This window comes from Pseudopipra pipra, chromosome 2 (assembly GCF_036250125.1).
Source record: "Pseudopipra pipra isolate bDixPip1 chromosome 2, bDixPip1.hap1, whole genome shotgun sequence".
Lineage (NCBI taxonomy): Eukaryota > Metazoa > Chordata > Aves > Passeriformes > Pipridae > Pseudopipra > Pseudopipra pipra.
In genome coordinates this window covers 52,798,856-53,952,288 of record NC_087550.1, presented here as the reverse complement: position 1 = coordinate 53,952,288, position 1,153,433 = coordinate 52,798,856, and the positions used below count along the sequence as shown (strand labels likewise).

Sequence of the window (1,153,433 nt, the reverse complement as noted above, 5' to 3'; positions counted from 1 at the left end):
AATTCTTATTAATTGTCAGAAGAGACAATTTTCTTAAAGCAAGTGACTGCCTTTTCTAAGAGTTTTAAGGATGAAGATGTGAAAAGAAGAAAAAAGGTTCCATTACAAAAAGATGCAATTACTATAATAAAAACTTCCTTGAGATATGTCAAACTGCTTGTTTAAAAATAGTTTATGATACTTCTAGAGAAAGCAAGAAATATATGAGGAGTTTTTTCACCAATTATAAACAAAATGAATAATTGGACAGTTACCTTTCTGAACGTTGCAAAATTATTTTGTTACAGTGTGGTTGATTGTAGAGCATTCTTATTGGCTAATTAGATTATTTTCAATAAAATTCCAGTTCATTCTCTGTCATCTGCTGTACAATAGCTCTTCAAGTATGAATAGTTTGATTCTCACATGAGATACTGATTACAAACTCATTATTTGCAATTCGATTTAATTTCTTACAAGTTAAGTATGTTAAAATAATATGATTTATTAATTTGGAAACAGAGGAGCTTTCATGGACTCATTTATATTTGTTTTATAGCTCATTCATTAAAAGAAAAATGGATGAAACAAATGAGATAGTACTTTCCTCCTGCATTTCATAATTTATTTCACACACCATTATGCTTCACACCTTCTGTTCAGGCTTGGTTTATGTCTTTGTTTGCCCCTTTAAGTCTCATCTTTTTCATATATGTTTTTAGACTTCTGGAGATGATTTTATATTGATTTTATCCCAAATATTTTGCCTGATACCTCTCAAGATAATGTTTTTTCATCTCATGACGGGGACTTAAAATCACCCCGTTATCGATAAATGTAAGGAAATCCTTTATCCACTTTGTCTTCCAGCTGGTAGAGAGGGGGTTTTAATTCCCCAAGTAGAAGTGGATTTCAGATCATGTTATCATTTTTATTGTTTCTTTTTTCAAGTTTGTCTTGTTCTTCCCAGGAGACATTCAGGTGCTCCTATTGCTTTATACGTTTCAAGAGTTTCTGTCATCATAAAAATCCATTAGCATCAACTACATCACTGTCATTAAGCAAGGTACTAAAGATTACCCACAAAATGAAACCATTGAGTACTCTACTAGTAATCTCTCTATCACATGATAATCCTTTATTCAGCTTTCAATGCATGCACTAACCACCATCTTCAGTGAAGATTTCCCATGGGGTACCATATCAAGTGTTGTAAAGAAGTCAAGATAGATTAGATCCACCACAACTCTCCTGTCTATAAAAACAGATAATTTTGTTAAAGAAAATATTATATCAGTCTGACACAATCTGTCTTTCCTAATCCCTTGCTTTGATTTATACACTTTCCATTCATCTCAATTTATTTAATTATTGTTTCTTTCATAATTTGTTGGACTCTTTGTGGCCTCCCATTGAGGTCAGGCTCTATAGTTGTCCAGTTTAATTTTAAATTTCGTTTTTGGAGTCATTGTAGTCTATTCCTGTAAGCTGAAAGTTTGTGCTGGGTGTAAATGGCAAATTTGGGTAGCAGTGGTCTACAGCGTTGACCTCTGTGAGAAGAGACAAGGATTTGTCCTGTGCTGGACACAACCAGTGCCAAGTGGCTCCATTGGACCCACCACAGAACACAGCTGAGTGCATCAGCAAAGATGGTTGTGTCTTTGTGAAAACATATGTGAGAAAGGGCAAAAAAAAAATTGTAAAAAGTGAGGAGGAGGGAACAACTAAGGGAACAGCAGAGGAAATGAGGGAATAACAAGGTCAGAGAATCCACTCTATGGCAGAGTAACTACCCATGTGAAGGTACCACACCCCTGGAGGACCTCTGCTGGAGCATATGAAAAGGGTGAGACAAGGAGCAGAAGAGAGAAGGAAGAAGGAGAGGAATTCATTGAGCCTGAGAAAGGGAGAGGAGAGATATTTTAACGTAAGTCATCTCTGTTTCTGTGGTTTGGACATAAATGTAGCCTGACAACAACTTATTGACAAAGGTTTATTGAGGCAGTAGGTAAGATGAACAGCAATGTGCCCATATAGAAACTCACCAGATTGCTGATAACGAACATAGATCACAGGTGATGCCGTGGCTTTGCAAACTGTCAGGAATACTTGGTGTCCATGGCGTCTGACAGCAGCAGTCGATCGTGCAAATTACTTTTGAATGCAGGTAAGATCCACGCTGCCCCTTGGCTCACCAGCAGTAGTGTGATTTGAGAGCCCCACACATGACACTTGGATGGCAACCAGGCCATGCTACCATGTTGGCAGGGGGCAGGGTGTCAGTTTGCCAATACCTAAATCAGTAATTAAATATTTATGCTAATTACAGATAAATGAAGCTAAATTTCCACAGCCAAGTCTGTTCTGCCCAAAATAGTTCTTGACAAGTCATATCCCTGTTTTTATTTAAATCTGTAAGTTTTCTTAGTCTTCCTCTTTCCTATTTTTTTCCTCTGTCCCACTGGGACAAGGAGACATGACACAGTGCCTGCGTGGGTGCTTGCATGTTAACTGATACCAACCTACTGCAGGTTTATTAAGAATATTGACTATCAGACCTGCAATTCAACCTGTTAGTTCTTCTCTGAACTGTTGAGACAGATCTGATCAGGATCAGGGCTATGAAGACAGGGAAGGACCTAGAAGGAAAGCCATACTAGGAGTGGCTGAGATCACTTGGCTGGAGAAGAGAAGACAGAGGGGAGACATCATACCAGTCTACAATTTCCTTGTGAGGGGAAGCAGAGGTGCAGGTACTGATGTCTTCTCTCTGGTGACCAGTGACAGGACCTGAGGGAATGGCCTGAAGGATTTTTTAGGAAAAAAGCTATCAAGGTGACAAATACTGTCCTAAGTGATATATGGATAAAATGTTCACTGCAAAGAGATGTAAAATCAAACATTTAAATTATATGAAACTGTAAAGGTAGAAGATCTTCCGGAAGAATTATGGTGAGGAGAACAGAGCTTGTTTCTTTTAAGAGAGCTTTCCTGCCTAGGAGAGGCATCTTTCCCCAGAGATAGATTTTCTACCTCCTGCATTCCAGAGAAACTCTCCCTGGTATGAGAAAAAGATAAATCTGCAGACATGTCAAAGGCCCCACACAGAGGCCGGGGGGGGGGGGAAAGAAATTATAAAAGTCCTGAGAAGAGCAGAGGGCGTGTCTTTCTCAGGCCTGGTGTTTCAAGCAACGTTGGGATTAATGTTCTTTTAAGTCCAGTGTTCTCAACTTTGGAAATAAATTTTCCTACAATCCTTCTACTGCCTGGCATTTTGGGCGTATCTGCGTGTTATCTTACTTCACAGAAACTAAAAGTGAATTTACGCGCAACTATGCAGATTGATTCATGCAGAGGTTATTGAAAAGGTGTGCCATATAGCGTTCATAACTACAATTAACATTATGGGGGTTGTTTGCAAACATTATTTTATTTTTGTTTCTCAAATGAATGGAGATTTTGCAACAAATGCAAATATTTGAGTGCAATCTGAACACATGCTATTTCTTTCATATTAGGAAAACCACATAAGCAAATGTGTTAAAGCTCAACTTGGCAAAGAAAGAGGTAGGTTAGGGAATGTGAAAATAATATTTACTGTAGGGACAAGATATTTTTTTTAAAACAGCTGTTAAGTGCATCAAAAAAGTAGTTTGGGATTCTCTGACACAATCCCAACAGCATGGTTTTGTTGACTTACAGTGTACTGTCAGGATTACACAAATATTTCTTTAATTTATTTTCCCTCTTCACATATTCCCTCTATGCTCACTAATTGCCCTAGGAAGGAAAAGTGATAGAGACTTCACTTGTTTTTGAGAGCACACATAGACAGATGTTGAACTTTTAAAGGAAAGTAAAGTGCTTTCCAGGTTTCTCTCACTCTAGAGAGACCTAGATTAGAGGGTTTGGCAGTGACCAATTGTATGAAGTTTAACAAAAACAAGTACTGGATTGTGCATCTGGGACAGGGTAACCCTGGATACACATAGTTTGGGGAATGAGAAGCTGGAAAGCAGTGCTGCAGAAAGGGACCTGGGACTCCTGGTCAGTGGGAACTTGAATATGAATCAACAGTGCCCTGGCAGCCAGGAGGGCCAACCGTGTCCGGGGAGACATCAGGCAAAGCATCACCAGCCAGTCGAGGGAGGGGATTGTCCCACTCTGCTCTGCACTGTGGCAGCCTCATCTTGAATATTATATGGAATTTTGGGCACTGCAACGTAAGAAAGATATTAAGCTATTAGAGTGCATTCAAAGGAGGGCAACAGGATCACAAAGAGCCTTGAGGGGAAGCCGTATGAGGAGCGGCTGAGGTCACTTGGTCTGTTCAGCCTGGAGAAGAGAAGACTGAGGGGAGACCTCATTGCAGTCTACAACTTCCTCAAGAGGGCAAGAGGACGGACAGGCAGTGATCTCTTCTCTGTGGTGATCAGTGACAGGACCTGAGGGAATGGTCTGAAGTTGTATGAGGGGATATTTAGGTCAGATATTAGGAAAAGGTTCTTCACCCAGAGAGTGGTTGGGCACTGAAACAGGTTCCGCAAGGAAGTGATCACAGCACCAATCCTGACAGGGTTCAAGAAGTGCTCGGACAACGCTTTCAGGCACATAACACGATTTTGGGGGCTCTCCTGTGCAGAGATAGGAGCTGGACTCTATGAACCTTTTGGTTCCCTGCCAACTCAGAATACTGAATTGTTCTATGAAAATATTCTCCTTAAAAAAGGTAAATAATTTTCAAGCATGTGTGGGAAGTTGTATGCAACATTTCACTATTAAATCATATTGATGGAAAGTCATCTGGCTAAAATGACATAGAATCATAGGCTATGATCTTGAATAGTTTCGAACAAAATGCACTTCCATTTTACTTTTGTCTGATAGGTTCTGTGATACTTCATCATAAGTCATATGGATGATTATTAAAAACTGTTTCAAAGTTTGGTTTTCTTCATGGTTACTGTATAATAACTTGGCAAAAGCTCACCACTTTATGTTAATTACATACTTATAGAATTAGCAAGAAGTATCTTCTGGGTTCTGGCTTGTGAAATACGATCTATACTTCATTATATAGGATAATGAAACAAGGAAAAAATTATTATCCTTTTCCTAATTTGGAAAATCCTATTGTCAAAAAACCTGTCATAAAAAATTACTAAAAGATCTAAGTAATTTAGACAAGGTATAGGGAATGCAAAATAGAGGTTAATAACAAATAACACCTTCTAATCCCAACGGCTCAGATAGGAAATCATCCATGCATGTTAGGTTTATCCAAGTGGACAAAAGTACACAGATGAATAGCATGTAAGAATTAACCCAAAGGTATATACAGTGCCATTTCTCTATAGCAAATACAAAATTATAATGGCAGTCTTTTTTTTTCTATAGCAAAAGATGCTTCTTACTTTCTTTGGTACAAGTTATGCCATCTTAACACATATGTTTGATCTGTAGCTGAAAATTATTTCCTAATCCCTGTAATTTCTAAATAAATTTGCTTCTCAGATACACTGGGGAAAAAGGACAACAAGGTCTGATTTTGAATAGCCAAAGTAGGAAAACACTGACTATGGCAGAAAGATAAGCCAGGAGAATCATTGTTGTGAGTGGGAAGGAAAAGGGTCTCAGCAGTGTACTTGACTTTATACTGCAAAGAAAGAGGTTCAGTGGCAGCCACAGAGTTGCTCCCAAACACTGTCTTCTGCTGTTGATTGCCAAAACAAGTGTGCATCTTCACCAGGAGAAAAAAAATGTTTGTCATTTCTCAGTACATTTCCGCACTGTTAACATAGCAGAAGATTCAAGACTATACTAACAGGAGGTAAGATGTTGGGAATCTTCAGGTTGGATACATTTCCCTTTTGAGTTTATTCATCATGTAGAAACCAGATAACCTTTGTTTCGGCACTGTCTTAAAGAGGGACACACACTTTCAGGGTATGCAGGATGTGGGTACACTGGCTCTAGAAACTTGTTAAATCATTACTGAGATTAAAAGCATGATCATTCCAGAAAAAAATTTACAGCGACTTTCTGATGTGTAGAACAAAAGCCTTTCTAGCATAACAGATTCTTAGCTGAAAGAGCTGGCACATCATATCATCTTTCAGCTTAATATGTCATTGCCCTACCTTCATTAAGAGAAATGAAGATGTGAGGTAGTGTCAGATTTGTGAAGACTCTGTGAAGTTGTCTGTCTTAAAAAAAGGAAACATGTAAAGAAGGAATTTAATGAGAATTTCATACTCTCCTGAATTTTTCCATGAAAATACATAAAGCAAAGTTTTGAGATGACAGATTTAATTTTACCATATTTATTACTTAGAAAGAAAGCTTTATCACTCAGATCTGGAGGAATACACCTTTATTTAATGATGGAGAATGTTTTTTTAGATAACAGTCTCTTCCTATATTTGATGTGCCTTTTATTGCCATATACTGCTCTGTAGGTGTCAAGACCATAATAGTACATTTATTTTACTTCAATCTTTTAGCTGTACAGTGTAATTATTTATTAATTAGATAGTACCTAAAAGTCTTTGGCATTTGAAAACTAACACTACACATTAAATATTCTTCACCAAGATGATAATAGCATAACTTTAGGAAAGTTAGTCTGACATTTAGTATTGGCACATTAATGGAATACTCATACACTATTTGATTGATAAAGAATTAAAAGAATATAATTAGTCCCTGCCAGTTTGATATAACAGAAAATAGGCCTTGCCAAAAAAAAAAGTGAATTAATTCTCCAAGCACATTAGAATGTTGGATGATAAATCCACTTTATTCTTTTAATTGAGGAGTGCTAAACTGTACTCTCCTTCAAAAAATAAAACTGTAGAATAAAGATAATGCCTCCACTTAAATAATTAAGAAATGGATAAGTGAGTTATCAGAAGTGATTATCCATGTAAATCAACAGTATGTGGTTATGTTTTAAATAATATTCGTCTCTGAGACTGATAATGTGGTTAATATTATATAGTATATAATATAATATAATATAATACAATATAATATATATGTTTCATATATGTTATTGTATATTTCATTATATTATTATTATAAAATATTAATATAGTATATTCTACATGTTACCTGAATATATACAGTATCTACTCTGATACAAATTTTAATCACTAGTTGAATAAATAACAGTCTGTGGTGGTAACATTTTCAAATGAAAAAAATATCGGTAAATATTGATCAGAATGGGACAGTTATACTGAGGACTTGGATCCCACATTAACCTGTATACTGTTAAATAAAATATTGTAGAAACAGAATTGTTAGTGCATAATTAGACACATCATAACCTGACTTATGAGAAAGTGTTTCTGAGACAGTATTGAGGATAGTAATGGTGAAACACATATCTCTGTATAGCATTCTGCAATCATGTTGTACTCAGAAAAAATGTTTTTTCATAAATTGCTTTAATCCTTGGCATTATACATGGAGGGAATATAGAGTAGGAATTTGGGTATATGGAACAGGATTTTACATTTTCTTTCATACAGCACTATGGTTAGTACTGAAATATTGCTCAGTCTTCTAATAACCACCTTTTTAGAGTTGTTAAAATATAAAAAGTGATGCCCTGCTTACTCTTCTTACAGAAAACTATGCTGCAAGTGCTGGCAAGCACTTTTTTCCAAATTTGGGACACTGACTGTGCATAATAGGTGAAGCAGATCTTAGCAAGAAAAACAAGTGTACCTTGCTCTTTACAATCAAGAAGGGGTTTTTTTTCAAAAAAGTATAGCTAAAAAATAAGCCAATTCAACATATGAAAAGAAGACTAAAATTACTTGTTTATTGTTTATGTAATCCTTAGAAGAAAAACAGTAATTTATAAAGGTCTCTTCAGCTTAGAAGAGAAAGGAACATCAAGTAGAAATCAACAGAAGCTGAAGCCAAGCAAATTCTTTAAGGGATAAGACCTAAATATCAAGGAGTGAGGATAATTAAACAATTGAAAAACATTATTTAAGTCTAGTTAAATGGCATACATTTTTAGTCAGACACAAGTATTGACTTTGATGCAATCTTGACTTTGGGATGACTGTATAAAATGCAAAAAATGTAATCTCTAATACACAGCAGGAGAGAGAAGCCGATCAGATGGTCCCAGTTAACCTTTTATAGAATTATTTTATCTTTCAATAATCTCAATTGATAACTAATTTTAACTGACCATTATTCATTCCTAAGAGGGAAAAAGAATTCTTAACTGAAGCATAGAATGTTTTCAGTTCATTTTATTGTTTCAGTTTTTTTGTTTTGTTTTTTTTTATTCTATTGGTATCTTATAAATTTTCTGATAGGCTTTACAGAAATGTATGCAGAAGAGGTTCACAAAAATACTTGTGGAAGAAATACTATGCAAATTTCTTTAAAAAATCCATTTCCATGTCATGAGGGATTTATAATTGGCTGCATTACATTTTATAATAATTCTGATTTTAAATAGCTTAAATTGTTTCCCCTGGTTTTAGCATCAGGACAGTCAACATATTTTGCAGTCAACATATTCCAGATTAAATATGTAGCTATTTACAATCATAATTTCATAAATAACATCTTGTTTAAATGAGTATAAATTCTGTGTTGTTTATGGAACTACATCTGTTGAAACTTAGTTCATTCAGAAGCGAAGGAGGAAATAGATGGTGACCCTACAAGTTCCCCTGCCACTACATGTGCCAATAGCATAGAATCACAGAATCATAGAACGGTCTGATCTTGAAGGGACGTTAAAGATCATCTAGTTCCAACCCCCTTGCCATAGGCAGGGACACCTTCCACTAGACCAGGTTTCTCAAAGCCTCATCCAACTTGGCCTTCAACTCTTCTGGGGATGAAGCATCCACAGCTTCTGTTCCAGTGTCTCATCACCACAGCATTAAAGCATTTTCTTCCTGGCATGTTAATTTAAACCTACTCTCTTTCAGCTTAGAGCCATTCCCCCTTGTCCTGTCACCACACACCCTTGCAAAAAGTCTCTCTCCATCTCTTTTGTAGGCTCCCTTCAGGTATTAGAAGTCTACAATTAGGTTACCCCCAAGCCTTCTTTTCAAGCTGAATAATCCCAGTTCTTTCATCCTTTCCTCCTGGAAGAGGTGCTCCATCACTCTAATCAACCTGGCGGCCCTCCTCTGGACTCATTCCAACAGGTCTATGTCCTTCCTGTGATGAGAACCCCAGAGCTGGATGCAGCACTGCAGGTGTGGTCTCACAAGAGCGAAAGGACAGAATCACCTCTCTCGACCTGCTGGCCATACTCATTTTGATGCAGCCCAGGATGTAGTTGGCTTTCTGGGCTCCAAAAACACACTGCTATACTTGATGGTTTGCTTAAAGAGTCAGATTTACCCACTGCTAACCATGTTCCCTCTCTTAAAACTGTTTTTTTTCTGCTTAATTAATGCGGTTTCTGTTTCACTGATGTTAGACCATACAGTACACTATCACAAGGATACGCACATCCAGACGTAATGAACCTGATTCCTGGTGACCACTGGAGAAATTAACTTATGTTCTCTCTTCTGAAATGGTTATCTGAATTAAAGAAGACAATTATTCAGAAATTCACAGATGCTATATTTGGTAACAGTAATGAATCCTTTAAAACTCTTGAAGCAGTCACAATAACAAATAATCAAACATAATCTGACCAACACAAGTTTTTAAAAATAGCTTTCTTTCTTGTGAATGGAAGAAAGGTATTTTATTGCATGTAATTATTATATTGTTTATATCCATTTTAAAGGCCATTTCTGTGAATTTTTTTGTACCTCCTGGTCAGAAAGAGTAAGCACAAATCTTAAGTCAAATTTCTGGGAACTATTCATGGTTAGGGTATGGATAGCTTTATTAAATACCTTTTTTATTCTAAGTTAAGCAAAATTAATGTAATATTTCATGAAAATACTAGATTAAAACTGCAGTTGAGGACATGTATGCTTCATGGCCTTAGACAAAAATTAAGCGTGTGTGTCACCATTTTAAATCACACAAGACTGCTACTAGTGCACATGAGTACTGGAACAGGATGTGTCATACTTGCTTCTGTTGTACCCCTTTCTTTTCTTCTGATAAATATTTCATTTATCCATGTAATGTGAAACAGCTCTAACAGCAAAGAACGATAGGGTTCTTTTTTTCAAAATTACGGTAACCTGAAGTTTAAGGCTCTCATGAGAGTTCCTCAGACATCGTCAGAGGAAGACCTATGCAGAGTGTTTGCATTCTCCCCATATCATTTATTTGTGGGAAGATCCTTAGGAGTATAGCACTATGTTAGCCCCATTCTCTGAAAACTCTTAAGGATAATCCTCATATAGTAGTGCTATTCTAAGCCCTTGTAATTGCCCTAGGAAGTACTGAAGCACACGCATACATTCATGGTATTATAAGGATGTCATAATGCAATTTGAGATGGAGGAAATTTTTTTCAGAATATTAAAAAAGTTTTAGTGAGGAGTTTTTTTGTGTGTGTGCAACATTTTTAATTTGGGAACTCAGGAATTTACCAAATGGGAGATACCATAGTGTGGAAAACAAATGTCTCACCATGTATTATATCTCAGTGAGTAACAGTATTTTCTCACATGCTGTTTCAAAAGTGCAGTGCTATCCTAGTAAACCTATCTGCACACATATTTTTCATCAGTTTGCTTTTGCTAAGGAACATAGTCTAGATATTTCCAGGAGCTTCATACAAGTCTGCTTGCCAAGTAAGATCCTATCTTTCTTGGATATGTTTATGAGAATACATTTGCACATTAAATTGGAAACACATGAGTCTATTGCTATTCCTCTCTGGAGTACACATACTCCTGATACACAGATTTAACACACGCTTAAGGGGAGAATGATTTGTGAGAGTCTCTTGTTAAAATACTGGCAACACATCACTGAGGATTTCCTCCAGCAAAGGGAACAGATTATACCTCTGTGAGCTGAATGCAAAACTACATGGGGTTTCTTTGTGTTTGTTCACAAAATTACATACACAAACAGCAAGGAAAACATAATTAGAAATAGTCAAACTGGTTAATGACAAAAATATGGAAAAATCTCAAATTCAGAGCATTTGCTTTGCAGCAAGAAAATGTCACTCAAACATAAACTACTCAACTAAACGAGAAAGAGGACATAATTTCTGAATACTTAAAAGAAAGATGAAACTTTATTGGGTGAAAACACACGCAGAAAATTACCAATGCTTATTAAGGACCTATTAAGTCACCTAAATTTAGGACCATTTCACAGATGCTCTGGGATTGCCACCTGTCCTTTAGCAGTTTGTCTGCCAGCAGAAAGGAAGGTATGAATTTCTATAGATATTGTCTCATACATGTTTTACCCAGGTAAAGGTCTCAAATACTCTATCAAATAGTACCAAAATTATATTTTGTCAATTATGTCCTTAATTCCTGTGTTCTTATTTTTACCTAGAATGCTTAATTGCCAATTTTAATCTCTTCTCAGACTATTAATAAAAATACTTTAGACTAATAGAAACTGTGCAGGAGACCTTTGAGTACAGCTTTGTACTTATAAGTGCCCACATAATATATACAAATACATCAACAGTTTCTAGATGTCAATTTAAAATTGCTGTTTACTCCCTTTAAAATTCAGCTTTAAGATAGCTGAGATATCTGGACTTTTCATCTCCAGTCTTGAAAAACTGTTTTTTCTATAGTTTGTTTTAAAGGATTATGACTCAGGACACTTATTCAGTCAGAAATGTATAGAAAAAAAAGCCAAACAAGCAAACAAAAAACCCCTCCCATAAATATATTAATATTATCTATTAAAATTGTGTGTGTAAATGTTATTGATAAATATCCATCAGGTTATTTAAAGAACTACAGGAAAGCAAAATACAAAATAAAATAAAAAAGGCATAAATACAAAATGATTTTCAAAAATTGTAGTATATTTGTTATACAAGTACTAAAACTAGCAGAAGAACCAGGCTTAGTGTTCACTACTGCTTATTGCTCAATACAGGAATATCCAAGTTGGTTCTCAGTTCTCAGTGCCCTGATGTATACAATACCTCTGAGTTAGTTTATACTTGCCTTCTGCTCTGGTGCATGCCAACCTAGTCCTTTGTTGAAGAATTTCTCTTTCACATGGAATTTGGATTTATTCTTCATTAATAAACCTGTATGGAGTTTGAATTAATATATAAGAGCCAAGACAGCTGTCCATAGTGTGGGTGTCCCTATATGGTGTTAAGAAAATGGAACATTCTGTCAAGTATTCTACTAAACATCATATTAGAATTGATATGCACACAGGTACCCCAGATATCAAGCCACAGCTTAGGTATTAAGAAAAATTTATTTCTGAAAGTCAAGAACCCTGGCAATTTACACTGGATAGGAAAGTGCAAGCAGCAAATCTGTTCTGGTTCTTTTGTAACATCTGCATAACTTTTGCATCTGCATAACTTCAAGACTGTATTCTCCCCTTGTTTTATGACTTGCCTGACTTCTCGCAGGGGCCCCTATTCATGTCTGTGAGAACCCTAAATCTTCTTTCAGTGTGAGTTTACCTCTCTCACAAACAATGCAGAGCAAATATGCAATGCTATTCGTGGGAAAGAAATTCTCTCCCATGCTAGATCTTCCCTAACCACAGAAACTGTCTTGAGTGAATACCTTCATGTTTCCCTCCTCAGAATAAATCTTCCGTGCAATATTTTATCCTAGACATCATAAGTTTTTATAGTATAAAAAGTATTTATGCAAGTGTATGGTGAAAGGTCACATAAATTGTTAAAGTTCCTCATAATTTAAGCAGGTCAGGCTACATGGATGTATTCCTTGTTTCTCTTAATATTCACCCATATGCAGTCTAAAAGAATGCTCTCACAGCAGGCAACATGGATACCCTTCACATCATCTCTTTGTACAGCCTACACTTCATAAGTTTAAACTACAGAGTAACAGCATCAGTTTAGAGCTGGTTTACAGCTGTTTACAGCTGCTTTGCCCACTTTTAGATTTTAAAAAAATATGTAAATGGTACTGAAGAATGACCTCTAGATGAAATTGTTATGGAAGGAAAACATACTGAGATTTACATTGTACAAGTCTCAAGCCTTACAGCATTTCAACTGTTAGTATCTCACTTTTTTCCCAATTACTTCATAATTGTGGAGAAACGTAGCTTTGGTGTTGTACCTTAAAATCTGTTTTTGTCACCAAAAGCCCCTTAATATCAAGTTAAAAAAAAATAGTCTCCACATATTAGCTAGTTTTGCTGAATATGACTTTCTGAAAAAAATTCTATTACCCAGAGGCCTGTAAGGTGTGAATATGAAAGCTGGCAGCAAAAAAATCTGCCTAAGAGAGAGGTAAAAAAAAGTCTACAGTTTTTCTGCTCAGTATAACTGTTGTTATTGCTAAGTATGAACTCTATGGGAGCTATTTCACTCAGGGGACTAGAAATATGATATGGATACTTTTTACCTCTGGGTCATTGTTTCAAGTCTAGCTCAGATTAATAATAGCAAAAATGTATTGTATCATCTGTTGGCTCTGGAATTATATGAACCAAATGATTTGGCAATTCAAGAGAAATCCTAACAGACCTCAAACTCATCCACTTTGTAATTGCAAACTTTACCAGACAGGTGGCAGTTTTCTTGGCTTAGAAAAACCAAGAAAACTGATACTGTTACTTCACTAGCTATATCACTTCGAAGGAGGAAAAAGAGCTAAAACTTTGCATTTTGACAAGCTGGAGAATACAGTTGTAATCATTTCATAGTCAGTAAGTTTAAAAACTATTACGGTCCTATAAACAAAGATATTAAACTTGAACTGTCATCCCCATTTTTGAGAGTTAAATATCTACGAAGCTTTATTATCTAAAGAACACACTAGAGGTTCAGTTCTTATTGCTTCCTAATAAGGCCTGGGCCTATAATATATATTCTTTGAAGAAAAGCATCCAAAACAGAGCCCTTTATTGCCTTTTCAGTTTAACCTTTTCTGTAATACATATCCTATCTTGTATTCAGCAAACAATAAATTGAAGTTGTAAAGTAAGTAGATATTTCACCTCTCAGGCACATGTCTGAACCCCCAGTCCCATCACCCCTGATAGAAAATTGCCATTACTTCTCTTGGGGTGAAATAACATTTTATAGTTTCATGCATAGTAAAATATTTGTAAGAAATGGGCTTGAAAAAGCATCATATTAGGATACGTTATAAATGGAGAGTTGGCACCTGTCTCCAGAATAATAGAAGTCCATTTCAAAACCTTTCACAGCCTGAATAAAAGAGATAGTTTAAACCAATTTTGCCCAAGGCCAAGATTCACAAAGACATTCAGGATTTTGGATTATTTTTTTCTCTGTTGAATGAGACTTGGTTTCCTCAATGACTTTGGGAAACTGCAGTCTGCTTCTCAGGACTGTTAGCTAATGACCAGCTCTGAGATTAGTTTCCCTCAAGTGTTCATGTAATGACTGTGATACACCACATTGGGGCTCTTGGGGTTCAAACATACACTCCAAAATATTATTGGGAATAATATACATAGGAGAATAATCTAGAGCAAAGGAGATGCAGACTGCGTGGAAGAGGATCATATCAGGGAATATTTAAGCAAACCAGACATACCTAAATCCATGATCCATGAGGGATACATCCACGATTGCTGAGAGAGTTTGTTGATGTCATTGCAAGGAAATTGCAATGTTATTCCTATTTTCAGAAAGGCTAAGGAGGAGGACCCAAGGAGCTACAGGCTGGTCAGCCTCACCTCAGTCCCTCTGAAGGTCTTAAAGAAGCTAAACCTAAAACACATTTTCAGGCACATAAAAGACAGTGATCAGAAGTAGTCAGTAAGGATTCACAAAGAGGAACACATACTTGACCAACTTGATGAACTTCTATGGTGAAATGTCTTTCCTGGCAGATGAGGGTGGAGCAGTAGATATTATCTACCCGAATTTCATCAAAAGATCTTTCACACTGTGTCTTTAAGATACTCATAGACAAGCTGATAAAGTATGGGCTGTATGAGTAGACCGTGAAGTGGATTGAAAACTGGGTGAATGGACAAACCTAGAGGGTTATGATCAGTGGCACAGAATATAGTTGGAGACCAGCATCTAGAGGTGTACCCCAGGGGTCAGTACTGGGTCCAGTCCTGCTTAACATCATTAATGATCTGAACGATGGGGCAGAGTTCACCCTCAGCCAGTTTTCTAATGACACCAAACTGGCAGGAGTGGAACCATCCAGAGGTATCCCAACAGGCTAGAGAAATGGGCTGATGGGAACCTCATGAAGTTCAACAAGGAGCAGTGCAAAGTCCTGCAGCAGGGAAGGAACAACACTAGACACAAATATATGCTGGGGGCCACCTAGCTGGAAAACAACTTCAAAGGAAAGGATCTGGGTTTCATGGTGGGCACCAATTTGAATGGAAACCAGCCATGTGCCCCTGGTGAAAAGATTAATGGTGTGCTGAGCTGCCTTTGGCAAAAGATTGCCATCAGATCAAGGGAGAAGATCCTTCCCCTCTGCTCACGCCTGGTGAGGTCATGCCTGGGGTGTTGTGTTCAGTTCTGGGCTCCTCAGCACAAGAGAACCATGGACATAATCGAGAGTCCAGTAAAGGGTCACAAAGATGGTTAAGAGATTGGAGTATCTCTCCCTTGATAAAAGGTTGAGAGAGTTGGGATTGTTCAGCCTGGAGAAGAGAAGGCTCAGGGGGATCTTATTAATATATAGAAATACCTGAAGGTAAGGTGTAAAGAGGACAGAGCTAGGATCTTTCCAGCAATGCCCAGTGGCAGAACAAGAGGAATGGGTCTACCTGCGACACAGGAGGTTCCATCTGAACATCAGGAAATACTTTTTTACTCTGAGGATGACTGAGCACTGGCACAGGTTGCCTAGGTATGCTATGAAATTTCCCTCCTTGGATATGCTCAGAAGCTGTCTGGACATGGTTCTGGGCAACTGACTTTAGGTGGCCCTGCTTTATCAGAGTGGTTGAACCAAATGACCCTTTTCATCCTGCACTCAATTTGAGAACCAAATTACAGAATAATAGGAGTAGGATTCAGTTTGCACATTGATCTTCACAAAGAAGCTGTGTAAATGTGAAGTGCATGTGGTGATCCAGTACTGATTAAGCTACTTAACTGTCTAGACTCCACTGACTTGAACAACTAGGGACAGGAATCCGTTGCTGAAGCCAAGACACCTAGTGCAATTTTCTACAATGTAGATGACACCATTGACCTCCATCTGCTGGTCCAGAAGTCTGCAAGTCTCCTGTAGTTCTTGTGTCACATTTGTCAGTTCCATGCTGACATCCTGGGTACTGTCAAAAGAGTAAAATGGTATGAGATATGAATACGCGAGCAGTTCACTAAAGCCCATTTTTTCGATTAACAGCAAAGGGAGCTTTGGCACCTACAGGCAGACATGTAATAGCCAAATGCCCACAGTCTGGCATTTCATCATGTCCTATTGTTACAGTAAGGCTTGAAGCAAAACTTTAAAAGTGACAAGTTAATTCATAACTGATTTCCTTATATCAGAATTGCATGCACTTGTCTAAAATATTCAACTAAGTTCACAGCAGTATTGATTTATCAACACTATTGATTTATCTGATGATATTTATCTGATGATATATGATTTATCTGATTTATTGATGAAACAGGCTTAAATTAATCTGAATTAAATCTGAATTAAGCTTATCAAAGCAAAAAATATCTACTAACATCTGTTACTAATCTATTTTCCATATCAGCTAAAATTAGGCGTATTTACGCTCATTTAGCCAAGCCTACACAACTCAAGTAGGGAACACTTCTCCAAGTTGGATGTAAATCAAATTTTTAGCTGCGTAATGCATAGAAGTTTCTCTTGGCAATCAGGATATCATCAGCAAGTGACATTACCTTATGGTATGAAGTATTATTCTCTACCTGGTAAATTAAAACAGAGCTTGGTAAGAGTGTATACCATCTAACACGAGAGCCAACTAGCACACTTTTCCAGGCTATGTTCATGTTCCTTCTTCTGGACTCTCCTCATCTTTCCAAAACTTAAAGGTAGCTAACAGTTCAGTTTAGATTAAGGAGTTCCAGGATCTGAGGAAAAATAATGAAGCATTGATAAATACCAAAGTTACTTGTCCCTCCCGTTTCTCCATGATTTCCCAGGAGTACCTACAGTTAGACCTCAGTCATTGGTCATCATTTTTCTTGATGAAATGAGTGTTTTTCATCTAGATCAAGACACAAAACTTCAGTCCTCTTACAGCTACACTTAGCCCTTCCTATAGCCTACTGCTTGTAATAACACACAGATATGCTGTCTGTGACCAGGCAACTTTCCAAATAACAGAGACATTGTCTGGGACAAATCACAAGCAAAAAAAATAGTATACACTAAAGCAATAAAACTTTTTGCATATATATGAGAGTTAATACTATTTAATATGTAGAATATTGTCAGATTAAGTCCACAAGTCAGTTAATAGGTCTAGAATGATTTTCCACAAAAGTGATTGGATTTTCTGTTGATTGTTTTCCTCCTGTCTTTCTCAGGTTTTGAATCAGATGAAAATAGTAGTCTTTTCCAGTCATCAGTAAAAAGATGAATCCCGTTTAACCGGTAGTAGAATTTGCGTGAAGTCCCATTTTCCACATCACTGAAATTCCAATTTTCTTTCCAGTGCTTAGTCAGAAATTCAGTAACTACCATCCCCTAGAAAACATCTGTATCATACTGTATTATTCAGTATATTCCAATGTTGTATTTCTCAAACGTTCCATGTGTCCAGAGCATCCATTGCACCTGACTGGAACAGTCCATCAATATTCTAAGCATTCAGAGTATAGCATCTGGGACACTCATTATTAACCTTTCATTCCACATTTCATTTATATTATAATTTCTGTAATGGCTTTTTAGTTCAGACATGATGCCCTGTGTCAAAGTACATCTTATTAGTGTTCACAAACTATAGACTGATGCAATAATCATGTCAAAGATTTGCTTATCATAATTTCTATAACACTGAGGACCCTAAAAGATGTTGCAATTGTCTCTGAGTTCTGTATTATTAATGCTAACAGCTGCAAGTCATGCATGTTGCAATAGTCTATGCTGAGACCTACCATATTTTGACATATGACTAATTAACCAAAGTTCAGAATTGGTACGTATCTTCAGAAAAGTGTTAAACCACTGTTAGCAGTTAGAAGAGGGAAAATAGTTTCCTTTTAACTCCATCTGGTACATACAGACATTCCAAACTGTTGCTAATAAAACACTGAATCTTGTATGGAGTACATGGTGAAAAAAAATACAGTGAAAAAAAGAGTGAGTAATGAACTACATACTTTGATAATTTCAAAAACAGAACAGAGAACATAACAAGAAGACACAGAAATAATATTTAAAGATGATATTACAGCAGCATAATGTGCTTTATTGAAAGTATGCCTGATAGTTCTCTCAACTAGAATTGCAAGATAATATAACTGTGTATATGGAGGAAAGGTTAGCTGGAGGCAGGATTCTTATTAGGATTTTAAATAGCCCAACAGTATTGGGTGGATCTAGTTTACCTCATGCTGAAAGAAAAAAAAAGAAAATCAAAACAAAACTGACCAAAAATAAGTGTATGATTCTTTCAAGATATTTGACAACTTCAGGCCTACATGAGAGAACTGCACAAGTCCTTAAAAAATGTAATGGTTCAGCTTTTAGTTAAAGTTGCAAGGAATTAAATACAAAGAAGAAAAGACAGATAGTATATGACTAGAGACCTGCAGGAATGAAAATTTCCTGGATAAAATCTCAAGGTACTCAGAATAACAAGAGACCATTTATAGAGGAATTATCTCTTAGTAACCAAAGACAGCCAAACACTAGAGTAGAATCCATCCTTGACCTACTTGCAAATAGAGAGGAATTGATTGAATCTAGCTGATTCTAGACAAACAGTTAATGAGTTTCTAAAGCAATGGTACAACAGTACTGAATTTTAAGAAAGAAAATTAGACTCAAATCCACAACAATTGGTGAGTCAGGGAAATTTCTGGGCAGGTCCCCAGGACAGTGAGATCCAGGGATGCTTCCCAAGACTTTTCACACTAAGTCATTGAAGCCAGTAATAAGAGACTTCCGTACCTGATCTGCATGAGTTTATGAAGTTTTCAGTGTTCATGGTCCCACTTAACCACTGTTCCTTTTCCTGCTTAACTCCTTTTCATATTAATATCCCTCCCACATATCTGTGTAACAGAACCACATAGATACTAATGCCAAGTTTTTCATTGGAATAGCATATCCAAAGTTCATCCATACAAATGCCTCTAACAATTTGGGTGTAATCATCTGAGACAGCAGCAGAGAGAAGTAGTAAACCTAGAATTTAAACTCATTTAAAGAACTCAGTTTTCCAAGACAAAATAATATTAATATTAATAGTACTATTAATAATATTCACATCAAAATGATAACAACAATAATAACAACAGCTCATTACACGTCTTTTCCAGAATAATGGTTTGCACTGATGAGGTAAAAATCTGTAAGTTTAGCGTTATAGGACTTCTCAGCCTCTCTAGAATCATGACTTTGGACTAGGAATTCTGGACCCTACAGAATTGGGCAACACTCCTGCTTAGGACCATGAGTTTTGAAACCATTGTTAACATTAGACCAACACCATAACACGCATACAGACTTCCTAACATTTACTGCTTTTCAAATCTTAGTGAGATGATTACATTCAAAGACAAAATTGTAGGTGGTGTATGTGGAGGGGGAATTCAACTGTGCCTGACTGCCTTTATTTTAGTTATATCCCAAGAACCTTTTTCTATTTAATTCAGCTGCAAAGTTGACTAGATAGAGTGTGTCTTATTTTGTGTTCTTTCAGCTAGGATGCAGTCCCAAAGCAAGACCTGTCTTCAGGCTTGCCTTTTGTGAAGTAGATGCTGGTCAGAGAGCAGGTTTATTCCTGTGTACTTCTTTTCTCCTGAGCCTACAGTCATTCACACACCTTACTCCAAGGGTTTTTCTGTACTCCATAAATTTGCTAGATAATCACAGTACTAGATTCTCTCAGAGAATGGGTAACCTGATAAGGTATATCAGAAACACTATTGTCTTGTGGGTATTACTAGACCCTCTTCTCACCTGGAAAGCAGTAGACATACCATTTATGAAGGGTGAAAGCAATGGTCGGGCAAATTGTTGAGCAATAATCCTGATTAAAAATAGTTTTCTCAACAAATTAAATTGTTCAGTTTTGTAGAGAAGGTTTATGCATAATTATTTGTAACACGTAAGTTGAAAACCACATCCCAAAGAATTAAATGAATATATTAAAAGTACTGGGACCCATTCCCTGAGTCACATCAATTGATTCCAAACAGCTGCTATCTATACTATTAAATTTTTATACACTCCTGAGAAAATATGGACTTCTCTATTTTGTCTATTGGGAATGTCCTGTGACCATCCTAACTCTCAAGAACTTAGTATAAATTGTTTGGGAAATTGCTGGAGACCAAAAAACAAAACCATGGTAGTAAATAATTAGAGCACTCTAAGGCATTTAACAATTTGTGTAAATAAGCAATAGAGTTACAGTGTTTAAGAGTGCTCTTCATACTGTTCAGTGGAGACCACAAACTACTGCTTTTATAGAAAAAGAGAATACAACTTTTTATAATTCTTTTCTTGATATATCAAATGCCACATCAGGCAAATGAGTTTGGGGGCTACAGAATGTTTGGAAGGAATGACTCCTAAATTTGACGTTCTGGGGCTAAGATTCGTAGTAACTGTGGCATAACAGAAGAGTGTAAATACTACTGTAGAGGGATGATTACTTTATTGAAGACCACATAGAATACAGTTTTATGGTTTCCTGCTGAAGATCTCCCACCTAGTCAAGCAGACTGCAGGAAGACCAGTAGCTAGGTAGATTGTTTAAGGTAGAACTGTAGCTCAGAAAACTACAGTAATTTTTATCTCATGTTAAATAACCAAATGGAAAACTCAGGTTGTGGTTGTACTCATACTGTTATAACGAGGGCCAGTGCTAGAGCAGATATGGCATTAGAAATTTAAATTACACTATAAAGAACAGAAAAATAGATTTTTCAAATTTTAATAGATTGAAAACATTTATTATTTGTTACACTCCATATTTTAACCTAGAAACTACTCAGAGCTGTTATCTTAATCTAAGACTTTTTAAAAGTCTTTTGGTTTGTTATAACCTCAAATTCGCATCTGGAGAAAAACTACATATTTTTCCCAAATGAGAAATTTTTTTTAATTTAGTGCCTGTTACTAATTATCAACTTCCACTCTACATAGTCAGTAGCTTCTTTAGTATAGATATTTTCCATATATCCTACATACATATGAGCCAGGTGAGTGGCAAATGGGCTTTAACTGATGTTGTACAATAAGATTCTACTATCAAAACAGAAAACTCTTTTTTGAAAGGGGAAGACATTGTCTTTATCATCTATTTCAACTCAAAAGAATAATCTTAGGTCCTCCCCTCCTTTAGTAACTCAAATAATATATCTTTTAAGCTCTTTCTGGATTAGGGTGATACAAATTACATGACTGTCCATTGGCTGGTTGGATCTGATCCACCAAAACAGAGGATCAAAGAGGACATTTTCCCACCTGCTCCATCTAGTTCAAGAGTTTCTAGTGGCTGTTTCGCTATCACAGTTGACCACTCCTCAAAAGCTCTTGGTGCATCTTGATAAACATATGCACAAAAGATTTAATGTAACTTTTGTTCAAACTGAATCTGAAAGCTCATTCTTGCAAAATTAGTGATTCTGACACCTTTCAATATTAACTTTACAATTACTTTGTGCCTTTAGAATTTTTATAGTGCTATGAAAGATAAATGAGATTACTTTGACTAAGCAATCTGAATGGCAAATGATGTTCCAGTAACAGACAATAACTCTCAGACTGATGGAAAAGACCAGATGAATTAGTTAGGTTCATGTGTTAGAGGGATGGAGACATTTCAGTTCCAAATTTGCTGGTAATGCTAGCAGAATTCTTCCCCAGGCACCCAAAAATGGTCTTTGAAATTTTGTTTCAAAAGATTGTATGAATCAGAAACCCATATGTATTCAATGCCATAATATTTTGCTGATTGTAGGGCAAAGATGGCTATAGAAATGGAATATCCTTTTTTGATTTTACAGGAAGTTAACATCTTCATGTTAGATGAAAACTAAACAAAATATAACTAAATGCATTTTGCTTCCTCTGCAGGCAAAACAGTTCTCAACAAGAGGACAGCAAGTTATATATCTTTGAACTTTTGAGATAGAGTACACATTAAATCGATGGGCATGGTGAGATTATAGAACATGTAACATCTGAAAGCAAGTTTCAAAATATATATTACAAAAATAGTGTTCTTCACATTACCTCACCCTCTATCTTAACAGAAATGCTCATTGTTATCTTAAACTTTCTAGAGGAAACAGTCTTCACTTTATGTTCTTATTTTACTTTTCTCCTTTCCATACACTGGAGGTGAAAACAAATAATTTAAATTAACAAACTGACAATAAAAAAGGCCTGTTGAGAATCTTGCCTGCTGGTCTTTTAAATGATGAAAGCACTTTACATTATAAGATTGCTCTAGTCTCTGAACATGTATCCCAGTTTGAAAGACTGAAAATCTCCCTGAAGTCTGAAATACTTAAATAATTTAGATTAAATTTAAATTGTACTACACTTTATAAGCCCAGAACCATAGTCACATCTTTACTGGAAAGCTTATAAAAATTTGAAATGCTCCAATAATTTTAAATCTTGTAGAAGCCTAGTACCTTCCAAATTAAAGTGCTAATAAAAAAATTAGCACTGAAATTTAAATCTCTATATGCTGTGTAGAATGATTTAGAATTATTGAAGCCTTTCAATTTTTTATGAGATCTCTATGTAGAAGTGAATCAAACAGCATTTTTAGTACAATGGAAATAAGATAAAAAATAAACATAGAAAAATTGTCATCAGCATAGCAGTGTAGTATGATAACTTTCCCAGGGTGCTAAAGAAACTTTGAAAGAGTAATTGTATATCAAAAATTGGAACAGATATATCAGTCTTCTTAAAATATTTTCATAAGACTCAGGAGATATTTTAGGTTCGGATTTTGTGCAAACTATTTAATTTCTTTAAATATCCATTTCTCCCTTGCTTATTTAGATAATAAATTCCTTGGGGAAAGGACTTTCTTTTTGTAATTGATATTCATCTGACTAAATGCAAATAACTACCATGTCAACATCCATATCTAACCTGGTTACCCCAGTACAGCTTCATAGTGAGTGCAGACAAATATATTATTTTTGAAGTCTGTTCATACAATCGTAAACCCCTCAATAAGGTTTAGAACACAGCCTGAAAAAGAGGTCTTCATAGACAGAAAGGGGAGCCTAAAGTCACTACTTTAGCTATTGATTTCAGTATCTAAAGTTAAGGGAAATTCAGCCAACTTGTTATTATCTTGTCTATTAAGACATCTAGGTATTCCTGCAATACTTATTATGAAAAGCTATAAAAATTTCAAATAGAATACCTAAAATCATCTGAATATACATGTGTTAGGCAGTGAAATCTTTAGAAACAGTGAATATGCAAAGATGTCTCAGTAATATATTCACAGATATATTTCTGAAGTGAAAAGAACAAAGAAAATACATGGGTCATCTGTATCAAATTAGATGATTTTTTCATTCCATAATGTTCACAGTAGAGAGAACTAAAGAAAGAAACTTATCAGGTATTTTGTGTACTTCATCTGTAAAGAAGAATAATTTTCTTACAGAATTAGTTATAGGACAACCTGAAGAAAACCCAAGCACTTCCAAAGACCTGATTCAATCTGAGTTCCAGTAATAGACTGAGACTACTTTATTGGATGATAAAATCCTTCTGGACCATTGAAGAAAGCTTCAATGCAGAGAACCACAGGTTTTCACAAAGCTTGTGCAAATGTCTTACACATATGCAGAAAGACTAATACGTGAGACCTGAAAAAACATATTCCACCTTCTTGTTCCTTTCCACAGACAATCCAGTCTCCCCAGATTGATCTACAGTGATCTGTATACAGTTTTGCTTTGGCCGAGGGACCAGTTTCTAATTACCTTATTACAGATTCATCCAACAGTAGCTGTAACACTTCTGATAGCAGTTACTAGGTCTAAATATCTACAGGCAGAATCTTCAAGTGCTGTTTTTAGGGTATTTTTGTGTGGTTTTGTTTTGGTTTTGTTTTTCCTGTCAAATGTACCTATTTCTTAGATGTGTCAATTGTTACAAATGTGACTTTATTCTGCTTCCAGAGTAAAGCTACTCTTTCAGTAAGTTTGGGTACTGAGAACTGTTATTATCTGCTTACCTTTATATTGAAAAGTAAGGATATGTATATGAATATATTTGAGGTGAAATCAATCAAACAAAAGAAAGGACACGACCAAAGAAAGGACTTCAGAAATAAATTTATTATTAACTCCATTCAAAATTATCTTATGTATGAGGGATATGGGGAGTTGGTAAATTATGTTTTGTCAAATTAACAGTAGGAGAAGTTCATTTTCTCTCAGCTATTATGAGATGTCTTCCCTGCTCACGAAGATTAAAATGTCTAAGGACAGAAATAAACAAAAAAAATAGTACATTGAATGTTTATCCATTGAAAACATAATTTCTCAAAATTTTGAAAGAAGACTATGTCTGATTATTTTTCCCATAAACTTGCAAGTATAATTCAAAGTTTGATTTTTGCGAACACAAGTTCTTGAGATAAAGAATACTTATAGGGCAAAATACAGAAAATGCAATAACTGAAAAGAGATACAAAGGTTTTGAAAGCTGTTGCCCCTATAATGTAAGAATACCTGGACAGGATTCAAGAGAGCTAGAGTGAATTGTCTCCAAGTTTTGTCAAACAATTGAGTGCTTGACTGCCAAAGGAGTGTCAGTCTGTATTCTAGAACTTATTTTTCTTTCTACAGATTGATTTTATTCTTGGGTGCACCAGAGAGAGTATGATTTTGGCCCAGTAGCTCTATTTATGTACAATTTTTTTACTAATTTGGTATTGAGAAACATATTTTCTTTCTAACATGTTGGATGCCCTAGCCACATTCTTATACTTTAGTACTTATAAATGGTCTGAAAAACTAATGTATCATAATATCATTTATTTTACTGCATCACTGTGTATCCTGCTGAGAGGTTAGAACTGCTCCTTTAAATCCTCTGAACCTGCTGCAACTTAACTGAGTACTAAATGACTGTGTAAGGAAAGAGTGGAGGTACAATCTTCAGACCTGTTGGAGTAATTTATATTCAGAAAGAATGTCTGAGAAACTTTGAACCTAGTTTGCAGGTGCTTAAATATAAGGCAAACACAAAATGCCCTTTCACAACAAAAATTCATTATCCCAAAACCAGATCCACAGAGGTACAGAGATGTTGAATTCTTCATATTCCATTGCTTGCAAAGAGGAATTAAGCACCTCAATGCCATTGTTGACTGGCCTTAGATAGTGCTATTGGCATCTGTGCAATAAGACATTTATGAACTGCAAAGAAGCTGCTCAGAATGCATTTAAGAATCTAACTTTTATGTTGGAGTTGGGTTTTAGGAAGGATGCTCAATCAGGCATCCTGGGAAATGAAGTCCCGAAGTACTCCAGCAGATACGGGCAATGAGTTATCCGTGGTGATTGGTCAAGGGAGTCACATGTTGCTTTGAGGTGCATATAAAAGGTGTTGTGTCATTTGAATAAATAGGATTTGAATCCCCAAGCTAGCTGGGTCCGTATGGTTTATTTACTTAATATATTAATAAGCGATATATATACTCTCAGATACATATCGCCACATTTAGAAATACATGCATCCAGGATTTAATTTTTTACATGTCCTTTTTACAGAATGAATGAATGAATGTCTTGTAGTCTCTTTCCTAATGAGTTATGTGGGAACTTATCTTATAATAAAAGGAAATCTAAAGCACTCTTTCGAGTTTTGAACTTATGTGACTGTTACACTGGGAGACTGAAGTGCTATGTAGAGATTCTTCAGTTAGATTGAACATAAGTAGCAATGAAGATATTCAAATTGTCTCACTTTTTGGTGGCTTACAACTGCTGGTAGTTCCTTTCTGTTTCCTAAATCATAATGATGCTGAATATTTTTTCCTTAAATAGAACTTCTCAGTAAAGGAAGTTGTCTGCATTGCTATTATTATTATTAAGTTTACTTGGAACGTCCAACCCAAGTGACAACAATGTCTGAGCCTCTACTCAGGTTTGGGTAATTAGCCAACTTAAAATTTATCTGTGTTTCCATGAGAAGGATAATATGTTAATAGGAAAATTATAAGAAAAAAATCAGAACATACAAGCAAACTGTGTCCACAACAAAAGGCAAAGCTGAATTCCAGTATTATAGTTATAGAATAGAGATAGATTATTCCCAATTTTGGCAAAAAAGTCTGTGATCATAAATATGAGAAATATCGAGATTACATATTGCTCTTATTAAAGCAGCTTATAAATGGCCACCACCTCCAGCAGTGTCAGGGAACAGGAATTTTTCCTGTCCAGCCACTGGAGACCAGCCTCATGTACCTCAGGGTGTCTGTTCCAGGACAAAGGCAGCTGCTGGATTCTCACATGCACACACACACACACACATGCGCGCGTGCACGCATGCACAGAGGACACAGATACAGCTGGTCACACACATGGCCACTGCCCCACATCAGCCCCCACACACAGGACTCACACCAGATACAGGCACAGAAGGCCACATCCCCTCTTTCTCTTGGGCTGGCAGAAGCAGAAGGTCACTAGTGCAGCACACACACCACACTGCCCAGGTTCTCAAGCACATGGACATTCACAGATTCCCCAAGCAGCTGTACAAACCCTTTGCCCACCCAGCACACGTGGACTGCACTGGAGCCCCCTTACCCAGCCCACAGGTCCCTGACTCTCTGGCTGGTCCTGACGGGTGCTTGCTGCACAGTCCCTGTGCACCCACACTCACAGCTGCCCCTCGAAGACTAGCATGGCCCCTCCTCCTGCCTGATACCTCTCCCTGGACAGGGGACCTCCTACTCCCTGGCAGTTTCGGTAATTTTTGCCAGAAAATCTACATGCACATCCCACATATATACACCCCATGCACACCTGGTTTGGGGAAGATACAAGACCCTTCCCAAGCAACTGGAATGTGGGCACACTGGGGCAGTGTCCTACCATCACAACACAGCCACTGACATTCAATTACAAAAAAACAGACCCTTTTATACCCTTTCCTGTCTATTCACTCCTTTTTTCCTCCCTGACTTGCTTTCCCCCTAAATTATTTAATAAATTTTTCATAGTACCAAAGGTCACCTTTGAATATACATATCTTCATGGTCCTCTTGTTTCCCCCTTCTTACTGCTTAGATAGTCCAGGTTGTCTCTCTCCAAATCTGTGCCTGAAGTTCTTAATAGCCTTTTAATTAGTAACTCTAGACTTTTGGTCTTTGCCCCTGTCTTCCTTGTCTATCAGGTGTATGTCTCTCTGTTATTGCTTTCCCTTTTACTTATTATTCCCTTTTACACTGAGAAAGTCGTTGATAAGATGATTTGAGTGAGGGAGATCTCTCGTCTTCCACATATCATTAAAGTTATGTTCTGGTTTTGTCTGGGATTGTTAATTTTTTTCTCAGTAGCTACTTAGGGGCTATATTTTGTATTTGTGCTGAGAATGAAGTTGATAACACAGGAATGTGTTCATTATTGCTGAGCAGAGCTTACACAGCCTCAAGGCTTTTTCTGACTCTCATCCCACACCACAAGTGAGGAGGCTGGGGATGCACAAGAATTTGGGAGGGGGGACAGCCAGGATAGCTGTGCCCAGATGATTAAAAAGGTATTCCATACCATATGGTATCATGTTGTGCACATAAAGCTGGGGGAAGAAAGAGGAAGGAGGTGCACATGTTCCATTTTCCCAAGTCACTGTTACACATGAAGGAGCTCTGTTTTCCTGGAGATGGATGAACAACTACCTGCCCATGGGAAGTGGTGAAAGAATGCCTTGTTTTACTTTGCTTGTGCATGCAGCTTTTGATTTACCTGTTAAACTGCCTTGGTCTCAGCCCAAGAGTTTTCTCATTTTTTGTTCTTCCAGTTCTCTCCCCTAACTCTCTGGGGGTGGGGGATAGTGAGTGAATGGCTAGGTGAAGCTTAGTTGCCAACTGGATTTAGACAATGACAAGTTACCACAGAAATATGGATCACAAAACCACCCACTGTAGGTAGACTAGATATTTTATCATTCTTTTTTCAATTTATTACACAAATAATTCCAGGAAAATATACATCTGTAATTGGAAAATTAAGATGTCACTTTTGTATGATAGAGGAAAAATAGTATTTTATGTGATTTGGCTTTTGGGATTACAAGGCTACAGATTAGGCAAGATCATACATTTAGCAAACTTAATAAATCAAATCAATAGAACATCAGGGAATAAATCAGCACATCAATAGTGTTACACAGTGTTGCAAAGAAAAAAGTGCAAGCAATCATCTTTATATGCATTTGCACTGCAGCAAGAAGGACCCTGCAAGAAAGGAATGTCTTATTTGCTGTCATCTCAGAATTTACCAGACGTTTCCTGGTAATGACAATTTAGCAGATGACTAATAGGTTGCATAGTTATGGCCAAATAGAGCTCATATATGTACTATTAAATGCAACTTTGTCTTAGTATAGATAAGGAAGGTCATTAAAAAAGAGAGTTTCTGGGCTTTCTTCCAAATATGTTTTATAAACTTATATCCATATAGCATAATATTAAATGCCTCAAATATTTTTTTGAGTGGGAGTAGAAACTGTTGCTTTTCCTTCATGGTTGCAAGTCCTTAACCTGCTAAACTAGAGAAGTATTTTCATTGTGAGACTATATCTCTCGCTCTTTGGCCCAAATAACCTTTTTAATAATGTCAAAATAAGGGAGGCTACTTCAGCAAGAGGGGCTGACATGCCGTGACTTCACAATAACTTTTACTCTCAGTCTTAAAAATTGTCCTTTGAAATATGAGATTTGGTCTAAGATCCAGTAAACCAAAGTTAAATGACATTGATAAAATCAGACTTAGTAAAACTATCTGTATTAATTTTTATAAATGTTTTTTTCCAAGCAAATGGACTTGTGATCTTTAATAAAAAGGCTTACTATGAGTAGTACTGGTTAAGAAGAGATATCCAAATATTTTTGTGAACTAAATGTATTTGGTTTTCTCCACTGTTTTTTATGGTAGTCCTACTTTTCATTCTCCACAAGCATTCAGACATTTAATCAGAAATTTAATAAAAGAACTCTTTCAATTCTTGTGCTGCTAGAATGTGGCAGAGCAATGCAATGCCCATAATGCCCACATGCTGATCAGTTCTTCTATTTCTGAAGCGTCCATATTAAATAAAACTATTTGGCACATTTCAAAGCACATTTTTAAGTGTTCATAGGTATCCTGCAGCACCAAGGAAAATATTATACTGCACTTGCTGAGCTGCTAAGTTGCCATTCAATCTCATTTTATTGTTCCTACAGGCAGTGATTTAAAAAGCAACACACTTCAAAATTACTAGAAGTATATCTGGAAGGCATAATTGTGTTTGATCCCATGAATCTATGTAGATGCTGTCAAGGAATATTTCTTGAGAATTAAATCTGACTTATACAGATACAAATGAGGACAGAATTTTTTTGTTGCTGTTCAAATTACTTCAGCTTCAGCAACAACTCATAAAATGCTAATGGAAAAATTAAAGGAAAAATATGTTATTTAGTTTTTAATTTTTATTCTGCATACTGATTTTTTTTTCACTTCTAAGTGTAAAAAATATCAAAACTATAACATCTACAACTTTAGCTATTTTAGTCAATCCTTGATAAAGCCATGGAAATCTCAAATCTTGACTTCTTTTCCTTCTTTTTTGAAGTGAAATATGTGTTGTAACTATGAAGTTATAAATAATACAACAGACTGTAAAGAAAAGTTTCATTCCAATTTTCTAAGACTTTAAAACCAGTTAAAATTTGCAAGGATCAGTACTGTAGTAATTGTGTATATATATATATACACATACATCACAGAATCACAGAAAATGCTAAGACGGAAGAGACCCACTAGGATCATCAAGTCCAACTCCTAGCCCTGCATGGGACCATCCCCAAGAGTCACATCATGTGCCTTAGAGCATTGTCCAAACACTTCTTAAACTTTGTCAGGCTTGATGCTGTGACCACTTCCCTGGGGAGCCTGTTCCAGTGCCCAATCACTCTCTAGGTGAAGATCCTTTTTCTAATATCCAACCTAAACCTCCCCTGACAGAACTTCAGGCCATTTCCTTGGGCCCTGTCACAGGTCACCACAGAGAAGAGATCGGCGCCTGTCCTTCCTCTTCCCCTCACAAGGAACTTGTAGACTGCAATGAGGTCTCCCCTCATTCTTCTCTTCTCCAGGCTGAACAGACCAAGTGACCTCAGCTGCTCCTCATATGGCTTCCCCTCAAAGCTCTTTGTTGCCCTCCTTTGGACACTCTCAAATAGCTTAATATTTTTCTTATATTGTGGCACCCAAAACTGCACACAATATTCGGTGTGAGGCTGCACCAGTGCAGAGCAGAACAGGACAATCTCCTCCCTTGACCAGCTGGTGGTGCTGTGCCTAGTATGCCCTAGGACAGATTTATATATATATAAGTATAAATATATATATATATATATATAAATATAAATATATATGTGTATATATATATATAAAAATATCAGAATAAGGCCCTTCTACCTTTTATTAGTCAGGTTGGTGGTTTTGCCCTGGTGTATTTCTAGCTTAAATTGCCATAAAATCTGTGAATTTACTCTAGACATATGGTAGTGAAGGACCTGACCTCACCTTTTTTGTTCAAATCCTGACTTTGTTTTTAAATGAAATTGAGGTTTGCCCTAATACCCAGATCCCTGTCTTTGTGAAAAATAGAGAGATATCACAAGCTCAGCATAACCACAGTCTCTGCAGAGATCTGGATATATGCCAACTTTAAGTGGTGTTGAATCATCAAAAATGTCTGAAGAATTGTGAACAAATTTGTCTAGAGATAACAGTCATAATCCTAGCTTAAATTTAAGGTCCCAGCTGCTCTATACTACTAGCAGAGTAAAAAGTGAGAGGATGCCAAGGCACATATGTCCACTTGTCAAGAAATAAGTATTTGAAACCAGTATGATGTCTCACTTGAATATGTGTTATGTATGTATGCAGTTTTATGAATGTAAAGAGGTGTTTCTAATTTCATTTTATCCCTTCCTCGTTTTTTGCTAGATAGCAGTTGTAGTAACTCTGCTCTGGAAAGAAACAGTGTTACAGGAGTGTCTTTGTCTGCTGATGGGTGATTTGTGGTGCTCCTGCCTGGTGTCAATTATTTTTATGAATAAGGAAACATAAAGTTGTGAGTGAGTTAGAGGAACCCCCTAGAAAGAAGGGTAATGTAGGATATTCAGTGAAAAGCTGTATTGGCAAAGATCCCTGGTCATTTATCTACATAAATCAAAACATCTCACCCTTTTTAATTGTAGTCAGCTCCAGGACTGTCATTATCTAGAGCTCTTCTTCCGGACATTCCAAGAGTCATAGATACTGTTAAACAAGGGAACCCCTAGTTCATTATTAAGTCCCATTCAAAACAACATATCAGATATTCCTACAATTCTTTTCTTTGCACTGGATCCTACAATCATTCTTAGAACATTAGTACTGGATGTAGAAGACTTTACATGATAGTCAATATTTTCCACTGAGTCGACCTCAGGAAACACATTAAAGTCTACCTTCTGCTTGAACAAAATAGACTATCTTAGCATTTTGTATTCCATGTTTTCATGGGAACTTGAAACTACAGTGAAATTTGTCTCCACTAATCTGGGATATTTATAGTTAGAGGAAAGTAACTTTTACTTTTGGGTGCTATTAATTTCATCATAATGTAAATGTCAAAAATTTTGCTCTTTAAATGTCTGTTTCTGTTCCTCCTTCTAACAGAATACAGAAAAGGAGTTCCAGTGATGATAGTGATATGCATTCAAGAAGAATGTCTAATTGTTTGAGTATGGGAATTCAGGAATTTAAAAATACTTTATCTTCTAGTACCTGAACACTGGAATCATAGATTAGGAAACAAAAGGAAACTGATTACAAAGCCCAGTGATCACATCAGTCTCAAGAGCTGAGAGTACTGCTTGAATTGTTCTTTTTTATTCAGTGATTCTTTAGGATAAGAATAACCCTTGGAGTAAAGACCTGAAAGCCTGTCATGCTTCATCTTGGCCATATTGTGTTGGAGACATAAAGCATTTTAAGGAACTATTTCTGGATCTTTAGTATGAGGCAGTCTTAATGTTTTGAAAGTGTTTCTGCTCTTCCATAAAACAGATTCATGTCTATACCTGACCATCTGTTTTTTAAAGCTATTTCTTCAGTGACTAAGTTAAGGATAAATCATCTGCATTTCCCTGAAATAATTCAGCAGTTCCTAAATTTTTCTACAACCTGTTCTTCAGCTTTCAAAAATAAATGTCCTAACCGATTGCTAAAGCTGTTTCTCATAGTAAAGAAATAAAATTCATTAGATATATAGAATTCCATTTCTTATTCTGTTTTACACAAACCTCTTCCAATTTTCATGATATTACAATTAATGTCATTGCTGCTATAGATAAAGTATGTATTAAAAAATACAAGTGCTGAGAAGCAGATCAAAGTCCATATTTGGTCATGAGAGCTTTTTACTGAAGAATCTGTGTATACCTAATTAGAGACTATGAACAATCAGGTACTTCTGAGTAAAGATTATAAATGGGCATGAAAAAACTGAGTTAGCTTTTTTTCTTTCTACAGCAGTATGGTTTACAGTTTTAGGGTTTTTTTTAACCATAGTAATTATTTATTTATCAATAAAAAATAGTGTTTTGTAGTGTGATATTGGCAAAGTTAATCAACCAAACCAGAAATTGGATGGTGGATTTTGTATTATTTTTTTTCTCTCTGTTACTCTTTTGACTATATCTGATTAATTAGAAATGGAAAAAGGAGTCCTAAGTACCAGCAAAGTACAGAAACAATGAAAAATCCTGACTTGCTTAAATACTGGTTGATTTATGTTTTTCTGTCTGTTTGGAGAACCACTGGATGTGAGTAAGAAATGACAGAGTCTTATTCTTTTATTACATTTTTCAAGGGAGTCCACAGTTTGTATCTGGAGCTGAACTGAATGGTCAGATGCTACTGAGGTGCTGTGACCTCAGATCATTCCAATGAGGGTCATTCCAATGAGGATGTTGGAAGTTTTTTGTGTCTATTCGTGGTTCGCGCACATATGGCATTCCCTCACAATTTTCCCTTTCTCCACATTGCACTGTAAATTGCACTGGGGATCTTGGGCAGAGTTCCAGTTTTAGACATCCATTTGGAACTTCTGGTATTCACCCTGACCCCATATGAACCATGCAAACTTCATAACTTTTCATTATTCCTTATATAATGGGAACCTGCTTGACTGATGCCATTAGCTATTTCCTTGTGGTAAAAGAGATCTTTACAAAGTAGTGAAGTCAGACAGAAATAGTTTTTTTCTATGGCTCTCAGGATCTATGTATATCTTTATATTAAATCTCATCTGCTTGCATTGCTTCAGTTTTCAGTCTCATTTCCTTTGTATAAACTCCACCCATCTCAGATGCTAAGGCTTCCTGATATGTCTCCTATGCTTCTTGCATCAAGTACTGATCATCTGCCCAGAGGCTGATGAGAGTGATCCGAAAGACTATTCTCACAAAAGGAAGTAAAGAGGGAGAGAAAAGAGACTGTATGTGGTTGTGTCAGTGCAGAGAGAGAAGACTGAGCAATTACTTCTCCTGAGCGATTATTTCAGACTTAAAAAGTATGCCAAGGAAGTAAATAAACAAAATAGCTCTCTATTGATGGCTTTTCTGCCATCAGAAATAAAGTATTCTTGTGATAAAATAGTACACATTGGGTTTGGGTTTGCTTTTTCTTTTACTGAAAAGAACTCAGAACAAATTTCCAGGACAAAATATATCTACTATCTGCTTATCTAAGAAGCCAGACAGCCAAAACCAGTACTCTGTCTAAGGTCTGTAGGATTTCCTATGATCTCCATCCTCCTGAGCAATTACTTTAGACATAAAAAGTATGCCAAGGAAGTAAATAAACAAAATAGCTCTCTACTGTCTTTCACATACACAATTTTTTAGGTTTGTAAATAGACAGAGAATAATAATAATGAGCTCTCTTTCTCAAATTTTCTTCTTTCAGCCTGGTTTCCTGAAGAAAGAAGAGTTACCAGTTTGTTTTGGTGGGTTTTGTGTCTGTCTAAAACCAATTACCTCTATAATTTTCTCCTGATTTCTGCACAAGAGAGAAATTTTAGGGTATCAAAAATGATTTTCATAAAAAATCAGTGACCATGAGAAAAAAAATAATTTTAATGTCTCCTTTGAAAAGCTGGCAGGAAGAACTGTACAGTCAGCATATGAGTACTGAAAAGACACCAGCATACATACAGCAGTCCAGCACTCAGGCTGGACACACAGGTAAAGATACAAATTATGCTGGTGACATAATGGAGGAAAATGCATTAGGAAAAATTACACAGATCTTTTGAGAAAGATATTTCACCAATTACACCACTCATAGGAAACAAGTCTGCTTTATTTAAATGTTTGTTTTCACAGTGAAAAAAAAGTCTGAATAGTTATTATCTATTCTACTTGGCTACAGTTCATTTTTGTGTCTCTCAGACTTAGCAAAAATGCTAATCTCTATGTTCTTCACTTTTACTTGTTTTCTTGCTTAAACCAGAGAAAACGATGAAACTCTTTGTGGCTTCTGTTCTCATACTTCTCAAACTCTGAATACAAACTGAAGAAGAGGAGCTCTTGTTTGTGCCAAAGGCAAAAGGTCTTCAGGCTCTTGTAGTCGGTTGTAGTTGGCCTCCTGCCAAACCCCAACAGACCACAGCGAAAACCCTCCAAAGGAAAAAAAAATGGAGTAACAAAAGCTATAGTAAAAATATATATATTTCACATATATCACAGATATATATATATATATTACCATTAAAATACTATGTACGTATAAACATGGGAACCCCAGACAGTTCCCAAAAAGGGGAAGGGGAAGGGAAAAAAGACAAAAAGGGACAAAACCAAAACAGATATGCACAATCGAAACCCGGGAACTAGCAAATAAAGAACTAGCAAAATGAAATCTCATCACTTCCCTTGAGAAAAGCAGGATCGCGCTAGACACAACCAGCACCCTCCACCTCCCTCTTGGCAAACAACAAACCTGAGCAGGCCTCAACTCCCAGATAAGCGAGACCAACTGCAGGGACCTGCTGTCTCCCAAGTTTGCCAGAGAGAAGAGAGGAAGAGATAACTCTCTCCGTCTTATTTATACCTCTGTTTACGTAAAGGGATAGAATGGAATATTTCCTTAGTTTTGACCTCAGTTACCAAGGAAGACCTAAAAATCAAACTACTACAGCTCTGTCTAGACATTCTTTTTCATGCTTGTATAATCTGTTACAGTGTCCTGCTTTGCAGATTGGCATGTAGTACATATTAGAGCACCTGCTATTGGAACATGCAGGTGGGTTTTCTTTGGATGGAAACCAGGGAAAAGAGAGCTGGAATATGCTTCATAGAGTTACTTTGCTCTGATATGGGATTAGTATGGAGTTAAAGCAGTTTTAGAACCTGAAGACTGCATTCTTATGTATGTACGTAAATATAGAAATGAAATAAATATTCTAAAAAATATTTGCCTATTTTAAAATGAAGACGATGCAAAAAATTTTGTATGATATTTACTAGATAGGATATTTTATAAAGACATATATTTCATGTCTTTCGTTGCCTAAGTTATCTCACAAAAGGTTAATCATTTGTTATATTGAACAAAACAACAAAAAGGATCAGAGAAGCAATGACAGGTAAAGAAATCCTGACAACATAGTCAATGAAAGAGTACACTGACCCAGTTACTTCTAAAACTATTAAAGGACAATTATTAGATCAATTTCCCTAGTGTGAAGCTCACCAAAATGATTCAGCAAAATAAATTCCCTAGAAAACCATGCAAACTAAATGGGGTTATTGTCTACAGGACAATAGCACTTCCTATAGGATGCAGGGAGAAGAGAATTTTGGGACAAAAAAAAAGAAGACATGGGATTATTTAAAACTTAGTATGGAATGTCCTAAAAAAATTGTGGAAAAAGTGTGAAATTTTTTATGTGATGTGTAGGGAGAGGATCAAAGGCAGAGATGAAGGTGGATGGGAAGGAACAAATGGGGGAGGGGAAGAGAGAAAAGGGGCTCAAACTCACTGGTTGTGTGTAAGCAACCTGTTGATTAGTGCACTTGTACAAAGTCCTTTGCTGGATCATTTCAGTCTGTTCTGTATTCTTATGAAATTCTGTTCCTTTTCTCCAGGTGCATCTCTGTCCTTTATGTTCATATGTACATGAGCCACTAGCAAACTTCACCAGCCAATGAGTAGAGTAAGGGATGTGAGTGATCTTGTCTGGAGAGGCAGGCTGTAGGTCTGATACCCAATAGGTTCAGATTCAAGGAAGTGGAGGAAACCAGGCTCTGGGCCAAGCTATTGTGGAGAATCACACTGTACTTGTGAATATTCTACAGGTAGATTTAAACCTCATCAGCTGAAAAGGTAGAACAGAAGTGGATGTGCTATTCATGTTTATGTGACTGCTGTTTTGATCTGTGTGACCAGCTGTATTTGTTTGTGAATGAGGAATATGTGCTCCGACTCGTTACTGACTGAACTTGGGGACATGAAGCCAAAGCAGCCTCCTGTCCATCTGGCAGGAAAAAGAGAACATTGGAATGTGAAAGGGGTGATGTTATATGTACCAGGAAGCAGCAGAAGAGAGTTACTCTGCAAGACAATGCAAGTCAGAAGATGAGGGTAACAGCAAAGCAGGAAGGAAAATGACAAAAATCCAGTCGCAGAAAAAAAGAAGAGTAGATCTGGTATTGGAAACCAGGTTCAGCCAACAGTCTGGTGGTAAACATATAAGGCCATACATAGCTGCTTGTGGCTTGGACAGGTGCACTCTTCACCAGGTTACAAACTGGCTGAATGGCAGGGCTCAGAGAGTGACGATGAATGGTGCTGCATCCAGCTGTGAGTCAGTAACTACCGGAGTTCCCCAGGGTTCAGTGTTGGGGCCAGTTCTGTTTAATATCTTTATCAATGATCTGGGCAAGGAGGTTGAACGTACCCTCAGTGAGTTTGCAGACAACACTAAGTTGTGCTGGGGTGTTGATCTGATGGAGGTTACGAAGGCTCTAAAGGAGGGATCTGGACAGGCTGGATCAATTCACTCAGGTCAACTGTGTGAGGTTCAAGAAGGTCAGGGGCTGGGTTCTGCAGCTGGGTCACAGAAAACTCATGTGGTACTACAGGCTCGAGGAAGAGCAGCTGCATTGCTGCCCAAATGAAAAGGACCTAAGGGTGTCAGTCAACAACCAGCTGAACATGAGCCAGCACTGTGTCCAAGTCACCAAGAAGGCCAATAATGTCCTGGTTTGTATCAGAAATAGTGTGGGCAGCAAGACCAGGGCAGTGATCATCCCCTTGTACTTGGCACTGGTGAGGCTGCACTTCAAATACTATATTCACTTTTGGGCCCCTCATCACAAAAAAGACATTGATGTGCTGGACTGTGTCTAGAGAAGGGCAATGAAGTTGGTGAAGTGTATGGAGCACAGATCTTGTGAGGAGCAGCTAAGGCTGTTTAATCTGGAGAAAGTAGGCTCTGGGGGAGCCTTATCCCTCTCTACAACTACCTGAAAGGAGGTTGTAGTGAGGTTATAAAGATATTCAAATTTCTTTCATGTATTTGATGAAATAAATTCCATTTTAATAATGAAGTACAAAATACAACTTTTCACCACCTTATTCCCCTATGGAATACTCTTAGTCATTTTCAACTAGCATCTGTTAAATTATCCCCAAAGCGCTCTGTTTGTCTCATCAGAAGCTGCTGTGCTGACAAAGATCATCTTTTCTACTGTCAAGGGCAGGGAAAGGTAATAACAAATATTTCAGAACCAACCAATTTTTCCTTACCTATAGCATATGAAGAAAGACACACTGAAGTAAAATAAACATACATACAAACAAACTGTATTCAATTTCTCTGTCCAGTATACTCTGGCAGTATACAATTGCAGATGACAATCTACATTGCAGTCAGTAATTTATTGTGCAGTTAGGTATTACATAATTAAGAAAATGAGATTTCATAAAATTTCTGAAAAAAAGACTAGGTCCTCAGATAGAATTGCTACACCTACAGATCTCCCAGTTTCTGTTGACTGTACCTGGTGTTGCATTCTGGCTTTTTTTACCCTCACACAATCATGGAAGGGGTCAGGTTGGAAGGGAAGCACAGTGTATAGACTGGTCCAACCTCCCTGCTCAAGCAGCATTATGCTAGAGCACATGGCACAGGATTGTATGCAGATGGTTCCCTCTAGGGAGGGAGACTCTACAACCTCTCTGGGCAACCTGTTCCAGTGCTTGGTCACCCACACAGTAAAGAAGTTCTTTCTCGTATTCCGGTGGAACTTCCTGTCCATTAGTTTCTGCCCATTGCCTCTTGTCCTATTAACTGGCACCAGCAAGAAGAGCCTGGTTCTGTCTTCTTGGCACCCTCCCTTCAGATACTTACATACATTGATGAGGTCGCCTCTCAGTCATCTCTTCTCAAGGCTGAACTGACCCAGTCCTTTCAGCCTTTCCTTGTAAGAGAGATGCTCCAGTCCCTTAATCAACTTTGTAGCCCCTTACCGGACCTGCTCCAGAAGCTCCATGTCACTCTTGTACTGAAGAACCCAAAACTGGACACGACGCGTCAGATGTGACCTCACCAGGGCTGAGCAGACGGACAGGATCACCTCCCTGCTGGCAATACTCTTGTAATGCATCCAGGATTCCGTTGGCCTTCTTGGCCACAAGGGAACACTATTGGCTCATGGACAGCTTGTTGTCCACCATGATCCCCAGGCCATTCTCCCCAAAGCTATTTTCCAGCAGATCGACCCCCAGCCTGTACTGGTGCCTGGGGTTATTCTTCCTCAGGTGCAGGACTCGGCATTTTCCTTTGTTGAATTTCAGACAGTTCTTCTCTGCCCATGTCTCAAGCCTGTTGACATCCTTCTGAAAGGCCACACAGCCCTCTGGGGTATCAGCCACTCCTCCCAGTTTTGTATTGTGAGTGAACTTGCTGAGGAGGCACTCTATCCCCTCATCCAAGTAACTGATGAACAAGTCAAACAATCATCATGACTGGGCTTCGCGAATGAAGATTTGGGAAAGGCTCTATCCACATTTGTTACAAGTGCACTGGTGGCTAAAAAGGCCAATATGAAATAGACATGTCCGATTGCAAAAGGCACAGCAGAAAGACTCCTTAGATGGTATATTCTGCAAGACACAATTCTTTCTGTGTTGCCTTTTCTCCTCAAGAGTGATCCTGCGTGCGTTCTCAAAGGAAGTAGCAGCATTATAGATGGTGTGTCTCCAGGCCTCCCGATTGGAGGCCACAGTGGACCAGTTATGTTGATCAATATGGCCAAGGCCGAGATGCTGTTTCAGGGAGTCCTTGTGTCTTTTCTTTGGGGCTCCTCTCATGTGGCAGTTGGTGGCAAGTTCCCCATAAAGCAAGATCTTAGGGAGGCAGTGGTCCTTCATCCTGGAGACGTGCCCTGCCCAACGCAGCTGTGTTCTCAGCAACATGGCCTCAATACTTGTGACTGCTGCTTGTTCTAGAACAGATGTATTGGTCACATAGTTTGACCAGTGGATGTTTAGGATTGTACAGAGACAGCGTTGATGGAAGTATTCTAGGAGTCGCAGGTGGTGGCGGTAGATGACCCATGATTCGGATCCATATAAAAGAGTAGTCAGCACAATGGCTCTGTAAACACTGATCTTGGTACTTTTCTTTAAGTGTTTATTACGCCATACTCTTTTGTGGAGTTTTCCAAAAGCACTGTATGCCTTTGCTAACCTGTTGTCTATCTCTCCATCAATCTTACCGTCCAAGGAGATGAGGCTACCTAGGTAATTAAACTGCTGGACTGATTTGAGCTCTGATTGGCCAATGGTGATATGGGGATGATGGAAGACTTCCTGAGGTGCAGGTTGATAGAGAACTTCTGTCTTCTTTAAGCTGACTTCCAGCCCAAAGAGCTCAGCAGCATCTGCAAAGCAGGATGTTAAATGCTGCAGAGCTGCTTCTGTGTGGGCGACAAGGGCAGCGTCATCAGCATAAAGCAGTTCCTGGACAAGATGGTTTAAGGTCTTAGTGTGGGCCTTCAGTCGCCTTAGATTGAATAGGTTTCCATCAGTACGATATCAAATGTAGATACCATCCTGATCATCGAGGTCTGCCATGGCCCTTTGGAGCATCATGCTGAAAAAGATTGTGAATAGAGTTTGTGCGAGAACGCAGCCTTGTTTCACATCACTGGTAATTAGAAAAGGCTCAGAAAGTGCATTGCCATATCTGACTCGGCTGCGCTGATCCTCATGAAGTGAGACAATCATTTTAAGGAACTTGGGAGGACATCCTAAACATTCCAAAATCTGCCATAGACCTTTTCTGCTCACAGTATCAAAAGCCTTGGTGAGATCAACAAAGGTTACATAGAGACCTTTGTTCTGTTCCCTACACTTCTCTTGCAGTTGTCTGAGAACAAATACCATGTCTGTAGTACTGTTTTTGGCTCTGAAACCACATTGGCTTTCAGGTAGAATTCCTTCTGCTATAGCAGGTATTAATCTGTTCAAAAGTATTCTTGCCAGGATTTTGCCAGGAATGGAGAGTAGAGTAATACCACAATAATTTGAACAGTCTGATTTAACTCCTTTCTTCTTATACAAAGTGATGATGACTGCATCACGAAGGTCTGATGGTAGTTCGCCTAGTTCTCAACAGTGCACCACAAACTCGTGAAATTTAGCAATTACAACCCTCTGGGATCTGTCATTCATCCAGTTCACAATTCATCTTGTGTCCAATCATCTAACCCACATTTCTTAAGTTTAATTGTGAGGATGCTGTGAGAGCAGAGTTAATTTCTATGTTCGGTGAAACTTATGGTCATTCTCATGCTCTTTTAATTTGTATGAGATATTTACTGCTGTAAACCACCCCGAAAGTCAGAAGAAGATGGTAAAATGACAGGGTTCAAATTTTCAAATTGTTCTTATCAAGGAACATAGTTGCCATGGGCTTCCTTTGTAAACAATGGAGACAAGTGTTGTAGGAGATGAATCAAAACTGTGTCTCTGCTTAAACATCCCACTGAAGAAGTCTGTCATACTTTCCTGTATGTAAGAAAAACAGCGACATTGAGCTAATTAAAATCTCAGAAACAAGATGCCTAAGGTAGATAGTAAGTTAGCAATCACTCTTACACTAGATTTTCATTGGTCATCCTTTCAAATAGGGCTTTCTTTTTGAGGCTGTTGAATACCACAGGGCTTCAGAATCCAGGCAAACAATTGGTCATATGCTTCTACAAATTCAGTACTAGGTACAAATATTGACAAATTATAATTAGAGATGAGTACCAGTATTGACCTGCTATTGCAAATTAAAATAGAAGGCCTACTTGCAGTTGGGGAAACTGCTGAAAGGTCATTGGAACTCTTTGAGACACAGGGAGTCACACCAATCAAGAAATAAGAACTGATTCACTTCTTGCTCTTGAATAATGGTGAGAATCGAATCCTCTACATTATGTTTCTGGCTTCTTGCAAAACACTTGGATTTTTAATTTCCTTTAGTGTCACCTGAAAATAATTCATTACATTTTTCAGATCAATCAAGTTGCACATCAGTGAAATACTTCAGGAATAGTAGGTGTTTGCATGGAAACACTAAGAGGAAAACAGTGTCACTCCTGCCAAGCAATAATGTGGTGTTATATTCAAGGTATGAATTTTAAAATAACATGTGAAGGTGCCTGAAATGAATGTTTTAGTGCAATTCAATTTATTTATCAACTTTAAATCATATGCATGAAAAACAAGAGTAAATAACTAACAAATCAATAACAAAGAAAGTGATAAATTTACTGCGGAGTACAAAACCCATCAACCTCAAATTTGTAAAAGACAATTCTGGGCTATAAATACTAAGCTCAAATAGCCAGAACTAACAATATCAGAAAAGTGATTATGACTGACATTGTGATCAGGAACACTGCAGATCTTATTAGAAATAATAATTTGCATACGCAGTATGTGTTACAAGTCTGTTGTACCTTTCAAATATGAATCTTACATGTGAAACCATATCTTTCAAGGCTATTTTTGTGCTAGTCACTTTCTGCCAATATCACATATAACTGCATTCAAAGCCAAATTTGCTGGCACTTATTTTACTCTTTAGCTCTATTCACATTTCATAAACAGAAAGGCATACAGTTTTAACAACTTGTCCTAGAAGCAAGAGCATAAAAAAGGTCATAAGGAAAACAAAGCATGTTATCCTAAATGAAAATGAAGACAGGGAATTAGAAAATTTTGAAATCTTACAGCTTAAGCTACAACAGAGCAAGGGAACAGGAGAACAAGATGTTCACCTATGTGTTTAAGAAGGGAAGAATCACCTTCTTTCTGAAAGGATTATTTACTTTAGTCTCACGGTTTCTGTGATGCATTGAATGCTTGACATTGTTATAGAAAATCAATGAAATTCAGTCTGAGAAAGTTGTGTTGCATGCATTCAAACCTGATGGTTGCATAAATCAGTATTTCTGTTTTAAAAAAATCCTTGGCTCGAAAGAATACCACATTCATTTGTATACCTTTTAACTTTTTTTAATGACAAGTATGATGGATATTTTATTTTTCTTCAGAGGGACTTCAATTACCAGTTGGCATTCAACTGCCCTGTTAAGCTGAGCAATGAACGATATCTCTTTATAAAAATCTGATCAGGAAACCTGCCTTCAAAGCATTTTTACTTATCGAGTTTTTTCACAAAGGGACACTGAGGTGAAAGATATTTATGGTGATAGAAAAAACAACCTTTTTTTCATTCAGACTAACTAAAGCATTTACATAGCACAGTTGAAGTATTCCTATTGGCTCTAAAAAAATTACAATATCATAAAATTGCAATGTGATAAAATAATATAGTTTTTCAGATATGCTAATATTCATTAAAATAATTCTTAAGCCAGTATACTTGATTAGTTAGAAGTTAGCAAAACAACTAATGTTAAAAGGAAGAGGAAGAGATGAAGGAAATTAATCTTATTTCAATACAGTATACATAAGCATTGGGTCAGGTGTTCAGGAAGTGAACATAAGTACTCCCAAAAGTAACATAATAGTATTTTATATATGTGTGTGTGTTTATATATATATATATATATATATGCACCACTCATTTAAGGAGACATATTCTAATTTACTAAAAGAAAGTATATAGGATTTTTTAGACCAGATCAGATCACTGATATATCAGATTTTCATGACTAAACCAATACCTGAAAATATAGGAAAAATGAAGCATACCTATTGTGACACTGTTATCTGGGGAGCACTGCAATGGTAAGGGCTAAGAATTGTTTCTCACAATGCAGTGATCATTTACCACCTGCTACAGAAGATTTGGTTAGTCTCTTGTCTCTGATTAAAACCATAGAGATTGATTTTCTATTAATGGCCTATAAATTTAATTGAAATACAGTGTCATTCTGGGTAGTTTTCTATTAATGGATAGCCTAAAGGAAATCTAAGCCTCATAATGGTTTAAACAAATTTATGCTATGTAAGGTTTTCTGTCACTTCATCATCATTGTTTCTGTTCACTTTTCGAAAATATCTCAGACTTCTAAATTGCCATGTCTAGTTCCAATTGTCCCATAACTTTTGTCCTAGAAGACTATGCAGGAAGAGTATAGCTTTTGTTCATAAATTTGCCTATTCTTCTATAGGCTTATATAGCCCAAGGTAAGACTACAGATTTGTACTTTGCATTTATCTTTTCAAGTGAAGGAAAAATCTATGAACTTTTCATAGCGTCTTCGAGTGTCTATTTTAACTAACTATCCCCATAAGCACTGGACATTATATATAGAAATTCTTTGGGTCTGGGATACTTCCATTGTGAAAATCTGAAGCACTGGCCTCAATCTCCAGCCTGAAGTTCCATCTGATGCTTTTAACCCAAAAGACGTATTAACATAACGTAGTGTAACATAGCATAGCATAACATAACATAACATTATATAACATAACATTACATAACATAATAATAGAAGACATAGTAAGAGTAAGCCTCTGACTCTCTGATTATGGAGAAAATTATTGCTAAGTAAATGTGTATTAGATATGCTCTACTGCAGTAAAGCAAATATATGTGATGAAATAGGCCTTTATTTTGTTGCTCATAAAAAAAACCCACCACACACTGTTGAAGCTAGAGCAGTATGTTTCAAATTGAGCATATGTGAATATTATCAATATCTATTTCTTAGAATGTTTTTATTTAATTTTGGTTGGTTGATTTTTTTCTCTATTTATTCCCAGATAATTTTACTTAATTAGAAGCAATTAGGTTGCAATTTTTTTCTCAGAAACTAATGAGTCCGATCTTGAATTTACTACATTATCTTTCGCATTTAGCTGAGAGGTATGGAATAGGTAATAAATTATCCTATAGAGTAAAGAGCATAATTGACTCTGCTGTTAACATATTTGCATCAAATTTCTGGAGCATATATTCTCAACATACTGGATTAGAAATTTATAAAACTTACATTGATTATTTATATAAAAATTTTTGCTAATTACACTACCTGTAGAGGGTTAAAGAAAAGCATATTGTTTATTTACTGGGAGATGTTAACTGTATAAACTGTTCTTTTATTTGTGTGTATGCAGATTGCTGCATATAAGTGAACTGTTTTTATAATAATGTCCATGAATATAAGATTTACTTGAGAGACATCAATAAATGAATCTGAGTTGTGTTAAAGCAGTCAGAGAAGTTTGGTTTTGCAGATGAAACTAATAGCTTGAACTGTAATGCTAGAAGTCATTTTAGAACTAGAAGCAGTCTGCTGTGAAAAAGCAACAATGAGTATACCTCAAAGGGTCAGGAGAATTTAAAGTGAACTTTAATCCTAGTTCAACTTCCTACTCATTCTTTAGCATTTTTATCATAAGTTATCTGGAGGGTTAAAAATCAATGTGATATTGAAATGAGTAGTTTAGGTATCCTTCAACAATATAATTGCCTATTTTCACATTAATTCAGTTGCTATGCTCACCTTCATACACCTATACTATATGCATTGCAGCTTATGTTAAAATAATATATTAATTGTAAACTTTTTTCCCCTCCAGATATGTATGCCCCACTAAGGACCTCATTTGATTCTTCTGCTTTTTCTCAATTATAACATTCTCCCAAAGGCTATGGTCTTAGATGTTCCAGCTTTATAACTAGGTACCATGAGAACTAAAGCATTATAGCTGGTGATTCTGTATATGCTTAAGATTAAAATCATTCATGTTTCAGAGGACAGTATCTGTAATGTGAGGAATTTCCCCTATCAGAATAGGATATTTTCTTGCATAGTATTTCCAAACTTTACCCTTAAAAATATGCATTCTTTGAGGAGAAGAGGAGATTCAGTGACAGATTAATACATGAAAGAAGAAGGCAAATATGTGCTAATGTCCCAAACCTGGAAAATAAGGGATACTCTTAAAATCTGTGTATTCATAGGGAATCTTAAATAATGTTTCATGATGACTTTGGTGACAGAGTACCCCTAAGCAAACTTTCTGGTGGCGAGTGTCCAACTTTCTTGGCTTTTTGAAACATCTTTTAAACCTTCAAATGACTTAGTTCTGGAAGGTAAATTTTAGAAATCTCAGAGAACTAAGAAGGAGAGGAACAACGGTTGAGGATGGAGCTGAGACCAATCAGGGCCAACCTCAGCCATATTCTCACTCTAGTGGATACTTGATGAACCACTTCCTAGAGAGGAAGAAATTCTGAAGCAACTTCTATGTCAATACTTCCTTACTTCAAAGTTTGCAATGCAGACAAGCTAAAACAACCCTATTTGAACTGACCACAAGCTGCATGCAGAAGAAGGGCCATAGACTGAGAATTTCTGCTTCAGGTTAAGGTAGAAAAGAAATTAGTAGTATATTTTGAAACAAAGTGCATTTGGTACAGCAAATTTCAAGAACCAGAAATAAATTGGAAGTCTGACTTATGGCAGATACCTTTAATTTTACAAAAGCAGATTTTAAAATGTGCGGGTAATATTCCATCTTACTATTGAACCTTTTACTCCATCACTGCATTCCGGAAAGGCTCCAAAGTCACTAGTACTCATTGAAAAGTGCTTCTACATCCTTGAGCGCTGTGATGCCAGCTGTCTGTTCCCTCAGGGCCAGGTAGCTGAAACAAAAACTCACAATGCTTCCATAATTTGGGTTCAGTAAAGGACAAACTAGACAGCTTGTGCACTTCTTAGAGTTTGTAAGGATAGTTTATTAATTCAAGTATACTTGGATGAGGAAGGTCTTATTATTATCCAGTCACTTGCAATGAGACATAGATCAAGTAAAATTAAGAAACATGTATAACTTAACCCTAGAGCATTCCTTGTAAGCATATTGTAACAGGCTAATATAAGTTCTGCAGAACTCTTGTAAAAATTAAAATAAATCAGAGTACTATTTTTCACCCCGATTCAAAATTTACATTTCAGATGTTACCAATGAAACTGAATGTCCCTTTCCTTTCTCTAAAACATTTTATTCCAGGCCAATACTGACCTTTAAATTAGAATGCTGGAATAATTTAGGTTGAATAGGACCTCTAGAGGTCATCTAGTTTATTCCCCTTCACAAAGCATGGCTAACTTCAAAGTTAGGTCATGCTGTTAAGTGTCTTGTTCAGTTGACTCTCTGAGCAACCTATTCCAGTGCTTAAATACTCCCTGTGGAGAATTTTTCTCAGATACCTAGACATAATTTTTCCCTTGCTTCGACTTCTGACTTTGACCTCCTGTCCTTTCACTGTGAACACCACTAGGTCTGTCTTCTCTATGACCTCCCATTAAGAACTCAAAGACAGCAATCTTGAAAGACATCCCTCTTTAGTTTCACCAGTTCTCTCAGTGTCTCCTGTATGTCATATGCCTGAGCCCCCTGACCTTCTCTGTGACTATTCTGGACTCTCAGTGTCTTTCTTGTACTGGCAAACCCGGGACCTGAGGCAATATGACAGACTTGGGTCACACAGGAGCCGCATAGAGGGTAATAATCTTTACTTTCAACATGCAAGCTACATTCTTACTTATGTATCCCAGTATTTAGTTGGTTAATATGTCACCAAGTTGCACTGCTGATTCATACTCAAATTCTTGTTTGCTACCATACTCAAGTCCTTTTCTAAAAGTTGTTCCTCAGTGGGTAGTGGGTAGTTTGTGGGACTGGAGAGCATGTGGTTTATTAAGCTTATTATGTCAAGGACCTTTTATAAAATAAAGTAACAGGGAAAGAGATAAACAAAACATACAGACACACAAAACTGATAAGCAAGGGATAAAGAAGACACTAATGAAGACCAAAATTCTACAGTTGCTAATTGGTGAACTGTTAAGAAACACCAGGCACAGGTTTAAGGAGAGCCAACCCGGGCTTTGTAACAGAGAAGAACGCAAAACTCTAGGACCATGAATGGTATGGATTTTGAGGGGGGATGCAGGACTATGCCAGAGTTCTAAGGAGTGTAAGTGAAGACTTGAGGTGGGAAAAAACAAGAATAAGGAGAGGAAAAACAGAAGGAGAATAGAGAGGGGGATAAAAGGGCTCTGTTGTGAGTAAGTAGGTACCATTCAGTTCTGCAACATCACCCAGATTGTTAATATAGTGCTGATTCCTGAAGAGTACAACTCACTGTCAGATTTTGAAGTGCTAACACTTAAAATCTGGTAGTCCAGTCAATTTTGTTCGTTCCTACCTACAGAATGTCTGTCCAAACCATCTGTCACCAATTTGTCTATAAGGATACTATGTAAGACCTTGCTCAAGTCAAAGGAAAATTATATACACCGCTCTCACCTCATCCATAGAGCCAGAAGTTTCATTACAGAAGAAAACCATGTTGGTCAAGCACAGTTTGGCCATGGTGAATCTGTGCCAGTTGTTTCCAATCACTTTAAACCTGAACATGGTTTCAAGTTCTGCAGTTCCTGAGAAGCTCCTTCTCAGTTTTTGATGTTCAGTGTGACTTTTGCCTTTTTACAGAAATTAGAGATTGTCCTGGTTGTCACCACATTCAGAATTATGACAGCAGCTTTCAATAACATAAAACAGCTTTCTCAGAAGTGTTATACATGAGAAGGATCAAATTCAAATGCACACCAGTAATTAGATAGTTGTTAGTAGTAAGCAGATAGAAAGATATTTTGCATAAGTTCTTTTACCACTGCTGTGGTACATGTTACAGGATTTGCCATGAATCTTGACAAACCCAGAAATGCCATAGCAAAAATGTATGCCAGATTCAATTAAAATGTCCTGAAGTAGACAGGAAAACACATCTCTGAAAACTTCAATCCTCCTCTGAAGGATGTAAAAAACACCATCACAAGCGCAGGATGGTTAGAGTAACTAAGTATCTTGAAGTAAGGTAGGAAAAACAGCACCCTCTGTTAAATCCTTTGCCAAGCACTGTTCATTTAACTGTATGCTAATACTGTGTGCTATTTTTACTAGGATACAGTTAATTTTTTTCCATAGTAGCTATTAATTGGCCTACAATTTGGATTTGTGCTAAAGAGTTGTGGATAATAAAGGGATGTTTTAGCTATTGCTGAGCAGTACTTACACAGCATCAAGGCCTTTTTTGCCTCTTACACCACTTCACCAGCAAGGACAATGGGGGTGCATAAAAAATTGGGAAGTGACATAGCCAGGACAGCTGACCCCAACAGAGAGAATTCCCTACCATATGGCCTCATGCTCAGCATATACAGCTGGGAGAAAAAGGAGAAAGCAAGGGTAACATTTGTGGAGTGATGACATTTTGTCTTCCCAAGTCACTATTACACAACATGGAGCCCTGCTTTTCTGGGGATGACTGAATTCCTGCCTGCCAATGGGACATAGTGAATTCATTCCTTGTTTTACTTTGCTTGTACACGTGTTTTTTGCTTTACTTATTCAATTGTCTCTATCTCAAACCATGGATTTTCTCATTTTTTTGCTCTTCCAATTCTCTCCCTCATCCTTTCAGGTGGGAGTGAGTGATCAGCTGTGTGGGTCTTAGTTGCTGGCTGTGATTGAACCATGGTATACCAGAAGCAGGGTTTAGGCTTTAGACTGGCTATTAAATTTGTATGCAATAGCATCCTCAGATGCACCCCATGTGATACCATTGATCTGTGTATGTCCTGTTTGTCAAAATGGTCCCTACCTTAAACTTTCTCTGTAGTTAGTTGGACTTCCGTCTGAATTCTCTTATCAAGCATGGAAGCCTAAGAGACATGCTGGCAGACTTTAATGATAAAGACTTAGTTAAAGAAGACATTGATTAGCCTAATGATTTTTTCTATGTTCTTCATCACTTGGTTGCCTGACAAATCCCTGATCTTCATTTTTGCTGCCATGTATTTATAGAAGCATTTCTTGTTGCCTTTCATATCACTCACTAAGAAATTCAGCTGAGCTTTGTCATTTTGAATTCCATCTCTGCATTATATGGTACTTTCTATATATTACTTTTGGATATCTTTTCTCCACTTTTATCTTCCATATGCTTCCTTTTGGCATTTAACTCAGTCAGTGTGGCTTCCTGCTATGCCTATTTAATTTTATGCATACTGGGTAGAGCGCTCTGGTGCTTGAATGAGGTTGTCCTGGAAGATCATCAAGGTCTTTTGGGCCCCTGAATGGCAGTATGCCACAAGGTCCAGCCTAGCCTAGCAGTTCCCTGAGCAAGCTGAAGTCTGCGTTCACTAGAACCATTTTTTATGCTTCTGTTTGCTTTATTCATTTCCCTCATTAAACTCTTGTTATGTCATAGTTGTAGCAAAGTTTCTATCAGCCTCTCCATCCACCATCACTTTTTCTTACTTGTAAGAAGTAGGTCAGAGTGCCTCTCTTAGCCTCTCCAGCACTGTCAAAGAACTGTCTCCAGAGCATTCAAAATATCTGGATTTCTTGCACCTTTCTCTATTGTATTCCTAACACAATCAGGAAGTAGAAGCTTCATATGAGCTGCTCCACCTCCTCATGAGATTTTGTGTTCAGTTGGCAAAATCTTAAGTTGCCCTTGGGTTCCTGACCATAAGTCACTCTGTTTATGAATGCCAAATCTGGAGCACATTGTCTTCCTCCTACACTCCAACAAATCCAAGCAACCTAAAAAAAAAATTAATCTTGCAGTCAGAATCCTATGAAGTTTCTTTGGTACTGATGTCAAGCCATGAAACTGGAAATACAAGTACAACTGCTAGATGCACTGTATGTGGTGAAAATACATGAATTAAGCAGAAAGTAGTAAGAGGGGAAAGAGCAATTGTTATCTATCTTTTGATATAATGTTGTAGAAAGATGAGAATACTTTGGAGAAAGCAAATGGTTCTGCTGCTTGAGACCACCATTTTAACATGATGTCACATGTCCCAACACTGTCAGTGTGATGACAGAACTTGTGATTCTCTGTCATATTAAATATAATAATACTTATGTTTATGATTAAGGATTAACAACCACTCCTCAAACCCATTCAGTGTCATAGTCAAAACCTTGTTGTGGAAAAAGGGGACATACTATATTTATGAAGACAACAATTTATTATTAGCCTAGTCAATGTTTTAAGAACCGATTTGAAAGAGAACAATCTGAAGTGTCAAGACACTGCAAGGGTTGGAGGTTCCCTGTGAGCTGGTATACTGGCAGCACGAGAGGCCTTTCCATGGCATCCATTATGGTAGGGCCTGGCAGACAGAGGCCATTCCACCACCTCACCCAGGAGCAGGGCAGCTGGAGGAGACAGTGGCAGCTCTAGTCCAGGGCATGGGGCACCTTCCTGGGGACAGGGTCTGCATGGCCCCACAGATGGGCCTGGCTGAGCAGAGGGCGGGGCAGAGGTGTGGGGAGCTGGAGATCGGCCCTGCTACAGGGTCACTGGGGCAGGGGCTGATGGCCCTGGGGGGCTGACATGGGCTCCTGGGCCGAAGCAGGGTCAGGGAAGCACTGGGAGGTGGGCAGGGCTGGTGTAATGGCAATCCAGGGGATCTCACTTACTTTGATAGCAACTTCTTTCTGTTTGATTTTCTTTGAAACACCCATTCTCCTTTAATGCACTGGTGGACAACATTAAAAGGAAAAGTCTAGGTTACAGAAGAGTTCATCAAACAGCTCAGATTCAGCAGGATACATCTCTTCCTTTTTAAAAAAATAATTCTATTTCAAAATATATAACTTCATGTTAAAAATAATATTATTAAAGGTTATTTCATATTTTCAATAGGGTTTTTGGTTCTTAAGATTCTCTATAGAACCTTTATTTGTTTTAGTTTACTTGATACCCTAATTTTAAATTAATAGTTCGAAAGCTCACTTTCTTATATTTGACCCTCCTTGACATTTCCCTATCACACATCATATGGCAATATAATAATTAAAAGTTATTGTATTATGACAGCAGAATTATAGAAAATTATTTCTAGTATATATGTCTCCTAAAGACATATTTTATACCTGTGGGTTTTTTTTATTGTTATTGTAAACATAGCTTGCTTTGCTAAACATATTAAATGTAAGGGTGGTCAGGCACATATTTTTATAGATCATGTGTGTAGATCAATTATTTGGTATCTGTGATGAGACATAGTTAAAGAAGAGATTCTAAAAGCCAAGTAACTGCTTAAAGAATGGTCTTGATACTAATTGAATCACTATTCCACAGTGGCCGTGACTGTATGCTGTTGCAAGATTTCTATAGTTAATCTTAAAATATTTATTTCCTAATTTTATTTTCCAAACTAATTTTAAATATCAGTTAGTGTATGTAAATATTTAACTGGGAAAAATCTTTTACGAAATGGTTTTGTAAAACACAGCTTTACTGCATGTTCATTGAGATAATTTGTTATTCATGTTTTCACTTTTGTCATGTTGAACAAGACTAACTGGTGATATTGATTCATTTTAGATTCTTCTCTTACAACGGTTGCCTGTCTTTTGCAAACTTACTGTCAATTCAGGCTTACAGTCAAACATTGGCATGTACTCCTGCTTTCTTTCCTTTTACCAAAGAATATTGTAGATTTAGGTGCTCCATTTGCACCATATCTTATCCAGCTCTTCAGTTACTGTAATGTAAGTCCAAAGAATCTGATCAATGTGTATAAATCATAGAATCATAGAATAGCTTGAGTTGGAGGGACCTTTAAAGATCATCTAGTCCAACTCCTTTGCCACCATCAGGGACATCTTTTACTAGATTAAGTTACTTAAAGCCGTGTCCAACCTGATTAATCCCAGTTGACACTAATCCCAACACAGCTAGTGTATAACCCATCCCTAAGCAGAGCTCCATTCATTTCTGCTCCAGTCTCACATATTGGATGATTCTCCCTCCTTGCCTTCCTGTCCTGTCTTTCCTAAAACCCCCTGTATTTATCCGTGGTAGCAATCAAGCCATGTGAGCCTCCCACAATGATAAGATTGAAACTGAAAAATGATTGGAGCTGTATGTAGTGTCACTTGTGCATATGCCTATTGAGAAGGTTTATGGTACTGTTATCCCACAAACTGTGCTCAGTGGATCCCAGAGAGTGTTAACAGATGGGAAAAATATCTGGAAGTATATTGAAAATTAATAACATTACCAATCTTCAATCATCAATCCACTTGAAAACTCATTCCATTTCATTTTAGAGATGTAGTTTAGATGCTTCTCAGAAGGGTATCCTTAATCTGTCAAAAATATGGTTCTTGTTTGAAGGTCTTTTGTCTTACTGATCACACAGGCAACTTATACAAAGTTTAAAAAAAAAAAAAAAGCCTCCAGAAGACAAGACAGACAGAAAGGTTGCATCTTAAGAAGGCTGATAACCTAGCTTCACACCTTTCTCCTCTCTATGATAGGCAGGCAGATTTTGAGAGTGTGATGGCATACTGTTAGCAAATCTCCAGGTCTCTGTTTTCCTGACAGGCCCTGAGATGTTGAGAAGTAGGCCTAGCAGGTTGATAGATTAAGGGCTGTACGCATAGATGATGATTTTAAAGATGAGGGAATTCTTTGCCTATAGTTCCTACCATTTTCATCCTGACTAGTCCTCAGTCACTCCATTGATTCCACAGAAACCATTACTATGAACATTTTCAACAGTCAAAGCTAAGAGTCAACAAGGAATTAAGGTCACGGAATCTGTGCCATGATGAATTTTGCTACATAAACATTTCTTGATAGATTATTGTTTCTCAAGTTAGTTTGCATTGGATTCTAAAGGAGTAGTAATATCTCATAAGATATTATTTTCATTTTCTGCCTCTAGATAAACAAGTGTTACAAGAATATTTTAAGTAAAATCACTGTAGATGTAAAATACATGCTGTATTTATACAAGAAATAAAATGGTTATTGATGATAAATTTGGGAGGAAAAAATAAAAGCGTGAAAAAACTATTGCAGTTAATAAAAATATTCCTTTTTCATATCTTTTATTTAAATCACTAAGTGAAAATATCAGTGTACTCCAAAATCTATACCAACAGATGGCAAGCCTTTGTTATGCCAGATAGGTACTTTGCCCTTGTCTCATATTTTGTTATAAAGGTGTAAGTATTGCTAGTGTACATATAAATGATTATTTAATCCTCAGGTCAGTTTATCAGCAGGTTAGACATATGTCACATAGGAGAACAAATGTTTTACCATAAAAGGAAAAAGAACATTCTAGCTGCCATATGATTTTCATTTAATTGTAAGATTCAAATATGCCGCATGGACAAATCTCTCTGAGATTTGTTGACTCTCTCCGCTTCACCACAGGATACTTCCCTATTGAATTCCAAACAATGGAATTCTGTAATGAAAGGAATAAAACTTCTTTCAGAAGAAAATTGTAAGATTTCTTACAAAAGGTGGCCCTACAAATGATGGACAGTCACCCACAAGGGATACTGCTGCAGATGGAAATACATTCAGGTCATTTTGGGTTCCATGGAACAAAATTATTGTTTCTAGTTCTAAGAGAGAACAGGTTATTCTGAGAATGGTGGGTGAGTACAAAGTGGTTTTGCTGTTCAGCTACGAAAATGGAGTTCCTAAAGCAAACCTGAACAAACAGTAGAGGTAGACACCTTATCAGGCAAGTATTGACATAGTCAACATATGAAGTCCTGGATCACCAAACAGACACTATGAGGCAGTAGAAAAAATTGTGTCTTTGAAGTATATTTTCCTGTGTGGTACTTCTTTAAAGATTTCTGTAACGCACCTTTCCAAGAGGAGTATTGTGTCAAGAATTGTATTTTTCTTTTAGGCATCCACTCCGTTGGTTTTTTTGGATGTCAATGTTTATAATAACATTTGTTTCAGCTTGAGTGGTAGGCACAGTCTGAACACACCTTGTTAGTTTAATTCTCTTGTCAACGTAGTCATCAAAATATTACACAATGCTAGGACAGAGACAAGTCTGCTTAGCAGTGGCATCAGAGCTCCATCGAGTAGATACAATGTCTCACTAACCAGAATAATCAAAAGAAAGGGCCTCTTTGGTTTTTTTTTTTCCCCAGACTGATCTCAATTTTCCTATTTACCCATTTTGAGACTGTTAAGGCTTATTTTTACAACAACTTCTCTAAGAAAAAACTGTTTTCAAACCTTTTGGGATTTTTGGGGTTCTTAGTTTTTTTTGTTTGCTGGTTTGTTTTTTGAGGGTTTTTTTTTAAATTATTTTAACAGAAAAGATCATAATTTTTTTTTCTCTAGAGATATTTCATTTGAAATGCTTCCTCAATACTCCTAGTACTTTCTTTACAAACAGTTATAATGAGAATCAAGATAAAAGAAATGGTGTAGCCTGAATTCCTGGTCAATAATGTAATTTATAGTGTGTTCTCAGTATTTTATGATGCTTTGTAGGAATTAAATATATACAGATAAAAATAAGGGGGTTTAACCAGATAAGAAGGTTCTACTTGGACAAAATTACTACTTGCTTTCTTCTTTTTTTTTTTTTTTTAACCTTATAAATACAGATTTTGGTGTTGTATGTGATTCACTGTTGACTATATATGTGTGGTATACATATTTACCCACAAAAAAATTTTGTTAAAAAAATACAAACCACATTTATTGTATGAACTTGGTGTATGTCCTTTTCCTTAAGACACCTGAGCACCACAGGCAAATCATAAAATGTAGTTTTAAAAGATAGTCTGTGACAGTGTATGTGAGAAATAACTTACTACAATGTTGTAGGAAGGGGTACCAGAATCACATAGCAGATTTTTATTTTTCCAATGCATTCATTGTAGAGCTGGGCTAAGACTCAATAAAATATGTTCGTGTTTTTTTCTGTCCTTTTTTTTCTGACTCAAAATGCTAACCACCTAATTTAAAGACTCTGCTCTTTTCATAATCTGTCATTTCAGGCTCTAATCAGGCTTAGTCATTAAAATCTCCCAGCACTTCCTGCGAAAGTAATCAACATGATTTGTTAAGTGCTAACACTGGACTCATCTTCATATCAGACACAAACAAAAACAAGAGCAATTTCCACCTTAAGTATATATGTTCTAATTTCCTATGTTTTATAAAAATTCACTATGTTAGATGCAATCCTAAGCTGTAAGGAGGATATTTTAGAAGAAATAGAAAAAATGGACTTTAAATAAAATTAGTCTTTCATATGTGAATTATTTAACACATTATGATCTGCTTGTGTGAAAAGCAATACCAAATCATAAGATATCTGCTTTTTTCCCCCCAGGATATAATATTTCCTTAATTTTGATCTCTGAATTTTCTTTAAGATACCATACAATTTTATTTTACTAATTTCTTCCTTTGTCATCCGAAAGATAAAGAAATTATACGGGGGCCTTCACTGAAAATTCCTGGACTGGTTATTCACAGGATGTTAAGTTCAGAGTCCTTTAAAGGTGTGTTCTGTATCACAAGTTCTATTGAGTATATGTTACAGAAACATAGAGGCACATCTACACAAAGAGGAGCAGACAGCATCTCTTACTTAGTCAGTCCTTTAGCAAATATTTAGGTTGTTATAAATCACTATGATTGAAATTTGAATGACACCTGATGTCACGATTAAAAAAATTCAAACAAATGCTGCAGAATTTTTGAACCCTGAATATGGGGATTTTGAATCCTACATACAATTGATTGCTAAGCCACCTAGATTGGATCATTCCTTTTAAAACCAATAACATTGAGGGATTTCATCTAGAATTCCAGGCATTAGAGTCAGAGGAGCTTATCATCTCTCCCTAACAAAAATACCAGTCTTTGGTCAGACAAATAGGTTTCCAGATTCCTCAGGGATACATTTAGTTGTCCATACATAGGTACCTAGGTACTGCTATATGAGATGTAGCCCATAGTTTCTGAGACATTTTCATGGGGCTTGCATATTTCAGAAGAGACCTGAGTAGATAATCATGCTTTTGAAGTAGCAAGTGAATGGCATCTCAAATGGTATTAGATTCTTGTGTGGGATGCTGAAGTGCATCCTAGATTTTCAATTACTGTAGTAGGAGCTTAGACACCAAACTCTCACATCAGTGCTTATATTTAGCAATCTAGGTCTAACCAGCTTAAAACATCTACAGTCTGGGCCGTATGGATTTGATCCCGCTGTTAGGCATAGGTGTCAGTGTTATCTGAGATGCTCTGTGATGTTCTGACTTACCAAGCTGCTGCTCTGGAGAAGTGCCAGTTTCTTATGAATGCTTGTTCCTGCTTTACTGGCTTTATACAGCAGTTCCTAGTGCATCAAACAATACTAGGAATCTATGGCTAGGAACCACATCCCTGCTGAGGTTAGTTTTCTCCATGGCTGGTAAAGAAGAGGGATTTTTTGGCTGCATTTTTCTAAGAAACCTCAGTTCCACATAAATCCTAAATAGTAATTTACATACTTGGCTGCATCTAGTCTTTAATCAGTATTTAACACAGGACACTGCTGTCATTTTAACAGATTAACAAAATCAGCTACTTCCCAGTTATCATTATTAGGCATGCTTGATGTATTTTCAAGGGGTTTTACCTTCTAAGTTTTTCCTATTAAGAGATAAAAATCCTCACGTGGATTATCATCTATAACTGGCTGTAGGGAGTGCCTGAGCCTGGTGTTAGTACCAGAGGACAGTGCAAAAGACACCTGCATACAGTGCGATCAGATGAATGATTTGCTCTGTTTAGTGGCAGAGCTTAAGGAAGAAGTAGAGAGGCTAAGGAGTATTAGGGAAAATGAAAGGGAAATTGACTGGTGGAGTCACACCCTTTCAACCCCAAAAGAAGCTCAGTGGGAGTCAGAGAAGTACTGTCCCTCCTGCCATCAGGTAGATGGAATAGACCCAGTAGATGGGGGGGAACAGAAACAGGTCTCTGATCGAAGAGGTAAAAGAATCCCCTCCCAACCCCCATCACCTCCCCCGGTGCCCTTACAGAACAAGTATGAGGCCCCAGACCCAGAGAGTCAGGTAGGTGACACTCAAGAAAAAGATCTGTCTGGAGGGTGTCCTGGTTGCACTCCCTCTGTTAGATGGATCACAATCACAGCTATTAAGAAAAAAAGAAGGGTAGGTGTAATTGGTGATTCCCTTCTGAGTGGAACTGAGGGCCCTATATGCTGATCAGACCCATCTCACAGGGAAGGGAAGTCTGCTGCCTTCCCAGGGCCAGGGTGAGGGATGTTAACAGGAGACTTCCCAAGACAATTCAACCCTCTGATTATTACCCACTGTTGGTAGTACAGGTTGATAGAGATGAGATCGATAAAAGACATAGCAGGGCAATCAAAAAGGACATTAAGACTTTGGGTCAATTAGCCGATGGGACAGAAGCACAAGTGGTGTTCACGTCAATTCCTGCAGAAATGAATGAGGAGAGGAGTAAGGAAAACCATTTTATCAATGGGTGGCTAAACAATTGGTGCCACCAGTGGATTTTTTTTTTTTTTTTTTTGATCATGGGAGAAAACTTATGGTACGAAGCCTGCTAGAGTCAGATGGGCTTCATCTACCTAGCAAGGGCAAAAGAAACCTGACGTATAAATTGTCAGGGCTGATCAAGAGGGCTTTAAACTAGGTTTGAAGGGGGAAGGGATTGAAACCAGGCTCTTCAGAGATGAGCCTAAGGGTGGAAAGCCAGAGTTAGAAGTGAAATCAGCAGCCCAGCTGAAATGCATGTACACCAGTGCACACAGTATGGGTAAGAAACAAGAGGAGCTGGAAGCCATCGTGCAACAGGAAAGATGTGATGTAGTCACCATCACAGAAATGTGATGGGATGACTCACATGATTGGAATGCTGCAATGGATGGCTACATGCTCTTCAGAAGAGATAGGCAGGGTGAGAGAGGTAGAGGGATGGCTCTATGTGTTAGGGAGTCTCTTGACTCTCTGGAACTTGAGGTCAGTGACAATAAGGTTGAGTGCTTATAGGTCAGAATCAGAGGGAAGGTCAACAAGGCCAACATCCTGGTGGGAGTCTGTTATAGACCACCCAACCAGGATGATGAGGCTGATGAATTATTCTGCAAGCAGCTGGTGGAGGTTTCAAAATCACCAGCCCTTGTTCTTATGCGTGATTTTAGCCTGCCAGATGTCTGCTGGGAACTTGACATGCGGCAAAGAGGTAGTCTAGGAGATTCCCAGAGTGTGTGTAGGATAATTTCCTGTTGCAGCTGATAAAAGAACCTACTGGGGCTGGGGTCCCATTAGACCTGATGTTTACAGAGAAGGGTTGGTGGGAGATGTGGTGATCCAAGGCTGTCTGGGGCACAGTGACCATGAAATGATAGAATTTTCAATACTTGGAGAAGTAAGGCATCAACAAAACCTCTACCCTGGACTTCCAGAGGGCAGATTTTGGCCTATTCAGGAAGCTGGTTTGGAAAGTACCTTGGGAAACCACTCTTATAAACAAAGGGGTCCAGGAAGGTTGGACATGCTTCAAGAAAGAAATCTTGAAGGTGCAGGATCAGGCTGTCCCTATGTGCTGAAAGGCGAGCCACTGGGGAAGAAGACCGGCCTGGTTGAACAGGGAGATTTTGCAGGAAATTAGGGAAAAAAAGAGAGTCTATTGTCTTTAGAAAAAAGGGCAGGCAACTCATGAAGTGGAATGTAGTTAGGTCATATAGAAAGAAAATTAGAGAGGCAAAAGCACAATTTGAACTTAATCTGGCCACTTCTGTTAAGAACAACAAAGAGTGTTTTTATAAATACATCAAGAGCAAAAGGAGGGGCAAGGAAAACCTCCATTCTTTGTTGGACATGGAAGGGAATACAGTTATCAAAGATGAGGATAAGGCTGAGGTGCTGAACAACTTCTTTGCCTCAGTTTTCAATGAGACAGGTTGTCCTCAGGAACACTGGCTTCCTGGGCTGGTAGACAGCAACGGGGAGCCAAATATTCCCCCTGTTATCCAGGAGGAAGAAGTTAGTGACCTTCTGAGCCACTTGGATCCTCACGAGTCTATGGTGATGAAGGAACTGGCAGAAGTTCCTTCTATGGTGATGAAGGAACTGGCAGAAGAGCTCACCAAGCTGCTCTCCATCATTTATCACCAGTCCTGGCTCACTGGGGAGGTCCCAGATGATTAGAAGTTGGCGAATGTGACACCCACCCACCAGAAGTTCTGGAAGGAAGACCTGGAAAACTACAGGCCTCTCAGCCTGACCTCAGTACCTGGCAAGGTTATCCTAAGTGCAATCACACACACCTACAGGATGGACAAGGGATCAGACCCAGCCAACATGGGTTTAGGAGGGGCAGGTCCTGCCTGACCAGTCTGATCTCCTTTTATGACCAGGTGACCTGCCTGGTGGATGAGGGGAAGGCTGTGGATGTAGTCTGACTGGACTTCAGCAAAGCCTTTGACACCCTCTCCCTCAGCATACTGCTGAAAAAGCTGGCAGCCCACGGCTTGGACAGGGGCACCCTGTGCTGGGTTAGGAACTGGCTGGAGGGCCAGGCCCAGAGAGTGGTGGGGAATGGTGCTGCATCCAGCTGCTGGCCAGTTCCAATGAATAAGTCAGTGGTCTTGGAAATTGTTATCTAGTTCTTTTATCACTAACTTGTCTCTAGAGAGCATTAAAGAGATTATAGCATTCTTTATCGAAGCCTTGATTCATGAAATATTTCTTATACTTTCTGCAATTTATGTTAAATGACCACTGGAAGCAAACTTGTCTCCTATGTATTATTTTCCTTATCACATCAGGTCCTATATATTGTGCATCACCCACTTTCTTAAATGGTATTATTCAGTTTTTTAAAATGGGTTTATACTTTTTTTTATATTTATTACTCAGAACTACAATACTTTCAGGGACTAAACATGATCAAGCAAGTTTCATGGGTCTTTCCATTTTGTCCTCCCTGTGTCAATATTTACTATAATTCTTTCATAATTTTATAGATTGAAATTTAACATCCACAAGAATTCTGCTGATTATAGCAATAGTAGATTATTAGTACCATTGAATTCATGTTCATTCAGCTCAACATTTCTTACATATATATCTGTTAAATATTAAGTCAAGACCTGCTCCAAATTTGCTCCTGAATATGTTATAGAAGCTAGGAATCAGTTTCACTTTTGCTAATTTGTTACTTCCCTTAATTCTTTTCACTTAGCTCAGGACAATAATTGACATTGTGAAACTGCAGCTATAAAGACAAACAAGATCATCAAATTGCACATTAACACACTCAGATGAAGGATCTTGTCACTGTCTTTGTAGCCATCAGCTCCTAATCAGTTGTAAACTGTGATGGTTGTATAGGAAGCTGGTGGGGACCACAGAGCCTGGGTACAAATAGAAGCCAGGAAATGGGCTGCGATGATGAAAGTTGCCTTCTTCTTCCCATATTGCTATAGGAAGGAGCAACATGACTCCACAGTTTCCTTTACACTGGCATATCACAAAGTGATGTAATAATATTTGATAAAGCCGAATAATACATATTCAGGATGAAAGCATAGTTCTCACCAGGAAAAGAAGAAATTATGTTTTGTACTCAGTTAATTTGTGGTCAGTTAGTACTGACAGTAGAACCAATGATATTAGATTGCTTTTTTGTAAATTTTTTTTGGCCACTTAGGTAGACAACTCAGTTTAAATTACTTCATGAATTTTACTTAGTCTTTTTCCTTTTCTCATTCCTTTCTTTTTCCAGCTTGTTCTTTCTAATTAAACTTCATATACTTGCTATAAAAGCCAGAAAGAATAAACTGCAAGCATATTCATAGGTTTCCCATAGGAAAAAAGAAAAAGAAGAAAAAAAAGTAGCTTTATCTGTCACATCAGAAGCTTTAAAAAGCCTAGACATTTTATAATTCCCATGCACTCTTAATCTACTTTGTGCATATTACGCACTTAGACTTTTCTAAATTTATTGTAATTAGACCTATGTATTACAAAGGGACTGCTCATATTGCTCCTACCTAATCTCTAATTTATATGCAGAAGAGCAAAGCTAAAGAGTTTAAGATTTTCACATTTAATGCTCTTTTTACCTAATCAAGTTATACAGCTTAGTAGCTTCCTTCCCTGTGGTTCACAGTGCCACTCTTTTTTTTTTTTTTTTTATTTTTTTAATAAATCAACATAGTCCTAGGAAGGTATTAATGCTACTTCTGTAACCTTTCTCTCTTCACTGAGTGTTCTCTGGGGATACAATAAATCATCACTCAGAAATAAATGTTACATGAGTAACCCCTTACAAATAATCAGTTTATAGTTGAAGAACTAGTGAATCCAGATTATGTTTAAATGAAATTGCACTCACTTTGTGTTTTACTCCATTCTTTTCTCAAAACAGTATTAAAATTTTGACTACAAAGGCTGTGGGAGATGTGTCTAAATAAAACTGGATTAACTTTGTGAACTCCTTCACAGAATCAAGGCTTTGTCACCAGAATTGGTTCTGATGGTCCAAGAGGCTAATTTAAACTTTGATTTTCTCAACACAACATATCCCACTGAATCATTTTGACAAAGTCTCCCCCATCAGCAACTCACGTGATCATTTAGTAAAAAGCATAATTTCCTGCTGACTGGTTATAATAATTACTGACATGAATTCTCAAAATAAAACTGCTGCTTATCTGCTTTCTTTACCTTAAAATATCACACTCAGAAACATATAGTACAATGTCTGTAAAGATAGCTTTAAGTCTGAAAACAAATAAATAAGCCCAAGTTATCATTAGTTAAATAATTTTGGGCCATTAAAAAAAATTGCTTTTATTTCTTATTTGGCTTCAGATGTTTGGTGCTTCCTCATCAGATTGAACTATTTTTTCTTTTTTTTTTTTCTTCTGAAAATGCTAACAAAAATCATAAGGTGTTTAGACATGTTTTTCTTCTCAATTGAGTGGCAAATATTCTATATAGAAGATAACTGAATCCCTGATTTTTTTTTTTCAGAAAGAAAGAATTTTACAAAGACCATTATCAAGTTGTCATCTGTCATCTTTCCTATATGTATAATTTGACATCCTCTCTTCAGTGTTAGATTTAGGCTTCATTCTTTGTTTGTTCGCTGCTTATATTTATGGTCTTGAGAAAGATACATAGGATATTTATGGAACATTAACTTTATGGAAAATGGTTCAAGGCAGTAGCATTTGGAGGATTAAGTAAGAACAGAGGAAAGAATGAAAGCTTGCCTGTCAGAAAGCATGAAGAAACAGGAAACAAAATCATGAGTTTAGTTGATAGTGTCTTATGAAACACATTCTGAATTATCATTCAAACTACATAACAGCTGAATAAAGGAAGGAGCAAGAGAGATAAAGCATTATGAACTGACTGCAATGAAGTCAGGAGTGTTGTTGAGTCTGGGAAGAACAGAGGGGTAGGGGGAATGTGTTTTTAGATTTGTTCTTAATTCTTGTTATGTTTCTCTGTTTGGTCGGCAGTAAACTTAATTAGCTTCCCCAAATCAAGTCAGTTTTGCCCATGACCGTAATCAGAGAGTAATATCCCTCTCTTTATCTCAATCCATGAGCTTTTTGTCATATTTTTTCCCCTGTCCCATTGAGGACGGGGAGTGATTGAGCATCTTAGTGGGCACATGGTGGTCAGCCAGGGCCAAATCACCACACTTACAGGTGAAACAAACTTAAGATGAATAGTTGATACACCAGATAGGTGTGATGCTATTCAGAGGGAACTCAACAAAACAGAGAAATGTGTAGACAGGAATATCACAAAATTCACCACAGGACAAGTAGAAGATTTGCATCTTGGCAGAAATAATCCCATGAACTAATTCATGCTGGGAAGCATACCAGTTAAAAAGCAGTTTTGTGTTGAAGGATGTGGAATTCCTGATGGACTGCAAGTTGACCAGGATCTAGTAACATGCCCTTGCTGCCACAAATATCAACAGCCTCCTGCGCTGCCTTAAGAGGAATGTTGCCAGCAGGGAGATGATCCTTTCTCTCTTCTCTTTCCTGGGGAGGCCACATCTGGAATATTGGGTCCAAATTTATCTTCCGCATTACAAGAGAGATGTAGACACACCGGGCCGTGACTATGTCCAGCACAGATTGTGGCTGGTTTACGGGAAGATGGCTAGTGGTCTGGAGCATCTTTCATATGAGGACATGCTGAGTGAGGAAGAACTTCTCAGCTTGGAGAAGAGAAGGCTCAGTGGGATCTTATTCATGTGGTTTAATAGGAGCTAGATGCAATGGGCCCAAATTAAAACACATGAATTTTCACCTGAACTCAAGGAAACACTTTTTTGAGCGTGAGGGTGGTTGAACACTGGAACAAGTTGCGCAGTTTCCACCTGGCAGGATACTGAAAATGTGACTGGAAATTACCACAAGTAACTAACTCAAGTTAACATTGGTTGAGCAGGGGTTTTGGACTAGTATCTTGGTTTCACTCTAAGCAGAAGCCAAGTCCCACACAGCCACTCGCTCACTCTCCCACCATTCAGATTGGGGAGAGAATAGTAAGGGTAAAAGCTGGAGAACTCATGAGCTGAGATAAAGACAGTTTAATAGAGAAAGCAAAAGCCACACACACAAGCAAAGAAAAACAAAGAATTAATTCACTGCTTCCCATGGGGAGGCAGGTGTTCAGCCATCTCCAGGAGAGCAGGGCCCATCACACGTAATGGTGACTTGGAAAGACAAATGCCATCACTCCAAACATCCCCCGCATTCTTTCTTCTTCCCAGCTTTATATACTAAGCATGATATCATATGATATGGAATATCCTTTTGATCAATTTGGGTCACCTGTCTTGGCTGCGTCTCCTCCCAGTTTACCATGCACCTCCAACTTCCTTGTCCGCTTGGCAGTATGAAAATCAGAAAAGGCCTTGGCTCTGTGTAAGCCCTGCTCAGCAATAACAAAAACATCTCTATATTATCAACCCTGTGTTCAGCACAAACCCAAAATATCGACTCATACTAGCCACTATGAAGAAGATTAATTCTACTCCAGCCAAAATCAGCCCAACTAGGCAATCTCAAGAGTTGCTTTCCATTCTCAACTGTTCTGTGATTCTGTGATTTTTTGCTCTGGGCGTGTAAATTTATGGTGTTTTCAGATATGCTCTGAGATTTCCTGTAAAGTGAAAGAGAAACTGACAATCCTTAATTGACTTTCAGAGTGCATTCTTGACTTCTCTCTCTCTCTTTATTGACTGTTTAGGGAACTTAGGCAACATCAGAGAACAAGTAGTCCACTTACGTGATGAAAAGCAATGAACTAAACACCCTATAGAGGGAGAAGATCTCTTTCCTAGACTACAATGCAAAGTTATTCTAAAGAATCTTTGGAGTAGAGGCTAAAGTTCCATGACATCTTCCTCTTCTGACATCTTTATAGGTGGATCTTCAGAAAACCAGATTCAAAAAGAAAGGGTCAGAAGGTACTCTTGGCTGGGCTATACCATCACCTAGTATTTACTATGAACTTTTGGGTTATAGGGATAATGTCTTGAGACTGAGGCACTGTAGGGTAAGATATTACACAGAAAATTCATTTGTAGGACAGAGTTCTTTCTCATTAATGGTGTTGTGTATGTTCTCTCTGTCTCTCTGTAGAGAAGTAAGTCCCCTGCTGCAAGGAGAGATAAGATTCTCACAGACATGCCTAGGGGCCCCTGCTGGGAGTCAGGCAGGCCATAAAACACAGGGGAGAATGCAGCCTTCAAAAGTTATGTGCATGCAAAAGTTGTTATAAAAGCACCAAAATGGATTTCCTGCTTTGCTTTTTCCACCTACTGCGTGATCATTCAGTGATGTATTGCAGTGTATTAGGGTCTCTGGCTTCAAAAACAAACCTTTCCTTAGAACCTTAGCCACAGCCTGGTGCCTGAGGTTACCTGTGTGCATATCAGTTCTCACAGACGAACATAGACCAGATGAGTTACACTTCTTGAGTGACAATTTTGATATCTTATCTGAAACCACCACTGCTGAGATCTCTATGCTTTACTATCATTCCACTCAAAAACACAGGCTTACCCAAAATATTAATGTTCTCCAAAAGTGTGCGTCGTATAAATTTTAAGAATTGAATTCAGGGTAGGTGATGCAGATACTTCAGACTAAAGGAGGTTCATTAGCAGTTTAGAAGGTCAACATTTAATCTAAAATTGAGATGTGGTTTTACCTAACTGTTTAAACAAAACAGTATCTCTGTGACTGGGAGTATTTTAGGAACATAGAACAAATGATCTAATTATTTTTTTATGTAAAGTAGTTTATAATATTAAAATCCACACCTACTTGCAAAAGCTTCTGTGAAGCATCTTTATAAACACTTTTCAAAGATTACTGTTTAAACAAATCTCATGGGATGTTTTTGATGTCAAAGATGCAGCCAATGATGTAACTCACAATGCACATATGCCTAATTTGGGCAGATTCTCTTAATGCACCCAGCATACCAGTCATATTTTTACATCCCCCAGGTTAGTATGTATTCAAAATACATTAGAACACATCAAAACTAGACATGTCTATGCTATGCCTCTACAGCTAAAATGCAGAAAACAGTGGGCTTTTTTAAAATCATAACATCTACATCCTTCTCTACTATACCTAGGTTCTTGGTCCACAGACATGAACTTAGAAAAGAAAACTGATAAAATAAAAAGATACTTCATACTTACAGTTAAACCTCACATCTTTTCCCTTGTCGTTTTGAGAGTCCTCTTCACAGTTTGCTTCATTCTGCCTCAAAACCATATCACATTTTTGGTATTGACCTGGTTACAGTGTAAAGAAATGTATCTGTGATGTAAAATCTGCCAGCTGGAAATCAGACTGTTTTAAAAATTGTGCAAGATGACTGACAATAATCTTTGAACATGAAAAGTAAAATATGTATCTCAAATCAGACTTACAAAAGGACACTTTTAAAAAAAAATTATATTCCAAAGTTACTTCCTATAATTTAACAAATATTTTACAAGAGCTATGTTTTTATTTTCATTTATTTATTTTTTTGGCATTGTTTTAAGGCATTATTTCACAGTAATAATTTCTATTATCCCTAAAATAAATATGTGACATCAATATGTGAATAGCTAGAAGTTAGAGACATAAAACATATATTGCTTTGGTTGGAGTGGAATGTGTACAGCAAGCATAAATCTTACTATGATTAGTTTATATAATAGAAAGTGTAACTCCAAGCTGAAATAGGGGCTTTAGAATTGGGATTTTAGTAGCCAACTTTATTATATCTATTCTCTAAAAGAAGTCAAAGGCCAGTCCCTAATGGCTCAATTCATTTACGCCTAGCCCCTTCCTCTTCTAGGGTTATTTGAAATGCCATAGGGTATCTGAAACAACTATGAGACTGAATCAAAGCCCAGGCTACATTTTTACCATGAAACAAAGGCTATACAATTAGGATTTAATAAGCCTGAGATATAGTTCATTGACCTTGTCTGGACACCAGGTGCCCACCAAGCCGCTCTATCACTTCTCTTCCCAGCCAGACAGGGGAGAGAGAATAAGATGGAAAATTAGTCATAGGCTGAGATAAAGCAGTTTACTAAAGCAGAAGTGAAAATTTGTGCATGTACAAGTGAAGAGGAAAATAACACTTCCTGGGAAGCAGGGCTTCAGCACACATAGTGGTTGCTAAGAAAGCAAATGTTGTAAATAATGAATACTCCCCTTCCTTCTCCTTCCCTTAGCTTTTATATCTGAGCTGATGCCATATGGTATGGAATAACCCTTTGGCTAGTTTGGATTATCTGTCCTGGTTATGTCCCTTCTCAGGGTGTTGTCCTTGACTGGGGAGGATGGTTGAGAGACAATGCTGATGCTGTGCCAGCACTGCTCAGCAGTAGCTAAAACACTAGTTTGTACTTTCTAACTACCAATGCAAAGCAGAGCACTGAGGGGTGGCATGGGGAAATGAACTTGATCTCAGCCAGACCCAACACACCTGCATAAAATTAAGTCTTCAATGTCTGTGTGGGATACCCTACATTTCCTCTATTACTGCTCCATATGGTCTTCCATAGGTCCCGAGCATAATTTCTAGCTTCATATGGATTTCTCAGATACCCTGTAGCATTCCAGATGCACTGGTGGTGGTGTTTAACCCCATTTGGCAACTAAGCCCCACACAGGCACTAACTGCCTCCTTCTCAGTAGGATGTGGGAGAGAATCAAAAAGGTAAAAGTTGAGATGAAGACAGTTTAATAGGTTAAGCAAAAGTTGTGTGGACAAGCAAAGAGAAATAAGGAATGGATTCATTACTTCCCATCAATATGCAGATGTTCAGCCATCTCAAAGAAAGCAGAAATTTCATGTAACCTAACCAAAACCAGCACAACTGGTCATGTTCAGGCAATTACATCAAGTTTTGAAAGAAGGGCTGTCACAGGAGATGAAGCAGCAAGGAAAAAATTATAGTGTCTGTATGTACTGGTCCTTGAAGAAACTCCCTGGACTTGATTTAGTTATCTAAGTATGGATTTCTACTGGATTTTAAGATGTCTTCAGGTACCTAAGATCAAAACTGGAAGACATGACACAGCTGGGGGACTTATATCCTTCTGAACTGATAAATGAAGAGGGAGACGAAATATCCTAAATTCTGAAACAATACCTAGATTCACCTGTTTGAGCCACTGAATTCAGCCGTCTAGACATGAGACTTTCAGAGACCAGATACCAATGCATTGCATGAATTTATGGTAACTGGCAAGTGTCTGGGCTAACATTTGAAACAAAAACAGGAATGAGAACCTACAAAGTTTTCTTAGACCAGATGAGAATTATGTTCTGTAATATTTGCATATAAAAATACATGTTGCTAAAAGATTTTAATTTTATATCTTGTATAATTAAAGTACCTGCAGATTTGGTCAGTTTTAAGGTGCAATACTTTAGATATGGGACATATTTTCTATGTTAACTACAGAAACCTTTCAATGTATGTGATCTATTTTTATTTAAATCTTAAATGATTTTGACATATTGATGTGCCTCTTTTTTTAACATCAAATTAAAAAAAAAAAGGCATACAACATAAGTAGACCTGTGCTTGTGTTTTACAGACTTAGTCACTGAAGTCAACAATGCCTATAATTAACTTATTTCTTCATGTGGCTAATGTCATCTTTCAATTAGAAGTCTTTTTTTGGTTATAATAAGCAATAAAAAGTTTTGGGGTTTGTAGGGTTTTTTCCCTTTTCTGAGATGATTTCACAAATAATTATTAAAATTATATTAATTTCTGTAAACATAATTTTTTAATTAGGCAAATCTAGCATGCCAATCACTGGGACATGGAACTCGGCATTTTGTAAGAAGTTCTCTAGTGTCAGCACTTTGCTGACTGTAACAACAAGTATTTTCTAATTTTAGTAGTTAATTTAGCAATGTTAACATAATTTTATTTTTCTTTTTAATATTATAATGAAATTACTTTGTACTGGATAGGTAGCAGAAGGGAAGACCATTCATTTATAGATAAAGCTATGTATTTGACTATGACACTGCTGGAAGGAGTATGCTGATAAATCATTAGAGAAAAATCTGGATTATTCGTTCATTCTGTGAACCAGCAAAACCATTTATCTTTTTAAAAAGTTATTTTAAGGATTTTTTTTCAGTATAAATTAATTTTTTTCAGTATAAATTATTTTTTTTAGAATCTCAGTTCAGACCATATGTGAAGATACATGCTGAAGGACTCCATCTGTCCCTACTATGTCCAATCCATCACTGAATCTTGCCGTGAACGTATCAATCAGTGTGAGACATACAGATATTAATTACATCAAACTGAATATGTTAGTCACTTGCAAGAATGTGAAATCTGAGTATGCATTTTCACATGGTGACAACATGTTAATAAAAAAAGTCTATATACAGTGGAGGAGTCGAGAAACAGTAGTCTTCTCTTCCCCAGCCTAAACAGGCCCCAGTCCTTTGGTCTTTCCTCATAAGTAAGGTGCTCCAGTCCCCTAATTATCTTCATAACCCTCTGCTGGACTCACTCCAGGAGCTCCATGTCTCTCTTGTACTGAGGAGCCCAGAACTGGACACAACACTCCATAAGTGGCCTCACTATGGCTAAATAGAGAGGTAGGATCACCTCTTTTGACCTGCTGGCAATGCTGTTCCTAACGCACTGTAGGAAACCATTGCCCTTCTTGGCCACAAGGGCCCAAGAACGTGGATATGTTCTGGTTTATGGACCACTTGCTGCCCAGCAGGACTCCTAGGTCCTTCTCCACAGAGCTTCTTTCCAGTAGGTCTGCCCCTAGCCTGTACTGGTGCATCAGGTTATTTTTCCTGGGTGCAGGGCCCTGAAATTCCCTTGGTTCAATTTCAAAATTTCCATTCTGCCCATCTCTTCAACCTGTAGAGGTATTTTTAAATGACTGCACAGCACTCTGAGGTATCATCATAACCTCTTATCAAAGGGAAGACCTTGGGAAAATTTGAAGTTCAGAATATTTTGAGGTATACACTAGAAATACAAACAATGAATAAGGCAATAAAGTGCTTCAGAAAGTCTCTACTGAAGCTGCCACCATCACTACTCATGGCTGAAAGGGTTGAGCTTAACCAAGAGTACAGCAGGTTTATTGAAGTTTAGAAAAACTAAATTGCAGGCAAATAATATAAGAAGGACTCATCCAGTTTAGAAAAAGGTGAAATTTACAATGAGGGAATTGAGGAAGATCAGTGAGTGTGATGCAGGAGATTTTTTGAGGGGAAAAGGGGACAGTGAAGAAATAGAGGTAGTGAAGGACTAGAACTGCTATTGAAATGGAAAGTGAGAGATCTGCAAAGTCTTGAAAACTGTTTTCTTAAAATAAGAGAAAGCATTAAGGCAAAGCTTTTGGAGGTGGGAATAATCTGGGAAAGGGAATAATAACGGGAAAAGCCTCTTTTGATTGGAGACCTCTAACCTCTAATCATCTAAAAGAGCTGTCAGAAATGATATAATTGTTACAATATAAAATCAAAGCAAACCAAAACAACAAAAAAAAAATCCCTGTTAGTGAGTTAAAGGGAAAACTGTAATAGGAAAAGAAATAAGATTGATCATTGGTAATAAAAAATTATAATGAGACCAAAAGTCATGATTACTGATATTGTTAAAGAAATGCTTACTTTACAACATTTGATGAAAGATCGATATTTGAATTGCTTGTATAGTAATAAAAAGTTACAAGATTATGAACTGTTTTTATAGTAATACAAAAAGCACAGAGGCACAGAGGTTTGATGAAATACAGATACTGATGTGAATATAATCAGAAAAGAGTGTAGATGTAGAGACAATATGTAAGAAACCAGAAGAATGTGTAAAGAGAATAAAGTAATAACATGGAGAATTGCAAATTTGTTAGAACCACAATCAACCTTCATACCAAAAGAAGGTCTAATAACTCCCAGTGGAGCACTGCTTAAAAGCACTAGGAAAACCATTACAGAAATCTAGATACAGACAAATTTCTTTACCAGCATTTACAAAGGGTGATGCTATTTTTTCACCTGGTTTGGTGAACAAAAACCCCGTTGTAAGTGAAATGGTGATAGACTCCTTCATTCCATGTGGTCATAAGCTACTTTCAAAAGTGTTTATTAATTTTGTTTTTATTGAAGTTTAATAATTTTAACTTACTAGAAGAGAAAAAGAGGTAAAAATGAAATAAATTGCTATTTCTTAGAAGAACAATGTTGAGAGATCAAAAGAGTTAGCAAATAATTATTCACCAACATTCTATTTTACAATGGATTATTAAGCACAAATACAAAAAGGGACTTCTGAAAAAATAAATAATTTGTAGATAGTAGGAATTTTACTTTTTGTCAAACATCTGGAAGCTAGCATTTTATGTTTTTCTTTTTAGGTATTTTTATAGACAATATAAAAACCTTAAGATTTTGGGTTTTTCGGATGGGGGTGTTTGTAATAATGACAATATGTTTCCTGCTAGTGGCCAGGAATAAGTAGTTTTTGCCAGATTCCTCTTTTTTGCTCCCCACTGCTGTTACTTAAAAGTGTTTAATTTAAATAAATGCTTGAGTTTCATCTTGCAGGATGAACATGGCTAATTTTCATTAGGTTTACTCACTTTAAAATGTTAAAAAAACCCAAAACAAATAAACACTATTATTTTCTGGAATAAAGAAAAAATTTGCACATTCTGTGAGAAAATAAGAAAAAAGAAAATATTGTGCTTTCTAGTAAAGCAGTTTCACAAAGACCTTTAACCAGTGCAGATAGCAACATTTTAGTGTATTATGGAATTTCAAATACAATCATGGAATCATAGAATGGAAGAGTTTGAAGGGAGTTTAAAGATCATCTTTCTCCAACCCCCTGGAATGGGCAGAGATACCTTCTATTAGATGAGATTGCTCAAATCTCCATCTAGTGTGGCCTTGAACACTTCCAGAGATGGGACATCCACAGCTTCTTGGAGCATTGTGTTCCAGTGTCTCACCACCTTCACAGTAAAGAATTTCATCCTCGTATCTAATCCAAACCTATCCTCCTCCATTTAAGGCCATTTCCCTCTCACTAAATGCCCTTGTGGAATGTCCCTCTCCAGTTTTCTTGTAAGCCCCCTTTAGGTACTGGAAGGTTGCTAAACGTCTCAGCAGAACAGGCAAAGCAAATCAAATGGAAAGCTCACAGGACAAGGTAAGGACAGGGAGATTGCTTATGAATTACTGTCATAGACAAAACAAACTATGTTTGGGGGAGATCCATTTAATTTATTGTCATTTAATATCAGATTAGGGTAGGGAGAAATAAAAAGAATCTAAAAACACCTTTCTCCCTCTCCTTCTTTCCAGTCTTATCTTCACTCTCAATTCTTCTGCTTTCTTCCCTGTAAGTGGCACAGGGGAATGGGGAATGGGGGTTGCAGTCAGTTCAAAACATTCTGCTGCTCCTTCCTCCTCATGCTACTCCCCTGTTCCAGTGTGGGTTCCCTCCTATGGAATACAACCCTTCAAGAACTGCTCCAGCATGCATTCTTTCCATGGGAAGCAGTCCTTCAGGAATAGACTGCTTCAACCTGCGTCCCACAGGAGCCACAAATCCTACCAGAAAGCTTACTCACACGTGGGCTCCTCTACATGGGCTTCAGCTTGTGCCAGGAGCCTGTTCCTTTGTGGATTCTCCACAGACTGCAGGTTCCTCAAGAGCACGACCACTGGTTCCCATATAGGGTTCTCCATGAGATGCAGGTTGAATATCTTTGTCACCATGGTTTTCTCCACTGACTGCAATGGAATATCTCCTCCAGCTCCTGGAGTACCTTCTCCCTTTTCTTTCTCCACTGACCTTGGTGTCATATTTTCTGTTTCATATTTTTCTTAATTCATCTCTCTCACAGTTGCTGCACAGCATTTTCTTCCCTTTCTTAAATATGTTATAACTGACAGGCTGTGCTTTGGCCAGTATCAGGTCTGCTTTGGAGCTGACTAATACTGGCTCTGTCCAAAGGGGCAGCTCCTGATCCTCTCTCACTGAAGCCACTCCTGCAGTTCCCTTCCGCCACATCCCCGCACCCCCAAACACAGTGTTATACACAGTTTGTGAAAATGCTGAGAATGAAAATCCACTGGAAGATGATTTGGTTCTTATCATAGAATCATAGAATCAGCTGGGTTGGAAGGGACTTCTGAGATCATCAAGTCCAATCCTTGATCCACTACCACCGTGGTTACTAGACCATGGCACTAAGTGCCACATCCAGTCTTGTCTTAAAAACCTCCAGGGACAGAGAATCCACCACTTCCCTGGACAGCCCATTCCAACGCCGGATTACCCCCTCTGTAAAGAATTTCTTCCTAATATCCAACCTAAACCTCCCCTGGCACAGCTTAAGACCATGCCCTCTTGTCTTACTGATAGTTGCCTGGGAGAAGAGACCAACCCCCACGTGGCTACAACATCCAGGTAGTTGCAGAGAGTGATGAGGTCTCCCCTGAGCCTCCTCTTCTCCAGGCTGAACAATCCCAGCTCCCTCAGCCTCTCCTCACAGGACTTGTGCTCAAGTCCCTTCACCAGCCTCATTGCTCTTCTCTGGACCTGCTGCAGCACCTCAATATCCTTCCTGAACTGAGGGGTCCAGAACTCGACACAGTACTCAAGGTGTGTCCTCATTAGCGCTGAGTGCAGGGGAAGAATCACTTCCCTTGACTTGTTGGCCACACTGTTCCTGATACAGGTAAAATCTTATCCTCTGTCTTCAGCCTCTTTCATCTACTTGTAGCAGTGCTTTAACTGAAAAGCTGTCCTAAAAGGATAGATAGTATTTCCCCCTATCAGAGAGAAGAAAAAGAAAAGTTTATATGGTCCTATGGAATGTAAAAAAAAAATTACAACTTGAGCAGTTTTGGCTTTGGCTTATCCATCAGTCATAGCAATAAATAGAGATATCTTGAAGTAAACTTTTCTGTTAGTTACATCTCCAGTGAAGGAGATGACTCTGTGATCTGTCTACCTTCAGTTTCATATAAAAGCTGCACTGTTCTCATTAGAAATTTTACTGAGTCTTATTGTAATTAGCTCATGGAGTTAGCTTTCCTCTGATCAGTCTGTATGACGCTGTGCATTGCATTTTTGTTGATAACATCTGGGCACAGCATCAAGACTTTCCTTTTCTCTCTCTCTTTCCCAAAAGGGAGTAGATGGGGGGTGGGTAAGACTTGAAAGAGTCATAACCAAAACAGCTGACCAAAGGGATATTCCACACCACATGATGCTGTGCTCATCAATAAAAGTTCAAGATAAGGAAGAGGAAAGGGGGGACATTTGTGGTTATGACTTTTGTCTCTTCAAGTAGCCATTAAGCATGCTGGGGCAGTGCTTCTCAGGAGCTTGCGGGACATGCATCTGCCAATGGGATCTGCCTAGTTTTGCTTTGCCTGTGTGGACAGCTTTTGCTTTTCTTATTAAACCATCATTGTCTCAATCCATAAGTCTTTTTGCCTTCTTTCTGTATTTCTCCACATTCTCCAGCAGAGGGAGTGACTAAAAGACAGGATGGGTGTTTGGCTGCTGTATGGGGTCAACTCGCCACAGAAATCCACTTGCAGCCTAGCAAGTTGCCCTGCGTATGACAGGGGATCTGTTAGCTTTACTTAGGAAGGAATGCCTAATTTTTTTTTTCTCTTTGCTTGTCCAAAAAAAAAAAAAAAAAAAAATTACAGATTTTTAAAGAACAAGAAGATCTGTACTACTTTTAAGTGGTCTATTCTAAATGAACTACAGAAGGAGACGTATCTTACTGTGCTTGTTTTTTCCCTATACAACTTAAAATTCATAGATAATGTTTTTTCCTTATCCAAGCAAATCAAATTTCAAGGAAAAAAGTAACTGTACTGTACTATTCCAAGTGAAACTTTTCAGTTTAGGGTCACATTTCTCAGTCTTTAACCAAATAGCATATTTATTTCACAATTACATCATGGTCTTATTGCCATGCTAATTGGGGTAGTGGGACTGAGACTTATAATTTTGCATAATAATTTTACTGTTTTGATCATCTATACAAGATGGACAAACAATTATATGTGAAATAAGGTTTTATTGGCTTTTAGCCAATATATGTGTTCTACTTGTTCAAATGAAAATACTTAGAATATACAATTCCTTCAGTTTTAGACTGATGAACATGAAGGTCAAATCATGTCCTGCACATTTTATTAGTGCGGAGTCAGATTTTAAATGTTTCTTTATTTTTTAGGTTTGCAGAAATCCCCATATAATTGTGATTAACTTCAGTGTTTTATCACCATAAAGGAAAGAATATGTTTTATCATGTAAGACTAGAATGGTTTTAAATATATAAAAGATAAAATATAAAAGTGAATTAAAAAGGAAAAAAGATGTTATGAAGTACTGTAGTTCATAAGAATGTCCAACAAATGCATGACAAATAACCTTTGGAATAACAAGCTAATTGAAATAGCCAAATCTGCAGAAAACAACCTTAATAGCAATGGAAAATCACAAAAGGAGAAAGTGAACATAAATTGTAAGAAATACGTGGTTTTATTTGAAAGAGTTGTCCATGCTCGGTAAAATGACATCTAACATAAGTACAAAACTCATGAAAACAAAGACAGGAAATTGATTATTCCTTCACAATAATCAAAGTTAAGTGCATCTTACGGTGGGGTGTGTTTATTTTAATAATCACTGTTGTCACTCTGTTTTGCTTTCTCCCTTTCTATCCCCACTACTATAAAAGGGAAGAAAAATTTAGGACTGTTATTTATAAAAAATTCTTTTGTTTGACTATATAATTTTTTGCTACTTTCAATGCATCCTTATTAGGAACTTTTTTATATATAACATTTTATCTTCTACACCTATCTTCTGATTTTATGGATTAAAAGGTAGGGAAAAGGATAGAAAGAGACACTGGCAAAGCAAAAAGGATTGAGTATGTAAACTCTGAATCAAATATATAATGCATTCATTTTTATGAACATTATCCAGTACAAAGAGTAAGACCCAAGGAGAGAAACACTAAAATTGTGCTATGCCCTTCTTTTGCTTCCAGACATGCTGGAGCCTGGTTACTTCACCACCTTGGTGATGTACCATTGGACAATGAGGAGTTGATAAACATGCAACATGAATACCTAATCACTAAAACTAAATAAAATCCTGATGAATCATTCAAAATTTCTACTGAAACCAAACTCTACAAAACCATTTTGCATTCTGCAGAGCTTGTATACTTCCCTTCCGGCCAAGAGATGTTATCTGTTTCTACAAAGCTTGTTTTATTAAGTTCACAGCCACAAAAGCACCACCACAGAGAAATTTAAAACCTTCCATATTAGAAGCATAGAAAAATTTATTTTGGGAGAGATATCCAGAGAACATGTGTTCCAAATCCTGCTCAAAATAGATCAGGGGTGAGGTTGTCCAAGGTTGTGTCCAGTCATCCCTTATTTTCTCTTATGGCAAGGTAATCCACCTAGCTGATCGAGGGAAGCCAGTTGATGTAATTTTTTGGGATTTCAGTAAAGGTTTCGATACTGTTTCTCACAGGATCCTTCTGGACAAAATGTCCAGCATACAGCTGGATAAACACATCATGTGGTGGGTGAGCAATTGGCTCACAGGTCGAGCACAGAAGGTAACAGTGAATGGCATCACATCAGCCTGGTGACCTGTCACTAGTGGGGTTCCACAGGGCTCCATCTTGTGCCCTGTGCTCTTCAACACCTACATAAATTACTTGGATACAGGACTGGAGGGGATACTAAACAAGTTTGCAGGTGACACAAAACTGAGAGGGGCTGTCAACTCCCTCAGTGGTAGGGAGGCCCTGTAGAGATACCTCAACAAGTTAGAGGACTAGGCAATTACCAACCATATGAAGTTCAACAAGGGAAAGTGTTGGATTCTGCACCAGCAATGGGTGTATGTACAGACTGGGGAACGAGATACTGGAAAGGAAGGCCATGAAAAGGAAGTGCCGAAAGGAGAGCAATGAAGATGGTAAAGGACCTTGAGGGGAAGCCGTATGAGGAGTGGTTGAGGTCACTTGGTCTGGTCAGCCTGGAGAAGAGGAGACTGAGGGGAGACTTCATTGCAGCTTACAACTTCCTCATGAGGGAAAGAGGAGGGGTAGGCACTGATCTCTTTTCTGTGGTGGCCAGTGACAGGACCCAAGGAATGGCCTGAAGTTGTGTCAGGACAGGTTTAGGTTGGATATTAGAAAACAGTTCTTCACCCAGAGGGTGATTGGGTGCTGAAAAAGGATCCCGGGGGAAGTGGTCACAGCACCAATCCTGACACAATTCAAGAAGCCCTTGGACAGTAGTCTCGAGCACATGTTGTGCCTCTTGGGGATGGTCTTGCGCAGAGTCAGGAGCTGGACTTGATGATCTTTGTGGGCCCCTTCCAACTTGGCATGTTCTGTGATTCTGAGATTGCTTCCAAGGACAGACATAGAACAACCTCCCTGGGTAGCTTGTTTCAGTCTTTGTTGATCTTCATGGTAATTTGTATTTCCTTATATTTAATTAGAATTTATTATTATTTTATGCATCTTGACCTATTATCATCCTGTCATCACTGCACATATAGCACTTCATATTTAAAATTTATATCATTTTTGTTGTAAAGTAGAGGTGAGTACACAACAACATGGAATCAATGTCACGTTGTTATCACTGACAACTCTGGTTCTGAATGTCACAGATCTCTGCTTTGGCTACATTTGCTGTGACCGAAGTGTGCATCACTGAAAAGCCATTCTATAATTGTCTCAACTATTAGGTCTCTGATGGTCTCTGATAGTGTGCACTTGTCTGCTACATTTGGTTATGTCACTGTTAACATGTCATGTAATATTTAGGAAAACCAGCTTTGCACAGTTATTGTCACTGACATTTTAGGTCTTTCTACCTCTCCACTGGTTCTTGTCACATTATCATCAAACCATCAACTGCATGAATGCAGTCCATTTCTGCTCTTCTTCACTGACTCACCACAACCTGTATCCCTTTTTCCTTTAACGTCTGAAGTGCACATAGGGTATGTTGCTCTTTTTATTATGCTTTCCCTGGTCGGAGAAGAAAAGGACCTTAGGCTTTAACAGGATTAGTTTGTAGTATTTTTATGTCAGTACTGTCTCATGCCTCCCTTGATGGCTGGACATCATCTCCATATGTTCAACTGTTGTTTGTAGATTTTCTTACTGTTTTTATACCAGTATGAAACACATTTATTTTTATTTTTTTCTTCAGATTAGGATATTTTTCAGGATAATTTTATGCAATGTATTAAATAAAGAGAGCACAGATTTTAGGACTGGTCACTCAAACATTAAATTCATGACAGTGAACAATTCCTCTATTAAACTGTTTCTTTCTCTTCTGCTTTGTACACAACTATTACGTTTTACTGTTGTGCGCTTTATTGCCACTATACAAAAGTACTTCTTTTGTCATTTTGTAGCTTCCTAATTTGTTCACCAGGAGCAGCAGAATTAGTTACTTTGAATAATATTGTGGCTGTCTTACCCAGTGCTTGTTACTGTTGATCAACAATTGATACAACACATATAGATAGAATAGATAGAATTGGTAAATTTGAAATTAAGCATCAAAGGAAGACATACTTCTGAACTATTCAAGCCTTACATATAATTTCTGTCTCTTATTTGAAATAAAATTTTGGTAGGCTTCTTCTTTATGTATTGACTGAAAATATTTGCAATTTTTTAGTCATATAGTAAATTCTGAGTTTGCCAGAAATTATCAGGTAATCAGCTATTTCAGAAATGTCCCATGTTCCTGAACCATTCATTTCATCATCTTGGGGTTATATTAGACCAAAAAAAAAAAAAAAATCCCATAATTTTTCAAAGTTATAGTATAGTAAATAGCCTCATTGAGAAAGTTATAGGAGGAATGCAAAGTATCTACAGAGATCAATATGTAGAAACCATGAGGATTTACAGGATTTTCATGAACATGAATTCTTTCGCATCCTAAAAAAATATTACTTTAATATTTACTGTTAAGAAAATGAACACTGCATGGAGAGATGAAACAGAAAAATAAGATGTGTCAAGCTATATTTTTTTTGTCAAAAGGCATGTTAGACAATGACACCTGGGTGTAAGTACTGTCAGTTCACATCAGCCTGATGCTGGATGGCTTGAAAAAGTATTGAACTGCTGAAGGCAGAGCTGTATCTGCAGTGTCTATTCATGCGTCTGTCAGAAGTGAGAAAAAATACTTCTTTAAACAAAACAAACAAAACAACTCTTGGTAAAAGGGAATCCAGTAAATGATTGATCTCACAAGAAAGATCTGTAAAATTTCCTTTTTTTTTTTTTTTAACTGTACAATCCAGCTGTTATGACACCGCAGTGGTTTTAAAGCTCTTTCAGCCATTCTTCCACTGACCATTTAATTCCTGATCTCAGCTGATACGCATTTTCTTTATTGTGTTTGTGAGCACGTAGCATGTTTCTGTGGCTGGGTTTTGGTAGTGGGGGGGCTACAGGGGTGGCTTCTGTTAGAAGCTGCTAGAAGCTTGCCCTGTCCCATGGAGCCAATGTCAGCTGGCTCCAGGATGGACTTCCTGCTGCTGTCCAAGCCCGACCCAATTAGAAGTAATAGTAACGCCTCTGTAATAACATATTTAAGAACAGAAGATTTTTGTGCAGAAGAAATTCCAGCCAGGAAAGAGCGGAGTGAGAAAATGGGAATAACAACATAGACACCAAGGTCAGTGCAGAAGGAGGGGCAGGAGGTGCTCCAGGTGCCAGAGCTGTGGCCCCTGAGGCCTGTGGTGAAGACCATGGTAAATCAGGGTGTGCCCCTGCAGCCCATGGAGGACCATCAGGGTGCAGAGACCCATCCACAGCCCATGGAAGAGCCTATGCTGGAGCAGGTGGATGCATGAAAGAAGCTGTGACACCATGGGAGGCTCAGGATGGAGCGGGGTCCTGCTGGAGACCTGCGGCCCGTGGAGAGGGAAGCCCACACTGGAGCAGGTTTTTCCTGGGCAGGATTTGTGGCCCCTGTGGGGGACCCAGGTTAGTACTGCTCACTCATGAAGGACTGTACCCTACGGAGGAGCGACCCACGGGACAGCAGTTTGGGAAGAACTGCTGCCTGAGAGATGGACTCACTCTGGAGAGGTCCATCAAGGACTGTCTCCAATGTGAGGGACCCCACGGGAGCAGAGGAAGGACTCCTCTCTCTGAGCAGCAGCAGAAACAACAACTGACTGCAATCCCCATTCCCCGTCCCCCTGTACCGCTGCAGGGGGAGGAGGGAAAACATGGAAGGAGAGGTAGGGGAAGGTGTTTTTAAAATTGTTTTATTTCTCACTCTCTGGCTCTTATCTTATAAATACAAGTACTATCCCCACTTTGAGTCTTGTTTTGCCTGTGAAGGCAATCAGTCACTGACCTCTCCCAGCTCTTATCTCTACTCATGAATTTGTAGCTGTTTTTTTTCTCTCTCCTCTGTCCAGTTGCAGAGGGGAGAGTGAGAAAGTGGCTTTAGTGGGTATCTGGTATGTGGCCAGGGTCAACTCACTACAGCACAGAACATATATGGAGTGAAAACCTCAAAATTCTAAACTGATAATGTAATCAGTGGATGCCTGGTCAATATAGTTAGAAAGGTCTGGAGGGCTATTCAGCTCACTGCTAATTCATTTATTGACAGCTATATTTAAAAGTGATGGGTCTCTTTGAATTCAGCATATTCTATGATCCTATGATATTCTAAATTTTATTATTTGAAGCTGTGTTTCAACCATGCTATCATCACATCATAGCTTCTCTTCCCTATCATTGACCAATTAAGCCAAAGGCAGTAATGGTATTATTTGAAGTGCAATGAAGTCATTACACCTATCCCATCATATTGCTGCATTGCTTCTCAGGGTTGCTGATATCTGTCTATTGAAATTTATTTTTATTAATTTTTTTTACACGCTTGGAATCCCAAATGTCCAAGAAGTATCTTAAAATTCCTCTCAATTTTGAGTTCAGTTTAGGAGGTTTTCTGGCTGAGAGAAGAAAAAATTTGCACAAAATCACACCCTGTTCATTCAATTAAGAATTTATTTCTGCATTTACAGGCTAACTAGTGACAAATCTACTGTGCAGATATAATCTAAAAAGAAGAGAGATGTGACTATATATAAAAAAAAAATCAGTATCATATTTTGGTAACCTAACAGTGCCCAATGAATTTTTGGGCCTTATGTTCCTTGTACTTGCCTACCTCTAATCCACTGACATTTACATTTTATCAATTATATAACTCTGACTTTTTATCATTGTAAGTTGGGACTGTAATTTGCTGCCTTTCTAAACTTTTTTTTCCTAAGATGTCTTTCTGTAATTCAGAAAGACTTTTTCTTACTCCAAAGTTATTTTATTCTCTTACATCTCCTTTTTAGTCCTCATATATTTACTCTATAATAATTTCAGATTCTTTCAAATTATATCTTCACAGATAATTTCCTCTGAAACCCAAATAGTTTATTATTATATTTATTAGGATTCTTATCATAATTGTCCAAATGGATTAATAAGTGAGTTGGGTTAGGTTAGATAAATGAGTCGGATTGTTTAAATGGATATTGATGTGAAATGAAAACTAGCTGGAAGGTTGGGCACAAGTCCCGGCTGGAGCCCAATCACCAGTGGTAAACACTAGGGGTCAAAATAGGTCCTTCATTAATGAAAATCGGTCAGTAAATCATCCTCAGCAAGTTCACAGATGATACAAACCTGGGAGGAGTAGTTGATACAACAGAGGGGTATGCTGCCACTCAGACAGGCCTCAATGAGATAGTAAATTGCGTAGATAGGAACCTCATGAAGGGATACACCAAGTTCTGCACTAAGGTCACACTGGACCCCAACTAGTTGGAAATTAGCAGTGCAGAGGGTGTCACTGAAAACCAGGAAATAAACTCTCCAAGTAGTTTGTTAGGTTAGAAAGCTGATGTTACTTTACTGCAGCACTGGGTACATAGGGGATAGCTCCACATAATATGCACCTAACAAACCAAGTTATAGTAATGAAAAAAATATGTATCCACTACATATTCATTAAATTGCCTGAATACATGCATATAGGCTAACTATTTCCATAGACTTATTTGGATATGAGTAGGGTCTTTTGAGGGTCTCTGGTGATCATTTAGGGAACATCCCATTCCCCAAATTTTCCTTTTATGTCATCAGATCTTCTAGTGAATATTTTATCCTTGAGAATATCTCCAATATATGGCCAGGTCACGATATCCTTCTCTAATCATCCTTTGTCTGGCACACAATCCTTGTTCTCAAAACTAAGGTATTTGCCAGTACATATTAATCACTGGTATAGGTAAATAGGGAAGCACTAACTCTCACAAGACTCTTAGTCACAGATGTAGGAAATTAACGCAAAACTAAGCATAAATCTCTAGCATACATACTAACAACTAAATGATACAAAATTAAGGATTAATCCCACATATAGGGGTCAGACACTATTGTTCTAAAGTTGAAAGAATTTCCCAACATATTCCCCCACTGCTGCATAGACCCTTTTAAAAAAAATATAAATTGTTTGGTAACAAGGGTCCTGGTGGATAGCAAGCTGACCAGGATCCAGCAACATGCCCTCACCAACAAGAAGATCAACAGCCTCCTCAACTGCATAGGTCACCAGGGAGATGATCCAGTTTTAGGTTCCACAGTACAGAAGAGGCATGGACATTCTGGAGAGCAAGTCCAGGTTAAGGGTCTGGAGCAACTTTAATATGAGGAGATGCTGAGTGAGGTGGAATGGCTCAGCCTGGAAAAGAAAAGGCTCAGGGGCATCTTATTGATATGCATTAATACTTGATGGGAGAGTATAAAGAAGATTGACTTTTCAGTGATGTCCAGGGACAGCACAGGATGCAATGGGTTTTGAACACAAAAAAAAATAAATTTTTGAATGTGTAGGTGGTTGCACACTGGAACAGGTTGCCCAGAGAAATTGTGGAGTCTCCATCCTGGCTGATATTCAAAATCCGGTTGGACACGTTTGGGGTAACATGCTTTAGCTTACTCTGAGCAGGGGTTTTTGACTAAATAATCCCAAGAAGTACCTTTCAACATCAGCCATCCTGTGGTTCTGTGAAATACAATCACAAGTTTACTGAAATGGGAATAAATGTGTTAAATAAATAAGATTATTTAGTTCTGTGTAAAAAAAAACCACCATCAAATCTTTCTTTTGCTTTCTAAAGTTTGTCAGATTTTTATCATCTCCTTTATTTCTAATGTGTTCCACACCAATTTTCACAAAGTCTCTTTACCCTGTGTCCTGGGTACACAGACAAGAGGCGGAGTTTTAACACTGTTTATTCCACACCATCCACCTCACAGCGGGGGTGTGGTTTTCAGCAGTTAAAACTGAGTGCCAGAACCCCAAAGTTTGCCATTTTGGTTTGCCAGACTCAGTGGAGGGATAATTCCCCATCAAATCCAGCAGATTCAGTGCCTCTGCCACTCGCCGTTCCTCCCTCCTACTTTCCACTGAAACCTCAGCCGCAGCGGAGCCCAGCCAGCAAGTGGCAACTGTTCCTGAAGCCGTGGAAAGCAGTAACTGCTGACAAAGCCATGGCAAGATGCAACTGCTGATACTGCTGCTGCTAATGCTGCTGCTTCTGCTACCACCGCAGCCACTGAAGCATCACTGTAAGCTGCGGCATCCACCAGGACCACTGCCAGGACAACTACTGCCCTGGAGGGGAGGGAGCCCCCTGAACCAGGGCCACCACTGCGACTGCCAGAGCTAGTGTTTTCAGCAGCATAAGTCCATGTTTGGACTAACGAGCTTGCCAGGTACTCCATAGGGAGTCACATGTTCAGAGTGGTTGAGAGGCCAGGCACCATATTGCCTTTGTATGGAAAAACCCCCATGCTGGGTGCTCTCCTTTTGAAGGATTTTTGTTTGTCTGTTTTTGTTTGTTTGGTGGTGAATACCCTTTCTGTAGGTAAACCATTCTCTCTTTTGTACAATTCTTTATTATTATTGTTGTGTTTATTGTGATTTCATCAGTATTGTGACTCCAATTTATAATCTCTCAGTATTTTTTTTCCTCTACTATTGAAAGGGGGCAGATTAAGGGGGGGTAATTCCTCCCCTGGGTTTTTAAACTAGCACACTGTGCCACCACAAGAAAAATCTGACCTTCCCCCTCTGACCACGTTCTTAATAATAAGGACATAAATACTCCTGTTTCATCAAGGACATTTGCACTCTGTGCAAAATTTCTTCATTTCTATAATTTGTGCATAATGCAATCTTATTTTCTCTCCTTTCCCTTTGGTTTGCGTTTCCAACCTCATAATTTCATATTAATCAGTAAATACTAAAGTTCAGAGAAGAGATACATGATATAATAACTTTATTTTCAAAGTTATACTGAAATTAGTTACCAAATTGTTAAGGACTTTACAGTATCAGAATTTTTAACTATATACTACTTCATAGAATTTGATTTCTTTAAAATAAAATAATATGGAAACCACTTATTCATATTCTGTCTGTATAAATCCATGCATGCTGCTGCTATCAAAAATGTTGAGCCCTGGGAAAGCTATTTATTCTAAACTTCTATGGCTTTAAGTTTTGGGGTGTCATACTTCTATTCTAAATTATTTCTGATACTATGCCTTTGGTCAGTGAACTAGTACAAAAGTTCAAGCCAGTTCACTAAGACCAGAAACCACTCAGAAAGGAGGCATAAATGCAATCACAAAGGTTAATATAGGATCAAAACTTTTTTATTGTAGCTTCTCATGGTAACAGATTCCTGCAGATTTTCTTATTATCTGCTTAGACTAAACTATGGTAAGCATCCCTCTTCTCCCTTAGTGAGAGTTAATAACCTACTGTGTATGTGGATAGGTACATGGAGCCTGCTTTCCATGAGTTTTGTTAGAAAGGAGTCACAGGAAGATATTTAGTTTCTCTAAGAAAAGGAATGAGCAAAATAAAGAGGAAAATAGCAGACAATTCCAGTAACACCACATACAGGCAACTTCAGGCTGTTATCATTGAATTAGATTTTTGCATGCAGAGCCATCCTGTAGCAATACGACTATATGCCATGTTAACATCATTCTTTGGTCATAACTAATGAACAGTACCCAAGAAAACTATTACAATGAGAGAAAAGAGAATCATCCTCCCTCAGATGGGGTGGAGAAAGGTTAATCACCAAGTCTACCTTCTGCTCTCTAGTGACAAAGGCTCAGAAGCACCTCTTAGAAAGCCTGCTGTAGACAGAGTCAAAGCTTAATAGGTTGTACCGAGGTATAAAAGCAGATATTCAGGAAATTTTTTTTTTCTTGTAAATATCAACATTAGCATGCTACTGTTAAAATACTGGAAATGTAGAAAGGAATATTTTTAGCACTCACATTTCTCATTCCCATTTAGTCAGACATAGAAAGTAACTTTATGACAGCACAGAATAAAGTCCACTAAATTTTCCATTGAAATTCTTTATTGGTATTTACATATAAATTACTGAATTATCTGCAGAATGTAACAGAAGCATACCAGACTTGGATGTAATTAAAGCAATCCAAAATCAGTAGCATTCTAGAGTTTCTTTACAGAACTTGAAGTACATCTACATTGATATATAAGAGCAAATAAATAAAAACTTATTAGAAATGAAATAACAAGGGAAATTCTAGGATTCTGTAGTTCAATAATAATAATCAGGTAAACAAATATAAGAGAAACCATGACTAATTAGCAGTTCAGCAAAAAAGAATCTGAAAATAAATCACAGTCCCTGTCACCATGGAAGGCAAGAGAATCACATGAATATATATGTTTGTAATGTGTAAGAAATAATTTTGCTTTATTGTCCTAAGCATAGTCTAACTTTATCGTCTGCATTTCCCTCCAAATACTGAGACCAAATAGACAGAGCCCTCCCATCAATTCTTAAAAAAAAAAAAAAAAAACAACACTTCACTGAAAGCACTGAATGAACTGATATCATTTAGCCTTCAAGAGGAAACAGATTGTGTGATGACAGCTTTTATCTATAAACAAGGTATAGAACAAAATGAAAATAATATTTTAATTCTATACTCATTGTACCTAGGAGAATCTGCGACAAAAATCTATTGCATATCATTCTGTATAGATCATTCAACCTTGATGCAAAGAGATAATTAAAAAAACTTCTGGAGGTATTTTCCAGTCCTACAGTTTCTAAATATTAAAAGTAGGACCATTAAATGCGTATAATTCTTAAAATTAATTTTTACATGTAGGCAATGTTAGTCAGCTGATCATACACCCATCCTGCTGGACAAATGTACCCTAACAAGACCTGAAAATGTCTACAATAAACACAGGGATCCTTTCTGTGTGGGAAAATGTGTAGCATTTTATGTTATAATATTGGAGTTTGAAATATATAAGATAAAAAATCTGACATAGCCTTTGAAAAACTAACCCAAATTAAATTTTAGTTAGAAGCTAAATTCAGGCTACAAATTCAAAGAAACCTAGGTTTGATCTCCAAACCTATTTTGCTACCTTGGTGCTTAAATTTTTTGATGATGTTTTCCCAGACACATAAAGTTATGTTACAGAGCATGCAGCTTTTTCTCTACCGACTCCCTGAAAGCTTTCTAGGTAGTCTGTGCTGACTGATAGCTCTCACTTGTGACCTCTTGATTTGCAAAGAACAAATATTCCATTATCTAATAACAGGACTACTGTCATTGATGTTTGTACTCTCATTAAGAGTGCATATAATCACATTAAAAGCATTTTGTTGCTGTCTGGTTTTGATCATTAAATCTACTTACCTAAAGAATATTTACTCCAGCAGCCAAATATCTAGGCTTTAAACAAGTTTCAGACTAAGTATTTTGAACAAGCACTTTCCTTAGGCTAAGAAAAGACTTTATCAGAATGTGGATCATCAGGGATGAATCTGCTTTTTAGCTCCCAGCTTGAAACAGGGACCCTCTGCAGAAAGGAATACAAACTACCAGGTCACTGTAAAAATATGCTAGAGAATGGAAGCTGATTTTATCTTCTCGAAATTATCACTGTCAGTTGGGAGTGGGTTGTTACTGACATATCTGGATACTTCTTTACACTAAATAAAAATTAATAATAAAACAGATCAGTTACAAGAACTCCACATTCTACTCAACTTCAGATGATGGAATTTTTGATATTCATAAGTGTTTATTTTCCCTTTATAGTCATTGCAAAGAAAAAGATATTCATATTTCACGATTCTTTTCATTTAACCGTGGATGCTTCTTTAAAGTTGAGGTGACTTGCACCCTAGACAAACTTCTTTCTATTCAACATAAAGAAATCATGACATGACGAAGAGACATGCAGATAAATACAGTGAAGATGTCTGGAAGTAATAGGATGATTTTGACTATTGCACAAATGAGAGAATATACAGCATCATTTTATCTAACCACTGTTCTGAATTTAAGTGCTTAAATTCACATTACAAGGCTTCTTAGACTACCAAATGCTTTACTAAATGTCTATATAAATGTTCAGCTGCTTTTTAAAGTTTGCAAATATAGATCCTTGTACCAATAAGGTGGTTTTCTTTAGAAACTGAAATTTTTGCATTGCAAAACAAAGTGTTGCATTCCTCCCCTGTGCATGGTCAATCTGTAGTTTATTGTTTTCTTAGTCAAAAATAGATGAAGGTCTGAATGGCTAATCTACCAAGCACAACTCATGGCATACCGCTTTTTCAAAGCAAATTTTTTATCAAGGTAAAAAATTGCAATGAGTTGACTATGTACACTATTTTATTTATTGTAGCACACATGGAAAAGCCACTAGGATCTTGATGTCTATGGTTGTGTAATCTCTACTGCTAACTAGAAAAATCTGAGATTTGAGATGAATAAAATTCCATACGGAATCAGGAATATTTCCTTATTTCTTATGTACTGACCCTTCTGTGCAGTCTTCAATAATCTAATAATAGAAGCAAGACCAAAGAAAGGAAATGACAGTATTGTAGTAGTAGTTTGTGCAAGGACTATTGGATTTGTCCGCCAGAGAAAACAAGCTAATAGGATGAAATTAAGAATAGTTTCTTGTTGAGACCAATTTCATCCCCTAACACTAGAATACGTACTGGCTGACACTGGGATGCAGAACTGTCGATGATCTAAGCATCATAGAGAAATAGGCACTTCTTATCAAATTGGTCAAGTAGTCTCTGTGTAAAGAATGTTTGAAGGACTGACTGAGCCTGGTTCAGTCACCCAGATGTAAGGTATTTTCATGGGGCTAATCAATATTGCTGAGATGAACAGATCCAGAGATGGCATGTCTCACAGAGAAGCAGGGAATCAGAGTGTGTGGGGGACATTTCTCAAGTCGATGAAGTTCCAGTGCTGAGACACTACAGGAGATGGCAAGGTGAGGACAGCCATTCCCCACTCCCACAAAGGCAGTCCCTAGGGTACCTGAGCAACCAGGAGCCTTACAACGAGGAACCCTGTGAACAGGCTGTGATATATCAGCCATGGTGTGGCATTGATCAACATAACTGGTCTAACTGGTCTACTCTGGCCTCCAACTGGGAGGTCTGGAGACACACCATCTATAACGCTGATGATGCCTTTGAGAACACACACAGGATCACTCTCGAGGAGAAAAGACAACGCAGAAAGATTTGTACCTTGCAGAATATACCACCTAAGGAGTCTTTCTGCTGTGCCTTTTGCAGCCAGATGCGCCTATCTTGTATTGGCCTTTTTAGCCACCAGCGTGCTTGTAACAAGCGTGGGTAGAGCCCTTCCCAAATCTTCGTTCGCGAAGCCCAGCCATGATGATAATGTGGCATAGCAGTTTGTGTGGCAGTTCACACAGGGAATGATGCCTCTCAAGAGAGAGGCATTCCACTGGTTGAGCTCAGAGACTTGAAGTCCACAAAACTGGGAACCATTTTGTGACCGTTTGCACAGGTCAAGGGCACTCATCCTACATGACCCTCAAGGCAGAATGGTGAGCATTCATTTGAGAGCACAGGCTGCAACTCCAACTGAGCGTTCTTCACCCTCTACCCCAGTGGTGGTCAGTACCTCCATCCAGATGGAGCTGCTGAAGGGAGACACCCATGTACTTACCTGATGTACTTTCTAGAGAGGTGTGCTGCTTGCTGTGGGCTTCTATCAGGGACGTCACCAAGAGAATAGCAAGCCTCATCCAGTCCACTGACTGTTAGCCACTGTTGGTTTTTGATGTGGGTACTGGTGATACAGCCAGGAGTTTGATCCTGGGAGGGGACTTTTATTTCTCTTTGCTTGTGCACATGCAAGCTTTCTTTTTTGCTTTAGTAAACTCCCTTATTTCAACCTACAAGTTGTTTTCTGGTTTGTTCTCTCTCTCCTGTCCAGCTGGAAACAGGAGTGGCTTAGTGGGCACCTGACATTCAGACAAGGTCAACCCACCACAATCTTTTTCGAAAAAAACCAAAAATGTATATTCTCTTCTTCCCATTAGCAAGCATTGTCCAGCCACTTCCTGAGAAGCAGGGCTTCAGCACATGTAGCAGTTGCTCCTGAAGGCAAACACTGAATAATAAATGCCCTCCTTCCTCCTCATTTCCTAAGCTTTTATATCTGAGATGATGCCATATGGTATAGAATATCCCTTTGGTCAATTTGTATCAGCTGGCCTAGTTTTTGTCCCCTCCCAGGATCTTACCCATTTCCAATCTTTGATGGGGGTGGGCGGTGGGAAGTAGAGAGACAGTACTGATGCTGTGCCACCACCATTCAGCAGTAGCCAAACTGGTGTGTTATCAACACCTTTCTAGCTAGCAATGCAAAGCACAGCACTGTGAGGTCTGCTGTGGGAAAATGAAGTCCACCTCAGCCAGACTCAATAGAGAGGCGCATCTAAAAGAGCACTAGAAAAGTAACTTAAGAACCTGGCCTATCTTATAACTCATCCTCTTTAGCAAACATTCCAGTCTCCTCAGACTGAGACATGAACCCATAAGAAAATGTTGGCTAACCCCAAATTGTAATCAAAACTTAAAGACAAGTAGCTACCAGTTGCCTCGTGACACCTCTGCCTGTGTACAGACAAATAAAGCTAAGAACCAAAGATAATTTTAGGTTGACTTGAGTGCCATCTCTTATCACAGGTGGTGTTTATAATTAAAAAAAATTGGATTGCTGCTTAGGGTGTGAACTACTGTCTTAGTTTGAATGTCAGAGGATATTTTTAACATTCCAGGTTAAAGAGATTTTTAAATTTTATTGCTTCAGTTCATCATCATCTCAACTCCGGAAATAAAATGTTAGTAAATTATCCAGATTAAATAGGTAGTTTTATTCAATTTTAAGTGGGACTCTTGGTAAAATTACGGTGGTAAGAAATGATATAGAGGAGGGAGGAAAGATATAAACCCCTAAAACCACACTGTCAGCAAATGCTGTAATATCATACATACAATATACCAAGTAAGGCAAAATGGATCCAATCTGTAAACATTATTGTCTTCAGTGACTATGCTATTGTTTAGATGTTCAGGTCTCTTGGAAAAAACTGAGTTTAAACACAATAAATATTTTAGTCTATTTCTGTATTGTTCTTTATAAACCAGAAAATGTTTCAGTGTAAAATGACTATTGATATTACATCTAAACAATTGGATTCATATATTGCACTCTAATGTTGAGTTAGTACTTAACGTCTTTTCAAAATAACTCACAAGTATTAGTTCTTTGCCAGACCTTTAAATGGAACATACACTGTAATTAAAGGCAGTAATAAACTTTTTTTGATTGAACTTATAAAGTTATACTATATGCACATGCAGAGAGGGAGGTTATTAAGAAGATAAAATCTTTGAAATAAGATACTGGAATAGCTTATTAATGACACTGTCATGACAGACTCTGGTTTTAGGATTTAGAAGAAATTCTGCAGGAAAATAATGTTTTTGTACACACACACACAAAGTGGTAAAATATTTTGTAATTCAGTTCTGACTTCCCTAACTTCAATCATCAGCAAAAACATTGAGTAAACAGCTATATCAAATGCCTATGGCAAACAATATAATCTCTAGGCACTGTTCCTGAAACTGTGTGATAATGGCTCTGGGTTAAGCTCTCTGTTCTGACAGGAATAATTTTGCACAGTCTAAAAGATGTTTTAGAGAAAGAACCTGTTGATCAAAAGGATAACCGTCATAATTAAAGTTGTCTATCTTGGAAAAAAAGTTACCAAGAAGTTTTCTTTAGCCCATTAGTATTCCAGATATTCACTTCCTACCTACCAGGGCAGATGGCATATAATAGGCTGGATAGAATCTACTGCCATCTGAGGTGTCCATCCTGATCTGCTGAAATGAGAGATCATTGAAAGGTTTAGATTGGAAACAACTTCTGAGATCATTGAGCGCAGCAGATGATACATTATCTATGGGATCTTCAGACATTTCTGAAAGACATTTTGCCTTCCAACACATACATTCTGTGCAGAACAGATTAAATATCCTCTTAATAGTATACTCTGTGCCATAAGTGGCTGAAAAAGTTACAGCATAAATAGTTTTTTCTATATTCTGAAGACATACTACTATATATGGCAAATTTTTCAATGAGTTCCAGGGGATCAGAGCCAATAATGCAAAAATAAGATTGAATAAGTATGATTTTGTGGCTATGTAAGTTTTGTTATATAGTCCTGCTCTTTGAAGAGTGAAAAAATATGTTAAATACTTAATATTTGACACTAGTGTTCAAAAATTTTATTCTGTGTAATATTTTGTGATAAATTTTTCATAAAAGTAAAATAAAACCCAGGAATGTGAACATTTGTCTTGTGAATATTCTGAGAACTAGATCGATGAAATTTTTCTTACTACAGTTCTACAAGAGAGAAAAGAGGAGAGGAGAGGAAAAGGGAAAGGAAAAATCAAAAAAAGAAAAAAAGGGAAGGGAAAGAAGGAAAGGAAGTGAAAGGAGAAGGAAAGGAGAGAGAAAGGGAGAGGGAAAGGGAGAGGGAGAGCAGCCCATTCCTGGATCCTAGGTAAACTTGTATGTTCATAGTGCTTAATGTTGTCCCTTTCTCAAAAAAAATTGTCCACATTCACACAATATAGCATGTATACATTCCCTTGTTGTGACCCCTAGATCCTAAGCCATAATGCTTGTGTGTGTGTCTGTCTGTCTGTAAGGCTTCTTTGGGTTTGGTTTGGTTTCATATGACACTGTCCAAAACAACATGGATTTTGTATAGCTCAATGGTTTTATGGCGGGGGACAGCCTGCCTCACCACAGGCTGCAGGGGAATCTCTGCTCCTGTGTCTGGAGCACCTCCTCCTTGCCATCTTCACTGTTCTGGCTGTTTGCAGGGTTGTTTCTCTTACATATTCTCACCTCTCTCTCCAGCTGCAATTGGTCTTGCACAGTAACTTTTCCTTCCTCTTAAATCTGCTATCGCTGCCACTGTTGTTGATGGGCTTGGCCTTGACCAGTGGCAGGTCCATCTTGGAGCCAGCTGGCATTGGCTCTGTTGGCATGGTGAAAGTTTCTAGCAGCCTCTCACAAAAGTCACTCTTATAGCACTCCCCTTCATCCCTCTCCTCGACACACAAATACAATACATATGTATAATGAAATGTACTTTTATGGAGAGTTCTTTGAGCTATAGTATCATGGTTTATATTGCAAAGAGAAGTCCACGAAAATTGTTCCATGTATCAGTCAGCAGATCTTGCAGCAGAGCACAGGGCCTTGTTTCCCTTATCCATACATACAAATATGTTCCTTTGGCATGAACACGTCTAGCAGTGTAGATACAGTTTAAAAAAAAGGAGACTTGAGAGACACTATGAGTCTGTCAGTTCTGTAGAGAGAAAAGTTTGGCTATATGGTTTTCTATAGATATTTAAAAAATTACTGGCAGCAGTGAAGGTAACTAATTAAGGAAGTTCTGGGGAACCACAAATGCAACTGCAAGTTGATACAGTGAATCTGGTTCTTAGCAAAAGGTGTTAGAAAATGATTCCTTAGCCTTGAATTTAAGAAGCACGAAGGTCAAAGTATCTTCAAGTTTGAATTTAAAAGAAATACCGCTAAGAAAAAAGAAAAAAAAATGGAGGAAAAAAGTCTCAGTACTATTTCTATAGCTCTTGTGTTAAACAGGAACACAAATTCTATATGCCAGGGATTTAAAATAAATCTTAAAAAATAATGATGCTCACTCTTTGTTAAAGTACTCCCTTTAAATCAAGGCTGGTTTAAGGTTGTTAGCTATTTCAAACAGCATGGTTTCTACTTATCTTTGGCTCAGAATGTTTCCTTTTGAATTACAAGAACAAGAAATTAACTTCTCTTCCAGAAAAAAAACTTCCTGGAATAATACTGTTGAAGAAAAACACTTTTGCTTCGATTTTCGGATATGGAGACTGAAACATAATCTGAAAAAATGTCAAGTTCCAAGGTCATTGAGTTTTGTATCTATGACAGCCATGCAAACATTTTTTTAATTTAACAGCTCTGTTGGAAGACATTCAGAGATACTTTTCTCTAAAGATTTGTATCTATTTGAAATAGGTGGATTTCAAATAGTTTTGAAATAGAAGATTTGTATAGATTTGAAGGGTCAATAAAAGGGACTCAAACTTACCTCTTGATATTTCGCAATGTAGTTGTAATTAAGTTATATATATATATACACACACTGTATATATTCTTTTAATAAGTACTAAAAACTGGAATGGGCAAGGAAAGCTCTATTTTGATGTATGACAAACTAGTTTCACAGAACTTCTTTGCCACTTGTTTTCTTCAGAAATCACACTTTAGTGCAAGATTACTTGATCACACTCAATTTGAGCTCTATACATAGCAGATATCAGATATTATGAGTAAAATACTTGTGCTCTTAAGAGCTTTCAATTTAGGACTGGAGTATAGCGTTGTCCTTTCTGCAAGTGAGTAATAGTATACCTATTTCTTAATAAGAAAATAACTTTCTAGTGTAAGGCAAAACTTCTAATTTAACTAACATTCAACTGAAAACACAATATCCAGGGAAGAAAAACTAAGCATCACTTTAGCTTACACTAATGAAACACTTTCAGTCACTAAGTGTAGCACTTTCAAGTTTTCACACTCAGATAATTTTTGCATTTTGTTCATCTCTTTCCTGGGTTCACAGCGGTTCAGCTAAGTATGATCAAACACATGTTGCTGCAACAGGTGGGATTTATGAAACAACAACATCCTTCAACAAAAAAAAAAATCAAAAAAAATCGTTAAGTGTAGTATTTATGTTTACACCTGCTCACAAGACCACTGCCAGGCTCATTTTCATTTGTGAAGCATGTCAAATATGCTATGTTGTTATAATACAGACACCTGTTTTAGTGTCCTGCTTGTACAGTCTGTTGAATAGGTGGGAAAAGCTAGCGCGGATGCTCCTGTCAATAGAAACTTCATGTTTCACGGTCACTGCTTATAGGGGTAAAAATAATTTAACAACACAAATAAAACAAAACTGGACCCAATTTTAGATGTACAGAAGTTATAGGTCTAATTTAGCTTTATAGTCCCTGACAGCTTTATAGCCAATGAACTCATATTTCTTATGAGATGTTTTTGTGGAGGTTCCTTCTTCTTCTTGACTACAAAGAGAATCTAGAGTGATTGGCTTAAATCTACACATTTGACTTCTAGATTTCTGAAGATAGTTTGGGGAGCTTTTTCAAAAAAAGTAAGAGAAAGGTGTCTTCCGAATTTCCTCTTAAATGCAATGATTATTTTTATGGAATTATCTGTGATTTGATTTCCTGTAGAGTACTTTATTGACTTTTACAGGTCATGTGCGAAACAGATGCAGAACACAGAAAGCTTTGTAAATATTTTGTAAAATACCAAGCTGTAAGGGGAGGCAGGGTGGAGGGAGGAAACCCTAACAAACAAACATCTGACAGATTTCTTTTCTACCTGCAAATACTGTAACAAAAGGACCTTAATGGCAGATAATACTGAACAGGAAATTGCAACCTCCTCCTCTGGTCCCCAGAGCAGATAGAAACCATAAGAGGAGCACAACAGTCTAAATATTATTTCTGAAAGGAATAAAAATGAAAGCAGACATTGCTGAATACAAGTAACAGTCATTCTTACTAATGTCTGCTGATTATTATGAAGCTAAAAAGCGAATCAAAAGCAGTATTTGTTCCTAGATGCTGTCATTTAGAAAATGACATCAACAACTCCAACCAATTAAAAAAAAGTAATTTAAGAACAGTTCAAGATAGCCTAAGGCAACAAAACAGTACAGTTACAGATTAAAGTTTCTTAAAAATAATATAACTCCATCATAGCATTTTTAGTTTTGATTACAGAGGGCTTAGAGCACATTTCATTTCTAAAACTCCTAAGGAGAAAACTTACTTTGTATTATATGTCCCAGAAGAGTTGTGTCTTGAAACTTTTCTCAGTAACAGAACATTTCCTTATGATTCAATCTGTGCCTCACATGTGCTTGATTTAGCCTTCACAGTGTGATCATGAGGTTCAGGTCAGAAAAAGCAGTCTTATTTTCTAGTATCTTTCATCCTCTCTTTTATCTTATAACCTTTTGACATGTTTTGATTTTTGATAGTTAAGTTTGAATTGAGTTACTATGTGTTTAGTTAACATATAGATGATATATTCAACAGCTGCAATTATTTAATATAAAAGGGTGTAGTAAGTTTTTTATGAGAACAGACCATTACATAACTTGATAATTTGGAGTTTCACTCTTAAAGTAACTTTACATTTTGGATGATCAATTTTTTTTCTATTGTCTTTATAGTACTACTGACTATCTTCATCAAAGCATAGAAATAAACACACAAACATTCAACCAAAGAATACTTACTACTTCATACTCTAACCATCTGTCGGTGTTGTGTTATCTGCTGATCTGACACAATTAGGCTTTGCAGTAACTTTAAAAGTAACAGAAGCATTTTTTAATATGTTACTTGTCATCTTTGCTTCAGAATGGGCATATCAATGTATCTGCATCAGAAAAGCTGGGATTTAGTATGATGCCAATGGAGAAAAAGAGAAAGATTTTCAAAAGACAGTTCTGTCCACCTGAGATCTGCATAAAATCATAAAACAACTCATTTTTCTCCATTGACTATGTAGAAGAATAAAATATTTTACTGGGGTTTTGCATAAAATTTTGTGGTTAAATATACATGTAAAAATATGTGGGTTTATTCCAGCTTCTTAAAATCTCTAATTTATCAACACTCTGAAAAATTTATGGCATATTTTAAAAATCAACAGGTTTTAACACTTATTTTAGATCTGAATAGGAAAAAATATAAATAGTATTTTGAATATTTCACCTACTCTTATTTTTCACAACACTATGTTATTGATAAGATGAAAATAGAAAACAACACTGCTTGTAAAGTAATAAAACCAGCTGGGTCTTATGAAGTTTTGAGGCAGAAGATCCATACTCCTAAACAATCAGCATCTAAATGATAGTGTGGATTATATAAAGAACAAGTGGGAAATTATTTTGTTTAGTTCTTGAGTTTTGAGTGAGGTTTCTTAACTTAAAAAGTGAGCACATTTTAAAAAAGACAGTGGAATTATAACATCAAATATTCTGCTCTGTTTGAAGCTATAGTTTGCCTGATAATGAGAAATGAAAGTGCCTTCAACTACACCATGCACAGACACAGGTACATCAATTATTTAGAGAGTAAACAAATAGATCTGCTGTGTTTAAGTAGTAGCACAGACAGGCATTTCTTTCTGTGAGAAAAGCTTATACAACTAACCATATATTGAGCTTCACATGTTAGTGGAAGTTATGGTTATTTTTGCAGATGAAGAAGACCAAGAGATGTGACATATCTGCTGAATTAAGTTTATAAGGCTGATAAAGTTAACATATCCACCAGTTCTTCTATGACACTGTTTCCTCTTCATCAAGAAAACATGAACAAAATAATTTCTGTTCCTAGTTTGCAACAAATTTAAATTTGCTCTATTAATGTACCTTGTTTTCAATTTCAGTTAAACTTTAGTGCATCAAATATTGTGCTTACTTGTTCAATACAGCAAACAATAAAATAAAATGAAAATCTGGGAGAAGGATAAAGTGATAGGCAAGAAAGGCTTTTGGGGAAGTGTTTTCTTCAGCTGCCTTAACAAGACTGATTAGTGAATCTGAATCACAGTCCACTGGATCACAGTCCAAGGGAAAATGATGAGGGTACCCAGACCAGATAAAAGAGTACATAGGCACCTCAGCATAAAAAAAAAGGAGTCTGTTGATCACATACTTAAAGGGAATTAATTTGCACTAAAATTTATTTCTAGATTATTTTTATGTTTCCCTATATAAAAGAAAGGGGAAATAATATTAAACTGTCAAAAGTAATCAAGTGTACAGAAGTTAATAGAGTAATAACAGAAAAGACACTAAATGATTTAGTCAAAGCAAAGAGCATCATTCAAACGACTGGCAAATTAACAGAGAATATCTCTTCAATGTCTTTGTCACTATATTATTAAGAAAGAAAAAAAAAGCATTATAAGTCCCTAAAAAAGTATTTATACAAATAAAAGATAATTTTAATCTTTGTATGGTACAACCATAGTTTCATTTACATAGCAATAAAAAGCAATTATTCTGTGAAGAATGAGCTATTAATGATTCCAACATAATTGCGCAGTGTAGAGAAGTACAGGCCTGGTCTGACAGCAGAGGCCTTCAAAAGCAAGTACACAGGAAGCAGCATAAAGAAGAATGAGAGGTATCCTCATAAATGCATGCAAGGATAAGGCATAAGGTTGGCACATGGTTGGCACTGGAGATATAAACAACTCATCCATGGCTAGTTACAGAAATGCAAACTTGGAGGTGGACAAAACTGGTCATAGGTGTAATGTAACAAGGAGAACAAAGACCAAGACACCATGATAAATTCATATATAATGTTGAGTTGCAGACCAATGGAGAGAGAGAAAAGAGTAAAAGACCCCAAATGGACCCTGAAGTGAGGAAGAAGAAACCATTAATACAACCATCGTGTTTCTCTTGACAAACACTCCAGGGGCTGATGACTTCACAATAGCCCAGCACTACCAATCTAACCTCCAATCTCAGGACCCTGCGAGACAGTGGAATAGAGAGCATAACATTGTGTGTATCTAACAATTTTAACTACAGTGCTGTGCTTCCTTTTCTATCACAATTAGATCTGAATTCATTATTATGAGATTCTTTATATTTCACTAATATTGTCTTTACTTATATGCTTCTTCTTTGCCCATAAATAAGATTTTGAGCATAGGAATTTAGTTTATTGATGGTGACTTTTCCAAAAATAAATGGAACACTTGATATGACTGTATTCTGCCTAGTAGGTCAATATGTTTTTTGAGACAGACATTTCAAATATAAATGGGAAAAATGGTTTCATCACTTTGGAAACATTCGTGAAACCAATTACTAATAAGTTGCCTGAGGCTTACTGCAAGGAATACTTTTTCTCACTGTGGCATCTGACAGTGCATCAAATGTCATATCTCAAGGTTAAAATTGTGAAATGTGCTAGGAATGATGTACAGTAAATTGTTACTAGTCACCTTTTTTTTTATAATATTAATCTTTTTCTGTGCCTTGGTGAAATGAGAATGCTGCTCAACTTATCTGACACTGATGTTTGAAGGACCCTGCAATATCAAAAAGAACCATCTCTATATAAATCATTACTCACAGAACATTCCATCACAGTGTTTTGCATTTTAGCCACACAAGATATACGTGGAGACCTGCCGTGGTCCGAAAGGGGGGATGGGGCCGTGACACAGCACGGGTCCGGGACAAAAGATAGGGTGCAAGTAGAACGGTTTATTGAGGTGTGCACAGGATTCTTTATCTGTTCAGGTGGGGAAAGGGCCAGAACATAGGGTGGGGCATGAGACAGAGAAACGGGGAAGCAAATCAGGATAGGGGCACAGGCGAAAGAGGGAGGAAGCGGGGAAGGAAAGGGCAAATGGTACCTGTCTCCTCTCTGCAGCTTCTTCAGCCCATCAGAGAGGGGAGCGGGGGAAGCAGGGAACAGGCAAATTCGTGGCGAGCCTGGGCATGTCCAGGCTGTGCACTGTGTAGTGTGAATACAATGAAACCACATAATAACAGTAAAGCCTGTATAATAACTGTAAGGTCCATATAATAAAGTCTTGCCAATTGCTGTATGCTTTTCTCCATGCCTGGAGCTGTTCCCATCCTGAATCTTGCTCCTTCACAGAGACCTGACATTGTTTCTATCTGAGTCAGTGGATATTTTGTCCTTATGTAATCTTAAAGCAGGAATAGGAACACAACATGTGCATGTGAGCACAAAACAATGAATACCATGGTGATATTATGATTTTATGGTATGATAGCTGATTGGTACATATGTTCTACTGCTGAGGGATTGATTTATTTTTCTTTAAAAAAAGCAGATATATGTCATGTGGTTAATTAACTACTTTAATGTAATGTAGCTTTGTTAGCAGGTTTTACTAAAGAAAAAAATCAAACCAAAACAACCTGCCTACCAGCAATTCAACACTCAAATGAATTTTCTCTCCTTTTATTTGTTAATGTGTTAAATGACTGTGTTACTGTCAGCCTAATGTTCCAGGGTAGGGAGCTTTGTAGCCGTGAATGTAAATATCTCCAGAAAGGAACATGATTTCAGTTGTCTTACATCCATATTACAACAGAGGTGAGAAAAATTCCCTTCAGTTAAGGCAGGACTACAGTCCTGGAAAAAAACAGATACTTCTAAAAAGTAAAAGAACATTGACATTGTGAAGGAGGGAAGTGGAGCACTTTATAATAGAGAGATCCCATGTGACATCACTTGTACTAGTTTTCAGTATAGAGAGCTTCTATAATCTGCCATATCCTTTAAATATCTAGGATCATTTACACAAGGAAAAACTTAATCATAGGGGCTTAAGATTCATAGCAAAGAAGTCAGATTAACATATTAGTGGCATCTTTGAATAAAATTGATCTATGAATATGTTTGATTATCCTGAAGGAATAACTTCAATTTTGCAATTTTAACTAAAATGTCTGTAGTATTATATTTTTTGACACAGTTTTTCTGGAACTGACATGGTAATAAGCGTGAACTGCTGTGAAAATATTGAGATGTCATTCTTGGAAATTAAGGATATAAATTAAACATAAATACTTATGTTTATCTGTGTTCAACAGGAGTTTAATCATGGTTTATACCATTACAAGGCTAAGCCTTGTATAGGTGTGCTATATGTATATCTAGGTATGTGCTGTACTGAGAGCTTATAACGACATAATCTATTATTTGTTACATACGTGCAGCAAAAGCTAAATATTCATCAAACAATTATGGTTATTATTGCAATGATATGGGTTACGTACTTCACAACAGTTGTAGTAATGTCTCCTCCACAACAGGTTTATCAATACTTTGAAAACAAAAGTTCCAAATTTCAGAGATATTTATGTACTAAAACCCAGAAAAATATTCAATGCCAGAGTGAGGCAGAGTTCTCCTCACAAAGAAAAGACCATGTAAAGATATTAATCTGCTTATTCTGTGGAAACTATAATAATCTTGCATAGTTTTCTGTACATAGTGTTCCACCTCACGTGACATTTGAATAATATATTTGAAACAAGTGAGGAAGACTAAGTGGTCACCATCTGAAAGACTGTTTCAAATACTGGAGGAGAATGAAGAAACCCCTGAAAATGGAGGAATATCTGGGATGGATGAAGGAAATAAATGGCAATAAAAAAGCAGAAAGAAAGTGAGAGGGGACTTATGAACAAATTGAATTAGTGCTGTATCATGTTAATGCTTCTCTTAATTAATGTGTTATAACAGTTGTGGATACAATTATCTTTTTAAAGTATTGGATAAAATTAAGACATTAAATATAATGAGATTTGGTTACTCTGAGAGAAAAATGCTGAAATAGCAAAAGATCTCATAAAATCTTCCATATAGATACATTAAATTTATTTGCGGTGTTTTTATCTATGTTCAATGTGGAATCCATATTCTCTCTGTTCATAAGGATTTTAAAGAGAAATAAATTAACACTGAATAATTCAGTAATTTTATTCTTCACTCCAGAAGATGTTTTTACAGATCTTGTTGGCTTTCATATTTGTGTTTCAGCGTAACCTTCTTAAGTGCTTTCCTGCAGATGCAAATAACAGGTCATTACTTGCTTACAAAATAATCTTGGGGTTTTTTCACCATTAACTTCCGGATGGTGAACTGGATCATTATAAGATGCTAGGAAATCCTGGCCACTGTATGTCCATGTGTAAAAGGCCACTGATCAGCAACAAATCTAATACATCACACTTAAAGTAACCAGGCCAAAGCTCTTACTCCCTCTGACTTCTTGTCTGTGAGAGAGTCAACAGAGCAAGCGGTGCAGCATACGAGCACCAGGCTGGACAGGGCTGATGTTTAATCTGTGAAGCAGAAGTTACCTGTCTTTCCTGTAAAAGTCTGTGTTGTTGAAATTTGCCTTTGAAATAAACCTCTTAATGCTCTGAAAACTGGTGTTCCACAAGTCTGAATACTAATGTCTCCATGAAGTCAACATGGAAAATTAAAGCCTATTGATGTACAGTAACTAAAAGACCTTTGGGCATTATTAGCATTTACATGACTGTATTCATTGTTCTTGAGTCTTCATTGCAATCTCTCAGGTAACTGAAATAGGAGCTTCAACTAGTTTGCCTGGAACTACACAAGAGTTACTGTCAAAGTTAAAGACAGTGTACAGAAATTCTTAAATAGAATTGTTGTATGTTTAATATGCAATAAGAAAACTTGTGCTATAGCTACAAAATGCTCATATTTAAAAAGCTAACCAATGGGCTCAGATAGACTACACTGAAGAAATGAAAAAATCTGTTTCATTTATGTGGCTATTTTATTGTTTAATAAAGTCTTTAATAAGCCATGCTAAAATAGGTAAATGTATGTGATTTTTAAAAAAAGCAATAAAAGTGATGGAAAATCAGAAACATAATAATGTGGCCGCTGTGTTATAAAATGTACCTAGCAGACTTGAACCTTGCAAGTTTCTGTGGTTGGGGTCTTTTTGTTTTTTTTAGTTCTTTGGTTGGCTTTCGTCATGAAGTTAAAAAAGAAAAAAGGAAAAATGTACTAAATAATTATTTTCTCTCAGCTACATTTAATCTTAAAGCCACTGTAAATCATAGTATCCATAATATATAAATATACAGATAGGCTAGGAAGGAGTATCAGGAAAAATAAAGAGAAAATGAAAAATGAAAATGTCAATACTAACAATAAAAAAACAAACCAGTATTACATAATGTCCTGATTTCAAGAGGGATAGTAACAGGTAGCAAAAGAGATTCATGTTGCAAGTACTCTATTTTGTTCTTTATGACACTTGTCTATGTCTATCATACATTTCAGAATTGATAAATGAAAACATTCTCATTTTCTTACAGGAAACTGAGGCACAAAAGCATAAATTCTCTTCAGATGTTTAGATATTCCCAAAGTAAATTAAAGTAAAAATAGTGAACAAAAATAAAAATTCACCATTTCCTGTAATTCTGAGGAGTCTAAACTTACCTCAGAAACAAAGAATAGAATAGAATAGAATAGAATAGAATAGAATAGAATAGAATAGAATAGAATAGAATAGAATAGAATAGAATAGAATAGAATAGAATAGAATAGAATAGAATAGAATAGAATAGAATAGAATATTTCAGCTGGAAGGGAGTTACATCAGTCATCTAGACCAGCTGCCTGATAAATTCAGGGCTGACCAAAAGTTAAAGCATATTGTTAAGGGCATTGTCCAAATGTCTCTTGAACAGACAGGTTTAGGGCACCAACAACCTCTCTAGCAAGCCTGTTCCCTCTCAGTAAAGAAATGCTTCCTCATGTCCTGTCGGAACCCATCCTGATGCAGCTTTGATTCATTCCCATGCATCCTGTCACTGGATCACAGGGAGAAGACCTCAGCACTTCCCACTCTACTTCCCCTCCTCAGAAAGCTGTAGAAAGTAATGAGGTCAACCCTCAGCTCTTCCTTTTCTTCAAGCTAGAAAACCCCAAAGTCCATAGTCACTCCTTATAGCATATTCCTTCCAGCCCTTTCACCAGCTTTGTTTCCCTCCTTGTGATGCACTCAAGGACCTTCACAAACTTCTTAAACTGTGGGGCCCAGAACTGCACATATTACCCAGATGAGGCAGCACTAACACTGAGTACAGTGGGATAATCACCTCTTTTGACTGGATGGCTGTGCTGTGTTTGATGCACAAAGGGTCCAGTCTGCAAACAGGCGCTTCCATTTCACACAGTGGAACCACCAGTGACCATGACTTGCCATTGTTTACTGGTCTTATTGTAGGTTTTGGTTTGAGGGGTTGGTCTCTCTGATCTTCACAAGACTACTCAGGTTCCTCATTATTCTGTTCATGTATTGTACCTAGGGTCTTGTACCTATTTGTAAGAGTATCATAGAGTGTTTATTAGAGGGTAAGGCTTCTCTGCATCATAGCTGGCAGGGTATTGCTCCAATCTCTCAGACTTTCAAATACTCCTTAATCTGCCAACCTCATCGTGCAACTCATCCACCAAGGAGACCAGTTCATGAACCTGGTCACACTTCCCACAGGCTTGCTTGCAGTCACTTTCCACCTCTAGGAATATCTCTTCACACATTGCACAGCTGAAAATCTGTGTGATTGTGTACTTGAACAAGAGCTCGCTTTCTGTGGCTGCATTAGTTCTACCAAGGGATGGAAACTCAGTAGAATCAGAGGACACTGTTTTTTTTCCGTGTGCTCACCATGCTGCCATGTGCTTGCCCACCGGAAATATATTTGCTCATCCATTGCATTTTCTGAAGATGCTTACCCCAGACTTGTGCAGAATAAGGTTGTATATCGTTAATATTTTAGTACCATAGTAAAAAAATAGAACCGTGTCATTGGCTATATTTACTCCAGATCAACAAACACTCGAGAGTTTCTGAAACTTCTGATACGTGAAACCATCAAAAACCTCCACCTGAAGAGACTCCAACACTTGAGTGTGCCATATGGTATAGAAGTACTATTGCAAAAAGTAACATATTGCCCATTAAGCTCCCCAGATGAATCTCCATTGCTGCCATATATACATCATTCTCACACTGTGCAAGGCAGACAAAAAAGCGAAAAAAAGTATATTGCTAAAGAAAGTATATATATATATATATATACTTATATATATATATATATACTTATATAAAGAAAGTATAAAGTTCTTACTTTAAGATGTTATCTTCTGTTGGATTCAGTACTGTTCAGTAACAGGCTTTGCAGGCACAGGGGAAGTTTTGACCTTCTAAAATTTGTGCTGATAGTAGGCCTCCCTTCACATCAGTACAAATAGATGCTTGTTTATAAGGTCTTAGATAGAAAGGTAGGCAGAAATAATACATCTAATTTTATTGTGTGCTTAATGTGCCCCTACTGTGCACTACAAATGCAATGGGCTTTAGAAATGTCCTACCAAACCAACCTAGATAGTTGGAGGACAGGGGTGTGTTGTTGCTGGGTTTTGTTTTGCTTTTTCTTTTTGGAGTGGTGGGGGATTGGTTTATTGTTTTAATTTGGTTTGGTTTGGGGTTTTGTGTGGTTTTTTCCTTTCTTTTTTCTTTTCTTTTCTTTTTTTTTTTTTTTTTTTTTTTTGTTTCATTTTGTTTTGTTTTCCCTGGAGGTTCAAATCACACATTGCAATTGCATCTCCAAAGCTTTTAAGCTGGTGGCAATATTCCCTGTTCTGAGGAGTACTAGCACAGTTTATTTTGTTCCCAAAGTGTATTTCCCCTTTTTGTATGATGTGGTGCCAGGCTTCTTGCTGGCATGTGCACAATTGCTGCCTTTGTTTAGTGTAAGAAGATAACTTAGAGAGACTTTACCTAAGAAATGCCAGGTAAAATTATAGCAGAGATGGGCCCCAATATCCCCAGGGTAAGATCTGACTCAGTGCACTGTAACCAGGTAATTTAGTACTTAGACCTGTGTAAACTATGTTCTGCCATACAATTTGAAGTCTAGAACAATGATACAAAAATGTATAGCAAAGTTTTAAAAATACTTCCCAACCAATAAACCAGTTTGTTGTTTGGTTTTTTCTTTCTATAATACAAATAAATCATTGTTGCTAATGTTTAACCAGTTGTACCATAGATAATAAATATAATTATATTAGGAGGTCTGAGTCACCATAGGTTATCATTTTGTTAGTGAATATGAAATGATTGTGAAATTATATAAAATCAAAATTATAACATTAGAAGAAATGGAAGTGTCTTTGCAAGTTGCAGGTCCCAGAAAAGCAGCACAGGCAATGAGAGAAGAAAAAGAGATTTGTTAGCTGTTTTTTAACATGAGAATGTGCCATTTTTGTCAACATTGCTTAAACAATATTTGATTCTGTTCTCATATAATAACAGTATGATGTTTTCTGTAAGACTGAAATGTAAGTCCTTTTGATATATTCTGTATTTCCTGAAATATGCATTAGAAGCGGTAAGTGATGGTGCAGAACTATCCCAGGGGAAACTGCTCTTAAAATATTTAACATTACCTGCCAAGAATACCTCTGCTCAACCTTAGGATTGCCAGTCATTCCTGTACAATAATATCCAAAAATGTCAGTTATTCTTCATCCGCGGTCATTCTATTTTTAAAAAAGAAATTATTCCAACTTGCTTTTTGTTAGTACAAAGTAACAAGTATCTAAAAATACATTTTTCTAATAAGTTAGTTATTATATATGTTTGTAAAATCAGTACTATCCCTTATATTCTACGACTCAATAATTTTTCTAACAGTTGTTTAGATCAGATGAGAAGGTAAGTGGTGTTCACAGATTAACAGTGGCTATCACGATTACTTCAGGCATTGTTTCACTCTGATGAGCTGGTTGTGTCAAAAAATTTCCCTTTTTATTTTCAGATAGTTTAGAAAAAAATGGAAAAACATCTAAGATAAGTTAAAGGTAAAAAATTCCAGTTGCCTATTTTTTTTTATTTTATTTAGTTGATCTATGCTTTACTTGCCTAGAGACTCATGTTTCTTTTAGCTGTGTTATCAAAATATATTTGTTTTTACCGTTCTTTTTCTTTTCTAAGTTGCTGAAGAAAAAGACTCTTCCAAAGTTGTTCCAGACCACATTACTGTTTTGGAAAGAAAATGTTCTAACAGAAAAAAAAAAAAAAAGAAAGAAAGAAAAAAAAAAAAGAGACAATTCAAATTTCACAGTTACTTTTCTATCTCCTGATCTATATTTAATGATGTTCATAATGAGGACTTCTGCACCTATTTTAGTGTGTTTCCAGCAACTTTCAATCCCATGGTATTTATTATAGTGTACATATTTTATATATGAACAATGCTGTTATTCTGATCATTTATTTATGTTAAGCATTGGCCATTATAGTAAAGTGTAGCATCTGTGGTTTCATTTCTGGTGCAGAGGTAAAGTGATTACGGAATTATGAGCCAACCACACTCAGGGGTATTACAAAACATGAAATACAACAAAGTTCAGTAAGTTCTTCTAATTTTGCAGGGGTGTGATTATCTCACAGGAGGTACATCTTGTAGTTACCAGATGTCTCACAATAACAGTGACTCTGGAGTTGTTTCATTGTTATAACAAGAAGATTTTACTGCAGAGAGAAAGGTTGGCATTTTCTCTGCTGGATGAAGATGAAATTGGCAATTTGGAACAGCGGTTTCAACCGAGCTATGTGGTTTACATTGATTAATCTATCACGTTAGAATATTAACCTACCATTTGGATCCATCGTAGTAGTTTTCTAATCTGTGTCATATGTGTGGAACTCAATAAATATTTTCTTTAATTCCAGCTACAAAGCTATTTTACAAAAGAAGGAATCCTGACATTTCTCCAAAACATCAGGCATTCAGGATCTTAATTTTCTGAAGCTAGAAATTTTTTCGTGCAATGCCAAGAATCACCATACAACTAAAATTGCAGTGACTCAAATGATATGGATTCTGACACTGTACCTAAATAAAGTAGAATTTCACTAGAGAAGATGTTCTGTTCACATATATAAAGGACTTGGAATTGTGTTCAAAGTGAATGTTCAGGGGTGACTTCTGAGAGTATTACTCACTTTGGATGGCATCTTCTTCTTTTACTAAAGTTCATTCAGATGATACTATCTAGGATGAGTCAAACCTAGCCATGGGAAAGGACAAGATGTTTGGGGGAATTCACCCAGAAAGATGTCTTAAACATAGACAGTTAAGCAAACACAGTTAAACCAGCCAACAGACAGAGAGACACTGACAGATGCATGCTATTCTTCAGAGGCAAGCTTGTCAGTTCCTCTCCACAGGAATTTTGCAGCTTTGCTCTACACAAACTGTAAAATCAAAGAAAAACCATTTCTTTACATACAGCATCTGAACAGTAACTAAGAAATTATTTCTTTGACAGGATTGTCTTGAAATAAAACCTGGAGTAAGTTCTTCAGAAAAATATGTTGATAATAGATAGCCAAATTTATATTTATTGTAGATGTCTGACATTATGTCAAGTCCAAAACAAAAATGGGAAAAAATAGCACTGCCTTACTCCAATGAAATGACACGTATGTAAAAATTCTGATCCAGTCATAAGGAAATTAAAGAAATCCATCAGCTGAAACTGAGAAGCATTTGCTCAGTAAACTACAGAGAGATTACTTACTGGCTATCTTAAGAGTGTCAGGAGAGCCAGGAATTTAAAAAGATTATAAATAACGTCATAAGAGAAAGGAAGGATGTAAATTATGAATATTAATAGGATTAGTCTAGACCTTCAGCTAGCTTCCTAGACTGCCACAGAGATAATAAAATTTGTGCTGGCTGAAGAGCAGCTCTGATGTTGTGGTTTAATTATTCTAAAAAATGCTGCTGTCTATGGTTAAAAGATTGAAATGTAAGCTGGATAGTCACTATAAAGTGTAGTGACTTTTTTGTGTATGTTTTAATTAGCAATAGTTACTTCTTCAAATGCTACTTAAAATTAAATATATTGAATTGGCTTCTAATTGATGAGTTTTAATGACGGCTTGCAATTTTTTTCACCCCTTACTTAGTGCCAGTAAAGTGGAACATTATTTAAGGACTATGTTTTTAAGGACTATGTATTTAAGAACTATATTTTTCTTTATCCTGAAGAAAAATCTGTAACTCAAGATTGGGAGCATTCTATCCTTTAAAAATATGCACCAAAAAAAACCAAACCAGACACAAATTCCCAAACAAATTTTATTATCTGTACCTCTGCAGTTAATTTAAAATAATACAGTTCATTTCACTCGAAGTTGATTGATGCACAGTAAAGGAGACCATAACTCAAGAGCAAATAATTTTTTTTCTGTTATTAGTGTTCCTTACACTATATTCGAAGTCTTCATCTTCTATATATAGTTTTCTTAAAATAAATTTAATCTGCATATTTATTTGTATTCATGACTAATTAAAGCTAGTGAAATAACATAGCTAGGTTGTAGGAACGTATCTTAGTACATTTCTAGGCATTATTTCCTTTTATAATTACTGGAGAAAAATAAGGCATTTTTGGAGAAGGAGTAGTGTTCAGCCTGAGTAGTGTTCTAAATTAGAATATATGAACTGTCCTCTGTGTATACCTATTTCTCTCCATTAATCTTGAGGGTATTCTTAAATGGTCTAGTCTAGCTCTAGATATCTATGTTGCAGATATCTGAATTTGGCAAGATTATTTACATCTAAAGTGTTCCACTACTTCTATATGCCACAATGGAGAATAACAGTCTCCATATAGCTGTTTCCCTTCCTCCATCAAGGAAACTGGCTTGGAAATGTCTACAGAGTCAGTAATTCCTTAGCAGCAACACTCTCTAACATGTAAAGTATACTCTTAAACTTGATATTTTGGTTTTGTATCAGGAAAAAAATATGGTTGATTGTCAATATACAGCAAACTTTAATCTGATCCTTCCTAGTTCACAATAGAGTCTACACAGAAGGAAGAGAGTAGAGATAGTTTCGTCAATTGAATATGGAGTCTGGCCAAGAGCCTTAGATACTGTCATAGTTGTGCCATTAACAGTTTGTTTCACACTTTTCATGCAGAGGCTTGAAGAATAAAACTCTATGGAAAACTAATAGTAGTTTTGACCAAACTTCTGCATAGACCTTCATAGTGAAAATGATATTCTGAGCAGCTGTTGTGTATCACAATCTGCTTGAGTTTTCATCTTTTCCTGGGAAAGGTACATTATTCCCCTTTTCTGGGTGAAGTGGCTAACATCTGAAAAAACTCATCTTTAGTGAATCTGTGTATTTCCCTTGGACTCAGTGAAGACATGCTCACTTTAAAATGCTAAGATCAGTCACATCTTTTGGAAGACAGCTGTTTCTAGCATGAGGCTCCTGTGATGCTATAACATGGGTTTTTGGTGACTGGAGAGTAGAAAGGTCAGAGGTTTTTCCATTTTAAATATTGTCTTCAGTAAAGAGGTATTCATCATCATCATCTTTTTTTGTGTGTGTGCCTAGCTCAAATTACTTCAGAACTGTAGTGTTTAATCAAAGATCTTGTATTGTTTCAAATTTACTGAAGAAATTTGTAGAGAAGAAGGACATTCTACCTGCACTGGATTGCTGTCTCTTGTTCCCTGAGGTATCATTTAGAACTCATATATCCCTGGTGCCGCAGCATTGCTTTGCCATGACCCTACCTTCTAGTTCTAAGAAACTGGAGGAAAGACATGACACTGTGGAAAGACAGGCACCATTTCTTTTTATGCTCATGCGCAGACTGAGGCATAAACTGATACTGAAAATGTATGCTTAAATGAGAAAACAGAAATGGATAACTGTCTTCTATTCAAGTTTTCTGTCAGAGAAGAGAAATCAGAGGAGAAAACTGATATTTACAGAACGTCTATGTTATTTACTACAAAACTTTTTTTGTAGTCCTTCTAAATAATCAGAGAAATTTCCTTTGTGAGCTGTAAACCTACTATAGATATCTAGCATGCAGCAAAAAAAGGTAATGTCATTTGAGAGAAAGAAAAACCCCACAAAATTATCAACTAATAAATTGTAGAACAATTTTTAATAGAATCATAAAATTATTTGATTTGGAAAGGACCTTTAAGATGGACTACTTCAGTCCCCCTATCATGGTCAGGCACACCTTTCACTCTACCAAGTTGCTCGTAGCCACATCCAATCTGGCCCTGAACACTTGCAGGTATGGGACATCATTAACTTCTCTGGACAACCTGTTCCAGTGTCTCAACACTGGCACAGTAGAAAATTTCTTCCTAATAGCTAATCCAAATCTAACCTCTTTTAGTTTAAAAACATTACCCCTAGTCCTATCACTATATGTAAAACTACGCCCTTGTATAAAGTCTCTCTCCAGCTCTTTCATAGGCCCCCTTTAGGTAGTGGAAAGCTGCCGCAAGGTTCTCACGGAACTATCTCCTCTCCAGGCTGAACAATCCCAGCTCTCTCAGTCTGTCTTTCACAGAAGAGGTGTTCCAGCCCTCTGCTCATCTTTATCACTCTCCTCTTTACATACTTCAACAGGTCCGTGTCTTTCTTGAGGTGACAACTCCAGAGCTGTGCATATTGTTGCACATACTATTGCAGGTGGGGTCTTATGAGAGCTGAGTAGAGGGGGAGGATCACGTCCCTTGATCTGCTGGATGCTCTTCTTTTGATGCAGTGCAGGTTACAGTTGGTTTTCTGGGCTGCCAGCACATATTGTCGTGTTGTATTGAGTTTCTCATCCACCAGCCCCCAAAACTTTTCACCTCAGATCTTTTCTCAATTCATTCTCCACCTAGTCTGAAATTTTACTCTAGAAATCCTTAATGTTTACTTATTTTCATATACTTAATAAAGTATTTCTTGAACAACAACAAAATCATTAAAGATAACCAGTCCTATTAAAAATATTTCTTAAGAGAGTTTAGAACATTTTACACCATTTCTTGGTGTTAGACTTACTGTCTAACTCTCACCTCTCTGTAATAATTGAAAATACTATGGAGATGGGCTAAGACGAATGGGAAATTGACAATTAAATAGCTACTGTACATGAATGACCTAAAGCTCTAAGTAAGGACACAAGGGAACTATACACTTTGATTGATATAGTTCACAATTTCATTAAATAATGAAGGAAGTAATTCACCTGTAAGCACAAATCCAGAAGGACATGGAAGGACAAATGTAAAGTAAGGAGATACAAATCTTCAAGCAGGCCAAATACCCAAGGAATTGGAAGAAGGACAACTATTTATGTCACTTGAAAAGGTAAAAGCTAGTGAAAGCAAGAATGAGATCTGAAGGAAAATGAAGTCTGTACACATCAAGCCTTTGAAAACAGTAGCTATCTAGAAAACTACCTTGATGTCAGCCATGCTGATGTGTGAAGTTTATGTACTTTCTCTATAAAGATTTTTGAAGGATATCTGAGGATTTCATGTTGTTTGATGTACAAGACTTGCTAAATCTTGATGGGTAGAGTTTACTTGAAATATGCCTTCTTTGTCTTGTTATGGTGATGGAAATTCTTTCTTCACACTTCAGTAAATGAGAAAACTGATGGCTTGGATCAAAACGCTGCCAAAATTAAACTTGTATAACAAAGGCATCCATCCTCAAATTACTCACACTAGGCCCACTTTACAGTTAATGATACTGCAGGGAACAATTAATTTTATTCTAAGGTAAGTCAGGTAAAATATTTCCTAAAAGTATCTGTTGCTCATCAGCACAGAGGAAGAAATTCTTGCTCGGTAGCAGACATACATACTGCAACTGCTTAAAACCACATTCAATGAACGTCATCCAACCATGTACATTCCCATTTTGTGCTCTACCATAGCCTCTCCTCCTTTTTCCAGACATGAGTAGCTTCTGTTCCTTGAAGCATCTATTATTTAGCCAGACTTGTCAGAACCAGTCCTTCCAGAACTTTCACAACCTAAACTCCTTTGATTTACTTCTCCAGGCACCAGAGTTTGTCTTACAGACCCATCATAGATTAGAAACCTTCACCAGTTTGGCAAAAGTCTGTCAAGCTTAAGAAAATGTCATGAACACTTTTTAGCTGATGGAGTAGAGGAGACTGAGGGAAGACCTCATCACAGTCTACAACTTCCTCGTGAGGGAAAGAGGAGGGGCAGGCACTGATCTCTTCTCTGTGGTGACCAGTGACAGGACCCAAGGGAACGGCCTGAAGTTGTGTCAGGGGAGGTTTAGGTTGGACATTAGAAAAAGGTTCTTCACCAAGAGGATGGCTGGGTGCTGAAAAAGGATCCCCAGGGAAGTGGTCACAGCACCAATCCTGACAGAGTTCAAGAAGCTTTTGGATGTACTCTCAGGCACACGATGTGACTCTTGGAGTCAATGATCCTTATGGTTCCCTTCCAACTAAACATATTCTGTGATTCTGTAATTCTGTGATCTTTTTGTTATTTCTAGCCATTATTATCCCTATATAGTTAAATCACTTCCAGCTTTTATTGTTAATTCGTGTATTTGAAGTAAGCATTGTCAATTAATCTGCAAGGCGTAAAATTCATTAAAAACATGTAATGGTCTTTCTCAGGCAGAAGGGACTTCATGAGATAATTTTTTCCATCATCTTACTTTAAAATTTAAATTCTGTTGAGTAACAGAATGGGCTTATTCATGTAAAAGCTCTGAGATTGTATTTACTTGTATTTCAAAGCCAAATATATTTTCTACATTTGTGTGATTTCTCATCATTCTAATCTCACTGTCTAGTACAATGTCTACTTTAAATTTTGCACTGGGACATAAAGGACTACATTAGAAAATCTCTTCCTAGCATTGCCAGAGACTTGTTTTCTGATGCTGATTAAAAAAAACACTAAGGGTGGGATTTACCCAAGTTTCATGAGCTCAATTTCCATAAATGGAGAGAAATAACTACTTTAGAATTCAATTTGCCTCACCTAATTAAGGCATCTACAAATGCTTTAGAATAAGATCAAAACTGAGGTACCTAACTTTAATAATAGTGCTGCACTGAAGACAGATTTATAAAGAGAACCTATCTGTATCAAAACCCCAAGATAACTAGCTCGGGTACAGAAATCTAAAGCTAGTTGGGATGAATGCGATGTAGCCCCTGACTCTCTCTATTCCTTCCTTTCTTCATCTTTAACTCTTAACATATATTCAATTACAGAAGCAAAGTATTTTAGAGATCTTTGCTAGAAAACAAATGCAATACGAGTTGCAAAATGTTGTGGTTAATTATAGTTTCCTCCTAGATCATACTACTTCCTTCTTTCTTTTTCTATCATCCCAACAAACTCAGCTTCCATTACGCCATGTTTTTTTTCAAAGAAAATTTTATTTTTTTCCCCACTACACAGAGCAGTTTCATAACCTATGGCTATGGGTCTTAAATTAGAATTTACATGTAGGTAAAAATAATCCATAAATGTAGAAAGTCTTTCATATCTGTAAAAAATAAAATACTACTGTACTTGGGCTTTCTATAGGTAAATATTTCGCCTCCGTTTGGATAACTTTAGAAGGGAAGGTTTATGGAGATAAAGAAATCTGTGGAACATACTGTAGTTCCTGTATTGTAACTGACAAAATGCTAATTTGATTATGGAAAATGATTAAATTAATGTATAAAGTGTTAAAAAGCAAAATAGGTTTTAAGTCAGTTGAAGAATAAGACATTAACCTTTATATGCCTTAAAATACTTGCTAGAATTTTTCTGTAATTAAGTCAATAATAAATTTTTAAAAAATCAACATTAACAGAAATCAGTATATCATGTAACAACAACACGAAATAAATATCCCACTGATTGCCTCCTGCCTTTCAGTGCTTAGTTATTGCATTCTGCCTCTGCATTCAGCAGGGCATAATAGAAGGGTTTATTTCTTATGTGATTAAAGTCACAGCTGTTCCCACTTATTGGATTGCTTTAACCCATAAAGTGTATGAAAGGGTTGAATCTCCATTTTAAAATGTAGTTTTCAAGTTCCTCACACTAACACTAAAAGAAAAAATATCACTCCTAATGAGGTCCCTCAACAATGCCTTCATTACATTCACATGATGATGATAATGTAAGGAAAGACTTTCATTCATCCCTGGAGTAGCCCCACTGGGTGGATGCTTTTTTCCCCACAACACTTTAGGACTATATTTTGTAATTCTATAGCAAACATAGCTTTACTGTTCCAATCTAAATGCAGATTATTCTTTGTAATGTGACATATTTATTTAGGCTAGGGTAATGTACAATAATCTACTTTAAGAATGTGGAAAGGTAACAGATGTCAAACAATGTGTTATGGAGTGTAACAAATAACTAAAGAGACTGTTCTTGGTGCAAACTAAACCTTGCAACCAAGCTGGAGCAGAGAGGACGTGTATTGGGAAAGGATGACAGGCAAGATCATTTGTTACCAAAGTTTACAGGGCATCTGCAGGTCTGATCAGCAAAGATTTCTTTAGCTAAATACTAACATTCACACTATAAACATCCCCTAGACATTATATCACTCAGAACTCTGGATAATGACGGGACGCAATCCATGAACAAAGCCAGACAGTCTACAATCTATTATTAATTTTAATACATATTTCCTCCATGACAATCCTTCAGCCACTTACCTTTTCCTTTGAATTTTAAGACAAATATTCTGAGGTCTACAGTTTTCAACTTCTCAAGCACCTGAAATGCATAAATATCTTCTTTAAAAAATGAGCAGACACTCAGGACATGCTTTCAGTTTTCCTTCTGTTACCACATAGCCTAGCCTATATAAAGAACAATCATTGTGAAAAACACTTGGAGCAATCTTAGCAGTTCCCAGAAGCTGGGAAAGATCTCTTGGAAACCATGGCATAATTTAACATGAATGATGGGGAAAGGATCAGCCTTGTTGCTGGTCCATGCTCATTACAGGAAAGAAATGGCTTCCACCCAACATTACCTCCTGGTGCTGGGAAAATACTTATTTGAACTGAAAAACAAAAATCTTGTGTCTTGAACTCAAAAGTCATTCCCATGTTATTGTCTCAGGAAGCCACACATTTTATGTCGAAACTTTTTGTTATTATTATTATTGATTTATTTTGTTGAATTCTCCAATTAGAAGGACAAAAGAAAGGAAACAAACCCCACTACTGACAGTAAAAAAAGTTACATGTAAGTTTTCTAGAAGAATGTTTTTCTTATGCAGTATGACACCTGGAAGTGTATACTGTAGGTCTGCTAATATCAGAATATTAGAAAGGGGGAAAGATTGATTTCCATTGACAAAATAAATATGTTCTGCAATTTTGTATGAATTTTCAAAATGGTCAGCGAAGGTCTGTCAGAGCAGCCCTAGGAATATCACATTTGATAAAAGTCTCACATATAAAATGGTAACTGTGCAAAACCCAAGAGACTCTTGTGTCAAATGAGGCTGGAAGAGGCTGTTGAATAGCTTCTAAACTTCAACTAGGAATGCCTGCAGATGGAACAAGAGTGAGATAAAATTAAATGTGAAAATAAATCCAATACAATGTCACCACTGAAGAAGAAGAAACAAAGCAACCTCGAGAACATCATGTTATTCTCAGAGGAGACCTCAAGGTACTGTAAATTTGTCATTACCCACACCTTCACCCTGCTTGAGGTACGCTGGATGGCCAGCTTTGGGATCCATAGTGATACTGAAAGAGTAAGCATGACACAGGAAGAAGGATAATCACTATGAAAAATTATTTTGTATAAAAATTTAGGAATAAGACTCTTCCTGGAATAATTAGACAATATGGAATACTATGCTTCTAAAGCACTAAACAGGCTAATAAAAGTTCATAGTTTCATCTAAGCTGCATTTTCCCTTTGTCCTGTAGCAAGATTTTGAGTATAACTTTGTCTCCAGGCTAACTTTTGGAAATATTTGGATTGGGGTTATTGAGAAACTGCATTCAGAAAGAATATGATACAGGTTATTTACCCAATCAGAAAGAACAGAATTTAGTCTATTTACTTTTCTCTTCAAAATACCTAGGAAATTTATGATGTTAAGAAACATCACAGTGGAAAAGTACTGTGGATGTACAGTAACAAACAAAAAAAAAATTACACTGTGCATTTCTACAGAAACACAGAATGCTGCATATGATAATATTCAAAATGAAACATTAAAATCAACAGTGATTTCAAAATGTCTATGGAGACATATCAGGATAGTAAGGGTATTTAGGTACTGAACTGGGGATAAATTAGTAGTACATCTAAAACCACTAATCTGTAAGAATATAATTTAAAGTTTTGAATTAATTTTCAACAGTAACAATTTCTCACAGTTAAGTTTCTAAACCAAATTGAATGAATACACCAATACTTTTTTCTAGAAAATATTAATTTTTTTGACCAGTCTGAATTTTTTCAAAAATGAAAACAGTAAAAAATTGATGAAAGCAAGTACTTATAAATATAAAAAAAATTTAAAAAAAAATAGTTATTTCCAGAAATAGCTCTTAAAAGAGTTACTGAAATCAAAGGTTTTCTACTTAAAAAAAGCTGTTATTCCCAAAACAGCTTCTCTCACTGTTTCCCTTTATTCTGATCTGTCATATTACTCTGAACAACTGCCTTAGAAAGCCAAGCACCTGGAGGGAATTTGCCCAGAATACATTAGTTTATGAGCCATCCTCATGCATGGCACCTGTATTACTGCCTTGGTTTTGGCTGGGAGAGTTACTTTTCTTCTTAGTAGCTGGTATTGCACTGTGTTTTGTATTTAGCATGAAAATAATGTTGATAATACACTGATGGTTTAGTTGTGGTTCAGCACTGCTTGCCCTAAGTCAAGGATTTTCAGCTTCGCATGCTGCCCTGCCATCAAGGAGGCTGGAGGTGTACAAGAAAATGGAAGGGGACATAGTTAGGACAGCTGATCCAAACTGGCCAAAGGAAGATTCCATAACTTATGGCATAATGCTCAGCATACAAACTAGGGGAAAAGCTTGCTGGGAGGCTGCTGCTCCAGAACAGTCTGAGCATTGATCTGTTGGTGGTGAGTAATTGTTTTCTATGTGCATCACTTGTTTATCTTGGCTTTTATTTTTCTCTTTTTTTTTGTTATTTTTCTTTTGTTACAATTTTTACTATTATTATTATAATTATTATTGTTGTTATTATATTTTACTTCAATTATTAAACTGTCCATATCTCAACCCACAAGTTTTCTCACTTTTTCAATTCTCTTCCCCTGTCCCCTCAATGGTGGAGTGAGTGAGCATATATGTGGCATTGAGTTGCAGTCTGGCGTTAAACCCTGACAGTTACAAGAGCTGGATTTTTGAGCAATCGGTCTTTTCTGTTTTCTTCTTGGAGAGGGTTGCCTTTTAAGGGAGAAGTGGGTAGGAGAGTAGGTAGTGATACAGATAGCAGCTGGGCAGCTTTCTTACAATTTTTTCCCCTTGCAACCTTCAGGAAAATAATTGTTTGCTAATTGCAAATTGCAGGTGTCCAAAAAGAAACAGTCCTGGTTTATAAAAAAGAGTGTTATATGGAAGGAAAATTAATAAACAATCTTTTGTTCCGAAATAGCATTATATTTATTCCATATGTGTGTTTATTGCTAGTGAAGAAACACCTGGGGCAGGGTTGGCAGTGACAGTATTGCAAAATGGGTCAGAAACAGTAGGAAGTGTTGAACAGTGTTCTGCAAGGTGACACTGTGCAATCCCAACACTGTACAAATACCTTGAATGCTCTGAACTATATTTTCTAACGTGTAGTCAGAGAAGAGGTTGATCAGTGCAGACTGGAAGCAATGAACTTCTGAGTGACCCATGTGAATCCAATAATGATTTATCTTCCCCAAGTGATGTGCTAGCACTGCAGTTGAGGGAATGGAATTTGGAACCACAGGAGTGTTTCTCAGGATCATAAAACCCATTCACATTAGACTTTGCCCCAGATGTGTAACTCTGTGAGTCAGTGAGAACTTCAGTCCCAGGCAGCACCACTGCCTGTTCACAAATCTTACTCTTGGCTATTCTGGCTTCAGATGTTGGGTGGTAAAGCGGTGAGTAATAAATGAGGTATAGATGGAAAGAGTAATTGTGATAAACTGGATTATGATACAGGTGACTTAAGCAGACCTGTGTCACTTGCAACTCAGCTTGTACTTAGTGTTCACGCTAGTCAGTACCAAAACTGAATAGGTAAGAAGCAAATTATCTTGACAATGTCAGAGACTTTTAAGACAGATACACGTGGGAACTAATCCATGCTAGTAAGGCAGGGTGATGGGAATATCTGTTAGGATGATTCCAAATGAAGGTATTCTTGAATCCAGTCATTTTGGTGTAGCAGAGGAGTTTGCAAGGGCAGCCATATTTTATGTTTCCTGTGTGGTCTCTAAACTAGTTTTCTCCTACAACACTCCCAAAATACACCAGAGACAAAATAGTGCTAGTAAGGAAATCTATTCTCAAGTATGCTGCAAGCAACAGTCATTTTGTACAATTTTCAAGTCTAGTGTTGACTAGAACTTCAGCTTCGTTTATATGCAGAGAGAATACTTTCAAGGACAAATACACCTGCAGTAAAGCACAAGAAAATTAAGAGTCAAGTGTGCCAAAACACAGGGAAAATCTATGGGAACTAATCCCTGCTGCTTTTTAATATCATAATATAATACTATTGCTATTGCTTTGATTTTTATGAAGCAGTAATATGGGGGATCTACCACATTTGCTTAACCACCAGCTAATTTGGCCTCTTGTTTCTGTAAGTGGTTATGTGACTTATGGTCTCATTGTTTCTTCTTTCTGAAAAATGTGAAAAGGAGAAAAGTAATAAAGTCTTTCCTATCACTTTACACAGCTTAATTCGTTTAATTTAGAAAAAGAGGATGTAAAGTTCATTCAGAATGCTGTTTTTTTGATTTAATAGGTTTTTGTTCCTACTTAGCACTGTGGTATAGAAGTGTTCAGGAAAAAAGGCAGAAAAGAATACAGTTCATAGGCCTAAGGGAATTTTAGGTTAGTTTTGTGGGGTTATACTCTATGTAATCACTTTATTTTTTTAAAAATCTCTCTTATATGCAATTTATATCACAGAATCACAGAATATGTTGACTTGGAAGGGACTCATAAGGGTCATCAAGCCCAAACCTTAGCCCTACACAGGACCATCCCTAAGAGTCACACCATGTGCCTGAAAGTATCATCCAAATGCTTCTTGAACTCTGTCATTCCTGGTGCTGTGACCACTTCCCTGGGGAGTCTGTTCCAGTGCCCGACCATGCTCTGGATGAAGAACCTTTTTCTAATATCCAACCTAAACTTCCCCTGACACAACCTCAGGCCATTCCTTTGCATCCTGTCACTGGTCACCACAGAGATCACTGCCTGCCCTTTCCATTTCCCTCACAAGGAAGTTGTAGACTGCAACGAGGTCTCCCCTCAGTCTTCTCTTCTCCTGGCTGAACATACCAAGTGACCTCAGCCACTCCTCATACGGCTTCCCCTAAAGGCCCTTCACCATCTTTGTTACCCTCCTGTGGACACTCTCTAAGAGCTTAATATCTTTCATATACTGAGGTGCTCAAAACTGCACACAATATTCCAGGAGAGGCCACACCAGTGCAGAGCAGAGCAGGACAATTCCCTCCCTCGACCAGCTGGCAATGATTTGCCTGATGTCCCCCAGGACATGGCTGGCCCTCCTGGCTGCAAGGGCACACTGCTGACTATGCATTCCCACAAAAGGGATGCCCAGGAAGCCATAAAGCTTTGTTATGTATCTTATAGCTTTTGCAATTGTTGCCCAAGAGACCATGGAGAAAAAGACTCCAGGCCAATTTATTGTATAAGATAAAAAGACCAGGTTCTTTAATCAGGCCCAAAGGCCCAGGGAATACACATGATGCCCATGCACCCAGACAGTGGTTCTATCATTTTGTAATAAGGTCCATCCAATCCCAGAACTATCCACCCCCAGTTCTGCTCAGTTCTGCCCCCCGACACACCCCTTCAGAAACTGGGTCTGGGGTCTTTGGGAACCCTTCTTTCTCATCTTCATCTTCTTCACACCACATAAATTCCTTGGAGCTCTTTCGAAGTTCTGGACTTGAAGATACAACTACATAACTACTAGAATCTACAAAAAGCTAAAAAAACCCAAAAAACTCTGAGGCATCACAGTCTTTGGAAGCAAACAACTACAGAAGTATAAAGGCAACAGATAAAAGGCCCTCTATTTCTCAGGAATGAGTGGACATTGAGCTCCTAAGATGGTTCCCTAGACCATATCTGACAAGCCATTTCCCTTCAGTATGTTTTGATATTTCAAACCACCTAGTTCTGGTGTACTATTATTAGCAATTACTATTTTAAATGAAAATCAGACAATTTCAGAAAGAAATTAAAGTAATAACAAGCAAACAAGGAACTTTTAAGTAATTGTAAGCGAGATCCAATAAAAGTCTCTTTAAATATTGATTGATATGAAGTATTTATATTTCAGCTGTTGAGTTCTACACATTTTGTAGTATCTTCTACAATTTTGTATAGCTACTGAAGCACAATCCATAAGGCAGATCATCAACCACTTCAGGTTGTAAAACTCCATTCCTATAATAAATTTCTTGAATTTCTTGAATTTCTGGAAGCACATTAGAGATAATCAAATTTTGTAAAATATTGTATGGAGTATGTTGTAATCTATATATTAGGGAACCAGCTTCATATAAGGCTTATCCTTGTCTGACTTTCTGCTCTCCTGTATATATTTCTCTCCATTTGACCCTCTCAAAATCATGCATGTATACATATAGAAAAAAGGTCACCCCCCAGAACTGCTCCCTAAGCAACTCCTCTTTATTCTAAATCCACAGAAAAAGGATTAATTAGCATCTGCTGAAAGTGAACAAAAGCACACAAGGGCAGAGAAATTCATATGGCACATTATTGAATGCATTCTTCTTGAAAAGCACTAGAAAAAGAAGGAGGGTTATACTGGGAAGAGTTTTACTTTGCTTTCATTATCCATCCCTAGGTTCGGTAGGGTTAATAATCTGCTTCCTTCCACTGAAAGTGAGAAAGATCTCATGAAGATTTAGCATTATCCTTCCCTCCCTCTTTTTTTGTTATAAAAAAGGAAGAGAGAGGCCTAAATTACTTTTCATCCACTTCATACAAAGAGTAAATTCAGTGATGAAATAGAAATGAGAAAGCTGGTGGAAAGAGTTTCATATTAATTATCAGAAAAGCAGATGGCTGCAAAAAGGCCTCCTAAAATCTAATGCGCTTCAGGTTTAATCCTTTTATGTCATCAATTCTTGACTACACCAAATGAATGATTAAAAAAAAAAAAAAGAAAGAAAAAAATGAGAAGATGGAACTATGAGATGGGCTAAGTGAAAAAGAGGTCTGATACAACTGCAAACAGAGGTGAGAAAGTAGAAGAAAGTAGAAAAGTAGAAAGACAGTCAAGATATTTGCAGTAAAAGGATCAAAGGATAAGTACAGAGCATTGAGAAGAAGATGAGAAATGCTGGTGGGTAGTGCAGAAAAAAGCAGGGAGAAAGGACAAATAGTTGAATGAAGAAGTAAAATCTATAGTGTTACAAGTTGAGCTAGAGTGAGAGGACAAGTGAAATGAGTAGACAGAGATATAAAATCTTAAAAATAAATAAATAAAATCAAGTAACCTATCATATGAAAAGGAAATTAATAGACTTTAAATGAAACTGTTGAAAAGGAAGTAAAGGTAAAAACATAAAAAAGGGTCTGATATAATTTTTAGTTGTGCATAGCAGTAAGCATATTGCCATAATATTAAATCACTACATTGTAAATAAGACAGAAGATGTTTATGGCACTCTATTTCAAGAAAAATAACAAATAGGAAATTCTGAATACACTTCTAATTAGAAGGATCTGGTCCAAAGCCATTTTTAACAGTTGGAACTTCCATAGTGTAATTCCCCTTTACTCGGCACCAGTGAGGCCACACCTCAAATCCCATGTTTGGTTTTGGGCCCCTAATCACAAGAAAGACATTGAGGTACTGGAGGATGTTCAGAGAAGGGAAGAAAAGCTGGTGAAGGGGCTGGAGCATAGGTCTTATGAGAAGTGACTAAGTGAGCTGGGGTTGTTCAGCCTGGAGAAAAGAAGGCTCAGGGGAGATGTTATTGCTCTCTACAACTACCTGAAAGAAACTTATAACCAGGAGGGATCAGCCTCTTCTCCAAGGCAACTAGTGATAGGATAAGAGGGCATAGTCTCAAGCTGTGCCAGGGGAGCTTCAGGTTGGACAACAGGGAGATTTTCTTCACTGAAAGGGTAGTCAGGCATTGGAATGGACCACCCAGAGACATAGTGGAATCACCATCCCTGTAGGTGTTCAAGAAACAACTGGACATGGCACTTAGTGGTGTGGCCTAGTTGACAAAGTGGTGATTGGTTAAAGGTTGGACTTGGTGATTTTGAAGATCTTTTCCAACTTTAATGATACTGTGATTAGAGGAAAGGGCCTCAAGTTGCGCCAGAGGACGTTTAGATTGGTTATTAGGAAAAATGTTTCTTCACAGAAAGGGTAGTCAAGCATTAAAATAGGCTGCACAGAGATGTGGTGGAATCACCATCCCTGGAAGCATTCAAAAATGTATGGGTGTGGTGCTTAGGGACATGGTTTAGTGGTGGAGCTGGCAGTTTTAGGTTACTGGTTGGACTTGATGATCTTAGAGGTCTTTTCCAATCTTAATGATTCTATGGTCACTCTCACAATTTTTTTTCCCCCCTCAACACACACACCACTGTACAGCACTTTGGCTCTTCTTAAATATACTTTCCCATACACATATACAGCTTGCTGCTGCAACCGATACAACAGATAATAAAATTCAATGCTCAAGGGAGGTAAATACTTTATTTCTCTCTACTATTGTGCATAGTTTCCCCATCCTTGATGATAACCTCCATTCTTTTTCTTTCCCTTCTGAAACAGAGACACTGAAGATGCCTTCATGAGAAAGGGAAGTAGGATGAATGAAGTCAGAGACCAAAAAACAAGTAGACAGATGACTGAACAGACAACATCACTGGGGAAGAAAAAACCTGTTAGAACCAGCAGAATACTACTTCAAGAAGCCATCGATATATGGGTAGTTATCATTGTTATTGATAATTTACAGGAAGAAATTGGAAGTTTCCTTCGTTAAGTGGCAAGGTTTTGGCCACTGTGAAGAGAAGCTGGGGCTGTCTGGTCCCGAACAGAAAGCCAGTTCCAGCTGTCTCCCAACAGATCCACTGCAGGGCACAGCTGAGTTCATCACCAATGCTAGTGACAGCTCTGGAAAACCATATTTAAGAAACGGTAAAATGACTCACAGAAGAATGATTGAGAAAGAGAAGAGTGAATGACAACCAGAAGAGTGATAAACAACCCAAGACCAGTGGAGAAGGAGAGGGGTGAGGTGCTCCGGATGCCAGAGCAGGAATTACCTTAAAGCCCATGGAGAAGAATACATTGAAGCTGATTGTTCCCCTGCAGCCTAAGGAGGACCATACTGGAGCAGATATCCACACTGAAGTTCTTAGAGGACTCCACACTGTACCAAGTGAACACTCCTTAAAGAGAGGCTGAGGAGAGTTCATGCTGGAGCAGGCTTCTCTCGAAGGATTGCATCACACAGAGAGGACCTACACTGGAGCATGGGAAAAGTACAAGGAGGAAGGACTGGCAGAAAGGATCTATTATGAACTGATTACATCCCCCCCATGCCCTATGTCCCTGAACTACAGAGGAAATGAAGTTGAGCCTTATAGACTGTGGGGAGAAAGAACTTGAGCACATGATGACAGGTGGTGAATACCCTCCTTGTCTTTTTATCAGCCCACAAGCTTTTTTATCTTATTTTCCTCCGCCTGTTCTGTTGAGGAAGAGGAGTGAGAGAACAGCTGGGTTGGTTTCTGCACAGCAGCACCATATAGTTATACAGTGACAAAACGGCTGTTTCGGTATTTCCACCCTTCCCATGTGAGTATACCTGCTTGATTTCATGCTGGATGGGCAAATGCATGTAGTAGAGATTAAGAAAGCATTTAGATAGAGTTCTCCTCTTCTTTATATTATACATAGTAATCCAAAACTTTGTTGACATATACAAGGCACATGAAAAATATACCCCTTGAGTTCTCCTCTTCTTTATATTATACATAGTAATCCAAAACTTTGTTGACATATACAAGGCACATGAAAAATATACCCCTTGACTTCGCACCCAGTCCTCTCCCACACCTGAAGGCAAATTTATCCCAGTTTTAAGAATAATATTTAAAAATGACTGCACAGTTAGTGCATAATGACTGATTTGGAGAAGTAACATGAAATTTTAAGCCTGATTCTCTACTGCTTTGTCCATAAGGCGATGAAATGCATCATGGCAAAGAAGACCGACCACAGGGAAAATGAAAAGTAACCAAATGCAGCTTCCCATCTTTAGCTGCAAGCTGTGTTCCTCAATTAGATACCACAAAATGATGTATATGAATCTGAGTGATAACACTATTAACTCGCTGGTAAATTAAAATTATTTATATTGGTCATCTTAAATGAGAGCAAAATACTTTTACCCACTGGGGGAAGAAAGACTGTCTTTTCTTCAAATGTGTTCAGCATAATCCCTGACTTGGGACTCTACAGATTACTGCAATTCAAATGTTGAATCATAATAATTATGTTAGAGAATTAAAAAACAGTATTGGGACTAATTTTGTATCCTTCCACTTGAAAAATCCAGGCTCTTTTAGTTATCTTCAGTCAAGTCATACAAGACTCAGAGGGAGCCATATAAAGAACTAAAAATAACCTTACATAGCTTTCCTAGGCATAAAAATATCATACTTTGACCTTAGAATCTTCCTGGGACAGAATTAAATTCTGCCTGTGTCCCACTTGGACAATGAAAAATTTCTTTTCTAAAATCTTCTTTTTAGAATTAAATTTTATGTACAATTAAGCATAAATGCACATAATCTACTTTAAACTTCATGTAGACTCACAAACAACCTGTCAGTCCGAGCAGGTGTCAGTTGTGGATGCACAAGTGCAATGAGTCATAGGACAGTTAAGTGGCAGATATTAACAAGGCCAAGAGCAAGTGGGGCTCTTCAGTAGGAGTGTGTAAGTAGATATGTTTCATACTAGACTTCAGACCCTAACTGTTATGACTTTATTCATCAGAATTAAACTGATTTTACATGAAAAGGAAGGATGCTTTTATGTTAAGCCATGATAACCTCTGTGTCAAACCTCTCAAAATTTAAATAGAACAACAATAGAGTTTATGTTTTTTAAAGATAAACTATTGCTTTCTCCATGTGAGGGCTGTTACACCCTAGTTTTCTGTTACTAGAAGTCCTTTGAAGTAGTGGTGTTATGGCAACCAAAAGTATTAATGATGAGGAAAATTAACTCCTTAGCGTACTACATATCTTGAAATTTCCAAAATTACTATACCCCCAAAATATAATGTTAGAAAGCACTGCAAACGGAATGTGTTCTTTTTAAAAGGTAAATTATACTGTAATATAATTTATTTATCAATATTAATAACAATTGTCATAATAATGAAAAAGTAGTCCAGAACCATTTACTTTTAAAAAGAAAGAAAAAAAAAGGCAGAAGAGAAAGATTGGACAGAAAAAGGTGCACAATATGACTTTGAAGGACAATCTAATGCTCTAAACACCACACAAGAAATACTTTATATATTCATGCACCATGGCAATTTTATAAACTTCTAAGTTTTCTTTTTCATTGCATTTTGTAACTCTCAAAATGAATTGATATTCTTCCATTGTGTTTCATTTCCATTTTGAAAGAGACAAAGAATTTCCTGCGTGAAAATACTCCAGAAAGATTTCCAAGGTTAGCTTTATGACAAAGACATTTTCAAATCAAACACAATTATTGTAATACATTCCACACTAGATTCTGATACTTTTGCATCTTGATTAGCATCAAATTTGTTTTATTGAACAGTTTTATTCTGCCAGTTAAAAATTAATCATTATTATTGTGTTGGGGTTTATTATCCCACACATAGTGCACAAAGTAATACAAATAATCATGTCTCTTCAGGCTGAATAGAAAATGGATACTGTATACAGTCTTGCTAGAATCTTGCCCTGACAAGATTAATAGAAGTATTTAGATTCTTTATGACATGTGAAAACATTGAGATGGGAGAGTTGTTTTCTAGTAATCTTCTTCTTAAAAAAAACCCTATGCTAAAACCAAAATCTACTACTGTACACATATATTGGGAGATATTCATAGAAAGGTTTGAATGGGTTATTTACATACCGAGTAGTGCATTTCCACGTTGCTTTTCAATTCCTTTGGGCTTCAATGTCTTTTCAGGGTGGTTTGGGGTTTTTTTTGTGTGTTTGTGATTTTTTTTGGTTGGTTGGTTGGTTGGTTGTTTTTTTGTGAAAGAAAAATCTTGGTAATTTTAAAAGAAAATGAATGGATGCAGCCTCCTTGAGGAAAAATATCTGAGTAAATTTTATTTTTCCAACTTTGAAGCTATAAAAATCTGAGACTTTCTTAAAGTATTCAGCATTTTTTTGCAGATCCTGGGAATTAGGCAGTCCTGAAAAAATGGTAGTCCTGATTTTATAAGACCTATTACTTATAATAATTTTCATTTGTGAAAAGGGAATACAATGTTACCTTCTGCAGAACAGATATGGTGGTTTTTTTACAGTCCGTTATATCAGGGCAGTGTGTTGCATTAACTTTGAAATCTTATGCCATAGTCATAATGAACAGTCATAATGAACATAGCCTGCAGTCAAATCTGTAGCATTTAAAAAACTGGTAGGTTCACACCTTCATTGAAACCATTAAAATGACTTTGCTGTTTGACTTGGATACTGACTTGCAGAGGAGGTTATAGCTAGGAGGAGGTGGAAGAAGGTGAGAAGGTAGAAACAAAACCTTTATACATATATATATGTGTATATACATGTATATGTATGAATTTATTAATGTTCCTTCTAAGAACACCCTCCCTAATGTATGCAGTTTTCCACCACTGCCAAGCATCTGCATCTAAAGATCTAATCAATTGGAACATATATTTAGTGTTATTCAATTTACAGGGATACCATGGGGATCATTTTATCACTAATTGTTCATTGATTTCCATAATTGATATGCTTTCTCCAAATCATGCAAGTAGCAATTACATTACTAGTGGCTTTACTACTTTGAACTACTTTTTCTAAATGAAAACAGAATAAATAAATTAGTATTAGCACTATTCAAAACTAGTGTTACTATAGCTCTTTTTCTGACATTGATAATACAGCATGAGTCATTGCAAATATCTTAAAACAGTGCATGCCTTAACTATGTGTCTATTGCATATTACATTCAAAAGAGCCTTGACTCATTTGCTCACAGGTATGAACACTTAAAAGCTTACATAATATCCTCCCGTGTTTTCTTGGCTTTTAGCTGCCAATTGACAGTCCATGAGTTTTACTGGTTTTGTTTTACCAATCAGCTGCTTATATTGAAGATATTGTGGACAAACAGGAAAAAAAAACCAAGAACATATTTTTTAATGATTGAAATCTTGGTAATTCATTCAAATACTTATTATTACTCCATATTCAATTATTGCAGGATAAAGAAAAAAAAAACCAAAGAGAAAAGATAAAATTAGTACTGTTTTACAGAAAGAAGTTTTATAATAGGCAACAGTTATTTACTCTCTTGATTATCCCTGAAATGTGTTTCATCCAATTTTACTTATGAGATTATTTAACTGACTATTTGAGAGCTGTTTAAAGACATAGTATCTCTAGTGCTAGTACATGCCTCTGGCCTTATCCTATCTTTTTAATCTATTCTCTATTCCTGTTTCTCAAGGCTTCTGCTGTATTTCTCTGTACTACATCACCACATTAGAGTTATAAGTGTATCATTCTGAACAAAAATAGTTGCTTGTTTCTCCTCTTAAATGTAAAACTCTAATTCTGTCATACAAACATTAAAAAAAAAAAAAAACTAATCAAACCAGCCAAACAAACAAACTTGAACCATGTAAAAATTAGGTTCTTGGTATTTAAAAAAAGTTCAGCCAAAGAAAGTCTGACCATCTCATGCCTGAGACCTTGCAAAAGCCATACAAAGACTGTAGCTTAATACTAACATTGTCAACATTGTATTACTTGTCTACATGACTCTACAATCTTAAATGAAGTCCACTCCATTTAGGGATTGTCAGGAGTGTTCAGTGGTCTTCTCGGTGTCTAGCATTGTCTAACATGCCCATGCACAGGGGAATACCTGATTTCAGCTAGTTAACTATCTCCTCATTACTTCAGGAACTGAATAGTTTCTAAAATGTCCTGTGGTAGCTATGTAGTGCTTAGATCGACTGTCTCAAATAGGGATTTAGTATCACTTGAGATATCCTGGACTATGAATCTTGTTATCTACCTGCCAATGTAGAGGAGTGTGGCAAGCTGACTTTGGGTGGCCATCAGCTGCCCTCCAAGTTCTCCATCACTTTGATAGAATGGGGGAGAAAATACAACAAAAACTCATGGGTAAAGATAAGGACAGGGAGATCACTCAGCAATTACTTTCACAGGCAAAACAGACATGACTAGGATAAAATAATTTTATTGCCAATTGATAACAGAGTAGGATAATGAGAAAATATGAACAAATCTAAAAACACAGCCTCCCTCAAACCCATCCACTTTCTGGTCTCAATTTCACTCTGTATTCTTCCACCTCTTCCCCTTTGAGCTGTTCAGGGAGATGAGGAATGGGGGTTGTGTGCAGTTCATCACAGATTATCTCTGCTGCTCTATCCTTCTTCCTCCTCTCTTCCTACTCCAACATGGGGGCCCTCCCACAGGATGCAGCCCTGCACCAGTGTGAGTACCAGGGGCTCACAGGTCATGAGAGAAAATTTGCTCCAACATGGGCTCCTCTCCACTGGCTGCAGTTTTTGCAAGAAATCTGCTCTAACATGGGCTCTTCACAGGCTGCATCGTCCTTCAGGGCACTTTCACCTGTTTTACCATGGGGTCCTCCGTGGTCTTCTGATGGATATCTGCTCCACCACGGGCCTCTATGGGCTGGAGCGAAACAACTTGCATGGTCATGATCTTCACCATGGACTGCAGGGTTATCTCTACTCAGGTGCCTGGAGCATGTCTCCCATGCTTCTTAACTGACCTTAGTGACTCCAGGGCTGTTACTCTCATATTTTGTTATTCCGGTCTCACAGTTGCTGTTGTGCAGTGTTTTGTATCTCTTCTTATATATGTTGTCACAGAGGCACTACCAATGTCACTGATAAACTCATCTTTGTCCACCACCGGATCCCTCTTGGAGCTAGCCGGAACTTGGGGATCAGCCAGACAAACATGGGTGGGCAAAGCTTCTCACAAAGTCACTCTTGCAGCCCTACTGTTACAAAAATTTGTCTCATAAGCTGAATATAAGAAGCAAAAGTTTGTATAGAGTCTACATCATATCTCCCAGTGCCAAGGAGATGTCTCTGATACTCCAGGTCATTTTAATTAGCACTTGGCACTTACAATAGGACAATCATACAAAGCCTGTAAGTGATAGCAAAACTCCTCAGCTGACCAAGCACATATTTTAGAGCAACACAAATGACTCGGGAAGCTCAGTTAGTGGTGTTGATTACAAGCTTAGTTCACTTACCTTAACTTGGGAGTCTAGTGCCATTTTGGACACTCTGGGAAAATGCAAGATGCCACAAACTAGTTACCAGATATAATAGAGGATCCACAGAAACATAGCCTTTGATAACTAGGAGTGGAGGCTAGTCCTGGAAGATCTGAGTACTGTAGGGGCCTTAAAATTAGAAGAGATATATTTCTCCTCTCATTTTCAGGTTTTATTTATTTCTTCCTTCTTCCTCCCCTGCCCAAATACTTAATTCCAATACTAAGATGTTTAGAATTAGGTAATATATCTCTTCTATTTTAGAATACTCTAACCACCAAGTCATAAAATCAGGCTTACATATGCCTAGTTAATATTTAATCACTTTATGTATAATGGAGCAGCTTTGGTAGAAGGAATTGAGAGATATCTCTCTCCTGAATAACCTTCAGACTAACAATTAGTTAATCTCAATGGAAATTTTGTCTCAGAGTCTTGAATTCAAGAACAAAATGAGCCTTTGTCTGTCATATCCTTTGTGATAGCTATCATCATGAACTCACTGCATGAAAAGGCGCTAAGAGTACTACCACGCTTTTTAAAAGAGTGAAAAAGGAACAGGTTCAATATTTGACCCATTCTATATGGTTGGTAACGCTGCTGTTTCCTTTGAGAACGCACACAGGATCACTCTCGAGGAGAAAAGACAACGCAGAAATAATCGTGTCTTGCAGAATATACCACCTAAGGAGTCTTTCTGCTGTGCCTTTTGCAATTGGATATGTCTGTCTCGTATTGACCTCATAAGCCACCAGCGTGCCTGTAACAAACGTGGATAGAGCCTTCCCAAATCTTCATACGCGAAGCCCAGCCATGATGTGGTTGGAACTGTCCTAGGCATTACTAGCTTGCATGAGCTTGTTTCCTTCTCCACGGTGAGTTTGCTACTAATACAACAATAATACAATATATAGAAAATAATAAGGTTTGTGTAGGTGGACTGTCCTTGAGCAACTCATTTGTGTGTTGAGAACCAGCAAGCTCTATCAGTAATCAATGACTTATCTGTGAGACACTTTTTCCTACTATAATATTTTTATTGCATGAAATATAAGGGGGAAAAGACCTTTCATATAAAATTTCCTTTGTGCGTCTCCAGGCTTATTATCACAAATTTATTCAGCATGTTACTTTGTTTGAAGACACTGCAAAAATATAAACTGGTTTGTGAAAAACACATCAAATCTTTTAAATCCTTTTTCATACATTAAATACAATCTTGAAACCTAATGTTCCCAATTCTTCAGTGTCTAACATACTGTAATTATTTGCATCCACAGAAAATTAGTGTGCAGTGAAAGAAAGACTGTACTATCTTCATCTGCTAATGTGTACACTTACTTTGTTTAGGAAATAAAAACTGCAGGAGACAAACAGAAGATTGTTCCCTCAATCTGATTTTGTTATATCTCCCAAGAATTTGTATTAGATCTTGTAATAATGGATGAGAAGGCTCGAGGAACATTACTCAAGATTGTCAACATGCAAGGAATCACAAAGGCAAGGTTTTATATCCATATTTCGTTAAGATAAAAATAGTTGCTTTACACTAAAAACTTGTGAAGATTGATCACTGGAGGTAAACTTCTTTATGACAGAGATTTTCAAAGGTATAAATAATTTTGTGCTACCAGCTCCCATCTACTTTCAATAGGAATTGGGTACCTGGCTTGTTTTTGTGTCTTATAAAAGTTGTAAGTGGTGGTTGCTTTTTTTCTGAACTATTCTCCAGTTGTGTCAATAACATTTGTCATTCTTATAACCAATCCAGGTAATTTTTGACAATTATTGATTAAAGTACTTCCATATATTTTTTAAGGTTGCTATAAGATTTTTCCATGTAATCAACAGACTCATCTAATTCTGACAAAGAATCTTTTAGTGACAAGAAATGTATGAAATGTCTATTTTAATCTAATCTGCTTTAATGTAATCAGGTACTTCTGAGAAAGATTACTTTATGGTCATTTACTGACTTAATTTCCTATGCATAGCTTAAGAATAGTGGTGAGCAAGCCATAAAGTTAAGATACAGAATGGTCCTTAGATACCCAGCACAAAGAATTCAAAGAACTTGAAAACCCATGAGACAAGTGATAGGGAGGAACCAACAAGATGGAAGTAAATAATGGGTATTATTGCATAGCTACATAAAAGATGCTACTAAGTAGCATAACGTATACATTTTTAATCCCCCAAACCAGTCAAAGAATCCACAGAAAACAGCTTTTCTTCAGCACAACACTAATTTCCTTTGATTTTTTCTGTTACCATACATGATAGTCAGACAGTGTAAAAAAGGAGCCAACAGTCAGTGATGTCATACACTTCCAGTCAACAGATCAAAAGGGATTTGGATGAACAAAAGAAATGTTTAAAAATTAATCTGCTGAGGTTAGACCCACAATGTTATTTCTCTTTTTTTCCCTTCTTAACTAAGATGATGAGACCTTGTGAGTGACACAATGATTTTTCCCAATAAGTAATTTTTTTTGGTTGGGTTTTTTTCCTGAGCTGCTGCCTCATTCTTTAACACTGTCCAGTGGGCAGATTTCTTCATGATAAAAAACCCCACAAAACCAGAAACAAACAAAAAAACCCTCCCACCCTTCTTCCCCTCCCCCCCCTCCAGAAAAAAACCAAACAACAAAACACATTCTGTTCAACCAAATACTTTGGATGCCTTCAGGGGCTATGATGGATTGTAAATGATGGTGCAATGCAAAGGAGACCTGGGAAATACACAGGTCCCTGAAAAGTATAAACATGAGAAAATAACAAAGACACCAACTGTACAAACACTTGGTCAGTTAATGGACAATGAAGGAACGTAACCTTTGGAGCTGACTAAAACTGGCTTTAGTAATAACAAATAAAAACACAGAATAAGTCTTCAACATATGCAAAATACAGTACTTTTGGATATAATAGGGAGATTTAAAACCATGTAGAAAAAGCAAGTAAGCAGACCATGCTAACTAACACAGAAAAAAACTCAAGCAGACCTTGTGTGAGGAGGGAGAACTGTCAATGCTAAAAACACACTACTCTCAAAAAGGAACATGGGATACTGAAGACACTGTTATCTCCCCCATTTTCTCTCTAAAGAACTAGAACACTCAAGGGCAGTGTAAAGGTCACAATAACAACAAAGAAAGGCGTAAATTCTAGAAAGTCTCTGTATAACATTACTGGAAATTAGTGTATTCTTCTCACTTAAATTTCATGTGATCAGGCTCCTTGCACTTATATATTTGCTGTTAAAATTTGTTGGGGGACATCTGGAATTTCATACAGAAAGAATTTAAACCCTCAGATGATAGAAATTAGATGAAAGGAGTACAAAATTCAGGGTCCCAGGAACCTCTGTTATAAGGTAGAAAAATGTCAGCTGGAAACAACTGGAAAGTAAAGGCAGTCACCATAGTATTGTGGGGAGCCTTATACATGATGAAACCATTAAAAAAGAAAACTCTCAGATAAATTATGGAGATACTTCCAGTAACAACAGAAAATATTCAAGCCATTTCATAATTTACCGCTGAGATGTTACACTGTCTGGCCATCTACTTAAAATGAAAATAAACTGAAACTTGAAGAGGACTAGCAAGTGAGTCTATTTTATGAGAGAAGATAATAAGCTTTTTGAACAGAACAAAGACTGAGATGAGTATGATTATCATTTATAAACATTCACAGGGTGAAACACACTGGGGAAAAGCTATTTATTTTAAAGAACAGTGATGGCCAAGGGAGGAACTGGTCTAAAATTCATAAATTCACATTTGAAATTAAGACCTTTAGAGATGTAAGGTTTTGGGAAAGTCTTTCAGTAAAGGGAAGAAAGAAAGAAAAGAAAAACAAAAAACAATTACTGCCTCAGTATAAAGGATGCAAAGTGTTGCAAGGAAGTGACTTCATTAACAAAAATTTCAAAATTTACTTCTCACCTCTATTTTTGATAGCACTACAAACTGTTGCATTTTGTCCTACAAATGCATTCAACAATTTTTGTAAACATTTCTACAACAAAGCAACTTGTAGATGCAATAAAATCTCTAATACCTAGCTTGCAGATAATAAGGTATGTATTATACAAACTTGGCAAAATTCAAAATATTTCATACATATATAAAAAACAACACCATATTTCTCTGTGATTTGACAATTCGTTTCTTATAAAATTAACAAAGACCTGAAAAAAACCTCTTCTCTCTTTCCCATCTAGTCACCTACCTGTTAATATGACAATAGAATTGATTGTCTGAGAATCTTAAAAAATTTAGACCAAAGCAGTCCATATAGTTTTGCATTCGACTGGTGTGAAAAGGGCATTCTGACATCTCAATTAAAGCTGTGTTCAAATCTCTATTAAGCCCATGGAAAAAACCTTCACTGAAAAAATAAAGATCTTTCAAAAAGTTTAAATTTGTAATATCTTTGCATACATGCATGATTTTTTTCTCCTGACTCTGGAAGAATAATAGCATTTGTTACTATCACCACATTATGCAGATGCTTTAAATAATATTTAAGATATTCATCTATCCTAAATAATGAATGGCTGTTTTCCAGAGAATTTCAAAGTCTATTAAAATTAGAGAAGTCAAGAGGTAAGACACATCTCTTAAATCTTGTCAAAATAACAATTGAGAATGTAGGAATGACATGTATTCAGTTCCAGTAGGATCCTTTTTACTCACTTCACAATTGTTTTAGTTGAATTAAGTAGTGGCTCCTACTTTGTTATGGATACCAATATAAGATTTTTTTTCATTCTAACAGTTCTCCCTAGAATATTTCTTTGTACATCTAAAACTATATGGAAAACATTATGCCAATGTCTATGAAATTTAAGTTATAATTATGTTATAAGGATTAAATTAATGTTTGCCCTAACATTATAACAACTGTGTACCTGTGTGTCTGTGTGCAACAAAATGCATTTAACCCAATTCCTTAGGTAATCCTAAGCAGCTATGCAGTAACATGTTGGTTGGAGAATCTGATCACCCCAAGAACTTCACAAGTCAGTTCCTGATGTAGAATTCACTAAACTATATGCAGATAATTTTAAATAGTCTGTAGAAATGTTGCAGGTGTGGTTGTGTAGGGCTGTTTTTTGTATGTAGAGAAGTTAGCAGGTATTTTGTACACAGAGTAAGATAATAGAAATTGGTTATGTATACCCTGAAGCGGTCACGCAGGATCATGAGCCAGCTGGATTATAAAGGTTTGGCGAAAGTTTAAGGTCTGTCACTCAAAAATCATGCAACAGAGACCCTGGTGACCATCCAGACAGCTACTGGTTGTCATATTCAAGGTGTTTGATGCCCAGTGGGAGCATCACACTATGTATGGTATGCCAAGTTCTTTAAATTCTTTTTTAACAAACATTCTTACTGCGACTCCTTGTGCTACAATATAGATGGTATAGAATATATTGTTTCATTACATACATGTACATTTATACCCATTGATCTCCCTGTATAAAAGGAAGATCTGTAGAGATGTTTTAATGATATAAAATGTCTGTGGATAATTACTGAAATAAAAGGTGAATTTGAATATCACAAGAGATGTGGATTCAACAAGAATGAAAAACACTTGAAAGAGAGTAAGTATAAATGGACTAGTCAGAAGTGTGACTGGATGTCCACTTTTCTGATGGAGTTTAGAGAAAATATGTGTGTTTTACATGAAAACCTAGCCAATTTTGTTAATTGTTTTGTGGTTGTCTCACTGAAATTAGGATTTATCAAACTAAAACTGATTAACAAAGGAAATTAAGACCTCAGCTCTATAGGCTTGGACCTGATATTGTTATGTACTTTGTCATATCTTAGTTGTTTAGTAATTATTAGTTGCAGAAATAATTAATTGAATTTTCTTTGTCAATGTAATACTCAAATGCTCAGTGTTGTCAGTGTTATATTTGTTGATTGTTTGCTGAATCATGACCTCCTTCAGAAATGCTGATATGCTTTTTCATTATGAATATCTGAGAACACATTTGCACAGATAACTATGGCTTGATTTCCATTTGTAGTGTATATTGTTGTCGTGGTTTGGACCTTGTTTTCCCCCAGAGGCTAAGAAAAGTAGTAGACCCCAAGGGGTGGAAACCTCTGGAAGTTTTGAAGTTCTGCCCAATGGGCGCTCCTGCAGAAATGTAAACATATCACAACCAGACCGGAAGAGAAGAGTTGTAGTTTTTTTGGTTGTAGGAGAGGTGGCCATGTTGTGAGCCACGAGGAAGGGGCTCTGTGCCCCTTGGGGCCTCTGGCCCCCTCCCAGCCCCTGGCTGGGGGGCTGCAGGGACCTGGAACAGCATAAAGCTGGGCTAGGTGCCTGTAGTTATGCTGGGAGATGTTCTCTCCATGGGCGCAGAGCAGCAGCCGACACTGGCCGGAGAAGGTGGCAGAGAGCCAGGAGATAAGAACCTGAACTGAAGGAGCAGCAGAAACAACATGCAGCATCGGAGAAAAGACTCCTGGAAAGAGAGAGAGAGAGAACTAGCAGCTGAGAGACAGAGTTTGGGGTAAGAGACTGTACCAGATCCCCCAAAACTCCCTTGGAGACCCTCTTGGAGAAGAGGGACATGGACTCCTATTTTAGAGGAGCCTTGGAGTATGCAGCACGAGAGAGAGAGGAGCTGAGAAGCTCAGGGCGTCCCGGAGCTGGACCGGGATGGCCGGATGGAATGCGGGGGGGGGGAGTTGACCTTGGCTCCCCCCCCTCGCACTCCTGCCTGGTGGCAGCCTGAGAGACAGGGCACAAAGGCCCTGCAAGCAAGGAGCTGAGTCTCCTGAAGATACCAGACCGTCACGAAGACTCCCCTGTGTCTTCGTGATATGACGTGGTGATACGACCTTGTCTGGGGTTACGAAGTCCATGGAAGACCCCTCGGTTGTGAGGCGATGGGGCCAAGAGAGAGAGACTTGGATACCTCCCTTGTGGGTGCTGGCAGAAAGCCAGCCACAACTGCTGCATGCATGAGACAGAGCAGAAGAGCTTTGGTAAGACTGAATTGAAAGCTGCCTTCAATGTTCTAACTCAAGAGGAGTGAAGATCTACAAGGAAATCCCCTGAAGGCTCGGGCTCGGGGTTGAAATTTCCACAAAGTAAGAACAAAAATCCTGACTGCCACAGTTAAATCTGCTGCCTCAGGAAAATGAAGGACACTAACCAGTGCCACAAAAAACTGAAATGAAGGAACTGTGGCCTGAGGAAGGGACAGAAAGACTTTTCTCTTTTCTTCTTGGACTTTTATTTGGAGGGGAGAGGAGACCTGATCCACTGTAAATACTATATGTCATGGTAGAGATAGTTGTGATCGTGTATATAATGTGATATGGTATTTATTTGTACAGTCATTGTAATATATTCCCTTTCCCCCACTTTGAGTCTGGTGTGTTTTGTCTGGAAAAAACCCATCTCACATTAGGTTGAGATGTGGGAGGGGGATGGAGCTAGGGAATTGGATTTGGGGACTATCTCAAACCATGACATAAATGGTAGCAGAGGATGGTTGCGAACCATCAGGGGAAAGAGATAAGAGCCATGATGCTTGTGGTAACTGAAAGAGTTTTCCAGACAAAACACAGACTGTACCATTGTAGAGTAAGTGTAAGGCTATAGCAATGTAAGTTAAGTATTAAGGGTAGAGTTAAGTTTGTGATAATGCTATATTGATGTGTAGTAGAAAGATTCTGATTATATTTTAGTTTGTTGAAGATTGAATGTTGATTAGAGTTTTTTTCAGTTGTTGTGATATGTTGACAATTTCGCAGGAGCGAGGGGTGGAGTGTTGTCGTGGTTTGGACCTTGTTTTCCCCCAGAGGCTAAGAAAAGTAGTAGACCCCAAGGGGTGGAAACCTCTGGAAGTTTTGAAGTTCTGCCCAATGGGCGCTCCTGCAGAAATGTAAACATATCACAACCAGACCGGAAGAGAAGAGTTGTAGTTTTTTTGGTTGTAGGAGAGGTGGCCATGTTGTGAGCCACGAGGAAGGGGCTCTGTGCCCCTTGGGGCCTCTGGCCCCCTCCCAGCCCCTGGCTGGGGGGCTGCAGGGACCTGGAACAGCATAAAGCTGGGCTAGGTGCCTGTAGTTATGCTGGGAGATGTTCTCTCCATGGGCGCAGAGCAGCAGCCGACACTGGCCGGAGAAGGTGGCAGAGAGTCAGGAGATAAGAACCTGAACTGAAGGAGCAGCAGAAACAACATGCAGCATCGGAGAAAAGACTCCTGGAAAGAGAGAGAGAGAGAACTAGCAGCTGAGAGACAGAGTTTGGGGTAAGAGACTGTACCAGATCCCCCGAAACTCCCTTGGAGACCCTCTTGGAGAAGAGGGACATGGACTCCTATTTTAGAGGAGCCTTGGAGTATGCAGCACGAGAGAGAGAGGAGCTGAGAAGCTCAGGGCGTCCCGGAGCTGGACCGGGATGGCCGGATGGAATGCGGGGGGGGGAGTTGACCTTGGCTCCCCCCCCTCGCACTCCTGCCTGGTGGCAGCCTGAGAGACAGGGCACAAAGGCCCTGCAAGCAAGGAGCTGAGTCTCCTGAAGATACCAGACCGTCACGAAGACTCCCCTGTGTCTTCGTGATATGACGTGGTGATACGACCTTGTCTGGGGTTACGAAGTCCATGGAAGACCCCTCGGTTGTGAGGCGATGGGGCCAAGAGAGAGAGACTTGGATACCTCCCTTGTGGGTGCTGGCAGAAAGCCAGCCACAACTGCTGCATGCATGAGACAGAGCAGAAGAGCTTTGGTAAGACTGAATTGAAAGCTGCCTTCAATGTTCTAACTCAAGAGGAGTGAAGATCTACAAGGAAATCCCCTGAAGGCTCGGGCTCGGGGTTGAAATTTCCACAAAGTAAGAACAAAAATCCTGACTGCCACAGTTAAATCTGCTGCCTCAGGAAAATGAAGGACACTAACCAGTGCCACAAAAAACTGAAATGAAGGAACTGTGGCCTGAGGAAGGGACAGAAAGACTTTTCTCTTTTCTTCTTGGACTTTTATTTGGAGGGGAGAGGAGACCTGATCCACTGTAAATACTATATGTCATGGTAGAGATAGTTGTGATCGTGTATATAATGTGATATGGTATTTATTTGTACAGTCATTGTAATATATTCCCTTTCCCCCACTTTGAGTCTGGTGTGTTTTGTCTGGAAAAACCCATCTCACATTAGGTTGAGATGTGGGAGGGGGATGGAGCTAGGGAATTGGATTTGGGGACTATCTCAAACCATGACAATTGTAGTTACAGACTACATTGAAATGTTTGTAGTGTATATTGTAGTTACAGATTACATTGACATGTTCTAGAAAATTAATAGTAAGAACCTTTACATGGGACTTATTTTACTTTCAAAATAATTTAGGTAAATACTTTTAATAGTATTTTCCCAAGTTTAACAATTGCATTCTGACACAAGTCATGTTTATAATTTTAATTTTAGTAATAATGTTTTCATAAGGGTAAATAAAATTTTCTTTCCCAAAATAGTCATAAGGGAATAAACAGTGACTGAAAAGTCAGAAATTTGGCTCTGAATGGCTAAATGTTAACTGCAGACAAGAGATGTTATGGTATGATGAATTTCTATTGGAAATAAGATTATAGAATTGGAATGCAATGAAAGTTTTCAAAACCTAAAAATACTTTTCTTAAAAAATAATTCAACAAAAAATCCTTTATGTCCACAGGTATATGGTTACAATTTTACAAACAAAACTAAGAAAATAATGAACTGTTCGAAAGTTTAGAACACAAGTGGCAAAGGAATTAGGTTGATTTTTAAAATATTTTTTACATTTTCATTAAAAATCTCTAGAAAAAAATTCATTCTTTCAGTTTATTTCATATCACATTACTCTTAAAAGATTATTTAGTTTCTATGGATGTAATGATTTTGCACTATTTCTTTCAGTGTAATGGAAATATATCTAATGAAGCAAGACCCCTCACTTTTAAACTTTAATATGATACATGTACACAATTGCAATGTATATGGAGATTACAGCTTAAGCTTTATGGTAATTATCAACAATACAGCTACTATTGACAATTAGGTACCAAGCTCAATTTATATGACAGGCTAACCTGTGTGTAACTAACCGCCAAAATGATCAAATGTAATTGCATTAAAAACAAACTTCTGTCATATAGAAAATTGATGCTGAATTTGTAGACTGAAATATAGATGCAGCCTGGGAATTCATTTCTTTCCACTTCTAGGACATTATTTTCATATCTTATTTTTGGAGGATGTGTGTTATTATGTGGCCTAAAAATACATATTTGTACAGCCCGCATAGATGTGGAAAGGCAAAAAAATCACAGTCTTTTTATGCTGTTCTGTGTTTCACATCTCTTTGAACTACTATTGAGACAATTTATTGATTTTTATAGACTTCTTAAATAAGTTTTAATCTGTGTTATTTAATCCAACAGTTGTCTCTCTCTGAACCTGAGAGTGGGATGTGGGCACCTGAACACTGGTATCCAGAGACATTTTAGGCACCCATGAGTATCCTCGCTGCCCCCTAACTGCCACACTACATAGATATGAATTCCCTATTGTATCTGCAGAAGGTAAATGACTCAGATTCCTAAGACATAGTAAATTGAACTAGACATGTATGAGCAGGGAAATAAATTGCTCTCTGAAAATCAAAATACCTCCATCCACTTGAAGATACCAGCTTCATATCTTAGTGAGGAAAACCATACCTCAAACTGCAACTAATTCTGAGTTCTGAATGCACAGGCCAATGTTGATTCTTTTTTTTAAAACAAGAAAGTAGATAGAAAAGATAATTATACAAAAATGTCGTTTATGGATGATGCTTTAATGCCTTCACATATCTGCATAGCTGGTTGATTACCCACACTTTTCTGTTAGCCTCATGTAAAACATGCAGTTTAATATCTAAAAGAATGGGACTGCATTTACAAATCCACAGAGGCTCCAGGGAAACATGTTTCTTTATCCAGTGTGGTTATCCTGCATTTAAACCTTTAAATATTTAAATACATATTAATTTCAACCATATATCTTCTCTAGAGCATAAATGTTCATCAAAATGTTATCACAATTCTTCTACTATGCCTGGTTTTTTTAGCCAATCACTTCTGAATTTAGCATTTAAACCTCCACAACAGTATTAGTAAACACCAAAATCCAGAAACACTTTACAAGTCCCTCAATTAGGAACTTCCCTGGAAAAGTTTATGCACATTATGACCCAAGCACTCATTATTCCCTGCTGTCTTCCAAAAACTTCTTTCCTCTCCTTCTTATACAGAAACTTATATGCGTTATCAGAGAAGGGTTAGTACACTGGAACAAATCCACCAGTCTGGACTTTCATAGGAGAAGGACTTCTGGAGGAACTGTGGCACATTTTTTCCCTCAGAGTATAGGGCACTGTTTTAGTCTTTAATGATGATGAAGTGATTAATTCATTACTTTATGTTTCCCACCTTGGAGACAATTTCAAAATTGACCCTGACCCAAGTGGTACCTCTAAAACCTGTTCCATGTACACTGTGACAATAGCAAAATGACATCAGCACCTCAACTTCTTTTTTATTTTACAGCTTCCTATATCATATCCAGAATATCTAGAAGATACTGGATGGATAGTTAATGGTATATATGATCTCCCTGGATAAAAAGTATAAAGATTACTCTGTATCATGAAACAGAACAAGGCTGACATCAAAATTATCTCAGGCCTGTTTCCTGGAGTATTTAGTGTTATCATCCTCCACTCCCACACCAATATTGTAGGTTAAACTGTCTTTATTTGGAAATCTATTTAGCATGACAAAAAGAAAAACTGTTCTCTAGCCATATCTGAAAAAGAATGAAAGATACAAACCCTCTCTTAACCACTCCATTTTTATTACCTATATAAATATAAAATGTATATAAATATATTATATTAGCTATAAGGAATGCTGTTTTGTATTAGATGAAAATTCATGGTGGCAAAAGTCTACCATATAAACATTATTCATGGCATTTTGTGGAATATCAGTATTTACTTTCTTCTTCTTGTAATTTTCAGACTTGAGCCAACTCAGGGACCGTGACTGGTTAAAAACCAGAGAGTTTATATTTTACAATAAAAAAACCTGGATCCAAAATTAAGCCCCATCCTCAAATCAGTTACATTTGAATCTCTATACCTGAGTGGGAGTTTTTCATATATAATGACTCTTCAGCTATTCATTTTCTTTGGAATTTGCAAGGTCAGAGGGCAAAAGTAAAAGCACAGTTATGCATGCAGTTCTGAGAACTGAACACCACATACTGCTTTTGAATAACAGATGATTTTGTTTGCAGGACATAACTGCAAACTGCTAAACCCTTCCCCTCCTCCCTGGCCCTCTGGCATTCCAGCTAAAACAATCAGTAGAAAGGGACTTGGCACCAAATGTAAATGTGAAACAGGATGGTGTGAAGCTGCTTACCAAGCTGTTATAAGCAGTGAAAAAACAAAAATAGACTAAAAAAAAATAATCCTATCTACAATGATATAAAGGAAGAAGAAGGCAGATATTAAGATGATAATTTCGGTGATCTGGAAATCTGGCAGTGAGTTCAGAAATGGTAAATTAAATTAAGTAGAGGAGAATATATCTTTCAAAACAGAGCAGAACAGAAACTCCAATAGAGAAAGCATCATTAGAATTTGGATACATTCACTCTGCAGGCAACTTTTCCTTTCTGCTGAGTTCTGTCTTGCTTTAAATTATCCATTGTATCCATCCCTCACTTCTGTTAAAAGTCATCTGCAGTTCTGTAGAATTTGCAGTCATGTGGAGATAATAGCAAGGGAAACAATGAGCTGTTTGGAAATGATGAAGAAAAAGAGAATAAGGTCCCCAAGTATAGGAGAGAATTGTTCAGTTATACAATATATTAGTTAAAAATGAGTTCAGGAGAGAAATGCAGATGGTGGCCTACTGCTTCAGCACAGCAGAGTTTTGTCAGTGGAACGTTTTTTGAGTTGTTCTGCTTTGGACTTACAACAATAACTACCAGTGATGCACAGCTTGTGCTCAGAAGGCAGAAGTGAAGTAGTCCACTTATGTGAAAGAACTGATTGTATAGGCATGATTCTAAAAAAGATACATCAATTAAAAATATCTAAAAGCCATCAGTTGAGGGGAAAAAGAGTAGTTGCAAACATATCTTTTATCCTAGATCATAGTAAGGTACTTATGTGGAATACAAAATACAGAAAGAAAATAGGCCATTATGTCATGCAAGATTTAAATTACTTCATGATAAAATTTTTCAGAATTAGAATTTCAGTTTTAGTTTTGTTTTTATGAAGAAATAGATCATCAATACTGAGATAGAATGGTGAAAATTACTTTGATGTATATCCTAACTTAACTAGTTTTGAATGCACTAGCTCTCACAGTTACTATATTTTTTAAAATCCAAAATTTGATGTTACTTTTTGTTCCTTTTAAAAAATAAAATGATTATATTTACATCTGGTTTACATAGAAAAAAGAACTATCTCTGAATACTATTTCAAATTTTGATGACTTCTTTTTGATTGCAGAATGTATGCTTAGCCTGGGATTTTGTAAGACTTTTCATACATATTTTGAATTCTTTCATGAAGCACTGTTTATGTATGTAGAATTTACTGTATTGCCAAGTGTTAATTTTCAGAAGTTAAAGGAAAAACTCACAGGGTTGGTTACAACGCTGGAAATTTAAATTCTAAATACATATATATATGTATACGAGTATATATATCTGTGTGTTTGTTTCTTTTGTTGGTCAGAGACAATTTTATTGCTTTTATACAGAATCACAGGATCACAGAATCACACAGAATCAGAGACTATGCTGAATTGAAAGGGACTCATAAGGACCATCAAGCCCCAACCTTAGCCCCTCACAGGACCATCCTCGAGTAATGAGGATGCCTGAAAGTATCATCCAAATGCTTCTTGAACTGTCATTCTTGGTGCTGTGACCACTTCCCTGGGGAGTCTGTTCCAGTGCCCAACCACGCTCTGGATGAAGAACCTTTTTCTAATATCCAACCTAAACCTCTCCTGACACAACTTCAGGCCATTCTCTTGGGTCCTGTCATTGGTCACCACAGGGATCACTGCCTGCCCCTCCTCTTCCCCTCACGAGGAAGTTGTAACTGCAATGTCCCCTCAGTTTCCTCTTCTCCAGGCTGAACAGACCAAGTGACCTCAGCCACTCCTCATATGGCTTCCCCTAAAGGCCCTTCACGATCTTTGTTGCCCTCCTTTGGTCACTCACTTATAAATTAATATCTTTCTTACATTGTGGTAACCAAAACTGCACACAATATTCCAGGGGAGGCCACACCAGTGCAGAACAGAGCGGGACAATCCCCTCCCTCGACCGACTGGTGATGCTTTGCCTGATGCCCCCCAGGACACAGTTGGCCCTCCTGGCTGCCAGGGCACTGCTGACTCGGATTCAACTTCCCACTGACCAAGATCCCCAGGTCTCTTTCCACAGCACTGCTTTCCAGCATCTCATTCCCCAGTCTGTACATACATTCAGGGTTGCCCCATGCCAGGTTCACAATCTGACACTTTCTCTTGTTGAACTTCATATGGCTGGTGATTGTCCAGCCCCCTAATTTGTCAAGATCTCTCTGCAGGGCCTCTCTGCCTTCTCTCCCAGTTTCGTGTTGTCTCCAAACTTGCGTAATGTCCCTTCCAGTTCTGTGTCCAAGTCATTTATGAAGATGGGGAAAAGCACAGGGCTTAAGATGGAGCCTTCTGGAACCCCACTAGTGACAGGTCACCAGTCTGATGTTACCCAATTCACTATTACCCTCTATGCTTGACCTGTGAGCCAATTGCTCACTCACTGCATGATGATTTCTCCTGAAAAAGCTGGCAGCCCACGGCTTGGACAGGGGCACTCTCTGCTGGGTCATGAACTGGCTGGAGGGCCAGGCCCAGAGAGTGGTGGGGAACGGTGCTGCATCCAGCTGGTGACCAGTCACTAGTGGTGTCCCCCAGGGATCAGCGTTGGGCCCAGTCCTATTTAATATCTTTATTAATGATTTAGATGAGGGGATTGAGTGCACCATCAGCAAATTTGCAGATGACACTAAGTTGGGGGGGAGTGTCAAACAGCTGGAAGGCAGGAGGGCTTTGCAGAGGGACCTGGACAGGCTGGAGAGTTGGACTGACTTTAGCGAGATGAGGTTCAACAAGGCCAAGTGCCTGGTCCTGCACTTTGGTCACAACAACCCCCTGCAGCACTACAGGCTGGGGACAGAGTGGCTGGAGAGCAGCCAGGCAGAAAGGGACCTGGGAGTTTGGATTGACAAGAAGCTGAACATAAGCCAGCAGTGTGCCCAGGTGGCCAAGAAGGCCAATGGCATCCTGGCCTGTATTAGGAACAGTGGGGCCAGCAGGATCAGGGCAGTGATTCTTCCCCTGTACTCAGCGCTGGTGAGGCTACACCTGGAGTACTGTGTCCAGTTCTGGGCCCCTGAGTTCAGGAAGGATACTGAGGTGCTGCAGCAGGTCCAGAGAACAGCAAAAAGGCTGACGAAGGGACTGGAGCACAAGTCCTGTGAGGAGAGGTTGAGGGAGCTGGGATTGTTCAACCTGGAGAAGAGGAGGCTCAGGGGAGACTTCATCACTCTCTACAACTCCCTGACAGGAGGTTGTAGCCAGGTGGGAGTTGGTCTCTTTTCCCAGGCAGCTATCAGCAAGACAAGAGGGCATGGTCTTAAGCTGTGCCAGGGGAGGTTTAGGTTGGCTATTAGGAAGAAATTCTTTCCAGAGAGGGTAATCAGGCATTGGAATGGGCTGCCCAGGGAAGTGGTGGATTCTCTGTCCCTGGAGGTTTTTAAGAAGAGACTGGATGTGGCACTTAGTGCCATGGTCTAGTAACCACGGTGGTAGTGGATCAAGGGTTGGACTTGATGATCTCGAAGGTCCTTTCCAACCCAGCTGATTCTATGATTCTATGATTCTATGTGTTTATCCAGATGTGTGCTGGACATTTTGTCCAGAAGGATGCTGTGAGAGACAGTATCAAAAGCTTTACCGAAATCCAGAAAAATTACATCAACTGGCTTCCCTTGATCAACTAGGTAGGTTACCTTGTCATAAAAGGAAATCAAGTTTGATAAGCAGGACTTTCTTTTCATGAAGCCATGCTGGCTTCAGCAATGACAGCATTGTCTTTCAGGTGTTTTTCAATACTTTCCAGAATAATCTTCTCCATAACTTTACCAGACACTGAAATGAGATTGTCAGGCCTGTAGTTTCCAGGGTTCTGCCTCTTGCCCTTCTTGAAAACTAGGACAACACTCATGAGCTTCCAGTGAGCTGGGACCTCTTCAGATTCCCAAGACTACTGAAAGATCAGCAAGAGAGATTTTTTGATGACATCAGCTGGCTCCTTAAGGCTTCTTGGATGGATCCCATCAGTCCCCATAGATTTGTAGGGATCCAACTGGAGCAATAGATCCTGCACCATTTCAAGTTTGACTGGGAGTTGATCATTCTCACAGTCATGGTCCTCCAACTCAGGGTACTGAAACCCCATTGGTCTGTCATCCATGTTGAAGACAGAGGTAAAGAAACATTAAACACCTCTGCCTTGTTTCTGTCCCTGTTTGTGAGGTGACCATCCTCATCCTGTTACAGGCCAGTGATACTTCTATACTGCCTATTGCCATCAACGTATTTGAAAAAACTCTCTTTATTGTCCTCCATATTGCTGGCCAGCTTCAACTTCAGCTGACCTTTGGCCGCATGAATTTTTTCCCTACAGTGGCAAGCAGCATATCTGAATTCTTCCCATGTCGCTTGACCTTGCTTTCACTGGGAATACACCTTCCTTTTTTGCCTTATTTCCAAGAGAAGATCCCTGCTCAGCCAAACTGACCTTCTGCCTCTCCTACTTAATTTCTGACATTTGGGAATTGCCTGCTTCTCTGCCCTTAGGAAGTGATGTTTGAAAAGTGACCAGCACTGATGGACCTCAGCACCTGCAAAAACATTTTCTCAGGGGACCTTACTTACTAATTCCCTGAGCAGCCTGAATTCTGCTCTCTTCATGTCCAGAGTTGAGGATTTGCTGGTACTTTTCCTCCTGTCAATAGAGATTTTAAACTTGATCTCCTCGTGGTCACTGTGGCCAAGTTGGCCACCAATCTCCACTTTGCTCATGAGATCCACTCTGTTGACAAGCAGGAGATAAGGAGAGCATCTTTCTAATTTGGCTCCCTTAGGAACTGTTCCTTAAAGTTGTCATCCAGGTTTTTTAAGAATCTTCTGGCCTGGGTTTTACCAACTGCGTGATGCTCCCAGTTAATTTCTGGTAAATTGAAGTCTCCCATGAGGACGAGGGCAGTTGATTTGGAAGTGGCCCTTAGTTCCTCAAAGAATGATTTGTCAGCATCATTGTCCTGGCTGAGAGGTCTATATCAGACTCCCACGACGACATCCATATTATTTGTTTGCCCTTTGATTCTTAGTCAGAGGCTCTCATCTGTGCCAGTCCCAGTTGTGATCTCCATACATTCTAACCATTCTATTACACACAGTGCCACCCCTCCACCTCTTCAGTCCTGCATATCCCTCCTGAAGAGCCTGTAACTGTCCAACAGGGCACTGCAGTCACAGGACTTACCCCACCAGGTTGCACTTATGCCAGTGATGTCAAGTCTCTTGGACTGGACCAAACCTTTGAGCTCCTCCTGTTTGTTCTTTATTCTGCTGGCATGAGAAACATTTCAGGTGTAGTACAGGCTGGATTGCTGGGGTCAGTGAGGAGTATAACAGATCTTAATCATGTGATCTCAATTATATTGCTTCCTTACCCTTCTTGGCCATTTAGGCTGCCATAATATTTTTCCTTTAAAAACTATGTATTCTTGATAACTATTAGAATACTCCTGTATGACTAGACCCACTGAAGTAAATTGTACTGATTATAGAAGTGAAGATAAAGACTTTTGTCCTTGAGTTTATAAAATGCACAAAAGAGTGAAAAAACTTTTACTTATTCATATCTCAGTTTCAGCACAATAGCTCTAAAGTCTTTGTGTCACTATCCGAATGCTTTTAAGAAATGTAAAATAAAATCATCAGATAAGAAATAATAGCAAAATAAGATGCAAAAGCATCTACATTTTGCATTTCTGTCTGATACTGGTAAGCAGTTTAGAGACCCTAACCCAAAGTATGATGGGACCAAAAAAAAGTTGGACTTTCCTTCTCAAGTTTCATTGTGACCCCAAGATTTACTTCTGAAACTGCTCTATGATCAGTTTAGACAAAACGATTCCTATCCTGTTTGCAAAAAAGAACTTTTGTCTGATGTGAGTTATCCCAAAAGTAAAGCTAGATGGAGCTAGAGCATATTAATATATTGTTGTAAATTTACTGATGATTGACTACTTGGTCTTTATCCTCTTGGTCAGGCCAGTAAGTGGAGGTGCTAAAGTGGAGCTTGAGTTTGATTACTGGCCGTGTAAAAAGAACTAGTGCTCTTTCAATAAATATGCTTGGAACATTTTCCTATTAGCAGTAGGACTACTCTATAATGAAAAATATTTCATAGAAACATAATTTCATTTTTTTAAATTAAAAACAAAATCCACTTACTTTTGCTATTGTGATTTCAATATCATAATTTAGTTTTTACTGGAATAAAATCTTCAATTTGAATTAAGTTCATTAAACTATTTACACAATGAAGAATACAATTTTAAATTTATATATATGTACACGTATCTAAGAAAATATCTAAAGACAACAGCTAGTCTTTTTAGTTAATTGTTAGAATAAATTCACATTCCATTATAGAATGAAGAAATTCACAAAATATTGAAATATTTAGTGCAACAAATGATCTGGTTTATAACTTACTGAATATTAAAGATTTTTATTTAAAGCTTCTTCACTACAGGGTTCAGGAGGAAGGAGGTGTGAACACTGTGAAGAAGTATAGTAGGTTAGCTGTCATATGACACGCAACAGCATGTTAACGTTAATATTTCTTTTAACTTTCACTGCTGGCCCTTTCCCCTCACCTGTCAGGAATTACATCTCTCATTCATGAAATACAAGCTGAAAAACAGCTTTCTTTAGAAATTTAAAACTGATTAACTTCCTTTTAACCAAAGAGCAAATCTGTCTATGAGATCTGTAGTACTGTGTTTGTATATGCACCAGTATCCAAAGCATATTGAAGCACACAATATTAGAGGAGCTTTCAATTCATAGCATACAGTGAGAGGTTTCTCACTAGCACTTCTGTGACTCACACCATTGCAACATTGTATATCATCATATTTTTACTATATATCATTGTATATTTCTCTCCTACAGCCTAATTATTTAAACTTATGCAGACCAACTTAAAAAAAAACAAAAAAAACCCCCAACAAGTCTCAGCAGTATCACCAAGGGCATGGAAAACATGTATCTCTTTGCAAGACGATGATAAGTAACTGCAGAGAAAAAACACCATTTTTTACTTTAGAATGTGGAGTTCTGGTCTTCAAGAGCAGAACACAATGACAGAGACAGCAACTTACAGCAGATTCTCGTTACAATGTAACAACTTAAAAAAATAATTTAATTATTCAATACAAGCTATCCTCACCTTACTGAAATGTGAATGCTCGATGTCATTAATCGACAGATCTTAAGAATGAAAATGATTTTTTCTAATGGTTCTAAATACCTTATCATGTTCTCTGACTAGGGTATCTAGTGTAAGCAAAGCAATGAATGTAATTTAATCCATGCAATTCAGTAAAGCAGAAGAATGGGAATAGTCTACAAGTAGTACTGTTGAGAAATTATCATGAGAACAGTCATATCAGAGGTCTACTTCATTCGCTGTTCTCCATTATGCAGCAGTCAGATGTTGCCTGTGCAAAAAGTGCAAGAAACTAGTTATAAATGCCCTTGGTTTTCCTCTTAGTGATCAGCAGCTCAAAGCCATCCCAAGACAAAGGTGATTCATTTGGTTTTAATGGTGTTTAATTTTTTGCCTCCAACACCATGTGCTTTATACTTGCATTTTAATCCATATAAGCTTTTGTTTTACAAAATATTTTTATCAATGATTTCCATAGCCTAGCTGTTCTTTATATATATGCTGTTTTAGCCAAAATACTATTCCATGTTCTTTGAACTTAAAATATTCTGTTTGTGTCTTATTTTTTTTTCTTTTTGAGAAACTATGAATATTCATTCTCCATTCTTTTTCTTTTTTTCATGTCATGTCATAATTTCACAGACTTTAAAGTAAATCTCTCATCTTTTTTCTGGTTGAAAAGTCATCCTCTTAGTTCTTCATAGATTGGAATCTTCTTTATATCTTTCAACAGCAACTTTGTCAGTCATCCCTTTAACTCTTTTGGTTCTATGTTTCTGAAAGCAACACCCCAAAGCTAGTTGTAGTTTCCTCTGTGTGGGTGCATCACACATTTACATTGATTCATTAGTGGTTTTTTTCCATTAGTTCTTTGCTGATTCAATTGCACTGTATAATGAGGTCCTTCTGCAAATCCTTATAGATGCAACCATCCTTGACTCTGTGAATAATTTTATAAGTGAAGTTTGTCACCAACTTTTCTAAGTCATTCGTGTTCCTTCTATATTCAAAATCAAAACTTACCATCAGTTCCTACATTTTCCTATTGTTTATTTATTAGGTAGTTATGAGAAAACTTACTTAATTCAGTGTGTTAGTCTGCAAAGGCAATAAATAAGATAAAAGATCTGAAAAAATCAATTAATACAAAGATGGTCACTAAAAACTTGTAACAAGCTGTCAGTGTGGGAAGTGTAGAAGTGAATGTGCATGTGCTCAGCATTTTGGCAAAGTCAATTTGCCATAAATATAATCATTTTGGCAGCAAATGCAAATAAATGTAAAATATGAAAGTACTCAAAATAGCTGCATTGCTGAACCCTGTTTTCTTAATAACAATGAATTAAGGATAATGAATCGACAAGAAAGACAGATAACCAACTTCTGATCCATTTGGGAATTATTTTATCTTCTTTTAACCCAAAGAAATATTCGGAAACATTATCACATTTACCAGAATTCATCTTATACAAAATGTATTGTTTAATTTCAGTGTCTACTATCTGAACCTTGCTACCTCTATGATCTTTTCACAGGCTGTGAAAAGAGACAACAACAAAAGTTATTCAGATATTTGATAAAACAACGGTTAATTGTTTTTAGCGTACTTAGAGGCCATTTTTAAGCAAAGTTTCTGAAGGGTCTATCTCGGGTCCCATCCTGTTTAATACCTTTTCCAATGACCTCGAGAAGGAAGAGACAAACTACACCTAACCAAGTTTGTGGGCAACTCTAAATTTTATGTTCATGTGTGCGCATATATGTGTGTGCATTAGTATGTATGAGGGCACAGCTGCCACCAGAGGGGCCTGAAGAGGTCAGTGGAAAGAGACAACAGGAAATTATGATAAACAAATGCAAAGTCCTGCATCTGCATGTGCCAGGTCTGTGCTGGTACAGATTGCGGATTGCCTCATACCATAGTAGCTCTACCGGGAAAGCTGGGGTTCCTCATGTACTGTCAGTAATGAATCCTAGCAACTTACTGTGTTGCACTGACATGCATTTTATCAGTAGATAGAGAATAGTGAACATTCTCCTTTACTCAGCATGACATTATCCTGAATCATAGATTCATAGAGTGGCTTGGGTTGGAAGGGACCTTAAAAATCATCTAGTTTCAATCCCCTCTTCCAGTCCTGGGGTCTGAGGACACCAGAGCTGGACACGGTAGCCCAAGTGGTGTCTCACAAGGGCAGAGTAGTTAGGGAGAATGACATTCCTGGCCCGCTGGTCACTCTTTTTTTGATGAAGCCAAGGATGCGGTTGGCCTGTGAGTGCAAAATGCTGGCTTATGTCCAGCTTTTAATCCACCAGAACCCTCAAATCCTTCTCCTCAGGGCTGCTCTCAGTGAGAATTTCTCCCAGTTTGTACTCCTGGCTGTGATTGCCCTGACCCAGGTGCAGCACCTCACACTTGGACTTGCTGAACCCCATTAGGGTCTTGTGGGAATCAGTAATACTTCAGTTTAGTTACACATTAAAAAAAGACATAGATAACTTGAGCAAGTCTAGCAGAGAGTGATAAATACTAATAGAATTTATGGTGTTTAGTAGCTGAATCTAGTTATGATATTGAATCCACCAAGCAGAACAAAAATACCAGTTAGAAATTATCAAATCTGCTGACATGATAACAGAATATGATCCATGTCTCACTACTGTACAGGAATGCTGTGAGTACAACTGCTCAATAGACCTAAAACTTCGTATTGCCATGCAGCATTATTCCAAATTCACAGTTAGCCTTGGCTACATAGTCTCTTTCAAAGTACAAAAGTCTTAGCACCATGGCATGCTTTAATGTGTGACTGTGGTGTAATGCTGAGTGATAATGAAAATACTTGGACCAAGTTTGATAATCTCTGTTCTAGAATTTCATCTGAGTATTAAACATTGGTGTTTGCCTTCTCAGTGATTAAAATGACTCACTTGAGGTATTTGGAAAATGTTGTGGGATATTTTGACTTTTGCCCATTAGTGAATGAAAGACAGTTCTTATTTGTCACTCTTAAATTAAGGTTGCATGTTAAATTTGCAGATCTGTGCACCTCAATGAAATGCTACATTTAGACTGATCAACCAGGTATTTCACTTTCAGAAATGCAGCTTACTTCAGCTTCCCATACACTTCTTTCAGCACTTCTCTCAGCTTTGTAACTGAACTTATAAACAGACTGACAACACTTCTGTTTGTGTTGAAGAAGGTAAGTAAAATTTTCTTTCTTTTTTTTTCTTTACACATGCAGCAATTGGAAAGGCATTTTTAAATGCTTAAAATTCAAAATGGATGAATCAGAATGAATTTATATAGTCCTTCTATCAACTCAGAGTCTGTCCTATTATGTTTTTATCCATAGCAGTTTCATGTCACGCAGAAGTCTCTGTGATTTAATCAGGTTCTCAGATTAAGGTGCAGAAAATTGTATGTGTTTAAAAGAAATTATAAACGTTCTAGCCATCAAATGAAAATAATAAAAAAGTAGATTTTGTTTGATCATTTGCTATATGTAGGATCTCAAAATCAAATATCTGCAGAAAGGAGTCTAAGCGGTCTCAGCAAAAGGCCTTGGGCTACGAAAGCTGGGGGAAAAAACCTCAATTTGAGGACCAGACAAGATATCACCGGTTTGGAATGTTCTACCCATATCCAGAGGAACTATGCTGTGATGTTATCAAGCCTCTGCATAAAATCCATTGTTGTTTTCCCCCTCTCTGCATATCCTGTGTATTCTGTAAACACTGGATATCTCTCCCCCATGTAAATCCCCAAAAATATAATCCTAAAATAAGTGGGTTTTCTCCATGATATAAGTGCTAAACCCAAAAGGCGTAACTTGGGTTTTTCCCTTATCTCATCTTTGTAAAACGCCCTGTTCGTAATAGCTCGCCCCCCTCATGAATATGTAGACCTCAGACCCTTAAAATATCAGTCTGTATGTCCAATAAGGGATTCCAGATTCTGCCTCCTACTGGGATGATGTTAGTTTCTTTGACTCCCACAGCTATACACCAGTTTGTGTGAACAGTTATGGCAGTATAAATCCACTGAATAGACAGACTACAGAAGCTTTAGAAATTTTTAAATTACCATACTGCTAGCCCTTTAAAGACAAGTATCATCATGTAAGATCCAGACTGATCCCATTTTCTGAAAAAAAAAGATGGTGAAATTAAACCCTTCCCATTACAAGATTTCCCTGAGGAAAAAAACTACTCCTTTCCCAGAGGGAACAGTCCAATTCTACAGTGATTAGAAATTCTATTAAAGATACCTGTTTCTACGGTATAACTTTCTGTGCAGTAGATTAACAGAAAGCTTTTATGGGCAGAAGGAATTTTATGATTACCTAATCCGGCTTTGTCAGTGCAAAGGTCATGGAATTCTTTACAGTGCTTTCATCTTTTACTTCAGCTAAATCTTATTAGATACAAATCTATCTTTCAGGAGGAAGAATGGTCTGTCTGTAAAAGTATCAAGTGCTGAAGAATTTACCACATTTTTGAGTAATAATCTCTTCCACTGGATGTTTATTTTTACTAGCTATTTGTACTCATTTAGTTTTTGATTTGTTGGTATATTTTATCTGCCTGTTTTAAAGAGCCGTGTAATTTCCAGCACAAATTGTTGTGCAGTTTCTTTCTGTTCTAGCCTACTGATGGGAATTTTCCTTAGAAAACACTGATCCAGAAGAATTAAACACAGTTAATAATTTTGGTGTACAGTGGGAACTAGCAGATTGATTTGGTTGTCTAAATGTAGGTATCTGGTGTCATGTGAGATGCCTTAAAGTATCTAATCTGACTTCCAGCTGTCACTGCAGAAGAGCTCAAGTCATATCTTATGCCATATCTGCCAGTTCAACATAGATACACTAGGACATCTAAAAATGGCAGTAAGCATCTAACTGTGAGCAACTAAACACAGGCACAGAGAACTGTTCAGCTCATCCTAAAATAGACATCAACATTTGGTCAACTAAGCAGCTTTGCAGACACCACTGGGAGTGGCAGTGGGAGGCCATACAGAGTATTCTAGGGCCTCTGAAAGAGAAGAAGGAGGAATTTCTAGAAGCTGATTTAAGTATTGACAAATAATTTAACCTAATGACAAAAGTTTTATTCCTCAGTGTCTTCTGCAAAAGGTGACAGTGACTCACTTATTCTTTAGGTATCTAAGTTATAAAGCTTATGAACCTTCTGTGTGTTTGAATTTAGTGAGGAAGATGGATACACATCTATCTCTTACCCAGTCAACAAAATAGTTTTACAGAAGTCACAGAATCACAGATGGTTGGGGTTGAAAGGGACATCTGGAGATCACATTCAGCATAGCTAGTATCTATGTCACAGGATATATGTTGGAGTAATCACAGTAGTACATCTGTGAAGTTTGTTTTGCATTTGTGTGGAAACACTGGTCCCTCTTCTAAAAGGGCCAGATATCAGCCTTAGGACCAGACTTTCACAGAGGGAATTTTAAAAGAGGTAATTGGAAGAACATTATACCATTCAGTTCCATAATAGTGAAGATTTAATGAGTAATCTGCCAGCCCTGCCCTGATGGCCCCTGTGGGAGCCTGCACTGCTCCTGGCCCCCAGCCCACAGGGATCTACTGGCCCTTTACAGGATTTTAACCCTGCCCAAGACTTGTCTGGCAGCCTAGATGTCTGACATACAGGTTTGACCTTGGGCTTAGGCTTCTGTTTGATGTTTGGCTCCTATGGATATTTTTTTTCCAAGGGGCATTGTTTCTACACATGATGCTTTCTAGTTGGAATAATCAGCATGAACTACCAATGGCCTCACTCAGACCAACCTCTTTGATTTTCCACATGCCCAAAGCCATTACCTGGGTCACTATCACATTCTGACTTCCTGTCACAAATATTTTTAAAGGGTATAAACTTTATATTTTCTCTGTGTTTCCTTGTGCTTTTTTCCATGCACAACTAAGTCATTAGAGGAGGGCATATGTAGGTGCAGTGCTCATTGGTAACTTTTCCCTTCATCTGTGTTCCTTTTGTTTTCCCAATACATACCAGAATCATCTAGAAGGTTAAGTAATGAGTCTCATTTAACTGCACGGTGCTGTTTGCCCTGTGACAGAGGTAACCGCGTAGCTTCTAAAAGTATAAACAGTAGAGAATAGTTTTGCTATTTTGCTTTTCCTTGCTACAGTCCTTGCATGGTTTGATGAATGTGATAAATTTCACTGGTGATTTGCAAAACACTTGAAATGAGTATTTTATAGGCAGTCCAAATATGCCAGGGTTTAAATAATATTGTGTGCTGAATAAATACTCTACTCAAATATACAGTCTGAACACAAATAAATAAATACATTGTGCAGTAGACAGAAATTACTGCCTAAGCACTTCTTTTTGTTCAAGAGATATTTAAAAATATTTTTACTGCAAAGATAACTATTAATTTTCCCCACCACATAATGAAAAGAACATAGATGAAGACAGAACTAGTCTAGAAAAAGAACATAGATGAAGACAGAACTAGTCTAGAAATACATCTCTGACACTAACTACACCTCTATTCTTTACTTCAGAGAGAGATGTAAATTTTCTTTATGAAGTTATGCAGAAGTAAATCTTAGCTTCATTAGTATATGGTAGGTTTTCAGTCTTGTGTTTCAATTTGTTTACTGATAAACTAATTTCAACCACTTACCTAAGTATCTTTTTTAAATTGTGATCATGAATACCACAAATCAATTAAAATTTGACAAATAAACATAGTAATGAAATGAATGAACACAAATATACCACACTGTTTACGTGACTATGCTACAACTCAAGTTTATCAGATTATTACCTGTTACCGAACTTTTAAAAATGAAAAAAAAAAAAAAGAAAAAGGACATAAAGTTTAGGTACAGCAGCCCTCAAAAGGCTTATCATTTAATGATTCCTTCTTTTGCAGTTAATAAAAACTTTTCAGCATCATAATTGCTCCACCAAGCTCAGAGAACGTTATGAAGGACAGAGGAATCATGAGTTCTGTTTTAAAAATAAAGAAATGTAGACTCAGAGAGGCAAAGCAATTTACTTCAGATCACTCATAAGGTCACTGACAGAGCTACATATTACTATTTGATGCATCCCTGAATGCTTCTAAAATGAGGCATTAGATATTTAAATTATTTGGAATTTGTTCCACAGCTGCTTTGTAGCCACAAGGTTTAAGGAAGTCCTAAGAGAGCTGCTGTTAGGGCAGGGCTAAATACTGCCTTCAGTGCTTTATAACCAACATAAAAACATACACACATATGCAAACACACTTTCTTGCTCTCTCTCTTTTTTTAAAAGATTTCAGGAGAAAAGCTTCTTCCAGTTATTCTTACTTGATGTTTCATGCTATATTTATTATGCATTCCCTGAGGGCTTTTAAAATTATGATGTATCTAGGGATTTTCAACTCTATGGCAAAAGTTCCCATAGTTTTAATTGTGGCAGACAGAGCAGGTTGTCAGCCTAAAAAAGCAAAATCAATGGAAAGTTGACAGATTTGACTCAAAGAAAAACAGAGAGAGAAGCGAGAACATGGAAGAAAATCTTCTATATGAACCCTCTGAAAACTGGTGAAACTGCAGTCTGAAGAATTCTAAAGGGAATTCTCTAAAGAGAATTCTTGGAAAATGCTAGGTCTCCCCACAAAACAAAATGAAATGTGTTCTATCCTCTGAGAAAAATGATAGCACACCATATAATTCTGAAATAATTCTTATCTGGGAAAATAATTAAAATAAATCACCTTAAAGCTTTTGCATTTTATAAAATATATTTGATTCTATAAAACACATTGCATCAAGTATAAAAAATAACAAATCCCTACTGTCACCATTGTTTTGATGTTTTATTCAAAACTGCATTTTTATCTCTTTTCAGTATTTTTATAGCACAATCCCTGTAGAATCTAAACATTAAAGCATATGATTTGCTTTATACAAGTATATGATTTATACTCCACATTTTGAAACATTACATTCTGTAATATATTTTTTCTTTTATCAAATCAAAGTTAATACCTATTATTTGTATTATTTTAAGCTATATAATTAGTACATACTTAAAGACTAGAATTGTTATACTTGCCTGTTGCCCAGAAGCTTGGACTACAACACATCATGAAACCAAGGGAGGCGAGGTCTGAGTATGGACTGAACAAAAATGGAAGCTAAGGTATGGGACTTACTTTACTTTCCCGAGTAAAGGAAACAGGCTTAACTAGTACGAGCAGCACAAGTAATGCTCTGAGAGAAAAAGATGGGATCATAGGTAAACCTTGACTTGATGAAACTGAGAGATAAAACCACAGAGCTTACTTGCATTGAGTATGTATTTGTGAAGCCAGGTAAACAAAGCAGGCCTGTAGAATTTATTAAACCTTATGATATGAGAGCTAGGCCTCTTTCTAGACACCTAATTTGAGTTTGATTTTTAAAATCACAGTTGTCAGAAGATAAACACCTAGATGGTGTTGCTTGGAAAGGGGTAATTATTATAGAAAGCCTTCAGAATGAGATTCTGCCTATGTTAAAGTATCAAAGTTAGATAGGTAGTTTTGTACCTCAGAGGTATTAAGTATCCAACCTGAGATATTCTATGATATTTTAGGTAGACTATTAATATTAAAAATACTGTATTCTTTAGGTATCTCAGCATATTATAGGTTATATGGGTCTAGCTGTTGTTTTAAGAAAGATTTCATGGAGAAAGGCACTAAATAGATGTTATGAACTTCCATTGTATTATCGAGTAACGCTCGTTTGCCCCAAACTGTGCACAGTACTTAATGTGGGCCCACACTAGTGCAGAGTAGAGAGAAAATCACCTCCATCGACCAGCTGGCAATGCTTTGCCTGATGCACCCCAGGATATGGTTGACCCTTTTTGTTGCCAGGGCACTGCTCACTTATATTCAACTTGCCATCAATACAAATCCCCAGTTCTTCAGTGGAGCTTCTCTCCTGCCACTCATCTCTCAGTTTGTATGTATAACCAGGATTACCCTGTCACAGGTGGAGAATCCTGCACTTGCTCTTTTTAAATTTCAAACAGCTGGTGATCACCCAGCTCTCTAGCCTATCCAGCCCTGTAAGGGCTCTCTACCCTCAAGGGAGTCCATAGCTCCTCCTAGTTTAGTATCATTACTTTATATATGTTTTGATCTTGTATCCAAATCATTTACAAAAACATTAAAGAACACTGGCCCTAAAAAATCTTTGAACTCCAACTTACAACTCAAAATTCTCAGTTTTATTTCCATTCTGTAACATTTTGTCCTTCTTATTTTTCCTCATTTTCATAGAAATTCTTTGGGTCTGTATAAAATACCTCAAAATTTCCTTTTACTTTCACATTATTTATCAGATCGTTCAGCCCTGTAAGGCCATCCATCTAAGAGAAGGTCACTCTAAACAAACCTACATCCTGAGGACCTCGCTGCCACTGTCCAAGCTCACTCGGCCCCGGCAGATGAACCTTAGGATTAAAGGGTGGGCTCAGTTCAGCGCACACTGTGTCTCACCTAAAAAATCCACTGTGGAGGCTCGAAGGCCTTACCCGCATTTGCAAAGCCCTGTATCACCAGCGCGCTTGTAACAAATGTGGGTAAAGACCTTTCCCAAATCTTCGTTCGTGAAGACTGGCCTGACTGACTGATTTATCAGATAATAGAAATAAAGCATTTTGATATTTTATCCATCTTGCTTTTGTAATTGCAGAAAAATCAACTGACAGACTTGAAGCTAATAAGATGCAGTTAAAAATTATCCTTTTAATGTCGACGGGATTAAATTGTAATAACTTTATGTTCAATTAATTTAATGAAAAATAGGTAAGACTTTCCCTGGTATTACAGAGGGTTGGAAGACGAGAGCCACATGAAAATCTGTTAAGCCTTTTGCACCAACCAATATATCACAGAATCTTGGAATATTCTGAGTTAGAAGGGACCCACAAGGATCATCGAGCCCAGCTCTTAAGTGCATAGCCCATATGGGAATCAAACCTACAACCTTAGTGTTATTAGCACCATGCTCTAACCAACTGAGCTGGGATGCAGACTGTCTGTGACAAGCATATAAATTGAGGTTGGTACCTAATTGTCAATAGTAGCTGTATTGTTGGTAATTACCATAAAGCATAAGCTGTAATCTCCATATACATTGCAATTGTGTACATGTATCATATTAAATTTTAAAAGTGAGGGGTTTTGCTTCGTTAGATATATTTCCATTACACTGAAAGAAATAGTGCAAAATCATTACATCCATAGAAACTAAATAATCTTTTAAGAGTAATGTGATACAAAATAAACTGAAAGAATGAATTTTTTCTAGAGATTTTTAATGAAAATGTAAAAAATATTTTAAAAATCAACCTAATTCCTTTGCCACTTGTGTTCTAAATGTTTGGACAGTTCATTATTTTCTTAGTTTTGTTTGCAAAATAGTAGCCATAGACCTGCAGACATAAATGATAGTGAATTGTTTGTTAAAAAAAGTATTTTTAGGTTTTGAAAAACTTTTAATGCATTCCAATTCTTTAATCCTATTTTTTAATAGAAATTATCACTACCATAACAAGATATCTGCTGTCTGCAGTTAACATTTAGCTATTCAGAACCAAATTTCTGACTTTTCAGTTACTGTTTATTCCCTTATTTTGAGAAAGAAGATTACAACACACGTATTTTTTGTTTTTTTTTCTTTATAATGTTTAACATTAATCATGACAGTTAAGGGGAGCACCATCACTGATTTGACCTAGGACATTAAATCCACAAAAAAAAAAAATCACTTTTATGTTATCTACTTTACTGTGCACACTAGTAGCCTCACAAATAGTCAGTAAGACTGCAGGTTAGTTTACCCACATGTCTTGTGTGATTTACAAATGTAGCAGAAATTAGTATTCTAATCCTTATAGGTTGCAAAACTTGCTTTCTTCAATGTCTGTCAGCTTCATTGGCCCCTGTGAGTTTGACATATTAAATGGCAGATGCTTCTTACCTTGGTCCCTCACTTCATTCCCACAGGATAAAAACAATCTGACATAACTACATCAAATCTCCTCCTCTTTGTGTTTCATAATGCATACAGAAGGCTTACCTTCCATTTATTATGAATACACAGATATTATACTGCTGAGGTAGAAATATTTGTCCAAAGTATTCCAGAAAAAATTTTCATGTTCTCAACATTGTTAAATAAACTTAATAGGATAAAGATCTCAGTTATAAATTTTTATTGGTAATTTCTTACACATTTCTAATGAATCATAATTTAGATTAAATACATCATTTGCATACTGAAGTATGTTATGGAAATCCTTTTTTATCATCTCTATGCTAATTCTGAATTATAAATGCCTTGAAAGATGGAAATTGTAGATAGGACTCTTGATGCAGAAATGAACACACAAAAGTGAATGCAGTTTCCATGTGCCTTGAAAGGTGAACTCACAGCATCCAGCATATAAGTTTTAAAAAGATGATAAATCACTAAGATTTACCACAAAATAAAGACATAAATTTAAGAAAGAAATATCAACTTTATCCTTAAACTGTCTGAAGGAAGGAAAGGCCTTAAACCAGATGAGAAACCTTCTGAAAATTGATGAGTACAGTGGCACTTTGCGGCATCTCTATTCCATGAGGAACTACAGTCTTGTTGCAAGACACACTGATAAGACACTACAATATTATCTGCACTATAAGGAGAAAGCAGTGACATGACAGATCTAATTGAAATCAACACAGTACAATAAAGAACTGGTTATTGATATATTCTATAAGAATTTCTAATATAAAAAGCCAGTGATGAAAACATGTGATGAAAAACAGTAAAGAATGCCCAGAGCTCTAAGACAAATAGGGATGATATACAGGTAACTGTGATACTGGACACAAGACAGGATCATCTGCTAACCAAGAAAATAAGGCAGGAGGGGCAAAATGAACTTGACATATGTACCAAATCCTGACAAGATACAGGACTGTGTGAGTTTCATTCTAGGAATGAAAAATAGGTTTGCTTCTCAAGCACATACAAAGAACAGAAGGTGGCAGATCCTTTCAGGAACAAAGTCACAAAACACAGTCTTGAGACCAAAACTGGTCTGCAATCAAAAAAATGGATATTACAGTAACAACTAAATACAACAGCTATGGTAGTTGAAACACTTTAGAAAGATACATTTGGAAACATTGAATTAACATATTTAAATAGCACTCTAGACTGTTGAAAAAAAGCAACAAAAACCCTAAAAAAAAAAAAAAAAAAAAAAAAAAAAAAAAAAAAAAAAAAAGACTTTATCCAGTCTTGGACAAAGTCAAGAGTACTATTGAAAGGAATGTGAAAGTTAAACGTGAAAGTATGGATAAGGGATTTGCAACATCTGAGCTGGAACTGAAACTGGAAAGGCATCAGTATATTGGATGAACAGTGTTGTCTCTATTTCATAACAAAGTAAGAATTGAATATTTGAAGGATTTCCCTTGCTCTGAATCAATAAGTGATGGACTGGATTCTCTATCTGGAATATGGGAAAACTATGAAAAATTAAGTATGTTGTTAGAAAGATAAAGAACCAAGTAGACCAGCTGTTGTTTCAAGTAAGTAGAGAAGAGAATCCTAGATGTTGGCTTACAAGACTTATTGGAATGGAAGTAAGGGAAAAAGTCATGCAAATGATACAAAGAGAGAATAAATAATTAACATTTACTGCACTCTTTTAATGTATTACATTTTTAAAGAAAAGGCTGACACAAATCCTCCCTATTAAGGCTAATCACTCTATTAGTAGTGCAGAAATGAAGCTGTAGAGATAATATATGGCTTGCCTAAATCAGCACAGCAACTTGAAAACAGGTCTGGAATAGTATTTTCCTGTTTCAGTGTATTGTGCTTCTCTTCAATCCACTTAACAAATTAGACCTGGAATCTGAATTCAGGTACAAAATTTGGCATGGCTGCTTATCTCCCACCATACTGCCTACTCATGCTCACCAGAACTGACATCCTAATTACAGTCAGGTTTTATTAAGTTTTATTAAGTTATTAGATATGAGAAATAAAAACATTATGTGGGAGAAACAAAAACATTCTGTCCCTTTACATGAAACGTCAGTGTGATGAATCATATCTGCTTTTCTTTTTCCTGAGTGTTGAATTGTGTTTACAGAGTGGTCTGATCTCAATGGCGCAACTCAGGTTCTCTGCTTTGAGGGTAAATAGCTTTAAATTGAAAAAAGGGGAATAGTCATAACTGTAAAAACATAACCCAACAAGTAACTTGGGCCTCACACTTTTCACATAACTTTTTGGTACAAAACTGAAGAGCTGCTTTTAGAATTTTAGTCATGGGAAAGAGAAAGTCAAAACCAAAGTGCGATTCAGTCTTCGACCATCTAGATCTCTGATCACAGAAAGATTCTAGATTGATCTAACCTAAAGAGAAATGAAGGTTCTTAGGGAAAAGCTTTTGCATCACATAATAGAGATGTAAAAGAACAAAATTTCAAGCACGTAAGACAAGAAAAAGGAAAATTAACGTAAAATGCATTATACATGGTTATTCTATTTATAATGCAATTATGCTACTGAGTCAGAGAACTTAAAGAGAAGGGATTGTTCCCTCTGTCCCTGCAGAACAGAGGGAAAGAGTCATTAACACTTGGAAGGGACAACATGAAAAACTGCAGTAATCCATAAAAAGACTGCGTCTGTCAAGTGTGTGATTTTTAATATGTGGCAGAATTAATAATTTCAGTTCCCAGGCTAGGTTTTTGAAGTATTTTGTATATCTCACTTGGAGCTCAGGATCATTATGTCAGAAGTAAAATGACAATTTCCTGAAAAATATTCTCCTATATTTTAATGAGATATTTTCATGAGATATTTCCATGAAGTATTTGATAATACATTACGGGATAAAAATTCAACAGGATCTGCCATTATGAATGGTTCTCCACAGTCAGTCATTTGCCATCTGTTCCTGGGACTGTAAAACAGAATAGAATTGTTAACAGGGAAAAGGACAAAGTTATGTTGCTGTATTTTGTTGTGTTTTTTTTTTTTTCTATTACAGTAGTAGTGGAAAATAAACAGTTGACAACGAGCTGATTAGCTGTTTCATGGTTTTCTCATAAAATTTCTAACAATAATTCAAGAAATGTTCTTTTAAAAGTGATCTTTAAGAGCATTGCAATTCACTTTTTTTTCTGTAGACTTTTGGTGTTATTTTGTCTTATAGAAAGAATTTGGTATATCGAGCAAGGGGTTTTTATTATGTTAATGTTATGTTTAGGTCTATTACTATAACAATAATATTATTAGTACTAATCAATATTGCTAAATGAAAAATAAGATTTTGGCTTTTCACTTAATATTGTTTATTTTTCTCTAAATTGAAAATAAGAAGACACATAAGTTTCCTCTACTGCAGTCTACATACCTGTTTCCTGGATTTTTTTTTTTAATTTCAGTTAGTTTACTTTAGTTGATTTTACATCCAAGACTGGTGTTATTTGCAGAATGTGAACTTTAGTCTTTTGATAATGAAAAAATGTCACTTTCAAACTCTTAAGAGACTGAAGTTTTGATGGTGTTTGCAACTCTAGTCTTTTATACTACCTTTGATAACCTTGCTCTATTTTCACTGTGATTCTGAGTAACTATGGTATTAGAAGGAAGTTATATTATTTCTTCCATTGCAGATATCTGTTCTGGTCCTTGGAAAGTTCATCTTATGGTTTACAATAGAAAATTTCAGATATAAAATTTTAAGGTCAACTGATGTATAATGATGGTTTCAATATTTCAATGCTATTAAGTAATTAAAAAGTTATTTAAACTACAACTATAGTCATATTCAGCATAGGATAAAGATTTCAGAGGTAGCTTTGGGAGGTATAGGTCAGATAATGGATACAGTCTAACATCAGCAACATGAAGTTCAATTAGTTAGACTTTAACTTGTTTAAAACTAGTCCTAGAATTTCTATATTGTTTTCCTCTGCATACTTTACCAGTTTGATCAGCTGTTCCATATGTACATTTCATGTGATATTTGGGTACAACAGGAAATAAAACTTTTTTTTCCAGTTTAAAAGTACTACCACATTTCAAAACAAGTGGTGCAAACATTTGAAACAATTTAGCTATTTATCCTTCAGTACCCTACTAGTCTGCATGGGAAAAAAGACACATGGAAAGACATCAAGGAAGTTGATTTGGCTCAGGTTGGAGAATACATTTGAGAGAGGATATAACGGATTTCTTCAGTGAACTGGAAGACACTTACAGAGAAGATGCTCTCTTCTTTTGAAGTGCAAAGTGAAAGAAGAATTAGTGTACACAGACTGCAGGAACAAGAATTCTTACCACAAATAGGGAGAAAAATGGAATGGTAACTAAATAAAGAAGTAGGTTGTTCAGAAGGACTGTGAAATCTTCATTCCTATAGATTTTCAATGCTCACATGGACAAGACCTCTTGCAAGCTAATCTTTCAGCAGTGGGTTGGTCTAGATGACCTCCAGATATCCTTACCAAACTATTCTGTTGTACAATTTTTCTATGATTTAAATCTTGCTGCTCCCCTGCACCAAATTATTGAGTTAACCTTAGTGAATCTTTAAATGGGAAGAAGAATGCAGAAATGAAACGTTGTTTAACCCTAAATAGTAAGAAGTGATATTTAAAATGTTTAAAATCCTGATGCTAGTATGAGTTTCCCAGTAAACATGTGGTTTTTTTAATTTACTAATGAAAAATAACAGATTTTTACTGCCTCAACCATGCAAGGTCTTGTGAATTGACTGGATTTGTATTGACTTGAATTTTTTTTGTTTGTTTACTTTACTTGCATAACAATGATCTAGTAACAGGAAACGATTATTTAAATTAGTTTGAGTTAAACTTTAATTAAACCTGTAGGGAGCAGCTATGTTCAGATAATTGAATTGCCTGTGACTTTAGAATAATTTTTGTGGAGTGGAATAATGCAAATGTGAAATGATATCATAGATTACAGATTATAAATAGAAATTGTGGTGGCGAGTTATCACTAAAGGAGTGTGACCTAATATTGTCTGGTAAAAACAGTTACAAAGATAACAAAGAACTACACTGAGTAACAGGGAACCAGGTAACCTGTAAGCAGACTTCTTTGAGCAAACCATATAAATATAAAAATAAGTAAAAATATACAAACATAAAACCTACATATTTATATAAATATAAAATGAATATATTTTATATATAAAATATACAAATATAAAACTCTCTGGAGAGACAAAAATGAAGAAACACTGCACCAGTATTTCGAATTTCTCAGCTAAAAGTAGAACAAAAAGTTGGATTAGGAAGAATTTGAAGAATGTCTTTGAAGAATTAATGTTTCTGATTAAAATTTCGACAAAATAAGGAATAAATTATTATTAAATAATTTGCACAATGACAAAGTTTTATCATCTTTCGGCTAGTGACTAAATTATGTGTTGAAATCCTTTTTTATCTTTTTTCTTTTTTTTCCTCTTTTCTTTCTCTAATGTGGCTTCAAGTGTTTTCATTATCTACATAACTGTCTAATTCTTTTATCAATCCAACTCCTTTCTCAGGAGTATGTTGTGGCAATAAATACTACAGGTTAATTATGTGTTGTGTAAAGATGTATTGTTTTTAATCAACTTCAGATTTGCTGCTTTTGAATTCCATTCAGAGTCTCTTTGCTCCTGTATTCCAAACTTCTGTGCATTTTCTTTCACTAATAAGTGTTATTAAGATATTTCGTTATTACATGTTTAAAGTGTATTATCATTTCCGTAACAAGATCACTTTCAGGACATCTGAATAGATGTTATTCTTACTTAACCCTCAAGAACCCCAAACTCTTTTATGATTTGAATGTGTGGGGAAGTTTCTCTGATAAACTGCCTGCTAAGTTCTTTCCAGTATGAAATTTTATTTCTATTGTTTAGAAATTATAGTGGTTTTTGTACTATTTCGTGCTTAGAAATCAATTGAGCCATTTGTTTTATAATAGTAAAATGTTTAGTTATGTAATTATAAATTGATTTTAATTACTATATTGCTCACAAAAATGTATTTGTTTGGTGAAAAGAACCGATTTTTATACTGACTTATTTTTATACTGACTGTTAAGATGTCATTAAATATATCCGATGGTGATTTTTATAAGCCCAGTCATGTGTCTCGAAGAACAGTTCATCTCTAAATTAAGCAGTTTTTAATTAAAATAAAAAATATGAAAAATAATATCATTAAAATATGAATTTGCAATGGAATTGATGACTTAAATGCCATTATTTTTCTTTTTATGTTGTGCCTGCTTCAGTTACGAGATTCTGTCTCATAAGAGAAATAAAGGGCAAATCCAATTTGGCATACATATAATTTCTTCTCAAGCTGACAGATGTGTCATTCAACTCATCCTCTTGGCTTTTACTTCTAGAGAGAGCTCATGTGTGAATTTATAATTTATTTTAAATTATCAAAGAGTAGGTTGAAAATTTCTCAAAAACTAAAACTTTTCCTCTAAGAACTATTATGAAACCTACTTGATTTTTATTAAATAAAAGATGTTACTGGAGGTAAACCAAAAAAAAAAAAAAGAATGTATTTAGGCATTGGATAAAAAAAAGAAAAATGTTTGAGGCAGTTCTATTAATAAAGATGCATTAACCAGGGAGTTGAGAGTTTGCTTTAAATGTCAACAGTAATATCTAGGTCTACCATGATGGAGACAGAACTTAAACATTAAACATATAAAATACACATAATTAATACAGGAAGCTGTAAGTGCATGACAGTTGTAGCTAAAATAATGTTTGACTGTGCTTGCATAAATTCAAGCACATTTATGTTGGGTGTTTTTAATGTTTATATTATTATTTTCTAGTCAGTATTTGTTGGGCATTGCACCAGAATCATCAATTTATGCTCCAATAGATATAGATAGTATGAACCACGTAGAAAACTGGTATACGAAATTCATACATGTTTCCATAAGTACCTTCTAAGATACTTTTTCCTGAAATTTAGGGAATAAGAAAAAGACCCAGTTAATTGTTCTTTCATCCCACAAACTAATTAAAATATTTGCTTAGCTCCAAATATATGACATTTATAACATCAAATATATGACATTTATAATATCTATCTAGTAAGTAATAAAATCTCAAGTTAAGATTCAAATTCTTTATTTGATCATCTATGTCATAGATGTCTATGACTGAACTAGTTAACCTAGTCTCATTTTCTAGTCACTGCAGAAGATCAGAGAGCTCCAGTGAGCAATTTTTCTCATATGAGGCTCAAGTGTTTCACATAGGTCAAATGAAGCACCTTCTAGAGATAAATCATCTTCTTGACTCTGAAAAGCAGCCCCAAAATAACAGCTTATATGCTTATTTCTTTTTTTAACCTCCAGAGTGCTATTAAATGAATCCTAGCCTACGTATATTCTTGTATGTACATAAAGAGGTATCTGAAAATTGAGAGCAACTAGCTTCTCAACATTCACAGCTAAGCTACTATAGAGTTTACAAACTTCAGTTGCTTTCAAACAGCTAAAATAAAAAGTATTAAACAATGAATATAGGTGATACTAATAATTAAAGAACGGATTTGGAAAATAGCAATGCATGTTCTTGCAAATCATCATAGCTTGGTACATTTTCAAGGAAAAAATGATTTGACAATGAGCCTTAGTTTTCTTTTGAAGAGGCAGATATTTGACTAAAGAGGAAGGAACTAATCTAGACCACATACAATTGCTACTTGAATATTTTCTTCCATTCTGGTGTCCTCTTAGAGAAAAGTGCTGACATACTAAGACAAATTAAAAGGATGTGTACAGAAATGGTTCAGAATATTGAAAATAAACTTCATTATGACAGTCAAAAATTCAACATTTTCAATTTACTGAAAAGGCAAAATGGTGAGTTAATTACTATGTATCAGTATCTTCTGCATGGAGAAAAATTAGTTGTCTGCCACTGGTTACTAAGTTTTCTTCTACCTTAGCAGTCATGATCTGACAGAGATGAACACTTTCATCCTTTTTACATTCATTGCAAAATTTCAGAGGTTAAGAAGCAAAACAGCCTAGGTGAAATTGTAATAGAATAGTTATTGCCCCTAGTAGGCTATGATACCAAGGTCAAATTAGTCCGTTAATTTCTTCCAGTTCCTTTTATTCTAAAATAATGTTTTTGCCTCCTGTTCCAATCTGTTGTTTATCAGGTCTGTACTTTTAAATTGAGTCATTTTACCTTATGATCACGATTCAAGTACAATATCACCAATATGTGCAAAAAACATGGTCTAATCCATGAATATGTGATTTCTATGATTTAATATACTTTTGCTCTGTAGTTATATATTGTTCCTGAAAACAGCAGTTGAGTTGCTCTGTTGACTTATAAATTACCTTTATACAGCAAGAAGGAATTAAACCTTACATATCTCATTCCAAGGGACAATTTTCATCTGAAATATGTGTACATCAGTCTCTAATGGATACAATGAGAGGGTATTTTAAAATAAAGAAGGAATAGGGGAGCATAAATGCATAACTAGAGAAGAAACAGTCCGAAAACTGCTAAGAAATCCACTATTATTTAAAAAAATCCCCAACAACAATAACCCTCCAGAAATCATAAAATGTTATTGCGTAATATATATTTTTTTTAACATTCTTGTTTCAAAACTCTCCTAAATGTGAAGACAGTACTAGAATGAGAAAACACTGGGACAGATTCTCAGCTAGAATCACTTACAGAAATTCTGTTGAAGGCTATATTAAATGCAATTACCCTCTCTGCGCTTAAAATCAGGGATGTGGCTGGAAAAAAAATGATTCAACGGTGATCCATACAGGTGAGCAGTGAAAATGTTGATTATGTTCTACTTAGATACACACACAGAGACACAAGCACAAAACAAAGAACACAATAAGATACTTATGATTTTTACGTTCTAAATAATAATTTTAAAAATTAAAATTCATTTTTTACATAATTGCATGATTTCATCTGACTTAAAATACCCAGTTTCTGCCCAAAAATGGTGTGTGAACTGTTAAATTTCTTTTCAGAAATTACTGTGATTCACTGGTATTCTGGTTAATGTTTACAAACACAGAATTAGTTTGAGAAGTTGTCAAAGGGTTTGGGGATCTCTGTGAATGAAAATAATTTCTCTTCATAATTGTTCAAAAATATCTGCATAAAATAGATAATTTCAGAGGAAGATTTCAAAACTAACTTTGTTACACAACTAGGTAATCATGAAAAAAATATGCTAGTTTGAACATTTTGTGTACCTACAAAACAGGTTATTATAGTTAAAAAACACAGAACACACAAGGACATAAACGTTTTGGAATATTTACGCATTTTTTATTGCCATACATCTTTTATATTAAGTTGAGCACATGTTGCAATTTCAATTGCAAAGTAAAGATGTGAAAGAGTCAAACATTCTTACCTTCATATTTTACAATTTCTGTCAACTGGACTATTTTCCCATGTATTCCCAAACTGTCTTTAGACAGTCTGGGAATACATGGACTCAAGGACCATAATGCCTGCAGGAATTCGGAATAAATGTGGAGAAGGAAAAGGCAAGGACAGGAAAATAGAAGAGGAAGGGAAGGACAAAAGGGAAAAGGAAAAGGAAAAGGAAAAGGAAAAGGAAAAGGAAAAGGAAAAGGAAAAAAAGGAAAAGGAAAAGGAAAAGGAAAAGGAAAAGGAAAAGGAAAAGGAAAAGGAAAAGGAAAAGGAAAAGGAAAAGGAAAAGGAAAAGGAAAAGGAAAAGGAAAAGGAAAAGGAAAAGGAAAAGGAAAAGGAAAAGGAAAAGGAAAAGGAAAAGGAAAAGGAAAAGGAAAAGGAAAAGGAAAAGGAAAAGACAGAAAGCTGTGACACCTTAAAATAGTTGTCTATTAAAATATACAAAACACATGCAATATTTTATTAATCTAATTTGTATATAAAAACAGAGGAATCTCTGTATAACAAAACAGAAGGTAAATGCCACTCCTGATTGAACTTTTCAAACAGGTCAGAATAATTTAGGAGTAGGTTTCTAGTTGAAAGTAGAAATAATTCCAAGATGTTTGCACAGCAAAGTGAATTTATTCCATTAATAACAGAATTGCTTTGAGTCTGACATACGTGTCTTCAAAAAACTCAAACATTATGCCACTATTACTTTCACCATATTTCTGTGGAATGACAAACATATTTTCCTCATTTTGTAGAAAAGGAATGCAGAAGCCAAGGTGATAAAGGCATTGATTGAGATACACAGCAACTGACTTCTAAAAAAATTATTATTCAATCTTTATGGCATTCAGGGCTTTGAGTGAAATTCTTAACTTTTAAGAAATTTTACAAAGAGAGCTCAACATAAATATGCAGACATTCAAAGTTGGAAATGAATTGTAATTAGTGTCCTACTTTCCCCTAAATAACAGTATTAAAATTCATCTGTGTTAGTCTATAATGTTCTATAGAGCTGTTGAATTTGAATCACAGAAAAATCCACTTTCCTTTTTACAATTGTGACAGATATTTAATGCCATCTTTCTAACTTTGCATGCTTTTGAAAACTTTGTTTTACTCACATTAAAAAAAAAGCAGGTGCCTAATTATTCCCAATTCTACCTGTCTGTGTGCACAACAGAAACCAGAATTATTCTTTATTATTTGTGCTAAGAGTCCCTAATTTTACAGAGGTCTCCTAGAAAACCAAAGAGATATTTCTGGAATGGTTTTTCAGGATTTTTTGGGTTTTTTTTGGTTGGTTGGTTGGGTTAAGATTGTTTTATTTGGTTGGATAATTTCTTCTTCTTTTTTTTTTTTTTTATTAAACATCAAAGTTTGTAAGGCTTGTGGAACACAAGAAATAAAAAGAAAGGAACAAGTGAAACTTCTGAAAACCTCACTTCTCTACATTATACTTACAGTAATTTGTTCAATAATTTACATTAGAATTCCACAATTAAAATGTTAAGATTTTGTCTGCAATAAAAGATTTAGAAGAGAAAATGAAAAAAAAAAAAAAAAAAAAAGAGAGATGCAAGATTTCTTATATCCAACACTTAACATACCTGTAAATATTTCCTTGACCCATGATATTTTAAACACTGAAACAGACAAAAGCATGCTCACTGAGATGGCTTCCAGGATGTTGATAGCCTAACTCACTGAACCAAAAAATGTTACTTCAGCTGGCATTAGCATTCCGTAAGTTGGTATGCACCACTGAAGCAATACTCATTTCATCATAGCTATCTATCCAGTTGCAATTTTATTATGCTATTATACACAGCATTATATATTCAGATAAACATTGTGTTAGTTTAATAAGATGATAATAAAACATGTCCTTTGAACAAACTGTTTTATGAATGATTGTAGTACACAACCCAGAATGCTTAGCATTTTTAGTATCTGTCTGTTCTTTTTTTTATCCTTAAGACCCAGTCACGCGAACTGATTCTGAAAAATGAACAGCTCTCATGAAGTGCTGATACTTTTATTTGGACTCAGCAAGGACTTTCATTTGCAAGGGCAACTTGCATTTGCTTTTAAATGCATGTAAATCTATCTGAAATAAATAGAACAGAAATAGTAAAATGAAACTTAAAATTGTGCTACGGGAACATTTATTGGGCTGTGGTTGTGTTAAAGTGGTACAAGTTTCATTTTTTCTTATGGAATATGTATATAAAGAATGCTTTATTTGAAATAAATTTCCTGGACATTGAGAAAAATATGAAGAAGGCAAGAAAATGTACCTAAAAAAAAAAAATCACAGAATCACAGAAGTTTTATGGTTGGAAAGACCTCTGGAGATCATCTAGTCTGACTGTCCTGCCAAGGTTGCCTACAGCAGGTTACAAAGGAACATGTCCCAGGGGGGTTTGAATGTCTCCGGAGAGGGAGACTCCACAACCTCCCTTGGCAGCCTGTTCCAGTGCTCTGGCACCCTCAAAGTAAAGAAGCTCTTCCTCACGTGGAGCTGGAACTTCCAGTAGCTTTTTTAATTTGTGGTCATTACTTTTTGTCAGGGGTCACTGGGCACCACAGGAAAGAGTCTGGTAGCATCCTATTGACACCTGCCTTTGAGATATTTATATACATTGATGAGATTCCCTCTCAGTCTTCTCTTCTGTAAGCTAAACAGGCTCAGCTCCTCAGTCTCTCCTTATAAGAGAGATGCTCCAGATTCCTAATCATCTTTGTGGCCCTCTACTAAACCCTCTCCAGTACCTTCTTTTCTTCTTTGAACTGTGGAGGCCAGAATTGAACACAATACTTCAGATGTGGCCTCACTAGGGCCGAGTAGAGGGGGAGGATCACCTGCGTCGACCTGCTGGCCACACTCTTCCTGATGTACCCCTGGATGCCACTGGTCCTCTTGGCCAAAAGGTCACAGTGGTGGTTTATGGTCAGCTTGTCATCCACTAAAATTCCAGGGTCCCTCTCAGAAGAGCTTCTCTCTAGTAGATCAGCCCCCAGCCTCTACTGGTACTTGAGGTTACTCCTCCCCAGGTGCAGTACCCTGCACTTGCCCTTGATGAACCTCATTAGGTTTCTTTCCACCCAGCTCTCCAGTCTATCAAGGTCCTGCTGAATGGTAGGACAGCCTTCTGGTGTGTCAGACGCTCTTCCCAGTTTCATATCATTGGCATTTATAAGTCTTTTATGATATTTTTGTAGACTGAAATTGAAGGTGTCATGACTCCTTGGTATATTTTTGCTTCATTTTTGTAAAAATGTAAAATATAAAAAAAGATAAGACTTTTTTTTTTTCTGTTGCTGTTTCACACAATAATTTGCATTTTATCAAGACAGAAAGTAATCTTGTGTCCAGAGGCAATTTACACATTTTCGGGGTTTTTTTGTCATTTTCTTCATAAACTTGATTCTTCCTTTATTTTAATTAGGTATGCAGGTCATGTACTATAAATATCTATTGAATAGTTGTACTCTCATAGAAGTAATGTAATTATTAATTTATTTACAGCAATGAAAAACAAACTATGAAAAACAAACTATGATAAGAATATATAAACCACATATACTAAAGTCCACATAGCCTGTAACATGTACAGAAAGAGGTATTTCTCCATATTTAACTTTAAACCATTGTAACCCAAAGAAATCCATAATATATTTGGATTATCCCTTCTAGCCATGTTGACAAGAGATAGGAGCACCAAAAAACAGATTCTTTAAAACATAAGCTTTGTAGAAGAATAAAGATAAAAGGAAGTAAAACTAAGCTTATATGTAGAAATTAGAAAGAAAATAAAATTTTCAAGAAATCAGTGTGTAAGTATCACAAGGAAGATTCTTTTTTTTCCCAAAAAAATATTTGATAATATTATATCAAGTTCTGTTATCTACAACTCAAAAAACATACAAATAAGTTTAAGTTAAAAGAAAGTTTAATAAAAATGGAAAGTCTAATTCTAATCTCTGTCACTGAATGGGAAAACACCATTTTAAACTGGGTTTGTCATACGCTGAAATGTTTGATAAAAGATTAAAATCCAGATTACTCAACTATACACTCAATACCACCAAAAGAAGACATAAGTAAAATAGAAATTTTATATGATAAGAACTTTTAAATGCTACATAAAATTCAAGTAGCAACATGATGACAAAGGTGATATGAAAGAAAGACTTTGCTGCCACAAGACAGCTTATTCTTGAGCACATAATGTCTGAGGACAGTTTTCTCTATTCCCATGCTTCTTAAACAAAAACAGACTTATGGGAAAGGAGAGGTAACACCTCCAGCTCAAGGCATATCAGAGGTGTCATGGACCTTGTTGTCATACTTTGCATCTCTCGTGCCTACAACAAGTATTCTACATCACAGAATTATTCTGTACATTACAGCAAGTCTGACACTTGGAATTTGTCATATGTGAACATCTTGTCTAATCTATCTGGCTCGAAATTACTATAAATTGGCAGTTAGACCTGAGTTCTGAGTCCAATGCCTTTATGCTTTCAGATACTTCAGCTTTTCTTTAGGAAAAGATTGAAAAAGGTTGATTTTCTGGCTCAAATTTCAAAGCAGTTTGTATCACACAGGAGCCACTGGGCCAGATAGAATGATAGAATCTGGGCTGAGCAGACTAGAAAATGACTGAATGAGAAGTTTAGAATAAAATCTATTCTGACAGCTCAGAAAAGAGAAAAACTATTTAACCACCAGTTTAGAACTGGAGATGTATACATTGCATTAATGATACAACCAGATTTTTCCCCCTTTAGAGAAAAAAAATAAAGTGTTATTGATCATCTATTTCAGTAAAGTAATCACTAGAACTTTAGTAAATTCTAATAGACACCACTTTTTGTCATTACTGTCACTAAACAAGCAGTCTGACAGAGAAATAGAAATCTCCCTTTCTTACAAGTTGCTTACTACAATGACTGACATACATTTGAAAGTTAGTCATTTTTCTTATCAAAAAATCACTATAGTTTTAAGATCAAAGACTTCTCATTATTTGTCATTTTAAAAACCCATACTCAACCTTATTGATGCAGCTGATTTACCCTCTTAGTCTCCTGGGAATAGAAATATGTGTTCCATTAAGAAACTTTGTGCTTTCTTCTGTTCCTGCCCTTATGAGAAAGTAAGAATTCATGAAAACAGTTGCTTCTTCTCCTTCAAATCTCTCATTCAGTCTCACATCTGCTGTGCTACTCAGAGAACACCAAATGGCATAGTTTCTTACAGTACATATACATATATATATCTACACACATGCTCCTCTGTTTTCATGACAGATCATCTTCCCAGATGAGCTTCCTTTCCCTTGGGCTTTCATTGACCTTACAGAAGAAACAATCACCTGTTTTCCCTGAGACAGACAAAGTGAGACTATTGAAAATACTGTAACATTTTTTGGTAAAATGTTTTACCCCAAGCAATACAATGCCTGCAACTTGCAAGCAATGAGATGTCTCACAATTGTTGCAAGAATGATGTAAAACCAGTTAGTTTAACCAGAGAAAAATATCCTTTTACTTTTCTTTAATTAAATCGTATAAAATTGTATTGGTCAAATATATTCATATCTTGATAGAAATTTTCTCCTATTTTAAGAAATTTCATATACACTAACCAAATGTAAAAATGATCCCTTTACCTATGGGGATACCACTCTAAAAAAAATTTAAAAAATCCTTTTCGCTATCAAGCCGCAGAAGCTTACCAAGTTACAATATATTACTAAGAACAATAGAAATTATTTGGAAACATTGTTACAGAACATGGCAACAACAGTAAGCCAGTTCAGGATATTCATTAGAGACTGAAGTTAGATTACTTTTCATTCTCATGAGCTAAGAACAGGTACTTGAAGAAGTAACATGATAGGGTTAAGACAGTAAATCGTTAAAACCTGTTGACTGGATTAAGAGGCCATTCCACTAGTTACAACCATTCGTCAAAAGGAACATTTTATTTTTTCTGTGCAGTACTTAAGGTCTTATGAAGTACAAGTGTGTCACACAATGAAGAGCCCAGAGAATTTTCAGGATTTGCCTCCAACAAAAAACTCAGGTGCTTGAAAACACATATTTCTTCCTAGCAGATGCACAAATACGCCACTTTTCTAACATTTGTAATTATACAGCCAGGAACCCAAATAAAGTAATATATCATAGTTTTACAGAAATACACAGACTTTTAATTATTCAAGAACAATAATTGTTACCCAAATGGGCCAGACAATGATCCTGAAAACAATTATTCAAATTTTACTGGGTTTTTCACTCATCTGAAAAATAATTATCAAATTACACACAAAATTTAATTCCCTTTATCTTTGCTGTAAAATTGACCTAAAATGCTCATTTGCAAGGAATAGGTCATCATTTACAGTGTTAAGATGTTCATTCTTTGTTCTAATGTTATCAATGCGAAAGTAGTTTGTCTTTGCATCTTAAATTCACCATACCGACGCCTTCATTTCTCGAAAACATAATAATTTTTTCTCCTGAACTATTTTGGCTTAATTACGTCAAGACCAAAGAATTGTCAAGATTTATCAGGCTTTATTGCATTCAGCTGAATCTCAGACTACTGCAAAACCATTCCTAATAGAACTAGTCAAATAATTTATTCTCTGTTACTATTTTTTAAAAACAGATTGTAGTTGTTTCTTGTTGACAGTCACAGCTTCGTTTCCAACTATTTTCTGCAAATTCATGGGTATATTTTTCTAAAAAAATCATTCAGAAATATATGCAGTCACTTGAAAATACACTTCTATAAGAACTAGTGAACAAGTACAACAAATCTGCCTTTTAGTATAAATGCTCCATTTCATTTTCCCAAGTCAAGACTAAGTATGGATGTATTTTTGCAATTGAAAAGATAGATATTTAGTAAAAAGGTACAACAGTAATTTCACTAAGCACAACTGAATTAGTCCAGGATTTAAAAATGTTTTAACTTGAAATCTTTGGGCTACTAGCTCAACTTCCAGTGAGAAATAATGGCAAAAAGCCATCCTTTGTTTATCTGTAAAAACTTCTTCACAGAAATATCTGTGAACATCACAGGAGAGGAGAACTGCAGGCCAAAAGGTTAATTCTACTTACTGCAACATATATTCTGCTACTGACTTGTAGCTCTGTGATCTGCAGAACTCTCACTTAATAGGGAAGGCTTAAAGAGGAAGAAAAACAAATTCCTTTTAAAGATAGTTCAAACCACTAGGGTTTACCGAAGGAAAGGAAAGCTAATATTGGGGGAAGGGAGTTGCTGTATTTTCATCTTGTTCTTTGTTGTCTTTATGTTCAGAGGAAAAGAGAGTGTTTGAAAGCATTCTTTTTTCAGAGAACTCAAAGGAGAAATAATGATGGGGAGGGTGAGATTTTATCCTTTACAAAGAGAACCTACAAAAAGCTGCTACCCAAAGCCATGAACATACAACACGGTGAAAAGCAACACAATCCACTTACAAAGAAAACTGTGGAAATAACATGTCTCCAAGTGTAACTGTTGTTAATCTAAAAAAAAAAAAACTAAACCCAAAAGGGTGGACATGGGCCATTAAATGTACTATAATCCATTCAGTGAGTTTAATGTAAGGGTCATTATGAATTTAATGATTTTTAAATGATTTATAATGCAGTGACAGCTAGAAGTCACTCCTGGGGTAGACACACCAATGTGCTATGCTGCTTCTGCATACAGATTAAGTAAAAAAGACTCAAACCAGAGAACAATCTACTAACAAACTAAAGAATCTAGTACCCTGTTATGGCAATTTTGCAAAAGATAACACTCAGATTGCTCTTTTCCGTTTCCAGATGAAGCGGATATACAAAAACCCATGCAGATCCCTTTTATTCTTCATCTTTCCCATGACTTTGAAAATACCCAAGATGATAGTTAAATTTTTCATAGAATGGGTTGACTGCAAGATACTGATTATATGTCTACTCCTGCAGTGTATGGAACATTACTTTTCTCATACTTTACCCAGATTTAGATTTAAAGAGCATTTGCACATCATGGTGAGATGTTCAGAAGCTCCATCAGGTTTACAGAGTTATGCATATACGTGTTTCGCAGCATGCTTGACAGAGATTTAAACAGAGAAGGCTGGGTAGACCTCCCACCACCAGAATTGATAGCCTAATTTTGATATAACTGGGACAACCAAATCCTTTTTCTCTTCTTCCTTGTCATTGTCATGTGATGAGATTTGCTTTTCTGCTGATTTTTTTTTCCAAATTGCTTGTTGTCTGTGATTCTGTGTCACAAATGAGTCTTTCAGGTTATTCAATGAATCACTGGCAAAGATATCAGCAAAAACAGGTTTAATATAATAGTGGAAGCATGATGCTTACTAAATGGTTAAAGGACACAGAAAAAAACCAGACTAATATCTAAAATTAATCAATCTAAAACTAAAATGCACTTAAAATTATCTACACGGAGGCTAGAGATGGAAAAAGTGTAAGGATAGGAAAGGGTAAGAATGAAAAGGAATAAGGCAGACCCTCCTGTTGAGCCACAAGGTTCAGAGTGGAACATCTCGACAAACTTAGACCTGGGCTTAACCAACAGTTTATGCCCAAAGGTTTTAATGGCATTTAAACTTAAGAGCACTCAATCAATAGCCTTAACAAAAGATTCTGTAGAATTTACTATAAACACAACAGTAACTCACTTATAAGCCTAACTTACTTACAAATCTAATAGCCTGCTGCAGACCAGGAGAACTTGAAAGGTCTCATTTAGGACCACTGTTTATATGGTCACAAGACAGTTGGTTTTAGTCATAATAATTTTCCAACCTGGACAAAATTCAGGTCCATAACTTGCTTTGAAAGTTTAATAACAAAGATGTTGTTCCACTTGTATTGTTATTCAGGCAAGAAAAATAAATTTCCATGCCTGTTTGTTGAAAAACATGCATCCATTAGACGACATAAGTTCCTGGGAGCAGACAGTGTTTCTGGTAAGCTCAAGAGGAGGTTAGTCCAGCTGCTGGTCATCAAAGCTGAGACCTGACAAGTATTTCTAAATCATAGTGTGGCCTGAGGGTAAGAGTGGGACAACAGTGTTACTACCACATCCTGTTGTGTCAAATGCCTAAGGCTATCAGGGGAGCAAAGACCGGTAATTATGGTAGCTGTATGTTGAGGTTTAGGAATGGTATTCCCCAATTTAGTGCTCCCACTGAGACTCTCCAAACCATGCGCCACTTGCTCGTTTCTCCCTCCTCCTCCTGCCTTCAGCATGCTGGGGAGGAGAATTGGAAGAGATAAGAGGTAGGAACAATTTACTGGAAAGAGCAGTGAGATAAAGCAAACAGTAACAGCAACAGTACTAATGACAGAAGGTACAGGAAAGAGACGAATGATTTACATGGAAAAGCCCAACAATACCTGACCACTCCCTCCATCACTCTACGCTGACCCAGAAAAGAGACCGTCCCCTGTCCCTGGAAAACGAGGTGAGGTGGTACAGAATAACCTCTGGGTCCTAGCCATGCCCACTCCTGGTTACTGCAAAAATTAACTCTGTCCTGACCAGAACTAGGACACTGAACCATGAAAGAAAATATTTTCAAATTTAAAATCAGACAACCTTGGCAGTACCTAACATGAAGTAGACCCTTGAATTTGAGATAAAATGTCACGGTACAATCTTTAATGAGGAATAAGGGAGTAAAGAGCTTTATCACTCCTATCCCTAAATCATCATTAACTGGAAAATATGAAACAGAGATAAAAATGCACATTCTACCGAGAATCAGTTTCTACTGCTTTGCTTCTGGTAGACACTCACATTTGTGCAGGGGCATCATGAGGAAAGGATAATACATTAGAGAAGAAAATATTTCTATGAGGCACCAGTGTTTGACTGCCTAGAAGGTGATGCTTCCCCGAGCCATGATCTTCCCTCTCTCCTGAGTACACAACATTCAGTACCTCATACACTAACATCTGGAAACATTTCTGTTTTCTTCTCATATTTAAAACTTTTATGCTTTCCTTACATTTCTTAATAAACTTCCTTGTCTTCTGTGTGAAGGTCTGTCACTCATAAGTGTCTACTTCCTGGCTCTCATCCTGTTGAACTTGTCAGACATAAGGAAAGGAGATAGCGTACAGCACTTACCTTCAATACAACAGACATATTCTGCCTAGATTTATAATCTTGGGGATCTTGTTTTTCCAGTTTCAGTTCTGACTTTGACAAGACAACGTGGGGCAAAGTGATCTGAAAATACTAACTGAAGAAATAGAAAGGTCATCCATAACTGTGAAAATGTCAGTTGGATAGAGAGGACCTTTATTGCCCTATTATCTGTCTCTACATACCTGCAGTGGTAATGGAAATGGAAGGGCAAGAACACCTGCAAAATTTAGGTATGTCTAATTCCCTTTTTCCTGTGTAGTCATGGAAGGCAGTGGTTTCCTTGTACGTCTCCATTCCAGTACACATTTGGATATGAAACCTATAAGATAGAGAACTGCCATCTTCAGAACCATCGGGATGTTTTACTTGGCCTTGTGAAGAAAAGAGACCTAAATTTCTGTATAGTTTGGCTCACAATGATGCCAGATGATAGCTGCATGTCCAGTTCCATGGCTGTACAACTACGCAAGCCCAGTAACTTCATGACTCTCAGTGCCATTGTTGTAAGGTTATCTGGAGAACAGACTGGCTGCAAATCCCATCTGTCTCCATAATAACTAATACTGAACCTTTCAAAAGCTTTTTTGCACAGTCTGTGAAGTTGCTGAGGATAGTGGCCAAAATAAGTCATTCTGAGCCTACTGTTTACACTATAGAAAGATTTACACATAAACCCACAAGGAGATAGAGTACACCTGAGCTTTTCTTCCTGGAAGCCTCAGAGATTGTTTAATAAAGATAAATAAATATCTCTTCCTCAGTTTTTATTTTTAGTGAATTTTCTGAATGATACAGAATTTCTTTCTAGCTTTGTACACACGCCACAAGAAAAAAATAATTCTCTGACTGCCAAATGAAGATGCTTGCCATTAAAACATTGGGGAGAGTCAGAAGTAGAAAACTGCATTTCTATCATGTGTTTATTTTCGTAAATCTTTACAATTATAAAATGCAATATTTAGTCTCTTTCTATCTCTCCTGATACATTTAGTGCCATACTAACCCACACAACATTGAATCCTGTAATATAAAGGTTATTTGGAAGCTAAATTACAAAATGCATTCCACTCAGTATCTTGCTAATTAAGTGTCATGTGGCCATCATCATGATCTGTAATTTAAAAGACAACAGAGAACGCTTTGTCCCTTTGCTCCTGAGAGTATTCACTCAACCAAGTGATCATCAGATTTAATTGGAAGGATGGATATGTCACAAAACGTTGTCTAGAAAGAGTTAAAGGATTCTAGCAGGTCAGTGAAAATGTCACTGGCATTAATGACTATGACAGATTAAAGGCCTTTGGGTGTGTGCTCATGTAAGATCGAACACCTTTTTTGTCTGACTGATACTAGATCAACAAAATATCTGCTGACTATGGGATCACAGAGGGGAATAATTTCTTTTCCTTTTCACTGTGTATTATTCAGTGCAATAGAGCTTGAAAAATGGCAATGACACCCCTTGTAATCATTTCTTTGTGTATTTATCCATATCTCTGCTGAGAGGTGTATGACAGCATCTATTGCTTATTGTTTAACTTTTATTTCATTGTGCTGTGGAGACATAACTGCATCCCCAGCTACAGCTCCAGATATTTTTAACTGGTGTAGAGCTGGAAATATACTTATTTATAAAAAAGAATGCAAAAAAAATCGTTCAATGAATATGGTGACTTTTTCTCCTGATTCACTACTCTGAAAACAAGTATTTCAGAAACACAGACGTATCAGGGGTTTTTTTATTAATTCTCCCATACTTGGAATAGCTATTTTCTGAGCTCATTAGTAAGGTTATCTTATCCTTACTCAAGTGTCTCTTGGACCAGTCATTGAAAATACAGCTACTCATACCTTTAAAACAGAATAAGGAGCACAGTACAGAGATCACTTGTCTGACAAAAAAGCTAAGCTGACCTGACCATGTAGCTTAAAACATCATATGAACTTACCAGTGAGATGTCTTCCATTTTCTTAGGTAGCTACAACTTCAGGTAATGAGTTCTGACTCATAGCAATCTCTTTGCTAAAAGGCTCCCTGTAACAATGCTATTTTTTTATCTAATTCCTGAAGCTTCCACAATTCTGGGTGTCTTCAGAGTTTGAACATTTCCTTATCAATCTACTTCAAAAGCTTTCAGTGGTGTACCAGATTGAAACAGACAATGAGAAGTCTCTTCTGCATCCTTTTGAAAATCTCCTAGTTTTGTTGACCACTGATGTTTACATCTCATTCTGCTTTTCCATATCTTTTGTGTCTAGTGCTCTACCCAGACCCCACTCCTTTACATAGCATAACCCACCTACAGGTATGTACTGCTCCAAGGGCTAACCAAACCATCCAAATAAATTAGTCATCAATCACCATGGGAAATGATTTGTGCATTATTTTACTCGTCCCAGTGACTAGTGATATCACAATGAAAGAAGCTTGCAGAGCAAAGTAATAGTATAAAAGAGACTCACCAGAGGAATGTCACCAATTGGATAGAGATCTGCATTTTATGTGACATATGTTAAAAACCAGAAAACTAGGAGTGAACACAGAACTCCGTTCTCCTAAATAGGGAGACTCATCATCATGTTAGTATTTCTTGGGTCCAGGATTAATTCTGAGGAAAAATGAAGGTGATTTTTGGGACCAGGGATAAAGAAAAAAGAAAAAAATCAAAGTACAAATAAATAGAAATCCACAGAATCATGGAATTATAGAACTGTTTAGATTGGATGGGACCTTTAAAGGTCATCTAGTCCAAACCCCCTTCAATCAGATAAGGTTGTTCAGAGACCTGTTCAAGACCTTGAATGTTTCCAGGAATGGGGCAGCTACCACCTCTCTGAGAAACCTGTTCTAGTGTTTCACTACCCTCATCATAAAAAATGTTATCTTTATATGTAGTCTGAGACCATTTTACCAAATCTGTAGCTACAGTTATATAGCCTATTGGAAAGGTTTTGACTCTTCAATAATGTCATGGTTTAAGCCCAGCTGGTAACTAAGCACTACACAGCCACTTGCTGAACCCCCCCACCCTCCACCCACTTGCCCCCAGTAAAATGGGGAGGAGAATCAAAAATAAAACTTGTAGGATGAGAAAAAATGGTTTAATAATTGAAAACAAAGTAAAACATAATAACAGAAAATAATAATAATGATGATGATAAACAGGGAAAGAAAATAAACCAAACAAGTGGTGCACAATACAATTGCTCACGACCTGCTGATCAGTGCCAGACCCCGTTTCCAAGCCCAGATTGGCTCCCCCTTCTGGGTAACTCCCCCAGTTTATATACTGGGCATGACATTCTATGGTGTGGAATATCCCTTTTGCGAATTCGGGTAACCTGTCCCAGCTATTCTCCCTCCCAGTTTCTTTTGTGCACCTCCTCACTGGTAGAGCATGAGACGCAAAAAAAAGTCCTTGACTTAGGGTAAGCCAGATCATCAGTGTGTTATCAACACTGTTCTCATTCTGAATCCAAAACACAGCACTATGCCAGCTACTGAGAGGAAATTATCTCAGCTGAAACCAGGACAAGTAACAAAGCTTGAAGCCCTATTTCTGAAATAACAGTAGTTTATGATGCATTTAATACATTTCTGTTAGATCAAACAAAGGCCAAATATTGAAGACTATAATAAAAGCATACTCCATTTCATCCCCCTAAAAAAGAATAGAACCTTATGGAAAAAATGTTTAAGCTAAAGTTTCTTATTAAAAAAAAAAAACAAAAAAACAAAAAAACCCACAAAAACCAAAAACCGACACCAAACATGATGGTTCATTCAGGACAAAGATGATTGCTTTGTAAAGAATACAAGGATGATATCAATGAGATGTTTCTCATAAAGACAATGAAGAAAACAAAGTGAGATTTCAAAGGCATGTTACAAGTTTATTAAGGCCAGAAAAGTCACTTGCCAAAATGGTCTAGAACATGGCAACAAATATTGTAATGTTACTAATCTCAACTAGAGAACTCTAGTGAAAGGAAAACAGCTTTACCTATATTTCTTACTGCTTTTGTGGGTATACCAGAAGTAGAAATCAACACTGCATCTCTATGCCAGAAATACAGAGGAATTAAAACAAGTTCGAGCACAGAACAAACTATTATTGTGTCTTCCTTATTCTAGAAATTTACCATCTTTGTCAGATTCTGTTCAACTGTTTTGAGAAGACTTAACACAATTTTCAGTCCTAAAAAAGTGAGTACTATTTCTGAGTACTATTGCACACGTAAACATTCATGTGCATGGATACTACTGCACTGTTATTTCATGTAGATTCAAATTCTGCCAGTTTTCTCTTGATAATTGTAATGCTGTATTGCACCTCTTGAAGGTCAGAAAAATATGAGAAAACATACACTGAAAATTTGTATCATAATGCCAGCACAAATCAAGCCCATTGAGGAGTACATGGTAAACCATTGCTCAAGTTTATGTGTGGTGTTGTTTTTATAACTAATTTATACAATGTTTTCTGGTTTAAACCTTGTGAGACAAAATCTCCTCTTAGATAACATAAATCCACTTATTTAAATCATGGGACTTGACATAAAGTCAATTATTTTCCAAGATGTCATTGTAAGTTTTTCATTCATTTTTTCTTGTTATATTCAAAATTGAGGAACTGAGGGACATCAATTTTAATGAGTATAAAAGTTTGATAATTTTTTTTAGGATTCTTTTTTCTTTATTCCTCTGAATAACATGTTTATTTAATACAAAGTATATTTAATACAAACTATTAAACTACCAACAGGAAGCATCTTTTCTCACAAACATGAGAATGCTTATAACGCTTTTCTGTATACAATATTCTGCAAAGTCTCTCATGTACTTTCTTGTGGAATTTCTTTTCTGTTTTCTGGCTATAGTACCTAGGAATGTCATCCCCACAAGAACAGAACTGTCAATATTATAGTTCTCTTCTTTGCTTTCCTTCTGCTACGGTGTTCACAGAAAATAACTGAACACATCCTACACATACTCTGAAAAATGCCTGACTTCAGTGCTGGAACTCAGAATGCCAGAGAATACACATCATTACGCAACTTAATAGGAAGGTAGAGATTAAATCCTTCCTATCATTGGTTAGCCCATTAGCTGAAGTCAAGCTACAGCAAAAGCATATGTATGTTCATGCTATTTATGGTACTTTGCATTCCAGTGCCCTCTACTTGTTTCTAGGGAAGCACAAAAGTAAGATATTCAGACAGTGAATTCATAAGTGGACCTATTGGAAGTATGAGGACAGTGACCGGTGAGTGGTATGGCATCACAGCATGAAGCTTATCCAAACATACTCACATAAGCAAGACCTTCACCACATCTTCCTGGATGGAAAACAGCTATGAATAAATTTTGTTGTATAATTCTTTCTAAACTCACACTAATGTCATATATTTGGGGCAGAAGTTCAGAATATGTTAGAAAATCCTTTACTAACCAGTGAGTGACCAAAGAGATAAACCCACAGCCACATAGGTCTTCAAGGCTTAAGCTCTCCAGTTTAGAAAACAATAAGTAATAAAACAATAGCTACCTTCTCAGGTGAACATATACATGCTTGTCAGATAGTGAAGAAAGCTGAGAGGAGATGAAATTGCTACGTACAGAAATTGTAATGTCGATGTTGGTGGGCTTTATCCACCCAATAATGTGTCCTATTAGGCTGAGTCAATAGTGCTGATCAAAACTAGACCGGAGGAGCAGGAGTGATTCCATACTAGAAAATAATTTATTTTCATTATTTTGTGTGAATGTGGAAATATTCTAATTCTAGATTCCCCTTTTCATTAAGATGTGTTTGTTTCAGATATGTTTTCATGAATATATACCTGATTTTTTCATTCCAGATTTTACCAACACTTTTAATTGATGCAATTACCAGGGCACCAGTGTGTTTCTATTCTTATTTCCTTACAATCCCACAAGGTCTGGAACATTTGAAGGAAAGAAAATTCACCTTTTTGTTGCTATTCTTGTAGAGCAAATTGACTTCCTATCCTCTCTATTTTCAATTACTGCTTTCTTTCTGAAATTTAGAGAGGGGATTTTGCATGAGTGAAAAGCAATATAAAACTTGAACCTGAGGATTTGAAACAATTAAATCATGAGAGGACTGCAATGGAATAAATGTGGAAGTGGGTCAACAGAAACGAAGGCTTCACCTAGACCAAAAATAAAATGAAAATGGCAACAAGAGAGACAGGAGAAGCAGATTAGTAAAATTCAAACCCAGATGGAAGACTAAGTGTTGTAAAAGTAGGCCCTGTTTCCAATAGTTATCTTCCTTTTGGAACACTGGCTAGAGACTAATAGCTAAAGATTAAAATCATCAGGACATGGGGAGGGTTGTGTCTTCATATATATGTCAGTATTTCAATTTAAAAAGTGACTTTCATTAAGTCTCCAGACAAAACAGCTATATTCTCTATAAATATATAGAAATTTATCCCATCAACTATTTATTATCAAGAATCAGAGCTTTCCCTTAGGCTTCAATATAAACTCCACAAGTGTTCATGTGAAGACTAAATGTTGTCCTTTAGTATGCAAGCCCTGGAAATTGGGATCTGTTGCCGTGGGAAATTTCCTTTGCACTCACTAAATATACTCTCTATCTTTTTCATTAAAAAAGGCAGTCATACCAATAATGTATCGCTCCATATCTATTTCTTTACTGCTTTAATCTTTCTTCCTAAGGATATACTTGTTACAGTCATCATTTTCTGAGCTGCAGCATGCAGTTTTTCCATGTAAACTTAAACATGACCTACAGATTATCGCAACTGTAATTATACAGGTAGAGTGATATCCTGCCCCTTTAAAAGGAAACTACTGTGACATTTCATTGGTTCTGGAATCAAGAGTTGATTTTTATTATGAAGATAATAACCGAGTCTTCCTTGTGGTGTTTTTACACCTTCACATCTATACTAGTTAGCGTTCACCTCTTCTATAATATACTTGTGAAAATAAGATTATGAATGAAAATTTATTAGAGAAGACATGGTACTTACACAAAAGAACTACATTGTGCGTGAAGCTGCTGTGTGTGCCCAGGAGCCAACCAGATAGTAAGTGTGAAATTTGTTCTGTCGTTGATATAGACTTCAACTCACCAGTACTTTCTTATTCATCAAAACATTTAGATATCTTCTTAGTTAACTTCACTGAGATATGATAGGATTTAAGCAGAGGTTTGAATACCTTTTTAACTTAAAGCTTCAGAATGACCCATGTAGAGACACAGGGCAGTGAAATTGAATTTTTTTTTCTAATAGTATGCCTGATGTAATGAATCTTACAGCAATCAATTAGGCAAACTGCACTGTACATGATCTTAATCTTATATGTTGCCTTATGATTTATATGCAGGAGGATAATAATAAAGGTATTATATAGTGGTGTGTATATAGCAGCATAATTTGGAGAAGTGAACTTAATTTTTAATATGCATCTCAATGAGGTACAGAAAATAATTTCTTTACTTCTCAAAATCACATATCAAATCCTACTACAGTAATGTTTAATAAAATATAAGAAAATAATGAAATTACATTAAGCAACTTGCCACAAATTTTAATAATGTTGAGCTCATATAGAAATAGCTGCTCACAGGCTGAAAATCATGTAATCTGCAGGGTCACAATTATCTTCATTTAAAGTAAATCACAAGACTGATTGATTTTATAACAGTTAAGAAAAGCTTTCTCATTGTGTTCATTTTTTGCTTTTTCTGTATGTTACCAGCTCTTCCTGTAATTCATAATGGAAAGCCTTCAAATGTATACATTAAATCTGTATACATACAATCACCTGAGGGTTTAAAGATAAACACTTGTTCTTGTGATCACTTACTTTGCAGAACACAGAAGCAACAAAAGATATTCTTAACTTCACATTTACTGACATCCTCTAGTAATTACATTTCTAGTCCACGATTTTCTTTTTGTTTTTTTCTTCAGTAAACTTACCACTCTCTTTCTTCTGCCTTGCTAAAACCTGCCTGCAAATATTGGCTTGATATTTAATATCCTACTTCCCTTAGGCTTCTTCAAATTTCTGCTCAGCTTAACCCAGCATTGTAAATCAGTGAGTTTTTGCTTATCTATCTTGTGTGTTAGTAACACCGTAGAGTTCACCGTAAAGTGCGAACATAATGAAGATCAGAATATCATGACAGACAAAAGCAACTTAATCTGCCAGCAGCCACTATTGTCTATGATACAGTTCTGAGAAAGTCTTGATTTTTTAGTGAATATCGTTAAGATAGTACTAAAGACATATGAATGCATCTTCTAACAATTGGAACAGGGGTTTGCATCACAGGAACACATAAGAAAACATAAAAGCATTATGCCAGATTTGGTGGTTGATTTCAGATTTTTTTTTCTTTATTTATTTTTTTTAATTTAATGTTATTTATTTTTAATATATATACAGCAAGGAACTCTGCTAACAGCATTTTCACCACCAAGACGTTGCTCACATATTATGTTTATCATAGTTGTGGCTGCAGCATAATAGGAAGGATTTGGGAATGAATAACCAATAGATTTGTTGTTTTGAAGGCACTACATGGAAACATTTGGGATGCTGATGAGAACCGATTATCTTAATATTTTTTCCCATCTTCATCTTTCTACTAGTGCTTATAATCCAAGATGGCCTTCTAGTAGAAAATTGAACACAGAGTTCTTGATTTAGTTGTCTTTACAGTTGCTAAGTTACAGTAGATATGCAGTATATATATGTAGTATATATGCATATCTTTGAATACTTTTGGGGTTTTGTGAAGGCTGAAGAAATGGTGGAAGACAATATGCATGAGAAAAAATAGCCTTTTTTTTCCATTTAACAACTAGAGAAAGAAAATAATTTTTCAGTCTACCATTGAAGTCACTGACAAACCACACATCAATTGCCATGGTGCATAATTACACCATGTAATAGTAAATAATATTCATTAGTCATATATGTGGCCATTTTCTGTCAAGATAGATACGGATAGACAGAAAAATCAACCTGTTCTGCTCTTCACAAGGATTCAGTAGTTCCTCATATCCACTGTATTGATTTGATTTACCATACCCAGATAACACTTTACCTAGTAGCTGTATTCTTGCATTATTTTCCACAAATGAGCTATCATTGTTGAAGACAAGTTGAATAACTCCACAGATGTAGTCTATAAGATGCAGAAATCCATCTGAATTGTGATGAAAAAGAAAAGATCATCTCCCTTCTAGCCTTTCCCTTTCCATTTCCATGGGGAAGCAGTCTTGCAGCATTCAAATTTTAGCTGAGACCCCATAACAGTCAAGCAGACTGATAGGAAAATATTAAAAGTAGGGTCAAGCAGACCCCAACACTGGGGAGAAGGAAACTATTTAATTGAACACTAGACTGTTCTCAGCACTAGTAACTAACATACTAAGAGCTCATCATTGGAAGAAATAATGAACAATCATTCTTCTTTTATTTCTTCCATGTTATTTAGGATTTTATAACTTGTTTCTTATTAATTTCCAGTTGTTTGCTTTTCAGGCTGAATGGCAATAATTTTTTTGTTTGTGTGTTTAACCACTTTTTCCTTTCCTAGTGCTTGGAGAGAATATCTTTTGAGAGATCAGAATTGCAGAAGGTATTCAAGATGCTGTCACCTCATAGATTTGTAAGTAGTGACAAGTTTATAAGAGTGTTATATTCTTCTGTATGGTTTTCTTAATAGTAAATTTGTTTTCTTCACCTCTACTGAGCATTGAAATGTAATTTTCGCAAACCATCTACTAAGACCATAACTAAAACCTACCTGAACTGAATAATAGGAACACTTCTATTTGACTTTTCTTTATTTTCAGGAGAGAAAACAAGTAAATATACTAGAATACAGGGAAAAAAAATTGTGCAAATACTAATTAAACTAACAAAACTAACTTTTGTGAGTTACTCTACTAATACAAAATATAATCCTGAATTTTTATTGAGGAGTATATTCCTGAAAAAAATTATTTTTTATCATAATGATCAACATATAGGGCTTAAAAAAAAGTATTATCTGAATCCTTATAGAAAAGCCTTTCAGGATTCAACATATTTTGAAATAAACATGCTAAACTGAACTGTAAAAGAAAGATTATATGTGTGTTGAGCTCCAACTGAAAATTCCTGGAGGTGTTTATAGATATGAACTCAATATCATTCTACAGAATTGTTATAGAATGGTAACCAAATTTATTTTAAAGTCTTTGTGAACAGAATTACCAATATGCTTTTGTTGCTTTACCTGTCAATACAGTAAACACAAATTTATTAAAGGAGTGATAAATAGTCATTCACCTTGAGTTTACAAATAATTTGTACCTTATGTATGGCAGAAAGATCCTTTAATTTATGGATTAATTATACACAAGTACTCAGCAGAGAACAGTCTCCATCTTTACATATCTAAACCATTCTAATGATCTCCAAAGATACAATTAACCTCATTATTATCTTATACAATGTGTCCAAAAATCCTAGTACAATATTAGTTTTCTAGCTATATCCCACAATTCAGTCTACAGCAGTATTGTAGACTCTATAGTAGCAGCTCATAGGCAGAGCAACTTGGCATTTATATGTAATGTTCATTCATTAATATATGGCTATTGTAAGGCAGTTAGAAACCATTCAAATCCAAAAGGATTGAGTTTTTAGATAAGTAATGCTGCTGTGTATAATTACTTAGATCTAAGAGGTAAGGAGAAACCATGTGATAAAATAGTCTGCAATCCATTACCCAAGGAGTCTTTCTAGTCTTAGGTTTTCTTATGATGCTAAGTACATCTTAATAAAGAAATTCCTTTTTTTTTTTAATATCAGTTTTGAGGTTCTTTTTTAGTATCACTCTCCTTTAAATTAATTAGTGTTTTAGTGTGAAATTCCCTACAAAAAACAAAACACCTTAAATCCAAACCACAATACCTTAGTATAGGTATTCACTTCACTAGTAATATTCCAAAGACTGACAAAGAAACTCCTTTTTGTCGGTTTAAAAATGAGATTTCTTCATATTCAAAAGTCTTAGTATCTTATGCAAAAATATTACTATATTTATGCATATTTAAATTTAACATTCTGGTTTTATTTGCGTCCTTTTTTTTAATATACTTTGATATCAGAGAGGAATGAAATTTCCTTTGAGTGGATTGGCCCTGTAAGTGTTTTAAAAGATAAATGTGCTTTAACTTCACATTTCTAAACAAAATATTTTGGGTTAGGTTCAGTCGCTCTCGGTTGTCACAGGTATCTGTTATTCTATCTTATATTTCCAAAAGAAAAAATGTTCTTCTTTCTCTGCATAAGTTTAATTTATCCAGACTCTATCTAGCCAGTGTTTCCCCCCTGTAATATATATTGTTTATATACCTATATAAACCTATATACCTATATAGCTGTCATGGCAGCGTGACCCTGGATCACCATCAGGTGTAGAAGTGGGGGGGATCTGCTGTACAGAGAACAGGCTGTGGTATTCACTTGTCAAGAGAAGCAGGTTTTTAGTCCAATCATTCAGAAATACCTCTGTAATCATGTAATAGTATTATCAGTACTTCATGAATGAATACATGAGTATTTTATCATCAATGTGGATGAAACTTATATTAGTAAGGTTTTAAAGGAATAACTTGCAAAGTATAGGACCCAGTAAAATGCTACAAAATTCATGGCAATTATTCTTCATTATGGTTTTGCCTACAAATGAGAACAGTTTACATAAATGTGTCCAATTTATTCACATCACTTTAGATTTTTATCTTATTTTATAGTAATTACTTCAGAGAAAGCTATTCTTGTTTGTAACAGCTGCAATATCTATGGTACCTGCCTAGTTGTACAAGCAATAAGGTAGTCTTTTTTCATACCGGGTGATCAAAAGACACAAATCTGCTTTGGAAACTTAAAAATGTAGTCTTTAATTACATGACTCTTGTTGCACTGCTGGGTGTTATATTGCTTATCAATAACTGGTTTTGTGGAATGTATGTGCAAGTGTAAAGTACATATTCATTAGCATTCTGCCATATGTCCCATGGACAACTATCCAGACATGATTTCTGCATATATATTCGTTTGGTTTTCCCTAATTAGGAAGAATCATTCATGACCATCTGTCAGCCTCTGTACCTAAGTCCTAGGTACATCCAAGGACTTGGATGCCTATAAAGTAAAGAGTAAAGCAGCAATTGCTCATTCTGCCATGCCAATAAGGCTATTAATGATCAAGGTAAATTAACACAATGTGTTCCCTCCATTTCTTACCTGTGGCTAAGATGCTTTAGACTCAAGGAGTCTAACTCTTCCTAAGTGGCCTGGGAGAGGCACTAAATTAAATTTGTTGTAGTGTTTTTTGTTTAAAGAACTTTACTCTGGGATAGTAGATACAATAAAAGACTTCTGTCTCCTTTCCCTCCATTACACATCGTATATTTTAATGTATAAAAAGAAGTTTCAGGTCTTCTTTAGGATTTTTGGTGTTTAATTGAGGAAGGAGGTTGCTTGGTTATTTTAAATGAAGTAATTGTGACCTCTTATTAACTTCTGGAATCAAGTTTAATACGTATTCCCACTGATATGTTAAACTATATCTATGGAGAAGTTATATGTTTTTCCTTATACTTGCAAGTCTTTAGCAACCTTGATAGTTGCCCTGGGATCTCTATTCCAACTAGAAAGCCAAGAAAAAAAATCCACAAAGGTCGGAATAAGACATACATTTGTTTGGACCTCTGCTCTCATTTTCAAATAGAGTATTTAAATCTGATTTTTGTCACTTGAATCATTTTGTAGGGCAAATTATCAGTTGATAGAGATAAATAGAGTTGAATTAATTTTTTTGGTGCCTTTGTTTACCCTACCTGAGTATCAGCTTTTGTTTCCAATGGCCAGCCCGACAGTTTCTCCATTCAAAACTGGGGAGGTTTCTATATACATGTATAGAGGAATTACAAGTTTTTGTTTTATCCTAAAAATGTCAGGATGTCAGGATATCAATTTCCTGATGGAACAACAGCAGAAATGCAGTTCTTAGGAAGGAATATAAAAATATTTAACTGTCTGTACAATGGATGTACATTTCTTCTTTGAAATCTTGTAGCCCATTATTTGAAATCATGAGCTGGCTTTGGTGCCCACTAACTCTATGCAACACACTGTGTCTATCATAACAGATAGAACTGAAATCATGGACTAAAGGACCTTAATGGGTCTTTTCTGGACACTTTACAGGAATGGCCCATAGACTAAGCAAACTATGTCTGTGTATGTATCAAAGGATGGGAAGTAAAGAAATATCTAATGAGGACATGACATTGAGGAGTGTAGATTGTGTTGGCTTTGGTTGGGATTTTTTTGTGTAGTATCTCGTTGGTGCTATGTTTTGGATTTGTGACCAAAACAGTGTTGATAGCACACCAGTGTTTTAGCTGTTGCCGAACAGTGGTTACACAGTGTCAAGAAAATCCTTTTCTTTCTCTCACTTCACCTCACCAGGGAGAGAAGTCTGGGAGCGCACAAGAACTTGGAGCGGGCACAACTGGGACAGCTGATCCCATCTGACCAAAGGGGCAATCCATACCATATGGCATCATGCTCAGCAACGAAAGCTCAGGGAAAGAAAGAGAAAGAGGTGAACATTTAGGGTTAAGATGTTTCTCTTCCCAAGTAACCACCACACGTGACGGAGCCCTGCTTTCCTGTAAATAGCTAAACATCTGCCTGCTGGTGGGAAGTAGTGAATTAATTCCTTTTTCTTTTCTTTTTCTTTTGCTTGCATGCACAGTTTTGACTTTACCTATTAGTGTCTTTATCTCAACCCATGAATTTTCTCCACTTTTACCCCCCATCCCACTGTGAGTGAATGAGTGAGAAGCTGTGTGGCACTGAGCTACCTACAAGTGTTAATCCACAACAAAATTTTGTCAGCTATTTATGCAGAAAAACCCAAGAATTTGAAACTCTTACTAAATACTGGGAACTGGAAAGGAAATATTACTCTGAGAAGGGACAGGATCCACTCCTTTCACAAGTGGTTGACCTCACTGGTCAGATTCTCGTGTTTTAAAGAATGCTCTTACATTTCACTCGCAAAAATGTGTCTAGTTTTTCTATGTGTTTTTTTTTTGTTTGTTTGTCTTACGTACTTTTTAACAAATCATAATAATTAAAATATACCAAGAGTCAAAATAGTGATGGGAAATGTAACAACCACTGAAATGTGGAATAATTCTAAATTATGCATGACTTAAGAAAAACCACCTGCTTTTATACCTGCAAAACTGGCAGGTGATTAGACACTTTCTGCTTTGCTAAGCTGGGTACTCATTTTTTCAATAAAATAGTCTACATATTATATGAAAGAATCAACAGCAGAGTTTGAATTAAGAGCCTGAAGAGAACAGTTTATAGTGAATTGAGGTAAATGGCACAGATGCTTACAGACAGCGCATATTGTTGACAGTGCTCATCTCAAAACAATAGACCACAATAACCAGAGGTTATCTTACAGACAAAGCGGGAAATATGGGATCTGGTAAGAAATATGACACAGAAGATTTCACTGCTCAGAGGCTGCAAGCTGAGAACTTCTTACAGTTAGAGACATTATAGACAATTTGACCTTGCCTCTAGGTCCCAGAATTTTCCTGTGTCACATATGCCATTCTCTGCTCTTAACATCCAGCTTTAGTAGTGCTCACTGTTCAGCTGCTGTGCCCATCTTTTTGCATTACATTTTTCTTAAGATATATGATTATACACACTTGCTGATAAACAAATTGAGCATTTTATTCACAGATGACTCTTTCTTACTGCCACAGTCTATCATTACCCTAAAGATTTCATAGATTTTAATTTAGCTGCTAAGATACCAATGCAAAGTAAGTTTTGAAAAATTATGTTTTGGGTAATAATTCTTTTTTTCAGACCAAGAGGTACAAATTAATATAATTTTTCACTAACACATTTTACTATTTTTAAGACAGGGGGAGGATTCCTCAATGGTCATATGCACATTCCTAAACATCTAGGAGAAAACAGAGAATAGCAGAATTTGGGACTGGTCCTATCTGGGCACTAGATTAACGTTAAAGCATTTTTTTCCCATTTGTTGTTGATTTTATGGAAGTTTAAAAGTCTGAGTCCAGCTGTTGCCATTTTCCACTTCTGATTATGTATTCAGTACTATGCAGATAAATTAATATCCCTTCTGAACTAAAGTATCATTTCCCTTTTTTCATAATCCTTGAAGGCAGTGAAATTAGTTGCTGAAATTTGAGTTACATTTCTATACATCTACATTGAATAAGGCCACATCTCTGAGGGCATTTAGGCACCCAGGTTCTGTGATAAGAGTAGGTTTAGACACCTAAGCAAATTTATAAGTCTCCTTCAAAATGAAATTGAAGAATTGAGGAATAAACTCAAAAGATATGAAAGACAATTACTGGAACATCTGTTGGATCTCAAAGGTATAATTGTGACACACGCCTTATGTCACCATCAATGATTATGTCCCACCAGCACTGTAAATTAAGAGAAGTGGAAGATGGCCTTATGTCAGCCAGAAGACAAGAGTCTCAAGTAATAATGAACACATATTCTAATTTTATCCACTTTGAGGAACAGTTTGCACACTGTTTATATGAGAAGATAAACTATATTTCATATTTTGTAATTTATCTTGTGCTGTTAATGGTAGATTACATTACCAAAGTCCCTCAAGAACATGTATTTGTAAAGACGCAAAATAACAGTGCCTGAATTAGGATCATTCTTCAAAAAACCTTAACAGAGAAAAAAATTAGTTCATCAATACTTCAACAACTTCTAGACTATCTTTAAAGATAATAGTTTTTTAGTAAGTCAAAACTGCTAAGAAAGCAGGGAGAGCTGTGTTTTATAAGCAACGTAACTCTGGAAGAATAATGTAAAAAGTATGACAGACACATGTACAAAGTGTGTGAATATAAGGACCAAATGTCATAAATTCCAAAGCCAGAAAGGACATTGTAAAACCCTCTCTCCACACACACAGGCTAGATATTTTCTCCTGAAAATCAGAATTAAATATATCTAGAAAAAAAACCCAAAAACATTAAAACACAAAACCAAATCTAACTTCAGCTTCTTGACACTGAATTTTTTGCTCTTGTCAGTGAATAGGAAGCTCTTTGTTATCAAATATTATATTTTTGGAATCATATATGCCACAATCAAATATTATATTTTTGGAAGTATATATGCAACAATCTTCTCCTAGACTGCCTTTAGACAGGGGTAGCTGATTTTCATAAGCCTCAGTCATTCATTTTGTTTGTCAGATCTGAACTACAGTGTTTCTGATCCTCCAAGAACAACCTTTTTTTTTTAAGCTATTGGATATATAATTTATTTTTACGATGAAATGTATATTTTCACAAGACATTTTTGCATTCTGTATAAAGAATTTAAATTCTATATATTCATCATCTGAAAAAATTCAGAAAATGAATATGACTATTCAGGGCTATCATTTAAAGAAAATCATCTAAAATCTGCTCTAGATCCTTCCTGTGAAAAACTGATCAAGACATTATTGAAGTCAGTTCAAACAACACAATCAGCTTCACTGGGGTTTAGTTTGCTCCTTATATTCTTTGCTTCAAATCAATAAACCAGGAGTATTTAATGTCTTCTAAGTACATAGAGTCCTGGATCTGCCATCTGGATTCAGATGTTTAACTTCAAGTAGTTCAGTTATACATTGAATCTGCTGAGATAATTGATGGATTCATAAACAGGCATGTGCACAACTACTGCAGCAGCAGTACAGACATACGTATATATACACAAATGTAACTATCTCACAGATATTAAAGCTAGCAGTGATCATCAATTGCAAAAGATTATTATAATTATCATTACCATGTGTAATGAATTTAAAGAAAGATTCTGTAGGAAAGAGAAAACAAAATTACATAGTTGGCAAGTTATCATTTTAATAGCCCCATGGCATTCTGATTTTAAAGAATCTGTATAATTTGTCTTACTAGAATTTATGTGGGATTAAAAAGAAAAAGAAAATATATACTACATAAATTTCAACTTTTTTTCTTAGAGAGCAGGAGATATTTGATATTTTTCTCTATCAATAAGCACTCTCTTAAGAAACTTCTATTATTAAGGACCTTTTTTAATATTCCCATTAACTGATGTGTTTTAACAATGATTACCCTAATTAGGAAGCTTGCACTATGGGGTGATGGTTTTTTATTAATTTTTACTACAGTTCAGCTTTGAAGTACATGATCTTTTTGGTTCATTCAATCTGTGCAGTGATATTATTTTCAGAAACTTCAGGCATTCATATATTCATGTCCCTCCTGGACATAGTAGTTAACAAGTCCTGCTTATTTTGATGTAGCTAATAAGAACCGATTTTGATGATAGTATAGTTTATTGTGTTCTGAGTGAAACTAAGTAATTTGTTAGACAGTTTGGGATGAGTAAAAATAACACCTCAGCAATACCATCTGGATTCTCATAATTAAATATAACCTTCAAGCAATTTAATTTTTTCAATATAAAGTTGTACTTCTATTCTTAGGTAGGTATCTTCTAATATTTAATTAATAACTTGGGTTTTTTTTGCACCTACTTCTTAATCTTAAAATTAATACACTTCAGTCTTCGCTGATTTTATCATTTTCATTACAACTATTTTTGAGATTTCAGCCTAAACTTAACCACTTAATTTTTCAAATCAAGTAAACCAAAAGCTTTCCAAGAGAGATTGCAGAGTAGTGGAAGAGAAAACAAAATGCTAGAAAATATGAGAAGACAAATAATAACAACATAGAAAAATTCCACTATACGTACTTTTATAATCATTTGAGAACAGACAGAGTGGAGGAGGCTAAACACCCATGCTGTTCATATCTGACTCTAAATATAGCCAAAAAAATCCAATTTAAAATCTGAAGGACACCTCTCTCAGACTACAGCAATTTGCAGATCAGCAACTTCATGAGTTAGGTAAGTTGTCGTTGAACTTTTCTTTCACCAACCTATCTGGTTCCTTTCTTAAATCACTGTAAACTGTCACCATACTCAACATTCTGCAGCAAAGACCTCTGCAGTTTAAACATATCTTATGTAAAAAAAAAAAAAATCCTTTTTTGGTTGGTTTAAGTTTGTTTACTTAGTCATTTCCAGTATGGAAGATGTTAAAACCCTTTGGTCATCTTTGCTGTTTGCTATGAATTTTTCCTGTTCTACTATAGCCTTTTCAAGATATGGACCAGGACTGCACCCAATATTCAACAGGCAACCTGAAGAGGGACTTATGGAGTGATACAGTTTAGTGGTTTCTACTTGATTGTGCTTTCGTGTTTTGAGGGATGGGAATCAGTGCTGTCCTTTTTTCTTTTTTTTCTTTTTCCCACCAGATCACTAGTCACTTCAGATAAGATATTTTCATGGAATTATCTAAAATAACCCCAGCATCTTGTTCTAGGTACTTATAGTCATTCAAAATCCATGACTGTTTATTAAGAAATCAAGATTTTTCCCATGTTCATGATTTTGCATTTAACTGCAGAAATTCCATTGCTTCACCACTCAGCCTTGCTCAGTTTCCCACCATCTACTCTCCTCCTTATTGCACTGAGAAACTTAATTATAAGCAGATTTGAACACTTTACTGCCCATGCCCTTTTCCTTACTTTCTAAGAGTATGTACACGACTATTGCATCCAGCACATATTCCTGGAGCACTCTAAGAGTGTCAGCCTCTGAAGTAAAAATCAGTTACTAGGTCTTGCCTTGCCTGAAATTGCCTTCCTTTCCCTTCTTTTCTCTTTCCTCCCCTTCACTCCCTTTTCTCTTCTCTTTCTACTTCCCCTTTCTTTTTTCCTTTCAAGAACACATCTGTTGTGTCCTTAAGATCTAAGCTCTTAGCTTTTTCAAGGACTTTTTGTAAGGGACTCAGTTTAATCTCTGTGTGAAATGAAAAGAGATTATATCAACCCAGATCATCTTAACCTGCAAGGTTGTCTCAAAGAATTCCAAAACAATTGTAAACCATTCCAAAACCATTTGCCTGTAGAAAAGCTGTGTTTATTTTTCCTCAATATATTGTGTTTATCCAGTTGTCTACTGATTTTATCCTTCGTTATATTTACTACTAATTCATCGAGTACAGCTGTATACTGTCCAGGTTCGTATTTTCCCAGCTGTCTCTAGGAACAAATTTTGTAACAGTCATCCTATTATCTAACTTTCAGGCATATGGGACAAAGTTGCCTTTAAGCAAGAGGTTACAAGCTGCATGTGGTGGATGGGCTATTTCATCCCTGAGTTCCTTTCCTTCTTTTTCTAGCAGAGCATATCTGGAGGGCTAGAACAGAATCTTTAATCTCAAAGAACTTCTGATTATTTCACTACATCTATCCCTTCAGTTAATATTCTCAAAGGATGACTATCCCACTGCTGAGCTGCTGAAATCTTAGTAGCATAGAACACAGAGTATGAATTATGAATCATAGCCAAATACAGAACATTTAAAACTCTAGGCCATGGAAATGAAATAGTTGAAGGATTTAGATACCTTCATTCTGGATAATGACATGGAAATAAAAGCAAATTAAACAAACAAAACAAATCGGAAGTCACAATATCTCTATTCTTTCTCTTAATCCACTGTAGTCTTAAATCCGAAAAAAATGTCTGAATGGCAAATTCTCTTCCTGAGACAGACCTGTAAATGTCTATATTCAGAAAAGTGAACTAAATGGATGGATGAGATTTATTTTTAAAAATTCACCTGTCATGATTAGGGGTGTGGGAGTTATCTTTGTTTTGGCAATATCAGTGGTTCCCTTTCCTCATTCTGAAACCTGAAGCCATGTTTAAAATATGAAGGAAGGAGCAGCTTTTTTGCAGAAAAAGGTTGCTAACATTTAGTTAAACATTTCATGCTGTTTGTGTGATGTACTAGAGTAAAATTTTAATACTTAGAACAGGTATAAAGACCAAAAGAATATTTTCAAATAGAAGAGTACTGTTTTTTCAGAATAAAAATGCACCAATGGATCAAAATTATTCCAAGTTCAAACTGCTGTTTCTAGGTGTTTACCCTTTGGGACATGTTTATTCCCTTTTGGATTTCAGCAAAGCTTTTGATATTGTCTCTCACAGTATTCTTCTGGACAAAATGTCCAGCACAGAGCTGGATAACTGTGTGACATTATGAGTGAGCAACTGGCTCACAAACTGGGCACAAAGAGCCAGAGTCAATGGGATAACATCAGGCTGGTGTCCAGTCACTACTGGGCTCCATCCTCAGCCCAGTTCTCTTCGACATTCTCAAAGGAATACTAAGTAAGTTTGCAGACAACACTAAATTGGGAGGAGCAGTCAACTCCCTCGAGGACAGGGAGGCCCTAAAGAGAGACCTTGACAAATTGGAGGACTGGGCAACCACCAACCATATGTGGTTCAACAAGGGAAAGTGCCAGATTCTGCACCTGGGATGGGGTAACCCCGGATGTACGGACAGACTGAGGAATGAGATGCTGGAAAGCAGTGCTGTGGAAATGAATCTGAGGGTCTTGGTCGATGGGAAGTTGAATATGAGTCAGCAGTGCCCTGGCAGCCAGGAGGGCCAACTGTGTCCTGGGGGGCATCAGGCAAAGCATCACCAGCCCGTCGAGGGAGATGATTGTCCCACTCTGCTCTGCACTGGTGAGGGCTCACTTTGAGTCCTGTGTGCAGGTTTGGGCATCACAGTATAAAAAAGACATTAATCTATTAGACAGTGTCCAAAGGAGGGCCACAGGGATTGTGAAGGACCTTGAGTGGAAACCATATGAGGAGCAACTGAGGTGACTTGGCTTTATTCAGCCTGGAAAAGACAAGACTGAGGGGAGACCTCATAGCCATATTCAACATCCTCACAAGGGGAAGCAGAGGGGCAGATACTGGTCTCTTCATTCTCATGACCAGTGACAGGACTCAAGGAAATTACATGAAGGCGAGTCTGGAGAGGTTTAGGTTGGATATCAGGAAAAAAGGTTCTTCACCCGGAGGGTGGTTGGGCACTGGGCTCCCCAGGAAAGCAGTCACAGCACCAAGCCGGTCTGGGTCCAAAAAGCATTTGGATGATACTCTCAGACACATGGTGTGATTCTTTGGGCGTCCTGCATAGGGCCAGGAGTTGGACTTGATGATCCTGATGGGTCCCTTTCAACTTAGCATATTCTGTGGTTCTATGATTTGAATTGAAAACTACTACATTTTAATTTGTTCTCTCAAATAGAGGTAATCTTCGATTTTGCTACTGCAATTTAGTATTCCATTGTACTATGTTTATTAAGTAATTTTGGAATGCTTTACTATCTGCAAAATCAGGGATGTTTAATAGGATTTCTGCCTCAATGACTGCAAATCTGGACTTTGAAAGTGCTTACTAGAAATATATTTTGACCAAGTTACATTTACCTGTTCTATTTGGAAACCCAGTTTGACTTGAACAGTGCAATGTATGTTGACATAGTATCAAGTCTACACAAAACAACGTATACTGAATTAAATATGACCTTCACTGTATGGAGAGAGATCATCTGTGCAATCTGCAGGTGTACAGTATGATTTGGAAAGTCCCAAACATGGCATAGGCTTATTTATTTATTTATTTACTTTCAACAATTTCCAGCTAGATTAATATAGTGAAGCCTAAAAAATTTTCCAGGTCCCATACTGTGCTGTATTTAGAACTCCCCATACAAACACTCCTTTGAAGTGTTAAAGACTTTAATGAAAATAAGAGAAACCTTCACAAATACAATAAAAAGCTTTCCCAAGTTTGCTTTGCCATACATTTAAGTGGAGGTGGAGAGGGGAAAGGGTAGAAGAGCTTCTACATGAAATTCACTGCTACTTCTCTTAAAGAAAAGACATTTGTGTAGGCACTGCTTTGGTGAGAAACTGTTCCTTCCTGCTGTGCTGTGGATTGATTTCTGCATCTCCTCTGCTACACTGATCACGATAGACAAGGCCATACTGCGATCTGCTCTTTAAGATAAGGGAACACAGTGAAAGAACTTTTGAAACAGAAGACATCCAGATGGGGGGTTGTGGCATGAGGTGTAAAATCAGAATGAGATTGGGACCCTAGTTCGAGAAAGTGATTTTGTGATAAAATGTCAAAGATAGCAAGCATCCTTTCAAAGAATGTGGATCATATAGCATCATAACGAAGATAAGATCACAGAATAAAAACAGGGTGTTGAAAGGACTTCAGGATCTTCAGGAGGAGAATATAATTCAAATTTACTTTACATTATCCTACTTTACAGATTTTAACTCATTGCCTGGGCTTTTATTGCCTTGATACTACAAGGTTTCATACTTAGTGTCTCAGAAGTATTCTGTGTGCATGTTGAGAAACTTGTGTTGAAGCTATTGTGTCTCTACATCTCTTTTCTACCTGTTGGAGGTATGTGAGATCCATATTCAGTCAATGCAGTGGTTCGTGGTGGCTCAAAGTCCATAATTTTCCAAACACGTGAGCCCAGCAATAGTAAATGAACCAGAAAAAAGGAAAGTCTTCAGTGTTAAATAGCTCAATCCTGACTCATCTAGAAAGATTACACAAATTTAGAAATTTTTCCTGTGAAAAATAGTATTTATCTAACCTGAAACTAGAAGTTTGCCCTGCCATTGTCACTGCAAGAGATCTAGCAAAGAGCTTCCAGAGTGAGGAGATGTAAGAAGAGAATATAGAATGGCAGCAATTCCCCTTCACAATCTCTAGGCCATAGGACCTAGCCATTCGACCATCGTTCCCTCTTCCCTAATGTGACAGGAGTCCTGTCTCCCACTCTCAATCAAGCACATGAAGACTAAAAGATGTATTTAGTTAGTAAAAAGGGAAGAGAATGAGACATCTGGAACAGTGCCTCATGTACTACCAACTGACTGTTTCCTAAAACCGAGGTGATGCTTTCTTCTTGCTCAGGATTGTGTCGAAGTGTCCCAGTCTGCTAAATCTGAGAGAAAAAAAAAAAGCCCTACAGTATTATCAGTAAATACACAAGGCTTGAGAGATGCTATTTGTTATTTACATGCAGGGCCACAGGACAAAAACTATTCTGAGTGAAACAAAAGGTCCATCCCGGAAAACTTGACACTGCATACAGGCGACCACCATACTGACATCTTCAGTTTCCGATTTCCAGATAAGAAAGAGGCCTCAAGGAATTCTTATGCAAAACATAACCCACATCTTTGTGATAAAATGGGAATCTGCAATGGCACTCTGTATTGCCAGGGGTTATTTGTCATTTTATCCTAATCTAGTATTCAGCTAAAAGTATGATAAGAGACAAATTCTATCTCTTTTTATCAAACTACAGCATCCAATATATTATCTGAAAGTTTTTACAGGTCTTAAGATTATATATAATAGTAGATTTTATAGGAAGTAATTTTCAACAATGTTTTAGGTTTTTTGTAAGAGACAAGTAATTTGTTCTATAAATATTTATGAAAGACATACACTACAAGAAGCTAAAAATCATTCTGTATCTTTTTTTCTGTCATCTTGTGCAATACATAGCTTATATATGAAAGTAAGTTTCCTTAGTTTAGGAAAATAATTCTTAACCAGGATATAAAATAAATATTTTTCTACTTTTCGTAGCAAGAAATATTGGGAAAACATGTAAAAAACTAAATATTATAATATTTTCAGAAGTTTGGTGATCCTCAGTAGAATTTAATTTAATTTTTTCATGGTAAGAAATATTCTTCAGTCAATATATAAAGATTTTATTATTGCTTTACAGAAGACAGTTTTCCAAGTATAAAACTGATAGATGAAAAAATGCTATACTGCAAGATTCAAATATTTCATTTTTGTCTAAACTAAATGCAGCTAAATAATGGAAAGGCTCAGATTTCTTTTTAAATCTCAAAGCAATACAATGTGAAAGTGATACTATAATGAATAAAAGGAATCAATTTGACCTCATAGTTTTTAATCACAATAATGATAAAATATGTACCAGATCCGCTGCACATATTCCTAAACATAATCTTACATGTTATAAACTGCAAATATGAATATTCTATGAGAATAGTATTGGAAGAAAATCCCACTAATTTTGCGTGCTCATTTCAAGACTACACACTTAAATTGTGTTTGAATATAGAAGAAAAATTCTGAAGACTATTTACACTGATATAATCTGGAAATTCAGTGATATATTTTGGCTTCTACAAAAAAAAATCATATCAGATGTCTCTGTTCATTGCAAAAGCAAGTTGCTGTAGAAATATGTTTTTCTCTCTCTATATGTGATGGCTATTCAAGTTTGGTTTTCTGATGGTGTATGTTTCATGAATATCTCAGATATTACTGATCTAGTATGAGTGATTCATATTTACATGCTTATACACATTGAATGTCATTGAAAGGATTTACATTGTTGTCTAGTGCATTCAATATGTTTGCAGAGGTTGGCACCAATGTTAAGTGTTGCCTATTTTCCCATACAACAGGAATGCTGTTGTATGGGACCATTTTCCCATGTAAGTCCTGTAGTAGTGTGGCAGTTCAACTAGAATTACATGTAAGATCAGTTTCAAAACCTTGCAATGTTACAATGTATCATAAAACTTTTATAACAAATAACACCAACAGCATTAGTCTAAAATCCTATGTGGGAAAAGCTGAAAGTTGGATAAATATTTTGGAGAAGAGTGGGCCCACATATCAGTTTTCTGCCAGCATTTCTATTTCCATCAGAGAGATGAAGGCAGTAGCTCACGCTAAAAAATGTTTAACTAACTGTATTGATTTTGCTTTCTTTCCTGATTTGAACTGATATTGCAATATAAATATACACATGAACTTAGAGCTGTAGTATTATAAATACACAGTAGAACTTTGCCATGAAATTGTGCCTGTTCAGGGAACTCTTCATTGACATCGTGTGCTAGAAAGTCAGTACAAATACTATTCCACCCACAGCGGATCATTGGTAGTATCATTATTCCTGAAATATTTTAAGACCAAATAATACTCCTTGGCTTGATAAGTCTTTCATTTTGGTGGTTGTTTTAGTTTGAGTTCTTTTGTTTAATCAGAACTTTTTAAAAATTGTTTTTACAATATTAAAAGTTAAATATTTAGCCACACAAAGTATTGAATTTGTCTTCAAATTTTGGTGGGACTTTGACTACCCTAAATTACAACATTGATAGTTATAAATGGGTGAAGTTTAATATCTCACTTCAAATCCATCTGTGCTATCTGTGATGGAATTTCCTTTATGATCAACACATAACTCCAAAGGTAAGTTCCATATGCACACTGTAGACCTTTTTGTCAGTATATTTTGATAAATAAGCTGGAAAGTATCACACACTCTCGTGTCTTAGGAAGCAGGTCTAAATAGAGGTCTTCCCTAAACAGATACAAAGTATTCCACAGTAGACTTTTTAAAATTTATTTTCTCATAAAAACAGAGCACTTTGAAAGGAATAAAGGGAATATGAATTTGCAATTTCTGTCTTGCATTGAAATGCAAGTACCTGTGGTCAGAATTTGTTTGGAGACTGCAGAGTGCCATGAAAAAATGTTCCATGTGCATATTGAGAAAATGGAATGAGAATTAAGAGAATCAATACTTAAAAGAGTTTGATCTTATAAGAGTTCTACTGTGTAGATTTTAACTAGTCTTTTCTTCTAACATAGGTATAGCCAAAGAGCTGGCTAATATTTATTTTGCTAGCTGGCTAATAATAATTTTAAAAAAAAATTCTTTTTAATAGTTATATGTAATTATACCAATGCTTGTGTTCCTGACTGTACATTCAAGACACATATGAGTCTTGACCATTATCAAACACGCATAACTGACTTTGAGCTAAAATTCTCCTTATTTTTTTTAATAGTTTTTCATTCTAGAGAACTTTCTTTTTTAAGAATTCATCTTCAGTTCGATTCAACGAGATTAACATAGAGGTTTGTCTGCAAATGACTTTTCTGTAGGTGAAACCAAGAGTAGGAGGGAAAGTTAAGTCTAGCAAAAATCCCCAGCACTTCACAAATTAAAACTGACATTTTGTTTTTTTTCATCTTATTGATCCTTCTGGTCCCCCAGTGGTGCTTCACTGAATCCTCTTGAGGTGAATAAAGGGCTGTATGCTGCCAACAGCTATTCTCAGCAGCTGCATCTCCATCCTTGTTCCCTTTCTGCATAATGTCAAAAAATTCAGAGAAAGGTAAATTAGCAACACCATCATGAGTACTCTTTACCCTTTTTTTTTTTTGCTACCATAGACCACTGACTTCCTTGCCTATTTTTAAAGTCCATCTTGTCTAAGACTCAGTGTCAGTCGTTTGCATAGTCATGGATAACACTAGCAAATCATGTATGTTAACAGAAATGGAAGACATTTGTCCATGATCACTAGCTGTATCCTTTTACTGGGAAAAACAATTTAGCCTCAACCTGTTTTTATGAAAGTGGTCACATTCTTGAGGTTTTATTAGATCATCTATTACAAAAATATTTTTATAAAATTATTAATATTTAAACATTCTGAATTTTTATTTCAGACTTCAAAGATTATTCGTCTCAACCTTTACTGCCTTAAAATGAAAGCAAACTGGGAATCATAAGTTAAAACCACATCTGTAAAAATGACCTGTTTCAGGAATTACCATCCATGATCCCAAAGTGATCCTGCCTTGCAGTTATGTCTCTCAGCTATTTGTACACAATATGCATCTGCCTGTCATCTGACAATTGTATCAGCTCAGATGACACTTCCAAGCAGAGGTTTCAAGTGTCATTCCTCGCAACATAAACTGAACTTTGTAGAGATCAGCAACCTTCCATGAGATCTCCTGCTCTTCCCTCAGGCTCTACTGTGACAGTAACACCCTTTATAATGTCCCATGGAAATAAACTGTCTGATGTTTTCTGCAGTATGTGATAAATATTACACCTGAATCACTGAAAAAGCAAATGTAGCAGAGACAATTCTGTATGTAACACCAAATGGAATGAGCTCCAAAGTTGTAATAAAATCTTAAAAAAATATGAACAGCAACAACAAAGGCTTCCCAAGCATAAAAACTTATAATATTTCCTTTATATATGCTGTAGCAATGTCCCATACCCAGAAAAATTAGGTTCATCTATTTTTTTCAGTTTTGTTCTCTGCTCCAAAAAAATACCACCTGCCAAGTTACTGAGTATTTACAGATCTACAATAAATTCAATGTCTTTAAATTTGTTAACAGATGTTGAATTATTCCAGATTTAACTGATTCTTTGTGGTTTCTTGTAGCAATTAAATGTGTAGTAGTTCTCTGAAATGTTGAAGTATCTAATTTTTCATTTGCATAATTGTTTGTTCTAGTTAGGCAGTAGTTTAAAATCAAATCTTACAAAAAGCAGTGAAGCAGAAATGAAAGAGTAACAAATAAGTAAGTATCTCTACAGATGAAGAGACACTGGTTAAGCTTATTTGGGTTTTATATAATACTTGAATCTCTGAGCAGAGATTTCAGAAGATAAAGTTTTTAAGAGTTGCAGTTAAACTTATCTCCAAGTTACACATGCAGTCTCTAACTGAAGCAATGGCAAGAAAGCAGATCTGCATGTCTGATTCAGAAAAAAAGAAAACCTAGAGATTCTTCAGAAGATCAAACTATATCTCCTCATGCTTCAGAGTCTTCCAGTCCTTTTTCACCAGCATCTGCTCCATTTGCTGACTCTACTGGGGCATTATTTCCTACAGTATGCCCATTACCTAGAGAGACCAAGGTTATTGCTTTTTCTTAATGCTATTTCTTCTGAAAAAAACAGTTTACTTTGAATGTTATAAAGCTCTTTTTACTACTCTTCAGATTTTAAGAGCTACAGGAAAGGAAGAGCTTTTGAAAATTCAATAATTGAATTAATAAAAAATATAAATGGGGTTTATAAAATCACATAATTTCTATTTAGTTTAACCAGACATCCTATTACTTTTTATAAACTAAGTAAACAGTGCTAGTCCTGTGTTATCAGAGTATCTATTGCTTTCTACTGTTCCAAAATAGCCTTGAAACTGAGTCGAAGTGGACATTTGCAGTTTGGCCTGAGGACAGAGGTAACCTTTCATAGCAAAGGGTCTTCGCAACAGATATCATAGACTGTTGGAGAATCTGAATTACAAGAAAAAGTACACTGGCAGCTTAACCTCCTGCTGAGCTGATCCTCAGTCCTTTCATATGTTTAGAGTTTGTTGGCATAGGAAGTAAATAGACTTTTAATACACAAGAGTTGACATAGGAGCCAAAAAGAATGTACCATGCGAGCTGCTTAGAGCTATTGTTCTTATAGGTTTTTTTAGCTTTCCTTGTCTCTAATTAAAGAACAAAGTGAATCCTTCCAGAAGAGACTACATGAGCACAATACTTTTCTTGTGCACAAACACACCACTGATTTACGTTGCCAAAGTATCGTTCAAATACCAGATAGGTAAATTTTATTACTAGCATAAATGCCAGTTTCAATTTCAAAGTAAACACTAAAAATAAAGAATTTTTGTCCATTTTCCTCTGATATTCTGTCTCTAGCAAGCCACTTAACATCTCATTGCAAAAAGTTTGGAATGTACTCATCATCATGGTTGGGCTTCACGAACGAAGATTTAGGAAGGCTCTATCCACATTTGTAACAGGCACGTTGGTGACTTATGAGGCCAATATGAGACAGACATGTCCGATTGCAAAAGGCACAGCAGAAAGACTCCTTAGATGGTGTATTCTGCAATACACGGTTCTTTCTGCGTTGCCTTTTTTCCTCGAGAGTGATCCTATGTGTGTTCTCAAAGGAGACAGCTGCGTTATAGATGGTGTGTCTCCAGGCCTCTCGATTTGAGGCCAGAGTAGACCAGTTATGGTGATCAATATGGCCAAGGCTGAGATGTTGTTTCAGGGAGTCCTTGTATCTTTTCTTCGGGACTCCTCTCTTGCGGTAACCAGTGGCAAGTTCACCATAGAGCAGGATCTTAGGGAGGCGGTGCCTGGAGACGTGCCCTGCCCATCGCAGCTGTGTTCTCAGCAACATGGCTTCAATGCTTGTGACTGCTGCTTGCTCTAGAACAGATGTATTGGTCACAAAATCTGACCAGTGGATGTTTAGGACTGTACGGAGGCAGCGTTGGTGGAAGCGTTCTAGGAGACGCAGGTGGTGGCGGTAGATGATCCATGATTCAGAACCATACAAGAGAGTAGACACAACTATGGCTCTGTAAACACTGATCTTTGTGCTTTTCTTTAAGTGTTTATTATGCCATACTCTTTTGTGGAGTTTTCCAAAAGCACTATATGCCTTTGCTAACCTGTTGTCTATCTCTCCATCAATCTTACCATCCGAGGAGATGAGGTTACCGAGGTAATTAAACTGCTGGACTGATTTGAGCTCTGTTTGGCCAATGGTGATGTGGGGATGATGGGGAACTTCCTGAAGTGCAGGTTGATGTAGGACCTCTGTCTTCTTTAAGCTGACTTCCAGCCCAAAGAGCTCAGCAGCATCTGCAAAGCAGGATGTTAAACTCTGCAGAGCTGCTTCTGTGTGGACAACAAGGGCAGCGTCATCAGCATAAAGCAGCTCCCGGACAAGACGGTTTAAGGTCTTGGTGTGGGCCTTCAGTCGCCTTAGGTTGAATAGACTTCCATCAGTACGGTATCGAATGTAGATACCGCCCTGATCATCGAGGTCTGCCGTGGCCCTTTGGAGCATCATGCTAAAGAAGACTGTGAATAGGAGAGGGGAGATAGAGTGGGGGAATGTGCTAGAGTGTAGGTTTTTTTATGGAGCATCAAACAAAAAATTCCACAGACCCCAGCTTTAATTGCATCTCCTTTATTGCAGGTTACTGTCTTTCCTAAATTAGCCATCATCCTAAGTCTATGCAGCTAAGACAGTTAAGATTGTCCCATGTCTTCTACAGTAATTAGAACAATCTAATCATGCTGATAAGTTGTACACCTTGCTGGCATCTTGCTCTAATGTCCTCTTGTGGTGTTTAATTTGCATTCACAATCTCCTGTTCAGACAAATTATTTTAGCTGTTGGAAGACCTTTGACTAGCTAGTATAATACCTATAACAACAATTGATCTGGAAGTCAAAAATTCATGCAAACTTACTGTAATAACATCTTCTTTCTTCTTCTTTTTCTTTACAAGCCCACCAGCTCTTATACCACAACAAAAATCATTACTTGTTACTCACTGTAGCATATCTAATTTTAGATTGTAAACTGCTTGGGGCAGGTGTCATATCTCTTACGTGTTGTGCAAACTGGATAGTGAACACTGTATAACCTAAACAACAACAACATGGGGTTGGATCACACCCTTAAGTCATATGCACAGACAGCCTTCTTTACAGAGACTGTCTTGTATTCCACTCTGGGAGAAAGGGATATGTCAGCTGGTTCCTCAGTGTTGCCCTGTAACAATGAAATCCTACTTGAGATCACAAAAGACTTAGCTGTAGGGTTGAATGAAAAGTGGCCAGATGAAAGAAGGGAGTTTAAAAGGGTAGATCACCTATTTTAATAGCTAAATGCAGATTATCAATAAATTGTACTCTAAAGGGAAGCCCTGAGCAAAATTCATTAGGCCACAAAATTATAACATACAACAGTTACTGTTACTTATTTTCTAACCATAATAAAAAAGGAATACATTATATTTGATTATGTTGAGATTAGCTATCTATTTCAGTGGAGTCACTCCAGATTTATATTGGTGTAAATGAGAGCAAAAATTGCCATAATTCATTCTCCTGAGTTTCGATCAAAGTCACTCGGAATAGTTTCTGTCTTGCCCTCTAGCTATTTTAAAGACACCACAATATAAAGTGTTCTTTCCTGTCAGCTTGCCAAAATCTTGACATTTTAAATTAGCTCCTCCTATTTAATAACAAGAGCATACATTTTAACACTTATCTGGAGGCAACTACAAACATTCTCACTGACAACAAATACTCCAGTCAAGTTGCCAGAACATATCCAGTCACTCAAGATACAAGTGTCATCAGAGGTTTTCAGCTTTATGTCCACAGGTTATTTGATCTTCCCAAGCCTTCTTTAACACTATTTCTTGCATAATCCAAGTAAAACAGATACTTGAACATTTCTTCTAAACCAGAGATAGGTGAAATGAAAAGAGCTGTAGTCACTATACAAAGCACTAACAAGTTTCCTGCAGATCTCTGTGAGTCAAAATCATTCCAGAAACAAAAAGTATTTTGCAAGGGGACAACTAGATTTCATTTTCTTTCTGTGAGCCTTGCAAAAAATGTCTATCAGTATAAAAATAGACAGAAAGACACAAAACAATTCTATAATAGTAGACTACTTTTATATTACATCTTGAAATTTTGAGTAGGAAACAGGAAATTTAAATGCATTTCTTCTTTTTCCAAATGTCATTTTTAAAATTATTATTATTATTCAGCTGTCAAATATCACCTTATGTTTCAAAACTTCAAAAAGGAGGACTTAGGCCTGCCACTTCGTTACATAGCCATAGTCTTCATTACATAGCTTCTGGACAGAATTGTGTCTCACAGTCTTAGTAATCAAGCTTTTCAGCATCATAAAGGTAATTTATATTTATTTCAATCTATTTTATCAAACCAGTGACTTTTGCATCCACTATTTACAACTAGGCTAGAGCAGAGCATTTTCAGTATTTTGATATTTTTTCAATTATCTGGAGGTTCTGCTTTAGTTTTGGGTACACACAGGGTCTCAAAGTACTGCAAAGTGCTTGTAATATTAGTCTAACTTGACATAAACAACAAATATTTATATCATGTATCTTGTAAGAATTAACCTGCAAGGATATAAATAGCTAAGCTCAAGTCATCTTTGAAAATATGCACTTTTGTGTATACAGCTTTTTAAACTTTTCTGAGATTATGCTCAGGTGCAGTGTTGAATTTCAGTGTCCTAAGTTTCGAAATGATGATTCCAAATTCTCAGATACCCTTCAAAAAATAGAGAAAGACAAAAAGGTAGAGAAGAATTGAAAAACATTTAGTAATATTAAATTTGCAACAACATCTATAATAGTGTATTTTCACTTTACAATCAAAATACGGATATATAATTTTAACAAGTTGTATAATAAATGGAAGATTTGACTGATTTTAAAAATAAGGTTAAAAGTACTATAGGCTAAAAATAAGTCTTACAGCCAATTTCCAATTTTATTCTTCAGAATTGTTGTGTCATTGTTTAATCTAATAGGTATTTTAGCCAGAATATGTACAAAAAGAGCTTTACTCTTAATATTAGAAAGGAGGTTTGTAATCTTGTGCTGTATAAATAGGCATTAACTTTCATCCTTGATGAGTTAAAATGAAAGATTAATAGGTCTTCTCATGAATTATATTTTAGTCCCGATGGTTCTGTTCTGTATAGTATGACAGCATTAATTACATTATTTTGATGCAGGTTGCAATAGACAGAAAAGAGCTATTTACTATTTATAGATATTTTATTATGTTACAGTAAATATCCTGAATATCAACCTGCATTTATGTAATTTTTTTGTTCGGAAACTTTCCAAAATCTGACAGACAAGTATGAACAAAAAGATAAATGATGAGAAACCAAAGAAGCTTAAGGTAGCTGCTCTTGTTCAACAATCAGTTATTGTGACTCTAAATCATTTGCCAACTGTAAGTGAAAATAGCCTGTTTCAGTACGATTTTTCTGGTAAGGAGCAGACAAACAGTCTTTTCTCTTGTATCTCATTATGTGTCTTCTAGAAAAAAAAAAAAGACCACTACTGCCCTATGAGTCCATTTTTATGGACACGTTAGACTAAAGGTACCTTAACAAGAATAAGAATAATGTACTATGGCACATTCTTCAAAGATGAAATAGAGTAATACAACACTGAAGTAATTTTGGTGACTAAACTAAATTAGAGATCAATAAGTATCATCCTGTGCTGCATTTTACAGGAGGTTACCTTCCAGATATGCCATTCGCTTATGTTTTATGAGTTGCACTAAATTGTTCTGAAGATCTTGCCTCTAGGACATTATGTATACTTACAGTAATGATATGCATTGTCGAATATCCAGCTGAGGCTTAAATCAGCTGATTTTACTTTTTGTGCCAATGCCTACTAGAGATAAAAGGATCTTTACCTCTTTTGTTTTGAATGACTCTGTTAGAAGCCAGAGGGCTCAGTGTTAAGCCACCACAGATTTCCTTCCAGTCTTTGAAACTGCTCATATAGCATGGCATTCCCATTTTGAATCCTAGATTGTATTAATTATTCTTATTTTTAGAAAACCTTTATTCTGCTTATTTGTAAACAGTTGCTTTCTCTACTCACTTGTCTTTTTAATGTTTGTGTAAGTGGGTTAATGTACTTTATTAGAAATTCCTGAGAAAAAAGGAGAAACACTTGTAATAGATATGCTCTGTTAGACCTCCTCCAGGAACAATAGTCACTAAAAAGTAGAAGACCCACATGTAAAAAGAGACTTCCTTATGAAGAAATCCAGTCATCTACTTGGAAGTAGAAAGGACCGGGCAAACTGTATCCCATAAGATAAATGCACTCTAAAAATTTACTCAATCACATTAGCAACTAAAGTGTTAAACTCACATCTTTAGGGTTTTGGATTATATTATTATTATATTTGTTGTTACTGTTTTACTTTGGGTTTTTTTAGTGTCATTTATTTTTTTTGTAGACCAATAAATGTGTTTTGAAGTAAAATTTGACCATAGTTTCCCATCTATGTACTCCCTCTTACTCCCTTCTCCATTAGGAAACCACCTTTTCCTTTTTTGCTTTCTTTCTTATGTTGGTATGACAAGACGTATTACAATCAGTTCAATATGCATCTAGGAATTAACCATGAAATATGATTTTCTTGCCCCTAGCTGGTTTATGACCTTCTAAAAAGGAAAACAAATTAGTTCTTAAGTAAAATATTAAAATCGATATTTCTTTTAATTGTGATAGAAATAAGATTAACATTGGTTCAGGTATGATAAAAATAAGAATAAAGCAGAAAGACTGCTCTGAAATATTCCAGAACCAGTGCTTATTCCCGTAAAGGTAATTTCTAGAGAACATGTCATGTTTCATTTTTAATAGGATTCAGGGATACAAGAAGCAATGGACAAAACCAGCAGCATTCAAAAAATTATGTAATAATAAAATAAATATCAGTTGGGATACTAATGGAAGACTAAAAACACCAGTTTCCTTTGAAAATGAGAAGCGTTATTCTTAACCTCTATGAAATACAGCAACCTATTTAATCTCTACAGTGTTGTACCTGGATGTCACCCAAACAGTTTAGCTCTTCTATGCTTGAAGTACAAATGTAGTAAAAGCACATTGTTGCTAATGCAGTACTTCCATTTAGTGAAATATTTATTGATAGGTAGGAAGATGAATTAGAACCTTTAGACTGTATTAAAATGTACAGGAAAAGGAAGCAATAAATTACTCACACATAATTTTGAAAGCATTACTGCTAAAGCAGAGGCCAAATTGCAGCAGTGTAAATGAGAACATAAATATTTTTAATTCTTTCTCAGTTAAAGAACTCCAAGACACATATTTTTCTGAAAGAATATGATCAAGTGTACTTGAGGCAGCATTTCACATGTAAGTAGGCTATACATGGCAGATGTACAAACAAGAAAAGCTTTTAGTCTTTTAAGACTCCCATAAATGAGTTCTAAAAACAAATGACTGGTATGAAAGTTCCATTTAATTTTCTGAGGGTTGGACTACAGAATTTAATAATTTTACATTTCTTGTGAGTAGGTACATTATAAACATAGAGCTAAAGTAGAATTTGAGTCATACAACATCATTTGCTACTAAGAAAATGTTAGATGACTTCAGTATTCTAATGTCTGAATGAAAAACAAGACTAGCATGTGTTATATCCATATTCCATACAACTTACAGAAAATGTATTAATATTTTCCATGTGTTTGTCAAAGTAGCATTCCATTTAGTAATGTTTGAAGAATAATATGCAATCTTCCCCCAAAAGCTGGACAAATGCCATATTTACTACACAAGTGAATACAACTAGATTAGAGATCTTCATAAGGTTAGAGCTAATTTGACCTTTACATATAACCTCTAAAACTCCCAATAAATATATTTTTCTTTGCAATATCTTATTTAGATTGTTAGTGCTTTCCTTCTCTTCCCTCTCTTCTCCCCACCAACTACATTACTGTGTATAAATTCATCTTTTTTTTCTTAGCTTTTTCTCTTTTTTTTCTTTTTTTTTTTTTTTCTCACAGGGTTTTAATGGTTTTCTTCTGCATTACTTGTATCTGAGCCCTACCAGTCAAATTTGAATGAACAGATTACTGGATCTCATCTAGCCATATCCTAGGGGGGATCCAGGGGGGATTTAGGCCCGTAAAAACTCCCTACTGAATAACAGTTAAGTGCAAATATACCTGTGAACATCTACTCCGTAAATGTTCTGTTCCTTACATGCATCCCTGATTAGTTATAATGTTGCTTGGATGGCTAATTTTGTCAATGCACTGTGGAGTTACTCATTCTAGTACCACAGACTTAGTGTTCTGCAGTTCACATTTATGGATAGTTGATTGAATTCCACATCAGACAACGTCAGGAGTACAGAACTACTGTGATATTAGTGTTACTTGTTGCAGAGCAATCAAGGTCATGAATTCTGTCTTCTCAGCAGAGTTTGAAGGCTTAAGTTGATGGCAGCCTTAGAATAGATAGTGCTGAATCTGTCCCCTGTCCCCTCGCCCCCCTCTCCTCCCAATCCCATATCCTCCCATTTCCCCACAGAGTATTCTTTAAGGTTCTAAGAGCACGTCTATCAGCAACTAGTCATGTCTGGAAGCAGTGTACAATGTATTGTCGTCCCTGGGAGCCAGGTCTGGATCAGAAAATGCTATGCAGGTGACAAGGTCTAAGAGGCCTTGTCCAACAGTTTGTGTTAAAGTTTTTTCATCAGCATAACTCCTCTGCATTAATTCATCTATGTGTCCCAAAGACTAAATAGAAAGGCTGGAATCCTAGTAAAACCTAACATAATAGCATTTATATGTCCTTATAATTTCTGCTGATTGACTGAATACACTTCGTCACTCAGTGGACCATGAACTAAAAGATCAACAAGGCAACACCTCAACTTTAAATGTTTTGACTTTTTATCCCCCAAACTTTTATTTATGAGAAGCAGATTTATTCATAAATTTAGCCAGAAATCAGATCAGCAAAATAAAAACATTCTTTGTTACCTTTTTCATTCAGTTATTTTATGGGATATTCCTTTCTATTAATTTATACAAATAAATAATAGGATTTTGGAACATGTTTTGCATATTATTAGTTTTGCTGTGATGATACTCCAAAATAAGATGGAGGGTTACTTTCTGCCTTGGATTCTGAATAAGGTAATTTCTTAAGATGTTCTGTGACCTATATTGGTCTCTCAGAAATAACCATTGATCTTGGCCTAAGATTTATGAAAGAACAGAAAGAATTATTTTAATGGTGTTTAATCATTCTGACAGGGACATGTGCATGTTCATCTGTGGTATGTACAAGCAGAGGCACTGTATGTATATGAAGAAATTTTTCTTAGATGTTTTTCTACTTTGCTGCATGCAAAATTCTGTTCTGGAATGATTCAGAGGAATGAACATATAGTCTTCTGGAGAAGTCACAACATATAAGACCTCTGAACTGTCAGTACACAGTTAACATGTGCCTCTGCAGTTACAGTTAGGTTACAACTCTGAAATTTTCTCCACATTTATAACACTATTTGTGATTTCCTTTCTTACATGACTTTAATTTTCATCTGGTTTGATTACTTGTTTGATTCTAGCTTTTGACTCTTGCAATCAATTCCTTTATTCTTTGAAATGTCATTCAATTCTGGAATTGGAGTTTTTACCCTACAGAAATTTTAGACTTTGGTGCACTTTTTTAATTTTAAATCAGAATAAAGAATGCAAAAGGTGAATTTTTAGCAAAAATGATGTTTTGAGAAAAAGTTGTTTCAGAGAAGGCAGAATGTGTATTTTTAATCATTTGTAGGCCAGCAATTTAGATCTGCCCAAGTAGCTTGGGAAACTGGGATGGGACCATGCCTGTTTTCTGGGCAGAGATCCAGAAAAATAGTCAGCCAAGAAACAGTCTGCCCAGGAAACCATACAGCCTAGGTTATCCATGGAGCTGTGGCATTCCTGTATTTTACCAGTTGTACTATAAGTTAGCCAGAGCTCCCAGGCACTTGGGCAGCCCAAACCCAAACAGGTGGGATTTCAGGGAGCCAGGGAAACCACGTGTCAGTCATTTGACTGGGATGTGAGTTGACGGAAACACAAGCGTTCATGCAAGCCTTCCAACCTACCCATCTGCTTTGTTTTTGTTAACTTTCTGTTAAGTCAACAAACTTGCAAGGAAAGACTTTAATCGCATCAGGTTAATTATTTTCAGAGAAAAATTATTAGTTGTAGGGTTTTGGTCAGTTCCAAGCATGGATAATTCAGCAAGGTAAAGGAAAAAAAATATACCATTTCACTGACATCTCATTTGAGTCCTAAAGCACAGACAATAAATGGAAGCATGCTGGACTGCAGTCAGAATACAATACACTCCACGAATTCCCACTCAGAATAGTGACTCTTAGGGATGCTTCTATATTGACATAAAATAGAGTAGTCCTAAAATTATAAATTATCTATAACGCTCTGATAGCCACACAAATAAAAGTATAAAGGTAGTAAAAAACAGACTTACTGTTGCAGTGACTGGACACGTGGCTTGAAAAAGTACTTAGACTTATCCTGACAAGCAACACGAGGCAATCAGCAAAATATTCTAAAGCAAAATACAAAGTACAAATAAAATTTCCTAAATGTACCTTAAATGATAAACTGGTAAAAAATATTTCTGGTTCTTTTTTGCTCCTTCTCCCAGTTTACAAGATAATCAGTGGACAGATACTTTCTATGATGTTATTCCTTTGGATTGCTGCATCCCCCTCATTTTGACACATCTAGGGCATGCAATTATTCACAAAGGTCATTTTCCACACAAGAAAAGGACAGTGACCAGAAGGCAGCATTTAGGCTGTGAATACACCATGACAATTTAATCAATGAGAAAACTCCAGTGTCAAGAACCATCTTATTTCTGGGTTGACAAAGACTGACGTCTAGTCAGTTGCTAGTAAAACTGACTAAAAACAGGTCAGAAAAGCAGCACAAAAGGACTATAAATGCTGTAATATATTAGTCAGTGTGGAGACAATATCATTTTTAAATGTTCATTTAATAATTAGCATGAAGAGCAAAGTACCATTCAGAGAGTAAGAGTTGACATGCAGTTATGGTTTATGTCCACCAAAACTAGTCTGTATCCTTCTTAATTTGCAATTTCTAAAAATAATAATCTCTTTTCTTTCTCAGTAAATTGCAATGGCCAGGTCAACAGAAAGGATTTAGATGAGGTTTAGTTGTCTGAATGAGACACCACAAACACAAAAATCACAAACTGAAATCCTAAAAAACTCCGTAATGCTGCCTCATAGTTATGGAATTATTTGTAGTGAATGGTTTGTGGGCATGCCTGGGATGTTTGTAAATTACGAAGTAGCATAACTTTCAAATTTGATCATGATTCACGAATTAGAAGCTTGTTGGGCTCTAGGTAATATGTAAAGTAGACTGAGCTCAGTATTTACTGGAGGGTATAAGGATACTATTCTGTTATTATCTTAAGCTAAACATCACTAGGCCACATGCATACTTAGTGATACCTATGCCCATGGGGCTACAGCAGCAAAGGGTATGGAGGAAGACAGCATCAACTTCACTGCATAATACAGTTTTACACCAGCTTGTGACAAATGTAAAACACATGTTGATTCTCCTAAGATAATTGTGCCTATATCTCCAATGTGTGACCTAATCATCATACCATCTAGCTTTGTATGAGGGTATATTTATGCTAAAATGCAAAGCCTAACTAGACATCAATGGATGGAGACATTTAGAAGAGCAAGAGTGCCAAGACACTTTCCACTGATTGTTAATTGACTTTTTAATAGATCTTTCAGAAGTAAATGAATTAATCTAAAATGATTCTCAGCATGAATCAGGTAGGTTTGTTGACACAAATGGGCTGTGCTGGTATGCTCTGATTTCTGCACACTTTTGATGTGCCATGAGTTTTCAATTAACAAAAGCACAGACTAGATCCTCTTTTTTATTTGTACTGATTTTTTTAATATCTTAATATATTTTTTAATTATTTTATTTTCATTCTAGAAAAACAGGTCATACATTTTATCTCCACTCTGGATTTACTTTACTTTTACCATTTAATGGTGAACATGGTGGTAATGCTAGGTTAACTTTTGAACTTGATGATTTTAAAGGTTTTTTCCAACTTCAAGGATTCCACAATTCCATGATTTGAATTAACTACCCTTCAGTGAGCAGCAATGTTTTAGTTTTGTATGACTCAGAAGCCACACCTGCTCTTTCATGAGGACAGCAGGGTGAGGCATTTCTTAATTCAGCTTATGCAAGTGCTCAAACTTGTCTCTTGCTATAATCAGGTTTATCACAGATACAGTAAAGAAATACATACAGCTTTGTGTTTTCTCCTCTCTACAAGGACCCCACCACAGACGTATCTTTTGCATTCTCTGTGGATTGCTTCTAAGTGGATTTAACCTCCAGGGAATGGTAGTACAGGAAAACTAAAACTGTAGTTCACAAACTCACTTAGGTTATAAAACTAAGCTGTTTGTTGCATTGGGAAACACATACCCAGAACTTTGTCATTTTGAGTTTTGGTCATTCTACATGCCTTTTCTATGCAGCTTAATGAAAATATGGAAAATTATTTAAGAAATACAAAGTAGAATACATAATTTGGAAAAAAAAAAGTTCTGTGATACTTGTTTATTTACTAACAGCATTTACTGGTGTGCAGAAAGTCATTGGCTTCTCAAGACTGACCATTGCAGATGCTGAAAGAGGTATATGGGTAGTCTGAGATTCTACAGCAGCTCTTTGGTCCACAGTATCTAAAACTGACATTCCAATAATGTCCATCAAAATAAAAACCTCCCTGTTTGCTATTGAAAAACTGCATTAATTTTAATCTGTTCCATCCCCACGTTGAAAGGACTTGATAAAAATCATATCTGCAAGGATTCTAATATTACTTTTGCACTCATAGTAAATAATTTAAATATTTAGAAAGGTATAGCTGTAGCTATAAAATGAATGTGTAATCCAATATATTTTGCTGGCATAATAATGGATTATGTTAATGAACTTTTTAGAGTTCCAAAAAGTTCCTTTTAAGTTAACAGAGGTAGAGTATGCTATCTTACATATAGGTATCTGTAAATTGGCTGAATGGAAAAGGACTGTAAATAGATAATGAATCTGAGAAAAGAAATTTTAGGCTTTTTATCTAGGTATTTAAACAATTACTTAGCTTTAGAATTACTTTTTGGTTACATTATAATTGACCTCTCATGACTTTTAATTGATTTATAAAACCTTACTGGCAAATTAATTAGGACCTGTGTGCAATGTCCTGACTCCTATTACTCACACAAATAGAATTGGAATAAGTTTAACATTTTTCAAAAAGACTTTGAACATGACCCTCTTGACAACTTTTAATATAATTTGATAATTAATTTACACTACTGAAACATCTTACTGTCTTTTTATTTATAAGTTATTTTATTTTGCAAAATTAAAATTTACAAGAGCATAAAAATTACAATCATAGAGCATTAAAGAATTAGCAAACACCTAATTAAGCTAAATACTTCAGGTATACTCTGGGTGCCAGAAAAATCAGTTTCAGTACAGTTACCTGTGGGGGCTTCAGGCTGGAGATTAAACTCCAAGGCTGGGTTTATGCTACATCTTCTACAATGTAACTAATAGGATGCCTGATACTTGCTTGAATTTGCAATACCTGTGAAGAAATAGATTGCTGAGAATGTGATCTACAAAAGCCATCATGACCACCCAGTGTGCTCATTACTAATACTGGCAAGGCAATCAGACTTTACTTTTGTCATCACAGTTAATGAAACCATTCTTACATAGGAATCCCTAACATGGAGTTTTGCATCTAGGCTAAACCCAAAAAAGCCCAAAAGTGGACTTAGCTGAAAGAGGTGTAATGGTGAGTAACATGAACCATCTCAGTCTTTAACTGATGTCGAAAAACCTCTGTCACCCGCCAGAACTTGGCCTAAATTCCATAGGTACCTCATTGCTTTACTTCAAAAGTTGTCAGAGCACACAGCTGTACATCTGTATCCTGAAGTGTCGCATTTTAGTTTTGATGAGCTAAATGCCTCAGCACTGTCATGCCTGACTTGGGTCTAGAAATGAGGCCACAAGAGTACTGTGGAAGTCTTGTTGTCAGTGCAAGGAATAAGCACATGGTCAGACTGCTCGTGATGCACAGGTGAGGAAACCATCTGCTTTTCCTGAATTAGCTTAAATTAGTTTAGGGAGCCTCATACATATTCACAAATATTCTATTTTCCAGTTAGAGCATTTTCAAAGTGATAAAAAAAGGGCTTAAATACTGGAATGTGTAAAGAAAATGTAAGATAAAGTCTTCATCATATTATGCGTGTTATAGCTAGTAATCTGTGAAATAACAGCAAGTAGTACCAGCAGCACAAAAGAAGTCCTTGTCCAGCTTGTTTAAACAAGCTTCAAGCATGCTTATGGGCTAGGAAAAAAGGAGGGAGATTGTCGCTGAAAGTGTCGGAACGGCCAAAGCGACACAAAAAAAGGTTCCAGCAAAGTTTATTCCAAGAAAAAAGCAGGGACCGCCGGGGCTGCTGCGCAGCCCCTTAAGTACAGTTTTTGAACACACGTAATGCACACGGATAGGACAGTTCAAACTTTCACACCAGAATTCTTACAGTTAATAGGTGCATTTTCTAAACTCTACTTTCTCACAACAACTTTGCTCTTTCTCAAAACAGCCCAGTTCTTTCCCACAACAGTCCCGAGCACCTGCTCTTATTTTTCTCTCATGTTGATGTTCTTCCCAACTACTCTCGTTCAAAACAGGTCCTTGTTCTCATGAGACAGTGCTCCTGTTCTCATGAGACAGTATTCTCTGTTCCCACAGGACAGCTTCTTCAGGATGCATCAGTATGTTGTCAGGATCAGGGCCTCCATTTTCAGTCCTCTCTTTCAGTCCATCTCAGGGGTATACTTTGATCTGGTCAACATCTATTGCTTCGTCAGTATGTGCCAAGGTGCTGACAGACCCACTGTCACCCGTGACAGGAGATGGCCATAAAGAACTTATGGTAAGGTGCTATAAGCAGTAGATGAAAAAAACATCTATGAAGCTTCACCAATATAAAGTTGGGAAATGTATCAATTTACAGAATTCAGAAACAGCGGTAAAATGATACAAATTTAAATGACAACTGAATGTTGAAGCTTAGTGCCTAAAAAACTGTCTAATGACTTTATCTCTTCTAGATTTAAGTTTGCCTTTTCATTATTTCACTTATGAAAAAAAAAAATAGGTCACAGTGTTACTAGGGAAAAAAAAAGATTAAGCTAAGAGACAATATGGAAGATAAAATAGATAAGATATGAGCAAGAGCATTACATTCACAGTCAGGTTTGGGGAGGGATTTAAATTAAACCTGAAAGAGGTAAAAAAGTTATCAAGTTTACTTTTCTTTAGGTTTGCCCAGAACCACTGTAAAGAAACTGAACCTCAGTGTTTTGTTAATATACTTTTTACTCCAAAGAAATGATCTGACCTTCAGCTGAGACGGTCACATGTGCTTCCTCAGCCTACACACATACATGAGTTGACAAGAAATTTTCAGTACAGAAACTTGAGAAAGGAACTTTACCCTAATTCCATCAAAAACAGATCACTAGCAATTTTAATGAGGATTGTTCTCTCAGCATCCAGAATGCCTCACCACCTCACCTTGGTAAGGTTTTGTGACTTTAGCAAGAACCTTGAAAATTGTTTACCATCGTAAACTTTCATTTTTAAAGTCTAAACAGCATCAAATTAATTTCAGTATTATTTCCAACTGTTGTTGGTTTTATACCCAGAGCTAAGCTCTGCACATGTTGCCAGCGTGGGCAATGCATTCTAGGTGAGTCTGCTTGACCAGGGGGGTTAGACATGGTGATCACCAGATGTCCCTTCCAACCTCAATCACTCTCATCTCTAGGACTTTTCCTCTGGAGACAAGGGGTGTATCCTTCTCCCTTGACAGCCATCAGAAGAGACAAGTAGCATGCTATTGGCACTGAGGAGGTCACCAGGGCTCACCTGCATTGCTGGGCTGCCCATTGCCATGTGCTTCTGCATAGGGCACTAGTTTCTCTTCACAGGACCTGATAAGCCTGAGGCTCAGTCCCCTTACATTTTGTCCAGGACTACTTCTGGCACTCATGTAAGACATGCAGGCTCCAGGAGGATAGTGGCCTTGGTTCTCAGTCTTTGGCTTGGTGTAGAACAACAGCTCCTGGCACTCAGCAAAACCAGCCTCTTCCAGTGCTCCTCTCCTGTCTGCCCAACTGTGAGTAGCTTTGGGTCTCACATGGGGGCTGTCTTAGCACTGTGGGTACAAGGAATGTATTTAGGCCATCCAGTACTAAAGTCTCCCAGTGACTTCCTCTGCCTTCCCTGGCTGTGTCCTTCATGCACCCTGTGCTAAACCAGGTCATGTTTGGGAGACAGTGTGGGGGATTGGGGGTCTTGGGTACACCAAGTCTTTCACCCAGGACCTTCTGACAGCTCACCAGAGCCCATCCCAGGTGTCTTACCCCATCCAGTTTAAACACTGGGGAAGTGTGAAGGCTTTCCCTCCTGCTCTCCCTCCCTCCTGCTCTCCCTCCCTCCTGCCCATGGCTGTGGCTAGCAGGCAAGAGGGGTCTTTCTGCTCTTTTGGCTACACGTTTCTTGGGTCACAAAACCCATTCCAGGGGAATGAGGTCCTTTTGTTGATCCATACGCTTTGGCTTGATCTCTCTCAGAAAAGCAAAACTCCAAACCTCAAGCATCCTGGATTTGCAGTAGCAATCCAGAAGGAGATTGACTTTAAAGCAAAGCACAGTTTTTCCCCTGACCAAAAGCTCTGGAGGAATGGGAGTTTAGAAGCAGTGTTTGAGAAACTATTTTGAAGTGGAAGCCTAGGCAGACTGTTTCCAGAAAGAAATCAGTGGAAAATCCACAGTATGTATCTTTGGCTAGTCTCACCATCATGAGAAGTCACACACAGATGCAGAGGAACAGAATAACCCTGAACAAAAATGCTCATGATTGTTTAAAAAAGGACCAATCCATAAACTATGCAAACTTTTATTTTCCTTATAAACCCTTGTAAAGGGATATAAACATGCAGGCACTGACACAGAAGATAAACTCTAAACAACAAGGAGAAGCAAGGCACATTTTTCTTAGGTTTGTTCTTACAAAGCTTCCCAGGACATGTACAGTTGCTCATCACTGGCACTAACCTGGTAGCCCTTAGTGATCAAGTTTGGAGTGAGCTGTCCCTGTTGCTCTGGTCCAAAACCAGCTTCTTCACTGTCAGAGACAGACATATACCAAAGCAGCTCTGCGAAAGGGACCCTGGGGCAAAGCAAGCAGCAAAGGACTGTGTCCTGCATTTGGTGCAGGCATACAATGAATTTGAAGAATATAGAGGTGGCTTTTCAGTGGAAAGTGGCCCAGTTGAGGTTCCAGAGCAGATCTTTGCAGCAGGGCTGCAACTTGCATGTTGAGAAGGTGAAGCCAGGTTCTCCACAGCAGTTCATGGTGGTTGGATGAGAGCCAGTGGGCCTCACCTGAAACAAGACAAGTTCACACTGGAAAGAAAGGGCAACCATTTTCCCTATGAAGACAGTCCAGAGAGCAGCAAAGTGTCCAGAGAGGCTGTGTTGTCTGCATCCCTGGGACTTCTCAAGACCAGTCTAGAGATCCCTGAACCACACTGTCACACCTTCTGGCTGATGTTGCTTTAAGCAGAGGTTTCACTGGGGACCTCCTGGCATCCTCTCCAAACAGAATTTTCCTATGATTACATGATTTTCTTTTTCTCTTTCCATGCTGCTTCCTCCCCCATCCAGATAGACCCACTCCATTCTCCCATCTTTGAGTTTTCCCCCAGGCATCCTAGGATGAGTCTCACACATTTCCACAGTCACCTGAACAATATCCTCCTGTAATGTTTGAGTACCTTTAAGCACTCTTTCCTTTCATCCTGCAATGACTTCTCCAGTGATGGAGGCACTGAATCCCTTCAGCCTGCAAGGAGCTTGCACAGCATTTCTGTGGGTGACACAGCTCAGTTCTGCAAAGAATTGAATGGTGGACAGTTCTGCAAAGGAAAGTGCAAAGTCCCACACGTGGGGATGAATAACTTAATGCATCAGTACGTGCTGGGAGCAGATATGAAAAATGGACTTGGCAGGGGCAAAAAACAGAGAGCAAGTTGAACCTGTGCCAGCACTGTGCACTTGTGGCAAAGAAGACCACCACTGTTCTGGGCTGTATAAGAAAGAGTCCTAAGTGCAGGTCAAGGGAGATGATCCTTCCTTCTCACCAATGCTAAGGCCACCACTGGATTACAGTGTTCAGTTCTGGACTGCTAAAGTACAAGTAGAAATAGAAGTGATAGTCCAGCAAAGAACCACATAGACCATGAAGGAGATAGAGCTTCTCTTATAGGAGGAAAGGCTGAGAGAACTGGGACTGTTTAGACTAGAGAAGAGAAAGCTCAGGGCAAATCTCATCAATGTGTACAAATATCTGAAGGGAATTTGTAAATAAGACATTGACAGACCCTTTCAAGAGGCATCTCTTAAAATGACAGAATCTGAGGCAGTAAGCACAAACCAAAACACAGAAGGTTCATGATGAAGAGAAGAAAACTTTTTTTATGGTGAGAAGTGACCAAGCATTGGCACAAGTTACCTAGACAGGTTATGGAGTCAATGTCCTTGGAGATATTAAGATGTTGTCTGAACATGGTACTGGGCAGCCTGTTATATGTGGCCCTGTTTGAACAAAGGGCCACCTTCAGAGAACTCTTTGAACCTCAACCATTCTGTGATTTAGTGGACTGTTTTATTTTAGATGAATTCAGTAGTGGAAGTGTCTGACTCCTTATTTTTCTACTTTACTTGACAATTATTAATGAACCATAACCTGTTTACCTGATTATTTTTGCTTCAGTTCCATTAAGATGACTACACACATGCATGAACATACACACTTCCCCGCAGATATTCTGCTAACAATCTTCTGCAATATTGTCCTTTAGCAATAAAATTTATAAATTTTTAACATTTCATAAAAGCACAAGTAGAAATAGAAATATTTTATGTTTTATTACAGATACATTTCTATTTTTTCAGCAGATCTTTTCTCATGTGGTATGCCGTTAAAACTAGTATCACAAATATTACACAGCAGCCTACTTAAATTATAGAAATTAATGCATGAGCTGGTAACTAAATATACAGAGTATATATCCAGACTTCACACCTTCAACCTTCCCCAGACTATCATCAGATCCATGCGTTTTACAGAATAGACAGAAGATCAACAAATCACAGGTGTTTTCCTTTCTTCTTCTGTTGATTTGCAAATCCAACTTTAAACACTATGTTTAGCATGTAAATAAGACATTGAATGGAGTGTATATTTTAACTTGCATTTATATTTTCTGTTCAAATGCAAAAATTTTTCCTCTGCTGAATGTCACAAACTTTTGCTTATAAGACTGTGCTTAATATTTGTACTGGGGAAGGGACAAATTTGTTGATTTCATTTTTCTTGGAGGGAAAAAAAAATGAGGAAGACAACCAGTGTTTAAAAGTTCATTTACAAATTCTTTTTGTAACACAGCTCATGACCATTTGCATGTTTTGTTTATATTTATTTGTATTATGTCCGGGAGCTGCTTTATGCTGATGATGCCGCCCTTGTTGCCTACACAGAAGCAGCTCTGCAGTGTTTAACATCCTGCTTTGCAGATGCTGCTGAGCTCTTTGGGCTGGAAGTCAGCTTGAAGAAGGCAGAAGTTCTCTATCAACCTGCACCTCAGGAAGTCCCCCATCATCCCCACATCACCATTGGCCAAACAGAGCTCAAATCAGTCCAACAGTTTAATTACCTTGGTAACCTCATCTCCTCAGATGGTAAGATCGACGGAGAGATAGACAACAGGTTAGCAAAGGTGTATAGTGCTTTTGGAAAACTCCATAAAAGAGTATGGTGTAATAAAGACCTGAAGAAAAGTACCAAGATCAGTGTTTACAGAGCCATAGTTGTGTCTACTCTCTTGTATGGTTCTGAATCATGGGTCATCTACCGCCACCACCTGCGACTCCTAGAACGCTTTCATCAACACTGTCTCTGTACAATCCTAAACATCCACTGGTCAGATTATGTGACCAATACATCTGTTCTAGAACAAGCAGCAGTCACAAGTATTGAGGCCATGTTACTGAGAACACAGCTGCGTTGGGCAGGGCACGTCTCCAGGATGAAGGACCACCGCCTCCCTAAGATCTTGCTTTATGGTGAACTTGCCACTGGCTGCCTCAAGAGAGGAGCCCCAAAGAGGAGATACAAGGACTCCCTGAAACAACATCTCAGCCTTGGCCATATTGATCATCATAACTGGTCTACTCTGACCTCAAATTTGGAGGCCTGGAGACACACCATCTATAATGCTGCTTCTTCCTTTGAGAAAGCACGCAGGATCACTCTCGAGGAGAAAAGACTGCATAAAGAACCGTGTCTTACAGAATATACCACCTAAGGAGTCTTTCTGCTGTGCCTTTAGCAGTCGGACATGTCTACCTCATATTGGCCTCATTAGCAACCAGTGTGCTTGTAACAAATGTGGATAGAGCCTTCCCAAATCTTCGTTCGCGAAGCCAAGCCATGATGATGAAGATGACGATGATTTGTATTATATAAATATGGAGTATAGTTTCGCTTATGTAGGAAACTAAATAGTGTGCTGGAAAAAGAAAAGGAAAAAAGCCACAAAAAATAGGAGAACAAAAAAATAAATTATTTGAAATACAACACAGGGAGAAAAAAAATATATGAGTAACTTTATATGTTCTCAGTGTTATCCTTAATTATTTTCAAGTGTTCATAAAGACTAACTTGAGGCATCTCAGAAATATCAAAGACTGGAAAGAGGAAAACACAAAGAGAATGAAGAATAAAGTTTTTTTCATCTTAAGTCAATTTAGAATCTTCATATTATATTAAGTACGAAAAACATGTTGGAAGACTAATCCATTCTTGACAGACATTTGCCTAGTCTGTTTAAAAGTATTCTCATTGACTGAAGGTTGACAGGTTTCTTGGGCAAACTTTCTAGTTCTTCATTACCTCTTCCTTCCAAAAGTGATTTCTATTATGTCTAATATTAGACATTGAAACTTTTTTCTTGCAATTTAAGCTTCTTTTTTGATACAAAGAGTATATAAACCCTTTCTTTGAAATAGTATTTTATTTTCTTGAAATCTATTAACACATCCTACCTAAATCTTCTCTTTCCTTGAAGGTTATAATAACAAGACCTTCAATCAGTATTTCTGCTGCACTTAGCACTCTCACTAATTGGTATCTACTCACTATAAAACATGGTAGAGGAAAATTTCACACAGTGTGCAAGTGTATTTGTGAATACTGAATTTATCAGAAGGATATCTGTATGCCTCTTATAGGCCACAACAAACGTTTTATTACAATGTCCACTTTTGTTTTTCTTTAAAATTTTAACAATATTGTGTCTTGTTAACACATGATCCTTCAGATCCTTGTTGTTTGCTAAAGTTGACCTTGACAATCTCTCTAACTTGGGGACCTGCAGAACTTTTACCTAGACAGGTGTTCCCTGGCGTTCTAGCATGGAATACTTCCTTGGTCACCTTCCTAGTTCCTTCCTGGTTACAAGCTGGTTTCCAGGAAGGCCTAGACTGAAACCATCACATGTACATATGGAACTTATTATTTCTGCCTAAGCGAGTATCTTGCAGTTGTCCTTATTGAATTACTGCCTATTATTTCAAACCTACTTCCAATTTATCAAGATTATTTTAAATTCTATTTCTGTCCTCCAAGACACTTGCATGCTTTCCTGAGTCTGTATCATATGTATATACTGTCTTTTCCAGTATCCTGGCTATTCATACTGAAGCTCCAGTGTGGCATTTTCAGATTACTGAAGCAGTTCTCTCAAGAGCAGTAAACAGAACAGCAAAAGAAACCTAAAGAAATATGGTGCACAAAGCAAGTGTATCAGTGGGGAAAAATATATTAGTAGAAATAGCAAGCCTATATATGGACTGTGCCACATGAAAAAGTGTATCTGGATAGTTCTATCATTAAACAAGATTATCCTAAGTAATAGTGATCTTGTCTTTGTTTGTTTGTTTTCATAGGTAGTAGATCTATAAAATCGTCTTCAGACATCAGAAATCTTCCATAAGCAAAGCAACTTTTTTTATGTCCTGAGGATTTTAGTTTATCTGAGTATAGACTCTTTCACATGTTCCAAAATTACATATAAATAAAAAGAACAGTTCAGCAATTCTTTACCTAATGTGACAGATCATCCAATTCTGCTTGTCTTTTGCTAGTTTCAACCTCCACAGTGAAGAGATGTCAAAATGTTACTTCCTCTAGCTAAAACAATGGCAACAAGAAGAAATATGGCAGTGTGACTTCTCTGTTTTCATTTCCACTCTAATCTTCTTCCTTTCCAAATTTCAGGATATTAATGTAATTGTACTAGTGGATGACTGCAATGTCAGTGTATTGAACAAAACATAAATAGAAATCTGCTGTTGTACAGTTAAATATCAATACTCAAACTCTTCTTCTACATGTCCACAGCACAGTCCATGAGTTCCCTCAGCTGAAGAATAATTGATCACAGTCATAGTATAATTAATTTTCCTCTCCAAACAATGATCACAGATGACTTATTTCATATTAACATTATACTGTGATTATATCAGTAACAGATATAGTCACAAGGTGCGTATAAAAATGTGTCCCAGTGCTTTTAACTGCTTTCTACAAGGCCAGTGCAGCCACTTCATGCTGGCGATTGCTTCTTCTATACAGTCCATTTTTAATAGAAGAAAGTTTGAATAAAAATCATCATCCACATTCATGAATCTTTAATCACCATGTTTTCTTTCTCTATATGACTGTCGCTTAACAGCTCTGCTCTAATCCCTATATATTCTTCTTCCTGTGAGATAATTTAATCTCTGCCCTTAGTAGCATGAAATTTAAGTTTAGTTTTGTTTTTTCAATTGTATATTGTACTTTTCTGAACTAGAAACGTACCCAAAAATCATACAAAACTACCACCACAAAAAACAACAAACAAACAAAAAAAGCCCCCAAACCCAAAAAAACAAAAACAAGAAAACGACAAAAAGAGATGCTAGGATAATGGGCACAGTGCGATTACTGCTATGTGCTAAGATAGCCATGACATTGTAATGGTGAAAACTAAGTGCACGCTTCGTGGCAGAATGAAAGGATTACATCCTTGTGTTGGTACAGTGGGAGTAACATAGTATATACTGCACCTATGTAGATTATGAAAGATTCAGGTTAGTAAAGATAGATGTCATTTATTGTAATTTAAGTCAGATAAAATTCAATAATCAGGGAAAAATTCTCTATCTCAGTCATAAACTGTGGATAGGCACCTGTTTGAGATCAACTTTTTATGTTTATTTATAGGCTTCTGTCCTTTTGTCTACTAAATATTATAAAAATTACATATTTCTATTCTATACATGCTACATACTCCACAGTGTACCTAATATATAAATCAAATTAATAGAATTTTAATTCTTGTAGAACAAATCTTGCACACTGGTAATTACGATTAATGCACACGGGATACCAATTCTAGTCATACTGATGGTAGTAAAGACTATTAAAGATATAGCAGATGTAATCACTTTGTTAAGGCTACTTTAAAGACGACAGCATTTTGACTTGAAAGGACAGAGCACTAACATCTCTTATTTTGTTCAGTACTTTACCCCATCCATGTCTGTGTGTGCAGTTGTGTATGTGCCAACAGGCCTGTGTGCAATGGTGTGTGTATACTCACCCACATCAGCTTGGCTGAAGCAAAATTGGACACATTCCTCTTCATAGAAAGAAAATATAAAATAATCTGGATCATAATTTTTGTTGCCTTTCAATGATGTATAGACTTGCTATTTGCTCATGTATTCTTTTTTAATTTTTGAGTTGAAGCATTGTATTTCATTGTGTAAAATCAAAACTATAAAATACCATAGAGTTCAAAAGTAAGCACAGGATTAATTAATTATGGTTATAGCCTACCTTCTTGCATATCTGAACCACCAACTCCAGAAAAAGATGTTCACCTTACAGGAAAGATTATTTCTTTTTAAAACTGTGGCTATGAAATCTACTTTTCATCCATAAAAATTATGATCTTCACAAAGAGCAAGATCCTAAAGATATTGTCAAATAAGTTCATATTATAATGAATAAATGTAATTTTTAAGTATATTTGATTCATAATTTGGGAGTGAGTTACCTAATGTTGCTCAGTCATTCTGTACTGCCCAAAAGTGGACTTAGCTGAAAGAGATGTAATGGTGAGTAACATGAACAATCTCAGTCTTTAACTGATGTTGAAAAACCTCTGTCACCCGCCAGAACTTGGCCTAAATTCCATAGGTACCTCATTGCTTTACTTCAAAAGTTGTCAGAGCACACAGCTGTACATCTGTATCCTGAAGTGTCGCATTTTAGTTTTGATGAGCTAAATGCCTCAGTACTGTCATGCCTGACTTGGGTCTAGAAACGAGGCCACAAGAGTACTGTGGAAGTCTTGTTGTCAGTGCAAGGAATAAGCACACGGTCAGACTGCTCGTGATGCACAGGTGAGGAAACCATCTGCTTTTCCTGAATTAGCTTAAATTAGTTTGGGTAAGGGAGCCTCATACATATTCACAAATATTCTATTCTCCAGTTAGAGCATTTCCAAAGTGATAAAAAAAAAGGGCTTAAATACTTGAATGTGTAAAGAAAAAGTAAGATAAAGTCTTCATCATACTGTGTGTGCATCTGGGGCCTTTTATTTGCCACATTTTCATAGAAGAGCATGAACTTTTAAAACTTCAGATAAGTGGAAGACAGAACCCAAAAAAGTAGGAGGACGCAGGTAACATTTCTACTATGGTTTTATTCCTGCTTAACTTCTCTTCTTGTTGCTAGTTCCTTTCCTTTTAAATTGCTAGCTTTGGTCCTGATTTTTTAACACAATAAAAATTCAGTTATCCTAAAATTTTCTTCAGTGAATAAATCGATTTTGGTTTCCAGCACATATTTTACAAACAAAAGTAAATTTTACTATATGTAGGTGTAATTCTAATCTTTATTTTTGTTAATATAAAGCAATGCTTCCTCCATTTTTTCTGTATTCTTATTCTCTCTTTGCTATGAAAAATATTGTATGGAAAATATATGAGTGATTTCTGATTTGACTACATAGTTTTAGATATCTTAAGAAGGTACAATGCTTCCCATTTTTCTTCTGACATATTTTACTGTCCTCTATTTGTTTCTGTTTCACATTTTATTGGTTATTTTAATTTTTCTGATTAGTTTCTTTTTCTCATAATACTTTATTACTCTTGTTTTGATGTCCTCTGTATTTTCCTTCATATGTCCATTTAATCTTGAATAATTAATGAAAATAATCATAGCTCTCTAGGCACTGATTTTGGCATGTAGTCTTATTGTTAGCTGTCAGCCTACAAAATGTAATGCTCCTATGAGGGCAGCTTCAAAAAGTCACAGAATTCAATTATTCACTTCCATAGAGCAAGAATCACAATGTGTTAATACTTTCCTACAGTGGATTTTATATTTTGGCATAAGATCACAGTAAGGCTGCAGCTTTTCAAAATCTGGCAAAGTAAACGAGAGTCACCAGATGGAGTCCTCAGGTAACATACTGAAATCAATGTAGTTTATTAATACAGAAGTGTTTGGGTAGGCTGTGTATTAATCTCAACCTTCAAAAGCGAACCAACAATGACTTGCCAGATTTTGGAGTTCACAGAAAAAGAGACCCTGGTAACTGATGAAGTTATTTCACATATTTGCCTAGATTTATTTTAAGGGATCTTTGGAAGGCTTATCTGCCATGTGCCACTCTATTCCTCTTTCTTTCCAGCCAAATAGATAGAGTTCAACGTTCCCATTTAAAAGGAGTCCAGGCCGAATAATTATATACTCCAATTGTTCTCCATCTGCTGCTTGCTTGATCTACAAATGCTTTTTCTTGTACCAGGAAGCAAACGGCAGAAACTCAGCTGTTCAGAATTTCCATCTGGGAAACTTCAAGTTGCTATGATCCAGTGCTTAGAAGAACAAACTATTTCTGCATATAGTTAAGTATAGATTAAAACTTATAGGAAGGGCAAATTATTTTAAAAATTAGAATTATCTCATTTGCACTGGAGTAGTACTAAAGAGTAAGATGAAAAAAAATCAAGTAGCAGATAAGCTGCCCATGACACCTTTTTGTAAGCTAGAGCTCTGCAAGTTAGAACAGATGCTTCACCCTTGGAAATGTATCTGTATTATACCAGGGAATTCCAGGAAATGTTTCTTAGGATCAGGTTCATATTTTTTCTGGATTCATGTGCCTCCAAGGTTTTTATATAGGGGATATTTATTAAAACCACAATTCCTAAATTTAAAAGCTATTAGAAGAATAGAAAAGGTTGCTATGTCTAAAGCTTGGAAAAAAAGTGATACAAATCTGACTTCTTTTAAATGCACACTTGGCATTATACAAATATCTACCAGCATAAGTCTAACTTTCTTTTTCTTTATGCTACAAAATTATGTAATGACAAAATTATCAAAATGAAAATATTTAAATTTATTTTTAAAATTTAATCTTTTATATATTTTTATTTATTACAGAAACTAAATTTTCCTAGTTGAATTAAAAAGGGGGAAAAAAAGGAGTTTTTTAGTCACAACATGGATTTTTTTTCTGGCTAGACAACAACTTTTCAAAATAAATTATTTTTGAAACTAAAATTTAATCTTGTTCAAAATAACCACTGTGTTTTTAAATCTACTAATTTATCTACTTTATCATTTTAATATGCTATAATTTGAAAGATTTATATGACTACAAGGCATACTGGAGCAAATTTTTCCAGTAACAACATTTTCCGGAAGACAGCAAAATCATAGATGTACGCATGGAAGGAGGTAAAAAAACCTCACACTTGATATTCCTTATGTAAAGAAAAGGAGAAAAGCAAAAAAATAAAGTGGGAAAATCAGAGAAATAACATATATGATAGATATTAAAATCTTTATAGATTAGATGTTTAACATCTAATTTTTTTGTCACGCTTGCATAGACTATGCTGCTATAAAACTATCAGGAACACCACTGTATTGGGTGCAGGGACCCAGGTGCTGGCAGCAGGGGCTGCAGGGTGGCCTTGGTGAGGAGTGGCCAGGGCTGTCCCATGCTGGACACAGACAGTTCCAGTCAGCTCCAGCTGACTCATTTCAGGACACGGCTGGGTGCCACAGCCAACGTGATGGAGTCTCTGGGAAAACATATTTAAGAAAAGGCGGGAAACACTGCAGAAAATTATGAGAACATGAAAAAAAAGCCAAAAGCGTGACAAACAGTCATGTGACCATGAAGAAGGACTTGAGATTCTGCTGGAGGATACGTCAAGGAATATGGTTGCCAGGGACTTGACAAGAAATAACCAATTTGGCTTCACAAAGAGCAAATTGTGCCTGACCAATCTAGTGGCCTCTTACAATGGAGTGACTACATTGGTGGAATTGAAGAGCAATTTATATCATTTATCTGAACTTCAGTAAAGCATTTTTTTAAGGCCCCACACTGCATCCTTGCTGCTATGTTGGAGATATATGGGTTCGATGAATAAGGAATTGGCTGTATGACCACATCTAAAGAATTGTGGTCAACAGCTCTATGTCCAAATGAAGATCAGAAAAAAAGTGATGTCTCTCAGGGGTCTGTACTGGGATTGTTACTGCTTAGCATTTGTATCAATTTTGTAGACAGAGGGATTGAGTTGCACCTTCGGCAGGTTTGGGGGTGACATTGGTTTGAGTGGTGTGGTTGATACATTTGAGGGAAACAATGCCAACCAATGTGCTTTTGAACAGTTTGAGAAGTGGGTTAATGTGAACCTTAAGAAGGGGTTGAGACACTGGAACAGGTTGCCCAGAAAAATTGTGGATGCCCCATCTCTGGAAGTGTTCAAGGTCAGATTGGAGGGGCTTTCAGCAACCTGATCTAGTGATAGGTGTCCACAGTAGGGGTACTGGAATTAGATCTTTAAGGTCCTTTCCAATCCAAACCATTTCTCTGCAGCCTGCCAAGAGACTGGGGTGGAGCAGATATCCACACTGCAGCCTTGGGAAACACCCATATGGAAATAGTGTGAGTAGGAAAGTGTATCAGAGAGAAACTATTATGAATTACCACAACCCCTCACTCCCCGTCCCCCCTGTACTGCTCAAGAGGGAGAGGTAGAGTATTCTGGAATAAAGGAGTGAAGTTGTGGCTGAGAAGAACAGTGAGGTTGGGAGAGTATGTTTTGGACTTTGGGCATTGATTTATTTTATTTTTTTTACTGTTTCTCACAATCCTACACTTTTTTAACTGGCAATAATTTTTTTTCCCAATCTGTTTTGCCTGGGATGCTAATTGGTAAGCAATCTCCCTTTTTCTATTTCAAGCTTAAAAAGTAATTTTTAAGATTTTTTAAAGTATTTAATAATAAAAACACTTTTTTTTTCTTTTTTAATTAGGCAGGGATTTGGTCTACATGGAATTTTTGTAGCAGACAGTCTCAGAAGGAATAGCCAGATAAAGCAACTTCACTGCAGGAAAGCTTGCTTTTAAAAGTTTCTGTAGAAGTTTTTCTGCCATTAAATGTTTTTAATTCAAGTACATGACATGAAGTGTTGATAAGGGTTTTTCCTACAGCTGTTTTGTCTGTGATTTTCTCAAAGACATTCTTTCCTCATCCTTGAAGTTGTGTGTAGAGTTCTCCAAAAAATTTAAATTTGCTTCAAGTGAAAACAAGAAAAAGCAAGTGATTAAGATGTTCATAAGAGGTGTTTATACATGGTGAAGGTATACTAAAGATGGTAATTAAAGCATTTTATTAAACTTCAATGCCTTTCAGCTTGTCAGGAGAAATCATTGCTACAGGTGTTTTCATTTTAAGAATGAAACAAAATGATGAGGGATTAGAGAACAAAATCCTTGTGGGAATGTAGCTTTTAGCTCTATTGATGTTACTGCTGTCTCCTGTTCAATGCAGTAGACGTAAATTTGCTGGCTGTAAATTTTTTAGCAATTTATGGAACTAATCACTACAATAGACAGTCTTAAATATACAACATTTTCCTTTCTGTCTTTTTAGGTAATGCATAGATAGTAAAATCCCTGCTGAACATTCCCAAGAAGATATATGTAACAAATACCTCAATTATGGCACTATCTGAAACAGTCCTTTACATGTGATAAGTTTTAGGAAACAAAGTATGGTATAAATAAGTTTTATAATACTTATGTTTTTATGTACAAGAATCATCAACACTAACTATTAGATGTAACATAGCACATAATGTTGGCAGATGTCCATTCTCACCTATTTGGAACTGTATGTCACTGCTTCAATAGATATAATGAAAGGATTATAAAATCGACCTATTGAGAAATCACTTTTGATTAAATCCAGTAGCCTTTCAAGTTTTCAAAAAATAATATTTAAAAAAATCCACTACCAGCAAAATAGACACACTGAGGAATATGAAGCACAGGTCACGCAAAGCTCAGGTTCAGTGAGGTTCTGATCTCACAGTGGGTCATGGCTGAATCTCATTGTGTCTGCAACGTAATGGGTAGCCATGATGACTGATTTTACTGCAACTCTCAGAGACATTAAGTTCCCTTTATATTCAGAAACATATTGACAATTAGGAAAAAGTCCAGCTCCATCTGTGAAAGAAATAGTTTGACACAATCAAATTCTGTTTCTCAGTTTGTGGTCAAGGAAGTACCGCGCAATTATTTGGATCCTGTGTTTTTTATTGAAACTGTCACTTTCTTTTAATGTTCATCACATCTAGTTGTATGAAGACAGTTCCAGCCTTTGCAGAAGTGTTACTATGCAAAATTTGGCTCTTGGCATGTTTTGTACTCTGAATGTTGGTCAAGCTGTGGATTTCAAAAAAGGTAGCTTTGAAATTAATTAATGTGGACTTAATAATTAAAACAGCAGTATCAGCACCCAGTAATTTCTGCTACATTAGTCAGTTTACAGAGTTTATTTAGTTTATCTGAGTTAATTAATTCTCCTTTCAGCACAGTCATTTATTTTCAAGGTAACTGCTGTTCCGAACTATTCAGTCATCCAAGTGAAAAGAATTTGGTATGGTATTAGGGAATTATATTGTGCCTCTCTTTTTATCTTAAAAGCCTCTAAGTGTGTGTGGTGGTTGTAATGGGAAAGTATGACTTGTCCTAGAATAACATTTCCCAGAGTACATTTACATTGTACAGTACATTGCATCTTGTTTGATAAATCTGAACAACTGGCACATAAAAAGGTTTGTCTGATTTTTCTTAGCAAAAAAAATAACAATACTAATCTTTGTTTAACTCCAGATTTATAAATCTGGATCCTGAACTACAGCAGGTCTTCACTTTTTGTAACTGAAATGAATGTAAGCAGAATGAGATCTTGGCCATACTTCAGGTCCCATTTCTGCAGGACAGCCAGCGCTGTAGCACTGAGTGCAAACTACGACAGCATCTGAATTATTTCCACAGAAAAACTCACTCCTGCATCTCTCCCACCATTAAAAATATTACAAAAGTAACCAATAATTACAGAAAAATAGAAAATATAATTCTGCTGTTGTTATGCTAAGCACTAAGTAGATATATCAGGGTTAGTAATATGATAAGGCATAGAATCTTTAAAAGGTCTTAATAGACTAAAGACCGAAAGTATGTCAAAGTCTCTGTGCAGTAAGTTTTCACTGAAATCTCCATTAACGCTTTTTGAAAGGTTCAATTACAGAAAAGTCAGAAACAAAAAACTTGTCATTCTAACTCCCCAAAAACCATCCCATTAACCCATAATTTCTGGCTGATCCCAGGAAAGAGGAGAAAATTGAAACTAAGCTTTTGTTTTCTTTAGAAGTTGTTTGTTCTGGTCACCAAAAATAAATTTAAAAGTGGGCATCCAAATATGAACTCTCTGAAAAAACAGAGGCAAAAACTAGAAAGCAAGGTGACATGGAAAGACGACGAGTACGAGCAGTCACAATGTTCATTGCAGACCTGGACATAAAATCTTGGTCTTCTAAAATCTTATTTAGATATCTATTTACAAGTTCAAATTACTTTCAAAATTGCTAACATAATGATATCGCTTTCAAAGCAACTTTAAAAAGTTGATTAAAATTTTGACAGCCAGCAATATAGTATCTTCACATGTTTATTATACTATTATTTCTGATAAGCAAACAATATATTTTCTTACTGTACTGATTAAAAAAAAAGGGGGTAAAAAAGGAAGAAATAAGTAAAAAACAATCTAAACTTAAATATTTCACATGTAATGCCTCAAATGCATTCTAAATTGCAGAAGAAAAAACATCTATACATTCCACATAACTGCTGACATTTTGATGTGAAAACAGTGTTTCTTACCAAAAAAAACCAAAGTATTTTATTATAAGGAATTATAGTGACATTCTTTTTAACTTTTTTTGTTGTTTTGTGTTTTTTTTTTTCATAAACCATATAAATAACTGGTAAAATTATTTTTTGAGTTTGTCCTTGATTAAACACAAAAATGTTTCCAGCTGGAATGATTATGTTTAATCTTCTGTGTTACAGAGGGAAAGTAATCCAAAAGACAACAGTAAATAATTGTGTTTCTACCTTGGTTTAAGTCTGTATTATCAGTGTTACTGAGTAATACAGATAAATAGCAGAGGATAGCTCATATCGTCCGAATAAGTATTTCTTGATAGGAATAATACCTTGTTCAGTAAGCCAGGATCATTTTTAGATGGAAGGTTAACAATTCAAAAACACTTTTAAAGAGTAAATGCCATTGTTCCTTCGTGTCTCTTGCAAAAACTTTTCCTTCAGTGGTATTTAAAATAAATTGCACAGTCTAACCTTAAAGAAAGGACAGGACATTCTGGATCTGGAGATTGTGTTCTCTGGTTTTGTTTTAAGAATCTGTATCAATAACAGGTTCACATAATTGACCTTGTACTGCAGTGAGGAAAAATATTCTAATTTCACACCACTGATAGAAAAGACCAGTTAGGTCACCAAGGTCACAGACCTTTGAACCATCCTTACTTTGTGTATTGCTGTTGTTCTCCCAACAAGCATATCCACTAAGTGTCATTTATCAGGAAACATTCTATCAGTATGAGCTGGAGACCTGAATATAATTTCCAGGATAACTAGAAGGAGTTGCGATGCTGGCAACTAAGTACCATGCAACTAAGTACCACTTCCTCACCAGCAATCCTCAACCCCACCACCAACCTCCTGCCCCAGTGATGTGGAGACTTAGAAATAAAAAGTAAACCTCGCATGTTGAGATAAGAACAGTTCAATGATTGAAACAAAATTAAATAAAACAATTGTAAAAATAAATAACAATAACGTTAATAATTGTAATGAAAAGGAGAGAGAAAGAGGAATAAACCCCAAGAGAAACAAGTCATGTGCAATAAATTGCTCACCAGCTGCTGACTGATGCTCATCCCACCCCCAAGCATCAATCATCCCCTCCCAGCCAAGTGCCCCCAGTTTATATTCTGAACATGATGTTCTATGTTATGCAGTAAGGGGGGGATATTGTCCTGGTTTCAGCTGGGATAGAGTTAATTTTTTCTCATTAGCTAGTGTGAGAGTAACACTGATAGCACACTAATGATTGTTGCTATGTAGTGCTTCCCTAAGTCATGGGCTTTTGTTTCCTGTGCTCTGACAGAGAGCAGGTCCACAAGAAGCTGATAGTGAGCATAGCCAGGAGAATTGATTCAAAGTGGCCAAAGGGAAATGAGGAAATTATTTCCATAGAAGAAGCATAGGGCTATTATACAGAATAACCATAAATTGGTCCTCATACTCTTTGCTCCACTTTACTCCTCAGGAACTACTGGAATCTATCCAAAACATTGCAATCTTAGCTTCTCTTTGTTCTGTTAACCTCCAGAAGAATCCAAGTTGGGAGATACTGGCACTTTAGCATAGAAGAGACCATTCCAACTTTAGATCAGCTAATTATTCTCACAATACGTTGTCCTTCGTAAAGGTCGTTATTTAACCCAGGATTAACCCAGGGTACGTTGTGTATCCAAGCTGAAATTCAGCGAAGCAGTGCAGTTAGCATTTCCACGCTTCAGATTTTGAATGATCCCAAGTGATCATAGTCCTAACATTTAACTGTTCCTAAAGAGACATGCAGATCTGGTAATTCAATAACTGCAAAATTGTGTGCTGTAATATGGCTCATTATTGCCCAGAGAATCAGAGATTCCATTCATATAGTGTTAAGGCAGGAAAACAGCTTCAAGTCAGCAGTCCAAGCTACCTTCCAATCCCAACCAGCTAATGTGAGACAGCTAAGCTTCTCAAAGACACCCATGTCAGCACAGAATTTCCTAAAAGAAGACATATACCTGTTTGGGTCAGATACAATGTGCCTAACCCATCAAGAAACTGCAGACAACACAGTGAGCATCTGTACTAAATAATACCATAGGGTTTAGTTTCCTATAAGGGTATTCTCTGAAGGTCACTTGGCTGTGGATTTTGTACTTTAAATGTAGGCAAGGGATGTATTTGAATTTGAGACCACATCCATGCAACAAGATTCATGTTGCATAGCCTGAGTGCTACCACAACATATTTTATAATATACACATTCCTAACCTCTTCTGACAACTGCTGTTTAATAGCTTCAATACAATATTATGAGAAGACATTATCATCGACATGGAGTTGAACACAACCAGACAACTAATTACTAAATACCTGGTTTAGTATGTATCCTGGTCTGGAAAAGGCTGACAATTTCAATGTTCAACACTTCTATCAGATTCACTTGTCTTAAACTTCCTTAATAGACATTAAAATGTCATATAATCTTGCAACAAGTTCTTTAAAGTCTTAAATCACTAGTACAGCACAGTTCAAAGTGTTGCCATTAGTATGTATATCTTCATATTTCTTAAAAGTTCCTGCATGTAGATATATCACTAGTTTTACGGATAACAGCTGCTTAAATATCTGAATATTAAAAATGCTGTCATATGTTCAAAGTGGACATCAGACTTTTTTTCAGAGTCAATAAATTCTTCTCCATTCCTGTAGACTGTGTGGAAATTCTGCATAAAATCTGTTAAATTTAATCACTAGATAAGATACATTCTCTGTGACTCTTTGTGTGAAATTCAAAACAACCAGTGCTTCTTTTTTTTCTTTTTTGCCTTTTTTTTTTTTAACTTAGTGCTATACATCCCTGAATAGAGAAGAGAAATTTGTCATGGAAATGCTTTCAGAGCTTCAACTACCTTAACTCTGTGACATTGTTATGTAAGAATTAAATGTGCTATCTCTGCACTGTGAAAAACAGAATTCCCTGAGGGGAGTTTCAACTAGATCACTATCAGGTGTTGGAAAATGTTCATTGATTATGTGAGAACTGTTATTCATAAACTCTTTCAGCAGATCTTCTCATCACTCTAGAATTTTAAAATCCTCATTTATGTCAGCAGGTCATTGGGATAAAACTACATTTCATAGGAAACAGGTGATATATACAATAAAGTGGATGAATACATTTCTCTGAAACTAATGCAACTTTTAGTGTCATCTTTTTCACATTAGGGCATTTGTGTAGATTATGAGGTCTGAAGTCATTTGTGTTAAATCACAAAAAATGGATGCAATTTGCAGTACCTGCACTAAGATCTTTAACTAAATTTTTCAGGAAAGAACCAGTAATAGTAATTTTTATGGTTTCACTTCTAAATGTTATAATTGCTTGTGTACTACAACAGAACACAGAATTCCTACCTGACTGTTGGAATTTCTTATGCTATGCAATATGTAAATAATGGAAGATGACACGGTACAAAAACTAAGCTAGTTTCCCCATCACCGCTTGCACAAGCAGAAGAAATGATCAGAGAGATAGTTTTCATCATCTGAGAGAAATTATTCTTTATACATGGGCTTTTACACTGTTGCTATTGAAATCAGTACAGACAAAACGATGGAAATGGTTCAGGTGAATCTGTGTAATTTTTATTTAAACAGAACTATTCATAAGGTCACTCAAAATGTTTCAGTTAAGGGAACAGCTATTCCCAATGCACACCTGGTCATGTCTAAAACAGCCGAGAAGGAAAAAAAAATTGGGCAAAAGAAAATGTGAGCACAGAGAGGGAAGCATCTTCTTGATCTTTCAGCATTCTGAAAGCAAAATTGAATTGTCCTTCCTTATGGACAAGGATTTGCTTCAGCTTCCTCCTAAACGTGAAAAATTCAATATTGAGTCATTAAGAGTGTTGATTAGAGAGAGGATTAACAGTTTGGAAACAGAAGTGGAGAGTTTTGAAACTGTCAGTAAGGAATGAGGGAGGTGGAAAGGGTCAGTGGAGGTTTGTTGGCTTGGAAGGAGATAAGAGAAGGAGGGTTCAGTGAGGTAAAGATAAGGGAACTGGGGAAATTAGTCTAATCTTTTTAAGGATGGTGATGGCAAAAGGAGTGTCAGGTGTCAACAGGTATTTGAAGACCCATAGATCTGGGATGGAATGACACTACATTCTTATATCCTTGATGGGAGAACAAGTGTCCTGCTTTCCAGCAACTGCCTTCTCCACAGATACTCCCCTTCAGTCTGTCCCCTCACACAATTGTATTTATACTTCCTAACTGCCATGGCCCAAGGGAAAAGGGGTAGGGACTAGGGATGTGGAACCACACAAAGGGTTCAGATGCAGCTGAGGGTCCGGGTGCAATGTCAGTTTATTAAGAGAACAAAGGGACTTATATAGGGCAAGGGTGAGGGGAGGATTCATAACTGGGGAGGTGCATGGGACTGACAACCAAGGGTGAGACAGGATTGGGAGACAGGGGAAAGGTGGGCGTAACTTGTGGGTATCCAGGGGAAGGGACCAATGGGGGCTCACTCTGCACTGCGGCAACTCTCAGCCAGTCAGTGACAGAGAAGCGGGAAAGCAGGGGAGAATAGGGGAGTAAACAACTTTTAGAGGGAAAATCTGAGGGACTGAGGGGAATAACATTAGGGTACATTAAACTGGGTATAAAACCAATGATAAACTGGGGAATAACAGTCAGTCCAATAAAATGTCCGTCCATTCAGGCTCCATAAATGTCTCTCCACGTCTGAAACCTTTCCCAATCGGATTTCTCATTCTCCTCACCTAACCACTGCAGAAGTTTCTTCTCAAGCTACTGAGAGCAGCAGTGAGGAGCTTGCGTGGTGTCTGCTAGTGTTGCAATGATAGGACGAACTGGGAGGAAAACAAGCCCTGGTGTCAAGACAGTGGCCCAAAAGTGAATGGTTGATCTCTTTGTCAATATAGTGCATGAAGATAGGCATCAAACCCCCATATAAATTCATGATATCAATTAGATAGATATTTAAAACAGCAAGCCAAGTAAAAAATAATACTTTTTTCTGTACAAACTCGTAACTCTGCAATTTGCTGCCTTTTTATTTAATTTTAAGGTTTAGATGACATTCAAACATCATGTTTAATAGCCCTTTGTTATGACTATCATTTTTTTTCTCAATGCAATTTTGGTTTTGCACATGACGACATGTTGTAAGTATGTATTCTCCACTTTAATATGCTTTATGTGACAGTTGTTTCTATAGTTTAATTAAAAATATTTGTTCCTTGTTCTGATTAATCATCATCCAAATATTATGTAGTAAATTTCCATTCCTTATCTATTTTCTGTATATTATACATCATATCATATTATATTTTCCCCTTTCTCTTCTACCTTTTTCCCAGAAAAATCTTTTGCAACCTTAGAAGTCCATGGTATCTCATGTTTCTTTGTACAGAAACTGCTTCAGTCCTTTCCTCAGCTCTCTGTTGTGTAGTTCTATTACACGTATTGCATAAATTATATTACGTATTTTATGTATGTTTTAGGTCTATGCCTACTTATAGTCATACAGTTAGAGAGAGAAATGGAAAGACATGAGGTCACCAGATCTGCATACCAGATTCAGATGGTAAGCATGTGAGAGCTTTACAGAATGGCACGTAGCGCTTTTGGTTAATTCCTTCTTTAAATATTTTTCAGAATCTGTTTTACATAGCACTAAAACAAAAATAAAAAGAAAAGGCAATAAACTGTGCCACAATTGCTAGGCTGATAGCACTTATTTCATGTAAATGCTAGGATTCTGTAAAATGTCCATGTAAGTTTCTTCCTCTTGGGGCAGGTAGTCAATGTCTTTTGCAATGGAAATTAATACTTTCGCCTCCAAAAATGTTAATTATTTTAGTTATCTTGTATTTATAATCTTGGCTTTTCTCAGAGGCTTGTGAGACATGGAATTATTATATTAATTATCGGTTTAGACCAACTCGTGTGTGGAGGGGGGAGGGACAGGCAGAATTTCACGGAGATGATGGTCTAACCCATATTCCAGCCCCTTAGAGTCTCCTTGGGCAACCCCTGGAGCAGCTATCAGTCAAAAGCAGCCTAGGAGCAGTGCCCATACCACATCCCAGAGCTCCCGACCCGGCCCCAGGATGGCTGGCACACCAGAACTCCCATATGGGAGTTGGAGAGGGAGGGGCCAGAACAAGTAAAAGCAGCAACATGTGGTCTCCACCCTGTTTGAACCCTCCATCTTCTGGACTTCTGTAGCTGGACCTATGCTGGATCTAGAGGTGGTAGCTATAATTTTCTTTTTCTCTCTCTTTCTTTACTTCTTCTAATCTCCTTTCTTGATATTTTGGGTAACTTAGGACTGGATGGGTTGGATTTTGCAGAGTTGTATGGGTTAGCATGTGCTAAGTCAATGCTTTGTGGAATGCTTTATTTTGGTTTAATGTTACCCTTTAAACTTTTGCTAAGTGCCTTTATTTACTAAAGTTTACCAGTAAAAGAACTTCCTGAGAAAACATGTGCAGCATGTCTCCTTTGTGCTCTCTCTTAAGGTTTTAAAAGAACTGAAGGCTCTTCTAATAAGTTCAGTGGGCAAATTTTTGAAGCCTTGTATATTTTTAAAGTAAAACCCCTTCAGTGAGCCTGTAGCTCAGGTGCTGGAGTCTCATAGGGGATTATTTAGTGAAATAGCTAGCTCTCATAAAACAAATATGATTTTGAACAAAAGCAAAGCTATAAAGCCTACCATAAAAAGAGATTAAACTTAATTTCCTTAAACAGATAATCTCTCAAAAATTTAATCAATCTTAGCAAACCTGTATAGATAAGACTAAAAGACTTTGTTGTCTTGGTCAGAGTCCTACATAATTTCTTGAATTGAATGTGATCTATCCTGCCTATAAGTCAGCATTGCCTCTTAATGCAGTTTCAGACTCTCAGTGTTACCAGTCCTCCAGAACATTATAAAGGATAAAATGTTATTCCCATTGTCTTTATTAACTGTATTAATTGCCCTTTCAGTGACTTTCCTCTTGAAAATATCCTTTGTTTGAACAAGGATTCCTTTAGGCAGGAATACAATTGGAAACAAATAAAAAAATTATATCTGCATAAAGAATAATTACAAAATAGTCTCTGAATATTCTACTCTTCCAAAGTATCTGCAACTAAAATTTATAAAAGATCAACTTGAAGTTAAGAGCCATGAAAGCAGACAAAAATTCTAATCTAAGTTTTGGGTTGCAGATATGAGGCTCCTGGGCACCAAGCGTGCCACTCAGAAGTAATTTAAGTACCAAAATTCAAGTCTATAATCCTCAAAATATCCTGAGAAGAGACTGCTGACATGTAAGATTGCCCAGGAAATTTCTCAAGATGCTGCCATGAGGAGCCAGGACTGTTGCCATTTGGCATAGCTGAGCTACTATGTACTTGTTTGATACTTAGCCCCATAAGTAATCTGCATAGTCCCGGTTTCCTCAAGGCCTCAGTTGGAATAGAAGATACTCTTCAGTATGGCTAAAACACGCTAAAAAATCAGGTCAACACAACGTTCAGCAGACATTGCTAATTACATTGAAAAATGTGGAAATGAGGATTGAGAAAAAAGAAAGATACAGTTATCCTTACAAAATATCATATTTGTACTAATTTAGAAACTGGGAGATACAGCCTCAATATCCTTCTTAATGTGAAGAAGTTCAAGCTCGGGTATCCTATGCCAAGCTTGAAGGTGAGTTCATTACATGCTTGTGAGGAACCCATGCTGATGAAAAGTGAAAAATGCTATGCTGTTCATTTAATTTATAAAGCTTTCAAATTAAAAATAACAATCAGTTTTCTTTACTGGTCAGACAGACTGACTGGAAGACCAAAGAAACATATGATTAGTTCCCATAGGAATAAAAACATAGTTGTCGATATCTATGATAATTTGGACATACCAGCATTTCCACCTCTTTTTCTCCTTTAATCTGTATAGTTTTATAGTCCTTTTCTAATTGCTTCAACTGACAATGAAACATTTACTTTTTTAATTCTGAACAAGAATCTTGCACAACCTGTATCTAGACTTTTTTTTGTGGCCATACCGGTATCCTGTAGAAAAATAAACTATTCCGAGAACTATGCAGTTTGCTATATTCTTATTCTATTTCCTGGACACCTACTGTTAAACACATTCAGTATCATGATACTGGGCTAGAGACCTGGTACAACTGTTCTTAATGTTTCACAGAAAGTAGTTTTCCTCTCTCTGAAAGCATATGCACTACTGCTACTACCCAAAGGATAGCATTCATAGGAGCAAGAATGTGGAGTTCTACTTTTTTTTCCACATATCTAAGTTGATAGCTTGGTTAAGTTGTTTATTATTAATTTATGTGGAAATTACAGGTATATACTATTCAGTGGGAATTTATTTTATAGCTCTACATCTATGATAACTGTTCTATTTAATGTATCTTTCTCCACCAGAGAGAACTGGAACTGAAATTCTATCTGAATGGGTTCTGTCAGGATTTCCTCCACTTTTAGTTTAATCTTTATCCAGCTCTGTCGTAATCCCATTTCTTCAGAAACATCGATAAAGATTTTGGCTTTCATGAGGCCACATCATAGTTTAACAACATTTTTCTTTCTTCTCTTTTAACCACTGATGTAATAGACTTTGAATTGGCAATCAATGTTTTTATATTTAAAAATTTGCAGTTAGAAATTAGTTGTTGCTTATGAGAAGCATCTGTTCTGCCTATATTTGGCATAACTGTAATTGGGATAATGTTTGCTAACTGAGAAAGACAGGGTGGATTACAGCAAAGCAATTCTGAGACTATACTAGCTGTCAAACTGAGTTATAAGCCAGTTTTCAGTGTCACTGATCTTTATATGAAACTTCCATCACTCAGTTGAATCACTAGGGAATGCAACTAACATAAGAAAAAATGATACCCCTGTGCCTCTACCTTTTTTTTACCCCTCTTCATCTGGCATGGCAGAAAAGTCAACACTCTGTTTTGCATGCACAAAACAAGTCAAGTTCATATAATATTAGGGTTCAGAATTTAGCATACTGGTAGATGATAAGTTTATGTTAGCTACAAGCATCTTCTAGTTCATGTACACCTTGATGATCCTTCACTTGCTGATCCTTTCTATGAGAAAACTCCAGTCAGCATGGGTTCCTTTAAAGTTGAATTAGAAGCTAAAGCAACTTATTGAAACTATATTTAATATATTTATCTAGCTATCCATTAATTAAGTTATTGGTACATTTCCAGATTTTCACAAGTGTGAGACACTGAAATGGTTTATGGCTTAAATATTGTTGAAATCACTGAAAGACTTTTGCGCACTGTAGCAAACTGCGCGAAGAAGCAATTGCTCACTGAAGCCCACCTCTCTCAGAATATGCCTGCTAATTTAGACTGTGAAGAGAACTTGAGATAAGATAAAGGATGTACTATTATCCCAGGAGAAGAATGTATTCACAAGTGTGACTGGAATGCTGATGGCTCAGACAATCAATGTGCAAAGTAACTGCCCAGGTGCTGTGGGGCAGTAACTGCCCAGGTGCACACCCGACACCTTGGGCTACAAGCTGGGTGTTGGACAAGATAAGGAAAGAGGCAAATCCTGCCAGGCAGGATAGTGTTTCTTTGTCCTTACAGAAATGACTCAGCTGTGATAACTCCCCTCCAGGGAACTACTGGAACAACTCATACACAGGCTGAAGATATTCATCTCTGCTGATGGGCCATAATTGAGTCAACTGCACTGATTTAATAAGAAGCTGTAACATCTTAAAAGGTGTCAAAGATTTATGAAATGTCTCCTGATCCAGTCATCCAGTGCAAAACTCCCCACCCCAGGGGAAGTACCAGGGGCATTTCCACCTAGCCTAAGCCTAATAAAAGATCGCACTCGGATTTCACTCAACATTTGGTTTTCTTCCCTCACCACACATGACCTTACTTAGCACCCTGGGCTTCACAGACTTCTTCCCTTACCACATAGTCATCCGTCATCACCTTGGACTTTGATCACAACAGACTTCCTCCCTCACTACACAGGACTTCCCTTACCACCATGGCTTTTTCTGTCACCACCCTGGGCTTCCCTTCATGGATCCAGACTGCAACTATCACTTTGACAAGACTGGGCCTCTCATCACTGAGAAGACCACAAGAAGAGGATCAACTGGATGCTGTCAGAATCCATGGGGTGGTGGTATTTTTTTCTATTTATTATGTCCTGTCACTCTCTTCCCCTTCCTCTTTCTCTCTTTTCTTTATTTCTTTCTATCTCTCTCTACCTCACATTTACTGTTAAATAAAATCTGTACTATTGACTTTGGCATATGCTCTTGTTTGCACCTTAATTTTGGCAGAGGCTTCTCTAATAATTTTAAAGAACCTGATCTTAACAACAAGTGTAAGCTTATAAATAATTTTTTAAAAAAGATTCCTGCTGCTTATTTAACTTAAGAAAACATATTGGCATCAATAGCAGTATGTATAAACAAGCAATAGTAATGAAGAAAACAAAAGAAGTCTTGGGGCAATAATTCATTTAAAACAAACAAAAAAAGCTAAATTAAAGGACAGTTGGAAATGATGCTGAGTAACATTCACTTCATGTAAATTAAGGAATTCTATTCATTTCTCTATATATTTACAGCACCCAAAGATGTCTGAGACATCTTCATGGAGCTGGTAAACATAAACCATCATCGTCTGAAAACCTGTTTTCTATGCTTGAAGAAAAGAAGAACACTAATAGCATCCTGAATGGTGATAGATGCCTAGTTTGAACAGCTGAATTCAGCACTAGGAGTCCGAAGTGTCTAAATATGACCAAGGTGTCTAATTTCTCATTACAGAAGGTCCCTGACTTATACTTCCATAAACTCCTTCACAAGACATTCCACAATGACTTTTCAATTAAGTACAATCAATTTTGTCTGATTAGGTGATTGATGCCACCAAGTAAAAGGTGGGAAGTAAGTAATGGGACCATATCTCATGCAGGTGGACTAGGAAGAAATAAATCACTAGGTGCATCAGCAGTGCCAAGAGAAATTACGAACTTAAGAAGTGATCCATACCAGAAATTTATATCCCTATTGCTTTTACAGTACATTTGCAGCGAAGCAGGGAGTATTTTCAATTTTAGATTGATAGCCCAGTCTGAGACTGCTGTCTGACATGTAGACACATGATAATAACATCTTACAGGGATGATCCCACAGACAGCTAGCTAGTCAACTTGAGATTGGTCACTTCAGACCCATCAAAATATGTGGTGACTGATTAGGTAATCTTAGTACTCACAGTGCGGACAGGACTGTAGACTATGATAAAGCAGATCACACATATAAAGTGTCTGTGCTGGATTGTCCCACAGTCCCACAAGGGCTAAATCTGAGTACTGAAGTGAACAAAAATACAGTAGACAGGACGACAGATGTCAGTTCAGAAGGCATTTCAGGCATAGCCACTGAACATTCCCACTTTTTACAGCTTCCTACAACTTAGCACAAGTCTAAATACAGATACCATCAGGTTTTTAATCACATTTGTCTGCATGTGTGTGGGAAAAGACAAAAAGTGAATAGACAGAGGAGAGACTTCACTTTCTATAGTTAAACCAATAAAAAAAAAAGATGTGAACAACCCTATATTTTACAGATGCAGGTTGCCATTTCTATTTCTAGTTCTAAGTGAGGTATTTATAACTATAAATTCGCACCTCTATGTCCAAATAAAACAAAACAGAGATAATTTTTCACCAAGAGACATTCTACAGACTGCATAATAAAATTTGGGTTTTTTTCTCTTTGCCCCTTATTGTGAATAGCCACATCTACACATTCGTGCTATTTACAGTACCTGAAAGGCACTCTACTAGGAACTGTGCCAAGTTATTTTATGAAAAAGTGCTAAGTGAAACAGGCCATTTCTTCCCAGAAGTTTGATAATGATCGAGCTAATGATCTGAGCCTGCTTTATGCAGCCTTCTTGATTACTTGTCCCAGTCACATACTAGTAAGCCCAGCTGTAGCTGGTAATTCAGCCATAGAAAAGTAAAGAAAGCTTTCTTTGTGATAAGAAAATACCATTGAAACTGTGGTCATCATAATCAATGTTCTTCATTAATACTATAGAAACGGGAGTGCTTTCTGAAGCTCAAATATCCTTGGTGGGCAAAAATATGTGGTCAAGCAAAGGTACATGAGACCTGCTCAAGAATATGACCTAAATAGAATGGGAGCAACAGTGAGAATTTCTAAGTTTCTCTGTAGGTCCATGAGCAGAATTATCAGCAGCGAAATAGTGATGGAAGAGTACAGAAGCCATGTAGTAGCAGTAGAATTCAGGGCAGGGGGAAGGCTTTTGGGGAACGATATGTTGATCAGTAGAAAAAATACAGGAAACAAAAGTGATGTCCCTTGTTTGAGTCATGTTCATGAATAAAAAACCACTTTGTATCTCTTTTATAAACAAACCAAATTGCATCAGAAATTCATTATTAAAATTAATCATTTTCTTCTCCTACTGGAAACAAAGCACTGAAACCTGAACTTTGACTAATTAGTCAGATCAAATTAGGTTATATTATAGACTACTTCCAAAGCATTTTTTAAAAAGTGTAGATATCTCAAAAGAAGACAGAAGATGAATATTAAAAGTTTATAGTGTTCTGCTGTGAAATAAGACAGCTTATTAATTTGAACTTAATTTAAAATATAATCATTAGTGTAGTGTATTTGCTGTACTTGGGTAATTTTGATTGGGAAAGAAGTTGGTAACCAGAAGTCTTAGAGTACAAGTGAAAGAACCTCAGCAGATCATGTTGTCTGTCCCACTGCACACATCAGCAGCGAAGTTATTCTGCCCAAGGCACAGGAAACAAATATTGTTACGTACAACACTATTCCTGCTATGGTCTCTCTACTGTCCTCAAGGACTGTCATGTTTCTGACACCAATTTCTTTTTATGTCACTTTTTGTAACAAGTCTTTGTGCCCTTGTACACAATCTCTTCATCTACATTCACAGCTATGCACTTTCAAGACTGGAGCGTCACCCAAGGACAATAGTTCTTCCTGAAGACCTAATGCTATTCTAAGAGTAAAGATAAACTACCTCATTCCCTAAGAATGCTGAGACTACTTGCACACTAGGAATCGACAATGAAAATAAATGCATTACTGTCTTTGACTTATTCTCAGTAAAATTAAAAATATCTGAATTATTCATTAATAAAATCTTATATTTATCTATACTCTCGTCTTGTTGTGTTTTATACAAAAGCCTATCGTACAGACTGTCTAAGGCACAGGGTATCAATTTCCCCCATGGTAAATATTAGTACTAACAGAAAATATAGCTATACCATTGTTACTAACGATCTCTTATAGAAAACTGTAGTATGTTTTATGCTTTATAAAGACAAACATTCTGAGCTTTCAAGGTTACTTCAGTTAAGCAAAAGACAAAGCAAATTACTACAAATCAAGGCACAGGACAGTTCTCATGAAAGCTGAGGAGTGTTAATTTTCACAAAACAAGGAGAAATAACTTGCACTATATATTTTAAAGGAAGTCTTAAAAAAAAGACCAACCATACAGATAAATACAAGGTTCATTCTAGTTGTACAGATGCAGAGTCTACAGTTAGTTATTCATACCTCTAGTTTTACTCATTATTCTCAATTGATTTCATCTAATTTTAGTTAACAAACATATAATTGAAATCACCCTATTTAATCTATTAAAACATTTATATCTCCAAAAGATGAATCAGATCTCAAAAAATTCCATAAAAATGTGCTTTTATTTAGAAGGAAAGTCCGGGTTAATCATAACAATATTTTTCAATATCCTTACTTGGTCTGTCTTGCTGCCTGAAAGAGGGCTATGGAGCAATCTAGACTTCAAGTTCCTATAGAAATTGTCTGTCTGTTACTACTTTGTGAAAAGCTCTAAATTTAACTGACATAATTTAGCAAGTCTTCTAGACATTTTACTTGTATTGCAGTACAACACTATATAATCAAAGATTCTTCCTGGTTTCCTCCTCTAACAATATTGCTATTATTTGTAGATCAGTTGAACCAACAAAATATTGATGAAAGATACAGTCTATTCTTGGTAGTGGAGTGAAATTTTTTCTCACCCTATAGCTAATTTATTGGTGAACTTTTTCTCACAAATCTATGTGACTAATACACTATTACAGTGTGCTTATATCAGAACAACATTTGGCAATTATGATAAAAGTGAGTTTACTGAATTTTTTTATATTTTTTACATTCATCATAAAACACATGATGCTAATTTACTAACCAATAAGAAATTACCAATTTTTTTAAAGGAGTTGGAAACTCCAGTCCATAATGGTATACGTATAAATAATACTTAAAGCCAACTGTATATTAGATTTATTGTAGCTAATAGTGCTGAAAGTACTTAATCAGGGTTGACTCTCCCATTAAGCATTTTATGGGCATAATTAATATCATGTAAGAAGACTAGTCCTGGACTTTATTATATATGATTTTAATATACTGAATGGCTAGAACACAAGAAATTATTAGTGAGAGAATTTCAAAAGATTTATGCAACTCTGGTGAGTACCAAGATGTTATAATCAGCAGTCAGCTTGGTCACCAGAAAATGTGTTATTTTGCTACTTTCTACAATAGTAAAGTGTTTAGAGATTTTTTGTACTCTTTTTCTTACACACTAACACACGCTACACACAGTCTCACACAGACTGCTTTGCAAGGATAGTAAAAAATAATCATATAGAAAATAATGAAAGAACATATACTTTAAAAAGTAGAAAAAAATTCCCAGATTTTGTCACAGCTAAGTTTCTGAACCATCATCAGTGGGTTTAAATATTTTTATAGTATTTTGATATTCTCTTAAAAATATTTTTATTATTTGGTATCATGCACACACCCTGAAACAGCTAAGACAAATTAGTTTATGTGATGCAGATATCAAAAATATTAAGTAAAACTGATAATTTTTTTATATAGAAATTGTATATTTCATCCCAAATGTTTCAAGGGCATCCACAGCAATGAAAAAACACATTTACAGGGCTTTTATGAACTCATTCTCTATTTATAACACAAGAAGGTCTTCCATTATTTCATACTTGTTTTCAAATTTGTTTTCTTTTTTCCCATAAATTCCACCATAATCAGAACTCTTCTCTTCATAAAAATGAAGTGTGTGTGGGAACACACAAGTATATATAGAAAGTTTCAGACTCACTCTACATACGCTCCAAGCCAGTTGGTTACGAACCAGCTTCACTTTAGACAGCTTTTGGCCACATCAGCCCAGCATAGAGACATATCAGAGTCTAGTCCAACTTAAATTGATATGCACACATCCATACAACAGGGCTTTCAGACATTCTCAGAACATAATGCACTCAACAAGGAAGAGTGAGGAGCATCTTAAATTATATACATCTGTATTTTACCACTGAGTAAGTGGAAGTAGCCAAATTTCACCAGCCTTAATCCCCTACTGGAATAAGACGTGAAAATCCCTTCTTTGAAAGACTGAAGGTACAGGACCACTATGATATCCAAGACATCCACAGAGGCTATTGGAAGGAGATGTAAGGTGATAGACCAATTTAAGGCTACAATGACAATCCTGAGGGGTTACGGGAAAGACCCCAGCACTTGCAGGGGGCATTCTCAGAAACCCATTATAAGTGATAAAACTACACAAAAAGGGACAAAGAGACTCCTAACGGCTTTCCAAAAGACTCCAGCACCCAGAGGAGATTTCCCAGCTACAGACTGATAGGATCGATGAAGGATAGAATAGTATGGAGAAAGCATCCTACCTGATGGGAACTCAGGAAGCTGACACTTAGGCCTATGTCATCTGTCTGTCACCCCAAAAATTAGTTTATTGACTATAGTCACTCAAATTGCCTAAGAAAAAAGTATGAAAAGAGATCAGACATGAGCAAAAATCAGGGAGAAGTTCCATCATTTCTGCAGGGGTAACTGATGGCTGCCTTTTCTCCTTCCACTCCTCAGGATGCTGCAGGGTGAGCAACCATTTTTATCTTTTACTTCGCTTTCACCTTTAGTAATTGTACTTTGCTTCCTTATATTTTGCCTTATATATATTTTATCTTTACCTTATAGACTGATTGCACTTTGCTTTATATAGTTTCCTTATAGATATGAATTTTACCTTGCTCTATACCTTATAGACTACTGTGTCTATTTTATCTTTTTTTTTTCTATATTGTACTTTATTGCCTTTGATCGCGTACTCTGACTTGTTGTACGTGGTTTGCCTTAAAGTGTGTATTTCTTGGTCTTCGTGAGTTAAAGTGTGTGCGAGTGAGAAGCAGCTATATTCTTTCCTTTTTGCTTTGCATTAGCAAGTGTGTTTAGATTTTGTCCTAGTCTTTGTACATTGGTCTGTCATGGAGGGGAGTTGCTTGAGTTTTGTTATTAGGGTGTTATAGTGATCTATTGCTTCTTAGGGAGTTGTGTTGTTTTTGGAGAGCGCACTTCTGGTTTGAAGTTGTATTATTAAAGTGGAATTTTGCAGTTAAATGTTATCGGCGATGACGCGAATTCTATAAGTTGTCACAGATTTGTATTAATAAAAGTTATTTCGTGAGCTGCTAAGAGTTAGCCCTTTTTTTTTTCGGTGGTGGCAGTCTTGTTGACAGCAGAATAACTTGTAGGAGAAACTTGCTGAGAAGGTTCTCCATTGCTATTAAGTGCAGTCCCCATAAATAGGGTATCGAAAGTCCTGTCCATCTCAGTGAATCTGTCAAGCAAAGGGTCTCCCCCTAAGGAGACACTGACAGACTGTTTTCGGACTTTACAGGCTTTGAACTCCCAGGAGGGGGACACTAATAGATAAAAAAATATATTAATACAGATGGGACAGAAAATCCTTCATTTCTGCTCCTTTTCACGTGACAGGAGGGGAGCCACTGGAACAAGTTACATGGAGAAGTTGTGGATGTGTCTTCCCTGAAAATGTTCGTCAGATTGGAGGGGCTCCGAGCAACCTGATTTAGTGAAAGGTGTCCCTGCACATTGTAGGGGGGTTGGAACTAGGTGATCTTTAATATCTCTTCCAACCCAAGCCCTTCTGTGATTCTATGATGCAGCTACAGATGAAGTAAGTTCCATGGGGCACCTAAAATGGCATGACTCCTGCATGCTAGCAAATGAAATTAGCAGATCTCTGAAATTAAGCCTAACAGCCCCAAATTCCTTTTAATATTTTGACTTTGGGATATATTCAGCTATGTAAATTTTCTGTGTGATGCTATATTAAATGCCCCAGGGTACCGAGGAAATCCAAACAGGCTGAAAGATATTATGGGGGCTTAGAGAAGGAATGCTCTACAGCATTTAAAAATACACTAGATGCTAACAGGCAAGAAAAGTGTGTCCTGACAAAAACAGCTGCGTGGTAATCCAAAGAAATTTTGATGGCATCTACCAGTTTCATAGTGCTTTGTCTGGAACTGGATTAACTGATAAGTCCATGCTTCATTTGATCTTGATGCTTTTTTAAAAGCAGATACTTGCAATTTTCAGCCTGATTTTCCTGTAATTAATGATCCCTTTGAACTTGTCTGTAGCCTATGAAGGATCCATAATCAGTTCACAAATTGCCTGGCAGAAAATTCCTTGGCAACTGTCCAGTGAGTCCATAATGTTATTCCATGCTTTTCTGGCAAAGGGCCCACCAGAAAGTTTCATAATATAGAGAAGTCCATGTTTGGAGATATTTAATCAGTTTCATAATAGGTGCCAACAAACTTAAAACTCCAAACTTATATCAGTATAATTCTCCAAGTCAACATTTTTATACCAAACTAAATGTGGGGTTTTTGGTTTACTTAAAGCTGTTTCCCAGGCAACGCAGGAAACTCATATTCTGTGACTTTATATAAGATAGTTAAGAAAGAAATTTTGTGCAGTCCCCTTTGTAAAGCAAAAGAAAGACAAACCAAAACAATTCATAAGTATAGTTTTCTGAACTGAGACATTTTGCCTCAAATCTTGCTGAGAACAATTTTTAAAAACCCTAATTTTGCATCAGATAGAAAGAACTAATAGGGAGAAAAACATAGAAAAAGAATATAGAACACAGCAGATGCTTTATGTTTCAGCAACTATAAATTGCACTTTCCTTTTGGCTTTGGGAACTCATTTTACGATTGGCAATCTTCCTGAGTGCTCAGATGCCATGAAAATTGCTACTGTTATTTAAATATGATATCACAGCAGTTTACATAACTTTTGAATACTAACTAATGATTTTGGTTTAAATTTCCAACTTTCTACATTTACATGTAGATATCAAACATAGTTTTGAATCATGTTATTGAGGTTATAAAAATACATGCTTACCAGTAGATTTATTAACGTTGATTAAAAGAAATAAAATAATCAAAATATATAATAAGCACCCTCTACTTACTGTAACTTTACATCATAGTAATATTTTCAGAATGAAATTGCGCTGATGAGGGGTACATGAAAGATTCACATGATCTAACTGCCTGTATGTTAACCTTGGTCAAAAAGAAATAGGTATACACAGCCCAAGCCAGTTGCCTAAACAGAAGCTTGAAGTGTCACTTGAGTTCCTCTGAGAAATCCAATGTTTAAGAAGCTGGAGAATACAATACAGAACCCATGGGAGACCTGTGGAGTAGAAGCTACTGACTAATGGGGATAGTTTTGGTCATTGCAAATGTAATACATTACAGTTAAAGAAATGAATCCTCTTTGTCTGCTACTCACTCCATTTGTATAATTTGTCTTTATTTGGCAAACTGGAGAATGAAATATAGCTGTCAGCTAAACAGTAGAAGTTGTGCCTTAGATATGTTTAGACAGAATCTGATATTTCATTTGCTTATGTCAAGTACAGTTTTATTTCTCTTTTTCTATTGTACAATGAGAATGTTCTAAATAACACTTTTTAAATTTATTCATAGAAAATGAGTACTTATGAAAAATTACATCAGAAAAAGCTATGAACTGCACTAGATTTCAAGTCCAGAACAATGTTATTTGAATTATCGTAGGGTAAAAAGTCAGCATTTGAGCTGTCAGAGTGAAGGAAATACCATGTCGGGGTTGTGGTAAGTAAGTAAATTTTATCAGAAATGTTAAAACTGTCTGGTAAAGAAGAATTCTCTTTCACATATAAAATGTCAAGAGGTTGAAATTTATTTTTATTTCCCACCAGTGTAAAACTGAAATTTATCACTAAGGAAATAATCCCTTCAAAGACAAGGAGGTATGAGAGTACTTGCTTGACTTTAGGAAGAGACAAACTTAATTCTTGCTTTAAATAGCTTAGCGTAGACATTAGAATTTTGCTTACTTTTGACATGACTAGCTGAACCACTTAAGCCCATGGTTTATTACATGTAGTGGCCTTTTATAATTAACAATTTCACCCTGAAGCCTAGAAAGTTTTATTGTAAATAGTATTTTCCTTGAAAACTTTTTACTTCCCTTAAGAAGCATATATTGGGAAAAAAAAAAAAGGTAAAAAAATCTTAACAAGCTAAAGTGGAAAAAGGTTAGAAAAAAGGTGAAAGAAATCTCTGGCAATAGTTATTAGTAAGCAAGAAGAAATGACCAGATGAGCAAAACATCAAAAACTTTTCCTGAGTGATACTTCTGTGCATTCTGGTACAATTTGACTTCTAGTGCAATACAGCTGTATTAGTCCCACTGGCTAACAAACTGCAGAAGAATGACACCGACTGTGACCAAGCTGAGACACCTCAATTATTACAGTTCTACATGACTAGGCTAAAGATACTAACCACCTCCACCAGAGAAACAGATGACTTTCCTATGATATTCTAATCATATGGTTCTGATGAGAGTGCTTCCTCTATGTGCTTCTCCTGTGTAAGGACTGTATTTATGATTCTATAGATAATGGATCCTTTATGGAGCTTAGTTGTTGTTTTATGGAAGTGATAAGCTGGTTGTTGTTGAGCATGTAGAACATAGAAAGCTGCTGAGAAAATTTAATAAGTACTGTGAGAAAAAAATCTCATGACTGACTTGGGATCTTTTCTGAGCTCTGAGTTTTCCTGTGCTTGCGCATAAAAGGAACAAACAACAGAAGGAGGAGGAAGCCAAAACTGACTATGAAAATTAATTTGCATTACTGTATTACTCTATTTGAAACTATATCATGCTAAGGCAGTGGTAAAAATGAGTCTCACTTGAAAACATACCTAGACATGCACACACATACTTGGTATATGTATTTTGGATTTTCAAAATTCTCTGCATTTTATTCCTGTTCCTTTTCCTGTTTTGAAGTTTGGTTGGGTCTTTTTCCTTGTTTTATATGCATGCATAGAAATGAAAACAATATTCATGCACATGACATGCCTGTATATACATATACATATTTATACCTCAGGGAGCCAATGATTTTCCCTCAGTTCCTTGATGAAGACTAGACTAGATAGTGCCTGTTAAGTGTTAATACAAATGCCAGTGTTTTAACCAGATTTCTCATTACTGAAGCAGATTCCTTGGTCTTTAATTCAACTAATCCTTTTACACAGGAAAGCTCCTTACTCATAGCTATCAACCTTAACTAGATCAACTGAAATAGGACTAATTTACAGGATTTCCAGCCTATTACAAAGCATCTGTAAATCAGATAAATGTAGAAAACCTAATTCAAAGCTATGATAAAAATGCTCATTTATAAACATCATTAAAATTTAGTCAAATTACAAAAAATGTACAACTCATAATATTTTTTAATTATTAGAAAAAATCATAAGAATCTTTTTGTGAATAAATGCACTAACTTAGGTGAAAGATTAATTTGTAGATAAATAGGAAGAAAAGGAAGAGTAATCAATCAGGCTGTTTTAGATGTAATGAAGAGACTATTGATGAAATAACACATGATATTAAACCTTTTCTTTAAGTGTTATGTAACGTTAATTAACACTTTTGACACAAAAATGAGTATCAGCATCATGGATGATAACAGCATTGAAAAGACACGTTAAAAGCTAATGGTATATGGAAATGGTATCCTGCAGTATTTGCAAATAACATTTATTCCAGTTTGCTAAATTCTCAGTATGGCAAAGACCTAAAGAGTATACCCTGGGTCAAAAACAGGAATGACATCAGGTATCCTTACTGATTCTGGAAAGTTACTCTATAGTAGCTCTCAGCAGAGAGTTATGACAGAGCTGAAGGCAGGGAACCTAATCAGAATCACAATTAAATTGAACAAATGCATGATTCTAAGCAAGGGAATATGGCCATCGATTCCCACAGATAAAAGACCTAATATTTTTAACTATAGTAGTCTGAAAACTCATATGAAAACACTTGTGTCTTCCGTCACAATACCTAGAAAACCTGAACCTAGAAACTGATTAGTCAGGTGAACTGTTCTACAAAATATTAAACGGTTTCAGTTTTACTATGCCTTCACTCTTTTTTTTTTATCAAGCTCCTGCTCTTAGCAATCTGTGGTATATAACAGGTAAGAAGAACAAATGAATAATATGAATGATAACTATATTCTTATCACTTCTATTCTACTCAGTTAGCCTTGATGCTTTTGCCAAAGGAAACTTGAATTGAGCTCACAGATTGACATTGCTAGTTTTGTTGCTCTATAAAACCTAATCAGCTATCTTTGAACTGCTGCCTGGAGTAGAGTTTTCTCATTTTCACCTATTTATGCAAGAACAGGATGAACTTGAAATTCTGTAACCTTTGAAATCAACAGGATAAATGTTCTAGCCTTGCACATCCTGGATAATGAGCATCTAAGGGAATTAAATTAAATTTGGGGGGTATACAACACTCGGTTTTCTGCTTTAAGTACAGAGAAGTATGTATTAACTAGAGTCTTCTTTCCTTATATAAAAGAAGTAGAATTGGGTAATATATCTGAAAGAAGAAAAGAAGGTGGGAGGTAGCAAAAACAGTAAGAATTTTAAAGCAAATAAAATTTGGCCTACAATCTCATCAAAAATAGTACTGCTCTTGTGTTCAACAGTGAAATTAGATGCTATTTTGAGAAAAAAGTAACTGGTCTTCTTTCAAGTCACTGAAACTAAATTGTCATATATGTAATACTAGAAAAAAACTTAAATATAAATATAATCTTAAAATGAGTATTCAGATTACAGGTAATGTCTGTGTAACAACATGCAATGAAATTTTGCAAGTAGCAGGTCTGAATAAATATTTTATTATTTAAAAGATTTCTGACAAATTCTGATAGAAAAAAAACAACTTTCAAATTAACTCATATACTAAGAAACAGATTTACTTGTAAATTCTAAGAAAATTCTATCCATATTCAAAATCTCAAACAGCAAATGTTGGTTGTAAACAGTGTAATTTTGGGGAGTATATGATGTACTAAAAATAAAACAAGTGCATTCCTATTTTAAGTGCAAAACTGTCCTTTCTGCTCTCTTTTCTTTGTTTCATTGATCGGGAATGGGTACAGGGGAAGGGTAGAAGATAACAGAAAGCAGATACGTAGCTGATTTACATTTAAAAAATTTTATGTTATTATATCTAGATTTCATATAAAGTCCTTCATAGAACCAGTTCCATTTCTGAACAAATCCAGGTGAGAAAATAAGAGCATCCGTACTGTATCTGTAAACTGCAGTGAAACCCACATTTCACTGAGAGCATCCAGGATATTTAAAGATATAGACATCTAGAATTTTGTTTCCATGGAACATTCCTCTCTTCAGGTTAGAAAGAAAATAATTACTTTTATTTTAAATTAATTATTTACTAGTATCTTTACAATATTTAATTTTCTAGTCTTCCTTGCACCCTTCATTCTCTCTTCTTTGTTAGTTATATGCAGAAAGTATATGGGTGGTAAATTGACCCAACATAAGAACATAATTTTATTCAGAGCTAAGTTCTTTCCAATCACATTTAAACAGCCCACTTCTACTCCCACAAGCCTTCACCCTTTCCTTTCACCAGTCAGCTGTCATCTAAGGGAAATATAATTAACAGAAAGATATGAAAACAGTGCACACTACAGAAAGTAAAATGCTCAAGCATAAGATGGAATTGTGCCATCTCTGATATTTAGCCCACATAAATAAAGATTTTGTTACTGGGTTACATATCCTGTAGAATGATAAAATTCTTTTATTTCATAACCTGTGGGGCAGGGCAAGGTGGAGGTGCAGAGGAGGGAAGAATAAGAAAAAATTATTGCTGTAGTCCTCTGAATAACATGGATTAATTTAGTCACTGGAAACGTGTTTTTGATGTGTATAATCTGCACTTTACATTTCAATTAGCAAACCTCTATGAAAAATACATGCTGTAAATGCTCCTGTACATCTGTACAGAATAGAAATATGTCACCATTCACTCTTTTAGTAAGTTGAAGAAACAAGGATAAGACAAAAGGCTTTTGAAAACTGAGATTTTCAAACAGTTTTAAAAGCCAGACAAGACTTTGATTGTGACCAAATAATGGGATGACTGGCCAGTGAAAGAATAAAAACTGTGTTCCTCTGTGCTGTGTACCTGTTACAATATTTAGTGCATCTCTATTATCTAACAGAAGAAGTTATAGGCCATCTTAGACATTCTTACCTTAAAATTATATTCTAATATAAAAATTCGGTTTGCTCACCTTCACATAACTGACATTAGATCAGATACAAATTCTTCTCACTTTACTCTTGTTCATAAATTATGTCAGTAAGCTTCAGCATAGTCTTCAGTGATATTCATTGCTATTACATCAAGAGATTAACAAATGGTTTTGTAAAAACAGCATATTAAGGAGAAGCTTTTTCCTCAGCATTGAGAAAGAAAACAACAAATAAAACATACCAGAATAAATACATAAGGTATTTAGGCATCTATTTAAACTGTGTAATTGTATTCATTCAAGTTCAGATGTTAAGTCTCCACACATTTGATCAGTTGTTGCAGTGAGTGTTGCTGTAAATACATGTACTTAAATAATCAAAAGTAAATCCTCACATCTTATTTTTTTAAATGTTTTAGCTTTTAAATAGAAATAAGATACTCCACAATCCTGAAAAAACTCCAAGCTCTTTACTCCTTCAGAAAAGCAAGCTCTTGTTTTAACTAGGAGCATAGAAATTTGCACGTATCTGTCAGTTTATCCATCTGTCCAGAAAAAAATTATCTATCTCATGTACTGACTTCTTCTTGCATATCCCACTTTAATATTTTTGGGAGGTTATTTTGGTTTTTTGGGGGGTTTTGGCCTTGTTTCCTTTAGGAATGAAGAATCTAATTTTATACTTTTTACCCCTTTGGAGAATAAGGTCATTTTGCTATCTTTCTTCTGCATTAAGAATCCTTCATTCAGGATTGCAGGTAAAGTCCTCTTTTTAACCACTAAATTTACAGAGGAAATATCACATCTGAATAAACAGAGCCTCTTGGGAATGCAAATAGATGCTTAGTTTCTCATTATCTCTTTATTTTCCTAGCTTGACTGATTTTGTCCATGCATGCATGGTAGTGGGAAATGAGAAAGATCTTTCAGAGCTTGTTCAACGTTTCATTCAATATACAGCAACCTTAAGCACAAAATCACACTTATTTAGACAGGGATAAAATTACTTAACCTATGGTATTTATGATTCTTTAAAACATTTTCTTAAAGAATCTGTACTGTTTGTGCGTCTATTCACTTCTGGATTCCTCATGAATAAAAATTTTCACCACACAGAAAGGCTTTCACACCATTTAGCACATTACAAATAAAAATGGAAGGTGTAAGAAAGCTTAAGGAGGTAGTTATTCTAAGAAAACCATTTTTCCATCTCTGGTAACCACTATATAGTTCTTTCAACAAGTATTAGGTTATCTTCATTTGAAGATAAAGTTCAGAATGAGTCTATTAAACTAACCTAAAAATGAACTTTTAGACCAAAGGTATAGGGAACTGGGGAAAGAGACCTGGCAGGGGGACCTGGAGAGGATAGTATGAACCTATATTTGATAATATCGAAGAAATGTTTCTGAGAGAGTCAATAGATGTTAAAGGTCCCTCTCTGAAATGCTCTTAAATTGTATTTCATAGAATGTCCTGAGTTGGAAGGGACCTACAAGAGTCATTGAGTCCAACTCCTGGCTCTGCACAGGACCATCCCCTAGAATCACACCATATGCCTGAGAATATTATCCAAATACTGATTGAATTCTGTCAGGCTTGGTGCATGACCACTCCCTTGAGAGGCCTGTTCCAGTGTCCAACCACCCTCCGAGTGAAAAACCTTTTCCTAATATACAACCTAAACATCTTCTGAATGGCTCCATGCCATTCTCTCAGGTCCTCCAGCGTAGGTCCTCTGGTCACCAGAGAGAAGACATCGGTGCCAGCCCCTGTGCTTCTGCTCATGAGGAAGCTGTAGACCACAATCAAGCCTTCAGCCTTCCCTCAGTCTCCTCTTCTCCACACTGAGAAAATCAAGTGACCTCAGCCACTCCTTGTACAGCTTGCCCTCTGGACCATTCACCATTTCCATGACCCACCTTTGGATGCTCTCTTAATAGTTTTACATCTTTCTTATATTGTGGTACCCAAAACTGCACACAATATTCAAGGTGAGGCCACACTAGTGCAGAGCAGAGCGGGACAATCAACTCTGACCAGCTGGTGGTGCTGTGCCTAAAGCACCTCAGGACACAGCTGGCTGTCCTGGCTGCCAGAGCGCTGCTGACTCATTCAACTTGCCATTGACCATGAAAAGACATGAGGGACTTTGAAGAAATATGATGTAATTCACTCTTTAATATTTATTCTTTCTAGTTATCTAGCTGTTGAAGAAGATACCAGACATTTGAACCTAGATTCCTTCTGCGCAACTGGAGAAATACTTTAAATTAGAACCTAAGTCATAGTTAGGTTCTGAGAGAAAGAGGAAAAAATTTTTCAAAAATTATCATCAGAGGTGGACTTGTAGGAATATGCTATCATTTTTCAATGACCACAAAAATTACTTAGGTTGACTACAGTCCTAATATAGACAGGGATACACTCTGAAAACACTCTTTTGAATCAGGTATCTGAAACCAGAATAAGCATTCTGAAGGAAAGCACCATTTTCCTTATTTCTGTGTCCAAAAAATGAAAGGTAGCTTTACAGAAAATCCTGCTTATAGTGACCCGATAAACTCATTTGAAGTCTGAGGTGCTCTTAGTCTTTGTCATCAAGAGGCTATCTGTGTCTTCATGCACTTAGAAAAACAAGATAATTACAGTATTCCTGAGAAACAAAAACTGGGTGTAAGAACTACCAAAGCCATCTGTCATCTTCAAGGAGAAGGATATAAATACTTAGAAGTACTAAATCCTGCCTGTTTTCAAGGAGGTTGTGTGCATCATCATCAAAAAGAACAAAAGTCAATTGCTTCTCATAAATTACATTCAATGCCAGTCAACAGTTCAAAAATGGTATTGCCTGATCCTAACAGAGAAAAATTGAGTAGCTGAGGCTCTAATACTCCCAGATATCAGACAGACAGAACAAAGATGTGCATGCTCCATCTACTGAAACAAAACGTTCACTCCTGTTGGGTCAATGGTAAAAGTGGAGGCTGTGCAGGCAATCCATGCAAAGAAATCAATGGCTCAAACCCAGTACTGACATCCCAATACACATCTGAAGCCCCCATAAACAGAATTGTTTCTTTTGTATTGAACACATTACACTGGTTTCAAACTTATTTTCCTCTTTTTAGACATAATGATCAGAAATAAACAGAATTTCAATACAGCAAAAGTGACTTCAAAATAAAGACTTTAAAGTTGACATATAATTATGTGTCTTTAGCAGCTCTTTTCCACCCAAACTTTGCATTTTGCCTTTTGTCACTAAGGTTCAGCTCAGCTGCTCTTTGTACACATAGATTCTCTCATACCCTCTTAGAGGTGTTTAGGTTGTCCAAAAAAATACTCCTATTGCCTCTTGAAAATACTTATATTGTCCTCCACACGTTCATGTTTCAGGACCTATTTCTCCCATGTACTGATGAAAACTCCTCACACAACCGTCAACTTGACCCTATTTTCATTCTTGTAGAGATTTCAAGATACTTTCATAATGTGGAATAATTCTTCATTTATAGACCTTTGTGTAATTCTCCTCCCCTTTTGCTATAACATTCTCAAACTGTGAAATTCTCTGAAGCAACTGTTGTACAAGAGTTCATAAGAGTATGGAAAAATAAATCTAAGAATAGAATACAGAATGGTTTCCTGAGAGGGAAAATACTTGACTGTTTGCCATGTAGAAATTATACTGATGTATAGATTTGTAGATTTATAGATTTCAGTGATGATTCTGTCTATAATGTTGTCTGGCACGGTTTACACTGTAAAGGCAGAACAAGGACTATGTATTCCATGACAGGGTACAGATAAGCAGAAAATTATTTCTGAATTATAAAAATTTTGAATGGGAAGGAATAAGAAAGTATTGCTATGATGAGAATTGAATAGTATTCTTTGGTTGTTTGTGCTGGAGGGACTTCAGGAGGTCCCTGGCTGAATACAGGGTCATCTCTGAGATTGGATTACTTACTCGGTCTGGATACTCAGTTACAGTGCTATACTATTTTAACAATTACTTTGATCAAATAGGAAGTAATTCACAATTGAATCTAGTTAAAAGATGTTTTTCACCAAACGAAGTAACAGAAAAATATAATTTGTAATGTTTAATATTAGAATGACAAAATAACCATAAAATAGGCTTGAGAATTACCTGGGATACCAGTACTGTGTATCTGAGCTATACAACTATCAGAAACACCTCCTGATATGTATTTTTTTTAATGTAGTTCTACAGAGACTCATGTATGAGCACAATCTTATGTCTTACACAGCCATGCAGAAGTGGTTGGTAATAAGTGGCTGAGTTGTCCCAGTCCCTTTGTGTTTTAAAGATTGATGCTTTATTGCTTGTTTTTCTGCATGTTATTCCCTTTTCCTCTGAGGTGTCAGTGCAGTTGAGAAATAAATCCATTCAAACTGAAAACCATTTACTGCATCAATAATAGGTAGCTTTTCATCTCTAAACAGGCAAAATATGTCATTTATTGTATTACTGTTTTGAAATGTCTTTACTTTTTCTGACCTCTTAATACACTTCTCTGGTCAAAAATCCAAGAGTCCACCAAAAATGTTATTAAAGGTTCAGGTCAGAAACAAGATCAGACTGCTTTCTTTTCAGGTGTTGAGTGTCCGAACCATATTATTTAAGGTAGTTAGTGCTCTACTCTCGAAATACAACAAATCAAAACTTATCCTATGGATTTTAACCTATCAGAAATAAAAGAATAATATAGCATGAGGAAATCTTGACAACAATCATAGTATTTCTATGACTGTCTATTGGAGCTCTGTGTGCAAGATTTTGCTGACATCTGTATTGAAACCAAGTATAATACCTCTCCTCAAACATATTCATAGAATAGGATTAACCTTAATAACTTTAGACTTCTGGTGTGTCAATTACCATATGAAGTAATATCATCTAGACTCCCTTAAGAATTAAATAGGGATTTTGAGGATGTACTTAAATTAAACTTGTATTTAACGTGAACTTCTACCTTAAGAGAGGAAAAGATCCTATCTGGAGAAAGTCTTGAATTCAGGCTCATGACAAAAGCAGAAAGGTGCCCATAGCTGCCACATTTGGAATCCATTCACGTGTGTGCACAATCCCAAGAGAACCCAGGACAAAACAGTTAGAAGTGTGGGGGTTTGGTTTGTTTGTTTGTTTGTTTGTTTTTGTTTGGGTTTTTTTGTGAAATATTAAAGATGTTTACTGGCTTTTTTATAACTACCATTTAAATGTAATTTTTTTTAATATTTGTAACTTTTTTTATTTTATTCTCATTAATGTTAAAGAATTCTGCTGGCAGACTTATGAATACAAAAGTTCACACATTTACAAACTTCTCATGATTGTCACTTGTAGATACAGTTCAGATCCACTAGAAGTATTAATTTGATTCACACTCCATAGAAAAGATATTCCTTCAAATAGATAAAATCTAAGTAAAACATTTGGGTCACATACAAGATCCAATGATTTTATACTGGAAGATAGAAAAGCTTCCGTCAATTTTTCTTTTTCTTACTTTCAATTATGCTTTCAGCACCGTGACTCTAATTTCCAAACATTGTTAAAACTCATTAAAGAAGCTTTTTAACATCATACATTTGTATAAACCTTGATGCTGCTCAGAAATGAACATCATTATATTAGTTTTCCATTTCATGTTCGATAACTTTGAAGCTCACAAAAAAGAAGAGCTTAGGCTGAAAAATAAAAGATAAAAAGATGCACTTCCAAGGCACAAGTGATCCCATCCAAAGTTCTAGTCTGGGATTTGTATGCTTCTTTCCATCTGTTTTATAGGAGGCATACACATCTAGTTTGTGATAACTAAATATCTTTCAGGTACCTGATGTTAGGATCGATAAAGCTAAAGGTAAGTGACCTATTCTGAACATCACATTAGGTTTAGGGAGTTATATCTTCAACTCATTTCGTTAATTACTTGTTGTTACACCCTGGTCCAACTGTGTTACACTTTAATTTTAGGCTTCAAGAGATTTTGCTCACACAAACTCTTGCAAAGCCTTTGGTTTTTTGATACCTTGAGTTCACATACGGAGAAAAGACTACCAACTTTTTTCTAAGAGACTTCTTTTAATTTGGTGAGAAAATAGGTGTTTTAGCAAAAAGGGGTTTACAGAGAAACCAAAGAAAAGCATTTCTCTATAATACCCAGTACAAAAAACCCAATTCACAAAAGAATTACAACAGTTTACTAGGACTAGCAAGCATTGCCATGGAGTAGGGACCCTTTGTTACACCCAGCAAACACAAACTCCATGCAACTTAAGTGAAATACCCACAAATTAAGTGAAATACAGAAAATAGGTGTTTAAATTGCCCACAAGAGGAAGGAAAGAGAGATTAAGGTAAGAAAGGATAAAGAAAGAAAGATAGGAGAGAGAAATATAATTTGACTATGCAGATCACACCTTGGCAGCTTTGAGGACAACAGGCTGATGGAGACCTCCTGCGTGTCTGTTTACAGACTTTGGCTATTGTGGCCATTCCCTCTAGGAAGGACTTTAGGTTTACTGACCACTCACTGTCACCCTGTGTGGGCGGGCCATCAGACAGATCTTATTGACAGCCCAGCCACATGGCTTTTACTGCCATGTGCTCTCGGCCATATTGACTGCAGGCCTAGCCCACCCCTTCCCTCCCCCCCACTTACCCCCACTTACAACCCAATAATTACTGATGTGGTGTTTAACACTTGTGACTGTTTATAACACAAGTTACTCACTCACCAAGGAGGCTGACTGTATTATTTCAGAAGACCAGCAGTCTTCCTTACATTGAATCCAAGTTTAGATGGCTTCCCACCAGATTAATTGTCCATGCAGGATTAAACTGATGTTTTTTTAACGAATCCTCATTCATAAATCACAGTCCAGCTGTTCTTCACAGTAGGATGCCATATGACTGAAGAGCTATTACCAGGCCAGCACCTGCCCTCGTCACTTTACATCTTACAAAGTCATTTTGATTACAGTTACTTTCACTTACTTTGAAGTAGTTTACAGTCAGAAATGACATTCAGATGATCAGAAAGGTCTTCAGAATAGTCCAATCATTTCTAGACAGATTATGTAGGTCAAGAAATTATACATATGTAAAACTCTTTGCAAATACTCTGAAGTCCTTGTTATACTTGAACAAATAATCAGTGAAACAGAATAAGAAATTTTAATGGATAAATTAGTCAAAAAGCTCACTAACATAACCTTTCATATATTACCACTAATTGATAAACAGCCTGTTCATCTGACCATGAAAGTTATATCATCTTGAGCATCTTGCAATCTTATTTTTTTAAAGTGCACATTTGCCAACAAAATGGACTTGCTGGATTTCAGCAAGGCCTTCTGGACTTCAGCAAGACCTTTGACACCGTCTCCTACAGCATTCTCCTGAAAAAGCTGGCAGCCCACTGCTTGGACAGGGGCACTCTGTGCTGGGTTAGGAACTGGCTGGAGGGCCGGACCCAGAGAGTGTTGGTGAACGGTGCTGCATCCAGTTGGCGGCTGGTCACTAGTGGTGTCCCCCAGGGATCAGTGTTGGGCCCAGTTCTGTTTAATATCTTTATTGGTGATTTAGATGAGGGGATTGAGTCCATCATCAGTAAATTTGCAGATGACACTAAGCTGGGGGAGAGTGTTGATCAGCTGGAAGGCAGGAGGGCTCTGCAGAGGACCAGCTGGAGAGTTGGGCTGATTCCAAAGGGATGAGGTTCAACAAGGCCAAGTGCCGGGTCCTGCACTTTGGCCACAACAACCCCCTGCAGTGCTACAGGCTGGGCACAGAGTGGCTGGAGAGCAGCCAGGCAAAAAGGACCTGGGAGTTTGGATTGACAAGAAGCTGAACATGAGCCAGCAGTGTGCCCAGGTGGCCAAGAAGGTCAATGGCATCCTGGCCTGTATTAGGAACAGTGGGGCCAGCAGGTCCAAGGAAGTGATTCTTCCCCTGTACTCAGCATTGGTGAGGTCTCACGTGGAGTACCGTGTCCAGTTCTGGGCCCTTCAGTTCAGGAGGGATATTGAGGTGCTGGAGCAGGTCCAGAGGAGGGCAACTAGGCTGGTGAAAGGACTCGAGCACAAGTCCTATGAGGAGAGGCTGAGGGAGCTGGGGCTGTTCAGCCTGGAGAAGAGGAGGCTCAGGGGAGACCTCATCACTCTCTACAACTCCTTGAAAGGAGGTTGTAGCCAGGTGGGGGTTGGTCTCTTTTCCCAGGCAACCATCAGCAAGACAAGAGGGCATGGTCTCAAGTTGTGCCAGGGGAGGTTTAGGTTAGATATTAGAAAGAATTTCTTTACAGAGAGGGTGATCAGACATTGGAATGGGCTGCCCAGGGAAGTAGTGGATTCTCCGTCCCTGGAGATTTTTAAAAAGAGACTGGATGTGGCACTTAGTGCCATGGTCTAGTAACCGCAGCGGTAGTGGATCAAGGGTTGGACTTGATGATCTCGAAGGTCCCTTCCAACCCAGGTGATTCTATGATTCTATGAAAAAAAGATTTTTTTTTTCCTAATCTCTTCTCATCTTCATAGTTTACATGGAAGACAAAAGAATCTGAGGAGTTTTCTGAACTCTAACAATTATCCTTATTGTTCATCACGATTGTTTTTATGTACACACATGAAGGATCAAAGTTATCCCAACTAATATTAGAAAACTAACCTTTCCCTTTCTTGTGTAGGCAGAGAGAGATATAGAACATCTCTAACTGATACCGAATTTTGGATTTACATCAGCTGGAAAAGAAATCTATGAATTCTTTCTTGGTGCTCAAGATTAGACAAAGAAAATCTGAGCCTAAATGTTTGCAAACATGCACGTAGGCTGCAGGACATGTGAGATTCATTCCCATAACCCAGGTAGGTGAGATAAGGCACTATTTGGATCCCTCCTAGGCTGAACACCTGGGTTTCCTTGAGAGAATGATGACATAGAGGCGGAAGCTGAAAAATGTTTGTTGACACACAGTCAGGTTACAATATCCTGACAGTATAAGACACTCACATTAAAGAAGTACATGACCAGACTGTTTGTAAAACGAATTTCCCACAAAATAAGAACATGTTATTTTTCTATAAATCATTGAGAATAAGCAGGTTTTTGAGAAATTCTATGCAAAATACAGTATGAATTCCAAAAGAAAGGATCTTAAATGTCTTGCAGCTCATTTTCATAAATATATAAACACTTTAAATTGCTCAATTTTTCAGTGGAATCATCTCAATCAGTAGAGTTTTGTTTAACTTCAAAGTGAAAAGACAAATGCAAGAGGACTTTTAAAATATTATTTTGTGTAATTTAGACAACAATTGCACTAACTCATTTCCCACTGTTATTTTCTTTCAGTTTAGAAGGAAAATAGTTTGACCTACAATAAAGATTCTCTTGGTATTTTGTCAAATTTATTTTATGCCAGCAGCAGTCACTGATTTTAATTGAATGGAAACAACAGCTCTCAGCCTGTGTGTCACATTGCTGGATTTTGTATCACTGAATTTCAATCTGGTTTCACTGGGACCTGCCAAGTGTGGCTTAAGCCAACCTCTGAGTCTCCTTGCTATATTCCTTTCCAGGGCAGCATTGTTTGCCTTTTGTCTGTTCACTGATTAAATTGACACCATTTTACCTTTTGTGACTCCTGTGTCATTTTCTGTTGACAGCATCTAGCAATGGTAACAAATCAGTGTCCTTGTGGAAGGGGTAGAAACCATTGATTGTCTGGGTGTATTAATGCAGACCCTTTAAAAGTCATGCAGACATGGCTTTGTGCTAACTGGCAGCTGAATGGGGGCTAGTGAGAGATGCTATTAAGCACAGATAACAGTCAGCACCTTCTATTCACTAGCAATGTCACTTTGTACCATTTGAGGGACAGTTGGTAGTGAAATTTGTTAAAGCAATTCTTCCCCTCTCTATACACATCCTGGACTGATGCTATTTAAGGCAGAAGAGTGGAAATAGTTTTCTGATTAGAGTGATGTTGGTAGGATGCTCATATAATTTCCAGGGAGCTGAAACACTTAATTCAATCCATCTGCACTTTACAGCTAAAATCTCCTTAGAACAACAAAGATAGGCCCTGTTGACATGAGAGGTTAAATGTTTACCGTGGATAGGGAATTTGTAATTGCCTTTTTAGAAATGAATGATTAAAAGTGGTTACAAGAAGAACGTGGCTATATAAGTCTTATCCATAAAACACAAGGGAGATGTAATAATTATGTCAAATCCTTAAACAAGATAGTAAAATGAAAATACCAAAGTCTTAAAATTACAAACTTTACAAAACATCTGCATTTAGGAATAAAGTATCTGAGACATGCAGAATGGTATTTGTTTAAGCTTATATGCTGAACATGAAGCATTAATCAGCCCCACTTCTGTTCAGCAACACACTGAGACACTTTTTTGTCATATTTGCAAACAAATTTTAGCATGTTTTCTAGATTAAGGAATTTTCCAAGCTTTAAAGTAGAAATTACAAAGGGAACTTCATCTTCTGTGCAGTTTACTAAATAGCACAAACTAACTAATGTGGTTTGAACTTTCATCAGCATTCTGAAAACACAACTGCCTTCATATTTTCCTCAGAAACCAAAAATTTCATCCTGATTCTAAGTCACCTTGTGAACAAATTAAAATAATGTTGGCAAATCAACATTTCTGACCAAAAGTTTTACTGTATAGTAGGGTATTCTAGCTCATGCACAGTGAGTGCCACATCAAAGTAACTAGTTTCCCCACTATAGATGTCTCACATAGCCACCTCTAAGCACGACTGGAATAAATTCAGCCTGTCTGCATTTACCCATTTAAGCATTTCCCTCATTATTGCGAGATACTGTAGAAGCTGAAGGGAAGTGCAAATCCCCACTGATTCTTGGAATACAAGTAGGACCCACATATAAATAAGCAGGACCTACAAATACTTACTGTCATGTGATTAAGCCAAGTATGTGTTGTATATTATTTTGAGGATAATTAAAATACCACCTGCTGTAACATTATACATATACTATTCCACAAAGTCAGTACAATGATATTTACTTTATTGAGTGCTTTTCTTTACAACAGTTATTGTTTTGCTCCACTGTGGCACAGTGATGCCTACACAGGTTACTATTCACTACCTGTGGTTTTTGAAAAGATATTTCCCATTATGAAAAATGTCAGCCTTTCTTTTTTTTTAAATTTTACTTTTTAATAGCAATCAATGATTTTGTATTTGGTAAGGAAAGCATCAAAACAAAGGGAGTATTATGTCATTTGTATTCATATTAACATAGTAAGATTCATTCCAGTCTTAACAAAGTATTTAGGTCTATATCAGAAAAATGCATATCAATATACTGGAATTCTGTATACATGACCATAGATTGTTACTAGAATGCTATTACTGAGAAATTCTTCAGTTGAGATGCAGCATCTCAACAGTGGGGATTCTCAAATGAGAATTCAGAGGTGTGTGTGTTTTTTCCACATATGCGACAAAAAGCGAGTACTCAGAGCGTCATTTTAAGTAAACTAAATCATTAATTGTGCCTTTGCATATTGACATTTTTTTGCTGCTGTACTTTAAATACCCCACTGGATATCTAAAAATAGATCTCCTTGCAGGAGTAGGGATATTGCAACATTTTTTGGATGTTTGGGTGACATAAATGAAATAGCATCTGGTTGCAATCATAACTGATATAGATCTGTCAAACTAGTTCCTGATGGATATTTTTGTTGCTGTTTCTCCAGCTCTAAGAGAACAACGATGTCTATGACACTCAGAGGTTACTGTAATTAAACTCTCAGTCCATCTGTGCAGAAGATTTCATAATATTTTCAAGAATAGAATGTTTTCAGTGTTTGTATATTTTGGTTTGTTAAAGGACACGTTACCCTGTGTAACTTTCAAAAACAATTTGTAAGGCAGTTTCCTTTGGTACGTTTCACTGACACAGAACGCAGCAACTACCTACAGTATTTAAAGGTTAACTCAGGTATTTTTCCTCTACAGACCTATGTTCAGACTGTAAGATTCTTCTTCTTTAAGAGTTAGTGACAGTAGTAGAACATAAAGTAGGACAGAAAGAGGTTGTTTTTTTTCCTTTTTCTTCTGTGGCATTAAATATTTTATAGCTATCAAATGTGTAGGCAGTGAAACTACAGTAGGAGCAGAGGCCAAGCAATTGTAAAGACAGAAAAAAAAACATGGGAAAGAGAAGTTTACTGATTCAGTAGATAGCTGCATTTCACTTTTTTTTTGTTTTTATGAGAAACCGTGTCAAGAAAGCTCTATTACTGACTTCAACAGCTGTAGCAGAAGATACTTGGCAATCATGAGCTTATGAGTTAGCAGATATATATAAAGTCCTCAGAATAATTGAAAACGCTTTTGGACCTCAAATAGAAGTGTCAATGGGCCTCTAAAGGAAAAAATTCAAGACTTGGAAATTACTATCAAAATAGCACCAGAAAGTAGTGCTGATCAGAGAACAACAATTTCATTTTCCTAAACTTAAAAAAAATACCCTACCAAAAAAAGAAAACCCGAACTCAATACTTCTGTCAGAAAATGAAGTTCATAGAATTCTAGCATCCATATTCTGTACTATCAATATAAGATGCTATGTTCTAAAACATCTGCCTGAACTTCCTGTCTACAAAATTGAGTTCAACTCCTTGTACTACCTCACTCAGCTGTGCTTTCACCATTCCAGATCTATTTGAGTCATGTAGAGTACAGATGCTAGTTTTCATCCACACTGCCCAGTGTCTCACAAAGAAAAGAGGAATGTTCTTGGTTTTAGCTGAAACTATCGGACTTCTGATAGGTATGTCTGATTCAGAAATATATTTCATCAAATCTATTCTAAATTTTTCCATTGATGAAGGAATAATTAAATTTAACCTGTTGCTTTTCTTCTGTTATAATAGATTCAGGGAAAACAAAAGATTCTTAAGTTAGACAAAAGTGAATTATTTTTCATTCAAAAAAAACAGTAGAAAAATGTGAGAGCTGTTTTGATGAGCAAGAAGTGATGGGCAGGGATATTTCAAAAAAAATTACAAATAAATCTATTTTATCAATTCTAAATACTTTGTCAAGAAGGGAACACATTCCTGAAAGTAAGTGTTTATAATTCATTGTTTGATAGTCATCACAGTTCTAAATTGTTTGGACATCTATAAGGTTTTTGCTTACCTCACTAACCCATCTGTCCTCACTTCTTATGTGTGCTCAGTGACACTCCAAACTTTGGCAACTGCTTAATGTTGCAGCTGCTTTTAAATTCCCGATAAGCTGCAGTTCTTCGGAGTTGCTAGTGTTGTTTGTCTGTGACCAGCTCTTACAATTTTGCGCAGTTGGTCACTTTCATCATAATATTCAATAAAAGGAAGGAGGAAATAATGGGAAAGCAAATTATTATCTGAAGACTAGGAGCTACAGCCATCACTGATTTTCCATTCTGTATTTTACCTATGTAACCTGCAGCTAATGAGAAAGCAGAATTTATAATGCATTATGCACAATCAACCACCAGCTGGAAAACATTTCCCTAATATTTAAATATATAATTAAAAAAAAAAAGGGACTTTGGGGGAAAAAAACATTCATAAGCAACCCACAGCAAGAATTGTCTGTATCAATTCCCACTGTTTTATTAAACACTTCTATTTAAACTGTTCTATTTTTTCAGGTATATTGTACTGCAGTAAATCAGTAGAAACTGAAAGGAAGCTAAAAAAAACCAACAAATGGAAACCAGTGTCAGTTTGGTCCTCAGGATTATTTTTTTTATTAAACTGCATTATAACATGCTGAGAGGCGAGAGGGTAAGTTAAAAGAACAGCACAGATAAAAAAAGGAATTGGGGAACAAAAAATCATTTAAGCTACCCATGGTATTCATAGAAATATAAGCTGACAATTGGCAAAAGGCCACTGTATTTCATAAATCATAAGTTTAGGAGGGACCCCGAAAGTTAAGGTATTCCATTAAGTAGATATAGTGACCAACAACACATCTTTGTCGGCTCTTCAGATAAATAGTTTCCATTTTCTGAATGTTTTCTTCTTTTGTTTCAGACCAGTGAAAAGCATGCAATTTAGCCAGGTTTATCACTTATAACACCTCATATTTTCCTTCACAGCTTCTGAAAAATCTTTCATAAAAATTCCTATTTCTCTTCAAGTCTACCTTCCTGTTTCAGTTCTACTGCATTTCCAGTTTCCTATTCTGAAGACTATAAATTTCATACTTAGCCTTTCTAGATAGGTCCCACCTCCATATTTCCAATCAGTTCTCTATTAATTAGAATACAATCTATTAATCAGAATAACATCCTCAAGATGTTTTCTACATCTTCTGTACAAGTAAATTGTTATTGATGCCTTCCAAGACTTTGTGTCTCAGTATGGCCAGGGGATTCATCTTATCCAGCTGTTAAAATCAACAATACAGACTAAGAAATCTGACTGTGTCATTCAGAGATTCAATTATAGTCAGTGGAGAAAAAGAAGTACTTGGAGTACATAATTCACCAGCTGCATGCCAAGTGAGGCACTGCTGTTACTCACTAATCATGTCAATCAATTGAGAAAATAGTGCTGATTTAGGGAATAAATTTTGGTCCACTCACCAATTAGACCTTTAAAGAACTACAGCTACTCTCATCACAGAATGTGTGAAATTACTTTTGGCAAAATAATTATCTGCATATTGCTCACTGGAAAGCAGTGAAACAATTTAGGGCTTTCATCCTACTGTATCACATAATCACCTTAATTTACCCTATTTCCTGGTAGGTGTCATTGTACAGAGAACACTGATGATGTGTAAATTTGAAACTTAGTTCAAATTTACGCATTTACCTAGAATTTTAAAACTGATGGTGACTGTTATTGTTCTTCTAGTTGTCTCCAATGTTTCACCTGAAAGTTGAAGACATTCTAGTTACAAAATTTCTGGAAATGATTTACTTGGTTTGTAAACAGCTCAACATTCTGTTGTCCTAAAAGTCTATATTGGAAAAGTGTACTTCATTTTTGTTTGAGGAAAATGCCAACTGTGAAAGCAGGCGACATGAACAGTTAACCAAGTGGGCTTTGCCTTTTATTTTTAACTGTTTGTCAATGAATTTACCACCCACAGCCTTCTCTGTGGGTCTATGTGCACGTGCAGCGTATCTTTCAGGGTTGCTCAAATTCTGCTATGAAGATAGCATGGGAATTATGTTTTTAATTTGCTTATTCTTTTATTTCACTGATCTATTAATTACAAGCTCTTTTTACAAATGAGAAATAGACTCTGTGCTGGGTTTATGAATTCTAGAATGGTATGGTAACTGAGCTTCTGTTCTTATTAAATGAAGACTTACGCAGCCTGCAACTGGGGACAGCTTATTTTAATAGGACCAGAAATTTTGTGTATTCAGTAACTTCAGCAGATTTTTTTTTCAAAGGCAATGGATCTGCACTTCTCGGCCTTTCTAGATTTATTGTGTATATTTGATCTATTAGAAAATGTTACCAACTTTTACCTCACTCTACTATATGAGATACTCTTCTAAAATCATGAGTTGGATCACAAGCAACATATAGGCAGCTATCTCCATGACATCAAAGAACTAATCATCGAAGAACAATAAAAAGAGACAACGACATGTGAAGTTTAAAGGATCGGTTTCCAAAATTTTTAAATCTCACCAGCTAATATTTAATTTTTATTAAAATTAGAGATATATACTATATCTCTATACTAAATACTATAAACACAATAGTCAATAGCAGACTAAATCAGAAGAAGTCAAGATAGGATTTCTAGGCTAAAGACTATTTGCAGAAATCACTGAATGAGATCCTATTGCCCATGTTATACAAGAGGTCAATCTAAATAATCATAACATTTTCTGAATCTACAAAAGATGTTCTTGCCTTTTAAAGAATACAACTGTAGCTTCCTAAAGATATTTTTTTATTGCAGAGTTTAGTTCTGAGGTCTGAAATATTTTGCTCTTCAGACCTTAAGAAAGTGTTTGATACTTTTTTCTTATACCTTCTATTTTTGGATATACCATTGTTTTTAAATAAGAGAAGGGCAACAGTGTCCAAATTCACACACTGGACTACTGATCGGACACCCTGTTTCATCATTGTGGTAGAGTGATTTTGGCCAGCTGCCAGACCCCTACTCACCAACTCTCTCACTCCCCACCTCCTCAACATGACAAGATGAAAAAACTCACAGGTTGAGATAAAGAAAGGGACTTGCCAGTTACTCTAGCACATGAAACAGACTCAACTCAGGGAATAACAATTTCATTTATTATTAATTTAAAACAGAGTAGAACGGTAAGAAACAAAGATGAAAAACTAAATAGCTTTCTCCCACACACAACTTCTTCCCAGGTTCCGATTCATTCCTTTGTTACTGAATCCTCTACCTCCCCCTCCTGAATGGCACAGAAGAGATGGGGAATGGGGGATTGTGTGTGACAGGTTCTCTCTGCTTTTCTTCCTCCCCACATTTTTGCTCTGCTCCAGCATGGGTCTTTCCCACAGGCTACAGCTTTCTTCAGGGCATGTTCATCTGCTGCAGTGTGGTGTCCTTCACGGGCTACAGTGTGAATGTCTGCTCCTCTGTGGTCCTTCATGGGCTGCAAGGGACTCATTGCACCACTGCCTGGAACACCTGTTCCCTCCCTTCCACACCACCTTCTTCTCTCTCCTTGGTGTCCACAGGACTGTTTCTCAGTTTTCTCCTCACTCTTCATTGCTTGTGCAGTATTTATAATCTTTCTTAAATATGTTATCACTGAGGTGCCACCACTTGTGTTTGTGGGCTTAGCCATGCCCTGCAGCTGGAATTGGTTGTGTGGGGCAGCCACAGTCTCTCTTCACAGAGGCCACCCCTGAAGTGCCCTGCTGCCAAAACATTGCCATCTACACTCAACAGAGTCATTAGCATCTTCCCTGACTGTTTGGTTTTGTTTTTTTTTTTTCTTTCCTAGAATGACCTAGCTGTAAAGAGAGATGAGACTGGGAATGCTACTAGAACTCAGAAAAAAGACACCATTTTATTTAGCAGTGTTATCAATTATCATTCTTCCAGTGTTACAGCTTCTTTTATCTTAGGGCCAATAGCAGCAGGTGATACAGATCGCTAAAATGTCTTCTGTAATCCTTCTACACCACCATCCTTACATTTGCATAATTTGAGCAAATGGAAACGAAGAACTGCGATGGACTGCCTAACACAGTCTCTTTATTCATCCTGAAGCATTGCCGTAAATCACTATAAACAGGTAGCAATGGGGGTATCTCAGAAATCTGTTGCAAATAAAGTGTTAATAAACAAGCTTCACGCATTTTATTTTGTAGACAACAATTTCTGCACGTTTTGCTGTTTTGCAGTTTAAAGATGTTTAGATTTGTAGCAAAATGAACTGCAATTTGCATCTCTATATAGGGAAAAAAGTCAAAGTCAAACAAACGAACAAATTTATCTAAATTAATCCAGAGAGTTAAGCAAATTAACTAGTTTATCTTATCAAATGAATCTGAAACTCTCCACAGAGATTTATTTTTTTCTCTTTCTCTTTCTTTTTCCTTTTTCATTTTTTTTTAAACTTTAATAGTATAAACAGTGTTAACATAGTTTTGTAACATGTATTGCATCTGTTCAAGTACTGATTTTAAGGTGAATGTCTCCCTGTGGAACACCATGCAATTATGCATCAGTTTTGCTTGTAATTCCTGCAAACAGTTCTCTATTTTACTCAAAGTTATTAAGTTTCTGTTTCAATATACCTACAAGCTAGAAAATACTTTTCTTCTTTTGCTAAGTACATAGTTTATTCTCGTGTGCTTTTTTTTTTTTTTTTTTCAAACTGCACATTTTTATTGTATCCGAGGGTTTGGAGCTTGCTAGACTCCAACACCCCAGCATGTGCCAGTGGATGCAACAGTTCCATAAGGAAATAGCACACTGGCATCCAGTGGAAACATAGTTGAGTCCAAGTTGCTGTTATGGCTAAAGCACTAGGGTTATACTGCAGAGGAAGAGAAGTTCTTATCAGACTATAAAAAGCTACAAGATGTTGGCTGGCTCACTGTCTTAGAGTACACAGTTTCTCAATATATTCTCAGTAAAAGAATCTGAAATACTTTGAGCAAGAAAAGTTATCATTGCCATCCTCATCATCATGGGGTCACCCACAGTAACACCTTTCTGCCAGCCTTCTAGCACATGAACATTCACTTGCATTCTACAAGATTTTGTACTTTAAGTATTAAAATCAATAAAATAAAACTAGTTTGAACTGAATCACATAACCATACATTTAAACTTTTTTTTTCTTTCTTATACTTAAGAAAGAAAAACAATCCTTCAGGCTGAAATTCTCATCTGACTCCAGCCATGTAGCGCAGAACAGCCTAGTCTAAAGTAACCACCTCAAAAATATCCATCATACCTTCAAATGACTGCATTCTTCCTACTGGAAAAAGAATGTACCAATGCAAATAGTGTAAACTAATTATTTTAACTTTAGACTGGAACTCGACATAAAAAGTATAATTTTGCCGTCTTAAAATGCCCACAATGGCAAAAGGCAAACTTCTTTATCACCAACTCAAAAACATTCTGTAGCTTGGTTGTTACAGCAATCACCTGCCAGGACTTTTTCCTGAGTTAACTGAAGTTCATATCCACAGTTTTGCAGATTTAAAAATATATTTATACCAAATAGTCCCATCTTTCATGAAAGTGTTCTAGCCAGTAATTCATGCTACTTCATATCCTAGCCTCTCCAATACCACTGCTGCTGTTTTATAATATACTTGGATCGATATTTTTAAAAATTTTTTTAGAGTATTTTCCCTCCTGGAAATGAAAATAAGAATACTACTGGAGAGTTGTAGCATGGCTTTGTTGTTTGCTTTTTTTTGTATATCAATAGGGCTTTGCCCTCAATAGAGCTTTGCCACTATGCTATAACCTTAAGCAATTTGTTCCATCTCTTACTTCTTTGCCTTTCCCTTCCTTTTTCTTTTGTGCCTTTGGAAGTCCGATTGTAGCGCATTGCACTTTGAACAGTACTGTAGTTCTTTGATCTCCTGCTTAGTCAGTGAATTTACACTGCATGGTGAACTGAAGCACACTGCCACAATCTCCTTAAGTCAGTAAAATCCCAGGAGTAAAAATGAACTCTATTCTCCCATTGGGCTGAGCTTGTTTAATGGGAAAATAACATCTACTTTATAACTACTGTAGGAAGTCTAATAAGATGCTCACTATAAAAGAAATAGTTCTGAAAGTATGAGTATATCTGAACTGAAAGTACTTATCAGAAACTGATTCCTATTTTCTGTGTGGAACTGATATTTTTTTCAGTGCTTCTCTCTTTATTATACTCCCCTCATGGAATTTCTACTTTTCTTGGATCATAAATCCATATGATTGCACAGATCATCTAGGTGCCTTGGCAAGTCTGATACTGCAAAAATTGGGTTAGTCTGCATTACTTATACTGTTATGAAATGTATGTGAAATGTACAGGTGTCTTCTAGGAGATAGGTGTGAGCAGTTCCAATATCATAAGCTTACAACCAGTCACTCAGTTTAAGGTTACTTTTAAAGGTCCTTTGGATACAGTTTCTGTTGATAGACTTTTTCATATTTCTCATATTTCAACTTGTCAGTAGCTCAAACTAAAATATGATGGTTTGAAAATGCAGTCCCTGAACGCAGATATCAGATTATTACCCTGAGATGGAAAGCAAAACATGGCATTTTCTTTGATAACAAAGGAAGAGTCCTACATTATTGGACAAATCTTGTCACAATGTTCTGTGCTAAACAGGACTTCAGAAGCACATTGTTATTGTTTCAGAGCATCATTAATGTGTTGAAATGGTAGATATTGAAGCACTTATTTTTCAATTACAATCACAGTTGGTTTTATTTACAGTTTATAAATATTAATAGAATTGTCCACTGAAATTAAAATAAATCACTACTCTTATGCAGATCTATATATGCTTCTGTACAAAGTGTAGAGGACCTACTTACCTAAAAGAGAGGACTGTGAAACCATCTCACTATTTTTTCAGCATACTAAAGAACACCTTATTGACTCCAGTTATTATATGCTTCAATGAATATTCAGTGCTCCTAATAATTTATTCATTTCACTTTTAGACAGGTTGTGCCATAGATCGGCAACACAAAAGGACAGTATTAATATTTCTGTATGATAGTAAACTATTTAGGAGACACTCACAGAAGAAATATACAAAAGTTCAAAACTAAGCACTTTGTGAAGAATCTCTGAAAAGCAGAGGATATATAAAGCTTACAGGGATATATAAAGCTTACAATGCTATTTTCCAGGCTAGTTGTCATTTTGCTATGTTTGTTTATTTACTGTTGATTGTTCCAATATTCTAGGGAGACAGACTGAATTGTCTTTCCATGATAATATCTGGTCAAGTGCTTGTCCTGTGGTAGCTGGTCTTCAATGGATGCGATTCCTTAGATTTTGTGCCATCAAAAAACAATTTAATTCTCAAGTTTAATTTCTAAGATGCAGTCATCTTTACAGATTACTGAGACTTTATACAACAAGTTATGGCATAATGTTCTACAGGAAAGATGATAGGATTAACTTAGGACAAACCAACAACTTGTAGGCAGAAGCACAAATTCCCTTTAGCTGAATAGGCAGCTAACAGAAAAAGCCAAAATAAAGTAAACCAGGAAGCTATCTTGTAAAATGTATTTGAACCCCGTACAAATTTAGAACAAAATTGGTTGTTCTGCTTGAGGGAAAAAAAAAAAAACAGCAAACGGGAGGAGTGGGGAGGGGGTGGGGCAGGGAGGGGAATACTGCAAGAATCATTCTTCAGACCAAGATATCCAACTTAAATATTGGCTAGGAGTGAGAAATACATCAGATGTTAGAGATACTCTCTGAACTACTTATGTATTTTAATATAGGAAAATTTGAGATACAGAACAAATCCAGATTCCTCAAAAATTACTTAATGCAAGCTTACACAATGATAATATTCAGTGCAAACTATACTTCACATACCACAGTGTTTTCTAGAAAACATAGGAAAAATGCTCTGAAAAAGTCTTCTCTGTAATAAAATTTTCTCTGACTTCCATTTGCTCTTAACTTTGAACTTCACTCAAATCTCTGAATGGTCAATTAAATTGAAACCTACCCTTACATAGCTCTTTAAAGTGTACCTCTTTCAAAAGGCCTCAGAGGTGTGAACTTAGGAACACGTCAGATACACACACGCGCACACGCACACACACACATATGTATGTATCTTAGCATGTATCAACATGCTGAGATATACTTCCTTTTTCTGTTAAACTCTGTCTAAACACATCTGCTTCAAAACATAAAACTCACATTTAAAATTATTTTTTCTTTCAGAATTATTGAATATCATATAATTCCTTACTTGTGCGATATACCATCAAGATTAATGAACCGTCATCCGTCTTTCTGATGTCACCCATCGCATCCATTTTATTTTTGATGAATTATTTAAGCATGGCACCTGAAAACCTGATCTTTTTTTTTCAAGTTAAAATTCTTATTGTCCTCCTTATTGCAAGTCAAAGGTGTTTCATCTTTTTTTCTAACCAAGGAAACAGAACACTATTTTACTGTTAGTAAACTTGAAGGCAGCAACTATAAGAAAGTAATGAGCTCGATGAACATGGATTATGAAAATTCCAAGATAATAATGTATGCTTTGGGGGGGGGGGGGGGAGAAATGATGGCAAGAATTCCAACCAGCTAGCCAGAGTATAAATTAAATTCTGATTTATATATCTTGTTTGAATATCACATTTTTGTATCACAACCTCCAGTTGCAGTTAAGATTATTCCCAAACTTGATGAGATGGCAATAAATCTGAAGATACACTTTCAAGAAGTAAATATGTAAAAACAGAAAATGTGGGGTTTTTTAAGTCAATAATACAGAATCTTTGTTCCACATATATATGTAAAGGCACAACTGAAATTAATAAGCACTACACAGATAAGAAGAGAGAAGAGGCAGCAAGCCTTGAATTAAGTGATAGGACAGGGGACAAGTTCTCCAGAATGTTGCTTTTAGGTGACTAAATGTAATTTCAGTTTTGCTAATTACCTGAATTCCTTTGTGGTTCTGTTTTAAAAAAAAACAATTATTTTAAAATATAATTATTTATTTAATATTATTGCAAAATTGTTGCAAACTTAATTACAGGTTATGAGTGGCAGCATTACAATATTGGTTAAAATAATTATAAAAATATAACCAGATATTTTATACCTCCCTTTAACATGTTCCCTGATTTCCATCAGTGACACCCTGAAGGCACAAAAATTCAAGTTATGAACTTTCAACATTCATCTGTAAAGAACATATTTTTTTTTCCTCTTCCAATGTATCCAACCCATCATTTGGGCTGTTCTAAGAAATTAGTTTGGGATCATCTTTAGCAGAAATGTGAAGGCAGAGATACTTGAATACGTAGCAGATGGAAGATTTATGCTCTTGTAAACCACACCTGGTATCTCTGTTAGCGGTATCATTTCAGAAAAGTCTTGGAGGGTTTACCATTTTATTGCATAGTAAACCAAGTGAAAAAATGATTTGTTTGAAGTTTTATGTGACAAAAAAAAGGAGTTGCTTAAATACTGCTATATTGTAGACTTTCAAATGGGTTGGTTGATAAGCATTATTTTATCTTTCTATGCTTCTTGCCTTTTTCTGCTAAACACAAAGCACAGTTTCTTCTGTGTTACATGAGGTGCACAGTGCATAATTACATATTTATCAGTAAAAAGATACATCAATATTGTGTTCACTTGGGTAATTTTCTTTCTAGTCTTTTCATACCTGTATACTTTATCATCTTATATGGAGGTGGAATTCAGATTCACACACGTTAGGCAGGATACACAGAATACTAGTACCATTTTTGATGTCGGGTGGGGTTTTTTTCTGTCCTCCAATTTCTGTTTCAGAACTACAGTGGTCCCCTGAAAGCATTGTGGTCTAAGTACCATACCTGTGAGATGGCTTGTATACTCTAGGGCAAGTAAATTTCCAATAGATGCCTACATTTAAGTCAACTGATTAAATTTATGTTCAATGCAGTCACTGAGACTCAAACAATTTGCTTAAATGTGTTCATCTCATACTATTTTCCAAACTCTCCAGCTGTCACTCCAGGATGATATAGGTCTGCTTTATATCCCATCTGTCACTTCTGTGTGTATATCTTGGATATCCCAGCATATCTCAAATGGCACCAGAGCCTGTATTTGAGCAAGTGAACTAGGCCTATACAGTCTAGAAAGCTGTTCAGATGACTAAATTTGTGTGTCTCCTAAAGTCTCAACTAAGTAATTCCTTAGATTTCCTCAGCTCTGTTTCAATACAGATTTGATTCATTTTTTCGAAATGGACACACAACCCACTTGAAATGTTTTGTCATGCCCTGTTAGACCTTAAGTGCTTCTATAGGACTATGCAGGTCTCCCATGCAGATCTTTTGTTCTATCTGCTATCTCCACACAGATACACTGGACATTGTTAAAGATCTCATCTGACGCTAGACACCCTTATGTGGCAAGTAAACAAATTTCCAGATCCCCACAGACTGTGATGATAGCACAGACAGCTCAAGGTCAGTGTGTGCATGTGGACTGCTTAACTACAGTTACTCACTTCAGGTGCTTACATGTAAGTGTCTGCGAGGCATAGGGCATGCACTCTGATCAGCTTTTATTGCTTTTCTTGAGGTCTTGTGTCATAACTGTTAACCCAGTGTGATACCTTGAATACTCCAGGATGTCTCAATGCCAGTAGATATCTGATATATAACAGATAGATATATAATTAGGCAAAAAAATTTGGACCCATCTGATTGCACAGGTGATACCAAACTGAGAAATCTGTTGGATTATTCCAAAGGCTGCAAATCAAAGGGACTTCAACAGGCTGAAGAAACTGTAAGAACAGAAATCTAATGAAACTCGAGAAAAATGAATGCAAAGTCCTATATCTGGGATGGAATAACTCTATGAAACCGTACAAGCTGGGAACAGTCTTTCTAGAAAGCAACTTTACACATTTGGGACAATAGTTGAACATGAGGAAAGTGTGCTGTTGTAACAAAGAAGACCCACAACGAACTGACAAGTATTAGTAAGAGTCTAGCCAGTAAGTCAACAAGATTATTTTTTTTTCTATTTGGTACTTGTGAGTATGCAACCAGTATGGTGAAAACAATAAGACACAGCACAACAATTAGGGTCCTGAAGCAAAATATATAAGAACAGAAAAGAAGGCTAGGGAAGATCTAACTAGTGTCTTCAATTCCTTGAAAGTCATTTATGGGGAAAACCAAAACACAGTCTTCTGAATTTTAAAGGACAAAAAATCAGTAAATAAAGTTGCAATTAGTTAGATATTAAGAAATGTGCTTTTCACTATGAGAGCAGTCAAACTCTGGATCAGGTTGCCCAAAATTGCTGAGGAATCTCTATTCTTGTAGACACCCAAAACTCAATTGGATAAAATCCTGATGCACATGCTCTAGCTTCAAAGTCAAATCTTTAAGTTAAGAAGAAATTTAAATCCGATGACCTTCATAGGCCCCTTACAATGAAATTAGTAAATTATTCTATGAATCTTAAATCCCATGGTGTAAAACTAGTCCTGTAAAGAAATTTCCAGAGTATGAACAATCTTTACATAATGCCGGTGGCAGAAAATTGATCAAGCTCACATTTCTCTTCTTCTCATATGTTACTTACAAACAGATAAGGCACTCAGCCTGTCTTTTTTGTTATTTATTTACAGACAGGATATTCTGTCTCAAAATCAGTGTGTTGTTCATGAAAGAAGGAAAGGAGGACTGGCTTTTGTTCTTTTCCTTTTTTTTCCCTTTTTTCCTTAGCTCAGCAATCCTGTACTTGTGATTAGGTGTGTTAGGAAAGCTGCCCTCTCATATGTTTTCTGTAAGGACTAATGAATATTTTCTAAATTTTTTTGCTTCCATTATGGTAGTATAATTATGTATATGAAGTTAAAAAACTAAAACTGAATGAGACATTCATTTAACACTAAGCTGAGGAAAGAATCAGCCTTCTGATGCTGAAAAGCTGCCAGGAAGAAAGGAGGGTCTAAGTTTATTAATCAAACTTCTGACATCTTCCCACTACTACTCTCCTGGAACAAGTAAGAGAACCAGTGTGGGCTTCATCCAGTGTGAAATACACCAGCAGATCAATATGACTCTTGTTTAATATTGGGATTTTCATGGAAGTTCACAAGAATCCCCTGAAACACTGACAGTTACAATTCATCTCTTTCAAATGTCACAAAAGAACAATTAAGACTTTTAAAGGAGATTAAAAAAAAACATAAATCTTAAGATTAGGACATAAATCTTTTGGAAACATAATATTATGTTGAAGAAATATATAAATGAAACTAACCCATACTGATCAGAGAGACATGTCTACCAGGGGAAAAAAAACACTGGCCAAGCAGTGAGTTTTTTGGTTGATTTTTTTTTTTTTTTTGTGAATGTGGCAAATGTTTGATTATTTGGGTTTTTTTCCATTTGTTTTTAGTTTTAGGTTTTTTTTTTTTAATAGCAAAGAGAATGACGGGTGTTAGGAGGAGGGTTTGAGGGGTGGTAGTGGTGTTATAGAAGTCCTTCCTGTTTCTTTCACTTTACAGTCTTAGTGTATAAGGACTAGAAATCAGTCTTTATTTATGTCTTTATTTAAAATGCTGAGCTGACCAGGGCACAAGACCAAACTATACAACAGTTAGCATAGATTTGGTCCAAGTCAAACAGTGTTTTCTTGTAGAAACCTCAGGCATTCCTAAGACTAAGTCTAAGCGCAAGAAATCGCTATTGCTAAAATGTTTGAACAGAAATCTCTTTCAACAGAACAAACTTATTTAGCAGAGGCAGAGATTAAAGCTGCATGGATAAAACAATTTCCATGTTCTTTGGCCTCAGGACCAAAGAACCATGCTATTCTTAATTTGCTAGGATAGACGTAGATCTTATCCCTCCAAAGCAATAAAACACCAATTTTGCCTGTAGCCTATTTTAAATCTAATGCTTAATATTTTGAAGAAAGATATCTGTCAGCACATCAGTAGGATGTGTTTTGCCTTCAGTAGTCCGTTAGCAGAGAATTGACTCTGTTGAACAACTAATTCTACTAAAAAGATACTTAAGAGTTGTAATTTTACCTTGTTTCATACACTGTATTATTGTGTGCACTATTCATATATACTATGTGACTTGCAATTATGAATACAGTACTGCAGCTGCTTCCCAAATAAAAGTTTGTCTCAGGAAATTAATAATAAAAAAATCTTACATCTGAATAATATAACAAGTAATGATATATATAAAATTTTTAGTTAAGTGCTGGAAAGTACAGATGTGTAACAAAAGAGTTTTAACCAAAATATCTGCCTGCTGGACCAAATTTTCCAGCTCTTTATAATGTAGGTCTGCCATCAATTGCAGAAAAAATGTATATTCAATAAGAATTCCATGTATATTTAACATGATACCAAACTGCTCCATTTGGAATCATATGTACTGTTATCAACCATGCCTTAGGCTAAACTGTAGGCCTAAGTTTAAAGGTCAAGTTGTTCCCCTCACTACATCCGTGTTAGGAAACTCAAAAATCCTCCCCAGCTTCTTTCTCTCTCCCTTCTTCCACTCCTCAGTGGAAGGTGTTTTCCAACAGACTAGACTACATATATAGACCACTACCAAGACACTGTACTACATATATGTATGTTTTTCTCAAAGTTGCTGTGTATACTGGTGCTAAACAGATCTATGCACTCAAAGATTGATCAGAATCATGAGCCATACCTCAGCACAGCTCAGAAACTACAGATATGACCTGTGAATGCCTATGATTGGACAGAACATCAAATGTCTATGATTAGAGAGAACATCAGCTCTCTCGTGAGCTTTGTAGTTCTCTCTTTTTTCTGCCAGACTACTCATACTATGGAATAGCTCCTTAAGTAGTGTCTGTGGAGTTATGATTCCTACCAAATTTACTGTAGTGTTAAATATAAGTGAAATAAAATCCATTAATATGCATTCTTTCTACACAATTTATCATTAAAAATGAGTAACAGGAATAATAATAATGTAGTCATTATATGATTTAATATGAATTTATCTTAACTACAGTAGAATTAATTCTCCTTTTACTTGGACCACTTAGAGTTTTCAAAAATTAGATCTCTAAAGTCTGCAGTGAGCATGTGTCTGCTGTTATGTTCAGATGGGATTATCTAGATTCTTAAAAATAGTGGGCTTTTTCTTAGATTTTTTTTAAACCATTGGCATACTGTGCCACACAAACTGTACAGTTTACAATTTAGAATTTGGTAGATGTGATAGCTCATCTTAGTACCTACAGAATACCAGTAAGTTAAGTAACATATAGAAAAGGAAAAATTAAAGGAAGAATTGTATCTGTGTTTTCAGGAAGGAAACATCGCTTGATGACTGACTAATAAAAGTCACTTTTTAAAGTAATCCAATTGTATTTGTGCATGTTTAAATATTCATACAAAGTTAACCATAGCTGAAATACTCAACATCTTACCAAGACCTTAAAAAGTCTCGTTGTTGTAGTATTATTATTAAAGTTATTTCAGAATGATTTTGTAATGATACAATCCTTTTAAATATGAGTTTCTTATTCATACCTTTTATCAATATCAATAACTTCAAAAATGAGTAGGATTCATCTTTTGTAATGATTTCTTCTGATATGAAGGCCTCCTCCATTCTGCTTAACTACAAAGTTTTCTCTTTATTCTGCAAAGTTTTTACAGCATTCTCAATCAAGTAATTTCAGTTCCTCCATCCCATATTAATTTAATCAGGCATAATTTAATTAGCATTATTTATTATACATTCAATGTGTAATAAATTAGTACATCAATACGTAAGTACATCAAATGTATAATCATAAGTTATGAACTGCATTAACAAATATTTGTGTTTTAATTTTGATCTTAAGCAGGGATATATAATTTAATCTTTAAATGGCTTCTTTCATTTCTCCTTTATTTAGCTGTCATTAGTCTAATGCCAGTCCTTTTATATCCCTCCATTTCCATCACATACACACTCCAGAGTTTTGCAGCATATATTTTTTTACCTTACAGTTGAAGTTTATCTCTAATAAGTTTAATTGAAAACACAAAGTCTGACCTCCTTTAAAACTAGAAAAATACAGATTCATATCTGAAAAAAGCCCCAGATTTTTAATTCAAACAGATTATAGAAAAAAAAATTATTTTCTTTAAAATTTCCCCTCTGGAAGATGGAAAAAGACCATCTGGAAGACTGAACTACACTGGTACAGATTAAAAAATGGATATTTTCTCTTCTCTTATTGAAGTTCGGCTACAAATTGTTAATATAAACACAAGAAGAATTATTACTTTATCATGAAATTGCATTTTTTTGCATTAATTAGGCAAGTGAACAGTCGGGAACAGTGGAGGACAACTAGATATCTGGTAAGATACACAAATATTTCCATCTTTAGGGAAAAGTCTCCTTACGAGTTTGTCTCTAGTATATTTATGTGTGTGGGTTATCATAAATGCAAAACTGTATGTGTGTCTGTGCACACACTATGTGTTTGTCTTCATATATGCACGTGAGTACGTGAGACACAAACAAAGCACCCTAGCAATTGAATTTTTCCCAGGTAATTTCTTTACCTTTTCCTTTTTTTAAATTTAAATCCGATGTGTGTAAATTTACAGATGAAATCAAAATGTTATTCTAGTCATACTAGCAAATGACAAATGTACTCTTCCTTTTTTGTGTATTCAATTCTTTATTAGGCATTCATGGCCCACATAAAAGAGAAATGAAAGAGTATTTTACATAGTATTTATCTGTGTTCAATCGTTTCCTAGGAAAGAACTCAAATATCTTAGGAAATATATAGAACACAATTATATCCCTTTTTTCCATCTCTCCTCACAATCTGGATAAATTCTTGATTATTTTTGTTTGTCTCTTTTACAATTTCCAGGTGATGTCATCTATTATTATCTTTATATTTAATACTGCAACTTATCCACATTTTTTCTATTCTAATATTCTTGAAACGAGATGGCTACCTTATAGCTTCTACTGAATTATTTTAATGCTATATTATTCATCTATTAGAGAAACAAAATATAAAAAATATTATTTAACAGAATATTTAATGTCTTAACAGACTCTATAAAAAGAAGAAAAAAAAGAAATTATTTCACTTAATTTCATTATTTCTTGTCCTTCAAGAAAATTTCTTTTTGAAAATGTCTGTCTGAAATTAGTTGGTTTGTCATTTTCAAACGATTTTTACACCCTGGGATATGTTAAAAAAAAACAACCTAACACTGGAAAACAATAAATAGGGAGTCAAGTTCCAAGAAGACTACAGTGATGTACATGACTTAAATTATTATGCCGAAACCTAAAAATGCCCATCATCTTTAAAAATATATATCGAGGAGAAAACTCATTGTGGTGGCATTTCGTACATCATTGTAAAGAATCTTAATTTTGACAGGTAGTATGAAACTAAATTTTTTCTTTCATTAAAGAAGAAATTCTTCTTAAAACAAAAAAAATTACACTGCTCTCTGAAGGTTATTCTCAAGGGCAAATAATTTTACTTTTTTCTTTAATCTACAGAAATAGTCTCCAAAATTATTTTTTTTTTTAATACTATCTTGAAAATAGACTGGATTTGTTTGTTAGAATGTAGACTTTTTAAACACGCACAGTTTGGCTTATAAAATGGTTTAGGATACTGTAGAGGTCTGAAAACTGAGCTTCAAGCCCATCCTTTGAATGTTTCTGTCAGGCAGAATAGATTGGGTCGCACAAAAATACAGACTGTGGAAAGGGGCAAGAGGTGTGCTAAGAGAAGAGTGTGGTTTCAGCTACTGATTTTTACAGTAATTTATACTTCTGCCTGTAGACAATCAAATAACCCAATAAGAGGGGAAAGACTCAAAGTAAAAGGCCAATGGACAAAACCCAGGCTACTCTATGTAATTCCCCACAATCTTTCTTAAATCTAATACTGCTATGAGACGTTGAATAATCTGCTCTTCTGCCATAAGAAAACAGTACCAACTGACAAAATTTGAGTGATAACTAAGTTCCCTCATCTATTCCTAGTGAGTCCTGAGTCTTGTTGTGTACTGAAAAGGAACACCTAAATACCTACAAAAATGTGGGCTATATTATCTGTTTCAATGCTCCACTGCAGGACAGCAAAGATGTGGTGGGAGATATCATGATAGCTTTGGGAGGCAATACATGAAATCTAATTCCAGTTGATCATCGAATGGCTATTGTTGGAAGGGACGTTAAAGATCATCTATTTCCAACCTCCCTGTCATGGGCAGGGACATCTTGCATTAGATCAGGTTGCTCAGAGCCTTATCTAACCTGGGTGTGCAGAAGTCAAATGTTTCAGCTATCATATAAAAAAAAAAAAAAAAAGGAAAGAGACAACTGTGTTTTCAAATTGGTTGTTTAGTGCTCTAGCAGAAGATTACATAAACCAGATGTGTGCTGCTTTTTTATTTCAAGGAATGAGAAATACAGAAAATAAAAATAATATTTGAATATTTTATTGAATTAGATTATACCCACTTTCCAGAGAAGTCATTAAGTCAATATGATCTTGGTTAGTTCAAACCCTTAGAAAGTCAGTACTTTTCTAACACAGACAATTTTTATTGAACTGTGTTAGGAATCGATTACACAATCAGATCACAGGGCAGATCTGAGGATGGGGTAATGTCTGGTGAGTGGAGAGTAGGAGATGAACACCTGCTCTTGAGCTGACTGTCACCACGGTTTGTGCTGAGCAAAACTGGATTTTTTGCCGTTGATATCGTATGCAAGTAAAGAGAGTAAAAAAAGGAGAGAATGATAAGATATGGGTGAGCAGGATGACGTTCTCAAGTACACATTTAAGCAGTTGATCTGAGACAAAGAGGAGCAACATATAGTGGGGTTTATTTTAAATGCATTTCAATGAAAAGTACCAGCAATGGAAAGTAGGTAACTTGCAAAACACTGATGAACATTTCATTCAGTAATTATTCACAGTATAACACACAGAGCACAATGGTCTCCTGTAGTTTCTTTAATCTTTATTGAATGCCAACCAACACTGATGTATCAGATCAGGGAGAGGGAGAACAGGGGAAGGGTGAGGGCAGGCAATACAAAATCAAGATATCAGTGCCTGTGTTCCAATATAATGTGCTTTTTTTTTCTTTTCAACATTTCAAGTGCGAATGCTTCCACACCAAACTCTCTTTATAGTAACACTTAATTTTTTCAAAATATTTTTCATTTATTTCTTCACCAGTGCAAATACAGGTTGCTTTGACTGACTTGTCTTTATGTTAGAAATTAAAATATAAACCACTAAAATACCAACAAAGCTGGCATAATACCTTTTTGGTTGTCTAGGAGAGAAGGTAGAAAGATTGTGGCCTCAGGTTTAAAGGCTCATAGAGTCCACTGTCCCACATTGCAATCATCATCATTATACTGTGTCTATTGACATAATGCTCTGGCGATTTTCATAGGCCTTTGAACATGATCTCTAAGATTGCTCACAATTTAGCTAGTGCACGTTAATATACCACTGCTATAATGCTCATGGGTAGGCCAAAATTGAAAGTCTTTTCTTGCATTGTCTAGTAAGAGTGTCAAATCGCCAGCCTAAACCAAGTGACAGGGAATGCTAATTAAAAGGGCAGGATGTGTTCCAGTTGTTCTAATCAAAGAGCTTAATCCCTTCATAAACTGGATGGCTTTGTTAGAGGAAATTCAGAACAACCTTGTTACTTTTGATAACAGTAAGCCACTGACTCATGGCCCTTTGGCAACTAGCTGAGCATGTAATAACATTTCTCTGTATTTGGGGACTGGCTTAGCTGGCTTTGTAATAGATTATTGAGGATGTTAAAGTGAAATGTTAGTCTTTCTTTAAAACACTGTATTCCCTGGTAATTAAGGTTATAATAAGGGCACTGAACACAATGCAGCTTCAAGGTCACCAAACGTGTTCAGTTTGTATAAATAAAGTATTAACCATAGGTTTATTCTGCAGTGCTAATATCTGCAAGACGATTCTTCTATTGCCAGTACATGACATATTCATTGAAAGATAATTTTTAAGTTGCAAACAAGTGCCTTTGGTTTCGGTTAGAAGACCCATTAAATTGTAAGTACTTTTATAAGAATACAGAAAAAGTGAAAATAAAAAGGATAAAAATAACAAAACTCTCAGGTAAGCAGAACGCTACTGGACAGAATACAATCAAATGACACTGAGCAACTAAATCTGCAGAAGTGCAGGTTATTTGGTGCAACAAGAACCTTAGCAAAATCTCAGCTTCTGGCATAATAAGTCTAGACGGACTGAAAACTAGGATTTCATTTTAACATTTAGGGCACCGATGCTTTTTTGTAGTTTATGTTTTGCCATCTATGTATTCCACTGTGAATGTAAAAGCTTGAAGAAGGAAGTCTCCTGTACATTAAGTATTAATTTCCTAACAGGTAGAAGAGTATGACAAAAAGAACTACATAAACTGAGAATGAAAAATCTTTTAGAAAATAGGTTAAGAAAAAGTTTTAATAAAAAGAAGTCTCTGGAATTAGTGTGACAAATGATGGGGAGGTGGATGAAAAAGGCAATATGATATCTAAAGGCAGCCGTTAAGAATGACCAGTATAAAGGCACTCAGATGTCTCTGTGCATTTTCATTTCTTAGAATACTATAGCTTTGCTTTTGACAAAGCCAGCATAAATAAGTTCTTTATCACATTGGGCCCTGATCAGGAAACTGGTGCTACCTTTCAGGCCTGTTAATTCAATTGTCTGTTTGACAGTACTCAAAGAGAAATGTGTAAAATTACTTTAAAGAAAACAGTTCCAAACATACATACACTAATACATCATATAAACACAATGTGAAATGCACAAGAAAAACCAAGTAAGGATCAGATCTGCTAGAAGGAAAAACTTTTTTGTAAGGAAAGCAGTGAACCAATGTCCAAAGAGACTGGCATGGAGTTTCAAGACCAGACTGCATAAAGTCCTGAAGAACTTTATCTGCCCAGCAGCTGCCCCTGCTTTGCTAGGTTGGCCCAGAATCCTACTGAGATCCATCACGGAATATTCTGAGTTGGAAGGGACCCACAAGGATCATCAAGTCCAACTCTTAAGTGAATGGCCCATAGAGGGATCAAACCCACAAGCTTGGTGTTATTAGCACCATGCTCTAGCCAACTGAGCTGATCTTGAGATCTGACCCAACACTTACTTACTCATCATAGCATTGCTTCTATAAGAATGTAAGTAATTCTTAAACCTTTGAACATTGATACAAACATTGTCCAAGTATGCTGTTTTTAACAAAGCAGGTTAACACAAGCAAAATTCAGACAAAGCACTGGAATTCTCTTTTTTTCGTATGAGTTTAAAGAGATGGAAGGAAAGAAAAATTAATATCGAAAATGAAATATGTAAGGTTTTAACCTACAGAAAAAAGAGTACTATGTCAGAAAACTATTTAAATCTTAACTGTTTTGTAAATTAAGAAAAAAATTGCATGCATAATAGATGCATATCTGTAGATCCAAGATCTGTAGATACAAAAACTTTCATAATGAAGACAAATAATCATGACTATAACTTTAAAAACACAATGCCCCAACATCATGTAATCATCCAAATTATTCTCATCATGAAAGCATGAGGAGAGGGTAATAATAAAGGGTAATAACAATACATGGTGTATTTATGTTTAGTCACAAAGATTAATCACTGTCTCCAAACAGAAAAAAATGCTGTCTCATTCCTGAATTGTTCATACAAGATCTGATTCTGCTCTTGAATGACTTCAACCAAGCAAATTAAATTGTACAAAGGCAAAGTAATTTATGCAGAATAGATGTAGTTGCTGTGAAGATGGCTGTGAAGACTCAAGCCAGTAAGCACATAAAAAGCAAACAACTCTTTTTAGAACACTCCAAAAAGGAAGGTACCGCTGCATGTTGTGAAGGGCTCAGTCTTCCTGGTAGGCTTGTTTTTAAAAGGCCCATTAGACTGAGTCCTTCAGAGGATCTGGAGTACACTGGATTTTAAAATTCTGTCTGAGCCTAGAAACCAGACAAGCAAACTGCTCTGTTGGATGAAATTGTTGCTGAATTATAGAAGTAGTATACAGCAGAATATTAAATCACCTGAAGTCTGGTGATTTGTCACCATATGTGCTGACAAATGCATATTTGCATATGCTGTCTTTCCCATTCACTGCTTGCTCTATCCTGAGGTTCAGAGCACTCTTCTCTTTCCTATGAAGCCTTTCAACTCATTCAAATCCTGTGACCAGGTAAAGACAAACAGTTTTCTTCTTTCTGCACTCCTCATCATCACAAATATTATAATAAAACATTCAACCCATAGATACCTAAATGGTAATCTGTGAAAATTTATTGTATATATAAAGTAAAAAGCAAGATAGCTATTCTTCATACATCAGTTTTCATGCACCAAGAATTTTCTATTGATTTTCTAATCAAAGAAACATTTTTTAAGGGAGAAGAAATCAGTAGAACGGGTTTTTTCTACATCAGCTGGAGCTACTATACATTCCCAATTATTCATCCATTGTATAGTTCTAATTATAGTTGTGCTTTTCTAAGATCTCTCAGTGCAGACTACATTTCCCATTTTGCGCTGAAATAAAAAAATCCCAGTCTGAATTGCTCACAGCAGGCTATCAATGCACCAGGCTTGTAGCAATTTAAAAATGTAATATCAGGTAGGGTCCCAAAGCAGGTACATTTTCTATGATATCAAGAGCCAAGGCCTCAACTGCTACAAACAGATATCACTGACTTTGTTAGATGAAAATCAGTTCAAATAAACTGAGAATTTGGCTGCAGTTCTGTGAAAACTATTTACACATGTTTTGATTAATGCATTTGTTTCTGTTTGTTTTGATATTCTATTAGAAGTATAAGGATTAAATTAAATTTACTAATAAAAGCAAAACTTGGCAAGATAATAGGAAATTCACTCTAAGGAGTTAATGAAGAATTAAATTATTCACTTTGTACCTAATAGTTGTCTACAGAATCTTCATCATTTATATTTATGACCCAGGTATTCATTAGTCAGTTAATAATAATTTTTCCCCCCATGGGAAATTCATCAAGAAATAAAGAGACAAGTTTCAACAGATTTAAGTTTTCCTAAAGGCTAGGGCAGGATAATTATTAATTTACTTACTCACTTTTTACTTGACTCACTTTAGCTTCTGTGAGTTCGTACAAAGAGCAGAAAATCAGAAAAAGAGGCCAGGAAGCAAAAAAAGACATTTCGGGGAATTCTGCTTAACCATGCTCTTAGAGTCTTATGAAAATTTTTAGGGCTATACCTCTGTCATTCCCTTCCCTCTCTCATTACTAGACTGAGGGTAAATGCCTACCTTCTGCCTCAATAGCAGCATTCGTGGATCTTATTCTTCTCTTTGGATTGCTGCATGTACCCTTCTCTAGAGTTATGGTTGCAATTTCTTGGATTTTTGTCAAAAAGGATAAAACCACAAAACGTTTATATTTTCTTTGTGGTGGGATTTTACAGATGTTTTCAACACTTTCTCATTTAACTACATAATTGTAGAACGTCTGGCAACATTTTTGTTCTGCATCAAGATGTGACACAGATGGGAATGTAAGGATTATATAAGCTTACTGTGTAAGGTAATGTTAATAGAATCATATTTTGCACCTTCTTGAACCAACTATATTCATATTGTCAGTACCAAAGAGCAAAATAGTGTGGCATCAAACATAAGTGTGAAGAATGCTACATTTCCCTTGCATATTAAACTTGGTCTCTGGGCTTTGACACAGAAACTTGCTGATTACACACCATTATGCCGGCCGTGACAATCTGTTAGTTCAGCTGACCTAATTAAACAAATCTGATATCACTATATAAGAATAAAGGTATAAACACATATGTAAATATTTATACGAGACTCACATTTTATTGATTATTCTTTTTTAAACCAATCACCTAATGAGGTCTCACAAACCAAATCACCTAAAGAGTTCTTTCTCCTGAGAAATTAATAAGCAAAGGATGCATCACACAAGCACATTACTGTAAAGTAAAAGAATGCTGAGTTTCTGGCTCAACACCTAAAGAACTCACTTTTACCTCTCTAAGGGAGACAGCCTCGATCTCTCTCAAGAAGTGCCAGTTAACACCATGTCTGAGCAGACAGTTCTCAGCTAAGCATAGACTCCAGCTGTAGGAACAAACCTCTTTCCCACTATTCCTGCAGGGTTATAGAAAGCAACACACCTTCATAACCATAAGCAAAATTATTTTCTCAGATGTGCTTGTCTTCCTTTAACCGTAATTCTCCTTGTTAAGGAAACTTTTCTGTCTAACCATCCAGGAGTCTCTCTGGCAGTCACAACCACACAACCTGAGCTGGGACCAAAGTCCTTTCACAGCGTGGGTCTCCAGTGAGCCAATAGATGCCATGCTTGATTCCCTAAACATCCCACTCTCACACAGTCAGATCAGATGCCCTTACCATCTTGCCCCGAAGTTTTCCATAGCGAAGTTTCAGACATTTCAATCCTTAAAATAATTTAGTCTTGGTGCAATAACTAAATAACAAGATAACAGCCAGAGCTGGGTGACTCTGAGGAGGGACCCTGAACAAAGGAAAGCCTGGAATATTACACTCTTACAGTCCAAGCATGCAAAAGTCTGGGGTACTTGGCTCCTGCTCTGTCCCTGAGCATCCTATCACCTGGCCAACGGCACAGGTCCCTATGCTCTCCTACCACTCAGAGTTCAATCTGCAGCTGGAACTGCAGCTTGCCCAAGATACCTGCACTAAATGTATTTCTCAACATCCCTGAGTGTATTATGATTGTTTGTCTTTGATCTGTATGTTCCAATGTTTCAAGGAACTACCTAGAATATATCTAGGATCTAGCAGTTTTATAGTAAGTGGTACAATGTATGTCCAGTGTCAATTTTTTAACATTTAATAACTTGATAATGGAAAGGAGAAACATCTTTCTATCTTTGTACATCTCTGTTTCAAATCACCACTTCTTTTCTTTTCTGAAGAGCATTTGGCTTAAAGTTAATACTTAATGTATTTGTATGTTTTGGCTTGGGCCAGAAGTAAATGAGGCTGATTTTCTGTAACATTAGAAACATTAGAAACTTCATCCATTTTTTGAGAGGATAATGTTCCTCTGTTACCCTGACAGCCACCCACTCTAAACCACACTCTTTCCATCTCACCTTCTCTACTCCTTCCTTTCCCTTACCTATGTCTTTCACATTTTCCTACTTACATTCTTTTAAATGCTGACCAGCTCCAAGGAGTAGTTCTTATTCTGGTATTTCCTTATAACTGCATGAGGTATACAATGTCACAGCTTAAAACAGACCCAATTCCTTTTCTTTCTCAAAATGCTCTTTGGTTTCTCAGATATTATCAGATGTTATTGCCAAACACTGTTGTGCAGTAACAAAGCCTAGAGTAACTCCATTTTGTATGACAGCCTAATCCAGGAGGTGCACGCTAAATGCACTATTCTCAAAGTGCTTCACAGACTGAACCCTTTAGGGAGCATAGACATTTTTCCAGTTATTTTCTGGAAACTGACAGGGTTTAGGCATATGGCCACTCAGAACGGGGCAAATTTGGGCATGTGAAGAGGTACAATTCTAAGAATTTGTATTTGTGGCATTTAGCCATGCCCTAAAATTTAGTTAGCAGTCCTCTTCCACATCTATTTTTGGCAGACAAATTGAGAAATATTCAGACAGTCTTCCTAAATGAAAAGTTTAACTCTTACATGACTCATCAGAAATAGTACAGCAATCAAAAATTCGGTATAATCGGTCCAAAAATCTGTGTTGTGTAGCATTTAGAATTTATTCAAAGTACCGCCAATCCAGCTGGAATCAAAAAAAAACCCATTAGAAATAGCAGGTTATTAGAGTGTGAGCTTCTTTTCATAGAATTTACAAATAGACTTCTCAAGTAAAATGTCTGTGTAAACACAGCACAAGAATAAAGAATTCGCGAGTGTTTCTGGCATCATCTATGACTAAAAGAGCCTGCTATCTGCAATCTTATGATATCATTACAGTGAAGAAAGTGAAAAGTCTTACTTCCTTACAAAGTAGCATAAATGAAAGTGTACTTATTAACATAAAAAAGGAATGATACCCTTGAGCAAAGAAGGGGCAATCAGTAATAAAGGATAGTAATAACATAACAATCATGTTATCATCAAATGATGATGTTTGATCGTGATGGATTAAACAATTGCAACATTTTATTTCTTCATATCTCTCCTGCAGTAACATTAGAGCAGCAATCATGTCATTTTTTTCCCTCTAAATTTGGCACCTGCTGACTTAGAGTCATTTATAGGATGTTGTTAAGTTGGTTTCTTAATACAGGTGCTAAGTTACCATTAACACACTTAATGACCACAAGGAATATGAAATTAGATCAATTAAAAGAGGGGGTTAGACCTCCCACAGTTTCTAATCACATGTGGACAACCACTAATGAATTGGAGCTCTCCTGGGTACCTATTCTGAAAATCAAATCTTCTAGACAGTTAATCAATTGAGATAGATATCAGTTGAGCTTGTGCTCTGCTGAATTCCACTGCATCACTGTTACTTAGAGCAAAAAAAAAGGCCAAGTGAATGAGGAATAGTGGTAGAAAGTAAGTTTACAGATGCTTATCTGCCATTATACAGAGTAAATAATTATGCTTGTTGTTAGTCCTGATATGCCATGAATGTTCAAATAGAAAGATTTTTTAGACTTTCTTTCTGCTATTTTCCATGCAAAAATAACAACAAAACTCTGCAAGGGAGCAAGTTCTGTTCCATCTCTCTCAGATCTTGGACACTGATAATGCCATGAAATAGCTGTAGGCTAAACATATTTTTCTGGCACAAACATAGTAAACATTCCTTTTTGCTTCCAAAATATGTACTATCCCATATTGTCAGATGTATGGAACATTACTAATGCCAGGACTATAGCAATGATTTGCTTATTTTCAAACTGAATCATATGTCACAAAAAAGAGTATGTTCTGATTAAAGGAAAATAAGATGGAAAACACAAAACCCCTATAAACCTTCCAAACCCTCTGACATTAAAAATACTTTAGTGCTTTATCTTGGACTGCATTCTAGTAGCAAATGCTAATTACAGCTGCCAAGTTGTGCTTTGAAGATTTTCTATTCATATATGATTTTACCCACTGGCCTGAAAATAAGTGTTTTGACAGTATGATGCCTATGCAAAACTATAGTGTTTTGAAAGTGTGTATTTCAGCAAGGTTACATGCATAGACAACTACAAAGCAGTGACTGCTTACACTGCGTTTTGAGTCTATCTCAAATCTCAAACATGAGTTTGCACAACAGACTATGGCTCCAGTCTCATTCGGTTTATTTTTCTTATCAGTACATATGAAATACCAACCAAAAACTCTGAAAAAGAAAAGATGGTGGATTAACTGGCTATGCAGAGGTGATATACCCAGACCATTCCACATGAAAAGCCTTCCAATCTCTGTGGAGATTTGCCTCTGCAAATCCCCATTTTTGGAAGATTGACTGAAAATTGCTTGGTGAAGGGAAGCTCAAGAGTACATAAATAAGCTATCCCAAAAAGTACATATGACTGCTCCTCAGCCAAGAGAGTGCTGCTCAGCAAAAAGTGGGAATACAGCTCCGGATGGCAGCTTTTCAAATTTGAAAGAAAAAGATATTTCTCAAACATATTGCAGGAGCTGCCTGCTATCTAATGGAATAATCTTCAGGCTTTCAGCACTTCTGCTTCTGCTTGATCAATGATACAATGAATCTTTAATAATTTAAGTTATTAAATAAAATTGATACCCTTCTAACTCATCCCAAATTCCATAAATAATTAAAATTTTTAAAGAACTTTGAGTCAATAAATGCAATGGATTCTTCCTGCATTACTGAAGATAATGAAGATGAAGATGTTGTTTTTCTGAGCTGTCTGTCTGGGAGCAAGAAAACACTTAGACCTAGAAGTGTTGTTACTGTCACCAGTTGTTGTATCTCTTAACTTTCAAAAATCCAGAATTTAAGTATTAATCACCCTTATTTCCTCAATATCTGAGGTAAAATTATATAGAAGAATTGTAGGAAATAACAATTCATACCTACATTGTCAAAGCATGCTTATTCATATTTGAATATTGGAGGCAATACATACATACTCATTATAAAAACTTCAGTTTTTTAAAGCATAAATTTTACTGTGACCAGTCCAGTAAAAGTAACCTGTTTTCAAAATGTCTGTGTTTCTCATCTTGAATATCTAGTTCACGATATTTTTTTTTTTGTTTAATAAATTACAAAAGTAAGAGCAGCTGGGTACTCTACTGATCCATGCATAGACATTTTTCTGAAGAAAAGTATTAGCATTCCTGTGGATAAGACAGTGGATACTCTCAGACTCTCAACCAATGTGGACATGAAAGAACAGAGGTCTTCTTGTTTAAATGTCACAGAGTGTTCAATGTTTTTTTTCAACATATGCAGACTACCTTATGTCCTTGATGGAAATGAATTTACCAAATGTTTGCTAGATGGGCACCTTATTTCTCTAAGGCCAATGGTAAAGAGTATATGCTATACTGACAAGGTACAATGTATATGCATTCATGCTCAACGCCTTTACTAGATAAAACGTAAGGGGGAGAATATAAGTACATCTCAAGAATAATTTTTCTTCTGTTTCCCATCTCTGGTTTCCTAGCTAACAACTAGTATTTGTTTGTTTCATAAGCTTTTCATTTCTTTTTTTTTTTTTTTTTTGCGGAAAGTTATCCACAGTCATTCTAGTCACATATTTTCATGTTCTCTTTCTGGTATTTCCTTAAGCTAATTAGCATTCATAGCTAATGCAATAGCCATTGGTGAATGTGAGTTCAAATAATGTACAAAACTTCCTGCAGCCCAGTCTTATCAATGTCTGCTTAAATTCAGCTCCTCATGGCAATCACTACTGAAATGTCATTGTGTCTGTCATTTTACTTTGTCCATCCTTTCTAATCACTTTCTCTGACAAGATCCTCTTATCATACTCAAATGTTGGATTTGAGACAAGGAGATATTAGAAATAAAGTCCTTTAGAAGCAGTTATTGCAGAGGTCAGAGCACACGAAGGGGCAGGAGGGAGGGCACACAGTAAGAGCAACAAATACTTTACTACAGCCAATTCTTTCTTGCTCTCCTTGTCTCCATTTAGAGATATGAGTAATGTATGTAAAACAAATACGCTAAGAGTAGAAATCGTATCATCTCAATATATCCTCCCAGAATGTTTAAAGGTCACAGATGAGATAACAAACAAGAAATGCCTACAGGGTCAAGCTGAAAAATTCTCATTAGAAAATACAGTCTCAAAATTACAATATTGAGATCTGAGGGGGTTTCCCCCTAAACATTTAAACCCCATTAAAAAAGCATGATATCTGAAAATATTGTAAATACCAAGTCATGGTTATAGAGTACAAAGGGAATTCAAGGAGTCTAAACTTTCATTATTCAAACAGCAAAATAGCAATTTACAGTCTTCAATGGCAATTAATTGTGGTTACTTATATCCTAAAGAGATTTTATTAGTTTCTAATATAGGTAGTACTTTAAAATACATTTTTATTGTTTTTCTTTATTATTTATATTGAAGAGTAACAGTTTGTTTTCTTCAAAACTAGTTTCTCACTCCCAGAAACAAAGTGACTGATACCCATAACAGGTGAAAACATAATATATGTTAGAAGCAACAAGCAACCAAAGTCCTTGGACTGGGAATTCAGCAGAATTTAGACATCAGAGGCTAAATTTGTTAGTTCCTGAGTATCTCTCAAGTCAGAGTCACTTAACCTATATTAGTACTTTCCTTTTATCGCTGATGCTCACCTCGCTGTTTAAGCTGCACCTCTGTATACATTTCAGATTTATGAGCCTGAATAGACAGAAGCCTAGTATCATTCGGAACTTACAAATTGCATATCAAGACTGGAAAAAATGGAGATGATTTCAATGCTTGTTATCATCAAAACTTATGACATTTTCCCAGTCAGCAGAATTTAATACAGGTTATATTCACTCTCAGAGAAGGAGAGAATTGCCTTTTGGTCTGCTTTCACCAGAACAATTTCAGACTGCCAGTTCCAAGTGGCAGTCCTGTTGGTAACAATTTAGGAAGAGATACACTCTGCTTCTATATTTTGTTTCCTGAATGTTGGTTTCTACATCCTATTTTGAGGTACCTTGCTGTCCTTATATTCTGCATAGGTGTTCAGACACCTAAATCAGAGATTGTGTGTCCCACTCCAGAATAAAGTTAGATACTTCAACAACAATATTCAGAATCCTCACATCCTTCATTAGATAAACCCATTGATAATTACCAGAAGATTGCAATATTAGCCCTTTTTATTAGCAATATAAATAATAGATAGTAATTTTAATGAAAAATATATATCTAACTATGAAGACAATTTCCATGTTACAAATGATGGAATTTGCAATATCAGCCATGCTGAATTTCTTTTAAATATCTTTAAATAACAACAATTAATATTCTATGACAGGGGAACAAGAAAATATATGGACTTCTTTGAAATTACAAGTTTTTTCATTCAGTTGAGTAGAAGGTTTGTAGCATGTAAAATATGATAACATATATTGGGCTGAAAAATAAAAAGATCAGGACAAATTGGATGACACAGGAAGAAAATATTTAAAATATTTTAGATGTAGGTGTGATTATCTGCTCTAGTATTTGGATATTCACCAGCAGAAATGTTGTACTTGCAAAATAACTGGTAGATTTAGGTTTGCATTTTACCAACAACATTCCTAAAGCAGTTCTTAACGGCAAGAAATTCACTTTTCTTTGAGAAATAAGACATGTTTTTTTGAATTGCAATCTCATTCAATGTGAGAAATGCTGTCCTGTATTCTAGACAGGGCACCTCTACCTATATATACATATATATATATATATATATATATAAATTGATATTAATTGAAACATTTTTATGCCAGAGCAACTGATGAAAGTTACAAATCAGAGGACTACAGAATTCTCCATTGCACACCACTAGACAGAAATTTGCCAGGGTATATCTACCTGCCCATCAAAGAATTAGTAATTTATAAAAGTTGAGGCATCTAAGATAGATGGGTGAGTATGGAAGATGGAAGGGTTAATTTTTAAATTGTTTAAGACTAAAGAATTGCAATAGCAATGGCAATGCTGTAAATATGTATTCTTTCAAGGTTGTCATATACATTCATCATTGTACCAAGCAGCACAAAACATCTTAATCTATTTTGTGGTAAAATAGATAGGTGAAATCAATTCTTTGCTGGTTTGTGTTGGTTTTGTTTGGTTTTGTTTTTTTTTCCTAAATGCATTTTAGTTTTTTGTCTTGCTTCACAGGAACCTACAATCAAACACAAAACAAAAAAAGTTTCCTCTTCTTTTTTCTCTTCTCCTAAGTTTTCAGCTGATTCACTCTCTAGCTATGGCATACTAAAGAATACTTACTGAGGCATCAGCAAAGTAGAAAGTTAATGCCATGCTCCTTTCCCAAGAAGAGGTTCAAAAAAACAAGGAGGGGGAAAAAAAAAAAAAAGGAAAAAAAAAAAAAGCCAAGAAAATGTCACTGCTGGAAGTTTGTACTCATTTATAGATTTTCTGACCAGAAGAAATTATTGTCTTAATCTATTCTGACTTGTACAACCAAACCGACTGGAATTTCACCTGAAAATTCCTGTGTCGAGTTCATAGCTTTGCAATGAAACACAGAATTTTCAGTGAAGAATTTGCTTTCTTGGGTTAAAAACTTTAAATGCGAGAGAATCCTGCATATCCAATGATGATTAAAAAAGCATAATTATTTAAAAAGAGTGTTTTAGTTCTATTCTAAATTCTCAGTTTATCTGGGTTTATTTCTTTCTACTGGATCTTAGAAATATTTTCCTCATATTTTCTCATGTTAGGTATTAATGAGGTGTAATCAGCCTGTCTTTTAAGGCTTAAATAAATTGGTTATCTTGAATCTTTTGGTCCAAGTCAGTTCTTAAAACCTCAATATGTAAGAAGTGATGCACACTCAGGTAAACCCAGATGACCAAATCATGGCTAAGTTTATTCCGAAGTTGGAAACCTTGGATACACAGCTAAGTCAAACATAGCAAGGTTGAAAAGCAGTGGGAAGCCTGTTTTGGTGCTTTTATAACAGGTGTGTGTAAGGGTCTAATAAAGCTATCACGATCCCAGCTACGGGGGGAAAAACTGGAATGATTTATTGAACACATGAGTGCTATTTAAGGGTCTAGGGGGCTTCCATGCTAATGAGAAGGCAGGGTTATTCCAAAGAGGGGATTCCATAGTCTATTAACATTTCCAGTAACAGGGGTGACAAAAGAGGAAAAATGGATTTACATTTCTCGGATCCAGTATTTATATTTGGGGAAAAAGGATTTGATATTTCCAGTAAGCAAGATTATACTGGGGAAGGGTAGTCAGCTTTTCCTGAAATAAGGATTTACACAGGGAGGGAGAAAACAATGAGATATCTGATAGCATCATGCAAAGTCTCTCTACTTCCTGTTGGGGGAAATCAGGACAATCCACACAAAATAAATGTCAATGGATCTGTCTGGTCTTTTAGATAGTGTTTTTTTTCTCAGCCCCTGTGGCCCAAGGTTTCCTGTTTAATCCTAGCAGTTCCTTTTCTGTTGGTATCCAAATTTCGGATTGCAACAAACTGCAAAATGATGATTTGCACCTTTTGCATGCACATAACTTCAAGACTGTGTTTTCCCCTGTGTTTTTACGGTCTCCCTCTCTCCCAGCAGGGGCCTCAAGATGTCTGTGAGAACTTTTATCTCTTCTTGCAACAGAGGAGTTAACTTCTTAAAACAGACATGCAGAAAATAGGTAGCACTATTCATGGGAAAGAATTTTCTCCCATACTGGGTTTTCATAGGCCTAGTTTTCCCAGCAGCGAAAACCTCCTTAAGCAAAACTCTCTTTCCTCCTCAAATAAATCTTCCGCATTTAACTTCCTTTCCCTACACAGTAATTTCTTGCCTATTCCTTCAAATCTTTTTTTTTTTTTTTTTTTGAGAATTCATTTATTATTTAGATCATAGAAGGGTGAAAAGTATTAAAAGAATTATTGTGACACGGTCACCTCTCTTCAGTTATTCATAACTATGGATTTAAGTGAATTGTTAGCTTTGCTATGAATTTCCATAAGTTTGCAGTAAAATTATCTTTCTTGATACAGTGATATGCCACACACATTTCCATGTCTACACCACAATAAAACTGACCTTCAACAGCTGGCAAACATACTAAAAGAAAGCTAAACATATACATAGAATAAAACTTCCGTATCAACAGAAACAGAAATCCACTAATGAAATCATTATCATCATCATCAAAGCCTTTATGATAAAACACTTTCTGAACCTTTGAAATAATAGTTTTGCTGTAAGCATATACATCAGTTTAATGCATACATAGTGCTATGTCTCTGCTTACCCACATAGAAATATATGTATACATACCCACACGTACATACATGTAGACATATGTCTATAGATATCAAGCATCTGAAAAATTCTTAATAATATGAAACCTTATCCTATCATTTAACATGAATTATGCTAGTAAATTTTGAAACCTTAAGAAGAAGACATATTCTAAAAGTTCAATGAGTCATTCAATTTTCAGATGTACTTCCTCCATGTATCAGTAGATTCCTAGTGTCCTGCTGTCATACTCCGGAAGGTTGTGTTAGAATTAAGCACTTCGACTCAGGATTTAACACAAGATGGAAAGTTTATCTAACCTGACAGTACTCTAGAAATAATTGTTCTGACTTGTGAAAGATGGCACATGCCAGGATCCTTACATGGTATAGAAATGAAGGAAGTTTAAGAAAAAAAGAAAATAAAAAGGGGGAGGACAAGGGAAAAAGTCAGCCTACGGTTGACTATGGACATCTAAAATTTTTTCAAAGATAAAAAAGCTTGGTTTACTTTATCATTCATAATGCATTTAGTGTAAAATAATTTGTGAATATAAGTGTCCCTTTTTCATGACAGAGGCAACTCCTGTTCTAACATTCTCATAAAAGTTCAAAAAATAAACCAAAACTAAACCAAAACAAAATGAACTTTGGTATTATATTCTTCCAAATATCTCTTATTTTGACCAGTTCTTTTCTATTTCCAAATATATGGTGGGTTTGGTACAAACAATTTTTTTAGTGAGTTAATGTCACATATGACTTTTATTTCTTCCTCTTTTCTTTTGTTTCCTTTAAGACAGTTGTTTATTGTGAATTCACTCTCTGTACCTAACATTTAAATGGGTGTTTGAGAGGTTCTTAGGATTAAAAAAAAGATGAAGCAAGGCCACCTCTTAAAGGTTCACAGAAGCAAAGAGTTATCTTCGAGTTAAACTAAAAAAACCCCAAACTTATGGTATGCACTGAGGGCTTAATCGATCTCTGTCTAACAGAAAAGAGCAGCATTTAATCATGTGACATGGAGCACTGACCAGAAATTTTTTGGCAGTGGTTGTCTATGGCTGTCAATGTCTTATCTATGTAGTATTGTTATCTCCGTCTTTGTTTTTGCCTGAGTGTTTCTTAACTCAAGGTCATTAGAACCTAGATCTAGTTTCTATTAGATTAATAAAATGAAATAAAAGAAAATATACACCCTTGTAGAAAATTACCTAGCAAATGAGTTTCCTTCAAACTCTAGTCTCGGGAGAAATATTTCACTCCAAGGCATAACTAAATAAACACCTGTTAACAGACTGTGGTTAACGCTCGTACTTTAACATTCATTGATAGCAGCCCTAAACAGTGCTCAGAGAATTGAGATGAAACTGATTAAAAAACTCTCATAGCACAACTGAATTGATTAATTGCAACCTTGAGTTCTGCAATATTTGTATCTGAAACTTCATGTGACCAAATATGCTACCATATAAGGATACTAAATCTGCATAGTCTTATCACTTGGTACAGAATTTAAGATGAAATAAGGTTCAGTGTATTAGTAGCTCTTATATCATTACCATCTGCCTACACAATACAAAATTAACTAACACTTTTTTCCACAGGAATTTATGCTTTGCACCTTGATTAGGCTGTTTCATATTTTTTTGCATTTATTGCAAAATCATATTTATTATTTTCATTATTTTTCTTCCTCTCCTCCTAATATATTTTTCATCATTAATTACTCAGGAATATATTTTTTTCCCTAAGGACAGTCATTATTCCTTGTAATTCTTATGTGACGGCCTTTTAATGAATGTTTTATTTTTCTATACAAACATAGGTAATCTAATTATCCAACTAGTTGAAGTATCTGTTCACTATTTTTGTTTTATGATGATAAGTAAGGTAAGGACTGGAAAAGTGAGAGTTTCCATTTCTGGGCATTTCTTTTTTTTAATTTTCTTTTTCTTTTTTTTTCCTTTTTTCCCCCTATATGTTATCATCTTTTTTTTCTACCCAATGAAAACCTATCATTTATCATCTCTATATTTCATTATTAACTGTAACTACTGCCATTTAATATTGAATATAACCTTTAATATTACATAATTTTTATATCTATAAGTAGATTAAAAAGTAATGCAATTTAATTTTAGCTAAACTGGTTTCCTGAAAGATAATAAAGAGATTATTACTACTTGTACAAATTCATACAACACATTTAGGGACTCCAATGGTGGTGAAAGATGAAACACTTACCGAACATTTCTTAAAAGTGGAACTAATTAAATAAAATAATATCATATTAATGCACACAGCTCCTCAGAGGAAATGATCTTAACATATTAAAAATATTCACACTATTTAAGATATAAGTGAGCATGCAAGGACTGTTTATTCTTATATTTTAAAAATATTTTTAAAATGCATATATATGTATAGTGCATAGGGTCAAAATTATATAAACTTTAATTGTTTGATTCTAATAGGAATGATAATGTGTGCTATTGTGTGGACAACAATTTTTTAAAAGATCTATTCAGCATTGTCCAGCCTACTGTGCATAATTTCAAAATCTGACACTTTCATAATGTAAATTGTTTGTTCATTTCTCCTTTATATTGTATGAATTCATATCTAACATAAAAAATAAAAATGAAATCATACTCACAGGACTGTAGTAATTCAGAGCATTGCTCTTAGTTGCAATTTCATCCTTTTACTTACTTTTCTATGATTAAAAAGGACACTGTCAGAGCCTTTCTGAGGTTATGACAAGAACCACACTTTGTGATATCCGTTCATCCTAGAATGTGAAGGAAAATGAAAAATCAAATACCTATAATCAGAATTTAAGTAATTCAGGAAAATTAAGTAAAACATAGTACAAGAATCAGATTAACAAAGAATTTACTATATTGCATATATTACATAAATTTACACAGAGAGGTATATATTTCATAAAGATTTGATAATAGGAACGACAGAATAATATAATATAATATAATATAATGAATAATACAATGATAATATAATTCAGGATCTGAAAAGTCATTTAATCAAGACTAGTCCGTGAATGAGAAAAATCTGTGGGAAACTCAGCTTAGAGTAAACTTACATGACACTGGTGAGCTGGGGAAAACACCTAGAAATAATTGTAGAAATTATATCAGTATCTAAAAAAAGTGATTAGCCCATTCTTATCACTTGGGCTCTCATTTAAAGTTTACTGCAGATCCCAGCTGCTAGTGGATGGCCACACTTCAGGAGCAGTCAACTGTTCTTGGTCTGATGCCTGAGAGGCTGTATTTTCTCCAATTAGTGTCAGTGTGTCTCATATAAGGAGCATACCTAATTATAATTAGGAAAGCAACACAAGCCACGTACAACAGTTTGCTTGTTGAATGGAACCTCTACTTTAGGACACATGGAATCAGTGCTCTGGGAAGTACAGCAAAAACTAGATTCATTCCCATCTACATAAGCACTGAACTCAGAACTATACTTGCTGAAATCTCCTTTTAATATAAGTGAAGACTGATTTCCTTTCAAGAGACAAGGCAGACCTTCAACCTTTGTTTTTACTCTCTGGATGTTTTTAGCCAGATATCTTTAGGCTGAGAACTACCCTGTGCTACACTGACTTCTATGTCACATGAGGCACTAGAGTCCAAAACTAAATTAGAGCTACAATTAAAACTGTGGATCAGTTAACCTCTGAAATAAGGAACTAACTGTATGTCATTAGGTGTGGTGAGTCAGGGACTTGATTAATTTAAGTCTGCCCATACATTTTAGCATCTAGGTGGCTTACCCTTTCTAGTTTTTTACCTAACTAGTGATTTTTCAATATATAAAGTATCTGATTGGAAACTCTTCATTAAAAAGAAGAAACTGTGAGAACTGAAGGTAAGAAAACCTCTCAGCGCAATTGTGAAAACTGATCCCATATTTGGTCTGAAGCAGAACACTAGGCAAGGAGTTTTGCTCTGACAACAAACAAAGAAAGAAACAAACAGAAAAAAGCAGGAAGAAAATTGAGCATCTTGCACTTAAAAAGTTCACAGCCATTTGAGATACCTTAGAGTATCACTGTTGGCATTCAGTTGCTGCTCTAGAAGTTTTTGTGCATCCCACAAGGGATACACTGTGTATTTCAAATCTTTGTATCTGGGCTGTATATTTCAAATCCTATGCAGACATCCCAGACATTTTCAGTCATATAAAATGGCTCTAGATGAGTAATGTTAGACAATTAAATGTAACCTCTAATGTTTGATGAGTGCTTTCTTTGTTTAGCATAAACATCCAAATACCGTTTATAGCCATGGCTTTTTACTATTTTAAAAAATTATTAAATCCACATGGGAACTTGATATATTTTGACTCTGTTTTCTTTAAACTTAAATTCTTTAAAAGATTCTAAACTCGTGGTGCCAAATTCAGTGAACTACAGATTCAACCAAAAGAACAGGCTCTTCAATGAGTGAGGTTTTACCAAGACCAGACTAATTCTTGTTTCTTCAATGAATAAGAAGATGCACAAATAAAAAAGAACACATCAAACAGTTCCTGAAGATCACCTGATGTATCATCATATCAACACACTTTTTCGTTCATGTATCCACTTCTTCAGAAAATTTTCACTACAAAAGGAATGGAAAACTGATACTTTAAAATTATAATATTCCAATAGGCTCAGGATTTTACTGAAAATCTCTTTTCTTTAAAAATTAATGCAATAGTTAAATAAAGGAAATGCTGGGGGAAATGGCTCTTTGACTGCTAAGATGCTAGAGAAAAAACTTTTATAAGGTCAGTTTCATACATGCAAGCTAGTACATCTAATTCCATGATTGATGCATGACTGTCCTGTAGTGGTTTTGCTGTTTTCAGAACAGCTCATCTTGTGAAAGATGACACAGAGCCTCCCTCATTAAGAGTCTTCAGAGTCAGTTTAATGAAGATGAAAGTATGTGTGTTGCGGTTAGGCAAGTTTTTTTTTATATTGCTGCCAAGAAGACAGAAAAACCTGAAAATTCTGTGTCAGTCTTTCAAAACAATAGTCTCAGTAACAAGAAAATCAACATCTGTTGTGTGCTTTTCTTTGTTTCTTCTAATCGATCCAGCAAATCTTTGCCAAACATTTGCACAGCGTGCCATAGAAATGTCACTTGAGGGTGAAAAAGACTGTCACTTTATAAGTAAATATCATCTTGCAAGTAAATACCATTGAGTAGGGAAAGAAAAGTGACACTAAGAAAAGAAGCTAAATGGCTGATACAAACAAGAAGCAGAGCATGTAATGAAAATTCCAGTTAATTTGTACCCCATTTGTCTGATGTCTTGATAATAGTAGATGGTAAAGGAATTGATAGTCATGGTTTTCATAATCTCAGCACTGGAGTTCTACCATTCAACAAACATCTGCAGCAATCAACAATGCTTCCACCTTAGCCAACCACGGTAATTGAAACGCCTCTCCTTTTCAATTCCTTCTTTTCGTTTCACTGAGTCAAAGGTTTTGTAGAGTTCTCAAATAATCTCTACCTCTGCTAGAATCATAGAATCATAGAATGATTTGGGTTGGAAGGGACTTTGAAGATCACCTAGTTCCAACCACCCTGCCATGGGCAGGGGCACCTCCTATCAGACGAGGTTGCTCAAAGCCCCATCCAACTTGGCCTTGAACACTTCAGGGATGGGACAGCCACAACTTCTCTGGGCAACTTGCTCCAGTGCCTCACCACCCTAACAGTAAAGAATTTCTTCTACATAGCTAATTTAAATTTCCCCTCTTTCAGTTTGAACCCATTACTCCTTATCCTGTCACTACAGTTCTTGATGAAGTGTCCTTCTCTGGCTTCCCTGTCGGCCCAATTCAGATACTGGATGGTTGCTATGAGGTCTCCACACAACCTTCCCTTCTACAGGCTGAACAGCCTCAACTTTCTCAGCCTGCCTTCATAGGGGAGGTGCTCTAGTCCCCTTATCAACTTCCTGGCCTTGCTCTGGACTTGCTCTAACCATTCCATGTCCTTCTTATGTTGGGAGCACCAGAATTGTATGTAGTATTCCAGGTGGGGTCTTGTGAGAGAGAGAGTGGGAGAATCACCCCCTTCAGTCTGCTGGCCATGCTTTTTTTGATGCAGCCCAGGATATAGTTGTTGTCCAAATCTTGCCTCTCCTTTAAGTCCCTATATATCCAGATCTTCTTTGCGCTCACTTTTCTACTGTAAGTCCTGAGGTCCAGATGATACTTTTATCTAGCTACATTACCCTTGAACATTTCAATTTCTCTACTGTGCCATTATTCCTGTCTCCACCTCAGAATCCTGATTATTTTTCCACTTGCCTTCTGTATGCAGTCTCAAAGACACAAAGGTAGAAATTAATTTACCCTTACCAGCAAATTAAACACAATGCTTGCTAAGCCTTGGCAAACAGAATTCATGTCTTACGCATTTATTAGATCTAGACGATCTTTGAGATTTGCAACTCATACTTCACTAAGTTTGTGTACACAAAAGCTACTTGGTGAAGCATCTACATACTCGATGTTCAATGAAATTATTGAGAATAACTGTTGATATTTTATTTAGTTTTTAGGATAGAAATAAAAATAACATTACAACACTTAAACAATTTGCATAGATTTGTAAAGACGAATGTTAATAAGAAGTTTCTATTCTATATAAATATATTATCTTAATCTTCCTTTTCCCCTTGTTCTTCCATAAAGTACCATCTCACTTTACTAAACTTTAAAAACTTCTGTCCAGGTTAAGTGTTGCAGATTTTAGTAAGTTCTTGTAAGTTCTCAAAGTGGAACTGTGGTTGGTATCTTCCAGAAAAGAAAGAAGTCTGGAAAGGTGCTAGTAAAACACACACACACACACACGCACACACACACACACAGAAATTGCATTATGTTTCAGGAAACAGTGTGTAACTGCAGTGTTTGAAGAGATATGAAAAAAATGTGGATGTTGTACCTTCACAGCAGCTTTACCCTAAGATCTCAGTCCTTTATCTAGTAATTTCCACACAAATACCAAAATCAATACATCTGTCTTGTTATTTTGCTTTCTGGCACCCAGCCTTCCAGTCAGTTCTACACGTTTATTAGTTCTTTGTATTTCCCACTTAAGACTTTTCTGCCTTAAATTTTTGTCCCTGCTCTGTGTTTCTTACCATCCTGGAGTGAAATTTTGTCATACCTTGGGAGTGCTGTAATCCAAGCTCCTCCTTTTCCCAAAACCTATAAGTGTTTGGGACAGAGAAAAATGCTTCTTTCTTACAGAAACAAACGATTTATTTTTTTTATTTTTGAAGATGTATTTTTGTTCCAAACTCTTTTCTCACGGAATCACAGAGTTTTCAAGGTTGCAAGTCACTTTCAAAATCATCTAGTCCCAGCATCAACCCAGTGCCACCATACTCATCCCTAAACCATAACCCTAACTGCCACATCTAGACACCTCTTGAACACTTTTGGAGATGGTGACTTCACCACCTTCCTTGGCAACTTATTCCAATGCCTGACCACTCTTCCAGTGAAAAAATTTCTGTTAGCAGGTGGTATTAAACCTAAACAGATACCAGGGAAATAGAATGAATCTTTGGAAAAGAAGTAGTTATTATATATACTGAGCATGCACAGGTGAGAAATGGAGACTGTGGAGAAAACTTGACCCTAACTCTTTTATGTTATTCTTTAAGTCCTCAAAGCCCAAAAAAACCCCAAAGTTTTCCTGCTACAGTATGTAACCTTTATTTACTGCCAAACTGGGGACATCACCTAGGTTCAATTCAAATTGCAGCGTACATGCACGTAACAAATAAAATTATTCCTGTCTACAATTTCAGCTCTGAGCTCATACAGCATTTGAAGTATGCCACTATGTTAGTTTAAGGCTGAGAGCTGCCCTTATGGCTACATCTATCTGCACAGGATAAAATTTTTATTGAAGAACAGTAGCATATAAAATGAAAAGGAAAAAAACCCGACCATGGTCTAGAAGACCATATAATTGTTTTCTTCTGACAGCAAAGTAATGGTAAATTAACACTATCAGAAAACAAATTTAATATCATTATTTATGATCAGAAGTTTCTTAAGGCAATCAGAAAACAAGAATTTAATATGGAAAATTTACTTGAACTACTAGTTAAAAAGGCTAGAAATTTGGCTTCAAGCTACGAAGTAAATGTTATCAAAGAGTTTTCATAGAGATTTTGAGTTTCTGCTCAGGCCAGGAATAAAATTCTAAAAAAATATTAATATTTTTCCTTAATTGTCTATATTTTCGTAGCTTCAAATGGACTTGCAGGCACTTAATTCTTTCTCTGGATTACTTTTGATACCCTTTAGTGGTGGAGAATGTATGGTATTTGTCATCCAAGTTTTTCACTGTCTTTTAGTGTAAAATTTATATTTAATAAACAGTGTTACCATAGTGCTGTAAATTCTGTAACTCTTATTCAAACTTTGTCTTTCCAACACGCAACACCACTGGAAAGCTCGTTTGACACACTATCCTCATAGAGAAAGCTCATATGATCCATATAGTTATCTCATTAGTTAATGTGTTGAATATCTGAGGCTCTGTGGAAAAAACCCCAACCAGTCAAACAAACAAAAAAACCCAGACAAAAATCCCTAAGCAAACAATATTGCAGCAGTGTGAATCCACTGATGAAAAGAAACAAAGCCAGCACCTAAAGTGAAGCTAATGGGCCCAGATGGATTGTTTTAGATGAGATTGATCAAGCTATGTCAAAGTCTTAGAATACTGTTGCAGAACCCAAGTTGACCTTTGGACATATTTGGTCACAATGATCATTCACTTTTACAGAATTTCAAGTGACATACCACTACATTTTTCCTTCAGTGACTGCCCTATGTCGTTAATGGAATTGATACTTAAGCACCAGCCCTGTAACTGTGGAAAATTTCCTTGGTAAGCAACTAGTTCAGCTGTTCCAATAAAGCTTCCAACTTAACTGAAAAATTAATTTCATAGAGCTGTAATTGGTTTATGTGTGTGCCCACGTGCACCTGTGCTTCTGTGCATATCTAAAGAACTGGAATAAATTCCTGTGATGAATATGTAGCTTTCTAAAGAGGGATGCAAGGGTAAAGATGGAGTTATATCAAACTTTCTTTTTTCTTTTTTTCTGACAAGGAGATCTGTTCTTAGCATAGTAAAAGGGGCTAAATATCCCTACGGTGTATGCAGTGATAATAAAGAAGTACTAAATATGCTTGTAGATGCAAACATATTTTCAACAGGTAAGCTGAATTTTAAAACGATTTCCACCACACAAATCATTAAAAACAGGTTATGCATAAGAATTTAGGGGTGGCTGTGGCTTAACCCTAGTATGCAGCTAAGCTCCAAATGCTGCTTGCTCAGTTCCCTGCGGTGAGATGGCAAAGAGAATTGGAAGTGCAAAGGCAAAAAACCCTCATATGTCAAAATAAAAATGGTTTAATAAATGAAGGAAAACCACCTGTGCAAGCAAAGGAAGACAAGGATTCCAGTCATCCCTTCCCATAGGCAAGCAGGTGTTCAGCCATCTCTAGGAATGGAGGGCTCCATCACATGTAACAGTGACTTATTAAGACAAATGTCATAAACCTGAATGTTCTCCCTTCCTCCCTCTTTCCTCATATTTTATTGTTGACCACAACATCAAGTGGCATTGGATATCACTTGTGGTGAGCTGTCCCAGTTGTGTCCTCACCCATTTTTTTGCCTACCCCTTACTGGTGGGGCAGTGTGAGAAATAGAGAAATAGAAAAAGCCTTGATGCTGAGTAACCACTTCTCAGTAATAGCTAAAACATCCCTTGATTTATCAATCCTATTTTCACCCCAGATCCAAAACTTAGCTCCATACTATGACAAAAATTAACTCTAGCCCATACAAAACCAGTATGGAAATTAGGTTAGTTTTATGGATTTATTTCTACTTTACCAGTTTCTGAATACATTTTTTGGGTAAAATCTCAGTGTAAATCTCCAGCACTAGAAATAAAGTTAGATATCTTCTTAGCAAAGAAAGAGTAGTTCCGCAGTTTTTATTCTGTGAACAGAAAGAAAAATAGGCAAAAAAGTAAAAGATAATCAGTATATCATCTAGTATACTCATAGCAGAGTTGAACTCAGCAACAATTGAGAATGTAGGACTATATGCTTCCCCTCTAATTCATATGAAATAATTATCTAACTTCCTTTCTGTAGTGGACAGAGGAAAACAAGAACTAGGAGGGTGATTCATGCTGTCATCAGAGAAGTGTCATAGGGGATGAATTACCTGGCCTGAGTTCTCTTCATAATCAGTGGGAGAAAAAAGAAAGGCCCATACAATAATTTATCATTGTACTTTAAAATAAGTATCAGAGATAGCTGAGGTAACTTTTGCTCTGACAGCTATTTTATCTCTGCATTGTTTATTGGTGCAGCTAAAACAATGAGTTAAGATTTAGACATCTGAGAGAGAGATACTGAAGTAACAAATACCACACTAATTGCTTTTATTACCAAGAGCAACATATTATGACCATGCATATAAAAAATTAACAGTTAAAATATAATTCTTGATAATGTCTATTTCTTTGTTTTATTTACCTTCTTTATACTGCTGAAATCCATATAAATCTGTGTTCAAACAGCATATGTTTTCTTTGTATATTCATCTGAACAAAGAGCACCTTTATCTGAGTTCTTGTACTGTCTTGTCCTGGGGAATATCTTAATTTCTAAGTGATAATGTTACTTCAATCCTTGCTATCCTTACTCCAACCTCTATGAGACTACATAGAGTCATAACTCACTTCTTTCTGTACTGCAATACTTCATTCCATTCTCTATATTGCATCAATGCAAATCTGTCTTCAGGAGACAGCTGGAAAAGCTTATTCACAAATAGCAGTGTTATCTCGAGAATTTACCAGTGTCCAACTTGCAGTGGTAAATACATTCTCATAGTGATTCACTATTTGATAAATTTCACCCTGCACTGGAAAGCTCTCCTCTTCACACTGGACACACCAGAAATACCCCATGCTTTGTGCTACTCAACTAAGTGGGAATGCTCAGACAATATGAAGGAACCTAAAATTATCAAAGAAAAAGCAACTGCTTAAATGGTGACACCATTTATTTTATTGCAAACAGCATTCCCATTCTGTGTCATGCTACTTTATGCACAATCAGTCATTTAAAAGCTTCTCTTTAAAAAGATTTCACTTGTCTTTAGTTACAGTATCCAGATCCCTTGTAAATGAAGACATTTATACCTTTGCTACTTATTTCACTAATACCAGATGAAAGATTTGCTGTTCATGTGTTTGTACAGAGCTTGTCATTTTATATTATGACATAACATGACATTTTGCCTCCGTGGTACATTTTGATAATGTCAAATAAAAGTACAGAAGACTAGAATTTGTAGTCAGATAATTTTTTCTGTCTCACCCTAAAGGCATGGAACCATTCAAACATGCAAATTATTTGTGAGAAAATATATTAAATAGGGTTAATTGATGTCTACAAATAATAAGATAAAACTATGAAAGATACATTTCTTCAAAGTGGAGCATAGGGCTTACCTTTTAGTTACAATGTTTGCATAATGATTTTGTCATCTTGGTCATCAAAAACCAAACTGTGCATATAAAAGAAGCCAATCAGTAAAAAACCTAATTTTATCACACTAATTATTAACTAAAAGCAGTATGCTCAATAGAATATCTTTTACATCAATATATATGTAAAAAGAATACACTGTCTTTGTACTAAACCAAAACATGACAAATAGTATAAAGAAGACTCTTTAGAAAATTAATTGAGGATAAACCTGTCACATTAAAGTGTGTTCTTGGCAAGAAGGTTATGCACAAAACCTCTCTGTGATTAATCTAAAAGTTTAAGCTAAAGAAGTACCATATAATTGCTTATTATGATGAGCCTCTTACAAAATCTTAAGGGAAAATATAACTTGCACAAACATATGGTCTTTTTTAGATTACTATGTATTTCTTATGGGAAAACAGAATATTAATGAATATTAACAATATATAATTTCATTATAGTTAATACATAAGCTTTTTTTTTATCTGAAATGTTAATTGCCACAACACATGAAATGCAGTGATTTAGCAATGCTTTTGTCTCATGTGTTTTATTGAATCTGACAAAAAAACCCCGTGTTGTGAATCATCAGATTGATTTCTGTCCTTTTAAGATTTTTTACAATTCACATCCATACAGGGAAAATAAATGTGTCTTATAAAGATAAATAAAATTTAAATGAAGTTTAAAATTTTATATAATTTAATAAATTGTAAATATTCAGAGGCATAAGATAAGAGATTGAAAGTAGCATTCCTGAAAGTTACAAGAATAAGAAATGTAAATGTAATACTCGAGTTGGTGGGAAAAATGCCTTCTCCTACCTGATTGTATTTCTTACCTTTTTTCAGTTAGTAGAACTGAAAGAAAAAGCACTTGAAAACAATCTCTTGAAGTAAGTCTGACTGCATCATGAAGATTAGTTTCTGTATTGTTTTACAGTAAAAGGTAACCTATAAACCATTTGATAACTGATACATGAGATCAATTGGTTTTTTCTTTAATCTGGCAGCAATATTTTCATTAAGCAAATGTCTACCTTATAGGACAAGAAAGCAATAGCAAAAATTCTATATCAATGGTCAACCCTTTTTCGAATCTTTTACTTAGCAATAGCAGGTCCTACATGCTATTTAAAAGATTATTTCCTTTTCATACATTTAAAAGATATTGTCAGCAAAAAATATATTTCCAATCAGTTAGAGACTGGGTTGTTTAAATCTAATTTTGACATTTCTTCTAAGGTTGAATAATTTACATTCACCAGAGTAAGGACAGTCCAAAGCTTCAAAGGTATTAGTAGGATTTACAAGAAAACTAGATTTTCACTTCCTTAAAAGTTTAGGTTCTTTGGAATGTTGTCTTACATGCCTTTGTTTAGAGATCTCCCTTGGGATGTGAAACAGGAAAACCACACTGTACCTAAATCTAGGTGCCTTCCACTAGATTGTCTAGAACAATATACTGTCTTCAACAGTGAAAGTGCCTCAGGCATTTATTGCTACTGTCACTGTAGCTGTTGTTGTAATTAGAGTTGTTATTATTAGGGTTATTATTATTATTGGAGGGGACCATTGCTGTTGAATGAACTTACATTCTTTCTTTATCTCCATTTTTTGAGAAGGCATTCCATCTTGTAAATATTACAGTTCCCAGATGATTTTTCACTGAAAAGATATTAGCTTAAAAAACAGCTTTTTTGCTTAACGAAATGTACATTAAAATACTCTGGAAAAACTTCACTATTTAGGTACTCTAGTATTAAGACAGATAGACCAGTGACAGAAAAAAATAATTTAGTGTTCTAAATTCTCAAAAGATCTGTGCAAAATCCAGGCAATTATGGGCCCTGTATGAGCATGAGTGACAAAACGAAAACCCTATTTTGTTTTAATCTAGTTGCCAAATCTTTTTCTTCCCTTGCTTAAACTGTTTTCTAAATCATGAAATTCAACACACTTTTCCATATCATAGCCTTAAGTTTCAGGAAATTTGTAACCATTCAATATGACTCAGTAAATATTCTGAAGTTTCTGTAGTCTTTTATCTTTCAGTAAGATCACAAAAAAACTTCAAAATAAAAAATTTCTTTTCTCCCCAACACTATGTGTCAGTTAATGATATCAGATTAGGTACATGGATCATAATATTTCTATTGTAAGAGGGGGATTTGTATACCATAGACCTGTGTGAGGGACACAACAGGTGAATTGATTTTTTGTAGATAACAGTGGTCCATCTTCACTTCCCCTCATATCCATTTATGCCTCCTTGTACTATTGTTCCTGGTAGATGGAAAACAGTAACTAGGGATGACACTGTCTACACCATTTCAGACTTCACGTATATCAAATATATTTTAGAATTGTATATATGTCACAGCCCTTTTTAAATCAATGGATTATAGGTGGATTGAACTATTGCAATAATGTTTTATTTGTTTCAAAATATTAGCAAGTAACTCATATTATATTAAAATTTACTGTGCCTTTGATCATAGCATTTATGGCTCCCGACTACTATTTACACTATTCTTTACTGTTGCCTTCTTACTCCATTTTTACTATTTCTTTGTGTACCTACTGTTTCTGTATACAGTAACACAATTCTCAAGATAGAGCAACATAAGTGAGCTGTGGACTGTGTACATTTGATTTTATTGTCTTCTATTATTTCAATAATTTATCATTGTTGCCTTAGTCATTGGTTAAAATTCAATATAGATTAGGCAAAAAGTATTCCATGTTGGGCTGTCAACACAGTAGTTTAGGAAAGCAATCATTTACTAAATCTTTAATCTTTCAACTTTGTCTCCATTCTAAAATATACCACAAAGAATTCCCAATTAATGCCAGGGTTGTTGAAATAGGCTGATATCAAATAATTTGTAAGTACAATCTTTTTAACATAACTTGTCCTCCTTACATCTTCACACAAGTTTTCAGTTCTGTTTCTTTTTCCTCTCCTTGGAGGTTTACTGTACAGAGTACCCGTCTTATTCTCACCTCAATACCCCTATGTATAAACTAGCTTATTTCCTGAAGATGTCAATTTATTTACTCATATGTTTCATTTTCCTAACTTGTAAGAGTACAATAAAACCTGAAAAAAAACATATCTCTTGGAAAACTTTCTGCCATAAGGGAACACTCTAACGAGTATGAGGTGATTATATAGGATTTAGATTGTTTTTCCTAAACAATATTACCTCTGGAATGGATCCAAGAAATCACATGGTAAGATATTTAGCTTTTAGATTAGATTCAAATACATATTTTTATTCTTCTAGACACTGATAGTTGGTTCCTATTGTGCTGATTCTTCACACTGTCACTCACTGTTCAGGATGTATGTCTTCCAGTTAGTCATGACTTTTGTTTCAGACAAGAGTGGACAGTTTTTCATAAGGCTGCTCTTCAACTTGTGAACTGAGCAGAGGTCTAAACCCACAGAACCACACAAATACAACTGCCTTGAACACTCTCAAAACAAACAAAAAAATACTTTCATATGTAATACCTCTATTTTGCAGGTGATTCTGTGTTTGAGTTTTCTCGTTTGTTTGTTTTGCTTTCTTTTTTCCCTGTGTGGGTGATAATACTTGCAAACAGAAAAGCCAGTGTTACAAAAAGTTTTAGCTAAATAGTATTTTGATAAAATGTGATAGCCAGTTTTGACCTCTAACAGGACACAATATGAGGCAGGCACAAAAAAACCTGATTCAGTTCAAATATTTTTTGTCACCGTTCTATCAGAAAATTATAGCCATTCCTATACCTTTGATTATTACCTAAGGACAGATTTTCCTTTCCTGTTCCTATGAGAATGCCAGCTTGTAACCTTTCCAGAGATAGCAAATGAAGCACAGCTCAAAATAAATTAAAGAGAGTAAGAACAGGCTACAGAGAAAAGAGACTTGGCCTATAATCCTCCAGCTATCTCATCACGGAATCATAAAACACCAAATTGGAAGGGACCTCAATGATCATCTGGTCCAACTTTCTTTTATTCTGACCTCTTTGTTTTCAATCACCTTAAAAGGCAAAGAAAAAGGGCCAAATCCTGCCTCTATACTATATACATTTCTCACTGTAGTTTATCTGAAGGCAGAACTCAGGCCCAACTTTCTTACAGTAGAATCAATTAACATTTAATGTAGCATATCTCCCTTTCTCCTCAGGTCTTATTTCTCAAATTAAATCAAAATCAGTTTTATAAAAATGTCTAATCTTATCTTCTATCTTTTCACATGAATACCCTGACTCTAGCACTTTGCCCCATCTGAAGCTGTTATTTTTGTTGTCCATTTGTAAATTTTGTGCACATAGTTCCTTTTCACCTTTTCCTTTACTTTTTAGTCAGTTTTTCTCGTCCTTCCTGTTTTCTTTCCAGCTGTCCTAGAAGTCCCTAGTACAATTTTCAAAGCTTCTCATTGTGGAATCCTAGGTGTCTAAATTTCCCTGCTAGTCACTTGTTAATTTTAATTGACAAAGTTTTTAGCTACCTGTGACTGGAAAAGTTACTGAGAAGTCATGCTTAGGTGTTAAAGCATTCATATTATATTGTCCTTTTGTTAACTCTAATATGCAATTAAAGTATTTTGTGTATTTCAAACAAAAATAAAGAACATTTTTAATAGTATATGTTTAAAAAATAGACTAAAGTGAAATTTGTAAAAACACATATTCCTACTTTCAATAAGTTCCTTATATTTTTACCTCTAAGCTCTTACAGAATTACTTATTGCTTTACAAAAACAATAATAAGTCAGTAGCTTGTGCATTGTACAAAGGTAATGTTAATGTAACATACTTTTTAGACATTTATTTTTTTTAATATGTTTGTGTATATATATAATTTTCTTCTGCAAACAAGCTTTTCTACACATCTAGAAGGCAGGTAAGGAACACTCAGATTTCTGAGGTTTCTGGTACAGTAATTTCAAAGACACATTTCTTCTGCCAGTAGACACCACCAATTGCTGTAACTGATGTTTCACCCTTTACATCAGCTCGATTTTTCAGACAATGGATAATTAGTGAGATTTTTCTGCTGGATTGTTATTTCTATCTTTTGAGGAATCTCATGCTATAATGGACAAAATGTCATGAATAATGAGGTATTATGTTATTGAAAGTTACATCGCTAAACTGAAAAGTATATTGTTCTTTGTCTTTGAAGCAGGAAAGAGATTTTTATCCATTAATGGTCTCAGTTCTGTCTCGTCTCTTCCTTTCGAGAGAATGTTAACACTACCTATAAAATTAAAAACTGAAGATAAAGATATATAAAGCTCATATCTGAAGAAGAAACTGAAATAAAAGGACTGATGCAATTTAAAAAAAATCCTCAGTATGCTCAGGCAAAATTTGTTATTTAATCACGCAAAAAGTTTTTTTGCCTCTGAAATGGCTTGTTATAACATTATAATTGTATTAGGTGACTCATATTTATGCAATTACCTTAGGATATTGCATTATATTTCCAAGGATATATTTTTACTAAGTGTTGCCTGTTGAGTTTATTCATATTATCCCATAGATATAGATAGGGCTCTTTTATTGTCTACGTAACATACTTAAAATACAGAAACAGGCTGCTTCCCCACATGCTGCACAGCATCTACACTGCGTGGCATCCCCTGGTTCACTGCATGTCTTACATACAGAACAGAAAAGGTGGAATGCTCTCTCTCAGTTTTTTCCAGACTGCCAAAACAACAGGAATATATTTGTGTTCATAAAAGATTGTACAGAGGTTGGTACCACTGAGCAAGCAGTAAACGAAGCTAAGCTAATGGCAATTATTAGGGTTTCACTCTGTTACAGAGTTCTTGCCATGTGACACATGCCTTTTACTTGGAACTCCTTGCAAGGTTGAAGACTCAGGAAAGCTAGAGAGAGAAATATTTATTACTGGAAATATGTGACATTGAAAACTCCTCATGACTTTCTTATCATTCCTTGACAGTTTTCGCTCATTTTGATTCACTACAGCACCTGAAGATTAATAGGCATTCTGTAAGGGAGTTTTTGTGTGATTGTGCTGGTTTTGGTTGGGGTAGAATTTTCTTCAGAGTGGCTAGCATGAGGCTGTGTTTTGGATTTGTGCTGAACACAGGTTTGATAATATAGGGATGTTTCTGTTATGACTCAGCAGTGTTTACACAGAGCCAAAGCCTTTTTTACTTTTAGTACTGTCACACTGATGAGAAGAGTGGGAATGCATGAAAAGCTGGGAGGAGACACAGTCAGGACAACTAACTCCAATGAACCAAAGGGATATTCCATACTATATAACATCATGCTCAGTCTATAAAGTGGGTGGAAGAAGGTGGAAGTGGGGGACATTTAGAGTTATGTTGTTTGTCTTCCCAAGCCACACATGACGGAGCTCTGCTCTCCTGAAGATAGATGAACACCCTCCTGCTCAGGGGATGCAGTGAACTAATACCTTGTTTTGCTTTGCTTCTGTGTGCAGCTTTTGCTTTCCCTATTAAACTGTCTTTATCTCAACCCATGAGTTTTCCAGCTTTTACCCTTCTAATTCTCTTCCTGATCCTGTTGGTGGGGGAGTGAATGAGCAGCTGCATTGGGCTTAGTTGATGGCTGGGGTTAAACCATGACAGTGATATACAGACAGTGAGATCCCATCTAATCATACAGGTCCTAGGAATATTTGGAACAGCCTCCATGTCCATAATGGTTTCAAAGAAGACAAGAAAAAAGAAAGATTCCTGTCTATATCTTAATAACTGACCCACTTTGGCTGACTATTCTACAGAAGCACAGGTGTACCAAGAGGATGATTCACTCAGGAATAATTTCCTAAATTAAATTAAATATACCAAAACTATGAATGGTAGCTCATTGCTTTATAACATTCCAAGATAACCCATACACAAATTCGGACAATTTCAAGGTGAATATTGCCAGTATGCTGCACTGACCATCTGGTTGACAGGAGCAGGTCAGCCAGGGAGCACCATGCATAGTCCCAGCACTGGATGTCTCCTGGGAGTGGAGGCAGACCATGGGCCCATGGGTGGTTCTGGTTTAGTGGAGCCTGTGATGAGGCAGAGCAGGGCTGTGGGGAGCTGGAGACCGGTCCTGCTGTAATGTCACTGGGGTAGGAGCTGATGGCCCTGGGGAGCTAACATGGGGTCCTGGGTCATGGGCAAGGTGAAGGGAGCCCGGGGTGGATGTGTGTTGGCAGGAGCAGGGAGGCACTAAGGGCCCTGTCACAATTGTGGACCCAGGGTTATCTTGCCAAAATGAAAAAGGTTTCAGAGTTGAGCGAACATTGTTATGTAAGCCATCACTAATGTATTGACAAAATTACCTAACTAAATATGCAAACTAGCAAAATAAGAGTAGTGTCAATAAAGCAGCAAGACACTTGGTGGTAGACCAGCTGGCATGGTCCTTCTTTTACACTACAAACAGAAGTGTTCTCATTGCTCATGAGTGCCAAACAGACAGGTGGCCAAGAAGGTATTTACTACAACTCATTACACGAATGCAAATCATGAAGAGGTCTTGTATATGGTAATGTCTCAAAGTAAAGAAATTATATTGTCTGAGACTCACTCCAGTATCTCTCCTTCATGCTGTAAATGTGCAGGTTACAACACACATCTACCTTCCCCCTTTGATCTCTTAACATTCTTCCTTACATATCCAACCCCTAAATATCTCTTAATATACTACAAAATTAAGACCTAAGCATGTGGTATATACAAGCAAGAACTCTGAAGTACTGGGATACCTCAGAGATTACTCTAAAATGGCAAAGTATTTGGTGAATAGATGTTTTCATTTTCTCAAAACTTCCTGTATTCACAAATGTTTGAATATAATTCTTTTTTTCCTCTAGATTAATTGTTCCATTTAATGATTAACAAATAAAATTTTTATTTCAGTGGAAAGGAAAATTAAGAAGTACTCTGATGCCACAGCTGACATACTTAATAATGTATGAGTGTTTCATAGCCTAATGCTTCTAACTTGACTCTTGTAATGGTTTTAGGCTTTGCTTCTTTTGTCTTCAAGTCTTATATTCATAAAATGGATACTCCATTGATTACTTTCTTTGCCAAGCAATGTTTTCAAATGGTGTTCAGTGAAGGTGTGTTGTCTCTTTTAGTGATTATAACCTTCAAGAAAAAAAAGGACAAATAAATATTTGTATATTTGGGATTTTCTTTCAATTTTTGTTATTCTATATTTCTAATTCTTAGATTCCAGATATTTAAAAAAAAATACATTGTGTACAAGAAAGTAACCTCAGACTTGTTTATGACTGGAGATTAAAAGCAATATCTAGCACAGGGATGGAGTTTTTTGTTTGGGTGTTTTTTAGAGGTTTTTAAGGATGTAACCTTCTCTTTCTCAGTACTTTCCTTCCTAATTTGAAAATAACTGTGCACTTTGAGACCCATTCCACATTATCCTAGAACCCATGAATTAGTGGATGATGGTTTTACAAATAATCAGCAATGCAGACTTAAAAACTATAGTGTCCAGTGAAGCATACACATTGCAGCTCAGCAAGCTGAGCTACTTAATACTGAACAAGTTTAATGACAAACTCTTTTTGTAGCCACTGAACTTTTTTATTTTGTCTCTTGTTCATAAATTTTCAAAATGGCAAGCATTTCAGTAGTGCATTACTTATTAACTTTAATGGGAACCACATAGCTAAAACTCACTGTATAGATTGAAAAACTTAGGTGTTGTTGGAAGGTATTGTATGACAAATAACTGAACAAAATTCAGACCGTACAGAAAGTAATTCTATATAATTAGTAATAAATAGAAAAATTTTGATAAGATTGCAACAGGACCCGAGGGAATGGCCTGAAGTTGTCAGGGGACGTTTAGGTTGTATATTAGAAAAAGGTTCTTTACCTAGAAGGTGGCTGGGCACTGGAACAGGCTCCCCAAAGTGATCACAACACCAAGCCTGACAGAGTTCAAGAAGTATTTGGACAACACAGTAACGCACATGGTATGATTCTTGGGGATGGTCCTCTGCAGGGCTAAGGGTTGGACTCAATGATCCCTGTGAGTCCCTTCAAACTCAGCATATTCTGTGATTCTGTGCAACAACAAGAAAATAATAGGATAACAGAGAATAAAAATATTTTTAAAATGTATTTTCATTAGTGAAAAATATTATTCCATCAACTTCAGTAGAGCTATGACAGACTAAAAGACCTGACCCATAGATTTATATGACTGGAGACCCTTCTTATTCACTAAAATTACGACTTTGTAAATGTTTAATGGGTTTATTCTGTAGGTATATTTCCTAACTTTTTAGAGTTAGATTCATTTATTTTATGAATAATAAGGTACATTTTTGTACCTGGCTTTTGTATTGAGGCCTGGTTATTTATTTTTTTAGTGAGCTCAGGGTTATACCTTATAAAATCAGCAACATTAACAAGCATAACAAGTAAATATTTGAATATGCAGTACTGTTAGTGGTATATCCAACACCATCATTGTACAGGTAAAATTTATTTATAACTTTCTAAATATATGTTTATGAAATTTGTATCCACCTTATATTGGTTCTTACATTTTATGCCTCTTTTGAGTTATCGTAGATTTTTTTTCTTTCATATTTTTTCTCCCTTTTTGGGTAATTAACTCATAGACATGAAATATTACAAATTATTCTTTTCTGATTTTCAGAACATAAACATTTGAAGAGCACAAAAATGTGTGGAAAGGTGCACACAGGTGTTAAATAAAACAATACAGAAAATATTAAGATCTTTTTAAAGATATATTAAAGCTCTATGCTGAGGCAAGTGTTCCTGTTTCTTCATATCTCCATTTGCCCAGGCAAATCCTAAGAGCCTAAAAGCCAAGAAGACCTGGCTTTATGTGTAATTGTATTGTATTTTTAGATAAATTGAGCTCAGACTAAGTTCCTGCTGCCTGCAGTTTCTCTCTGTTCTTTTATCAGGAAATGCTAAGGAAGGATTCAGATGGTCTTGGTCTCCCAACACCATCTACGCTACATTGTCACAAGGACAATTGTCACAGGCAAGCTGCCAAATCAGAAAAGGAGCAGTGGGACACATCTGCAGTACGTGGGGGAAATCTGTAATAATATAATTAAAGCAAGAAAGAATTGGCTGGTCAAATGTAAATGTCTACTTTGGGCTGAGATTAATTGCTCTCTGAAGTCCGCTGGCTGTAACAATGAATTAAAACCAGCCAACAGGACAAGCTGAGACAAGTGTTGAGACCCTGCAGAGTCAGGTCGGCGCAAGGTCTACAACCTTCTACTACTAATGGCCAAATTATATTTACCGGGATGCACTACTATTTATGTCCTTAGCTACAAAAAACATTAAATATGTGATGTGAGCAGTGACCAAGTCAGCAGGGGCATTTGAATTATGCATTAATCTTTAAGCAACTTATTATTAATATAAGTTGCTTTGAAAACATGATGAGCGCTGAAGACTTGAAATTTTGTGTGGCAATTTAAAATTTGGTCACTTTAATGACCTGAGAGTGGACATACAACCTGCTGTGTCCACCATAAGAATGCAATGACAACAGATTTGTTGTAATTTTTTAAATTTTATCTTTTATGTAAACTCTTACATAACTCAATATTGTTTGTTTATTTGTTTTTCTTAGTATGTGGTATACTGAAGATGACATCTTTTCAGGATAATTAAAAATAGCAGTATTATTTTGAATTAACATTTCTCTGGCGTCTCTGTACTCTGAGGTTTTATACCCATTTCATAACAATGCCTAATAAAGCTATTATTAGTAAAGAGCAGATTGATAAATATCAGTAGTTTCTATTTTTAAAAAGTATTGATTACTTGTAATGCATCCACTTAACTTTTTTCCCACAGTGTTATTCAATAGCATAAATTGCTACCTCTTTTTGAGGGTTATTGTTGGCTGGTTTTGTTAAAATTTCACTACCTGTCCTTCCAGATTAAAAGACGAATTTAATACACCAGACATTCAACATATCACTTAATCCAACCCAAATATGAATCCTATAGAGAGCATCATTAAGGTCATCCTCCATAACCATTTGAGACCTTAAACAGACCAGATTGTAATCATATTCTAGTCCATTTTTAAACTCTCATCATGTGATCACTGAGAGAAAGCATTTGAAATACTTTAGATATAGGGTTAGCAGGTACATACTGTTATGTATTTGTCATGAAAATTAGCACTAAAGGTTCTATTCACTGTTCTGTTGATAGCAAATAAATGATCTGCTTATTTGTCCCTTTAACCAAAAAAAAAAAAAAGGCAAAACGTGTTATATCCTGTCATCTTGGAGCTCAGCTGTTCTTTGTACCCTTCTCTTTTCTTTGATTTTCATCTTCCTTTCTTAACTGACAGGTAATTTATTATTGTGTGTATTTTTCAAAACTAGTTGTTTTTTGGAGATATGTATGATCATTTGTTACTTCTAGGTGTTTGTGGGGGAATATCCACATATTTACAGATTTTAGTGTGCGTTTGGTGGTGTTTGTTTTTTTTAAAGCGCAACATCTAGAAATAATTTTCTGGAGTCATTATATATATGCTTATGATTACTAAATAGTCCTATTACAAATTCCACGTGGTCTAATCTTACCTTTTCACTTTTAATTCAAGTTTAATGTAATTTTCAGTTATGTATTTAACTTTCCAATAGAATACCAGTAAATTATATATTTTCACTCTAAGGAAGTAGTTAAACACAGCATATGTTTTCATGATATCTACATACATAAAGAGAGGAAGAGGTAAGGAAAGGGAAAAATCAAGTGGGTTGTGCATTTTCCTACAACAAAATCCACTTTCCACTTTTTTTATTTAAATAAGTTGCTGTAAATACATATCTCATTTCTAACAAGGAATTTTTCCATAATCTTGGAAGAATGTTTAGATCATCATAAGGTCATATGTTCTATGTAATACCCCCTAATTTATTAAGAAATGAGAAAGCAGCTGGTTACTGAGAATGACATTTTCTGTTATGCACCAGATTTGCAAGCCTTCAAGTATTTATTTGAAGATTGTATTTAGAGATGTCATTGTTATTGTTACATATCAAAGAACTTCACTAGGGTAGAAAATATTTAATGTCTCAGTATCCTGCAAATTGCTCTAAAACATCTACTAATGATACATCTTCTCCTTTGACCATGCATTCATAGCGAGTCTGTCATCCTTATAATGAGCATAGATTAATTAAAGCAATGGACTAAGACTGACTTTTGGCAACAGCTGTGAGAACCTAAATTTTTCTGTGGATAGTGCAATGTTCATAAGCAAGAAACTTCGAGGTGTCAGTGGTCTTTATTTATGTATTTGTTTAGGTTGAGCAGCCTATTTGTTTTATCCTTAAACTAACCTGAAATCTTTCTTTGTTTCTACCTTTCTCTTATGCTTTACAGCTTCTTTGGTATATGCCTCTGGTGTTATCTTCCACCAATTAAATACAATATAATTAGTAATAGAACATCTTTAAAGTTGTGGATTTCAAGTGAACTACTTGTTCTCTTAATTTTCTTGCAGACAAGACTGCCAGTTGAGTCCTTACTGAGAATAATCTTAATAATCTTTTTCAGTAGTGGAAAATAAAAGATACCCTTCTATCCCATCCTTGTAGTGCTAGATCATCACATTTTGGCATTCCCCTAAAATCTTGTTAATATTCAGATTTGTGGTAGCAGCACCATAGCAGTAAAACAATTAAGCAAATTCAGAATGTGGGCATCTCCTTATTTATAAAAATAAAATAAAATCGCCACCATCTTCTCCCAGAACATTGCTTAATGTGATCACTCCTGAAACAGTCATCTCTTATCAGGCACCTTCAAAGTTAATCTCTGTTGATCTCTAATACCTGACATATCTCATAGAGTATGTCTGTCCTCATAAAGATGACTTGCATTTGTAACTGTTTTCTGTAGGACCTGTCAGTGTGATTGTAGCAGGGAGAATAAAAAAAATATGGTGCAGCATTTTCCCAACAACACAACCAAAACTTTATCTGACCAGACTAAAATAAACCTAGATTGAAGACCCTTTCAACCAAAATGTTAACTTCTCCAAATATCAGTGAAGATGACACTGAGGAATGGAAGAGGTTTTAAAACAGAAGACACGAAAAAGAAAGATATAAGATGGGGTTAAAACCACAATAAATAAAAATATATTCTAACTGCCTTAAGAGAAGTAGAGAGACTAACAATTGGATTACTGGCCAGTTGTTAGAACAGTTACTATTTCCTCACTGACACTTAGCTGCTGCAGTGATAGATGCTATTATAAGAACAAGAAATTAGAAAGTTAGATAGAAGAAATTAAAATAATATATGACCTGACTTCAGTGGCAGCAGGATTAGATCTTTAGTCAGTAGGTGTCTGATTAGAATTTTTTTAAGAGCTTGCTGTTTAAAATTTATGTTTTAATTTATGTTAATTACTTTTTGTACCATTTAGTTATTCAAATATGATTGTGAATAAGGTTAGCACATTTAAATTTGTTTTTAAGGGTCAGGTCATGGTCATTTTGCAGAAAAAAAGTAAGACTACTTTATATTTTGATTCCAAATAGAATTCAACATTATCAAGATATTGAAAGTGAAATCTAGTGCACCTGATTTGGCAATGAGGCAATTCAAGCCACCTAAAGAAAGTTTCTAATTTTTCAATAAAACTAATATAGAGCTATAAACATTGTGTACACCAGCAAAGTGAAATCCAGACCATCTTAGTCAGCTGCTTATCTCTTTTCATTATACACATATTAAGACTTGGACACCAGAGGATGACAGTCTAATCTTTCTTAAGGTAAGTTAGATGTCCTTCAGATGACTACAAGTCTAGACAGACCTAGACACATGTTCCAATGCAGATTTGATTATATAGACTGATTCCCACTTTTGTTTTACAGTTCAGTGGCTATGACAGTAATCTAAAACGGGGGAAAAGGCAACCTGGACAATCTACTCCGTTGATATTTAATTATATTTTTAATGTGCCATGCTTCAAATAGAAGGCAATGAGGTACAATTACTATAGATCACTCAGTAAAGTGTTTAATGGCGAATCACTCAACTGAGGATTAATACTTTTCCCAGTAAATGACTCCAGAGAGTGAAATGTTTAAACATCACCTATTCCTAAAAATAGTAAATAATGATAAAGAACTTGTCTAGCTGTGTTGCATTACATGGGAACAACATCTGATTTAAATTTGGGGCAGGCACTGATCACTCCTCTCTGATGACTAGTGACAGCACCCAAGGGAACAGCATGAAGATGTTTCAGGGGAGGTAAGGCTAGATATTAGGGAAATGTTCTTCATTCAAAGGGATGTTGAGCACTGGAACAGGCTCCTCAAGGAAGTGGTCACAGCATCAAGCCTGACAGAGTTCAAGAAGTGTTTGGACAACACAGGTACATGGTGTGATTCTTGGAGTGGTCCTCTGTAGTGTCAGGAGCTGGACTGGATGATCCTTGTGGGCCCCTTCCAACTCACAATATTCTATAATTCTAAATTTGTGCTGAAGATGTAATTGTCTAAGGAATCATGTTCATCTGCTAAGACATGTGGGACACCATTAGTTAAAAATCATCACTATTAAATCTACTGTTACTGGTGTGGTGGAAATTCAAGCACTGATAATCCACAGTACTCAGCCAATGTTAGCTTAATCGCTGAGCACAATTTTGCTCCCTGCAAGAAGTGCTCCAAGAAACATAGCCAAAGCTCTGATCAGAGGATACCAACTGCAAGAGAACATTTTCAAGGGGAAGTATTATTGCAACAAAGTTTGTCTCTGTTAGTGCAACTCACCCTTCCAAAACGACCTCAGCAGACTATGCATATACTGTCATGTCATACAGTAAAAAACACCACTCTGTTGAACTGCATTATTATAACATTACTGTACACATTTTACTAGAAAAAAAAATACACAAAATGTTGTCTTATGTGTGGGCTTCAGCTGGAATTCAAGAGACCTAGACAGAACTGAGTAAGTGCTAATGAACCCACTTGGTCTTACTTCTGTTACAATATTGCTCTAAACATTGCTGATGAAAGTCAGATATTTCCACATGAGCTTTGAGCCAGGGATTAGTCCCTGGCTTTATTTTTATTTTGAAGTAGAGACATAGACTTCTTCTCCGGATTCAGTCTTGAGTTAGCTTCAGTGACATGCATTAACTCCATTTACACATTTAATTCAAGTATGATTGTTAATTCATGTGGTCCCAAAGAATTCTGTATACAGAGTGGCTTTAGAATGAGAGTAGCTTGTTGTTTCTCCAGAAAGGAAAGCATTTATCTTTCAATGGATAATGATTTACTATTTGTTGAGTCAAGTTTAAGATATGACAGTCTACCAAAGGGCTCTTAGAATTTCTAAGATGGTTAGGATAATACAAAACCTGAGGTGATATCAAAAGTACTAAAAAAGAAAAATATTTTTTTAAGAGGAAAATACAAATAGCACCCTCAAGAAAGGAATGCAGGATAAAAGGGAGCAAGATTGACCAAAAGCCTGTAATTGCAATCCAGGAGAATTTGCATAATGAATTTGCATAATGAATTTGGGTGAGTATCCACAATCCATCAGTTTTATATAGAGAAGGGAAGAGAAAGCTTTGGAACTGAATCTTGCTTAGGGAAAAGTATGTATATTTTAGAGTTTATTTCTATCATATATGTCACTTGGCTGTATATCATACATTTTGGATTTTTTAATAAATATTTGCTTTTCTTTAACATGTCTTAAGGTTGACTTTAATCTTGAAGCAGAGCAATGGTCTAGCATTCTGAAATGTTGCATGTGGCAACTTATTGTTGGAATCAATCTAAACTATGGATGCACCACCTAAATTTCAATACTTTTTTTTTTGAAGAGTATCCAAATGGTAGGTGGATGTTTCTCAATTTAAGTTATATGGTTTGGAGGCTGATATTATCTGAATCATTAATTATTCCAGTGTCTGATGACGATTTGCTGAAAGCCAGGGAGCATGCCTGACACCTGACAGTTACAAATACAGACATGGTAGTTAGCAACTTGGTAATGATGGTTTTAGATTCTGACCAGTCCATACAGCAGCTCAGTCATGACATTAAGGCTGATGGCGTCAATCACAGAATAAACACAGGCATCTAAAAAGCTTAGTAGTTAAAACTTAATATGCATTGAACATTCAGATGAAAATGTGTGCAAATTAATTTCATTATTAGTCAAATAGGTGTGAATTTATACAACTTTTTCATAATTAATTGTATTGTGCATTCACTATTCTGGCAGTGCAGCATTGATTTCAGTATTTTCCATGTACAAACAGATTATTCTTAATCTACATTTACATTCTACAAAAAAACTGCTCCAAAGGAGTTGTTAATTATGTCAGTGCCTATTATATTTAATTCACCAAGATCATCCAAATGAGCAGTATTCATCTTACAATTCATTCACATTTTATACATTTGAGATATTTACTTTAATGGCATTGAAGACTAAGCTGGGTACTGTGAGTGTACGTACAGGATTGTGCCAGAAATATGCCATAAATTACCAAGATTGAGTTTCAACTATAAGAATACAGCTGATATACAAAACAGTGAGAGAGTTTTGAGAAATTCTCTGTAACCAGAAATGAAGCTACATATCATCAAACATGTTCTGGCACTTACAATTCTGCTAAAAATACCCCAGTAACACCAAGCTTTCTGCCATAACTTTTTAATCTATCTTCCACATGCTACCTACTTTATGTTTTTATTGTATTTAATAAGTTTAATAGTTTAATTTTATGGATCTCCCTAATTGCCTTTTCATTTGGGAATTCATAGCCTATCTGAAATGGGCTGGTGTGGCTCCTAATTTAGGAATCTTCACTAGAAATAATCACTAGGCAGTTCAATAAGAATCATTGTCAAAAGGTAGTGACTGAGGTATCCTCCACATTGCCACTGCCTCATGAAAAATTAAACTTAGGGTTATGAATTATGACTTTATTTTCTTGCACCCACCTCTTTCACTAGTGTGATTGGAAATTCTGATGATAGAACAAAAAATCTAGCTTGATGACAATAGATTAGAGGGTAAGAGGTCTGCAGTGATCAACACTTTTAGTGTGACTTGAAACCTACACTGCCTCTTTGAATTTAAACCTGTACAGATGTTTGCCTTGTAGCTTCTACCTTTGCCATGTACTTGTATGACTCTAGCAGAACACAACTAAAATATTATTCATAAATGGATTTTCAATTAATTGGAAGAAGTCCAAGATCAAAACTTTATAAATGCAAACAGCCAAAGACATAATTACAAATATTTAGCTTTTTTAAAAGATATATTAGATTTTTAAAATATTTCACTAGTAAATGATTTTGTAAAAGTTTCAGAATGATGAGACAGATGACATCACTGATTTATGAGTTATCATAATACACAATTTGGAGAATAAAAGGATTGTTTAAAGTGGCTAGGCATTTTATTTTTCTTTTGCCACAGAGAAGCAAATACTGGGTATGTAGCCATCCACAGCATCCCTGTGTTAGCTTTCATACCTCCGTTGTGTCAACAGCAAAATGCAATAAGAAAAATCTTCAAAATAAAGTATATTTACTTCCAGACTCCAATAAACTAGTTTCTTGAGAGAAAGAAAGCAAAGAAGGAGGTCTGTGACTCACCCTTAGAAGTACAGTGGCTTATAGTGTGATATATGGATTGTATTAAGAAGCTCAGATGCATTTGGTTTTACAGTGTCAGCTGTCTAAATTGTAGACAAATATTTTTATGAACAGGATTATTGGCACACTATATCATGCAACAATTTGAGATTTTTCCCCATTCAGACTCAGTCTAATAGCTATTTGTTCCATTGAGACTGCTCCAGTCTTCCCCTTATACACTTTTTTTGTTTAATGGGATAACATGTTTTAGAAACGTGAAATTTCTCCTTGCAGCAAAACTGCTTTATAACTAAAGAAATATAAAAAAAAAAAAAAAAAAAAGGGAGGGGGTAGGGTGCAGAGGGAAAGGGAGGAAATGTAACCCTGGTAGTATTCAAAATTGTTTTTTTACTTCTGTAAACACTGAACAGTTGGCTGAGCAGTTTTGTTGAATATTTTAACAGGGAACAGTCAAAGTTAAGAATGACTTTCTTCTTCTCTTGGACTCCTAGGGTTGTACAAATACGGTCCCAATAAGATAAATTATCCTTCTCTAAGTACAGTTTTGACACAGTATTGAGACAAAAATCTACAGACCATCTACAGGATGGTCTGTAGTTTTGGCACAGGACTTTAAATAACTACAGAATTGATATGCCACCTCACATGTATTATAAAAAACCAGAAATTCTCAGATAGGATATCAGTGGCCATTACATTTAAGTAGACACATACAAAAGTCTACATACTGCATTGGCACAGGCAGATTGTTCTGTTGTTCTTATATGGTTGACAACTTGGACAAGAAAGTTGCAAATAACAAAGCTCACAATAAGCTAAAAATCTAAAATTCCCAGCAACCATATAATATGGCTTTATTAATATAATAAATAAATAAACCCGCAGAGACCCAGTTAATTGAGGGTTCAACCACCAAATCCATTTACTGGAAGCAAACAACACCTTTTATATGCATTTTAAAACAGCACGTGATTCTCTTAACCAATCACCATGTGGTATCCCAGTGGTAATGTGTGTGGGAGTACATTTGGGACTTCATTTCCCAGGATGCCCCTTCTAGCATCCCTAAAACACGCTCCCTACAATATCAGAATCACAGAAGTTTATAACAAACACATTTGAACTTTCTAGCTCCCATCTATAATTCCCATGTATTACTGATATTTGCTAACTGAATTATGGGATCTCAATAACTACAATCTTAATTGTATAGCTATCTGCTGTTATTAACCAAGTTGAATACCAGTCTATTTGCCCAAATTTCTGTCAAAGCACACAGCCTAATTGCTACCTAAAATTCATCATATTCTCATTAAATTTCCTCTTTCAAAGATCACATTACACATTCTAGCATTATTTAAAAGCTTAGACTCTTATGCACTTGCAAAAACTGAAATAATTTTGAAAATGGATACAAAATGCTTTTGGAGGGGGAAAAAAAGAGAGAGAGTAATTTCCTTTAAAATATATAAAAATTCTAGAATAATTTCTCTAGAAACATGGGAATTCTTATCTTAAGTAACAAAAAAATTTTTTTAAAAGGTTTTTTTTCGAAGTAGGAAGATATATGTTATTTTCTGCTACCAGTGTTTTCCAGTGCATTTCTAGGTAATAGGTTTGTAATGAGGAGTGAAATTAAAACCTCAGAGAAAGTTTACCTATTCATTGTTTATCAGACCAGAAAGGATCATTAAAATATATAGCCTAACCTTCCGTATAAGATTCCATGTAGTTACTCTTGATTTGAACCCCATAACTTGTGCTTGTCTACAGTCTAATTCTCGGAAGTTTATCTTGGTGAATGCAGTTACAAATCATATCTAAGATACCAGCACTCTGGTAATCAGAATTAAATTAACACAAAATTACTCTATCTCTCTTGCACTACTAATAAACTTACTGCTCAAAAATGTGGTTTTGCCGTTCTATGGCACAGACTTTTTTTTTTGCAGTACATTGACTAATAATATCAATATTTCACCTGAGCAAGCTAATGGTTGCAGTTTAAACACATAAAGGTCTTTAATGTATATTTCAGGTATTTTGTTCAATACTAGTCATATATGTATGCACCAGATAAATTCTGCCATATTTGAGAAGTCATAACAGTTTTGAGAACAAACACTGGACTTTCTTTAAATTGAGATCACAAAATGTTATCATTTTAAAGTTGCCATTTTTGAGGGAAATTAATTTAAAAAGTCAACAATCTGTAAGTCAGATATAAAAGTTCTAATTTACTGTTGAATTTAATAGCTGTGTACTAAAAGAGATAAATCTCAAGAACAACACCTGAAACATAAAAAATAAAATGATAGTTTGATTTCTTTGGCTGGAATTCCTTCATCCATTTATAATTTGGGATTAGGTCCAAAGATGACTGGAGTCTCTCTTCAACTTCTGTTCCCTCAAAAGTAAAAATCAGACTGCCATTATCCTTAATAATAAAATTTTATTCTAGTATTTTAATAGCTTGAGGACAAGTAAAATTCTTTGAAAACTTCTAAACCCTGTGGTTATGCAGTGGTGACAGTAATTTGCAAAACCTTGAAATATAAACTCTATGCTTGATCTGGCCTTGAATCCATACTCTCTTTTAAACAAAAACTGAATCCTAAATTCATTTTATTAACCCATCATTTGACATGGATGACTTCAGCCTTATGTGTTTAACTACATTTGCTTGAAATTCCCACAGTTTTTAAATAAGTGTTTAATAATGACACTGACTGTAGTGAAGCATGTTGCATCTTGCTACAGTATTTTGACCATACTCATGAAACATATTTCCATCCTTTCAGCAAATAATACAGGCATATTATAAAGGCATACATATCGTCCTTTTTATTAAACACAGTTTGTACCTCTGTATGTCACAGAAACCTTACAATATAGCATGGTAGCATTGAATAAAGTGAGAGCTTATACTATAAATACCTCAAGCATGTTTTTATCTTCTTTTTAGATGAAAGTCCTATTAAAACCTCAACATACTCTGTTGGAGTAAAATTTTTATAACACAGTGGGGGAAGTTCTGTTAATGAGTTCCTGCTGGTCATCTTAAGAGGAAACAGGTGAAAGTGAAAGAGTTTTTCAATATACTATTATGCATACTGCTGTCAAAACTCTCTGATAGTTGACACACTAGTTCAAAATGTCTTCTGGTTTTCCTGGACAACAGGGATTCTATTTCAAATGGTATCTAGAAAATAGATAAACTATTTAAAACTGTATAATGAACAATTCCATGACACTCTGAAACAGATACTGAGATACAGAAAAAGAATTCAGGAAACAGATTGGGGAGAATGGCATTCATGTACTTTCGATTACGTGATTCTCTGAAGATTGGATATCTGAAGAATCTTTTAGCTCTATTTTGCTAGTTCTTACCTAGAATAGACCACCAGTACTATTTTTCAGTAAGAAAAGAAGTCTAGAATAAAAATTCAGGTCTTAGTCTTAATACTTAAATAATAATTAAGAACATGGAGTTAGTGTACTGCACTTTTTAAGACACGGGAAAAAAAGTCTCATTGACGGAAAATGCTAAGGGTTCTGAAAATTGCTGTGTCCCAGCAACAGAGCTGGCATTCCTCCATTTCACCAAAGATGTGCTTCTCCAGATAATGGAAAGAATGTCTACAGAGACTGCAATAGATGACAAAAAAATCTGTTAGTGCCTTCCACGGCATTTTGTTACAAAGAGAGGATGTGTGAGGTGAAAGAAGTTCGATTACATTCCATGTATGTATACTGGTAAATTTATTGGAAGGAGGTTTAGAGAGGAATATCTACAATTGCAATTTCAGAAGTGTAAAGACTGAAAAAAGAGTAAGAAACTTTTCTTGTGAAAACTTTCTCAATCATTTAACATCTGAAAACTAACCTAACCAGATGGAACTGTACATTCTAAGTAGGATGAAGGAACACATGCACAAGTATCTATACAACACTGTCATCCTGGCTCAGTGACTGCACACATGCATTTGCATTTGCAGTTTCATTTTTTCATAGTTGGGTTTATAATTTTAATTTTACAGTTAATATTACTTAAAAGAACTTTAAAATAAATATTAGCATTGCTTAGAGAAAATGGATGAAAAATGTGTAAGAAGTATTTGGTGATTGATCATGGTAAAGCAGTGACAAAAGGCTAGGCTGCAACTTGACTTATTTGTCATGATGTGTTCATGAAAGTGATTGGCACAAACCAGTATGCCTAAAGGGTGTCTCAAAAAACTTAGGAACTTTTAACTACTAACACTTCATTCCTTCATTCACTATAAAACTCTGCTTAAAAAAAATCTATTTTAAAATGTTGTAGGAGAAAATTGGTGTTACATTTTTCTCTCAGGTTTTCAGCAACTTTTTTCAGGTAACATCTCTTAGTTATCTCTCCCTAAGGATTTTATGACAGGAGGGACTGTTCTACCTTGTTTGGTATAGAAGAGTTTACAATACAAAGTATTTATGCTTGTTTGCTACCTTGTACTGAACGTACTTCTCATCTATCCATCCTCTCCCTTGCTAGTTTTACACTGCTCTCTTCTACTGGTTCAGTCAATACCTAACTCAGTTTGAACCAAAGACGGGTTCTCATTTACAAAACATATGGAAAACTAGCATGACTGCAATATCATCAACAATAAAACAAGCATATACTTATGGAAACAATCATGGAAGTGAAGAGGCATCACATTGAATAAATATTTAATCTTTTATTGTCTCCTTTTTTATATCTGCGTCTATGGTGAGTTGACACCTGCCAGCAGCCAAGCACTTACACTTGCTCACTCCCCTCTTCTGCAGGCTGGAGAGAAAGTGGAAGGCAAGAAGCCTCATGGCCCCATGAGACAGAGACAGTTCAATAGGTGGAGCAAAAGCTGAGTATGCAAGCAAAGAGGTAATTTATTCACAACACCCCATTGGTAGGCAGCCTACTTGCTTGTGGGGTAGAGTGGAAAAAGAAAAAAAACCTTGATGCTGTGCAGATGTTCAGCAGTAGCCAAAATATTAGCATGTTAACACCATCCTAGTCACAATCCAAAACACAGCACCATATAGGATGTGATGAAGGAAATTAACTCCATCCCAGCCAGATCCAGTGCAACATCTTTTTTTTCTTAGTTAGGTTTAAACTGTGATTAAATCTGGAATATTTTCGCCAAGCTAGGCAAGGATATACCCCAGCGAATTTCCTCTGTTTGACAAATATTGTTCTATATGAACCACACCAAAAAATGCACACTAACCAATGTGTATCTCCACATCAGCCTCAATGAGAGATTTGAGTTAGTGAATGAACCTTTAACAGGTGAAGCTCCACTATATGCTGCAAAAGCACTTATGAAACTTTTAGTATAACTGCTGACATGAAGGAGTCACCTGCTCCTCTGCCAATATTCTTCCTGCTGTTTTGCTTAGAATTTTCTATTCTAGAGTATGATATTGCTTAAAATTACATAATCATTTCAGTGTAAAAGCTGAAAGATAAAATTACTCTAGAAAAGTAGTCAAAAGCTGTCATCCAGGCTCTCTCTGCACTCAGTGGAAAGAAATAAAGAGACAAGCATCTGCAGACAGTGGTTCACCTGGGATTAGGATTTCCTTGGTCTTTATTTCTTTATTTCTTTGGATTTTTTTTTTTGGTGGTGGTTTGTGGGGGTTTTTTGGTTTGATTTTTTTTTTTAACTGAAGGACTCTGAAGCCAGTAGGATGATAGGTCTATTTTTGACAGAGTTGTTTTAAGGTTAGAGTTTGAACCACACAATATAGCAGGAATTTGGATAACTAGATTTAAAATCACGGTTATGAAAGACTCTTTCCATCTCATCCCTAAAGTTACCCAATACAATACGCAATAACTTACTGTTATTATGTTGTTATCCTGAGCAATATAAATCCTGTAATTGCTCTATGTGGCTGGTTTATCAATTTGGTCTAATGATGCTTGCAGCATCCTGTATTAAATACTTTTAAAGATGGATTGAACTAAATGCATAAAAATTTAAAGGTTCAATCTCAAGTTCTCTGTAAATGTAAACATTTAACTCTAAAGTAGGCTTTTATCAAAGCATATGCAAGTCTCAGCTTCTGTTTCAACTTCTGACAGACCCATCTTTATTTTTGTATTCTTCTAAGAAAGAAAGTAGTTAACAGATGCCGTATGTGTCCTAAGACTTGCTACTTTTGAGTTGTTTGAGTAGTGCTATTGCCAGGAAGTTGACAACTTTTCAAGAAAATATGTTCTCCATATTAGTTATATGTACCTATTTCCAAGCCTGACTTGATCAAGTTTTATATCACTGTCACTCAAGCTGTATGTGAATAAAATCATCACATACCACTTCAGTATTATACTTCATCACTCTGTACAGTTATCAAATAACCAAACTGTAACCTTAAAAAAACCCCAGTCTTTTTATAGAAGGTTTATCATCCTGTTCAGTTCATATTGTCTGTTATGAGAAAACTTATAGGACTAATAACCCTGGGTTCCTATTACATTCCTTGACTGAACACTTCATCCTCCTACAGAAAAAATATCCACTTGTATGTTGCCTTAGTCCTTATTCCAGCCTGATTTCATCCCATTACCCTTCGAGCAACTTCTCTCTTACCATTCTTATCTAACAAATCATAATATCCCTTCTACAATTCTGAGCTGAACACAATTTTGCCTTGCTCTCCTCACCCTCTGTAGCCTACCATGAGTTTCAGATACTATCTTTCCTGCATGTCAGACAGATTTCTCTCAAGTTCTTGTAGCCTGCCTGCTAGACTATGTCTATACTGCTAAGATGGGAGTCAGGGATTCCCTTACCATTCATGAATTCTTACAGCAAGATAAAACTAGCTGAGCCAAGATTAGGCCAGAGATTTCTAAGCATCCTGAGAACTATCTAGGCAGTATAAACACTACTGCCTTTTATTAGAATTGGATATATGGTATTAAACAGGTTGCAATTTCATTTGTAAATGTACTTGAAATGGACAGTGAATAAATCAATTATATGTTTCAAAAGCTTGCTAAAGAAAGTATGTTCTAATTGATGCACAGTGCATGAAAGCTTGATCTCAAGAATTTCCTAGTCAGGTACTAATTTAGTTTTGTAGTTCTAAATATTTGGAGAAAAGCAGTTATAAGTTGAGTTACTGAACAAAAGTCTGGCACAAATAAAAAATGTTAATTTCTATTTTCGATATCTAAGAGGTGCTATTAGGTCTATTTCAGACTAATGCAGACCTTGAAGACTGATTTGGAAACACTGGGAAAAAGCAACATGAATGAGATCTTCAAATATTTTAAGCGCTATCTGAAAATACCAAAGGATTAACCTCAATAACAACAATATAGTATCTCTTGTATAAGCATATTACAGTGTCCTCTGTCATGTGTGACTGTGGCACATTACTCTCGAGGTGAAAGCATCAGAGAAACATAGAAAATTCTTATTGGAAGAAAAATATCTTTGAAATTCCTCAAAGGGAAAACTGAAATCATGCTGCAGAGATCTCTATGAAGTAATTCCAGACTTTCTACAGAAGATAGGAGCTATAAGGCAGTGTAGAGTGCAACATTGCCCTTTTATCTGGAGTTGCTATATACAATATCAGATGAAAAGTCACTGCAGTTCCTCAGAAATCAGTGGTCTAAGAATTCAACGTTGAGAGATTACATTAGTCATAGAAAGCATAAGACTGGCAAATGTGTTAAATATTAATCCAAATAGCCCCAAAGTTGTATGTAAAACAATGTGGTTATAAAAGATGGTGTTATTCTTAGAAATGCTATTCATTATGATTTCATATTTCAATGTTCTTAGACATATTACAAAGATAGGAAGATTTAGGATGATAATATTCCCAAAATAAGGGCTTTCCACAATATGTCTTATTTAGTACACATATAACCCCCCCGAAAGAATAAAAAAACAATTATACCTGTTAAGACATTTAAATTTAAAGGTAAACTTTCAAAATGTAAATGTTTGAATATATTTTTTTCATTAAGTTTAATACCTTAACAGTTTAATATCCAAACTGTACAACCTGAAAATGTGAACTATTTTCTTAAAGACTCCTGTATCAGAGAATCAAATTTTTTTTCTTCAGATGGATATCTGGGATATTGAGACTTACCCATTCACAATATAGCTTGTTTAATTGGTGTATAGATATGCTTATATGTCCAACTGTGTGCCTGTATGTCCCTCTTCAATGAGGTCTGAATCCAAAAATCCTTGACTGTAACATTATGAATTTAAAAATCTGTGGAATTGCTTTGATCCGTGCATAGGATACTTCTTTTCTGTTAGTTACAGGGCTCATGAATCTACTTGTTAAAACAATACTAGAAAAGAAAATAATTTCTGAATGCAAGATTCCATTCAGTATTTCATCAATACAGTATACTCATTATTTCATGAAACACTGTACGTGGAAATTTTCTATACATCAGTATAGAGACATTGTCTCAAAAATCAATTTGTAAACACACCACATTTTGGGGGGAGGAGGAATGGAAAAAAAAGAAAAAAGATAAATACTTGTATAGATTAAAAATAGCATTAAGTACAAAATACTATTGGGTATCAAGTACACATTTAACTGTGTTTTCATTGATTAACCCGTTGTACTCTGGAAAAAAAACAAGCAAAAAAAGCAATCAATCAACAAAAGCAAAAAAAAAAAAACCCAAAAACAAAGGTATATTGGTTTCTTTTAACTTCTGTCTCCTTTTTTCTCATTTCTCATCCTTCTGTTGAGGAATGGATGCAGTACTCCAGGTGAGGTCTCACCAGAGTGGAGTAAATGGTCAAAATCACCTCCCTCAATCTACTGGCCACCCTGCTTTTGTTGCAGCCCGGGATACAATTGGCCTTCTGGGTTGGAAGCACACATTGCTGGATCATGTCCAGCCTCTCATCCACCAGCACCCTGAAGTCCTTCTCAGCTGGGCTGCTCTAGATCTGCCTGTACTGATCCTGGGGTTTGCCCTGACCCAGGTGCAGCACCTTGCACTTGGTCTTGTTAAACTGTATGAGATTTCCATGGGCCCACTTCTTGAGCCTTTCTAGGTCCCTCTGTATGGCATCTCATCCTTCAGGTGTGTCAACAGCACCACTTAGCTTAGCGTCATTTGCAAATTTGCTGAGGGTGCACTCGATCTCTTTGCCTATGTCATTAATGAAGATATTAAAAAACTCTGGCCCCAATACAGCCCCAATATGGGCCCCAGAGGGACACAACTTGTCACTAAGCGGTTTAGTTCAGTTTAGTTTAGTTATTGTTGTTACTCTCTTCTTGCTATAGAATCCTCATTCTACTCATTTCTGTTGAAGAAAATTTCCTTAGAAACTTCATTGGCATAAAAAGAAATAAAAATAGCTTTTGATCCAATGTCTTGTACTGCATTATCTTTCATGGGTTCCCCTTGTTTCCTCATTTACTTGGATTTTTTTTTTCCCCCAAGGTTTCTTCATTATGCCTGAAGCATGTCATTGTTTCCAATGTCTGCTATGTAACTCTAATGTCCCTCAACACAGTAGGACAGGCCTGGGAATCTGATGCTGTATTTACTGCATGAACAACTTAATTAAGTTGTGCTTTAGAAATACCATCAGTGCTTTGTTGCTACTATTGCACTTGGGCATGTATCACATTGTTCTGATAAATGTACTGGGAGAATTGTTTTGTAGTTCGTCTTGTTTCTGGAACACTACTGGCTAAGGACTTTGGAACAAATTGTTTCTATTGCACAACTGGGGATAATACTCTCGGTTCCAAAAATGAGCACAAAAGATTCCAAATGGGAACCAAAATTTAGCAAAATGCAGCAAAAATCAGAATTAGACCTACTTCATTTTCACCAATATATGACTGACATAGGAGATTATATATTTTTTTTTCTCCTTACTTTCATAATACAGAAAACTCAGGATAAAATTTCTCCTTCCATTCCTCTTTAAATGCACAGATAGGGAAGGCAGGAAAATAGAGAATAAAATAGTTTATTATGAATTCCATGAAAACTGGATGGGCATTTGCTGTTCCAGTCAATTGCCTTGACCTCTTTGGTATATTCACTTGCATTACATAGGTGTGAATGAAACCAGTTGGTCTTGATTCTCCATCAGTTTTCAACAGTTGTAACTATTTGCACCTTCATGGTATAAGTACAAGGTTAATGCAAATTAGGATAAAAAAGACATTTTCACAATTTCTGTCCTTAGATATGTGAATAGACCACAGTGCTAGGAGTGTCAAAGTGGTAGAGCCCTAGAAAAGGTAGGTTAAAACTCATGTTCAGAAATTACTTAAATTTCATAGACATTATAATGCAATACTATAATCAATATATGGAAAATTTGTGGATTTTGGAAGTGAGGATGAAAAAAACATGGTCTTCCTTGCATGTTACTGTTGCTAACAGTATAGGTAGTAATAAAAAGTTCCACAAAGTAGAGTTTAAACTAGTTGTTACCTTTGGAACTAATTTTGTGCAGCTCATATCCCTTCATATAAAATAAATAAATTATTTGAAAAGTCTGCTTAAAATTTCTGGTCCAAAGTCTCATCATGTATTTGCTGGTTCTTTACATGTTGTTGTTCTAGTTGGAATATTAGAATCATAGAATCATAGAATTACGCAATGTTTTGAGTTGAACAGGTCCTTTAGAGATCACCTAGTCCTACCACCCTGCCATAAGCAGGGACATCTTTCACTAGACCAGTTTTCTCAAAGCCCCATCCAAGATGATTTTGAATACGGTCAATGACAGGGAATCCACAACTTCTCTGAGAAACCTCTTTCCAGTGTCACCACACTCATTGTAAAAAGTTTCTTCCTTATATCCAATCTAAACCTACCTACTTTCACTTTGAAACCATTACCTTGTCCTGTCACTATAGACCTTGGTATAAAGTCTCTCTGAATCTTTTCTTTAAGACCCTATGTCTTTTTTTTTTTTTTTTTTTTAGTCTTCTGTCTCTGAACAAAATGGGAACAGACAGGAAAAGACATAAAAGGAGCAGTCGGGTGCAAAATGGGGCCCATCGATGCAGCTGTCTGGCTGAGCTGTGGGCCTGATCTCCACAGTCTGTCCTGTTTTATTGCATCCTTTCTTGACGACCTCCCTGTGTAATCTCACTCTCTGTCCTATGTGTGGCACTGTTTCAAGAACTCAGTGTCAGGTCCTGGGGGAACCAGCACGAGGGGAATGGGTGCCAGCTGCTGGACTCAAACTGGGCTGTGAGCACCCCTGGCCCTTGATGTCGACTCCTGGAGCCAGCAGGGTCTTGGTGGCAGCTACTGGAGCCAGTGGCATTTTTAGCCTTCAGCCACTGGGGCAGGAATGGTGTGCCTTCCAAAAAAAGTATATACTAGAGGGAAAACAGGGTGAGTAAGGGAGTCAGCACTGGAGCAAGATCATGAGTAACAGCTCATGTGTCTGCCTGGTGCTAGCTGCTGGGGGGGTGAATGTCTGTACCTTCCCCAAACCAAATGTGTATGGAGTGTGCATGTGGATTTGCTGGCAAACTCCAGGCTGGAACAACCAGTAAACTGGGGACCTGTGGAGCAGGTAAGGGTTGCCAAGACCCTGGCAGGGCTACTGGCAGGCTGTGCCAGTGTTTGGGAAAACCATAAATATATGTGTTCTTGTGAAGCTGGGCAGTGTGGCATGTGTGCTGCACTAGCGACCTTCTGACTCTGTCAGCTCAGGAGGAGGAGGAGATGTGGCCATCTGTGCCTGTGTCTCATGTGAATCACGAACATGGGGGCTGCAGGGGGTGGCACCTCATCTGTGGACATCTGTGTAGCCACAATTGCAGCTATGTCCTTGTCCTTTGTGTGTGTCCATATCGTGTGTATGTCCACAGTGGTGCATTCTCTGCCGCCTCTCCTCAGACCATTCTACAATTGCAGGAATTCCCGCTAGCTGTTTGTGTAATAAGTTCATAAGAACTCTCACATGGCTAAGGTAGGGCTGGCACTGTCACACCACGGACTTCCACTGTCTCACCAAGGAGGGGAACAAGAGATCATCATTCATCTCCTGACAGCCTTGAAACATTACTTACCTGAATTATGGCCCAAGTGGAATGGTATCATTGTTATTGGACTTTTGAAAAATCCCACCAGTTACTGACTTGGACTGTGGTCAGGTTGGAAACTGACCGATGACTAAAGCCAACCATACTGAGACCCTATAAATGGTGGTCCTGAGTGAGGTGCTCTCCTGGACAGTAGCAGGCTGTGTCCATCACCTCCCTCTGAGCGATATGCTTCTCAAAATTGGTGAATTCTCAAGTTTGCAAAGTCTGGAGGACTATCACTGAAAGCTAATGACTAGGCCTGGGCTGATAACCCCACTCCTTGAGGCTCAACATCACCCACTGAGGAACGCAAGGATATTACATGCATTTCACTGAACTCAAGGTGAATTTTTAACAGGTGTACCTTTGTACTTTTATGTATATATATCTTTGGGTCTCTGTGTGTGTGTGAATTGATTTAAACACCTTATAGAAAGTATAATACAAATGTTGCCATCTTGGATCTATAATTTAGTCACTGTTATAGTTGTAGTAAATCCTATGGAATCACTCTGTAAATGTTAAATTAGTCAATGATTAATGCAGCCAGACAGAAGGGTCCTAAGCAGGGTCAGCTGGAGGAGGTGGCAGGTTCTAACTTCTCATAAGAGTATGCTTCATATCTGACTGAATTTTAGCACTTATACTTCTTTCCCTAAGGATCCTATGACAAATAAATAAACACTGGTCCTAACCCCTCTTTTAAATTAAAACATATTTTTTTCTTTCTCTCAAGAGGCTAAGTTGAAAAAAAAACCAAACCAACAAACAACAAACCTCATTCCTAAATCAAAAAACACTCTAATTTTCACAGTGACCAGACAATCATAGTCATATTCATATATTTGTGACTGATGATCTGATCCCAGGTTCTCTTCCTTATGTAACCATGTCTTCATCAGCAAATGAAAGAATTATACTCTTCTTTGCTCATTTTTCTCCCCAATTTCTTCTTGTCAATGCTTCAAACTCAACAGCAGAGGCAGAGAAATGTTTTCTCAAGATTACTTGTGAACTTACATATAAATGTGTTCAACTTACATTCAACTTACATTTAAGTACATGAGGAACGGTATCTGCAAATAGCTTCAAGATAAAGCTGTTGAGGAGGGCCCCAAACCTTTCCCACATTGTGAGAAACTGCTAAGATAACTACAAGAAGTATTACTTAGTTACTAGACTAACTACAAGAAGATGATTTTCTCCTCTCTATAGATCCTACCTTTCTTCCCATGCTGATGATTTGCTCTCCATAAAATTGCTATTATTTCTCTATTGACTGTGCTAAAAGATAGATAATATTGCTGTACACAGAATATTTAGGTGGCGAAAATCTGATGGGTGATGACAAGAAAAACTCTAAAGTTCCCAGTATTTAGTAGTTAAAGATAACTGCTCTGTAGTTTAGTACCTAGAGTTTCCTGAGTGGGGTGGCTCCCTGGGACCTATGAAAAAAGGCTAAAAAACTTGGATAATCACGTCCAGCATCTCAATAGGTAAGTGTACAATAGTCCTATTAGTTCTGAATAATTTAAACTCTGTGTCAAGTAGCATTTTTGTTACCAAGTGTGTCACGAGACAGTTAATAATTGAAATCTGGGTTTCTTGTACTTCATTAAGATCACAATATCAGACAGATGTTTCAATATATTATAAATATGTTGCATCCATTCTTTCATAGTAGCCATTATTCCTTAAGGTATAACATTTGCATTAAAGGTTAACTATGACTAGACTATCTTTCAAACTGACTCTTAAAAGGGGGATGGTGTTTGGGAAACTTGGGGCTCATAAAAATTAGATTTCATTAATGACTTCTGCAATTATTTCCCTGAGAGACCTGAATATTCTGCAGCCTGTCACCATATTAGCAGTACATAGCAACAATGGCTATATGAGCAGAACCCATGGGTACAGAATGGTATGCCAAAAAGGACTTTTTTATATTAGCAAATTTGCACGATTTCCTTAAGTAATATTGGTTAAACCAACAAAATATCTGGTTTTAACAGCTTAGATATTTTGCTCCAAAATGTCTGTACAATCAAATTTATATAATGTAGTCCTGGTCAGAATTTAATGTATAGATTATGGTGCAGATATTTTCTACTAAAAAACATAATATATTAAAATATTTAAGCCATATAATGTTAAATGATGTTATTTTTACCTTTTCCTTATTATATATTTTTGTTGTAGAAACATCCACAACATCCTTAAGAGCAGCTTAATTTTTCCATGACTTGGATTTATTTAATGTAAATTACAATGTCTACCTTGCAGAAGTGTCTATGTGAGCAGGTGTCTCTGCCATCCTTTTGTATTTAATGAAGGAAAATAGCCATGAATATGCTGCAGTATTTTTTGTTTGGTTCAGACCTCTCAATTAGGTATGCAATTTAAAAGTACCTATTTCTCTTTAATTGACTATGATGGGAGACTAACCTGTAGGGATATTTATACTGGAGTATAAATGCTTGTATTTTATCCTATGAAGTACCTACCTTGTAACAAACATTATATCCACCTCTTCTGTCTTTGCAATGTCATCTCTGTAGAGAAAGGGCAGTTGTTGATATGTGCTTGTACCATGTAAAGTCTTGAGCACCGGTGTGGCCTCACCTTGAATATTGTGTGCAGCTTGGGGCACCACAATATAAGAAAGATATTAAGCTCTTTGAGAGTGTCCAAAGGAGGGCAACGTAGATGGTGAAGGGCCTTGAGGGGAAGCCGTATGAGGAACAGCTGAGGGCACTTGGTCTGTTCAGCCTGGAGAAGAGGAGACTGAGGGGAGTCCTCATTGCAGTTACAACTTCCTCATGAGGGCAAGAGGAGGGGCAGACAGTGATCTCTTCTCTGTGGTGACCAGTGACAGGACCTGAGGTAATGGCTTGAAGTTGTATCAGGGGAGGTTTAGGTTGGATATTAGAAAAAGGTTCTTCACCCAGAGGATGGTTGGGCACTGAAACAGGCTTCCCGCAGAAGTGGTCATGGCACGAACCCTGACAGAATTTAAGAAGTGTTTGGACAAGCTCTCAGGTGCATGGTGTGACTCCTGGGGATGGTCTTGTGCAGGGCCAGGAGCTGGACTCAATGATCTTTGTGGGCCCCTTCCAACTCAGTATATTCTGGTTTTTAGGTACCATGGGTGCCGTATCACAATACAGTGATAAGTAGTACTAGTGATAAGTAGTACTAGTCTAAGATGAATAGGTATGGAAAAATATTATCTTCCATAATATATATTGGGATGAAGGGTCCAGGAAAAATAAGCCTACATAAATTAAATTAACAAACTGACTGAATTTCTCACTGAGATGACTGCATAAGCTTGTTTTATGGATTTATAGAAATGGATAAATGGCATACTAAAGGAAAAAAAAGTATAGAGCAATTCTCTTGGTCATGGGGCTTAAAAACACTTGTTAGGATTTTCTCTCAAAGAGTTCTATTTCTGTACCATTATTTCTACATTTCTTTTAGAGACTGAATTCTATGTCAACAAGCCTATGGGGCATTTCTGTGAATCAACAGACTCTAAAAAGAAATGTAGTTTTTGAAACTGTCATTGTTTTGTCTTTCAGACTGATCATCATTTCAGCTTTATATTTGGCCAAAAGCATGAAAATTATTCTCTCAAATTGGAGAATTGCATCACTTTAGAAAATTTTAGGTAACTATTTTCTGGGATTTTTTTATGCTCTAAGTGGTTGTGTTAGAGACTTGTGCTTCTCTGAAGCACAAAAGTAGAATTTTTTAGCTGACAATGTTTTGTTTCATAATAAAGAAATAATATACACTAACTTTTAATCATTATTACTTTTATTCATATCACAGGTACTATAACAACAATATATTAAAATATTACCACATCAGCACTTAAAAAGTAATAATTGCATTAAAAAATACGAGGTGATTTCACAGTATTAACAGTCACTTTGCAAATGCAATATTTTTTATTTATCTTTCTACTTTGAAATACCATTCTAAATATTTTACTCATATTATCATTAAGATTTATAAGAAAACATAACCCCTATTAATTGTGATGTTAACCTTATGAGGGTAATTTCCCCTTTGTACACCTCCTGATTTGTGAACCCTGAAAATTTTTGATCTCTTGCACATAATGTAGTGCTATTAGCATTGTAGGTTATTTTGAAACATTAGCCATTACAACACACTGCAGCAATTACTAAAATTATGTGCTTTTTTTTGTTCCTATTTTTTTCTTTTAAGCTGTCTGGATAGATCTCATGGATGTATTCAAACATGCACCAGGGAATGTTTGCAAAGCTTTTATAGTGTACTTTAAGCAGCTACATGTTTTTTGGTTTTGAGAGAGAGCTTTGCCCTGGAGGAAAAATCCTTCAGAGATAAGAAGAAAGAGAACACAAGGACTCCAGAAAAAAAAAGGTTCACAAATGTGGAGAATGATTAGTACAAAGGAAGGAGGAGGAGACATCTGTTGATTAAATGATTTTTAGAGATAATTAAGTGCATTCATCCAGAAATAACAAACATTACACATAATTTGCAGGCACACATGACTTTCTTGAAAACAAGAGAGAATTAAACAGAGCCTACAAAATAATCAGCAGCTTGAGGGCAGTCAAAACTGTGTCACTGACATGACCTTCCATACTTTGTAGCAGCTCTCATGAAATAGCAGTAACAATCAGGTGCTGAATATCGTATTAATAGGATACAGATATAGGAAATGAGATTAAATCAAGCAATCCTTTTCAAAAATATTGGCCAACTTTTCATTTAATAAGTAATCAATCAATATTCACCATTAATACTTCATAGTTTCTTTTATTTCATGTAATTCTCATGTCAAAAAACTCACACATTTTTCAAAATGTTAAGTATTTTTATAAACAATTCATTCTACTAAGAAGCTTCTGATACTTTGTCCAATACGACAGATATATGTAGAAGAATTCAATGACAAAATGCATTCTAGTTCAGAGGAGTAATGTTCTGTGAACTAGAGATTTGGGGCTACTATATAACTTAAAGAGCAAAGAATAAACCGAAAGATTTTAGTGTGATATTTATTTCAAGTTAATAATTTCTACTTGGAGTATTTGGGATTATTACTATGTTTGATACCTATTTATACTGTAACGTCACTTAAACTGCCAAAAATTATTAGTTCTTCCTCCAAGGGAAAACACTTCTGGTCAGAGTGATGTCCAGGAGTTCACAGTTCAGAGTTAGGACCTGACAAGGACTTACTTCCAAGTGACCTGAGATATTTGAAATAGTTACTGTTGCATCCCAGTTTCACCATGTAGAAAAAACACACAAGAGGAATTTTCACCCCTGCTTTTCAGTGCTATCCCTCTGTATACATATTTATGCTCATGTAAGTTTTAACTCTGGGCCTCATCATCTGTTCTTGTAGGTTGTACAGAGAGCACCAATAAAGAACCAGAGACATGTCTATGTACACGCAAAACCAACAAACCCATTTATATCTGTACCTATGATTTAGTCTCTATACCTATACATTTTCTCTATGCAATGATAGTTTGAGATCAAATTCTATCAGAATTTGTCTATGAGACATTTTAATGTTTTAACTAGAATATAGTCTGTGGACGTGTTTGACCAAAATACACACACAGGGGGACATGTTTGACCCTACGTAAGCAGTTACTGAACTTTTTCCCAAGTGGTGCTTTATGAGAAAAGTGTAGTGGGTTGACCTTGGCTGGCTGCCAGATGCCCAACAAGCCACTCTATCACTACTACTCCATCAACAGGACAGAGAGAGAAAGTATGACAAAAAAACTCATGGATTGAGATAACGACTGGGGAATCTCTGCCCTGGCACCTGGAGCACCTCTTCACCCTACGTCTTCAGTGACCTTGGAGTCTGCAGGACTTTTTCTCTCACATATTCTCACTCCTCTCAGCTGCTGGTACACAGTGTTTTTCACAATTTCTTAAATATGTTATGACAGAAATGCTACTAACACCACTGTTGGCTCAGCTTTGGCCAACAGCAGGTCCATCATGGAGACAGATAGGATTGTCTCTGTCCAACATGGCAGCAGTTTCTGATGTCTTCTTACAGAAGACACCCTTGTAGCCCATCCCCCTGCTACCAAAACCTTGCCTCAAAAATGCAATACAGAGAGTTAAAAAAGCCACAGATTGGGGTGAGCAGATGAACTTACGAGCCAGGTCAACCTGGTATTAGATATGACTAAAGCTTGAGGAATCAGCAGTAGCCCATGAAGACATTCTATTTAACAAGGTTGAAGGAATTATCATTCTGATACACAGCAGTAAGCTACAGAGCAACTTTTCTCATGTGCTTAGATACACCAGAATAAAATCAGTATTTTATTTATTTGTTTGCTTGATTAGTTTGAACTTCTCCATTGCAAAACAGGAAATAAAAGTAGTACTGATGAGGAATCTGTTTACATTGGTACCAGAAGTTACAGAAAGTCCAAGAAGACATGTTCAGTGCATCTAGAAGAGTTCAGGAGTAAAAACTATGCTAGGAAAGTGTTGGCACTCAACATGTTACCTTGTGCTCCTACAGGTTCCAGGCTTGCAGTCCCTGGAGTTCATGAGAAGACATACAATAGGCCAGACGCTAAATAGTATGAGCTAATTCTTTGATTAAACCAGTTTTTAAATGGACCAAAGGATTTTTTTATCTCTCATCCATAAGAAACATGAATGAACCTATTCCCAACATCTAAACACTTCCGTGTATGTACATGGCTATTTTATAAAGTGTGGTAAATAGATTGTGTATTCCCTTTAAAGACATATAGTGTACTGGTTTCTTTCCTTACCTATTCAAGTCAATGTTACCATAATCTTTACTGATTAAGAAGGATCAGAATGAGATTACAAATGGATTAATAGATTTTTACTCTTTTCATTTGTAACATATTTTTTTAGAACAGACAAAACTCTTCTTAATTGTTTCAAAGAGGTGACTTTATTTGCTTTTTGACTGCATATGAACAAATATCATATGTAATATTCTATCCTAATGTAGTATCACATGCGACCATTTTCCCAATTTTCTTCATTGGTATGTATTGGTACATGTCAATGTATGTGTCATGTATTAATATTTTCAGTTCAGGCAAATTATTATATTTTTTAATAAATTAACATATGTGCAGTTAATGAAATACAACTGCCGGTAGAACACAGACTTTCTAATTTAGGTACATTATCATAGCAAAAATTTAGATTTCTGAAAGAATAGGAGTAATCAAATTCCCTACAGAGGGAGCTGTAGGATTCAAAAATAAAATATCTGCAGAGAGAGATTTGAGCAGTCTCTGCAAAAGGCCATGAAATATGAAAGCTGGTGAAAAACCCTTTTCACTGGCATCATCACTGTGGACTCTTCCTGCCTTCTTCAACAGGATGTAAAGAAACTCCTTACATGATGTTATCACGTGTCCTGCCTAAGCCAGAGAATCCACATCCTAATGTCATTAGACCTCTGCATAAAACCCATTGTGTTCCCCCCTTGCATGTGTATACTCTGTAACCCTTTGCATATATACATCCAATACCTAATCCCCCTTGTAAATCCCCCAAGATAAAATAGGATTTTTTCCATTAGGCAATTCCTAAGACTCCAAAAACATGTTAACCTGGGTTTTCCCCTTACCTCACCTTTGGGAACCCCCCCCAATTTTAATACCATGAATATGTAAACCCCCTATTAAATATGTAAACCCTGAACCCTTTAAATATGAACTTGTGAGTCCAAATAAACTATTCCAGTTTCTCACCTCCCTGGGATCATGATAGCTTTATTGACTCGCTACAGGGAGTGAAGATTCAGATCCTAATTTCTGCATAAGAACTGGTAAGAGACGATAGGCATAGACATCCTGTTCACCTACTTGAATTAGTTTTTCTCATCACTGTCAGAGGATAAGATTTATCAAGTAGGGATTTTTCTTTCTAATAGAAAAAAACAAACAAAGAAACCAAAACAGAAGTTAAAAATAGAATCTGAGCCCAACATTTTTATTGTAATCTCTCTCCTGATAGTTCCATTTCTACAGGTGAGCCCTAAGATTACCTTGCTTTCCTCCTAACTCTGTTACAGGCCCATCCGTGATAGCACAGTGATATATGTTCAAAAAATATAAGATCTATTACTGAGGATACTCCACAGACTGATTGTCACAGCAGTGCCCTGGGAGATAAAAGTTCAGTCTTTTCATCTGACAGGGTCAAAAAAACAAGTTCACAAATTTCTACTTCATGCTAAATCTACATCATAGCTATCAAATGAGACATAATATTTATACACAAACTTGACAGTGGCAAATCACATTTATGTTTTGGGGTTTCTTCGTGGTCTTAGATCAAGCATATGAGTCACATTTGAATTCCAACTTGAAGAGAAGTACCTTTTCCCTCAAAACAGGCACTTGTGAGCAGGCATTACAAATTAAACTGTCATTGGTAAGTGAGCATTGAAGCTAAGAAGAGTAAGTAATGAATTTCAGGGTAAAGCAGACGCAGAAAGCAGGCAGACTGAAATGCTGTGTGGCACTAAAGAGGGTTGTAGGTGACTAAATTCCAATTATTGAGGATTTTCGTTGACTGAATTCCGTGACATGAACAATCTTGTCCTCTTATTTGGAATCCCAAGACAATCTAAGCACTCTATATTTCTTACTTGATACTACCTTAACATATACTTGTGTTTGGCTTCATTCTTCCTCCATCTCTAGTATCTATTCATGAAATCAAGAGATTAGAAGTGATTTAGTTTTAAATAGCCATTTTTCTGCCTTTTTCATCCACAGTTATCCCATGTTCTCTTTGACTTATATAATCCCATTAATATAGCATTTCCCCAAAATAATTAGTCTAATACAACAGACCAAAGGCTTGGAAATGTCTGATTTTCATATCAATTTTGACTGATTTAATTTAATCTTATTGTTTTCCTACTACATATACAATTTTTATGTGATCCTTTCCATTTTTATCTCTGGTATGTACATCTTTGAGCGATAGCCAGGAGATTATCATGCAGCTTTTTTGCTATCTCTTAGCAAATCAGTGAATGCTAATATTATTTTACTCTCTGTTTGTCTTAAATCAAATCAGCTTTATTCTCTGGCCACTTAAGTTGCTTCATTCTTTTCAACTCAATGTACTTGTTAAGAAGTGGCCAAATATGAATACAGACTTGAATCTTATCACTATATACTTAAAGTAGTTTTGTGAGATGAGTTTTGAATCAATGAACAAAGACTTCACAAGGAGATATCAGTCAAGATGACTTATTAAGAAGTTTTTATTAGCTCCTAAAAAATTTACATTTGCCTACAAAATGAGAGGGATACATCTTAGACTTAGGAACAGTAACTCCTGAACAGAAGTAAATAAATCAGACTTGATGTCTTCTAAAGCCTATGAGCTACAGAAGTTGAGGGAGGACCTTATTTATAAACTCCAATAAGTTTCAAAAAAACCCTAAACCATATATTAGATAGCAATCAAAAACACATAAAAGGGAGAAAATCACTAGAAATTACATTAGCATATCTGAGATGTTTGGGAACCTCATCTCTCATTGAAAACGAAGGTGATGGACCAGTTTATGAAAAGGACCTAATTAGATCACTCTCTTTTGCCATCACTACATATAATTCAAAAGATATGAATAGCTTAGCTATTGTTACAGCTTTTAATTCCGTAAGTGGACATCTCACACCACCAGAAGGTCAACTCCTTATCAGAAAGGAAAAATAATACTTTAAATTTGTTTAATTCCTAAATGAAAATATTTATATGTATTTACATATTCTTCCAGAGTAGAAGTTTGAGCTTATATATAACTTCTGGGTTCAGTTTTCTACCCATGTATCAGCAATTGACATATTTCAGAAGTTCTACAATCAGGGATTTTTCTCACATCTCTTTCCCATAGTTGCATACAAACCCCCTCATTTACAAACAAATAAGCTGCTTTTGTAAGTGTCAGGCTAAAAACATAGGCTTACTAGCTGTTTTGACCATGTAAATCACACAAATACATGTACATGTAAATTATACACAACTATCTGAACATATAGACCATATACAAATGTACATCAACAGCATATTTAATGCATATATATTTTAGTGTACACATTATATTTAATGTACATATAACTTATGTTATGTTATTTAAATAAATAACATTAAAAAAAGATATCTTTCTTTTTTCACTTTTAACAACGTTGTGATGCAGGGATATATCTGTGACCAGTCTTCCAGTTAATTTAATCTCAAAAACCTAACTGTTATTCATTTTAGCTTAGCAAATGTCTTTTCTATAATGGATATGTAACTGGTGCTATATGAACTATACTGATGACTGTGCTTTGTTTGCTTATATATTTTTCAAAGGTACGGAGAATAAAATCCATTCTTTACGACATTTTTTCTTTGTTCAAGCCTGTTAATCAGTGATGCAAATCAGTGACAATTACTGGGTTTTTTCTTGTTTATTGTAAGCATTTTATTTTCATTTTGGCTGAGACCACAGATTATTCCTGTGTTTGCAAGTGAATAGTCCGTACACAATAAGAACTTTGACTTAACATAGCCTTAGGCCAGATGGAATTCAATCATATGGAAAAGGGAAGATTCATAGAGCACCGCCAGTCCCAAATTATCAGAGTTCCAGTCTTTCAATTACTTGTTATGAAACCAGATAATTTAACTATTATTTCTACAGAGAAATAACAGTTTTCAATAATTCAGAAAAAAATATTCACATTTGTGAAATGTTAGTGACATTTTTCATTGAAGCAAATATTTTTTTCATCCAATTCTAGTGTTCAAATAAAGACAGACTTTGTGGAATATACCTGAAGCACAAAACAAACAAAAAACCAGATATATATGAGACAAAATTAATTAAACCAAAATTAACATGTTACATCATGCTGCCCATTAACACAATAATTAGAGTATTCCTGCAAGATTTTGAAAACATTTCCTCTTCCACCTGACAAGGATTTGAATATAGATCTTACTCTTCTGGTAATAAGTGTAAAATCCTTACTAAACACCCTTGTGAAAGTTTAAGAGGGTTCTACATAGTGCATAGTGTTCAGTTGACTGTGTGCACAGCAGTGCATCTACCCATCCAGAAGAAAATCTATAAAATGATACAGCAATTTCCTTGCTAATAACACAACTTAGTTCTGTAAAAGAAAAATCAAATTCTAAGTTGTTCCACAAAGAACTAAATAAATTATTAGTAGGAATTGCGTCAATATTTAAGGAGGAATAGCAGAGGAATAACTTATGAGAAGATCCAGAACAGCAACAGCAATATACAAGAGTGTCACCAAAAGAAACTATGACAGATCAGTCAAGATGGTTCTGGAGTGGTTGTCAAAGCCTGAGTATTCCAGCGTAAGACAGCAAACAGAATTGTAGAGTGACAGAACATGGTAGATAATCCAGAAGAGGAGGGGTACAACTAACTAGGTATTGCAAAATATGTAAAACATGGGAAGTCCAGTGTCCAGTAGTGGACTGATAAAAGCAGACATACAAAAAATATGTTGTTTTTCTCTTACTAATGCAGCTGTGTGATGCTGCCATATTTGATTATGCTGTTTCATACTTAGTCTATCTCACAACTTCCAACTTCACGTGTTTGTACACAACATCATGAAGATACATAATGGAACAGAATTGCTTTTCAAAATGTATTTGCTTTCAGTTTGGATAAAAAACATTTATGCACAATCTCACCTTGTGAAAGACTATATGTTAATGGAAAAAATAGAATTCAATTACTCTAGTAAGTCTACTGCACAAGTCACTTCCTTTTTATCGAGGTCTTGACCATGTATAACTCACATTGAGTCCCCTAGGAACATTGTCCCAGTAAAAGCTGAAAAAGCAGGCTCCTGTGGTAACTGAATTCACTGAAAAGTTTTCTAATTATTTTAACTGAATTTATATCAGGCCTTCAAGGGAGATAACCATTAGTATTTCATCATTTAGTTTTTATGCACACAGATGTAAGCAGAATCATCAACCCAAATGAGAGACTCAGATTCACTCAGTGATTCATGCAGGTATCTCTTGTTGCATTATCACAAAAATAACTAACAATTCAGAGCACTTAACTGAGCAATGACATATTTACTTTCTCAAGGTTACCCATGACTAGAAACAAAAGCTTTATCATTAGTACCCTACAACCTGGTTAAGCATCCTTAAAAAGCTATCAGGGCTGTGTTGCAAGTTCACTGCCTCCCATTTGGTCAGAGTCCTTCGGTGTCATCAAATTAGCAAATTAATATTGTATTCCTCCAAATATATAATTGTAGACATTGTTTCCAGGCATATTAATACACACTTAACTCTAAGCAGGTGCTTATATACTTACTTGAATTAAGTCACTAATTAAGTGCCAATTTTATTTTAATTTTTTTAAGATTATATTATTTTATCTTCCAATTTCAAATAAAAAACAGTCAATATATCATTTGGAAAGGGAATTTGGCCAACGACTGTTGTAAATTAACCCCATGAAAAATATCAAGTCCTAGTGAAACATACGCTGACTTCAGATTGAGGATTTTAGTTCCAAAAAAAAAAGCTTAAATACTTAGAATAGGTGGCTCTGAAAGGCATAATATTTTTAGTTGATGCATATACTTAAAATTATTCTGAGTCAGGACTTCTAGAAAAAGCAAAATATGTCACAGAACTGCAAAAATCAATGATAGCAAATAACATTTTAGAGCTTATCATGAATAGTTTTAATGAGTCTCTTTTTAAAAAGGGAAAGATAAAAATGACGACGAAGCACAAGGCACCTAACACATTTCTCAACCCGTCTCCTTGCCTCTATAAAAGATAAGAGGAAAATACCCTGCTGATGCAGAGATTTAATTTGAAGTAAGATGCATAAACTTTGATACCTCCTCATGGGTTTCTTAACTCTGCTACAGATCTGCTATATTTTGCATACTGTATAAACACAGTTCTGAGGGTAATTCTCACACTAAAATTAGGAAAAAAAGAATGGCATGCATATTTAATACTTCCCCGAAGTGTTTTAGTTCAGCAATAAAGCATAGCAGTGAAATAAGAAAAAGCTTGCAGTTGCTTTCCTGAGCTGTTTGCCTCAAAGGGATTACACTGCAGCATTTGTTTCATTATGTAGAAGTGGATTCATTTGAATAGAAATGTGTTTTTCCACACCCTTTTCAATTTATAAATAAGAAACAAAAATAAGAACAAAAAATAAGTCAGACAGCTGGAAGAGGGTCATAGACGGATCTTTGGCAATTGGGATTTAGGAGCAGTAATTCTGTGGGAAAAACAATACTACAATTTGAAGTATAGTATATCTTTTTAACAAGCCTTCATTTTACAAAATAAAAGTGAAAATAGGTAGGTGGTTAACCTACTGATTACTGCAATATTTCAACCAATGTGATTTGCTGTACAGTTTAAAGCATATAGACTCATACATATTTATTAATCATTTTTTCCTGGACTCATTAGCAAATGTTTGATCTGAAAGTGCTAATAAGAGAAAAGTACAGTGATATATTGTTCCCTACTGTCATATTTTCATCACGAACTTACACCTACCAAATAAGTGCAATTTCTTGCAATTTCTGACATAAAAGAAGAAAAATACTATGGAAGCTGTAATCTTGCAATTTTATCCCTGTATGGACTTCCTTTGTACCTTCCAAAGGTACAAACACTGATTACTAATCAAATTAATGCCTATCTTATTTAGAAATTGGTAGAAAATATTTCATACTATGATATACAATGGTAGTAGCAAGAGCTATATTTTAATTTTGGGGCAAAAACATATATTGAGATGCAACAAAAGAAAACTGAAAGACAGTTGTGAATACTGTGCTCTAACTAAATGCTAGTTCAGAATCTAAGTATAACTCTTTATTTTTTGAAAAAAATACATTATGAAGTGTTATAGACAAACAAAAGTGTAATATGTGGTCCTTTCCTATGTATTTTGTGTCTTAGCAGACTGTAACTGATAGAACTAGACTAAAGTAATTAAAAAAAATTCAGTAAAAAAAAAAATCAAAACTTTGTTTTTATTCGCATTATTTTAAGCATTTAGAATCACTGTAGACAGTGGATTTATTCCAAGAAAGTTTTCCAAATTCAAACAAGACCGTGACAGGAAATATAATTTAAATGCAGTTCTTCAAGCATCTCATGTGGTAGTATCAAATCTGTAGGCTGATTTATCATGCCGTGTTTGTCTTCAGTTGTGGTGGTTGAATTTTTTCCTGTGCCATTTGTGTTTTCATAGGTTATGTGATACATATTTTGAGGAATGTATGAATACTGAAATGAACATGTGAATTACATATGCATCTATAAAAATTATGTTATATATGTATGAATATGAATATATGAATTATTGAAATAGGAAGACACAAAAAATTATCATGGGAGTAGTTTTGAGGTAGCCCACAGTGTCTAAGTTAAACATAAAAATTCAGAAGTATCTTGAGCATTGTCAGTTAAACAATAGCCTAGACTCAACTCAATAAGCCAATTAAGTCATCCAGGTGCTGACTACTAAGTGTAGCTATTAAGTCAAGGATTGTCTTCATGATGAGGGAAAGTTTGGGTCTGCATTAATTTGGAATAAGACTAGGCTGCAATTAATTCAACTACATCAGTCCAGCAAATCACTGAAACTTTGTTTGATATCAAGTCAGCATCAGGTTTTTCTCTTGTGAATGTAAACTCTGCTAACCTATAATATCTAGGGGTATTTTTTTCTTGGTTTTGTTGGTTTTTTTTCCTCTGGAGGATTCTGGCAACAATTTTTCCTCTTGAAGTTCAAACTCCTCTGATCAAAACCTAAAATTATAACTGGACCTAGAGAAAGCAATGGTAACTTCTTAAAGAATGAAGGCCATTTTCAGTTCCACATAAAAAAGGCTTTTGACTGTCAATATTCTCTCTAGGAATTGTCTAAACTTAGCTATTGAAAGGTTTTAATGTTTCTGTAGTGGCAAAAAAAATACTTCATTTAAGACTCTTCTAGCATCCCAAGATATCAAATTAATAATTTTGGGCTGGGGGCTTTAAATCAGGTCTTCCTTTCTCTGGTGCTTGTTTGTGTCTATCATGCCTACCTTTTGGCTTCTGATAACCTTGATATGGATCTTTCATGTACTTGAAAGACTTCACCTTGCTGAGGCCTATAAAATACCCATGATGAAGTATAATTGTATTTCTTTACATAGGAATTTATTTAGTTGAGAATAATTTAACTTTTAAATAATACTCTAACTGAGAAGTATTCATAGCACTGTGAACAGATAAAAGTCTTGCAAAGTTATGCAAACATTTCACTATGTAAACACCTCAATTCTTGTTTTGAATTGTGCTTTCAGATTCATACTAAAGAAAAAAAAAGATCTGTGACTAAAAGCAAACAAACTTTTTATCTTGATAATCACAACTAAAACAGATACCTATAAATAGAATGTGGACACATTTCAAGAAACCTGGCCAACAGCAGAATTATACTTGGATCCTTATCTTGCAACAAAAGCAAAATACTTCTTGAAAGCAAGGTAGCCAAACTGTAATACAGCAAAACATCACTTTTATAAAGGAATTGTCAATTTTATTATGTATGAAGTGTTTAGGACTGGCAAAAATATTTTCTTCGTGCCACACACTGCAATATTTAAATACAGTATTTAAATGAAGCTTGAACAAGATTTTGAACAAAGGAATATGAATGAATCAAATAGTAGGCTTAAAATAGTGGGCTATTGGGGAAAAATAAATATGTATGTAAACATGTATAAGATCTGTTATTTTTCATTCTATTGCCCTGGACAGTCAGGACTCAGAATCACAGCAACATATGTTAGTTTATAAATATGCCAGGCACAGGCGATGCCTTCTGATCTTGCACCAAATCAAGGGATCTCTGCTGAAGGGACAATAGCCAAGTTACAACTGTGAAGGAAGTGACAGCATCTCACAGCAGTACTTTTGGCCCTAGCAGAGGTCAGCAAACACAAACAATATAGAGGAAGGAAGTTCAGCTTCATTTGCTTCTTACAGTTTAAATAAATGAATCCTCAAGAGGCATGGCACAGTGAGATCTGTAACCAGTTCATCCTTTACCATATGGAGTATAAGATTTTCTCTTCTTTACAGGAAAGAACATATGATAATGTTTGGATGCTTTTTTACATTGAATACATGTTAACATTTAGTCAGAGTAATTTGTCTAAAGGCTGAAGGAAAAAAGTGTGTAATTTTGAAATGACAATTGTACTTTGTGCATCTGGCACTGCAACAATATAGGCTATGGCTATGTATGACTATATATGACTATGAATTGTTATTAGGCAAATTTAATATTCTGTTTTTTTCTGTGTAACCAAGCTCATATTTTCCCTTTTATAACCCAATAAATTCTTCCTCCAGCAGAACGAAACAGGTATATTTGAAAAAGCACATTCCTCCCTACCATCTATCAGCTAAACAGTCTTAATATTTTATCCCTATAGTCCAGATGCTCCAATGAAGATACAACTAAAACTTTCCCTGGACTCTGCTTCTCCGAACAATGCCAAATACATACTTTGTTTGAGAGAAATTATGCCTCTCTTTTTCTAAAGTAATTCCAATAAATGTTTTTACAATGGTCCAAGATCATAATAGAGAAAAATTGCATGTATATACACCTCACTTCTGCCTACCTTGACTTCACCAGTCAGCAGCTTTTCTTTACCAGGAGCCATAATGAATATCCTCTTTTTTCTATTGTTATTATTTATACTTTGCTTAGTTTGATGTTCATTCAGCTGACACTCATTCAGATTCTTACATACATTTTTATTGATGCAGCCACATCTAAGATAAAGATATATCTGGGAATGTTCAGGATGCTCATGTCAATTAAACTTACAGTGTCATAAGTTTTTCAGTGATTCTATGCTACATACAACATAGATAAAACAGGGAGAGTTTCCACAAGCCCATACAAATAAGAGCTCTACTGGATGAAGGATATTCAGTGACAGCATTGTCTGAAACCTGCTTTTCCTCATGAAATTTAGAAGAAGAAAGTTGTCAGTTTACTCAGTGGAGAAAAACAATTCTAAAGCAAGATTCATCGCATCTTTATATAGACGTCTAAAAGAGACTGGCTTTATGAAAGTGTGTATTTCTTTTCACTGGCAATAAATAATGATAGAAGCTGTTAACTCAGGTATGTGTGTTTATGGTATAGAAATAAAAAGAGATTAAATTAATTTTACATCAAAGCATTCTTCTCATTTCAAGTGTTCATTTATGGATGTTTTTGTCTTTATTTGCTTAAAAATGTTCCAGCATATTGTTAAAAGTCATATTTTACAAGCCATAAATGAGGTTGTATTTATTGATCATTAAGTCATTGACTTATTGAAGTTTCTCTTTCTGCTTTGGTCAGGCACATTTCCCCTGGTTAATATCTTCATCTTCTGTGTTTTATTTTTATTTTGTTAATTGTTTTTCTAACACTTCCTAACAAAGGTCTAGATAAGCGTATGCTTATGCTTATTGTTACATGCTACCTTTTATTTTCTGCTATTTCTTGCATCATTTCTCAAGAAACTCAGCCTTCGATATTAATTATTTTCCCTCACAGCTAGAACATTAAGGGTTTAACTCAGTTGCCTAAACACAGAAGAAAACTACTGGTTTTTGAAATAGTCTAGGTTACCTATTTCATCCTCACAGGGATGAAAAATATATCATAGCATCTATAGGAGTACCTTACTCTCTGGGAAATGCATTGGAAGTCATAGTAGGCTTCAGAAGGCAACTAGCATGACATTAGTTGCTGAACTCTTGAACTGAACTGTACTCTATTACCTCATTGACTCTAGTGCTATGTGTGTTCTAATCTGTGTTCTTTTCAGGTTAATTGATTAGATTAGAAGTGCTGGATTTATTCTTAATTTTCTTCCTGCAAATGCAAAAAATAACTATGGAATACTTCTTGACCTTCTCCATCAATCCAGTTTCTGCAAACTCATGCAATATACCCACTATAGAAGACTGATGTCTAAAGGAGCTGTGAAAAAAACTCCAAAGCAATTTAATCGGGGATGAGATAAGAAAAGGATTTAATTCGGTAACAAGACGAGCGCGTACCCCCTGTGCCTCAGATGTTACAGTTTATAATATTGCCTGTCCAATCTGATGTTTTCCCACCTGGTGGCTTTTGCCCTGATCCATCCCCATCCCGCCCCCTGGGAATTGGGGCTGGGGGATTTTCAAGACCCTCTCTTCATCAACCATCATCTGCTTCAGAGTACAAGGGGTACACAGTGACCTCATTCCTGACCATGTTCTGTGGTTTGGGTCAAGATAAAAGCATTCTTCAAACAGAACAGGCCTATCTAAAAGTGAGACTAAACATATTCTAATAGAATCCAGGGGTAGAATTGATATGGGGAGCATGGAATGGGGTAATAGGGTTGGGGAATGTGTGTAGTTTCTGTGCTAAGGGTAAGGGAATAAGTGCTGCTGTTTCTAAATCTACTTCTACTATAAAACTACTTATAAAACTTATAAAAATTAGAAGAATCAAAAAAAACCTAAAAGGACCTTAAGGCATCAAGATAAACTCCATTTTTAATTAAGAAACCTTAATGAAGGTATCTATATGTCTACATATTGAAATTACAAACTCAAACTATGGTCAATAATCAGCTCAGTTCAGTTACCCTTATATTTCTGATCATTACCATTTAAGTTGTAAGAATACTTTGGCTAGAATCTATCTGATATTTCAGATTGGAGAGAGGTTGCTATAGGTCTTGTGTCATATATGGAAATCCGTGAATCCTTGTTGATTATCTCTGAAAGTCTCAAATTAGTGCTAAAGGTCTATGACTAGGCAATCGAGTTAAGCCCCAAGCTGAATTTCCTTCTGGGCTCTGTTGGCAATAATGAAAGCTTTGACACTAAATCTGCATACCACAGATAAACAGAAACCTAAATATGGGTGCTTGGAGCTCAGGCCCAGTCTTTATTTCATTCTTATTTTCATTGCTGTAGTTTATATCAAATACTATAATAATACTTTCACACACGCTGGTTAACACACTAGCACCTAGAAGTGGAGACAAATACAGTGCAGACAAGAAAACACACACACACACACATAAACAAAAAAAAAAAAAAAGGAAAACATCAAGGTTTAGTTTCCTTTCTTGACCAATTTATGTTCAGACTCACTGTGAAGTAGAAAAGCCAGCACCACTCTCAAACAAACAGTGAAAACTATGATGCTGTTTCATATGAAGTTAAACAGTGTTGTGTTCTTACTTTTGAACTTTTCTATTTAGGCACAAGCAAAGTCAGAGGTCACCAAATACATATGAATCCAAGTGAAAACTAGACAAATTTTAAGAATTCTTAAGCACTTTTGTTGTATTTACCACTAGTCTGAAGAGTCAGAACTATTCACCTCAATCACAAGGTCCTACAGCAACCAGTGCAGGGCAGAGGCATCTTCGCTACTGAGTCTGAACTCAGAAGCACAGCACTATAAGCAGTTTTATTATGATTGCAGAACCTGCTTCACTTACACCAATGCATGCTACCACTTCCCCATTTCAAGTATGTTTCATAGTTGAAATATACTTGAAATCATAATGATTCATGCCATATTTTCCTCAAACAGTCATTTTTTTTCAGGCACTACTCTTCTAAATCACCCTGGGCCATAGTATTGAAAATCTGCAAAAATGCTGAGGTGAACAAGTCACTTCCTTCACTGCACATTCATCTCTCTGTTCATAAAGTAGGAAGTATGATATCAACCTCTTCTGCACAGAGATCCAAGACTGACTGATAAAAACAGTATGAAAGAAATAGCTATTAGTACCATTATTTAAAAAAGGGCCCAGAAGACTTTTCTCCTTTTGGATGGCAAATGTTTAATTTTAGGCACCCCTGTGGTGTTTTTCAGAATTGCTTAATAGTGGGCGAGATTTTCAAGCATACTCAGCTCAGACCTAAGTATGATTTCATTGAAGTCAATGGGAAAGCTCCTGCTGACTACTATTGTTGTTCTTTGATACTGCTGAAGTTGGAAGAATAAAAGTTGAATAGTAAAGCACCATAAAAAGGTCTTTGGTTTCTATACACAACTGATATATACAAATGTTTTTTAAAGTAAAAGTTAAATGAATGAATTTAGCACCTAAAACTGAAGAAAAAAAATAGTATTTTGAATAATCAGCATTGTAAATATATAAAAATGTGTAGAAATATATTACATCTGCAAATAAGGTGTAAAAATAGTGCTTAATTATTCAGCTAATTTCCACATGAAAACAGATATAGGTGACCTTCAGTCTTTCATACAGCAATTTACAGTGTTATTAGAGTAAGCCCTAAACTCTTACATATAATTGTAGTGTTTATGGACACTGGATCCACTTTATGAACTTCATAGGAGAGAAGTCTGTATTCAGGTTCATAGGAAAAAAACATATATGTAATTTTTGGGGTTTATTGCCTTTTCATCCAATTAGCTTAAGTAGTTTGTGAGTGTACCAACATACACGAATGTCCTTGTTATACAGCACTAGATGAGTACAGGTGTTTCGAGACTTACAGGAAAATGAAGAAACTAAAACCAACACAAGATAGATAAGAAAATGGATAATAATAAGAATGACATGTTCCAAACTCCAGCAGAGGCAAAAGTATAGTTAGCTTACACACAGACATTTCTAAAATGACAAAGTAACATGATAAGAAAATTACTTGACAAAATAATCAGAATAATACAAGGGTCTCTGAGTACAAAAAAGCTGTTATGTAGTATCATAAAAAATGTACAGAAGAAATGATATCAGAAAATTGTACTTGAGAGTATAATACCTGTCTATTTTTACCATATTTACCACCATCCCCCACAAAGATGAACAGTGTCCTCATTACCATTTGTAATGTTCCTATTAAGTAGAGGCAGCATTAGACATATTAATGTTTGGTTCTCCTTTAATTTATGATTCTCTCCCTACTTTAATGAGATCTGCTCTACAGCTCATAAAATAATTGTTATGGTAAACTGACTTTTTAAAATTAGCTACACACCAGTTGGTCCAGAAACCTATTGCTCTGGACTATTCATGCACAAAATACCTTTATGTGAAGCTCTTTCCAAATGTGTAATGACTGGAGTAAGTCCAGAAGTTTTCCTGCAGAGTGTCTCTGCATGATTGCCATTGCAAGCAGTCTTACAGTTTCTTTTCACAACAAAGTTACTGTCAGGGTTACTGCAATGTAGAAATGCTGACACTGCTTTCAGCCTCAACAATGAAAACCATAGTGCTGTCTCTTACGAAATTAAAGTACTTCCTATTAAAAAAGAGATGTTCTAAACTCCCTATTCCACCCTCCCAGGTCATAAGTTTCTGTTAGAGAATTTTTACAAGAAATCTCAAAATGGGGGAAAAAATTATCAAATTTCCTGATTCTCTCTACCATCTCATTAAGTTCCTTTGGTGTGATTCAGCACTGCTGTTTGCCCCCCAGACCAAGTGTCCCACTGAGACCGTTATTCTATCCCAAAGATTTCCTGCTGTGAGTGCCAGTTTAGGTCACAAACACTGTTTACCAACAATACTTTCTAATCAGCCCTAGCTTGCCAGGAAAAATAAATCCCAAAACTTGAGGCAACTGAGATATATCATATTTTAGGAGCTACATAAATTAGAAATACTGAAGAAAGTTTAACGACCAAGACATGCCAATAGGCAAACTTAATCTCACATAAGTATCATATAAAAATGTGCGTATGCAGTTCTGTTGTCACTCATTGAAATGCAAATGCTTCTTTCTCTGTCACATGGATCAAAAGTGTAATGGGGAGCTGGTTTTATATACTAGTGAAGGAGACAAAAATCCCTTTCCATTGCAGCTTACATTTTTCTTGCTCTTCAGCTCTTACAATACCCTCTGTAGAAGATAGAGACAGCAGACAAAGAGGGAGTTGATCTGATTGAGGCCTCTGCAGACTTCCTGAATGTCTGAGCATCTTGACTTTACTACCCAACAGGTCTACTTTCTTTTCCTTTCTCAGCAGAGGAATTTATAGACAGAAGTTGTAATTGAACATGGTGGAGGGAGTTGGAGTAGTCTGATAACCCTTCTGGAGCTTCAGCATTCTTAACAGAACAGAAATTAGCATTCTTAGCATTTTTCCCTGGTGTTTTTTTTTGTTTGTTTCTTTGTTTGTTTGTTTATTTTCTGTAGTAAAGATCAGGGGTATATGTTTGAAATGATCAAGTCTTAATCCTTGTTCTAATCCACTCAGAAAAGAATCAAACCTAATACCTATATGCTACACATGAACAATAAATTGTGCAGCTCAGATCTTCATCCATGGGACTCTTGCAACATTTTATGACATACTGTAGAATATAAAATGAACATGGTGTCTCTGCATCTGGAATCAAGCTCTCTGTCCCACCCAAGAAAGGACATTAAATGTTAGAATACAGAGCTGTAGATCTTTGCATGCTTTGATGTCTCATACTGGTTTGTATGTGCACAAAAGATGAACAGAAAAGAGAGAAAAAAGCATCCAATTTGTTAAACAAGGCACTCTCCTGGGGCCCCATATCTTTCAACAATGTAAGGCTGAATGTATGCTTTAGTTTCAACTCTATTCCTGATGAAGAGGAAAAGACAGAACAAAGGGTGAAATGTGTTCCTGAAAGAGAACCCTTCATTATGCACCTCCATCATTCAGGGGTGCTTGGGTTTTCTGGACTGCTTTATGGGGAAAGTTTCAGGCATGCACTGGTAGAAGTGGCCCAAAAAAATCCCTTTACTTGCTGCTGAAACAGTCATTAGAGGTAAGTATCAACATTTACCCACCACTGTAACAACATGACCTATAGGAATTAAAATGTTTCATGCATTTCTTGGACCTGTGAACAGTTTATTTCAGCAACAACATTGCCTAAATTGCATCCTTTTTACAATAAAAATCTGCAGGCATTATGCATTTCCCAGCAGTCAGAGCAATTAATAGTCACCATAATAAAAGTATTTTTCTTATTTCTACTACTAATGGAACTTTACTATGATTTTTGTCTCAAAAATCATAACAGGTAATGGACTTACATCAAAGTGAAAATAAACTGATGTTTAACTTTCTACTTCTATAGTTTTGGTCCTGCTTCTCTCCAAAAGACCAGATTAAAATCATAGCAAAAGGCTTTTCAGGAGTTAAAGTGTTAAAAAAAATTATCCAGTACTTATAGAAAACAAACAAAAACCCCAACAAACAAGCAAACCAAAACCAAAACCAATCATGATGTCATTTGGAAATGCTCTTCCAGTAGTTTGAAGATTAACCAACTCTCTCTCCAAAAGTCCTAGAGAAATCTTCAAATGTTGGTAAATATTCAGCAAACAGGGAAAGAAAAACCAAAACAACAAAACACCAGCATCATAGGATAATCCAAATTGTCAATAAACATAAACATTCAGCACTCTTACCCCACAAGTCACATCACTAAACCTGTAGAAACATTATGCAATGACAGTAATCAACTGTCATACTGAGTCAGAATTTTTGTCATCTTTTTGCAATGAAAGAATTGGCAAAAAAAGTCTCAATCAGACTTTTGAAATTTTTCTCATTTGAATTGCCTGAGCCTTGAAGGTTCTTTAAATGTATACAGTATCTGCCTCCTCCGAAAATCTTAATGTCAAAATGTGAAGATTGGGGAAAAAAAAGCCCATCTTCAATCCATTCAAAAAGTCTGTTGAGATATAAAAAACATATTAAATATTCAAGTATAAGTAAACAATTTCAACTCATTTAAATCAGAGGTGCTCCTCCCCTCTCTGAAACAAGGAATCTCTCTTAACTTTGTGTAAAACCAGCTGATACATCGTCTATTGCATAGTCAACCACCACAAATTTAATTCCCTATGTTTATCTTTTGCTCTGTAGGTCTGTCACATGGGATATAGAGAGAAGGTTTAGAGAAAAATAGATGCAAATCTGTGAAGGATTAGGCTTTAGTATCTCCATTCCTCATGAAACAACTGTTTCCTTCTCCAAGGGTGATATTTTTCTTGATTTCTGGAGTAAAGATGAAATAAAAAATATTAAACTTGATATCTGAATTTTGTATTATTTGAAAAATAGGAACAAACCATCTATATTTTTTCATGTAATATTGACAAGATAACTAGAAACAAAGTACTAGAAATTTGTGACATAACTTACGTGGTAGTACTACTGTGACTTTTAAACAGTTATGCTGTATTTTAACTCTAAAAACTTAATCCTTGCTCTAAAAGAGAAACTTAAAAAATACAATTTAAAGAACTTTGGTGCAGAGAGTCAGTCATAATACCCCAAAGCAGGATCAGCTAGACCTTTGCTTATGTCTACACAGACATGTCATTAAGTGATTAAGCTCTGGCTTTTTCTTGACATACATTGAGCATCTGAAATTTATTTGTTAAAACTAAGTAGATGACCTGTGATATTCTTCAGTTAATATTGCAGTTCCCCTGTAGCACATTCTATTTGTGCTATAAATTTCTGGTACAGTCTCTGAGGGTATTTTAAAATTAGAAGGAAATAAGTATATACAGCGACATTTAAAATTAATAAATCCTTAGGGAGAAAAACAGACTCATTATATACTTAGAGGAAGGGTTTCAATCAATTGAAATATTTGTATTTGGAAGTTCTTTCACTCACTGCTAGTTTTGGTCCCAGGATAATGGATGGGAAAGAAAAGGAAATGTTATTTACAAACACTTTTATTAATTACATATAAGAAACAAACTCACCACTGTATAATAGCAATATTTAATGGAGAGTAGAATGCAGAGGATAGAATGTAATTTTGTTTGTGTAGCCACAGAAGGAGAACAAGCCTGAAAGCCAATGCAGTTTCTGCTGGAGTAAGGAGTTAATGATTTATTTTATTTTTTAAGAAGTGTCTTGTTCCTTCTTTTCTTTTGTGAACTCGAAGTTTTGCAGAGAATACAAAGTGAGTCAAACATTTCTATCAAAGTGAAAAACCCCAAATCCCCCAAAACAAGCAACAAACAAGGAAACAAACAAAACCACAAAAAAATCCCAAACTGGAAATAGGCTTACACTGGGCATTATTAGCATTAGTATTTTTACCACTCTGGACAAGATACTGAACAACCCTACATCTGAGGGACTCCTACAAATCCAATAGTTAAGACTATTGTACAGTCATATCACAGGAAAGAACTGAAAGTTCTTTCTATAACCAGCTACACAGTTACCTTTCAAAGTAACTAACCAAATATGAAAACCAGTAGAAATTCAATTGACCCCATATACTTGCTAAGTCAATTTAATAAATTACATTGAATTGTATGCCTACATCCTCTGAGAAGAAAACAAAAACCAAGAACTTCAATGTGACCTAATAAATGAAGACAAATACGGAGGAGATTCATTGAACAAATGATAAGGTATGTTAGAGGCAAAACACATCATAAGGAATAATATGAGTTGATTTACTCATCTATGTTCTAAATTGAGTGTAGTCACTGAGGCTAAACACCTGCTAAGCTCACTGGAAACATATGTTCAGTTTGTAAATTAGAATTTTATTTTTTCTTAGAGAAAGGAATGCTAAAATAGTGCAAAAAGAGAAAGTACAACGTAAGCAGCATGTGATTTTGGTGTCATCACCAAAAATATCAGTCAGCTCTGATTATCCACAGTAAAATAGATTATAAACAGAGAAAAAAAGATTAAAAAGGGGAAATATATAATCTAGAAGAAATTTTCCATATGAGAAACTTAAAATCTAGTATTGTATAATTTACAGTAGATCTGAAGGAAAAAAGTACCCTCCATACCAGTAATGCATTAGTATAGCATAATTTGAGCTCTCTTTTACTCTCTTCCATTCTTTTAAAATCAAAAAAAAAAGGAAAATTTCAATATTAGAATAATATTACCATTCTGTGATTCTGTGGAATGAAAGGAAAGCAGCTGCTGAGATGAACCTTTCCCTTATGTTCTAAGTTTTCTCTGTAGACAAAGCAAAGAGAGAAAATCTAATAAGTTATTAGATGTAGTGGGGGTACTGATGTTTTGTTTCCTTTCTTTTTGTTTTCCTTTTTTTTTTTTGGATTTCCTGAACAATAGGAACATGAGAGATAAGTTCTAGAACCTTAGTTGCACACAGTATTTGTTATATATATTTGTTATATGTCCTGTCAGCATTAAGACTGCTTGTTTATCTACACACTCAGATTCATAAGACATTTACCTCCCTGCTGCCTGCTGTGATCCAAGTCTGGTGCTTCCATGAGGCACTTAGCAGTTTATAGCAATAAATAAGAAATAGAAATGAACTACATCTGCTAAGTACTCACTCTTAACAGACGTGTGACATAAGTAACTGGAATGCTTCTGGTTTAAAACAATGGAAACCAGATTAAAAAAGCAAACCAATCAACCAACCAAAAAACTCAACAACAAACCAAAACCCCTTCAAAAAAACCCAACAAAAACAAACCCAACAACAACAACAACAACAACAACAAAAACAACCACACAAACAAACAAAAACCAACCAACCAACCAACCAACCAAAAAACAAACCCACAACCAAAAACACTTTGGAAAAATAAAAAGTTCAAGAAAAAACTACCACTTTTTGTATTGCACAATGAGATTGAGGAAGCAGACTACTCTGGGGTCAAACAGCAGCTCAGCATTAATTGGTAGATCACATTAAGAATCTATAAAGCAGCTCTGTTATCTAATTTGCTGAATAGTTTGAAGACATGGAGTAGTGACGACATACATGACTCCTAGACAAATGTCATCTGCACCATCTGTGGACCATATTGTGCATCAGATGGTAGGATAAAATTTTCAATAAAAAAGTTTCAGAGCAGAGTTATGTTCCAGGAACTGTAGCCATGATCATTATAGAACAGCTGCACTGGGCTGGTCATGCATCTAGGATAGAAGACAGTGGTATCCAGCGGCAGCTGGTGTGCTGTGGACTTAAAGAAGTAACATGTAACCAGGAAAGAGATGAAACACTTCAAGGACACATTGAAATACACCTTTAAGTAGTAGAAATTGTAGGATTGGTACATCACAGGCCAGGTTGAAGGGAGTCAGTCGAATCTAAATTTCATAGCAGAAACGTGCATGATATTGCTAACCTGTTGTCAAGCACAGAGGTCTCCAGTTAAGAGAGAGTCTCTGCTAGCCTCTGTGTTTGGTTTTCGCAGAACCCCAGGTTAAATTAGATTGGTAAAGACCTCTGAGATAATCAAGCCCAACTGTTGGCTAAACACCACCATGTCAACTAGACCATGGCACTAAGTCTTTCCTTAAACACCTGCAGGGACAGTGACTCCACCACTTCCCTTGAGGGTCCATTCCAATGTTTAATCACCCTTTCTTTGAAGAAATTCCTCCTAATATCCAACCTGAACCTTTCCTGGCCCAGCTTGAGACTATTTCCTCTTGTTCTATTGCTAGTTGCCTGTAAGAAGAGGTCGACCCCCACCTGGCTACAACCTCTTTTCAGGTAGTTTTAGAGAGAGATAAGGTTTCCCCTCAACCTCCTTTTCTCCAGGCTAAAAAAGGCCAGCTCCTTCAACCTTTCCTCACAGGGCTTGTGCTCCAGACTCTTCACCATCTCTATTTACATTCTCTGGATTTACTCCAGCTACTTGCTGTCCTTCCTGAACTGAGGGTCCCAGAACCGGACACAGCACTTGACATGCAACCTCACCAATGCTGAGTACAGTGGAACAATCGTTCCCTAGTCCTATCTGTTGGCCACACTATTTCTGATACAAACCAAGATGCCATTGGCCTTCTTGGCCATCTGGGCACACTTTTTGTCATGTTCAGCTGCTCTTGACCAGCACCTCCAGGTCCTTTTCCGCTAGGCCGCTTTCCAGATACTTTTCCCCCAGCCTGTAGCACTTCATGGGTTTTTTGTGGCCAAAGAGTAGGACTTGGTCTTGTGGAACCTCATACTATTTGTCTTGGCCCATTGATCCAGCCTATCCAGACTCATCTGCAGAGCCTTCCTACCTGCCGGTAGATTGACACTCCCACCCAACTTGATGCTGCCTGAGAACTTCATGAGGTTGCACTCAATCCCTTCATTCAGGTCATCAATGAAAACATTAAACAGCGCTGGTCCCAGGATTGAGTCCTGGGCAAAACTACTAGATACTAGACACCAACTGGATGCAACATCATTCACCATGACTCCGGTCCCTGTCATCCAGACAGTTTTTAAACCAGTAAAGGGTGCCCCTGTCAACTCTTTCCTTACAGAGTGAAGGTAAGGATGATAATGATAATATTGCTGGATCTGGTTTCCTTATGGCAACAGAATACAAATCTGATCTTGGCAATTCAGAGTCATTTCTGATGCTCATGATCCTATGCACCTGAGGAGAATAATTGCATCCATAGCAAAGAAAAGAGACAAAAAATTTTAAAAAATTCAACAGCAACACTTAGGACTACACATGAAACCAACTGGAAAAAGATATCCCAGTAATACACTCGGGATGACCCCCTGGTTTGTTTTTTGTGTTTGTTTTTTTTTTTCTTTTATTTGTTGTTTGCTTCTTTTTGTTTGTTGGTTGTTTTTTTTCTGTTCTACCCTTTACAGTATTTCAGGACAATACCACGGGAACTATTCTTTTCACTCCTGAAGGACAATGTAGGAAAAAATTTTGGTAAATGACAGAAAAAGATTTCTTCTGTGAAAATCAGCTCATAAGGATTGTCTCACAGTTAAGTTGATGAGAAATAGTTTAAAGTGTCTGCATTAATTGCAGTTGAAGCAAAAGAAGTTAAATGTTTAGCACTACTTTCAAAGCCTTACTTTAATTTATAACCGTTTTCACGTTTTTAAATAGTCAAACTAATTAATTATCTTATAAAATTGTTCAAATTTCTAAGTGATGACAGAAAACGTTTAATTAACTTCAATAGATTTGAGATCAGGCTTTCAGTACCTCTAAATTCATAGAACTAAAATATTTGTTTATGTACACCCTCAATTGCATTCTGAATTGACAATAAAACTTTTCAGTCTAACAAACAAAATAAGTTTCCATGGGCATTTTAAAAATATTCAACTCAAATTATCCATCATGGCTAGGTTTCGCGAACAAAGATTTGGGACAAATTATCCAGTGCAGGAATGAATATACCTTCTTTTCACTATATGCTATTTATTTGTTTATTTTCTTATTCAATTACTTGTTTTTTACATTTTGACTTGGAAATTCTCATTGTGAAATTAATTATCAGAAACTGGTAAACATACAGGGAAACTATTAGCACTATGACTAAATAAAAGAAAAAAATATTAAAAGAAAAATATATTACTATTCTTTCAAAATAGTGGTCAAAATAGTGTGGTCCATCTAACTAAAAGCAGATGTTCTTTAGTGTTTTAGATGTCCTACTACTCATAAGAGCTGTAATAACGGCCTCTTTCCCACGTTCACACGCACACACACAAAGATATATGCCTATAGTCAGAATATATCTGCCATTAGACATTGAAATTTAAAAAACACCAACATCTGCAATACGGCCCTCTCACATATATTACAACTAACATTCCACTTCTAGATTTATTCACAATATGCTCTCACTGGCTACATACTAATTACTTCAGTTTTTCCTGGACAGTGGGTACCAACCAAGACTATGAAATCTTTGTGTGACACTCATGTTCTGTTGTTCTCAGTCTGCAACCATGCATGCCTATCTTAGCATCTGAATTATAATGATATTTTAAAGACCTTAAAAAGAGAACATAGGTCTTGAGGGAAGTGCAGGTGACTGACAAAAAGAAGGCACAGATTAGATGAAGATTACATGCAGACAATGGCAGGCTTTACTGGAAATTCAGGGTTGAGTCTAGCTCATGTGATCAGTTAGACAGGAATTTGTGTGGGAATCTACAGCCAGACAGGGCAAACTTTAGACAACGAAACGAGGATGTGCTGCTTCTGTACAACAGAGGAGAGGCAAGTTACAGTTCAGAAGAGGTTAGAAAAGTGGTGATCTAAGTATATCATGATATCCCTCACCCTGCTTGATGGTTGCTGTGTTGGAGCATTGCATTCAAGACACCCTGGTCTCCTTGGGGAAGTGGAAAATCATGAGGGACGAGCTTCCCTTACAGCATATATTCAGCAAGCCACCTGTGCATGGGTCTGACAGCTTAAAAACTGGACTGCATATTCCTTCTTCTTTGGAGTTATTTCCCTACTCTTCCCTACTTTTTTGCATCAACATTTCATGATCGAGTCTTACATTCGCACTGTTGCATAATGGTCTCAGACATCACAGGGAGACATTCCCCAGGAAAATATCCATCCTGATCTTGGCTACAGCAAACACAAACATCAAGTATAACATCTTTATTTTTCCTTTCCCTTTTCTTCCTTTCTTTACAGACAGTCAAGCTCATCAAATCCTACCCTGTTTTCTGGCTCCTTTCAAAAACCCTCTCACTTTGTGAAAGCAGTTGCTCTACATAGTTACCCCCAACTGTACACCCTGTGACACCCTCAAAAGGTAGAATTTCCCCTCAAAATATGGATGTACATCCTGTAAAGATAATCTACAACAAGTCTTGAAGCAAGTCAATGCCATTTTTCAGACACTGTTGTACAAAACTGAATTCATGGACAATCTGGGTTGCAGGAGGGTCTATAGGAGGAAAAGAGTGCCCTTTCCACCAATGTTAAAAAGATTCAGATAGAAAGAGTTCCTGTAGGATTAAAAGGCTTACGATTTGCTAAAATATGACACATCCTTTGGATATCTTAGATTTTGCAGTAGAGCAAAGATAGATATGAACAGTGAAAGACTATACAAGAACATTGACATCCATTTCCTGCAGCCAGAAGGCTAAAATGATGCTAGAATAAAATTGGGGAAAAGCAGGCAGATCATATAAAAAGAAAAATGTGCTTATTTCACACACCAGCAGAAATTAAGGGTGGCAAAGAAATACATTTCACATATGAGGAGATCTGTCAGGGGAACCTTTCACTAGTTTTTTATCATTCTCCAGTGGCATTATATACATACCTTATGGAAGTAGAATGCTCTGGCTTGGAAAATACACATCCATCTGCACTCTGATGTTCATTCTAGTTTTTGGATAGTGGTGGTAGGGCTGTCTTGGGCTGTCTAAAGGGGTCAGTTTTCCCCAGCAGTAGCTGTGAAGGTGCTGAGAGGTCTCTCAGCACAGCTGTGTTGATGTTCAAAGATGGGCTAGAAGAAGTCAGGGGAGGTCCTCCCGCATCTGACGTATTGCCATCTACACTACAGTCCTCTGCAGTAGGAGCTGATGCAGCAAATAGCCTATTGTAGGCTTACCATTTGGGGATTAATATAGCATAACATCTCTTTGGAATTCTAAAGAAAGTTGTAGGTAGTTCTTGTCTCCCATACTACTATGCTTGTTCTAGACGCGGCTCAAAAGCAATATGAGGACATTCTAACTCTGTTCACAGTGCTCAGCCTGCTGTTCAGAATGTCTGTTGGCTGGAAGGCAAATGCTGTGATTTAGCTCTCACCATTCTCTACTTCTTTGGAAGAGATGAAGATGACCCGTTTCACCTGCATTTCAGGCTCAGGTATCCTGTTTTGAGAATAAGAATCTAATTGATTTTACCCAGTGAACGTGTTGATGAAGCCAACATTTGTCTGAGTCCATGAGCAGTTTGTTGGATGGAGGAACTTACAAACATGTGCAGATTCCACACTGTAAGCATTAAAAACCCTTTTAAAACTGATGGAGGTAAACCATGAGAAGAGGTAGTGCTGATGTACATTTGGCTGCTCTGTGGTAGATCTGCAACTACTATGCTATAATTTAAGCAGTCTAAATCTTTTTATGTTAAGAACTTTGTTCCCCTTTCCCTCTCTATATAGTAATTGTTGGTTGAACAGCAGGATTACTTGGGGGCATATGAGTTTAAGGATTTTACGATGTCTCTGATTGACATATCCTTTCATCCTTAGTTGGTGTAATGACCACAGACATGAAAACTACTGCTTGAGCTAATCCGTTTCCCACTGAAATCAAAGGCAGTTTTTAATACAGGGACCTTTGCAGAATAAAGATACCTTGAAGAAAAAAAGTGCAAGTATCACAAAATTTTACAAATTCCTCTCTAGACAGATCTGACAACTGTTTACTTTTGGCAAAATATCAGCTCCACAGCCTTAAGATCAGATTAGTTGCTGTCTATCACACACAAAAAAAGGAGGTGGCAAATGCAAGACAGGGGCAATGAATTCAGAATTGCCCCAATGTGGGAACCCAAACCCAGCTTTCAGTAAAGGAAAACAAGAGCTGACAAAAACCTCGTGATCTGAAGGAGCTGGACCCTTCTCACAAGACCTGTTAAAGTTCTACCTTATGGATCAAGCTTGGCTCCAGCAGAAATCAGAAAGGACTTTTGAGATGATTGTATCAAACCATGTCTAAACCCCTGTAATCCCTCTATCCCCCATGTAATCCTACTAGAAGAAAAATTAACTATTTGGAAATTGCAGTAAAAATTTATGTAACTCCCCAATTAACATAGGTTGTCCCCTTCATTAACATACAGCCCCAGATGCCTTTAAAATAGTGTTCTCGTGTTCAATAAACTATTCCAGTTTCCCCATACTGGGATCGTGTCTAGCTTTTATTTTTCAGACCGCCACTCCCTTCTGTGCCCATGGCCTGTTGTCATATTTATTCTAGCATAATCACAATGCCATAAACATTCAAAATACAAAACCACCATCACAAATGGCAGCTTTAGGTATTCAATAGATTCAGCAGCAACCAGTCTCTAGTAAAGCCAGACAGACTGTTGGAAACTAGTGAGGAAATAGTGTTTTGGTAACTTCATGTCATTAAAAATGAAATTTTATTCTCATTTCTGTTTGTTTTCATTTTTTAATGATTCTTTTGGTTGGCGGTTGGTTGATTTATTGGTTCAAATATCCAAAAGCATGAATGGCTGGTTGTTGAACAGAATTTCTGTAATTTTGGAAATGTACAGACTGAGACCTCATTAAATCAGTAGTATCCCTTTTGAAATCATCCATGTCTACTCCCAATGCTAATGTAGTTGAATCAGTAATTATGCAATTGTTCAGGACTAAAGAATTACAGAGTCTGTGACTGCAAGCTTATTATAAATAGTAATCATGCATTTGATATTCTACAAATGCAGAAAAACTCAATTTGTTAGCACTTTCCATACAAGAACCATATATTAACTGAATGTGTATTTGTGTAGAATTATTGCTTGTAAGTTTATTGAGTTTAGCCTTTAGCATGGTAATTGAACCATACATAGTAGGACATCCGAAGAAAATGCGATATTAGCAATATACTTCCCTGCAGCTATATGTTTTACAAAGAAAAGAATGAAATCTAAAAATCTTGAATATATGTTCCACGAAGTTTGTTTGCTTTCTTTTTGAACCAGAGGATGTTTGAACCACATTAGCTTCATCTTTCTTTCACTTTTGCTCTGCTTATAGGTTTCCATATTTTCAGTATTAGTGATGGGTAATTTGACATGGTAGAGTATTCAGAGACTTTGCAGCTGTCAGCTGCAAACTTTGGAATAGGTTCTGCAATCAGATTCTCCATAAAGAAGATATCTAATGTGGTTAAATTTGGGAATAAAAGGATTCTTTCTGGAGATCTTCAAACATAGCTGTGTACATGTTAGGGAATTTGAAATTATTTTATAAGTTGTTCCACTACATACCTAAAACTAAGTAGCCAGAGACCTACCTAAGATTGTATTCCCTTAAAATCCATATATCCAGGTCTCCTCATGTTTCAGATTATTTTCAGAATGAGGTTTAGACCCACCATAAGGCATAACTTCACAATTTCGTTTGGTGTTGTTCTTAAAGAATGAAGGAAACTGTGTGTTGCTTATTCAGCAAGTAGGTAGCTCTGGCTGAATGAATAGACCATTGTGGCTGGATTTCTTTAACCTCACACTGAATTAATTTAAATATCAGACATATTAATAACCCAGACCTTTCTGCAGAATGTTGCATATGAAAAGAAATGCACCAATTGCTTCATGGCATTACACCTCTATCTTTACCAGCTGTGCCCTTTTGTGGGGGCTAGAAGAGTCTGAATTGTTTATGAGGAGAGTAATTCTTTGTGTACCATCTTTTTTTTTTCTTCTTTTTTTTTCCTCTTTGCTAATTGGTAGCAGATAATTCTTAATCATTTGGGCCTACAGATTACTTATCCATAGCTAATGATTTTATAAGCATTTAAAATTCAGTTATCAACTTAGTGCTCAGTTACTGAAACTGTGTGGTATTGTTTCTGGTCTCTATATTCATATAGCAGGCAAAAGAGCAATGTCTCAAAAATAAATAAAAAATAGTAATCAAAAAAAAAGGTTTTTCTTAGAAGGAATATGAATACCAAATAGAAGAAATTCAGAGAAGAATGGTAGAATGGCACAGCCTTGCCATAATTCTGGATTCCCCTTTTTCATGAGAAAATAGAATTAAATATGCTGTGAGCACAAACCTGTGTAGGTAGGTGGGTCATTTTTTATGGTGTTACAGAGAGAAGAAGACTTAGAACATATTTTTAAGCCCTTTCAAAATAATTTCCTTCATTAAATACAAACTTAGTTTTTTGATTGCTATAATAGTTTACTTCTTCCCTACCCATATGGCCTTAGGCTATCCCCTTTCCTTTCTGCCACACTCTCTCTCCTGTTCTCCATTGTGAGACCCTTGGACTCCCTTTCTATACCCTGTGAAGGATGTGGTACAGGTAAATATAACATAGCAACATATTCAGTTTACTGTTGAAATCCTTGAGGATTGATGTAAGAGAAAGTAAATTGTAGGAGGAAACCTTAGGAAATGGCTGGTGGAAACAGTGCTCATCAGGCATTCCCTAAAATCACAGACTATTTTGAGTTGGAAGGGACCCTCAAGGATTATTGAGTCCAACTCTTAAGCCCATACGTGGATCATACCAAAAACCTTGGGTTTATTAGCACCATGCTCTAACCAACTGAGCTAATCTCAGGGTCATGTAACCAAAACTTAAAAGAACTGTCCAGTTTGGGTAGGCACTATGAATACTCAACTGTCTCAACTTCAGACTACCATTTTATGGCATTGCAGCACTTTACCTCTCCAGAAAACATCCAAGGCAATAAGGTGGGAGGAAAGCACAGGCCAGGGCAGGACAGAAAATGGACTGGAATGGAAGGAAAGGGAAGGGAAAGGAATGGAAGGAAATAATTGTTCTACGGAATATTGCAGTGAGTGAAACAACAGTAGAAGATGAATTTCCTTGAAATGCTGGTAAAATACTGGCTACTGGCTTTTTTAAATAATCAAGAAAATTTCCATTAACTTTGATATATCTAAGATTTACCAAAAACAATTTCCAGTTTTGGCAACAATAAAATTTTGAGCTCCTCAAAGAGGCACACATTTTAGTTGATTCTTTCTACAATACCAAGATGGAAACTGACTATGAAATATGAAAAAAACACTGTTTAGTGTACCAGATTTCTAACTCATCTGTTAAATCAGCTATTCTAAATATTATCCTTGGAGTGCAGAGTTTCTCCCTATCAGATCCAAGGCTTAATATGTCTTTACTTGAGAAAATAAAGAATGTATGTTTATTTATGATATCTACAGTAAGCAAAACTTAAGTACTGTACTATGCATTCCTTTTATGGAACTTTCATGTACTGATTTAAAGTACTGATCTCATATTACTTTCACTTGCAGATAAAGGCAAAAGGTCATTTCAAAGCTATTGGGGGACTCAGAGTTGTATGAAGAAAATTTCCTTTAAATTTGGGTTATGTGTAAAGAGATAGAAAACACATAAGAAGACACATTCTTAAAACTCAGATCACTAATAAATATTGTTATAGGTATATATTTAGACAAGAAAAGAAACAGTTATAATTCCCGTACAGTACTTACCCATTTTAACATTATCACATGGTTGTACAAACAGGATTATAACAAGCAAAAGAAAGCATTTTATTTAATGAATAAATAATCAAAAAGCATTGGTGAGGATAGTCTTAATAATATGCTGCTTCATACAGTTTAAAGTACATCAAACAACAAAATCCATAGTCCCAAAATTCCATTAAATAATACTGAGTAATTATGTGACTGATAATATTTATGTATATATATAATATATATATAATATATGTGTGTATATAATCATATCATTATGAGTAATTAAGGTATCTATTTACATGCCATGCAATATTAGAATGTGTTGCAATACCTAGGCACAACAGGCGGATTTAAGAATGGCTGTGGTAAAAAAAAAAAACAACAAACAACTTATTTTTGAAAATGAGTGATATTACTTTCTTTAAGTTCTTTCTTTTCATAATATACAATGAGAATTTGAGATCCCTTCTGATAGCTAAAGACATCCTTGTGTTTGCTATTGTACAATTAGGTAGCTGCATAAACTTAAAGCTGCAATTAGAACCATGAGATGCTGCAGTTAAGAAGGCTTTCTTGCTTCAAAACTTAGCAAATGGCATGCTTGTCTGTGATATTCTTCTCATTGCAAACCCAGTTATGTGAAATATTGAGCTTCTCCTACAAGAGATTGTTTACTCCTGTGTTCTAAAGAAGTTAAGTGCACTCAGTGTCTCAAGAGCTGCAGATTATTTGCAGGATAAGGATACATATCAGCACATAAATTCTATTACTGCCCAGTAAAGTGATGTGTCTGTATCAATTAAAAAAAAAAAAAAAGCTTGCAATTCTTCGTATATTGGTATGTATTTCAGTTTATAAGAAAACTACACTGTGTTTTAAAAACCTGAAAATTGCAAATTTGCTTATTCTCAAGCATTTGCCAGTCCACTGCATATTAAAGGACTTGTTATGTCTGTTACTAATTATTGGACAGGTCCTGATATTTTACTTTGTAAGAAGCTTTGCAAGAGGTTCAATAAAGCCTGAAGGATCAGAATCTGGCCCTGTATGTTATGATCTTAATTTCAGCTCAACTGATTGAAAATAAAGTATAGAATGGTGTCTCACAAAAAAAGCATTTTATAATATAAGGAACTGTGTTAAATAAGGTATTATATTTCAGAGAAGTCAAATTGAAAAAAAAAATCAATCCACTCAAATAATGTGCAAAAAGAATATCTCATAATTTTACAAGGAAGCATCTACCAATCAGAGGGTTTTTTTGGAAAAAGAGGAAAAGTAAGAGGTGGTTTTAGATTATGGGCTAATTATACTTGATGGATACATCCACTAAGGTGGTGAGCAGTGCAAGTTAATAAAACTAATGTTAATTGAGTTAGAGCTCAACTGTCCATGATATACTGAGCTGAATCACACCTCTGGGTGATGTTGTATCATGTTTTCTGTATATTAAAATGCCTTTCTGTGTTCTAGAACTGGTTTCCATTTTTAAGTTTTTCAGCACAGCAGCAATGATTACAAGCATATAAATTAATTAAAGTCAAGACTTTGGAACACAGTTCCACAGAAAAAGTATATTAAACAAGAAAGAATTGATCTATAAGTACTCGGTTGCTTTCACAGTCTGAACTGGCTCATGTGAGCACACATGCTAGAGAATTCTCACTTCTTATTTTCTCATTCTAATGGAAGGATACATGCCATAAGCAAGTTTATAATCTGAATCAGGTAAATAGTTTGTGGTCATGGGAAATCAAAATTTATACTTCTGTCTGAATTGGATATGACACTACTGTTGTGCTCTCATGCTAGTAGGAATACTTTTGTAACATATTTTGAGGTATCAGATACTTCTGTCTAAGGCTATTAGACGCTACCCCTGTGTCTTCTGGCACGTCATGAGTTCTGTGGCCTGTGGATCCCCTGGCATTGCCTATTAACATGTTCAATGATTCTCACTGTGTCTTCTGTTTCATTAAAGCAACTAGTGCTTCCCATTGCTCAAAACGTCCTAAAATTAAACTTCTGATCAATGTTATGATCTCCTTTTCCTTATTTCTTTTTCTCAAATCAGCTCCAGTCTTTATCACTCCTGCTCTTTACTCTCACATCAATATACATCTCCTGTATTTATGCAATTTATGCATCCAAAGCTTTCTAAGTTTCTCCCTTAGTTTAGTCTACTCCATGCTAAAGTCCTTAAGATTCCTTCTGATCATGATTACTAAGAATAACTTGCTAAAAGTTAATAATCACATTAAGCAGGTAATATGAATTCTTCATATCTATTTGTTAAAATTGATGTATATTTCTGCTTACTCCTAATTCTGCTCCATATATTTCTTTGTCAGCCTTCCCACAGTCTTTCATAGAGTTCCAGGTGAAGTCCAACTACTGGCACTGAGTAAGCAATTTTTGTACCTATTTCTGTGAGGAAATACAGTACATTACCTGTCTTTCATATCACTTCATTGTACTGTGAAGTTCAATCACCTCATCATCATACTTTCTCTTCAAGTCACATTGTCTGTAAAGGATCTCAAGAAGGCATTTAGTACATCTGCTCTCTCTGACAAAGAGCAGTTATTCCTGTTAGGTGTTTTTCCTTTCTCTTCTTCAAAATTCCAAAACCATCTCTAGGCAATCTGTTCTAGCACAACATTGCTTAAACCACTAGAAAATGTTTCACACTTCAAGCCTGAACTTTCTTGGTTTTTTTACATGGTCCTGACTGCTCTACTTTAGCAAGAATTGGCACAGCATGGGATTAAGTAGGACTAAATAACTACGTCTACACATGCTTTCCATTTTCTGTTTGGACGAGGGGCTTTGGTCAGTGACAGTAAAACTAAAGGACTATGAAAAAAATCTTTGGCAAATCTTTTTAGCAGTCCTTGTAAGTGTGTGTATTATAAAATAAATTATGAAATAAATAAAAAAATGGACACTCAGTCTGAAGAAAAAAAAGCTAGAACTGGCATCAGAGAAGCATCTGTATCATGACAGGTTATGGATAATTTTAAGTAATGTTTAGCCCCAAAGATGGAAAACTGAATAGTCACCAATACTCAGCTGCTGTCTCATTCTGTGCAGTGGAATTTTTTTTTTAAAACACCTCATCTGAGATATGACAGAATTTCTTTTTTTTTTCTTTTTTTTCTCTTTATTTCTGAATTTTTGACAGCCATGCTAGTACTATCGATTAAGCAAACCAAATGGTCGTGAATAAATGGGCACTTACTAAATATATGTTCAGGGCCAAATCCAGATTCTATAGAAACATCTGGAAAACATTAATTCAGCTTAAATGGGATTAAGATACAGTTCTCAGTGCTGCATATATATATATTTCCTTCCTTCCTTTCTTCTTTCCTTCTTTCTTTCCCTCCCTCTCTCCCTCCCTCCCTCCTTCCCTCTCTCTTTTTCTCTCTCTCCCTCTTTCTCCTTGTTTTTCTCCTGTCTTTTTTTTTTTTTAATAACTATTTCAAAGCTGAGTAAGGTTTTAAGATTCTAAAATTATACAGAACTTAAGAAAATGAGATGAGAAAATTTCCACCTGCTAACAATTTAAGCCATGGTTTTTTTAGCTCCTCCTGCACAGGCTGATAATAGCACAAAGTACTGAAGGTTGGAACTGAATATGGTTCACTTTCTGTACCAAGTCACATCTTTTAATTTCTGTCTGTGATAGAAATGTTTTCAAATACAATCTGTTTAAAAAGACACTCCTAATTTAAACTAGTTGGTGTTTTTGGGTGTTCAAATACTTGTTGTATTTCTGGTTTTAATACAGAACTCAGTGCATCTCATCTTTAAAACCCAGCATGTTCAAAAATAGCTTACTTCTGTTGATACATCTTTTTCAAGGTTGTTCAGGTTTTTTTCTTTTTCTCTTTTTTTTTTTTTTTTTTTTTTTTAAACTGTGCTGCAACAAAAATGGTTATATAACCAAACAAATTTTCCTTACGGGAAAGAATTTACTGTATTTTGATATGACTTTATTCTACTCTCAAAAAAAGGACTAAGGTGTGCTGACTTTCCTATATGCTACCCCCATACTTGTACAAAGACTCATGCAAGGATGCTTATTATATGTGCCTACATATGTCTGACAAATCTGGGCTAGATCCTGTCACTTTTGCGCTAAGTAACACTTTATCCGATTCAAATAACTCATTTTCAATAAGTTCCTACTTGCATAGGAATGACAGAATACAGCCCTCAGGATTTATCATTTGTTGCATATTCCAGTCTTATACATATCTATATGAACCAAATGGACCATGACATGCTTAGAAAAATAACTGGAAATTCAGAACAAAGCAAAGAAACAAACCAACCAACAATAACAGAAAGGAAGAGAAATTAATGGGAATAAAGTCCCTAAGGCATCTGCCCAAGAACTAACACAACACAATCAGGAATTCAGAACATTTATTGCAAAAGCTGAATAACTAAATAATGTTGAACTGGCAAAGCAGTAACAAGGATAACTGGTTAGATATTTATTCTGTCAAAGTCATCAAACACCCCTCACAAACTGACATAAGTACTGCCATAAGCAATGCACCCCTAGCCCATTTTAAGCCTTTTATACTGTGGAGGGAAAAAAAGTGAACTGCTATATACAAAAGAATAAAGAAAGAAAAGAAAAGCTTGTGTTTTCAGTAAGAATAAAATCACCTTCAGATTAGCTAAATTTGTTACTTTAAGACTGATGTTTCACTGTGGCATAAATAACTTTTGATTTTTTTCTGTATGGACTTTTTTTGTTTTGCATGCTATTTATTTGTGTAAATCATCTTTCATGCCTTAAAAAAACCCATCTAAAAATGTTTGGATTTGGATTTGCTTTGCGTGCAACTTAGATCTCACTAACATTAGGAGTCACTCTACGGGTTTGACTGAGGTGATGTGATACTGGTACCTGCCAGGCATTGACCAACTATGATAACAAACAGTTAAACAGCAATAATTAGAGATTTAACCCTTTAGTTTCCCCCAACTAGCCTACCAGGAGAATGCTCTGTTACATCATGAAGGCACAACACATTAAATATTCTGTGGCTATGGTCTAAAAACACTTGTGTTACTACAACATTAACGCAGATGAAGATCAACACAAATGCTGCTGTTTCAGCAATACATACTGTCTTAGGTATAGACACACACCTGCCCAATTGGAAAAACATTATTACTGTATTTTGCTCCTGTAGAATTTCCTTCATGTATTTCAGTTGGGATCAACATCAGCTACCACTCATTAAATGACAGACTACAGCTAATTTGATCTAGGATCCCAAATGAATAGCTTTCCCCCTCACCTGCCACCACACATTTAAATATTCTTTTGTTTTGCAATTTCCCTGTTTTATGAAACATAATGGAAATGAAACAAAAAAACGTTAAGTTTTTAAGCCCTTACATAAGTTCTTTCACTTCTTAACATAAAATAAAATAAAATAAAATAAAATTAAATTAAAATAAAAGAAGAAATTCTACCTGAATGCTGGCATGATTTGCTACTACATAGAAAGAAATTTTTCTTTTTCCCTTTCTGCAACCAACCTTTCTTCCCACCCCATCACTTTTAACACAAGTGGTTTGAGTTCCTTGGAACATTGTGTGTCAGACAGACTACTAACACAGAAACACCATCACTGAAAATAAAAGCAAAACAATAGGAAGGCAATGAAAGAAATTAAAAAGCAACTGTGAAACACAGAAATATGCTACAGTATCTTTTCAAGTGAACATTATAAGTACACAAAAGTTGTAAGTAATAATTGTTTCTATTTACAAGTATTTGAACGCTGATTGACTTATAAGTGTCCACTAACATTGTTAATAGCACAATAGGTTTAATGTTTAGCTTCAATTGTTTGCAATATGATCTCAAGTATAAAGGTCCCAGCATAGATCAATGACAACAAAAGTACAATTTTCTAACCGGATATGCTTTTCAATCTTTGCAATCCATTGAACTTTCATGCTCTCTCACTCTCCAAATACATCTTCTGTTGTTCATAGCAGCAGTCCAGGGTCAAAACCAAAAAAACAAAAAAAGAATATTTGCAAACTGGAGAGATCTCTGCAGATTTTAATCATGTCTATTTAACAAAACCACACAACTAGTAGAAACACTCTTTCATGTTGCAGGACATCATACCTTCCACGACGCTAACATAAAGATATGCATATCTCTGCTAGGTGAAGCATAGTTCTAGAGGTCTATCCAGTACATAAAGCTCTGACACACACATAGTATTAGCAAGTCTAAGTAGGCTAAAGTCATGGGTCCAAAGTAATCATTTCTTATAGCTGGTGTTCCTTTGGACTCTCCACAGCTCCTGAGGCCTGTTTATAAGACTTCAAGTTGGCCAGAGGAATGTCAGTCATGTGGTTGCCAGTGTTGAAATGGCCCTCACTGGAACCATACTGCTTTCGGTCACTGAACTGATTTCTGTTGCTATCTTCTTTCCAGGTCCTGGTCAATGTGTGTCCATTAACTAGTTTGTCCTTCTTAACCCATTCTTTCTGAGGTGCAAAGGTGGAGAGAGGAGACTTTGGCTGTTGGTATGGGCCCAAGCTAGGAGGCATCCAACAGTTGTCTGAGTGACCCAAAACCAGGCATTCTTGAGTACACATCTCTGTAGCTTCAGCTAATCCTCGTGGCCCAAGAGGCCCATCTGTAAATGAAAAACAAAGAGAAAGAAGAAAGAGGAAGAAAGGAAAAAAAAAAAAAAGACATAGTATTAGATTATGATATTTGTCATTAAACTTACACATAGAACTCATGAGAAAATTAACAATGATTCTGCAACAAAATATTGTGCTGGTAAATCCCATATAAATTTTCATTCTGTTAGAAAGTAGTTGCTTTGTAGGGCATAAGCTGTATATGCTACATACCTCGTTTCCAGAAGTGGAAATAAAGTTCTGTTATCCCTAAGTTATCGGTCTTAGATCCTACTATGAATAAACTTAGGTCTTTTTTCAGTCATACTAAGAAAATAAAGGTAATTAAGTGAAAACGTCAAAGGAAGTGAACATACCCTTGAAGATTCTGAGTAAGAATTAATGCTGCTTATAAAAGCCTACAGTTTGGATGCATTCTCTTCTGCTTTCAACTCACTTTACTGCTGCAGAACCTTGGTGAACTAACAGCCTACTGCAAACTGAGAAACATTTATACTATCCAAAAACAGGTTTGCCCAGAGGAATGCACTGTACACAGGATTATTCTAATGTCTACTGTTTTACAAACACAGGTTGGTTCATAGTTCTAGATTTCTATCCTGTGGATACACACTCTGATGTCCACTCCCAACAAGTAAGAGATATGTTAAACATTGCTGGATTTAATAGGAAACCTTGAAACACCTCAAAACATTGCATGGAAGGAGACTATTAAACACATCTCAGATAGCTGCTTTACAACGACAAAAGCAGGTAAATGAAAAAAAGGGGTAAATGAAAAAAAAGCTTATGTAAATCTTGCACTTGATAAAGAACTGTTCTCATAATTCTTTGAAAGATAGTAATATAAGACCACAGAAGACAGAAATTAAGTTTGCTGAAGTACTAGGCATATTAAATATCCACATCATCTTTCACACACTCCGGAGGACACACATGGCCAGCTGCAGGCGTCTTTCAATCAAACAGATCACCCGTGCCTTCAGTAATACTAAATTCCTCTCAGCCTTACTGCATTTTTAGATGGCTTACTCTGCTCATCTGATTGGACTGGATGTATGAGGAAGAGGAAGTCAGGAAAAAAGCAGAGAAATCACTCTGTATGTCTTCATTAGATATTTCTCAGTATCTGAGATACGTTTTGTCATGATTCTTTGCTAACTGTGTTGTAATTTTGACAAAGAATTATGAGATGTCTTTTCTTAACTTCAGAGTAAATCAACTGGATGGTACTGCAGACATTTGAAGAGTTAAGGAGACATATTTCCTTGATTAAACAGCCCAGTGACAGGAAGGAAATTATAGATTGATTTTTGAGAAAGAACATTAGGAAGTAGTCATGAATAGCAAAGTTACTAATCAGAAGAAATATGTCAGTGGTGTATCAGAAAAAAAAGTGCATCTTTATAATAATATAATTGAGACTCAAAATGATAAGTGAAGACACACTAACAAAGATTTCTATGTTAAAATGCCAAAGAATATTTTATTCGCTTGTACTCCATGCATATACAATAAATTACCCTTAGTAACATATCTTTTTCTGAACACTGACATTAACTCAATTAATTTTATGGAAACTCCTATTCATTTCTCATTGCTTTTAAACACAGATATAAAAAATATCACCAGGTATATTTCCACATGTTACAATGTAATTAGCTCATCTTATCTCTGTGCAGCTTCTCTTTTTGAATATCTGGAGAATATACAGTACTCTGTTGTGTGACAGAAAATAATAAGCTATAATAAAAGTTGCTACCACATTCCCCATATTAGAAAGTGTCCTACTGCTGAAAACTAGAACATGAAAAATTTATAGAATCAATGCTACTTTCCATGTAGAGCAATACAAGATGAAATAATTAAACCAGAACCATTAGGAAACACAACAATTGTAAAGTAGGAGCCCAGCAGAGATTTCAGTGACAACCACGAACTACAATTCTAAAATGAGACCTGACATAATATCTTGGAAGAGACATATTCTTTTTTCTATAAAACTCTTATTTGAATCCTCTAGTATGAAATTCTAACTAAACTGAAGCAGGTACTTAGTGAGAAAACAAAGCAAACCAAAACAATAATAAGTAAAGAAAGTACTCGCTGTACATTGTTAACATTTCCAAACTTTAATATATAGGTTAAAAGCTGATTTTCTTTTCTGTCTGACAACAGAAGTTTAATTTTGATTAGTTTTATCCCATTTCAGAGGAAAAACATGAGAAGTGTCAGAACTATTTTCAACCTGCCTACTCTCACAGTACACTACTATTTTGCTGACCAAAGAGGAAAGGTTTGGCAGGAATGAAAACTTTCAAAACACAAAGAAAACCTTTCACCACAGAATGACACATTTCAAGAAATACAGTGCATGCACTCTGTGCTTCCAGTCTACAGTGGAATAAAAGGTTAACAGAAGAGCCTTCAGTACGATAGTTCTGAAGGGGATAAGTTACTTTTTCTGTTTAGTTAAATAAATTTCAAGTGATAAGAATATAATTTCCATTTAAAATTTAAATGAGCAATAAGCTGGTTTTACTTAGGAATAAATATGCATGGGGCCCTATAAGATACATGTCAAACTCTTTGGAAGATTTACTTGGTGTGTTTTGCTTTCTTCAGTAACAGTGCTCGGCAGTTAATGCTGTTAAACTCAGAATGAATTTTAAACATCCTTTGCTTTAGCCATCTTTAAGCTGATAGACTTTCTGAAGAGCACTAGAATATTTAGATATCTTTTACTACTGGGAGCACCAGACAGGAATGAGGTAACAATCTGAGATGATCGCCTGTTCAGGAACTGCTCTTTGGGTTTTTTGAGTTTAAAAAATACCACTGCTCTGTTGCAGGCAAATTACAATTTTTATATCAATGTCAGTCACACCAAATGACAGTTGTAGACAGAGTAAGTACCTCTCCTTTTAGGGGAGGACTGAGAATCCCAGGGGACACTTATTTTCCCAGTGCAGGACACTTCTTTTAGCTGTATAACTGTTCAAATAGCTGTGAGGTATAAGTCTGTGCACACCTCTACACATGCCTACATATAAATCTATGAACAAAATATATGTAGAGAATTGAGAAAAGGTTCAGATTCTACTCAAATGAGTATGTATATTTTCCAGTATTCTGTCTCATGCTTACAAATCTTTAAAATAGAGGGGATATTTACTTGCCTTACTAAAATATTGTGAGTTTTAAATTTACAAAATGCCTTGCAAGACTTCACCTAATATATAAGTAACAATTATTATTTTAATCGTCTTCGGTTTGAGCCATCACAAGAGAAAAAGACATTCACAAAGTAATTTTTTTTTAGAAATGCAGATTGATAGAATAATCTATTTTACTGTTGAGCTACTACAAGGAATGATCATGCTTACTGATTCAGGAAAAAGGCAGCTTCATTCATAATATGTGTGGTGCCTGTCACAACTGTTTCCAGTTAAGGCCCTTAGATACAAGTATAATTTTTCATTAAATGTTATTGCTAATAATGGTGATGATCATGATTTAGTGGATTCTACAAATGTCCTACTGTGAGTCTCAGGAAAAAGACAAAAAGATAAAAAAGGGATCTCACCTACAAAGAAAAAAAATAGTCTTTGAACCATTAGGGTTTTTTCAGATTCCATTTTGTTTTATTACGTTCTCAATCATAGAAAGTTTATTCTTTTCTAAGAATCTTTATTATTCTGGTTGCCATTTAGCACTGTAAAGTGAAATGATCATGAGCAATATGATAGGAGAGAGATCTTCTGGGGATAGCTTGAACTGAGGAGTTGGCTGCTATGTATTGAGAAAACATAATGTTGCTTTAATGGTAATTATCTTTCTCCTCCATCACTGCTGAACAATAGTTTTCACCCAATTTTCTAAAGTTGTTTCATTACCATGTACAGTGACGCCACTTAAAAATCTGTTCCTGCTGTTTTAATTTTATAATTGCATTAATTTGTTTCCTTTCTCTTCACAAAAAATTCTGTATCAAGCTTTTCCATACTGAAGTACTTTATTGATATGTGGGGTTTTTTTTTTCAAAGTATTTGTTCTCTGAACAATCCATAATCTGTGAGGCTGGTTATCAGTCTTGGTTGCTTGAATATATAATGACACAAGTGCAGATAAAACTGTACAAGCCATCTGTCTCTGGAGTTAAATGTTTTGAATGCAAACACAAAAGTGCATAACAAACACTCTCTTAAATTGTCTTTGTAAATATTTATATCAGATCTTACCCCAAAATGCTTGTTATTTTATTCTGCTAATAGCTGTCAAGCAGATGCATGACTTGCCTACTCAAAAGCAGACAGGTGTAAGAAGGAAAATGTATGCTTCAAGAACTGGTCATACCCTAATGCTGGAGTTGCTGTGTGGTCTTTTATCTCTTTTTATTATACCCAGAAGCTAAACAGCTATTTCATTGATTAACTTACTGCTGCAATTAGCAACTAGCTTCTGGTGTGATGACCAGCTGCTTTTCAACCTGCTTCTTTAAAACTCTCTTGCTTAAAGCCAGAAAATTCATTCTTCAATTCTGAAAGATTCAAGGCCATAACATAAGTTCCACTCAGCGAGATTTTTTGGTCTCAAAGAAAATGAATAGGTACTCTTTTCCTGAGGGCACTAATATTAAGTATAATGGATTTGAACATGGCCACAGTTGTGTTTCAGACTATTATATTTATTTAACTTTACATATTGCATCCTACAAGAAAAACAAATAGCAGCAACATTTCAGTTCTATTTAACCTCAAATACAGGACGTTTTTTTAAGCTTTCGTGGGCTACTTTAGTAAATTACCTTTTCTGAGACCATGTGTTTTTACAGCCTTCTATACATATATTGGAACTGAAATGACATTATTCCATTTCATAGAGGTTTTCCCACTACTCTATATATTAAATATAAACATTCAAAACCAGTTTATAATGAAAAAGATTCTTTTGACATTTTTTTGCTCTGAAATATCAGCCAAATAAATAAGAAAGACTATTCTTTATTTCTAGTCTGTTAAAACAAATAATCCAAGACTACGAAGCCACAGACATGCTGTGCTAGATGTGTTTCCTTGGTATTATTAATTAGTAGCAAGATTCAGTGACTACTAAAATATATATTTTTAATGACTTAGTCATTGCACCTGGCACAGTCAGTGCTGATAAATTCACATTCTCTCCTCAAATCAGCTTGTTCCTAGGTCCCTGGATTCATACCACTGCAACTGCCAGTTTTGGTAGATTTATCACTAACACCTTGTCACCTGCTGTTTCCCTCTCTCCTTCCTGGAGCTCCATCCTCTGTACTCAGGTATAGATCAAGAAACCCCTGCTACTTTCTGTTCCCTATCTTGGCCCAAGCTTCCCTTTCATCACAGCTGAAATAAATAATACTGTAAGGTGAGCTTATATCTGCATTACTTAGCAGAGATAAGCTGCCAGAATCCTTAATTAGTACAATAAAAGAAGTGATAGGAAGCAGGGGAGGTAAGGGTGTGTGGGACAGCCCAGAACATAGAAAAGAAGAAATAAAAGTATTTTCTGAAAAGATCTGGAAAACCTGGCAGAATAAGGTTTTCTACACAATTTGTGAAGTACTGAAATGATTCAGATGGGTTCCACAGATATGTAGGTGTCTAAGATCCAAACTGTAATTTCAAAAACTATGCAGGACTTCTTTGAATACATGGGTAGCTAAATTTTGAAGGCAACATTATTCAAGTACTGGAAATTCTGTTTCTACACAGTCTTCTGATGACTGCAGTTGCTTCATGACTATATTTCTTCAGAGTTAAGAAAGGAAAGAAAAAGATAAGAAACTATTCTCTATTTCTTGTCTTGAGTTCCTTTCACCTGTACCTGCTTCATTACAAAGATACAATGAAAGGACATGTTACTTAGTTTGTTATATTTTGTTTCTAATTTTTTTTCTGATATCATTCCTAGAAATTCAATACCATTATGATTTACAAGATATATATTTAATCAGTAATGGTTCTGCTGTCAATATGTTATTTTTATCTGACTTAACTTTCTGTGCCTATTTCCAATCACTTTTTCTTCATTGACATATATGTATGAAAACCACTGTGCATTTCCATGGGTGCATGGTCAGGAAGTAGACATGTTCTATAGAGTCTACTCTTTGAAGCACTGACAGTCTAAATAAAATTTTAGTTCCCTGCATTTTCCAAGGCAAGAGACTTTCCAAGAAAGGGAATTGATTTTATAATGCTTTTGAATATAGTCTTTGATTTCCTAGACCTGCTTACCTACACATATCTTGAAGGAATTTTGTGGCCTGTATCTGCAGATGCTTTATCTGTTGTCCAGCCACATGCAAAGTTGGTACCACAAGATTAAGTTTGCCTCTTGCTATGCCTAAGCAAATACACTTAGAGCATACAAGGAATTTCAGCAGAGTTTAGTTGGGTTACAAGAGTTGCTAATAATCCCATGAAGTCTTCCAAAATAGTTTGTTTGGAAAAGGAAAGGTCAGTCTATAGGCAGGCCACTATAACATTTCTGCCTCTGCCATCTCAACACACTCTTGAAAGTAGTTCAGTCTATGTTATTACATTTCAGGTTTAGTTATGGGTTTTGTATGACAGAAATTATGTAATACTGAATTTATTTGGGACTCAACTCTTAGCAACATCTCAGAGTAAGAAATATGTTTTTAAGTCCTAATTGCAGTTTCTCTTTGTGCTTGAGAAGTCACAGAGATTTAACCAACTTCTAGCCTTCGGTTGTCCACAGAAGATAGCAAGGAGCCCTTCTCATAATGTCGAAATGCAACTCACGTGTCTGCTGAGCTTGTGAGATACTAGGGGTCAAGTTTACTTAGTGCTTTCTAGTCTTTCTGAATAGATAAACATATTGACATACATTAAGCTTTTGACCATTCTGAAGGCAAGTTGCAACACTGAAATCACAAGAGCATGGTCCTTGCAACACAGATGTAGGAAGATGCCATAGGAGGTTTTTACAAAGCACCGTGATCTGGAGCGGTACTGAGCTCCCACTGAACAGCTCAAACCTGAATGATTCAGTGCTTTTCACTGGTTCTAAAAATCCAGTTTTGTTATCATGGATTGCATATTGCCTCTGTTCAGATCTTTATGTCACTCCTTATTTTTGTTTTTATAATTTAACTGGCTGAAACTTTATACTTTGGAGTTAAAAAAGTAGGTTCGCTAGATAATCTAATGGTTCTTTCTGGTTTTAAAAATCTACATAGCAGCAAGTATGAATACAAAACTGTATTTTTTATAAACTTTCATGACAAATATATATATGTCATATATGTATATGAAAAAAATAGCTAATTGTAGTGTATCCTTTAGAAATACAGAAGATACAAAATAATATCTGGGATTGTTATTCTGACTTAATGCATTTTGTCATTAAAACAAACAAACAAACAAACAAACAAACCCCCACAAAAAGGCTGTAATTTGTATTCTTAGCTGAAGTGTCACATTGTGGATGCAGACAGTCACCTTGCAGGAAGAGCAGAAGAAAAGAAATGCAAACAGGATTTGGCAAAAAAAAAAACCATTTGTTAACAAATAAATAAAGATTAAATGCTTTACACATCTCTCATACAGATTTCATTCTCTGGGCACAAATGAAAAGTCAACATTTGCAAATGGAGATAGTCCAAATTCAACAACACATGGGCAGCCAGAACAGCAGATTCTCTCCCTGAGAGGATATTGTTATTTAGACAGACTTCATGGCACACAAAGAGCAGACAGCATATCTTGATAAATTTGCACCCATCTTCAGCATGGCAGGGAACTCATCCATCTTCATGTCCACTCAAAATACTCCTATGAAGAATGCTATCTCATCTAAACTTATTTCCTCAAAATTGGCATTTTTTCCTGCCATACATTTAATTTTAGCAGGACAATCTAACATATAAAAACTCCTCAGAGTATTTAAATGAACCTTCTAAATTTGATTGGATCACTCAATGCGACCAAAGTAAAACCAATGTTCAAATATTTGGAATAATATTATTTTCAGCATTAATCTTTTTTCATTATAGAGCTCTTCACTTTGCTGCCTAAAAAAAAGTCTTTGTTCCCAAAAGGTGATGATGGATGGTGATAATAAAATATTCATAAAGCATCCCATGGTCACAATCATTTACTATCTTTTTTCTCTCACACCTAAATATTTATGATATTTGATCAAAATATTTTGTTGAATTGATTTACAGGCAACATGCTGAGACAGCACAACTTTTGACAAGGTCACATTTTCTGATCATTAATATGCCCCAAACACAAACCTGCTGTCAGTCGAAAACAACTTGCATCTCAATTTGGAAGACTCAGTCAGTTGTTTATCATAAAATCAAATTTTGGTTAGTAATTTCTACAAACTGTGTTTGAGAAAAGGTAGGATTCAATGTGAAAAAGATATTCAAAATGAGAAAAGCTGGCAGAATACTGTGAAACTGAGCTGAACAATATTTATTTCTACACCACACAGTGTTGTAAAATTTTTATGCAGCTGTTATATACCTGACCATTAACTCATGTACAGCAGAAAAAAACCCAAAACATTCAAGTTGAATTTCACTTGATTTTTATGATTTTCAAAAGAACTCTAAATGAAGGAGTTGGTTTTCCTGATCATTTTCCATCTTACAGCAAAAGCCTGATCTTCTGACTTGTGATAAATACTTGTGATAAATCTTACGCCTCAAGTGCATGTGATAAATACCTTGTGATATTATCAAACTAAGGCTATTGGCTTTATTAAGCAATTACTGAAAAAAAGCAGAATTCATCAATGTATACATATAAGATGAACTGTTCTATCTATACAATTATATATATATGATATGTTTTATTTGTATATATATTACACATTTATTTTTACTTTTATACATATTATATATATATTATATTTATCCATCTAATTCTTTTTTTTGTCATTTAAGAACAGAATGGAAATAATAGAGTGGTGAATATTGAATTGAATATAATCACTCACAGAATGAGTAACTTAATTGCTTTGGTCAAGTTGAGTATGGAGTCATCCTAACCTCCTTTTGTTACCAATGGAGAGAAGCATTTGCACTGTTAGCTCTCCGAAAACCTAACTCACTTTCTGGACGTGTGAGTTTCTGTGCATTGATAAATAGGGAATCCATGTATGGCAATTAGATCCAGCTCTATGTATTTAAAATGGATGTGATGAGTCTAAATCTTTGCTGCCATAGCAGAAGATAGACTAATTCACTCTGATCTCTTGAACTGAGTTTTTCCACTATAAGCAAAATGGCTCCAGCAGCCACTGAAAATAACAGCAGACAACTATCCAATACCCAAATGGCAGTGCATCTCAGGAAAGGTGACTCTGGGAAGCCTGGAAGAGGATTACTAGAGGGAGCCTGCTATAGGCAAGTTTTCTTTCAGAAAATTAATGCTTCAAAATTATTCTAGTCCTTCACACTCTGAAATAGGTGGAACACCCTGAAAAGCTACAAATTATAAGACAGAGAAGACTGTAATTGTTTAGGTATGCTGAAGTCTTGAAAGTAGGACAGATCATACAATTAAAAGTCTGAAAAACATAGAACTGAGAAAAAGGGAAAATTGTTATATTTATGGGCCAGATTTAAGACTGTGTAAGTTGCTTATTTACTGCACCATAAATTTATTTGATTTTTAAAATAGGGAAAAAGATTATATTCAAACAGATGCATATGGTTTTACTTATTGTATTTCCTCTCCAGGAAACATAGGGTTAATGAAAACCATCTATTAAAATTTAGTAGTATTGTTAGTTTCTGTTAATCTTCTTTGATGGGTCATTCAGTAATCTCCCCAAATACTTCCAGTTCTTTTGTAATCCCCAAATATTGCCAATTTTCAGGTAATCTTGAAATATCATTATTAATAATATTTAACCATTAGTTTAATATATGCTTGATAGCTTAAGAACAAGGGTTTCCTTATTCTATTGCAATTTTTTTTTACAAGAAATATTGTATTCTAATGATATGTAACTTTTTCTTGAAAAGGACCCCACATGATTTAAAGTTCCATAAAACTCTTCTTTCAAACAAGGTTTAGAAATAGCAGCAGGCTAAGTATCCAACAGAAGTTGATGAAAAAGACTAGAGAACTACAGTCTCCAAAACATAATCTTACTGCTTTTATTATCCACCACAGAAATATGTAAAAAGAAAACCAGGACAATATCACACCTGGAGTTATCCTCTTTAATCATAAATAGTAGCTTTCTCCATTAAAAAAAAAAGTTTTTATGGAAAAGGTTATTTTACTATAGGTGTACAACTTCACTGTCCCACTACCTTTCCAGACTTCCAGGAATTTGGTCCCAGATTTCAGTATATCTTTTCATTACTGTAAGTTTTACTTTTTCCTCAAATCAAAAAAATCTCAGTTTTATGAGGCACTCCTGACTGGGGTTGTCAGTTTGTTTCTCTCCAGAAGTAATAAGTCTGGGCTTTAATCTGGGAAAATGTGGTTCCAAGACACAAACTTTGGGACCGTTAGCAAATTTATAACATAAGGCTGCCACCAAAAATGGTTAGTGTAGCTTCATTTCAAATTCTATCACTTAGTTAATATTTGTAAACATTCAGTCTTATTGCCTAAGTATTTTTTTCCTTAGCACTAGATTAATGGCTGTAGAACAGAAAGTGTCAAACTAAACATTTTTTTAATTACTTTTGAATTAAAAAAAAAAAAGAGGAAAAAGAAATTGCCTCCTTCAAAGAATAAATGGGGGGGAAAGACAATATCAACAGCAGTTTATCTAAGAGTAATATGAAAATGTAGATATATATACTATGGTGTTAAAAACACGATGTTAATTAGGAAAGATAATTAAGATTTTTTGTGTATAAAATTATGAAATTCATTCTGTAATTAGGTTAATTACAGCTATCTGAACAAACATTAAATTTAAGTTGAAATGCATCTTTTTAATGAATCTCTATTACTAATGTGTGTTTCTTGTCAATTCTGTGTTTTTCTATTTTCCTTTAGTGTAAGGCCAAAATCAAATTTAGGTTAGACTGAATTTGCTGCAAATTTGTAGCAGATACCTTATATATTTGTGCTAAAGAGAAGATACAAGGACTCCCTGAAACAACATCTCAGCCTTGGCCATATTGATCACCATAACTGGTCCACTCTGGCCTCCAATTGGGAGGGCTGGAGACACACCATCTATAACGCTGCAGATGCTTTTGAGAAAGCACGCAGGATCACCCTTGAGGAGAAAAGACAACGCAGAAAGAATTGTGCCTTGCAGAATATACCATCTAAGGAGTCTTTCTGCTGTGCCTTTTGCAACCGGACGTGCCTATCTCATATTGGCCTTTCTAGCCACCAACGCACTTGCAACAAACATGGGTAGAGCCCTTCCCAAATGTTTGTTCGCGAAGCCTAGCCATGATGAGAATGAATGTAAATAAGCAGTTTAACTGACTTGAGAAGACCTTTTGAAGTACATTTCTCTTAGCTGAATTCGGACCTAATTCTGGGTACTCATTCTCCTAATTCAAGCTGCATGACTGAATAACTGAAGTCAGTGACAGAAGAAAGTGCTTAAATTAGGTACCTAGTAAGCTTGATTATATTGATTTTGTCTTCCTTTCTACAAAAAAATGAATCCTTGATAAATATCACAGGACACAGATGTCAGAGATGTCCTTAAACTATTCCAGAGACAAAAGAACCATTTCCTAATTCTGCTTGTATAATGACATCTCATTTAGTTAATTTTGTAAAATTTAGTTCAGTGCCAGTTGAGTTGTCAGAACTGCAGACATATTACACAGAGAATACTAGAAAGTGCTCTCATTCATTATATCTGAGCTACACAAATGGTACAGTTTCTTCTTTTTCTTTAAAAACTATGTTCATTTACATAATTTTTCAGAAGAGATATCCATAAGCCTCTTAATGAGCTTATATAGTTTACAGTAAAACTCCCATTAAACAAATGTCCCTGAGTCAAAACACATTTTATTAAACCATGCTTGAAAGTTAATCTGTGCTGTACATAGTCATTACATTCAATGTACTGAAAATTAATACAGAAGAAACGTCTGTATGCACCAAATAATTTTGGTTAGCCACAAAATCCTATTCTAATGCCTGGCAAGAGCTTTAGCTTCCAGGCTTTCAAATCTTACCTGGAAGACTGCAAAAAAATATCTTTGTGATTATAAAGAGGAAATCAAATAACATTTAACATGAATAGTGAGTTGACATTTAATGGAGGCTGAAAACTTTCTTGTGTCTTTTTTCTATTTAATGAAAAATCTCAGCAAACCAAGCCTTCCAAAGTATTATCAACTATCTTTTATTTTTAAATAGATTTAAATAGATTAATTGAGATGCTCAAAGAAGAATTGTTGCTATGAGCACACATCATGAAGATTTACACATGCAACAGGCTCTTTACATTCTGCTTTATGACTGTATACAGTCTGGTTTCTCAAATAGTAAAAAAAATCATTGGAAGGTTGGGAAATTTCGTTAATGTGTAAAACAATTTTTGGGAAGGATTATGCCAAGCAAAACTGTTGTTTTGCTTTTCTTAAACCATTGACTTAATAATAGTAAAAGACAAAATTTAAGACTTGCTTATGTTCTTAGAATTAATTTTATTGTTACAAAATGTGTCTAGAAGCTTCTATTCCTCACCCAGGCACATAAGAATCTGACAATTCCTATAACATCACAGTTGTGAATACTTGGCAGTACAATGGACCTCTTTTTTTCTGGGTTCCAGTTTGAGACCTGAAGGTAAACTGGTTTTATTTTCCATATGGTAATAATAAAGAAAAAATAATAAAAAATACATGCTTAATGTAATTTTGGACTCAACAAGGTATGTTATAGGCTCATCAGTTTCAAGCTTCTGAAAATAATGGACAGTACAAACAGATTTGTGTTTACTGAACTTGTTGTAGAACTGAAAACTTATGAAGCAGATAAACAACCTGAGAGAAATAATATATTTCTCTTCTTGTATTTAAAAAAAAAAAAAAAAAGAAGATAATTTACCAAAATATGAAAAGTAGATGAAGAATTCCAGTTGTTGGATTCAGCTCACTTAGCATTTCCATTCACCTCCTTGACAGGAACAGAGGTCCAGATGTTAATTACCATTTATAGAATGTCTTGTCAAAACACCTAAGAATTATTGTTCCGTTAATGACTTTGTCCTGCGCTTGAGTTCAATGACTGATTTGAGACAAAGAATACTGAAAAGGATCACTGACATTTGGTTAGGACACCCTGTCTTTCCCTGCAAGCACTATCAAGTAATGCATGGCTTTGTGCCAACAATTTAGCTTTAGAAAAGGAACTATTATAAAACTGTAGTCATGAGGGAATTAACAGTTACTTTTAAGAAGATTATTACTCCTATATCAAGTGAGTTAATTTATTAATGTCAACTTCAGAGACAGCAAGTAAGTTAAAAACAATGCCAAATGCTTAAAAACGCCATGACCTGAGATGCCAGAATGCTTTACTGATAGAAAAATGGATGCATTTCAGGTCAATTTATTTGGTGGGATAACAGAAGCAGGCAGCTATTTCTCCACACGTTCATTGGTCACACCCCTTCTTCTTTGAAATAAGTTGGAGTTTTGCTACCGTCTTCATTGGGTGTAAAACTTGGTCTTTTGTCTCTATAGAACACCAAAGGAATTTTACAGGTAAGCCTGATTTAGGAAGGCATGCACTAAAGGAAACAGACCAATTCCCTTGTGACCTACAAGTCATTCCTTTGGTATTTAGCTTCCCTACATACCACATCAATTCCTCCTTTACAAGTTCAGGACACAGTTCTGCTTACTCTCTTTTTTTGACATGTTTTCAACTTGGTTCTCATCAGTATTCCTGTTTTATTTTCTCAAAAAAATATTTCCTCCCACCATCTTCTCAGCTGCCCGGATGATAAATCCTTCTCTTACACATTTATATCACTGACTTCAGTTACCAGATCTCACTTAAAATGAGTGATGTGGCTTCTCTTTGTAACTTATTAAGGTATAAAACTTAGGGTTACTTAAACACAGAGTCTTAAGTAAGGAAGAATTCATTCCAGCCTAGGATTCAGCTCTAGAGACAGTCATCTGGAAGTATTCAAGAGGTGTCTGGATGCAACATTTGGGGATATGGCTTAGGGGTGATTATGGTGATGCTGGGTTGATGGTTGGACTAGATGATCTTGAAGGTCTCTTCCAACCTTGATGATTCTGCAGTTCTGTGATCTAAGGTGATTATGCACAGAGAAGATTTCTTGTATATTTACAGCTTAAAAGCTTAAGTTAATGAAGTGCTACAGGGAAGAAAAGTATAGGACTGAGATTCAGATTCAAATTTTAGATGTCTACAATGTATATACCTACATGGCAACCATAGATACATGTATTTTCTAATTTCTCTTTTGGATTAACAGACATCCTCTCAAACCTGTCAACTGGCCTAGTCAATAAAATATAATAATTCACCAAACCAAATATACAGAAGTGAATTTGAACAGCTCTTTAGATTATACTAACTGCTGCAACAAACCACTGATTTTTTCACTTGCAAAATTAAGCCCATTGAAGTAATTTGTTTTTCCCAAGCTCGGCTACTTGTGAGTGGATCCCATCTGGACAGAACAGAGCCCCTGCACTTGCAAGACTTTTAGATAGTCTCAAAGTACATGCTGAAGAGTTTCAGGACAATTTCTCTAGAGAAAGTTTTGTTGTTTTGTTTTTTTTTTGCATTGTGACACAAAAAAATAGAACGGAATTTCATAGAAGTAGTAGGGACATCATTCACATTTACGGTATTGCATGTCTCTCACCACAGCAGTAATTAAGGGACCAAAGCTGTAGTGGTAGGACAGTGGGCTGGGCCAGCAAAACTGAAAAAGAAATGATTGAAACTTCCACTAATGCTAATGGCCTTTTTGAGTGGAAGGTGAGATGACAAACCCTTCAAAAAAGTTTGAAAAGATTGATTACATTGTAATTTGTGTTTGGTCCCCCATTCAGGCATGAAGTGCTAGCAGCATTCCTGTTTATAATGGAAAATTTTATTCCCTGCTGTGGGGAGAAAAATAGCACTGAAAGCAGAAAACACCTGGCAGAAATTTTGAATGCGAAACTTTTTACTAAGCACTGCATTTTTTTTTCTTTGTTAATTAATCTATTTCACAGTCTCTGGTAATCACTTTGCAGCTTATCAGTAGTCTGACTTTCAAAGGAACTTTATGCTCTGTCAGTTTCTATACTCTTGTTGTCAAAGAACATGGGAATGACATAAACACCTTGGTAACTGCTGTCTCGCACATCCCTTTCCTGGAAGGCAGTAACATTAAAAACATTCTTTGTTCTAATGGTTATGCATTGACAGTGGGTCTAAATTAGTTTTCTAAGTAAACCTTCAGGGTCCTACTATTTTACAGCTAAAAGTGGAGGTAGTAAGATCTCCTTGTTGACAAGGCTGATGACTGCAGCACTTGGTTGCACAAATGCCCACCTCAGCACAGCCTGCAGCAGTCACAGCACCAACCAGAAATATCGCTTAAATTCACGCTAATTCTGTTGTGTATCACCTAAGGTTCCCTGTCCATACTTTGTGTAATTTTGTCTGGTACCTGCTGTTTACTGGGGAGGCATTTACTACAGAAAAATGGGTGCAATTAATCAAAGGAAAAATCCAAAATCAACACCAACCCATTTTATAAATAAGTGAAGTATGAGATGTGTGCTACCTGACTGGGATGTCATAAATGTACAGCCAAAATTAGAGAGGAGAAAAGTGAGCACAAGATGACACAAATCTATAAGAATTGATCTGAAGGAATTAAACAGAATTAAAAAGGAAAATATAACACCATGACAACTGATAAACAGGAAGATCTGCCACATATATTTTAAGAATGGTAGATAATGTGAGATTATCATGGTAACCTACTTCATATTTTAGAAGCAAAGAAAATTGAGTAAATCTCATCTCTCTGGACTTCAGTAAAGCATGTGCCACATAGTAAATTATTTTAGTTTAGCAAGAAAATAGGCTAATAGAACCTGTAGGTTAATTCAATGAGTGAATAGATGGTGCTGAAAGGAAAAGTACGGAGCTGGAGAGAGGTGCCACACAATTCAATATCAGAACTAATCCTGAATTATATTTTTAGTAATGACCTTAATATAAATATAGGCAAAGGGCTGATGCAATGTACTTCTACATAATACTGGAAAGTACTTTAATGAAGACCAAGTTATCAAAAGAACTACAGGAAGAAAAAAAAAGGAGTATTTCTTGTCAGAGAAGGCTAGAAGATTTTAGCTTTCTTTGTTTAGGAGACTAAAACCAGAGAAAAAGGTGAAGATCATTGGGAAACAAACAGAGACATCACATGATTTTGTAAACTAAGAGACAGTGTTGTCATGGGAATAAATCTGATGACATCCTGTCTATTATAACAGACTACTGGACCCTTTCCCAATATTTAGATACTTATATTAGCAAAAATTCCACAAGAAAAACAGCAGACTTATTTTTATTGTGCATATTAGTGAAAGTCTATAGTCTTATATTTCATTTCTTAATGTCTAACTACAGTCAAGGCAGCTAATGTACAATAGAAGTTTGCAGTGTAATAAATTATTAAGACACTATAGTCAAAATGTACTGTTTCTAATACAAGATAGATAAAAGGATTTATAATTCCTTACAGAGAAAATATGCAGAATTAAGCATATAAACTGTCAGCAAGAAGGTGGGATTTTTCAGTATGAATGCTTTCAAAAATCTAATCTAGTAAAAGGTACTAGAAGTAGGAATGAATCTGATGAAATACTGCCAAAGGTATTTGAAGAATACCTTTCAGCTAATCATCTAGATTCTTTAAACAGGTCCTTTTAAATGTGATTCATCTGAACTCTTTTAGGTTTTACTTTACGATGAGATGAATTTTGCCCTGAAAGTGTCTACTTCTCCCTGCTGACTACTAAATTACACAAAGTGCCTAGATCAGGTGTATATGTGGCATCCTTAGCTTCTACAGACAAAGCAACAGAAGACAGATTTTTCCAAATATCTACTAAATCAAAGACAATGTGTGTGACCTTAGCTATGTCATTTAGTTCCTCTATATCTTTACTGCTCATCTATAAAATGAGGATAATAGAATTTCCATACCTTACTGGGCAATACAGTGAGTTTACATGGCTCTCTAATACCATTGCAATGGAAGCCCTATAAGTACTTAGGCCTCTTCTGGACTGCTAAATGAGGAAGGCAAGAAGAAAAGACAGTAAAACGTGCAAACTAATTTATCTTCAGAGAGACACATTAGACACCTCCCTGAAGCAAAGAACCATTGAAGGATGGGGTTCCTGTAATGCAGGCTATGATTAATCACAACAATAAGAGGGATGTTTTTGAAAGAGGGGATATCCCTCCCTCCTGAATAAGAGAATTCACACGGGATATGTTTTTCTCTTTTGTCATAAGCTATTCTATTTGTCTAACGACTCAAGTAAACAATTGCTGCATCAACAAAGAGTTCTTTTTATTTATTGCCCACTGATACATGATACATCCTTTTAAATATTCCATATCCTGTTTTAAGACATCTTCCAGGGTAATGTTTGCCAACATTCAAATATTTAGTTTGAAAAATTCATTGCAACACATTCATAGTATAGCACTGTGACTCATGACAAGATACATGCTTGTTTCATGTATGAAAAGGCTGATTTTAATCTTGTTTACACCAATACCAATTGACTTCAGCTGAATTACTTCTAATTTACCCTAGAATTGCTGTCAGAATCATCCTTGTATTTCAGCCAGAGCATACAGGAAAGTGCCTTTTTATTGTAAGGATAAATTGGCATTCGTCCAAAATTCCCTGGGAGAAAGGGTTTTTTAACCACATTGATTTAGAGAAACATAGAGACCTTATTTATTTAAAATCAAGGATATGAATATTTTAACAGCAGCAGCAGCCATAAAGAGAAGGCAAGCATTCAATGTTGCTGCAAATAAAAAAAAAAAATCTCCTGTTAGGTTGTCTAGAGCTAATGGATGATGATAGAATTTGGGGAGTACAGAGAAAGAGGTACAAAGAAGTACTTGTCAATGGCAAGAACAACAGCCCTATATTTACAATCCAATGTTTAAAGTCAAAATAGACATTCTTTTCTCTGCTTGATCTCAGGAAAAGTTATCTGCAGCTCACAGGCCCGAATCTGAGGCTTCTTATGTCATTCATAAGTACTGAGATAACTGTGCTAGAGATGACAGACTAGTAACCCCTCTAGCAAGCCAGACCAGTAGGGGGGTGTCATGTTTTCTGTATCTGGGCTGAAAGCACTCTTCCTACTCAGAAGTGCTCTCTTTTGTTCTCCCCTAGTGCCTGAAATTCATTCTCAAGAGATACAAAAAGTTGAAATTCATCTCATAGAAAAAAAAGTTGTCTTCCATTTCCATAGGAACAAAGAATTACAAAATGAATGTAAATAATTTTCTCTTTTTTTTTACTCTCAAAAAAGAACTGCTCACAGACATCATAAACCAAATCCCCAGCTATATCACCTGTTACAGCAGCACTAAAGTTAGGGGTGCCACCCCTAGTATCTGTCTCTGTGAGACATAAGAATAAGCCAATACTATTCAATGTCAGCCACATAAAAAACAACAAAATGAGATCAGATTACTTGTAAATATACATTTCCAACATACATTATTGCCAAATAGACAACTGTCAGGACAAGAAACAAAAAATTATGACTTACGGACCTGTTGTATTTTAATTGAAAAATTGTCTTTCACTCAAAAGATTTGCACAGCATTTTACTTGCTACAATAAATTGCAATCCTAAATAAAATACAGCAAGTAGAGAAATCTTATAGATTAAAGAGACAGAGAAATTTGGAGACCAAGCTCAAATATCCAGACATGTCAAACTACATTATTCAAACCATACCTTGATAGATAAAAATCAGAGCTCCTAATCTTAAAAGCCAGTAACATTATCAATTGAAAGGTACTACTTTACTTCAGTTTGTCAATTCTCTTATCTAAATGCAAAATTTTCATGAAAGCAAACTTATTCTTAAAACAGTGAAAATAGCAAGCTTTCACAGTTTAATTTTCAGTGAGCAATCTAAGAGAATGTACTAGTAATGGCTTTCATTTACAACTGCAAAGATCATTCAAATCTGAATTGGCAAGATCTTAATAACATACAATTTCTACTTTTAAAATAATGCCTATGCTACTTGCAGATTTACATGGTCTTAAGAAGCCTCTGTTCTACTCCATTAAACCCATAAGCTTTCTTATCAGGCTTCCTTTCAGGAGCTCTCAGAATATTTTTAAAACCCACTTTCTTGTCCTGAAGTTCCCCTTCTGACCTTCTCTGTTGATACCACAAATAAATAATATGAGCAAATAATAAGCAGCTAGTACATTCACAGCCCAACACCAGTCAGAAGAGGAACTATGCAGGCACAGTGGTGCCCACATGTAACTTGAACCGTGAGCATGTGGACCTGAGACCAGAACCCTTCACATGATCTCCCTTATGGGACTTCTCTACCGCAGAATGGTTTGAACAAAGAGACAACTACAATAACTCTCTCGATGGTGGATTTTCATGTGGTTTCACAGAGCATATTGCTTCTGATTAAGGTCTGCATAAGCTTTGGAAACCCTGTAGAAGATGGACAGATGTTTTGAAGACTAAACGTCTCCTGTCTCTAAAAGACTTCTGAGCTGTCATCCCAGAGCCCAGACTCAACTTCCCTTGTAATGAGAGCACTTTACTACTTGAGATGCTTGTTCAAGGAGACAGTGACAAATATTGATGACTTTGCTAACTATTTCCCCTCTCAAACATCCTATTCTTGGATCACTGAGAAAGCAATAAGGGGAAAAGTGACTTCTACCCAGTTCACACAACAGAGATATTATTGAATTTAGAAGTGATACAAGCTTTTAGTGACTAGCTTACAGCAGAACAAAGTAAACAGAATAAAAGACAAAAGACACAGGAGCCCTCGTAATCTTTAGAAGTTCTGGCAAAGCTACTCTGTGAACATAGTTAAGGAGCACCTGAGATAAAAGCAACAAAAGTGTCTTTCAGCTCTGATAATGGGGACCCTGTTTCTTAGGCACAGCCATGCAGTAAGCCTATCAGGTCTCTCTCTGTGTTCACATATCATTCCCGAACTCCAGATATATAAACTCTGTCAGATGGATCCCCTAAGGGGCAAGTAATTCTTTTTTCTTTTGTCTTTGCAATCGAAAGGATTTGCTTCGCTTTTACCTTTTCTTAAGTTTTGTAATATTTACACAACATTCATCTTCCTTAATTATTCCTTTAAAATTTTTATAGAATATTTAATTGGAATTTGATCCAGATAATTTGATTTGCAGATAATTTACTGAACCACTCACCTTCTAACTCGGGACAAAACAACAGAATAAAAAACAACAGATGAACAAAACCCCTATACATCTTTTAATGTTCTCCCAGTCTAACAACATCTATTAATTCTTTTTTCATTTCAAAATGTAGAAATTAATGAAATGTTCTAGTCCCAATGAATGAAATAAAATAGAGAAGCTGATGTATTAGTAAATTACCTTCCTTTATGGTTTTATCTTTGTCTACATGAGGAAGCATTTAAAAATATAGCCACACACAACACTATTGAATTAAACATACTGGAAGAGTGTAATTCTTACTCTTTATCAACAGGCTTTATTTCTGTATAAGTAATATACCCATTAGAAATATTATATGACTTTTGCTTCATCAAAAGTCTTTGTATGATTATGGGTATTCTCAGTATAATCCAAATGCACGAGGAGAAACAGTATCTAGAAATATAACTGTAAGGAATAATTAAAAAAAAAAAGTTGTACTAGGCTAATTTCCAGACTATAGTCCCAGATAAGCTTTTGGGCGATCAAAAATGCAAATTATTATTTTCAAATACAAAATTCAAGACACTCCAGTCCACTCTTCAGAATATACATTTTATGTGTGATCAATATTAAAAAAAAAATCAGATCATAGCTAAATGTGCAAAAATGTGCCAAATGTGTCACCCAAATCATTCATTAACGGTAAGCTGATTAACACAACATATTTTATTTCAGGGTGAAATTCAAAGCCTGTAACAGCAAAACAATTTAGGCTTACAGGATTGTATTGAGCCCTGTTATGCTTGACCATGCTAATGTAGCTGTTTTTATTTCAGAAGCACTGGGGAGGGAAGCATGAAATCATTAGTAATTATATAAATATTAAGGCCACACACCCGGCTCTATTACTGTTTTCAAATGGTAGCATCTGCAAATTCAGCCTGTAATAAACACTAATGCATCCAGAGACGAGACTGTTGACATATGAATGGGATGCTTTGTCAGACTAGCATAAAAATGTAGATGAACTGCAGGGAAAGAAAACCAAAGAATTCAAAGGGTTTCTTGATTGCCTTCTTTAAAATGCCAAGAACTTAAGCTGGTCTTTCTTATCTTCCTCTACATGCATGTGACACTTTAGGAGGCCTTTCTTATTGTACTATAATTCAGTAATTGTTCCAGCTCTGTGCACCATGCCTTCCTTCCGAAGGGCAGCATGAGATATATAATTCTGGTAATGAACAGCTGCATAATTTAAGCGTCGAACTAGCAGGGCACTGTTCCTTATTTGTGTTTTTTTAGCAGTTGCCTAGATATTCCAAGGCTATTTAGTAATACAATTCTTTGTCTGCCTTATTTCTCATAGATGATATATGTTTAGACTTGGTAATGTTCCAGAAAGTAGATTTTATCAGCTGAAGTGACAGAGCAAGCTTTCCTTTCATTTTGCTTCAAAGGGCAGCAGCATAGATCTAGAATGAGGAAATTTTTTTCCCCAGCCATGAACATTCTCTGCTCTATCATGCAGACTTTTTCAAGTCTGCTATCCCCTTTCCAAAGCATGATAGACTAAAGCACAGAGCTATCAAAGGCATTTGCACATAACATTGCTCTCACCAAGGCTAATCTTCCAAATGTTAAAAAGGTTCAGGCAGCTTAGGCCCTACAAGATGAAAGCTGCATGCTGATTAATCAGCTGCTTCTTTATTCTGTTCTGGCAACTGTTCCCTATTTGTAAATAAAAGGTTTACCCTGCATTTCCTGTAAACTAAGGAACATAAGGTATCTTTGGACCAGACTCATAAAGCAACAAAGCCTTCTGCTGTCACATCCGCAAGGGTAGGTTGTTTGTTCTATCGCAAATATACTTTCAGGCGTCCTGGAGAGAATGAGCTAACCTAACACAAACATCATTACAACATGAGAAAATTACGTGGCAACCACAAAGCTGCCTCATTATTAATTACATTCTTTGGCTTCCAGGAGCACTTTAATTGTTGCTTGCTTGAGAAGACCTGTCTGTTATTTGTGTCATTGCAGAAGTTCAGGTTGGTTCATGATGTGTGGCTCAGTGTAACACAAGTCCCTCAAAGAAACACTCTCATATAAAAGACGAATATGTTTATTTATGTCTCAGAGTGCTGGCTTTCTATTCAGATGGTAAATAGGTACTGTGAAAGAGATGTGACAGACCCAAGACTAGAAATTGTCTGCAAACTGGCAGCCACTGCAGTTCACTGACAGCCCGAATTACTTGCAGCCAGTTTGGCACATCTCCATTTGTCACACTTAAAAGCTTAAGCCAAACTTATCCAATTAATACAGAGCACAGTATTTCTCCCTCCTCAAAGCTGGAACAGAAACACAAATGTTCAAGATTCACAGTGTGCATCATGCCACCTATATATCACAAAGGGATGTAAAATACTTATGTAAAACATATATAACAACTCTCATCACACCCTCTTGGCCACTGTTCACCTCAGGTTGTCTTCTATGCTGTGCATACCACCTCTATACTATTTATTCCAGACAATGATTTCTCATGCAGACTGAATCCCTTCTGCTGTAAATCATGCAAAGAGGTAGCACAAATAGTTTGTGAATAAGCAAGCAGTAGGGAATGAGATTTTGAAAAATCTATCTAGACCAAGAAAGGGAAATAGTTCTTTCCCTGACCAAGATTTTGAAGGCAAGGTAAAGGTTGCTCATTTTGGAAGTAGCAGGACTTTCATGAATCAGCATCTGGTTTTGACATTCCATCCATCACTGCACAGGAATAACTACTGTATCTTTTGCTATGACCCAATGACAGTTTATATATGATTTTATTTGAATTATTGGTAGTGTAGTCATGAGGGTCAGGTTTATACAGCTCTTGCATGGATGGAATTTTTTACTGAACCACAGGATTTCTTTAGAGAATTTCCACCATCCCTGTGTAAGTGTACAGAAGTCCTCTTTTATCCAGATGAGCTTTGGGTGTTCAAAGAAAAGAAAAAAATTCAACACTTTCAAAATACTATAAACGCTAATCAAAAAGACCTGTGAGGTGCTTCTTTAGATTCTCTAAGGCCAGTTTAGATATTTAAAATAGACATGTGGAAAGCTACACTCCTGGCAATCTATAATCAAAGGGTTTGAAATACTTGTACTTTTCAAAGTAACCGACGATATAGATCTTTTGAAGATGCAAGGAAGAAATCATAAGGGTTAAATAATGAATAAAGAATGAGAATACACTTTCCCTACTCTTTGCTATTTGAAGAAAGCTGCAACTGGCTTTTTTCTTTGCTTGTCCCCCTTGAAGCATCCATGAAAAACTGATTAAAAAAATATTCTGAGATTCTTATCTGAGTTATTGCCTATTCCCAGTTCAAACCAGATATTGAACTCAAATCGGAGCTCCACTAACATTATTTCAAGTTTAGTGGTGTAAATAATATCAGAATCCTTTCCTTTAATTGCCAATTAACATATTTTTTCAATATTCTTGCTGCTTAATGCCATGGTATTTTTGACTGCAAAGTCCACTAATAAATACAGCAAATGAAATGCTTGCTAGTCAAGATATTTCAGAACAAATTTTCAAAACTAATCACTAGAATATATTTAGTTTTTTAGTTATTTTCCTGTTTAAATTTTCCTACATAATTTCACCTGAAATACCTTTACCTTTGAATTTACATTCTAGATATCAGCTGTCACTATGAAAAGAAAGTATATCTTTGATTTTTTTTCATATTTTATTCACAATGTTGATTAGTGGAGGAATAATTTCTAGCAGTAGTTTACTTTCTACATCACTGACATATATGCACTTTGTTATGCAAAATCTTCAATTAATTAGCCTTTATGAATCACTTGATCATATTCTTTACGTGAGAGATATGGGTGTGATTGAAATGAGGCATAAATTCACGTCTATCCATATATATGTCTCTAACACAGACTATTTTAGAGTTGGGATTATTTGTTTCCCTTTGGTTTTAGGCAATCCAGTCAAAGAACCTAAAAGGCTATACCACTAAAGGTAACCTCTCAGTTATTTTAGTGTCTCACAGTCACTAAATGAAAAAGAAAAATCATAAAACAAACAACAACAAAAAACTCAAACAAAGAAAGAAACCCAAACAAAATCAATCAAACAAACAAGTCCCCCAAAAACAGCAATAGAGATTGTGCCTGGAATGATTTTGTCCTGGAGGAATCTCTCCCAGTCATGGTGTGGGAAGGAGAGCGTGGGGCAGGAATTTTTCCCAGCAGGCAGTCAGCATGCAGCCATGCTGCTCCTGAGACTGACTGCACAGGCTCACACAGACACAACCCATGTAAATGTCTTTCCTACATTAATTGTTACTGCCATAAATAATATCCTGGCCTGTGTCACATTTTATAGACACCTTGGATTTACTGCTTACATTTCACTGTTCTGTCAAAACTTTTTCAGAAACACCTGATTTTTTTTTAATCTTTTTTTAAAGGAGGGGAAAAAAATCCTTTCATTAGAAAAAAAGTTTGAGGCAACTTCCAGTAGAAAACACTGTAATGAACTACCCTGTCACAAATACCTAGTGGAACTGAAAAGAGAAAACAGAAGATTCATTACACTTGTCTGCGTACAGATGATTGTTTGAAAGGTCATCCAGATGAAAAATGTCCTCCAAACCAAAAATATATGTCTGGTAAAAGAAAATGACACTTGTAGGACAAAAAAAAGTGCTATACTTAATATTTACCTTAAGAAAATAAGGGCTTTTACTGGTCAAATACACAGATTTTACTGTTAAACACAGTGTCTTTCCAATTAAAAAAATCCTCCACCTATAAATGTCCTATTTGCTTCCTTTATATGCAGATAGACCTATAATCTGACTTTGTTGTAAATATTTTTTTTACTTAAGACAACAGAATTTTTCCAGATAAATCTACTCAATTATACTGTGAACACTGATTAGGGTAAAAATCCACAACTTACAAAACAGTCTTGAATAATCGGCTATCTTTAAAGCTGTCTCTATTCTTGTCTTAGATGCTTTGCATTCCATACTCCATTATATAAATTCTTTGCTGCAATTGCTGTCCTGCCACATTTCCATTGAAAAATAATTCAACTAAAAGATGCATCATGCTCTTTCAGCTCAAGAAGAACATTTTCTTCAGATAAAAGTGTTGGGACAAAGCCTGAGAAGTAGAAAGGTTACACGAACTTAACTGAATCTAACTGGAGAATCTAGATCAAGGTTATGCTCCTCCATCCTCAAGAAACTGTGAAATATGAGGAATTTTAAGCTAATGTAAAGTCCATAAATAATAGAAAGAGTTCCCTCAATTAGTTGCTGCTGCATGAGAAAGTGCTTTAGGGTATGCTCTGAATTCATAACTGAAAAAGAAACTCCGTAAAGGATTTATATGAACAAATTGTACAGTGTCTCAAAACTAGAAATATTCAAATGCCATTTTTTTTCTAAATACTGTATCTATGCTTCTTTTGTCCTAAATATGTCACGTCAACAGTTCGGTGTTTATTTTATGGCACTGCAACACTAAACATCTCCTCAGTTGAAGTCATCATGGTTGTATACCAGCATACAGGAGCCAACTGGCTGTTTAGTGATAACAGAAATGTTTTGCTGAATGACTTGCATAATTACACAGGGACACACAATTTAGATAATGAGTTCTTTTTAGGATTTCTATGCTTGGCTGTGACATTACTGAAAACTGGAGGTTGAGCAAGTAGAGGAAATCCTGTTAATGACAAAAATAAAAAGATATACCTGAATGTAACTCTGACCCAAAAGAAGTTTAAAGAGCTTTTAATTTTAAATATTACATTTCACAGAAGTGGAAGAAATATACTTAAGTTTAATGCAATAAATAAAATTAACAGAACTATATGTAATAAATATCTTAGCCTTTTGGGCAAAGTGTCACTAATTGATGGATGTCTGCTCTCAGTAGCTAGTAATCATCTAGCTTTAGCTGAAGTTAAATTTTAACAAGGATAAAATTAAAACTAGTATAAGAATTAGAATAAGAAAGGAAAAAGTATTCTTTATTGAAGACCACATAAAGCACAAGGATGCGTATATATAACTGCTTAATCATAATCCTACTTACAGGACACATTCAACCTTGTGTGGGCCCACGTGTACATATAAGCATGTCTTTCCACACATGTAAACTTCCACATAGCAATGATGCAATAAATTTAAAGATTAAAATCAAAACTAAGCAAAAGTACTGACAGCTCTTCATAGCTTGCAAATTATTCTTTTTCAATTTTAACCTTTGCAGTTTGATAACTGCTTTATAATTTTTCTCGTAATATTATTGCTTCAGCCACTTTCAGTTCTAGAACAGAAGAATTGTACTACTCTGTGAACATGTGGTGACCTATTAAGAGGTAACAGTGCTCAAGTAAATTCTTCCCATTGAATGATCCATTACAGTATAATCATGACCAGGCACAAAGCCCCAGTCAATACAAAGGTACATAGTTGCTGTAAAAGAGCTCCACCAACCAGGGCAAGTAATCCCCCATTTTAAAGACTTGAAGAACCAACCAATTAAGCACCAGATAAGGTCAAATATTATTGATCGTAGATTCAAGTGAAATTCTTTTTGTTGCTTTTCCTTCTTTTGATTTTGTTTGTAATCCAAGTATTATTTTCTTGAAAATACACTTTCTTATTTTTCCAGTGGCTGTACTTACATAGCAATCGGATATGAATAGTCTCACAGAACAACATAATGATGCATTGACTTGAAGATCAATACTGCTACAAAACCTTGGAGACAGAGCAATAAAGAGGAAAACATATTTTTCAAAATCCACTAATAGGCTAAGTTCTATAGCTTTTAAACAGCAGGGTTTGACAATCCCACAAACTTTTCTAAAATCTACTAGACAACTATATTTTGGTAATTGGAGAATGCTAACAAAAACGAATTTCAGGTTTCTTCCACAGACAGTAGAGAGTGGTTCTAAAATGCTATAAGGAGCAAGAGTAAGTTGTTCTTAATGAATACGCTTTCTGTGTCTTGAACACAGTAATGCTCTGCAACAGTCTAGTCTTCTGCTTTTAACATACACAAAAGTCCAAGATATCAACTACAGGTTACATATGCTATGCATTGCTCTTGATGCTTTAAAATCCTCAGTGAGAAGATGTCGTTTGAAATATTAACTATTACAAAAATTACTCAGATGCAAAACTGTTTGCAATAAAAGCTGCATTTACTGTTCATCATTTTTCTAATCCTCCTATTCTTGTTCAAATTCACATAAAAAGCAATTTTTTATAAATCCTTTTTGTTATACACTCTTCTGGGATATCTCATCTGCAAAGGAGTTAAGATCTTTCATCTTCCCTTCCAGAAACATTGTCATATCACCAACATATGGCTCCTATTTCAGACTCACTAAAAAAAGGGAGTGAAAATATTCATTCCCTGTTGGTAAGGAGACCACCTCCAAGCTTTTTTCTTCTAAGACTCTTTCTTTCTGAGAACAATGTCCCTTTGATGAAGTTTCACAGTGGCCAGATATGCCCTACATCAAGTTCCTGAATGGGAGTCTTCAGCACAGAGAAGAAAATGGAAAACCTTGATTTCTTTGCCTTTCTGCAGGTCTGTGGGGGAGACCTACCTTTGAAGCTCCAAACCAGTAGGGAATAAATGTATACCACAGCAAACTTCTGAGTTCTGCAATTCAAAATAAGCAAGTGAACCCTGTCAATCTGACAGTCATCTAGTGTCTTTTTTCACTTTAACACCTGACTGTAATGGAATAGCTAAAGTTCACTATAAGCTGCTACGAACACTGATAATGAGGAGGGTTAACAGCATTTATTTTAAGCTTCTATGACACAGTGATTTATTATATTTGCAAAAGATCTTTCCTTCTGGTTTGCACATTTTTATTTTCAAACACATTTAGCATGTTCTTTTAGCTTTTCTCTAGCTTTCTAACACTAATTTCATTTACCCTAAAATAGTTAATAAACTTTTGCTTTCTATTGCATTTTTAGGTTGCCATTAAATTAGTCACATCTCATATGCATTCTCATCTATCCACAGGTAGAATGATATGCTGCTGTACTTTTATCTGTCTGTCTTCAGAAAGCTGTGAACAGAGACATGGAAATATCACATATTTGGAGAAATGCCACCTGGCACAAATCAGTCACTAGGTGGCTGGATATTGTGAAAAGAAACAACTGGCTAAATAGAAAATCCAGTTATTAGAATCCAACAGTGCATCTGAATTTCTCATTTAAGAGTGAAACAAAATATTTGTCTTGGTTAATGGCTTTGATGGTGTTTAACATTTTCCCTATTTTTGCCTGCCTCACTAATGTAATCTTTTATAATTTGCCTGATGATGTTTTATTTTTGTTTATTTGTTGATGCTTGTTTTTTTCCCAACCCATAGCAAAAGAAGAATAAGAAAAATTACATGCTGTTTTTATTAAACAAGACACTGGTACTTTTTATGGGACTACACAGACCAACATGGACAATCCTTTTATTACTTTAAAGTAATATCCTATTTACTTTTAAAATTTACTTTAAGCTCAGTATGAAATGGAAGCTATTACAGCTTCTCAAACATGCTGGTGTTCTTTAATTTTATCTGTTCTTATGGTATATACATTCTACCTGTCTATGTATTTGTTCCAGACTTTTCTATAGGTCAAACAGAAACAGAAGTGAAAAACCAACTACCTGAACTAGCATGAACAAAGCATAAATTTTGTAGCAGATTTTACAGGCCTAATTGAAAAGTTTGCATAAAAATGTGGGGTTTTTTCCAACGGCAAAAAAAAAAAAATAAAAAAAAAATAAATCATGATGTAAATGTCTGCCATTTCTAAAAGAAAAGAAAGATTACTGCAGATGAAAATCCGGGAAGGTCAAGCTACTGAAAGAAGCATAAGAAATTTGCATTGCAGATTTTTTGATGTACAAGAACTTATTTCTGAATTAAAATACTTGATCCTTGGCTAGAAATTATTTGTTAAGAAATTTTTAGCCCAAAAAAGGTAACATCTATTCTTTCAAATACCTCTTTTTATATGATTCTGAGGTATAATTTGAATTGTATATAGAACTTGTTTGGCTTTTAATATTCACCATTTTTCTCCTTCTTGTCTTAACAAGAAAGCATATAAATGAGGAAAATTAAACAAAGATCAACAAACTTTTCATGCCACCACAGCTGTAGTCTTATGTTAGAGGTTTTACAGCAAGTGATATTGAGAAGCATCATACATGATAAATTCTGCTGAAGTCCTACACTCCATTACCCCCTCCCCATGTTTGGTTCAAGTTCAAGACCATGGCAGTGGAATAGTTCACTGTGGCAACCATAAAGATGACAATGAACGATGATCTGCAAGAGTCAAGATATCCAGTAGCAAGTCAAAGGAGGAGGTACTCCAGATAAAGCTGATATAATGAGGCACATGCAATAAACTCTACAGGTGCAAAATTAGATTCCATTTACCATGTATCATCTCACTTGTGCTTGGTCCACAAATTCTGTTCTATAGAACCACTTGGAATGTTCCAAATTTCTGAGCACCTGTCAAACACCCGTTTTTTTCCTTTAAAGGAAAGGCAATCGCAAAAAAATTATGATCTTTTTCTTCACCACATTACGTTCATTCTTCTATGGACACCCAGGATTATACTGTAGCCCTGAAGCCAGCTCTGAAAAGACTTGTGCAGGGGACTAAATACATTTTTTTAACTTAGTGAAAGTACTCACTATGTGTAAAATAAAATTTAGCGTGCATGCAAGTCCCTGATAATTATTTACAATGCTAATGAAGATATAAGTAAATGTACTCTAGTTTGTGAGATTATTTCCTTTTGAGTTTCCTGAATCTATGGTATAAGATTCCCAAATCTAACAGACTTGTTTTACTTTTAAGAGGATATCTTCTTACACTCATCAAAACATTCTCTAACTGCCATGCAAATTCTAGTGAGTTCACCTGTAAAATAAGAAAAAATACGTTGCCTCATTGCCTTTTGTCTCTCCTTTAAATGACTGGAGGGTTTAAGAAACTGACTGGATATGATGCGGAAAAGAAAAAGGATGACCTTGATAGTTATTACTGCTTGAAGTACCAGAGTCATTTAACACAGTTGTTTAAAAAAATACCTTCTAATCTGCAAAGATTTAATTAAATTGAATTACCACAGCAGATAAAGCATCTTAAGATAAAAAAAGTTCTAATAATTGCAATTTCAATACACTTTTTATGTAATTATCATTAACATTATAACACCTACTGTGGATTGTTATTGTTTAGGGGGATTTGAAAGATCATAATTTACAAGATGCAATTATTCCTGCTAGACACATAGTTTAATACCAGTTAATTCTTCAGAAAGACTGCCCATATCTTTCTGCCAATGGCAAAAACTTACCCTTCTATCAGATTCTTAATTCTATACCAAAGCACTTGAAACCAACCTTTTCTCCCCTCCCCCCTTTTATGATTCCCTTTAGAGGAATGCATGCAAAATAAATTTTCTTCCTTTGCTACATACATTATGCAGTCTGATGCCAGTTCTGAAGTCCTCAGTGGTACAAAATTTGCTTTGTCAGGGGAATCAGATATAGAAGAGGTGAACTTAATTCTGAGAGAACCCTGGCTAGAATTATAGTACAGTAAGCCCAGGAAAGCAAATGGAAGATGCACAGACAGCACAGCAGCAATCCTTTAATAAAACCGTAATCTGCAACAATTTATAGCAGTAGAGAATTTGGTTCACTGATTCAATCCAAGAGAAAAAAACTTACAACATATCTCTGCAAAAATGCTTCTCCTTGGCTTAGCTCATCAGGCACATTGTTTTATACACTGCTGTAAACAAAGAAAAACTGCTTGTGCTCTATGTACAATCCTGAAAGTCTATTTGATTCCTGCAATTTCATGGTTCATCTACTAGCTGAAAGAAAATTTATCCCAAGAAGACTACGCACATGAAGCACTGCCAATCTCCAACACTTAAAATTCTGAATCAAGGACCAAAATTCATGCCAGCTTACCAAATTAAAAGAAAAAACAAAAATATCATATTTGATTGCTTAGATATGCCTTTCGCTTTCTTTCAGTTCTTAAGATAACTCTTCATTTCCAGGTTTCTTCCTCAGATCACAAGTACTAGGCATTTTTTTTTGTTAAAAAATTCTATACTCATGCATATTTCCATAATTCTAAACTTCTAAAATAAAAATGCTTCCAATCATGTGAACATGTAACCCTATGAATGAACCTGCTCTTTCTCCGGCAGAAAATGCCCAGAAATAATACGTACAGGAAAATTTTCATTAGACTAAGGATTTTTAAAAATAGAAATCTCTTCTGACATTCTACTGATTTACATTCTGTGGCCTGAATTCAGATCATCTAACTTTTCTTAGCAAAGCATGCCCACAGAACAAAACAAAGAGAAAAACTGAGCAGAATGACAGTGAAGATGGCTTGTGCTTCCTTCAGACAATGCCATGGTATTTTATATTCTCCTGCCCATTCTATTGCTGTTTTATGTCCTCTGTGCTACCGGACATCATGCAACTTCATAATGTTTTACATGACAATAATTTGCCATTCTCATTTGCTGGCTTCCCTACTACTACTGAGAATATATAGCAGATTTTCTAGCAAATGACATTACCTCATAATTATCCAAATATTTGGTGGGGGTTTTAAAATTATTTTATTTAGTTATTATGTGATACATAAGAGCTGGACTTTTCCAATAGCAAAAAACCAGTTCATCTGATGTGAAGGCTCTTTAAATTGTACTTACTGTATTACTGGGGGAAGAGGGAGGGAAAAAAAAAGATTCCCTGCTCTACTTCATTTATAAAAAGAAAAGAAATAAAATTAAAAGAAATAGGAATTCATGCTGATTAAAAATTTTATATAGTTTTGCCAAGTATGATTTAAAGTATAATGAAGCCACACTAAGACTTAAGATATTCTTAAACTATTTTTGTAGAAAATTAAAATAGTTTGAATAGCCTACAGCTGTATTCATGTTTGTGTGGGTTTAGTGAATTCAAGATCTTTCCTTTAAATGCAATATAAATAACTTCTATATGTGACTGTAGGGTCAGATACACAAGCAGAGGGTAAGTATTTGACCGTTTTAATATTTCTGTCTTTAATACTTCTTAAGTTCAAGTTACTTTCCAATGCTTATAGTACTTTTTTTTTTTTCCTAGCCAGATAAACTTTGATAAAATACTTCAAATACAGTGCCTGGGAGAGTTTAATAAATGTCATAACAAAAAGACAAAAGGTAGTGTTGGACAGAAATTCATTGCATTTGTACCTCCCAAAAAATTGTTAATCAGTAATACACTCAGTGTTGTCGTGATTAAAAGTCTGATGTAATAAGTGAAGATAGTTCCTGACAATTATTTTCTATTTCATTGATAAAAATGAAAAGAGAAATAAATCCAATATGTCTTCTAGTATATATGTATATCAACCATAACAATAAATTCATTGCATTGAAGAGATAGCAGTGAAGTCTACTTCTTTCAGTAGGAGCAGTGAATGAACAGATGATTAAAAAAGTACTAGAATGAAAACCGGATATGAAACTTGACTTACAGTTCAGAACACTTTACTAGTAAACTGAATTATCACAGGAAAAATAGAATCACTGTGGAATCAAATCTCTCAGGAGAGCTAAGACAATACTGAAGGTAATAACATCAAATGCTTTAATGCATGTGTGTATTGTAAGAAGATGATATAGTGTCAAGCGTATTATGTATGAAGTGCTACTCAGAGGCAAGAATTCAATCATAGAATCCATGGGCTGGTCATCTCGTAATTGGAAGGAATATAGCATCTGACAATCTTTAATTCTTGCACACTAAAAAAGCTTAATGATTACAAAAGTTAAAGTTTATTTAAAGAGAAAAATGTCCTTAACCCAAACCAGAAAATAGGATTGTTTTTGAGAAAGTCATAAAATCATAGGACTTCAAGAAACTTCTATAGGTCATCTATTCTAGTCCTTTCTGCAGGTAGGATCAGTTATATTTATGGCATTCCTGACAGATGTCTGTCTTATGTGCTCTTAAAGCCAACTAGCGACAGAGATTTTGTAATCTACTGAGAGAAATTCTGTCAGCATGCTTCCATATCTATAACTGCTGGAAGATTTTTCTTACTGTTTAATATAAATCTTCCTTACTGCATTATTGTTTTGTCTTCTTTGCTGTGTACTCGGAGAACAGACTTTTCAGCAGTCTGTTTTGTATTTTAAAACACTCATGTACCCCTGTGATCTCCCCTCTATGACAGGTCTAATTTCCACAATCTTTACAAGCAGATCATGTTTTGAAATCTCTTCTTGATCTCTTCTGTACTCTTTCCAAATGGTCTGCATCCTTCAAGTTAGGGTTCTGCTCAGAATCAATGGAAAGAGCTTATTTCTTTCCATGGACTATTAAGAGATCCTAGGGTTATTAGCCTCCAAAGGATAAAGTTAATCTTTGTGAAGCACTGAAGTAAATAAATTGTATTTTGTAGTGTCTTGCTGGATGTCTGCAATGTAAGGACCATTGCTCCTAAAATAGCTCCCTGACTGTTATCGTACGGTAAATGATGTGAATGACTTGTTGCTATATTCACAATACAGATGGTCTCAAAACCCACAGCTATGTAGCTTTATTATGTGACTAGGTTCTGAAGTGTGCTACTCAGCTATTTTATTAAACCTACCATGTGGAATACTTCAATTTAGCAGATGGGAGTCTCTAAGTCATGTTATGAATCAGAAAGTACTCACTGGATACAAACTATTTGAAGAAAAACTTCACTGAGAAATAATCAGGCCCTGTATCTGAAAACATCTACCGTTTCATGCTATTCTTTTACTCACTATTATTTCACTGAGAATTATAATTTTTTTTTTAATTTGTCCGTGTGTGCGTGTGTGTGTGTAACTCCATCATGTGATATAAATCAGGGTCAATTCTGGCTCTTCAGAACATTATTTTTCATAACACCTGGTTGTAAATTCTAAACCTCCCACACCTTTGGCTCTTAGGCAACATATTGCCTCATAGGCTTTCTAATGTGGTTTATTGACTCGGAAAAATAAAATTGAAATTCAAAACTAGAAGAAATGTTGCCGTACGCAACATTTCCTTAATGTTGCAGTGGTAGGTCAGCCAGGTCTGGAGGACCATACTCTAAAGATTTAATTAACTGCAGCAAAGAAACACTGTGCACATGGAATGAATACCATTCCTGTCCTTCTGGACAACTTGAAAGGCGCTACTAAAATAAATCAAAATACTGGGGCAGTCCCCGAAAATATATGATGGTTACAATTTTTCTACTCATATATCAAACTCATAATTCACAATAGTGAAAACATGCAGTGTTTCCTTAAGAAAATAAAATAGTTCTTCTCTTAGGTGTCTTTTCTGAACAACAATAAAAATATTGCTGGCTGTAGAACTGGCAAATAGGTTCTGTTCTCTCAGTACAGAACTGATGGAGATGAATTGCATTCAAAAGGAAATATCTAGAAGACCAGTGTGGAAACATACCAATTCAGAAACCCCATACAGACAATCAGAGGAAGTTACTAGTATGCTACATTTTGCCAGCTGTCTATTGCAATAGGTTACTATCTATCTCATGTTGGGTAAAGGTTAATAAAGGCTAGGCATTCAATTAATTCAATATGAATCTCTCAGCTGACATTGGCAGCTATTAAATTGGGCCCTAGAACAAAAAGAATTGCACGACGGCATCTTTCAGAGAGGTTTTCTTTTATTATCTTAAAGAAAACAGCAGTGGGAACAACAGAAGTAAAGATGTTCTTTTGTACATCTCCTGGATGAATAATGTTGTAAAATAATATTGATAAAGTAAGAAAGCAGAAAATAGTGAGGCGTGTTATTTCCTTGTAGCCGGTATTACCAGCAAGTCATAAATTCAGTCACACACACATGAGCACGTACACACACACACTGAAACACTTCTATTTCAGTACTTCAGCCAAGGTCATTCTATGCAAAATGGAACTCGCACTCCAGATGCTGAAGCCACGGTAGTGTTTATTAATCTCAAGATGTGATGTTTATAAGGGGTTATCACCTTCATGACTGCTATACAGTTGATCTCACAGATCTCCTTATGTTGAGCAAATCTTGATCACAAACACCGGTGCATTGTACTTGACATCATATGCTTTTGACACTAATTTTAAAGTAGCAGTTTCTACACAGAGAGCTCACAAATCTGTACCACAAAAGAATGAGGACAAATCCAATCTTTCATAAATTTAAAATACATATTTCAAACTAGCAACCCTGGGCAATTTGAAATAACACTGAAAACAGCCTGAACTCATGTACTTGAATAGTACTTGACTTTACATAGAAAGAATCCAAGATAATAGTGATTAATATGAATTGTAGAATCTGATATCATCCTCTCTAATAATTACCATACAAACATATGTTTTATTTGTATTCTCAGGCAGCTTTATCCAGACACATCAATTACCCCAGCTCTATCAAAGTGGGTTTTTTTTCCCCTTGAAACTGAAAAAAATCTTTACTTGTAAGACCCAAAAGGTAAGCCAATTCTTTGATATAATCTCTGATCAGAGAAAGTCTTTAAGGGCAAGCTGAAGATAATTATTTCAAATGGGGTACCACTCTGCTTTCTCAAATACTCAAGATCATCTATATTCCTATACTGGCTAACCAATGAGATAATCTACATTAAAACATACCCCCACTGTGTGTTTCTACTGAATCAATACTACTCTCAATCTACACAAAAGCACCACCAGTATGTATTAAGCAGATACTACCTTCACTTTCACAGTTTCCCAACTGATGTGAAGAGCTGTGTGTAATTCTCATAAATTCACTCCTAGAGTCCTCCATTTGTTCCAAGTTTTGCATCTTAACAGTGAATGTGTACAATTCAAACCAGTCTTTCTTCTACATAAATTGAAATTTACTGCAGAGGAATATAATGGTTTGAATTTAATATGTGAATGAGAATTGCGCAGATGATTTTTCCATAACAGAATACATGCTTTTCATTTTAGCTATTAAGAATACCACTTCACAATCCCAGATTTGAGAAAATATCCACTCGGATCTTGAAAACAGTGCCTGGGTTTGAAGGGACCCTAAAGATCATCCAGTTCCAAGCACCCTGTCATGTACAGGGACATCTTTCACTAGACCAGATTGCTCAGAGCTCCATCCAGCCCGGCCTCAAACACTTCCAGGGATGAGGCATCCATAACTTCTCTGGGCACCGTTCCAGTGCCTCATCACCTTCACAGAATGATAATTATAGTTCTGTTTTCTCCCCAGAAAAATTATACTTCTTGAAGAAAGTTGCAAATCTAGTGTAGATGTTTTAATGCCTTCTAGGCTGAATTTTCACTGAAGTGTAAGTTTCAGTCCTTTCATAGCTAGGCTTTTCTTGCCTTAATGCATGGAGTATCTACTCTTTCAGCTTTTATGAGTCCTGTCGGTTAGCACTGGCTATGCCCATAACAGCAAGTAGTTTGGAGCAACAGGAATGGTTTAGTAAATCATACCAATTAGTACTAAGGCCCTTACAAAAGCTGCTGGTTGCTTTGAATTGTATTCTATTTGGCTCTATGGACTGAACCACGTGTCTCTTGAAGCCCTTCAAAGGTCCAGTGTTTGGTTCAGATGTCAAAGAAGGTAAGAAAGCATCTGGTGCGTACCCGCCAGAATTCAGCTCTCTCTGAAAGAAGTCTACCTTAAAACCAAATTGATGCACCAAAACTGTTCTGAAGAACAAAACAATGGAAAAAACCCCCCAAAAAACCACAAGGAAAACGATCAGAGTTTTTGTTTTAAAACAGTACAGTTGATTCAAACTCAAATACTAATGCAGATATGTCCACTAGAGAATTTGTGTTGGGCTTTTTTAGTTCATCCATGTGGGAAAAAAAAAAAAAAGAATAACATTGACAGAGAAGTAACTATAAGCCACTTCCAAGCTGAAGGTCCTGTGTGATAGCATTAAAAATTCCACACTAATTCTGAGCAACTATTCCGTCTGATATGATTAATCAGGACACCTTATCAAGACAAATAATAAAATTTTATGTATTCAATATAATATGCCATATTTCTTTTCTCCCCCCATTTTTTGTAATACAGTCAATATGACATATGGCTTAAAAACAGAAACTTCTGCCAGCTGTGACCATTGATACTGCTGTGAGGAAAGAACAAAAGTATCCCAAGAAGACTTCAAAAATAAAGCTTATTTTGAGGTAAATACAAGTGGAAAACATAAATTATCACATAGTTCTGTAATACTAAATTGAAAACACAAAATATACTTTTGACATGTTATTCTCATTCTTCTTTTGCTCAAGGCATTTATTGATGTACAAATGTAGCAACGCAATATTAGATTTTGTTGAGAACGAAAGTAGATTACTGCAGGTTTAACGTCATGCCCTGAATCAGATCAGGTCCCTGTCCCATAATCTCATACATTACACACAATGAGCACAAATCTCCTTTCCTGACCAAAATGGATGATGTGGTCAAACGCTCACAAAGCACTGCAAGTCACTAAACTGAGTGTGAGGAGTGCTCTGTCTTCTGACTAAGTACATCACAAGCCAAATGTTGACACTGCTCTTGGACCATTCAAAATGCCTCTGCTCTTAACCTACTAAAAATCACTCCATTAAGAAAAAATACTTTTGTTAACGAATATCAATGTTGTTTCTAAAAAACCCATACGGTCAGGTTTTGGTCTTTCCCATTTTAAATCTTCCTCAGAATGTTTTTCTACTCATCTCAGTAGGGCTGTGGAGGTGGTTTGGAGGGTTGTATGTTTTTGTTTTTGTTTTTCTGGGGTTTATTTGGAGAGTAGTTTGTTTTTATTTTCTTTTTACAATTAGATTAGTATAACTATAGCAGGATATGGATATCATAAGGATATCCTAAAGATAAAGATATAGAATTAGTATGGTTTAGGCAGAGTGCAATCAAAGAACTTAGCTAACAACAATTAACAGGACAAAATAAATTTGTAAAATTTTCAGTGCAATTCAGAAAAAAAAAAAGAAAAATACAAAAGCAAATCACCAAGAATTTTTAAATACCCTTAGTACTACTTGCATAGTAATACTTTCAACATTATGACCCCTTTCACTTTTAAGACATACAGCAAAGCAGAAACATTGCTAAACTTTGTGATTCTAAATTTCCCCTATATAAACACAGAATTCACTAGGGAGAGAGATCAATAGTGTCAGAAAATAAATTGCAAAGGATTTTTATTTCAATTTACCACAAGTTGTGGAGACACTATTGTCATAAATCTAACCTAGTAAATGATCTTCATCACTGCCAAACAATCCAATAAAGGTTTTGAAGCAAAACTAAAATATTAGCTTATCTGAACATCAACTGAAAGTTTAGCACCTCTCTCCTTTAGAATTTTAACACAGATGGCAAAGGGAATATGTTTAAGGCTTTTATGGAAGTAATGATGAGTTCAGTCATACAACAGATCAAAATAGGATCTTGTCTGCAGCAGGATTTCTTTTTTCCCTGATGTTCTCAACTGAAATAATATATTTGGGTTATATGGGAAAATAATTAAGAATAGCTACTTCCTGCCCAGCACAATAAACTGTTACTTTTTTTGACAACCAGAGCTGAATTACTAGTGTACACTGAGATGTGAGCCATATGGAAAGGGAAACACAATTGCCAAATAAAGGATTAAAATGAAAGGGGCGGGGGGGGGGGGCTGAGATGGATGGTGGGGTGAAGAAGGGGGGGGCGAATCTCTGTCACAGAAAAAAATTTGCATGAAGGAAGACCAAATGGCAATATGTTGTAATAGCCTTCGAACGTGCAATTTGCAGATTGATTTCCTTGCTTACTTTGAATAGTAGATGTAAAGATTATGCTGAAATCTAGGAAAATTTGATTGTACATGTACCAAAGTGAATTGAGAACTTGAGTCAAATGCCTGCCCCTGTTCTAACAAATTCATAATGAGAAAATAGCTCTGCAAGGCATTTCTTTGTAAACACATCCAACAAATTTTGCAGCTATGCATTTTAAGAGCATAGATAGGCGTGCAAGATGACTCTACCTCACTAATTTAGCTTGTTCTTATAACAGGACTGAATTCGTGCAGCTTTAGCCTTCTATGATAAGTATGAATGTCACACATCTTGTTATATTTCTCTCATCTCTGTGATCTCCGTTTGGTTGGGGTTTTTTAATTACTTGTTGTCTCTATTTCTGGCTCATGTTTGGCAAGCTTGTGGCTGTTCCCACAGCAGAAGGTAGAATTACTGAAAGCCCTTTTCTATCCCTCAACAAGAAATATTTCTCAAATGCCACACATAGTCTGCTTGACTGATAGATGTACCACCTCTGGAGCAAAACTTGCCACTCCTATTCCTCAGTCATTTCTGTTTATTTGGAGAAGTTGGTTTTCTCCCTTCAGATACTTGTCAACATTTCCGGAAGATGTTTTAACTGGCACCCCATCAGCTGACATATCTAAGGCAGGAAGGCTGACTAGCTGTGAAAGATGTGACTCCCAACCCCAGCAGGATTCAAAGCACTGGAAACTGAAACAAACCCCTTAAGAGCATATGTTACCCTACTTACAATGAAGTTTTTGTGACATCCTTTTAATTGCAACCATATGACACTTGCTAGTAAACCAGAGGCACTGAATATGAGTGAAAAGTCTCAAGTAAAGTTCTAAGCTTTGAGTTTTCAAAGGTACTTTTTAAACAGATAAGAAGTTTCACTTACAGCACAAAATAAACAAAATGCCAAAAGTTTTTTTTTCAACAGTGCAGTTCTATAGAGTGGGCATATATACAAATCATCCCTGGAAAAAACAAAAATACTGGTCAGCAACCAGGTTTTTAAAAAGATACTGTTAACAGAGTCCCTGTTTTGTGAATAGCTTGGATTGGAGGGAGCAGAGTTAATCATACAGGATTTGGACAGAAGGAGGCAATGTGAAAGTTTATTTTTTATAGGAGCAAAACATATGGTATTCTAAAATGCTTAGACTATTGTTAGTCTTAGTTGTACATATGTTAAAGCAGTATTCCCCCAGATACAAGTGAAGTTAATTTGTGTTTCATCTAGAATAAATGATAATTTATTAATGTCTAGACCCTACCTCAAACTCTCTTTCCTGTTTTCCTTTTCTTGAAAACATCCAAAACAAGTTTCAATTATTTTTCACCATCTCTGTTCTATTCTCCACCTCTTTCTATATCCAAACACATTTTAAGAGATGCAGATAACAGTTTCCTCACTGATTTATTTTGTAGTAAGGCATGAAGTTCCAGATTGGTTGCCACTAGCATGTCTTGCTTACACTGTGTGTGGTAGGAATAAAAGACAGTTTTACGTGATAGTGTTATGAGAACTCAGAGAGTGAGATGACATGCTGAGATATGTAATTTCAGTAAAGTGCCATTAATTAAAAAAAAAAAATTGCAAACTTGTACAATCTTCATTTTAAAAGAGCATGAATAATATCCAAGTATCAAATGGGAAACATTAAAGGAAACAGCAGTTACAAATAAAGAATGAAATAAAATGAAAATTTGTGTATGCTAGATTAATCTCACTAGAGATACCCAAGTTTAGTCTTGGTTATAATTTGGTCCCTGCGCCAGGAAAGCACTTAAGCATGTGTTTAAATCTATCTCTATTTAGAGAAGCACTTTAGCATATGCTCAACTTCAAGCATCAGCTTTAAGAGCCATTGACCTCTGTGAAACTTAAACACAAGCTTAAAAATTTAATCATGTAATTAAAGCTCTATATTAAATAAAGATGCTTCCGTGAAAGAGGACCTTTGCCATGTACCTTCAAGTGGTTAAATTGAGAGAATTCTAGAAATGAGAGAGTAACATTGAAATGGTCTTGGAACACTGATGCTTAAAAAGCAGCATAGAAAACAGTGGCTAAGAATTAATCAGAATTTATGGCATATTTAGGATAGTCATGGTTAGGAAGAGACTTCCCCTATTTTTGTGTGCATGTCCCATGGATTCCTAGGTAAGTGTTTTTCTGTTTCCTGATTTGGTTCATCAGTTAGCACAGGCAGAAATTAAATGATTCTCCCACTGTTGTCATGTTGAAGACTCTGTCTACACTGTGTTTTCCTAATGGTTCTCAGGAAAGAACAAACCTGGCAACACTATTGTCTATGTCCTTGAACAACCTGCTAGAGTTTTGCAGCCTCCCATCTCTCCGGGAGATGCCAGCTTGAAAGATCAAAAAAAAGTTGCCAGCTTGAAACAACACAAAGGTGATGAAGATTATGAAAAGAATATCCCGTGGCTTTGAGAAAAGACAGGTCAGGAAAAAAGCTTTAGCAAGACATGGCTAGCCAGTCTTGATCAGCATTTTTAGTTTGGGACTGATATAGAGAACATCAGAAGACCCTGAGACTATCCCTGGCTCATACTGGAGTTGTGTATGAGATCTGCAGAAGACTAATGAATTAATCCTCTCCACAGCAAAAAGAAATTAACTGTCAAAAAACAAATTAGTTGCCCAAAGTGGCACTGGAAATCTGTGTGAAGAAGGAAATTAAATATGTACCAATATAATCCCAGATTAGCTGCAAAGACGGAACCATTTTTCTCAGGAAAAAATTAAAATGAATTTGTAGAATAAAGACAGATAAAAAAGTAAAAATTTTTAAATTAGAGGAAAAAACAGACTTTTTTTTTTTTTGGTATACGACTAAATTAAATTAAATCAAAACAGTAAGACTATATACGCATGCAAATATTGAAAACCAAAAGCAAAGACAAAGAAAATACTTAATAAAAACATGTAGAGAACAAGAGCCATAAATTGTAATGGTAAAAGTAAAAATAGAAATAAAAAAAAACTTGGTTAAAACCTAGAATTTTGCATAGTAATTGCTTTGCTGAGTGAACTGGACAATTCAGAAGATAAATTGCGTGAACAGTTTCTAGAAAGCACTTTTGAAATATATGGAAGAAAATTAGGCTGAATGTCAGAAAACATATTTACCATCCCATAATAAAAATAAAAATAAATGCAGAAATTTGATGTTTGGAAAGAATATTTTATGCAGCATTAAACTGCTAAACCTGAACTTTCTGGTCATGAGATGCTCTGTGTGGATTAATACGAGAAGATACAAGAACAGAAGATACAAAAATTCAGAATTTTAGATATCAATGGGATTCATCTCACCTAATCTTATGTGTGTAACAGTGACATGAAGGGGTGGATAATCACTGCAGAGCAACTGCTACCTTGAAATGGCAATTCTTTCCAAAATGATTTTCAATGAAAGGCAGCATCATAGCTAAATTAGAATGAGGGCTCAACATGGAACATAGCACAGTTTTGTAGGAAGGCAAATTAAAACATCTCAGCAAAACCTAGCCTGTCTAGAAATGCTTTTCAGTATCAAAATATCTTAGAAATCTAATTTACTTGCAGTGATGGATATTGTTACTGCAGAAATTTACATTATTTCCCCATTCAGAATCTGGTGACTATACTCATAATACCAGTTCTTCAATCAAGTGACACACCTAGGAGCTATATGGTCGAAGGTGAGAACATCTTTAAGTAGTTCTGCATACCTTAAAACTGAATCACTTTCTGCAGCTACTATCTTCTCTTAAAAACCAGCAAGCTAGCAGTTAATAAATTTCCAATGAGGCACCTGCCAAGGTATCAAGTTATAGGATGTATCTAAGCCTAATTATATAGACAATCCTATCTGTAGACAACCTTTAATCCACTAAGAAGCTTTCCTGAAAATAGGCTAACTACAAACGTAATTTTTCCTTCCCTAAAAATGTTAGTTCTTCAGCACTTCAGTCCCTGATTATATGAGAATGTTCTTTCTCGGTACTGTCTCGCAAGAACTGCTACTTCAAAACTTACTTTACACATATATATAGCAACGAATTTTCTCCTTACAATTTTTCATTAGGACATGTAAAAGACTTCTAGTGCCCTTAAAAATGAATTGGTTCAGAACACAAAATTTTTTTTTTCCTTGCTATGTCATCCAAACTCTAAATCTTATAGCTACAAAATTTTTTGTCACCTCAGGCCTTATCTGCAAAACAAGTTAAATCTGAAATAATCCACAGTGAAAATCAGAAACAGAAATTTACTGAATTAGGGCAGAAACACTGAACTACATCATGTGGTTCACATCCATTTCCTATGATTCTGTGGACAAGTTATGTACCAAGGCTTCAGATTAGACATTTTCCTATTTTAATAGAAAAATATTGTTCAAGCAGAAACAGGTTAAGAAAACAAACTAATCCAGAAGAGTTCATCTGGAGTATTTAATAAAAAATAGATCTTACCAAATACAGGAAAATCCTTATTATGAAACACATGAGATGAACATCAATATTTAAAGAAAGGATTGTGATATTTCCAATTTCCTCAAAGACATCATTTGGAATAAGCATAATTTATCATCACCATTCACAAATTATCTCCATTGTGGTTTACTACTATTCACATTATCTTTTCCTCGAAATGAAAGAATCCTCAACATCTATTTGTTGCCTTTCACAGGAAACAAAATTTCCATAATGAAAAGCAAGTTTTACATTTTTTTAAAAATTCTTCCTACACGCAGTAGAAACATGTCCTAAAGCATCTCATAGATTAAAGTAGTCTTAATTCATTTAGTTTTGAATTCAGTGAATCATTAGTTTTCAGCCTAATAAGTTGTTTAAATAACAATTTCTTAGATATCAGACAAGGTAAGTCTCTCTCTGCAACATATTATTGGCAAATTCCAGTCAGTAAAAGACTGAAATATCCTATGTGCTCAGCTCTCCACTAGAAAGGATAACATTGGCTACTATCCTGCCTACTCATATGCACATGTGGTCAAGAACAAAAGTAAATGAAGTGCACTAATTGAGAATTTTATAGACAAACTGAACCATGGCTTGGAGAAGGAATCCATTTTAAATTAGTAATATCCACTAAGATTAACAGAGGGAGAACTGAAACATTTTATCTATCACAAAATAGTTTCACTCCTAAATATTCCTACGGAAGTACCAAACATATTCATTCATTTCACCAAATTCCAAAGATTTCCTCGAAAAAAGTTAGCGTTAATACTAATCTATCTAAAATACTATAATGTATTCACCATCACAACATTTCTAACTGCACTGCTTTCTAATCTGCATCTCCTAATTATTTTCACCCTGTTGCTCTCTTTCCCATTTCTCCTCACAAAATCTCCCAGGCAATGAATACCATTTTACATAGAACACTGAAAATATGTGACCTAATGAAGAAGCTGTTCTCCAGCAGTTAATTTGCTTTAGGATTGGAATTTCACTTGAAGGTAATCTTATGCCTGATCCTTAAAACAAAATTCAAAAAGCATGTAAAGGAACTTCCATTTTCTCCTACTGGAGAATGTCACTAAAGCTGCACAAAGCATTTACAGCATATCAACATTGGGTTAGAAATAATTCATACCTCTGAGTCCAGCAGTCAATTTTTACAAAATTTGGATTCACTGATTTCCACTGCTTACACTCTTGGATATTTGTGAAATTACTTCTCAACAAGAACTTAAAATTCAAAGCTCTATAAAATAATAATCAAATCTGTCCAAAACTCATCAGAACTTTTTGCACGGAACTTTGCAAAGAAAAAAGAGGTAAAAATATATCTGCAGCATATTACTGGCAAGCTCATACAACTACCTGCTATGATAGATAAATTGTGATGTAGTGTTATGTACGATCAGTGAGAGCATAGCACTGGATTTATTAGCAGATATTTTGAAGAATTCTCCAATTAATTGTTCTCCTAACTTCTTTCTAAATCAGTTATTGCTGCTGGCTATCTGGGAATATTTTGCTTCACTCTGTCACATAAAAGCACTTTCAGTAAAGTCCTAGGCATTACAAGTACCATCCATCACTTGTTTGCTTTGGCATGGTGATCCTTCCTCACCATGTCTTTGTTCATCACAACCAGTCATTTTACTTGGTCTTAGATTAGACATCACTTCTGGGTGGAAACCATGTCTGTCTGAATACTCATTTTAGTAACACCTCTGAGCACTCTTTTGAATGTTCATGGAAGTGGTTCTTTAAAAGTCACACACGTGTTCTCTGCTTAGTACTTATTTTTCTACTGAATCACACTTTAAAAGTCAAATAAAAAAAGGGACAATAGTATACATATTATATGGAAGGAAAAGAAAAAAAGTCATCTCCCAGAGTATAACTGAGGCTGCAAATTCCAGAAATAAACAATAACTTTGACAAGAGTTCTGAAGGGCTGTAGGTTAAATGTGGAAACATATCTGAACATACTAACTTCTTAGGTTACTGTCTTACACATGACAACAGGCACAGTGTAATCAATACACTAACGGTTATCACAGACTATCATAGACCATACCATACTTAAACAGCAGCTAACAAACCAATTATTTGGTGAAAAAATGATAGATCCTTCAGAAGTATGAGAAGTAGTGGCTACTTTGTACTGATAATGAGGTATAATGAGATGACAGAGAAAATCTCAAATCACATTGCAGAACAAGATTTAGAAACCAGTGCATGAAAACTGTACTTTGAGTTCTCCTAAGGCCAATGAATGGAATTAGGAGATTATTAGGGATCTATTAATAATTCTTTGTAAAGAACTGGCTATTTCTCTCAAAACCTGGGGGAAAAAAATCTGGAAAATAGTCTGCATTAATCTAATATTACATTCCTCAAGTTTCACATAGGACTAATTTATGGCAAACTTTTAGCAAAAAATACAGTAATTGGTAGCAACAGGATCTCACATTTTTTCAGAAGAGTTAAATCACATGAAACTCTCTCTTTCTCCAGACACTTGCAAGTGCTTCAGAAGTTGTTTCAAAGCAATATTAATAGTTCTATGAGTAATTGCTGCTGGAGGGAGACTGAAAATGGACCTTCCTGGGAAAAATACTGTAAATGATATGACATTCTTTCTCTCTGAATAAGCAAAAGTAGTCAGATATTAAAAATATACTTCCCAAGAAAGTTGAATTACACAGAAATAGATATACTCATTCAAAATGTGTTTCTGGGCTACATTTTTAACTCCTCTTTATAGGAATGATTATGGAAATCACTTTACTGAGAAGCCCGAAGGACAAAGTAGAGTACAAAACTATGTGTTTAAATGAAAATGGATTTAAACATGAAATATTGCAATTGTTATCATTCAACAGTTTGGCAACATAATATTTTATAAAGGTTTTTCAGATCCTCTAGTAAAGGAATAATCTATCACTAATTCATATAACAATTGTTAGCTCTTAGAGTTCAGATGTAAATATACTATGGTCCTTTCCTCTCTTATTTTTGGCACCAAGAAACAATGAAATTATAACCAGCTTTAAAACCAGCTTTAAGATCTGATCAGTGTGTAACCTCTGTCTTTCCTTTACGTAATAACTTTGCTTCAACTCATGTATATGTGTTCTGCTGCAATTAATCTAAATACATTCAAATAAATAAGACAGCAAAAGAAAACAGAACTTGCACATTAGGAATGAACTACTTTCTCTGGTATTTACTCACTTTATAGTGTGGTATTAAAACATAAACTCATGTTGTGTATTATGCTTTATTGACATAGTTTACCACATGGTTATACAATCATCATTTACATCATATAAAACATCAATATTTCACTCATATGCTGGTTTCCTACAACTCCATTAAGGATGTAAATAAGGCCAATATGAGACAGGCATGTCCGATTGCAAAAGGCACAGCAGAAAGACTCCTTAGGTGGTATATTCTGCAAGACACGATTCTTTCTGTGCTGTCTTTCCTCCTCAAGGGTGATCCTGCGTGCTTTCTCAAAGGCATCCGCGGCGTTACAGATGGTGCGTCTCCAGGCCTACTGATTGGAGGCCAGAGTAGACCAGTTATGTTGATCAATATGGCCAAGGCTGAGATGTTGTTTCAGGGAGTCCTTGTATCTTTTCTTTGGGTCTCCTCTCTTGCGGCAGCTCGTGGCAAGTTCACCATAAAGCAAGATCTTCGGGAGGCAGTGGTCCTTCATCCTGGAGACATGTCCTGTCCAACACAGCGGTGTTCTCAGCAACATGGCCTCAATGCTAGTGACTGTTACTTGTTCTAGAACAGCTGTATTGGTCACATAATCTGACCAGTGGATGTCTAGAATTATACAGAGACAGCATTGATGGAAGCGTTCTAAGAGTCGCAGGTGGTGGTAGTAGATAACCCATGATTCGGAACCATATAAAAGAGTAGACAGCACAATGGCTTTGTATAAAATGCACAAAATAAACCTTTCCGAGTTTGTTAAATTACATGGTGAAAAAATAGCGTATTTTAGATAATATATTAACTAATTTATTATATTGATTATATAATTGAAATAACCAACTTTAATTTAGACATGCATTTAAATCAACAGATATTCTAAGTTGTATGTTTTTAGAAACAAACAAAAAAATTGCTTCAGAGCAATTACTTTAGGTATAAAGTGACACATTGACAGTAATATTACCAAACATAGCAAATATACTAACATATCTGTGTTTACAGGCTAGTCTAAAGGTTTGTCAGACATGTCCAAAGTAAAATATATTAAGTACAAATTTTATCAAATTATTAAAAAAAACCCTCTTAGACTTTTATTTATAAGAGAATTTATGCACCAAATGAAAAGCATTACAAGAGTTTCATCCAACTCTGAAACTTTTTTTTATTTATAAGGAATCTTCCAAGTTGATGAAAAAATCAAGAACATGAATCTGATAAAAGTAACACACTGAACATTGTAAAACACTGTCAGGAGGCCCTATATAAATAATAAACCCACAAAGCTAAAAAGGAAGAAAAGCAACTTGATTACTTGTGGAATGGTATTATAACCAGAAGATTTAATTAAAAAATTAATTGGTTGACCTTCTTACCTCCAGACAAATAGGTCTAAATCTGGAAACTCCCACTCCTGTTATTGACTTTCCCCAGAACAAAACAAAACAACAACAAACCAACCAAACAAAAAAACCCTAAAAAAACAAATAAGGCCAAACTCAGTCGAAACCTGCTTCCATATAAATATTTAATTCACTTAGAAAAACAAATTATTTTGTGTATTTTATATAAAATATATGCAAGCAAACTTTCTTTCTGTTTACAGAGTAAAGATGAGAAACAAGTCCTTGGTCAAGTTGTGCTCTTGTGCTAAAGGACATGCAAAAATTCTGGTTTGACCTCTTTTAACTTCCAGAAAATAAATGGGACAGCACATGTTCAATCAAAGTGATTAAATTACCTGAGGCTTCCCCCTCAAATCTGCAGCTGCTAGCTGGAAGGCAGTGAAATGAGGTCATGAGGATGAATATAATGACTTCCAGAGCTACAGAGGCACTCCTGGATGTTCCCCCACTGACAAAGTACTTGAGCTGGCAAATATCTCCTTTGGGTCAGATATTTTAATACTAGTAGATAAAATTTGTTTTGCCTGTAATAATCACAATTACTCTGGACATTTAAGTCATGGTAGGAAGCAGGTCCTGGGTACAACAAATCTGCTGCACAAAAAAATGGAGAAGTCAAGGAGTTGAAGTTGGGAGAGAATCTCAGGAGGTCTTGTGCTCAAATCAGCATCAACCTTAAGATTAGCAAAGATTGCTATGGGCTTTATCCAGTCAGGAGAACCTCCAAGGATGGAGACTTCAGAGACCTCCAGGCAGACTATTCCTGTGCTTGACTATCTTCACAGTGAAAAGGTTTCTCCTATCCATACATAATCACTGCCAAATACGCGGAGACAATCTTGCACCGTTTGCTTAGTAAACTGGTCTCAATAGTACACATGCAGACAAACAGTGCATTGTGTGAACTGCACAAGTGGTGTGACATCACTTGTGGGTGGACTGTTGCTGTGCAGGCTCCATGTGCTCATGTCCTGACATCTTAGGTGTGAAAAAAATAATCCTTTGTCAAAAATTAAGAGTATTTGAAAATACATAAGCATACTTCATTCAGTGATCCAAGGTACCATTATATGCGACTGTTAGTGTTGGTACCTTAACAAGATACCACTATGGGAAAAGAAAATTAAAGTTTGATTCCACATAATAGGTCAACTCAATATAACACAGCAACACGACCATGTGCAAGGCTTCATGCCCTCTTTAGGGTTATGTAATGAAAACAGTAAACAACTCATCTACCAAATTAATTTAAGAATGAGAGGAGATATTTCACTTTGTCAGATGTGAATACACAGGGATGTTGAGGCAGGATCCTAGTTGTCTTCAAAACTTACACTTGAAAGGAAGCTCGTAATTTTTCTAGCTATTAAAAGTTACCCTTGTAAAGAGAGGCTAGGTGCTCAGTTGTAATTTTTAAGTTCTTTATAGATGACAGAAAGACCTTGTCAGCAACTAAATACTACTTCCAAGTCTTTTAGCATGTACTAAAACTTTTTATGATACAGCTTCTAAATTAGAGAAATTTGATCATGTACATGCTCAGGTTTCTTGCATCAGATTACCTGACAACAAAGAACCAATGACAACGAATTTGGTTATAAGCATAACTTTTATCTAAGAACACCCCAGGGCAAAGCAGAAGAAAAATGAAAAATAATTGTAAAGACAAAATCATGCTCAGTTAAGTGACTTCAAGTCTTGCTTTCAGGAATAAAATTATTACATCATGATGCAGTTGCTTTTTTTCTTCTTGTAAGAAAAAGAAAAAAAAAATTAAAACATTTGTAAATTCTGCAGAAATGTAAAAGTTTTGGGAGAAAAAAGAAAATTGTTTAACTGTCTGAGTGAGGAATGTCATGTAGTTAAATAATACTGGATTATGTGTTTCCATGCTTCAGAAATCTTGGTAAGAAATAGTAGAAATAGTCTAACATTTAACCTTAAAATCCCAGTGTTTTGAATTTCTTTGGAACTTGTTCAATTTCCTTTGTCCATTTCTACATCAGACGGAAAAAAATATTTTTCTTCAGTAAACAGACTTGGGTAGACTGTAGAAGCCCACTAAATATAATTTCTGCTAAGGCTGAGATTTAAATTAATTTTAATTATATGCATAAAGAGTTATGAACTGAAGTTCAGAAAGAAAAGATGTACTGAAATACCTTAAAACTGATAATATTCACCAGTTAATACTAAGTCAAAGCTAAAAATAACGTAGAGCAGTGAGAATTATTAGAGTTGTGGGTATTTATATGCAAGACAAAAAATTACATTCAGTGGTAAGGGCAATTGTGATTTTCTTCAGTATCCTTTAGAAAAAACATTTTTCCATAGTTAATATTGTTGTTGTTGAAAGATGGTTATCAAGTACTTCCATACGAAGGAGCCCAAAATGAAGATGGATTGATAAACCATTGCAAAAGGAAGAAAGTGATATGGCTAGGGACTATTTTAATTTTCACAACATTATGTGTAAAGTGATTACTTTCTTGTAGGTATCATTAAAGAACATTTGCAAAGGTTTTCTGAGTAGATCACTGATAGCTGAAAATACTTTTTTTAAAAGACCCATCAACTTTATTTAAACTTTATTATATTATATGTCACCATTATGATAAGCAGGGCAGGGGCAGCAACTGAACTGAAGAAGGATAAAGAAATTTTGTTCCCCATTCATACCCATCTCCCCAGCTACAGAGTTAGCACATGTTCATAGCACAGAACTCTATTTCCTATGAATTTTTGATGTTAGACCTTCCAGAATTCCAGCAAGTAGTGTTGTTCAAGGCCTCAGTACATCAGTTGCAGAAAACTATAGAGAAGGTAGAATACTATGTAAAACCATGAAATGCACTTTCTTATCCTTCACCTCTGCTCTAGGCTCACCACTGATCTGAGACGAAGCACAAAAAGAGGCCCATATTCCCCCACTTTATTAATTTCTAGGCTGAATCTAGACTTGTAACCCAGAGATAGTGCAATGTCCTGATATAAAATATACTGAAACAAATAAACAAACTGAAAAATTCTGTAATCCGCATTATAAAATTTCCTTCAGGATCTGATTTTACCTACTTTCCTCTTTGACATGCCCATATAGAAGCTTTCAGAAAGGCAGGGAAGGCCATTTCTGTGCTAGCCTGCTATTAGGGGAAACTGGAAACAATATATATTCTGGTGCTAAACCACCAGTAAAGTTCACTTAGAGAAATCAACAATCTAATGCAAGGTGAGCTGTAAAAAATATGCATTTCTCTCAAATAGAAAATTCTTTTTTTTTCCATGCAGAAATAAATGACTGGATGAGAAAATAATGTGAAATATCTTACCTAAAGAAGGCATGGTGTGTCAGTTAAAAATCAGCTCTTCATTTCCAATCCACAGGGAATTTTTTTTTCTTTCTCTATGCTGAATATTTTACAATTGTAAATCACCCAGTTACAGAGACAACGTCCCTAAAACTGCTAAGGCTGTGATTATTCACTAATTTCAAATTGAGAAACGCATACCCAATTGCAATCTGGAAATCTTACTTTGTATTAAGGTACAAGTAAATTGTGTTAGGTCATGTTGTCCTGCTCTTGGCATTTAAAGGGAAATGGAGAACTTGTAATGCATTTGAGTTACTGAACAAGGAATCAAAATCCCTGGTCATATCTAACTGCCCAGCAGGATCTCCTTACAAAGAGAAAAACAACAACAACAATCTTTAAAAATAACCACACTAATATAACCCACTTCAAAACTGGCATAGGCTAACAGAGTTACCATGAGTTTACCATGTTTTCAGTAGTATGACAGATTATGTGCATTTTCAAATTTGCGTATATAGACACTGGTAAAGAGAGCTCAGAATTACAGACACTAAAGTAATAAGATTAAATTAAATACTGTCAGATATAAAACCTCAAATCTATCACAAACCTCATACCTGTATTTTGAACAGAAGCAAATGCTGTATGATTTATAAGGCAACTGGAATGGAATTCATTATAACAAAACTAAATATCTGTAGTTGAGGTAGTCACCCTAGGCACCTTTTGTAATGAATGAAAAACAATTTTATTTAGCATAAGATTCGTTGCTACTAAAAGAAGCCATTTAGAATAGACAAATGAGTTATACCTTAAAATGGACATCTTTCTCTTAAATATAAAGGTTAACTATCTCCAATGCAGATGTTCATCCTGTAAATGTCTAAAGCTAGGCAAGATGAATCCCAGCCAGAATGACTAGTTAAGACAACTATAAAAATCCACTATATTGAGAAGATTTGGTCTGATTACGCTTAGCTATACACAGTGGTGATTTAAAAAAAATTAGTCCTTTCACTTCTCCTTGAGAATGAATTTGTGCTACACAAACCTTTGACTAAGTGTCCTATGTGTCAGTGTTTTAAAACTGCTGAAGTTCCAAACTACCATCTAGCTTCCACTCTAAAATTGCAGTAAATTAAACAACAGTTCTTAAGTTGTCTCTAAGTGGCTATAATTAAGTCTTCACTCCTAATGATGGTGCCCATTCCAAGGACAAATTCAATATGGTAAGAGGTGTAGGAAGGGAGAATTATAACAAAAACCTATGGCTTGGCATACAGCCATGTGTAAAGGGCATACATTAGCACTTCCACAGTTTCTCCAGGAGTTGCTGGAAGAGAATCAGTCTGGAGTGGACACAGATGAAACACAGTAAAAGACAAAATCGCCTTTTCTAATTCCTCCACATACCTTTGTCTGCTTTTCATCTTGTAAATACATGTTTACTTTGTCAGAGGAAGCTTAACCAAATTCTGTGTTATATACTTCATTCTCAAGCAAGGTATAGCCACGCTAGTAGATGAAAGGTAGTCAGTATTAGGGTGTGAGTCCAAATTAAGGTATTAACATATTCCCTGAGATTCTTCTACTTTTTTTGGAAGCTTTTAGCCTTAACCCTTGTCAGATAATTTGCAGGAATCCTCAAAGACTCATCTTGTTAACATGTTCAGGTTAACAACAGATGCTAACAATGAATAGGACAGTGAGTTTTAACAGTATGTGTGAATGGAATATACTATTCTGAGAAAATGTGCCCCCAAAACAAAGACCCCTAAAGAGAAAATTACCAATGACAAGCTTTGCATGAAATTGCCATCACTTAGATTAAACAAAACAGATAATTACCAAGGGGCTTTCGAGAACAGGAGTCAGTTTGACAAGAAGAATAAAAAAGCATGACATTTTGTGATGGGGGAGATACCTTGGAACAGAAAAGTGGTAACAGAGCAGCACTCCAATTCCAATATGACACTGCCCCAAGTCATCCCACCACCATCCTGACCTCCTTCTGGGTCTAATGGGGTCTCTGCCTCATGTGACAGCATAGGTAGCTGTACTCTGGCTAGAAGGATGACTCTGCAAGGGTGCCACATGCTAGGAACTACAGCTTGGAGTACCTGTTTGAGCCCAGTGGACCTTTTGCATCAGAAGTGGGTTGTAGGGAGAAGCATGGGTACAGGTCACAGGTAAAGCCAGCACACTTGCAATCCCACCAGATACAAGTTTGGGTGTGCACATAAGCGTGTAGTTGTCCGTGTGCAGTTAGAGCTTCCTGGGTTATTGGAGGGCAGTTAGAAATCTGTAGGGGTACACTCACATTTTGCAGGTGTACAGTATTATACTTTATCTGTTGTACTGCTGATATTGATCCCAAATGTACAGCTGACCAACTGGTCTATTAATTACACACAATTCAAAACTCAGTAAACCCCTTTGAACCTGATTTGGTTTAACTCAAGTGAGCTGAGTAGTTCTTCCCTCTCACATTTGTCGCATTTCCAATTTAGCATAACTAAAGCTATGATAAAAACCCCTATATAATTCCCACCCATCACCTTTCCTAACTTATGCCAAATAAGGTCACACAATACTAAGGATTTGTAGACTAGATCATATCTTAGATCATTTACTTGAAGCTTTCTGAAGATTTTAGTTAGAAAACAGTTCAAAAGTCTTCCAAAAAACTGAGAGAACTTCTATTGGACAGCAGTATTGAACAAGTGATAAACCAATTCAATTTTCACAGTGCTGAAGTAGGCAAATATTTTTTTGTTTATATGTACACTTTAAGGTACATTGTTCTCCCTGAAAGGCTGGCAATAAAAGGAACACATATGATAGTAAAAGTTATTGACATGGAAGTCAAGTTATGGTCTAACAATGAGGTTCCTTAGCTTCATTTTGAGTTAATTGAGGGCTTTTGAGGTAATATAATCTTTTTTTTTCTTTCTTTCCCATATGATCCTTGTACTTACATTTTTGCAGAACTTAACAATAGCAACTGTGGTGGGGATTTTTAAGATGGCTTCTCATCTAAGTTAAGTTATGCTTGATTTTATGGAAGAATTAGGATTTTAATGATAAAAAGTGGTATCAAATATAAAAGTAATAAAATATGTTACTGCACTATTTTAAAAAAATCTATGAAATATATATGTAAAAAGATTGGTTTTTTCTTTCATCAGTTTCAAAAACAAATTTCTCCTCCCAAAACTTCTTATCTAATATAAAAAAAAAATAATAAAGTTGCTCCATAGACAAATTTATGACACAATTAGCTGGTTCATTGATATCATGCAGGTTTAAATATTTCAAAACTTCAAAATTTTCCTTTTTAAAAGTGTTGTTAATTTTCTAAACTTTTTTTCACCATAGAAGATTCTGCTAAAATCAGTTTGATGTGGATAAAAATGTTTTAGCTGAAATGTCAGATTGTGAATTTGGCTTCTTTCCTTTTGCAAGCAGAAGGTAGAAAAATATAAAGTTATATAAAATGATTATTTCTCTTTTTTTTTCATATACAGGCATTTTCCAGAGCTTAGATGCTATGGGGAACAATGGCAATGTAATTTTGGACAATGTTTGTCCTAAACGTCTGCCAATTTATCCCACTATATCTGACATTGTGGCCAGAGAGTTTATTCTGAATGCAGAAGTCAGTCTTCAGATTGGCCAGCTCATCTTTCAGGTGAATTAATCCCTGCACTGGGCAGTACATGGAGCAGTAATTGATCCTTTCCATAACTTCTGCCTTGAAACATTTTGCAGTTTTTTACTTCCTAGAACTACTGCATGTCTTGGAGGTGAAAGTAAGTACTGTTAAGGTAGAAGCTGAGTGAGTAGATATACAGCTGCCAGTTTAAGGGTCGTTATGTGAATGCAGTTTTGGTATTTATTTTAACTAGTTTTAAAAGTAAACAGGTTTGTTTTTTTTTTTTTTAATGAAGTAGATGACTAGAAAGGCTAGGTAAATACTTTAGGAGAGGGTGAGTAGAGTCACTGCAGTGTAATAAGAGAAAGACTATCTAAAACCAGAGAAGCTGCTGTGTTATTTCAGTCCCTTTTCTTCTACTAGCTATTTTCAAGCCTGCATTTGGTTTTCTAACACTAATTGGAGTATTGACTGACCATGTAAATGCTTGCCCTCATTGTTCTACTCTAACAAATTAACTAGTGAGTGCCTCCAGTTATCTAAATAAGGTGCTGATTGATCTTGTGGAAATAATTAATCAAGCCAGACCTGATATGATCTCCAGCCATGTCAGAACTTTCTTTTCTCATTATGCTTACCTAGTGCAGAATTTAAATTTACAGCCTGTGGCAAAAGGTAATGTTTTTGAGAGGTTTCTACAAGTCAAATTACAAGGAGGAAGTCAGATTTCAATTGTAATAAGACTTTAAATGAGTGCAATTACACTTTAGTTCAAACAGTCTTGTTTCAAATATTGTTCTGCCTGTCTGGCAGCATTTAATAGAAGCCAACATCGAGTTTAGAGCACTGGGGAATAATATGCCAACTTTCCTACTTGAATCAGTGGAAGCAGGGTCCTTAGTGGACAGGTACTTAAATGCATGTATTGCAGAAACTGAAATGCTGTTACAACTATATTTCTCCTTAACGACAAGTAGACATAGTAAGCAATACAATGTCTTTTGCTGCAACAACTCATTTATCATGAACAAGCTTACTGTCCTTCACCCTTTACCCTCCCCACATACACACACTTAAAAAAGGAAAAAGATCTTTTTAACAGAAAAAGCAGGAGCAGCTGACACTATAACTTTGTTCAGCAAAGCACAGTACACTCCTAGTGATCATAAAACGTACCCAGATGTCTGCACAGTATCTTAACTAGGAAAAGCACTGCAGAAGTGATCTTTTAAATCATCAAATCCAGACTACTGCACTGACAAATGGGCACTACTTGCTAGTCTTTCCTGACATACTGTCTCAGTCCTGGCCGGCACTTCAGCACAGATGTTCTCACAGAGAACTGGAAATACCTAGCTTCTCCTCTTGACACACCAGCAATGACACAAGAGGAGAAAGCTTTTAATGAAGCTGTCATAATCTTATGACAACACAAGGAGGCTAAGAGCTAACCCAGCTACTCCCACAGTGTAGAAGCATGCCTTCTTTCTCCAGCACTTATACTAGAAGCCTAAAGGCTCAAGATCCTAACCTAGACTAACATTAGAGACTTGCCCAAACAGCACAGAATTTCTGCTACACCCAGAAACGCAGCACCACCAATGAAAATGAAACGAAAAAACAACATTGCTTTCATAATTAAGAATAGTTTCTAAATGTGCATACTTCAGCAAGTATGCACAATTCCCTTGGATAAGCTTGGTTGTGAATCCAGACCCTAGAGCATTTTCTGTTTCAGAGGTGGCAGAAACAAAGGCTGTTTTAAGTGCATATGAATCAGCTTTAAGCTGATTTTTGCATTGTTAAAATAGCACAATTCACAGCTTTCCTCCAGCCTACAACAGAAAATTTATGCTTTTACTCTTTGAATGCAGAAAGCATGTATTTGTAGTAAGGAGGAAAGAGCTGGATTCTGCACATTCGGATATATTCCTACCTGAATATATCTGCAAAATGTTCGGCATTAAAACATAATTACAACAAGGAATTGTCACACAGAGTATTTGAAAGCAATGCACTTAGTTTGCAATAATATATCTTTAATTGCCCTCTCAGATCTTCACCAAAAGGAACAGAACACAAATCTGCATCATTGCCCAACTGGGAAAATAAATGGTCATCTTGTTTCACTCATAAATGAGTACTGTTGGCAGTGAACCATTATGAGGATATTTATTACCTTATTTCCAGTGGTAGACCATTATCAAATGCTACCAGATGCTCATCTCAATTGTCAGTATCATATTTGAAGACTAATGATGCCAGCTAGCTTTCTACATAACAGAAAAATAGAGTTTCTTCACCTCAAAGCTGCCTATCCCAGTTTACATTCAAGTTTTGCAAGCAAGTTCCTTTCCATTCTGAATGGACAATTTCTCCAAAATAGACCACAACTGACTGGAGGGTTTATTACCTACTGCAGAAGGCTGTCCTGGCAGTTCTCCATAGCTTAATTCCCAAGAGGAGATTATCTGAAATACAACCCCACTGGTTAGACTAGCAGTATAGAGTTCCTTATTAATGTATTATTTTATATTTTAATTGTGGTACAGAATTTTAATCAAGTAAGTATGTTTAAAGAGAATTAGTAAACAAACAAAAACTCTTAGAAAAGAGTATAAAAATATGTGTTTATTTAAAACAAACATTCCGAACACAGCATATCTACTTTTACATACATACATATATATAATATAGGCAAGACTTTCAATGTTACAGTCTTAAGTTATGGCTCAGAATTTAGAAGAGCTAATCAGTTTTGGCTTCTGTTTGCAGTTTGACTGGCATTTTAAATCAGGCTTGGGTAAAGTAAAAATGCCTAGCACCTTTGAAAGCCATGCAGTACATAGCTGTGTTTATGTAAGTGGATCAAGCCATGAGTCAGAATGTTGAATGACCATTTGGTATCATAAATAATTAAAGGAATATCATGAAATAATTTATTACAAATGGATTTTTAAAAGTGAATCACTAAGTGCATATGAGTTCCTTGCTAGAAGATCTCACTATTTCAATCACTGAATTCAAAAACCATTATTGAGATCCCACTGGGAGAGCAGAATAGGTACTTTCTGGATGGGCTGTTTATTTGCTTCCATGTCCATTCTTGCTGTGCAAGTGTTCCTTGCTCTATAGCAAATACGTGACTACTCAAAAGGTGGCTAGAAATAATGAGCTGAAAAGGTTTGTTAAACCTACATTTGAAATTGCAACTACACTCTTCATCCAAGAACAAAACATTTTATCCACATTACAATAAAATTGAATTCAGAATTCATTTACAGATGAAGCCTAAATCCAAGTCCACTAAGAGAGGCTTTAATAAACATGTTTCAAATTTGATCTTGAATTGCTGCACTTACATGGAGCGTGTTCTTTTTAAATTCACAACTCCTGCTCCTGCCCAGGCACAAGACACCATAGTTTCTCACTGCTCTTAGCAGCACCACAGTCCAGTACAGAGGGACTTCTACTTTAAGTAAAGCCCTGTTTGATAGCCTTGATCTTCATCATACTTTAATCAAGGGTTTGCCAGGACTTCCATTCTTGTCAGGGAATTATTACTCATAAAGAATCTTTCTGGGCTAAACAGTGCACTCAGTGTTTTAGAAGTGAAGATCATATATTTGTAGCATTAATTAAAATTAATTAAAATTAAAGTAACAAATAAAAATATTCTAGAATTTTGAAGACTTAATTGCCCTAAAGAATGAAGGTATGAGCAGTTCAAAACTTTATCATTTTCCACAACAGAAACCTCAATTTTCAGCACATGCATGATTTCTTTTAACTATTTAATACTGTTTATTTTAATAATTTTCCTGGATCCAGAAATTGCTGTCATCTCCCTTTTGTTATGGCAATAACATTTCAAGAACATCAGTGACAACAAGAACTTTCAGCCACAACCGTGTTTCATTGCTGTCACAAGAAAAAGCCATCTTATTTCACAACACGTGGCACAGACATTAATATTCAGGTTCCGAGATTCAAGTTAGTGGTGCATGTCAAAAAGTTTATGTGTATTCTTTGAAGCCAGAATTTATAAGTGTTCTGTATTTGAATGACCATGCTCATGACTTCATGAGTGGCCTACAGCAACCTATAAACAACAGAATTAATCTGCAGAATAATTCATCATGTACTGGGTAGAAACACATTTTAAGAGTCCAGCCTTGCCAACAAGATACAGCATGCATACAAATACTCTTGCTTCAAGTTCTCTGGTATGTGCATAATTGTTTGGAAAAGCACACAGCTAGCCTGGACATTCAGAAAACGTATTTATTATATTGCTAGGAGCTAGTGAGCTTCTTAGGCTTTCTAGATACAAGGCATATTTATATGCAACAGATGCTCTTGTAATGACAATGTTTTACTTTTTTCCATCCTCTTCCTTAGTATATTGAGTTATTTTGACTTGGGGCATCCAGGAAAGGAAAGAACATTGGTTGTTCATGTGAGAACACATAACCACAGAAGTATGCTCTGCTGTCTCTGTTTCCATTAGGTTCACATGATTTCCAATTTTTGCCAGGAGCTCACTGTCCAGGATTATGTATGAGTCCTAAAACAAAATCTGTAAGGATAGCCTGTGGTAGTCACTTGGACAGAGATTCTACTAAAATAAAAATATGAAGAATTCATATAAAATTGTTGCTTACAGATGCCCTAAAGATAATGCCAACGTGACATATGGACAAACAGATATAGGAATGATAAAAAAATCAAAAATTTTATTAGTAGATTCAGAGAGACAGAGTAGAAAATGCTAGTAATAAAAATAAAACTATTTTTTAGATTTGAAATATTACACCATTCTTTTCTTTCTCTCAGAAGAAGGTAAAGAAACAGGTAAAACAACAGCCCAGAAAACCAGTAATTCACTGTCATGACATATGTATAATACAGGCTCAGTAGGAGGGAATTAAAACTGTAAATGACATTAAATAACCAAGATTAATTTGCTTTACCTTGGTGAAACCACATGTGGGAAATAAATCAGAGAAAAATTAGGTGATTACATAATGTGGTGATGAAGACTAAGCAAGTATCTAGAATGAAATACTAATAGTAATATATTGCTTATTGAATATTGCAAAATCATTTATTATTAAATAACCATGCATAAATATTTATTATTTAAGTATTTAAATAATTAAATCTATATGTCCAAACAGACTTTTTCCACTTGCCTGATCTTCCATGCTAACTGATGGAGTTCTTTCATACTTTTTTTGTTTTGTTGGAGAAAAAGTAGTAAGAATTCATTAATTCATAATAATGTTGTTAAAAAAATAATTAAAATGAAACCAAGAATACCAAAAAAAGGTAAGTTCTTGCAGCACTCAGGCTAGACACTAGGCAATATCCATTCAGTTAAGAGGATACAATAGAAACATTTATAGTGACAAAATAATAGCAAATTTTACATCTATTGCATAGGTAATAATTACAAATCTACTAATGTACTGAGTAAATCACATGGATGCACAGAACTGTTTGTAAATAGGCTTTAAATAACCCCTTTGCAAACTATCATGAAACACATTATATTTTGTTAATGCTATTTGCTTTAAAGGGTGCCATATTGTATTATTTGGAAAACAAACAAACAAACAACCAACAATGAAAAAAACCACATTCAAACCAAGATGGTTTTATGAAAACTTGAATCCTAAAGAGAAAAAGAAGGTTTTGAAGAAACAGCGTCAAAACAAAATGATAATATATTTCCAAAATAAAGTTAGATCTCAAATGGGACTTGAAAGATTATAAAAATAGACAGGCTGAAATAAGTTGGAAAAATTATAATTGAACTAAATCACCAAAGACATGCTAAAACTACAGCACTGAAGCAAGAGAAGATACCTGTCAAAAAGCAGCATGATATCCAAACTACTAAAGGCTAGAGAAATGTAAAGATCATTGTTATAACCGTCTTGAATTATATGAAAGGCTTTCCTGCCTAACCAAAGTTTAGGCAGGAAATCCACGAAAATCACATTCAAGATACAGATAAATGTCCAGGAGCATTTAAACACATTTGACACTAGATGAGACCTTGATTTTTTCATTAAAGTCTCATAAAAAAAGATGTTACGATAAAAAATTATGAAAAAAACAACCTGGAGCAGGAAAAAATGTGAGATTCTTTTTGTTTCAGATGCCTTGTATATCTCCCCTCAAAATACACTAGTGGAATTATTTTTTGCTTCACAGGTACCCAATCCTTCCTTGAAAAGGTATCTTAGTCAAACAGATCAAATTAAGATTGCTTGTACATGTTCCCCTGGTAACCTGAGGCAGAGCTCCTGGATGATCCAGTTGGTCCATCTCACTGCAGCCAGTGCCAGCTGCCACCAGCCAGCTAAATAAAGGTCTGAGTTAGATAAATCATTACTTTCCTCATGCATTTACAGTCATTGTCTTGGATCTACATCTCTGCTTAAAAGCAAATCATCTCCTGACTCATAGTGAACTCTATGGGCAACCTGTACTGCTCATCAGTGCCAGTCTCTATGTTACTGACTGATATGTTTCCCATTCCAGGACATGGGACATTTACAAATTAGAATACACTTTTGTTTGCTTTGGTTTTTTTCTGGCTGAAAACTGTTGTTTTGTCAGTTTTGGATTTGGGGCTTTTTTTGCTGTTTGTTTTTTTTTTCCTTCTGAAGAGTAAGTAAGTGTCCAGAAAAAAAACAACTCAGATCTCATGATTTAATCTAATTCAATTAAGCGAAAACTCCATCTATTTATTTCCCATTTACAACATACTGAACTGAATTAATTTTGGTGAACTCTTTTTACATGTGAAGGAAATAAATACTGAAATTGTGGGGTTAAGGTTCTTACTGAAACAGCAGAGATCTGAGTCCAGTTTCCCACTTGCCAAAGACCTCCTCTGTAATCACTGGCAATCCATTTCATCTCTTTCTGTCCCAATTCTCACTTCTTTGCTTGCTTAACATACCCTTTTCATTTGCTGTTGTCATGGTGGTTTTTTTAACAATAGAAGCCTTTCAGAACAACAAAAAATCTGTTTCTAGGATATGAGAATTATTCTTAGAGTTACTGTATATATACCTCTCTTTATGCATACGTGTGTGTAGGTGTACGTGTGTGTGTGTGTATACATGCATATCCATACCTATGTTCTTGCATATATACACCAAGAATGTTCTTTGGCCGGTTCATACATATGTGTGTCTAAGAATTTATTGATTATATATACGTATAGCTCAATCAAAACAGTTATTAGATTTATGCTAAAAAAACCTTAATACCATTAAAAATAAAGTTTATTACATTTGGTATGGTGCTGTATGCGAAATCTGTGCTGAAAGCTGATACACTAATACTATGCAGTCCACAGCTGATACATTTATTTCTTTTATGCTAAAATTACAGTAATTTACCTATTACTAATTAATGCCAGATGGATGTACAGAGGGATATATATTGGTATAAAACTACACTGTTAAGAAATGTGCATATGTTTTATGAATCATTTAATTATTAATAGGCTGATATAACATCAGTAAATAACCCTTCCATAATTTTAACACACAAGTATTTCTGCATAAAGGAAAGCATAAATATTTATGATCAAACACGTGTTCATAGTATTTTGAACATAGGCCAGCTATTGCCAAAAAAACCTGTATTCTAAATCCAAATGTTGCAGGCAGAGGGGCAAAAAAAAGGTAAATGTGGATGGATAGCTGAAAAAAAAATAGGTAACTAACTAATACGGTAAAACTACAAACCATAAAAATGATGCTCTGAGCCTATATCTAATACCCAGTTAGTATCTGTTTAGCAACAGACATTTACAACAAATTAAGGGTACTCTTTTTTACTATGTGAAAACTGCACCACCCAAGAAGAAATTTCATCTCTGAAGATCGAAATTATGAACTGAAAATTCAGGGCAAGCAGAGCTATGATAGCTACTCAGCAGTCCAGCTACTTCATATTAAGTATGCTATAACTTTCTTTTGACATTAAAAAAAAATCCAGTATTCTGAATCTTTACAAATGAAAGCAGATTTTTCTGTTGTGCTTTGTACTGAGAAACTGTGTATGCCAGTGTAATTTGATTTAACCATTAATATTCATTCCACTAATTTAAGTATTTGAAAGTTATAACTATCTGCAATTTTGCTGTTGATTGACCCGGATTTTTTGATTTATTAAATCTTCTTAATGGATAGTGCACAGATGTCACTATTCATGTTGTTATAAACTAGAATTCCTATTAGTGCTGACATGCTGCAAAAAATTTAATATGCTAAATTCACCTATGCTAAAATTCTTCATTCCTAGCACTTTAAATCAATATCTTGTTTTTATTTAATCATACAAAATCCACTATAAGTATTGGAATACCAAAATTTAAAGTAAGAGAAAGACAATGTATCTCAGACTTGGCAATATTAACATCCTATAAACAAAATAAATTATAAGAAACTAAGTACAAATTGGCTTTGTAAAGTACATTATTTGTATTCACTTTCAAAACCTTTGTGATTTTGTATCCTCCAGATCACGCTGCTTTGATGCAGCTGTGGTACGGCAGGTGATTTATAGGCAGAACATTTATAGGCATTCTTTATAACTACTATTATAAAATGTACCTATATCTATTCAAGACACCACTGACAGGTAATAGATCAAAATAATAAGTGCAAATGCTTGATCTTCTTCAATATCTAGCAGTAATCAGGTTTTATGTGTGTCTTGTGAATTAAAATTATTTTACAAGGCACACCAGGAACATCGACTCTAAGCGGACAAAAGGTCAAACCAATGACAAAGGTAAACCTGGATCTTATTAATGGTTACTGTTTTATTTCCCACAATCATTTTTTACTGTGGAAAAGTGAGTTTGCCACTCTTACTGTTCACATACAAGCAAATGAGCATGATTTATTTTCAAATTCAAATAGCAACAAGGATTTTAACTAGGTTACAAGCACAAAGTATGTATCATCCAAAAACACACATTAGCTTGGCTGCCTGATTCTAGGCTGATTTTGTTGACCTGGCATTTAATTATTTTTTTTTTTATTATTTTTTTGCTCATAATTGAGCCCATCTGAGAAATAGTAAAGCTTACACTAGTACATAGCGCCATACTACCATTTTTACAGTCACTTTCAGGACTGCACTAAAATATTCTCCACTGTTCTGAAATTTCAACAATGGGCCTTTCATAAAGGCATTCTTAAAGAACAGTGCCTGGGCCCCTCAGTCAAATAAATTCAAGCCAAGGCTTCCAAGGAAAACTTCTGGCCACAATTCACATGACCTACACAAGCACAGTGAATGAAAAAAAAAAGACTGCTTAACAAAGCAAAAAAGAAACAATGTTCCTCAGAAACAGACCATCCATTCAAGTAAAAAGTGAAATACAAAGTACTGTTATAACTGAAAAGACCATGTGTAAAGAATACTAGAGGGTAAAACCTTTCCGCTAAAGAGATGCCGTACTACCAGCTGACCTTCACACTTTCACACTCAGTGTAAGGCATTATACACAGTACGGCATTTGAAGAACTTACAGAACTAACAAGGAAGAGCAGAAGAAGCAATTAGTATGCTCAGACACAGCATAGGAAAAGAAAAAGAAAAAAAGCCTACAAAACCCAATGAAACAACAAACACCCAAACTGCTATGAAGCTGTGTAAGAGCCCTATGTTACAGCTCACTCTCTCCCTCCCTTCCCCCTCTCAGTGCTCTCTCCTGCATATTAAACACTGGGTTCAGTAAGGGACACAGCTTTCTGGATTCTCTAATGGAGAAGCATCCTTTTTCCATTCCAAGTACATTATATAACTGTGTAAGCAGTGGAAGCCAATTCCACTGCCATGCCCTCGAGCAGCATTCATCTAATGCAAACAGCCATGGAGAAGTCTGCTGCTGCCTCACATGAGATCCCAATCTAGGGGAAACATAGTTCAGGATTTGCCACACATCACAGGCTTAACCATTTGATTATAACTTACTGATTTCATAGGAAAAAATGTCTATTTTCATTGTGCCTGGTTACAAAGTAATCAAGTAAACTCCCTACAGTCATAGCTGATTTCTTACATGAAAGATTTAGCTTGACTCATTTCAGGCAAACAGTTTAGGTTGAATCTATAACAAGATTCATGCTGGTATTTAGAAAGAAAACAGAAGCATACAGTATATGCATTTATCAGGTATCAGATCAGAACTTTACTTATCTGAACCTGCTGATTGTATATTGCAGTTTATATTATTTTGCAGGGTAGTAACAATGTTTCCTTACTTCCTATGAAAAAAACCCCCACAAACCAACCAAACAAACCACAACAAAACCTTCAAACGACCCCCCCCCCATTAAAAAATGCTTTCAATTATACTGTCAGTTAGTAAATATACAGTTAAAGACGAATGAAGACAAAATCCAAGGAGTAGATTCTTAAGTTGGAAATTTTCTCATACAAAAGGATTGTTCAGGTAATCCTTGAGTTCATGCTTTTAAGTTTTACAAATCCTGTACTCTCCGATGGCCTCTGATTCCTGTGGTGCAAGTTCACAGAAGACCCCTAAATTATGCACATGGCTTGGTAGGAAAAGTCTTTAAATGTATTTACTTTTCCTTTGTGTAATGGAGAGAAATGACTTGATTAAAAGGGCAAAAAAAACCAAAACCAGAACCAAACACAAACAACCCCCTAAAAAAGGAAACACCAAAAAAACAAACAAACTAAAATAAAAGAAAACAAACAAAACAAAAACCCAAACAAAAAGAAAAAAAAAAAAAGGGAGAGACTGGCTAATAAAAAACAGAAGCTGACCATTCCCCACTATGGTCCACCGTGGGAAAGATGGTGTGTTGCAGTAAAGAATAACAAGAACAAGAAGCAAGCAATGTCTGCTGCCACGGCTTTGGGGAGGTAAAGACTCACGAAGGAAAAGCTATTTAGTGTATCTTGGTACAAAGTCACTTAATTTCTCAATATGGTACTAAAATATTAGTTTTGTTGAGGTTGCTGCAATTGCGGCCAGTAAATATTAATTATGACTTGGTTGCTATCAACTAAGCAAACTATATGCACAAATCTTTAAAATGAGGTTAAAACTGTGGATTATTTTTGGCACTTTCAGTTACTCTTTTGAGATTTTTAATGCCACTTGAATGTTAAATCCATACCGGTGTTACTTCACAGATTAAACATAATTTTTCACTGATAAATTTAAGGCTTTAGTAAACTGAAGGCGGAGGATTTCTGTCAAATAACTTCATGTGCTACAGAGGTGTCTGTATCTGGAGACAAATAAGGCTCCTTTATAGTCAATTCAGAGAAACAGAAAACCCCTACATGTGATTCATCTCATATGAAAATGAATATCTAAACCAAGTCATATGAATTGTTCCCTAAAAGTGCCTATTATCTCGACTGACAATACAGAGAGTGACTGGAGGTGGACACCCACAGCTCAGAAGAAACTCATTCCAGATCTTTTGCAGCAGCGAAGACCTACTACAAAACAAGTCAATATTGAACATTGAATCCACCAAACACTTTTTATGGCACTAAAAAGGGGTCTGTTCAAGGTTCCTTGCACTTTGGAGAAAGCTGTTATGTCTCAGACATCTCAGTACTAACATCTTTTACAAAATTATGTGCAGCATTAACACCTTGCATAGGGGTTTTTCTAAAGTAAGCTAGTTCAAAAGTAAGATGTTCAAAAATGAAGCAATAAAGTATATATTGAGTAAATAACAGGTACTTTTACATATACCATTTCTTTCAAGGAGTCTAAACTCAGCACACCTGGGCAATCAGTTTTAGAGTCAACTTTAGGCCCTGATCAGGTGAAGGATATTAAAAAGCAGTAATGAAAGGAAGGCATTTTTCTTTAGTATTTGTTCTCCCTGTAATGGAGTTGTAAGCTAGTATTTGAAAATCACTGCTTTATTTCTAGATTACATTAATACTAAAAAAAGAAAGGTCAAGATCTTGAAAACTTTGAATGGCATAGCTGGCCTTTCAAAAAAAACCCTTCACTTGCATTTTTCTTTGAGTCAGCTTTGACATTAATGACACAATACAGAGATAGAAGGCATAAATACCACTTTGATGACCAGTACCCCAAATACTGGTCAAAGTATTTAAGTGACTTAAGTCACTAGGTTGGGGTTTTTTTCTGGAATTTACTTGCTCTTTCTTTCTTTTTCTTTGTAATTGTTATTTAAGTTTTTTGGAAAAGCTGCTTTGGTTTGAAATAACTGAACCCTGGGGTTCCAGAATAATGGAAGTCCAGGCATGCTTGGAAACCAGCCAGGTGCCACAATTTTCACCTAAACTGCTTGCAGAGCAGGTCAGCAACTTCAGGACCGTTGATACTGCTGAGTATGAAACTAGAAACCAGTTACTGAGAGGCTATAAATCACAACTAAAATTTAGGGCCTACTAAAGAGATTAAGGAAAAGAAGCATGTGATGCTTTTGGCATCCACAGTGCAATAGGGACATTGCTTATAAAGGGAAAATTGTTAGAGCATTAAGGCTTTTTTTTGCCAAGATAAACCCAGTACTGTAGTTTGCTTTGTGGTTTATAAAGTATCTGCTTTATGGTTTATAAAACCTGATGACCGAAGTCAAGAAACAGTACAAACAAATATTCCAGTATTAGGCAAACACTTCAAAAGTTTCTGGAGCTGGTAGGAAAAATGTTACATGAAAGGAAAAAAAAGCGTAACTATTGCAAAGAAATGCTGATAGAGTTCTAAACACTGAGTATGAGGCTATTTTTTTTGTTATTTCACTGAAAGATATCTGAAAGAACTGAAAACAATTTTATCAGGATTTATGTATGTGTGTGTGTGCGCGCACGCGCATGTTTATAGATATATCTTCCTATATAGAATGTACAAAGAAGTCAGTTAAATGCCAAAGATTGGATCAGCTTTAACAATAGTGATGCAACTGTTCAGCAGTATTATAGGAATACACAGATAAGAAACAGACACAGACTATATCTGTGCTGTTAAATAAATGAGACTAGGAAGCAAACTGGAGCGCTAGCCATCGCAACTGCAGAAGCATCTGCAGCATTCTAACCAGCTCTCACCAGGACTCAGTCCTAGCACAGCACACAAGTCCATTCATGTCAGGGACCCTTCCTAAAATTAAGCATGGATGTCACCACAGCTGCACCCGGTGCTGCTCCCTATCAGCACTTCCCTGGCTGGCTGACACTGGTATCCTAAAAAAGCCTTGGTGTTCTGAAGGTATGACCAGCCTGAAACACAGCATACATCCTTTGTTTTATGCTAAAAAGCAGTGCTCTGATGATTTGCAACACAGCCTTCAGATCAGTTCAAGTTCTGAGCTGTTGTTCCTAATGGTACAGGAGTACCAGCTGAGGCTCTAAAGAAACGCACAACTCAACACTGTGTGGAGTAAGCAGAGCCAGTCTGCTCCAGAAGGTCACAGTCCCAAATCATGCAGGTATGAACCATGCTGCAGGACTTCTTGTGTGTAAATAATATTTGTTTATATATGGACATATGATAGAGAATAAAATGTTCACACGCATTAGTAAAAGTGCTAATCTATTTATGACTCACTACATTTACTACATAACTCAGAAGTAAAAAAAAAAAAAGGTGCAGAAACCCACAAAATTTGGGGAAATTTGGGGCAACAGAACTTTGCTCACTACTTAATTTTAGGTCCTTGTTTTAGACAAATAAATTAGGAGGCCTTCAGTTACTCATCCTAAGCAGTGGAAAGGGTCTGCTGTAGCCCCATATTTCTGGGTAAGATGCTGCAGAATTCCGGAAAATTGAGAGCTTGAGAAAGCAAGTCAGTGTGAATGTGTGAGAAGAAATGTAACAGAACAGCAGAGGAAGAAAAACCTATGTTCGAAATGCTGAACAATACAGTGAGGTGTTGATAGCCAGTGGAAAGAAAAAACACCCTTACAAACTTGTTAAGTGAACTACTGTGATCTTTTTTTCTCAACAGGTGGCTATGAGAAAAAATATATGTTTAGAAGATAAATTGAAAGCAAGAGCACTAGAGCAAAGTTCATGAAATGCTGTAGGAAATTTTAAGCAGTTTTGGTTCTATCCACTTTTTAATAAACCCTCTCTTCTTACTTTTGCTTGAAACTTTCAAGACCAGCATTTTTTATCTTCAGTCCTGTATATTTCCACTTTATGTCTTTTCCCTGCAACCTAAGAGAACCAAAAATACACAAGTAAAAACCCATGAGAAGTTCAGAGCATATACATATGCAAGATTTTGACTTTTCAGATTATGTTTAGGTTGTATATCCTATTTGTTAGCTACTTCACATTTTTTATTTTATATTAATCTGACTACAGTCCTTCAGATACTTCTTAAAGCAATGAAACTGAAATTAATCCTTATGCACCACAGTTTGGCTCATTTCCACAGGAGAAGAGGTAACAATATTCCACCATAGAGCTTTTTAAAGGATTATGTTTGTAATTATTTTTTAAAAAAATAAAATAAGCCTAAGGAAATACATAACACAACACTTCAGCTTTTACCTTCACATCACTGCACATGAAGTACCAAATCCTACTTTAGAGAAGAAGAAAGGAGGAGGAGGAGAATCCTACACAATTGATGAATTAGACTTCTTGTCTTAAAAGCTTTGTTAAATGAATGATTAAATGATAAAACCTTATACAATGAGTGTGTGTTTGTGGGTGTGATGAGGGGTTATAAGTGAAGGACAAATAAAGTAAGTACTTCTGTGGAAAACAAGAGTATGTATTCCCATCCTTTGTCCCAGTCAGGGTGATATCAAATAAAAAACATACAATAACTTCTCTTCTGCAATAGTGACCATACGTTCAAAGACATATATTTCAAGACACATGGGATTATTGCTAGAAGAGGCAATTAACTCCCACAAAGCCATTTTTTTACTTACAGCTGGCTAACGCTTGCAGTATGAGGGGTGAGAAAAACTACTTAAAATTCTGTTTAGCCTTTATAAACATTATCAAATACCGACTATAGGGATTCTGATGAAGTAAAAATAATTAAGTCTAGCATCACATTACTATTTTCATACATTACTGAAGCCTCATCGAGTTCAACAACTTTACTCTTAACTTTCTTTGACCACGTCAAGGAAGAGCCTTTAGGCTTGATCAGCACTCAAATGCTTTCACACTAAACTCTTATCAACTTTAAGGGAGTTGTTCAGGTATGTCTAGCAGAAGATTTAGGCCTTCAATGCTATATTTTCATGCAGATTAAAATAGTGATATGCACTTTTAGATACATATATACAAAGAACATACGCCTGAATTAGCCAAGAAAACATTAGCCAATATGCCACTGTAAATCACTGAAAACCTCTGCAAATATGTTTATAAACTCGACACTCTATTGATTATATTTAAAAAACTGACATGCTGATTTGGCATTTTAGTCTATAGCACTTCAAAATATATTTTTAACTTTATAGCTTTATTGAATGTCTTATAGACAAATAGATTTTACATTCTATTTTTATAGCCTCACTATAACAAATCTATATATTTTTTCCAGGCACCATTCAGTCCCAATTCAGTTGCAATGATTGTTGCACTTCTCAAGTACAGTCAGGAAGATTTGCTCTGAACTTTAAGATTCTCACATTCCTAAAGTAAAATTCCATGTATCACAAGGCACAGTGAAATACGTTCCATAAAATAAACACAGATCTAATAAAAGCAGATTCTTTGTAGTATATAGTACACTTTTTTTGATAAATATGATTCCCCTCACAAGTGATATTATGAAATGAGTAAGTAAATCAACATGAATGATAACAAGGAAAAAAAAAGACCAGTATTTAAATTGCAAATATGCTGATGTCAGCAAAGGTGTTATTTCAGTCCTACTTCGTTCAAAAACATGTGCTTATCATTAGTATCACATAGTTTCTGCACTATTCAATTCAAATTCAATGTGGCACAATAAATAATATATGACATGAAGTAAATATCTCATTTTTGATCCCCACATCTGATAAAGATATTAAACAGAACTACAGAACTGGCCCCATCAATAACCCTTGCATCTTTGTTGACACAAAGCTCTCCATCCCCTGTCTCCACTGAGGTACGTCCAGAGACTGAAAGACCTCACTAGCACACTGTCCGTCAAACACTGGAGTGCCTTTCTCAGGCTTATCTTTAGAAAGCCTGGTTTTATCCCTCTCCCCCTTCAAATCTCATTTAAAGCTCTTTCAATGAACCCTGCTACCTCCTGTGTAAAGACCTTTTCCCCTCTTTGAGACAGGTGTACCCCATCTGTCACCAGCATGTCTCATGTAGACTGACCGAAGATCAAAAGCCCCAAAAATCTTCCAGTGACACCAGACTCAGAGGCAGATATTGATCTGCTGGCTCTTGCTGTTTCTTCCCTCATCATTTCCTTTAACTGGAAAGATAGAGGAAAACTGATGACTCAATCAGTCATCTCAAGGCTGTGAATTGCCCTCAGACTTCTTGTTGCAACCTCATCATCAAACACCTGAAAAATCAACTATGGATAATAATTTGACAGCCATATTGGGGGCAGATTAATGCTTTAAATAATTTTCAAAATAAGCAAATTAAAGGATATAAAAAGAGATAAAATTCTATATATCCAAATGCAGTGCATCTCCCTTTATCTTGTAAATGTTTGAAACCTTTTAAAGAATTCATTTATTCTAAATTGAGTTGATTCTGAAAGAGGTTAGGACAAGAAATGAACAGTGCAAGTGGGAAGTGGATAGTTTTGTGCTGCCTTTAGTCAGCTGAAGGGGAAACAGTCACTTTTGTAATTAGGTCTCTTGATACATAAAAAAGTGACTGGAGAAGGTACCCTTGACTTACTATTTTTAACTAAAGTACTATGTATATTTACAGTTAATTATAACTTGCTTTTGTGTTTAAGCCTTGTGATAAGGACAGATGTAACTCTCCTGAGTTCATGAAATACTTAGTCCAAAGATGACTTTAACCTTGTTTTATTTGTCTTACAGTACTGTCTTGTCTCTTGGGTATAGAACCTCTACAATTCCCCTGAAAGCACATATAAGTCTCCAGTTTTACAGGCAGAAAGTATAGATACATCGGTACAGATACAATAGACTTCCTATGCTTACATTTCCTGTTCTTCTCTTTTTTAAGAAGAACAAAAAACCCCACCCTCTAGTTAAGCAGCTTATAATACACTGATGTGAAAAATCCCTCAGAATTCAGTAATGATGTGTTCATCTTTCTGCACATCTGCTCAAATTCCAAGTCACAATGAAGAACCTATAAAAATTCCAAGTCAGTGGGAAAGAGAGAGAGACACTCATAAGTATTAAAGCACTGCTGAATCAGGATTTGCACTGCAGATTTATAATGGCTAAGAAAGGATAGCAGTTATATTTGCAATTTCCCAACTGGAACGTGGGCAACAAATAGAACCAAGAAGGCAGACCTGCTGTTTCCTGTAGCTTGTTATCTTCATGCTTTGTTCAAACCTCAAAAAGAATGAAGGGTGAACCTGGCCTTTGCTGATGTCAATTGAAAGTTTTGTCATTTACTTGAAACGTTCAGAATTACTTATCATCTTTCTATTCTTTTTGATTTTAAAAGACTCTTTCCAGTTAGGAAAGCAAAACCTTTCTTTTTGTGTCTGAAGGTGGCTTTAGGCAGTAAGTCAAAGAGAGGAGATCCATAGTACTCATTAATTTATTGGATCTGTTGAGCTTGAAACCATTATATAAAACTTTAAAGTGGTCATTACTTTTGACTTCTGTAGTTAGGAGGAAGTAAGAGTAAGAAGTTTCTCTGAGGAAGAAGAAAAGATGTCTCTCAGTGAGCAGAAAAATAATGGAAGAGTGTAGAAGAGGAAAAATAAAACCCAGTATTTTTGTTCTCAGGATAGAGTATTTTTAACTGTGCTATGTTGAGCCTAAGAATACCTTCCTTTCCAAACTTTCCAGTATTTTCCTACAGTCTGGTACAACTCTCATTTTTAAAAAAAATTTTCAGTCATTTTTCATGAATATTAAAATTAATTATAAATATTTAAAATAAAACAGATATTGTATTACAGCCAGGTGGGTAGCCTAGCCAACAGTGTGTCTAGGTGGCCAAGAAGGCCAATGGCATTTTTGATCATCAAAAATAGCGTAGTCAGCAGGACTGGGGAAGTGATTGTCCCGCTGCACTCAGCACTGGTGAGGCCATACCATTCTGTGACCAGTTCTGGGCCCCTCACTGCAAGAAAGACATTGAGGTACTGGAGCATGTCCAGAGAAGGCCAATGAAGTTGGTGAAGGATCTAGAGAGTAAGTGTAGAGGAGCTGCTAAGGGAGCTGGGGTTGTTTAGGCTGAAAAAAAGGAGCCTCAGGCCTTGTCACTCTCTACAACTACCTGAAGGAAGGTTGTAGCCAGGTGGGGGTCGACCTCTTCACCCAGGCAACTAACAACAGGACAAGAGGAAATGGTCTCAAGCTGTGCCATGGGAGGTTCAGGTTGGACATCAGGAAGAATTTTTTCACTGATGTGTAAGCATTGGAATGGGCTGTCCGGGGAAGTGGTGGACTCATCATCCCTGGAACTGTTCAAGAAATGACTGAATGTGGCACTTAGTGCTACGGTCTAGTTGACAGGATAGTGTTCGGTCAAAGGTTAGACTCGAAGACCTTGGAGACTTTTTCCAACCTTAATGATTCTATTATCCTAAACAACTTCAATATTTTCAGAATAAGTCCCAGGCCATATTCTTTCTCTCTTGTCTAAGCAAACCTTGAACTGATATCACCGAGTGCACGTTTCTCTGTTGAGGAATGTATCTCTACATCATCCCAAATTTTTACCAAATTTGCATACGATGATTGAACTGACATTGATGAGTTTGTAACATGGATATATGTACTACTGGGCAATGAGGAAGAGAATGAAATTTGTAACAGTTAGATAAAAAGCCTCTGAAGACATAAAAAACCCAACTGATCATTAGATGAAATTTTTAACATCTGTTTCAAAATGCAGCCATATGAGAAGGTGCAGTACTGTTCTGCTAGTTTCAAGTTGGAAGTTAGCTTGGTACTGCATTTGTCCATTTTCTCTTCTGACCTTCAACACTAGAGTGATACTGGACAGACAAACTGATACAGGACCTTGCTCCTTTACCTCAGTTATATCTGATGAACTAGAAGAACCCATGGAGCTTAAAAAAGTCGTTCCCTTAGGAATGACTGTGGCCATATTTTACCTTTGTTATTTTAATCTTTTTTTATCATGCCTGGCAACTTTGGTTACAGAGAGTTTATTGAGATACTGGGCAGGAGAGATGAGAATGTAGAGGAAAAATACACAGTTGGAAATATTCTAATATAAGATTCACTTTGCCCTTGGTATAATTCTAATAGTGAAAGAGAAAACACATGTTTACATTATCTTTCTCCACACCCAATGTCAACAAGAACCACAAAATCTCAGCATATATTCCTTTTAGCAAGTAATAAAAAACTATTAATAAACAATATATACATACACTTAAAGTATCTAAACTGTCACATTAAAGTTTTGCTATATTAATTACATTACAGGTAGAATGTAAATGAATGGTTCAAGATCAAGCATACAAAAATAAGCAGCTAAAGATTTGCAGGGGATAATGCAGAAATTATTAACTTAATTCTTCCTAATACCAGCCTCAGAAACTTATTTTAAATCTGCACGGGAATTGTATGCAAAACACATAAAAATGCAAGAGCTATAGTGAGATTAATGATACATGCTTTTTCTGCAGAGGACGGACATTCTTCAAAAGAACCAGGCTGACACACTGGAGTAGGAAGAAGCATATCTTAAATTGTTTGAGTTGCCATAAAGTGTAATAAATGCTGAGTCTGGCACACCCACACATAGATCACTTTTTTGTTTAAAATATTATTTTTCGCTGGAAGTTTGTATCTGCTGATAAAGTAATAGATACTTCATTCGAACAAGGCTGTCTGATCATTAAATATCACTGCTCAGAGATAGCCAGGACAAAATACATGGTTGCCTTATCTGCAAGGTAAAACAATTTGATACATGTGAAATTATGTTCTGCAACCCAATCTACAAATGAGAAAACTATGGAATACAATTTTATGAGATAAAGAGTGATAAACTTACATCTCAAACCATACTCAACAAACACTTTTATGTAAGCTAAAGAGCTTTGTTGCCTAGTTTAGTCCTTGTATCCTCATTCCGTAATTTTCATTGCTACACAAATCTGTCTAAACCAGATAATTGTTTCCAAAAGAAAATTTGTGTATCTCTCTGAGGAGAGCTTGGTCCAGGGATCATTTGTATAGGCATGACTACATCCTGAAGTCCTCTAACACACTTACCACAAGTTGCATACCTGCAAACATTCCTGCCTGTCCTCAGGCCCCATCAAAGGAAAGGCCTCCCTCACACCCTCTTTTGTGCTTTAAAATTCTCATGCTGAGGACTGCAGTACACTGTTTATAGTATTTCAGACACCCTGAACTGACAGAGCATACAAAAAATGATTGCTTTGTCTTAGGGTGACATAGACGTTACAGAGAGCCAGGACTGTGTGCTATGTAGCATGCATGCAGCAAGTCTGGCCTGAGAGGAGTTAGCCATGAGTGATGCCCTGCACGAGACATTCCAGTATTTGGCATAGGATCAGCCCCTTGGGGTGGGTGCAGGTGCAGCCAACTGCTAGAAATGAATACAAGGTGAAAGCAGCACTACAAAAATGTGGCAGCTGATACAAGATTTCTGCTACCTGCTCTCTTTGTAATACTACCATGAAAGTCTTACATATCCCTTGAAATTCTGGAAATTATTTTCTGTTTAGACGTAAATATTCACACTTGTACTCAACATCATTGTAGACAACACCTCAGTTGCATGCACTTAGAGAAAAAAAACAAACCAAATCAAAAAAAAAAAAAAGTACATAAAGAAACAAAGTCTACTACATTGCACTGAGGCTGCGATTTCTAAGAAATGCTGGAAATCATTTCACCACTATAATCCAATGATATGTGAGGAGAGTATGTCAATAAGCACATACATACACAGAGAAGGTGTAAACTTATCAATCTCATCCTCAAGGTATCTATAAAGCTATCAGCTGAGATAGGTATGAAGAATATCAGGCCTGTTTCTCCAGGCTCATTCACTTTTAGGAGTGAATGATGCAAAAGCCTCATCACTGAAGGAATGCTAAAACATGACATGCTGCAAAGAGACACAAATTTATACCCTCAGAAGCAGCTCAGCTAGAAATTATTACCCTGACTTACCATAAGGGTATGTATACAATTAGATGCATAGTTAGCTGTAATGGAAGAGTATCAAGACAGAATTAAAAAGAAGATGAAATATTACAGAGTGTATGTGTCTGATACCAGTCTGAATCTGCAAACAAAAACTGCCTGGCATTTTGTAGTATGGTTCATCATCCTGACTGAACCTTTCCCTTGCTGTTCCTCAATACCTCTGTGCCATCTATGGGGTAGCTTTCATTTCGTCACCCAGTGTAGACCACAGCAAAGCTCACAAAACAATTCTCAAATTCTAAATGGAGCCTCAAGTGTTACTTGGTTTTGTGTCTCTTACATCATTAAGGACTGCACTATGTGGCATACTCCGAGGATCCATCTCTTATGATACCAGCACCCCCAGGACTGCAACAATGCCCCACATTAACAAAAGCACTCTTACTGCTCCACTTTGGGCAGGGTAGCTGCATGTCCTCACCATGAGTCTGTTGCTCCATATCTGCAATGCTATTTCTCACACATAATGAGTTAGAACAAACTACAGGAATACAAGGATTGATAACAAAATGAAACACAACAACCAGAAAATAAACCATATGAAGGTACACTAAATGATCTAGTGCCATCTACCAAACTGGAAACTCTAGGGACATGATCAGTCTCTTCAAGTACCTCCAGGGTAATAGTATATAAAGGAAAGAAGGGATTTATTTAGTCTAGAAAATTATAAGGATGGGGCATTGGCCAAAAGCAAAGAACAGAAAAGTGGTAGTAGTAAATAAGAAAAAGGTATTAACTTAAAGATCAATTTGTTGCAGAAATAAGCTCCTTAAGGGACTTTGGTCAAGGCACTATCACTGCAGATGCTATAGCAAAGGCTAGATAAATCATTAGTTGCAATGATGTGACATGGTTCTGCAGGGGGCCAAGTAGCTGCCCAGTCTGATTTTTTCAGCATTATTATTGCAACAAATAATATCATAGATATAGCTCACTCGCCCCTAGGTTTCATATTTTATTTGTAACATAAGGTTAAAAAAGGACCAGAGATGGGAAAGACACTATTAACTTCAATGACCAGATGCTTATGTTTTCAGCATCTCAAGAATTAACTTATATTTCTAGCATCTCATTGAAATACTGCCAAGACTCCAATTTTGCACCAACTTCTTATGCGTAAGAGTTGAACTATTTATCAACACCAGCTAGATAATAACCACAAGTCTCGTGGTTTAAAAGTAACTTTTTTGAAAGATATCTTTGGAATTAGTTGTTGTTGTTGTTGTTGTTGTTGTTTTGTTTGTTTTCAAATGTTTTTGAGAGATGTGGAAAAGAATGACCATAGAAGTATAAACTGTTAAAGAGCAGGCATTAAGGAGGAAGCAATTTTCTTAATCTGTGAATAAAAATTTGTACATGAGACATTACTCAAGCAATAATTTTTTGAATTAATCAAAAGGGAGGAAAATCTGAATCCGTTGAAGTCCTAAACAACATATGTGAATTTTCTATTTAAAAAAAGACAATCACAAAATTCCTTTGACACTAGCAAAATCAGGATTTCATTTAATTTCATGGATATCATCTCCCATAAGAGTACAGATTAAAATGGTAGGATTAAATAGACAAAAAACAGATTGTGTAATGCTATGAATTTATGCTCTTAGTTACAACTAAATTATGTCTGATAGGCTATTAAACAGATCTAACCAACATATAAGTACTGTGCCTTTTTTTGAAGAAAGCAAGAGTAATTTCAAATGCACTTTCATGGTTCCAGTGATAGGAAAAGACATGGAATCATGATCAAATGAATGTGTCCATATGCCAAGCCATTATTACATAACCACAAAGGTAACACAACTGCATGGACTATAACTGTGTTGTGTTAGTATGAGAGCAAAGCTCTTTTACAGACTCCAGAGCCTGTAAAAGCCTGGTACCAGGAGCTAATAACTTACAGTACAATATTGCAATGCCACTGGGCTTTTGATCATTTTGCTTATTGGATCGTTGGGAGGATCACTGAAGAAGACCATGTCTGGGGACTTTCTGAAAAGATGATAGATGAGGTTTGCTTTCTTTCTACTAAACGTGTAGAGTTACACTGCCTTCAAAGCAATATTTTCCTCACCACTTCTCTCATTGTGCAGTGACCAGAATATAGCAAGAACCAATTTTTGCTTCTTTGAAATGATACATTATGATCACTTCCCAGTAACAAGGTTATGTAGGGAGACTTGGAAAATAATAGTCTCCAAACCTTTTGCTCTAGAAGTTATTACACTAACTGCTGTTTACTAAACGAAAACTCATTTTCTTACATTCTCTGTGTAGAGTTTGCAAACAAGTGCCATACTCTTTAATCTTGCATCAGGTTTCAATGTCTGTGTCCCTCTGTATCTATGATCCAGATACTTTGTTACAGATATAAAACATTAATTTTGGGTCATAAAAAACATTTGTTAAAATCTCTTTTCCTAAATATATTTTAGAAATGTAGTAAAAATAAGCATTAACAGAAGCATATGGCACCTACATATTGAAAATAAGCAATATCTGCTGGATATAAACTTAGATTGATAATTCTGTGAAATTAAAGATGCTATTGAAAAGTAATGTTACTAAGTGTTCTTGTTTCCATTTCATGGGGGGGTTTACCATAAGAGGAATGTGCACTGAAAAAGTGAATTAAGATTGGTGATTCTAGTTACTGATTAATTTAGAATGTGTTTTTTTGGTTTTGTTTTGTTGGTTGGTTGTTTTTGGTTTTGTTTTCAGGTACAGCTTCCAGAATAAAAACACAGTTGCATGCAGTAGATATTCTAAAGCATGTTTCTTTGCTTTCAATATTGGCTCAAATTGGCTTCTATCATCTCTTACCTGCACTATGTAGCCTGATTCTTACTCCAGCATGTGTACAGCTCTGACTACCACTGGAGAAAAGCAGTACTGAAAGTTATTCATAGTGCTGAGGAAGTCAGACAGATGTACACCAAAGAGATTACAGCACACAAGGACACTAGACAAGAGTCTATAATCCATCAGCTTTCACATGGACTTAATAGTTCAAAGGACTTGTTGTGCTATGGCATCTAAGTACTAAATGTACAGAAGGTTCAAATCTCAAAAAGGTCTTTTAATAAATTGCAACAATTAGCAGTGATGGGAAAAGTGGGGCACTGTTGCAAACTGAAATAGTTTGGGAAGCAAAAAAGCTTAAAGAGGCATAGAAGAGGAAGAATAATTAATTAGATATGGATACAAGCAATAACCAGGAAGAGTAAGACAAAAGTTTATGGAATCTTGGAACCATCAAGACTTTGGAGTATTGGCTAGATGTATGATTTCTTTTGCCAGCTTGGTAAGGAAACCTACTCCAAGTATTTCATTGTTACTATTACTCTAGATTCTACTTAGAAGTCAATGACTAAGCTAGCATGATTTGTCCCTCACACACATCTCACGTTTGGCTTCAGAAGTACTTACCATGATTAGAATAAATCTGCACAATTCCATGTATATATAATCCATTTCCCATAATTTAATCAAGGAAGTGTCCCAAATTTTCTCTAAATAGCTGATCACAAATGAGTCGGACAGATTTTTTTCCCCATTCACTGTAAAAATCGTAATGGAATTATTATATATTGTGTTTCTTCTCTCTTTTTAATCATGGAGATCCAAGTAGAGATGCACATATAGCCATGAGCTATTTTTTCTCATAAAACAAAAAAAAAAAAGGTGTCATACTGCTGCAGGTTAACCCTGGTGAGCAGCTAAGCAGCACATGGTGGGCAGCTGAGCACCACACACCTACTCACTCACTTCCTCCAATCTGCAGTGAAATAGACGAAGAGGAAAGAAAAAAAATAAAGGAAAAAACCCAACACTTGGTACCAAGATTAAAAAAAATTAAGCAAAAGAAGATTATAGAAGGAATTATTACATAAGTGGAAGAAGAGAGGGAAACAAAAATCACACAAAGGCAATCACTCACCACCTCCCAAGGGTAGACAGATGCTCAGCCAGCTCCCAAGAAAAAGATGGCTAACCCTCCTAAAACTTCTCTCTCTTTTGTTGCTGAGCATGATGTAACATGGTATGGAGTATCTCTTTGGTTAGTTCAGGTGATCTGCTCAAGTGTTTCATCTCCCAGTCTTTAGCACACCAACCAATCTATTCACTGTGGGAGCACAGACTGAAAAGCAGAGGTGGCCTTGATTCTATGCAAATAGTATTCAGCAAAAGATAAGGTATTAGTGGCTTATCATTATGTTTTGGTCAGAAATCTAAAAAATAGCATCATATGAGCTGCTATGAAGAAAATTAACTACACAGGTCCACTACACATTCATAATATCAAAAGTTACTAACAAATAAATTAATTTCAAGCAGAACATTTTATTGGGTATTCCACTTTAACATCAGCACACTTTCTGTTTTAAATAGGGGTTTCAAGGCTATATTTTACAAATTTCCATCTACCACCAAATTTTAAAACATCTGAATTCAAATTGAGGTTTAGTATTTTTTGGGGGGTGACAGGAGGTGGGGAGGCAGAGAAAAGCCCTGGAGACCGACCAACTGTAGCAAGTAAAAATAAGATTATAGGTTACATTTTTACAGATTAACAAATTACGGAAAGAACTTCAATTTAATATTTTAATCTCAGCAGTTATGCCTGCTAGCCTCCTTTTCTGATGACTCTAAACTATATAGGGAATGATATAATTGTTGTGAGTGCTCTCTGATGTTGCACTGCATAAATTATCAACTTAGGTTGATAGCTGTCACACAGAAGTAAAGATAAAGCACTATATATTTTAATTAATACATTTATTAAATGAGAATTAACGTATTAACAACTAAATTAAAAAGATAACCTATAATTAATATAGTTTTAAATGACAAGTTAAATGTATAATCGATTAAAAGCCTAATTCATTAATATGAGGAGAATTTCAGCAACTTTTTTTTCCTGCATTTGTAGTTCTTTAATTATAAAAGAATAGGTCAAATTATCTTGCTTTTCAATGATGTTCATGTAAAAGTTACATGAAATTAATGTGCAATTAAAGAAAGATGAAATGAACTTTTAGCTTTGCAGGGCGCTTATGTGGCTCCCAAGAGGATAAATTAGGGAGTAAAAGCCAAAGGCTTTATGTCAGTGTGGAAATTGATTATTGCTAAGCAGAAGAGTATTAAGCAATGAATAAACTAAGAAAACGTGATTTTTAAATTTTTTATTTTAGTAGAATTCATCAAGAAAGTTTCCATCAAAGCTGGTAGAGCTATATGTTTATGACCTACACAGATTTTTATCATAAATAATATCATGTACCTTTGTGTAAGCAGCTAAATCAAGCCTTAGGTGTTTAGTTACTGTCTAAATCTTCACTGACTATAACAGGAGTTTTCACACCTCTCTCAGATGCGGGTACCAAATTTAAAGTACTTTGTGTTTTTTCTGTATGTATACATACCTCTAAGGCTTTCTATTTCCGTTTGTATTCTTTGGGTTTCCCCCCATTAGAGTTCAGATTTGTAACTCACTGGATTGTTTGATTGATGGGTTGGATCAACCATCTCTGTGTGTGTGTGTGTCAGGGGAGGGGCCACGGTCAGGTCTGCAGCCTCATGGCACTATCAGAAGGCACATGTAAGGCCTGCAGCCAACAGGGTGGATTGAACGGAGCGCACATGGCAGCACGGAGAGCCACGTGGCTTGGTTGTCAGTCAAGGAAGGCCTGCCTGGTAGCCCCCCACACCACACCCCCCAAATCCTCTGATCGGCTGCAGCACCGCTCAGTGGGGCTAGGGGGACACTGAGGGGTCAGAGAACCAGATGTCCCACATGGCAGGAGTGGCCACAGTAGCCAAACTTGATAAAAGACGCACACACAGGCTCCATCTTGTCTGGCCTTCTCTCCTGGAACCTGCCAACGTGATCTCTTGACACTAACTATTTTCCTCTCCTCTCTTTATCCTTTCTTCTCTTGATCTCTCTTCCTTTACTCCTTTCTTCCTCTTGTAGGTAATTTAAAACCGTTTGAATGGTATTTCACCTAAATCGTATGGGTTAGTGTTTGCTGGGTGCAAAGTAGATTCCCTACTCCACAACAATGCCTGCTGGCTTGTAAACCCCTTGGAAGGGTGTAGAAGCAGAGCTTAGAATGCTGTTTGGAGGGAGGCAAGGAAGCTCTTTTGTTCCTAGCAGCCTGTCTATAAGTGTAATTCTTTTGTGGAATCTTTTCCTTGGTCATATGTTGCTCTTGTAGACCTTTTGCTGAAACACCCATTTTCTCACTAAATTAAAAGAAATTCTCTTAGAGAAAGAGTGGTGCTGTTTTTTCCAGACGTGAAATTCAAGGTATCAGAGAACTAAGACTCTGCCAAAGTTTCGCATGGGCAAACTATTGGGAGTCTAAACATAAGTAAATGCCCAGGAAAGCATGTGGCTTTGGGACTGGGGCATAACACCCTTCAAATCCTTTTCCTGAGTTCTGCTGGCAGCAGCAACATAGCAATTGAGAATTTTATGAAACATCCCCACTCCTTGATTGATTTCAGCACTCCTGCTCCTGGTCATAACTTTTAAGAACAACAGCATTAAGTTTGTTCCCTTAGAAACACTAAAATCCTCGTTTCTATCCAGAATGTTCTTTACTATCACTTTCATTCCTATCCAGAATGTTCTTTATTATTGCTTTTTACATGAAGACATGACAGAGGAACATTAACCACAGGTAAAAATAGTAATTTTTCAATTTAATATAAAATTCACAAATTTCATAGGAATCAAAAAATATCACAGTGATAGTTACAGTGCCAGTGACTGAAAGGATTTAAAGATAATTCACTAAGACATTCTTATTTTCTCTTACAGTTTTCTCTTCCATTTATATCAGTCCCAAGTAGTCACCCTTTCTTTTTTTCAATTCACTTCATGCTTAGAAATTTAGAGCATTATTAAACATAATAACTGAAATAAGTAAATGACTTTGAGACAATCCAGGGTGAAATATCATTATAGCAATCAGAAACAGCAATTATGTTGTTGGGTAATAGTATTAGGAGTTACATAATGTATGCATTTATCAAGGCAATTTTTTTCAAAAGAATTTCCATGTCAACAACCTCAGAAAGATACAGTTGTTTGGAAGATCCAGGGGAAGAAGTTAATTTACCTAAGATTTTCACAGATTTAATATGGCAATAGTCAGGTATTTTGATTATTCGAGAGGCCCTACTTGTAGTATCTGGCAAAATTTTAAAAGTAATGAATAACATTACTGAATGTGTTTGCTATTTACATACAGAAAATAATTAATTCTGTTTCCTGTATCCTCTATTTTTGTCTTACAAAGAGATTGGTATCTCAGGCTGAGCTTTTGTGACCCCAGATGAATAAATAGGACAGCAAAGAGCTATATTCATAACCTTTAGATCCCTGAATTTACGCATCAGTGAAACATACTTTGCCAGAGAAGGAATTAAACTAGAAACTGCCTCTTAAGGAAGGGATAGAGAAATCCATTAAGTCTCGGCTGGATTCCTTAGTGTTTCAGGGAATGTCAACGAATTAGCTTTTCATTATTTGTGCCTCAAACAATTACAAGCTCAGTGACGTTTAGAATAGAACGTAGCGAACTGAAAATGTAAAATGCAAAGAAAAAATTGAAAAGAAAATATTTAAGGTAATTAAAATAAAATTGAAATACCCATAGAAATGCTTTTATCTCAAAGCTTCTTGAGTTCAACACCTATTTCAGAAAGGGCAACTTCATCTAATATATTGGGAGAGGGGAAGAAAGAAAAGAAGCACATTGGTGGAGACTTTAATTCTTCACTTTGAAAAAGCAAATGAGTGTTTAACAACTTCCTTTTGGCAACCAATTTCAAAAATTTTTAACTAAAAATATGATTACCTTCCTTTAGCTGCTGCCACCCAGATTTTAAATCTTTGCATTCATCTTTTTACCCCAGTTTTAAAAGGAAGTCAGCTGTGCCTTCTGAATTCAAGTTGAGAACATATTTGAACATGCCTTAAAAGGCAGCATCTGCTAGGCCTACTATTTTCCAGCACAGAGTGTCAAACTTATGATCAGAAAGAAACTAAAGAAAACACACTTTGAGTATGGAAAGAGGACTTTCCAGTGTTCATTTCTTTTAATGTCCTGACTGTGTTATGAGATAGAAAGAATTAAGCTTCCTTATTCACCTGCTCTACACTGCTTGTTTCCTCTTTAACTATCTCTTTTTAAAAATATTCCACTTTTTTTTTCTTTGTAGACATTAACAGACTTGCCTTAATGGAAAAAAAAAATAAAATCAGAAATGGAAATCTACATTGCCTTACATGTTATAGTTCATAGTGACACAATATGACAAACTTCTAGAGATCCCAGGCAAATCACAATCCAAAATTACAAATATCTGTCAAAATAATTTCAGCATTGCTTCAACCATGCTACTGTATGGTTAGAGTACAACTTAACAATGTATGAGTAAACCAACATTTGTAGTAAGGAGAAGTTAACCATTATATATTAATAAAATGTTCAGCAGCAGCACATGAAACAGACTAAAAAATAAAAGAAAATCTAACAATGTAACCTTTTAAATTTCACCACTGCTAAACTCTAATAGGAGTATTAATGATGCTCTTAGAAATCATTGAAACACCATACTGCATAGGATAAATGCCTCAATAAAAAAGAAACATATTTCATTGGTTTTGTTCTTATTTATTGAAACATTATTTTGCAAAGTATAGATTGCTGAACATGCATATAAGAACATGTAGAATACATAATATTTTTAGGATTTTTATTTAAAATATATGTTCAAGTTCCTGTGTTTACTGAAGTATACTTACTGCTCATAAATATGCATATTATTTAAACCACTTGAGTTCCACATCTCTCAAAAACAAGATTATCCTGAGGTTCATAAGACAAGCATGCAATCAGACATTTCTTTCACTCCAGGTTAAATTATAAAATATCTGTATTTTATGTGGATGATAATTGTAATATTCCAAATGATCACATTATGAAAGGAATAACATTGAGTTGAATATTTCAGATATAATTAAGAAGTGTCAGTTACCCATGAGTTTTAGCTGTGGGCTGGTAATAGAAATGTTTTCCAAAGAAAGAGGAAATCTAATGTTTTCCAAGTAATTACTTCATCGCTGATAATGCTACAAGCTGTATAAATAGCAACAAACAAATCTCTATGTTCTTCTCTGGTGGACATTAGAAAAAATCTGTCACGATTGCAATGAAGAAGCTATTGAATGACTGTGTGGGAGTATTTATCAAAGCCAGCAATATCCTGAACAAAGGTCTTATCATATACTTGCTTCTGTGTCATATTAATTGGTTTCTTATCACATTAGCCAAATCCCCTCTCCCTAATACCATACAAAAGCGAATAATATGTTAAAACATTGATAATACTTTAAGACTTATTAACAACTTTCACGCGATTAGCTTTTTCCTTTTTCACAAGTGCTCAGATCATACACTGTCAAGTACCTTTCATATAATGTTAGCTTAAATGAAATGATTAAGACAAGAGGCAGGGCAAAGATAAAAGTCTCACTGTTTAAGTAACTTCCTAAGTATGCAGGCTTATGTTTTATTACACGAGATCACAGAAAGCACTTCTACTGGCAATATGTCCCTCATATCATAGATGATTATGTTTCATATAGTAGTCAAAAAAAATGCAGTCTTAGTATCCTCTCTTCACAGTGCAGCTACAGTAATAATTCAGGTTTCTGGAATGCATCTGTTGATGTATGACTATTGCGCCAAGAGGTAATGATGTCCTCAGTCCTTTTCCTGTGTTTCTAGTTTTTAATCTCTGATAACTGACCACCATACTAGCATGGTATCTAAATTAAGGAATGTGTTGCAGCTGATACAATCACTAACAAAGAATAGAAATATGGCTTTACAGTTGTGGTTTATTCATTTGGATTAGAGAAATATTCCAAGTTGAATTAACATAAATTTAAAAGGAAACAACATTTTCAAAAAGAAGCTGCCAAACATCCTTACACAAAACACATCTATACATTACGAATTAAGAAAGTTAATGGGAAATTGCCAAAGAGGGAGCTCTTATAATTAATGAAGGATATATATTATGTCATTCTGTAATGCAAATGGTCTTCCACTTTCCTTAAGGAAATGCAGTGCTGTTTACCTTGGGACCCAGCAGAGCATTGGGAGCGTGACCATAACATCAGCAAAAGCAGATGGATTTGAGATATTTGTATGCATCAGTGCTTGGTGTTTTGTTATTGGGAATTAGCAGTATTTTAATAAAACTGTCTATAAGTACTATCATTACTGCAATTTGACTCATAGAATCATAGAATTATGAGTATAGTCATATAGTCAGTATAGTATATGCTGAGTTGGAAGGGATCCATCAAGATCATCAAGTCCAACTCCTGACCCTGCACAGGACCCTGCAGGAATCACACCATGTGCCTGAGAGCATTGTCCAAACGTTTCTTAAACTCACACAGCCTTTGGTTTTATTTAGACTAGAGAGTTCAAATATTGATTAAACAATCAGCAAGTTCCTGCTGCTTCATAAGGAGTATTTCCTTAGTCAACACAAATTTCACAGGGGATAGTATGTGTCCACATAAAAATTATCTATAGAACATCTATTGCAGTTAGCGTGTACACCAAATTTATTTAGCTAAACATAAGCTCAGCATGGGTATCCCTTTACCTATGGCTGTATGAATGGAATGATCTGTAGTCCTTTTGAACCTTCAGACATGATTGCTATCTGCTGTGGAGTATTTACAGGACAGTGGACACTTTGTGAACAATCCATATGACCAGCTCTGAGGAGCTTGACATTACTTGACATAATTTTGGAGGTTATTAAAAGAATAGTTTATAGTTGCAAGCTGTGTGAAACTGCGTGTTTATAGTTGCAAGCTGTGCGAAATTGTATGTTTATAGTTGAAAGTTATGAGAAACTGTATGTACGTGACTGATAAAAGGAAAGCTGGAAAGTCCCTTGGAAAGTCCCTAAGGCAGATCAGTAGGAGGGACTTTGGGTGGCGCAAATGACGTCAGGATGCATGGACAGAGCATCGGGACCAATGAGCTAAAGGCATGAAGCGCGTGCACAGACTGAGTTATCCAATCGCTTTGTTGTAATCACGTACCCGGAAGGAGCTGACTGTATAAAAGCTAACTCATTTAAATAATAAGTTGAATATCATTTGATCATATTGATCATCTGTGCATTGTTCCTGAACTCCTGCCGTCAGCAATCTGCTATTATCAGCACTAGCATGCAGGTCAGAAAAAGATAAAATTAACCCAAAGGCATTTACTAGCTGTTGTCTGTGGGCTGAAACTTCTCAAAATCTGGGAGAGGTGGAAACATATAGATGGAGATACAGGCAGGGCTTTTACTCAGCTGTCACCCTGAAGTGGCTAGCACAGAAGAGTTACTGCAGAAAGAAGCAATGAGTCAGATATCCGCAACCGGCATAGTTTACTTTCCTTTAGAAACAGTGGTAGTAAAAAATTACAGTTCTGATTTTCTAAAGCACAATCTGGTCTCAAGTCTCTATTCCTGAAGAGCAAGAATTGCACCTTGTTTTTCTAGAGGCAAAATTTCACTGCAGTATTTTTCATCAGAAGCTGTAATAGAAGTACAGTGTTGCAGATTGAACTATAGTCTTGAAAATTGTGGCAGTGACCCATTATCAGAAGATTCAGTTCTAAATTTCTTTTTTCAGTCAGTTGTGTTAATAGATCTTTGTAGCATTCCACTTTCTGGACGGTAGCTATAATAGGCCAGATAAATCTTGATAGGTAATAAAGCACCTATGAATCCCTCTCCTTCAAATACATAATATTTGCATATGAATGAAAGCAGAACTCTATTTCAACCCATATTTTAGGCATGACTTACATTATAGTGTCCCAGATTTCCTATTTAAAAAAGCTTATAGTGCTTTTGGTTTTTCTTCAGTTAGATCAGGTTTTTTACTTTGGGTTTAACATTTATTTTCCTAAGAAAAATGCCTTGAAGTAAGAAATGCAACAGACATTATATATTATTTCTTAGCAGTAAGCTGAATATCAACAGATTAAAAAAAACATAATGCAAAATCCCCTACCAAAACTTCAGTAGACAACCAAAACCAACAACCCCAAAAAAGGAAATGGAAATAAAATAAGTAACTTCCCAATATATATTTATTGAGATACATTTATAAAGAGATTGAGATGGAGATTAAAATTATATAATCATGAAAAATAAGCGTGTAACCCGTAATCTTTCTACCGTGACACAAGAACATTTGTCTTGACTATTACTAGAGGTTTCATTTCTAAGAAGATCAGATAACAGCTATGAAAACATATACCTATGCCTACATAAGAATGCATTTACTTATTTATTACATGGTTGCATATGTGCATTCATAAATACTTACATGCTCCACTCCATACTTAAATACTCCACGAATACTACTGGTTTATATTGATATGGTCAATGGACAGTATAATAGAAGTCTATTAATGCTCACATAAGATTTCTGTAATGTAATAATCATTAGTATTGAAAGCAATAGAGGTATAGAAAGAACAAGAATTTAACTAACTTTATTTTTAATAGACCTTGTATATACACAAATTTGTTAAGAAAGTAAGAGTAATAGTTAAGACAGTAAGTAATTAAATGGCATAGTCTTAGAGTTAGAAATGTTTTCAAGACTTACATGTATTTCATTGATAGAAAATTAAAGGTATTATGTTTTCCTAAACATAGTCTGAACATTTGCCTTCAGTATCTCATCTTGCTCAAGTTAGGATACTTGCCTACCCCAGTCATTTTCTACTGTTAATCTAATCTCTCTGTGAAGTACCAGCAACATTTTACCATCCCATTATAGTATTTCTAAGGGGGCTCAGTCTCCCCATCTGTTTCCAGATGAATAGTCAAAACATTAGACCATAGAGGTAACATGGGTACAATTAATCTTATCTAGTTGAAGAAAAACTACAATGTAGGCACAGAAATAATCAGTCTAGTCTCCTTTAGAATCAATGGAGAGAAATAGATGCTGTTAGCATGAAATTTATTTGATCTCTTAGATATCTGCTTTAGGTTAAGATGAATTATGCCTAGGAGTACTTTTTACTTCTGTAGACTGTAATCAGTCTACCTATATAGGTAGCTTGTACATGGATGCTGCCTGTAAGATAAATACCATTCCTTTTTGCTCTCTAAGTGTACCTACTCCATTTTTTGGCATATTGATTTACATAAAAGGGAGGATTTAGAGTACTCGCTCCTGATAAAGAATAAAGATCCTGTTCCAGTGTCTATTTAATAAAAAGTTCAAAGAAGGACAACCACAATGAGTCTGAGAGAAACCTAACCCAAACAAGTCAATAAATAGATTTGTTTTACTGGCTCTAGAGAGCCAGCTCCAAGTGCCAGCTTGGACTCCTTCACGGCAATTTTGAAAAACAGTTTATTATCCATTCTCTGAAAATAAAGTAGTCCTGAGAAAAATGGCTATTCTGTGGTAAATAGGTTTTGCTTTTCTCTTGAAGAGTTTCAAAAGTCTTAGTTTTATTAAATGAAGACCAGAAAGTTTCAAAAATCTCAAAAGACTTCATAGAATAGAAAAATAATTTCCCAATGTGCTGGTTTTGGCTTGGATAGAGTTAATTTTCTTCACAGTACAAGGTATGGGGCTGTGTTTTGAATCTGTGATGAAAAGAGGGTTGATAATGCAGGAGTGTGTTATCACTGAGCAGCACTTACGCAGAGCCAAGGCCTTTTCACCCCACCAGCAAGGAGGCTGGAGGTGCACAAGGAGTTGGGAGAGGACACAGCTGGGATGGCTGACCCCAACTGGCCAAATGGATATTCCATAACATGTAGCATCATGCTCAGTGTATAAATCTAGAGGAAGAGGAAGGAAATAGGGGCATCAATGGCTTCTGTCTTCCCAAGTAATTGTTGTGCATGATGGAGCCCTGCTTTCCTGGAGATGGCTAAACACCTGCCTGCCCATGGGAAGTGGTGAATTAATTCCTCATTTTGCTTTGCTTGTGCATCTAGCTTTTACATTACTTATTAAAGTGTCTTTTTCTCAATTCATGAATTGTCTCACTTTTACTCTTCCAAATCTCTCCCCTGTCCTACTGGGGGGAAAGTGAGCAAGTGGCTCTGTGGGGCTTAGTTACTGGTGGGGATTAAACAAATACACCCATTCAAATAGGAGTTCAAAAAAGATTTTAAGAAAACAACAGTGTGCCTCAAAATAAATTTCAATAATTGTTATGGGTTCATCTTTGCCTTTTAGAAAGTAAATTTCTCTTCAATTGAATAACTCCTTCATCCAAACCTGCGGTAATGGAAACATGTCAAGGTCCTAGTTTGTCCCTTTGAGCAAGATGGAAGTCAAAGCACTAGAGCAAACTATATAAATGAGAAAAGATAAATGTATTAACTGATATTTAAGGTGACTTTGACTGCCAAGAAACAACATTAGAAGATTCTCATTCTAGCTTTGCCTTGGCTTGATGTCAAATGTGAACACAGAGCCAAGCCAGCCACAGGTGTTGAACTCTAATTTAACTTTAACTTTCATTATACTCCTCATCACACTGTGGCCAAAACAGTAGATCTGCCAAATCTTCATCTGGAACCAAAAAAGCTTTTAATTGGCCACCAAGGGTGAAGACAGTAAGAAAGAAGTCCTGTTTTATTTCCCATTGGGAAACTGAGAGTCTGATATTAGAAAATACAATAATGAGGTACAGAGTCCCTCCATGTTTTTGGCTTCCAACATATCAGTACCTACTTTCATCTTCCAAATCACTAGACTAGGCAAAATGTTTCCTTCTTCATTTTTTATTTATGCAAATCTAAGAGAATAACTATGTTCAGACAGTCAATCCAATCACACACACATAAAATAAAACCAAAATGCAAACACAGAACAACCCTCCTGTCACCATAGCTTTAGTATGTTGCTATACTAACAATGATCCATTCCCTCTCACTACCAACAGCTTTCCATCCCACCCTAATATTAATCATTCAATCTGTTCTACAGAGAAAACTATAAGGAGTTGAATACTTATACTAATGTTGCCTATACTTTTTTTAAAAGTCACTGGGGCAGTATTAGACAAAGAAAACAAGTGGTTAACTATCAAGTAACTCAGTCATTTTTGAAGATCCTCAAGTTAAGATTCGTTCACCTAAAAGTAAATTGAACTTATCATCCATGCTCCCTTTATAGTTAAAGGAAACAAAAAGTCAGTTAGAAATTTAGGTTAGTAACACTATTTTAAGATGGAGTTAAATCATTGTCTAAAGGCACCTAAATCCATTGTATACAGAAATAGCCTAGAAGAATAGCTTGACTAAGACAAATAATTGCTCATTAGCTATATATTTAATTGTAACTGAATTCACTGGGAACTAAGTGTATAATTGTCTTTCCTCTACTAAACAAGAGAGAAAAGAGGTAAAATATCACTTATTTTCTGACTAGAAGGTAAAAATACCTTTTTATTCTACATACAGCAAACCAAAATTATTGCAATTATTTTCAGTATAGATTCCTCATTCATTTTTTCGTCTCTAAGTTTGTGATGTTTTCTGTCTTTTTGGATCCTTTCTTTTTAGGTTTTTGAATATGGACCACGGGAAAATTGGAATTCTACAATTTTGATATACAAATATCATGTTTTTGATAGCATTGGTCAATTTACATTAGATATAAGAAAGTTTTTTCCTAATGAGTGGTGAAACACTGCCACAGGTTGCCCACAGAGGTGGTGGATGCCCCTTCCCTGGAAACACTCATGGTCAGGTTGGAATGGGCTCAACAACCTGATTTAGTTGAAGATGTCCCTGCTTATTACAGGAGGTTGGACTAGATGACTTTTAAAGGTCCCTTCAAGACCAATCATTTCATGATTATATGATTGTTGTTTGGTATAAATATCAATTTGTGAACTGAAAAATTTCTCATGTCTGAAAACACCAAATGCTGATCAATTTGCACAAGTTTCAAGAGACAGGGAATTCCTGAAGAATGGTGGCCTCTCTTCTGCTTTCACAGTCTTACTATAAACAACAAATGTTGTTTGTTCAAATAGCAGACGTTTGAAATAGGCTTCTATAACCTCCTCTCAAATGTCTGTAAAATAAGTAGATTTCAATGTTTATTACAAACCACAGCTATTGTCTCTGTCTAGCAAACATATTTCTTTCTCTTTTTTTTTTTTTAAGTAAAACAAAAGCGTTTCTTCTAACTGAGTGTATTTTGGCAAAAATAGCTATTTATCTGTCTAAATACTAACCTGTGTACAACATTCTGACTACTTTTTTCTTCCAGTATTAGGATTTAAAGTATCATTTGGCTATCCTTGAAACAGACAGTTAATTTCCTCATGTCAGTTTTTCTTGTAGCTCCTTACCATCTAGAAAACTACCTTTATTTATGTCCAATTCCTGGATGCTGCACGGCTCATATTGCAATCTCCTAATGTCTGATTTTTGGACAGCCAGTTGTACTTGTCTTGTAACAAAACACTCTTGCTCTCTAACAGACTAAGAATTAATATTTACCCATACTGAACCTTTCAGACTGTACCAGAAAATTTAACGTAAGCTGTCCAAATCTCCATCCATCCTTGACTGGGAAGATTAATAATAATTCCTTTTGATCAGAATTACTCTGCTGGCCAGCAATGGTTTCCATGGTAATCAGGTGGTAGACAGAGCTGAAGCAGATTTCATCAGTTGTAAAACAGCATTAGAATTATCCTACACTTCTAATTATATCTTAGTAGGACTGACTTTTGCATAGTGTAGCTCAGAGGCATAAAAAGAAGAGAGTTTTAACTACTGGAAAGCTTCCAGAAGTAAAGACATTGTAGTGACCTCTTCTAATAGCTGGGGTTTTTGTGCGTGTTTTGGGGTGGAAGGTTTTTTTTCTTTTAATTGGTTGGTAGGTTTCTTTTTTTCAAGTAAGAATGCTGGGAATTAGAGGATTTTTATAAAAGGAATGAAATATGATGAACAACAGTTAAGATGCACCTGCTGTATAACACTAAGACTTTTAGTGAGTGTTTCATGTGCAAATGGGAGCAACTAAACTGCTGCAGGTCTCAGGAATTTCATGTCAGAATAAATCATACATCTTCAAAAACAGTAGGTTTAAAATGTGAGGATAGTTGATTCCAGCAGCAAGGACAAACACCTTTTCCAACTCATGCTGTAAAGATTTGTATTGTTGTTATTATTTTCTTACTGATTTTTTGTTTTTTTCTTTAAAAAAAAAGTCCTTGGAAAAATCCAGTACGGGATTTTTTCTTCCAGCTGGTTCCCCTGGCATAGCAGTAGCCAGCGTATGATAAGCATGCCAAATGCTTAATCCTTATTTTAGTGGCAAACTCAAGAGTTGGTTGATGCATGTTTAGAATATGAATTAAACTTGAAAAGAAGGCAGCTGAAAATTACTATATATGCCTACATTTACCACAGCACAGCTTAATTGAAAGGATGGTGGTACATTTACGGTAAGTATTCCTGGAAGCTCTAGATAGAGAGAAGAGTGAGAAAAGGCAGGTAAAAGAAGGGAATAACCAAGAGCTCATTACATGGGGTTTATTTTGCAGGTGAGAAAGACATGGGATAAGGCTGAATGGAGAGAAAGAATGCATATTTGATGAGTCTCTAGGATGACGAATTTGGCAGCTTTGGCTCAAATCTGGATTTTCAGCCCATAGGCCTTGTGTACACAGTTGACTGCAAGTATTTTTATTACATGAACAACTGTAGTGGTACATAGCAAAAATCAGACATTCATCTTTGAAACTATGACCTTGCAGTAAGGCATGTAGTCAATAATGGGAAATTACAAAAGAGAATGATAATGCGACTTTTCATTGTAGTAATGACTGTAGAAGTTGCCATAAAAGGACAGAAGAAAAATGTTGAAACATTGCAAATCTATAATTTTTCAAGTTTGATATTATATAAAGTTTAAGACTATTAAAATTCATTCCATAGATAATGAAGCAGGCCAGAATATAGTAAAAACTCAGCTTCCTAAAAATACTACTAAATATTATTCTAGTTCATGGGGCATATATGATCAGTGAATGCAACCAGGAGATACCAGGTGATGGGCAGAGGTTTGAGGTGCAGAGCTGCAGGCAGATGCCAGCAGGTGGAAGGCCCCGCAGCAGGATTCCTCGAGTCCCAGACCTGTGGCTGCAGGGCTGCCAGATTGTCACTGCTCTCTGTTCTTGGAGGAACGAGCCCAAAATCCTTGGCTTAAGTGCTCCTCAGCTCTGCAGTTACAGTAAGGATTCTTGAAGCATTAGGGAGCTCGTGCTGCAGAGACCAGACTCCAAACCTGGAAATCTTCCAGGTGTCATCTGAGACCTGAACCTCCAGGATGGTACATCCAGAGGCTATGAACAGTTAAAGAATCACTCTGATGATTGTGGAGAACCAAACATTGCTACATTCATTTTTCAGATCTAATTTTGCCTGGAGATGAAGTCATTATTTACTATTAGTGTTATTAGTTTAATGCCCAAGAGATGCAGTCACATTTGAGGACCTAAATGTGCCTGATACTATATAAACATGGAATAAAAAAATATCTTGTGAAAAAAAAGGCTTTAGGGCAAGACTTAGAAGACAGTTAAAAAGGAATACTATAAAAAATTATGAGAAAAAAACAAAAGAAAAATAAAGCATTTTGTTGGACTGAAGGGTATAAGGGGACTATGACTTTTCAACTTCTGACAGACCATTAATTTTTATGTGAGTCAGTTCATTAACATGTCCAAATGAAACATCATTTCTGACTGATAGCTACTCAACTGCTTATGAAAATTCATCCTGTGGTCTCAGTACACTTCCTGTTGGACAGATATCTGCATTGCAACTGATTTTCTTGTTGACAGTATCAAGAATTCTATGAATAGAGTAGAAGTAGAGAAAACCACCAAAGAGATTTTGATTTCTTACAAAAGGCAGTTTGTTCGGTTGGCTTTTTCAATATAAGGCTTTGAAAATCTTTCAGAAGATATTCTTCGTAGCTAATCTCAGATTGACAGTAGTGATCACCTCAGCTCAGATGTGGTACTAAGCAGTATTTCAAGAAATACATGTAAAGAATAGAATTCTGCATGGGAGACAGTCCTTCATGAACCTCTTTGGCGTGAGTCCATCCCACAGGCAACAGCTCTTCACAAAACTACTGGCATATGGGTCATTTTTCCATGGAGTGCAGTCTTTCAGGAACAAGCTGCTCCAGCATGGGTCCACCACAGGGCCACAAGTCCTACCAGGAAAACCTGCTCCAGTGTTGGCTCCTTTCTCCATGGATCAGCAGGTCCCTGACAGGACCTGTTCCATCATGGGCCTCCCACATGGTCACAGCCTCCTTTGGGCATCCTCCCTGAGCTGCAGGTGGATTTCTGCACTCCCATTAACCTCCATGGGCTGCAGGGGGACAGCCTGACTCACCATGGGCTGCAGGGGAACCTCAGCTCTGGCACCTGGAGCACCTCCTCCCCCTCCTGCTGCACTGACTTTGGTGTCTGCAGAGTTGTTCACACGTTCTCAGTCCTCTCTTCTCTGGCTTCAATTTCATCTGCCCAATAACTTTTTTCCTTAAATATCTTATCACAGAGGTGTTACTATCGTTCCTGATTAGCTTGGCCTAGGCCAGCAATGGGCCCATCCTGGAGCTGGCTGGCATTGGCTCTGCTGGACATGGGGGAAGCTTCTGGCAGCTTCTCACAGAAGCCACCCTTGTAGCCCCCTTTCTACCAAAACCTGGCCCCACAAACCCAATACAGAGGGCAAAGCTAAAGTAAAGTAATTTGTATAAGGTAAACTGACAACATTATAAGGGGGGGCACTGTATACCAGTGTATACTGTATACCAAGTGCTGGGTCCTGCACTTTGACCACAACAACCCCCTGCAGCGCTACAGGCTGGGCACAGAGTGGCTGGAGAGCAGCCAGGCAGAAAGGGACCTGGGAGTTTGGATTGACAGGAAGCTGAACAGGAACCAGCAGTGTGCCCAGGTGGTCAAGAAGGCCAATGGCATCCTGGTCCGTAACAGGAACAGTGTGGTCAGCAGGACCAGAGAAGTGATTCTTTCCCTGGACTCAGCACTGGTGAGGCCACACCTGGAGTACTGTGTCCAGTTCTGGGCCCCTCAGTTCAGGAAGGATATTGAGGTGCTGGAGCAGGTCCAGAGAAGAGCAACAAGGCTGGTGAAGGGACTCGAGCACAAGTCCTGTGAGGAGAGGCTGAGGGAGCTGGGGCTGTTTAGCCTGGTGAAGAGGAGGCTCAGGGGAGACCCCATCACTCTCTACAGCTACTCAAAAGGAGGTTGTAGCCAGGTGGGCATTGGTCTCTTCTCCCAGGCAACCAGCAGTAGGACAAGAGGGCACGGTCTTTAGCTGTGCCAGGGGAGGTTTAAGTTGAATAGTAGGAAGAAATTTTTTACAAAAAGTAATCAGACATTGGAATGGGCTGCACAGGGAGGTGGTGGAGTCACCATCCCTGGAGGTTTTTAAGATGAGACTGGATGGGGCACTTAGCGCCATGGTCTAATAACCACAGTGGTGTTGGATCAAGGGTTGGACTTGATGTTTTTATCAACCCAGTTGACTCTGTGATTCTGTGATTTTAATATAGGACACAAAGTTTAGAAAAAAATAGTCATGTGCTTATCACTCTATTTTTTTTTTTTTTTTAAGAGAGGACACAGAGCAAGCACAGCAAAGGAAATGAGTTCCAGATTTGCCTCGTAATTTGCAAATGCTGGGTAATTAACAAATTAAGTTTAATGTTGCAAGGGAAAGCATAGAAGAAGGACAGAAGTGTAACATAATTAGAATCACATTAGAGTGAGAAGACTGAAGACCTGATTCTGCATTTATCGAAGGCAATAGCAAAACTCCATTATTTCTGACTCTGGCAAGACTGAATCCCTTAAAAATCTCACGTTTCCAAAATGCCTAAACAATGCATGCTAGCAGCAGCAAAAGGAAATGGATTGTTCAGACATTGCAAACAGAACACAATTAATAGCATCAGAAGGAAATTCAATCATATATTTATTAGTGTGAGATACAATGTATCATAAGCTGTGCAAAATCTTCAAGGACCTCTGAATTGGAATATTTTGGAAGTGAGGTAAATCTAGATTTATACATTCTCCTATCCACTTAATAAAAACTGAATCGTAACAGAAATACCTTGGGGAAATTCAAAAGAAATGTTTCTGTGTGAGAATTATCTGACAAAATCTACAACTAAGACAGAATTCTTTACACACAACAAAAAGAACTAGTATTTTTAGAGTATGATCTCCTTTCATTAACAGGTAGCTGTTAGTAATAAATTAGTTGAATACTATCCTAGAAAAGCCTACTTCTTTTCAGTACCTAAAGAGGTAACCCAAGTAAAGTTAGGTGAGATGAATCTCACAAGATGTGTAATGGGGGGTGGGCGGAAAGGCAAACTACATCACCTAGTTTAGAGTAGGGACACTAATCTTTCATAGGGTTGGCTAATCACTACTAAAAATCTTTAAGTGGAGACAGAAGACTGATTAATGTAAGCCTTCATCATGACCTATCTCAAACATAAAATGGGCTGAAACTTGACAAGTGATCCTTCTATGTCACTATATTCACACAGAAAATGTTGGGGACCAAAGGCTTCTTTCACCTCTCTGCTCTTTGTGCAGAGGAATACTCCTTCCCACAATTTAGACTGCAAAAAGTCAGCCTCAGAAGAGCTACTTGCATCACGACAGGAAGCAGGCTAATCGCTGAGTTCCCCTTATGGGCAAATTGTGCCTGACAAACCTGACTGCCTTCTACAGTGAGAGAACTGGTTCTATGCATGAAAGAAGAATGGTGGATGTGCCATACCTTGACTTTAGCAAGGCATCTGTCACAGTCTTTCACTGTATTCTTAGTCAAATTCACAAGCTATAGACTGGATAAGTAGACAATGAAGTGGGACAGAATTAGGCTGGACTGTTGTTGGTCTTAAGAACTGTGATTGGCAGTAAAAAAATCCAACTTACAGTATTTCTGGGGCAGATATTGTTCAAAGACTATTAACAACCCGGAGGATGAGAGAGGACATTCTCAGCATATTTGCAGAGGATACAAAATGGGAAGGAACAGATGACATGCTTCAGGGCAGGACTGTTATTTGGAGGGACCTGGACAGGTGTGAGGAATGGGCTGACAAGAAACATCATGAAGTTAGCAACATGTAAAATCCTGCATCTGGGAGGGAATAACCCCACGTAATCCTATAGGCTGGGGACTGGCTGGGTAGAAAGCAGCTTGACAGAAATGTTTGTGAAGGTTCTGATGGGCAAGCTGAACATTGATCATCAGTGCACCCTTGAAGCAAAGCCAAAAATGACAACCTGGGATGCATCAGCAGAAGCATAGTCACCAGGTCCAGGAAAGCAATCCTTCTCTGTAGCTGTGAGACTATATCCCAAGTGCTGTATCCAGTTTTGGGCTCCCCAGCACAAGAATGACACTGGTACACTGAGTGGGTCCAGCAAAGGTCATCAAGCTGGTGAGGTGAGGGGAATGGAACACATGGTGTGCAAGGAGAGGCTGTGGAAGGCTGCAAGGTCTTTCCAGCCTTAAGAAGAGAAGGTTCAGGGGAGACCTCATTGCTGTCTTCACATACCTTGTGGGAAGGCACAAAGAAGATGGACCCAGTCTTCTTGGAGGTATATGGTGATTAGTCTGGAATCAATGGACACAAATTGGAGAATGGGAGATCCTCCAAGGGGCATGGGGCTGTTTTTTTCTCATGACAATAGGAAAGCACTGAAAGACATTGCCCAGAGGGACTGTGGGGTCTCCACAGGGATATCAAGACATTTAAAATGCAATAGAGGATCAAAAGATCTCCAATGGTTCTTTCCAGTCAATAAGTTCCAGCTTCCTATGAATATATCTTGCTCTGATAAGGTATGCTTTTACTTCTGAAGGCAGAGAAAGCCATGAAAGTTTTCACTATTTACTACATCCAGCAGAAGTAATATTGCAAGATGAAATCCTAGTCAGGTCAATCCGTGGGTTACAGAGAGTTATGCAGAAAGTTTAAAAACCTTAAAGTTAAATAAAAAGAAAAAAATATATATCCTGGCTCTCAGCAATGCAGACTATTTAGAATGCAGAATATTTAGTTCAGATAAGGGCATTACAAAGAAATGGGTTAAAGAGGCACAAAAGTGGTTAGCTCAGCTGGTAAAAGATAGTTATTTAAGGAAGTAGCAGATAGATACACAACAAGAGCTATTTGTGGGAACAGCAACGTATTAGAAAGTATTAGTTCTTATGTGATTTTGTTTTAAAGTACTTGTCCATTGCAAATAATCTAACAGATTTCATCTAGAAGTACAGTAAGGTAACACTGCTTAAAGAAAAATATTTGAAAAATCTCACCTTGCAGGTTGCCACTGAAGGTGACACTTGTTTTGTAGTCTATCACAGAAGCCTATTTTCAGTTCCTGTCATCTATCCAGCTTCCTGTCAGAGGACAGGAGGCTAATATAAGAAAATTAAAGCATGAAGACAATCTATTTAATGCAGTTCAGAAAAAAGTATGTGTTCATATATTAGGGATAAACTGCACAAGCATCTGTTCCTCTCTGTGAAACTTCCTGAGTTTAGTTTACATATAAAAAGGGATAGTAAGCATTTGAATAGGAATACGGTCTGCTTTTCTAAGAACAACTACATGGATAGCCATGGACCTCAATAATTTTTTAAAAAAACCTGCTTTCTGGTGCTATTAAGTAGTCAAAAGAACATGAAAATAGTAAGGCTTTTAAAAGCAGTTTGATAATTCAATCCTTTACACAATGGCACAGTTACAGTTTCAATTAATATAGTTCTGTACAACTCGAAGTACAAAGCTATGCTAGGACTTTTTTCTTCCTTGAAATTGTAATCTTGAAGTACCTGATAACAACCAGTGTAATTCACTACCCTTTTGTATTTTTCTTACTCACAATTTATTTAATATGCTACAAATGAAAAATCCATATATCCTAACATAATGAGCATCAGAAATTAGTATGTATTTTTTCCCCTCCTTTACCATTCCCTTCTGCTGTGGGTAAATCCCAGTGGGCAACTCAGCACCGCACAGATGCTCACTCACTTACATCCTTCCCATCCTCCATTGGGAAGGGAAGGATAAAAGTAAGAAAACTTGGCTGTCTAGATAAAAAAATAACGTTTAATAAGTGAAGGAAAAGTGAAAAAAAAGAGATGAAAACAGAACAAAAAATGTGATGCAAAGGCAATAATTCACCAACTCCCAGTAAGTTCCCCAGCAAAAAAAAACATTCCTAAACCCTTCTCCTTTCCCTTTTACAATACATTTTATGGTATGGAGTATCTCTAGTCAGTTCAGATCATCTGCAGGACTATGTCAGCTCCTGACCTATTGCTCAACAAATTGTGTCACAAAATTGTGTGTAACAGTGAGAAACAGAGAAGGCCTTGATGATAGCACATAAGTGTCTTACCAAGTATTGTTCAAGTATTGTTTTGATCAGAAGTCTAAAACACAGCACCATACGAGTTGCTATGAAGAAAATTAGCTCCATCCTAGGCAGCTACACCTTGTTTCCTTATCCCTTGCCTCCTCTCTCTTTCCCTTTGTTTCAAGAACTGCATCTCCAGCATACTTTGGTTTGTACCCTTTTGCTCTCAGTAATTGTTATATATATCATTATATTTCACTTCTGCTTGTTTGCAGACCAACTGAAGGCTCTTTATGTTCTAAATACAAGCTTATAGGAACAAACATTTCTATGCCCAGCAGACAAGTTCAGTGCAAAAGTACTTGTGCATAGTTTATCACTCCAGTCTTTCCTGAAACCACTAGATCACAAATATCAACTAGGGCATAGTTTTAGTGAAACAGCAGCATAAATTGCAAAGCAGTTCATGAAGAACTGGCCTTCACTCCTCCAAAAAATTCAATAAACAACATTTTTGTTATTGGAAAGGTACAGAATCAATGAAAATGTTGTATTTGTAATTGTTTCTGCAGAAACTCTACCCTTTATGTCAGTATTCTTCACTTATGTCACTCAGAGAAAGTACCTGGGGGTCACATGCAGAGTTGTCTCTTCCTTTCATGCAGCTAAGACATCAGAGTAAAATACAAATGCTTTCTTTTAACCAGATATTACAAGCTAATAAATAGTTGACCTCTGTCACCATAGACCCAGATAGCTATACAATTTTTAATAATTTTAGCCTTGCAATATCTGCTTTAGTAATTAAGAATTTCAAAAGGTGGGAAATGTAGGCAAAGACAGATCAAATAAATTGTGCATAGAAGAGCACAAGAAATCTGATTAGGAAGAGCAGAGGAATCTGATTAGTGTCCAGGTACTGGTAGGTGTTGCCAAGAAAGCTTACAGCTGCCTCAAATTCTGCTGTTGCGTAGACCCAGGGGCTACTCCAGAGGCTACTTTACTTATCTGAGTATTTTAGTATCTGTTTCACACTTGAAGCCCATTTGAAAGTCAGAAATGGACCTACATCTGATAAGGGACCTTATCAGATAGGCAAGTCTGATAGATCACAGAATCAAATCACAGAATATGCTGAATTGGAAGGGACCCATCAGGATCATTGAGCCCAACTCCTGGTCCTGCACAAGACCATCCCCAAGAGTCACACCTGTGCCTGAGACTATGATTCAAATACTTCTTGAACTCTGTCAGGCTTGGCGCTGTGACCACTTCCCTGGGAGCCTGTTCCAGCACTCAACCAGATGGACACTGCTGAATTCACTGTAGCAGGAGAAGCTGGCCAATATTTTTTGTTTGGTTTGTTTGAGATTTTTTTTAATAGAGAAAGGATCAAGGGGTGAGAGACACAGCAATCTTTTTTTCAAGATGGGAGGGAAGAAAAGGGAAGGAAAGAGAAGGGAAAAATCAAGATGTAACAGAATAACTTTGGCTTGACATCATTTATGAGGTGAGCATGTCAAATATAATGGTTTTGAGCTATCAGCATGCTAGAAAGAAGAGGCAAGTCTGTTTCTTTGGGGTTTGGGGTTTTTTTTGGTTTGGTTTGGTTGTTGTTGGTTTTGTTTGGATTGGTTGGGTTTTTTTGTTCACACCACAGTTGCTGTGACGTTTTGTGTGAGAAAACCAAGAGTGAGATGCACCTCCCTTAGCTTTATGCACCTAAAAGCTGTGTATCTTCTATAAACTACTGCCTCAGGCTCACTCTTTATCCAGTGGGGTATTTCCAGAGGACAATTCTTTAATTTTGAGATAGCTGTCCAAAGACAGGTCTTAACGCTAATTCTTTCTCTTAACACTAATTTCAAGAGTGATATGAGGAATTTGCAATATTCATGTAACACTCAAGCATATTTGCATCAAGTAATAGTCGATCATCCAACACAACATGCTTGATAGGTTAGCAGGTTAGGAGTGTATCTTCTGCAGAATTAAGAGCATAAATAATGTTAAAACTAACTGGTACTAAAAGTATATTAGGTTGTTCATTATTTCTTTAAAAGAAATAAAGTATTTTACTGAAAGCAATAGTTTTCTTTCTTTCAACATCTGTCGATTTGTTTGAAGTCTCAAAGCTATATTTCCAAGTTGATCCCATGAAATCTTAATGCAAGGGATAGGAAAGCAAATCAAGGAAACAGCAGGGAATTATTTTTCTTCCCCCTGTCTCTTTGTCAACTCTGATAAGCATATGAACTCATTCTAAAAGCAGTTCCAAATCCATGAGGTGAGAGTTCATTGACAAGAAATCATTAAGTTCAAAAGATAATGCACATGTGGTTTTTCTGGTGTCTATCATCTTTTCTGCCACACAACATGGTCTTTTAGCTCTACATAGTGTGAGAGCCTGAATGCTGACAGTGCAAGACTGGTTTGTGGCATTCTCATTCCAAGAGACACAAAGCAGATGTTTCCAGCTACTGTTTCCCAAAATGCATTGAGTACCAGTGCACTTAGACCTTGCTTGTATGCTTAACATTTAGAAAGAGGCGGCTTTTTCACACATAAAACCTCCAACATGCATGAACTATGAACTACGAATCATCTTTTGTGCTCAATTTGATCAACTCCAGTCATAAATTCACACAGTCATATCAAAAGGAAAGTCTATATCTAACCTTCTCACAGTTACAGGATATACAATACAGGGGGTATTTTGAATGGACAACCATTTTTATGGTTGCATTGGTCTGTTTATAGTATGTAACACCGTTACTTCAATTATAATAGCTCTGCCTCTTTGTGACCTGGTTCCCTGAGGTTTAGCAGTCACAGGAGGTTAATTTGGTTTTCTGATTTTTGATTTACTCCAAGTTCCAATATCTTTACTTTTATTCAAGTTTCCTAGGGGCTGTGCACTGGAGTGGATACATGAACAATCTCTCATCCTCTTTAGTTCAAGCATAAACTCAGAACAAAATAAAATACTAACTTTCACAAAGCTCAGTTACTACAGAAAAAGAACGGAAGAGTCAAAATGTCATTAAAAGAAATCAAAATCAGGGGAGCCAGAAACTAATCCAAAAAAATAATTAAAAAATGGTGTGACTTAGAAATAGATATAATTTGGTTCCTCTGAGCCACTGGGATTCTGAGACTTAGCCTACAGCCTGTCTTCCAAATATTTGCTGAAAGGCACTAAATTCAAAATCCGAATACTCTTTTTGGGAGAATGGAGGGTGGGGGATATCCCACTCCCCATTAACATTACTATAATCTCAGTGAGAAATGAAATAGCTTCTGTACCTTGAGAAAAGGCCTCTGGGTAAAAAAGCCTGGAGCTATTTCACTCACACCTTATGAAAAAATAATACTCTATGCCATTACACATACAAGTATTCCCAGCACCTGTCTTGTAACAAATGCATAACAGCTTTTTTTTTTCTGAAAAGTCTATGAATGAATAAAAGATCATATTAACAACTTGAGACTAAACTTGAATACACAGTAGGTACATATGTATTTAAAGGGAGTATATTACCTGAAATGCCATTTCAAGTCCCAGAAGCCCACTTAAATGGCCATTTGGATATCAGTGGCTGAAGACATGTTTACTTTAAAAAAACTCTAATTCAGCTGAATTATCTTCAGGCATGATTTACCTGAAAATAAAATCATTAGTGAATAAAATGGTCTATCTAATACCTTATTAGGTGATCCCTTTAGGTGTACACAGGGAGGATTATTTTATTTTTGACTATGATAAACGGAAAAGACAAATATAAATATAACCAGTAAATATTCTGTAAATTGGCAAGCATTTTCAAAAAGCGATTACAAAGAAGAAACTTTTAAATGCATGTCACTCAAGCTGATGTGGATTTTTTTTCCTCGTGTGGTGATCATCCACTCATTTTCCTACCCCTCCACTTTTAAGCCTGTCTCATTACTCCTTTGTCTTTTTTTTTTAAATTTCTCTTCAATTCTATACAAAATGCAATTTTATGCACCATATACTTAGGTATTTTAATAACATTCTGCAAAACCAAGTAAATTATCAGTAGCTTAGACAGATGCATTCATGAGGCATTGTATTTGTGTCTCCTGCAAGTCCTCTAAACACGTTTTAGACAATCCTCCTTCCTCCATAATAACAAAATAAGGTAGTCCAATTAGTGTCACTGTGTATCACTACAATATTAATTTCCATTATCCACTCTTGCATGAGATAATATGGTGATGACACAAAATAGTATTACAGAAAAATGTGTCACCTAGCTGAAAACCCTGTTAAATGCAATAGAACTGCCAGTGAGGAAAGGTTTATTGAATAACACTATTGTAATTCTTTGAATCAAGGGTAAGATAATTTTATTTTTTTTAAAAAAGATACGATGATGATTTTATTTTCTATATCCTTCTCTCTCACAGCTCACTTGTGTAGGCTTTGCTTAAAGAAAGATGAACATCTACTTCAAAATGAGACTCAGGAATACTAGAGATAGAGCAAATTCATTCTAATAGATGTGAAAACTAACATGCTTCCTTAACACTACATAGTATCTTAATTACTACTTACACAGAGATTTATGACAAAGTTAATAAGACCCTTTTCTTTTAAAAATAATAGTTTAGAATATTTTTAAATAAATGCAAACATATGAACACTTTACTTTTATAAAAGAGTTGATTTAACCTAAGTTTCATATGTAAGCACTGGACTGAGTTGGATAGTAATTAAAGATGTAAGCAATTAGTGTTAGGAAAAGAGATTCAAAAGGCATCAATGCAAGCCTTTGTAAATAATCATTTGTAAAAAAAGAAAAACTATTTAGAAATGACATAACCGTTAAGGTATTCAATCCCCTTTTACCTTCCTCTCTGTTAATGAGTTTTCAAATGTTGCTACAGCTGACTTTAAAATGCACAATTTTGCTAATGTATCTGGATTCATTCCTTTGGGATTCAGTGGCAGACTGCTACAATTTCCCTAGCTGATGAAATAATTTCCTCTTCCTAGGTTAACAACAGCCTGCTTACTAACTTCCTAGAAACAGACAAAGTATTCTGTCTCTGTTAGCTATTATGAATAACTTTGGCTGAAGGTCCTATTGTTTTGCAGTGCAGTCCTTAGCAGAAGTTTACTAATAAGGACTAAATATGCTAATAAGTCTTTTTAATGCAGTCACTTTACATAAGTAGCATCCTTAAGGTAGCAGGTACCTTGGTGTAAATATTCACCACAAATATTAGTAGTGAAATGGATAACCGCAACATATATTCCCTCCTTTACAAATCTTCTTCTTGTCTTTTGTACAGTTCCTTATTTTTACAAAAGCAATTTAGACATATTTTAATGAGCTAAGACCAAACTACAAACACAAGTTGTTAATTTTCCTCAAAATATACTCTGTCGTATTGTATTACATTACAATACAAGGTTCTGTAACTGAACCCTCACACCGTGATATTACTAAGAAACAGTGCCTTATGCTGCTAAAGAATTTGGTGAATGAAAGAATGAATACTGCATGGGTTATCTGGCTAATTAATCCTATGATCTGTGTTTCATGATCTTGAATTTATATAAAATAATTGTATTTTTCCCCTTTGATTAGCATCAGAAGTAAATACACAATGCCTTAAGACATGATTTGATCAATAGTTGTTCTCCACAGATATAACAAAATATAAGAATTGTTTGTTAGAGAGAAATAACTACCATATGCAAAATGCCAATGAAAAGCCTGAGCATGCTAAGGAAGAGAGAAAAAAAAAATTGTGTATCTTTTAGTTTGACTGAACCAAAGAACAGTTACTTTCATAATGTCAGACTCCCATCCTCCTGTCCTAATAATCTGCAGGCAGTGCCCTTGGAAGAATATGTAGGAGGATTACTTTTTGTTTAACTTCTCTGCTTAACCTTCACAGCATTTGCTTGCTGTGTTGTCAGTAAACACAGGTCTTAAAGGATATGTGTTGCTGGAAGTATAGTTGACTGCAGCATTAAGCAACTTTTCCTCAATCTCTGCAACTGCAGGTGGGAATGAGTGGATAAAATCCCCGTCTTTCCTAAGCAGAAAAATAAATTTAAAAAAAATTGAGCAGAAATTAAAGACAAGGAGCTGACAGGAAAAAGTCTCTTTTTTTGATGCAGACTTCTCCAAGTGGACTGTAAGTCTAATTTATTTAACACACCAAAAATAAATGATTTTCATTTACCAAGCCTCCTGTAGATTTGATTTATTATTTCTTTGTATGACAGCATCCTCTAGAGTTCTTGACTAAGACCAGGTATCCAAAATTTTTTTTGAAAACTTTTGAGGAGACAAGCCATTGACCAGTATTATCTTCATACACAAAATAGAGAAAGAATGGAAAGACAGATGGAAACAGAGGTCATATGAATTGTTCTAAGTCCTATAATAGTCAGTGGAAGATTTATTAAGGGAATTCAAGATTTCTTAGCCATGGTTCATAGGTTTTACATTGTGCAGCCAGTTCTATTCACTGGATAAAACTTTTAGCAAGGACAGAGGGCTCTGTAGCCCTTATTCTACTGAGAATGGGTGTTTTGCTTCAGCAAGGACTGCAGGATCAAGAGGAAGCATTGATTGTTAAGGCAAAGTAAAGTGTTCACAAACTCCATTCTCCTGTTGATAAAGAAGCAATAAACCTTATGTAAATAGCAAGGCATATGAAAAGAAATTGATCATTCTAAAATTTCTGATTATTGCATAGATCAGTGAAGTCATTGACTTACTGAAAGAAAACACAAGCTTGAGTCAGAAAATCAAATGCCTTTGCAACACTGCCTCACACATGGATTCACTCAAAAACAGAGACCTTTTTCTTCTACTTACAGAATATTGACAATTTTGATTTGCATTGGCTAATATTGTAAAAGAGTTCTGTTTAGTTGCACAACTACAGAAGCATGAAAATACTTTCATAGCAGTTATTTGCCCTTGGTGAAATTCAGTGAAGGGTTCAGAAGCTTACATGCTTATGGCATAAATTAATTTGTGCTCGTCTGCCAGTCACGGAAATCTGAAAATACACATTTATGGCATTTATCCATTTTAAAATACCATTTCGTTGGAAGTCAACAGAGTACTCAGCATAAACTTCCCGAAGCTTTTCTATTTTATCTTCATTTAGTACAACTGCAAGAGTATACATTTTTAATAAGTTTCTGACTAGTTTGTTATGTTTGGCTTCTTGAGACTATCATGTTGTGCTTCTTTACGGCACAGAGAAAGATGCAGGAATTCCAGAATATCCAGCATTCTAAATTGAAGTATGTCTTTAAAAAGTACTCATATGAAGGAGAGTCACTTTTTTGTACTGAGACCAAGAAGACTAATTTTTTCCTCAGTCTTGGTAAAGAGAAGGAACTACAGAATGAACACATCATCTCTGACATCTTCCTACCATTCTGATAAGATTTTACAGAAAACTGATGTTGCAGGCAAGTAATCAGCTTTTATCTTGTTCTTGCAACTTTATTAGCTCTCTTTCTATAGCTTACCACATGGAAACTGAAACAGATTTAATGATGGCTTGTTCAAAATGTTATTCACGGTATTACTAAGCAGCAACAAGATAATTAAACTATAATATCAGAGAAAGAGACAAACTTTTCTTATTAGCCTGCTTTTCTGCACCTGAAGAAAAGATGTAAGCATAAAAATAAGATTATCAATTTCAGATAAATTCTGATTTATGTATCTATAAATTGCAATAGAAAATATATTCTTAATTTCAGTGGTTTGGCTACCCTCCTGATGAAGAGGAGGTAAGAGACAAATGGGTGAGTACTTATCTCATTTGATTTGAAAAGCCAGTTGAACACAATAAAACAATGTCAATATAAAAATATGGCAAAGCTTCGCTTCCCTCTGGAACATTATCTGAAGACCATTTCCACTGAAAGAACTGTGATTTGCCAGAAGCAGGACTCCTGATCTTCACACTTTTTCTTTTACTGGAGATTTTTCTCTACTTTGTACTTACAAAGCTACCAGCACAAATTTAGGGTCCTGCTACACATTCTGGGTAGAAGTGAATCATTCTCCTTTAAGTGGCTGCCTACATGGATGGGCTAACCTAGGGCAATAGATTCCATCCAGCTGAGCAGCACAATAATGCACATGCTCAAAGGGCTCTGCTCCAGGGAAGGTTGTGTGTCATGCCACTAAGTACAGCTGTCAGCAAGTACATAAGAGCAAAGAGGAATGGATGAAAAGGCAAATAAAATTATTAATGGTATTTTGTATGACTTGAAGACAAAATACGTGGCTTTTTTGTGATACCTCCATAGGTGTTCATACTGATAGACTGTGATATGATCAAAAACTGTATTTTCTTTAAAAAAAAAAGCAAGAAAAAGCTAGGACATCTTTGTTCAGATATTGTTGTTGTGACAGTATAAAAGTCAGGAATAAGCTCAGTGAAACTAAAGAAAAAACTACCATTCTACCTAATAGAATAAGTACATTAATGCATATAAGTATATTAGAGCTTTAAAATCTACATCACTTCAGTGCGTTTTGTTGACTTTTTTTTTTACTATGCATGCATTCTCAATTTTTTGAGACTTAGTGAAACACATACTGTAGGTATCACACAAAAAAAATCGAATATCTTTTAAATATTTGGAATGAAGATCCATATCTCAAAAAAAAAAAAAAAAACCACAACCAGAGAAACAAACAAACAATCAAAAAACCCCCCCAAAAATCCCAAGAACTGGATTTAATAATTAGCAAGAAAAATCTAGGTTGTCCTTAAGCCTATATAAGCCTATATGGGGAGACAGGGAAGGGTGAATGGCTACATGGCTATAAAAATTAATTACAGCAGCAAGTTATAAAGCAGTTTTTTCTAACTGGTAGGAACACCTGAAAGGCTTTACCTACCTGAAGTGACTCCAACCCACAGAAACTATACAGAAGACTATATTTTTCCAATATAGATTGATTGGCAAGACTACAACTCTGAAATAGTTATTGTAAGAGATGATGATGGGTAGAGTTAGGAAAACAAGTTCAGAAAAAGGAGAATTTCAATGATGGTAGTTAAGCCGAGACCAGAATGAGAAATTCTCAGAGTACATTTGTTATCTGAAGTGCTGCCGGCTTAGAAAGTAAAGCCAGCATCACCTGCTGATTCAACCCTATTTTTCTCTCTGCACTCCAACCACAACATACTCCTCCTGGAAGCTCCTATTCTCATGTCATCATTTCCATTCCATTTAAAACTTGTTCTATTGCCAGAGTTACAAACCTCAATATTCTGTTTGCTTGAGTGGTAGCCCTCAAGGCATGTGGGAGCAACCTGTAAATGCACTGTTCTTGCATTAGGATCTGCTTTACTGATCAAGTTCAACCTAAAATAATACAGCAGCTAGAGGTATAGCTGTCACTTTCATACAATTACACTCCAGTTAGCATAATTATTACTACAATCTTTTAATAATGAGTAATTAATGACAAGGCCCATATTTTTCCATGAGCCATAGTGTGCAAAATAGCTTAGGTAAACATTTATTGGGAAGGCATGCAATGGTCCAAACTAAGTGCATATTTAACTCAGATCTTCAGCTGGTGTAAAAGAGAATAGTTCCGTCAGCTATAAAAGAATAACAAACTATATTCAAAGTAAGTCTCAGGGAAGAGATGAGGACCTCCTTACTTTGGTGATGAAGACAGGATGTTGAAAATGCCTTTGGCTGTCCAATCCTAAAAGCACCCACCTTACATCAACACCTCTCCTTTGGAGCCTGTACACCTAAACTAGTGCAGAACTAGGAGGCCGTGCCAGGAAATATCTCCTGTTGAATTAGCCCTCCCCTACACTTTTAAATCATGGAAGCTCACAGGAATTGTATAAGGTGTCCCAATCCTACTGCTGAGGCCAAAACTCATCAGAACACTAAACTGAGAATTTAGGCAGGCTAACTCCAGGCATTGACAAATGGTGTCCCACAAGATATGCCAAAGCCTGTCCATTGCACACATTAATTCACCACTACAGAAAAAAAATTGCTTCTTCAAATCTGAAAGCCGACCAAAGACCATATTGTATTTGTGGCCTCTTTCACAGCTTCACTTTCATCAGATTTAGAGGTATCTACCATCATCATCATGGCTAGGCTTCGCGAACAAAGATTTGGGAAGGCTCTATCCACATTCAGCATAAACAACACATAAAGCCATTTCCATAAAGAATGTTATAATTTTTTGTGGATTGCAGAGGGAAGACATTATAAAAAAAGGCTGAAGGTCTGCTATAAATGCCACTACTGTGTGACTAGGCCTGAAGGAATAATGAAAGGCCCAAAAGGGAGAGAAGTGACACCAGTCACTTTACAGCTGCACAGTGATAAGTTGCACTTTAAACCAGCCTGCCATAGAGCTTACACTCATTACAAAAATCAGAAGTTACTGTTACTTACAAAACAGTTAATTGTCCACATCAATAATTTTGTGGTTGACTGCAGTGAGTAAAGTCCATGACATTTCATTTAAGAATGATGCCCATAATAAAAGTCATATGCCAAATACCACAGAGATGAAAGACTGAGGTCAGCTCTCCAAATTTATAGGGGGACAGTCTTATGCCATGTTTAGATGAAAAAGAATAAGTTTAATTGATTTTGGTGGCACTTAGTTTTGATTTGCACATTTTTGTTAGCAAAACAGGCTATGACTTCTACACATTTTCCTACTAGGAGTACACAGAAAAAAAATATGAATGATTTTATACATGATCAGGTGAATTTTCCGTATTTGCCATGCTACCTATTATGAATAAACTACCAACATGGCCGAACATAGACAAAAAGAGTTTAATGTAAAATATGTTAAGTAAAAAAAATATGCACTAAGACTATTTATACAGATGGACCACTAGAAGATCTCCTTAGTTCTGTGAAATTACCATCCTGGTAGTTGTTAGACAGGATGTGATCTGCTCAGTAGACTGTAGTGGCCCAAGTCAAAGTTTTAACATGCCTACTTCAGTCATCTGAGACATATCAGTACAGATCAGGGAATTTTGTAGCACACACCCAATTTTGAACTCACTAGACATATGTCACTATTAAAACTATGAACAGGCATTCTGCAGTCTTGACGTGCATTAGCTTATTGATATATATGCTAGTGTATATCAGAATGCTGTGCTGCTAAGTCGCAAAGGAATTGTTTTGGGGAGGATTCTGTTCAACAGTAAATGCTGAATGGATCCCTTAAGATAATTCAGGGAGTACTACGTGAGGCTTTCCTGGGTGAGTTTTCTAATTCTGTTAAATTAAGCAATTTTAAAATAAAATCTAACTGTATACACAGATATGGAAGACTGGCTACAAGGTTAACACAGCAATTCTCCAGGGCTCATTTTGCTATTATCTAAATTCCATGGAACTGGAAGAAGGGCTATGTTCCAGCCCTGGCTCATTAAAGAGATGCAAACAAACACCTTGATATCTATATTTTTGAATCTAATAAAAAGGACAAATTTATTGACATTCTGTATTTCTACTGATTGTGCTTCAGGCTCTCTCTTTCTTTTTCCATTCCATTCTGAAGGATTTTTTTTTTCCTTTTTTCTTTTTTCAGTCTTCATTATCAAAACACATTATTTGTTCTTTGCTCTTGGGCAGAGGGACTCCTTGAAGTCAGAACCAACAATAAAGACAAATCAGAATTAGAAATAAGGCCTGATATTTTAATTAACCTTCCCAAACCTTTCCAAACCTTCCCTTCCCAAACCTTCCCTTTCCCCTTCCCTTTCCCAGACTTAAAATCTCAGTGCTGGCTCCCAAGCCACAGTCTGATCAGATCTTCCCAAAATCCTTTTTTACCAACCCATTTTCACAAGATTTTTCTTAGCATTTTCCAAAACACAGAGTAACACTAAACTAATTGAACCCACGCATATCCAAATTAAACAATTATGGCCTTTTAATTGGCCAACTTCATTGGACTGAAGTTAATTCCTTGATGCTTCCTTTTAAAATGGAGTTCTCTTAGTTAATTTCCTTGTGGCTAAGCCTGTCCTTCTTATAAAACTCCAGAAGAACTGTGACATTTCTTGGCAGTCTGAGCACCAGTGTCAAGCACCGAATAAGCAAGCTTTCAGTGCTTAGCCATGCATAGCCAGGGCCTCATGCACAGCCGTGGCCCCGGGATTGTTGCACGCTGGCTAGGCAGTGCAGAGAAACTTGCATTGCTATTTCCCTTTTCAAAGTGAATCTCCAAATCTGCCCATCCATGGTCACTTTGCATAAGAACGAAGGCTCGGTTTAGCCAGCTTAACTTCAGGTAATTACTGAGAACACAGCAGGTTCCTATAGACCTCTGTGAAGAGACACAGACTCACAGATGAATGAACCATCATTTGGAAATGCCTATTTCTTCACAGAGAAAAACCTAGGAATTGTGACCCTAATTTCAGTGTTTTTAAGAGCACTTAAATTAATTTCTGTGCTTCAGGTGGCTTTCTTAAAACAGATGGATAAAGCCAGGCATCAATTTACACTATTAGTATACTAGGGCTCCTGTTGGAGATGGATAGGAGTAAGACGAGGCAGAAATATGTTCATACCACCTTGTTAGGACCAAGAAAGATCTAAACCACAGAGCAGGAGGAGACATATGATTGAATCATAAGGGAAAGTATTTTAGGGAAGTAAGCACTGTAAATATTTTAAAAGTAACAGGTTTTAGAGAACAAATGAATTTTTAACTGAAAGACATTTTTCTGTTTGCAAGTTTTTGCTGCTTTTTTAACTGTACAAACAAAATAGGATTTCTGTCTTTTTTAAATACCAAGGAAACACTGACAGTTCCTGTATTGCAGTAGAAGTAAGTCACTGAAGAAAGACACAGAAAATCTCAAATAATGACAAAAGTTCTGAGACCCAGCAACATGTTGACTAAGACCACTGTAATATTTTAAATGCAAAGTCCTTCCCATAAAAGTGGACATTTTTTTTTTTTTTTTAGAGTTAGAAGTCCTTACATAACACCTAAATATTTAGAAATAGATTTTTATTCTCCCTGTTTTTATTTTAAACAAGCCCAGCCATAACTGGACAAGAAAGTAGCTGAACACTATCACATCCTCTATATTTATTCAGATTTGTTGCTAGGGGTCAAATTCTGTCCACTGATGTGCATCTCAGGAATGATTAAGTATACAGAGACTTGAAAGACCTTAGTCTCTGATTTATTAAATTTGCTCTAACCCTAACTTATTTCTCAAAGGAACTTCTCTCTTCTGATAGACTTGTAGAGAGATTTTTGTCTCCAGATGGTACACAAATGCATTTAACCATAAATCAGTGACAATATCAAAGGTAAAGATACCATGAAGCGCTTCAGTCTTTTCCTACATAGAGCAAGTTTGACAATTATATGCTTCTTGGCTTATGTTTATGAAGAACAAGAAAAAATAATTAATCACAGAAGTCAGAAGGATACACAGGTCTTATATTCTACATGACATGTGCTCTTCAACACTGGTATACACCTGGTTTCCCAATCTTTCATCTTAGGGAACGTGCAGGAGAATACCACAGTTTCTTCTACCTAGAAACAGAGGTCTACTTATCAAGAACTAGGAGCAAATAGCTCAGAATTCATCCTAAGAAAAACATTAGGACTTGACTGGAACGTGTAGCCTAACACATAAAATGGGATTCAATGTTGCATTGCATCTCAACTTTGAAACAGCCTGAGATTTCACCCTAGTGAGGGAGTAGAAACACAAGTCCATGTTTCTGATAAGTTTTCATGTTTCCTTGGGCAGATTTCACAGGCTTTCTTGCAGTTTACACTAAAGAACAATATAAACTGAAATCTTTCCATACCATGGGGGATATCTTCTGAAAAATCACTAACATTGCCTCATGAAGATTTGACAAGTAAATTCATTAATATTTCTGAGATTCTAAAGCAGAAGGCTAGAAGTCCACAAAACCAAGTATTTCAGATGAGAATAACTCCAAATTAATTCCCTTTTATTTTTTTCTTTTTTTTTTTTTTTTTTGTGATGGATAGAAAATATGTAACTGTAGAGTAAAAGAAAGTGAGCCACTATTAAACTTGCCACCACTTGCCACACAGAGGTTTATATATTGAAAATGTCTAATGTATTAAAGTAAGCAGGAATGTAAACAGATTTTCTGAATTCCTCCCAGACAAGGTGAATTTCTGATAAACAGACTGTCAAAATATTCTACAGAGCTTCCTCTATTTGATTTTTAGGTAGCTGTGAAACACTTGTTTTTCAAGATTTGTTCTGCTACAACCTGAAGGGAATGGGCTCTCCATCTCTCAATTTTCTATATTTTATAGCATTGTTAGCATCAGTCCAATTATGTTTGCTTTGATCTTGATGCAAGAGCCAGAATTCTGAAAAGTAGTAGGGGTGTCTAACTTCATGTATATCAATGAATAATTCACTATGAAGTCACTCAAAGTTTATTTATCAGTATACCTCACCTTTATTTGTGTTGAAACAAACTTTTAAAATCATCAAGCAGAAACTTAGAAAAAAACCTCAGCATTTCATTTTTTAAAATTGGAAAAATATTTAAAATTTTAATTAAAAAAGAAAATAATTAACATAGGTAGGCTTTACAACATGTGAAAGTGAAGTGAATAGACTATCATCAATCTTAAAGCTATAGTCCCCTACCTTGGCAGATCCATGGGCAATTCTTCTGTAAGAAGAATCTACAACATCAAATTATGTTCTTTCTCTTATGTCCCATGTTATTTGATCAATATTTGGTGAGTTTGAACTATTAAAGACAAGATATTCCTTGTGAATATCCGCAGACCAGTGAAGTGATTGTCCCTATGTACGTGTCACTGGCAAGGCCAAACCTTGAGTATTGTGTCCAGTTCTGGGCCCCTCACTTCAAGAAAGACATTGAGGTGCTGAAGCGTGTTCAGAGAAGGGCAACAAACCTGGTGAATGGTCTAGTGAATAAGTCCTACGACAGGTGGCTGAGGGAGCTGGGGATGTTTAGCCTGGAGAAAAGGAGGTACAGGGAGGACCTTATCACTCTCTTCAATTAGCAGAAAGGAGGTTGTAGCCAGGTGGGGATCAGCCTCTTCTCCAAGGCAACTAGTGACAGGACAAGAGGACATAGCCTCAAGTTGCACCAGGGGAGATTTAGGTTGATCAACAGGAAGAATTTCTTCACTGAAAGGTTTGCTGAGCACTGGGATGGACTTCCCACAGAGGTGGTGCGGTCACCGTCTCTGGATGGAACGACTGGACATGGCACTTAGTGCTCTGGTTTAGTTGACAAAGTGATGATTGGTCAAAATTTGGACTTGATCTTGGAGGACTTTTCCAACCTTAAAGATTCTGTGATTCAGTGATTGAGAACACCGCCGAGCAGATCAGAGAGCGCAAGAAGTACAGCCTGCCAAATGAATCAGATAGATTTTCCCCAAGTCTAGTATTCTATCCAACCCATTTCCAGATGATTTGTTTGCATCTAGAAATCTGCAGACATCTAATGATGCTACAATGCAGAGTTACAGCAATTTCAAACACATCTCTTCTCAACTTCCTTCACAAAAATTCCATCTGGATGTGATCAGGGCAGTCCAGAAAAGTATAGGGGTAAGAGAAAGGTTTGGAATTTTTAATTCTGCTTTTCACTCTTTTTCTTGATTAAATTGAAAAAAAAAACAAAAACAAAAACAAAAAAACAAAACCCAAAACCCAAACCAAACCAGACCAAATGAAACCAAACCAAAAAACAACAACAAAAACAACAACCGAAAAAAACACCAAACAAACAAAAGAAAAAAAAACACACTAAAACCAAACAACCAAAAAACCCAAAACTGCCCCCAGTTTTCCTGCAGAGGTATTAAGAGTTTATATTTTACTAGAAGAGCCTGGAAGTCCAGTTGTCTCACTGAAGGCCTGGATGGGCAGTAAAAGTATCAGTTCAATTTTTTTTTATGTATCTTCAAAATGCTAGATTTAATCCTCAGATTATTTTAGCAGCCTGTGCTGAGAGAGGAATGACTTCAACTCTCCATTACTCTTGGCTCTCAAATTGTTGAGCTAGAGTTAAACTATTGTAACAGCTTTTTCAATCTTTCCAAACGTGCACTTGAATTAAGAAGTGCAGTCAAGTTGCTAAATTTAAATTGCCTTGACTCTGAAAATGTCAGTTCAAGCTGAAACAAAATTGTTTTGAAAACTAGTAATTTAATACAAATTGACTATATTACAAAGTAAGCATATATTTGAGTATGCAAGCCCCATCTAATGCTATTCATTATACTCCCTGAGAACCTGTGAAAAATTAATATTCTATACGACTTTTCCCTAGGAAATAATATCAAATATATTATCACATGAAAGGAGAGAAAATGTATGTTGTAAACCCACAAATCTGATGCACTATTTTCTTTCTTGTGTTATTCCCACATAGCAACAGAAGCATAGTTCATCTGCTTCCACAGGTACTGCCTCTTTCCCCCCTTGTCAAGCAATGAAGATTTATAAGGGTCCCCAATCACTTCCAAATTCCAAATTACACTGAATATATAAAGAACTTAGATAATTTTAAAGAAATGCATCTAAGTTGCTCTGCTTTTTCTGTAAAGTCATTGGAGCAAAAGAATCACCTTAAGGGCATTTCAGAATTGAAATGGCTACAGTCACTGGAAAAGCTTGTCTTTCTTCTCTGTCTGGTCATTAGCACTGATTAAGTGAAATAGAAGATATCTTCTGGATGGCAGTTCCTTTGGGATTTATTGTTGATATTCTCAAAAGATCAGCTTACCTATGTGATACTATGCACTCTGCACCAGACTCACACTGTCATCATCATCTGACAAATTCGGTATCCATTTCTGTCTGATTTTGCAAGAACAGTGTAGCATCCAGTCTGGCGCAAAAACCAGTTTATTTCTTTAAAATGCTGCATTTTCTTCCATTTTAAATAACTCAAACAACAGAGCTTCCACCTCCTCCCCTGCAATACTATTAGCATTGAGTTTTTCTCATACATTATTTTGCGTTGTATTACTAATTCACATATTTTATTATGTTCATTACTAATATGCATTGTTGTAATAATAGGTATTTAGTACTTCCTTTCCTTCAACTATCAAATTTTCTTGTTGTGAGCATGTAGTTATCAATGCTTTAGAGATTTCATCAGAAACACAGTATTCAAAGTGGGTATTTTTTCACTGTAGTGTGACTACACTTTTCTGGTATTAATTAGGCTTTCCTATATATTTCTTCAATCTTTATTGGCTTTGCTTTGCTGGATTATTATTCTTACTGAGATTGTAATTGCCATCATATATAGCAATGTCTTTATAAATAAACATGTGAATGAACATTAAAAAACAAACCACCAAAAGAAGGAAATGAAGAGCAGTTTGCATTTAGCAGAACATCACAAAATTGTCCAAAGTAACAACAGAGAGAAATAAATATTTTTCATATTATATCCAAAACTCTAAACTTCTCTAAAGAATATGAGGCTTATCAGTCATTTACTGGGAACGAACTCTGATCTGAGATAGAGATATACTGTTAGTCATGGCAGTAAACCAGACTTGACCACAAAAAAAGCTGCCTGGGAAGTAATTTTCCCATCAAGATTTACTTTGTAAGTTTTTATAAACTTTCTTATACCATAATTGAAGAAACAAAGTTTCTCTAGAGTCAAAAGAGAGCTATGTCCATTCCAGAATGAGAAACAATGAGAAACAAGAAGAGGCCAGCAGGGACTGGAGCTGGGCATCCCTCAGAAGGGGGGATGATATTCTAGTTCCTTACACTAGATATTCTATTCTATTCTATTCTAGAATATCTAGTAAGGAACTAGATATTCTAGTTCCTTACACTAATGAAGCAAAGCAGGGGCGTGAACTGTTCCCTACATGCCAGTGAATGCCAGTTATCAAATATTGTAGAGTAGGTCTTTCCTCTCCCTTTTCTGAAAATCACTGATGGATGTGGGAAATATTTCTCTGGACAATCTTCACTTGAACTGGCATGTTTCTGAATGTTTTGCTGAATTTGATTTTTCTAACAAAAAACCCCACCCTCTTTCTCGAGAAATCAATTCTTACAGTCCCAGCTGTATACTAGAAAACAAAACATCGGGCTTGACAGCAGACCACACTGGGCCAGATCTCAGCTGATGAACTACTGCCCCAGTGCAGCTTATCACTATAGAAATGGTACATCTTTAATTCTTATTTGGTTCCAAGCTATTCAGTATTTGTGTTTCAGAATATTTTCCTCCATTAAACATTTTCCTCCTATTTTTCTGGTTTTTTGATTCCTTTCCTCCAACCTGTTCGTTTTCTTTGTATTTTTATTATTGGTTGTTGAACACTTTTAGCTACATAATAAGAAGGGGGAGGGGGGGGAGAAGAAAATAAATATTTGGTCTTTTAATGGGAAAAGTTAGGCTACTTCTACTCTGTTGAGAAAATAGTCAAATATTCTTCAAATAGTTTTAGAAACATATTTCAACCATTAGTATTCACTGGAAAAACTCCCAGTGAAATTAAGCTGGTGCCTTAGAGCAAGATGAGTTCTTTGGATTTATGCAGGCAAAGGGTCTGACCTCAAGAGTCTTTGCTGTAACAAAGAGAGAACAATAAAGCCAAGAAAATACTGTCTTTACCTGGACATACATCAGGATATATCAAATACTGAAAACCTGGAAAGCAGCATTTCACTCCAATTTATATACAATTTCAATTCACTACATCCTCTTAGAAAAAGTCAGCAAATTAAATAATTAGATATAGAGTTGTAGTTGACAATTTAATTTATTTTAATGTGGACAGCAATATACCTGTTTTCAGCACAAAGAAACATTGTACTTTAACAAAAGCACATTATGTTGTCTCACAGCAGAAGTGCTGCAGAAACAACTATTGAGAGTATAATAAGATAAAGTGAAAATATGACAAAGATCTTTTTTCTGGTGTCATTTTATTAATGAAAATTACACATCAGAGGTTGCTGGGGCATGGTACTCTTTTATTTACAGGTTCACTAGAGAAGAAAAGGATCCTAACTTAAAACCCACAAAGTCTCAATTACATTCAGCAGTTCCTCCCCCTCATGTGTGAATGAGTAAGTATTAATATGCTTTCAGCTATAATTTTAACCACTAAAGTGACAGTATTCTTCAACTCATTTTTGTCACAGTTTTAATAGAGGCAACATAATATAGAACTAAAAAAACCTAAATAATTGCTGCCTGAAGTTACCTTCCAATACAGCCAAGTCTACCAGAACAAGGGCAGGCCAAAGACAAAGCCTATTTCTGCACGTACTGACGTATCACACAAGCCTAGGAATTCATCATGGCTGCAACTAGTACATGCTGGAACAGTATTTCATTGAGAAACGTGAATGGTAGATAAGATAAACTTAGCTGAAACCAGATTTACTATCTACTAAATTGTATTAGTATCTGTTTTAGTTTATGAATATCACCATTTCTAACTCTATGGAAAAAAACCACCAATTAATCAAGATCCTGATGGCTGGAGATTCCGAGAAGTTTTATTACTAATTTAAAAAATATTTTTTTCACATAATCTGTTTCCTATTTTCTTATATAAATCCCTGCTTTCAATATTAAAATATTATCTTTTATTTTTCTAATATTTTCCAAATATTTCTGGTATGGCACATGGGATTTGAAGCTGAAATACAGGTACATTTGCACCATTTTATTCCTCTCCGTCAACTCTCACAGCTGAAACAAATATCAGTGGTACTGAGCAGGAAGGGAGCCACTCACTTCTCCATCCACCTCTGCAGCTGGAAGAGGAAAGTCACAGGCAAAGACCACCATCTGCTTAGTCCTTCACCTGATGAGCAGCAACGACTAATTGGTGGTGAAAATACCAGTAAGGCAGCTCGACCCATTAAAAAAGGACTCTTGCTGACTCCAAGCCAGTCCAGCTAGAGCCAGGAGAATTTAGTGAGCACCTGAGTCAGCTATTTCATTAATTTTTTGGTAGTTCCTAAAGCAGATTAAAAACAGCATGAAGCATGATCATCTCAGTATAATTGCAGTGCTGGACACTGCCTTGAGAAATCAATCTTAAACAGCAAAGCTTTGAAAAGATTTATACAGTTTAAACAATGAAAAATCAAAATACATAGTAAGCTGACATAATATAAACAATTTGATTTTGGATCATTCCCAGTTCTCAGTTTCCCAGTCCACACAGATGAAAATACTATTTGTAAGCAAAATTAGGAGGAAATATGCTGATTGTGTCATGTTGAGAATTAAATCCCTAGCAATACTTTTTGCTGGGCAGGAAAGTTATGCAGTCTGAAAGTAGAAATGCATCTTGCATGGCCATCTTAAAAAATGATGATTTCAAAGCATTATTTAAAAAACCCCCACAACTTATAGTTCCAGAAGGGTAAAAAGGCATAGGAATTTCAAAACTGTCAGCAATGAAGTATGACACATGATTTAGTGAAAAGCAAAGAGGACTTTGGTTCTTTACTTTGTTAATTTGTGACAAGACCCAAGTGTAGCACAATGTTCTCTATCAGGTAAAGAGATTAGATAAAAAGATGTAGGTTATGCTTCCCCTTTTCCAATCCATGGGAACTTCACCAGACTACCACAACTTCTCAAATACAATGGATAGTGGCTTGGCTACTTCACCTGCCTGTTGTCTCATGACCCTCAGATGCATCTGATCAAATCCCACGGAATTGTACACCTTCAGGTTCCTGAGGTGATCTCAAACCTGATCTCCTACAGTGGGCAGTTTTTCATTCTCCCAATGCATCACATTAAAACTTAGTGCATTCTATTAACATCCAGAAAGATGTCACAGTTCTGGAGGATTTCCCACTAAACAAGTGAATGATGGACTTGTTAATATGGTTCAGGCATCTGACCACTGCTCAGCATCCTGTAGCCCTGTATCACTGCTTCTTGTCCCTCAAACTAAAAGGTATGGAACCAGATTTTTGTTTGCATAACACCCAGAAGTCTCCTTAACCAAACCTTTATATAATCTTCAGAACACTGTTACTCTCATTTCACATTAAATATTTATTCCAAAACTAAATTACACAGCTGCTTGCTTCCACCAATAAAGTTGTTTTACTGTATGTTTATTTTCTTTAGTTCTTGTTTTCTTGTTTTGCTTTGGTTTTTGAGGGGGGCCTTTTTTTTTCCTGTTTCTCTCTTATGTAATGGTGACAAGTTTAATGAACATATGCTGCCTCTTAGTGTATGAGAACTCTTAGCAATACACACTGAAGTTAAACTTGAATTGCTTTAAAAGAATCCCACCAATAATTCCTCAATAATGTATTTAATAGACTACCTACAATATAATCCATAATTTACAAGATGTGATAAATGACATAAGGTGAACTCTTCAGAATATTTAGAATGTCATTCAGTATTCATTTCACATGCTCTCTTATACTAAATACCTTGCAACACTTGCCATACTTGCAAAATAAAATCTAGCTTTATTTATTAATTTCTTTATTTAAATGTAGATCTTGATTTCCCCTGTAGACTGAGCTATCAGGAGAAAAGAAGACATTGAGTCATATATTATGTACAAAGAAAGGACTTTTCTAGGGTTTGGTGGGTAATTATTTTGTTGTTGTTGTTTGGTTGGTGTGTTTGTTTGTTTGTTTGTTTGTTTTGTTTTGTTGTTTTTCTGATGTGCTGACAATCTATAATTGTACATATTTGCCTTTAATACCATGTTGTACTTTCAGTCACAGGACCCTATGTAAAGTAATTGCTTTTATATATGAGTCACTATGCAGAATTAAGTCTATAAATATAACAGTAATAGGGATGTTAATAATGCTTGGTTCTTCTATAGCATTCTCTTATCAATATAATTCAGTAAGTTTTAAATGGACAATTATTTTTGGTTTACAGATGGAGAAACTGAGGCATTGAAGGAACCTTAAGATTGGATTTCAATGTTTGCAAAACAGGTTATTAAATTTTGCTTCTTCATAAATTCTTTATTCCAGGAGACTCTTACCATTTAATTGAACCAAAAGTGTTATAAAGGCATGTAGTGAGTGCTGACTCAATGTGGTTTCTTCTCAGTATGCTGTCAGCTGACTAACTGGTACAGAACAAGAGAATCTATTTTAAATGTCTTGTTCCAGGGCATCTAAAAATTAATTTTTTCCTGAAACATTTTTACAATAGACACAATGAAGTCAACCAGTACAGCCACTGAAATGGATTCCCAGGTATTTTTCCTTACTAGGACACTAGACAGTAATAACCACTTTTTTAATCACATCACAAGTTTTAATTTAATCACAATATATGCCCCCATCTCCCTGCCCTCTAGATCCTAAAACAAATGTTACAAAGCAGTAGAGAGCAGAAAAAAAGTTTTGAGATGTAAATGTAAAATCAGAATAAACATGGTGCACAATAGCATGGGTTTGCACTCTTATTTAAGCTTTGAAGCTGGTAAGTGGTTACAGAAATGACACAAAAGAAATCTGAGATGTAGAACAATTTCTATTAAAAACAGGCAAACAAAATATCTAACATAAGAAGATGACATTTTCTACGTATGGTCATTTGCTTCATACTGCACTGGTCAGCAATGAAACAGAGGAGATGCCCTACAAGAAGCTTCGGTGCTCCATTTTAGTTCTTTTCGAAAGTCAAAAGGACTTTTCTTTGTACAAAGTGGTGGCTATGTTGCAAAATAAAGATGTGTGGTTTGCAGAGATTAGGGTTAGTATATATCTTCTAATAAAAAAAAAGCATAAAGGAAGGAATTTGATAATTTTATAATCTGATTTCAGAATTATACTCACTTGATACAGAACAAAGAGTGGAAACCAGAGGAAGAAGGTGCCAACTTATCCCTACAGGTTAAAAGATATGGAAATATTCTAGATGACAGGAGAGAGACGAGAGTGAACATGACAAGAACACATGCTTAGAGGTCCAAGGAAAATTCCACATGCAGAGAAGGTTCTTTTTTATAGGAAATTAATCCAATTTATTGAAAAGTGGAGAAAATAGTCACTTGGCTGGTCTTGCAGGATAACCATGGCTACTCACAAACATAAAGAATTTAATGAGTTGGAAAAATGAAAGAATATTTATTTCAAGGACTCATTACTGAGGATAGAAAGAGTATCCTGCTTTAACAGACAGATAATAGGATGGATTTTTTTTCCATTGGGCAGAATTCAATCGTCTTCAATTAGGAATGTCAGCAATGTGCTGGAATGTTTAGTGAATGAAAAGAAATAACCATTTCCAGATGACTCAGCCAATCATTAAATGAGTTTTATCCCTGAACATGAGAGATGGTATTCCAGTTAAGATGACTTTATCTAGACTGTTTCTTCCATGAGCAGAGATTCTGGATGATCACTCATTTAATTTTAAGAGTGTGTTTAAATTTAGAGAACATTTCTACACTAACTATAGAGAAAGTCTATGGAGCTTAGACCAGATGCCTGACTTACATTACTAAAATAAATATTATCCACAGCATAAATACAAGATCATTCATGTATCTCCAGTCACTGCACAAGGATTTACTGGTGATGATCCATTTTAGCACAACTGCTGTTTATCCATCTGAATGAATCTATGAACTTGCAGGAAATCAGCTGACTCAGTTACAGACATTAAACTAAAAACTATCAAGGAGGTGTAAAGGAGAAACAAATGAACACTCATTTAGCACAAAATCAAGATGTCAAGAATAAAATTAATCAAGGTACCAAGAAGCTTGAACAGAAATACTTTAGTTGACTATATATGAATGCTAGAAGCCTGAGTAATAAAAAAGAGAAATTGTAATTGCTCTTTTATGATCTAGCCTGTATTACTAAGACCTGGTGGGAAGATTTCCATGACTAGAATGCTAAAATCACTGATATACTGTATTTAGGCAGGATCTAGTGAAAAAAAAAAAAAAAAACAAACACAAACCCCCAAAGTTACTTTATATATAAAAAAAAATGGGTATTATCCACCCTGAGTTCTCTGGTAACTCAGAAGAAAAATATTTTGCCTGTTCACAGATTTATGTTCTAACAAACAATCAAACAAATAGCTTAGATAAGGCACTAGTTAGTGTTTATAATAAACCAACAACTTAGTGTAGGAAAAGGATGGTTGATTTCTGCTGCATAAGTGGAAAAACTGCATTACAGTGTATGACTTCAACTTGAAAGGTATATGTTGGAAGTCTCGTGATTGTTATGTTTCCTAAAAATTATTGAGAAAAAAATGTAAAAACATTAATATTGCATCCTAATTGTTTTATGCCTGATGCAGTTACCTCAACCAAGGAATTCTAAAATGACACACTTACACATCCCACTCTATACATCGCTTTTTTGAGACCTTTTGAGCAGCATCCCAGTGTCTAAAGGGGGCCTACAAGAAAGATGGAGAATTACTTTTCTCAAGGGTGTGTAGTGAGAAGACAAGCTTTAAACTAAAAGAGGGTAGGTTTAGATTAGATGTTAGGAAGAAATACTTCACTGCAAGGGTAGTGAGGCGTTGGAACAGGTTTCCTAGAGAAGCTGTGGATGTCCCATCCTTGCAAGTGTTCAAGGTCAGGATGGAGCTCTGAGCAACCTGTTCTAGTGGAAGGTGCTCCCACCTATGGCAGGGGGGATTTAAAACAGATTATTTATAAGGTCCCCTTGAACCCAAACCATTCCCTGATTCTAGATTTTTTGAAATAATCGTATCTGTTACAGGTAAACAAGATTAAGTCCAAACAAGTGTATTATGCATTCTCATCAAGTTTGTGAATGACACCAAACTGTGGGGAGCAATCAATATGTTGGAGGACATGACTGTCATTCAGAAGGATTTCTAGAATGGGCTTCTAGGATCGTCAGAAAATTGAAAAATGACAAAGTCACAGACACGCATGTGAAAAGGCAGAACCCCCTATGCTGGAACGGAAGGACTGGCTTGGTAGCAGCTCAGCTGAATAGGATCTGTAAATCCTGATGAACTGGAGGCTTAGCTTCCTTTAGTAGATACCTATTATTCTACTTGACTTTTTACTGTAGCACTCTCAAGGACTCCAGATAAATTTGAAACCCTAGGTTAATGCTAGAATATGGCATCTTCACCTCTGAAATTAAAGCTCAAAATGATCATTCAAGGCCACAAAATAAAGAAATATATACATATTTTCATTTAGAAATTATGTAAAATTCGTTAGTTGACTAAAAAACACCACTGGAACTTGGCACAGAAGTTTAAAAGCCAGTTTTTAGGATGTGAACATGCTTTATTACTATTTTTCTTTTCCATTCTGAAGTACATTGTCAAAATGACACAATGCTGAGATTTGGAAACCTTCTGCCTTGAAGGAAGAAAAATTATTTTCCTTCTTAACTGGAAGACTAGTATGGAACAGATTCAATAAAAAGAATGTGAAACATTCCAGGTAAGTTATGTTTAGGAGATTAAAATAAAACTAAGATAGACAAGGACAAAAGTTTAGTGTTCCAATGTGTAACACTAATCCACAGATCATACTCACAGAAGCATTAACCTTTTTTTTGGTTTTTAACTCTTGTGAAAAAAATTCAGCAAAGTATTCATCATGGCCAGTCTCCACAAACGAAGATTTGGGAAAGGTCATTACCCTTCGAGCCTGCGCAGTGGATTTTTTAGGTGAGACACAGTGTGCGCTGAACTGAGCCCACCCTTTAATCCTAAGGTTCATCTGCCAGGGTTGAGCGAGCTCAGACAGTGGCAGTGAGGTCCTCAGGACGTAGGTTTGTTTAGAGTGACCTTCTCTTAGATGGATGGTCTTACAGGGCTGATGAGCTCCATCTGCCCAGGGAAGTCCCCTGACCAGGAATCGAACCCGGGCCATGGCGGCTGCATCCTAACCACTAGACCACCAGGGGGCCAACAAAGTATTACTAAGCTGTAAAACGAACATACTAATTATCGCAATACACAATTTATCCTTTTATCAATGTCCATCTATGTAGGGCTTTGGTTTTGTGTTCATTAGTTTTTTTTTTTCCTTAGGGAGTGATGATATACTAATACAATTGCATGCTTTTCAACAGTGGGAGGCTAAGTAAGAAATGAAGAAGCAGTGACTGAACTTTGAAAAACTTAGCAACAGAAGGGAAAAGGAGAATTATGTTGGAAGATTTTGGAAATAGCTTCTTGTGTAGCTGGTATAACACATATGGTGTAAGTTACTGGTTTGAATTAGATTGTTTTCCTTTTTCCAAGATGGATAGATTTTATTTATTACTATTTTTAATTATTTGTAATATAATGTTTCTTTCATTGTGATTTTTGAAGCTTGATTGTAAAATCCATATATTTAAAAAAAAAATTTAATTTGTAATAGAAACCCAGTTTTTTAATTAGTGTATTTATTTATTTATTTAATCTATTTGCTTATTATTATTATTATTATTATTATTATTATTTTATGTTTATTTTTTCTCTAGTCAATTTAAAGTCAATTTTTAGTCAATTTAAAGATGTCTTAGTTATTCTACAACATGCAATTTACCGAGCCTTCTAATTATACAAAGATTTCTCTATTATTAAAACTTTATTACCTGGAAAATATACAGATCTGAAGTTTCCATAATATTATTTCAATATACTACAAAAAAAGCAAAGCACCATCTTATTCTAGATAAACGTCACAGAAATGGTGAGTAATAAAAAAAAAATTAGAATACCTTCAGATCTGCAAAAGGTTACTGAAATGTTGGCCTCTGTAAGTGCACGTGTTCTGTCATCTGAGTTAAACAGTACCAGAGAGTAACAGTAATTGTCAGTTGACCTTCTGATTAGACCTAGTCCTATTAAATGTTATGAGAGTAATCAATTGGTACTAAACAATGAGCAAAACAAGCAAACAAAATTATTTCATTAAATTACCTCCTTTTAACAGTATTAGCTAAAGAAAGGCATTTTTGGTTTTAGCTTGACAGAAAAGAAAAAGAAAATAATTCCGTCTAAAGATATCCAACTGCAATAAGGACAAAATCAAAATGGTTATCTAAATCCAGCAACACTCTTAAAACAGCTTCTGTATTTTCCTGTGTAGCCCTTCTTCCATCACCCTTATCCCTTCTACCCCAACAAACCCATCAAATGCCAAGGTTGAAGGAAGAACAGTAGCTCAAAGAGCTGCATGCAGGTCAGGGGATAAGGGCACTTTCCATAAGGAAAGTTCAATAGTTACTAGCTGTTGAATGGATCATGTACAATGATGCATATATTAATATCCTTTATAGACAATGTAGGGGTTTCCAGTTGACGGCTTTAACTTTGCAAAAGTCTCTTTTACTAGGGAAAAAAATGCTTACTTACGATCCATATAGGCCAGTACATACTTTGCTTGGTTATTTTGTTAGTTATTTTTCTTACAGTATACTCAATTGCCATGGCAATGAATTTTTATGCTGACCTGAGGCTAGCTATTTTTATTGCAGGGTGTTCCATTCACTCTTCCTTTGTGATAGGTCCAACTATTCAGCTTTGCTTCACAGTCTCCTAACTCTGAAGCAGAACTGCTCACCTTTTAAAACAAAAGTCTTTCCCCTCTAGGTACAATAACAAAATAAATTGATGGTACAGCATATACAAACTTATTTCAGCCTCCAGAGGCTTGCTTACTGCCTTTCATACTAAGACACATATAAACATTGTAATTCACTCTGATTTTATGAATTGCCTCCTGACTATCATCAGGGGGTGATGGTTAGGCAGTGCTAAATGAAAGTACCTAAAGCAGGTTGAGAATGACTGCAGTGTCTCTCTGAAGATCGATGAGTTGGCAGGTACTGTTATAAATTACCATCGGGTGCCATTCACAGACGATAAGAGCTTCACCCTGCATGACAGTCATTGATCTGATGCAGAACTAAGATGCAACCTTTGATGACACTCCTTGAGGATAAAAGGTTATACTTCACATTTAGTTGTGAAAAATAAGGTCATGTTTTAATTAAAGTAGTATCTCAGTGGAATATTAGGCCAGTGAAACTGTACGAATTAGTATGACTTGTATAGCAATTGTTGCTGGAAAACAGCCTGGTACTCAAGATAATACAGAATAACAATGAAATTACATTAATGAGTCAAATAGCCCACATCATTAGAAGGAGCTTAACTAGTCAGATCCAAAATTAAAAGAAACAATATTTTTGAGTTTATATTTGACACTAAAACTGTCAAAACAATAAAAGTTGCATTTATGTAAGAAATACTTAAGACATACACCTATATTTGGGTTACAGTAATTCCAAAACATTTGAATTTAGAAATATTTTGTGCAAACTCTAATATTCAATCTAAAAACAAGCTTGGGATTAACTGTTCATAGAAGTTTCTGAGTCTTCTTTTCTGGGAAACATAAAGGACTGCTCAATTTTTTTTTTTTGTACACTCCCAACAACATTCCTGATCAAGTTTTCTGAAAATAAAACTGGTCATATAACACACATGTATTCAGAACAGCTAGTAAATGAAGCAAATATTGTTCACATGCAGCATTTATTTTTAATAAATATTTGTGAAAATTCTATTATACAATATAATAAAATATAATCCATAAATATGTGTCCTGCTGATCCAGCAAAATACTTAAGCTTGTGCTTAAGTAAGCCATCTAACTAATACCAATTTCAGAAACTGAATTAAGAGATGTAGGGTAGAGCTATGATGCAGGCTACTCAATAGTCAATGAATGGTACATATTCAAACTGACACTCCAAAAGGTGATTTAACTAGCCCAAGACTCAGGAATTAACCTCTCATATAGCAAGTGAAGATTTAACAAGAAGGTACCATTTCTACCTTGTGCATTCTGCCAGTATGACAAACTTTATTTATTTACTTTGACATACTGCAAAGCATGTACAACCAAGGCTGCCTTTCTTCCCACCCACAGCTGTTCCAGCTTATGGTCTCCTCAATCCAATCTAAATGTTCATTTTGCAATTACTCTGCTGTCAAATGATAAGTGAAATATAGAATATATACACAGTAAGTACTTAATAGCTTTAAAAATATATTTTCTATCATAATGTCACCAGTTGCTTGTCAGAATTCATAAATTTTAAAATCTTTAGTGCTCAAACTAGCAGAACACATCCAGATTAGAAACCAGGGCTAGTGGTTCTGCAGGAGGACAGCTATGCAAATGCCTTGAAAACATAAATTGCTCTGAAAAGGCTGAAAACACAAGATCAGATTGGGAGGTCAAGATATTATGTAAACGAGCTGTTCGTCTCCCATAGTGCACAACAGTTTTTCATTTTCCTTGCTTTTCCCAACATAACTGGTCAGCCATAAAGTCAAACCTAGTTGCTACAGACACTGCAATGCTTGCTATGAGGCTTTTATTCAGTCTGGGCACTGAGAGAAACACAAAATCTCAAGGCAACCACAGGACCAGACTAGTTACTTAAAACTTCAGAACTGCCTTTAAATCAAGCAAAAATGGGGTTGAAGCTGTTTTGAATTTGTTTATAGCTGTTTTACAGACATAATCCACAGCTTTGCAGAGCAGATACACAGCTTTCTCATTCTGACAAGAAATATGACATTCTATATGAAAAATGTAAATCTACTGAATATTTATTTTGCATGTGCTCTATATTGCTACTGATATCTGACTACAGCTAAAATTCCAAAGCATGGACTGAGACTCTTCTTCAGAAAGCCACACAAAATTATCCAGAATCATTACCTAAGCTTTTAAATCATTATTTGTTTCCTACAATTTTTATGCAAACTTAAGAACATTATTTAACGTAAGGTGGTACTGATTTTTCTTGCTTCCAGTTTTAGTGAGGAAATGTATATTCCTTGCTTAAATAAAAGTAGAATTTAGTATGTTTTAAGACATATCCTGAGTACTGACAGTGATATGCTATAGACTTCTGCAACATGAGGAACAGAGGTAATATTATTTTTTACATCAAGGTCTTTTTCAAAGTATTACTAGATAGCAGTATGTACCAGATTAGAGAAAATATTCAAGGTAATGATGGGTGTACTCAGGGATTTTGTGGAAGCACAAACCAATAAATTACAGCTGAATAGATACACATTTATATATGTTGATATAATGCAAACATCTAATATGTAGCTATCCTATTTACTGCTCTTGGGTGGGAAAATAAAACTGCATTAAAGAGACTAGTTAGGGATAAAATACTGTTTTCTGGCAATACTCACATTATTTCTGCTTTTTTTGTCTTTTTTATGTAAAAGGTTTGCCTGTTTCATACTGGTCTGTCCTGTCTTGTGCAAAAATATGAATCAAAACAAGAATTGTGGTCAGTATGCTTCAAATGAAATCAATAAGAATTACACTAATAGTTTTAAAGGGATAAGATCATGATCAATACCTAGATGATATTTGAACCAATATTTTTTTTTTTAATATCCTCAGATATTGCAGTTTCTAATTCAACACATATGTGTAGAATTCATTGGGGCACAACTGCATTCTATCAGTAAAGGCTAAAATCTTAGAAGACAGACAATCACAAACATTAAGGTAAAAAAACCTCACATGCAGTAGCTCACCGGTCACCTACAAACTCACAGCTTCCAAAATAGTAGAGGTTTTATCTGACATACAACCTGGATTTGATTCCCAAATACTTCACGACAGAAGCTCAAACAGCCATTTTCCAGCAATCCAAAAAAAGAGGGAAATTGCAATAGATTTCTGTGCTGTTGAAAACACATTGTGTGGAAAAATAACAGATATCTGACTAGAAAATAAAAAGAAATAAAAAAGCAAAGCAAAACAAACCAAAAAAAGAAAAAAAAAAGACACAAATTATAAAGAGTCTAATAGCATATACTTTTTCACCTGAAGGCAAAGGACACTTGATTATGAATTTCCAGTCGCAACAGCATAGTCCCAGTAAATGTCAATATTAATAAAAATTTCCAAGAACAAAAGGTTTTTGAAGGTAAGGAATATTGTTTGAAGCTCTTCTTCATTATATCTCAGTAGAAGAACATGTATAGAAACATCCTGAAGATCAAAAATCTAAATAATTATCTTCTTTATTATTAATTCTAAAATTATATTTTATCAATGTCATAAAGTACATGTTTCAAGAATATATTATCAATATTTGAATATATTCACTTCAGTGCAAATACTATTCACCCTTTGGTGATTGATTAATTATTGTCACATCCAGAAGCCTTTGCCTTCCTTCATCCTTTTGGCAAAAACAATATTCCATTTTTTTTCTTTATTTAGACACCCTTCAGAGAGGTAACACAAACATGATCTCAATACATTTACTACAAGGAAAATTAACTTTTTGAAGTACAAAATTGACCAATGGGATTTGACAAGAAATATAAAAAGAAATTTAAGAAATATAAAAAGGAATTATAAATAACATCAATGAAAATATTTAAAAGCCTGCCTAGATTTACTTATGTATTCACCTTTATGCTAGAGTTAAAACTAATGCTATGTAAAAGCTTCTTTTGAAATCTGCAAAGGATGTTATAGACTGAAGACTGCTGTCTCTTAAGTTTGTTAAAATGTATTAAAATTAACACTAGCATTTAATTTCTGCTCCATTTCCCTTTTGGGTTACATACATTTCCCCTTATTGTGAAGCACACAGGTCTATTGTATTGACAATCATCTACATTTGGTATGTTAATTAGGAAGCCACCTGATCACTGGATGAGCCAGCAAACATTCTTTTACTCCACACATTAGAAGTCTTTTCAAAATAAGTATTTTACAGATTTATGTCAAAATCAAAAATAATTTTAAATTGTTTTAAAATCACAAAGACAATTATTGGGAGGTGAGGGGAGAGGCTTGATTTTTTTGGTTGGGTGTTTGGTTTTTTTCTTTTTTCACTCATTCCCAACTGCTGATTTCAATCAAAGCTCTGGGTCTATGACCACAGAGATTCTGCTGAGTGTTTAGGACCATATCCAGCAAAGCACTTAATATTTAGGTTTGGAATGTATAAGGATATCCACTGATACAGAAATGAATCTATTAGAATCCATTTGAAAAAAAATAGCATATTTTACTACTCTGCATTCATCTTATTAGAAATCTTACAGAAAAAGTGGGCAAACTATTCCCTGAAAAAATATTAAAGAAAATTGCACACAAACTTACCTCCCAACACACAAACACAAAAATATAAATATCTGTATACAGACAACATACCATTTATGAAACCAAATGGAACAAAGCAGGCAATAATCTGAAACTATTCAAAGATGCATTTCTAATTTTTAAAAATATAATTTTATTGAGTTTTCATTGTTTTATATAGGAATATGACTTTTAACAACTCAAATCTCATTGTTATTTTATTAAACACAAATAATAATTTATTTATGCACTTTTGTGATTGTTCAAGACACGGTGCAACGTTGCAGCTGAATAACTCAGAGATCATATAATTATTTTGCCATAACAACTTGTCAGTGTCAGATTTATGCTAAGATATTGCACCTTTAGGACTCACTTATGTCTCTTTTTTTGTGTTATATCACAATGAAACATTGCAAAACCATGCACGGTTTTAAAATTACAGTGAAGAGTGGTGTCCCTCAGGGGTCTGTACTGGCACAAGTACAGTTTAATGTCTTCATCAATGACATAGACAGCAGGATTGATTGCACCCTCAGCAAGTTTGCAGATGACACCAAGCTGTGTGGTGCAATTAAAATGCCCGAGGTATGGGATGCCATCCAGAGGGATCTGGATGACCTTAAGAAGCGGGCCTATGGGAACTTCAGAAGGTTCAGTAAGGCCAAATGCAAGGTGCACTACGTGGGTATGGGCAATTCCAAGCACAAATACAGGCTGGGCAGTGAATGGTTTGAGAGCAGCTCTATAGAGAAAGACTTGGGGGAGTTGGTGGATGAAAAGCAGGACATGAGCTGGTAATGTGTGCTTACAGAATATCAAAAAAACTGTGGTCAGCAGGTCAAGGGAGTTGATTCTGTCCCGCTGCTCTGCTCTGGGGAGACCCCACCTGCAGTTCTGCTTCCAGCTCTGGGGTCTTCAGCATGAGAAATATATGGACCTGCTAGATCAGGTCTAGACGACGATCGTGAAGATGATCAGAGTGCTGGAGCACATCTCCTATGAAGAAAGACTAAGAGAGCTGGGCTAGTTCAGCCTGGAGAAAAGGCTCTGGGGAGATCTTGTTGCAGCCTTTCAGTACCTGAACAGGGGTTATAAGAAAGAAAGATGGGGACAGACTTTTTCCTACGGACTGTAATAGGACAAGGGATAATGGTTTTAAACTAAAAGAAGATAGATAAGTTGAATGAGGCTTTAAGCAACCTGATCCCTGAAGATGTCCCTGGTCATTGCAGGGGGTTGGACTAGTTGATCTTTAAAGTCCCTTCCCAACCAAAGTATTCTATGATTCTGTGACTTCATGAGTCTATGATTCTATTCTTGCTCTGTTTCAACTCCATGTAATTTTTCTTCATTTCTCCTTTTTTGTTTGTTTGTTTTTGGTTTTTTTGTTTGTTTTTTGCCAGAGTAGCAGATCCCTTTCCTTTGCACCAAACTTTTTTCTCAACCATGGATGCAGACATGCTTAATGAAGGTTCAGCCTGTGAAGATAGCAGTGATGACCAGTGCATGTCTAGCAGGTTTCACTATACGAATTGCAAAAACCGGTCAACTAAGTTCTGATCTGACCCTAGTCCTAGAAGAGGCAAGGAGATAGCCCAAAGATAACTAATTAGGCATTGAGATAAATGTGATTAGTTCTGACCACAAGTATGAAAGTCCCAAGAGGGGATCACAAGCCCTCAGTGATCTTATCTGGGTTGTAGGTTGAAATAGTACTGCTTTGAATCATTTATAGAGAAAAAGTCATAAACTGCAAACCCAAGAAAATGTGAGGAATGCATTTCTCTGTTATTCTCAAGCACTGCTCTTGGTATAATTTTACATATGCTACTTGTTATGATGATATTGATTAGTAAGTCAACAGAAGCTTTCACAAGGGACTGCAGATCTCTTTACTACTGCTCTGTAATATTAAAATATCATTACTGAGTTGCCAACTTTTTGTTCTACTGTAATGATTCTCTGATGATTGCCTGCTTGAGCTGAAATTTGAAACTGTCACCCACAGACTTGTAGAAGTGATTCAACTTCACTTATAAGGAAAGTGAAATTAAATATTCATCCCTGGACTGCATTTCAGGTTCAAACTGCCTGAAGTTCCTCAAGGCAAAATGTACTTAAGTCATAGAAGATTTTTTTTTCAGTTTTAAAGATTCAAGATGTCTATTTATCAAGGCTGGACAGTCAAATAATCATTTATCTGGAACTTCTGTACACAGATACTCTTTTCCCTGTTTTGCAGCATGATTTTAATTATTATGGCTAGGTAAGCTATTTCTCCAACATAGATTAATTTTAGTACACTGAACATCCAGACTGATTCGACGTGTTCAGATAAAATGACAATAAGCGGTGGAAGGGCCTAAGTTTGGACCATCTGAACTTGTTTACATTGGTGAGCATTTCTGCAGGTAGCAGTGTTTGAAATGAAGGTAAGTAATTACAGTAATTACAAAAGTCTAGTTAAATCTTTGGATGGATGTAATGTCTTGAGATTTACCTCAACTTCCAATTTATAGATCCACTTCGGGTTTGACTCACTATGGAACCCAAAAGGTCTGAGCAAATGAAGATAAAATACTAGAGTCCCCCCAGACAAGATTTCCTCTGAATACCAGAAGTGATAAAATTCACCGATCCAGAACACAGAAGCAAAGGATTCTTCCTCACAAGGGAAATTCCTTTTCTGGGCAGCTGCAGACAAATTAATTGAAAATGGCCCAGAGACTTGAAAACTAGTTCCTTTACAGAGCTCAATGGGGAAAACACTATCTTATTTGGAATTTTCTTGTTATATTCTCACTGTTCTCAGTCTAACACTGGGAATCTAGCAAAGGATTTGGTAATTTTAAATGCTATATTACTAAATTCTACTCAGAGATACATTATATTTCACGAGTGTCCCATAGCAAAAGAGTGAGCCAGATACCACAGGCAACAACATGGGCAAAGCCATAAGAAACTTAGTAAGCTCTAAGTTCCAGACAGATTCAGTCTACCCAGGCAGCAGAAGAGAGGGGAGACAGAAGGATTTGGGAGGACGTAGTTCATGATTGTTCTCCCATGACCGCTGTCAAATGACACTGAGAAATATATGAAAATATTTAATATCTTTGCTCCTTGCACTACTATTATCATGCAGTGAAAATAATAATGAGCAAATACAATCAAAGAATCAGACAGTCTTTAAAAAAAATGTATGTGATACAGAAAGCAAATAAAAGTGCAAATGCTTATATATTCATATGTTTGTCTAAAAAATTACAACCATCTCAGATACCCAACTTTCTATGTGTAGAAGGGCTTTCCTCCTTAAAATTCATTAGTACAGTGTTTCTTTCTCTCTGGTTAAGATACCTTTGTGTTAAAGACTCTTATGGACATATTTTATCAGGTTCCTCCTTGCTTTATTACAGATGAGGTGTAAAGGTTGCGGTGGCATATAAAATAATTGCCATTAGGAAGACAATAGAAGTAGACACATATTTTTGGAAAAAACCAGCAAATTATATGACAAATATTCAAGGATCAGGTTGGTACTGGAATGAGAAGCACTGGCTATAATGGACAGATGTTGCCTTTAGTTAGTACTGGCCCTTTTATCTCTGGAGTAAAACCCCAATTTCAATTAAAAAACAAAAAGAACTTACCAGTTAGTACCCTGATTCAAGCACAGATTCTAACCCTTGGTTTGGAACTTCTGACTTAAGCAATGAGAGATTTATTCTAATAATACAGTGTGGGGTTTCAGTTTCTCTTGTTCGGTTAAGTAAACTAAGAAAAATACTGAAACCTAGCCTAGGAATCTTTGGGTCAACTTGTCACATATAAAGGCATTTTAAATCACTTTTTAAGGAAGGACTTAGTACAATTACATAGCTTTCAATTTGCAGGTAGAAGTTCAACCCAATGAGACAGCATAATCAGCAAGACTTTTCTTCTAGATTGCATTCCCATTTTTACAGGAATTTCCAAATTCTATTACATTAATGCTCTGCTTTGTCTTTGATCTGTATTGTACATATGAGTTCTGTTTTTCTAAGATTTTAAAATGTGAAGCAGGCTTGTGTTTAAATCTATGACATCCATGCTCATCTTTCTTGTATGATGTAAGACCATGTCTCTCCCTAGGCTTATCATTTTTATCAAAGAGGGTCTTGGCTTCATCTTTTTCCTCTCAGTGCAAAATACTGTGCAGGAAAATTACTTCTAGATTAAACTTGGCTTCTGCCAAAGTTGTAAGAACCAAATTATGAAAGGACTAACTTAAATTACTAATTGCAGAAAACATGTTTTATCTCTGCTTCTTTTTGATGAACAGCACAGCCAGAAATATTTAATTATTGTTTAATTATGTTTACTAGAAGTATATACAAAACCTATAATATTCCAGAGATGAATTCTGGTAAAGAAATTTTGGTCAATGCTGTCAAAGCAGAGAATGCAATACTGAAATTTATCTGTCATTAGAGGCACTTTCCCTCCCCTTCCCCCCATTAATTTATATTCATAACAAGAACAGAGAAATTGCTTGTTGTTCCTCATGGATCAAAATTCCTACTTAAAATAAAGGGAAACTATTAGAAGAGGATACAAGTGTCAGTAATGTGATTGAATTCTTCATCCCCTGGCATCATGAATTGTTCCTGAGTAATGGCTAAGGCTTTGTTCCCTAAATCATTAGTATATTCTTTTAAACGGTGCATGTACCTGAAATCCCAACAGATTTTTCATCTCCAAGGTGAAATAATAAAAGCAACAACATCTAGCTATTAAATGTCCATTTCACATGCCAAACAAATTAATTCTCTTATTCTGGGGCTAAGCCTAAAGTATCTAAAGATAGGTACTTGGAAGAAAGATTACTTCTTTATCACGCCATTACTTATAATTTGCCTCTAGTTGATTTGGAGAGATTCAGCACTTGATCCTACTTTATCATGCAAGAAGGGGTGTGTGGGGGGGAAAGAGTTACAAAAGAATTTCATAAAAGATAAAATTATTCAGGGTTTCTGAATTTCATAGATAGTCTTTTCTAATGGACACACTTTTCTCAATTTATGGAATCATCTTCTATTTCAAATCCTTTAGAAGTCCCAGAAAAGACAGTATGTTCAAACTCATTGGTGAAGAAAGATGAGGGCCAATGTTTTAAATATTCAGCCTATGTTTACTGTACCTACAACAAACCTAAATTAAATTCTGAAGGTTTTGAAAAGTCCTTACCAAAACAATAGGAAAAAGAAGGGATCTTTTTTTTGACGTTTATATCAACAGAATGGTTGCATTTTATCTCTTGGTATAATTCATTTTCAGAATAAATTGATAAATAATTTTTCTATGAGGGACATAATGCTGACATTTTATGACTCAGTAAATCGAAAATTAAGTTCATGAACATGTATTTCTCAGATGTGTTACAAAACTTTTATTACTTTAAAGTTATAACGTACAACTTGCAAGAGAATCATCTCACTTAACTTTACGACACTTAAAAGTTACACATATAAGTGTGAAGTAGTCATATCAGTGTCCTTTAAAATCAGTGTGGAGAATCAGAGTACAGGGTGTCTTAAAGAGTTATCTAACAGATTGGAAGAGTCATGGCACATATTTCCTTCCACTTCATAAAACTATGGTTGAGTATGCCTTCTTCCATTGATGACATCTACAAGAAATCTACCTTAATGAAGATCGACCTATCCCAGGGTGTATAAAGCAATTTTCTTAATGCAACATATTTTCTTATCAGACATTATAAATGTGACAAAAAAGTATAGATTTCCAGCAGAGCCTGATATGTAATTTTCTAAAATACTGAATAGAAAACTAATGACAAAGAAGTGAAACCTCCTTTGCTTGTACAAAAATGTCACTGTTTTACCTTAAGAAAAAGAACACCACTGAAATCAGTTGAGCTATTGAAATTCGTATTACAATTTTTAAAAAAGGGCTAAACAAAGTTTTTATTAAATGGTACGAAGTCATCTACATGATGATGATGTAGATCATCATGAACTAACTCCTTAGTTCAGAATTATACTGACTGTCCAAAACAGACATGTATTTATTGGTTTTATAATTCTTTTACCATTACAATAAATAGTGCATGAATTCAAATAAGAACTTGAAAACTAATAATAAAAAAATGTACCCGACAAATCTCTAAGAGTAACATTTTTCCACTAGGATTGTCCAGAGTTGTAATTTGAATGGGAAAGAAGAGGATTTCCCTTTCTTGAAATGTAGTGAAATGAATATGCCTAATAAAAACACAAGCAAGAGTCAGCTTCACACAAAAAAACCAACAGATGAGGATTAATGAAGCATCTAAATTTCCTAAACCCTGCTAATAAAACATCTTTTGCCTAAGCAGATTCTTCTGTCACAGAAATAAGATATCTTATACATGTCTAAATTCCTGCATACAAACTGTTACCAGTTTACAAATGTGTGGGTTGTGATTTTGGTATTAGAAAGAACATTGTTTGAGATATTTTGTTTAAAAATTACAAAAATTGTTTGTTCAATCACTTTAAAAGCAATGTAGAATGGTCAGAATCTTCTCAGTGGCTCCAAGTGACAGGACAATGGGCACAAACTTTATCACAGGCAGTTCCACCTAAATATGAGGAAAAACTTCTTCACTGTGAGGTTGACAGAACACTGAGACAGGTTGTCCAGAGCTGCTTTAATAAAAATCACACCAGAAAAAATACAAAACTTGATTGAAATAAGTTTCTTGGACTGCTTATTTAGTCTGTCAAAAGAAAATTCATGCACACAAACAGACCTGAACAAAAATATGTCTGCTTATTTTATAGACATGAACCAATAAAAAACAAAACAGGCACTAGAAGAATTGTGCATTTCATTATTTTAATGATCTAAGAAAATTTATGATGTTTAACTGTGGTGTCAAGAACATATCCTCAGCTTCTTGAAGTTTACCAATTCCTCACTCACACAACTCTGCATAATGACTATTTACTACTATGCATAGCACTACAATTATGGGCAGTATTTAGAATCCATTCTAAAAAGAGACAGTTGTACAAAGCAATTTCTTCAATAGTCTAATTATTATCAGTGACATTTCAGAACAGCAATTCCCTCAAACCGATTTGACAAAACTTGAGTTGCTCAAAAGTATAAAAGTTTGCATATATTAAAAAATCACCAGGATTCTTGTATTCATACTGAAATTTGTTAATAATGCAAGTGACACTAGGTAGTGTAGAGTGCAACTAAAGTCTACAGTGTTTTCCCTAAAATCAGTAGCTAGGATTGTAGCTTGTTAGGTTTTGACTTACAGCATGAAGCTAATGTTTCACAACACATGTTAATAACAGAATTATTAATGGTTTGGGTGTCTAAAAGCTGCTATGCACATGATATTCACACCTATGCAGCAAAGAAGATAATTAGAACCCTCTCATCAGAAGAACATCTTTTCCATTCTTCACCTCTCCACATCTTCCTTATCTTCTTTTATTTTTAGGTGGGTACATGGACCTTAACTCTTACTGGTGCAGTAGGGCTTACTTAAGGCTGAGGTATATGATTGAGGGAGTCAACCTATCCATGGGATTAGTAATCATCTGCTTGTTCTTAGCTCACAGAAAATGCAGGTAAACTGATGCACATTCTGGCTGTGGTAGTAGTAGTTTCACTCTGCATCTAGCTTAATTGTCCTTATTGTTCATTTCCTATGGCTTCGGCAGGAAAGTGAACGCAGATAGATGACTCCAATGCAAAGTTCTTTGCCTCAGCTGCATGATGTTTAGCAATAGGTACCATATATATCAGTACTTATAAATCTGACAAGACAACAAAATATGTGGCTCTGAGTAACCCGGTCTAGAGGAAGGTGTTCCTGCCCAGGGCAGAGGGGTTGGAACTAAATGGTCTTTAAGGTCCCTTCTAACCCAAGCCATTCTATGATTCTATGATTTTGGGCCCTGATAGGTGAGTTGCAATATCATCTTTCTTTTAGAGTGTATGTTCCTCCATAACTTGCACAAGAACTCTCAGCCCAGTAGGATTATAATAACAACTATAGAAAATATTACTATAGTGAATGTTCCTATCTTGTTTTCCATAAATATACTTGGCTCTTAGTCAATAATTTCATTTCATAAAAATACATTAATCATTTTTTCAATTTGTCCTCCAAACAAACTAACCTTCTCTAGTCTAAATGTGACACGAAATAAAACTACAGGATTTTTTTTTTTTAAACAAGAAAAATTACTCTGACAATTTTGACTTTTAAAAATGAGAAACAAATTACACTATCATTTACTTGGACATTGACAATGGGATGTGTGAACTGTCTACGAAATGTTAAGTACATCTTAATGTAGGATATATTTTGCTGTCCAGTTTAGACATCTTAAATATCTTAAAGAGTAGTCATATCTTTTTGTAATCCCAATAGAAGAGATATGCACAGTATTGTCAAGGTAGGCACCACAGATATGCTGATATGGTAAATATGATAACTGTACTTTCTTTTCTTGCAAGTTTCGTGGGGATTTTTTTTTGGGGGGGGGGGAATTTTAAGGGGATTTTTTAATTACCTTTTTAATTTTAGTGACAGATATGCAGATGGGAATCAAATTATCTGGAATATCTTACATTCAGTGATTGTACATGAAAAGTAAATTGTCCTTCTTTTTCAATATTGTTGTCCTTAAAGTTTTGTTAAAAATTTAAACTTTACATACGTTACAGAGTAATTTAAAAAGCTTGAATTTTTTTTTTTCTGTAGCCCTTTTATCTTCAGTGATACTTGTTCTGGTATGTCTTTTACATAACTTTGTTCTCCAGTAAAATTCCAATGCCCTTGCTCTCTGCTTTAGACAAAAAAATGAAACCTATAAGCTCCAGGCATATCAATCAAAAACAACAGAGTCAGCACTAACTCTAATAATGAAAACTATGATTTCATAAATCATCCTCCCCACAGGTTGGGGTCATCTTTTAAAAATTTCTTATCAGGTGCAGCTCAAGATTTCTCAGACTCTCACTCTTCTTTCTTTAATGAAAACAATAGGAAGGATGTCAGAATACAAATGATGTGACCCTCTTTAGCTTAAAAATATCCCGAAAATGAAAAGATTATGCTTTGCTTTGTCCTTCAAATTGTGAAAGTCAGTACATCTACCTCTTCTCCCACAAAGTTCATAGAAGTTGTTTCTCTCAAAGCTCCATAATGAAATAAAAGTATCTAATCTTATGTAGACTTAATTTAATAAACTGTAGATTTAATTTGAAGACCCTGGTGCTATAGGATACTTTCTCTACAGCCTGTATTCAGTATGTAACAGGTTATAAGTGTCTAATTGGCTTTTGTTACTTCAAGTCCTTAAACAAACCAGGAGCCCTCTAGTAATGGAATTACATAGTTTTAATTCCATCAGTAAATTTTAATGCATTACTTTACATTTTAGACATTCCTGTAGTTTGAAAAACCACTAGTAAAATGAGTCCATTGTTCTATCTTCCAAGACTAATATATAAAAAGAGGAAAAAAAAAGAGAAAAAAAAAGATGAGTACAACACTCAATCTCTGCTAATAAAAAGCAGATTTTTCAGCCTTCACCTTCTGGACCTGATGCCCCACTGTGTTTCTGTACTTTTTTTCACTCACGAAGCCTGACGTGACAAAAACATGCAAAATTCCATTAAGTTTTTTGCAAGCATCAAATCTACTCCCTCATGAAACAAATAATTACCTCCCAGTAAAAAAAAAAAAAAAAAAAGAACAATCAAGTACAAAGACCTAAGGGGAGGAAAAAGAATCAGTTTCTATCCGTAGAACTTAAAGAGGAGTGTCCCACCAAAAGGATAATTTTAAAGAAGCATTGCAAGATAGCAATATCTATCCTTAATAATTGCATCTGCACTGTTCTGTAAACAAAACCTTGCTATTGATTTTTACTAAAATTAGAAAATTTTCTATGTTAATATGGGATGGCTCATGACCATTTGTACAGTTTCGCTCTTACAGAAAGATACAAATTCCTTGGATGTATCTGTACTACTGGCTGATTTGTAGCTTTAAAAATAGACTCAGACACTGTACAGAGGGCAAAACTGCAAGAACAGATCCAATCTGATCAAGGTATCCTTTCTAAAATAACACATATATGAACAGAGATCACGTTGGTTGAACTATGTACCACCCATTATGAAAGAACAGGTAAAGCCCTTGATTGCAATGAGAAATACCAAGTCATGGATGCTATCTTGAATGGAGAAAGATTTTTTTCTGTGATAACACAAATTAAATTCTTACCATTGAAGCAATATAATTAGCACAAAACTTAAAGAGAGAAAATTCCAGGAATGGTTCACAAGCAAGAAAGGACAATGTCTCCTGAAAAGTTCCAAAAACTGTACTGCAAATCTGACTTAGGTCAGACCTCACCCTGACCTGGTGACGTCAACTCCGTAGCAGCTTTCTCCTACACCTAAGGATTTAGATCATCCTGAGCACAGCTTTGCTGTCAGTACATGTGAAATCCACAATTTGAACTGCTGAAATGCTATTTGGTGGTGATCCGTCTTCTAAAGTCTATGTAGAAGGCTTCTGAGTTTGTTGCCCCAGGCAGATATTGCTATTAACTTTATAAAAGAGTTTGAGATACTACCCTGCAAAGTGAACAGTTCAAATATGAGCAGACCATATAACTTAGCAGTAAAAAATTATTTGACTTTCAGGACTTCATCACTTAGTAAGAGGGAAATATGAAAAAAAATGTTTTGGTAGGAAGCTACTATTTATCAAGAATTTATCTTTTAACTTCCTTTTTCAGAATTTTGGAGCATATCTGTATTTAACTGCCCTGAACTCATGGGAATTTTCATCCACACTGAACAGTCTCTGGGGGCCTGTCTTCACTGTGCCATATATAAAACGTGATCCATCCTGAGTTATCAAAGTAAATGTTAAGCCTCAATATAGTTGAAATAGTTTTATTTTACCTCTTGCTTGACTAATAACTTCCTCTTCCTATGCAGCCCAGGATCTGTTTGGTTTCTGGGCTGAAAATGCATATTGCCAGCTCATATCTAATTTTTCACCCACCAGTACCCTCAAGTCCTTCTCAGCAGGGCTGCTCTCAATCCATTCATCCCCAAGCCTGTACTGATACTGGGAGATGCCCCAGCCTAGGTTCAGGACATTGCACTTGGCCTTGCTGAATTTCATGAGTTTCCCAAGGGCCCATTCCTGCCCATCAGGGTTAACCCACAAGAAGAATGTATTTTAATGTATCTTTCTACCTATCACATAAATATATGACACTGTATGCATATGTACATAGAATGCATACAAAATATATACAAACAATACATTGTATACTTGTATACTGATTGAAATGTTTTCATTATTGCAGGACACATATAGCACTATACAGTTGCAGCAGATTCAACTCATTTTGAGTTAAGGTTTTAAAGGAAAAACATTCATAAGCACTTCATAAGCATAAGCACTGAAAGTTTATTGAGAATCTAGACAGACATAGCTGAATGACTGCTTTACATGTCATAATTTTACGAATCTTGAAAGAGTCATGCTTTGGATTAGTATGAGTACATACTCCTCAAAATTCACAATACAGAGCAAATTCCTACTCTAAGCAAGTCCTCAAAAGTTCTGTGCAAATTAATTTGCCTATAATACAGATTAGCAATAAATATTTCAGCACTTGATGCTAAAAAACTTGTAGTTAGGAAGTAATACATTTGACTCATCTTAAAATGAAATATAGACATTAAAATGCAAGTTCCAGGCAAAGATACAGTCCCTCACTTTCCTATACTAACTGAGAAGACAGATATCTAACCTCACAAGACAACTTTTTTGTTGTGAAAACTTGTTATGTGCCAATATACCAGCACCAATCCAAATCCAGAATAATGTGCTTAGAGAAATAGACACTTTATGTTCCCTTTTGCATTCATTTCGGTTCTGTGGGGGTTTTGGGTTTGGTTTTTTTTGCTTGTTCGTTTTTAAGATTTCCTGGTTAATAAGGGTAATCAAGTAGAATATATAATTTGTACTTTTGTTCTTTTATTCTGAGGGGCTATTTTTGCTAAACTGAACATAATACACAATATATGGCAAAACAGGATGGTATTAAAAGAAATTAACTGATCCTTGCTAAGGCTAAGAAAATATCTTTTTAATATTATGAGAATTCTTTACATGTCATTCTAATGTTATTTGAATCCCTCTATTTTAAAAGAAATTAGTGTATCAAAAAAGATTACTTTTATCTTTCTCATTTATTACTAACCTAAGGAAGTATGTAATAATTCAATTTCATTTATATTTCCCTGAAGAAGTGCAATTCAATGGATAATAAATGCGGAGCTTCTGTATTAATAACACCTACCTGGAGACAGTGGAATACATATGGTATGTAGTGGTTACAATTAAGTGGGAAGACCTGAGACAGAGGAATTTACATCAGCAGCTTTGTACTGCTTAGGAAAACAATGGACCCTGAGGCAAAGCTGAGGGACATCTTTATCTGCTATGATTAAAACTATTGAAAAATCCCAAAGTGGTAGGTTCAGCTGCTATTCCAAATTATATTGCTTAAGATATTAATGAGAAAATAGAAACACTGTCTGTGCTATTTAGTTAATACCAGAGGCCATATTTCATTTGCCAGTTCTACTTCAGATTATTCTACATTCTAGTTTAGATTAGTCTACATTATTACTGCTGATTTCATGTTTTATGAAATGTTGTTTGTCTTAACCCTTCTACTAGGAGAATATAATAGCATTATCAGACTGCTAGGTCTTTTGTGATATCCAAAGAATATCTTTATTGTGATGGATTCAACATTTTCACCTATTTCTATTCATCAATATTTTGATAGTAATCCAAGTTAGAATAAAATTTGTGGTTTAGATTAAAATTACTTCCATATATGATATTGTTTGTAGAAATAATGAAATGGTGAGTACAGTAAAGAAATGCTACCCACAGAGGAGAGTGGTAGAACAGTCTCCCCTGTAATCACTACACTGAAATGGTGCTTGACACTGATCTCCATCCAACACAGACTTTGTTAACACTGAGGGTTATCCTATCAAGTGGGATTAACAATTCCATCTAAGCAGCAACATATTAGAGGAGTAGGGATCACTGGCTCAGTCAGACACATGAAGTCAAAAACAAAGCAATGAGCTGAAGGTCTGATTATAAGTTGAATGTCCACTTGTGATGTTTGACAGTGAGAAGCAATCATGACATTAACTCTACAAAATGGCTGCTGGGAACATGAGATAGTAAAAAGCATAGGACTCAAAAATCCACTAATATCAAAATTTTAAAAAGCATACCTAACTATTTACTAGGTGAAAGATGTAATTTTGTCTCTCTCTAAGCATAAGGAAACTTATGCCATTAAATTACCACATTGAAGCCTGTGAGCCACCACCTTTTCCATGTTAATTGTTCTATTTTTATATTCAAAAAGAATTTTGACAGATGTCCTTTGCTTTTGTTCTGTCTGGGATGCCCCTTTCTATGTCTGGTCAGCAAAACAAATAAAGAATTTTAAATTAATTAATTATATTTTTAAAAGGAAAAAAAGAAAAGGACTCCATACTTCTAGTTTGGGAACGTTTGAAACCACGAAAAATAATTAAAAGTAATTAATGTTTTAATTTAAAATGAGTCTTTGCATAAGATCACTCATATTTAACTTACATCACGAGGACTCACCCACAGATTGAAATAATTTAGTGGGTGAAGGTGTAGTATGACTTCCCAATGTTCACAGGATAGGAGAAGTACTCAAGTATGTGAACTCTAAAGGCTATCCTATTATTTCCATTACATTTCTGGAGTGTTAGAGTACCAGTACTTTAAAATAAGGGCTTGGCATATTTTCATATGTATTTATAATACCTGTAAAGATGGCTTCATGTATTTACTCTGACAGCCATAAAAAAAGCTTAAAATAGTGATGTTTTGGGAATAGTAGAGAGTGGAAAAGAAAAGAATCTGGCTGGTCTGACAGCAAGATTTAGAATGAAACCCAGATATCTCAATATTTTCTTTTCTGAACTGTGGCTAGCCATTCAGATTAGCAGAATTAAATGATAAGAAAGTAAACATGGTAGAAGCATAAGAGGCTTGAAGATAATAGGAGACTATTTGAAGTGACACAGATGAGATAAGAGATTGTCTATTTCTACCATCTATAAGGTGCTCAGCCAGTTTGTGAGCCACCCTGTCTGAACAAATAGGCCTAGGCAGTCAGATTTTCCTCTTACTCCTAAAATTAATACCTTCCTTCAGAGCCAGCACTCTGATGGAAGAGACTGAAACATGATACCCCCAAGATTAAGCAGGGTTACATATTTCTTATAGAAAATTCCAGTTAGATGGAAATGAGTTTTCAGATAGGAGCTTTTGGCTTTCACTAAAATAACAATTACATTTCAACTTTTCCATAGAAAACAGATATATTTTATACTATATATTATGTATTTCAGATGTATTTCATACCGTCATGAGACTATACTATACCACAAATACAAGTAATAATACCCTATACTATAAACTATGAATACACATGCATACAATTATATAAAAAAACATTTCCATAACTGTGGTGCAGAATGTATGCTTCCTACATATGTACAATTTTGCTATCAGTCTTTATTAGCAAAGAACAGAGAATGACCCTTGACTATTTTAAAAGGGAAAATTTTAAAATTTGCAGAATTGGTAGAAAAAAATGGATTAAATATTTTATGAGCGTAACCCAAATATTTATTTCTCAAAACAGTATGTCATATTTCAAATAGGACAGATAGACAGCTAATGCAATATAATATCTCTCTACAGAATTCATAGACCTATGCTTACGTATTAGTAACCAAAATTCCATACATATGTTGAAACCATGTTATGATTATTCTGTTTTATCTCCTTATATAATATCCTTTCCTTTAATTATTTTTTGTTCTACAATAATTGAGCTCACAATTCTTCTGAATTCTGACTTGATTGCATGATAGATGTCCTGTTTTAATTTCTCTGACCATTATCAGAAGTTTTGGTGAGATGGCTGTAGAAAGCAGCAATGGTTTGCCTTTGATTGTCTTTTTAAGACAGAAATACTAACATGTTTAAGCTACACAACTTACTTTTTTTATTTGACAGATCAGTGGCAGTCCCATTAAAATAAGATATATGCTTTTACATTACCCTGACAAGGGATTACACTAAATAAAATGTTTTTGACTGGCATGAGTTTCCTATTACTCAATTTGTCCTTTGCTGCCAGAACAGAGATATAAAAAAACCACGTAACATGAAAAGTCCTTGTCCTCAGGCTCCTTGAAATTACCTGGAGGCCAGAAGTCCTGAAATTCATATGTATTCTTTATTTAGGCTTCACTAGTGTGCTGTTTTCTAATCATGATAATACCAACATTTAAATGCATATATTTCTCAAAAATAAATACCATTCTGATTGATAATTCACTAACAACAGTTTTATATTGACATTTTTGCACACATGCAGAGCTATTCTTTCACCTCAGATACCCATCTAAAAATAGTTGTTATTCAACATGTTATACTATTACTTTTCTGTTGTATTTTATTTCTCTGCCAAGTCAGAAGGTAAAGGCTGATAAGCTTGGGCTCTTCTGTGATACTTTTAATCTAAAAAGGGTGATATTGAACAAGGTCACCAGTGCAACTGCTCAATTAGCAGCCCTGGTCTCAGATGGACAGTTCACGGTCTGGTTTCTAATCTGGCCAACATTATATCATTCAACACTTTATGTGACCTTCAAAAAATTCAGTCTTTGTCACTCAAACTAAATAAGAACCTCAGTCAACACAGAAAGAATTACATGAGTCAACAAATAGCCTATATTTTTTAAATGAGCCAAAAGAAGGGTTTCCACCTGTTTAAGCAAACATACGATGTATATCCTGATTGGAAAGCACTCTTGCCAATTTTCTTCTCCTTGGTGGAAAGGAGACATCAGAGTTCTTCATCAGGAAGAGCCAAAAGCTAAAATAGACCTAACCATCCCACAGGATTATTCAGTCTTTAGCTACAAAGTGTTGCTTCTTTATCCTGCTGAAGAGAAAAATCCAAATTGTTGTTCATTGCTGGACAAATTAATAATTCACAATTAAATCTAGACTCTGCACATCTTATTCCTGTTTTTGAATCACTGGCTCAAGCAGTCCCTCAGTTTCCATGGAGTCAGAGGTTTCTGCCTCACCAAATCAAAAGTGTGAAATAATTATGCTTTACATCTAACAACTCAAGTGGGTTCACACAGGCTAGTGACTTGCAGACACTGAATGCCTAACTCCTTTGATCCAACTATACTAGCTCATTAAGCAATATTTTCTCAATAATTTTTTGTATGTAAACATTGAACAAAGGGCTAAATATTGTGCCAGAGAAGAACTGAGTACTGCACAGCAGGGTTTGATGATAGCAGCCAATTGCCTCCCCTGCAGTTGGAAGACAGCTTGGATAACTATTCCAAAGATTAATGAGCAATCAGTTCTAAATTAAACCAAGACCTATGTTTAAATCATTCTCACTCACACCCTTTACAAGTCTGAATTTGAGTTACACTCACAGAGATAAAATGCAGTATTTGGCTTTGTGTGTTGTAGAATATTATTAGCAGAGTGAAAAATTGCTTCTTTAGCATTTCCTTCACATTTTTCAGCTTTTATTTTCTTGAACAATTGGAAAGGAAATGGACCGTGATGAGGTTTGCTGCTTCTGCATCAGGCTATAAACAGAAGTTTCCTGTCACTTATTTCTAGAAACTATACAATCCCATTTTGAAACTGGAAGAGAAATATTAGATCTGTGAGGCTCATGACTGCTCTGACACACCATTTTCATACTGAGCTCAGTTTTTAATGACTGACAAAGCATTTGTGTAGTGTGAAACAAATACCAAAGTGAACAATGTGAAGGAGTGTCATTGAGGGGCTTTTCAGCAGCTCAGGAAATATCAACTTGTTGTGTCTTTGGAGCCTCTGTAACTCTGCACCTCTACCTCTGTATTAGTTCAGTTTCTAAGTACAGTACTGACATGGTGAACGCTATTTAGTTAGCAGTAGTTACATATTATAAGTACCAAAGTCATTTTTAGATTAGTCTAGGTAAAGTTGTCTTAGGATAAGAATTCCATTCTATACATCACCACTTGTGGACAGATGGCAAAACTAACAGAAACTATTTTTGTACACATTTCTGTTCTAATTTCCTAACTGCCCTCTTTTTCCCTTCCTCTTCCCTTAATTCCAGCCTAAAAACATGAAGCAGAAATTCAAAGGCACCTCAAAGACTGCCAAGGAGATCAGAGATGCAAAAGCTACCCTATAAGAAAACTTTCAGAACACGCTGATTTGATGTGTAATTTCCTCCTACCGGTGTGAATTTGCCTCATTTTGTCCACTCAGCTTACTGTGCATGTATGAATACAGAAATCAATGATACATACCACCAAATTGGGGGTTTCACTTGTTCTTTGTCTTGGGTAAAGAGTAAAACTAAAGAAGATCATTTTGCTGATTTAAATCTCATAAGGTTCTAAACATGTTGAGATTAATTAAGGTACAATGAAGCACAGAGTAAATAGGATTAAGAATATAATGGGGTTTGGTAAATTCATTAAAAAATTATCACAGTGATACTGGCTATTTTGATACTGAGTAGCAGTCACACCACACGCCCCTCTGACATTCAGAACTGGATTTTTCCTTCTCACTTTCCAGTATTTCTCAAACAAAGGAGACATATTTAGTTTACAGATTTATTTTCTTAAATAACTAAATTAAAGAGGGAAAAAAGCAGCATGACATCACCCATGATTTTTGTACCTTCTTTTGTATAAAAAGTTGACAGTAAAATGTAGGAGTTTGATTGTTGGTTGTTGGGGGGGAGGGTTTAAAGTAGCATATCTAAAGAAATTTCCAACAAAAGGCATCCTATTCAATGAAAAAAACCCCAGAAGATTATAACATACAATAACTGTATTACAATACAGTTATTACAGGTCAATTAGGTGATGGTGGTTAGATGAAACATGATCTCTCTCATGGAGATCAGCTGTTATCTGAAAGTACACGCGAGCTTTGTGAAACAGATAAAAGGAAACACTTCTGAGTTGGTGGAAAATATAACACATTGAGTTTTGACAATGTGCTTAATGTTACACAAAATACAGCAAACTTCAAAGTCTTACCGTTTTCCTATCTGACAAAATCATTATTATATGATCAACTTCCAATAATTTCCATATACTCATATAAAATCTATTTACATTGATTTTTAAATCATGCTTACTGTTATTACATACATGTATTTTATTTAAAAAATGCAATTATTTTTAAAGTCAAGCTAAAGAGATGAGATCTCAGTGAAATTACTCAAAATTCAAGATTTTTGCTTAGGTGTTGCTAGCTAAATAATCTCATTAGAATATCCATCACTACTAGAAACATTTTATAATCCTGATGGGGAATGTCCTGTGCAGGGCCAGGAGTTGGACTCAATGGACCTTGTGGGTCCCTTCCAACTCGGCAGTCTGTGATTCTGTAATTGAACCTGGGACATGCATTGCTCACCCACACTGGGTAATGGACCTCTGAGCTGCACTCCCACATCTCTGTTCATCCTGTCAGGAGACTAGGGATACAGAAACTGTATGTCTGCATTCGGTTTCCTGTCAGGAGTTATCAGTTCGGCACAGAGCTGTACAGCAATAGTATTGGTCCTTCTAGATCCGAGATATACCAGCTTAGGAGTTTCTGTACCAAACTCACCTATTTATAATCTATATGATTGCAGAAAAAAAAAAGATAAGACTTATCTGCAGTCATCCCCAAAGATAAGCCAAGAGACTGTATCTGGTACCTTGATAGCTTATTTTATATGTGTCAGAATCCTCTGCATACCTAGTTTCATGAATCGTTTTCATATATTTGTGTAGCTTCAGTACATAAATACTAAACAAAGAGAAAAAAAAAGTCTCTGTATTACATGGTTTTTGAGTGCTTTCTCTGCAAACACCACATGCTGGAAGACCACTACAAATTTTCCCGAAGATATTTTCACACCGCTCACCACGTGAAATGTTTATTACTGGTAACTTAAGTTTTCCCATCAAAAGCTAATTTAAGTTATTTATTTATCCATCACTATTTAGTTATGTAAACAAGAAATATGAGTCATAAATAGGGAGACAATCATAAGTAAGTTCTTGTTTTTAAAAAGCTCATGTTCACATTCTTTTATCACCATTGTGTTAGAGAAATCACTGTGTTATATTCAAATAAATGAAAAGTAATGGAAAATGAAAATGAAGAATTGTCTGTGATAGAGATTGAGAGTTTAATAAGCAACAATGTTGTACAATGGTTATTAATTTCCTTTAAAACCAAATATGCCCTTTTCTCACACATATTAGATTATAGTTCAGATTTTGTTTTTCATTACTTGTTGATGCTTACTCTGAGTGATTGGCTACCCAAGCATGTCAAGAATATACCACTGTACAAGCTTGGTCCCAGCGTTACAGAGAGTTTTTAGAAATGTAGTATTTTTCTCACATATTGCAATTGAAAGCTCAAGGCATTTATTCACTTATTACTCTAACTACCTTGATGTCCCAGTGTAGTTTCCACAAGAACAGCAAGTGCTGTGCTTCTTTAATTGGCACTTCCTTGCCAGCCCTCTGTCCCATTTATCATCTCTGTCTACAAATGGTCAGCTCTGAAGGGCAGATCAGCCACAAGTCTCCAGAGAAGTCAAAGATGAGACACACAAGGCAAAAAAAAACAAACAAAAAAACCAAAAAAACCCAGGGACACTGCTAAAGGAAAAGAGATAAAAAGACTGAACAAACAAGTGAACTAAGAAGAAATCAGGAGGAGAATGTGTCAGAACAGATTAATTTGAAAAGATGAGGCATAAGGCATAATATTAGGAATTTTTATGGAACAGCTAGAGAGACAGGCAACAAGAAAAAAAAACAAGAGGGGAAAAAGGAGGGGTGAACAAGATTAACAAAGCCTTTCAAAGAATATCAGAATAGCCTTAGACTAAAATGAAAAGAAACTTGTCAAAAAGGGAAGGATAAAATAAATGGTGGGCATAAGCAAGGAAGGACTTTGTAATAAAATACTAAACGAGGAGTGTATGTAGAAATGTAAATTACTGGTTAAATACATTGGTTGGAGTACGCCTTATCCAAATAGACTAGGACATCACCTTCAAAATGTAATTTCAATGTCACTTGCAGTAAAGACCAAATAAATTATGTGTCACTTTACTCAGAGGAGGCAAAGTTCAATTTGTCTATGCAGCTGAGAAGCTTGGGCATTGCCTACATTCTCTTTCCTTTGTAAAGTAAGAACATTCAGATAATGCTGAATTATACTTTAATGAATGCATTTAACAGCCACAGGATTAATTAGTTATATTTTTACACACAGCTACACTGAATGTTTATCTGTCAGCATGGCCCATGAATATAGCTTTTTTTCTCACATTTATAGTCCAATTGTTGAAAATCACGTTACTTACCTGAAAATTAAACACTTTCTGAGCATTGGCTGAAATTTAGACTTCAGTTCTCATGGGAGCTTAAAAGGAATTTGAAAATATAAAGTCAACAGAAAGGTTAACCGAAGGTTAATAGTTCTTATGACTGAGCAGAGTAGATAGAAAGTAGGGACACTTTAGTAGCTCTTTCAGATGTTAAATCATTTGAGCTGCAAATCTCTGAGGGCTGTCTCTGTTTCTCAGATGAAAACAATCTAGGGACATACTAGGGCATTAGTGTCTAATCAATTTGACATCAGTTGAAGAAAAAGTGCAAAAAGCTATATTTAGGAAATCAAAAGTGATCTATACAAAAAGTATTACACAGATTAATCTTCTAAATAGATGCTGAAAGTGAGTAATCAACCTCGAAAATAGCTGGCAAATTTCTTACCTTGAAACAGTATAAGATACCCTAGTAATTGTAGATATGCTGATATTTTACACTGGATTATAAAAGTCAAAATAGAATATTAGTAGAAAACAAAATAAAGAAAAATAAATCAGGCAATGTATGCCTGTGCTACCAAAACATGTAATAGAATTAGTGTTCTTTGATATAAAATCTAAAAAACATGTAAAAGTCAACTTTTATATGGGAACTTTAAAAAAAAAAAAAAAAAGAATAAATTGAGGGTTAAATCACAGCGTTTTCAAAATTGACAAAAGGAGGAAATAGGTTAGAAACTGCTCAGTCTTACACGAACACAAGTTTAGCTATTTGTTTGCCTGAACAGACATGACTCTTTTTTTCTTCTTCTTTACAAAAGAATATGCCAGAAACAATTCTGGGAGGTTCTGTCAATTTACTACATATAAACAATTAAAAATTAATGGGAAGAGAAACAGAAAGCTGCATGTTTATCTCGTGGATAGATGTTCTAATCATCAGGCAAAAGTAATATTTTCACTCTTGGGTCCTGTAAGTATTTAAATAACTTCCCATATTGAGTAGAATGTCTGCAGCAAGATGTACTGAGTAAAATCCAAGTCTAAAATCCCAGGAGTCTAATATTTAGGAACCTGTACTGGAAAATGGAAAATAATCACTTAAAGCTCCTCAGACACTGAATGGATCTTGCTCTTTGCTCCTTGTTGAAAGTTTAGCCTCTGAAACTTTGTGTAAAAGGAAAGTCACAGCAACCTTTACAGCCCAAGATAATCACAAATACAGCAGAAACACAAGTTTCCAGCATAATAATAATTTAAAAAAAAATCAACCCAGGGAAGGCAATCTGAGAAAATACAAAGGAAAAGGAGAATCTTAGACGCATCTCTTAAATTACCCTGCAGCAGACACTGTGTTGGTTATGAAACAAAGATGAATTAGAAGACATTTGGTTGGCTACCCCATTTTCATGTACTGTAGCAACAATGCAGCTCCACTAGGTTCCTCACGGAGGAATACAGCATCATTGAGATCAAGCCTCTGACTTGACTACACCCTTGCAATCAATATCGTTGGGTGTTCTCTGGTGCCTCTCTAATGCGCACTAAAAATACTGGATAGCCAGTTATCCATCAGAAAGCCGGCCAAGAATCACAAAGGAGAGGAAACAGATATACTCTGTATCTCACTTTCCCCCTAAACCGCACTAATCTCCAGTGACAGTAAAGGGGAAATAAACCCAAACATTATTGAGAAAATATTAAATATGGAAGACAACTAAACTCTAAAGTAATGGGAGGGGGCGTTTCTTTGGATTTTGTTTTTCTTTGTTTCTTAATTCCCTTATAGATTGAAGATTTTTTTTTCTTTTGTAGACATGGGACTCTTCTGATTAACTTCCTATTTCTGAAAAATATTACAAGAAAAGACTAAGTACCAAAAGCTAAGTTTATCTTACCAGTCACTGAATTGCTTAGGGAACCTTAGAAACGCATAGTTCAAAACTGGCCTAATACAAAACCTGTAAATTAGTTATAAATATCCAGTATTTTATATTAGCTGCCAAAACATTATTCAGTCTTTTGTTATAAAATAGAGCATGTGGGCATCTAAATGATTATTGTATCAGACCAAACTGGGCAAACTCAGAAGATCAGCCAAAAAAATTGGCATCAATTTTAAGATATCCTGGCTAAGGCTAAGGGTGGATTTGAAGACAGAATACCTCCAGCAAAGCTGACTTAAAGATGACAAAAAGAATAGGTCTACAATATTCACTATTATTTGAACTTCGAATTTTTTATTCCCTTCTCTCTTCTCTCCATATCCGTCAAGCACATACCTTACATTTCCTGAATGAAAGCAAAATTATGAGGAAAATATTATATTTAAAAAATGACATTACATTGCTTGGATGACACGACAGATTATGCCCACCATAATCAGATGGGAAAGTCAGTGCTGATTTTGAGAATTATTTTAAGGGACAACTTTTTTTTCCCCCCTGAAGAACTTTTTTCAAATCTTACAGTGGTAATAACCAAGCAAGCTATTTTACATGATTCACAGTTTGGAGCTTGAAAATATTTTTGCTGGTTTTTCACTACTAACACAGGAATTCAGTTTTTGGCTTCCTGTTGTACTGCACAGGAAAAATTGAAAAGTTTTAAAATTAGAAGAAAAGGGTCTGTTTGCACTTTAATCACTTGTCTGGATTTGCTTCACATAAATCAAACAGTCAAACCCCATCAGCATATCCAAAACTATACTCATAGACTGTCACTGATATCATTTAACAATCTTATATATTAAGTGCTTTATGTCACAGAAATTAATGGGATCTAGATTTCAGGTTCTCTTTTTTCCCCTTTCCTTTTAAAGTTTGGAGTTAGAATAATGGGAAAAAATAAATTTTTTGTGATTTGTTGGAAAAAAATTTTATAAACACAGACAATTATAAAAAATCCTTCAATTAAAAACTCCTTCACAGTATTGGCAAACTTTCAGGAAATATATGATTACCTAAAAGTCCTGTTGTTTAAATCCCTGAATCCTGTACAACTTGCAATCACTCCCAGAGTACTGTAAGGTGGTGTTGGTGAGAGATTTAGCTGGTCATCTTTTTTATTTATACAGACATGGCAATTACTGGTTACTTCTCAAGGAGAGACAGTGAGGATGGTCCTCAGGACAGGAAGTTGCCTTTTGTTGTTGGAGTACAAGCTAGTTAAATACTGGAATATACATTGTTGAACTGTTCTCTGTTTCAAAATCATATCATCTTACTGCATCTTTATAATAGGTACATATATATTTATCATTTCCTAATGCTCACATTGAGCTTTTGTGGAATATTGAATTTATATGTACACACTAAGGCTTTTTGTATATCACAAATATCATGTGATAACAAAAAACCTTCTCTGCACAATGACCTTTTTATATAGTGACATTGATTAGAATAATTAAGTTGATAAAATAAAAGTAAAAAATTAAGTACGTTCCAAAGCAGGACAAAATAAAATCCTGTTACAAATTATCTTCATTATCTTCAGAAAACTTGTAAGTATCCACCACCATAATCTAATATTTCTGACTTTTAGTTTCTCATAAAAGGAATACTGAGAGACAGACTTGACAGCAAAAGCTTAAAGCAGATAAAGATCACCCAAAACATATTAACTTTAAGGCTAAATAGTACTATTTTAGTCACTTATTTGCTCTCATATACAAAAGCAGAGATTCACCAAACAATCTCTTCTTTCCTATTTCTATATGTAAAAATCACTATTTTTAAATAAAATTAATTCCAATAACATTGCACAGATTCTAAAGAGTGGTTAATACATTAGGCTTATGGCAAATTGTGCCTAGGGTTAAATAACAATCTCCAAAAGCGTAATTTATTTTCCTTATAATTCTCTTTTAACCTCTGAAATTCAGTTTTAAAAACCTGAATCTTAGAAGAATTTAAAAATAAAACAACTCCTGAAAAAACACAGGAAGAATCATTTTCAACACTGATACTTTTGATATAAAAATACAGTAGATATAGTGTGTTCCATAACAACTGAAATGTTTTGAGAGTTCATTAGATAATTATTTTCATTATATTATTTATCAGAATACACCACATATATCTATATCTGTATAATTTCAGCAGCTCATATTTCTTCATAAAGAAGTCCCTCCATGCTTTTTGTTTTTCAAGAAAAAAAGGTCACATTATTCCACATAATTTTTATACTGTAACTATTTTAAAATCACTATTTAAAAAGGCATTAACCCAAAACAGTGAGTACAAATAATACTGGTCTGAAAAGATATGGCAGTCTACATTTCCTCCTTCCAGTACACTGAAACCACTCTGCCTGGCAGATAGCTTCTAAAACTGTTCACAGCTCCCACTGAGAAAAAAAGTATCTGCTTTTTTTACAAGCACATTCTTTAAACACCTCCACCATTTCCACAATCTGCTGGCTTCTACAGCTAGATAGGGATTAAAATCTGCCTGGCAGTCACTTGTATTAATTCCACTGAGGAGTGGCAAAGTCAAATGGGGCACCACTGCCAAGGCTTGAGTGGCGCTGCTCCCGCATAGCCAGCTTCCCTGGGGATTGATTGCTACCACAGCAGCAGAGAATCTCTCTGCTAATCTCCTCTAACTGTTGTTGACCTATCTCTGCCTTCCACTCCCAAGTATACAATAAATCAAGCACATTTTACATGAAAAATGAAGTAATTACTCAGTGAATCCAATGGCTAATTGCACACAGAAGCCTCTGGGAGATGTGGGACAAATCCATGTCAGATTTTGAAAGGCAGAGAAAAAGTAAACTAAGTTAATAACTCCACAGATACTGACAGACTGAGAGGGATTGAAATGCACCATTTCTTCGAAGAAACCAATACCCTGCTTAAGGGAAATGGAAAATTCTAGCTATATAGTTTAACTTAACAGCAACAGCAAGAGTGATTTTGAGGAAACACTGTACCAAAAGCAGCCAGTTTCTGGAAAAAAAGTCATGGGGCTGCAGCTTCTTATGTCAAATATCATATTACATGTTATCTAAAGTAACCTTCTCTTTTTTTTAACCCTCCTTTCTTTCCACATCTTCTGCAACTGTGTACTTCTGAGTCCCATAATTCCTCATTCAATTTCATTCAGTTCACTTGCTGCCTCTTTCCCCAGCTGCTCTCTTGATTGCTCCTTATCCAGAAAAACCCTCCCCGAGCTCCTATTACCAATGTAGCACTCTGGTTGTTAAATGCCATGTACCTGAGCTAGTCAGCTTTCTCAGTCACATTGTGGAGGGAGAGGAGAAAAGGGGCTGGGACAGGGAGAAAGCAGGTGAAAGACAAATTCCCTTGTTCCCGTTTGAGTTCCTCGCCAGCCTTTGCTCAAAGCAGATCACAGCAGGTGTGATTAGTTTCACCCTTGCAGCTCTGATCTGAATGAAGTATTTTTGATGTATTTGAGCATAGCATCATCTGGACAGTAATAGGAACTGTAAGAGATGAAAACATGCTCAGTGACTTTTTTTAGAGGTAACAGTAGTGAACTTCTGGTAAGTATCTACTGAACATATGTGCTTTTTCAACTTGGCTAAATTTGCTTGGATTGTCACAGGATAGCAAAAGAAACATTCATGACACAAATGGTACTCCTCTGCCAAGTTTCAAGGTCACTTACAATTTAGCTCTAAAAAGTAACACATTTTTCTCCAGCCTAGCTGCTGGAAACAACTGAACCATTTTGGTGGACTTTTTTCAAGTCATAGTCCTGAGACAACTAGCCAGAATGGAAAATCTCAGCCTAAATAGTTTTAGAACCTCTCAAGCCTAATATGTTTCATGTGAGATACATATTTTCACTTATTTCCTAGACGCTCCCAGAGCAGTTACATTCATCTCGAATAGCTACAGGGCTTTGCTGAGGTCTCGCCCACAACTCAAGACAATAATCAGACTGTAATCAGTAGGTTACAGCTAATCGGCTCATGAGTTTTTTTCAGGGAAGGGGAAAATTAGAAAAAATCCAAAATTTTCAGTTAGTTCTTTAAAAATACAACATTTAAAAATTTGCAGTGACTCTTAGAAACTAAATTTGTATGTCTGTTCTTCTCTTTATTGGTAATACTTCTCAGCAGGGGGTACAAGCCTAGTTACATTAGGGGAGATAATATGATGAGAGAAAAAGGGGAACTTAAATCTGTTACCTATAGTTTCTTTAGCTACCTGAAATAAAGCACATTTAGACTCAAATGGTTTGGATTAAAGAGTTTAGTTCAGCAGTGGAACGTCAAGATTTTCCAGAAGTAGAAAACAGGAGACATTTACCCAAGAGTTAAAACATTTTAACACAGAGAAATATTCAAAAACAAAGAGCAAAAAGCTCTTGGGCATTGGAAGATCTGAGGTAATTGGATTTGATCAGATAAAGAAAGTGGCAATTATTTACATAACAACAAAAAAAATCCACAGAGGAAAAATAATCTTTCATGATATCTAGAAACAATCAGACATCAAACATTACTTTCATGCAGCCATGTTTTATTGTCTCCTTAGGTTTAATCAACATGCACGGATGAGCTGGAGACACTCAGAAATTAAAACTTCAATCCTACTCTCTATGTTTCCTTGAATTCTGTTCAAAAAGTTTAACTTTGTTAGTCTAAAGTACTTCCTTATGTAAAGCAAATATAATTTCCTTTCAACACAGCAAAACAAGTGACATATGTCACTTGTTGGCACACGTGTCACATGTTGATACATGATGGATGATACAGGTACTATTACAGTTGTTGCAGCAAAGATGCTAAACTTGAAAAGTTTGCACCAATCAGTACGACAAGTTGAATAGACAGATGGACACATTCAGTGGACATTATACCACATATGGGTGTATAAGTGTATGCTAGAAAGGAGATCATTCTTACCTCTTTCCTCTTTCTAACAATTACTTTTTTTCAAAATAGCTCTGGATTAAGTTCATTTGGCCTTTCAAACTCAAATTTCTGGCATCATTTCAGAGCACCTGAATGTCACTGTCCACACCTCAAAGTTGAGAGGACAGAAAAGACAGGAATAATCTACTTTGTTGCATTCATATGCCTCATGGGTTGGAGGAAAAAAGAATGTTTTATTCTGGTGTTAATTGTTTGGACAGAGGAAGGACATTCAAAAGAAGAAGGTAAATGAAGTAAATGAGTTTGCTCTGAGCTTTGTGCTGACATTGCTAGCACTTCAGTTAGCTTGATTACACACAGATAAGACTGAAACACAGAAAGAACACAAGGAGTCAATGTGGCAATATATTAGTGTCAGTGAAGGAATATGTGGGGGAGGAATTCTTTTATTTCTATTTATGCCAAAAAACTTTAATGTTGTACAGAACAGCCTTTTTTTATCCCCAAATACTCCAATTTGAAATTCCTGAGAATGAGTATTTCTTCTTAATTATACTGAAGATGGACACCTATGCAATTACATGTATTTATATGATCAAAGCCCAGCAATGTCATATCAAGTCCTAAACATATTTTTATATTTACATATATAAAACATTTTTCTGGGAAAATATCTTGCCACCAAGGAAATGGAAAGGAATGCAACAAATATACTAGCTTCTTAAATACTAGCCTTGTTTATTTTGCAGACAAAATAAACAATTTGGAATAAGATAAAAGAACTAAGAAATTTGTCTGTTTTCAGAAACATGTATGTTTTCTAAATTATACCAAGTGTAATTCAATTTTTTTACATTAACTTTTTGTTAAATTTACAATCATTTTTAGTCTTTTCTCAATAATAGCCCCCCAAAAAGATTTTGCATGTTTTAGGTAGTGAAGTGGTATCATCTCAGTGCTGTTCTCTTGCACTGTAATCCAAAAGTTTATACTGGCTGAAAAGTATCAAACATGTTTTCTGAAATTCTTGAAATATAATCACTGTTTCTTTTGAAGTATTTGTATAACTATAGTAGAAACTGATTTGCAGAAGAGGTTTTTGTTTTCTCTTCACTCACCTTCAGTATTTTTACACTGTCTCTAAAGGAAACACCAAATTATCTTTTTAATGTCACACTTGTCTTCTAAGTACTTATTATTATGCCAATAGTCTTTTTTTAAACTGCATAAAGGACAACCTTAAATCACTATGGAAAAACATACTGCTAAATATTGAACCAAATATTAAACATCTGAACCTCTCGCAACTCAGTTTTTGCTTTATATCTGTTACAAGACTATGCAGTGATAAGACAGTGAGTTTGATGATAAAGTGCTGAATCTGACACACTAAAGATAAATGAGAATTACTGATAGAAAGCTGCTCTACTTTTGCTGCCCTGTATGGGAAGGTGAGTTCATTTCCATCTCTCTGTCAGGTACCTGAAAACAACAGGCCTTATGCCTCCTTAATCTCAATGGGTTACCTTCATAAGCTCTTTAAAAGTTATATATGGAAGCAAGAGTAAGCCGATTAGCAATGGTTCTTTGCAATCGGACATCAGCAAAGTACATAATAATACTGCAACATTACTGAGAACACAGAATGAGGATGGTACTACTGGAAAGATATAGCAATGTTATTTAGGACACAGAAGGGTTACATGAAACTCAGAAAGCAGACTTGTACATTTTCAAGTACCCTCTCTTCCATCCTGAAACAGCCATTCAAAATTTCCTGACTTAGAAGAGGCACCTTTGGTGTCACTACTCAACCTAAAAAAACTTCATTGTAGATCACTTTCTAGATAGGTATTTACTCTTTATCAAATTTTGACTTACTGAAATTCTACAACAATGATTGACAGGACTCAGTTATGTCTATTAGGTATATTTTACTGAAAAACTATCTGTATGCCTAACACTATCCAAGGTACATTTTGTATTACTTACCGGATTAATGAAGCATTTAAAAATTCACAGTAGCATTTTGTACTGGATCATTCCCTCATTAATATTTGTACTGTGAGAATAGTTCAGTTATTATTTCATAGAATCATCATAGAACCATAGAATGGTTTGGGTCAAAGGGACCTTAAAGACCATCTACTTCCAATCCCCCCTGCACAGGCAGGGACACCTTCCACTAGACCAGGTTTCTCAGAGACCCATCCAGCTTGGCCTTGAACACTTCCAGGGAATGGAATATCCACAACTTCTCAGGACAACCTGTTCCAGTGCCTCACCACCCTCAGAATCTCTTCCTAATATCTAATTGAAACCTGCCCTCTTTCAGTTTGAAAACATTGCCCCTTGCACTATCACCACATGCCCTTGTCCAAAGTCCCTCTCCAGCTTTCTTGTAAGCCCCCTTTAGATACCAGAAGGTGCTACAAGGTATGTCTCCTTGAGCCTTCCCTTCTACAAGCTGAACTACTTCAGCTCTCTCAGCCTGTGTTCATAGGAGGAGATGATCAGGTGCTCCAGCCCTCTGATCATCTTTTTGGCCCTCCTCTGGGCTCATTCCAACAGATCAGTCTTTCTTGTGTTGGGCGGCCCAGAGCTGGATGCAGTGCTATATGTGGGATCTCACAAGAGTGGAGTAGAGGGGAAAAATCACCTCCCTCAACCTGCTGGCCACACTTCATTTAACATGGATGGCTTTCTGGGCTGCAATCTCACACTGACATGTTATGTCAAGCTTCTCATCCTCCAAAGTCCCCAAGTCTTTCTTCTCAGGACTGCTCCCAATCCATTCCCCACCCAGCCTGTATCTGTGCTTAATCTTGCTTCAGCTTACATGCAGGACCTTGTATTTGGCCTTGTCAAACTTCATGACGTTCCCATGGGCCCACCTCTCAAGCCTGTCAAGATCTCTCTGGCTCCTATCCCTTCCCTTTTTATATATTTATCTTTTCTTTTTAATGAGGCAGTTAAACCAATCTTGAAAAAAATATGTCTAATATCCCCTTCTGAAAAGATTTTAGCATGCCTTGCATCCTTTGAAATGGTATCTGTGTCATGTTTGCTCATTTGTCAGTCCTGAATAACAGTAAAAATTGAGAGCACAGAAAAAAGAGTTGATTAAAATAAAAAATAAGGCAGAACAGCATATATGTTAGCTAAAGTTCTGTATGATTCTCCTCTGAGATCAGACAACCTTTTGATTTAATTTTTTCTGACAGTTCAGTATAATATCATAATAGACAGAATGTCCTTGGCTATCACTTTTGCTTCCTCTCACTGTTTGTCCTTGTCTAGTGCAGATGCTTTGTCTGGACCAAACCACTTTTCAGACGAAGCAAATAAATCAGAAAGTTTTTTACCCACAGGTTTAGGTGAGAGTAATATGAAGGGCCCATCTACGATCTTTGTTTACAATTCTAAGTATTGATTACCTTTCCTGTCTTGATCATACAGCATTGTGAAAGGGGAACTAAGACATATGGTACCTGCCAATAGTTTGATGAGCATACATGCCAAATTTTTAGGCTAGACCTATGCCCTATTTACATCAGAAATGCTCAAAGGTATGTTCATATATGCCCACAGCCCAAGTTCCTTAATATCCTGAGCACAATAGCATATTTCTGTAATTTTGTTGACCAAGGATGACCACAGCCAAGCACAGAACAGCCCAGAGTGTATAGTAACTCCTAAGTACTATGGAGGTGCTTTCAGACTTTGCCACAGCTGTGCTACAGAAAACAATGTAGTCAGAAATAGTGGATGCCCAAGTTGGTGAAGTAAAGCCCTCTCTTCACCCTGTAATATATATAGACAAAGTCACCTAGAGGTACAAAGGTATCTAACCTTAGCAGGGGGTGGATGAGATTTAATATTAGGGGAGTAGATGACAGGAGGTTGATAACAATTAAATGCTAACACTCAGATCCTAAAGAGGTTTTAATGACATATCCAGAGTAACACTTGATATTTGGGGTGGATTAGGTCATACAACATATTTATACAACTGAAATTACTTCCTTATGCAAATACTGGTCGCTCTTCCTTAAGATATTCCTATACACCTGGATATAAGGGAAAAATATAAATATTTTTAAAATTATTTCTCTCTTGAATCCTTGTTTCAAAAGGAGAAACTGAGCTAGATTTTTAGCTGCAGACTTGCACATTTTAATTATAATGTTAGCTTTGGTTATATTTAACCCACACAAATTAGTACATGTGTATTGCTAAATATTTTCCAGGAAAATTATTATAAGAATAAAAATTATAAGCATATTTTAAATGCCATATGTATGAGGCTATCACTTTATCCTTAAAACAGCGATATCTTCATATTACAACGTCCAACAATACTACAAAAATGTACTTTTTTAATAAGAATGATTATTACTTATCTTTTCATTTGTATATCTCTATAGTTTTGTTAGTACAGTCATTTTACCCCTGAAAAAGCAAGCCAATGACGAGTGACATCTCTTTTCCCATAATATATCCGTAAAGATTGAAAAAAACCCCTCATTAGACATGGCCCAAGATCTAATCTCCCTGTTTTCTTTTCATTCTTTAAATGTGCATATTAGAGAGACAAATAGCAATGCAATACAGGAAAAAAGGTAGATGAACCATTTTGATCAAACATAAAGTGACTACAATCTTTCTGAGAATATTCAATTATTCTTTTGCAGTTACTATTCCTCAATCTACTAAAAATATTTTTAACTCTGCAAGCATATTCTAATTTTTCAAACTGGGAATTGAACTTCTCCCTGGAAAGGCTCAGTATCCTACTCTTCATGGTTCACATGCCTCATTACTTGCCATTTTTTCATTGTAATGATTGCGGAGGTTTTTAAGGGACAACAGAGGTAATCTAGCTTCGAAAAGATCTAGGGATGGATGGGAAATACTTGCTCTTTCTTTTTGTGCACTTAAGGTGTACAAGAAATGCTTTGAGAATGGGAAATTGATTGACTGCAGTTTAAGCCACAAGTAGAAGTCTCTCAAGAATACACACTGAAGATGCTTTTAAGTAGGATGATATCCAAATCCCTATGAGGTTGCTAATTTTTAAGCTGACTCCTTTACTGTTTTTATCCCATTAACTAATACTTCTACTAGTTAGTTAGCCATACTGAAAAGCTTGTTGTTAAGCCACACTTACTGTGGTAAGTGTACTGGTAAACAAAGGAAGGTATAAAACTAGCTCTCTAGGTTTTACAGAAAATAATTCTATTTGTTTTAAACCAATGATAACTACTAGAGAAGGCGGTGTAACTAAGACCTGCCTAAGCTCTGATTGCAAATATGTTTCTGTAGCACTGAAAGGTAAGTGCAAGACTTTGGAAATTATTCAAAGTTCTTTTAAATCTATGACTACCATTTGCATATCCAAAAAACAGACCAGTTACATTCTCTTTCCTACCCAATTCTGTACACTCACATTAACTCTTGAAAATGTGGATATGTACAAAAAGAACCTATATAAAAGGTGATAAAAGCCTGCCTACTGGAGAGGCTAATCCCTGGTTTAGCTCTTAGTGCAAAAGGATAGCTTTACATTGCTTACAAATATTGTCCTGCATTTTCCTGGTCCCATCTGGCTTTCAGCACTGTGGGATAATCACTCATCCATATATTCAACATGGCCAGTTTTTTTTTGCTTCAGCAACGGCAACAGAATTAGTCCTGTGTCTTTTAAATTCTGATAAAAACAGTCAATTAACTACATAGACACTAAATAGACCAATACAGCCAAAGTCTGACCTGTTATCACTGCCAATAAAGTACTTCAGTTCAAGTATCCAACTGCCACCCTTTGGATGGAAAATCACTGTGATGTCATCTTTAATTTATCTCACCATTTGCATTTATCTAAAATGTGATAAATAATGAAAACAAAAGGGATTGAAGTTGCTAAAATTATGTTCTTGAAAAGTGCTCAGACTGAACTTTATTAGGATCTTGTTCCCAGGCATCCTGAAAGGTTTTGTTCTAATTTTGATTTTTAGAGGCAAAACATAAATAAGATTGACTTGTATATATATATATTTACACATATGTATATATATATATATTTATATATATAAAATATATAATACATATATAAAATTGAGCGTAACAGTGAGTCTACTGGATAGGAGTCTGGAAAAAAAAATAGATTTTAAAAATCCCAAATGAACATATACCCAATCACATACCCAGTTCACTAGCCCACTTTTCTGGTAGCTATGTAGTATACGGGAACAAAAGTGAACAAGAATGGGATAACACATTTTTAACATGATATTTGATTGATGACCCAGTCCTTCAACCTTACTCCTGGATGTAAAAGAGGAATATAAACACTTCTCTTCAGTTCTTTTTCTTTTTTTTTTCCCCTTTGGTTAAGCTGTTTAAAAAAAAAAAAAAAAGAAATATATTTACCATATATTTTTATAGGCCCTCACATAGTGGGGATGCAATAGCAATTGAGCTTTCTGGTGTTTCTTGAATACAAATGAAGGAAAAAAAAGGGTTTTTTATTTTCTCAGTGAATACTGTACATATACATTTATAAGTATTTAAGCAGTGAATTAGAACATCCCAAAAGATAAACTGTATGAAATCCTCTGATGTAAGGATATAGAAGTCTTTATCTGTATATATATATATTGGATGTGTCGGAGACAGTGGAATGTAGAGCCTCCATAGCAACAATACAGTATGTTGAGTATGTCAGCTTGAAAACTGTCAAGTGCATTAGACGTGCAGGTCATTTAGGGTTTTTTTATTCTCTTGGTGGATCAGGCCCATACTAGTGCTTTATGTTAACCATCTCTATTATGCATAAAAAGTCCCTAAGCCTTCCCAAGTTAAGCAAGAATCACTACAGGCTCTAAAAATCATTGCATACTTGAATACAGTTAGGAGAACTGTTTGTAAAATGCTTTGGAGATAAGTCCTAAGCAGAGCTTTTAATCTACACAAGCAGTAAAATAGACTGCAGGTTTGCACACAGTTTTATCAGAGAAAATTGTGAGTGATTTTGAGGAAAAATATATGGTTAATGCAGTGTTCTGAAAAGCAAATAAAAAAATAAATTAGAAGACAGTAGAAGTTCTGAGATCTAAAGCCACAACTGTTTTCTCTTTTTTCCTTCAAACTATGACCTACACAATTTTTAACATCTGAAAATGTGCCAATCATTAATATTTTTGAAAGGAAAACTATTGAAAGGAAATCTAATTCCTGGGTTTGGTCACATGGGATTCTAATTCTGAATGTGTCCATAAAAATCAAGCAAATAATTGTGTCCTTATAAGACTGTAACCATTAGTATTTTTGTTAATTTATAGGGCTCTTGAGCTTTTTTGCATGATCAGAACATTATAAGAACACCACATATTATCTCAGTTACAATCAAGTAAACAGGTAGTTAATTCAGATTTTGAGCAATCCTGAATTTTGATTTTCATTCCATTTACACAAATAAATGAAAACATTTCTTAAATATAAATAACTGAATAGAAGATAAATGCTCACTAAACTAACTACATAAGGTGGTGCTCCTAAGTTTTCCCATCAAATCCAAAGTAAATCTCTCTGAGATCTCAGCAGTTTAGATCCTTCACAAGAAAAAACCTGCACTCAGCTTCAGTATTTTCTCAGTTGTCATACTTTATCCTCTCAAATTTAATTGTGATGAAGTTCAGCCCTCCTGTATCCCTTAGTAAACATTTTTTTGAGAAAATAACTGGTTTTATGGGTCTTTCTTTTAGCTCTGTCTTCCATTTAGCTGTAGGCAGTGCTGTGGAACAGCAGCAGCCACAGCATTGTTGCAGAGGTGGCAGCACACATTGGTACTCATGGACCCTAGAGTGTTTCTATGAATGTACCAAGGTAATCTGTTTTCAGAGTTATTGAAATGCACTACGAACTTTAGAGTGGTTTTTTTTTTTTTGTAACAAGTGACAAAAGATAATAGTTATTAATACTAAGGATATTTTTTCTTTCTTTTGTGGTGTCATAAGAGACACAGAATTTTTTTTTTTCTGTTCTTTCCCATGGTGCCTTCTCTCCCTATGACTTCCATAGTCCAGCTGTTTCCAATCATGTGGTTTTTTTGCTAAAGCATGCCTATAATAAAAATCTTCAAATAAAAGATGGAACAGGTATGTGAAAAGCCTGTAACTAAATTCAGGTTGCCCGTTAGGAAGCCTTCATACCCCTTTAGCCACTAGAAGGTATACGTGATGACTGAGAAAGCAACCTCTGACCCACTGGCTTTTTCATGCTCTAACTAGTAAGTAGGAAACAACAGGGGTTGAGAGGAGCTCTATGAAACAGTGCCCGTCAGAGCGTGACAAATTGGAAAATGGGCTCTTCTGTGTTCTGTAATGACAAGAATATTTAATAGGTTATGTAGGGGGTACATTAAAAAAAGATGTTAGCTAGCCTGAAAGTACATTCCTGGGGTGAAGTCCTAGCTCCTCTTGAAGTCAGTTGCAAAATGTTCCATCAGATCGAACGGGGCCATAATTTCACTCCTTGTGTGCAACCAAGTGAAAGCATCTATTTAATTTTATAATAGATAGGAATTCCGAAGTATGCTTTTGATCTACACAAAACACTAAAAATACCTGTTTAGGTGAAATGGCATATGCCATTACAGTTCCTGAGGTTTAAACTAAACCAAACCAATTTAGTCTTCCTACTTCACCACTCTCCAAATAACAGTCTGCCTTTAGATGCAAGGTGGTGAATTATGTCAGTCGCACTTTTTTATTGCACAATTCAACAGGGTGTAGAGGACCATAAAGCGGATTATTGAAGATTGGCTTGCAAGAGTGCAAAATAAAATTTATCTAAGTTGGCTTTTCCCCACTCTTGGCTCATAACTCCAGTATTAGTAATTTTGCTCCCACTGACATTTATAAGAATTGTGACTGCAGAAGGACTGAAAAAACTATTGTAAAGAAGTGATCTAAGGGCTGGGGCATAAACTTATGATCTGTGTTAAAGTCCTTTCTCTTCCAGTAATATCTTGGTGAAGTCACTTTGGATTCAATTTTTAAAGATGTTAGGCTTCATGAAATACAGACAGGCACCAAATTAGATTTTCAAAAAGCTTTTAAGGGATCTAATTTTTTAAACTTCTATGCTGACTTTACAGAATGGGTGGAAAGGCAGAGATTTCTCAGACAGCCATAACAGAACTGTCATACTTTACACATGACTCATAGTCATTGTCAAATATTTCTGTACACGTAATTCATAAATGTTTTAACAGTCAGAAGAGAAAGACAGCAACGAACAGGTCCATAATTATGATATTTTTCCTTAGAATGAGAAATATCTTATTAATCAATTTTTTATATATATATATATATATATATGAACAGACATGTTGGATGGTGAAGTAATAAAGTATGAATAAAGATAGCAGTCATGGCCTAAAAGTGATTTTGTTTTTACATGCAACTTTAATTACCATTGGATTAGACTGAATGTACCACTTATCAGTCAGAGGCGGTGTACAGGAAAAGGGGGAACAGAAGAAACCTTAGTGTAATTATTATTCTTTCTAAGTGACTCAGTATGCTTTACATGTCTGTTTTATTTAATCTACTAGTGTAAAAATCCTTTTTTGCAAACTGCTGAAGAGTTCATTTCATTAATCCTTTAGGAAGAGTTTCTGTCAGATGCTTTAACTAATGGCTCTTAGCCCCCGGATGAGTTTGAAAGGAAAATATTACTTGGATCAATAATTAAACACCTGAGTTTGGGGGACACTTTTTAAAAAGGAATTATATATTATTATTCTTGTCAACCTTCCTTGGCATTGACTAGTGACTTTAGAAATACTGTTATAAGACAAATCTTTTATTTGCCATTGGCCATTTCCTTTAAGCTTAAATGTCCTAAACAGCCTGCTTTGGAGAACATACCTTCAAAGTGCTCTTTAATCACCACTATATTAACTGCTGTCAGTAACCAGCCACTTTCATAAATATTTAATACCGGTATGACTGGTTTTTACTAAACTTTGTACTAACCATAGGTAAGTAAACACAGTCCAGAAAACCTACGCATAAAAACCGCAAAGCACATATTGAAACAGCTTAAATTTTTCTTTTTTTCAGTATGGTAAGAGCTCGTTTATTAATTCTCATCTGCAAATGAGTCCATCAATTATAGATTCCGAACACTGTTATTACTACTTTAAGATAGATTTTAATGTTCTTACTCATACTGGGTAGCACTTCACTGTGAAGCAGTCTCATTATTGATTTTAATAGGTCTATTTATTAAGTTAAGTAGTTTTCAGTGTAAGTCAAGATTTAACTACTATGTATCTATTCACATAGTCTAATTAGGTATTTTAAGTAGAGATCAGCATTTTACTTTTGATTCAAAGTGCATTTTTGAAGGGAATATCTTGAACTTCCCATTTACTGCTCTTTGGCTCAGCACAGAAACTTATTAGAGCGCACAAGCAGAATTTTTCTTGGATTAAATTAAGACACCAGCAATGGGTACTCAGTCCACAGGATCAAACAAGTTCTACTCTTAAGAGTACACATATAGACCCCAAAACATGTTCAGCGAGGACATAGGGTCCTTGACACTACCTGTTTCACTCTATACATCTGCTTCTACTGGGCCACTTATTGCCATAGACATATTTCCAATGCACTCTAATGCACTAATAGGTATTTAGTCTAAAAGATGAAAATAAAACCAGTCTAGAATAAAACCTTTGAAATGTACACCAATGAACGCTGTACCCTTTGAGAATTTATTTGCATTGGTTTATTATTTATTAGTTAGAAAATAAAAATAGGATCCTAAGTTCCCCATATGTTTAATGGAGATAAGATAGAGAGTTGATTCAGTAGTGACAAGTCAGTGATATATGGCAAACAAAGTTTATACTTTTCTGTGCTACTTTACTCCTTTCTTTTTGACAAAGAAAATCATGTAGAGAAACTGCTAAGGAAAGACCACAGGCTGGACAGTTCTGAGATACTCTGGCATAACGTTTTTTAAGTACACAGTTGAACACTAAGCTGTCATCAGGAGCTGTAAAACCATAAGTATCTCCCAATTAGCATTTCATGACTTATAAACACTTTCTCTTTCATTATCATTTTAAGAGACTGCTACTCTATCTTCTTATCTCTCAATGCCCAGCCACTGAGCTCCTACTCACTGCTAAGTTTCATTCTCTCACTTAATGTTTATCTCCATCAACAGCTGATTCAGCTGTTGGCCTAACTGATGGGGTGGAAAGCTTAAGTGGTGAAGGAGAGAGAGAAGAAAGGGAAATAAGATTAAAAAAAACAGGGAAAAGCAAGCCAGCTTTGCTTCTGAGAGAGAGAAGCAGTGCTTTTAAAATGTTCCTGTCCTTAATATATCTTTCCTATCCCCCTCATTTGTTCTTACTGTTTATTATATCAAGTATACTGTAAAAATAAATACCATTGCTATATTTTTATTCTGGTTTATTTTCGGGTCTTGATTTTCTTGTCTCTGAATACTTATTGAGTTTTTTTTCCAGCACCTGTTGTGACAAAACTACAAGAGAGGGGTAAGCCACAGCAGGAGAAAATTGAATATAAATACTATTTCACAGCTATGTTCTATGTAGGAATATGGACAGAGAGATAAGGTTTGAGGAACAGGAGTCTCTGTCACAAAGAAAATCTTCCTTGTTTCACAGTATTAGCTATAATAAGGAACTCAGCTTATCTCTGCCATAAGACTGCATTGAAGTAAATCTAAGTTTCATATAGTTATTAAGTACTCCAGTTGTCCTTAGTGGTACTCCATATATGTAATACAAATATTATTTATACTTTATTATTTAAAAAAATATATATTTATTTAAGGTGATTATAAAACCATGTGGGGTTGCAGAGAGCAGGAAATGGATATATGAAAAATAGTTGGGTTTTCAGAAGTAAAGGGAAATGTACACTGTTAAGATTGCTATACACCTTTTTCCTACAAATCTCATTACTACAGATACAGCAAATGGTTGCTTTGACCTTGATTTTTTTAGGTGTGGAAATATAGTTTAGTATTTAGACTATTCACTGTTGGAAAATAGACAATGCAGAATAGTAACATATAAACCAGCATTTTCTTTCTGAAGAAAGGAAAAAACATTATAAACTCTTTGTTAAAAAGAAAAAAAGTGTATTAACAAAGGTCAGAGAAACAATCCAGACTTCCAATTCAGTCACTGTCACACTTTTATTTTAGACAACTATCACAACAGGTTTTCCAATTATGATTATTATTTATATCTGATTTTCAGATGCAGCTAAGGACAGGAAATAGACCATGGCTTAGTATTTTTCTCTAGTCTGCACCCTATTCACCAACTGAACATTTTAATTCCAGACTATAGATATCATGTCTTGATACTTACTGGGCTTCCCAGGCTTAAAGGAAAGCCTGCTGAAAGCAACATGCCAAGTAGGCAAATCAGGTTACAGGCAGCTGCAGTTGGAAATCTGCTTGTAGCTACCTCTTTAATTATACAACTTAAATTAGGTTCTTAAAGAAAGCAGACTGTATCACATATAATTTTCAAAACTAATCACAGCTGTTGAGGTTGGTTCTAAGATGACTGGTGTAAGAGCTGGTATAAAACAGAAAAGAATATGCACATTCGTCAGTCCTTTATTTTTAAGCAATTGGTTGAATATTTCAATGATCAAACTGCTAAGTAAGCTGATCAAGCTGCTAAGTGCCAGCCCCTCTCTCACTGAAAGAAAGACAATTATTTTGCAATTCTAAAAGGTCAGGTAATTTAAAGGAAATACAAGCAATTTACAGGACATGACACACAGCAAATAAAATGTACCAAGAATCAATATGCAGAATCACAGAATCTCAGAATGGTTGGGGTTGGAAAAGACATTTGGAGATCATCTAGTCCAATCCCCCTGCTAAAGCAGGTTTAACCTAGATCAGGTTGCAGAGGACTGTGTCCAGGTGGGTTGTGAATATCACCAGACTCCACAATGTCTCAGGGCAGCCTGTTCCAGTGCTCTGTCATCCACATATTAAAGAAGTTTTTCCTCATATTCAGATGGAACTTCCTATGTTTAAGTTTGTGCCCAATGACTCCTGTTCTGTTGCTGGGCAGAACTGAGAAGAGTCTGGCCCCATCCTCTTGACATCTGTCCTTAAAATATTTATATGTATTGATGAGATCCCCTCTCAGTTGTATCTTCTCCTAAATGGGCTCAGTCTAAATGGTCCCAGATCCTTCAGGCTCTTCTCATTGGAGAGATGCCCCAGTCCCCTAACCATCTTCAAAACTGTCCTTTGGAGTTACTCCAGTAGTTAATTTTCTTTCTTGAACCGGAGAGCCCAGAACTCCACACAGTACATGAGATGTGGCCTCACCAGGGCTGAGTGGAGGGACAGGATCACCTCACTTGATGTGCTGGACACTCTCTTCATAATGCAGCCCAGGATTCCATTGGCCTTCCTTTCAAAGATGATGGAGAGTAGCTGTCGTGGTTTGACTCATCTAACCTCCCCTGGGGCTGGAAATGGTTAAGTTTCCGATGCAGGGCCAATGGAGAGCTACGGTTCACCCCTGCGAAGTTAGCATATTACACAGGCCGGAAAGAGAAGTTGTTGGCAGAGAGAATTGGAGCCATGAGGTAGCTGAGGGGAGCCCCAAGTTTGGGGGTGCCCCTGGGCACCCCATGGCCCCGGCGCTATGGCCAGGACTGCAGCAGTTCCTCACCGTTTTCCCTCAACCCTGTGAGCGGGGGAGGCAACAGTGGTGATTGTGAAGCAGAGCAGAAAGAATTCCAGGCAGAGGAGAGAGAAACTTCAAGCATCTCGCTGCCACTTCCCCTCCCCCATGGTGGGGAGGGAGCAACCCAAGTTGCGACTGGAGCAACAGAGATGGGCCGAGGGCTCGGAGGTGCGCTACGTGGGGTTTGGATGAGGGCAGCCAAAAACTGAAGGACAAGGAATGCGGGCGATGCCCCCCCCACCCTTGCCATGTGGCAGTCGAGCTGATGCTGCAGCTGAGACAGAGAGAAGCCAAACCAAGCAGGCCTTTTCTGGGTAAGGACTTTAATGAAAGCTATTTGTGGTATAAAACTGAGCAAAAACCCAGAAAGTCTTGCAACCTAGGGAGAAGAGTGGACCCAAAGTGGAGAAGACTCTGAATTTTACTCACTGGGAGGAACCTTCACAAAGCAAGGGGATAGGACTCAAAAGCTTTGACTCCCTGTAACTCATGATGCAGACCCGGTGCAGCAAGTGTTCCCTTGAAGTCCAGGAGGAGACCTCGGCAGAGGCCGAGCAGATGGTGAGAGTGCAGAAGATTCCTCCCCCGTACCCCAATGAGAGACTTTAGCTATTGTCCTGAAGGTTCTTCTGGATTGATGTGGGAGGGCCCCAGGGGTGGTAGAAATTGTATTAACACTGTGTATTTATTTGCTTTTTAGTTTCTATAGTTTTTTATTCTGTTAGTAATAATATTTGATAGAATTCCCCATGTTGGTAGTTATGTATGTCTGAAAACTTCTCTCACACTGAAACAAATTGGAGGGGGGGCTTGGAAATTGGATTTTGGTGGCTCAAACCATGACATTGGCTTAGCTATAACATCTACCAGCTCCCTCAGCACTCATGGGTGCATCCCATTGGGGCCCAAGGATTTGTTGATGTCAGGTTTGCCTAAGTGATCTCTAACCCAATTGTCCTCAACCAAGGGAAAGTCAAACTTTCTCTAGAATTTCTCTCTTCTCCAGGATCTGAGATTCCTGAGAGCTGGCCTTAGCAGTAAAGACCAAAGCAAAGATGGCATTCAGTAACTCCACCTATCAACATGCCTACTCCTCCAGCTACTACAGAGTTGATTCTGATTTGAACAAATCAATAAGAACTATCCCATAAAGCCAGCCATTGAATGCTTTTCTTATTGTCATATTTTCAACTGTACCACAAAATAAAGTCCCAAGCTACCTGGTTGGCTGCCAGGAGCCCACCTCTCAGTAAATGACCAAATGACAAGTGAGATGAAACAAAAAATGGACTGCTCTTTAAAACACTGGTCCTTCTGCATCAAATCACAGTGTCCCTGGAGTCAGAATGCACTATGCCTTTTACTGTAACATGTTCAGGTTACCAATTAGTCTTTTGCTAGATATACACACTATAAGCATAAAACCTATAACAGATTGGAACAGTTATTTTAATTAGAATAAATGAGTGGTTTAGCCTAGATATCTTTGATCATTGTCATGTTAACAAACTGAATAACAATTAACTATTCGAACAGCAAGCTTTGCTGGGATTTCTGCAGCATAGAATGTCCAACTACAGCTAAAACCCATTAAGCCAATACTCTTGTTTCTTTATGAAGTTTCATCATACAGGTAAATGTTATCCAGTACATTACACATTAAACACCATCAATGACTCTTAAGTCTTTTATAGAGAATTGTTACTGTCAAAGGCTAATCTTCTTTCCTTTTTATCATTATTTTTCTGCCTGACAAAAGACACTGATAGGGTTTATACAGATACAAGCAATGTCTGCTCACACTCATTAGGCTTATCCTACTTGTCTAGGTAAGAGACAAAGGTGCACTCAAATAAAGCTTTCTATCTCAATGACACGTGAGTAGAAATGCAGATGTTCTACTCATGCTTTTCATTAATTTATCTCACTTTTATGTGCTTACTTTCCTATCTACCTTCAAAGGGACAGAATAGGAAAAGGCAGTGGCAAACAGTTATATAAACTCACGTACATTTTAAAGCTCCATTACTGCTAGCACTTTATTGTGTCTTCAAGATGCTCATATTTTCATAGGAGACATTTTAGTTCACAGGATGAACTGTTTGTTCTTTCAGTCCCCAAGTACAGCTCATCTCTGTGTGTTCTGTTTGATTAAGAAAAGGCAAAAACATGGGACAGCAGGACTTCTTATCAAATAAGGCCAGTAGTTTAAAGCAGCTTTAATAGCTAAAAAAAAATAAAAAAAATAAAAAAGGAAAACCTATCATCCTTCAAAACCCCTACAGGTTTTACAAAGTGCTGGAAACAGAGCGACTTGCAGGGAGCAGGTGCTAGGCATCTGACAGAGGAGTTCACAAAATCTAGCTAATGATTAAAAAAATATCTCCTAGCTCATTATACAGAATGGTTAAAGAATACCATAATCTGACCTTGCAGACAGAGTCATCCAGAATAGTAAGTCTGCAGTGTCCTTAACACTGCTTCATCATCATCATCACCCATCATTCCCACAAGCTCACTGGTATTGATGCATTGCATCAAAATACAGCCACGCACTGGCACCACCCAGCATTACCGCTACCGAGCTTTTAGTCTCTTTTTAGTGCCCCAAAACCTGAAAAGAGTGACATAGGAACCCTGGGGCCAAATGACTTCCCTCACTGTGGACACAGCACAATATCTTACTGGAAACACAAAAGGAAGGAGAAAGGTTTTCTTTTCTCCCCTTACTTTTCTTGCTGCCAGTGCTGGCCTACTGAAGGACCACAGGTCCTTCTGTGGTCCTGCAGAGAGGATTTGTAAATCCAACATGATTTCTGTACATTTTACCAGTAGTTTACTGGATAATATAGTATTTTTATTAGTGAAGTTTACAGATGACACAAAGAATGATGGAGTAATAAATACTAAGGACAGGTTACTTTTACAGAATGATGTGGGTCATTGAGCTCGAAGGCCCCATTGAACAAGATGTATTTTAATAGTACAAATAAAAGCACCTGGGAATTAACTATCAACGCTGTACTTAAAAATTAGGAGACTAAGAAAGCAGTGGCTTAGAAAAACGATTTTCAGAGCCCTGAGTGCATTCTTAGGACTCACTGGCCCTGCCCAGGCCCCCAGAGGCCTCCCTGTACCCTGCCCATGGCCCAGGACCCCACGTCAGTCCCCTGGGACTGTCAGTCTGTGAGGGCCATCAGTCCCTCCCCAATTAACTCCACAGTGGGGTCAGTCTCCAGCTTCCCAGAGTCCTGCATTGCCTTGCAATAGGCACTGCTGAGCTGGGATCACCTGTGGGCCCACTGCCTGGCCTCAGCCTCTTCCCATCCCTATGGAGGTGCCCAGTGCCCAGGTCTGGGGCTGCTTCTGTGGCGTCTGGCTGCCCTGCCCCTGGCTCGGGCAGTGGGACAGGTACTGCCAGACCCTGCCCTGATGGTCCCCATGGGGAGCCCCCGCTGCTCCGGCCCCGGGGAGCCATTTGGTACCTCAACAAGTAGTTGAGAATTAACGTGAATTACTACTCTCAGTGTTATAAGCTGATAAAATATTTTAAACTTTACAGACTTGACACTGGTTGAAATGATAAAAAGTCAATGATAAAAAAATGATAAAAAACAGGCAGGCATGCTTCAGTAAATACCAAGAAAACACAAGACCCAGCTCAGAGCTCATCTGCCAGACAATTGTGTGTGTGACTTGGCCACTGTCTGCAAGTGCTTGCACATCCAAAGTGAAAGGTCAGATAGCAGTAAGTTTCAGTCTTCCAAACTGAAAAACAATACCAAGTAGTTTGAACTTGAATTTAGACAAATTCAACTTTGAAACAAGACTTTATTTTTCCACCTATGTGGGTGAATAGTCTCTGGATAACAGGATCACAGTAAAGACTTGCACCATATCCTGTATGTGTTGTAACCATAACTCATCATTACCACTTAGCAATTACTTGTCATTTGGAAGGGTATCTTCCCATCCAGAGGTAGGAAAATATTTATATGGTATGAATTCAGGAACTCATCCAAAGTAACAGAGCAACCACTGGATTTCTGTGTGGTTTGACTTGCCTCATACACATCAGGTGCTTGCTCATGCAATTGGCAATTTATTCACATTGCCTGAAAGAAGGGGGACTGAAAGTCACTCAGATAAAACAGTAAATACTTTAAAACAGTGAAAGGGGTGCTTTGAACATATGTTTTCTTTTTCTATACATAAGGATGAGCAAATCTTTTAATCTGTTCTGTTTTAGCTTCATAATGCAGTGTTTAATTCTGTGCTGGTGCTATGCTTATGCAGTCCTTCTGTAATGGGCTCAGACATAGCCTCATGTTTCTGTCTTTGGAAAGTAAAAAAAATTGACTTTTCCTTTTTCTGGATTTAAATCATCCATGATAGTTAATATAATGACTAAGAATAATTAAACATAAAAACTAGCAAGTTGCCGGATTCGAAGGTTCAAACGGTGCAAGTGTTCCACCTTCCTACATCTGAAGATACATGAAAACTTGAAAATACAGGAAAAAATGAAAAATGAGTTCACATGGAATGCAAACCTCACTTCATTGAGCATATTGTGGAGACTGATAATGGCTTTTCATTGACTTTTTATCAATTCAATCACATTGTCATTGTGATTGAATTGTATACTGCAATTGCCATATTTTGCTAAGTATAACTTACATTCATATTGTGTTCTCAGTATATTTTGTATCATTTCACTAAATTAGAAATCCCAAGTAACATCAGCTGTCTTCAAATAAGTAAATTTGATATAAACATTAACCCTCCACATGTGGAATATCTGAAAGAACTTGATCAGAGAGTATTGAACTCTGACACTTTATAAGCAATAAATTCAAGTCTCTTCAGGAGCCACCTGTAGCTCTTGATACTGAGGCTAATTCTAAAGCTGGTGTAAATCAAAGTGGTTTCAGTTATGGGTGAAATTATGCTAATTTACAATAGCTGAATATCTGATATGTGAAGTCCTCAAGATATAGAAGACTAAGCACATGTTTCAATGATTTACTGAATTAGGATGATAATAGAAAAAACCAACATCACACGTAAAAAGTATGCTTACCTGATTTCAGGCACTCAGACAAAGGAAATCTCGTAGCTCCTTCAGAGACTGAGCTGAAGATAAAGCACTAAATGGCAAATTACGTATGCAGGAGAGTACAGCACAAGGTTAATAGCCACAGGTGCTTCACAGTGGTTATTCAGAAGTTTGCTTGTTTTTTTCTGGTAACCGGAAATAGAACAGAAGTTCTTTCTCTTAAAAACGGTTGTCTTTTACAAAAAAAAGATAACCTCTTTTTTCTAGTTCCCTAGCACTTCTTTATGGAAACAGCAGCCCTTCAAAAGGTGGAACTGATTGCAGAAAAGGACAACTTTATCACAGTTTCTTTAAATGTAGGTTATACTGGAAAGTCTGCAGTCTAGTTAAACTATGTTCATGATACTTATCTTTCTCTGCAGCATTGAAGGAGAGAAGTGTTCTGTGAGCTTAGAATAGAAATTTCATTGACAATGTGAAAGCCCATGAAAATCTGACAAGGCATATTCTCCCTCACAGGGATCTAAAACTCTAAGAGAAACACCTTTCTCCCTCCTAAAACTAAACAGAATCAAAGAACTGAATAAATGTAAAAATGAACATAAACCCTAATGATCAAGTTCTTCCTGCTCAGAGCAGGAGAAAACAACAAGACTGGCAACAAAATTTTTAATTTTCCCTAAGATTATTGAAAAACATCTGCTAGATTATCATAGCACATTTGACATAGCTGTGTCAGTTTAGCCAAGTCATTTCAGCATGAAATTAAATTTGACCTGAACCCATAACAAAATGTCATTTCCATTTACCCCAAAAAAATTCAACTTCTGCAGTTAAAACTCTTGAGTTTAGTCTTATATGTGATCCCACAGAGGATACAACTAATAGTTTATGTACACTTACACTGCTGATAGTCATGAAGGAAAAAAAAAAGAAAGAAAGAGAAAAGGATAAGGTCAGAAAACCTGCACTATTGTTCCTCTGTAAGGGTAATTAACATATATTCCCAAAGGAACTACGGAAAGGAGGAAAGAAACTGAAGATTCCCTTTGGGGAGTATAGTAACTGTAGAAAGCATTAAATATGAAAGCAGCCATTAGGAGTGATTAAAGATTAATTCTGTGTCATAGACAGGACTTGAGGTCATTACAGGTCATGACTTCCATCTTAATTATTTGGCTTACTGTTTTTATTTAATTAGCTTGCTTTAATGAGTCTTTGGTTATAGATGTCTGGCAACCAAGATTGTTGTACACCATCTATTAAGTTAAAGGCTCAGCTATATAACTTCCTAGCAGGTAACTTTCACAATTTCAGCAATAAGATTCTGAGTAAAACCAGAGGGGATTATATGTAAGAACATGATGTTACAACTTTATTTACCAAAATCAACCTTAGAGGTTCTACTGGAATTGGCGAGATGTGTGAGCTTATAATTTGATGACAGTATTTCAGTGCTGCCTATTTCATTAGTTGCATTGGTAACATTCTCTCTAAGTCAAAAATCATAGCTCTCAATATGTACTGGGTATTGTACTGGCCACGTCAGGGTATTTCAAGTGTTTGTGTCCTGTGCCCTGTTTTTTAACACAGTAGTCAGTCAAAGCACGGAAGTACTAAGTACATAAAAAATTAATTTTAATTACATTTTTTATCTAAACTTCAATAAATATTTCCATAAGAGAGGTATGACCTAGACCTTCATATACTTTCCAAATAGAAAACATTTTCTTTTGCATTTTGCATTTTTTAACTTAATATTTGCAATTTGCTTTAAAGATCTATCCTTTCTTCCCTTTAAAAACATAAAAGCTAATCATTGAATTAATTCTACTTTTTCCTAAACTTTGCCTAGCAGTCAATTAAATCAGCAGGACAACTGAATCTCAGTGCCATGTGTTTTTCCCCTCCTGTTTCAATTAGAAGGACAGTTAATCAAACAAATAATAATTAAATAGAGCACCTGTAAGAATGAAAGAACTGAGGGAAAAAGGTTTATGATGCACGCATAGCTAGGAGAAAAGTAAATTCTCTTTCATCTTCTTCTCAGATCCTCTGTCTCCCATACCAGAATGAAAAGGAAATTACCCTGTCCTTGAAAGTCTTGAAAAAATAATCAGAACTTCAGAAAAAACAGAAGTAGAGGAGGGTTCCCTTTCTCAGCGCAACAGAAAATGGATAGACTTTCACAAGGTAAAAACTAACAAAACCATTACATAATTTTTTTTCTGTAAATTAAGAATGCTTTTAAGGTACATGAGGTACTAGAGAAGAGAACTAAGGCCTTTGTGGCCCAGAATAAAATGAAGACAGATAAAGCTTAAATCAGACTTCATGAAATTCACAGAATTAACATTAGAATAAATTTGCAGCACATCTGGTACACAAATTAGCCAGATATACTATTAAGCTACTAGGTAGCCTGGTACATACTGGTTTAGAATCTTTAAGAACAAAAGGAATCCCAGTTAATCTAAGTTGCATTCAGAATTTGCTGAAGGATGAGGCTAAGAGACATGAAGAACAGGGAGAAGATGTTTGCCCTAAGCTCAAGTAACTAACATGTTTTGAAATAATGGAACGAACTATGCTTCAGTACATTTTTGTTACTTTTAGGCCTAGCAAGATTTTGTCAGAGATATCAAGGATGCTTGTCTTAACATTTTGGTAAAAACAAATATTTTACCTATGAAATGAAAAAATTCTTCATATTGAAATATCTGAAGACTGCTCAAAAGAAAAGAAGATCCTAGAAAAAAAAAGGTGGGAATGCACATCCTGGTGTCAGGCCTGCTACAAGATTGGAAGACTCTATCCAGCAACTTTTGACATAGATTTGTTTCAGTATTGGGATAGGAACAATAGGACAGATATTTTTGGCCATTGATGCTTGTAATAATCTTATTAAAAAATTATATCCAGAAAGAAAGTTAATGATTTAATGGATTCTTTATCCACTGAGCCCCAAATGCAGCCAAGTCAGCTGCAAGTTCTTAACTGTGCATGAAGGATGAAGCCATTCTCTTATTATGAAGCTAGTGTCTCTTCCTTCAGCACATGCTGATGGCTGGGTAACAGGCAGATTATCTCCTAATTGTTTACTTTGATAGTGACCAGAAAGCTTATAAGAGAATAAATCTGAAAATTCAGAGGACCAAATTCAATGCAGCGATTAGCAATGCTATTAGTGTGATTTATTAGAAATGTTTATGAAAGTTTTTCAGACTGGCAGTTTGTGCCAGAATCTGAAAATCAAAGGCCTGGAACAGTTTGAACTATAAAGCTGCCAATATCGTATCTTCTGAAAATATGGGAAATGCACAGAGATCTATCAGATATATCCAACAGACAAACTATTTATAGATGATAAATTCTACCAGCTGAACACTGTGACCTTGGGGACTGTCTTTAGCAAAACTACTTAGAATAGGAAAAGATTTCAAACAAGCTACTTTTCATGCAATGGCAAATACTTATGACATGTATAACTAAGTAAATTTTAGACCAGGAATTAGGTTTGTACCTAAAGTTTTCACAAGCTGAGCCTCAAACTTAATATCCTCTCTTCTCCATGTAGAAGGAAGCAATTAAGACTCAAAGCTGAAAGTCTTACTTTAGTTATTAGGTATTTAACTAAAGATCTGAACAAGTTAAAGTCGAATCACTCATACTGTTCCTCTTCCTGGGCTTATACTGACAAATTCTGCATGCCTACATCTACATAATTTACTCTGTCACCTATTTTCCTTCATCAATAGTGTCCTTGGCTGCGTTCCCATCCCCTTTTCCCTACTCAATTTTGGAAATAAGGACTGTGCATCACTACAGGGAACCTGCATTTAGTTCAGTATTAATAGAGCTTTACTATAAACACATGGTGCACTGAGCACAGAGAAAGAACTGATACTTTGGAATGTGTCCAAGAGGTATTTAGTTCAATATCCTGTCTCTGACAGAGGAAGATTATAAGAAACCTATAACAGGCAGATCTAGAGTTATTCATTCTAAAAGACAGAGCATACTTTAACCTTTAGATTGAAATATCCATCCCAAGAAAATGGCTTATAATTTGTTAAAAGTTAAATATGTTGTCAATGTCATTATTCATTTTTTTAAAAACTTCCTCAATTTTTGATCTAAACCACGTCTTGCCTTAATGAGCTCCATAAACCATTTACATATGCATGGAACACAACAGTAAACCTACAAGCATTTTTGGATGTCATAATATTTAATTTCAATTTACTGTCCTTGTTTTCTTGGGTTCAGTCATGTAGAATTTGGTATGTGGAAATATGTGATTTATAACATATATCAGAAAAACTACTATTATAATGTTCCTCATTTCTCTTTTCTTTTGTGGTGGTTTTGTTTTCTTTCAATTGAACTTTTCTACATACTTCATTACTGCATTACATATCACTGAACCTCTTTTTGCTCTGTGATATCCTTTAAGATACAGGACAGACAGTATTGCATAGCGTTCTAGAAGAGGTATTTAAAGTAGTAAGGCATCTTTTCTCTTCTTTGCTATCCCTTTTCTTACACACACTAAAAACTTGTCTTTTTGTCTTAATACATCCATATGTTAAGCTGAAATGCTCCTTAAGTTCTGTACCACTAGAAATTATACATATACAGTTGTGGATTTTTTAAGTTGTAATAGCCAATTTAAAAGACTGTAATTATAGTATTGAATTAAATTTTAAGCTATTTTTCCTACAATTCCAATGTATTGTACTATGTTTCATTTGCCATTTGTTTCAGCTCCCTTGGATACCTAACTCCCCCTCACCCCCCCATTTCTCTGATCGTGAATGAACATCTCTTTGAAGTGAAATATGTCGTCTGCAAAAATATCTACTTCATTACTCTCTGTATTTTCAGGCTATTTAATATGGATATTTAAAACAAAGGTGAAAAGACCAAATACAGAACCTGAACTCAGACCCACTGCTGCAGTTTTCCCATAAGAAGAAAAAAGCACGACTTTTTCTTTGAATCATGTTTTATTGAATATTTGAGCTGTGACAATATTTCACTTTGCTATGTAGAATTAATTCTTTTAACAACCTGTCAGAGAAATAACAATTACTGCTTTATAACGATATTAGCAACATTAAAAATTGAACCAAATTCATTGATAAAGGACTATTGCTAGGTCATCAGAATATTCCTTCAGTTATAATCCCATATTGTCAAAGAAATTAAGTACTGAATGTCTTTCAAATATTTGTTAATGCTCTTTTTTTTCTCAAAACAATAACCATTTCTTTTTTTTTAGTTTTCACCATGCAATAAAGATAGAAAAACATGTAGAAGTAAAACCAGAATAATTCAGAAATGGCTATCACAATTTTCATTAGCAAAACTTCATAGTCCAAAGAAAATGTCATAACAGCATGATACTGGAAATTATCTCTATTTTAGGTGGTAAACAGATAGGAGAAAAGTCAGTGGTTGTTAGGTGGTGAATTTAGTTATTTATTCAACACTCAGTTCCCTGTGTGTTGTATTAATAGTTGATCTTGAATACATTGCTGAACATAAACGACAGAAAGAGTCAATTTTCCATGCCAAAGACTACATTTATGGAGTGCTATAAATGTTTTGTGTGACTAAGTTTTCAGGGAAAAAAACCCCAAACTTTTCTCCTTTCCATTTTCTCATTTTACATAATGCTTTCCTAAAGGAATGGCATGAAGGAATGGGGAAATCAATTGTACATCAAACTGTAGAAACACTGACACATTCCTCTAGATCACTAAAGTCATCAGGCAGTGAGTGAAAAGTATACATAATTTGTCCATCAGAAATTGTCAAAATATTATACAACGATTCATTAACGCACAACAATTCTAATTACATTTGGCACTAAAATTTTGTATCTGTCTTGCTAACAGAAGTCGACCAAGTCAAATTTCTAGAGGGATAAAAATAGTGCATCGTAAGTAAAAAGTCTAGTTTCACTGAGGAGAAAAATCTGCTTAGTCCTGTCATTTCTTTTTCCCCAAGAATTTCCTGGTGGTATTTGAGGTTAAATAAGGAAAAAAGAAAAGTCTCACAGAAGATAGACTCAATGTTACAGATAGAAAAAAAAAGGATTATATGAAAAAGTAATGGAGTGATAGTAAGTGAATAAGGAATTGGTTCCTTGGAAGAAAATGTATCTCCACACAAATGCATAATTTGTGATACATCAAAAATACAGATTCGTTTATTTAGTAGTGAATAAACTGAATTCACTCTATTGCTACCTATAAGGTTCATTTGTGTAATGTTTATGGATACTGGTGTCAGAACTGGCATGAATAGAAAGTGATTATTATGCAACTTACCATTATTTAATTATTATTTTATAGATTACTAATTACTTGTAATACTTTATTCTCCACATGAGACTTTGACTCTTCCTGTTATACAATGAAAATACACCACCTATTTTAGAACTTGGCATTGATTGTCATTGCTATATGCATCACAAATACAGATCAGAAAGGATTTCAACAATCTTCCCCCTATTCATTGGAAACTATGTATACTTATTTTCTTTTTCTGAAGCAACAGTATTTTTACAGATTCAATTATCATACTGTGATTAAAAAATAAGTAAATCTGATAGTATTTCCGGAGTAGCCTGTTTCTACTCTTTCTATGCTTTGGAATTCTTGGCTACTCAAAACCACCTAAATGAAAAAGTTTTGTCTTTGGATTTTAAATAGGAAAAGTCATAGAATCATAGAATCAACCAGGTTGGAAAAGACCTTCGAGATCATCAAGTCCAACCCTTGATTGAACACTGCTGTGGTTAGTAGACCATGGCACTAACTGTCACATCCAGTCTCATCTTAAAAACCTCTAGGGATGGAGAATCCACCACTTCCCTGAGCAGCCCCTTCCAATGTCTGATTACTCTCTGTAAAAAATTTCTTTCTACTATCCAACCTAAACCTCCCCTGGTAGAGCTTAAGACCATGCCCTCTTGTCTTACTGATAGCTGCCTGGGAGAAGAGACCAACCCCCACCTGGCTACAACCTCCTCTCAGTTGTAGAGAGTGATGAGGTCTCCCCTGAGCCTCCTCTTCTCCAGGCTAAACAATCCCAGCTCCCTCAGCCTCTCCTCATAGGACCTGTGCTTGAGTCCCTTCATCAGCCTTGTTGTTCTTCTCTGGACACTCTCCAGCACCTCAATATCCCTCCTGAACTGAGGGGCCCAGCACTGGACACAGTACTCAAGGTGTGGCCTCACCAGCGCTGAGTACAGGGAAAGAATCACTTCCCCTGTCCTGCTGACCACACTGTTCCTGATCCAGGTCAGGATGCCATTGGCCTTCTTGGCCACCTGGGCACACTGCTGGCTCCTGTTCAGCTTCCTGTCAATCCAAACTCCCAGGTCCCTTTCTACCTGGCTGCTCTCCAGCCACTCTGTGCCCAGCCTGTAGTGCTGCATGGGTTTGTTGTGACCAAAGTGGAGGACCCGGCACTTGGACTTGTTGAACCTCATCCCGTTGGAATCAGACCATCTCTCCAGCTTGTTCAGGTCCCTCTGAAGAGCCCTCCTGCCTTCCAGCAGATTGACACTACCCCCCAGTTTGGTGTCATCTGCAAATTTGTTAATGGTATACTCGATGCCCTCATCCAGATCATCAATAAAAATGTTAAACAGGACTGGGCCCAACACTGAGCCCTGGGGGACACCACTAGTAACTGGCTGCCAAGTGGATGCAGCACCGTTCACCACCACTCTCTGGGCCCGGCCCTCCAGCCAGTTCTTAACCCAGCAGAGAGTGCCCCTGTCCAAGCGGTGAGCTGCCAGCTTTTCCAGGAGAATGCTATGGGAGATGGTGTCAAAGGCTTTGCTGAAGTCCAAGTAGACTTCATCAGCTTTCCCTGATGAAGACATCCCTGATGGTAGACATCCACAGCCTTTCCCTCATCCCCCAGGTGGGTCACCTGGTCATAAAAGGGGATCAGGTTGGTCCTGCACCTCCTAAACCCGTGCTGGCTGGGTCCGATCCCTTGTCCATCCTGTAGGTGCTGTGTGATTGCACTTAGGATGATCTGCTCCATAACCTTGCCAGGCACTGAGGTCAGGCTGAGGGGCCTGTAGTTTCCCGGATCCTCCTTGCAGCCCTTTTTGTGGATCAGTGTGACATTCGCCAACTTCCAGTCATCTGGGACCTCCCCAGTGAGCCAGGACTGTTGGTAGATGACGGAGAGCGGCTTGGTGAGCTCTTCTGCCAGCTCCCTCATCACCCTAGCATGGATCCCATCTGGTCCAATAGACTTGTGAGGATCCAAATGGCTCAGCAGGTTTCCTCCTGGATTACAGGAGGGGTATTCAGCTTCCTGTCTCTGTCTACGAGCTCCGGAGGCCAGTTGTCCTGAGGACAACCTGTCTTACTGTTGAAAACTGAGGCAAAGAAGGTTTTAAGTACCTCAGCCTTTTCTTCATCTTTGGTGATAATGTTCCCCCCCAAGTCCAACAAAGAATGGAGGTTTTCCTTGCCCCTCCTTTTGCTATTGATGTATTTGTAGAAGCACTTCTTATTATCCCTAACAGAAGTGGCTAAATTGAGTTCAAATTGTGCCTTTGTCTCTCTAATTTTCTTTCTATGTGACCTAATTATATTCCTAAACTCCTCATGAGTAGCCAGCCCCTTTTTTCCATAGTCAGTAAACTCTCTTTTTTCCCCTAATTTCCTTCAAAATTGCCCTGTTCAGCCAGGTTGGCCATCTTCCCCAATGGCTTGCCTTTTGGCACACTGGGACGGTCTGCTCCTGTGCATTCAAAACTTCCTTTTTAAAGCATGCTCATCCCTCCTGGACCCGTTTGTTTTCAAGGGCTGTTTTCCCAAGTTACCCTCTGAACCAGTCTTCTTAGTCCATAGCAGTTGTGCAAAGAAAGAATAAAGAAAAGGAAAAAAAACCCCCAAAACATAAATACTTATGCTTCTATCTGTTTGGGGGTTTGCATTATCCATAAGGAATGAAACTTTCCTTCTCGTTCATATATGAAACTAGTTTTGCCTGGACCTGTTTTATTTATGAGTACCAGATGAGGATCAAAGCACGAAATCTGAGATGGTAGCTCACAGGAGGAATATGTGGGGCCAAGGAAAGTGAAAAGCTATTGCCTATTGATGAGAAAAGCAGCTGTATTACTCACACTCTGAAACCTTTACTTGGTGTTTACATTTATCCTCAGGTTTTTTTATATATATCCTAGAGCTCAAAAATATAGACCTAATACATAAGACTTGATGGGATTCAGCTGAGGATATTACATGAGCTTGCTGATATGACTGACTGCAAGGGTGAGGATTTGACTAACAGAAATCTCATGTTCAGCAAAATGTAGAGCTATGTACCTAGGACAGAATAAACTGATACAGAATAAGCTGATACAGACCAGGAAGCAGTTGGCTGACTACCAGATAGTCTGAAAATGATCTGGGTGTTACAGTGAACGGCAGGTCAAGTGGGAACAAACTGTGGCAAACCACATACAGAACTACGTCTGGCAAACTATGGTCAGCTGGTAGAGGTAAATTATGACTTTCAACTCAATCCCAGTAAGGCTGCACTTCGAATATGTGTTCAGTTTTGTGTCTTAGTACAAGGGAGACACTGAGGAACTGTGAAGTACTCAGTGGAAGACAACCAAGATAGTGAGGTGCCTGCCTGACAGAGGAAATTGAGAGAGCTGTTTTTTTTCAGTCTGTTGAAGAGAACGCTCAGAGGAGAATAAGCCTACAACTACTCCGACAGCTACAATTGCAACCGTGAAATTCTTGTCAATGTTTCACTGTAAAACAAGGAGCAACTGCTACAAGCTGTGGTTTGTAACGTTTACTCAGCATTAGGAAAAGCTTTTGTACAGCACTAAATCAGATCACACACAGACGTTGTAAGATCTCCATCTTTGGAGATTTTCGAGACTCGGTTATGGAAAACCATGAGTAACCTGACACAGTCACTATTCAAGCGTCCTGCTTCTTGACTTCATTGCAGAGGCTGAACTACACAATCTCCCAAGGTCTCTTCCAACACAGAAAATACAGGTGGAAATATGAGTAATGTTTCTTAGCGAACAGTAGGAATAAATACTAAAACAGATGCTGAAGCTATCTGGCTATGTAAACCGCATTTTAAGTAAGACAAGGGCGCTATGTCCTGCACTGCTAAAATAAAAGCATTTGGCTAGTTTTCAGACACACTTTCCTTCAGCCTTACCTAAGACTGGGAATGGTTCTCAACAAATTCTAAACAACAGAATCTAGTGAACAAAACCAAATTCGTGATTTGACCCAAAGTTGACATTAAGACAAAAATGATCTTTTTTAGTTATTACACATAAAATAAAGTATTACTTTTTGAAAACACAGTGCATTACTTTGATGTGTAATTTTAAAAATAATTTTATTACTCCATGATATTAATATCTTATTTGCTTGGGTATAACACTTTGCTTATGTTGCACAAGACTAAGTTAGAAAAAGGAGAAGACCCATTATAAAGTGAAAAATTTGGATATTGTTACATGATCTGTGTGACAGTTGCCAACTATGGTAATACGATGCTTACACATGAAAAAGGAAGAGGTCATATTACCATATCTAATTCTGAATTTAACACTGTTTTGAAAAGGCTAGACTAGATGACCTCCAGAGTTTTGATTCTTTTGGACACAAATTATTCTGTTAGTCTACTATTACTTATAACAAATGATGGAGGATGCAAATAAGTTAAAAGTACTTTTAAGACTTGCGAGTTTTGCTTGCAGCTGAAAAACCACCCCATTTATAAGCACATACACAAGAGGAGTGTAGATGACAAAAAGTGGGGAAAAGAGCCCTTTTTTTTCTACAGAATTAAAATACCTGTAAATCACTTAAATGTCAACAGACAAGTCTTTGAATGACTGATGTTGCATAACAGAGACAGTAATGTGTTGTAGTGTGGCAGGGTGAGCTAAGGATACAGCTTTCTTCTGCACTCAAAATGTCTTTGGTATAGGAGGTTTGTCAAACCCTTAATGTGAACAAAATGTGGCTTTTACACACTAATAGTAAGACAAGTGGATATACAAACACACAGATGTATCCATGGCATTTATAAAACCCTTTTCCTCTCTTCATATTTAATACTGGCCTTCACAACCCTTTATGTCATATCAGGTGCTATAGTACCACATGATGGACATAATCTAATGTGACAGTTTACAATGTAGCACATTATTTGGCAAACTGGGGAGAAAAGGCAGTTGTTATGAAATTGGCTGTTAAAGATGTTCAGGTTTGCTTTGTTTGCTGAGTTTGTTTTTTTGGTTTTGGGTGGGGTTTTTTTGTTGGTTTTTTTTTTTGTTTGTTTCGAGTTGGTTTGTTTTGTTTTGGGTTTTTTGTTTTGTTTTGGGTTTGTTTTACTCTGTGTGTGGTTTTTCTGTTAGTTTTGTCTTCATATGCTTTTTTTTTAACCTATACAAAGGAAAACCCTAAGAGGACAGTTTTTATTTTAAAAAGCATAATTTATCTCTAATAGAAGAGCTAGGGATTTCTCCATATGCAGCACATGTTTAAAAGGTGCAAACAATTAGAGACAGGCCCGCTAATAAGCCAGCAAAAAGAAAATTTGTACATGTTGTGGTGATGGTGCTTTCTCCATTTTCTTCACAGCATAACTCCAGCTAGGCTACAGTATATTTCTGTACTTATAAAATAGGAAATAAAACCAAATGAAGTCCATGCTCAACTACTTTGAATGTATATATCTACAGTTCTTGCTGTTTTGATGGCAAAATGTGACATTATATTCGTAAGAATATTTGCATTACTAATGCATGATTGCATTAACTGTTGGATAGGTAAAAGATAAAAAAACCAGCTTTAAACCATGTTTTTTCAGATTTTCAAAAGGATTTATTGTGGGTTTTCTAACCTAGAAGTAGATGACAGATACTGTCATGCATTTCTTCATAGAGTTGCAATGGTATCCCTCATTACAAATTTCTATATTTCTACCATTTAGATTTCCATACATCAAGTGAAGTGACACATTACGCAAATACATGGGTCCAGGGCAAAAGATTTCCCCATTCTCTGATCAGTCTTCAGAACACTACTGCAGGAAGATAACTGAGGGTAAAATCAAGAAAACTGGAAAAGTTATATTCACATTCTAATAAGTTATAACTACAAAAATTATAGGGTGAAATGCAATCGCTACTTCCTGGATCAAATGTGGTTGGCATGCATGGAATCTGTTCCATGGTAGTTCCCCACACAACACAGCCTGTAACCTTAAGCAAATACTGAGAGGGATGAAATGGAGGGTGGAGTGGAGTGAAGACACTGCAGCCAGCCTCTATTGTAATACTTGCAGGGATGGGAAGTTTATGGTACCATGTAGCTGATAAACTACGTTGCAACTGTCAATTGAAGGAGATAGGAGATGTCTTGCAGCAGTAACTGTCGTGAAATAGCTTTCTTTGAATGAACTTGGTTCACTATCGTAATATTAACGCACACCTCCATCCCAAAGCTACCTGCCTCCAAGATGGCTCAAGATCACCCCTCACTGGGCATGAGCTCTGTATTTTATTGACTATATCTTTAAAAGCAAAGCAAGAAAATTTTCCACCAATCAGCAAAAAAATCATGTATGACTAGAGTCACTGAAGCTTCACCTAAATGTAAAGAAATAGTATAAAAGTGAGTTAGGGTTGGGGAGATGTTAGGAAAGACTCCATCATAACTTCTGGGATCAATTGACAGGCTGAACCTGGCTTCTACCCCGTAGGGACTCCTACTGGGTAAGAAATATACCCTATGCACACTAAATGATCATCTCAAGTTAGGTTTTGTTGTTGGTTAGAGTTCGTCTGTATATTGCTTCAAATTCATTTTTGCTGTCAGTCACTATAACCAGCAATCTTTGAACCTTAATCTGTCACAATATTCTATTATCAGCGTGTTTGTTAATAAAGCGTGTTACTCTGTAAATTGTTTAGCAGGAGTCCTTCAAGGGCATTAGCACTTGCCAGCACTGGATAACATACTCAACAAAAGTGGGGAGACCCAGGACGGGGTCCCTCATTCTAAATTGTAATAAAGAATTCAATTCCGAAATGCTGTCAGCACGTGGCCCTGAACAAGTTAGTTGAAACACCTTCCTCCTTCAGCACTGTTTAGTGGAGTCCCCATAACGGGACGCTGACAGACTGATCAGGCACAAGGTCTCGGCTTTCCTGGGGCATTGGCAGACTGATCAAACATAAAGAGTTCAAGGTAACTGCCCTTTCATGTGACAACTACACTGTATTAAGACTGTTCTAGTCCCTTGATATCAATGAGGGTACAAGATATTTTTATTACAGCAACCCATTAAATAAAAAAGTCTAATCTCAGGTTGAAGCAGCATAATTAAAAAAAAATTCATAAACTGAACAAAGAACACTTGAAATTTCTGAAGGAAAATAGCAACTTCTGATACACAGGAAAAAGAATCATTCTGTAAACCAGTGCAACTGAAGAAGACAGAGATTTTCACGTATTATGAAAGGTTTCTTTCACATCATGGTTTTATATCAATACAATCCCATCTTTGGAGGGTAAATCTCTTATTTTATTAATTATTATTGCTATGATTACTGCAAAAATATAAACAGCCCACTCATTATGCATCTGATCATAATCTGTTCATTCTATCACAGTTCAGTATCCATTGAAGCATCACAGAAAGGAGAGTGTATTATTATAACCATGAATCTTAGGTGGCATTTTGCAAAGGTTCATCTCTTGTTACGTTTCATTAACAGCCAAATAATACAACATGATTAGGTATGCATGTCTCCTTTGGAATTATTTGAATTTCAGTCTTCTAGTATGATCTAAAGCTCTAATAATTTGGATGGTGAAAAAAGATCTGAAATGATACATAAAAAGACTGGTACCAGGGCTTATCTTGTACTTACTGACTTTTTTAGAATTTATTATTTTGTATAATTTTCAGACATGACATGTCACTAAAGCTGAGTTTTTTCAAAAATGTGCCCAAAACTCGAGGGGCTGAAAAACTTTTATATTCAATTGAACCAGGGCTTTTTTGAAGCTCATGCACATATACTTTCAGGAAAGCACAGCTGAACTCTGTGAATGCAATATTTTCAACCTCTTACAAATTTAAAGCCTCTGAAAGGAAACAAAAAAAGTAAAAAAATATTGTTGGAATTACAGTGGATTTTTAAGTTTACCCATAACAAAACACCAGTTAGAGCATTCCAGGTTTTATATTTAAAAATCCTAATCATTGAAGCTGATTCTTTTAGTAGATTTAGAAACAAATAGAGAAAAAATTATATTTGAGCATCAGCCTGACATTTTATAGCACAATAATCTTTCTTTATATTTTAGGTCATTCACAAGCTCACTGGAAAGATGTCGAATAATGTAGCAGCATGAATGTTTATATCTCTGTGAAAGACACTCACTACTGACTAACACCCCTGCATTTTCTATTACATGATGTCTAATTAAGCCCCATGATGCCACTCTCAAATCTGACAAAGCAGAGATAATTCTTGACATTTTCAAAAACTTGGCTTATGTTCCCCTTCTTTTTACAGTGACACAAGCTGGGGCTTCAAACTGATAATGACATTGCAGCAAGTTTCTGGTTTTTTAGTCTTTTTCAAACAGTAGTTTACTCAGAAGGAAAGGAATCACACAGACCCTTATTTGCCTTTGCAATCTTCAAGCACAGAACCATGGCAGCCAAAAGACCAAATTTTGCCCTTACTTGCCTCAGTTCAACTCCCACCAAAATCAATTGAAATTATGTTATGCTACCCAGGGAGTGATTGGGACCATAGCACACAGAGAGGACTGTCTCAGCACATATGAGGTGAGAGGTCATGTCACTTCAATTGTCCCTAACTTCTTTCAGCACTAGACAAACATCAAGAGACAAACACAAAGCAGTAAAATAGCAAAAGTAATACTCAGTGTCCTGACACTGTCCCTGTCACTACTGCTCCTTTAATCCAGCCATAATGCAGAATTTTCTCTACCACATGTGGTGCCTCACATCTACCTTTCTTGGACAGCAGCAGGAGGCAGACCAGCAATATTTGGAGGCTGTCTTTAATTTGAGACTTATCTCTTTAAAATGAAAATTGGCTTTTCAGATAGAAGAATAAGGACAAGGATAAAAAAGGTCCTTCATATGCTTCTGAAATTATGAAAATTAACAGAGAAGAATATGCTTTCCTTTAAAAAAAAAAAAGTCCAAAACAAAACAACAAATGTCTTTTCATTGCTTTGCTTGCATTACTTAAAGGATATCAATACACCTTCTCTGTCCTGGTAATAGCATTGTGTTCCTATTTATTTTACTCTGTTTGCTATGACACTAGCCAGAGACTAAACAAAACCAGTTTCTCCTTTATTAGAAACAATAAAAAGAATTGTTAATGACTTACACAATTTTTCCACAAATGTCCTACAATGATCAGGAATTGGCTTGAAGATTTTAGGAAAAAAAATTAATAAAACTCAACTAAAAGTGCAGAAAGCTATAAAAATCTCATTAGTATATGATTTAAGAAGTCATAATTTGCCATTTTGTTTCTCAGTCTCCTGGAGAAAGGCGAGTCTAATGCAAAAGTCATTAATATTTTCAACTGTAAATTCGTGAGACCTGTGTACCAATAGTAAAATATCTTGCTTTTCTTCTATATTCTTCTAGAAATTGCTTTAATACAGTTTTACAAGAGACATCATTTTTTCAGACTGTGTCCCAATTCACCCCGCAAACACAGACAACAAAAACTAATTATTTTCAACCCCAGCCTCTACCCAACTATATCTTTTGAAAGTAGACTTGAAATCAGTGGAAAATTACATCTTAGATTGGATTTCATGCTTATCACAATTTTTCCCTATCTTTCTATCTGTTTTATTAAATCATTTCACATCTTTCAGAAGTCATAAGTTACAAAGAAAAAAAGAATTCACCATAGAAAGATTTAAAATATATAAAGAATATCACAATTACAGTTATGGACTTAGTCATTTGAGCAATCAAGCTAAAGAGCACACAGTAATCTAACTTATTCCTGAGCAAAAGAGAGACATAATCTCTCTTCCAACACAAACTTACAGACTAGAAGATAAAGCTATTTGCAATTAGTTTATTTTTATGTTTGTTTATTATTTTAATTATTACAACATTAAGGTTCTAGTAAAACCAAGTGCTGGGGAGCCATGAAATAAGGCAAGGTTCCTGATTTTTTTAAGTTTTGCAAAATTCTCTGATCAGCTGTAATAAATAGAGTTCACTGGGATTCCATATCAACATTTTTTAAAAGAAGCAGGATTTGGGAAGCTCACTTTATAAGAAGAAAAAGGGTAAAGAAGCTCCAAAGACAAATGTAATAAAGTCCTTTATTTAATGCAAACCAATAAAGTGCAGTAGCTTGTTTTTAGTGTTTTCTCCTACTTTAATATTGTGCTCCTAACACTCTCACATTTAAACGGTCAGAGATATTCCCATAGGACACACCCACTGACATGACAGTGATTTACATCCTTTTGTAAAGACACTATGTGTACCCTTGATATCAATTAAGTTTCAGGCAGTATAACAGCCTAATAATCATCTTGACCAGAACAAGGAAACCTATTTGCATATATTTGTAGACTCTTCAATTCTTTACTGTAATGTGAAGTAAAACACTGTTTCTCACATTACTTCAAACACATCACAGGAACTACAGGCCTGCAAATCATCATTTGCTAAGGAAAGGACACCCATAAGAAGTTTTATAAATACACTAATACGGCATATTATTCTTTCCCCAAAGATAACATTAGAGGTTTCTGTGTGAACTCTTGAACATTGGGAAGAAAGACTGCAATTTTCTCTAGAAATTTTATAGGACTATTTGCATGGCTATGAAAAAGGTGAATTCAGGTTTGATGCATTTCTATTTGTGTTTTTCAGATCAAATAATTGGTAGAAGAGATATTACTTATGCAAAAGAGATTCAAGTGAACTGTTTTCTTGAGACTCTCTTGAGTGACTCTTAACAATGACTAGCTTGCTTTGACAGCTTGTCTGTTCTTAAGTAAAGCTAGATGACAGTCATCCCCAAAAGCATTTGATTAGTTTATCATTACCTGTGTCTATGTTTAGGAGATGTTTTCGAAGTACTTTGCTTCAGTACTCAGTGAAAATTGTCACCATATAATGTGACGTGTGCAACTCTGTTGTTCAAGTTACTCCTAAGTTCTTTCAACATTTTATAACAGTTTCTTTCATCAATGAAATAAGTTTAGATCACCTGTAAAGTACAATATCTGGGTTGATTTTTAAAATAGAGGGAATTCTGGGAATATCTAGAAAAGTAATTTGCAACAAACGCATATTAGGTAGAGAGAGGGCTGAGAAAATAGCAGTACGTTACGACCTGCCCTCAAAGACAAGGATAACTCAGGTTCTTGTCAATATATTCCTTGAGTCAGATTAGAGTGAAATGACACTGAATTATCAGTTTTTATAAATATATGTGGTCTAGTGGTTAGGTTGCAGCACTCTCACTGCTGCGACCCAGGTTCGATTCCTGGTCAGGGAAAAAAAAACCCCCGGGCAGAAGGAGCTCGTCAGCCCTGTAAGGCCATCCATCTAAGAGAAGGTCACTCTAAACAAACCTACATCCTGAGGACCTCACTGCCACTGCCCAAGCTCGCTTGGCCCTGGCAGATGAACCTCAGGATTAAAGGGTGGGCTCAGTTCAGCGCACGCTGTGTCTCACCTAAAAAATCCACTGTGCAGGCTCGAAGGGTTAATGACCTTTCCCAAATCTTCGTTCACAAAGACTGGCCATACATACATTTATATATAGGGTTTATTCTAGAACAATTTGGTTGCAATTTGGTGTGTAGCTGGTTTGGTTATTATCTGTAGAATTACAGCAATATGAAAGCATAAAATATCACTTAAGAAAAAAATAAAACAAAAAGAAAGAAACAGAAAGAAGTTATAAAAGTAGATGGTAGAGAGGAAATATATCACCACCTGTTGGTGCAGTGATGAGACTTGATTGTTGCAATTTCAATTTCCACTGGTCAAAGTGATCTTCACAGTCTTGATCCTTTGCGGGGGGGAGAAGCCCACTAAGTCCAATGGGTTAATATACGTTCAGGTTTACTTGGGAATATCGAGGTGCCTCCCCTGGGTGGGGAGGGCAGTTTTACACTGTCTGTTGCAACACTGTGGAACCATTGCAACACTACGGATCATGCGCTGCCCTCTTGTGGAAGACTCCAGAAATTAGTTTGGCGGCCTTTTAGGCATCTTTGATTGCTTAGGACCCCTTCTAAGACATGACAGCTGCCTCTCACACCAGCCAGTGTAGTTGAACCAGTTATGCCCCATCAGAAGGGATGAATACCTTCAAGCCTACATGTGAATGTCCTGGTACTACCCCAGTGGTAGTATTCACACCTGAGCCAGTTGTGTAAGGGAGGACACTGGAATGATAAAAAGCATTATACTATCTAGCAGCATCTCCTCCTTATCAGCTTCTTCCCTTATCTGGCTCAAAAATCTAGCTTTTTGCTAAACAAAGGTTGATTTGTTGTGGTGATTCTCTGGTGTTCACTCCCTCTGAACCTGGGCTGCTACCTTGCACATGGTCACAAAACACCCACTACTTTTGTAAATGGCTGTTTGAAACATTAACCGGTAACATTTCAGTGTCTCAAACAGTATTTTCAAAAGGTCCCTATGTGCATTACTCACACATAAGTCCCAATAGACTGTGACTATCCAGCAATCATAGCATATGTTTTGTCATGTTGTATCCTAAAATTGAAAGATAATACCACTGTGATAATGAAAATATTGCAGTGTGTCACAAGGTAAAAGTATGTTTGCAAAAAGAAACATTAAGTAGTCAGTAGTAATAGCTTCAAAAGACAGAACAAACATTACTTCGCCTATTAATCAGAAATGACAGCATGATTTTTGAAGTAAGCTTTTGCAAATCACTATTACCTTTCTACAGTAACTTCAAACTCAAGTGTAGCCCAACAAAGCCACCAACACACTTGGATTTCTGTGTTTTTGAAGCTATCTGTTTCATGATGGATAGCTGATGTTTCATTTCTTCTCACTTATGGATGGCTAACTTGGAAAGATTTAATTCAAAATAACACAGATTTTTTATTGTAGAGTGGCTTTTTCAAATTTTATCTCATTAAAATTTTTGGGCAGGGGAACTAGTCAATCTAGAAAGTCTGGTAGTGTGTACTATACACAGACAAATGCTATCCAAGCTATCTCCCAAGAAGGAATGAAGTTACTTAGTTATTGTGTGATCCGCTGCATTATGCGTTAACATTCATTTGTCTAGAAAAGTTAGTGTTCTATCCTGTATCTCCTAAATAATACATTTAAAAGTTTTAATGTGAATGACAGTTCCTTTAGGTTAAGTAAAGATATTGTTCCTCCCAACAAAATTAATATTTGAGATCTTTTTTATTAGCACTAATAATAAACAAAAAATATACAGTTTCATACTGAGAAAAATAAACTATTTTTACTAAAGGCAACAATACGTTTATAAAAGAACATAAATAGCATTCTATTACTACATTTATATCTACTTGTAAAAATCTATGTGTTGAGTGACAGTACACTGAAGTTAAGGAGAAATAGCATAAGAAAATTGCGTAACCTCATCACAGCATGACCTCTTGCTCAACTTCTGCTAGAAAAGTCCATTTTAGCAGTTAGTTTTGTTAAGTCTTGAAAACAATTTATTGAGGCTAGAACAAATGTACTGCCAGGGGATTACAATGGCTTACTACCAGAGAACTTGAATTAAAATAAAAACCAAATCAAATTACTAGAAGTTTTAATGACATTGCAGTTTACCTTCTAGCAATTCCAAATTTTCTAAACAAAGGTAATTCATATGTAGAAGCCACAGGGATTGGAACCTTCCTTTGGGACCTCTGCATGGATCATGCAATGTCACCCTCAGACTCCCTCCAGTTTCCTCCTTCACTGATTGTCAACCTGTCACAACCACCTGGCAGTGCAGGAGAAGCATCTCTTGAGTCAGACCCAGGCACAAGAGAGTACAACCACACTGTTCTAAGTCACTACCTAGTGTCTAAATAATGCCCTAAAGCACTTAACTGTGCTTGACATTTTTACTGAACAACTTTTTTTTTTGTTGTTGAAACAGTCAGAAAATGTCAAGATGAGTATATACAGTTTGATATACAGAAAAAATGAATTAGCATCAATCTAAGTGAAAAGAGATTTAAGCTCATGATATGCAACTTCTGTTCTAATTTTAACATGTTTTCCTTGAGCTATGCTATATTTAGCTTAATTTAAAAAAAAAATTCTTGACAAGCAATTCTCTTAAAATATAAGTGACAAATATGAGTAGATCATCTGTGATACCACTTATGCAAAGTCCAGTGTATTCTTGGCTCACTGTGAGGATACACTGACTGAGAAATATAAAATAGCTCCACAAGGAAAGAAACATGTACTTTTCAGTCCTTGCTGTCACTTTGTTATTGCATACAGTGAAGCTGCATAAAAGATATGGCTGTAAGACCAAATTCTTTAACGATTTCTTTCTTAATGAAATGGTTCTCAAATTTTGCTTGAGAGGAAAGACAGCTACCTCTATATCTGGGTAATTCCCCTTCACCCTAGTCCCCATTTAACTAATTAAATGTTCTTTAGAATTTGAAATCACTGAGTATAACAAAGCTCCTGAGAATCATAAACAAAGTCAGGAGGACATCTCAACAGGAATGGTTAGCATAGGACAGTCTAGGGAGTACATGATGCTTTCAGTATCATTTTGTACTGTACTTTAGGGCATTAATAGCCCTTCCAGCAATGTTGCACCAACTGCTAATCAATACCAATTATTTTTCTCACCATAGAAACGAGGTTTAGTTAACCTCTTGAGTGACTTATTCCTGCAATAAATTGAGGATGCATTTTTTACATGAATGAAGAAAACATCCACTACAATGAAATTATTCCTATAACAAAAGTGCTTCTACATCCAAATGTTGGATGGATATATAGTCATTCAAAAAATTATTCCAGTCCATCAGTGTAAGGCCACATTTCCAAATAATTAATTTAAATAAAGTACACATTGTATGCTTCTATCATAAAAATACTTACAATAAGCAAAGTGGGAAAGGCTCCTGCTCTTGGATGTCTATCACTGTTTCAGTCACAAGGGTCTTCACAATGAGATTTTTGTTGAATAATCAAAAAACCATAATGAAACCAAATTGAAAAATCTGTGGGGTTTTGTTGATTTTTTTTTACTAATTATTTTTTTCAATTTCATTCTGCTCAAACGTCAGTTAAAACAGTTATGGGAACAGCTATTTTACTGCTAAGTTATGCTATTAAAAAATTCTAATTTTGCATGCAAGTCAGGAGACAATGGTAAAAAACTTTTCATTACCAAAACTCAGGGAAAAAAAACAATCAAAAAATCCCCACACACCCCAAAACAACCTCTTGTGCAACACTCCCTTATGCATCTATATATTTTATAACAGCCTAAATAACTGCTGAGGTAAATTAATACTTATTTTGGGGTTTTTGTTCAGCTTAATACCTAAAACTTAGACCAAACAATGAAGCAGATCAGTTGAGATATTTTTTTCTGTAACTAGACAGGCAGACAGTAGAATTAGTGAACTACCCAAATATATTAAAGGTATTAAATATTAGCATTCAAGTTATTTCCAAGTAACTAATATAAATGCAACATAAAAATAACAATACTGGAAATAAAAATTATTAGGGAAATATCTATTTGGTAGCCTTTTTGCTGCTACACATCCTCACATCCTTGTGGTAACTGAAATCTAGATTCTCTTAAAGTAAATGCAAATTTCTGATAAGATTCCAATATTGTTTTGTGTTTATATGTCTGCCTATCTGTAAGTAAGCATGAAATGTTTAATTCTTAAAGTCCTGCAAAGTTCTGCATACAATTATTCAGTACAATATGTCATCAAATAAGAATAAATCAGAACACAAAATAATTTAATTTGATAGAAGAAAAAAGTAATGAGTCTTTAATATCAAGGCAGAGAAGTTGCTCCTACAGCAGTTCACAAACATGACAATTCTAATAGGACTGATAGATTGCAAAAAAATAGCCAATATTGTTGAGTACACTTCTGCAATGGATTTATCAATATGTATAAGTAATTGGCTTTACGTTGCTTTGTTTAAGCTACCTAAGCTAATATAATGTTTGAGTGCTAATTTTAGAAAGTGAAGCTTTCTATAACCATAAAGGATTGTGTAATTGCTCAGAATACAGTGCAATATTTATTCACTCTCAGCCACCATATGGAGATGTCTGGAACAGTTTTTCAAGTCAACAGTTTTTCCAAGCCAATTTAACCAAAAGCAGAGGAACATAGGTTCTAATAAGCCATTTCCCTCTGGAGCTTCCACTGTTCTCTACATAAGCTAGAAAAACTATTTCCTTCATTAATCCTTTCTGGCTTTCATAACAAATGGGCCTACATTATTACTATTGTTTGTCATATCCATATTGGGGGCTATAAGCTGTTGCAATTAAGTACATTTCAGAACTGTGTGAAACTTTGTTCCAGGCATTCTAGAAAAGTTTTCTTAAGGAGTACAATGTTTTTTCTTTTTTTGTTTTTTCTTTTTTTTTCCCCCTTTTTTTTTTTTTTATGGTAGAAGGAATATAATCTGTACCAACTTGACACAAATGCTTTGCCAAAAAAGAAAATTAGAGAATGATGACAAGAAGAGGTGAATCTTGCTGGATGTAAAACTTTCCAAGGATTTTTTCTTTCTTAATGTGTTAATTTCTCCACTGCTTTTTCTATGTAGTACTAGAAGGAATAAAGGAGTTGGAATATTGGCTTTTTGAAACACAGAAAATAATAATGCTAACAGAGGATGGAACTTCTTTTCATTAGTTGCTCAATCCACTGCAACCAGACAACCAGACACAGTAACCACAATGTCTTAAAAGGAAAAAGCAAAAAAGGCCCAAACAAAGCGCACAACACCATTTGTCCTTGTTTTCATCACTACAGTTGTCCATTGCTTTACTAAAATACAGTCTCAACTCCGATGCCACACAAAAAAAAAAAAAAAAAAAAGTGCTATATATTTTAAAATTTAATGTATTCCCGGGTTTGAGAATGTGAAAGCACTTACAACAAATATGATCAGTTTCTCTTTATATCTCTACTTAACTTACTAGTAAGACAGCCAGGAGCTGAGGTTTCCTTTTTGTACACTTTTCCTGTGCTCAAGTTGATGTGATGACTAATCATTGTAACTTCTTCCAACATGGCATACAGTTTAGTTATTTTGTTGACACTACTATCCCCTAACTAAAATATCAATACTTCCGTTTTTCACCACTAATATCGAAATCCTGGTGGATATTTACAATAGGAATTTTGTGACTATTTGCATAATTTATCTGTTTTATTTAAATGAGTACTGAGTAGTGCTGAGTAGAGGGGGGGGAAGGAAATCAAGGATTACTTCTCCAAGAAAAAGTTCTAAATCCAAAACTTGAGGCTCAGAGATAACTGAACACAAAGTAAGGCAACTCAGTGAAAGCCCTTGACAGATCTAATACTTGCCCTCCAGCATATCATTACACATCTATCTGTATCAGGAACCCAAATGCTGAGAAGGAAAAAAAGCCACACCAAAACATAAAAATCTGGTAGGATTACCTTACTAGGAAAATGAGTATTTGGAATCTGCAGATAACTTTTAAAAATATTTTAAGTAAGATTTAAAAGCTCAACTCTTTTTTCTGAAGATCAAACAAAACATAGAATCATTAAAGACCTTTTTCTCTGGAAAAAAAATTAAGTCTTTTGAGGTGGTTTACTGAATTAAGCTCCCCATATTATTCTCAACATCTTTTGTAAATTGAAATTGCTAGAATGGTTTGGTGGCATAACAGAGGGAATGGGAGAAAATTCCAATGAGACAAAAAACTTCCATCTGGATTTCATTAAACAGTCATTTTCTTATAATTTACTCTATCATTTTAAATTATGAAAGTCATTAGATGTATTATTACATAATGACAAATTTCAGAGATTACATAAAAAATGTGGTTTTACTCAAGCATTTATTCTCTTGTTGCATGGGCTAATATTTCCTAAGTTAATTATCAGATCAACAACAATAACAAAAAGCTATTCACTAATGGTTTTTGGCCTTGGATCTGTCAGAAATTTCTCACAGTTTGAATCAACCATTAATCTAAAGCTAATATTCTCTAAAATGTAAGTGACCATAATTTTATATACCTTTATAATTTTATATACCAAATAGAATAAGGTTGCCACCCATCAACAAATATGCAATATTTGTAGAAAGAAAATCCTATTTCTTTCAAAGACTTATGAAAAAAAAAATTAAATAAGTATTTAAAATTATAATAATTACTCAAATTTGCAAATATTTATTAGAAGTTCAAAATCACAGTTCTACTCTGATGAAAGAAAGCACAGGTAGGAAGATTTTTCTTTTTTTTTTTTTTTTTTGTTTTTGTTTTAATTGTGACTAAATGAAAAAGTAAAGTTCTACATCTTGTATCTTTAGCCAAAGATATTACACCAGCTTTTTAGAGAAATAAATGAATTAAAAATAATCTGTATTTCTGTGTTTGGTCCTTATGCTAGATCACCATCTCCACATGGCAAGCTAGTTGCAACTGAATTACTCAACCACCTTCCAATTCCTTAAGGTTGGATGCCACAAACTTGTAGTCTCTTGAGAGAGTATTTTTTGCAAAGCAGTAATACCTGCCTCAATTTTATATTTTCAAACCTCTCTGCCCCCTCAGTTTGTCTCAATTTTCAGTGCTTGCACAGCAGTGTACAGTATTGAATCACCCCTTTTTTTCCCTCCTTGCATGATTCTCTCCTTTTTGCTTTTTCTTTTTTCTTTTACAGAGCACTAATATGGATATACAGAGGCTAATTAGGGAGCATAAAGGGTCTAGCACTTAAACAGGGTAGGTATAAGCATAGGTATAAGCAGTGAGTGTGGTACTGGAAAGATGCATCTAGATCTGGAACCCTTGTTACCACTATGGTGCTGAAAAAATGAAAAGAAGTGAAGAGGGAAGAAAATAAATATGAAAAAAAACCAAAGTTTTCAAGGAATGAAACAATAGTTTAAAGCTGCTTTTAAAACGAGACACATAAGAAAATTCTCACCAAGAAGACATTGCAGCACTTAGATTATGGGCTATAGTATTTGTGTGAGGAGAAGATTTCTGGAAGAATTCAGGCTGTACTTAACAGAAGTTATGGGCTGTCAGCAGAGATGATACTGTTGTAATTTATGAATGTTATATATTGCAGCTATTATAGAAGCAGAAGCTTATTGTAGTGCTGCAAATCAACAGGTCTTTCTCTCTCTACCACAGTTAAATATTAGGGTAGAGGTTACCTAGAGAAATACAAGTTATAAAATAATCTATCTTTGCAGCCTAACATTGAAGAATTTTATAATTTCACTGAAGTACTTAGGAAGGAATATTTCTATTCTAATAAAGGATAGGGAGAAAAAAATGCTGTTAGTGAGGGGTGAATTGAGCGCTTAACACTTGTTTCAGTTTACAGGTCGATTTTAATTTTGTGTTAGGGATTACAGAGAAATCTGTCAATAAGACAATGGTACAGAAAACACCTGAAGGCCATAGAAAAGCAGCTCTTATCTAATGGAAAAGTTCCCATGTAAATTATAAAATTGAAAGCAAAATAAACTTATATGTTGTTAAAACTGACTCTATAGATTCTAATGCTCAAAGGCATCAAATCTATCTCTGGCTGGTTCAAACTTTTAGATGCCCTACAGAATAGAGAATTCCAGGTGAACAGAACACCTACGTAAGATCATTAACACCTACATTTAATTGCAAAAGTACATGTCTTTCCTCAAAAAAAATGCAAAAAGGAGTGCCAAGAGAAGCATTTGGAATTTATATAACTTTATAATACTATGTGTATTACTCCAAAATCACCTCCACTAAAGCAGCTCTCATAAGACTTTCCATTATATAAACACTGAGAAGGACAGTTTCTTAGCACTTGTGTATCTCTGTGCCTGTTCTGCACCCTCCGGGTTTTGAGGGGGGCCACTTCTGAGCACCGACTGAAACTTCTCACTAAGCAGCATGTCACTCACATTCCCTTTGTGTGCCCCCCAGCAAGAGGACAGCAGTAGTAATGGTCTCTTCTAAGTCCCTGTGAGAAATTGTTCCCAAATAAATTAACTGCAGTGCACATTACTAGATTTCTTAAACAAAGTAGACATTTAATATCTATTGGTGCCCCAAGACAGGAACTATACAGAAAGTAAAATATGGGACTAAATCAGAGGTTATTAGGATTTATTTTACCAATTATGCATACAACTTTAGCATTTTTTGCCATACCTCAAGACACAAAGATATAAACTACTATTTGAGTACCCTGACATTTATGGAACGCTTAAATTCAGTGACTTAATCAAAATGCATTTTTGTTGTAATTTAGAGAAAAGACAGCAGGAGGAATGACCTGAAAACACAAAGTGTGATAGAAACACCAGAAAGGGATCATTTTGGAAGGGGTGATAGTAGTGGAGATACCTTGCAAGCCAATGTTAAAATCCTGAGAAGAAAAGCATTCAGAAGATGATGAAAGCACAAGCAGTAAATGGTTTACAGAGCACTAGTCATACAAGAAAAGTCTGATAAGTTTCTGGTCAAAAATAAAGAACTTTAAAGGAACCTAATCCAATGAAATACAACATAAGCTTTCAAGCATATTTCCTGAAACCATATTTAAATCCAGAATTCCATTGAAATACATATTTTGTATGAGTTTATTTCTGAAAAAATGTCCTAGAACTTTTAAAGTTAATATCCATACTGCGATCACATGGTTTTTTGAATAGAGATACTTATTCCCTCTTTGAAAAGACAGAGAATTGAAGACAAAATTCTGTTTAGGTAGCTGTTTTGTCTGTTTTCTTCACATATTCTGAAAATTTCCTCTCTATCTTCTCACCAAAATAATATGAATTTCCATGAAGTATGATTTCATTAATTGTAATATCAGATTTCAAAATTTATTAGTATTAACATTGCTTTTGAAGTCATTGTTAAGGCATAGTCAGTTTGCTTAAAGACCATAACAACAACCAAACAATAAAGCTGATGACAGTTGAGGGACTAAACTTTAATTCCAAACGTCTATTTTTTTCTCCAAATACTCCTAATGTAGCTTTTTCTTCCTAATCAAAAAATAAAAAACATTAGCATATGTCATCTCTTTCAAAAAGTAAGGAAAATGGAGGCATGGAACTTAGAGAAAATATACAAGGGATAAGTGTAAATGCAGTATTTTTAAAGAATTTGATAAGGAGATAGAGCAGATTTTAATAAACTGAACTTATAATTTATATCTGAAGATTTACTGTCATGTACTTCCTAGCAAGTTTCATAGCTTCCAAGTAACCAAACTACATGTTTTGATATGCTGCAGGAATAAAGCTATCACCAAGGCAACCAAACACAATACAGTGTTATAATACTTTGTCTATTAAATGTAAGCATTTGCTTAAAAAAAAAAATCACATTTACCAACCTGTATCTTAAAAAGCATACTTTCTTTCCTGTTTCCTTAACTGTTCAAACTATTCTGGCTTCAGTGCACACATAATTATATTTGTATAAATGAAAACTATTGAGTTGTATGCACAGGGAAAATCGCAACAACTTAAACACAATATGAAATTTTTAAAAGGTAAGTGCCTATGGAATATCAATAAATGGAAAGCTTTTCCATTCAAGCAAAGAACACAACAATATCTGGTTAAGCTGAATTGCTTGCAAAATTCTCTTAATTAGTAAGTAGAAATTCACTAAAAAAAAACTTTGGTCCTGATTCTAATGTTTTTACTTACATAAAACCAATCTAGTTCATAAATATAAGCAATTGTTTAAAAGACAGTATTTTCCATACAATTTTTTTGGCCTTCATACAGATTTATTCCATTAAAAAGTAGCACAGATGCTTGTAATCTCTGTTATTTAATGAATGCTTTAGTTGATTATATATTATTACTTTTTAAAATAAGTGTCAGCACATCTGAAATTGTCCAGTACTAATTTCATTATCATAGGAATTTGTAGGGTAGTAAAAACTGTGAAACTTTCAGGTAAAACTGAATGTGGAAATGAAAACCACAAAAACTTGAGCAGTTATTAATGTGAATTTATGGGCCTAGAAGATGGTGGTTTGCTTTTTTCCAGTGGAAGTTGGTCAAAATAGAGTTGGATATGCCTGACTTAATTCTCTTTACTCTCTGTCTACCTGCTCTGACAGACATTCCTTGACCATATTCTGCTAAACAGCCATTTGCTTGCTGAAGTTGTAGCTTGTCAAGCTGCCTGAAGACAACTGCTCACGAGTCAATCTCAGCAATGGCAATGACACAATTATAATTGTACTGACAGTCTTGATTTTTGAAGTGTACGACTGATGCTTGTCATTGGTATTCAAGTTAGGCAGTGGGTAATAGCAGGAACTTTCCTCCTACCGGAAGATTCTGGATTCCTCAGCATTAAATGGTGTGGTTCAGTTGGTAGAGACTGGAGGGTCCCATTGAGCCACCAGGCTTCCCAGATGAATTAAAATTAAACTATATTAAAATGAAACTATTGATAGATATTGCATAGAAAAAAGCGTATATGTAATTGCCTTTCACTGCTGTGGTTATTAATTTTTTTTAAAATAGACTGGTTTAATAGAAGGCCCATGTAATCTATCAAAGTACAACAAACAGAAGCCCTTAACAACTTCACTATAATCATGTTATCAAGTAACTTTTATTTTCTGGGATTAAAGAGCTCCACTTGCCAAACTGGAGGTGAGGATGAACTGAGAATACATGAACATTTTCCACGCTGTTTGCTGAGTTGCTAAAAATATACTAATAGAAGAGGTGTTACCTTAACTGATCCCCTTTACTTTGTGAGGGAAATTGCACTGCTACTGATAATCCACACTAACGTTAAGACATCATAAAACTGTTTTTAAAAAATCAATTACAATCTGTAGCAGAAAATGCTTTGGTGTGACAAAAATGTTATCTGTAGAGAGTTATTTAGCCAGTCTGCCTGGGAAGATATTTCCAACAACTGTTAAAGAAAGATAAAGTATGTAAAAAATGTGCCATTGCTTTTTAAATTTATTAGTGGTAGTCAAAATTAAAATTTCAGTCCTTTTCGATTAACTAGGGGTTCTGAAAAAGATTCTTCTTTCAGATAGTTGAACTGATACACAGAAGTATAGTTCCAGTCCCCAGGGGTCACTACATAAAAAGCTACTAATGGGACAATCCCTTTTACCAGCCTTGGGTGTTTCCACTCCATTCTGCATGGTTGAAACCACAATAAAACTGAGTAGTAATCTGTTTTGTTTTGGAACCATAATTACATATTGACAAGTTAAACTGTGAGACCTAAATCAAGGGGATTTGGGTTATTATGTGAGCATCCTCATGGGGCAAACCTAAAGGGACATCAATTATTTTGCCACAGCCTAACTACTTTTCAATTTTACTATCTTGAGTGGCATTAAATACTTGGAGAAAAGGAACTATTGAAGTAAAAAATGCAAGGCAAATGTAGCATGGTTGTCAAAAAGAGTTTCCACATATAATTAAAATAAAAATAGCTCAGCTTTACTAGAAAAATATTCAATGAAAACATTTTTATTATTACAAAATATCTCCTTTGCTTCTTAATTATTTTTCTTTGTTTACATTGTCTCAAATCTTAAATAGCTTTGATTTTGTTTCCAAATTCTTACCAGAAACCTTAAAGAAATATCTAATTTACTGAACAATTACTAATGTAAAGTTATTAGTGTTGTCCAATCATTCACTAGCTGATAAAATGGAGTTTATGAAAAACATGTAGTGAAGAAAGAAATCATTTAAAGATTTTTTTTCATAAGCTCATAAGATGGCAAAATTGAAATGTGTTTTATATGTAAAAATACATTGCATATGTTCAGAAATAACTAAATTATTACATCTAGAGATACTGTAAACCCACTGTTTATGAGCCAATTTTTGATCTAAAATATGCATATTCTCCTTGTGTTCATATTGCATTTAGTTTTTACCCATATTTTTGGTTTAATTTAAAGAACATGTCTATACAGAAGTAATAAATGTCATTGATGTTATACCTATCATCTACATGATAAAAAAAATATTGCTACCAATATTTTTGCTTAAATTTTTAAGGAAAAAGTCAAATTTATCAAATATAGCAGATTCAACAAAAGGAAAGAAAATAGAAAAATATACACCTACCTAGTTCTCACAAAGTGCAACAAAAATCTTTAACTTTCTGAGAAAAAGAGAAAACTTCAGTAGAAACTGGCTGTTACATAAAGAACACGAGGAAGCAAAGAAATAACCTGGGGAATTTGCATCTAATCACAGGAATATCATAAAAGTGTATCATTACATATGCTTGCATCATTTGTTCTGCAATATTTGATATTCTGCAACTAAGTCTCACTAAGTAGAAAACACTTCAAGCACTGTTGGGATTGTTTTTACTGATCTCGTATTAAATTTACTTTACGAGCATAAAAGTATATTGCCCACAGTATGAGAATTCAGTGCAACTAGTTTTTTAAGGTTAACTTTAATTCCTGCTTGAAGGTTAGGGTTTGCCTGTGTGGGAATATAACATTCCTATACAGATGTTTCAGGGACTTGAGTTCCCCAGCCTCTGTCAATGGAACACGTGAGGTGTGGTGTGTCATAGCTCATGTCTGCATTTTGATTGCTTGTAGAGCTCCATAGCAACTGAAATAGAAGCAGCCTGTTCTAGCAACAGGAGATTGCTTTCATATTTTACTAAGATTGGGTGTTCCGCTTGAGTGGTACAGTAGTAGATGACTTACTGGTTAAAAAAAAAAAAAAGAAGAAAAAGAGAAATGCTTGCAGAGTAAAAGTTTTGCCTCTTTATAAACTTAGATTTATAAAGTTCAGCAAACTTTGCTGATGCCCAGTAAGGTATTTGATTCATGGTCAATTATCAGAAGATTATATGAGTACATATTAAATTAACAAGATTTAGGGATTAAATTTAAGCAAAAGGTGAGGACCTGAGAAGGGTAACATTTAAAAAAAAATTAGCAACAGCAACAACAAAAAAAAAACAGACAGAAAAACAAAACAAAGAGAAGCAAAATGACACAATTATAATATGATGGTATAATAATTCTCATCTTTTCCAAGGGAAACTATAAAATATCAAAAGGATCAATGAAAACACTAAGAATTTTTACCTGGAATTTTTATCTAATTCCTTAATGAGATTGTAGTTTGATGACTAGACCCTCTTCTCTCCCCAACTGTAAATAGCAAAAAGAAGGGTGTTGTATGATTTTGACTTCTATTTCTGACCTCCTTGGCAGGTTTCTACACTGACTGCAAAGCTTTCTTTTATCCTAAAAGAGATATCTTCAAAGGGAATAGTGAACATCCCAGGTTTCTTTTATCCTCACTGTTCCTCTACTCTGTAGTGAAGCCCACAGAGGATTTTGGTGTGGTTAGACCTGAAATTGTTGAAACAGCCAAAAAAATGTTTCAATTCTGTTTACCTAAACTATTTAATTTGTGACTATCTAAAAAATCATTTCCTCACTGCAAATGGAAGGCTAGAGGGACCAGTCATTCCCCAGGCGGTACCTGGATACTATACATATAGGACACTAATTCTGGTCCACTCACTCCTGCTATGCCTCATGAGCAGTTGGGTGCCTCCAAGTAAGAGCTACATGAGCATATCTTGAAAGCTGTAAATGGTCTTGCAATTTTCTGCCTATTGCATTCTTGGTTTTTATTCTTGACTCTGAACCCTGCCTCTTCAGTTTGCCCTTGAGTCCTTGATTCCTTTATCACTCTCTCCAGTGCACCAAATCTGCCCACAGGTTGTTTTCAGAACAAGACTAATAACTAGGCTTTACCATACATCTATCATGAAACTATGGAAATGTTGTCAGTGGGCTGTCCAATCCATGTTCCATGAAGGTGCACCATAAAGAAATCTCTTTCAACAATTGCTGTGTCTTCTCTGCACTCAGGGAAGATTGCATTGGTTGTCTCCACTTATTACCTTGTTGAAAGCATTTGTTTTCTACTACACATGACCAGTTCCTTCCATTCTTCTTCTTCTTCTCTAGTTTGCTTTCCAGATTTACACACAAAATGAAAATGGTAACCCTGAAAAATACCCCAGAAGCAGGAATAGAATAGGCTGGTACTTCTCTTACAGCTTTCTTTATATATTATATCATTATGATTATAATGTATCCAGTGGTCTCTGTAAGAATGAGGCGACCTCATCACTCTCTTCAACTACCTGAAGGGAGGTTATAGCCAGGTGGGGGTTGGTCTCTTCTCCCAGGCAACCAACAATAGGACAAGGGGACATGGGCTCAAGCTCTGCCAGGGGAGGTTTAGGTTAGATGTTAGGAAGAAATTCTTTACAGAGAGGGTTATCAGGCATTGGAACGGCCTACCCAGAGAGGTGGTGGATTCACCATCCCTGGAGGTTTTTAAAAAGAGATTGGACGTGGTCCTTAGTGCCATGATATAGTAATTGGAGTTGGATCAGGGGTTGGACTTGATGATCTTGGAGGTCTTTTCCAATCCAATCTATTCTATGACTCTATGATTCTATGATTCTAATACAGAAGGTAGTTTCCTGTCATAGGAAAAGACTCCAGCATTCCACACATTTCAGAGGAATCTTTCAATATTCATCTCTCTGACACAATGAATTTTGCATTCCTTCTCCAAAGCAATCCTGTGCACAATCTCCTACACTCTTGGTTGATGCTCCATAGCTCCTAGGAGCTAGGCTATTATGTAAAACCAAGCATTCCTTATTTTCTTTCCCTAGCATTATTAATGCCTCAGCTACAAATTCAGGTTCACAGAAGCTATTTACTTTTAAACTTAGAACTGTATTTTTAATTGTGAATCACAGCCTCAATGAGGACAATTAAGTTTAGTGACACACAAAATCTTTGTTCTTACCATTTCTAGCTCCTGATCTTAGACATCCTTTCCCTCAGCATACTGACTTCTTGAACACTGTTCTTTTTTAGTGAGAGCTACCTATAGATTGTCAAAAATAATTTTCTAAATTTTCAGTTTCCTGGGATCAGGTATATGCCTCAGCTGTCTCCTAAGTCCTTAGCAAGGTATCAGCTTTGTTAACTAAGGGTTAGGCACATAAAGGAATTTATGATGTACAAGATAAGAGAGAATTACAGTGCTGTGGAACACTCTAACTGTTGTCTATACCAAAACCTGGGAAAAACGGGACTGCAAATGGCATAATGATGTACCCGCATATCAAGTATAGATGCCTAAATTCTCCTTTATATTTGTTTATTTGTAAATCAAATCACTAAAATTTGATCTCCGTGTAACTGTTCAAAAAGATGAAGTGTCTGATTCCTGTACATATGCTCCATGTTTTAAACTCTATTCACAAGAATAACATCTTTATTCAAAACATGAATCACATGAAACTTTTAAATTGAGGGTTTCATTATGCTGTTAATGAGCACGTCCAACTACAGAGAACTTCAATACTGTAAATGAGGACAAAATGTATCCCTTAAGTAATTAACTGTAAGTCACATTCATAATAAATACTGTAATTTAAAGTTTGCTCTACAGCTATTCCTTGTCAATCAATATCACACTTGACTGGAAGAAACAGATACTATGTTATTATTATTAAAAATGTCTTGATAGTGCTATTATTTACATTCAATAATCACAGTTTAACAAAATCCTACAACAGGCAATGGCCTCGATTGGTGTTAGCAGGCATTATAATTCAAACTCTGAAAAGACAAGGCAAATATCTTTCGTGATGATACACAGATACTGTAATCAGGACAATTTATTCTGAGTTTAATGTAAACTTTTGAATGAAGCACAAATCTTCCATAGGATTTCAACATGCAAATCTATGGTTTGAAATTAGGCAGAAATGATTTTGAGTGATGGCTCCTCTTACATCAAGGGAGTGCTTACCTCTTTCACTTTGTATGTGGCAGGTCTCCAAAACTCCTACTGATAAATCTGAATTAAGGAGCCATAATATGTATGATATTTAACATTTTCAGAAGCTATGTATTAAATATGTAGCCTAAAACTTCTAGTTAAGGAATGAATCCAACACTTCAGGGCTTTGCATGCATTTCTTTATCTTTAATTCCTCTTGCCAAGTTGATGTTTCAGTGCAAACTGTATAAAAGTTCACATCACCTGGATCTGTTTCTGCAAGATTAGTGGAGTAACATCTTACCCTGAAACTGATCTTTTTCTTTCACAGCTTTTTAGTCCCTGAACTCTAAGACTTGTATTAAATATGAAATAGGTATAATGAGTTTTAATTTTTAAAGACATTAAATACCTTGAACAAGCTGGTTAAGAATTGTAGCGCAATTTTGTCACTAAAAACAGCTTAGCAAATCCAGTGAAATACCACATTAGTTTTCTATATGCATGATTACATATATTTTCTATGTTATCGGTTCCTGAAAATGTGTTCATTTGTTGAAGCTGAATTTCTTCTGAACAATCTTAGATGAAATATGAGTGAATGAAGTCCCATTTACCCACCCATCATCCTGTCACTACAATGCAAGTCATACTAAGCCTTCATGTACTACTCTGCCAAGATGTTTACGTATTCTGAACATGCACAAGGTTTAATAGTAATGTTGTTTATTTCATACTTATATCCAAAGAAATGGATTCTTTCATTCCATAATACTGTTGAAAGACCATTATATAACTGTGGTATCAATGTGGATTCAATATAATGGTTATTTTAAAAAGTTCAGTCATTCACATTTCTCAACATGAATTTACATTCAATTCTGCTGTATTAGTTGGCAATCAAAATTGCATGAATTAAAATTCTCAATAACAACTATCAATAATAACAACTATCAATAATAATCATCCTCATAATAATATTTAAGAAGAGAAAGTATCAGAATTTATGTAGTTGCATCTCATCTGCAAAAACGGACAACTTGTGATAATCTGTGTCACAGTTCAGCACTTTACACCCTTTACCCATGACTCCTTCAGGACTGATGTTTTCACTTTTGACATCAGTAAGTGTCTGACAGAGCTGAAGCTACTACATCAGTGCTTTATGATAGCTCGTACTTCAGTAGGCATATCAGTGTCATTGCTTCTATTAATATCTCTCTTTTTGTCAGATGGTGTTAACACTGTAGAAAAAAGTAATGAGACCACAATCCCTGGTGTATATATACTTATGAAAGCATTCACAAAGTAAATAGTAATCTCAGAAACTGTACCTAAAATTGTATGCATAATCTCATCTAATGTACCTGTTATTTGTATAAGTGGACCAAAAACAAAAAGAAAACCCAGATAGGAAGAAATTTCTATTCTGAGTTAGATTAAAAAATATGGAGAAGGGTAGACCAAAGTTAAGTGGTCTGATGAAATCTTTTATCCCCTGGGTCATTTTAAAGGGATCAAACATACCCCAGAACACTATAAAGGGGACCAAAACCATATTTTCAATTGAGTTCAAAGTAAGGATGCTGAATAAAAAAGAACAGTTAAAATCCCAGTGTACAGTAACAGCAAGATAAATAAGACCTTGTAATCTGTGGGCTGTACAGGTGTTAACGACAGTTCAGTTCAAAGGAAACTGAAAGGTCATGGTGTTGTCAACTCTCCTATAAATAATTAACCTTTGATTTTAGTAGTATGGTGGGTTGACCTTGGCTGGCTACCAGGTGCCCACCAAGGCACTCTATCACTTCACCTCATCAATAGAACAGAGGGAAAAAATACAATGGAAAGCTCATGGGTCAAGATAAGGACAGGGAGATCACTTAACAATTACCATCACAGGCAAAGAAGACTCAGTTTATGGAAATTAATTTAATTTACTGCCATTTAAAAAAAATAGGGTAATGAGAAGTAAGAACAAATCTAAAACCACCTTCTCTCCACCCCTCTCTTCTTCTCAGTGTCAGCTTCACTCCCAATTTTTTCTATCTCCTCCCCTCTAGCAGTGCAGGGGGAAAGGGAATGGGGGCTGCAATCAGGTCATCATACGTTGTCTCTGCCGCTCCCTCCTACTCAGGAGGAGGACTCCTTGCATTTTTCCCCTGCCCTAGTGTGCAATCCGTCACATGGAATACAGGCCTCTATGAACTTCTCCAGCATAGATCCTTCCCTTGGGTTGCAGTTCTTCAAAATATTCTCCAGCATGGGTTCTTTCAATAGACTTTCAAGAATTAACCTGAAGGATCCCCTCCAGGGTCACAGGTCTTGCCAGAAACCTGCTCCAACAAGGCAGCTTCCTTCAGGGCACATCCACCTGATCTGGTGTGGGGTCCTCCGTGGACAGTGTGGATATCTGCCCAACCCTGGACCTCCATGGTCTGCATGGGAATCTCTGCTCTGGTGCCTGAAGCACTTCCTACCTCTCCTTATTCACTGATCTGTCGTTGTCTCACATAATCTCACTACTCTCTCCCAGGTTCTGTCACACAGTATTTTTTCCCCTTTCTTAAATACTTTCACAGAGGTACTACCAATGTTGCTGACTGGCTCAGATTTAGCCAGCGGCAGATTTGTCTTGGAGCCAGGTGGAACTGGTTTTGCCTGACATGGGGGCAGCCTCTGGCATCTTCTTACGGAATTCATCCCTGCAGTTGCCCCACTAGAAAACCTTTCCACATAAATCCAGTGCAAGTAGCTGCAAGGGTATTATTTGATAACAAAAGATATAGGAAGTGGTGAAGATATGGAAGCGTATTTCTCTATTAAACTAAAGATCACTCCCTGAGTAAAATGTTAAGGCCCTTCCATCATACAATTTATTATACATTATACATTAGAAGATAAACTTATGGTATTTCTCACTATTTACTCTCAAATAGGATTACAGCACAGACCACACTACCTGCTATTCTCTCCAAGCAATACCTTAAGGCAAATTGGGAAAGTAAAATATTCTTGATGCTGAAGAATATCTTAATACCCATTTTCCACGTAGCTGCTGTCATCCTAACAACATATTTCCAGCTGTGAGAACGCAGATAGTTTCCTGCAGACCTTTTAATCTCAAGGCCATTTTGCAGAGCAGCCAGGAGGATGTGCTAGCGTAATGAGAAAACTGGTAACTACCGCCTAGAGATATAACACTTCATGTCTGCTCACTTCTCAAACTCTGTTGGCTTGAAACAGGGATCCTAGCTTGGCTCCTAAATCATTCTTTCCCTAGATAGCAACACATTATTCTCACACCTGATAGCTTAACTTACTGGCTGCCTACAAAACTCCTGAGATCCCTTTTAATTATATACAAAACTAACACACAAGGTCCATAAAACACTTCCAAGTCAGTCAAGACTGCTAACTACTTGGATCCAAAGTGAACATGCTTATGCTTGGATTAAGCTGGTACTTATGTTTATACTTCAAGTGAAGACAAGTTCAAGGGGAACTGGTATGCAAAAGGTTGTAGAAGGGACTTCAAAGTTAGTGTCTCAGATTTGCTTTAAAAGACAACATAGGGTTATTTGGGGCAATGTAAAGAAAGGACACTGTTTCAGTAGGATTTTTCCCACAATATATTTTTAAAATCTTCCTTTGGCTTGACATAATTTCCCCGTGGCATTATGCCACCTCCACATAGCCATCCATAACTCTTCTGCTTGAAACAATCTTCAACATGCCATTCTTGTTAATGACTGAGATACCCCCTGATGGTGCTTAACATTTAATAGTGCTAGAGCTCCACGTTTGCCCAAACAACCTATTCCATTTACCTTACCTCAAAGGCGTTCTAATTTTTCTTCAGAGACAGAAATCCTTTAAGCCCATTGTATCCTTAGGCTACAAATTTACTGAGATTTAGGTTTCCAATAAGAGCTCCAAGATGAATGCCACCTTCTCATTTATGAATCAATTTTTGCCCATCGGCTTTTCAGTGATATTACTTTTTATTTTATTTTACACTCAAAGGAGAGAACCTCAGGAATACATGCATACACACAGTGCAGGTGTGGGAGGGGAGAGGGTGGACGACAAACTTAAATCAGAACAAAATAAAACATATGACACATTCTCCTCAACGTATTATGAATACAGAAATCTCAAATAACATGTAGCCACAGATATAGTACCTTTTTCATCTTCTGGTTTCTTGTTTTGATCATCAGCACTCACCACAAAAGCAAGCATGCTATTTCTTAGCACCATGAGCTACTTTTATATAACACTTGTCAGTGGTTAAAGAAGCACTTTTCATGCACGACAGTTCAACTGATTCTGTCACTCATCTTCAGTGGTTAGCACGTCTTTTGTCTCAATGAAGACAGTGTATTTTGGAAAATTCTGTAAAGAAGGAAGTAGCACATGAAAAAGTTTTACTTGCCTGAGCTGACTAAAAATCTAGTGCTATTCCTTTGTAGCTAAATTTCAAATAGGTAAAGCAATAGACTGAATGGTATAAAATCTTAATAAGAAGAATCATGATTTTCAAGTCACTGCCTTGTAAATTCTGACTTATTTTAATAGCGTTTTGACTGAAATGAAGGTTGAACTTCATGTAAAGCCCAACACACTAAGCAATTCTAATTGGGGAATTATGTGGTCATGGTCATGTATCAGGCCTAGATAAAATATAATCCCATTTTAACTACTTGATGAGAGTCAGATACTATTTTTGCTGTGTGGCTCGGAATTATTCCCACTTGAGGAATATCGTGAAAATCAGAAGCTGGAATCAATCTTCTATCAGAAGTTAGCCCATCATGGCAGAACTCTCCTTGGCTGCAGAAACACCCTGCATTAAAAAAGGATTGCTGTACTAGCCAGACAACAGTTTTTAATTTTAACAACAGTTAAAATCAGAATTTTAACTGCTTTTATGACAGCTATAATATTACCTTGAGTTACATCATTATTTGATAAGTAATTATTTAACAACAAGGACAGGTTTATTTGATGGGAAGAGACAACTGCTCAAACAAATGAGCAGAATCTTTCTGTAAATGGGACATTTGGGAATGCACCTCTGAATTATTCCCAGAAGACACTGAAAGCATCTTCCAAGCTAAACTATGTTAGTAATAAAAAACAATTAGATGGATTTCAGTACCATCTATATGCATGTTTAAAGGACATTCCTGATCAATGGATGACTAGGTCCCAAGAGACTCTGCATAATAATTGAGACACTGACCCAGGGGAAGTACTATAATGACTCAAGGCTCTCTTTTAACACCACAAAACACGGCACACTGACCAAATTGCTCCATTTATGTCTTATTTACTACTGTGCTGTTTTTTTTGACCTCTTTATTCTACTGACTGTGTTCTTCATCTGGATTTCTAGTTGCACAGACAGGTGGAAGTGATGTAAGAAATTGTGGGCTTACACTCCTAAATATGCTTTGTAGTTAGGTTAAGAAAAAGAAAGGGGGGGGTAAAAATCAAAGAAAACCAAAATAAAGCAAACCAAAAACCTTCGCAAGAGTGCTGTTGCTTGTACTTGGAGAATAGGTCTTGAATACCAAACATCAGGAAAACCCATTTTCAAAGGTTATCTGAACTCATGTTAAATAGTTGACTATTCAACCAAGCAAAAAATAGATCCAAAGGATGAAATAATAAAGCACCAGGGACAAAAGATCTACACACTATTTAGTAGAGAATGAGGCTTTCTATAATGGGAAACATAAGCAGAATCTTTTACAGTACTCTGAAAAAATGATTGCAAGCAAAATTTTATGAAACATCAACATGTTCTGTGACAGCTGTTTACAGTTTTTACTTTTAAGCCGTTCACAGTTGTTTGTCTGGGCAGTAATTTTAGGGAAAAAAAAGAGATCTGAATGCTTTTTTCAGATACAGGCTTACAATAAAAATATACTCACCTGAAAATAAATGATAATAGTACTGTTGGATTAAAAAAAAAAGTTTGTGCACTGTGAATTGAAAGACTGTAACCCTTGAGTTTTCTAAAATGTATTTTTCAGATTTAGTTATACATTATTTAATATTTAGAATTCATTTTCATAGTTTCGGAATAAGTCATTCAAAATGGCAATGTATTATAGTTCAGAGGGGAAGAAGAAAAACAGAACACAATACAAAGTATCTACAATGTCTCCTGCTCCACTTCCAGAAAAAAAAAAATCCAGAAGCATGAAAATCCAACATTTTCTCTTACGATAAAGTAAGAAAATGAAATTCTCACAGTACTAATGTTTAAGAGAAAGCTAGATTGAATTCAAAAAGTAGAACTGCTTTAGATAGCATTTTCCATCTTAACTTTGGTTTATGACAGTAATGAAGGACTTCTATGTTTATTTACAGCTGTTGTTTTTTAAGAACTAAAAGGAAAAATATCCTTTAAAGAAATAATATGAATATTTCATAGCAGTGTTATTACATTATATCACTGTGTAAAGCAGTCCCCAAAAACTGTGGGAAGCAGTGTAAATGAGGTGAGTGATAGTAGTGCACAGGTCATTTGGCACCTATAAGAGCTTCTATTGCACAAAGCAGATTGGCAAATTTTGTATTTTTTCTTCCCAGGCTCCCTTTTACACATATATAAGAAAGTAAAACCTTATATAATGGAAGTATTTTATTTGAATGATATAGTTACAGCCCTTGTAAGGAGCTGAAATAGGAGACTGACTTCGATTCTCTATAGCTTCTTCATGTAAGAAAACAGGAAAACAATCTGTGTTTAATAGATTCTAGTTTCTTGCTGCTACCTCTCCCCACTGACCCTAGTATAGATGAGACACAGCTTATTATCTTTGGCTTTATGACTCCAACAATATTCTCATATGTCACTAAGGAAGCTTGCCTTCCTGGGTGGGAAACAGAGAATAGTTAAGCTTTTTCAGGAGAAGGCATGGAAAGATTTTGTTGGGAAGCAAAAGCTTGAATAAAACTTCAGGCAGAGGCAGGGGGAGAACTGTATTTCTTTCAGCACAATTCCTGTTCTGAAACTTTATACTTAGGAGAGTTGCCTCAGTGACTTGACAGGATCCTTCTCTGAAATGCAAATATATATACATTCAAAACATCATTAGTTTTTCAAAACTTCATTATGCATAATGAAGAAGAGTTATGACATCTTCTGCCAAATTTCCTCACTTATATATGTATGACAATGTCACAGAGTTAGTATCTGATAAATTTCTCTTATATGCAAACACGGACTAAATAGACTAGAGAAGATAGATTAGAGAAGACTCAGGAAGATAAAATAGAAACTGAGACACTGGAAATGTAGAAAGTAAAAGAATATAGGATTGATTAAAAACTAGCCATAACCATAATTGAAATTTCACTGGTAAAGATGAGCATCTATTGAATAATATTTCTTTCTAAAGTCTGATGCTATTTCCCTAGGCAACTGGTTTAAACTGCTACTTATGGTGGGTTGGCCTTGCCTTGCTGCTGGATGCCCAACCAGGCTCTTTCTTACTCCTCCTCCTCCTCATTAGGACAGGAGATAAAGTAAGACAAAAACACTTGTGGGTTGAGACAGAGATGAGTGATTACCAATTACCACTGTAGGCAAAATGGGCATAAATTTGGGAAAACTTAATTTGTTGTCAATTAAGTTAGAGCTGGGTGAAAAACAAAATAAAAAAAAGTAAACCAACACCTTCCACTTACTCTCCTCTTTCTTGAGACTCAGTTTCACTCCCTCATTCCTAATGTATGGATACACTTGCTCTTGTTTCCCCTTCTTCAGAGCAGCAGAGGAATCTCTGCTCCCATGTGTGGAGCACCTCCTCCCCCTCCTTCACTGACCTGGCTGTCTGCTGGGATGTTTCTCACATTTTTCTTTACTTCTCACTGCCAGGAAACACTTTTTACCCTTTCTTAAGTATATTATCCCCAAAATGCCACCCCCTTAGCTGCAGGGCTCAGTCATGCCCTGCAGCGGGTGGGTTGGAGATAACTGGCACTGGCTGTGTCCAGCATGGGGCAGCCCCAGCTGCTCCTCACAGAGGCCACTCTGCAGACCCCACCGACAGAGATGGGGCACCTACACCCAATACTTGTCTATATAATCCTGGAAAACCACATCTTATATATTAAAAAAGAAAAAAAAAAAAAGGTTGGGATAGTAAAAATATTAGGTTGAAAAATATGAGTATTTAGCAAAATAAAAATGTACACTCCTGTTTCCTTGCATATAGCCAGGCTGAGTAATGGGACGGGACAGAGACTCTTTCTCTGTAGTTGTAGAGAATTTTTCATATCTTGTTCTGATTTACAGTCAAGATTAAATGCAAAAAAGGAAATATTTATCTTTTTAAAATCAAATTGAAACGCTTGAGCCAGAAAGGTTAAGAGAAGTTCACGGAACAATCACACTAACAATTTAAGGCCATGATTTATTTAGCAGGTTCAGAGTAATAATGAGCAAAACCGCTAATCAGTGCCCACAGATATTAGATAATAAATTCAATAGGTTGAAATGGGTATTTGTAGAGCAGCAAACATTAGTCTAATGATTGAATTAATCTTAATGCAGAGAAATTCTTGCATGCCAAATTTGTTTACCACATAACATACTAATGAAGACAAAACTGGTTGGTCTTCTTTACCCTTATGAATTGTTATTTGGGAAGAGTTGAAAGGGCATTAAATGGCAAAGTTTGGTAAGAGGCACATGAAAAGATTTGAGCAAACAACAGATGACAATAGATAAGGAACTCATTCTGTATTACACTTTGAATGGCTGAATATAAATTACTGGATTAGTAGAGTTTATTAAAGAACCTACTATGTAAAACAGATCTAGAAATAACCAAGGGCTTCATAATTAGCTGATCATTCTGGTACTTCCTTAATCCATTTTTGCTGTCTAAGGAGGACAATCTATGTATGGGGCACAACCCTTAGAGTAGAAAATACTTTTTTCAAGTTGCTTGCAGTTTGACCCTCTGATACATAGATTAATGGCTCAGTTTGACAAACCTTTCAGAAGGCAGATTATCAGATTATGTTCAGATACAGAAAGCAGTTTAAGATTATTTCCAATTATTTATTTTAGTTTGGGGGTTTTGTTTTGTTTTCTAACAGGTCCTCTCTTGGCTATTTATAACTGAGACTTTACAGAAGTATCATCTGGAGACATACACTTAACTGCACCGATCGACCCTTTTTGACTGTGACTGGTTAATTTAAATGATCAAAGCTGTGGAATAAACTCCATCAAAACAAAACCAGTGCTAATGAGTTAGGTAGACACTATACCCCAGTTTAAAGTCACTTACGTGCTCCGGTGAAAAAGAGATTCGAATTTTTTCATCTAGTAAAATAATTTAAATGATCCAGTAATTTAATCTGGCTAAAGTGCTCCAAATACTCCAAATTTATTTGTAAAAAACTCAACAGCAAAACAGTATTTTGACATCTTTTTACCAAGAATAAATATACTCTTCTATGCCTGACATGTTAAAGACATGCATATCACATATTTCAGTTTCAGATGCACTGAACAGAATATATAAGAATCATACACATTTGAGTAACCAATGCCATCCATATATGATATAAAAAAGAAAAGGAAAAAAAAAAAAAAAAAAACACCAAAAACCTGTTCTTATTCTACTATTAGTGTTAGCAGAAATGTGTAATACGCAAATATTTTTTTCCAGTACATTTTGGAGGTCAGTGTTATATGATAACACCATTGGCTAGTCTAAGCTACTCCCATTTTCACAGCCTTGACCTAATTATACAGATTTTAATGGGCAAACAGAGTAGAAAAGTAGAACACTGCTGTCAGTGTCCTGTCAGATTTATGAGATGTCATATACATTGTACCAAAATACAACACTGAGTAGGCTGGCATCTTGTAATAGGCAAACACTGGAAAAGACCAAAAGGAAGGAAGCTGCATTAAGCAACATGGCACTCATATTTCCCCCCAGCTAAGAACTCTCTATCTCAGTTTTGGTTGTTTTCCAGTTTGTTCTGGTCTTTCACAGTATTCTGAGAAGAGACATTCTTCCCTTCAAGTTTGTTCAGCTGACAGAATGATTCATGGACATTTTTGAGCCATAAATAAAAGAACTTTCTAACTTTTGAGCATCACAGAGGTGTTCCAATATGTCTCAATGTACATGGAAGAATTACCTATACTGATGTCAATTCCACAGCCCTCTGTTTTTTCATTCACAACGCCTATGCTATTGTGCATAATCTATTCATCTGGCAGTTTACATGACATCTTCCAAGATATTCCTTTCTCTGCTGCTCCAATAACACCAGTCTAATTTCTCTTCTTTTCTTTCCCTACACTCGTCCAACAAAGCAGGCATTATCAACAGTTACTTCTGAACCTCCCCAATGAAAAAATGCACGATTTCTAAATGAAAGACATGAGATATGGACACACATCAACATAAAGTGCTATCAGGATTTATTCTGTCAGGGTAATAAATAAACAAACAAACCACTAACTAACTAAATAAATTAATTAAATTAGACAGAAGAGTAGAATACACTTTTTGTCAACCAAGCAAGAAAGAGAGAAACACACACTTTTAAAAGGCCACAGAAAATGTTCCTCCAAAAATTAAAGACTGTGGACAGTGTGTCTATTTTGTACTAAGATGTCTTCCAAAATTGTTAATTCTTAAAAGGTTCTTTAACTTTTATTGTGCTCTTATAAAGATGTTTTTTAATTCGTGAGTGTTCTTGTGGATCACCCTTCAGTCCAAAAAGTTCATAAAGCATGCAAAGCAACTTACTGTTTGGCCATTCTAGGATTCTTCAGTATTTTTTGTTTAAGCAAACTTCATTCAAAGTGTAATTTTTTTTAATAATTAAAAAAAATTGTCATTGTTTGCAAAATAACATGGATAAACTCAAAAGTGTCTCTAAAGTTGTCTTTTTTCAAGACAACTATTTCTATTCCCTTCTTTTTGCAGGACCTCTTCCATGTGCCTCAGAGCCGTGTCCAAATGCTTCTTGAACTCTGGCGGATTTGGTGCTGTGACCACTTCCCTGGGGAGACTATTCGAGATTTATGCTGTTCCCTCTGCTTGCCCTCACAAGGAAGTTGTAGACTGCAATGAGGTCTCCCCTCCATATTCTCTTCTCCAGGCTGAAAAAATTGAGTGACCTCAGTCACTCTTCATATATCCATATTCCCTCTAGACCCTTCATGGCCCTAAAGGGGCTATTTTAGTTAGGTCTGTTAAAGATGAACTGAACAGGTATCCTATGCCTAACACAGCAGTCCACATATTCAGAAATAGAGCATGTGAGCACAGGCTCACAGCTAGAATTTCCTGGGAATGTGACCTTAAGAGTCTGATTAAACTGCAGAGAGTATCAACAGAACATAGCCACTGATGCAACAGCTTATTTTTAACAATGTCCATCTAGTCATACTATCACCTTAAATGCTGAGGGAAAGTTGCATAGACAAAGGTCAGTATCATTAGTAAACATCTAGATTATCTGAACATCTCTGTACCCTAGCTGAATGTGTTATATCTATGCATGTCTATATGCATAGATATGCATATATTTATCTGTTACAGCTGTCACAGTGACCTATATTCATCTATACCATATGTTAGATATTTTCAGTCTTCTGCAAAATGTATTATTAATATGTCTGCAAACAGTGTAGCTGCTCGTGCAATAGGGATTCATATTACTAAGTGCCTATTTACAACTAGAAAGATGATTTCCATTCATAGTGAAGTAATAATGAAGAATAAGTATTTGCAGCATATAATAAAAATATTAAGACCTGGAGTAATAGCACAAAGCAACTATCTTACGCTACTCCTTTAATTTCTCATGAAAAAAAAATATAAACTGTAAAACTATCATTCCAATAACTCATCCACTGTGGTGTGGGTGATTATTTTTGAGTCATTTAGTTCCTCTTCCAAATGATCCAAGGAATCTGCACTTAAATCATCTGAAAAAGGCAGCAGTGCAGGGAAATTTTTGATTACACTTTTAACTTCGCAAGCTAACCTACAAATGACTTTAAAATTACTGGTAACACTACAGTGCTACGAACCACCTACACATTTTTATTGAAAGACTGTAGCTACAATCCATTAGCTAATGACTGTGCTGCACTTGCCAGATCATATTCACACTCGCAATGACTCTAAGTGCCCAGGTTTCAAGGGACTTGCATTAATGCTACCAACTAAAACCAACCTCTTTTGTTACGGTTTTGCAAAATCAATATATTTAAACAAAGAAGAAAACCCCAAAACATCAGAATCGTACTGACTTCTCCAGCAAAAATGAAATGTATTTTGTATGCCTTTGCTGTATTAAAGTGTAAGTCTTTGGAAACATTGAAATATGCGCTTGCATATTTTAAGTACATTTTAAATTGCAACAACTTAACATGTTTTGACTAATAAATTGCTTTGCCTTAAATTCAGTAATTGACCACTGTTCTTTAACAATTTGTTAATATTCAGTAAAAGCTAGCTCAGAACTGGTCAATTATTCCATCAGACTCTTTATATATAAATATATATATTTTACATAAGCAAAAACGAAGGACAAGCAAAGTGATAAACATGCATACCATTAGGCTCTTGGATTATAAACTATGCAATTATCATAAAGTTGAGAAGGTTTTTATTTTTTCCCAGTTCTTTTAGATGGATGAATCATTTATAACTGATGCTTTAGCTTGATATAAGAGTATGTCTTCACTAGTAAGCTCTGTGACATTATTTAATAAGGGTAGCTATGCAATGAAATACTTCAGTACTGTAAGTATAAAGTAAAAGAAGTTATTCAATCTTTCTCAATGAACTTAAACATTTTCTTTAGATCTTGAAGACAAAACAGATCTAATCTAAAAGAGGAATTGAGAACGTCACGAAGTGAGCAAAAAGAATCCTTCTAAATGGTGGGCACATAGAATTTAATTTCAAGTCTTGTAGTGAAAATGACATTTTTGAGTGGTTTTCAAATAAAGAACTTTAAAATCACCACAAGTATGCTGATAATATTTGAGCATGCAGCATTTTGATGGCAGTTCAGTAATGTAGATTTCTTTAAAATGATAGGTGAGTTATCTCATAGAGAAAAAAAAATATTATTTTGCAGGAGTTTACTGCTGACATGAATCACCTAGTCACCTCTGGAATGAAACCAGAATTATTGCTCAGTAACCAAGGGCGTGCAGTCCATGAGGCCACAGAAGTCCAGAGGAACTGCCACAGGAGTGTACACAGCAAAGTGTGTTCTTAGCACCAGCTGCTTCACATCCAGATTTGTTCCTATTGTGCTGTGTAATACTTCATCATGTACCTATAAACACACTGATTGTGTAAAAATAATATATAGGTATACACAAGAAAATATCTTTCTACTTTCTCCCAAAGGTGACTAGATGTTACTAAATAAACTTTTTTTTGTGCTAATGCAGCATGGGTTTTATATTGAAAAGATTTTTGCCAAAGCTTCAAAATTTTCAGACCTTATTGAAGACTTAAAGATTTATTTATGTCTTTATCTATTTGTTTGTTTGCATATGGGAAAAAGCCCAAAGTTTTGGAATGTTTTGGAAAAGACTTTGTACATAATTCCCTTTCCTTGTCAAAAGTAAATATGTCCTAAATTGGGTTGCTTGTGATGCTACTGCATCTGGATGGATTCTCTCTAGAAGGCATGCCTTCACCTTGCAACCAAAGAATAAAAAAATTTAACATGCTATGCACAGTGAAAAAAATAAGTATTCTATTATTATATTCATTCTCCCTACTTATATTCTTTTAACATGTATTTACCTGGATCAGTATGAAAGGGGGTAAAGCTTAGGCTATGAAAATATTCAATTCTTAGTCCTATTTCTAGGAGGTTCACTTATGTATATTTTAGACTATAAATATAATTCCTTATTTGTTTCCAATTTAATTCATCTTTCCTTCCTCTTCTCCTGATGAAAACAAACAGATCAAGTGTACGCATGAAAACATGAAGCATTCCTTGGGAAGGCAAATATTTGAAAGAAAAAAGAATATTCATTACCTATATAACATAATTTTCAAATCTTGTTCTGGGAACCTCCCTTCTTATGCATGGATTTCTCCAGGGGAAGGGGGGGGGGAAGCAAACATAAAATCTGAGAAAAAAAAAAAGATAAAGCTATAAAATAAGCATAATGAACAAAATGAACACCTAGTCTCTTGACAAGACTAGGTCAAACCTGAAGACACTGATGTATAAGGATATTTCTTAAGATAACATATTTTTTCTACCAAAGGACTAGATTTCCTTCCTGGAAAGCGAAAGCTTATCTAGTTATTTGTTTTAAGGAAGGATTGCAGGATTCCATGAATGTCCCATATAGGCATTCTTAAGAGACAGTCAAAATGCAACATCTTCACTTCAAGACATGCTAATTTTCAAAATATCATGAGACTTACACTATTTACCAGAAATATTTGGTGTTGTTTGAAGGAAGAAAAACTGATTAGAGAATGGAAACATTATTAGAAGTCTTTCTTTCAAACTGTGCTTTAAAAAGAGAAGATGTTTTAACTTCAGTTCTACCAAAAAAAAAAGGAGGAAGAGGAAGGTATGTAACTGGTATTTTTATTCAATTAGAACCGTAAGAAATGAGGCACAAAATTTAAAATTTCCTTTGAAAAATATTATGTGCAGATAGGTAAGAAAGCCTGATAAATCTCGTAAAAGATACTAGTATTTTCTTAGCAACAAGAACAGCTGAGAGTCATCTCACACAAAAGGTTAGATTTCTTGGAATCAGCTAAATTTCGATGTCTACGCTTCCTCTATATACAATGTGGTCAATATAGTCTGGAAAACCATGCCTCTCACATTAAATTAGACGCACCTGGTGCAGAGTTCTATTGTCCTGACAGTAAGAAAATGCGGGGGTTTTTTTCCTTATGTTTAAAGAAAATTTCTCTGTGTTTCAGTTTGTGCCCAGTGTCCCTTCTTTAATTTGGTATACCACTGAGAAGAGTCTGGCTCTCTCTCTACTCTCCTTCCCCCACCACATAAGGTATTTGCACACATTAATAAGATCCTTCCTAAGCCTTCCCTTCTCTGGGATGAACAGTCACAGTTTTCTCAGCATCTCCCCATGTAACAGATGCTCTAATACCTTAATAACCTTTGTGGACTTTTGCTGGACTCAATCCATATTTCCATTTCCCTTCCATACCAGAAAAACCAGCACTGGACTTGGCACTTCAAATGTGTCTCACGAATGCTGAGGAGAGGGAAAAGATCATTTCCATCAACTTGCTGGCAACACCCTTCCTAATGCAGTTCAGGAGGTTGGTTTCTTTTCTTAAAGGGTGCCTTCTGGCTCATGTCAATTTGCTGTCCACCAGGACTCCCAGTTCTCTTACTGCAAAGTTGTTTTCTAGTTGTCAGGCCCAAGTCTGTGCTGGTGCAATGGGGTTATTCCTCGTGCATGGAGTTATTCTTCTCATTTTAGCCATCAAGAATTCTAATTCTACTTAAAAATTGGAACCACTTTAATGCTGAAATTAACAATGCCATGCTGAATTCAACACCTTTATTTTCACAACTATAATCTTTCTTCTAATCAACTTGCCACTGTGAATAGGACTTACACTGCCAAGATTCCATTAGTAAGAGAATGTGAAACATCAGAAAATTAATCTTAGTATCAAGGTGAAAAAGAGCCAAAGCTGGCAACAATAACCTTCATTGAATTTCAGAAAATGCAGCCTCAAAAATATAAGACAAATATTGCTGCCATAATAACATTATCACACCTTTAAAAGTCACATTGTCTCAAACACAGTTAGCTGATAGAGCACCTAAACTACTAATATATTTCTAATATATTTCATCATTATTAAAGATATATTTATTCGGTTGTGCTTTTTACTTTAATTTCCTATGGAAAGTCTTTCAAGAATAGAAGAATCTGTTACCATTCTACTGCTAAAAAGTATGGTAAAACAGCATGTTTACGAGGCATGGAAAAGAACCTACTCAGGTCAGAAAAATTATGGATAAAGAGAAAAACTGATTTTAAAAGTCTGCAATTTGGAAGACATTTTATTTTTTCTTATTGTGAATATTTAACTTGAAACTAGCTTTTGGTTTTTTGTTTTTTGTGGGGTTTTTTTTGTACTGTACAAATATGGGATCCATCTTAAGAACAGACACAAATGTTGCAACATTCAAAATGCTACAAAGCATTAACCAGTTTATTACAGGTTCAAGAAGACTTGAGCACCATATTTGAACTATGGACACCAAACACCCCCTTTACCAAATAAAAGGTCAAAAGCTGATTCAGTTGAAGTCAATAAGCAATATAATACTATTTCCTCTGTCACTGAAGATCATTAAATCAAGGAATCATTCTGAAACATATTGTGTAGACACCAGCAGAAGGCACATGTTTTTATATGTTATTGACTAAGATTTCTGACCTGTATTGTGCAGGAGGCCATACTAATCAAACAGTCTCTTGGACCTCCAAATATCCATGCACCTCTGAAAGTCACAGATTTCATGTTGACAAAGGGTGGTACAGTCACACAGACAAGAGCTAGAAACTGAAGATAAATGCTTTGGGAATATTAAACCAACTTTAATACTCTGGTGCTTTTTAATACTCAACCAAGCTCCTCTGTCACTCCTTGTTCTCGGCAAAACAGAGGAAGAAAATGAGATGGAAAAGTTTATGGGTTGAGATAAGGACACTGACCAGTTAACATCACTGACAGAACTGACTCAACCTGGGGAAGATTAATTAACAATAAAAAATCGAGTAGGATTGTGAGAAATCAGAAAAAAAAAAAATTAAAAACCCCTTCCCCCCCTCTCCACCCCTTCCTTCTTCCCAGGTTCAAATTCACTCTTTCATACCCTCCTCTTCTGACTCCTACCCAGCTTGCCCCTGCCAAGGCCAGTGAATGGTGCAGAGGGACGTGGAAGAGGAGTTGCAGTCAGTCAATAAAACTTTGTATCTGCTGCTCCTTCCTCATCATACTCTTCCCCTGTTCCAACATGGGGTCCCTTCCAAGGAATACAGTCTTTGATTACCTGCTTCAGCATGGGTTCCTTCCATGGGGTACAAGCCCTCAAGGACAGACTACTCCAGAGTGGGTTCCCCAGGGGCCACAGTTCCTGCTCCTGCAAGTGCTCTTCATGGACTTCCTTTAGGGCATACCCACCTTCTCTGGGGTGGGGTCCTCCATGGGTTGCTGGGTACACAGTGGTCTCCACATGCTGTGAGGGAATCTCTTTGGTACTTGAAGCACACTCTCTCCTTCCTTTCTCATTGACCTTAGCGTCTGCAGGTTTGTTTCTCTCACATTCTTCTTACTCTTTCCTCTTAGCAGCTGTGCAGCTTTGGGCAGCAGTGGGTCAGGTTTAGAGCCACCTGGAACTGGCTCTGACTAATATGGGGGCAGCCTCTGGTCTCTTCTCATAGGAGCAATCTCTGCATCCCCCCTCCCCACAACCTTGTCATGTAAATCCATGTAAAACATGTAATTAAATACCAGTGGAAATAAATCACTGGACTGTTTTAAAACACCAGTTTTATTTAAGAAAAGTTGTGTGAAATCCTAAGCACTGTGCTATGGCAGAGGTTTGACTAGATAATGATGGCACTTTGAAACCTAAAAACATCTGTGAATCTTTGCAGTAGACCTGGTCTTACTGTTATAAGAAGAAAATCCTTGTGAGAAGAAAATACTTATAGGAGAAAAATAACTCTTAATTTCCTAAATCATTCTTTTGTTTTAACCTGCACCACTGGCAAAAACATCTGTCCTACATATCAACAATGATGGCAGCCAAAGGCACCAGCTTTTGTCTAATGTGCAACCTTCCCCTTCCTTTAATCCTCTAACCCTTCTAATAGTCCCCTTGCCCCATCTAGCCTTTTGAACTCACTCCTGAGGACCTGCAAGTTCTCATCTTGGATGACAGCAGCAGCCAGGAAGTTCAGACGTGTTAGGTCTTCCTCTTGAAGAAGTGATGGGACAAGTTCCTCTTTCACTGCCCATTCAATGGCTATGGTATCCAGATTTACACTCCAATTGGCTTTGTTGTATGGAGGAAAAGAGAATAGAATAGGAACAGACGCAACACAGTGGCTTTTCTAAACCAAGACAATTTTAAAATCCTCACTGTGATGAGGTAGCAAAGAGATGTAAAGAGATGGTAATACTTCTTATGCCTCTCAGATTTTATTTATTTTTTTAAAGAAATAGCTAAGATTGAATTCAGACTTAAGACTATTTTATAGCTCTTTTTTAGACTAATTCACCAATTTGACTCCAGTTTTTCTTAATCTGCTTGCCTGTAGCTAAATGTGACAGTGTTAGATTCTGTGTAAAGTATGAACTTGTGTTTAATGAAATGGAGGATATGACTCAAAGGCAAGTGTTCCTATTTTAGTTCACATACTCTCATATTATGAAAACACAATAATAACTATGGACCTAAGCATTAACAGAGTACCATTTCTTTCTACACCTTAGGATGTTCAACTATGGACTACTCCAGTATTGCCAAATAAGAAACTTTTCAGGCAGCAAAATGAAAGACAGGATTAAGCACAAGGTTAAACCATCATCACCCACTGGGTGTAATGATAGTGACACTGTAAAACCAAAGCTCTTTGCATGAAAGGCTTAGCTTCTCCACATGGGACACTATCATATGACCAAGTGTAATACAAGACAATCTTGCCATGACTCTGAACCTTAATCATAATTAAACCACTGCCACAGATATATTTCTACTTATTACTGGAATTAGAGTATGATTTAATACCCCTGACATCACTTGACTAAACTGCCATAGTATTAGTTTTATTAAAAAGTGGGAACTCAGGTATTTACCAGGCAAACTTAACACACAATTTTTACTATACTGAAAATAAAAAAGCTATCCACAAACATTATTATTGAAAGACAGCATTATAACATTACTCCTAAGAACATGGAATTGCTTTGGAAGCTGTAATTAAAAACATAGGACAGAACAGAATATTCTGTTTAATTTTACTAAATAAAAAGTATGACCTTCAAAACAGTGATTTACAATTTTTCTACAGCTCCTTGATTTTATAAAGCTATCACTTTGTTTTATGTAACATATATTGATACTACTTATTAATGAGGTGTAGAAATTAGGCAAGCATTTACTTAACTTCATAAACATGTATCAGAAGACATAAATATTATATTTCTGTCTGGTTTTAAACCATTGGAATCATTGCATAGATTGATCCACAGTGTATAGTAGGCTTTCTCCCTAGAGCAGTTCTAACACTCCACTAAATATATGCTATTCCTCTTTATCTCTTTGAAGGAAAATGAATCACATCCACAGCTTGCAGCTATCAAAATTTGATTTATCAAGCATTTACATGAGTGCTTTTTTCTCCTTTTATACACTAGGAGGCACATTTTTCCTTCATACAGTTCTATTGCACAGCATTGCCACATGAAACCCTTAGATATGTTAACAATTCCAGCCTAAATTTAAGTCCCTGACAACCTTTACTAAACCACAGAGAAAGAAGAATTCTTCACTAATAGGGTGGGTTGTTTTTTCACATTGATGAAAAACACACTTGTAGTAATGAAAAATAGCTTTCAGCACCTGACTGCTGGCAAATAAAAACAGTTTTCTTTAGAGTGATTACTGAAGAAATAATTCACTTCAAAATACATCAGAGAGCTGTACACTTTTAATGGAACTGATGATAAAGATGTTTGTGTTAAAAGTGTACTTGCTGATAAGCACATTTAAAACTATTAAAAAGCAAAAATTTTGGTAATAAGAGATGCTATAAAGCAGTAGAACTAAATACTATTTTATACAGACTTTTTTTTTTTTAAGATCCTAAAGGAACTGGAATGTTTTCTACATTTTTATCTGATATACTAAAAGGTAAAGAACTTGACTCAGATGACAGACCTTTGGAATATCTTCCTTTACTTTTTATAGGAATCAGCGTATCAAGTTGCAACTGAGACAAACATGAACTATAAGGGAGCTGCAATTGACAGGTTAACATCATACTCCTCTGACTATCAATAAATACTGATCAATCAACAGTAGTGAAATGGACAATATATCTTAGTAAAATAAATATAACCCTCAAGTTAAAATAAAAGACTCTAAATAAAGAAGATAGGTTTGAGTAATGGAAACCAAACTTGGGCTTACATATCGTTATAAAGGACTTCATGTTTCTATCTTGTTGCCTTTTCCTCATAACCACAGTGACAGTGTGGGGCTGACAGTGCTAGTATTTGCCTTCTCTCTTCATTTCAGTTTTCCCCAGTGTGAGAGATTTCTGTTTTCAGATTAGCTAGATAAATGTACTCTCACTGTGCACGTTTATTTCATTAAATCATGTAATTGTACTTGTGTCTCTGTAGAAGCTGATGACTGCAAGCAAATATAACAGTAAGTTTTCTCATATCTTCGTATAGCAAGTTAGCAAGACTTTTAGCTCATTTCCCCCCGCCCATATTTCAGGTTTTGAAGACCTGGGCCCTGGTCTATTAAAATAGCAACATATTAATACTGAGAAACAACGGCTGCATTTTTATTCATGTAAATTCACAGTGTACAATAATAACCCACACAATTCACTGAGCATTAAAGCCATTAACCAAAATTGCTCTCAGCATGAGACAAGGACTTTACTATCAAGATTAACATCACATTCTCATGAGCTGAAGCAAACTTTTACCTAGAATTAACTTTCATAGAAATACAGTGGAACAAATCTGTATTTTTGTGTAGAGGTCATTAGCAAACATTCCCATAAACACTGTTCTTTCTCTTCAGTTGAAATATTTAAAATAGAAATATTGTTCTGCAACATTTATCTGAAATTGGTAGCAGTACATGTAAATGGTAATACTATGTCTCTTTACTATGATTTTTTCCTTACTGTATAGTTGTATATTTTACCTTAGAATAACCCAAGTATTTTCATAAACAGCAATTCCTTAAACAGCCACTGAAATGAAACTACCTCTACAGTTAAATACAACTACTGAACATTTCACTGCAATAAAACTAGAAATTCAGCTTAGCAGTGTCAAAGAATACAATGTTCAAATGATATTACACCGGTTATTTTAACTATGAATGCATGTAAAAACCCACAAAGTAACTTTGCCCAACACCAGACAGCATTTTTCTCTTCTGAAAATTGCCACAGGATCTTCAATGACCATAAACTACTTTAAACTCCATTTCACATCTCATCCAAAAACTTGTGCATCCAGTAGTAAAATAACTTTTGACACAATGCCTAGGCAACAGCTTGATACTGAATAGGATATAAAAGTCAAATCCACCTAATGAGCACCATCACTCCCATCCTGGACTGGGTTTTCCTAGGATGATTTCTGTCACAGTAATGACCATATCATTCCCTTCTTAGTTTGTGAGATTTTTTGAGATATGGAATGCACTATTTCAATCTCTGATAAAAGGCAAAAATTCTATACTTTAATACTTCACTAATCATCACTACACCTTGATGGTTAGATCTTCATAAATTTGACAAGAATTTAGAATCCCTAAGGCTAAACCAGATGTAACCACAGACATATTAAAACTTTTCATATAGCTTTTAAGAACACTTATTCTGACTAATCATCTATTAGCATCTATATTAGGCATGAAAAGTTGATCATGATTAATATACTATGTCTGCACAGTGTGCTTAACAAAAATTTCCAAAACCACCTTTTTAATAACGTGCTATGAAGTTTACTAAGTCCTTTTTTTCTAACTCTCCTGGAGGATTTTTATGCCACATTTTGAAGAGATGCGCAATTCAGAGTCGGTGAAGCTAATGTGACAGTGGCGACACTCAGTGCTGCCTGAAAACTCCTCTCTGATCTTGTTAAATCTTTCACAAGTCTCATACATGGTCAGAGAATTAACTGGATAATTCCACTTAAGCTCTTCACTTGCTTAAGCAGACATACATTCTTGCTCCAGAGTCGATCCATTCATAGTTGCTATTCTTTTATCATTCCTTGTATTTCTACAGATTAAGGGTTTGAGATCATAGTTCCAACAACATTTCTGTTTTGGTAAAGAAAATAATATGCAGGTGTCGTATCCAGGGAAAAAAAGAAAAGGAAAAAGATAACAGGGGAAAGTAAACCAGAATGCAATTCTCAGAGAGTAAAGCATTTCAAAATGTTTCTTTGCAGGTTTCATCCAACACAATCTCTTGGTCTTCCCATAAAAATATGAGAAAAATATTTCCAAAGTCAATATTCCACAGTTCACGTTCTCATCTGCCATGATGTAAATGCATAATTCAGATCCAGCTCTGCCCAAATGAGAAGATGGACCTTAATATTGCTCATCAGATCCCAAGGACACCTTCTTTCCTGGTTTGTACAGGCCCAGTGACAACTTAATCATCTATACAAAAGGGAGAAATGCCAAAGACAGAAACTAGTTCTTATTTCTATACTCCTGGGATGCAAGAGAACTCAAGTTCAATTACCTTCCAAGAGCACAGATAAGACTTTTAACCTTTGTGTCCACATTCTAGACAGAGAACAAGAGGCTTAAGGGCAGTACTGTTGCCCCCTCCCTGTTTTCAGTATGTCCAAGTCTACACATTCCACATTCCAATGTCAAAATAGTAGTCACATATTGGTTAAAACATTGTTTCACTTTTAAGTGTTGACTGTCACAAAAACACAGCAATAATGAAAACGTATTATAGAGAAGGAAAGAAGAACAGCAGAAATTCCCAAACTAGACAAACTGCACATCCTTAATATTTGTACAAAAACACATATCCGACAGTTCCAAAAAACAGAACATCATGCCATTCCAACCTAACAAAGAAACCCTGTGATTCTTGCTAATAGAAGAGGTAATTGTAAGTGTGTTACAGAAATGTGGATTCTTTAAATTTTTCAGTGCTTCATTGATTTACTGCTTTCTATGTTAGCGCAACCTCCATGGCCCTGCTCTTTAAATTGATATTTAGAATTCCTTTCCGAAAACAAAGTAGAAAGCTAAATAGCAACAACACTACAAACATGAAGAAAAACTCGCTACCTTGTAGGACATCCTTCTCTGGAGCTGTTCTTACTTACTGTGCAATTAGTACGAAGCTGTTTATTCCTCTGGGTGTATTTTTGGTTCTGCAGTTAAATTACAATATGAGGCACTTCAGGCAAACTACATTCTTTCCAAACAATCCTTATGAGATAACATGACCAAATATTCATGCACATGCTTAAAAACATCTCTACCATTGCAAAGCTCGTAGGTATGAAAAAGAATGTAACCAAGTTAGCAAAGCAACTCAGATAAGCAGAGCAGTGATGGTGACTCACCCGAGTTGGGGTCAGAATTGCCATCAGCTTCAGTCCTCTTGTCTGGTGAAGCCTGGTCGTAGAATTCATCCTGCGGCTGAACCAGAGGGAGAGGGTGTGAGATCAGGGTTCCACCACCCACTGGCTCGTGGTCTCCCAGACCACTGTCACTGCAGCTTTCCTGGGAGCCATCAGGGAGGTGAAATGTAACACGGCGCTGGGACTACAAAGAAGAGCACAGGACACACTGATTAATGCTCTTCTTTTCTGTTCTGTTCTCCTGACTAGTTTTTTTTAAAACTTTTGACATACAAATAGATCCCTAGCGATGCTTATGAGGCAATTACTATTATCATGTTTGCTTGTTGTTTGTTTGTGGTTTTTTTTTCATTTGGCTTGCTTTTAGATTGGAAGATGGCAGATGGGAGAGCCAAATTTCAGAAGTCTATACATGCTCATCGGTGAAGTATGCTTCTCATAAGAAATTGATCAGTAGAAAATTAGGTATATTTCTCATAATTTTAAAAACATTTAAAAAAAGCTCTCTCTGAGAAGCAAAAACGGTTGCAAACTATGTTATGAAAAACAAATGGCATCCGAAAATGAAATAAGTATGTATTTCTGAGGTTCAAATCTGTTCTAAATGGAAAAGAAGAAGTCCACTAAGCTAAACAAACCCATAAAAATGGTTGTCATGTTTCAGGAATAGTAGCATATATAAATACCTATCTATAAGGATATTTATCTGATACCAGTTATCTACCTAAAATGGATAATTAAAATGATAATATATCTGTGAAGTCACAGTGGTCAGCAAAGACTCACAGGATGCAATAACAGAATAGACAATTATCAGTAAGAGAAATAAAAATAAACAGCATATATTTTGTTCAAAAGAACACAGTGATTGAGAGGCAGAATTACACATTTTCCTGAACTTAAAAAAACCAAACAACTTGCAGTCATGTCCAAAGAAAAAAAAAATCCTGCAGTGTACACTTAGATTAGTTAACCACTATTGATTTTGAACATCTGTCATCTGGAGAAATAATCTGACTTTTTGAATTGCAGCCACAGAGTGATACAGTGATTCCCCAAGAGCTTCAGAGCTGAAAACACTGCTGCAAATTGTTTAGCAGGCGTGACTGTTGGATTCATGAAAGGAATATTACAGGTCTTCACGGATCAAAACACTACATCTTTGAAGGACTGGAAACAACTAGTTCAAGAGTATCTCAAGAGAGTGGTTAAATTAAGTTAAGCACATCTTCCCACAAAAATGAGTTTCAGCAGCTTCAGTGGTCTGGTTAGTTAGATTGGTTTAGGATAAAGGAGAGATTTACAAAGTTTATCTTAAGCTAAATAACTGTTTAGTTTAGTGCTTACTTCCTATCAATATCAGTAATCTGAAACTTATAGGTTATATCTAAGCTAATGATTCAAGATTTCTATCTATAGAGCCAGAAGTGAAAGGAACATCAGGAAGATACTACAACAGGTATCTTCCACTAGTTAACAATTTTTAAAGTAGTTAAAATCAGGTGCCTTGTATCCATCCTGAAAAAGTATCAGGTTCCAACTCCCCTGTTTTTTTTTACTCTGAAATTTTTCTCTTAAATTTTACTCTTAAATTTTACTCTTAAATTTTTCTTCTAATGAGAAAAACCTCAAGTTAATAGTACTAACTGTATGTTTGCTTATTAAAAACTATTTGTTAATGGTAATTACTACTATTTTATATGATGATGAATATCATCTACTAGGTTTCTTTTTATTCATCTCCCTTGGGTGGACATAGTTGATTAAGTCAACTTTGGATTACTGTGTTATTCAGTATAGAAATAAATGTAATACTATTTGCTCTTGGCTGTGATTTTATAATTAGTATTTGGCTTTTAAGTTTCTTTTCTAGCTTTAGCATTAGAATCCAGATGTAGCAAACCAAATAGATCCTCTGAGTCATTGGGCTGTATTCATTTACATCAACAGAGACCCTAACTCTATATGTCACTAAAACAACTTTTACCTCACCCTTTGTTACTTTTTCTTACAACTTTTTCTTCCGGAACTACCACCCTAAACAATCTTTTTAATCATTAGCATGTTCTTTCCTTTCAATATGAGCAAAACGGAAATATAGCTAACTACACAACTCAAAACCTTCTCTTCCTGCATTTATTTTCAGAAATATAAATTTAGAGACCTGTTTTTCCAAACTAAGAATTTATGTTGCTAGTAAAATTAGTAAGATGCGCACTGTGGTGGGACATCCCCCCCTCCCTGCCCCAGGCTACACTACGATCAGAGGAAAGGAGATTACCTTCATTTGCTCTTAAACCTAAAAGACTCTACGAGAAAATCTGAATGACTGAGAAAATAAAATCCTAAAATAAGGGAGGTGAGAAATTCAATTTTAGGTTTTGTGAAATAATTAAACCCCTGTAATTAATGAACCATCTAAATAAATAAAAAAATACATAACTACAAAAATGTCTTGTTTCATGAGTTATGAAATAACTACATAACATAAGTTATGTAGTAAAAATACTGATCCTGGATAACAAAAACTCCTCATACTAAACGAAATCTGCTCTGAATCTATACTGACAGACAGGAATCAGTCAGCCAGTAAAATGACACAGGCCTGACACTAATACTAGCAACTTCTTAGCTGATAGTGCTATAAATTTTTAAATCCATACTTTAAATGTTAAAAAACATATTGTCTTGGCTTTCTGAGCTCCCATCAAGGTCTCCACAAATCATTATAAAGGATTATAAAAAAATCTAAAGGTCATGTAAATAGTGATCCAGTTCCAGAGATGATGGACAGACAACATGCAGTCCATCAATAAACTTTAGACTAAGCTGTGCCTTCAAAACAATGAGGGGAACAACCCTTCTACAAAAGGAGACTCAAAGCAAAAACTTAAGCTTAGGCATATCACATAGATAGCAAGGAAAGACTGTCACTCCAAGTGAGTGCTAATGACAGAGTAATGTGATATGTGGCCACCGATTCCGCTGCCCACTCCAGAACCCTCCTGCCTGGCTGCTGGTGCCCAGCCTGAGGTCTCTGCCCAGGCTGAGGGATGCATCTGCCACTGTCTCCTTTGCACTAGCAATGCTGCTGCAGTCACCAAACTAAGCGTGTATCCCAGCCACACACATGGACACTGATTTGGCCACAGCTGTGGCTACACAGATGGCCTCAGACAAAGTGTTGCTCCCAGCAGTCCCCATGTTCAGGACTCACACCAAGCACAGGCAGACAGGTTCCCTCCTCTTTTTGGGCTGGCAGAGGCAGAAAGTGCAGCACACACTCTAAACTGCCCAGGTTCACAAACACACATACCTTTAGGGTTGTCCTGAGCACCAGCACGGCCCTTCTGCCTGCCCAACACCCCTGTCCAGATCCCAGCCTCCCTTACCCATCCCACAGGTCACCAGCTCACCAGCTGGTGCCACTGGGTCCTCACTGCCCACATGCAGAACTCACATACTTGTCCCATCAGAAGACTGCACTTGTGGGTCCCCCCAAATATCAGCACAGCCCTTCTGCCTGCCTGATACGCCTGCCCAGACCTGGGACCTTCTACTCCCTGGCTGGTCCAGCTTGGAATTTGCCAGTGAATCCACATGCACACCCCATGCACACTTGATTTGGCAAGGTACAGAAACTCGCCCCCAGAAGCTGGCATTTGGCGCACAAGCTGTGATGCATGGTCCAGATCCAGCACCACGCCCCTCACTGAGTGTACACTGAATTTCTGGTCTCCATAACAGTAGAGACAGGGTCTCTTCTTTCAGAGGAAAATCCTACGACATACTTAGACTATGTTTGTGTTTATCTACTCCCTTGTGCAACCAAACACAGCTTTGAATTCTTTTTACCTAAAGACAGAAACAAGTTATTTTGAGTAATGAGGTTTATAGTTGGTACAACACTTGGACTAATGATAACAAGTAATTACAATTTCAATTATGCTACAACATATGCAGGATTATATACAGCATGAGGTAAGGTTATGGTTCAGGTCCCAACACTTGGCCAAAATTCAAATCTAAAGTCTATGATATATTGAATCATGAACAAATATTTTGGGGGGGAAATACGGATTTTCTTCAGGTCCTGAAAAAAATCTAATCCTTATTTTTAATCAGCGAATATCACATCATTGTTATGAGAAATCCAAAACTGAAAGGAGAATTCAGTCAAAGCAATTTTAAGCTGTGTCAAAACTAGTTTCAATATATAATTCAGAACAATTGGACTCAATGGGTTTCTGAACCTGGGTTGAGTTTAAAATTCAGAAAAACAATTAGTTCCAGTTACATGAAATCATTTTTATTTTATTCACCTACATCAGATTCTATAAAGTTCATCTAAGTGAGGCATGGCTTCACATCCACAGGAGATACAGAGAAGAATTAACTCTATCTCAGATGGTGATAAAGGATAGCAAACTGGTGTTAAAAGTAGGACAGTTCAAGCATTATTTGGAACACCTTTTTTTTAATGTTTTTGGACCATGTGGTCAGCCAGTCAATACTTTTTTTACACAGAAGAATCAAAATTATATCAAATCAAAGACACATGAAACTGCTCTTGCTGCTTCTTTCCCGCTACAGCAAAGCCAAATATGTACCTAGCACTTTGTAACAATTGTAATTTGTGGAATTACTGAATATAAATTATATCTGTGATACTTGAAAATGCCAATAAAAATAGCCACAAAAACACTTGTGTAGAGATGAGGAATGGATGGCAGAGGATGGGGATATTCTAACCTTACTGATCAAGTACAGAAAAGTAGAAGCTGTGTTTGACATAGCGTATTGTATTTTTCTTCATTGCAATACTTTATTTGGAGATAATGAAAATATTTAAAAATATATTTGTGTTGAAGCTTATAATTTTTCCATCCACATACTCTTCTGTGCAATTTTTTCACTCTTTCTTGACATGAGGAATTCAACGATTACAAGTGACAGGGCAGGTAATAATGGGCACAAACTAACATAGGAGGTTCTGAACATCAGGAAACATTTTGTTACTGGGAGGATGACTGAGCACTGGCACAAGTGGTCTAGATAGGCTGTCTGGTCTCCCTCCTTGGGTATATTCAAAAGCCATCTGGACACAGTCCTGGATAAGCAGCTGTAATTATCCCTGCTTTATCAGGGGGTTGGACTAGACAGCCTCCAGATGCCCTGTCCAACCTCAGTCATTATTTGATTCTGTGATTCTATCAATTCTAACTGAAAATAAAGGAAAACTTGGGAATATCTGGAGCAGTTTCATATTTTTCCAGAGCTGACAACATGATTCTGTACTGCAGTACTTTGTTTTCTACAATCTTAACTGTATAAAATGTATTCTGAAACCACAATTTGTAATTTCATTCCATAGAAATCTTGAAATCTTTACCTAAGGAAAAGAATTGGTAGGAATTGTACCTCAGCATTGATTTCTAGAAAAGGTGAACCAATACTAGTGAGATTTGGACACTGCTTATGGGACTAAGCTTTTTTGTTCCTGCCCTATTTTCCCAGACATCCTCATACATAGGCAGAAAGTGGGCTGTAAATAGTGTAAGGTCTTTTATGGACCTGAGTGCTAAAAGCCTGAAGCACGGGAAAGATCATGTCATGTGATATTGAATGTTTGAAATGTCCTGTGGCAGGTGAGTTACAAGCTGTTTTGGAAACAGAACTTTAATGTAGGAAATATAAGCACTAGGTTTCAAAATTCTTCAGTTATTTCCTTTGTACAGTAGCTTCTAAAACGCATTTTACTTCTAATTATGTGCTTGAATCAAACAGCAAGTTACAGAAATCAGCATTAAGAGGAGCTTTTGCTCTTTTTTTATTCCAAAGCCCAAGCTTTCAAGCTTTGTACAACTATTGTATTGTTTTTGCTAATCAGGGATCCCAGAAATAATTATACTATTGTTCCATTGCTGAATGTCTCACAGGGACAAATTTGGCTACAGATCCTATCCATTGTTATAAACCAAGCTGTAATTAAAAAAACATTTCTACACTGGGTAGTTGCAAATAGAACCTGCTGAATTTTAACAAGCTGAGCTGCTTTTTGAGTTTACAAATCAGGTACTTTAAACAAAATGCCCTCTTCTCCACTCAGTACAGTTGTAAGTTAAAAGCCTTGATTTCTGTCCTTGATTTACCAGACTGGCAGAAGTCTAAAACACCCAATTCACAGCAAGTCAAATTAAGCTTTATGGAATGGGATGTAGCTTTGCATATCAGAACACATATTCAAGCAGGACATGTCTTTAGCTGTCATTGAGACATTTTAATTCAGATACAGAGATTTTACATCAACAAAAACTGCTTACCATTCCTTTCTGAACTACTATGCTATGTTTTGTGTTAAGATTGCAAAGGAATATTATGAAGGAAAAACAACTTCAAAGAAAATATTTTGGAATATTTTCTTATGGAAAGACTGTTGATACGGAGGCTTAAAAGAGAAACTTGAAAAAAAACAATTTACCTTTTGGAAAAAAAACAGAAGAATAATAATTTACTGATACCCCATTAATGAATAAAGAAGTCAGAGGAGAAACATATTAAATAAAATCAAGTGTAAGCAGTAGACAAATACCCTAAAAACCCCATAGGCTATTGATAATTAAATGTTGATTATTAATATGTTTGTGCACAAATTTAAGAAATGTTGTAAGGACACAAGAAAAATCTATGCTTCATTCCAAATGCCTCTGTAGAAAACGTCTGTTTGATAAAATTTGTTCCTTCCAGGATTAAAGCAGAGATTCCTGGTTCATGTACAAAAACATGGATTTAAATTTTTTACAAGGTCAAGACTGTAAATAGAGGTTAAGTCACAAAAACAGATTAATAACAGTTTCAGAGGAGAAGAAAGGAGAGACACAGCACACCACTAAGCTTTAAAATAAAGGTTTAACAAACTATAGTTTAACCCCTCCTTTTCTCATAAATCATTTTTCTCTTAAATTCTGACACTGGAAGCACAAGCAGTGCACTTTTTAACGTGGCAGGAGTAATCTGGGGTAAGGACATTCCTTTTAAACTAAAATACAATGGGAAACTTAGACAAAATGTATTTGCTGCACAGAACGAACTGGCAAGGTCATTGAATTAACATATGGTAGCTGTATTTATTTCTTTTATAAGTAAACAGTGGTTTGTTATATGTTTTTGCAGTTCTGATTGACTTGGTGATAGACCCCTAAAATCTACAATCTACATGTTCTTTTCCAAATTGGAAAGACGAATCAAAATATAGTTCTGGACTCTGACCTTTGAAAGTTGTAGACTATCTTGTAGGAAGGCCACAAAGCACCTCAAACAGGGCTTTGTATAACTCAGCTCACTGAAACACACCTTCTTCTTTCATGTTTCACTGAAGCTCACAAAAGAATATAAATCTGAGATAAAATCATTCTACTTTCGTAGTAAAAGCCACTCTTGCTTCTCCCTGATAATCTTGGCTCAAGTCTGTGTTATGTACAAATTGTGCAGGAGATTCCTGCAATTTACTAAGACAAATAGGGTTATTCTTTTTTGGCTACATCTAAACCAAACTTTCTCATGCAGTCCTTATGGCAGTCCTTATTCAAGGATACTGCCTGCATCACAGTATCCATTCTCCATACCTATCTTGATATCTTACCCACAGAACCAAGATAATGAAGATAGATTAAGTTTTTGACCAACCTCTCAAGCTAAAATAAGACTGAAAGAAGAAAAAGCAATTAATATGGAATCTTCATGCTACTTCTTCATACCATGCTGCTAGCTGGAGTGGCTAGGTATTTACTTGTCTTTTCCCCCTAAGGTAACAATTTTGATGTTGATTTCAGAATGTAAATTGTTATTATACTAGGCAAACATTTGATTTCTTCTGCTCAGTTTCTCAGTACCAAAATTTCATAGATGTTTGTAAATTACAATGCAATTACTAAAAGAAAGCATAAATATAATCACCTATTATATTGCTGTTTCTACCTAGGCTGCAGAGAACTGGCCTTTTCATAAGGGTGAAAAATAGTATCAATTACAGTCTGCCAACTGACTGGGAAGGAAATGACAGCTTGATGGTCCCAAGCACATTTGAATGTTGAGAACAAACAGCCTCCCTGGTTGGGGACTTGTTTTAGTTTTGCAGAGACAGTGAATGAAGAAATACCTGCAGTCAAATCTTGAGGTTTCAGTCATCTTTTGAAGAATTATCACATTCTTCCTGTGTTTATGTAGTGATGTTCCTTCATTTTATTTCATGAAACTATAGTCGTTACGCCATAAATTATTCCTGGGTTTTGTAGGATTTTTTTTTTCAATTGAACACTCAAAAGACTGACAAACCTTTAAAGAGACTAAACATAGGACTACCACACGTTTTATATTGTTTTGCCTTCCTAATATCCACTTAGAAGGCAATTACTCTTTTTCTTAATAAGCATTGTTATCTACCTACAAACATCTTGACTGCAAGGCAAATTTGACCTAACAGGAAAGATAAATTCTATAATTTAATCTAGTCTAAAACAGAGTATTACCTTGTTCAACTTGGAGGAGAGGAGATCATGGCCAGTCTTCGCGAACGAAGATTTGGGAAAGGTCTTTACCCTTCGAGCCTGCGCAGTGGATTTTTTAGGTGAGACACAGTGTGCGCTGAACTGAGCCCACCCTTTAATCCTGAGGTTCATCTGCCAGGGCCGAGCGAGCTTGGACAGTGGCAGCGAGGTCCTCAGGACGTAGGTTTGTTTAGAGTGACCTTCTCTTAGATGGATGGCCTTACAGGGCTGAACGAGCTCCATCTGCCCGGGGAAGTACCCTGACCGGGAATCGAACCCAGGCCGCAGCGGTGAGAGCGCTGCATCCTAACCACTAGACCACCAGGGGGCCCCCTTGTTCAACTTAGGTGTCTGGTAACTAACTAATTTTCAACATTTTAAATCTTAACCCCCATCCTTCTGACTTAATTGTCTGAGATTCAGAAAATCAGTTCTAAGCCTACAATTATGCAAATTCATATCTCAGATGCATGGAAAGATAAGTGGAGAGAAAAGATGGAAACTGCTGTACACAATACAATATAAAAAAAAATAGCCAATTGTTTTACCAGTAGACAACTAAGCTAATGTTCAGACACATTATTCACTCAAGTGGCTAGATGTCAGTAAACTGTGCTAGCTGGATATATTTTTTACATGTTTCTAACCAGAAACTCTGTGAGAAAAAAAACTGAGAAAGGATTCATTAAAAAATGGAACAACTTTGTACATACCTATAAAAAACTAGTGTCGTACTTTGAATAGTTTTCTAAACAGATCTGTGGTTATTGGAGAAAGAAAGGCATTTCTAATGAGCGTTCAAGCCATTCTAAAAATATATGATTGTAAAATAACAGTAAAATACCTTTCTGACATTCCTGTACTCGATCATTGAACATAGATGACAAGGTAAACTTGGGCATGTATTAGAAGACCTAGGACAGATTAATTCCTTTGATAACTCTTTTTATAACCCTTGACAGTAGAGAGACATATGAAGTTCAGAGTTTTCAAATTTAAATGCCCCAAATTAACCTAATTAGATCTTGCATTTTAATAGTTCATAACTATTTAGGTACCTGACTTTAGACATTCAACACTTGAAATTTTAGTTGTGTTTAAGAAAAATATTTAAGATACAAGAACCTGAAGAAACAGATCTCACTGACAAAAAGATACAAGACTAACTTACATATAAACATTTTAGTTGCAATAGAACTATATTTTCTGTGATCTTTAGTAATTTAAAGACTTCAGTGTTCTTCAGTTTATTTGTTTATTTTGATTTTGGTGATGAGCTATTCCTAGCAAGACAGATAATGCACATTACAAATGCACTCAATTGAAGAAGCATTTCAGAAGCACTGTACCAATTACAACAATAACCAGCATAACTTCTCTACACTCTGAGAAGTTTTACATTAGTAAAAGCATGTGTTGATCAATAATGCATATGAAATACTAAAATGTAGAAACAGCTGTTGCTGAAATTTAACAATTTAATAATATATTTACCCTGATTTGCATTCTGTAAAACTCATCCAGCGTCAGTAATGTGAACAGGGTAATAAAGTTTCTGAGACCTTCTTTTAACTATAAATTACATTTTCAAATGTGAGAAGAAGCTATAGAGAACATTTCTTATCTGAGGACTGTACATTATCTGGAGGCTGCTTATAAAAAGAACCCTATTACTGTCATATATGAAAATATTGACTGCTATATTTGCATTTTAATTTATAATGTTAACATAAATTAGGTCTATAGTATTTAATGAGTTACATCAACTAAGGTTTTTAAATTATATTGAGCAAACTGATACATGTGGTATCATGTCAATAATCATTATTGATACTGCACCTCATTGTTGAGGTTGCATATTACTGTGTACAGAAGTGCTATGTATTTATGCTTTCATCACTGTCAGTGACTACAGCAGATATGCAGGGTTCTGCAGTACCAAGAAGCAGGAAACTTTCCAGTGATCTTCAGGAAAAAAGAAAGATGTGATAAAAACTCCTTTAGAATTCTGTTCCATTAGCATTCTTTAGTACCGCATATAACCTTGGAAATCAAGCAGGCCATGGATCTTGTGTAAAGGTAGAAATCTTTTGTCTGAGGCAATGCAGCCCTTGTTCTATATTAGAACTAATTTGAATGCTTTGGGTTTAATTATATATATAAAAGGAAGAAAAACATACTTCAACATCCTCAGATTTAGCAGCAAATGGTCAGCTGTTCACTAAGATTTTTTGTATCAGAGGGTAGTCAGATTAAGACTATTTTAAATGAAAAAAAAAAAAAAAAGAAAAAAAGAAAATCTGAAGGCCTTTAAGTGATCACACTCTAAAGTAACCAGAGCTCATAGTGACATCATGATGACAATCTTCACTTTTATTTATGTGAGTTTGCGGAAATGCAATTAAGAAGATCATATTGATCCTCAATACATCAAGGATTAATAAATGCAGAGAAAAAACAGAATTCTCACAAAGATTCTAAGGATATCTTGTATTAGTGTGGGGGTAGGAGGAGGGCAAGGAAGGAGGCTCTCAATGTAAGGATGCTGTTGGAGAATAGTACATCAGGACATTGCTTCCTGAACCAGTAGTACCGTGTGTAATGGGTATCTGTCACTGACAGCTCACTAGGTTATAATTAGTTCTAAGTCAGTAGTCATGTCTTCTCCTACAAGCACAGAAAGCAGAAGCAGCAGCAGCATTTCTCTTTGAGGGTAAGACCTTTTCCATGCCATAATTCTAGAAAGCAGCTGTACTTCTATTAACACAATGGACACTACAGCTGTCACATTAGACAAACAGGACCACACTGGAAAAGCTGAAAGTGGACATGATTGTCAAGGATAATATGGTTAAGCTAGTGAATCCTGGGAAAGATGCAATTTCTAGAATATTTTAATTTTGAAAATAGTATTATTATCCCAATTCATTGCATACACTATAAGCTAATTAAAACCTCTGTTAAAATATATCTGCATCTCTAATAGGAAAAGAACTTGAGTATTTGCACCATAAACCCCTATGCTTTGTCATAAGGTCAAGATGTCCTTAAGAACTGCTTTCCTAAGGACAGTTTTCTGAATTTATTTTAGGGTTTGTTTTTTTTATTTGAACTCACAAAGCTTTGGAGTTTTCATTTTGCATATGCAAACACGTGATACAGGAAATGAAAATAAATAAATCTCCAGCTTTTCACTTAGGATTTTTCACTTAGGATTCTTCAGGGAACAATATACATTACAAATATTGACTACAAACTTCTATCACACGTAACACACATGTACACCTGTCTTGCAATACCTTATGATTTCCAAGTCAAAGCTTGGAAAACTAAATCCACAGAGAATGTTACTATTTTCTGTGGCTGAATGTGGGGGGGATTTTGTTGTTTTGATAATGGGTCTTTCATTCCTGTGCCATGTGAGCTGTAGGAGCAGATCTCTGATACATGAAATCATAATCCCAAATAAGAGAAAAAATTAAAAATAATCCTACGAAGGTGTTTCCACACAGAGGTTTCTATTAAAAAAATACATTAGCAGCTTAGCCAGTAAGAAAGCTAAAACTTCATGTATTAACAAGCAGGATGAAAAAGGAAAGAGGAAAAAGATAAGGACTTTTGCATGGAAATCAGCTATGTGAATGTGGTACTACTGTACTATCAAAATAGCAGATACTCTCAATGGTATCTTACACTGAGAAAAAACAATTGGGATATATTTTCTGCTGGCCTCAAGTAGAAGTCAAATGAGATCTGACAAGAATCACTATTATTATTAGACTCCATCCAATTTTCAGTATTTTCCAGAAATTGCATAAGCCATGCTCTTGACACATTAAAAGTTATAGCAAAAACAAGAACTCTATCATCTGGATAGTTTTAGGTAATGCTGCCAGTGCCATTGTTCCCCTTGAAATAAGCAGAAAATGTTTGGTAGTCCATGTTCATCTTCTGATGTTGATGAACTAACCTAATTTGAGCTGCCTGAGATTATTGTTAGTAAAGTTAACTCACACTGGTGAATATTCTTTAGTGGCCTAAAAGAATAACATCGCAGAAGTCTTTGAAGTTACATCAACTGATGATAATACTCATCTACTTTTACTTAAGTTCTGTGGAAATACATTCTCAAAGTCACATTCTGAGAACTATTGAACTTTATACGACCTTGGTCTGTGACTTCTCCATTTTCTGTCTACAAAACAGGAGAAAGTAGGACATTGGACACTTGATATAAAACAATTTAGTGACTGGGGCATATATTTTTCAAATATGCGTACTAGCAAGTTTCTCATTTCACAGAATTTTTTCGATGTCATAACCTTTGATCCCAGTGTTTAAAACTGTTTATTTGTGCACTTTCCAGCTTGTACACAGAACCATGTTAATTAATACAGATATCTAAGGACTGCAGACTTTTGACCCAAACATTTTCTAACATTTCAAGGGTAATTTTTATGTATTTTGCAAATGCTAGCTTTTCATTAGACAAACTGACAAGCACAGACCTTCTGTTTCACAATTTATTTTATGCAATAGTAATTTAAATAAAAGCATGAAAAGCACAGAGCCACAAAGTATTGAAATTGAACTTCATAAAAATACTGTAAAGGTATATGCACATGCCCTATGTTTCTTCATTTTCCAGAGAATATTAAAAATAGAAATGCAAAGAGCTTGCATCGAAACCTAAACCTAAACCTAAATTTACAAGTATTGCTTGTATTGTCATGATACATTACATTACTAGCTACCTACTGAACTGACAGAACACACTTCTGAGTAAGACTTCAGCATCAGAACAATTGTTAAATAAATTATTTCTATGTATGAGCAAACTGAACTGACTTACATTACTGTTTTAATATCAATTTCTCACATAGAAGTAGATCAGAATCCTTTCTGATATGATCCTTTTTGTGACAGATGGATGAAACTGCATGGTGGTACTTGGAGATTAAGGTGCTATCAAACTGTAGAAAAAATCACAGAGCTCAATGCCTGTGGAAGACACATTATCTCAGTCTTCACAGGTTGACAAGGCATGTAAAGAATGCATCCAAACCCCCTGGTTTGATCTCTATTGTTGACAGATCACAGATAGGGAAGTCTGAGATATTTCCACAGCAACTGCAAGGAGGATGATAACCAGTCAAATATGGCAGATAACCACACCTACTCCTTCAAAAACATGAAGGTGGAAAGGTGCTTATTTTCTCTAGAGAGAGTGAGCAGAGGAAGATTACTTTACTGTTACTAGTAATATAAAAAAAGCAATAAAAAGAGCAGGCAAAACAAGGCTTAAAAAATTCTCTGAAATGGAGACTTCAATAGTTCTTCACACAATTTTGAATTTCCTTTGTAGGAGGAATAAACATGGGCCTAATCTACAACCTGATAGTCACTGGAAAGTTTCCACTGACCTCAAAGGGATTAGGATTTTTTTATCAGCATTTTCACTAGCACTAAAGTTAATAAAATCCCAAGTTTTTCTTGTCCTCTAACGGTCATTGTTATGAATGTTTCTGACTTTACCAACCTTTTAAATCTAAATTACATTACTCACAGATATTATCTTTTGTATTGGAGACACTGATCATACATAATCTACTTTTTGCCTCGTAGTGTTGGATTTTCTTTTCCAATATGTGCTAATAAGTATTCCTTAGATATAAAAATTTATATCTGATTATAGCTTCTTATGCAAGCTTTAAGTATATTAAATAATCATTTAGGCTTGACGTTAAGTGTTTTGTGTGTCACTGTTTTGTCTGTGTGTGCAGATTCCTGTGCCCAAATTTCCTAGAATCAGCTAAATATATATTCTTTTAATAGCTTATCTCTCTAGTTTCCAAATGGAGATCAAATTCTTATGTGTAATTAATGAACTATATAAACGAAGCCTGCCCCCAACTTTTGAATTACACAATGTCCAAAACAAATGTAGTAAAAAATTATGTGGCAGCCAAAGCAAGATCAACATTTCAGTATGAAATGACAGGTATGTTTCATTAAAGGCCAAATCCTCCAGTTATTCTTCAGAAGGTAATGGAGGTCTTACGCTGCAGTAAGGAATGCTGATTTCACTGACAGGTAATTACTCTGTTAATACCTCCATTATGCAAAGACAGAGTAGCCAAACTACTAAGGTGTCAAACATACATCACATTTGGTTAGATCAAACCTCCCATATATGAAGGTTATAGAACAGCCAAGTCCCACTTGGTACAGATGTATTCACTTCACTCTGTAAAACAGCACATACACTGCACTGAGGCAGTCATAACAGGTGAAACATTGCATTGGAGAAAAACAGAAGGTAAGGTAATTAGATCACTCTCTTTAGTAACAGGGATTTCTCTACAAGATTTCTTGGAATTAGGGAAAAAAAGCAGGTAAGACTACATCTGGATGAGTGCTTATCACAAAATTACCTTTTTTTCCATGGGAATAGTCATAGATGATATTAGTTGTAAGTAGTTGTATTGAATGGAATACAATCAAAATTATTAAGTAATTCATTTTAGATCAAATGCAAACAAGACCCTAAAATATGTATATACAGCAGATAAAAGAAATGTCTTGTGTGCACTGTGAAAAAGACCTGAGGGTACGAGCTTTGCTCTGTAGAGGCAAGGTTATTTATCATTATTTATTAGGAAAAAGCATAGTTCAAAATCTCTAGAATTGAAACTAGAAGCCCTCTGGAATAATATATTTTGAGTAGCAATCCTAATAAGAACAGTAAAACTAACAATATAATCCAAAATCAAGCTGTACATGTTTAACTTCATAATGAGGAAGCAAAATGTTTCCCACACTAGGAAAAAACTGATATGGTACATGCCCTGGGTTGACAGATGGAAGAAAAAGACAGACAGATGTTTTCTAATTTCTTGGGTAGGTTTTCTTTTTCCTTTAGTCTTTTTTTCCAAAAGATGACTATCAGGCATAGATGAAACTGCTTACTCAATAACACTGGCTACAGATATTCACCAGAGCAGTAATGCCAAATATCCTTTAGGACTTTGGCCACTAATATCATCTCAAATGATATTCAGTAACAAGCAAAATGACTAACAGCTGGCATTTTCCTTAGAAATGGCAAAACACCAACCAGGTCCAGTTTGTGCAGCCCTGGTAGAGAGGACCATCTGGAATGCTAGCCTGAATCTTAAAAATTAAAATCAAGGGCCAGGTCAGACAAGTAGCAGCTTAAAGAATTCATGATCCTGAGTTTCTAAGCTAAACTGAAAATGACAGAGAAGATAACATGTGAGGGAATGTAGGTAGTCATTCTCACCCAGGGGATGCAGGGTGATCATGTGGTTAAAGTACAGGACATAGAGTTAGAAGACAGACTCTGTGACACATTTCATGCATAATAAAATGTAAGTCACTGTAATCAATAAAAAGTTTCCAATTAGACTCAGAATAAGGTACCTGGGGTCTATCTTCCAGATATTGAGAACCTCCTGATGGTGGCCAGCTGCTGTCAGATGCCAGTGATGTGAAACACTTAACATTTTTGCTTATTGGTAAACGGGAAAGATCATTGTAGGTTTTTTTTTCCAGCTAGGCATGATATTTTCAAAAGCTAGCATGATATTTGCAAATGAATTTAAGATGCTCAGACGGCAAATGCTATTCAAAGAATAAATATTTTATTATTTCATAATTTGAAGTGGAAGAAATATGTTTATAATCTCACTTTACTTGATTATAAAAGGCTTAATACTGAGCAGGGGGAAGGATGGAAGAGAGAACAGAAGAACGGCACTGTGAGAGGTCATACTCAAATAACATAGGAAAGAATGCTGTTCTCTTATAAAATTTACAATCTGATTGAAGACTGGACAAAGTAAAGACAACAAGAGAGCCATGGGGAAATAATAAAGGTAGCAGTACCAGCTCCACATGATTCCTGTGGTTAGCAATGTGTCCTGCTTGTTGGATCTAAATCATTATGCTTTACAGTTGTTTCTGAGGATATATTTTCCTTCTTAAAAAAATCAGCAGATCTTCCTTTGTTTCTTTTCCTATGTTCATAATATATTGCTCTTTTATTTAATCTCCTAATTGCACTTTTATAATTATAAATTCTACTTTAAGTTATTAATTTGCCTGATTCGATTTTTAAAGCAATAACAAGTAGGAATTACATTTATTCCTCTCCTCGACCTTGCCCAGACATGTCCTTGTAAAATCCTGTAGTCAACTACCTGCAAACAGCTAGGGCATCTTTGGGAAAATAAACACAGGAATACTCATTATCAAATGATGGCAAGAACAGGATATATGTGATAAAATTAAATCTGCCCAGGGATCACAGGCAACAAGAAAAACTTTTATAGGTATATTGGTGATAAAAGGAAGAGGAGTGAAATGTGGGCCCTCAGCAGAAGAAAATGGGAGATCTGGTTACCTGAGATATGGAGAAAGCTAAGTTACACAGTAACTTTTTTGTCTTGGTCTTTTCCAGCAAGTGCTCCAGCCACAGCATCCAAGTCACAGAAGGCAAAGGTAGGGAGTGAGAAAGAGGAGCTGCCTGCAGTAGGAAAAGATTACATTCAAGAACATCTAAGGAATCTGAAGGTACTCAGATCCTTGGGACATAATGAGATGCATCTGCGGGTCTTGAGAAAACTGGCAGATGAAGTGGCTGAGCCACTATCCATCATATTTGAGATGTTGTGGCAGTCCAGTGACTAGAAAAAGGGTAACATAACCTCCATTTTTAAAAAAGAGAAATAAGGAAGACCTTGGGAACTGCAGGCCAGTCAGTCTCACCTCACTGCCTGGCAAGATCTTGGAGCAGATCCTCCTGGAAACTATGCTAAGGCAAACGGAAAAGAAGGAGTTGATTGGTCACAAACAACGTGGCTTCACTAAGAGCAAAAACTTTTTGGCCATCTACAATGTGGTTACAGCATTTGTGGGAAGAGAGACTGCCATCAGGACCTGGACTTGTGCAAAGCATTTGACATTTGACACTACCCTGCATGACATCCTGATCTCTAAACTGGAGAGACGTGCTTTTGACATGTGAACCACTCAGTGGATAAGGAATTCACTGGTTGTTTGCACTCAAACTTGCATTCAATGGCTCGATGTCCAAGTGGGGAGCAGTGACAATTGACATTCTTCAGGCATCAGTATTGGCACCCGTGCTGTTTAACATCTTTGTCAGCAATGTGGACAGTCAAACATAAGAAGGTTGTGGATTTGTTGGAGTGAATCCAAGGAGACTCACAAAGATTGTCAGAGGGCTGGAAAACGTCTCCTATGAAGACAGGCTGAGAGAGTCCTTCACCCAGAGAGTGACTGGGTACTGGAACAGGTTCCCCAGGGAAGTGGCCACAGCACCAAGCTTGATGGAGTTCAAGAAATACTCTCAGGCACATGGTGTGAATCTTGAGGATGATCCTGTGCAGGGCTAGGATTTGGGCTCAATGATCCTTGTGGGTCCCTTTCAACTCAGCAGATTCTGTGATTCTGAGATGGGCTGTTCAGCATGTAGAAGAAAAGGCTTCATGGTGACCTTATAGCACATTCCAACACCAAAAAGGGGTCTACAAGAGAGCTGCAGAGGGACTGTTTATAAGGGCATATAAGTGATAGGACAAAGGGTAATGGCTTTAAACTGAAAAAGGGTGGACTTAGATTAGATTTAAGGAAGAAATTATTCCCTGTGAGGGGGGTGAGGCACTGGAACAGGTTGCCCAGAAAAACTGTGGATGTCCCATCCCTGGAAGTATTCAAGGCTAGGTTGGATGGGGCTTTGAACAACCCTGTCTAGGTAGAAGGTGTCCTTGCCCGTGGCAGGGGGGGATTGTAACTAGGTCCCTTCCAACTCAAACCATTCTATGATTCTATGACTCTGATATTCTGCATAAAAACTTCTATTAAATGTGAGTTTCCCAAAAATTATAGGAGTTATTTTAATCTTAGATTATATCATTAGTTTGTGAGCACCTACTCAGCTCACCCACTGTGTTTTCAGGCTCTCCTTTATTGCCACTATGGAGATATTTTTAATTAAGATTTCTTCAAATATACAAAATCCACAACTAAAGTGACATGATACCATACATGAGTAATCTAAGTGAAACCACAGGACTATTCATTTCTGGAAAAATATGAGTAATTCTACACCCTACATGCTAGGGACACTAATCTGGATAATATCAGAATAGTGCTTATATAAATAATTGTGTGAAACTTCTTCAAACTAGCAACTCAAGAACTACTTTGCTCAATCCTGCTTTCTGTCTAAACTCAAAAAATGACAAATATGTGTGTTCTGCCAGGCTCCAGAATAAATACTTCAAACAGTACTAATGACAATTTTCTCTGGTATCTAGCACAAAGACCTTCTATGTTTACTTGTGATTGTGTTTAATTTCATATTGAGATGATTAATCAGAGTAAATGTCTTTATTTTCTGCTGTTTTAACTTCAAGAAATGATCTCTTCTGATTTTATCCTATTATAAAGATCGTTACAAAAATGGGAAACAATTAACACTGGGTTTAATGCATGAATGCCATAGAGCTGAAGTAATTGCACTCAAGGTCTGCTAACTTTTTAATCAGGCATCTGGTTGCAAGCTGCTCACAATTGATTCTGAGAGAACTAACACAATCTAGGCAGCAAAAGCAGGTGTGCCAGAAAAGCATGCACGTTGGCAAAACCAGTGAAAGAATCCAGGGGTAAAAGAAGCAAAAACTAGTGGAAAATTCTTCTTAGAAGACTTTTGCTTGGGATCCATTCATAACTGAGTGAAATTAATTGATGCAAATGAGCATAGAGAGAACTTTTTGACCAAAATAATTAAGAAATATGAACAGTGGAATCACAAAAGCTCAGCCTAGAGAAGACTTGCCAGTCAGAATCATAGTGAGCAGAATTAATTAGACTGGGGAGTTGAAATTTTCACATGCATATCATGAGAGGTTTCTGGATTACAATTAGAACACTCACTATTCTCAACATTTTTGCCTTGTTTTGGAAAAACAAACAGATCCATTTTTATTTTTATTTCTTAAAAATATATTTTTTCCTTTCTTTAATAAATCTATTCTCCATGATTAAGAAAGTCCTGAATCTAAAAGCACTTACACAGCATAGCACTGGGTGCACTTATAAATTACATGTGTTGATAGAGACCATGCCTACACTCACACATGTCTATAGAATCAATTATGTCAAACAGGTAAATGCAAGAATATAATCTAAGTGAAAATTGCATGTTTGCATCACTTTTCAAGTGAAAATACCCCTCCCTAGTTAATATACAACACTACAACAGTAAACTCCTTTCAGGATTACCCTCAAGGAAAATTTGATTTGACATATATGTTGACATAACATCTTTGAGGTTGACGGGTTGGAGGTTTTTTATCAATATCTTTAACTAAACCATATTTGTACCTAATATTAATGATTTTATCACTCTTCTATATAAAATACATAGTTTATTGTAACCTTATATAACATTTTGGCATCAGGATCTTGATCAAACTCTTTGAAACATGTAGATTAGAAATAGAAAATTGTATCGATGATAAGGTTCTGATCTTTTTTAATGCAAGGAAGAATCTTACTTAAGAACCAGTAAGCACCACCCATTTTAGGAAAAACAAAAACAAAACCAACAAACAAAACAACCTAGATAATAGGTAATGCAAGAGGTTTGGAAGGTTTGTTTCACATATAACTCTGAAAATCTGCTACAAATAATACTTTTTAAGAGACTGGCAAGAAATAGGATTGAGCTGAAACCTAGACATTTCTAAAAAATATTTTGCAAAATCCTAATCCTTCTGCCCAGTAACAATTTCCCTGTAAACTCCAGAAATAGGTTAGGCACACTTCGGTGAAGAAATAACTACTATGTCAGCTTCCAGGCTTTGTTCTTGCTAAGACTTGGAACCAGACTAACATGTTATGTTAAAAGCAAGGATATCTAAACATTATTCTAAATCTTTGCTGGTTAGTTTTGCCTTTTTTTTTTTTTTTCCAGTTGAGTAAATCCTACCAAGTACAAGATGGATTAATAAACTTAGAGATTCCCAGCATACAGATGCCCAGATCAAACCACATGGATCCAACAGCATCACTTCAAATTCTTTTAGAGCTGGTTGAGTACAGATATGGTAGGATATCAAAAGCTTTAATCATTCCCTATTTGCTTAAATTAAAAGCATTTTCTAATCTTAAGATCATTTACCAACACTTGAAATCGGCAAGTTGGAGCACCTTGGGCACTAGTGGAGCAAAATAGCAAGGACAGTTTCTAACTAAAGCAGATGTTTTTCTCTCTTTCTATGCCTAAATGGCCACAATTTTGCAAAACTGGTTCAACGGCCACTATCTTGCCTTGTGATAGGTATGGAAGAATAATCATATATTTGTGAACCTGCCAACACTCCAAAGACAGTTTTGTCTCTTTCACCTTCCCTCTAATAGCTATCACTCAGTCACTACTATCTGTCATCTGCAGGTGAAGGTTTTAGAGAAATGAAAGGCAGTGGTCTGGCACAGGGCCACTCACACACTCTCACAAAAAGACCCTTATTCTTAAGGAACTTTCACATCTCTCTGATCTGGGAGCAATTCAGGTTAGATGCCAGAAGGAAGAAGAACAAAGACACCAGCATTTGAAAATTCCCTGAATGCCTTAATAACAGTGCTGAGATGGCTTTTGCCAGATTAAACAGACATGTTCTTTTGGACCCTAAATATTCCCCTGAAAGTAATTCCCCAAGCATTGTCCAGAGTTTAACAAGGTTTGGGATACCGACAATCAAACTTTGAAGTAATTCTTCAAATTCCAGTGGAGTTGGCTGCAGCGACAGGTAGAATATGCAGGTCTTTCCAGGTTAAGGAGAGAGAGAGCAGCTTGATTTTTTTCGCTATTGTTGTGTTTAAAGGACTTGGATAAAGAAATGCCAACACAACAGCTTATTTCTAAAATACTTTAAAGTAAAGACTAGGTGTGGGGGTTAGTGAACTAGCTGGTATTATGTAATGGTACCTACAGTCAGCACAGCATTCTGACACTATATGAGAACTCTATGGGAGTTGCAATACATTAGTGAAGCCTGACAGGGTAAAGATCTTCCTTCGCTTGCCATTTTGTTCTGAAGCAACAAGAAAGCCACAGATTTCAAGATGAGGATTCTATCCGGTGTTCACATGAACCATCATTATACGCAACCTTACAAGTGATGTCAATAATACAGACAATAATGGTGTATAGGCAGAAAAAAATCTTTTAAAAATCTTAGAAGAAAAATATTTTTAAAGTGCCTGATGCTTTACCTTCCTAAATGCCAGTACTCACCCACATAATTCCTCTGAGACACACTCAAATGTTAAAGGAGCCCATCTGCCTATCTGTGTTCATTCACTTGAACACTCAGCAGAATCACTTTCTTGTGATGTTTCTAGTACTTGGGTTAATTTCATTACACTCTCTGAGATATTCATTATAAAGAAATATCAGGATATCAAAATACCATGTAATACTTAAATTCCAGTCCACTTATATGAGTGAATCAAATTAATATCAACCTGGAAATTTACTCTAAGTTATTAGTGAATATATTCACTCCTTCCAAGCCCGTATGAGTTTTGCAGAATCTGAGCTTTAAAAAAAACCAAAAAATCTGAAAAGACGGTCTCAAAACTATAAACTGAATGAAGGCAATGCTTGTTTTCTAAATCAGCAGACAGACAGCTGAAGTGCCACTACTGTAACCCAAAGATTTGACAGGGTACAGCAGAGTTAAAACTGACAAAGGTCTTTTGTCATATTTTCCTGATGGTATTCAAAACTCTCTGAGCAGTAGGAGACTGGTGAGAAGGAAGTTAATTTTGCTCTACAGCAGTTTAGACTATGGAATTCTGAAGAAAGTAAACAGCACAGGACAGCTTTATTCCCATAAATTGCAGAATATGTGATTTGGGGGAGATCAGTTAGCAAGGCAGCTACTTTTCCAAACAGACTTCATAATGTCTTTAAAGGTGGTGCTTTGGTTTTTTTGGTTTGGTTTAGGTTTGAGGTTCTTTCTAATTGTTGTTTATTGATTGATCTTCTTTTAACAACAAAAATGCAAGAAAACAAGCCTGAATGATATTTTTAATGCATTGCATTGCTCCAGAATACGGTCATTTATGGGAAAACAATACTTTCTTTTCTCTTTTAGAGCCAGGCATAAGAAACGAAAGATAGATCACCATGGGGACATGCGCTAGATCACTGCAAAGGATATAAGGCATGGACACTGTGACCAGGGCAGTGGCAAAGAGGTTGAGTCTAGGAAAATCAAAGCATAACAGAGAGAGGACTGAAATTGGATAGAAAGAGGAGGACTGGAGTTAGGGAAGTAGTCTGAATCTTGTGGTATGGAAAGAAGAATGAAATGAAAGGCTGTAAAAAGATAGCGGGTAAGACCAAGTCTCTATGACAAGCCAAGGACAAGGACAAAATAGGAATAGGTATCAATTCTTACCATTGGGAGAAGAGGAAGGTGGTGAAAGGAAGCTAAGGAAGGTGGTGAAAGGAAGCAAAGGAAGGTGATGAAGGAATTGGAAGAAAAGTCTCTAGCTGGTCTAAGCAGTTTGGACTAGGAAATGGATGAAAGAGACAAGGAGAAACTCACAAAGAAAAATGTCTAAGAGAAAATACTCCCTGACTGAATGTAATAGGACCAACTCTCTTGGGAATGAAGAAAAATTCAGTAGTAAATAGTATAGTTATAGTTATCAGAAATGAATCATTTGTTTCAAATCTAGGCATTAAAAGGTATTGGTAAATGGTTTTAAAAACATCCCTGAAAAAGCTAAATGACGAATCCCACTCAACAACACTTTATCCCTACTTTCACCATACAGAATGTGTATATGGTACTAAGGAAGATGTTACATTTCCTAAAAATGACCCATTAGGATAAAAATAATAGGTTACTTATCAAGTCACTGGAGACAAATGGGCATTTGTCAAAGATGCCATGTTTAAGACATCATCCTTAAGGTGGGATGAATCACTTTCTGTCAGTGCCACTTACTTTACATTGACTAAAAACAATGTCTGCATGACCTTGTCTATGTAAGATGACATGTTACCGAAGCCACGTAATTTCTTTTTAATTTCCGTTCTTTATTTCCTGAATGGTTAATTTAGGGTATGAGAGTTGAGATCATGCATACAACAGTGGCTTATGTGCCACTTCTTCAAAGCCACAAAAGGTACTAACAACCTTTTGCTTCTGCACTGAAGAACAAATGTGTTAATATTTGTAAAGCATTCAGAAACAGTAGTGAGAAATGTCATAGCAAATTCTGTGAGAAAACTAATAGCTCTCCTTCAAAATAGGATATGAACACTGCAACAAATTATATCAACAGATAGCAAATGAGGAAGAAGGCAAATATTGAGTTTAGCTCATTAACTTGGACTAAAGATTTTGTGCACTGAATAGGACCAAGACTGTCTGGAGATATGATTGATATATGATTAGATAATTAAGTACTTTATTGTAATTCCTACAAACAGGGGGCTGAATTGAGTTTCCAGTAAGGAATATTAATACTAGCTTCTGGGTGCAAGATTCTGCAACTTCAAAATAATGATTAAGTATAATTTGGTTTTAGTGGATATACCACAGCAACTTGCAAATAGGTAGGGGGAGAGGATGCCTTGCTATGACATCCACATAAGACACAGTCCTGCCACGGGGAAGTAGATCAAAGTACATGAAAACCAGCTCTAAGCTTTCTATATAACTTTTTCCAATCATCTTTGCCAAGTTTTTTTAAATCTTTTGGAATTATGGTTCAGGGTTTTTTCTTGTTTGTTTTATTTATATTCTCTTTATTCTAGCCCAGGAGTTCTAATTGTCTCTATTCATTTCGAATATGAATAGCAAAATGACATTACAAAGCCATTCAAGTTTCTGTTTTTCAGTGTCTGTTAAAGCCATCACCAAAAAACACTATTTTTGACCACATTTCCATTAAAATAAGTGCATATTTGTTTGACAGTTCCTCACTGTTTAGTTTCCATTTGTAAGTCTCATGGTTTGCGACTGAAATATTTCCACAAAGGCATACTTGGCTCAATTTGCATGCTAGTATAACTGGCAAGAAACAACAACATGTTCAGGACTGACTTCCCTCTCTATGGAGAGAAAGCTGCTGTGAAAAGTGAACCAATGCACACAGTCATTGAGAAATCTGAAAGTGCTATCATTGGAAGTGACAATATGGCTCGCTTTGTGAGGATTTGCTTTTAATCCACAGCTTCAGAATTATTTACTAATTAAAAATGTTTTACCACGGAGAAACCCGTTGAGATTTGCCTCTTGTTTCCTAGGGTGCAGGAGCGTGAAATCATGGATGAATGAGCTATAGCACCATAAGTTGCTTCTGTCAGTTTAAATGAAAAGGTCTGAAATGAACTGGTGAAATTAGTTCACAACATTTTTACCCACCAGTAAATACAATTTAATTTAATGATAACCTGTAACAGCATGCCCATCTTTCACAAACTTCTAACAGACAACAGAATTAAGTGCCCTTAACCAGACAACAGAATTAAGTGCCCTCTATGCTATTCCATGCCCTCTTCAGTCTAAGGAAATGAAGATATCAACTGACATTGAATTCCCAATCAAGGAATTATCTAGCATTGAGAAGAATATGTTCTCTGCATGTGGATAAGGTCAAAATTCACCTATGCACACAGAGAGCTCCTACTCTCCAATCTGTCTCCTCCTACACACACAGTAAACCGAGGCTGTTTTCTTCTGATGTTTACTGTGCTGAAACAAATAGCAGCTAGAAAGAAAGACCTTAACTATTGGAGTGGAAGAAAGAAAGGACACTTGCTGGCAGTAATAGATATACATGTGACTAAAGAGGACTACTACGACTTACTAATAGCAGAATAAAGTCACTCAGCTGTGAAATGACTCATAATTAGGAAGACCTCATTCAAAACCCGGTTACAGCAAGATACTAGATAAGCAAATCAAAATCATCACTTCAGTTCTTTAAAGACAGATAGCATGCAGTATCCATCTGTTAAGTGATACCACCTGTTCTATCAACTCACTACATCGTCTCGAGTATGAAGCAGGAAAGTCAATTAAGTCGATCCATGTGCAAGAGGACCTTCATGGAGGGTGAGCAATTGTTCTCTGCTACCCCCTATCTCATCCCAGCAAGGAAGAAACAGGATAACTCCAGACGGCTTTATCTATCCCACCAGACTCCATCTCCACCTCTTGATTAATAATATAGGAGGCACTGAAAAATACACAGTCTATATAAAAAGTGGGTTGTCTTTTGTTATCAACAGAAGGTTAATATTATCCACTTATATCCAGAAATAAATTTGAGTTTTTTGTTGTGGTCCTCTGAGCAAAGGCTAAATTTTATGCACCCAAGCCCATCATCACCTCAAAATATCTACCAGCATGTGTTATTTCAGCTAATGCGCAATATTGTTACATGTATAACCTGTGATTACCAGTATATACACATTAACACAAAATAACTTGTAGTTGCCCATATACATGTTTACACAAAATGCACATTTTAGTTTATAAAGACTCTATATTCCATGATTCAGACTCTATCTTTACTGCTGGAAATTAGTACCTTCATATTGATTTAATCATTTTGTTGCAGCAAACAATCATAAGAAAATCTAATATGTTGTCTTGGCAGAAAATGGCAAAGGGCTATTAGCAAATGCAAAATCATGTTTATGAGGAAACCAAAGAAAATTCTTCAGGAAAAATCTGTCATTTCTATCACAGCTTATTTACACTTATAGGATACCTCAGTGAGGTTTAATTCTTACAAATGTAAGGTGGGATTGGATAGAAAGGTCACACAGAGCCCAAAACCTCCTCAGTGAGCATATGCCTAAGTGATGTAATGCTGACATAAGAAGTGAATCCCAGCTGCGTAGCTGAGAAGTGTATCCTGATGATTACTAAATACAAAGAGTAAGAAAAACTTCTCGTCACCAGAAAAGCTGACAAGGAAATCACTGTTCCTGGAACCTAAGAGGTAGTGTGCCAGGCAGTGTAACTTCTGCAAAATCATAGTAAGAGTGACTTACTGTATTGCTGGTGTTTGATTAGGGAGGGATGTGGTTCCCCTAGTTAGTGTAACATTCCTAAGGAAGCCTTCAAAACCACTGATTTATATTTAATAAAGCTAAAAAGAAAAAGATGATTTAGGGTGTCCTACAATGATATTCATTCTCTTTAGCTGGATAAGATTTCTCTATATATAGGCATAATATTTCCCTATCTGCACTCTGGTGCACTTATATAATAAAAGAAGTCAACATTTACTTTTAATATGTAGGTAAAAATGTGGCTTAGTCTTCTTCAATTTTAATGTAGATTTTTTTTCTTCCTTTTTTGGATATGAATAACGATGAATTGAATGGGAGAAAAAAAAAATACAAACCCCAACCAACCCCAACCAACCCCAACCAAACAAAAAACCCAAAGACCTCCAAACCTTCCACCTTTCATAGTAATGCCATTCCTTCAATTAAATATTTGTAACAAACCCATATGTTTATAAGGAGAACTGTTTTCTACCGTCCAGGACAATTGCATTTTACTGTTACAATTATCCATTTCTAATATAACCAGAAATTCATTAGTACCTCCAATCAGATTTCAACAGACCTGCAGAGTCACCATGAAATCACAAATTCTGTAAGTCCTCATCTGTGCTAAAACTGGAAGGGAGGAAGCTGGACAACAATGTTCTACAGATCAGGTGATGCACAAATTCTAAGTAACATGAAGAACATACTATAGAATTAGTTCAGTTGGTTAGAACATGGTGCTAAAAACGCCAAGGTTGCAGGTTTAATCCCTATATAGAAGCTGTTCACTTAAGAGTTGGACTTGATGATCCTTGTGGGTCCCCTCCAACTCAGAATATTCTGTGATTCTGATAGAAAATTATGTTAGCCAGCCATATGTTGTTGAAATCCCATCAAAATCCCAGTTTTGTCAGTTGAGAATTTATTCCATGAAGCTGCTTTTATATTTTTAGTTTCTTTCTGAGACTAAGAGATGTACAGTCTCTCAGTCGATATGGTTGTTCAGAGAAAGTTTTGTGTTCCTGAAAGATAGAATCAGAAAATCATAGAATGATTTAGACTGAAAAAGGCCTCCAAGATCATCGAGTCCAACCAAAAACCTAACACTGTCAAGTCCACCGCTAGACCACGTCCCCAAGTGCCATATTTACACATCTTTTAACCACCTCCAGGAATGGGGACTCTGCCAGTTCCCTGGGCAGCCCGTTCCAATGTTTGACAACCCTTCCAGTGAAGGCACTTTTTCCTAATATTTAATCTAAACCTCTCCTGGTGCAACTTGAGGTCATTTTCTCTTGCCCTGTCACTTGTTACTTGGGAAAAGAGACAGACCCCCATTTCACTACAACCTCCTTTCAGGTAGTTGTAGAAAGCAGTAAGGTCTCCACTGAGCCTCCTTTTCTCCAGGGTAAATAACCAAAGTTTCTTCAGCTGCTGCTTATAAGACTTGTCCTCTAGACTCTTCACCAGATTTGTTGCTTTTCTTTGGACATGCTGTTTAGATATTTACCTGTAATATTTACTTGATATTTTCTAGATATTTATTTGTCTTGATAATATAAATGTACATTGTGGTTTTGTCCTTAACTTTTTTTTTAATAGGACAACATTCTCTTTTTATTATCCGGTTTTTTAGATATTGTTCTGGTTGCTTACTTTTTTTTTTGCAGTTTTTTTCTTGTTTTCCTTATTTTTGTTGTGACACTTAAAATAATGCTATTTTAAGTAATGATTCTCCCTAGATTCATTTATCTAGGTTTTACATCCAGATGCTGCCTAAATTTTACGGACTCTTTCAGTCTGACAGATTAAAAAAGACATTTCTCATCTATGTCTATACAACTAAATTCCCTATCAATCTTTTTTTGTTATATCTTGATTATAGCAACATCTCTTCTTCACCCTTAATCAAATGTGGTCCTGCTCTATTCATTTCCATGTTTTAATGACAATATATAAGAATTTGAATGCAAAAGAGAAAAAAAAGAATAAATCCTATCCACAAAATTCTTCTTCCCTAAATGCCTGTCTTTGGATTTTTATAAGGTGTTAAGCCCTTCTCACTGCACAAGGGCAGCTAGGCTAGCAGTGCAGTGTCCCACATCACAAGACCTACCTGCTGAATAAATTTTCAAAGCAATAGCAAGAGCAATCATGCTGCTCAGTGAAGGAGAGGGCAGAGGGAAAAGGATGACAACAGCTGGAGTGAAATGCAGTGGTGTTGCCTCTGCACATATTTCAGGAGCTAGATATGGTTGTCAGTTATCTTTATTTTGGCTTTACACATCTAAGTGTGGCAGCTTTTTCCTGTCTGGAATATGTATACAAAAAGCAGGTCTATTTCCACACAAGTAAAACTATTCCATTTCTGATGCATTTTCGAATCAGCTTCTATTCTGCAGTAGTTTTTCAACAAAGTTCAAGGGAGCCTCCACTGTCAGCCTGCTTTGACTGAAATACAATATCCATCATCAAGGACATGCAACCCTTTTCTCAGGCAGCATTTTTCGATGGTACATACAGGGTGCAAGACAACATGGAAATGGATTCAGACCCTTTTGTAAACCCACATACATTGTATTTTCCAGAAATTCCTCAACTCAGGGGCCGTAAAGAAGTCAGTCCCTTACTTCACGCTCACTAATCTTTTTCAAGAGAATCTGTTCACAGAGTACATAGCTAAACCAAAACCAAAAGACTCTGAAAAAGAATTAATGTCCTCTGTATATAACAGTTTTCATTCTTGTGAACAAAAACTATGAGCTCTTAATTTAGGGGAGTCACAGTCTTGAAGTACTAAACATTTAACATACTTCCTTCAAATATGAGTTTACTTTCCAACAGATTTCTTTTTTAGCAAAACATGCCGACTATCACACGAGCTATTTCTGATTCCTTCACTGCTGCTCTTTGGCATACAGGGGCAGGCAGAGTCTCTTCGATGTTCATAGTGAGTCCTGTTCTCAGGCTGCAGCCAAGCAGAAGGTTTAGTTCAGCATTTATCATTGTGATCTGTGGCACTGGCACTTGCTTTATCATATTCAAGAGTCTACATAGTTTCATATGGTTTAAGGTGAGAGGGGACTATTAGATCATCTGCTCTGACCTCCTATATATCATAAACCATTAAGCTTCATCCACAAGCTCTAAATTAAGCCCAAAGACTTTAGGTAGCACTTTGGTTCTCAGAAGACTAAGCTTTTTGCCAAAGGCAGACAGAAAATGAGAAAAACAGATGCTACCAATCCAAACTCCTCTGCAATGGCAGACAATTGATTAAGTGAGAAAAGTGATTTATACACACGTCTGGTGTTAAGGCAGCATTTACTGTAGTGACTAAAAATTGGGAAACATGAATTTTATACCCTGCTCTGCTTCCTGACTTCAGACAAGCCATTTCCCCTTACTTTGCCACAGGTTCTAATTTCTCAAATCATTACAATTAAAATCTCCTTTCTAGAAGCTTGTTATTACAATGTTCCTGAGATAGACTTATTAAGTACTTATATAAACCTCACGTTTTCTGGTAAGTAATGCTTAGTTAGGAAAAGTCTGAGTGGCACAGTCCTTCAGTTTAGCATTCTCATTGGCTATTCTGTTTCTTATTTCAAATCCTCTGCTAGCTTCCACAGGGTGACACAGCAGTTAGGGCACAGTCCTCTGATCTGCACCTTGTCTTTTCTATCTGCAAATGATGCAGTTCACTAAAAAATGACACCAAAAATGAGGTGGTCCGTTCATTCAATCTAAGTTAAAACCCCATAGGAAGGGGAAGAAAAATGCAGGTAGAGGATTGTTATTGGACTACTGATTTATAAGAGCAATTCAAGGTTACCAGCACCATTTCACCTTCTAGCAATCCATGCTGAGAGAAAAGCTGGCACAAACTCAAAGTGCTGTTCTGCATACACCTTTGTTACAAAATGGCAGTCTACTTCTGCAAGTAACTTTTAGAATTGTACATTAAACACATTTTCTACTGGAACAGTGAAACAGCTCAGAGTGTTGTAATTTTGCTGAAATTTTGCTTCAAAGAAGCAAAAAGCTGCTGCTGATGACTGTCTTTAATCCTTTCTTCTGAAATTACTATTCATAGAATTGAAAGAGATCTACTAGGTTAGCAAATCCCAAACTATGCTGTCACAGGCAGTCATGAACTGTCATCCTGTTAATTTTCTATTTATATTATACTGTGTATTACAGTACAAAATAGAATTTAAATAAAAGTGATTAATCTGAAATTATTTTTTTAAAATCCCTTCCTGTGAATTTTCAGATTTAGGTCCAATTCAGAAGGAAGAGACATTTCAAAAGCTTGAGATCGTTCATAAAAAAAAAGAAAAAGGCTTCAAAAAACCCTAATAAAAATGCTACTTATAAATGGCAGCCTCCTTGTAACATTTTTTCCACTGCTCTGAAAATTCCTTCAAGAAAATCTGACAGAGCAGCAAACAGGACAAAGAATTGCTAGCAAACAGTAAGTGCAGCTCCCACTGTTCATCTGAGAAGGGAAACCAGCAGAGAAACAGTATGTAAGTCCGGTACGAGCACTGCAATAAAAGCACAAAAGCCAACTCAGCAGGGTATGTACCATCTCCATTCATGCCTAGGTTAGTTTCATGCAGAAATCCCTGCACACGGGAGTTAGAACATACTCCGTTCTCTGTGTCCACACTGTGCATCTGACAGTTTCTGCATGTCACACATTTTAGACTACAAGCTGCTCTTTTATGCTAAATTACAACTCCACCATACAGACCTGTGCAAAAAACTCACTGAATTTAATATCAACGAAACTTCCTTTTAAGCCACAGGGGGCAGCATGTTTAATGGATGCCAAAGCTTCTAAGATGTGGTATTCAAAGCACTCACATCTGCAAGAAATGTGCAGCATTGTTCTTTTTTTTCTTCTTCTTTCTTTCTTCATTTTATACTTCTATCTTCATGCAAGATTGCTGAGAAAAGTGTTGCAAAGCTAACAGGTACTGAATCAAGGAGAAAGTGAGCAGGTGTAAAATCTATTTTTCTTGTTGGTGCATGACAATTTTTGTATAAATAAAATGTTTTATGGCTTTTTCTTTGCAAAGAATTCAGAATTCTAGCATTTAAGAATGTAAATCTTGATCAAAAAAAGTGAAGCATAACTGGAATATATAGAAAGAGCTTGGATAGTATTGCTTTTGGATCAGATTTTAACTCTATGATGAAGAGTAGTAATGATCAAATTGTTTGATTCAAAAGTCAAACACAGAAATTATTGCATGCCCCTGCAATTATAGAGTCAAAGTCTTGTGTTTGTTTTTTCTTTTAACAGTCCGCTTAAATTTTGAAGCTCCTGGATATCAAATATAAGAATTACACATTGTGAGACATTTTGGTATCAGTGTTAAACTAACACATCTAAATCTATTTTGCTTCCCAAAGCAGTTTGTGATAAGTAACTTTGTCTTCAATTATATATTCATATGAGAATCTCATTTTACATTTTATTCATCAACAGAAGAGATAAAAGCACTTAAAAAATACTGGATAGCAGAGTTTTACTGCAATAGTAAATCATATCTCCACTATAAAAGTTGAGGGAAGCATTATGTGGGGTTGTGTTACACTCCAGGATTTTATAGCCTTGAAAAAAATCAGCAATAAATTTAAATAAGGCTGAGGAGGAAAGCAGCTGGAGATGCAAAAGAGAAGTGACACCTTTATACTGTACTTCTATTTACCATTTATCTGTCATTTTTACCTCCATATCTTGAGATTAGAAATCTCTTTTTGCATAGATAAAATGTCAGTGACAACTTTCTATTTTAACATCTTAGGTTGTTGATGACACTTTGTTTTAATAACTTTCAAAGAACTTCTAAGTATTCTGTCTCTTACTTGGGAGAGAAGTCAGAAATACAGAAGGGGAAATATCTGCAGATTAAATATCCTATCCCTATTTTCTTTTTTAGGTATTTAAAACTGTCACAGGTTAAAAGTAATCAATACCTTGGGATTATTTGCTATAAATTCTACAAATTAATATGGGTTACTCCAACTACAATATTTAGGTATAAAAACAGAATTGATACTTTGTATGCATCCATGTTATCGCTACAGCAAATTCCACTACTTATTATTATTAGAAATACAGAAACTAAAATCTGAGGATAATACAATGTTTGACATTGACTTCTTTCGTTTTGCAGGGGATGAGATTGTTGCAACACCTTTCAGATAATGCTAGTAAATCACTTTAAAATCTAATCCTGAGCCAAACTATAGGCTTAATCCCCTTTTCAGTAGTTCCAGAGCTAGTACTGGATTTAATAAGGGATTTATATATCTTTGTAGCTAAGAGTCAGAAATGTTTGGGTTTTTATTTTCCTAAATTCTTAATTTCACATATTTATAATTTACAAAGACTTCTGAGCAAAATATATTCTCCTAAATGCATTTGTGAGTATCTCTAGAGCACTAGAAAATTCATGGCATAACACAAAGCCTTTCCTTTGCACTTCCCATTGAATCAAACTACTTTTGAAACTAAATTTCAAAAAGCTATTGCAAAAAATGTATTGCCTTTTTAAAATTATTGAAGACAAATGCACTAGAATCACTTTTTACATCAATTTTAGTGCAAAAAAAATTGCCATCCCTTTTGCAAATGAAAAAATCCCAGTTTTGCAAATATTTTCAACAACCATCTTTGTTGTACATCTAGAACTTCTATATACAAGTATATATCTTTACTGTTTCTCCTGTAACAATTCTGAAATATAAAGAAATTGAAAGGGTGGATAGTACTTTGTGTAGTTTTCTAGTAGGTTTAACATTCAGAACCTTTTGTGGGCTATAATTTTAGACATTTTCTCCTCCTTTATAATAAATACAGTCATATTTTAGGATGTTGGTTAGGAAAATAAATTGTCCAAACTGGAAGCAATGAAAAGACAAGAAACTTTTGCCCCTTCTGAATTTGAAAATACTGAATGTCGTAGCATGCGACTTATTCCAGGCAATTTTAAACTTGAATAAATAGTAAATGCTGCGCACAAGAAATGCAGACGCTTTCCATGCTCGACCAACCCCCAGTCTGCATGTGTTACTTTAACAGGTTTAACAGAGATGACATTCATATAATTGTGACATCAACACCAGCCATAGCTGAGGGAAGTTGTTTGTGGTTAACATACTCTTTCCCGAAACCAAACAAAACCAAGAGTATCCTTCAAATCCTTCTTAATCATACACAAAATAATTAGAAATTATTAAAGTATATGTTCCAATATATTTTTAAAAATTATTCTTTTCTAATTGCAACTAGAAAGCTTTCATTTTCAACTTCTAATAATAATCTGTTCTAAAATATAGTTGGTAAAATACTTCACAGTTTCACAGCTATTATATCTGCGTCTGCACAGCAAGTCTGTGTATTTACATGTCTTTGTAAACATATGGATAGGTAGGTAGATAGACCACACCAGAAATATGCACAAATATTTTATATTATACAAAATACTCAGAAATATTACATTCTGTCTCATTATCTAGGGAAGGTATGGAAATTACAGTTTTGGATTCTGTAAAAAGGGGCATGTGTGTGTTTCTTTTAATTTTCCACAGATAAACAGAATACTGCCAAAATAATAGTATATGTAGAAAAGAGTAACGGTCTGTATTATCTTAACCTTCAGCTATACAAATATTTTCCGTTGAATTTTTTTATAATAATGTTGTTTTAAAGTAGGCTAGTCAGCATCATTTACCTTCACCCAGCAGCTCAAAAAAATGAGGGATTCAGTAAAACTTCAAATGACAAACACAAAAATCTATTCATAAAGGAAAGTAATATGACATGGCACTCAATCAGTTAGTCTAAAGCTTTACTCTCTGCCCTTCACTTATGCTCTATGGAATTTCTTACTATCAAAATTAAACATCATCATCATGACCTTTGGCAACTTATGAACTAAAATTTCGTGGCTGGATGGGAAAATTCCTAAAATAATCTTGAAAGGTATTATCAGGTTAATATAAGGAACAAAAAAAAAAAAGTGTTTTGCTTTGTTTTGTTTAAGAATTTCGGATTTCTTGTTTCAGGATAGAGATCAATGGATATTTTGAGCAACTAATGAAGTACTATAACCAAATGTCACTATCTCAGGGATGAATCACATTGTATAGGAGCTGCTTTCCATTCTTATACCTTGAATGAGAAACAAAATTTCACATATTTTACCACTGGCAGCTAAACAATGTGAAAGTTTTGGAGCACTTGTCAGCTAACAATAGTTATTAAAATTGAGGATCCAATCTTAGCTCATTGCACGAACCTAGTTAAATTTAACTCATATACCTTGTCAAAAATTAATGATAAAAGTAAAGACAGTTTATGATGTGTTTGTATTTAGCTACAAACATATCTAAAATGGGTGGGGATCAGCAGCCTGTGGAGGTGCCTATATCTTTCTACTTGATCAGGCAAGAGGTGTCTGCTTTTTCAGACAGCTGAATCTATTAAAGGCTAGCCCTCTGCCAACAGTGCTTTAGGGGCACATACCCATGATGTAATTTTATTGATAACCGATTGTTTCCATGATTAATACTTTTTAAAAATCAAATTTACTAATACAGAATAAAAGAAGTGAAAATAGCCATTTTGTATTGAAAGTTCCATCTACAAGTTTGGCATCTCACTGAACCAGTGTCTCAAAAGACTGCAGAATGTCAAGAAAAAGAATTTTTTTTACGCCTGGGGAAAAAAAAGGTTTGCAAGTTGTCAATCTTCTGTTTTTAATAGCAAGTGCTGAATATTCTAAATGACTTTATTCATTTTTGTGACCACCTGTCTAGAGTTACTGTCAAAACTGATTCAGGTTCTCTGAGTGATCAGAAATCTTAGCTGTGACACTGTACAGTTTTAACTCTCTCAGCAAGTGACTGAAGAACACTTTACATGGACTTCTAATAAACCGGTTTCTTAATTAAAAAAAAAGGGAAAAAAGCCCCAAACAACTGAAAGATGGGGTAGCATGGCAACATGGGTGTAAAGCTTTCTTTCAGTGAACTTAGTGGGGGTTTGACTACAGAACTGTAATGTGAGGTACTGAAGTTAATTTTTCTTTCAGCTGAACTCTTTGATGATACTCAGACATAGCAGTCAAAGTTTAGAGAATGGTGTGATCAATGTATTTCAGTCTTGAAATTGAAAATCAGATATTTAAGTTGAAATTAGACGTTCTGTATAACTTACCCTCAAGTTTTTATGCAGAAGCAAAAATAGAGAGAAGAAAATTCACCTTGCTGACCTTTCTAAACCCCTTGCTGGTTGAGGATTTGAAGCAGTGGTGTCAGCAGTGAAAAACATATCTGCTGCTTTAGATTAAAAAATCACTTAATTCAAATGCATATAATTCTACACTATGTTAACATTAATTTGAATTTAAATTAAATTCTTAACATCTGATGCTTATTTATGAAACCAGAGACATAAAATTGCATGCAGAGTGGCAGTATACACACAATATAGTAGCTAAGAGAATAACTCTTCTGATGTATACATACAAATAGATAATACATACTTATCTCACAAAAATATTAAGGACTGATGTTTGCAAATCCCCCAAATAAGGTTCCAATCATACTCTGAAGAAAACCGAAACCCTCTTTGTTTGTATTCAACATGAATGAATGTAAAGGATTTTTAATTCACAGCAGTTATGATCAACAAAAGGACACTGTATCATCAAAGTTAGTTAACTGTGGTCATTTCTGGGTTTTAATACTGTCCTGTGAATAGGCCTCATTTGTTTTCTAATGCTACAGTGCAACAAGTCAATCACAGAAATGCACAGATCAATTACTTTAACCAGGTGATGCAATGCAGCCATCACTTACCAGTAAATCTTCAACAAGACCCTGATATTTTGTGTAAAATTCAGTTCTGGTGAGTAATTTGCTATGCGTATCTTACGACTTTGATTCATTCTACCATGTAACTTGAAGCACAGAAGCGAGACTTAAGCTAGGAGTCTATTTAATCCAGTCTATCAACTTGGGTGCCTCAATTAGCTGCTAGAAATGAAAGCATGGACCTTCAATTTGTTGTAATGGCAATCTAGATTTATGTTATTGCAGGGCTGGACCCATGCAGGAAGATATCATCCATATATGATCAAGCATGCAAGTACCTGGAAATTTGGGGTTTAGTGATTTTTCTAGTCTCTGTGAATAGTGTAAAAAATATTACTTGAAATTTACTACGTCTTTTAATATTTTTTATGAAAAAATAAATTACATTGAAGCATTATATAAGAGATTTGGCTTTGGAATAAGCAGCTACGTACATTTTTCAGTAGTCTTACAGAACCAGTTATAAATAACCTTGATAAAAATGAAGCTCAGTATGTAAGCACATCCTGAGAAGAAAACACTCAGAACATGCACAAGCTTTCAGGTGCTGTAGCACTCAAGAATACCCCTTTATTCTAAGGGATTTTTTTGCTAAATAAATAACTGCTGCTAGCCACGTTTTATCTTACTTTACATCCGTAAAGTAAGACCGCAGTATTAATTATAATTTCCTGTTCATTTTAATGACATTTGAAAAGCTTTTGTAGCTCACTAAATGAGCTGCTTGGACTCCTTTTCTGCCTGGTTAGTGACTACCAGCAAGTAACAGTGTACAGCAGGGACAGTCTAATTACTGCCAAAACCAAAGGTCACCTAATTCCAGGCAATGCAAATAGACTAATTATATTGTTTCTTAAGGTGTCTTCCAGACATGTGTCAATCAGCAAAAATAGCAAACAGCAGAATAAGTCCTATACCAGCATAAATTCTACATATTTCCATTTATAATAATGCAGTGAAATGACACCACATGAAATTGGTTGACAGGGAAATTAATTACTATGTTTTATAGAAAGGAACCATGGGATATTAAAAAAATTGAAAACTCTTTCTGTGACCTTTAAGTAATTAGTGTTTCATAATTATGTACATGTAGTCTGTATTTACTTTTTTAAATATGCCAATAATTTCTCCCCCTCCAATAAGCCACACATTACTGTTATTTTCATTTATATTCTAAATAAGGAAACTTCTTATTGGACTAATATTTTTCATACTTTATCTGGAAGGAAAGAAAACAGAAAAGCACCCACATAAATTAAACATTACAGAATTCTGACTTCTGCTTTTATGATTGAGTTCTATGTACATAATCTTTAAATTTTTATTTAACACCTTTGAAAAACTTGCATTATCAATGACACATATATCCAAATCAGCAATGGATATTTCAGTGTTCACCACATTACTTCAAACAAAAACTCTTGCTAGAGCAAAAGTTTTAGCTGAAAACTATCAATGCTCCTGATTTGAAAATTCTCTCAGAAACATCTATCCCCAGCAACAAGGATCAGTGCCAGCACACCACAAAAGCACTATATTATTCTATCATACAAGTAACATGGTCATTAACAACAAGAATTAAAAAAAAAAAAAAACAAATTACAATGCAAGATGCTGTTGAACACGCAGTCAAGCCTATGAATGCTATACATTATGTGATAATCAGCTGCTATCTATCACACTAACTAAAACTGCTGCCTATCTTGCCTTCATGTATACGCCTGAGTAACAGACCATCCACTGACTCCTGTGGATGCTCCTGGAAAAGTGTCAGCTCTGCGCTACTTCCTTAATTCTCCAGCATGAATTATATCTGAAACATCACTGAAATTTCCTAATGTACTACATGTGTTTCACTTCTACCTTTCAAAGTTACTTAGCAATGCCATCTTTACTTAGATATGATGCTCACAAAGGCTTTGAAGCTGATGATAGGCAGCATGTATGGGTCCACGATACCAGCAAAGCCTGTTTCAGGGAGCTGAAAAAGGCATAACCTGAAATGCTGAGACAGAAGCACAGAACATGAGAGGGTACAGTCTGTCCTGTCTCAAGGGCTGTCATAGAAGAAGCACAAAAGAAACAAAAAAACCCACCCAACCCACTGCTCCTGGTATTCTCCTATTTGTTGGTGCTTAGGCTACTTAAAAACCAAACAACTGAAAAACATCATCAGCAAAACCCATAATACCTATGAGAATCACAGAATCACAGAATAGTTTGGGTCAGCAGGAAGTTTAAAGATTATTTAGTTACAATCCCCTGGCCATGAGCAGAGACACACCTTATTCCACTAGGTCAAGCTGCCCAAAGCCCCACCCAACCTGGTCTTGAACACTTCCAGGGATGGGGCACTCACAATTTACCCTGGGCAAGCTGTTTCAGTGCCTCACCACTCTCACAGTAAAGAATTTCTTCCTAATGCATAATCTAAACCTATTTTTCAGTTTAAAGCCTTTCTTCCTTGTGCTATCATTACTAACTTTTTAGCTCAGTCTGCAGCTGTCATTTAAATTTGGGTTTAGGACATGTTGCAGTACAGGAGTGGGCTGTCTGTAAATCCCACAATCAAGGAAACTTCAGTTTTGACAGTAAGCTTCTGAGACACTCCCAATTTTTGTTTCTTGGTGTAATGGGCAGTCACAAACTACTGACATAGCACCAGTCTAGCCCAGACACCCTGTCAATTTACACAGCTTAACCAGCAAGTAAGGCTTGTCGCCAGTCATTGGTCTCAAAGGAGTTACACGTTTCCCCATTGGATACAAGGACAGAGAGATATTAAGGAAGAAAAACTAAAAAAATCTGCAACTGCACATTCTGTGTTGTTTTCTCCTGTTCTCAGGATAGAACATTTTGAAGACATACATGTTGTGATGTTAAATCCTATAAACTGTCTACTCAAAGTAATGTAATCACAATACTATTAGTTTGCAGTGCTTGAGTTCACTCTACATAACTTATGGTCCTGAATGCCAAATTAGTGTACTCATGTTATAATTGCAATTCTACTGATACATCGTTTTCTGTGGATGTAAGTAATTGTATAGGTTCTAAGTACTGAAAAATGTATTTGCTTTTATCCACCAATTTTCTATCCTACTTAACTAAAATTTCAGAAGAAGCAGAAGCAGGCTTTCATGTGGTGAAGTGTCCACTACAGTGTTTAAATGAATAATTTACTATCCAAATTGACTGCACCAATCATCTAAATTTAGAGATATCAGACTTTTAACAGATGGTACACTACAGACAGTAACTCTTGGTCAAAAGTGCTTCTGGAATATGCAATTTGCTATGGTAAACTGGTCCATCAAATCAATCTGGCATTTTGCCTCTGGGGAAGGGTAGTACTTAATCCGCTATAGAAAGATGAAATTCTCCCATAATACACTTGGTCAACTGTGCAATGCTATACATTCTTGAGTGGAAGAAAAAAAAATCTGTAGGCTTTCAGGTAAGTAGAATTTGTTATGGTATCAACTGTAAGGTAGTCAATATCCAAATAAATTATATTTTATATTAAGAGTATGACCTTAAGATCCCCTAATCTTATTGACATAAATGGAAGCTCTCTACACACAGTATTTTCAGGAGTAGACAACAAATTGGCACATAGTTTAACAGTTAGGATATAGAAAGGAAATGAAAAGAAATGGAAAGTGTGTATACTTTCTATTTTTGGTTAATACGCTTCTAAGGACAGGAAATATTGTGGTTATTTGACTTCCTGTACATTATAGATACCATACTTCAATTATTTCTGCTTCAAATTCAATATTTTTGCTTGATTTAGATTATATCTTTAAAGGGAGAAAATGAATAAAGGTCACATTTTTATTTCCAGTGACAGAAAATCTATCAATTGCATCAGAAAGTAGTTTCCAGGATTAGTTAAAATATCCAGCTTATTTTTAGTTTGATTTGGTCTATATTCTGCTTTTAGCCATTACACTTTGACGTTTTCCTGCCTACAGATTTAACAGACGAGCATTAACAAATTTTTATTCTCCATGTAGATATTTATAGCTTCTAATCAAATATCTAAGTACACTTTTCTTTCTTTAGACTAGGCTCAACTTTTCATTGCAAAGCACATGTTCCAGTCCTTTCAATCATTTCTTTGTGCTTCTTTGACATTTAGTGTTTTGTTTTCCTAACTGAGGCACCAGAATAGGACACAATATTCATGAAATAGTCATACTAATGCCAAGAGCTGGGGCAATATAATCTGCTGAGTCTTATCTAATATTTGCATAGCCACATCTCTAAAAACCTTTCATTTTTGTGAGCTCACATTCCATTGTTTATCCAGCATTTCTCTCTGCAAAGTTTTTTCACTCTGTGAAAGTGACTGGTTTCCTGAAGCAGTAATTTCCCATGTGTAAATAGAGTGTGACTGCTTTCCTGAAGCAGTAATTTCCCATCTGTAAATATGGTCCAACTTCCCAGGATTTTACAGTGCTCACAGTGGAATTCACATCAGTTCACCAAGTTTGATCAGAATTAGCTGTTTATGTCTTTATTACCAACCACTTACCAACTTACATGGCATCAGAAAACTGAATTACTGATACAATAGTCAGTATAATTTAATTCATCAACACACAAAGTAGCAGACAAGCAAGAACCAATTTCCTTCATATAGTAAAAATGCTCTCTTAGTTAATTTTCTTCATGTTGGAAAGTTTAGCTTGTACTTTATTTGTATAATCAAGTATGAAGCCGCTGGTCATGTTATTCCCACCTGATGCTGGGAAAAGTCCTACAAAATCAGATAAATCAAAAAAGGAAACTAAAAACTGAAATCACAAAATTTCTTTTTATGTTCAGTAAGTCATTACATCAGTAATGCACAAGGAGCTCAATAAGATCATCCGGAATGGTCAGTTCACAGGATATTAAGCCCTGCTTGATGTCAAGCAAAAATATAGTTAAATAAGCCCTGTTGCCCCTTAATCAGATTAGTGGATTTCAAAATCCCCTATAAATATGACAGATACTTTATACACCATCAAATCAGAATAAAATATGCAATATTTCGAAAACATGACCTATACTGTCCCAAAATTTTCTTTTAGCTGCAGTGCTGGCAGGAGTAGGTTATATACGTTTTTAATTTGTCCTTTTGTGGGCAATTTAGTAAAAGGGCATCCCATTTCACTTGCTCATTTTTATAGTGTTTTCCTAACAGGAAGAAAATACAAGGAATTATTGAGACAGAGCTAACTCTGATTTACATTTCCCGCTTTGTAAGATTTTTTTTCCCCCCTTTACCCAGACTGAGTACCTATTGTTTTCCTCTCTTGTAATGAACACCTGGCAGCAACAGCTGAAAACAAACCCTATTAACACTGTATTTTGACATTGAAAAACAGCAGCAAGAGCTTTGCTATTCTATGCTAGTTTGAAACAAAATCCACGTGATTATAATTTGCAACAGAAAAACCCCCACATTGTTATCAATAGTGAGACATACCAGAGATACAGCAGACTGGATGCTGCATTCTTTACTGCCTACGTTAAATTGCCATATAATGTCAATACACATTGATAAGAGCTGCCACTCTACTTGATAAATATCTGAGTTTCATCATGATGTAAAATGGCCTCACAAATAATATAAGCACAGATTGATAAAGTTTATTAAGCATACTAGGTTTTCATGACAGCTAGGTGCTTGGAAAATTGGCCATGGTTTGCACATCCTGAACCATCTAAACAAATCAAGCAAACTGTTGCAGTTGCCAAAAATGCCATAGAGAGATCAAATGAAATCTACTACAACAATAAAGTGATAGAAGGGGGAAAATATTTGCATTTAAAATGAAGAGTTGATCTACAGAGCAGAATCTGAATATACTGTTCTTCATGTAGCATGCTATTAAGAAATTTTAAAATACCATGTTTGAAATGGAAGCTGAAGTTCACTATCTTTTAAAGCAAGCTGAATTGTTTCCAGAAAAAAATAGTTCTACTTATAATGCACATAAAGTTACATCTCTGCAATGACTTGCAAAAGACTTTTAGATCAGAAGAATATGTAGGAATAATTTTTTCTGCATCTGACTTCCTCTCATCTTATTTGGGATCTTCAAGAAAGTATATTACAATCCTTGAACCTTTCCCAAAGAGACAATGGTAATAACAATAAGTGAGCAGAATTTTGAATAGAGGTGGCTTCTTTCTAGGTGACACTGAAGTCTACTGAGCAGTATCACTCCCTTCTGAGAGCAATCTTACATGACCTTGTAATAAAGAAAATTATGAGGATAAACTCTTCTTTTAATGCATAATTACATTTCTGTGTTATAATGTGCTATCATAATTTTGCATTTCAAACATGTCCTTAGCAAGTAGCTATCTGGCTACAGACATGAACCCTACATTGGGTCTCACATTAAATCAACCTGGAAACAATCTGGTATAGGAAGGTGCTATTCTACTTGATATGCTTTGTATCCCTTTATGAGCATTTGACATCTGCTCTCCAAATCTGCTCTGGCTGCCTGTTGTTTTTCAAGTGGAGTTTGAAGTGCTGTTTTTGACCTATAAAGCCCAAAATGACTTGAAGCTTGCTTTTTTGAGACTGACTCACTCCCCCTGAGTTAAGATTACTGACAGCACTGAAGCACCTTCGAGTGATAGGGAAATAATGACAAGGTATATAAGTGCTCTTTCACTGCAGAATTCATACCTATCTGAAGTGATCTAAATTTGTTAATCTTTAAAATATACCAAAGCCCCATCCATCTATACAGACATGTAGGTAGGACTGCCGTCATGAGAAGTGAAAAGGGGAAGAGAAGGTTTTCTGTATACTGTGTTCTGTGGCCAGGGAACGACTGTTGCCTACTGACTAATGTTCCTGTCCATTGTGAATGGCATTTTAATTTGTCAAGAGCACCAATAGGTCAAAAAAGATATCTGAAGGGGTTCTGAAGACAACATACAACCTTTTAACACTATATATAGAGAGACTAGAGAATCAGAAATAGCTCCATTTATGAAAGTGAACCCAACACTCCCCTGACCCCCACCAAAAAAAAACCAAACAAAAACAACAAAAAATCCCCAATACAAACCTACATTCACTTGCTATTAATTAAATTGATAAATAAAGTAATGAAGATACAAATGTTATGCTGAATGATTCTAGAAAATAATGACAATTACTACATTATTAAAAGTCAGGACATATAAATATATGTACTAGTAACTTAACTCCTCGCATTCTGATAATTTAAAGACTTTTAACACTAATGCTGAGTTGAAACCTGTTTAGCATGTGCATTCATATCTCCTGCTCTCCACAAGTACCATCATTAGCAGTACCACTTCCAATCCCAGAAAAAAAACAACAAACCAACTCAAAACAAAAAGCCCTGTCACCTGCAGGTGATTAGAAAAGACCTCTACAGCCCTCTAGTGTTCCCAAACTACAGACCTGGCCTAAAAATCGACCAAAGCAATTCTAACTTCTGCCCCACACCCTGAAGAAAGCCCTGCTGACTTTGCCACTGCTGGGCATACAAGTTACATCATTGAAATCACAACTCCAGCAGAGTGAGTTACACTGCTCTTACTCTCACATCACACAAGGGACATGGCATTGAGTGGCCAAAAGCTTAGGAATGGCCTTTGAAAATAAAAGCATATCTGCAGGAAGGAATGGGAAAACAAATAATATCAAAAATCCAGGTTAACTTGCTGTGTACATATTTAAAGAGCTAACTGAAGAATTTACTATGCCTGCTTGCAGGTCCTCAGCAGCAGTGACGCCTTATTTCTCCTTTTGCTCTCTGCCTGCTTCTTTCCCAGTGAGTTCCCACTGACAGAGCCTACGGCTGTACTCTCAGAAATCATATAAAACCTGACAGTGCCAAAATTTCAACCGCAAAAAGGTGTTTTAAGGTGTTGCCTTTCAAATCTAATTTTCCCAGACAGCTGTGTTGGGCTGGCAGCACGACTCCCGGCTGTCCATGGGCTGCAGATGGAGCTGTTGACAAAACAGTTCAGTGCTGGAGAGGAGCGGGGCTGGCACAGAGCACACAGAGCCACAGTTGCTCCTACAGCTGCCGTGTTCCAGTAGTACTAGTGCTGCTGTTATTAATATTGCTATTGTATTTGTTGCTATCACTTTTAAGTGTCTCTGCGCAACTGAAAGAGTACAGTATCAAGCCTCCTAACCTTAGAAAGCCAGTGCAAGACCCCCTTGCCAACCTTCAAGATGTCCTTAAGATACAAATATAAAAGCACATTAACAAATCCAAATAGGTAACCAAAAATTCAAATCAGAAATTATGTGACATACACACACACACAGATATAAGCAAAGCATCGATGCTTCTCTTATCAGCATTGATTCCTTTTTGAAAATAACTGTTCAAAGACCCAAAACATAGTTTGTTTCTAGGAACAAATTATGTGCTACACACTGCTGTAAAAACTGTACTTCTGAAGAAAATGTTAGCATATCAGAACACCTGAAATGTGCAAGTAGTATTGATAGGAAAGGTGTAACAGGATTAAATTCACACTGTTTAACTGTATATTGCCTCTTGTTACAGCTGTATACATATCACTGTGCATACTGACTGCTATAGCACAACAGTTTATTTTGCACTTGAAATTTCTGATAAATATTGCCTGGAGATCTCTGCGGGGAACTAACAGAATCCCAGCTGTTATATTTACTGGCAAGGAAGTTAATTTAACCTTCCTTTAGACAATTCAAATTAAACTACTGGGTCATAATTATGCATCAAGCAAGAATGATGACACAGATGATCTTTGTGTTCTCATGCAATTGAAAAAAGCTATGTTGTAATTAGTGTTGCAAGCATGATAATAGGTTGCTACAGCTTTGAAACTTCTTATACTTTAATTTGAGCAGATAAGTGCCAAAAATAAGTAATTGCCTAATCTGAATCAAAGGTTTGAATTAGAATTCACAAGTCTGGAGACTATGCTGGATTTTCTTATTTAGTTACTTAACATGCTGAAAATATACAGTCAAATTCTATTCCCACTTACTGTAAGGTTTCTTCAGTATATGTGAGAAAGTGTGGTCCATTAAAATTCCTGACTTCTACTTCATTAAAAGCTTATGAAATAAAATTTCAAACTCATTCTGCTGCAAGATGCATAAGTCAGAGTGGCACTGCCCCGTTATGATTGTTTTTTAAATTACATTCAAGTATATGATACACATTCTACAAACACCCTGAGCATAAGCATCATCCCCAAAACCTAAAATTATACCACACACTGCATATGACTTAGTGAGCCAGTACAGAAAAATGTAGCAAAAGAATAAGTAATAAGCAAATAGTTATAGATACTATTTTACTAGAGAAATAGAGAGTTAATATCCAATAGTAAACATAGCAATCTTTTATTCCTGGCTTTCTTGCATTTATTCTGTAGCACCTAAGTTATATGCTTGTACTTGCTTGTTTGCTTGCTTGTTGTCTTTTCTTTTAAACTGGATGAAAAATTTTGGTCCCTGTATAGCATTAGCATTTAAATAGCCCTTTAACTATTTGGTGTTCAGATCACAGTAATCTCCTTCAGATTCCAGTTTACCAAAGCACATTAAAAGCCTCTAATATGTTTACACAAGATTTAATCATGCCTATAAAAGTTTTCAATTCTGAGAGCATAGAATGGGCTGAGTCAGAAGGGACCTTAAAGTTCATCTTGTCCCAAACTCCCTGCCATGGACAGGAATGCCTTCCACTAGATGAGGTTGCTCAAAGCCCTACCTAACCCGGCCTGGAACACTTCCAGGGATGGGGCATCCACAACTGCTCTGGGCAAACAGTTCCAGTGTCTCACCACCTTAACAGTAAAGAATTTCTTCCTAATATCTTTATGAAAGGCATGTAACTTAAAAGAAGTATTTTATAACACTGTGTTGCATTCCAGAACTTCTATCCAGAACTTCTTACACACGTCTTTCAGGTTTTTACAAGAAACATTCAAAACAGGCACCATTTAGTGTAATATTTTTGAAGAATCCAAGGTCTGTGGATCTCCAAGAGAAATCTGCTGTAGAAAGGGCGATACCCATACACATTTAAAGTGTTGACTCAGCTCTGGGCCATGATCAGTCAATGCAAATTTTAAAAATTTGGAGAAAATGCAAGCAAATTTTCAGTGGATTTCACATGGAAGATGAGTAAAAAGTTTGTACCCAATATCACTGTAGTCATATAAGATATGACTTGGGTAGCCTAATTTTAAAATGTGGGTGGACCAGAACATTTTTCTGTGAATGTTTGATCTCCTTTCTAAGTTCTTATATTCCTACTCATCAGTAATGTCTGGTTTCAACAAGTCCATACATGTATGCTAAGACTATTATGTTTAACACAGGTTACTACAGTGAATTCAGATGTGAAAATACAAACCTAATGTTTTAGTTTAATTGGACAAAATTTTGATTTGGGTACATTAAAATAAATTACTGGATTACCAACAATTTACAGGTATATTTTGTGAGATCTTAGCCCTGTTGGACTCGACATTTGTCTCTGTATTTTTGTTTATTAAAATTAGAATAGTTTTGTTAATATAATATAAATACTAGTTTTGACAGCTACATTCTATATGATAATCCTTGATTAGAAAATAAAATTTTAAAAAAATTCTAAGAATCTAAGATAGGCCAGAAATTATTATAAAGCATTATTAATGGGCATGGGATATATTTGTTGTATAAATTAAGAATATTTCAATGATTACTGATATAGTTTCCTGATAATTATACTAAATACATTGCACAACAAATAGTTAAGAAGACTCCACAATTTTTGCATACTTCAGAATATATTCAGACATAATTCAAAAGGAACACATATCAAATTGAACATGGGAAAGTCATTTGAGGTGTAACTGGAAAGAGGAAGAAGCAGGTGTTCTCTGAGTGAGGAACTCAAATACACAGGTGTTTGAGAAACGTTACACTACCTTCAGTGATCTCAAGAGCCTCACCTTTGTGTGCCACTCAGAATAGCACCATTCCTATAATCTCCCTATTGCCCCACCCCCTTTTTCTATAGTAGTAGCTTATGTAAAATTATTTAGGAAAGGATCCTACACTGGCTACATTCTACAATTTTCTCCTTTAGTACGCATAAAGTAAAAAAAAAAAAAATTGTAACTGTTTTTCTAGCAAATGCAACAACATATCAAACAAGGGAGAAACTTGAAATAAACAGGAAGTCAATGGGAAGTCTAGTGTCTGATGTGAATTCTGTTGAATTTGGCATGAATGTTGACTGAAGGAGTTAGTGTTAATTATGCTATGTTTCTATTTACTAATCCACTCCTGTATTTAAGTAGTCATTCTCAACTAAAAATAAGAATACTATTTATAAATGAACCTTTAAACAATGAAAAAGAGTGTCAGTCTACTATCGCTTAATAATAAAACCCTTTCTAAGAGGGTCAAATCATCGAGTACATGAGTGGAGGAGAGAGCCTATAATGTTGAAACTATAACTTAATTTGTGAGAAGAACCATTCAGTCTTGTCTTGGGAGCAGGGAGAAGGGAGAAATCTGATCTGAATTTTAAATAAAATTCTACAACGGCAAGCTACCTATTCACTCTAATATAATTCCTACTTTGCATCTACCAATTTTTCATGTGTTTACTAGAATAACAAAAGAAAAATTAAACACAACAAAATGGCAAATTTCGTAGCTGTTCTAACCCTATCAATTTTAAGCTCATATAAACTCTGGTAAAGCCATGTATCAGCTCCTACTGTGCAATGGCTTTTTTATACAGTTTGACTATGTGATGAAAGAAACTAGTTGACATGCACTTACCGTATTAAGCCCTGGCACCTGCATTGCAGACACTAATCAAAGTGCTCCTTCAGAGGGGTGAAAGAATCGCCATTTGTAACGCAATAATTAGGCTGGGTAGAAGGGCCTGAAAAGTAAATCAATCTCGTCTGCTCTCTAAATCTGACACCGTTCTCTAGGCAGATTGTTAACATAATGAGACAGAAGCCTACAAGAGGTCCCATAAAAGACCTATGCCTTTTTTTTTCTCTTCTTTCTTTATACTTGCAATGTTACTAAGAGCATAATTACAAACCCACCCTAAGTCACTGGCATAAAAGCAGCTATTTCTAAGAAGCTCATCAAAAATAGGTTGGCAGAACAGACGGGCTATATAACACAGCAGCAGGCTGACTCAATTTGCCCAACTGGATGAAGATTATTTTAACCTATTCCCTACTAAAATTATCATGATAATGTCTGACAGGGAAAAGTAATAAGTTCTTATAACATGGCAAGAACATAATTTTGGTGCATTAATCTGATTCTCTGCTCACACTGGGCAAACGAAAAATAATTCCATTGAAATCAATGCCATTATTACAATTATGTGAGAAAATAATCATGTCCAGTGTGATCACTGTGATTTAAAAAAGGAAAACAGTAACAGAAGAGTAACATTAATGGTAACATTTTTAAAAAGGTAATTTTTCATGTACAGCCTCTCAAATTTCAAGAGTGTAATCTGATTTAATAGCCAAAAATAAGCAATTTCATTTTCCTTGGTAACACAGTTGCACCATAGTTATGCTTTGTAGTACCAAAAGCTTAGGAAGCTTTGTTATAGACAACCTGTTGGATCCCAAAATACAATATCTGCAGAGAGATTTGAGTGGTCTTTGCAAAAGGCCATGGGCTACAGAAGCTGTGAAAATCCCTCTTCATTGACCTCATCCCTGTGGATTTTTCCTGCAGCAGGATGTGAAGAGACTCCTTGGATGATGTTATCACGTGCCCTGCCCAAGCCAGAGTCTGCACCCTGATCTTATCAAACCTGTGCAGAAGGTCTACTGTACCTTATCTCTCCCTTTGTGTTCTCAGAATCCTTGCATTCTGTAAACCCGAATACCTGTTCCACCCTGTAAAAACCCCTAAAATAAAGTGGGTTTTTCCACATGAGGCAATTGTTAAGATCCCAAAATTGTTAATCTGAGTTTTTCCCTTATGTCATCCCCTGAAACCCTGTTTGTAATAAATTGCAATAGTTACAACCCCCTGTTAAATATGTAGACCCTAAATTCTTTAAATATGAACTTGTTGTTACAATAAACAATTCCAGTTTCTTGCCTCCCTGAGATCGTCTTAGCTTTATTGACCTCCACAACAACCCCTTGTGGATGTTGTACATACTTATGTCAAAAATAACATAAAATATCTCATACAAAAATAATCTATGCTGCAAGCAGTGGGATGTGATAAGCAGATATTTGTATAAAGCAATAAAATGAACAGGATGAATCTTTCTTCTTTACAGTTAAACAGATATTAGTCACTATTTTCCCTTATTTACCACAGTTTAATTTAATCACTCATTTTTACAGGTTCTAACTGTACAGCCTGGTGATATAGTATTGTCATTGACACAACAGGCATAACTTTATATGTCATGGACATTTGGTTAACTGCATGTTTATTACTTGTTTGAACCCTTAAATTGTTTTTATAAGAATCCCTTGTCGTGTATACCCCAGTTTTTCCCTTTCCAGATTGGTTCAAATTTGCCGCATTGCAGCAGTTACTCTCCCAATAGGGAAATGTTCTAACTCCTTTATTCCTTATATGGTTTTCATTAGCATGCTCCTCCCTACTTCTTCCCCTTTTTCCAGACCCTTCCATCCCAAACTCATATAAGCCAGTGCATTCATAATAAAGTGGCCATTTTCCCTCAACCTCCCGAGAGTGGCTCGTCCTTTCGTCCCCTTAGGATCTCAACACAATACTCAGTTAAAAGACATGCTTTACAGTGGTTTTGTTTTTTTCATCTCTACATCAGACTGGTTCTTTCAAATGTCCTCCATATTCAGGATACTTAATAAGACCAACAAAGACCAATAAAGGCCACTCAATAATTACTCATGTTTTGAAATACAAAAATAGATATTTCATATGTACCTACATTCTCAACTAAAAAAATCACCTCACTTTTTAAATGTCTCAAGGTTGTATTTCAATGCAAGCTAGCAAGCTTGGCTTCTTTTTCAGGTATGTCAGGAGCATGAGTCCTGTGATTTACCTGACTGACCTTAGAATAAGAGGAATTGTGGATGGTGGGTGTCTACTTCTTCACATGGATTAAGTCATTTTGCTCCCATTTGGATGTGTAAACTCAGGTAAGGAAACTCGCTAAGAAAGTAATAAAGAAGCAGTGTGAGGGTGTCAGACTTTCTGCAATATTTCTTTTAATAAATTCACAATTTTTTGAAAGTTTATTATATGGTTTATTTTGGGTTTTTTTGTCTTGTTTTGTTTGATTAGGTTTTTTTAGTTCAGAAACTCTGCCTTGAAAGAGAGGAAATCATCTACTGCTGAAATGGCTGTCCAGCACATGGGAGCTATTAACAGCACACAGAAGCTGTACGTAGTCATTCAATATGACACGAAAAATTCAACTGAAAACGCACTTCAGTCTGAACCCTGAATAAGCACTGTTTGGCTATGACAACACAGATTTAGTGCTGTAAAACAACTGATTTGACTATGTTAGTTTAAGTTTTTAGAACTGTACTTTGCAGAAAAGACAACAAAGTTGCTCTATTCCAACATCACTACAAATGTTCAGCATCACTTTAACTAGAAGAGCAACACATACAGAATTGCTTTTATACTATTTATAAGATTTAACAGAACACACTGTTTTAGTTATATTAAGTAACAGCAGATATGACAGTCTGTTTAAGCTACTTTATTATTTTTTTACTGGTCAAAATGGAAATTTTTTAGGGGTTTTTGAACGGAAGGCTAAGTTTTCTTTTTATCCAAAGTCAAGTTTTGCCATGGACATTCAACATTTTAAGAACACAGTATCACTTTAAACATTTTATAAAGGCAGTATCACTTTCAACATTTTAAGAAGGCATATATTATATGCGTATCACATAACGTTATACAGCATTTAAAACGATATTTTAAAACTCATATGTCTTTCAGTTTTTAATATTTGTTCATGGCTTTCATGTTGAAAAGAATGTTTTGGGTTTTTTTCCTCAGATAATATTTTTTTTAAATACCATTTTTATTCACAGACATGTATAAACATATTCATTATTTTTTTGCATAAAAAGAATATATCACATCATTTTCTTAATTTACCTAGATGATTTTAACCATCACTACAGCATGCAGCTGTATTTCAGTAAGACAGAGCCCAAGTCTCAAATTGCATGTGACAAGCACAATGGTCAAGAAAACTAGACATTTCCTAGTGCTTGTTCTTCCAAATATATACATTAAAATTTGTACATGTATGTGTGTGTGTGTGTACACACACACACACACTGAGAATATGTTTTATTAAATACTTCAAATGAATGCAAGTTTGCAAGTTGTGCTAATCTTGTTTTCATGTGATAATACGCAGAAAGTAAGTGCAAAGTGATCAATATAAAAAATGTTTTGCCTTTTGTAAGAACCCTTCGCTGAACCATCAGGGAAAACAATATCTCAGGTTTTTTTTTAAGAAAGGAAATTAAAACCACTTTGTGGATTCACCGTCCCTGGAGGTTTTTAAGATGAGACTGGATGTGGCACTTAGTGTGATGGTCTAGTAACCATGGTGGTAGTGGATCAAGGGTAGGACTTGATGATCTCGGAGGTCCTTTCCAACCCAGCTGATTCTATGATTCTATGAATGGAAAGAACATGAACATAAAAGGACTACAAAGAAAGTGGCAACCATGACTTGCATTCTAGCATAGTACATACCTCTCCTTTCTGGATGGCTGGCAGATAAAGAGCTAAGCAGTTAAGAAGAATTAAAACCTCTTCAGAGTTTTTTAAAAACATAATTGAAATGAAATATCTCTTCCTCAATGCCACTGAAAAACTCTTGTCTGCAGAGCTGATCTTTACTACACTTTCTGTGCTCCTTTGTGTACTTTCTGAGAGCAGCTTATGCCATGGATGCAAAACAAGACAGAAGATCTCCCAACTATTTTCATTACTTCAACATGGAACCAGAAGCACCCTGGCTGGACACTGGCATCTAAACAAAGCAATCCCAACACTTCTCAGGATATCAGATGAAATTTAATTTTTATTGCCCTTAGTATGACAAACATTTTGCTCATCCTGCAACATGGGCAGGGGCAAACATGTAAGACAGAAATAAAACAGCTGTGGTTTGCTGACAGCATTAAGAGTGAGGGTAATGAAGTTGTAGGTGAAGCCTGACATCCAGCACACACACCTCTTCTGATATGTGCACACACCACATCTTTCGGGAGCTACAGCCAGGCTGTTTTCCAAAGTCTCACACTTCCGAAAATAGTACAGCTATGGGCATTTTGCTGTTCCCCTCCTTTCACACCTGCAGTTTTAGGGAGCAACAGGAACAGGATTCGTTTATAGTAAAATGTTTTTTTTCACTCTGACTTTGTCCCTAACTGCAATTCCAAGGAGTTTCAGACAGAGACTTAAGAAAAGAAACCAACAATGTGTATTCTCACAACTTGAAAGAGAAATCTGCAGATCTTTTGGACAATCCTGATTCAGTACCTTTGTTTTTTTCCCAGATAAATCAAGAGAGGACTGATGCTACAACAGCTGACTAAAAACATTAATGAGATGTGTCCATTTTAATTGTTTCAGACTAGCAATTTCCCCTGTAGCTTGAAGGTTGTTGAGAGTGTAAAAAAATCCAGCTAGAGGCTAAATTCTGTCCCTTGACTTCAAACTGTTAATATAGAATAACTTCTCTGACGGTATCCCAGCTATTCATGATTTACATTTATGTAGCTAACTGCAAATAAGAACATTGACAATTCCTTTCAATTAAGCTGAAAAAAAGTCACATCTAATATGGTACAAGGCTAAATCCAATTCAAAAAATAGAAATTGTTCTATACAGCAAAAGCTTTATTACTGCTTTTTATTTGTTTGGTTGTTTGTTTGTTTGCAGTTTATTTTTCAATTTAAAACACATCTCAACAAATAAGGACCATAGAAAACATGACCCTGAATACAGATGCGTCTTATTTTGAGGTTATGCTCTGAATAGTAGTTCTTGGTTATTCAGAGGCCAAGTGTCTCTGCAGTTAGTTGAAGAAACTGTAAAGACACTGTTTTCAATAGCATGTTGATATTAAAAGGAGTGTCAAAAGTGCATCAGAACCTACCAAAAATAGCAAGACCTTCATAATAGTTCAAAAACCTAAAACGTTCTGGATCTATTCTACATTTAAGAATTATATGCAGGTATTAGATATAATCCTCCCAAAAGTTTTGTGTGGCAGTCTAAGTTCCTGATTTTGTCAAAAGAAGTGGAATGGGTTATGTTGGAAACTCCTGTTCCTACTGACTCTTACTGACATCTTACTAATGTTTAATTTTAAATTTTCTGGATAGCCAACCTAATTTAAAAGGTTTGGCAATTTGAGATATAATATTATCTGCTAAAATTGTGTTAGTTAAAGTCTGGTAAGCTTCAGAAGCAAACAAGCCAACAGAAAAGGGTCTTCTACCTGCATTTGCATTTTATAGCTCAGAGTTCTCCTCCAAAAAGTAAGAATGAAACACAAAATACTACGACAAGAACTGTGTGTTATCACAGACATATTTTTACTGGATAAAAAGCAGACCTTCAGAAATCCACTCAATATACTTGATAGTTAACATCACAAAAGAGTAAAGGCAGATATTAAGGGAGAAAGCGGCACCAAGGTGTCCAGAGCTTTATGTCAGCAGTCCCTCCAAGGCAGCAGGCCATGGGCAGTGCTGCAGTACTACAGCCTAACCAGCACAGGCCCAGTTATAACTGACTTTTGTTGAAGCTACAGGACTTCATGAAATTTGTCACCTCGGAGATGAATTCCTCACTGTTACTAATGCTAATGTGCTCCTTTAAGTCTTCCCTGTGCTCTGTTCTGGATTTCAGTAAAACCTTTCATCAGAGCCATTGTTTTTAACAAATAAAATAAAGAGACAATCAAGGCAAAACCTGACCTTCAACAGAAATTAAATTAAGGGAGAAGCAGCTAATAAATTTGAAAACCTTCTAATTGCAAATTAACCCCTGACTCATCCACCTGATTATCAGCTTAGCTTTGATAAAACTTAATTCTCTCCACACTTGTAAAGAAGAAATAGTCATTGCTCTTGCTAGCCAGCATTTCTTTCAGTCTCAGAATACAACAGGAGAATATGGGTCCAGTTACTAAACAGTGATAATAAACCCACCTTAATTGCTTCAATTAGATCATCCACAGGGAATCACTTTACACAACCTATAGGGATTAACAGGCTCTTCATGAAACACTACGAACAATTACACAGGGATGAGCAACCACCAAGAGCTGGCGGAGGAACAGAAGTTGCTATCTATAGACAGTTTTCTCAGTTACTCTCTGTACTCGTCTCAGGGGAGGAATTATTCTCCACCCAAGTACAATTACCCAGCCAGGACAAGTCTGAGGCAGATTTCTGTAAAGACTATATGCTGGACATATAGTCTGAGGATCATGCTAATATTAAACCCAACAGGAAATATAGTCTTATCATACCCCCCATGTCTCAAGAGCTGGAGTTCAGCATTTTCACACCATCTTTGCTCAGCCCACAAGTCTTGCCCTTTTTAAATTTTGCTTGCCTTGTCTTTTTTAAGAAGTGTTTATTTGGCATACCAAGAGAGTCCAACAGTGTAAATACAGAAAATCAAAGAGAGTAATGTTCATAGAAAGCAAATACAGTGGAAGTATTTCTTTTAATGGACAAATATTTAAACTGTTTTCAACTTCATTTGACCATTTTTGTGAATATGATATTTTTAGCGTACATCTATTAGCAATGAGAAGACAAGTGGCAATTTATATACATGGGTAGACATATGCACATGAATTTAATGTACAAACATATTGTATATGTTGAAGCATATATATGTACACAGTGGGATGATATGGAAAACTGTGTGTGAAAATTACAAATACCCTAGGGATAACAAACTAATTGTAGAATTATGCTCTGGGCATCACATCCAAGTGGGAAGGATGCAATCTCCTGAATACAGAAAACTCTGCCTTACGGCTAAAACTCTGGCATCTGCCTGCTCCAGTGAGACCATGCAGGACTCCATACGCTTCAGTGAAACTAAGCTTGTAGACTGAAACTTGCCCCGCAACTAAATTTATGGTGGTAGGGTTGAGAAGTCATTTATAATTCCATAAAATGACAAAGTAGAAGCAGTCTTGTCACAACTTAAAGAGGTCACAGTACATTCTGGGATGTGATCAAACATGAGACAGAATATTTTAGCCCCAAGAAAATCCCCAAGGCTTTTTAATTTTGCTATAAGCCTGGATGAGCTGGTTGATTATAGCATTTGACAACTTATATACCATTTCAGGAAAAGAAGGCTTATTTTAAAGCCACGGATTGGTGACAAAAACCTTCTAAAAAGTTCTGGTTAAAAACTATACAATTGCTCTTTAACTGCATCTCAATCAGAAGAACTTGACTTAGCATATAAAATAGCTTTGGGATCTTTTCTGTCCACTTATTTCTGCTACTTGGACCCTTACTACATGTCACTTACACCGTACTTCTCCAACAACCTGAAGCTGCAAACAAACAGTATCTTCCTAAAGAATATTTATGAAGTAGGAAAATACCACAAAATGTCTTTCTGATAACATGCCCCTTTTACCGCAGGCTGGAAACAAAGACACCTAGGATTGTAAAATAACATTTAACATGAAATGCCTTTTATGGCCCCTTGACAAAGACATTTTCCCAAAGGGTAAACACCATCTTCTCAGTATGAAAAGAAATCCGCCAAATGAATGAACACCTGCACTCAGTCCTTGAATCAGTATACTTGAATAACCCAAATTATCTGCTAGCTCTCCAGAGGCCCACAGAAAAGTTCTAAAAGTGTTATGCTGGGTTGGGTTGGCAGCAAGGAATGTTTCTGATCATTTCCAAATGATGAGTGACATCCTAAAGAAGAATAGAAAATAGAAAATTATTGCCTGAGAAAAGCAGAATAAAACCAGCATCTACTTCACAGTCAGACTTTATGAAGGGCAGATAATGCTTCTAAGACTAATAACATTCCTAGCACTCAAATTGGGGAGAGAGTTTTATCTACTATATGAGCAGTCTCACTAGTATATATCTTTTGCTCTTCCAGACAAGCCTTCCCTCCCTCTGTCATACCACACTACTTAATCTGCAGCTATTGCCAATTCAGTGTTTCATCTAAGCAAAGCTGGCAGAATTTCTACAGGAATGTAATGTTCACATTGCACACAAAAAAAATGATGATTCATGTTATTACACTGTGCAACTGAGATGAAACTGATGCCCTTTTTTGAATGCTTGTTCTCTGGGGGTTGATACAGAGAAGTAGGAAACATTTTGAACTTAAGAACTACTCCCTTCATTGGCAGCGGCTTTGCTCTATGGTCTACATTTTGTAAATTTGGGCTGAAGATATCATGTTGCTCTATTTCAGACTTTTGTTCTTCAAACTGGTTTCTAATGCCAAGAGCATTTGGAAAGAAAATTTTCAATACTTATACTACAGTAAAAGAAGGCATACCTCAGACCCCCAGGAAATCAGCTAGAAAGTAAAATCTAAAACTTAAGAAAATATTCCACATTATTTAGAGTATCTTCTTAAAAGAATAAAAATTCTCTTCTTGCATAGCAGTATTCAGTTTTCTCAGTAGTGTTTTCCAATTATGGTAGGTTTGGGCCTAGGGGTTAGGTTTTTTTTTTTTTAATTCATTATTGTTAGACAATGGTTCTGGGTTTATATTTTATTATTATTTTGGGAACATGAAAAAATAAGATTCACTGCATTAGTTTGAATCTCTGATCTTGTTTCAACTTAAAAAAATCGAAAAGAAAAAAAAAGCAACTCATGAGACAACATGACAAGAACTTGGATTCTTTGCCATGTACAAAATTACACTCTCGGTGTGAAACAGACATATGTTCTCCATCTGCAAAGACAATTGCCTTTGCCATGTCCTTTCCTACATAAAGGTTTTACAGAGCTATAACCTTTATATGTGCTTGTATGGTCTTCAACTGCATGCTAGATTAAAGCAAATAAAATTTGTATATTTAAAGGGTAAAATGCACTATTATCAAAGAGAAAATGTTACTAAAGAAATGGAAAAACCTTTCCAGAAAAAAGTGCTGAAAATATACAAGGAATAGTAGGTTTAAATAAGTAATTCAGCTAGGGTTGCTTAGAGCTAGAAGTTTGACTGAATGAAGCAATAATTTAAAACTACAGGAAGGAGAAGCCTATCCAGGCTCCTCCAAGAATAAAAAGCAAGTCTAACTTTCTTTGAAAATATACAAAAGAAGTGTTGATTTTTTTGTTTTGTTTTTTTTTTTTGGTAGAAAAACCTGTTCAGAAATATTTAGGGAGGGTTATCAAAACTTACTTGTTAAAAGCTAACTCCGCAGTGGTTATGTGCCGACCTACAGCAGCATGTGGTACCTGCCACAAACTGCTTATGGGATTGTGACATTTGCTGAGCATTTACACAGAGGAATAATGGAGCATAAGGTTAGGTTGCTCTCATGCTGAGACCACTGCCCATCATGCTGACCAATACTGTCTCGTGGCTCTTTTCTGATCCCCTATGGCCTGGACATATTTATTATCTCTCGTCTTAAACTGTGCAGAGACATTTTAAATGAGTCACAGCGGCAGGTGGCCCTTATTAATACCTCTTAGGATGTGAGAGCTGCTGGAATGCTTAAGCAGAGAGAAGAAAACAGAAGGTGGGACAGGGAAAGGTCCTGGGAGGAAACATGAAAACAATTAAATTTGGAAGATAAATATGCTTTGGTGTCATTTGAGTTAACAACAATGGAATAGTACAAGGAAAGGACAATTTTGTGCAATAATAGCTCAATATATCCTGTTTGGAACAGAGTAGGGGTTTATAACATTTTGTACCATCCTTGTAAATAGGTAATCAAAATCACAGATTACTCTATTGTAACAGAAAACGAAACTATTATAAAGAAAGTTTTGTGGACATCAACAAGTTCCATTTGATAACTACAGCTGCAGTGAAATAATTCTAAATATTGATATTTAATGGAAGCTAGAAATGTTGTTAGTCTGTTTTTGGAAAATACTTTCCAACAGAGGCAAATTGACTGTGTTTTACAATGCATGCACTGGAAATGCATGTAAAAAAATGCATGTAAAAAAGACTGCAGTAAAAAAGGAACCATGGAATACAAAGAAAATGTTTTCTCTTCTATTCTAGCTTACTGCAACTGGAGTTCAATGATATGTTTGTCATCCTTTTCTTGAAAGGAAGTTCAGAGAACACCATCAGACATGTCAGCAGGAGAAGTGCATACAATCTACATAGAATTAAAAACCACTAAAGCAAAAGGGGTGAAGAAATTATTATGGAAATACAACATGCTGTAGTAAGTAGATGTGACAGGTAAATAATAACGAAGTAAAATAATATCAATAAATTAATCACAGACATTAACTTGTTTCTGGAACAATCTTGCAAGATAAGTGTAAGAAATTAACTGTTGCCAACAAAGCATCGGAACATACACAAGTGACAGTAGGAGGTGGTGTGAGTGATACACTTAGATTTTGCAAATATTTCAATACCCCTATTTGCCATACATTATCCTATAATAAACACACACCAATTTTTTATTTTTTTTCCCAAAAAAGTCCATACAATTAAACAGGGGCACTCTTAGAGTGCCTAAATTATTCAGTTTTGTTTTGAAGAACACATGCCATTTGGGGGTTTGAGCATTCTATTATGTTTATAGATGTTTATAGAACCTCTATTTTTTTCTCACTGACTAAATGAAAAATTAATTCATATACAAAACTCTAAATACAAATGTTTAAAAATATTAATGCACAAACACACATATACTCTCGCATACCCATGAAAATGGAATGTCTTGACATCAGAGGGAAATCTGGTTTGGATGTCATTTACAGGGGACAGAGCATCATAAAAATACTTTTTTTGAAAAAGTATCTCCACAAAGTGCTACAATGAGTCATTGATTTAAGATGATCCAATTAAAATTAACTTAGTTTAATCACAGGAGTGGTTACACCATCCAGAACAACTTAAGTAAGGACAGTTTTACTGTACAAAAACAATGCTTGGCTGCCAATTTTTGCTGCTGTGAGATATACAGAGATATACAAAGAAATACTTTTGATTTATTTATAAATTATATAAATATATACTGAGAAAGAATGACATATAGCATTTGGCTTTCCTTACTGGACGTACTTATTAAAAAGACTTTTGGAGTGTGTGTACATTTCTTTTTATATTAATAGGTTCATCACCTTTATATGTGCAAGGCAATGTTGCTGCAAAAGAGAGGATGAAGTTCTGAGCCCACAGAAACCAATTACAGTTCCACTACAACAAGAGGGAAATGAAAGCCAATTGAAAGCACAGCTAATCCTCATTGTCAAACAAACTCAGCACCAAAATACTTGTCATACACTGACACTTTAATGCTTCTCACTCAAGCTGTCCCACCAGATCTCCTCTGTCCTTAACTCATATCACACTCATTCTTGAATTAGAGTTCTATTGTGTACCACTTTGGGCTATTATACCTCAAAATAGGGAAGCCAGACAATATTTGATATGCTAGAGAGGAAGTAGGCCTTAACATGCTTTCAGCTCTAAAAAATTAATTCAAACAAGAAGTAAAAATGCGAGATTAAGTATCTAAAATAAGAATTTATATTCCATGGATTCCATGGAAAATTTTCAACTTCTTGGGGTTTTCAAGGGAAAAGGCATCCAGAGGCCTCAACTATTAAGTCAAACATAATACTGTGATATTCAGAACTGTTATTTCAAATAAATTTACTCTTCCAATGAAGCATACAAGTCTCTTCTACTGTCAGCAATTACAGAAACCTGGAAACACAATCACAACAATATTTTTTTTTTTATTTATTTTACTTGCAATGTATTTAAAATTTTTTAGAGTTCTCCTATGCGTCCTTCTGGTTTGAAATGCCTTACAGAGTGTTGACTACAATACTTGTTGTTATTGATTATTTCAGGAGTTAGTATAGGTACTTAACTTCTGCTTGTGAACAGCTAGATATGTGTGAGATTTGATGCAACTACCAAAGCAACACCTTTGTTTTATACCTGTTTCTCAGCTCCCACTTTTCATGATCCCTTTCCAGCTCATGAAACAGGTTTTTTTCATTAGAATTTCCTTCATGGGTTACAGAAAAGGAGCCATGACAAAAAAACCTTCTCACTTATGAATTGGAATTTTATTGTTTAGCCAGTTATAGTTCTGAAGTATTAAAGCAAGAATGAAACTTGAGCTGTCCTAAATGGAAATCCAGAACTAATTTAAACTTCAGACTGTTCTGAGCCTTCTTATTTCTCAGAGTCTTACTTATTTTCATTCTCCATTCCATGTTCATCTTCCAAAAGTAATTACTGTGCTTTTAGATTGTTAGTAAAGTATTCAAGAAAATGTTATCATGCTGATTAGCTAGAGTAATGCTGGCTTGTTCCAGTCTAAAAGCTGTTTTTGATCTGGTGTGCAGGTCCCAATAACTGCCTGAAAAAAAGGCTGGCATGCAGATTAGAAAAAAAGTTGGCCTCTGCTCACCCTTAGTTTAAATTAATACCTTTTTCAGTGCAGAGAACATTTGCTTCATTCTTCCTGGAGTTAGTTCCTGTGTTGCTTTAAACCACTTGCTGGAGCAGACCTGCAAAATAGCCTGCACTTGGCAAGCCAATCATGCATTCCTACAGAACAGAGAAAATGTACCATGGGCTGTCTCTTCCCCTTCTCCAAACCCACCACCCTTTTGCAGGCTGTTGTGAGCCAACCTATGCATTTCCTAACCTTTACCCACCCAAGTCTCATATTGTGATCTTAAGCAACGAAATCTCATTCATTATATCATTTAAGCAACAAAAATGTTGCATAGGAGACTACAGGAAGAAATGTAGATAAAATTCCACTTGAAATATATCAAATGCAAGCATTATCCAGTTTTCTAAAGTCTGTTGCTTTTATTTTTATAAATGCAATGCATCATGTCTTATTGTAATGCTCACTAGTGTACTACTAGCTCTTTTTCTGTCATTTAGTTTAAACTATGAGGTTTATAAGAGTGCTGTTGACTCCACGCTGATGAGCATTAACCTTTAACTAAAGTGGTTTTAGAGACACAGCTCTCAGGCTCACTTCCTTGAAATAACTCAAACACAGTTATTGTTAGTTTTGCTTTTATGTTGACAAATATCACATGGTTGGAGAAAAGAAAAATCATTGTTCATTCTATTCCTGTCACTGCTAGCAAAAGCTAAAAAACCCTGGAATAGAAAACATCTAAGCAGGGACTTTAAAAATGCCCAGGCTTGTGTTCCTAGTCTTCCTGGAGAGTCAGTAATGACGGGTAGGGATCTTGGTAAGTCAGTTCAGATCTCAGTCACACTCCAACCACTGAAACTCGGCACACCTGCGCTTGTGTTTCACCTGTCTCAGTTGAGTGCCTCATAATAAGCGACATGAATCTGTGCCCCAAGTGTCCTCTTTCTGTTCTGCAAGTGGACTAGCTCACACCTTCTTAAAACACTGTGCATGTCTATAGATTACTTACTTAGCCATAATACTTATTCAGAAGATAATATACTAGCTACTTTCAAGAAGAAATAAAAGCTTCCCACAGAGAATTCTTCTATGCACAATGTTATTTAAATCTATCACTGCATCTTGTATATCAAGGGAAATATTTTCTGAGTATTAATGGAAGAGAACACTTTTCATTTTGTTTCTAAAGATCAAGCATGATTTTAGAAAGGTTAGGTAGGAAAGGAAAAATACCTTGATTGTTTTCCATGTCTCACTCTATTGTTTTTTCAATTCATCTGGCTGTCCATCTGAAATAACTTGCAAAAATGATGAAGAAAAAAAACAGTCCACAAAACCTGGAGAATAATCTGCATTTAAATGCAATTCATACTTTACAGGGAGTATGTTTGGTCACTGCCTTAATTACAGTCTTTCAACATAGAGATATTTTAAGATTTAAATGAAGGTTTCTTACACCATCAACAACTAAAACATTTCTAAGATGATATCGCTATTGATGTTAATACCAGGTTTAAACATGTTAGTACCTTCATCATAATCTTGACCAAGTTGGTTTGGAAAAGATGAGTGCTTTCAAGATGTACCATTATAAATATCAATTGTGTACAAGTAACTCACCTTAAATTTCCTCGATTATCCTTCCTTTCAGAGGGGCAGGCAAGGCCAAGAACATTTATTTTCTTTCCTCTTTGAGGCAAATAAGAGAGAGTGTTCTTTGACTATTAGATTCACAAACAATCCTTTTTATGAAGGATTTTTTTACACTTTTCCATGAAGTGTAAGAAAAAGGAAAAAAAGTTACCTTGCAATATCATAACACAATCTTACGACATGAGCAAACTGAAAATTTCTTTCCATAAAAGATAACAGCTTAGAGGGCTTCAAAGTCGAGTGATGTTAATGAATGGAAATTGTGCCATTTTCCTTTTTTGTACAGTCTACTGTATAACAAAGTCTTTCTACTAAAGAACTACTGGGTTTTTTTTTGTTTGGTTGGTTGGGTGGGGTTTTCTTAAAAATATGATCAGGTAAATATGGATATTGTTCTATATATTGGTTAATGTATGCTTCTATGTAGTAGTCACAGAACTTGCAACTACAAATACTCATTGACTATTACTGAAACTGCAATTACTTCAACATTTCCTCCAGCAATGGAGTGAAAAATTACTTACAGGGATCAGAGACTTTCATTCTTTGCATACACAGGGATAACTAACTAAACAAGAAAAAAGCCCCACATATGACTGCTAAACCTGTCTTCTCTCCCTCCTAAATTTGCATCTTTTGATTAAGCAGTTACTTGCTAGCCTGAGAATTCAAAAGGACTGAATTCTCAATTCATACTACAAATGCACTGGGAAACATACACTCTCTTTGTTTCAACATCATCTTCAAATTTTTTTTCGCATCAGGAAAGGTCCATTTGCTACTCCAAGGAGATCTCCTGGAAACATTCACCCAGAACTTTCTCTATACTTAAGGTAGTTATGCATGGCATTATTTTTTCTATGGACACTTGTACTTGGTCTAAATGGCAAGGTTTTGGTAGTAGGGAGCTGTCTCATTCCAGGCAAATCCAGTTTCAGCTGCATACAAATGGACCTACTACAGGACACAGCTGAACCCACTGGTCAAGCTGATGGTGTCTGGGGAAAACATTTATAAAAGAGCAAACTACCGGACAATAGAGTCATGAGGGGGGGAAAGAGTGTGAAAGCCAGCTCTGTGAATATCAAAGTGTGAAAAGAAGGAAGGGGAGCAGATGGTCCAGGCAATAGAGTAGACATCCTCCTGCACTGCAGCAGGTTTTCCTAAAGTAACCGCAGCCCATGAGAAGGACCCATGCTGGAGGAGAGGAAAAGTGTGAAGAGGAAAGAGCAGCAGAGAGGAGCTGTTAGGGACCGACCATAACCCTCAATTACCCGTTCTCCTGTTCTGCTTGAGTGGTGGTGGGATAGGTAGAGGAGCCAAAGTTGGGCATGGGTTAAGGGGGACAAAAAGTGTTGGTTTAATATTTGGTTTTGTTTCTTACTACCTGAATATACTTTAAGTCACCAGAAAATTAATATTCCCCAAGTCAGGAAATGGTAAGCACCTCCCTGTCTTTATCTCAGCCTAGCAGGTTTCTCAGATGATTTTCTCACCCTGCCCCATAGAGAAGGAGTAGTGACTGAGTGGGAGTTTGTCCCCTAGGCAAGGCTATCTCACCACAGCATTGAAATTAAACATAGATATATCACTCATATGATACTACAGTAAATCTTCTAAAACAAGGCATGACTTCCCCCCTTGGCAATGTTTTTCGATTTGTTCTAAGTCCCTACTTTGCAGAATAAATCTAGTCTGTAAAATTTGTTTGTTTACATTTAGCAATAAAACACACCTAAAACTGTATGAACACAGGTAATTGAACACAAAATTAACTCCAGAAGGTTTAAGTATTGTACTTCAAGTCAATTGTTTTCACAAATAGCTGCATTAGTACTGTACATAATAGGATCAAGAAGAGACCTTGTATCCAAAAGCTGTTCCTTTCTGCCAACTGTAAAATTTAGCTTAATACCACAAACAAAATGCACCACAATCTTGTATTCTTCCCAATTAATAAATAGTATATAACATCATATTGCCTATGGAGTTTGTGTCTCAAGATTTCCTTCACTTTGAAATCTGTGTTTTTTCAAGTTTTCTTTAGCAAAAATTATGAATACTTTCTACAGTGGAAAATATTTTTATTGTGGCAGATCTATGTGGTAAAGGCTATTGAATCCATTACTTACACTTTATAAAAGGGAAAACTGATATGAAAAATGTGAACACTTTCGTGACCAAATCAATCAGAAAATAGATATTCCCAATGTAAGCATATGATTTCCAAGAATAAAAGGTACAGATAAAAAAAAAAAAAACAAAGCAAGCAGCCAAAACCAAACAAAACAAGAAAACCAAAACAAACCCCCACTAAAAAAAAAAACAAAACCAAAAAAACCACACCAAAAAAAACCACCTAATAAACCAACATAACAAAACCAAAAACAAAACCCTGCCAAACATATTGATAAGGAAGGAAGGAGAAACCAAAATTTTCTTTGAAATTCTGACTATGAGATAAGGTGCCAAACTTCTTTCAGGTACATTAGGAAAGAAAGGAAAAATACTGCTTGGTCCCTCCTTTAGTTATTCTTAAATATTCTTGTGAATTACTCCTGTAAGTCAATTGGGAAATAATGCTGAGTTCTAATACAGAGTACTTGATAAATACCTTAAGTATGAGAAACTGTATATGCAGCAAGGGACATATTAAGGCTAATTCCCAACAAAGTATTTCAGCCTTACCCATCTAATATTAGTCATCTAAACGTAATATACTTATATAGGCTCTCTTTCTATCCTGTTCAAATACTTCTTCCAGACAATGCGCACCGCTCTCAGGTACCTCTTTTTGAAGGGTATTGATTACTTGGTGTCACTTTCTTTCCACTAACCCAGGAAGAGCCAGATGTCCAGTTTACAACTTGACAATTCCCAGACAACTGAGTTGGGTGAGATAATTCCTACCCAGGCATTGTCAACCAACTTCTAATGAAATAATATCTCCTTTTTGCCAGAGGGAAGCTAATGGAAGGTCAACTTTGTAATGTATAGGGTTGGTTAGGTTTTTTTTCGTTGCTTTTATTTTCTTTGCTTTCCTTTTACAATGTCCCCTTTGTCTTTAATAACTTTTGATTTAAATCACATCTCAAAACTAGTTCCACAGCCCTCCAAAGCAAAAAAACACAGACTAAGCACCAACGCTGAGGCAGATTTACTAGAATTTTAAAAGCCAATCTTTGTAGAAAATTGTTAGCCTGCAGACAGTGCCTGCAAGCCTGCAAGCTCTAAACCAAGGTATTTTGCAGTTTACCTTATTGGACTCCTATCTTTTTTGTTTCTTTTGGACCTTTAGAGGGGATCTTTTGGATAATGGGTACATTCTGAGACAGTAGGTAGACTCATTCATTACTTAACCAGGTTAACACCAGAGGGAATGCACTTCCACCAGAGAGCCATAAGTGGTGAAACTATGACATGCTTTTTTTTTTTTTTTTTTTTTTGTGGTAGAGTAGAAATACAACTATTTTTAAATGTAAAGAGCATAAACACTGAATTCAAAAACTGAATCTCAGAAAAAAGATCTCCCATTTAACAGACTATGGCATATTATCCCCTTTCATAGGAGCAAAGAATAATTTCACAGCTCACCAAGCAATGAGGAACTGCAGTGAAAATGCAAAAATTAGCAATAAAACACCAGGGTGTTCAGCTATAGTGTAAAATATCCTAACAAAATTTTCACCTTGTATCATTGACCACCCAGGAAGTAGCTTAATTAATACAAATTGAAGCCTCATTTAATGAGGGAAAAAGTGTATCTTTTGGAAAAGATAACTGCACTGTGAAAATTTTTCTCCTGTTTGTTCAGAATTTTATTTTGTGTGGCCAAGAAAAATGTTGTTTATAAAAGAGTAATTCTAAAAAAACCCTAAGAGTCTTCACGGAAAGGCTGCTCAGATAGAACATCTTAACGCAGTGGACCAGTGGATGGTTTTGTAGAAGAGTGAGTTTGATATTTGTTCATGAAGGGCTCAATACAGTGTCAAATATGAGTATCACCATCTGCCCATCATGATACATGGTACCTCCAGGATCTACAGCTTTATACTGTTTTCAAAAGACTTACCACTAAGGTGAATGGGAAGAATTTCATCACAAATTTTTTTATTTTTTAATATAAAACTGCATTTTTCCAATGTAACAATGAGTTACAATTCCTTCACAAGTCTCCAGATTGGGTATAAAATATATTAAACAATTTAATTTAAAACAAATCAGACTGAAATCTAGTTCATAAATGATACAGAGCTTTTGATAGCAAGAGATTATGTTTGTCTTTTCATAAGAAAGAAGAAAGTATGAGTCACTTAACATTTATTTACTTTTCAAACTGAAGTATAAATAATCTAGTGGTGATAAGACTTCCTTTGAACAACATGCAATTTTATAATCTTTTCCTAGGTAAACTAACTGCTAATGTGTACTATGCTAAGGCAGATTTTTTACATGTTATATTTGTCATATCCTCTCTTTTTACCCCTTTGAGTTTCTTCTCACACTAGTAAAGCTTTTAACAATTAAAATAAGTTTTTGGGTTGGCTTTTGTAGGGTTTTTTTAATAACAAGAAAACTCCTTTTGATCTTCCTGAGACTCCACCAAGGAATTTAGTCATAAATAAATTATGCCAAAAGAAGCAAATGTAATAAAGACACCTATAGATAGTGTCTAGATCAATCTGAACATTGCAGTGTGCTTTTACAGTCTTTTTAACTCAAAAGAAACCCTTGCCACTCACACAGAAAATCACTGAGCTTCCACTCCACCAATATCTTCTTCTTAAGAAATTGTCACACAATGTGAAGAACTTTTTTCAGAACTTCAAAGGAAAATCATACGGCATCGTTCTGTCATGCTCATACATCTTAAGACAAAGTTTTTCACTTTAAAAACATAATGAGGCTTTAAATGTCATTATGATGAAGATGCAAAGGCGAAGACACAATAAAAGAAAATATTTTTATACACTTCTTAATCAGGAAAATTTAATGATTATTTAGTTTGGGTTAATAATTATTTAGTTTGGGTATTTTTAAATCAAACCGGTTATTTGTCACTCTATCTCAAACCACCTACTTTCTTTTACAATATTTTCAGTTCAAGGTAGTGAATTTCTATCTTTTTATATGCCCTCAATAATGTATTTCTTCTAAACTTTTAAAATTACATATTTCTCTTTTCCATACATACTGGATCCTTATAGGATGTGCAAGCTCACTTGTCCACCAAAGGAGAACACCATGTTTAAAATCTATTTAAATTGCATACAAGATGCTTACACAATTCACTTATATCAAACACAAGAGATGAAAACTTTCTAGGATTCCCCAGGCTTAGGAAAATTATTTGTGTCTAATTGTATTTCTACAATTTTTTTGCATAAGCAACAGTTCTAAACGTGATTTTGCGCTTTTTAGATTCCACAAAGGAGCCAACACCAGGCAACAGACAACGTTCAGCTAAATACCCAGACGAACCAAAAAAGCAACAAGGCAATAAAATAAAATGAAATACAGGTAGATAGCTATTTTCCATAAACAGGAAGTTTTCTGAATTACAAGCTTGTAAAAGACAACAATAAAGTATATGGAATATGTAGTAGAGATTTTATTTTCCATCCTTTGAAGCGTCAGAACAACTCAGAAATGTAATCTACCAGGAATATAACCTGAAAAGTGGAAATCGGTGTGATGACAAAAACAAATTCCTTTTAAAAGTCAGCCACCTAATCCTGATCCGTCAACAGCTGATGGACTCATGCCAACCTTCCTGCATTTCCAGGACACAGTTTTGTTTATTTTGCTATGTTCTACATCAAGCAGTCAAGCTACTTTGAGGCATACTTTAGGATAGAAAAGCCTCAAATCTCATAGTTGTTCTGACAGTTGGAGGCTGAGAGGAACAAATAATGTATGTGGGTTCATTTAAAAAAAAAAAAAAGTAAGAAGATTAACATTCAAAGTCTTGAGTGATAAAACATCTTTGTTACTATGTTTCCTCATGCTTCCATGAGCATCTATCTGGAATGTTCTGAAAGTTGTAAAATAAAAGAAATGCTGAAAGTAGAGCAAAGGTGAAGTTAGGACAAACAGCTTCTATGTAAAAGTTAAAAAATCTGCTTGTTTTCTAGGTAAAAATACAAAATCCCTACCACAGAGCACCCTTAATGAAAGTACTTTGTTGATTAATACAAATCACCAAAATTATAATCTGTTCCTCTCAGTCACTGAAAGGAATAAGATACTGTAATTGTTTAGGTGCATTGGAGTCTTAAAGAAGTAAAAGCTGATTTTATTTCAAGAATTCTTTGCAGCCTGAATCACCAAAGATTTTAATGTTCATATATACTACTATTTTTACTTTTTTTTTGTCTATGTTCTTTAGTAGACTCTTATAATTCTGATATTTGTGTCTAAGATCCCAGCAGGTGTGTAAGAAAAAACCTCAAGTATTTTTGATGCAGACAAGAAATTACATTTACAATTTTTGATTGCTGTAAAGGACAGAAAGAACTTGGTAAATATCTTTAACTTCTAAGAAACAAGAACCATTTTGCAGCATGTCATAGCAGATACTGAACTGCTTTAAAATGCAAGAGAGTAGGGTTCCAATTTTTAATGTGGTGTATAAGGGGGGCAAGAGAAGCTCACTAAAATATCTCTGTTTTTTCATTTGCCCTCAGCTGATTTGGGATTAAGGGTTTTGGAGGATTTTTTAGTATCTGGAAGTGCCAAATACTAATGATGCATTTATTGTAAGTGACTGTTGATTCCTGTAATCATATCCTATCTCCACTGTGAATAATATGTTAAAGTATTTTGATGGGGCAAGATTACTTCTTATCTTCAGGAAGAAACTAGAGGAAGTTCCACAGAGATTACAGAGATTTTATTCACAGGGACAGTATCTGTATAAATTGCAAAAATCACACCTTTGAGTTTTTCTATATTTCTTACTATCCAAAAGCATAGGTCAAGACTCATCTCCAAAAAACAACACTATTTACACTTCTGAGTCTCACACATATCAGAAACCACAGTGCTTCTAACCTTGCATAAAGATTAGTCAGTAGAAAGGTGAACACTGCAGTGCAGTGAAACTACTGCTAACCTTGTATTGGTGCACTTGTCACAGCAATACTGTATCAAAGGCATGACTTTTGATTCTCTAAGCTTTTACAAAGCACCCTAGTTTGATTGGTATTAGCTATTCACAACTCAAGTTAAACTCCATTAAATATCTATAATAGAATGAGAACGCTAAAAGTCTACTTCAGTTACTCTTCCTGCTCTGGACACCACTCCCAGTTGATGGAAAAACATGAAGAAATTTATATCTGGCAAATTGAGGCAGCATTACCATATCTTTCCTGACACTTTCAGGCTTCTTGTATAGATTTTCTTTTCCAACAAAAACTCTTAATGTTCTGTTATGAAGCACTCAAATTCTTTCAATACTGAACTTTTATTTGGGCTCAAATAATGGAACGTCCTAAGATTCTTTTCTCCTATTTTCTCAAATATTTTAAGTAGTCCTCTGCCTTAGCTCCTGATCATCTGCAGAGAAGTTTTTGCATCCCATTTACAGAAAGAAAAAAAAAAAAATCATGTCTAGGCTCTTCTATTTCCCCACGTATTGCTAAGTGAATTAATTTGTATTTGTCTTTATCCATCACATATTGGACAGACATTATCATATATTAAAGTAGCTCAATATTAATTTATCAGCACTTGCTTGTTTAAGCTATATGACTGTTTTCCATCAATGTGCTCACACATTTTATATAAACCTTTAAAGGAATTACATAAGAACCAGCAACAAGCCTTTAACTTAGCGACCGTTAATACTAGCAAGGAGCAGTTGATGCGGAAGAAAGAGGATGAATGTTTTTGAGGAAGCATAATTCCTTAACATTTAAAAGATACCATGAGTTTAAGAGAGAAGAAAGATTTATTTTTATTTGTATTTTTATTTTACATATTCTTAATTTTATAGTATTATTTAAAAGAAATGTAAAAATCACGGATTGCAAATTGTTTAGAGACATTTTCCATCCTTCCTATGACTGAATCAGAGAGGATGTGGAGATTTCTGCAAAAAGACCACAAACAGTCTAAAAGAGGCTGCACATCTTTCTTGTCCTTTAAAAATCACAAAAACAGATGCATGTAAAAATTCAATTCTGTGATATAAAAAAATGAATATTCAGAGCCTGCTGAGTGCAAAAATAAATCACTCAATAAGGTTAAAAGAACAGTGAATTCTGGGAAACTGATAGAATACAAGCTAGAGCACAGATAATCATTAGGCAATGAGAAAGATCTGGCAAGATTTCTGTAACAAAATTAACACTGATAACTCTGCATCATCAGTTTACAAGTGGGATTCAGGATAAAAAAAGAACCATGTCCCGTTTAAGTACTGACAGAATATAATACCATATGTTGAAAAGGACACTATTAATAGGCCAATCTTTTCTGTGGGAAGGAGAAATACAGTCTAACTTACATAAAGTGCAAAGTTATTAAATTCAGAGGTTAAAACTTTGCACACTGTAAAAGCATTAGAGGAAATGGACTTAATTATTTGTAACGAAGAAAAGCTTAAGTTGAAACCCTTAAAACCAGCCCACAAATAAAAACTCCATGACTTGGTCCAATTATATTCTCTGGCTATCTATCATCTTTCCACCAACTGCAGTGCACCTCCATCCTTTCACACAATCTCATTACTTTTGTAGAGAGTTTGTTCTCTGTGATCGTCTAACATCTGCAAAAGTTTTCCCACCGTGCCTTGACAAATCTCCTTTATCTGCTTTCTTGCTGTTCAAACATAATCTACCTCTTAAAAAAATAATTATCTGCTACATTTCGATTACTTCAGGGGTTTTTTTCTGTCTCTGCTATTGTACAACTTTATACCTCTGTCAACTGAGTGAAATAGGTATTTATATTATTTACTAATCACTTACAAACTTGCATATAGCACAGGAGCAATTTCACTGCTTGATTTAAAACCCTAAAATAGCTCCCTTAAAACCAAATCAAAATAGACATGCCACATTAATGTAAAATATTATTTGACTGGGAAAAATGCAAACATCAGTAAAAGGATGTCTAGATAACATAAAGTCCCATTAAAAAATCAGTAACTTATCATTTCCAACATTTGCAACCTGCAGATGACTGTCAATCCATTGTCAAACCACTATTTACAGTTGTCTTTTTCATTTCCAGCCCTTTAACCTCCCAATATCCAAGTTAGGTTATGCCCTCCCAGCCTCCCTGTTTAAATTAATTCTTTGTGATTCAGCTGAAGGCTGGCTCTAATACCCACTTCATATAAACCATATTTCTTCACACAGTATTTTGGCTGAAAATAATTTTAAGGATGTAAAAGAGAATATCCTGCTGCTGGTTCATGTTTCTCACCACAGATGTACCATAAAGTTCAACAGTTCAAGTCCAACTGAACTGTTCACACTGTTAAGTCAGCTCCGTCCTGTTAAGTCGGCTCTGTACATGAGGAATTTTCTGGGAATTCTGCTGCAAAACATCATTACTTTCATGCTTTATTTTTCAAAGTTAGGATAAAATTTCAGTTTTTTGAGATCTAATTGTTTTCGTAGCTACTCACTTCAAAAGCCTAAACATTATTTTCCTGTACACATAATTATCACGTGCCTCGGGGGAAAAAAATAAATACAAAAAATCAGATCTAGGTATGAGTCTCCTATCTCTAAGAAAAAGCAACATTTAAAGGATAACGGGAGGCAGAATACAACTACAGTTGGAATTTTTTAAAAATGTGAATTTCACTACAGCAGAAAACAACAACTACATTTATACACTTGCCCAAAATAATTTTTAAGAGTAATAATCTTGACCATTCTCCCATTTGCATATAACATGAGGTGACAATAGATAGACACATACAGAAAATTTATTTCTTTGTAAAAACATCAATGAAAACTTTTCTCTAACAAAGAAGTCCTTATATATTTTAGTTAATTCAAAGAACTGAAAGCAGTCCTGAGCATATAATCATGGAAAAAAAGGGCTATTTCAAAGATCAATAGATCATATTTTCTATCCCTTTTTCCCCCATAGAAAGAACTACACTTGTTTCTATCCCAGCAGATATCAGTCTAATTTCAAAAACGCTTATCAGTGAAGTTTTCAAAACCTTCCTCACACCTCTAACCCAGTCCTTAGGCATCCTTACTGTTACAAGATATTTTGTAATGTCTAATCTAAATCCCCCTTGCTGATTTTAGTCTTTATCTGTTATGCCCACACAAGTTTGTTATTGTCTAGTTTCAACAACCACTGTTCTTTACAACTTCCCTCATGGATTATATTTTCTTTAGACAACTGATCATTCTCATAGCTCACCTGTAGTGAACTCTTTTCAACCAGTCCACATCTTTCTGCTCTGGATTGTCACCAATTGATCCTCATCCTTTCAATTATCTAGTGACAGAAATCAAATGCATGTTCTGTCAACCCAATCTTTGTACAGAAAACCTACAATGGCCAGCATTTCCCTCAAAGGTTAGATTATAAAAAAGAAAATGCAGTTTTATGTGTACCACAGTCTGGGTTATTATTGCAGATTGACACAAAGGACAACTCACAAGGACCCAGGTCTTGATTATTTCAAGTATGGTATAGCAGCAACACTTATTTACTGAACTGCAGCTATCAGTAAGAGGCTCCAATACAGGCCTCTTACAAACAAGAAAATATTTTATGTTTTTCAAAATTAACTCATAGATAACCCTGACACACAAGTACACACACACATATATATATGTATATATATATATATATACACACACACTTAATTGTAATGTTTTCCAGATAGGCTAATTTAAGATTATGATTCAGTTTCACATAAGGAAAAGGGCAGAATTTATAGGCAAAAAATTAAATCTGTGATGCTTTATGGCATCTTTTTACTGTATACACATTTACATGTATTACATAGGTGCAATTTGGGAGAGACATGTATGTGTACTCTTCAATTAAAGGTGTCATTGCACTTTGCATGTCCTATATGCATGGGACTGCATACACATTGCATGTCTACTGTGCTAATTATATCTAGCAGACTCACATACCTTGGTAACAGGGAATCAAGCATAAACAAGTATTTTGCAAGATTATGTAGGTCTTATCACACCCACTGCTGAGTGAATGAATTGAAAGTTTGGTAGAGTATGTCAACAGGAGTCACCTCTTTGACTGCCATTCTGACATATCCATAAAGGGATGAATAACTAAGGATCAGTTATCAGCTCTGAAAGGTGCAGCTTCACGTATGAAAAGGATTCATTTAAATATATTAATCAGTCCTCCCCAAGAGTTAAATTAGCTAAATACAGAAAAAATGCATTTCTCACTGTATCTGTAAATACACTAAATTTGGAAGCAGTGGTACTTTGGAGATTCTGTCATGTTCACAGTTTCTTTCAGCCCAACTAAGCAACGGAATGTTGACATTGATCTCATCCCAAATTTGTTTCTGTGTTTTATTTTAGAAGAAATCTTTGCAGTTTACCCAGTCTCAGGAACTGCAGAAAATTGTCAATATTTTTGCAGATACATTTCCCAATCTCCACAGTCAGCCTACTGGACTGGAAATATGCACTTCTTATATATGATTTCCTGTTGTTTATGCTCCAGTATTTTCCTGTATTTTAATTATACCAGATCTTTTTTACATATAACAGTTTTACACATAAAATTTCTTTATTTTCAAAGCTCTTTGCTTATATAACAATAAAAGGCGAAGCAGGACCCGAACACATTTTCTGCACATTATATGTAGCTCTCTTGCCTGTGAGATACTGAATTACTTAACAAGTCTCCCTATCACTACAAAATGTTAGAAATTTTCTGTGGGTGCAAAGTGTGTTTAAAGTATGACTTTCTGAAGATTAATGAACTTGAGCAAGATATATATAGATATAGATATATAGATAGCTATATATGTGTGCATATATTTATATCTACTCGCATCTATAGATACACATATATATAGATCTATATATACATGCACTCCCACACATACCACAATAAAAGCCCAACAAGTCAAAGCTGCACAGCATTACAATGCACTATAGCATATCTCACACAAAAGATCGTTGCTATAAGGTAACAGTTTCCTTGTTAAGTGGGTTATTTTTTGTTTTTTCAACTACCTGACAATTCTGCTGTGTTATTTTACATTTGAAAGTGACATTAAGGTTTGGAAAAAAAATAGTAAAAAAACCCTTAGAGACTTATATATAGAGAAACACACATGTGCATAATATTTATATATACATGTGTTTGTTTGAATTATCAGGGAATAATTCTTGATGTTCCTTGGTACTCAATAATTTGGTTGTGGGTTTTTGTTTGTTTGGGGTTTTTTTTTCAGAACATCACAGTATTTCACAGAGATCAAAACCTTCAAATGGATCCAAACTTAGAAAATCGTAATGGACAGAGGGTCATTAGGAGTTAAAACAAAGTTTGACCAAGGTATTTTGTTCTACTTTTTTTCCCTACCCCCCCAGCTGGAAGAAAACTGTGGAGCCATCATCTTGATCAAAATGCAGAGAACATAAGTACCTATTTTATTTTCTTGTTTCTGTTTTCTCCATAGTAATAAGTTATTTACAGCACATTTTTGTCATTGTCTCTAGCTGTATACTGTGACAGAAAGAATCCTGCTCACAGTCTCCACAATGCCCTTCTAATGTGCCTAGACATACACCTCACTTGGCCTTTCAATATACTCACGTTTCTTTCCTAAATCTCCTCATTTTAAATGAGCTTCGGAAAAGTTGTTTCTGAAACAGCAATTTAGCTCATTTTCTGAGCCTAGAGGAATATAGTTAACTGATTTATTGCCCTATGGATGTTGTAATTGTTGCAAAACACGATGTATTCCCAGAACAGTGATATCAGTATGTCATTTGGAAAATATGCCTCCCAGCATTCTACTGAAATTAATGAAGCATCATTAAATAGTTGCAGTTCTTAAGCATGTTGCACATTTCAGTATGCAAAGAGTTATTGACAAACTTTGAGATGTCAAGAGATAATATTTGTAGAATCATAAGATAAACAGAGTAATAGTTGCTGAATGAATGTTTTAATAATATCCCAAGTTTCAGCTTTTTAATATAATCTGTAACTTTAAGAACCTGTAACTGAGAATGAGAAATGGTTGGGTTGACTTCAAGCATGCAAGTAATTTAGGACTCACCATATAGCTACTAGAAATTACCAGGAAGAATCCCTCCCCCTACCTCAAAAAAAAAAAAATTAGGAATACTTGCACAACTAAGGTTCCTGCTTTCAAAAGATTTCCTTGCTAACAAAGAAAAGAAAAATAAATACTAACTCTTTTCTAAAACCTGTTTAAAACTTTTCGTCAGAATATATAAACTCAAGTAGAAACAAGTTTCTCTTATTATCATTTGTAACTTGTCCAATGAAATTAAAAAAATAGGACATTTTCAAGACAGTTAGCAAGCATTTTCAGTATTCTCTAAAATTAAGATTTAGATGATCACAAAGAACATTTGTTTTAAAATAAACTGAATAGCTCCTATTTAAGCATAATTTTGAAAATTAAGCCATAAGAAACACATTTTCAAAAGCTGGTAAAATTAAATTAGTTGAAAACCACACTCAAATTTGGGACTTTAATTCTTATCACATGTTAAATGTTATTCTTAAAATGTAACCTTAGATGAAGACTAAAGCCATACTTCAGCCAAAGCTCATTAGTTGTCCAAGTGCCACTTACTATTCTATAATCTGGCATGACTATGATCAAGTCGGCAGAATCAAAGGAAAATCAGAATCAGGAAGATTCATGGCACTGTGAACTCGATCACACACTGACGGAATTAGGAAGTAGACCAATGGTCCAAGCTTACCTTCAGAAATGTAATCTAACTTCTTAATCATGAAAATGTTATCCTGGACATCTAATTTTGACTTAGCCATCTGAATTAAGTGCCTCTTTTAAGCAGAGTTACAATATAAGTGTTACAACGTAGGTTTTATGAAAACAGCTTAGTGTGACACAGATTATTTGCCCTTATAATATGAAAAAATGTCTTTCGATGGCCCATTCATGGTATTGGTCACTGATGCTCTAGATAATACGAGTAATCCAACAATAAATGATATTTACAATCTCCATTTTCTGAATCAGTTTATTTAAGCAGTGCCTAAATGGAGCATGCTCAAGTTTTCATGTCAACAGGCCAACATTCCATTACATGTCATATTTTTGTCTAAAAGGTACTTACCAGTCTCCATCTGGCTGGTATTCTAAGAAATATTGGAAGCATAATAGTCTGTCTAGTTTACCAGACAAATGGCTGAGAATTTATTGATTGAGACTTTATTTCATATAATGAACTGTCAATCAAAATGCAAGCAGGTATTCTATTATGGTTACTAAGTACTTCATTAACATTTTATACTATGTACTGTTCTTAAACTACCAGAGCAGAAAACACCTTAAATGGCTATAGACACAGCAGAAAATGGGCATGGGATATGTGAGAAATGCTAGCAATGAGCAACTGTTGCTGGCAAGTAAATATTGGAGGCAAAACACACACATATATATATTATATATATATATATATATAAAACATCAGATACATGTTGATAAATGTTTATTTTCACTTTTCTATTTAGTGTATTCAGGATAGCTGGAATTTTTAAGTTTCTCTTTAAACATAAAAAACTATTTAAATTTTATAAAATTTTCTATACACTACTTTTCTGTATGGTTCACTTATTGTCATTCTTTAAGAAAGAGAGGGGAAAAATAACAAAAAGCTCCTTTTCAATCAGCCTACAGATAACTAGTCAAACAGACACCATCCACCTGAAACAGGTAAAATTTTGTGTATTCTATATTGATCAGATCACTAATACCACTTAAAGTTTAAAAAAAATTCTTGAACTAAAATGATGAAAAAACCCCTCCATAAATATCGGCATAAACCAAATATTCCCAATCTTACATACTATCAAATGCAGAGGACAGAACAATTTGTTGCAGGTAGCCTGATCATATTCCCCTGAAAATGTGAACAGAACATTCACCTCAGCAATATTCTCTAGTCAGCTAAGATGCCACCTATATGATAACTTAAATTAACAGCATATATTTTAAGGAAAACAACAAAAACAAGAACAAGAACCACCTTGCAGCTTCTAATTATTTAAGAAACAAAGTATAACCTTCCAAGCTATACAAAATCATGTCAAAATAGCAATTAAAAATTAGCAAATTACAGCAATATCTCTTTCGGTCTTAAGTAATATTTGTATAAATTATCATAAAAATTAGATAATGAAATAAAAATAAATTTTAAACCCCTACATATAATATCATCAAATTTCTTCCTTGTGATAGATACACTCAAATTATAATGGTGAGTCCAATATATCACTTGGAAACTGCATGGTTATGCAAGGGATTCTCAGAAGAACTCGGAAAACATAAAGGTTGAAGATCTTTCTGTCATAAAATTCTACAAATTCTACAAAATAAATTTCTACAAAACAGTTGTCTGAAGAAAGCCTTTCACTATACAAAAGAATTTAATACTGAAAATTTGTATTTTATAATTTGGATGAGGAGAAGGCAAATCATTCCACAAACAATAAAAACCTTTTGTGAGTCTGATGGGGTTTTTAATTATCTCAGACAAGAAGAGTGCTATTGTTCAGCTACAGACTCTCTATTGCCATTTATTTCATTTAGAAGGCACTCATATAGCAGGGTGATGGACGGCAACCTACAGTAAATAGATTAGGATAGATTTGATGCTTGCCTCTCCAGTTAAAATTCTAAGACTTTGTGAAATTGAAAGAGGTTTGGTCCTACATTCTCCTCTCAATTGGCTATTCAGTGGGTAGCTGATAGCAAAAGGAAGTAAACATCCATCATCTTCAATAGGGAGCCAAAGCAAGCAAAAAAAAAAATCCTAATAATGTTCTGCCAAAAACAGTAGAGAAAAGGCAGTGTAATTTTGAGATGCAAGAATGATACGCAAATCCTTGAATTTTATCACACAGAGTATCATCACAGAGAGCTATTCACATCTGGTATAAAAGAGAACTATGCACTTTTTAATTTACTCTTCAGTCTTGCTAGTTTGAATACCTCCTGCATCACTTTCCAAGGTAAAATGAAAGCACTGAACTCTGACCAGGACAAAGCCATTTACGTAGTAAAACTTTATTGACTGAGAGCATATGAATCTTATTAATTTGACTTTAGAACTGAGACAAGAAAGAATAACAGGTGTCCAGCACCTCAGCACAATGATAATGATTTCTTCTGTTGAATTAACAGCAATGAAACATGCCTGATTTCAGCAGCTGTTGGAAGCAGCAGGGTTGCTTCAGTCAGAATAAAGAGAGACTTCCACCTCCCCAGATAAATGCATTCAAATCAAACAGTGCATACCAACAGTCAGTAGTGCCCTGCTCTTGTGTTAGCAGTGATTAATCACATCACTGATTGGTTCTCAACTATCTTCACTTCCAGCCTTGCTGTGGACAAGATCACTGAGCTGCTCATTAAAAGAGCTGTATATGAGCTGCAGGAGGGAAGGATGGTGATCCCTGAAGAATTGTTATAATCAGTATGAGGCCTTTTCAGCACTTTATATAAGCTTAACTGAGGTCAGATGTCAGTGATTGCCCACATCTCTCCTGAAACCGATACCACTTTGCACCCTGCTACTGACAATACTATCCACATAGCACAATTCAATTTTATTGGTGGAACATTTGTAGCAACTACAGCATGGGGAAAAAAAGACCATTGACTCTATACACTTAATAAGTGGTCTGCAAGTACTGGAGTATGGGAATATAGAAAAATGTATAATTTATGGGCAGATAGTTACTCAGTTGTACCAACTGGGCAATTTGTCACAGGCACATTATTATTTAACCCTCTTCAACAGTCTGTTATTTTAGCATTCTACTAGCTAGATGCCCATTCTAAATTGCTCATCCAGTCCACCTCTATAGACAAAAAAGAAAGATCCTCCAGAGAATAATTCAAACATCAGATATTGGACTCCTGGACAGCATGATTCACTCCCTTGAAATGCTTGTTTTTCTACAACAACCATAGACAGCCCTGGATGAGTAGTTTTGATCCAGCACCTAACTTTTACATGGATAACTTTAGTGAAGCAAAACAAATTTCTCTGAAAATGAATTATGATTTGAGTCACTAGATTACTTCAAGCTGCTGATCCACCTATTTCTATTGCTGGTTCTCGGTCTGCAGGTTTTGGTCAGATTATCAGAAGTACTTGCAATACGACTGGACACTAGGCCAACCTGACCACATTTGTCCAGCTTTAAAGAGACCTTCAAGGATCACTGGTGTCTGCTCTCAGATATATTTTTATTAGGCATTGTAAAGACCCTGTATTGATTTACTTAATTTATTATTCAGTATTCCTCCAAATCACCTTCCGCCCTCATTTCTGCTCTCTGACCTGACATAGGTAGCAGCTTTTAGATAGCTCCTAAAATCAGTTCTCTCTGAGCTCATCCACTGCTGTAACAAACCAGTCTTTTGGAAACTGAAAAAAAAGACACCCCTAATCTATGTACAAAATACTGCAGAGGTCACCTCATTAAAGTTTTGCTCTAAGTTACTGAACAGTAACAAACCAGACAGTTTTAAAGGCATCTGTTACTTAGCCACACATCCTTGTGGATTTTGGTCTCTGTAACTCCTGACAGCTGCTTAAGTCATTACCATATCCTCATCAATGTAATCAGTACCCTAAGGCTGCCCTACCTCTTAAATTCACAATCTGCAATGCTGCTCACTTCAGTGCTTTGGGGCATATTACCAACTCAAGCTTTTTCGGCTTTGATGTGCATGTTCTGTACCACTGACCCTAAAATATGCAGGTCTAATGAATTAGCTTTAATAGTTTTCTTACCCACTTAAATGTTTTTGTTTTAATTGGCTATACTACTATGTGTCTTGAACTACACTGAAAAGTTCACAGCATAGATGCTAATGGTGCCTTTCTAATTACTGCATAATGAACAAAGGTCTGTCTGAGCAATTTCAGAGGTTAGACTTCAAAATTAAGAACCCCATTTAAAAAAAAAAACCTCAAAAATTTCATACACTTAATAGAAATAATCAACAATATGAAATAGCATTTTTTAAAATATCTGGGGTTTTAAAAATATTTGTATAAATTCTTTTAGTTACACAAAATTAATATTTTCTTCATTTTCTTTTAATCTACTTGCCAACAGCCACAACCTTAGCTTTATCACATTGTCCCTCAAGAGTACTTAACTTTCACAGATCATCGCTCTGGGGCTGGACTTGATTTCTCTTTTCATGAATTCGAGGGAGCACTGATAACTGAGGGGCAGGGTAACGCCATCTAGTGGCAAATTTTACATCCTGGTCTGTATGGGAGCGGAAGCCAATGATTTGTCCTAGACAATACCTTTTCAAACTAAATTCCATTATTTCTCCATTATTTTCAGTTGTATATGTATGAGTAAAGATATTATTTCTAATGGAGACTGAAAGTTTAGCAGCTGGTCCTATTTAATCCACTGTGACACCTGCTTTGTGCATCAACGGCATTAGCTAAAATAGTTGTGCATCACTGCTAGTCTGAAGACTTGAGATCCTGATAACATGGTGAAAGTTTAAGATTAGGGTGAATGAAAAGGTTCCCCCATAATGTCTAAAGATTTTTGATTAGGTATGAGCAAGGTCCAATATCAGCTATTTCCATTAAAAAAACAGCTTTCTACTCCCTTCATGTTCCTCCTGTTACATTAAGTTTGATATTTGGGGAGCTGAACAAAATATTCATACACCTATGTTGCACACATTAGCTATAATTAAAACACCTGATGTTAATATGGTTATGATGGTTAATACGGTTAAATGGTCAGCTACCTGATTATGTGAAGTTCAACCACAAAAAATGTTGGGCATTTTACTACTGTTCCAACTTAAATAGATAGGTACAAATTCACAGCAATGCAGTATTATATCACACTTAGATTCCTAAAAATGTAGCTACAACACCATTTAATTTCCTGCCACGGTTCCACCTGGCCCTAAACATTTTGTTTCTTTGTTTTCACACTTGTTAAAAACATTTCCCTTAGAAACTAAAAAGTTACTTTAGTTGCAGAGTGTGCAACTAAGTACACATTAGTAGGAAAATCAGGTAACGTACAGCTTCCAGTAAAATTTACAATGTGGTACCAACAGTTCAAGCATACTAAGCGGTTTTTGACTTCCAGAAATCCACATTATATTCAGATCAGTTTAAAACTGTATGTATTTAGGGGTTCAGCTACATGAACATTTTTGTTTGACTCAGGAGCAAGTTTTAGAAATTAAGAACAGCTGGTGTTCACTGAGACTCGGTTTACATATGCAGAGGTTTGAAATTGCACAAACTGATTCTGGTGAATGGTAAAATGAGTTCCTGTATTCCAGGACATCCAGCACAGGACAAGAGCCAGACCTAGCAAAATTCTAAAAACTCAAAAGGTTTAAATGTCAGGACCTCAGCATCAGTTTCTTTACTTTAAAGTGGTCTACTGTGTCATCGAACTTGATAATATTACATGTAGTCTACATACTTGAAGTAAAATAGTAAACTTGAACTCCTTGCTTCTAGGGAAAAAAGTCCAAAACAAGGAAGGTGAACAGGGCTTAGGAGGTTGTTTTTGGGGGGGTTTTTTGGCTGGTTTTGTTTTGTTTAACAATAAAGCAATTTTTGCACAGAGCAAAAAGGCACATCACATCAACAGAAAATTACCTATGCTAAGTGTAGCCATTGGAGTTGTTTTGCTTTGTTTTTAAATAGTATTTTCTGATGATTGTTCAAACTGCTATTAAAGTCACCTTCTCCTTTACAGACTTGACTAGACATTGCTAAAATGACTGCTATGTCTATGAAAGTAACAGAATTACAAGCTGTTACAAAAACGTAAGAGAACAGAGAAGAAACTCCTGAACAGAAATATGAAGAATTTCAAAACAAAATCCATATGATTACTTTAAGTAAGCAATTTTCTTCAAAGAGACAGCATACTCACAAACGCATTTCCAATTTTTTCATCTTAGGGGAGAAATATCCACAGAAAATCTAATATTTTTCTCCATTGTTTCTTAAGAAGACTAGCTACACGTGTCTCTTGTCTGCTTATCACACTAATCCTTGGAAGAGAGAGAAAAAAACATCAGTGAAGTAAGTTCCTAATCTATGAATTCCAAGCTTTTTCTGCCCATATTGTTCTACAGCAAAAGTGCTGAAGGGTTTAGGTATGAAAAACCTTGGTCATAGCCTTACACAGAACTTAAAGAGCAGAAAAAATCCTTCAGACTTCCACTGTAAACTAATATCTAGAGATGAGAAAGAGAACAACGTACATTTCTTGGCTCTTCCTTGCTGTTGTCTTTAGTAACCTAAGCACCACCACCTTCTTTATATTAACAATATCTTACAAAGAGTCTCTGCAAAGTTTGTGGTGTAAAGGGATACAAAGAAATCCGAGGGAATTATAAATAATTTCAGGGTTCTTAATTTTTGATAGAAGAAATAGATGTTTTAGCAACAGGCACAAAATAACCCAGTATTTTTATATGTCTTAGCAGCAGACACAAGATAACCCAGTATTTTTATAAACTTTTCCTCCTAAAACCACAAAATGATGACTACTTCGCCACTACACTACCGCCAATTACTGTAGAAAATATATCACAGCCTTGCCTCTCTGCAGTTATTATCCATTCTCATTCATGTAGCCTATGTAATTTCATTAAAATATGTGTTTGTGGAGATGAGTGGTTATTAATATCATTCTTGTCTTACTGAACACTGCTTTCTTCCACAAATTTTACTATATATGCATAAAGAATACTAATTGATTATTAAGTAATCCTTAAATGGTATGACGAATTCTGAATGGACAGTTATTTCACTACCTCCACAACTAATACAAAACATAAACAGTCAGCAAACTGATTCAGATTTTAAAACAGAATGTGTATCACAGGAAGAAAACATTTTGGTCAGTGACTACTGTCTAATACACGTACTGAATGGAGTTTCATTGACTGGTTGAATTCTACAGTTAAAAAAGACCACAGATGATATTTTTTTTCCTAGAAGTGAGTCACAGTTCCAGTGGGTAAACTGATTTTTTGATGGCAGACAGCAAGGGAATATCACTGAGACACAACAGAGGAAAGGACACTGTCAGATAAACCAATACAGCTTTCTATCATGCAGAGCTGACACAAGAGGGGAGGGGTAAGTGAAATTCCCAACAGTCTTCAGATAATATTCCATTTACTGAGTGTTTCTGTGACTACTTAATACAGCTTCTATTCCTGCCTGGAAGTTCCTGTCATATGAAAAGATTTTTCACAGGTGAAAATGATGAGGAAAATAAGACTTTATATCCAACTTCCTCATATATGTATCTTCTTAAAAATGTGCAGTAATGAAATAAATAAATAAAACAAAAAAATAAACAACACGAAAACCCCGCAATAAACTCAGTAAAATTCTAATTCAGAATGTGTTTAGAATTACCTCAATTTCAATTTTGTGAGATTGGACCAAAGATAATTATGCCTTAACATGAATTAAAAAAAAAAAAAGCCTTTAAAACAAAGAAAGTGTTCACTCTCTCACTTGGTACATATTTACATTTAATTTTCATGCTTAAAGGACTTTCTCCAAACTGAACTTTAATGCAAGCTGAGGGTAAAGAACATCATCATCATTAAGCATCAACCAGTAATCAAACAAATAAGAACATTTCAAAGTAGAATTCCCACCCTGCAGGGTTCCAGTGAAGGAAATAATAAAGTGAAATATGAAAAATAAAACTGTTCTTCGAGAAGAACAGATCTAATTAAAAGGAAGACCTAACAACTTCATGGATTAATTGGGAACCAACTGAGATAATTAGACCTCTGGGAATAAGATTACACCCATCATAAACCGCTTTTTTCACAACTAGAGGTTAAGTGCTTAAAGCTTTAATTGGGGGCAGCACTAAGAGGAAAGTGGAACTTGCACAGAAGAATTAATATTTGGAGAAGCAATATCCTGAAGTACTTCGACGCCGTTAAAAACCACATTATTATTTTTTCCAAAGTGCATGGGATCCTTGGAGCCAAGTGGACAACTGTGGTTACAATTTGTACCAATCAAAAAATACTCACGCTATTATACTTTGACCTATAAACCACATGTTGCTACTCTGTACGTTACTAGTTCAAATACAGTCTCACCTGAAATTACAGTTTATATGAGGTGGTTTTTTTAACACATACCTATGCCATGATAGTTTCTGCATTCAAATCATGTCTTTCAAGAGAAATCTACAATGAGAATATGAAAATAAATTTAAAAAAAAAAAAAAAAAGAATTTAAGGACCTGGTAAACTTCTGCAAAGAATAACTTCTTCTCAGAATTGCTCCAAGCACTAATTTAATTAAATCATTTCAAACCATTTGAAACAAAAACAATTTAATACCATAATAAAACTGTCATAGAAACTTTTATATCCAGCTGATGAATTGTGTGTCTATTAGACAACTTGGAAAGCACAGTGGGAAAGTTTACTAATACAACACAAAAGGTGGTCAGAGTCCCTGTTTTAATCCCCCTGTAGGGGTAGGAAAACAGCTGCAGAAGAAAGAAATTATGCATTTTCCAGAAGTTCCATATGTTCTTCTCTAATGATAACATTCAAGATAAACATAAATTCTTTTCAATTAAAAATTTTATTTGCATGCAAAATAACCTATTTCAATGCTAACTCACCATCTTTATTTTTTGAGATTATATACAACCAAAGAGATGTTTGAATTCTTTAACCGTTTTAAAACACCATGGGATGGTGTTTTAAAACACTATGGGATTGGATTTACCATGATGTAATTTTGGTGCAAAACAAGTTGTATGACCCACAAAAATCCAGTAGGTTAATCCGAGAGTTATCAGTGGGATTAATCGCCCCTAAAAGTCTAATCTAGAAAAGCTTGAAGAATGTTTTTGAGATGTCTACTTCAGTGGGTGCTACACATGTTATAAGGTGAATATGAATATTTTATGGCCCATGGATATTTGTTCAACATACAAAAATATTTTCAGGAGGTCTCAAGCCATTCCTTGATTAAAATAGGGAAAAAAATGTGTCTAAGATTCCTTTCTTGCAATTGCTTCACATTCACTCCATCTTGTCCCAGTCTTTGTCAAGCTGTCAGGCTCCCGCTCTCAGGCTCTACCAGCATATTTAATCTGTAGTTACCCATTTAGGCATGGTGAGTTTCTTGACGACTAAGAACTACCCTACAAGCCTGATACGGTTACCTCAGCTAAGAGGTATCTGAGGGAATCTCACCCATTGTTTGAGACGTTGCTTGGATGTGCCTTGGTTCTTGTCTATTTTACCCTATCTCCTCTCTGTTGGTGCTACAGCTCTGGATCCTCCCTTTTCTGCCTTTTAAACTCCATCTAGTAACATGAATCTATGATGAAGATGCATCAGGGGAGGAAGAAATTGTTCAGACCAATGGCATCCCATCACTATATCCTACAGACAGGCAGATTATTGATTCCCCCCGTTCTTTGATGATTTTTCCGGCCTATGACCATGTTTACAGTTTGCTTTTTGGGTTGGTACACTTTGCAACTATTCTTATTCAAGATTTTTTCTAGTTCCAAAAAAAAAAGTCTCTAGCTTCATCTTACACAAACTACACTGTGGAGGGATACATTAATTTTCATAACTACAGATGTCAGTTTTAGTCAATGAAATTGTGTGATAAGTTTATTCTAACACCACAACTTAGTAAGATCACAGTAAACACATTGTTTGTAAGTGGCATCTAACTTGTAACTTGGTGTGAGAAATAAACATACAATAATAACGTAAATCTATTAGCAATCCTATCAAATACTATATAATCTTCACCTCTCAAACACAGGCAAAAATCCCTAAAACACTTTTAAACTATTCATAAGTGCATCACATTTGAAGCCAAGATTGTCAGTTGATTCTAACTATTTCTATATGCCTTCTGGATTCAGGCACTAATGAACCAATAGCTATCAGCATGACTTTTGCTGAAATACTGTTACACTAATGAGTTTGGATCAGCTGCTCAAACAATTTGGCTGAAAAAGATGTCTAGTCAGGAAATATATCAAGGGAGGCAAACATAAATGTTAAGTTTCAGCCCCTTAAATTTAGTTGATTGCAAACATGATGCCCGAAACCTTTTTCTACATTCAGCTTGATCTGACACTGCACTGCATAAATGAGACTATATAAAATGGTCTTGTTTATCTTTCATGCAAAAAAACTGAGACAAGTTCTTCTCTTTATTACACAATTCATAACCCAAATGACATCCTATGTTACACCAGTGTAAACCACTAGTGAATTTGTCAGTATCATATTGAACTCAGCATTATTCAAATCTAAAAGTTATTCCCTCAGTTGTGCTATGCCGCTATATTATCCTGTCTGAGACTTACACAAACTCCAGTGGGGTCACATATCCCTAGAATTAACATTCTGGTGTGAAAAGGCAACAGGGATTTATATATGACATTGCTTAAATTAATTCTTTCTGTTGTCTTCAGTACAGTACTTCCCCGGAGCACCTTTAGTCATTCAATCCACACGAATTAAGAAAGCTTTCTGCTGTTAGTCTATTAAAGAAACCAGAATATGAGTCACCAGGCACGCACCTTGACTTTAAGGAAAACCTCCTCAAATAATGGTAATTATTAGATTATACCCGAATGAATCACTCTCTGCACCTGTGAGAAAGTAAAGATGATACACCCAAAGCTGACGGCTCAGCACTGTGTAGACCAAGCAGTGTGTTTGGAGAGGGAGGAGAAAACCACGTCTATCACCTTTTCATACACACATTATTAAACTGCCTTGGGGGAAAGGGAAAAAAAATTAGAAAAATAAAATTAAAGTGTATTCAAGCCAATTTAACAGGACAGCCTGAAACCGAAATTCCAAACACAGTATTTTAAAAATAGTTTAGTGACATTTGTTCTATATAGGCAGCAGCTGCATTTATCTAGTTTAAGTCAGACACCAGCATTTGGGATTTATTCAGCTCCTGGGTTGTATCATAAATTCCTTGAGGGAATTCACAATTCACCAAATGACGTATTGTTATTATCACCAAAAGTGAACCATATTCAACAAAACAGTACTCAGTGGGCAGCAATTCTACAGTGTATAATTATAGTTGTCATTTCCCATCCCAGGATTAAGCATGTTTTCACTTTTCAACTTCAACAACAAGAAAAAACAAACTCACCTTTCTCCATCTAAGGAGAAACACCTCAGGAAACCCCTCTGGAGATTAGTTTTAATATTTAAACAGTTATTCATCTTGATTATTTGAATAAACCCCACCCATATCATTCTTTCATTAGAACATCTGGATTTTTCTTCCTTTCTAGCATTACTCTGGGATCTGAGGTTTTGAATTTCTTTTGTTTTGGTTTTTGAATATACAACACTGCTACCAAATATAAGTATCAGCTGCATCTACATTGTAATTAAGGTCTTGTTTCTCTATTAATTACTGTAACTGCCTTGAGAAAAGCAAAAGAAACCACCCTTATTCCTCTTTTTTTGTTGTTGTTGTTTTTAACAGTCTAAAACACTGTGTTGCTCTCCTTTATGAGTAATGGCATTTGATGCAGTATTGTTGGCATCTTTAGCTAGCTAAAATCCACCATGTTTCTCACTTAAAATCCAAGGTCATGCTGTATTTGAAGCTGCGCTTGTGTAACTTCAGAAAAGTCCTTTTACTATACAGACTTTGGAAGTCCTTGCAGATAGCTAGAATGGAATCCTATACTTATATTGGAATGAAGGGCAACAGACCTAACTCATAACTAAGGAAGTTTAGATGTGGTTTCACATATGAGACCACATGATATTCTTTACTGGTGTGATAGAATTAAAGGGTCTTGCAGTACACTGAGTGTCTGGTGATGAATACTATTTTATTGCTACATTGTATCTCCTGTACTTTAGAGAGCATTGATGATCATGCCCATACAACACAAAATGAGCACATGACATACATTCTTGAGAAAGCGTTGTCTACAATACCTTTGGAATAATCTGCAGCATAGACGCATTTATGCAATGCTGAAGAAATAGGTGCTTGGCATTGCACCAGTAAAATGTGACCTGGTACATTTGTGTGGTGATGTGCCATCACAGATTTATTTGCTTGCATTAACATCAGCTCACAGGTCCATATATCAGAACCTATGTCATTATTTTACTTATATCCTCACTCAGTGTGAAACGAATTCTGCTACATCTCTCATAATATCAAAAAGCAGATGCACATTTTCATGTGCAGAAATGGAGGAGAAAGATGTGTGATAACAATTGTCCTGAGGATACTAAAAAAATCATAGAATCATAGAATCAGCCAGGTTGGAAAAGACCTCAGAGATCATCAAGTCAAACCCTTGATCCACTACCGCCGTGGTTACTAAACCATGGCACTAAGTGCCACATCCAGTCTCATCTTAAAAACCTCAAGGGACAGAGAATCCACCACTTGCCTGGGCAGCCCATTCCAATGCCAATCACAAGACAAAGATTCTCATTCTGTCTCTTAAAGTCCCTTCTTTTTTTCTTTGCCATATGCCCATGAGATTTGTGAGATGATAATTCGCTTCCTATTCATGTCTTCTCATCTGAAATTTTTAGTAACCTACTTGGCTGGGCGGGGTTTTGTTGTTTCTTTTTGTTTTTCTAACGAGATGTTCCTTAAAACCTTTCGAAGGTACAGCTTTGCACTCATAAAACTTTTAGCAATGGTAGTTAGATTATGAACAGAAATATGAGAGATGGTATCTCTGACTACAAAATATGGATGCAAATCAAGTAGTCAGATGCAGTTATTCTACTGACCTAGTTTGTAGGTAGGGAATTGTGCAACTGTTCCTCCACCTTCCTAAAAACGTGCAGCTGAAAACTGCATACTATAGCAATGAAAAACACACACATGCACTCTCAGAATAAATATAAGCGTGTTTGTAGAAGAGAAAGAAGAGCACATGAAGTTGCTATCTGCTTGGATTCACCTTGATGTTAACACATACTTGAAATTCTAGGGTTGCTTCCTGCATCTAACTGCAGATTTGAACTCTGCAGCCTTTCTAATTAGTCTTGCTTGTCACACTTAATTTGTTCTGATTTTATTTTAAACAATTATTAAATACAAATGAAAACACTAAAAGCTATTTTGCTCCATTAGCCCTGTGCATTCCGCTCTGGTATTCAGGCCCTACATCAACAACTGCTGCAGCAATACTGTTTCTTTCAGGATAAAGACAAAACATGGACTACATCCAACTTTTAATCAGCTGTACAGATGGGTTTATTTCACAAATGCACTAGGCTGCACAGATGGAAGTTCCTGAATGTCTGACAAGGTGTTAAAATGGTTAGTGAGATTACAAAGGAATTTTAAAAAGCAGCACTGGAAATTATAACTCTATCTCTTAAGGATTTATTAGTTCAGAACTTAAATTTTGTCCTTCATGTGTGGGAAATGGTTTACAGAGGGGAACACTTATCAGATTAGCTATGATAACTGTTTTCTATCCCTTAAGAATACACACAATCTTACAAATATCTAACTAAACTGTTATACCTGATTTAATACTCACTGAAACCAGTCAAAAGCATGACATAACATTTTTTATCAGCCAAAAGCAGAACAAATGGAGCAGCTTTTTTGCTCAGTGGTATACTGAGCTGTAGTTAACAAAACAAAACAAAACAAAATCAAAACCAAACAAAAACCAACCAACCAACCAACCAAAAAAGCCCCAAAACCCAAAACCTGCAGATATCAGTAGAAGAAAATAGCTTCACATTGCTTAATGGTATTATGCTTTTGAGCAGTTTTATTACAAACTCACAGACTTCATGCCTAAAAAAGTTAACTCAATTATCATACTTGACTGAATAGGTTACAGCCTTCATCACCTCACGGACTACTATGCCAATTTACTGTCATGATGCCAAATGTTTTAAACTGTTTTGGAAATAACACAATAATAAAAGAGGTCATGACTAGCTGTGATCATTACAGAATCCTGTGCTCTTGTTTGGAAGAGTATAGGGCTGCAGAGACAATGCTATCTTTATGCTAAGAGCACTAACATTTTTTCTATCCTTAATGTGATATATTTTGGTCATTCAGGAATGTATCATACGTGCCTCTGCAATCTTTATATTATACTGAGTTGGGGACAGTTCTGTATGGGTGAACTGGGAACAGACTGTCCAAATGCACTGGAATCTGCACTGTAATTTTATGCAGAGCTTTGTACTGAATATTTTATTCATAATATGCTCTGGGGAAGATCTCTGATCTTTCAGTACTATGAATAAGAAATGTTTATTGTTCCAAATTCTAATTTGTCTTCCATGTCAAAGACTCCATTCAGCAATAAGCAGAGTATACAAACATGCAAACATGACACTATAGACAGTAGATACCTTTAAATTATCAGATTCAGATAAGGAAAGAAATATGTTTTACCAGATCCCAAAACATACAATAATCAAGAAAGACAGCAGTGCTCATTTTAAAATGGAGCTTGGAATAGAAAGGAAAACAGCTGTCAGAAGTGGACATTAAATTCAAAAGAATCATGATGTACCATTGTGTCATAAGCAACACAATGGAAAAAATATTCCATAGTTTTAGTTTTTTTAATAAAAAAAAAAAAAGAAGAAAACATAGAAGGCTGGAGAAGCCAACTGCATTCTAGTTGTAAGCAAAGTAACACACGTCTGTAGGAATTTAGATACAAAAAATAAGGCAGACATGAGTAGGAAGAGACTAATTGTCATGGTTTGACCCAGCGATAATTTTTCAAACCCCCCACAAATTTGCTCAAGGATGAGAGAAGTTTCCAGACAGGTAGAACAGACTCAGCATGGGGGAATAATATTAAAGTTTATTACTAACAGAATAGAAACCATAGAATTATATATATACCAATTCTAAATAGTCTTTCCTATGATGACAAACTATGTATTTACAAAACCATCCCTCCTGCCCCATATCAGTCCAGGAGGAGAAGAAGTCTCTCCTCCACTCTCAGGATTACAGCTCTGATTCACCGTGGCTGGAAAATTTCTCTCTCTCTCTCTCTCTTCTATAGGGTGTGAGGCCTCAGTACCCCACCTCTAACCACTTGGCTCCCATTGAGGGTTGATCCATGAGCTTCCAGGGAAACACTCATCATCACCATGTCTTCACCACGGAGTACAGCGAGTTAAAGCTCAAAGTCTTTTCTCCCTGCTACTTGGAGGTTTCCTTCCACAGGGAGTTTGTTCTCAGGGAATCCCTCTCCAAGGGGTCCACCCCTCCTCCCCGGGTCAAAAGATTTTGGAGTTTTGGCTCAGTCCTACCCCAGAATGTTCCAAGTTTGGCTTCTCTCTCTCTACTCCATTGCAAGTTCTCTCTGCAGGGCACCCCTACATCTCTCAGTCTGGCTCCAGCTGGCCACCTGTACCATCTGGGCCACTCCAGCCCTGCTTCGCTCCCTGCCATGCATTGTCGCTGCTTCGGGCACCGCAGGTCCCCTCCGTGGCTGCCGCAGAGCCCAGCCAGCCTCACCATCCCTCCCCTGCAGGCAGGGAAGGCAGCAAGGCTGGCCAGGAAACTCCCAGCGAGTTTCTCTCTTACTCTCTGGTTGCTGCATATTCCGGCCTGGGGCCCAGCTCAGCCCTGGCCGCCCCCTTGTCCATGGTCGCCGCTGCCTCCTCCAGGCTAGCAGCTGCTGCGAATCTAGGATCATGGCCGCTGCTGCCGCTGGCCCGTGACAGCCCGATTCTGGCCCCGGCTGACCCCTCGGGACCATTGCCATCCCCCCCGTCGCGAGTGGAGGAAAACCCCCCAGCCCTTGGCCACAGCACCCGGTCCGGTTTTAACACCGCTCCAGGCCCCCTGCGGCCCGGCCGGGGGGCAGAGGGGCCTGGCCCCCCACAGGGCCTGCCGGCATCTCTGCTCTCTCCTGCTTCTAATTTCTAACTGTGCAATCAGCTTCTCTTCCAGTTGTATCAAATATGTCATTTCGCAGAGGCAAAATCAAGACTTTTGATTGGCTCAGCTCCAGGAAACCCACTTGGAATTAACCATTTTCAGCCCCAGGGAAGGGGGCTGGTCATACCATGACACTAATGCAACAGAGATTCATGAAAAACAAATTCTCCCAAACTAATACAATTCTTTTTGACAAGATTTATTTATTTACGACAATAGTAACAGTAGTTATTGATATTAAATAAATAAAAATGTCTAATTAGTAATTGTTAAAATGTAAAGGTAAACACAGAATCGTTATCAAGCAGGTTTACCTCTACTGATATCCGTCAGTTCCCAAATCTTGGCAACGTGATTTAAGATTTTAGTGAATGGGTGAAAAAAAGAAAGAAGGGATGAAGTTCACAGATGGCATAAGGGTTAGTGGAAAGTGAGTAAACAAAGTGATTGATTAGAAGGAATTCTGAATTACATTGGAATCTGCCATCAATCAAATTATGTATTTCAACATGACCAGATGTAAAAAAACAAATAAATGTGGGACGGGAGTGATGTTGGATAATGAAACAAACAGAAAACCTTAGAGAGCATGTTTACACAGCTGGGGAAACAACATCATCCAGGAGGATTTGAGGACTGTTACAAAAAATCAGCTGAATATGAGCTCCAAATACAAGACAGTGTGTTGGTCTTGGCTGGGGTAGAGTTCATTTTCTCCGTAGTAGCCAGTATGGGGCTATGGAGAAACTGCTGGGCAGGCTAGAGTTCATTCCTTGTTTTGCTTTGATTGCATGTGGGGCTTTTGCCCACACGTTTTCTCATTTTTACTCTTCTATTTCTCTCCCTCATCCTCCTAGGGGGAGTGAGCAAGCATCCATGTGGAGCTGAGTTACCAGCCGGGGTTAAACCATGACATACAGCAAACAAGAAGACTAATGTGGTTATTACTTACATTATATTCAAAAGACCTACATAGTTATTGTAGATTTTCATATTAAAATATGACCATGCACTTTATTGCATGCAAAGTTACTCATTACTAGAATATGGTGTTTGTCTTTACAAACATTCTTCCTTACCAAGAAGAAAACTATTAGAACAAGGGAGCTGAGAGAACTATAGAAGACAGTTTCAAGGCTCAAGAACTGCACCAGTGAGAATCTCAAAAAAAACCCAAATAAAAACCTTTGATTGTATTAAGAATGTGCTGATAGGAGATGCTTTGGTTTAACAGACACAAATACAGCAAGATTCAATGAATACAAACTGAAATTCAGCATATCAAAATAAAAGCCATTAACATCATTTTAATAACAAGTTTAATTATTAAAATAAAAGAATAAAAGTTCTGGGAGTTTCACTGTTACTGATTATTTTTAAAATAAAAATATTTTATTTTAAAAGAGAGATTTAAATTAAAGCAACAATCAATAAGAGGAAACCCTCCACCCTTTGTAATGGAGAAATGCATGTTAAGACTATCACATGGCCCCTCCTATCTTTATAAACGAGGAGAAACATTAAACAATATCACTGATATGTTAGCAATTTTATTTGGTGAAATACTGAACTAGATGAAGCCTACATACTTTCTGTGCACATGGCAGGATCTACATTACTTGAGAGGTAATATTGACGCACAGGTGTCATTCCATTGTTTAAACAAATTGAAGTTAACATTTTAGTCAATATATGTAATGGCTTAATACTATTCTACAGAGTAATCTAATGAAATGTAATTAGAGGGTTTGTTTCTGAGGTTGATTTTAGCATAAACATTTGTAAATAATTTATAGTGTGTAAGGAATATGAAATTACTAAATGAATTTATAGAAATGCATGACTTCGTTAAGGAGAAAAAAGGATAGATTAACAGTCCTATCACCAATATATTCAAGATACAGAATTTCAACAGAATATATTTTATCTGCATGGGGAATCAGATGTAAAATTATATACCCTGGAGATCAGAAAATACTAGGATGGAAGACTGTCAATGGAAATATCAACAGTCCAGGAGGTTATGTTAGATTTCATCAGTATCTACCTCTTTGTTTAAAAGAAAATTGCAAGTAATGATGTGCTTGGTAAGAAATAGTGATAGACAGTGAAGTGTGATGTTAATGTGCCAACACACAAATAAGAAAGAAAAGCAAGATACAGATCACTGGGGATTGTTTATAATCTCATGAAATATTTCCCCATGTGAAAAATACTATTTGTTAGACTTCATGACCTTTGCAAACTTTGTTTTGAGTAATTAAATTTTGCCTAACTTAGACATCCCTAAACTTATATTTATCTGACAGGACAATCTATAGACTACCCAAAGCCACAGCAGCTGAGAATTAATTTTAAAAAATAATAAAATAATAATAATTTCTAGAAACTTCCCACCTTCAATGAACCATTAATGAACCATTGCTGCATCATATAGAAACACTACAAAGGACAGTTCAATGTCTTTAGAACGTAGAAGAATATAGAAGGACAGAAGTCAGCAAAATGAAATACACTTTAAACATGATCTTTATTTAATGTAATTTTATGTGGCACAACTGAAGTCACCTAGTGTAACCTACTTTGATAATCTCCTTAGCTGCTTTCTTTGGAGAAAACCCACACGTTCCAGATGTAAACCACCACCTAACCTTTTAGAATTTATCCTCAGATCCACTTGCATCACTACCTCGACTACAGAGGAAGCTAAAATGACTGCATATGATATGAATCCAAATCTCTGTTCTCCAGTTTCACAAAAAGACACTTCAAGGCTGAATTTTAGACTCACAGCAGAGTTCTTCCTGCTCATTTTCTAGAAAAAGGAGGAGGATCATCAGGAGAACTGCTGCCCAGTCAGCCTAGTCTCACTACTCAAAAAACCCTCCTGGAAGCCACATCCAGGCACACAGAGTAGGAGGAGATCCTATATGCATTTACCAGTGGCAAAATGAGCTTGACAAACCTGAATGTCTTCTATGATGTGAGATGGCTGCCTTGGTGAAAAAGCTGTACCGCTAAGGATACAGGTCAGAGAGAATTTTATACTTTAAAGCTTACAGGCTTGGTTGAAGTCTCAGAAACTTGTAGTCCTATAGACAATATGACTTTTCACACAGTGAAGGACTTTATTTCACCTGAAGTCTTGACACACAGGGAACAAGTACATTCACTGAGAGCTGGGTCTACCAAACCAAACTGGGTGAAGTAAAGAAGACAAATGAAGAAGTAGTCCTGTACTCTTTCAGGTCAAATTAAAAACTCTTATTGCGCAATGCTGAATTTAGTTAGTCTTGAAGGACTGTGAATGATAATATAGATGAAAGTCTGCAACTACTGAAAAAGAACTAGTATTACAGAATATTTTAAATGTGACCTTAATCCAAAAAACATCCATATGTACATCACAGTCTTACAAGAGATGATGGTTGAGAAACGATTCTCTTGTTCCATACTGTTGTTAGCAAAAATTATAAGACATAAAATAGAAATTACTTTTTCATGAGCAATACTACATTTTTGACAATTATTTACTGGAGAACTATTAAAAATAAATAAACTATCTGAGGGTTAGAAGATAGAGAGTGATCAATCAAACATATCAATATATTATGCACTCCATGAAGAAGCAAACAATCAAGTCCAAAATAAAAGAAATATTCTGAGATGAGCTTGGGTAGTATATAGTGCTTCAAACACACAACTGAAACAGTCCTGTGCATAAGAGAAGCACATAGATAGCAAGGAAAATGTGGAAAAAACCAATCAGGAAGGAGACTTATTGGTATTAGCAATGGCAGTAAAAGCATACAAGTTTCACCACATCTAAACTTCTGGCTGTGAAAATAAACCTTTTTCTTGAATAAGCATTCACTTGAATTTCAGTAGATGAGATGCAGTAAATTACAGTCATCCCTAGCAAAATTATTTTTTTTTTAAACATGGTTATCAGAAAAGTGAGTGGTTATGGTGACTAGCTTTAGCACAGTAATTGTGTTGTTATGAGAGTTACTCAAGAAACAGAAAACCTGGTCCTCCCAGTTTGTACTGAAGCCCTAATCACCAGGATACACTATAAATATTCTCTACTCTTCCTATAGGAATCTCTTGTAAAATCAAGAATGCAGAATTCTTAGTCATGAAAGTAAAGCAAATGAGGCAGCCTAACAGGCCAAACATAGATTGAGGTGAGAAAAGTCTCTGGCTCCAGTCCCTACATCCAGGGATTTTATCCAATGTTTTTCAAATGGAAAAGGAAGAAGGAAAAAATAGTCTTGAATGGTTCTTCTAGTCACTCTTCTAGAGTGACTATCCCAACAGAAGACAAAAGAGCCATGCTATTTCTGGTGCTGGCTTCTTTAGGACCCAAAAATGTTTTTTGTGTTAAATGTCGCTTTTCTATCATGGACACTGGATGAGAACGAGAGAAACAATAAAATAAAATGGTTTTATAATTTATTTTAACGTGCAAAAGGTCACCAGCATATTATTCACTGAATGTGTTGTTCTGCACCTGTCACTGAAATAGCTATACCCTCTAATCACAATTTTGTTCAGTTCCCCTAGCATAATACAATACATTGTAAAGTGCCTCTACAATCAGTAATACATAGTGGCTGGAGACATGGTTTTCACCAGGACTCTGATAATTAATTATCCAGTTGAAATAAATCTATATATGCAAGGAGAGTATTTGCCAAGAAGACAACTATGCTGACTAAATGAAGGAAAAGAGGGAAATAGAACAGGATAATCTGGCACTGATTCTTTTTATGTAACTCTAATGAACATTGTACTTGTTGAAAACAAAAAGCAGACTGCTAGATACAAAAAGGTCTTGTAATGCAAATTCAAAGAAAATTTTTAAGTAGTGGAGATTATTCATTTCACTTCATGGGAAAAAAACATTTTGCTGGGTTTTTTATGCATTTTTTTCTCTTTTTTTTTTTTTTTAAGTGCGTTCCATTTTATTTTTGTGAATACCTGAGGAAGCTTTTATTACTTAACAGCTTCCTTTCATCCATAACCATAACTTGGTGTTTTAAATTCGAAAACAGAAAAAAAGATAGAAACCTAATTTCTCTGAGAAAGAATTGCACTGGAGATTTTACCACCTGGTAATGCTCGAATACTGAAGCTTTATTTTCATTGTTATTTGAAAAATACCACTACATCCAAGCAAGTAGATTAAATGCTATTACTTTAACACCTTTTTAAACAAAGTAATATGTTGAAGTGAAAATGGATTTTAAAGTAAGTGTACTCATTATATTGTTTTTTACACCATTGTGGTTTCCCTGTTGGCCACATGAATCTCTAAACCTGACATTGTTAATTACAAGTATAATATGTGGTATGTGAACACTTGATTAACCTTATACTATATTTAAGGCAGACATAGAGGCAATTGAAGAATTCTATCACCAAACTTAAAGAGAAGCCCAAAAATACTGCTTGTCATTTCATTCACTTAGAAGTAAGCTGCACAAGATTTCCAGAGTGAAGCTACCATCTATTCAAACCTTGAAAATTAAAGTTTAATTAAAAAGGCGATTGGCTAATTCTACAGGCATAAGACAGGCACTAAAACTCATCAAAAACTTATTGATGGGAAAGGTCTGAAGTTGTCGTGCTTTTACATGTATACCCCAATTTAGATTTTTTAGTTACTTTTACTTGAAAAATTGGCTCCGACTCTCCACATGGCTTGAGGCACAGTTTCAATACTCCTTTTTTGTGTCAAAAACACCTGTCTTTTTATTTTAGTGCCAGAAGGGCTTAGCATCTTGTCAGTGAAGTAACACAGCCTGCACATTTATAGGTGTCACTCACTTTGCCATCTGTTTTTTAGGATAACAGTCACCACTATCAGCCAGCTCCTTCAGAGGCTCTAACAATCTTTGTGGATCAAGGTCGAGATTTACACTGAAGAACAGCTAAGGGTCTCCCACCACTTCCAGCTGTTTCTGTGTGTCTTTTAGCCTTAATTCTGTGAATACTTCATCTTATATGAATTCAGTAACTACCCATCATGCAGAACTTTTTGTCAGTAGCATCCTACCACTTTTTTAAGTGTTACAGCAAATCATCATCATCATCATGGCTAGGCTTCGCAAACAAAGATTTGGGAAGGGCTCTACCCCTGTTTGTTACAAGCATACTGGTGGCTAAAAAGGCCAATACGAGATAGACACGTCCGGTTGCAAAAGGCACAGCAGAAAGACTCCTTAGGTGGTATATTCTGCAAGACACGATTCTTTCTGCATTGTTTTTTCTCCTCAAAAATGATTCTGCGTGCTTTCTCAAACTCTTTTGTGGAGTTTTCTGAAGGCACTGTATGCCTTTGCTTACCTGTTGTCTATCTCCCTGTCAATCTTACCATCCGAGGAGATGAGGCTACCTAGGTAATTAAACTGCTGGACTGATCTGAGCTCTGATTGGCCAATGGTGATATGGGGATGATGGAAGACTTCCTGAGGTGCAGGTTGATAGAGAACTTCTATCTTCTTCAAGCTGACTTCCAGCCCAAAAAAGCTCAGCAGCGTCTGCAAAGCAGGATGTTAAACACTGCAGAGCTGCTTCTGTGTGGGCGACAAGGGTGGCGTCATCAGCATAAAGCAGCTCCCGGACAAGATGGTTTAAGGTCTTAGTGTGGGCCTTCAGTCGCCTTAGGTTGAAAAGGCTTCCATCAGTACGATATCGAATGTAGATACCGTCCTGATCATCGAGGTCTGCCGTGGCCCTTTGGAGCATCATGCTGAAAAAGACTGTGAATAGGGTTGGTGCAAGAATGCAGCCTTGTTTCACACCATTCGTTATCAGAAAGGGCTCAGAAAGTGAGTCACCATATCTGACTTGGCCGTGCTGATCCTCATGGAGAGAGATGATCATTTTAAGGAACTTGGGAGGACATCCTAAATGTCCCAAAATCTGCCATAGACCTTTTCTGCTCACAGTATCGAAATCCTTGGTGAGATCAACAAAGGTTACATAAAGACCTTGCCACTGGGGCTGCGCCGTGGGGCCACCACACGCTGGTGCTGCCAGGGCTACAGTAAATAACTGTCCAACAAATGTCTGAAATCTCTTCACACTGAGAGAAAACTGCATGCGTATAAACACCAGCCCTTGTACAATGTCCAAATCTACCCCACAAGCAGCTTACTTCTAATCTCAAGAGACAAGAGTAACATCACCACTAACAATACTAAATTCCATTTCATTGATAAAGTTGTTAATCAGATAATTTGGCTAATGGATTAATAATAAATATGTATAGTATGAAAATCTAGGCTTAGTTTATCTATTAGTGAACATAAGGGTGTTTACTTTAAAGACTTTTGGGGTTTAAATTTTCTTTCCAAAAAAGTACAATTTGTTAATCACTACTTCTTATTAAAACAAATAAATATACAAATAAATACTGCCACAGTCTATGTGACTGATGTACCAGTGCAGCTAAGAATTTTTTACAGATCTACAGGAACAAAGTCAGAAGTGATAAAGTTACTGATGCAGGGGTGACATCTCAATACCGCTATGAGAAAATGTATAAGCTAATGGCCAGTAAGTCGAAGTAGTAAAAAGAAAAAGGTTTTCCCTTAGAATAGCATTTAAAGCATGTTCAAATGTTTGCTTCAATTGGGAACTTACATAGTCCTAAAATATGAGACAGGTTCAAGTCTTGCAGTTGGACCAAATAGAAAAGACCAAGCAAGTACCTTTGTGTGATCTGATAGCTATATTCTTCCAGAAACTATATGACCTTGACAATTCTTTGGCACGTAAACATTGTTTATACTTCCTCTGATGTTAAGATATTAATTAAGAAGCATTTATGTCACCTATGACTTGTCCTTGGCCTGGAAGTAGCACTTTTTGAGTTCAATAACAAGAGACAGCCAAATGAATGCTACAAAAATATTTCTATGTTAAAATCTTGGCAAGGGTTTTCTAATTGTAATATTTTGGTTGTTAAAAGCTAATGTCTTCAGGTCTGAAGGAACACAAGAACAGATTACAAAGGTAAATTTTCTGAATTAGCTGAATATCTTCCTGATAGTTATCTGAATGTATAACCCTGTCCAAATTACCTGGAATAACAAAACCTCCTCTTTTTTTTTTCCTAATTCATGCATCATAATATACCATTCACACCTTATTACCATCTCCATTACTTTCCTTAAAGTAGGACATGTGTAAGGGTGGACAATGATCAGTGAGGCTGCCCTGAGCAGCTATAAAGTTTCAGACGAATTCTCCTCCTTTCCTTTTATAAAGCAGGCAGACAGATGCAATTGCTGTCCCACATTTCTCTGTAGCTGAGCTGCCTGTCTGCCAAGTCAGTTAGTTACAGAATTTGAAAGCAATAGTAAACATGCTCATGTTGACAAAACGAATTTCTAAGCCAGAGTATACTGTATGACTGAGAAAAAATATTTTATAATAAATCTGAGTGCAGACGGGAGCTGTTAAACACCATGTTTTGGAAAGTCTAAAGAGATAACTCTGCTCTTTCCCCTGTTATAGTTCAGTGATTTGTTTCAGCTTCCTGAATGAAACCTGTTCATTTTTCTGATGTGAGATGGTGGATGCTGTCTAGTCTTTCCTTTTTACACTTAACTCATTGGGGCAGGTTCTTCCTCTATTCCTCCTCACACTAAATTTGCTGTGTTAGTTATTTATTGGCGAAACCACATTGCTGTCACCAAAGTAGCATATCTTAAGAAGTAATGTAAGCAATCATGTTAAAGTGGCATCACTAGGACTCTGTAATTACTGCTGTCTGCATGAGGGCGTTTTGTTGGTTGTCATTTGATGTTGGTTAAGTGGTTGTCCTGTCACTGAGTTGTAGCTGGCCAGTGCATTTCCACTAGGCCCAATTTTCTTCCCAATTTTGAATTAGAAAAGAAGCAGCCTGAAATTCCTCAGCCAAGTCAGCTTGTTCACTACATTGTGACATTTAGGCTGTGTGGGTGGAGAGGGTTGAGAACAGTACTGCCCTGCCATCCTGTAAAACATTTTGGTCTCTCAGAGAGCAACACAGCAGTGTCAGCGCAGTGCTCTCATTACCTTGGAAATATTACATGTAGCCATTAGTCTTCTCCCTTCAATCAGTGACAGGCAGTTAAGCTGTGCCCTTAGCCTGCTTTAGCTGTTGGCCGCATCACCAAGTCAAACTTGTCTCCCGTTGAAAAGTAAACTGGGGAAACCCACCGTTCATCAGCCACAATCTTTGGATGTGAAAAGGGAAAGAGGACAAGGGCATAGACTTGTTTGGAACTTCATGTAATTAAGTTACAGGTAAGCAAAGGGCATTGGAAAAATGAAGGTGACAATCTTCATGATATATATATATATATATGATGACACAGTGTTAATATGATACAACTTTTGGAATGCCACTTCACAGGGTTCCTCTTGTTTTACCTTTTTTTTTTTGGTTAATTTGTTTTCAGAGGTGTGGGAGAAGTTATATACAATGAGACAGGTTTGAATGAAGGAATATTGTTATGAGAGATACTTTTTTTTCAACTGGACATATTCAAAAAAATTTGAAAGGTCAGCTAAAAAAGCAGTTCTGTCTTCTGCAGAAGAAATCCAATTCAAATTGGACAAAAACAGTACTCTCTAATTTGAGTGATAAAGGAAGTGCAAAACTGAAGTCCCTCTGATAAATTCTGTGGGGCAAATAGTCTACCAAAATAAATAGGTATAGCCTAACTGTTGTTAAATGCAATCTTACTTTATTGATAGAGAAAGAGATTTGGGTGCTATATCTGTACAAGAGATCCTCTAGGCATCTGGTGCTGAGATATGATCAGACAAGATCAAAGTTTTCCTATATGTTAAATCAATATGAGAATTTAGATTTAAAAAAAAAAATAAATTTTAGAGTGCTTGAAAGCAATGGCTCAGAAATGCATTTCTACCATCTTGAATACAGAATCAAAAAGCTTGAAGCCAGATAACAGTGAAAGCTTAATGTAATCTATATACTTTGGCTCTGAAAACATGATTTTAATCTGTATTTGTGCTGTAATTATTTTTCAGTTTTGCTTTTTCACATGAAACTAAAAGCTCATGGCTGTTAAATCACCTGAGTCCACATAAACTCCATCACTGCTTCCATTGTTCATTCTGTCAAAAAATCCTACATTCTTTTGATCAGTTCTACTGATCAAAAGAATCTACTCTTGTTAATCATAACTAGAGTGCTGTTAAGCTATTAAGATCTACAATTTGCAACAGTTCAATGAGTTAAACTACTTTTGCAAGATACCCTTACACAATAAAAATAAACTTTGAATGTATCATCACGTTTCTTCACAGCTTCAAAAACAACAATCCTAAAGTAACAAATCTGGAGCTCCAATTAACTGCTCTATCATGAAATACCATTTTCAAACAAGACTTCTTTAGGTTATCCTTTCATGTGAAAATACTGTATGAAGTTTTTACTACTAAAGGTCAGGTAATTGAATTGACTAACAGGTATCAACATACTGCAAGTAGTATGCTATCAAAAGACTTCTACTAAATGACATGGCTGGCAAGTTGTAAGGAGCCCACTACTAAAACACTTATTAAAAAAAAAAAAAACAACAAACAAACCAACAAAGAAAACCCCTAATGAACAGAAAGAAAATATATGAGCAAGATCCATATATTAACATACCCATATTGGTCAGTCACCTGTGGGCATTTGACCTACTTCTGTGATGTCCTCCTACAGTGATACAAGCTCTTCTTCTTCTCAGCAGGTAGTAATCTGCCAGGAAGAACTGCTGAGAACTGCAGGTATCCCTACTTGCTGATCTTCCAAATTGTTTTTGGTAATATGGGCATTTCTGCTGTATATGTACCTTTTGCTCTCTCTTAATATTCCATTTTCTCCTGACAATCCAGAAACAACATAGTACAACAGCAAACAGGTTCAGGCTGTGCCAGAGGAAGTTTAGACTGGATATTAGGAAAAAATTCTTCATGAAAGAGTTGTCAAGCACTGGAACAGGCTGCCCAGGGAACTGGTTGAGTCATCAACCTTGAAGATATTTAAAAGATGTGTAGACATGGAACTGGGGGATATGGTTTAGTGCTGGACTTGGTAGTGCTCAGTTAATGGTTGGACTTGATGATCTTACAGGTCTTTTCCAACCTAAATGGTTCTTTGATTCTATGATTATAAGGTCTGAAAGAAAGATTAGCAGTTGGAGTGGCAAGGTTCTATGAACCTTCAATATGCAGCAAGTTCAACATTATTTTTGTGTATTTTATAATCATATAATGCAGGTCATTAGTAGCTTGATAAAAGGACCCTCTTGAGCTTAATGTCTGAGTTATGTTAGCTTATTGTGTATTTTTCACTGAAACACCTATGAAAAGTCAAGAAATCCATATTATCTCAAGGCTCAGGGATTCACTTGCCTACTTCCACTTACAAAGTGCACTAATTTCAGCCTAATATAAGCAGATGTTCCCAGCTGCCAACGTGCAGCTCCATTAATTTTCAGCTGTATAGATGCATATGAAGAATTAGCCTACTTGTCTAGAAACAAAATACATAGGATTTATATTCTCAGGCTAATAAAGGTCCCAAAATATTAAGAGTGACAGATGTTTCTCTGAGAATTCCTCTCTCAAAAATAACTTCATGTCCTTCTCTGTCCTTCTTTTCTCAAGTTTCTAATAGAAATTAGAGGGGGAAATCCTTCTGAAACTGTAACTCAGCTAATAAATAATAAAGAAAACAAAGGCTTCATAATATAACCCAGTTGCTTCTAACTATATTTGTAGAGCAGGATGTTAACAGAATATTAGAAAACTCATTCTCTGTCATGATAATAATTTCATATTGCACCACTGTAGGTCAAACATAAAAGAACAATATACGTTTCAACCTCATGCACTTTGGGACTGATAAATACAATTATACACAGTTATATTTGCACTGCAACAAATTTCCATCTAAAGTCAAAATGAAGTTTACAATTGCTCTAGGTTCTGCACATATTAACACCTCATTTAATATTAATGAATTACTCTTTGTGACCAATTGCTATGCAAACAATACTTGTGTCAGAATTTATGATTACATTAATTTCAAGATAAAATACATGAATATTAAAATAAAAAAAGACTTTCCCAATAACATGAGTAAATCAATTAAGACATGTCACAGTATTACTAACTAATGGTTTCATTGTTGATTTTGCATAATCAGGTAACACTGTTTTTTCACACTTATTTCTAATGATCATGAAAACTCAGTAGTATCCTAGAATTTTACCTCTATAGACTGCATTTGGATTTGGTTAGGAGCCAACACAATTCCTAGTAGTTACATCATACTACATTCTAATTTATCAGTTAAAAGAAGACTGTTGACTTCATACATTTTATACCACCAAGCCTAAGATTGTGTAATAGTAGGTGGAAACTTCACCATTGCTTGCTTCCTTTTCCCCATGATGATGAGCTTTTTTTAATTGGTAATGCAATGTTTACAGAAGTAACTTTCAGGTTGAAAAACTGAATGTCTTTGTATTGCCAATGCAGTCTTGCAAGAAAAGAAACTGCTATAATGCTATAAAGTCACCTCAATACTGAATAGGCAGCATTGGTTCTATAAGTGCCATATCAGACATCAGTTCCCACTGCTTGAATTGCAGGATTGTTTCAATAAGTTTCTAAAACACATTCTGTCAAATAACAGAAATAACAGAGTAATACTTTAAATACAGTTTTTGAATGGGGAGGAGAGGATAGGGAATACATTTCAGACTTCTCTTGCTCCGTGAGGAAGCCTTGATTAAATACTTGTTTTGCCAAGGCCATGTGAGGTAAAAAGAGCAAAATAATTTTCTTCTAACTTTCTTTTAGCAAGAGTAAGCCACAGTAGAGTCAATGATAAGGAAAAGTAAATAACTAAGAAGACAAAGAAGGAATATTACCAGCAATAACACAAATTGTGGGTTTTATACTATTTATTTATTCACACCATATTGTGGAAACTATACTAACAGAGAGCTTTTTAATTTAACAAGATAGTCATCAAGTATAGAATCATGGAATCAATTAGGTTGAAAAAGATCTTTGAGATCATCAAGTCCAACCTATGACCTAACGCCACCTTGTCAACCATGGCACTAAGTGCCTCATCCAGTCTTTTCTTAAACACCTCCAGGGACAGTAATGCCACCATCTCCCTGGGCAGTCCAGTCCAATGCCCAGTCACACTTTCTGTGAAGAACTAATGTCCAACCTAAACCTCCCCTGGTGCAGCTTAAGACTGTGTCCTCTTGTCCTATACTAATCTCATGACATACTTACAGTGTTGAGGTATTTAAGTGAATTATATAGTTTTATAAATGGGATCAATTCTGAATATACAGTAAAGTCAGAAGTGAATTTCACTACTATGAAACAAACGGATATAACAACCACTCTAGGAGAGGGCATCATGTCAGAAGACCAAACGAGGACGTATTGTTTTCTACCTTCTGCCATAATGGGAATTGTTTTCTTGTGCTTGGTTTCTCCTCTTACTTTCAAACAGATCTGTGATCCCCAGCACAAGAAATAATTTTAAAAGCCATCAAATCCAGAAAATATAATATATATATTGCTATCACTTTGCACTGTTGCTGATGCTGCAGTGAGCTACTGTGGAACACCTACCACACAAAAAAAAGCATTCATGAGCTGTATTAACCAAGAATCCTTGTCCAAATCAAATTTAAGATAACTATCACTCCAATTTCACACCACCGCAACTTCATAGCATTCTGAAATGGGAAAGCTTCGTCTCCCAACTCTACAGAGTTACTGCTGAGCTATTAGCTATGCATTAGAGGAGGGACTGGAAGTCCCACCAGCAACTTAATGCAGCCACTGTAGCCAGACCCATGCATTCAATGAAGCAATACTTTCCTTTTGCTGTCAATCTTCAGTACCAGAGCAGCAGGGTTTTATTTTATCTTTCCTTTTTTCCCATTTCACAAGGGTATTTAAAATTTGATCACAACAATGGTTCAGTTCATATGCATATTACAAACTGCTTTGGGGACTGCTCAGTGCAAAATGGGCGGATAATGTTACAGATTAACTTGACTTTGGAGTGTGAACTGTCAGCTATATCCTTTAGCTAGGGAAAAGATTTTAAACACTACCTGGAAAATTGTAAGGCCTAATCTTTCTGCTGTGCTATCTTGCAGTATAATCCGAATAATGTGAATGTGGCTTTCCATCTGACTGAGGCAGGCATGCTGCTAAGTGATTTCAGCGATTTGCCTGGTCTAATAACCAGTTTTTCTCTGTCTGTCTAGATGCCAGAAACTTCCTGAAAATCTTTGCCTGTGGCTTGACACAGACTGCTGAGTAGCCACAAAACTGTTTGATAGAAGCACCAGTTTCATCCAGCATAAATCAATAGAATCCCACTGCAATAGCTGTATTTGACTACAGCACTCGGCTGTTATCAAGTAGGGGACCTGTTCTGACTGTTTTAACTTCAGAGTACATATCTTTTTCCCAGCTGGTCTTCAGCACAGCAGGAATGGCTGTGGTGTGTGCTCAGTGTTTTAGCCAAAGGCCATTCAACATTTACAGCACTCCACTGGCCTCGAGACAAAGATTAACTGAAAATGCATTTCAATGCAGATATCAAATTGTTTTACTAAAACAGAGGATACAAAGTGTGATTCCTCAAGTGTGAGTTTTTAAATCTGAACTGGAAAGATTTTCCAGTAATTTCATTTGTCCTTCATACCTGATGCAACCCCACTTTTCTAGGAAAACCTACAACAAAAAGTCACATCTCACACTAGTAATCATATATGTTCTTGAAATCAGCAGAACATCTCCTAACATATATGTTCAAAATGTTACTGATCTCACCTCCCCTGCATTTTTCTCTCATGAAACCACTTTTTAGATAACAAGGCAAAATATGTTTTCTGGATAGACTCCTGGCACAATAAGAATAATGGATTTTATTCTCTCTAAAACTGAAATTTCTTCTAGAGAATAATAATACATCTTTTCCAAACCTCTATTCCACTAAACCTAGAAAAATGCCCCAGGTTAAATGTTTTTTATTTTGTTAATATTATTTCTTGTATCTTTTAATTTTTTATTTTATGCCTTGCAAAGCATGAAGATTTGCCCAAAGCAGGGACAATCCCAGTAGGTAGTCTAAGCAAAAACACCAAAGCATCTGGTGACAGCTAGAATTTCTTTTTTCTTTAAATTTCACTTGCAACATGGGGCAGATAGTATTTCATAAATTCTTGGTTTCACTGAAGTTGATAAAATATTTGACCTTTACTCCAGTGAAACCACTTCTAAATGAGACAGTTCTCTATAGTACAAGGATATTTATATTTTCCTATGGTATAAATCTGCTATAGGAATAATTATAAATATTTTTGGGTTTACTCAGCTGTGAAATCCTAAGACCTATGTAGTTTAACAGTCAAGAAAATGTATATTTCCCATGCAAATTGGCATAATAAGGGTGGCCAACATCCCTTTTCTTCCCAACTGTCCTTGGGAGTATGATGGAAAAAAAAAAAACAAACACGTGACTGACACAGTTATTTTTCAAAATTTTCCAACACTCTTCTGTATGGGCACCTTAGTGTTACAATGAAGTTAATTATGATTTAAAGCTTTCATTTTACATATCTGCAAACTGAGGTCCAAAGATGTTAAACTATTTATAGCCTGAAATAGTAAAAAAGAGCAGCAAGAAAATCCTCCAAGCATTGCTGTCATTTAGTTGAGTGTAAAAACTACCTCTAAGAATGTGCATACCTTGGATGGGGCTGCCCCCAACAAATAATATCATAAGGATGTTCTTTTCCAATGGGTAGCAGAGTATCACAGATCAGGAGATGGTTGGCAATTCAAGCATCTGTTGCTTGAACCAAGTGAGTAGGCTCCACTTTGGACACAAAACATGGAGAAAAACCTTGAATGCTTTTCTAAAATATTTCTAGCTTTCTAACCTGATTTGCAGCTAACTTCCAAATTTGTTTGCATAAATTGAACCCAACAATTTAATTTTCCATTCTGAACCAGGACGAATACTGTTAGCTGCTCACTTTGACCTGAATTCCTGAAAGAGCCCTTACAAGTTATCCACACTATCTTAATATAAAAAGTAAAAAGATAAAACTCTTCATATCTGCCCATTCAAAGAAAGAAAAAGTGAGAGGAAAAGTGAAAGGGAGGGAACGGGAAGAGAAACGAGCAAGAAAGTCTGCATGCACCCAATGATAAATTGTAAAAAACAAAACAAACAAAAAAAATACATGGTACTATAGCCAAACACAGTAACAGCCAAAGGTGATCTGCTGCTTAGCTGCCACGGGTGATTTTGAGTAAAGTTGTCTCCTAGGCACACAATTTTAACTCATGCACACAATTTCTAGAAGGTTTTCGAAAATGCTACAGGAGATTCAGTTCAATACCACAAGGTGCTTCCTGTTAGCAACAATTTCCCTATTTCATCCAATGACAACATTTTTCCAAGTCTCTCCTTCAATCTTGCAAGTAAATTATCTTTGGAAAATTGAAATTTACCTATTTAGATGAATAGATAGTAAGAAAAAATACAGAAAAAATGTGTCAACACAGTTTTCACAGACATATTCGAAATAGCTTTGTGATTGTCAGATTTCCTAGACTTTGGGATCAAAGTAGACTCGCATGATTTTGAATTGTTGCTCACAGAATGAGTCCTGTTTTCAACTCAGTGACTGCCATCTAGTCTTCATGCTAAAACTGGGTGATTAAGGTTTCTCCTGCAGAAGCATTTTGGTCTCTGTCTGCTAAATTCACATAATATAATGAGACACTCCTTTTAAATATAAATTGAATCCAACTAGAACTTGACTAGAGATTTAACCTTTTTTTTGATGCCTGTATGGGACTGAGTTTCAACATGTGTCAAAATATCCTTGCTTCCAAACCATGATTTGGTTTTACTGTAGCCAAAAATGATGCCTGTTACATGCAGTATTTAGACTTCTACTAGTATTTCTTGCAACACAGACATAAGCACACTAAAATAGCATAACAAGGTAAACCATATAAGCATATTTTTGCATTGTAAAAACATTAATAACATCTTGCAAGGCAGCTCAGCTTTAATATATAAATAATAGCCTTGATTGGCAAAGATGCAGATGGAATTGTGATACAGTGGCACAAGTGGGGTGCATAAAAAAAGCTCAACTATTAAACCCTGCAAGATAAGAACTAAGGATGCAGAGAAGACAAGAATGATGTCTGGTAAAACCAAAATAATCCTGAAGAGAAGGCAAGCAGGCAGGGTGTCTGATGGAACCAGAATAATCCTGCAGAATTTGCAAAACCAGAACAAGCCCTCATCCCAAAAATAAATGTCAAGAGAAGCTGAGATCACCCAATTTTCTTTTGGGGAAATAGGCAGAGGAGCACAGAACATCAATGGTGTTTTATGGCAAAGGATGAGGAGGAAAGAAGGTAACAAGACTGTTCTGGCTTTCCCTCTCAAATCATTCCCTGGACTGACGGATTACAGCTATCAGTATGAACTAAAATGGCATCACTTCAGTGGCACTGTACACTTGCAACTAATTTAAAATTAGCTTGTCAGGGATGATTGATAGTGATTAAGTGCTAACTGCTGGCAATGTGTGTTATTAACGAATCCAGTCAATACAGTCAAGAATCAGTTTGAGGCTTGAAGCTGGCTGGTTTTGGAGTCTTCTCCCATCACATTCCAATCACACCATTCTTTTAAATTCCTAGTATTTAGAGAGCTACCTATATTCAGTTCCAATATCATGTTTACATTGTAGATTTCCACGACACTTAAACAAATTTTCTAAATGTTTAAAGATTCATCACACTAAAGCAAGAAGCAACCTGAAACACATTTTTCACCTGACATCTTACAGGGTAATGTAGCCTTTAGAAAGTTCCATGGTTTTGTAGTAGTTTTCTTCTCCTTTCTATATGAAGAGATTCTAAAGTAATTACCTTGGAAAGACATGAAAAAGCTACAGATCAAAACAGTAAAAATAGTAAAAACAAGTAAAATTGTCTCTATTGTCCTGGTCTATATGTGTATACTACACATGTGTACATATGTGTACATATGTACATCAGATATAGGGAGTATTAGGATTCATTTCTTTATCTAGGTGATGACTTCTCAGTGTATGAACAACCACTGAGGGATCTTGCAGTCACTGTACGCATACAGACACACACACACATTATTATCTATTTTGTACATACATTGATGCTTTTTAACAGTAAAGCAAGAGAGTGAGAGAATATGGTTGAGACATCTCTGTCCCATTCTAAAATAAAATTGTTATTAGGTGATCATTTTACAGAATAGATTGATTCATATGTACATAGTTAAAGCTCCTCTTGGCCCCCGGTTGTCTCCTCTTTTTGGATACCTCTGATGTCATCACTTCTATGAGACAGACCTTCAATTAATTCTCTACAGAAGAAATGCTTTAGCATACAGAAAACCATAGAAGAACAACTAAGGATCCACACCAGACTCCCCATATTTAAGAATTTTAAAAGTTTATACTCCACTTGCTTCAGCAGCAAACTTTTCAGTGTATTAAAAAGAAAGAAAGGGGAAAAATATATATAATTACTATATTTCCTCCTTATTAAGTGTGTCTGATTTAATTCTACATCATTGGATTAGTTTATGGAAGTAGTGATGCTAATGTTGAGGTTATCAGTGGGCTCATTAATTTGTAGTGTCCATTTCTCTTGACCTACTTTTCTTTCCCGCTTGAAATCTGTTTGAAATTTCATCTCACTACAATCAGGTTTATTGGAAATATTAATGTCTGTGCTCTCCCCATAAGCCTCCAGCAGGGTAATTGACTTGAAAGACAAATTACAACATCTGCATTAGCAGAATATAAAGCTGTAGCATGGAGTCTGGCTCTTTGTCCTTTGCTGTCCTCCCTTCCTTCACTTCGAATGTGATCCTGACAATTATTTATTTTTTTTTTTTTAAGAGGGACAGCCCTATGAGAACATCATTAATAATACACATTACATACTGTGCTTTCTAATAGATAGTTGTTTATCCAAAGCTTGGGGAATGTCTCTTGAAACTAACTTAGTCTCTGAAAGAAATTAGAAATTGCTATGAAATACAGAGCCTTTTCTGGTATTCAAGAGTGTATGATACAAGCATACTTTATTAACATTATTTGCCTTAAAAACAGAAAAAGAGAAAGAAAGGAAATATCTTTTCTTCTTCATAAAAAATATTCCCAACTGCTCAGTGAACATTCTTCCAATGAGAAATTATTATAAGAGGGGAAGAAAATCATTAAAATCTTGTATGTAAGCCCACATTGTGGACTGTCCTACTTAGAAAAGTGTTTAAGCATGCAAAAATCAAGCGCACAGAGAGACACTGAATGTAACTTGGGAACAAGAATGTGGTAAGAATCTGTGGCTCTTTCAATGCAATGCTCATGATATCTGTGCCCCTCATCTTTAACCTGACACTGCTAGATTTAAATAAAAGCTTCTATGACAACATGGAATTTTCTTTTAAAAAAATCAATACAGAAATGAAATGCTGAAGACATTTCAGCATTTTCTTTTATTCTGTAAAGAACAATTTAAGACAAAAAATGAAAGGAATTTCAAGATAAAAACATTTTGGTTTTGAATATTTCCATCTGTAAATGATGTGGTTTCTTCTTCTAAAATAATTTTGTAGTAAATTCTTACCAGTATTTTATTATTTGCCTTCTTAATTATTCTTGCTTTCAGTATAGTACATGAACATGAGGATTTGGGGGAAGGAGGATTAAGGGAAAGGGAATTTATTATCCATAACAGAACTGCTTCAAATACTTCTCTCAGCATGTCCATCTTCATAGAAGAACAGAGGATGAAAGGACAATAGACAAAAAAAAATTAAAAAAAGAAAATTCAAAAGCTACTTTCCTTGCACTGAGTGAAGGAACCAGAAAATTGATTAGTCAGATAAATGAACCAAATTAGTCTAAAAGTTATTTAGTTTTTCAGACACAGACAACTGACTAGAAAGTCAGTTCAGCACTCGCATCATCATCCACAATGTCAATAAGAGTGAAACAGTTTTAACAGGCTTCTGTGTTGATTTCTTCACTCCAGCTCATTCCTACATCTTTTGGCTCATTTTCTGATACTTGTCTCATACTGATGTGAAAAGAGACCAAGAATTATTTCTGTCTTTCATTTCTAACTCCTGAAGTACTAACTTACATCTTGCTTAAAGTACTTTTTCCTGTTTCAATCTCTGACTTAAATCCTGCTTAATATGATCAAAATCATCAATGTTTTTAATAGTAATAAAAGCATTCCCTTTGCAGACAAACAATTCTGACTCAATTACAACAGTTATTCTGGAAGCTTTGTTTATCCCTATAGATTTCAGCTTTAAAATTACTTCTCTCAGTTCCCCAACACTTGTAAAACATTAGGAAATCATTACCACTATACTGTTTCCCCACCAAAACAAAAAAAGAAAGTTCTGCCAGTCAAAAATAAAACCATTCAGAATATCTGCACTTGGACTTAGACATTCAAGTAATATAAGGATTTATTGTACTTCTGTTGACCTTAATTTCACCTCAGTCAGTATAACCTTTTGGGTTAATCATTCCTTATGCTCACCTCCTCAGAAGTCAGTATCACAAAACATGTGATAGCATCTGCTTCAGTTAAAGCTGAAAAATAGTTTCCATTATAGCTACCTGTTTTCACACTCCTTGCTTATTGTTGCCTCCATAGAATTCTGTATAAATAGAAGCACTCAAAAAACCTCTGTGCTATCCCAGTTTTTACTCCATAACACAATTTTGTTTCCTTGACCAAAGATGGGGAGATCACAGATAAAGTAGTCACATTACAGGTGGTGTCTAAAAGGTCGACATTTAGTTCATCAGTGAACAGCTTCACCTTTTCAACTGTCAGCTTTAGCAGGAATCACATGAAGTGAATATCCCTTTTGCTGATGGCATACCAACAGAATTTCTGTTCTTGAATTTTTCTCATTTTTTGAGGATGCCTTTGCTTGATAACGATGACACATAACTGCTGTGTCATAGTGGGTTCTTTACCCTTATATCAGAAAATCACAGTTCATTAACTCACTGAAAGGTTTTTCTGGATTCTAAGTCTTAAGAACAATTATGTGGTTTCTGCTCACTTTCAGATTTTTAGTTATGGCAATATTTAATAATTCAAGGAATGACAACATGGTGTAAAAGTTTTTTATCTTCTAAACCTCATTTTAAGACATTAGAAGATGGGTAAAAGTGGATTTAATACACACACACAAAATGTTGGGCGGAAAGGTATTTGAGGTCCAGCCTCCGTTTTCTCACCTATCAAAAGGTTGTACTAAAACCAAAGCATGGTTCAATGTATCAAACTCGTGCTCACATAGAGTCATCTCTTTTTCACTGTGATATCATCCTCTTTCAGAGAGAAACTCTTTACAATTTATTTAGGCTTCACCAATTACTCGTACAGGAAGATGGGATTCTTCCTTTTACCTTCCTTTTAGGAGTCAGATGTGTTGGTTCTTCAAAACTATAAAGTTCTTCAAAAGTAGAGGAGAACATAAACAGAGATTCAAAGACATCTCCAATGGAACTCAAAATTTCTAAATAATAATTTACTCTCTCTTTTGCTTTCTAACACATTTCTACTTTCCAAGAGAAAAAGGCATAAGATATTTTTAATACCTGCTACAGAAAGTGATTATTATTCTATCACTACCACAAAATCTCAATGGTGGAAGGAATTAAATTAATTTCAGGACTCTCTTTGTTGTTTTTTTTCCCCCTGGTTTCTGTACAATGAACCAATACAAGAGGATACTTCGAAGCTGAATAAAACTGAGATTTTCCCTTACTTTAAAATGCTATTATAAAACTTTGTTTGGTTCTTAAACAATTTTTTTTGAGCAATGGAGATCTTGTTCTGTCTCTCAAGGTGGCAATAAACTGCAAGCAGAAAATGGTACTTATAATTATTTTCGTAAGAGAAATAGAGGAATATTGAAGGAAAAGGATTTACATGCAAAAGAGAGCCCACTGAAACTTTAAACTGACACGTAAACTGGCATATCTTGAAGTCTGTCCCTCCCCCTATCAACAACAGCTAGCAATATTAAACGTAAATTAACAACTGTACTTCTGTTCAGCAAGATGGAAATGGTATTGAAAATAGCAGACTAAAATATGTGGTGATACTGACTTCAGCACAACTTTACATTTAAGTCTAAAGTTTCCAAACTTATTGTGGGGAAAAAGGAAATTTTCCACTGGCACAAACATACCCTACAGACACAGCATGCTATCCATGGCAATGATAATTCTGATTTCAATTAGAACTTACTAACTCTCCTGTGCCTCATTTTTACAAGGAAAATACAATTGAGAAAGGCATCGCTGTGATTAGCTCCTACAGCCACCTTTTCTGAGTAGTCTGAAGTGACAGCCACAGGGGTAAAAATGATTGTACTAAAATGTCTACTAATGAGGCCCCCGTAGTACTGCTCCAAGAAGGACCATTATATGCTACATTTGTCAATTTCATCTCTTGGCTTTCTTTTCATCATCTGGAAAAAATACTGATTAAGTGAGGGTTTCTTTTTAAGGCTTTATTCTTGTTTAACCTTCATAATAATGCTCATTGCCTTCCTGTACAACTAAAATGTTCCAAACTAAAACATTAAATGTTCCTTACTTCCTACTGACTTGTTCTTCAGACTAATACGTACTTTTTGATAACAAGCCACAAACTTTCTTCTGCATTATAGAATGGGAGGCATGAAAGAATACCTGCAAATAACCTTATAAATGCAAAGCAATAAGTCAAATGGAAAACAGTAAAACTTTTTCTGTTCTTGTGGAAGACACATTAATAACAGAAGTTCTAATATCTCTGAGATGAACAAACAAAAAAGAAAAATCAAATGTGAATTAAAAATAATAATAAAGTAAAATAGAATAAAAATGTAAATAAGAAAGAAAAATGATAAAGAAAAAAGGAGTCACAGGAATAATCAGTGGCTATTTGTGTGACTACAGAGGAGGATGAAGAAATAAAACCTCATTTGCAAACATGAATGATGATAAAAACTGATAGTGCAATCTCCTACTACATTCATTCTGTACTGTATACTTGAAAAATAGATATAAACAAAATAAAATTACTACATATATAAATATGGCTCTTAGGAAGAAACATGATTGGTAGTTATGTCCAAAGTATGCATATATATGCATAATTTTTTTAAACTTCGGGAGTTCAAGCACGTGGTCATTATCAATTGTAACTTTTTTGAATACTCCCTAGGCTAAATCAATCTTTACAGAAATATTTTTGATGGATTACAAGGAACTAGCAGAAATGAGGGCACATCAGTCTTGATTAATTCTGTTGATCTTTCAACTTTTGAAAGATGCATGCATTTTAGAAACATTCACCTTTGAATGGGAAGCCTGGAGTCTTGATAAAAGTGAGAGAGAATGAACACTTAGTTTCATCTTCCAGTAGATAATGAATTGAAATTATAGTTTGTGGGTTTATATTTCTACTTTGAATACCTTAAAAATGTCTTAGGATCTGACATCAGTAATGCCAATTAAAGATTAAATGTCTTGGTTTTGTTTTTCTTTGGTTCTTTCACCCATGTAGGCAATAGCTTATTTCTTTCCCTAACAAAAAAACTTTGCATACCTGATTAGTCACTGTGTTTTGCAGATACATCATGTGATGATTAGTTAGTCCTCACATTTTAGATAAGTCAGTTTTCAGATTTTTTTTTTGTTCTCGTTGTAGAAATGCAGCCAGTATGCATGCCAAAGGTAATCTTCCATGGTAAGAAAGATTAATCTGCCAGTAAGACCACTTGATTTTGTCTCACAATCCGAACATCTTTAGGTTCCTGTATACCATTTGTATTTGAGAGATCTTCGAACAGTGTGCCCAACTTATCAAAGGTTACTTTATAATTTAAACATATATATTTGTAGACTATATTGATGACTACTGCCCTGAAAATTAAAATTAACTTTCTTTATCAAACCATTAAACAGATTTATCAAATAAGCTAATACTGAATTATTCCTTTTTCTAAGATTTTAACAGCACATTTATTCCAGGGTACCTGTTATGTTTTCCTGAATGTGAGAATGAGCATGAAATATAGTCTCCATAAACCCAATTTAAAAGAATATAATGACTTGAGACTTTTAGTGTTTGTTAAATATTTTGGACTCTACAGGCATATGATTAGGGTATTCTTCTTTATTAGGTGAAGCCTGCAAGAGTTCTGTTCACCTGTCAGTTTCAAATGATTAAAATTGCCATGACTTATTTCACTCCTAATATTAAGCTCTTGCTTCTGAAAGTTTAGCCCTTCCACTAAAGTCAAAGTTGCATTCATTATGGCTGAAATAAAGATCTAAACCCTTAAGTCAGGCTCTGGCTCTGTCTGTTTTCGCTGGCTGTGAAAATGTAAAGCAGTCACTGGAGATACAGGGTAATCCTTTTCACATATTACATCTTTAGCTAAAACATTACTTCTTTTTACCGTGTGTCATCCAAATACTTTCTGAGTCCTGTTTGGCTCTTTGACAAGGCAAGGCTGTACATTTTGTCCTTTTGTTCTTAACAAGAAAAAGTAGTCCTTTCATTCACTCTCCATTTTCAGAATAGTTTGCTAAGAGTCCAACAGTTCCCATGTTGGCAACTGTAAATCCCACAACTATGTGGTTCTAAAATAAATCAGAAACAAAGCCAGGTCAGGCTATAATCTTTTTTTTTAAACAATCCAGCATGTCCTGTAATGAATGTGTCCTACAGAAAACTCTAATGTTTCTGTTCTGTCATTAAACAAGATTTTAATAGCTTTGGTTGATTCTAATCTTATACTAATATTTTGACTTCTCTGTATAAATTGCAGGAGTGTATACCAGACAATACCAGTGTTACCTATAATTATTAGGGCTACTTTGTATCTTATCATAGCATATAATCCCTGGACTGAGGACTAATCTCCTTTACATCTGCAGTACTGTACCCCTACACGCATAAGTTAAGAAGCATTAAGAACTTCCCCCTAGATCTTTTTCATCTCTTTATAAAATAGGGACCTTCTAGCCAATAATTATTTTTCTGTCCCTACTTATGCTGAACACAATCTCATTTCTTCAAGACTTACTAGATATTATATAACTAGTATACCTTTTCACATTGGTGTCACAGTGTGACTTGAGGAATTTTTCAATGATTTTTTTTTTAATATTGAACTGCTTGTAAGATGCTATTAAGCCAATTCCACCAGTTGAATTAAAAACAACAACAAAAAAGGGTTTGCTAACAAACATACTAATTGTTTAAAGGGAAAGTAATTCAATACACTGCTTTTTACTCCCTTCCATATAGCATGCTGAATACCTCAGTGCCCACACCATTAGCCAAACACTGTTTCTTTTTACTGAATGTTTCCCCCTTTTTCTTCATTTAGTTCACAATGTAACTGCACCATTTCTTTCAATTTATGTAAATCATATTCAAATACATATGCGCTAGAATACTTATACTGGTAAGCTGTTGTAAAAAATGTTTAGGACACTATTTGAGTCATTTTGTTACAAGGTATGACTCCTAAATCTTCGTTGGCGAAGCCTAGCCATGATGATGACTGCAAAACATCAAGGTCAGTACTGAACAGTAAAATCCTGATAAAGTACTGGTCAATGAGTAAGAAAGGGAGGACAATGCCAACACAGAAAGCCAGATTATGATTCTATTTGTGTCCTTTTAGAATCTCCCGATAATTTTTCTCTACCCAAGTTTGAAATTTTTACTGTTTTTAGGAAATTGTCTTGGCAATATTACTTTCACTCTGAATACAGTTGTGCGGGTTCTATTGCTTCACACTGTTGAGTGTAAAGGATACAGCTTGGGAAAATGCCAGAATTTGCATTTTAATAAAGATATGTCAAACAATAAACTTGCTTAACGTCCTGTGACGGATCTAGTGAAACTGTGTCTTGTAAGTGTGTATTACTGCATTCACTATGCTTTTCTGCAGTTGTTAAGAGAGACAGATCTAAAAACAAATACATGCATTTTCTTTTTCAGCAGTATTTGAAAATCTATTACTAGGGTACCATAACTGTTAGCGCTGCAGTGATATGCAGGAAATCTCTCCCAGATTCAACCTGTAGCTTAAAAAAAGACACGATTTGGAGTCAAGATGAAGACATGAATTTCCCCAGCATCATGCCAGGGAGACCTTATCACTCTCTACAACTGCCTGAAAGGAGGTTTCCCAGTCACTTTTCCCAGTGATAGGACAAGAGGAAATGACCTCAAATTGAACCAGGGGAGGTTTAGATTGTGTATCAGGAAACATATCTTCACAAGAAGGGTTGTCAAACATTAGAACAGTCTGCCCAGATAACTGGTCAAATCACAATCCCTGGAGGTATTTAAAAGACATACATGTGGCACTTAGGGACATGATTTAGTGATGAACTTGCAGCGTTAGGTTAACAGTTCGATTTGATGATCTTAAAGGTCTTTTCCAACCTAAACAATATAATGATTCTATGAAAAGACAAAGTTGTTCAGGAAAGCAGCTACAACTAGAAGGTGGTTAGAAACCAAAGATCTTGCAGGGACCACAATATGAGAGGGCACAGTGTGCAGGCAACTGGTTATAGCTTATAGGACTTTTCCCTTTAGGTATTACCTTTGCCACCTATGCACTTGTAAAAATATAATACTACACCACAGACAATTAAAAAACAAACAGGCTTAAAAAAATAAACAACTAAAATCAAACTCACTAATTATTCTTGAAAGTATTACTCTATCAACCCTCCACATTGCTAATAATTTTATAGCAACAGTGGAAATGTCATAAAATGACTGAGAGACATATCATAATAATTTGACATAGTATAAGCAGAGCCAAGCATCTTTTGGATTCAGTATATGAAAACAGAAAATACTAAGTCAGTAGATGTCTTATTGACTCATCATAGTCTTCTGTCTGTAATTTTATTCAGTTACATGTGGTAAAACAAATTAAAAACACCTCTGCAACCACAAAAAAATCCACGCCAAAAAACAACAAACCAAAACAAAAAAGATGCCTGCATTTTGGGTATCTTCTTTCAAAGACTGTCTCTGGGATTTAAAACATTGCCTATAGGAATTCTTATGTCACATGAAGCAAATACCCTTCTAAAGAACTGCTGTGGGACCAACCAAGGCAAAAAGATATTCTACAGCTCATCAACTTTTCAAATGGAGCATAGAGGTGATGAAGAATATTTCTTTGATCTCTGCTTCCATAGGCCTAGGAAATAAAACAAGCTTAGAAGATTCTGGTTTTCACTGAAGTACAAAAGAGTAAGTCAGAAAGTTTCCCCTATGAAAAACCTCACTTGGCCAGACAACCTGGATTTGAGTACAGGAATTCACCAAAGAAGTGATCATCACATTTTTCATACTATTTCTTGCTTTCATTCACTGAAAACTTACAAATAAAGCAAGACTTGCTCTAATCACTCTTTTGCTTTCATTCCTCTGCTTCCTGGCCAATAATGAAGCCAGTCGTTCCGGGATAGACATGCTGGAGCAAACTACTCCAAAGTCTGTCTCTGCCAACTTTCACTCATAACTGCAGCTTTAATTTCTGCCAGTTTTAAAGTACCAGCTTTCCTCAGAAATTTTGAGTCCTATTCTCTACTCTAAACAGCGCTCCTTGCAAATGGCATGAAGAAAACTGCAATTACTTAGGTCCAGTGTGCTTTATGATAAGGCAGTAGTGTATAGAAGGTCTGTTGTAGCTCCTTATTCAAATCCAGTTATAATTCAGTGCTGAAATGTCACCATCTTTAAAAGAGAGCAGCATCTGGCAATGATAGATACCTAATTACCTTCATGTAATGATACATTTTTCATGCAAATAGTGAATGAAATTTAGGTGCACCATAACTTAAAATGTAAAAGCACTGAACCTATTCTGCCCATAAAAACTGTGTCATTACATTTGATAGAGATGCCCCAAAAGTTTTTTAATAGCTGTTAAATATGCTTAAAAATAAAGACTACATATAAATTTATTTTATGGTTTTAAACTGACAAAATTTCTTGACACCCATTATTTGCCCATGTTTTCTTTGGAATTGGCATAGCCATTGAAGCACAGTCAACCATTTTCTAAGGGGAATCTGATATTGCCTAGAATTATAGACTTTCTCTAATGTTATATGAGTACTAATTAATAGGAAAATTTCTCACGAACAAGCTGATTTTGTTTGGGGGGGTCATGTTCATTACTTTAACTTTCAGATTAATTCACTTTTGGACATTAAAAGTGTTATTCTTACTTCAGATATAAAACACTCTTTATTTCCAGAGTCTTCATCCTAAAAAAACTCTATTCCAAATTTTCGGCTGAGGGCATAAGTTCTTTGAATAAATCATGGTGGGTGAGTAGGAGAGAGAAGATAGAGTAGTAGCCTTGCACCTGTCTTTTTGGTACCAGCAAAATATATTTTCTATTAAGTTTCAACTACTTTACAGATTTTTTTAAGGGCTTTTTTTTTTTTTAATTTCAGTTTGTAGAACAAGAACTGCAAGCTTCCCCTCCAAGCCTCCAACAGAGATCAGTAAGAAAGTAGAGTCAGAATATTTTAGAGACAGATGCTCGTGCAAACTTCAGCATGCCAGCTAAGCCTTAGTTGGCTACAGTTTTAAAATCTCCTGGAACACAAAACTGTCCTTTCTCTAAATATACCACCTTCCAAGAGCTCTGGGGAGATGCAAGGGTATTAAAAAGATACAGGAGGTGCAAGGTGGGGGAAAGAGGAAGGGAGTGGGTGGTAGACCTGTGAGCTGGCAGACTCTACTGGAAAAGGACCAGCATGCCATCTGCCAACATATTAGGCCAGGACTAACCGCTTAGATAGGGAACTACAGTTTGTAGCTATAGTGAGGAAACTAGACAAATATATTTACATGATCTGATAGGTAATTAGTGTGCCTGCACAAGGTTTTCTTATAGGGTGCATGGGAGTCATCCCACTTCTAGCTTCTGCAAAAGCTTCTGTATTGTCAGGGAAGTAAGTTACAGTTTCCTGTACTACCAAATGATCTGGATTACAAAAGAACTCTACAAAAGGCAATAAAACAAAAATTCTAGTTTATGCATTCATCCCTTCTTAAAGTAGAAGACTAGTTGCCTAAACCTCCTGTTCATTTAATGGCCAGGCCTAAGTACCTTTGGAAGGCTAACCATGAAAATAAAAAAATGTATGCGAGTTGAGAATTAAATTCTTACTTGAGACAATAAGGTATTAAAAGCAAAACCAAACAAACAAACAAAAAACCCCAACAAATTGCCAAATGCAAATTATCAAACACTTAACCTATGTTTAATTTTGCAATTATTTATTAATATTAAACTGTAGCTCAAGTATTGTATTCATGAATTTATAACCATTTATCATGTTGTATAACAATGTACATCACTAAGTAAGCTAACTAAAAGCAGCCTCTGATATTAGATCCCTGATCATTCACCTTGCTATTTTACCTCGTGGGTCCATTCTAGACAGTTTCAACAATCTCTGTGCAAGCAAATCTTCCACAGAAGGCTGTAGGTATAACTGTTGTTGATTTGAACCATGCTGTGTCAGAGCTGGAGAGCTGGCCATGGCAAACAGTCTTTCAAATAACACATTTTCATGGTCAGTATTTCTTTAAAAAATACTTCTAAACTGAAAGAATAGAAAACCAAATAAGCTATTTTTATTAAACAAAACTCTTTTTTCCCCCTGAAATCATGCAAAAATGGTATGCACTAATTCAAGGAAAAAAAATTGGTCATATTGTTGTCCCTCTAGACTAGATTTATATGATGGCTTCGATCTCAGGCTGCACTTAGGAATACTCACATCTTTCATGTGATACAAAATCTGTGACTCACTTATTAAGTAGAGGTGGTTACAAGTATTAAACTACACTTAAATCTGGATCAGCAGAAGAGTAATTGAAGCAGTTGATTTTAATATTTGAGGACCTTTATAGCCTAGATCTTATCTTTTTTAGAAGGTACTTCTTTATTTTTGCCAATAGAGATCAGAGGAAATCTTGTTAATGGGGTCTTGATTCACAGCTAGAAAAACCAGGATTATTAGAGACTCTACAGAGCTAACTATTTGGAACTTCAAAAAGTTTGTTCTATCATATAAGAAGTGACACCATTGTTACAAGCCACCCCTGAAGGTGAGGGCAACTCAGGTTCTTGTTAATAGTTCTTTTGGGGCGGATTACACTGAAACAACACCGAATGACCAGTGTTTGCAAATATACACACACACACACATTATATATATATAGAATTTGTTTCAGAACAATTTGGTTGCAATGGAAAGCAAGTATGTAGCCATTTCCCTCATTCTCTGTAGAAATAGAGCAATATAAAGCATAAAAATAATACATGAAAATGTATAAGGAAAAGAAAGAAAGAAAGAAAGAAAAAGAAAGGGTAAGAGTGGAAAGATACCATCACCCTTGGATCCACCGACAAGACTTGATTGTTGCAATTTTGATGTCACTGGCATGATAAAAAGCACTATCCCAGAGCGCAACACTGCCTCCACAGGGTCTACTTTTATTGGCTTTCTCCCTTATCTGGCTCAAAATCCAGAACCTCCAGTGGGGTGTGCTCATCTCCTCTGTCTCATGCAGATCAGAGGTTTCACCATCACACATCCAAAAAGTGTCCTCCTCCCCCTTGGCCAGGCGGGTGTAAACTTGGTCCAGCAAAGCACTCTGCCACCTCCCCAGATGGCCAATTGTTTTGAGTCATTAATCATTAATATTACAGTCTCTCACAACCATGACAACAGCTTCAAAGTTTTCTTTGAAACTTAGTCCAAACATTACTCCGAAAATCACAGTCAGTGAGAAAAAAAATATTTAGACATAATGTAAGACATGAATTTGACTTGCAGACATGTGAATGTAAGCTACATTTAGCCTAACAACAGAAAATAACACACCTGATGACATTTACTAATATGAAAAAACAAGAGACATTCAACAAACTGCCATTCAGTGACACAGACACTTCCACAGGCAGTGGAATAGTGGACAGGTATCCCGGGAAGAGTATTTGGATGTTGCTCGATTGTGTAGGAAAGGGGTTGGGAAATACAACTGGAGCTGAAATTGGCAAGGGACACAAAGAATAATAAAGGCTTCGACAGTACGTCAGCCAGAAAAGGAAGGTCAAAGGAAGCATTTATCCAACAGATGAACACGGTTGGCAAACTGGAAACAATGGACAAGGAGAAGGCTGAGCTACTTGACAACTGCTTTCCCTTAGTCTTCCTGGCAATCTCTCTTCCCACACCACTTGAATGGACAGAAAGCAGGATGGGGACTAGGAGACCAAAGAACCTGTTAGAGAAAATCAGCTTCCTGAGGAACCTGAATACACAAAAGTCTATGGGAGACAATAAGATGCACCCCAGACTTTTGAGGGAATTGACTGATGTAGTTGCCAAGGCACTCTCCATGATATTAGAAATGTCATGGCAGTCAGGCGAAGTCCCAAGTAACTGGAAAAAGGGAAAAACTGCACCCATGTTTACAAAAGTTAAAAAGGAGGACCCTGAGAACTATCAGCCTGTCAGCCTGAGCTTTGTGCCTGGAAAGATCATGGAACAGAATCTCCTAGAAGCTATGCTAAGGCACATGGAAAACAGGGAGGTGATTCAAGACAGCCAGCATGGTTTCACCAAGGGCAAGTCCTGTCTAACAGACCTAGTCTTCTATGATGGAGTGACTACATCCGTGGACAAGGGAAAAGCTATGAATATTATCTGTCTGAACTTCTGTAAGGCCTTTGACACAGTCCCTCACAACATCTTTCTCTCTAAATTGAAGAGATATGGACTCAATAGGTCTATGGGACTATTGTCTTCACAAGTCACTGTCACATGTGATGGGACCCTGCTTTCCTGCAGATGGCTGAAAACATCTGTCTACCCATGGCAAGTGGTGAATGAACTCCTTGTATTGCTTTGCTTGCAGCACAGCTTTTGCTTTACCTATTAAACTGTCTTTATCTCAACCCACAAGTTTTCTCACTTTTACTCTTCTGATTCCCTCCCCTATCCCACCACAGGGAAAGTGAACAAGTGACTGAGTGGGGCTTAGTTGCCAGCTGGGTTAATGCACAATAGGTAAACAAAGGTAGTTAAGAGGAAGCTGATCTTAGTTTGCAAAATGCTCCACAGAAGAATATAACACCCGAAACAACAAGTAATCTCTCCTTCCATGCTTGGACAACCTCCAATTTCAAAGCAATTCCTTTAATTGCTTTTGGTTCAAAGTCAGACGACAGATCAAGCAAATTGAAAAGCTGTCCTTGAATCTTACTCTTTATCCACATCCTGTGCCAAGCCCCAAAAAAATGGATCAAACATCAGATTCAGTACACCTGAAACGGGATCTAAAGATGAAGGAATGTTTGAGTCTCTGAATTAATTTATTTGATATGGCAGAGGTGGCCAGAAATGAACAAAAGGGCAGTAAGAGTATCGCATTTTCTGGGACCTAAATGGATGTCAGCTAATTTACTCTAAGCTTCCAGAAGTATCTGATGCTGATTATTTAGTTCATTATCCTACCCTTCCATGAAGGGGTTAAATATATCGGGTTGGTTGGTTTTGCTGTGACACCCTCTATGTAGCTCATACATTTTTTACAGATTTTTTTTCTTCAAGAAAGAGCAGGTTGATAAATCTGTTGTAAATTCATTCTGTACAACTGATGTAAGAGTTTAAGTCTTGCACATGAAAACTTGTATGAAAATTGGTCGTTTTTTCCTTTCCTTCAAAATTACAGATCTTGATCCAGAAGTTTTACTCTCCTATGTCATCTTCATTATATAGCTACAAAAAAAAATCTATCCTTACAAATCATGAGAAAAAAGAGAGACTTCTGAGAAGGCCTTTCCACTTTATGGAAAAGAGTCGTGCATAAGCTTGAAAACCTAATTTCATTATTTTTTAATCTTCAGGTGGAGTTAAAAATGAAATAAAAATCAATCTTAGTGCTGTACTCCAGAATGAGGTTTGACCTTGCAATTCATCTGTACCTACTGTGCTTATGAGTTACAGCTGCCCATCTTTCTTCAGGCATAATTTGACATTTTACAAAATCGTGGTAAAGCTTCCATGGATTTCATGCTAGCATTCTGGGGTTCAATAACTGTTTCAAAGAGCCTAGGCAGCGGTCCATCTTTTGACATACGCTGCTGGTGTTTGTAAACCTAACATCATTAATGCTTGCAATGCAGAATGCATTTATGTGGGGTGCTGAGCTGTATTTTGGTTTCACAATAAACTAATTTATATTTTCCTAACAGAAGCAAAGACAACAGAATCTTTGTGGATTACACAGCATGACCTGTATAAATAGAATAAGAAGCTGGTTCCAAGGGAAAGAATCGTGAAGTATTACACATATAAAAAATATCTCCAAAATTGCAAGCTGTGCAACCTAAGACTCATCACACAAGATGGGAAAAATTGCCATTGACCTAACAGAAGTTGTACATAATCTGCAGATAGCTATTTCAGGTCTTCTGAATGTTGCAATATTAGGATAAAGATTTGGGGCAGGATCATGCATTTTGTAATTTTCAATCAGTTCGAAGTCCCAATCCAGTCACTACAACAAAAGTGTAAAACAATCTTTAGAATGATAATTTATTTATTTATTTCAACTTGTCAATTTTATTTCGAAATCACTATACTTCTTATAGAAGAACTAAATGCTTGGAGGGAATTATGTTCATTGCAGAGATCTCAAGCTCTTTAATAATAATAAACAAAATTACACGTGTTTCTCAACTTTTTGTTTTCTTTTGTTCAAAAGATTCCTAGTACCATTTTTCCACATATTTAAGCAGCATTACAAAGAAATATGTAATCTAACAAAAGAGAAACTTGCTTCTAAATATGCCTTAGATCACTGTAAAGACCCATAAAGGACACTAGGTGTTTATGTACCCCCTTTCAGGGCAGATTTTATGAAGAAGCTGCACACCAAAATTTGCAAGTGTGTGCTGGGACAGGCAGACTGGAGCTGCCAGGCATGAAGGAGAACAGCTACGCCAATCAATCGGAAACACCCAATAGATGCATCTTTCTCTCCTGGACCAGATTATACCATCACTCTGGAGCTAAATATCTCTGTGAAATTACCATTAAAACTTAATTAATTTCTCCTTTAATTTTTGTGAAAAAAAGTTTTTTTTCCTTTTCCTTTTATAAATATTAGAATTTATTACCTGGATTCTACACTCATCTTTTAAGTCTGCTTTTGCATAATCATCTTTGGGCAAATAACAGTATTGGAACTGAACCCAGAAAATGAAGAGCACGCGCATATCAGAATGTGCCACTAAAATATGCCACTAAACCATGATTCCTCATGTTTCAGCTCTCTCTCTTTTCCTACATCCCAAATCTTGTGTTCCCTGCCATATAGAAACTGCACTAGCTTCAAGGAAAGCCACTAAATGTCTGTGGTGTCAGATTAATTTCCCAGCACTATTTCACTGAATAAATGCAGTATGTTCAAAATGTTAATTCTTCACATACAAAGTAACAGGATGCACGCTATGATCATGCTCCTGCCTGGACAGACCTCTGCTCTGTCTCAACAGAGCCCTGTGTCAGAGCCCTGTATTGAAGACTGGCTCTTCATCTCATCCATTTCCAAGCAATAAGACAATGACGGCTGGTACTTCACCCTGTACTTCACAGCTACTCATTCCTAAAATCCTCTCACTGGGTGATATATCTTCTCATGGGGATCCTTCCCTTTGTGCCTAAGCACATCTGGAATTCAGAGTTTGACAACAAAATGTCTATTTCAGCCAATTTCGGTGTTTCCCCTGTGTATCCACATTGACAGATTATTTCATATATAAACTTTACCTGAAAAACCTTAGGTACTGAGAGACTCTCCAGCATCGAGGCTATAAACTAATTTGTTTTGTTTTGCCTTTGAATTGCCTTCTACAGTTGAGATGTTAACCTGTTTAAATGCCAATCTATGTCTGGGAATTTGCTCTCTCACTGTTTCTATTTTTAGGTGTACTTCCATCCTTAGGCAAAAGACAAATTCTCATTCCAAGTATTTATTATTTTGATAAATATAAACAGCTTTCTGCTTACATGTATTCTATTATCATAAGAAATTTAAAAAAAATGAAGAAGATAACAGGGTGATTAAGAAAAAAACCAAAGAAATTAAGCTGGCTACCTGAAGAAGACACCCCAAAGGAAATTTAGGGAAGAAATCCCATGGGCCAATTTGAGATTTGTTATAATCATAAAACCAAACAACTAAAAAACCAAATCCCAACTCCAAAACTCAAAGAAACACTTCTTGCTGATAACTTAATTTCAGTTGCCAACTTCTTTGACAACAATATGGAAAAGTCATGGCCAATTATAATCACAGATAACAATGAATAATTTAAATATTAATATAATTAACTTAACTTCTTAAGCTTTCTTTAGTTAACTTTGGCATACTTTTCTAAAACAGAGGGTCACTGGCAGTTTTTAGGTCACTATTTGAGAACCATACTATGGTCTTATGTTCTGGAATTAATACTGAGGTAGTATTTAAAGTACAGTAAGAGATACAGAAAAGTGATCTAATTTACTGCTCCTGACTTTCTATTAAACTCCAACCTTACAGTGAATAATAGCATGTAAAAGCAATCTCCATTTGCTTAACGAGTGTCTAGCAAAAAAAAGGAATTTTAGGTAAAAAAGGGAAGGTTTCAGTTTTTCAGTTCCCATTTCACCTTGGAAATATTCTAATGTGCTGGAAGGGCTTAAATGGTTTCTCTCTATAGACAGAACTTATGCCACTAAACTCAAAACTAATTTTGTATTGACTTTAATCAGAGTAAGATCAAAGTCCTACTCTTCCTTCAGACCTTTCAGCAGGACAGATTCGGCCAACTGGAATAAAATAAAAGCACAGCATAAGAGGTTCCCCAAAAGAGCCTTCAACCTTAGCCACAACTGCAGTGGAACAGCAGCAGTTCGCTGCAACGTTTGCTCTTCCCATTTCCTAAGACATGGCTCCAATGAGTATTGTACACTACATTTGCCAGGGGACTTCATGCAAGTAGTGAAGGAACTTTGATATGAGCAGGCACTCATTGCTCCCTCCTTCTCTCTGCATCATGGTCTCTAATTTTTGTCCCTCTAACCTTTGATTTCTGTCACTGTAATACTATCAAATTGTCTGGTTTTCAGTTCCATGGACACCTGGAGGCTGGATTTACATGGTAAAATGGATATGGGCACTGTAAGGTTCACAGAAAATCTCTGTTCTATTATCAGGTCAGTTGTGACTTTCCGAGACACTTCACTCACTTTACTAACTGATCTCTGTATACTACTTTTTACATGAGTAATAATATATATAACAATAACGCATTCACGTGGCTATATGTAGATAACATTACAGCTGAGGACTGTCTTTTGGTTGGGTTAAGGAAACTTCCCAATCAGAAGGCACTTCCCAGTGCCCAGAAGGCACTGTGGCAGTTACACTCCCATCGCCAGAGACTGTCACTGCTGGGATCGAAGGTCCTTCACTGCGGGGGGCTCCAGTGACCCGACCCTTGACTCCCCACATGCCCCACTCACACAGTCAGACCAGGTTTCCTTACCGATTCGGCCCCAGGTTTCCCATGGCAGAGTCTCAGATGTCTTGTTCCACAAAGCCATTCATTCACGGCGCAGTAACACAGAAACAGCCCGAGCTGGTGCCTCCAAAGAGGGACCCTGAACAAAGGACACCCCGGGCTTTTATACCCTCACACTCCAAGCATGCGAACGCCTGGGGCCCTCAGGTCCTGCTGTGTCTCTGAGTGTCCCGTCCCCAGCCGTCTACACAGGTCCCTGTGCCCTTTGTTATGCAAAGGGTCGGCAGTTCTCTGCCTCTTGCCTGGGGCTCCCACCCAGAGCTCAACCTACATCTGGCACTGCAGCTGCACACCGAGCTACCTGCACTAAATGTATTCCTCAACAATTCTCATGGGGTTTATGTTTATATATATTCTATACATATGTTTATATGTATATTTATATATTTAAATCCTTACTAAGATGGGAGAAGGAAATTTACATCATGTTACTTTATCTGTCTTAATTTCATTGCTAGCATTCAGTTTAACTGCCACATTAATTCATCAAGAAGATTTTAAATATTTTAAAACACAAAAAAAGTAAAAAAATTATGTGGAAAACAGGAACTGACCCACGTTAATTTTGTATGCTGGGAATATGAATAATACATTTTTGTATGTATCCTTTTGTGTTGTATAAATTCATCTTTGGCCTTTTACTTTCCACCAATGATATGACTTAATCAATAGCCTCGTTTAAATCAGCAGCAGTGAAGGGCATCAGAGGAACAGGCATAACAGCTGTAAGCTTGTCAGATATTGTTAAATATCTATTTTTGCTGTATTTTTTAATTTGATATTTCTATCTTTGTAAAATTACAGTATAAGGTAACAAGTAATGCTCTGTTAAGCATACTAATTCTCCCCTCCCAGTATAAAAGCTTCATAGAACAATGTTATGTGATATGGCAAAAGGTTGGAGAATGAGGAATAAGTAAAACAGAAAAACTAAACCTAGATGTCAGTTTGGCATGCAATCAAAGCTGTCGACTTCTAACTACTGCAGCTGCCTAGACTTTGGTTAACTTCTCATTGATTTCCCCAAATAGGATTTCATCTAAAGCACCAAATTAAAAACTGAGGCTGAGGGACTGTTCTATAAATTGTAAAGTGTACAAATGAATGGCTAGCCAATATACTTGGCAGCTTTCATCCTTGTAAAGCCTCTGATTCTGAACCTAACAGAAGTTGGTAGAGGTCAGGTTGGGTTTTGGGAAGAGGAGAAACAGAGAGAGTATGAAGCAAAATGTAATGATTTCTTTTACCCATTGTTAAGGAAGTATTTAGGCAGTTATTAATGGATGTTCTGTTTCTGACAATGGAAGGGTAAAATAAAAAACCGCTGAGTGAAGATCATCTGAAGAAGAAAAACAAAGAAAAAAACCATACAAACAAAATAAAAATAATAAAAAAACTTCTCTAAGCCAAAATTAACAACCCACTCTTGTAATAAATCCGTGATTGTAATGCTGAAGAACATACAGTAACAGCCATTTCACTTTGTGCTATTTCCTGATCGCTACATTCACATACCCAAGCATATATAACCAATCTTTTAAAGGAAGGCCTATGATGTGAGGGTTTACAGTGGTGCAATATATAAGGAATATGACAACTTGAAACAGTACTGTATTAAACCCAGAAAATTGATTTCAAAGACTCAGCACTGTTGAAACATTTCAGAATAAAATACTTTCCATTTCTTTTCTACAAAAGATCAGTGACTACTTATCCACTTTATCCCTATCCTTGAAGCCTCACTAATCCTAAATCAGAAACAATTAGTCTGATACACATTGTAAGCAAAAAAAATTGAAAACTTTCTCATTCATATTTTCGATACTCAGAGGCTACTAAAGTCACTACAAACGTTTTATCTCACTCTGCTCAAATCAGATGAATCATCACAAATGAGAAAAATTTTTTAAAGGTCTTAAGTAATGTCTATGTATCTCACCTTGATGAAGGGAATAGTAGCAAACCTTTTACCCAGAATTTCTACAGATGAGAAGAATCACTGGCACATACTTGGCCAACTTCCAGTTCAGTCACAGAGAGTGGTAAAATCCATAAGTGTTATGAAGGTCAGTGGCAGATGTCTGCTTACTTTAATGACAATAAAGTATCCTTATCTATGGTTCTTCAGTCATTGACAAAAACGGTGTTGAATTACATTTTATATACCTCCTCTGTTTATCCCCACTAGACTCTTGTGAGTCTATACTGACATTTAATGTCCCTATTCAATATCTGCATTTGAAACCTTATAAAATTCTGCCCTCAGTGACAACCATGTGGGCTCTTTTATACAGGTCTGAGAACATAATCTGATGTCACATGGCACAAAAAAAGACACACAAATACTACAGGCAATCCATACACCACTTCAACCTCTGTGAATAGAGTTTTCCCAAGGTTCTTTAACAAATTCTCTGGATATGATTCGGAAAAAACAACAACAAAAACCCAAACCACACACCAAAAAAAAAACAACCAACAAACAAAACAAACAGGATGAATGTCAAGGATGTGTTGCAACTTCAGGTTCAGACACTCAAAGTTAGGTATCCATAATATAGATATTTAAGCTCCAGTTTCAGGTAGTGAAGTACTAAGGCTTCAACCTACTGTCTAAACATGGGGTAGGCTAACATTTAAGATGCTATAAAGCATCCTGCATGTTCTCTAATAAAGAGAGTATTTAGAAGCATTTGAGGCAGGATACTTAAACAACATCTCAGGTAAAAATCAACAGAAAAAAAACCCAGAAAAAAACCCTATTATTTTTGTAACACATAATCTTCAGTCAAAGGAAATGCACCTCCCCTCCCCCCCCAAAAAAAGATTAAAATTGATATTATCATCAATGACACTTGTAGTCTATTTTAATCCTACTTCACCTTTGCATTTAACACTAGATCATAAAACCTCTGAATTATAGAACATAATGTTCTTTTTAATTCTTTCTCCACAGAAAAATACAACTGAAAGCATTTCCTTCAGCATGGAAAGTAAATTTATTTTAGTAGGCAAAGGACAGGTGAAGAAAACTTGTGAAGTATTCTCATGAATACTTCCTTGTCTCTCCCGCCTATATAAGCAGTGGTTTAAGAAAACAAAATAGCACAAACAGTGATATAAAACCAGGAATATCCAAGAGACTTCTCATATAAATAGAGTATCAAAAAACCTCATATAGACAACCTGTGTGGCACTCCCCCTTACCAGAAAAGATTGTCATCTTGAAACATGAAATAATAACTATATCTTCCTTAAAATATTCAAATACATGAAAATTATCTTCTTCTTTTCCCCCAAGAAAAATAGCTTTTAAAGAAAATAAATCTGTGGGAGTATGCAAAAATGTCGTTTTTGATAACACAATTCAGTACTACATTTCAAATGTGTTTAGAATACTATATGCTGATGATTTTTAAAATTTATTTCATATATGATTAGAGTTCTAGAAGAAAAGAACATGAACACTGTATCTTTTTAACTCTTGTGTTTTGAACCCCTATACAGGACCAGCCTTTTCAAAACATTTCAACACCTTCTTTACAAGAAGAATAAATCATCAGCATCAAATTGGCCAGGCATATGTATGACTGTTTTTTTGTTTTTCATTTCAATGATGTTCAAAAAAAACAAAAACATATTGTATCATTTGAAAAATCAGACTGAAAGATACGAGTGCCAGCAAAGCATGTAGGAGATAAAAAGCTGAAGGCAATATGACAAATCAAAAAGATAATTATTCAGTATTTTAAGAAGTTTCTTACATTCTCTTCTTTCTCCTGCTGTGCACAAATGCAGAACAATATACATAAAGCGTCTGTTCTCTTGATGAACTTGCATACAGTATTTAAGCATGGGTAGACACTAAATATGTGCATAGATATTTTGTATACACACGTTAAACATATATGCCAATATATTTGCACTGGAACAGGTGACCAACCGTATCAGGGTGGGTGCAGTGATAAGTGTCTGATAAAGACTGATTGATCAAAAAGAGGAAATTAAGTCTCCTTTAGAAAACTGGGGGTTTGAATGGATGAACTCCCAGGTGCCTGGAAAAATTGCTTGGACTTCCAGTTTCAAATGGTTCCAATGGGCAGCTTGTTTATAGGGGTGGATAATGCAGCCAGTGATGCCTTTGCAGCTGATGCCTTCATTAATAAGCTGGATCATGAGGCAGAAGGCATCCTTTGTAACTTTACAGATGACACCAAGCTGGGGCAAGCACTCTGTATGCTGGAAGTCTGGGCTTCTATTCAGAGGGAGTTGACAAGCTGGATAAATTGGCAACAGGTACAGCAATGGCGAACAGAGCCCTGGCATAGGAGGGAATAACCTCATGCAGCAATGCAGGCTGGGGGCCAATTAGACAGAAACCAGCTTTGCAGCAAAATACCTGTTGATCCTGGTGAACAACCATTTCAGCATGAGTCAGCAGTGTGTCTTTAGACAAAGAACAAATCGCAACAGTAAAAATGCATCTAGAAAGCTCTAGGAGTCAGTAATTCTTTTCTGTTCAGCGTGTCAGTCTCTTTTCCCAAGCAACAAAATATAGGACAAGAGCAAATGGCCTCCAGTTGCTCTAGTGGAGATTTAGATTGCATATTAGTAAAAACTTCATCACCAAGTCCAGCAAAGGGTCACGAAGCTGGTCAGAAGATCAGAAAGTATGAAGATGGCCTATGAGAACTGCATGTACTCACTGGCAAGATCCGAAAGTTATTGCAGTTTTAGCCACTTAACAGAAAGATCTGGAGAATATGGAGCCAAACTCCTTTTGCACAGTGACAGGATGAGAAGCAACAGATACAAGCTGCAACAAGGAAAATGCTAATTTGGTATGAAGGAAAAAAATTTCCCAAGTAGAACAGGCTGCCCAGCAAGTCTGTGGCAAGCTTTAGAGATATTCAAAACTTGACAGGACAAGGCCCTGAATGACCTGATTTAAATTATCACTCTTTGGACAGGATGTTGTATCAAATGACCTCTGCAGGTCCCTTCCATCTTAGATTGCTTCATGATGATAGAATAGTACTCCATGTATATAGTAAGCCTATTAAGAATAATCACATGCCTGGTCTTGATATATTTAGTATTTTTCATTTTTTTGTAATATTTCAACTGATAATGAAGAGGCTGATCAGAGGCTGATCAAGTTCGAGGAAAATCTATTTGCAAGAAATAACTGACAGCCTCAAGTTAACCTTATAAAGGGATTAATGAGTCACAGAAAGTTTATGGAATTTTCAGAAAGAGGAAAAAGTTCAGGAAATTTGAGTCAAACCCATATCATACTCTCCTCTCTTCCTTCAGAGTAGAAATCCTTGAGTGAAGGATATTTTCAGAGCACAGACTGGGAAACCACAATAAAATTTGATTGCAAGGATGTTTTTTCTAATTGTGGTTTGACACTTAAATTAACATCAACTGTTTGATTACTCTACTCTCTTCTGCCTCCATGATGGATAAATATTTAATGAGAATAGTCTCCACCGTGATTGTGAATAAAGAAGTTAATTCCTCCTTTATTTTTTCTCAGATCCCTGAGAAACCAGGTATTATCTGAGGAGTTACAGAATAACTACCTTTCCTCCAAATCTCTTAATAAGTATTCACCAGAAAGCTAATATTTAGATATACCTAAAGGAACTTTCCTATCCCAGGAGAAATCCTGCTGAACTTTACACAGGGCAACCATATTTAGAGTCAGAAACAGTACAGAATAAGTGTGATTTTTAACTTAAGCTAGGTCTTCAGTCTTAGTTACAGATGCAATTCCTCAAAGTCTTAGTCTGTCTAACTCAGATGTGCTGATAACATCTTGTTATCAGTAGCACTGGAAGGAATATGTGAGGCTCCTTTCAAAACCAGATATGAGGAAATCCACACAGGAGACTATTAGATTATTTCTGCTAAGGAAATATGCCTCAAAATATCTCAAGAAATCCAGCAGCCAACAAAGTTATTATTAACCTACAACTTCTCTTTAGTTCTATATTTAATTACAGTGCCTTGAGTCACAAAGAGAAGCTAGAGGTAGAAGAATGTTATTTAAACTAGATAAGCTTTCTAGTGTAGAAACTAGAGTAGATCTTCAACAGAGGGAAAAAAAAAAAAAAAAAAAAAAAAAAAAAAAAAAAAACAAAACAAAAATACCCCACATCTTAAAATATTAAGATATTACTTAAATATAAAAATTCGTGGCTGGTGCTTTTTTCCCTTATATGCTAGAAACTGACAGAGAGAGAACGGGAGGAGGGAAGGTATAGGATAATACTTAGAAACATCTTATTATTTTATTCACTAAGAATGGAAGCATTATATGACTAAAGAGAGAAAGAAAAACAGGAATATATTGGAATACTGACAGACAGCAGCATCCTGCTTCCAATGGCAGATTCTTAGCAAATGTCTTCACCCAGAGACAAAAAGATGCACTCTTTATATAAGATTATGATTTGCACTAGATGCCAAAACAAGGGTGAGAGAGAACATCTAGATTTACATTCTCTTATGAGCCATTACATCTGTCATAACAACACTGAGGCAGAAACTAGAATACTTTTCTTTAACATCTCAAGAGAAAAGAGCAGGCAAAGTAAATATGTAAGAGCAGTCTGGAAGCACAGTTCCTTATAAGGACAGAAAGATATGGCCTAACTATTTAAATTAATACATTGCATATACTCCAAATTTTCTACAGATATCTCTTAACTTACTAAAATGTAGGTGAACTAGTTGATCAAAGTATTGGAATATTGTTTAACAAAACAAGAATGGATCTGTCTTTGCCCCAGTGGGGCACTTGCTTTTCCATATGCCACTTCACGTGCTTCTGCTGTGCATCTGTCTCGTATAAAACATATAGATGGTTAGATTCACTACCAATTACAGGCTGCAACAAGTTTCATTTCAATTACAGCAGGAGAGGAAAACAGTTGGAATCCCTAAGGGGAGGTTCAGGCACCAAGGGGGGCGAATCAAAAATGAGAATTGTACATTGCATGCTACTACTTAGGGAGAGAAATGAAGTCAAGATATATATGTAAACATTTATTTTTATATAAACCTGAGGTTACTCAGTTTCACTTCAAGCACATTTGAGATACAAGAGCAGTACCTCGTTGACCAGCATCTATATATAGAAAGAGCTGTTTCACAATTAATTTTAACGATAGTTCTAAACTGCATAGAAGATTACTTTTGAAAACAAAGACATAATAAAATCTAATTACAAAGAAGATCAGTGTTTGTTATTATCAGCCCAATATTCCTGAACTACATCCAAGCTAAGATACTTCTTTTACTAGTTAATAGGAACAAAGAGTTATGATCAGAATAAAATAAAAGCTGTGAAAACTTCTGCCAGGGTTAATAACAATATCTCTATGGAGACTCCAAAAGTTAAAATGTACAGAACATTCCACTTCTCAGAATCCTGACTCAAGTACTTATTGTCATGTAGTTTGAGGAGCAGAGAAAAAGTCCTTTTTTTTTCTTCTTTTTTTTTGTCTTTTTACAGGGAAACAAATATTCCTCCACAATCTACTGTTTGGAAATCAATTCATTTATGTGGAATATAGCCAAATGAGATATTTGAACAGTCTCGGATTCTTTTCTTTAACCTTAGCCCATTTCCTACAGCTCTGCATCTCTTTCCTCTCTCAAAGAAAGATTCTTAGGTCGGGCTCAGCCACAAGATTTGTGCTCATAATCGTGCTCAAATCTTCCCTCTCCTTTTGATCATTCTGTATTTGTTTTTCTCTCTCCTATACATGCATACTCCCAGATTTGTGTGTTAATGTGTTGGGGTGGGAGGTGGTGTTTCTACCCCCAAGGAACAGATGTTAATGTTGTCAATGCCAAAGTATCATTATATTCCTAGAAGGGATCATTTTGATCATATGTCAGAAGATAAGAGTCTACTCAAAAGCATTGCTCAGAAAACGGAACCAGGACTACATCTGCCCATCTGCAAGTAACAAAATTAGCCTAGTATGAGATGCAGAAAAAAGCTGCACTAGCTAAACTCTATTATGTAATTGTTGCTGACTTCACACTTCTGTAACACATTTGGTTCAGGCAGGCTAGGAGACCAGAGTGATAGAAACCTCAGTGACCACTGCTAGTTGGCCTTATGGTTGCATGATATCAAGGAGAGTGGCCTGAGACTATGTAACTAGTGAGGCCACATGGCTAGTTTGGCTTATAGTGGCTTCTGCCAACACTATGATTTATAAATCCATAAAGAATTAAGACAATAACTCCTCATGAGTGGACGCATCCATGGGCATGGAGCATCTCACAGAAGGCTGAGCCTGAACCATGCACACACGAGTCCGGCTGACAACCAGGACCCAGACAGGGTGCGCAGATGGAGTGTATGTCCTGTACCCCTGCATGCTGGTCTGAATTGGGCTGAAGGAAATGCAGCTTTAACTAGTACTGTGTGTCTGCGTGTGTATGTGTGTGTGTGTGTGTGTGCATGGACGTGTTTGTGTTGTAGAACAGGCTTCTTAAAAGACAAATTGCTATTCACATGCTTTCATCTCTCCCACACTCTAAATACATTTTCGATTATTCATCACTGAGCACTGTGTTTCCATTCCTGCATCCATCCCACCCCAGCCCAGTTCCCCCACAAAATCATGCAGCCTTCACTGCAGCTTATCAGGTACGAGACATTTACCTAAGAGCTTCAGCATCTAATATTTAGGTCCAGATACCACCAACATTAAAGGCAATGACTAAAACTGAACTTCAAGAAATAGAAAATCCATTAGGTCTGAAACTTGTTTTAAGAGGGTTTTTTGATTCTATTACATACAATGTTAATGGAGATTTGCTTTGCCAAGAATCCTTTTGAAAGAGGCTGTGTAATTGCTATTTAGATGTGCAAAGTACTCACAGGTAATTCAGCTGTCTTTAAAAAAAGCAAGAATACAACTTTATTCATACTCAGTAATGTACTGCAAAATGTGCAGTCCTCGTTCACTCTCCAGATCATCAACACAGTTATTTCTTATACTGTGAACATCTATCAATATAAAAAACATAAAAACAAATTAAAATACCTAAAATGCTTTCAATAAGTAACAGGTTGGAGGATTTTTTTCAAATCCTAACATTCATAGGCACAAAAAAGAAGCTTTAATTAAACTGATTAGCCAGCTAGTTGTCAGCTATAAAAAAAGGTTTTCCATGCCCACTATCAGCTGATAAAGAGAATAAATTTTTCAATTTTTTAAAACTAAAACAAGTACGGGAAATACTTTATCCTTTTGTTTAAATCTCGTTAAGTATTGAACCCAGCTGAAAAAAATTAGTCTGACAAAGAGCAACAATTCTTAGGGAAAGGCTGAGACAATTCCATAGAATCTTCCATAAATTAGCTTAAAAGCTTAGAACTTTCTTCCTGTTTAGTTACTTTAGAACTTACTTTCTACCAATTAACATACAACTTCCTAAAAAACCTTTCCCTAACATGTATAACTCTTAAAAGACTAGCTTTTACAATGTGATGTATAGAATAATATACTTTCCCTTAAAAAGTGGACTCAGCCATGAAGGATTACATATATATTGTTCTTACAGACTTAAATAAAAAGTACCCCAGGATTTTTTATTTTAAAATTAATATACAATAAAATAAAATATTAGATTTGACAGTTTGTGGTGAAACATTGTACTCAGCACTTACACAAAAAAAAAGATATACGAAAGGTGAGCTAAGAACCTATGTGCACGTTTAGTCTCATATGGTATTCTATTGCCTGAATCCACCTCAATGTTGTCCATTCTCTATTGCCATAATAAGAATTTATATATACCTTTAGAATTTATATATACCTTTAGATTTCTAGTGTCTGGAGCTGAATAGAATGGAATAAAATATTTCATTTGGAAAGCACCTACTATGATCATCTAGTCCAACTGTGAATCCCACTTATTACTGTGTTCACTTTAAATTACCTAGTCTCAATTCAGTATAATGCCTGTTTTTCCCGGAAAATTTCCTTCAAAATTATTGTGGCAATGAATTAATTTATAACCACCACATTCTCTACGTTTAGAAAGGAGACAGATAGATATCTAGACTTTTTAATCTGTATCAATTTTATAGTACACTTATAGAGATTCAACAAAGTTTATTCAGAATATTTTTCACATTAAAAATTGAAAGCAATGCCCTTATCTCTGAAATGCCTACACTGAAGCTAAAATATTCTACTAAGTTTAAAAATTCAAACACCCAGTAGGTAGTTAGAAAATGTAGTTTTAAATTTAATAATTGATACTGGAAACTCCAGTTTTCAGGAAATTTTCTTCTGATGTAGCTTGAAACCATTGCTAAAAAGTGCTTAGTTTTGGGGAATAAGGCCTATATTATAAAGGAAACATTTTAGTGTAATTTTATATTTGAATAGTTTAACAAATGTGACTAAATATATCATAAAATGCAACTAAATTTAAATTGCATTTATTAGTTTCAACCTTTAAAACAATTGGAATTTCTGAACTTCTACATGGTATTAATTTTGGAGAGACTCTCTTTAAAAAGTACAGACAGATTCTACATTCTTGTATTTCACACAAAAATCCAGTGTGGAAACCAACAGATTGGACTGGAGTTCTGCACAGCAAAGAAAGTACCCATCTAAATAGACCATAGTTCCTCCTTAATGCAGGGCTTTAGAAATTAGAGCACTGAACTCTAGTTCTCTGATTACTGACTCTGATAGTGGAGGACAAACAGCATCTGCCAGACTCATTTTCTGAGAAGTCCACATGGTGCTCAGAAGGTGATTGTTATGTTCCTTGGCTTACTGGGTTGGAGTTGAGTGCAAGTGCTAAACAAGACTTTCAAGAGGATGCCTGGAGAAAGGTACTATTCAGTAGGTCCATCTGTGAACCACTAATTGTGCTGAGAGGCAATAAGTAACCACTTGCTTGTGGTTACTTGTCTGAGTAAAGAAAAGAGAACTGGTCTTATAAACTTCAGATGAGCAATTCTCTCTTCGCCCTGTCAGATGCTACTGCAGAGTTCTAGTTTACTACAGGCATTATTTCAACTTTACACCAGTGTGACAACATTGAAAAGAATGGAAACACCCTTGCATAGATTTGCAAGTAATGCACTTCTTATGAGCCCTGCAGGAATTTTGCCCATTGACTCCAGTGACAGCAGGGCCCAAAATACCTATCTCAAAAATTAAATGTTTATTTATTTCAGTGGATCTGATATCTTACCACCCATGGTTTGTCAGGTACCCAAATCTCCCACAAGTACTTCGGCATATCTCCAAAATTCAGTGCCTAAAAAGCAATAATATTTAAATAAAAAAGATGTGTCATTCTTGCTACAGATCTTCAGATTACCCACCTCCCCAATGGCCCAATATTGGTAATATAGAAAGCAAAATGTGAGCAAATTTCTACTGAAGACAGATAAATAACTTTTCATGAGGGTTCACAAACTTCAGAGGCCATAGCCTAGTGTTACCAAACACATGGGTGCTAACATTTAAAATGCTATATCAAGCATCAGTGGCTTCTGAAGGCTGATTGTATAACATTTTGCTGCAGTCAGACAACAGATTTTCAGAGGGTTTTTATTGTTCTGTTTAGTCAACTACCAAGTTGACTCATGATAAGAAGAAACTTTTCTCTTTTTTTTTTAGTTTAATGCACTATTAAGCTTTTTATTAAGATATTATTAATCAACCTCAAGACTCTAAAAAGCAAAACCATCATATCTTTAAAACTGCAGTTAAAGCTGTGTTTAATGTGGGAGCATTAATGGATGTTCATGCTCTGTTACTAACTGCTGAATATAAATAGCACTATGTACGACTTCAGGTTCTCTCCTGAGTATAATACTCAGACACCCCAAAATATCACATCTCCGAGGACTAGAGTCATAAAGACTCTGTGCATATGTGACTGTAAGAGAACTGTGGAGAGAAAGTTAGGTAAGTTACCAAGTTTGCAGTACCGTCAAATCTGCTTACTCCTAGACAAACTGAGCTGACAGAATAGGACCATGAACTGAACTAAGTTCATGAACTGAACTATCTGAACTATCTAAGCTAGAGCAACATATGCATTTGGAAGGACAGTCAGACAGGTATCAACCCAGCACCAGGCCTTTGCACTGTTCTATTTTATTTGAGAAACGAAACCTTCCCAGAGAGAGAACATTACATTAAGAGTAATGTTTTTGGGAAGTCAGACAATTTCAAATCCATTCTCTGTAGAGTAATATGCCCAAATTGCAAGCAAGCAAGCACCGTATTCAGAAAGAACATTAGTAGTCTGTACAGAATGGTTTATCTGCTCCTTTACCACTGTATAGTGAGCAAAATCCTCAGAAAACTTTACATCAAATAGTACTTTTACTTGCAATGGAAAACACATGTCTCTTCCAAAGTACTCCCAACAGGCACCTCGGATATTTTACACAAGCTCTGTGTTCTTTGAGAATTGTATCACAGTTTTGAAAGCTTTTCCAAGAAATCCCCTTGAAAGCAAAAAGTCATTCTGAGTATTTTATCTAGCAAAAAGTATTCTCCTCTGATACCTGAAGTCACATTTTCAGCTAAGTTCAGGAAGTCCCTTCTTTGTCATCTAAAATTAAAAAAGAAAAAAAAAAGAAAAAATCCTAAAAAAAATCAAACTAAATACTTTAAACAATCAGAAATGGTTTTGGTCTTAAGCAAGCAGAAATGCTACTTAGTCTTACACTCTGAATGAAAAGGCACTTACATAATCCATAGATATTATTAAGGGTAGCTTAACAGTAAGGTAAAACCACTGATAATGCCTGTATCTCCTTTACCTATGATTGTTTCCCTCATTTACAGGAGTACCAATGAAGAGCAATTCACCTAGAGGCAATAAAATTAAACTGGTAAAAAAAGCAAAAAAGGAGCCCCTGCGGACCAAATTCTCTTTTTAGAATGTATATTGCACAGTTTTATCCACTTTGATAAAGTGATGAGTTCTTGCAATCAGAGTCCATATCACCTAATACCTCCTTAGTTGTTAGAAAGTTACCTTTACTGAAATAAGTCACTTTGCAGAAATAGTAAGTAGTTACCTGAAAATAACTGGAAAGGAATCACAAGACAGATTTCCATCACAACAAATAATGAATGTTTCTCCCATCCCCTTTGCTAGTTGAAAGCTTGGGGAGACCATCAAAATAAAACAGGAATGAGCAGGAATAACATGTCATTCATGTAACAATTTGCAGACTGAAAAGACAAATTCATGGCATCATAAAATACAATGTCTTTTTTCTACAAAAAGCAGACTACTGCCACATCAGAAGTGAAATATGTCTTTCTCACTTTTCCTTGCTTTTGGAAATGATTAAGATCACTATGTATTGGAGGGACAGCAAAGAGAACCAGGGAAGCAACAGCTTCACTATAGTTTCTCTGGATCCCCAGCTATCTTTTACAGCTTCCCTGTGCCCATCAGCACAGAAAGAAATCCCTGCTCTCAGCCTTCCAGAGGCAGTTCCAACTGGAATTAAACTTAGACCATACTCTTCACACAAACAAATTACAGCTAGAGGATGAGGAAAAAAAGGGTTTGATATGAAGGAGAGGAAGAAAAGTAGTTGTAAGGAACAAGTAAAATAAATTTATTTTTAAGTATTACAAAGTATGAAGTTCTAACAGAAGATTAGTCCTTTGTACCTGAGGTCAGTGTAGAAAGTACTCCCATCAGATGATGACCTAAATTCATGATTCCTGAAATGGCTCATGACTGCCACACATTTAAACTTCAGAGCTGCATTCAAGAGGTCTTAAGAATATATAGCTTCTTCCCTAAAAGTTGTTCAAAAGTCAGCATAATTTAAGATATTATAAAACATGCAAGATTTGTTTCTAGTACAGTTTTATCTTTTTCTCTCCAACTGTTCCTCTATTTCATGAGCTGACATCAGCAAAATCCTTCAGCCATAATGCACACTAGCTTTTTATTTCATTTATCATCCAACATTTACAAACAAAAATATTATGGGAATATCTTGAGCTAAACAGTTTGGATGGAAGAGAGAAATGACAAAGTCAGCATCAAAGATGAGATTGCAATCCAACAGCAAGGAAGATAACAGAGAAAAAACTTGCCAATTGCTCTTTCCCAATAAAATGAACAGATAGAAGCACAGACCTCTAAGGTAATGAAAACAACCTACTGTGTCATCATTTTATGCAAGAAAGGGAGAGAGAAGATTAGCCTAAAACTCCTACAATAATATGGATTTTTTTCAGCTGACAAAAGCAATACTATATAAAATCTTTTCTGTGCTTTATTTCTAATTACCTTCTATCCTTTAATGAACAAGAAAGCACTTGAACTTGAAAGTCCTTGCACAGTCAAAACTCCCACTAAAATTAATGGGACGTTTTTTCCAGCCTAAGAGCTCCAAGATCAGTTCTCATACATAGCTCTTTCTAGGCTTCTTCCATTAATCAAACTTCTTAGTTTTTTTCCTCTTCCATTAGGATCATATATTAAGAAATACAGACACTAGAATTCATAACCTTGCTTGAGGAAGAAAGCCTGCTGCACTTTGTAATCCTCAAAAGTTTAGCTCAGTTTCACAAGTAAAACCTCCATTCTGAAGAACCTTGGCTACCTGGACACCTAATACTTAATTTTGGCCTCTTCAAACAGTTCCGACAGATGTTGTAGCACAGTGCCTGCGAAAGTGAAGCTCTCTGAATCACACAATTGAAATGCATGTACACAAACCTTCTAATCAGGCAAATCTCCCTGAAACTGAGACCGAAACAACTCTGAACAACCCTGTTTCTCATTCCCAGCAAACAAGGAGTTAAGGGACTGAGGTTCAATGCCCATTTCTCCTACTGAGGCTCACAAAACCTGTAACATATGTCTGTCATGTCAGTGCTTAAGAGGAATAAAATTAAATCATTACTTGTGTGCCTCAATAAATTCATTTTGCTGATTGTTGGTCACTCATTTCAGGAAAATGATAATTATACAGTTTTAAAAACCACAAGAACACAAAACAAACTAGCAAGAAATTTCTGTGTTCAAAAGAATTTAATGTAGTTTTGGCTGTAATATAGTAACATCATTACCCCACCATAATTCTCAATTTTCTCCCACTGAAATAATATGGGAGGCTCTTGCATAGAAATAAAAATAAATATACACCATAATCTATCAAATCAGGTAGTGCTAAAAACAATGTCCTAGGAAAAACTATGAGACTCATTTATGGCTGATCATTAATAGACCTTAGCAAGGGTAATTTCCTTTGTTCATTTTTCTCTTCAACAGCACAGTAGTATGTATATATATGAGAGAACTCACAGAACAGCACAGCATTTAATTGTTCATTTAGAGAGCCTGAGAGCAGCTGCAGTGCACCAGCATACAGTCTAGCAATGATACAGTTCTGCATGGATTCTTACACAGGATTATATCTTCCTGTGAGGATACTGTAATATTTGTGAAGATTCTTTAAAATTCCCTTCATTTATGAAGAATTCAAGCATAATGAACTACTGATCTTTTAATTATAGTGAAGAAATAAAAGAGCCAGCAGATGACAGAAAGGAGAAATAAGGATGATGGACTGATTTGCACTTTGACACATTAATATACATATAAAGTACCTCCACAGTAAACATTCAATTGAAGAAGCAGCACCAGATTAAGTCCTTGCCAACTTCCTGAGTTCTCTTCTTTGCCAGCTGGCCAGGTTTAAATTGACTTCGGCGTTCTTTTGTCTACAGCTTTCCTTTATTTTTAAATGTTGTAATTTACAGGACTTGAAAATACACATAAAAATATTAAATAAATAATATTTACTGGTGATGGTTACTCATCACAGAAGAGGAAAACACCATCAGAAAGCAAAAGCAGTAACTACATCAACTAGAGAGATAAGCAATTTGGTATGTTTTCAGAAACAAAACTGACAAAAAACCCACATAGGCACAGTCACTTTCTAAAGGATGAAGTAAAACCTTAGAAGGCAAATTGTAATTTTTTTAAAAGAATGAAAAAGAAGTAAAGAATATAATGTCAGTGTTAGAACTAAAAGGTTCACATGACATGCAATTATTTTCCTGTATGAGCAAGTAAGTATGTTTTCAGAAAGACAAATGAATATGTTGTCAAAAAAATGAAATACATTTTCACTGCTTTTTTTTTCTTTTTTTTTTTTTTTTTAAACCTAGTATACAATCTAACTATACTGCTGTTAGCAGTGAATACAGAACACAAAAAATCTAGCAACAAAATTGTCTTGGAGATGACAGAAATTCTTCCCCATCACAAGAAAGCAAAAAGAGACTTCATAATTCAGTTTTGATTCCCAAAGAGTATGTATCCCCCCACACCTCTGTACTTGTAACATAATACTCTACACTACCAAAAATTTTACTGATAAGATTCACATCTCTTAGTCACTATTGCCTCACAGACCTATATCCCCTACCTTTGTCCCAGATTCCTTTGTTAAATAAGTCTCTGGTACTTGACTAGTAATGGTTAAAATGAGATGTAAGGAGGAAGTAACACTGCAAAGACAGTGCGAACATAATAGCAAGTTCACCTTTCATATTCTACAGTCAATTCATTGTTCTCTTCTACTTATCGTCTATGTAATGTCTGAGTACTGCTGATCTTTGACAGGTATAAAACTTTATCATATGTAAGGTATGAATATATAATTCCAGCAGAAGTCTTCTCTTATTTTGAACACAGACACCTAGGTGCAATCCACACATAAGGACAACATCAGCCAATTATTAATTAAATACCTCTTGGTATTTCTAGTACAGTGCAAATCTTTATGATTGACATGGATCTGGACTGACTGTTAAGCATGAGAGTTTATAACTGGTTTCAGCCATAAAAGATTATATTATCATCCTGCAAATATCAAATTATTGTGGCTGTTTGCTTCTTCAGTGTTGCCCAGAATTATGATCTCTGAAGTCTTCTACCCTCATCTCAAGGGCAAAGGAAAGACAGGGTCATAAGACGAAGAATAATGTGTGGTTCCTGAGAAACAGATGACTACTATTTAGGCTTGTGTGGATCACGACTATATGAAATAAATCTGCGGTTTCAATTTAGCTCAAAGTAGATGTGATTTATCTATTAAAAACACAAGTACTTACTGGTAACTAAGGTCAAAAAGATCAAAGATTCAAACCACTACCTGACCAACAGTGACTGACTCTTTGCACTGCTGTTCATTGCACTGCAGCTGTTCTGAGGATACACTTTCAAAAAAGTGGAGGATAAGGGTTTATGTGTCATCTCTCATGACTGTGAAACTCTTCAGGTGAAACAACAGAAAGGTCAATTTTATGAGCACACAGCAACATCCAGGGGAGAGACTGGTTTAATAGCAGCAACAGTAAGTTAACAAACTATATGCAAAGGGAAAAAAAGAGCACACTTTTTGTACTCTCCAGAGATTTCTAAATGCTATGTGACAGTATGCTAAAAACAAAAACAAAACAAACAAACAAACAAACAAACAAAAAAAACACCAAAGAAGCCAAAAAACTCCATAAACAAACAAAAAAGCAGGTGGAGAAGAATCTCTCTTTAAAAGTAATAAATAAATACCTCCTTCATTTTCTCTTTCTCTCAGAGAACATATTATGTTGCAAAGGACAATCCTTTACACCTCAGAAAATCCTTTACACCTCAGAAGAGGATGCTATTATGGTGGGAAGACTTAGTCATTAAAAGCTACATTTTACTAAAATCTCAAAAGTGGGTATGATTCAACTTTGAAATTGGCATTATGGTTACTCATTTTTCCCCCATTTTAATGCTTTGACTCCAATCCCATGAATTCTGTAAGCTCAAATCCATTCTGGGAATAAATATATAGAGAGAGATTTTCTGATAAAGATTTGCATTGGTAGCACATCAATTCTGTGTTATGAAGAAGGGAGCAGCAGCCCTTTCATTGAGGAGGAGGGGTACCAGTAAATACTGTTGTCATTCAAAAGAAATAAGTGTAAACTTCTGACTACAGTCAGAAGAAAATTACAAGGAGATTAATGTGATCAGTTTATTTTTCTCTCTATAAAGAAAGGTAATAAAGTAATCCTTGTGAAGACCACCAGGATATCAAAGAAACAAAGCAGTGCTTGAAAGAAACTTCAGAAGCTACCTTGATTACAATGCTTAGGATATGATTGACTGAGCCCACTGTTAGTAACTTTCACAAACTGAAAAAAATAGTTTGTCAAGATTTACATAAAGAATCTACATTGTTACAGACATTTCTATTCAATTATTCATATGCCTTGTTTCTAGTAAGTCTAATCTTATTTTCTCCTCTGAATGCCACAGATTTTTTCCCAGTTCTCACACTGATGTTAATATTAGAGGGAGAGGAAGGGGTTGTATTGAGATTTAACCCATTGCATATATAATAATACAATTAACACATTTGTTTACCTAATCAGTTAAGGGCTGATTCATAACCTTAGATATCTGATCTCTACTGATCCCACGTTATCCATTATCACCATATTGAGAAAAAAAGAAATGACACCTTCCCATTTGTGCTTCTTCACAGACATGACTTAACATTTTAAACAAACAAAATAGTCTTCAATCTCTTCAATTTTTTTTCTAATTCTACAAAGGTCAGGCCTAAAGTGAAAACAGAAGTCAATAGAAAAATGCTGTCTTTGCAGTAATTTGCATAGCAAACATGTTCCACACACGTTAAACAAGAAGATGAAAAACACTTTTCAACAACATAATGTCAAACTGAACTCAAAGGTCTAAAATGTTGGCTTGTTATACCATCCCACACTAATCCTGTCATTGCCAGGGGTTGATTTGTATCAGTAACTATTACAATATAATGTAATTAGCGATGGTAATATTACCACAAATAGTATAAACACCCCTGCTCTAATGCCTTTAAATTATTTTTGTAAGCACGTTAATAACATACCATCAAGCATCAATACAAATCCCTGACAGCTTCTTGAAAAAAGATTATGCATGTCTAAGCAATTTTCTCATACACAGGTTTTTCTTTAGAAAACATGTTGTCACTATTCCATTAGCTCAAAAGGGAGTGTATGCATAAAAGAAGTCTGTGCTAAAGAAGTCTGACTGCTAGCCAGGAAAGCATATGTTCAATAGTCTGTATTTACTGCTGGCTGGGTTAGGGTTATAGGTACCACAACATCAAATGAATTTCATCTTTAAAAGATGTCTAGCAGTGCAGTGATTGCTTTTAGTTTTCAAAAGGACAACCCTTTCAATGGCACAAAGCCTCATTTTGACAGTATTTCATCAGGGACTGTTGGAAAGAGAACAGAGTAGATTAACAGATATATAGAGCAACATCTTAGGTCTCATCCAAAATGTCTGAAGTCCACCACAATTTGGATGGTGTCCTAAACTAGTCACCTTCCTGAAACCATTAAAAAAAGAACTCATACATCACCTAAAAATCCCCCACCAAACCTAAACCCAAAATGAAATTTATGTATTTTTGTTGAATATCCAACCATTAATAACCAATTAACCAACCATTAACACCAATTTAAGGGTGCCCAACTCCCAACAGTCAAATAGTACATGACAGGCAAAGGTAGAAACATGGTTCTCCAACTCAATTTTCCAACTTCTGTTATGTTGATCTGCTCTCTGGAAGTGCCACTCCTTTTGCTGTAGATTAAGCCCAGCACAGGTGTCTATCATTTTGCTATCAAAAAGTTCAGCAAGAGGAATCTTATTATCATTGTTCAAAGAAATTCTCCATACCATCAGATGGTTAGCTGATTTGATTCACCTTCCATTTTGTATGGAAGTATTTGCTTGCTAAGATATTTAGAATGCCAACAGGCATCCTTAACGCTATGATATGATACATACGAGGTAAGAGAAAAATCTGTTTTATTGGGTTAAATTATACAGAGACGGAAAAAAGATTTTTCTCTATTTTCTTTTTTTATTTATTTCCAAAACAGTGGATATATTTTAACTCAATATTCTTCAAAATTTTCTGTCTATAGTCAATGTCTTTCACGGAATATTTTAGTACAAATTTTCAGTTTGATTACTGCAAGCAAAGATAAAGTGTGGCTTGGTTTGGTTTTTGTTTTGTTTTGTTTTTGTTTGTTTGTTTGTTTGTTTTGGAGGGGAATGTCAGATAGTTTTGATGGTTTCTGGGATTTTCTGTGAAAGCACACAATCATAACTATGGCTATTGATAGAAATTTACATTCACAGGTATACTCACAGTTTATTTAGAGGAAATTTATGTTACATAACTGTATTGAATATATTCTATGATGTTTCCACTTATCAATACCTTCACAATCATTTTACTGAAACCAGAATCATAAGTAACACAACTCACGTCTTCTAACTTGTAAGTTTTACATCCTGCTTGGGAAAACAAGAAAATGGAAAAGATGAGTGAGCCATCCTAAACAGAATTCTTCCTTTGATCCTCAAATAAAGATGACTTGCCATTACAAAGATGGATCAGTCACCTGTTTCACTTCTGAGGCTGAATTGAAATTTTACATTGTTTTGATTTCACCTAAAATTTTTACATTTTATATGGCTGATGTTTAACAATTAGTAATACTATGCTAAAATAAGCAACAATTTTTATTCTTTAATTCAGAGTCATCGTGAAGTCATCCCTCCTGTAGTGAGATACTCTACTTAGAGAAGAGGAAAAAGTCCTTCAAGATCCTCACCATTTAAGGATTACTTAGACTGTGAAAATTAGAGATCTATTAAATCATTCATTTCTATGACAGCTGGCATGAAAATACAGAGGAACAAAGTATGAATCTTCCTTTCCCTCCCTTTGCCTAAAATAATCTTATAGAACTAAGATTGACCAGGATGATATATTTCAGTGACTTTGTTTCAGTTTAAGCAGCCAAGATGAGCCTCTTCATTAAACCTAGGCTGCTGACAAAATATAAAAATAATTCACTCAGTTAGTCTATTATATTAACAACTTTAAAAATCACCATTTGTGTAAGTTTTATATTACATTGACATTCAGTGTTCTAGTGCAAATTCAATATTCCCCAACGTCATAGAGAATCCTCTGATGCAATATAGCAGCTGATAACATAGCAAGATATTTGAAGCTTTTAACTCTGAAATCCAACATATCTTTTTATGTATTTTCATAAAATTCAATATTATTTTAAGAAAATATTATCATTTAGAATTTAGAATCCATTTTACCATTATTTTTGTCTGATTTTGCAAAAGTAAACTTCAGGTAGTGCTATGGTACAATGCCAATATTTAATTATACAGAATCTTCTAAATTGTGAATTTAGGAAAATAAAATAATTTAAAACCCCCTTCAACTTCAAGTACAAATGGGCAGTTTAGTGCCAAAAGAAAATACTTCCATGAAAGCTAAAAGAGACTGTGAAAATTATGTTAGAAGTTAAAGACAGAGAAGACAAATGTATATATTAACTTTTTTAATTGCAAAAATTTTGTGTAGTATGATTTTTAAAAGCATTTACTGCAGTAGTATTGCACAAAGTTCTTCAAATCAGCTATATGGATCCATCAATTAATTGTTTTTACTCCTCAAACAAATTCTAATTACCAAGTGTATCAAAAATCCTTTTTTCTCCACACAGCTTTTATTTGAATGGGTCATCACAGCAGGTTCCCTCTCTTTATATATATATATTACTTATTTATTTTTATTTGGGTAAATTGGAGTTAAAACTGAAATTCCTGCCCTACATTTGATTGGGGATTGGAGGAAAACCTAAGTAGTTGAAAACAAAAACTTGAAAATTTGAGCTAAAGTTCAACATTAAGTTGCCTGAGAATTTAAATTCCTCTGTGAAGATTGAGTGCTCAAGAGGAAGACACTGTCACTTTCAAAATTTTCTTGTGTGGTTTTCAAGCTAGAATCCTTTATTTACTACTTCATCACTAAATTACAACTTCCATAGTAAGTACTATGGTCCTAATTACAACAGATTCAGTGAGACTTTTTCAGAATTGCAGAAATTGAGAGAACAGCCTAGCTTCCAGGTCCAGTGTTGTATACACTTCAGGTGTATATAACATAACTAGGTGGCATGAATAAGACAAGTCTATCTCATCATATTTCTGCCTGACAGACAGTAATTCCAATATTTGAATGTGCCAGGTGACACATAGTAGGTTGTTGGATCAGATAACCTTCAGAGGCACAGCCATATCAGTTCAGGTCAAGGGCCTGGTTGGCTCAGTGTATCGTCTCCAGCCATCTCAACAACTTTTGTGAAATGACTCCAGTATAAACTCAAGAGCATCCTGTTATCTGAATCTACAATGGATTTATTCCTTCACAGGTCTAAAACTAACGTATAATTTCCTGTGTGCATACATGAATCAGAACTGGTCACTCCTCTAGAGCAAGAAAAAAAAGAACAGGCAGTTTTTTGTTTCAGAAAACAGATCCCAACCCCAAATTTTCAACAAATAATTCATTCTGGTCCTAGAAAAAGCAAGAGATAAGCAAGCATCCCTCAAGCTTTCTACCAGCTTCAGATTATTTGAAAATCAGCCTGACAGCTATTTAAAAAACCACAATTTCATATCTACGCAGGATAATTTCTTAAACAACAGATAAAAGTGATCATACGAGGAAAAAGATATTAGCTAAAGCTGAGCTGTCCTATAGAAGCAACTGTGAGGCTTTATGGCATGGTTTTAATTTGTTTGTTTTCTAATTCTGTCTTTAATAAAGACTAGTACTTAGTGACTCAAACCACACATATTTTGGACTCTTCAGTATTACTTCTAAGTATCTAGTAATTGAAAAAAAACCCCAAACCCAAACTAAACAAATCATGAGTTTAAGAAGTCCAATTGATACAAATAGTAGTAACATATTTATTTAGTATTCTGTCCATACAGTTATAGTCTCACTATTACAGAGTTCAACAGAAGATGCTACAGAATGTCTTTAGCTCAAAACACTACATTTCCCACTGTGTCTCCCATGACAACCAGGCTTCTCTGAAAACAAACTGTACCACCCGAAGGCATCAAGAGTAGTAGAGAGAATTTGCATTTTTCCTTCTGTTGACTTCACCAGAAAAAAATTGATCTTCAGCACATTCAGAACTAAAAGCAAAATCTTAGTTTTCCCATGAAAAATCCTACATACAAATAAATCAAGAATTGCATCACTGTACATTAATATATATAAAGAAAAACAAACCCGACTATCTAATTCACTTGTTCTCATAGAAATCTTGAGATACCGCTAAAACTGAAAATCTAAGTAACAGGGCAGTGTACAAGGGCATGTAACAACAGAATTAAGCAGTTGCCATTTGTTGAACTCCAGATTTTAGCAAATACTCACAAATCCCAACCAAACCTTTTTAGAGTAATTTTTTAATTCTGTAAGCTTTCATCAAGGTTTATGCAATCTCACACTGCACTGCCACCAGAAAGACAGCTCCCACTTTCTTCTCTTTCGCTGGGCACATCCTTTGCTATGTCAGTGCTTAAATCACGTAGCTCACCAGCTATGTCAGTTCCTTGAACTGACTAAAAACTAGACCTGCCTCTTCAAATTATTATTTTTCCCAGAAGAGCTGAACAATCAGTAGTGCTGACACAAGAGAGGTGGCAGGAACAGACAGCTGGAGGCAGGGAAAAGAGCACAACTTGCCTTTTTGGCAGTAGTGTGGTCAAAACTGATGCTGATAGATCAAAGACAAGGCTAGAATATTATATGACAGGAGCTGTATCTCATTCCATATTCTTCTCCTGAACTGGAAGAGCATGAGATGAACATGAATTCCCATTAGAACTAGCTTTATTATACAGTCAGCTAACACCAGTACTTTTTCACTATCTGGAACAATGATCTGATGATTTACGGTATTGGAAGCTAGGCTATCAGTCCACAAGGGGCACATTGAGTAGGATCTTGACTTTTTAAAACTTAGGAAAACAAGTTTCTTAAAAGAACAGGTGGCCACAGAACCAGAGGATCTGGTCAGGAGTATCTGCCAAAGCAGTCACTTTACAGTTCCCTTGGGATCCATTAAAGGTTCATCAGACATCTACCACAGTAAAGCCTATAAAAGAAGGAAAGAAAGCCAAACCAAAGTCCTCATAGTAAACTATAACTGCTTGCTCTTCAGGTCTACCAGATGACTCCTAACATTACACTAATGGGAGAGAAATCACAGAACATACAATAAAAATATGTCTCTATAAACATATTAATTTAATTCAATTAATACTAATCCTGATTTAAAACAAAACCAAAAATAAAAACAACAACAAAAAATCAAAGAAGCTTCAGATATAAAATGTTATGATCACTGATGATTTTACCATCAGTTGTTCACCCCTGACAATTATTTAAAGTATATGTCTAGAAAATTAACTGAAACAGTGCAGGTTTAAACTGTTTGCCTTGAATATTTACTGAATAGTATTAAGTAACCGCTTCTTCAAATAAATGCCTGGACTTGGAGAGATACTGCAGTTTTTCTTTCCAGAAAGATTAATTTACATCCAAACAATCTCAGAACTGAACTTTTAAAGTAAATATGTTTTTATAAATCTGAACAAAATTTCATATTGCACTTGGAAACAGCAGTCAAAACTTCTGGATTTGATCTTTTTTTTAATTACAATTCAGATTCACAATACTAGGGATTACTTAGGTGTAGGTCCAAAAACCGATTCTTTTCCAGATGTATTTCAATCTCATTGTTAGTCATTCTCCCTAATTCCTTATTATCTACATATAGTTATTAAACTGATGTCTTCATAAATGCTGTAATGAGAAACATTGAATATACCCTAGAAATGTTAAAGTATACTCAATAATGAATGTATTTGAAAAGTACATTTAAATAATGTTTTCACATTTCCCAAAATCTGCACAGATCTTCTTCCCTCTCAACTAAAACAAGCTTTCAACTTTTCCAAAAGCATCTGTGTAAATAACTTGTCAAAGAACAATCCCTGTTTCCTCAGAACAGGGATTAGAAGACGAGAGCCAGAACACCATCAGCCTGTGAAGTTAAATTCATTACCTACAAAATCTGTATGTCAGCAGTTATGCCTAAACATTGGGTAAACCATGCATACGCTGCCATTATAAAAGTACGTTTCCAACCACTGGAAAAGGCACTATTTTCAACCACTAAGAAAGGCAGTATGGATGTAAATAGAGTCCCTATTTTGTTTTAAAATCCAACATACTGCTTATCTTAAGACATTTCACAGGGTCAAGGCCCTAAAGCATTCACTTCTTACTGAGATTTGGTTTATTGTGTGAGACCTGAGCTAAACTAACCACCATTTGATGAGCTACACCAATCTGATCTTAGAGCTTCTGCTGTACAAATGCCCAATTCCCTTGCTCTGATCCCTTCTCTTACTGAAACAGATCCAGTAATCTTTGTTGTACACTGAAACTAGCCTCAAAGGAGAAAGTCTTTTCTATGGCACTTCTAGGGAGAATAACACCATTGTCAGACATTGCTAAGCCCTCAGATATTCAATCTCTTCCAAGTCACTGAATTTTAAAGTTTCTTTAAAGTAGTACAGGGTTCTCTGATATTTTGAACTTGAATATGTGCCAGCTCACCTTTCAGCCCCATTGGTTACTAAGGGTGAAAACATTTGTATGGTATTTTTCCATTTTTCTGAACTGGGAAGGCCATTTCTCAGAGTCTAACAACATTTCTACATTGTTAGAGCTGGAGGTGCTAGCATTCCTTTCAATTAAAATGCTGTGGTTTTCAAACTGAGTGAGAAATTTGATAATGTAGACAGCGCATGTAAAGTCTGTGGCTTGCAAATGACTGAGAATGTACAATCCATCATCTCAAACAAAACCCATAACAATTGCCCTAGCATGAACAATATCTTTCCCAGAACTATTAGGATTGGCATCCTGCACCATTTCACACTGCTTTACTGAGAAAATATGAAAGTATTCCTGAACTGTTCAGAGAATACAAATGCATTTGGTCTTTGATTAATTGCATTAAAATCACAAATGTGAAACCTTCACATGGTGAAGAAGAAATGGGTGAACAGGACACTTTTTCCCTCTTTTATTTTTGTCTTGTTATAAAAATGCCACTTTCAGGAAAGATGCCAGCAATGCTGAAATACACTGAAAATGTCAAAGTGTTGGCCATAATGAAAGTTTTGCCACAACTATAAAGGATATTGAGGTTTGGACTGGTGGTGAAGAGAGGACAAAACTGAGATTTTCAAGGTGATTTTCTTATTTGTAGTGTTATGCCTCACATTTCTTCTAGTATCTTTGTGTTTTAACTTTTCCCATGCCCTCAGTATAGCAATTCCCTTCTTGTTCCAGTGAAATTAAACTATTTTTCAGTTTTTTCTCTTCATAATATGTTCTGTCTCTTCAGACACCTTGGAAATCTACTTATTGTCCCTATGCCAGAGATGTGTAATCTTACTGCCTTACCTTGCAAATCAATCAATTCTATTTTGCTAGCAGTGAGAACACTAACCCAGAGTAAGCAGCATCTAATCCAAAATCAGCACCTTGAGTTTGATCTTTTCACACTGGATTATTGAACTATAACTATAACTATGAGAATTTAAGATATTTACATCTTTGAGTATTTAATTAAATTTGTATGGATGGCATTCATCTGGTTTCTGGCCATACCTGTATTCTGGGCCATCAGCAACTGGAGAAACCCTGCAGGCTGTCTATCTTGTCAGTTAAGGAGAAGAAAACACCTAACATAGGCAAGATGGTAAAAGTCCTCACAGCAAAATTCCAGGGTGACAACAGACAACCGCCATGGTGGGGAGTGGGAAAGAAAGAAACAGTGAAGTAGAGTAAGAGAAAGAAAACCTACACATGAAGAAAGCACATAAATTACATTATTTTTATGTGCAAAGCTGGGCTGTAGAGTCAGTTTCTCGAATCCAGAACATCAGCCACAGTATCATTCAAGGTAACAGATTTAGTGTGAAAATGAATTGCTAAGATCAATTTACCTCAATATAAAAAGAAAAAAAAAAATTATCAAATTAAAAAGAAAGAGAAGTTATGACATAATTAACGAGAAATGATTTATTATTCACTCCAAAAGAAAAACTTACAAAAGCTTATGGACAATATTTGGATATATCTTAGGGATATGTCCAAATCCCTAAGATCTGATAAGATTCTCCTGAGAGTGCTGTAAGGGCTGTCTTATGTGACTTTAGTCCACTGTCTGTAACTTCCGTGGCAATTACATGAGGTCTCTGATGGCTGTAAAAATGCTATAATTACATTCATTCTTAAAAAGGCAAGAAAAAATGACACAGAGAATAATGCTATGACCCTCAGATAGGTCCCTGACTGTAGAAATATCATAGGATATGTGTCCCTGGAATCCTTTTTTTCAAGCACATGAGAACAAGAAAGTAATCAGGAATGTGCAACATGGATTTATCAATAGTAAGTCATGCTGGACCATCTGATACAGCCAACTTGATACGTCTGATGCATTGACTGGCTGCAAAAGACAGTGGATGCAACCTATCTTGACTTTAGCAAGCCTATAGATATTATATCAAATGCTTTCTTCATATGAAAGGTGAAGAGACATGGACTAGAAAATAAGTATTGCCAGGTAGGGTGAGGGTTGGTTGTATTGACAGGAAACCAAAGGCTGGTCACCTGGCTAACAGCTGGTAACAAGCAGACTATTTCAGTTGTTGACATGTTATTCTAAATTGTTTACTAACTTAATTTACACACCGCATGATGACACAAACTGCACTCTCAACAAGTTTGAAGATGGCAGTAATGTTGGGTGAGTACCTGACCTAACAAATGGAAAACACTGGATAAGAAGAACCTGGATAAAACTGAGGAGTGGACCAAGAGAAAACTTGTGAGACTCAATAAAGAGAAATGAAAACTTCTAAGAAACAACCCCGTGCAGACTGAAAATAACAGCCCTGGAAAAGGTGTTTGAGGTTTATGACTGATGTCAGGGGGAATGTGCATCTCATGGCAAATAAGGCGAGCTGCACACATTAGGAGTATGGTAGCTGCAAATTACTATCCACTTTTACTCAGTATCATTGAGATTGCATCCATAGCATGTTGAAAAACTCAGACAATTGCAGCAGGTAATGTCAAGACTCGTGTATTTGTATTACCATATAACCATTATTATTACATTTACATTTAAAAAGGTAATTATTCAGAAAGGATAAGAATAGGTGATCTTCAGTCACTGCTTTATGACAGATGATAACCATACTTTTTAAGTCATGTTCAAAAACCAAGAAAAATGCTTGTTATGCCTACATTGCCTTTCTCAATATCTAACAACACTATCACTATTCTGCAGTGCTGTATTAAAAACTGCAGAAAGTGGATTCATAAGGATAGATGGTAACTGAAAATAACTCTTAGTCATACTGATAGGAGACTTGTAGCCATATACTATAATTTGCCTCTCCACAGGTTTTTTGGTAGGGGGATACTGAAGGCAAGAGAGGAGAAGAAGGGGAGCAGAATTATTAATAAATTAATGAAGTCTGATAACTGTTTAAGGACTTAGAAACAAAAAGTAATTATTTTTAATCTAAAAATAAGTTTTGCAGAGAGAGAGAGAGAGGCCAACATTTTCCAGATTTTCAGGAAAAATATGGATGGTTGACAGCCTGCAAGATTATGCATTGGTTTGCCACCATCCATTGTATTTTGTTTCCATAACTTCATATTTCTTTTCCACCACTCAAAGCACTGTTATTGGACATGAAAAAGAACAACATCTGAAAAGTGGCAAAATAATTTCATTTGTCTAGTGCTGAATCATTCCACTAAATATTACCTTCTTATAACTTCTCAAATGACATCAGTGAGAAGCAATGAGGAAAATTAGCAATTATATTTGCCAGGTAGCTTTAAATATTTTAAAATGGCATATGGAAAATTGCATCACTACAAAGCAATACAAACAGGGGAAACTCAAATTGTCCTCAAAAATCTAATTCTAATTGTTTATTTAAAACGTATACTTATTGGAATGGCAATGTCAGTACCACACAGCAAAAGACGTTGGTAAGAAAACAGAAGGGAACATAATCATGAGATTATATGCAATTGTCAATATATTTAGATGCCTTGGTCTGAAGACTGCAAATAAAAACAAACAAGTTTGAGACTAAAGGCACAGCAGAGGCATCAGGAGTGCATCCTGATGGGCATGAGATGATTTCTCAGGGAGTTTTGCCATACTGGAACAGAATTCTTCCCTGTGTTCACTTGAAGAAGTGAGAATGGGACAACTAGCACAGCTGTCTATAAAAAGCTTTTGCTATCTGAAAGTCACAGAGGAGCATCATTTATGACAGCAATAGACTTGGAATATTTGTAGGAATTGTGAAACTACTGAACTGTCACATAATGCTGTCATGCAACAGATTTAATTTGCCTTTGTGAAAATTACAGAAATAACAGAAAGGAGAAATGAGTGCTAGGCCAATATACTAATAAAAGAAACAAACAAAAAAGAAATGAGGATGGGAGAGTTTAAAAAGAGGTTGAATGAATAATAAAGATCATGCTAGCCTAAGGAAAACTTAGGGTTTTCACACCTCAGCATGTGAAACTATTTTCTCATGTAGTTTATTTTTTAAATATTCTTCAACCAAACAATTGCTTTCAGTTTCTTAAGAATTTTATCATTATAATATATAAAATATGCATTAAAATATTTTTTATTATTGCTTTCTTTATTTCTAAGGGTAGCTTTATATATGTGAAGTGTTCAGTACCAGTTGGTGAACAATAAAGTTTTCATCCATATCTTAATTGAAAAAGATTTCGGTAAAATCAGAGGACATACAGAATAAAGATCTTATCTGGCTCTGAAACAAGAAATAACAAATTATTAAATATGGTTACACATTTTTTCATCTTGACCTTGCCACTCTAAATTTAGTCATCTTCTATTAGACTCAAACTTTCATCTACTTTTTCATAAGATGTTCTTGTATTTGGTTCAAATGGAAGGAGCTTTTCCTTTGTTGATCCTTGGAAGAGTAAGAAAAAGACACAGTTCCAGTATTTATTAATATGCCATAAGTGAAAGGAAAAACCAAAATATTTTTATGAAACAACCAGTCTTTTAAATTTTGCTGCCTCTTTTTTTGAGGTGGTTTGGCCATGAAGGTTAAATGTGTTAGTGAGGCAGGACACTGAGGGATAGTATTTCTGAGCAAGCTGATTGCTGATGTTCTTAAATTTATTGATTGGAAGGAATGCAGGCTAGCAGAAAGACAAAAAAAACAAACAATCAAACAACCAAAAAACCAAACCAAACAACCAAAAAACCAAACCAAAAAACAGTTGGGGGAGAGTTAGCAGTCTGTGAGATTGAGATTACCATTTGCAGAAATACTCAAACACCTATAACTGAAGTTCTAGCTGCATCTCTATCTTCTGCACAAGAAGCACTGTTAATGTTTGCTTTGAGTTCTGAAATTAAAAGGTTAGAATGAACTGCAGAATGTCATACTCTTATTTTCTACTCGAGGATATGACAAAACTTCTGTCAATGGTTTTATTAACTGATATTTATCGATTCTGCTCTTAATAAACATCCCGTGATGACAAGTCTTCTGTCTCTCCATGTAATCTATTTTCAGATGATGATGTTTTACCACTATCATAGGAAAAAAACTTTTAATCCGAGTTTTCAGTGTTGCAGTTTAAGCTAAATCCTTCTTTTGTATGCACTATGGACACACAGAGAACAGATGATTCCTTCCCTATTTACAGTAGGTTTTTACGTGCTAAACTTCCTGCAAAGGGACAAATGTAATGCAGCCACATAGGGACCAAGCCAGTGTCTGATAAATTCAGTGCATAGACACTGCTCTAATCATTTATTATATGTTGTGCCAAATGTCCCATAGAGCCATTGCTGTATTTTTCCCAGCAGGAGAGGAAGAAGGAGAAAAACCTTTATTGTTATCTTTACTTGTATGAAACACTCAGATACCACAGTGATGAAAACCATATTAGGAGTTACCTAGGCTCTCTATTTTCTTTCAAGAATAATTTACCCACTTCCAAGAATTGCAATGGCAGCTGCTATTTCCTGAAGTCTTCCCAAAGTAACCTGTAGAAATGTCACCTACATCAGGCTTTGATATATGCACAGGATGAGCTGTTAAAAAATCTAGTCAAAATGCTATACTATGTAAAAAACCTAAAGGAAAAAAAATAAAATTTTTAAAGAAAAATATGAGTATTCTACCTAAGTATTGACAAAGAAAGTCTTTCCATTAATTTTTTTTAACTATGTTTTTTTTTACTTTCGAGTCCAAGCAATGATTACATTAATAGGGTACAAATACCTATCAGAAAAGTCTATCCTAGTATGTTTCCAGGCCTATTGTAACAATTCATTTTTCTCAAACCACAGGGTGGGAGTTTTTTAAACAAAATGCAGGTATGACCACTTATTTTCCAGTTTCCACTGCTATCAACGCCTACTCCCTCATATGCAAAAAGGTTCTATTTTTAACAGCAAGAATAGGAACCAGAAATACCAGATAGAGGAGTAGGATAGATTTACTTATAAAGGATGAGAAGGAGAAAAAGGAGAAGCTGTTCACAGTTGTTAAAAAGTTTTTTAGGATCTTAAAGCATTCTCCCTACTTCCTGTTTTCAAGTTTTCCTGAGTCACATCATGATATTAGACATGATGGCTTTAGCAGTCAACACATCTGTGAGCGTGATCTTCCTCAGCAGACCACTCTGTCAGTATTTAATACCAGACAAAATTTAAAATGTACTTGTTTAAAACCACATTTCCAGTGATGAACCATACTACAGCACTATGTAAGAGCATAATTCATTATTAATACAATTAGGATTTCCCTCAGCTACTCTAGTCTCCATTTTTGAAACTAATTAGCCTCTAACCAGCCCCAGATTTGTTACGTCTTGAGAGTCCTCAAATATGCACCTTTCTATCATCAAAGATGCTACTACAATCACCCAGAGTAGTGCTCAGAAAGACCAGTCCTTTGCCAGACTAAATCAAAATTATCACCTGGTCCCTCTGTTTCACAGTTATATGTTCCCTTTTTTTCTGTCACTGATTACTAGGATATCACCTAGTAGTGCAGTAGATAAAGTTTTCTCCTGGTCCTGATCCTCAGGAACTTCTGGTTTTTGGCCACTTCACTGTCGTAGCCACTGGAAATTGGTGATGTTTTATTGACTATATTATTAAAAATATCAAATCTACAACCTTTTCTTTTAGACTTACACCTCCTATTTCTATGTCAGTATTCTATAAAGACAAAATGTCTTGGAATGAGGTCTACAACTGAATATATTTTCCCCTGGGATATGTTTTAGTTTTAGGAGGAAATCTGGAGACTGTCACAAAATCTAATGAGGTTCGTCTGTTGTTACCCTTGCTCACACTGTAACTTTATTTCCCCATTTTCAGTAAGTAGAGGCAATAGCCTGAAGGATAATTACTGGACTAGCTAAATTGTAGGGGGTTTTTTAGTTATTGATTTTTTAAAAATTTGTTTTCAGAACAGTCAAGTACAAGTTGTATTTGCAGAGCAAAAGCAGATGGGGTGAGGGGAGAGTGGGGTGAAGAAAGAAGGGGGGGGAATGCTATCCAGCCATGAAGATGCTGTTGATAAAATTTATTGCTAAAAATTTAATATGTTTAGGGCCATGATGAAATGCTTATCATCAGCTTGCATTGCCTGTAGTTCTTGCTGATTCCAGCCTGCTCAGCGTATCCTGGTAATGAAATGAAATGGCATGGGCCCAGTGCCTGAAAAATAACATTCATTTCATTACAGTTTGAGAGGCTTTCTTTGTCTTTTATTTCTTAAAGGCTGGACTTAGGAATATATATATATCACAAACCCTTGTGGGATTGTATTTTTTTTTTTTGATAATGGGAGGATCTTTGTTACTAAAAGGATAACCAGTATCTTAAATTTGAATTTACTGGTAAATCCTTCCCTTAGCCCAAGCTATGGTTGCATAACTTCTGAGTACCTATTTTAAGAAATTCTACTCAGACTCAATGTCACCATTGATTGTGTAATATATTGGTTTCTTTTTCCTCAATTCTCTTCATTTACTCATTTACCCCTACCCCACCATGGCGATTCTAGCTTAATAATCATTTAAAGTTTATAAAACATGAACCAGGATTCATTGGCACTGGACTTTTTCACTGGAGGGGAAAAAAGAAAACCACAAGATCTGATTTCTTATACAACAAAATGAGAATGTTTTTGTTTGCTTTGGGTTTATGTTTGCCACATATAGCAAGTTCCCCACAGTTATCAATCTATAGAGATACATAACTGGCACACATTAGACTATACCTAAAATACCACATTCTAACAAACATTACATTACTATGATTCATAATGTTTCTATTAACTAAATCTTGCTACAGCAAAGTTTATCTGTGTAAACTGATATGCATAGTTTTGTTCAAAAGCACTAAGAACAGGGCTAGTCTATCAAGCTCAGGTTTTATTGTGCTCTCCTTACAAAACATTCATTTTATTGCCTGCCAAATAAAACTGTGTTTATTTTTGCATTTAAAGCATATTTAACACTTCACAGAGTTACTGTTAGTTTTAAAGCCAAATTCACCTTGTGTTCACCCTACAAAATCATGAGTTTTCATTAAACCGACTATATAGGTGTCTCAAAATTTGGTCTCTAGTATTTCATACTTCCAGCAATAAATTAAATGAGCCAAATGTACCCATATTTCTGCCATATAAAGACAAAGGAATATGTATTCTATTCTTGAATATGCTAATCTTTTAAATTTTGGATAAAATTTAAGTTTTGGATAAACCAAAACAGAATTCAGTCTGAAAGTTTTTGGCATTGATAACACAAAGAACTTATTATTTAATTTGTATTAAATCCATGTAGGAGCTGCAGAAACTCTTCACTGAGGTGTATTGCTATTTTATAAGAAAACTGACTTTTAAAAGCAGAAGATGAAAATACTTGCATTAATAATCTTCTTCCAAAGAATGGATAGGTACAGTGATTAAAGTGTTATCTTAGGGCTTTAATGACCTAGGTTCAAGTCTCTGTTCTATTTTCCTTATCTCTTTGAGACACGAAGCTACATGACTTGTGTTCCCAAACTAATAAAAATACCCAGGTGCTCATGGTTCCCTGTCCTTGAAGATACTTTCAAAAGTTTGGTTTCTTTTTTTTTTATTTTAACTACTATTGGTAGACATAGACTTGATCCAACCAAAATAAATTAATTCCAAGTGGACAATATTTCAACATGATATCCAGTGTTTGTTTTTTTTTTTTTAAGAAAAAGCTTCCTTGGGAAAGCTGAAGTTCTTGAAAACCCTTTATTGGCTCTCTGGTATTGACAGGTAAAATATCTTGCACACAAAACATCTACTGGATAGAAAGTTACAATCTTGCTTTCTACACTTGTGTATGGTTACTCATATTAATAGAGTATAGCATCTAGTAAGTACAATTCATACTTAATGGCTTACAAACTAAACCTTTTTTCTACTTTTTTTTTTTCCCTAGGCTGATCTATAATCCTGCTTTTCTGTCATTTTTCCTTATCAGGCCATTCTGAGGGCCCTCATTAGGGCAAACGAGGATTTGAGTAGGCAGCAAAGCTACACAGTACCAATTTGGCTGTGCCTGAATGAAAAGTTCAGCTAAATCTGTAGAGTGAGAAAAACTTAATACTTTCAAAACAGAATTACATTCAGTGAGGTGCTGAAGATCTTAACTGTTCTACAGGACTGGGTTACTAACCTCATTAAAAGCCCCAGAAACAATTAACTTTCTGATTTATTTTCTTGATATGTACCTGCTGCCCTCTGATAGCACATTCCTTGTTGGTAAACTTAAGTATTTTGAAACAGCAACAGACTGCTTTGTCCTGTCATTTGCTAGGACCTTATAGGGCTTGTCACTTAATCCTTTCTAAAGTGGATTATATTTCTGTAAATTATTCCAACTCTCCACAAGGTAATATTTTTTTTATTTACTATTCTGGCACTCTAGAACATCAGACAAATACTGGACTATGGCTGCTACAAGGGAAATCTGGGCATTTTACCAGTAAATCTGACCAACTTCAATATCATTAGAATGAGGATGACCCTTAACTGCCTGCTTCCCCAAACACATGCCACTTCCTTTCAATTAGCCTTTGGTTTACTACCACTGCTACTGAGCTTAATGAACCAAAATACCTTTTCCAAAATACACCCTTGCAAAGTGTAGCCTGTCATTAGAAAAAAATGAAGTCTCCAAATTTGTTTGCAATAGCCCACTTCTCCCCAGAACAAGAAAAGAAATTGGAATGGAAATAGTTTCCTAAACTCTGGCAGTGAGATTAGAAAATTGGTGTTATGGACTGTGTGCATTTGAACACAATGGCAATTAGGAAGAACAAGCATTATGAAACTCTGACGTGCATTTGACAATCTGTATTTCATCAGGAAGGTGACTAGTTGGCTTTTGGTTTTTTGGGTTTGTTTTTGGTTGTTTTGTTTTTATTTTTTTTTTTTTTTTAATTGAGCTGGAAAGAAGAGAAATCTAAGTATAAAACCAGTGGTTTGGATGGCTGAAATATGCAATAGCAATCATTGTCACTAGGGGCTTAACACTGGGCAAATACAGATAGTCATGGTGATAAGGGTCAAAAGAAATAGAGAAAAATGGAATGGGAGGAATCAGTAAAGAAAATACCAATCTGCACTCTGAAGGAGACACAAAGAATGAATGGTGGGACAAAAGATCTTTCTCCTAACATTGTTTTCTGCTAAGACTAGATACACATTGGTGGGTGCAAGAAAATGCACTCTTTTCCCATACTGTACTCAATCCATAGGTACATAACAGACACAAAAAGATTTCTGACTTCAAATTTTTTATTAAAAAAATAAAAGCATATAAAGTATGTAAAAATAGCTTTTAAAAATCTGCTGAAATTTTATCTACAGCCAGATTGTAAGTAGCTGCACTTACTAATGTATTAAACATTTATGATTAATAATAACCTTCTCATGACTGAGTTAACATGCTGCAGATTTCAGAATTAGTCAAGTCAATCCAGGTTAAGTGATTCACTCTGCTGATTATTTTCTCTCAACATAAATTTGATGAGATATGTTGCCTCTGGAATCTGTTATTAATAACTGCTACAAACTTCATCCACAGTAGAGGGCTCAGAGCCATAAAGTATTGCAGTACTGCACAAAAAGAAGTACTGTAAACACTGCAGTGAGGTTTATTGAAGAAGTCTTGATCACTATGACAGTAAACTCCTCTAACCACAGCCAGTACCATGAAAGGTAGTTACAGAATTTATCGACTCCTGTTCAACCCAAATACGTATCTACACTCACTCTTCATTTTTATTTTTCTTCATCACCCAGAAGAACATAATTTTTTGGTTTATCATAAACCTTCTGTCTGTTCTATCCTCTAAGTCATTTATCACACTCCTCAAGGTCACAGGGGAGTCTCAGTGGGAAAGCATGTGTGTTGATTGATTGGTACAACGATGCTTATGTCTACCAGGGTTGGTAAATGAGCTTCTCTTCCCTCTTCCCATGCTCTCTTGCCTCCAAGCAATGATGTAATTGAACGGATAGGGGGGTTGAAGGAAGAGGGAGGGAACACCTTAAAGAAAAAAAAAATCTCATATGTGAATCCAATTAAGAAGGTTCATAAAGCAGTATTATGCCTGGTGATCAACCTATCTTGTATTACTAATACCTGACCATTTGCTGGCTAACAAAAAGATCATATTTTCCCTAGGGAAAAAAAGATACAGTAAGTTTGAGGAGTGAGAGAATAAAAGAGAATAAAAGAGACAAAGTGCACAGAAGCAAGAAAGAGAATCAGAGTGCAAGAGCATAAGTGAGAAAGGGAGCGAGTGTAAGAGAAATCATGCAATCAAAGGAAAGCGAGGGAGCAAGAGCTCCTGAGAGAGAGTGAGCATGTAAGGATAAGCCAGCAAGAACTGAGCGATAGCACATGCAAGAGAGCACATGAAAGAGACAGAGCACACCTGAGAGTGTGAGAGGCAGTGAGCATGCATGTGAGAGACTGCAACATTGCACACAACAGGTGTGAAAGGAAGAGAGCAGAAGAACATGTGAAAGAGAGACTGAGAGCAAAGAAGAGCACAAGGAAGACAAGAGAAAATAAATGAGGAGAAACTAAACATGATAACCTTCTTCTTGAAAAGAAAAAGACACAGAAACTTTCCTCTGTTGCTTATTAATACTTAGATTATTTAGAAAAAAAAGCATACAGTGTAATGCACCTGTAAACTGCATTCCTAATACATGTCTATGAATTAAATTGAAAACACCTATACGTATGATTCCAAAATGTACACTCACTATATCTGATATATTAGATGAAAAGCTGTGCTTCTCTGAACAACTCCTTCCTGTTCATCTCTTAGAAACTCATAAACACATAAACATGTCATCAAACAGATTGTATCTGCAGCATCCAGAGATACCATTTTAATTTCAGAGAGAGAAGAAATCAGAAAGATTATGACTGTAGTAGGCATCAGTGGCTTGTGGATTATCATAATATTGCCAATAAAAAGTTCACAGATTAAAACAAAACTCACTACCATAAAAATGCTAAATAAAAATCATATTTCCTATTGATACATTTGTGTAGAGAAGCAAGATTCAGGATGAGAGCAGTTCCAGGCATGGAGAAAAGCATGCGGCAATTGGCAGGACTTTCATATGGACTTTACTGTTATTATGTGGTTTCACTGTATTCATGTTGCACAGTGCACAACTGCACATGCCCAGGCTTCCTCCTCCCCCTTTTGCTTGTGCCCTGTTCTGATTTGCTCCCCCATTTGTCTGTGTGGTAGCCCTCTCGAGGTTCTGCCCCCTTCCCCTGGCAGGACGTTTAAGAACCGGGCACACGCCTGAATAAACTAGTCTGCTTGCACCCCACTCTCGTGTCCTGTCCCTTCTCCCTTCGGATCTGCGACACATTTGTTCTTCATAAGTATGTCTAAAAGCCAGTATAGGGAGGAGTGTTCTGCTGCCTTTTAGTCACAACAGCAGTAAAGAAACAACAGAAATTGGTGATGAAAACAGAATGAAGGAAACTGTCATGATCCTTTCACCTCAGTGATTTGTCATCTTTAACCTTGTATAATAAGGTTAAAAATTCCCACCCTCTCTCCTCTTTTTGTTACGCAGCTCATAATCTCATCAGCAGGACTATTAAACACATTAATCCTGAAAGGCCTTTCTAAGTCACCACTTCATGACTGGCAGGTTGTGTCCATCCTCTGGGCACAGCTCTGTCTAAACCTTAGCTTGGGGGACTTTTAAGTTCATTAAGATTCCCAGGTTTTTTCAGTATCAAGAACACTGGCAGTTCACAAGGTACCTGAAACAATACCTCTCAAGAACCTACAAATACTGTCTTTGCTTCTGCATAACCTTAATAAAAGTGAAATATGTCATTATCTTCTGAATTACTCATTAAAAAAAAATTAAAAATTAAAAAAAAATAAGGTGAGAAACAGTGGACAAACCATGTAAACACTTTACTTTTTTTTTTTTTCTGAGTAAACTACTTTCACTAAAAATTGATTTCACATCTGTCATGAGACTTGTATAAAACCTGAGACCTCAGGTTATGTAAGCATATCTAATATTTAAGAAGAGTATCTAAAGTTTTCAGTATAATAATTGGGATTACCTCACAAGTCAGGACTGATAATAAAAAGAATGTCACATAACGCATTGCATGTCTCTGTAAATATGGTACAGGATACATTGTATACATACAAATAAAAGTTACAGGAGCAGTCCCACTATAAAGTAGAGCAAGTATTGACTGAGAAACTTATGTATAAGTTCATCTTTTCTAATTGTTCTGGATTTTTTTATATATATATGTCTAAATGATTAAAATCATCTTTGATATCTGTTATTTTTGGGCAACCCAAGATTCTTTCTTCAGTGCAGGACAAGAGGTAATAAGAAGTATGGTCCTAAATGTAAAAAAATTAAACCATTGGTGAGGTGTGTAAGCAGATGCATGGTTTCTTTGCTAATACAACAGAAACATCTGCTTTGGGACACTTTTGACTACTAACTGCAGCATACTGTTAGCTACTTTGTCTGTATGTCAGTAGAGAAAGATAAGTTGCATGTAGTAAAACCCACAGGTAATCAGCAATAAAAAGTGAAAACCTTAAAAAAGTTAATTTGCAGGAGCATCCCAAATCTCAGTGCTATCACAAACTAACCCACTGAGTTGTAAAATTATACCGAAAGCTTTTTACAAGCAAGCTTTACTGGGCAATCTATCACTGCTTACCTTTGCCTAGGACAGATATATTGTAAGCAAAATATTTATCTTAATCTTTCGGCTTCTACAGAACACAGAGGAAAATCAATTAATGCTGTAATAACTTTTTCTTTTTTAATGCTCAACATTAAAGAAAGTGTTTAAACTAAGTTTTGGGGAAGGGAATATCACTGTTATCCTTATTTCACTTATTTATTCTGAACTGGTTTTTTACCTTCTAAATGACATCAACTTTTTGAAAAATTGCAAACCGACTTTAACCTTGAAAATAATTTTGCATTCTATTGCCCCTCTAAAGCTGTATTATAAAACACTTAGTAAGTTTAAAACTTACAGTTCACCATTGCAAAAGGTCCAAAATTGGGTCTCACTCAGCCCCTTAAAAACCAAACCACCGGACAACAAAAATAACAACCAGGAACTAACAAAAGTACAGTGGTGAAAATGCCACTATTTCAACTGAATCGTCTACGTTCTCAACTCCAGTACCTTTACTTCTGTACTGTGTAGTTAACATTTAACTGAGATAGATATGTCTTCCAAAGCAGCCTATAGAGAACATGTTCCAATCTTAAATAAGAAACTTCTAACAACATTTTATCACTTAAGAATTTCTGCATCAGCAAGGGTATTTACTTTGAAAAACAGCAGGAGCACTTTCTCAAATTCTCTCATTCCCCACCTATAATTATTCAGAACAAACAGCAAGTACTTTTTCTTAACTCCTTCCCTCAGCCTGTCTCCAAAGCCACTAGATCTATGGCACCTCAATAAATTATTCAGGCCCACATTGCTCCTCCATTTGCTCAGTTGTGGGACTTTCTGGACCACATTCCATTATTATCCATGGACATGCACACAACCATGTCCATGTCATGATACCATGACATGTCCATATCATGAAAGTCATGATAGCTTGTATGTTAAATCCGTCAGCCTGCACTAATCTCAAGAACATATAGCTCCAGTTGCCTCACAGACTCCTCACAGGGCAGTCCTGTTCCCTTCCTCTCCATTTTCCTCTTGTTTCATGCCTAAACTGTGTTCCCATTTTATAAATTTCAATTTCCATCTTCTCTCTTCTCCATTCCAGTTGTTTATTAAACCTCTGGATGGCTGCAATGCAAGACACCAGAGCTGTCGCTTGTTCTAAATCCTCCTCCTCTGCCTCCTATCTTCCTTCTCTGTGCTCAGTTTGCTCCCCATACAGCTGCATCACAGCTGTCAGGGTGAACGGCAAAGATGTCCTTTTCCGATAAGACTGTGCCTGTGGCACACAGAGTTCCTTCGAACAGCTAATTAGCAGGAGAGAGGCCAAGGCAAGGTTTGGTGCCGTCCGTCAAGCCTGCTGCCAATGTCAACACCATCAGCTGAGCTGTCACGTTTGGTTCCTCATTTAGGGAGACTGGCACAGCCTCTTTTTACAGCTAAGGAAAGATGGTGGCGTACGGGTAGTAGAAAGTGGAGGGTCAGGCTTTGTCAGTGTTCAGTAAGAATTGTTTCAAACCTGCTGAAACCCTTTCTATGCATATTTTTTGGCTCTTTCAGCTACTAACAACTCACAACTCTGACATCAAAAACAAGACATAAAATGCAAAGGCAGGACAGTTTTTTTGGTGTTATTGTAGAAATAGAGGCTAATACACTCGTAACTGGCATGGTATTTGCAATCACAAGTTTTGGAAACTTTTCTCTAAAAGTATTCATCTCTCCAAAAATCTTATTTCTAATAAGCAACAACCAAGAGCATACAATTTCTTGTGGGATTGGGTTGTTTAGGTTTTTTTAAACTTCCAGCAAGGCTTGCTCCGCATACACTGAGCACTACATGCACATGTAATTACCTGAAGCTAAACTTCAGTCAAAATGACAACCTTTGGACTTCAGGAGCATTTTTTCAAGAAAATGAAAATGTAGGAGGGAATAAGAAAGAAAAGTAAGTCTCTTATTAGGTCACTATAGTGCAAAAGGTTCTGGGATGCCTGTGGGGAGCTGCCGTACTTAATTTCAATCGTTTTTAGATATCTGAACTGTCAGAGTTAAAGCACAATAGCAAGCTATGCACAGTAGTGTGGGCATGATGCCGTCACATCAGGAAGATGCACTCTGAGCCCAGCCATTATGCCAAATTTTACTACTGTAAAATAATTTAAGATGGAAGAGAACTGGGTTAATCATTTAGTCTAACTGCTCAAAGCAGAAACTAACTTCAGGGCTCAACCAGGTTGCTCAGGGTTTTGTCTAGTCTAGTCAAGCTTGGGAAATTTCCATGGATGAAGAGTCTCCACTGCCAGTTTTAGCTTCAGGCAGCTGAGTACAAAATGGCTCTTCTCTCAAATTACACCTGGGAAAACACTATGCCAGTGGCATGCAGAGTTTTTTCAAACTCTCACTACCTGTGAAACCTTTGTACCTCACAAAGCACAGGCATGCTGTTGCCCAAGTTCATGTAAGAAAAGGACACCTTTATCATAGATTTCTGAAGAATATCATAAGGCTATGTGTTTTCAGTGCAATATTTATTGAAAAAAAACCAGAGTATCAAAAGGACCAAACTCCTACTTCAGTAGACCATATAACCTGCTCCAAAAAGTGTGCTCATTGCAGTACATTTTTCAGCTCTTTTCCCCTATTTGCTTCATAATTGCATTTTTATTTCAGACTAAATAATAGAAAGGGTAAAATATCAGGTTTAGAATTAGTAGCTATGGAACTCAATTGTTGTGATTAATAAGCTTCCAATTTATTTCTCTACTTTGTTTTTATTACCCACTTTTAATTTGATAGTGTTACATGAACAAAGAGCAACTATCTTTATTTTCACTCGAATGATTTGTCCATCATAGTTTAAAATTAGCTCCTTAAGTGGTAATATACAACGTATGGCACAAGCACACAACTTTTAGCAAAGAAAAATTGTATTAGGTTGAACAGGAAAAATATCAGAATAGAATTATTAGAAAAAAATGGAGTTTATATTAAAAAATATGGATACAGAAGTATTACCAATTAAAATTAGTTTATTTTTATATGAATAACTGATCATTAACAAAATTAACCTCACCTTTTAGAATATTTTGTGATGCCATGCTTAAATTAAAAAGAAAAAAAAAGTAGGCTACATTTTCTCATTTTCCTTGTTTGAGTCTTCTACTTGGCAGTGTATTTAGTAAGGCTGTTTTTGTATGGTGGGATTTCTTATGTATTTTAAATAAGAAGAAATAGCTACTTGAATAGAATCAATTAAATTTTACGCAAATTACCGAGAAGTAATTGGAATGGGGTTCTCATCCAGTTTCACAAAGGCACAGGCATATACCTAATCTCCTCAAAATCTGAGCTACATTTCCAGGTAAAATATGTCAAAAGTATTTCTTTCTTTCAATCAAAATGTTATGTCTGGTTTTCATTTAAACTTTTTTTTTTACGCTCCTTATTTTCAAACATGTCTCCTAGACATCTGCACCCAGGAATTTCATGCTTACCCTTTCTGCCAAATTTATGAAGGTAAAGATTGAAATTCACACTCATTAAAATCTCTTTCCATCAATCCTTCAAACTTTGGGACCTTTGATTTCTATCTGACATTGATTTTTGGATTTCATCCCTATAAGGAAGAAGTCTTATCAGAGACACTCACACAGTGCACACTGTATGACTTGGTAAAACTGCTTCAGCTGAAGCATCAAACATACTGACAGGGAACAGCTACTTGCATTGAAACACAGCCTAATGTGACTTCCAGTGGGATTATAATTAACATCATACCATTTGGGACAAGTTGTGTATTTTACCCAATACGGTTTTTCACACCTTGAGTTCAGAATCTTTGCCTAAAATGGACACTATAAAATTATTCCATATGCTGTCTTCTATTTCAAATAACCTACTTTTAAAAGCTTTGTAAAAAAAACTTATGATCAATTATATACACTGTTCAGTAGTTGCTTCATAAAAGTACCTCAGAAAACATGCATGCATTTTACCTCCCAGATAAAAAATAACAATTCAGATCTACAGAAATGGCATAGAAACACCAACTACTTTATTTCAGCTGTCAGCTGAAGTCAGTGAAATGTAAAATAAATTTTGGTAATGCACAGGGAAAAAATAAAAAAAAACCACCAAAAAGTCTTTTTTCCACATATAACAGCAGAATGGAAGTCCATCAAGGTCTACAAAATAAAAAGATAAAATACAGCCCCTGATCCAGCAGGCACTTAGATCACAGATTACAAAAGTGAAAAACAAACAGAGAAACAGAACCCCCACACAAACATAAATATGTAATACATCATACAAAATATGTTTGTCCTAATCTGCCACATAATGGGGTAGGAATTCTTGGCCACAGTGTATTAGGACCTTTCTTATGTATGCTAAATGAGTAAATAAAAGAGATGGGTATTGAGATTAATTAAACTATTTTAGTAAACTAAACTATTTAGTTAACTAATGAAATTATTAAATTTTCACTCACTCGTTCATACTGCCAGTAAAAAGAATTATTGTGATGGGAAGAAGTAAACCATTTACTCGTTATATTTCTGAAGTTCTCTTTATAAATTTGGAAGAATGAGGTAGCAGCTATGGAAGAAGCACCACAACAATGTATTTAAAACATCTGAAAATACAGATGGTTGTGACAACTGCTAGAGGACACAAGTTGAACCAGGAGATGATTACTACAAAACCGAAAACTGTTTTGACAAAAAAAAAAAAAAAAAGTGAAGAAGTTTTATGAATATTTAAGAATATTATGTCCTCTGTGAAAGGAAGGAGGGAGAAGTTTTAGAAAGATCCATTAAAGGAAAAAAAATAATTAATCCCACTTGAAGGGTGTGAGAGGAGTGGAATGGTATTTTTTCCTCCATTTTCCAGCCAGTTCTACTCTACACTCAAATTCCAGTTGTTCCCAGGTTTAAAGTGAACATGATTAATCTTTCACCTGCTTTCAGATACCATTAAGCTTCCTGAAAATAAACATTATTCTATAAATCTGCAAGAATTTCTATTTTCGAATACTTGTGATTCACCCAATTACGACAGTGATGTAACCCTTAATTAAAAATACATTCTTAGATAAAGAGCAGATCACCTGACATTACAAAAAGATTTAATGCACTTCTGGAGTTCACAGGACAAATTCTGAACACTTGTGATTTTGGAATTTTAATTTTATGATCCTCACACTTTGACTCACCCAATTATGCCGCATTATGACAAACATTTACGTAAGTGCTTAACCTTACACAGAGCTCCCTCTCTGTTTACAATGGTCTGATTTCAGTTCCTCTGAATTGTGTCTCCTATTTCTTTCAATCATAAGAAATTGATTTAACCCCCTTCAACCACAGAAGAAATTGTCACTCACAGAAAGATCCACTTTCAGTGTTGACACTGAGAAAAATTTGTGCTGGTCTCACAGAAAACCACATGTATAGCTACCGAGGTCCAATCCTTTGAGAGAAATGAGATATGGCAAAATGTTCACCCCAAGCTGGAAGTATCCCACATATATCAACTTTGACACAGCTATTAACTTCACTGTCAATAAAACTAGAGTGATTTTTTTTTTTCCAAAGGAAAACTCTAAGTCATGTTTCTGTATAGCAAGTCAAGATGAAATTCGAAAGGAATTCTTAACTCAGACTGCTGAGAATTAATCACAATAAGAGACTCTTAGTTTATATGCTTGAGATAAATAACAAAGTTTGTTTTATTACAAAATTTGTTCTGTTAAAAGTTTTTACAAAACAAAAGATCAATGCAATGCCTTCGTTAAAAATGAAAAAGAAAACTCTTCATGGAAGTAACTGTTATAAAAGAAAACAACAATAATAACCATTCACACTTTATTCAGAGGCATGGTGTTTAATGATACATACTCAAGTGCAAAGTAATGAAAAACTCAGTATTAAAAAAAAGTGAAATGTTTAATCTGTAATTATTTTTGCCTAGATACCATACTAGAAAAAGACAAATATCCTGTAACAGTTTTAATTCTCAAGAAAAGATCAAAAATTATATTAAATAGAAGATCTGTATAACTTTGAGCTGGGAAGAAAATTAACAAGGAAATATGTATTTTTGCTCCTCATTATTATAAACCCTTACATTCTACTACAGGTAGGACAGATCCCCTCAGAAATAATTTTTTATCCCTTATTCACCGTACAAGCAAGTATGTAAGAGAAGCAAACACTGCCATCTATTAAAATAGGATCTCTGTGCATATTTCCATGAACGGCAAGGCAGCAAACTCAGTTTGAAGGTTCTGAATTCACACTTCAAGATATTATGCTGTCTTTGTATGCTGTTCCTTACTGGTTTTTATTTGAGCATGCAGTAAAAGCTGTTGCCAAACAGAGTGTGCCAAGAAGAACATTTATTGAGGTAATAAAAGAGGAGGATAAGAGAACTGCATTAATGTCTTGCTGTACAAAGATGGAAAAAAAATGCAAGAAAAGACTGAGTGGCAGAGAAATTTTCTCCAATTTTCAGGGAAAGAGAGTGCAGGGACATGTATGCCTCATAAGCTGTATTTCATAGAAGGCACTTCAGGTTTGTGAGTACACAGAAACAAAGATTTAAACTTCTCTTGAAATTGTAAACCACTGCACATTTAACAGTCACACTAATCAAACACCACAAAGCACACAAAAAAGAAATCTTTTTGACCTTCTTATGAATTGCTGATATTTTATTTTAACTTCTTAAGTTTCTCCCTTCCTGTCTTAGAGGAATAATATCTTTCAGATATTCAGAGGAGTCTGAAGGGATAGAGGAATCCAGACAAATACAGATCATATTCTTAAAACACAACTAGATGAGACAAAGACACATTCAACTACATCCTTCCTGCTTTGTTTGTTCTAGAGGGAAAAAACCCAAGCAACAAGCCCATCTCCAAAAGGGGGCAAAGAGTGGGGGGATAGGAACCAAACAGAACCAAACCCAGCACTGAAATAGAAATCTATACTTCATCTATACTTACAATTTATATTCCCACTGTTCTGCCTACACTGCAGTCCCAGGTGCTTCTGCAATCAGACCCCAAATATAATCTTGGACAATCATGGTAGTGGAATGAGCTACAAAGAGCTACTAAACCAGTCTACCGAAGCTCCCAAGGGAGGGGTGAAAACATTTTAGCCCACAATGGACACAACATTACCATAGTTAGATTGGCATCTACTCGATCAGTAATGTGTTTATATATGCTTCAATCATATTGCTGAACTACAATGTAAAATCATCATGAGATATCACTAGGGGTGTTTTGGCAGATTTTTTTTTTTACCGCAATGTGAGGGGGAAAGAAAAAAGACTAGTCTATCTCTGTTTTGTGCCACTCATACTCCTGTTATTGCAATGATAACAGGCAAGCCCAATTCTCAAATTAATCTATACTCTAGGAGCTTCTTGACTCCTATTCCATTTCTTTGCTATCATTGCCAAAATCACCATGAAGATATGTATAGTCTTCACAGTTAAGCATTCCTAGACAATCCTAAACCCAGAGATAAATTAATTTTTTACATATATGGGTACATCAACTCTAACAGCTCGAGTGAGTCCAGGGGAATCAGAAGATACTTTCCAACTTCCATGTTTGTGCTGGAATTTTACATCTCCATGTTTCCAGTCTTTTGTGTTTCAATGTCTTTTGAGGACCAGAAGAGCTGCATAAGGGACAATGTGTTAACATATGGCTTTGAGCATAAAAACTGAAAATGCCAAATGATAAACTAAGGCTGAACTACTCAGTTAAATTAAAGGAAGTGAAAAAAGGTAAGTTAAATTAATCTGCATCTAGGCATCTTCTGAAAACCCACACCTGCTGAGACAGATTCTATTTACAGTTGGACAATGGTGTTTGACACTTGCCATGCTAAATTTGAAACTTAGAGGTTTGACACAACAACTTTAAAGCTGAGGAAATAATAAGCAATAATGGTTTTGTCAGCTTTATATATTAGGTAACCCATTTAATAAGTAGTTTGTCTCATAAGAAAAAAAACTAAATGGAGATACTCCCATCTTGTGCTAAATAAGGAATCTCTAACTGAGAGTTGAGAAGCACTCAAAATTCAAGGAAAAGTCTTTAATCAAATGAGAATGCCAAAGAAAGGTAATCACAGTACTTTATGAAATTGAGTTTGATACCATTAGCAAATCTGCTAGTGTTGGTAGGTCTTATGAAAGACCTATGTTGCACCTGTCAATAAACTGCATACGCTAAACATTTCAAATTATTCTGTAAATGAAGACTATCTCATCCTTCCAGTGACAGTTACTCTGAGCCCAGTGTGCCTGTGACACATTGTTCATGATACAATGCGGTCTGACCTGGACATGTTCAGTGGTTGTTTGTCAGAGCATTCTGAAAATCAGATTATTAAGCTTACTAGAAAAACAAAAAACAAAAACTGAATAAAATAGAAATAGAAAAGCACTAGGAAACCTCTGCAAGAAATTTCCAACACCAGAATCTAGTAAGACTAGCCAAGTTTAAGCAGTACTTTGAACTGCTGACTGAAAAGCAGTATTTCTGCAGCATATTCTTAGGAACATTTTACCTCATGGTATTAATGTAAAATATTTTTTCCTTGTTTAGTTTCATATAACTAATATTAATAAATTAATAGCCCATAGAAGACATAATAAAATAACACACAAAAAACCCCCACAAAAACCCAGATGGTTGAAAATGGCAACAAACTTAACGAGAAAACAGCAACATAAAAGAAAACCCTTGAAGTGATCAAGGAGAAAGTCAGTGACACAAACATGAAGACTCCCTTGAAACATACCTCATAATGTCTTTTTCCAGTCTTCTGCAAATGAGAAATTATCACATAGGGATTTCATGCACTGTTGTGAGAAGAATACTGTCAACTTCACTAGGCTGAGTTGCACTGAATTTGACTGCTAAATGATTGTGAAAAACTAGTCAGCTACTCACAGCTCAAGGTGATTACCCAGAAAGAGTTTCACTGTAGAAAAAAATAACATCAAGTACTCCAGAGAGAGCAAGCCACGGAAATCACGGAAAATATCAGTAAGTCTGAAAGTCCAATAATTTTACATGGGAAAGCTGAATAGTTCATAAAAACTCAGCTCCAGACTAAGTATCTCTGTCAGAGTTCTGCCTAATTCTGCATTACTATACACTGACTATATACAAAGTCTTCATTGTCAGCCATTTAGGAAATTCTGTACCTTTTTAAACATTCCGATTAGATTACTGTTATTATTTGCCATATACACTGCTATATGTTACAATTCTTAAGCTAATACAAAATGTGACTGCTCAAGAGAATAACTGTATCTCACATATTCTGTTCCTTTCTATTTCTATATTTCTGGAGAGACAAGGCCTTGCTCCCCATCCAAAGGCTATCAACCTATTTACATCAGTTACTGACTCCTATTCAGATGGCAGCAGTCTTAAATCCTGCAAATAATATGAATCATAAAAAGAGATAATATGTAGTTGGGTCACTGGCTGTCACAACAAGATCACAAGCAGGACACAAGGTTAAGAGAGAAGCTGCAGTTTTGACCTTACAGCGGTCTAAATTATTGACAGACCAGAACTTAATATGCATTAACAGAAGTGTGACTCAGCCTTGCAGAGAACAGAGGACTTATATCTTTCCCCTACTTTGTGGCAATTTTATAAACATTTCCTCTTCTCAGCTAACAACTGCAACAAGGAGTCTGTAGACCAAAAAAAAAAGACATCATAAAAATCCTTGCTCCTTCAGAATAAATGAGTCTTTGCCAGACTCAGATTAAACTTCTCCTAAAACGGTATCTTGAACTCCAGTCTACCTACTTATTATAAGTCTTTATGGGATTTCCAGCATTTTTTCTTATGATAGGGGATATTTAACAATGGACACATAAGCTAAGAATATTCCATAACGACAAATATGTTCAAAAATTATGTACTAACTTCAGTCAGGTATTGCTTTGCATCAAAGGTCACTGAATAGGACCTTTAGAGTTTACTTCCTTGCCAGCAAATAATGTTATTTTACAGAAGTATTGTAAAAATCTAAATGTTTTCTTTTGAAATGCTGCTGCTTTTCTGTCTTGTGAGAGAGATAGAATGAATTCAGATGCCTCAATTGTACAAGCAAGCATGCTTGCCTGTATAGCTGTTCATTTTCCTGAAGAGCGTGTGATTTCTTTGAAGGATCTACTAAATTGTAACAAACAGTATTTCTGAAAAGTCACAATAAAACCCAAGATTTTAAAATGCTATTAGATAGTGCTGGGAACTTGTCAGATCCCACACAATTCATCCCCCCATCCAATGACATATGATATTTGGCACATAGTGTACTTATGCTTTTTGTTTGTAAAAAGAAGATAATTTTTCCTTCCATGTTTCTGACATTTATTCTTATCAAATATTCTTTCCAATTGCACTGAATTATGCAAAACTATGTTTGCGAGTAATGTCACAAGGATTCTGTCCATCTCTTGGAATGAGATATTTGACACAGTTTATGCAGTCAGCTTGTGTATCCAAACTCTACTTAAATAAGAAAAGATTAGATTAAAAAGAAGGTCAAGACCAGGAAAAAATTACATAGTTCTATGTTTTGTATCTCAGGATTAGCTGTTATATCTAATCACTATTTAAAAATAGATTAATACAAAGAACAGATTTTCTAACCAAGTTCAGAGATTTCCTTGTCAGTACTGGAACTCAGCACTTGTGGATAAAAAAGGTGTTGATTATTCACTTAAAAAAGGTTGAATAGCTTGAATTTGATTGTACTTTATGATCCCTGTTACCACTGTTCTGCAAGGTTTATCCAGCTTGAAATATCATTGTTATTTTAAGATCACTAATTAGTTCCCTATAAAAAAGTCACTCAATCGAGGAAGGCATTTCTTTCATTTTAATTACATAATGACTATTTTCAGTGATTGGCAAAAGTTCTTCCAAATGCTATATTCAATCTGTATTCAATGAGGGACAATCTGTACTGCCTACATCGCATTACCTCATCTCACTAGCTTTTACAGTAGCTACACACTATCTATTGAGATTTCAGGATGCAATTTCCTGTGAATGACAGAAGCTGATAACAATCCAAGTCATGAAATTGAGAACGGTATTCACTCACTTTTTATAATATTGAAAATATATGCTACATCAATTACACAAATAATTGAATATTTTTGTTTAAGAAGCACTTCAGTGCTAGTACTCTGCTAGAAAGCAATAGCAGTGTATATTGTTATTTAGTTGCTCCATCTACCCTTCCTACGAGATCAACATTGTTCACAAGAGATCAATAGAACCATTATAAAATGTGTTTGCTATAATTAAGGAGGCAGGAGTCTTATATTTATGCTGCAGGATGCATTAAAATACCAACAGACTTCAAGACAGAGTTAGCACTCTCAGATACACCAGTTATTCCTCACTAAACCATGTTTTATTTATTTATTTGCTTAAAGTAACACCAATTTCTACTTTCTCATTAAGAACCCCATGCTCTAAATTGAAAAGCTCTGCAGGAATTAAATTTTTTCACATCCTTTGGTGTGGAAAGAGAGTTTAAAGAACATGGGATGGAAGGAAAGGACTATACTCCAAGTTCCTTAGAAAACAAACTGGGAAATTTCTTCGAAACTAAACAGAGATCAAAATAGGGGGGGTTGTGGGAGGAGAAAGACAATCAAATAACCACTTCTGTATGTTTAGATAAAAATGCGCATACACACATCCTATAAGCATATGTTTATATAGCTCTACACCTGAAAAGGATCTTACTACCATCAGTAGCCATTTTATTCCTAATTGACTTTTACATTTTTCTAGGGTTGAAACCTTACGATTTAAGAGTGTGATTTCCATTGTGCTTATTCAACAACTTCAGTAACAATTCTTACAATGTTTTCAAATTATGTGTTTGTCAGAAAAAGGATGTAGACTCTTACCCACTACGCCTGATGCACACTCAGTCAGGTTTGGTATATGTTAAATACTGCTGAAATATATCCAAACTAAATTGAATAAGCACTCAGTTACTCAGACAAAGACTGAAGTATACCTACACTGACTTTTATTGTTTCAAATATCACAGAATAACAACAGACCAAGAAGCAGAATACTTACAAAGTTGTAATTTCTTTTTAGTACCATATACTAATAATGTTACGTATCACAGAATCATAGAATGTCTTGGGTTGGAAGTGACCTTAAAAATCATGTCTCTCCAACCCCCCCTGCCCTGGGCAGAGACACTTTTCACTAGACCAAATTGCTCAGAGACCCATTCAACCCGGCCTTGGACTCTTCCAGGAATGGGGCAGCCACAGCTTCTTGGAGCAACTTGTTCCAGTGTCTCACCACTCTCACAGTAAAGAATTTCTTCCTGACATCTAATCTAAACTTACTCTCAGATTGAAGCCATTCCCCCTTGTTCTGTCAACATACTCTTGTAAAAAGTTTCTCTACATTTTTCTTGTAGGCTCCTTTCAGGTATTGGAAGGCCACAATTTGGTCACCTCAAAGCCTTCTCTTCTCTAGGCTGAACAATCCCAATTCTCTCAGCCTTTCCTCATATTAGAGGTATTCCATCCCTCTAATCATCCTGTGGCCCTCCTCTGGAGTCACTCCAACAGATCAGTGTCCTTACTGTACTGGGGAGCCTAGAGCTGGATGCAGTACTCCAGGAGAAGTCTTATGAGAGTGGAGTATAGGGGGCAGAATCACCTCCCTCGACCTGCTGGCCACACAACTATATACAGTTGTACAATACTGCACTGTTCCAATATATTAAAAAAAACCAAACAAACAAACAAAAACCAAACCATTTTACAAGAGATGGAAGCAGAACAAGTTACAAAAGGAGCAATTTAGAAGCACTTAGAGGGCACAGAGGGTTGGTATTAGGAGGGCAAAAACCCAGGTAAAGCTGACACTTGTGATGGACATAAGGACAACAACAATTTCTATTACGATGCAGATAGTGAAAAGGAGAACAAAAATGTCTGGCTGTTACTGAGTAGTGCAGGTATCTTAGTGATAGCAGGCACAAGCAAGGCTGAGGTACTGAATGCTTTCTTTGCCTGAGTCTTCTCTGACAAGGGCTCCCAAGTCCTCTGCAAACAGGGATAGTATAGTGTTCATAGAGGAAAGCAACAACCAGCAGTGGATAAGGATCAAATCAGGGATATATGGCATATTAAGAATAATTCTCTTCCTTTAACTCTGAAACTGTGATAGTAAGACTGAATTGAGACATAAAGATATTAAATACCAATAACGTTTTTTTTTCCCACTGCATTTTGTATTCCAGTTAGAGTACTTTTAGAACACTTGGCTCCATGGCACATGTCCAAAATTAAACACACTTAAAAGTATCATAGACAATTACTCTTAAACCAAATCTATTTTTAAATGTTTTGTTTAAAAGTATATAAGAAAAGAGAAAAAATAAACTGGTATTACTTGACAATACTTAAATTAGAACTGAAGTATAACAGTGTATTTTTTGCACATGTAACAGCCAACATACTGCAGAAACATAAACCACTACTTCAGTTACCCACTGAAAATAATCCAGCAAAGGTTTGCAAATAATACATTAAATGCACAATTACAATGGAATTGTTAGTGATTTATTTAAGAACTTAAGAACGGCACCCTTTCTGAAAGTAACCCAGCAGGTTCCTAGTAAATGATCTGTAATATACAAGCCAGACTAGTTGAGCTGAAATCCAACAAAGCATTAAGTGTGCCAAGAAAAACTGAAGAAAAAACAAGCAATTGGAGAACGGTAAGCAAAACCTCACATTTAGGAAAGCCAATCTTGTATTTCAAAGCCCAACTGCAAAGATTATTCACATTCAATTACCATCCATCTTTCCATATTATTTTACCCAAAATGATGCAATTTCCAGTCACTATTCACAAAGCAGAAGGAATGCAGAAACATTTTGGTATGGATTACACTTTTCAGATTTTCTGTGCCTTTTTCTTGGGTTTCAGTGTTTCAATGGTTCAAAGCCATTGTATTTGAATTTTATACCTCTGTTCCAGAAAAGCTGCCACAGGTATGCATTTAAAGTAATTCTCATCAAAATATACTTTGAACAATAATGGGATCTGCCTTGCTACTTCCTCACCTACAGTTATTGTCTTGCCAAAAATTTATTTCAAAGAAGGAAATGCAATGAAAGGTTTAAATGACAATAGAATAAGAGCTCTACAGATCAGCATTACAGGTCACTGTGATTTCCTTGACATTATGTTTAAAATAAATTAAAACAAGAAATGTAGGCATTTGTAACTTTACAACCAGATGAATACGAATGCCATTTTGGTCCAAAGACTGCCTTAGGAAGAATACATCAGATATTTTCATTAATAGCTAAAGGATTTCATTCCATTTGCTGCTAAGTAGACTGACTCTACTGAACTGAAGCATTTTAAGTGTAGTGCACATACTATTTGCATTGCAGAATTTTATGAACTTAGCTTTACACCATAGAATTAACTTCTTTTACATATTTAATATTAAATATGACATTACTACAGTGCTAAAAAACCCCTTACCTCCTGTGCAGTATATTCCAACAAAAATTTATTTCTGCAACAGGTGAAGTATGACACTGTAATACTGGGATCTGATTAAAATAAGTGATTGCCTGTCTAAATATGGAAACCAGCTGTATTTTAACTTAGAGTTCAGATTTACCTCTCCTTATATAAAACTGTAATACAATTTTAATGGCAGTTACCTTTCTAAGCACCCCACTCAATCCACAAGTATTTCAGTAGCTGTTACAGATGTGACTGGACATGTAATCAAACAGTTCAATTTTTTTCTTCACATGTGTTAAGAAATTTATGGAAAAAGAAAGCTAACAGAAATATAATTTATTTTAGTTGATTTTAATAATGTATTAGGGTGCTAAAATTAAGGATATTCTGAGCACACAAAAACTCCTGTTCATTATCTGCACAAACGTGTGTGCGCACTCATACAAGTGTTCATTTTTAGACAGAAAACATACTTTATTTGGACTTTAGGATGGTGAATGTGACCAGAACAAAGGTAACATTTTGAAGTAAGTTGATTCATGAACCTGCACTATGTAAGATAAGAATATAATGAACATTGAAATCATCTTTCTGTACTATCTTAAGCTTTCTTCTCTGCCAACTCTGCAGAACAAACAACTGGAAACAAGCTTCAAGGGGGGAAAAGATACTAAATATGAAGACAGAAAGATACTAAGTATGACTGAAAAGCTTGGCTTTTTTTTTTTTTTTTACTAAGATCAGTGTCCCTTTCTTCTGTCTTCCTAAATCCACAAAAAAGTCCAGCCCACTGAAATTTTAAAATCTATGAAGCCCAAAGGGGTACCAAAGCTAAGGTCTGTTCCCTCAAGAACAAATAAAATCTGTCTATAAGATAGAGGGGAAAATGCTACAGTAACCTACAACTGACATTCATTTTGCATCTGTTCAGGACACAATTTTACTTTGCCTTTTCTGCTGATGGAAAAAATCAAATCCACCAAGGCATTAAAAGCCTTAGACATTTCACTTCAGTACCATTAACAATCCTATAATCATCAAGATAAAAAAATAATTAGTGCCAAGATCAAAAATCAAAAGTCTTATGTGACAAATATCAGTTATTCCACGGGCAGAGCTCAACAGCCTTTGACTTTCACCAAGTGTAAGGCACCTAATCTTTCAAAATCAAAGTACCAGAACACATCTGGAGAAAACAGATTATTTTTCCCAAAAGGAATTCCAATCTGCTTACTGGGTTTTTCTCTTTGGTTTTGCTTTGTTGGATTCAGAAGAAATAAGGAAGCTGCACAATGGATTTATCTTTCACTGTGAACCAAAATCAAGAAGTGAAGCAGTGTTGTGTAACACGATACTCCCCCTCACGCTCCCACAGAGCATGAGGGGGAGTTTTGGGTAAGGAATGAATGTAGAATCATGTCCTCAGGCTCTACTCACCTCTTATTTGGAGCTCCAGTGTAATTGTAACTGACTTAAAAAAGGCCAAAAACCAGCTCCTGCAGCAGTGCTTTGACTACAGAGCTTCTTATTCATGCTCTTCAAAATCATATTAATGCCAGTATATTTTCAAAGGGAGATTGAATTCTTCCTTCAATTCCACCATTCATAGGGTCCTCTCACATGACCCTGTTCAGTTCTCTTTTAAAAAGAGCAGTAATGGCTGAACTATACCTTTGATCCTGCCACCTTTTTTTTTTTTATATTCTAGCAATATAGAATTGATATAGTTTCAGGGCCTGCTTTGAGAGTCTTTTTGTAGTTAGGAGCTCAATAATTCCTGCATTTAGGCTGCAGGAGGATCAAACCACAGCAATCTTTCAGGCCAGATCCTTATCTTGATACAGGTAAAGTCTAATTCCAGCTATGAACTCATAATAAACTGCAGTACTTTGTCTTTCATCTAATCCCCCTATAAAAGCTTGATATCTCCTAAAGAGCATATCCTAAATATATGTGAGTCACATTTCACATTTACTGAAAACTGATCTCACAAGCTTAGACGGGTGAATTTCTGAATAAGAGATATATTGTATGAGGAAGAATCTATAACCTTAGCCACAGAGGAGAAAAAAATTCTCTTTGAAATCTTTTCTTTGTTTTAAGCACAAAACCTGTACAATCTCTGCACAGCAATTTTAGAGTTTATTCTTTAAATCCAAGGTCATGCAGCCATAGCAGCTAGTTCATGCTCAGAGGGGAGGTAATCATCCTCTGTTCTTCTCAGCAAGTGCTCTTTGCTGAGGTCAAAGAAATAGGGCATTGTAACACTGGAATCCATTACAAATTAGCATAATGTCACCACCTCTCTCTGTGACATTTAAAATGAGCACAGATGAAGGACAGTGTGGAAAACAATGCAATTACAAGTATCTGGATCCAACAGTAGTTCTGGAAGAGGACAAGGAAGTGGAATTGCCTGTAATGAATCCTTTAACAAACTCCAGCATTCCTTTTGTTGCCTTCTTTCTCTGACATATCATTAAATAAATAAATAAATAAATATTAAAAAACAACAACAAAACCCTACAAAAGTCAGAAATTCCAGTCAGACTCACTTCTGGAGGTAAGAAATCTGAATGAAACACCACCACAAGCTTTCACCACATTCAAATACAAAAAGAGAAAACTGACATAAAGGTGAGAACACCATCTCAGCGCCCCAATGCAGCACCACTGTGAAGCAATCTGTGAAGATGAGACCTATCTCTGCCTATACACTGATGTCTAATCAGATCTTAAAACTTCTGAAAATCTGCAAAAAAGGGTACAAAATATAAAGTAAAGGGAAAAGAAACATACAAGCCCCAGAAACAAAATGTGTTGCCTCGTGTTACTCAGTCCAGCAGTAATTTTCACAATATTTTTTAATCATCTATGCTCAAAAAGGAAGGAACAGAAGTATAGGACAGAGTGAGAAACAACTCGTCTCCTTTTCAGTAAAAAAGTATCAACTCCCATTCCTTCCTACATGTTCAAAGCTTTCTGGGGAAAAAAAAAAAAGGGGGAAGTATCTAAAAACTTCAGTCTTAACATATTCTGAAAACATTTTTAATTTTATGTCTTTTCTGAAACATGATAGCTAATTAGTTATTTGATTATCATAATCAGAAACACTAATTATTGCAGTCTTGATGAAAATTCAGTGATTATCCCAAGAGGGTTACGGTCCAGTAAATGTGTTGACAGGCTATTTGTTATTGTAATGGCAATGCATCATGATAACACATGGCAGAAAACAAAAGACAAATACAGATTAATATTATCCATAATACTTCAATACAAGAGAAAATGTAATGTGACCTTCAGGTCAAATTACGTCGTTCCTAATCGAGCAAAATTTCTTGTAACATCAGTTTTGCATTCAGAAGACTACAGTATCCTAGTGAATGAAAATACAAGTCCCACTAAAATGGCCAGCAACAAATGCCAAGCCACAACATGATGTCTCCTAAAACTACCTTGCAGTTCATTGAAAAGATAGTTTGTTTTATTGTTAAAAAGTAAAATCAAAATATTGCAAGTACAAATAAAAAACATGAGACAGCATCTCTCCTTTTCATAAAGTTTTTTTCTCTAAATCCTTCAAACACCTAAAAAACTATTTATTCTATACAATCATTGTTATATATCTTTACCTTTTGTCATTGGTGGGAGTGGAAGACTTAGACAAATTTATTAAATAGCAAAGCCTTGCCAGTGAGTCTCGAGGTACAGAAATGAGTCCTTTGTTTTCTAAAACCCTTCTCAGAGAGGAGTCTAGGTGCAGCTAAACCCAATCTTAGCCTCAGATTATGTTAACGGTTTAAATTTAAGAAATTATAGAGATGTGACAGAACCACTTTTGTCCTACAGGTTTTTAATGATTAGCAAAATAAGAATATTTATATAAAATGAATAATTTATTTTATACAAATGATCAGACAAAAGATCTTAATCAGAACTATTTACTACACAATATAAATGCTAAAAATCTATTAGTAGAGTATAATATAGCATAAAGAAGTATAGCGCACTGTAACAAAGTATTATTGAAGCAGTTATATTAAAGCTAGCAAAAAGAAATAATTATGAAGTAGAGATCTGGTGTAACTCACCCACACCAACGCTCCTGAGGAGCTCTCTTTCCCTCAGCCTCGAGGAGTAACCTTGGAGGGCATCCCCAGCCAAGAAAGGAATCTCCACACACACACGCCAAGAGGGGTTATGTTAAACGAACCTGACTGCATGAGAGGGGACTGGACTTTTATAGTATAAAGTGATTGACTGCTAGTCACAGATCTACAAGCCAGCAGACTAGCTTTTCTGTCAAATCCTGTTTCAATAGCAGGATGTGTATTCGAAATCTAGTGAACCAGGATGGTCTTAGCAGACTTTAACACCAAGACAGCACCCTGGTGCCAGCAGTTGATAGTTTGCATTGTGTTGGATTTTAGGTCTTATCAGGGGTAGGCTCTCCTGCCACACCTTTATATTAAAGTAACCTCCCTTTTAAGAAATACTTAGCAGTATCAGACCTTTTCTTGTGAAAATAACAACAGAAAAATGACAGTTGCTAAACTACTTTCTTCAAAGTAGTTGCAGTTTGCCACCCCACTGGAGGATTTATTTTTAACCCCATTCCTTCAGCCTGTAATTTCTTATTTCTACTTTCAGCTTAACAAGCTGCAAGTGGAACTGTTCAGAGATGAAATAGTCATTGAATTGCTTTAAAATACTAAATTACTATTATCTGCTCCGTGAGTTGGAATCCTTTCCTCTCTTTCTCATTCATGCCTTTTTTTATTTTTATTATTTTCAGCAGGTAATATTAAATGTCACCCAAGCTCTACAAAAATACCAATGCCATTGCTTTTTCTTTTTTTGCCTCCTTCCCCTTCAAGACTAACAGCTGCCAGAATTGTGGCTGTCAAAACTGGCAGCTGGGAACTTTTTCCATACTTGCCAAAGAGTTGATTGGAGATATGCAAATAACACTTCTCCAAAAATTGTCCAAGGGGTCCCAAGAGGCACAACTGAGGTTAGATACTTCCTTTACAACTCTGTGAAGCCACTGTATCTTCCGACCTCCCAGAAATAGACAGCAAGAATTCAAGACAAAGAAATGTCATTTTCACAATGACTTTACATAGAGTAGCTGTCTATCACTCTACAGTGTAAATGTATATGGTTTCCATTCTCACTGCACCCAAGCAATCTCAATATTTCATGTACTCTCACCACTACTACCAAATGTAGAAGTATTGTTGTATTTTAAGCATAAGGAACTGAGGCACAAAAATGCTAAATAAACCTGGTACAATAAACATAAATTTTATGGATTCATATTAATTAATGGGAAATAAGTTCTCATAGAACATCTACTTAGGCTACATAAAATGAAGAAAAGAATTTATACTTGACTCATTTGTCAGGCATTCATTGAATTTGAAGAAAACTCCAGAAAAGAAAATATCCGTGAGTAGTTTACTCCAGGGGTTTACTGCCTGATAACCTTTATGTCTTTTACTCTAACCTTAATCTGTAGTTTAACACCATTTGTTCTTCTCTTTCATTAAGTGGCCAAGAAAAGCAGTACCATTGTCGTGCTTGCAACAAATTTTTGCATAACAGAGATGTTATATTTTCTCTGAGTCTTCTTTTTTGTAAATTAAATAAAATAAATTCTGTCAATATCATTTATAGGTCATGTCTTCAAAGCCCCTCATCATTCTTACTCTTATCTCTTGGATATTGTCTGGTTGCTCAGCTCTTCTTTAAACTCTGATGACCAAAACTACTCAACATATTAGATATGGCCTCTGAAGTACTGACTTGAATAAGTATTTTTCACATCTTGCACACTGTAAACCTGTTCATATATTTTACAGGATCACACTGTTAATTCATGTTTCATTTCTGATCGACTATTACCTAATTAGCCAGATATTTTCAGCTTGGGGCATTTAATTTCTCCTTTCTGAGTGTAACATTTTGCTCAAATCTTGAATGAATATCAACTTGTCACTTTAAAGGTGTTTTCCAAAATTTTGATTGCTGATCCTCAAAAAGCCCCACACACATTGTTAAAACCTTTATTTTATCTGCAAGTTTTACAAGGATACATTAGTCTACCATTGATATTATTAATGAACACAGCGAAAATAATACTCTGTCCAGGATGGATGAATGCAGGACTCTATTCATGTTTTCATAATCTGAAGGAAGACTAACAGTAACAGATTGATTGTAATACATCACAGGATAATGATGAAACAGAGTCCAAGTTTGCCTACAGGAGTGTCATGTGGGACAACATGAAAGGGTGTACTAAACTCAAGGTGTATTACATCTACAGATTTCTATGGATCTGTTACCCTGTCAAAAGATTTCTGGAGTTAAATTCACTTCTTGTACACATTAAACGCTTGCTCTAGACTATTTCCAAGGATTCAGGTCAGACTGGTCATGACAGCATGGTTCTCTTTTTCTTACTTTGAAGCCCGGAAATATATTTACATTCCTTGAACCCTCCTCCGTGAGTTCTCAAAACGTAAAAGATTCAGAGAAAGCTCTCAATCATTAATTTTTAATTTTATTCATTAACTTTATTTTTTAAGGTCTTTCTTTTAGGCAGCCATACTTCAGCATGTACCTCATCATAAGCCCTTATGTCCTCATGTTTCTCATGTACCCTATGTACTCATTAAAACACTTCCATTGGGCATTGGTCAAATAATTCTGTATGATGGTGCATTAAGACTGAAGGAAAAAACAGCACTAAATTCTTTAGCTTTCTCGACATCATCCATATTTTCTCTCTTCTTTATATTTAAGGCCTTGAACAACCTGGCCTAGTGGGGTGTATCTCTGCCCATGGCAAGATGGGTTGGGACTAGAGGATCTTTCAGGTCCCTTCCAATCCCTTAACAGTCTATGATTCTATGATTTTTACAATGGAAAGATAGTATTTTCTAATTTTATATGTATATGAGATTGACCTAACCATTAATGAATTTTTTTCTTATCACTTTCTAACTAACATACAGTTTCCATTTTGCACTACTTTATTTCCCAGTTATTTTCTTTATTCTTATGCCCTCTTACGTATATCTTTCTTCCATTTTATTTACGATTTCTTTCTGGTTCAGGTTATCAAAGAGCTTCTGATGCAGTTATAATGGTATTTTACAGAGTTGCCTGTCCCTTTTGCACCACCTCTCAAAAAGGTTTGCAGCTGTACACCTACCAGAGCCTGTGTCTCCAGTTCTCAATGATCTTCCTTCAGGAGTCTACTTATCTGTTCCCTAAATTTGTCAAAGTCCATTATCCTCATTCTGCTGTAGGTATTTCCCTCTCTGTGAGGAAGAAGACTGAAATGTTCCAAGTGTTTATTCAAACATGTTGTTCAAACATGTTCATAATTTGAGACTTACACAGTCATGATCACACTAATAAACTCAGGTCTTCAGAATGTCAAAACGATACCATACACCCTATCCCAGAGATCTTTTTTATTTTGCAAAAACTTTTCCACTTTTTCAGGAAATCTGAAAATGTGCCTCAGAATAACCTTCTCTCCTTCAAGTATTAATGGCTGACCATTCAAAAACATGGCTGCTATAAATACTGACACTGTATTATCTAGAGGGAAGAATATTTGATAACTAGAAACAATTAATGTTCTATTCTGTGATCACCATTTTGACGAAGCTTGACTTGCAATTTGAATTCAGAAGTCCTGGAAAACACATTTTTTAATACTCTCTAGCAACAAGGAAAAAAATCAAATTATTTTCCTTAAAACTATAGAGAATAGATATACAGAACAAGATGAATACTAATGTAATGGGACTCCAGAAGACTGACTTGGGACCTAGACAATGCAACCACAACATGAAAAGTGAACTTATTTAAAGGAAAACAACAAAAAGGCATAAGTATAATAGAAATCTTGCATTATTAGAGGTGTATAATTTATCTGGTAAGTTGCAATTTCACTTGCTAAAATCATTGTTAGGTACTTCACAACTACCTGAGAGGCTTCTCTTACTGCCTTGCAAACAGGAGGAGAGTAAACACATTCTGTGGAGTCACTGCACATTCAACCACATGTCAACAAACTGTAGCTCATGAGAGGCAACATAAACTTTCAATCACATCAGAGAAACCATTTGTGTCAACCTCATCAAAACCAGTTCTCATCAATCCCCAGCATTCCTGCTAGAATAGAGCCTGAAAATATTTTGGCTAAAACATTAATTCTCTTGAATTTTTAAATTTTACAATGTATTTTGTACGTGACTAAACAAGACTGGAATGATGAATTTTACATCTCTAACAGAGGTGGTTTACCTCAGCAAATAATTTCTCACATTAATAATTTCTTACAGGAGCTGAGTGACCTTGTATAAACATATTTGCTCCTTTTATCAAAAAATTAAAACATGTAGCATGATTTGACAATCTTTCATTTTCCTTCCTACAAAATAACAGAAAGAAGGTACAAGATTCCAAACGTGTTGCATAAATTATGCATGTTGTCTATACACTACAGAATTCTGAGAACATACTTATTTCTGTAGCTTCTAATTGGACTTTTTACAGATAAGATGTTTCCCACTGGGAAGCAGTTAAAAATAAGTCAGACAGTTGTCCTCACACTAACATGACCCCAACCCACCAAGAAATCCAAAATAAATGCAAAAAGATGGCATCTCTTTACAAAACAGAAGAGGTTTTAAAAACTTTTCCTTGGAAATAGAGGAATTGAGTCATGTTGCATTTAGTAAAGGTGAACCTCAAGGGCCTACAACTGTAGGATACTGCTATAATACAAAGTCTTATGAAAAGGCTGAAATTCAGGATGCATTAAAAAGAAATTGAATGGTTTTGAGGGTGTGATGTGTTCAAGACTTTGAACATAATCTCAAATATTAATTGGCAGTGCATACACTTCAATAAGAGAGAAAGAACAAAGTATTCAACAAATTCCTATAATCTAAAGACTACTTAACAATATGTCAGAACTGCTTTTCAAAAGCCCTGTTCATGTCTGCTCAGAACATTAAACCAAATCAAATATTTAAAGCTAGTGAGCAGAAAATTTGGCTTCCAAAACCAATTCCAGTATTTAAAATAAAGGATTATACACAGCATAAAGCAAGATAGGTGTCCTACTAATTTCAGTCAATATTAGCAGGATCATGTAGTACAAGTGAAAAAAATAAGACATTATTTAGTTTTTATAAGCATAGCTAAAAAGAAAACCACCGGAAAACTGTCCCAAAAGATGACAGAAGTTGAATAATGTATTCAAAAGGAAAAAAACCAAAACAAAACAACAAAATTCCCTGTGATTTGAATAGGTTTTTATGTTATTGAGATCAAATCACTACCATTGATCTTAATTAATGTTCCTATCACGAGTTTGCTTCTGTATTTATGATAACACAATGGCAGTAACTTTCAATTTCAAGTAATCAAAACAACAATTTGAAATCTAGTATTTTATTCATGATGGTTACTGAAATACATGTTTGTAAACAATCAAGAACTTCTGGCTTAACTCATTCTCAGAATGTCACCCACAGAGTAACTTACACTGACTTATTCCTCTAGAATAAAGCACACAACAGAACTCAGTATGTGAAATGTGTGAAAGCAAACATAAAATAATAACCTGGGTCAATAGGGCTTACTTATGGCTACTTGATAATCCAAGTCCAAAAAATTTCAGAGTAAGCATACAGAAAAGCTTTTTTTGTCACACCCCAGTTGTCAAGAAGCTTTAAAAGCAAACAAGCCAGACAAACAGCAGTTTCTTAATATGGTAAGGATATGGAACATAATCCTCTACAAAACTACTTAAATACTAAATTTAGTATTCATTCTTTTAATAGCGGATGCAAGAGTGTTTCATAAAAAGCTAAAAGAGGCAAAGGAGACGGATAAATAAAGATATGATTTACAACCAGATTTATACGAAGATTTTAGTAAAACTGAAAATCTTTGAAAATATGCTAAACTTTATCTAACCACAGAGATTTAGGTTTCAGCCCATAATCAGTGAAACATCTAACCAAAAGAAAACTGCACTGAATGCATAATTGTCTTCTATTTTGTAGTTGAAATTTCATATTGTGACAACGGTCCAAAGAGTGGACTCAACAAAGATACCTAGTGCCCCAGCGACTCTCTCACAAGACAGGCTATGACCCATAGGGTAGACACAACATAGGACTGTTAGGTCAACTGCACAGTTCTAGAAAAGCAGAATAACCAGCATATCTGAATTCCAGACAGTGTGTACACATTTTTATGCCTTACTTCCCCGACACACACATTAACTGAGATTTTTTTATTGTTTCCAGACATGTAAAATTGCATGAAAACATTTGATTTCACCATTATGCACAAGCCTTTCTTTTCTACTGTTCAGCTAATTTAATAGCGCTTTAAAATTATGTCAGTGTTGCTTTTGTTATTGTTCATTCTGATCTTAGACTTAATAGGTTCATCCTACTTATCTTCAGGCAACTAACCATGATACCTACATTAACTCAGTTTTTGTTCTAGATTCTTGGCGTGATTATACCCTCTAATATCTGAACCCCTTTCTGCAGTTACCTCTATTTTTTGTTTAATTATCCAAGTGCTAAGTCTAGAATTTCAGCTGGTGGCTTAATTTTAGAGGACACACAGATCAGTTCTCAGGCATGGTGAAATTCAGCAGAGATGGGTGGCAACCATAACAAGATGGCACTTCACCCTCACGCTCCTTTTACCTCAAATAAACAGAGGGTTGGGTGTCTAATGACAAAAATTACTTGGTGGTTTAGTACTGCAGCTGAGAATGAATCGCAAACACATCTCCACACAGTACAACTGGATTCAACTGACTAGAATGGGATGGAGACAGTGGCCCTCAGAGCACAAAGGACACCTCTTGCAGGAGAAAGGCCCTAGGTCTGAAGCCTCTTATTTCTTATTAAAAATAAATCTGTTATTCTGCAAAATAGCAGAATAGTTCTCAACCTTGACTCTGCAAAATAGTTCTGCAAAATAGTTCTCAACCTTGACTCTTTACCCAATTTAATATTAGAGCAATTCATTGCCATATTGCAATAGTTTTCTCATGTCATTCCAAAAATATGAAGAGACCTGATGCTAGAGAGCCTCTGGAGATTTACCCAGATTCGATTACAAAAAAAATAAATTTAGGGCCTTCTCCCTAAAACCCAACAATCTCTCCTACTCAATACAGGCGTGTAGATATAAGATCAATACTAATCCTGCATTACACTCTGTTACGGCTTCAGGGCTTTCTACATGTATCGAAAAAGTAGATGGACCATCATATGGAGCACTCTCCCCATCTTTTCCATTATAGCTAAATCACAAACCCCTGTCTTGGGGCCGGAAGTTTTTGCTCCTGTTCTGTGCTTTCCCTGGTGCCCAGGGGAACACACAGAAAGTACACTCATTGTAACTTCCAGTAGAGAAAAAATTTCATTTAATTCTGAGGGTTCAGTCCAATTCTGAGAGTTCATACAACAAAATGACTGGTAGGATATTGTCTAGATTTTTCTCTCAATCTATATTAATTTTTATATAATCTACTTGATTAGAATTTATTTAATTAAAATCACATTATCCATTAAGTGAGTCACTGATTTCCTACAATGCAAGGTAACTTACTTTGAATAATTTACAGAAAACTCATAATTCCTGTAGACAAACTAAAAATGTATTTCAAATTGAAAGCAAGCAAACAAAAAGAAGAACAAGTAAAGGGGGAAAATTCTGGGAACTCAGAAGGGAGCTAGAAATATTGTGAAAGCAGCAGTGGTAATGAAGCAGAGAAGACTGGAGAGAAGTTGACATTACTGGAGGGCTCTCCCAGACAACAGTCAAATTTACCGCATTTACTGCAGTGGAAGAAGAAAGGCAGATCAAGTTTAAAGCTGGAATTTCAGGCTTCATCCTTTCTACTCTTCATGGAATATGTTTTTTAATAAAATTCTCTCTTTGTCATGCAAATGCTTCAGACCCCCAAGAAATTCTCCTTATGCACCCACACTGTGTTTTCTGGCTTGAATAAGTTTGTTAGTAGATAAACGCTGCCGCTGCCTCATGCTTGAAAAGTTTTGAATGTAATTGACTGTCAATGATATGATGATTTATAAGGCAATCTGCTGCTACTTCTGCTGCTGCAGATAACTCTAATTTGCTTCTATTGTATTAGATATGATGAACTTGACAATCATTTTCAATTTTCCTATTTGGCTTTCATTCAGGTTGATGTGGCCAGTAACAATAAATTTTCATTGTTCTCCCCCTACAGCAATAAAGAAACAGGAGCTTGTTTTATACGAAGCAGTTGGTTTTTTCCAAAAGACTCATTTATTGTGTAATGAAGCTTCTGCCAAACAAAATATTTAGTAAAAGTGGGGAATTAAAGTTTTGATTTAAATCTTAGTGTTTTACTGAAACAGATACTGGCTAAGTTGTGCTATCTGGAAAAGAAGATAGGTGATAGAGAGAAAAGAGTCTACAGACATGATGCACCAGCTGGTTGAGATTACACAGTTTCCTAATTCTGGTGATACTCAGACCTGGAAGCTTTGGCTTCTCTTGAGAAGACAGGTGAAAGAGATCAAGATGATCATGGCTTCTGTTTTGGGGGGAAAACTATTAAGGAATGGAAAGAGATAGAAAGGACCTAAGTGCATATAAAAGGAATTTAAATAAATGATTCCTAGACAAGCAAGTACCATTTGACAACTTTTCAATTTACAGCTTTGCTATCTTGTAAGGCAAATACTCAGGAAGGTAATATGTTTGTTATTACTAGCCACAGAGATAAGCAAATCAGTCATAAAGTCATACATGTTAGACTACAAAAAACAGCCTTTGTGTCTTTAAATAATGCAGCTTCCAACATCTCAGCTGAAAGATAATCACACCTGCATTTGTTCTAACTTGCTTTAGTGTGCACAGCTAAAATATAAAATGTAAAAATGACGTATTTCCAGTCCACAAAACAGTTTCTATTTACAGAGTTGCATCTGTTCCCTCATCTAGCAATGTTTTCATAATAGTTGCAATGCAGTTGTAATGTCCAGTTGTAATGTCACTGCAGTTGCCCCATAAAGAATGAGCTGGGTCCTCTCCTGCCTCATCCATGACCAAAAAGGACTGGCATCTAAGTTTCAGTAAGTAAACTCTATTCTCTAGGTAAGAGATGAGAAAGAGATTTAAAATCAGAAGTTCAGTACTAGCTGGCAGTTAGAAAAATTATTTCTAGATTTGCAAGCTAAACACATTTAATAGGGAAATCATTGAGAAGGAAGAAATAGGGAACTTCATACTGTCATTTTCACAAAGTCACCTTTTTGACTCTAACTGCATTTCAAGAATTATATAATTTACAATATCATGCTTTCTGTGTATGAGAATTAATTTCAATATCATTCATCCATAATAAACTATATTGCTGTAGAAGTTAATTTAGTTTCAAGTAATATGAAGAAACTTTTTAAAAAACAAACTTTGTAGAAGCTTAGGCTAAGTTGTGGTGAAAATTTACTGGGTTTCTCCTTTTCTCCAATTCGATTGTAACTAAAAATCATGCTTTACGCTTGTTCTAACAGTATAAAATACCACCAACATAAAGAATGATGTTATAAACTATGTGGACTGCACAAATAAAAAGGTTGAGAGCAACAGATATTGTTTGCTTGGCACCTGTTACAGTAATTCAGGACTAGAAAGCATTAAGTGATTGCTTTTCTCTTGAAAAAGATTGTGAAAATGTATAACTAGACCTTATGAATACACTTTAAAGATTTTACTTTATTGGAAATGGGAAGAATTTTTATTAGTCCAATGACATGCAATTGTTTTCTTAAAGGTTTAGGAATTATTTTTGAACAATTTGTTCATAAAGATTGTAGGAGAAACAAAATGTTTACCCATTTTTGATCAATTTAGAGACAAAAGCAAACAATCCTATAAAATGTCTTCAACAGAGTGAATGTATACTATATAATTAATATGTAATCACACATCAGTGAAGCAAGCTGCATCACTTCACCTTTAAAGGCTAGAGCTACTGAAGAAGAGATTTTGGTTGGAGACAAATGTGAAACTGATTATGGATTCTAACAGCTAGAACAGCAAAGGTAGTATAAAGATGTGGAAAAATGCCTGCAGTTACATACAGATAGGGTATGAGGCAACAACTTAACAAGATAAAGTCTTTTGAGTGGGGCCTACCCTTCAGACAGAATTTTATTTTTACTGTCCAAGTAAACATGCTCTGCCTCTTCGGCTTTATTCACAGAGAGAGACATTCACAGACAGAAACTCAGCAGTGATCTATAGCCGCACACCATGAGACACTATATGGATTGCATTTCTCTATAGCAGGTAAAATGTGGGCTCTGAGTGTGTATGAACAACATTTTCTCAGTCTTGAAACTCAAATATCAGCTTAAACACAAACCCATCAATTTATACTTCAACAGTCCTTGGAGACCAACGGGCAAGAATGGCAACTGCATATACAGAACCACAGCTTGTGTGTGCAGGCATAAGCTGTACTCTTTTTTTCCCCACTTTAATTCAGTGTAAAAGCAAACAAAATTTGTTGTTTAGCAAGAGTCTTGTTTAGTATAACTGGTTTGTCAGTATACACTGCTTCAAAATTTAAATGCCTTTCAGTTCCTGAAAGCAGAGGCAAAACAAAAGAACATTTGACTGAAAACAGAAATGTAAAATTATAATGTAACAACAGTGCAGCAGCATAACAAAAACTACAAGTTCCTACAAGTGTGATCTCATATATATATTTGCTATCGTATTTAGAAGTTTTCAGATGATACCTTACTCATACATTAATGAAGTTGGAGCAAAACCTCCTGAAATACTGGATGGTTATGGCTGACATACCAAATTGTAATTCATCTCCTCCTGTCCACTGTGTTATTTGTAGACAGAGGAAGGAAAAATAAAGACGAGCTTTTTTTGGTGGCTTGTTTAATCTGCTAAAACCTATTTGAGGTAATCCCTGCTCCACAGTGTCTCCCAGTGGGAGATGTAAGCTGGCAGCAATACAAGTATTCCTTCCACAAAAAACCTGCATCTGAGACATCTCTTTTAAAACACACTCTAAGAACAGGGAGCTGAGCTCTTTAAAAAAAAAAAAAAAAAGTATTTTTCTATGAGCAGTTGTCAGTATGGTGCCTCAAGTTAACAACAGAACATGAGAAATCCCCTGTGCCTTTACATGATAACATTTAAATGGGAAGTTGTTGAAAAAATTGTTGAAAAATGAACCACCTCACACACATGACTACATATATGGTCCGTCTCTGAAGTTAGCCTCTGGGGTTTCAATCTTGTAATAATCTTAGCTATATAAGTAAGTTTCCCGCTTTCTGTACTCTAAGTAATGAACTAAGTTTTTAGGAAGTCTGCATATCTTCATCAGGACAGTTACATATCCTGTGTTTTATTTTCCCAATGAGATCATGCCAACTAAATTTATGAATATAAGTTTTCAGGCAGAAAAAGGTATTCACTCTTTAAACCAGAAACCCTTTAAAATTTGCTGTTTCTATTCACTGCTCTATCAAACAAATAAAACAAAAACCACACACAAAATAGTATCTGAACATGTCACAGTGTATACAGCTTGTAAGTGCAGTAAACACTACTTGAATTCTCCAATGTGTACAGAGTTCAAAAAATGAAGTTATTATTAGAGCTTTTAAGAAGACATAAAGGCAATCCAGTGGCAAGGAACTTTGTAGTATTTTACACTGCAGCTTTGCTACTGAAGCAGTATAGTTAAAGAATTAGGTTTTTCTAAAGAGGTGTTTTCATATGCACACTTTGATGACAGCATCATATATGAATTCTGATTAAAAAAAAAAAAAAGTCCTCACCAATTTTCCTTGGTTGTTACCCTTTTCTTCTTCCCTTCATTGCTTCAGAACATGCACACTAACATTTCCAGACTTGACACTTAACGGCTCAGCTCCTGGATCCATATGTGGTATATTTAACTACAATTTTTATTCAGTTCGCTGTGGGTGCAGACACTTAGCTTTACACACCAGATCTGAAAGCACTGGTTATAGATCAGACAAAATTGTATCACTGGGTGGGAAAGCATAATATCAGAACTGGTGAAAGACTGTGTTCTTTTTAGATTGTACTACACAGCAGAAATAGAAGAAATATTCAAAAGGCATTGAAAGAGAGGTGATGTGGTGAGGAGTTTTTGAGAAACAGAACTGTAAGATTAAGAGAGAAAAAGGGAATTTAGGTGTCATGCAAAGAGCTGGACTGCCTGCGTTTTCATTTATAGAGAGAACTGCAAGCAGCAGAGAACACTAGTATGCTTATTGTAAGTGAATAGCATAATTTACCTTAAAATGTACCTCTGAAAATGAAGTCAATGTAGCTGCGATAACTGAACTAATCTTTCTAATCTCCATTCAGGTGAGAGAGAAAAATAATGAATTGGGGACTCCAAATCTAAATCTTCATTCTCAGACATTGTGGAGGTTTCTTATCTAAATTTAAGTATTTGCAGTCATTTTGTTGTTGAACATTTTATTAAGAATAAACAGCAATAAGAGTGTTTTCTGATCTGTACCTTTAAAGGGTGTTCTTAGTGTTTCAGTTCTCAGACATCAAATACTTTCTAAAACAAAAGTGGCAGTGGCATTTGCCAAAATGGCATTTAACCAAACCCAAGTTTTGTTTCCAAGTTGTGTATTCTACTGAATTTCAGTTCCATATTGGCAGCCCTGTCATGCAAACCACGTGGATCCCTCCAAAGAGGGGATCACCTGGCTTCTGCTTTTCTTTATGCAGAGACAAAAGCCACAATGGTGATGGAAATTTTGTGTTTGCATGCATTTAATCATTCCTTAGCATCCTAATTTACCAAATTATCATACAGATTAGCATGCAGTCAGGGTATGCATCCACATTTCTCTAGGAAGAAAGGGGTTAGAAAGAGGGAAAGCCTGGAATATGAAGGTCTTGTGTTAGTTGCAGTGTCAGTATACAAGCAGCAGTCGATATGTGCGTCCAGCCCTGGGGCTTTGTGCAGCTAAAGCCTCAGGCTCATTTCCAGGACCTGACCTTGATCTGTGATTTCCGAGCCCAGTTTCCTAATACAGTGCAAGAGTGCCAATTTAAAACAAAATATATCAAAAGAAAACAAAATGCTTTCTTTAAGTGTCAAGAGATATTTTCAGCATCGTTTGCTATTGTTTCATTTTTCCATCTATGCAAAATACTCTTCTGCTTTTCCTGTTTTGCAACTCGAATTTCAAAATACTAACCTGGAAGAAAATGCTCTGGATCAAACCCTTCAAACTTTTCAGTGTCTCTGAACTTCACAAATTACATGAGAAAGAAAAAGAGAAAAAAATCTTTTGCAATTACAGGCTTTGGGGTTGCATGCTGTTCTGGTAAACAGAATGTGGAGGTGGATAATGCTTTTTAATACCTGTAAACGTAGTACTAGTTAAACAGAGCTAACATTATAGCATTGTCAAAAAAATTCTCAGAAGTTAGTGCATGATAGCAGTGTTCTTGTGTTGTTTTGTGGGGAATAACAGCAAAGTAAACAGAGGGAATGATTAGATGCGTATCTGCAAGGGTTGCATGCTGAACAGAGAAGGGCTGTAGAGATGCAGTTTCATCCTCCACCTAACTGCTGCCTGCCACTGAAAAGGATAATCATAGTCCTCTTCATTTCCCAGCAGTGCTGCAGCTAGGAGATAGTCGGTTCTTACTGATTAGTGAAAATAACATTTTTTCTTTCTTTTCCTTTTAAGGGATACAAGATAAGCAACAGGAAGTACAAGGGCATAAGGACTGGGAGCACCCTTGTTGGCAGCAGCCTGGAATTACTTCAGATTAGGTATAATGTGATATTATGCCCAAGACCCTCTGAAGTCTTAGTACTGCCCATTACATTTTGGAAAAAGGAGGGGGAGGGGAGGAGAGGGGAGAGGTTCAGAGAGGTTCAGAGAGGAGGGAAAGCTCAGGTCTTAACAAGAAGTGCTGAACTACATATCTAGATGATGGAATTGGAGATTATGGGAGTCATTTGATAAACAAGACAGTCAATACACCACAAAATCCCCTGTCAACCCACAGGTCAAGCCTATTATTAGCAGTACCCTAAAGAAAATTGACACTTTAGCAACATAAAGTTTGTTTAAACCGCAAATTTCGTAGTCTGAGGGGACACGTACTCCTAGGACTGCTCCTGTGAGTAATTTAGAATTAACTTACAGTATATCTCATCTACCAACCAGCCACTGTTCTCTGTGCTGCAATAAAAGTGAGATTTCAAAACCATTACTATGAATTCTTCCTTCCCACTGTTTAGTCTGAGGCTGCCTCTACCATTCTGACTTTGAAGACTCATAGATCGCTTTAATAGCTCTATTTACTGGCTCAGACAACTGGGCCAGTAAATGACCACAGACCATGACCACAGACAGCTTTAGTTAGAAGCTACAGGTGCAAACACCAGACTTAGCTCTCCTGCTTAAAGCTCTAGTCTGATCACAGATGATACCTGAAAATTTCTCCAGCACACTGATAGTAACAGACAGGTAAACAAAGCAACTTTTTTCTCTGATGCCCCCCGAAACTTTCTAGGTATTAACCAGCAGCTGTCATAGCTACAGAGATCAGGACAGATGAAGACTGGCATTGGTACTGCAGGAATAACTCCTACATTTATTCTTCAGATGAAGTGGTAAACCATGCTCTGGACCTCTCTCTTCCAGACACTGTCAAAAAAAAAATGGCAGTGGGAAAAAATTTAATACACATTAATTGCTCTTTCTCATTGTAGTTTAACTCTTTTTTCTTATTTATTTTACTCCAACAGACAGACAGATCTTTCAAGGATTTAGCATCTAGCAGTCTGTTAAGTTGACAATAGTGAAAGGTTGAGGATGGGAGAGTGGAGGCAGAGGGTGAAAATGACAATGGATAAAGTGAAGAAAAAGGAAAAAGAAATACTCTTGCATAATAACTTAAAGAACCGCCCTCCTCCCTTAGAGTAAAATTTAATCTGCACATCAGTTTCTACACAGAGACTATAAATCCAAGTTATACAGCCACATACCAAATTCACCAAGGGAAGTCACTTCTCTTTTTTCCTTGATAAGGTGTCCCCTTCTGCCACTACAAGATGAGTAAATTACTCCACCTGTCTAACTGATCCCCAGTATTCAGCTTGACACTGACAATGGCAGTGCACCTGTTAGTGTGATGGACAAGTGATTGGCAGCATGGCATTTGCTGCTTTCTATAATAAGTTGGTTATTATACAATGATGTTGACAATCTAGAGAGACTGCAAATATTAAAGTGTAACTAGGTACAGGTTTGAGAAAGAAAAAAAACAGAACAGGTTATAGGTGAAATATGACCCCGAATAAATTTTATGCCAAAGGCTTCTTTCATTTTAAAAAGAAAAATATCACATTTTAAGTATGACACTTTTCCTTAGGAGCAAATTATTCTATTTATGTGTAGCCACCAAATGTCAATTCTGAGTTATCCCATAAACTAAGCACAAGATTGCAAGTCACTGCCTTGATCAGCTTCTCAGGCATATTGCATCTATAAATGCAAAAGTGTAAGCAACAATATGTACAGTCTTCATAAGAATACATCTTCTGGAACTATAGTAAACTATGACTTTGGTGCAACTATTCTATTTTCTTCCCCATGGTCCTGCTACGTATCTCCCTTCTGTGCAAGTATCACTCTGGAACCAGTGTCATTGTACTATCTGAGGACAGACAAAAGCTTCACCAGCTATTAGCAACTGGAAGTCTGAATGGCTTTTGTATATAACAGAGGACACTGATCTTTAGGCTATAAAACCTACACCTTGGAAAACAGAATACAGATCCAGAATTTAGCAACTGATAAGAAAATTTCAGGCAAATTACTTTTTTATTTAAACCCAGCACCTTGTTTCCAACTGTTACCAGTATCATGCAGAATAAACCCACTGTACCAATTAGGCACCTTTGAGGTCAGCTCATCCCTGTTACATTTTTATCCTAATTTTTAATAGTGAGGAATTACTTTAAACCTTTAAATTGGAAATTTATCCCCAATATTATTCTTGCTATATTAATCTTCTCATAACAATTAATATCCTTGATCTTCAGTCAAATGTTTACAATGTTAAGGAAACTTCCCAGTCTGATCATTCAGAGACTCTCTGGCAGTCACATTCCCAAGGCCAGAGATTGTTGCAGTTGGGACTGAAGCCCCCTCACAGCGGGAGGCTCCAGTGACCCGACGGGTCCCCCCCTTGACTCCCCACACACCCCACTCACACACAGTCAGACCAGGTTTCCTTACCAGTTCGGTCCCAGGTTTCCCATAGCAGAGTCATAGATGTCTCATTCCATAAAGCCATTCATTCATGGTGCAACAATGGCCTGAGCTGGTGCCTCTGAGAAGGGACTCTGAACAAAAGGCACCCTTGGGTTTGATATTCTAACAGTCCAAGCACCCAAAACTTTTGCTCTTTTTCCTGAGCCCCCCTGCCATGTCTCTAAGTGTCTGGTCACTCGGCTGGGCCACAGGTCCCTGAGATTGTTATGCAAAGAATCAGCAGTTCATGGCCCCTTGTCTTGGGCTCCTGTTCCCCCAGAGCTCAATCTAGAACTGCACACCAAGCCACCTGCACCAAATATATTCCTCAACAGCAAACTTTCTAGGAGTTTATGATTTTTTATTCTGGTAACTGTAATACGTGGCAGTGCCAAATTGTTGCTATTTTCCATGTGAGCATTTCACCCCGGAGGGTGTTACTGTGATGAAACGTAGGCAATGCATCAAAATTATAAAACCTGAAGATTATTATGTGACACCCTAAAAACTAGCTTTCTAATTATATTGTTTACATAAATGTTACTTGACTTTCCTTTCACCGCTATATAACAGATGTAAAATGACATGGGTCCTGTTCAGCAAATGACATGTGATATGAATTTTACATGGTATTCTAATTAAATTTCTAACCTTTGCCCCAGTGGTTACGTTTGTCCTAGTAATCTGAACAGCACATGTGTATCAGCATGGTCAAACTGTTCACTAGCCTGTACACTGTCCACTGTTTGGACTGTGAAAACTTACTACAATCCTTTAACATGGCTCAAGATATCAGTATGGCCTGAGACTGCTCTCCTGGCAGGCAGCCTCTTCTGAGGATTGAGAACAGACAGACAGTGAAGACAGATAATAAATTTATGGCTGTGATCAGTGCTGTGACATTTGAAGCATGGAATTTTCTAGATCCTTTCGTTAACCCCTAATCAAAACCAACATATTCCAGAGAAATGGGTAAGATGGAAATATGCGCTTTAAATCAATGTTTAAGCAGTAAGTCTTAATAGTCCTCATAATGCCTAGATTGTTTTTAAAACATAGAATAAATGCATAGTGCAATCTTACTAAAAAACTTCGACATCAGATTTTGAAGTGCACAGCTTGAAGTTTTTCTGCGAGCAGAAGGCTAATTGCTGATTCATGATGTTACAATTAGAAAAAAATTACAAGATTCTAGTCACAAGACCTCCTGAAAGGAAAAAATAGAAAAGCTTAAAAATTATCAGTGTATGTTCACATGACATCATTAACAATTCTTGCATTTATTAATAGCTGGTAAAATAATAATGTCTTAATAAATTTCTAATCCATAGTAATTGATTATCCACAAATCTTATAATTCAGCCTTTAGGTTTATAACTATGGGTTTTAACCATATATTCGAACTTCTACAGATCTGCATAAAGCCACACATAACACATGGTATTAACAACTGCAACATGCTCAGAAAAGCACATTTGAATAGCTTCTAAATGTTTTTAAACATCAGGAGGTATTTCAAATAATTCTTTCTTACAATACATACATGCACACACAGAGACACGCATACACACACACACACAGAGAGAAATATTTTCCTGTTCTAAGTTCAGTGGGATAAAAGTCAATGAATTAAAAGAATGCTGAAACAAGCAGTTTCACACTCTAAATGACTGCTGCAATGCAAAATCCAGTCTCACAAAGCTTGCATAGTGACTTGAAATCTCTCTTTTTTTTCCATTCCAAATGCTATTTTTCAATTCAGTGGGTCTCAAGCTTTTCAACAAACTGGATCAATTTGAAGCTACTCATTCAAAAGGGCTTCTTAAATGCCAGTCCTAGAATTCAACATGACAGAAGAGACAAAGAGTCATCTTCATTTCCAGTCACAATCAGCTGTGTGCACAAGTCCACATCAGCATAGGGCCCCCGGACTGTGCTGTGGGTGCAAGTTGCTCAGGAAAGAGCACACAGCCTTCCAGTTTCTTTCAAATTGCAAATAGGGCAAGAAAATTGTATTGTTTTTAAAATAGAAAGTGGATTTTTATAATATCACTTCTGTTGGACAGCTCAGAACTATTACACCAGAGGACAAATGGAAGAAGTAATTGCTTTTTATCTAAGATGTGGACAGTGAGCCGTTCCCATGTACACCACCCATTTGCAGCGACTTCACTTCAGAAGTGCTAAACTCAGTTCTCAACACACAGTACTTTAGTTTGCATAAGCCTCAACCACACTAAATTGCAATTACACAGCACAAGCATATGCCAGAAGTCTTATAGCAGAGGTCTGGTAACAGTTTGGGAAAGAATGCAGTCTCTGATGGCTGTGAAAACTGCTGCTGTGACACCATGCTTGGAAACAGGGAAGTGGTAGATGGAAGTTCAAAAGACTGTAGCAGCTGTTCTGTCTCCAATGCACACCTTTACCCACATAACCTAACTCTTTGATCTCTTGTAGAAATTTGGCTGCCTTCTGCTGTTTGGAAGCAGAAGGTACATCAGTGCAGATCCATTTGTATGCAGCTGATTTGTTTCTATACAAATGCTTTAAAACCAGGAGAAGTAGCTGTGCTGGTGAATAGAACAGGAAGAACAAAATAAGTGTAGGAAGCACAGCTAATTCCAATAAAGGCCACAAAACCAGGAAAGCACATTATGATTTTTATAGGAATAGTAGCAAAACTGCAAAAATAGAAGAGATTCTGAGACATTCAGAGGACTGAGTTCTTTCAGTTGTGGTTTGGACACCTACATGCAGAAAGTGCAGGACCAAACACAGAGAGTAGGACAATGAAAGTAAAGGTCTATTCAAAGACTTTTCCTGCCTTCAAAAACTGTCAATTTAAAGATCTGAGTGTCAGAACACAACAGGCATACTTATCTTTGATGGATGTAGCTTTGCTCCCTAGCCTTTTTCTTTTTTTTTTTTTTTTTTTTTTTTTGTCATCATCTCCTCATTTGCTGTAACATAAGCTAGCAGCAGAACTGGTATGTCAGCTGGATACAGTGCCCCACCTTCAACTCTTAGCTCCTCTGAAGCTCAGTAGAATGCTGTCTCTCATGAGATGGCACCCCATCTGTCTGGGTTTTTGAAGTGCTGAACTATCCCAGCCAAGCAGACAGCATCCTGGCACATGTCTCAGAGAAGGCTCTCCACTCTGCTGTGATGCCACAGCAACTCAGGTATGGAAGGTTAATGGTACAAAAAATGATAAAATATTTTTGTTTCTAGAGAAAGTAAAGATACATTGAGCTGGCCTCAAAATGTGTTCTGTTCTCACATTTAGCTGCAAGTTTATGAACTGTGCCACAAAATAAATTAAGATTCCTGAAAACAGCACACCTGTCTTGCCCTTTTGAAGCTCAATTGCATCCAAACAAATGAGGGCATTCTGATGAGGTCCTTTCAACATTACAAAAAAGGCCATAAGTTTTGTTCACAGCCAGTCCTGCTGTGTTGTTTTGTCCACATTTTATTTTCCCTTCTACAATGATTTTGATTGATAGTTCTATCAAAACTCTGGTAGTAACCTGGCAAATAGTGTTCCAGTGGAAAAATACAAGAGTTTAATACAGATAAAAACAGAGGTCTACAGAAGTTTTTCTAAAAAATGCACAAAACCACCATAGTGTACGGACATCTTTTAAATCTACTTCCCTAACTTTTTAACAGGCTTATATGGTAAGACAATACACTGAAAGTGGTAGATATGTTACTCAGGTATTATTTCCACTAGCAGATATCCAGTTCAAAAGAGCAAGCCAATGAAATTATTATCCATTACTGTCCCTACATAAGTATTCAACAAATATAAAATTTAGATGTGTATAGTAGGCAATCTGAATGTGGCTCATAACATTCCAGTTTTTATAAAATGTTAAGAAGTAAATTATTTAAAAATTTTATATTCCAGTAACTCCACAGAGTTTTATTTTGGAAGGCCATTGAGAACTGTTACAATGTCACACTTGCCACAATGAATCATCAACTATTACCACCTTGTCTTCTCTTTATATTGAATATGTGATGGTTATTTTTAAAAGTTAGCCACTGTGTATGTTGCAATATATATTTTGCAAAACAGTACCATTTTTTTCCAGAGAAGATAAGACATAGTAGTAGTATTTTCTTATAGGCATCTTTTTGTCATATATTTGCCTCACAGCCTCTAAAACAGACTCAGGTTACATTAGTAACACAACTAAGTTACATTATTAATTGGATAGACCCAGCATCTCCCAAGATTTCAGTCAAGAAATCTATTAAATTTACTGAAAAAATGAATCTTTTGATTGAGTCATGCTGTACTAATTCTACTCTTTTGTCGTAATAGGTCTCTTAGCACCATCACACAATTGCAAAATCATTAAGACATAGTCATTCTTTTTTAAGAGTAAGAAAAATCATAAAAAAACCCCTTCTCTAGTAAAGGCCTATATTCTATTGACTCAATTCTAAGTAAAGTCATTTTGTATGAAAAGCAGACTCTATAGTTGGGAAAGGTCCTTCTATTGGCTGATGTTATAATTTACAGTAAAGAATCGAAACTAGTATATACTCTTTTGTCCATATACTCTTTTCTTTACCCTGAATCAGAAGGTTTTTTCCCCCCTCACTGAAAATCTGAAAGCCAGTGCTAATTAAGTGTAAGCTCTGATAGCTGCTAGACTGCAAGAAATCTCTTGTCAGGTTAAGAGCTCTCTAGATATTTTTGAAATCTGAGTGCAAAGGCTTTAAACCCTAGAAAAAACAGTAAAATTGGAGAATACCAATTAAAAAGTCTCCTGAACTAAGAAGAAAGTATTTTACTGACTTTACTGAGTTTGCATCTGGATCGTGAAGACTGGCATGGAACAACATGACCAATGGAAGTGGCATTACGTAAAGCCCTAAACACTGTATTACTCAAAACCTTTCTTTGCACAGGGGTCATTCAGAGCCTTCCTGTGAATCACAGAACAGGTATGCAACGCACTAAGATCAATCAGATAAATCCTTAAGAATTTTTTTTCATGTTTATAAGAGTAGAGATTGAGGAAGTACTACACCTTACTGTACAGGATCTTTAAGCAAACTTTTACCAACCTCCCCAAACATTAGGATCCTGCATACAGTATTATTAACCCAAATCTACTGTGATACCATGTTGACATCAGTTTGTAGTATCTAAATACCTGTGAAAGATCATTCACACGGTCCCATTCAAAAAATTATGTAAGTGGAACAAAATTACAATATTACAAAGATGGGGCAGGGACATTGTAATTATGAGTAAATAGAGTTAAAAATAAAATAAATAGAAATTAAAAAACCGCAACCCTAAAAATAAGTAAGGATAAGAGAGAAAAAGAAAGAAGCAAGTTTTCTATGCATTTCTTAGTGACATTGGTTGTCCTGCTCTGTCCCTTCAGCTACACATCTTCTCCCTGGAAGAAAAGGTGAAGTGACGGATTTTGCATTTGGAAGCACAGATACACTGTGTTCTTTTACTTTACTTATAAAAGCCTACAATGAGGCAGAGAACGAATGACAAGGAAAGGCTTATCATTAATTGCGGGCATCGGGCATCGTGCCAGTTGACACCCTGAATACAATGCCTTCTCAGAATCTCAGGAAAGTTAAATATGTAAAAGAGAAGATCAGAAAGGCTAGAGAATCTTTATGCAAGTATTAAAATGAGAGGCAAATCAGATGAGTGTGTGTGTATGTTTTTAAGAAATTCTATCCCACATAAAGAATAGGAAATAAATTAATTGCATAAGAAATACTGTGTGCATGCATTAGGCTTTTCTTCCACTGACAAAACAAATATAGACACAAACATTTTTACATTGCAAATCTACTTCCTAAGTCAGGTTAAGTATTTTTTATATATAATTAATTAATAAACATGTATAAGTGATGATCAGATATTTAAGTTAGAATCAAAAGGCTTTTTGCCTGTATACATGTCAAAGTATCTAAGTTTTAATACTAATTTAACATTTAAAGACTGGCCACTATTCTCAAGTATTCAACACTACTCAATATGCTATTAAAACTAGAACTGTCATTTCTTTTAAAAAAATAATGAAGACAACACAAGATCACACTTAATTGACCTACTTGAAATATTTTGGGATATTATTATTTAGCTGAACAAGAGTTTTTATCCAGTAAGTTCTCCTTGCACACTTTAAATGAGCAGCTCGGTATGACAGAGGAAACACAACAACTGAAGAAGTCATTCATATGTGACAATATAAATGATTCCTTCCAAGGTGTTGATGAAAAATGCATTTTTTTTTTGTTAGAGGTATCACACATCATAGTAGAGAATCCTTTAGACTGAGTCCATTAATCAAAACCAACTATGTTAGCAAATGAGTTACTGGAACACTATGCAGTTCCTTCTTCAACAGCAAAAATGACTGTACTCATAGGTTAAAAAGTAAATAGTAGAAACTGAATTGTGACACGAATAGTATCATTGCAATATGATAGAAAAAAAGGCAATAAATGAATAATCATGCGGCTTTTCTCCTAAATGGGCTCCTATTGAAAGTTCCCAACAAAACTTCAGGGTAGCACAAAACTTGTCTCACATCTGTGTGCATTCACTAGCTTCCCAGCTGAATCTGATATAAGAGAAATTTAGAATTCATGATTTTAGGAAAGAATTCTTTTTTCTTTTTTTACAGGAAAACAACTCTCAGTTAATACCAAGCCCAATATAATCCTTAATGTAAGACATTCACAATCCCTTAAAATTAAAATGTGATTTAAGAGGAAAAAAACCCAATAAATAACAAAAAACCGAGCCCCAACAGCTGTATGCACTTTTAATCTTCAGGAAAGCATGTGTTCTGAGAATCATGTTTGTTTTTAAAACATCTGTAGGCATTTTATAGAAAATTACATCTGCAAAAAACAACATATTGCAATTAGACATCATGCACATTGGTATTCTCATGCTTACCATACCAGTACTTCATCTAACACTGATATAATGAGTGTATGCACCACCTACAAGTTATTATTGCAATTAGAATACTTTTGTACTTGAAAACACTTTTATTTGTAAGCAGAAATAGGATTTTTTTAACTAAATCCTTACGTTGTACCGCAAATCATACATTTCTTTTTTACACTGCAACGGGGAAGAAAGCGGAAAGCTGCATAATTCCCATTTGAACAGAAGGTGAGGATGATGTGTGTTTACAAGAAAGTATCTTTTAAAGAGATTACCTCTTCCTCTTTCTATCCTAACATCAGTATAACAGTTCTTAATGCAATTGGCATACACACCTGTCAATTGATCAATGTCTAGTGAATTACGTAGCCAAGTCTGAGAAAATCATGTGATAATCAAATCTCTCTAAGGGTATATTTGAAACTTTCTACTATCATCTGAACTCTCATGTTCTTTGGCATTCAGCTTAATTACACAGATGTTTTAACAGATGAATACTGACTTTACCAGCTATTCTTGCGTGGAGTAGCAGGCTGCTGACAGGTGGTTGTACCACACTCTCCATTCTCATAGAGAGAGTAAAGCACAGTACACATCACAGGCTGGGAGGTCGGTGATACAAATCCCTCTTTTGCACTCTTATTTGACTTTCTGCTATCTACAGTAGCACTGCTTGCAAACCAGACATCGTTACACTTATATGACCCTCCCTTCCCCAACTCCACAACACATCAGTAATGCTTTGTAATTCATGCACTGCTTCCAACAGAGGAGCAGCCAGCTTCCACTGACTCACCTTGCAAGTGGATGCTCACCTGCCGGTGGGAAATGAAAATTGATTCCTGCAGATATGCTGCACCAGGTGGCTCAACTATTTTTGCCTGGATATGATGGAGGTAGAAAGAATGGGAGTCTGCAATAGAGAAGGATCTGCACTGGAGAGATACAAACAGCATCACTTGAGACAGACTGTCTTTTTGCTGTTGCAGTTCCCAACTAGAATCACAGAAGTTAATTAGATCCAAGAGTAAACACAGGTTGTTTCTTTACATGTTAAGTAGGGCACACAGATTTTGTACAGTAATGAGTAATCTATTATTTCTGTGCCTCCCTCGGAGAATCTGTCCCTTAACTATGCTTCAAAGCAACTCAGAGTTGTTAGTGATACTACAAACCTGTAAACTGAATCACAAAAAGATCGAGACACAGAGCATTTTGGGCATTTAGAAGTCCAAATACTTAATGTTCACACATATACCTCCACAGGCCTAAGACAAGGACCCATATTTGTTAGGCCTTCTCAGATGCAAAATAAAATATTACCAAATTAGACATCTTTTTAATTGGAGGCACTGCAAAAGCCTACAGGTCTAAAAGTCAATTATTATAATACTCCCAGAAATAAAAGAACTGTCTCCTTAATCCAAACATGTCTAGCAAATGTTCAAAAGTTTCTGTCAAGTTGGTTGGGTCTTAAAATTTTATCTCTATGCTGGTTATTAAACCTGACTATAAAAATGTTAGGATGTTTTTCCTGGAGCAGAAGCTAAAGACAACACACTCAAGTGACAACATCAAATTCTGCGAGACAAAGAGAATGAATGTATACACAGTCCAGATTCCCAGTTAGGTGACTGTGAACAGTCATTCAGATGTGGTACAATGGGAGATCTCAAACAGCACTCTCTGGTTATTGATGAAAATTAGATTTCCCTCCTCACTTCAGACAGGAAGAGTAAATACCTGGATAGTATATAACAGTTACAAAAACTCAATCCTGTCACCTCGTCATCTAATCCGCATGATAATGTATGCAACTCCTCAAGCATGTAACTCAATGACTACAATGATAAATTATGAAATCATATCAGAAAATGAATGCAAGAAAGGCTACTTTCTCCTTTCTAAATTTTTTTAATACCTTCCACCAACCTTTAGCAGGTACCTAGCAACAATGTTGGTCAAAATACAAAAGCTGAATGTGAATACATGAGTCAGAATATTAATTTCTCTTCCTTACACAAAATATGAAAACATATTTCTAGCCTCACTAACAGTTACTAAAAAATAATAATTCCAACAATACAGATTCACTGCCCAGAGTCACTACATCTGTTGTGTGAGTGCCTTAAACTTTGCTATGCAGTTGCATAGCCAGATTGAGCATACCCGGCAATATGTTCAGCAAGTGATATACTTCAGCTGTTTCTAGTCCTTATGTATATACCTATTTTGACAATGCTCTAATATGAAGAACACTGCTGTCAGGAACAATCTTTTTGCAGCTATAATGGATAGTCTTTCAGAAAACCATGCAGAAGAGCTAAGAAAGTTACTGCCTTTAGGAAACATTGCCTTATCAAATATTTACCTGCGTTTACCATGTGAACTGCTGAGCATTAAATCCTTTCTTGCTAACACTTCCCATTCACTGCTTAATGTGCAAAGAGAATGTATGGGTTTATAGACACAGTCATTTGCTTTATTAGAAACCATTACTGACAACCCTTTGGGAAAATTAATACCTGGTGGTTATTTTCGGCTTTGTAATACTGAAATGAAGACCTCAGTTTTTATACATGCAACAATGTTGTGTTACTGTAAAAGCAGATTTGTATTATTCAGACCTTACACTGTTTTCACAGTAGGTCTGGTTACATGAATTCTAATTACCTTCAGCAGAAAAAAAGTGGAAAATTCTTGGAGTCATGAATTTCTAATGTATTACACTTCATTCTTTGCAACTAACATACACAGATCATACCGAAGATAGTGTTTCCCCTTCCAGAAAGAAAATAATTACTTTCATAGAATGTACTGCAATAAATATTTGTGTGAAAGATCATAGTGGTTAACACCAAATGAGGCCGCGTAGTCTTTCAGTCTGATAAAAAAGCAGATAAATTTTTTTGGAGACCAGCTAACAGCTAAAAAGGGAAAAAGATATTTTAGACTAAAATTCATAAAAACACACAGTTCATCTTCAGAAACAGTTGGAGCTAAGAGTCTACCCCAGCAAGTTCAGTTACATACTTAACTTTTTGTTCTGCAAGGAATTGAGGTGACTATTTGCAGCTCCTGAACCAAAGCATGTATTTTTGCCAAGGAACAGGTTAACAATACTGATTTATTTTTTTTTTTTTTAAATAAACAGTAACTCTAGTCCGCTATCTAAAAAAAAACTGGTCAAGAGATATTTTCTCCAGTTTACATCTATCCTATTTTCTACCTCATTGGAGTTTCTGTTACCACTAACAGCAGAAAACTATTCAAGCCCTCATGACTTTGGTCTTTGAGATACTGCGTCTGTGTCCATTATGAACATCAGCAAGCTAATGAATGCACATTCCCAAGGTTTTACACATCAAGAGCTGCTTATAGGAAAGCTGTAAAAGAGTGAGAGTAAGATGATTAAGATATTCCTAATACATTCTATTAGTTCTGTTTCTTGTGGCTTCTCTATGCTCTATCTCAAAGTTATGCTCTTCTACCTTCTCCATCCTCCTCAGACTAGGTTTTCAAGAATTCAGAAACCTGCTGAAATATCAAGGGACAAATTGAGACAAGCATGATTCAGAGAGAAACTAATTTTCACTACACTCCAGGAAGTCCCCAAACCACATGATAGTCACTCATGCTTACACAACTGTGGAAGAGCACAGTGAGTGGATTTTGTAAGTGGTGGATTCCAGAAAAACTAAGCAAACACAATTTTCTTCACATTCAATTCCAGAGTGGAACATACACCTCTAAAAACTTAAGAAAAAAGTTTCCTGAATGCTAACCTCTTCAGATAAAAACATTATCTTTAAAAGTGACTATATTATAATATCACAGTAGTTAATTATTGTATTAGTGTAATATAAAATAAACACAATTTAGATTATTTGTTGGGGAGATGAGTGCCTGCTTGAAATTTATCCTCCTTTCACCTAAGGCAACTAGCAGGTTAGGACTTTTGCTGTACTCCTTTGTCTTCATAAATCTTATGTTAGACTGATCATCTAATAACGATATTGGTCAGTTAGTAACTATGTTTGAATGCTGTTGGTCTAAGATTTACAGCACAGTCTTAGTGTCCTACATTTACCGCAGAAGAGTTAGTTTTGTTCCAATGTTCAGTGCTGTAAATATCATTGTTCATAAAAAACAATAAACTCTGGCAACTAGTGATATTTAACTAGTTAGGTTTCCACTCTAAACAGAAGCCAATATGACCTTGCAAGTAAAGCAGTTTCCTACTTTTGTCAGATCAAATAAAATATGAACTTTAAAGATACTTCAGTGCCCAGTTGCAAAATGAGTTGTTACTGTCTTTTGTAGCACTTCTAGAACAAAAGAGAAGCAGATTCTGCTGGACATTTATCCTGACTAGTCTGAAAAGTCGAAACCCCAGATAGGCCTATCTTCATTTAACCTATAATATAAATCTGTTTCATTTTATGTAAAATTTAACTCTGATCCAGAAGGGAGAATAAACATGTCAAACCAGAATTTAGTAAGGAAAGGAGTAGGAACACTATCTTGGTTTTTAAAGAAAGTTTCTCTCTGTCAAGATAGAGGTACCACACTTGTAAGGGTTGTAAACAATATATATCATATGTTTTCTTCTGCACTTCCATAGTGGGGAATTTAATTTATCCTCTGAGAAATAAGTTCATGTATATTTAAAGAAAAACAAAACAAAACAACAACAGCTGCTTGAACTATGCAGTATTTTACAGTTTATGAACTATTGGTCTTAAAAATATACAAATTTACTTACAACCAGAACTTGAAATAATCTACTTATAAAGGAAAAAAAAGTCATAGCAAAAGGGGTCATTGCATTAGAGGGAGCAGACTCAGGAGAATTAGAGATAGGAGACTGCTTGCAAATAGAGCATTCTGGGACAACGTTCTCATCCAGACGTGTTTAACCCTTAGCTACTGCAGATTATGAGTTATACTGCTGTGAATGTTTCATTTATGCAGACCATGTGAAAATATTATAGTTAGGTAATTTTCTCCGATGGGATGCTAAACCCTGCATAATTTCAGAATCCAGGTACTTAATTTAACTCCTTGAGCAGAAATTCTGTCAACATGTTCAGATTCTCATGAAAGAATGACCAGGGACTTTCTTTGTGCAGTAAAACTCTCAGACTTCTGTATAAAGTGGCACTCATGGTGAGGCTTGGGTGACAGATAGCAGATGCTAATTTTGCAAACTCAGTGATAGTTGAAACTGCTTTGGTAGGTGGGTGGTTACATTTCAAATTAAAGTTTAATCTAACCACAGTTTGCTATGCATACTTCCTAGATATGCAGAGACAGAAAAAAATCTCCTTTTTTTTGTTTGATTCTTTATGTGCAACATATTTTCCTAGTAGGAGTAACTGAAACGTTTAGACAGGAACACCTATCCCTCACTGAAAAAGTATGAGATTTTCAGATTAACTAAGAAATGTTTGAGTAGAACTTTTACTCAAGAGGTGCAAAGTACAAGTGAAATGCTGTGTTCTGCTAAAATTCAAAAAAAATTGGAGATGGTCAATAGACACAAAACAGTGTAGATATATTTAGAGACAAAATCTGATGAAAAATCATCTTTAATGCCTAAGATGATAAAGTTACGAATATACTGATATTTTTAAGATTTAGGAATAAATCTTAACTGACACTTTAATGAAAAATTATTATACTGTGCAGTATACCTGCTTGTTCAAAAGGAACTCTGTATTTGAGGAGAAGAAAAGCAATAAAGAAGGTTGAGAGATGAAAGCTCACCATGTTACAGGTCTGGGATATTTATCCACTTATTCTACTTTTAATTCATCTGCCCAGCTTCTTTTTGTCCAGCCCATTTGGCATACACTTTTTATCTGACCTTACTGTCTAGAGATCATCTCAAAATGACAACCGAAAACACAGGATGATATGCAATACACATCTCCTAGCTTACCATACTTAGAAGAAAAAAAAATAAAGTAAATAAATAGTGAAATCACAGGAGTCAAGATCCCTTACAATCACTTTTAAAGCAGGAAAGGAAAAAAAAAACACTGAAATTTTCTACGTCTCATTAGAGAACCCCATATATGAAAAAAAAAATTACATACTCAAATCACATCCACGTACATGACTACTTCACTTCTGTTAAATAAACTGCATGCCAAAGGATAAGATTCTTCACTAGCAACATGCACAGACCATTACACTTCTACAAAGCCAAAGAAGCTTTAGAAAAAAAATCCAGTGTATATACAGTACAGTTATACTAATACATACTTTGTCACAGAGATGTTAATAACTGCCTGTAATACTTTCACTGACATTCATTTATATTCCACTTCCACCTATTGGCCAAAAAGCCCCTTTCAGCATTGGTATTATATGAAAGTGTATTTTTTTATCAATATAAAGTTAAAAAGTCATTCTTGGAAAAAATTACCACCCTTGCCTGTTTTACTGCTGTCTATACTTGCTATTTGCTTTACTTAGGGCTGTAAAAAACAGAATTCTGCTCTACAGCAAGAAGGATGCTGCTATTACATGTGAGCTGTAGCACACTGCTTAGAAAAGAACTACATGTTTCATTATGAAACCAAGAGAACATTACAATTTGTTTAGAGATTGCCAGTGCTTGAGTAAGGACAGTGTGTTGTTTAGCTTTGCTATTTCAATAGTAAGTACAGTACCTATTTATAGATTATCTCATCTTTAAATAACTGACCCCATTTCTTCTTTTAGATTAGTTATTTTTTTATACAGACTGCTTATTTTAAATAGGTATCTTTTCTTTTTCTTTTTCTTTTTTTTTTTTTTCTAATAAACAGGTAAAACTCATCTTGGTCATATCTCTTAGACTTTCTTAAAAGGAAAAACGAAAAAAAGAAATAGAATTTGCTCATACTCATATATCTGTATAATACAGCTAAACATCCAACATTAGAATACAAATTAAATGTGTACACACATGGATCTTAATTGGTCTAGCAGATTCTCAAACCATTCCTTTACAGCTGTTGAAGAAAAAATAAACTAACCACAAAGCTTTATCTGAACAGCTAGAGCAGGTTTGCCCTCTCTGTTATTTTAAGTCACTCTCTTTTTTAAGGCATAATCTTCCCAGCTGGAGAGCTCAGAGAGATTCATTAAACATTGCACAGGTGATTTCTAAAACATCCCTTTAGCTACTGACAACCATTTCCCATCTGAGGACTTCTCACTATCCAAATTTTCAATTTCCTCAAGAGCGCATTTTCATAATCAACCCTCACACCTCTATTTAAATTTGCCATCTCACTGTCTGCCATTAAAAAAACTGTACAGTTCCAACCCAGGCAGTATTACTGAGGCATAGGTAAGTGAAAGTATGAAGCCACATGCTCCTTTCATACACAGGCAAAAAGCTTCACTGATCACCTCAAAATCTGCCTCCAGCTTTCACTGGAGTTTTACTGCTGTCCCAGAGAGTGAGGTGATCCCCTCTAAGCATTTCACTACAGCAATTTGTGCTTCATAACAAACTTTTTTTTCCTTCTTCTCCATATCAACATCCACAACAGGTTATTCTGACGCATGTACCTTTACAAAGACACAAAAAAATTTGCCTGCAAGTGTAACCTTTTTCTTTCAACAGAATTTTCAAAAACATGTTTACAAAGTACGTACAACTGGGCACTGATGACTGTGGTGTGTTAACCCTGTCTGGACACCAGGCACCCACTGAAATGCTTTATCACTCTGCTCCTCCACAGGATGAGGGGAGAAAATAAGAAACTCAATCTCAGCCAGACCAATACAATGACTCCCGAGGAAAAGGTGAATTTCTTACTATGCTGCTTAAAAGAGCTTAATAAAACGAAGGCTGCCCATTTATGCAAGTAACAGGCTATGTTGCCAGATATCATAAAAAAGCAAGATTACAAAAAAAGAAAGAAGAAGAACTTTTTTGGGAAACCACTCAAGCACAATTTGGCTAAAACAAAAGTTATTCTACAGCACAGTCAGAGAACACAGATATGAAAGCAGTTTTATTCTGTTCAATACTGATATGGTTCACAGAATCACAGTAGAAAGCAGTCAACCAGAGTCTGCAATTGGCCAAAGAAATCTGACCTCTATGGCTGGGATCCTATCATGTTTCAGATTCAGACAGAACCAAAATACTCTTCACTCACAAATTAATCATTGCCACTCTCAAAGCTGCCTTCTAAGGAAAGAAGTGAATGAATTAGCAAGCAGACCAACTTCAATGGATCCTTTGCAGAGAAGATATATGTAAATATCAGTGCTTTGATCAACAGTGTCCATTACATGTCTTTTCCCCAACACAGACCCACTATTTGCCATTAAAAAAAAAAACCAAAATCAGCTATAGAATAGACATCTGCTCTATATACTGGTTATTGAGTTGAAATACATCTGGGCAAGCTTTTGAAATTTGCATTACCTAAAGAATGCACTATGACTTTAGGTTGAGACACATTTTGTCTTTAACAAGATCTTATACTGAAGGAGCTTCATGGGAATTAGCCTGTTTTATTTTCTAAAATACAGATTCTAATGACAATGTTACTGAAGACTTAAAACTTCATAGTCATAGGCTATTTCCCATGTATCTGGAATCATTCCTTCACAATTTATAGAAAAAGATCACTACATATAGACAATATGTTATAATCAGAAATAAAACCCCCAAACCAAACCAAAATCAACATCAAAAAACCCAAACACAAAACCCAAACCAAACTAAGACCTCAACCAACCAATCAACCCCCCTGCAAAAACAATATGTGGGACTAATGAAAACTCTTTTCTTTCCTATCTCTACTAACTCTGTAGCCTTCCACCTCTCTGTGCCTGTTTCCAGCCACTGTACATGGAGTCCAACCTGACTTGATGATTCTAGCCAATAAGAGAATGCAAATAGTTCACTCCTACATCATTATGCAATGTGGTGTGCAGTGAAGGGGATGCAGGAAAGCACTGCCTCTTCTGTCAGGCCATATTTTTAGAGGCATGTCACTTAGGAAAAAAGGTCTTCAAGCTCTACAAGCAACAGAAAGCTTACTGTACAACAAAAGACAGCAGAGATACTAATCTAGCCCTTATTGCAACCAGGTGCAGCACATACCCAGGAGGAGGAAATAAATCAGATTAACAACCAGTGCTAATTCAGGCATGATTATCTCAGCAATTATGCCATATTCTCATACTCCACCTTCACAATGAAATCTCAAGCCATCACTGAGGTAGACTGTACAAAAAGAGGAAAGTTGTGTCTGATTGCTTAGAAACTTCCCATGAGAAATGTCTTTCTTGAGGAAAAAGAGGGTTTCTCAAGTGAAATTGTGGGCATAGCAGCCTACTCTGTCCAGAATGGGTATCCTGTATCTACCAGGAAAGCCTGATTTGTTACTGTCTTGATCATTGTGTAGTGATCTGTACCTGGAAAAAATAAGCATAAAATGCTGTTTTCTTCTAGTTCAGTAGCATTTTTACACTCACATTACACCACGGTAAATGATTACACACATTGCAAGGCAGTGAAAGTCAGGTTTGAAAGGCATTACTTTTTACCTGTCCTTCACTGTGTCTCGGCAGAACGCAAGTATAAAAATGTTGCCAAATGCCTGCAGTAAGAGTCACTTGGCTCTATCTGAGAATTTCAAAGAATTTTGTAAACAACCAATTCCCTCCACCTTCACATAAAACAAACAAACAAACCCCCCTATATTATGATATAGTCAAACAAAGCAAGCCACATAAAAAGTTCCCTAAAGTCAAGGACAAATCATCTGAAGAAACTCATATGTCTCCAGGAGACCTAATTCCCAATCCCCTGCCCTAACCCTTAAGCCATACCCACGCTTTGTAATGGCATTACCTGTGAAGGCCCTCCTTTAATTATGTATTGCAGTTGCTTCATCTCCCCTTCTCCTTTTCTCCAGGCCATGGAAAGGAGACATTAACCCTCCTCTCATACAAACATCTTTTTTTTTGGACATGTTGATGTTCATATAGATGTGAGTTTGCACTTCTTCATCCCTTTTCCTTATAGCGTGTAAACTTAAGTTGTCTTTATGTTGAATGATAGGGTAAACACAAAAGCAGAAAAAAAATAAGAAATATGAAAACGAGTAAGATAAGCAACAGCAAGAAGTTCCACAGTTCTCCTCAACTGATGATGCTGTGCTGTGACAAATCAGGCTTGCATAGATTCTGTCACAAAAAGACAATACAACCTTTAAAGGTCATCCCTGTTTTCAAACCTCTGCATTAAAACAAGATGCTGTCTTTAATTGCATTTTTCTGACCAACAATTATGCAGTTCTTCCCTTTTTCAAATGCTGACTTGAGTCAAGGGCTTATGAAACACAGTTGCCACTCAAGGAATTCTTAGGGTAGCTAAATTTCATAGAAAATAAAAATAGCAGTTAAGATAGCAACAGTACTTCTGTTATGAAATGGTGCCATTTATCTCATACTGGGACCAATTGGACTATGGTTTTTCTCTAAGAAACCAGCTGAAATCCCCAATCTTTTCCAAGAAAAGGTCATGCTCAGCTTTCAGACATGCTTATATTCAGCTGCATGTGAATTAAGAACTTACCAGTGCATAATTACCCCTGCAGTAGGTACCTTCCCAGCAGGTAATTCTTTTTAAATCACGTTAATTATTAGCCCCAAGTGTGGTACTAGCTAATCATATCATAGGTTATATAATTTCATCATAAAAGTCCTCTTTAAGAACATGGTATACATGCTTACAAAGTGATCTTAAAAGTGTAATTCCAATGTTGTAGCAGTAAGTACAGATTAAAATAGGTTTAAATATTTTCAGCATGTCCCACAGGAACTCTTTTTAGAATTTCCTACTCCAAGAGACTTTAGCAGACAACCATTTTTCTTTCCTCAATGCCACTTGTTGCAGTAAATTAACACATGCTGATCAGAACTGCTACATGTGCATAAAGAAGATGTGATGATCTATGTCCTTAAGTAGCCTGCTCTCTTCCTCTTCCACCAACCTGCTAGTATCAGGAATTTCAAAGCATAACAGTTATGATACTTAGCATAAAGAGCATGTTGCTATAACCCTACAATTTTCTTCAGATACAATGAACATTAACAAGCCAACATTTTGCAAGAAAGAAAGCCGAACTGAATCTCCACATAGCACAAAAAAGTACCACGTTGAGATGTGTGTGCAATCAGCCATACAGGGACTTAAACTAGAAGTGGTCTTATTATGCAAACAGTAGTCTCTGGTATGCAAATAAATACAAACAAAGCAAAACAGAACTCTTGAATAACAGCAGCTGCTTCTGGCAGCCAAGAAATCATTTCTTATAATCACTTAAAAATAAATAAGACACCTCCCTCATTTTAAACATGATTGTCATATATACACTTTAAGGGATGCATTTAAAATCCAAAAGTCTACACCCATTTCCCTAACAATGGTGGCCTTCTAAAAGCAGACATTCTAATTAAAGTACCTATCTTGCAACTGGGCCATCACCACCAGCACAGCTACATACTTGCATTAGGGTCACAGAATTTAATTGTATAAACCAGTTTACAAAAGCAGAGTAACCTAATATACATGAGAGAACAGATGTAAAGGGCAGACAAAGGATGGAAACCGCAGTTTTGAACTGTTATTAGCAGCCTTCATTTCCTATTCTTCCTCACCCCCTACTAAAATAAAGAAGAGGAATACATGTAGCTTTGAGAACAGCCAGGAGCCAGTACTGCTGAAGAGACTCTAAGTCCCCTTTTGTTTTAGAGTTCTTGCAGCAGCGATACTGAATACTGAATCTGCATTACAATGCTTTGCCTCTGGGCAGCAGCAATACCATAGTATTCTACGGTTAACTATAAATGTTTAATCACTGCCTATGATCTCAGCACAGTCCACCAGTTTCATTTTGTGAGCATGGGCCAAGCTGTGCAGAAATATCCTAAATCAAGGTTTAACAGCATCAGTTAGAAATTATTCTGGCTGTGAATCCTCTTATCTCCTCTTATTCATAGAACCCAGCTCTGAAGGCAAACTGCTCTTCCAGCACAACTGTTATACCTAAAGATGCACCCCACAATGCAGAGCACGTAGACAAGCAAATTAACTCCCAGTCACATTAATGTTATCTAAACCTCAGTGATATCCAGACTCCTACAAGCTACAAAGCCAGCTGTCTATTTTCTCTGAAGCTGAAAAGTCATGGGAGGACCCAGAAAAAGTGAGAAAATGGGATTGATCAAGTTCATTTCAATAATATTGTTTTGTATAAAAAGAGGCTTTTTTGTAAAGTAACTAAAGAGATTTCCTTATGCACTGGAACAAAAGGAAAAACTGGAAACAAATAAGGCAGGATATAATGGGAAGGTCCATTATATGATATGGTAAACTGAATTTTCAGGCCCCTAGGGCATAAATACTCTAAAAATGTAACAAACTGACATTCAACATCCTGTAGGCTAATTATGAGCAACTGCACTAGCAATCGTGAGTGAACTATTCACCTTCTTCATTGACAGAAATGCACTGGGATAACCTGACTTTAATAAAGGATTGATATCTCCAATATTGTGTTTTAATGAGTTCTGATTTGATATTAGTAACAGCTTGCCCCATATTAGTGTACTACCGATTGCCTCCTACAGTTTCTCTTTGAAAAGAAAGTAAATTAGGATCATAGAACAACAGATTTTGCATAGAACAACATATTTTGAATAATCTATAAGGCCGGCACTGATCTGTAACAAGACTACAGGACATTAATACAAGGATAATTCTGTGGCTCAGAAGTTAAATAATTAAGTCTGTGCCTGTGATATGTGTACTAGGTATTAACATGTGTCTATATTTTAGAGAGTTAACTGGATTTGCAAATAAATAACAAAACTACATAGCCCTGCACCAGGTAATGCTATTTTCTCGGTATTTCAGTGGATGATTCTGCTGTGCATGTGTGCATTTTGTGCAGTTCTTTTAGTAGTCATTTAGTTGTTTTATGTGAGTTTGGAGGAGATACCATAGAACAACTATTGCACAATATTTGGAAAATTACTGTGTAGTGAAGCCCCATTGCTTCATGCAATGAGTGAAATAAGGTTACAACGTACTTCACAGAAGTGTCCTTTTAAATGAGGAGCTAATGTTATTCCCCCAAACAAGTACCATAACTCTGCTCAGATGCTTTCAGACAAGTAATTGCTTTATTCTAAAGAATGGTTTGTGATTCTTTGTCTATATACTTTTTCCACTCTAGCAAAAGGGAGTTGGAAGAGGTTGTACTGGTAGAGGGCACAAGGATCCTTTTTCCAAACCAGCGAAAGTAAGCCACTCAAATATCTCATATAGAATTATTACCTTTATTTAAAGATCTCACACAACCACTTGTACTGGCTTATAAGCCTTATTGGCTTATAAGCCTTGTATTGGCTTATTCCATTAATTTTTATCTCATATTCCATAAAGTAGTTTGAGATTTGCATATTACCCTTTGTCTGTTGCTTTAGTAATGTCTATCTCTCCTGTAAAATTAAAAGAAAACAAAACAAAACAAAAAACCCCCAACACCTGCTTAGATACAGGCCTTCTCACCATTCTTGTATTTTCAAAGAGAAAAAAAAAATCTCTGGGGAGCCAGTAAGAAAACCTTGCATTGTTTGTCTGCTTTCAAACATCATGCATGATGTACAACAGGTCAAGCTTTTAACTTAATTCTGCACTCTGCTCACTGCAACAAGGCAAAAAGACAGAGGCCTGGATTCCAGCTGCAAAAAACACAGGATGAATTTTGGAAGCCCACTCTTCTCACTTCTTCCCTCCACTGAAGCAACGGGCATACCTATTTTGATACTGATGTCTTGAGGTGCTCATTAAATTATTGCTTATAGCAGGGGGCAAGGATACTTTTGACTAAATCTGTTAGCCAGCCTTCTGCAGTGACTCTCCTCTGGATTCCCCAGCAGCTGTCTCTTTGATGTGCTTATAATAAATGGAATACAACTGGGAGAAATCAGAAAAGGCAATGTTGACAACTGTCATAGCAGGTTACAGCTTGAATGGCAACTGAGCAGAAGCTCTCTCTCTCTCTCTCTCTCTCATACCTCATACCTCATACCTCAAACCTCAGATCTCCTTAGCATCATTTCTGGTAGGCATCCAATCTCCATTAGCAAGAGTTTCTGGAAAATTGCATTTCTCCCTAAATTCTCTTTCTCTCTGCTGTAAATGTAATGCACTGTTCCAGGCCACCAGGTCTTCTAGATTAAATGGTTTTGCAACTCTAACAGCATATCCACTATGATAGGCAAAGTGCCAAGATATAATTGGTGATACATAACAGAAATTACAAGCAATATTAATGGATGATATATTTCAAGGAAAAACCCATTTTAATTCCAGAAGCATTTTTATGCCATTAGGTAAAGGGCGAAAAAGTTAATGTAACTAAATATAGTATAATTCCTTCAGCAACCATTTTAATGTGATGAATGCTATATATTTATGCCGTACTGCAAATTGCCTCATAAATTATCTCATTTCGTCAGCACTAGAAAATTCAGAATATATGACAACTTTAAAAATCCACTAATAGCTGATAGTTTTGCATACTACTTCAAATATTGTGAAAGCACGCTTTTTTTAAATAAAACTTTTTATGCATTAAAATACATATGCATACTAATTTAGTTGGTGATAATAACTGTAAATTCCCCTGAAGTCAGGAAAATAATATCTCATTCCTGTTCCAAGCATTCCAATATCTAATAATGTTTTCAGCTCTTGTTAACATGTTCCTTTGCAATATTAACTTCTAAGATGAAGGCTTAAAACCCCAAGAAACAGTTAAGACGCATAACAAAAGCTGTTTGAAGACTAAATATAAAAATCAAGAAATCAAAGAAAGAAAAGTTGGAGAAAAACAGATTTCACACACAAAAAAAGGCCCCGCAGTCTAGTAAGATGAAAGGCAAAAGCCACTTGATTTGAGGCTTCACTTTTTCAAATCAGTCTAGAAAATTCCTGTTATAGCTGAGGCTGATGCTACACAATCCAATAGGCTTTTAGGAATCCTAATTTCTATGATTCTACAAAAAATACCCACTGAGTCAGTAGGAATTAAAGCACTTTAAACTGAAGGATGCCAAAATGTAAGCTAACACTCTGAGCAATAGCAACTCATTGTGTTCTTGTTCTGAATGACAATTTGGTGCATGTATGAGACAAGCCGGAGGCCTAACCAGGACTTCCCACAGAGAGTGGAGGAACAGGCAGCATGGTATAAACCTCACAGCAACACTTTCAAGTGCTGTATTTCAAAAACAAATCTCAGACTGTGCATGGTAGAGAGGACACAGGGACAGAATGAATTAACCCTTCAAAGGATGTTAAGTTTTCATTTTTCAAAAACTTTCTGAAATCCATCATTTATAGAGTAACTGAAGAACAAGAATAAAGGGTACTGATAAACAAAACCATAGCAATGATGAGAACAGAGCACTGTTAAACTGTGCAAGAGCTTGTGCCAAATTTGAAGAGTAAGAGCAGTAAGAGCAGTTTCAATAGTTTCCATAAGAATGAATCTATCTGGGAGTTCAATTTTACTCAACATATCCAAACACAGAGATGATATTCTTGGACATGGGGAAATGATTTGAAATAAGATGTCACATATTCTCTGAAGTCACTCCTCTTAATAAACCACTGGATTAGTTTCAGTGTTCTTAAAAGTTATCTGTCACACTATTTAATTGGAAATTCCAAGCTAATCTAAGTTTTCCTATCATGTTGCTGTTCATCAAACCAGTATAATAGCTATTTTAAGGTTGTCCATGTGTGAGAGATCACTGATGCTGAAAAAATCACATCACTGAATTATATGTGTAATTAATTCTCAAAAAAAACTGAAACAACACAAAAGAAAAAGTGCAACTGTACACTTATAAAGAGATGTTGCTTCTCATCTTGACTAGGAATCAGGGATTAGAACTTCTATATGCTTGCATAGGTTCTCAGTATACACCAACACATCTCTCCTCCACACCCACAACTCCATCTCCAGCTGTCTGTACTGCAGACAGACACTAACTTAAACACTTGGCAGACTAGGACATGGAAGCAGGTTCCAATATTATGCTACCTCAAAAGTTGCCAGAGACAAAGGACTCTACTCAAATACTTTGAACTTACTAAAAGGGAGAAAAATTGAAAGTCAAAGGGTCTCTGACTTTGGATGCAGGTGACACCAGACTCATATACAATTGTCTTTCACAAATCTGATGCAACATAATTGCCTTTAGCTTCAATTAAAGCAACAAAGATATGCTATTTCTCTACCTGCACAACAAAACATTCCATAAGAATCACTAAGAAAAATGGCTGAAAAAAGGCTCAGATTATTTATCCCAGAAGGATGCTAGTCAGGTGAGACACTATCTACACTGTCTCAGTGTATGGTCATGAAAGGCTCTACAAGAAAATAGTCTGCCGAAAATCTGTTGACTTGTTTTCTAAACATCTCCTTAAATCTCCATTGAAATTCCATTCCACAATGTTTTCCCAAAGAAAACCAGAAAAATTACTAAGATAGTCCTTCTATTTTTACTCACCATATAAAGAATAATTATACTAAGACTTAGCTGATCCCAAAGCAAGTCTTTAATTTTTGTCTTGTTCCAAAAGAAAAATAAAAAACACAATTCATATTTCAGGAAAAGTGATCCAAATATCACATGAAATGTAGACTTTCCAGATTCTAAATTTTAGTGATTTTTCTTTTACATTAAATAATATATCCCACTGAAGCAGAACCTCAGAACTTAAAATCAGCTACTAGAATAAACTTATATGAAAAAGTAACATAAATCAGTACAAAAGAAATTAAAATAATCTTTATAAATAGCAATAAACCTTAAGAAAACTCACATGATTATGTTTTTCTTATATTTTAAACTTTTTGCATTGCACGGATATAGTCACAACCAATTTCTTAACAGTTTCAATGGCTTAGGATTTCAGCATGACACAGAAATTATAGCAGAAGGGTTTGTCTGAATAGTCTTTTATCAATTTAAGACAAAAACCTTCCAAAACATCTCCACTGGTCTTTTAAATTAAGGTGGCTGGTCATGTACCATATAATCACAGAATCATAGAATGGTTTGGGTTGTAAGACACTCCAAAGATCGTCTAGTTCCAGCAATGCTGCCATGGGCAGGGACATGTTCCACTAGATCATGCGACCTGGCCTGGCACACTTTCAGGGATGAGGCATCCACAGCTTCTCTGGGAAACTAGTTCCAATGCCTCACAACCCTCACAGTAAAGAATTTCTCCCTAACATCCAATCTAAACTTACTCTCTTCCAGTAGCACTAAGAATCACAGAAATTCCTGTAGGTGAAAGCAGAAACTCTCAACATGTGCCTGGTAACAAAGATAAAAATTAAAATATTTTAGGAAAAAAGGAGAGAGAGGAGAGAGAAGAGTAAGGTTGCTTTTACTGCAACAATGATTTAGAAGGTTTGTGACATACATGAAAATCAAAACAGTTTCTATAATGCAAGCTGAGGATTGATCTATAACAATTAAAACTCAACAAAAATTTAAAAAGACAAATCTAGCTCTAGTTTTCAAACTCTTGTCTGACTTTAGGGAATCTTTATATCAGCATGTGCCAAAAAGTATTTCAGTGCCTTTAGCTAAGTAACTATGTGATCTGCACAAGGTAAACAGTTTGCTGTTGGATTTATTCCCCTTTTTACATAGCTCGAAGTTGTTTATGCAATTTGGCCTTGCCAACAGAGATGTCCTGAATTTTGTGTTAGTATGAAATTCATACTTTGTAATGCATACTTAGTATGCAAATACTATCTGTAGATATATGACCTCTATAATTTTATGAATATTTACTTCTTAGATAAAGATTTTACCTATTTTAGGTATTTACCCAGTTCTCTCAGAATCAGCCTAAGTTATATCTGAGAGCTAAGTCCAACAGGCAGTTGGATTAGATTGTCATTGTGAGTCCCTTCAAACTGAACTATTCTATTCTGTTTATTTTAAAGTAATAGCCATTATTCCAGACACAACATTAATAATGTTAATCACTGAGCATACAGAATAGACGCTTGTCAAACACGATAATCAAACTCAAATTTTGCATGCACCAAAACTTAGACGTTGAAGTACATACATATGCTATTGCCAAACAGGATGAAAGATCTTTTGAAGTGTAGCCCTGGCATTTTTATTTGGCTCTCAGACTAATATCAAGAATTTATACCATATCCAAGTCCTACTTTGGGATATTCAAAGGCAAAAGAAAATGTGTATTGCAAATTAAATCTATATTTGCAAGCTATACTAGAAGCTGAAGTGGTTTTTGTACTTTAATGGGTAAAGAAAATACATTCTTATGGTAAAAGGTAAAGTGTCTACACCTAAAATTTTAAAAATGTCTTCCCAGATGGTGTCAAATCCTGACAGTTACATAGCTGAGGCAGAACCTTCATTTTAGAAATCATTAATTATTCCCAGATCTTATCCCAATACTTGATTATTTAGTGACTTACCTGCTAGGTTTTGGGACAACGTACTAGAACTTCACTTTTCTCTTCTCGTTACTAAGCTGCCTGAATATTCATTCCAGTAAAAATATGTACCAAGACTGAAATACAAGGCACTATTCTGTGAAGACAAACTAGAGATTTAAAGGTAATTTTGTGGTTCTGAAAGGTACAACATCGTTGTTCACTGTGCTGTTAGATGTTTATTTTCTATGCCAGACTTTAGACTTTGAATCACTCATTGGGTGAAGTGGCACAAGTTTCACAGTAATGAGAACTATAAAAATAATCTAGGCTATAATATGAATGAAAGGCATTAAAAATGTATATGTTGTTCTATATAATGCAAATACACATTAATCTTAGCAAGCACTGTGTTTTTATCTGTAAAACCTGAACTGATCAATGGGATAAAAATGGAAAAGCGAATTTGACTTAGCAAAAGGAAAAAATAAAAGATTTGTCCTCATCTTGATGCAAGAATAAAACTCTCTGTTTTTTTTTAAAAAAAATCATAATAATGGTTCCTCCTTTTATTTTTACTTAAAAAGACTCTATTTCTCCTTTCTCTTTTACAACAGTGAAAAAGGACTAATTCTTACTTTTAATAATCTCATTTGAGTAAATTAGAGGATTAACTGAAAACCCAGATAAGATACAGCTAGCTCAATTTGTTTAACAGAAACATACTTTAAAAAAAACCCTTTTTCTCATCTACTTAATGGTGAAATATATAGGGAAGAGAAAAAGTAAGAATGTCTTTTATTTCACAGATGTGAAATTAATTACAGAGATAAGTGAGCTACCAAGGGTTATTCAAAATCTTTAAAAAAGTTAAGAGACTGAACACCAGATCTCAGCCCAGTGCTTTATCACAGCGTATCATTTTTAGTGGCACAGCATCATATCTATTATATGATTACAGACATACATACTTACAGCCACCTCTAAATACACAACCTATTTTATTGGAAGACAAACAAACAACCCACAAGCAAGTGTCAGGAGAAGGAAGAATAATTTTTCTATGTAAATCATGAACACATAATCTTTCTTTTCTTCAGAAATTTGCAAGTTATCAACAGAATTTTGACCACAGTACCATGCATGGAAATACTTGCAAATGAAGTACTATTCAAAAAATCCTACTTGCTTATTCAAAATACTGGATGTAAGCTCTCACTGAGCTCATGAGATGCATTTTAGACACATGGATAGAATCCAGGGGATTAGAAACAAAACTTACACTGGCATTGGGGATACAGAAAGGAAGTACTATGCTGTGAAAAGCATACCAATTCATAAAGGATGAAGCTGTCACAAAGAATGGCAAGGCTTCTTTGCCAGTCATATATATGAGAGCTTGAGGCATATTTAACTCTGCATCACATGTGAGATGCAACTCTTCTACTGCTCTTCATCACTGCACACACATCCCTTTGGTTGTCCATGACAGGACTTTTGCTTGCAGCACTACTGTGCATTTCATCTCAGTTTCATAATGGATAACAAAAGACCGTGCTAGAATAAACAAACAAGGTCAGTGATTTTTATTTGAGCCTTTTATGTGTATACATTTTCTAAGCCCATCAGCTGTATAGTGACACAGTTTGCTTCCAGACGGATCAAGGCAGAGAGTATCAGTTGTGCTCCAGGATTCCTGTCGATTGGGATCAAATCCATAGGTCAAGGAAAAGAAACCTTGGCTGTTCAGAGGCATCTGAGGGGAGTTTGCTTTTCCTGAGGGAACAACGTCTAGCAGACTATAGCAAGCAAAGCCTGCTGAAGTATTACGGCTCAGCTACAGTTAAGTTCTCTTTTCAACTGAAAATATAATAAAAACAAACTCCAAATCCAACCATAAAAATGTCTCACACAGCAAACATTGGACCTGCATTCAGAAACAGTTTCACCCTGCACTTCTTCACCATTTCTATTAGCATGGTCCCTTGCCGTGGGACTGGAGGTGTTCAGTGCAGGAACTCCTGGACAGGTTTCTTCCTTTGAATAGAGGTTCTGCACCCATTTTCAGGTAGAGCAATTCAGTATATGACAAAGGGTATATGGTAAAGTAATTATAGTATTTCTGCCTATTAACAGCTACTCCAAAACATGAAGAAAAGGCTGTTAATTTGAACTTAAATCTTCCAAGTGGAAACATGATGCTTTATCACTGAATCACTAGTTTAGCTTCCCTTGCAATGAATTCACTTCTGAGACTGAGAATAAAGATACACATATTGGATACACTGTTCTCTCTTTATTAAGCAAAAAAAGGTCTTCTTTCAGCCTTAAATGTATTTCCCTCAAACAACAGGAATAAATAATTCATACCTAATCCAAATATCTTTTAATCCTGAAATTAAGAGATCAAAATCCAGGCAAAATATTTTAGTCTTGACTGGTGATCTACTACAACTGCAACCACAATCCGCCTTCACAAAGATGCAGGGGACAAAAATCCAAATTAATAATCCATTTTGGGCCTTTTTAAATGCAAGTTGTTCTTATTATGAAAAGGAATGCATTCTAACATAAGTGCATGCACTACTTCTATTGGTACAATAGCACAGGTAAAGCATTACAAATCAGTAGTCAGGAATTTTCTTCCTGAGAGGACCAATAGGATATAGCTTTACATCTTAAGAATGGATACATCTTTGTTCCGAGGGAGAATGAAGCTGAAGGAAAAAAACAAAGGAAATACAGCCTAAACCCCCACAAAATAAACAAACAAAAAAACAAGCCCCCCCTCAAACCCAAACAAACCAAAACCAATATCCCCATCCCTCAAAAAAAAAAAAAAAAATTGTGTCTAGCTCTCCGTGCATTGTGAGGTGCAAATCCCCAGGAGACATATTACCCCTATGGTGTAAACTATATAACAATTGCTACCACTCACATTCTATGTGATAGTGTTTTCATTATATCACTCCAGTAAGGACTGCCCCATCTAGCAGATGCTGAGTAAGCACTTCAGCAAAGAGCTGTCACTGCGCTGCCTGTGGCTACATTCCTAGCGAAGGCAAAGCTGGCTCACCTCAAGATAAACTGAGAATGTCTACTTAAGCTGCAGGATTGCCACTGAGGTGGCCTGCCACAGTATGCAGTTGCTAGACAAGTACTAAGTGGACAGACAGATCTGGAGGCTGACACGGTTAGCAGAGAAAAGGAGTGAATACTTGGCTCTGAAGAGGACAGAAGGACAGTCACACCAGAAAAGACTCCATATACCTAACACTGGCATCTGATTTCCCTGCTAATTTTTGAAAGCCACAAGTGTTGCGGTCAATGTTTTCCACCACTTCCTATCTGGCACCTGCTCACAAACAAAGAATGAAAGCTGAAAAAACCTACAATGAATTTTTATGACTATTTGAAGCATTCCATCTTCTCCCACTCTCCCCTGCTCCCATGGATCTATTCTAGTTAGACAGAATTAACTTACCTGACAATGAGTGGTTGCTTTTATCAGTTCATACATGGCTGAATAGTTTATTTCAAGGCACATGTGCTTTAAATACCCCTCCAGGCTATCCAGCATTGTAAAAAGGAATTAAGTTTCACTGAAGCCAATGAGCACCCCATTTACTTAGTAGAAACTTCAGTTTCTACCACCTTCCTGGACCATTTTCGTCTTGAGATGCCAAAGTAGAGAACCCGTTCTCACCACCATTGACTCAGCCAGGATGAGAGACAGTGTCAGTACACATCCTATAACAGAGGGCTTCTGGCTGCTTGAAAAAAAGTAAGCAAGTAGGTATTTCTATAGCTGTTTATCTTATTTTCTCTCTCAGGCATCATAGATATAAAAGCAGCAGAAGAAAGTGGAAAAATGTCATCACTGTTTGAACACCATGCAGAAAGAAAGCAGAAAATACAACTTTTTGGTATACTCATCAGTTTGAATGAAAAGCTGCACATTATTTATGAGACGTGTGAGAAACAATCCATTTGTACTGAAAAACGATAGTCGATCCTAGATATAAATTCTCTGCTGGTCGATAACCACTATCCCCATTCCCTTAGACATGAGAATGACCTGACAGAGCCATAAATTCCCACATTGTCCATTTTTCACAGACAAGCTCCCCACCCCAGACAGTCTGCAGTGCACCAGCCATGACATCGGTGTAAACATTTACTCATTTATTATTTTACGCTGACTGCTTTTCAATTCCCTGACAAAGGACAGGCAAGTAACAATGGTGATATAACCTGCACCAGGTTCAAGACCCAAGCACAGGCTGAACATAGGTTTCAGAAATGGCACAATGTGCTAGCCCTTCCTAACCCAGCAGTACACTGGAACTCACTAAATATGGATTTTCTTTTAACACAAAACCTTCCATAAATCCATAAGGTTTCGATATACACATGCATGAAACACATTCTCTTACCTACACTTTTTTTGATAGAACCAAACAGAAAATTTAGTCTAAACTTTCTGAAAATCTTAATAATGCCTGGCATTGACCCAAAGTCTTTCTGAAGAGCCTGACTGATAATTAGTACATTTCCAATTATTTGCCCCTTTTGGGGCCTGTGTTCTAATGGTTTTTAGTGCTAGCAAATCAGTGCTAGGATTTGTTCTGTGCATTAACGTGCACAGAGTGCTAAGCTACTTATTTGTAATGATACCATTCCTGTAGGAAAGCCTGCCTTGATTGTTAATGATACTTGAGGCTCTTAATCTTAAAACAAGGTGGGAGAGAAACTGCAGGGTATGTCATAGTCTGCAACACATCTTATCATTTCCTGAAAATAAAAACCTCACTTAATTCCATTGATAGCACTCAGAATATTACAATAGGCATTTAATTTCCTAAACAAATTGCGTTTTAAGAAGCTGGAGCAATCGCTTAAATTAAACTGTTTTCATTGTTTATTTTTGTTGTTGTTTTAATCTAGGACCTATTCAAAAGCGATTTATTTGAAAAGAATAATTTGAAGAAACTTGCTCTTGCTTTCCACTATTCTCACATCAATTTATTTTTTAAAAAAATTAGCAGCACAAATAAGTAATATGTTATTCCTTTTCCAGACTAAACCTCAAAAACTGCTGTAGGATCAGCATTACTGCACTGCTACGCAATAGTGTACACTGTTGATACATTAATTGGTTTATTGACTGAAGTTTTACAACTTTTTGTTCAGCCCAATGTGTCCTTGTAAACTCACCCAAAGAATTACCAGGTTCAATAGCCTAAATTATATTCATTAATACTATAATAGATATACATAACAAAAATTAACACAATTATTACCTTCACACAAAGTAGTGCTATTGACTTCAGTAAGACTGATTTTACATACCAAAAAAATGTGCAGACAATAAAAACCTTGAATATCCTTGTAAAGCTTCTGAGCATCACAAACTATAATAAAATAAACTGGAAGAATGAGAGTGTAATGCTTATTCACATTGTTAAAAAAGTTACGACATACAGAGAACAAAAAAAAGTATGAACTCTAGGCTGACTGGTAAAGTATGATAAAATAATGTCATGCCAGATTGCCTTAGTGCTGTCAAATTTCATAAATTTCATTGCAATTTTTCAAAAATATTTTAAAAATATAAATTTCAGAAAAAAACCCCAAAAAACCTGTCTTATCTATCCAGTTTGGAATTCAAATAGAAAGTCAATTTGAAAAATTATCTGTAAAAAATAAATTTCAAGTCTGTCACAATTCAGTTATAGACTTGAGGCTGCATGGAAATTGCAGAAAAGGTTCTTCATCCCTTCTAAGTGTCAAGCAATTTAACACACATATACACCCACCTGTGGAACCTGAGCTTAGCTCTTCCTTGGGAAACATTATCCTCATCTTCTAGAGACAAAATGTCAGTTAATATAGAAAGTATTATGTCACAAGATAATTTTATGTTTGGAAGTCAAAATGTATTTATAGACATATATGCATATGAGTACTGTTTAGCAAACAAAACCACAAAGTGGTAAAAAAGCCTCTACACATACACATAACAATGATGTGAACTCAGCTGATGGGGCAAAAGATAAAAAGCACAGGATGCAGTATTGAAATAAGACACTGAAAGGAGGTCAAAGGACTTAGTGATATGAGGACTGCTGACCTCATATCAAACTCAGTCCTAATCACACTGAATGAAAATTACTGTTTGTAAATGGCTGGAAAAGGCTCTAAGCCACAAACTCATTCTGGACCTAGTATACTACTTACAAAAACTAGAGAACATATTAACATCCCCTACCCAACTCACTGAATTCTCTAGCTGCAAGTTATATAAAATCATCCTGCATTTTCATTGACATTAATTGCCAGTCTATCTCTAAATAAAGATGTAATTACATTCCAAATAAAATACGTAAAATCCACTCTTGGATTAGAAGTCATGTGATTTAGAAGTCATGTAAATAACTAAGGTAAATAACCTTGTTACTTCGAATTCCTGTCAGAGAGTTGCCTGCCCTTATGAAATGACTGGAATGCACAGGGAGGTAGAAAGAGTTTGGTATTTTAAGGTTTTGTTCCAGTCTTAAAAAAGGTCAGATCCAGTGAGAGCATAACTCTGAGAAAATTTCCCTAAATCCAGCATTTATGGAAAGAGAGATATTCACATGCATCCTCTACAGTCCTATTCTTAGAATATTCATGTACCCATACACTATGATGTGTTAAGGTTTCATCATAAGCACTTTTGGACCCAGTTACTCACCTGTAGCTGTCATTATCCTAGATATTTCTGTACTGTCTATACAGTCACCGTTCCCAAAGTGCATTATGTAAGGTACATCAAAACTATTGCATGTATACTGTCAAAATATCTAAATGCCACAAGCTGAAAACACCTTCCAAGTTATTACGCTTGTTATTGTGGTTGTCAGACATGGCTGGTTGCTCCCCATTAACTCATACACTGCACACAGCACCAAACCGGCTATCACAGAATTTGGATTTTTGAGGATAAATGCCAAGATAACACTGTGACACCACCTCAAACTTTCAGATGCAAATCCATTTATCAAAAAAAAAAAAAAAAAAATCCTTCAGCAGTCAGTTCCCTGGGGGAAACGTGAAAACCCCCAAAACACTGGCATCGGTTTAAAGACTGGCCATATTCTCCACCAACATCTACAACAAATCTGTTTGATGGTAAGGCAGGGTCTCCAAATGTGGTGGGTGCTGTCTTGGTAACTATCAGAGTCAGTTATTCATACTGCTTGTTATCAGGCTAAAAGTTCCTGAGGCTTTACCATCTGGAAATTCTTGCATAACATCTCTAATAAGTTCCTTTTTTTTTTTTTTTTGACTATAACTAGACTTCATTTAGCAACAGTTTGGAAGTAAACCTGCCCATTCTCTTTCTTTCAGGTGATCTCTACAAGCAATGTAAACTAAGACTTTTTTTCCTTTTTATCTGCTTTTGTTTTTCCTCTAGACTGAGCTATATCAGAAATTAAATCAGATACATAACATGAAAAAAACTCTCAATGTACCAGAAATAAGAAAAGACTACAGACAAATCTCTACTGCCTGCTTGTCTCTTCCTCATGCTTTCCTCTCAGATCAGCTAGCTTTCAATAGCTTGCCTATTACAAAAATGCCATAGTGACTGTTCCTCAGGGAAGAAAAATAACGTAAAAAGAAACAGAGCAGCCTTTTCCTCCATCCCTCCTACAGCTGGCTGCACCTCTCTTCCCTGTTCCGCCCAGCAAAATTCAGGTCTGTTGTGTGGCAAGTCTCATCCCTTTTTTTTAACTTTCCTTTTCCCTCTCACCTTCTACACAATATCCAGCTGCCCCCAGAAAAGGGATAAACACTCTCTTTGCAGATATACACCTGAGAAAAAAATGCAGAGGCCAGATCAATGCAAAACATGAATCTTTTTCCCAACTGCTCAGTTGTAATCTTTTTAAAGACACATACTATGGTGAATTGCAACACAGAAGTAAAATAGAAATATTCTAAGGACTTTTAAAGGAAATTTAGTCTGTGTAAAGACTCTTCCAGATTTTTATTTTTCTTCACAGTACTTTTTACATTACCATTTACTACACTGATTCCATCAAATAATTTGCTCTAAATCTCCTACTAAACATGGCATTAAATTCAAAGATCTACAAGATCACATTCTATTAAGTTACGGAGAAAATGAATTTCAACTTCTTTTAGTTTTTTGTTTTGGGTTTGGTTGGGTTTTTTTGGGAGGTTTTTTTGTGGGGTTTTTTTGTTACCCTAATTTAGTTCTTCTGGGGTTTTCACCTGTTCAGCCGGTTTTCTGAGATGTCCTAAGGGCACGCGAAACACCAGTTTTGTAGTGGCTAATTAAATATTTTTTAATCAAGATAATCACAAAACAATTGGATAAAACATCTAAGATCTTCCATACTTACATTGATTTGTGCTGTTCAAAAAGAACTGTTGGCACCTACAGTATCAAAACCTCTGTACTATAGACAAAGTACACCAGATCCATTTCAGCAGTTGTCTTGCACGGTGCAAAGCACAGCCAGAAACATCCACAGACTCACTGTTGCTGATGGGTACTACCCAGGAGAATTGAAGACAGTTTGTACATCACCCAGCAGACCAGGAGATCTTCACATTAGTCCAACGTACTATGAAAAGGGAATTTCGGTCTATAACAATGAAAATATTCACATATCTGTGAAATCGTCAGGTTTATTAATTTAATCTCATTTTCCTTGGTATAGTCAGTTTGGTTCAATTAATCACTTTTATTGCATAGTATTAGTCTAAAAATTGCTCTCTATTGGGCAATATCCTAAAATAAATGTTGGGTGCCAATTTAACATGCACCGTTTTCCATTAAATACTACAGCTAGCAAACAGTTTCAAAAATTTAGAATTCATTATCCAAATTGTATTTTCATACGTGTAAGCTGTTTAAGAAGCTATGCAATTCATTCCCCAATTAATTTTTTATAGTGATGAATGCAACTGATCATGGAAGTAGCACTATATAAAATTAGCCCATATCCCTCTGAAGCTCCTTCACACTGCCACTTTCCTAAGAACTAGGATAAGTTTATCTGCTCTGGTGCATACTCCTCAGGAATACTGAGCCAGTGATACTGGTACTACTACTGATGCACTACTACTGATACTGAAAACATAATCAGAAATTACGTTACTTCTGCAAGTGACACAGTGTCCTGTCTTAAAACTTTGATTTACGAGATATTGATATGAACTGCTTTATGACTTGAACTATTTGGTCTTATTAAAAACAAAAAACCAGCAACAGACAGCAAAAATACCTTTCCCCTCCAAAAAAGCAAACCAACCAAGCAAAAAAAAAAACCAAACAAAAACCACCAAGCAAAAAAATCCCAACAAAATAAGCAAAAAACCCCAAACATCAAAATTCACCATTAAGATGTTTTAACCATTTTCACCATTAAGATGTTTTAACCTGTTTACTATAGGGAGGCTTTCTTTAATGTCAGTATGATTTAGCTCCAGAATTCAAATGTAACTATACCTCTACAGGAGACCCAATGTTTTCTTAGGAAAAGCAAATATAGTTTTCCAGCAAAACACAGAAATATTTTGCTCCTATTATTATTTAAAAACAATTTAGTTGAATAAATAAAGCAGGTGTAATTCAAATATGCTGTATTTGATCATGAAAATAAGAACATGGGGGTTTGGAAAGACAACAAGCTTGATAACTTTTATTAGTGCTTCATAACAGTCAATTTCTGTATACATTGCCTTGCAAAGACTTGCTGGTACCTTAACTGAATTTGATAAACATCAGGAAAAGAGACCTCAAAGGTTCTCAAAACTAGTCAGAAAAAAAAATAAAATTACATCTAGAAATATAGTAAAACATTTATCAGCAAACTGTTCATTTTCATTCTTCTCTGGAGACAGGGAAACTTTGATAAATTCAAATAAAGCAGATTGAGTTTAGGGAATGAACACTAAATGCTTACCCATGTTATCTTCTCTATCAGTTATCAGGAACTGCATTTTGGAAGATTAAAAAAGCCCTCCTTTCTCTCCTTCTCTCACATCTCCCCCCCTTCACACCACATTGTCACATATGCACTCCTCTAGTAACTGAAGCAAGCAAAAATCTCTAGCTAAAAACGGCAACACACAATTTCAAATGTTTGTGGCACTGAGGTTACACTTCATTACTAATCAAAAATGTTCAGTTTATTCAGAACTTCTGTATAAAAAGCTGATTTCATCTAAAGTGTAATCCTATTTTGTAAATTGCATTCATAAACAGTACAGAACACTTCTGTGTTTTCAGTATGCTACAGGATTCACAATCAAATTTTTTAAATTTACAAGTCAATAGAAAGTCTTTCAATGTATCTGGTCTTTGCAGACTCAGCATGCTACTTCTAAGCCAAGCTGTTGTCCTTCTGGCTTTGCACATTGCTGCCAGCACTAAAGATTAGGCAGACCAAATTCCTTGCTCAGTAGACACAGCACAGAGGACTCGGGCGTGCTGGACACCCCCAGATGAACAGATACTTCCTGTGGTAAGTGCAGCTTCATACTGCAGTACAAAGCAGCACCAAGTCAATTTACTCGTAGTGCCTTCCTGTCATGTTCCTATGTGCTACCAGTTTTAGAAACATAGCAGCGTCTATAGGTCCCACAGCCTTTATAAAAAATATGCTCTGGAAATACATTAACATCCTGAAAGATGAATGAACTACAAGACCATCCACTTTGTTCTTCCACAACTCCCTCAGCTCTACAGGGTTAACAACAGAATTAAAGAGGGAAAAACTACAAACAAACAAACAAAAAGAATCAACAACCTAAAAAACCCAACAAAAGAAAACAAAAAAATCCCCCCAAAAAAACATGCCTCCAAAATCACAACAGCAGAGAAAAAAACCACAAACAGCCCCCCCTTTTAATATGTGATTTCCTTTTTTCAAATAAAAGATGCAAAAGTGAACATAAAAGAAAACAGAGGGTAGCATGTGATAAAAGTTTCATAAAATCTGTTTTTCAGAGTAATGCTGTGCTTAAAATATCATCCTTCCTCCACTAACCACTTCATTTCTAAGAAAAATTTGAATGAGATGATAAGATGTCATTCCTTGCAACCGTAAAAAGGAACTGAACACAGAAACTCCAGAAGGTCTTCTGCAGTCTTAAGTTCCCCACATGCTCTAAATATGCATGTTGCCTTTTATCTATACTTGCCCCACAAACCAACTGTCATCCCGGATGCCTGCAGCTCTGTTACCAGGAGAAAACATCTACATTATCACTAAGGATTTGCTACTGGATCAATTCTGTAGGTGTTGTAAATCAGCATGGCTTCAGTAACTTCAGCTAAGTGATGATGATTTAAAACGCCCTGAGGATCTGGCCCTCTGTCCTTATTACTTCATTAATCTGCATATTCCCTCAAGTTACACTAATCTTTTTTCTAAAGTACTTTCACTTCAACCCACCTGTTATAAGTGTGATGTGGATTTATACAGAGTTCATACCATACTTTCTTACTTATTTTTGAAGAAGCATTGCCCTGAATCTGTCCATGGTCCATAAATGATCTATATGGATGACTGAATCAAGCCTGAGCTGGTGCTTTCAGCAGGTATGAATTCAATTTCACAAGACCAATCCATTAGAATCTAAACACTATTAACAGAGTGGAGAGGCAGAAACACATTTTTTCTGTCCCAGGGAATAAGAAGCTGGACACTTCTGGTAGTAAGGTATTTGATCAGGTCTGTCAGAGCCAGAGGACCATGGTGAATACCTTCTCATAATAATGAGTAGCTCATTCCCAGGAGAAGAGAAAGTTGGTGTTGGGAAGCATGTTTTATCATATTCCTTCAAGACAACACTGAAGCTAAGAGCCCAGCTGGATTCAAAGGAGGTATAGGCATTTATATGCATAACAAGACCATCAAATGCTATACTGGACTGTATATATTCTTTTTTATAAGAAAGTAAGCTTTCCAGTGCATAACTCTGCTATTAGAAATGTGGGCTACAAACAGGTTCATTGGAAATGTTGCTATATTTCCATTTTTGAGCTTTTCGTTGCTCACTGAGTTTCCCTCTGACACTGCCTATTGTTAAAAAAAAAAAAAAAGAGACCCTGAGGGACTATCACTCTGATCCTCCCTGGCATGGCCTGAAAATCAACAAATTCAGTCAGTAAACAAAACCTAACTATCTGCTACATTTTATTTGCAAACTAATTTTTTTAAAAAGTGTTTGTTGATCTCCACTTTAAAGTAAGGCACTGATAACCCCTATCAAATCTATTATGTGGGCATTTAAACACCTCCAGAGTCCTCTGAAAGCAGCACTAGCATAGAAGAAATAATTTAGATGGAGTTGGAAGAGCTATTTTGTCTGCCTATAACCTGATGTCTTTCTAAAAGCAAATGTCTTCAAAGCATTCTCTGCAGAAATATGCAATGATTAACAAGTCAGCATTTTTCAAATGTTACAATACTGTAGATCTGAAATGGTACTTTTCATAAACCTAAAATAGAATGAACTGAGACCTCACATACCATACTTTATTAACAAGCCTGGCCTTTTAAATAGCATGTCCAACCATAAGAGGTATTTAAGGAGCGATACAAGATCCATACCCTAAATGAATTACTATTAACACTGATTTTCTAGAATGTTATAATTACATCAGGCTGAAAGCACTATAGGAAATAAAAAATCTACTTTGGATAGGCAAAAGAAGGACCCTCAGTCCATAGCAGCAAAGGTTTCCTGCTCAGATCTTTGCACTCTGCCCAATGCAGAAAGGTGTTGGGCAGAGTGCAAGGAACAGGATTTATCACTCCTAAATTCATAGAAATAACTAGCTCCAAGAGTAGGAAAGTTAAAGGTGACCAAACCATACCATAATTGAGCTAATTTTAATTTTGTATGAGTTACATACCTAGGGAATGGGAATGAACTGACAGTGCAAATTAAATAGAACTCGCACCCTGCTGATTTCTGAAGAGTTATTTCATTGCACTTTAACAGGTAAGGAAATACAACCTCTTACTCATTCCTTCTTCAAAATTTATTTTAGGTGACAAAGGGACATCTTACACATCAAGTAAAATTCTCCTCAGTAATAAGGACTACTGTAATCAGTGCTGCCTGCCTTCTGCAGCATCAGGATACATTTTAAAAGGCTGCTAATTCACGCAAGCATTTGCACATTATCATTCTTCATCACTGCAACGTTTGCAGTGTTATTGCTAACGTCATAAAATAAAGTCAAAAACATACTAAACAAATTACTATAGTCTGCCATTTGTCTATATGGAACCATCAGTAAGATACTACTTTTAATAATTTTTCCTACAGTTTCTGTGAGAGAATAGTTGCTAAATGTTCAGATTTTTCCCTATATATTGTCAGCTTCATCATAGGTTTGCTGTTGCTATTCTTTCTATGCACTTATTGTACATCACGAAAAAATCTCATTATCACATCTCTTCCAAATGTTTATCTTCAGTCAAGCCACCCACCAATGCTCCTCCCACCCTTTAGAAAATATTATTTCTTGGGATTTAGTGACTGATCTGTAGGCCCACACACACTGCGTTTGAATCTCTCACTATGTTTCAGGTATGATTTCATTGAAACTGAATGGATATTCAAAGAATAAATATTAAGTGGATTTCAGTCACAGCAATATCAAGACCTTTGTTAGACTAAAGGAAAGTGCATGAGGCAAATAAATGAGTGAGCCACTTAAAATTTCAATCTAGGATTTCCATGTAATCCCTCTTCCTATCTCCTTTCTTCTCTCCTACTTCAAAATCTTGTTACATCTTCTGTCTTACCAAAAAAAAAAAATTAAAAAAAAAATTGCTACCTGATTCTCTTCTAGCTACAATAATCCCATTTTCCTACTACATTTCCTATCTCTGCAGTCCCAGGTTTCTTATCTGAAGTCACTACATACTTCACTAGTAAGCTATCGCTGCTCATCACCAGCTGTGAATCACAAGCTAACTGCAGAAACTAATTATGGACCTATTACTGGCAGGAAGCAGTAACTGCTTTCTGCAGCTCCTTGCCCCAGAATAAGAGCCTATACAGAATATACCCTGCTGACGAGCTGCTATGCAATAAGTGTAATTTGCATTCATTGATCAGTGCCCATTGCTTCTCCGTGATGACCATTCATCATTGGGAGAAAAAGGTCACTGCCAGCCACTGACTGGCAACTAACTGCTCTGTGCAGAAATAGGTCATCCATGTCTCCTATCACAGGCTAAGTAGGCACAGACTGTCCAGAGAGGTGGTGGATGCCCCATCCCTAGAAACATTCAGGGTCAGGTTGGATGGGATTCTGAGAAAAGTGATCTAGTTGAAGATGTCCCTCCCTGCTCATTGCCAGGGGTTGGACTAGATGACCTTTAAAGGTCCCTTCCAACCCAAACTATTCCATGAGTCCAAATTTAAAAATGGCAAATATTGCAATAACAGCAGGTGGCACTGACGGGTTGCATGGCAAATGCAGTTTGCAGCACCTGATCAGCTTACAGTAGTGAAATACCTACTTTTGCCAGGATAGACATTGACATTAATAGTAACTCTTAATCAGCTACTGCCCAAACTGGAAACAGGCTACTATCAGTTAATGATAAGCAGTACACGTCCTAAATATATGAAGCCCTCACTAATCAAAGCTGAATAATTAACTTTTGTAGCAATGGAGGTTTACCAGCTCTTCATCTCTTTTTATCATCTTATGATGTCCAAGTTTTTCTCTTTACATTTTGCTACAACATCCTCACATCCTCTGTCTATAGTTTAGTAGTGCAACATAATCTTTCAGCTTCATTATCTTTCCATCTTCAAGAACCAGAACAGCTGCATTTCCCAAGACCTTCTCTTCTTCTTTCCACCTTCATATGGGTACCCAGGCTATGCTCTCTCTAGAAGTTGTTCAGCAAACCCACTAGGGCAGCAGCCACAGCCAATTGCTGCCCAGGCAACGTTTACTTGCTACATTGCTGTCTGCAAACTTGAGAGAGGGTAGTCTTGGTTTATGTCAAGAACAAGAAAGGCTAATGAAATGCCTTGATGTGTCACATGAAGTACTGGTTGACAGGGGTTGGTTTAGATTTGTAGTCTTTCCTAAGATTGTTTTCTTTAGAATCTATATTACAATAGATGTGGTTGTTGTGTCGGGTCCACCACCCTGTCCTTGTTTTTCAGGTTATATCACAGATTTTTTGACAAGGTCCTGTCTAAACAGAATTACTTAAAAAGAACTGGTAAGAAAAGATCTTAAGTCGGATCCTAAAGTTCTGAAAAAATGAATACCCCAAATTCCTACTGTTGTGGATCTCACAGAGTATGTTCTTATCCAGCATTTTTACTTCAAACATTTTACTGAGGTCATCAGCTTGGTTCGTATTTTACAAGTGTACAAAATGGATAATGAAATGAATGGATGCTCAGTAAGATAGTTTCAGAGCCAAGAACGAATAACAGTGCTTTGAATCCCTGTCCAGTGTACTGTGTGTGCAATAATAAAGAGCTGCAGAGACGGCTGTGAAACGACAGAATCACCCCAGTTCAAGTGATTATATAGAAAAGTTTGAAGAGAAGTGGAAAATCAGGCCCTGGGTGAGACATAAAGCAAGCAGATAAACCAAATGTACCTTCCTCCTTTATTAACTTTCTTAATGAGGTTATCTCCGACTACCAGGAACTCCAACGAGACCAACAACCATCTATTTTAAATGCCAAGCAAACGCCCGTTAAGCAACAGACTCCCTCTTTGTAGGGCTAATGTTTGTGAATCCTAATAGTAACTGGCAAGACTTCTCCATCTGGACTCTTTTTTTTTTTTTTTTTTACTTTGCATTTTGAGTATGTGACAAAACCCAGTGAAAGGTTTTGCCTTTACAAACAGAGCTATATATTTTTTAAAATGGGCAAACTGCATTGTAATAACGCATGTGGAAAGATCAAAATGCAATTTCTTTTTATTATTCCTATTATTGCATTCCCCTACACAATGGCACCCTCTTCAGAGACATCGTCTGGAACATAATATTGATTTAATGTGCCGCTTCATATGCCTGCCACGTCCTCAGATTAAAGATTTAAATTAATATGACAAGTGAAACACTAAGAAATTCAACAAATCACCAGATAGGCTTATCCACACAGGGTACATTTTATACTAAAAAAAAAAAAATCCCCAAACACACAAACAAACTCCACCCCAGCAGCCACAGCTTAGGCCAGATTTAATTTGCTTGATTGATCTTGAAATCTTTGAGTGCAAATTCATTATTCTCTTATTAACTATTATCATTGCTGGAATTTATAAGGGACCTATAAACCTATTAAACTGGTCTTAAATGTTGCAATCCATTTATTGAACAGACTGGCAATGAAAAATTAATTATTAAACAACCACCACAGAAAAACATCAGTGGCCTTGTCACCTCAGAGCTAGATGGATAGCACGTTACCTTCTGGAGAGTGGGGCCCTGCAACACTCAAATATAAACCTTGGAAGGATAATGCTGAGTATGTCACAGCATAAGTCACATTTTTAATTTAATGTTTTATTAAATGTTAGATAGAATACATTTATCCGAGCCTCACAGACTCTGTCTTAATAAATGAATTGGCACTCTTTCAGATGTAAAAAATGGTCACAGCTTCTCAAGGGCATCGGAAACCCTGAAGCATGAGACGCCAGTAAATACAAAAAGCAAAGGCAGTATGGACAGTGATATATTTGCAAGCACTGTGGGTGAGCCAACACTTTCAAACTGCTGAGGCTAACAAAACAAGGGCAGTGAACTCCCAAAATGGTAAAAGCACCTGCAGTAAGAAGCTGTGCTTGAGTGCTGTTGCACAAACATGTCCACTACTGAGAAAAAGTGGAAAGGGTGTGGGTTTATCACCCTCCTGCTACTGTATTTCAAGATATGTTTGTATGTTTAAAATTTCATGAGTGGTATTAATAATTTATTTTTCTCCTGTCCTTTAATTTTCTAAGACTAGACTTTGAAAACAACAGGCAGGGAGAAGATATATTCTCTCCCTCCTCTGCAGTTATCTACAGAACATTCACTTGTGTTTCCCTGTAGAACTGCTGTCATTAGTAATACTTAATTTGCCTAGGAAAAACGGTTGCAAGTTCCTAAGTCAAAACCAATATGCCCCTGTCCTGGCACATCTCTCCAGAGACATCCTAAGATTTCTGCAAGCAGCTCCATTTCAAAAACACTTGGCTTGCATAAGGCAGGACAGCTCAACACTAACACTCAAGCAAAGAAAGCTTTCACGGCATAGTTGAGCTGCACTATGTATTTCCACAGACACTAAACTAAATGATTGTGAAAAACTGCTAAAATGGCCAGAAGACTGTCCTTCCTCATATTGTCAAATAAAAAGAAAAATGCTTGGCATGCTTTTTTTCCAGAACTCTAAACTGTTGGTGCTCAACAGCTGTCCATCTCACACTGCCACATGTTACACTGTTAGTCAGCACATGAAAACAAGTTCCAATAAGGAACATGCAAAACCACAGAAAGCAATGAATTCTGCTAAAATCATCTTCTCCTGCAGTCTCTGATGCTTGAATTCATGCAGCTGGCATCCTCTTGCTGAATGCACACAAGCATTTCAACAGGAAGGTAAAAAGGAAGAGAAACTTCCTTGGAGTTTGGTATTTTTCCAGAAAGCCAGGAAGCAAATTCTCAGCATGTAAACAATATAGAGGGAAGTGAATAACAAAACAAACCACACAATTGTTCTGATAAATATATGATATTCTTGATCTAACTACATGACACTTGCACCCCACTTATGAGTTCTACAGTTGATGTGAGAGGAAATTAGAAGGACTTTATTCATCAAAAAAGCGAAATGTGACTTCACACAGATATATGGTTGCATGGAAACATAAGCAGTGAGATGAAATTGCTACCAGCAAAAATGACAGAAACCCAAAGCTGAGCTACACTATATTTAATCCTATCTGTCTTTAGTTGACCCAGTGAAATACATCATAGCCTCAGATGAGTAGTCACAATTTGTAACAGAAACTACATATTTATAGGGAAATTCAATTTTTGTAATTAAAACATGAAGGAAAAGGTATGAAACAAAAATGTCTTTTCTTCTCTTTTATTCCATGAGATAATAACTTAGACATTAGTGATCTTTCCCGAAGTGTACATCACTGGATCCAAGAACAGAAGCCGATTTTGAAACTATCATGCTATGTATTTATATGAAGAATACATTAGGTTCAAGGGATAAATGAGATAAATAATATCCTGAATTTAATTTTTTATACGTTTTGCCTGGGATAGAGTTAATTTTCTTCGTAGTAGCCTGCATGGTGCTAGGTTTTGGATTTCTGACCAAAACACTGTTGATTACACCCAGTTGTCTTTCTTAGCACTCTTTGCACAAGCTCAAGACCTTCTCTGCTTCTCACCTCACCCCACCAATGAGGCTGGGGTGCAGAAGAAGTTGGGAGGGGACACAGCAGGGAAAGTCGACCCCAACTGATCAAAGGGATATTCCATACCATTTGATGTCATGCTCAGCATATAAAGCTGTGGGAAGAAGAGGAAAGGGGAGGACATTCAGAGGAATGGCGTTTGTCTTCCTAAGTCCCACGTTACCCATGACGGAGCCCACTCTCCTGGAGATGGCTGAACACCTGCCTGCCCACAGGAAGTGATGAATGAATTCCTTGTTTTGCTTTGCTTGTGTGTGCAGCTTTTGCTTTACCTATTAAACTGTCTTTATGTTAACCTACAAGTTTTCTCACTTTAACCCTTCTGATTCACTTCCCCATCCCACTGTGGGGGAGTGAGCAAGTGGCTGTGTGGGCTGAGCTGCCTGCTAGCATTAGACCACAACTAACTTTTAACTTTTCTGGTAACAGGTAAACCACTTTATTTTATTTTATTTTAATGCAACATCTATTTTTGTTTCACAAGTGTTTTTTTCATTATTATTTATTTCCAAATAACCTTTGGTGGGGGAAGAAAGACAGAGTCAGTTTTAAGGAGAGTTTAGACACAGTTTCAGTTACTAAGGGAAGCCAATTGCTTTAGCTCTTTCTAAGAAACTACTGTATTTTGACTGCATGTTTTAAGTACACTGCTTTGTAATTCAGACATACAGAAAATGTTAACACTTTTAGGCAAGACTGTGTACATAAACAAGCAAATATATTTAGTATGAATGTTGTAAGAGAGCAGAAAATCAAGACCAGCATAAGTAACTTGGAACGTTTCAGCTGAATCTAAATTTAATGTTCTTCGAACATGACTCCATGTTCTATCCAGCCCATATGTCCGAACTTCCTGTCTAGGTTTATCAGGACATCAACAAGAGGAGTATGGCAGATGTCTTTCTGTTGACAAAATGCAAAGTTTGTATCATGTTGGGAATGTTCTCTGTGACATCTGCAGGGCTGATATGTGCAGTGTTACAGATATATACAGTGTCTGGCTCCTGCTCCGCAGTGAAATTTGATCATGGTGGAATGAAAGGGCTTATCTCTTTACTCCAGAACAAAGAAAATAGTGACTGATTGCAGCAATTGTTACCCTCGGATACATTTTCAATGCAATATAACTGAACAACCTATTAAAATTACCAAAAAAGCATGAAAAGTTAGACAAGGGAAAGACTATAAAGCAATAGGTACAATAATAAGCAAATCTTAAACTTTTTCTAGCGCTTTAACATTTAGGACTTTTTCTAGAACAGTAAAAATCTCAATATTTAGTAGTTATAATGCTCAATAGCTAAATGTGTAACACTACAACTTGTGTTAGTTCACTTTCTGTCTATTAAGATGCAAAATTTATGAGCCTATCTGAAGAAAACTATAGCTATCAGGCATCAAATACAGCCTGTGCTTTTGCTGTAGCTAATAAAAAAAAAAAAACAAACCACATATTGTTGAGTAGGATAAATGGCCATATAAATTTATTTCAGCATTTTCAGGCAGAAGGCAACTTGCCTAAATACTTTTCTTCAATGTTACCTAATAAAAGAATGCAAGCTGAAATCAGCGCTTCTCTGCTGGTAAACAGGTATCCAGCTGAAGCCTTCTACAGAGTAAGATCAAACAGACTTATAATAACTGGCATGGGATGCTAAATTGCATCCAAAATATAATATACACAGAGCTATTATGTCTTCAACAGATGGTCCAGGTCAAATCTAACCCCAAATCTAAAATACCATGCAATTTAGGAAATCCACATACCATCAAGAATGTATTGGTCTAGTCCAATATAGTGTACTTCTGTAAAAGGAGCCACTCTGTATAGACTGATATCATACTATCTGTACTATCAGTACTTACAAATGGGAAAGCCCGGATCTACAATCTCTGATTCATGTACTAGCTTTACCAAAACTAAGGATATGAACTTTCAAAACTGTATCAACTGAGCCAATTTACAGTGTCAGCAGAATGAAAGTCCATCAAAGAGAACAGCAAGTAAAATATTGACTCTACTAATTCTTACAGAAGAATTTGCTTCCCATTTTTTCACAAACAATAATACTTATTTTTTTATTGTGCAATTCCTTTAATGTGCACAATACCAACAGTATCTAATGGCAATTTTCTCGGAAATACCTGGATCTCAACATGCCAAATGTTTTTATCATACACAACATAAGATAATGGATGGATATGTAGATACGAGGTAGGTATGTAACTAATGGATATGTAATGGATATATAGGTAAAGGGATAGATATAAAGCACTAGTATGGTGTGCATATATGTCCATGCGTGACGAGAAAGTTTTGTAGCAATCCCACTAAATGCTAGAAAGACTTCTAAATCAACGTTAAATAAAAATTTTAAAAAATTGAAAGTCTGGGATATGTAGGATATCTATCCTTTAACAGCCTTTGGTTTTGAGGATGAAAAATTGAAATTTGCTATCCACTTGTACAGTGACTAATGAGTTAATAAATTTATGGACAGATGAATGCAGAATTCTTGATTTCTCTTTAAAAAGGTGCTTACAGCTAAAAGAATTATTTTAATACAATACAGAACACAATAAAATACAATAAACCCCATAAATACTGTGAAAGGACTGTTTTCAAGTGCTCTACCCAACGTTTATGAACATAAATGAGACTGTTTACTGTGGCACCATTACTTGTGAGTATAAATACTTTCTCTTTTACTAAAGGCAAAATTTAAAAAAAAAAATTCATTCCCAAAAGTTGTGTATATTATAAATCCTTTTCCATGTGGAAATTGTGGGGATTATAGATTACAGTCCATGTTAGGCCAAGAAAGAATTATTATCCTTCATGACTTTGCACAGGTAATTTCATTGTTCCTTCTTCCCTTTGCCTTCCTATTCTTCACCTATGAATCCTATTTTTCTTGTAAGCTCCTTGAAAAAGGAATTATTTATATCCGTACTTTAGTCCTCCAGTATTGACTGGGGACTCCAGGAACAATTGTAATACAGATACAACAAATGTATGTATGGATATTCACAGTTGAAGGTGTCATACCTACGCTATTGTTACAGTTAACTATGAAGATGCTACGTGGTTTGGAGCATGTGCTACATCAAGTAAACTGATCTCCCTTTTGGTAAAAAGCTTCTGACAATTTCTAACAGTTTCTAAAGTTCTCTATAGACTTACTTCATTTATTGTCCTTATCACTCCATTCCTCCCTTTCTCTCTTCACTTGTCTGATTTCTGTCCCTCTACAACATATTGCTACTGTGGGAGGTATTCACACTGTCTAACTTTAGTCAACTAATTTAGGGCTCTGAATCATCCCATAAGAGTTCCTCCACCTCATAGAATATGACTATATATGGAATGGGGATTTTTAAACTTAGGTGTTCTAATATGTCCTTTCTTCAAATACCCAAAGTAGCTTGGCCTAGGTGGTGTTAATATTCCCCTGTATAAAACACTGCCTGTCAACAGTAAACGAATTTATTACGTGTTTGGGTTGCAGATATTTTTTCACTAGCTTGGCACTTCGCTTTCCTTTTTCCTTACCTAGATTTAATGCAGTAAACAAGCTATCTGTAGGTAAGCATAAAAGAAAAGGAAAAAAGAGAAAGATTAAATGCATATGGTATTTATTCACAGAATTTGCTAAAATATCAGTAGAATTTAAAAAGCACATGTGTCCTAGTTAGGACAGCTGAGACCAGTTCATCACTGGATGGGTGCAACCCAAAACTGTGTATTCTATAGCCTTCCATGCCATTTCCCAGAAACTGGTATCAATGAACCATTTACACTATCTGCACATAGAGCCTGACTCCTCAGGCTATAAACTAGGTGTTAAGAGGCCTGCGAGATAGGAGTTGCTCTTGTCCTCACACCCATTAAGGAACTCCCTGCCCTGAGGGAGGTACTGAGCATTCCTGCCTGAACTGGAGTATATATAATCTTGGAGTCTTGGGACCTTTTTAACCACTCGTGGGATCCAGAGGAAGACTGTAGATCACTGCTCTCAACCAGACTGCAACCACCACTCTCGACTGGACTGCAACCACCTCTTTTCAACCAGACTGCAACAGGTTTTCCCCTCTCCTTTTACTTTGGACTCGGGGCCCAAAGAACACCACTCTGTTCATGCCCCAGGGTGCTGGGTTATACATTTGAGTTTTGTGGGTTAAAACCAATTGTTTGTCTGTATAATCATACTTATTGTATTATTTTATTAAATTGTTATTCTGATTTATAATCTCTCTTTTGAGTTGAGTTCATTTCCCCTGATGGTTTACCTTTAAACCAGCACAACATGGTTGCTCAATACATTGCAACATTCAGCCAAGGAGGCTGCAGATTGTAAGACAGTACATTAGTCCCATGGCTAACTATATCTTGACCTTTCTTCTGAGACTGTCAACAAAGGTGCCAATTAGAGTAATGACTGGCGTACCGCATTTTGTGTTGTGCTAAACACAACTGTTACCAAGGGGACAAAGATTATACATTTTCTTAACACTGGATGCCAGACTGGCTCAATACAGATCTTCAACTGACAACTAGTAAGTCTCCAGCTGAGAAGCAAGTAAGCGTACCACTCACATACTTTTCTTTTGATCTCTTGGGACACAGAAAAAACATATATTGTAAATATCTGAATGATTTCCTGGTACATTGTTGATTTTGTTTAGTTTATCATCTCATACACAAATTCAGTCATCTAAGAAATTACTAAATTCCTTTTGTATCAGGATTTAATGTTAAAAGTATTTGTTTCCATATATCACAACTAACTATGGCAGCCATAAATTATGTGTCCTAATTCAACATATTGAGAACTGCAAGCTAGCTATTCAAAATTAACTTCTGAAAGTCTCCCCTTTAACCAAGCCATAAGAAAAGGCTTAATCAATGTATGTATCAACTATCAAATTATTTCGTTAAAGAATGGTAAATGAGAGAAACTGATGAGAGACCGAAAAAGAACAGTTTTTCTGTCTCAGTTGCAAAATGAATGTATGTAATTCAGATAAAAATTAAAGAGGGAAAACAAAAACAAAGTATAATTGAATATGGACTCTCCACAGCATAAAAAAGAAGTATGTTCTGCGCTAAGAATAGGGAAACGACTATGGCATAGCTTTATCTTGGAGTTTCATTAATGGGATATGTTGATGATCTCATAGACAATACAATATAAAGACCACAAATCTACTTTAAGTGTACAAGAAAATGTTTAGCTGACCTAGGCATACAAAGAATTACTTTGAAAGAAGTCAGGCATTTCTATCCATGGTGCTTTAATTTTATTTTTTTTTAAATATATGTCTAGCAATTACTAATAATTCATATTTACCCAAAGTTTAATTAAAATGAGTGGAATTAGTTTTACTCAATGCAACATTGTTTGTCCATCCCAATCAGATCTGCTTCCACCATAGCAATTACTGGGAACTGATTCTCTAAGGAGAAGCACAAGGGTATGGAACAATACAAGATGTGTCCTATAGGTTTTCAGTACAAGAAGTATTTCAAACTGACAATCTAAAGGCATACACACTGACAATCATGACAGGGCTTCTTACTTGGATTTACCAATTCCTGGGAGGTGTGAAGAACTTATATAACATACTCTATTTTAAACCCCACATTTCTCAGCTAATGTTATGGACAAACTTAAAACATTGGGCTAAAATTTACAAGGCAGTTCAGAGAGGTTTGCATGCAAACTAACTACTGCTATATTAAAATTCTTCCTTCACAGTTAGGCATAGGATTAACAAGTTGCTTTGCCAGTTGTCTCCTTTGTAGAGTAAGTACTATGTTGTATGACAGAAAGCTACAATGTAACATCGACATGATCAACACTTCTGGTTGTACTTGAAATCTTTAAATTGCTTTCCTGAAACTAGCCTGGGACAAAAGAAAAAAAAAAATCCAGTACTTTGAAAATACACATAGTTTTGAAGTTATAAAAAGAATTTAATTGAACAGATATATTTTTAAATTAAACTAAAAAGACCTTGCTTTGGTTTTTGGGGTTTTTCTTCTTCCCTTGCCTTTTGTAGCCCTACCTTACTATTGCATGAGTGGCACTGTATGTACCTGCTTAATGAAATATGAAAAGGAATCTAAAAATTAAAGGCCAATCCGATTTCTCTCTTCAAAAGCAGGGAAATCTGAAATTAAAATAAAAAGATGAACAAGGAAAAGCAAATAGGACAGTGAAGTCACCATTGCTTTTAAATGACAAGGCAGTTAACTTCTACTAAGTTTAACACTAAAGATTTGCCTTTAAAATAAAGATATTATTCATTGAGCAGAAACCTTTTTTACAAAACTACTGAGATAAGTACAACATAAAAGTCTTTAGACTAGAGAATATCTTGAATTTAATTACACTATTTTTTAATATGGTTTTACAATAAATGGTCAGTAAGAGCTTGGGAATATATCACAAAATTTTGCTATACTGTATTTAATTTTGATAGGAAAATATTAAATATTTCCACTGATACAGCCCTGGGTTCCATACCAATTGGGAAAATTCAAAGGAAGCACTCTGATAGTTATCTTTTCAAAAGTCAATCCATTCTAGGGATGGACAACATTCTCACCTGCTAGTGTTCATATTTTGTTAATGATACACTAATGTACTTAATATGGATGAACACAATATAGACACCTTGTGCATAGGCAAGATCTGAGGGTCATGTGAAATCTGTGTTAGTAGGAAGACAGAAGTTTCTTTTATTAAGATTCAGCTGGGAGAGTATTTTCTTGTCTAGCAGATAAATGACATGATATCTTATACGTTACCTGTCAAATACTTGATTTGATAGATTCTCCATTTCTCAAAGTGGTATTGGTATGGAAAAAAATATTTGAAGTTAATGTAATAATTAATGTATCTGTCCATCTAGCTTTAGTGTTTTCATCTGTTTTCTTTTGGGAACCACATATAATTCTGTTCTGAGAGTTTTGACTGGATGGTTTGAGGATCACGGTTTGTCTTACATAGACAAGTATAATTAAAAGTGTCAGAAAAGTCAATGTATCTGAAAAATAGAGTGCTATCATAAAAAAAAAAAAAACAACAACCAACCAACCAAACAAAAAAAAACCCACAAAAAATGTGAAATCTCAATTGATCTGAGAGTGTTCATAAAAAACAGCTTTTCAACAGTATCTTTGTCATATTTGGATGAAATCTGAGTTCCACTTAAGCAAAAAAACAAAATTCCTGTTGATGTTTACCGATAAGATTTTTATCTTTATGTGATATTGTAAGAAATAAATAGAACAATTGCATATATTTATGTCTCTGTGACTGTATACATGTGGGAAAACCCCAGTAAGGGCAGCAAAAATACATTGTCCCAATTCTTGATTAAGTATAGAACAGGTAAGGAAGTATCTTACACATCCATTTCTATAGCTGTGAACCTCAGGTTAAAAAAAAAAAAAAGAAGAAAAAAAGCTAAATTCAGAAAGGTTACCTTTTGTGCCTCATAATTCTATTAGTTTGCTTAGCCTAAAGAAAAAAAATCATATAACTACAACAAGGTTTACATAAAATTGAAATGCAGAGTTACTAAAAACACCACCCATGCCTGCTACCAGTAGTTACATAAACTCCCATGACCTGAAACTGATAAATCTTGTCACAGATTTAAGGATGAAACAGGACTTTCCAAAAAACAGGCATGTTAGCCAATATCACCCTCTACAGCTTGTTCACACTGTGTTATTTCATTTTCTGTCTTGTACTTTAAAATAATATCCACTGATACCACTGCCCAAAAAGAAGTTATTACTGGGGACTAATAGCATGGAGGGAGGGAAAGCATTAAAATATTTGATTTGAAAAATGTAGGATCTCTTATGGATTCTGATATCCCACTTAGCTCTGGGAAACATAGGTGGATGCATAGCCTTCTAAGGAAAGCAGAGAATCAAGAAACCAGCCTGAAAAGCACTGATAAATTTTTTCTATGTTCAAATTAATTCTTATATAGGTTCTAGAGAAAAAGAAAAGAAAAAAATCCTGAAAAAAAGAAGTACAGATTCTGCACTGGAGTATTGTAGGGATACAGATTCATTTCAGACAGCATTTTAATATTTAACTATGGTTTATTTATGTATTTTGTCATGGTGGGTTTACATGAAAAATAGTGGGTTACAGGCTTTGGTTAAAGAGTAACAGCCTCCTAGAGACGTTAAAAGTATTCTGTGACATTCTCCCAAATGAAAAAGCACCATTGAAAAGGCATATATTTATCTCTTAATACTACCTGAATACACACACATTTCAAGAGATATATTAACCCACAGCAATTGCAAAGCATGGATATTTTCAGTATAAAGCCAGCAGCAGGCACAGTATTGTCACTGTTTTCCATACGCATTGTTTCCACAAAACTCTGCCTGCAATCACTTAACATTTAGTCATTTTCTCAGGTTTGGCTGGCAAACTGTAAAGACTTGCATAACTTTTTATTAGGTTGCTACTTATTTTACAAATACATTGTGAAAAGCATTCAAGTCTAAATTGTTCACTGCAGTGAGCTCATATTTTTGGGATACATTTTTTTCCCTCTAAATTAACTAAATGACACACAGTACAGTTTCTGTTCTTATAACTTATGCAAGAGTGTAATTACTATAACATTATGTTCATTAATAGGTGTGACTGTACAGTTTGTGTTCTCTGCCTGTCACTTTCTTATGCTGCACAAGCCCTATGCTATTTTAGAGCCTTCCAAAACTAAGGGAAGAGCACCGAGGTTTCTTCCTATTGTTCCTTCAAATAAGAAACTGTATTTTTGATTGTGATATATTATATCGGTAATTTTTGTGTTGCTATGAAGGAACAAAAAGGTCACAGTGGCAAGTTTTACTGTTACTCTCTTATAATTCAGCATCCCATATTTTACTATATCAAAATATCTTGCTAAAGGAAAAAGAATATATATTTTATATATACTCTTATACACCCAGGTATATATGTGTACATATATATATATATATATAGATATGTGTTTGCATAATTGGTCCACAGATAGCCATGTTATTATGTTCCTTGTTCTGCCCTCTAATCTTATCAGGTACCAGTACTAGTTGTCAAGGGGTAACTAGGATTTTCACAGGCTTGTTCAGAAAATAAATACTTGATACCTGTTGTCAACTGCTAACTGTTCTCAACCTGCATTCCACCCAAAATAGATTGGTTTAGGGTTGGGTAGGCTAGAGCATGGAAAATACTGTTTTTCTGTCAGATGAAACTATGGGAATATCACAAGAAGTTCCAGTTGTCTTTATAGTTCCTTTACCAAACAGGTTGGGGCCTGAGTTGCAGATGACTGATCACATTTCCATCAGTATGTTCAGGATCTCTTTTAGTGTCCATTCTGAGTTCAAGGCAGTGGCATGCATCTGTGCAAGGTGTCCCAAGCAGTCAGAGGAGCCTCCTTTGTGCAAGCAATCTTCTTCGTGAAGAAAGGTGGTGAAGTCTGTTGCATACTGTAGGCAGTCAGGATTGATGAAGCAGACATAGACTCTCTCAGGGAGAGGATGGGGAACACTTGAGAGAAAGAGAGAGAGATACCAGGAAATAAGCAGGCCTAGGGGATGTCAGGACATATAAAGCCTCAAAATAAGTTTGCCTTTCCAACAAGAACTTTAGGAATTCCAAATCTTAAAATATCTTGGTTCATATCAGACTCTGAAAGAAAGTCTTGAAAATTAACATCTGTCTAGACCTTAGCACTAGTTTACTTTTTTTTTTATTTTCACACAAAGTGTTAGGTGTAAGAAGTAGACTCATATACTCCTGCCTATTTAGATTGATTATATTCCTGTTTTTTTTAGTATTATCACCAAGACAATGCTAAGCACTGCTATGTTAAAAGCTTTCTCATATCTTAATTTTGAATGTGTCTGCCCAACATGATGAATGAATTACTTTTCCATCCTCTGCCCTTAATTTCCGCACTTGTGGTCACAAAGAGCACAGTTGTCTCTCAAAGATTTAGGTTTAATTGTGAAGGTATCTGGCCCTTAACCTTGTTAGAGTAATTGAATAAATACGGAAAGATCAATGTTCCTCTCAAGAGACTCAGTCAGAGACTAAGTAATTTCGAGATAGGATGCAAAATGAAGCAAAACATTTCTCAAAGATTAAAAAAAAAAATACACGTATTATCAACTTTCATTATAGCAAAAACTCAACAGTAGGGTGCTTCAAGGCACCATACAAGGACCAGGTGTTTCAAATATACTAATTGAAGTTAAAAAAATGAGGGAACAGCAATGTAGCAAAATTTACAGTTTACAAGAAAGTTCTGTTAACCAAGTCTGAATAAGACAGGAAACTTGAGAGGTAACTGACCAAGGTAAATGAACAGGCCATCTTAAAAGATGTGAAAATAATTTATTTAAATACAAAGGCATATTGGAGAAACAAACAAACAAACAAAACCCCCAAAAACCTGCAACAGATGATTTGTTTTATCAGAAATCTCAGTTATGAGCACCAACTTAGGAAAAACATCAAGGTTCTCACTGAAGAGCCCTGCTCAATGAGCAGCCACAGTCAAAAAAGCACATAAAATGTTAACATGCATAAGAAATTAAGTGGATAATAAAAGAGAAAGAAAATATAACATCACTATATTAATCAATAATTTTCCCTCCTCTGAAATAGTGTGAAGTACTGGTCACTCCATCACAAAAAGATAAAGAATTAGAAGGTACTCAGAAAAGAGTGATTGCAATAATTAGGCATATAGAGAAGGGTTCATATGAAAAGACTAAAAAAAAGAATGGAACTCAGCGCCACGGGATGTCACTGATGTCAAGACCTTACCAAGATTCAAAGAAGGATTTGGCACTTACAACTCTTATATTCTTGGGAATCTTACATAGACCAACTGTTAAAAGATTTTGAAAGAGAGATTATGTGTCATGTTTTATGATTTAAAAGACAGTACATTTAAAAAGAATTTGGAGAAAAGTTCCCTGAAAGTGGAATTTCCCATCTCTGGCTGTTTGATTATTTTGTTCTTTTCTTTGCTTGTTATGTTGGCATTTTCTCTTGAGACATCTGGGCATTCTTGGAGGGAGACTGTGTAATAATGAATCACTATTCTGTTCTAATTACTATTATCCTAGTATTAAACCCAGTATCTTATCATCTCCTACGAAATCTTAGTATTAGGACTTAGGGCTTCCCTTGTGCAGAATAATTGTCCTATGCTCTATTGTATTCCACCCCATTTCAGTTAGCCAACTGGATTTGTCACCCATTGTCAATTAGTATAACCATTGCTGTAAGCTATATAGCTTTGTGCATGTGTTTGGAGCAACTGTGAAATTTTTAGATGCAGCACCAAATACATTTTTGCTGCGACAGCCATACAATTGATTCTGTGTGGCCCAATTGTCTTCCAGCCCTATCTTAACCTCCAGCTATGCTATTGACATCTTGCTTTACATCCAGCAGCTGGAAGACATGAGCAATGTCTCCAAACAAGAGGCACTTTGCTTCTTATGCTTCCTATTCTCCACAGCTTCCTTACCACATTTTTATAATTTCTGCTTGTCTTGCTGCTCAGAGATATTCTTCCCCTTTTTCTTCTTAAACAATTTCTAATCCATTAGCTTCTTCTTTACCTAGTTTTTCCTAAATGAAGATTTTCAGTGCAAGTAAATAATGATAGGCACAAGCATAGAAGAGCTTTTTCTCAGATCAGATCTCTTAAGTGAAAACAGAATCAAAAAGAAAGTGTGAGAGATACTTGGTAGAAGCAGGATCACAGATTTTGAACACTATTCCCAAACAATTCTTCTTTCCACTGTTATTAATTTAATTACATTCTCAAATCTAGGGGGGAAGATGACAGGGAAAAAAACCTTTAAGTACCTACCTATCTAGCCAGCACAAAAACTTCTAAATTCTGTGGGGAGTTGGGTGTAACTAGAAGGTAAATGAAGATGTTGGTGGTGGGGGCACACGGAGAAGCTGTGCTTGTAGGGCCAGCTTGGGGGCTGTAACTGCCTTGAACAGAAGCTGAATTCAGACAGTGCTTACAAACTGGACACTGCAGAGAGCCTGTGAAGGTACCTGACCCAGGGACAACACCTGAGAGAAGATGTGACTAGCTACTACAATTGAGCTAAGATGTGACTAGCTACTACATAGAAATGTGGTGTGCTTTGTCTCCTTCTCTTCCCCAACAATTTCCATCACTGGAGATTTTCAAGGTGCAATGTGGCAGGTTGCTAGATAATTCTATTTTCCACAAAAGGCTTGACCTTTGAAGGTCCCTTCCAACCTGGGCTGTAGAAAAAAGTTATGTTCTACCTTTCACATATTGAACTGGTATATCCCACACAATGCTACAAAGCACCAAGTGGATTACACATTTGTGCTGTCTTTGGGACATCCACATTGCACTCACCACATGGTTTAGATATGCCTGATTGTTTACAGTTAGTCTGCAAAACTGGTTTTAGGCTGACTCCAGTCCACAGGACATGCACTGAGCACGTTCTGGCACAAATATGCTATTGTATGTGTTCAATAGCAAAAGAGGAGGAGTTGGTTAGCAACAATAAGGAATTCAATTTTTAAAAGCCCAGAAGAAATGGATCCTATATTTTGTGGGATAATAAAAGCATGAATATGAGAGGTATTTCCAATCTATGAATATTTACAAACATGAACTCAGAATAATTAATATGTGTATTGTTCACCTTTAAAATTTTTACTAAGGCTTAATTCTCATTGATTACAATCCCACCATCATGAAAGAATGAATTAGCTTTAATTTGAAAGCCACCTACAAGGAAAAGAGTGTATTGTACTTTTTCTTCTTCAGTACTACATAAATGAAAAAAGAATACCCTAATGCTGCACAAATACTGTACTTCCAGCCATATTTTGGCCATTTTATTTTACGAACAACCACTTAGTTTTAACTTCTCTTCTTTCTTGACAATTCATATTGTGAAAAGAAATAGCAGACCATCTGATCAGGAAAAGCAGATTTACCTAAATGATCACTATTTTGCAAAAAAAAGTTTTCACCTCGATGCTCATGTTACCTTTCCAGGTCTGCCAGCCTACTTTCGAAGTCAAGTCCTCCATTCTAAATCATGTTATCAGTTAAAAAACATGACCTGAAGTAAAAAAACATTTTCGTATGAAAAATCTACATAATTATTGAAGACTATTCTAACTAATATGCTTTCCCTTTCTTAGCAAAGAAGAATAAAATTCATCCAACTATTAAAATAAAAGATAAAAGATAAAATACTTCATTATGATTATGGAAAATTAGGTTTCCCATATGACTTCATTCATGTTACACAAATGCATGCTATCTTCTGGTTTTGCATATTGAAGCAAAACAACATACTGTAATTTTTTCCATATATCTCATATTAGGCATGTGTCTGGTATAGACGAATACACTTCTGTAACCATTAAAACAATCTTCTCATGTTAAAAGTTCAGGTCCATTTAGATTAGGTAGATATATCCATGAAGTGAAGTATAGATGGGATAGATTTTACTATTTTAGGTAAAGAAAGGGCACTCTGTTTTGTTTTGTGTCACTGTATACTCGATAATGAGCTTTGGAAGCAGTACCAGTGAGTACCATCATATCTGCTTCCATTATGGCAAACGTGTTCTTAAAACAGAAAAGAGAATTTGTGGCTATTTTAAAAGACAAAAATTAATGTGCAGAATGTTACGAGATGCCATTCAGCACTTCTAAAAAGGGAACCTCCCAAATCTGGAAAATTCATTTACCCAATTATAAGTTAATCTTCAGAACCAAAGATGAAACTAATAGATGCTCTTGAAACAAAGGCCTACTGAGTTTTATGCTCTTCAATATATTACAACTCTGTAACACAGACAATCATATTCAATCCTATGCAGAATTCACTCACTTGCTCGTAGCTTTCTCTACACATTATTTGGGATTTGGCATACACTACACTTTATCCTCAATCCAAAAGGGATTTTTTTTCCTTCTTCAGTGTGGGAGATTGAGCTATGCTTAATAGTTCTGAATTGGTTTTCCTAAGGCTGAAAAGCGAAAAGCTCCTTTTTTTCTCAGACATTTCAATCAGGAATGGTGTGATTGGAAGACACCAGTGGCAAAGGATAGCTTTTTTATTTTTGATGAGGACATAAGCCACATTTCCATGCAAATAGTTAAGTAATCAGAAAAGCTTAACCATACCCAATATTGTCTAAACATAAAACTTGTACTTAACATATGCATATGGTTTATGCATATATGCCTTTAAAAAAGAAATCCCAAAATAAACCATAAGGTCCCAGCAATAGCAAAGATAATAACAAATTCTCTGCTTCTACTGTCCTAGTATAAACTTATCTCTAGGTATTACTGCATAGAATCTCATCTGTAACTATTTCCTTTGTCCACATTAAAATTTTCCAGTATTAAAATGTAGGTAATATCAGATTTGTAATGGCTTCTACAAAACCACTCATGTCTCAAAATCAACCTCTATTCAGGATTTCAAAGTGTCCAGTTCAAGGGCCCAAATGTGCAACCTTATCCATATAATCAATACCATGATATTCACTACTTACATGAGTAAGTAATTACTTGAGGAAGGTGTTTATAGGATGAGGCCTGAAATCGTGATTTTATTCTTAGCCACTAGTTTATGCACATACACCTTTTTTTTTTCTTAATTCTTTTAAATTTAAATTTTTAAATCCATTTACATTTATCCAGGAAGGCCAGTTTCATAAGTTCTGTGTTTACAAGGGACATTACAGAGTGGTCATCTTACACTATGCAGTGGACATTTACTACACAAGATATTTCATTTGTTTGTTTTCCCTGATATTAAAATCACTAGTAAGAGGAATTATAAAAATGCAAAGCAATGGCTGGGCCAATAAGACTTTGTTGAACCACTGCTGAGATAGACCTTCTGGATCATTCTTTTTCCTAGTTTATGAAATTCATTGGATTTTCAGTTCATGTTAACCAGAGCTCTCTCTTGAACTACTCTTCTTCATTTCCCTCCTAATCTCCAAAACTGGCAAAGTTCAGATTCTATGATCTTAAAGGATCTTTCACACCTAAATGATTCTATGTTTATGCAAACTTCTGACCTGAGATGAAGGAATAGAGAGTCCTAAACATGTTATAGTCTGATTTTTAAAACATCTAGATGAGGAGGATAAGGGATATGGCTATTCTGTCCTCCACCCAAGCTCAAAAATAACTGACTCAGAATCACATAGTTGTAAATATTCCAAGGGATTTACTTGGTTAGAATTGTAGGGGGTTTTGTATGAAATTATTTAATTCTCACTTGTTATTAAGTTCTGTAATGCCCAAGTGGTAAGATTTAGTGCTAGCACAGGCTACAATTGCACATAGCATGTCAAAAATCAAAGGATAAACTCTCTACTGTAAATGAGACCATGCTGAAGAACTGAGAGCTGGCATTTGGCCATATTGAAGACTCATATAGGAAAAATGGAATGGAAAATTAAACAGTGGAAAATTTTTGACAGAGATAGCAAAAAGATGTTATGTGTCTTGTCAACCATGTCTTGCATTTTCCTTAATTTTTATGGCCAAATTAGAAGCAGTATCTGTTACTAAACTGCTCATGCCAGCCAAATTCCAACACAGTTAGAATAGTGAATAGCCTATAGGGACACCTTTATTCCTACCTTTGTACATTTTAACAAATTTTTCTAGAACAACGATTAGGATTGGGACTCACGGCCTTATCAGAAATCAGTAGCAGGTGTCCGTTGTCCAAAACAAAGCTAGCATTTAGTTGATTTGTTACTTTGCCATGTGCTATTTCTCTACATAATGTCTTGGGCAATTTACAGATTTAGTTTTCATACAAGTGAGGTATTTGAAGTAATAGATTGGTCCCAACATTCTGCAAACAATCTACAGTTCTTCTGAGATACTTCTCATATGTCCTAATAGGAAGTACTTTGGTTTTGCAACAGCAACTGGCCTATATTAGACTATAATTACTGATTGCCTGAAAAAGGTATGGCTTTTCAACCCAGTGAGGCACCTATTCAACTGTACTCCTTGTTCAATAGGTATAAACACAACACTACAGCACTCTTACAACAAAACTTTATCATGATTCTCTCTGTGCTTTTTAGATATATTCACCAACTCCTAATTTGGAAAATTCTCTTTTTGTTGTACTGGGAATTTAATTTAGCCTACTGGCAAGAAGAAATTAACCAGAGCAATTCCAAGAGTCTGAAGTAGATAGAAGAAGTCTCTGAGTAAAAGGATAGAAAGGCTAATGAAATACATATGTCAGAGAAGGCAGCATGCAAGAAGGCAAACACTGTTAGAAACTCACTCTTTAACTTGACAAATATTTATATTTTTCTCCACTAATCTGTAAGCAAGTTATTACTGATAAAGATACCCACTGATTCTCATTATTATTTAAAAAATAATACAAGAACAATTATAAGGGGAAATTTTATGGAATAGAATTACAATTTGGACATTGTTTGGGAAGGTCATTACTTTCTATTTTTAAGAGCAGTTTAACTAGACCCGAATATCTATGACAATATATTAAACATCCCCCAAGCGACACTGTATGCACTCAGTCTGTCATTCTCAAGGTACTCTGATGCCCTCAAAGAAAGTGTAATAGATAGCATTTTAATAAATGAGCAAGGGACAAAATCACATCTCATTTTGAGGAGACTTTCTACTACGTTACTCTCAACATAGAAGCGGCAGGTACCTTCATCTAGAGACCATTTTCTATACGCTTGCAGACCAAAAGGCTCTACTGGAAATAGCAGTAAGAGCTCTCCCTTTGCCCCTTTTCATTTAACAGAAAGTTTGTACTGTGTAACCTTTAACTGAGCAGGGGATTCACGAGAGTGAATCCTCTCAGCTTGAGCATGTAAAACTTACTATTACCATGACAGAAATCTCATTTTCTAAGCATACTTTTTCTCTTGCAGAATATACAAGGTTTAAATGCAGATGCAGCCAAAATCTCATTAATGACTCAGATCAAGAGCCACCATTGATCATTAAAACGTAAATGCAGTGACTTCTAAATCTTAAAATGACACAGCAGCTGTGCATTTTGGGAAATGACAGAAACTCTGACTGTAATGTAACAATCCATGAATATTTTCTTCCTGCTGCCTAAGTATCGCTGAGAGTTTTCTAGTTAATATGAAAAGAACGACATAGCCTTTATTTGACATTTTCAAGATATTTGATAAAAAAAAAAAAGAAAAATCTCTGCTTTTTCTTGATGTCTGTCATATGCTACTTTCTTGATGTGTATGTAGTTTGCTTTTCCTCTACAAAGAGTTGCTTTAAAAGAAACTTGGAAAGCTTCTCCCTTTATTTTTAAAGCATAAGATTTTATAAATCTAATTCTAAACATTCTCTAAAGCAGCATATCTTACTGGACTACAGAGTTTGAAATATAATAGCAGTTTTACATAAATAAACCTAAACCATCACTTGCTAGTAATGGATTAGAATGTGAACTGGTCACCAGTTGCAGGTAATGGCCACTAGTGGCACTCATTGTCTATTCATCTCTTATCATTGCAATTAACTGTGTCTGGCAACTAAAGATATAGAAATAAATAAAAGAAAAATTAAAAAATAATGTAACATAAAAAAATCAGGTAGTCTTCATCTGAGGTTCCCTAACATTCATAAACAAGACACGAATATCACTTTCTCAATTTATATTTAAATCCTATCTATTCAATGGGACTTGGAGAAAGATCCCAACAGAGTCCCATTAAGAAAAAAAAAAAAAAAAAAAGAAGAAAAACAACCATGGAAAACAAACCAAAATTATTTTAGATCTAAATTTAACTCATAAACCCACAACTCATAACAGCTTGCCGTGGCATGTAATATGTGATCTGATTGAAACAAAATAATAACCAATCAAATAATTGTCAAGTACCTAAAATGACTGTGTATTGCAAATGAGTTCTCTGTGAAGTCAATGAGAATTACCAGGCGACATCCCAAAACGTCTGTGATAAAGAAAGTGTAACTGAAATTCTGTCTAGGGAGGCAGAATTTAGAGAAAGGTTGAGAACTGCAACCATTCCCAAAGCAAAAAATGGGAGTGTAGTGGGTTGATTCTGTCTGGATGCCAGGTACCTACCAAAGCCTCTCTGTCACTCTCCTCCTTATCTGGACAGGGGACAGAAAATACAATGAAAGGCTCGTGGGTCAAGATAACGACAGGGAAAAATCACTCAGCAATTACTATCACAGGCAAAACAGATCATAATTGGGGAAATTAAGCAAATTCATTAACAATCAATTGAGAGACAGATAATGAGAATTGAAACTAAATCTTAATAACATCTTCCCCTCACCCCTCCCTCTTTCCTGGTTTTAACTTTATCCCTGAATCTCTATCTCCTCTCCCAGCAGCACAGGGGACAGTTCATCACACATTGTCTCTACCAGTGCTTCCTCCTCACACTCTTCCCCTGCACCAGCATGGTGTTCCTTCCAGAGGAGACAGTCCTGCATGAAATTCTCCTAGGGGAGAATGACCTCCATATGTCATTTCCATGGGTGCAGTCCTTTAGGAACAGACTTTTCCAGTGTGAGTCCCCTGTGGGGTCACAAATACTGCCAGAAAACCTGTCCAGCGTAGGCTCCTGTCTCTCCATGGGTTCACAGGTCATGCTAGGAGCCTGCTCCTGCATTGCACGGGGTCACAGCCTCCTTTGAGCATCCACCTGCTCCAGCATGGGTACTCCAGGGGCTGCAGGTAGATCTCTGCTCCCTCATGAAACTCCATGGGCTGCAGGGTGACAGTCTGATGGAAGATGGTCTGCACCATAGGCTGCAGGGGAATCTCTGCTCCAGCACTCTTGCAACTCCCTCTCCACTGACCTGGGTGTTTGCAGAGCTGTTGCTCACATATTTTCACTCCTGTCTTCTCTAGCTGCAATTTACTTCTGCACAATAACTTTTCCCCCTTCTTAAATTATGTTACCACAGAAGTATTACCACCATCACTGATGTGCTTGGCCTTGATCAGCAGTGGATCTGTCTTGGAGCTGGCTGGCATTGGCTCCATTGGACACAGGGGAAGCTCCTAGCATCTTCTCATAAAAGCCACCCCCGTAGCCCCCCCACTACTAAAACCTTACCACATAAATCCAACACAGGGAGAGATCAAACATATCTCTCTCATGTCAATCATCCACCTCAGAAAGCTCACCAATTCACCTGCCAGGTGTCTCGAAATGCCATTTTAAGGAATATTCTACAGTAAATACTGTTCCCTCCAGAACAAGTCCCAGTCTCTGAAATAGGCATCACTTACTGTCTAGCAAACTTAATAAATTAATTGTTAGCACTTTTTTTTTTTTTTGGTAGCACTGGGGCAATGCAAATGCTACCATTTCAGTTTGTTACTGTTTTGGTATTACTCTGTGTTAAAGAAAGACAGAAGCAAATCAGGCCTCAAGAGTTGCTCTTCATAAACTCCCTGCAACATAAATGGCTCTATCTAGTTTAAAATGAAAAGCAGCACACACGCAGCGTAACACCTTGGGGGAGAGGGGCAGAAATGTTTGCAAAGAGCAAGTAAACGCAAGCTCATGAACAGTACTTATCTTGCCACTACAAATTACAAGTTCCTCCCTTTTCCATTTACCTCAGCCTGAATCACAGTCATTATTTCAATATACTTCCAAGAACAAGTAGTGTGGGTACGCTCCAGGGCTCTGTACTGGAAGACTAAGGAAAAACTGACAACAAGCTGCAGATTTATGATGCATGAATGAAGCAAATGTTTGTCACGTGGCAGAAAAAGCTGCTCATCTCTTGCTGCTAGACTTGTTTAGCTGTTATTCAGTATTTATCATTTTCCTCACAATCCAGAAAAACGGGAACATCCTTGAATATGCTTTCAATTTCTTTTTGACTTGTAGGTCCTTACCTACCTATCAAGAAGCCACAGCCTCAGGAAGCTGTCTCTGTACTCCAAGGAATAATGACTTGACTAGCATGGTAATTTTGTTTCAGTCATTTGGCTTCTGCAGCTTAACCGTCTTCATTGTAAACAAATTGCTTAATGGCTTTGAGTAGGAAACACATACAGTGCCAACTGATCGAGAAATAGCTGAGAAGGCATGATCTGTGATCATATTTATTGGCACTGCATTTAAAACCTCTTCTGAATCATCATTTGCATTATCATCTAATTATGATCTCTTTTGTGCAGTAAGTCAATGCTTCTTGTCTGTTTGTTTTAAAACCAAAAAGAAATCAAGACTCAGGGGTCTGTTCCTCCATTCAAAAGCTTGAGTGTCAATAAAGATGTGTAGGAAGAGATTCCTTACCTTCATGAACAACATGGTTGAAAAGAGCAAAGCTCCCTAAAGGAGAGGAGGACAGAGAACAGTCAATCTATCAAGAACATGGATATGGTAAAATGACAAAATCTGGTAGCACACAGTGGCACCATAGGTCCAAATCCCTTTTGGCTAAAGTGCTATAATGATTTCTATAACTTTTTGACAGGAATTCAGGCAAACCTCTTTGTGTATGGCAAGTGCTGAATGAATATTCATGGCATTTCTAACACAATTATGTACTAAAAATTATGTAAGAAGATATCATGCCTTTGAAGCATTACAAAAGTACAACAATCCATCTAGTTTTTCATACAATTAATGCCATCTTGTATATTTTATCTTGAATGTTTTGCCACTAGTGGAAAACTTGCTTGCTGTTTCTGTTAGGAGAAACAAAGGAGTCATCAAAAATTTCCTTCACACTATCCTGTTTACTTATGGTAAATGTCAGAACACCTGACTTCATCTAAAAAGTGGACATGAAATACAGCTTTCATGCTCAGAAATAAAACACAATCAGCAAAAAAAACCCCCCGATCCTAGAACACAGCAAAAGCCTGTTGGGTTTTTTTGTTTGTTGGTGGATTTTTTTGGGGCATCTTCACAGCTGAATGGCCATGACTACTGTTTCTGCTTTTAGCCACTCACCTTCACAGCTGCAGCCAATAAATCCATTGGCCTCTGAGTTTCTATTTTAGAAACAGCTTTTATTTCTTTACATGTGGAGGTACAAGTTCTGCCATGCAGCCAAACACTTTGTGGCACAGTTTCTACTGTTTCCAGCAGTGACTACATAAAAGAGTGTTTAATTGCTCCTTCTGTGTAGCCTGAAGGAAGTACGGTGAGCCAGCCTAGCCACCAATTTAACTAGGTCTGTGAGTAAACTTAGACATCAAGGTTAAAGAAAATTTAACCCTGTTAACAGACTGGTCAGTCCCACCATCAAAGGTCTTTCCCCAACTCCCCCTGACTTTTTCCTTTTTTTTTTTTTTTTTACTGCCATCTAGATTTCATCCACCACTGAAAACCAAGTCTGCTTTTTTTTTTTTAATCTCCCTGCTTTTATTTTTTTTTTTTTTTTAACTTTGCTTGTTTGGTTAGTTTTTATTTCCCCCAAAATGAAAAAAAATCCAGTAAATCCAAGTCATTGCGTCTGGCCTTTAATATATATTTTTTTGCATAGAAGCATAAATTTTTAAAACTAATTTTCCATAATATTTTGGTTATTTTTGAGAACTAACCTATAATATGAAGGTCTCAGATGCAGGGCAAGAATACTTGTCTTTAAAAATTTGTCCCAGAATACTTGGTGATATATATTCCAAATTAATAATATACTTCTGACCACTGACTGTAACTCCTGTCTATATTATGAAGGAGACCTTCTTTGAGAGAGTCATCAAAAATCAGCATCATTTTCATCCTGACGTAAAACTTCCTTTCAGTGTAAAGAAATTATCTATTGAAGAAGGCTACAGCAGGTCAAAATATTTTAAGTTCAAATGGTGAAAATACCAAGAATAAATAAAATTACATTTCTGTTAAATGTGTAATAACTGCTAATTTTTCAGTCTTGGAATTTGCTTGGACCACTAACAATAATTAAACAAGTTTCTCATGTTTACTCTGTTTCAATATTGGTTTAGGTGTCCAGAGGAAAATGGCAATGTGGAATATTTAAATATCAAACATTTTGATTAAACATGAGGGTGTTAAACTAACATTAAGGAAGATTGAAAAAGAGTTCATAGAACTGACCATAAGTCTTTTGGGTTGCAATTGCGAAACACACTTTGAAATTTGACACATAGGCATTTTTTCAAAATGTACCTTGACCCCAAGTTCACAGATGTGAATTGTAATTAAGAAGCAATATTTCCAAGTTTGTACTTTGTGCTGGACTGTGCAAAAAACTGCATGTTTACCATCAGAAAGAATCTGCAGTATTCTGACTAAAATCAGATATGAGCGTAGCAGCTCAAAGAGTCAGGACAAAAGGCAATCAGCATCAACTCACTCTACTTACTCCCTCAAACAAATGATTAATTTAAACTTTTTTTATTCTCCTAGAAATAAATCAAATTCCCCAACAGAAGATACTAAGATGATAGGCTCTCAGTCAGGTCTGCAACTTTATAAATACCTGAGGAATTCCCTTAAAATCTACTAGGTGTGGTCTAAATAAGCTTCTACACCTTGGAGTCATTATAACTTCTCTTAAGATTAATCATTCTCCTTTCTTCATAAATATTATTCTGTATCACTTATAAGTGTTCAGTTCCATTTCTCCTGAAAAATCCCATCACAGTAGTTTGAACTCTTCCAAAAAAACCTGCAGGGATTTTCCAAACTCAAACAAATAAACAAACAAACCAACAACAAAAGAAACCACCCACCAAATATGTAGAGTACAGATTTTGAATGATTTGCTCATTGCAAAACATATCCAAAGAGGTTTGAGACACATATACAAAAAAAAAAGAAACAAGAAACAAAACCAAGAAAAAATTAAGAAAAGCACTCCCTAAAAAACAGCTATTTTCAATCCAGAAATGCTACAGGGATTACAGACAGGGATAAACATCAATTGCCTGGGTGCAAATGTAAAAGGCTACACATTTACTCATTTTATATCATAGTTGCAAATTATCGAAGTGCAATTTCCACTGTATTAAGAAGATAGTGTATTATGCTTCTAGCTTTCAGTCAGGTTTAATAAAGAGAAATCCTTTTACTGAAAGAACAGTACCCCTTGGCTACTTTTAAAATAATCCATTGAGAATACTGCAATATTCCATATATTTATTAAAAGTATTGTGTTTCCTTAAGGAAATACTTCAAAGAAACATTACTCACTTTTTTCACATATATGGAATAAAAATGCAAATACTCTAAGTTTAGTGTCTGGAATTTCTGGTGGAGTGCTTTGAGTTTTTTTGGCTTTCATTATTGACAGCAGTAAAAAGATTGTTTAAGACTAGCTGTGTCAGAGTTTTGGATACCAAGTGTGACAGGCTCTGCAGGTGTACAGTGCTTTGCTTACTGATACAAATTGAATCTGAACATAGCAATTTATTCAGCAAATCAAACCAATCACTGCACTGCAGTTTTCTCTTTCAGCTCTCATTTCCCAACCAAGTACTCTTAACCACTTTGCTACTTTTGCTTTACAGCAAGGTTTCAACTGCTGTTCGGAATTGTTTTACAGTCAGAGTATGGCGGTTTAAAAAATTTTAAAGACCACTGTGTTGCCATTAAGTGCTGAATCATTCACATCTATTCCATACTAGCTGTTTGTCTCCAAACACATCGTATTTCTTTTCCCCTTACCGTAGTAAAAAACTGACCACTGTTAATCCATACAAAGCATTTAAAGAGCTTTCAAGCAAGAATGTTTCTAATAAACTTTAAATATTTGTCCAAAGAACAAGATTATCTCAAATCTTTCTTTTTCATTATGATCATACTTTAAAAAAAGGTTTTTTAATGCAATTGTTTTTAATGCAATTTGTATGATATTTTGTTAAAAGACACTTAAGCTAACCAGTCCTGCAAAATAACTAACAAAAAGATTAAAGAATGAAAATCAACACCAGATTGCCCAATAGAGAAGTTAGGAAACAGAAGGAACCAACTCAGGAGAAGAAGACTGGCAGACAGCTAACAGGGGGGAAACCAGATCAATCTTACAGTGTTGAACCCTGGACTAATAGTTAGTCTTGGCAAGGCTCAAATGTGAAGATGCTCACATCGGGCATTCCAGACTTGCTGCTACCAGAGGTTGTTGCCATGGTGACCAGTGACAGTCAGCCAACAGTAAAATGAATTTAGAAAAGACAGTTAGGAAATACTGAAAGGAAGAAAGGAAAAGAAAAGAAGGAAAGAAGTTTGATGTCTGTAAGTAGATGCACAGTTCTATCACTTGCCGCTTGCTCTACTGCAGTGGAAGAATCCATCTCCAAAATGGAGGTGAATTTCCATTTTACCTCCGTAATAGTTGAAGTATATTCCTGCCTGTATGAGTTTCTAATTGAAAAAAAATTACTGTCTCATTCACACGACAGCTGGTCAGTGACTCAGCAATCCAGCAAATTCAGCCGCCTCTGAAAAGTGTGTGGAACTGTTACCACATTGTTTTCATCTAAATTGTTTAGAGGAAGCCTAAATTGTCCCATTTCTGTCTTTTGCCTTTAAATCAGCCTGGGGATGGTTCCACACTGAGATGTAAAAGGGCTCAATGGAAGAAGTATTTGTCACTGAAACAAAAGGATTTGGAACTTTACAAATCTAGTGGAAAACTCAGTTTACTTCTTTTTTTCAAACAAAGAACAAAACAGAGACTGGTTGTTTTAAAAGCAAAATTTGGTTCAGAGAAGGTTAGCTGGAACTGCAGTCAGGGGACCGTAAATCACAGTGCCCATGCCCAGCTGTGCAGCAATGCACGGAAGAAGTTTCGGATGGCAGTGTCCCTCAGCAATAGCTGCGGATGTGTGTGCCAGAGAGTTATTGTTGTTTACTTGCTGTGCTATCAACGTGGTATGCTAGAGAGCACACTTTTAGGAATCAGTATGTGTGCACTATATTATCTTATCTTGCACAAAACATTGTCCCAGACCCCTGGCAAACTCCTGCTGGAGTACTGTCAGAAAGAGATAAAAATGAAGTACTACATCTGTTAAAGCTGAAGTGCTGAACTAGAGTTCTCTACAAGCACCTTTTCCTAAGATTGACTGTATACTACGACCAAGAGGATGAACAAGAAAACCTAGTATTCAGCCCTAGAAATCTTTAATGGTTGACCGGTATGCATGCATTATTCAAGACTAGAAACAGCATGAAGATGGGTAGAGATGAAAAAGCTATGAGATAGAACAAGTATGGAAGAAGTTGTTATTTTTAGAGAATAAAGGGAAGAATTTACACAAAGTATGCTTTTACAGAAATAGCAGGCACAATCGCAGTTGGAGAAATTGGCCAAGTTTGTCTCCCCTTCCAGCGCTAGAAACATGAGGGTTCAAGTCACTTCATTTGCCCTTCTGAGGTCATGATTTGGAGATCCACTTAGCCATGCCCTGCTTCATTTTCTCCATAAGTAAAATGGAAGAATACAGACCCAATCAGCCTTTTAAAAGTGTTTTCATGTTTAAAGAAATTAAAAATTCTAAGTGAGTCGTAAATATTGTTTGAGCAGACTAATTCTTGGGTGATCAATATACTTTATGAGACTGCTCTTACTCATCATATTTCCCACAGCTAAGGGAATGGAAGAAATAATAATAATATGATGATTATAAGGTAGTAGAAATACCCCCAGTGAAGGCTGTCAAATTTCCTGGAACATAGGGGGACCTGCGTTCTCATTTGCTTAGATTTTAGTCTAAGTAAAATTTCACTAAAATTTTCACTAAAGTAAAATTTCATTTTACTTAATGAAATTAAAATTATGCCTGTCATCCCAATCATACTGGCTTTTTATTAATTGATGTTTTGCATCAATTAGGTTTTTATTGGTTTTGAAAAAGACACAAATTAAAAACAAGTCATTTAGCTACTACTCATAATGAGAATTCTTCTAGTACTTTCTTTGAAGAGCTTCATGAAGGCTTTGACCTACAACCTGATATTAAGCAAAGAAAGAGTATCGAGATCACAGAGCTCTCTTTTGGTAGATCCACGAAAACAAGTCCAAATAGATTTCATCAGCTTACAAGTTTCAAAAGGTTATATGCATTCAAAAATAGGGCATATCTTCTTTTGTAAGGAAGCAGACTTCATCTACAAGTATATTAAACATTGCTACAAGCACAAGCAAGAAAAATAATGTTCTAAGTGTTTGGAGAACCTTGACAGTTCCAAAATGTTTTCAAATTTTAGATTTAAAACACTTGAGCGCAACCCCGTTCACAATTACTAATCAGAGATGTGAGGTATCATTATCTAGCTGTTTTTTATAGAAAGTAGGCACAGGGTAGAATTCTCGTAATTTCATCACATTCAGAAAGAACAGAAGATATTTTTAATTGGTTAGAGCAACCTGCTTTTTTTCAGTAAGTAACTTATAATACTCACCTAGATGATTGCAATCTATGTAAAAAGCTAAATCATAAAGTACAGTGAAAGACAAAAAGTAAACAGAAATATTTCATGCAAAATCCCTTGTTCATTTTTTTCTAATGCATTCGAACCCACAGGAATAAGCTCAGTAGTCTGAAATAATACTAGAAGCAGGCCCTCCAGGAAGCATACTCGTTCCTCCTAAGCTTCTCAAACCCTATGGTCTACATGCCATCCTCCTTTCCCAGGGACAAAGGGTAGAAGACAAGGGTGGACAAAGATGAAGCTATGGAGATTATCACACTGGAGGAAGAAGTTCCTTCTTTCACAGATGGCCGCTCCACAGCTTTTTACCATTAGCATCCTCTTTTGAGAGCTTCAAGAGAATTGTAAAAGTATGAGTAATTCATGCACATGCAGAATCACTCACAAAAAATTAGAAAAGAAAAAATCTGTAGCTCGGAATATAAAGCTGTTCAGAGAGTACAGGTAATTTTTTCAGCATCAACATATCTTTGCATGTCTGTTGTTTCACAGCATTTTCTCCTTGTAGCACTAGACCCTCCCTGATGTAAATTGTTGATGAAGTTTTTAAAAAAACTTGGGGCAAGCCAACATAAAAAAGTACTTCTATGTAGACACAGCTAGCCTGACATAAACAAAGGTGCACTTATCTATAAAAGAATGAGAAGATAAGCCAAGACCTGAAATAAACAAACACTTTTAGCTCCTAAGTAAAACAAAATCACAGTGATAGTGCGTACACTTACAAAGGTAAGTTAAGAACTTGCTAGTTAGCCACTTGATCTAAAGCCAATGTTACATTAAAAAGTAAGAAAAAAATCAAGAAGTAACATTCATATAAAACCCACTGTTGTCAATCCTGGGGGTAAACATCACTTCTCAATAGGAAAAAACAACTGGTTTTTGCTCCTTAATTTCATTAAATAATGGAAACACTTGTGCTTCTTTTAAGTACCTTCGAAGTGTTTGGCACCAGTCCTAATTCTTTATAGAAAAAAGTCTCCTTTTTACTTTTTAGGAAAGAACAGCTAGATGCCAGTCTTCTAGGAAAATTTGGTTTGCTTTTCCTGAATTCATTAATCATTGAAGTCCACCTAACACTGAAATTGTTCCTGTATGCATGAAATATGAAAACAAAAATACTTTTTACCTGTAGTAGAACTGGTTTTGTTTTTCCCTTTATTCATTTAAGGAACAATTATATGGGCCACAAACTTTTGCTTATGGATCTAACCTCTCTTTAGGGGAAAACTAGTAAATCTACAGTTTGCAACAGGCTGTGGATTCAAATTATTACATACTGAATATTTCTTCTATGGGAATTAGATACTAATAAAAGAGGTGTTGAGAAACTCAGAAAGATTCTCTTTGTTCTGCAGTAGGAGCTATGTGCAATTTCTGTTTGCCAGTTATCTCAAGACAGTAGGGGAAAAAAAAAGGAGTTATCACTTCAGAAAACTTAGCTGACACTCACCTTTTTTATCTATTTCATAGTCAACTCAGAATAGTAATTTTCTAAGTATTTCCTACATCTTTTTTTTAAAGTAATTCATTCCTTAACGTTCTTTCTCTAATTTCTTTTTATTTCCAACTGAAAAGGAAACCATATATACATAAGCAAAATATTAAGAAAAAGAAAAGAATCCTGGTAAAACCACAACCAGGCAAAACTCCTTTCATTTGACCTTTCGCTAAGAAAAAATCAAAACAGTTTGGCCAATAAATGGCTTAACTATTTTTTTTTTAATTGAAACTTCTTAATTGTCTTACCTGCAGAATTCTCTGCTTAATTATGTGCCTGCCAGTTTCTATCTGCATCAGTGCTAGGAAGCACAAATGACCTAGCCTCTAAACCTACTAATCTGACAGTTTGACCCCAGAAAACTCAATGTGATAATCTATAGCTTGCTGCCTTTCGCTTTAGCTGTCTGTTGCACGCTTTGATGAATACCTGCCCTGCAGGAGAAACATATGAAAACCATATCAGTTTGAACTGTTGTGCAACCACGGGACACTGAGCCACTCTGTGGAAAAAGTTAAAATGAACTACAGCAGGTAAATGTCATTGAAACGTTTTCGACATTATATTATATTATATTTAAAGTAAAGGGAATGTAATCCAGGATCCTTCCTGCTCTGAACCTGCCAGTTTCTCCTTTCAGAAAATTCTGATAAAATACATGATCATCCTCTGCTATGGCTCTTAATTCCTCTTTGGCAAAGACATCAGAGTTTATATGATAAAATTTTAATGACCATGGGCCTGCATAGCAATGTGAGGTACCAGTGCATTTTCAATAACGCTAGGCATCTGCGAGGACTGGCATTGGGTGATATTCCTACTGCTGAATTCTGCATGTCCTGAGAGGCAGGCTGCGTGGAGATAGAGGCAGCACCACAGAAAGCTCCATTATAATGCAGCGGTTGTACAGATGAAATGGAGATTTATGAATCCCTGTGAAAGAAACTATATTATGGACTGTAAATTAAAATGGGTGCTTAACACATAGTGAACTACATGCTAGAGAGGCTGATTTTCAGACTGTCCTGTCTATTCAGGTCCAAGCAGCTGAAGAGACCACCACTCATTATGCGATCCTGAGCTTTCCATGAAACCCAGACATTACAGGTTTGAAAAGGCAACTGCCAAAGCTTTCACAGTCATAGCAAAAAAAAAGGAATCTTCAGTTGTTTCAGCAGGCATTTTACTTGCAGCATACTATTACAGGATGGTGACTGGGATGTAGTGACTTCATTCTCAGATGTAGTTCCAATGCCTTCCACAGAGAGACTTCAGTTTTACTTCTTGCAAGTCACAGTCTGTTGAAAGCTCAAAGGATCACATTTTGGCCTCTGAATTACTGCTGCTGTTCATGAATCGCAGTCTTCACAGATCTGCCACTGCATGCTAATGATATTTCCACCTGAACCACTACTTCCAAATAATTCAAATTGTTTATTATGTTCTGGTGAGCATCTTTTGGAAAGCTCCTCAAGGGAAAAAAAAATTTGCATTAAAAGAATTAGACCATAAGATGTGAAAAAGTTTTAAAAAACTCTTGGGAACAGCACACCTGCCCAAAAAACTGTAAGGTAAAGTGATAAATTTCAACTGCACTATCACTCTCCATATGCCAGTGTTTCAAGCAGGATGCAAGTGAGACAACCTGTAAGACTGATCTTAAAATATATTTAAATATGCAACTGGTATATCCAATAACTAGGGTTTTCCCAGAAAAAGAGAAGTGCATAGAACTTTTTCTGATAGACCATGAATCCAACACAGTTATTTCCTTTCCACTCATCTAAACTAAAAGACAAAAAGCTCCACATAATAAAATACAAAATAAATGTACTCATCACACATCTCAAGTAATCTTTTGGAAGCTCACTCTCACGCATTCTTTATAATATTTTATATTCCTTTGGAAGTTGGCTTACACCCTTAGGGAAAGGTAATTTGTCTTAGTCCTCCTACACTTCCAAAAAAAAAAAAAGGTAGAGAAAAAGGAATTCCCCCTGAATTGCCCTGAAACAGGAAAGAGAATATAAATTAACTTTATTTTCTGCTTATTTGTACAATTTAAAATGATAAAGTTCACTTCACACTTCAAACCCCTACAAGGACACTTTGCCTCAAGTGCAAGTAGTTCCACATGGACCATTTTGTGCTTGTCTAATGTGTAAATGTGCTGTTTTATGTTGAAGTAAGTTCAAGCAACTATATGGTGCATATACAGTAACTCAGCTATCACCTAAGCCCCACAAGTGCCATGCCCTAAGGCATGCTACGGGCCATGCTTCATACAGCAAGCAAAGTATTTTCAGTGGACTATCTGCAGTGGTGCAGCACATAACAGAATATATATTCTAGACCTGGTGAAGAATTATGTTCCAGAAAATACTTCTTTTTTTTTTTTTTTCTGGAAGACACAAGGATAACACATTGTGAAGCCATTTTTTTTTTTGAGTGTTTCAGTCACATTTTAAAGCACACAAAGTTTTACTGCAAAGTTCTGAGTAAAATATCTGTTCCTTGATTTATTTGCACTTTTCCATGAATACTTTCTGTTGGCTTTCCCGGAATAGGAATATTAATGACAGCACACCACCATCTTCCCACAAGTGGTGAAGTAGTGCTGACAAATCACATATGGGTATGACACTATGAATAAGGCTCCACAATGACTAGTACCAGGCAGCACAGAGCACTACTAATACATAGCATAACAATGATAGTCTGAACTGCATCTCCTCAAGGAAAGGCAAGATAACAGCAATTTTCCAGCTTCCAGAGGTAGCAAAATGGTACCAGATCATTTTATGGCACCTGGAACCAGTTATCCCAACATCTTTTGGTTTAGCCACATACAACTGCAATTTCAATGGTGTGTACCACTGTGCACGCAGGGAAGAGAACACAAGTGGAGCACTGTATGGTGTGGAGAGCAGGTGCTATGTCTCATCATCACCATTTGCATCAACAGCCCTGCCTGTGCCCAGGTCTCCTGCTATGAGTGCAGACCTTGGCCTGACTCCCAGCCTGGCCTCAGCCAGTTCCCAGGAAGGGCCTAATGCTCAGGGCTGGGGCTGCTCCTACCACCTTCCAGCTGCCCTGCTCCTGGCAGCAGGGCTTTTCCCTGACACCCCTTAGAGGACAACTCCAGCTGCCAGCCCTAGCCCACAGGGAGCCATTGTTCCACACAGTGCCTAGGCAGCAACCAATTCCAGAGTAAAAGAGATGGGGTGATCACAAATATCCACTTAACAAAGTAAAGAAATGATCATGACTTGGGCGATAAATACAAAAGCTCTTGTTAAAGTTTATGACAGATTTATCATTTCTAGTTTTGCAAGTCAAACTCTACAGCTTTAAATGACCAGAGTGGCACCAGGAAAATCCAAGTGTGATTTTTTTTTTTCTTTTTTTATTTTTTAGGTGTTCTAGTTGATTTGTTTCACAGAGTAAAGCTTCTCACCAAGATGAAGGCTCCTTGTACACAAGCACCTACACCATGCATCTGTAGTCATACCCTGTAAATGGCATAAGCAAAAGAAAGGAGTGACATTTTTTCCTCTTGATCACACCAGAATAAACAACATTTTAAAGGTTAAATTATTCAAATTCTACAGTTACCTGAAAAAAAAAAAAAAAAAAAAAAAAGACATCTCTGCTGTACCTTCAGATTTCTTACATCCAATTATTTTGATTTTTTTTTATCCTGCTCCAGGCTTCCTGACTACTGCTCCGTAAGGGGCAAAAAAAAAAAGTGTTGTAACTCGTGGCAACTCATTTACTTCTACTGATAACTACAGCTCCAAATACAAGTCCTTCAGCTCAACTCAGAGAAATTAGATGAACTACACAACAAGTTAGTAAAACAGAAACAGACAACATCTAAATGCATATCGCAAGGACTTGTGCACTAAGAAAATTCTGCTTGGGTGTCAACCTTAACTATTTAAGGTCAGACAAATGTCAGAGGAAGAAATATGCAATGGTGCATAAAAGAGTTTCTGAGCAGATTAAGAAAAAAAACCCCAAAGTTAGGGAATTCAGTTTGAAAACCAGTTTTAGTTGATGTAAATCTCTGGAAATCCACTGTTGTTGATGCAGCCTAAAGGTTGATGGAATCATACTGGCTCATACCAACAAGCAATCTGACCCTTCAATGACAGAAGAGACTGTATGATATTCAGAAATCATACAACTTTAAGGGTTTACTGATTATTCATTTTCTGATCCTGTGATTATCTATAAAAAAAAAGTAAACCAAAATTAAACAAGGGATTCTGAGAAGCACCTATGTGTGATTGTGCTAGAATTTAACACAGAGACTCCCCTTCCTTAGAATCTTTGCTGTCAATCCCTACAACCCACTTCCTCTGCTTCCCAGGAGCACTTCTACTTATCCTCCTGCCTCCTAGCTTTAGTTTTGCACAGACAATGCAAGATGCAGGTTTCAGGTTTACACATGAAGACTCATTGTTCTTTATCTTAAAAAATGCAACAGTTTGAGAAACTGAAAAGCGACAGAGTATGACAATCCAAATCATTCTGTCTATTCCTCACTGATCGATGAAAGCTATACCTTTACAACCCAGCCTTTTGATTCAGATCATTCTTTTACCCCATTTTCTGATGCTGCTCCATTTCTCTCAGGTTGTAACACCATTAATTCTTTCACAGTCATGAAAAATAACTAAAAGGAATCAGGGGAAACAGCCATACCACACTGTGTATAGTAGCGTTATGACTGAGCTCGTAAAAGAAATGCTGACTGAGGAATTTAGAGTTTTTCAAAACTTTTGATCTTGTTTATACATGTGAAGGTTTGATGTGAAAGCTTGATGTCAACTGTAAAGCGAAACATCTATCAAGACAAAAATAAAAATCAGACCTCCTGTTGAAACATACCCAATGATAACCAACAACTTTCTGATCTTGAAAAGAATATCATGAAAGTGTCTTGCATTTAATACTATCTTATGCCAAGCAGCCCTACTTTTTCGTATCATATTTTCTTCATAGATAAGTGTTTAGTTTCACACATTTGACAAAAAAGAAAGTTGCTGGAATAGATCTTCGGTAAGCCTTATTAGAACAACTACCCTGTTACATTTGCATTGCACGTGGGTCCTGAGATAACATGCTGTTTTGTGAGGACTCATTTGCAATATATATATAACAATTACTCTTTTCATTTGTGATAATCACAGTTATTAGTAAGCAGATCCATAATAACCCTATCATATTTAACTCTGAGCTCTTAACTCAGCTGTGGAAAATCTGAGCCTGTAATTTCAAATACTTTTAGATTTAATTTGTTTTCTGTATCTATTACTTTTAACCTTGTTTGCAAAGTATGAGTAAAAAAAGTTATTTAATATTTAAGCATTATATACAAAAAAGAATCTTAGTGCAAATTAGTGAAGCTTTTTGCTTCTTGGGATGGTATAAACCAAGATCTAGCATCTAACTACATTTGTTAAAAACTGAATAACTTTATGAGATGATGTTATTCTGATGATAATAGACAAATGATATTTGAAACACTTCACCATTAAAAGGATGCTGATAGTCTTTGTTTCTAACAAAATAACCTTTATATGTATGCAAAACTCTAGCAAATAAGATACAGCACTCATTCTACATAACAAAAGAATGACTTGTGTATTTGCTTCTAGTGCTGACAGAAAGGGCTTTGGAAATGGTATTATGGAATTGTTCTGGGTTGGGTTGAGTTGCGGGTTGTTGAGGGGGGTTGGGGAAGAGGTTGTTCTTATTTTTAAAGAGAAATCCAGAGACAGTCCAGATATGCTGCATGTGAACAAGAACTGCTGTTCAAATGTCACTCATGACCTGCCACAGACAGGGAAAGGATGACATATATTTTAATGAATACAGAAAGGCTAGAAATATAGAAATATATTTTACCTTCAGCTAGTTTATTCATCTTTTGCATATTCAGAAAGGTTCAAAATGCATTCCTATCCAGCCGTCAGTGTTCTTCTAATGAATCCTTCAGCAATATCCACAGCAAGGAATGGAAGAGAATCATTATACTTGCATGGAGTAACATACAACAAATGTTCAAAAATCAGAAAACATTACAGGATAATTTATTTGTATTTGCAGTGTTAGCATTTATTTTACTTCTGACATTGGCTAGAGATTCAGACGAATTTGTAGACATGTTTTTAAAATATCACTACTTGATAAAGGGAAGTATGACAGCACATCATCAGCAGAGTATTTTTAAGATCTAACAGATTTCTATATTCACAGATATATTAACCTCATATATGAATCACATATGTTATAGGGAAATAAGGTAAGAAACCTTGTGTAAAAATGTTAAAATGTTAGTGATAATAAAACAAATGCAGAAGTCCTTTAGTGCCAATGAACAAAAAACTAATGGAGAATGCAAAAAAGTGGCATACAGAAAAGCCATATGGGAAAAGAGAATATTCCCGAGTATGCTGGAAAACCACCAGCAGGTGATTAACTATATTGTATATTTGCAAAGTACATTATTTGCATTTCAGATTTCTTAAAGTCAATGAGTTCTCCCTAAAGGCTCCATAAAAGGAATGAGTTTTGAAGAGTTATTTGAATGAAGACAAAAGAGAGGGATTTAACTCATGAATAGAAGCCTACAAAAGCTAACAGTGAGATCCAGAGGAGAAATTTATTAGGGCAAAATAGAGAACAAGAGATCAGTAAGAGACACTCCTAGTAAAGAGCATTAGAGAAAATGCAATCTATAAAAATAAGTGATTACAGAGATCAGAACTCCACAGAAGATGGTTTTCAGTCTAATATAAAGTCAGTTTGCATTAACAGGAGTCTTTTCATTGACTACAAGGGATTTCTGATCAGACCATATGAATTTCACTTTGATGATCTGAAGGTTTGTTTTTTTTCTTTAAGACATGCTAACAGGAACACAACCTGTGTCAAAATATAACTAAAGTATCTGTGTATCTGTGGTTTCATTGTCCAACTCACAGTCCACATCTTCCATCAAAGGTTACATAAAGTGATAAATGACAACTTTAAAATTAGTATGTACTAATGTGCAGAACTATTCTGTCTTTTCCAAACACAGATCAGCAAGCAGAGCTTGCTAAATGTTACTGGGGCTGTTGCAATTTCAATCTGCTAAAGTTGCGTCACTGGAATTCAGTGAATCATAAATTAACACAAAGAACAAGGACTTTCCACATAATCCAGACTGTATTTTCTGTGTATACAGATAGTTAAATCCTATTTAAACTGACAGCATTTATGACACACAATATTATACAGTCAAATGAACTGCCCATATACTAAAAAGTGAAAGTAATTCTTTTTCTTGAACTTGAGAGTTGTGTGGGTGGTATCCCATCCAAATTTAGGTTAGGTGTACTACAATTCTAATAGCAGGTAATCTGAAGTGCTCATTAGAGATATGCAAATAATTCATTACCTAAGTGTGTCGAATTTAACCATATTTTCCCCTTGAATGAAGCCTGCCTTCATGAAAATTAGTTATCCAGCCCACACACTTCCAATACTGTCGGCACTTTCAGTTTACATTTGAAATTTTTTTTTAGAATTCTAAAAATTACTTTCTCTGTCTTCTTTTCTGATCTCCACTGGGTATTTATATGCAGCAAGTATAATTATGCTTTTGGCAAGCTAGTGGAAATTAAACCCTTATGAGCAAAGAAAGGAGGGTAAGGAAGCAAGGAACAGGAAGAAAATCTGTTTTAAAGTGAACTTATCACAAGCTTACTGGTGTATAAACAGAAGGGAGCTACATACTGGAATCTTGCAGCACATTTTTAGGGGATGGTGACATTTGACTCATGCTCAGTGAAAGCTGAGGATGGGTATTTTATTGATTTGAAAAGGAGTGTGTCTACAGGAAGATACAAAAGGAATGATTTTGGCAAGTTTTGTTGTTTCAAGTATCAAATCATCTGATCTTAAAAATTCAGTGTCACTGACAAGCAGAGATGTATCTTTTATGGTAGATGCTGCCACACTACATACACTATGGTCTGAGCTCTGATTTTCATATATATCATGTCTGCATTTCTTTCCTCAACAACTGCTAGTATACTGCCCTTCTATTTTTATTGAAAACTCCTTGAGGCTTTGTTCTCTCAAGAGTTGTAAACTCTGAACTCAAAGTGAAGCAAATAGTAGATGAGGTATTTGGTGGAAATTCAGCAGTGAAACATTTTCCTTCCTTCCCACAGTCCAGCAACTCACAGTACTCAGGAGCCTGAGAACTAGCAAATCCTGTCATGTGGTGTACAGATGCACTGCTCCAAAGAAGGAAAAGCCTTTTCCCTCAAACCTCATAAAAGCACCAAAAAGAAGCCTATTCCAATCAATGACTAAATACAGTCTACAGAGTGTGTCCTGCCAATGGCCATGAAAGATTCTACAGTGACGCCCAAGGTAGCCCCTAACTGCTGTACTCACAGGACAAGCCTGGGATGCATACAATTAATTTTTGAAGAAGACTCTGTGAAACCACCCCACCTTTACTGGCTGGGCAGAGCAACACCAACCACCCCATCCTGTGCCAGCATGTCTCTAGGAGCAGTCCTCACACTCTCAAATAAAACCTGAACAGTTTGCACAGTGGCAAGTTTTTCTACTCAGATGTGTCCTTTCACAGCTAATTCCTCTTGAAGAAGCAGCCACCATAAATCTCATGAAAATTTCACTCCACAGAAAAAGCTGACAGTCTCAGCTGTCTAATTAGAGCAAAAAAAGGCCACTTTCAATGGCTGAAATGTCAGCAGCATAATTCCACAATAGCTTTAGCAGACAAAGGTGTTCTGTATGAGTGAAACCATCTGAAACTGTTTCGTAGTGTGTATGAGCCATGGCTTGTTTCACAAAATATATGTTGAAACTTGCACACCACAGATGAGAAAAATCTCAGCCACAAACAGTTAATGGATTCCTTCATCTATCAATACTCTTTTGTCATTATAGTATACTTCTGCCTACAATTGCAGTCAAAGATAATTTGTAACCTGCTGTAAGAGAAACTATGAAGAGAATGCCTCTTGGTACTTCTCTTCAAACCCCCTTGCCCCTGAAATGGAGCAAACACAATTTCAACTACTGCAAGAAAGTGTGTTTTGCATACAGAAACCACAGAAAGCAGCATTACCACAAGCCTGATGGGAAAGTACAATAAAAATAAATCAGAATGAAAGAAAGCACTGTGGTTAATACATAAAGACAGAAAGCCAGAATGAAAGGTTAAGAGGTGGGAACTTAATGGTTATTGTCCTATCATATTTTAAGAGCCAGATCTTCATTTTGCCAAGGTAAATATAGTGCCAAGTAAACACAGGTCCATATTTCTAACCTTAATAATTACTTATAAAGATGCTGGGTGTTAGTCACTTGGCAGAACAAAACTTAAAATAACAAAACTTTTTATAAGAACATTGTGTAAAGTGAAGGTTAAACTAAGTAATTTATGTTACAGGTGTCTTGGTTGTCAGCAAATGATGTAACAGCACTAAGTTGAAGCAGAGTAGGAAACTGCTAAACAGACATGGTCGCATCATGTGATAAGAAATGGTTAAACAATTTCATTGGGGAGGAGGGAAAGTATGAGCTATTAGCAGTCAATCAGTATCTGAGTTGTGAGTCTAATCACCATTTTGAGAAGCATGGAAAGTTGCAGCCAGAAAAACTGTCCTGCCAATAGAAAAAAAAAAAGAAAAAGAAAAAAGGATTAAAAAAAAATATGAAGATGCCTCAACATATCATGGCCAGGAAAAAATTATTTTACGAAATAAATTCTGATTAGACAGTCAAAATTGTTTCAGTGTAAATTAAAGTTTGAATAGTGTTGAAATAGGTGGAAAGCTTTGTCAAGCAAAGTTAAGAAGATACTACTACAAAACAGATAAAAAATGACAGGGAAGTCACTGAAAAGTGGCATTTTCCTCATTACTGAAAGCTCTATTCAGCTTCCCTGAGAAGTTCCTCCGACTGTGTATTCATTGACCCCAAAAAATATCTGGGTCTATGCTTGTTTCAATAGATGAACTGCCAATGAATCCAAAAGAACGTTTTAACAACTCCCATCAGGGCAGTTAGTCATGCCAGGGATGTTCTGTCAAGGAGCCTGAAGACCGAAAGTGCTGAGAGGCCCAATTCTTACTGTATTTGTCTCCCATTCTGCAATGGGGACAGCCTGAATTGTCCAAAATGCTATCAGAGCCACAGATCCTAAAACTCAAAGTAGCTGATCACTAAAATGAAGTTGCTGGTCTGTCAAGAATGCCAGCTTCACTGAGTAACTGCAGGGAACCCATTTAAACTCAGAAAAATATGTGCCAGCACTCTTGAAACTTTTTTTTTTTTTAATTTTTGATTCAGCAAATTGCAGAAGGATTTCTTTTTTTTCATCCAGTTCATACTCAATGTTTTCTAAAATGATACAACTCTCAAATGTGGATTCCCTTTTGTTTTAATACTCTCCAGCGTTACAGGCTATTTAAATCAATTGACAGAGCTTTCATCTTTATCTTTTCAAGTTGTTATGGTTTTCTTCATACATTTAGTCCATCATTGGTGGGCATTACTTGCATTATTAGACACTAGTTATTCCGCTTTTACCATAAAAAAGAAATCAATAATTTGAAAGCAAAAGTTAGAATACCAGTTGGTTGGCTCGCTAGTTTTTATACAGCACATGTGTTTCTGTGAGAGGCTTAACTGATGAAGCTCAGTTTAATATGGCTTTATGTCTGGCATTTCAATTATCCCATGCAAGCAGTGTTTTTCAAAGCTTAGGAGGTTCATCAGCTCTCTCTTGTGAGCATTTGGATGTTTAAAAGTATAGTTTATATACTGTTTATATACTTCATAAAGTACATGCTTTATAAATATCTCTGATAAATTTGTCATATTTATCAGAAGAGACACAAAAGATGCTCAATGTCTAGGACATCAGTACATTAGTAATTATCAAAGTTACAAAGAGCTTATAGAAGGCAAGTAAATGTTTTTTCTTCTGAATACATTCTTACCAAACAATTCTATTCCTGCCAACTCAAATCTTCTGCAGATTCCCAAATATGCTCCCATGTCTGTTTCCCTGTACAGCACCAAGTTTTACCCTAAGTCCTTGAAGCAAGACTGCTTTCTATCTAAGTGAAGCTTTCACCTCTCCTTCACAGCAAGAAATTATTACTTCTGATTCTATTAAAATGCATTTTATGTATTTTTCAGGCAGGATTATTGGCTGTAAGATTAATATGCACCTCCAGTTTCAGAGGACACACCGCCTCTTTAAAAAGAAGCACTTTCTCTTCTGGTCATTTATCAAGAATTATGCAAGGTAATACATCTAACCTGGAATAAACAGTGAAAAGAAAATCTGTAAGATTGTAACTATCTACTAATATACCTTTACCTTTGCAAACAATCTGTGGTCTTTTTCCTTAATTTAATATTATTACTAAATTTAGTGGCCATGCAATCTTGAATCTGCAAGGCACTAAAAGATATACACAAATCCCAAACAATGTTTAAAAAAAAAAGTTGCCTTCAGTTTTGTGAGTTTTGTTATCCTGAGCAATGTAATCATATTTTATAGGACATTTTTTATCTTTTGTTTGTCAAAAAGATAGAAAAATCCATTTTCCACTGTTTTGGAAGTGACAACTCTCATAAATAAATATTTACTGCAGGTAAATATTTTTGTCTGACCATAACAATGAAAAAGTCATATGGACTCGTTTTTTTCTTGTGAGTTGAAAAGATGGGTATCTATTCTACGGCATACATATAACAGAGAGTGAAAATCTGCAGTGAGGACTGGCAAGCTGATGTGTCTCTTACACACTACGCATGAACGTTCCCTGTCTTACTGCAATGACCTTATGATCCCTGGTGCCAAGTGCTCAAGTCCCAGCTGTGGATTTAAACTCAATCTCGTTTTGAGTTTCCATTCTGTTGGCAGCAGAGTCATTCTTCACTGCACTGCTCAAGCCAGAATAGGCTTCCTGACTCGGAGGCAGACTCAGATAAGCAATGGCTATAAGAGAAGTTGTAATTGCACAAGCTCTTTCTTTCCCCCAGCAGGTATAACTACAAATGAGCATCACTGAAAATTCTTCTGAGCTTTAACAGGGTAGATAACCTCATAGGTAACCGTGAATCTAACACAGTGTCCAGATTAGCAAAGCAGACAGAAAAATGGCTTGTTATTTAACCCCTTCCGAGCGAGCATGGATTTTTGTGGTAGGCGGTTTGGTTTTTTGGTTTGCTGTTTGTTTTTTGGGTTTTTTTTGGTTGGTTGGTGGTGTTTTGTTTGCTTTTGTGGGTTTTTTTTGGTTGGTTGGTTTGGGGTTTTTTTTTGTGTCTGTGGGTTTTTGTTTGTTTGGGGTTTTTTTGTTTGGGTTTTTTTGTTGTTGATTTTGGGGGGGGTTGTGTGGGGAGTTTTTTGGTTTTTTGGGGGGTTTTGGTTTGTGTGTGTTTTTTTTTTATTTTGTTTGTTTGTTTGGGTTTTTGTTTGTTTTTTGTGGGGGTTTTTGTTTGTTTGTTTGTTTTTAAGATAGCCTTCTGGAGTAAGGAAGATGAGTAGGCCTAGCCTGAATATTTGTGAAAGCTGTACAGCTGAAATTATACAGCAGACAGTTCACATCACAAAATCAGAAATTAGGAAATGCCAGAATGCAAATTTTCTGTTTTCTTTTCCTCTCTCTGTACATAAATGTTGCAAATGACATCTGCAATTTCTTCTCAGAGAGTGTACAGATCATGCACTGCTTGTTAAACAGCAGCTAGCCTGTGCTTACTTTATCCTCACTATTCAGTGAATACACCATTCACCCTTCCAGTATTCAGTTCAAACCATGACTTGATACCAAAATATTAACTTCCTTGAGGGCTCTTGATTCCCTCGCTTGAGCTTTTTAGTTCTTTCTAAACATTAACACATTTATCCACACATCATCACTATGCAGTATGTGGCAGCATTGCTGGGCATATTTCACAAAAGAAGGTTGATGTACATTTGTTGAAATTAAAAAAAAAAGGGGAGGTGCAAAATAAATTTCAGTGCTCCAGGGTCTCAATCTTTCCAGCAGTTGGCATTGCATAGCCTCTCATAGGCTCTGAACAGATACCTTTCCAGGCAATGAAGACAGTGACAGCATATTTGACATAAGTAGCTGACCTGGCTTTCTCACCATCAATAGCAGAGTAAGCCTACAGATGGAAGCTTCCAACCTTTCAGTGAATATTTTCTAACTCTGAGCTTCTAGTTCATAGGTCTTGTCCAACTCTGACCATTCCTATCCAGTCCCTGTTACTGCTCCCCCAGATTCATGAGCCCTGTTTACCATACCAATATCATTTAACACCTTTTCTCCTACCTCCAGTTTTAACATTCCTGCCTAGCTGCAGCTGCACTCGGCACCACCCATGCACCACCCTGTGCCTCTCAGGTGGCTCCTGCTTCCTCTTCCTCCTGCTGACTGAGGTATCTCTTCCATCCAAGTCACCCGTTTTCTATTCCATACTTGCTCATCACCTCACTGTAAGCAGGCCACTGTGCAATTCTCAGTTCTTTTTGTACATAAACTGGACAAATACTGAAAACACAGAAGAGAATCTGCCTTTGGAGACCAAGAGCCCTCTGCAAGTATCAACACTGGAAGAAAAGGGATGCTCACCCTCATATACATGGATACAGCTATTTAGGGATGCAGTCCGGTCACACCAGTGATTTTTGAGAGATAAAGCAAGCTCAATTCAGGCACAAATCACAGACTTTAGCTGCCAAATTCTAATGTTGCTGCTGAGCCAGGGCAAAATGAGGTATTTTTAAATGTGAATGAGTGGACTGTAGGTGGTTTTCCAAAAGAAAGAGCAAAAGATACATTCTTACAAATTCCAGGTTCATTTTTCAAAGCACAGAGGGGCTAAATTTCCTCTAGTACACAATTACAAGTGTTTTTAAAATTTTATTTTAATAATATATTTTGCATTGACACTTTCAAAAATTTGAGGCTAGGCAGATCTTGGCAAGGGAGAATGTCAGGTAACTTAATTTTGGCAAAGTTATAAAGAACTGACAGTCTCCTCATGAATTTCTTTATTCAAGAAATTATGTTATCACTTCACCTAGAAGAGTTTACTTATATGGTTAAAATTTCTGGATTTGCTTAACAGTAATGAATCCCTGTGCTGATACATTCACTCATCCTGGAAATTTCAAACAGCTTTTACAGGCAAAATTATTGCACTCGATGGCCCTAACTAAGGATTCCTATACATCCCAATTTCTGTTTCACTTTAGTGGATTTTAGCCAAGTAAAGCATAAACTCTTGTTCTTTGTTATGACAGTGGATTAGTCAGACCTCCCAAGCTAGCAGTCCATCTGCTCTGCCAGCTAATGCTATTGTCCCAGAGACACCACCTCCTTCATTGTTCCACCGAGCAATCCACGCCAGCTCTTTTCTCAGCTGACACTGACAAGTACATGTCAACCCGCTTGCATTCTCCCGCACACATCTGTGACATTGAGTACAGGCTTTCACAGTTTCAGGCAGTTAAAGGCCTAGTAAGAGGAAGGAAATACATTACTATAAAAATACGAATATACACAATATCTCATCAATAGAGTGTTCAGATTTGCATGTTTACTTTGCTCCCTTCTACCCTTCTCTTCCTGAAGACATGCTAGGTAACACTGCCATGTGAAATAAAATGTTTTAAAGCATTCTGCAAATTAAAAAAACACTTACCTATAAAGAAAATTGGATTCCCTAGCATAACATGTTCTATTAATTTTTTTAATAGATATAAGAGTAGAAACTCTTTCACTGAAGACTGCTTTTCAGGTTGAATCCAAAAAACGGAAGGACCAAAATAAGGAAATCAATTCTACCAGAAGGTCCCTGAAAAGCTCTTGCTAAATGAAATGATGCAATCTCAGTACAGGACTTATAGTCTGCAACAACAACAAAATTCTCATTACTGTCAGCATTTCAATGAGAAAGCAAGAGATACACTGAAACTACAGTTGTTGCAGGTGGTAGAAAGCCAAGATTATTGATAAGACGTGGATCAAATTCAATGCTCTATCCCTTGCCATGTCTAATATAGCTTGACTCAAAACTCAAGTGATCTTCATGTGATCCAAAGTATATGCCAATGCCAATTAGTTAATGAGACAAAACAATGTAGGTATAATAAAAACATTATACTTCAAAACAGCAGGCTAAAATTGAAGTTGCTGCCTACAACATATAAGTATTTAAAGACAGAAACAATACACATTTTATGTTGCCACACTGTCTGTAAAAGATACTAACAAATAAAACACATACTTTTGCTAATTCACCAGGCTCTCAGGGACTGTTATTTACTGGATATTAAAAAAATGAACCAAGACTCCAAACCAGAAATGTAAACAGCATCTCTCTGGCATGCCAGACCACATTCTCAATGTATCCTTCAAATGTTGGCTCTCAGCCTCTGATGACCACAGTTCTTGGACCAGGAAAAGAAGTGATAGATACTATCTTTAAAACAGCAAAATAAGGAGGAAATCCAATGCATTCTCTACAGACAGCGTGCACTCTTTTAAAATCTTAATTTCATTTACGTCAATGTAAACCCGTCTCTGGAGATTTTTCTCAAGTGAGTTCTGCCTCCAAAGAGGAGGCATCTGACAATTATCCACCAGTGTCCCAGTTTAACCAAATTGGTTTTAAATTGGAACAACTTGTTATATGGAAGGAGGAGTTAAAGGAGGATGTAGTTTTGCCTGAGACACATGATTAGATTTAAGCATTGAAAGGGAAGGTCCCATCCTCTGGACACAGGCTGTCAGGCCCACAGAGCTGCCTTTTTGTTTTCCCCCTCCATCTCCTTCTTTTTTTTTTTTTTTTTGCCTTTTGCTGAAAAGCATTTCAGCAAATGAAAAATCTTAATTATGTTTTATACAAAGAGGGTAAAAGCATTCGTAATTTGTTTTAACACAAGTAAGCAAGCAAGGTGACACATAATCAAGCATTCCCAGACTGCTGTAAAACTACTTTTCTGCCAAGTCCTGCCCTGCATCTATGATGTAAGAATTCTCCTTCATTATTCCTTTTTATTTTTTTTTCCATGCATATCACTGTGAACCATGCTGATCTTTGTGAATGTAGATGGCAGTAGAAAGTCCCTTCCATCTCAGCAAATCTTTTCCTTAAGCATATAAAAGGTCTATCCATTAAACACCCAAACAGAAAACATTCCTCAGTGAAGAAACTAGTTTTCTGATTTATCTACAACAACCCAAAGAACAGTTCTGAAAAGGTGCAAGGACGTCGGCAAATCAACAGTATTTCCTTCTTCCAACAAGAAGCCACTAGATATCCCTGGATATCAGGCAACAGAGAACAAAATACAAATATTTTCACATAAATTATTCTATGAGAAAAAGAAACCTATGTGTATCTATATATATCAGCTGAACTTTGCATTCTAATCATGAATGGCTTTCCCAACTCTGGTGTTAACTGAAGAAGAAATATACATCTAGTCCTAGCTGCTAAAGTGTAGGAGACCTCTCTTCAGCAACAACCAAGTTCTAAATTACAGAGCATTCCAGCTCCCCTAGATTAGAAAACAGTAGACTGGAAAATTGCAGGAGATTGGTTTCTACAGACTCTTTGTTTACAACTGCAGTCAGTAATAAGACAGCTAGGACTCATCCTCCAAAGGAGCTTGCCTGTAGTAAGTGCCCTGGAGCCAAGCAAGGACCATTTTGGTCCAGAAATAGATCTCTAGTAGATCCGTGTGGTAAGTTTGGAATTCTGTCTTCCTTCCTGTCCACGTCCAATTTTTAGCTTTATTATTGTTTTTTTGTTTAAGCAAGCAGCCTAAATATCATTAAGGAGACTAGAATCTTGGCTGTATTTAATAAAAAAATTATGTGGAGAGAAAAAAATATCCAAGAAGTAATGAAATAACAAGGAATTATTATAAAAAAGCCCTTATAATCAGATACTGCTTTTATCACATCATATGCATTAAACTTCTCTGAACTGATGTCCTTTTCATCTTAATGCACTAAATTAAATATCTGCTCCTTGTAGAATTTGATTCATCTAAACTAGATTAAAATCAAATCATGAACAAAATCAATTTCACTTAAAGTACAATAATCCCAGCCCACTAAGGCCCCTTCTAGTAATCACAATAAATACTGTCTCTACGACCATTGCCATTTTTATTTTCCCCCCAGCCTTTCACTGAATGTATAATTTTCATATCATATTATAAATTAGGACCTTGTATATCTTATTCACATCTTATTAGAGCAAGTTGGCCAAGAAGCCAGAGGCAAGACAACCTCATTCAAACATTCCTCCAGGGTTTTCAGGTCAAGTCATTTTTTAAATTGGGATTGGTATAAACCCCAAGGGATTTCTTGATTTAAGAAAGAACTACAAACATTTAAGCTGTCTTGGGGGGATTATGCTGACATTGGATCGTGGGATTACCTCCTGCATAAGACTCAAAGGATTTGGACTGGTTCAGCATCTCGTCAGAAAACTGGGCAAAAATGCTTCTTACGTGAAGTTAATCAGATATTCAATCATTCCTCACTGTAAGCATGTCAAAAGGTAGCAAACAAAGGGAGAGGGAAGCAGTTGCTTTGAGATGTATAGGAAACAAAAGCAATCCTCTGACATACTGTAGTATTTTGGCTTTTTCGTAAGGGAATGCAATTCCTCATGACGATTGGCCAACATCCTGAAAAAAAGCTTCAAATCACTTATATACTAACCATCTCAGAGCTTGCCCCTTGGATTTGCAGATTATCACTACCAGCATGGTGGTATCTAATTAAATATTTTATTAATAATTAATAACACTTGGCACTTCTATGACAGAGGACCATTTGTCTCAGAGCACTTCAGCCTAATAACCAAGTCTGACAACAGCCTACAAAAACAGGAAACTGTGATTGTAGCTGATGTAGCTGAAACTGCGAGAAGGTTTCAGGCAAAACCCCCTCTATCCTAGTCAGATCCAGGCTCTGACTCAGGTCTGAGGCCAGGCTTGAATTGCAGTTGAAACCATCCTGTCAAGAACAGCACTTCAATAAATTCCCTGACCATCAAAAGTAAGTGTGAAAAATGTCACTGTCCTTCAGTAATTTCTTTCTGTCCTTTCTTTTTTCTCCTCCTAAAGTAGAAGTTAGAGGGAGAAAATAACAGGAGTTAAAGTTTTTCACTACTGGAACAATAAAAGGAATAACAGCCAGAAACATCCAGAAATAAAATGGCTACTTGAGAACTGTATCTGCTTGGTTCTGCCAAATGTAAAGTGTCAATGCCAGACCATCATACTGAGAAAAATACTGCAATGAAAAATGGATTTTGTTTTATAGATGGAATGTTGAAAGTCACTCTCAGAAAGGGGTAATGATGTCTTTTCAAACATGGATCCAATCCCCTCAACTGAAGTACATTTCTTTATAAATTTATTCCACAAAAAAAAAAGCAAACCATAACCCTAACCTCACATGTATTAATTGTCCGGTGTGGAAAACTGAAAGAATTTTTTGTATGTTTGTTTCCCTGCAGCTCATTCAGTAGAGAATGAAGCAAATTTCTCTCTTCAAACATGTTTTTTATTCCTTCATCCAACTACGGCATCATCAGACACATCTCTACCTGTGTAGCCTCATATATACTCTACCGAGTACAACATACTTGCGTGAAGACACAATCAAGCTTAGTTTCAAATGGCAGAGACAGAAGATAAAGGCAACCAGACTGTAATAGTCTATTTCAAACAAAGGCTTTCTTCTTCGTGTCTTTAAGACAGCGCAGGAATCACACTGTACATAAAAACAAAGATTGCCTATGCTGGAGGGGGAAAAAAAAAAGAAAAAAAGGAAGAGAAAAAAACCAATCCTAACTAAACTTGACAGGAAACTACGTTCCACTCACTCATGAAAAGATTCCAGCGTCACTGACAACAAGCCCTTCTGATTGGGGTCAGTCACTTTTCAAGCCCAAGGGAACAGTCTTTTCCACCTTCAATCACAATCTCATAACTCCTCTATAAATAAACATACTAAGGAATAAAAAACAAAAAGGAGAGAGAACCAGCAGTCGCAATCACACACAACATAAACTGCATCAATAATGTTTGTGTTCTAGGAATTCTGGAGAGAAGGAATCAGTCTTCCAGAGTTGAAAGAAGCTTTATTTGAACTATGTTTATAACTTGGAATGGTTTGGTAATTTTACAAGAACATCTGCTCAGACAAATGCATTATAAACACTAAACACTATCTAAGAAGCTTCTAACTTTTTATGCTCAAAACTGCAATAGTATGCGTCAGATGTTTAACTAACATGAAAATTAAAGTTCTTTTTTAATGCTGATTTTGGATAAGATTTTAGTGCTTAGAATTCCAAGGACTCATTGTTTTTCATTGCATCTACAACTCAGTTTTCAAGTAATCTTTCTTAAAAAAGGAAAACATAAATCATGATGGTTAAACAAAAAGTGTGACTTACGTCATGCTAGTCATATCCCAAGATATTGATAATTTTACAGGGGAGAACAACTTTTAATTCCTAGCACTGTGTATCCGGAGGCAATCCTATGTGATGTCTATGAGTGTGTGGAGAGGGGGAAGCTGGAAGAGGATGTCAGAGAATAACGTTAAGAGATTTCAATTTATGGATCACAAACAGTGATACTGAATACTTAAGAACTCAAATGTTTATGTGGCTTTTTCTTGTAAAGAATTCTTCAACCATTTTATCTTTTTAAGTATTTTATATGAATAGGAAATATTCCTTTGGGCATTCTTAAATCATCAAAGAAAAATGCATCCATCTATTTCTAAATATCTTTTTTGATATTTAAAAATTTATCTGTATCCATGGCTATAGATAAGTTTATAGATACAGAGAAAGTCTCAGTATCAAAATACCTGAAGGAATTTCTTTTAATAGAAGTATTTCTGAGATGAAAAAAAAAAAAAACAACACTATTTTGGAATTTCATACCAGTGAGCAAAAAAAACCCCAGGTACTGTTTTCTAAGTACAAGAGAAACGTGCAAATTTTTTTTTCCACTCATGCCGTAAGTGCCAGAAAGGAAGCATCCTAACATTATAGAAATCAATCAGTATTAGAATTTCAGGACAACTGCTTGTCCATCTTCCAAATGTAATGTGAGATTAAGTATTTCTATTAGATATCTGCCTTATACTTAAAGACTTGCAGAAAAAAAGGCATTTTGCAGTCTCCCACATAACCTGTCTCAATGCTTTTTAGTTAAAACTACAGTATAATGCCATATTTTGTCTAACATCTATGTAGGCAACCAGTGAATTAAGTTCTGTGTTCAGCACAAGCACTTAGCTATTCCTTTAGTATTAACCCTGGTGGTGGTTGTATGACATCTGACACAGGCCCTCTGTATAGTTAGAATATAAAACACATGGGGTCAAGCAGTGTCACACAACTATCAATACTGACTCCTTTAGTGGTGCCAAATAGTGTCTCCCAATTCGTGCTTATTTATTGCATGTGAAATAGGAGGAACCAGTAGCAATTTCCACCTTGTGGTACAAAGCAGGCAATCCTCTTTTAGAGGAGGGTGAAAGAACACAGGAAAATTTAGCCATATGGATACAAACTGTGTTGCATTATCTGCGGGCCAAAGAATGGACCGGAATGTTTTTTTTTTAATAATACATAGTTCTAGCCGAAGGGAGAGAACATGTTTCTGTTAGAAAATAAGTCAAACTAATTAATGCTATCCTGTTTTTCTGCCAATGTAGAAGCATAGAATTAGCATATTGTAAATATTTAAGATGAGATTACATTTCCTCTGTGAAATCATATTTCTAATCTGTTCCAAACAAAAGTACATGCCAACTCCTTGAAAGAAGAAAAACCTTCACCCTATTGAGCACCTAATTTATTAATAAAAAGAGCAATCCAAAATTAATATTGTTTTAGATGAAACTTGACCCTTTTTCCCAGTGTTGTCTCCTTCTGGGAATCCAGTGTACCAAACTTGAAAGTTTTAACTATTTCCCTTATACCTGGGTAGTTGTATAAGGCAGCTGCCCCAACAAATCTCACTCAATGCTTTCTCAGCAGGTTCACTATCTGATCTAACATTGTCAGAACAACACACAGTGATGTTCCATGAAAAGGGACACTGTTTATTTTATCACATGCCAGCAAAAGCTGCCTTTTTCACAGGAGGCTTAAAGCTTAATGGTGAAGGATATACTTTCTCTTGTTGTACTGGTCTAACTCCACTGCTGGTAACAGCAGTGCATGTCATGGCCCGCAGCCACTCTTCTAATCATAGTGCCAATTAGCTCAGGATAAAAGAAAGAAGGACTAAGCCTTTGCAATACTCAGTGGTGACATATCTGTCTGGCACCCAATTGCAGACTGGGTAGATCTGCGTTATGTTGTCAGGTTCCCCTTGCACTTAAAGAGCTTAAGAATAGCTTTACAAAAGCCAGCAGCCTGAACAAAGAGTTGCAGAAAGTAATCAATGGAAGAAGAGGATGCATATATCCCACCTCTTGAAGAGTATGTCATCCAACTTCAAGTTGTGGAGCCTCCTAGCACACTGCCTCCCCTTCTTCAGTCAAGTGCTCCCAAAGGAGTAGGAGTCATGTAATTTCTTTAATGCTGAAGCAAAACTAAAGAACAAGAAATGTCACCTGTCCTTGCTACTTCTCATTCTCCATGCAAGCATGTATACTGTGTCCTGGGCATGATTCTTAATTGACAGACTCTCTGCACAAGTGAGGGAGACTCATCCTGAGAAAACAATAAGAGGTCTCAGAAGGAAGAATATATGACTTAAAAATACCAGATGCAAAAGGCAGGGCTTTTAGCAAACCAAAAGCTTCAGTATATGAACAGATATATGCATATATTAATGCAGCAGTGTTGGAGGTTTTATCAGCAGATATTTTGGCACAGGAGAACCTCAACACAAGAGCATCTATCAAGAGTTTTCCAGATTTCATTCCCATCTAAGTGCTGAACATACCCACATAATCTATGATTTAAATGATTAAAGACTTATAGCCCAAAATGCTCAATGCATTTATGGGTTATTTAGCTATGGCTCAGGTAACTGCCAAAGCTCAGTTGTTTGGAAAAAATTCATAAGAATATTCAGAAACTGACTTGTGTATGACATGAATCAACTACTCTGATGACATTTGGAAATATAGCAATCATTTCCCAGCATTGGCAAAGTAACATATTGGTAGCTACTCTGAAATTCCGCTGGGTGTTTGAAAGGTGTTGTATCATGTTGAAGTATCTGACATTTCATGTTTTATTACCAATTAATACAAATTTATTAAAGGCACCAAAGCAAGTGTTTTCATTAAAATCTAGTCAGAACATATCTTTTAAAGATTTTTCAAATGAATTCTAATCACCTGCAGTACAACTTAAAGTTAATTTTCCAAATATTTTCTTACCATTTTATAGCTTTGAGTTTCTTTGATGTCTCATTTTTATGAACTTACATCACATGATGCTGTTGGTTTCACTTTCTAGTGCACATAATCATGTTAACTGGTAGTTAATTTGTTTTTAATTGTTAGAATTACATTTTCAAAGAACCTTTAATCATTTTGAAAATGTTTTCTCCAGCCTGTTTACCAAGCAAAGGTTTTGATCTCTGCAATAGAAGATTTAATAAAATTGATGAATTTAATGAAATTGTTATCCCCTATAAAGGTGGTATATTTATCTGTCACAACCTATAGCACAAGAAGACAAATCACAAAAAATTTAACATGATGCATATGGAAAAATATAAATGGTCTAGGATGACTCTGCTTGAGCAGGGAGATTGGACCAGATGACCCTCTGTGGTCCCTTCCAACCTTACCCATTCTGTGATTCTGTGAAATGTATTAAAAATAAATTTATAAACAGAAATCCAAATAGATTTTCTTACAGTAATAATGTTGTAGTATTAGGAGAATTTAATACAATCCTTTGCATTCAGTTCCTTGCAAAACTCGCTTACATGCCCATGAGTTTTGTTTTTCAAGATGAGGACTCAGTTTTGAAGACGTGGCTTCAGTTTTGAAGCAATGTGGGCAGGGGCAACTCAAGCCTCTTCCCATATATCTGGTGTTAGATAGCATCCAAGTCATTAGGTCAGTCAATCCCAAACTGTTCACCCACTATTTCTGACCTTCATTTGGACAGAAGTTCTTCATCCCATCAAATATACGTTTGATTCTTTCGCAACCAGCCTAGCTGGAAATCGCAGAAGGGCCACAATAGCTTTTCATTTGCAATGTTAAGATACATTTTGAACTTGGCATTTTTAACCACAGCAACAAACATCCAGTGGCATCCACTTTTGCTTGGGTCTTCACTGCCCTCACTGCCCTCCTCCAACTAGGCACAGCTGCCACGTGGATGACAGTGACAACACTAATAAACAGGAAAAGGGAAAATGGAAGCAAGAAGGCAAGGAAACATCACCTTACAGCCTTGCCAGGCTTGCTCCCTTGCCCTTTGCTTTTCTCAGACTGGATAAAGCTAGTAACTAATGGAGCCTGGAGACAAAAGAGGAGTGCTGGGAAAGGGGGGGCACATTGGTCACCAGACACTGCTCTGCATAAAAAATACCCCATTGATGTTAAAATGCAGCATAATTTATAAATTACAGCCCCAAATTAACTACTTTGCTGCAGTCTACAGGCACTGTGTGAGTTGTCAAGACTGAAACAATTATGTGTTCAAAGGATATAAGATACTAGCTGTAGATTTAATGCTAACTCAAAATTTGTTCCTACTCTAGGACTGCCACATCAATATATGAATCTCTTCAAATTCCCTGTAAAGAATAACTCCAGCATCTGACCTAGACAATGTCTCCCCAGAAAAACTGGCTCTGAAATGCAGGGTTGTCTTTAGGATGCCATTAAGCATAAGGCAGTGTCTTCATTTGCCTTCATGCATCAGTAGCTAGTTCATTATTCTATACAGCTTTTGAGTAATTCCTCATATAGGGGAAAAAAAAAAGCATAAAGTGTAAATCCACATCACTGTGCAGCTGTTCTTAGTGGCTTAAAAAGAAGCATCATTGACAGGCTTTTAGAAGCAGCTGCATCCTGTCCTCTCAGCCTTAAGGCATTGCTCCGGGTAGGGCTAGCTTGTGGGAAGGAGGAAAGGCTGCCACTGTTGCTGAAAAAGCTGGGGATATGAAGTAACTAAATTATGCAAGAAGTTTAGGAAAAATCTGGGGTGAAAGAGCATGAAAATTCAGAGATCATTAAGATCTACTGACCAAATAAAACATTTTTAATAGAAGAAACCAACTGTAGTATGTGGAAAAAGCAGAATAGGAAAAATTATTTGGTGCATCGTGTTACATCTCAAAATTGGACTTTCCAGAAGAATTTGACTTATTATCTAATGAACCACCTAGTTATTTGAAGAAGTAAAATAAATATGCTTTATTTTAAATTACACTTTAGTTCATCTATATTTTCTTTGTAAATTCAGCTCTTTATAGATATCATAGAATGGTTGGAAGGGACCATCTAGTTCCAACCCCCCTGTCGTGAGTAGGGAACATTCCACTAGACCAGGTTACTCAGAGCCCTATTCAAATAGGAGTGTCTGTAAATAGAAATAAACATCTGCCAATTAATGTATTTAACCTCTACCTGTTGCTAAGTATTTCTATGTGTACAGTAACTTGTGAATATTTATGCTGGGAAAAAAAATCTATTTTAACCATCCACTAAAAGTTGTGATTAAGCTCTTGAAACTGGTAACCTTGCTACAGATATACTTATAGAAAGATGACCTTTTATTTTTAGGTGACTCTGGCAACAAACCATTGAACTATGAATAAACGTAGCTTTGATATTTCCAACCTTTTTTCAACCCTTTTAGGCTAGATTTATTTCAGTGACTATTATAATGTTACATTGTTTACAGTAATTGAACTGAGCAATCCACACAAACACAATGTGTTTGAGAGCTTCTCCAATTGTGTTACAACAGTCATTTATTAAATTACACACAGATGTCATTCAACTCCTTGAAAGGACTGCCCTTGGGTTCAAGCCTGAATTGCATATATACATTGGCATTCTATTATTAATCTTTCAGCCCTTTTTATTTCCTCTTACAATATCAAAATGGATTTTCAGTTTTCCATGTTTCAACAGAATGAATATGGTCTTCTTTGGAATGGGGACCTAGGTGGTAGAACTGAATCATGACCATTAACCAAAGCATGTTTCTGCTTCTAATTCAAAATCAGTTGGGGAATTTAACATCACAACCTCATTTTTCTAGTTTTTCCCTTTCATTTTGTACTGCTTCAGCCTGTCTTATTGTGGCACAGTTACAATTTTACTTTCTGAGACAACGCAAGCATTTCCTCCTAACACTACTGCCAACCAAAACAGAAAACTAAACTGAACATAGATGTCCAGACTGTAGCAACTTTAACTCAGAAGAAACCTCAGTGAATCAAACTGAAAGACATTCTTCTTCCCTTTTTCATCTGTGTCAGTGAAGTTCCACATACTAAAAAGCAATTGTAAAGGTTAGAAAAGACCTCCAAGATCATGGAGTCCAACTGTTAACCTAGCACTGCCACATTCACCACTAAACCACATCCCCAAGTGCCATCCACATGTTTTTGAATACTTTCAGGGATGGAGTTTCCACTGCTCACCTGGGCAGCTTGTTCCAATACCTGACTACCTCTTCAGTGAAGAAATTTTTCCTAATACCTAAGCTAAACCTCTCCTGGTGCAACTTGAGGTAATTTCTTCTTCTATCACTTATTAACTGAGAGAAGAGACTAACACCCATTTCACCACAACCTCTCTTTAGGTAGTTGTAGAGAGTGATAAGGTCTGCCCTGGGCCTCCTTTTTTCCAAGCTAAAGAACCGCAGCTCCCTCAGCCACTCCTCGTAACACTTGCTCTTTAATCCTTTCACCAGCTTTACTGCCTTTCTTTGGACACACTCCAGCACCTATACTCAAGAAGCTCTGAAAGTGTGAAGAAATTGTTTTAGTAAAACCCCAACTAGAATTTGCGAAAGGTTCCACAAAAGTTCCTGTTGTACTGTTCAAGGAGTTCTTCAGTGGTTACACATGCAGTCAGAGGACTTCAAAGGTATTTCTTTCCCTTCAGAATTCTATTTCACTTGGAGGACTCACTCTCTGCTGAAAGTAAAAGGTAAATATAAACCGACATACCCTGATTTAGGCCAGTTGTCTCCATTTAGGGACAAGGCAGCATATGCTAGTCACAGAACTTCTACAAAACAACCTGGCAAGTCCAAATTACTTTTATTGTAATGTTGGATGGGCAAACTGACTCTGATGGTAGAAGGACCCCGTTTTTTTTTTTTCTCCATAAGTCTGTCATGAAGTCCTGGCTTGACCCTGAAATGCAAACAGAATTTAGACATAATCTGACCCATACCAAGTAATGGGACTATAGAAAAGGTAGGATTGGAGCACATTTCTGTGGCTTCCAGCTCTGAAATGCTAGTTGTGGATCAATGCTACAGGAATTAAACCCCCAATGACCCTTAATGGCTAAAAACATAGAATAACGTTATTTTATCCAGTTTTTATTATCAAAAAAAAAAAAAGTCTTTCTCTGTCCCCTTACACACTAGAGGAAAGATATATTCGTACAGGGTTACTGAGTAAGCACAAAAGGAAGAAGGAGAATAACATCTCATGTTTTCCTAAGTATTGGGTGACCTGAGGAGCTTGTGTCTCCTTGGATGGCTGCATCACCACAGCCTACCCCTGGAGACTAGTAAATAGCCTGAAATACTGCAAAAGCATGCAAACACTTTTCAGAAGGAGTTCTACCAGGGCATAAAGACTCTCCACACTGGGATATTATGCCTATTCCAAGTGTAAATCATTAAAATGCCTTCAGTAAACATTGCTCAAGCAGCTCATGTCCTCCACTCTCCCTCTCAGAAGGCTTTAAGAGACATTGAGTCATTTTTTTGTAAACCAAAGTGTAGAGACACTATGGAATTAAGACATATACTTAATAGTGGGTAAATATCAAGATATTTTCTCTTTAGGTAGATTAAATTACACTCTTTTTTTTTTTTATTGCAATACGTTATGCAGGTTTAGAGAACTAACAACTGTTATGGATGCTGTAGCAGATATTCAGCCATTTAAAAATAATGCAACATTTCCGATTTGCAGTCCCAATGTGCATTGGCCTGGCCCTACAATTTAACAGCTAGGCTTTAATTGTCTTCTAGCCATTACTCTTAAAATGCAGAAGCTCTTTCTTTTTAACATCCATTTACAGTCTCTCTTGTAGCTTTCCTAGCAACAGTGTCCTAGTATCTGAGGTAATAATTTATACAGTGCAAAGCTGCTACTTTGGAAAACAAAATCAAAAGTTACTGCACATTAAAAAATAGTGCTTCAAAGACAAAAAGAAAACAGAACTACCTATTAGACAACTTTTATAGCAAAAAAATCAGGAGACATGATTCCTAAGCTCAACTGACTGTTCTGTGTCCAATACCAGGGTTCATACACCGAACCAGTCTGACACACCAAAGTATTTATGGCTGTCACATACCTCAGGAGTATATGTCATAGCAGGTGATGCCAAATAGAAATGCTCTTACCTTTTCAGCCCCACCAGGAAACCCATACCTGCACACAGCTACCACCTGGGTCTTGGGGAAATCATTATAATGAAGATGTATCTCTAATTTACTTGGTTTCAGTTGAGAGAAGGCAACAAGGCAAAACTGTACAGGTCACTGCAACAGTCAGTCTCTTCAAGGCCCACTGGAAAGCCTGTGTACCTTAGCAGGCTCTACACCTTTCCACAAGCCTTTGCTTCACTGCCAGATGCACTCCAGTTCTCCCAAGCAGGGATCCTTACCTCAAAGTGTAAACCTACAGGTACTATTAGTACCATACTCCTTATGGTCTTTTTCAGTCCTTGCATTTAAAGTATGCACTGAATCTGCCCCAGAGTATGTGCAAATTAAGAAAACTAGATTTATGGTATTTCCCAACTGGCACACTAGTATAATGTTAAACCACTCTATTCCTGAGTCTACGTATGCTGCACAGAGGGAGTATAAAGCTTAATTAATTCATGTTTGTAGAGTGTGAGCTTCTCAATAGAAAGACACCGTTTAAGTAGAAATTACTCCTATTAAATCAGGTATTGGGGGAAGTGATCATACTTTGTGGACTGGAACTTGTTCCTCTGTTCTTTAAATAGCAAGAACGCAGGCAGCAGCAACGTCAATGAAGACTGCATCCCTCATCATGCATTAGTTTATTCAGAAAGTTCAAGCCAAGATGAATTCTCTTGGCATCTGTTCTGGCACTTTGTGCTGCAAACCTGAGCTAGGGAGAGAATCCACTCTTTGTAAGTGCAGATATTTCCTAGGTACTATGTGTGGTCTCGGTGCAGGATGAATCAGTTGTCATGGGTACTTTGTTTACAGTCCCACCGACTGGAACTGGCGTCTGCTACAAAATGACAGTCTCTTGTTGAAAGCAAAGTACTAAGGGGCATAACCTGGCTAATGGGATGAAAGAACTATGAGGGGGAAAAAACGAGGCCAAAGGGAATGAAAAGAAGAAACGAGAAAAAGAAATCTCAGTATTAGCAGAAAGAGAATTACAATTTTTGTACAGATAAATGAACTACTTATGCAAATAATTCTAAAATTAGTTATCACAGGCTGGTAATTTGCCTCAGTGCCGAATACGTACAGTTATTTTTCATGTTTGTTAATGTTATAATGCTATTTCAAGTAAACTAAGTACCAAAAAGTATATGAATTCCTAGTTATAATCACTGAGTTCTTGTTTGAGCTGAAACAAGTCACTTAACCTTCCTCACAATGCGAAATAATAAGATGTGTCTGTTTAGAGTAATGAGAATAACCTAATATATTCTGTGTGCTTTTGCAGAGGCTGTCACTTTTCAAGTATGACACTACCACAGAAAGCACAGAGGTGAGATCCTAAGTCTTATTAGTTACATCATTAATGGTGTGAAAGTGCAGTGAGAATAAGTAAGGACAATGATCACTTTATGCTTTGTCACAGTGCTACTTCATGTGTCACCACTTACCTTTATCAGAGTCTATCTCACTCATAAAAGGGGTTCCAAGTGAACATGAAAGGTAACAAGCAAGAATAGAAAATGAAAGAGCAATTTTACACTGTTTTTTCCTCTCTCAGCCACTAACACCACTCAGAATAACATTAGGCTCACTTCAGTGTTACACTGTCATTTTCTAACCCCCTTTCTTTTTCACTACTTTTACAAGTCCTTTGTACCTGGGGTGTGAGTTGCAGTGCTTTGGCATAGTATTAAAGCATTAGGATGAAGAAATCCCAAATTAGTAGCTTTGACACAGTATAGCATTTTTATTTTATTATAGCATCTGGACATCTCTTCTATGATTGCTCGTCAGAGAAAGCAGGTGTGTGAATGTGTCTGCATGTATGTGGGTGTACATGTAATGATGATGCCCAGCCAAAAATATCTACACCTTACCAGCCACATAAAACCTAGAAGCCACAAATGTTATAGAGAAAGAAAACTAAGGCTTTCTTGGCTGCAAAGGCAGGGAGGGAAGGCAAGAACCATCCCAAATCCTCATGAAACCATATTCCTGCAGCTCATATCCCATATATGTTTACCACCTAATCTTTAACTCCTGAAGTTTATGATTCAGCTTTATATTATAAAACAAGTATCATATAATTCAGACAACGCATATGATAGGAAGCCTAACCAATTCCAATTCACCTTTCTCTAACTTCACTAGGAATTTTTAGTTAGTCTATCCAGATCCGACAGATTTCTTTGCAGACTTCTTTTCAGCTGTCATCGGAGCAAAATTTTAAGAGATGCCACAGAACCTACCAAAAGTGGACTTTGAAAAGATTTATCAGAGTTGTGCTGTCTTGAGATACAACTGGAACACTTTCTATCTGGAATTAGAGACAGGTTTCAAGTTTGCTTGAGGCATATATTGTTTTCCATTGCTCATTTACCCACACTTTAAAATGCATGTACATATAAAGAGCAATTCTGTGTGGTAGCCAGAGAAATGGTCTAAATGAACAAAATTTATGTATTCCTGCAATTATAGAAGTTATAAAGCCCCAGGGAAATGACTCGAACATCCTCTCCCCCACCAATAAACGCACTAGGAGTGTCAGGGTCTTTATGTCTCACCAACCTTGATGGATGTGTGCAGCACAATCAAAAACTTACAGAAAAAATGGGAGGGGGGTTAATTACAAATATAAACATTACCAAAGTAAGCAAAAGTAAAAGGTTAGTTTAAACACAGAAACCATCTATGTAGCAGTGTGGGAATTAAGGGATAACCCTTCTGATATTGTTTAGTATTTCGTGCTCTGTCAACTACAACACAATTAGTGTATTTGCAGAACTTAAGAAGACCTAGTGCTTTAAACAGAAGGATTTGCAAGCATTTATGAAAATACAGCACTGCCAAAGTATTCCTGCAAATTAATTGAATGAATACACTGTTGCTGTATAAGGTTAATAAACAGCAGGACATGATTCTTATAGAAATGATACAGTATCACAGTTTTGGAATATAATTATCTATTACTTGCTCTTCCAAAAAATAAAGAAAAAGAAGAGAATAAAGAAGGGGGAAAATTCCAAACAGGTAATGCAAACCCACTTCTACTGAAATGCCCTAAAGCAGCCAAAGCATACAGCAGCCAGCCAGATCTTTTCATTTCCTCTCACAGAAATCATTCCAGGGTTTTTACAAAACAAAGTAAACAGTGAATATATAATTCTGCAACATTGTTTTAAAATTAAGGAAATTCAACAGTACAACAAGTTGAATGGTTATAACATCAATGTGGAGGCTTTCTTTCAGCTTGCTTTTTTCTTGTTTTCAAGCTAGTATTCACCAGTACTCATGTTTTTTCATCTCTCTTACTAGAGGAGTGTACACTGTATAATGAACAGAGTGGTTTTAGAAAGCAAGAAGATAGATAATCACATTTTCAAGGAAAAATACTAAAATGTTTTCTGAGTGTTCTAATGAAAGCGATGGAAAGGTTTCCATATAGTGATGAAAGAATAGATCCACTCCTTGGTATACTCTATAGTAAAAATTTTCCACACATAAGATCATGCACAATTTTTCAATATATAGACACTTGCTATAAAAGGGAAAGTGAAGAGGACACTATTGATTTAAAAAAAGGAAATGAAGGTTAGTCACTAAGAAAAAAACAGCTTTCCAAGAATAAGGATAATGATGGACTGAAAAGAATACATAAAAAGAGACCACTATTTTCCACCACTGGAAGTTTGGGGGTTTTTAAATGTATATAAAATATTTATCAGAAAGTGTTTATAGACAGGTGAATCTGTTTTTTGGCAGACAGCTTTCTTGACTGGGTGAGCTTTTCTGTCTTCTGTCAGATAAAACTAAGAAGATATGACAATACAAGAAAAGAGAGACAGGAAAAGAGAAAGTTCTTTTAGTTTATTTATAAACATTCACATATGGTTTTGAATCACTACTCTTAAAGATTACTTGTCCATGATACACGACTCAGAATCTTCTTCAGAATGTGGGAAAAGTTTAAACTTATGTGCCAAATCATAGATGCCATTACAGAGAACAGAGCTATAGTGCGATGCTGTCCATGACCTAAAAGGAGATTCTGGTTATGACATTCCACTTGACCCTGACTCACTTTCACAGTACATAAAATAATATTCACATTCTTGTTCATGTACTTCTAGGTCTCTTGGTGCAAATCCCAAGTCAGAGATACATATTATTATATTGTTACTGTTGTTGTATTGCTATCACTAATATTAACAGCAATTATTTTAACCTGTCTTGGCTGGCACAACTTTCAAATCAAGATTATCAAACAACTTTTAAAACTGCGCTCCTTGTCATTGTTCAATATTAAGACAATGTGAAAACATAGCCATAATGTAGCTGTCAGTTTTGTGCTTGTTTTTAACTTAGCCTCAACAGGCTAGTTTTTCTCTAGTTTTCCCTTCACATGCATTGCTCCATTCTAAATTTAAAAACTCTGAGTAATACAGAAGTTATGCATGAGCCATTTAATGATGAAACTAAAATCTTCAATGAAAATACGTCTTTGGACAACTCCACCTTCTGGGCATTCGCTCAACAACACTACCACTACCAAGAAAATAATCAGTGCTAGCAAACGCACCAAGAGACTGAAAGTCAACCAGTTGTGAAGTTTCACAAGTACTCCCTTGAGTAGTTTTATTCCTGGACAACTAGGACTAAGGTCTCCCAAACCATATTATAAAAAAAGTTTAGGAGTTAAAAGTATTCTTCACAGGCAATTTTCCTGCACTCACCTTCTTTCATAGATTAGCAAATTTTAATAATATAGACATGGGTCACTCCATGACAGTTGACCTCATTGGCATCAGTAGTCCCAGGCACATTTAATTTGCTACTGAAAATCTTGCCAAGCAGCTCTTACATTAAATAAACTAATTTTTATTCTAGCTTAAGCCAAAAAAAAAAAGCAAATGGTTTCATTTAATAAGTTTGCTGAAGTTAATTGGCTCCAACTGTAGTTCTTAATCTACTGACTCTGTCTTTTAACTAAATGACAACTTGACGTGCAAAGATTTATGAACCCCTTGGTTACTACTAAGTAGGTGTAACATCTTCACATTTGAGATATACACACACAACCTTACAATCTTCTGTTAAGTCAATCCAATCAAATTATGTACTTTACAAGACCAACTGGGTTTTTTGTTTTAAAATACTCATGTCTGCAATATTTCTTTATCAAGTATATAAGCTGTAGCTGGCTACTCTTTAGTACAAAAATTATTTTTCTAGCAGTGGAAGCAAACTCACAAATAAAAACTCAGAATCACTCTTGTTGCTTCAGAAAGGTGTCTACCACTTTTAATGATTAAAAGTTGATTGTGTGTACATGGCCCAGCCTAGTGGAAAATCTGCGTTATTATGCTACCACCTTATATCATGGTCAGGTAAAATTTTAGCTTTGTAATATAACAATTTTGTCTTGAGACTACTCATTTGTAGCACATAGTGACTTTTAACAAAAACTCATCCATCCGCAGTAGTGAGATGTAAGTGGACTTAAAAAGCAGGTAGGTGGTCTTCACAAACTGACAATGCAGGAGTTTACATCTCATTCAAATGACAAGTACACAGATTAATAACTAATGTATTATTAATACATCTTTATTTCCTCTTCTGTATTCAGTTTTATAGCAGGATGCATAATTAATGTACTATTTTAATCATGTTATAATAACAAGTCTCACAAAAGCAATACACAACTGGGTTTTGTGCAGTTAGCTATGTCTAGTGGGAGGAATTTTCATGTCAACTATAAATATATAATTAGAAAGATAAACAAAATGCATGTCACTGGCATTATTAAGGCAAAAGGTCTGTCTATAGTTTTGTTAAATATTAACAAGAGACACCGTATGGTTTTGTTTCTGTTGTTTGTTTTTAAACAAGCCACTTCAAAGAGAATGGCTTGGAAAAACTCAGCCACTGAATTGCTGCCCTGGCCTTCTTATAAGGTTCGATGTGCCTCAGTGGTTTATTTCTCATAAGCTGCTCATCCAGCAATGGTGAAAGCAAACTGACAAGAAAAATGGTTGGCAGTGGGAAAAAAAGGGGGGATGGACAGAAGCATTGATTTCTCTAAATGGAAAATGCAAGTCTACACACTATAACAACAAAATGCATGGGTAAACAAGAAAAAGCACTAGCCCCAGGACTGGCAGTCAACTGTAACTCCTGATAAAGTAAATGCATGGGATTTGGCATCTATCTATGAAGACTGTTGTGCTTCTGCCCTTGTAGCAGGACACTTTTGTAAAGATCTGCACTGATGTTTAGTTAGATGACCCTAAACTGAAGTGCTGCATTGCTTTCAGCTGTTATTCCCCATTGTCTACTGTTAAGGTTTAATTAAATATTAAAAAAAGATTAAATTATATAAATAAATTTACTTAGCATCAACTATATCAGTACTACATGATAAGAAGCCTCTCTAGTAACAACGAAAGACTTGAATTTTTTAATCTTCTTAATTGTTAAGGCTATTATTTTAGAAATAAATCAATAGCATTCTAATACATTAAAGTGACACTAGCAAGGTCCTTTAAAATCTAAAACCAGCAATAACCAGCAGAACTTTTGTCCTTCCCAAAACTGGTAACTCTTAGAATTAGAAAATACTCTGCTGGCTTTCTATGTGAGATATTGATATCTCTGTTTCTTACTATATTCTGTCACCTTTGTGGCTGTTCACACATTTATTTAATTGTGTGAAACAGCATAACACAAACATGAGTGTCGATTCCAGTGGACTGACATAGTACTGCTCACGTCCACGATGTAACCTTAGCAATGGTGAAAAGGCAGCAGAATTCCTATAGTAATGACTGAGAATAAATTTCTATTCACTATAGAGTATAACATGTGGGACTGTTTATCTGGCAGTTCTGTGTATTTCTTTGCATAGAGTTGATAATTCTGGTTAAGCAATGATAAAATGATAACCAAGAAGCCAAGCTGAATCCCTCCAAAGTCAGTAAAGCCTGAAAAGACACCATAGAAATAAAGAAGAGAAAGACTGTTTGGGGAACAAGTTGCATAGAGCAACATGATAAATCACAGCTTTGGCATAGAACGGCTTCATGTACTTCTTTACAATGGGCTGTGCCAAACACATAAACATCTGTATTTTTCATTTCAACCACAAATTGTCAGGTTTGAACATTCAATTTCAGTGGGCAGGTATGTGATGTCTTTTACTATTATCTTGGTCTTTATTTTCTGTTCTTTGTGATTTTCCACTGTGTCCATCATTCATGAACTTTTAAATTCCCCTCAAGCTTTTAATCTCTACCCTTAAAAGATGAATTTTCTTTTAGCTTATACATTTCCTTAATATGAAAATTTCTCATTCTGATGGTCGTGTCTGCTGTCATATTCAGTTGACAACAGAATGCATATTGCTATTCCTCTTTTTGTTTATTTCTTAAACATGATTTTTTCTTGGATTACTTGCAAGGAATGGGATAGAAGGATATAAAACTATAAAGAGAAAGCTTCCAAATATATTTTTTTTCGAAAATGTAGTATCACTTGGGACTGCCTGCAGTTTAGAAAGTTAAAATGAGTCAACTAAAACTATGAAGTTAATGCAGAGAAATTAAGACACATGAAGCTCTAGGTAGATGCACTCATTTTAAATTAAAATGCCTTTATTTTTTTGTAGTTTAATCCTCCCTTAAGCACTCCACTTTTCAATAAGTTTCCATATAGAGGCTTAATGGTCCTTAATTTTGCTGCATTAACTTCATACTTTTAGTTGTTCTCCCACGTACAATTGCCATAAGATATCTAACTACCACATTTGCTTGGTGATTGCAGAGTTAGGAACATAGAAGGCATATTTAAGTGCTGCCATTTATAACAGCATTAATTTGAACCTCAAAACTATTAATACAGAAATATTAATGCAAAATTATGGACACTTCAAAGCCTCTTTTAAAATCTGTACAACTTTTTTAAACAGTTCTCTTCAATAGAAGATCTCAAAACATTCTGCAAAATATGCAAATATTGTTCCTATTCTTCTGAAGTGAAGCAACGCAATTCAGGGTTAAACCTATAAAGGAACTTAGCATCATTCAGATCTTCCCAAGTTTGTCACTTCCTGGGCAAATGCTCTGAAAGAAAGAGAGCACCACTTTATATTCTAAATGTGTTTTGAATGAAACTGGCTGTAGTCATGATTATTTGCAGATAAACTCACTGCTGCCTGTGTGTGTGTGTGTATTTAGCTCCTTTGCAGAGCACCTATCCAGATCAGGTACCCATGGGATTTAGGCACAAGGATGTTTACTTTGTAAGTCTAAATAGGGTAAAGTGCAAGTTGGATTACTCTTCCAAGACAGCAACACTTCTGAAAAAATGCTGACGAAGTTCTTCAGGCTCATTTGGGAATTTGAAAAATGAAAACCTACACCACCAAGTGTCTAATTAAGATGAGAACCATGAAATATGCTACCAAGTGTGAGTAAAATGACTGGTGAATAGTTGAGCAGTTGACAATGGCATAGAGATGTTTTCCAGGCTTACTGAAAACCAGTCCAGGTTGAAAGAACAGTGTATTCTGGCATAATTAAATATCTCTCTGATTGTCTTTTGGGGGAAAGAAAAGAAATAAGGCGTTCAGTTCTACAACCCAATGGAAAAATACCCACTTTATGACAAAAACATCCCCTAGAACTAGCAGGTAAAATTGGTAGTGTCCTTGGCGATTTTAGCACCATGGGCTGGCTGATACGGGAATTGTGAGACAGAGAGATGAGATAGGACAAGATTTAGCCTAAAAAAAAAGAGAAGGAACAACAAAAACAGAAGAAAGCTAAAAGATCGAAAGAAATGGGCTTTTTTTCTTTTTTTGGACTAGTGAAAAAAAAAAAAGGAAGAAACTGTTTGTCTTAGGTATGCAGAGGGAAGCAAAAAGAATGAAGATTACAACTAAGGTTATGATCCCAGTAGGCATGAGGGATAGTGAAGTTGTAAATGGAGACAGAAGGAAGGCAGAGCAGAGGGACTGAGGGGGGAGAGAAGAAATGGTTTATGTTACGAGAAGTATGAATGTCATGCACTTCTCTTTCCCCCTTTCAGCTTAACAAGTGTTCTGAACTACAAGAAACATGGATGGTATCAGGAAGGTAAGGTCTTCCTGAGGGACTACTAGCATGATAGGATTATTTCTTTTTACCTCCCTAACACTGACAAGTGCACTTCTATAAACAATGTTCTGCTCTTAAATCATCTAATTTATACTTTAATAATTCAGAGGTTTCAGAAGATATTTACCAAAGCAATATTTACTGCAGATGTGGAATTAAATGTGTAAGCAGATGTGTAAGCAAAACTGCCCTTTTCCCCTTCCTCTTTCACTCAGGGCTCAGTTCCCACTCCCAACCTGCAGGTACCAGTGTTCGTCTCACCCCATAGGAGTGATTTGTTATCTGTGGACATGGCAAGCAGCAAGCAACAGCTTACAGTGGTGAGACAGAACAGAGGATGGGGAGTTGGACCTGAGTGCAAGGGAGGAGATACTGCAAGGCAGATTTTCCTGGTTCATACTGACAGGGACCCTCAGCAGAGAGGATTCTTTTCTGTAAGCATCAAGTGTATGTTTGCAATTCTGCAGCCACAGAGTTTAAATCTGTTTTTTTCTGTTATTTTTTTTTCAGTTACTCCAGAGTTGATCCATATGTGTGAAGTATATTTGTGCACCATTAATGGCTTTCATTACAGTTCTGTAATTTATTTCACATAAAGGTGAAATGTGAAGGACATTACCAGATAGTTCTCAGTTCTCAAAATCGTTCTGTTGTTTCCTCCTATTACTATTTCACAGTTTCTTTTTCCTTTCTCTTTGTTCAAAATCCAATAGTACAATCAGTGTGTAAAGTTAGTATTGCTGAAATGAACATTTCTGTGATGCATCTCATTTTAGTGATTTGAAGTTTTCTCTCCACTGATATTTGCTACCAAGCAAGCAAAGAGAAACAAACCTGTCTTTTAAACTATGCCATGTAAAAATCAATTAAAGAAGACAATAATACTGCTAATGTTTTGAAAATTAAAGCACCCTATATCTGGAATTATTGTGTACTTACTATACACACAGAATTATCAGTCTTCCTCATAAGTTTCAACAACTTTCCCCTCTCTACGCCTTACAGCATTTTCACCTTACAGTGGTTTTGATAACATCCTCAATGGATTGGGAAATTTATCAAGTTGAGGTGTTACAGAAACTTCTTTATGTTGCTTTAAGTAAGGGGATATAATCTATCATTCAAAATATTTTAGTATCAACTCTGGTTGTCTTCTGAAAAAATACAAACCACTACAACTGAAGGGAAAGTACTGGAATCATGCAACATCTTGCAAAACTGGCAGAGAAAAATTAGGACAGGAAGAAGTTACCTACAATACTCCTAATAATTGCCATCATCTGCAATGCAAGCCTCTCATGCCCATAAGAGAGACTTCATTTTTAAATACTAAGAAGCTCACTCAGGGGAGTAGTCTCTTCAAAATTTTTTTACTGTGCCTCTAGTTTCCTCCAAGCTTCCATGTTCATTCAAGCACAGCACAGCTATGGCAGAAATGGGTGTTATTTTTCTTTAGGAATCTGTCTCTTCCTATGTCTGCCTAAAGTCTCTTGTCACTCAAAAATTGTGGTACGTGTTGATACTCTATATTTTTGAAAAAAATGCCAGTCTTTTAAAAATACACACAGTAAAAGAACTTTCTAAATACTTTATTGTTAATTCAGGATTATTACCAGAATGTATGCAAATAGGAATTTCAGAATAAAGAAGTTATCATATTCTGAAGAGATGACAGGTAATTATAATTACTACCCAAGTTCCAACTTCCTATCACCCACAGAGAATGACCCCTATCCAATTCATTCCTTCCCAGGGGATGGGGTCATGTTCACCTCAACAAAAGTTAGCCTGAAAGTTAAAGACTAGGTTTTTCCCACAGTTGATGGAAGCAGGCACCATCAGAAGATATTCTGTCCCTCCAATCCTAAATTCGCACTTGTTAACCAAGGGGCGGGAGGAAGTGCCAACCTGCTGGAAGGCAGGAGGGCTCTGCAGAGGGATCTGGATAGGCTGGATAGATGGGCCAAATCCAACTGTATGGAGTTCAACAAGGCCAAGTGCCAGGTCCTGCACTTTGGCCACAACAACCCCGTGTAGCACTACAGGCTGGGCACAGAGTGGCTGGAGAGCAGCCAGACAGAGAGGGACCTGAGGGTTCAGGAAGATGAACAGGAGCCAGCAGTGTACCCAGGGGGCCAAGAAGGCCAATGGCATCCTGGCCTGGATCAGGAATAGTGTGGCCAGCAGGTTCAGGGCAGTGATTCTGCCCCTGTACTCAGCACTGGTGAGGCCACACCTTGACTACCGTGTCCGGCTCTGGGCCCCTCAGTTTAGGAAGGACACTGAGGTGCTGGAGAGTGTCCAAAAAAGGGCAATGAGGCTGGTGAAGGGATTAGAGCACAGGCCCTATGAGGAGGAGCTGAGGGAGCTGAGGTTGTTTAGCCTGGAGAAGAGGAGGCTCAGGGGAGACCTCATCACTCGCTACAACTACCTGAAAGGAGGTTGGAGTAAGGTGGCCATTGGTCTCTTCTCCCAGGCAACCAGCAGTAGGACAAGAGGGCACAAGCTGTGCCAGGAGAGGTTTAGGTTAGACATTAGAAAGAAATTCTTTACAGAGAGAGTGATTGGGCATTGGAATGGACTGCTCAGGGAAGTGGTGGAGTCACTGTCCCTGAAGGTGTTTAAGAAAAGACTGGACGTGGCACTTAGTGCCATGGTCTAGATGACAAGGTGGTGTTGGGTCATAGGTTGGGTGTTGGGTCATACAGCTTATATATCTGAATCCTGTCCTTTCCTAAAAGTTCACTTCCAAATTCAATGTGATTTAATATCTTTTGCAAGACTTCAGACTACCTCTGAAATTAAGTTATTGTCTACACCTAGATGTTAAGAGCTGGGAAAGGGTCAGACAGACAAATTTTTCCCAGAGACCTTGTGTACCCAGAAGCATGCAGCAAAATTATTCTGCTTTTAATTCTTAAAGTGGATTATTTAAACTATGTTAAGTATCAGGTAGCTGTTATTCATTTGGAAGGGAGTTAAGTTAAACCAAATCAAGGCATTTTTAATTCTGAATGAACATCTATACAAGGACTTAATTAGGTTTAACTAATCCATTTTAAATTCATTTTTACAGATTAATTCTCCTGAACATCTCCATGTAAATAAGCTTTCAGTGAGCTAATGTATTTTCAGTAAATTATTACCAAAACCACATTCTGTTTTAAACATGGGTTGTGTTTTGGTATGTATTTTCTTTTTAAACCCTGACTATCAGAATATACAACAGAGACAACATGGCACTAATCCATACTGGTATATTAAAAACTTTTTTTATTTTTAATTAAATAGTCATTTCTTTTAACAAGATTGGTTATTTAAACTAATGTTTTACCAGCAATGCAACGACAAAAAGAGGTGTGTCAGTTTTTGTAGCTGATTTTAAAATGTTCTCATTTTTTTCCTTTTTTTTGTGCTGTAAAATTCTATTTGGCCAATAAACAAACATTATTAGACAGCCCTGCTTACCAAAGGCCTTATTCCAGTTCATCTTTACCTTGTTAAGTAGTAAAAAAGCCAGACCAAAATGAAAAACAAAGTTGAAACTGGTTATTCTAGAGTACAGGCATTTTGAACATAAAGATTTAATTTGAATTAATATTTGGAGAAACCCATACGAATATCTTAAAAAAAAAAGACAAACCCCCAGTTAATTTCCTTAGAAACAAGCAAGGATAATGTATCCTACAGAGCAAAAAAAAAAAATCAAGGAATGAGATGTGGTTTAAAAGGTTACTTGTACATTTAAGAAAAGTTTATTCCTCTATCTGCATGGGAACACAGTAACCTCAATGTTTTGGAAGCAGGAGAGAGTAATGAATGTAGCCTCAATGCTCAGTTCTATCTTAGCTTTCTTAGTTTAATTTGGGGCGATTCATTTCCCTTCCTGTACCTTACTTTCCCAACATGTGGCTAACAATACTGAATTCCTCTGCAAAGTGCTCTCAGATCTATGGTTGAAAAGCATGTAAGAAAAAGAGAATACTGTATTACTGTTTTACTATTAAGGATGAAACACTGACATAATATAACCAACAGATATGTGTTCGAACTTCTAGCAGGGAAAAAGTCTTATACAATGATAAAAAGTGCAAACTGATATATTTGCAATAGAAGCCTAAAATCATAAAGCCTCTGAAAAGTAATGAACCTAATACTTGTAGATTTCAACAAAATGCATTGCAGCAAAGTTTAAAAGGGAAATGGACCGGGGGCATTAAGGAAATTACATTCAGGTCACATGAATTGTTGATAAATATATTAATACTATAACATTCACCTCCAACAGACTGCTTGGAAAACAGTGAAACATTATAAATACAAAGGTCATTGCAGCTAAGAAATGAGGTGGATTCCCAAGATGGAGTCACTAAACACAGAAAACCCTCAGTAGTAAAATAAAGAGCTGTAACATAAAAGTTCTTTCAAATAATTCTCTTTGTTGCTGAGCTGGCTTTACTCAAAACCAACTACAGGCAGAATCATGTGTATGGGGTAAAGGCTAGGGCACCTAATGACATCAGCTTCAGTGAGGAGAAAGTTAAACACTTTCCATCCTTCACCACCCGAAGACAACTGTCAGATAAGGAAAATAAAATAATGAATCTGAACACTAGAATATGACTTTGAATTAAGTAGTTAGCAGTAGTATAATATGTATGATCACAGATATATATATATATATATTATAGTTTAGTGCTATGAGCATCTTCAGTGCTTTCTAACATTAAAGTCATAAGAGGCTCTATTTTTTTTTTTTACCCAACACAGCAGATGTCTCCTTGGTTTACAATAATACATTTTTGGAGCTGCTTACTCAAACTTTAAGCTGCTAAAAAATGTTTTCCATATTATTTGCTCTACATTATTTCCTCTTATTTATTTTTTTTTAATTATTTTTAAGAGACACTAATATCTTCACATTAGTATTTTCCTGTGAAACACAAATTTCTCAGGGAAGAAAGGAAAGGCTATCAGCACCATAGTCATTGCTCCATCACCCTCCATCATTACTTTTTTACATTATTTGATGACTGAAGACTTTTTGTGGCAGGGGATGCAGGCAGGAAAGTGGGAGAAAATACATAGTTCTGTTTTCATTCCAAATTTATAGTAAAATTAATTTCCCTTCTCTCCTGGCCCAGAGTCCAGATGCCTTCTCTAAAGCAATGGCATGATTTGGTCTGGTTTACCCTCTCTTTGAGCTACACAAATGGTTTATATCTGAAGCTCAGTAAGGAACAAGCTTTAGCACCATTGCAAGTACTGACATACACCCATAATATTTCTGAAATAAAAGAATATTCTGCCATTTTCTCCTCCAGTATTTCCTCTTTCTAAACATGGGTGCTACCCTCCTTTCTCTGGTCTATGACCTGTGTACATTTCAAAAAAATATGCCAGTCTTTTACTTTTTTACTGCCACTCAAAAGTGAAATATTTCTCTTTTTTTTTTTTACATTTTCTTCCCCTAAGCAGGGATTGTTGAAGTTATCTGACAACCTATAGCTTGTCACACAAAGTAGAGGAAAAAGCATGAAGGGACCTGTCGCGAAAACAAGAGGTCTTAAGTGGAACACAATATAAGGGGCTGACAGTGAAAACTGGATAACATTCACGTTTGCCAGTTGCAGACAGAGAAGGAGAGAGACAAGTCTAAGGATAATAAGTTAAAATACACTTAAACCTTCATTTAGCTTCTTATAAGACCGAAGGTTAAAAGTAAGTTTGACACCTTGTTCTATTGCCTGTGCTCACCCTCAGGTAACAAATGAACCAATGAAATATAATAATGGGTCCCTCTGAGCCATGACACTGCATTACATCTATCACATACCACAGGAATATCAGATGTACTCTTATGGGCAATTTAAAATCACTAACATGTCTTTTAAAAAATGCCACAACATTTTTAAGTGGTTTTATTTATTCTCTCTCACATTTTTTCTTTAATGATTTATCAGATTATCTGTACATCAAGAAATATTTATTTTCTTTCTAAATAATGTCTGCATGAAAACATCTAAATAAAAATATCTAGTATTCTCATAGCTGCTCTTACACCTTGGTTATAGGTTTTTCACACCTCATAACTACTTTCCTTAGTTCACAGGTCCCTCTGGAAAGTAAATAAACTGTATGTTGATATATAGCTTTGACTGCTAATGTCTCACTTTATTTACTTTGTATGAGAGTAAATAAATAAATAAATAAATAGGTACTAAAGGACCTCTTGAAAGTAAATCCCATGTGATTTTTGAGCTAAGGAGCTAAACGACTCTGTGATATTGATTTAATGACAATTAATACTGAAAGTCTTCCCTTTAAAATTTTCAATTGTGTAATGCCATGAAAATTTAGATGTATATCTCTATGAACTACACATACAACAATTCCTATTAACACTAATGAAACATAGTAATAAGCCACAATTCTGGCACGTTAAGAGTTTTGCTTACAGTGGTGTATAAATGCCCTGAATTGAGATACAAAACACACATAGGAATTAAGTGTTATTATTCCCATCTTACAAGTAACAAAATAGGCACTGCAGGATTGGTTTGCAGAGTTTAACATGCAGGTTTCGTTCCAGAAAGGCACTATGACAAGTGGTGGGATTTAAAAATGTGCTTAAAATTTAACATGCCCTAAACACTTTCCTGACTGAGTCCTGGGTGTGCATCAGTGACAAAGCTGTAACACAAAACTTTGGCTGCCAGCCTCAAGCTCCCAGCCATTTGTGCAGCCAAGGTAAAGCACTAGCTTAATGTCTGCATATGCTGAGCACAGATATTGTTCAGCAAGCAGTAAAAAGCACGAAACTATAAAGAATGGCTTATAAGGTAAGCACTGTAGCTTCCCCTTGGTTTTGAAAAACAGTAATTCAGATTTCTTCCAAAATGGTGTTGTCTCTCTGTTTTACATTCATCTCCCTATTCTTTCCCTTTCCTTTCCTTCTCTTTAAAAGCTGCTAACATCAGCTGCTTCTTTGTGGATTTTTCTTTTTGCTCCATTGCCTACAAATTGCTCTAAGCTCTTCATTTCCTATGAACCTGTTCAGCTGCAGGAGAACAGCTGTACAGCAGGCTGTTTCTAGTACACCTCTGGAAAATGTATAGGAAATGTTAACAAGCCATATAGACCAAAGATTTTTCTCTTCTGAAGATTTGAGTGGGGATATAGATGTACATATATTTAAACCTGCATGAATCTAAGCAAATGTACAGTTGGGAAAGATAAATAATCATTAAAATACTAGGTACATTTCTCCAGAGAGTAAAATGTCTAAAATTCTCAGTCTCTGATTTACATCCCCCAGGGGTGTCGGACGATGTCCAACCATGTCAACTGGAGTGGAAAAACACTGCACGTCAGCACAAGAAGGCCTGATTGCTCTAATACAAATGTCTTTTTAATTCCTTATCTCCTCAACCCCCTCCCCTACACAAGAAAAGTATTCACTGAACTGACTGACGTTGTTCAATTTCTTACTTAGGTTCCAAAGATAATGAACAACAGTATTCATTTTATCTCAGAAGATAAATATATTTGCAGAAAAAGCATGGTTGTTTTATTTTTCTGGGTTTGTTTTAATAATCAAAAACATTACGATGAGAATCTTGATTACAAGTCTCTAAATAAAAGACAAATGTATGCAGGGTATGAGAGAGGATACGTGAAAACAACAAAGTGATGCTTCTAGCTGAAGAAAACCGACTCCAGGTTTCTGACCAAAAGCTCAAAGAAGGAGATGGAAAATTTGCTACTGGCTTCTAAGTGTTCTGTATAAAGGATGTGATTTAATCCAGAAATGAACTTCCTTTTCTGCTGACATGGACCTGCAGTTCAAACGCATAATACATGCAAAGTAAATCATCATTTCTAATGTTGATGTTATTGCTGTACTTCATGGGTCTACAAAAAAGTGCTGGATAAATCAAACTACATTAAAGGTGCAACACCAATGACTGTAGTGGTGTTCTTAGTTGCCCTTAGAGGGTGTGGTTCTCATTTGCCAGATGTTTAAATGTCTTCTGATATAATTCCTTAATGGAAGCTTTTGTTAGAGCAATATTCTTATGGTTTTAGAAAACAAGCATTTTTTTTTAAACACCTTTGTCTTGGAGGAACAAACATGAGAGAAGCTACAATGAATAACCCCAAACAACATAAGAATTATTCAATTCTGATCCTTCAGTAATATCATAATACATTTTTTTGGTGCCTTTTTTCTTTCTTTCTTCTTGTTCTCCATTTGCTTCTCTAAATTTGAGGCAGTGTTCCGCTACTGGCCTCTACAGGCTGCCAAGGACAAGGGGAAGGAGGTGGAGGCATTTTTGTCCTCCTCCTCATACTAACTGGTTGCTCTTCATCCTGACATCAAAACAGCTCAAACAGGGCACTTCTGAGACAAGGAGGGGACACAGTTAGCCTGAGAGATCTGAAGGAGGTGAAACATTATTTATGCTGACTAGAAACTAGAATATTTGGAGGTTCCAGTACACCTGGCAGATCCTAGTGCTACAGACTTCACCACGGCCAAAGTGTTCTTGGGTCTCTGAAGAACTCCACAAAGTTCTGATCCTTGTCTGAAACGTTTAATGGTGTTAGGATACTTGAAGAATCATAAAAGACCCAAACAGCATTAAAAGATTTTGGTATAGCCCATCAGTACTTCCAGAGGAAGGACTTCTCAATATGAGTAGCAGGTCTTAACACCTCACCATTCAAAACATTTCATTGGAAAACACAGCATTTCTAAAGTTGATGTCATCCAGTGCTCACACATAGGAGATCACACTACAATCTGAAAATCAAATAAAAGCCCAGAGCAAGCCACTGATAAAACACAAAATAATAACTGTGGGATGGCTCATTAACTTCCAAAGTTCCTAAGAGGTTGGAGATCTCTGAAATGTCTGTCCTTCCACAGTGCCTGCAAGCCTGATACGGGATTTAATGAGTTCTCTGTATCAACACAAAAAGAAAGAAATGTTTTCTCATCTACAATTCATCTAGTCTTTTTACCTCTCTAAAAATACAGCTATGATAGAGATTTAACTGCAATTTTGCAGAACAATGTTCTGTTTCAGTAAAATGAAAAAGACCAACAACTTTTTAACAGTTAAAAACTGATGCTTTTATGCAGTAGAGAAAAAATTGCAAATTAAATTTATTCTAGAATCCATTTTTATTACTGGTTTTCTCCAAGAAAAATAAAATCAATAAGAGGAAGGACTTCTCAATATGAGTAGCAGGTCTTAACACTTCACCATTCAAAGGGTTGAGGTTTACTTCACTGACAATAAACATGACAATAAAATCTTCTTAAGATGAGTTATGCACTGATAATTCTGGACAGAGCATGTTCAATATTTACTGTAATCATACATACAGTTTTGTTTATTTTATTTTTTCCTCAGAATTACCTTGGAAAATTACAATATCAAACTAAGAGTAAAGAAATGCAAAAACTTCTAAATGCAAAGAGAACAATCTGTTAAATTTTTAAAAAATCTACTGGATGAGTGTTAGATGAATCCCCTGTGACTGTGGGTGGAGAAGGATTGCAATAATTTCAGTCCTTTTCAAAAATACTGAGCAAATCTTGTGGACCTGATGCTATGGCCTTCTAATTTTCAGACTCCAGCTAAACCACTAAGCTACCTCTCTCTTAACCTGACCAAAAAGAACAAAAGAACTGGTGGGGTTTATTTAATCTTTGTTGTAAAAATCTGGCCTTGATACTGCATTATTAGGTTTGTATCTTAGTTTTTCATGGAGTTTTGTAATTTTATCTTCAACTGTTTCCTTTTCAAAAGTGAAAAATTCAAAATTAGAGGTTACTAGATACATTGGTACGTAAAAAATCATTACTAATAATAATACCTAGATAAAAAGGTAGACTAAAACAGGAAAATATGACTCCATTATGGAGGAAAATTGGTTATTAAAATTAATGTGTTTGAGTCAGAGAACAATGTTTATACACATACTGTGGTACATACTGGATAGTTACTTACACCTTGAAAATCGTAGATTTTATTTTGATTGCCAAGTAATTTTAACATCAAGTTCTACTCCAACAATTAGACTGACTCCAAAGCAAGCTCTCTGCACCAGGTTTCAGCATTAGCTAAATTTTACCTAGCATTTGCACAAACCTGCAATTTAATCAACAGATGAATGCAAAAGAGTTTAATTGTAAGGTATAAAGAATAATGCAGGATTTGCACAGTCTTCTTGTGCTATGCTGCTCCCAACTGAACAATGAAATTTTTGACCTTGTTGTTTTCAGTTATTTGGAGGCTGATGGGATTCTTGCCTCCAGTCAGTTTTAAGATTTAGTGGAAAGATTATACATTTTTTGGAAGATGGTAAAAGAATTCTGTAAATATGACACCAATGGAGAGATTAACACAGTATGTTTTCACAGAATCCCAGAATATGCCAAGTTGGAAGGGACCCACAAAGATCATTGAGTCCGACTCCTGGCCCTGCATAGGACCATCCCCTAGAGTCACACCATGTGCCCGAGAGCACTGTCCAAACACTTCTTGAACTCTGTCAGACATGGTGCTGTGACCAATTCCCTGGGGAGCCTGTTCCAGTGCCCAGCCATCCTTTCGGTGAAGAAGCTCTTTCTAATGTCCAACCTAAACCTCCTCTGACACAACTGCAGGCCATTCCCTTGGGTCCTGTCATTGGTCACCACAAAAAAGAGATCAGTGTCTGCCCCTCCTCTTCTCCTCACGAGGAAGTTGTAACTGCAGTGAGGTCTCCCCTCAGTCTCCTCCAGGCTTAAGAGACCAAGTGACCTCAGCTACTCCTCATACAGCTTCTCCTCAAGGCCCTTCTTTATTGCCCTCCCTTGGATACTCTCTAATAGCTTAATACCATTCTTATATTGCAGTGCCCAAAAACGCACACGGTGTTCAAGTTGAGGCCGCACCAGTGCAGAACTGAGCAGGACAATCCCCGTCCTCCACGGGCTGGCAATGCTTTGCCTGATGCCCCCCAGGACACAGTTGGCCCTCCTGGCTGCCAGGGCACTGCTGACTCATATTCAACTTGCCATTGACCAAGACCCTGCATCTCATGCAAAGCCATAAAATGAAATTGTTTACTGTTAGTTGCTTGGGTTTTGGTTTTTGCTTTGTTTGCCTGTAATTGTAAGGTAGCCAAAACAGTACTTAATGAATAGAATGATGAAAGCTACAGCATATATACTCTAGCATACGTTGTCAACTCTTTCAGGTTTAGCTTGGGGAGATTGATTTCATCCTTATGTTATGTGGGGCTGTGATAAGTTACCATTATCTATGCTCAGAATTACCTGTCTGATGATGCTAACAAACAGCATGGATGCTAGGTGCCCAAGGCTGTAACAGCATTTGACTCATTTCACTCACTGTGCTGCCTACAGCAAGTTAGCACCTGACATACCTAACCAAGCAACAGCAAGCAGTTAATGAGATTCAACCAACAAAATTTTTAAAAAAAAATAAAATAAAAAAGCTCCACCTGCTGCCGTAACCTTATGCTATTTAGATTTTGCTGACTTAAGATATTTTTTCAACTCTTGGACTAAATTTAAAGTCACAGTAAAATATTATGTTTTCTAGGCCCTAAAAAATACTGTAGCTATATTTTAAGGTAGATTTATTAAAATCTCACAAATAATTTATATATCTTTGCCACAAAATTTAGTTATCACAGGTTTAGCAAAATGTCTGCAAGTGCTTATGGTACATTAGCAGCCTTGGCATCATTGACAATCTGTATTATTACAACAAGTAAGTTTTTCTTCCAAGTTGTCTAGTTACAACAAAAAAAAAGTCTGGATCCGGAAGAACATATATTGTAAGCTGTGATTCTTCCACTGTCATTTCCCTCATATATACGCACCAAAAGACAAATCTCCAGCTTTGGAGTCTTCCTTTAAGTTCTCTAGGGCAGATTTTCAGCACTGCAAATTTCAATCTCTTCTAGCCAGAAAGCTCCTCCTTCCAGTGACTAATAGTAAATACGAGTATTTACAAAGTCTTTATCATCACGTTCAACACTCTTGTCCCACCTGATGACAAAAGGATCCAGACGTATATTCTCTTGATTGTCAACATTCCCATTCTTCAGCTCATAGGTAGCCTGCAAATTGCACGTAGAGTGGTAAAACCTTATTCCACTTCAGATGCTAGAGAAATTTTTAAAGGACTCACTTCATGAAAATTCCGTGTCCCCTCTTAACTGCTTTAAACCACCTTCATCCATCTTGTAGCGACGTTACTGACACAGGTATCATCAAATCCAATATTTTAATTTATTTTTAATTCTACTAATGAGATTTTCATGTAAAAAATCATTCAGAGATCATGCTGCTCAAGTGACAATGGGAGAAAGAGAAATGTATTTGCAGTAACATACTCCTTAGTAAAGATCTGTATTAATTCAATTGCAGGGGCGGCATCATGGCCAGTATACGTGCTGAGAGGAGAGAATGGAATGGAATGGAACTATTTCATTTGGAAGGGACCTAAAACAATCACCTTGTCCAACTGCCTGACCAATTCAGGCCTGACCCAAAGTTAAAGCATGTTGTTAAGGGCATTGTTCAAATGCCTTTTAAACACTGACCAGCTTGGGGCATTGACCACCTCTCTAGGGAGCCTGTTCCAGTGTTTGACTGCCCTCTCAAAGGAGTGCTTTTTAATGTCCGTTCTAAACCTCCCTGGTGCAGCTTTGAATCACTCCCATGTGTCCTATCCTAGGGAGAATATCTGCTAAGTATTTTTTAAAACAGTACCAGGAGTAGATCAAAAGGAATTATATTAAAAAAAATATGAAATTTAAACATGTCAAGGAGAATCAGTCCAAGTTAATTCTGAAAGAGGTAAGATTGTGGTGTTATTGTTATTCTTGTTTGATTCATTTTAACACATTCGTGTTAATATCGTGCTTCATGATACTCTCATCTCTTGTGGCAGAACAGTTAAGACTGAAAAATATTTAAATATAATAAAACTATTCCAGAACATAAAAGGTCTTCTTGTAACAGACTAGAGAATCAGGAACACTCACACCATCAAATCCTCTGACTGAGTGACCATGCCAAAGTGATTTCCAATTGCTGAAGTGTTCTCTTTCACTGTGTGTGAATAAGGAGGGGCTGAATGTGCCACTCAGCAAAAACAAAACTGTTAAGTTTTGTTAACAGTTAAGTTTCTTGAACTTAACTATTTAACTTTTCCTGGTTTAGGCTTGAATGCTTTTTTTTTTTTTTTTTCCTCCCCTTTTTTTAAATAATGTGTATTTACTGATATAAGACTTTCCAGGAATACCAGCAAATTGACTTTTGGCATGAACATGAATACAGAAAGGTCAATGAAAAAAAAATCCCTTCTGTGGACATATTAAACTGGTCTGCCGGGAGGACAAAACATAATTAAAATATCTGCATCCTGCACTAATCAAACTGAATCTATTCAAACTGACTAAGAAGAGTACAAAGGAAAGAGCTGTTCTGCTATCCAGCAGAGAAAAAAAAGTTACTGACAGATGTGGAGGCCAAAGCATTTAATGTCTTCTTTGCATTAGTTTTAATTAAAAAGGTCAACAATGAAAAGGTGACTAGCAAAATTAATACAAACAACAAAAGAATTATTTCAATTAAAAAATACAGACAGGCAAGGTTACAGAGTACTTAAGTAAATTAGTTTTCAGAACAGATGTGTCTGATGAACTTCCTCCTAGGATACTTGGAGAACTGGTAAAGCCATCTCAGAACCATGTTGCCGTAAAAAAAGCAGTCTGTGAAGGCCACATGAAGTATCAATAAAACAGAAAAAGTTAAAACATAATATTCATCTTCAAAAAAAGTAAGGAAGCAGAAACTTAGAAATAACAAATTTTTCTGTCACCTATTAAGTCCCAGAAAAGCCCTGGAACAAATGAACAACATGATTTTTAAGTAGCTGGAAATATGAAAAGGATGTAAGAAAAGGCAAAAATCAATTACTCAATCCTTTAAGAACATGTAACAAGTCAACAGAATTCAATATCTCCACAAAATGGTAACAGACCTTGTGGAGAGGCGGGTCATAAGCAAGGTCATTTATGTGTGTACCTCTTGCCCCTGAGGTACACACATAAAAAAAAAGGAAAGTTTGTCTCAGTGTTACTAATATAGTGTGAACACAAAACTGATTACGTATAGTGTAATCATGCCTACGCTATTGCTAAAAATTGGTTTTTACTTTTTTTTCCCCCTAGCAGGCCTGCTTGAAGTTTTAACAATAAGACTCATGGAGTGAGTGCTTATTGTGTTTAAAGACTACACATAACTGGGCCTGCCAGTGGCACAGTTAGGGCCAGTCAGAATGGAAGGTCAGTCAGAATACAAATTTCTGAAAGGCAGGAACAAATCCAGATATAGCACAAGTGCATGGGTAGAGGTTTTTCAGGGAAGGATCTAGAGATCCAATCTCAATCTAATCTGGAAATAAATTGTGTCGATCTGTTGCAAGAAACATATCTTGGATATGTAAAACTGAAAAGCACCTGTAGGATACAAAAGAAAAATCTTTTGCTTTGCTCCATGTTTGGGAAAACTCTAGATGGATTGTCTCTATCCTGTTTGGGGCAGCTCAAAGACACAAGCCAACAGAAAAAAGTCAAAAGGAGAACTATCATGAGTCTGACAAACAAGGAAAGATTTGAGATTTAACACCCTGAGATTGTTAAAGCTAAAGAAGAGGAGGCTGAAGATAATGATGATAGCAATCTTTTAATGCATAAAAGGTAGATCTACAGAGGAATGTCTTGCCCATGATAAAGAACTAGTCAAATTAAATTGCATCAAGATGCTAAAAAGCTCTCTAACAGTAAGAAAGATTACTGAAACACTAAAACAGATTGTTAAGCAAGCTTTAGAGTTCCCACTACTCGGTGTCTTTAAGAAACAAACATCTGTCAGGAATGACCTAGGTATAGTAAATCCTGCTTTGGAAGGCACTGGATCATCAACCATATTATTTTTCCCAATCTTTTTTCAGTGCAAACTGGAGGAAAAAAATACTTTTTTAAAGATAAGTTCCTGTATTCCTTTACACACAGTCTGTCAGAAATACTAGCTGTATGTTTAGAACTACTATAAATCATTTCTGCAGAGTCAAGCCCTCACCTCTGTAACGCCATAGGTAGCTGTCTGTACCTGAAATTATAGAGAACTCTGGAATTCTTTGCTATTTTCTCAACCATTACTTCATCAGACCATTTGTTTCCAGACTGGAGAATAAATCAGGTTCAGACAGATTCAAATTCCACTGAAAAATTGCAAGTGTGATTCAAATACGGTATTTTAAAGCTCATGCATACAATTTCAACACAAAACTCAAAACTGACTATAGGAAATTCAGATATGAAACTAGAAATGTCTACAAAAACTGATGCTATAAAAATACTTGCACACAGAACGATGTGATAATGAAATATATATCAGAAAAAAATTATAGCAGACAACACGAATGGAAAACATATTTTAACTCAAATGGACACCTGTGACAGTGTTCAAAATTATTTATTACAAGAATTCCAGGTCAGAGCACACAATACTTGCCTACAAGAATAAAACAAGAAAAGGTCTCCTTCCACTGAAAATTGGACTATTACAAGCATTTCTGAATCAGTATCTCATCTAGTGCAGTACAATTAACTCAAATTAGCATACTATAAACAGCACTATTAAGAAATTTAAAGGCTTTGATTAAATGAAGAAAAATTCAGCTACAGTCATCACACAAATCTTAATTAAGGCCGTTTCCTCTGATATACAAAAAGAAAACAAAATCACAACCCCTGGACAAGTTAGTAGCTTGTAAGTCAACAGTTACATCACCAAGGTCAACTACAAAATAACCTTTTTTGTGTGTATAACCTATCCTCTCTGGCTTCACCTTCTCATCATTGGTCCAGTATTATAATAACTGTATAAGTAATGGATATATACATATGCAGGCATATAAATGTGTGGTACAGCATACCATTTCAGAACATTAATTGTTGCAAACAACAACATTTCTGTTCTTTTTTTTCTTTTCCAATCAATTTTGGTATTTTTTATGATAGATTATCAACACACTTATTTTTTTTTATTTAAGTGCATGGTATCAATTTTCAGAATATTTCAATCATTTCATAAGTAATATCATTTCACAGCAGTATATATGCTCCATTTTTATTACAATATTCTCCTTGATAAGAAAGGCTTAAAAAAGTCAATTTATGTTTTCTAATTTTCCATCTTCTTATTTTACATATTTGAAACATTCAGAGGGGAGTACCATGCAAATTTTACATTAAAGAAAAATTGTGGCAAGAAAAGGGATACTGTAAAATAACATTGCCATATCTAAACACGTGAATATTCACTACTCCAAAATTAGAAAGTACTATTCAGAAAAAAAAACACAACTATAAATCCTATGAATGTGACACGGAGGCTTCCAACATAGGTGGGAACATATGTTGGATTCCAGATCTATCATTGTCCCTTGATTCCCTATACAATACAGTAAGCCATGAAGAGGACGCAATGTACCACCAGAGGTGGATGAAATGTCAGGGCATTTCCTGAATGGGACAAAATGGATAATCTTTAACCCATGTAAAAGAAAGTTTCATGTCACATTAAGGATTTCTTTCACTCAGGATTGAAAAACCTGTGGTAGCAATCCCTAATTCTCAGAGTTGCATCAAAGCACCCAGTATGGACCACGAGGACTGCAGACTGCAAACTAATTCTGTGTGGCCAGTTACAAACTCTTGCTGGGTCTTTTGTTAAGAGCATTTTCGTAATGACTTTAAGAGCTGAAGCTTCCCTGAGAATAAAACAAGTGAAGAAATAACGTACAGCTATGCAGATGAACCAGTCTTGCTCAGTCTAGATCACAGAAAATGTGAAGATATGCTCTGAAACACTGACTTTGCAATATTCTGCCTCAAAAGGATAGCCTTTATTGTATCATTGACCAAAATCACATGAGAGAAGAGAGGATATTAGAAGCAATCTCTTTATATTATTTCTATATGCCTACAATTTCCTTATATTTATCATTATAAATTAACATGCTGTAAGATTATGACAGAAAGATCATGTTCAACCGGTGGCAAATCATATCAAAGAAAATACCTGAAATTTAAGATACAGTGATAATCAGATCTGCTCAAGCCTATGAAATTCAACATATTTTGTTCTGCACTGATCTACATTAATATAATGTGATACTGAGTTCCTCCTAGTCAAATACGTGATAAATTAATCAGTTACAACAAGCAATTGAACTATAAAGCAAGCCTCTGAACACGTTTCCATTGCATTTGTCACTGCAATAAATGAATAAATCTTTCAAATCACTACTTCTGGTGCATTCCCAAAAACCCTCACCATGAAACCTGAATTACAGTATTCTGAGACATAGAAGGTTGCTTCTTGACAAACAACAAGCATGTTAATTGTCTTGCTTTATCTTTCATCCTTGGTAATTGCTTTTGTTCCATATGGTGACAAGTTAAGTGCCTTCTATTTGCATGCAAAAAAGCAGCGTGATTTTCTGATATCACAACTGCCCACATTTTGTGTCAAGCAAGAAGCTGGATTACCAAATCAAGTATAGTTGTGTGGGCAACATCATGACAACTTTTGCTAAAATTTTCCTTTGTCACTATCAGCGATAAAAATAGTGGGAAAGACACTATCAAAGAAATGTTTCTTAGCTTTTTACAGGACTGTTGAGATTCTCAGTTCTCTGTGCTCTGCTTAGAGTAACAGGTGCTGACCATTCAGGAAATCAGGTCCATGCAAGACCAATTCAGTCTCCTGCCTGTGGAGCTGGTACATGCAAAGGGAAGAGCAAAAAGAGCAGGAATGTTAAGCCAGTTGATAATAAAACAACAGTGCCCTCTACTCCTCCAGCTTCACCCTATGCTTATGCTACTTTAAGCTTGTCTTGCTGCAAAGACCAATTTTTCGGTTTCTTCCTTTCCTCGATGTTACAAAAAATGGAGCTAATACAGTGAGAACAAGAAAATTGGGGAAAAAATCCTGGTGTATACAATAAGCAGTGAAAAGCCATATTATGCTTGATACAGTGTTTTATACAATGGAAGGAAACTACCACTTTCGGACCTTTTTATCAGTAAGAAAAAAGCATGCTACAAGTCTTAAACACTATTTTCTGAACAGTTAAAACTATGGTCATCACCAATTCAGCTACTTCCTAGGGCAAATTTCACCCAAATCATTTACTACCGGTCTGGAATACAGACAAGTTGTCCGAAAGGTTAATTTATTTTTTCCTAATTCAACCCACTTTCTAAAACCCACACAAATTTCCACAAAGATATTGGGAAACAAGTCACTAAAGTATCAAACAACTTTAATAATTCTTTCTCATCACGCCCAGAACTTAGGTAGAAAGAACATTCACGAATATGCCAATGGCTGGTTGTTAAGGTAGAATTAAACTAATAAACTTGGAAAACTGTTCCTACCAGGTTTTCTTTAAAATAAAACCAAAAATATTATCATAGACAACTTTTTTTATTTTATTTTGAATTCAAAGCTTAGATATAAACATTTGAGATACAAACTTAGGAGAGCAACAACCAAAATAGTGTGAGGTTGAGCTAAAGTAGGAAGATAGTAAATTAGAATAACTTGTCTTGATAAGCAAAAAGGGATTAAACATAGTGAAATATTGGAGAATATATTTAATCTTTACCCTCTATATAATATTTCAATCTAAGGAGTAAAATTAATATGCTAAGGTTATGTACTTTGGTAATTATGTCATATTTAAATAATACAAATTTCATACTCACCCTGTACCTCAGTTTACAAATCACCACATTAGTAGTTATTATACAGATTTTCCCTTAAGTTAACCCTGAGCACATTTTTCACCTTGTAATGCAGCCACAGCCTCTAACCGCTATCTTCTATCAGCAGCTATCCTCTCTCCCATTCAAGTGCATAGCTCTGTCAGACAAACACACACACACACTAAAGGAACTTCTTAGGTTTTGGAAATAATGCATAGATCAGACTGTTGCTCTAGTATTTTGAGACCCTCAAAGAAAATTCCTTGACTGAAAAGGCAAGCAGAACGTACTCTAAGCACAGCAAAAGAGTATAATTTAAAAAAAAAAAAAAATCTATTATTATTCAGCCTTTATCTTATAAAGTTACATTATTCAATTACAACTCCCAGAAAAGGAGAAATTACCTAAAATGAGATTTCTGACAGTGTTATCAGAATTCTGGAAAATAATCATAGGCTTCTCCTAAACAAACGGTGGAACCGGATCTGCCATATTCTGAACTTAGTGTTAATGGTTTTCATCTTTTGCACTTAACAGCTAAAATAAATATTTTATGGAGTATCAGTGTAGGAAACTCTTCAGGGAGAGTAGTCTAAGAGATTCTTATGAATCAATGTTTCCTTATGCATATTTATTTTGCCTCACAACGCTCTGAAAAATGGCAGGTTTTTTTTTTTTAAAATCAAAGCTTCACTTCTTCCCTTACATAAAAGGCCAAAGCAAGAACAGATTGTGAAGCCATTATATTCATGGAGAGAAAAAGAGAGGTTAATTCAAAATTCTATGGTCTGTTGAACCCAATATCCACATGTTCCCCAAAGCAACAACAAACGCACCACGGAAACTCAATCAAGGCATCAAACCCACTCCAGCAAATGTGTTGTGCCAACCCATTATTAATGTTGCCTCTCAGGGAAATTCCGTATCAGCATGAACTTGCTGAAAATATTTTTCACGAATTCACATTATACTATTTCCTTGACATTAAATGCCAAAGATGGCAAATTAGGAGAGGCCTGAGAGATGGAAGGCATTCAAGGATGCGTTCTGTTCACAGAACCAAACTGACGAAAAAATTGCACAAGTACATTCAGAAAGGGTTTCATACACTGACAGTAGCTTTTACTGAATTTGACAGGTTATAGATAAGGAAGTTGTCCTTGTGAAGGGAGCTTCTATGGACTCGTTCTCCTGTATTCCTCCCCATGCCAATCACAGGAACAGGAGTGAAGTATCAGGGAACAAACATACAATCACACCATTCAGCACAAGCGTACGGAGTGTAATTGTGTTCCCTTGCATCTTTTCCTACTGCCAAATAAAAACACCATTGTCCTTGCTGAAGAATCCCCTTTCACGTCCTAAGAATCTCTGACAACTTAGTTGTGAGAGTCACACCGCATGCCCAAGTGGAAGGGAGTGGATATCATGTCTTCAAATATATCCCTTCACCCTCATTTTGGCAATACAATTTGAATGCAGTAAGCATTGCCGAACACATTGAGAAAGTTCATTCAGCAGGTGCTTACACAAAAAAAAAAAAAATAAACATGCCATGCTACAATGTGTACGCAAGCTACATGCATGTCATTTAAAAATGCATGCTAACTACACCTCAGCCTCACAGTTTCAGAGCACCAATGTTATCTGAGGTGATAATGCAAACATCCACTTCCAGAGATGAACAGCTGCAGTAGGTGGGAGGGGGAGGAAGAAGGAAATACTTTCCATAATGTGACCTAATTAAAACTGTAGATTATAAAGGAAATTGATGGCATAAAGGTTCAAATACTAAACATATATTTTTTTAAAGACTCAAAATCATGTTGGGATGTGACTATTCATTAGCAGGCTTTGTGAGATGTGAGAATATTAGAAGAAATTTCACAAGAATTTTCTGTAATGCCAGTGACTGAATAATTTTGAAATTCCATCATTTATTTTCAGAAAAAATGTAATTTGATAAAACAACAGCAACGATAACACATCACATATGAAGCTGCTTTAAGTCATTATGGCTTTCACTGATAAATTGGTCACAGCTAAATCTGTCACACACAAATATTATTTAGTAATCAAACTCAAGTTTTATATAGGTTGTTACTTTTTTTTTATTAAAATAGAACATGGAATAGCATTTTCACTGATGTGAAAGGAAAAAGTGACTTTGCCGAAGTATTAAATAGACCATGGAAGTATGAAAAACATAGTAAGGATAATTCATTCAGTAGGAGAACAAACAGAATTCTGTATTCATTTCTTTAAATGTCTGCAATGAAAAATCAGCTCTTGGCATGTGTCATGCAGCTGGGACAAATCTAGTCTGTAATTTCATTTGGTACTCCAGTTGGATTTGATTCCCTAACACCTCCTGCAATAAGGACAAACTGTTGTTTTTGCAGAAGTCTGGGCAACTAACCCTACAGAAAGACTCTAAAAACACACTGGTTGGGAATGGAAGAAACTGTGAAATGCACAAGCCAACAGTTTTATTTGATAATAAATTCTATCTTTTGGCATAATTGCCATATGGCATATTATTTTCTTTTTTTTAATGTTTAGCAGTTTTTCATTAGAAAATAGTGTTTTCTTCTATTTCAAAAAATCCCTTTATAACAGCAAACATCTTTTCTTACTTTCCTTTAAAGCCCAAGAGCCTGTCAAAGGTATTCACAATATCCTACTAGGCTGACACATATTTTTTTCCAAATGCTGAAGAAGAAAGCAATATTCAGATGAAGATGGACCAGAATCAGAACTGTAAATGAAATCAAACACATTAAAAAATGGGATTTATAGCACATTTGCTTCTTCAATCAACAGAACATTTATTCTAAATACCTCTTCCTAATGAGTAATTTTCTGGATGTCACCACAATTTACTAGGGTCAGCATCCACGTGTACTACAAGCAACATATTTAAATCAGTTTATTTGGTCAGGAAAGAGCAATATAACCTGGCATATATCAAGAAATTATTACTTTGTCTGTACCCAGGGACAAAAACATTGCTACTGTAACAGAGAAGTAAAATACCCTTTTGATCACATAAACGAGATTCTTAAAAAAATGCTGAATAAATATAGATCTAGAGTCACTATTCCAAGGAAGATAGTAGGATTCTAGCTGCTAAATATAAGTGTTTGGACTCAGACTGTGAGAAGCACGGACAAAGATCCAGGCTAATCTGCATGCATCAGGCAACCTGAGAAAAATCCTGTCCTCTGGTTCTTACTCCCTCTTTGCACCCAAGGCACTCAACGCCCTTATCAAATTATTTCCATGTGGTCCAAGAAGGGGACACAGAGACAGGATAATGAGACAGCTTTCAGTTTCTGACTCTCCCACTCTACAGACCAAAACCAGAAAAAGTATCTCAGGTTTAATATTTTTCATCTTGTTACTAGTTTCCTCATCATGTATTATCACTCTATCACTTATGTAGGGTCTTAGGTTTTCCCCATACTGGAGAGAAAGGATAATTAAAAGTCTTTTAATTAGAAAGCTATCCTGTTAATGCTAGGAAGGACAAAATCTTACAAACTGATGAATTGAAGTATCATGTGACTCTATAGGCTTGCAGTTCCCCATCCATTACTATATGCAGCATATTAGCAGAAAGGAGGCTATTTCTTTAAAAGAAAGCATGAAAATACATAAAATAGTAACTATCCTAATTTCTCAATTCAGTGGGAGTTTTGGTATGTGCTAAACTTGCAGTAAAAATGAGTTATGAAAATAACTGTCATAAAGGCCATTTTTAAAACATGAATAATTCAAATAAGTTCCTAATTTTTCCTCAAAAAATAATAAATTTTCTAGCTTGTACAATTAATGCAGCTGAAATAGTGAGACTTTTAAAGCAGCCACTTATTCTATACAATAACATTTCATCAGAATTTTTATTGTGTTTATTTTCATAGATCTCAATAGACAATACATCCTGGGTAAGGAAAAAATGTAACTCATTTTACCAACCATGCACAGTCAAAAGAGAGATGGAATTTGCACTTCGCATGTTGTGAACGAAAATTGAGAATATATGTAATAAGCATCCCTAAACCTTAATGAGTTATTGAGCTGTGTATCTCCTAGTGTGTCAATGATTCTTTTTAATTTATTTTCTAGTTTCAGCACAACTTTTCTGTAGGAATGGAAAGCCTGAATGAAATTAGAGTGAAACTATACAATGAAGTAAAATTAATAAAAAGCAAATACTATTGAAATTAAAACCGTATTTGTCCCAGGGTGAATGCATGGTGAGAATAAAGCCAGGAGTGGCTATGACACTGAAGCTCCAGCTAAAATCATCCCCAGGACTTCACAGCTACTCTCTACAGAGGCACATAAGCATACAGAGCCAGGAATGATAGCTGCTGCTTAAAATACTGAACATTTTTAAACATCAAAGGCAAATAATTTTATTTCCCCTCAAGATTAAATGAAGGAACTCAAACAAAATAGGTATCTTGTCCTCACAGTTCTTCCAGCAAAAACAGTTTTAGCAAAACCATCCTAGCTCAGAATTGGATGGAAAACATCTAAATAACAAATAGAATCCAGAAACAAGTATGTGTATATGGCATAGAAATACAAATACTATCACACAGGTGGAAAAAAAAAAATCTAGAAGATAGTGAACAGAAGCTGCGGACCCAGGATTCTGTTCAAATGAAGGGCAGGGTTTGGGAAACCACAGTTAGTTTCCCTCTTCCACAACAGGCTTACCATGTAACTTCTGCTAAAAGGCTCAGGGCAAGCAACTTCTTTTGTGGGCTTTTCAGTCCCAGAGCTGCAAGTCAACTCTACCAATAAGAAAATAATTCTTACTATGTTTACAAGTTCATGTCTTCCAGATCCACAGTGACAGCAATATCATAAAACAAATGTGTTTAATCATCTTTACCACTGAAAAGCTTTTCTGAACATCTAACCTAAAGAACCCTTCCTTCTATTTAAAAATCAGTATTTTTTGCTTATCTAAGTTGGCTTACTCACACTCTCAAGTGATCCCAGTATAGAGACATATCACAGCTGAGCTACATCAACAGATCATATCTAATTACATGTCAATTAACATTGGCGAAGGGTACTCACAAAGTCTGTTGTTGAAGCTCAGAGGTTGCACAGTCACCATGAAGCTTCTCTAACTCAGTCATACACCTGATGCAGGCATGAAATCAATTTCCTTGCCTTCTCAGGACTGAGTACCTCCTTCTCTAGTCCATTCAAATCCATGAAAAAGGCTTGCTAGATCAGTTTCCATAGTAAGAACTCTTGGATCATGTTTAAAAATCTGGCACCACACACAGAATTTGAAGCAGTGGTTGCTGTTTTATCTAACAGGCTAGGGCACATATTCTGAACTGGGCTGAAGCCATTTTTCTTGATGAGAATGAAAACTACATTTCCCACTCCCACAGGGACATCTTCATGCACAAGTTATGTGACCTACAGAGTGAAGATAAAACTAAGAAAAACTTAATAGTAGCATTTCACCACTAAATCATTGCTGCATTCAGGGACAAGTGAGAGGTGGTTGGAAAAGTAGGCTAATGATCCAGATTTATCAACTCAAGAGATGACAGCCATTGGTCAAAGAACACTCACATACAGTCAGGTAGAATCACTAGACCAAAAATAAAAAAAAAAAAAAAATTCACTCACTTCCAAAGTGATTAGGATGAATTTGTCGTCATTATCACAAAGTGCACATCACCTTAACATTGCTTGAGCATGGTACAGTCCTGCAGTCCCATAGCTACAGCACTACCCTGCAAACCTCAGTAGAGCCCTGCTGGCAAAGTACCAGGGAAGACTGTCTAATGATACCAAGTCTGCTAGACTTGAAAATGATGTCCCCACAAAAATGGCTTAAACACACTTTGCACACAGAGAGACGCAAAGAGAAAAAAGTACTGGATACAGACACAGATGCTTTCTAACATCTTTCTTCTATTCATACTAAAATAAGGTAAAGCTCCTGGTGAAATTGCACAGTTTTGAAGAATTAGGGGAAAAAAATCTGGCTAGTAAGTGAAAATGCAAATTTATGTTCCCACTCAGAGATTAATATAAAAATCTAGTCCCTCCCTTCATTTTTCCTCTACTTATTATTCACTAGATATTTGACTGTGCTAGCTAAATGTGATCCTTTCCACTCTTTTACACATACATCAGAAGTATCTGGCAAATTCAGCTTCCTGAAGTATGATAAGTTGCTTTTACGAGCAACTAAGCTTAGCCATGAAGAGAAGCTACCTGTCTTCACAAGCTTCCAGAGAGATCCTACCTACCTACACACCCTAAATCTCTTCAGTACCTGCATAAAAAATACATGCATCTAGGTCAGGAGAAATAGTTCAGTAGGCATCAGATATTAAAGCAAAAATTAGATGGCAACATTAGAAAACTGCTCCTGAGCACTTCCAGAAAGATAACCAACACAACTTTCCACAGCCATTTATTGCAATGATACACAGACCTCAGCAGTTAGACAAAGGCCCGCAGCGTGATATCTCAAGTCATGTCAGCTTTCTGTCTTTTTGCTCATGGCTGTCCCATTTCCACTGGGAAATACTTTTTCTTTTCTTATTTCTCTGCCACATTTCCAGACAGGTGAATGAATAATGAAGTTCATATCACACAGAGCTTCAGTGTGTTTTAGAAAGAATGTTACTGTAGAAAGAATTCTTTTATTATATTACACATATTATACTGCATACATCAAATATACATGTATGCATATGGACACATTTCTTGCACTGATGCAATGTTATATAAAAATAAACAAAGAACAATCAAAAGAAACTACTTGCAAGGAAAACATGCTAACGCTATTTTCCAAAATGCTTGAAGAGGTACCAGAGTAGTAAGAAACACACCTAACTACTCATGGAAATTAAATCATCATAAAAAAATAAATCTGTTTTTCTTTAAAAAAAATCACAATTCCAAGCTATCTGATGGACTAGTGTCCATATGTACCTGTAACATTTTCATAGCTCAGTTTGCCTTTTCTGGTGTGGCTAATCTCTTGGTACCACTAAGTAACACACAATAAAGCACAACATCTGCTTGCAATGTGTATTAGAAGGTAGAATTTCCTGTCAAAGCACTAACATTTGGACAAATTTGAGCTTATTTGTTTTGCCAAAGTTCTCAAAGCTTTTGCAAACATTAGGATTCATAAACTTCAGACGATAAATATTAGAGAAAATATAGAGACAAAGGAAATGGAACTAAATTTATTCTTTGCCTTCTAGCTGCAAATTTGTGGTCATTCCAGCTCCCCGCCTCTGTCGACTCACACACCATCTCCCATTCTCAGGTGCCATATCTTGGTGTTTTAGGTGTATGTGGCAAGGCTTTGATACGGGAGGGCTGCAGGGAAGCACCTGTGAGGAGCAGCTGGGGCTTCTCCCTGCCAGACAGATGGCTTAGCCAACCCATGGCAGGGCATCCTGAGCCCTGCAACCAAGGGGGTGGTATCTCAGGGAAAACAAATTTCAGAAAGAGCACAGGCAGTGAGAAGTGAAAAGGAAAACAGTGTGAGAAACAGCCTTGCAGACACTAAGGTGAGGAGGAGAAGGACAAGCTCCACACACCAAATCAAAGATTTCCCTGCAGCCTGTGGAGGACCCCATGCCATAACAAGTTTATCCTGAAGGATTCTGTAGCCCATGGATTACCCACACTGCAGCAGAGGAAAATTTTTAGAGGAAGGAGCAGCAGAAGAGCTGTTATATACTGACCCTAGTCCCATTCCCCATCCTTCTCCATCTCTTGGTGAAGGGGAAATTAGTGAGGGGGAATTGATTGTTTTAATTTTTCTTTCTTTTTCACCATCCAACTCTATGCTAATTGGCAATAAATCAAACCCATTCTTTCCCAGTCAAGTCTGTTTTGCCTATGATGGTAACTGGTCACTGGTCTCCGTGTCCTTCCCTTGGCCCATGAGCTTTTTCGTCTTATTTCGTGTCTGCCCTGCTGAGGAGGAGTAGTGAGAAAGCCGCTGGGTGGGCCTCTGGCCAAGATCAACCCACGACACTTCACTAAAGATTTTCACACACTTAAGGTCCTGCTTCTGAAGACACAGGGAGGAGTCTCCATTTCAACAGAGTTCAACAGTTGCACTCCCAGAGTAGACTTTAGCCCCATCAGGATCAATAAGTTAGGTCTTCTTCTGCCTCCTTTTTCTGAGGGTGTGATCTGACAGAAACTCTCAAGCACCTGTTGCAGATGGAGGGCTATACAGAGTGCCAGTGTAAGCACCACTTCTAAAATAAAACCTGGCTGCAGGAAGAACCATTGGTCCCAATTACCTAGTAGTTCAAGGACTGATGTAACAGGAGAAAATACAGTTCAATTCTTTTTCAAGAGCATTCTAACTCCTATTGCCAAGCAAAGTGCCATAGCCATCAGACTATGAGCTACGATGGGGTATTTTTAATTTGTGCTACTGAAATCATGCATGATGATTCATAAGACTCTGCCTCCTCTCTTCTATTAGCTTGATTAAATTGCTCTCTCCTCATGGTAGTAAATTTTGTGGGTTCCACCCCAGTCACAGCACTCTCCCTGTGCACTACATGGGTGGCTACGGATCTAGCCAAGGTTCAGCCTTGGACACATATGCAAGAGTTTGGTAATGCTCAGAATACAGCCGCTGCTTCCTTTTTCACATCTCAGCATGACTGCTTCCTCTACAACTTAAATTAGAAAAATAAGCACTGTTGAGAATTTAATGATGTCTTCGCCTTTTACTGACAACAGATTACACTTGTTAAAGAGTTTTTTGTTTGCTATTGTTTTACATCTAGTTTCCGGCACAAGCTGTTTTTATACACTTCTTTCCATTCAGTCAAGCAAGAATAGCTATAGTAGCAGCTTGAAAAAAATGCTTCTTATTCATTTTCGTCTACTGCCTGGGAACCAGATTTATGAAACAGATATTAACTATTTTATATTAAAGAATTCCCCCCCCCTTCACCACTAGCCCTGCATTTTCTGTTACCACTGGAAGGAGAGTAAGTCTATGTGAGCCAGGGCACTCCTGAAAACAAGATTATAAATCTCAAGTGGCTACAGCAGGGAAATATTTATTTTGTTTAAAATAAATGGAGAAACTCCTGGATTATAATTGGAGTCATATGTTATAAATCACTTTATTGAATAACACAGCCTTGGAACAATCACTGTCCTGGGACACAGCCTTCTACTACATAGCGAAAGTTTGCAAAACCACCTACAGTCGATGTTGCTAAGAATAAACATTAAAAACCAGAAATGCTTTTCCTTTCTTCTTGCTGGCACTTTTTAAATGTCTTTGGGCCTAACCCTTAGGAATTACACAAGCCAGACAAACTAAAAGCTATCTTGAAGGCTAAAACAATCAGAATTTCTTTTATGCCCTTTCCTGAAATGGTGCCTTCTCTTCTATCATTAACGTATTATCTTCCATTAGTGGAGCTTATGCTTTTCATGCTGTGAGAACCTAAACTCCAGACAGAAATGTTAAGATGCTACATCTGCAGGATGGGACTCTCCTGTGCTTGTTAACAGTACAAAGAAAAAAGCAAACACCAAATCTCATTATCATCAGAAGGGCAAGAGAGTTTCAGGAATTAAAAATAAAAATAGAGAAAAAAAAACAACATGGAGAGTCCTCACTGTCAAAATAGGGGCAGTTAGATATCCCAAATTTTTCACCACTCCAGACAAGTCAATCAAAGATAACACAATGCGAAAATATCTGAGTGACACTTCAAGCTGCCTTCATAAGCAAACTGCCTCATTCAAAGTCAATGAAGAGACAGGACTTACAATCCCACACTGAAAAGTTATTGAAATGTGACTGACATCTGAAAGGAAAAGTGTCAACAGGATAGCATGGCCCTGTACTGAAACACTGCAAGGTTAATCAAAGTTATGGCAGTTGGGAGCTAGAAAGGCCCTACCTTAGACCGAATTCTCATAGTCATAACAATGATTGGGCCACTATCTCATTTTCATGTCCTCTTCCACTGACATTTGCACCCCAAGTTTGTATCATTTGTCCACTCTTCTTTTTGGTTTCATTTTAGAAAGGCACTGGTGATGTTGCCTGTGAGAAGGTTTTATACATCTGAGCAATGATAGGTTTCCCTTTTCCTCCTCTGGGACTCACTGTGCTGTTAACATATGAACTAAGATAGTAAATATACCACTGGGAGATTAAAATACAGTGCTACAAATTGTAGAGTTATAGATCAAAAGAGAGTAGATAAAGTCTAAGTTAGAGTTCAACAGAATTCATCTGAGCTTCCATGGAGCAATAAAGGAGCAGGTAAATGCTCAGACTGTTTTTTAAAATTCCTGTCTCCCTACATCTGAAGAGTTCCTAACAATTCATTATTTATCAGTATCCCATCCGTAAATATATAATATGGACCCACCTCCTTCTCTCACCACCCCACCCACCACCATATTTTTTAGCTCTATAGAGACAATTTCCATTTTCCCATTAGTTTATGTAAATATGCAAGTAACTATCATCTTTAATCAGTGCTATCATGGTTAAAATCTAGACCAGAACTATCCATTAATCTAACCACACTCTGCAAAGAAACAAAGCTAGCAATACAGATAAACTAAGGAATACAGGATATAGCCAGTGCAATAGTTATGTTGATATGCTTGCTCATGGTTATAAAATCCAATATATATATATAAAAGGGAATTATCTGGTTTATTTTCTTCCTGAATGTCATCTTTTTATTTTCTTGAGTTTACTTCATATGTTTCTTGTTTTCTTATTCTGTCAGCCCATAGCAATATCTCACAGATACAAATAGCACCTTCTTGACACTGCATATCATTAGCTAAAAATGCTAGTGGCCCTATTCTGTTGGTTTTATTCCCTGCTCCTTCTCCTTTTCTAGAAGGCAAACAGTCTAGAAAGTAAATATGCTTTTCCCTTAGACCCTAAGGACCTACAAATCTTTTTCCTTTCACAGACTCTCTGTTTCATTTCTAAATCACTGCTGCACTGAATGTCACATAACATTTCCATTATAGAATAAGTCCTCCAGTCAATTATTTAATTAAGGAAGATTTCCAAATAATATCCCTTTCCCCAGTAAAAAATATGAGAACAATATGATAACAAAATATTTATTCCTTTATTATTAATATTTTTTTAAACCAATTCTGGAGAAACTTCAGATGGGGGAAAGATCACCTTGGGAATACATTATATCAAACATGACCAGCAAGGACTTTTCTTTTAGGAAGAATAATGGCTTAATGTTTAATTAATCCTATCCATTTCTGCATTTATGGGAAGGCGGAGAAGAAGAGTCTGCTTTATAATGTGGAAAATTAAATATTAAAAACTTTGTGCCTACTCGACTTTACATTTTCTTGTTATGAATGGGTATTTTCACTTTATTTCACTTCCTTCAAACTACAAGAGACAGAAGCAATTACTGCAGCTCTGCTGAACAAAGGTATTCTCAATGTACCTCTGATACTTCCTTGCCAATCCCAAAACAAAACAAAAAATTAAAAACCATTTAAAGTAATAATGGAACCTTTGAAACTCACAATCAAAGTGACACAGGTTACTCAAGATTACAGAAGACCAGGGAGAACTTCAGAAAAGCTGAATAAAGTTATGCATTTAAGAAACTCCACAGATAAAATTCAGTGTAGACAAGAGCCAATATACACTGGATGAAATAATGTGAATTGCCCATATGTACAAATGGGTTCTAAATTAAGTGCACCTATTCAGAGAGAAAGATGTAGAAAGTACTTTGGACAGTTCAATAAAACCATTTGTTCCACGTACAACAGTAGTCAAAAAGCGCGGCAATATTATTAAGGCCTGAAGAATTCAGAGTACTAAAAGACATAACAATAATGAAAATAAAACCTTTAAATACAGTGACTTCAAACAGTCTATGTTCTTGCCTTGCCTCAAAAAGCAGAATTTAAAAAAAAAAGTCCATCCACAGGACAGCAGCAAAATAATGATGATGATTAAATATATGACAGCTGCTGAGCTGGAAGAAAGGACAGAGTAGCGGTATGAATGGCCTCTCTGAGCCACTCACCTAGCAGCCATTTCTTCTATTTTTTGAGCTTCTTCTACACTTCTGAGCAGTACCTCTCAGAAGTGCCCTGGTATTGCACTGCCATAAGAGTCCTGACTCACTGTCACTCCAGCACAGAGCCCACTCTGAGTCTCAGTACTCATAAGATTCACAGCCCTGCCTCACTCATGGCTGCAGCTCCATGCTGTGCCTGTAGCCTAAGCAAACCATCTTGCACCAGGAAGAGGTGAGATGCTGAGGGCACCCACCTTCATCCCCCTACCCATCGCACAAACAATACAGCAGGGCAGGCACAAGCCCAGATGCTCAAATGTGTACTTTTTAGTATGTACTACGAGAAGTAGTACAAATAATGAAACGTTTATTGTGGGTCTTAGATACTGCTGAGTGGAAAATTCTAAAAGGAAACTTCTTCCACATTTCTCCCAAACCACAATTGTTTCTTCTATCCCTTGTGCCAGCCATCCTTCTTCAACTTCATTCTCACTCATGTCCTTGTAATTTTTCTCCTGTATCCACTTTTGACTCAGTTATCCTTCCTTTCCCATTCTCTTTGTTCACTCCTTACTTTCTGTGCCTCTTGCCTTCACAAAGGTCCTGGAGGTTAAACAGAGCCCAGATTGAATACACTTTTAAGCCTCCCTTAGTAATTCATCTTTCCCTTCCACTGCTGAGTGCTTGATATTTCTCTGGAGAGATGCAGCCCAGGGTGCTGCCAGCAATTGGCTGCATGCTGTGTTACATCCAATACTCTTAGATCTGACTTGTTCAATTCACATTCAGACCCCAGACTGACTACAATATTAAAATCCACTTTCTTGTCCCATTTGTTAGCAGCCATTTCCTCGCCATCTGATTTTGGAGTGGGAATGCCCCAATGTACATACTTCTTGCTCTGTATGGAAAAAAAAATATCGTAACTGAACTTAAATTTATCATTGATTTTGTAAGAATTCACATGGAGAACCTTGACCATGGGATATACTTTGGTTCGCATTAAAATTATTCAGGAATGACATACAGCCTTACTAGGAAAATATTAGTTGCTGCATTTAGCTTTTTGTTTCTCAGTTTCATTTGATCTACTGTCCATGTCACCACTGCATTCTGACCTCCTTCTTTCACTCAAATAATGCTGCTGTGTAAACGAACTTCCCCTTTCCCTGTGACCACTTAAATTTTTGACTTCTCATGCTTCCAGACCTCTGCTCATACTCTTCCAGAATATCTGGTGATAAGTCTTTTTCCTTATCAATTACTGCCAATTCTCCAGCTTCTTCCATACTGGGATTTTTTCCCTTTTTCACAGAATCACAGAATAGGTAAGGTTGGAAGGGACTGCAGTGGGTCATCTGGTCCAACCTCCCTCTCAAGCACGGTCATCCTAGAGCACATGGCACAGGATTGTATCCAGATGGTTCTTGAATGTGTCCAGTGAGGGAGACTCCACAACCACTCTGGGAAATCTGTTCACAGTGCATGGTCTCCAGCACAGTGAGGAAGTTCTTCCTCATATTCAAGTGGAATTTCCTGCGCATCCATTTCTCCCCTTTGTGTTTTGTCATATTGATTAGCACCACAAGAAGAGCCTGGCTCCATCCTCTTGATAACCTCCCTTCAGATACTTATAGACATTGATGAGATACCCTCTCAGTCATCTCTTTGTGAGACTGAACAGGCCCAGCTCTCTCAGCTTTTTCAATGGTAATGAAGCAAGAACAAGAGCCAAAGTCTGCCACGCAAGTGTCTTTACCATAAAGCCCATTAACTTCTAGCCACTTTGCATGTGGTTTACATTATGGTGTTACATTATTCACCTAGTAAGAATTGTGACAGTCGTGCATAAACGTCAGACACAAACCTCTGTAAATACACAACACTAATAACAGTCCATCCAGAATAGTCACTGAGACAACTTTCATTTTATATCATTGCCCATAAGTGAGACCTAGCATAGACAGCTCTGACAGGCAGCCTGGAGGCCTGAATTTCTAAGTGTAAGTTTCCTATTGGTTTGTTCAATGAAGTTGGGGGAGCTGTATTCTTTTCTTCCCATCTGTAAAACATGATTAGTCAAGCTTAACTCCTATAAAAAGCTTTTAAATCTATGCAAACAAATGCCAAAGTAAGAACTAAGGTTTTTTTGCATGTTTTTAAACGCTGAGAGGTTTTAAACAAGCCATTCTTACAGAGCCAACTCCAAGGTTATACTTGAGCTCTGAAACTTCTATTTCATAGGTATGTATAGCCAATATCTTATGCAAATATATTGGTTTCTATGTGTCCCAGGTGTTCTGAAGCTGGGACCCAAGAGAGTATTGGTAAGTGCAAAAGCCCCTAATTTTTCCACAAAACAGGGACATCATTGTAGACACTAATTCACTATGAAATTCAAAAAAATGGATTTGTCTGGCAAGGAATTTATAGTTACAGACATCTGGAAAAAAAAATGTTTCAGATCTAAATAAGATATTGCAGCCAATAAACTGAGGATCAGAAACAGGCAAGAAGTTGGCCTCTCTTCTTATGAAAGTCCATTAGGGATGCCGATAGACTGTGACTGCTTTTCTTACTAAGTTTATTAATTAGGACCCTCAGGAAATTCAAAAGCAAAAAAGAGGGCAAGAAGAATGTTTGCCAGAATTGCTGGAGCATGTGCCAAACCCCCTCACTTTCAAGACATGTACACAAACCAGTAACACTTTATCTATTCCAGCACAACTGAGCTCAGTGGGAAAATTCCACTGAGTTCAGTTCACTATCAATTTACACTTAAGGGTAAAGTGGTTAAGTGTCTTGTCTAATTGAATTGTTTTTATTACAAGTTCTGGTTTGTCTGAACACCATGGCATTCAGTACATTAAGGATGCCATACATGAGTAGCTCAAAGAAGTTAATTCTGTTGGAAGTCATTAAAAAACAGAAAAAAAATAATACTTCTTTTTTCTTACTGCTTATTTTCACATTTTCCAGAAGCACATTTGAGTCTTCAAGACACTGCTTCTAACATTCATAAAGAGCAGCAGTCTGCATGCCAGCTAGCTGGTTTGGGATTTTTGTTTGTGGTTTTGGTTTTGTTTTGTTCTTTGGGGTTTTTTCCCTTTTTGGAAAAAAAGTCTAAATGGTTAAAAACAAAGGGGGAGTGGAAGAAAAAGAAAAAATTTTGGGCAGAAGCTATGTCATTCTTGATTTACATCTGCCTGATTCTGATAGCTCAGTGATTACAGAATTCATTTTTAGAGCAAGTAATTCATGGAGGTTGCTTAAAAAAATAAATATGCATTTCTGATCTGAAAAATTCAATCTGTTGTGACAAGAGCCAAAGGCATGCAGACCTTTGAAGTACTCCATTTACTTTTATTGAAATGGTACTCCCTTTCAGAGTAAGGGGTACCCAAAATACTCCAATAGGTTCACAGTCATTGAAGCAATTTGTATTTGAACTAACACTCGACTAAATATTTTCATCAGAAAAATCTCAGAATTGGTTAAATAAAACAGAAATAAAACAGGATTATAAAGAATGTCCCATTTGCTGTATCCCAAGTCACATATTTAAAAGCAATTCCTTCTCCCCAGGCTTTGTTTCAGACCAAATGACTCAATCCGGGTTGCAGCACACTGTGCAGTACCCTCTAGGTCCCTCAGAAGTTTTTACTTCTGCATCACATCTGCTCTCTGCACTTTTCATCAGCTGCCTGCCCTCTGTCTGTGCTACAGCTCCTGCTTAGCTGCCACATTCTCTCTATCCTCTTCTCTGGAACCTCCCGTATACAAGAAAATAAGTCTACCTCAGTTCTACCTAGCCACTCCCTTTACAGAGGAACAAAGAAATGAAAATAAATTACATTCATCACACACATACATTTTTGAACCAGTGCTGCTCTCTGTTGTTCTCACAAAACATCAATGCAGGCAAGAGAGCTTCATGACAATAACCACGAACCACAGTGGAACATACATCACTGTCTGCATCTGCGGCTGTTTTATATGCTCCGTGCAAGGATCTAAAGGGGTGACATTCCGGTGGACAAATGGTGTTTCAAAATAATACTAATTTATTCTGCAGCCTTGCACAATCTGCACTGAGAGCTAGAGGCCACAGATTGAACGGTATTACAGATCTCTTCAGCACAGACTCTTCTCCTACAAATGCAGAATAAAGTATTCATGAAGAGATTTCAGAGGTCTAAAATGACTGTAGAGCTTTCAAGATGTGACACTCTGAACTAAGACACAGTCAAGTAACAAGTAACAAAGTGGAAAGGTAAAATTTATCTCTTGAATGTAATAGATACTTACAATTATTTTATCCCTATATTCACTTCCACAAATTTACTGAAGTACATTTCCAAAAAGGAACAGAACTAATTCACAAAAAAAAAACCAACAAACAAAACCGAACACAAAACCAAAACAAACAAAACGAAAAACCAAAAGGAAACATAAGAATTAATGACTGGCACTGAACAGAACATCTCTATTCCCTTCCAGCTTTTTAGTTTTTAATCTAAGCATACAAGAAAATGGCTGTTAGTTACACTTTTCTGATCAATACAGGATTGTCTTTTAAAATAAAAAGCTTTTGAAGCTCAGCTTGATCCTTCATAACAAACATTTTCTAGAGAACACAATTTTGAAACCAATTTTTATTACATACTTTTTTTAGCACTGCCAGTGACTGCAAAAAAACACCTCAGAAACTAAAATTAAAAAAATGTTTTTTACTCAACCCACATGCACCAAGTTCAACCAGAAGTCTCCTTAAAAAGAGCAATATGGAAACAATCTAACAGAGGTAATCTACAGTACTCCACCACAGCTGGGCTCTTTCTATAAGGCATACCTGAAGAACCAGACTAAACTCACAGTTAGCTATATTCATTGGGATAGCACTAATATGCATTCTTTTACAGAAGTAAAGCAGATGGAAACTCAACATGGCAATACTGAGAAAGTCACAAACAACTTCACCTAAATTCCTCCATTCCAGGAATACTGAAGTCCAAGAGATGAACAGCACAGATCAAGCAAAGGGCACTCTCAGTCCAGCTATACTGAAATCTTACACTAGTCTCCACTAGAGAGGATCATATCGTAATATAAAGCTGAATTTGTAGATTTACTGAACACTCTAGAATACTCTCTGCAATGCGTAGTGAATGAATGAGCCCTTTGCTAGCATGTTGCATCCTGTTGCATGGACCACGCTCCCTGTGAACAAGTGTAAACCCATTCGCTGGTTATACACTGACTTCAGATTCACTGTACCTCATTTTTTCTTACTTTGCATGTGAAATCAAGATAAACTGTGCCCACTAAAAACACTCTCGCTCAAAATCTTTCTCCCATAAGCTTAGATTTGACATTCCTGAATAATGGAATGGAGGTTAGTCCTTAACTGAATCAAATTACAGGACACCGCTTCTTATTTGAGAGATCGCTCTGAGACAAAAAGTACAGCTTCAGTTTTTCTTATTAGGTGGAAAGGGAAGAAGGAAAGCATTTATATGTTTCTTTGGCTGGAAGGGTATTTTATTACACATAAGGCAGCAAACGCATTGACGTATTTATTTCCCAAGGGAAGTGACAAATCAGTATATACGAGAAGAAACTTTGTCACTTGTCCTAGAACAATCCCCTCTGCTGCTCTGGGTAACTGCATATGCTCTGCCAAGAATTTTATTGATATTTTTTTTTTTACAGCTTTTATGATGTTTGCCATTAGCTTACTAACATCACAGATAAAACACCCCCCCCCCCCCGAATTAACACAGAGATATACTCAAGAACTTGATAAAGTTCTGATTTCTTTTCTCAGCTTAGAGAAAAATTGAAGTGGATTTATTTTTCTCTTCCTGGCATCTTCAGCACCCCTTTTTCACTCACAGTAATACGATGCATAAAATGTTTTTCAGTCACATATTTACAAATAAATCTTGGAAACAAATCAGCCCTAGTGTATTAGTTTATCAAATCATTTTTATACATACCTTCTTAAATATCCTATGACTGTGGCATATAAGACTAACATACTGGCTATGGATGTACCATTTTGGTACTTTAAGTTAAAAAAAAAAATCCTTTCAAAATTAGGCAGTCAAAGTTGTTCTACCAAGTCATTTGTTCTACAAATACCATATTTAATATTTAATAGTTAATAGTCAAAACTTCCAAAGAAATTTTTTTTCACACATGAAACTATTATCTTTGTGCGTGTATTTAGGTAATTACACTTATTTTTTGTTACTTGTAAATTTGCGCTAAATTATAAAAATTATAATTCTTTACTTTGCTACCTATAAACATCCCTTTGTTGTTTGGTTTTTTTTTTTAGTTGAAGTTTATTTAAAGCACATAATACCATAACTGGATTCAATGCCCTAAGTACTACATTCCGAGCCACATGCTCTACCCTAAGAATGTGTCCTTTCCACTCTAAGGCAACAAAGAAAATGTGTCATGTCAGTCTCCTTTACCGTTTTACTGTTTTCACCTTGTGTTTTTTATTTCATGTGGGTGTCACAGAGGTATGTGAAAACAGCTTCACTCAGGTAACAAAATGAGACAAACTTTTTAACTGGCAGCCAAAAACAGTGGCCAAAACTCACACACACCAAAGGGGACTATGGCAATGGTCACTCATGGTGTTTAACAGGTTATGGACTCACTGAGCCTGTTGGGGATATTACTATTACATGGATAAGGATGATGACCCAAAGTGTGCACTCATGCATGGACACATGAAGAGTCAGACCAGCAGATCGAGTTGCTCCACCCAAAGGTCCAAAGGATCACTCGGGGATATCCAGCAGAAAAACAGTCACTCACCTGCAGGTGGTGTGAGGGCACCTGTACTGGGAAGTCTCTGTGGGCAGTGTCCCAGTTTCCAGGGCAAGGCTTCACCTCACAGACTTGCCGCCTCCAGGGAACCTTTTGTGGGCTGGTCAGCTAGGGCTCATGGCCATACACGGTCATGGTCCAGGCCTGGTCTCTGGACTGAGGACTCTCCTTGGCTGGGGGCCCTGTCTGTTGGCCAAGGGGTTCCACCCTTCTCACCGTCCCTGTTGGATGCAGTGTTGTGGATTGTGGTGCATCTGCCTGTTGTGGTTTAACCCTGGCCACCAGCTCAGTCCCACACAGACACTGGCTCACTCCCTTCTGACAGGAAGAGTGAAAGAACTGGAAGGGTAAAAGTGAGAGACTTTGAAATAAATGTTTGAAATCAGGTTGAGATAAAGACAGTTTAACAGATAAAGCAAAAGCAGAGCAAAACGAGAAATTTATTCACTACTTCCCATGGATGGGCAGGTCCAGGAGAGCAGGGCTCCATCACACGTAATGGTGACTTCGGAAGACAAACGGCATCACTCCGAACATCCCCCCCTTCCTCCTTTTCCCTTCAGCTTTATATGCTGAGCAGGATGCCATACAGTCTAGAATGTCCCTTTGGTCAGTTGAGGTCAGCTGGCTGTCCCGAGTGTGTCCCCTCCCAGCTTCTTTTGCACCCCCAGCCTCCTCACTGGTGAGGTGCGATGAAAGGCAAAAAAGGCCTGGACTCTGTGTAACAACTGCTCAGCAAGAGCTAAAACATCTCCATATTATCAACACCATTTTCAGAACAAATCCAAAACACAGCCTCATACCAGCTACTCTAAAGAAAATTAACTTTTCCCCAGCCCAAACCAGCACACTGCCACAGCCATGGTGTGGTGCTGTAAGACACAAAAATAAGGGCATGAAAGGCTGGCCATGACCACACATCAGTCAGCAGGGCTGGGGGTGTGTGTGATATGTTCCTGCCTCATTGGGGTTTGCTGTGGTGCTTGTTTGTGTTTTGGGGCTTTTTTTGTGAGGGCGAGAGGTTTTTTTAAGTTTCCATAAGAGGCGAGCAGGCACCTCTATGGAAACATCTTCCCTCAGAAAGCTGGGACATTTAGTAACTGACGAAATAGAATGATCAAAATCAGATCAATGGGTCAAATTCATTTTGAAAGTAAAAGAGCATAATTCTATTTCTTTCAATGAAATTCAATTAAATTTAGGATTTTAGTAAAGCACCATAATATAAAGAGATCTTAGGTGATATACCATATCTGGCAAGTATGGAACTGACAGAATAAATAACAAAATCTGTCCATGCAAAGTATGTCTTCTTCAGCGAGCTGCTGCCTTGATTATAAAAGCTGCTAGAACTTGTAACTTGTTCTGTATCAGTAATATACATGCAAGCAGCTGATGCATGAGTAATTTACTTGAATCGGGTCTCTTCATTGCTACACTTCAGCTGGGAATGAAATGTAAAAGTTGTTTGGCACAGCAGAAAGCTCTCTTAGCTGGAGAAAAGCTGTTGGATCCCACTGTTCACAGTATTTGATCTTAAAACACTAGAGGGCTACACACCTTGAAATGTCTTTACAGTTCTATCCTGTTAGATGGATAGAACATGAGAGCAAGCTGGCTCTCATGGTCTCTGCAGTCTAAACAGATTTCAAATTTTTCTTTCCTGTAGTGTTGCTCCCTCTTGGCGTCTGTTCTGCAATGGCAGAAGTAGCATTACTGCTGCCTCTCAGCTTCAGTTCCACTTGCAATAGGAAAGTAAAGAGGTTTTTTTCCAGAATTTTCTTCCATTTAAAATAAGCATATTGTAGTCCTCTAAAACACTATCCTCACTCACCCTGACTTTATTTCAGGTTTAATACTAAAGTCACATAAGTGAAAAGAAGACTCATACAATGAAGATAAACAAAATCTTCACAGGGGAACTTCAATTTCCATTTTGCATATGAGACTGATTGACCTAAGTGAAGACTCCTATTGTAGCAACAGATTATTTGTTGTGATAAACTATCCTTTGTCTCACCTTTGCTGAGGCAGAAGTGAGAATAAAATGACTGAGTAAAGAACTGCAAATATTCCCTTCTCTTTTTTTATCTCCCTCCTCAATAAAAGGAAGGAATAGTCAGTCCAAGGGAAGTTGCACATTTCATATTTTGCTGGATTCCAAAATTTGGGTATGAGAAAAAGAAAACTGCTAGGTTTAAACAAAAGCCTTGGGCTAACAGAGACTGGGGAAAAACCTCCATCTAGAGTCCAGACAAGAATCCATTGATCTCATGGGTTTGGAATGTCCTGCCCTAGCCCAGAGAAACCATGTCCTGATTTCATCAAGTCAGTGCAGAAGACTTATTGTGTTTTATCTCTCCCTTTGTGTTCCCTGGATCCTGTGCATTCTGCAAACCTGAAAACCTCTTTCTCCCATGTAATCCCCCTAAGATAAAGTGGATTTTTCCCTATAATGTAATTGTTAAGACCCCAAATTTGTTAACCTGGGTTTTCCCCATTACTTCATCTCTGTGAAGTCCCCAGTTGTAATAGAATGAATATGCAACCCTCCCATGAATATGTAGTACCTCAGACCTATAAAAATACCAGTTTTGTGTGAATAAAGCATTCCAGTTTTCTGCCTCCACTGGGATCCTGGTAGTTATTGACTCGCTACAATATTTGTTATCAGGATTTATCATATATTTTGTAGCCTCTTCTGTGCTTTCAGGCTTACTCATAGGAATGCATCATCATTTTGAAGAAGAAAGCCATAGGGCTTGTAAATAAAATATACATGCAGCTCCCTAGTTGAAGGGAAGAGTTTGAAAATATCACCCAGGTGGACTTAAACTGTTCTAAAACCAAAAGGTGAACTACGTAAATATGAATTCGGTTATTTTTATACTCCAAAGGTTCTCTGAGAAGTCTGGAGTGCTCGAGGTTGTCACTGTTTGTTTTTCTTGCCAGCAGACTACTGAATTGTGATCTCTGTTTTGCTGGAGGAAGGTAAAGGCAAATTAAAGTCTCTGAGTCTGTCTACAACGGGTCACCTTGAAAGGGGCAACCTTAAAGAAACTAGTACTCTTTGGAAGATGGTTTCTAAGAAAGAAAATTATATATAGCTTAAGACTCAGGAAGACAAAGCAAAAAATACATTGAGAAGATAAGCATATAAAGCAGGTATTTTCTAGTAAAGCAAAATGTGCAATCAGATAAATATGAGAAGGCATGCAGTTACCCAGCTATTGGCTTGGGGGAAGAAAGACTCCAGCGGTTTATTTTATTTGCACCAAAGTGAAGCAAGTTAGTTATGCACGCTCCTTGAAACTGGCCCAAGAGCACAGTTTATAGAGGAGAGAGGTGGGGAAAAAGACAGCTTTATAGCACAGAAACATTCAGTAATCCGTGAAGGAGAGCTGAAAATGAATGCAACAAACCCAAACTTCCCTACAAAGCCAAGGGACTGGTGTTATCCAAATGATGTGTTCAAAATATAATTTCAGAATTTGATTTAACTTTCAAAATTATTTAATACATTTGATGACATTCACAATCAAAACTGACAAATTCTGTTGAACTAAAAAAAAAAATTCAAATTTTTCTTACCAAGTATTTTAAATTGGTATTAAAAAATAAAGGATGCATTTAGTTCAAGTTCAATGTATTTTAGTTTCATTGGAGTTCATTAACACTTTACAAAGTAATTCCAGGAAACTTCTGAAATGAGACTTAAACTATGTATGATCAATAAGGCTCTCGAACCTTGCAGGTACATTATCAATTGTACATAGTTCAAGTCCCATAACAGAAGCTAAATCCTTAAAATCACTCCACTTCTTTTTTTATCAGAGGCAGATGAGTGCTGGCTGACAGTAAAATTGGGAGAAAGAAAGAATTTATTCAATTATTTCATTATTTAATTATTTGACTCTTAAAAATTTAAAAAAAAACAATTGTCAGTCTCCTTTTAAAGAACATAAGATGTTCATCTGATTACTCTGACCAATTCATAAACAATTAGTGTAATAACCCTATCCTCTTGTGACTCACCCTGATGTGCAGACGAGATTTTGGGAAGCAAAGTTAACATGCTTTTATTAACTAAAAACCCACCTGCAGTGGTTAAAAGTGCATCACAAAATAAGGATAATTCACCTTAAATCCACTCACTATATTTCTGATAGGCAGGACTAAGTTACTTTTATCTTTTGGGTTTAGACAAGGCAGATGAATTTTGATGACATGTCTTTTCATAGCCCCTAATTTGATCTGCCTTGTCTTTCAGCCGTGGACTACAATAACCTGTCCTGTTCCAAAGCTCATCTTCTAAACAAAGATGTTTAATGTAGCATTACACATCTAGATTTGGAGAATAACTATATTATGTTCATTATTTTTTCACAGCAGATCTCTAACTTTTTCTCCTTCCTTTTCCTCTCTTGCCTGAGTGGAAGAACAGTGGACACCTCACAGATAGAAGTTTGCTTTGAAAGAATTGCAATAGTGAATATTCAAAACCTAGTCCTCCACCTTTTCATTCATTGATAACTACAGAAGGAGTGAGTGGATCAAATATATGTCCCTAAAAATACCTGAACCTTTTTTCACATCTGTCCTCATTTTTGTCATTGTTTTTATAAATGTAGGCCACATGGGACCTCCAGACAGTCCCTCTTTATTTTTCCAGTACGCATTCATCCTAAAACCATTTTTGCCCTGACCACAAAAAGATACACATAAAGTCATGTGAAGATGAAGATGCACTGCTTCAAAGAAAAGATGCAAGAGACTTTTCACTCTTCTTTCTATCTAGTCACACAGAAGCTTGACCGAGCACAGTAAAATCTAAAAACAAAGACATGTAAGTATTTTTAAGGTGTTGAAGTTACTAGGATCACTCCTTCCATGGAAATTCTGTGAATGGAAAAGATATAGGCTCCTGTAAGAGGTGTCTACACCTATTAAAACACAACTCTGAAAAATACTGTCATCCATTTAATAATCTCCACCTAAGACAACACAAGTAATCAGCCTCTCAGATTCTTATCTTTATTAAAAGAACAAGGCTTTTAAACAAAATGTACTGGATAAATAATCTATTGCACTGATAACCATTATACTGCCTCTAAGAATGGCTTAGCAACAGTACTCAAGGTACCTTCAGAACCAGAAGGCATAACAATTTAAATATGAATTATGCTAATTTACTTACATTAAGGATTCTGCAGATTTAATACTAATTTTTAAAAAAAGGATTTTACAAAACTGGATGAAAGCAATAAACACAAATTGTAAATCACAGAGAGCTTAATTTTCTGATGTAAAATGTATTGAGAAAACTGACAACTAACAGCTGACCTCTTGTTTCTTCATTTTCTGTACTGCAATCACTGAGGTGAAGCTCTCAGACATAGTCCTTCAATTTTTCAAAAGCAAGAAAATGAATAAAATACCCTTTCAGTGATCCTGGTATTTAAATAAATGACATTTTTAATAGGAATGCACTTTTGCCTCCACTTTAGAACCTTTTCAAATTCTTTCTGAATAGCCGTTGTTTATGACAAGGAATGACAGACCATTTCCACTTCTATCTCTGATTCCTGTAGCCAGGTCATACTGTCACACGAAGAGGGAGAGGGAAAGGGCAGCTCATTCTGGTACCCAGGTTTTATCTGCAGCAGCCAGTGAGCTGATGGATTGGCACCCAAGATCGAGCATCCAGGCCCATGTGAGCATCCTATAACAAAGTGATTCCATTAATAGCAGTCTTTTGTTTCTGCACTCAGCTGTATTTGATGAGAACAGAGCCCATGATCCTTCTTGCTAAGATGTTCCAGCATTTGCTCCTAGTCAATCGTGCACATGTAGGAGAATGTAGGAAGGCACCAGAGGACCATTTTGGTGCCTACGGTCTTCCCAGTGTGTGGGCAAGTTCGGACCCAAAAGAAGGGAACTCTCACCAGACTCCATCTCTCAGATAAGGATAACTTTGAAATTAATTATGTCATGTAAGCATATTTGTAAACTTATTGTGTGACTCTCTTTACTATTTCAATGGGCTATTGATACTAGCTTAGATGAAGTTTATTAGATGAATTCAGTCTTTGGACTAGTTCGCCATTTCATGCTGCTGGCAACTACATAAAAAATTGTATAACAAACCATACAATTCTTCAGCATTATGATCCTATATATTTAGGAATAGCTATTGTGAGTGCCAGTGGCTGTCTAAGAATATCTGCATGTTTATTGTTCCCCCCTGAGGCAACAAGCATTGTCTGAAATGAAAGCTCTGTGTCTTGACTACCCCTTGAGAACTATAATTACAGCTATAGAGGAATAAACCATACTGACTCTCAAGTAATTGAAAAAGACTGACAGGCAAATGCATTCTATGTCCATTGCTCTGGTATCAGATTCTCTGAAAGTTAAAATGCACAGGCAATGGGCCAGTCTAGGCTCAGAGCTAGAGGATGGAATATACCGATATCAATAGAATTATAGCTTTTCATATTGTTCATGATTTTGGCCCAGTGCCTTCAAACCAAACCAAAATAAGTACTGAAAAAAACAAGCACTGCATTTTCAACATTGTTAGTTCTAAATAATAACTACAGCTTTTGGCATACAGCTGAGCGCTTTTTCTAACTAAACTGACCATATCTCCTGATAGAAACCAAAGTCCACAGACTTGTCAGAGAATCCAGGATGAGGAGATGACTGACAAAAATACAGAGACAAATATAAACAGAAGAATTGAAGACCCTAAACCATGCCTGAAATCTTATGGCACATTGATAATAAAATTCCTTGAGACTGTTCAGTCTCAAATATCCCAAGCCATCAAGATCCACTCCTAAAACCAAAGGCATTTAAGGGAAATGCCAAAGTATAAAATATGTATGTGAACAAAATAATAAGAATGGCAAGATTACTTAGATTAAGCTGTCATCACAATGTAAATTAATTAGGAGCACTTATATTCAGGGTTCTCAGAATTTTTTTCTGAGAACAACCAGGCAACCAGGGTAAATTGCCATTTTCTGAGGCAACCAGGATAAATTAGTAGTCACCTTTGAAGCCAAAGCAGCCTTATAATTTGTTGCAATAGGTTAGGATTTTACCCTTGGTTGAAGTTAGCGTATTTTTATGCTCTAAGTGAATTCCACAACAAAAAAAAGATTCTTGACAAATCCAGGTTCATCTGCTGAGTCAACCTTCTCAAAGACAAATGCAAAGAGTCAATTTATATCATTCCACTTTTCCCATATCTGTATTTTAAAAGAAAATTCATGAATTTTTGTTTTGCCTTTTGTTGGTTCACACAGATAATGGAACTGTTAAAGAATTTTACTAATTATCAGTTCAGGTATTAATAGGTTAAGACTTTTAATCAAGACAGAACACTTTAGGTATTTAAACAGCTAGAAATGGACTGTCATTCTTAATAAGAACAATCCCTAGTATTTTGTAAGACAATTTAATCTTAAATATGGGCATCATCAGTAATCTCATCACCAACTTTCTGAATGACTTTAACATAAACTCAATGGTATGCTAGCAAGAATATTCCCTAACACAGTCTAGAGATATGAATCTCATCTGAGTGTGAACCATACAGCTGCATTTTCCAATCGGACGTAAAAGACATCATACTTGGGGTGATCTTCTCTGTAATTTATCAATAACTAAACATGCAGCAACAGAACTGAGAATATTCATGGATATAGTATAAGCGTATTAGTAGCTAATTTACATGCTTTAAAAATATTCAAAATTGCAGGTGAAATGTAAATCAATGTAAAATTGAAATGTAAAAATGGTCTCAATATAAAATATTACAAAATGTCAGAAAGGTAGTTATTTGCTTTTTTAAAATTTTAATTAGGATTTACAGAATAATGCAGACACATGGGTTCCCTTCATTTTTACTGTTCCAGTTTTGAAGTCCTACAAAAGAGGTCTTTTTCCATTTTGAAAGAAGTCATAAAATCTGAATGGCTAGTGGTAATATCAATAAAGGTGATATCAGCCATATCATCAAGCTTTTAAAAGAGCTGTTTAACACATCATCTGATATTGCCAAATAGAAGCAAAAAAAAAAAACAACTCTATTTGCCTTGTTTCAAAATGCTCCATTACATTTTGTTCTGCTAAACAAGCATTAGTCAATTCTTCTAAAAGAAAAGAAAAATCTCAAAAATTAAAACTGCGAGTACAAGAACTAAATAATGGGCCAGGTCAACATGAGAAACAGCTATTTGAGCTTAATCAGGCTTGAACAAATCGAGAAAACTAATCTAAGCATCTTGAGGAACTTTAGTCAGCAGCAGACACGAGTGATAAGAATTCAGAAGGAGGACCACACAGGAAACTGTTTGCTTAGTTGGAACCCCCAAACCCTCCTAATCAATTTTCTCTGTACCACAAGGTGTCCAAGATCTTTTACCCCCCATACTCTAGCGTCTTTTCTCTGTTAATTGACTTAATTCAATGTCTAGGTTGCACATAATGTCTGATTGATTAGTAAACATACTTTTCAGAGATGCACAGAGAAAAAATTATCTTTTAAAAAGCAGCCTAATATATCCTACTTTGTTAAATGTCTGATCACTAAGGTCTTTCATGTTAAAAATTGCTTAGCATTGTGCTTGTTTATGACAATAAACACAGGGTTACATTTTTAAACAACTAGGAAGTCTTAATTTGGAATTTTCTTGAAGATTTGCTATTATTTACTGGCTTTCAGTGGTTTCACTAATCACAGCTGAATTATATTTTGACAATGATAAACTGCAAATGATATTCTGATACATTTATAATGCTCTGTAGACATACAATAGATTGAAGAGTGGCAGAACAGAACATAATAGAGCTGAAAAGACAAAATACTTGAGCATCATTTTATTGTGTTAGAAAACCTTCACTAATCTCATGAAGACAGGAAGAGCAAAGGTTTTATAGTGAAAACTTGAATGGCATAATGACAGCACTTCTCAACAACTCAGCCCTTCACATGATGTTCTAAAAGCAGACTGACTAACCAGTTCTTCAGAGAAAAAATCCTATTGAGAACTGGTCCTTTTTAAAAAAATGTTTCATACTGTTCCGAAATGAGTCAGACCCAATTTTAGCAAACTGTGTCTGGTATTCTATTCGTTGGTGACCTTATTTCAGATGAACACCTGCTCTTCCCTTCCATATTCAGTCTCTTCAAGAGCTACCTGAAAAAGCTGTGATGTCAGCCTCTCACACAAGCTTTTCTGCCTTTGATTGCTCTTTCCAAAATACTCTTCGTATTTTGTACTTTAAGATACTCCATGGGTAACAGTTGTGTGTGTGTGTGTAGACACAATGTTTTTATACTTTCTTATTAGCACAGAATGGTCTCAATGTCATAATCTACTGAAAATAGACCACTTATTAAAGAGGAATGGTAAGATTCACATCCAAGCACTAACTTCAGTTTCAGTTTTGGCTATTTCACATCCCTCTTAGGAATACTGGCTCCCCCCCCCAGTCTTGCAATGTTTTACATTCATGTGAAGTCTCTAATTTTAGCATTTTAATTGGTTTTGTTTCTTCTACCAGAAGAGGAATTAGTTAGTACAGCTATATCCTTTACATTCTATTCACACAAGTATGATTTCCACTACACATAAAGTGTAAGGCTAATTCTCACACTAGCATAAGATATTTATTTGCCTTAAGTTTTAAAGTCTTCTAATAGATAAATTCAGATGGATGCCTAAAATAGCCCTCTGGTTTCATACTGTGGCAAGAGTCCAGCACCATAAAGTAAGTTTCAAACCTTCAAAAATTTACCAGTTAGCAGCCCTGTTTCACAGAAGCACAGAATAGGTGAGGTGGGAAGGGGCTTCTGGAGGCCATTTAGTCCAACTCCCCATGCTCAAGTAGAGACATCTAGAGCTGGATGCCTTGGACCATGGCTTTTGAAGATTTCAAGGATGGAGATGCCCAATCTCCTTGGGTAACCTGTGCCTGTGCTTGGTCATGCTCACAGTGAAAAAGTGTTTCCCCATGTCCAGAAAGAACCTCCTGTGTTTCAGTTTGTGCCCATTAACTCTTTCTCTATCACTGGGCACCACTGAAAAGAGTGTATCCCTCTTTGCACTCTCACTTTAGGTGTTTATACACAGCGGCGTGGTTCCTACAAGCCTTTTCTTCAGGTTCTTCAGAGATCCAGCTCTCTCTGCCTTTTCATCACTGGAGAGATGCTCAAATCCTCTAAAAATCTTAGTGGCCCTTCACTGGACTGTAAGTCCATGCCTCTGTTGTACTGGGGAGTCTGTACTTCATACAGTACTTCCAGGTGTGGCCTTAACGGTGTTTGGATAATATCTAATGCAACTGAATCCATCTCTAAGACTAAGGCTCCTAAAAGTTATGACTGGAGTCCTAAAATTAATCTCCCTTCTGTGTGAGTTTTCTACTTTGAAATTTGTGCTAAGTTGTAACATTTAACAGCCTTTATTTTCACATTTCTTTATTTAGGCTATATTTAACTATATATTTGTGTTACTTTTGAATAGGTTTACTTTCCATGCCCATTAAACATGTAAACATTTATCTGATTCTGTGTTCCTCCTCATTAACATAAATATCTTAATATGAATATATATATGTATTTTTCATATATATATGTGTGTGCGTGTTTTCTAGAATATTGTATATAGCTACTTCTAGCCTAATTGATGTCAGCGAAGCCACGATAACTCACATCAACTAAGAATCTGGTCCTCTTTTCCCAGACATGCTTTTGTTCATTCAGCACTGCTTTTGAACACTCTAGGATTGAATTCCCTGAAAACAGCCAGATTTAGAACAGGCACCACATAGGAGCAATGAGCAAGCTTTCTTGTTTGTCCTTGCTTGCCCTCTCCTTCACAATATCCTTGACCCAAAATAACCACTCCTAGGCATGATATTGTAAAATAGTCTCAATGCTCATTTAGTTTTCCTTTTATTTTTGTCTGTAAGCTAATTAGTACACATCAATTTTTACCTCTACAACAGAAATTGAATTGATCCAATACTAAACTGATATTTTAAAACTAGATTTCTTTACTAATTTATTCTGATGTATTTGGTTGCACACTCTACTCATACTCAGTCATATTCACATTGAAATTCTAATTCGCATTAAGATTCTGTGGATTATCTTCCAGCCATCTGTAAAAACTTGAAGACAACCACAGACAGACTGAAGGATGAAGTTTCCATGCCTCACCTTAAATTATTTTTGTGTATATTATCTACCAACCTGGGGAGCAACTATTAAAGGCTTTTTTTTTTTTTTTTGGGTGGTGGTGCTGATGATGAGAGTATCATTAAAAAAGAGAAAAAAGCATCCATATATAAGTGAGAGATACACAGCCTAAAGGAAATAACAAATCATCACTTTTTCAAACAACTTTAAGGTGTTTGCTAATATGGTAGCAATCTGCTGTGAAGTCAAGCTGTAAATAGATTCTTTTGTGTTAGATTTGCATGCACAAGATGTTAAACAGTTCAGAGGCTCAGATATTCATGTTCCTCAGAATTATAACAAAAAAGCTCTCTGACATCTCTATAAATGGAAATACTCTGAAAGAATTGTAGAGAGCATTTTGTCTCATTTTCATGTACAGAACATTAGCTATCACATGTGAAAGATCAAAAATAAAAAGGAAAGCTTGAGTACTTGGCTAATTATACACTAGTGCACAAACTATGCGGACATTGTTTGGCTACATTCCACCTACACATAGCTAAAATTCAGCAGCTTAGGCAATGTGATCTAGCTCTAAGCATTTGGATTACCAAGCACAGCACTTTCTGTCACAATGTTCCTGTTTGTCATTCATCAGGTATATGAATACTTCAATTGACTCATTGTAAAAAAGGGGAAGAGAATAAGGATTTCAAAGCTTGTTTCCTTGACCACGCTTCATTTCTAAGAAAAGACACTTTTTGCCATTTATCATAGGATTATAAGCAAATCTTCTAGTGAGAACAGTTTCTACATCCCAGATGCCAAATTATAGACTCAGGTACATGACATGCATTACTGAGGAGCTTAAACAGTCAACTTCTATGCTGCTATTTTTAACACATGCAGATATTAAGCAGGCAATGGCACTTAAGTTCAGCTCTGACCCTCTCAACATGTTAAATTCTTAGTCTTGTTTTGTATATGAATAGATCAAACACCTATGCCTATTACAAGATGACTGGTTCTTTTTTTGAGGTCTGTGCTTACCACGTGCATGCAAGGACTTTTTATAGCATTCCTCTGTTATATCTGTCATTCCTATTCATAGTTTTTACTTCAGATGACATCCGTTCACTCATATTTCAGAAGAATGGAGCAAGAATCAGCTTTCTTGTGAAGTCACGGTGATTACTATGGTTTTTATGTAAATTTTTTTTGAGTACTGAATAGGCGAATTTGGTAAGCTACTCAGAGAAAATCCCCATTTTAAACAACTTAGTACCTAGGTAAAAAACTGCCATGAAAGGATGCAGAAGGGATATATAAAGTGCCTTAGAAGGTACTACCTCTTCAAGAATCATGAAGAAGTGAGAAAAGAATGAGGAGTTTTCTCTTGTCAGGTGAAAGCAAGAGAAAGTGGGTGCAGCAGGAAGTCAGGACAAAGGATTTCTTTAACTCCAAAAAATATAGGCTGGGGGGAAAAAAAAAGGTTATTCTAAACAGTATTGACTTTCTGAATGTTTTTTATCTCTGCAAATCCTTATGCTAATCACCTTACAAACTCTCTCTTCATAGCATTATCTCTGTCTTCTATAGGTTGCAGATTACAAGGACTACCCAGGTCTGAAATCATCCCAATGACCTGAGTGCAGCTGAAGGATAAATCAACTCACAGGTAAAGGCCAGATAATCCACAATTCTTCATCCAGATTTCCACAGAATTACATTGGTATAGAATCCTTTTATATTCCTCTGTAATTCCTCAGTGACACTTCAGATTGTGGGGAAAAAAAAAAATCTACCATAAACATGGGTACCTTATTTTTTTTCCATAACTGAATCTAAGACGGGCCAACATTCCTTTCTCTCTGAAGCTATGCACATGGATATTTGATAGCAGGTCACCCTGGTGCTGCAGGTCACCTCATGCTAGCTCCTCACTCTTCTGCTGCAGGGAAATGACAGCATCACTATATGACCAGATTTCTGACAGAATAATTAAAGAACCTGACAGGCTGAAAAAATCTTACTCATTCCATTAGTAGATGGAGTAGTGGAGTTATCATCTTAACCTTCCTCGTTGTAAAGGAATTGAAGAAGGAAAAAATTAGTATATCCTCTAGGGCACTCACGCAGATAAATTCTCACCTGGCTGACACCTCACCTGTGTTAAATCTATGTTACATCATAAGGCAGGTATGTTTTTATAAATGATGATGTAAAGAATGATGGAATCAAGACAACAACTTCCAGGTTTCCTAGTGTAGACATCCTCTAAGAGCCAGATTGCTGCAGAACTTTGTGGGTGTCAGTTTGGAGAGGGTAGACAGGCGTGTGCCTCAGCCCTTATTCGGTGACCTTATTGTGAGAATATGGGGGTTCTATCATAGAATAAGATTAAGTATTCAAGGCAAGATGAAACTATCTTATCCTTAAACAATTGTCCCTTTCAAAAGCTTAATATAAAGCAGGTCTAGAAAGTCTGCACTATAATGATTTCATGTTTTGCTGATCCCAGTCTTTTCTACTGAAAGACTTTTTAGTGGTCCCTAGTGGAAAGTTGAGATCAGCATTTAAATGCAAGTCTATCTTTTTAACATGTCCTCAGCAGCCCAGTAACTCTCAGTTATAAACTGAGAATTTATAAATAGATATGCATGGGTACATATATATGTATATATATGAAATGCACATTACACTTCTTTATGGCTGATGATTGTATATGCAGACTTTCTTTTTTTTTTCCAAATATTTGTAATTTCTCTGGAGTTTTTTCTCCTTTGCTCTATTAAGGAAGATGCAAACCCACTGCCTAACAGGATCATTTTTCTTGTTTCAAACACCTCTTTCTGCAGACAATTAGGGATCAATTATAGACATTTCATATTTCCTTCTAATTTCTATACCTAACACAACAGTCCTTCCTCTCCTAGGTAACACGGATGCCACACATGTCAAGGGGAATACCAGACAAACTCACTATATTCTTTCTAGCTCCGTATAAGTAATCCTTACCACTTATTTTAACGTGAGAGATAATTTTTACTGTAAACTAGGACTCTCATGAAATAAAAGCATAAATCTGAAATATAAGATAGCAATTTAGGTTGTGCAGCATTCATTTCCTATAGCCATTATTTTCTTCCTCTTTTCCCTTCCTCAGAAACTCCAGACAGCAAAAAACTGCCTGGATCTTCTGGGCAAAAAACCTAAAATAATCTTCTTCCTCATGCTATGCATCCTGCTGGTTACAGCATTTAATACTAAAGATATTTTCTTTTTTATTGGAAGGCCTTCTGGTAAAGCTTATCAGTGCAAAAGGTTTCATGTTCTAAGGTTAAAAGGACCACTAGCCTGTTCATTCAGCTCCTTCTCTTACTTCATCATCTGGAGAAACCTGGCTAAATCAATCTCAACCACCCTGAGAACAGTAGAGCAGACTTAGTGCTCCTGTATCTGCACATTGCAATTTTACTTTCCACTGTGCCCGTGAAACAATGTGTGACCTTGACAAACTTCATCAAGTAGAAAACATGAAGATCAGGATCCTCAGCCAGGGGTCTCACACTCCTAAAGTCCTGACTTCAAAGGGACTGCCCCATGCCCCCACTAGAAATAGCATAAACTGCAGTATCTATGCCTGGAAATTTTTCTTAGCTTCTTTTTAGCCCATGCTTCACTTAATCTGCTAAGGATTTCTGTGCATTTCCCTGGCCCTTCAGTCAGTATATGCCTACTGTCTCATCTTCTGCCTTCTATAACTGCCAAATTTCTGGAAGATTCAGTTCAGAGTTGACCATCAAGATCTCCCTGAGCCTTTTAGTTCTTCCATGTTCTCTCCCTGTGGCTGAACACAAGGCATTTAACCTCTCAACTTTGATTTTTGTCACTTGTAAAATGGGGAAAATAATCTTTAGTACTTTCCATGAAAGAAGTCAATATTTATTATTGATAACCAGAATGTACAATCCAAGCTATTGCATTTGGGCCTTCATCTTTCTTCCCTCAAAATCAATGCAAAGTTCTCACTGACTCAAGGAGAGCAGCATATAGCATTTGCTTCTTTATGAAACTAGAAATACTGTGATAACTGAGATACTAAAGTGCTGGCAGTCATTGGCTTCTAGATAGATGTTCAGTAACAGCTATGACTTATCGCCACTACTGTCTCAGAAAACCACCATGAGAATTAATTTTTGGTTTTATCAGAGAAGTAAACTTTTTTCTTTCAAAAAAAAAAAAAAAAAAAAAAAAAGGCCCTGCAGGAGTTGTAACTTTTTGGATGCGTAAAAGCAGATCCCGTTCACACAGCAGTCACTGAGAGTGTGAACTGCCTTCAATGCAATAATACTTTTATTAACCCTTGCATTTTCCCACAAATTAAATGATTGGAAAGATTTCAATGTAGTGTAATGCCAGTCTTCTCAAATCTGGAATCACAGGGGGGGTTTTTTTGATTTTTTTTTTTCCAGACAACAACAGCAACAACAAAAATGGCTTTCTTTTTCACCTCAATAGTTTCTAGTCTGGAAACAGAACAGGGACAGAACAAGGAAGGCAATAACTTACAATAGCAGTGGGAAAAACACTACTTAGTTGCACAGGCTCCTGATTTGGCTTCATTTTAAAGGTTCCATAACTAGTTTTCTGAGGAACTTTATGCTATATTTTTGGGAAGAGCTCAGTCAGAAAAGAAGAAAGGCATGTACATGTCAATAATGGAGAACTACACATTAGGATTGAGTTAGGTGACTTACATTACAGCCAGTGTATCAGATAACCTCTACAGAAGCAGTTAGACCCTCTGTCTTTTCAATCAGGGTATAAATGAAAATGTTTGCTGGATCAAATCAAACATGCTTATGTAAATATAATTTTAGGCAAACTTAACAGCCACACCATGTCATAGATTTCATAAAGCTTCTTATCTTGCCTCATTTGACCCTATCACATTCAGAAGAAAAGTGAGCACAAATACTCAAACGGAGAAAATCTACTCTGCTTCCTTTGAGATGACAGTATAGTCCCTAAGCTAGCTTCAAAGATGAAGTCCTGAGTGCTCCAAGCAGATGCAGAGGCCAGCCCCAGCTGAATTCTCTGCTCCAGTACCGAACTGGAATAACGTATTCCAGTCCTAGTTCTCTCTGAGATGATAACATTAACAGTATACTTCTCATGGCTCCATATCCTCAGTATCTGAGACCATGTTGTGCCATTCAAGCTGCTTTAGCAATAAAAAAGTAAAACTAAAGGAATTTCTGTTGCATACATATTTTACTTATATATATTTTTGCTTTTATTTTACAGCGACAACATAAGGGCAGTCAAATTCATAGGCTCCATGGACACATAAAAGAAGCTTTCAAATCTCTGATTAAATCAAGCTTCTTTCAATATGAAAAGACCTGAGCATTTTCCTGAAGATATCTTCAGCTTCAAAACGATTGATGTCCCTGCTGGACGGCAAAAGACAATAACAATCTGCTAGAAATTATGTCTAATGGAAAAAAGGAAGGAAGAAAGGCGTGAAGGAAGGAAGGAGGGAAGGAAGCAGGAAGACATATGGTGAGTTTCTATATCAACATGCATGTGGACTTATGCACAAAAAAACCCAACATTTTTTTAATAAGGATTTTACCACACATTAATATTTTAGAAGTAGCCACAAGTACATAGGAATATTCAGCAACATATGTTGCTAATACTGTGCATCAGCTTACCAAGTTGATGAACACAGGTTGCATGCATGTAGATGGCTAAAGAAAAAAGCTGTTTTTTAACAATGACTCTTGTAATTAGATCTGTCAATACATACAGAATTATCATGCAGTGCATATTAAGTATATTAGCTTTAATTCTTCAGATATGACCACTTTTTGTCATAATGACTTTTCAAAAACATGTAGTATCCTAGAGTCAGTCATGCTTGTTTTATCCTATTAACCGAGTGTCCCTATTGGGCCTTATCCCCACTTGAGTTTGCATATACATACATAGATATATGTGACTCATTTTTCAGTATGCAGTGTTCCTTCTTACACTGTTGTTGACACATAAAAAACAAAAGTTCATCCAGTTTCATAAACTAAACAGAGTAGGACACATTCAGCATATTTAGCGTCAGAGTCCTTGTCAGTTTTAAGGCAACTGTTGCTGTTGTAGATCTCACTGTGGCATAGTTCAGGGTTTACCTAGGAATGGAGACAGTTCCCAAACTGCAAGACAGTGGTTATATTGATTTTGGGAACGTCTAGCTGCACGGATGTGAACCGTGACATACTGATTGTTCTCTGAGCTAAGTAACAGACTTTATCTCTTCTACTTATATTTGGGTTATTTATTTTTATTTTATTGCTCTCTACAACTATCTTAAAGCAGGTTATAGTGAGGTGGGGGTTGGTCTCTTCTCCCAGATAACAACAGATAAGTGATAGAACAAGAGGAAACAGCCTCAAGGTGATCCATGGGAGGTTTAGATTTGGTATTAGGAAACATTTTTTCACCATAAGGGTTGTCAGGCATTGGAACAGGCTGCCCAGGGAAATGGTTGGAAACACCATCCCTGGAGGTATTTAAAAGACATATATAGATGTTGAGATGAATTGTGTGGTTTAGTGGTGGATTTGGCAGTGTAAGGTTAATGGTTGGGCTCACTGATCTTAGACATTTTTTCCAACATAAATGATTCCATGATTCTATTTACTAGTCTTGAAACAGACACTGAGCAATTGAGCAATTTTTTGCAAGTGGTGTGGATCTTTAAAATTACAGATGCATATAAACTGAGGCACATTTACTCAAGTCATTGCTAAAACCTCACTGTGTCAGTCAAGAAAATGCTATGCCTTCTCCAAATCTTAAAATCTGATACTATATTCTTTATAAAATCTTGCAAAATAGGGCCATCCTCCAAAAAATATATTTATTCACAGTGCAAACAGAGAAATGCACATTTACAAATGAAGAATAAGGAAAGAAATTACATTTACCTTATTTATTTTTTAGAGCAAGATGACTGACATTATTCTACCCCTAAGTGGAGGAGGAGGTTGAAGTGTAGCAATAAAACTTGTCAAGAATACTGGCAAAGGAATATTTGCTGAAAGTTGTTAAAGGAGTAACCACAATAAAATAGGAAAAAGCACCTTAAAGATATACATGGATATAGAAGATAGTGGCAGAAGGGAAGAGAAAGGAAGGGAAGGAAATGGAAGGAGCTATCAACCAATTTAGTTTTATTTTAGAAATATTCCAACATTCCCTCAATTCAGAGGGGAAAGGAAAAAAAGAATCCCCAAACCCATTAGCACGTATTTTAATCAGAAAATCAACAAAGGGCTGTCTTCTCATTAAAGTTTCTATATGATTGTGTCACAGCTTCCTGACCCATAACTTCTCAGACTGTTGGTCTCAAAAGACCACTGTTTGACAAAAAGTTAAACTAAGTACTGTCTCATAGCTCGAAATTCTGTTTTCTGTAACAAGGCCAAGTTCTCAAATAAGGTTGATGTGCACATTTGTTAAGGCTCCCAATTTTCATATCTATTTTTTCATAAGACAGTGAAATGTAAAGTTGTAACATTTTTTTCTCTATAACCCTACAGTTCTGTGGGAATCATGTCCATGAAAACACATGTCCATGAAGGCATATACCCAAGTGTACTTATATTGATGTGACAATAATTAAAGAGATAATGTTATTGCTGACCATATTTTCTCTTTGCATCCATTATTCGTCATGCTCAGGAACACAGTAACATGGTAAACTGCAGACAGTTGTCATTTAGATACAAATAAATGCACCTCTTTTATGCACAGCAAGCACAAATAGCATTCTTTAAAATAAATGCAAAATAAAATATTTGCATAAAGGATTAAAAATGCAGAAATTGATCAAGCTTATCTGTACTGTGACTGCATAGCACACTGTGTTCTAGTTGATCGTGCTGAGCATGCCTACAACCTCTCATTTAAGCAGTCTTAGATATCTACTTTCCACGAGAATAATGTAGAACAAACCTTACATTTATGCCTAAAATTTAACTTGAGCATATTTCAGGGGGAGGAGAGAGTGATTTAATTTCCATTTTTCTTCATTTATTTTTCTTTACCTGACAACTTTCTAATATAAAATGCATGAACAGTGTAACGAGCAGATCTCTAAGACTATTGTATCCCTGGTGAGTTGTTCAGCCATGGGGATATACAACCAAGCACCTTAGTGTTTGCTGTCCTAAATTCACGAATCTTGAATCCCTGGGTGCCCAAGTGGCCCAGTTTCAACAGTATAAGAACATTTTGGAGGATTTTCTTTTTTAGGTTAATTCTTTCTCTCTGTTTCTTGTTCAACACAAAGTTTGATATACCATAGGCATTTTACCCTTCTTTACGTTTTGGTCTTTGATTACTAGAGAGGTGTCAGAGAGTAGCAACTGTTTGAGTGATAAAGTACTGACTCATAAGATTGATATTCAAGTCCTTGTTCTGAAACAGACTTCCACATGTTAGCCTGAGCAAGCCATGGAAGCAGTGCATGCCTCAGTTCTTAAGTGTAAAATGGAAAACAGAAAAATCTTTAAAACCACGCTACATAGTACATCACGGAACACGAAAGGCAATCATATCCTGTGGCAACAGCAGCTATATTCACACAGTAAATATAAATTAAGGCTGGTTAATCCAAGAGAGAGGGGCATTTTTTTCACAGAAGTGTCACAGATTCCAATCAGCTCTAATAACACTTGACTATAAGTTACTAGTGGTCCCTCTATTGGCATCAGTCTGCTTTACATTAAGCTCTTTCACAACATTGTGATATTTGAGCTTCCAGTATTGAAAGTATTTAAATTAATTTTAAAATACCACTGAGATTTTTTTTTTCAACAATAAATAATTCTATCTGCTTCTGCAAAACCCTTTGTTTCTAACCCTTTAATTTTTGGCATAAAATACCTGCCAATCTCTCTTCTCACTACTGAATGAAAGAAAGAACTGAAAGTAAAATGCAATAGGAAAAAAGCAAATGATGATGATAGTGAGAGTTGCAAAGAAAGCAGCATTGATAAAAACTCTTGGGATAAAAAATCAGTATGAAACATGTAAAAAAAAAAACAGAACCAAAAACAAAACCAAAAAAACCCACACCTGGAGTGGAAGTTGGATAGTAGTTGAGTAGCTGATAATTAATTATTCCCTGATTAGCAAAAGAAGAAGCTCACTGGGAAAAATACAAAAAAAACCCAAAAAAACAAACCTGAAGCCACATGGGAGAGAGAAAGGGAATGATACATGGACATGTGGTGACTTAGATGTTCCTTTAATGCTCAGCTCCACCAGTTTTCATTGGCTTCAACAAAACTTCACATCATACTATGTCTCAGCTTGTCATAAGATCCTTAGTTGCATCTCCCATTATTTTTTGCCCTCTGTCAACTCAGCAAAGGCATCCAGTTTCCCAGCTGCCTGGCCTCTTTGCCCGTAGGTGCTTCCTTGCAATCACAACAGTTACAATTCACTGTGAAGCTTCAAGTTTGTCACTGTATTGCAGAGCACAGTTTTGAGCCCCACTAAGGCCTCTGATCTTTTCCAAACCAGCCGTGTTTCTCACAGGTGGAATAATACCTTGGGCTTCTTGAGCCGAGTCGTTCAGTGTAGCTGAGTGGCACTAGTTTTTAGGGCACAGACGACATTATCATGTCAGGAAGCAATGTATGTTATATAAAAAAAGCTACCATTCACTGTGTCACTGGGTCACAGGTGCTCCTCTGTCTGAAAAGCTCAATGAATTGAACTTCAGTTCTTCCCACACTGCTCCCACTCCACATTCATCACCAACAGCCCTAAGAGATCCCAGTGCTGCCCTGCAGAAGAAACACACTACCGCTCTTTCTTCACCTGCTATAAAAGCAGCTGAAAATGTACAAAGCAGTTCCTGGAGCTAGCAAGGGCTGGTGGAATGGTCAGTACTGCAGTGTCAGTCCAGCAAGACACCTGGGTCCAGGCTCATGCCATCAGCATTCTGCTGCAGAGGACATACTGGCAAGAGGACATATGCAGATTGTCAGAATAGTCCACAATGCTCACTACCTAGTGGGAGCCCTCTTTGTGTAATACAAGATATATAAACATACATGAGTGTGTTTGACAATGAGTACATATTTATGTGTGAATATTTATGAAATATTTTCATTTCTAGAGAAAGAAAATATACATTCAGCTGGCCCCAAAGTGCATTCTGTTCTCACACTGCTCTAAATCTTAATGACCAAGGTCAAGATTTAAGATGTAAATATTTATATATTTTGGCAGCAAAAAAAGATTAAAATTACAGAATCTGATTTTATTTAAATTTTATATTTGACTTTATATTTGACTTTATATGTGAATAATGTTTCAATTACTCTTATTAAAGATAAAAATCAAAAAAAGCTGGCAGCTTTGTTCTTTGTCTGTATATTTTTAAAAGCCTCTGCAATACTACCATGACAAGATTCTCTTTTAACACAGACTAATTCCTCTTCTATCTCTGAATATTGCCATCTCAGGATCTAGAAGGTTGAGAGACATGTTTTTCTGCAGATGGCATGAGAGAAAAATCAAGATGTGACGTAGAGAAAGATGTTAAGTAGCAACAGACTAATGGAGAACATTTTGTCCTACTTTTGAGGAGCACATCAGGAACAGCTTGTTTTTATAGTGGATCTGAAGTATAATCACTGGCACTATATAACTGCTGCAAGCATTGCTCTGCACTAATCACTACCATATTATTGTGAGTTTTGCTGAGCATTTTATAAAAGATACATTGCATTCCTTTTTTTTTTTTTGGCACTTATCTTGAAAATTAATCAAATACACCAAAATCTCTAGATAATAAATAATGATTAAGTTGTAGCTTTCAACATGCTTGATAAGTTTCAGAGATTTACTGCTTTTTGTTTTAGCAAGCTCCAAGAATCAAAACAATGATTAAATCTATGTATGGATTTCTTTTAGGTAAATCACAATAACTAAATAGTGGAAGTTAGAGATGACTGATGTAAAAGCATCAAAGCCTTGAAGCATCTACTTCTAAATCTGCAGCATTCACCCATTTTTACCACAGCAAAGGCCAAACATTTTGAAGAAAGATTTTTTAAAATTATATTCACCAATTTCTATTCAGATATTGATTCAATATCCACAGAGGCACTGCAAACACAAATCATAAGAAATCTATTTAAAATCTTCTCTTTCAAGCATACTGCTTTCCTTCAGTCTTGCCATCTCAGTTTTAAAGAGTAAAATAGAAAAAAAATCTACAAACCCAAATATTAACTGTTCATCCAATTCTCCTCTGAGCAAAGAAAGAAAGAGTAAAAAAAAAAACACACCCGCAAGTAACACTTGCTAGTTGTATAACTGAATATTCTACTGAGCAATCCTCATTTAGTATTTAGAGAGTTAAAAATATTCAATCTTTGCCAAATCAACTTGTGTAGCTCCAACAGGGATATGCAGTGTATGTAGCACTGGTGGGTTGGGGGATCATGTAATCTGCTAAGTTTCTGGACCTGCTAAGTGTGAACTGGCTTTTCCAAAATCTGAGCAGAAGCAGATATTTATGAATTTAATCACTGTTTGCCATCTGAGAAAACTGGCCAGCAGGAGTGAGCCCTTACTCTTTTGAAACCATTGGGAGAGCAGCCATTTGCTTTGACAGATTAGTATCTTACCATGGATTAATTCTGGTATAAAGTGAATTTTATTTCCACCAAGTTGATTTTCAGTTAGGGGAAAGAAACCTTATTATTCTTTTAGTAAAGCATTCAGAGTCCCTTGGATTCTGTTGGGCTTTTTTTTGTTTGTTTTGGTTTGGGGTTTTTGTTGTTTTTGTTTTGTTTGTTTGTTTGTTATGTGGGTTTATTTTTCTATTTATGGATTTGGACATGCAAAGATAAGTAGGGAAAGGGTTTCCCCCAGGATACAAGCAGTTTATTTTCTGTCATCCTTCAGTGCTGTTCAGACTTTGCCACAGAATCCCTTACAAGCTCAGCATTTCAGAGAAGGCTCGCCACAGCCACTTGGGATGTTCTCAATACTGTTTCTAGACAATCTAGATTTTATCACAATATCTTTTTCATCTACACCAAGTTTTCTTTAAACAAACAAAAGAACAACACAGCGAAGAAGAGGCAGTTTAGGAGATTCCTAGAGTGTATGGAGGATAATTTCTTGTTGCAGCTGGTAAATGAATCTACCAAGGCTGGGGCCCCATTAGATCTGCTGTTTACAAGCAGAGAAGGGCTGGGGGGAGATGTGGTGGTCGTAGTCTGTCTGGGGCACAGTGTCCACAAAATGATAGAGTTTTCAATACTCAATGAAGTAAAGGAAGGGCATCAGCAAAACTTCGACCCTGGACTTCCAGAGGGCAGACTGTGGTGTATTCAGGAGGCTGGTTTAGACAGTACCTTGGGAAAGAGCCCTTAAAAACAAAGGGGTCCAGGAAAGATGGACATACTTCAAGAAAGAAATCTTGAAGGTGCAGGAGTAGGCTGTTCCTATGTGCTGAAAGGCGAGCCACTGGGGAAGACGACTGGCCTGGCTGAACAGGGAGATTTTGCAGGAAATTAGGGAAAAAAAGAGAGTCTATCACCTTTGGGAAAAAGGGCAGGCAACTCATGAAGTATTTAGGAATGTAGTTAGGTCATGCAGAAAGAAAATTAGAGAGGCAAAAGCATAATTTGAACTTAATCTGGCCACTTCTGTTAAAGACAACAAAAAGTGTTTTTTAAAATACATTAACAGTAAAAGGAGGGGCAAGGAAAACCTCCATTCTTTGTTGGACATGGAGGGGAACACAGTTGCCAAAGACCAGGATAAGGCTGAGGTACTTAACACCTTCTTTGCCTCAGTTTTCAACAAGAAGACAGGTTGTCCTCAGGAACACTAGCTTCCTGGGCTGGTAGACAGAGATGGGGAGCCGAACAGACCCCCTGTTATCCAGAAGGAAGAAGTTAGTGACCTTCTGAGCCACTTGGATCCTCACAAGTCTATGGGACCAGATGGGATCCATCTGGTGGTGAGGGAACTGGCAGAAGAGCTCGCCAAGCCACTCTTCATCATTTATCACCAGTCCTGGCTCACTGAGAAGGTCTTAGATGATTGAAAGTTGGCGAATGTGACACCCATCCACAAGAAGGGACGGAAGGAAGACCCAGGAAACTACAGACCTGTCAGCCTGACCTCGGTGCCATGCAAGGCTGATCATCCTAAGTGTGATTACACCGCACCTACAGGATGGACAAGGGATCAGACCCAGCCAACATGGGTTTAGGAAGGGCAGGTCCTGCCTGACCAATCTGATCTCCTTTTATGACCAGGTGACCCACCTGAGGGATGTGGGGAAGGCTGTGGATGTAGTCTGACTGGACTTCAGGAAAGCCTTTGACACCCTCTCCCACAGCATACTCCTGAAAAAGCTGCAGCCCATGGCTTGGACAGGGGCTCTCTCTGCTTGGTGAAGAACTGGCTGGAGGGCCAAGCCCAGAGAGTGGTGGGGAACAGTGCTGCATCCAGTTGGCAGCAGGTCACTAGTGGTGTCCCCCAGGGATCAATTTTGGGCCCAGTTCTGTTTAATATCTTTATCAATGATCCAGATGAGGAGACTGAGTGTACTATTAGCAAATTTGCAGATGACACCAAGTTGGGGGAAGTGTCAATCGGCTGGAGGGTAGGAGGGCTTTGCAGAGGGACCTGAATAGGCTGAATAGATGGGCCAAATCCAACGGTATGGAGTTCAACAAGACCAAGTGCCGGGTCCTACACTTTGGCCACAGTAAATCCCTGCAGTGCTACAGGCTGGGCACAGAGTGGCTGGAGAGCAGCCAGGCAGAAAGGGACCTGAGAGTTCTAATCAACAGGAAGCTAAACAGGAGCCAGCAGTGTGCCCAGGGGGCCAAGAAGGCCAATGGCATCCTGACCTGGATCAGGAATAGTGTGGCCAGCAGGTCCAGGGCAGTGATTCTGCCCCTGTACTCAGTGGTGGTGAGGCCACACCTTGAGTACTGTGTCCAGCTCTGGTGCCCTCAGTTCAGGAAGGATATTGAGGTACTAGAGGGTGTCCAAAGAAGGGCAGTGAGGCTGGTGAGGGGAGTCAAGCATAGGCCCTACAAGGAGCAGCTGAGGGACCTGGGGCTGTTTAACCTGGAGAAGAGTAAGCTCAGGGGAGACCTCATCACTCTCTACAACTATCTGAAAGGAGGTAGGAGTGAGATGGGCATCGGTCTCTTCTCCCAGGCAACCAGCAGTAGGACAAGAGGGCATGGTCTTAAGCTGTGCGATGGGAGGTTTAGGTTAGACATTAGAAACAAATTCTTTACAGAGAGAGTGATCAGACATTGGAATGGGCTGCCCAGGGAGGTGGTGGAGTCACCGTCCCTGGAGGTGTTTAAGAAGAGACTGGATGAGGCACTTAGTGCCATGGTCTAGTTGACAGGGTGTTGCTGAGTCATGGGCTGGACTGGATGATCTCAGAGGTCTTTTCCAACCTGGTTGATTCTATAATTCTGTGTGGAACAAACAGATCAGGAAAATATTTCTGGTTTATTTCTTGCCTTCCCCTCTCCTTAACTGAGGAACATATCCTTCACTGTCTCAGAAGTCTAAAAATCATCAGAAGTCTAAAAACATCTCACAGTGCTCCAGTATAAATCTGAAAGCACAAATAATGGCATATATCTATATATGTATTCCCTTTGATCTATAGTCCATGTAGATATTCAATTATTTCTTATGTTTCTTGATTTCACAGACATGCATGCATATCTACATATGTATATTTGTTTTCAAGCGTGTGAGGAACAGGATTCAATTTCATTGTTCAAATAAGATGTAGTACTAGTTGCAACGGGCATCAAGTTCCTCTGGACTTTAGCCAACTGCAGGCGAAAGTTTATTTGTACCAGCAACTGCAGCAGCCTAAATAAAGGGCACCCTTGGGCTTTGGCTTGTGTAAATGGGGCTGTCCATGATAACAGCACAGCAGAGCCTCCTCTCATGATTGAGAATGCTCCTAGGTCCTTTGGGATGTGCTCCTGTGGCAGTGTAGGGTGGCAGGTTAGTATACCAAGGGAGTCATTTTCCCAGAAGTATTATAGTAAAGGCAAAGCTGCTTGTACTCCTTTAAGAAATGTTTTTCATCGCTTTGAAAACACTATCTGTGGGAAGGTTGTTCCTCTGACATGAGAGGCAAGCTCACCCTGCCCAAAGTGGGAGTGTTAGGGATAACTGATGAGTACCTGTGTGCATGTGTGTATAACATCCAGCCTCTTAAATTTTAATTGAGCTCATACATACATGAGTTTCTCTGGTGCATGTGTTGGAAATACAAGCATGCACACACACCTCCCAGCAAATGAAACGTGTCAGCAAGTGCTGTAATCAATAACAATATAATATTCTTTCCCAAATAATGGTACAGCAGCAGAAGTGTGTAAGACAGTGATGAATTATTCAGCAGGCCTGCTTTGCTGCTACATTGCTCCTTCCATGCTTTAAGCTTTCCTACAGCTGAAACACCTGGCACAGCACTCTCTGACTTCATCTTCTTCTGAATACTTAAATCTATTTCTTCCCTCATATAAGAATTAAGTTACCTAAGTGCCTGAAGCTTTAAACAGTCTTCAATAGTAAAACTGTGTGAAGTCTTGAAGTTTTTAAGTGCCTTATTTCTACTTCATAGCGTCATAAGGAGATTTGCTATGTATGTTAGCAGACAACTGCATATTAAATATTTTTGAAAGTAAATGCTTCAGACTATGGAGAATTTAATTCACTAGAGGGTGTATGACATTCTGGACAAAGTATTCATTAAAAGACACAAGGCAGATCTATTCAAGTGGTTAAAATGAAAGCCCAGGTTATGACATGCTTACTTAATTTGAACAGTACACTACTCCCATGGAGCTAGAGTTGGTGAAAAATACTGCCTGGATTATCTAGAATACAGTACACAGTAATTTAGTTTTGTAAAATAAAATCATGCAAGATATTTTAAGTCACCAGGTTCTGTAAAAATGCACACATGTATATATATATATATATATATACATATATATATATAAAGTACATGTCATGCAGCATGTAACTGAATACAAATTATTATACAAACTTTATAACACTGAACAAGTGTCAAAAATTAAGATATACACGCAAAATTATGGTTCACAGAAGGAAGGTAATTTTTGCAAGACAAACAAATTCTAAAGAAAAGTTAACGGATTTTGTTTCTGTTGTGTTTATTTAAACTATTCTGGAAATTGTTTAAATCTTTTTCTGAATGGCAACATATTTGTATCTAGAGATGCTAATCTAATCTGCCATTCAGCTAGAGATGGTGAGACCCCTCAACGTATCTCATGTGCTGTGCACAGCTCACTTTTAAATGCCACAAGCAATAAAAATCCGTCATCTCTCCTTGGGAAGCTGCCTGATTCTGTAATACAGCTTACTGCTAAGTAGTTTCTCTGATACTCAAGCTATATTTCTCCTGCTTGATTCATGTTCTACTTCCCATTACTTCACATTAACTCCCTCTGCCCCTGCTATCAAATGAAGGAGATCTGATTCCCACCTGTACTAACTGCTTACTAACTGCTGTGAATGGAGCAGTAAGAGATAAATAACCCCCCACCTCGGAAGGTCACCTCTGTGATCTCCGTGCCGTCAAGCCATTCCTTGGACACTCACTGCTGTCCACTGCCAGAAGCAGGACCTCTGCTGTAACCTCAGAAAGCTATTTTCCTCTTCTAGGAGACACTGCTGGATCACTACTGAAATAACTCAGCACTCCTGGAGGAATATGATATTTTTAAATAGGCACTGTATTAACTCTCAAGCTCTTGCGTAAGAAAGGTTTGTAAAAACAGTTTCAGGCACGGCCAAAACTGTTCCGTGCCATGTGCCTCTCAGCAGCTGATATACAAGCTCACAATGCAGCATCAAACAATGTTGCTGCTGAGGAGCGTAAAGAATGCATGTTAAGTAAGGTCACAAGGTTCTGACCTAGATTTCAGTCAGCAGGAGTCTTCATCAGAAAATAAATTTGGATGTACTCCAGCGCCCTTGACAAAAAGGCTACAGGCCTGCATGAATAAGGAAAGGAAGGTGCAACCTTGCCTTTGCTCCACTTTATGCCCAGCAGCATGGATTATGTGTTTGTCTGCAGTGCTCTATGTGATCGAGCATTCAGAAAAAGGGACCTCCTATGTCAAGCAGACTGCTGCTTTGAGCACAGAAAATAACTATCTGGCTCATGACTACTGAAACAAAGTATTTGTTAAAAAAGACATTAAATTTTAATAGTAAAGTTTAGAAAAGTTGGTTGGGAAATCAATGCAAAAATACTTACATAAAAAACACTTATGCACAAAGTAGACTTTCCTACCAGAATCCTTTTATGTCTCCCTCTGATTCCGGAAGCAGAGACACGACCTATCTGGTCATCATCATCATTAGAGTACGCTGACAAAGATGCAATTTTTTTAAAGAGGTTTTATTAACTTGGCAAATGGAAATTAAATTAACTGCAAATTTTCACAAATGCAGTTACTCTAGCGACTCCAGAGCATAAAGGAGAAACAAGATGCATTAAATATAAATAAGTACATGAAGAGCATAACTGTCCGTCCCTGTATCAAAGTGAATGAGCAAATAATATCAGTTCTTCTACACAGAAAATAACTATTTTCCATAAATCTTACATGTCCTTAGGAAAAAATAAAACTCTTTTTTTCTGCTATACAAAGGAGGAGAATTTACTAAAGGAAACAATGACAAGACTACATATGAAAATATATTGTAAACTGTTATCTGCAATTCTTCAGTGAAATGATAAATCAGGTTATGTAATCTCAGGCAACAATTCAGATCTATTACAGCTATTGTCCATATTTATCCAAATACTTTTAATCTTAAATCATCACAACTATTACTTGTCTCCTTCAAGTTACAGTGAAATTCAAATATTAAATAGCATTCATAAAACTAAGTTACAATTCACCAACTGAAAATGGTACAACAAGGAAATGATCTAATCTTATTTTAAAGGGCTTTTGACAATGGCTGCAATAGCCATTGTAACTATCCTACTTGCACTACAGTATCTTCACAGAGAAGACCTCATTTCTTTTAATTTCTCATTTATTAAAAACAGTGAACAGAAAGCTTCCCTATCTTAAATTTACTAGTGGTGGTTTTTGCTGTGTAAGTTTTACAGGAATTTTCATTAGTACAAATGTAACTAAGGCAACAAAGATGGTTAATGTCCAAAATATGTCTGGAATACTAATGGATGGCCAGTACTGCTAATGAACAGAAGCCAAACTTTAAATTATCGACTTCATAGGGACATCCAGAATCAAATCTACTTCTTATTCCCATCTTGACACAGGCAGACTCTCTTCACACTGACAAGAATTCACTTAAAAACCAAAAAGCATTTGCAGGAACAAAAGCCCTTGTGTACACGGACCGATGAGGGAATAGATCGTTTGCAGTGCATCCTACCATGTGAAGGAGACCTTGAAATGGGTTTGCAGGCAGAGAGCATGCTGAGATGGTAATGTGTTTGGAGGGAAGCTTTGATAGAAATAGAGAAGCCAAACCAGGATTTGAAATCATGTTTTTAAAACTGACATACAAAACCAGCTGAGAACTTTAAATAGCAAGAAGAACCATGACAAAAAGATGAAGATGTCTGCTCCCCGCTGGATTAACTGTAAGGGTTTCCAGTGTGGTGGCCTTGTACTTTAGGTTCCTCTTTTTCCTTGGTAGTTAGGCAAGACTTTTTTTTTCACAGATATCATACCAAGTAGAAACTTTCCTCCTAAATTAACCAATTTAATAAAATTATATCATTGCTTCAGAGTTCTAGCAATTATGTGACATATAATCCCAATTTCAGCAGAGTTCAAATCTTCTCCATGCACACTAGTGAGACACCTGTCCTAATGAAAATCAAATAAAATGAGAGGGTGGGGGCTGGGAAGGGGATGGGGTTTTAATGATCTGATTTGATAAGCAACTGAATATGCTTAAAGGAGGCATGTGTTCATTTTCTATTATAACTACACAATTCTTATGTCATCTTGGCCAAGTCACTTAATCCAGCATGTTTGCCAGCTCGGAGGAAAAGACAGCTTCCTATTTCATAGAAGACAGCAGCTAAAGGCAGCTAAATTCAAACTACTATCGTTCTGAGGTAATGCAGTGGTAAGGGCAACATCAGCTTCTAACCACAGTTCTGATACCACGAAGATGGCACATCTGTTCCTTACCACCATGTAGCTCAGCCTCTGGAGAGTCCTTCCTCATGAGACAGATCCAGGTAACACAGCCTCTTTTCTTACACAGCAGTAAGTGAGCACCTAAGTCCAATGCTGCATAGGAAACTACTTTGTCCTGAGGGTAATTTTAAAAACAATTAAAAAAATGATATATGAAAATTCTAATTTACCTGAGCAAATCTTTTTTGACTTGAGGCAAAAAAGAATGAAATCTGAAAATCTGTGTAAAAATAGGGATTTGTCCTTGGAGATCCTTTGAAATATATTCTTTCCACACGCATTAAATTCTTCAGGTGCAACTACTCATTCAAAGACACTCTCAGACTGTTTACAGCATTACTGTTACCTATATTAAATAGAAAAACAGTTCCTGAAATTTATATCATTAAATGGAGAACAAACAAGGTCTGTGAACATCCTGGGACAAAATTCAGTCCACTGAAAAACATTTTAAAAGCTCTTTGTGGTTCTCCTCATAAAGCTTCTGCCTCTGGTCCAGAAGGCTCCTGCTGCAGATGTCGCCAAGTGAGATGCACGATGCATGCACAGAAAGATACATGACTATATAAAGGATTATATTTTACAGCATCTGCACAAGAAGATTTTAACATAGTGTGTAACCTTTTGGCAGTGGTGCAGTAAAATCTACATTCACTATGCAACTATTAGTAAGATTTATCTCACATAATGTTATGACAAGGTGCTTATGTTACAAGTTGGGGTAGCCCCTGAACTGCCTGGAATTGCAAAAAGCCCAGGACTACCTGAAAAAAAAGGGATTAATCTCATTTACTTTGCTTGCCTGGTTTTGCCTGATGGTGTTTTGGAGGTGCCTGTGTCCATTGACTGCAAAGTGAATCAGTGACTACTGTTATTAGTGTAGGCAGCAACATGAATTAGGACAGTTCCAGGCTAGCATCTCTATACTGGATCTCCCAAAGTATATTAAAAAAACTTAACACATAGCTTTCCCAATGTCATATATTCATGTCTCCCCTTGTTTCAACAACTGCCATTTTGACACACTAGCAGTCATAAAAAGTACTTATGAAAAGGTAATTGACTTGATATGATAGTTTCATCATATTCCTTGCTTAATGCTCCTTTTGAAGACTGTCTCCTCTGTACTATTTACTTTGCCATGGAATTTATTTTTTTAATGTTCAAGAAAATCCACTGTTGACCTTTCACCTTTCCATCATTTTTCTCTCATACTGAGAGTTTTACCTCTGTCCCTGATAAGCCTGTGAGCCCAGCTTCAGTCTTCTATTCACTTTCAAACAAATACCTCTTTATATGTGTATGAAGCTTGGTGAAATGTCTCCTAGCTACCCATTTAGCAAGCTAATCCATTCTTCTTTTTCAAATTTTCACTTATAAGTGTCCTTTACCATAAAATAACTCCTTACTTTTTTTTCTGTTTTCCACTATCCCTCTGATTTTATACAGAATTTAATTCTATGTTATATATAAGTGTCAGGGGCAGGAAACATCTTTTTGAACTCTGTATAGAACCAAGTCAATGGATTATTGCTTCTAGGTGTTATATAGTAAAAAAACAGAGAATAGAAACACCTATTTGAAAAATTAGCATTCTGTCCTGACGTTCATGTCTTTCTTTGCAAATGGAAAGCATGCTGTTCTTTTTCTAAATTTGTCTAGCCTTCCCACTTTAGTACAATTTACCACTGGAGAGCTTTATGAATTGTTTTTGATAGGTACATAAATTTACTACATTACACATTGAAAAAAAAGGTGTCCAGTTTTGTCAAATAAAATTGAATAAAAGCATCCTAATTTTGGTTCTTGCACTGGTGTCTCAGCAGAATGTTCTTCTTGTTCCCTGTTAGAACAATAAATATAGAACAAGGATTTTAATGGTATTCTCTTTTAGAGCAAACCGATGGCGTGAAGTAATTGCTTTTGGTGCTCACAATATCTGTAGCTAGATGAATTTACAAGGAAAGCACTTTAGCCTTAGAGCAAAATTATGAATATGTATCAGGCTCCTGCATTACGTTTATTGTCTTCGGTACACAAAAATCAACTTTGGCATTACAAGAAGAGAGAATAACCAACAAACTATCTCCTGAAGTAGAAAACTATTATTTAAAGTGACAGTTTCACCCCTCTTTTCCTCTAAATAAAGGACAAATGTCTAAAACAATCGTCTATCCTTTTTCACCTCTCTCTGTAGCCTGTTCACAAAGAGACTGCCATTAGACATAGCACTGCTGATCAACATTTTTATACAAGACTTCTGATGACAGCTATTAATGCAGCATCAATAGGAGACTTACAATACTAAACATGCATTAAGGAGCTACGACTTTCTAGCTGTCTGGAGTTTCTCTAATACAATCAAGGGAACTGGCAGAAGTCCTAGTTTGCTATCACATACAAACTGGAAGAATTTCCATTCATCTAAAGCAGTAAGGAATAAGGCTTTCTTGATGCTGATCAGGAAAAAAATACTCTTTAAAAGCAGATTAATCTTCAGATTAATAAATGGTTTAAGATCATACATTTAGAGATAAGATTACTGAAACCTAAATAACTGGGTAAATGTACAGCAACTGATAATAAACATTCAGACGAAAAAAATATAACTAGAAGGACTGCAAACCGATAAACTAAGTATGATGGGCTCTCACTGTGGATATCACTTACAGTCTGACAGAGCAAGTCTTTTGCACATTAGTTACAAGCCATGACATAAATTTTATTCCCCCAGAATATTCTTAACATGGAATATACGATTTAGGAATCATTTCAATACATAATGCGTCTACTTCCAGATGATATCACTTTTTGGCGCTGCTCTAGTATGGTAAAACAGATTCAGAAGGCTGATACAAAATGCTTATAACCAAAGGGAAGGAAACAAAGAACAGGAAAAAGCAGAGACAGATGAAAAGTGTCTCATGTACATTTTGGAAAAAAACACAATGGCAACTAATGCAAAACTGAGAAATATACAGACAACCACAGAATAGACATCCTAAGCCATATCAAAGCTATGTTTTTATTCAGTGTACTCAGAAAGAGTACTATATTCAAACTCTGTGCCAAAAAATACCAAGCATAATGAGACAGCTAGCTCTCGTCAAAGTCTATTCCTAAAAAAACATACCATATTTGTCCTATTCTAAAAATTATTATTTTCTGTGTGGGTTTTTTCTTTATTTTGCTTTGAATTTTCCAAAGTTTAGGAAAGGTTTGTTTCCACATGTAAGACCTGTTTGTGTTCATATCTGGAAGCAGAGCCTAATGAGGACAATTAAAATATTTATGTTTCCACATGCATCTAAATACCTCTCATAAAATCCTGTTTGAGTTTTATTTTAATTTGAAAAGCAAAGAGCTTAGATTGTTGCTGAGAAATTAATCCTTGCTTTCACTCCTTGTTTTGGCTCCTCAAACAGAAACAGATTCAGAAAGGTTAATTTTTACATTAATTGCTATAAAGAGGCTGCCCTGTCCAAGACTAGTTAGACAACAGCTTTATCAGAGAGCTTACCGTCCAGCCATTGAAATGTTCATGTCAATGTCAAGTTGAAATACCATCATACTCATGCCAAGTTAATGCGAGAGTGTTCAGGCTGGAGCTAAGTCTCACTTTTCTCTCTTTTACAAGCTCTTTGTGAGCCAGCTTCACATTTGATACAAGCCAAAATTGTTGGGAAACAAAACACATGATGGTTCTGCTGCTGTATAAGGAAAAACACTGTAAGCAACCATTTCTAATTCCTGTTCATAGAAGGAAAATCTGTGGAAAAGGATCTTTCAGATCTTTCATAGCCATCGTTAGTCACATAACAGCATATATTCTCTTCTCTTTATCAACCAGTGAGGATGACAAATCTTGTCAGATTTTAAGCCATCTTTGTCACCATCATGCTCCCTCCTTTCTAGTTTGAATGGGGACAAAGAGAACCTGGCATTTTATAGGATGACAGTCTTTCCCTCTTAGGAAGGGAGGACCTCACAGTTGACAATCCAGAACAGTAGATGCAATCTCTCATCCACTGAGCTGCAATGGCATGATGCCACTGAGTCCACTGCGTAGGAAATGCAGCTATTGATTCAGTACTGCCTTTGGAGGCTTAGGCTTCTGGGTACAGGACTGGAAGATGAGTGTGCTTTGGAGAGTTCTAGAAATCCTAATTTACTAGGCATGACATCACTGCAAGGCCATCTCTTCCAGGTGCTCGTATCTGCAGACACTGCAGCATTTTTGAATTCATAGCAGCCAACCCGTGCCATCTTGTGAAATCAGCCTAAAGAACGATAAATTGCCTTCCTCGGTACTGAGCTGGATGGAGCAGACTGTACAGGAAACTATGGCTTTAAAAATAAAAGCCATCTGAGGTACATTTTCAGGATGATGTCAACTGAGAGATACTACATTATCTGGAGAATGTCTGAGAGAGACAGCAGGAGCCGAACAGCTACTGCTTTTCACCCATGAGTTCAGGCCACTAAATTCTTCATGCTAAAGAGTTATGTGGATTGTGGGCTGGATGCAGGCGTGGCAGTAGGAATGATGCTATGAGCTGTTCCTTCTATATGTTGTACAAGATAAACAGAAAACTGGCTAGAACTTTTTAAACTGATTGATATCAGAAAGTTGTAGTGTTCCAATAAGACTCCTTTGAAAATGCAATATATTCTTCCCACCGTCAAACCCCAAACCCTGTATTTTGAACAATTTTTAAAGAAAGAAAATAAAACACACACACCACAAAACAAAGAGGATGAAAGTTCCCTTTTTCATGAGTAATCAAGAATCTATTACACCAGTGCTCAGCAATGCCTACAGAGAGAGAAAACATCCTGTTACTAGGCATCTTTGGTACTTATTACACAGAGAGGAGAGGGAATCTTTTTCAGTCTTCTTCATCTTAAAATTTGCAAACATCTGTTTACAAGGACTGTGATGCCCAGAAGCAAAGTAGTCAGAATGGAGAGGCTAACAACCCATGTTTTGGATGGAATGCTTAGACCTGTCATCATCACTGAGGCATCCCTGAAGAGATCAGGAGAAAATATATTTGTGTAAGTCACATGCTGTGGACAAAGAACAGGGCAATGAATACATATCTTTCTAACATATTTGCCATTACAATATAAGGAATTTCATCCACACTGGAAGTAAATCAGACCTGCAATGCTTAGATGGATGTGGATTGAGCTGTAAAACTATTTTTACATTATACATTTTAAAAATTGAAATGGCTTTCTTAAATGAAGAAGGTTTACTCTTTCAACCTGAACTAAAAGTTCAACACATGAGAAACTACTCTACTATGGTGAAACAGGTTAAATGGAGAATTAATCTTTTTTTTTTCTTTAGAAAAAGTCTTTTCTGGTGTAAAAAAACCCAACAAACCAAACAAACAAAAAAAACCCAAAAAAATGCCAAACACAAGAGAAATCTCTGTGCAATAAAAAAGGGCAGAAAAAAAACAACTTATATGCAATTTGCACAGTAAAGACTTGCTTTACTAAAATGACTAAATAAAGCAATCAGTTTAAAGAAAACTTTCTTACCAGTTACACAGATAATTTTCACCCCCAGAGGATTCATTTGTCCCAAACTGTATTACATTACTTTCATCAGCCAACACCACTTTTCAGTAGAGAGTTTTCACATGTTCAAGATATATATACAACTGTATTCTTCTGAAAATGTGTCAGGTATTTCTAAGTTTACAGTTTATATATTGTGACAATATTTTCTTTTCACATAGCTAGCTAATTTCCATTCGTTCTTAAAGTGTAGCTACAAAGTTTAATTTTATCAGAAATGTATGTGCAGATAAAAAAATAACAGTAAATGTACACGTTGACACAAATAGCTTTCCTTTGGGCATTAGCATGTCTGAGCATCAGAAGTAACAGATGCTCCAGTGTCAAACAACACAACTGGAAGCACCCATAGTGTTATACTATGGCTGATACCCAGTTCAGACTTCCAGATCACTCCTTCATATAAGTCTCTGTGGACAAATGACAGTGTAGACTTGGTGGTCCACCGGCAGAAGAACTCACTCTAATATGATTTAAGAGAAGAGTGTCTATTTCACAGGAATCTGACTCTCTAAGGAGCTATGATTCACTTAGATTGCTGTGTACATCGTATGCTCTACTGGAAGTAATGAGGAAAGAAGAAACATACTGTGGTCATGATACTACATGTACTAACTGTGACCTGTATGTCCTTTAGTTTAAAGTTCAGATTTCAGGTGAACTCTGAATATCAGATTACTGTGTGAATTTATGATCATCATTCCTTTTTTTCCAGGAATCCTACTTCCCTGAGGACCTCATAAAAATATTTGCTCTGTCTCAACCTTTCATTTTGTTCCTCAAAGATCCATTGAAAAGGTATCAGTATCTCAGCTGCAGTCCAATGTCAGCCAAAGTAAAAAAGTTCTGCTGAGCTGCAACTCACTGCACTGAGCTGAACAAAAGCTTCCTTCCTGAAGAATAGCAAAGGCTCTACTTCTGACAAAGGCTTGCTTTCTTTCCTAGCTCTTTAGGATTCAGCATCATGACTTCAGGGATAGCTGTAGACGTGCAGAGGTTATGTGGAGATTTCTGAGAACTAAGATTCAGTTCCCATTATATATACATGATATCTGGCTATGATACTTTTATTTTCAGGTATAGAAATCAGCCTGCCGAGATAAACCTTTCTGGAGACAGCCATCTCTAGAACTGGCATGTTGTTGTGGAGTTGTGTTCATCAAGCACACTGTTACTTTCCTTAAAGGTTCATAAATTAATTTCAGGTATTATACAGATGTAATTTTAAATATGGGTTTACAAATTACTATCATTTGATCTGGCCTCCACAAACACTGGGGGTCCATTTCTGATAAATGCTAGTGCTGAATTTCTAGCCAAAATCTAAGTAAGGTTTAAATGTCTTACAAGCTCCTTCCTTGATCTCTCTGTAGTAAAAATAGTTGGATGAATATCATATGATTTTCAAGACCATTAAGTGCTACTGTTAGGAAGGATTTCTTTGCCTCAGTTTAAACACTGGGGATATCCCTTACTGTAACACTGACTCATGCACATCCACTTATTCTTTATTCAGCACCTTAAGTAACGGAAAAAAAAATAATTTGAAAAACTTGACCATTTTAAACTTGTGTCAAGAGGCTAAACTATACTAGCTGCAATTTTAATCATTGAATATACTCACTTTTGTCTGACTTTACAAGGTAGATGAAGTATAGGACCTATTTGAAAGAAAAAGGTCATAAAAATGGATCATAATAAATGGACTGTTGTCCAAATGTAGCAAGAAGGTTCATGTTTTCACAGAATTATTCGGAGGAAACAATATTGAACACTCATACTAGAAAAGAAATACACAGTGCAGAATAGAGCTCTGGTATAAAGATTAAAGTGGTGCAAATAAAAGATTATTGCTTGAGTTAAACAAATATGTCAGCCTCGTCTCATAAATAGCCACACATTTACTCTATATAACAACCAATTTTCATTCTCATTGTAACAATTTCAAAGTTAAAAAATGCAGTTCAAAATTTACAGCACAAAAGACAGAGGAGTTATTCTTCAAAACCATTAGCATGGAATCAGACTTAAAGCAGCTCCCATTTAGCACATATTGTTTTTTTCCCCACTGAGTTTATAGCACTATGTCAATTTATTTCTTAAGTGCACGTGATCTGTTGAAGTGTCCTGCAAATACTTCCATCACATTAAAAACATGCCAAGGAAAGTATTTGTGTATGTAACTGAAGTCTCTCATATTTTACTTTTCTTGTATCTGAACCACTACCAGGAGAAAACATTATCTATTCCTTATCTGAGAAGGCCAGCAAAGTGTGATTACATCTGGAGGATCACTAGTAACAACCTAGACACTGAACCTCTGGAGACAGGATGTGCATGTAGCTGTAGCTGAAGCGGTGAGATTATAATGGGCAGGGCAGTCCTGCCTTACAGCGTTACACCACCCACAGCTCACACAGCCCCGGGGTGGCACAGGTACATAGAAGCTCTGTAGTTTTAACTGCAGCAGCAGTGCAAAGCAAGTTTTGCTTTCCAGTGAAGTAAAGAGAGCTTCTGTTAGTTCCCTATGATATCCTAGCTCTCAATAAACAGTAAGGTATTTTCTGAGAAGTTTAAAGTATTTAAATTCTTGCTCACTGGGCTTTGTGCTAGGAATACTGCTATGATACCAGATGCATTAAACAATTTGTCATACTCACATAAAAGGTTGGATACTATATTTACCATCCTATTATTGAGTTTTCAGCTTGAAAATTACAGGACTTGTATAAGTACAGTCATACTGTTTTGAAAAAGGAAATGTAGTTTAAAATACTCTAGGCAAGTTACTGCTATGAGGTAGTAGAGATAAAAAATAACAAACGAATAAACCCTTTAAACCATACCAAACATGAAAGGAAACAAAATGTTAAACTGTCATTGGATGACTGCTTTTAAAGTTCACTGTCTTAATTAAACCCTATGAATTTAATGACAATAATTGGCAAAACAGAACTTTATTTTCAAGATTTACGGTTACATTCTACAAAAAAAGCAAAATCTAACCATGTCATATCTAATATGTATGCAGCAAAGGTTGACAAAAACATGTAAAATGGTTTTCTCCATCTCCAAATTATTGAATTAGCTAAAATGTTCTGTTTGTAGGAAAGTTATAAAGAATTTATGGAAGGGCAATATCTAATCAGTACCTGAAGTTCTACTGGGTTGCTGATTCTAATTAATAACACTTCCTAACTGTGTTCAAAGGCATTTAAGTAAAATGAAAGCCTTCAGAAATGCATTGAAGCATTTAATGCCTAGATACTGAAGAGATAAGCCTCCTATAAAAGCCTAAAATAGGTTAGACAGATTAGACTGGCAGATAAAACAGAGGTAGAAACTACAGGCAAATAAAATACACAATTGAGTATGAAAGAAACAAATATGCTTGTAAAGAAGCATATACAGAAAGACAAAAAAAGTGATTCAATTTAAGGAAAACCTTATGCTTGGTTATAAAAACACTGTTTGTTGTAGCATAGTTTTAAACATCATGTGTCCTATAAAGGAAAACATTTCCATATAACATAGCTACCCTAGATTGCAGACACCTTTTTTAAAAAAAAACTCAACTTTTTAACTTTTTTATGTAAAAGCAATTATCCTGGGGGATAGTGTTATGACATAAATGTGTTAAACTGAACCAGTTCTTCTGATCACATATATCAAATCCAAATAATCTGATCCTGTAAGAAATATTAGTCCGTCACAGCATTAGTATGCTTAGTCAGTGGAGCAAAACAAGGAATTGTAGGCCATCTTATGCTGTTGAAAATGCCAAATGGCTTGTGACACCCTACTCTCTGCTTCTTTACAACTAAATACACAGCTCAGGTGCCATATTTCAGTTGTAGACAATGAGGTTTAAGTGAGATGATTCCCATCCTGAACACTGTTATTGTCTATGAGCTGATCCAATCTCCGAGTACGGTTTCACATATTTATATAAATTAACATATGAGAGAAAAAAAATACCAAGTATTATACCCATAATGTTTGACAATCCAAAGAAGCAAAAGGCTAAAGTGCAGCCAAAGCATACACAAGATCACATGCAGGGTTTTCCCTCTTCCTTGCACGCCCACAACAGTTTGTTATGTATTTATGCTGCCAGGTATCCAGGAGGGGTGATAAGAGCCCACTGCAGTTGCTGAGAAAAAGTAAATTATATCTTTCTGAAGACTGACACAGTATGTGCCACCCACACTTCTGGGATATCCATTCAAAGGTGTGCCACTTCCAGGAAACTCCAGCATGAGGTCCAAAGGCTGCATGCTGGCAATTCCTGTAAAATCTGTAGCAACCATCAGGGATGAAGGAAGGGGAGCTCCAGAAAGGCTCAGGGACTTTTTTTTTGTGCTTTTTGTATTTTCAGAGCAGCCTGAACACCAATGTAGAAACACCTTTGTTTCGCGACACTACTGAAGGGGGGAGTGACTGCAACCAAGCAGCAATGAGCCTCAGCTGCCCATGCTGAGCAGAAAGCTCACCAGCTGCCCACTGGGCCAAAGATCTGGTCTGTTTTAACCCTTCACCAGATTCCCCAGGGCCAGCCCAGCTGATCAGCTCAGCATCAGCTAAAAGAAATCCAGTGGAGCTGGAGGGAGGTGGAGAATTGCTCACTCTGTGAGGCAGAAAAACAGCAAGGCAGAGGTTAAAAAAGTTTCTCATTAGATGACAAGAAATCCTCCCTTTTAACATTTTTGTACATCTCTAATATCAGTTCCTCCTGCATAAACTTCAGGAAGGCTGGGTCTGTGCAAACATCCTCCCCTCCCCTCTGCTGCACTGGGCCTCTTGCTTATCCCCCACCAAGCAGCTGTGGCTCGGGAGGCAAACAGTGGTCATCCTGTTCTGTGCACAATGACAGACAAATAAAAGAACAAGCAAGCTTGGGAGATTTCAAATCTAGAGCTGAGGGATTTCTCCGAGTTTCACTGTGTCTCTGTGATCCTCCCACTAAATGCAGGAGCTGTTTTCTTCAATAAATGAAGCCCATATTAAACAACTCTCCTCGTGTCTCTTCAGAGCCCTTGGGGAGCTCTGCAATAGCAGAGCGTAAAAATTTGTAGAAAGGTGTCCTCTGATAGATTTGACTTACAGAGCATCAGTTGTTATAAACTGCCCAGAAACGGGAAATGGGATGTCTCAAGACACCCATGGACTCTAGCCATTAAAAACTGTTGTAGCAAATGCATATTTGAGATTTATTTCAAAGAAGTATTCGATTCCATCAAACTATTTTTGAAGCATAAAGGTTTATTTATAAGGACTTTTTGCCTTTCATACCTTCCTTGTACACTCAATTCACAGTTCCCCTCCTTAAGGGCACAAGAAAACCTTGTGTGTTAATTAGCCATTTTTGATTTCAAAATGTATTTTCTCACAGACTAATGAAATTGAAATAAATTAAGTTGAAAATACAATGAATATGTTTCTGAAGTTGAAAAAGACAAGACCAGGTGGTAACTAGACCTCACATCTGCACAGTCAGAATAAGTATGATGGAGGACAGGTTCAAAGTGTCTTATCTCAGCAGGGTATTATCATGGTACATATTGTACATGCTGAACAGAACCTTAGAAACTCTCATAAATGTACTTACAAGAACTGAGAAGTAAGTGCTTTGTAATCTTTAATCAGCCCAACATTCAAAGTCTGCTGAAATTAGAGCGGATCTTCTTTTCAGCAGGGTTAAGGTCAGGTATTTTACACTGAGTATTTAAAAAAGAAACTCTGGAGTGTCCTTGCTGGACCAATTCTTGTCCTTCTCTCTCACAAGGACCTACCTGCTCAGCCATTCTGAGAGTCATGAAAGTCTCCTTTACAATAAATACCACATTTTTACCATGATCAGAATCACTCCTCATTTAAAAGCTGAATTTCTGTTTTATCTTATGCAACATCAGCAAAATGATTTCTCTAAATCTGAACTGCAGAATTTTATTGGTAAGCTAAATATGAAAGTCAGAAACATGGATTTTCAGATATTGTATTCATAGGACTGGCAATTAGAAAAGCCATCTTTGACTTCCTTCTGGCACTGACACGAAAATCATTGAGAGAAGTAGAGGAATTTACAGGATTTTCAGAGTAATTTTTTCCAGCAGTATTATCTCTCTGAAATATTTTTGTGCAACTTGGAAATGAAAACAAATATCAAGAAGGATATAAAGTATTCACAAGATAGTAATTCTAATGCTTATTTACACAGATATGTCAGCTCTCTGTACACTTATCAGCTCAACACTCCACAAAGGTAGTGATTCCAGTATAGTTAGTAATGACTATCTGATTGCATTGTGTAATTTGGATCGAACATGGATCCAACACACTCTGGGAGGCTTCTGAATGCTGTTTGGATCATCTAGATACATGTGTTATACCAGTATGCCAACTCCCTCAGCAATCATACACAAAATCTCTATTATTATCAATAGGAACATAATAGATGTTGCTTCATCTTGAAAATAAAAACAATAACAAGAAGTGGTTTAAAGTCGTCACTATTTAGAAGACAAGAGATAACGCCTGCAAATAAAAACTGCAGCTCATTGACATAAGCTAGAATTTTATGGGAGCAGGTAAAAAATGCAATGCTTTTCTGAAACAAAAAGGTAGGTAAATTACTTACCTGAATAGGGAAAATGTAAGCCATACCAAATTATCTTACTTAAATTACATAAGTATTAAATATTATTAACTATTTATATATTATCTTACTGAAATATTATCTTAAATTATATACATGTACATACATCCACACAGATTTTAAAGGAGTGTTCTAGACAAGGTTATTAAACACAAGGATATATAATAAAAAGTAAGATAGGGATTACTAATCTCCTACATGTTTAGTCACTTTGCGAGTTATGCCATAACTGTAAAACCTTTTCAATAAATGGTTTATTACAAGAATGTAAAGAAAAAAAAGATTTTCAAAAAAACTCTCAAAGTGAAAATAAATAAAATACTAAGATTAGGGGATACCTCACAAAATAGTCACTTCTGAGTAATTTTTATTATGTTTATCAAATATTAAAGCAAGAATTAAACTATACCAAACATTAAAGTAATCCTTTGCTATATAGTTCATGCACAGCAATGTTAGTGACTCACAAAAGACCTGAAAGCACCTTTGGCAGAATCTTATCCTCATAAGCTTATGTATCGTATGTTTATATTTTTGAAAGGACATGAAAAGCCAAATTTACTTTGGCACAGTTTATTAACTCAGCAAATTTTTCACTGATGAAAGAAGTGGACCTTATATCTTGCATTATTATTGGTCATATTATCATGTTATACTTAATATCACTTGCTTTAGCACTGACAGTGTGGTTAGTGTTGTAGACAAACAAGGAAGAACTTCACAGACTGACAATGCTGTGACTGTCCCCTAATGGGTTGCTTCGAAATGCTGGTAGATCTAGTTTGTTTATACTTGAATCAGGCCTTTGGGTAGTACAGTATGTCAGAGGAGAATGGGGTAAAGAGAAATGTTGGTTGGTCTACTGTCAGTAATGACTAAACAACTACCTTGGCTTTAATCCGTCCCTGCATCCTGGGAGGATATGGGAGGTGACAAGAAACAAGTTCCTGATCCCTTTTTCTCAGCCTCAGCCTCCTAAGCAACACTTACAAGGCAGCTCGTATTTGTGTTGCTGACCGAAGGCTTTTCACAAGCCCAGGATGAATGGATTCCTCTTTCCTGTTGATTGCTCCCGCTTCTGCCCTTCTCCTGTATCCAATATACCCCCTAAGGAGACCAGCTGAGTTGGAGGCAACTGGTTGAGATTCTTTTGCTTTTTGTAAATAGCATTACCAATTATCACAGCTGTTAATAAAGAGATGCCCCCCTGTATATTTATTATTACTATCCAAAAAAATATTGTGGAAATTGATAAATTGATAAATTATATTACATTAGAGTGAGCTAGGCTAGCTTTTATTTCTGTTGACATGACCATCACTTTGTTTTTTTGGATTTCATTATGTCTTCCACTCTGAAGTTTTTATAAACTTGTCTGTTTCAAGCCCAATTTTCTCTGATCTCCAATTCAATTATAGCACTTTTTGTCACATTCATATGAGACAATACAGACTAAGAATAGCTTTTAGTTTAAAATTCTCTGCCAGTTGTATCTTCCTACAGTTTTGTTTACCATCTGACACACTCAAAATTCTGTCTCTGGTTTCGTGAGTTCTCAACTGGGGACTTTATCTTGAAACACATATACAACTTTCTTTAATTTGCTAAAAGGGATTGTCTGTAGAATTGCCGTCAATGCTGTAAAATGTTCTGCAAATGCAGAGAGCAAGGCACATGGGATCTGGCTGTGACAGTACACTCTTGAAGTTATTGTTTATATAAACACTGTCTGTAATCAAAACACTAAATCAGATAATAACAGTAATGGGTGGTGGTGCATTTCATCTCTTCTACTGAAAAATAATAATTAAAACGAATATTATTCTTCTGACATTTTAGCATATAATCTCCAGAAAATTTGAAATTATGGATAATTTCACTTTTTATGTTTTTTTAATAAAGCTTCTTCACTCCTTGCATCTCTTTTTACAAACTTTATAATCCCTCTTCTCATATAATACACAAAAATATAATCTCAGGATAACCTTTTGCTTGACCTTTCAGCAGATAAATATCCTCTAAAGTTATCAAACTTATGTTTTTCAGTTTCCAACTTTCAAATCATCAAGAGCAGAAAATATACAAAGAAATACTGTTCTGATTCTTGTTCTTGAGCTCAAAACACCATATTATCATTTGACCCATTTTAATAACTTAAAATTATATTTTTTATTTTAATCTCAAAAATGTCAGTTGAACACTATCAGATGTAATACAAAGTGACATACCCTACTTCCTTTGATGGAGATTATTAGTTTAGAAATGCAGACCAATTTTTATGCATTTATTAGTCATATCCTTTAAAAATTAATAAATAAAGGAACAAATCTAGTACCTCCAAAACCCAAAAGTGCAAAGTACATCGTGGTACCAGTAGTGTCACTGAGAAAATCTGGAGAAGATCTGGATTGGGCCCATAAGGTTTGACCAAATGGGTCTGGTCCTGCTTCATTCCTTACTTTAATGGCTGGAAAATATGGACGAATACTGCTTAAAGTACCAGCTTTACAAACAATAAAAGTCAGGGGTGGTTTGGGCCAACTGACTGTTGCAAGCTCACTGTAGTAAATTTAGTCTTCTAAAAACCTAACTGAAAAGAAAAGTGAGGGAGGGAGCAGGGAAGGTTGAAAGTAGCCAAATTGTGATTTAGAAATAGAAACAATTTAGAAAAAATAAGAAAGTCATCTACATATTTAAAAACTGGGTCATGAGAGGGCACAAAGGGATGCCTATACAAATGCCCATTGGTGTCTCTCCTCCTATGTTCTCCATCTCAGTATTTGCCTTAGGATTGACTCAGTTCATGAATCTCTGATATTTCTAGCTATATACAAATGAAATTAGTTTCTTCCAAAGCCATTGAAACTTCTCCAAATCTTTTCTTGACTGTGTTTCGGATTTGCCCAAATGTAAAGGAAATGTGGTAGGTAACTACAGTTTCTTGGCAACAGTAGATGGTTAAATAAAATAAATAAATTAAAAGTACAAGTACACTTTCTGTTGAAAGTAGTTCAGAACTTTCCTGCCAAAAAAATTATAACTTTGAATATAGCTTCCCAGTGGGGAAGACTGGAGAAGTGAAACTTTAAAAAAAAATAAGGAACAGAAAAGTTAGACTGATTTTTACTTGCTGTTGAATTAAACTTTAAATATTTTGGTTTGATTTCTTGGAAATCTGTAAAGCAAGATACTTTTTGATAAATGCCATAGGATTGTACTGACACCTGGAATAACAATAAAAATGAAAGGGGACTTCTATGTCCAATATGAAACTAAGAGAAGTGAAAAAAGATGGGATGTGAACAGAACTTTTAGAAAGATCCTAAATTAAATGTCACTCTGCAGACCCATCATGGTCATATCATCTCAAAAGAATCTTCTGCTATCAAGACATCTACCTTTGTTCAGCAATGAAAATTAGCAGAAGTGAGGAAGAAGAAAAGAAAAAAAAAAACCAAAAACAAACCAACATTCCAATGTTTAGCAACATCCTTCAGTCAATCCACACCTGTTCATCTGGCCAATCTGGGACTGGTCAAAAATATGAGATATACAGGAGAGTATCACTGAGCTAAATTAATATAAATTAAATACTGAATGAGTTCAAGTATTTGCTTGCCAGGTGGAAAGAATTACATATGTGCATACAATGACCAAAAAAAAAAAATTATGTCTTCTTTGCATTTAGAGTATTTGATGATTGAAAAATCTCCAATTTCAAAGTCTGAAGTGCATGGATGTACTAGATTTTGTGATAAAGTGTATGCTGACTCCAATCAAGGCTGTCCCCTTGACATGATGAACGATATGAAAACACTCACAATGTTTTCATTTATCTCTTTCAGTTTACCTGCACCTTGAAAGTCAGGATGTCAAATTAGGAAAACCTCATTCAGAGTGACCCATGATTCAGATCAGTACATCACTTCTTCTTTCCCATTTGGAAAAAAACTTCTGATAAACAACTTAAATTGATTTTCAGTTAATGCAGATGCAAGCAGATACTATTTTCAGCAAGAACTCCTTGTCCTAGACTCCTAGACTCTGTGACTGAAGCCAGCCCCAAGTTTTTTTCAAAGTGAGTACTGATAAACCATTGAATTAGTGGAAACTTAGAAATGCTGGCTTTAACATGTTTTGATCCTCAACTCACTCAAACATAGAAAGGTAAAAGTTTTAATGGTTGGGAAGCATTTTGAAATCCTGACAGGAAGAATATATGGACAGTATGCAGAACATTATTTAGAAAAGTGCAGCCACAGCCCTACAGCTGCTGTTATTACTAAAATAAAGGGTGATTCAGGTGGCCCTCCCAGGCTGCAGCACTGGGCTTCCTCTGTAATCAAATAACTGCATAGTCAGACTGGGGAAGACATTTAGTTGACTGTATTCCAACGACATTTAAGTGACTGCATTCCAATTATTTAATGGGGCACAGACTCCTAAACAGTTTTGTGGCCAAGACCTGTAGCGCAGAATCTGCCTAACCTTAGACATCACTAACTCTTCCCATTGACTTCATAGGCAACCCTGGGGAGTAGGATTTCTGAAAGCTTACTGCTGTTTCAAATCTAAAGCAGGTATGTAAAAGTAGATGCCCTGACTTTTGCTTCAGTGGTTCTGATGAGATAAGATAAAAAGAAAGTAGTCTGGCTCCAACCTTCATTATGATTTTATGTAAATTATTTTAAGTAAGGATTCTTGCCCTCCAGTGCTCGAGGATCCTGAGGTTGATTTACTTTTTTAAGTAGTTTAGCAAACTTTCAAAGATTTTGCAAGCAAACTTTATATTTGCTTGAAAATCCACAGTGACAGTAGGGTACATGTGTGTGAATGTTCCAGTACCATAAAAAACACCTTTAAATACCTTAGTGTTCTTCTTTTTCCATCTACCTTTCCATTCTTGTGTTATAGAAACAGTACATTCTCTCTCACTGTGAAAAAAAACACACTGGAGAATTATTTATTCAGACAAGATTTTTTTACATCTATAGGCTGGTTGTCTATGCGGTTCTTATGAAATGTTATTCAAAAGTCTCTAAAAAGAACAACATAAAGGATTGCCTGAAGAAAAAAACCCAAAAAATTGTGGTGATGGATGCTAAGGCACAAAAAATGAGGATATGCACAGGATTTCACAGACATTTCTACAGAACCCTGCTCTTTGTACTGATTTTATAGAATTTCTTCATAAAAGTAGATCCTTGAAATTTTCTTATCATTGCTCCTGAATGAGCTCTCAAATTACAAATATATGCATATCTAGTAGAAAGCATTCTCCTGAGGCTGAAGTTCTGGCATCAGACTTCAGCAGGAAAGGAAACTATGGAAAAGAGAAATGGTAGTTCTGAATCCTAAAAGGTTGCTGTTCTCAGTAAAAAATCTCAGCTATTTACAGCATGAAGCACAAAATGATACCAAACAGCTTCCCCACGGTTAAAATGAGTAACACATCTGGCTTTGATATTCATTCTTTTTCCAGCAAATGGCTGTACCAAGTTAGAATTTTCAAAACGTCTATCACTTTACATATATAGATTTAATTTCATTTAAAACAAGGCCATTGTATAAATGCATCACAGCTTCAAAGATAGACTTCCTCAAAACTATAGCATGAGAGCTTCCCATGGTTGCCATGGAAATGACCTTTCACTATTTCCATGGTAATGGATCTAGTTTTATATATTTCTCTTTTATGAGACTGTATTATACCAACAAAGCTAACATCCAGAATACAGTCCTTAACTTATGGATGCAAACTCACTGAGAGAAATTATCTGACTCCCAAGCCCCATGGGCACGCTAAGCTTTTGGATGTCTTTTTAGTACTGTGTAACAGACTTTTGAGAAGGATCATCTACTGCTTACTGTCAGTAGAGAAATGTTGATATATTTTGCTCATTGCTGTGTCTCTAAAGGAGTTTCTGGATTCATCTGGTGCAGTCTTTTCCAGACTGCTCTACTGCTCCCAAAGGCAGAGCAGCTGGAAAAAAAAGAATGGATTGAGACCTAGGAGTCTTCTATAAATTTCAGGCTGTTGATCATATCCTGCTGTGAAATAAATATTATTCTAGGGCATTTACCAAAAATCTATAGGTCTTTGAAATTACATGTTCATAGACTTACTGATCTCTCTTTTTGAAATTATACTTGGAATTGGTTTTCTCTCCCCCCCCCCCCCCTTTTTTTTGTGTTTTGGTTTTTCTTTTTTGTTTTTTTTTTATTTTTTTAAACATTACGGCTATTGTTACTGTCATTGGAAGCTAAAATCTTCCTCTTCACCCTGGAGACAAAAATAATGGAAGTAGTGGATTCAAGCCTATAAAACTGAGAGCAACAGAGCAACCAAGGTATCCCAGTCCCCAGCACTCTTGACACATAAAAGAAACCCAGCTTGATTCAAGGTGTTAAGTGCCATAAGGTGTTACAGAGATGGGGCTTGGACAGGATGGTGCTGCCACTGTGATTCACAGATGAAAATCCATACCCTTTAGAGTAATCTTCCAGTAAAGTGCAATTCCAAAGAAAATTCAAAAAATATTTCAATAAAGCTTCTTTCATCCCAGTCACAACATCTAGAGCTTAATAATTAAGTAAAACACGACTATTCAGAAAAAGTAAAAAAATGAAATCTGTGAGGAAACCTTTAGAGAGGTGCAAATTCCTCAGAGAAAGACAAATACACATAAACCTGATTGAGTAATTTATTCTGACTCATGTGTAATTGGTGATGATGCACAAGAAAAAAAGAATTTAAGCCTATCATTCGGATTTGAGTTTTCGGGGCTAGCCATTAGAAAAATGCCAATTTTTAGAGTAAGTTAGACACAAGTCAGACACATTGGCTGCAGACAATGTTTCCATGCAGCAAAGGTAAAAGAGCCACTTTTCAGCAGAAAATTTAATTTTAATGCTCTTTTTTTTTAAAACTAAAAAATAGGTCAAAATAGTTGGTGGTTAGAAAGCTTGCTCTTAAAAATGTCATAAGAATTAACTCCCTCACCTACTTCAAAGGAGATAATGACCAACATACAAATCAGTTGTCATTAAGTGGTCAACTGATACAAAAGCACATATATTACTTTACATTACTATTAAAGAGTAACTGAAATGCTAGGATCATCACTTATGCCTTTTGTTAAGGTATTGTAATGACAAAAACTATTAAGATTCAGCCTGCTATTACTGAAAACATTCAGCTCCATTTAATTCTATTCTTACACATTTCTAAATGAAGAGCTCTGCAAGTAATGACTTTTATTCTATATATTGAACTCACAGCCATGTCAGAGAAATATTGAGGCTGGAAATACTTATAAAACTCAAAAAAATACAAGGCCTGAAAAAACTGACCTCATATAGCTTTAAATCTCTACAGGCTTCATGTTTACACATGAGCTACTTAACATTTAGGGTTAAATTCATAGGACTGATTTTGGGCACTTGCTGCAGGATGAAATGAGATCAATCAATGCTTCCAAATTGTTTGTTCCTCTCCACTAACTATAACGGGTGTCTAGGTGATTAGATCACTCAGTCAAATGAATTTAATCCAAGATAATTGCAGAAGCAAGAGGCTGACAATACTAGAGGACAGCATTTATTTCACTGAAACTTCCTCTTACATAGCATTTTGTATCACTAGTTCTTTAGAGAAAATGTTTAAAAGAGTTTTTGAAATTGCTTTTCTCAGTGCAGCTTGTATCTTTATTGATACTTACAGATTTTTTCATTTTCTCTCTTTTTTTTATTCCTTAAAGTCCTTAAAATAGGTCTGTTTAAATAAGGCTCAAGCCTTTACTTAAGTGAAACATTTGCTTTTGGCAACCAGCTATTTTTGGATATGACAGTAAATTAGTTTTTCTCTTAAATGATGCTGATTTCCCATTTATTTCTACTGTAGCTTGACATTCTTGTCACACTCACAAAGACAGACTACCTAATTTCTTGTCATGGTCTATAGCAAAGATGTTTACAATGGTACTTGCAAAGTGATTTGGATCTGAACAGTAATATACTGTTTCCATTACTAAAGGTATAACTCTAAGGGATGTCAACATTTGCCTCCAACAAGATAATACTCTGTCGTCCTGAAAAAGAGCTATATCAGCAAAAGACACTATCTAAGAAAGAATATTAATGGGGGGGGGGAGAAATCAATAATTTTGGAAGTCTGGAAAGACTGGGCCAGCATAAGAGAAGACAAAAAAAACCCCAAACAAATCCACAACTAAACAAAGCCACAAAAAAATCCATGTCAAAATACTTTTAAAAATAAAGCATAAAAACACAAAGCACCCATGGAGACTTAGCACTGTTGAAGCTTTATTACTGCATACTCTGGGGTATGAAGGTGTGGTGACAGGAGTCTCCTGTCAGAGACTTCTATAAAAAGAGGAATATCAATGGCAGAAATAATTGTTTTACAGCCCCAGTTTAAAAGCACACTTGGAGATAAATACCAAGAGTACCGGTAAAATGGTGTCTACTAGTCCTGTTATTGCACACAACTCCAGCATTTTCCACCACCATCTCCCATGAAGGACAGAGCAGTGACACTCCTGTCTGCAAAGAAAAAATGGCCTAGAATAGGTTTTCCAACTGGGTTCGGTGGTTACCCTCTCTCACCAAGGAATGTATGATTTTTCTGGTGTGAAATGAGGCTTGTCTTTTTGTGATCTCTGAACATGCCTTTGGAAAGGCTAGTTTAAAGAAGTTGGAGCAGAAAAAGCTTTCCAAACCACCAATAATGCTATTGTCAGGCATATTACTGTGTACTCTCGGAACAAAAAGGTAATGTTTTTGACAGCAAAATGAGCTCTTATTTTGCATTTAACATATGTTCCAAATTATAGATTGTGTTTCAAGTATTTAACATTGAAGTAAAAAACTAAAGGCAAAAGGAGGGATGATATGACACTTCTGGAATTGGATTCACTGGTATAATCTTTCTACACTGTATTTTCTGATCCATCTAAATAGCTTTGTAACTGGTTAAAGCATGCTCCATACCTCCCAACTATAGGAACTGTCATAGCCGTTTGGATTCAGAAAAGATTATGCTCTCCACAGTTTTTAATTAACATATTTCTGGCCATAGTGAAAGCAGTACTGACTAATTTCCATTTAACATTTCTCCTCTACCTGAATTCTAATCCACCCACTCCTTTTGAGAAGACAGAGTAGTGACCTGAAAATAGTGTTGAAAAGAATTTTGAGAAAGAACTCAGGTGAGGGAGAAAAACTGCAGTTAAAAATATTATATTCACTGGTTACTAATTTAAACTGCTAATGATCTAATGGAGCTGGAGCCTAAGACTCCTATTGATTAGCTGAGGTTTGCAAAACATTCACTCCCAAATATAACTTGCTGTATATAGTTACATTTACAAAGCAAACAACCTATAAAAAGAAGAGCAACTCTGCCACATACTAGTGGTAATGAAAGCAATAGCTGTGAAGCTCTGTGATGGGATATGACATGCATTTCTCCATACATTTACATTTTAAAGTTTTAATGAAAGCATATTGTCAGGACATGCCAAGACCACTACATATTTTCCCTTTGCAGTGCTGTGACAAGATCCTGCTTCATGTTGCAAACAAGAAAACATTTTGTATTAAATGTAGAGTGAATATGCAAGAATGAAATCGAACAAGTTCCTACAGCAAATCTGCTCCCCATCAAAAATCTAGGGGAAGTCTTTTTCAAAGACCAAATCATTTTACTCCTTTTCCTATGAAAAAGGCTCTTATCAGATATTTAAACACTGGCTGTTGGAAAATTCTGTCTTTCTTCAAGGAAACTGCAAAGATACTAGAGCACTTCCAGAAACTTCATCAGCAAAATAATTTCTTCTATTAAGAAAATAAAATGCATATAGAAATAACTGACTGAGTCAAACTGTTAGATGTCTTTAACATCTAACTTCATGGATTGTCAGTATCACTTGATACACAAAAGCCTTCAAACCCTAAAAAAATGTAATATTCATAAGATCAAAATAAGATTTAATTTAGAGCTCTTTCTGTAGGGTATTGTTTTTGAGTTTATCTTTGTTCAAAAACTAAATTAAATTGTCCCCCTGGGTCCATAATAAACTGGTTTTCTTTTTTTCCTTTGATGATGGCTATCAATAATGATATTTCAGTTCATTTTGACCATAATCTGACTTTTACTAAGCTAAAAAAAAATGTATGTTTATGTATTGTATTTAGTATTGACTAAATGGCCTAGAAACTGGAGTTCATCAGTCTCACACACACCTCTTAAAAACCCCCAATACAGGAACTCTGTTCTACTTGAGGCAAATTACCATATCCTAATGTGACAATAACTTTGCTTTCTACCACCATTTTACCAAGATGTTGAAGTATTATAAAACTTTACTAAATGAAACTCAGGACGGGACTTTATGGACACCAGGGATCATTTTTCTGTCAATGAAATCAAATAATTTAAAAATGAACACAGGAGCCCTCAATCTCAGCTAAAGTCCAATTCTGCAGAAGGGAATTCACCTATTCAGCACTGGATGATACAACCCCTGGCATGCCAAGGAGCACTTACGAGTGCACTGTGCAATACTGAAACTAACAGGGCCCCTTGCAGATTTAGCTGCCAGCTAATATGAGCCTGGGTTAGACAATCAATTTCCAAATTAGGCTAATAACTTAAGTTTGGCAGTAATATTGCAATAAAAAAGATTCATAATTCACAGTGGAAAAGGTGAAGATGTGAACCTTAGCAAAAAGACACAAAGCCGTACATCAAGAGACAATTATGGGTCTCACACATCAGCAAGCCAAGCAGGCGATGAGTAGCATCAAACCTGTCAATAGGCAACGGGCTAACTTTCATTCCTGATGACAGTGTTTTGTTTATTCTGTTGTGCAATAATGTTAGTGCACTATTTCTGCTGTCTGGCTGTATTTGCAAGAAAAGTGCATGATCCTACCTCCTTCTGGTCATCAGTGTTTCCTCACATGCGAATATCTGAACATCCATTCCAATTTCCAGAATTAAAAGTGAAAATGGTTCTCATTTGGAGTATCAGTGCTTCACTACAATTGAGTGTCGAGTTAGCCCTACAGCAGATCTTTAATGAGATAAACGTTATTAAAGACTGTTAAAAAATAGTTATGTATGGCGAAACTATCTCTCTGTAGAGATCTGAGAGTTCTCTTCAGAGCCTGAATTTCAGATTCTTTTCAAAGAAAATTAAAAACTGTTCTTCAGTCTTTTAAGAAGGAGTAATTCAAAAAGAAAGATCTGATTTTCTGTAGGAATAGCACCATTAAAGTTAAGGCATTTTGTAAGTAAAGTATTCAGCTGAGTATTATCTGCCATTAAGATAATTAGTTCTAATTTTGCCTTGGACCTTAGTTTAAGCTTTTCAGTGGGAAATAATTTCTAGAAGTTTTACCTATTTAAACAGAGAAGTTAAATAGGGGATTTTGAAAGTCATATACATTTCTAGCTCATTCTCAAATCAGGTTTACTTGACATCCGAATTATATTTTTAATGTGCAAAACTCTAGCTAACCGTAGTTAAGGAGCTATATTGGGATTTCTGAATGGCAACTATCAAACTAGATATGTTTTCAGATATGGAGATATGCAGTGCCAGTGAAAGCATCTTGAAAAATTACTATCTCATAATAATACAGGTATGCCATATAGGATTGTCAAACAGGTACAAAAATTACCTAGAACTGTGCCACTAGCTGTTTTCATAGTGACAATGAGAATTTTTTTTTAAGATTTCATCCATAAAATTAGAAGCCTAGCCCTCTTTTGGTTAAGTAAACAACTAAGCAGTAGTAAATTTCAGGGGGAATAAGACTATTTTGTCCTCAAAAGAAAAAATATACTGTCCTCTTGCTTAACCTTTTCAGTCATTGTTAAATATATCGTTAAATAGAAACTTCTGTATCTGAGCAAAACAATTGCCACTTCTTTTCCAGATGCAGAAGGTCAGACATGAAAAGCAATTGTTATTCCAAGCTTCACAGAGCTCAATTACTTCTTTACTCAGGCAAATTCCCCATTGATGCCACCAACCTCAGCAAGTGCTGAATCATCCAATATTAAATAACATTAAAAACAAAAGATGTGAAGAACAAAAATGAAAGCTTGCAATAGACTTGATTGTGTACTCTACCACTGCATTTTTCTCCAACATTGACATATTTATTTTTGTTTCCATTAGGAGCCGTGAAACATACACAAAATACAGTATACATTTTCTCTCACCCTTGAAGTCCAATACAGAGAGTTCCTAGAACCCAGAATGTATCTCCAGCAGATATTATAGAAGGGCTAGGAGACACTGTGTTCAGTGGAGTAGCGATCCCTAATTTAATGAACTCTGAAGTAAATGGAATGACACTGTTTTGTGATATGGCACACCTGATTTAAATCACGATGATGTTAAACACAGATTTACACGTACTTGAGGAATGTAGAACTTAGCCAAGGTAACAGTTTAAAAAGATCTGAACAAGAAAATTCAACACAAAGCCTCAACATTGTACAAAACAACTTCTGAAACTTTATTGTGAATTTTAAAGTACATTTAGAAAGGATCTTATCCTTAATATCATTAATTAAAAATAAATTTGAAAGAAATCCACATACTAGTAGTTTAAGCAAAGTTCAGTACAGACTTTTTGAAGTCACAATATATACATTGCATGAGAGTGCAATAAGCTTCTATACATTAGGTATATATTTCTAAAATAAAGAGCTTTGATTTGACATGTGTGAGAGGCATACTGTTTACAATGAAAATGTTTTACAAAATATAGCAAAGGAAAAATGGAATTTAATACAGTTTGAACGTACAACTACTTTATACCTTTTTTAGGTAGTTTTTTACTCAAAGTGTACAAAAGTCCATTTTTTAAAGGACACCTGTTTGTTTGCACTGTTCAACACTAATTAGAAAGAACAGTTTTAACGATTCATTACTATACATATCAGTGAATTCAATTCCATAGCCACTACAATGAAGAAAATATTACAGAATCGACAGCATCTTCTTCTCTCCTAAACTATGCATAGATAAATACATAGCAACGGTGCCTATTACTACAATGAAAGTGAAACACTTCACCTGATTTTTGCAGCTATTTTTTGCATAAATATAATGCATTGTGTATATATATATATATAAGTTTATTTAACAATCAACCGATTGCTTATTTTAACACTCAGTAACATACAGAAGTACATACACTGCTACCCTTAAGTATTTTCCACTATGTAGTGGCTCATAAGGTTCAAAAAATCAACATTGTAAATTCATAATTCTCAGCCTGGGGGAAGAGTCTCCCTCAGATGGACTGACACTACTTATACAAGTTCAACCATATTATGAATCCATAGCATCCACCTCCAAAATACGTAACAAGAGTAATATAATATACTGTGGCTACTTACTACTGCATAATCATTATATAGGAAATTGTCACATCAAGTGTTTTACATTTATGATTACTCATTACATCATATCATACACAGAGCGAAACTTTCCCAACAGATGGATCTCCTTTTCTACGGTTTTTCATATTTTAGAGAAAAATCATCACACAGTGACAAAGTTATGCCTTAAGAAGTATGCAAAATGTGTTTCTTTTTTCAGGATAGAAGAGTGAGCAGTAAACTACTTATTACTTTAAAATCAGGACGTAAAATTATACCTTTAAAGTCAAGTTTCAGCACTGCAAAGGAAACCATGTATTGGGGGTGTGGGACTGTCACTCAAAACTGTGGGAAAAGCATGCCAGAAAATTAGTTAGCCAATAATGAATTAAAAGTTGTACTTTCCTTTCAAACAGAGCACAGTAGGGTTATGTGATTTGTGTCCAACCACTCTGCAATGTGTTATCTGAACAGCTCAAAGCATTTGCAAAGGACAAGACAGCTTTGCATTCATTACTGCTGAAATAAAAGGAATATGCTGAAACATGTAATAACCGATGGTGGATTTTTAACCACCGCCAAGGATGTCTGGGACATTAAGATCTGCAGAAGAGAGCACATTATTTCTTTTCAGCATGGGTCGGGTGGACAAAAATCCATCCTACACAGATTTGCAAAAATCCACCTTACATGGATTTACTCTACTGTTTTTTCAGCATAGTTAAAATGAAATGTCTTGCATCAAAGAGTCTCACTGCCTTTTCAATATAACTGTCTCTTCTATGGAGAAAAACTACTGTCTGTCTGCAAAACACTGCCTGCCCATAGCAGTAATCACTTCAGGGGCAGACACTGCAATTCAGATGCAATCCACTTTCGGCTGGGCTACTAATCCTGGAACCTCTCTGCTTTTTCATTCTAAATGTAGTACTAGGCTTTCAGCTGTCATCCCTGTTAACAGCAGGAAGAAATACTAATAATTTTGCAGATCCACGTGATGTTTTTTACTTTTGCTGTCCACTAACCCACCAGAAACATCACAGTGAAGAGCTATAAAAATATGCATCACGGTTTTGCCTAATATCCAATGCTAGGAGCGCAGCATGCCCACTGACTTCAGTCATGCTACACTCGCCTGTCCACCACACGCAGCAGCACGCAGGGTGAGACCTATGAACTGCCTCGGGAGCCTGAAGGGAAGGGAAATGAGAAGTCCCTGGCATGGGTTCTTGGAGACAAGACAGGTTTAATGGCATGCTGACAGCCTGTACTTTAAGACTTCTTTAAAAAACAAACAAACAAACAAACAAACAAAAACCCCACAAAACCCCAAAAAACAAAAAAAACTCAGAAGCTTTACCAGTCAGAAACCTGCCCAGTGCTTCTCTATTAGAGTGTCACTTTAGGTTAAAAAAAAAATCTTTTAGCTTACATTAAGTGGCACATTTTTTCCTCTATTTCTGTTTTAAAGACACAAAATAGTCCACCCCTTCCTTTGATATCTTCAAAGAGGATAACTGAAGCCTTCCAGGATCCTTGACAGCTTAAGTATACAGTAGAAATAGTTGACAATTACATTTGCTTTTCCCAGTGTGCCGAAAGGATGGCTAATGGAATTAATGAATCGTTTGCTGTTCCACTAGTCAAAAGTCTAAATAACAACATGACCTTCAGTCAATGCTGCTGAAGAAACATTTCCTTAAACAATTCACAATATATGAGAGATGACCTCAGATAGCAACTGTGTTTGTGTGATTTCTCCTCTTTAATTTACTCTTTCTTGTGTAGACCTGCATAGCTAAAAGTTTACATGTTTGCACCAGTTCCTATTTTCCCTAAGGTTTGTTTATACCAAACTGAGAGGAAAGGAAAAGTACTAAGATGTAAAGCTTAGTTCAGCTATTATGAACATAACATAAAGCTAAAACTTCAACTAAGTCCAAAAAATGCTGCCAAGTTTATATTTTTCTTAGAGAGGTAATGAGCAATGTTTATTATATACTAAGTTCATTTTCAAAGAAAAGTTATAGTTTTAAAAATAAAGATGAATAATTCTCTTCTTGCTTCTCCTTGTTTCTATTTCCTGTAAATCCACTGCCACCAGTATTGGGATTCCTGGTTTAAACCAATGTGAAAAGAAATCAACCATCTGTTAACAAACTTCTGATGTTTCATAGTGTTAAACAGTTTATTAAAAAAAAATAGTATTTTGTAAGAACTTGGGGCTAAGACTGCTATTGTTTAGAAATGGATTTTTATCAGGAGGATAGAGGGGGTTAGTTAACATCAGGTCAGCACATGAATGCAACTACAAAACAATTTATAAGTTTGTTTTCTGTTTGGTGGGGGTTTTTTTAAGTTCTAAAGCTGAAAACACTCTTCCTAAACAGGAACTGTATTCCTTTGGAGAGAAATGTTGGACTAACCCTACATTTTTAATCTTTTTTAGGATTTAGTTTAGCAGGATAAGAGGTTATAGCAGAGTAAAAAAATGATTTAGTACAATGCCTACAATCCACTGATGCTTAATATAGTTGATCATCAAAATACTTAAAAAAATAGTATTAAATGATTTATGCAGTTGATGACATAAATGTTTATGACAGCCTTAGCTACATAGCTGCATCTGCTTGACTTTCACTCACTTTATTTGAAGACATGTATGTGTAAAGATCAGTAGCAATTGCCAATTTGCCTGATGTACCACATCAGGATACAGAAACTGCTAAAGATTTTCCCCCTCAGGTGCAATTTTGTCATACTCCATTAATCCTTTCAATCCTCCCCCAATCCTGTGGACTTGTTATTTAGTAATCCCTGATTGTTGTGGTGAAGGAACATTAGAAAGTCTCTGCTGTCCGCAAGGCAGAAAATTACAATGGTCGTCTATTAAATTTAGCTCTAACCATGCCCACTTGGATCAAGCCTCCTTGTCACAAACACAACCAGTAGCCATAATGTCAGGACAAATTATCACCAACATCCAAAATGTCAATTTTAAACTAATTTTGTGTCTCACAGTGTTGCCTCTTCAGTACCCAGACAAAGGTGGGAGCCCTGTTGTAGTTTTAAGGAGAGAGAGTAAAATCTTAAATCAACATATCACATAGGGTAGCTTCATTCACTTATGCATGTCAGGTTTTCAGTTTTCAACTCCCAACCGGGAACTCTCCCACATGATTGCAACCCATTGTCCAACTGAACAACTTGGCTTTCTTCCACTTGAGTCAGTTAAACAGGCATTACTGGGAGAACTCCTTTCCAGGGCTGCTCTTGTTAAATACAAGATTCTCTATAAACACCAGAATTTCTCTTTTCAATTCAACATTTTTACACTGCAAAGTAATCTATCTGTCTGTATCCTCTCTTTCTCTCATACACACATGCCCACACATGCACACAGCTGCAGGATTTCTATCTCTAATCATGTATATCCCTATCTTACTCTTCCCATATAGACAGAAGTCAAATTCATCTATTTTTTAGGAAAACAAACAAATGAAAAAAAAACAGCCTTTCATCAGCTTGATTAATTTAAACCTGTAAAGCTTGGCTTAATTCTAGTGACAGGAAAAAGTAACAGCTACAAGCTCCCAGCCAGGATTTGTGATTGATTATCTTGTGAAGCCTTTAAACAAAAGCTTATTTGTTCATTAGTTGTACTAAGGTCTGCATTTATTGACTTATGCAACCACAATCTTTAATTAAGAATAAATTGACTAAATATTTAGATATTTTAATTCTGAATAAAGGGAAATAACTAAGCAAATAAATTTAACAAACACCAAAACAAACAGTGAAAGCTCCACAATCAACCACAAAATAGAAGAAAATTTAAAATATCGCTCTTCTTAGGTATCTCACATATTTCTTAGTTGTAACATTTTGTTTCTCAGATCTGACTTGTCTTTTGGAAGTATTGTACATTTTCACTACTATCTCATCCTTCAGAAATCCAGTATGATCTTATCCTTTCCACTATAACAACAGACATGAGTTTGATTACATGATCTACATGCTACGCACACCACTTATGTATCTTAGCATACTGTTGCATAAATCAAGTCTTACTCCCCCATGGGTACAGTGTATACTGCTGTGAGACCACTGAGCTAGTTTTGTTTGTTTTGATGTACACAGAGCATAACATGTGAAAGTGTTGTGTGGAAGGATCATATTTAAGCTTGAAAAGATTACTGAAGCCTAATCCAAACTTAACACGTAACACATTCTTTACTGAAAGACAAACCAAAATAATTTGCTATTACTAATTTTCAAAATAGTTGAGATTTCTCTGTTGAACTTCAACATTTAAAATACAGTCAGAAATCATCTACAGTAATACCAGCCATGTTTCCTTGCAACATTGTTGAAAACAGCAGGCTACTCCTACAGTAAAACACTTAGCAAAATGCAATTTCTTACACGAAACTAAATGAAATTGATTTAAGAGATCTTAACACATGCTGAGCAATGAAACACATTCAATATTTGACAGAGAAATCTGACTGAAAAAGAAGGTTTGGATGTCTAATTCCAACCCTAGCAGCTCTTTAAAATTCATAACAGTACCAGCAGATACCATGTATAGCAAAACAAGTCACACCAGTCTGCACTGATGCCTACATTAGCCCAAACTACACTGAAACACAGACTTTGTCTAAGGAGATGCTGAGGACAGGCCTTCTCATCAGCACAGGCAGCACCCAACCATGCCATGACCAACTGTACAAGCTATACTGATGGCAACAAGTTTATCTTCTAGCACAATGCAACATTTCTACACACTTACATATGGAACTTGTGGTACCTGACAGCTCACTCTCAGTATCAGCATGGTGTTTCCCTGACTGAAATTTTGAAAATATCTGTCCAGATCCCACAGGACCAAAGGTTCATATAGTTCCAATGCTGAAGACTTTAACATCAAGAAACAAACAGTAAAATGCAAGTAAATCCAAATGGATTAAGAAGGTGCCTCGTGATCTCTTCCAGTTAGAAACTTTCCTATCACATTCTAGCTGATGTCCTTCTGAGATCCCTGTGTGTTTGAGTTTTCATTTAGACTGTAAGGAGCAGGAACACAGTCAGGAAACTGCTCACTAAGGAGGAGCCTGGGAGTTATAAACTGTTCATCTCATCTGCCTTCTATCATGCTTTTATTTAAAGGCATTCCTACAGAATATGTTCACCTTTGATGTATATATGCCATAGGTCTCTGTGGGAGAAGCTTCACACTGATTTGGACTGAAATTGCACTAGATGTTCAGAAGGTTCATTGTAACATTTGTCATCTGTTTTTATCCTGCAAAATATCTCTTCAAGTGTCATGAAATTAGATCCTCATTTGTTTTCATAAACAAAGAAATTGTCCAGTACTGGCTGAGGACTGGGTTAACTTCTCAAGTTGAAAATGTAAAGTAGTTTTGGGTTAGTTGTAACAGAAGTAATGTTGGTCTTTCTAAAAGTGTTGAAAATTACTTTGAACTTGCTTCCTTGAGCTATTAACTACATACCAGTACATGTTCTTTAGGCAATATGAATAACCTACCTTTGGCTACCATGATGTCTTTTCTTTAAGGTAGAATCCTCAGTATGCTTCAATAAGTATATATAATCCTGTACATACAAGTACATATATTTATCTCTTTTTATATCTACACATGCATGTGCATAGTCACAGGGCAACATCATGATTGATATCATATCCTCCTTGCTTGAATTATTTTAGGTCCAATTAAACTAATGCAATCAAAATAACATAAAAAACTAAACCAGCCAAACAGCCAAAATTAATAGAACTAACCAATGAAAATTAATAGAACTAAAAATACGATTCACTATTATATACTTAAAGAATCATGACTTTGAGATGGTGACGCAGTATGAAATTTGATCAAAGTGTCCAGTTCATGGAGTTTGTCCTTGCGCAAATAGCACCTACCTGTTGAAAGTTTTAAGATAGTGTGGCTGATCTCTTGCAGGTTTTGTTTTGGTGTTGGCTTGTTTAGAGTTTTTTTCAGATTAACTACTGTCATCGCTGTTTCTATTTAAAACATTCTAACCTCTAGATTAAATCACCTTTCAAGTGAAATAGCAGACAACACCCTTAGGATTTAATTCTGTGATTCTTATGAGTTCAACATGAGGAAGAAGTGAAGGCTTTTCAAAAGCACTTCGTATCAATTCTAAAATTTCCATAGATTTTAATGGAAGTCTTTTGCTAAGTCTAAACTGTTCTGATAAAAATTTCATTCCCCATGAATTTAGGATTCAGTTACACTGAGCACAGAAGCCAGTGCAGCTACTATGTTACACGTAGCTGAGTTTTCCAAAAACAAGCAGGTAAAGCTACTGCTGTTACCTTAGGAAGTGAAAGAGGCATTGTAAAGTAATGATGATCATCTTCAAACAAATAAAGGGAAAGTCAAATCAAGGAGCAGTTTAATATTCACCTTTGACAAGAGAAAGATGTTCATTCCAGCTGTTTCCATTTTAAATTGATGAATTTTTCTATAGTGTGTGAAAGCCAGGCAATTTTCTTCAGAGAAGTGCTTCTATTCTCTTAACTTGGTAAGAACTATATGCTTCTTATTGGTCTACTGCACCGTGGGGATGGGATAAAATATGAAAGCAAGGATGTCTTTATTTTACCTTGGAAAATTAACTGCTAAGCTCAGTGGAGGCAGAGACGAAGGTGGCATTTAGATATTACTAATTTAGTATCAAACCAAAGCAGAGAGCCTTCTTGGAGAAAAAGAGACCAAAGGGAACATAAAACTGTACCTGAATTATTTCTGAGTCAATTCCGATAAAAGTAGAAGAACTTTCTTTATGCCTAAATGGATTACACATTTCCTTTTATAGTATGCACATTGTTCACAGTTTTTAAAGATAATCTAACAAACAACAACTGCTAAGAAAGAATGCTGCTTTTTTTTTCAATACCTTAAAGTGCAAGGGTCATCTAAAGATGAGGCCTGGACTGCTCTTTAAAAGGCAGATTGTGGGACAGATCTTCACTCAATATGAAATATCTCTTTTAAGTTTATTGTTCAATTAGAATGTAATGTAACTATCATTGCAATTTGCTTACATTACCATATGTTAATAAAATAACACAACTTACAAATTTTGTGCTTTGCTTTGTTTTGACTGCTTTTAATTGCTTGGATTTTCTTTAATTATAAAGAGTGTATTTTGAGGGGATAAATTCTCCCTTGTGCTGTCAGACCCAGCTAATCATTCCCTACTTAGACACATTTCTAAAGACCTAAGATTTTTCTTGAAAAGAGGCTTAGAAGGAATTGTTTTGTGTTCATTAATCCATAAACATTTGATTTCTAATCAGATTGCCAGCAGACATAACCTCTTTGCATTGCTACAACAGAGACTCGATTTGATTAATCAAATAGCTCTGATTCACTGAATTGTCTCCAGAATGGCTGTCCCTGATACTACTATGCAAATAGCTGCTGATGTGGTATTGGCATTCCAGCTTTCTAAACCTACCGCATTTTCCTTCATGAAAACATCAACATTTTATATCTAATTCAACAACTCTTCTACATAAGGGCTACTACATCTGATGCACAGTTTTTAATCAATGTTTTATTATTTGCTTTGAAAATAAACATCATCTTTAAGATGTTATTTCTAGATACCTCAGTTTACCCTTCACTGAAATAGCAAAATGGTATTTCTCCATTTTAAAACAGTTTTAAATTTAGATAAACGATATGTCATATTTTTTTTAGGAGCTATGCAACATTATATTTGATATAAGTATTTTTGCCTGTTCTGTTTGAAATATCTCTCATTTATATAGAATTAAATGCATTGGTTTAGGGAACGGGAAATCCTTATAGCTTACGATTCCAAAACCAAATAGGCTAATTGAGCCTACATAGGTAATGCTAACTGTTGATAAAACAACACAACATGCAACAGATGTATGATTCACTGCACAACAAGTAATAGTTACTCTGCAGGAGTATTTGCTCCTACAAACTAAAGCAGAGGTGAAAAAAAAAGTAAGCCTGAAGTCAGGGCAAGAGAGAGAAAAGAAGTAACATACTGTTGTTACCTTTGGTTAGATAATAGGAAGAGAAGCCAAAGTGCCTTAAAGAGGCAGAAAAGCTAAGCATGTAGGCTCAGGGGAAAAAAAAAAAAAGGTAGGAGTCACAAAACTGCAATCAATAGGTTTCTAAAAAGTAACAGTTCCCAAGCCCCAGAAAAAAACCTTCATGGACTTCGAAGTTCAACAAGAATCATGGACAGAAGGCTCCAGGAGAAGCAATAAAAACTGTGATGGAAGCAAGTATCTATTTTTTTTCCTGCACTCTGTTAAATACTACAGTCCCCAAGTGACAGTTGATGACAGCTGATGCAACCAACTGGTTGACCCTGAGGAGCATGATGTAACTACCCACTGATAAAGACCTGTCTGAACCCACCGAGATGTTTGCTTTGCAGGAAAATATATTCTCAATTTAAATGGTCAGTTCTTCAGTTTGTGTTAAATAACTACGTTAGCTAAGAATAAGCACGAAACGTCAGCTATCCTATAACGACTCTGCCAAAGTGCAGATTGGTTAGATTACGTTATTTCTCATTTTCTGTTCGAAACAATCTGTTTCTTCTTATGATTCAGAGAACTGAAGGATAGACCTTCTGGTATGATCTTAGTCTAAACTCACCATATTGTTTTGGTAAGCTTCTTAACAAGTACTTCTGTATATTAAACTGAGTATTGTCTGTACTCCTGTGAGATAAATTAGCTTACAAGCAGTCAGTGTACATACAGCCTCCCCTCATTCAACATGTGATAAGACAATAAATTAAACCACTCATGGAATTACTGACAATGTATTTATGTTTCATAATTTACATGTATTAACATCAAAAGTATGTATGTTAATACTTACATCAGTTACTTGTTTATGATTTGTGCTAGATTTTTCTTGCTGAAGTTTTACATATATACAGCATTTTGAACCACAGTGTGTGTATTCAACAGTAATTGCTTAAAAAATTACAGAACAGTTGGTGATTCCTATACAGATTTTTGGCAGAGATTGAAGCCTCCGTACAAGTGAAAAAAAAAATCTTCATTTGTTTTAGAAATAAAAAGTCCAACTCTATTTACTATTACACTGGCAGAAATACGAGTAATTTTCCCAGAGAAAAGGAAAAAAAAAATGAGAGGAAAAAAGGACACAAGAGTTTTGAGAAAGAGGTGCAAGACCTCTCCACAACTCCAGAGGTAGCAAGCCTTCCTACATTAGCAATCATGATTCAAAACCAGGCTGTGGTCAAAAGTGAAACTTCTTTTAGACTTCCAGCTACTCTCAACTGGATTTTTTCCCAGCATGCAGATTAGTATAATACCCTGTCTGTGTTAAAAGAAAGGTCTATGATTCAAAACAGCAGGAGTACTGAAGTCAGAACAGAGTTGCTTGACAGAACTGAATAAGGAAGTCTGAATGCTGCATTTATTTATTTTTGTTTTTATTACAGGAAAAACGTGCCCCATCATACTCCTGTATTCATTCCAAGCATCTATCACCTGACTTTGTAAATGATGTTACATTACTGGGAGATGATTCTCTGCCTAAGCTTAAAATAGGAACTTTCAACTCGATTGAAATGCAAAGACAAAATACTGCATTCCTTTCCCAGCTGAGCTTTTATTTAATGTGCCAGATTAAGAAGCTTGCTCTACTTTACTGGATCAGAGTCAACACAGTTTGTCCAAGAAACTCAAGAGATAAGGGGGAAACAGGTCTTAAACAGTCAAAATTCTCAATAAAATGAATGAGAACTTTGCCCAAGTATGTTCTGCAGAATTTATAACAGTATTTTGCCTCAGCTAAGTCTGAAAAAGTAGACTGCTGCTTTTGTACCCATATCTTGGGACAGCTAACTTAATCCAGGAGGGAATAAAAACAAACTTTTCCCTTTCCAATGTCTATTTTTATTAAGCTTGAAACAACTAGGAATCCCCCGAAGAAAACTCACACAGCAAGTTGGAACAGCATAATTGGAAGCTCCACTGGGTTTGGATTAAGTATAATGCATCTCACCATTGTACTAAACTACTTAAAAATACCACAGATCTGCGGACTAGAAACGTGATTATTTTGTCCTCTGTGATTAGAAAATAACAACACTTATTTTATAACTGTACAAGTTCCTGTTAAGGGCACAGACTATCAAAACAACTACACTCGGAAGTATTTTATTCCTTAAAACAGTGGATGTAGCCTGACTTGCATATTCAGCTGTTTTCATCAATATATACCTCAATCTTTTTCTGTAAATCTCAGGGTGTCCTGCTGTTCTTAAGATATTAAAATACTGCAGACACGAAAAACTGAAACTCAATTTACAGAGCTAGGAAATTTTATTCCCAAAAGTTTATCTTTAGACAATACATTAAAAATGCTGTCTATATCCCTAAGTAGCTCAAAAGTGGGCCATGACAGAAAGTGTCCATGTAGTATCAGAGATTATTTCAATGTGCTTACAACTACCCACTGCATGTCACCCTGCAGAAAAAGTAACTCGAGAAGTCAGAGCTACGTACTAGGTACACACCTAGAGTAGAGCTACGGTTGTAAAAGCATCAGATAGGCAACTCAATAGTTAAGCTGGTAATTGTGGAGAGTAACTGAGCTTTAGCTTCCCTAATTCTTGCTATTTAAAGTGAATTAATGTTTCTTATTAAGAACCAGATATTACTCAAGAAGCTGCAAGAGAAGGACAGGTGCCACAGGAAGGAAAAAAGAGTCTTACAGATCTTTGAGTCTCCTGCTGCCTGTTTGTGGGAGGAAGAAAAGGGATTACTGCACAAACATTAGGAGACAGATTCAAGTCGATTACAAGCAAAACCACCAGTAAAATAGCTGCAATTTCACAAATGTGAAATTAATGGATGTGAAATAAGAATTGGGTTGAGACAACCTTTACTTAGAGACTACTACATGCAGCCCTAACCCAAAAAATAATAATAATTAAAAAAATTAACTTGGGAGTAAATTATATTAGAATCTTTTTGGCCTTTGTCCATGACTACAAAATGGCATTAATATAAATGTGACTCAGACTTGAGATCCCTGGTCACTCTTGCAGCCAGGAGCCTAAGTATATGAAATCTCCCTGGCTCTGCTAAAACCCTAGTGCTAAATTCTGGGAAATGATAACACTGATTCATCTCAAAACAGTCTATATATAACAGCAAAACTAGGCACACATAAAATTATGCACTGTCTTGCCCCAAGGTAAGCAACATATTCCTAGTAGAAGGAAGAATGCTATTTTCATTCCCTGCAATCATGTGATAAATAGCTGTAGGGCAGATTCAGCAAGATCTCGAAGGTTATGATTTTACAATATAATGAATCTATGTCTAGCTATCTGCCACGTGAAAAAGCAGCAAAACAAAAGAGAACTTGTCAGTATTTTGCTTATGGCAGAAATCAGACATTGTCCAGAACCCTCTATGAGACACACTGTTACCTTCTTAACTAGTTTGATTATAACATTGACTCCAATACTTCAACAGTTCAGCTTTCCAGCATATGGCATAATTGGAAGAAGCAGCCAGCAGCTATCACATGTGAATGCGAAATGTCTCACGCTGAGTAACTACTGACTGTATCAAATACACGGTCTTGTAGGTAGGTTTTTTGGGGAAAATAATAATAATTTTAAAAAGTATATTGAAAAGTATATTGAGGATGGGTTGAGTACCTGTGAAGTATATGAAACAATCAAATTACCTAGAAAGTTCAGAAGTAGAAAATACCAAAAAAAGTAATTTAGTTTAGTTCAAAAATAAAGAGACGAGGCAACACTATACAAAAATTTTAAAAGGTATAAAACAACTGTTTACATAGATTGCTTATCTAAAATGAACAGCAAATCTTATAGGTGGTTTCTAAAGGAAAGGTAACCCGTCAGTTGACAGCAACCCAAACCTATGGACAGTTTCAGGAGACACTTTAACAAAGGTGGGAGACACACACTGAGAAGTGCATTCTTAGGAGCAGGCAGACTCAAACTACTGCACAAAAAAAATCAAAGAAGGCAACTCATGCCCACGACTCTGCATCTCACTTACAAAGGAACTGACCTTTTTTCTTATTCCACTCATTTATTGTTAACATGGAATAGACTGTGGATGAGATGTTTTATTGTGATCCTGTTTTCCACAAAATACTGTGTTTTATTGAAGTAAAAGTTGAATATAGGCACATCTATACCATCACCACTATGAGGTAAATGCCTGTGTTGAATTAATTTTTGATTTTGATGATTCATATCACTCTTCATGGGAGATACTGAGTTATAGCCACTGTATACAGTTGCAATCATTAATGCAATCATGCATAGTCTGCAAAACAGTAATACTGATGCCTTTTTGGATTTTTTAACTTTTGTAGAACATTGAAAACGTATGAAAATGCATTGGAATTATACCAAACAGTGATGCAAGACTGGCATGGAACTCTTAGGGGACCTCTGCTAATATTGCCAGGATTTTACGAGAAAGTCCAAGGACTTTAATTCAGCCACAGGACCAAATTATATGGTATTGCCAGACAGTAGGACAGAGACTCACTTGGCATCACTTTAGAAGTCTGAAAGGATCTAGAATAAGTATATATCATTCATATCTTCAAGTGCATCTCATTGCAAGATAGTATAACATAATTTTACACTGAAGTAGGTAAGGCAGCATAAAATCTGGCTAATGATAAGGTATTGTAGTTTCACGTGTACATAGCCAGTAGAGATCAACCCCAGGTGTATTGTTCAGGGCTGACCTCAACTAGCTACATCAAGGTACAAAATACCTGCTTCTTGTCTCCACAAGGATCTTACATTTAAACAGATACCTCACAATAGGAATCTTGATGTAAAATGCACCTTCTCTTTTTCAGTGAAGATAGAATCCTAACAAAAATGAAAAAAAGGCACATCATGTTTAAAGAGTAACGAGCATACAGCACAGTCCAAATGTAAATGAGATTAGGTTCACCTCAGTCAATTGCACTGTGCAGAATAAGAAAAAAAACTATTTTCTCCCTTTGTATTTTAAAAGATTTCTAAGAGCAGCAAAATTTAGAGGAGAAAATGTCAAACAAATTGGCTTCACAGATAGAAAAAGTCATATGATTTGTATTTACAAGACTCCATCTTCCAGTGCACGAGTTAATGCACTTTGTGAAAGTTACTATGCCATGCCTTATAAGCTTCAGCAGGATGTGGTGGCAATTCAAATTTCATGACAGAATGCTAACTTATCGTTGCTATTGAAAAAACTAATGAGGTGGTAAATAGTTGCAGAGCAGTGTTACATGCAGTGATATGCAGGTTTTTCAGGTTTTTCATTATCTGTGTAACTGTATAGATGTAAAGGTAATGAAAACCCAAACAAGCAGCAAAAGCTTAAGGCATTAAAGCTTCAGTAGAACCGTGTCAGTGTTTTCTAACAGAAATATGATAAATTTAAGCAATCTCAAAACATCCCCTCAATACTTCAGCTCAGGCTTTCTGCTAGGCCTAAGGTCTCATGAGTAGCACTTAGGTGAAGATCACAATTAAGCTAACATAGGCAATTTATTCTCATGCTGGTTTTATTCTAGCAAGGCAATGGCATAATGTTAAGCACTCTTAAGGATCTCTTTGTTACACTTGTTGCCTATAGCTTTTAATTGAAGGTGCTATCACAGCATCCCTATCAGACTCCAAATGTCATGAGCAGTAGAAAGCAGGAACACACAGTGCAGAGGGCTCTCCTGACCCCCAACTATCTTTACTGAGGACAGCAGGATGTAAGATATAACACTTTTCAGTAGCTAGAGGCTTACTTAAATGAACTTCCACAATACTGAATACAACTAAGGCTGGTATTTAGCACTAGGACACAAAAATCTTAAAAAATAGCAAGAGTGGGATAGTGAATGCAGAACGTTTTTTAATGTGGTCACCACTGATCCAAAGAATTAAAGTTCTGAAATTGGAATTACTTCTGTGACATATTTATGACAGATAAAAATCAGAGATGACAATAAGAAGTACTTTGTCTGGAGGTGATCTGCCCCATCTATAAAGCTTCATCAGGCCTTGAATGAAACTGCTCTGCTGAAAAGTGCTCAGCACGCCACTTTAAACCAGCAGACTCAAGGATCACTGACTATCTGTATATCACAGCAGCACTGCCAGCTTTCTTATTAAAAGAGTAAGTTTTTCTACAAGTCCAGTCATCTTTTAACCATTTTGAAATGTAAAGATACATTTTCATCTCTCATCCAAATCTTCCTTTCAAATTGCTGAATTCAAGAAGCACTATTGAGTTACTGCGTTGCAATCTCTACTGTTCTGCTTTGTGATTTCCATTTTTTGTTCTTGTTTTCAGAATCAATTTTCTATCATGGCTGTGAGATACCACACCTATTACAAATTGTGAATTTATTATGTCATATGTAAGAAAAGTATGAATAATCTTACATAGAGAAAAGAAAAAAAAAGCAAGTAAAGTATATATTAAATAATTATATTGTCTATTTGTTTTAACTACCGTAGATACAGGATGGCTACAAAAATAGCTGGTGAAATGCAGCAAGCTAGCTGGTACTACAAGTATTGCCCAGTACTTCAGCAGCTGGAGGTGAAGATATATACAGATGATTTTATTTGTGTATGTCTTTGATGGAGATACTAACTGGTCTGAGGGAAAATTATTCATGAAAGCTATTATACCATATTAAACTAGTTTCACTCTGCTATTATGCACATCTAGGATGCCTATACAGTGTCAGTTACAAGTAATTTCAGATTTAGTCAGTATTAAAATGCAAATGCGTAACACTACAAAATCAACCACCTCTGTCCACCCTATACCTGTTTTTAGTACTTACAAGCCCACCAAATGAAATGTACTTCAGATTTTGAGATGCAGATTAGGGCCTAATACATTTACTCCCTCAGTTCCAATTATAACCAGAAGGAGCTGTCCCAGCTAACATCTGCAAACCTGTGGTTTGAAGTTAGGCCCTAGTTTCTCTTCTGCAAAACCTTCAGCTCAGTTTTGCAATCCAAATTTAGTATGCCACCAAGCTAGAGAAAAAAATATGTGTACCATATTGCAGGAATGGATTTTCTTCTCAGATTTGTGTTAATAAATATAATTAATTCTATTTTGATACTTTTAAAACTACTGGAACAAGACAGAGCAAGTAGCTATCTAGTTTAGCAAGTGTTTTACTTCCCATATTATGCTTTTATCCAGATACTCTTCCACATGCTTCAAATCTTTGAATCTTAATGAAGCCAACTGGTTCATTAAAAGTCCTTGTGTGGACACAAACAATGTGTGGTTATGAGTCAGGTGTAATACAACAGATCAAACATAAAATGTGCCACTTTTTTACTGTGATACTATTTATTCATTTGAGGGGAAAAGTCAGATTTCTAAAATGTGCATAAATATGTTTTACGAAAATAAGTGTCCTCAGAGAATGAAAGAACAGATTAAAAAGAGAGACAAGAATGGACAGAAACAGTATCTCACAAGAGATGTATTTAAGCATCAGCCAAATGACACTATTTTTCATATCATTTATAGTGGAAGTTTGAAGACTAAAATACTCCATAAGGATTAGTTTCTTGGTACTCTATGATGGATTAGAATATTTCTTAATGAACCTCTAAAGCACAAAAGAAGGCCAAAGCCTAGATTTGAGCAAATCTGAGTAACAGTGAAATCCAGAGATGTTCAACAATGATGCTATCAACAGACACATCACAAAACCATAGAAGTGCATCAGTTCCTTAAAACTCTCAAGAAGCAGCTATGATTTTGTCAATATCTTAGTCCAGAATTTAAAAACCACATTAAGAAACTAAAGTTCTGATTCTCCCTCAGTGAAACAGATCAGAAAACCAAAAATGTTACAAGATTCAAATTACTTGCTGAAGGTTCTGGACCACCCCTTTGCATGGAGGCAGTTTGAAAGCTTACTCAGCTCACTCAGAAGTGGTCCTGCTCTACTACTTAAATACTGCATGACTTTTGTTGCAATGCTTTAGTACTAAAGCAAAGATGAAGAAAAACAAAACTAAGTGTATTTAAATCCCACTCATACAATAGTTTCATCTCACTCACATGACTGATGTTCACACAATTCACACAGCTTCATTGACCAGCTGGACTGCACCAGTACTCTCAACAGAATGGGCATGAGCAGCCAAGACAAACAGGATTCGGGTGAACCATGGGTGGCTTCCCTTCACTATATACGTGTATGTCATCTGTTTCCACAGTATAGACAAACACTGCCATTTTTAAGTTTGAGGAAGAAAAAAGATATTGTAAAATAAAAATAAAATGCCAATCACAGCAGCGGATCACCAATGTTGTCTCATTTTGTACTTCTGCTGATTGACAACCTGGTGCTCTTGTAGAATAAAAAGGAAAAAAAATCAGGCGTTCATTTCGAACTGAAATATTTGACAGATGTAACAGCTTTCTGCAATGAAAGTGATGAAATCTCAAATAGCAAAGTCCATCTCCTGTACAGTAGAGAAATTAAATTTGAACAGCAAAGGTTTATTGTCTTTAGACAGATGCAGATTTCATTTGCTTTTTTTTTTTTGGGGGGGGGGGTTGTTTGTTATTTATTTATCTGGCAGTGGGGAGATGACTAGGGCTTTGTGACTGGTACACAGCCTACCTCCTGCTGCTCTAGATGCCACAGACTTCAATACGATCCATATTTCAGGGCACTGTTGTCATAAACTGAAAGCAATTTCAGATTTTCTTACTGGTAACACTAGCACATCACTGATATTTTGACCTTTATTTTTGCAATGGTGAAAGTGAAACAATCTGACAACTGATGGAAAATTCATACTGCTATAGACACATGCCTAAACCAGAGAGGTAGAAGAAACATTTTACACTATAACGTGAATGGCCTGTACTTAGGTTCACAGAACAAGGTACCAAGGAACATGCAGTGCGAGAGAAAACAGAAATACTCAGAACAGCACCAAAACAAAATAACTGTTGTTTCATTGCACCGTCTTCCTAAAATAGATAGCTGATGGCCAGATAACAATTTAATAAAAAGTCAGCAACAGTCCTTCTGTTGACTCAGGAGCCTTTGAATTTGAGCCATAATCTAAAGACTTTCTCAAAGGCAATTGTGCACATACACTTTTTTTTGCCCATATACACTATTCAAATAATACCTTCACCTAAAGAAATACATAACCTTAAAACCCATCTCTTGAATTCATTGAGAAAACCGGATAATGGAGAATATTGATCACACTGAATCATACTGTTCACTGGATGTGGGATGCATCTCACCCAACTGTGTTCATCAGCTTTGGCAACCAGATTAAACCACCATATTTTCTTCAAGGTGGAGTAAATAGTGAACTCAGTGAAGCCCATTAGATTTGATTACAATTATAATTCAGACAAGATGAATCCCACCATAATGTCAACAGAAGCAAAATGTGTCCAGAGGCACTATCAGCTAAGTATACTGGTGAATACAGATTATACTTTCTGTGAACATACTTTACAGAAATAGGGCTACATCCACAGTCAGAGGCTGGGCATCTCAAGTAACCATAATGTTCAGATATATTCAGTATATGCCACAAGAAGATGGACTGGCATAACAACAGTATTCCCAAAGCCTACACCACTGAATGGAAAGCCACTAAAACTAAGAGTCAAATATCACTCCCTTTTGGGCTCTGTGTCCTATTCTACACAGGAAGGAGGTGTTGTCTTAATATTCATTAGTCTATACCCTTTTCTGGAGTTCTGGACCCCTTCCTGTAAAACCAAACTTCTGTGAAAACTTTCTTCCAAAAAATACTGCAAGAGAAGATAGAACTCAGTGGTGAAAGAATTTCACCATGAAGTTCAGTAGCAAATTCTTTATTTCTCTTAAATGAATCCGAGTGAAAACTCTCTACAGTAACCCAATATATAGGTCATACACAGAGACATATGTATGCTATGGAACCCTTACACAGAAAAACAATTGTCTCCATAACCTTATGTGCTTTGAAGGAGCACAGACAATGAGACAAAAATTCGCGTCTATCAAGTTTAGCCATTTAAGAGCTACTACTGCTAGCCACCAATCAACAAGAGGCTGTAAGAATGGTAAATATCATTTACAAGGGAAATATGGTTTTCCTCTTTTTTTGGTGTTTCAAAGGTTGTATGACCTTATAAGGCATAGACTAAATTAGTTCAATTTGATGGAAAATATCATACAGGCAGATATTCAAGAATATTTCACAATTAAGAAAATTAACAATTAAGAAAATCAATTACAGAAATTTCTTACTAGCAACACATGCAAGCCTAGGAGGTACTAAGAACATCCTGCAGAACTACAAATAAAGTAACTGTATCTAACAATTTGACTGGAAGGAATAAGGGCAAATGAATGAATATCAGTTCCAGGCAGTAACGTGTTTTACAAATCAATATCAACAGCTCTCCTTTTTTAACTATCAGCCAGTGAGAATATCCAATCTAATTTTTTGGATTTGGAAGAGTTTGCTTTTTTAAAATTTTACCTAGATCTTGTTTCTGTGAACCTGAGGGAGGAAACAAAGGAAGGAAGAAAAATCTGACAGGTGATCCTTCACATTTTATTAAATTCAGATCAAAATAAAATTATTTTTAATTCACTTCATTCCTGAATAATTTTACGTATTTTTTAGATTTTGGAAATATTATCTCAACATCATCCTATTGCTTTTATAAAGAAGTTAATATCAGAAAGGGCTGCAGATCATATAAATCAGCAGATTTACTCCAGCTTTGTTTTAGCTTCAAATGCTGAACTGTTACTCTAGAAAAAGGCTCCTTATATTCCTCTTGTAACAAGAAGTATGCATATCACAAACAACTTTCAAGTAATAATATTAATGTTTACACACAAAAAGTTCAGTGTGACATTTCACAAAAGAAATGGCAAAGCTAAAACATCAGGTCACAAGAAACTACAGATTCTACATGCCAACAAATCCTGACAAATGCTGTATTACTCAATTTTCTCTCTGTGCAACAGAAGATGCAGGACAACCCATGCCAAGACTTTAAAACAAATCTCCCCCATAACTCACTTGCTGCAAAAGAAACAAGAAGAAGCAACAAAGAATGGATAACTTTTGAGACTGGTAAAATTTAGACACCTCAGCACGACTACAAGTCAGATTTTTTAACTACCTTTCTCTGTATTATCACATATAATTCAGGGTACACACAAATCCCAAACACTAAATTGAGAATGTAGGCCAAATCATTCAAAGACTTGACAGTCCAGATATTTTTAGTAAGATCAATATGAATTTTATATCAAATTTATAGTAGTCCCTATGATTTCCTGAATCCCAGAGGTCCCAGGAATAATCTACAGATGGTTTTGTATGGCTACAACAATGTTGCTATTCAAAATAATTTATTGATTTATTTGAAATTTTCATAATGAAAAAGTGTAGCAATATCAATTTGAGGTGTCTTCTATCAGAAATAGCTATTTCTGCTTCAAGAGAGAGTTTATAGCTCACTAGAAAACAATCCATTACAACAAAATTATTGCGGTTCTATTAAAAGGAACTTTTTTGCATGCCATTTTAATTATAAAGGAATGTTTAACATGATATGCATTTTCTGCCTATACAAGCACTTAAAATCTCAGGTAAGACATTAAAGCCCCTTACGGTTCAAATATCTTTCTAAAAGATGCCAACAGAAATAAACAAAAGATGTCCTCCTCCCCCCATACTTCAGTAAAATATGATGGCATCTATTCAGTTCTTATCTACAGCCTGTGAAATCTTTTTCCACTCAATGAAATGTTATCTCATGTAAACCAGAAACAAACTGATTTTGAATGCCCGTATCAGTGTATGGGGATAAATCATTTTACATACATTGTGCCACAGACTGGAAAGACAATGCAATAATAAAAGCAGGAAAAAAGTGATTTTTCTCTGTATGTTAGGTTTTTATTCAGTGAAGACATGGACACTACAGAATGTATGTGAAATGTTGTACTTGAGTAGCAACTAAGGAAACTTAAGAGTATAGATTTTACAGACCACCATGATGTTCTGTGGAAGAAGTGAAACCAAAAACTCAGGTATCACTGTAATTCCTGTTAGACCTTTCACAACACTGTATGTCCATTTTGTCAGTTATTTACTATATGTTTGGTACAATTAAATGGTAAAGTAAGAAGATACAGCATCTCCTGAAATAATTGAAACTTCAACCTGGCTATTCTTGAACAGAAGTTGCCTAAAGGAGAATCAGTACATTAGGTATTATGTATCTGGCCCTTGGATTCTATATATCTAGGTAAACAGTTCTATGGCAAAAATAAGAATCCTAGAACTGATGAAGCAATATTACTCAGGACCTCAAACATATGCTTTCGACAGGTAGACTATGCCCATAAGGAGTTGCTGAATGTAAATGGGTCACAGTTTTCATATCTTTAACATCTGTCATTTATACCCAAGAAAGCACATCAGGGGCAAGAAAATTAATTCCCCAATTGCTGTCAACTGTGTTAGGGAACAGCAATAAACAGCTTTACTGTAAGCCTCTAGCTACAATAAAATTGCTGTCAATAAAGTGTGGCTGATATGGTTTTGCTCTGCTAGAAGAGATTCTTTGGAAGTGAGAATCTGAAATGGAAACTAAAAAGATTCTCCCTTGTTCTTATATACAAAAGAACATAGTCATAAAATTCCAATAGCATTAAACTCTGAAGATCCAGCTGTCACTCACATGTGTGGCACAAATTTCTTAGCATATGTGAAACTTTGGCTTGGGACACATGAAACTTCAGTGATTCTGATAAAAATCTTTTGCATGGGAAATGTTTAAAGAGAAATGAAGCTTACTAAGCTTTTATTGTCTGTATCTGTATACACAAAATGTTCCTACTCGAGTTTAGCATGTCTACTGTCACTATTAAAAATGGTATTATATAGCTTAGGGTTATGTTCAGATTCCCATTATAACCCCCACTTTACACATGCTCTTAACTTTCTAAAAAATTCTTCTTTTCAGCTGAAATTTTCCATGCTTGGTCTCAGCTCAAAAATGAATTTCTTTAGACAGTTGAGCAAAATCTGTTAACCTATTTTTCAGTTATACAACAATAGAAAAAATACACTGTACATTTTCACAATTTCTGATATTTTAGCGTAAATATATAAATATACAGAATTAGAAACCAATTAAATTTCACATGCAGACACTTTTCCAGGTGACTAGTCCTCACCCAAGACCAATATCCATGCTAACACATAAACCAAATTAAGCATACAAACGAAACAACAAAATTGTATTTTTTATTTATACTAAGTGGTAAAACAAGGCCACTAAAAATAATACCGCACACAGAACTGTGGAATGCTATGGTTACAGAATTTTAATATTTGCAGGTGACGTAAGCTCTGCACTGCTGTTCCAATGCAGATTTCCATCAATTTATGCACCTTGAAATTGCCAGTCTCAGCATATCAAATTAAGAGTCATTAATGTTTTCAGCTTTTCTTTTCTCTTACATAAACCCAAACTTACAAATTTAAACATTCCAGAGTAACATAACATCAATGACATTTTCCACATAAAGCTTAAGTTATGTGCATTGATCAGTGGGATCCTGGCTACTTGTTCCTTGATCAGGCAAAAAGTCCATTGAGTGAAAAAGGAGTAAAGCAACCTTCATGGAGTTTATGTTATTGACTTTAAGATTAAAAATATATTTTAGTATGGAATGCATTTAATGTGTCAGTCACGCCTCAAATCCTTTATTTCTGCCATTAGAGCACAGAAATAAATGGACAGTGTTAACACATATTTAGCTTTCCTGAATCTACTAGAACTGTGCACATTTCCAAAATTTACAAATTATCACCTTGATTCAGAAAAGTGCTTATAGTGTGCTTACAGCTGTCTTTCTTGAAGACAACATCTGAAACCATTCGGACTTTTAACAATCTGCTTCAGTCCCACCACTTTTTAAATGAAAGTTAAGCACATGCCTAAATGCTATTTGATTAGGAATGAAGACTGAAGGTTTTGCCCGTAACCCATACTGATACGTATTTTTAAACCTGTGTTGTTTTGTCACTGCTGTGCTTTAAATCTGATTAAATGAAGTTGTTATAATTTAAAATTGGGATAACCACAGTAAATTGGCCCTAATTTCTTTTCTTATTTAATCTGTTGTTAATCTAATGACATTGAGTAGGAGTTTTTGTCTGTTTATTTGCTTTTCAAAAGAGGTCTTTCATACAGAAGAATACACGTCGTGGTCTTCTGTATTTCTGTGCAGCTTTTTGGTGTAATGACTTAGTAATTTGAAGTGCATTTTAAAGTTCAATCAAATACTGAAAAGAACACTGATTGGGAAGCCTGCATAGATTTCAGTATTCTTTATGAGTCATAACACTGATTTTAGAAGCTTAGCTATATAAGCTGGTGGTGTGCAACATCCTTTCCATACTCCTAATTATGTGAATTAGCATTTAAAACAATCCCAAGTTCAAGTATTCAAAAATGCTCCTTTCAGAGCATCCACCAGGTTTACTGCAAGATAGGCACTTGAAGGAGGCTTTGGTTTTTATACTGGGTAGTTGTGAAACATCAGTCTGTGCAATTCAAAGTGACACGTAAAGACTTAACCACAAAATTTCCACTAAATCTATTGATGTTTGCACAGAAATTGCCACCAAAAAATAAAATAAAAAAAAAGGACCTAAGAGATCTTTATTGAACAATATATTTTTTAATTCTAAAAGCTTTTTGACTTAGGACCCAATTCTAACAGATTTCTGGGGCCAAACTCCCATCATAAGTAACAGGATTTGGCTTGAATCAAGTCCAAGTGCAGACTTAGGTTTTACCTCTCTACTGACATTAATGTATCTGCAAGATACATTGTGTGTGTATTTAGCTTGGACCGAAAGAAACTGAAAATAAAAATGGAGAATGCTAGTATTTCTTAGACATACATTAATCCTATATTTCATCTTTTCCTATCATAACATTCTCCACAACAATTCCTGCACTCTTTGCAAAACACATCAGGACAACTTGCTGAATATATATATAATTTAAAGCAACTAACATTAGATGCAGAGAATTTAGTTATGCTAAACCAGAAGAAAACAGTACAGTGGCACAGAACTAAGTGTCACTTCCTAAAGGAAATTTTAAAAATGTTTTTCAGATGCTGTGGCATTAGCATACACTACTATTCAGTAAGATTTTAAGTCTGAATACTTTGCTTAAAGGTCATAGTCTGTCACAAATCTAAAAAAAAAAAAAAGACCTATGAAGGTATATTTAACTCCTATAACTCCTATGCCAACGAATATTAGCTAAGATGCATCCTAATTTCAGGAATTACAGACAGAAAAAAAAGGAAGACTGCTGATGATTACTACCACTGCTGGCTATACTCCTCCAGCCAAAACTGAAAAGGAAGCATAAAAAGGTTACATCCTGTAACACTCATCATTGGCAGAAAAAATAAAAAGACACTATCTTCTTCCTCACATAGTAAAAATACACAAGCTCAGTTTAGATAACTGTCTACCTAAGACTTATATATTCAGTTACATATATATACAGATTTTGCAGGTAGCAATCAAAATCATATGAGTATCTGCTGACTTCAAAAATTACTCACTAAGACTTCAGTGAAATTTGAATCAACTCCATATATAAGTATAATGACTGGTATTATTATCATCATTATTATTAAACAGAGACCAGTGTATTTAATGTAATGAACATAGGTAACTGTGGAAATATAGGTAGTAGTTTTTGTTTGGGTGTGGGGTTTTTTTTTCCCCTCTCATGTTCAATATCACTGTCCGGGGTTTATGCATTCTGTCAGGTAAATAATTTTTGGGGTCTTAACTGCCTCTAAATACTATGGAGGGTTAAGTCTGAGGTTCCCAATAGAGTGTGGAAAGTTAATTTAAGCTAAATCTAAATCATCCCAGAACAGAAAAAGAATGTGTGGTTTGGGGGTGTTACATTTTGTGACTAAAACTGGGTAAAAAACTTCAGCTGAGTTTTCTCAGACTACACAGAGCTCTTCTATAAATTTGTTTGGATTTTTAAAATCAGTTCTTTTTTAACTTAAGCTGACAGTATGAGTACGGTGCTGTGTAAGAGCCTGAAGATGTCTTGGGGAGTATACCCTTCTTTAAAGTCCTTTGGAAAGACAAAGGTTTTGTGAGGTTCTTCTGTGGTGTTTTCAGTGTCCTGTTGTAAGTACGAGCTGGTTTAGAGCAGTTACTTTAATAGAACTGCCTCAAAAGTGCTTGTTTTATTCTTAGCATCTTGTTAGTGTGACATCTTACAGAAACCCAAAGTCAAAACATAGTTCTGGGAACATCACATTCATCTCAGATAAGGCTAATGCAACAGCAAGAGAATTACTTTATCCTAGTCTTGGCTACTGTCAAAATCTTTTTGCAAAGACAAGCCTAAATGTCTCTCAGTTGATTCCCAAGGATTCATATCCCTAATAAATTCAGACAAATCACTATCACTTGGAGGGTACAGCGCCCGCAGGAATACGGACGCGAGTCCCGACACCGACCGAGTCTCTGCAGCGAAAGCGGAGCACGGAGGAAGCCGCCTCGCAAAGACGCGAACTTAACTACTGACCGCTTCAGTGCAACTACCATTAAATAAAAGGTTCTTTGGCTGGAATATCAGCTCGATCCTTCCCTCCCCCCCGCGTTCCTCCCCCAGCCACTGCAGGGCTGGCGCCGGGCCAGCGCGGGCCGCGCGGTGCCTCAGCGCCATCTACGGGCGGCGCGGCCGCTCCCGCGGCGGCCACGGACAAGCACCCATAAAATAAATTAGACAGCACCGCATTTAAATCTTTATTAGCAAGGAATTATTAGACCTAAGAAAAAACTAATGCTGGATTTGGTTGAAATATGAGTCTCTCAGCCTCCTAATCCCTCTTCATATGGCGTGTTTCACAGTTTAAAATGAGCTATGACAGATCACTTATGCATTACTGAGAAAATATTTACAATGGGCTTTTTTTTTTTTTTTTTCCTGCATAATTCAGATGTATTCAGAGAAAGCATTCCTTTCAAAAGTATGCTTTGGCCATTTTTTAAAATATGCAGCAAACTGCCTATGCAGCACCAACTTTCATCTATTACAAAAAAATCATGTTGAACTCAAACAGAGGAAGACTTCCGTATGGCTTAGTTATATCCTACCAATAAACCACGTGCTTCACTGATGCAGTAGCTTGGAAATTTGGCTGCATTTGTTAGGGAAAAAAATTAACCCCTATATTAACACTAACTTATCAAGGTTCCAAATCAGCTTGAACTGTAAAAGAAACTCAAGCCAACTCACTTCGAAATTTGAAACAGAATGTACATATCCCTTCAATCTTGAAACAGTCAAATATTCTCACAGAAATTTAGCATAAAAGGGAAACAGTTCTTCAATAACTTTTACATTTGGACAGTCACATACTGGGGAGAAAAAAAAAAGTTGGTTTTCAGTTTTGTTTATGCACATGTATGTGCACATGCAGAAAGGCATAACACATTATTAACAATAATTATTCTTCAAAACCCAAAGTATCAGAGGCATTTTGCAAACACATGGTTAAGCCCCAGGTAAATGATAAAGGGGTCAAGGGTTTTTTTTATTTGTTCTTGTTTTGGTGTTTTGGTTCTGTGGGTGTTTTGGTGGGGGTTTTTTTGATTTATTTTTTTTTGTTCCCCCCATAATGTTAACTAAATTAAATTAGACTGAAACAAAAAACACCTCACAACACAGTGGCACTTTTAATACTGGTTGATCGGGCACTTGTATGCAGTACTTATAGACCAGTAAAAGTGCTCGTTTACCTGTCTGGTGTGTAAGGGGCCCTTTGTCTTGAAGCCTCCTTGGGAACTGCACTCTGAGGCACTGAAGTGATCTGAACTAGTGGAAGAGCGTTTGGAAAGGGTGTCACAACCACCAACAAAGGTGTTGTCCAACGGGAGTTCCTGAATCACATGGTGCTTTTTCACTGAAACTGGAGTGTCAGGTTTGAGATGAAAAGCAGACTGCGGAGAGGCAGATTTGTAATGCTTGGCAAGATCAGGACTGTTAGGCTTAAAGGTTGTTGGTGGTGCTGTGCCCCAATCAAATCTTCCTATACTTTGCTCCTCCAGCTCTGCTGGAAGGCTTATTGTCCCGTTGATAGGTTCATGAACTGCATCATCAGGTTTGGACTCTTCAATTGTCACAAAGTTCAAAAGAGAGCTCTTTGGAGATTTCCTTTTCTTCCTTTTCTTTTTCTTGTTTTGCTTGTTCTCCTGATTGGGAGACATCCACTCAGCACCTTGCTTGCTCCTCTGGGCAGCTTTGAATCTGGATGCATGTCGACATCGAACAAGAACTGTGACAAATATCACCACTATGACAACCATGGCACCTGCTACAATAGCAATCATGATTGTGAGATAGTCCTCATTTTGGTAGGGTTGGCTGCTGTCCCCTATGTTCCGATCCAGAGGGGTTTCCATAGTCCTGCGTATCAAGTCATAAATATAAGAGGCATTTCCAGCAGTATCATTTACATACAAAAATACAAGCACAAGAGTATGCAGGGATTTGGGATAACCCAAATCACTTATGTTGACAACTAGGCGATGCAGGCCCACATCATTAGGAGTTGGTTTTTCTTCCAGAGTGATATTACCTGTCACTGGATCAATCCGAAACAAACCCTTGTTATTGCCGCTTACAATTGTGTACTTCAGCTCAGCATTCATGCCAGTGTCTATATCCACAGCAAAGACTTCAGCTACCACCGATCCTGGAATTGCTGAGAGTGGCACTAGCTTAAAAGAAGTATTAGAAGGTGGGTAGATGACAACGGGGCTGTTATCGTTAACATCCATCACATTTATGGTTACTTTCGCTGTAGAAGAGCGAGGAGGTTGCCCTCCATCCACTGCTTTAACATCAAAGGTGTAAGAGCTCTGCTGTTCTCGATCAAAGGAAACATTGGACTTTATAACTCCAGAATACGGATCCAGCACAAAGTTTTCGTTGTCATTCAGGATGGAAAGGGTCACTGCTTTATTTTCCCCAGCATCCGCATCAGTCACTGTGATCACCCCCACTGTGCTATACTTTGGCAAGTTCTCTGATACAAAAAACTGGAAATGATTATGAGTAAATTTGGGACTGTTGTCGTTTTCATCCAACACGGTTACAATCACAGCCGCTTGACTCTGCAAAGGAGGGGTGCCATTGTCTCGGGCTGTAACAGTGAAAATGAAACGCTCCTGCTCTTCTCTGTCAAAAACTCTGGAGGCTGTCAAAACTCCTGTTTTTCGATCCAGATCAAAAAAGGAGGCATTAGGACCAAGCTGATAAACAATGTCTGCATTTTTCCCACTGTCTTCATCTGTGGCACTAATAGTTGTTAAGTATAGACCACGCCGGTTGTTTTCAGAAACTGACAGCTCAATTACAGGCTGGCTGAAAATCGGAGGGTTGTCATTTTCATCCTCCAGCTTAACTCTTACCAGGGCAGTCTGGTTCAAACTGGGCTTGCCAGAATCAGAAGCCACAATTTTAAAGCTGAATTCTTTGGTGCCCTCATAGTCCAACAAAGAAGACGTCTCTAACAAGTACTGGTTGTCGTAAACTGCTTTCAAGTGGAAGGGGACCTCTCTCTCAATGAAACAGATCACTTTGCCATTCACATCAGTGTCCTTATCTGAAACTGTAATTAGGGCAATCTTTGTATTGATGGGATCTTTCTCAGATAAGTACACTGTGCCATTGATGGGACTTATTATGTACCTGAGGTCTATGTTAGGAGGGTTATCATTTACATCAGTGACATTGATGGTGACAGTTGCTCGGGCTGGTGTAGAGCTACCATCACTAGCCAACACTGTCACTTTGTGAATAGCAGTCTCTTCTCGATCTAAGGACCTCTGAACTGTAATCAGCCCTGTGGTGTTGTTTAAAGCAAAAAATCTTTTGGTTGCAGGGGCGACTTGGGCACCAAAAATATATCTGATTTCTGCATTGCTTCCTATATCAGCATCTGTAGCATGAAGCTGAATTACAGAAGTGCCTACAGGGGCATTCTCTGGTATATGGACCTCTACTTGACTCTCTTTAAAGACTGGCCTGTTATCATTGACATCACTTACTGTGACTTGCAGGATAGCTGTGCTGGATTTCTGGGGGGTACCTCCATCCTCTACTTTGATTTTCATCACGTAGGTGTCCTTTTGCTCTCTGTCCAAGTTCTGCTGCACAATTAGCTGAGGCCATTTCTCTCCTTCTGGAGTTTCTACAATATCCAGTCCAAAGACACTCTGCCCATTTAACAACTCATAGTGCTGCACACCGTTGAAACCTGTGTCAGGATCTGTTGCTGATGGGATTGGAAAACGACTGTTGATCAGAGTGTTTTCTGGGATGGAGATATTGATGACGGGGGATGGAAACATAGGTGCATTGTCATTAGTATCCTTTACAATGATTTTTATTTTGATCAGCCTAAAAAAGTCATTAGGGAGAATCACCACTTCAAGTTCAAAGAAACACTCATTTTCTTCTGCATAGGAAGCTCCAGCACAGAGTTTTTCTCTGTCTATTCTGTTAGATGTTGTAAAAATTTCCCCCGTGTTACTGGACACTTTGACCAGAGGCGCATCCCCCGCTTTAGACACCAGTCTGTAGACAAGGCTGGCACTGGTCCCTGTGGCAGCATTGATATGAGAAATGTTCAGGTCCTTTGGTATGTTCCCTATGGGTACGTTTTCAGGCAGCTCCTCTCTAATAGTGTAAATAAGTTCTTGAGCTAGAGCAGAATCCAGCCTTAAACAGGCAATCAGAGCAGCCAACAGGTAAAAATCCCTCAGGTCCATGATAATGCTTTTATTCTCTTTTCACGGATTTTAGGACTTAAAGGTTTCCAGAGTGGAATGACGAGTGATTTGCAAGAGGAGGCATGCATGGACTGCAGGATGCATTACATCTCATTTCTTATTTGGAGACATCACTGTCAACACAACCACACAGAACAGCATTATTGGTTTTTCTAGGCATGATAAATCCACAATCTCCAACTACTACTTGTTTTTGCAATGCACGCTTCCAGTAGTACATTTTCCTACTGCTCCCTTTTACAAGGAATCCGTCTGGACAAATGCACTAATATCCCATCAGCTGCATTTGCACAGAGCACAAATGAAAATAACTACTTGCAGGATTAAAGGTAGCTACCATTTCAACACGTACTTTCTTAATAATTTCTCTCTACACCGTGTAATCCGTAAGGTGAATTCCCCCTCTACCCTCCTCCACCCAATCATTTGGTGCAAGTAAAAAACCTTCCCGGACTACTTCTGGATTCCAACTGCTGTGTCAGCTGCCAAATGTAATTTGTTGTTTGCTTCCATACATATTTTTTAGCTCTTGCTAACCACATTTTTCTGTGTGCCCTCTATAGCCATCGTACTGGGAAATAACCACCCGGACATGCTGCTGCTGCTGCTGCAGCAGTCGACACTGGCTACTTCACATCCCTGTTAACTGATTAGACAATAACAGGACTTAGTTTCTTACGCTCTCAGGTTAGTGTTTCCTCTCCAGATGTCGGATACTTCTCCTTCTGTTTAATAACCGAAACTTTGTTTTTAAACACAGTTTAAATCAGGAGGCTGGAAATTCCAAATGCAACCTAGGGGCAGAAGCATGTTTACGGCGGGGGGGGGGTGGGGGTGGGGGGAATATACATTTTCTGACGACATGAGGAGGAAAAAAGATACAGCCTTTCCCCATTGACACTGATCTCCCTTCAGGATGATGTTAGCAGCTGCCACACATAAATACTGCAGACTAATAATGCAGGTGAAAAAAAAAAAAAAGAGACGGACAGACTTCTGTTTGCATGCACTGCTAACCGCGAATTACCGGGGTGCAAGGCTGCCGGCACCTACAGTTTGACGGAACTGGGCAGTCCCTGAGCACTAATCTCATCTGCATTAAGCTGCACGGGAACTGATGCCTGTGATTACTTCCAGCAGAGTAATGCAGGTAAGGATGCAGAGACAGCGACTAGGTGAGCCTTTGCCACCACCATCAACTGAATCCCAAACACTGATTCTTTCCCTAGATAAATATACTGCGTGTCGGCTTTTTGTTCTTTTCTTTTAAAGGAAATGCATCCCAGTGTAAGGGTAACTTTGCACTTACGTTAGTTGTCTATCTTTGACGATCTGCAGCTAAGCAATGATCTGTTCCAGCAGATACAGCACAATGCATCTGGTAAACCACCAGTTTTGGAGAAATCAGCAGCAGCCAAATGCTTCGTCCTCGAGATATGTGTTGCTTCGGGGTGGCAAATTAGCAACTCCAGGGAACAAATACACAGTTCTGTCGTTAGTCATCCTCTCCACGTTTCATTCCTATGAAGCGGCGATCCTTTGGGTGTCTAACGTGCACGCAACAACCCAAACAAACAGCAAGAGAAAAATCCGGTGCACTTCTTAAAGGGGGGGTATTTTCCGCTCTGCACTGCACACCATTCCTATCCCTCTCTCGGCAGAGGAGAGGCAGCTACATGAAGTCTGCAACTTCTGACTGGAAATGGCAAGAGTTGGTCTGAAGGTGCTTCTCTTCTCCCTCTTTAGCTCTGGGGTGACAGTTGCCCATTAAAAAAAAAAATAAAAAATCCTAATAGGTTATTGCTTTAGTGACGGGAGGAAGCGGCGGCGCTTTCCCTCTTCCCTCCCTTCTTCCCTCCCTCCCAGCCTCTCTCCTTCACAGACGCTCTCTCCTTCTCTCTCTCTCTCTCTCTCTCTCTGAACTGAAATTCTTGATATAACTCTCAATAAGCCCAGAGGGAGGGTGGGAGCGGCGCGAGGCCACCCCTCCCGCCGCTCCGCATTGGCCCGCGCCGGCGGGGGCGGGGGCGGCGGAGGCGGCCCCGGCATTGGCCGCCGGGCACGTCCTTCCGCGCCCGGCCGGGCGGGCGGCGAGGGGCCTCCGCGGGGCGCGGAGGGGACCGGCGGGGGGCGAGGGAAAACGGAGGGAGCGGGGTGACACAGCGGGAGCGCGGGGCGGCGGGCGAGAGAAAGACGGCGGCAGGCGGGGGTGGCGGCCACCCGGCGTGCAGGCGGCGCTCCGCGGTCAGGGGCGCAGCGCACCGGAGGGCGGGGAGGGGAGCGCAGGACGGGTGTCCGCGGGGGGGGCAGGAAGCATCATCAGTTTCGCGCATAACTCCGGGGTAATGTGGAAAATCAGGGTTTTGGTTTTGGGTGGGTTTGGGTTGGTGGTGTGGTTTTGGTTTTTTTTGGCGGGGGCGGGAGGCTGCCCCAGTGCGCGCTCGGTCCCGCTCGTGCGGGGAGCGGGCAGCGCCGCCGCCCGCGGTGGTGTCGGGCCCGGCGCGGAGCAGAGCGCGGTGTCCGCGGGGCCGCCGCCGGCGCCGCGCAGGGTCGGAGGCAACCGCCTGCCCCGACCCTCCTCCGCCCGCTTCGGCCTTATATTTAATACATGCCCTTTCATCTATTATTCAGGCTGCTCTGACTCCAGCTCTGTCTCGCCTCCCATTTACGCCTGCACACCTTTCTCCTTCCCCTTCCCGAAGGGTCAGCCGAGACACTCGCCGAGGGAGGGAGAGAGCTGCTCTGCTGGTTTGGGTCTTGTCTGCTTAAACATTGAACTGGAAAAGATTCCTCCTCTCTGTGGTTTGATAAATAATAAAAGTGATCGTTTCGCCTTCCCCATAAATGACACAGGTAAATTACCCAGCTAGCCACAAAGAAGCATCACATGCCTAGAAGACACTGTAATAAAATGCCGATGTATTACGATATGAGTGACCTCAAAAGTGTGACAAGAAGATGATTATAGTGCATTATATGTAGTGCCTTTTTCAACGTTTTCTGAAGCATGAATGAACCTTCATTTGACTGTGCTTTTATTGCTAGCTTTTCTCAGCTTGAACTTACAAGCCGTATGACAGAACTTATCTAATTTAGTATGCCCAGGTACATGGCCACACTGACTGGTGATTGTGTTTAAGCCTTCTAAATATATATGTGTACAAAAAACCAAAGATAAGGTCAGCATTTGACTTTATATGGTGCTATCTAATTTGCATCTTTTCAGTTGATAGCCTTGGTGAGCTAAAGATCCAAGTTCTACCTTGAAGATTTTACATTTTCAGATGCAGGCTCCAACCCTTAGACTCCCATATGTGTCTGCATGTAGGATGCACTGTTAACTGATGGTGGAAGCTACTTGTACCTGTTAGAGGTCAGTAATTTGCATGGCTTGGAATTGTGTGGCACATACTGATAAATGTACATATCCTTGCAAGTCATACGGATGCAGATGGTGTATGTGAACGTTGCACATCCTTTAATCCCGTAATGTGTAAAGATTAAACACACTCAGTTTTGCTGTGCTTTGTATTTGTGTCCAAAGGACTCCTGTTACAGCTACACACAGAAAAAAATTGATCCTGGTTTTGATGATATCAAGTAACACTAGAAAAGGGAACTGAATCTAATAATAGTTTAAGAAAAATGTTCATTATGTAATACAGGAAGGATGGCTAGAGCCCCAGCATTGAAAGTCAAGCAAGTGACATGAAGGAGCAACCTTACTGCCAAACCTTAGAAAAAAAATTCTGTGAGTGAATGAAGTACACAGTTCTTTTATCTTTTAAAATACAAAGCAGAACAGCCATTAATAAAGAAGGTAATTAGAACTACTAGCATTCTGTGTAATGCAGTCTGCTTCTGAAATACGGCGTGTTTATGTATGCATTAATAATGCACACATTTTTCCTGACACTAGTCATATCACAGCAGTATGGCATCACAGACGTTTTATAGCCTCATTCTAGTAACATCTCAGGCATATAACATTCTTATTCTAATCACGCCATAGTCATTTCAATGTCACATTGTAGTCACATCACATAGTCTGGTAATAATTATTTAACTTTATTGCTAAGCTGAATAGTTTTCTGTTTGCTCAGGGATGACTTAAACTTGTAGTCACAACCGATTAGCACATGCTCATAAATGAGCTCTTCTCAGGTACACAGGCTAAGACTCATGAAAAGTTAGGAAGAGAAAAAAAATTTCAATGAACCATTGTCCATTGGATTTAAACCAAGCACAGTCACAAGTCGCAATACTAGCACATTTTTACTGTTTTCTGTAGTAATTTTAGCCAAAGATGTTTACGTGCAGATCTGTCATGTTAATGTTTATGTGCTTTTAGGTAATCATACATTATTAACCTCATGGAAGGGGCAGGTCTTCAAGCCGTATTATTTGCACACCGAATTGTAAAATTGAGGCCCAGAGTACCAAAGAGGCGAGGACTGTCACAACTGCTTCTAATAATGAGAAAAAAAGAATGGAAAGGGCTGAGTTCCTGAGAAGGAGTTGGAATCGCCCAGTGTAGCATTAACGCCACCTCTGAAATGTGAGAAATTGCTCTGAAATATGTCCAGTGTTCTCTTGAGTAGCCATTTTTATCCTCCAGTAGATGTTTATTCCCTCACTCTTACATTTGAGAAAACTGCAGTATTTGATGTTGCACTCTCCTCCAATGCAGCTCTGTGCCGTTATTTATATTGTTTCTTAATAGTCGCCTTTCTTTACGCTGATGTATTAGCCTTTTGTCTATATATAAGAACACTGGACTCGTAATCACATCCCAGCCTATTAAAATGACTTGCGTATTGTAGCATATTAACTATTCATCCACATCATCGCTTGTTATCTTTGGCTCCGTATTATTATGTATCAAATTCTTTTCCATACCATTTTTGACTCAAATTCTAGCATGCTAGAAACTGACTCCAATTATTCTGTACTAGCTATAGTCAAATTGCACTAAATGGAATTGCTTGCATTGTATCATAGTGGCTATGGGCTCACACAATGCATTATACATGAAACTGATTCACATTATGCTTTGCTAACTAAAGACTTTAATCTTGAAGTGTTGAGCATATAATGCTATCATTCTTCACTGAACTGGCTCTGGTCACTTGATCATTTTGTACCTGGGATTGCCTCTTACAGGCTGTTATTATTAAAGCAAAATGGCTTTTCCTCTTCGGCAGTTCTACTACTTTCTGTGGAGAGCTGATTCATATGCTAATGAATGAGCTTTCTTGTTTCATGCCATAGCACTGCAACACTGGAACCTGACCTGTGGTGCACCTATAGGATGTCCCCTTCAGTCCAACGTAGTGAAAAAATGCATTACAAAAATCCACTTGTGTGTTCAGACAGCAGATTATGTGCTAGCCATTTAGCAATCCTTAATATTATCCCCAGAAGTCTTGTTTCTGAATGCTGCTTAAATCATTAGCACATATATCCTTAGTCCCATATGCAATAGGATGTATTCAAGGCCAAATTACTGGTCCTACTCAGGTCTTTGAGAGTGTTCCTGATGATATTATCCCTGGAAGGAGAAGATATTAGGAGTGTGGCAGGTAAAGAAATAAACACTCCCCCTGTTACAAATAGTTTTTAATTCATGAAGTAGTCCACTTCCACAAGGTCAGACATTCATTCTCTTTTAACTGGCACTGACATTGCTTTGTCCTTGACTTGGGCTTTTGCCACAATTCAGTCTCACAGTAACCTCAGGAAACCCACTTCTTACGAGAAGTACTGGGTCAAAAAGTGATGCTTATAATCTGCTGCATTCCTAACCCCAATGTTTCAGAGAGTCAGTGGAGATGAGATGGGAATGCCATAAAGGCAGGAGCAGCATATGGAGAGGATTGTGGAGCCTGTGTTTTCTGCATATCCTTACAAACATGTTTCTCCTTGCAAGCATAATACTTTTGTCCTGGCTTTATGCACATAATGGTTTGGAATTCAGGAGCTTGCTCCAGAGTTTCCTTCTCTTCCAGGATAGGATCTGGAGTTTTTATTTACATAGGTAGTTCAAATGAAGTTAATAAAAATATTTTGGGTAATGTAAACCATACGTAACTACAGCATTTCAAAGAGCCAGGTAATTGAATTATAAATGATATTTATTTAATATACTAATTTTTGTAATTTCAAAGTGATTTTAATTGTTTTTTAAAATGGTTGTGAGAGCTCTAGGAAAAGAAAAACGCTTATGCGAGCAGTTCAGGACTATATATTAATCTGTACTCTTAAATAAACAATAATAGCTAAGTCAGTTAATGATTAATAATTAATAATTTAAGCCAGTTGAGCTGCTGAGATGGGCCAAGAATTGCAGAATTGAGCCCTTTTAATGTGTCTTTCTTCAGGAAAATAAACTCAGTCCCTGGATAATCAAATCACAAAAGGGGCAGGTGATGACCTTCATTCCGTTTGAATAGCAGAACTAAATTTAACTGAATTTGCCATTTTTTTTTGACTGACAAAGATTGCAAATGTCAGTTCATGGCTCTGAAGGGTCTACAAATGCACAAGCTGAAAACTGGCATTTTGCAGTGCCAGTATTTAATCCCTGTCACTGTACAATACAGCAAGGTGCCCAACTACCATTAATTATTGCTGTTTGTTTAAAGGTACAGATTGATGTACAGGCTTGAATTGTTTGCTTGAAAGTGTGTGGGGTTTTTTGTCCCTTAGAGGGCTTTAGTAACTATTTACTATAACAATAAAAATCCATTTGGATATAACTGAAAGAGAATAATAAGTGCTGTTTAAAATGCAATTATCAGACCACTTAAAAGAGATGTAATTGCATGTGGCACAAGGAGAAAAAAACGCTTAATTCTTTGCTACACTCATGTCACTTGTTACGATGGAAGTACCTGATGAATCAGAACACAGAAGCAGATTCCAACCAGTGTGATTTTGTGTGAGGTGAAAATATTCCAAAACCTGCAAACAACCTGATGTCTTATTCATGCTTTATTGTTTAAAAAAGGAAAAAAAGAAAAATACAGGAAAAGAAAGGAGGTCTAAAGGTTTTCAGATGAAAAAATGTCTGAAGAAAGCTTTACTGAGGCATTTTCATTTCCATCAAAATGGTAATGTAGATCTGATAGATGGAGTTGTGCTGATGCAGTGTTGACAGGATCAGAATGAGACCCAAAACATAGAATGAGACCTCCTTCAGGCATTGTCGTGGTTTACCAGGACAGGCATTTACTTTGTTTTTCTGCTTTCAACTTCTGACCTGCTCCTTGCTTGCACAGAAAGTAGAAAACACTCAGTTTAAATCAATATATATACTCACACTAACTTGCATTAGTGAGATTGACATCTTTACATCTGGATTTGAACCTAAATATCTTCTCTTTTTCGGTCCTACTCTGATGTCAGTCATGCCTCACCATTTACAAAAGGTTACTAAGGTAGTAAAGCCTGATTAAACCCTATGTCCTCTGGGGAAAAAAACAAAAATCGTTTGACACAGACGTATCTTCATTCTTTAAATTACAGATAGGCAGGCTGACAGATGACTAATTTCTGTTTAAAAGCATCATGCTGTTATGATCGCTTTTTCTAATTTCTAATACTTTTGCTTTTCTTAATATTCCAGTTAAACCGAGGCATCTACGGTTTTGAGGTTTTATTTTTGGGGAGTGTGTTCTGGTGGTAGAAATATTACAAAAGCTACACCCTATTATTGAGCACATGATTCCCATCTATTCACTATGCATATGCACGGAAGGAAAGAGCACAGATTCCTCGACCACATCCCTTTTCCATGCCTCAGTGGCATGGCTGTGATTCTCAAAGACCCTTTGTTCTTCAGGGCTCAAAAACTGTAAAAGAGAAGGTGTGTGCCTTCCTCCTATGGGCAGCAGTGTTCTGACTGTACATGCCACCATGTTCTGGGGAAGTAATTTTGGCTTTCTGGAGGCTAGTTCCTCTCAGAGCTTCTCTTTATGTGGAAGCCAGAATTCTGCAGAGTGCTCATGCAGAGCTGAGTCTGAAAGAAAGGATTAATCCAAATGAAATTACTCTCATGAAAACAATTAGGGGAAATTACAGGTCTGTGTTTGGTATGTATTCAGAGAATAGGAAACATTACCAAATATCTTTTCAATAATTTACATTCGGTTCAATTTTCTAAAAATATTTATATTCTAGGCAAGAGGTAAAAAATCTAGATGACCACGATTTGACTCTCCGTAGATTTTCACGGTTGCATTTAGTGACTTTATTGTCCAGGTTCCTTAATAGGCAGAAGGTACTCAAGTCTTAAACTAAATAATGTGTTATCGTTTATGTGGTAAGTTATAATGTAAGCAAAGTAAAAATATGCAGATAATGGGGCAGTATTTTCTCTTTATTGGAACTTCCTGGGCATTCTTAGTCAGAAAATAGTTTAGGGAAAGAATAAGAGTGAGAGTTTCATTGGTTTTCCTTTTTTATTACTAATAAATCACTGCTTCTGCCTCCCATGTTGACAAGCAGCAGATGTTTCAACACAAACTCCATCAAAGTTAGTCATTTTGTCCTTTCTCTTATCAATGTTTCTGTCGCTCTGAGGATGACATGCCTCAGGAAATAAGTAAGCACCTATCTATAGGGGCATCACTCAGTCATGCTTAGACAATTATCACAGCAAAACACACCTCAGACTGATCAATAATTGCTTTCCTTGTCAAATTTCTGGATGTCACAAGCAGCTCCAAAGAAAGGGATCAGACCAGCACAAAGCCTTGTCTAGACAGGTAGATTAGATTGCTTTTAGTCCTAACAGAGGCAGGAGGATGCCTCAGTGGTCCACAGCAAAGCCTAATAAGACACCCGTTTCCCTTTTACCAGCACCTGGGCTTGGGCAGACTCAGATTGTGTGAACAAGAAAAATCTCTCCCATGGAGGACACCTTAGAATCTGAAAAATGGAACATTAGGAATAGCTTCAAAGTCCCACATTTCTTTCCTGACAAAGTTTGTTCTGACATAGACCAGAAAGTTGTTATTTTCAAATGGATTTACAGGGATCAATTCTTAGATTCCCTTTCATATCTCCGTCTTTCCCCTTTATCTTTTTAAAGCTTGGATAGACTGAAGGCCTTGTGTCTGATTCGCTTATATCTGTGCTTGCAAACCTCAGGCAACAGGTGATGAGGAGAGGATGCTTGTTTCCAAGATAATATTTTGGGAAACAGTAGCTCAAGTTAGTCACAGTTCTCTTTAGACATTCTGTATAGTATGTACCTATGTAAGTATTTGTCACTGAAGACAGTAAATTTGTGCAATAGAAAAAGAAAGCAGATTTTCTTGGACTGAAAGCTCAGATGAAATGTATGTGGTGGTAGGGGAAATCACATGAAGGTGTAATACAAAAATTATACATTTATCTCATTTCTGTAATTGGGAGGTCTTTTACTTTCAGGCATAACAAAGTGTACAATCACTCTAAAACCACTCTTAATACCATACCAGTGAGGAGTAGTAATTGCAAAGCCTTTTTTTTCCCTCAATGCTGCAGTGCTGTCAATTCCACAAAACACCTGTGCAATTTCGTAAACTTCATATACTGAATACTAGTCATTTCAAAGGTGAACTTCATCTGTTGTCTGGTTTACGTTACTGTTCAGCTAATTCTTGACTGAAAAATGTAGGGGGTCTTACTGAAGAGGCTTTATTTTCCTAATAGCATGGATACCAGAGGACTTCAGGATATACAGTGAGAGAGCCAGTTGTATTCAACATTATAATATGCTTTCCATTACTGATAGAAATAATAATAAAAAATTAATCTGAAAATTATGAAATTCTTATTAACATGATTCCATTTAAGTGAATGGAGAGACTGTCTCTGCTAGCCCTAAAGATACATATATTTTACAGTTGGTATAGCAAGAATCTTTCTCTCTGCACATACCTATGCTACTATGAGAGAACCGGTGGAGTTGTGAGCCTTCCGTTTTCTTCCCTGTTAAGTATTTGATCTAAGTTTTTGAATGTGAGTGAAAATCCATTCCATTGACAAAAGTGCTTGTCACCCCACTTTGGTCTCTGATGGCTCAATGCCCTATACTTTTTCTATGGAACAACTATCCAGGTATTCCTCAGCCAGACCCATCTGTTGCTTAGAAACATTTAATGTAAAATACTATAAGGTGAAGACTTTTGTCAAAGCTCAGCATTCTTTGGCAGTGACACATCTATGGCTAGAGAGTAATCTTTCTGTTTTATTTATTTTTTTATTTATTAGTGGATATAGGTTTTCAAACAGCCTACGGAAGCTGAACCTAATGGTTCTCTTTCAGAAGTCCATATGTTTCAGTTCTCCTAAAAGTGGAAAACTAAAAATTGGTCATGAAGCAGAAGCATGCTGTGCCTGAACATGGACTTTAAGGCATATGGAACTCATTTCAAGATCAGGACCTACATGTCTTAGTATTATTAAGAGGAGGTAACTTTTAAAACCCGGATCCTCCTCACTAAATACAGACATGAGACTCATTTTAATAATTCTTTCTTTAATTGCATTCTTCTAGTTAGCATTACAAATGATTATGTCAGTGTTCCCACTTAGCTTAAGGCAGCTCTGATTTAAAGTATAATGTCAAAAATTCTGTTCTCATTAACACTGGTGCAGCTTGCTCTGTCGTGCAGTAGATCTTGCATAATACTGGAAGACCACTAAGAAGCTATATGCTTCAAAAATCCAAAGTCTCAAAAAACAGGTCCAAAAAGATCTTAGTTGTCCCAAGTAAGTTATGGACAATATATAGTTATCTACCTCATATTGCAATCATGAAAGTCTGAACTTTAATGTCATCAAACTGGAGGAAGTCTGTCCACAGCTTGCTTCAATTTACAAAGTTCTGAGAAGCTGAATTTGTACTTTTGTGGTTTTTCAAAAAACTCTTACTCTTGGCCTGTCTAAGCAACACATTTCAAACCCTTACAGGATCTACAAATAAGATGCTTTTCTTCTTTTCACTGGATAAGACAGTGCCTGGATAAATCCAGCTTTGTGTAAAACATAGTGAATTTTGTTTTACTCTATTTTTAAGCACAACCATGAAATTGTTGTTTAAGTGATTTTGGTATTCCTTTAGCCCAGAAGACGCTTACTCGGTTTTTGTCTTTATAGACTCAAAATCACAACTCCTAATTTCTGGAAAAACAACTGTATCTCCTGATGATGCCGTTCATCTTGGTAATATGATTAAAGTCCTGCTGCAAAAGGCTGTGAGTGTGTGTGAATGCTGACTCCCAAACATAGTGGATAAGACTGAAGGGAGAGGATTGGCTTACATTCTTTACTCCATGAAGTTGGAGTATGTCCCTTGCGTGAAACTGTCATTGAAGAAAATTCTCCATACTGTCAGTAAGCCTGACCTTCCAAGAGTAATCAATGAGTTGTAGGTTTTCCGATGGAAGGGTGGTGCATGCTTGAGTCATACTGGACAAATGAAAAAAGCCTCTGACTCTCCTGCTTCCTCAGAGAACTGTCATGAATTTCTAGTCTGTGATTCAAGTGCTCTTGGTGGTTTGTTTACCATTTCTAAGAGGTCTATAACACGTAATTCAAAAGGATTCCTACTAACAGTTGCTTTCAGTTTCCTAAACAGGGCTCTCTCATATCTTTAAGAGAATCTATTGGGAGGTCAAAAATTGAAAAGTTATTCAAAATACTGCTGCAACATCTCTTCATGCAACTACATGCTCTTCACATGCTTGTGAATAAATCACCATGGTAGTCACATTCCTTCTTCTCCAGCTGGTTTAAAGGAAAGAGTGGCCTCTCATTCATTTCTGAAAGATAGCACTTTGGAATTCTGCACTCTTCTGTGTGTTCTAGAGGCAACCAAGGTGCTGCTGTGAGGGATATGCAACTTGAGGATGAACATTTCAATCGCTAAATGACTTCCTGAAGCTTTACCTAACCTAACTCAAGTCCCAAAAAAATTACCCAGACACTTTACAAAATTTTATGTTCTGTGAACTGTGTTATATGGAGGCACAAGGGGAGTTTCTGTGGGGTTTGATGTCCTTGATTTTATTTTTTTTAATCAGAGAAATGTCAGAGAATGGCTCCATTTTCCCAATTAAAAAAAAAAAAAAAATCAGAATTACAGAGTAATTAATCCTCCTTGAAGACATTTACATCCAAATAGCAGCAACTGATCTAATGAACTCAAATTTACTATGCTACAATGAATGTAGATCATGGAACAAAGCATAGTTGAGAAAAAAAATTAATATTTATACAGTGTCATTCTTAAACAAAGACATCCAGAATAATTAAGTATGTGTGTGTATGTAAGAATGAGTTTCTGTAATTAGGAAGCATTCTTTTGGTACATTTTATAGCTTAGGATGCAATGAAAACTATTTAATTGTATTTCAAAGGGCAGTCCTATTTGGTGAACGAAAAGATTTTTTTGCTTAGTTTTACGGATAAATATAGAAGCTCTACTTGTTTTCCCTGAAACTGCTGAAATCTTGGCCACTGACGTCAAGAGAGCAGGCTTAGGCTCAAGCAATACTTGTCAAATGTATTTCGTTCAATTTACAGCTATTTCTTCTCAACTGCCGCCCGTCTTCTAAATGCAGTAAACAGCGGCATCTAGAGGCTATTCTTAAGTACTGCATGTCAACCCCAAACCAGCATCTTTTCTGCGAAGGCTTTGACAAGCAAAGTGAAAGCATGAAGCTAGACAGTTGCCATAGTAATATTTTATTTATATATATATATATATATATAATATATATATTACTGAATACTTGGCTTTTGGGACGCTTGAAATCCTAACACACTATCACAACAAAATACTTGAATGCCTTAAGGCTGTTCATTTAATCGCAGGCATTTAAAGAAATTAAGCTTAGAAAATCCACTGTTAATGTGAAACCTTGGTTTTAGTTCTGTTAAGGTGACAGATTGCCATCATAGAAAATAAGGAAAGAGTTTGTAATATCATGTAGTTTTGACCAATGCATGTTTAAATAGTTGCCATTAGCTATTTGTGCTTACTATAATTCAAATTACACTAAGAAATTTATAAAAAGTATTTTTAAAACCTAACTAATCCCAGGATATATTAATTTTTATTTCATCAAACAACTCTATGGAACCTATAGTAGGAAACAATATCTTTGAAATATCTCCTGCTTGTTACGGTTTCATACTATTTTTCAAAAATTTAGATATCTAAGATTGTGTCTAATTTCAGTCACATGGGTCTGGCAAGAGTGCAGTCTTTATAGAACTTGAATGCAATGGGTGCATTAGGATGTAACATGTCTTTTACAAATGAGCTGCATTAAGAACATACCATTTCTTAATGAGGTTTTAATGTTAATTAAATTAAAAAAAATTGTAATGTGAAATAAAATCAAACAAGACATGATACAGGGATTTAATTACAACAAAGTTTTGGTAAAGCTGTCAAGTTAACTACTTAAAGATAAAATTTTTGACAGTGTGATACTGGCTAAAAGCAATCTTCCTTTTATAATTCTGTTAAATTGAAGTGACCATCCATTTTGAAGGTTGACATCACTTACATCCAACAATAAGCTTACATTTATTAGGGTACATATTATGGGAGTATTGATAGTATTAGAATGGTGACTGAGGTAATTAAAAACTCTACTGCATTCAGTGAATTACTGTCTGACAATGAAGGTTGCAAACACTTGCAGAAATTAAGCTAAAGGAAAGAGGATACCTGTAAATTGACACTTTTCCTATTATAGTGACTCTCTCAAAATTTCATGACAAGGACAGTAGTAACATGATCTTAATTGTAATCAAGTAGAAATAATAACTCTAAAATAATTAGAAATACTGTTTCAAACCCACTTGTGTAATCAAAAGGCCTTACTTTCTCATGTAAGACCAATAGAGCTGATAGTGCACCCAGTTACAAGGGACAAAGGTAGAGGGGATGGAGGAAGCACACATCATCCAGGGCTTCTTCCTGGAGAAACAGGGACCACGACCCCACAGGAGTAGGTGCTTCATTAAGCACGACTCCACTGTATTTGGGTGTTTGCCTGGTAAATGTGTTCAGAAGGAGGAAAAAAATGTGTTGATGCAGTTACACAGAACCGTTCTTATTTCGTGCACTTTCTTTTATTTTCAGATGGAGGGGCACTGTGAGACTGACTGCTCCCTGTGCAGAGCTCAAGAGGCAGCATACACAACAGAGGGTAAGTTTCTGCACATTAGTGCTTTTAACATGCTCACTAATGTTTATACATCTCCAGAGGGTTTTGGTGTAGGAAGACAGTTGCTCTAGCAGGGTATCTGGAGGTAAAGTGTGAACTCTAAGGAAAGAAGTGAAAAAAGCAAACAGATGGACTTCCTATTTCGAGATAGCTGGGGAAATGGAAGGGGTCCATGGGAGCATCAAATAGGAAAATGAAATCTCTTGCAGCAGATACTTTTTTTTTTTGATTGCAAAGTAATGCTTTATACAATTTAGCTGTAGAGATGATACGCATTTAGGAAGCACTAGGTAGCAAAAGATGTAGGAATACTCTGACAAGGAAGGGCTGCAGTCACAAAGGCCAAGACTGAAGCAGAAACAAAGGCCACACTGAGAGAAAGGGTATGAATTAGGAAACAAAAGGAAAAAGAGAGCAGCATCTATGCAAGTTTCTTATAAATAAAACAATATTTTTGATTGGTCATTATACAACCATATTTTTAAGCTTAATTGCAGCATTGATGAGAATATCTACATTTTATACGTGCTCTTATTTGATAGTATTATAGTGAAGTTGTACATCTGTCAAGTTGTCAGTGGTCTAATGCCTTGATCTGTGGTGCCCTTAGAGGGTGATATAGTTCAATGTTAAAAGCACTTGCTGAAGTGTCTCAGACTGTCCCCACCAAATACCTTCAGTGCTTCAAAAAATGGATTCTGTGGAAAGAATCACACAAATACAATTGCTCCAAGTGTGAAATCTCAAAGTAAAATTCTTGGTGTAACTTTCCAAAATGTAACTTTTGCTCAAAATTAGTTTTGTTAGCTCTTTACAAATTAATATTTGTATTAAAATGGGAAGGGGTGTCCATGAACTATCAGCATGCTAAGTCTCCTATATTATCTGCACTACTATTATATGTAATGTTGAGGTGTTATTTCTCTTCATAGAGAGTTTATTTTTCTGGAGGGCAGCCAGGAATTTCCATTTCCACAAATATAGTTCACTGTTAAAAATACTGTAGGCTTTCATGAATTCATTTTTGGGAGAGACATGGTGCAATTTAAAAAACTGTAGGAAGGAACAACCCTGGCAAATCACAGTTTGCTCTGCTACACTTAGTTTTTACTTTCTTGGTAATAGTTAATTACATGCCATATTGAAAATCCTCCTTTGCACTGGCAAACAGTTGAGAAACAGCAGGAGTTTATGAAGCAAATACCTGCCCTTACATACCAATTCATGGAACTGGGAAACTCTCTTACAGACAGCAATATAGATGAGGGTAAAGAAGATTGTGAGAACAAGCTTTAGCTGATGGTGTCAGAGGATTGCTGCTGGAACCATCTATTAAATGTGGATTCCTAGTATTGGACTAGATAATCACACTGAATTGATAGGATAGCACAGCTCGCAATAGCAGGAATATGTTTGCAGGAAATTTATGTCAAGGTTGCCTTGGAGCTGCCAGCATCATACCAATATAAGATTTCCTTGTCTACAGAGATGCATTTTGTCACAAACATCTGGAAACATTTCTGGCTGCTGCTGGTCAGTTGCAAACCTACTTGAAACCACTGCCATGTCATACCTAACACTGGGGATCAACAGAAATGCAGGTCTCAATAAAAAAGTAAGGCAGGAAGACACGTTATGGTGAAACATCTATATTAAAAGCTTCATATTCTCAAATGGCAACTTTGGAAGCAGCTTGTACCTGTTAAAAAAAACCAACCAAACAAACACCACCACCACAAAAACGAAACAAAACCAAACCAAAAAAAAAACCAAAACCAAAACCAAACCAACCAACAAACAAAACAAACAAACAAAAAAAGAAAACCAACCCAGACTTTAATCTTTTTTCTCTTTAAGGAAAGCACCTGAGTTTGATATTGTGTTTTTAGCTTTTGGCGAAGTATGCTGTATTGGGAATACTTTGCACAACCACAGATATGAGAGTGCTTGCATTCCTGCTCTTTAGGTTGTCAATTTTAGAGCATATATGTCCATTAATAATTTTCAAACATTTTAAGTATGGAGATACACATTTAGACCTTGAGGCTTATGCTTGATTTTCAACAATATAGGGAGCTTTGTTTTGTATATGTTCTGTCTTTAGTTAGGTGAGGCTCAGACAAGCTGGGGCTGGGTCAACAGCTGGTTGACATACTCTAGGACGTCTTTGAGTCCTCACTGTTGATCTTGCAGTTAGAGACCTTTCTGGTGTGCTCTGTGATTCCTCTCTTGTCTGTGTGCTCAGATTTGTTTTACAAATAAAAAACCAAGTGCAGATGAAGGAAAGAAAAGTGGAAGTTAATAATTTTCTGCTCTGAAGTTGAGCCTGCAACAGATCCATCCACCCAGAGAGTAATAATAATCTAGAGTGGAAATACTTCAGATTTATATTCCCATATACCAGCGGGATTCTGCTTCCAAACATAAAAGGCTCAAAATTAGTTAATAAATGTCATGATCTTCTGCATGGGCTCTCTGAAATCTGAATCCTTTACATAACATGTTATTTGAAGAAAGAAACCCTCGTGGAACTTCTCTCCGTATTCACATGGTAAGAAAGCAAGCAACTAAAAGAACTCTGAGAGAGAACAAAAGGACAAAACCAAAGCAAACTAAAAAAAAGTGTTGCTTAGCAATGCATCCTGTACCACTCCAGGGGGATGGTCTTTGTCACAGATATTTACATGTTGTGAGTAGAATTTATTGAAAAGCAGAGAAACATTTGTGCAAAGCCAAAACCAGAAGTAAATGGTATATTGCATTTTTCTTTCAGTGCTGTAAAGATCAAATTAGAAGAAAAGACACAAGTAAAAAATACATGTATATGTGTGTTTTTAAAGGGAACTGATTTGGAAAAAAACCTGGTTTTGTTTGTTTGGGTTTTTTTACATTCTCTTTTCTTTTCTACTCCTGCCCTGTTTATGCCCTTTGGTTCAGTGCACTGAGTGATAGCTCTGTTAGGGTTTATTTTTATCATTGTGACTTTGTGCCTATGAAAGCTTCAGAATGATGAAAAAAAGGAATATTTAACTTTAGAAAACTTAGTGTTGGAAGAGTGGCATATAAAAAAAATTACAGATCTTAATATTTCTTTTGGTGCTTTCATGACCGTTTAAGGAACTGAGGATGTGGAAGAATGAGAAAGATGGAAAAAATCCTTCAACATTGCTCATATTACAGTATTAAATTGCAGGGAGCAGGAAAATAAAAAGACAATAAATTGAGGACATTTCAACATTTGCATTACTTACTGTCTCCAAATCTTTTAAGAATTACAATTGAAAAAATCTGTAGTAAGAAAAAAATCTTTAACAATTGTCTTCGTTCTTTCAAGTGGTTACTTTTCGTTTGTTTTTTTCTTTTTTTTTTTTTTTCTAGAAAGTCTGGCCAGTTTAGACATCTCCTTTTCCCCCCCTTATGGTTGGTATCTTTTCCAGCAGACTGCTACAGACCTCATTCCAGATTGGTGACAGTGTACTTTTTTATCCTTTCCCTTCTGGTGCAGCACATTCAAATGATAAAAAGCCTTATCATGTGAATGTGCTCACTGAGTACATGATACCCACATCATGCATATTAGTTTTCACATGGATTGATTGGTGCCATGCTTTAGGTTACAGGTTTTGTAGTTTCCTATGAGGTACATTTCTGAGTGCAGCATCCTACACTGTCCAAGGTATATTTCAGAGCTTTTTTTAATTCCATTTTATTTTAGCATTTTATCAAGTATAATGCATAGCATTTTTTATAGCAAATTCTGGCTAGGAACATTTTACAGCATAAACTTGCATATGTATGAAAATATATAGAGATGACAGGGCACGGATGAGGCAGAAGGTAGAGAGTATTTTTAACCTCTAACATTCTCAACACTCGGTACAAGGCACCATTTATTTTATAGTGGAATTTGTACACGTCTTCCAATGATTAAAAAAAAATTGAATTTAAGGCACAGAAAGTGTCATATTTTGGCTCTAATATTACAAGGCAGAGACACCTTGCTGTTTGTGCCAGTACAGATAACTATGTTCTTTTATCACCTTAGAAGGAATTCTTCTGAGGGATGAAAATCCTCAGTACCTTCCTGATCTGTTCTTAAACAAGCAAGTTCTCTGCTTCCTGGCTGCACAAGTGAATGACATTTTACTATGTAAGAAATGTGAGAGAAATACACATAGGATTAGTTGCTTGTCCTCCAATAATCTCTTAAATTCTTTTAGCCTTTCCTACCGCTTACCACCGTGTCGCGGTGACATGTTTAACAGCCTGAGTTATTTGTTTGTTCACAGTTTCTGCGAGCGGGATGTTTTTCTGAAAGGCTATGCTGGACAGCAAGGTCAAAAGCTGCTGCTTTGTTTTGTCCTGGATTTTGCACCCTCTGAAGGGAGAGAGAGTTGGTGTTATCTCCAAGAGCGAGTTTAGAGGCTTTGCTGGACAACCTTTGGCAAGTGCAGGGTGGAGCAAGCAGGGAGCCTGCAGCTGGCGTGCGAGTCAGTGAGAAAGCAGAGAGCACAGACACAGAGGTGACAGAAAGGAAACTTTCTGAGACAGTCAGAGGGAATCTGCTGCAATCCACTGTGAAAACTGCAGGAAGGAGAACAAGGTTAAAAGGAAGGATGGGCACAGTGGATAGGGGAAAAATTTTTTTGCAAAAGTTTTAAGCTGTTTTCCCCAGAAAATCTTCCTTTTCTCTATTATAATAGTTATCCTATCTTACCTTCTGACCTAGTCAATGATTATTTTTAACACTAAAAGCCCTATTTTGTGGTTCGATGTAAGGAATTATGTTGGCACACCTACCTCTGGCTGACTCAGCGTCACATCACATTGACCAGCAATTTGCACAGCGAACAGCCTCTCAGACACAGAACAAGAGGAAAAGCTTACCACAATGCCAGTCTACATCCAGAAGAACTGAGGTGGAAAAAGTCCTACGGTTTCCCAAAACAGGGAAGGGGATATGAAGGTAACATTTCTGAACTGGATGTAGAGGAGAGTATTTCTTCTCTAGTGCCAAGTCAGCTGCTGCTGGGAGCTTATTAACCTGTGTGTATGGCCATTGAGGAATGAATTTCTATCAGTTTACAAGGCATAGAAAGTGTTATAAGGCAGAAGATGGAAAAAGACATGATAGGACAAACTGAGAGCAGTCTGAAGGGCACATCTTTTTATTAAGCCTGCCGAACCCTACCTCCTGTAATAGCAGACTGCAGATCTTTCCAGGTTTTGTAAATAACCTGGTGTTTCTTTTCTCCATTACAGTAAATATACAGCATAAATTTAAGACTGGGCCTTAGACTTTAAGAATCTTATCCCCCCTTCTCTGGTTTCCCATAGTTGTGTGTTCTGCAGCACAAACACCTTTACTAAGCCTGACATTAGCATAAATTTTATCCAACCATTCGTAATTGCCATTGGAAAGTTAGAAATGTGAATAAAAGTGCAAATAGCCTTGTTAAAGCAAACTGGAGTCTGTCAGTCAGTCGCTGGTCACTAAAATGATGCTGATACAGGAAAGAAAAATACTGCCTTTCAGTAACTTTGCCTCTCCCAAAGTATAACCATTTAGACAATGACTGTGCTAACATTATTCTAAATTGAACGAGACTTTTGTAAACGTTGGAGGAAACCACATGGGAAATTGCTGCAGAAACTTAGACAAAAGAGAATCAGGTCCATGGTGATACATCCTTCAGAAAAGTCCGCAAATGGCCTGGGATAAATTATCTATGCATCATCTTACGGTGTATGTCTAGTAATGGTGTCTTCTCTTTTGACTTTGACATCTTTTTTTCCACACCCCCTCTTTAGCACTGTTTTGTTGGAGATGGGTAGATTTGTAAAGGATTTTTCAGGGAAAAAAGTCAGATGAGTACTGAAAGCATGAAGTATTTCTTCTGCTTGAGTACAATAAGCGATGGTCTCAGAAGGACTTTTCTCCTGCCTGCCAGAGGACTGAACAGACCATTGCCATGATCTCAGGGGCTGCAGAGAATAGGTAGGTGCAACCAGCACAGGGTTTTCCCTCCAATGAATACATCAAAAAATAATAGTTTCTTTTAGCCAAGTTTTGGATCTTGAATTCAAAAGGGAACATCATGCAAAGTCTTAACAGCCCACAGGTTTCCAGGAAGGGAGTTAGGCAGAAAGTGCATAAGTTGACTAGACTGTAAACTGAATTGATGTGTGTGTATGTACTCTGGTGGCTTGTGTACATCTCATTTATCATAACCTTGCTTCTTTTTTACATGTATAGTTATCTCATACAATTTTTTTTAATAGAAATTATTTTAAACTTCCATTTTTTTGTAGCTTAGAAAGACCACTTTTATGAAATATTTTGCTGATACATTAAAAATAAATCACTTTTCACACAGTGTTGTTATGTAAAACTAAAGTAAAGCAGTGCAAGTTTAGCTGGATAAAAATGAAGATAAAAAAAAGCAGTATTGAAAACCAAGACAGTCTATGTGATTGTTTCTCAGTATTTTGGATAAGTCTCTCACCTCTGTCAACTGAGCTGTGGTGATGCTTTCACAGATAACATGAAAACATGTTATCACTGAGTAATTTCTGACCTTATTCAAAGAAATGTCTTTTTTTACTTTAGTCATCAAAAAGCTACGTGCACTGTTGTGCGGCACCCTTGGTGTCAACAGTACTTTGTTGCTGGTGAGCTGAATCTCCAGCACAACAGTAGGTAGCTACTGATCAATAGCGACCGAAGGTGACACGTTTCCAGAAGATGCTGGCTGTGAGCTTCTGAGCCCTCTGGAGCACAAAATTTGGCATGACTCACGCCCAGAATCTTAAGCAGCCTGTTTTATCCTGATTCTGTAGTTGTTACTGATCTATGCAGCTCTTTCCACAAAGCGATCTCTTTCCACAAAGCAGTGTTTGCTTTATGAACGTCAAAAGTGGCAGTTTTAAAGGTAATTATGATCCAAGCAGTAATCACATTCTTCTCCACAGTTCTCTGTGCTTGTTGCCAAAACTATTGTTTCTATCATTAGCTTTATAGCAATCTAACTTAATTAGCGAAATGACATTTTTTAGTGGCAAGTTCTCCAATACATCTCCACTAACCATTGCATATTTATGTGGATTTTATTCATGTAAATATGCTGGCAGGTGGGCAAAAATGAGATGGATAGGGGACAGAAAAAGAAGCCCAACAGAGAGACCCTTCCTACCCAAAGTGTTTGACCAATGAGTATGCAAAATGAAAGGACAAGGACTGTTTCCTATGGTGGATTTCATTAAAGTCTTTATTCTTAAGGCACAAGAGCTAATTGCTGTCAAGAGAATTGTGCTAAGGTGGCAAGTGGAAAACTGGTGACGTATGAAGTGAAATCTGATTTCCAGGTGCTCTTGCCTAGGCACAGAGGGAGCATCTGCCAGCTACTGCTTTCCTTTCCCTTACTTATAAAATAGAAGAGCAACTCACAGGTGTTTTCCAGACTGTAAAAGTGGCTTCAATCACATGCTCCCCCTGGAAATCTTCTTCATAGAGGCAATAAGAAGAACAAGGCTTCACAGGGTTAATTGCATTCCCCTAAGGACAGCACAGCATGCACAGTACCACTTAGTATGAGAATGCCAGACATACGATGGTGGATGACCACTACAGGATTTTATTTTATTTAGTGCCAGTGCCACTGCGGTGGCATCCAATGCTTGATAGCTATCAAACGGCTGTTTATATACTTTGCTATGTTACTTTGATGGATATTGTGCCTTGGCTTTCATTTTTCTGCACTGCTTTTTAATATAACTTGTAATTCTGTGAGATCAGCTGAGATCAGTTTTATGTAAAAGCATCTTCAAGTTCCTTCACTATGTTTTTAACTGTTGCGTCCTTAGACAGAGGGCAACTTTCCTAGATTTTTCTATCTGTGTGTGCCTCAGAAAACAGAATAATGACCCTGTTGTATTTTACTCAGAAAGTAATCAAACCCCCTTGCTGCCAAAAGAAACAGGTGATTTTTCAAAGTCCTGTTAAGCATAAACTGTGTGCAGATCATCCCTGGTGTATTTGTAGGGGTGTGACCAGATGTATATATTCTACCATAGAACCATCTGTTTATCTACTGTCTTGTATAGTATAATATGTTACGATTGAAAACTGATTCACATCTATAGAGGAAATGGAAGTGTAACAGTGAATTTCAGAAGATAAAGTAGGACAAAACAGATCTGCGTATGGGCCACCTGGAAGTGTTGCACAGGTCACAGCCCACTTTTTCATGGTTGTGTCATGTGCAGAAAATAAGGGATGGGAAGTCACAACTCAGGTGAATTGTTTGAGGTATCTGTGGTTTGTGGACTGGCCATCCTATGAAAGGACTTTCCTGCAGGCATATAAGAATGCAATTCACAATATCCAGTCAAGGCCTCTCACATCCCAAACACCCATCCAATGTGCTAAAACAATCAACTGAAGGACCAACAGCACCTTAAACTTTAATGCAAGACAGGGACTGAGCAGGGAAGACTGAGGATGCTTCTCTCATGCAGGCTACTTTAATAGAAAATCCTTAATGATCAGATCTTAAATGTTCTAATGCTTTGTCTTGACACTTTGTACCTCATAAATAGTTGAAGAATTCTTCAGTTTTTCAGCTGTTATTATAATTAGCAAAGCTAAATGACTTTCACTTTTAAATGTGAATCACACCTAACTGCTTAATGTCTCTGCCATAAACGTGCTTTATTGACATCTTAAGCCCTTTCACTGTAAAAACACCTTTTCTTCCCTTGCATATACCTTTGTTAGTAACAGTCACATATCCCTACCCAAATAAATTGCTCATCAAGCAGCTCTCAGCCTAGCTGAGACAGCTAGTGATCAGTGATTTTGTAACTAATTTCTCTCATGCCTTTGTTTATGTGTTAAGGGCCTAATTTAGCCTTCCTCTTTTCTAAAACTTTGGCTGTAGTTCACCCTGAAACTTCACAATGTGTTTTGCTGTGTTCAGGGGAATTAAAAAAAAATAATTGCAGACAATTTATCTCACCTCATCGATTCTTTTCTACTACCAGTGCTGAACAGTTATGTAAATTTAAATTTAAAAAAAAAAAAAAAAAAAAGGAAAAGAGGAAATCTGCTGCATGTCATCTGTGGGTGATTGCATTTCATTGGTTTTTGAACTCATTCCTTTGTTTATAAAGGAGATTGGATCCTTTGGTATAAATGAAAGTTATAAAAGTTATTGTTGCTTCCAAATCACATATCTACCTGGTAAAACTCCACTGGTTTTGTCACATTTCAAGAGGATGAATTCAATTTAATACTTTGAGAACCATTAATAACTTGAGAAGGATTTGAAATAAAATCCTTTAGTATTTACAAATACCGTTGCATTGGTCGCTGATAAAGAAGAAAGTTTTTCTGAACAGCTGTGACATTTCACCTACCTCTCCACGTGGATGTGAGGCCATCAGAAATGGATACCTTGAATCTGCATCTCTATGTGCCTCTGTAACTTACAGTGTAGTAATGTGTTGAAATTCAGATGCTATGCTGGACATCAATGCAGTACAATCTCATTCTTTTCCAGGTCATTACGGAGGTTTATAAGGATCCAAAGAAGAATCTAAGTACTGCAATATCTAATTTCTGAGATTTCTGCAGACAAATTGTATTTTCTCCATTGTTTCAATGCATGGGGGAAGGGAAGTGTCACAGAAACTTTCAAGCCAGTCAGGGATTCACATGAAATAGTAAAGCTCTTTGAAAACTTAGGACAGAGAAAGATATCAAACCCTTACTCAAGAAGACAAAGCTATTTTTTTGACACAAGAATTCTTTTATATAAGAACCTGAGACACCACTTTTGCACACTGCTATGCAAAACGTGACAAATAAAAACCGAACAATTAGAAAGTCTACAGAGAAGTCCTAGCCGTTCTAAACATAGGACTAGAGTACTCATCTCAAAGGAGGCCAGGGTTAGAGGTGAGGATTCGGTTCTCAATCTCTGTCCCAGGAGACTACTAAGATACTGGATAAAGGTGTTTCATTCGATGCTGTTCAAACAGGTAAGAAAGTTGACAATACTGAAAATCCCTGGTGAGGCCATCCCTTTTACAGCCTTACCAGGGTACAAGCACAAAGGAGTACAATAGGATCAGAATGTCTATTATGGAGATCATTGAACAGGGAATAAAGGTCTTCAGTGTCCTATAGATGTACATGGAAGACGAGTAAAGCTTCTGAGTGACATAGTAAAGCCGCAGTGTCAGTGCTTGGTGTACAAGTCCTTTTGCAGATGTAGCCTAATATGACAGTGACACACCAAAATATATTTGTAGCAGATCACTAGCATACAGTCTAAATTTGTTGTGAATTCTTCAGCACTGCAGGCTACATTTTTTCTTAAAGTTTCCAAATTCCACAGACCTCCAGTGTAAGCTGTTGTCCTGTCATTAATGTTACACGTCAGGGTATGGACAGACTTCTTGTTTTCTAAAAGATGAAAAGGTGCTTGTCACAAGAATAAGTATCTGTCTGTGATCCAAGTAGCACTGCAAATAACACTTCCTTATTCTTTTTCTATTTTATCTGTGTTTAAGCAGACTAAAGAAGAAATTTAAAGAATGTAAGAGACTCAGAAGTCCATGTAGCTTGTTGAAAGATCATGAAGAGATATGTAACAATATTTAGGAAATGACTAATACCTTCTGGAACAAAGCTTTCTCTTTTAGTAAAAGGCATTTCTGTTTTCCTGTTGGATTCCATGAACTGTCAGGAATATGAATAAAAAATATGGAAATATTCTAGAATAAAAGTAAGGCCTGTCTTCTTAGATCCATTTATCTTCTCAAAGAGATTTAGCTTTTTTCTTCACCTGTGAAATATCAGGATAAACAACAACAAAAAATGTTAACCAAAAAGAAACAAATACATAGCAAAATGTGAGCAAGAAAGAATTGCAATGCCTCTACAGAGCCAAATATTTAAATTTTTGAGTGTTTGGGGATCTCTGTGGAATTTGTGAAATAAAGAATTATCGCTCCTCTAAGTTGCAAAATAATTTCTAAATGCCTAAAGAAAACAAATAGAAATTTCTTTAAAGAATAAAACTTTTTAAATATTCAATCTGGACAAGTTGTCTCAGCTCATTCCTTTACTGATCAAGCTATATGTAGAGGAAATGTCAGTGCTGACATTGTCAATAATCTATATTTATGATGTATTATATTTATTAATATATAAATATAATTTATTGTTATTATTATACTCAAATATTCAGATATTTAAATGGCAAGGAACTATAGGAAACAATGTACCAAATTTGTGTGTCATAAAATGATGCTGTTGAGCTCAGTGAAACTTCCAGGTGTAAAAAGCATCAGAATTTCATTCCATACCTTCGTCTTCAGATATCATCAGCAGTGAAATTGATTTCTTTTATAATTCTTGGAGGACCCTTCTAGCCATTAGACAGAACTACTGGACAGATCAACAAGAAGCTGCAAATGGGATTTTTCTGAAAATGGGACATAACTCTCAAAACTATTGCTTGTGTTGTAGAACAGATTCTCTCCTGATGTAAAATGACACAATTCCATTGACTGCAATGATGTTACACACAATTTATGCCAGAAGGATACATAGCTCTTTATCCATTTATCTATGAGCTGGTTGCTGTGACTTAATTTCACATGAATTATGTTACTGTTCTTGGTCTGTGCCCTTGCAGCACTTTATTACTTAGAGGGCTAGTTCAGCAGAAATAAATAAATATGTGATTTGCAGTCTCAGCAAACGTCCTAGCCAGGCACAATGGCCTCTCTGCAGTGTTCCAGGCTAATTGCCCCCAATTTTCTCCTCTAACCTTCATATGCAATTCAGTCTGTTCTTGTACTATTCTCCTTACTATTTTTCCATCCAGTCCTCATGTTTGGATTTTCTCCAGTGTCAGCAAGTCTTTAACCATCAGCTCTTACGTATTCAAATTCCTTTAGAGAATAACTTCCTCTACAGTGATCATAAGAAACATGTATTACTTTTAAGAAAGTACATTACTTTAGAAAAGAATATGTTTTAAATCTTTCCTTCTTAAGCTCTCACCCTGAAGTTTTGTGTTTGATAGTATACCCCAGCATTTATGGTAACAAATCCTGTCATTATAGTTATGTCTTGTGCTTACTGGTATATCATCATCCAATGTTTTTCTAATTTCACAGTGAAAACCTGTCATCAAATATCATAAGCAGTTTAACTGATACTAATAAAAGTAGGAAGATTTTTAAGCTTATTTTAAGACTGATTGGCAGCAACTTTCTATCCAAAAACTGAATGCAATAGCAGTGAGTTAATGATAAGCATTAATAAATCGTGCTTGAGCTAATTTCTTAGGTACTAAGGACCTTTTGATGATTAGAGAACATGTCTGAAAATTGTTCTGGGCACCTATTTAATGGCCTGTGACTTTGGAAGGCATTAATCCAGAACATCGACTTCATTTTCTCATTAAGTCTTCTACATTATAGGAAGTTGTCTGTGAGGCCTGTTGGATTCAATGGTGGACAGGAAGAATGAAATTAAAGAAACTGTTATGAGTGAAATAAGTAGTTCCCAGCTACTTACTTTGGGGGACACCCACTGAATTTAACAGAATTGGTCTCCACAGTCCAGCTGCATTTCTGCTGAACACTTCAGCCAGGCGTGGAGCCTGAGTCTACTACTTCTGTGTGCTTATTCACTATGAGAGACCATAGGCCATTCTGTTGAATACAATAAGTTTGTAAAAAGTAAAAGAAATATTCATGAAAGCCGTGATACCTGTGAAATGGAAATGATGTTGTTGTAGTTGAATTCTTTTATTAAGTCTTGTGTAATAAAAAAAGCATATTTTACATATAAATGATACTTGTGCTATGTTGAAAGTTAAATTCTAAGCTGTCTACCGTAGATATGTTTTCCAAATACGTCCTTTATCCTTCCTTCCCTTTAGGTTTCTCCTTCTTGTTCTGTTCAGCTCCTGCACCAGTCTGGACTGGGGAATTCTGTGCTCAGTTCCTACCTTTTGGATCATAACTCTGTCTTCTTTATTTCACCATTAAAATGACTATAATGTATCCACCTTGTGGCTTATCTGACCTGGCGTTCTCCTTCTAGTGTCCCCTGTGGACACTTAAAAAGAACCATTATGAAATAATATTATCACTATGGAAAATTTTACTCCTGGTCTCATTTAGTTAGCATTGATATAACTTTTGATAAACTCGAACAAAATAGAGTCTTGCATCATCTTTTTCATATTGTATGCAGTTCCAGTGTTCCTAAGGTGCTCCCAAACACAGAATCATAGTACAATATTGTATCTCCTTTAGTCTATATGTTCAAGGTCTTGATAAAGTCTTTTCTTTCTGTCTATTGTCAACGCATTAGGCCATATACTGTGGGTAGCTTTTTGCAAACATAGTTGGGTTCACCAGAGTTTAAATTCTTAGATAACTTGGCCGGGGAAAGATTTTGCAGATGTTTTCCCTATCTAACACAGTTTCTGTGATATTCTCAATAACTTCTTAGAATTTTAACTTTCCATCAGAGAAATGTGTTTGTAAAATCAAAACATACTAAAAAAAATCTTTTTTTGTCAATATAGGTTGTTGATATTGCATTTCAAAATGTAGTTAAACATACTTTAAAATGAAATTAAATTAAAGTTTTTGACATGTTGACTTATTCATGGTACTAGTCTTGTACTTCAGTACTTTGCACATCAAAGGTCCGTCTTTGACTTTACCCCAATGCTCTCTCACTCCCTAGTGCTTGCTTATGCCTCTGTCCCTTCTTTCCTGTCCCATGACCCATGGCCCATGCCCCATGCCTGACCATAGTAAATCCTGCCTCTTTTCAGTGAAATATCAGATACACTATTTGCATTATACAGATAAGTCAGTATATGACCTGAATGAGTGAGGAAAGACAGCACCTGTAGTGCAACCTGTGTAGAAAACAGTCTCAGTGCACCAAGAACCACTTGAAATCCTTGCATAAAACAATTCTCTTAATGTTCCTGTTGGCTTCATGACAGCTATTCTATATGTTTGCTCTACAGAAAATCATATAGATTTATGAAAATATTAACTTATAGAAGTCTAACCTGACCTTATGCAATATCCAGCTGAAGAATGTAAGGAATCTTCCTTCTTTTTTCTCCATACATCATCCTTTATTGTAGAGTTTTAAATAGCACTAGATGATGATTAATTGTTTGTTATCATGGTAAAAAACATTAGAATGTTTTTATTAATTACACTTATATGAAGGTGTGATGTTTATATTTAAGGTAGTATTGCCAAAATAACCCAACCACTTTATGCCCAATTTAGCAAGTTAGAACTATGGAAATCCAGAATAAAACAAAGTAAATTTCCCTACTTTACAGGCAATTTCCATGTTTTAGGAACAATTTCAGATGCAAGTTTTAAATATCTATTTAATTGATATAGGATAGTTCTTGTAAATTAATTGAGCAAGAAATTGTTATTCCCCTTATATTCCAGTGAGTTTCTTCCAAACTTACCATTTCTCTCCACCCAATCATGACTAGTTTCCAAACGTACTCACTGTAGGCCAGGTTCTGCATTTGGCTTTAAGCTTGGGACTCTTTGTCAGAAGTCTTCTACATACAGGGAGGGAGTTGACTTTAATCTTTTCTGTAGGTATGACAGCAGGGTTAATTTATTACTCTAAAAGTGCAGGTAAACTTAGCCTATCAAATTTTTTTAAGTCTGAACTCCTAAAATATTCTTAGCATTAAATATGAAATATGTGGCTGCCTTGGAACAGATACTTTATTTCTGTGTTTGAGCAGAAAATCCTTTTTGTTTACAGTTTTGTTACACTGGCCAATTATACTGAATATATATTGAGCCTAGTGCATGTTAAAAAATTCACCAAAATCTGTGCTGTTTCTCTATTTTGAACACAGCTTAATTTGGCCCCTTGGCTCATATATTCTTACAAGCTTTCTGTATAAAGTAGCCTAATGCTTTTCCTCCTAGAGTAAGATTTGTCTGCACTAGTTTTGGCATTTTAAAAAAATGAAATCTCTCTAACTTGCCCTCTTCTTTCTTTATAGTTGATGAAGAGAAATGGACACCTCAAGGGGAATGATTCTTCCCATCCTAAGACTGGTATCTAGGATAGGTCAGATGGATGGCCCTTTGGAGGTGCCAGTTTCTTTCCAGTTACTATCAAGGGAACTTAGAGTGACTGTCTCAGTCTTACATCTGTAACTTTTAGATTTCTGAAGTTATGTGACATAATTTGTTCTTCCTTATCATAACATTGTCTGAGGATATGAATAATTAATTCTCTTCAGAAAATATTACCTTGAAGACAGTAGTGTTTTGACTGAGACCCAAAATGTTAAAGTGTACATATATTGGGAAGGTTTTGTGCTGCTTTAGCAGAATCCTGGGACATCTGATGAAGCAAGTACAGTGAGCACTGGTGCACATAGAAGCATTATCTGTACTTTTGGACACATGTAACCAGGATTTTATACAGGAAAAAAATAAAGATTTAAAATGTATTAATGGAATTAATCTCACTTAACATTAGAAATCTACACTGGAGACATCTATATGAATGTAGCCTCTTTAGGCTTCTTTTCTAATCAAGGTACAAATATAAGACCTTTCAAGGTACAATACTTCTGACCTATTTTAGACACTCATTTTAAAATGAGATGAACAGTGGTCTGAAAGTTTCTGGTTTTCTCCACTGATTTTAAAGCATGACCAGTGAGTGTGATTAACTCAAGTGCAGATATCAAAATTATTTCTCTGTTATTCATGGATGGATGAGGAGAAGCAAATAGTATCAAATGGCTCCAAGGGGCCAAAAAGTTGTGCTGTAAATGTGAAGTCTCTAAACTGTTTAGTGACCCTCAGTTCTTTAGTGTTACATAATGCTAATGTGTTGCTGTGACATCATTTAAGAGCTCTGACATTGTACAAATATTTATGGCACTGTTGTGACATTGATTGATAGAAAAGTCAATTTCGGCTATGTAGATACAATTATTCCACACACTGTTACCTATTATATATTTTTTTTAAAAAAAGGGCTTAGAACTAATTTACAATAATGGTGGAAAATTAATAATGAGATGCTGAGAACATTTTGTTAACATCTCAAGATTTTGAATATAGCCACACATTATCATGAATACATTTATTTATGACATTATTTTTGCATTTTTTGCACTCTTGAGATTAGAAATTTTTTCTCTATGAAAGCTTTTTTATTTTTTAGTGCTATATGCTTTTTATTCTGTATGGGTTGTTGTTATATTTGTTCATCCTAAATTTGAGGAACGTATTGCTTTTATTATTGTAAAATCTTTCACCAGCTTGAAATTGATGAGAATATTGGCACAGTATTAATTTTTATTGTTTGCTTGGAGTTCATATAGATATATAAAAATACTTATGAATAAAATGTTTTCCTTTTTTATCTCTGTAGTGGGGGGAAACAGTTTTCCCCCTGCAGTTATAAAATGGTAAAACCCCAGGGGGTGTTGACCCTGGAAGTTTTGAAGTTTTATCCAATGAGTGCTTCTGCGAAATATAAACATACCACAAGCAAACAGAAGCGAAGCTTAGTTGTAGTTTGATGGTAGAAGTGGTAGCCATGTTCTGAGGCCACGAGGAAAGGGGCTCAGAGCCCCTTGGGGCCTCTGGGGCCCCCCAGCCCTTGGCTGGGGGTGGGTGCAGGGACTTGGAACAGCGTGAGGCTGGGCTAAGTACCTGTGGCTCAAAGCTAAAAAAGTTTTCTCCACCGTGAGTGAGCAGAGACAGAGCAGCAGCAGAAGCAGCCAAGGAAGACACAGGGTTGTCTGAGAAAGCCGAGAGAGAGAGAGAGAGAGAGAGAGAGAGCAGCAGAGAGAGAAAATTAGGCTCTACCGAGAGGAAGTTGGGGTAAGAACTGAAATAAAAACCCTATACCCCTCTGAGACCTCCGAGAAAGGAGGGAGATGGACTCCGGCTTGAGAGGAGTCGTAGAGTGCAACATGCACCAAAGAGAAGAGCTGAAAAGCTCAAAGCGTCCTGGAAAGCTGGACCGGGACGGAGAAGGAATGCAGAGGGGGTGACCTTGGGCCCCCCCCTCACTGCTGCTGCCAAGCCTAGCAGCCTGAGACAGAGCACAGGAGCTCTGGTAGAACTCTTGAGGCAAAGGCTTTCAACTGAAAGCTGCCCAAGATGTTCTGACTCAGGGGTGAACCCCCTGAGGAAGGGACTTTCACGAAGATGCCCCTGCACTTCGTGATATGACCGTGGTGAAGTGAGTTTTGTCCCTGCTACGCAGCCCACGGAGGAAGACCCTAGTTTGAAGATGGGTGGCCGAGGGGCTTGGATACCCCTCGTGTGTGCTGGCAGAGATCCAGCTGCTGCATGAGAAGAAGAGCGAAACAGATACACCTGCTGCCTTAGAATCATTGCTGCTCTGAAGAAGGGATCTTTCCTTCTTCCCTCCTGGACTTTTATTTGGAGGGGAGAAGAGATTTGATCCATTGTAAATACTTATGTCATGGTAGAGATAGTTGAGATCGTGTGTATAATGTATTATAATATTTATTTGTACAGTCATTGTAATATATATTCCCTTTCCCCCATCTTAAGTCTCGTGTGGTTGTCTGGAAAAAACCCATCTCACATTAGGTTGAGATGTGAGAGGGGGCTTAGACTAGGGATTTGGGTTTTTGGAGCTCTGAAACCATGACAATCTCTTACAAGAATATTGCTTTGTAAGCCTTTAAGTAATTCTACCTTCCATTTCAAGATATCTTTCCTTTTACTTCTGTATACTGTTCACATAACCAATTGCCCAGTCTCTTCAGATCACCTTATATTGTTCTCCATCATAATGCCTTTATTCCTGCACTTTTTTAGTCATCAACAATTTTAATCATGTCTGTATTATATATATGTGTGCTAAGAAAACTCTGTCAAGAGAGAAAAACATTGTGAGAAAAATAAACAATAAATAAAGCAGTGATTTTATTTATTCTTTTTACAGCAGGATTTGCATATCTTTTTTGTGTTTGAGTATTAATTTATGAATATATTATTTTGTTTTGAGAAGTGCCAAGCAGTCTTGCTTTTCATAGTCTACAGATTGCTGCATACAGGCTCTAGTGACACAACAAATAACAATAAAGTGACATTAAGAGAGAATATTGTCTGAGGTCAATTGTGAGGTCCAATGTCATTCACTAAATGAAAGTGATCCAGAGTCTGTTAAAGAGGCTAATATATGACAGCCCAACCTTTCTCCACTTTACTAATTTGTAGGAGAAACATGCCAAGAGACAAGAAAAGATTTTCAATGGTACAAAACAATGTGGAGAGGATTATATAAACAACTGAGTGATTTTCATTTTTACTCTCTTCTTATTATTTGTATCACTCCACTCGTGCTTTGCACGCATTACAAAAAATTACTTGACCAGATATCTGTGGAAAATACAATCAAATCTTCTTATTTTTGCTAGGATGAGCATTAGACCACTGGGTAGAATGAGATTGAAGGATGGGAGAGTCATTTTTACCCATATGAATATATCATTTTCTTTTTGTATGCCTGGAGATTAAGAAATGACTGATGTAGTGCAAACCAGAAAGACTTTCTCTGCTTAGTATTTACACCCATGCCTTTCTCCTACTCCAGTTTTCAGGTGAGGGAAGAGCCCCGGCAGCTAGCCTTGTCAGGGATGTTTCCTGCTATTGCACCCTCACCAATGTACAAAAAGAATCAAATGGAGACAACTTAGAAATCTAGACCCCGCAGGTCAGTGAATGGATCATACAGCTGATAAAAAGAGACATGCATTTAAATCCTTATGCCCTGAGCTGTTTATGCATTTTGACACTGCATGATATCTGGATTAGAAAATCAGAAGCAGGCAGGCTGACGAGAAACAGAACCCAATTTCCTCCACATTCAAACAGAGGACACTCAGAACCTGACTGCCAAGCAACTGTATCTCCTTCTTTCTCTCTTTGCAACACAGAGACCTGGAGGGATACAAGCACTATTCCTCTGAAGGATGTAAACACTCAAATCATACTAGGATTCATATTAATCATAATTATTTAATGTGTCCACTGATTCCTTAATCTACCAATTCTGATTGCAGTAGGGTTCTTGTGCTCAGTATAGCCTGCTGCACCATTCATAAATAAGTTAAAGAAAAATAAAAGTATTTTTTACTTTATCTGCTTGATGATAATAATACAGGGTTTAATTGACCTCACTGCAGCAGAATTTCTAATTCTGAAATAAAAAGTGAAAAGTCAGGGATCTTAAATTTTGTGTTAATAGATCTTAATGAATCACCCTGAAATAGCTGGCTCAAACAAGTCAGAACACTGTCAGCCAGCTCAGTGTGCCAAGAATCCATTTCTCTTCTAAAAGATAAATGAGGTTCCTCAGTGTGGAGAATGCAGAGTGCTAGTGTTATGCCCTTTTATTTTAGAGTTGATTTATTCCAGTTGTGATGAAAGGTCACAAACTTCAATGTTCTTTTTTTGCTTCCTTCAATTCTTACAAATGAAACTTTCTAGAGTAGGGCTAATAAGACATCTGAGAGTACACTTTGTGTCAGTCAGTTCTCATACCATTATCTTTGTGATTCAAATAACCATTATTAAAATATATTTTAATTTTTGTCATTTGTAATGTCTGCATTGTAAAGTCCTATCCAGTGCCTAGTGAGTTAATATAAAACTTTTGGATCACTACAGGGTATTCTGAATCAATTCCTGTATTACTGAGCACCCCTAATGTTTTTCAATATGCCCCTTGTATGTTGACCTTAGCATGCCAATGAATTCTTAGGGAAAAAGTGTACTGGGTAAATAAATGTCTATCTGCCAGCTAGGTGACATTGGCTGGTATGACATTGTATTCTACAAATGCCAGTCAGTCTTAATTCTGGAACAAAATCAAATTTGAATGATTGTTGATAATTAAAATTTTCAATAAGTTATGTTTGAAAGCCACAGGGAGAACTTATTTGGAATACTGAATCCAGTTGTATTCTTTATCCTGAAGAATGGAATTATATATTGTCGTAATGCAGCCGATAGGAGATAGGTTATAAATCCAGTTTCAGAGCTATGGAAGAAAGGAGATCAAAAGGATCATGTAAAATTATTCTACATTATGTTCTTATTTGGCTTAATAGTGATGAGCAGAGGAAAGGGCTGGGGAAGGAATACCCAGAAGAGAAGGGTTGACAGGGTTTCAAAAAACTGTTTATTGTAATAAAAAAATCTGGACTAACTGTGAGATAAACCATGCAAAAACATCCTCAAAACTATGGATGAAGCAAGATACCATAGGAAACAAAAGCTGGAAAATTTCCACTTCTATCTTAAACAAATGTTTTTAAGAAGGTTTGTCGGAAGTACAGAATCCTGTGATGTGGCATTGTCTTCAGGATACCTAGATTCATTCTTATCTGTGCTTCTAGATATTCCAAGGTGAATTATTTCCTGAGGTGGTGTTCAAAGGTCTATAAAAGAGCAATAATAGAAATTGTAATTTCAATATTTTTAAGCATGTTATGGTCAAGATATAAGAAGAACACAATAAAAAGTTAGCAGCCGCAGAGCTGAAAATGTGATTTTTGCTGCACAAGTTGCAGGTCCAGTGAATAACAGAAGAGATGATCAAATGACACAGATATCTTAAGTACAGTGATAGTACTTCACAGAACAATTGTGCAAAATTAATTTTGAATATTCTATATAAACTATTGCTGAGTTTGCTATCTGTATCATTAGAAATATATCCTAATGCTTCACTTCAATATTTCTTTGTTCAGTTATGGATGATTCTTCCTGTTCATTTCAGTAACTCAATTCAGTTCTTCCTCAATTTTACTTAACTTCTGATTTGAAGACTCTTATGTTCCTCCTCAGCTTTTTCTTCTTTAGGATAAAGAAAAAAAAAAGGCATTTTTTTGTTATAGGTTATACCATTTAGGTATTTGATCATGCTTGTTTTTCTCCTTCAGACTATCACCAGTTAGTCCACCTTTTTGAGGTATGGCACTGAAATCTTATTGCTCCTAGCCAGGGATGTATTTGTCACTGTGTTTGTTCAAAATCAATGTAGTTCTTGTTGCTAGACCAAAGAAAGGAAAAGTAATAAGACAATTTGCTAAGTTCACTGTTGGTGAAACTTGTGCAACTCTTGCTTGAAGAGCCTTTCTTTACTCCTTCTAATCATCCTATACTGTACACATACTTCTACTAATTATTTTTCTTATGGTATTCATAGTTCATTCATGCATTTCCTGAAATAAGGCCCAGATTCTAGCACTGAGCCATTTTTTATTAGAACAAGGAAGCCCTTACAGCCTCTTTTGTTATATGCAAAAATCCAAAATCTGTTTCATGTAAGTTCAGTCAAAATCCAACACTTTAAACTGAAACTGTACGTTTACTATAATATACATAGCTTTTTACTATTTTTTGTAGAATTCTGTCTGCTAGAATTTGGCTCAAAAATGTAAGTTATTTAACAGATATAATTAGGTTGCTAAGCATTAACAGTTAATTATCATATTAATAAACAGTTATTAGTTGCATTCTATATTGAACCATGCCAGAACAGCATTATTATGCATACATTGCTCTTAGGCAACGTAATTGTCCTTAAAGGAAATCATTACAATTTAAATGAAGTTGGGAGCTACTGGTTAGGGAAGGCTGTAGGGCATGCACAATACATACTAAGCAAGGAACTGTAATTTTCCTGAATTACATCTCTTCAGTAACTTCACATCACAGGGCTATCTCTGTTAAGTTAAGAGAAAAACAGTTTATTTTTGCCTTGCAATTTTACAAGGGCATTATTTGACCGAGAACAAGCCAGTCCCCAAAATGAAGGCAATGCAGAGTCGCTGCATATTATTTAATATCTGATTAGTAAACTATGACCATAATTTAAAATTTGTTTTATTTTCAGACTATATTCTAAGGAATAGATTTACTGTGGTGCTAGCACATGCCTGCCAAGCAATGTGAAGCATAGACTGAAGGCTAGAAGTACCCTGAATAACATCCAGTGTTAAACATACTTCTATATAGAAATAACTGTGTCTCTTTTTGCTGAATAGATTTTAACTTGCTTTTGCATGCTCTTTCTCTGTGTTTAATATCTATTAATCTAAAGACTTGTTCTCCTCTATGACATTTTTGTCATACAAAGGTTAGTTGTTTGACTTAATTTCTTTGACATCTGTTAAAATACAAGGAGTTTGAACATTAGTTCCTGGTATCTTCTTGGAATGATAGCTAATTAGTGTTTTACACTGCCATAAACATTTCCTTAGTTTAAGTGAATGACTCACATTTACAAAAAGGTTATATCATGTGAGGGTGCTAAGGGATTTTCAGATGAATTAGCCAAAAGCTCAAGATTAGCTTTATTAATAAGGATTATTTGATAAATATGACACGTGGCAAATGAAGTGGCTCATAAAGTTCTGTAAGAGAAAACAGTCTACAGCCTCTCTTCCTCTTTTCAGCAGCAAGTCATATTATAACTTTCATCATTTTTTGCAAAAAGATTGCCAAAAAGAAAATTCCTTTAACCCATACTAGCAACATAAGTCTGCCTTACATTTGCTTTTTCATACTGTTTGAACCCTTTTTGTTTCAAATATGTTAGGCTAAAGTAAGAGTGATTCATCAGTATACAGTTGAATTGTGTCAATAAAAAACAAACAGGGGCAGAGATCAAGCCCAATACAGAATGCATACATCAAAAATTTATCTGTGTCTCTTTTTTGATGTTAGAAAAAAACCATATTAATTACACATTGTTTATTATAAGGCAAAATGAAGTCATAGTGGAGTACAGAAGAGTGACATTTTTATGTGCCATCTCTAACTATGATGAAAATGGGTGCTGAACTAAACACAAATTGAAACAAAGTGTCTTTGACAAGAAACTCATTGTCCTGTCTTTAATACAAGCTTTTAAGGGTGAGATTCTTCCTTCCTGGTCCCCAGTGTCAACCAGGAATACTGTTTTCAGTCCTTGACATAAACAAGAATAGAAACTGACCTCTTTGCTGCAGAGGCTGCTAGGATCTGCATCACCAGAATAATCGTGTGACTTTCTGAATCCATACTTACATCACTTTTAAAAAACATTAAAAATCACTTTTTTATATATATTGAGAACTACTATCAGAGGCATTGATTATTTCCAGCTTTATTGTCATTTGAAGCCTGTGATTTACTTCTAGTATCTGAATGTGTGACCTTACACAATATCCTCATCCTTCCTGGTTTTTACCTTGTGCAATTGAATTGCCTATAAAGGAAGGTCATCAAGGCTTCATGAACAGTTATGGCATTACCATAGTTGGCATGAGGTAGGGTGAAGGAACTTGTGATTAGACGTGTGACACTGCCAAAAATGTCAGCTGAACTGAGCTCAGATCACTGCTCTGAAATAGATAATAGGCTCCTGGCTGTGGAGTTGCAATTCCTGTGTCACTCATTGTGCAACCAAAATGCGTTAGGGACTTAGGGAGAATGTGTGCAGTTCACAGCACATGTTCTAAGGCATTTTTGGTGATGTCAGGCCATGACATTCCCATTGAATAACAAAAATCAAGGCTTGGAATGAATTCCAGATTTGTTGCTTGCATCAAACTTAAAGATAAACCAAAAAGCTGGGCAGTAAAATCTAGTCATGTAAATGATACCACTAGTGCTACTTGATGGGATTTGATCCAACGTTTTATTCCAGAAGGAATAAGAAATTTTTCTCTCATTCCTTAGAAGCATGTATAGCTCGTGTATCTATTTACACCCTCCCCCTTGATATTGTAGTAATGTCTTTAGATTTGAGTAAGATGGCAGTATTGTAAGGCAATGTTCAAATAAGATGGGAATGCTTCATTTGAAGCCAGAAAACTCTCTATAGGAAATCTTGCCAAATAAAGAGCAATAATTTTGCTTGATCCTCTGGAACAACATCTGTTGGAGGGACAAGAAGTCATCTTGTGCAAAATGCAGATTATCAATACTGGCAAATAAAGTATGGGAGATACAAGGAATGATAGCTGATGGATAATGGTGAAATAGCAACAGCTTTTCGTGATAATGAAACAGTATCTGTTGTCAAAATACCCTGAGTAGGAAAGTCCACAAATAACATTGTTCTATTATTTGTCATTATGGATCAACTTTCCCCTCCCCTTATTTTAGCTTCTAGGTCAATTTTTGCATTCACTCTATCCTATTCTTTTTAAAGCCAGAATTACTACCAAAGAATCAGGAATTATTACTTATCAGAAATAGGCAGTCAATATAATTTTCCCCCAGTTTTCCAGATGAAAGCTTGACCTAGCATTTCTATTTGATTTACAGGAAATACACCTAACTAAATAATCCTACAAGAACTATTTTATAAGCAACAACCCCTGATAAAAGGTAGTATTAGTAAAAGGAAAGTATTTGTATGGAACAGCATATTCTTGTTTTCTTTGGGGGAATATTGCAGTGTTTCTCATTTCCTGTAATAGTGCATCACAGTATAATAACTGGGACACTGTTACCAGTCTTGCATAGGAGTAGGTACATGAAGATTGCACATAATCAATTACCCTTGGTTTTGGTATTACTAGCAGGTTTTTTTTTTATTCTTTACAAAAACGTGAGTCAAAAGGATCACCTCAGTAATGACTGTTAGTAGACTTCAGTGCTCCCTGATGTTAGATAATAGTTTCCAAAAAACTTAGTGTGAATATACTTATTAACTGGTTTTAGTGACTGTAAGTGTAAGTTTAGACTAAGCTGTACCAGCCAGCAAACTGTACATATATATTCCTTTTAGCTCCAAGAGTTGCTAAAGAGAAGTACTACCAGCAATAAAACTAATTAACATTTCATCAAATAAATGCTGTGGGACACTATGCACAAATCATCATCTGTGACTTTTTTGAAGAGATATAAGGTAGCAGTATGATATTAACTCTGAATGCTAGTGATGACTGAGTATAATGAATTTTATTCCTTTAAATGTCATAAGAAACACCTAATTTCTTTGAGAAGTAGACATTCTTAATGCTGAGTAATATTTCTCTTAAGGCTTTTTTTTACATTTGCTAATTTTCTTTTAAGACATCAAAATTATATTGATAATATTTCTTTAATGCTACTTGAATTTTAAAATGTTTTTATTTTGCAAAGGAATATTTTGCATTTAGGATTTTTATAAGGTTAATATAATAATACCTTTTAGTTTATGCTGCAACAAAATATCCATTCGAAGCCTGATTTTTCTATATCTTTAATTCCAAAATCATAAAAAATATTCTTCTTTTTAGGTAGTTGAATTTCTACTGTTTTTGAGGTGAGCTAAATAATGGGTTCCTGTTTCAATCTTAAACATCAAAACTTCTAGTAGACTTCTAAAAAAAGCCTTTCAATTTTTCCTTCTAAGAGGCGAGAAGGCAGAAAAAGAGGAGAGAGAAAACCTTGTATACCAATGTAGCTGAGATCCATCCACAGGATCAGAGAGCAATTGATTGAAATCTAGTTTCAAACTTCACTAGGACTTAATTGTGAGAGACAGAACTATGCACCTGCTGAGGACAAGGATGGATGCAGGGGTGGAGGAACTCACTCCTATTACCTGGTAGAAACTGCCCTCAGACAAAAACTTAGAGGCTTTTCTGTGAAAAACTGATTATACATAATAATCAATTGTTTTGTAGAACTGATCATATACAATACAGCAAAATATTAACTATCATAATTAAAATACGTCACTCTCTGGATGAACACAGTGGAACATTTTGAATTTCAAAACTGAATGCACTAGTTTAGTTAATATTTGGAGCTGTATTTGTTAGCCTATACCATATCTTTGTAACTCCTATATTGCTCCTAGTGTCTTGCCAGGCTTGGAGGATATAGGGTCATCTGGTAAAAGCACATGCCATGAAAGCAGTGGAAAATAAGCAGGGAGAATGCATCAAAGGGAAGGAAATGGGTTTAAGAAAACAAGTCTTATGGTGTAGAAGTGGGAAACTAAGAAGTTAACCTGAGGAACCAGAGAGGGGGTATTCCAACACATCTGTGTTATAAGAAACATAAGGCAAAACCTTCAAAGTGAAATTTTGCATTTGTGAAGCTTGCTTTCTTCTGTTTCTTCCTTCCCTTGCTGCTTAGGTTATAAACTTTTCAGAGCAGCTGGAGAAAATCAACCCTCTGTATGCTCGAATGACTCTCTGGGCAGTACAAATGAGTCATCAATGAGTTTAGTGTACAGCAGGAGAAAGATGATACTGGAACAAAATGTTCCAGTGCATATTTGTGTAGTGTCTAGCATAATGGGTCTCTGCTCCTGACTGAGGCCTCTGGGCATTCCAGTGATGTAAATATTAACTAATAATAATAAAAGGACAAGCACTTTATTTGCATCCATGTTGCCATCTGTTGTGTAGACTGAATCAATATCAAGTACATGTTTAGCTTCATTTACTTTCCTCTAAGCAGTACACTTCATTTGCTGCAAAAAAACCTGACAGTTTTAAAAGCTTCCAGTAAATTTTTAGCATTGAAAGACATTGTCAATGTTTTTTAAATCTCCTTGCTAATCAGCAGTAGATGTAGGCTGGAATTAGATATAACATATTGATTAAGGGTGACAAAGATGATTAGGTGACTACAGCATCTCTCTTACTTATAGGCTGAGGGAGCTAGGCCTGTTCAGCCTTGAGAAGACTGAGAGGGGACCTCATCGATGCCTATAAGTACCTGAAGAGTGTATGTCAAGAGGAGGGAGTCAGGCTCTTCTCCGTGGTTCCAAGCAATAGGACAAGAGTCAATAGGCAGAAACTGATGCACAGAAAGTTCCACCTGAATATGAGGAAGAACTTCTTTACTGTGTGGGTGACCAAGCACCAGAACAGATTGCCCAGAGAGGTTGTGGAGTCTGCCTCCCTGGAGATATTCAAGAACATTTAGGCACAATCCTGTGCAATGTGCTCTAGGATGATTCTGCTTGAGCAGGGAGGTTGGAGCAAATGACATCCAGTGATTCCTTCCAACCTGACCCATTCTGTGATTCTGTGATAGAGTTACTAGATGTGCTACAATAAAACTGTATATATAATGATAATCTTCATAGATGTACTTTTGAAAAGAAGGTGCCAGACTACTTACGCAGCAAATACAAATATTTTTCTTGGATGATGTGCCTTAACTAATGTAGGTTTTGCTTTTTTTTTTTTCCAAAATGTATGAATAAAGAATAGTGCCCAATAATTACTAGTAAGTTTGGAAAAACAGATGAGACCATCAGACTGGCTGTGGCTGTTGGCTAAGCATTGCCCTTCTCACATAAGTGTCCAAAACAGTTCTCACATTATTTCAGATACTTGACCTGAATTTTTTCTCCAAGACATAAAAGTGTTTATGCCCTAAACACTAGGGTCAGAGGGATACCAGCGTGAATATAGCCAATGTGCTGTACAAGAGGCTAGATTTAAACAGTCTTGGCATTTAACTTGCCTTGGGGAATAGAGATCTGCCCCTGACTGCCTTATGTGTAGATATGAATCATAGAATCATAGAATCATAGAATCATAGAATCATAGAATCATAGAATCATAGAATCATAGAATGGCTTGGGTTGGAAGAGACCTTAAAGATCACTTAGTTCCACCCTCTCTGCTGTGGGAAGAGACACCTTCCACTAGAGCAGGTTGTTCAAAGCCCCATCCAACCTGGCCTTGATCACTTCCAGGGATGGGGCATCCACAGATTCTCTGGGCAACCTGTTCCAGAGCCTTACCACCCTCTTGAGTGAAGAATTGCTTCCTAACATTTAATCTAAATATCTCCTCTCTTAGTTTAAAACCATTCCCTGTTTTCCTATCTACACATGTGTGCTGGTTTAAAGGTAAACCAGCAGGGGAAATGAACTCAACTCAAAAGAGAGATTATAAATCAGAATAACAATTTAATAAAATAATACAATAAGTATGATTATACAGACAAACAATTGGTTTTAACCCACAAAACCCAAACGTATAACCAAACACCCTGGGGCATGAACAGAGTGGTGTTCTTTGGGCCCTCTGAGTCCAAAATAAAAGGAGAGGGGAAAACCTGTTGGTGAGAGTGCTGTTGCAGTCTGGTCAAGAGTGGTGATCGCAGTCCAGTCGAGGGTGGTGATTGCAGTCCGGTTGAAAAGTGGTGGTTGCAGTCAAGTCAAGAGTGGTGGTCTGCAGTCTGGTTGAGAGTGGTGGTCTGCAGTCTTCCTCTGGATCCCACAAGTGGTTAAAAAAGTTCCAAGACTCCAAGATTATATATTCTCCAGTTCAGGCAGGAATGCCCAGCACTTCCCTCAGGGCGGGGAGCTTCACAAAGGGTGTGAGGACAAGAGCATCCTCCTATCTCACAGGCCTCTTACTACCTAGTTTATAGCCTGAGGAGTCAGGCTCTATGGGCAGATGGTGTAAATGGTTCATTGATAACAGTTTCTGGGAAATGGCATGGAAGGCTATAAAATACACAGTTTTGAGTTACACCCATACAATGATGAACTGGTCCCAGCTGTTCTAACTAGGACAACATGAAAAAAAAGTCCCCCTCAGTGGTCTTGGATGTTTGCATCCATCTATTTCACATTACTAGTAAAATATGGAGTAAAACATGACTGATAAAAGCTTGGAAATATTAAATAATGGGAAGAATAATATGTTGCTAGAAAGTTATATGGATGCATCTAAACTAGAAACAGGTAAACAAACTTGTGTTTTAGTATGCCCAAACCTGTGGTCACAGACTGAATAAACTGGAAAATAAGAAATTATATTCCAGGGCTATATAACTGGGGAAAAATAAACTGAGTTATCAGAGTGTTCATCAGCTGTATGTTAGCTCTCTTTAAGACACTTGAACTGAAAGAACTGGTATGAACATTGCATATAGAAGCTATAGGACAATACTGAGTTGGTCTTGGGACTGCACTCTGCATTCAGCAGTGTTGGAGTAATAGTACAGTGCTGTCTTTTCTGAGTGTTCACGTTTCAGAGGAGAGGTGATCACAGTGTCTACTTCTTGCTTTATATAATAACACGTTCTAAAATATTGTAAAAGAAAAAATATCTTAGTAATGTACTATAAATGAAATTACTGTTGGCACCACATTGTTAGAAAGTTAGAAATGGATCAAAATTGCTGAATTTTGTGTGCTGTCTCTGTTGTGAATGGTATAGCAAAATTAGACATATTAGAAGGGGTTCTATTGCTATATATATTTTACTTCTGAATGGCAAATTTCTTTTGAGCTGTATATCTAATTAATCTGTTATAGATTTCCCCTTCTATGTGGTCAGAATTTTTTCTCAAATCATTGACCAAGTAGATGCTGCTTTCTAAGACAACTTCTCATTACTTTCTCATCTAAGATAGACTCAGGTAAGGCATGGGTAGATTTATTGTACTGTATGGGATGAAATAGGTGAATTATTAGACATTTCACACCATTAATTTCTATGGGGAAAGTCCAAAAATTATTCATAATGTCCTCTAAATTAGACCCCTTCCCATTAAATTCACTTGGAACCTTTTTTTGTTTGCTTTAATTCTGCTACTGTATAAAGGAACTGTAAATTGGTGCAATCATTATGCCAGCAGTCAAGAAGGTCTGAGTTAAAGTAAATTGGAAGCTCAGTTTGACCTGTATTGTCTTCAGGGTCTGTACCGTACAGATAACATAGAAATGCCAAAAATAATGTTTCACCATTGTTTCTACCTGTCAGAACTTCCTACCAAAAAAGTTCTCTGTCAGCTTTCTACCAGAAGCTCTCACCAGAGCTTCCTGCTGGAGTTTTCCTGCAAAAAGATCCTACTATTTTTTATGGTTATCATATCTCTTCGAACATCTGAATAGGGCTACATGCCAAGAAACCATGTACAACCTCTTTTAAACACTATAAAAGTTGAGGAAAAATTTTGGAAAACCAGGGAGGGAGGAGTGGGAGAGAGAACTGGTCACTGCAGCCGAGAATCTATCCCCACCTCCCCCTCACTTTTCTCCTGCCACCGTATGCTGCCTACCTGTCACCAGAGACTGGAACTTTGCCGACCTGGAGAGCACTGAGACCCACCGTGTGACATGCGTGAGTTGTATCTACTCTTACCATGTTTCTGAGGGCCAAAAGGTGCGGCTGAACCGAGACCCCTGCACGGCCTGGGACACAGCTCAGCGTGAGCAGCGAAACCCACATTTTGGCTGCATTCCAAAGAATTAAAGCTCTTAAGACCTCCCCGCAGCTAAAGAGATAACATCGAAAAGCGGTAGAGACAGAGAAAAAAAAAAAAAAGGCAGAAACAGCTTCTCCCCCCCCGCCACAGGCCAGCTCAGTGGAGAGGTAGTCTTTGGTGGTATCTTTTCTCTGCTTCTAGAGGTAATCTTAGCATTTTCCAACCTTTTCTTATTTTTTCCTCTTTCTCTTTGCGTCTCTTAGCAATTAATAAAATCAGTTTTGGTATCAACAGATAACTTGTGTGAGTTTTAATTTTGCTCAAGGGAATATACGAATCTGGAGTTCTTTCTGCAACATTTAAGCAGATTGTAACACGGTCCTTGGTGTACAAACTCATGCAAATCAGCTTTCTTCCGTCTGCTTTAAAGGAAATTCACAACTGTGTATGTGTACAAATTACGCTCTGATTGTTGGCAAAAGGCTTAAACTGGCATAGCTTTCTAACATATCATATATAAGTAATTTCAGAGGTTCATACCTTCTAAGGCCAGGAAAGATCATCTTAATCATTTTACCAGACTTTAACGCAAACCATGGGACTCTTTGAACTAATCTGTGATTCAGCTGTAGTAGGTGTAACTGAAGGCTTTAAGTGACAGTAATTTTTAATGATTTCCAGCCCCTTGAATGCTTTCACAATGAAAACGCAATGTGCAGAATTAAACTCTCTGACAATACATCTTTCTTCCCTTAGCCAGCTTTCCTGAATTTGCAAGTGTCTGTAAACTATATATTGAAAAGTATGTGACTGGAACATAAGTTTTAAAAGAAAAATATACAATTATATTTTAAAAATTCCACTGAGAAAAGAAAGCATCAAACAGAAAGTCTGGGAAAAACTAATAATTAAACTGTACTGATTTCACCCAACAGAATCTAAGGGTAAGTCAATGAGACTAGGTGTAAGAGAATTTATCTTCATGTGCCTTTTTAAAGCTTGACCTGTAATTACAAAGTAAAGCCTCTTGAATTTCTTTGGTAAAAGATGAAAAATAGCTATTATTATGCTGGAGGATTTTTTTTTTTTTCAGTTTACAGCCAAAACAATTCTAGGATAAATGAAAAGAGGAAAGTTAGCTCAAAAGTATAAGAGTGTATTTTGCTTTCTACTGTTCTTTTGCATTGGTATTGGTATGAATCCTACCCACTGGCCACATGTATGATTGTTTTTCGCTGGAGCATAATTCATTAAATTAATTCTTTTGCCAAAATTTCAAGTGTTCTTGGAACTCTGTTTTTCTAAACCCAGAGAAAAGGCAGAAGAGCTGGAATTATGTTCACATCTCCAGCCAGAGCAATTAGCACTGAAAAGCATGATATATAGTCCAGACTTTGGAATGGGGTATTTTATGTTTGTTTGTTGCCAAGGTGGCCTATTCTGATACTACATCTTGACTGCAATTCTTTAAGGGTCAAGGAGCATCTGTTGTTTATAAAAATACAGTAACTGCAGTAGAGAATGACTTTGAGGACAACATGAAAAGCAAGTATCACTTCAGAGACAGTGGAAGATGAGACCTTGTTTCAGAATAGGTATTCAGCAGGATAATTCTGAGAATACTTAGGGAAAAGACTGTAGAATATGGCTATGAATCAAGCAAAACACAGACCCAAAACAAATGCAATAATATGCTGCTAGCAGGGAAACAGACCTGAACTGTTTGCCTTGTGAATATGTTATGAAAAAAAGATGTGTTCTTGAGAAAGTTCATGCTTTTCTTTCTTATTGTAGCTACCACACGGTATATGCAGATTTATGAAAAGAAAAAAATAGGTGGTATATCACATCAAACTATTTATTTGGATATCCCACTTGATTAGTATAGGTGCTGGTGATTGCAATTTGAGTAAAGCTCAGTAAACAAAAGGTTTGGTGAAACCAGGATAAATGCAACACATTGCAGGCTTGTCGTTCTAGCTTGATTCAGACCTGTCTTGTCACTATAGACCTACCCAGAAATTCCTAGGCTATGTCTGATGCTTCTTGCTGTCTGAAGTCCTGATCCTGTCCTGGATTTCCTGATAATTTCCCAGCTCAACCTTGGATGTTCCCCAATCCTACAAGCTTGTCTGGGGATCTTGACTGATCATGATTATTACCACCAGTTCTGCTGATCTAAAATCAGACATTTCTAATTTTGGAGAGTATGGGTATGATAAGAACAAAAAGATGTTAAGAATTCTGCTGCAGTGATAACCTGCCTGCAAATCTCTCAAGAAAAGATATTGAATTGATAAGGAAAAAATAAAAGATATGAAAGAAAAAGGTAACCAAGTCTCAACACTTAAAAGTTTTGAATATAACTACAAAACCGAAACTGAGCAACAGTTAGAGCCTTTGTCAGTATATCAGGTGACAGCAGCAGTAGCTGCCTTCTGTCTGTACAATGCCTTTCAATGAAAGACCTGTCTCAGCCCCTTACTCTTTTACTAACCTTATGCCCACAAGTTGCAGATATTCATGTCTAGCTTTACAGTGAATTTGGTACTTTGAGTAAAATAATCTTTGGGTCTTCTTTACAGATGATATTAAAGAAAAATAATGCCAAAGGAATCAGTTAACAAAAAGGAGGGTCATGCATGAGCTGTTTCTCCTTGATGGTCAAGCACTGTAGTAACAGCTGGACAAATTCAACCTTGTGTATGCTTGAATAAGTCCATGTACAATAGAAATGAGTGATCAATGTGTTCAGCATGATACAAAAGCATAACAGGATTGAAAAGCAGTAGATACCAGTAAACACTGTAGTATCTCAGTAGTCTTCTATGGAGAGCCTCATTACCATCATGAAAGATTGCAAGGAGCACAGAACAGGTAAATGATTTTAATAGCTATTTTGATCCTGCCTGCTTAACTAGCTTTTAGAGGAAGAATAGGCAACATATAGTAAAGCACTTTGAAATGAGAGGGGGAAGAGTTTATGAGAGCTCTGCCAAAGGGCTGTCACTTTTGCTAGTAAAAATAGAGGCCACATTACACTTCTTAAACTACTGTCACAAGGACTCTTGGCCAAGGGGTGAGGCCGACCTCTATGCTGCTATAGATAGCTTTTCGCAGATAAGGTTGTTCAGTGTATATCTGAGTGCTTTAGAGAAAAAGATGGAAAATAAAGAGACATCAGAACTTATGCCAAAACATTAAAGACTACCCAGAAGAAACTGGCTTAAGAAAGAAATTAGTATCAGACCTGTTTGGGGTGTGAGGGAAGAATTGCATTAATCTTTTTTGTTGATTTGGTTTCCCATTCTACCCTAACAAACAGAATATAGCTATTAAATGTCTTCTAGTTGTTCTCAATATTTGCAGGCATTCTAGTGAAAACTTGAGAGTAGAAATCTATTTACTGCTCACATGGCAAATGTTTGAGAGAATACATTGTGAATTTTTGATCTAAGATATTTGCACCAGATACCCGAGTTTATTTACGTTTATACATTCGTTGAACAAAAATTTCTCTGTCAAGAAAAATAATGTTGCATTTGAAAAACAGTTCAAATGAAGAGTTTAAAATCCCTGTAACTGAGAGAAAATATGCAATGAATATTTGCAGGTAATGAATATAGTTGAGAAAGTATTAAGCTACTCCTAGGCACTTAGTACATAGAAAACGGGCAAATTGTTATTAAATTGTTCACTGTGAATCATTTGCTCTTCCACACTCTCCAAGTCACTCTTATTTTGATCTGATTATATGATCGAGAGAGTACAATGCCAGGGGAGCGTATCTTCCTTAAAAAAAGAACAGGTTTTACTACTGTTATTTAATTTTAGTGATAAGCATTGAAATATCAGTGATGTCTACTTACAAACAGGAGTTTTGTACTGCTTGGTTCACTGTCAGGAAGAAGAGACCATCTCAGTTTAGCATTAATATGCAGAGACCGTACTTCAGAAAAAAAAAAAAAAAAAAAACCAACAAAAAACCCAAGAGACTTTTTAATTGTGAAGGTCATTTTTTACCTAAATGCTTAAAGAAGGAATGGAGAGAAAGTTTGAATAGATGGTGGCAAGGCAAGGAGGGGAAATGTAGTTACTACATCACGAAACTTTAGAAGGGTAAAAAAAAATAAAAAAAAAAATCCAGAAAGCTCTTGTACATTGGTATAAAATATTATAAGTGATAATAATATCTATTTTCTTGCATCCCTGTTCCCTTCTAAAGCCTGGTACCTTCTCTGGCGGGATTAAACTTTGATTCATGTCATCATGGAGAAGAAATCACTTAGTGTTTAAGTAAGACTAAATTAAAATGAAATGGATACGTGTTGAAAGGATAATTAGCTATTACCTATTCCAGGTACATTTTCTCCAGATACACAGGGGAATAGGTACTCCTAAACTTCTCTTAGCTTGAATATGTTTCCTTGCTGCCCATTGTGAGTACATCTCTGGTGTTAATAAGTTTCATTTCAAAGTTCCCTCTGGTGTACAAGTTCCCTGCCACTCCAGTTTGCATGAACGGTAATTCGTGCTGAAGCTTACAATGCATCAAGCAGCTAACCTTCAAACATATCTGATTTTTTTTTAAAGCTGTGTTAGACAAGAGTGAAGCAGGTTTATTTCCTCACTTCAATATTATCCCAACTTCACACATACCTTAAGTACACACCTCTGGGCATGCAATACATGGCCTCACTTTCATGCTGTAAAAAGATCACTTTGGTGAGCTGCTGCAGAGCCCTCACATTATTCACTTTGCTCTGGGGAGAAAAAAAAACAAAACAACAACCATCATTATACCTTGCCCATATGAGTCTCAGAAAAGGTCCATCACTGATTTCTATGTATTGTGGATGTAGCCTGTCTGCTCTGGTGAACTAGTGCTCAACAACATGGAGCACTCTTCTGGTGTAGCGCTTAGCAGCAGGGAGCAGTTTTCTGTAGCTGTTGCTCTGTAGACAGGGACAGCTCCCTGGGGTGGGTTCATTTAGCAAACTACAACCTCTGGCATCCTTTCAGGGCACAAGTCTCTGTCTTTTATTGCTTCTTAAAAGCAGGATACAACACTGCTTGGTGTCGTTTCTTTTACTCAGCTTCTGCTGTCATTTGAACACTGTCCACAAAAACATAATAGAATATTCTGGGTTCACAGTTGATCTTCAGAGACACATACAAATGTGTCATGTTCTGCTAATGACCTTCTGCTAACAGAAGGTCAAATCATGCAAGCAATAAATACCTGCATGCACTTCTCTATCTCAGTTTTATCATGAGTAGTGAGCACCCTTAGGTGTTGGGAAAAGCCTTTTAAAAGAGTCCAATCCCCTCCTTTGCATTGCTTCTGGCATATGGTATTTCCTCTGGACCAAGAAATATCCTTGCATTTCTGCAGCTGACTTTCTTCTTTCACTCTCTCTCACTCCAGTCATACAAGACTGTATGTGAGCTGAGTAATCCAGCAGAGACTGCCATGGACATAATGCAAAAAGACCTGAGTGCATGCCCCTGATGCATCAGTTGTTGTACATAAAAGGTAAGATAACGGTTAGAGAAAGCTTCCATGCTCTTCATTAGGTCCTATCCTATGGGTAACTGGTGGACAAGGACTATGAGGTTTATTAAAGAGTGCACCCATCCTGTAGAGGAAAGTCTCTGGAAATCTTTCTCTTATAATTGTCAACCAACTTTTTCTGTTACCGAAGCCTTTACAAGGTAATTGGTTAGCTACTAATGCTATCTTTCACACACAAACTTAAAAGAAAAATATTTTGGATTGCATGCATCTCTTTGTTGAACATTATCCCATTTAAGTCATCAAAGTTTAATGACTCTTGTTGTTTGCTCTGTGATAAAAGCAAGAATTTCTCATAACACTGTCTGTGGGATTTAACTCAATGCTAGGCTGAAAGCAGAAGACATGCAAGGCCCAGATTCAAAGTGATGTTTGCAACCTGACACTGAATATGAAACATAGCCCATAAACTGTAAGTAGGCTGACTTCTTAGCATCCTCATATATTTAATATCCATGCAATGCTTTATGCTGGAGCCTATACACTTTTATTTTGAAAACGAGCTGTATAAAATTAACATTTGAAACTCAGGAATGGGTCATTCACTTCTGAACATTTTGAATTTTCTGAACACTTGTAGATGATTTTTTCTTTATGATTCTTATAAAAACCTTTAACTAGCTATTACTTTCTAATATTTGAAGCTTGGGGTTCAATCTGTCACCTCTTGAAGTAGGCAAGTATGTCTGGGGCAACAACAGGCATCTCATTAAGGAGATTAAATGAAAAATTAGAAATAACCTTTAAAGAAAGACAGACAAGTTTAACATCTTTCTTTCCCTCTGCTCCCTTGAAACATAATTCATACTCATTTCCTTAAGATGCCAGTCAGTATTTCCTGATAACTGTCTTGACAGAGACAAAGGTATCATATATCAGGTCACCTTTGTTTTCTTGCTGTGGCAGTTCCTTTTCACCTACTCTCTGCTATATATGGCTCAATTATAATTTCTGAGACTTAGCTGTATCAGGAGAAGACAAACTAGAAGCAACTTTCATTTTTAGTTTCTATAGGACATAATGTCTTCTATAAGACATGATGTCTTCTGAGAACTGCAAGTAGAAGTGTGTGCTGCTGAGGTTTGCCCTGTATTTAAAGAGTACGACAAGCTTCCTGTCAGGAGCTTAGTCCGACAACCACTGAAATAAATGGGAATGTTATTTTGCATTTAACCAAGTGCTTGTTCGGACTTCAGCAATGTAATGTAGAGCAGCAGAATTCTGTGTCTGATTGTAAAAATGCTTTTTAATCAGCACCAATAGCCAGCTATCTCCTCGTCCTTCTTCAGACATGGAATTTCACATTGCTCAGTATCACTGCCAGATTCTCTCCTCAGATTCAGCTCTACTGCAAGTACTTCGTTTCAAACCTTTGAATTTACAGTTTTCTTAAGAAGCATGCAGCACGTGCAGTGATAGGACTGAAAACTTGGACAAAGCTAGTTTTTGGGTGTTAGGGATAAAATGTATAATCTGTAGAACTAATCATACATGCTATCCTCTGGAGGTCAAATAGTAGGGTCATAGAACGGAAAAAGGCATGGAAATAATCTAGTTCAAACCCTATGAATTTGTAGGTAAGTGTCCCATACAGGGTCTACAGAACACTGATTTTATATGACCTTGTATATCACAGACCACATAACACTTTCTACGATCCTGTGGCAAACTGAAGATTTATGGTAAAGGATCAAAACTCTCAAGCACACAGTACTTCAGAAAGAAAGAAAGCAGAATCTCTGTGTCCAGGATTCCTGCAGTCAGAGGATATCTAAGAGGCAAAATTTTCACCATGGGCTTTTACCCACATGTAACCCACATGTAGCACTTCTTTTACACATGCTCCTCAGCTTCGATTTGTCTTAGACACTGTACAAGGGCATGCTTCCTTTCGATAGGGAAAGAAGTTTCCTTCATAGGAAAAATTGCTTAATGCCTCCCAAATGTGTAAGAAAAGTGAAAAACGATAGTTCATTTGAGGCAGGGCTTATGGCTTAGTGAGCTTATTAGTTCCCTAAATGAAGAGTTGTCCACTCTGCATTTCTTCGATTTCATGTACTGTACAGCCACAAAAACCCCTGTAGACTGAAATGAAATGTATTAAACTTCTCATGCCAAATAGCAAAAGGTGAAGAAGGATTTAATAATCTTTTTAATGTCTATCAAATATATGCTATTTTAAAGAATCCCAGTTTCTCACACTATTTTTACTATTCAGTGTAATTTGATTTGATTGAAGGAGAGGATTTTAAAAGAAAGGTAGAGCTAATTTTCCTTGCCAGCTTAAAAAATAAAATCTAGACACTGTGGATCTCAATCATTAAGAGAATCTATCACTCAAATTCGTTTGAGATGGGTTCTCTTTGCTAGTCCGTTGTTAGGAGATAGTAATAATCAGTCATTGTTTGAAGCAAGAAAAATAACATCTTAAATTCTTTTAAGATCTCCTTCCATATGATGCATAAAATAATATCAGTTCACAATAGGATGCAACTATAAATAGAATGAAGAATTGTGGAATTATCTGTGTAAAACTGAATTCATACACTGGAGCTAGTAGATTACTCAGAGCTTTTTCAAATGTTAGAACCCTTATTAAAGTATCCTTGGCTTGATTCTGTAAAAAAAAGTTGCAATTGACACTCTAATGCTGCCTTACTTAATCTTCATATATAATTTATTCATTATACACTGCCATTGCTAAATCATTTAAGAATAAATTTTTATTGTAAGAGGAGCACCACTGTAGTTAGATCATTATGTATTTCCAAGAAAATGTATTACTCCAGAGAGAAGGAAGTATTTTTATCTTTCTTCTCTTCAATTTTTTTGGGGCAGTCTCTTTTTCTCTCTCTTATATCTAACCTTCATCTTTTAAGCTCTTATTCAATAAAAGCTTGACAATTGCTAAGTTTAAGCATACGCTTAAAGTTGCTGAGACTGAAAGACATGTTTTTTTTAACATGGTTAATTATTTTACTAAATAGCAAGGTTTTTTTACAAGTTATGGACATACGGAACTCTCTATGCTTGCTTTCCTTGGCATAAAAGTCATACCTTTATTGAATCTCTGTGACAGTATAGCTGTACATAGATTGGCAGACCTGTAATAACTGTTCTCCAGGTAACATAATTAAAAAAAAAAAAAAAAAAGTCATCTGGCTAACAAACCCACCCATTAGATTTATGTTAATGCCTGTGAGTGTGGATACTCTTATCTACTTTCAGTCACTAAGAAAGTTGTGTACCAAGTTTAAACTTGGCAGCTGGGTGGAATTCAGATCCCAAAACTTTGGATCTAGTGACATAGTGATATACTCTGTGTTGCTTTCAGCAACAGCTCCAGAAGGGTCTCCTCTGTTGTGTCTGCCAACCCAATCTTCATGTCTCATGAGTCCTACAGCACTGGAAACAGAGAATCCCTATTTTGAGGAAACTGAACATATCACTTTCTGGAGGTGTTCTCTAGTTTCATGGGATAAACAGAGTTTGAGACTACTACTTTGGACATAGCAACTGAATTTTAGGTGATCGAAGTTAGGCGAAATAATTTTCTTTCCACACCTTGTATACCAACTGGGTTAATAATCAATTTCTACTCTGAAACATAACTATATATTCTATGAGTAATACTGAAAATTGTATGACATAGAGTACATTAAACCCTTCAGTAAGTTATATAAAATATTAGTACTGTGTTTATAATACTACAATCTTTTATTTGTATGCAAGTTGGAGGGAAATTTTAGTCTTCAACTTGTGATGGCTATATTTTGTTGCCAAGTTTACAGGCTTATAAATATGACGCTCTAAATCTATGGTTTTTAGTCTTCTTTCAGTGTAGTGTGAAAAATGAAAGCATGAGATTTACATTAGAAGTTATATAAATTACCTGTGATAACAACTTAATTTATATATATGTATGTTCTCAGAACTTTAGAGGGAATACTTCAGAAGCTAGAGAAAGGGGAATAGCACGACATAAAAGTATAATTTCTTTTTGCCTAAATTTGTAATGCTTTTCCCAGTATTTTACGGTACCTATATTTTAACATTATTCTTTGCAGTAGTAAAACATTGTGGTTTATTACTTAAAAGTCAAGGTACGGCATTTCAACTATACCTGAAAGCTATGTGACAAAGAGTAGGAGAAAAGAATAATGGAAGCATTGGTACTTTCAAATTTCTTATTTATTGAAGAATGTTACAATAAAGTGTTTTTTTAAACTAATGGGAAGACATATTTGAAAATTAGAGTCAATGATTTTTAAGGGAATTTGCTTTTTTTTTATAAGAGAAAACCTAATGTAATATTTCGATTTATTCCCAGTTCTGTCTTTTAAAATATTTTCAGCCAGGAAGATGCCCCCACGGCCTGCTTTTGCTGAGTACCTGCTAAACAAAAGATCTCACAGCAGCCCAGCTCCTGAGAACCTTTTAAGCTCTGCTTCTTCCCTAACTCTGGTAGTTCTGTCTAGTCCTGTAAAGATCATAAATTCCTCAATTCTTAGTGAAGACAGAAGAATAAACCACATTTGCTGTTTCTACAATATGCTGTTTTGGGGATACGCTGTTCTGAAATACATTAGGATAATGTAACATGCAAATTAGCACTGATTTTACAGCCTCTCAAATCTCACAAAATGCCTTGTCCAATTACCCTCAAACTTCCTAAGAAAAAAGAAAAATCATCGTCTTTCCAAACACCACACAAGAGAAATTTCTGATAGAATAGTCTGATGTTAAAATTAGATGTAAGGACCTAACTGAGTTTATAACGGAAGGTACTTTCAACCTTAGCCATGGAACAACTACTGCAGCTCCATAATACCTTCTATTTCAGAAAATCAGAAAGCTTTAGACAGACTGCCTGACAGATTATTTGGAAACAGAGGACAAAGATACTATCCAAGACAGGTCTGCGTTTATCACCATGTTGATGTTGCCATACACTGTATATCAAGAAAAAAAACCACTATTGTGCTGACTAACTAAACATTGCAAACATTTGCGTTGAAAATCTATGAAAGCCAAGTACTTTGCGGACTGTGTTTACTGAAGTCAGATGAGCAATTCTGTGTTTTCAGTTATACAACATATGACAAAACACGATAAGAATCTTTCCTTAATTCACATGTTAACACAGTAATTTTTCAGCTTTTGGCTAAGGTACCATCCCTTTTCTTACCTGGGCCAGTTACATATTTATCACACATTTGGTTTGAACATATCTGAACGTCTTGGACAAAAATTTGCCTGTGGGAGTAAATAGCTTCCCTCCTAACCTTTATGTCTGCAGTTTGACCTTGAGAGACCATTTTTATATAGTTAATCAAAACTGCATTAATTTCACTTGAATTTAGGCACCTGAGTGTCTAAATTGCAACAGGTGCTGCTATAGCTGATTCAGCTCTCCACTGACTGTGTGAGAAGCTGATGGGAACATTGCTTGATTCGGTACCTAAAACTAGCTGGAATAAATGTTATTCAGTGTTCCCAGTCCTCCGAAGTCAGATGAGGAATGAATAGGAAGAAAGCAGAGTCCACTCCTCAGTGCAGTACTGAAGACAGCTCTGTCTTTAAAAAGAATTGCTGTTTGCTACTGGATTAAATCAGCCTAAATTTACTATCCAAATGAACGAGCTGAGTAGCGCGGGTAAGTGTTTCAAAACATCTCTTTCTCTCTGTCTCTCAGTTACTGACCGATGGACATAATGCTTCTTTCTCAGTTTAAAATTAAATATTTAATAATGTTTTTAGTGCATTTTTTTATCTGTTTTGGGTTTTTTCTCTTCCATATTTTTAAGGCAGGTGGAACTGAGAAAAGATGCAGTCCATGGATGTTTAGGAACTTCTGGAGTAGCAGTCAGCAGATTGATGTCCAAGTGGAAACCAGTGATGAACGGCATACCTTAGGGGTCAATGGCATGGACAGTGGGATTGAGTACCTCTTCAGCAAGTTTGATGATGATGCCAAAGTGTGTGGCGTGGTTGACACACTGGAGGGAAGGGATGCCATCCAGAGGGACCTGGACAGGCTTTGAGCTATGCAAACATTGTGACGTTCAGCAAGGCCAAATGTAAGGTCATGCACCTGTGTCAGGGCAATCCTGAGCATAAATACAGGCTAAATAAAAGACTTGGGAGTGTTTGTTGACAAGGAGCTCATGATGGCACAACAACTTGCACTTGCAGAAAGCCAAACATATCCCTGGCTGCACCAAAAGAAGGGGGCCAGCAGGTCAGGGAAGGTGATTCTGCTCCTCTACTCTACTCTCATGAGGCCCCACCTGGGTCCTTAGCACAGGAAAGGCATGGACTTGTTGGAGTGAGTCCAGAGGAGAGCCATGAAGACGATCAGAGGGCTGGAGCACTGCTCCTGGGAAGACAGTCTGAGAGAGCTGGGCTGTTCAACCTGGAGAAGAGAAGGCTTCAGGGTGACCTTATAGCACATTCCAATACCAAAATGGGATTCACAAGAGAGCTAGAAAAGGTCTTTTTATAAGGGCATATAAGTGATAGGATGAAGGGTAATGGCTTTAAACAGAAAAAGAGTAGAGTTAGGTTAGATATAAGGAAGAAATTCTTTGCTGTGAGGCTGGTGAGGCACTGGAACAAGTTGTCCAGAGAATCTGTGTATGCCCTGTCTCTGGGAGTGTTCAAGACCAGGTTAGATGGGGCCATAAGCAACCTGGTCTAGTGGAAGGTGTCCCTGCCCATGGCAGGGAGTTGGAACTAGATGGTCTCTAAGGTCCCTTTCAACCCAAACCATTCCATGATTCTGTGATATGATAGAGGCCATGTGTTTTGCTCTTTAAATATCTACACAATGTCAACTGTGATGGTCTGTCTATTGTAACTGAACATTTCTAGTTGGGTTTATATACTAATTTATTGGATTTAGTTCTAGTTGGGTTTATGTTCTAGTCGGTTCATGTACTGCTTGTAACTTGTGAACAATTGAATAAAATGAGGCTTTTAATTAGCTAGTTACCCTCTCTTATTGAAGCACCATGCTGTTCCAAGAGTTGTACAAAGATTTCATGCTCCTTGGATTTCATTAATTTTCTGGTTTATATTTCAATACTTTTTTTTTTTTTTTTTAAAAGCCAAATCCAAATCAGCTGTAAGTAAAGAGAGAAATGTAATACCAACCAACAGGTCTATTCAACAGTAAGAGGAATTGTGCCTTGAAGAGTGCCTATTTCTCTCATTGACAGCAAAGGGCGACAAATGTGTTCAGCTAAGGTGTAGATATCTGTACTGTAGAGCTATAAAACTGGTTTAGGTGAGATAACGTCCTTACTGAGCAACTTTTGGTTCAGAAGTCCTGTGAAACATTTACACTTTGTTTTCCCCTCTGTTTCCTTGTGGGTAAGATGTGCATATTGCCCTGCAGCACCAGTGTCAGGCAGAGGGTGAATGCTATTTTTAACACAAGGTCAGGCATGTGCCATTCTGAAAAGCTCCATTTTTAAGAGGCTGTAACTGTGCTGAGGTAGCTAGTGCTAGTTTGCTGAGTCCTGGCTATGAACTAATCCGATTACTTTGTCTGCTATTGCAGGAGTACATTTGTTTGCCTGTGTATAACAACATGGTGTCAGTGATACATGTCTGCTAGAGTTCAGGTGATGAAAATACTTTTTTCCTCTTTGCAGCCTATGTCTGTACTGGGACATGCAGGGGAGCAGATGGGGGAGCTGCTGGCCGGTGCTGTCTGGCAGTGCCCCATGCCAGACACAGCACTTGTGAGGTTTTTCATCTTACTTTCAAGCTCTCAAAGACATCAATATATCAACTCTCTGTCTATAAAATTGTAGTTCTTTCTGTTTTCTTCAATGCCAGCAGGAATCCTTCCATTCAAAAGTATAGTAGATTCCCAGGTACTATAAGTCACTACAGATCTTTAAATAATGGAAACAATTTTTGAGGTAATTTCTGTCCATAAAGACATCATCTCTGAGGCTGCATTGAATTTGAGGTGGTGACAAAGACAGATCTGTAAAATAAGGTTTTTCTTAAATATAATACATTTACTATTTATAAGTGGATATCTCTTCTTGTAGGGATTCAAAACACATATCTATTGCAGTTAATGAAAACCAAGAGAATGAACTGCCTGCTAAAATTTGAGATAGTTTTAATAATAACAGATACTTAAACTCGCCAGAAAATAGAAAGAGTTCAGAAGTTTTAAGAAGAAGCTGTTTTCATTTATATATTTTGGACAGAAATTTTGGAATCTCTTCAGACGGAAGTATTTTTGTTATGCTGATTACATTGTACCTATATCCATGCCATGGTCCTCTCAGCATGAGCCTTTTCTCAGTGTTGTCGTTCTGCTCTTAGGTAATTCATTCCTCTGAATCCATCAGACTGGATATGGCACTACATGTTTTGTTATGACAAAAAAGAGGAGTTACTGATCATCACAGCTGGTAGTTTTCTGTTGGAGGAAGATTGAGAGACTAATTCAAAACTAGAAAGCAGCAAACAATGCTTTGAAATGTATTGAAGGCTATGGACCTGTACTAAATAAACAACAGTACACACATTACTGATGTCTTCTCCATTTAGAATTTAACACAAAACAGTTAAAGTTAAGGCTAATATATGTAGTGTTCAATAAAGCTTTACTGTATTTTTTGCATATAAAAAAAATCTGTGCCTATATTGAGTCATCTTTATTTCTCCTTGTTTATCTCATATATTTTATTTCAGTTTTATTCTGTACTAAGTCGACCTCTGACAACAAGTGGTGCCTTTGAGAGTGTCAGGCCTTCCCTATATGAATAATCTGAGAGAAAATCATATTTAGTTCCTTAAGTTTGCAATTTAGAACCAATGAAAATTGGTATGGGTTGCAAAAATGTTGAATTTTTGATTATTTGTATCATGATTGTGGTGCTTTAACGAAAAATAATAATAATTATTGTATAATCTATACGATATATATTTATATTATATGTTTATATGAGCACATAATTTAGACTGCCCTGTAGGAACTATTCAAATTCAGTATGTCACTGAACTGGGGATTAGCTACAAGCATCCTGAATAAGAAAGGATGTCAGAACGGATTTTATTAGTATCTGTAGCATGCACCATCCACCTTTTGTGTCCATCAGCTAGGCTTAACTAGAATGACTCAGAAGAGCTCAACAGCCTATTCAGATAATTTACCTACACTCTGACACACTTATGTAAGACATGGGATTGTCAGTAATTTACCTGCCGTGGTAATTAGTTTGCTGTATTAGCTAGAAATATGGCTCACGGTGTATTCGCTATAGCATATTGGGCATTTAGCTATTCCATGGTCAGCTCTTTTTATGGTCTGACCCCTGAAGTTAGCAATACTGCTGATCTTAAACACCTGTCTTATAATATTAATAATATATTTTCAAGTTAGTCCCCCCCCACTGGCTTAAAAGTTAAGACTTTCAGGTTGTAGTAGGAGGCAGTGATTCTTAACCATGTATTAAAAAATTAAAAACCCCCACACAATATACTAGATAGCAAGTGAGCTGTGATAATACTTTTCTCTTCTTCGTCTGGTTTTTTTTATAGCTGGTCTTGTAAGTTACTGCTAAAACTCCTGTCTGCACCAAAATCATGCCTGGAAAGTTTCTATTCCCTCCTCCCACTAAAAGACCACCATCTTTCTTCTTCCAGCTTTTGCCACAGCCAAAATACATCTATGTGTCTGTCTACTTCCATAAAAAGATGGCAACTGAGTGGTACCTGTGAATCAACATAGTGTGAACTGCAGAACAACAGTTACCTGAAGTAACCTGCCCAGGAATTTGAACTCTGAGCACATACTCTCATATTCTTTGCCTCCAATCACCTGTTCTCTGTGTGAGCATATATTTATACACACACATATAAATATCAGACCAAGAACAAGTTTGATCAATAAGGAAGGTGAAAATAGGCAGAAGATAGAGGGAATTCACTCTCAAGGCTGGGATGCAGAAAATGGAAATTGTTTTTCTAAAGTGCTAGTTAGTATCTCTGAAAGATTTAGATTCTTTTACAGACGCGTTTTGCAGAGCGCTAGAAGTTAATAAACAGATGGCTACATAACAGATTTCAGCTGGAGAGTATCCATCAAGGGACAGAAGAGAGGAAATATGACCTTGTGTTTTGAGGCAGGAGTGGAAGAAAAAAACAGTGTGCATTGGTGCTAAGTCTCTACCTGGAAGCCTGCAAAGTCAACTTGATTCAGCAGGAGGTGATCCAAGGAATTACCAGGTGACTAAACATAGAAGGTACCTTAATATCAACTAAAAAACTTTGGTCTTGAACATTTTTTTGAGTTTTTGACATTATTTTAAACATAAAGCTCTTTGCTTCATTTGTTCAACAGGCTGAGTTGTTATATTTCACAGCTGTGCTGAGATTGACAGTAATATTGCAGCAAAATGAATATAGGCTTGATTTGGGAAGGCAGATACCTAAATCTCTGTAATTAGGCTTCAGTAAGGAAAATAGCAGTAGCTGTTTGCAACAATGCTGTGCCAAGGATTGTGCCTTTCTAAACCAAAAGGGTCAGATGTAAAAACTTTTATTACTTTCAAAATGCTAATTAAAGAGTCTATCAGCTTCTTGAAATATTGTTTCAAGTAATTATGTCCCATTATAAAGACAGCATTCACTGAAAGAATATGAGAAAATATTTTTTATTCAATATAAGTAGTAGCAGTAATTACCAGCCAATATAATCCTTATAGAATTATACTGTATAAGGTACTAGTAGAAAGTAATTCACTGTATAAGACAGATATCCTTCTACATTCTAAGAACAAAGAGGAAGTTTTACTCTCCAGTCACTGTTTCAGAAAGCCTTGTGTTTTTGTCAGGTAAGAACATAGAAGCATGGCAGTTTAAAACGTAAAGATGTTCACACTTGGTCGGATACAGAAAGAAATAGGACCAATTTCTCTTCAACAGCAATAGTTTTCACATTTTTCTAACCTTTCTCTGGGGAACTTCAGAGAACATCAATTGTGTACCATATTCAAGTAGAAATTTACAGGATTAAGGCTTTGGTGTTAGTCATCTTTCTGAGGGCACACTGAAAAATTTACAACATTTTTTGTCAAATTAATAGTTGCAAGAAAAAAAAACAGGTTTGTAATGATGGTTTAGGTATTGATGATAAAAAAAGGCTGATTTAGGCTATTAAAGCAGGAGTATTTGCCATCTGGAATAGCTATATACTATAGAACATCTGTTGATTTCACTTTCCAGAACGTCACTAAAATACTTACAATTAAGAAAAGCAGTGACTATGTATAAACATAGGTGACCATTACTGGAAGAAACACTCTATAACAGATGTAATTTTGATACCATGTAATTCAACAACGCTTCATGCAATATTAATGGCCCCTCTCAACGTATTCTAATTTTAAAATTCATTACTAAATTATTCAGCAGTATATAAAACAGATGTCTGGCACTATAGCATCCAAGTTGTTTTATCTGTTATAAAATTATATTTTTATAATTTGCATGTATATTGTCCTTTAAATCTCATACAGAATCAACGAATGTTTCCAGGTGCTATGACTCACCTTCAGTTTTCTTACTCCCCTGAAAGGTTTCACTTGTGTTCCCTTATTATCTGTTTCAACATTAAATGTCAAGCTTTTATTGTTAGTTTAATTGGTACTTTTGCTCAAATCTTGAAAGGCATATATTATAGGAAAACAAAACATAGAAAAAATGTTTTATTTTTCTTGCAATAGCTATTTATATTTGCTGGAGGTTAGAACTAACTTCGTTGGCCAAACATACTTGATCTTTCACTCTGAAAAGCTACGAACAAGGAACAAACCTTACACTTTCGAAAGACTAATTCAGATTCTTCCTATATATGAAAGTACACCCTTGGATGCTCTTTGCACCTTCATCTCCCATGAATATTACAGAAAATGTTCTGGAGGAAATTATATGACCTGGGTTATAATTGTGTATGACAGTTTCAGTAGCAGTAGAGAAGAGAGGTGTTTTTTTCACCTTCTGTTGTATGTGAATTGATGACAGAATGACATGACAGAAAGTTTAATTGAGCTGTTTGTCTTATTAGAGGAAATAGCAAAAAATGGAGAGATATTTGTCTGATTGCCAATCCACCCGCCCCACCAACCCCAAATAAATCACCATGAAAGCGTATATAAAGGAATCTAAATATGTTCAGGATGCAACCTTTCTCTAATTGTTCACTAAACATGTATTCATATGCATTTTTTGGCTATTCTGTTTCAGTCTGTGGGAGCAGGAGATCAGACTCTCATATGGCTAATGCAATCACAAGAGAGCTACAAATCGATTTGCTGTTGAAATACTTTACTTAGATTTGATCTTCAGATCAACGACTAAGACAGAAATCTTACTGGACTGGTATCATGTAGTCTAAATGCATCAAGGAAGGAGGATAGTCGGCAACAATTATCTTGTTTTGAGTATCGTCAGCAGAGATTCAAGTTAACTTGTTTTGGATTGAATATGTTTTAAACTACTCTGAGTAGTTTAAAAGCAGTACAGACATAATACTTTTTTACTTATGTTAGAATGCTTTTGTTTGATCACGTTAACATTTCCACTGTTATGTTCTAGACTAAAAGCAAGACTTTTGCTGCATGGTAGCTAGCTGGAGTGCGCTGTGACATACAGAAGCTGTGCACTAAGTATGCCATAGCAAAGGTTTAACCCACTTGACAGTCTGTACCTAGAGTCAAAATGTGCCTGATGCAGGGTTCATCCTGTATAATTTCAGAGAACCATCAATTCTGTGTCTAAATCTAAATGAATCATCTGCTCTTCCCCTATTGCCATTAGACAGAAATTGGAGCCCTCAGGAACCTTTTTCTTTTCGGATTTATTGGGTGGGATGAATTCCCTTTTGGAGATGTTTGCAAAGAAACCTAGGATGACTAGCACAGACATATACTGAAGATACCTAAGCTAGTGCTAATAAATTTATTCCTGTTGCAAACTCCTTGCCTCCTGTCCCCCACAATCAGAATTATTCAAATATTTAAACTTCCTCCATTAGGTCTATATGGAGCTCGGCATTATTACTTCTATAATTTAGCCTTTAATTTTGAAATGCCTTGAGAAATGTTACCTTGCTTTTCTAAATTTTTACTATTCTTGTAGGAAGCCTGTGGCCCCTGTCAGTCACATAACATTAGAAATAACAATATCAAAGAACTTATTTACTTATTTTTTCCCTCAGTGCATTAGGAGTGAGAGAGATTCCTCTGGGGAAAAAAAACAAACAACAAAACAAACAAAAAACCAAACAAAAAAAACAAACCCATAAAAAAACTCACTTGTCCAAAAAGATGCAAGGTGAGAACAATATAACATATTGCTACCGAATCTACCTTTTTTTTCCCCTTGAATAGGCAATATAGGAAAAATTGCTCAGCTATAGACTTAACTAGGAGTAATCCCAAATGGCAGGAAGAAGAGCTCTTCATTGTCACGTAATAAACTGAAACGGCATTTAGAAAGAACAGACAGCTGGCCCAGTCCAAACATCAGCAGCCAAGTGGGAGAGTTTGTCGTTCTGTAAATGGCAAAATAACAAACACCTGACCTGAAGATAATAGGTTAATTGCTTTAATATTACATTTTGCATTGATGTTTGTTTTAATGTTGTGATGGATGAAAAGAGGTCATTTTTTTTTAAACTCAGGCCTTCCAGAACTGCAAATACCTGCCCAGTGGCCTGATGAAAAACATCTCTTAGGTGATAAAACGAGTTGCATGCAAATGACAAGTAGGCTTGATGTGCCCTGAAAGCATTTCAGCTTGGAGTGACCTGTGATCATAAATTACTGGCATGCTGCATCAGATCCTGGACTAGTAATTTCATCAAGATCAACAAGATGCAATCTTGAAAACTGTTTGCATGATGTGAGAACAAGTTGATGCCCTTGTCCTCCCAGACTGCAGGATCTGATGCTCAGGACTACTTTGTATCTCTAAGTAGCAGTACAGGGCCATTGTAAATAATTAAATAGAAATTTGTTACCCTTTTGTCAAATGTATTTCTGATGTTACTCTTCATTCGCCTCCATTAAGAAATCCCTTGATTAAATTTTAAAGTCTTAAACAATTTGAAGGGCTGAGAGCACAGGACACAAACTACAGCCTGAATGTTTTGCACAGGAAAGTCATATTCTCTCTGGGAGAAAAGAAAATAATGTCAAGTATTGAATATGCAATCCCATGATTTTCTTTCAAGATTTGATGCTGTAGATTCGATTACCAACTCAGTGGCTGGTATCTGTAGGTAATTTTTTTTCTTATTTGTTTGCTTTTAGAGATTCAGAATTTCTCTCTCAATATATTTACAAATGTTTCTATATAAATAGAACGTATGGCTGAGAACTTAATCCCATGCAGTTACATCAAGAGGATGCATATAGAATAGTTCATAAAAATGAGGATTCTTCAGAATACACATTGTTGTTCTGAAGTTAAAAGGCTAAATTCTATCAATAAACATATGCGAAGATTTCCAAAATATGTAATGAGTTCAAGACAAAGACACAGTTTTTTTAAGAATAAATGGGAACTGAAAAATTAATTACCTTTATCTTGTTTTCTGCATTTGGAGATGTGATTAGTGCTTTTTATTATACACCTCTTCAAATATATATATATACATTTATGAAGCACACTCATTATCATACTTGAAGTAACCATATAATATGTATAGTAACAAAAGCCACTTACTGTGCATTGAACAAGAACACAATCTATACTTCAGGAAGAAAAAAAATTATGAAGGAGGAGCATGTATTTCGACAGCAGAGAGCTTAATTTTGGAGCAGAGGACATATAATTAATGTTGACCTAATAATGCTAGCAAAGATATTGCTGTGCAGGCCTAACTGCTCTCACACAACTGAGATGTTTAGAGGTGATGATTAGGAGGGATAGGATGATTAGAGGGATGGAGCATCTCCAGTATGAGGAAAGGCTAAGTGAATTGGGATTGTTCAGCCTGGAGAAGAGGCGGCTTCAGGGTGACCTAATTGTGGCCTTCTAATACATGAAGACAGCCTACAAGAAAGATGGAGAGAGACTATTTACAAGGGCATGTAGCGACAGGACAAGAAGGAATGGCTTCAAACTGAGAGTAGGTTTAGGTTAGGTATTGGAAAGAAATTCTTTACTGTGAGGGTGGTGAAGAATTGGAACAGGTTGCCCAGAAAAGTTGTGGGGGCCCCATCCCTGCAAGTGTTCCAGGCCATGTTGGATAGGGCTCTGAGAAACCTGATCTGATGAAAAGTGTCCCTGCCAATGGCAGGGGGAGTTGGAACTAGATGATCTTTAAGGTCCCTTCCAATCCAAGTCATTCTATGGTTCTATGAAACAGATAATTGTTTTATTTTGTTTCTGATTTCCATAATTTTGTACACTCAGTTACAGATAGCCTCCATCCCTTAAAGGTACATATCCTTTTTTACCTTAGTCCAGTGAAGCAGAAGAAAACAAAAGCATTGTAGTACAGTAAAACATTTCAATAACACTCCTATGAGTAACAGCTCCTCAGTCATCATACCACATTTGCACTCCCTAACTAGAATACTGCGAAAAATGGCAACTCCCTTCTACAGTATTGTTTACTCCCCTAGTAATATCTGAACACTCATTTAAAAGATTTTAGTCATTAATATATTTTGCAGACAATGTATGAACTCCTTAGACTTTATATTTGACATATATGTGCACTAAGTATTTGCATACAGGAGATGATTAATCATCCGGTTTTCACATCAAACAGATCTAATTAAATGTCATAGAATCATTTTCCTAATTACACGCTTGCATTTCATAATTTTACAATGTTGAGTTAGATACTTCCCCCAGTTAAACTTTGTAAAACAAAATCTCTAAGTTAAATGTCTCTGCCTCTCCTCTGCCAACATTTCATTGTCCCCTAAACTTGATCCACACTGTCCTTCCAGCTAAGAAGTGCATATAGTTTCTTCCGAAATAGGTAGGCTGTTTCTAAGAAAATCTCCAGAAAACCTACGTATGTACCACTGGGTATACCTACATCTTCTAACTTAATGAGCTGATTCCACAGACAACATTTTCAATATCTGTCAGAGAGTAAGATGAGCTCATATATTGAACTTCAAAAGCATATTTAGCAACTGTTGGTGGCTGCAGGGTGTATAATGACTGCCACAGAGAACACTATAAACTGCAAGCTGAGGAAAGCTGCAGGCACGATGGACTACACTATGTTGTCCAATGCATGGTAGACATAATAGCACAGTAACAGAAAAAAACCCTTGTATGTGCTTGTCAGAGTTGTAGTCCAGTAGCAGATTTTTTTTTTTTTTTTTTAATTACTCCACTGTGAAGTCTACAAATCTTCAGAGTCACAACTGAGAAAAAATACTGGTTTTAAAAACAATTTGAACAAACTTATCATATTTGAGGTCCAGTTCCTGCTCTGGACACTGCTAATCTAAATTTGGCAAGCTCCATTGAAGTCAGTGCTTATTTTTGACAGGAAAGTGGGCCTGTGTTATGCAGCATTTCACTAGTTGTCAACTACACTTAAAAAACTCAAGGGAGAGATACCTTTTGAAAAGGTGATTATATAGGAAAGTGAATTATTTTTGAGCATTTGGTATGCTCTTTGTTTAGAATCTTTAACTCACAGTAATTTATATTGCAATGTTGAATGCACAAATAAACATTTCCCAGAAGAACTTTTAAAATAATCTTTTTGATCCACTTTCATAAAATTTTAATGTACTGATCTTCAAGTTGCTTTGCAATTTCAGCACTGGAATAGTCTATAAAGTACCCACAAAAATTACAAGCAGATACCGTAATCTCAGTACACTCTGTGAATTGTAAGTAAGTTTGCCTGTTTGTGGCCACAGAGATCTATACCCCCGTCACATAAATGGGGTGTGGCTGAGCCTAATTCCCAGTAAAGTAGTTGCTTTCTGGCCTCTCAGGTTCATCTGCTAGTTTTAACTGAACAAAGTATTAGTCTTCCTTTTCTGTCCAGACAGCTGGTTTGCTGAATGCTTTCAATTGCATCCCAGCATCCTTGTCAGAGGTAGCTGGACCTTGCTTTGTTCATGTGAATATGGTTCTACCAGGGCTAATTATTCCTAATTCAATATTACCTCTGACTTTGTTTGAGCCACTGTTGTTATTCATTTATTTTTAAAGGAAAGCCCTTTCTATTTGCCAGTTATTAGGAAGCTGTGGTATGTGAACTACTCAAGGATAAGACAGAAACCTTGATATCATAGGCACTGATTACTGGAAAAATGTGACATAATTGATCACTGGTCTACCTTTGTTGCCTAGTTATTGAAATAGAAGTTCTTTTGGGCAGAATGTGTTGTCCAGTGCTCATTAAAAAAAGAAAGGACAAAATAAGACAGCTGTGAGAACATGATTTTTTAGCATACACTGTTGTGGAATTTTCTGTGTTGAGTATATATAGTCACAGGAGAATATATATATATGAATATGCACTCATATTTCTCATGTGTATATATATATATATATATATATATACATGAGAAATATATACAGTCACAGGCATGTTGGCCTGTGACCGTGCCACTGGTTCTTTGTAACTTCTGTTGCCTCTGCTGGTGGAAACATTCATTGAGATATTGAGAATATTTTTCAAGAGGTTCTCCCAGCAGCCCAGCTTCAGCTGGTACTGTGCTGCGAAAGCTTTCTAACTTGTGCTCAGTCCTTATTTCAGTGGTAGTTTCTGACACTGTGGTATAGGGACTCTGCTTATAAGCACTTCTTTATATGTGTAGGTAACAAATGCATTTTCTTCACTTCTTGGCTGGTCATAACACTTGCAAATGCATTATCATGAATCTCTTCATGTATACATAAATACTATCTTAAAAACAAGGAGAAAAAAAATTCTGCTGAGGAAACTCAAGTCCTTTAGAGTCTGAGGAAGGCTTGGTCTCACTGCAAGCTTACATTGTTTAGATCACTTGGTTGTATATTTTTTTCCTATTTATAAGTATGCCTTTGTGAAAACCTTTCTGTTTTTAAAAATACTGTAATTTTTTTTTTAAACTGTTTAAATACTTGTCTGGGTTTAATCTCAGAATCCTCCTGTTACTTTACATAGCCTAGTTTAGAGTCGTATTTCTCATCTGAATGGGAAGAGCTTTTGTGCCTTTAAAAAAGCAAAATCAGAAAAGGATATTTGAAAGGTAGAATGAAATAAGATTGTCATGGAATTTGGTAGGTGATTTAACATTTAAGCCTCTGTTATTTGCATATCAAAATAAGACATAAAAGTAGCTCGAAAACAACTGCAAAGCAGTACCAAGAAGCTACCTACCAAAACTCAGACTGGGATAGACTGATCTATTGTACATATTCATGTCATTCTTGGAAACACAGAGAAAAAAAAAAGTCTATGGAAACATCTGAGACTGCAGTCATAACTGCATTTACTTGTTGCTGAAATTATTTTTGCATGAATTTTTCTGCTCTTGAGTTTTAGTCCTTATGGAGTTTCTTGTGCTCTTCCTGCAACCTTTTTTTTTTTTCTTCTTTTCATTTGCCTTTTAAACTCAGTTGAAAACTATTTCTCTTTTCTCTGTATTTTTTGGAAATGCAGCTCTTTTGACAAATACAAAGGCAACATTAGGTTGTACTTTTTGTTTCCAAGCCAAAGCACCATATTCAGCTAACACTTATTAGTAAAGATTAAAGAAGAATCAAGTGGAACAAAGAATTCTGTATACAAATAACAAAAATTCACTCTCACCTAAACATGTTGTCACATGGACCTGCTGGTATAAATTGACATTTCCTTTAATAAAGCTCTACCAGGTGACACCAGCTGAGCATCTGGCATCTATTTAGAGTATAAAATATAAAATTCATTTGCTCTTTCAATGTACATCTATACTTTCAAGAGATGGAGGGTTGTTTGAATGGGAATATCAATCTGCATGTTATAAATCAACAGATTAAAGCTAATCTGGGAAGCACTGGTGATTTCATACATATTTGGATTTTAACAGGTTTGTGTTTTTGCAGAACTGTGAGTAATTATATGCCTGACTGGGTGAAATTGGATTAAATAAATCAATACTTTATTATGGGAGTTTTCATTGATTTTGTATGCAAATCATCAGTAATTGTATGGACTGTGCCAATAAATGAATCGAGCTGAGCTCATTAAAAAGTCTCATGTAAAACTCGACTTTTTAGGATAGTTGGGACACATGATTGACAATACTTGAGACTCATATAGCCCTTCATTTAGCTCAGCCCTAGTAAGAGATTGTCCTTCTTTGCTATAAGTCAGAGCATTATTATCCATGTATTTTCCCAGAGATGCACTTCTCTGTTCATACTCATACTTGTGGTAGTCTTTCAAACACCATTCTTCCCTATTCCTTTGTTAGATTTTCAAGTCTTTTTATTGATGGAAAAGAGGGACTGACAATTCTTCTAACTCGCAATAAAAGGGTGATTTATATGTCAATGTCAATATATAATCCACATTAGTGTTTTGTGAATACCCTGTTGTGTTTTACACTTCATTTTGAAGCACAGCTTAGAGCATTCATTTTAGAGGGGCAGGTTGACATGTAGAGAAGAGGCTATAGCTGGGAAGCTTTGATAGAGCAATCAAGGGCCATCAACACTTAATGGCACTACACCAGTGGATCAATGGGCTTGCTAACAGCAGGGCCTTGACTTTGAGCAACTCTCTGCCCAGAAGCTTAAAGGTGCAGGTTCCTGTCAGAGCTGGAAAATTTGCAGCACAAGTGCAGGGAGTTGAAAAGGTTTTAAAAGGGGAAATTTCAGTGCAAACAGGGAAGTTTCTCCTTCAGTAGCAAGGTACGCAGTTCAGAAAGGCCAGAGGGTTGCGGGTCTCGAAGACATAGCCTGATTCCTGAGTCCTCTCTGTTGCTAAAGAACCAGGAATGGTAGATGTTTTCTGGGATGTTTAGTTTTAGATACATTTGTGCTTTAATTTTTAAGAATGACAGTGTATTTAATTTTTAAGAATTACAGTGTATATGCGTATTTGAGAAATCGTATAGATGAGTCAGTGGTTCTTCCTGTTCCTGTGCATTGTCCTTGAATGTTGCCACCGCGAAATCCTACTACACTGCAGCATAGAAATTTTTGTCAAAAATTTCCAAGTCAAATTTTTCTAGCCAACTGTGTCTCAAGGAGGCTCATGCACAGGTTTTACAGTGTTATCAGCAGCACCATATGGTGTTCCATTACATAAAGAGGATACGACTTGATTGTTCACTAAAGAAGTTTAGCAAGAAAGTTGCCTGGAATTTATGATCAGCCATTAACTAGTGCTAGTAGACATAAGAACATATGGGATCCAGTGATTCAATCCAGACCTGACAGAGTACAGGTAAACTATCGACTAATCTCTTTATCAGTAGAGGGGGTTTGGGTTTGTAACAAATAAAACCTGAAAAACCCCAAACAAACAAAACAAATCAAACAAACAAACAAAACAAAACAAAAAAACAAATGTGTGAGGGGGGTTGTACATAGCTGCATATATTTTCTGTTGGCTAACAAAATTCAGTGGTGTGACAGTTGCTTAGGTAATTGAATGTTTTATTTAAGAGCTGGAGAAATATCTGGTAAATGGACTATGAGGATGAAATTCACTACTTTGTGCAACATGGTTGTGAAATTGGACGTATTCAGGCAGGTAGTGGGTAAAAGTTCACAGACAGAACAACATATTTGAGAAAAAGCTGGAATCTGGTCATTAGAACAGGAATGTTTCAGGGGATAAATACGTTTTCAACAGTGATATTCAAAGGATATAGTACGAGAGATTGATGGTTTGGTTTTAAAAAAGAAAGATTTATATAATACAGCCAAACCCTACAGCTTGTGGGCACTGATATCACATCACAAGCTTTTTATTTAATTGAGTGTGATTTAGGAAAAAACATTTAGAACACAGTCTGCTCCATCACATCAAATCAATTTAAATTAACAGACCAATGTTTCAGCTGTAAACTGATGCTAATTGAGGACAAGATGCTAGAAGTTACAAAGCACCTCTTGCAAGCTTTAAAGAACTTCGATTTCTGTTTACTACAGTGGGAGCAGAGAGTCAAGATCCTCATCTTTCACAAAGATTGGGGTCTTTTTGGGTCTTATGCAGTTACTCTCAATGTTAGGTCTGGTTTTGCCATAACTACAAGTAAATATTTAATCAACTCTTAGGTAATCTGAATAGGTGCTGATTAGGCATGCGATGAAATCAAGTGTGTTCTTAAATGGATGGTGATTTTTGATGTTATTATCCAGAAACTTTATTTAAAGGAAATTGTTTTTTTCTCCTTTAAGATTGAGATAATTAAAAATAATACCAGCAGAAGCAGTTGCTATTGAAATAATTTTATAATATTTCATTCTCTAATGCTACTTGAATAATTAAACAGTAACAACAAGAAGGAAATTCCCAAATGATGAGTTAATCTCATTTTCTTTTTTTTTCCCTCTAACTAAAATCCAGAGGAGCAAGCAGTTTGTTGGGTCAGATTTAACAAAAGGATGTGCAGTCCTTGTTACCAGGGTTACAAATTATGGTCATCTTCTCTCAAAATCATAGAAAAAAAGACTACAACAAACATAAACTACCTATAATTTTCTTACTCCAATAATTCAAATTCACGTTTCTATTACTGGGAATGAGTAAAGGAAAGTATGATTCACGTTGCAGTGAAAAGCTATTAAGGTCTAAGGTTACTTGGGCTTTGAGTGAAAGGTGCCTGTTATTGTAAATGTGGAAAGCTAAAACAAAATCTTTGGTTGGATTAGAAGATGTGTTTGAGATCTTTGCAGCTATTGGGCTGGAAATGTGTGTTACTATTTGGCATTTTACAGTCTCACCAAATTTCCTAGTTTGTTATTTGAACGTTGAAATCAATCTCGTTTTCAATCAGGTCTAAGTACTATGGGTTGTGCCCCTCACTGCCCCCCCCTCCCCTCAAAAAAAAAAGTGTGAGCAAAATTGAAATAATTCTTATCCTGCCCTTCACAGATTTCTCAATAGTGAGATAGAAATTACTGTAGACGTGGGCCAAGCTGTTCACAAATGAAGGTCTCCTCCTTTGAGGATTTGTACTCATTCCATGGAGCTCTAAGAACCAGGCTTTTCTACCCTGATGTACCTTGAAGCAGAGGGAAGCACTGTATAAAAGATACACTTTCTGCAGCATTTATACAGCTCTGTGCTTTAGTGCATGGTGTGTCTGTAGCCAATGCTCTAAGAACCTGGGAGTTTATCTCACTTCGATGTTTTAGAAAATAGAAATATCTCTTCTTTCAGAGCTTCACAGTATTCTTCCAGCTATGCTGCACTGCTCCATCACTTCACACAAGGGTCACTGCTGTGAAGGTCTCTGTCCTTTCTAAAGAGGCAACAAAGGCCTGTGGCTTTTGTACAACATTGCTCATTTTGATAGCTTGAATGAAGGAATGTGTACTGAGGCTAGGATTCCTCTGAACCAATAGAGTTCGTCTTTAAAGTCTGTACATCTGCACCTGAAATATCAGTGGACTATAGGCAAATAAATTTACAGTTTGAGTCCTTAAGTAGAAATCACATCACTTGTGGTCTCATGAGTCACAGCCTAAAATCTGGAGTCTGGAGTAACCAACTCAAACCAGGTATCCAAGCTGTAGGTGACAGAATCAGTAAAGAAGACATCCCAACGTGTGACAGCACCTGGCACTGAGGCAATGGAAATATCCTAGTCTTGGATCAGGCCCAGAATCAAGACTAGCTCCTTTCAATATCTTATCTAATAATGTTCAAATAAATCTGGCCTAAATATTTTAAATTGAATGATCTTAAGTTTAAATGCACTATGAATATAAAATATTTTATAATGCCTAATCACTACTAACAATGCAGTAAAAGCAGTGATTTCAGAGTAGACTGTGTGTTAATGTAAATTTATATTCTTTAAACAAAAGTATTTTCTTATGTGTACATCAATAAATACATGAAAGAATAATATTTTAAAAAATCAAATTATGTGAAACACTGTTTTGATGTTCTGGACTGAATGTTAATTTTAAAAATTATTTCTATTTAAATTCAGAATTATCTCTTTTATCTTCAGTGAAATATTAGAATACGCTAAGAAAGAAAGAAAGAAATCAGCTTCTAAACAGTCCTAAATACTAATTTGCCAGTGGTATTCTACTGTTTCTTTATCAACCAGATCAAATGAATTATTTAAAATTCATTTAAATAAACAGAATACTTTTTTATTTCCCCCATTTAAATTATCAAAATCAATTAAACAATAAATGTGAGAATTTGTGACTCTTATTCCAAAGAATGAAGCAGTTTGGGACACCAAGAATTAATCACTTTATGACACTAAATAAAGGGAAGAGATACATTTTTATGTTGGTTGTAATTTTATCTCTTTTTCTTATTTCCCTTTCCAATACCCACAGCAAGCAAGACCAAGAGCGTATTTGTAACTTCATGTCCTCATTGTGATTTGAAATTTATTAAACAAATATTCATAATACATTCAGAAAAGTCCTAACTGCTTTCTCAGTAAGACAGAGTGTACAAATAGTAGAGATTTCATTTCATAAATAAGGTCCCAAAATTCTTTCTTTGCCAAACATGGGCTTTTTATTCACAAGTTTTCCATCATAAGTAAATTAAAAATAAAAGGTGTCATCGGATCAATCCTTTTAGCTCCTGAATGCTGATGAAAAGAACTGCGATAAGCCAAAGTGTAAGAATTCTGGTTTGCAATGTGAAATCCAGCTTCTTTATAGTCAATGAGAAGCTTTGTTATTGATTGTCACACAGCCCAGTTTTTTCCTGACACCATTTGCTAATGGGCTCTTCCATTGCCAGGGGTCTGTGCACTGTCATCAGCAGAGTAAGCAAAGCAGCACTCCTGTCCATGCAGAGAACACAGGTGGGCGGAAGGAGCCTGAAGTGCAGTTAAAGCTGAACAAGGCCGAGACAGACACTTTAAGTGCACCTACTGAATGTGCTAAGGTGAACCAAAGTAAAGTTTGGATTTTTTTCTCCCACTGACAGTCACTATATGACAGCTTAGTCCCTCTGAAACAGCTGTTGAAATCTGCACACCTTGTGCCGACCTTGGCTTTTGAAGCGCTAAAGCTTCTGCATTCATGTACGTTTTTGTATCACGTACTATACAGTGGTATCTTGAAGTACCTGACTTGTGGCTTCGTTATTATTCCCTTGAAACCCTGGGTGGAGGACTTGAAAATCTTTTGTTTTCTTAGCTTGCATCACACATTTAGAGAATGACTATAAGCAGAACAAGCTTCAGCTTCAATTGTGCATAGCCTACAACTCAGATTACTCTAGCTAGGATCTGTTCTGTTTAAAGCAGCTTATGTTCTCCTCTTTTGGGAAACAAAAGATTTTCTATAATGGGATAAAGGAGAAGACATTTTTAATTACTCATTTTAATTTTCAATAAACTTCTTTTTTTCTTTTCAAAAACACAGGGCACAGCCAACTCTTGTTTACAAAAGGAACAGATATTTATTTTTAGTTTCAATTAACTGTAGCATATACACTTTTTAAAGTCCCCTTTTCAGGTATGAACAAACCTTATAGACTGTCTTACAGGATGGTGGGAAAACTTGAGTTACAAATAAAACTTGGTGTTACCAAAGCCTTCAGGATCACAGCTTATTTCTAGTTTGGAAAGCACCTCTACAAATATTCAACTTTAGTGGAAGACTTTGGGTCTTCTCAAGACGCTGTCAGGTTTTCATTCCTAATTTCATCCTTCTGTTTTCTTACTATTTTTCTCTGCTTTGTTTTTCATGTGGAGAAACTAGTGTGATGTCAGGCAAGCCCTACAGTTTTTCCCCCAACTCTCTAGCTGGACCTGATTGAAGCTACTTTGTGCCCTCTATGTGCCCTAGTCTCCTGTGTAATCTACGGAATGAGGAGAGTGAAAAACAGAGGAATTAAAAAATTGTTGACCTCCTCTGGGTATATGCAAGGAGGCATTGGTTCAGAGGGCTTCTCCCAAGTCCCTTACTTAAGAGAGCATTGATGCTGTTTCAATAAACTAATAAACTTGATATGCTGGTAGAGAACAGGAAATCACAGTTCTGAGTCATATACTAAAAATGTGTAAAAACTTTGCATGAAACATAATTTAAATTTTATTTTTCTGACTAGCTACTCATGTAGTTGAACTGAAAAGATTAAGTAACTAAAATAACTGATCAGCTCAAGAGCTTCAGAAATTTGCGTCCAAGGTCTTAAAATTTACCATGTACAAGTAAGTGTAGTAACAGTTACATTCCAGCCAGAGTGATATTTTACCAATGATTCAAAACAACTTTTGTTGAACATTAAGCATACAAGAACCATGTTTTCTTTAATCTGGGTTGTTACCTCTACAAGGCATATCTTGAAACATGATAGAAAACTATTAGTATTTAAATATTTTCAAAGGTTAGGGAGAAGAATGTCTAAGGTAACAGAGAGACCAGTCCCTGAACTCCAAGGTATACGAGACATTTTTTTTCTTTCAATAGAGTTTTGGAGTTACTATTAACAAATTATCCAATTTCTAGCTTCTTCTTTAATACTAAAACTGAAATTAATTTGTGGAGTAAAAGCCTTACAAATATATATGTATTTAAATTCCAAATAAATTCCATTAGACTTCAAAGATATAGGGAAAGAAAAGTACCGCTTTCAAATACATATTTAATTTATTGAATAACTAATCACCAGCTTTATAACTCTTATACAGATTTTAAACAATTTAAGAAACATCAAAATTATTTCAGAGTATCACTTTAGAGAATGACATTCTGAACTCAATAATAGCCAGCTAGTTTATGTTAATAAAAACCTTCAAAATCTCTTACCTTTCCCCTACGGCTTTACAGAGTATGGGGAGGGGGGGGAATACAGTCTAGAAGTTATGAAATGTTTACTTCTGTCAATAGGATGGCTTCAGAGTTTTCTAATGCTGTAAAAATTATAAAGCAAAACAAAAAACTGAAGCTGATATGGGCAAGATTCCAGAGTGTTCATGATAACAGTGTCCTAATAAATCTGAAAGTGAAATATCAGACAATTAACACTGAAAGCCTGTTTAATTAGGGTGAATCATGTAAAAAAATTAGAATAGTTTTATTTATGCAATTATTATATTTACCCTTTTGCTACAGTTATAATTCAGTTACTATGCACAAGTAGTAAAGTTTTCTCATTTTCCATAAAGATTATGAATTGCTCTGCCAGTTAATTCTCAGTTCAGTATGAGTAAGGCTTGTTAGTTAATAACAGTCTAGATTCAGGACTAATGATAAAAAAATCATTATGTACAATAAGGAACATACACCGAACTTATACAAATAGCTAATACCTAGGGTGTCCTAATGTGAAAAGATCACTGGAAAAGGTTTTTTTGTCACACGATCACACTGCAAGGATTTGTTAACCAAGTTCTTAGAGATCTGCAATCTATTTTAAGAGACTAAAATACTAACAAGTAGTTGTTGGTTAGAAAATGAAAAATCTGTACACATTTTATTCAATACATATTTAAGAAAGTGTTTGTAAAATGTATTCATGCATAATGTCCAGGCTCTTTAGAAAAGCACACTTTCTCCAAAGGCTGTGACACTTTAAATGGTATGACTTTGCCAGTGTATGGCTTTTCGGAGCTGATCAGCTACTGACATGGAAAAGTCTGCTGGAGTCATCTAATTTTTAAAAATTCTACCCTTCCTTGCTTGAAGGTGAGCAAATATTGACTGACCATTTTCATAATCCATGGTGACCAGCTGTATACTTGCTACCTGAGGAGAATATTCATAATGTTTTATACAGATGAAAGTAAAGTAGCAAGAGATGTACAGTTTTATCTTTAGTGTCTGTGCCTATATTTTAGAATTCTATAAAAAAGCATACAAAAATTTGAAAAGGAGTGTTAGGAAAGCAAATAAATGCAAGGCTTTCCTATGTAATGCTGCTTGCTAACTGCAGCTGTCATTTCAGGGCAAGCAGTGAACAGGCTTGTGGCAGACCCACACAGAGTTTGGACTTTGCAGATAGGGACAAGGACTTTTCCTCTGCTGAAGGACCATATTTCCACCATAAAGAAAAGCATGCTGGTGTGAGATATTCTCATTAGCCTGCTCTGCTTAGCAGGTGTGCTGCTGCCAGCTGTGCCAGCTGCAGCTTAGTGGTGGCCCTCAGAGTAAAGTCAAGGTACAGTCAAGGTAAAATACAGCAGCAATCAGCTCTTTTGTGATAGGACCACAGTCCTTCAAATAATTACCCATAAAGTTTACTGTATGTAAATATTTTTAATGTTTTTTACCACAATGTAGCACCCAAAAATAAAAAAAAGCTGGAAACAGGAATTCAATGGGAAGTAGTAAATAGTCTTAAAAATTCAGGAAAATTATGCTGGATAATTAGCAGCAAAATACAGCATATAGCATCACTAGCTGTCAAAATCATACAAATTGTACTTGAGAAGTTTTTGTGCTGCCAAAAAGTGTAGCTGAAGAAATGAAACCGCAGTTGATCTAAAATCACATTTGCAAGAACTGGAGAGGGAATCTTCTTAGTGGCTTATTGCTATTTATGTTGTTTCATCAGTCACTTTACATTCTCCTAATGTCAAGGTGTTAGTGTCAAAAATTGCTTTTTACTCATGCACCCTTTTAGAAGGTAAGAAAGCTGATTAACTTATTTAGGAGGTAATTACCTAGGCAAGAATTAAGAGTTAGACTGTCCCTGGATCTTTCACATATGCTCAAAGGGAAAGAAAAAATATGAACAGCCACTGTCGTTCTGTTGCTTCTGAGCAATGGTTCAACTCAGGACAAGACCTTTATGCCTTAATGAGTACAATGTTTTACCAAATTATGTTATTATCAAAAAAAATGTTCCCCTGAATGTGATTTACCTTGGGGGAAAAAAAAACCTGCAATAAATTAAAACTGATATATCTGTTCCCTTTGTAATTTATGTAGATAAACTCTGAGCCATTTCCCTCTTTACAGGCACAAATCCTTGATTCTTCTGTTAAAATCAACATAATCGCTTCCCTCCCTCTTCCTTATCCCTTAAATCCTTTGGTCACTTAAAATCCATTTAATAAAGTGGATTTTTTCTGGACCCGTAAGTTTGTCTCACTTCTATCATAATGGTTCTCCCCCCATCCCACTGGGGGGAGGTTGAAGGAATGGCTGGGTGGGGGCTTGGTTGCTGGGCAGGGTCCACTAACCACATTTAGTTACTGGTTCAGATGATGTTGCCAAGCACAGCATAACTGGGGAAAGCGTAAGTCTCAGTAGGACATATCCCAAGGAATTGGATACTGATGTATCTAAGGCTTAGGTTTCTGAATTGGACGAAGTTCTATATTTTCTGTGAGATACGAAACTGATAGAAACTCAAAAGATACAGAAGATACTAGAAGACTGCAGGCTGTGAAGTTCAGCTGTATTTGGGATTTCTCAGCATATAGGGATTTTGGGAACTGGTGCACTGATGACTAGATGAAATAAATACTCTCAGTGTCTAAATCCAGAGGGTAAAAGTACTCACTGCACAATGGCTACAATGATATACAACCAGATACGGAAGTTATATTGATTTCCTTAGTCAAGATCGTAGCTCCTATGGAACTTATTAGGGCATGTCTTGTTTACTTTGTCTCTGCTGGTTCTGTATTGAATAATCAGAGCAGAGAATCAAACTGACTTCAATGAGACTTGGATCATGTCCTGAAAGACTGAATAAGAAAGTTCCTTTTACTAAAAGTGCACAATGAATCCTTCCTCCTGAATTCATTAGTTATTCTTTACACCACACCTACTTCTCTAACAAAGATTGTCCTTGGTACATCATTAAAACAAGGAGAAAACAACAAACATGCAACATCTTCATTCTTGGCATAGAAAGATGCTATTTTGGAAGGTAAAAATAGCACAGAAGAGGATAGTGCTGCCTTTCTTACTGCTTACATTCGTATTTTCAGAAATACATAAGTGAAATGTTCACTTTACTGGGATCTTTTTTAATGCAATGTAATCCACATTTATATGAAATGTAATATCTATTCAAACACATTGTTGCTAAATTTTTCATAGGGAATAGGAGCTTAACACCAGTTTTTTTCATTCCTTAAATCACATTGACAAAATTATGTGGATATAGCTTTATGTTATCAGCTGTCTTTGCTGACACCTTCATCAGGGGAACATAGTGAAGATCCAACCAATTAAAGCACTGCCCATTCAACCTTCCTCATGGTCTCTTCTCTTTCCTTGTGGAGAGATAGTCACCCATATGTAATTGTCCCCTGATGAAATGAAGGCTGCAGTGGATATTTCTGTTGCAATCTGTTTCAAATCTTGGTTTCTTCATCAGAAACTAGTGTAAATATAAATGGGTAGTTTAGTTTTCAAGGATGTAAACTTAATGTTGAGACCAGGCTCAATTTATAGGACACAGGTTTTGGATGTGAAACATCCATGTGTCACTATGATTTTTTTATGTAATAACAGGTATGCTGAGCAGGCCAGATCCCAAGAAACACTCAAGTTATGTAACTCCCATTAAAATCAGTAGAAGTCATGTTCCTAGATATTAGCGACAATCTAGGTCTCAGTCTCCCTAACTCAGATGTTATTAAGGAGTTCAGTGAGTCAGTTGAGTCAGTTCTGCCTTCGAGATGGAATGGCTGAGAGAACATTTCTTTATCCCGCAGAGGCACTGCTAAGTATCTTGCACTCATTAATAGTTTGTCTTACTGTTCACTGACAGGTAGGTAAACAACAGACACCATACTAAATTCACTGCTTTACTAAGAAACACATTAAATACTTAAGACACTTCACAGAAAATATTCAGTTCTTTTTAACACAGTACTTACAGTTATGGAGAATATTTCTTTTAGCAGAAGTATAAACAGTATGAGGCATAATCCATGATAAAGCACAATAAATTTTTTTCATCATCTCATCAAGATTGACAGTTAAACTTTTTAAGATAAAAGTCTAAACATTGTTGAGGAATTCCTTATTTCTTTGGGTCTCTTAGGACCTCCTTAAACTAGTTATCAATCACAATGATATCGGTTGTGGACAATGTCTGTATGAGAACAATCTAGGTCTTGTAAGATAAGGTGAACTTATCCCCTGTGTGCGCTTTCTTCATCAAAAACTGAAGCTTTCAAGCCCTTTTAACCTTGGAGATATATAAGTTCACTTTTTCCAGCTTAAAAGGTGCAAAAGTCCATCACAACATTGGATCTCTCTGCCTTCATTTATAAGTACCACAGAGACTTCTGGGAACCTCTGTCAAATATGGGAAGTATTCCTTATTTCATTGGAAAGTTATCTATATCACTAGAAACTAAAACTACAACATACTGCTCATATACTCTTTGTGTGTGTAGTTAACCCAGTGAATATCGCATGTTGTGAAAAGCTCAGGGTGTGTTCAACTCCAGTGGGAACCATACATATTGATCAATATTTACTGAATGCTCAGGGTTCTTAACAAGGATTTTGGTGTATGCGTTAATTTGCTAGTCTGTTCTCAATCCTTCCTCAAGGCAAGGGTTTACTAGCTTTTCTGTCTTTATTTGTGATGGCAGAAAAGGGCTACTCTATGCCTTGTAGAAAGTTACTGACGTCTTCTCATTTCTTCAAGGTAAAGATTTTTGGTCTCTCTTTAACATATTTCAGAGCAAAAAATCCTAGGCAACTTAAAAAATCAGAAGCTATTTTATCCATTGACCAATTAAGAAAATTAATAAAAATTATAGGCACAGAGACTAAACTCTTCTTAGTTGAATGCTCATATCAGTGGATAGGATTTGTTACTATATATTGTCTTCTGAATTTTGTTTAGTTTCGTACAGTAGTCTATCCTGGATTCCGGATTCCAGAAGCAGTCTGGAATTTCTATTTTAATCCAGAAGTTAAGTGTGTAGAAGCTGAAGAGATTTGCTTGACTACATATGAACTCTAATATTTATGTTTTCTCATTCTCTGTCTCCACCAGACTCATGAAACAGATCATTTGGATTGCCTGACTTCTTTGGAGTCAGTGTCCCTTCTGCAGGGAACATGATTCTGGAATATATGTTTTAAAATATAAGCTTTACAGTACCAAATATGAAAATCAATAATTTGTTTTACCTGGTTAGATGTTTTTTTAGCCCAACAAATGTCTTCTACCATCTCTCAAGAGTTATGACATCAAAATTGTTGTTATACTTTTTTATTTAACTGTTTGAAGCCCTGTCTTCCACATGTTTAATTATAAGCAGAATGCCAGAGTTCTAAAATTTTGTGCTTATTAAATTTCTAGCCCTCATCTAATTTAATGAGAAAAAAACCTGCAACAAATGCAATGGGACCTATGGTAATAGGACATAAGACTGATCTCTTCTCTGTGGTGACCAGTGACAGGACCCAAGGAAATTGCCTTAAGTTGTGTCAGGGAAGGTTTAGGTTGGATGTTAGAAAAAGGTTCTTCATCCAGAGGGTGGTTGGGTACTGGAACAGATAAATGCAGAAAACTATGTCTGCAGTCATAGTTCCTAGTTTCTGGGGTCCCATAATAATAAAAGCAAATAAGTCAGCTATTCATAAATTACTCTATATTTAAATGCTAACAATAGAATAGTTTTTCCTCTTTCTGACCTCTTAGGCTCATGTCATTTTCATAGAGCATCACTTTTCAGGCCAAGTTGTAAAACAATTCTTGCCTCCAGCTGTCACAGGTAAGGGAAAGTCCATTCTTTGATGGATTCCTATTACTTATTAAATATTTAATAAGCTCTGAGACTAGTTCAATGCTGTATTTCACTCCTGCCCAGTAATTTTGGTGCTGCTTGTCAGGGAAATAATGCAAACTGAATGAAGGGCACACAGCACTAGTTAGCAGTTTGCATACATGTCAGTAACAATAACTTACAGAGGTATAATCAGGTGGGGTTTTTCCATTTTAGCTTACAACAAGTTGCATTTTAAAGTATTACCCTGAGGGGAAAAAAATAAAAGTGCTGAGAACAGATGCGGGAAACAAAACCCAACAATATCCAACCACTGTATTGAAAAATTGAATTTAAAAGGACTTTTTCCCCCCTTTTTTTTCTGTGATTGGCATAATTTTAGCATATTAAGAGCAGCAAATAAGGTCACTAGGCTCAACAAGCAACCTCCTGTTGTTTCTCTTATCTTTAGTTTCTTGCTTTTCCTCTCTTTTCTGTCAGCGCTTTGCCTAATAAGCATTGACTTTCTTATTTCAGAGTCTCTATAATATTCTGAACTAAGGATTGTAATCTTGAAGATTTTCTTTATCACCATGGCAAAGCGACAAAAAAAACCCCAAACCTCCTAAAGTGCATTCTTTTTTGAAAGCACAGTGTAGAGCTGTTGAAATAATATTGCTGGTGATTTAGAAAATATGAAGGATTATTTTGTTTTATTTTGAAACTTCTTAAATTAACTTTAGTTTACACAACAGTTATCACTTTACAGTGCCATTTGGGTACTCAATATCATTGTCTAACCACAGCAGGTAGTGTGACCACCTTAATTAATTCAGTGGGAATGATTATAGACAATAGCTGCTTTTGTCTCTTGAAAAGTAGTCATGATCGATAAAAGGACATTAGTATAAAGATCATAGAAAACAAAAGTATTGAATAAAACATACCATATTTGTTGTTCATCTGCTGAATTTGAGGGTTTATGAATAAAATTTTTATTTTAAAATTCACAGATATTTAAATATTGAAAATAAACATGGCATTAAATCTAACTAAGAAAAAGGAATCGTAACAATGGTAATAGATCTTAGAAACTTTCAGTAAATACATTTGTCATAGGATATTTAAACTGGTGAGGAACTAAATAAAATAACTTAAAATGTAATTATCAGGAAATAGAATTTAGCATTCAGTTTTGGGAGGTTTATTTGACAATTATATGGGATATCATTGGCAAAAGTTCTCTTAATTCTCTACTAATGAGTTAAAATTTCCCATTAAAAATTTTTGGGCTACCAGTCAGCTAGAGGGAAAAAAATTGACAAAATTGAAAATGTCAATATATTATTTATTCACTGTCAAAACAATTCAATATTTCTCTTTTAGATAAAGTACTGTAGTATTATTGTGGGAAAGTACATTTTTACTCAATGTGAAATTGGATCAGAAATTCCTGTATTGCAAATAAGAACAATTGTAACCCAGTAAATACATTACTGCTACTGTCTGTGACAGGCTGCAGATCTAGAATAGGAGGGGTGATAGAGATCACAGGGTGATCATAGAAGCCTGAAAAATACAGGCACAAGGTCAAAGCAGATCCCAACATTCTTAACCCACTCACCAGTGTTCAGCTACCGGTCTTCAAAGGAACGTAACTCTTGGAGCTGGATAAAAACCAGTTATAGCGGTGACAAAAAAAAGAGTAAGTATCCATTATATGTAAGTCACAGCATATACAGTAAATTCAGATACATGGTGGACTTGCAGGTAAAAGAAGGGTGTGGAATGTGATAATATATGTATAAAAGTGAACCCAGGTGGATTTTAGAGGAGGGAGAAACCATTAAGATTAGCATCATATTTCTTTCATCAAAGGACTTGGTATACCGATGACTTGACATCTCAAACCCCAGAAACTGAAACCATTGACCACAGGATGCAGAGAAGAATTAGGAGGCTGAGCATAATGCCAAAGAAAGGGGTAGATACTATAGAGTTGGTGTACCCATCATTCTACCTGCATATGTTTTGACCTAGAAATGTAAAAATCAATGCAACTGGAGTAATACTTCTTTGATTACGCTGTTAAGACTTTTAAGTGAGACTAATAATCAATTCTCAGCTTTGCATAAATGATGTATGCATTTTGCCAATAACAAGGTTTTTTCTGTAACTTGTGGGAATTCAAGTATTCCATAATCTCAATGAAACAAATTCGTAAGAGAAGCATATAACCAGAATAAAGTATTCTTTTTGTTTTGAGGGTTTTTTTATACTTATCCAATATGTACTTTAAAATACCCAGTCTTGAATATTTTATTTTTCAAATATTTGTTAACATAATTACTTTTTAAAATGGAAAAGCATTCCAGTTTTGTGCTTCTCTTCTCAAAGCTATTACTTCTCTCATCTTGATGTCAAGCTTCATAAATTTCACTAAACTGACAAATTTTGAAAATGGACTCTGTTCTCTGCAGGTACACTTGGTACTCAGTGAGTCTGCCCCCTCATTATATACTTGTAATTAGGCCAAGTATGAAAAACAAAATAGCTTTGTCTCTGTAATTTTCCTCACCATCTATGACTCTCTGTGGGTTAGCGTGCAGGAACCCCTTTGCTGAAACAGACTTCAGTGAATAATAATTGTGTCATGCTATATTTGCCATTAGACTCAAGACTTTATAATTTGTGTAAAGTGAAATTGCAAAACTATGTAATAGGAAGAGTCAATGTAATGTACTGTTGATTAACTATCTGACCTCTGATTTTTTAGCACAAAATAGCTTTCTTGTACCTTGATCACAGTGGTGTAGCCACATCTCCTGAAGTAAATGGACAGAGGTGTTTCTTTGGACTTTCCACATATCTTCAATTTCAAGCATGAGTTCTATAAATATATTCAGGAAAATATGCAATTATGTGGTTGTAACAGGACATATTTGATTTGTACATGTACTGCTCCTTCAAAAAGCATGGGGCAAGCCCACAGAAAGTAACAGTCCTGTACTCTGTATCACATGGAAACATTTGGAGAACTTGATGCTTTCTGCCTGCTCCCTCTCCACCTAAGCATCTACCTTCTAGGGTGAGGAACCTGCAGCTCAGGATAGCATGACAGAGGCCAACAAAGAGGCCAAGTGACAGCTCCTGAGGTAAGAATCTGCAGTTCTAAATTATAGATATCTCAGAAAAGCGGGGAACGTATGCATAACTTCTCCTCAAGGTGTGGGAAAGAAATACTGTTCCTAGGGATTCAGAGGAGACAGTGTAGACCTTGCTGTAACTCAGGGAACCCCTGATTGGTTTCTGGATTGACAGCAAGACAGAAGGACAGGTGACATAGTGCAGAGGCTTAGATCAATGGACAAATTTCTGAATTTCTTGTACTCTCGTTTCAAGCTTTAGTTGTCCCTCACTTACTATTGATCGGGATTAAAATGCATTCTGCTGCTTATATGTCCTGATACTTCAGACCTCTTTTTTTTGCTGTCCTTGAATAAATGTTAAACTTAACTTGTTTAAGTTTCAACATAAATTCAACTCATTAAATTAACTTTGCTAAAGATGGGCGGGGGATCCAATGAAAATCCAAATGAAGGCTACAAGTCAGTTTTCTCATGTGATTGCTTTGCAGGATCAAAAGTAAACATAATGTATCACCGATAACTTTGATCTTTTTATTTTAATGTCATCCTTTTTTATGTAAGACACTAAAAGCTTTGGGATCTTGTAGGTTATTACAGTTAGGAGGAGAACATGTTGAAAAGATCCAATGCTTTCTTCAGGTGATGTTTGT

At 36.1% G+C, this 1,153,433-nt stretch overlaps 1 protein-coding gene and 2 long non-coding RNA genes across 8 annotated transcripts; 2 read left to right on the top strand and 1 right to left on the bottom strand.

Annotated features, from left to right (window-relative positions):
• Positions 1 to 386,960: 386,960 nt before the first annotated feature.
• On the bottom strand, positions 386,961 to 1,069,650 carry PCDH9 (protocadherin 9). 6 transcript variants are annotated; one of them, XM_064645565.1, is made up of 5 exons: positions 1,069,012 to 1,069,650; positions 1,064,646 to 1,067,815; positions 772,549 to 772,614; positions 631,251 to 631,452; positions 386,961 to 393,700 (listed from the first exon to the last, which is right to left on the bottom strand). In XM_064645565.1, exons 2-5 carry the CDS (start codon positions 1,067,679 to 1,067,681, stop codon positions 393,327 to 393,329), a joined length of 3,678 nt encoding a protein of 1,225 aa, XP_064501635.1. In that variant the 5' UTR covers positions 1,067,682 to 1,067,815; positions 1,069,012 to 1,069,650; the 3' UTR covers positions 386,961 to 393,326. The 6 variants fall into 6 exon arrangements, with proteins under 6 accessions (XP_064501635.1, XP_064501638.1, XP_064501637.1 ...); XM_064645568.1 differs by having other exon boundaries at positions 631,251 to 631,326; XM_064645570.1 differs by lacking the exon at positions 386,961 to 393,700 and adding an exon at positions 628,445 to 630,318.
• Positions 1,069,651 to 1,070,020: 370 nt separating this feature from the next.
• On the top strand, positions 1,070,021 to 1,072,901 carry LOC135409680 (uncharacterized). Its single transcript, XR_010428310.1, has 3 exons — positions 1,070,021 to 1,070,555; positions 1,070,987 to 1,071,075; positions 1,072,054 to 1,072,901. It is a non-coding gene; the product is annotated as an uncharacterized LOC135409680 (long non-coding RNA).
• Positions 1,072,902 to 1,117,800: 44,899 nt separating this feature from the next.
• On the top strand, positions 1,117,801 to 1,124,776 carry LOC135409681 (uncharacterized). Its single transcript, XR_010428311.1, has 2 exons — positions 1,117,801 to 1,118,199; positions 1,123,595 to 1,124,776. It is a non-coding gene; the product is annotated as an uncharacterized LOC135409681 (long non-coding RNA).
• Positions 1,124,777 to 1,153,433: the final 28,657 nt, after the last annotated feature.

Excerpts from the sequence above, each read along its gene's own strand:
- PCDH9 (XM_064645565.1), bottom strand. The coding sequence starts at position 1,067,681 with ATGGACCTGAGGGATTTTTACCTGTTGGCTGCTCTGATTGCCTGTTTA. Across the intron at positions 631,453-772,548 it reads TACCTGACAAACCATGGGTG|TCCCAGCGCCGTGTTACATT; the intron begins GTAAGATATCAG and ends TCTTCTTTGTAG. Across the intron at positions 393,701-631,250 it reads CAATTCTGACCCCAACTCGG|ATGGGCCTCTTGGGCCACGA; the intron begins GTGAGTCACCAT and ends TTTCATTTACAG.